Genomic DNA, 1,072,935 nt, shown 5'->3' on the forward strand with positions numbered 1-1,072,935 from the left:
CAACTGTATAAAATCGATTTCTAAAAAACCAACTTCTATAAATTCGACCTAATTTTGTAGTGCAGACAAACTCTTACTTTCTAAACCTTAAAACAAAGTAATGTATATTTAACTAGAATGCCTAACTTGTAATACATATAGGAAACCATAGTAGACATAACTTATCCTAAAACAAAAGGGTGACTATAATCAGTGATAAGGATTGTTCTGGTCTGTCATTCCTTTCTGCTATTCAAAAAGGGTGGCTGGCAGGATGAAATCAAATCATACATTACTTCTCATAGTACAATTATAAAATCCCACTCCTACAGATTTCATGCAGGACTATGGTAAAAACAGAAAAGAGTACATCCCGCAACATGCAGCCCTGCATTTCCTTTACACTGACGGTGCTCTGTACAATCTCCCAGCTTTCTCAATGCCCCCAAGCTGCCCCACACCCCGGAGAAGCAGCTGCAGGAGCCCCCTCCAAGTACCTAAGTTTTAGTCACAGGTATTTATATAGTACAAGTTATGGACAGGGCAGGGGCTATGACTTTTTGTTTATGGCATGTGACCTGTCCATGACTTTTACTAAAAAATACCCATGACTAAACCATAGCCTTATTCATAATTAGGGTCTGCAATTTTGAGTATCCTAATTCACTGCCACAGTTAAGATATAATGTTTAAAATAAAAGTTATGTCCTATTCCTCCTTTTAGGGAGGATCTGTAGAGATTTGTGCCTTATGGTTATTAGGAGGGAGGGATGGTCAGAACTGGAATGGAGTAGATCCATCCCACATTCCTCCTCCTCTTTGCAGATTTTCTTATAGGTAGGTATGGACAGTGCTACCCATTTTGTTAATGCTTCCAAGGTAAGTTTAATAATCTATCGTCTAATGCAACTTAACCCATAGACCCCACTGTAAAACAGTACATCTGAACAGGTTAATTTTGCTTCTTTCGATGTTTCACTGACAGCAGGCAAGTTTGCCATCAGCAATGAGATGAGCAAATTTGCCAACAGATCTGTAAATCCTTTCAAGTACTAGGCTTGATCCTAAGGGTCTGACCAAAATGTGCCCTAACACAGTCCCAGTACATCTTAAGCCTAGTGGGTGGGGCATGGATGGAGATATAGGCTTAGAGTGGATTGGTACTTGAACTTCAATTAAAATTTCCCAGAATTTATGGTATTTTATTTCTTGGTTTGTTCCTTTTTAAAGAATTCTACTAACATTGTCTTAAAGGTTAATAAAGCCTCCATCTAAACAGTCTCTCAACTAAGATTTTTGTTTGGAAATGGCACAGCTGACCGACTAAAATTCAAAAGTTCTTATAAAGGCCTGGTGTGATGAAGTACTGCAGTTACAAATACGTAGCGTATTTCTGGGGTAATAAAAGAGGAGACTGTTTGCTTCTAAAATACTGGGAGAACTAGAAAGGGCAAGTTAATAAATTACTTTTGTAAATTTCAAGGTAATTAGGTAACAATTATTAATCTTACAAAGATTACCTGAACTATATTTCTAGGCACAGTTTATCTTACTCAAAACTTACTACGTCTGTGCCTCAGTTTCCCTACTCCACAGCAACTAAACAATTACCACATGATTAGGGTCACGCGCTGCCTGCATTCTCCACACAATGTGTTACCAGATTTGCCCATTACTTTGGAGTATGCTCATTTATTTGGGTTACTCTTCTGGGATGGGGGCTGGAGTGTTCTGTAATTCTGTTAATGTACTGCTTGTTTCACTTGTGTTTTTATATGGAGCTCTATTTCTCCCTTCTGCAAGTCCCCTCCCAATGGAGCTATCCTGCAGGACCTAGGTTCCCTAGGGCTGGGTTCCTCCAGCCCCAGAACTGGATGAACGAACACCCACTCTCTCTCTCTCTCTCTCTAACAGAGCAAGTCTGAGCAGACCAGGTCAATCAGCACTGTAAAGCTGACTCCTTATACGTCCGTGGACTCACTGGGCTGGAGGAAGCAGCACTTTCAAGCTGCCTCTCCTTATATGCCCCTGGGCTCCACAGACTGGGTCAAGCAGCGCCTTCAAGCTGTTACCCTTATGTATCCCAGATTCAGCACATCCCTATCCCCATCTTCACAACACAATTATACTGGCAGTAACCTATTTGATGAGCAAACCTCATAGTATTTTGGGCACTGCAAGGAGCTTTAGATTAGGTAAAAGACATGTTGCTGTAGAGTGAATGGGGGAAGCTAAAAACACAAAAGAAAGAGAGAGAGAAGCAACCAACTTAACCATAAAAGTTATTTATTGAATAATAGTGATAACTACACAAGGAGGGCTAACCCAACATAACACATTATTAAAGGTTAATACCTAAGGTAGAAAGGAAAAGAGAGAGAAAGAGAGAGAGAGAGGGATCTCACTGATCTCTGAAGGTTGAACTGGTCAGGGTTCCCAGGTGAAGGTGGTAGTTCACGGTTTTGAGGGCAGGAGACAGGCACAATCCACAACACGATCAGTCAGGAGAAGATGGAGTCCCAGTGGAACTGATGCATAGTTTGGATCTAAGCATCAGAACCCTGACTAGAGGGTGAGTAGGGATTTTTGTAGAGAAAATACATTGGTTCAAGGGAGAACACTATATTTGTTTATAGGTAAGCTGATGACTCAAGGGTTTTCTTTAGGCCATGGCTACACTGGCACTTTACAGCGCTGCAACTTTCGAGCTCAGGGGTGTGAAAAAACACCCCCCTGAGCACTGCAAGATACAGCGCTGTAAAGCCTCAGTGTAATCAGTGCTGCAGCGCTGGGAGCGTGGCTCCCAGCGCTGCAAGCTACACCTGTAAGGGATGTGGTTTACATGCAGCACTAGGAGAGCTCTCTCCCAGCGCTGGCGCTCCGACCTCACTCAAACTTCAAAGTGCTGCCATGGCAGCGCTCTGAAATTTCAAGTGTAGCCATACCCTCAGGCTACACAATAGGAGCTGATCACTCTTAGCTATCGGTGGTGTTTTCTTCCAGGGAGCTCACAATGCAACTAGGCTGCTTTCAGTATTTTGGATATCAATCAAGGACTCATTACTAGAATTGGTCTGATAATTGCTGAGCTCTGTGTGTGTGTGTGTGTGTGTGTGTGTGTGCGCGCGCACGTGCGCGTGCGTGTATAGGCATGGTTCATTAGCATCAGGAGCAGAGATTCCCATGATGCAGTGCTTCCGTTTTTTCTGGTCCCAGCGTTCAGTGCAGTTCTGTGTTCTCCATTCTGTATGCAAATTGAGATGTCTCCCTGTCCCATCTCTCATGCAGATGAGGCTAGGGGAGTTGTCTCTGCTCTCCATTTTGTATGCTAATGGAGATGTCTTAATCTTGTCACCCTTGTCACAGTGACACCATCCTTCAGTGCTCTCTGCAAGTCTTTTTTTCTGATAGGTTTTGGTTTAAGCAGAGGCTGGTGGGGGGTATCTTTTATTAGTCAGACAGGCTGGATACTGCACCCTGGTTCCCCAAGAACACAGAGCTGACTGGTATCGGGGGGATCAGGGTTAGACTGTGGGGGGAGGGGCGGGCTCTGGGAGGGAGCTTGAGTGTGGGAGGGGACTTGGGAATCGCAGCCAATGGGAACTGCAGAGCCAGTGTTTGGAGCAGGGGGCACTGCACAGAACCACCTAGCCATGCCTCTGCCTAGGAGCAGCAAGAGCATGTCGCCACTTGCAGGGAGCTGCCTGGAGTGGGTGCCACCCAGATCCCGCACACCAAGCACCCTTGCGAGCCCCAACCCTCTGCCTTGAGCCCCCTCTCGAACCCAAACTCCCTCCCAGAGGCTGTTCCCGCCCCTGCACTCCGAACTCCTCATGGTCTGTTCCTTCACTTCGGAGCAGCAGGGAGATGTCACTGCTTCCAGGGAGCCATGCAGCGCCAGGGAGGGAGCCTACCAGCCCCACACCAACCGGATTATAAACTGGACTTTCTATGAAGTTCAGAAATGCTGGTTTATAGAGCTTTTCTGGTGGTAAAATGCTGGATAACACAGCTTTTACTGTATTGTTATAGTTCATGCATTTTATCTCTTGCAATATTTTTAGGAATTGGCAAGTCTGCACTTTTAAAGAAAGAATGGTAATAACCCATGGAAAGTCAATATTTAAAGGATACTTGATAGCACAAATGAATTTTGGTTTACAAAGAATAACTTAAGAAGAAGGTGGTATAGGTAAGATTGTAAATTTATTTTACAAAAAAAGTATACAAAGAAAACATCTAGTTTCGTAGAATTAAACTTTTTAATGTTTACACTGTTACAATTATGTTTGTATTTCATTTTTAAAGACTTATTTAAAATGACAATGATTATACTGACTATATTTCAGATAGGAAAAATAGCCTTAATCCAGAGAATTTGTATTAATATATTCTGAAAAAATAGAAACATCATAATTAACCTCATGTTTTAATTAATCCATGTGGTTAATACTACTCAGTAAAGAGTTTAATCACATAAGTTTTAGATCTTATAACATTTTGAAGAAACACTGCCAAGATGCTGTGTAGTATGGTTAATACGGAATAATATTTTTAACTTTCACATATCAGAGTAACAGAGCAAAGGCTATATCCTGGTTGCCACAAAATTCAGTAATCTAGTAAATGGAAATATGGTCGTGGCTAAGCGTCAGAAACACTGGAAGTTTACACAACTTGTTTATTTTTAACATATTGGGAATGAACTCTGGAGCTCACTGTATGTAGTTTTAGCACATTTAAAGATATTCCTGTAAATCTAAACACTATCTCATGGACTATAACTTTATATGCATATCACAATGATGGCAGTAAAATTATTATTGCAAAAATTAATTATACATAAATTGCCACACTTCTGGAAAGTGAAGGAACTTTAGCTGAGTCTTTCAAGCAATGTTTGTTCACCCGCTGTTTCAGTATGATTTTTAAATGTAATTCCCTATAAATTCAATCTCGCTGTAAAAGTCATGCAAGTCAGACATGAAAGAAATTTAAGAAACCAAAAGCTAGTAACAGAAGGGCAACATTAACTCTGAAATATTATCAACTGCACTCACAATATCAAATTGTACATTAGAAAACATGTCACATAAGCATTCCATCATAAAAACAGTACATTTTATATATATTATTTCAACTCAATTCAATAATAGCTCTGCTACGATACAGTGATGTATTCTTCAGGAAACAAAAAATATTCAGTTTTCCACCCCCTTTTAAATTAACATTCCCACTCTCTCTCTAAATTTATTTTTACCGCAAGCTTAACATTTGGATTAAAATTCCACATAAACATGACTTTCAGACAATTTTAAATCACATTTGTTTTTTAACCTTTAGGACAAAAGGCTGTCAACCATAATAGACACATGGCTCATCATCACTTATGTCTGAATCATCTTCATCCACTTCTCCTTCAATGACTGATTTCTTCCCTTTGCAACATGACACAATTAATCCGATTAAAAAGACCTGTGAATTTAAATTAGTGTAATATGTATTACTCTATCTCACTTAAGAATATGAAAGCGATGCATTTAAAGTTAAATGTCACAGTGGTGATGCAAATACCTGAGAGTTACAATTTATGTTAAAGTATTCAACTTGATTTGTAATTATCTCTATGTCAGATTACTTACTGCAATGAATGCCCAGTTCCCAAAGTAATAGGCAGCACTAAAGAACCAAAACTTATGAAGGAAAAGGTATGTCCGAGTAATAGTGCATTGATCTAAAATAAAGCAGACAAAATGGTTATTCCAATGTGTGTATTTCATGGTATCGCTGTAATTCCAGAAGATTTTACTAACAGTAAACTGATTAATATTAGAAATATAGCAAAAATCTACTACTCGGCTCAAAATAGACACAGTCTTCTCTTAAAGATACAATGATATACAAGTGAATTATAGTTATGGAATTTATTCTGAGGAAATAATTACAATGAAAATAATGCAGTTTCACAGAGAATTACACAGACTTGTCTGAAAAAAAATTATTAGTTGAAACTATACACGTTTGCAGGCTCAACCCAAAGTTGATTTAAAAAATTCCAGTTATCTATTTGAGTTCTGCTATAGCAAAGACATATATGAGAGGTTATATGACCCAAGAAAGCAGAGGTCTGTTTGGGACTAGAAATCTGCCACCAAGATTAAATCCCCACCATCCCTCCAAAACAATATGGTAGGTTTTAAGAACGCTTGGGAAGCAGATCTGGAGGAAGAAACAAAAGGTAAAAGTCACTGATATGTTTACAGGATTTAACAGACTATCTTGATATAGAATTAGCCCTTTACAGCCTGTCCAGACCCTAGGGGGAGAGCAAGTAAGTCTGTGTGGGAAATCCTTAACACACAACACACTATATTCTAGAAGAACCACAGAAAGACATACATCTAGTTACTGAACAACTTACTTCCACGTATAAAACTGTAGGCAATACTGAGGCACTCCCTTCACATGTGTGTTGCATAAACTTCTTGCATCCTGTCTTAACTTCAACCCCACTCCTGCAAACCTTTACGTATATGCTTAGCTTTACTCACACTAATAAGCCCACTGAAGCCAATGGGACTACTCACATGCATAAAGACACAATATATGTGTCTGTAGGATTGGGGCCTCAGACTGACAGCTCTTCAGGGTGATACTGTACTATTACTAATAAAAGGTAACTTAAAAAAAGCAATTTTCATATGGAAAGATTCTCTATTACAATTATTTTTTGGAGAAAAACAAAAGATTTTTGGCTTTAAGTGAAGTTATCATTTAATAAAATTATGAATTTTCACTACAAGTTGTGTCATGAACGTATGTCTCTAATTTAGAGAGCACTGGCTTCTAGATCTGCCTGAAAAACAAACAAGATTCTCTTGCTACCTAGCTGTTGGGTAGGGAAGATGTAACTACTTTCTATATTCGCTCACAAATTCCCATACATTTTAAAACAGAAAAAAAAAATTCTGTGACTTTAGGCTTTGCACATTCTTCTGGAATCTTAGCATATCAGGGATGCACCGCTCATCAAAATAGTAGAGCCACCAGGTTCTTCCTTAAAGAAAGCTGTTAATTCTTACAAGATGCTTACTAAAGATTTGCCATTTCTGAAAAACAAAATAGTTGGGATTGTATCCATTTATTTATATGGATGTGAAAATGTGACCACCTCTAGTGTTTATTTAAGTTATGTACAGCAGATGCAGTACTAGTGATGAATCAATCATAAGAGTAATAGACATTACCCCATTTTTCTGGTTTTATAATGTGTTAAATTCTTAATAGCATTGCCCACAAGGAACTGCATAATAGACTTCCTATCTTCTACTGGTCCCAAAATGCTGCAGAAGGTTTATTCAAACGCTATTTATTTCCATTAAGTCACCAAAATATTCACTTTTCATATATAAGCACTTGTGTTCTTGCATATCCATTTTTTTTTTTTAATCACCAAGCCCAAGTGATTGGAGTTCCCAAATTTTCAGCAATTGACAGCATCTGGATGTAGTGGTTGTCTGAAGACATTTGTTCAAAGGGTAATTCCATTCTTGATACAATTTTTAAAAGGTGACCATAATTCCTAGAGATGAGGAAATTCAGCTCTTCCATTCCCTGTGAACTGAAAGTTTTCCACATCACAGTAATTCCCAAAGTTTCAATTCAGAAATGTCAAAGTGTTTAGTTTCAACATTTTGATGGAAATGAAACGGACACAGAAAACATGAGACACAGGCACCAAAGCATAGTTAAATGCAGAGGCTACAACTTTATTTAAAACTTAACTAACTGGGGTAACCATCCCAGAACACTCAGTAGGCTTATTCCAGTGTGGTTCTCAATGGTCACCAATGGCCCCAATCTACTATAAACCTGAGGGCAAGTGTCAAGTGTGAAGGCCATGCCCCCTCTACAACTTTGGGCCTGTCAAGGGACCTTGATTTAGAGCAGAGTCTCAACCTGTTTTCCATCTCCATGTCTGAGGTAGCAAAGCTAAACTGAAGGGAGCCATAGGCTGCACGAGATATAAGAACATAAGAGCGGCCATACTGGGCCAGATCAAAGGTCCATCCAGCCCAGTATCCTGTCTTTCGACAGTGACTAGTGTCAGGTGCCCCAGAGAGAATGAACGGAACAGGTAGTCATCAAGTGACCAATTTCCTGTTGCTCATTCCTGGTTTCTGGCAAACCCCCTCAACATGCAGTGCGGTGCTCAAGTCCACTGGATTACAGGGACCTCAAAAGCACCCCTGCTAACCCACCAACTGCACAGGAATCTGCCAAATATGTAATTTAAACCCCCTGCTGGGCGCCAAGTGGAAGATGAAAACTCACACAGTAGTTTTCCCTATGGGAAAAATCCCTTTCAGGACCCAAAACTCATAATCAACCTAGGTTTTAGTACCCACCAGAATCCAGCAGCTAGATTAAAGGTGGGAAGAGTGAGTCTGCAAGAGGGAATCCACCATGGTTACCTTTCCTTGGCAGTCAACTACACCTCCACCCCGATATAACATGAATTCAGACAGAACACAATAAAGCAGCGCTCGGGGGGGACAGGGGAGCGGGGCTGTGCGCTCTGGCAGATCAAAGCAAGTTCAAGATAACGTGGTTTCACCAATAATGCGGTAAGATTTTTTGGCTCCCGAGGACAGCGTTATATCGGGGTAGAGGCGTATACCAACCCTTCCTTGTCCTCCACCAATGAGAACCAGTCATCCAGCCCTAGCACCACCTCCAATGTCCAATGGCAGCAGCATTGGGCAGAACATGCCCTGGAGGCCCAGGTGCACGTGATCCCCAATAACCTGCAACATGAAGAAGGCAGGGGGTGGGGAAGGGAGAAGAGACGCAGCTGCCTCACACACTAAAGGAAAGGGGAGGGAAAAAAAGAGGGGGCATATAGAATACTGCTTCAGCTGCTCCCAGTGGAGATCCCTCTCTCTCCTGGCCCCAGAAAATGTCTCTCCACAGTTCCAGATCCCATCAAAGCCACACCCTGGCCAGTGGGATGAGCAGTTAATATATTAACAGCAGTTTGGAACCCATATAATGTATTTCAGTCCATCCATTTTTCCTCTAAATTATACAAAAGAATACATTCAGCTTGATTTTGTGCATTTTATTTTGAAAGCTGAAGTAATGTGAAATCACATGTAAGAGCAGAAAATTTAAGTGAGTTGCCATGGAAGTGAGAACAAAATGATCAATAATACATAGGGAATGACTATTTTAAGGTAAAGGAGATTGGAATGAACAGAAGGAAGACAAAAATGTGAAAAATCAAACAAATGAATTAACTGTGATTCAACAGGTGGTGCTCTTCCTTCTGATAGTGAACCTAGAAGTTAGGAAAGACTGCTGAAGTGGTTGTCTTTTACAAGATTCGTAACAGAGATCCTGGCCACTTGTGAGTGTAAAAGATCTTGTAACATTTCCCATGGAATGTTACATCCATGGAGTATGGACAAATACAACCTCTCTGGAGATTAACTCATTAGTGTGAGGAAAATCAACTAAACCAAAGATTGTAGGACTGCTCCCCTGAATTGAGCAAGTCAAGTAATTAATAGTGCAAATGTATGAACCCAATTCCAGGGAGCAGACTTGCATATCTCAAAAGATAGAATCCTGACATATCCTGAATATGCTTTGGACCCGGTACAATACATCCTAAGATTTTCAAGTACTGAGAAACCAACATCATGACAAATTTGTAAAAAAAGTTTACCGTTTCCCTCCTGCATGTTTCTCCATATGCTACAAATCTCAGAGATTTAAAAAAGCTGTAGTCTTACCTAAGTAATAACTCAAACTCTTAACATCTTGCCAAAAAAAAAAAAAAAAAAAAAAAAAAAAAAAGTACCTGGTGCTCCCAGGCAACAAATCTTGCTTAAAGTAACATACATATAAACCAATGGACTGGAATTCTACTGAATTCAGAGATCACAGTATTAAGAATTTTGTAATGGAATGTGCGAGTAAAGCTAACTTGCTCTTGGGGAATGTTGGCTTTAGGGCTGCAAGTCACTGATTTTCTAGGCCAATGTTACTACTGTGAGAAATGCAATCTTCAGAAAAAAATTATAGTGTGAATATTTTCCCAGAGTTTCAAATGGAAGTTTTAACAAATTTGGCAAGAACTAGATTTAAACCACAAGGAGGCATTGAAGGTGGGAAACAGTGAAGTAAACATTTCAGGAATCTTTGGATGACCAAGTACAAAAGATTCTTGAATGGGAATCTGGCATATGTGATTGCATCTTTGTGCTCAGTACATTTTTATTTTTCAAAGAATAGGTCAGGATAACATATGAATACTGAAATAACTTGTCTCTGTATTGTCTAGAAAGGTAATCTCTCCATTTCCACTGGATAAATTGGTTTGGATGCTGAAAAGGGAACTCCGCTGCCAAACCAAGGGGATCTGAATGCAATAACTCAAGAGATCAGTTTGAAACTATTCATAGTGCCCAAGTTTTGGTCCTATTTTCTATTCCTGATGACTTTTGAAATCGGGGCTACTGGACAGAATACCCAGGTTATAGTCTAGAGAAGTTGCATTGGTCAGGAAACCAAAGCCACTTCCTCCCCAGAACACAATTTTAACATGTCATTTTCATTTGTTGTGAAGAGATATCTCTATATAAAAATTATGTATGCTGAAATAATACATGAAAGAGTGAATTACACCAAGCCCTTTCAAATAATCCATGTTGGAAGTTAATTTCTGCTTACACTGCCTGCCAGAACATTGTCCTTTCCAGAAAATACATAGCTATAGCAATGACTGCTTTCCAAATAGTTCCAACTTCATTACAGAGGTTATTACATAACCAAGAGTGATATATATCTATATCTATCTATCTACCTCAGAACTGGAAGGGACCTTGAAATGACATTGAGTCCAGCCTCCTGCCTTCACTAGCAGGACCAAGTACTGATTTTTGCCCCAGAGCCCTAAGTGGCCCCCTCAAGGACTGAACTCACAACCCTGGGTTTAGCAGGCCAATGCTTGAACCACTGAGCTATCCCTCCCCTGGCCCAAAAGCACAAGCACTAGTACAAGCACAAGCATATAGTACAAAAGCACTATGAAGCAAGGCTACGGACCAGCTAAGATAAGAGTCAGCAGTCTACTGTACTGACAGGTCAATAGTTTATCAGTTTTGAGGAACAGAGAAGTCTATAAATTTACTACACCCATGGATTTGCCTACAGATGAAGTATAAAGAATTAGAAGGAAAAAGCAGGAACATTCTTTGGTGAAGGCAAACATTTACAGCATGCTGGAGGAGTATTTACAAAGCCATGTTGTCTGGTCAGTCTGCTTTAAAAGGAACAGGATTATTTTAGAGGTATATTTACCTTATAGGAAAGTGAAAAGATTTGCTGATGAAAGCTAACAAATAATAGCACTCCCATGCTCTCATCCTATGGAAAAGATGTTTAAAACAGCAGCAATTATCTTCACGCACAAAGATTTAAAGTAAATTTTAAATTTAATAACTGAAGCAATAAGATAGGAGGAGAGACTAAAACTGGTGCAGATGAAGAAGTACTGTGACCAGACTTAACGTATTAGAGAAAAGAACAGGTCTTTAGAGCAGCAGCTTTAAACAGCCACAAAGAAAAAAACAAAAAACAAAAACAAAGGAAGGATGTGCAATGCACAAAAAGGCAAAGACTCTCATATTAATCCCCACTGAAAAATATTGCAGGATTGTAGAAAAGACATGACTTATCTCTATGAACTCATTTTAAAACATTACTAAAATGTAACAGCCTGTATGGACTCCCTTATTTTCTTTTCTGGTATATTGGAGCCTCTCTAAATACTTATTTAAGAAATTAACTTCTTGTGTCATATTTAGTAAAAAGTTAGTAGCTAAAATGACAATATCTAGTTCAAACCAGAAAATAAGCACACTAAAGCAATCCATTAAGTCTGAAGTGCTACTATTCCTCTAGGATGCTGGCAGGGCTCTCTTTGGAAGGATCGTCCCTAGCTCTCTTACATCCCCACTGATACAGGATTCTATCAAGAGAGCACACTGAGTCTCTTATTCCTCTCATTTTTGCAAAGGATTTTACAATCCCTCTCTGCATGACAGAGATTCTTGAACAAGAGGCTCTGCAGCCCTGTTCCCTAGTAATAGATGATGATAACAGAAGTGGGGCCCAGTGGATGAGTCTAGCCACTTTGCCAAGCTTCCTTTAATGTATTTTCTTTTTATTGCTCAAAACATACTAAAAGCTGCAATGCTCACTATATCTGGCTTTAAGGTACATTGTGGGGTATGACAAACAGGTAAATCCCAGAGAAAATTAAAGGGCACAGCAGTGAGCCCAAGTAGGGATACAGACAAGCCTCGCAACCAAATGAAAATGGTAAAGGAGAGATGAGTATTTAAGGGAAGCAAATTCAGAAAGTCAGAAAAGATTTGAGATTTGGTGTGTGTAAGAAAAACAAGGCTTTTTGCATTCTTATTTTGTCTGAACCTGTTCATCCATTCCTAATAAAACTGTGAAGTTATGATGCTGACAGACCAGGTGCCAGCTCCTGCTAAGGGCTCTAGGTCTCAGTTTAACTCTGACAAATACATTGCTGGAACCAGGTTTGCTCATCTGTGTCTTGGTATTGTTAAAATAAGTATTAGCCTTGTAAGAATGTGTTTAGACTTTATGAAATGCTTATAAATTGTTGCATGTATTAAACCCCCTTACAATATCTGTATACCATATGATGATGTAATACTTAAGTGTTTGCTCTGTAACTGTAAATCACCTGACAGGAGAGAAGAATTAAGGAGTAAGAAATACTAGTTTCCAACAGGAGCTCTCTCCTGCCCAACAAAAGAAGACTCATCAACACCAGACCAACTATTACGAAAGATCAAAGTGCAAAAGATTTTGATTGCTCCCCACTTCTATTAAGAAGGGATGTGAAAGTAAATTCCTCCCAACAGCTGAATTTGCCACCCAGAGCAGAAGGGGGGAAGGAATAAAAAGCCCTAACAAAGAAGAATTGTGGTTTTTATGTTGCTTGGACTCTGAAGGGCAAGGATTACTAAAGATAAGCAAAAGATCCACAGTGCTTGGCTTCGGTTAGCCCTAAAGGACATACAGAGCTTGCTTATTATAGAAGTTACTATTACTTTTTGAAAATTAAGACTGGAACTCATTTGTGTGTAGATATGTTAACCTGTTTTAACCTTGTAAATGATTATCTCCTTTTCCTAGTTAATAAATCTTTAGTTTATTGTAGGATTGGATACAAGCATTGTGTCTGGTGCGAAATTTAAGACAGAACTGACGTAGGTTAAGAAACTGTACCTTTGGGAATGGGAGTAACCTGTGATTTTTGGTCTAAAGGACCATCTATCACAAAGGTAAGCTTACCTGGGTGGCAAGATAGATTGGAGTACCCAAGAGGACTGTCTGTGGCTCCATGTTAAGGCTGTTATAGTGTCTGAGGAGTTTACACTTGATATTTGGTTGGTGAAATTGAACTATAGAACTCACAACCAATTAAGCAGGGTCTCTGCCCCGTTTGTTAACAGTGTGACCTGACGTTGATACTTGCACTCTTAAGCCACTGTAGGACAGCTTGACAGCAGATTACAGAGAAAATGTAAAGTGTCACTATATTTGAAAACCCCTCCATTGTTAGTTATCAAATCCTATTCAATAAGAAAAAAAATGGAGTAAGATTTACCCAATAGTGCTCTCTCTCCTCCTCTGCTTTGTATTTGAAAACTGGAAAAACAATATCTAATGAATGGGGATAGCACTGTCACCCCACCATCTGCAGCCCTCCAGCTGTTCACCTGAATTGCAGAATTGCTAAGAGACCTACAGATGGCTCTCTAGGTAATCTTGCTAAGCAAATTATAGTATGTATTTTGGACCTGTTTGACCTTCAAAAGATATTTTAATGAAATAGGATAGAAGTTCAACTGTTCATATTATGGCTATTTTTGTATTATGTCAAACTCAGTAAGATAATGGTATAAATTTATGGATTTGGCAAGAATACTACAGGATATTTATACTCAGACTACTCCATTATGTTAATATATTTATCCAAAATTTAGTAAGACATGAAAATTCCAAAAGTTAAGTGATGTAGTTGAGAGGCTTTTTTTTTTTTACTCAAATTTGCAGATTTTATTCATGTATATAAGAAGGCTGTAGATACTGCCTCAATGCTGTGCAAGAAAGACTATACAAGTAGTCTATCTAAATTAGTTTGAAGCAAGGGAAAATAATTACTGCATTAATCTGAATTAAAATAACCACTTGTTACCCAGAATGGAAACTGTCATAGTATTACTCACTACATTCAAATCCTCTGGACGAGATGCAGACATGGAAAGGCAATCATTCAGAGACAGTTAAAGGAAATACTACCTCTTAAAGGAAAGAAGAGTATACTGCTTTATCAGCATTATCTAGTTAAACCAATGAAGGTACAGGGATACAAGATGAGACAGATGCTTTACCGAAAAAGGATGATTGAAGCCCTAGAAAAGAATAGCTACAGTTTCTAATAGCAACAATTACCAGAAAAGCCAAATGTATTTTATTCCCAGTCCACTGATGGAAATTTTTCATTCTGGCATGGCAGCAGTCTTTGGGTTCAATTTACCAATGTTCTTACCCAAGGTCTTCTTCAGAGAAGTGAATTAGCCTGTTACTTTGGGAAGATAAATTACTAAAATGGACAAGAAACTATTTCACCTTCAAAGGAAACTAGTGTAACAAGGACTTAAAGTCGAAAAGGAGGAACATTTTCCCACTTAGCAGTAATATCTTTTTCAGAAATACCAGATTCTTGTGTCTTTTTCAGATGACAAAGTTCCCTCTGTTGGGGTGGGGAGATGGGGAGGAGGAGAGAAATTGGCCGGCTATGGTATTTAAATTTTTTTTTTAATCCTTTTTTCTCTCTGACAGTAGCAGCTGAAGTGCTCGTCATCTAGCCAACTGTTCCCTGGCCATTAATTTTACAATTGCTCTTTGAAAAAAGTAAAACACCACGTAAGTGCTCACTATGTTTATTATTTTTGATGTCATTGAATCAACTACCTGAAAATGCTTATGAAAACAGCAGTTCCCACAAATCCATTTTCATAATATGCTGGAAGTCCACAACTATGGAGAAGATGGGCCTCCAACATCACAGCAAGCAGCGTTGTTGTTAGGTCATTAGACAGGTCTAAAACTAATACTGTTGCAAGATGTTTTGGTTGCATTGTTAGCCAGTATATGAATGCCACCTCCAGCGTACTCAGGCCACTCTAAAAAGATAATTATTCATAATAAAAACAGATAAACATATAAAGTAATATTGATCCATTTAACAGTTTCTGTAAAAGGTATTGTATTTTAATCATTGGTGAAATAGAGTGCTGATTCATGCTTTGCTGTTTTTAATTATCAAACATTAAACCTGAAGTTGCCTAGCAACTAATGATAAATTTGCCAAACAATTGACTAGTTCTTAATTTTCAAAGGGCACCTAATGTCACGTCTGTGATTAAAGATGCATGAATATTGCAAGATAAATTTCATCCCCACATAGCACATCACATTTACTACTGTAATTAACTGAAGTGTCAGACTAATTTAACCATAATGTCGTCAAAACAGGACTACTTAAAAAATAATTGGAAAACTACTCAAATACCATGTTACAGTTTTGCAAAAACAAAATCTTTTTTTTTAAAGTATATGTTTCATCATGCATTGTAAAGATTCAGCTTACTCTAGAAAGATCATCAGCTTATTACAAAATATATTCCACCTCCCTTTATGTACGTTTTAAAATGCACAAATAATCTTCCAAAGATAAAGAAGAAAGGGAAAGTTGTTTGTGTCTCTAGAAAATGAGTAAAAAGGAAGTATGAGTTTAATACAATTTAAGACTGTAGAGGTTCAAACCTGTACTTCTTTCTTAAGAGAAAATTTGCACTGTAGTCAATAGATACCATTATGCCAAAAAAATTTTTTTTCAGAAAAATGTACAAGCTTGGTAATGATCAGGAAATTGAACTCAAAGAAGACTGATTTAAAGTGACCTCTGGTCATTCAGGAGAACAGCATGCTCCAGAGGGAAGAAAACAAAAAGGTAAACAATTCTAGGGGAGGTAGAGTACTTATACTGACTGGAAAACTCTGTAATGTCTTCACCGAAGTGCTGCAGCATTTTAAATGTAGACAAGTCCTTAGATAACGAAACAGAAACCTTATTCTCATTTACACCAAGCCCTGTTCTACACTACAAACTTATATTGGTATAACTATGATCCGCAGGAGTGGGCAATGTAGTTAGAGAGACCCCTGGTGTAGACACTGCTATGCTAACAAGAGGGTTTCTCCCATTGACATGGCTACTGCCTCTCAGGAAGGTGGAAAACCTACACCAACAGGAGAAGCTCTCCTGTTGGCCCAGGTAGTATCTTCACTAAGTGCTGCAGTGCTCTAAGTGTAGACAAGCCTGATGTGAAAATTAAATGTTATTACACCTATTTTAAATCCCATTTACATTGTCACGGTCTTAATGTAAGAGAATGCTCCTAGCTGTGTCAGTGAGCCCAAAAGGCAGACTCACATTTGGTGATATCTGGAACTCTGAGGACTGGTCTACACATAAGAGTTGTAGTGATAAAATTCATTTATTTTCCAGTGAAATCATGTGCAAATCCATACAATCCAAAGCCTCCAACTGAAATATCCCAAATTAATTTGGTATAGTTATTTCTCTTTGCAAGGTGGCACAAATCCCCACCAATGGAGTAAAACTGATCCAGCAGCAATATCAGACTGGGAGTGATGTAGATTGATTGATACACGAGAAGTAATGTCACTGCAGTCCTACACAGCACCGCTCACTCCAGCAGTGACCTGTCTACTAAGCTTTTTGAACTGCATTGCCGGGGTCATAGTGGCCAGGGATCTAAGTGACTAGAAGTCTCTTCAACATTCAGAAGGGCTTTACAAGCACAACAGCCACATTAACAAGCTACCAAGCCCTGAAGAGAACATTGCTTTTTACCAATGACAAGAAAGTGATTCTGATTTGTGGTCAGCTTTGGGCTTCAGCCTTGTCTAGAAATTAGACAGTTTTCTTGGGCTGGGGGGTGAGCAGCATTTGCAGGCACACTTAAGACACTTACAAAGGAAAACAGATATATGTACAAGAACCTAACAGAGGAAGTATGGACTCTAGGCTACTGTAGACATACTAATAGGTGCCATGATATATTAATGGGAGCCAGGGAAAAAAGGGAAAGGAGCTGAGATACATGTACCAGCATTAAGACCAGCAATATTAAATATGGTTCAATACCCATGACCAACATTTGTAGTCAGAATTTCACACTATAGTCTCTATGGGCCCAATCACCAGCCCTGTCATGCCAGAGGACACTTCTCATGCTACTGTGGAGGACCCCCAGAGAGAGGCAAACGAGAAAGATGAGTTTTGACATGAGTGGGATGGAAACAATGAAGCAGAGTTCAGCAAGGTGCCTGAAAAATCAAGAAGTGCTCATGACCACATCTGACACCGACCTGCTCCTGAAACACTATCACAAATGCTGGTGCCTATAACATCTTACAAGATGGGCACTCCATGTAAGTGTATAAATTGTGATTTCTGTCCAGTTCCTATTTACTTGAACTTAAAATACTATTAGCTCTTAGTCTTCTGCAGTCTCTCTAGCTGCCACCATGTACATTTGAACTAGGTGGAAAAAGCCAAGGGTGAGGGCAGAAGACCTTCCCTTAATATTCCTCTAGCATAGGTACACATTCCATTCACTGTTTCACTTCCCTTTTCAGTAGGAGTTTTCCTGTTTTCCACTGTCTCCCAATCATCTGCCATTGCCCTAGTTTGGGTCAGGAGGTACCCACCAAATCCAAATTTTAAGCAGGAGCTTTTAAAATTGCTCAGTCTGCCTCCTGCCAACACTGCTTCTACATAAAATGACAGAAAAGCAGGGGAAAACAATAAGGAAAATATTGTGATAGGAAGATTTTTACTATCATTACCACTAGAATAGAAGACAGAGTAGGATAAGAGCGCTTCCATCTCACTGCAGACAATACACCAAAGCCCATCCATTATTTTTAAAGCATGCAACAAAATCCATTAAAGAAATATAGCAAAGCTTGTGTGAATTAAATCTGTGGACAAATACACACATGGTAGCGCCCTCAATGTGGGACTAAAAATAGCCATGGAGATGTTTGGGCTCAGGCTGGAATCTGGCGAGTGGGGAGGGACCCTGGAGTCCACTCTCCAGCTTGAGTCCAAATGTCTACTCTGCTATTTTTAGCCACACGGCAGGAGCTCAAGTCAGTTGATCAGGGCTCTGACTCTCTGCTATGAAATTTTTTTTTAAATGTGTAGACATACCCAATAGCATCATAATGCAGCATCCACAGTACAGATGATATGACAAAAAAAAAATCAGTAAATGTCACAACCATAACAGAAGAGTACATTACATGATAGGTGCACATAATGCATGTTTATGGCACAGTTACATGAAACATGATGGAATGCAGGTTGATATGACATAGCAACTGTAACAGTGGTATGGTATCCAAAGCAACAATTGTGGGATTTGTTTATTTTAAATGGAGGTTTGTTTTGATAAAACATTTGCAATCTTCTCGCAATTTGTCCCAGAACCAACCTATGGGGCAAATTCTACTTACACTGAAATCAGTGGGAATTTTGCCACTGACTTCAGCGGGAGTTGGATTTGTTCTTAAGACAAATAATGCTTTCCTTATGCAGTCCCCAATGTAAGGTCAAATAGGAAGAATGCAGAGTCATATAAGGAAAGGGTAGGAGCAAAGGGAAAGACTGGGCTCTCCTAAAATCTCAGCAGATGCCTATTATGCATAAAGAACTGACTCAATAACTCCTACCTCTTTTTCCCAAATTAAGTAAAAACACTAGTCCTTGATAATGCTAAACTACTATCCTTACTAGCCACTAATAAAGTTTATGTCCATAGCTTTCAAGTTTCAAATATAATCTGTTTTTGCTGTAGTTATGCACCAAAGTAGTATTCTTGGGGAAGCATGGAGATTGATACTTTCCCTATTGTAAAAACAAACTGATGGCCGTAGCAAGCATTATAGTTATGGTTGTACCAGCTTTCACAATTCTACTTCTGCTTTAGTCACAGTTTTCTAAACTTTCACCTAACTGAAATTTTCCATTCTTGATTTGTTAGGTCCTCTCCCCTCTACTTTTAAGTTTAAATAAAAAAAGTCCAATATGTGGATAGGAACAGAATGAACAAATACATTTATCTCATTATAAAAAGTGATTTAAAAAAAATCAGCTCTAAAGTCAAAAACTTCTCGGAGTAGAAAGTTCAAAGTTTGTGGAGTTAAGTACTTTTAACTGTTCCAGAGAAAATTTGTTGTGAGCTCATCAATATATGACCCTTTGAAGTTAATACTGTGCATGTACAATAGATTTTGATCAGAGTTGTCATGCTAAGCTGAAGTGGGCAGTTAAGGAAGGCATGCAAATGGTTTTCAATTTTTGGCTCAGAAGCCTCAAAAGTTTCCCTAAATCAGTGGCACTCAAAATTTTTTTACTGGTGACCCCTTTCACACAGCAAGCCTCTGAGTGCGATCCTCCTTATAAATTAAAAACACTTTAAAATATATTTAACACCATTATAAATTCTGGAGGCAAAGAGGGGTTTGAGGTGGAGGTTGACAGATTGTAATAATGACCATGTAATAATCTCATGACCTCCTGAGAAATCCCAACCCCCAGTTTGAGAACTCCTGCCTTGAATTCTATTTTCCCCAAACCACCTGCCAATCACAAGTCTCCATAACTGCAGACGTACTGACAGTGAAATAGGTGCCTATCATGCGAAGCTCCGTTGAAGAAAGATCTTTGATTTGGCAGGTTTAAAAGGCCTGGAAGACAGACTCTCAGCAGCTCTTAATATAAGAAAGACTACTCTATCAGTGGATCTTATAATGTGAATGAGACTGGGTGTTCTGTGGTATCTAGCCAAAAACATCCAGATTGTGTACCTGAAATGGGGGATGGTATGAAATTTCTCTTTGGAAAAACAAATGCCAGTGTAAGAGTTATAAAACTGTGATCTCCCATGGCTGAAGAATGCTTAGCACGGAGATAACTGGATGACCTCCGGAGGGCAAGCTGGAATCCACCCAAGTGCCCCCCCTCCCCTGATGGAGGGCTGAAAACTCAAGGAACAAGATAACTCTCAGCTGTTAGGGATGTGCCACCGGCTGATAGATAATCACTTCAAACAAACATCAGCATGATGAAGTGATTCCCATAGACCTGTATGGGGACAAAATCCTATAAGAACAGAACCAAAAACTCAGGGACTGAGTCTGGTTCTGCAACCACCCTTCAGGAGCATCGGATGCGCATCTGACAAGGACTCGGCTCCACCTGCAGACTACCTGGCCAGTACTCTGTCACGAGCAATTTCTAGGCAGGTAACTATGACAACTCTGCAGAACTTGTATGAATGAGTGTGTGAATGAATACGGAATGGTAGTGAAAAAATACTGGATTGCATATCCTGATTTCTTGCTCTCTGTATTTACAATAAACCTGGCATTTTGCCTCATCTCTCTTATAAGATCCTGTTAGTATTATTTTATTAGTGTAACACAGTTAAGGCCTAGCTGAGTTTTGCACTTCATCCTATGATTCTCCTTCTGTAAAACTGCCAGTAATTCACACATTTAAGCTAAAAGAGCTGTACATATGACTTATTAAGGAAGTTGCTGGCTGACACACTTGGAAGGGGCAGTTATGCCCCAATGGCCTTTTCAGGAGTCAGAAAAGGGAAGACAACTGCTAGTGTAAAAGGGAAAGGACAGAAAGAAGGCTGCCATCTTTCTCCAGCATAGTGCCACTGAACAACTGCCAAGATCTATTGAGCTCGGAGCAAATGGTGTCCAAGGGAAAGGGGAAATGGAAGGGGAAATGGAAAACCACGAAGACCCTGTCTAATAGTGGTGTCTGGGCAAAAGAGGCTATGCAACACATACAATATGAAAGCACCAACAGCCGACACTGTGTCCTTTGCAGACAAAGATAAGAAGGAGTTACTGAGTCAGATTAGTGATAAAGCCCAAGTTTTAGATTGTATCCGTATTCTGACATAATGGCAAGGAGAATAAATGATCAACAAGGTGCACACAGTACAATTTGATGACAGGAGTTTTTGGTTACTTCAAAAGTAGGAAGGATTTAAACTGATGAGCATAATCTTTTATTTTCGTCATGATCAACCTCCTGAGTCATCCAGTCCCCCAACTATACCTTTATTCTTTATTTCAGATGATCTTTAAAACTGACAACTTAGTTCATCTTTTATACACTGCAGTACAGCTAAACATTCACAAATATATACAGTAATGGACATCAAGAGCACATTCATAAAAACCTTGATGAACAGCTCTATATGTGATAATCTTGTACCCATAGTCTTCATTGCCTATTATCCAGAATGTCTAATCACAAACCTGGAAACTGGTTCTAAAACCAAGATTTTCTGTTCTTTTTTGTTCTATAAACAATGATGAAATGTGTTACATTACACTAAATTTTTTTTGAAACAAATATATCTTTGATCACTATAAATATTTAAATTTGGAAATGAAAATGTGTTTCGAGAATGCAATGTTGTACTGTTTAAAGTAGTTTGCAGTACTTCAATCTTAATTCTTAAAATCTTTAAATGACTTCACTTTTCTTCTGTCATCAGACACTATGATGAATGCCTGCTTTCCCTGAAAACATTGACTTTAGAAAGCATAATCATGTCTGTTTTTAAAATTATCTTTATTAAGTCCCTTCACCCCCTCTTTTTAAAAAGTATAAAGGGAAATATTCCTATAAAACTCAATGCCTCCCAATGCAGTCCAGCATTAATAATGAGTCTCTGATGCACTAGCATAATGAGGCTTTACTGCAGATCTGTAAGCATCTGCTTGCCAACACATTACTATCCTTGGAATGTTCCAAGTTACAAGCCTATCACTCATTCCACCTTGCACCTTATTTAGCAGAAGCAAACAAACCCTTAAAGGAACAATTTTATCAAGCTAAAATGTTATGAAAGTTAATTACTAGTAACAAGAGAAGCAAGGGTATGCTTTCTTAAAGGACAGCAAAAAGGTGGAAAATGGGAAGCAAGGAAAAATAACAACATTAATTTTGCAATATCTACACATCTCCACTCCATAGTAGATATATATTTGTAAAAAAAAAGAAAAATGCCAGGTGCTGATTTTCTTTCCCTCCATGCTGCGTGTGCACTAAAGGTTAATTCCTTCTTAGCGTGACATCAGAAAAGTGGCATTTACTCACATAACAGGAATTTTGTGACCTTTAGGACCTCGGTATATTTTCCCATGCTATCTAGGGAGTCAAGAGATGGTAGACACAGTGCTACTGTAACTTTTATACTTCTCAAGCCTTCTAGAAACCAGACCCAGGATTTTTTTTTGTATTTATTTAGATGTGTGTGTAAGTACTTACTCACTTTTACAACAGTTAAAAAGATAGTAAGTGGAATTAATGCCTACACTGAGCCATGGATAAAAAGTGGAGCACAGAACTTTTTCCTTGACACAAAGCTAGAAGCTGAGAATACAGTCTCTCCCCGACTTATGCAAATGTATACCCAACCATTACGCAAAAAAAAAATCCTATTTCTAGCTTATGGAACTTATCCCGTAAGTGCGGATTTGCGTAAGTCGGGTTTGCGTAACCCGGAGGGCGTCTGTACTCAGAACTCACAGACACAGAAAAGTAGATAAACTCATGGTGCAAAAAGAGAGCAAAGAAATAGTTGTGAAGACTGTGCAAGGAGTTTAGAGAATTCTAAACCTGCCCCAACCTAACGTTACTGAACAAATTGTCCTAAATAGGACAAAATGCTATGTTTATCGATGATACTTTTAAATCAATAGTATTTGTAAAAGTAAAGTGAACTCTAACTGGTAGGATTATACCTACCAAGTTGTCTCTATTCTCTACTAAGGAAGCCATTGAATCACGTCCATACTAGACTTACAAGTTTCCCACTATTGCTACCTTTATGCAGCTCCACCACTAATGGAGACTATCCACTGGTATTTTAATCATGTTGACTTACTTTGCTCAGACCTTAACTAGATGGAATGATGGTTGCAGTAGGAAGCCTTTGTATCAGAAGTCTAGCAGAGGCCTGGGCTAAAGTAATGGCCAAAGCTTTGCTGATATTAAACAAAGTCAGGTTGTGAGCAAAAGGCAGGCCCTGCTCACAGAATCTGTTAAGAACTGGGCTGATATTGCAAAACCACACATTTCTAAGAGGTGCTAGGCACAGAGCACTCACGCAAACATGCTAGAAAGCCTCAATACCAGCACATTTCTCGAAGGTAATGAGAACACATTGACCCCTGTGACGTTCCCTTCTGGTGTTATCTGGACCAGTGATTTGCTAGGCCACTCCAATCCCTGACTCTGTGAGCCAGGCTTACCCTGCTATGCTGTGAGAACCCCCCCACTCCTGGGCTGTTCACACAGAGTCTCTGGCATGTAAGCTGCTCCCAGCTACTTGCAAGCGAATGACACTAGCCAATATCTCCGGTTCCAGAAACAACCCTAGGAGCCTGTATCTTGCACTGTCCAGTTATGACCACTGGATGCTGCAAACTTATACAAGTTTGTCAATTTAACAAATAAATTGATATGTACCAGGCTTGTTATACCAAGGGGAGCCTCTGACATGCCTCAAACCATATGCACTGCTTCAGATAGAATAAACAGATCCATTAGCTATAAAGATTGACTTATAAAATTATAAAAACCAGTTGGAGAACACTTCAATCTCCCTGGCCACTCGATTACAGACCTAAAAGTCGCAATATTACAACAAAAAAACTTCAAAAACAGACTCAAACGAGAGCCTACTGAATTGGAATTAATTTGCAAATTGGACACCACCAAATTAGGCTTGAATAAAGACTGGGAGTGGATGGGCCATTAAAAAAAGGAAAACTATTTTCCCCATACTTATTCCCTGCCCCACCCCACAGTTTCTTACATCTCCTTGTCAATTGCTGGAAATGAGGCATTTTCATTACCACTACAAACAGTTCTTTTTCTCTCCTGCTGAAAATAGCTCACCTTAACTGATCATTCTCCGTATAGTGTGTATGGTAATACCCAATGTTTCATGTTCTGCGTGTGTGTGTGTGCCTCTCTCTCTCTCTCTCTCTGTATGTATATCTATCTATCTATCTCTATCTTCCTACTGTATTTTCCACTACATGCATCTGATGAAGTGGGCTGTAGCCCACGAAAGCTTATGCTCAAATAAATTTGCTAGTCTCTAAGGTGCCACAAGTACCCCTGTTCTTTTTGTGGATACAGACTAACGCGGTTGCTACTCTGAAACCTGACAGATCTGACAGCGCTCTCCTATGCGAGCCTCTACCAAACACTTTGGACTGTAGGTCTCTCACTGGCAGCACAAAGTTTGAAGCTTGGGAACCAGGGCATTTCTGCCTTCAGGATGAAGGGAGGCCCTCTAGGATATTTATCTACACTAATATTATTTAGACTATTTACACTACTGCTAAACTAAGACTGGTAACTAAGCTGAAGAGAAAAAAAAATCATTGAATAATGCCTTTCCAAAAGTAAGAGGAATTGTTTCAACAGCCATCACGGGCAGTAAGAAGGAACAGAGTTTTGGGTTGGCAGTGGCCCTTATACCAGCACATAAGAGCCGGCCCAACGAATGCTACTGAGGGAAAATTTTCCAGCAACTGTGCATGTGGCTCATGCACTCCTCATGTGGAATGGACATGAGCAAGCACTCATAGTAGTAACTGGTTGTCTATTCTTTATCAAATCTTTGTAGAGAGTTTTGATGGTGCCAAAAATGGAAATATTGGAGCCACAGCTCTTTCATTTTAGCCACAACATCTTTCTAGTGAGAGCATACAAATTCCATGATAGGCATGTCCAATACTATTCTAGGATTTCCACCGTGACAAAAATTTGGTAGCCAGGTACTGCCATCTCAGAGCTAAATACAGTGATGTAACTCAAATCTGAAAGATTGCCATGAGGGAGTGTAAAGAAAGACCTTGCCTTCCTGGATCTTAAATATCAGGCACAGGACTATATAATAAGTAACTATGGCAGTTCCTTGTCATGTGATATGACCACAATGTGACATTCGTCTCTGGTGACAGTGGGTGAGGACAAAGATGTGTTTTCTCAGTGGTCTACATTCCCAGAAAATGCTAATTAGCTGCCAACAATCTACGGTTGTATGGAAAAACAACCAATGAGAACACAATACAATATTGAGCTTTCTAACTATGGCTGAGAAAGAAGCTGGAAGACGAAAAATATTTAGTGAGATCCCTATCCCATAAATAAGGATACATTCTATATATACTTTAGTGCAGGATGTCAAATAATTTACGTGCCTTTTCCTGGACACAGAAGAGTGGCACTTCCACCTCCCATATCAAATCAATGAAATTCCTTTGTACTGCCACCAGAGGGAGGCAGAGACACAGAACTAGGAGGAAAGAGAAAGTAGCTGCTCCCTTCCCCCTCTTCCTCCCATCAGTAAGAGAATCTTTAAATCAGACAGCTCAGTGAGAATCAGATGGCAAAAACTAATCAGGAATTTCCTCTGCTTAAGATTTCAAAGGGGCAAACTAACATAAAATGGAATGTAACATTTCCTTCAACCTAGTTTTTTTTTTACCACAAACTGAAAGTTAGTCGCACCATTCCCTACTGGTGGTTCAGAAATAACTGAAATTAAATAAAATGTTTTCAGATATCAAACATATTACTAAGAGAAGTATCAAATATTCTCTCTTTACATACATTTTCCCAATATAGAAGTGTTAAGCTGCCCTAGCATTACCCAGGCTGCCTACTGGGAAAAGTCCTGGAATAACCTTAGAACTCATGCTTCCACAAAAATAAAAGGAATTGTTATTTAGGATGATGCCTCATGTATCAGTTTTACAACATTCTCTGGAATGTGATTCACAGAGTGGCACTGACAGCTGCCTCCATGCTGCACAAAATATGCATCATACAAGACGAGTAGTTTGAGCGTTTCAGTTGCTTTTTTCTTTTTGCACATAATCAGGCCACTTTCTCCAGTTTATGTTTCTAGCTATCTGTTACTCTGCAGTTTCGACCCAAAGCTGGGTTCTTGCAAACTTCCCCCAAATAGTCTGCAGTCTTCTTTTTTGTTGCACTATATTATCATCATTCGCCAGACTAAATCAGCTGCTAAGGCTGTTCTTGCAGTTTATAAGCCGAACTCTGCTGCTGCTTCTCTCGTTACACCAGCCAAATTCATCTGCTATTCAAAGCTTTTACAGTTCATATAGTTTCCACGATTTCAAATACCAGTTGCCTTTCCCACCAGCTGCTAATTCCAACAGTTAAGCTGAGATGCAAACGGTTGCTTCTTTGGTTTCTTAGTGATGATGTAGAATTTTAGAACCTGAAAGCAACTTTCAGTATCTTTTCATTGAGCTGATATAGAAAAGGTGAAGTGAAAGACTTTGCAAAAATTTTGCACAGCACACTATAGGTAGCACATATTAGAGTTGAAGATGTTATAGCAGTTTTAAAGATTCTACAGTTCAAAGTGAATTGCTAAGTCTAAAGGCAGGGAATAGTTCCCGAACAAAAACTTTTAAACTGGTAAAAAAAATTGAGTGTGCAGCACATGGCAGAAGCAATAATTTAATGTTTACATTTACCCCTTCTTCCCGACCTGCCAATAGCCTAACTCAGGTTATAGTATTCTATGTTATACTACTGTGATAGTACTGAATATTTATGTTTTATATTTAAAACTGACAGAGCAAGACAAAGGCTACCTTTTGTTTAATTTCAGTCTTTTTGATATAGCCTAAAATGTTTGTGATATGATACTCTAAGGCAGAGACGTCAATGGAAACAGAATAAAGCATAGAAGACTGAACAAGGCCTGAACCCAAAGCCAATAGGAGTCTATCCACTGATGTCAGTGGGCTTTCAAATCAGGCTCTAACAGAGGAAAGTGCCAGGTGGGCTGCTTAAAAGCTAGACACCTGGAAGTCCAAGGCTGCCAGGATCCTGAGAAGCCCAAGGAGTCCTAGCTCTGACAGCTCACTAGAGGAGCTGCTGAAGAATTGGTGAGTCTCAGAAGCAGTAGAGCCTAGGTGCCCTGACCACCTGTCAGGCTAGATTGCCAAGAAACCAGGGAAGAAGGAAGCATGTACGAAACCTGGCAGGTTTCTGCTAGAAACTTGTTTAGTTCCCATAAAAAAATCATATTTCCATGCAATATTTCCATTTTGATGAATCAGCATTTTTCAATAGCTAAAAAGGAAAACTTTTGACCAGCCCCATATTAAGATGTATGTACCTGTGATACTTCATACGTATATACACAAGAAAGATATGTTCCTCAAATATAGTAATCAGAACAAACTATCTACAGTTTAGAAACAAACTTTAGAAATGGCTTAGGAAAAAAGCTCTTCTCAGGCCTATACTAACTGGAGCAACCAGGATAGCATTAAACTAAAAAAAGAAGAGGAGAGTGTGAAGGAGGCAAATGCAGTAAACTCATACTCAGCACATGATTAACAAGTTCAACTGACATGGCAAAGAATGTGGAGATAAATGTTTCTATTGCCTATATATAGGACACGAGGAATATGGGTAACCAGCAAGAAGAACTGGAAATTCTCATTTATGAGAAATTAATTGCCATTATTGAGACCTGGTGGGATCATGGAATCACTGAACCATAACGTTAGAAGGGACTGCAAAGGTCATCTAGGCTAATCCCTTGCCAAGCTGCAGGATTTGTTGTATCTAAACCATCTAAACCAGATGGCTATCCAGCCTCCTTTTGAAAACCTCCAGTGAACGAGCTTCCACTACCTCCCGAAGCAGTCTGTTCCATTGTCCTACTGTTCTTGCAGTTAGGAAGTTTTTCCTGAGATTTAATCTAAATATGCTATGGTATAGTTAGAACCCACTGCCTCTTATCCTGCTCTCTGTGGCAAGAGTGAACTTTTCTCAATCTTATTTATGGCAGCCTTTGTGTATTTGAAGACCACTATCATTTCCTCTTTTTCAAACTAAACATACCCATTTCCTTTAGCTTTTGCTCATACGGTTTGCATCCCATCTCTTTGATCATCTTTGTCACTTGCCTCTGGATCCTTTCCAGTTTCTGTACATTCTTTCTATACATTGGTGACCAAAATTGGACACAGTACTCCAGATGAGGCCTAACCAGCACCAAACAGAGTGGTACTATCACCTCCCGTGACTTGCATGCTGTGCCTCGTTAATGAAACATAAAATGGAATGTGCTTTTTTTTGCAACAGCTTTGAAATTCTGACTCATGTTGACGTTGTGATCCACCACAACTCCCAGATCCTCCACTCACAGATGATTTACATAAGTGGCATTACATATTTTACTGATAACGCAGAACCAGAGATTTTGAACGCACATGAATTAATGTGCTAACTAATAAAGCCAAGGAGGGGGACACTGGTTGGCATCTGTTGGAGATCACTGACTCAAACAGAGAACAAGACGAATTACTCTAAGCATTTATTTGTAATGCAGAAAGAGAAACTGAGGTGTTATGGGGGATTTCATTTTGAGAAACATACAGTACACTTTCATAATAACAAACCCCTGAGGATCCAAGCCATTTGTTCCGTAGAGCCAGGAGTTTGTTATAGCGGGAGGGTCTACTGTATATGGGAGGTCTCATTCAGCCAATAGTAAAACATCATTAAAATGTAAAAAACCTACCTCATCCTCTACAACTTTTAAATAGGATATTGCACTCAATTTGAGGTAACTCTTTGGGATTTCATTATGACTGAGAAAGACCAATCACTGGATTGAAATTTGATGGTTGCCTAGGGATCAATGATCATGACCTGCTTACATTAAATATGGGCAAACAGAGGACAGTCCTAACCGGCACTATAGATTCTATATATTCCATTATATAGACACATATATTGATAATATATATATGTATATACATACACACAACTTCGAAGTGGTTAATTTCCCAATGTTAAACAAAATTACAAACAAAATTGACTGGGAGAAAAAAATTCAGATAGATCAATATGAATAAAAATTGGGACTTCTTTAGACAACCAGCAAGCCAGGGAACAGCTTGCAGAGCAGTAAGGAGTTTAAGTATATTAGGAACAAATATCTTAACAATGGGATAGGCTCACTGCTAGACTGACATAGTAAAATTGTTAATACAGAAAAGGCAGAATTGTTCAGTAAATATTTCTGTTCTATATTTAAAAACAGGATTATGCACTTTTAGCATGGGAGGAGGAGAAAGTACTTTCCAGTTCATTAGTAACTAGAATATACGAACAGCCGTATTGGGTCAGATCAATAGTCCATCTAGCCAGTGTTCCCTCTAATTTTTTATGTCCATGTGTGGAATGAATTTTGTTATGTGCACCTATATGGAGGTAATATGTGGTATCACCTTCATATTGGTGCACATAAAACTCATGTGGTGGGGGTGGTGCCAAGGGGTTTGGAGTGTGGGAGGGGGCTCAGGGCTGGGGCAGAGGGTTGTGGGGGGAGATGAGGTCTCCGGTTAGGGGTGAAGCATCTGGGGTGTGGCTAGGAATGAAGGGTTTAGGGTGTGGGAAGGGGCTCAGAACTGGGGAAAGGGTTTGGGGTGCAAGGTGTGGGGGCTCTGGGATGGGACCAGGGATGAGAGGTTTGAGGGTGCAGGCTGTCCGGGGGATGCAACAGGGAGAGAGTATACCCCCCCCCACCCTCTCTCTCGGGACTGAGGAAGAGGTGCCTCTCCCCGGCGGCAGCTCCAGTGGGGCTGAGAGAGGGGTTCCTCTTCCTGGCAGCTCCAATGGGGCTGAGCTGGGCCAAGGGAGGGGCACCTCTCCCCGCCGAAGCAGGTCCTTACTGGGGGAAGAGGCATCTCTCCCTGCTGCAGTCCTGAACCTCTGTGAGGGGCTTAATAGGCAGCTGAGCAGGATACTGGGCTAGATGCTAAGTTCTCTAAACTTAGCATCTAGCCCAGTATCCCGTCTTCTGATAAGGACCAATGCCAGGTGCTTCAGAGGGAGATTGCTAAACAGACTCTAGTAAGGATAAAACATTTTCAAGTCAGCAGGCCCAGATAATCTGCATTCAAGAGTTCTAACAGAGTTGGCTTAGGAAATGTCTGTCCCATTGGTGTTAATTTTTAATAGAGCTTGGACTATCATGGAAATCCCAGAAGACTGAAAGAGTTGAAATGTTGTGCCAGTATTCAAAAAAAGGGGAAGCAAGGTAACCTGGGTAACTATAAAACAGTTACACTGACATCAATCTCAGTCAATATAATAAAAAGCCTGATAAGGGATTCAATTGATGAACAATGGGAATATAATTAGCATCAGGCAACATGGTTTTATGGAAAATAAGTCTTGTCAAACATGATTTCACTCTGAGATTACGAAGTTACTTTTATCAGTCAAACTTCTAGCTGTAATGTATTTAGCCTTTTGTAAGGTACCTGATTTAGTACCAATCACTCCGATTAAAAAATTAGCACAATACAGTATGTTAAATGGATTATGAACTAGCTAACTAGCAGATCTCAAGTAGTTGTTGTTAATGAAGAATAATCATAATAGAATGGGGGTGTTTCTAGCAGGGTTGCACAAGTTTTGGACTCAGCCTGATGCAGAGAGGAGGAAGATGATTTTACATCTGCATATGGCAATGATGAGACTGATACTGCAGGCAGTTTGTGTGTCCACATTTCAAAAATGATGCTGAAAATTAGAGAGTGCAGAAGAGCACCACACAAAATGATTCAAAGACTGGAAAAAGTGCCAAGCTCTATCTGTTTAGTTGATCAAAAAGACAAAAGATAATGTGATTACAGTGCATATGTACCTTCAGCGGTAGAATGTACAGGGCACTAAAGAGCTAGTGGGAAAATGCATAAAGAGAGAAGATGACTGGAAACTGAAGCCAGACAAATTCAAATGAGAAGTTAGGCATATATATCTTTGACTGTGAGGGAAATTTACCATGCGAAAACAAAACACCAAGGGAAGTAGTGGATTCTTCATCTCTGATGTCTTGACATCAAGACTGGATGGGTTTCTGGAAGATATTGTTTACTCAAACACAAATGATTGGGTACAATAAAGAGTAAGTGGGTGACATTCAATGGTCTATGACATACATGAGGTCAGACTAGGTGATTGAATGGGACCTTCTGGCCTTAAGAAATCTAAGTTTCAATTGAAAGGAATCCAAAAACAACAGGAGCCCCCTAATCTCTCCCAAGAGATGGCCTACTTAATTTTACAAAAGAATCCAGTACAATGAACCCTACACATTTTCTCTTTTTAAAGACCCCCATATTGGTTAAATGACAACTCTGATTCATAGATTTTAAGGCCAGAAGGCACCACTATGATCATCTAGTCTAACTCCTTGTTAACAAAGGTAATAGGACTTCCCTGAATTCATTCCTGTTTGAACTAGAACATCCTTTGGATATTTCTCTCATCTGGATTTAATTGATTCAGTGATTCAGAATCCACCACAACCAATATTCCAATGGTTAGTTACCCTCACTGTTAAAAACTGTACCTTATTTTCTGTCTGTATTTGTTTAGCTTCTGCCTCCAGCCACTGAATCTTGTTATACCTTTCTAGACTGAAGAGTCTTAACAAAATTGGTTCACCATGAAGGTACTGATAGACTCTGATCAAGTCACCTCTTAACCTTGAAAATAATGGTACTAAAAATGGATTTAGGTACCAGATCCTAGAGACAGGGAAGGTACTCAGTGGCAAATAAATAAGTGGAATGAGTTGCAAGAGAATTGTCAACCTTCCTCATTTTCCTCAAATCAAAACCTTTACCTTAACGAAAGCAACACTGTATACACCCTTTGCGTCCCCTTACACAGCCTACTGTGCTTGAAACAACCCTTTCTTCCAGTTCTTATTCTATTCATATTCCTCCTTAGCATTCCAATATTAATCTCCTTTCTGGAATTGTTTCCATCTGCTCTCATACACGATCTTTTCAACTGTGTTATATCTGTCCTCAGTTGGCTTATAAAATTGTTGGCATGGGTGGGTGGATGGGAGAGGAGGAATCTTGCTTTATGGGTTTGTGTACAGAACTGGCTCTCAATTTTTTCCATACTGGGACTACTTCCTCTCCCTCAAGATCCCATTCTATAAAGTAATGTGGCAGGATGGTCTGAACACCCTGACATGTTTGCAACACCTACACTGAGAACCCCTATTTTATTCTGTCCCTGGAGAGAAGCATATCGAAAAGGTAATGTGGATCAGTGAAATATTCAGCAAGGCCAGATCCATATTTAGCAATGAAAATCTTTGCCTCTTCTGTGCATTCAAACACCCAATTATAGGTGCTTCACATGACAAAATTTACAAGTGCCTACATAGGGAACAAATACTTAACAATAGGCTCTTTATTCTAGCAGAAGCTATATCATCATCCAATGGCTGGAAGTTGAAGATAGACAAATTCAGATTGCAAATATGGTGAGAGTACCTAACCACTGAACAATTTACCAAAGGCCATGGTGGATTCTCCATCACTAATAATTTTTAAACGAAGACTGGATGTTTTTCTAAAAGATAAACTCCAGGAACTATTTTGGTCAAGTTCTGTGGGCTGTGTTATACAGGAGGTCAGTCTTGATGGTCACAATGGTCCCATCTGGCCACAGAACCTATGAATCTAAGAAAACAAGCATCAATATAGAAAAGGATCTGATGATGCTGAATGCTCATTTCTTCACAAAGTGGTAGAGGCCTGCATTGGTGACTGCTTTTATTAGGGTTCACAATTTTCATAGCATCATTAAGTTCCTTTCAGTTTGTGTGTGATCACCCCCAAAGCTTCCTATTGAATTCAATGTGTCCAAATGGCTTTCAGGATTCAACAGAGTGGATTCTAGCCACAAGGCCATGGGTTTTCCTGTCAAGTTGCAGGAAATGCAAATACCAATGATTCCAGTCCAACTTTTCAACAATCAGCTCTTGCGGCTAAGCTTCACAGAATTTTTTCACTTTGTCACAGGCCCCGTCAGTTGACAGTGAAACAGGCAGTCCTCCTGTATCCATCCCATTCATATTGAGCAAGTGTTAAAAGTTGCAGAGAGAACACTTGCCTATACTTTCATCCAGTTACATTGAAAAGTACAGGGTCTCTTGAGCTCTTCCTGAAGATCAACAACTATATAATGAGCAGACTGTCACAGGAGAGGTCAAGTTAAAGCAATTTCCTAGCAGCAGGAGATCCCAACATTACACTGACAATATTTAAAGACACAGAGTACAATTAATGTTTTCTAATTATAATTAGGTTTGGTGGCTTTCACTACTTGTGGTGAGACAAAGTGTGATACTTAGAGGCCTTTCACATTGACAGAACTGACATTAACAAAAAAGCAATTTGGTGAATGCACAAGCTTTTGCTTGAAGAATTCATAAAAATGGTCACTGCCTATTCAAATGCTCAGAACTCTCTTCTCTTGCTTTTAATGGCATTATTCATGCTCCAGAATTCCCTGTCAGTTACTGACAATCATTCTGCTGTGTGATTAGGTCCAGGTCCACCAGACAGTAAAGTCAGGATACAAGCAGTGGGTCCAAAAAAAGAGAGATCGCTGCAACTGCCCTACTGCCTGTCTGTGTAAAAATGCAGGAAGCATGTCCTAATACAATTAACTTTCCTTTGAAGGGAAAGCTGGAGAGCAAGAAGTAGCGTAGGGAGGCACTAATAGAGCCCAAAGAGGGAAAAACAAAAACAAAAAAACCTTTCAACATCGGGAGCCTGGCTGTTTAAACCCTGCTAAAAAGAGCTGTTAACATGTACAGTACTGAACACTAGGGGTGTTTCGGGTTTTTTTTTTTTTTTTTTTAAAGGTAAAAATTGAATCTTACAAAGGATTAAAAATGGCTTCTAGTACTCCAAAATCTTATTCAAAATATCCCATTCCAAACAAAATTTTCACCATGTCCCTGAAGTATACCAGATACAAGAGTACTAGTATTAATCACTGTGCAATATGAAGGCAGGAGAACAAGAAAAAGGATCTGTCCTGTTGCTTAGGACACTTGTTTATATTTATAAACAATTAATAAAATAATGTGATGCATACATTCTTTGGCAGGATTACTTGCCAAGGAGATGGAGGGGTGGGGGGAAGCAGTAGATGTGATATCTTGATTTCAGCAAGGTTTTTGACACAGTCCCACAAAATGTCTCCTAAGCAAACCAGGAAAGTGTGGTCTAGATTAAATTACTATGATGTGGGTGAATATAGCAGCTGAAAAACTGTTCTCAAAAAGTAGTTATCAATGGTTTGCTGGCAAAAGTGGGATAACCTATCTGGTGGGATTCTGCAGGGGTCAGTAATATTCAATATTTTCATTAACAACTTGGATAACGGAGCAGAGAACATACTTATACAATTTGTAGATGACAAACTTAGGGAGGAGGACCTCCAAGCACTTTGGAGGACAGGATTAGAATTCAAAATGACCTTGACTCATTGAAGAATTGGTCTAAGATCAACACTATAAAATCCAATACAGGCAAATACTAGGAAGGAAAAAAGGAATGCGCTAATACAAAATGAGGAATAACCGGCTATGCAGTAATACTGTTAAAAAAGATCTAGGGGTTACATTGAATCACAAATGGAATACGAACCAACAATGTGATGCAATTGAAAAAAAAAGGGTAATATTCTTGGGTTTATTAGTGGCAGCGTCATAAGACAGACAACGGAGGTAATTGTTCTGCTGTACTCAGCATTGGTGAGGTCTCAGCTGGAGTACTGTGTCCAGTTTTGGGTGTCATGCTTTAATTAAAAAAAAAAGAGGTGGACAAACTGGAGAGAGTCCAGAGGAGAGCAACATAATTGATCAAAGATTTAGAAAACATGAGGAAAAGGTAAAAAACCAGACATGTTTAGGCATGAGAAAATAAGACTGAGGAGGTATTTTCCTAACAGGTTTCAAATATATTAAGGGCTGTTAGATAGAGGACAATGATCAATTGTCCTCCATTTCTACTGAAGATAGGGCTTAATGGGCAGCAAGCAAGATTTAGGTTAAAAATAAGAAAAAAATTCTACCGATAGTTAAGCACAAGAGTAGGTTGCCAAGGGAGGTTGTAGAATCCCTATCACTTTAACTTTTTAAGAACATGTCAGATAACTGGGCTCTCAGGGGAAGGTGTGTGGGTATCTGGGGAAGGGGGGGCCTTGCAGCTGGGCTTGGCGGGGGGGATTCTGGGTGTCTGGCCACCTGATTGGGCTCTGGGGAGAGAGGAAGCAGTGAAACAGGAACTGGGTTGTCATAGGGGTTTCTTCAACTCCACTACTGGAGGAATTTGTGTGTGTGTATATTGTTACAGAAATACCTGCAGACAGGTATTTTGAAACAAAATTACCAAAGTAATTGAAACTGATGCGATTATGTAGTGTTATTTTGACAAATAAAATTTTGCAGAATTTTAAAGTATTCTGCATATAATTTTTATTTTTTTGGTGCAGCATTCCCCTGGGAGTAATATAAATGCTGCACAAATTACAAAAAAAAAAAAAGCTAAGGGCCAGATTTCCAAACAAAAAGATTAAGGAAAAATACATTTTGGTTAATACATTAAAATCATGAAAGGGGAACTGGAAGGTTACTCAGTGGTAAAAGCAGATTAAGGGTATACTGCACCCTAGTACGTAACAGCAAGAAGTTATCTGAGAAAGTACAAGTGGACTGAGAAACGATACTCTAATTTACTACTGTATTTAAAAAAATGCAAGTGCATATTCTGTCAAAGGTCCTCTATCATACACCTGCTTCAAATATCTCCTAACTCTACTGAAGCTTATTATAAATAAATGTTTCCTTTTATAACATACTAAGATACTGTGATGTACAAAATCTTTGGCTGCTTTACAGACAATTATTTTAATAAACTGTATGTACTTAGACTGAACAAGTAAATGGACGATTCATGTATTGTATATATTTGTGCTAAGGAATTTTTATGCAGACAGATTCTCAACTGGTAAAAGGCAAAATTTTATCTACTCTATTTCCTCTTGTCTTCTGCTTTACCTTTTTCAGGTCAGTCATCATAGCCTCTGATACTCAGACTAAGTTAATCTATATATTAGAAGTAAATACAGAGACAACATATCAGAAAAAAACTGTTTGACAGTATTAACACTTTCAAATATAAGCTAAAATTGTTTAAGCATTGCAGTTCTGAACCTAAATAAAATCAAAGATTTGATAGTAACACAATCTGAGTGCAAAACTATTTACTCCATCTTTATTTTGAAGAAAGATAAACAACCTGTCATCTTCAGCAAGCAAAATACTGGTTAGAAACAAATCTACATGAAATGAATTCCATATTAAAGGCAATTAAAGTTCTAACAATATAGAAATTATTTTTAGAAGATTAGTTGCCATAACAACATGATCTCTGTCAGGTGGTTCTTTACTCACTCTACTGAGAAGAAAAATACAATTCAAGTGTAATAAAATTCGCAGGGCTCTCATCTCCACTACATCTGAATAGTGGTTATAATTGAGTAGGTCACTATACAATTATGTATGTCCACAAAGCCAGTAAAAAATAAAATACTTTAAATGCTAAACATTTAAAATTAGTATATGGAGAAAATATACTTGCATCTAAAAAAGACAAATGTTAAAATACAAGATAAATGCTTAGAAGAAAAGTGTTAGTGGTCCAAATGAATACAATTTAAATGTCAACCTGCGGAACACTTCGCCCGAGGACGTTGTGAAGGCCAAGGACTATAACAGGGTTCAGAAAAGAACTAGATAAATTCATGGAGGATAGGTCCATCAATGACTATTAGCAGGATAGGTGGGGATGGTGTCCCTAGTTACTGTTTGCCAGAAGCTGGGAATCGGGGACAGGGAATGGACCACTTGTTGATTGCCTGTTCCATTCATTCCCTCTGCAGCACCTGTCATTGGCCACTGTTGGAACACAGGATTCTGGGCTAGATGAACCTTTGAGATGACCCAGTATGATCGTTCTTATGTTAATAAATCATTTACTGGAAAAAATTTCTGCAGAAAATTTTTGAAGAAGTAGTCCTCAGATATTCTAAATCAGCAGTTTTCAGAAACTAAACTACCAAACCTGCCACACACTTGTAAGCTGTAGTCAATGCTCTGAATTTTTAGGTCAATAAAATTTAAAACAAAAATTCTTCCATCAGTAAGCTGGAACATCTATCTATCTATTAGAGAAAGAAAGCAATCAGTTGAGCACACATTTGCAACTCTTGATTGTATGTGGAACCTCCATGTTCAACTGTTAAGGATATTTAAGGTTTCAAAAATATCTTTAACAGTGTTGTGGAAATGACCACCACCGTGTTGAGTTGATCAGATAGCCTGAGGCTTTTCTTTATTGATTAATCAGAGATACATGTGTACACACGGAGAGACGACAAATCCCCTAGCAAGGGGTAAATCGCTCTGCCTTACAGCAGTGATACCTGTGCTTATAAAGCTTAAAACCGCAAATTATCACATGAGCTTATATATCCGTCATTACCTTATTTGGCTAATACATGACATCTTATGAAAACAATTGCTATTAATATTTTTATATATCATAAGTGAGCTAAAAATTGCAAGCCTGTTCTTTTCTACTTCCTCATGGAAAGTTTTCGTAATTGTCAGGACATTGACACCTCGGTTTTCCCTTACTTGCAGTTAAGCTGTTACGCATTGCTAAGCTTTTTGAGGAACTTGTGTCCAAAAATACATATTGTTTGTACCTTTGGCCAGATTATCATGAGTTTTATGCTTACACGAGTAACTTAATGAACTATAATGAACTAGAAGCTGTTAGTATATTTCGGCAGTGATGGACTGGTTATTTAAGGGACTTTATGTCCTTTTTAGCAGCATTATTTATGGTTTGTGTATAATAAAATCAGAGAGTTAGCCTCAGGTGTGTTAGTAATAATTATTCATGATTATTTTCTTACTTTTTATATGTTAGCATGATTGAGGCCTATGTCCTTGATTTAATTATTAGCTTAATCAAGACCTGGCTCTGGGGCCTGGGGTTTATTTTCTTTATCAACAGATAAATCCACAATATTTGCTTTAAATCCTGTTTTCTACTGTAAATATTGGGGGGAGGGAGGGGAATCTAGTGAGACTCCTAGCTGTCACAATTTTGTGGGTCATCACAATGCAGTGAAAACAGACAAGCACCAATCTTAACCCTTCAACATTAATAGTTACTCAGGCCTTGACTGGGATAGTGTGCAGCAGTACTGCACAGCACCTCTCCCAAATGACTTCTTGTTTTCCAGAGTGTCTGCTTTCATCTTTCAAAAGCTGAAGACTCTGGGCGCTATAGTTGCAAAGAAAAGCTTGAAAAGCAAATCAAAACTACCTAGTTCAATGATCACAGAATCATAGACTAAGGTCAGAAGGGACCATTATGATCATCTAGCCTGACCACCTGCACAATGCAGGCCACAGAATCTCACTCACCCACTCCTGTATCAAACCTAACCCTAAATCATAGTTTAAAGACTTCAAGGTGCAGAGAACCTTCCAGCAAGTGACCTCTGCGCCACGCTGCAGAGGAAGGCGAAACCCCCCCAGGCCAATCTGCCCTGGAGGAAAATTCCTTTCCAATCCCAACTATGGCAATCAGCTAAACCCTGAGCACGTGGGCAAGACTCACCAGCCAGACACCCAGGAAAGAATTCTCTATAGTAACTCAGATCCCACCCCATCTAACATCCCATCACAAGCCGCTAGTAGTCAAAGACTAATTAATTGCCAAAATTAGGCTATTCAATTATACCATCCCCTCCATAAACTTATCAAGCTTAGTTTTGAAGCCAGATATATCTTTTGCCCCCACTACCCCCCTTGGAAGGCTGTTCCAGAACTTCACTCCTCTGGTGGTTAGAAACCTGTGTCTAATTTCAAGTCTAAACTTCCTGATGGCCAGTTTATATTCGTTTGTTCTTGTGTCCACATGGGTACTGAGGTTAAATAATTCCTCTCCCTCCCCAGTATTTATTCCTCTGATATATTTATAAAGAGCAATCATATCTCTGCTCAGCCTTCTTTTGGTTAGGCTAAACAAGCCAAGCTCTTCGAGTCTCCTTTCATATGACAGGTTTTCCATTTCTCGGATCATCTTAGTAGTCCTTCTCTGTACCTGTTCCATGTTTAAGAAGGATGAATTCAAACTGGGAGACCTGAACTACACACAGTATTCCAGATGAGGTCTCACTAGTGCTTTGTATAATGGCACTAACACCTCCTCATCTCTACTAGAAATACCTCGCCTTTTGCATCCCAAAACCGCATTCGCTTTTTTCATGGCCATATCACACTGACGGCTCATAGTTATCCTGTGATCAACCAATACTCTGAGGTCCTTCTCCTCCTCTGTTGCTTCCAACTGATGCCGCCCCAGCTTATAACAATAGTTCTTGTTATTAATCCCTAAATGCATGACCTTTCACTTTTCACTATTAAATTTCTGCCTTCCGTAAGTAAACCTTAACACAGAGGACATAAACACTAAAGAAGCTTGAGCAAATGCTCAATTATTTTTTAAGAAAATAAAATTTCAGTGGTTTCTCTTGCTAGTACACACAAATATAATGAAGTAACCAATCTTCTACAATGATACAACACAGGAAGTGTGCATTGAACAAAAGTTTCATTTGTCTTACCTTTTGGGGCATCTGCATCACAGACTTTAGGCACATATGTTGTAACATTCCCTGGCTGGCCATCAACAAGTGTCATATTATGCTGCATAAAGAATACGTAATGTCAGAAAAGAATATTTTAAATAGGTTAATACATTATGCAATGTGGTGTTTTCTGAAGCATATAAATCTTGTGAGAAATCATTTTGACACAGCTATATTTTATAGATATATTTTAAAATTTCACTTGCAAGAAAAAATGTTTAAAAAATTATTGCAGTACATCTTTAATCTTTGCATTCCATTGTTTATTTTCAATGCTTTATAAGTTCTGAATTCTTTCAGTGTAATATAGTATAAAATTGCTCCAAAAGATTATCTTTTTTCATAATTAAGCTTTACTTGTTGACATTCTAACAAAACCTTTAAAAAGATAAACAAGTTTGACTGTACATATAGGGACCTAATAAACATACAGTTGTATGAGCTAAAGGTATTGGATCACATGATGGACTGAAAGATCCAGCTAGGCACTATGGAAGTGTTATTGACTTTATTCTAGCCATGGGAACACCAGAGCAGTATTGCTCTATGATGCCACTATGTATGCAGCATAGAATTGCAATAGTTCTTTTCAATGCCATACTGCATATCAAATGTGGGTCTAATTTGCTGCCCACTACTGCTCCTATGTCTTTCAGCATTACTTTCCAGATTTCTCCCTCCCACTCAATATCTATATTTCAAATTATTTTCCACCAGATTTCTTATTTGGCATTTTTTAAAGCTGAACTCTACTTGCTTATTTCATGCCCAGACATCTGATTTTCCCACTTCCCTGGATCATTCTTGCATGTCTTGATGGTTGTTTGCAACTAAAATGAACATGTGCCTATCACCTGGGAGTGTCATGGTCACTTTCACAAAAGAGGCATTTGTTCTTTTTTTCAAATAAACCTTTGCAGATTGACCACCTGAAGGAATTATCAGTCAGCTGATCCAGTGAAAACAACAGCAGCCTAACTCAGGCTTCTCAAGTTATCTTTGCCTCTGCAACACCACCAGGCCTTAAATAAGGCTTCCCCTAAAAGCAGAGACAGGCATTTCCTGAGACTGCAAGAAGTAAGGAAGTTACAAGAATAAAGAGGAGAAACATGGGACAATAGGCAGAAGAGTGCCCTCCTTCTCTGGTTCCAAAAGCCCACCAGTACATTTCTCCCTAGTATCCAAGACAAGCATCCCACCTTCCACTTAGATGATAGGTGTCTATTTCTTCCTCACTATTCAAGGAAACAACAGTCTATTTACATTATTTCCACCCTGTGATGTTGATATAAACTGGGACCATATAGAACATGGTTTGCAACCAAGGTCCTGTAGTGGCACCAAATCTTATGTAAAGGGGGTCAGGTCATATAAGGTGTCTAAGACCAAGTTATGAGTTGCTGGTTATGACTATGCTGTCTGTATCATTATGCAATTGAAGTTACAAGTATTGGTTGTATATTGTCTGTATTTCAAATTGGTGCTGTAGTTCTGGGTAACACCCCAGACAAGTTGGTGTCAGCTCTGCTTAGCCTGCTTGATGTCCCATTAAGGACCATCAGCTACACAATTGACCCACTGAGAGGAGGCAGATACACCTTGTGACTCAGTAAAGTATGCAGGGGACTTGCCTATGTGACTCCAAACTCCATTTTGCTGTAATTTTCCACAGTAAGAACAAAGAAGTGTTCTTACACCTGGAAGTGCCTATATAAGGCTGTTGCCTCATCTCCATCTTGTCTTCAATCCTGCTTCTTACCTCTGGAGGGACTTTGCTACAAAGAGAAGCTCTGCACAAAGGACTGAATGACCCATCCCAGCTGGGGATGTTCTCCAGAGACTTGATTTAAACCTGCAGTTTACTCCATCACTGCTACAAGCCTGAACTAAGAACTTTGCCATTACTGAATGTAATTGATTCCATTTAACCAATTCTAGCTCTCATCTCTATCTTTTTCCTTTTATGAATAAAGGTTTAGATTTTAGATTCTAAAGGACTGGCAACAGCATGATTTATGGATAAGATCTGATGTGTATATTGACCTGGGTCTGGGGCTTGGTATTTTGGGATCGAGAGAACCTTTTTACTGGGGTGTTGGTTTTCATAACCATTCATCCCCAGGACGAGTGGGACTGGTGGTGATACTGGGAGACTGGAGTGTCTAAGGAAATTGCTTTTGTGACTTGTGGTTAGCCAGTGGGGTGAAACCAAAGTCATTTTTGTCTGGCTGGTTTGGTTTGCCTTAGAGGTGGAAAAACCCCAGCCTTGGGCTGTGTCTGCCCTGTTTGAGCAATTGGTCCTGAATTGGCACTCTCAGTTGGGTCCCGCCAGAACTGCATCATCACACACCCATTATGTCTGCTTCATAAATGATGCCAGCCTCAATAGTCTGTTCATTCACTTCTTCCACAACTTATTTCGTTTTTTGCACTTTCTTCCCCACTGTCTCCTACACATAGAACACCCTTCCTGAACTAATCCACAAGGACAATATTCTGATTTTTTTATTTCCTAATAGTCCACATAACACCTACGAGATATGAGCTAATTAAGACGTGTTGATGTTATTCCAGATTTTTCTACTTTTATTACACTATGTTGTGCATCAGTCTTTACTGAGAAATTAATTCTCTGAATGAACATACTGATGTTACTCAAGTCTTTCAACACCCTAAAACCATTAATTGTCTCATTAGGCTCCTTGGGGAATGGATCATATCTTTTTCTCTCTGCTAGGAAGCTTCTAGGTTGCTTTTGTATATTGTATTTTTATCATTTCTTCCAAATGCCTCCTAATTTAGGGCCTCAAATTTATTTCATTATGTAAGACCAAGCCTAATAATAAACCAAGCAATACCCTTGGTAGAAACTATCCCCCTTTATACTATCAGTTTTTATTAGATTTTGCTTACTATCCCTTTAGTCAATCGCCAAGCTCTTAAAGGCTATTCATACTTTCAAGCCAACATAAATTAAGTCTTACTTCCATAAGACAGAGTTCAAATTCAATTTCAATAGCAAAATGTAAGTATATTAAAGATGCTACTTTTCTTCAATTAATTTTGCATTTCTATCTAAAAAAAATCCAATTTGTCTGACAAATTTTATTCATTGAATACTCAGAATTCTACGGGACACTTCATAGATCATAGAATAGATGTTGTCCTTGCTCTGAAAAGTTTACAATCTAAATGAAAACAGAATGAAAGGGAGTGGGTTAAGAGATGAGAATGCAGGGGTTGCAGTTAAAGATGATTTATTTACTTAAAGTGCACGTAACTTGGTTGATTTTTTAAAAAAACATTAACTGAAAGCTTAAAAGGGGGTTCTTTTATTGGAAAGGGACAGGCTGATGAGCGTATTTATAAGGGCAGAAGGCAGGTGGAAGAGCATGGTAAATCAGGGATATAGAAGGAGGTAGCAGAGGAATGTGCAGACGGAAAAGGATGAAATGAGGGCAGAGAAGAAAACTAAGAAGTGGAAAGCAATACCAACTTAGAGTAATGGACTATACTATACTGACATCACAAGGGTCTAGCGGCTTTGAAAGCATACTTGAGTATGTGTGCCTCCACCAGGGGTTTACATAGCTTACTCAGCTCAGAGTGTGCTTCTCTTCCCCCAAGGTAATGTAGGTATGAGTGAAGAAGTCCAGATAAAAGACTTCATAAGATTTTGTTCATTCTAAAAGTTTAGCTCCCCCCAAGTATTGAAAATAGATTAAATGACAGTTGCTAGAATTACTCTTCTCCTTTTTTGAAGATCAGTGCTACATTTGGTTTTCTCCAGTATTCTGGGACCTTTCAGCTTCCCTAAGTTTTCAAAAGTAACATTAGTCAGTGGCATAGTCAGGAGCCGTGGATTCAGTTTCTGACCCTGTCACATATTTTAGATTAGTCCTGATCCAATGCTTTAACCACAAGGCCATCTTTCCCTCCTAATCAATCCTCCTCCTTTTTACTGTAACGAAAATTGCACAAGCCAATGCTTCCACTTCAAGATACTTTTTTCTCTTTTAAGGTTTTAAACATTATAAAAAGGATGGGAAGTTGAAGAATCAAAAGTTACAGAATTGCTGAATGTCTACAGAAATATTATTGTTTCCCAATAGGGATATTTACAGATTAATTGGAATTTGAAAGCATAGGAAGAAAGATTACAATGGAGAAATGGGAACAGCAAATTAACTCCAGTATACAGATGAAAACATACTTAAAATTGAATTCTGATTTCTACATAGGCAGGGTACTAAGTACAGATTAAACACTCACAGAACTAGTTTTTACAATATGCAAGAAACAGCAGCAGAAGTTTAAAAAAATACTTCAACCACAGCTAAGAAAAAGCAGGGAATATAATTCTCAGTTTTGACTTTTACATTCAAGGCTCATGTAGTAACGAATTTAGTTTTCAATTTTTTAAATACATGAGAACCACCACTTATGTACCCGAAAGCTTTTTGAAAAGCTGTTAAGAACTGCTGAAAATTGGCAACTGCTTGCATGTCAATGTATCCATACAATCAAATTTCAACTGGGAAAAACCCTAGCTCATGCCATTGCCAGTAGAGGACAGTTTCCTACATATATCTTTTCAAAGGCTGTCTTAATTGAGAGATTAAACAGGAAACATTCTCCAATTGGTTCAGAGGAGTTTCACAAGCTAATTACATATAAAATGTAGGTTCCATGTAGGAATGGATTCTCTAACCAAAAGACACATCTGTTCAATAACCTTTTAACTAAATTATAGCTGGATACATTATTTTGATCAACTGGAGATGTACTTTTACTGACAGTATGGAAAGTCCCAAACATATCACATGAAGCACATACACAATTATAGATTAAATGGGACCTGAAGCTGGGTTTATGTTATTGCTGGTTGCCCACAAAGAGAACCTTTTCCACTTACAATCGTAACAGGCAAGTTGACTGCTTTAATAGAATCTCCTGGACCTTTTCCAAACAGGACAGTTCTAAATCTGTCAGATCTCTATAGCCCATGCTGTCAAGTGGAGAGAGTCTGTGTCCATACGGGAATTGTGGCCTCTCTACTGGGGACAATAGGTCTGAAATTATATGTTCGGGGGTGCAGGGGAGGAGAGAGAAACTCCTTGCAACTCTTGCAAGACATCAGAGAGAAACATCTTATCCAGGCCTTGGAATCACAATAACCTTGGTTTTCCTCTTATTTGGTTCTCCTGACTTAGAAAAAGTGCCCATTTAGTTTAGAAGAAACCCACTTATTATGGAATGATTAGCTGCTCCTATTCTGAAGCAAAACTTTTAACATTTGTGTTGCGTTTTGTTGCATGCAGGTCCATTTCCACATATATCCATAGGGAGATGTATGCTACTGAGTTCTTGAGTGACAACAAATGTTGATTGTAAGTCATTGCTCAGCTGATCTGCCAGTAATATTGTCCTTCCCTGCAAGGTGGCTATCAAACAGATAAATTTGGTGTACTGTGTACTATGGACTATCCCACAGAGGTATGGCATCTCTGCACAGCTAGCTGGAAGGTGCTCCCCTTAATTCTTCACATAAAATATCTGCAATGTTCATAGATTCCTAGACTCTAGGACTGGAAGGGACCTCAAGAGGTCATCGAGTCCAGTCCCCTGCCCTCCTGGCAGGACCAAATACTGTCTAGACCATCCCTAAGAGACATTTATCTAACTTACTCTTAAATATCTCCAGAGATGGAGATTCCACAACTTCCCTAGGCAATTTATTCCAGTGTTTAACTATCCTGACAGTTAGGAACTTTTTCCTAATGTCCAACCTAAATCTCCCTTGCTGCAGTTTAAGCCCATTGCTTCTTGTTCTATCATTAGAGGCTAAGGTGAACAAGTTTTCTCCCTCCTCCTTATGACACCCTTTTAGATATCTGAAAACTGCTATCATGTCCCCTCTCAGTCTTCTCTTTTCCAAACTAAACAAACCCAATTCTTTCAGTCTTCCTTCGTAGGTCATGTTCTCCAGACCTTTAATCATTCTTGTTGCTCTTCTCTGGACCCTCTCCAATTTCTCCACATCTTTCTTGAAATGCAGTGCCCAGAACTGGACACAATACTCCAGATGAGGCCTAATTAGCGCAGAATAGAGCAGAAAAATGACTCCTCGTGTCTTGCTCACAACACACCTGTTAATCAGTAATGTTGTCAGTAAGTACTTGATTCACTCTGCCATGTAGAAGATGGAGAAGGACTTGAGAGCCCAATATAACGGTCTTAATTCTAGATGTTGACATGAAGTTTTTTCTTCCCAGAAATTCACGTGACTGAGTTTACAAATCCTAAGAATAGCTATGCCAGCCTAGAATGGAAGTGTCAGAGGAAACTGGGACTGACGGAGCTGGAAAGTTGAAAGCATCTCCTTCCAGGGCAGAGAGATGCTGAGTTTACCATGTAAGGGATAGGAATACATCCCTGGCAGTATCAATTTCAAAATATTGCTGTCTATATTTAGCTGGCACAACGTGACATACTGAAGAACATATGCTGCCAAAGGCTCATCAACTTGAGAAAGAACATCTTTAACATGAATCCTCTTGTAGTTAATGTTACTGCTGAAAGGATTTTTAAAATTTCTTTGTTCTGGAAGAAAAGTCCTGCCTTTTTAAGAATTCAGAATTGTCTCAAAGTATTACTACTTGGGTTAGACTCTAAGGCATCTAACAAGGAACTAAGGTCTCCCAGGTAGTTGCTCTTTGTTAGCAAACAAATTGATAAGACAACTGCATTTGCCGAACAAAAAAATCAGATGTCTTTCAGTGATCTCTGAGTGGACCCTATTGATTGCAGCTCAGGTCATCTGCAAATGAGCTGGCTCCCTGCTAGATGAAAGACAATTGGAAAAATCTAATCTATTCTTCTCCAGTACTAGAGAACATTTACCATGTGACACTAAGGCCTTGTGAATAACGTAGCTTGAGTCGATGTAGCTTAGGTCGACTTACTGCGGTGTCTACACCATGCTGCGTTGACGGGAGATGCTCTTCCATTGACTTACCTTACTCCTCTCATTCCGGTGGAGTACCAGAGTCGACCAATGAGTGCTCTGCGGTTGATTTAGTGTGTCTTCATTAGACCCACTAAATCGACCCCTGCTGCATCAATCGCAGCAGCGCTGATCCCCAGTAAGTGTAGACATGGCTTAAGGTACTGCTGCATTGACTCCACTATGCACCCAGACAGTATTGTCCTGGGAGTGAGGCGGGAGTACAAGTGAACTCTCAGAGCAACGATATTGGACTTGGGAATTCAGAAGGCATATATGCCAGAGGGTGGGGCAGAGACATGCACTGGGGTCAGTGAGATGTAGCTGACCAACTAAAACTAAGCTAGGTTGAGCCTCTGAAAGGCAGCAATTCCTTAATGGGTCTTTTATCCTCAAAGGCCCAACTCCTAGAAAAACCATGTAAGTCTAAATCTTATTGTACATGCAGGTAATCCAAAGCTAAGGTTAAACTTTAAATAAATCTGAGCATGTTAAGGTATACAAAAGTCCTCTGTTTTGACACCCAAACATCTATTCCTTTCCCATGATGCTACCATGTGGGGAGAAAAAAAAATGGAAAAAATTAGTGTGTTTAAAATTAGTTTAATACTTATTACTTGTAATTACACACTTGATTAAACATAATGTATGGTTGTGGCATGATGATACTTAAGCTTGTTTGGATGCCCTAAATGAGCAATTTCATACCATAACATATTTGGATTTCTTTTAAGTTTAACATTGATTCTAATGTTCCTAGGTAACTATCCATAGATTCATACACCTGTATATTTTAAGGTCAGAAAGGACAGCTGTAATCATCTAGTCTGACCTCCTTCTCTAACACAGACGACAGGACTTACCCACATTAACTCCCACTTCAAGATCAATAGCTGTGACTGAACTAGAGCATCCCATTTAGAAAAACATCCAATCTTGATCTAAACATTTCCAGTGATGGAAAATCTAATCACAACTCTTGATAAATTGTTAATAGTTAATTATCCTCACTGTTAAAAATTTGTGACTTATTTCTACTCTTAATTTGTCTATCTTCAACTTCTGGCCATTAGATATGGTCATCTCTTCAATATAGCAGACAAAGGTACCTCTATTACGAAATTTCTGTTCTCCACATAAGTACTGATCAAATCACCCCTTAACCTTGTGTTTGATAGATTGTAGTGAGACTCAAGGACCTCAAAGTACGTTTTTCAATACTTTAATCATTCTTGTGACTCTTCTCTGAACATTCTCCAATTTTGGAACATCTTTTTTGAATTATGGACAGCAGAACTGGATACAGAATTCCAGTAGCTGTTATAAATAGTGTCCAACACAAAGGAAACATAGCCTCTGCTCCTACATGAGATTCTCCTGGTTATATATCCAAGGCCAATGCAATGCTTTTGGCTATAGTGTTGGTCTGGAAGCTCATGTTCATCCTCTGTGACCTCAAAATCATCTCTAGAGCCACTGCTTCCCAGGACAGACATCAAAATGCTATACGTAAGGCCTATATTTTTTCCCCTAGATATATGACCTTACACTTGGCTGCATTAAAAATGCATAGTGTTTGCTTGATCCCATTTTACCAAGCAATCTAGATTATTCAGTATCAGTGAACTGTCCTTTTTATTATTAACCACTCCTCTTATTTTTGTGTCATCTGCAAACTCTAAGGGATTTTATTTTTCTTCCATGTCATTGATAAAATGTTAAATAGCACAGGACCAAGAACCAATCCCTGTGGGACCCCAGCAAAAGCACTCTCAATGATTCCCTGCTTACAATTACATTACGACTTATCAGTTTTTAATACATTTAATGTGTGCAATGTTGATTTGTATCATTTTAGTTTCTTAATCAAAATGTTGTGCAGTACTATTACTTTTATCACCCAGACTTGTAATCTCATGAAAAAAAAATATCAGATTAGTTTAACAGGTTCTATTTCCCATAAACCTATGTTGATTGACATTAATTATATTACTATTACCCTCAATTCTTCATTAAACTGAGGCCGTATCAGCCATTCTTATATTTTGTTGAGTTTCAGTATCAGACTAGTAGACCTATAGTTACCCAGGTCACCTCATTTACACTTTTAAATATCGGCACAACGGTAGCATTCTTCTATTCCTTTGAAATTTCCAGGTTTCCAAGACTTATTGAAAATAAACATTTATGGGTCAGAGAACTCTCCAGCCAGTCCTTTTAAAACTGTCTGACACTGAGCAAGTTATTTGGATCCATTCCTCTTGGGTTAGAATGAAAAGTATTATATTCATATCACATGATGATCAGTGACGACTTGGGTCTTCTCCAAACACTTTGAAGAGATTGCTGTACACTTCTGCTTTTTTGCATTGACAATTCTACCATTCCCATCTAGTATTAGGATTCCATCTGTTCCTAATATACTTAAATTCTTTATCTTTAACTTGGCAGGCTATAGATTTCTTGAAGAGTCCATTTGCTTCCCTTATTAATTTTGGATGATTCCCAATTTACAGTTATTTCTCTCACCTACCCCATTTCCCCCGTGTTATACATTGTGTGTTTAATGGCTGCTTTCACCTAAACCAGGCTGTCTTAACCAGTGTTATCTCTAGCCTGCTTCTTGCTTGCATACATATATACCTGCCCCTGGAAATTTCCACGACATGCATCCGACGAAATGGGTATTCACCCACGAAAGCTCATGCTCCAAAACGTCTGTTAGTCTATAAGATGCCACAGGACTCTTTGCTGGTTAACAAGTGTAATGTTTTCTCACAATTTTGGGACTGAGACTTTTTGGGTATCTAGTCAAAATGTTTTTAACAGTTCCCAATTGTTCACATTTTTGTGTTTAAATTCTTTCTCCCAGCTCCTTCGGCTCCGAATTGTTTTCAACTTTGTGAAATTGGCTCTTTTAAATCACCAACTACATATTATTAGTTTGGAGTCCACATGTGTAAACAAACCAACCGAGTCATGATCACGTGCACCTAAGCAACTACTGATTTTTAATTCAGAGATCAATTCCTCTGTATCTATCAATATCAGGTCTAATGCATGTTGGATGCAACGGTTTTGAATTAGGAAACTGTCATTTAAGTTTTGGAAACTCCAAGGACATATTAGTACTGGTAGAATGAGACTGAGCATATGTCACTCAGACTGAAGTTCCAGATGATTACGTACCTTTTTTGTTAAAAATAGAAAGACTAAATACAATAAATATGAAGTGCAAGAATCAAAACTAATTTAAAATAGAAAAAGGTAGGGAATGGACTGGAAACAGCAAAACTTAAAGATAACAAAAAACAGGGATGCAAGAGTTCAAAAGCAATAGTTAAAATTAACAATGGAAAAGTTTAGTGTTAAATATAAACTAATACAGTAAAAAAAGGCTAAGGTGAAGTAGGACATTTACAGGATAAATTCTTACATTTTGGGATTATTTTGGGATTTTTAAAAAAAATTAGACAAAGATTTTAAAAAATATATATATTTTTAACAGAACTATCACAACATATGCCCTCCATTACTCTGACTACCTTGTATCCTATTATGCCTCGCACTTTTTTGTTTTTTAGATTAGCAAGCTCTCTGAGGCAGCCACAGTCCATTACCATGAGTTTACACAGAAATTTCCACAATGGGACCCTACTCCTGATTGGAGCCATTACCAGAATATAATGAAAATAATAAAAAGCTGTTCCTATGCTGAGAGAGCATAAGGCGTACTGGAAACTAGCAGCAACAACTGTAATTTCCTTCTAGATGGGGGGCAGGACCAGGTCCCTTTACAGCTTTACATAGAAACTACACGCTGCGTTGTGTAAAAGAGCGCAACAGAGTTTCTCCAGGCTGCACTCCTCCAAAATATCCAGAGGCACAATAACTTTAGGAGATTCTTATGGTTGTATCCCTTCAAAAATAGGTACATAGCAGGGCTGTGCTTTGCCTCACCCCACATATGCAATTCTATTACATTTTTAAAACAAGGTAAGTTTTATATATATCCTTATGAAAGGGAAAGTCTCACCTGAACCAGGTACTTTTGGCTTCCATACATGACATACTGAGGTGCAAGACTGTAGATCATATAACTTGTGTGAAGAACAATCAAGAGAAGTATCATACAGAGAAATAAGAGTGCTTGAGGCCGAGTTTTACCTCTTCTAATCTTATACAACTAAAAAAAACCAGACGACATGTACAAATATTAGATCATAATTGTTTCTCTAGGTTATCATGCTCGATATCTGTTAAAGGACATTGCTTTTAAACTAGATATTTATATTAGTTATTTTCCCAATTACATCCTGAAACTCTACTGTTAAGAGACAGTAGAAATATATTCAAAAAACTTCTCCCCAAAAGGCATAGCTGTAAATGTAAAAGCCTCTACATATACTATACAAATGATCAAGCTTCAGAGAAGCAATTAAGGGCTGTTTGCAGATCCTCTGAGTGTGCAACTACAGCACAATCATCCGGATACTGGCAATCAGTTATTGTTGCTGATATTATATTAGTTCTGGCACAGAGATGGGAAAGGTTAAAGAGGTTGCTGTCAATCCGATATTCTTTTATACCAGTTCAGATGACAGAAGTAGAGCCACTGCACAGGATGGAGGCAGTCATCTGGTTGTGGAGGAATCTTATAATAGTGATAAATTTGCTTGGGCGGCCAAAACTTTTACATGATTTTCAACAGAGCCTCACAGCTGACAGAGTCAAAGGCTTTGATCATATCAATAAAGGCCATATACAGCTACTGGTATTGTTCTTCACACTTTTCCTGGATCTACTTGGCTGCGAAAATCATGTTCCTTGTGCGTCGTGACGGTTTGAAGCCACAATGGGACTCTGGAAGTACTTGCTCTGCAAGAGGAAGCAGGCGATTCAGTCAGATTCTAGGAAGAATCTTCCCAATGATTGAGGACGATGACAATGCCTCGATAGATGTCATAATTGGCTTTGTCTTCCTTTTTGAAAATGGGGACGATGTTAGCATTACATAAGCCAACAGGGATTTCTTCGATGCACCAGATTTTAAGGAGCAACAAGTGAAGCTTGTTAGCCATTGTTTCTCTCCCAACTTTCAGTACTTCAGCTGGTAGGCCATCAGGACCTGGTGCTTTATTGTTCTTCATTTGTTTAATTGCTTTGCAGATCTCCTCAGGTGTTGGTGAGTTGGCAAGAGATTCCCAGATTGGATGCCGAGGGATGGAGTTAATGGTGTCAGTCACAGTCGATTCTCTGTTTAGAAGCTTTTGGTTTCTTTCAGTGCTCTTTGATGGATTTGTTATCTTTAAGAAGGGTACTAACATCTTCAGAACTCAGAGGTGAGAGGCCATATGAGCTTGGTCCATACAGGGTCTTAGTCTCTCAAAAAACCTCTGCATATCACGTCAGTCATTGAATATTTGGATTTCTTTTGCTTTGTCCCACCATTTGTTTTTGATTTCTCGGATCCTCCTTTGAACTTCAGCTTTGAGCTGATGGAAAGAGCTCTGCTTCCGACTGGATAGTGGTTGGCTTTGCCAGTCACAAAGCTTTTCTCTTCCATTCCAGAAGGGCTGTAATCTTAATATTACTGTTGTCAAACCAGTCCTAATGGCAGCAAACAGCTCTTAATTGCTTCTATGAAGCTTACAAAAGCCTAGGGCTACTCTGAACGTTGGCAAAACAAAAGTTCTCCACCAGCCAGTCCCTGGTCAATCACCAGACCCAGAAAGGAAGATCTACATCGACAAAGAAGAACTGGAAAATGTAGAATACTTCGCCTATCTTGGCAGCCATCTTTTGCAGAGGACAGACAGACTTCGAGATTGAGCACAGAATTCAATGTACCAGCCTTGCCTTTGCTGAGTGTTCAACAATCACAACATCGGAACAGATATTCGACTCTAAGTTTATAAAGTGGTGGTAATCCCAATTCTCCTCTATGGCTGAGAGACTTAGGTGACCTATTGAAAACACATGAGAAACTGGAATGCCAGCACAAGCACTTTCTTTGGAAGATCCTCAATGTAAAGTGGGAGGATCGTCAAACCAATGTCAGTGTCCTCACGGAGGCCAACATCTTCAGTGTCGATGCCCTGATCATCCAGCATTAGCTGAGGTGGAGCAGGCACTGTGTGTGCATGCCTGATGAACGCTTACCAAAAACAACTGCTGTATGCCCAACTCACCAAAGGAAAATGGAAACGGGGAGGCCAAAAGAAACATTTAAAAGACATCCTCAAGATAAACATCAAGAGATGTGGCATCGACACCACACACTGAGAGACAGCAGCCCAGGATAGGGGTAACTGGCAAAGACTTGCCAGAGAGGAAACATCCACTTTTGAGGAAAATCACCTTGACTTGGTCACAGAAAAACACCAGAAAAGAAAGGACAGACAACTGTCACACAGCAATCGTGGGCCAAATCTGTCTTCGAACACCACCTGCAACGTCCGCCAATGAGCCTGTGGCTCAAGGATGGGACTCATTCACCAAAGGACCCATGAAAAATAAAAGCTGTGAAAGATCATACTTGACCTCCAGGGATCACCGATGACAAACGATCAAACCGTATTTTACAAAATATCCTATGATTTAAGATCTCTAACGTCAAAATTGGCAGTTTTCTTTATTCCACATGACTGTCACCGCCTCATTTTATTTTCAGTGGGGCTGATGCCAAACTATCATCATTCAAGATGGTTGCCTACAGGCTTCGCATGTGACAGTGGGACTGTCCTTAGTAAAGATGCCTACTCCCTGGACTTTAAGGTTAGCGACTTGGACAGGAAACTGAGGAGATGGGGGAATGTGGAGTTCAGGAGAAGATCTGGGACTGGAGACAAGAGATCATGGGGGAGGAGACCATGGACAAGTGACAATGTGGGCAGGGAAAACAGATAAGGTAATGGTAAGGGAGAGGGAGGATAGATAGGTAGCTCCTCCATTCTCAAGGTTAGGAAAGGGTAAGGGGAGTCTTCTTCTGAGCAACCAATGGGGAGTCTACATTGTTGCAGGCACATTTAAAGGCTAAATTATGACCCTGGAATGTGCTCACACTTTGTGGGCAGGTGACTTCTACCCTCAAAGCTCAAAAATCAGAAGCCAAAAACCCACACACGCTCAGTCTGCCACACCTCTACACTCCACCTCACACATAAATCATGATATTTGAACACTTAAGGTTGGCAAAACATTGAATGTGCTGCTTCCACAAAGATCCCAGACCCTGCTGGCTTGATACCTGCAATTTTGTCTCAAGTTGAAACCGATTACTCTCCTTTAACCAGACCCTCAGGCCAAAACACAATCTAGCTTTTCAAAACATGGTAGAAACTCTTAAGACTCTTGCTAAAACAATTGATTGTAATATTGTTTAAGAAGAATAATTGCTTCACACCATTTTAGTTTTTAGAATGTGGTAGAGAGAAAATTCTGCAAAGTCCTTTTGTATCTGCTACATACATTTTAAATATTTTTATATAGTAATTTATAAATGTTACATTTTAGTAAATAAGTAATATTTACCCTTATCCAAAAGAACCATATACCCATGTTTCGAATCCCTGCCATTGAAGTGAAGATAAAATACATAATAATTGTTGTAATGAGGATATAATCAAGTGGAAAAACCTAAAAGAGAACAATATTAATATATAAAAGAAGAAAACAGAAATGAAAACACTAACATAAAAAATACTCAACACAAATCAAATTACAAGAGTGCCTGAACATCTAATTTTAAAAACAGGTTTCTTAGGACAATGAGATGCTGTATATCAGAACAACTCATTGTGCTAGTGTTTGAGGTGGTAAGGGAAGGAAAAAAATTGCTCAATTTAAAATGTAAGACTGTTAATTACAAATAGAGCTGAAACGATTAACAGTCCAATTCAGAAAAGAGACTGAATAGCTTTATGAATTTTTTCCTAGCTTCATCTCAATTTGAATTAGATATTGTTTCACTCCAACTTCAAAAGTTGGGCTAGACTAGTTAATTCCACTTACAGCAAAGTCCAGAGTTAGAATAGCGCAAGAGGGCTCTTTCAAATGAGTTAATATAACAGATAACATTTATATATAATTTTTAGAGTAAAGTCAAAATTAATATAAATCTTTTATTAAAAATAATACACAATTACCTATGTCACTTACATAGCATTTTTAAAGAAAGTACTGTTGTGAGCATTACTTAGTGGGGATCTGATAATTAATTCTAGTTCATAAATAATATTCACAGAGAAAACATGGCATGCCCCCAGCATCTTAATGTTGATACAGTATTTAGTCCTTTCTCCAGTCATCCTCTTGGTACAGTTTATCCTGTCTCTTTAGTATTTCCAACATTTGTCCTTTTCCTTGTTTCCTTACTCTTAACACTTTGTTTATATCCTGGTTATCTATTGCCTTAATTACTATGATCTCTTATGTGGCTTAAGTGCTTCTGAACTCTTTTCACAGAAGTCTGCCCCCAGTTTTTAGTCCTAACTATGTCTTTTTTTAAAAAAGGAGAAAATAGACAATATAATGACTCTAAAAGTGACTATTAAAAATGTAAAATAACTCCATTCAAGTATTTGTATTATGCATGTTTATCATCTTCATTCTAGAGGGGATGGATCCTCAAGTACTCCAACCCAACATACACCTTGGTTAGGTAGCTAGTCTTCTCGGCCTGGTTTTCAGAGCATGGATTGATGCCCAGTACTCTGGAAACTAGCTTCCTTTAAAGTTGCCCTAGTTTGGGTATGCAGAACAGAGGCAACCCAAATCACTAGTGACAATCTTCTTTGCCTCTGTTGAAGTCAAGGGCACAACCACCCCAAGTGGGATCATTTTTCCATACCATCACCACTGAGTTCAGAGGCCACAAGTTATTCACAAGTCACATGCTATGTTGACTCTCAGGCACTGTTTTTCTTCCTTCACACAAGAGCTCTATAGTTGCCAGCACATTGCAGAAACTGGGAAAGAGGATGGTGAGGCAACCGTGATCATTAATCTTGCTTTTACAGTTAGATTTTTTTCATTGAATTTTATGGGTGATTACAACTTGCCCTTTGGTAGGCTACCAGAACAAGAATACCATATTTCAGACCAATAAATCAGTTTACTACTGAATACCTGTAAAGGATTTTTTTTTTGAGATACCCAATATACACAAACACTAGAGTCTACTTTAACTTTGTATACATATAGACTTCCACACATTGTTTTTTCATCAAAGAGAATGGTTACTTACCCTACAATACAATGGTTCTTTGAGGTGTGTTTTCCATTTCTGCTGTGCATATGCCCTATGCGTGAGATCAGATTATTTTGAAATAACGTCTGTTGGAGCGATGCCTTTGTCCCTGAAAGCCCTTTCCAGCTACCATAGCTGAGAGTAAAAGGGATGAAGCTATCTTAAGCTGCCTCTCGTCCCTTTACAAATAAAAAATCCCAATTTCAGGGCTTAGAATTAGCAGGGATGGAAGTTGGATCATGGAATGTGTGTGAACAACACATTTTGAAGAAAAGACGGTTACTCACCTTTGTAACTGTTCTTCGAGATTTGTTGCTCATATCCATTCCAATTAGGTGTGCACGCGCCATGTGCACGATTGTTGGAATATTTTTACTCTAGCAACACTAGGTGGTTGGCTGAGGCGCCCACTTGAGAGGTGCCCTTATGGCACCAGATATATGCCCCTGCCGACCAAGCGCCCTCTCGGTTCCTTCTTGCCAGCTACTCTGACAGAGGGGAAGGAGGCGGGTTTTGGAATGGATATGAGCAACATCTCGAAGAACAACAGTTACAAAGGTGAGTAACTGTCTTTACTTCAAGTGCTTGCTCATATCTATTCCAATTAGGTGACTCCCAAGCCTGACCTAGGAGGTGGGGTTGGAGTGAATTGTCATGGAGTGAAAGACCGCTGAACCAAATGCAGCATCACCCCGGACAGCTTCACTATCGCATAGTGGGAAGCGAAGGTATGTATTGATGACCAAGTTGCAGCCCTACAGATCTCCTGTATGGGCACATGAGCCAGAAAGGCGGAAGATGAAGCTTGAACCCGAGTGGAGTGGGCAGTAAGGGCGCGTAGTTGGGGCATCAGCCAAGTCATAGCACGCTCGGATGCATGATGTAATCTAGAACGAGAGATGCTGCATGGAGACTGGGAGACCCTTCATCCAGTCTGCCACTGCCACAAACAGCTGGGTTGTCTTTCTGAAAGGTTTCATTCGCTCAATGTAAAAGGCAAGGGCCCTGAGAACATCTAGAGAGTGCAGCTGTTCCCACTGAGAAGTGTGTGGCTTCGGATAGAAAACCAGAAGGAAGATGTCTTGGTTGACATGGAAACAGACACCACTTTAGGAAGGAAGGTGGGGTCTGGTCGCAGCTGTACCTTGTCCTTATGAAACACCATGTATGGTGGGTCCAATATGAGGGCCCAAAGTTCCGACACGTGTCTCACCCAGGTGATAGCAACGAGGAAAGCTGTTTTCCAGGAAAGGTACAGAAGTGACCAAATGGTCATCGGCTCTAATGGGGCACCCATGAGCTTGGTTAGGACCAGGTTGAGGTTCCACATAGGAGCTGGATGCCGAATTTGCGGGTACAGACGTTCCAATCCCTGGAGGAACCTGCTGACCATGGGATTGGAGAACACCGAGAGCCCATTTTCGCCCGGGCGGAGGGTTGAAATCACTGCTAGGTGAACTCTGGTGAATGAAACTGCTAGGCCTTGCTGTTTCAAGGATAGAGATAATCTAGGATGGTAGGTACTGGCACTTCCAGAGGGGCAGTATTGCTTAGGGTACACCAGCAGGAGAAGCGCTTCCACTTGGCCAGATACGTGGACCTAGTAGAGGGCTTTCTGCTACCCAAGAGAATGCGCTGCACCAAGCAGGAGCAATGCAGCTCAGATTGAGTTAGCCATGCAGCATCCATGGTGTGAGATTGAGGGATTGGAGGTCCGGGTGACATAGTCAGCCGTGCTCCTGGGTGATCAGGTCCGGCCACAGCAGGAGAGGAATTGGTGTGGTTGAGGAGTGTGGTGTACTAATGCTGCCTGGGCCATGCCGGGGCAGTTAGTATTAGGCAGGCCTTGTCCCTTTGCAATTTGAGATGGATCTTGTGAACTAATGGGAATGGAGGAAAGGTGTAAAACAGATGGTCTTTCCACCATATCAGGATGGTGTCCGATAGTGAGCCCGGGGACTGTCCCTGGAGAGACCAGAACACCCGGCATTTCCGAATCTCATGAGAGGCAAAGAGATCAATGTGGGGAAATCCCCACTTCCGGAAAACAGAACGGATAATGTCCGGGCGAATCGACCACTCGTGAACCAGGAAGGATCTGCTCAGGTGATCTGCCAAGCTGTTCTGGACTCCTGTGAGAACTGACGCTGCCACCAGGTCTACTGAGTGGGCTATGCAGAATTCCCACAGTTTGATGTTCTCCTGACAGACGGAGGACGACTGTGCTCCCCCTTGCTTGTTGATGTAAAACATGGCCATTGTGCTGTCCATGAGGACTGCGACATAAACGGCCCAGAAGGTGCTTGTGGAAAACCTGACAAGCCAGGCCAATGTACGGGAACTGAGAGCAGTTCATGTGTAGGGTTCTCTCTCGAGAGGACCAAAGGCCCTGTGTATGAAGGTTCGTAAGGTGAGCGCCCCAGCCCAGAGATGACACGTCTGTGATCAGGGCCAGGGAGGGCTGTGGTGCATGGAATGGCACTCCCTTGCATAATAGATTGGGGTTCAGCCACCAAGCCAGGGAGGATAAGACCTCCGTCAGTACCATGAGCACTGTGTCCAAGTCATGCCGGCCTGGATGTTAGACTGATGCGAGCCTGGCCTGAAGTGGACAGAGGTGTAGTCAGGAATATCTGGTCACGAAGGTGCACAACGCCATGTGCCCCCAGAAGACTGAGACACGTGTGAGCTGGAGGAGGTCGGGAAGCTCTGAAGTCTGAGGATAATGGCCACCATGGCCTGGAAGTGGGCATGTGGAAGGTACACACGGGAGAGATTTGAATGCAGGACTGCTCTGATGAAGTCTATTCTTCGGGTTGGCTGCAAACTGGACTTTTTGGCATTGAGCAGCAGGCCCAGTTGTCTGAACAGGCTCATGGTGAACCAAACATGAGATTGCACCTGGAGCTCAGAGTGATCCCAAATGAGCCAGTCGTCGAGGTACGGAAACACTTGGATCCGATGTCGGTGGAGTGAGGCAGCTATGATGGCCATGCACTTTGTAAAGACCCTAGGTGCCGTGGACAGGCCGAAGGGAAGTACAGTATTGCAAGTGCTGATGGTTAACCACAAAGTAGAGGAAATGCCTGCGTGGCAGGTAAATCGCTATGTGGAAGTACGGGTCCTTCATGTCGAGGGCGGCGTACTAGTTTCCAGGATTCAGGGAAGGAATAAAGGTCCCCAGGGAAACCATGCGGAACTTCAACTTTACCATGAATTTGTTGAGTCCGCGCAGGTCCAGAATAGGCCGTAGCCCCCCACTTTGCCTTGAGGATTAGGAAATAACGAGAGTAAAACCCCCTGCCCCTCAGTTCTCTTGGAACCTCTTCTATCGCTCCGAGAGCCAGGAGCAACTGCACCTCCTACAGAAGGAGTTGCTCATGAGAGGGGTCCCTGAAGAAGGATGGGGAGGGAGGGTGGGAAGGGGGGAAAGAAACAAATTGCAGATGGTATCCACTTTCCACCATGCATAAGACCCAGTGGTCTGATGTTATGCGGGACCAAGCAGGAAGGAAATAGGAGAGGTGGTTGGAGAAAGGTGGGAAAGGATCCTGTAAGGAGACTGGTGCTCTGCCCTCGGGTGCCCCTTCAAAAGATTTGCTTGAGCCCTGCCGATGGTTTTCGGGGGTGGGGGGAAGCTGATTCTGGCCTGTCCAAGGGTCAGATCTCCTTCTCCAGAAGACATGGCTGGGGTGGTAGAAGTCCTGTCTGGCCCAAGGATTAGGGTAGGTGCACTGCGGTTGGGGCCGGAAGGGCCTACGCTGCGTCACCAGGGTATGCATGCCCAGTGAGCGCATGATGGCCCGGTTATCCTTTAGACTCTGCAGTCTAGAGTCAGTTTTGTATGAAAATAACTTGTGGCCATCGAAGGGCAGGTCCTGAATTGTTTGCTGCAGTTACAGCAGAAGACCAGATAGCTGCAACCACAAGATGCGGTGCATAGCTACACTGGAGGCTAGAGTCCTTGCCGCCGAGTCTGCTGTATCTATCGAAGCTTGCAAGGAGGTCCTGGCTACTTTCTCGCCCTCCTCTAGCAAGGCCCCCAACTTCTCCCTGGACTTCAAGGAACGGGTTCCTTAAACTTCCCCATCGAGTTCCAGGTGTTGCAATTATAATGGCTCAAGAGAGCCTGCTAGCTAGTTAGCCACCCGAAGTTGTAGACCACCAGTCGAGTATACCTTGCAGCCAAATAAATCCAGGTGCCTAGCGTCCTTGGATTTAGGGGCATGTGTTGACTGTGCCTCTCCCTCTCATTGACTGACTGTACAACAAGGGAGCACAGTAGGGGGTGAATGTACAAATATTCACAGTCTTTGGAGGGAACTAAGTATTTCCTCTCAACCCCCTTGACAGTGGGAGGGATAGAAGCCGGCGACTGCCAGATCGTAGTGGCATTAGTCAGGACAGTCCGGATGAATGGCAAGGCTATACATGTGGGGGTATCGGCAGACAAGACACTCACCACTGGATCCTTGACCTCCACCACCTCCTCCACCTGGAAGTTCATGTTTTGTGCCACCCTGCGCAGCAAGTCTTGGTGCGCACAGAAGTCTATAGGTGGTGGGCCAGAGGTCATGCCTGCAACTGCCTCGTCAGGCGATGAAGAGTATGACAGCCCCAGGACTAATGGTTCCTGGGGCAAGTCTTGCTGGGGAAGGTCCGGCTGTCCCAGTTCTCCATATTAGGAGCATGTGACTCCTATCAGGGCCGCTATCTTTGTGTCCCCTGGGGGGAGAGGGGACGGCAGCTGACCTTGGCCTCTGGGACTCGGGGTTCTGAATGAGCCGAACAAGAAGCCCTGGAGATGACCCCTTGGGCCTGGTGGTATGCTCAAGGGGTCCAGAAAGACCATTGCGGTGGTCCCTGAGCAGGATCCTGTCCCTCGTCCTGCCATTGACCCTCGCCGTCCATATCCTGGTCATGGGCGGGGTAACCACTCTCTGCCTGGGATGACCAAGTTAGGGCAGGAAGGCCAAGGAGGGGCTGACCAGTTGTGCTGTGTTGCACTATCCTGCATCGATGGACCACATCGTAGGGATGGAGATCGGCGCCAAGACCTGGATTGGTACTGCGTTCTGGACCAGGACCGACCATCATACTGGTACCAGATCTGCACACCAATGAAGATCCCCGGGCAGAATGGCGCCGGGACCTACTCCGCAGAGATCGGTGCTGGGAGCTTGACTGGTATCGACCATAACAGGAAGGGGATCTTGTCGAGGTGGAGTGGTGCTGTGAGTATGTCCGGCGCCGAGATGATGATCGGTGCTGGGACTGCGAGCAGTGCCGTGCATGGGAGCAGCATCTAGATTGTGACTGCGATCTGGAGCGATGCTGAGACATATCAGTCTGTGATGGACAGCGTATGAAAGCGGGCTTCCCAATCAATGGAAAGGTCTCCGGGGTAAACAGGAGACTGAGCTCAACCACGATGTGCACCAGGGAATTCATATGGATCGGAGTCAACGGTGCTTGCAGCACTGGAACTGAAGTCTTTGCAGGTCGGTCCGGTCCAGGACGTTTCTCCAATGGGGGCACAGGCAGTGCCTGTGACTGGGCAGGAGCAGCAGGTTGCTTGTGCTGTTTCTGGAGATAGCAAGCAGTGCCATGCCAGCTGCGCTGCTGGAGACATCTGCTGCTGGGAGTCTTTGCCAATGTCAAGTCATTCCAGTGCCAGAGGTGTGCTTCGGACCAACGGCGCCTGGTCTCTGTTCGGGTCCCAGGGCACCAGGTTAAGTGCCTCTTCCATGAGGAGCTGCCTCAAACGAAAGTCCCACTCCTTTTTTGTCTGTTGCTTTAATGCCTTACAGATGCAGCACTTACCTGTTTGATGGGATTCCCTCAGGCACTTCAGGCAGGAGTAGTGGGGGTCTCCCGTAGGCATCAGCTTGAAACCCAGTGACCTAGCCATTAGACTGGGTATCAGGAAGGAGGGGGGAGAGAAACCCTCTTTCCTCCAACTACTATATACACTAACTAACTACAACTAGAAACTATTAACAACTGTAATACAAAACTAACTAGAGAAATAACGAGTAAAAAGCTAGAGAAGTGGAGATCAGCTATGTTGCGCTCCACGGTTCCAATGACTATCACGGCTGGTAAGAAGGAACTGAGGGGGCGCTGGGTCAGCAGGGGCATATATCCCGCGCCCTAAGGGCGCCACTCCAGGGGGAGCCTCAGCTGACCCACCGAGTGTTGCTAGGGTAAAAATCTTCCAATGATTGTGCACGCGGCGTGCGCACACCTAATTGGAATCAATATGAGCAAGCACTTGAAGAACCACAATTATAGTAAATAACCATTCTCTCCAAGTGAGTGAACCATACAGATTCTACTCTTGGTTACTAGCAAGTAGTATCTTGTCTTTAGTGGCTTGTAAGAGGCTTTCCTACTGAAATAGGAACTGAAGGATTGCTTTACCAAAGCTTGCATCTGATCTGGAGGCCTGCAGCAAAGCACAGTGAGTGCTGAAGTTAAGGACTGAACTCCATGTCACTGCTCTACAAATCTCAGGCAGAGTGACATTATTCAAAGAAGCTGTGGAGGTCACCTGAGTTGAGTGAAATGGGAATAAAGTCTGAAGCCCACTTTAGACAGCCTCTGCAATATCTGGGTATCAGTTGTCCTCACCTGTTCTGCAAATGCAACAGTCTTGGTGAGGTTCTGACTGATGTAATCCTGTCTAGGTTAAAAAGAAAAAAGAAAAAGAAAAAAAGGACAGAGCTATAACCACATCCAGGTACAAAGTTTTGCTTTGACCAGTGAAGAATGAAGCTTCAGGAAAAAAGACTGGTAGATGAACAGACTGGTTAATGTGAAAGCCTGAAACAATCATAGGAAGGAACTTGGAGAGCAACCTCAAGGTGACCTTGTTCTTGTGAATGATGGTATATGGAGTCCTTGCTACAATTATAGGCTTTAGGAAGGCTGTCTTTATGGAAAGGTGATAAGAGAGGCAGGTAGCCATGGACTTCAAGAGAAGCTCTATTAAGCCAGTAAGTACCACCTTGAAAGCCCCAGGAGAAGGGATTTGTTTGACTGGTAGAAAGCCATGGATCAATTCTTTAAGGAATCTTGTCACGGTGGGGTGAGGGAGCATAGTGCGACCCCGCCCCAGGAAACCATCTACTGAGGTTGCAGCCAGATGAACAGAGCCCTGCAAATCCATAGATGCAGCTCAGGTGCACAAATTTTGAGTCCATGCAGGATTCTGAGGCACACACTCACCCGAATGAAGCAGCTGTCACCCAGTCTTCAGACTCCAGCTCAGATCTCTAAATTATGCAGCAGCAGCAGACTGCAATATGTGGCAATAGCCTGCTGGGTATTCTGGGAGTTGTAGTCCCCAGCTTGCTCAGATGGAGGAGGTAAACTACAACTCCCAGAAGGGATTGAGCGAAATGCCATTTTGAAAAAGAGATGTGGTTGCACTTTAAACTAGCGGGCAGCAATAGCAGGCACTGTGAAGACAGTAGTTTACTCCTGGGGACTTTCTGTGCCAAAAAATTAAAAATTCTGTGCACAATATTTTAAAATGTTGACAAATTTTATGTGTCAGAATAACACTACATAATCACACCAGTTTTAATTATTTGGGTAATTTATTTCAAAATACCTGTCATCAAGTATGTCTGTAACAATACAGACCAGACACACAAATTCCCCCAGGAGTAGAGAATTAAAGAAACGCCCTATGACAACCCAGTTCCTATTTCTCTGCCCCTTTCTCGGTGATAGCTCAGTGGTTTGAGCATTGGCCTGATAAACCCAGGGTTGAGAGTTCAATCCTTGAGGGGGCCATTTGGGGAACTGGGGTAACAATCTGGGGATTGGTCCTGCTTTGAGCAGGGGGCTGGAATAGATGACCTCCTGAGGTCCCTTCCAACCCTGATATTCTATGATTCTCCTCTCCAAAGCCGAGCCGTGGGCCAGCCACCCATAAGCCCTCTCCCACATAGCCCAGCTGCAGTGCCCACCCCAGCCAATACACCCAAACCCCCTTCTACCCAGAGCCCAGTCACAGGCCCCCCTTCCATCCCAGATACCTGCAGCCGCTCCTCTCAGGAGCCCAGACACCTGTCTCCCCATCCCAGACACCAGGGATCCAGAGAGAGAAACAGCCTGAGGCTTGCACAGAGTTTTCTGCATGCCACCCTCTTCTTCCCTCAGGGCATGCTGGGAACTGAAGCTGCCAGGAACGCTATAGCTCTGCTCCTCTCCTGGCAGTATCTTCTATGTGCAAGCTGGACTCTGCTGGGTCCAGTGATCTCTAGTAGCAGTCAGCAACACTGCAGCCCATTTCTGTGCAAGAAAGGAAATTCTATGTGCAAATATTAATTTCTGCAAAATTCTGCATTGTGCAGTGGTGCAGAATTCCCCCAGGAATTGTTGCTACTGTCTGTCATGGCCAGGTCTGCATGCATTAGAGACGCCACAACTATGTTGAGATGTCTGAGCCCCACCCTGAGAGGATAGTGCTGTTTACGAGGACCCATGACTGTAACCTTCCTGCCTTGAGCAGGGAAGGAAGTATGGTGAGGGCGGAACAGGAAGTCTCTGGGGAGAAGTGGGGGGATGTTGAGGGTTGGGAGTTGACACTGCACAGTGACCCATGGAGCTGCTAGAGCCCAGCAAATCTGTGGATATCTTCAAAAATTGTCCGCATATCAAGGATCGGATGCAGATACAAAATGTTTGTATCCCCGCAAGACTCTACAGGTGAACTTAACTCAAGCTCAGGGATAGTTCTGACTGCTTCAATGATGGCAAATATGCCAATATATTTGAGATCATCATTTGCAGGCATGCCAAAGTTCTGTCGTTCAAATCAAACAGAACATTGTTTCAATTTGCATTGGGAGGTGTCTTTTGGGTAAGGCTTCCTACATTGGAAAAAGGTGTTCAGGACTGTTACCAAGCAATTTGATAGTAGATGTCAACCAGCCAGCATCCAGATTCTCATGGGCGGGGACTCCAGATCTAGATGGAAGACCTGGTTGTTGCTCCGAGGCGGTAGATCACATAGAATTGGCAAGGTGGTTGGCTTCAGAACGGATAGCCTTTGCAGCACTGAATACTAAAACTGCTTGGCCCCCACTGGGGCTATCTAGTTTACATTCCTTTTTTTCCATGAGCTCTCGAGACCCTCGGGGATCATGGCTCTCAGTGGAAAAGCATACACAATGAGAGATCAGAGAAGCATCTGTGAGGAATCCTGAACTCCCACCTGCTCTGGAGCAGAACCTCTAGCATTTGCTGTTGTGGCACATTGCACACAAATCATTCAACAGATACTCCATCTGTGCAAGACTGTTTGATGGACTGAAGCCATGAGGGACCATTCATGATTTTCAGAGAAATCTCTGTTGAGCTGGTCAACCACAGTGTTCAAAAGGCCCAGAAGACGGAGAGCGATTAGAATATTCAGCATCATATTATCCTAAGTCTATATAGCTTCTTGTGGCAAAAGGAAAAGGAGAAGATTGTTCCCCTTGCCTACTGATGTAATCACTCTAGTATTATCTATAAACATTTGCACAGTGAGACCCTACCGGAGGGGTATGCTTTGCATTCCAAACAACTGAGTGTAAGGACACTGATGTGAAAAGTAGTGTTGGAAGCACATCATTTACCATGAACCTTGAAGTGATCTAGGTACGGTTCCCAACTTTAGAGAGAGAGGCATTTGTAACCAGAGCTTTTCATAGGACTAATACAGTGAACAGAATCCCTGAGCATACCTGATTTGAGGTACCCATCTGTTTAATGGTGACAGGATTTCTCTGGGGAAGGAGACCATCTTATCCATACCATGTCTGTTAAACAAATAAGCTTATATCACCTTTGCAAGTGTATGAAAGTGAAATCTGGCATACTGCATGATTTAAGTTTCAGACTGGTTCTCACTTGCATAACCAGTGGAGTGTGGAGCTGCCATGTCTATCATCATCTAGAATAGCTGTTGAGGTAGGTCTGTCTTCCCCAACCTGGTATCTAATACTGCTTCTATGAATTTGATGGCGTGCTAGGTCAGCATAGATTTGTCCTTGTTGACCCGGAGTCTTAGGGAAACAAAGAAGTCCTACGTTCTTGACCTACTCTGTGTGTGTGCGTGTGTATTTATATTAGCCAGGCAAGGACACACTTGGATTGCCTGCAGCCTTATTTGGGCTGCCACCATAGTGAGAATACTGGTAAATACTCTCTGGGCAGTAGACAAATAGAACTGTGGAACTCTGTACTAGAAATGGGATGACCCTCCCACAAATCACCAACTTTGTGCATTGGAAGTGTAAAATATGAAAATAGGCATCTTGCGAACCAGTCCATAGGATCCAAGGAGGGGAGGATGGAGGCATCCTGAAGCAACCAACAAAGGCACTGGGGTGTTGCAGGTCTCCATTCCTCTTTCTTCTTTGGGATCAAATATTGTGAATAGATGCATTTCCCTTCAAATTCTTAAGGTACTTCCCTCTATAGATTCCAGCTGTAATAGGGATTTGACTTCTCGCTGTAGAAGTGTCTCTAAGAAGGGTCCCTGAAGAGGGAGGGGATGTTGGAACACTCTAAAACTTGAAACTACACCCCTTTGCCCAAAGTTTCAAAGACCCATTCATTTAAGATAATCCCAGTCCAACCTCTCCAAAATAAAATGGGCAGTTAACAAGCTGAGAAGTGGATGGGTCCATAGATGATCTTGATGATCACATCAAAACTGTTTTCTGGATGCCTGTCCCTGTTGTAAGCTGTTGAAGTGGTCATTGAGGGATATTGATGGAAGCGCTGGTGCTTTCTCAGCAGATCTGAAGGCTTTGTTGAAAATGTTGCTCAGGCCTGCATCCAATTTAAAACTGAAGTCTTTGGGCTTGTTTACACTGCTGCACAATTTGGACTAAGGGGTTATGAATCACAGTGCTCACCAAATTGCTCCACTGAACCTCTCCCTTAAACAAGTTGACATTAATGAAAACTAGAAACTTAATTCACCCTAATAGCATCCACATGGTTGAGTTACACAGTGCAGCATTTGGGTGCACATTGCTATTCAGACTCCCTACTTCAAACTGGAAATAAGTGCAGAGACAGCCTTTGTCGCTGCTATTCCAGAGCTGGAACAAAGTTCCAGCAGACACAGAGATGCTCTTGAACCTTTTAGAGATAGATTTATGCCTCATCCATGCCTTGAAATGGCAAGTCCTCTACAGTTGCCTGGACTTCCTGGGGGATGCCAGGCAGATTGAGCCACGTTCCTGGCTGCCGCATCTGATGTGTCAAGTACTGTCTGCAGTGCTGTTCTGGTGGGAAGCTAACCTTCAGTCACAGTCAAGCTTAGCTCCTCCTAATATTCATTAGGGAGCTTGTCTGTCAAGAAGGAGAGATTGTTCTATAGCAGAAAAAACCGAACATACTTCATAAAGATGTGATGGACAATTAGCAATCCTGAGTTGAAGGCTTGCTGCAGAGTATACTTTCTGTCCAAAAAGGTCCAACTTCTTTGGATCTTTTTCTCTTAGTGTAAATTTAGTCTATTATTTGACCTCTCAATTGTGGCTTGGATGCCCAGAGATCCAGGTGAGGTGCTGGAAGAAACAAAACCCTTAGCTAGCACCTGGTATCTACTGTTGGCTTGTTTAGAGTTGCAGGGATAGATTGAAAATGTGCCATATTGCCTTAACTGCTTCCAGAAGCCCTTCATTAAATTGGTAGGGCCATTCTACCTGAGAGGGTTAGCAAATGTCCAGTACTTCATGCAGCTTTATTTGGAATATCTCCAGAGGAGCATTCAGAGTATTTGCTGATCTCATTACATTCCAAAAAAAACACTTTGTCTGAAAAGGCTGTAGGTCTAGGATTGGTTGCTCTGTCCAGGGAGATAGCCACTGGTTCTTGGTGTTTGGGAAAGATCATCTCCACTAACTCCTTGTTCCTCCTCTACTAGTAGACAGAGTCGAAACTGGTGATGAAGCTGGCTGCAGCAAATGCTTTGGTAACGAAGACCTTGACTTGGAGATCTAGTCAGCTGGTTTCTTAAGATGAAGTGTCCCCACTGCCCCATCATGGGGCCCAAACAGGACATGGGGAAAGAGGACATATGGGGATTCCAGTGCTGCAGATCTCTTATTGGCCCCACTGACTTATGAGGACACCTTAGGGATTTCTCCCTGCACCATCTGTCCAGGGAAAGGAGGCTGAGTAAGTTAAGTCTTCCTCCACAGGCAGGGCACAAACCGCTCTGATGAGTCCTGCCTGGTTAGATCTACGACCAGTTACTCCTGGGGAAATTCTGCAACACTGCACATGCACAGAATTCACATCCCCTGCAGATTTCTTCCTTCCTGCAGCAGAAAAGTGACTTTCTGATGGGGAAGCCAAGGGAAGCCACAAGAGCAGTCATGCGCCCCTCCCCAGCAGTGCAGGTGTGCCATTTCAGGTGCCTAGAGCAGCCGGCGGAGAGGTAAATCACTGCAGGGCAGGAGCAGGAGGGTGGAGCTGAAGACTTCCCGGCAGGTGGCCATGACCCTGTGCTGGGCTCAGCTAGTCCCAGATGGGGAGGACTTGCCCCTGGCTGACACATTCCCAGGAAAAACAAAAAAAACAAAAAAAAAAGTTACCCACCTTTTTCATAATTGTTGTTCTTCGAGATGTGTTGCTCATGTCCACTCCATTTTACGTGTGCGCAGGGGGGCAGGAGGGGAGGTAATGGAATGAACATGAGCAACACATCTTGAAGAACAATTACGAAAAAGGTGGGCAACCATTTTTTATTCTTTGAGTGCTTGCTCATGTCGACTCCCTTCTAGGTGACTCACATGCAGTATCAATAGAGGCGGGCTTGGAGTTCACCTTCTTGCAGCACTGCTCTGCCAAAGCAAGCATCGTCTCAAGCTTGCTTGGTAAGTGCATAATGAGATGTGAATGTGCAGACAAATGACCAGGTAGCGGCCCTACAGATCTCTTGGATTGATACGTGTGCCACAAAGGCCACTGACTATGCTTGTGCCCTAGTTGAGCATGCCATAACGATCACCAGCGGAGGCACATTTGCCAGCTCATAGGAGTAGCGGATGCAGGCCAGGATAAAATCCTCAGGGCAGACACTGGGTGACTTTTCATTCTGTCACTGCAATGAACAACCGTGTTGACTTATTAAACAGTTTTGTTCTATCTACGTAGAGGGCCATCGCTCTCCTGACATCCAGGAAGTGTAGCCTGCACTCCACATCTGAGGCCCCCTTTTGCCTTTGGGATTAGAAAGTAGCGGGAACAGAACCCCTTGCCTTTCCAGTCTCGAGGGACCTCCTTCGCCGCCTTCAGGCACAGGAGATTCTTGACATCTTGAATGAGGAGTTGACATGACAGGAATCCCTGAAGATAGACAGGGAAGAGGGGAGGTGGTCAAAAATTGCAGAGTATAGCCCCCGGATACTATGTCCATCAGCCAGTGGTCCGAGGTGACTTGTAACCAGGCCAAACAGTAGAGACAAAGACAGTCGAGGAAAGAACAAGGTGGATCCAGGAAACTGACTGGGGCATCACTCTTAAGCGCACCTTCAAAATGAGTGCTTCTGGACCCCGGGATGCCTCGCCAGGCCAGACTATGGGGTGAGGAGGAGGAGGAGGAGGAAGGGCAGTAACAACTAAAACATTTTTTTATCCCTTCTCCTTGCAAACTCCTAACAAGACTGCCATGGCCTTGGTAGTGGGGGTGGCCAGAACAGCTTCCGTGCATATGCATGCCTAGCGAGCAAAGGGTGGCCCAAGAGTCCTTCAACCCATGCAGCCTCGCATCTGTCTGTTCGGAGAAGCAACCATTCCCATTGGATGGGAGGTTCTGGATCGAGGTCTGCATCTCTTGGGAAAGGGTGGCAGTGTGAAGCCAGGAGCTGCACCTCAATCACCACCAACACGACTACCCTAGCTGCTAATCCTGCTGCATCCTATGCCATTTGGATGGAGCACCTAGCCACCGTGGTGCCTTCCTCTACCAGGGTGCAAAATTCTTGGGCCAAATCCTGCAGGAGGGACTCCTTGAACTTATAGAGGGCATCCCACAAATTAAAATTGTATCTGCACAAGGTGGCCTGATGGTTCGCCACCCAGGATTGCAGGCTAGCAGTGGAATACATTTTTGTCCCAAAAAGGTCCAGTCTTTCGGCCTCTTTATTATTGGGAGTTGAGCTGGTGTGCCCCTGCTTGTCTTTCCCGTTGGCCACAGAGACTACTAGTGAGCCCAGACGTAGGTGGGTATAAAAAGGTACTTGAACCCTTTGGCCAGAACAAAGTACTTCTTTTTGGCCCTTCTGGAGGTGGGAGGGATGGATGATGGGGTTTGCCAGAGGGCTGTGGCAATTTTGAAGATTTTGTCCTGCATTGGTGTTAAAAGCAGGGGTAGAGGCTGAGGGGACATTGAACAAAAGTGTCCACCTGCTCGGCCATCTCTTCCACCTTTAGGCACAAGTTCTCAGCCACCCGTTGAAGCAGGGTTTTTAAAATCATCTGGCAGGCTGGCCCTCGAAGATCCCACAACTGCCTTGTCTGGGGATGAAGACAACTGTACCACAGGAGGAGGCCTTGGGGCATCATCCCCGTAGGGAAGGGAGGTTTAGAGATGGCAGTCTCTTCTCCTCCCGACCTCTGAGCGCAACTCATGCACCGAATATGGTGCCACCAACTGTTGCTCCAAGGCAGCAGCAGATAAACTGTGCGAAGGGGGCAGTATCATGACCGGCACGCTCCCTGGGCTCCAATAAGGCCACTGTGCTGGCCACTTGCCATGCTGCCAAGATGGTGCCATCAATGTTGACATGGTCTCAGGAGCACAATTGCGTTGGTGGAGTCTGGGCGAGGGGCTGAACTATCCCTGTGCCAGAGCAATCCCCTTCCCCACACTATGGGACTGTTGACACTAGAGACCGGTGCCCAGAGTGAGAGGTTTGGTGCCAATATCAAGGGGACTGGAGTCATGATGGGGAATGCGCCCATAGGACAAGCGACCAAGATCTGTGCCAAGAGGATGACCGGTGAGAGCCAAACTGTGGCGGTAGTATGGAGACCAGTGCCTACCCCTTAGGCGATCCACATTGAGACAGCAGGGACTGCGATTGCGGTGCCAGTGACCAAGCAGGAGCCCCAGAGGATCTGGTCTGCTACTCCAGAGTTCTGCGGTGCGGAGGAGGAGAGCGCTGCCTTGCCTTGGGGGATCAGTGGTGCTCCACTGCCCCCAGAGGGATGTTAGCATCTGGCCTTCCCTCATAGATGAGCCTTTACCATTTCCCGTGGCACCCACAGTGCTAGTGGCACAGGTGGAGACCTCTGCTCTCTCAGTGCCAGGGGAGCTTGTGAAGGTGTTGATGCCATCAGGAGTTTGGATCCCCTACCACTCCTGGGAGCCTGTGGCAGATCCTTTAAGGGACTAAGGGCCCTGCCTGGGAAGGCACGTACACGTGGCTCCGGAGTGGCTGGGAGGCCCAAACTGCGTCCTTTGCCCAATATCCCATGGCCCTTCTTGCCTGGTGCCGGGGAACTGTGCTTCTTTTATTTCTTTTTGGGCACCGGTGATGGGGAATGGTGCCAGATGGGGAGTGGTGCCAGATGGGGAGCGCACCAAGGCAGATGTATTCGGCGTGTCTTGGCAGGATGGCTTGGAAGCTGGACAAAGGGCAGCCTCCATGAGGAGAGGCTGCAAATGAATATCCCACTGAGTCCTGGGTCAACATTTTTTACAAATGTAACATTTGTCCTTCACATGTGATTCCCCCAAGCACTTGAGGCAGCTGCTGTGGGGGGCCACTTCCAGGCATAGGCCTGTTACAGTCCGCCCAGGGCTTAAACCCCGGAGACCAGGGCATGCCCTTGCTGGGGCAAACTCCCCACTGGAATTTTAACTTCTAAGTACATTTAACAATTACTTAACACTAACTACTACAAACTATTTACAAGCCCCAAAGGCTTGAAGTCAGAAGAGACGAAACCACTAGCCCTTGCTATGCAAGGAAAGGCACTCCAACTAACCACCAAAGGCAGTAAGAAGGAACTGAGAGGGAGTAGGGCTGGCAGCACCTGATATACCGATGCATGAGTGCAGCACTCAAGAGGACACCACAGCTGGCCCTATGGATACCGCTAAGGCAAAAATCTCCGACTGTGCACGTGGGCATGCACACACCTAGAATGGAATTCACACAAGCAAGCACTCAAAGAACCATCTCCCTGGGCTGCAGGAAGCTTCACTCTCCCCCCACATCCTCAGCTGTGGAGGGAGAGATCAATGTGTGGGGAACTACTCCTGTCTGCTCAACCACTGTGCCTCTGGACTTGCCGCCATGGCCACCCCCAACCCCTATTTGTTTACCCAGATCTGACAATGCTTGCACTGAGGTCTCATGATCTAGCTTCAGTCTTCCCTCTTTAGCTTTAAAGACATTTGTCAGGGTTCTCTCTCCACTCTGAACTCTGGGATACAGATGTGGGGATCTCCATAAAAGACCCCCGAAGCTTATTTCTGCCAGCTTAGGTTAAAATCTTCAAGGCACAAATCCTTCCTTGTCCTTGGATGAGTACTACTGCCATCATCAAGTGAGTTAGACAAAGATTCAAGGAAAAGAACCACTTGGTGTTCCTGTTCCCCCAAAATCTCCCCAAGCCTCTTCACCCCCTTTCCTGAGGAGGCTTGGGAATAATATACCAATCAAACAGGTTAACAAAGTGCACACATACCAGCCCTTGGGTTTTTAGGACACTAAAAACCAATCAATCAGGTTCTTAAAAGCAGAAGTTTATAATAAAGAAAAAGCAAAAGAAGCACCTCTGTAAAAATCAGGATGGAAGGTAATTTTACAGGATAATCAGATTCAAAACAGAGAATTCCCCTCTAGGCTAAACTTTAATTTAACAAAAAAACAGGAATAAACCTCCCTCTTAGCATAGGGGCAATTCACAAGCTAAAACAAAAGATAATCTAACGCATTTCCTTCCTATTACTTACAATTTGTAATCTTAGATGATTAGTTCAGGTATGGCTTTGGGATATGTATTTTCCCTGCCCTGATTCCTCACTGACCCGGAGAGAACAACAAAGAGAAAATAAAAACCTTCCCCCAGAGATTTGAAAGTATCTTCTCCCCTCATTGGTCCTTTTGGTCAGGTGCCAACCAGGTTATTTGAACTTCTTAACCCTTTACAGGTAAAGGAGGGATTTTATGATACCCATAGCTGTATGTTTATGACAACACTGCTCAAAAACAGCTTGTGCACCAGGCAGCGCTCAGACACAGGCTTAGGCAAGACGCACAAGAGGTATCTTGAATGACCATTATTGGCGGGCACTATTGTATTGCAGGAGGGACAGATGGAGATTTGCCTCTGGCTATTTTAGGCTTGTGCACAGAGGAATTGGGGTTTCTAATGCCCCTTCCTTCCGGCTATCAATGCCCTCTTTTCACAAGTTTTTTTTCCCAAACCAACAGATATTTATAATTATAGTAAGACAAATCAACAACAACAATAGCTCTAACTTACTTCCTGCAGGTTTAAGAGACAGACTGCAGGGTTGTGTCTTGCAGACATGGACAGTAAGAAGAGGCTACTGAGGCTAACCCACTCCATATCTTTAGCTACAATGGTCACAAGTGCTACCAGGATGCAGGCACAGCCCCAATGGACAATGCTATTTCAAAATAATCTGATCATATGTGCAGGGGGCATAAGCCCAAAGCATGGAATCAGTCTGGACAATCACTTGAGGAATAATTCCAGGTTTTAACATATACAATGTAAGAGAGCCTTGGTGTTTCAATGTGCTAATTTGCAAAACTGACAGTTCACAAAAAAAATTCATTTGACTTCTCAACAAATATTTAAGACTGCTTTAGTAAGTCTTAATACTTCACTATTATAATATTCATTGCCACAGATTTACCAGTATACTACCAATACTAAATTAAAACAGAGCATGTCAAAAATGAAGTTTGTTTTGCATTTTTGAGTTATCTATTAGTTGACTTGCAGACTCACAAGATCTTTTAATCCGCAATGGTCTCCTAGATCTTAGCATATATTAGCAAGCTTATTACATATTCTATATAGATCTATATGTAATAAGCTTGCTATGTATCCATCTTTATAACTCTATATATTTGCCAATTGTTTTACTTACAGTTTGTAGAACAGGTAAAAGCATATTCAATGGATTGGTCAGATTAGTTCCTAAAATTATAAATCCAGAATTGATGCCAGCTGAATGTAGAGCTTTGTCCAAGCTGCAATAATTAGGGAAAACTGGTTAATTGTTACGGTTTTTTACCTCTCCATAGAGCATTTTTATTCAAGTTTCATTTAAAGGGATATCAGATTAAAAATCACTCTTATGTTTAAGATTTTTTTAGAAACCGTTACAAACACCAAACAAGTTATAATTGAAAGAGAACTTTTAGTTTCTTTACTTTGTGAATGCCATAGCTCCACCTGTATTGGCAGCTATGGCCTGGTCCTGCAAACTTGCAAGTTAAGTTATTCACGTGAAGTCAATGAGACTACACACATGTATCTTTGCTCGATCTATCCCTTAGTCAGTTTCTACTTTTTGTTGTATGGTTATTTCACATAACAGGCAAGAGAAATATTTTTAAAATAGGGAAAGTGAGATTTAAATCTAAAAAATCCCAAAACACCATAGGGGGATGGGACTCTGGGAGAGGTGACGTAACAGACTTTTTAAAAAACAAACTACTTAGATTTCCAGTTGACTACACTACTTAAAGCTTCACGAAGCATGGAAATGACCAGGTCCTAAACAACACACAGAAAGGAGATTGAGGGCTCAGTACCCGCAAGGTGTTGAGCACTGTTTCCCTAACCCAGAAGGCACATAAGCCCATGCTTATTTTGTACCACATAAGCACTCCCTTTATTTGCATTTGTCTACACATATGCTTAATTTCTTTGCTGCATCAGTGGATAGTTAAGCAGAAAAATAAACTGACCAATCTTTATTCAGTGTTTTACTGACTAATCTGTTTCAGCTTTATTAAAATTTAGTTTAGATGTATAATGTTAAAGTATAGCAGTATGGTCAGTTACAGGAATAGGCAAGAAAAAAGTACCCCACTGCAGAGCACTTGTAAAGTAAAGCAGACAACTCTTAAGATAACTAGATCATATTAATGGATTTTAGCTTAGATAAAGGCATACAGTACATGATCTGTGTAACTGATTTACAAAATGGACACTGCAATACACTTACTTTGACAGGAAGAGAGAAATGGTGAACAACAGTGCCACAAGGATGAAAAATACTCCCCATATGATCTAAAACAAAGATATATTATTACAATGTAGCTGAAATGCTCTCTGAAGTTGATATTAAAAGCATAAAAACATTATGCTCAATTTTAATGATCAAAGACTGTTCATGTGTTATAATCTTTTAATCAAATTGAGCTAGGATGATTTTTTTATTTAGTGAATATTTCCACCCACTTTTTCCATATACATGTTTTAAATGACTTATGAATGAGGGAAGGGTTTGATAGGAAATGCTCAAAAAGGTAAAGGGTATTCACTTAACCACTTAAAATACTATCTCCCTCCTGCCCCAGAGTTAACTAAGGCAAAAAGGAATTCATTGCTTTTGCCTGGAGGTGACTTAAACCTTATTCACAGAAGTGAATGTGAAATGTTTTAAAATTTTGGTAGAGTGCTGTAAGTTGATACAGTGCTCTCCCATCCATTAGTCATGGAAACAAAGTAAGAGAAGTGCATGTGAAAGGTTATATTGAACAAACGTGACATTCAGTATAAAAAGTGTGTCCTTATACTTGCTATAGTAAAAAGCACAGAAAAGTTTAACTATGTACCAAATGGAGATTTGGCTGTTCCTACACAGAAAACTGAAAGAACAGACTTAATTTCCTCCTTTGCTGTGTTGGATCCACATGGAAGAGATCTATGAAAAATGTCATCACTAGTAATTGGTCTTTGCATGTCCTCCTCTCCACTGGAAAAGAATCAAAACAAGCACGCCATACCTTGGGAGGGAATAATAGTACTAGAAGAGCTGCCTTTGTTTAAAAAAAACAAAACAAAACTGCCAAAAGGACTTCTTGTTGAAAAGCTCATTTGCAGGAGATAAGTTTAGTAAGAAGTGAAATAATGTAATGTGGCCCAAACATCCATTCTGCATTTCTTCAATAAAGAGGCTTCTGGCGACATGAATACATTTCCAGTTCCCCCTATCAGCCAAGCAGGATTTAGTATTTCAAAAGCTATGTTTACTATTTCAAAGCCACATAGGATTTCATTTTTAAAAATGATATTGTGCAGCTCAGAAAGACTTAAGTCACCTAAGCAAGAAAAACTGTATTTGAAATGGATTCAAATACTTTTGAGGACAGACTAGGAAAAAGAAAGTCACCAGCTAAACACAATGCACAATAAAAATCAGAACAGCTTATCGAAATGAAAAAAGGAAATTGTAGTTTCAGGAAAATCTTAGAGAAGAGCCACTTAGCCATTCTGCTAGCCTAAAATCCTAAAAAACGTAACTGAGTAAGTTTCATGTTATGTTCGGGTTTTGAGATTTTAGAAAAAGAGTGGCTAATTTATAATGCTAACTAGCTTTTACAAATTCATGTCTAACTTGTGCAAAAAAGCATTGGTAAGCCAAAGAATCTACTCCCTGCATTCTGTAGAAAGAGATGTAGAGAGTCACCTTGAACACGAATTTAGGAAGCCAGAACCACTGAAAACTTTATTTCCATGGACTGAGCTCTAAGAGCATGCCTGGACAAAGTAGTTTGAGCCTTGAAAATGAACATTAACGTGAACTACTGTGTGATTCATTTCTGAAACAGATATTTCCGAACAGGAAAAAATGTACTGGATGATATCTGGGAATAGGCAATTAAAAATACTCTGCCTTTAATTCCTGTCTTATGAAGTCCTTCTTTCAAAATCGTTGGATTGTCTTATTTTAAGAAGTTTTTAGCCAATTTCACTTATTCCATTTCAATCCAAATTGTGCCAATGCATTGCCCTAAGTCAAATTCTTGTCTTCTTGCAGGATCAACTTGATTCCAGCACTGATCTGGGTCAGACACGCCACAGAAAATAAAAATGCACGTTTTTGATAACTTGACTGTCACCCAGTCCCAGTTGCTTTAATTTTTCTTAATCTTCTTTATTGGATTTATCTGCAGCCACCAACACTATCAATTAGGCTATCAAACATTTTATCTCCCCTCCTTAAGTGTTCCTATGGAACATTACTGCTGAGAAAGACTTACTTTTCACTTGTATGACTAAGCCTCCCAACTTTTTGTCCAATGGCTATTAATTTTCTCCATCTCCTTTGTCCCCCACCGCCCTTGAGATAATTGGTACCCACGGATATGACTATTGAATAAATCCCAGTTGTGTGTGTGTGTCTTCCATTTACCATCTTCTCTATTACCTGGTTCCTAACATATATTCTGAAAGAACCAGAACTGTCTCACATTTGATATAGTCAAAAGTAAACTCCTATCTTCTAGTGTATCTTGACTTTCGTTGTATCACTCCTGTACCCGAGTTCTGACTGTAACCAGCCTTTTATATACATATATCTTGGTGGTCTACTCCTGTTGATGTTTATATTACTAGATGTTCACCAAATTCAGAAATGTTTATAACTATAGTATTGTTAAAGTTTTCCAGTATTTTGCAGTGCACAATGTGTGTTTATGTTGTAATCTGCAACTAATAGTTAATCTGTCTCAGGGTTTGTCTTCACTACAAGGATAAAATCGATCTAAGTTACGCTACTCCAGCTACGCAAACAGATGAAGTTGACATAGCTTAGGTTGACTTGCAGCACAGTGAAGACACCAGGGTGTCGATGGGAAATGCTCTCCTGTTGACTTACTTTAATCTTCTCAGGGAGCTGGAGTACCGGGGTTGAACTGAGAGCACTCTGAGGTCAATTTAGTGGGTCTTTACGAGACACACTAAATTGATCCCTGCTGCATCAATTGCAGCAGCATGGTTCTTTTTGTAGTGAAGACCAGCTCTCAACCACTGGCATGATCAGATATTTTGATATACCTCTCCTGAAGTGATTAAGTTCTCATTCAGTTACTACACTATTTTTTACATCCAAACTAAGAACTTAACTCAAAATATTCCTTCTAGTTTAATATGCAATATACACATTAAACATTCATTTAAATAAGAATATCTATTAAAATACTTAAGATCTCTCTTCCAACACTGTTGCAATATTTTAAAACTAAAAAAAAAACTGTACCAGCATCTTTGCTTGAGCTTCAGTAAACTGCTGTTGAAGACTCACTTTACAGAAAAAAATATTTTTGAAATGTTCACACCAAAGTTACTCTAATACTTAAGATAGCCATACAATATTTTCCTAACATATGGATTTAAAATATTGTAATTTTTTGTGAATTTAAACATGTCAGTAATATTAGAAAAAATTCATCTCTAGAACAGTTTGCCAGAATACAATTTCCATATTAGCACTGGTATTTTCCTCTTCTCTGTTCACAAGAATAAATAGTATTCCTTTAATAGTTTTCTGGTGTTCATTTTTACACAAAGATTTATATATAAATTTTATTTTAAATATATAAATGTATATAAGTGTTAAGGTTTTACTTGTTATGGATCATGTTTTAATGTTTAAGATAACTGCAGTCTGAGATGGCATCCTAAAACTTGAATGAAATAAAACTAATGAAAATAATTCACTAGGAATTCCTGAATTTTTTATCTTAAACATTTTCGAACAAAGTAGTATTTACAAGAAAACAATATGATGGCCTGATTCAGGGAGGAAGGATGAGTCAGTGCATAGAACACTAGCCTGGGACCTGCAAAACTGGTTCAGTTCTCCCCTCTGCTAGAGACTCTCTTGTGATTTTGGGCAAGTCACTCACTTTGTGCATCAGTTCCAATCTGTAAAATAGGGATACTATTTTCCTACCTCAAAGGAATATTGTAAGAATAAATACACAAAAAAAAAGTAAGATGCTCAGAAACAGTTGTAAGGTACCTTAGAATGGACTTCATTGGCTGTAAATTGATCTATGAAAGGATTTATATTGAGTTCAATAACCTTTGGCTTTGGCCCTGTGAGGAAATATAAAAGTAAGATATCCTCTCCCTCTACAATTGTACTATGAAGAACTACAGCATCCCTCTTTTCCTTCAGAGTCCAGGACTGAAAGTCAGGAGACTTGAGTTCTAATTCTGAATGACATGACCCACTTGTGAACTGGGAAACTCATTAATCTAAGTTATTTTTTTAAAAAAAGAAATGCATGTTTACCTATCACATTCATGAAAAAAAATCAAAAGCCAAAGCACTAGTAAATAGAATAAGAAAATACTGAAAATATTATGCCATTATGTAAATATCGATGGTATGTCATCACCTGGAATAATGTATTTGGTTCTGGTCACCCTATTCTTTGATCAAGAACGTATCAAAAGATTAGTAACAAAGATATTAGGCACCTGGACAGAGACTACCATATGAAGAGAACATGGAAAGAGACACTGTTTAATTAAGTTATCTCTTGGTTTTATAATTGAGTCCAACCTCTTTGAGGCAGGGACAGTCTTTGTTCTATGTTTGTACAGCATCTAGTATAATGGGGTCCTGGTCCATGACAACAGCTCCTACGCAGTAGAAAGGTGATAAACAACATGACAAAAGGTTTATTAAAAAATTAAGGAATGATGCAGAGAAAATGTAAATTGTATCTTTGTATTGTGAGGGAGTGAATAGAAACACCCAAACCAACGAGATTTAGAAACTGAAAATGAAGTTTTATATAAACATGTGGAACTCCTAGCCACATGATGCAACTGAAGCCAACATTTTAGTAGGATTCATAAAAGCATTGAATACTTATATGGATAATGAAAATATAGTAAGGGAAGCCACAGTTACAGTAGATGTTAATTTTTAGAAGAAATATACACTCTTATGCTTTGGGGCACTGGACTAAACAATGCAACTAAAAGGGCTATGTAAGGGTATAGTATATCAATTCCACATTTCAGAGAAAGTGATACATGAATGCAGAAAATAAAAACCAAACATGAATGAGTAACCAGAAACAGCTGGGAGTCATTGCAAGGCACTACACAAGTTAGACTATGTCTATACTACAAGTTAGGTGTGTGACTCCCCAGCTAATGAACATATTCTCAAGGTAGTGTGAATTTTAATAGAGTCTCAATGCAGTGGAGGCACGGCCGAGCTGTGCCGAATGCAAACTCACCTGAAACCAGCTAGAGAGCTAGTATGAGTATTTGTACATGAGCAGGGAAATCACACCCCTAGCTTGTACAATCACAGAATCACAAGCCTGGAAGGGACCTCAAAAAATCATCTAGTTCAGTTCCCTGCACTCAAGGAAAGGCTAAGCAATAACTAGACTGTGCCTGATGGGCACTTGCCTAACTTGTTCTTAAAAAAACCCTAATGATGGAGATTCTACAACTCCCCATGCAATTTTTAGTGTGGATGTAGCCTAAAATAAGGAATCAATGTAACCTTTGACAGATTTCTTTGAAATTTCACTCAGCACTAGGAGAATACTAAACAAATAGAGGAAAGCTGATAGATATTTAAAAATTCCATATAATATCATATAATAGAAAAAGACTAGTGAGTCTGACCATGATTCCAGGAAACCTTTTACAGTGTTTCATAAAAGACTGCTAAGACAGTTATTAGTGTGAATATACAGAAATAATGTAATATCTGACATGAGGAGGCCTTTGATGGGGCTGGTAAAAAAGAGGGAGAAAGGCCGATTCTGGGTATAAGACTTTTTGCTATAAGGTAATTAATTTGATAATGGCTATAAAAACTTACAATCAATGATTTGGGAATGAATATTAAGATAATCAACTGAATAAAAGCTGGTGAAAGATCACGGTACAAAAGTTACCTAGTAAATACTAGTAGGTCATTTTGGAAAACAACAAGTGAAGTCCCTTGAGATTTGGCACTGGGGCAAACCCTGTTTAGAATCTATATAAATTAACTTGAAATAGGAGCAGGACACCCGATTTCTAAATTTACTAACAAAATTGGAGAAATGGTAAATAAAATCAAGGCAACACAGACCTGAAGGAGAATATGAACAGATTTGCAATATGGACAAGAAAGTGGCAGACTGAATTTAACATTGAGAGGTGAAAGGGCATGCACTGGGAGAGATCAAATAAGTGGTGGTAGTAAACATGTAATGAAACAGAACTTACAGAAAATATCAAGCAACAAACCTGGAAGTAGTATGGAATAATATTAAAGAGAAGGCTCAGTGTGCATCAGGAAGAAGGGGAAAGAGGACTAAAATAGAGAAATTAGCTATAAAAGCATGAAATAATGTTAGCCTCTGTAAGATTCATGTAGGACTATTTTTGGAAAACTATTTATAGTATTTGTTATTCATTTTAAAAGTAAACTAGAATATTTTAAAATATGTAGCCTGTACAAGGTACCAAATCAGTAAAAGGATATATTTACAAATTTAGGTTAAAATAATTAAATTTTAAAATAAAATAGCTGAACATCATTTCTTCCCTTATGCGCTCCTGATAAGACACAAATCTAGGATGTCATGTTTGTACTGTCATAGATGGCAACACTACAATCACCTAGATCAGCATTTCCTGCCTTTTCAGTTAGTACACTGTTGAATGCTGCAGGCCAAAACAAAAAACTCTGGTTTAAGTAGGCGGAAGAGTGACTGCTTTTCAATTATTTTGCTTTAAAATGTAAAATGGACTACACCACTGACCTGCCAGTCACCTGGCTGGATGTCACACGCCCAATGGCAATCATTATGGATGTGGGTAAGACTCAGCACTGAGACTTTTTTTTTCCTGTTTATAGTTTATATACATATACTTTGTTTTCTGCTTGAATAATGTTATTACAAAAATGGGCTTTTAAGGTGGTTATATTTTTACTTTTCGTACTAACTAAATAGTTTACAACAGTAGTGGATAGAGTCCCTCTTTTGATTTGAGTTATATTTTAATTTAATTTGCTTGGAGGCATAGGAGCCTCCCTTTTAGAGTTTTCAGAGATCTAAGACTTCAGTATTTTTAGCAGCCCACATTTTTTTTTTAAAGTTGTGTCTTTACCTTCCTCTTTCACTTAAGGTGGCACTGGTACTCATTCTTGTTCTTATGATGCCTTTAAAGCAGAAGCAAAACTTCAAGGCTGGTTGGCTTTTGGCTTTTTTAAAAATTTTTTAAATAATCCATTGCAGTATCTTAAGGCCTAATACAATGTGCAAGAAAATAACTGATTGCACTACAATCACCATTTAAAATTTCTTCTTGCTCTAACTGTGCTAGAGACTAAAACTAACAGATAAACATCTTGTACTGCAAAATCAATTATACCTAAATTTTGTTTGGAATCAATATTCTCATCCATTTAAAGTCTTGAGAAGCAGTTCAATTCCTCTGAATTTAATTTTGATTTAGTCACTTAAAATTAGTCAGCTGAAACCACGATAAAAAAATTGAGCAGTATTACAAATATGAAAAAATCTCCATCAGAACTCATGGATATTTTAATTGTTACATAGAAAGATTGAGATTTTAGAAACATTAGTAATGAATACAACATACAGATATTGGGTAATTCTTCAATACCTAACAGATTTGGGGAAGGGGTCAAATAGGGGCAGGGAGGGGGCAGAGATTTGGGGAAGGGGTTGGAATGGGGGCAGGGCAGGGGCAGGGAAAGGCTGGAGTTGGGGCGGTGGGGTGTGAACAGCCACCAGAGCCAGGGAAAGTTGGCCCCTATGCAAAGGCCTTATACTCAAAAAGATCCTCCATGTGTACTCCCCACCCACAAAAGTTAAGCATCCATCACTATAGTTCTAGACAGAGGGGGAGATGCAAGTTCTGCAGACATTTGCAGGGTTCTTCTACAGAGACTACTACTACTAAAGGTACAGGTTCAAATGATGTTTCGTCAACCAATCTTGTATTCACTGAATGTAGTCTGCCATGCAGCATCATGAAGGTACAGGAGAACATGTGTCTTAGAAGTAAGAGACAACCTTATGGTGGTATTTAGATCCTGAATCTATCCTGAGGAATATACGCTATAGACTGATTGGAAGTGCTCCAATAAGTCTTTGAACCTGCTTCAAGATGGATTTCTGTATGTTTCAAAACCTAGGCTGAAATTCAACCAACTGAGCACGATACAGATGGACTCAGACATGATAAGATCTCCCCCATACCAACCAATAGCCTAGGTATCAGTATATGATAGTGTTCCTTTTCTTTAAGTATTCTGAAATACCGTACCTTGGTGAAAAACCTTGGTGTGGTTGAAGTCCAAAGAATAGACCAAAATATCAATAATGGTGGTTCTGACCATAAACCTTATGTACTTCCTGTGCTGTGGGATTATCAATATGTGGAAGTATGCATCCTGAAGGTCAAGAGAGGTGGACCAGTTCCCTGATTCTAGACAGAGGATTACAGAGACAAGTATGACCATCCTGAACTTCAACTTGTATATCAACTGTTGAATTTTCTCAGATCCAGTATAGGTTGCCATCTCTCCTTCTTCTTTACCCCAGAGAATTTGCTGTAAAAGCTCTTCCCTTAGTATAGAGGAAAGACAGTGTGAGAAAATCAAGTATAACTGCACCAGAGCTGTGACATGCTGGTATTGGGTCCTTAAGGGAGTTAAATGCTTACTCCATGTTTCAGGAGCAGCAAGTAGTCCAGGATCTTCAGTATGGGGGCCTCCACTAAGTCAATATTTTAAGTCACCCATATGGAGAATCTTTTCCACTTTGAGAAGTCTTCCTGCTCTGTATAAGAATCTCCTGAACTTGTTAGCAGTCTGTCAACAGTCCTCAACCAACCAACATCCAAGCTGTTAGATGCAATGACAGGGGGACTGAGTGCACTATCTGACCTTGGTTCTGAGATCTGTCTGGGCAAGGTGGAAGGTCTATGGGAGGCCATTTGAACATCAGTAACAGGTCTGACAACCAAATCTGTCCCAGGGTCTATCATGATAGACAAGAACTTGTCCCATATGATCTTGGCTATTACCCTGGTGATCAAAGGGGAATCAGTGGGAAAGCAAATAGGAGTCCTCAAGACCAACTGAGGGAGAAAGACATCTGGTAGGGAGCCAAGCTCACGCCTCCTCTGGAAGTTCAAATACATCGTGGTGTCCTCTGTGGCAAACAAGTCTATGATGGGAGTCCCACAAGCAGCATAACAGGTTAGGATGGATTTCTGCAGTAACTGCTCACAGCTGGTCACCGTATGTCTGCTTAAGAAGTCTCCTAGATTGTTGCTGACACCTGGAAGGTGTACCGCCAGAGAGTTACACAGTGTTGATTATACTATATCCAGAGCTTGATGGCTTCTTGGCAAAGAGGGAATGATTGAGCATCAACTTGCTTATTTATGTAATGCAACACAGACCTGTTGCTTATAAAGATTTGCATAGTGGAGTTCCACAGAACAGGCAAGAATACTATGCAGGTCAGTCTGATGGCCCCCATCTCCAAGACAAGTTGTGATAATTGGGCCTAAAAGTTTACCCTAACTAAACTCAACCGGTGAAAAGTTGGTAAAGGATTAAGAACTGTCACAATGATCTGTTATACAAAATTGTGAAAGAAAATATGTGAGGAGACAAAAAGATTAGATACATTTTAACAAGGTCTACTGATACCACTCCAGGACTGTCAAAACTCTGATAAATAAGAGGAATAAGGATTGGAAATCAAAGAAGAAAAATAGGTGCGTTGGAAATTACAACTAATTGGTGGACAAAATAAGAGGACAGATTATTCCACCTATGGCCTGTTTAGGGTGCCCTTAAGTATATTTTTGGGAGGAGAATTTTAACTTTCACCATCACAGTGGCAGAAAGATTTGTTGCCATGATACCAGACCTTTATACCCCAGTGGGGACTCTTGACCATCATCACTGCACCAGCAAGGACTACAACCTGATACATGTGAGATTCTGCTTTGTCTTTCTTCCCCTCCTTCACATGCTCCTTTTTGCCAGTCTCCTCAAATCTTCCTCTCGTCCCCTCTCTCAGCTTTTCACCTGATCCTGAAATCAGCTGTACTGCATGGCACAAGCATAATAAGATGAGATGGCCCATTCAGCTGAGCTGGCCTGAGAAGGACCTGTGAATGTGAGGGATCTACCAGACCAACCAGATGATGTTGCTGACTGGGGAGGTGAACAGGGGTACTGAGCAACTGATATCATAGCTGACCTTGAAGTCCAAAGCATCCATCCATTACCGACCAGCTGCCCTGTATCCTGAGAACATCAACAAAAGTCGTATTTCCCTCCATCTTTACTATCTTCTCTCTTCTTTCCCTTCTGTGTGTTTTGTCTAAAGCAGGAAAGTGACTATTGTTCTAGATTCAGAATTGAACAATAGAACTAACCCTTTCTACTCCACCAAGAAAAATTATTTGAATATGAAGCTTTAACCATTTCACTGTCCCCAGAAACTGATGCAAAACAATCAATTTCAGTTTCAATGCTCTTCATCTTGTTTTGATTCTGTTCCTTGTGTGGATTTCAATCAATACATTTCTAACTGTTGACATGAATTTTATAGGGTTTATGCATGCTGAGGTCTCTGCATGCCAAACCCCAGCACTTGTTTAAATACTGTTTAATGCTGGACAGTGATTAGATTATGTCTAAACCTTGTAATAGGCTGGGCCTTCCTCTAGCATCACATTCCAGCAGTTTTAGATCTCTTCCCCTTCCAAAGTCCTTTCCCTTCCTGGGAATCTTACTCCAGCCTTTCCAGGGTCTCAGGTGTGGGAGTCTTCGGTTTAAGGGATGTTCAGTCTTGGTTTCCTTGAAGATCTGGTTTGTTTGTGGCAGTCCAGCACCACTGGACCTGGGTTCCGGTTTATCTTCAATTGCTGACCCATTGTGATCAGCTTATCATGAGCCCATTAAATCTGTGTATGTGGTGGAGGCTTGTCAGCTGCTTCTCTCTCTCTCTGGCTCTGTAGAAAGATTCAGCTACTTCTGTGGTACAGCAGTTTTCTGCCTGATTGCCCTTTCCTGTGACAAGCTTTCCTTCTTAAAAGCTTGCATCCCCCAGCTACAGCAGGCTCTGCAGGTGGACTTCTGTATCAGTTGAGCCCAAAGAAGCTGGTTAGTCTTCTCCTGATTGGGTGGTAAAAAAAAAAAATCAGCTTTGGCATGATTCTTTCCTGCAGGATGATGAACTCTGAACCTATATGGTTGGAGAGTTAGGTCTCACTTTATCATATGGGGATTTGAGTCCATAATATCCAGCTAATGTAAAGGGGCATGATTGGTGATCAATGAAAAGAGATGGCCCAGCATGTAGTACTTAAGAGAACCTATGGCCCACTTAATCGCTAGTGCCTCCCTCTCAATAATCAAAGAGACCCTCTCCTTGGGGAACAATTTCCTACTTAAATACAGAATGGATGCTCTTCACCTGCAAAATCGTGTGAAAGCATAGTGTCCAGGTCAACATGGTAGTGTCTGTAATTGAATTTATTTAAATATTAAAAAGGATGGATGCCCGACAGGTGTGTCTTCAAGTTCTGAACTGCAAAAAAGCTTTGAATATCCCACAGAGTCTTCCTAGGGTTACTGTCTTTTATAAGGTCTGTTAGGGGAGCCATGATCGAAGCAAAGTTCAGGAAAACTTCCAGTAACAGTTGGCCAGGCCCAGGAAGTGTCTCATTTGGCTTTTTGTCTAGGGGACTGGGCACATGGTTAGAGCCTACACTTAATTTATTACTGGCTTCAAATGTCAACCCCCTGCTGTGTGGTATCCAAGATAGGTCAACTCCGTATTTGCTAATTTATATTTTGTTGGGTTTGCTATTAGTAGGGATCCTAATACTGCCCTCAGAAGTTGCAGGTGATCTTCATATGTGGAGCTATAATGATATCATCAAGGTAGACTGTGACATACTGACAATGGAGACTGAGAACTTTATTCAAAAGCCACTGAAAAGTTGCTACTACCCCATACAATCTGAATGGCATGGTCTTTAAATGAAAATGTCCCTAGGAAGTCTTTTCTCATGAGGAGGGGCGATAAGGGAATTTGCCAAAATGCCTTTATGAGATCAGTTGTACTAAGGTATCTTGCAGGTTCCAGCCACTTCAGCAGTTCATCTACCCACAGGCACTAGATAAGTGCTGAATTTCAAAATGAAGTTGACTGTACAAAAATCGTTGCAAAAATGAACTAAACTGTTGGGGACCAGAACTTTGGGCTTCTCCACTCACCTTTAGATTCTTCAATCACACCGATTTTTAACGTTGCCTATATTCCTTCCCAGACTATGCCCCACATTTTCCATGGTAGAGGCTGCAATTTCTTCTTAGCTTGTTGCACAGGCGATGTTATACTAGCTGTTTTTTTCCAGATATGGAGTACAGCATATAAACAAAGTTCTTGATCACTTGGGAGAATTGTACTCTGTTCCAGAGAGAGTACCATCCATGTCACCATGGGTATTGGTCCCTTGCATATTTGAACTTGAGGTCCTAATTTAGGCCACCAAATCAGGAAAAGGAAGTGGATGAGTCATTCTACAAGCAGGTAACAAGATTGGCGAGCGCACACAAGCTAGTATTAATAGAGGATTTTAACATCCTTGCATCTACTGGAAGACTACTGCAGCAAAACATAATACGTCCTGCAAATTCTTAGCAGGTGTAGGGGACAGCTTTCTGATTCAGAAAGTTGAGGAAACAACTAGGGGGTTCTCCACTTTGGATCTAGTTTTGAACAACAAGGATGAATTAGTTGCAAACATGAAGATAGTCAAGAACTTGGGAGGAAGTTCAATTAAAGGTCCTATGGAAAGGAGGACATCAGAACAGCAAAACAAGGACACTGGACTTCAGAAAGGCAGATGTCAACTGGCGGGGGCAAGGTCCTATGGAAAAATACCAATTAGGAAGAAAAGGAGTCAAAGGGGCAGGCAGTTCTTAAAAGATGCAATACTGAAGGCTCAACATCAAGCTATTCCAACACAGAGGAAAGATAAGAGCCTCAGGAAGCCAGTGTAGCTGAACAAGCAGCTTTTAAACCAGAAGGGATACCTAGAGAAAATGGAAGGAGGGATATGTCACTAAGGAAGTATACATGAGAATAGCACAAGTGTGTAAGGATGAAAATCAGGAAAGCAAATGCAAAGAATGATTTACTGCTGGCAAGAAGTGATAGAGGCAAGAGGAATGGGTTCTTCAAATATGTCAGACAAAAAAAGAAAGATCAATGATGGTGTGGGTCCACTGCTCAATGGAGATGATGAGCTGGTAATGGAAGATGAAAGGAAGGCAGAACAGTTCAACGCCTACTTTGTTTCAGTCTTCTTACAAAAAACTTCACCAGGCAACAAGTGAAGTTACCATAGACAATAAAGGGGAAGGGATGCAGATTGGGATAAGCAAAGAACACAGATCTTCTGACCAATTTGAATGAAATCAAATCAGTGGGGCTAGATGCTAGTCACCCAAAGGTACTGAAGCAATTAGCTGAAGAAATCTTGGAGCCTCTGGCAATATTATTTACAAACTCAGGAATGGCAGGAGAGTCCTGGAAGACTGGAGAAGAGCTCACGTAGTACCCGTCTTTGGAAAAGGAAGAGCTGGTGAACTAAAGACCAATCTGACTTTGATACAAACAAGCTTGATTTCCTTCTTTGACAGAATAACTCATTTGATGGATAAGGGGAACGTGATAGACTAGGGATTGGCAACCTTTGGCATGCAGCCCGCCAGGGTAAGCGTCCTAGTGGGCCAGGCCGGTTTACCTGCCGTGTCCGCAGGTTCAGCCAATCGCGGCTCCCACTGGCCAGAGCCTTGCTGACATCCACAGTCACATATGACAAAATACTCCATTTAGGAAGGAGCAATCAGTACCACAGAAAGGGCTCTGGGCAGGTTATAGGGGACCACAAGCTAAATATGCGTTAACAGTGTAACACTTGCCAAAAAAAAAGCAAACAACATTCTGGAAATACAGTTCCAGTAGTCATATTGCCTGATGTGTATCTTTAAGGGGAAAAAGTGTGTTTCCCAAAAAAACCTATCGGAACAGAACAAAAAATATTGTTTACTCCTCCAGTCCTTTCTAGAAACATTCTTCTTTCAGCAATTTCTGCACTCGAAGTCAAAGTAGGATGTTAATTCTGCCCTTGTGATGTCAATCAATCAATGTTGCCAGCAGATGAAACTCTTTCAAAACAATCCGCAGATTCTGGAGTCTGAGAACAGATCTGAAGTTAAGCTTTCCAGCAGTGTGACTGCAGCAGTGATTTAAAGGTATGTTCAATTTTCCCCCTAAGATGCAGACACTGGACCAGTTTTAGTTTCATTTTAAAACTGTGGGTGAATTTAGCTCTTATGGAGGGATCAATAGTATTGATTCAGCAAGCATATACTATAGGCAAGCACAATGTGAGTTTTCCACCCTCTCACCGTGACCTATACTACACAACCACCATTTTTTTTTTAAAGGAACACAAAGCGAACAAAAAAAACAAAATAAAGGAAAACTGGTTTGTGGGTAGAATTGCAGAATGTTTTTTCATTCCTATTTCTAAATTACATGCATGAAACATTCAGGTCACTTGATTCATTTTCTGCCTTTTTTAAAGAGATAGGGATGAGGGGAGATCAGAGAGAGGCTTTCAGACTGTACCTGTGATAGTAAGGAGAGAACTGCCTGGGAGCTAGTAAAACTCAATGCATCAGGCTTTCTGGTTAGCACATCACAGGCTTAGGCAACTGTAAGCAGATGTATCATAGAATCAGACTGTTATTTTAATATATGTTTGTGCAGCATCCTGCACAATGAGACCTTGATCCAGGTTGGGGCATCTGGGTAGTACAGTAATTTTCCTGCTCCCTCTCCCCTCAGATGGGGTCTGAGAGTATACAAGAAACTTAAAATAGTTCTCACTACTGTTCACTGGTAAAGTCTTCAAATATTTAACCAGTACAGGCACTTACAATTTGATCAGTGGTATGGAGATATTGCTTCACTGTTAACTGTGCAATTGTTCTCCAGAGCTACTGAAGCTGAGCAAGGTCTAAATTTGGAAGCTACCATTAGACCTTCAAACTTATTAACACACAGGAAAATATCAGGATGTTTTTCAAATGCAGGAATAATCCCATTTATACAGCAACTAGTGACATATATGTCCAATATCTGAATGAATGCAAGTGAAATATAAAGAGAAGATCTCCATAGAAAAAGAGTATGTTTCTTTAAATCAGGTGTGTTTCTCAACCAGACATTTTAGTAGGTTTCACTATTAGGACAGATAATACTAATTAATGAAAAACTTTGCCTGAACATGTTGGTCACTGTGTTTCTGCTGTACTATTAAGAATTATAAACCTGTTCTGAAATTTCTTCCCCCTCCTCCTCCCGACATCTAGTGACAGCAGAACTACAGTTTTCTACATCTTGTAACTGCTTCAGCCTGTGAATAGTGGTGCTCTGAAAACCTCTGAAATGGCTACATTCTATATTGAGATACCCTTATGTAAAACATTTTGATTACAGATATTAAAAATAGTATACAAATACACAGAAGACTTTAGAATTACGACTGCTATAAAAGCAATTACAGAAAGATTTAGCTTTCAAGGGTTTTCATGCACAGTTATACTAATCAGAGAAACATTACACAAAGCTATAAACTATAAAATGCATTTATTTTGGATTACAACTACTATATGAATCATTGGCACTTAAATATTTTTTAAATTTTTTTTATACAAATTGACTTTACTATCTAGAGTCATGTCACAATGTATCAGTAAAATGAACAGCCCTATAATTGGAAACCTTTCAAATACTGAAACTAATGGTTCAAGCATCTCCAATCACTGTAATTGTCATCGTCTTTCATGGCATGGAAGAAGTAATTTTCAGGTACCAAGGATACTGGGACAGCATATTTTCTATGAAGCACTTCTCTACAAATGGCTGTTACACAGTGTGACTGCCTATGTCTCTGAATTATCTTAAGGGGTAGTAGCCCTGTGTAGAGAGAGAATGCAAAAGTCTAATCTCAGTCACGAAATGGCATAAATAACAGTAGCAAAAGAAAAAAAGTAACTAGTCATACAGAGTCCCAGAACACTTCACAACAGAAAAAGATATAAGCAGCATTAAATTTGAGCTACAGTTTAGAAGGAATCTGTCCCAAAATTCATCCCAAAATTCAAAATTTGGTATAGACAAGCTTTTACCAAACCTTAGATCAATAAAGTTTTCCTTAAGTATTTGAAAAAAATAAAATACAACTTTAACAAAAAAAAACCATTCCCCTGCAGTGCCTGCAACCCAAAGTCTTGAGAACTTGAAATAAAACTTCCTTGCTTTTCATTTGTGGGAGCTCAGAGAAAATGAAAAAAAAGTAAACAATAAATTGATTAAGATTCTTTTGTTCTTTAATAATTTATAGTGTTAACACCACCGGTAGAAAAACTGGTTTAATTTTTTTAAGTGGGAATGTTTTTTCAACAGTCAGTTTCAGAATTTTGTACATGCATCTGACGAAGTGGGTATTCACCCACGAAAGCTCACGCTCCAAAATATCTGTTGGTCTATAAAGGTGCCACAGGACTCTCTTCTGCTTTTACAGATCCAGACTAACACGGCTACCCCTTTGATACTTCACATAATTTTATAGTTCTACTGAAAGCTGATTTCTCAAAGTCCTAAATACAAACTTAAATCATGGGCATATTGTAGTCATGGGCATACTGTATGTCATTGTTACATACCTAAAAAGCTGAGACTATATAGTAATTACCATCAATAGAGCCTAGCATAAAACTGAAATTGGGCATAAAGAGAAATATGCTATCAGGAACTAAAAATAACCAAAACTTTGCTCTGTGTTGTGCATTTTCCATTACACTAGTCTATTTCTCTGATAAAGGCTCTAGCTAGCTAATTTAGGTTCTCCTCTAAGACAGACCTGTTGACTAGGTAACACTCTCTGGGAAGGATCCTTTCATTCAATCCACATCATGGCTTTCCCCAATATATATTCTTAAAAAACAGCAAATAAATTGGATTAATCTCCAGGTGCCAAACCACACTCTACCTCCAAGAGTAAAAGTGTCGATTAAGTGGGGTTTCAGCCAATGGCTTTTTACAACATGGATCACTATCTGAAAGCATTTGTCTCACGCAGCCTGTTACCTACGTTAATATAATGTTAAATTACAAGTTAAATGACTTAACAGGGTAACTTCTCCATCCACCTTCCCATCTTTGAGAGACAGTTTGATCCTACTGCTTCGTTACAGAAATAATGCTTCCAAGTGATTTCTTGTATATCATGGTTTTGTATGCCTCATCTTGACCTGTATTTAACTTTTCAAAGTAAAAATAAATATACCATTGTAGCAATGTTTAGAAGAAATTATTGAATCCAAGAATTTCTATGGAAGTCACTGAAACGTTAAATTCTAAGGATTTGGAGTTTTGTACTAACAATGTTTACCACATTCAGCCTCACCCACAACTGAATCCTAGTAGTAGTACAACTTTCCTCTTGTTGGAAGAGCGTTTAAGTTGAAAATAAAGAACTTTCACAGTAAGACAGTCAAAACCATGCACTTGTGAAAAATAAAGTATACTTATGTTCTATAGAAAATTTTTTTTTGCCCATTTTATCTGAAAGTAACAAACCTACATGAAGATTAAACTATTTTTAGAATGAATTTTCTTAAAGTGATTTTAATGTATGACCTAAGTTACTTACAGGCTCCCACCCACACCCCCTTCTTTTCCTTACAGACTTGCAGGAACTAAGTCAGACCACCTGATAATCTAATGGTGTGCAGGGTTTTTTCACAGAAGGTAGAGTTCAGCTCCTAGATGTGATCTTCTGCAGTTAACAAGAGCTATAGTAGAAGCGCCGTGCAGGCAACAAATTCAAATGCTAGGGATCATCTTGCATAGGACTATTCTGATCCTCTAGCAGTCTTGGGCATGCCACCCTGACGTGATGGAGAAGCTTGCGTATACTTAAGACCCTAAGAGTGATGCCATCGGGAGTCCTGTGCTCCTGATAAGGTCACCCATGGCAGAAAAGTTGAAGACTAGGTACCAAAGTGTAGCCCAACACAACACAACCCAGTATAAGACCTGAATGGCAGAGCAGTCGGATAAAGCAGGATCACCTCTCAATGGCTGCAGAAGTGGATGAAGGCTGCAGTGGAGAAGAAATCCCTGGTTATCTCGGACCTCCTTGCCACCAGACACAGGTGCCTCTTCTGCCAAGACTTGCACCTGTTGGTACACAATGGCTTCCCCACGCTAAACTATTCATGCACAGAGTTCTTTCACAGAAAGAACTTTTGGGTGGAGGTGGGGATAAGAAGTCCTGCAACAATGGGCGAGTAACGACAGGACAGGTGAAGTGATCACCAGGAGTCCCTAGTCACAGACCCACATGCTGGTGGTGACCACAAAATGGTTGTCATGTGCCCCTGGATTGGGATGGGGTGCATTTTTGGCAGCAGCAGTCATGACTTAACAAGCCTTTTTAGGAACCCCTCTGCTCACTTCATATAGGGAAGGGGCTAGGAAAGTTGTCCCAAACATAGGCTCTCTCATCACACCTGACTGGATAACTGTCCAGAGGGATCACTCCCCATAAGGTTGAAAAAGCAAAAATGTTTCTTGCAACTTGGAATGTCCATACCCTACTAGACAACTCAAAAACTGCAAGACCCAAAACACAAAACAGCAATTGTTGCCTGAGAACTCTTAAGGTACAACATTGACATTGCTGCTCTCAACAAGACAAGAAGTGCAGATGAAAACCACTTGAGGGAAGAGGGTGGTGTTTACGCTTTCTTCTGGAAAGCAAAACCAGCAAGTGACAGGCAAATACACTGTGTTGGCTTTGCAATCAAGAGCCTTCTAGTCAACCACCTAACTGAGCTCCCCATCTGCATCAATGAATGCCTTATAACCCCCTGCATCCAACTGGTCCATGAGTCATTTGCCATCATCATCGCACATGCACCAACACTTGACGCTGAAAAAGAGCAGAAAGAATCCTTCTACATGGACCTTAATAAAATTCTGGCATCTATTAAAAAATAATAATCATCATCATCCTCTCAGGGGACTTAAACGCAAAAGTTGGCCAAGATTCTAACGTATGGAGTAGCACTATTGGGAAGGAAGGAGTGGGCAAGACCAATTCCAATGGCATCTTTCTACTTGGCAAATAAGCAAACACAACCTTGCAATCAAACACAATCTTCAGACAAAGCAATAAATACAAAACAACTTGGCAACAACCCCCTTTCAAAACAATGGCACCTCTTAAGACTATGTCATTCTAGGAACACAGGCTCTAAGAGATGTCCAAATCACCCATGTTGTGAGAGGAGCTGATGATTGCTGGACTGACCACTGCTTGATGAGGTCAGTCATATTCACCAGGATTGCACCAAAACATAGAAAGCAATCAAATCACACAGACAGCAATACAACATCCAAAGAGTTCAATTCTCAGTGCTCCAAACACTCCTCAATGAAAAACTGACCACATGCATACCTGGAAATGACAACACAAGTGTAGAATATGACTGGAAAGACCTAAAACAGACCATCCATGAGGCTTGTAAGGAATCTTCCGGCCTTGCTACCCATTGTCATCAGGACTGGTGTGATGACAACAATACTGAGATCACAGCCCTTTTGGGTCTGAAGAGAAAAAAGCCTTCTGCGACTGGCAAAACCAGCCACTATCCAGTCAGAAGCAGCGCTCTTTCTATCAGCTCAAAGGAGGATCCGAGAACTCAAAAACAAATGGTGGGAGGATAAAGCAAAAGAAATCCAAGCATTCACTGACAGAAATGATTGCAGAGGTTATTTTGAGACAAAAAGACTCTGTACGGATCAAGCTCACATGGCCTCACACTGCTGAGATCTGAAGATAATGAATCCATCAAAAAGCTCTGGAGCGAACACTACCAAAAGCTTCTAAATTGAGAATTGACTGCATCTGAAAACACCATCAACTCCATCCCTCAGTACCCAATCTGGGAAACTACTGCAACCCCACTAACACCTGAGGTGGTCTTCAAACCAATTAAACAAATGAAGAACAATAAAGCACCAGGTCCTGATGGCATACCAGCTGAAGTACTGAAAGTGGGGGGAGAAACACTAACAAGCTTCATTTGCTGCTTCTCAAAGTCTGGGGCACCAAAGAAATTCCCACTGACTTACGTAATGCTAACATTGTCATCGTTTTCAAACAGGGAGATAGAGATGACTGTGGCAACCATCAAGGAATTGCCCCCCTCTCCATTGCTGGGAAGATTCTTGCTAGAATCTTACTGAATCACTGTTTTCCCCCTCTTGCAGAGGAAGTATTCCCACAGTGGCTTCAGAACATCATGTGGCACCACTGACCTGTTTTTTGCAGCCAGGGAGATCCCAGGAAAAACGTTACCACTACCACCACCACCAGGTGTCAAGAGCCCCACCAGGAGCTGTATATAGCCTTTATCACTCTGACCAAAGCCTTCGACTGTCAACCATGAAGCTCTGTGGAAAATCATGTCAAAGTTTGGCTGCTGAAGCAAATTTATCACCATTGTAAGACTCCTCCATGACCAAATGACTGCCTCCTCCCTGCACAGTGGCTGTACTTCAAGCCCTTTGACATTCAAACTGGCATAAAACAAGGTTTGTGTACTGGCACCCACTCTTTTCTCAGGCGCTATGAAAACGTTATCCCAAGACTGTATCACATCCAATACTGGACTGATGGCAACCTCTTCAACCTTTCCAGTCTCCATGCCAGAACTAAAGTAATATTGGTAACAATAACCAAATTCTAGTAAGCAGATGAGTGTGCAACTACAGCACAAGAGGAGTATATATAAACAGCCCTTAATTGCTGTTCTGAAGCTAACAAAAGCCTAGTGCTAACTCTGAACATTGGTAAAGCAGAAGTTCTCCACCAGCCAGCTCTCGGTCAATCATCAGACCCAGCAAGGAAGATTTACACTGAAAGAGAAGAAATGGAAAATGTAGAATACTTTGCCTATCTTGGCAGCCATCTCTCAGAGGACAGACACAGACGTCAAGATTCAGCACAGAAGCCGCTGTGCCAGCTTTGCCTTTCGGCAAATTGTTTCACCAGGTGTTCGAGAATCAAGACATTAGAACACACAGACTTTTAGTTTATAGATCAGTGTTAATTCCAACTCTCTTCTACAGCTGTGAGACTTGGGTGACCTATAGAAAACATCTGAAAAACCTGGAATGCGAGCACCAGCTCTTTCTTTGGAAGATCCTCAACAGAGTGGGAAGATTGCCACACTACTGTCAGTGTCCTCACAGAGGCCAACATCTTCAGTGTTGAGGCCTTGATTATCCAGCATCAGCTAAGGTGGAGCGGGCACTGTGGGTGAATGCCTGATGATGATGATGATGATGATGATGATGATGATGATGATGATGTTCGTCCATTGTTGTTGATGAAGACCTCAACAACTCATTCGTTCGATGACTGGGCTCTGTGTGTCCAAAGATGACTGATCAGTCCGATTTGGGCGTGCAACGTCCCGTCACACATCGGGCAGACGTGATGGCACTGTCTATGATGTGCAGGCAGCTCTGGACTTGCGCAGCTCACGCTTTCTTTCAGCCTCAGCAGTACACCTCGCCTGTGTAAATGAGGCTGCACCATGCTGGACAGTTCAGTGAGAGGGTTTCCCATGTGGCGATGTTGATCGAGGCACTTCAGCGAGGTCTTCAGCGTGTCCTTGAACCTCTTCTTTTGTCCTCCATGGGAGCGCTTTCCCTGGGCAAGTTCTCCGTAGAAGAGCTGTTTAGGAATGCGCTCGTCTGACATTCTCACGACATGTCCAGCCCATCTGGTCTGGGCTCTCATCAGCAGTGTGTGAACTGACGGCAGACTGGCTCTGATAAGGACTTCAGCATCGAGCACTTTGTCCTGCCATCTGATTTTTAGAAGCTTTCGCAGAGAGGATATGTGGAAGTGACTGAGCCTTTGTGCATGACTCTGACAGACAGTTCACATCTCGCAGGCATATAGCAGAGTTGGAAGCACCACTGCTCGGTAGACCTTGAGCTTCATTGGTAGGCTGATCCCTTGACGTTCCCAAACGTTGGAGCGCAACCAGCCAAATGCAGAGCTCGCTTTAGCAATTCTGCAGTTTACTTCATCATCGATTGACACTGCTCGGGAAAGGGTACTGCCCAGGTACATGCAGTGGTCCACTGCCTGAAGTCTCTGTCCATTTACAGTGATGGACGGTTCTGAGTACTGAGCGTGGGGAGCTGGCTGGTGCATGACCTCAGTCTTCTTGATGTTAATGGTGAGACCGAAGTTGTTGCATGCAGATGAAAACTTGTCCACACTGGCCTGCATTTCCGGCTCTGTACTAGCATTCAGAGCACAATCATTGGCAAAGAGAAAGTCTCAAAGTACAGTTTCCTTCACTTCGGTGATGGCACGCAGTTGCCTCAGACTGAATAGTTTCCCGTCAGTTCTGTACTTCAGGCCTACTCCTTCAGTGCAGTGTTGAAAGGCATCAGTCAAAGTGGCAGAGAATATCATGCTGAATAAAGTGGGTGCTAAAACACACCCTTGCTTGACGCCGTTGGTGACTGGGAAGGCCTCAGATGTTTCACCATCATCCAGGGCACAAGCCATCATACCATGATGAAACTCATATACCATTCGTATGAATCTGTCTGGACAGCCGAATTTCGACATGATTCTTCCAACACTAATAATCTATGATACTCCACAGACCCTGGCGACTGACAGAGTCGAACGCTTTCGTGAGGTCCACAAAAGTTGTGTAGAGTTCACGATTCTGCTCTTGACATTTCTACTGTAGCTGATGCGCAGCAAAGATCACGTCAATAGTCCCACGTCCCTTGCGGAAACCGCACTGTGATTCTGGCAATAAGCCCTGCTCCAGGTGAGTGATCAATCGGGTTCAACAGACTCCGCCTGACTTGGACAGTTGTCCTTCATTAGCAAGGTGAGTTTCGCTAAGGGCTGCAATGTCAATGTTGTAGTGTGCGAGCTCTCTGGTGACACGTGCTGTTCTTCTCTCTGGTCTGTCTGCCGTGATGTTGTCCAGTAGTGTGCACACATTCCATGACGGATGAACACTTACCAAACAACCACTGTACGCCCATCTCACCAAAGGAGAAAAGAGACGGAGGCCAAAAGAAACACTTTAAAGACAACAATTGGGGGTAGCCATGTTTGTTGTTTTTGTGGACACAAACTAAGAGTCCAGTGACACCTTAAAGACTAAGATTTATTTGGGCATAAGCTTTCATGGGTAAAAAACCCAGTGAACAGAATGTAGGCAAGTGTAATAAATGAAGAGAAGTTACAATACTGAAACAGTGCAAGTCTCAGTGATTTAAGCAGGAATTGGACTGATAGTGAAACTTAAAGGCAGCTGACTGAACAGCTATGGCTTTTAACAAGCATCTTCATTGTCAATTAGCTAGTTTTTGGGGTAACCGGTTTTATGAACAAACGTTGTTTTATTCATAAAACTTTACTTATGAAGTTACATTAATAAAGTGAACAATTAAAAAAAATTTCATTCATCCAGTTCTACACTCTCACCTGAGCAGGAAATAAATGGAAGTAGCCAAGGAGTACATACTGGCACAAGACAAGATACTAAAGTTCTTCTGGGAAACATTTCTCCTGTCCTGAGGAATGGGAATAGTAATTTACCACAAGAAAAAGGCAAACTATCTTCCCTGTTCTGAAGACAGAACTGTTGTGTTCTCACCCTGAATTAAAGGGACTATTAACTTTGTTTGTGCTCCTGAGACCTTTGGGAGGAAATGACTGTCTATTTGCTAAACCTCTCTCAAGAGACCCCAGAATGTTAGATAACATCCTAGACCGGCTGTGCTCTTATTTTGGTGAAAAACTGAGCCTGAAAATCCATTAACAATACATATCTAGTATTTTACACTGAGGAAAATAAATATTGGAGCAATTTCTGAACTGTGCTCATTAGACAGTACTGAAATTAATCACATCACACTATCGCCAGTGAAACTATTAGTGGTTTTATAAGATAAAATTTCAACAAATGCTTAAGATATGTATATTGTATACTGTAAATACAAATCAAGTATTTAATATAGAATAAATGTTATTCTGTGAAAATAACTACTGTGAAACTAACATCTTATTTTGTATTGTGAATGAAAACAAATGTTATTCTAGAGCCTCCAGCTTTTACAAATAATCCAAACAAAAAGGAACCCACTCATGCTTTAAACTATTTTCCCTGATAGGATACCTTCATAATATCAAATTATGCTTAATCTTTAAAAAAAAAACTTCTTAGAAGAAAGAAAAAGCAAAACAGAATGGTTACTTACCAGGGTCAGAGCCTCCCCCTCCCCTAGCATTAAAAAAAGGCTCCAACAATAAAATAGGTATGTTTCTTCAGTTTGTTGAGAGTTCTAACAAATTACATTAGCTAAATTCACTCTTATTTTTGACCTTGTGACCATAAACCTTCTTAGCTTTCTATGACTCTTAATATCTCCAGTCTGATACAAGCTTAAGGGTGAGGGAGGATTTTATATTGGAGAAGGCAAGTCAGTATCCTCATAATGATTACTCCTGGGGGAATTCTGTGCCAAAAATTTTAAAATTCTGCACATTTTATTTGTCAAAAACACACAATATAATCACACCAGTTTCAATTATTTCATATTTTATTTCAAAATACTTGTAGAGTATGTCTGACATTAAAAAGTTTTCCCCCCAGGAGCTGAGATTAAAGAAACTCCTATGACAACCCAGTTCCTGTTTCTTTGTTATCCTTTCATTGGGTGCCTCAGTCTGGATATGTCACACATGCCAGCTGGGCACATCTTGGGGGAAAACTCTGCCCTTTTAGTCAATTTTTTTCACCCTGTCCCCTTCAGGTTACCATATTTCAAGCTCCCAAATAGAGGACACTGCCTGGGGGAGAATGGGGGAGCTGAAGGGGGCATTTTGGGGGTTTCTGAAGGAGGCTGTATGGGACCACCCAACCCAGACACCCACATCCCCTCCTTGCAGAACCCAGGTGCAGGGCACACCCTCCCTCCAAAGCCCAGCCACAGGCTCCACTCAGCTTTGTTACTGTCCCACGGGGGAGGCGCTGTGACCCTGCCTTTCCTCACCCTTTTTGAGAGCCAACGCAGCCAGGTCTCCTGGGCCTGCTCCTGCCCCCAGGCAGATAAGAATCAGGCCTGGCAGCCGAAGTGCAGAGAGCTGCAGGGCCTCCAGCCCCAGCGGACTTGGCACTCCACTCACTGTGGGGCTGCGGCCCACAGGCTCCCTCCCTCATTCAGGGCATGCTGGGAACTGCAGCCCACCCACACCAGTACATTGCGAACTGGGTAGCTGGGCTCTGATGTGGGTAGCAGCTCCTAGCAACAGCCAGCATCTCTGCAGTTTCCAAGGCCAGCGGTTAGGGATACTACAAATTGCACAATAAACAGCATATTTCTTGATTTGCTTGCTACCACTGCTACCGTTAGGGACCAAAAAATTAGAGAGCTAGGAGAGCACCCCTCCCATTTCACAATACAGAGCAGAGAGTCATAGGATAAGGATTCTCACTCATAAGGATGCTAAGAATTTCAAGCCCTCACAAGACTCTAGAATCTGATAGAGCAAGGTCCATGTCTCTCAATCCAGGGTTTCAGCTGTGGCTAAATCCTAAACTCAAGGACAGGCAGCAGTCTTGATATCCAAAGCTAGAGAAGGCAGCATTAGAGCACAGAGAACGTTTAGGTGCTAAATGGAAGGCTCTGGAGAGATGGCAGCAGACAGGAAAGGAAAAGCAGCTCTAGAGAGTTAAGAAAGAAGGCTGTGTAGAACAGAATAAAAAGGTCTGGTCCAAAAGCTGCTATGAACACTGCTATGCAATCAGAGGGCTCCTGGGGGGAAAGCTCTAGCTAGGACAAGCTCAAATACCCGAACAGGGAAAGGCAGCACACCCAGCCTACTTAATGCTCCAACAGAAATCCTTTCCTCACTCTCCATAAAACTGCATACATGGAAGCAAAGCTAATTCATACCAGTGGGAAAGACCATGGCTACCAATTTGGGGATCCCACTCTCCACAACCAGGCAGACAGATTCACAGAATCAGACCAGGAACTAAAGTGTGGGGCACTCAGGACAGAAGACAGACCACTAAGATCTGGGAAAAGAGAATTAGATGGAGTAGCAGCTGCCAACAAGGAATCACAAATCCCTCAGAGCTAAAGCTGGCAGCTGAAGACAAGAGAGACAAAGCTGCACCCCCTTTTTCCTCAAAGGAGGGCCAACATGGAACACAGTCAGCATCTATGATCAAGCAGGCAGGCTCCAGGGCATACTCCCTGCAGATCTTGCCCCAGAAGATTGATAGAGGTAGTGCACATAATGGGGCTAGTGAGCTCCTTTGTCCTAACTTCTGCTTTTTTTCCCCTGTCTTCAGGCCTAAGGGAAGAGAGAATTAGAAGCTGGAAAGATGAGACATGGATTCCATGTGTCCAAAAAGAAAAGGCATAGAAAACTGGAACATGGATGCAATGACTCAGTTCTTTTCTTCCTTACTATGGCTTATGATGCTAAGAAGCATCTTGTTGTAAGGACCATTTCCTCTTTCCAGGACAGTGACACCTGAAACTCTTAATCTGGGAGGTTTCTAATATGCTGTAGAATCCATATTTATCAGGTCTTTATGCTTGAACAAAAACACTAATGATGCTTTCTTCATATTAACTAATGTAAGAGTCAAAAGATTAATTTCAACAGGTTTTTGAAACACATTAGGTGGTATAGCGTACATACCTAAGTATTTACAACCCTCATCATGAGAGAGAGAGAAACATACACTAAACATACCATAGAGGAAGCTGAATTAGTTGGCCACAAAGCTGCTTATATACATGCAAATCAGACCTCATGCCCACAACTAGTTCATATTATTACTTAAATAATCTAGTGCTGACTTGGTAATAGTTCAAAGTGTTAACAGTTTCTTGATTTCGCACTGACCAACATAAATTATAAGACTGTTCTTATAGTGCACAAGAAAACATTTGTGGTTACACAAAACTAAGTACAGAAGCTACTAGCTTCTATATTGGGATGCCCTCAAAGAGATATGAAAGCACATTTACCCAATAAAAAGGGACATAAGCTATATTTTTGGTAGATACATATGCGACATCCTATGCATCTTTCAAGGAAGCAATCTACAGATTAAAAGTAACAGGCTACTGCTTCATACAACTTGAGAGGCAGTAATAGCCACACAAGAAGCTTCAAGTCATTTTATAGTGTTTTAAGATGTTAAATTTGAGGAAAACAAAAACAAAAAAATGTATTACCACCAGACTACTTAATAAAATAGTTCATGTGAAAGTGCTAAATGGCAAAGAACAAAAAAAAGTCAAAAATAGTTATTCTACAGTGAAGCAGGCATAAAATGAGAGACCCAGTTTTGCTTTTTTACTTGTAGAGGTCGCATGGCTCCACGGAATTTTGTCCAGCAGCTTTTCTCAATAAATTCCAGATGTCTCTCTCTCCTTCGAAGTATCCTTAGCCTCTCTTCAAGTTGCTGTAGGTTTCGTCTGTCCCTTGTTGGTAAAGGCCGACCATCTTTGCACTGCTAATCAAAATGGAGATGTGAAAATAATGGAACAGTTTGTGAAAAAATGTAAGAAAGAAAGAATAAAATTTAACATCTGTATAACAAGCTCTGGCAGCTCTATGAAGTCAGAATTGCATACAAGACTGTAAATCCAGTTTGTAAGAGACTAATTTCATTTTAGCCCATTTCTATTTTTAATACTTTCTTTTCAGCTCTCCATTTTTTCTTCCAGTCAATTCCAGGTCAGCTATATTTCACATCTTTTCAAGTACATTCCAGAGCAGCACCCTTGAAAGGACACTCAGCATAAAAATTTCCAAAAACACAAAGATCAGAATTGTCCCCTTAACTAGTTGAGTTCATCAACTTCTAACAGTCAAATCCATATTTGGAGATTTCTATATCTGACAAATTCTCAAGAACATTTAACTCCTTTGACCTTCAAAATGCTGGGCATAAGTATTTTAATAAATCTTTTAAGTGTATTTTATACACTGTCGGAGCTACGCAAGCTAAATATACAATTTTTAATTTGCGAATACACAGTAATGAGTTGTATGAATACTATAAGCAATAAATCACCAGAAAGTATTAGGTAACATATGAACCAATCAACAAGCTGATTTTAACATCGATAAGCTGTCTCTTACTACAATTATAGGTTATTTAAGGCAAACATTCTCAAGGATTCAATTTGTCACTATAACATTTTGGATACAAAACAATTAAAAAATGCATTTCTCCATTCAGGGATTTTTCTTCTCTTCTTTTTTAAATAAAGGAATCCTTAAACATTGTGATTATGGGGCTCTCTCAGGTTTGCTGCAGCTCTAATAATTTTTACACAATTTTAATTATAATTTTCTGCTAAGAAATTTAAAACTAGAAGTCTCTTAAGAAGGATTCAGTAAATGTAGTGCTTTTAATGGCTAAGAGATTGAGCTACCCTAAACTGTTCCACCAACATGCCTCAACTCTGACCTGGAAGGACCACCTATAGGGGAGAAAGGTGGTTCAACTTCCAGGCCCATTGAATCATTTGTCTTTCTTCTGAGATTGCCAACAACAGTGTCAACTGAGATGTGAACTCTACTCCACAAGAATCTGGCCTTACAAAAATATAAAAATAAAAATCAAATCTGCACACAAGACCAAGCGTCACATACCTATCTGCTGCCAAAAATTTTCATTTTGAAATATTCTCATTGCTGAAATCACTTTCTACTTAACACTTTCATGTAAAATATAATGGGGAATAACTAAAACTTGCAATTAAGAAAAACAGGAGGCAAAATCCTGCTTATCACTAAATACCAAGGAATATGGATTCACAGTAAATGCCACTTTACAAATATAGCCTCTTTTAGAGACAGAGTGATGAAGAGAGGATTAGCGAGTTCTGTTACCCCACAAAAAGTTTTACAGCACCACATCCAGGATACACATTGATTAGATGAATGTGACTAATGAGTGCAACCACAAATCTATAAATTAAGTGACAGCTCTTTCAATCTAAATAGAGTCCTTTGCAATAAGAAGTATTTAATTTAGTTTATCCTTTTCATTGTTTTACAATATTTATTTTGTTCTGAGATCAACAAAATCTGATTTATTTTTTCAGCATTTACAACACACACTGTCAAGTCATTTTTGTTAGGTACCCCCCAGTGAACAAAAATAGATGCATTTGCTAGTGCACAGTCCATTTTCTGCTATTGTACTGAGTATTTTTGACTCAAGTCCCAACATGTGGAAGGAATCCATCATCTGGAGGAGAAACTGAGAACACCTAACTTTGGAAGAAGAGAGAATATTAACTTCTGTCAGTCTGACATTGTAAAAATGAGCAGTGATCTAAACATTATACCATAAGGAAATGCTGAGCAACAGGAACACTATAAATGGAAAAGTTTGAAATGTTATGTAACAAACACCAAACCTTTGATTTAATCCTTAGTATACGTTGTTCTACTTCTTCAATATCTTCAGTGTTCTCCAAACGTTCATAAGTAGGACTTCTAGTTCCTTTTATCAAGTTTAGAGGCAAAGCAGACATACCATAAGCCTAAAACAAAACAAATACATTAAAAACTTTTGCTATAGAAACACACACACACACACACACACACACACACACACACACACACACATATAATAATATATATAGATATAAAGTGTGTGTGTGTGTGTTTTATCTCACAGCCATTCTACATGTCACATCCATAAAGAGTCTCCATGTCCTCCTCTTCCTCACCTCATTATTGTTTCCTGGGGAATTCAGTATGCCAGGTATTATATAAACATAGAAAACAGTCTCTGCAACAGAAAGTAGGTGACAATAATCTAGGTGGTTCTGGACTCCTACTATTCAGGGAAAGCTTCAGAACCACTGTAAAATTATACTACTCATTTAGACCATTACTGAATGATAGTCCTGTTGGTGGTTGCCTATTTTTCTTACTAGTAAACATGAAAACCTGAACTAAAGGCAGAAAATCCAGAAATCTGATGTACTGGTACTCTCATATCTTAGAGAAAAAAAATCAATCAGTATTTAAAGAACTGATTAATATTAATGTCATCTGTTAAGTATGCACAGTTATTTGCTTATTTCAAAAGACTGAAAAATAAATGGTATCCGATTTTACACTTAAGTCTTAAGTAGATAAACCCTATGTATTTCAGAATGCCTTCAAACTTTCAGAAAAAGTGGCATACATGTCATTTTCCAATTTAACATATGGGAAAGGTGTCATTTTATGCATATTTTCTTTCCATCAGATAATTGACCAGTATGTAGTTGAGGCTAAAAGAACCAATAAGGAATAATAGAATGGTTTTCATTTGTACATATGAAAGCTACATCAAATTATCAAACCCAAGTTTATTAATTTTTAGAGGTATTCAGCTGAGATTTTTCAAAGCAGTCCAGGTGATTTAGCTATCATCTTATTTTTGAGGGAAGCTGTGTGGCTGAATCTCCTGGAGTAGAATTTTAACCAAGGCTCAGAACCTGTGCACTAGCTAGTCTTAAGGTGGACAGTTTTCTAGAGTTCTTTGGAATATACTACAAGGAAGTGCGATATGAGGGAACATTTTACATATTAGGGCTATGTCTACACTTACAGCTGCATGCAGAGTACAGCACTACATGTGTAGCTACATATGATAGTGAAAGGCAGGCTGCATCCACACTTTTTTACTGCTGTGTGTAGCTACACACAGCAGTAAAAGTCTCCAGCAATGGGACACTACACAGCTAAAAACAGCAGTGTAGATGTGGAAAGCACTGCTTGGGCACATAGAGAGTTGGGTAGAGTATAAATGTGTAGGGTTGCCAACTTCTAATGGCACAAAACCAAACACCCCTGCCCTGCCCTTTCCCAGAAGCCCCGCCTCTTCTCCAAGGCCCCGCCCTCACTCACACAGTGCTGCTGGTGGAGCGAAATATCAGAACAAATTGAGTCCCAACTGATCTTAGGACAACCACCCAAATATTTTACCGGGACGTCTGGTCACCCTACCCCCTTCCTACGTTGATCGCTCTCCCCCACCTTCACTCACTTTCACTGGGCTGAGGAAGAGGATGAGAGTGCCGGATGGTGAGGGGTATGAACTCTGGGCTGAGGGTGCAGGGTCAATGTGGGGCCAGAAATGAGAGGTTCAGGATGTGGGAGAGGGCTCTGGGCTGGGGCAGGGGGTTGGGGTGCAAGGGTTATGGGATCTGGGCTGAGGGCTCCAGGTAGAGCCAGAAATGAGGGGTCATGGTGCAGGAGAGGACTCCAGGCTAGGGCAGAGGGATGGGGTGCAGGATCCAGATGGGTCAGAAATGAGGGGTTTACAGTGTGGGAAGGGACTCCGGGCTAGGGCAGGGGGTTGGGAGGGTAGGAGCAGGTGCGGGGTCCCAGCAGCAATTACTGGGCTCCCAGGAAGTGGCTGCCAGATCCCTGAGGTCCCTAGGAGCATGGGGCAGCCAGGGAGGCTCCACGTGCAACACTCCCACACACAGGCATCACCCCTTCAGCTCCCATTGACAGCAGTTCCTGGCCAATGGGAGCTGTGAAGCCACCACTCAGGAGGGGGAACTGTGGAGCCTCCCTGGCTGCCCAGGCACCTACAGGCCACAAGAACCGGGCAGATGCTTCTGGGAGCTGCATGGAGCTAAGACAGGCAAGGAGCCTTAGCCCTTAGCCTTAGCCCCTGCCATGCCGCTGACCGGACTTTTAACAGCCCGGTCAGCACCACCACGGGCCCTTTTCAACTTGGCAGTCAGGCAGAAAACTAACCTGACAGCCCTAAAAATGTGGGGGTTCAGATAATACTTCTCATCTAAGCCATGCACCATGGTCTACACTATTTATACCAGTTCTAGGGTGGGCATGCAATGTCTATACTCTGCACACTGCTTTAAGTGTACATGTACCCTAGGAGGCAAGATTTGAACATACAAACGTACACAGGTCGCATAAGTAGAGACAGGAAGATGATATTGCTAAGAGGCAAATCAGGAGAGATCCCTGCAGGCTCTCAAGCAAGCCAATTTTAAAGCCTATTCTTTATGTGTTTAATTTGTATTATGTACATTGTATCTTCCTCTCAGAGAGCCAGAAGACTAGCAATATTTCCAGTTGAACATGTGCCTGCAGGGACTCAATACTGCTTGTTTGGTTTTGATAAGGACTCCAACTTAAACCTTCACAGTTTTCACTGAGTAGGCTGGGAAAATAGACAGATTTAAAGGATGCAAACGTAACTTCAAAAAATTCTGAATAATTCCATAAAAAGGTGAACAAGACTGAACAAACTGTTTTAAGCGCAACTTATTATCACCGCACACTTCGACAGTGTTCAGACTAAATTTCCTTGAGAATTAATATGCTATATAGGCTTCAGGGAGCCACACAGTGTCTTCTGTATTGAGTGACATGTTGCTACAAAATTCTAAATAAAATGATGTTTACAGGCAAAATGAGTAAATCCAGTAATGTCCTTAAGCATAGCAAATACATTTCACTAATCTTTATTAGAAGAATGTCAGCCTAATCTATTTGACAATTCTAGCATGACAATGTTTTGTGTGCTTGCATGCATATAACCTGTAGCCAATGGCACCTAACAAAGTGATTCTTAGAGACAAGAGCAGGCTTTATGAGTGATCTGCTCCGAATCTAAAAAGAATTACATCACAGCTGACAAACATCTCCACCTCCCTCCCCCACAAGGATGTCTTATAATCTATTAAGCAAAACCATCTACAGTAGCACCTTTTGACTATTTCCAATACTGCTACAAATGCCAAACAAATCATTATCACTGCATGCTGACTGCAGAGGCACACCCACACAACTTTCTTTACCTTTAAAGGAAAAAAATATAATACGCAGTTTCAGTCTTTACATTCAAAGTTTTATACTACGGAAGCTATTCTTCAGGGACAGAAGTCTGACACCAAAAAGACAGGCAAAGGATGAATTTTGTGCTCTCCAATTATCCTAGGAGATTTTTATTAGCTGAAACCCAGCTAATACAAATATTGCGTTTCCACAGGCCACTCCATCACGTGAAATTCTGCCTGCTACAAAATTTAGCACTGTACTCAAAGTTTTCCCCTTACTTGTAAGGAGCATTCTTGAGTGTTCCCCCCCCCCCCCAGAGATGTAGCTAGATCTTTCCCCTACATGGCATTTGGTGTCCCTTCCTAAGGGTAACAATCTACTACTGCAAAAGTTAACTATAACTTTCTCTACTACACGCATGACAGAAGACGCATTCATCACTGGAAGCTGGGCATGCCATTTCAGATCAAGAGAGCCTCTCACAGAAATGCAATTTACAAATAACAGAATAATTATTTTCCTCCCACTACAATCGGAGACCTGGTCTACACTACGATTTTAGGTCAAATTTATCAGCATTATATCGATTTAAGCCTGGACCCATCCACACAATGAAGCCCTTTTTTTCGACTTAAAGGGCTCTTTATATACATTTCTTTACTCCACCTCCGACGAGGGGATCAGCGCTGAAATCTGCCTTGCCGGGTCAAATTTGGGTAGCGAGGATGCAATTCAATGGTATTGGCCTCTGAGAGCGATCCCAAAGTGCTCCATTGTGAGCACTCTGGACAGCGCTCTCAACTCAGATGCACTGGCCAGGTAGACAGGAAAAGGCCTGTGAACTTTTGAATCTCATTTCCTGTTTGGCCAGCATGGCAAAGAGCAGGTGAGTGCAGATTTCATCAGCAGAGATGACCATGATGGAGTTCCAGGATTGCAAAAGAGCTCCAGGACCGAATGGAAGGTATGGGATCTGCTCGCCATATGGGGAGACGAATCTGTGCTAGCTGAACTCTGTTCCAGTAAATGAAATGTCAAAACATTAGAAAAAGTCTCAAAGGGCATGAAGGACGGAGGCCATAACAGGGACGCACAGCAGTGTCGCGTGAAAATTAAGGAGCTAAGGCAAGCCTATGTAAAAACTAGAGAGGCAAATTGCCGCTCTGGATCAGAGCCCCAAACATGCCGCTTCTATGATGAGCTGCATGCCATGCTACGGGGTGCAGCCACCACTACCCCAACCCTGTGCTTTGACTCCGTCAATGGAGAACCACACAACAGGGAAGAGGGTTTGGGGGATGATGAAGATGATGAAGAAGAGATTGAAGATAGCTCACAGCAAGAAAGTGGAGAAAGCAGTTTCCCCAACAGCCAAGATATGTTTTTTAACCTGGACCTGGAGCCAGTAACCCCTGAACCCACCCAAGGCATGCTCCCAGACCCTGAAGGTAGAGAAGGGACCTCTGGTGAGTGTACCTTTGTAAATATTACATATGTTTTAAAAGCAAGTGTGTTTAATGATTAATTTGCTCTAGTATTCACAGCCAGTACAGCTACTGGAAAAGTCTATTAACGTGTATGGGGATGGAGTGGAAATCCTCCATGGACATTTCCATAGAGCTCTCCTGGATCTACTCCCAAAGCCTTTTCAAAAGGTTTATGGGGAGCGTGGCCTTATTCCGTCCGCCATGGTAAGACACTTTACCACGCCAGGCCAGTAGCACGTAGTCAGGAATTATTGCATAACAAAGCATGGCAGCGTATGGTCCTGGTGTTTGCTGGCATTCAAACAACATCCGTTTTTTATTTCTCTGTGTTATCCTCAGGAGAGTGATATAATTCATGGTCACCTGGTTGAAATAAGGTGCTTTTATTAAGGGGACATTCAGAGGTGCCCATTCCTGCTCAGCTGTGGCTGAACAGAAATGTTCCCTGCTCTTAGCCATGCAGTGGGGGAAGGGGTGAAGCATGAGTGATCTCTCATACCAAACCAGCAGGCCCTCAGTACAAGAGGCAAAATGTGACCTGGTAACGAAAGCATATGTGCTGTGTAATGTGAACAGCAAGGTTTAATGTGAAAGAGCGTACTCATTTTTCTCTAAAATGTGTCTTTTTAAAACTACCACTCTCCCTTTTCCTCCACCAGCTACAAATGTTTCTCCTTTGCAGAGGCTAGTGAAGATTAGAAGGCAAAAAAAAAAAAAAACGCACTCAGGATGAAATGTTCTCTGAGCTCCTGCTGTCCCCCCACACTGAAAGAGCACAGCAGAATGCATGGAGGCCGACAATGTCAGAGTGCAAGAACGCACAATATGAACGTGAGAAGAGGTGGTGGGCTGAAGATTATAGATGGTTTCAGCTTGCTGACAGAAGGCAAGAATCGATGCTCAGGCTACTGGAAGATCAAACTCATATGCTCCAGTGTATGACTGAGCTGTAGGAAAGGTAGCATGAGCCCAGACCGCCACTACAGCCCCTGTGTAACCAACTTCCCTCCTCCCCAAGTTCCATTGCCTCCTCACCCATACGCTCAAGAACACAGTGGTGGGGCCTCGGGCCACCCAGCCACTCCACCCCAAAGGATTGCCCAAGCAACGGAAGGCTGGCCTTCAATAAGTTTTGAACTGCAGTGTGGCCTTGTCTTTCCGTCCTCCCCAACCCCAATCAGTGCTTCCCTCATCTCTCACCCCTCCTGGGATAGCTTGGCAGCTATCCCCCTATTTGTGTGATGAATTAATAAAGAAAGGATGAATGTGAAGCAACAATTACTTTATTGCCTCTGCAAGGGGTGATCGAAGGAGGGAGGGGAAGGTAGCTAGTTTACATGGAAGTAGAGTGAACCAAGGGTGGGGCGTCATCAAGGAGAAACAAACAGAACTTTCACACTGTAGCCTAGCCCGTCATGAAACTGGTTTTCAAAGCTTCTCTGATGTGCACCACGCCCTCCTGTACTCTAACTGACCTGGTGTCTGGCTGCACGTAATCAGCGGCCAGGAGATTTGCCTCAACCTGGCACTCTGCCATAAACATCTCCCCCTTACTCTCTCAGATATTGTGGAGCGCACAGCAAGCAGTAATAACAATGGGAATATTGGTTTCACTGAGGTCTATTCGAGTCAGTAAACGTCCAAATGCCCATTCTACCACCATTCTGCACTTACTCACCCTATACTTGAACAGCTCCTGACTACTGCCCAGACTCTCTGTGTGTGGCTTCATGAGCCATGGCATTAAGGGGTAGGCTGGCTCCCCAAGGGTAACTATAGGCATTTCAAATCCCCAACAGTTATTTTCTGGTATGGAAAGAAAGTCCCTTCCTGCAGCTTTTGAAACAGACCAGAGTTCCTGAAGATGCGAACATCATGTACCTTTCCTGGCCATCCCACGTTGATGTTGGTGAAACGTCCCTTGTGATCCACCAGTGCTTGCAGCAGCACTGAAAAGTACCCCTTGCGGTTTATGTGCTCGCTGGCTTGGTGCTCCAGTACCAAGATAGGGATATGGGTTCTGTCTATCGCCCCACCACAGTTAGGGAATCTCACTGCAGCAAAGCCATCCGCTATGACCTGCACATTTACCAAAGTCACTACCCTTGATATCAGCAGCTCTTTGATTGCATTGGCTACTTGGATCACACCAGACCCCACAGTAGATTTGCCCACTCCAAACTGATGCCTGACTGACTATTAGCTGTCTGGTGTTGCAAGCTTCCACAGGGCTATCGCCACTCGCTTCTCAACTGTGAGAGATGCTCTCATCTTGGTATTCTGGCGCTTCAGGACAGGGGAAAGCAAGTCAAAGTTCCATGAAAGGGCCCTTACGCATGCAAAAGTTTTGCAGCCACTGGGAATCATCCCAGACCTGCAATACTATGCGGTCCCACTAGTCTGTGCTTGTTTCCCAGGCCCAGAGGCTGCGTTCCACAGCATGAACCTGCCCCATTAACACCATGATATGCACGTTGCTGGGGCCCATACTTTGTGAGAAGTCTATGTCCATGTCTATGTCCTCATCACACATCACCGTGCTGCCGTCGCCTCCTTGCCTGGTTTTGCTTTGGCAGGTTCTGCATATACTCCAGGATAATGCGCGTGGTGATTACAATACTCATAATGCTGTGGTGATCTGAGCAGGCTCTATGATCCCAGTTCTATGGCGTCTGGGCTGAAAAAAGGCACGAAACGATTGTTTGCTTTGACAACATGGCTTACAGGGAATTAAAGTCCACAAAGTGGGTGGCTTTGCATCAAGGAGAAACACAAACAACTGTCACACAGAATGGCCCTCTCAAGGATCAAACTCAAAATCCTGGGTTTAGCCGGCTGTTGATTTAACGGAGGGAGGGAGAAAGCAAATGAATACAAAACAAAATTGGGTCTATTTCTTGTTTTGATCCACTCCATCTCTCTTTTACATATTTGGAGTGGCATCAGATGCTGCATTACGACTTCTAGCCATCGTCATATCCTGGGTGCTCGGCAGAAGATGGGAATGACCAAGCTGAGTTACTCCCATGTCAGCCCAGGTGCCCCTGACTGACCACACAGAGGTCGGTTAAAGAGCACCCAGGAAATGACGACAGCTACCAATCATAAAGCACCATCTGCTGCCAAAAGGCAATGAGCTGCTGCTGTGTAGCAATGCAGTCCCACGTCTGCCAGCAGGAGACTTATAGTGATTGTCAGCTGAGTGGGCTCCATGCTTGCCGTGGTATGGCGTCTGCACAGGTAACGCAGGAAAAAAGGAGTGAAACGATAGTCTGCCATTGCTTTCACGGAGATCCCCTTAGAACTTGAAAATATCTAAGAAGGGTTTTCTGATGGGGACAGAAGAAAGGAAGGTGAATGCCTTCTCTCTCATGGAGCTGAAAATCACAAGTCACTTCTCATTTTCTTCTTGAAGCAATACAAGAATGATAGAAAATGCAAATCAAATCTTGTTCTTTTTTTAGTTTCTCCACATCTTATCTATATGCACTCACCCCATACTTGTTTTATTGGTTCTAATCTAGAATAATATTACAAGTTATTTTACAATGCTAAAGGAACTCTTTAGGAAACTAGAGAGAAAACAAGAGTATTCCATCTTTATCTGAAAGTTAAAAGGCACAAAAATCAGAATGGTCAATGGCTGCATATAAGCCAACTGAGATATTTACAGTTATCAAAGTAACCACAGCCCTCTTCAAATTCTGTGAATACTTTACCCATACTTATTAAAGGAGCACTGCAAAATACATGTCTACATTTTCATAACAGAGCAAAAAAATCCTGCAGTATATGAGAATGAGTTAGTATCCATGCCATGTTTCTGCAAATAAATAGGACATCCTGAGTCATCTAGATGTTAAACCCATACATTCTTTTTATAGATCAGAGTCTAATGTTTTCAGACAAGGACTACACTTTTGCTTATAGATATTAAAAATATTCAGATAGTTAGTAACAGCTTCCATCAGTGAGAAGTGAGTTATTTCTCTAAACATTTTTCCAGTCTAATTCTCACTCTTGAACATTTCTGACACCTCTATAAAGTTTAGAACATGGGAGTGCTTTGCAAAATGCCTTAAGCAAGAGTCTGAAAGCAAAAATATACCCTGGTAGTATTGAAAAGCAAAGTAAGCTTGCTATAAAGTAAATGGACATTTATTAACGAATAAGAATCTTTAGAAATTCCCTACAATTTTTACGAGTGTGAGATGTATGTTGGTGAAATGACCAACATTTAGCAATAATTAAGACATAAAGACATCACTACAGTATCTGAATCCCTCTATTGTGGAAAAGGAAATGAATGTATCTTGTACACCACTGTATGGTAACCAATGGTAAATGATGTGTAAATAGCAACTCCTATTAGCATCACTAAGTGTGAAGAAATACATCTAATCCAGTCACAAATGACATTTCATTTTTCCCTATGCCAATGCCAGTCCTTCTTTGGTGACCTGTAATAAGTTTGTAGGTCAACTGCACAAACACCACAAGTGAAGTTATTAAAATCATTATACATTTTTTTCTGCATCATATGGTATATGCAGACTATTACTGAATTCTCAAGCCTCTGAATGACAATTAAATTATACAAGAATTTATAGTAATCTTCGATAATAGGTGAATGATTCCTATACACATCTGCCTTAGTAACCTCTATGGTGAACGATGCTGTAACCATGCTTAGCATCCTAAAGGTCTTTACGGTCTGAGAATCTCTGCAGCCCCTAGTGGGTGATAAGGCATGTGAACTGCAGGGCCTATCTGAAAGTTCATTTTGTTACCTCTATTTCCAACTATAAGGTCAGAGTTCAGGGTTCTTTATTAATGACCACTCATTTTCCCCCAATATATACTCTTGCCATAAACAAATTAAAATATAAGGTATATTAGATAAAATTGAGATAATACAATCAAATATATAAATGCTAGTTCTCCCCCAACTAAGAAAGTCTATCTCCCCAAATATTTGTAAAACATTCAATATATATCAGTGGCTCTCAAACTTTTTTACTGGTGATCCCTTTCACATAGCAAGCGTCTCAGTGTGACCCCCACTTATAAATTAAAAACACTTTTTAATATATTTAACACCATTATAAATGCTGGAGGCAAAGCAGGGTTTGGAGTGGAGGTTGACAGCTCACAATCCCCTCTGTAATCCCCTCGTGACCCCCCGAGGGGTCCTGACCCCCAGTTTGAGAACCCCTGATATATATGCATCACTAACTTCATCAGCCAGATACCTTACCATAATACATGACCTCCCTTATCCACAAACCCTTTCATTTTTTTTCTTGTCCTGACTTAGTTCATAAGCTTTACAGGGTAAGGAGGTTTCTTTTAGTAGCTACCACTGAACAAAATGTTTATCTACAATTATCAGACAACGATCTCAGAGAAAACAGGAAACAATGGAGGTCTCATACGAATGTGTGACAGATGACAATAAAAGTTTACTTTTAATGGCAACCCATATAAAAATCTATAAAGCATCACATACAATACTGTACAAAAAAACAGACATGCTTCTGGACAATACTGCTAAAAATATTGTTAGGAAGACAAGAATCAAATCTTATTGATGCTAACAAATTGTATAATTCACGGAGGTTCTTTTGTCCGGCTCCTCACTCCAAAGCAGCGATCACATCTAGGTTTTGTTCCTTTTGCCAGTATTGTCCTTTTCTTTGCCATTGAAGTGCTAATTCAGTGTGCCAGATCCAAGGAACACTCTGCCCTCTGTAAACCAACACCTGTCTTTTCTACTCTGGTTTTCAACTCAACATTTTTGTATTGCGTTGTCCCATACCAAACTTCCTTCCCCCAACCCACACGCGCATACTGCAAATAAATCCCTCCCTCTTACTTTGAAGCTCACATTTTGAGTTAACATTTTGTTTCACCTGAATTCCCACTACTCATTCGTAGAGGGTCTCCTGTAGATTCATTCTACTGTCCATCTCAGTGGTTCACCAAGGAACACTGGTATTATTCATTCATACAAAAAGAATCAAGTTTCAGAAGTGTACAAGTATACATGTAGCATCCAGATGGAGAGCAGTTTTTCATCTCTTTAAGATGGCTCTACCATGGACGTATAGTAGCACATTCTCTCTCAAAACACTTTTCATTTGCTTCCATGGTCCATTTCTAGGATCATGATTGATTGAAGCATGCCTGTGCATTCCAGAATCTTTCACACAGGGTTCAGGTGTATTTAGTGCTGATCTTGCTTCTAACTGTTCTCACCTTAGGGTAAGGGCATAATTTACTTCTGATTGATTTGGAAGAATAATTTATCCCCATTCTTAGGTTTATACATCTTCTACCAGGCTTCAGAATTTCACAAGCTCAAAGTTCTGAGCTGTTACAACACCTCCCCAGTAAAGGGTGGGCATACATTAGTGGAGGAGATAACAAATCGGTTTATGTACCAGTTTCCTTTATGTAAAACAAATCACAATTGAATTGAATCCAGAAACCCCAGAACATTTCAAACTGTAAAGGAGGGTGGAAGTGCAAGCAAAAGATGGTTACCTTTTTCATAACTGGTGTTCAAGATATGTCGCTCGTGTCCATTCAAGTTAGCTCACCACACGTGCTGGTGGTGGAAGTTTTTCCCCCTCAAATGGTATCCATAGGGGACCAGCTCTCGCTCTCTGTGGAGTGGAACGCATATGCAACAATATAAAGGGTGCTGCGGACTCCCTGGCAAGAAGGAACTGAAGGTGTGGGAATACCAACTGTGGGGAACGAGGGCAGGTCCTGGAACACACATGAGCAACACATCTCAAACACCAGTTACAAAAAAGGTAACTGTCTTCTCTTCTAGTGCTTGCCCATGTCCATTCACTTTGGTGGTACTGCTTGGGAGTCACCTAGAGACAGGTAGGAGTTCATGGACACAAAGACTAACAGTTCTTTCGAACCCAGCATCGTCTCTGGCCTGCGAGGGATGGCATAGTACTCCATGAATGTGTGCACTAAAGATGTCACGTCCCTGCAAATGTCCTGGATAGGAATGGGAGCCAGGAAGGCAGCCGCCAATGCTTGAGCTCTAGTTGAGTAGGCCTTCACAATAGTCAGTGGTTGGACCCGTGCCGGCTCATAACTGGCCCAGATGCAGAAAGTAATTCAGTTGAAGATCCTCTGAGAGGACACCAGCAGGCCCTTCATCCTATCCACTGTTGCAACCAAGAGCTGAGCTGGAAAGGCTTGGTACGTTCCAGATAGAACGCCAAGGCATGCCGAACATCCAGGGCATGCAGCTGTCTCTCCTCATGCTTAAGACAGAACACTGGATAAAATGTCCTGATTTACGTGGAAAAAACATCACCTTTGTCAGGCAGGTTGGATGGGGTCCCAGCTGTACCTTGCTCTTGTAGAACACTGTATAAGGTGGCTCCGAGGTCAGGGCTGTCAACTCTGATTCTCGTCTCACCGACATAATTGCTTCAAGAAAAGCTACTTTTCATGACAGGTCTGAAAGGGAACAGGAGTCCATAGGCTCGAAGGGTGCGCCTGTGAGCACCAGATTGGAGGTCTCATTAAGGGACTAGGCTACGAACCAGTAGGAAGAGCCTCTCAAGGCCACTTAGGAAGCTGACTGACATCTCGTGTGAGAATACTGATTTCTCCTGGACATGTAGGTGAAAGGCTGAAATGGCCGCTAGATGAATCTTGATGGAAGACAGGTTCTTCAGCTGGAGCAGGCAGTCTAGGAGGGATTGCATGGATGAATGCGTCAGGGAGATGGTCCGTTCTGATGCCCAGTGGGAGAACCCTGTCCACCTCAGCACAAGTCATTCTAAAAAGGAAGGTTTTCTACTGTCCAAGAGGACCTCCTGTACTTCACTAGAGCAGGTCCTTTCCTCTGGGTTCAGCCACATAACATTCATGCCGTGAGGTAGAGGGAAGCGAGATTTGGGTGCAAGAGGTGGTCTCGGTGGCCTGGTAGCGACCAAGGAGCAATTACTGCCAGATCCATCAGTGTACCAAAACAGTGTTGGTGCAGACACACTGGGGTGATCAATAGGGACAGAGCATGGGTTATCATGATCTTTGACAGGACCCTGCTGATGAGTGGAATCAGCAGAAACACGTACATCAGGTCCCCCACCAACCACAAAAGGAGAAAAGCGTCAGCAAGAGCACCCTTACAGAGACCCTACAGGGAGCAGAACTGACGACACTTTTTTCCATCTGGTAGCAAGTCCAATCGGAAAATTCCCCACCTCTGGAAGAGCATCTGAACCACTTCTGGAAGGAATGACCACTCATGGTGACAGAAGGACCTGCTGAGGCAATTCTCTAGCATTCTTCGTGCCAGGGAGGTGGCAGGCCTCCAGGTGGATGCAGAAGTCCCACAGACAAAGCACTCCTTGACAGAGAGCTGACGAGCACACTCCCCCTTGCCTGTTGATGTACATCAGCACTCATACTTCGCCTGTCAGGTGCGGCAGGAAGACGTCCACTGGCCAATTGGACTGCCTTGAGCTCCTTGACACTTATATGAAATGCCAGCTTCTCTGGGAACTAAGTCCCTTGGGTCTGCATCTTGCTGAGGTGCACTCCCCGAGCCAAGGTCAGAGGCATCTGAAATCAGGGAGACCGAGGGTGTGGATTGTCAAATGGTACACCCTCTAAGAGTGTGCTTGGGTCGGGCCACCACCGCAGAGAGGTAAGTACCCTTGGTGAAATCATGATGACCTTGTCCAGGTGATCTCTGTATGGGGAATAGACTATCATTAGCAACTGCTGGAGGGGCCGCAGCCTGAGCCTTACATGGCAAACAACTAAAAGTGCACACTGCCATGTGGCAGAGTAGCCGAAGGCAGACCTGGGCCATGGCGAGAGGGAACGTGGAAAGTCCAACGATAAGATCCACCATCTTCCGGAACCTGTCTTGTGGCAGCAAGGCTCTGGCACAGGTGGAGTTGAGTATGGCTCTGATGAATTATATCCTCTGCACTGGAACTAACTTTGATTTCTCATTTATCAACTGGCCCAGGGCATGGCACGTGGCTTGCAGTACTGCGACATCGGACTGGATCTTGCACCTGGAGTGGATCTTGCACCTTGACCAGCCAGTCGTTGAGATATGGATAAATCTGAATACCTTGACTTCCAAGGTAAAATGCCACCACCACCATCGGTGCAAATGCCAGCCCAAACAGAAGCACCACAAACTGGAAGTGAGTGGAGTCTATCGTGAAAAGGAGAAAACGTCTGTGTAAAATCGCTATGTGCAAATATGCATCCTTCAAATCGAGAGCAGCATAACAGTCTCCCGGATCCACGGATGGGAAGAGGATGGAGGCCAGGGAGCCCATGCAAAACTTCAACTTCTTGAGATACCTGTTGAGTTCTTGCATGTCAAGGATGGGTCTTAGCCCCCCTTTAGCATCTGGAATCAGAAAGTAACAGGAGTAAAACCCTTTGCCCTGAGGTTTAGAGGGACTTCCTCCACAGCTCCCGCCTGCAGAAGGCTCTGTACCTCCTGCCGAAGCAGGTTTTCATGAGAAGGGTCCCTGAAGGACAGGGAGGGACAGAAGTAAACTGGAGGACATAGCTCTGACCCACAGTATTGAGGACCCCTGGGTCCATAGTTAGAGGCCCAGGCAGGGAGGAAAGATGATAGGTGGTTGAAGAAATGGTGGGAAGCAGGATCCAGGATACAGGCTGAAAGGTGGCCCTCTGGAGCACCCTCAAAACGCCCGCTTTGAACCCTGCTGCATGTGGGTAGAGCCGGACTGTGCTGAGGTCAAGGGCTGCTGGCTCTGACAGCGCTTGTAGCCCTTGCCCTTCTCATGGAAGGGCTTTGACCTGGGCTGACTGCCAAACCTCTGTGGCTGTTGCAGCTTAAACCTCTTCCTAGAAGGATCCGAAGTATGGAGGCTGAGGGTCTGTAAGGTAACCCAGAAGTCCTTCCAATCATGTAGTTTGGTATCTCTTTGCTCTGGGAACAGGGCTTGTCTGTAGAATGGGAGGTCCTGCATTGACTGCTGGACCTCTGTGGAGAGACCAGAGGATTGCAACCAGCCTGCTCTCATCTAAGCCATGGCATCCACCACATCAAAGGCTGCCTGGAGAGCCACTCTAGCTACCGCTTTGCCCTCAAAGATTGCCTGGAATTCTCTCCTAGGACCTTCAGGCAGGGATTCGCAAAACTTGGCCAGAGACCGCCAGATCTTCAAATCGTATTGGCCATACAGGGCCTGAAGATCGAGCCTAGCATTGCAAGTGGCCAAAGATGAAAACATTTTCCTCCAAAATAAATTGAGTCTATGTCTTTATTTCTGGGAATTGCTCCCAGTTGGCCCAGTCTTTCCCATGCATTGATGGCCGACACCACCAAAGAGCTTGGGGAAGGATATGTATGTAAGTATTCACACCCTTTAAACAGGCAAATATTTGTGTTCTGCCCATTTAGAAATAGGGGGTAGGTAGGGAGACTCAGACTCAGACTCCAGGACTGGAAGGGACCTCGAGAGGTCATCGAGTCCAGTCCCCTGCCCTCATGGCAGGACCAAATATTGTCTAGACCATCCCTAATAGAGGGATGGATCTTACCACAATGATTTTGTGATTTTGGCTACCCCTTCATGCACCAGCAATGCTACCTTAGTCAGGGCCTCTGAACTGAGTACATCAAAAAGGGAGTCGAAGGGCTCCCCCAGCCCCTTGCCCTCCAGTCCAAGTTTGAGGAGACCCTCTTTAAAAGTTCCTGGTCAGCCCTAGTGTCATCCTATGGGTGATGAGAAGGCAGAAGCAGGGGCAGGTGGTTCCATCACCCCTGAGAATTTTTCCGCAGGACCCTCTGTTAAGGTTGGGCCAACCAGAGGGGGCCTCTTGCATGGTCGCATCTGTGTCCAAAAGGTGGGTGGGAGGCCATGGGAGACCACTTGCTCAAGGCCCCGTGGGCTAGCCCATGTTCCTGTGATGGCCAGGGAAACTCCCAGGGATTCCAGGGTTGGGCCACTGGCCCTATGGCCATGGTACCGGTGGCAGTGCCACAGAAGGTGTCAATACTTCTGATAACCAATCTTGTCCTGCTGGAAGGGACTCCTGGTCTGCGTCTGAGCATGACGAGGAAGGGCTGCGTACGGGGGACCAAGACAGTGCTAAGGCTGATGAATAACCTCAGTTCCTTCGGTGCTGGCTCCGGAGCTCCAATTGGGACCTGCACCAGGGTGCCAACCCTCCGTATCGAGGTCCTAGTGACTGGTGTCAGCGTTTGGCAGATCAGTGATGGTGATACGGTGATTGACACCAAATGCTCTCCAACCAGAATTGATCCATCAAACAGGAGTGGGAGTGAGAACATGGCCAAGCAAGGGAGCATCGTCACTGCTGTGATGATCCGAACGGGCACTCTGATGACTAGCAACAGGGCTCCCAGGACCTCCGGCTTCCTGTGCAGAACCAGAGCTGAACACTCAGGGACTGGCTACGACATTCTCGTTGCTGCTGTTTAGGGGATGAGTGCATCTCAGCAGGCTTGCATCATACCACCAGGGACCTGCGCCTCGAGCCTGATGAGTGGTGCCCTGAGGCTGAGGACTGACGCCACGGACTTCGCTGAGTGGGCCATTCCATGTCTGAGGCGTGGTGGCTCTGGGTGAGCAAGCACTGGTGGGACATTCCCTGAGGAAAGGAGTGGTACTGCACTGCCAGGGACTGTTGGAAAGGTCTCACAGCAAGCTTACCCCTGGACTGCAGTGCTGCCATAAACATGTGGGCAGCACCAGTAGAGAAAATATCCTGCACCACCTGCAGGGCTTCTGGGGTTGATGGCACTGCCACGTGCCAGACTCCCAATATGCTGTCCAGGGTAGCAGGTGGGTCCTGGGATGGGCTGACTGGTTCAGCAGGAGCTGGGCCCTGACTCTTGAGGAGCTGCTCACTACCACCATGCAAGGGTCTTCTCTCCCATCCTGTCCTTTCCTTCCCTTTACAGGACATGGGAGATTGACTCCTCCAGGCCTTTCTTCACTTTCCAGACAATGCTGGGGAGGGGGAAATCGACACCGGTTCCATCTTCGGACCAGCAGAGCACTCCACACCGAAGCCACAGTGCTAGGAGGAGACTCCAACCTGGGCGGTTCCAGTGTCAGTGCCGACTCCGTAAGTAGTGCTCAGAGACTAATGTCCCAGTCTTTTTTCGTGTGAGGCTTGAAACTTCTATAAATTTAGCACTTGTCACTTATGTGGGCTTCCCCCAAGCACCTTAAGCATCTACTGTGAAGGTCACTCACCGGCATCAATTTCTTACAATGGTCACAGTGTTTGAAGCCTGGGGACCGGGGCACACCCCATCACTAGGCTAAGTCCCGACTAACAACTAGCTAACTAACACACTAAGGGAACTATCTAACAAGTTTAATAATTCTTTACAGGAGAAAAGCTCACAATTAACAGTTCTGGACAAGGAGATTTGCTGAAGCAAGGAACATTTCAGCAGCATCACTGGTGGCAAGATGGAATTGAGGGCGGAGGAGAACCAGCAACGCCACTTACACTGCAGCATATGCGCGCCACTCCAGAGGGTGTCGGAGACATTCTCCCTATGGACGAATGGAAAAACTTCTGGCACCAGTGCATGTGGTGAGCACACACACCTATCAGAATGGGCATGAGCAAGCACTCCATGAAGAACTATCAATTATAACCTCCTGAAAAGAATTGAGTCAATATTTTATTTTTCTCCTAAAATCTACTACTTCTTTACTTTGGGGGGAGGGGGGAGAGCAACCTCACTTGTGCAGTGGACAACTTGCATAATTCCCTTCCTTTCACATGATGGATATAGTCATGGTGGGCAGGATGACCATGCAAGCAGGAGTCCACACCTGTATGGTTTGGAAGGATGTGCCCCACTGGTCTCTGAACAGATAGATGCAATATCGGGGAAGTTAGGGAAGGGACATGATATCTGTGATTAGTGTCCCCAGTGGTCTGTGCACCAAGAGTGGAGTAGCCCCCACCATTAGTCCAGTTTAAGGGCTGCAGAGCAAATGCAGAGGGGCTGCACTCCAGCATGTGGACTGCCTGCAGGCTGGTGAGTGAATTCCATCCCCTCAACCAAAATTCCCACTAACCACCCCGCAGAAAGCTCAAGTAATCTGGCTTTGTACAGGACAGAAATAAATTTCATCCCATGAAACCAAGATTTGGGGCATAAGAGGATATGACTAGATGTAATCAAGAAATTAAATATCACTCAGCATCATATACACTAGCACAGAGGACTGCGCTACAGCTATGTATAAAGTCAGAATTAGGGAAGTTTGGGTACTCAGCCCTGAAACATTGTGAAATCTGAATCTGAAACCTCAGTATATGCTGAAATAAAGTCCAAAGAGCTCACCCAGAAATTGCAAATTAAAGGTATCATCCTACAACAGATGTTGCATTCAGATGTTCCATCGTCTGCCCAGAGGCAAAACAGATAGTAATTGTGACCATCCAGCAGGGACATTTTGTATTCACACACTATGCACTTCCTAAAACCAGAAGGCTGCTACTTAGACACAGAAAGAGGACCAGATAAAGGTACATAAGAAAAATGGAGCTGAAAAGTAAGTATCTGCCAAAAGGCTGAGCAAAGCATAAATTTTCTGAATGCTTGTCACATTTTATAGCAATAATGTCTAGAGGCCTCAGAGATCAGCAAAAATAGCTAACTTCAGCTAATCCAAACCCAACAGAGTCAAATTTACATAAATCATTAATGAATGAAGTAGAGTAATTGGTGACTATATACAGTTTTCCAACTCATCTGACAACCTTGTGTTTTGGGAGTATATACCAGTCCCACTCCCACTACTCCAGATATGACTGGGATTCCTTTTACTACACTAGGGGAAAGCAGCTAGAAGAATGTGTCTGAAGTACAAGAACTCTGATTTGTGTTAATGGAATAATTGTTGCTGAGTTCTCTCTCCTTGGGTGCAGTTGTGGGATGTCTCTCCTGTACTTGTTTATCTGTTTTCAATTGTGTTGAAGAAAAATATGCCCAGAGAGAAGAGAATGAATTTTAGATTAAACTGATTTCTTTACTTCCACCACTATTTCATTCTTTCTTCTAACCCCCCCCCAAAATCAATTCCCAACACAGACCACTAATTCATTCTATATTCCCCCCACAGTGCTCCAAACAAGTCCCCCACCCCAATTAATTCTACTCCTTCACAATTGTACATGCTCAGTTTTCCCATATAATTCCACTCCAGCTAATACCACACCCAATAAATTCTATACCATCTACAGACAACCCCCCCCATCCAATCTCTCCCCACACATTCTCTCTGCTATTTAGGCCCAACATTAATCTTGCCCCATACCATGCAAACAGGTATTTGGGTATGTGCTAGCCCTACTCCCTACCTGCCCCCCTGCCTCTCAGCTATGCCAAGTTACTCTGCTTCTCATTCCCCACTCTTATGGATGCAAAACGATCAACAGATCCAGATGTTCGCCTACATCTGCCTAGGGCAGGGGTTCTTGCAACAACTCTTGCTGCTGGCTGCTCTGACAATTTTTCCTAAAATACTTAATTAACTTTAGGAAAAACAAATAAATATGCATGTTAGGATATAGATATTCAGGCCTGCCTGCAAAAGCCTATACTTCAAGAATTTAGGTGTATTCTTATCACTTAGCTACTTATAGAGGTATAAAAGAAAGAATCAAAAAATCACTGTGTAATGGCCTTTTCTTACTGTGACAGTCTGAGGTCCTGTTTAGTCATACTGAAATAAGGTAATCTGGGGTTGTTAGGAAGGTGATCCGATCTATCACCTCCAGAGAAAGGAAAAAGCCTAGAACATGTAAAAGGAAATTTAGTTTGATAATTTTCTGTCTGGTAAGAACTCACTTATCAATAGACACAGCTGGAAAACCCTTATGTCCATATAGATGCAGCTGTGAAATCCTCACTTCTGTATTGTTTTATATGTTTATTTGCATGATCTCCGTCTGGTTCTGTAATTGTTTCCGTCTGCTGTATAATTAATTTTGTTGGTGTAAACCAATTAAGGTGGCGGGATATAATTGGTTAAATAATCATGTTACAATATGTTAGGATTGGTTAGTTAAATTTCAGTAAAATGATTGGTTAAGGTATAGCTAAGCAGAACTCAACTTTTACTATATAATCTGCAGTCGATCAGGAAGTAACAGGGGAGAGGTTGGGAACAGGGACTGGGGATGGGGGAATTGGGATCACGTTTTGCTAAAGGGGGAAATGGGAACAGGGGATGGGAACAGAAAGGGACACAGGCAAGGCTCTGTGGTATCACAGCTGGGAAGGAGGACACTAAGGAAGGAAACTGGAATCATGTTTGCTGGAAGTTCACCCCAATAAACATCAAATTGTTTGTGCCTTTGGACTTTGGGTATTGTTGCTCTCTGTTCATGCAAGAAGGACCAGGGAAGTGAGAGGGTGAAGGAATAAGCCCCCTAACAATGCACAGATACATGTCCAAATCATTATTTATGTACAGTTTTTTTTGTGCAGACCCAATAATAATAAATAATAATAATAATAATATACAGTTGTCTCTATTCTTTACTGGACTTAAACAGAACAGAAACACAAATAAGGTGCTTTGCACATATCTTTATGATTTTTTCTTTAGCGTTTTTGGTTGCATAAAAAAAAAAGACTTGCTAGCTAGTAAGTCTGCTGCCGTGAGAAGTGATACTTGTATGTTAATATCGTTTTTCACAGTCTACCAGCTAGCTACTAGAGTCGGCTGTGAAAAGTGGTATTAAAACACACAAATATCACTTTTCATGGCAGACTTACTCCGCTCTGACAAGGGGAGGTGGGTAAGGATGTAGTGAGGGCCAAGGACAATGGGGTTGGAATAGATTGAGCACTGGGGGAGGCAGGAGGGGCCAGGCTGGTGTGCGGTGAGACCAGGGCCGGAACTTGCTGCTGTGCAGCCAGGGCCCCCGGAATGGAGCCTGAAACCCCACATTTGGAGTCTAGTGCCCTTGGCCAGATCCTGAGTCGGACCCCGGAGCCTGCCACTGCATCTCGAAGCCCCACAGTTGGAGACTGCCACCAGCCTCCCCAGGGCTGAAACCTGACCCCACCACCCCAAAGAAAGCCAGGAACTCACTAGTTGCCTTCTCCTCCAGCATCTCTCTCTCTGGGGGCGGGGGCAAGGCTGCTGTTTTGCCCCCAACCTCATCTCTACCAAGGAGGCTGTAGCCACAAGAAAAGCCCCTGGTGCCCACATTCAAAAAACACTGGCCTAGGGGACCACAGCAGAGAGAAGGGAGAGAGAGTAGTGGCTGTCTGCACCTGTTGAGGAACCAGGATGTCTCTTACCACATACAGTGTGTGTTTGACCCATCTTCCACAAGAGGTTTGATAATAAGGCAGCCAGAGAGGATTTCATCACAGGTAAGTGTGCAAACCTCCAGGTCCAGAGAAAGCTGGAAACTTAATAGGTGTGGATCACAATGCCATCATGCTAGGTGCTGTACACAACGTACAATAAGATATACCTCTACCCCATTATAATGCTACCCAATATAACATAAAATCGGATATAACGTGGTAAAGCAGCGCTCCGTGGGGATGAGGCTACGCACTCTGGCATATCAAAGCAAGTTCAATTTAATGTGGTTTCATCTATAACGTGATAAGGTTTTTTGGCTCCTGAGGACAGCGTTACATGAAGGTAGAGGTGTAATAACTGCCCTTAAGAACTTACAGTCTTAACATATGAGAGGAATGACAGATTGAGAAAAACAAATCAAGGGGGGTAGAGCAGAGAACAAGATAAACAGTGAAAAATTATATTTGGTATAAGTTGCAGTTTCAGAGCCTGCAATGCTAGGAAATGCAGAGAGCACAGACAAAAAGGAGTGTGACTCAATTAGAGCACATAAGTGTCTTTGGAGAAGAAACCTCTGCAGTATATGGATTAAAAGTAATTTAACAACTATTGCAGCAAGCCTGCTATGTATTTTATCAGAAACACTACCCATTTATAGTTAAATGCATTTAAAATTAATTAAATTTGGTATTTCTAAGCTTCTTGCTGGCAGCTACCATTTGACAATGTTTTATCAGTTAAAGTGCTATACTGAAACAGTAAAATTTCTGTTCTGGCTGCATATCGTGTATTAAAGTACAGCAGGATAGAATTTACACAGTTACCTCTGCTTATCTCAATCTAACTGATGATACAATTGACGCTTTCCCCACTGCCCTTCAACTGTATTGTTATAAAGGCAGTTAAAAATGCCAATTTTTAAAATCAAAAGCTTTAATTTCAAATGTAATTTCTATATGGGAATAAAGTCCGCGTGAATGTTCGGGTTCAATAAAGCGAACTGGATGCAGCTTTTAAATACAAGTCTTTTCTAACTTTTAGGTTTTTAAAAATGCAATATAGATTTATTCTTTTGCAAAAGATTTGTTGGCAAGATACAGCACTTACCATTGCACTTCTTGCATAGCACTGCCCTCTAGTGAAATTGTACACAAGACGGCCAAGCACAAATGGAAATTGGAAATGGAGAAGTGCAGTAGGGAACAGTCATCAGAACTAATCTTAAATATATACATAGTACAAAGTTTGATACTTGAAAATGTTTTATGTAACAAGATAGACTAATAAGTTTTGAGAAAATTAAAATGTAATACTATTTTCATGTATAAAACTTCTGTTAACAAGTTTGACTGTTTCTTTTCGCAGGCATCAACACGTTTGATCTAAAACAGCGTGAGCCATTATGCAGCCTACAGGTAAAACATGTAGAATTCTACAATTAAAGTTTATACACTTATAAAAAAATTCTTCTGATGTAGACATACATTTTAAAGTCAATTTCTTTAAGTTTAGTACAATTTCTAGCATAAGTGTGTATGAAGTAAATTAAGTTTACAAATATTAAAAGGAAGAAAATCTTTAAGCAGAAATAGTTTTAACACCAGAGGAAGCTTGTAAGTCCCTTTCCCCCTACTTCAGACTTCTATTCAGTAGTTGGAAAACTTGTCATCTCTTTACTTCGAAATATTTATTTAGTCCCTAGAACGATGCCAAACATTTAAAGAGAGTCAGACATGTCTCTACCCATAGAGCTCACAATCTAAAATGAGAGTGGAAGTAGTAGGGAAATACTGCAACAATACTTTTTTTTACCCAATGGCCTGTTATAGCATAGTGCTCGTCCACGCTTTCATCCGAAGGCAGAAAAGAAATCATGTCCAATATACTTTTCAATATAACCCTTTATTTTCAGTATAAAATGAAACCAATATACATGGAACATCAAAAATTTCAGCTCCAGGTGGTTTATTTAAAAAATTCAAAAAAAATTCAGGTCATTTGATAATATAGTTAGTGAAAAAAATTGGTAGTTTTGTACCAGTTTTTTAAAGTCTGATGTTATGAACTCTAGTATATCTAGAGACCAGAACTGAAATTCAGTAGTCCAGAGGTCAAAGAGGTGATTTTTAAACTGTCCGTGGAAATTCTACCAGACTTATCCACAGAAAACTGCTGTTCTCATGTCAACTTTATTGACTCATACAATAGAATATCAGGGTTGGAAGGGACCTCAGGAGGTCATATAGTCCAGGGGGCCTGCCAGGGGCTTTCCCTACACAAGCGGCGACCCCCTTTTTGAGAAACCCTGGTCTAGTCCAACCCCCTGCTCAAAGCAGGCCCAATCCCCAGACAGATTTTTGCCCCAGATCCCTAAATGACCCCCTCAAAGATTAAACTCATAACCCTGGGTTTAGCAGGCCAATGCTCAAACCACTGAGTTATCCCTCCTCCCTTAAACTTTATTACCAATTATATACATGCCTGTTATTTCAAGTGATCTGACTGCACAGTGCACACTTAGGCCTCACTGAACCTTCAGCATTATATCATATAACAGCCAGAACTAGAGCTCCAGATGGGACACTAAGGAAACAAATCCTCCTTAGGCAGCAACTAGACATTAGTCTATTGGACAGAGCTATATGCTGGAGATCAGGAACCATAACTCTAGACTCACTTCTTCCAGTGAAACAGGTGTTAGTTCTTGCTTAACAAGAATTATGGAGTACAAAGGTTTCATATCCCTAACTTAGAAGGCAGATAAATACAATTCCTCTTCTTCAACAAATTTAAGATCTGAGGATGTAACTTCTGGCAAAGATGGGAATAGAAACGAGGTCTCTAATATGGCAGACTGAAGTCTTATTCGGTTAGCTATGCTACTTTACCAGATTAAATGTATTAAATCTGTGTATTTGATAATGCGGACTGTAAAATGGGGCTGGTCCTGCATAATTTACTTTCAAAATACACCTGGAGAACCACAGAATTGAACGCCATCACTAAGAAACAAAGAGCACCCAGACAAACTAACTGAGCCCTGGTCTACACTACAAGTTTAGAACGAATTTAGCAGCATTAGAGTTATTTAACTCTGCACCCACCCACACGACAAAGCCATTTTTGTCGACTTAAAGGGCTCTTAAAATCGATTTCTGTACTCCTCCCCGACAAGGGGATTAGCACAGAAATGGATCCTGCTGGATAGAATTAGGGGTAGTGTGGATGCAATTCGACGGTACTGGCTATCCCAGAGTACTCCATTGTGACCACTCTGGACAGCGCTCTCAACTCAGATGCACTGGCCACGTAGACAGGAAAAGTCCTGCGAACTTTTGAATTTCATTTCCTGTTTGGCTAGCGTGGAAAGCTAATCAGCACAGGTTACCACGGAGTCCCAGAATCACAAAAGAGCTCCAGCATGGACTGAATGGGAGGTACTGCATCTGATCACTGAATGGGGAGACAAACCTGTGCAATCCAAACTCCGTTCCAAAAGACAAAATGCCAGAATATTTGAAAAAATCTCCAAGGGCACGAAGGATGGAGGCTATAACAGGGACCTGCAGCAGTACCACGTGAAACTTCAGGAGTTCAGGCAAGCCTACCTAAGAACCAGAGAGGCAAATGGCCGCTCCTGGTCAGAGCCCCAGACATGCCATTTTATGATGAGCTGCATGCCATTCTAGGGGGGTGCCCCTAGAACTACTCCAACTCTGTGCTTCCATCCTCCCCCACCCCTCCCAGGCTACCTTGGCAGTTATCCCCCCATGTGTGTGACAAATTAATAAAGAATGCATGAATTTGAAACGACTTTATTGCCTCAGCAAGCAATTATCAAAGTGGGGAGGGCAGTTGGCTTACAGGGAAGTAGAGTGAACCAAGGGGAAGGAGGTCAACAAGGAGCAACAAACAGAACTTTCATGCCGTAGCCTGGCCAATCATGAAACTGGTTTTCAAAGCTTCTCTGATGCACAGCACGCCCTGCTGTGCTCATCTAACAGCCCTGGTGTCTGGCTGTGCGTAATCAGCAGCTAGGCGATTTGCCTCAACCTCTCACCCCACCATGAACGTCTCCCCCTTACTCTCTCAGATATTGTGGAGCACACAGTAAGCAGTAATAATGATGGGAATACAGGTTTTGCTGAGGTCTAACCGAGTCAGCAAACTGTGCCAGCGAGCTTTTAAAAGTCCAAAGGCACATTCTACCACCATTATGCACTTGCTCAGTCTATAGATGAACTGCTCCTTACTACTGTCCAGGCTTCATGAGCCACGGGAGCACGGGATAGGTTGGGGTAGGTGCGACCACGAGGTGCTGCCATCTCAGAGAGCAGCCTGAGGCAGAAGCCTCCAGCTGGCATGATATTCCAGGCAGGACTGAATCTCCATTAGACGAAACTTGGAGAATGACCTGGAGTCATTCCCATTTTAATCCAGGAAACCCTGACCGACCTCACCGAGCTCGGCCAGGAGCACACCCGGTACGATGACAACAGTTAGGAGTCATATTGCACCATTTGCTGTCCTCAAGGCAAAGCAAGGGAATGCTGCTGTGTAGCACTGTAGTACCACATCTGCCAGCAGCACCCAGGAGACATACCATGAAAGTGAGCTGAGCAGGCTCCACGCTTGCCGTGGTATATTGTCTGCACAGGTAACCCAGGAAAAAAGGCAAGAAATCATTTTTTGCTGTTGCTTTCATGGAGGAAGAGAGGCCTGACAACATGTACTCAGAACCACCTATGACAATGTTTTTTGCCACATCAGGCATTGGGAGCTCAACCCAGAATTCCAGTGGGCGGCAGAGACTGTGGGATAGTAGCTACTGCAGTGCAACACTCTGAAGGTCAACACTAGCCTCGGTACTGTGGTCGCCCACCGCCGACTTAATGCACTTCGTGGGGACACACAACCGACTGTATCAATTTCTAAAAAAAACCTGACCTCTACTAAATTGACCTAATTTCGTAGTGTAGACATACCCTGAGTTTCATCCCCTAGCCACCAGATCATACTACCTTCCAAGAATCGAACAGAATGGAGGAATCATGATTCCCAGGATGCTACTGATGTCAAACAAATAGTTATGTAACCCAATGACAGCATATGACATCTCTTAACTAGTGGTCCATATACAGCAGGGGTGGGCAAACTTTTTGGCCCGAGGGCTACATCTGGGTATGTAAATTGTATGGTGGACCATGAATGCTCACAAAATTTGGGGTTGGAGCGTGGAAGGTGGTGAGGCCTCTAGCTGGCAGCGTGGGCTCTAGGGTGGGACCAGAAATGAGTTCAGTATGCAGGAGGGGGTTCTGGGTTGGGGCAGGGGGTTGGGGTGTGTGTGTGGGGCTGAAGATGAGGTGTTGGGGGTGCAAGAGGGTGCTCCGGGCTGGGACCAAGGGGTTTGGATGGTGGGAGGGGGATCAGGGTGGTTCAGGGGGTTGGGGCATGGCAGGGGGTCAGGCTCTGGGAGGCACTTACCTCAAGCAGCAGCAGCACAGCAGCATGTCCCCCCTCCTGTTCCTACATACAGGGGCAGCCAGGCGGCTCTGTGCACTGCCCCGTCCTAAAGCACCACCCCTGCAGCTCCCATTGGCTGTGATTCTTGGTCAATGGAGCTGCAGCAGAGGATGGGCGGGGACATGCTGCTGCTCCTGGGAGCTGCATGGAGCAGAGCAAGCCCCGGATCCCGCTCTCTGGCGGGAGCTCGAGAACTAGATTAAAATGTCTGAAGGGCCACATCTGGCCCCCGGGCTGTAGTTTGCCAACCTATGATATACAGAATTACAGCATATTAATACTAGCTGAGTTCTTCTTTTAGTTTAAATGACAGATTTCTAACATGTAACTGAAGCTCCTAGGCTTAAATCTTACTGACAATCTATGCAAAGGGTTACTGTGTTACTCAAGATGGATTCTCTCCTCTCCTAGTTTTCCTTAAAACTACATAATTCCGCACATTGTGAATTTTTCTCTTTTTTTTTTTTGTGGTGGGCTATTTTAACAATCTTAAAATCCAAGCATTCACAAGTTAGAAGATGCCAGAAGTAAGGTTACCTGTGCAATGTGAATTCTATTCCCTTGAGTACATGTATGGTATAGCCTGTAGTTATAAGGCCACATATTAATTTTTCCACAGAATCCTGCCTTATTCAGGACACAGGATGGACAATCCCCCAGTAAGCGAAGCAATTGTTCAATATTTTCCCTGATCATTCAGTATGTGGCTCCCTATCCTGCTTACTGCATACCACCCAAATGTTGGACTGAATATATATATTTTTTCCCTCATAGGGTTTTCGATTGTGCTCATCTCTGTAGTATTCAAGTACCTCACAAACATTAAAAACCATTATCTTAGAATCATAGAATACCAGGGTTGAAAGGGACCTCAGGAGGTCATCTAGTCTAACCCCCTGCTCAGAGGAGGACCAATCCCCAGACAGATTTTTCCCCAGATCCCTAAATGGCCCCGTCAAGGATTGCACTCACAACCCTGGGTTTAGCAGGCCAATGCTCAGATCACTGAGCTATCCTCCCCCCTTCACAACACTCCCTTGAAATAGGAAATATTATCCAATTTTACCGAAGGAGAATTAGAGATTTAGGCTAAAATTTTCATATGTTCACTGATTTTGGCACTTGGGACAGTGAAGGCCAGATTTTTGAGAAGTGTGAGCATCAAGAGCTCCTATTATGAAAGCTCAGCACTTTTCAAGTAAGGTCTTAGGTATCAAGGTGAGCACCCAGAAAATTAGGTGCACACGCTCAGTTTAACCAACATCAAATAGGAATTATATGGCAGAGCCATGCATAGAACCCAATCCTCCTAGGTCCCAATCCCATGCCTTAACTCTAAAACCTTCTCGCTCTTGAAACTCCCTGCCAAATTGACTACACATTTTACTTCTGCAGGAAATGAGTTGAGAGTCATACAGAAACTCATTTAATAGTCTCATTCAACTCATCTCCACGCTGAGTGTACATCCAATTTGCATGCAACAGGGGCTGTGCTACTGGATGCAAAAAACAAAAAAAAACAAAAAAACAAAACAACAAAACCAATAGACAGTCACCACAGGTTTTGGGACCAGACCTCAGAGTCCAGGAGATACCACATAATTCATCAGAATCATCCACTGAGCCTACCTGGGTGGTCTCAAACTCTTATTTTATAGCTTCTCTCTACCTGAGTCTGAATTCTACTCTGTTCTCATTTAAACAGTGCTACAAACAACTGCAGAAAGACTCTTTCATTTATAATCTCTTAAAAAATAGCAGGGCACGGAATACTACTCAGAGTGTGAGTGACTAAAAAAAATTTCTTTCACGGCCCAGGTTAGATATTCTGAACCCAAGTCATCAACATACATGCTTAACTGCAGAAGAAGATGCTGCTATACAATATGTGCATCTAATAATCATCCAGTAATCATGCCACCCATAATAAATTTCAGGGCTGTACGTGAACCATTCAATCAAAACATGTTTGCTGATAATTTAAAGAAAGTCACACCACTCAACTGGTGGAAGTCACTAGCTAATCATCAGTTTATTACCTTGAAATGATAAACTAGCTTCTGACAGCAATATCATCTGCTGGTACAGAAAAAATATTTTCTTAATTTGGACTAATTCATTCAAAGTCGAGAAATTGACTGGGAGTTGAAAAAGAAAATGTGTCGCTTCCAGTCTACGAATAAAAAACAGAAGGGGGGTCCACTAGTTTTAAGAATCCAAAGGAAAGTCAAAGTAACTTGGGAGACTGTTGTCTCATTTTCAAGAGACTTAAGTGAGTAGGAACTTAGCTTCACTTTCACTTAGGCATATTTGAAAACTTTCCCAGGATGACCTGATTTAATATTAAATATACTGACTACAATTAATCCCTCTGTTCCTTTACTAAATCCTTTAGCTGTAAATGTGAAACATCTTTTGATAACAAGTGTATGTATCCAAAACATTTATGGTGGTTTAGTTAAATAAAAATAATTATGGCTGTCAAGTGATTAAAAAAATTCATTGCACTGTTAAACAATAGAATGTTATTTATTTCAATATTTTTGGATGTTTTCTACATTTTCCAATATATTGATTTCAATTACCACACAGAATAGAAAGTGTACAGTGCTCACTTTATATTTATAACAAATATTTGAACTGCAAAAAAAAATACAGTAACTCCTCGCTTAACGTTGTAGTTATGTTCCTGAAAAATGTGACTTTAAGCCAAACCATGTTAAGCGAACTCAATTTCCCCATAATAATGTATATTGGGGGGGGGGGGAGAGAACAGGTTCCAAGAAAAAAATTTTCGCCAGACAAAAAAGTATATATTATATAGATATATAATATAGATAATACAAACAATTTAAACTGTTCACAGCTATGATGATTGTGAGGCTTGGTTGAGGTGGTGAAATTAGACGGTAGAGGAGGGAGGGATATTTCCTCAGGGAATGCCTTCCTGGTAAATGATGAACTAGCACTCGGCTGAGCCCTCAAGGGTTAACACATTGTTGTTAATGTAGCCTCTCATCAAGGCAGCATGAACTGGAGGGAGGGGAGACAGCATAGCAGACAAAGAAACACACACCTTGTGTGTGGGAGAGAGAAAGAGAAATGCACACTGCCCCTTTAAGTAAGCTGACTCACCTCTTAAGTGCATTGTCTTAAGTGGACCAGGAAGTTGAGACAGCACCTGCTGCCCCATGCTCTGTCTCTCTCCATCAGTGTCCCCTCCCTGCTCTATATGGAGAAGGGGGGAGGGGAATACCCTGACATTAGCCTCCCCTTGGCCCCCTGCACAGCAAGCAGGCGTCTCTGAGAGCAGCTCCAAGGCAGAGGGCAAGAGCAGCACATGGCAGTGGGGGGAGGGACAGCTGAACTGCCGACTGAGAGCCTGCTGGGCAGCTGCAACACCGGGTACTTAGGGGAGCGGGGAGCTGATAAGGGGGCTGCTGGTCCACCTTGGTTCCAAGCCCCCCCACCAGCTTCCTGCAGGCAGTGGACAAAGCAAAGGACTGCCAAACAACGTTAGAAGGGTGCATTGCACAACTTTAAATGTTCCAACTGATCAGCAACATAACGAAACAACATTAACTGGGACAACTTTAAGTGAGGAGTTACTGTAGTATTTTTCAATTCACCTAATACAAGTAGTGCAATCTTTGTCATGAAAGTTGAAATTATAAACGTAGAATTCTATCAAAAAAACTGCATTCAAAAACAAATGTTAAACTTCAGAGCCTGCAAGTCCACTCAGTCCTACTTCTTGTTCAGCCAATCGCTCAGACAAACAAGCTTGTCTACATTTGCAGGAGATAATGCTGCCAGCTTCTTGTTTACAATGTCACCTGAAAGTGAGAACAAGTGTTCGCATGGCACTGTTGTCGCCAGCATCACAAGATATTCATGTGCCAGATGCACTAAAGATTCATATGTCCCTTTATGCTTCAATGATCATCCAGAGGACATGCTGATGAGTTCTACTCAATAACGATCCAAAGCAGTGCAGACCGATTCATGTTTATTTTCATCAATAGAGTCAGATGCCACCAGCAGAAGGTTGATTTCCTTTTTTGGTGGTTTGGGTTCTGTAGTTTCTACATCAGTGTATTGCTCTTTTAAGACTTCTGAAAGCATGTGCCACGCCTCACCACTCAGATTTTGGAAGGCACTTCAGATTCTTAAGCCTTGGGTCAAGTTCTATAGCTATCTTTAGAAATCTCACATTGGTACCTTCTTTGCGTTTTTTCAAATCTGCAGTGAAAGTGCTCTTAAAATGACCATGTGCTGGGTCATCATCCAAGACTGCTATAACATGAAATATATTGCACAATGCAGGTAAAATAGAACAGGAGACACACACTCTCTCTCTCAAGGATTCAGTCACAAATTTAATTTATTTTTTTTAATGAGTCATCAGCATGGAAGCATGTCCTCTAGAATGGTGGCTGAAGCATGAAAAGAGCATATGAATGTTTATCATATCTGGCACGTAAATGCCTTTCAGCTCCAGCTACAAAAGTGCCATGTGAATGCTTATTCTCACTTTCTGGTGACACTGTAAATAAGGAGGCAGCAGCACCTCCGATAGAGGTAAACAAACTGAACAAGAAGTAGGACTGAGTGGTTTTGTAGGTTCTAAATTTTATATAGTTTTGTTATTGAGTGCAGTTATGTAACAAAGAACACTTCATTTGTAAATTTAACTTTCACAACAAAGATTGCACTACAGTAACTTGTATGAGGTGAACTGAAAAATACTATTTCATCTATCATTTTTACAGTGCAAATTTGTAATAAAAATATAAATTGAATCCTGTGCACTTTATATTTCATATTATAACTGAAATCAATATATTTGAAAATGTAGAAGAATATCCATAAATATTTATAATAAATTTCAATTGGTATTATTGTTTAACAATGCATTTAAAACTGTGATGAAGCACAATTTTTTAGTTAATCGCGTGAGTTAACTGTGATTAATCGACAGCCTTAAAAATAATTTTGTGCCATTGTGTTGAAATTCTAGTTCCATCTTAATCCATCTTGACACAAATCATGAGCAAAAAGTTAATTTAGTGAATAACCAATATAATCTGTCATTTTCTAATGTACTAAAAATATACTATTAAGGATCTGAAAATATTAAGCCATATAATTGCTTAAATAAATGTATATGGTTCTAGTGTTCCCTCCTAGGTTGCAAAAAGCTGTGGCAAATCTAGTACAAAGGCACTACACAGCTGTAATCAACATGTTTTATTCGTTGTATCAATGAGAATGCACCTTTCTTTAGAAAATAACTGAAGTACAAACAGAAAAGATGATTAAAATTATTTAAATCTAGCCTTTCCACTTGGTGAGTTAAACCTTGATTTAAATCATTGCACCATGAGCATTGGATTACATCTGCCAATCTGCAACAATTTCTCAACCCATGAGGGAAGCTGCAGAGAGGGAAAAGGAAGAATGACCGCCCTGCACCTTTAAGCAGGAGGGTGTTCAGCTGGCCTGGCAGAGTGAAGGGAACAGTGCTTTGGGGGGGGCGGTGAGGGGGGAGATGAAAACTGCTGCCAAAGGGGCAGTGTGGTCGCTGACTCATCCCCTGGGAATGCAGGGTTTGAAAAGGGGCAGCGCTGTGCCAAGAGCCTTCCTTTTTAAAGGGACCAAGGCTGAAGCGTAGCCAGACAGAGGGACACCAGCATCCTTCAGGGGGTGGAACAGTAGATCTTTTATGAATGATAGCCTAATGGTCACAACTGCCAAGTGTGTTCTCACTCTCTTCCTCAAGTACTGCGAGAGAGCAATCCTGATAAACAGCACTAAAGTAGTATGAAGCGCCAGAGGAAATAAATGAGGAAACGCTATCAAGGTTTAACTGCAGAAGGGCATGAAAGTAAGAACATGAGTTAAAAACATTTACTGAAGAGGCCAAAGGGAATGGCAACTTCTATAATATGTCACAGAAAAAACACTGCTCAACTGCATATGGTTAAAAATAAAAAGTAATATTGGCAGCACACCATTCGTCCACTGGGCAGCAAAGTTAGATTTTATTAGAGGACAATATTGAATATATGTTACTGATTATCTCAGGTTTTTATACAATTTCAGCTCCCCCTTCACACTAAGGGAGCATTGAACAGCATGTGAGGATAAGATTACAAAAAATGTAGGAATACATTCAAAGCTGCAAATTCAGTCAAGGGGATCTCAGAAGAGAAACAAAACCTTTTTGCCAAGTTATCACTTATCCAAAAAACTCATCTCTACAATGCTCTAAAGCTCCCATTAACTCAAGTACTGTGTTTTGCTAATAAGGCAAACAAATTAAAGTTATTTTACAATTTCCAGTTTACAAAAAAGCTATAGTGCTATTTTAAAATTTTCCTCTTATTTTAAGGTACTTCGTGACTACTTGATCATCTTTTATGTTAATGTTCTTGGTAATTTCTGAATAACCGCATGAAGTGAAATACAAAGAAGTAACTGGAAGTTAACCAGTGCTCTCAAAAAAAGTCAGAAAGAACTTATAAAGGCTTTATTTTAGTGGGTGAAAGTTTAATACGATTCCTAGCATTTGAAAATAAATAAGTCAGTCATACTCTGGACAAAAAGATAATGTGAAAGAATCATTCGAAAGTTTCAATAATCAATAGACCATAAAAAAATCTATTTCAAGCTTTGTAATGCTTTTTCTCTTTCAGACCAAGAGAAATACAATCATTTTGTAAATTACATACAAAAGATGCAAGGAACATCAAATAATTGTTATTAAATGTTTGTTTTTTGTAATTTTTCCAATTATATTCATCCTTCAAGGACATGCTAAATGAGATGCACAAACAAAATTCACTCAAAAATTAATCTGCCTATCATAGTGTGAGTAATATATTATTCTGCCTTTAATTCAAACAGCAACTTCGAGCTGATGACAACTATTGTATTAATACCTGAGGCTATATAAAATCATTTCAACGCAAAGCATATTAATGAAAGTATAGATGCAAACTATATCATTTGTGAAACTGCTTCAAACAAAGCACTCCAATCGTAATCTATTAGTCTCCATGTTTACAGACAGTTGAAGTTGTCAGCACAAATCATCAAGGTCAAGGAATTCTAAAAGCTCTATGAGGATCATTTGTTCAAATGTATTACAAAAAATTTTGAAGTAAAATCGTAATGTGTTAGAGTATTCATTCACAATGTAAGAGGAAAGTTATCTTTGTGATCTGGAACTCTAAAAAACCCAAGAACACATACAGGAGCCTCCCTCACTGAAGTTTACTTTCTAACAATTGATAAAATGAAATATATAAAGCAACAACATTTGAATTGTCACAGTTTCATTGTATGTACTTTTTTTTTTAAAAAAGATACCTGACCTTTTACAGATTTATTGGTATTGCATGTATTAATTACAAAGTTACCTCCCTCAAACATATTAAAGGTCAAAAGACAACCTGGGTGGTTTATGTTTTATAATTGTAATAAAAATAGTTTTAAGCTTTTGAAATGCAGTGGAGAAACAAAACATATTTAAACACACTATTAAGGGGGTAAATGCAATGTAATCCAAAGCATGAGATTTAGCACCAGTTATCAGCTGATAGATGATAGAACTGAGAATCTCTAACCCTATGATTTTTCAAGGCTATCTTCATTAAACCAAGAGTTTTATCACCATAATTTGAGACATTACATATCTGTATGTCAAACTCAATTTTGGCAGGAGATACATGGAGCCCCTAACCTCCGATTTTAGCAGTTAGAAGGCATTTGCATAATTTTTATAAAGTACTTGCAATTTTAAAGATTACGCACATCTATTCTGGGAACAATCTGAGATGAGGTTTTTTTCATTATTTTAAAATAATTTCAGTTGATCACATTAGCATCAATTTATGCTTTACACCTAAATTAGTTTTTACTGTTTAAAACATTCATTATATATGTAATTCTATTAATTAGCTAATAAAGAGAACATGTTTAATGGAATACTCCATTTATTCAGATATCAAATCTGTTTTCAAGTAAGCCCCTCCCCTTTCTGAGTGCACAGCTGCCCACTAACATTAGTTTTGTTAACTATTACTAAAAAAGAGAACACACATTCTATTATGTAAGAGTTGTTGTGGGCTTGGGGCAGAAGAGGGGAAAGACAAGTAAAGCAAAATGGTTTAGCATGGATATATCTACTAGGAACTGAGTTAAGACAAACCATTTTCCTTCTGATGCTGCCTGACCTTGATGTAAAAGGACAGCTGTACTGATGTACTATTCCACAAAGTCCCTGACCCTTTTTATTTAATTTTGCCAGTCCGAATTTATCAAGGATTCTAGTGGAAGTTACATGTTCTCTTGTACATTACAAATTTAATGTACCTAATTTATTTTCTGCAGCCATTTCTCTTATTAAGGTATGGAAAACTTAGGGTATGTCCACACCAGAAACTTCCTAAAAATCAAGGTAAGTCATGTCTATTGCTTCCCCACCCCATCCGCTAGGCCAGTAACCATGTCAAAATAGGAAATTAAGTTGGTTTGGCGTTATTTGCTCTTGACAAATCCACGTTAACTATTAATTACTTATCACCCTATTATCCTCCAGGTGCGTACAAATGGATTCCTTCATAATTGTTCCGTATCTTTCCAGGTATTGAAGCTAGGCTAACTGGTCTAAATATCCCATGTCATCTTCATTGTCTTTTTGAAGACAGGTACTATATTTTAACAATGAGGTCCCAGAGGACTGAAGGGCACAGTTCCCAGCTTGCTTCAGCTTGTTCCCTTGCTATCCTCGGATGAATTTTATCAGACCCTGCCTACTTGAATTCATGTAACATCTCAATTTTTTTTAAACTTGCTCTTTCACTATTTTGGCTTATGTTTCTTTCTTCTTGTTGTTAATATTCATCATTAATCATTTTAATGAAGACTAAAAAAAGACGGAAGCAAAACAGGTTTTAAGCACTTCATCCTCCTTGATATCAATTAGCTCTCCTTCCCTGCTAAGTACACTTTTGATCTTTTTGCTTCTAATGTATATAAGGAAGCTCATTACCTTTCAAGTTGCTTGCTAGGCGTAACTCATTTTGTGCCTTAACTTCTGCTACATTTACAACACAAAGGTTACTTACCAGAAAACATTTGTTTTTTGAGCGTCACAATTGTATTTCCACTTGTGAGATATGGCTTACCTGGCATCATGTCTGTTGGGACATGGGGGGTACTCCATGAAAAGTTTCATGTAAGGGTGACATTGCATTACTCTATGTAATGAAGTGCATGAACGCAAATTCACAGTGTCTCAATAATCTATATGACTCCAAAGTAGTGAGGAAGGTAGGCAAGTAGGATGAATACACAGAACTCACAATACAGTTACGTGTACACAATCTTGGAGTTCCTCTGCATATTCCCACTTTGTTGGAGATTAAGTTAACAGCGGGTGAGGGGTCCTTCCCTATATGTGAACTATAGCACCATTCTCCCGCACTCTGTCAGCACAAAGCCAAGTCCAAAGAACAGTGCTTGGTGAAGGTGTGCACTGAAGTCCAAGAAGCTGGTCTGCAAATCCCCATCAGGGGAGTACGCCAAGGCATACTATAATGCTTGCCACGGCTCTTGTTGAGTGAGCCTTTAAAACAGGAGACACTGATTTCCTAGTTAAGATGTAGCAATGTTGCATACATCTCTTAATCCAACATGAAAGATTGCTTGGTAATGAATTTTCCCTGGCATTTCCTCCAATATGCTACAAACACGTGATTGGATTTTCTGAATGGCTTGGTGCTTTCCAAGTAAAAACAGAGAGCCCTCTTTTGCGGTACAGAAAGAACTGTGGGAATAGGATTTTGGAGAAGGACCAACTGAGACAGCTAGAAATCTGATATCACCGTTGGCAAGAAGCTGGGATGGGGCCTAATAGTGATTTTGTCCATGTGGACAAACTCACCGTCCTAGAATGTCATAGCTGTCAGTAAGGCCATATTGATTGATAGATACTCGAGAGGTTTGAGGAAGAAGCTCATAAGGAGAGTTCACTGACTGCATTAGGAAAAGATTTAGATCCTATAAAGACATGGGCTCCAGCATTTACCATACTCTTAAAGAAATTGGAGATTGCAGGAACAGAAAAGATGGTTTATCATGAGCAGATATTACTGCCATATGGACCTTTAGGAAGGCAATATCTAAGCTCTGAGACTTAGGTGTAAAATATATTTTGCCAATGTGGGTACCACAGCTCAGGGTGGAAGGAGTCTTCTACTAGAGGCCCAAATAATAAAAAGAGAGAGTCTCCATTTTTGTTTATAGCATTTCAGGGTGGAGCCTTTCCTTGACTGAACTAACTCTCAGAAAGCAGAAAAAAATTCCACATTAGTCAACAGTTTTGCAGCTGAGACCTGGCCTGACATGAGTAAGTAACACATAGAGGGAAGCCTCATTTCTTGTAGATTAGAATCAGTGAGGTAAACATATCATTAGGCTGAAAAGAGAACATTCCTGCTAAACAAAGATAAGTAAATAGGTCAGTAGGCTAAAAAGGCAATGTCTGAGCCAGATAAGAGGGAGAACACTGGGGAACTATTTACTACAAACAAGGTAACAATGGACAAAATAAATTAGAAATGTAGAGATTAGGTAAAGAGTAGGTCCAGCCTGGCCAATTATACAGACACAGCATGCTGTACAGGGACTGGTTCCTACAAAGTAATCAAGACAATCCCTAAATGTGTGATGCCATGTCATGTGTAAGTTTGTATAAGGGAAGAGGTTTGCTGTGTAACTTTTGGTGTGTAGTATGCCATATATCTACCCCATGGGTGGCAGGTGAACCCCAGGCTCGGAGAGGCTAGCCCCCAGCCCTAACCACTCCTTCTGCCCGTGACCCCACCCCTCCTGCTAGAACCCAGAGTCATGCCTCCTCCCAGAAGCCAGCCCCCACATCCCACCTTAGGCTGACTTTGCACCCCCAAGCCCCAGAGCACCAGGCGGATGAGCTGGGGGTAAGCAGGCAGCACACCTCCCCTCCTGCCCTCCCCTCCCCCAGCCCCAGATTACAGGCTGGTCCCCATTAGACCACAGCCTGGGGCTCTGGCAACGAGAGGGAGGGCGGGGGGGTGGAGAGAAGAAGAGCTTCCCCCTCCCGCCCCAGCACAGCCTGGGAAGCAGGAAAGGGCCTGGGGGCAGAGCATGGGCAGGGCCATGCAAAGCTGTTTGGGGAGGCACAGCCTCCCCGTCTTTGATACCTGCCACCCATGCCTACACCCTATGTCTGAATCTGATCAACTCAGCATAGCTTTGCTGTATGGCAAATAAAGATATCCAAGGGACAAAATCTGGAGTTCAGCTGAGTTTATTTGATCCCTGAGAACTGGAGGATGAAGTGTTCTTGTTTAGTTGTAGGAGGTGTTCTGAATAAGCAGATTGGAAAAGGTCTTGGAGGGAACCTCAGCAAGGTTATCTTCCATGATACAAGATGGAGCATCTCTAGTTTGGGATGCAGAATCCTCCCTTGCTCTTGTGTCATTAGATCTGGTGATAAATGTAGCAGATACAGTGCAGCTGCAAGAGATCTGGATACCAGTGCTGACATGGTCACGCTGGGACTATAGTACAATGTTGGCTCTTTTCACCTGATCCTCATTATGACTCTAGGTATCATGGGAATGGGACAAAGAGCATATAGAAGACATTGGCTCGAGTCCCTCAAAAACATCTGAGAGCAAACCTTTGTCCAGACATGCTGCAAAACTGGATATTTAGTGTTTTGATCAGACAAACAAAAAAGGTCTGTTACTGGATGGCATCATCTGGAAAATGGTTCCCTGGCCACAGTTGGCTTTCAAAGACCACTCATGTTGATCCTAAGACCAACTTCACAAACAAGTCTGCCATGATGTTTTTCTCCTCAGCAAGGTGAAAAGCTACTGCATGGATTTAATTTGGGATGCACATCCATAGTTTCTTCACTTTCACAAATAGTGTGTGTTCCTAGCTCTCTCAGCTGGCCACGTAGTACATGCCAGCCATGGCATTGTCTGTGAACACCTGCACTACATGATGCTGAGGGACCAAGCAAAAAGACATTGAGGGCCATGGTCCTGCCTTAAGCTCCAGTATGTTGATAAGAAATCTAGACTACTAGGTGTTCCCAAGGCCAGTGCAAGTATATTGTTGCACCCTAGGTGAAACTTCCATCTTACCCCCACCCCCACAACACATCAGTTCATTGAGGGGCAAATCCCAATGAGACTTTATAGATGCCAGGGGCCAGCCTGCCCAGGGGCTACTCCCCAGACCAGGTTCCCCCCTCCCCACCCCTTAACTCCCCTGGAGAGTGCAGCCCCCCTGTAAGCCCACTCCACCCCAGCAGCCCCCGCCCCAAGTCCATTCACTGGCTTTGCCGGGCTTGGGTCACTACTGTTGTATTAAAGTATAATTTTGTAAATATTTACATCCACATTACATTATAAGAAAATACGTAAGAAATGAAGTACTTCAGAAGATACAGCAACAATTGGAGGTTAACAAGACTCCTTCCCTATGAGAAGGTTCATCCATTATTATTCACATTACGGTTTCTTGAATCTTTAAGTACATAGTTACTGCCAGTACCGGTTAGTGAAAAAGATGGCCCACTGATCTGACCCAACACAATTGTCATGTTCTTAAAATGATGAAAAATTCAAGGACTGCCTCTATTATTGCTCTCCTCAGCTAAGAAAGAATATTATCTTCACAGACATAGAATAGTGCCAAACAAAGTCTTTGAAGGCAAAACTCAATAATAAAACACAAACTGAAGTAAAGACACCCACATTTCTCTTCTGCTTTTAGTTCACTGTCAATATTTTGAAATGAGCATAAATTAAATCAAGAAAAGTTACATAATTTTCTGCTGGTATATGAAGTATTAGAAGGATAGTTTGAAGAGACAGTGTTAATTAACTGCTGGCTAAAAACACAGATGTTACATGTAAATGAACCTTTAAAATGAACCACAGGAAAAAAATTTACTGATTCAGGCTCTCATGCTGCAGGATAGAAATCCACACACAAAAATTAAGGATACGCAAATTCATTTGAAAATGGTTAAATAGCAAGAACAAAAATTAATTCTTACATCATTAAGGTGAGAAGCCAGGACATTTTTAATGGGCAAATTCTGACAAAAAGGATCAATATTCCTTGGTTGGTATCTTCTTTACATTGTGCTAACTACCACTTGTGACACCTACTATGAACCCAGGCATATATTAAGAAGTCTATTCACTTTATAAATGTTTTCTATCTCTGTGAGACAAGGACTGTACATTGGTTTGTTGTGAAGGGTTACTGAGCTCTGTCTAGAAACTAAAATCAGTGGGACCCTGCAGACTGGCAAACAGAACCACTATGAATCAGCATATGCAGTTCACCCAAAGTAGGCTCAAGGGACCCAGGAAGGCCACCTTGAACCGATGAGGGATGAGGAGCCTCGTTCTGCTGTAACGAAGTGACATGAGCCTTTAATCTAGAGGATGAAAACCCCGCACTGAGGGTTTAAAGGACTGGAACTTGCGAGGGTCTCTATAGGAAACATAAGGGATCTCTGGTAAGTTTAAGTATGTATTTAGATCTTTTACTGATACATTTTCTCTAAGGCTTTTGTCCTTAAATATACATGCTTTGCCTTGTGGAAGTAGCCTTTTTTTCTTCATCGGCCTACACCTTTAGATGTATAGAGCATCCACTAGTTTCTGCCATTTATTTAAGTCTTGTACTGGCCTGTTCAACCTTCCGAGTGTCATGTTGATATATTTAACTTCTTCCTCAAATTGTTTGTATAGTGTTTCTCAACATGGGGTACATGCACCCCTGTGAGTACGCAGAGGTTTTCCAGAGGGTACATCAACTCATTTGCCTTGTTTTACAACAGGCTACAGAAAAAGCACTAGCAAAGTCAGTACAAATTAAGCCATTGTCTGTATGTAATTTTGTTTATACTGTCCTATATACTTTCCAATGAAATATAAGTAGGTTTATATTCCAGTCAAAGTAATATTTCAGTAAGCGTATTTTTATGTCTGCTTTTGTAAAAGAAGTAGTTTTTACGAGAGATTAAACTTGGGGGTTCACAAGACAAATCAGACTCCTGAAAGGGGTATAGTGGTCTGGAAAGGAAGAGAGCCACTGCTCTAGGTCACTCTTTTTTTCTTCACATATTATAACTTGCCATTGAAGTTGGAAGATGCCACCTACACAAGTGTGTCCTAAATATGTCCATTGTTGTCCTTTTATTATGTTTGATGCTTTAGATTGGCTTGTTCTACTTAATTTCTGATGTTGCAAGCATTTCCAATGAACTCTGAAGATCTTCTGCAGACATTTACTTTGGAAGGAGTTTATTTCATCAATTTCTGTTGTAGATTTCCACGACACTGTTCCAATGGTCTTGGCACTGGTAAACATCAGGCCAGATTCACAATAAAAAGTTTGACGTAGCTGAGTCAACCTCTCAGGGATATGAAAAATCCATGCCACTGAGCAATATAATTAAGCTGACCTGCTCCTCCCTGTAGTATAGGCAGTTCTACATCAACGGAAGAAAACTCTCTCATCAACTTAACTACCGTCTCTTGGGGAGGTGGATTAACTACAGCAACAGGAAAACCCTCCCTGTAATGAGTGTCTTCACTGAAATGCTACAGAAGTGCAGCTTCAGTGTTGCAGCATTTCTGCTGCAGACTTAGCCTTGGTGTGGATGGAAAAGACAACTTCAGGAGCTGAGCTAGGTCAGTCTTGCTAAGATAATCACAAAGAACTTCAGGGGGCTGGAGCCTAAAACCCTGGTCTTAAAGGAGAGACAGGTCCTTGTGAGAGGCCTGAGACCCAAGAGGTTATTACTTGAGTAGACTATGGGGGGCGAGGGTCTGTTACTGATAAAGAGTTTAAACATTAAGCAATATGGCACAACAGAATACACACTGGGTAGGAGGGGGAAAAAAATCACCAATTTTACTGTCAGCCAGGAAACCAAATACTACACTCAGAAATGCAGATCTCTGCATGACACCTGAAACATTTACTGCAGCTGTACAACAGCCCTATGCCCATAATTATGACAGACTTAAAAACAATCATTTAATGCTTTTCTTGATTCATTTGTTATGCCAAGAGTGATCATTCCAAATTAAAAAAATGTTGAACAAAATAAAGTTTTTCTTCTCCAGGTCATTCTGGAGAGCATCTTATTGCTCTCTTTCTCAAGTCATGACTCAGTGCTTGTTTTCACTACTGTGCTAGATCAGCACAGCTGCAGCAATAAAGCTGAGCTGATGTAATGCATCTGGTGAAAACATGCTATATCAATGTCTCCCATCAATGTAATTACTCCACCTCAAAGAGAGGCAGAAAGACAGAAGCTTTAGAAACCACTTTAAGTTGACATAACTTTGGTTGGTCAGGGAGGTTTTTTTTTCCACACACCTCCACACAATGCAAGGTACATTGACTTTAGCAGTAGTATAGACAAGCCCCGCGTATTTCTCCCCACATCCGCCCTCTTGCTCTTCAGCTCTGTTTTTCTCTTCTCCCTACAGAGAGGTGCAGCTCCAAAACATCTCTACTTAGTTACGGTGCTTCAGAGAAAAAAAAATGTTAGTTTTAAACACAGCAATATTTCGTTCTGTGAAGTGCTACCACTCAGCTGCCTAGAGTGGATACTGGCTGACAGGGCTTCACTGGTGAAGGGATGTGAAGATAGAGTTACGTCAAAGAGACATGGGAAGGGAAAGGCATCTTAATTGGGGGAGAAGGGAGGGAGTGAGTATACTATGCATAGAACAAAGGAGAAGAAGGCCTCCAAGAGGGGGGAAGGAGAAAAGAATATTGAACAAAGTAAATTATTTAAGTTTATCCAACTTACATTTTACCATATTTATCAAACTTCATTATTTACCTTTCAAATGGCATGTGTCTGATTAAGAGAAGTTATTAGCAATTTTAACATAAGTCAGCAGGGATCTGATCTGTGGTTCAGTTAAGACTTTTCTGATCTGTAGTATTGTGCCAGGATATTACTATAACTAATTACCAATAAAAATAAAGGATTTTCTAACATTTTGTAAGTGACAGCATAGCAGGTTGGATACATTTTAGTGCTTCTTTGAAAATACTTCATCAACAGCAAACAAACTCAAAGTAGCAACTTAACACAGACCCTACTCTAGACCCAAGTATTTAGGAGACTAACTCTTATTTTCAAATCTAGTGCTTAGCACGGACTGCTATTTTGATTTTTAAGTAATGGAAAAGAATGTTCCATGGCTAGATTTGCCTGAATTAAGAATGTGTAATGCTTTTTTTTCCCCTTTTTCCCTTGTTCTATCTGTTGAGTTCGTAATGTGCCTTTTTATTGCAATATTTTGCAAAATAATTATGCTTTGTTTGTATACTACAGAGTTCATTGCAGATTACATCAGAAATATTCCTGAAAAGTTTATTGTATTCTCAGCCTCTATAGCTGATTCTGAAGAAACAAGCTATGGAGAATGAGGGAGTTATATAAAAAAAATGCATATATAAAAACACATGCACACACGTTTACCTGTGTGATATTATCCTGCCTGGCTGCATAGAGGAGGCTGCAAAGGGGAAATTAACAGGCAATAAAATAATGGCAAATACAAAGGACTATCACAGAGAATGCTAATGATAAACAATGGGGAATGTATTATGTGGGAAATAACCTCCAGTCTATCACCCCACTAGAAGGGCAACATTTATTCTTCCTAGCCCAAACTTATGACCAAAGAAAACCTTAAAGATTCTAGGATAGGCAGGATGGGCATGCGAATGCGTTGTCAGCTTGCTGACCAACACACAGGGAGAGAGAGAAGCTGCAGCAGGACAGTCTGCTTCACCAAGCCGAGATAGAGGAAAGGGGAACTCAAAATCTTACAAAGACAGATTAAAGGGGTAGGTAAGAGCCATGTGTATAGGTCTTATTTTTCTCTTTTGCTGCGTGCTATGTTCCTTTGGGTGATGGAACAAATACTTTGACTCAGACAGCTTCTTCAAAACAATCAGCTACTGTGACAGGCTCCCAAACTGAAAAGACTCGTGGGAGCAAACCCAGGCCTGTTCTAAAACTATGGGGTTAGGTCGAATTTAGCCGCATTAAGTTGATTTAAAAATGAATGCGTCCACACAACCAATCCCATTCTATCAACCTAAAGGGCTCTTAAAATTGACTTCCGTACTCTTCCTCGGTGAAGGGAGTAGTGCTAAAATCAACTTTGCTGGGTCGAATTTGGAGTAGTGCAGATGCAAAATAGACGGTATTGGCCTCCGGGAGCTATCCCAGAGTGCTCCATTGTGACCGCTCTGACAGCACTTTGAACCCTGATACACTAACCAGGTACACAGGAAAAGCCCTGGGAGCTTAGAATGTCATATCCTGTTTGCTCAGCGTGGTGAACTAGCAGCACAGATGACCATCCAGTCCCCCCAGAATCTTAAAGCACAGAATGTTTCTACGCTCCCGCTATCATCTCCATCCCTGCAGTTATCGCAGCTTGGAAGGCAAAAAACAAAAACAAAAACCACAACACTCGCGATGACATTATTCCCAAGCTCATGCACTCCTGCCGCACTGATAGGGCACAGCTTAATGCATGGAGGCATTCAGTGGCAGAAGCCAGGAAATAAGTGAGCACGAAGAGCAGAGGTAGGATGCAATGTTGAGGCTAATGGGGGAGCAAACGGACACGATGAAGCGTCTGTTGGAGTTGCAGGAAAGCCAACAAGAGCACAGACCCCCGCTGCATCCACTGTATAACCGCCTACCCTCCTTCCTATGTTTCACAGCCTCCTCACCCAGACGCCCAAGAACACTGGGGGGGGGGGAGGAAACGGCAAAAGGGGGGAAAAGGCTCTGGGCACCCAGCCACTCCACTCCAGAGGATGGCCCAAGCAACAGAAGGCTGTCATTCAAACAGTTTGACTTTTAGTATGGCTACAATAAGCAATGTGGCCTTGTCCTTCCATCCTCCCCCACCCCACCTGGGCTACTTTGTCCATTATCTCAATTTTTTTTAAAATAAAGAATGCAAGGTTTCAAAACAATAGTTACTTTATTTCGAAGGGGAGAGGGTGGTTGGTTTACAGGAAATTAAATTCAACAAAGGGGGCAGGTGTCTAGCTGCTCAAAATCGGACTCCAGGCAATTTGCCTCAACCTCCCACCCCACAACAAACATCTCCCCCCTTACTCTCACAGATATTATGGAGCACATAACAAGCAGCAATAACAATGGGAATGTTGGTTGTGCTGAGGTCTGACTAACAGCACCAGTGAGCTTTTAAACACCCAAAGGCACATTCTACCACCATTCCGCACTTGCTCAGCCTATAGTTGAACTGCTCCTTACTATTGTCCAGGCTTCATGAACCGATCCCCTGAGCTCATTGCTGGGAAGCAGGAGAGCAGAGTTGCAGGGGAAGTGATGGAACCATACACCATGCCCTGAAGGTTGCCAAGGTTCCCAAAGCCCCCAGCCAAGCTACATGTCCGACAAGGATGGTTACCAGTCTTACTGCACCGTCTGCTGCCAGCAGCACCCAGGAAGACCAGTATGGATTCCCAGAGCTCATTGCTGGAGAGCAGGAGAGCAGAGTTGCAGCGGAAGCGGTGGATGATGACGACAATTAGCAGTCCTACTGCATTAGTTGCAGCAAAGACAAGGAGCTGCTGCTGTGTAGCAATGCCAGCTGCTGCAGCTGCTTCTGTGTCGAATACTTGGAGGTCCGGGTAGGGTAAGGTACCTCAGCAAAGCAAAAGAGCAAGAGCCCTGGAGCTGTTACATGAATTGCTATGTGGTGTTACAGCGCCGGACTAGAATGTACAGCTGCAAGACTTCTTCACCAGCGATAGAGGACAGGAGTCTGATGCACCTAAAATCTAAAAAGGCCCACACATTTCCCAGAGTCACTACCCTTGATAACAGAATGTCAATGACTGCATTGGCTACTTGAATCACAGCAACTCCCACAGTAGACTTGCCCGCAACAGCAGTGGTGATGGTGAGCAGAGCAGGCTCCATGCTTGCCATGGTATGGCATCTGCATGGGTAACCCAGGAAAAAAGGCATGAAACGATTGTCTGCCATTGCTTTCATGGAGGGAGGAGTAACTGACAACATGTACCCAAAACCACCGCGACAATGTTTTGGCTCCATCAGGCTTTGGGAGCTTAACCCAGAATTCCAATGGGCGGCGGAGACTGTGGGAACTGAGGAACAACTACCCACAGTGCACCGCTCCATAAGTCGATGCTAGCTGTGGTAGTGAGGACGCACTCCGCTGACTTCTATAAAATTGACCTAATTTTGTAGTTTAGACCAGTGCTTCTCAAGCTATCTGATGTGGGGGACCGGCAAGTTTTCTTTTCCAATGTTCCAGGGACGAGTGCCATATCATCATATTTGACGCTCTTATGAGGAAACTCGCTGCAGACTGCCAGCCGATGGCTCGCGGCCCAGCACCAGACTGCAGACCACCACTTTGAGAAGCACTGCTTTACCCCCAGTTATGTTAATACAGCTAGTTATCAGGGAGCTGCAGCCCAGAAATCCAATCCCCCATCAGATGAACTGCTTGGTTGTACTCAGAACATAGAGAAGGTAGCAAAACCTGCCCCCCAAAGGGGTGTACTCAAGAGGTACAAAAAAGAGTCAAGTACAGCTTGCCTTGTAACTGTGACAAGCATTGATCAAAAAAGATAAGTGTTGCTTGTCCAGAAAAAAGACAAGTCGACAGCTGAACAGATAGAAAGCCAGCACATCACTAGTTCCCAGAATAATTACAAACATTACAGCTTTGCTTTGTCATGAATTGCTAGGCTTTACAATTTGGTTGTATAGATGTTTCCCATTCATAGTTTTGATGAAGTTTGCAAATTTTGCAAAAAAGGTTCATCAGGACAAATGAGATCAAGTTGATGAATACCATGTCAGTACAAATAGAAGACTTGACACCTAGGATGAATGTAACTTAACAAAACAGAAGAAGAATAAGAATTGGAAATTCTCATTTTGTGAATATCTCAAACTGTGTTGGTGACACTACATAAAATACACAAATACCTACTTAATTCCAAAGATAAACAGCTTCCCTAAATGGTAAGGAATTTAAACCAAAATATGCTATGCAGCAATATGAGAAGACTTGTTAGGAGAAATAAGCCCATTATAGTAACCGTTTTTTGATAGGAGGAAGTTTTCCTTTCTGCATTAATCAATGAGAAGCTGACTGCTCATCTAGAAGCACTGACGTTGTAGACCTTAAGATTGTATTTAATGAATTACCAAATGCAGTAAACGTTGCTGTGTTCCTACCAAGAGATAGCTTCATCAAGATGATGTTTAGAGAGCAATACTTGGCTTATACAGACCTGCAACAGTAATCTTATGCACGTGCCTTTAATATGTATGTTGCAATAGTAGTAGCAACTTCATAAATTTACTAAAAATTGAAGGGATGTCATACGAAACTACTTCCTGCTCAAATGTTGGAATTCATAGTTGGAAGTGTGGACTAAGGAATTTCTCTGAGATGCAGAAATAAGAAACAGACTATCTTGATTTATATTATTCATGAGAACTCCTCACTCCATTTCAAATACCATTAAATGATAAAAAGGTACATTTCTTCACACTGATATCCACATCTCATACTTCCCTAGCACAGATACTTTAATAAGAGTTTCCAAGAGAGTCAGAATACCAGACTAAATTTTAAAATGTGTCAATTCAGTAACATTGACTATGCAGACCATAGTCAACACTACTTTACAGACTGAAGGTTTAAATTTATTTTCTTGACATTGATAACTTATCAGGAAACTTTTTAGCCAAAATTGAGTTTTGCAGAACAATTTCTATCTCCTCTCCTTTGCATCCTTTCACGTGCAGTAGAGAGGAAAGAGGGGAAAAGGCCCAGAAGGGAGTGTATTGAGGAGAAAAGGCAGGTTAGTGGCCTTCTCACACAAGATTGAAGAGGTCATTCTGATTTTTGGGAACCCATCCTTGGGTTTCCCCTCTAACAGGGAATCATTTAGCCCTACCTTATATGAATGTTCTAGAAAAAGGCTGAAAGGTATATTACAAGCACTTAAAGAGTTAAACTTATATTGAAAGACACACCAGGAGACGTATGTAATCTTATAATTGTATCAACTTCCTTCAACTACTGTGGGCTTGTCTACATCAGAAAGTTGCAGCGCTGGTGAGGGAGTTACAGCGCTGCAACTTTGAAGGTGTACACATCTGCAGGGCATCACCAGCGCTGCAACTCCCTGTTTGCAGCGCTGGCCGTACTCCCGTTTTGTCTCGGGTGTAGAGGATCCAGCGCTGGTGATCCAGCGCTGGTAATCCAATGTAGACACTTACCAGCGCTTTTCTTGACCTCCGTGGAAGGAGGAAGCCTCTGGTAATCAAGCTGGTCTCCTTTCCCGGTTTGCTCTCTTGTTCCCGGAACCCCGAGCAAGCAGGTCTCCTTCCCTGCGGTTTGCTGGGTGGCTCCGGGAACGCGAGAGCAAACCGCGGCGAAGCTGGTCTCCTTTCCCGGTTTGCTCTCGCGTTCCCAGAACCCCCCTTGAAGCCGCCCAACAGCGCTGCAGTGTGGCCACATCTAACACCACTTGCAGCGCTGGTTTCTGTAAGTGTGGCCACTCTGCAGCGCTGGCCCTATACAGCTGTACTAATACAGCTGTAACAACCAGCGCTGCAAAATTTTAGATGTAGACATGGCCAGAGATTGGATTCCCCGGGGTTCAGGCTAGGACTGTGGGACTGCTATGTCCCCTTAACTCTCCAGTCTGAACTCACTCTCTCTCTCAATGCTTTGCTAGTGACAAGCGGCAAACCCCTCCAGGTGCTGTTATGACTCAGCACAACCACATGTGGAGCCCCACACCCAGCTAGATTGCATGAATGCTCCCAGAGCCACTCATGAATCACACAGAGAAAGGCACCAGCCAAATGTCCCCAGCTCCCAGACTTGTACCTTAAGAATATACCATTTTCCACTGCTCAAGACCCTTTGAGAAATGCAAGTTTATTAATAGATTCACCACTTCATCAATGGAAATTGGATACACATCATCCTTTGTAAATCTGAGCAGATTTACCAAACACTTAGGCAATCTCACTGGTAAGGATAAACAGTAAAACAAAATCTCTCTTTTGTAATCAATAAACTTAAGTGATAACCTCTGACTTTTTGCCTATCAAAAAGAAAAGAAAAAGTATGCAATCTAAATCTTAACCCTTACCACACTAGATAGTATTTAAACCAAGCAATGTTCTCACTCAACTAGATCTTAGTCTTTAGTATACAGTTTTGTCTCTTAAACTTGGGCCAGTCTCCTCTGTTGGAGTCTTCAGTTTTCTGAAAGTTCTTGTTACTTTCAGCATGGGGCGGGGGGGGGGGGGGGGGGGGGGGAGAAGGAAAGGCAAATCATGGGGCCACTGTGTTCTGTTTTATACCCTTAGTCCCAGGTACTTAGAAAACACAAGTGCAGGCACATCTTGTGGGTATTACTGAGTCCCTAGGCAAGGTTGAGCAATTCCCCTGGTGTGGCCCTGTGCAAGTGAGTCATTGCATTGTAGCTTCCTTGCTGGACAATGGCTATTCGACACCCTCCCAGGTGTTGGTTACTTTCCTTGATGTTCTCTCTGGGAAGCTAATATCTGGCTGATTCCCCAACTTACAGCATGTTTTAGTGACAACCATACAACACAATCTCATAACTCCATATGTATTAATGATATACATATTTAAATAGAACAGGGGTAGGCAACCTATGGCACGGGTGCCGAAGGCGGCACGCAAGCTGATTTTCAGTGGCACTACATTGCCCAGGTCCTGGCCACCAGTCCAGGGGGCTCTGAATTTTAGTTTAATTTTAAATGAAGCTTCTTAAACATTTTAAAAACCTTATTTACTTTTCATACATCAATAGTTTAGTTATATATTATTGACTTGTAGAAAGAGACCTTCTAAAAATGTTCAGATGTATTACTGGCACGCGAAACCTTAAATTAGAGTGAATAAATGAAGACTTGGCACACCACTTCTGAAAGGTTGCCAACCCCTGAAATAGAACAATGACTTCCAGCAGATCACAACCTGTCTCTTGATACCTCACATGGCGTGCTTTATATAAAATTGGCGAATTGCATATAAATAAGGAATAATGGGGATTACAGGGTGCTGCCCCAAGGTATAGAATGTACAGCTACAATGTAGAGGAACTTGACAACAAGCAGATCATTTCATTACCCCTTAGTTCTCCCTGCTTTGCCTTTCATATTAAAGTATTTCCATCCAAGACTAATTTTTTATGAGATCTGCAAGTCAATATCAACAAAATAGCAATACAAGACAGAATGTAAAAAGTGTGTGTAGGGGGTGAGAGAGACTTACTGTGTAAGTGACAGCTGCCACCATTCCGATCAAAGTCAAAGAGCTAATGGAAAATGATAGGGCAGCCAAACCATCTGTAATATAAAAGTAGAGAAAAGCCTGCTGAAAATAAGACATGCCCCAGAATGTAGAGTCGATTAATTTCCTCAATTTAAAAAAAAAAAAAAAAAAAAAGATCAACCTTAGTTAAATTAGATTAGCTAACAATTTAAAATCAACCACAACAATTAGTTAAAGCAGAAATGCTATGTTAGTTTTTTAATTACATGCCAATCCAAGTAAATCATATGAAAAAAGTCATAATATACATAAGACATGGGAGAAAACATGACAATATGAAAATTTAACAAATGAGTGATGAAGTCTGGCATTATTGGCAGAGGGGAAATGGGGGTTCACGTGTCAATAGACTATAAAAAATTAAATATAGCAGGAGATTAAGGACTTCATGGTTTAAAGATGAGCAAGTTGTGCTTGATACCCTAAATGGGGAAGCCAGTGGAAGGATACAAAGGGCTTGTCTACATCAGAAAGTTGCAGCGCTGGTGAGGGAGTTACAGCGCTGCAACTTAGGAGGTGTACACATCTGCAGGGCACCACCAGCGCTGCAACTCCCTCTTTGCAGCGCTGGCCGTACTCCCGTTTTGTCTCGGGTGTAGAGGATCCAGCGCTGGTGATCCAGCGCTGGTAATCAAGTATAGACACTTACCAGCGCTTTTCTTGACCTCCGTGGAATAAGCAGGTATCCCAGCATCACCGAGGAAGCCTCTGGTAATCAAACTGGTCTCCTTCCCCAGCTAGCTCTCGCGTTCCCCGAACCCCGAGCAAGCAGGTCTCCTTCCCTGCGGTTTGCAGGGTGGTTCGGGGAACGCGAGAGCAAACCGCGGCGAAGCTGGTCTCCTTTCCCGGTTTGCTCTCGCGTTCCCCCGAACCCCCCTTGAAGCCGCCCAACAGCGCTGCAGTGTGGCCACATCTAACACCACTTGCAGCGCTGGTTGCTGTAAGTGTGGCCACTCTGCAGCGCTGGCCCTATACAGCTGTACTAATACAGCTGTAACAACCAGCGCTGCAAAATTTTAGATGTAGACATGGCCAAAGAGGAGTGATGCGGTCAAAATGGTCTATATAGCATGATTTTTTAGTGGATAAGCAAGACAAGACTGCATGTGTCAAGGCTGGAGAAAACTCTCAAATTAACTCAAATTTATATAGTATGTTAGAAAACATCTTGATAGTTTTGAATTAGTAATTTATATTCTTATGGGAAAGACTAACATTTTCTTTTAAAATACATACCAATTGGGACTATCAACCATGTACATCAGATAAGAGCTATTCAATAAATCCATGCCCACAGTCCTAATCATTACATTCTTATTTTGAATTCCTATCACTATTTTGTACAGGACCCAGAACAAACAGAATTCTCATTTTCTTCTTGAACATGTCCCTTCAAAAACTTTAAGCAATCTACAGATCTGAGACACAGTATTTCATCTGTCATATAAAAATCATTTTTCCACTTAAGGTAAAAAATGCATGAGTTAAATGAAAGAAAAAAGTGTCTGATGCCATAGTCTCTAGAAGTTGTTTGTCTTTCATCAGTTAGCTTTGTACACGCTTCTGAATGGCATTACTTTCACTTTATTACCAGCACTATGTACATGAACTCAGATGGCCATCACCATCTATGTTTAAATATTCTCATTCTACATGTAGGCTTAAGGAAAAAACTGCAATTCTGTATTCCTTCCTATGAAAAACAGGATTTCTATTTCGTAAGTATCGAAGTTCTCTGGCATAGCGGTCTTGTGATTACTTTTCTCTTTTTGGATTTTTTGTTTATACATAAACCCATCACATTAATCCCACAAAAGAACATATTTGGTCTAGAAGATGTGCTAAGCCATAAGGTCTTAAAGAGAACATAACATACTCGCAAAGTACTTGCTGAAACAAAATATAGGTACAGATATCCTACTTTAATATCCATCAAGAATAGGTACACTTTAATGGTCTTCCAATCCTGAGTGACAGAAATATTAATGAATGCCAAAAAACCTGATAGCTGACCAGAAACTCACCTGGCAACAGCAGAGAAAAACTGCTGAAGTACATCTGTAACACTGGGTGGAAGAGAGAGCTGAGATCTAATCAAAGCCAATGCCCCCTTGACCTAGAATTATGTTGGAGAGTCCTATTCTGGGGTCACTATAGTCCATGTGGCCCCACCTGCTTCTGAGCCATCTGAGCTCAGTAGCCCACAGAGATTACTGGAAGAGCCAACCAGAAACTGAGCCAGCTGCAGCAGACAAAAGTAGCTTAAAGCAGGACTCAGCCTGCAGACTCAGAGGATGTCATCTGCATATAACTAGTTTTTGAAAGCTTTTATTTGGGGCATCTTCCCCTCTGATGATTGCTTATTTCCTCCCTCAGTCTCTTTACTTCAACCTGACTCCACCTTGCCTTTTGCTCCTTTCTTTACCTTCACCTTTCCCTCCCTTACTCTCTCTCCTTTAATGTCCCCCTACCAAAAGCTTATGCTCAAATAAATCTATTAGTCTTTAAGGTGCCACTGGACTCCTCGTTGTTTGTGTGTGTTCATATTGCTCGGATCCTTATAGGTTAAATCCCTTCCCTCCCACACTTTATATTGTGATGGCCATGTAGCAGCTGTGACTGAAATTTTTTTCATTTGTACCTGGGAAGGAGTGTGACCTTCCTGATGTAGATTTGGCTACAGTTATCCACATCTTCCAGCTCAAGTTGAGACTAGTGTATGGAAGTAGGTGGGGCTCTACCTTGAGTGCACCCAGAAGCTAAAGTTTTAATAAAGCAGTAGCCACAGTCTGCACTAAATTGCAAGTCATATAGATGGCATGTTACTGTTACTCCACAACAGGGAATGGTGGATTATCAGCCTCTGGATGGAGTTGGAAGTACTGGTTTTAAACTACAGAGATTAAAGGCGTTTTAAGAACCTGGTTTTCTGACAAAGTGCCTCTTCCACCATGCCCTCCTCAGTTACTATCATATGACATACTTTCTCAAAAGATATCAGCCCCATATTTTATAAAGGAAGAAAGTTTTCTGGGACAGTGTTCTTTGGGAGGGTTCTTGATCTTTGGATTTCTCCTTCCCCTCTAGGTTCTTTAGGCTTCTAAGTATTTTCTAGGCATATTGAAAAGCTCATCTTTATTTCAGATATTTGGAGAGGGGATGCACTAACTAGTATCGTGGCAAAAGGCTAGGTTATTTTGTGGGCAAGTATTACATGGGTTTTGTTGATTACTTGTAGTGTGTAAATTTAGTTTTTGTAAGTGTGATAAATGTGAATTGTAAGAATTTTGGATTATGTCTCTGCTCTTACAATGTTATGATAGCTTTCAACTTAGTTATTTCCATTAATTAAACCTTTTAATATAGACTGCATTTGTATATTAAGTTGGCAGAGCAAGCTAGTTGTTAACACATGAAAATATTTTGGATAGAGGAAATTTAAAACAGGATGTACGTTTATGGTAAAATCCCACTAAAGAAAATAGACATTTTTAAAACAGATTGAACAGGACCTTATACAGAATAGAAATATGCTGCATTTTTCTAAACAAACTTTATATGGACATTATTGTTCTGAGTGTAGGATAATTCAGTGTCAAGTCAACCAGCAATACTACAACTACTATCAAAACCTCTTTCCAGCTTCTCAGTCTTATTTCTGTGGTATGTCAAAGTTGTATGAAATTTGAAGTATTCCATTTTAGTTAAACAAAGTTAATTAAAAAATGATACTAGTAACAGCTACAGTATTAAACATTCAGTACTAGTTCAGCCACATCTGTTGTCAGCAACAGGACATTTTCCTAGTGTAAGACAAAGTAAGTATAAAATTGTACACACTCAAAGTCTCTTTTTAAAGCCATTTTTATGAATCCCCTTCCACACAAACATTGTCTGGTTGCAATTCCCTGTCACTCAGATTTGAAAACACCTAGCATATTAAAATGATGATTGATGCATTTCATTTCAGTATAATGTAAATCCTAAAATAAGTTACACTTCAGAACTGCTAGTAGCACTTTCAGAACTCCTTGCTCCTTGGTTTGTAAGCTATCATTCTAGATTTTTTAACACTTGCGTTTTGACATAAAGCAATCATCTGTAATTTACCAGAAAAATTCCATTATAAGAGTTGAAATTCCCTTGAATGTTTGGAGATTTCTCAGATGCAATACTGACAGTTTAGAGAAACAGTTCTACTCTGAGGAGTATAAAATTGATATCTTCTTACTGAAGATACACACTCACCTCCATCCATGGGGTACATACTCAGAATCAACTCTCCTTTCTTTATTGACCTTTTTTGCCTTGATTTAAGTCTTACAGTAACCCTTTGAACAACAAGTTTTTACTCTTATTAGCATTACAAAGCAAATATAGCTGTAAGAGAATGAGCTGGATTCTATTCTGGTTTGGCTTTTAGGCAACACAATGATTAACTGCAAAATCTTTACTGGTGAGGAAGCATAAGCCATGAAAAAGTTTGAGTTCCAGGTTGCACACCAAATTTGCAGGCCTAGCAGTCCAAAAAATGTTACTTTTAAACACATCAGATATGGAGTGTGACCCATTATTCCATATGTTTTATGAAATATGCTTATGAATGTGACATAACTAGAATATGCCTAACACTAAATACCCTTTTTATGGTGTCATTAGAAAACTTGTAGTCTACCAAGTGTGTTCATCCTATTTGTTGGCACATATTTCTATATCTGGAGTTGGGAAGAAAAAAAGATATGAACTTGTATCACTGATGCAAACATATTAAGTGGAGGCCATTAAGGGTGCTCCAGAAACAATCAGTTGTAAATGGCCTTAGTTACTTGAAAACCTTCCTGTGTATGTGTGGGCCAGTTCACCAGGACTGGAGATAGAGGTCTTACAGTGACATGTGACCATGTCACCCGATAATGAAATCGGTCTTAAACCTCTGTTTAGAAGGACGGGTGGGGACCCAGAAAGACAAAAGATTCCTGCCTTGTGCCAAAGCTACAGAAGGGGGTGGAGCGTGACAAAGAGACTGCCGGTCATGAGAAAACCCCTGCTTACCACCTGAGAGTCTGCTTCAACAAACAAGGACTGTACCAGGGAAAGGGCTGGGCCCAGACTAGGAAGGAGTTTAGTCTGTGAAAGACGCTTATTCAAACATCTGAGAGTGAGATGTTACTTGTAATCAGTTTAATGTATTAGGCTTAGACTTGCATGTTTTTGCTTTATTTTGCTTGGTGAACTACTTTGTCCCATCTGTTATTACTTGAAACCACCTAAACCCCACTTTTTTATACTTAAAGGTGATTTCTTTTATTAATAATGCAGAGTAAGTGATTAATACCTGGGGGAGCAAACAGCTGTGCATCTCTCTCTCAGTGAGAGAGGACAAACAGTTTATGAATGTACCCTATATCACCTTTATACAGAGTATAACGAATTTATTTTGGATTTGGATCCCATTGGGAACTGGGTGTCTGGGTGCTGGAGATGGGTAACCTGCAGAGCCATTTTGAGATAAGTCTTCAGCTTTGGGGGTGTGCACCAGACCCTGGGTCTGTGTTGCAGCAGGCTAGCATATCTGGCTCAACAAAAAAAAGGGTTCTGGAAGTCCCAAGCTGGCAGGGAAAACAGGCTCAGAGGTAATTTCAGCACATCAGGTGACAGTCTCAAGGGGGTTTCTGTGACCAAACCCATCACATGGGAAAAATCACATACATCATAGAATCATGGGACTGGAAGGAACCTCAAGAGGTCATCTAGTCCAGTCCCATACACTCATGGCACGGCTAAGTATTATCGATTCTAGACCAGTAGTTCTCAAACTTGAGTAACCCGAGGACACACATTTTCATTTAAAATTTTGCAATAGACCCCCAAATCCCCAGCTCAGCCCCAGGCCATGTCCCCACTCCACCCCTTTCCCCAAGGCCCCACCCCACCTCTTCCCACTCCTGCTTCACCCCTGTCCTTCCTTTTTCCACCCCCTCCCTTGAGCATTCCCATACCCCCTCCTCCCTTCCAGCACTTCATGCATGCTGGGGAACAGCTGTTCCCCAGCATGCATGAGGCACTGGAAGGGAGGAGGAGTTGAGGCAGGGAGGGGGAGGAATTGATCAGCGGGGCCCACGGACTCCCTGAAGTTCCCTCGCAGACCCCAGTTTGAGAAACTCTGATCTAAACCATTCCTGACAGTTTGTATAACCTGCTCTTAAAAATCTCCAATGATTGAGACCCCACAATCTCCCTAGGCAATTTATCCCAGTTCTTAACTACCCTGACAGTTCGGACATTTTTCCTGATGTCCAATCTACACCTCCTTCGCTGCAATTTAAGCCCATTGATTCTTGCCCTATCCTCAGAAAGGATTTTTTTCCCTCTCTTCCTTGTAACAACCTTTTATCTACTTGAAAAGGTATGTCCCCTCTCAGTCTTCTCTTTCCCAGACTAAACAAACCCATTTTTTCCCCAAATCTTCCCTCATAGGTCATGTTTTCTAGCCCTTTAATCATTTTTGTTGCTCTTCTCTGGACTTTCTCCAATTTGTCCACATCTTCGCTGAAATGTGGCACCCAGAATTAGACAATATTCCAGTTGAAGCCTAATCAGCATGAAGTACAGTGGAAGCACTACTTCTCATGTCTTGCTTACAACACTCCTGCTAATACATCCCAGATTGTTGTTTGCTTTTTTTGCAACAGGGTTACACTGTTGACTCATATTTAGCATGTGGTCCACTATGACCCCCAGACCATATTGGCCCTCAGGTGCTTTTTGAAAACAGGGAACAAACTCACTTTTGAAAGTTTTAGCCACAATTTGAAAATCAGAGTAAAATATAGAACTTTGATGCCAATTTTATATAGTTACTTTCCAGAATATAAGAGCACTTAAAACTGAAGCAAGATGCTCTGACTAGTCCACATTCAAAGTCTGGTCATCCTATAGTAAAAGCATCATCCCTTCACCATTACAATATACAAGATCAATAATTGAGCAATTAAACAATTCTAACTATATTCTAATTATCTATTAAAGCAAAATAAGTTATCTAAACTTGCAGACAGATGAAAGTTGTTTTAGTTATATTAATATTTTACCAAATGAAAATTTCCTTTAAGATTGTGATACTATGCCCCCACATTCTTCAGAGATACTGTTATGCTATAATTATGGCATAACTATGATGTATTTTATGCAAGATAAGGCATGTGAGATATAAAGGTTATGATTTATTAAATGATAATCCTATTTGTAAGCACGTGTCTTTTTTGCATCTCAAGTTAAGAATATGGTCTATGCATCTATTACTAATGTGTTTAGACCTGGGAAACGTGCACTAGATAGCATGCAGTCTAAATGGCTCACTGGGAAGGGTCATTAGGGGAACAATAGGTCTTAAAAGATACTCATCTCCTCCCAGGAAGCCTTCCTCAAGAAGCTGCAAACAACCTCTGAGTTATAGCAGCAGGGACATGTGACCAAGTCATCTGGTAACGGACTTCATGATAACAGTAGTGTTTTTCCACTGACCCGGGATGGGAATCAAACTGGGAGACAAAGGATTCCTGCCTTATGCCAAAACTATGCAAGACAGGGAAGTGACATCATCGTGATTCATTCTTCATTGACTTCCCGTTCAAGAAGGACAACTGCTGGAAACACCCAAAAACAAAGACTGGACTATGGGACAAGAGCTGTGAAAGGAATATCTGGAGTTTTAAGCAGCAAGCAAGTGCAGCTTGCCTTCAAGAATCTCTTTGATCTGCCTAAAACTACGTTTAGGGCGAGAGTTTGCTACTTATAACCAATTTCTTTAGTATACTGAGCTTAGATTGCATGTTCGTTTTAGCTGCAAGGTAATCTGCTTTGATCCGTTTGCTATGTTTTCTTATTGGCATTTCCTGACAGTCAATGGAGGATATCTTTTGAACTACGTCAACTATCCTATAGCACAGGGAAATGGAATTTTTTTAAGTGGCTTTTGATGTCCACGCAGTGTGCAGAGGCGGGCAAAAAAGCAAACAAGATGTTAGGAATCATTAAAAAGGGGATAGAGAATAAGACAGAATATATTATTGCCCTTATACAAATCCATTGTACGCCCACATCTCGAATACTGTGTACAGATGTGGTCTCTTCACCTCTAAAAAAAGATTCTAGCACTTGAAAAGGTTCAGAAAAAAAGCAACTAAAATGATTAGGGGTTTGGAGAGGGTCCCATACTAGGAAAGATTAAAGAGGCTAGGACTCTTCAGCTTAAAAAAGAGGAGACTAAGGGGGGATATGATAGAGATATATAAAATCATGAGTGATGTTGAGAAAGTGGATAAGGAAAAGTTATTTACTTATTCCCATAATACAAGAACTAGGGGTCACCAAATGAAATCAATAGGCAGAAGGTTTAAAACAAGTAAAAGGAAGTTGTTCTTCATGCAGCGCACAGTCAGCTTGTGGAACTCCTTACCTGAGGAGGTTGTGAAGGCTAGGACTATAACAGCGTTTGAAAAGGAACTGAAATTCATGGTGGCTAAGTCCATAAATGGCTATTAGCCAGGATGGGTAAAGAATGGTGTCCCTAGCCTGTGTTCATCAGAGGATGGAGATGGATGGCAGGAGAGAGATCACTTGATCATTGCCTGTTAGGTTCACTCCCTCTGTGGCACCTGGCATTGGCCACTGTCAGCAGACAGATACTAGGCTAGATGGACCTTTAGTCTGACCTGGTATGGACGTTCTTATGTATTTACCTTTCAGATAAAGGTTTCATATTTTTGACCTTCAGCAACTTGTTATTTCATGCTTACATATCCGAAGACATACTTTACTGCTCACATGAATCTTGCAAGGACTTTTCTTGAAGTTTTAAATAAAAATTGTCCTAAGAATTTAGTGGTTTTAAGACAGCCTCATGCAAAATTCATCTGAATCTTCTCCACTTGTGGCGGTAAATATTTCTAGTGATGAGGCAAAAAAATACCTGTTTTACTTTCTCTGAACAGTTCAATTCCCCATGCTGGAACCAGAGAGAAACCATGCTTTGCAGATGAAGTCTCACTAGGTCTGGATAGAGCATCAGACCCTTGTTCTGGGACAGGAGGTCCACCCAGAAAGGCAACAGTTGTGGGGCACAGACTGCTAGACGTGAAAGCTACAGAAACCAAGTCTGTCTGGGCCATATGGGGACAGTGAGAATGATGTATGCTCTGTCAAGTCGTATCTGGTGGATGACCAGTGGGATCAGGGGGAAGGCATATAGGAGTGACATTTCACAGGATGAGCAAGGCATCTTCTAACGATACCAGTGCCAGGCCTGCCCTGGAGCAAAATAGTGGACATTTGTAATTTGTCGCTGAGGCAAAAAGGTCAATTACTAGGTGGCCCTATTTTTGGAATATTGTGTTGAAAACACTGTCGTTGATTTCCCACTTCTGTTCCTGTGAGAAATGCCTGCTGAGGTTATCAACAGTAGTGTTCTGGCATTCTGGTAGGAATGACGCTGTGATGTTTATATTGTTGCAGATGCAGAAGTTCTATAAATTCATGGCTTCTATGCATAGCAAGTGAAACCTGGCTCCTCCTTGGCAATTGATGTAAAATATGCATTCCACACTGTTAGTGAGACTAGAGATTGAGGTTTCTCATATGAATGGGAGGAAGTGTCAGCATGCACCGTGTACCGCAAGGAGTTTCAGGAGATTGATATGTAGTCCGGTTTCTGTCACAGACCACTTGGCTTGTACACGGTGGTGACCCAAGTGGGCATCCCAACCTATCAGGGAGGCATCTGTTGTAATAATCACTGATGGGGGTGGAGAGTCTTGTTGGAAGGGAATCCAGGAGCATACGTTCCCTGGTTGTGTCCACCATTGTAGGGAGAGGATAACCCTTGGTGGTAGTGTCACTTGTCTGTTGAGAGAGTGTTTGCTGGGTGCACAGGACTGTGCTCAACCAGTGCTGCAGACGGTGCATGTGGAGTTTGGCATACTTTACTACAGAACGTAGCTGCCATATGTCCCAGAATCTGAAAGCATGTCCTGAAGTTTGTGGGCTGATGGTCACCATGGAAATAAGATTGGTCTATGTAGTAAATCTGTGGTTTGACAGTATTGCCTTGGCTTGCATGGAGTCTAGGTCAGCTCCAATGAACTCCAATTGCTGAGTTGGTTCCAGGGTGGATTTCTTTTCACTTATCTGTAGACTTAGTTGGTGAAACAGGTCTGTGGTCTTCAGCATACCTGCCGTTTCTTGTTGGTTGGCACCCTTGAGAAGGCACTCATCCAAACGGGAAGATGATGACTCCATTGCGTTGTAGATGTGCTGCTACCACCACGTGCATTTGAGAATACACGGGGAGCAGTGGACAGTCCGAAGAGAAGGACTCTGTATTGGTAGTGATTGGGTACTACTGTGACCCTCAGCAACCATCTGTGGGCAGGATGTGTAATATGGAAGTATGCATCTTGGAGGTCAAGGGCTGCAAACCAGTCTCCTTCATCTAGCGCTGGGATTATTGTGGCCAGAGTGACCATTTTGAACCTGTGGTTGTTTAAGAAACTGTTGAGTTTTCAGAAATTTAAGATTGGTCTCCAATCCCCTCCTTTCTTCTCTGTCAGGAAATATTTGGAATAAAAACCCCTCCCTTGGTATTGATGTGTACTGGTTCTACAGCACCCAGCAGTAGGAGGTGATCTACTTCCTGTTGCAGAAGGTGCTCGTGAGAGGGGTCCCTGAATAGGGATGGGGAAGAGGGGACTGTAGAGGGCATGGCCGTGAAAGGAATGGTGTAATCAGATTGTATGATCTCCAAAACCCATTGATCTGTGGTTACTGCAGCTCAGGCATGGTAAAATGGACATAAGGGGTGACCAACATTGTGGGATGGGGTACCTGTTAGTCCTAGAGATTTGGTCAAGGGTATACACGACCTCCCCATAACTTCGAAATTGTGACTTAGATGTAGATTGATGGGTCGACGAGGCCTTGTTCTCTGGAGCTTGTCTAAGCCCGTTTTGGTCTGTTCTGAATGAAGTATAGTTGTTGACAGTTAAATGAGGTGTGTCTCGTGACCTCTAGTATGGTGTAAGGCGAGGGCACTTGTCAGGCAGTGGGCGTATGCCTAGTGTATGCAGCGTTGCTTGGGAGGCCTGCTGGTATGAAGGACATGGTCTGTTTGCAATGAAAATAGTTTATACCTATTGAAGGGGAGGTCATCCACTTTTAGCTGTAGTTCTTTTGAGATTCCAGAAGTTGCAATCATGATGTTCTTCTCATAACCACAGATGCTGCAGTTGTTCGGGCAGCTGTGTCCATTATATCCATTGAGGCTTGCAGCACCGTGCAGGCTATTATTAACTGACTCTCATTGATAACAGCAGTAAGTTAAGGACATTTATGCTCAGGGAGGTCCTCCACAAACTCCTGTATTTTACTATAGTTAGAGTAGTCGTAATTTTCTAGAAGAGCACAATAGTTGGCAACTCTAAGCAGAAGAGTGTCTGACAAGTAAACTTTCCACCCAAAGAGGTCCAGTCTCTTGTGTTCTTTATCTTGCAGCGAGGAGTGGAAATGAGGCTGTTGACTATGCTGATTAGCAGCCTCTACTACCAGAGAGCAGGCTTGATGGTGTGAACACAAAAATTCCATGAATTTGGCTGAAACAAAGTACTTCCTGTCAGCACTTCTGTTGGTGAAGCGGGTGTCCTGAACATCTCCTTCCTCGCCACTATGCCTGGAGGGTGGTGAAGGAAATGAAGGATGGTATTGTGCTATGTAGCTCGGGGAGTGTTTGGTGCTGAGCAGTGGTGACTGCAATGCCGAAGAAACTGCTATGTCAGCAGGACGCAGCAGTTGTGCTGGTCCTGCCTTGGGGATGTGGTCAACCGTTGTAGCAATGACCTGTGCCGGGTTTGGCTTGTTAGCTGGCATCAAGTCTTAGGTCGGTGCTGGTGACGGCAGCATTGATCACAGTGTCGCTGCCGGCACCGTGTTCTGCACTGGGGTAGTCAGTGCCATGGAGGAGACTTGACATCTCAACTCCGGTGCTGCACGTTGGGGCTTAGCAGGGGTCCGCTGAGGGATGGTGCCGGAGGAGCCTGGTGCCTCATACGTGCTCACTCTGGATGAGTGGAGCACTGAGGGTAAAGACCTCACCGGGGAAGCTGTCTTTTACTGAGAGACCATTGTTAGAGAGGTTGAGGCTCGCTTCCTCACAGTTTTGGAAGTCAGAGTCTTATCAGAGCTCAGGGATCTTGGTCTGTGAGACTCCTCAAAGGACGTCTCTTGTGGGGATTGGAGGGATTTCTCCAGCAGAAGCATTTTCAAGTAGAGATCCATGTCACGTCCTGCCCTTGATGTTACGTTGGTGCAATGTGTGCATTTCTGGGAGATATGAGTTTTTCCCAGACAGCGAATGCAAGATGTGTGGCCATCAGGGACTGGCATCGGTTCACGGCAGGAGTCACACTTCTTAAATCCTGTTGAGCCTGGCATGACTGCAGTTAAGCCTCTCCTGCCTCTCAAGAGAGAAGGGCGGGAGTTAATTGTAAAGGTAAACTGTAGAAACTGTTCCCAAACGGGGAGTTGAGAGAAAAAGTCTTCATTCTTCTCTGTCGCTCTTTTTTTAAGAAGAAAAACCTCTAAGAGCAGCTAAGGAAACTATGTATAGGCTAAGACAAATTAAACAATGTAACTAAGTACAGACTAAACAGAAGTTCCAATGTAACGTGTATACTTTCTGGGGAGGGGGCGGGGGAAAAAGGAGAGCACTCACTGCCGTGGAGCTCTGTCTGCAGCTGAGGACAGTTGAGAAGGAACTGAGGGGATGCTCGGGGGAGCACGTGCTACAGTAGGTGCCAATGGCTAGACGAGACGACTCCTGTGCACGCCCTTCCCCCAGCTGAGTTCTGCTGTGAGAACTCTGATCTCCAGCGCAGGGAGGCACAGACACCTAGAGTGGAGCACCCACAGGGACACTACTCGAAGAACTGTGGGTACTGGCAGGCTAACATTTAATACTGAGAAGATTCAACATTTAATTTCACCCAGAGATTTTTTCCTCAAGGTTACAAAGTTAAAGATTGTCTAAGGGCCATGCACCACCTACATTTAAACATGAAAGTTTTTTTTTTTTTAACTTTAAACACTAATTTGAATTTATTTTAAATAAAGCTATTTTGCTCATATACAACTCTACTCCAATAAATGCATATTATAATAACCTCCCCCTTCTGGTCTCAGATCAGGAGCCAAAAAAACATTTAACAAACCTATCTAGTTAGAGAAATTCTCTGCAACAGTCCACCTCAAGTTTAACATTACCATGGGCACAGATGAGCTTGGAACTGAACTTTATCCATCAATTATGGTACTCATTCTGATGCTGAAGGAGACATATATTTGAAAACCACCCCTCAAGACAAAAACTACAAAAATAAAATCTCCTCCTTCCCAGCCAGTAAGCTGGGCCCTATTAAAGGATAGGCCTATGGAACCCAGGCCCCCTAGAAGAATAGGGCTCCATAATTATGACTGTAGATATTTCTTCCTTTTTTTGATTTAAAAGGGCCCAAAAAAACAAACATTCATAGATTCATAGACTTAAGGTCAGAAGGGATCATTACGGCCATCTAGTCTGACCTCCTGCACAATGCAGGCCCCAGAATCTCACTCACCTGCTCCTGTAACAAACCCCTAACTTATGTCTGAGTTATTGTAGTCCTCAAATCATGGTTTAAAGACCTCAAAGTGCAGAGAATCCTTCAGCAAGTATTCTGTATATATCTCTGCAAGATCAGGAAATACAGTTCACAATTTTACATTTTTATTTACTAATACTTGATACCACACCCTTCTTAAAAGATGGTGTGGTGAGGCAGAATTGCCTGCCACTGAGCCAGCAGGGAAGGGACCACACATTGAACTCTGGCGGGTAAAGTCAGGCCATGCTCAACCCTCCACCAGAAATCAGTGGGCAGAACAGGAAGTATAAGGATGGATCAAGGAACTCAGTTGGGCTGCAGCCACCAAAGACAACAGACACCTGCTACCCGCTCCTGAGACTGGAGACTGCAGCCGATCTCCATCAACCTGAGGACTGGCCAGTGCTACCTGCTGACCAAGGCACTGAAGTCGCTGGGATTGCCACTAGCTACCTACCGTAAGGAGCCAGAAGACACCCCAGAGACGCAAGTATACCCTATGGGGAGGCCAGGAAGTGGACTGGGGCAGCCAACCCTACTCTAGCTGCATTTCTGAAAAAGAGACAGTCAGCATGTTGCAGCTGGATTTCCTTCTGACCCAGTGGCGGAGTATTCCACCACTGTTAGAGTCCTGGGCTGGGATACAGTGGAGTTGGGAGGACCCATGTCACCCTGTCACCTGCCACTCCACCCCTGGGGTTGAAGTCCCTACTCTCCAGGCCAAGGAGTCTGCATTTGCCAGCCATCCGCTGAGCTAGGACACAACCCCTTTTTTTTTTGGTCGGCTCTGAGTAAAGTCCTAAGCCACGGACTCCTTACTGCCCCACACTAACTGAGGGCCCAGGCCCATAAATGTTTGCTGCTCTGCCTGGACTGCAGGCCAGAGCCACAGGCTGGGTATTCCCAGGAACAATCCAGGCTGACTGGAGCTGGTGATATTGAAAATATGAAAGCAGGAGGAAAAGCTGCAGAAATACAGCAATGTGTAGCTGTTTTCGAAGCTATGTAAAAAGGGGTATCTACCACTGACCAAAGTTTCTACAGATCCTGCACTGTGGAGAAAACTAGATGAATAGGCAGACCTAAGTTCCTAAAGGTTTGGCTGTGTGTAGAAACACAGATGTAGAAAACTTCCTGACATTTGGGCAATTGCAGGGGTGAGAAAAAAGTCTGCTAAAGAACTTTCCATCTTTAACAAAGTTGTTGAGTAATATTGGCTTATTTGCTCTCCATCTACAAGAAATTTAGTGCTAAGCCTGTTAGCTTTTTTCCAGTAGATTAAATGCTTTTTCAGAAGAAAGAATTAGTGACTGGGGATTCTAGAGCGAATGTCAGTTTCATCCATCTCTGGCTGACTACTTGGCTAAATTCAGACAGAAAATAACCCCTCGCATCTGTCCTCAACTATGTATAACACATTAATTGACTTGGTAAGAATGAAAATTAAAAATACCATAGCAGGAGAATTACAGCAAGCCAAAAATTTCTCTAACTGTTGATTCAGTACCTCATGCAGTGCATGAAGACCAACTCCCATTCATATTCTGATTCCTCAATTCAGAGGGACAAATAATTGAGTGATTCATTGTTTCAATCTTTTAAGAACCACAGGTGCAAAGCTGGGCAAAGCTGTGGTGGTTATGATAAATAACCTAGGTTTGGATACGTCTGCCATGGACAATTGCATGATAATGCTGGTAATATGGCTGGTTGTTTGTCTGCAGGCCCATCTATCATGGAAAAACTCTACTTGTACAGTATATTCCCTAAACTTACTGGGAGTCAATGGTGTTAACAGCTGCTCAGATGTAGTAATTTTGGGGAGGTTATGCAGTGACTATATTCTATTTTCCAGAAGATGTCAATTCAGAGCAGAGTTTCCCCATCATGTAAATATTAACACTAGTCAGAGACCGATGACTTTCAAAAAAAGTCTGCCAGATACAGTAGAATTGGTACGACTACACCATTGCGTAAGGCACTGTGTCAAGACAATCACAATATTCAACAAGCATTGGAAGATGCATAAAAAATACAAATCAGACTCACTCATTTACATGCAGCTTCTCTCCAGAAGAAAATGGAACTGAGTGAGCACTGTACACTTTGTATTCTGTGTTGTAATTGAAATCTGAAAATGTAGAAAACATCTAAAAATATTTAAATAAATGGTATTGTTTAAACTGATGGTGGTTGGGATTTACCAAAAAACCAGAGGAAATGTCTGCATCCCTCAGACATGGTGATGTGAAAGTACACATCTTTAAGACTGAGGGTGGCGTACCATTCTCCTGGATCCAGGGGTGTGGGATGGAGGCAAGGACACCATGTGGAACTTCAGCTTCGCTAGGAAGCTGTTCAAGTCTTGCAGATCCAGGATAGGTTGCAGACTACTCTTGGCCTTTGGGATTGAAAAGTAACAAGAAGAGAACCCCTTGTTCCTTTACTCTGTAGGAATGACCTCCACCGCACCTAGCTGCAGTAACCCCTCTACCTCCGGCATGAGGAGACTCTCGTGAGAAGTGTCCCTAAAGAGAGATGGGGAGAGGGGGTAAGAAGAAGGGGTAGAAAGCAACTCAAGGGTATAGCCCCGTGCCACTGTATTCAAGACCTATCGGTCCAATGTTATAGATGCCCATGCAGGAAGGAAAGGAGAAAGGCGGTTGGCAAAAATAGGAGAGGAAGGATCCTAGAACAGTCCAGTAGGTTGCCCTGGGGCACATCCTGAAAGTGAGTGCTTGCCCACCTACTTTGCGGGCCGAACTCAATTGAGAAGCCTGCGAAGGTTGGTGGCTAGGACACCGCGTATAGCCTACGGATTTCTTATGGGGAGGCTCCTGGCGAGGGTGACTCCCCTGGCCCTGAGACAGCTGTGGCTTGAACCGATTGCAGGGAGGGCCGGGAACATACATGCCCAACATTTTAAGAGTTGTGCGGGAGTTCTTGAGGCATGGAGTTTATTGTCCATCTGTTCCACAAACAGGGCTTGCCCATCAAAGGTAAGGTCTTACATCGACTGCTGAGCCTCCGTGGACAAGCCAGAGAAGAACAGCTCAGATGCCCAGCACATAGCAACAGCTGAGCTCAGGGTTTGGGTGGGGATGTCTGCAGCATCCAACACTGCCTGGAGTGTCACTGTGGCCACAGTCATGCCCTCCATGATTGCCCAGAACTCCTCAAAGTTACAGCATCCCAGGAGGGTCTGATGGTTGGCCACCCTCAACTGGAGACTAGAGGACAAATAAACCTTACGCCCAAACAAGGCTAGTCTCTTGGAGTCCTTTATTCTTAGGGGTAGTTCTGGGTTGACCTTACTGCTCTCTGTGGTTAACTGCTCTACCACCAGAAGTTGGGACCAGGGTGGGTGTACAGGTACTCGTGGCTTTTGGATGGCAAAGTACTTGTGCTCAGCCATCTTTGGGATGGAGGGAAGAGGAGGGAGTTTGCCACAGGGTATTAAATGATCTTTTAGACCCCCTCATGAAGGAGCAAAGTCACCCGGGCCAGTGTTGTGGAGCAGAGGACATCGAAGGAGAATCCGAAGGCTCCTTTAACTCCTCCACCTGAAGGCCTAGGTTGGCAGTGATCCTCTTCAGTAGTTCCTGGGGCACTTTAGCATCATCCAGAGGAACCGGGGGAGGGGGGCCCCGTTATAGCCTCATCTGGTGACAAGGAGAATGCCAGTCCACAACCATTGGTGGCCCAGTGGCTTGCTCCCCTATTCCCTGTTAGGCCTGTAGGGTCCTTGCGCCTGAGGTTTCGTGCACCAGAGGATGGTGGGACAGAGAGGCCGTCGGTCTCTGAGGCTCTGGGCACCAAGGGGGAAGACCTGGGTGAACCCCCTCCCTCACCAGTTCCATGGTGGATCATGGCACCAGCCACTGTACCAAAAGCAATGTGGTCGGTTTAGGTGCAGACAATGTAGCTGGTACTGGAACTTGTCCCACCATTAGGGAACCCTGCTCTGAACCAGGGCTGGATCCTAAGCAGTCACTCCCATGCAACCAGGACACAGTGGAACAGTAGCTCTGCCCTGACCAATGCCAGTCACGCCGCCTGGAGTCTGATCTGAAATGGGGTCTTGGGGACCGGTGGTGCTCAACAGATCTGTGACAGCCTGGAGCCGGCAATCTATGTCTCGTGCTTGACGAATGGTACCAGGATGAGGAGCAGGACTGGGAGAAGAATGGTAGTGTCAATTGCCTGACGGGTCCCCGAAGCGGTACTGTGGTCTTGGAGTACTGGTCCCAGCACCTAGTATCTCCTGGCTGGGGAGGGGAGGGGAGGAGGGGCAGCATGTGCTTCCAGAGGTTTGGGCCTGGTCGCCGGCTAGCTGTACCTAAAGCCTCTCTGCCAGTGCCCAATGTCTGGGAACCGAATGAAGCTGTGCTGCATTTGCCTTTCACAGTCAGAGGCGTGGTAGCTATGGGAGAGCAAGAAATGGTGGGACATCCCCCACAACAGGGAATGTTGCCACTGAGACGGGGACCATAGTGGTCTGAATGTGGGTTTACCCTGTCATCGGGGAACTGCAGGAGATAGTGTGAGCGGCACTGGGAGGAATATGATCTCCAGTACCACCTGCACAGCCTCTAGTGTGGACAGTACCTGGAGCTGGCAGAGGCCCCTGCCACTATCTGGGGTGGCTGGCAGGCATCAGGCTAGGTTACCCCGCTCAACTGGAGCTTGGGCCAGAGATCTCGATGGGAGTGAAGAGTTACACAGCCTGGGATCTGGCTCCCATCCAGTATTACATTTTCCCTTGCGGGAAACTGGAGACTGAGCCCATGCAGTCTTCTTGGTTGGAGCCACGGATGGGGACTGTGGCCAGCCAGTGGGGTGCTGCGTACCAAGGTCACAGTACTCGGTGCTCAGTCGGAGCATTGCTCTGGAGCCGGGGTGAGGGCCAACTCAATAAGGATCACTCTTAAGCAAATATAGTGCTCCTTCTTAGTCCTTGGCTTGAAGGACTTGCAAATTTTGCATCTTTCACTAAACGTGCCCTTCACCCAAGCTGTGTGGATCACTAATGGGAATGGGCTTCTTGCAGCAGTCACAGGGCTTAAAGCCTGGGGACCAGGACATGCCCATCCCGAGGCAAAGTCCCGTTTAGAACCTACAAAGTCTAATTATAGCTAAGGAATTTACTAACACTAACAGAAAAGTACATACACTATCATACAAGAATTAACAACTTCGTATGAACAAGCAAGCAATAGTGCCAGCTGAAGCAGCAACAGTTCTAGCATGGTCACTGGTGGCAAGAAGGAAGTGAGGGTTGGGTGGAGCCGGCAGCGCCCTATATACCGTGGCACATGCGTGCCTCTCCAGGAGGCACCGGAGCCGGTTCCCTACAGATATTGCTGAGGGGAAAAGATTCCGGCACCAGTGCATGTGGTGAGCACACACACCTAAGTTGAATGGACATGAGAAAGCACTCTAAGGAAAACTGGATTGTACAGCAGAAAAAGTAAACCGGAAAGATTTTCACTAATTTCAGTTTAATATTAGATATTACTTAGAGCAATAGTAGGCACAACATTTTCAGAAAGCACTATTTTTAAGTTGACAACATCCCTTTCAGAGTACTCATTTACTGAATAAACCCCAGGCCAGGAGATTTTTTTTTCCAACATCCCTTTCTCCAAAAGTTTATATTGAGCTAAACTAGTTCTGCAGTCAGAGTACAGATGCTTTAAGTTATGACAAATATTGTCAAACCCATGACACTTGTCTATGGAATCAGTGTGTAATCTGAAACTGTTTTTACTAGTTTTCCATCCATCTGAAGCTACATCCTTGGTTTCAAACCACCATGCAGGCTATTAAACATTTTATAACCTCAGTCATATTCTGCCAGATATATGACAGTATAGATTGCAGATATGGCTGCTCAGTTTCTCCTTGATTATTATAAAAACATTTGCACAACTCTAGCCCTTACTTGCCCCAGAACCCATTATGCTTGGCACTGTTCAAATATACAAAAAAAGAGACAGTCCCTGCTCCAAAGATCTTATCTCAAGTGTCAGACAGGACATTAGGTGGTTATAGAGACAAGCAAGTAAAGGAAAACCCATGAGACAATATATTGTCCGCATGACAGACAACTAGTGTTCTAAGACCACTGCTTAAGTGTTTCAAAAGCATAACAAAAGCAGCAATTTAAGGAGGGATATAAATGATGACAGTGAAGTGGTTTTGTGGATGTTTATGGGGAAATCTACCCATGTGAGAGAGGCAGCAAGGGCACAAGCATCAAGGTGCTGTTTCAAAGCGTAACAAATGGGTGATGAATGCTGGCATCTGTGGCACAGCAGATACAGGAGTTGTCATATCCACAGTATTTAAGAGTTGATAAGTATCATGGAAATAGACCATGAAGGGCCTTGAAAACAGACAAACAGCATATGGTTGAAGTTTCAGAGAAGAAGCCAGTAGATGGATGTGGGTGCGGGGGGAGGAGCGGGGAAAGAGAGATTGATTAACATGGTTGAAGAAACAAACTAGGAAAATTATCTTTACAGCAGTGTTTTGATTAGATAGAAGTCAAGACTGCATTTATTAAGGCCAGTGAATACGCTGCAGAAGTCAAGAGAAGATGTCAGGTTTTAGCTGCATGGATTGAGAGAAGAGGCACATCTTAGAGATGTTATGCTGGAAGAATTGGTAAGATTTAGACATGACCTGGATGTGAGTATCTAGAGAATGCGGAATCTAAGATGATACTGAAGTTACAAGCCATATCCATAATGATGGAAAGAGAGCTTGGAATGGAGAAGATTAAGCACTCTTTTGTCCTCAAAAGGTTACAATACAAATGAGACAATATGTAAGTATAGGGTGACAGACAGCAAGTGTGAAAAATCAGGAGGGGGGTGGGAGGGTAATAGGAGCCTATATATGAAAAAGACCCAAAAACCAGGACTATCAATATAAAATTGGGATATCCAGTCACCCTATGTAGGTAAGTGAGCCTAAAACAATATTTAAGCAAACAGTAATAGAGGTGTGCTCACACAGGGTAAAGAGCATAAGTTGATAGTTCCAAGTCAATTTCCAAAGATCCTCTGCCTAAACCATTTCAGTTATTATTGAAGTAGCTAGAGGCCCTGGTTAAGATACAGGGACCCTATCATGGTAGGCAGAGCACACATTTGCTTTATAAAGAATAGCACAAGTGGGGGAAGAGGAGACAGGTAAAATGTGAAACAAGCATGTTTCAACACAACCAATATTCCTAGCTGGCAATGTCTTCTAGGAAGCAAGGTAGAAGTGGATCTTGGGGAGGGGCGGGGGCGTTCATTGTGACTTACGGACTAGCTCAAGAAGTTCATGTGTAAGAGGCAACAGAAGAAAGTTTAAAGATGCTTATTGGAGAAGCAGACAAGAAGATATTGATGCTAGCATCACTGGCACAGTAGAAGTGGTCTATCAGTAAGCCCCTTAGTTTTCAGTTTAAACTGATTTTTACCAAAAAAATCCTGGATTTTACCAAAAGTATTACAGTTTTGTCCGATTTTCACCCTGCTTTTGTATCAAATACATAAAAAACCTGTATTGTATTTTCCTAATAAGACAATATATGGCATGACATATTACAATATATTAGTCTGTGTGTATATGCAAAGCTGTCTGTTGAAATAAGGCTTTGTATTAGTCTAGAAGACAGACAAACAGGTACACAACACAAGCTCTGAAGTGTGTGCGCATCTGATGTACTGATGGATCTCATGCCCACCATGTACACATTTCAAACTGCTGGCAGATAATGGATTAAAGATTTGATACTAAAATAGTAAAGAAAATGAAAATCTGTATCAGAATCCATTTCAGAACACAAGGAAGTATTCAAAAAAATTTTAAAAACAAAAACAGGAGAAAAGGATGAAGTTGAGTGTATGCACTGCAAATGGTGTGGCCCAGTTATTAAATGTAACTTTAGCACTATTAGCCTATAAATATTTACAACAGTCAACTGATTAGTCCAATGAAAAGTTTTATTTGGGGATTAGAGATATATTTTTCTTAAACTCAGAGGTGGCACTGTGTTTTGAGTTCTGTTTTAGTTCTGCAGCAAACATTGATGAACAAAATTCAAAGCATTAATCTACTTTTCCCCCTCACCTTCCCGTCCACCAAACAAAAAAACAAACAAACACACAACCCAGATAGTCACCCAGAAAAATTCTAGTAGTTTTTTGCACTGATTTTCACCTCTTTTTGTTGTGGTAATAAACTCTCAACTTCCCGGGAAAAGTTAAATAAAATGATAATGAAGAGTCCTATCTATCAACAACAAAAGATAATCTGGGAGAGGAAAAGTTGTGAATGGCCTTTAAAAGCAAAGCAAAAGACCAGCTTGATATGGTGGAAAGGCAGGGTCAGTGCAGCAAGTCAAGGGATGGTAATGTGGTGACCAAAAAGACCAAAGAGGATGAAGATATGATAAAAAGATTCTTGTTCTTTTTTTGTTTTGTTTTTTTAAACTAAAGCATGAAAAGTATGGAGCACAGGGACTGAAATTCAGTACTGACTGGGGAGCAAGCACTAAAATATAGAATGTTAAGTCTTCTGTTTAGTTTCCTATGATTACATATAAATCCTGGACATGTCGATTTTTTTACCTCCAAAGTGTTTCAACAGTTAGGACAGTAATCAGATAAGATTGTTGGTAATAAGTAGTTTGATCTTGTTCCAAATATTGAATTTTTTCCACCACCACCTTACAAAATTCTCAGAAAGCTCAAGACTGAAGTATTTAGTTACTCAGTTATAAACAAAAACCACAAGCAGCCCTTTTATTTACTATTTGTATGACTGACAGGCTAGTCCAGTCTGCTACTCATTCAGTTATCAAAGACCCTATGGTATTAGATGACCCAAAGTATTCAAACCACCAGGTAAGAAAGTGACAGACTCACAGCTGCAGTGTACACTGGACCGAGTTATATGCAAGATTCATAACACTTAATTGTTGTAGAAAAAAATTAGACCCAAAGTCACACTACAAGAGACCACTTATCCATCTGAATTAGTAATCTATCTCCATACAACGCCTGTAGTCAATTTTGTAATAAAGAACTATATGCCACTGCCAATCGGCTTTCAGTTTATATACTAAAAAGCAAGATAAGTTACTAAGTGTAACTTCTTACATTAGAAGTATTTGTTCATACATCTAATTCTCCAACTCCTGATTGATTCTGAAAGTGAAATGTATACGCAAATTAAAGAAATTGACTTCCATCATTGCATGTCTCAATGGCAGCACGTCCCACTGATTTTCTATTACAGAAGAGCAGGATGACTAGAAGTTTGTGACTGGGCTTTAATACAAAAATTTTTGTAGTTTCAGATATCCATTTCCTCTTCTTTACAAGCTAAAGAAATCCCCAAACTGGCCTTTGTCCCACGCTTCTTGTATACTCTTCACTATAACCTGGTCAAGTCAAAAGCAATGTTCTATTTTATATGTAAAGCTTGTTAGCGTAGTTTTAAAATTCTAGACGTTACAAAGCATACCCAATATCTTCCCCAGATGCATTCTTTTATACTTTCATAGGGAGAAGTATATAAAAGGACATCATAGTCTAATTCAGTTTGCCCATAGACATAATGGGCAAAATCCTGGCCCCACTGAAGTAACAATAGGAATTTTGCAATTATCTAAAAAAATTCAGACAAAGGAACAGTATCCAGGAACTTAGTCTTAATATGCACATTTTATGGTGGTAAAAACTTGCAAATCCACACTGGCAAAAAAGACACTTAGTGCCTCGGTCATATCAGTTTATGTATTTTTCTCAGAATTATTCTGTTTTGAATATATCCCAACATCCTTTGACTATGGCTTAGTAACGCCCAGAAGTCTTCACTGTCTTCTCCAAATAACTTAAGAAAATGTTTGATGTATTTAACAAATCAGAATTTTATGAGTAGTCTAATTTTTTTCACCTCCAGTAAGCACCACAACTATGCTGACTTTTTACCTGTGTTAAAATACACTTTAGAGACCTTCAACCCTATTCAAATTTTAAGTTTTTCCTATATAGCCCATCACTATAGTATTAAAAAGATACGAACTGTAATCTGTTGTCATTTTTATTAATTATTCATCTTTGGTATTCAGGTCATTACCAGTTGTACTGAACTTCATTGGTCTTAGGGTATCCATCACAATTATTAAACTTCTAAAAATGTAAGGGAAGACTGTCCAAAGTCGACAGTCTCTCCCACTCCTTATACAAACCCCTGATCCTCCTCCTCAACATCTCTTGACTGCATTCTCCATTGGAGGGGAGGCAACTCAAGCAGCCTCTACACTTGTATTTGAGGTAAGCTAGTTGAACTTGTCCCCATCCACCAAACTTGATGTGCAACGCTGACATCACATACCTAGAGCACTGAAAGGAATATCGCCTCCCTATTCTGCAAAACATGTATGTGATGTCATATACTGCAAAAGATACAAAGAACTCCTATTTTACATCCAATAGGGGAAGATTTTTCAAATATTTGGTTATAATTCGGTACAATGTTAAGACTATATACATTCCCTGTATGTTTTAACACCTATAGTTTTCTCTTAGTAAGATCCAAAGAAAAGATGGGACCTTTACATGGTAACAAGGATGTCTAGAGAGATAACAGTTAATGGTAAAAATAGTTTTAGGAAAGGGTAAAAAGCCTCACTAGTCAGGGTTTAAGCTGGGCTCTAACTATTAAGGATTAGGATAACATCCTTATGGGAGCAAGTGTTTTGCAACTTCCTCTGAGGCATCTGGTGCTGGTCACTGATGGAGACAACACAGGACTAGCTGGACCACCAGTCTGATCCAGTACGGCAATTCTTATATTAAAAACATTTTACCTTTCAATTAATAACTGAATCCAACAAATTCTATTCCTTACGAGGAAGCATACACTATTTGTCTTATTCAGACGCAACTTTGCACTATTAAGGTAATAAGTATAATTAACTGTTTAATGCCAAGTTCAAACATACAATTCCTGAAAGAACTTACGACTACTTCCAAGTTCCTCAAACAGGAATTTCACTTTCTCCCACTCAGTGGAATTTCTCTTCTGGGGAACATCCAACGGAACAAAGGCACTATAACAAGGAAAAGAAAGTTAACACTTTTTAAAATTTGTAATAGTCATTAAAACTTCAGAACTACAGTAGACTACCACTTAAAAGAAATATCGTAAGGGGAAATCAATCTACCCCCTGAAGGGGGGGGGGGGGGGGAGTCTCCTACATCAAGCTGAATTATATATACACACAGACCAATTTTTTGTTTTAGTTTATATCCCTTCATACTAGCTATGCTTTTGTATAAAATCAGTTTCCAATGTTGCAAATACTCTGCCTGCAAGTTATAACGAGTATAATAGTGCTCTCTTCAGTTAAGATAGCTATTCTAAAGAGGTAGTTTATTTTCCAGTGTACAGCTCTGGGTTATTCATACACAAAAAATAGTAGAGGGCATGTTATCAGATGCAGCAGCACTGGCCAAATGCACAGTTGAGAGTGGGACTAAGCATTTCAGTTATCCATTTAGCGTTGGATGGCATTAACTTGCACTTTTTTATATTGCTGTAGAAAATGCTTGTTAAGCTAAAATACTTATCTTCATAATACATTTTGGCCCAATTTGAATATCCAATACACTAATTTGCACAAATACTGTCAATCAACATGTTTGAAATAAACTAGTTTTTCTAAAAAGGCCATCTGTTTCCATTTTATTCTTGCAGTTATAAAGTCTCATAATATATCATTTACGCTGACCCCATGGTCCGAGAACATCTGTTTTCTGACACCATGAGGTCTCATAAGAAATTCAAGCATACTGAGATTCCAACTTCCATTATTGTTCTCAACACATGCTGTGCATTCGCAGCAACGCTGAAGAGAGATCATTTCCTCACCTAAAAAAATAAACCCAATAAAGTGTGTGGAAAGTTTTGAGCTACTAATTTTTTTTTAAATAAAGTACGCAGCAAATATTCTTCTCCACTCCAACCATCTAGACACTAATACTATTACACTGATTGTTCTGGAGTGCAACTGTTTACTATGCAATAACCTGGAATAGAGTTACTGCAAAAATGGGTACAAAGAGGAACATAATTCTGAGAAAAGTAAATAAAAAGGCACTCTTTTGCAAGTTCATCCTAAATTAACTGTATCCGTTCCTGGGGCCAAGAAAAATACAACCTGAGATTACCTGTAGTTAACTAATTCAGTTTTAAAAAATATGGTTAAACCAAAAGGAATTTGCTTATAGCTGGAATAAGCCCAGATATTTTTGGGACAAACTACTAAGTGTGATTTTGGGAGCTGTCCTAAAAGCTAAAAGCCATTTTGGCAATTGTGGGGGATGCTCAGTGGTGATTATAGATCTGTACTCCAAGGTTTGTTTTATGTACAGATTTCTGAGATGATATAAACAATGTTAGAGAAAGCAGACAGTTTCAGCACATTACCCCAGGCACAAAACTAGTGACAGAAAGTCAGAGCAACCTTCACAGGGTTGCTCTCAGACTGGCTAGTCAATTAGGGAGGGGATGAGGAAGAACAACAGTTTGAGGCAAAGGAAAAACTTCAGTTAGGCTTTGTAATAAAGGCAATTTGGTAGTCAAGCTCAGGCACACCAGAAGAGTGGGGCTTTGAAAAAAGGGAGTCCGAGAGGGAAAAAAAAAAAAAAAAAAAAAAAAAAAAAAAAAAAACTGACTAGGAGGTGCATTCTGGAAGTAAAATGGAGACCAGGCTGGGGCCCCAGAGCTCCAGGGTTTACCAAAAGAATCTAAGTTGGGTATGTTCTATTCCAGTAGCTCATGAGGGAAGCCCATCTATATTAGTTTGTAGTGAAGTGCAAGATTAAATGAGTCTAAATATGCACATTGCCTATTTTCTTTGATGCTTTGCTCCATTTGCTAATAGACATACTTGTTGCAAAAAGGTTGTCACTGTAGATCATTGGACACAGGTTTCTTTCAGATCTGCATGGTGATAAGCAGTTGACAGAGCATTGTAATCAGATACCAATCCAATAGTGGAAGAATTGTGCAATTCCACTCCAAGATAGGTAAGGACATGAGACTCAATAAGACCCTGCTAGCAAGCAGGTGTAGAGGACTGACATGCAGCATCAAGGAATCTTGCTCTTATGTTGTTGGGGTCTTTCTCCAGCAGCAGACTTAAGATGCTGCTATCACTTCTGAGGTTGGAACTCCTGGTGTTGAGTGTGTTTGCCTCTGATGTCAGAAGCAGAGGGATATGTGGATGAGATGTGTGTCAGATCCTAAGATCCAGGCCTTGATGCCTTTACTGCTCTCACACTCAAGAGGCTAATGTTCTCAAAAGGAACATCTTCAGTCTTGTCCTGTGATTCTGATGTAAAGCCAGAAAAGTCTACATAAAAATATCTTGGTAAGCCCTCTCCCTCTGTGGCCATAATTAGGTCACTTGAGTCAGAAGAATCATGGGCAGCTCTTAGCAAATGCTTGGCCTGGATATGACCCTCATCACTATGGTCTTTGTTGCTTCCTTTTACTTTTCTAGAATGGAATCCATGGCATGAGATGGCATCCCAAAAGGCATGACTGCAGTAGGATATTAGAGCCATGTAATTGGGTATCCTGATGCTAACAGTCAAATGATTATGCTCTTCTTCCAATTATGTCCAACTTCCATTCCTCCCTGTCCATGATGCGGAGGACGACAGATGGCAACTATTCCCTCTCATTTTTGTGAAGAGACCTATAATGTTGGCTACAGGATGTGGTGTTAAAAACTAGTGGCCCTTAGCTGCTAGTGGGTTCATCCTATCTATACATCTAGAGACAGACCGTCCCTAGCAGTTTGAAAAAAACAGAGCCATGAAGGAGAGCTAGCTCCTATGTTGGATGTGACTATAGGATATGAAAACAGAGTGATCCCTGGCCTGGAGTCTTCCAACTGTGTCAACATCTAGCGTTCGTCGTCCTCTCTAAGAGCTCTTGAAACTGTGTACTCAGACACTGAAGAAGGCCCAATCTGGTCCTCTGGCAAGACAGCAGCTCGGATGGTCTCCAGGAAGACTTATGGGTTTTCCAGGGTGTCTATCTTTCCAGTTACCCTTGTCAGGCTGCTCTATAGGATGGTTAGGAAGAGATGACAGGAGAGCCAGTGTCTCTGTAAGCACAGGCTGAGACATGGGCTGGTTAAGGATGCCAACGCTGGCATGGTGTCAGTGCCAAGGTTGAAGATATGCCTTATGTCAGTGTAGGCATAATTTGTCCTGAAGCTTCTAAGATGCCCTTTAGAAAAGCTTGTTGTAACACCACAGCAGTAACTGGAGAGGTTCTTGCAAGATCTCATGCAAAGAAGCTGGTGGCTCAGGCAAAGCAGAAAGATTGAAGTTCACAGATCTGCATGAGGGACTTCATTCCTTATGGCACTGGAGGTGCTCTGTGTTGGTCCTGGAATGAAAGGAGGGCTAGATGACAAGCCTAAATTCATCTTTCAGATGTCTGATTTGGCACCATACAACATTTTGATTAAAGACTAGAATTTTCTAAAATTAACATAGCATATAGCAATTAAAACTAGCTAATGGATAGGTCTCAGAACATAACTATACAGTGGATATGTTTCTAAATAATGTCTCATAAGGGATTGGTTCTTGGTCCTATTTTATTGAACATTTTTATAAATGACCTGGAAGAAAACAAAAATCAAAACAAGTTTGAAGAGCACAAAAATTGGGGGAGTAGGAAATAAGAGGACAGAATACAGATTCAAAGTCATCTGGGTTGCTTCATATACAGGGTGCATACAATATTCATTTTAATATGGCTAAATGTAAACATATATACCCAAAGACTAGGAAAGTTGGCCACACTTACTAGATGGGGATTATGGAAGCAGAGACTTACAGATTTAGGAGTCGTGGAGAATAAGTGGTTGAAGCCTCCAATAGGACACTGTGGCCAAAAGGCTAATATGATCAACAATATGCTTAGACTGTGGTGGTTCACAGTGTGATGTTGCACTTCATATACTTTATGGAAAAATGCTTATGAATATGACATAACTGGAATATGCTTTATGCTAAATATCCCTTGTTTAATGTCATTAGAAAGCTTATAATCTAAGTGTGTTCATCCTATTTGTTTGCATGTATTATTTCTATATCTAGAGTTAGGAGAATAAAAAACCTGTATCACTGATGTAAACATATTAAGTTAAGGCCATTAAGGGCACTCCAGAAACAATTAGTTGTAAATGGCCTTAGTTACTTGAAAGCCTTCCTGTGTATGTGTGGGCCAGTTCACAAGGACTGGAGACTAGGGGTCTTACAATGACATGTGACCATGTCACCCGATAATGAAATGCATCTTAAATCTGGTACTTTTACTTTTAGAAGAGTGGTAGGGGCCCAGAGAGAAAAAAAGACTCCCACCTTGTGCCAAAGCTATAAAAGGGGGAGGAGCAGGACAGAGGCTGCCAGTCATGAGAAAACCCATGCTTTCCACCTGAGAGTCTGCTTGAACAAACAAGGACTGTACCAGGGGAAAGGGTTGGGCCTAGACTAGAAAGGGGTCTAGTCTGTGAAAGAAGCTTATTGGAACATCTGAGGGTGAGATAATACCTGTAATCATGTTTTTGCTTTATTTTCTTTGGTGAATTACTTTCTGTTATTACTGGAAACCACTTAAATCCTACTTTTTATACTTAATAAAATCACTTTTGCTTATTAATAAACCCAGAGTAAGTAAGTGATTAATACCTGGGGATCAAACAGCTGTTCATCTCTCTATTACACTAATTTACCCTGTATAAGCTTTATACAGAGTAAAACGGATTTATTTGGTGTTTGGATCCCAGTGGGAGCTAGGTATCTGGGTGCTGGAGGCAGGTAACTTGCTGAGATGTTTTCAGTTAAGTCTGCAGTTTTGGGGGCGTGGGCCAGGCCGTGGATCTGTGTTGAAGCAGGCTAGAATGTTTGCCTCAACAAGACAGGGTTCTTGAAGTCCCCAGCTGGCAGGGAAAATGGGCTCAGAGGGGATTGTCATCTGATGTGCTGAAATTACAAGGGATCTCTGTGACTGAACGCGTCACACAGTGCCAAAATATCCATAAGGACACTATACAGCTCTACTCCAGGCATCTACAAGCTCCACAGGATTAGTAGTGATCTGGGGCAGCCAAGTTGATTGTGGGCAACTACATGACCGCTAATCTGCGATTGGGTAGTGAGTCCACCTAGCCTCAAACATGACCTTCAAAGCTCAAAATGTAGGAACTTGTCTCCAAGATGGGCAACATGAGCAAAAAGAGGGTCAGCTGGAGGAGGCCAATGATGGACTTAAAGCCTCTCAAGGCCAATTCTCAGAGATCTATCCTTCTTAACTGTTTGCATTTATCAATCTCTTACCCAGCAGTCACTACTGACAATGCTTATGAAATGTCTCTGGCCTCCTGATGTTTTCTTTAAGCAGCATCTATGTTTCAGATCCATATAAAAAGGAACTAAAGTATTCAGGTTTGATAAATATGTACTTTTGAATATATTTTCACCTTCTTTTGGCTCTAGACTTCATGCAGGTCCTTCATGGATGAGCTACTAAACCAATTCTGCTTCGGATATGTCTGGCTACATACATTTGATGACAGTTTACTGCCTAGATAAAGTCACCCATTACTTCCACAGTTTTTCCAGAAGCACAAGTATCTCGTAGCACAACTTCTGTGCCAACCCCATGGATTTTTGTTTTTGCCCAAGAACAGCTGCTTTATGCTGGAAGCTCTCCAGTCCATCTTTGAAATAGTCATCTTCAGTCCAGATACAAATCATCATCTGCATAATCCAGGTCACTAACATAAGTTGACTTGACAGTTACACCAATATTTGCAGATACATGCTCAAGGACACAATTCATTTTCCAACAGCATATGGCTGGGGCCAAGACACATCCCTGCTTCACCCTGAGACCAGTCAGAGCTATGGTCCCCCAACACATCGGTGCCAGAGTCATTAAGTTGAACCAACCTCCAGACAATGTTGGAAAGACCAATGCCTTGCAGGGTCTTCCGCAAGGCAGCTCTATTGACATAATCAAAGACTGTCTTTATGTCTACGTATGCTGTTGTCAAAGGTTAGTTGAATTCACAATGGATCTCAGATAAGCCTAGTAGCAAACCCCAATTGTTCTGGTGATAATATTTCACAAGGAGAGGCTACAACACAGTGACTAGGACGTATGTGGTGACTTTTCTAGAATAGGGAGCAGAGAGTTATTGGCCTATATATATTGCACTGTGTGCAAGGCCTTTCCTCCTATACAATGGGATAATAATCCCTGCCTTACACTCCAGTATCTTCCCAGTAGTCTATGTCCTAACAGAGTTTGTGTAATGCTACAGTTATGGGCTTGATAGTGCGTCTGAAATTTTCAGACTTTATGCTATCAAGTCCTGCAGCACACCTGCTTTGCAGGCTTTTTTTAAAATGGCACAACAACCCTCTTCCAAGGCAGGTACATCTACATAGGTTTCGGGGGTCAGAGGCTGTATCTATTGCTAATGCATCCAGATCTAGACATGGAGTTGCTGTAGGAAGGCTAAGTGCAAACTCTTAATATTCTTTCAATCCACAAATATATACAAGATAAAGCTAGAAAATGCTCTAGGAACGCAAAGGCTGAGTACAAATCGTCCTGCAGTGGCTGAAAAGTGACTGATTGGTGTTCTATATTGGTGCACCTTTCACTCAGAGTGCTCATACACCTCCCAAACATTATGGCTTTTGAAGGCAGTTCCACAGCTCGATGTCAGAGGTACTAGATCCCCCATGCGGGAATTCACAGATGCCCTTAAGGAAATATTAATACCAATTAGTATTGTTCACCAAGTATTAGGAGGTTCTCTTCCAGGATTGATAGTCTTCTGTAGATTGGAAGTTCTGCTCAGCGAGACCAAAAATCTAGTTCATTGAACAGAGCAGATATTCATATCATGTGGCAAGAGCTAGCACTAGCAGCAGAAAATGTTCTTAAAAGACACAAATAAAATGAAGCATATTCAATTAGATCAATTAAGGCATGGCATTATTTGCATACATTCTTCACATTTACAGACATTCCATCTTAGGAGGTATGCGTCCTGATAGAAATCCCAGCATAGTCCCCCTTCTAGCAACTGACTGCAGGGATGCACAATTTCTCTTCTCTAAATCAGTGCCCTGGAATTGGCTGTTGGAGCTCCAACCATCCAAATCTTTTACAGCTACTCTGAATCACTGTTTGGTAAATTTTGAACCCTGCTTTAAACCATCTGATAGCAAGTAGAAAGCTCAGCTTTTGCAAGACTGACTAGCAATCTGAGACCATGAATTGCTAATGTCAAGTCTGAATAAAAATGTAAAGAGCAATAAAGAATGTTACGGTTAGAGCTACCAACCTTATCAAACTTTATACTATGCCATTAATACTTTCAGGACTAATGCATGTTTCTTAGCACTAATCTTAGAAAAGTGATTAAAGAAGTCAATCCATGGTCCAGGAATACTTGACTCTCACCCTTATTCAGTATTATCCAAGCTTTACCTTACTGGAGATTGCAGATGCATCTATATCCCCCTTTACTACAACTACATACTTAGCTAACAGTATGAAAAACGCCACTGTTTTAAAGATGCACTGTGAAGAAAAAAGTTTCAGTGGTTCTCTACTCCTCTTCTACAATATGAGACATTGCCTTAAACTTGACTGTCTAATTGTTTGCATTTGAAATAAAGAACATTAAGTCCTCACAATCCTCTGTTCACTGGTCTCTGAAGTAGGTAATAAGATCTTCAGAACTGTTATCTGCATTTGGAAGGCACCCAGCATGTGTGACGCTTCCATAATCTAAATAAGGTTATTTGAAGTGTAAAGAAAAAAAATCAAGAAAATCTTGAACGCTTTTATCAGTTATCATTCTACATCAAAGAAACAGAAATGTGAGGCCTTTTTTGCTTTGAAGTTCACCTTTAAGGGTTAAAGAAACACTGCCAACTACTTCGTCCTAAAAGCATTTCACCAAAATTGGTAGGAGATTTAATGCTTATTTATTTAGATGTCCTTAAATTGCACATATCCATAACTTTTGAAACCTGCACATTAACCGTCAGCTATTCAGAGCATGGATCATTTTTACTCGGTATTTACACATCACTGAGTTTAACTCTAAAATGATTTTTAGAAGGTTACACATCAGCATGTTATCTGAGCACTTCCCCCCAAAAGTATAGAGAGTCCTGGCCCCATTACAGCTCCTGGACAGTAATAAAAACTTGAGGAAAAACATTAGCTAAAGTAGGGATGTAAATATTTTTAAAAAGTTTAACCGATTAAACCGAGAAGGACTGGGGCTGCTGCTCTGGCCGGTCGGTAAAGCCCATGGGGTTGGGGTTGGCCAGCCCCCGGGGCTGGAGCTTCTCCAGCAGGCTTGGGCTGCTCCACCCTGCCAACAGCTGGGGGTTAACAGCTAGGCTGGGTTAACCAGTAAGCAGTAGTCTTACTGGTTAACAGTTTACCAATTTACATTCCTAACCTAGATACTGAAACATTTTACACATGCCAGCTCCTACAGGAACCAGAGTTCACAAGAACAATGTCAGGGCAGTTTGAGTCACTCCTTTGCTTTTAGCTGGGAAAAAACGTAAGCATTATCTGTATTTAGAGACGCCTTAAAAAAAAGTTTTCTAAAGATCAAAAGCAGCCATAGAAATTCACTTGCAGCTGTCATCCTGGTTTCACTCTTACAAAATTAGTGTCTACATTTTCAGTCTACTTTTGGGTTGATTGGGCTTCCTCTGAGCAAAGTCAGTGGCACAGTATTAATTGTCACAGAGGCTGCAACTCTGCAGCCTTTCAAAGCAGAATCTAAAGCAGTGGCACTGAACTATTATAAGCCATGGGGCAAAATGGGCCATGGTTAAACTGAATTAAGCATGGTTGGTGGAGTACAAATATCTGCCTATTGATCTATAGCAACTCCTGACCTTCAGTCAATAAAGTTTCAGTCCTGGGCACCTACTGCAGAGAGTCAGCTATGTAGTTCATATCGCCAATCTAGTAATGAGAAGAGTTCTTTTCATCTGTGATCTAAGCAGGGTTTTAACTTTTTGATCTAAGTGGCGAAAAAGGTAGGGTCAACTATCTATTGTACCTCACTTCACTGAGGAAATGGACCAAATGAAGACCTCTGAACCTCTCAATCTGGAAAGAAGTCTACTACAGGACAGAAGAAGGTTGCCAGGCTTCCAGGAACAATGGAAATAAGTGTCATTTGCAGGAAACCCAGAGAAGGTGAAATCCTCCACTTGTTTTATGCAGTGGGCCTTGAGACATTAGGACAACTATAATATATTCCAACGGAAACAGAAACGGAAGTGCAAACAGGTAAACAAAGTTATTCAGGAATATCAAGAAGCCTGGACAAACAAAAAAAGACTGATTAAGAATCTATGAGGTAAAAGTACCAGTAATCGTCTTCTGATGCAAGAAAACCAACACTACCAACCACAGCGAGTCTGAATAATGGTCTGCATATCAAAGAACAAAACTTTATTTCGAAGACCAAAATGCAAGATCAGGTCAAATAAGATTAGTTATGTAATACACATAAATTAGTGACAAAAGTCTGACCAGATCCAAGAAAGATGAAGGTGTAATACTACAAGTGAAAACGCCTTACCAAGATTCATAGGTATGTTATTATGGGCAAATTTTCCTTGAATTAGTAAATGAGATCTAAGCAGTATTTTGAATGAGGATAACAAAGAAAAACACTGGATGACTCTTGCAAGAGAAGGACCTTTTGGCAAAAGAAATTAAAGTTGTCACACAAGCACATGGACTGAAACATTGAGATAAACAAACAAAGAGCCTATGATCCCAGTTGATAAAGTATCAGAGGGTAGCCGTGTTAGTCTGGATCTGTAAAAGCAGCAAAGAATCCTGTGGCACCTTATAGACTAACAGACGTTTTGGAGCATGAGCTTTCGTGGGTGAATACCCACTTCCTCAGATGCATGTAATGGAAATATCCAGGGGCAGGTATATATATGTGTGCTAGCAAGCAAGCTAGAGATAATGAGGTCAGTTCAATCAGGGAGGATGAGGCCCTGTTCTAGCAGTTGAGGTGTGAAAACCAAGAGAGGAGAAACTGGTTCTGTAATTGGCAAGCCATTCACAGTCTTTGTTCAATCCTGAGCTGATGGTGTCAAATTTGCAGATGAACTGAAGCTCAGCAGTTTCTCTTTGAAGTCTGGTCCTGAAGTTTTTTTGCTGCAGGATGGCCACCTTAAGGTCTGCTATAGTGTGGCCAGGGAGGTTGAAGTGCTCTCCTACAGGTTTTTGTATATTGCCATTCCTAATGTCTGATTTGTGTCCATTCATCCTTTTCCGTAGAGACTGTCCAGTTTGGCCGATGTACATAGCAGAGAGGCATTGCTGGCATATGATGGCGTATATTACATTGGTGGATGTGCAGGTGAACGAACCAGTGATGGTGTGGCTGATCTGGTTAGGTCCTGTGATGGTGTCGCTGGTGTAGATATGTGGGCAGAGTTGGCATCGAGGTTTGTTGCATGGATTGGTTCCTGAGCAAGAGTTATTATGGTGTGGTGTGCAGTTACTGGTGAGAAAATGTTTCAGGTTGGCAGGTTGTCTGTGGGCAAGGATTGGTCTGCCACCCAAGGCCTGTGAAAGTGTGGGATCATTGTCCAGGATGGGTTGTAGATCCTTGATGATGCGTTGGAGGGGTTTTAGCTGGGGGCTGTATGTGATGGCCAGTGGAGTCCTGTTGGTTTCTCTCTTGGGTTTGTCTTGCAGTAGGAGACTTCTGGGTACACGTCTGGCTCTGTTGATCTGTTTCCTTATTCCCTCGTGCGGGTATTGTAGTTTTGAGAATGCTTGGTGGAGATTTTGTAGGTGTTGGTCTCTGTCTGAGGGGTTAGAGCAGATGCGGTTGTAAAACTTCAGGACCAGACTTCAAAGAGAAACTGCTGAGCTTCAGTTCATCTGCAAATTTGACACCATCAGCTCAGGATTGAACAAAGACTGTGAATGGCTTGCCAATTACAGAACCAGTTTCTCCTCTCTTGGTTTTCACACCTCAACTGCTAGAACAGGGCCTCATCCTCCCTGATTGAACTGACCTCGTTATCTCTAGCTTGCTTGCTAGCACACATATATATATACCTGCCCCTGGATATTTCCATTACATGCATCTGAGGAAGTGGATATTCACCCACAAAAGCTCATGCTCCAAAACGTCTGTTAGTCTATAAGGTGCCACTGGATTCTTTGCTGCTTTTCCAGTTGATAAAAGCTCACATTGGTTGTCGTCTCCCCTTCTGCAAGGTAACTGTCCAGTGGCATATGCTTCCACAGCACCGACCGAAACGCAAAAGAATTATGTTAAGACTGAACAGAAATGCTGCAGATTGGTTCTGGTTGCAAGCAGCCAAAAGACTAAGCAATTGGAAGGCATATTGAAGAAGATATGGAACAAAGTAAACTACTATTTACTTCAGAAAAAAAGTTGCAGAAGTATTCCTTTAATCTGAAAAGACAAAGTAAGAAGCTTCTTACAGCAGTTAGGTTTTCAAGGAGCACCTATGAACAAAAGCAGAATGGTAATTTGAGGTAGAAGGCCCAATATCACATTTGCAAAACAAAATCTGAAACTCAAATGAGAAACAGTGACATAACAGCTAGTAGCTTGAGTATAATTCAGTAGATGTATCAGTGCTTTTGCTACTGACCATCCAATATAGTGGACTGTAGAGATTCTGCACAAAGGACAGTGTCTTAAGACCATACACCATACTTCAGGTCAGAAGTAAAACTGAGTGAATTCTTTTTTTCCAAATAGTCAATTCAACAGAAAAATGCATGGGAGAGGCACCGAAATGGTTGACAGTTTTGGGTCAAACTTGTGTACCATTTTTTATTGCTCAAAACAATTAACTTAACTTAGAAGTATCAGAGCATTCACCTGACTACCTTTGCAGCTGCCCTCTCTTAGGAAACCCTTTCCTCTTTTCTGGAAGAGACTGTAGTGGACATGGTTGGCTTCTCTCCAGTTCCTGATACTCATAATTGCACCTGCCTCCCACTTTTCACTCTGCCTGTTTAACAGCTCTGCATCTGATTTCCTTTCTTCTCTCCCCCTCCATGTTGCTGTCTTATACCATCCACCCAGCTCCTTCCTATCAGCCTTCCACCAATTTAGACTTCTGACTCTCTCTCTCACTCTTACCTCCCAACCTCCTTACTGAGTTCAACTCCATGCCTATAACCATCCAACCCACTAGCTGCACATTTTCTTGCTCTCATCTCTTCATTTGGCTTGCAGCCTTGGTGCAGTTCTCCCACTCACCAAAAGCCTTGATTTGGTCTTCAAGTACTGCTTACTCTCTGATCGCTCAGTGACCAAGCTTCATCTGACCATTACTCTGTCTCATTCAGCCATACCCCTCAGCTCCTACCCCACATACACTCTAACTTGTTGACTTGCAGTCCAAACACCATTCCTGACATTGTGTCTGTTCTCAGCCTTCTCCTCTCTCTCATTAAAATCATTTATTCCCTCTCTGCCTCCCTCTCCTACATTCTTAACTCTTTTGTGCTCCCCCACTGCATGATCTACCCTGGAAACCCCTAGCCCTGGTTCAACTTCAACTTCTGCTTTCTCCTCTCCCTTCATATTGCATCTCTGACTTAAGTCTAGCACCCAGATTGACTTCACTACAAGTTCATTCTCTTCTCCTATGGCTCTGCCATCTCTTACTAAAATCTACTATTTTAACTTAATTGAATCCTATACCCACAATCCCAGCCACTTTTTGCCACCTTTGATTCATTTCTCAAATGTTCCTCCTGGCTCCACTTCTTTCTGCATAGAAGTCAATTTCTTTCAAGAGAAAATTAAAAAAACCCACACCCCCACCTTCACTGTCCCCATCACCTTGCTCTCCCTTCCCCTTCTGCAATTGTCTCCTTTCTCCCCTGTCAGATTCAGAAGTTTCTTGGCCGCTTTCTAACCCTTTCACTTGCCCCAGAGATAGTATCCCATCCCCTCATGTCCCTTGCACCCAGTCTCATCCCCTCTTTTATTCTTTTCCTTAACTTCAATCTCCCCTGACTTTCCCTCACCACACAAACATGCTTTATTCATGCATCTTAAAAATATCCACCCTTAGCCCTATTTGCCTCCAGCTAACACCCCACACCTGAACTCCCTTTTTATCTTTAAGATCTCAGTGAAATTTAACAAATTATAGAAAATGCAAGTTCTGCAACACTAATGCATTTTGTAAATTCATGCCTATTTCAATTAATTGTTTTGGCTGCAAAATGTCTGAAAAAATTAATGTTTCAAGATTGTGAAACAAAACTTTACTTAAAATTACTTGAAATTTTTGGATTTTGTTTAAAGACTTTTAAACATGAGAAGTCAGACGATTTCTCCTCTTTCCCTCTCAAACTTTGTATGGTACTAAAGGGCTCTGTCTTTCATACCCTTCTCTTTTCCCTTTACATCTTATGACTCAGTAATTCACCTGCAAACAAAACCATCTATATATTGACTACCTACAGATCTACCCCTCTGCTCCAGAAGGGTCGACTCCTGTTTAAGCTTTGCGCATGTTTATAAGGAGCTCTTCCCGAGCATGAAGGGCAATATGGGAGAAGACACTGGAGAAGGTGTTTGTATGAAGATTTAACTAGTGGGTCACAGACGCCAGTGTCAACATTGATTGGCTAATGACACTGGCCTCCATCACCACTTGTTAAATCTTCATACAAACATTATCCTCCAAATCTCTCCATAGAACTCTCCTTTTCTGTGATGCCTATAAAAAAAATAGACTACTGGTACACTGATATCACTATCATCTTGACTAATATAGTAGTCACATCGTTTCCTTATACTCCCATCTGTCTGTATCCCTTTGTTGTCCCTGGAGCAGAAACAAACAAACAATCTCTTCTATTCTTGTACAGCATCTACCACAATGTTGTCCTTGTAATATGACTGGGGCTCCTACATCCTATGGCAGTGCTGATCACCACAGTCACTACCACAATATTGTTAGATTCCAAAACAAGGTGGATGGCAACCTGAGAACACAAGGCACTGATACTGTGCATCTTGAAAACATCCCAAGTGCTATTGACAGCGGCCATGTGTTGACATAAGTAACATGCACACCTAGTAACTGACAAGCAAAAGATATTAGGAGCAGAAAATGCAGACAAGCTGGTCATCTACCTCAACAGCTGAACAAGACGCTGCAGAAAAGCTTGAGGTTATATGATCAGAACCCAGACAGTTTATATTTCTTTGGGGTTATTCTGACCTAATATTTCATTTTCAAAAGAAAGAAAAGATAGAAGTAGCCACTTCAGTCTGTGGCTACTAAAGCATATTATGCACTCATCTTAATCAGTCCATAAGCCCCGATCATATGACTGGGACCAGGAAATAAAGTCTAGTCCATTATTGTGTCTGAATCATAGCACAACCATGCATCAGAAGTGAAGCCTTATCTTCAACCATATATTGAACTTGAATTCTTGTAACAGAACTGCAATACATTTCAAGTATTAAACTTCAGTTTGCCACTATAATGAAAAAAATTAACGTTTTGGCAGTCTACTCTAAAGTTCATTTGTATTTTGGTGGCAAAAGCAGGTAAAAATGTGAACTAACATTACAAACTTAAGTTTTTCAGATTTCAGTGAAGTCATTCTATTTAGATGAACTACTCAATCCAGAGAGAAGAACATATGTCCAAAAGAGCAGCCAGAATCATCAATTCTAGGATTTTCATGGTTCTGCTAGACATCTGACCAACAATAAATCTGAGAAAAACTAAATTTGTGCTTTATGATTCTATTCTATCGTACTAATTTAATCATTTTTTCAGATGGATGAGCAGAGTTGTTTGGCATATTCAACATCAAAGCAACATTGTAGAAACCTTCATATGACAAAAAAAATTAACTACCCCTCAACTGCTGCTGTCAAACACACACTTATTATCCACAGTAGTCTTTTAAATCTTAACTTTTATTCTATAATTCCAGCTATGCTGGAAAATGTCTGCAGTATTAAATTCCTCATTTGATAGTTGACCTGAAACACAGGACTAAGCTAGAGACAATTCATTATACTTGCTTCATTTGAAGGTCAGAAAACACTGAAGGGAAAATATAAACTGCCTTGGGGAAATGCCAGACATAATGAACCCTTGCTGTAAGGTTTCATGTTGTCAGCCTTCTCACCCCAAGCTCTATTTAAATCCATTATAAAGAGAGACTCCATTTAACTGAAGCTCAGTGGACAGAATCTCCTATATTCTTCACAAAGTAGCACAGCTGGAAAACCCACTTCATTACCGCACACTAGAATCACAAGTTTCAAAAACAAACATGAAACTGCATTCGTAAGTATATTTTAAATCTTAGAAGTAACAGTTTTGAAGAGAACAAACAGGAATCTGAGAGTCTTTGAGTATCCCCAATTGAGCAATTATATTTTAAGTTAGAGGGAATGTCATCTACCCTGATATCCTACAAAATGCAAGGCATAAAATATCACTATAATTCCTTCCTCAAGCCCAATAACGTGTGGTTGAACTATAGGAGGGACCAGCGACCTTTGGCATGCAGCTCCTTTCGCAAAGTGCCGGCCAGCACCGCTTCCTGCGGATCCCATTGGCCTGGAGAAATGAACCGCAGCCAGTGGGAGCCATGGTCGGCCAAACCTGAAGATGCTGCAGGTAAACAAACCGGCCTAGCCCACCAGGGTGCTTACCCTGGCAAGCTGTGTGTCAAAGGTTGCCAATCCCTGAACTATAGTGTTATACAGGCATCCAGTCTTAAGACTTCAAGCAGCAGAAAATCCAGCATATCTCTTGGGAAGTGTTCCAATGGTTCGTTACCCTCCTGGGAAAAATTTGTGACTTTATTCTACTCAGAACTTGTCTAGCTAAGATGAAGTTAGACTGAAACTTGCAACTGTTTTTATGTTAGCTAAACAATAGTAATAAGTTTCAGAAACAAGCTAAAAAGTTACTGCTAGTCCACTTAAACCACACTTTTGAAGGTCTTTATCTTAAATATTAAAAATAATCCAATATTATTGAAAGTAAGTTAACTGCTGCTTTGCCAAGAAATTACAAAATATTTGTGAAGTCCAACATTGTTCAGGAGAATTTTAGGGATGGAGATTGGCATTTATCAAGCACATGCAACATGTAGATCTCTTCTCCTTCCTTGAAGAAAGATCAAACCACTTTGATGGGTATGCCTTGTGTCAAGCACAACTTATTTGTTTGTATTACAGTATTAGAGGCCTAATCAGGATCAGGACCCATTGGGTGCTAGAATAAACAGAGGGAAACACTTTCTGCCCAGAAGCCAGCAAGATGGCCAACATTTCCTTACAGTCTATCTGCATACAGAAGTAAGGATGCCCTTAATAAAGCTGGCTCCCACTTTTCAATGACACGGAAGCCATGCCCACATGTAAAAGGGCTGTTACGATGGTTCAGCTTGTTAGACAGGACACAGACTGTGGGGAACAGCAGAGACACTGAAAAATGTATTGGAAGAGGGGAGCAGGAGGCAAATTTAGGTATTATGTGGGATAAGGGTGCAGTGGTATGTGGAGAAAAGAGGGAGTCCTGCAAGAGTAGCAGTCTACAATGATGCAAGGAGTGCCTCTGATGTCACAATTTTCAGGGCTAGCACACAAGTAGAGCAACCTGTGAGAGCTTTGGGGCAAATGTCAGGTCTGCCCTACCATGAACTGTGCCTTCATCTATAGTCAAACAGCAGAGAGGGTCCTGGGGCAATGAGAGAGAGAGAGAGAGAGAGAGAGAGTGTGTGTAACCAAGACAGACAGCCATACTGACCACTATGGTGTGAGCTGGCCAGAAATCTGAGCCAGGAGTCAAGAATAGGTGCAGAATAAAGAGTTGGTCTGAGAGACAGGTTGAAGCAAGGACAGAGGTGAAGTAGGACCGGGAAGAAGGCTGAAGTTAGAGCAGGGCAGGAGCAAGCTAAGGCCTATGGGAGTCTGTCACCACTATCAATCAGGAGAGAGTTCCAAGCCATGAACTGACACTGCGCAGACTGAGATGCTGTTTCTCCTGTTAGACTCATATACCTTCCTTGAGAGTCACCAGACTGGCTCCCGTCTTCTAGATGGCTAGAGCCTAGCACAGGAATGATTCATCACTGCATATGGATTAATCAGGCTCTATTTCAAGGATGATTCATCACCTCACAGGGGAGAATTAACACTGCAGAGGAGAAGCTCCCAGACAGCAGAAGGCATGGGAATGAGGAGTCAGTGCTGCTGAGTCTGAACAACTGGGAGGGAGGGTGATATGTTTGAACTAAGTGACGTGAACTGAGGCTTTCATATACATACATTGCCATTTGACAATATGCATGTTTTGCCTTGGTATTCTATATTTGTTGCCTAATATTTTCTTTCAGCGGTCACTGTCCTTTAACATGACTTCACAAATTACACCCGGGCAACAGCATCGGCTTTCAGCTAGTATTTAATAAAACATGTATCTGTGCCTTCCGAATAGTCCCACATCACTGCGATAACACAGTAACAACCAACCATCCCCCTTAACTTTAAAGCTAATTTGCATACAATTATTTTATTGATTGTAATGAGTCAGAGATATGAAGGAGACTGAACAGCAAATGGTTTACCTGGCTCACCTGCCACAGTTCAAAGCTTGATTCAACACCCATTCAGTTCAATACGAACTCCAATACAACCCATACATAAAAGCAACAGCCACCCACGCAATTACCCAAACACACAGTCCTTCACCTCAACATGCACCCTGAATTCACCACTCGCACAAAATTAACCCATATCTCCCAAGTCAGTTTATGATTTCTTAGAGCTGCCTGCATGGAGAGCCTTTGCCCCCAGCTGGAATCTAGAACCTTCCATCCCCATGATAAACTTGAGTGGTAAAGCTACAGGTCATCACTATTCAGACACAGTGCAGCAAGTGCACGTTAATCTGATGAAACGAGAGGAGTACAAGGGTAACAAAGATAGGAAACACTTAGCTATGCAGAGTACCAATGTGCCAATCAAGATGACAAAAATTACTTGATTAAAAAAGATTATATATAAAACAATACCTCATGTCCCTACTGGCCAGCTATGTAGCCATTTTCTGTTGGCATTTCCCTGTAGGGATCATGGTGTAAATGGGTCCTAAGGAGGAATTTGCAAGAGTAGTGGTTTTACAGACAAATTAGAAACTGGTGTCCCATACATAAGGGGCATGTTGATCCTTGATCCCAAAATTGATCTTGGAAGGTTTATGCTTATGTTCAAACTAATGTATATGTTAGGAAAAGCTAAGATGCTGATATTAAAGGTGTAATATGTAAAGTGGGGGGAAAATCAAATATTTAAAACCAGTTTTGCAATAAGTTTGAGACCTACAGGGTCTGGTAATCAGCATAAGACTTCAATGGTTAGCACGAGGCCTGGACAATTAACTTAAAATTACAAAATATAGCAATAAGCATCATCTGAAACAAAAAAATATGTAAAAAAAAATCACAAAATGAGCTTGATTTAGCATATTTTTAGGAACTTTTGGGTACATGTAAAAATGGAGCAAACCTACATTTATGTATCAAAACACTGGGAAAAGTATTGATGCGAAAAGCTTATGACAGCAAATCAGAACCCTAAATATGGTCCCCTGGAATGTCACACCTGTGTAGAGAGCTGAGACTAAATCAAATATGGTCCCAGATGTGTGATGTAAGGAAACTGTATAAAAAAATAAAGAAGTGCATGGCCAGTGTTTAGCTAGGATACCAGAATGACAAGATGATAGAAACGTGCAACATAATTCCCACTTACGATGCTACTCCACTTAACTGGAGTTTCTTTCTTCACTTCTGATGAACTCCATAAGATGAAGTATGCACAATATGTGAAGTCATTTGGCTATACCTATCTTACTCTTCTTACTTCTCTACAATTGCAATTCTACTTGTTTGTATTTAAGAATAGAATAAAAGTCTTCATGTTTGTGTGTGACTCACCAGTCTCACTTCTTGTAAGTTCTACCTAGCCGCCTGAGTAAAGAATCTGAATTAATGACTTGTGCAATTTTGTCCCCTAAATTAATCTAGGGCTATAGGCGGTATGGAAGATAGTTTGAAAGTGCTGGTGGGACACACGGACTAATAGGTGATCAAAGCTGAAATAGCTGGTGCAATGGGATTGTGGCAGAGGTGAGGAGGTATTTCATAGTAAAGTACAAGAGCAAATAAAGTACAGAGCGTTAGTGTCTGAAGGTTCTTAAAAATGAAACTTGTATTTGTTGTGGTGTAAAAAGGAGAAGCCACTGGAAGGAGACAAAGTGGTAATACGATCAGAATATCAGAGGGGTAGCCGTGTTAGTCTGGATCTATAAAAAGTGACAGAGTCCTGTGGCATCTTATAGACTAACAGAAGTATTGAGTACAAGCCTTCATGGGTGAATAATACTCTCCTCATCAGACACATGTGGTGGAAATTTCCAGAGGCAGATTTAAATAGGCAGGCAAGAATCAGTCTAGAGATAACGAGGTTAGTTCAATCAGGGAGGATGAGGCCCTCTTTTAGCAGTTGAAATGTGAATACCAAGGGAGGAAAAACTGCTTTTGTAGTTGGCTAGCCATTCACAGTCTGTGTTTAATCCTGAGCTGATAGTATCAAATTTGCAAATGAACTGAAGTTCAGCAGTTTCTCTATAGAGTCTGGTCCTGAAGTTTTTTTTTTGTTTGTTTGTTTTTTTACACTGCAGGATGGCTACCTTTAAATCTGCTAGTGTGTGTCCAGGGAGGATGAAGTGTTCTCCTACAAGTTTTTGTATTATTGCCATTCCTAATATCTTACTTGTGTCCATTTATCCTTTCACGTAGGGATAGTCCAGTTTGGCCGATGTACATAGTAGAGGGGCATTGTTGGCACATGATGGCGTATATCACATTGGTGGATGTGCAAGTGAATGAACTGGTGATGTTGTGGCTGATCTGGCTAAGTCCTGTGATGGTGTCACTGGTGTAAATATGTGGGCAGAGATGGCATCAAGGTTTGTAGCATGAATTGGTTCCTGAGTTAGTTACTATGGTGCAGTGTGTGGTTGCTGGTGAGAATATGCTTAAGGTTGGCGAGTTGTCTGTGGGCGAGGACTGGCCTGCCTCCCAAGGCCTGTGAAAGCGAGGGATTGTTGTCCAGGATGGGTTGTAGATCACTGATGATGCGTTGGAGAGGTTTTAGCTGAGGACTGTAGGTGATGGCCAGTGGAGTTCTGTTGGTTTCTTTCTTGGGCTTGTCTTGCAGAAGGTGGCTTCTGGGTACATGTCTGGCTCTGTTGATCTGTTTCCTTATTTCCTAGTGCGGGTACAATGTAAGTTCAGACAAGTAAAGGAGAAATAAGGGATAAATCAATAGTGGAGTAGGATGTGAGGTGAAATAACTTTTTTTAGGATTGATAAAAGCCATGTTTTACTATAAAGGAAGCAATTAATGTATCAAGAGACCAACAGAAAAGGATGAGGGCTGTGATGTGGTCATTGGGGCACAAAGATGGGTTAAACAAGGAAAGTAGGCAAGAAGATACAGCATTGTTGATAGGGAGGAGGAAAGAGGACTGGGCCTGTCAAACAGATGGTTACGGGTTAATGCCTCTTTTACCTGTAAAGGGTTAAAAAGTTCACCTAGCCTAGCTGACACCTGACCAGAGGAACCAATGGGGGAATAAGATGTTTCAAAAAGGAAGGAGGGAAGTTATTCCCTTTGTTTAGAGTTTCAGCCAAAGTGAAAAAGATCAAGGAACCAGCCTCTTATCAGAGTAGTAAGTTTTAGAAAGGAATATTTTATATGTTTATTTCTTTGTAACCTGTCTTATGCAATTAGAGGTAGAATCAAATTGGGTATTCGGGTATTATTTTTTTTGTGTAATTAAATTTGTACCCAAGGGAACATCTTCTGTGTTTTAAATCTGTTGTCTGAGAGTAGCTGGTACGCTACTCTCCCCCAGATGGTTTTCTTTTATCTTTCTTTTCTTTAATTAGAAGCCTTTTTCTTAATACCCGATTGATTTCTCCTTGTTTTAAGATCCAAGGGGTTTGGATCTGTGTTCACCAGGGAATTGGTGAAGTCCCTCAAGACTATCCAGGGAAAAAGATGGTATTTGGGGTGGAGGGGGGGTGGCAGCGATACCAGATCTAAGCTAGTAATTAAGCTTAGAAGTGTCCATGCAGGTCCCCACATCTGTACACTCAAGTTCAGAGTGGGGAAGGAACCTTGACAGGGCCCAAATAAAAGTCTAAGATTCTCAATGACTTGTCTTGGCTGTTCCCACCTCATGCTTTTTCTATTGTAAAAACTGCAATTTGCTATACAGATATTAAAAAAAAAAAAAAAAAAAAGTGTCTCCACTGCACTATCAGGACCCTAGCATTGCAACATAATTCAACCCTCTTCTGGTTCTGTGCCTGTAAGCCGGCATCCCTTGCCATAATCTCTCTGGTCCACAAGGGTGTGCAATCGAACAAAGTAGTGACTGTACAGCCAACTGAAGATCAGCCAACCAAAGATCACACTGAATGTGTGTAAGGCATTTAGACTGGTCTTCAACTATTAAACAGCTGCAATATTCCCAAATTAACTAGCAAAACTATAAAGACAAAAAGGCATGGGAAGTTTTTCCTCAAGATACTGTATATTAGCGAAATTCCTGTGGTTTATTTGTAATGCAAAACAAACAGGAACTTCCTTAGTTCTCAGAGGGTCAGCAACTTCTGGAGAGAGACTTTCACGCATAGAACAATAGGAAATCTATCACTGTACCTCTCAAAATGTGGGGCCAACAATTGTTTTCTGAGGATAGCCCACAAATGAGACTTACAATAAAACTGACAGCACAGTCAGCTCCAGCTGTACACTTGCCATGAACAGTGACTGTTTAGGATAGTAGTCCATCCTTTTTAGCAGTGGCAATAGTTTATCTGTTGAGTCAAAGCTAGAGTTTAGAGAATGTAAAACCAGAACCAACAGAGCTACTGCAAAGTGAATGCATCTCCTTATGGATCTACCAACTTGCCTACTAAATTCTAATCATACAGAAGTATAGAAATCCACTGAAGGCAGCAGAACTGAAGAGTCACCACTTAGGAGATAAGTGACAGACATTAAGGTTGCACAGGTTTACAACCAGGGGTATAATTTTCATACAAGTGACGTGAGATAAGGAAAGAACCCAACTTGACACTTAAACAAGATGGACCTTTATGGATTGCAGTTATAACTAACATTTGTTTTACTTCCATTTGAATTGCATATCAGAACTGGGCTGCTCATTTTATCTGAAGTCATTTCCTATAAACAAGAAACCCTACAATAACAAACTCCAGTCACTTCTCAGACTAGACTCTCTCAATGTCTTCTCGCATGTTTTCAGTCCTTGAGTTATATTCCTTCTCTGGCAACCTATTAGTCACTCATAACAATTGGGATACCCAGAACAATGTAAAGTATAAATGCACAAGGGAAGTAGAAGGTATAAGAGAAGAAGTGAAGCATATGTTGCAAGTTCCTGTAACTAGTTCTAACTTCAAGTTTATATAAAAAAGTAGTTTAAATTTTGATGCTCAAACATGAGGGATTTAATCGTAGTCTCTGGTGACAATTTTAGAAGCTATTGAAATTCGACTCAGTCATCTTTATTTATAGACGAATTACGTTAAAACTACATTCATAGGATTTTTAAAAATTATACTGCAACAAGGAAATTTAGCATCCTCTGAATAGAATTTGTGTAATTCAAACATTTTACATGTGGTTATCAAATGAACATTTTTTATTACAGGCATTATGTTACAGCTTTGAATTATTTTTCACATTATGGACTGCAGAGATATTGTTGTGTAGGGACGCCTCAACTAATCAGATCAAGAGAGTCATCTAGGAATATGCTTCAAGTTTTAGCCACGCAGCTAAAATGACTCATGAAGTAGTCATAAGTAAACCATATGCACAAGAAAACATGACAACCCCAAAACGGGTAAACAAGCAGTTTAAAAAAAAAACCACACCAAGATAAGTAAGGTACACATGAACAGTTTCCACTCCATACGGCTAAATGCAGTGCTGCGCATGGTGTCAAATATCAGAGGGATAGCCGTGTTAGTCTGGATCTGTAAAAGCAGCAAAGAATCCTGTGACACCTTATAGACTAACAGACGTTTTGGAGCATGAGCTTTCGTGGGTGAATACATGCATCTGACAAAATGGTTATTCACCCACGAAAGCTCATGCTCCATAACGTCTGTTAGTCTATAAGGTGCCACAGGATTCTTTGCTGCTTTTACAGATCCAGACTAACACAGCTACCCCTCTGATACATGAACAGTTTAACAGAGATATTTCTATAATGCATCTCTACCTTGATGTAACATGACACGACATAACACGAATTCAGATTAACACAGTAAAGCAGTGCTCCGGGCAGGCGGGGATGCGCACTCTGGTGGATCAAAGCAAGTTCAATATAAAGCGGTTTCATTTGTAACACAGTAAGATTTTTTGGCTCCCGAGGACAGCATTGTATCGAGGAGAGGTGTATCTAGAAAAATTCAACACTAAAAAATGTCTTCTAGTGACAGAAGTCATTTAGAAAGGAAAAGTAGTTGTGAGAGAAGATCATCAATATTTCACTTTTGTGTACTTGGGTTGCCATTAAAAAACGTTTATCCACATTTTACATACATAGCTATGATGTGTGAGATCCTTCTACTACTTTTTCCAGGAATAAGGACATACCTACTACCATAATTCTTTGCAGAGGTTAATAAGTTAGGGGGCACAAGAGAGAAGTGCAAGTGCCCCAGCCAATGTTTAATCAATGTTAATCCCTGATTGCATCAGATACTAATCAATAACTGAGTAAATATTGACTTTTAAATTAAAATAATTTTCTTAATAGATTTGGTTATTAGCCACTATTAAAAAAATATGGATTATGGCCATACCTCACTATGATAACAGTTTTCTTTTACCAACACTACAGTGAACCTGCTAGCTCTTTACTGGGTACCCATGTTTAACTGGATGGAAAAATTGAGCCATGGGTGATTTTAGAAAGGTAAACATCTAGTTCAGAAATCTAGCCAACAGATATTTAATAAACTTGGAGGACGCTTCCCCCACCCACCCAAAAAGGTACAGGGGATCAGACTGATATCCAGAAGATTAGATAGGAGTGTATACAGCAGACTGTGGGAGCAGTTTGAAAGCAGGTTGCACAGGGAAGACCACATAGCAGAAGAGCGCAACTTAACCAAACCTTAACAGAACTAAGCTCTGCCACTGTAAGCTACATTGTGCCTACAGTAATTATAACCTCTCTTTTCTGCCACCCCTACTAAAAGATCATAGAATTTAATACAATGCTTCCTGCATCAAATCCATAAATTCTAGCTGAGTTCAAGCTTCTTTCACTCTCGACTTGCAGACTTCAAGGAGACTGAAAGGTAAGGTAGTTATTTCAACAGCTAGTTACCCATACATTTTCATCTTATTTCTAGCCTGAATTTGTCACCACTTGGCAGTCTCTTAAATCAGCTAAACAGATTGAATTTAATTAGTTTCACTGTAAAGCAGGTTTTCCAAACGCCAAATTATAATTGTAGCTCTTTTCTGCACTTGTTCCAATTGGTTAGTATCATTTTTGCTGTGTACACATCAGAACTGGACTCTACTACAGTGCACTCACAAAGTTGATATATAGTGGCAATATCTACTTCTACTTGACAGTCTACTGTCTATCCATCCAAGGATCACTTTGTAAGGTTCATCCTGTGAAGATACCATACACAGAGTTAAAGAAACTGAATACTCCATCACATATACATATACACACACACACACACACACACACACACACACACACACACACACAGAGTCCAGTGGCACGTAACTATACACCTAATTATTAAAGATGAAACAAAAAGGACATGGAATAATCCTTAAATTTCCGCAGAAGTTATTTATGGAAAAGAAAATAATTTCTTATTCTTTACTTGAGTAACACATTCATCCCAAACTAAAACCAATAAAGCCTTTACACCAGAAGACATGTATGTACATACATAAGTATGAGCCCACACTGAACTATTCAATCCCAATTCAGAAAGCATTTATGCACAGGCATAACTCCTAGCCCATCATCCGCATGGCTTCCTAAATTAGAGCCTTAATGGACAAATGAATCTCACATGTTTAAAAAAGAAATCAGAAAATACAGAAGAAGTTTAGATATTCTCATTACATGGCCTGTAGTGTATATTATGATGTAAACTTAAGACTAATTATAAGCATTATATTTCATACAAATATGTTAAGATTTAAGATAGCACAGTCAGAAAAATCCAAAGTTAAAGCTGCATGCATAACTGGAGTTCTGCCTCCTACGTGTATGCATCGAAATACAGTAGACAACATGAAACAGCTGGATAGCTTTCCTCAATTATAAAAATGGATTCAAATGTTTAAGATAGATCCCTGAAAATCTTGAGTATGAGAGTCTGTCCCCCCAAGATCTGTATATTATCAAGAATTTAAAACCGAACAGGAAAAAAAAAATCCATTGTGGGTCTGATGTTAACGTAACCTACCCTAGCTTTGCTCTGGTGATTCAGGATATCAGAATCCTTAGAGAGTTTTTGTTTTTTTTTTATGATGCTATTTTTCACGTGACCTCTTCAATTATAATTTTTTCCTTTACTTTCACTTCAATAGATACACATGTATATACTTACCCAATTAGAAGAAGAACTGTGCAAACCATGAGAAATCCCAGAGTATACTTGAGTGCAGCTTGAAATTGCTGTATTTTAAATTAAACAAAAACTGTTAATATATTGAATATATTAAAAAACCTGCATATTTTAACCAATAAAATCAAAGGATAGAATATTTTGTGGGACATGCTTTCTATAAAAATATTACTGTTTAACAAAACTAAAGAACTGGTTACAAGAATGCAAACTTCTGCCTTAGAGTTAGCAAGTCATATAGTTTGATGTTAAGAGTTAATAGCCATATGAAATTAAGATCTATCACACAATATATGCTCAGGCAACCTGCTCTGGCCAGATGTCACTGCTTTAAATGCTCTTGAACATCCATCTTGGGTGTGCTATTCAATAGAGAAAAGGGCATTATACTAATAGACTAATCAGAACTTTCTTCTCCAGTCTGCTTGTACTATGAAGTATGCATCTGCAACATGCCCTAATCTGAACTCTAGTACTGCTATGGGGAGTTTGACTGACATTCTCCTAATGTGGCATTCAGAATAAACGCTAGTTTCAAGAGAGCACTGCTGCCTATTTTCATTTAATGACACTCTTTTGTAACATGGCCACCACAAAGACCTGTTCCTCCTTAGGAGAAATAACTAGTTTTCTGACTACATGACCTCAAAGCCATTTTTTCCATTCTTTTTACTTCAGAGCACAGTTACAAAACAGAGCTTCAGGAGACAATACCTGAGAGACTGCTATAGGGTACAGTATTTAAACACTGGGTGTAGGGAAGGTTGGGACCAAGAGAATTGTTCCTTCTGCCCGACATTCTGCTAAAATGTGACTGCTACAATGGAGCACTGTGGAGGGCATTTCATGGACATTTAACATTAAACTAAGTATTAATATTGCAACTAAACTGGACTCCTTAATTTAGCATATTTTTAAAGAAGCCTACTATGTTTCTTGTAACAGACGTAACCACCAACTTCTTCAAATTAAAAAAGAGACTTGAATGTCAGTGTATGTATTATTTTTAGGGCTGTTGATTAATTGCAATTAACTCATGTGATTAAACTCAAATTAATTGTGATCAATCACACTGTTACACACAATACCAACTGACATGTATTAAATATTTTGGATGTTTTTCTACGTTTCCAAATATATTGATTTCTATTACAACACAGGATACAGGGTACAGTGCTCACTTTATATTATTTTTATGACAAATATTTGCACCATAAAAGTGATAAAATAGTATTTTTCAACTCACCTCAGGCAAGTACTATAGTACAATCTCTTTATCATGAAAGTGTAACTAATAAAATTAGATTTATATTGGTACGTAACTGTACTCAACGAAACAGTGTAAAACTTTAGAGCCTACAAGTCCACTCAGTCCTACTTCAGCCAGTTGCTCAGACAAACAAGTTCGGTAACAATTTGCAGGAGATAATGTTGCCCGCTTTTTGTTTACAACAACATCACCTGAAAGTGAGAACAGGCATTCGCATGGCACTGTAGTAGCTGACATGGCAAGATATTTACGTGCCAGACATGCTGAACATTCATGTGCCCCTTCACGCTTCAGCACCTATTCCAGAGGTCATGCTTGTTAAAGGAAAAAACAAAAGTGTTAATTAAATTAGTGACTGAACTCCTTGGGGTAGAATTGTATGTCTCCTGCTCAGTTTTACCCACACTCTGCTATATATTTCATGTTATAGCAGTGTTGGTTAATGATCTAGCACTTGTTCGTTTTAAGAACACTTTCACAGCAGATTTGACAAAACACAAAGAAGGTACATGTGAGATTTCTAAAAATAGCTACAGCACTCAACCCAAGATTTAAGACTCTTAAGTGTTGCCCCAAATCTGAGAGGGATGAGGCATGATGCATTCTTTCAAAAAAGTCTTAAAAGAGCAACACTCCAACGTGGAAACTACAGAACCTGAACCACCAAAAAAGAAAATCAACCTTCTGCTGGTGGCATCCGACTCAGCTGATGAAAATGAACGTGTGCCAGTATGCTGTGCTTTGGATCGTTATTGAGCAGAACCCATCATAGTCATGGACGCATGTCCTCTGGAATGGTATTGAAACATGAAGGGACATACGAATCTTAAGCACATGTGGCGCGTAAATATCTTGCGACGCCGGCTACTACAATGCCATGAGAATGCCTGTTCTCATTTTCAGGTGATGTTGTAAACAAAAAGCAGGCAGCATTATCTCCTGCAAATTGTAACCAAACTTGTTTGTCTGAGCGATTGGCTGAAGTAGGACTGAGCAGACTTTTAGGCTCTAAAGTTTTACACTGTTTCGTTTTTGAATGCAGTAATTTTTTTTTTTTTTTTTTACATTTGTAAGTTAAACAGTCATGATAAAGAGACCGCACTACAGTAATTGTAATGGCAAAATTGAAAAATACTCTTTTCAGTGCTAACATTTGTAATAAAAATAAATAGAAAGTGAGCACTGTACACTTTGTATTCTGTGTGGTAATTGAAATCAATATATTTGAAAACGTAGAAAACATCCAAAAATATTTTTAACAAATGGTATTCTATTGTTCAATCTCACGATTAATATTTTTCATCACTTGATAGCAATATTTATTTTGTTTAAAATTAACATCAGAGATAATGGTTCAACAAAAGGTACTCTGAACAGTTGAAGCAGAACAGATGTTAGACTTCATTATTATTTGGCTACTGTATTCAGACCTTAATAAAGAAGTCAAAGCCAGGTGTGGCATAAATGAACTTACGGAGCATGAGCTGGTATCATCCTCATCCTTCTCCTCATAATAGAAGTAGACAAAAGGGATCCACAAAAACACTGAGAACAATACAATGGAATACAAAGCTGAGGAGAGAAAAAAGCAGACAAAAAATTAAATCCAAGTTGTGTTGGTTTACACTGTTACACCACAACAGCTAAAAATTAACTGGTAACGTAATCGAAATGTCTTAGGACTTCACCATTTCCTCTCATCCCAACTAAAAAAAGCTGCCATTCTGATAATTTACCTCTAGAACAAGTGAGTTGAGATTGCAGAGAGTCTAGTCATTTGCTGGCCAGATAAGACATTTATTATGCATCAATCATTTAGAGGAACCTGTCAAGTCATAACTGGTAATGCATGTTTTCAAATGGCATGCAATTATATGATCAAATTATCTGCAATTATTCCTACATATGTTGTCAGTCATGTGATCTTTAGAGCTAGTATGTCAAGACTTTTTTCCTACAAAATAAACCATCAGTAATTACTGAATATATGTTTCACTTACAAATAAATCAGACTCCAACCATCAGTTCTTTTGAAAACTAGTATCCTATTGCCAATATACTGTCAGGAGTTAGAGAGAGGGGATATAGGACAGAAAATGTCAATACTCAGGATCCTTTCCACCCTCAAGGCCACAAAAATATAATTCTGTCACTGAGATTGAGCCCTTCCATCACAGAAGGCATGAGAAGAGGAAGAAGAAAAAAAGCCACCAATCGCCAAAAAACTGCAATGAGTTGCTGGATCACTCCTTTGACACTTGTGGCGAAAAGGAGTGGGGGGGGGGAGGGGGAGGAAGAGAGAGTGTGAAGCCCTCCTCTCACTGATGGGAAAGAATCAAATGACACACTCTCTCCTCTCCATCCTGCCTCACACTTCACAGCTGTGAATAGTTGACACCCACATACTTCCAGTAGCCATAGTGACAGAGCAAGAAAGAACAGACACGTGAAGGAAGAAGGGCACAATATGCCTAAAATGAGGTGGGGAGGGAGGGGGGAAGGGGAGAAGAGAGACACAGATTAGACAGTTCTTTTAAAAAGTGACAGGAAACAATCTTAAGTTCATGAACTAATTAACACATTTACTTGAAAGTCTTCAGAAAGTTGTCTTTCCTCAGATTACATGCTATAAGTTTAGGGGAGGATATTTGTTCTTATTAAAAGAAAATGAAAAATAATGCAAATCCTGTGTAGGAGCAGGATTTTAAAATTTTACTATGAGAAGTAATGTATGATTTGATTTCATCCTGCCAGCCACCTTTTCTGAATAGCAGAAAGGAATGACAGACCAGAACAATCCTTATCACTGATTACGGTCACCCTTCTGTTTTAGGATAAAATATAATGCCTACTATGCTTTCCACTATGTATTACAAATAAGGCATTCTAGTTAAATATACATTTATTTGTTTTAAGGTTTTAGTAAGAGACAAGATCTTGTATTGTATTTATGCTAAGGAGATTAGAGGAATGTTGAGGTGTGAGGCCCCAATGTGAATTGTTTTAGTTATAAAATTTAGCAAGGCTTGATTTACAATGTATTCCACTCAATATAAAATACTGCTGTCTGTATACATTGGAAGGTTTCTATAAGAGGTTGTTTGTGTGAATGAGGAATGCATGCATCAGGAAAAGATAAAGGTGTGAAAGCTATCACAAATGTCCAGATGGTCAAAAAAGAGAGAGAGAGAGAGAGACTTGGAAAGACAAGTAGACAACCAGAAAACATCCATTGTATCCGATGCTAAACATGTTAGCAGCATTAACTTCAGAGGTGACGCAGGCAGCCCCAAAGGCGAGACAACAAATAGAAGATAACGATGGGAAGCCCAACAATAACCATCAAATGATAACAGCAGAAAACCCCAAGATTAATACCATTTTAAGGACTAATGATTACAAGATGACCTTCTCGGAGGTATACTGGAATGTTAACATCAAAAGATGTACGAATTGAGAAGTAACTCAGTCACAAACTGAGACAGTAAAATCCATAGACTTCAACGGAGAAAAAAAGAAAGAACAGGGTGCTCTGCCATGAGGCTTTGGGTTCGTCTTGCCACACTACAGGAGCATCAGATCACGACCAACAGCCGGGTGCCCCATCTGGCTGGCCACTAGGTTGATCCAGACTCTGAACTGATAACTATAAACATCAGCTGGCAAGACAGAAGCATATGCTAACTGTTGTATTTTCAATAAATGCAGTGTATTTGCCTTTTCCTCTATAAAAGATTCCATTTGCTTTGTATAGCATAACACCTGTACGCACAAAATCCTCAATGTTATCTTAATGAAGTAATGACCAGCACCTCAATTAAAGTAAATCTTAGCACATCTGAATATAAAATGACATACAAAATTAAAGATAGAGATTTCGCCTAAATGACCTCATATTATTCCTATACATTCTAAGAAATTTAAATCCAATTAACATGAAAAGTCAAATAGAAATTAATCTCATCTCAAGAAAATGCTTGGTCCGCAACAGAACAGGCAGCCTGGTTACTGAAGAATGTTTTGGCTCTTCATCTTAAAAAGACCATTTAATTTAAATTAAACTTGCAGTTTATTTACAGCAGGGGTTCTCAAACTGGGAATCAGGATCCCCCAAGGGATTGTGAGATTATTATATGGGGGCGGTTGCAAGTTGTCAGCCTCTATCCCAAACTGCTTTTCCTCCAGCATTTATAACCCAGAGTTGAGTGTTCAATCCTTGAGGAGGCCATTTGGGGATTGGTCCTGCTTTGAGCAGGGGGCTGGACTAGACGATCTCCTGAGGTTCCTTCCAACCCTAATCTGTGATTCTATTGAAAAAAAAAAAAGTGTTTTTAATGTATAAGTTCGGTCGCACTCACGGGCTTGCTGTGTGAAAGGGGTCATCAGTACAAAAGTCTGAAAACCTCTGATTTACAGCACGTCGTCTAAATTCATAGACACACCTCTTAGGTAATGAGGTACAGCCCACAATCACTAGACCATTTCCTTCTTCAAAAAGCTGGAGAAAAACAAATTAAATTTGAATAGTCTTAAGCCTGTGGGGTCTGGTGGTTATGGTAGTACGGCCACATGTAAAAGCAAACCTAAAAACTAATTTCTAGGCAGGCGACAGTGACTCTTGGGCAACAAACCGACACTTTCCTCTTAATGATGGTCAACAACTGATCTTGAATTTTGACTTGCATCAGAGAGGTAGACTTTCTTCCAGACATGCTGAAGTAAGCCCCTATGTATAAGTACTCCTTAGAAAGTAAAGAATTATTATTCTACATAATTATCCAGATAAGAGCTGGGCATTAAGCACTTCTGATATTTCAGGTTCCTTTAAAGGTGTATCAGTTCGGTCACCCAAAATTACTAGTTGTTTCCAAATGTAGGCAACAAAGTCTTGGATTCAACTTATGTATCTCTGCTAGTATTGCCAGGAAGCTAGGTTGGAGGTCTAGAGATTAGTAAAATGTTGAAAAAGGCCTTGATCTTGAATTCAAGAGACTAAGAGGATGGCTGGGTTTAGTTTGTGAAAACCCTTTTTGCACTTGAGGCTAGATAAGCAATAAGGTTATTCAGTCCCTCATTTTTCCCCACTTTGGGACATACAGTAACCTGAAAAGAGGAAAGATGAGGTGAGCCAGCATGGGTCCTATGGTGTTATCAAGCCACATATTAATGAGACATTCAAGGTCAGGGCCTAGGATTGACATTAGGATATGAAAGGTAATAGTTTTATTGATCACTTGCCTCATATCTACTCTAGTGAGTGTTTTAACCTTATTCCCAGATTCTGGACCTTAGCGTCCAAAATATGGGGGTTAGCATGAAAACCTCCAAGCTTAGTTACCAGCTTGGACCTGGTACTGCTGCCACCACCCAAAAAATTAGAGTGTTTTGGGGCACTCTGGTCCCACTGAAAAACCTTCCCCGGGGACCCCAAGACCCAAATCCCTTGAGTCTCACAACAAAGGGAAATAATCCTTTTTCCCTTCCCCCCTCCAGATGCTCCTGGAGAGATACACAGACACAAGCTTTGTGAAACTACGCAGAGTGATTCCCCCTCTCCGTTCCCAATCCTGGAACAAAAGTACTTTCCTATTCCCCCCAGAGGGAATGCAAAATCAGGCTAGCAATCCAACACACAGAACTCCCCTGATTTCTTCCTCCCACCAATTCCCTGGTGAGTACAGACTCAATTTCCCTGAAGTAAAGAAAAACTCCAACAGGTCTTAAAAGAAAGCTTTATATAAAAAGAAAGAAAAATACATACAAATGTGCTCTCTGTATTTAGATGATACAACACAGGGTCAATTGCTTAAAAGAATATTGAATAAACAGCCTTATTCAAAAAGAATACAAATCAAAGCACTCCAGCACTTATATTCATGCAAATACCAAAGAAAAGAAACCATAGAACTTACTATCTGATCTCTTTGTCCTTACACTTCGAAACAGAAGGCTAGAAAGTAGAAAGTACTTCTCCAAAGCTCAGAGGAAACAGGCAGACAGACAAAAGACTCAGACACACACTTCCCTCCACCCAAAGTTGAAAAAATCCGGTTTCCTGATTGGTTTTCTGGTCAGGTGTTTCAGGTGAAAGAGACATTAACCCTTAGCTATCTGTTTATGACAGTGAGGGCAGAATGTAGTCCTTAGAACTTACATTCTGTGAAGTTACACACATCTTATTGGCTGTAATATAAACATCTGCAAAAGACATGGTTCACTAACAGGTCCTTTGCACTAAGTAAAAATCAATCAGCATTTTTCATTTAACATCTTTGACCAAGGGATTTAAATAAGTCTGTGAGGTCAAAGAATTTCTGCTGTGCTTTTATTGTACTTTTAGAATAATGGATGATAAAATATAATTAATTCCATTGGGATATTCAATATTTTAAAATACTGATTACTACTGTATACTCGATTTCTCTTGACACGTGCTATTGTGACGCTAGATCATTTGCTTCACTAGAAATGAGCTGGGATTGAGGTGATTAAAAGCACCATCCAGCAGAAAAAAAAAATTGCATGCCACTTAACAAATGTATGCTTAAATTTAGTGCAAAGTGTAGAAAGCTGAACATAGCTACCCTAAGCAACACATTAAAAAGAAAGTTTGAAGAGATGAAAAACTGCAAAGACTGAGATTTAAGATCAAAGGTGTTAAAACAAAAACATGCACACCTCTTATAAAATGGAAACAATGACCTGCCTATATATCTGGGTAGTCAGAGAACAGACGGTTCTCTGTCACACATTGGATCAGACATGCATCAACGATATTTCAGCATCTTCAAAGCCTCTGCTGGGTGGGGTCAGGATATCTTTAGGACAACTGAAATAGATGTGATAATGTGGTAATCATGACTGTTATATGGTGCAGAAATCTGGCCCTTGCACAACTAAACTTTTCAGTGTCAAAACTTATGGCACACATTCTTAACATTTGCCGGTTGGATTTTTTCATAAACAAGGAGATTAGACCATCCTGGCAAGCTGCAGTGTTGCACCAGAAGAGAAAAAGATGAGTGCAATGGAGACGTCATATCCAACGCACAAAGAAGGTACACTTCTACAGGTTTACACAGCTGAAGTTGAAGCCAAACATGAAGGAGGCTGGAAGGTTCAACTGAGGGATTTAAGAGCCTAAACACTCCCATACTAACTCTTGCAGAAGAAGAGGAGGACTGCAAGGGACCATTCAAGATGGATGTCCACTCTACATGCCAGAACTGCTACATCATAGCCATGTGAATCTGTTGCTACTGCCTACATTTAAAGAGAAAACAATACACCTCACACATACTGTTTCAATAATCAAAAATTTAATCATAATAATCCTACTTTGTGGTGATTGAGTTAACCAGCTTTGACATCAAGCTAGGCAAAAAGAGATTAGCTGGAGGTAATCTACATTTAGTATTAAGCTAGTTACTGGAAAAAACTGTTTTCTGATAGGAAGCACAAACTCAAGAGTCTCAAATTCCCACTTCTCTACATTCACTCAATTTAAGAATGGTTATGCTGGGTCAAAGCAATGGACCATCTGGCCCAGAATCCTGTCTTTCAATAGTGGCCAATGTAAGCTGCTTCAGAGGAAATGAGCAGACCAGGTCATTATCAAGTGATCCATCTCCTTCACCCATTCCCAGCTTCTGGCAAACAGAGGCTAGGATCATCATCCCTGCCCATCCCAGCTAATAGCCATTGACAGGCATATTCTCCATGAAATTGCTTAGCTCCTTTTTGAACTCTGTTATAGTCTTGGCCTTCACAACATCCTCTACCAAAAAAAGAGTTCCACAAGTTGACTATGCATTGTGTGAAGAAATACTCTTTTGTTTTAAACCTGCTGCCTATTAATTTCCATTTGGTGACCCCTAGCTTGTGTTATGAGAAGTCATAAATAACTTTACTTTCTCCACTGTTTTAATATACCTCAATCATCTCTTTTCCAAGCTGAATACTCCCAGTCTTATTAATAACACCTCATAGGATAACTATTCCAAACCCCTAATCATTCTGGTTGGCCTTTGCTGTACCTTTTCCAATTCCAGTATATCTTTTTTGAAATGAAGAAACCAGATCTGCATGCAGTATTCAGGATGTAGGTGTACCATGGATTTATATAGAGGTAATGATATTTTCTGTCTTATTATACCTTTCCTAATGATTTCCAACATTATTAGCTTTTTTGACTGCCGCTGCACACTGAGTGGATGTTTGAGAACTATCCACAATGCTCCAAGACCTCTTTGAGTGGTAACAGCTAATTTAGACCCTGTCATTTTGTGTGTATAGTTGGGATTATATTTTCCAATTTGTATTACTTTGCATTTATCAACATTGAATTTCATCTGCCATTTTGTTACAAAGTCACTCAGGTTTTGAGAGATTACTTTGTAATTCTTCACAGTCTGCTTTGGATTTAACCATCTTGAATACTTTTGTATCATCTGCGAACTTTGCCACTGCACTGCTTACGCCTTTCTCTAGATTATTTATAAATATGCTGAACAGTACTGGTCCCAGTACAAACCCCTGGGGGACACTACTATTTACCTCTCTACATTCTGAAAAACTGACCATTTATTCCTACCCTTGTGTCCTATCTTTTAACCAGTTCCTAATCCATGAGAAGATTTTCCCTCTTATCCGATGACACCTTATTTTGCTTTAGAGCCTTCGGTGAGGGACTTTGTCAAAGGTTTTCAGAACATCTAAACAACAATATCCACAGGATCCCCCTTGTCCACATGTTTGTTGACTCCCTCAAATAATTCTAGTAGATTGATGAGGCATGACTTCCTTTTACAAAAGGCATGTTGACTCTTCCCCAACACATTGTATTCATTGAGATGTCTGATAATACTGATCTTTACTACAGTTTCAACCAATTTGCCTGGTACTAAAGTTAGGCTTACCGGCCTGTAATTGTCAGGATAGCCTCTGGAGCCTTTTTTAAAAATTGACATCATATTAGCTATCCTCCAGTCATATGGTACAGAAGTTGATTTAAGAGATAGGTGACATACCACACAGTTAATAGCTGTGCAATTTCATAGTTGAGTTCCTTCTGAACGCTTGGTGATATATTACTGTTTAAATTTATCAGTTTGTTCCAAAATCTTCAACTCCTCAATCTGGGACAGTTCCTCAGATTTGTCACCTAAAAATAATGACTCAAGTCTGAGAATCTGCCTCATGTGCTTAGCCATGAGGACTGATGCAAAGAGTTTTTAGTTTCTCGCAACGGCCTTATCTTTCTTGAGTGCAGTTTTAGCATCTCATTCACCCAGTGGCCCCCACTGGTTGTTTAGTAGGCTTCCTATTTCTGATGTGTTTAAAATTTTTTTGCTCTTACTTTGACTCTCTGGCTAACAGTTCTTGAAATTCTTTTTTGGCCTTCCTGATCATTTTTTTACACTTCATTTACTAGAGTTTATGCTTCTTTCCATTTTCCTCAATAGGATTTAACATGCACTTTTTGAAGGATGATTTTTTTGCCTCTTTTACTTTACTGTTTAGCCACAGTGGCACTTTTTTGGTCCTCTGTTTTTTAATTTAGGGTGGTTATTTGTTTTGTAATGCAAGGCAGGAGGAGACAATGATTGTTACACCATCACTTATTCAACACACATACAAATGGCAGCCAATCAGCATAACATGTTGATTAACAGCCTCCTTTGTAAATGCATTAATATGCCATGTTGACCATAAACATTTTTTCCTCTCATTAAATTTATGCTAACACTGATGTAATGCAATACATCAACACTGGCTGAACGAGAGTCTTTGATTTCACTTGGTAAGATTGAAAATGAAATGTTACAACAAAATGACATTCAGAAAACATTTTTCTTGAATTAAGAATGCACTTGAAAGGAATGTTTAAAAGCTATGACATAAGTTTTTAACCTGGAGTCAAGAGTGCCCTCCCGTTTCTTTATAGATAAACAGAAATGTTTCAAAACCCTTTCTTAACATGTAGTGAATAGGGGCTGGAATTTCAAAGCAACAACTTAGCAGCCAACAGTCCTTGGTTTAACAGGGACTACTGATTTCTTGAGTGGTTAACCTGATTGTCCTTTTCCTCCTCCTGATGCCTGAAGACCATTTTTCTTTCCAGCTACAATTCTGGCCAAACGGTAGATAATTCAGTTGCTGAAAACTCTATTTAATCTTTCAGGAATGACTAAGGTTTCAGAAGTTGATGCTATTTCATTTGGCTTTTGAGAGCAATAGCTTGGAGGACAGATTCTACACTGAAGGAAATGTTTTTATATAATCAGTTTGCCTACAATATGCAATATTTTTGAAGTATATTTTAATCAGTGGACCATTCAGAAGCAGATTCATTACATGACTATAAAAAGAACCATATGCTAAAGATTTTGATTACCTCTGCTGAAGTAAGCCAGTGTGTGTGGAAAATATTATATTTGTTGAAAACTCAAATGTACAAGTTCATTACAAAAATTCAGTAGAACAAAACAGAGGCCTACTGAGCAAAATAAAATGATAAATTTTGCAAATCTGTAGTCCAACAGAACCTTGAAAAAGGTCATTTATATGAAAAAAACTTTCCTTACAACACTATTAGGATTATGAGTAACAAAGTACTGTACTTGTACTTCTGTTCAGGAAAAGAAAGCAGGAAGAAAAAAAAGATACTGAAGGCAGAGTAAACTGAAGGCAGAGTAAACAAAACACTGCATTTACATATGAATTAAATATTCTTATTGCTCCTCTATGCTGCTCTATGAAAGCTGAACTCACAAAACAGGTTATTTTTTCAGAAGCAAGATTCTGAAGATTATGAGTATTAGCTTTCCAGATTTTGAGAAAAGATTCCATAGGTTCAGACAGCAGAATATCAGAAACAATGGCCTGCTCTGCCTAGCAGGCAGAAAGCTCTTGAGCCTGTAAAGAAATTAGAAAAGGTAAGGCCATTACCTTTGAAAGATTTGAGTTCTTAATGCGTACTATTTATCTTCATAGGAGAAGATTAGACACCTTAATCCATTTTCTTTATGTCACTTAAACTTAGTATGTCTACAGTATGGTCTTCCTAAGTCAATTCAGTGGCATTCAAAACAATGTAGTCTGAAACAAAGATGGTACTTAGACAGTTATGGTCTTCTGAAGTTTGTATAGAAAGCACAGTTCAAGAGGATGACCAGTTTTCTTTCAGGATCACAGCTCTGAAAACGTGGCTCATCTCATCTGCAAAATACTATCTGTAAGAACGCAAAGGGAAGGTCATATAAATTTCTTCCTCAGCAGAAGTAGAAGCTAAACGTGGACAAGAATGCTAACGGCTATCCCACATGACAACTCCCGATTCAGGGTTTTTTTCCCCCAGGACAAAGAAACAGTTTTAAATGGTAGGAGCATGAGTTCTTAGTTAAAAATGTAGTAGATAGAATCCAGGGAAAAAGCGTTCTAATTTTTTTTTCCCCTACATCAGTTACTAATTAATTGGTTGGCATTCTTTATTCACAAACTTAAGTTTCACAGATAGTTACCCCCCACAAAACAACAAAATGCAAACATTTTAGTAAGACAGTTTGTACTGTACAAACACCATCTGAAACAGCAAAAGGACTTCTCAACCAAAAAAGTCTAAGCCATACTCTTTCATTTTAGAATTTTAACAAGTTAAATTCTGAACCTTATCTAGAGAGGAATCCCACAACCAAAACCACCATCCCATGAAACAAACTATTGTATTAAAGAAATCATGATCCAGATGTTTTAACGGAGCACCCCTTGGGATTGGGAACCCATTGTACTAGATACCATACAAATACAAGCAGACAAGAGTTGAAAATCTAATCCAATCTACAGCTCAAGGCACAGTTCTAGAAGGACTCAGTTATTCTTTTCCATTGAGGTTATTAAACCAGATCCATCACAATGGATTCACCGGTAGCACATTAAGCAACATGACTAGCATCTTTACTGCACAGGTTACCTTACTGCCTCGAAACAGGTTCTTATTCATATATGAAGGATAACAGTGAAATAGTCAAGACCAACTAAATTATTTTTAAGAAAGCCAATTGTGACGTTGCAGTTCTGGCGGGACCCAACTGAGTGCGCCAATTCAGGACCAATTGCTCAAACAGGGCAGTCACAGCCCAAGGCTGGGGTTTTTCCACCTCTAAGGCAAACCAAACCAGCCAAACAAAAAGGACTTTGGTTTTACCCCACTGGCTAACCACAAGTCACACAAGCAGTTTCCTTAGACACACCAGTCTCCCAGTATCACCACCAGTGCCACCCGTCCTGGGATGAATGGTTATGAAAACCAACACCCCAGTAAAAGAAAAAGGTTCTCTCGATCCCAAAGGACCAAGCCCCAGACCCAGGTCAATATACACATTAGATCTTACCCACAAATCACGCTGTTGCCAATCCTTTAGAATCTAAAGGTTTATTCATAAAGGGAAAAAGATAGAGATGAGAGCTAGAATTGGTTAAATGGAATCAATTACATACAGTAATGGCAAAGTTCTTAGTTCAGGCTTGTAGCAGTGATGGAGTAAACTGCAGGTGCAAATCAAGTCTCTGGAGAACATCCCCCACTGGGATGGGTCCTCAGTCCCTTGTGTAGAGCTTCAGCTGGAAGCAAAATCCCTCCAGAGGTAAGAAGCAGAACTGAAGACAAAATGGAGATGAGGCCTCCGCCTTATATAGGCTTTTCCAGGTGCAAGAATACTTTTGTTCTCACTGTGGAAAGTTACAGCAAAATGGAGTCTGCAGTCACATGGGCCAGTTTCTGCACACCCTGCTGAGTCACAGGGCGTAACTGCCTTCTCTCGATGGGACAATTGTGTAGGTGATGGTCCTTAATGGGCCATCAAGCAGGCTAAACAGAGCTGACACCAACTTGTCTGGGATCTTTCCCAGTAACACGACAGCATACAGCCAATATTCGTAACTTCAACTACCAAAATGCTACAGACATATAGACAGAATAATCGTAACCAGTAATCCATAACCTCGTCTTAGACACCTTATATGACCCCCTTTACCTAGGATTTTATGCCAATACAGGACCTTGGTTGCAACCCATGTTCTATATGGTCCCAGTTTATATCAATAACCTCACACCAATGTACACTTCATACTGTATTAGTAAAATATAACTAAGTAAGGAACTCTGTATTATAGTAGTCTAACTCGACTGTTCCAGAAACATGAAATACCTTTATTGCACACTGTTAAACAATGAATTATTCAGTAGTCTTTCAAGATGTACATATACAGAAGGTATGCACTAAAACTCATCTTCACTCCACTGCACTAATAAAATGGTTTTTAGAAGCCGTTTTTATTCACACAGAGTTTGGTCAATCTCAAGATATCACACTGGAACACTAAAGTTGAATTTATTACAAACTACTATTGATTTTTTGCTGCAATTTCTAAGGGAGTACAAGACAAAAAATAAATGGGCATTTGCTGATAGCAGATTTGAAAATTTTCATAGTCTAATAATAATGTTGTTCCTACTTCTCTCTCATTAGCATCTTCTACCCATATGCGCAAGTTAAGTTTCAATCCTTACCTCTCTACCCTTTGTAAACTCTTTGAGGCAGTGACTGTCTCATTTCTACATTACTTGACACAATGGAGGTCCCTAACCCTGAATCTGAGCCTTGAAGTAACAGTTTTAGTTAGTATGTCTGATATTAAAACTTAGTTTCTCCTATGCTCAGTTCATCTAATTACTCTTGAAACATTATCTTGTACTACAGTAAGCCTCCTTCCAATGTCAGTTGCATCCTTCAGATACTTTTAGGCCATTATGTTCCACATTAGGGGCTTTATAATCTATAGCTATTCAGACTGTACTTTCTCTCATTGATTTTAATCATTTTATCTATTTTCCAAATTTGCTCTAATGTATCTATTTTACTGTTATTGATGTGTCCAGGAACTTGTATGCAGAAACCAGATAAGCATATCTACTGGCAAATCATACTAGCAAGTCTGGTGTGACCCCAAAAGAATACATCAAAAGGTTAAAAAAACCTGACACATTTATGGAAGTATGGCCTTCTGCAGAAGTAATAGTTCATAATCCTAGTACATTAGCCACTTGGGTACTTAAGTAATCTGTACTAGCACTCTTCACAAGTCTCAAGAAAATTCCCATCACAGCAATACCACTCCTACAGCTCTTCAGTATCCCAAAGAAACCTTCAAGACATAATCACTTAAATTCTCTCTTTCTAGAAATATTTAATTTTGCATGAAAAATAAAAACACAGGAAGAGCTGGGAGAGTACAGACCCAGCTCACCAAACCACCACTTCACTCATCAGCCAACTGAGCCAGCAGCTATTCAAAAGAAGTGCTGCTCTCTGCCTCACAAATCCGATGCCTTAAGCTTAGTCATCCTGGGCCTTGCTACAGGTCCAGCACATCCTGCAGTCAGAAAAGGGTGTGTTTCTAGTGGGATCTTGGCCCTGCAGAATTTAACATTTTTCAGTGACCTGGAAGAAAATCGGTGAAAGTCTGTAAGGGGAGTGGTAAATAAAACAGGACAGGTCACTGATACAGTGCAATACGGATTGCTCTAAGTTACATGCAAGCAAACTATACACATTTCAATACAACTAACTGTAAATCTAACAAAAATGTAGGCCATGCTTACAGGATGGGGGCTACTCATGGAAGCAAGAACTCTGAAAAAAGATTTGGGGATCATGGCGGACAATCAGACGCATTTCCGGTGCAACACTATGGCCAAAAGGGCTAATGCAATCCTTAGATTAGAGGTCCCCAAACTGCAGGCCACCCCCTAGAGGGCATGGAGTAACATTCAGGGTGCACGGCTAGGGCCTTGGCCAGCCCCTACAGGGGACTGGCAGGGAGCACCCAGGGTCCCGACTGCCAGCCCTAGCTTTGACCCCATTACTCTAGTCTGCGCCCCTCCCCACCTACCAAGCCACAGCACTAGCCTGAAAACTTTGGCGACCACTGCCTTAGATGTATAAACAGGGGAATCTTGAGTAGGGGTAGAGACTTCTATATTTGGCACTGGTACAACTGCTGCTGAATACTGTGTCCAGTTGCGGTGCCCACAATTCAAGAAGGATGTTAAGCTGGAGGGTTCAGAGAAGAGCATAAGAATGATTAAAAGATTAGAAAACCTGATTTCTAGCAATAGTCTCAAAGAGCTCAGCCCACTTAGCTTAACGAATAGAAGGTTATGTACATACATACAGGGAACAAATATTTGATAATGGGAGTGATGTGCCATTCCATATTCTTCATGAAAATATGCTTATGATATGAATATGACATAACAGATATACTTTCTGCCAGATGGCTCACGTGAGATCATTGGAAAGGTTCTGATTTACTGAATGTGATTATCCAATCTGTATGCCTGTATCAATTCTGTATCTGAAGTTAGAAATATTGACTATGTATCTGTATTTCAACTATGCTACTTTGGGTGATGCCTACTGCTAACGCTTCAGGTACAACAATGGAAAAGCCAGACAGTGTGGATGGCCTATCAGCAAGGACAACGGACTGTGAAAAGCTTGGCCTTCCTGTGGACACTCCATATTACACCGTTAATGAGTCAGGGGCAATCTCAGAGTCAGGTGGTCTTGTTACTCGATACTAAAACATTACCTGGGATGACTTCTAACTTTCCACTGTAAGGGAAGGGGAGGAGGGGGGGGGGAAAAAAATCAAACAAAGAACTCCCGCCTTATGCAATTCCTACTTAAGGGTGGGGAGTGAGGTAATCCAAGATCACCAGTTCTCCCCTGCCACCCTACCCAAGATACTGCTGGAAACAGCTAAGACTGAACTAGGAGAAAGAGCTGAACCCAGGCTGGAAGGGTGTCTGGCCTGTGAAGACAACTATTAGAACCGCATTTAGGGTGAGAATTTGCATGTAACCAGTTGTTTTAGTTTTGTGACAGATCCAAACCAGTGGGGTACAGGAGTCTGGTAGAGGGCAAATATACTGGGTACTGGATGAGTAGTTTTCTGTTCCCTGAGTGACCAGAGCAGGGGCTGCACTAGAGTATCAGGAACCTGCTAGAACCAATTAAGGCAGACAGGCTGATTAGAACACCTGCAGCCAATCAAGGCAGGCTAATCAGGGCACCTACATTAAAAAGGAGCTCACTCCAGTCAGGGAGTGGGGAGTCAGAGGAGAGGAAGTGCGTGTGAAGAGCTGAGAGCAAGAGGCGCAAGGAGCTGACTGTGTGCTGCTGGAGGACTAAGGAGTACAAGCATTATCAGACACCAGAAGCAAAGTCCTGTGGTGAAGATAAAGAAGGTGTTTGGAGGAAGCCATGGGGAAGTAGCCCAGGGAGGTATAGCTGTCATGCAGCTGTTACAGGAGGCACTATAGACAGCTGCAATCCACAAGGCCCTGGGCTGGAACCCGGAGTAGAGGGTGGACGTGGGTTTCCCCCCCAAACATCCCAACTCCTGATCAAATACAGGAGAAGTTGACCCAGACTGTGGGGATGATCATTGAGGTGAGCAAATCTGCCAATAAGCACAAGACCCACCAAAGTAGAGGAGGAACTTTGTCAGTTTATTAAGGTTAGTTTACGTGCTCTATTTTCTTAGTAATTTGCCTTGTTCTAACTGTTAACTCCTTAAACTACTCAAAATACACCTGTAACAGTTAATAAATTTATTTCTGGGTTATAATATAACCCAGTTTATGTGATTTCTAACTGAGGTGGTGAGGAGTTGCATACACCCTCCTCCACACAGAGGGAAGAGGCAAAATTTCATATAATGTTTTACTCTGGGGGACGTGGGGGAGAGATGGACATCTGGGTGCTGAGGAAGCCCTTTAAGCTGAGCCTTCCCAGAGTGGATCTCTGTCTCTCTGTGTAGCTGGGTATGGCCCTGCCTGTGTGCTTGTCTGGAAAGGGATAGATGTGGGGGGCAGCAGGGATAGCTCAGTGGTTTGAGCATTGGCCTGCTAAACCCAGGGTTGTGAGTTCAAGCCTTAAGGGGCCCATTTAGGGAACTGGGGTAAAAATCTGTCTGGGGATTGGTCCTGCTTTGAGTAGGGGATTGACCTAGATGGCCTCCTGAGATGCTTTCCAACCCTAATACTATTCTATGATTCTATAAATATCATACTGCCTCTATATAAATCCATGGCACGCCCACATCTTGAATAGTACCAGGTAAAAGGGGGCCGAGGCTGGCAGAATAGTCTGACTCAGTGGCATCCCAGCACACTAGGTGACATCCCAGGGAGTCCAGTCTGTCACAACGGGCTCTTTCATCTAGCAAAGAAAGGTACAGCATGATCTAATGGCCAGAAGTTGAAGTTAGACAAATTCAGACTGGAAACAAGGTCTTTAACAAAAAGAAAAGAAAAAAAAACACAACCCACAACTAACAGTGAGGGTAATTAACCACTGGAACATATTTATCAAGGACTGTGGTGGAATCTCCATCATTGGAGATGTTTTTAAATGAAAGGTACGCTTGAGGAATTATTTTGAGGACATTCTGCAGCCTGTGTTATACAGGAGATCAGACTAGATATCACTATGGTCCCTTCTGGCCTTGGGATCTTTAAATCTATGGGGAAAAAAAGGGAGGACCACATGTTTTCTATTTGTCTTTGCATCTGAGAGATGCACAAGGCATTTGTGACCTTCTGCTTCTCAGAGAGGTTATTTTTTGGCAATTCTATATGAAAAATTGGCTACTTGCAAGGCAGGAATTCTGTGAAAAAATAGTATACGATGCTGTAATTAGCAACCATCCATGCACATGTACAAGAGGTTTGCATTTAGGTCATACAGGCATTTCTTAATTTCTATCTTGAGATTACAAACTAAAAATGTTGTACTGGAGATCCATATTTGTCTCATGGACTATCGGATTGGAGCTATCTACTGAATTCCTAAAAGAGAGTCAAGTTAAGCACTCAAACATTAGGAAGTGCCACTTAAGGATGCCTCTTCAAACTTAATTCTGTCCTTCTGAATACGTGCTGTTTGATTATATTTTAGTCTAAACTTTCAATTGACAGACTTTGCTACCTAAATATGTAAAATAACTGTTAAAATACACACACAAAATTGTCACATACAATTAAAGTTATGGAAACATTAAAGTTAAGATAATCATCAATGAACTGCTTTGTACTTTGTGAAATTTCATACTGCTGGACTAAACAAGATAAGTGCAATGAAGTTGTGACTAGCAAGCAGCACATACAAAGCACAGAGCATTAGTAACCCATGTGTACCTAGATAACCCTATTTTTAGAAGCCTCAATTGCTGCAGTTTCCATAAAGGATTTCTTTCATGAACCTTCAGTTTGCCAAAATTCTGCAGATACTTGCTGCTTATTTCTTGCTTTGCAGTTTGACCTTTATGTTGGCTATTACTAAAATTTGGATCTGATCATGTGTCAGCCTCCTGAAAGTTAATGAAAGCTGCTGACCTCTGCATGGTCAGTGTGACTTCTTGTGAGCTTTCCAAGCTTCATCAGGGTTGAAGTTGATTGTTAAAGGTTAAATGAATTGGTCCAAAAGGGCTTACGTGACTTGAAGCAGCGGTGAAGGATGTTGTTAAGGTCTTGGTGGATGGGCAAATAGTTTCCCACAATCCTCTGGAATTCCTGAAGTGTTGTGGCATTAAAATTAACTTTGAAATACCTTTCTAATTTGCATGAAAATGTTATGGAGTTACATTTCAAATCATTGTTGTTATCCTTCAAAACAATCACTGCATTCCATCTTGAAAAAAGATCAACTTTCTGGGTGCGCTTAGCATTTTTTTGGGGTGGGGGGAATCAGGGGAGTAGGAATTTCCCACATGTGGTGAAGGAAGAAGATGAAAGGCCTAAGTGTGAACAGAGAAGCTGCTGCACTTCCCAAAGGAGGCACTGAACTGGGGTTCGTGATGCAGTGCAGATCCTTCTCTTGCATAGGAAGTCTGTATCCAACAGCAGAAAAGAGTTTTTACCAGGAGCTCACATTAGTCAGACAGACAGGATCACCAAGCAGTGGAGGCCATACAAGTAGATATGTAAGCAAGAGAAATGCTTATTTCTTGATCAACTTGACTGATTGGTCCTTCAGCCCTTATACAGACTGCACTGATCACAATACAACTTCTCTTATCCTGGCCTTCCTTCTCCATGAGCAGCCATGCTTTTTCACGAAAAAAATCTTCCTCTCTCTTCGGAGGTCAGCAGAGTGGTAATTTCAGTTCCCGTTGGTACCACTCAGCAACAGCTGCAGTCCATGAATTGTCAGTGAGCCATCACATTTTACTGTACCGGCTTTCAAAGACATCCTGTACTTCACCCTGCTGTCTGGTCACTTCACTGGGGACTTGGTAGCAGATTGAAATCCCCAGAATTCTTCTTTCCATCGCTCTCAGTGACAGACAGTTGTTGATCCTCTATCTTAGTCAGTGCCCATGTTTTGCTGCTGTACAACACTGCCTGCAGTATTAAGTTGAAGAGGTTAGTGCGTGTTACCTTGTTGATTTTTCTTTGGAGAATATCCTTGATAGAAAGCTGGTTAGCACGCATTCAACTCTTTCTTCTTCTTTCTGCCTATTATATACTATATGCATTAATCCAAAATAATGCAGCAGAAATGTATTAATCCACAGGCATGTTACAATGACCACCTTGTATTAGGAATAATATTCACTTTGCAGTAGATACAGTGCTGTTGGCCGATTCAGAAGATGTGAAAAATTAGTGGAGATTATGAACATGATAAAGAATGTGGTCTACACTTGACTGTGGGCAGGACAAAAAACACTGATGGTATACAAGGATCCTGAGAAAACATGCAAGATTCCAGTGAACGAGACAGCCATACAGCAACTGAAAATTATTGATAATTAGAAAGCATCATTACAGCAGATGATCAGACACTGCAAGCAACAGCAAAAGATGTTCTGGAAGAACAAATGTCTGGTGAGAAGTGATAAATATGAAGATTAAGATTTGACTTCTAAATTTGATCTGCGTTAAATTATGGCTGTAAAATATGGACATTCAAACAAACTATCAATAAAGAAGCAATACTTTGAATTATTGTATTGCAGAAGAAGTCTGAAAATAGCATGGACAGACCACTTAACCAACTAAAGAGTATTAGGGAGGACTTAACTCAAAAAACATTACAAGATTCTAAGAAAAGATTTGATCTGCAGGGCACATTTTAAGGGATTCATCATGCAATGCATTTTTATAGGCACTGGAAGCAAAAATTGATGGCTGATGAACAAAAGACAGAAAAAGAAGATTTTGGATGGACAATGCAATATCCTGGATGGATCAAAAGGACTATTTATCCACAAAGATTAGTTCAGGACCATATAGAATTGGCTACTATGGTTGCAACCATCTAGTAATGGAGATGTCACAAAAGAAGAAAATTATATACACACATACACACACTAGGAACACTAGACAGTTATAAATTAGTGTCACTGCTAGAATTAAATATTCCACCTACATGTATTATTTTCCCACTGAAAATTATGAATACTATAACTGAACTCTCATACTGATCTCCACTTAAAAGCATTTAAGAACTAAAATGGACTTCATGTAGGATACACTTTAACTGTGCTGTGCTGTTTTTCGTATGTGAAAGGGGGGGGAAATCTGCCTTATTCTGCTGTCACTCTGGCTCATTACTAATGCTAATGATAGGACTGCTGTATCAACACTGGTATTCACAAGCTGATTTTTAAAAGAAAAAACTATAATTGACTAAACTTCTGCAATATCTGTGCAGCAGAACTGTTAGAATCTGAAACCTCTTACCTCCAACATATTTTCCCAGTACATATGGGAAGACATTGTAAAGACCATAAAATCTGATCTCTGTATCTCCTTTGCTACCTAGTAATTCCTCACAGGAAAGAGATCTAGAACTTTTTACTATTAAATTCACCCACTACTGTCATAGTGAAACAGAATTCCATTTTAGTTAACCAAGTTACACTAACAGTAAACTTGGTTCATTTTTCCACCAGAAGACTAGTTCTAGAACTGGTGGCCACCATAAACCAGACAACTTGGATGCAGTTGCAGGATCCTGTGTGTTTTAAGCCTCTGGAGTCTGAACAGAGACCAGGTACCGTCCCCTGCCTTGAGGTCTCTAGGTACACCCTTTGGGATGCTAGATAAAGGATCCGCACTCCTCTAGAGAGCTAAGATCATGTGACCCACTACCTACTCACTGAAACGAATGCTGACCTCTCAAACTCCTCCCACAGCTTTAATATCTTCTCTCAGAACTCCACCCAAAAGGAGAGAGCCTTCTGGGTTTACTTCAAGGAGGGGAAACATGGTGCGTGTGAATGCTACCACATGCAACAAACAGTCTTTGAAGGGGACTTTACCACTACAAAGATTTCCCTGCCACAGTTTCCTCACCACTCCAGAGGATCTTTTGGGGTAAGATCAGGATGACCCAGGGCCCTTCTGTTTCAGTACACGGCTTGGGTTCTGAAACATGGAGTCTTCTCCTGCAGTTTGCCCAGTCTGTTCTCTTTCCTTCTACTTAACTTTCCATCACACTCCCTCCCCCAGGCCTCCCTCAAGAGTCTTTTTTCCAAGCTGCTCCTACTCAATCACCTTTGTCTTGCTTGGAGGATTTCTATACTCTTCATTTCCCCCCCACCTCTGTTCAAACAAGATGAGAAAGTAATCTTCTCAGTACTTAAACACAAACTCTTAGGATATTTAATTATTGTCAGATCAAACAGTCATTAAAGTTATGAACTCCCGATTGTTCTGTCTGGTATGTACTTGTTGCAAGACCGGTCAATCAATTGTGTACACACTTCATAAGGGTTTTCCATGATACAGTAGTTTCATAACTAGAATTCATAAATTGTACTGACAGATGCCTCAAAATTGTCACATCATACTAGATGTTTTCCTTGCCTACTTACTCGTTTAGACTAGCCAGGTCGCACAAGTCAAAGATAAAGTGACAGTTCATTCATAAATGCATATTATAGCTATTTAGATATAGCACAAAAGAATCAGGGTCTTCTACTATTTGTGTAAGCCAACAAGACAAATACCAAAGTAACTTATCAAAAAAAATATTTGCCTCAAACTTAGCAACCGTCTTAAAAGATTCAGTTACAATTTCTGTCCTTAGAGAAATAAAGAATGATAAAACCAACTACAAACACCCTTTAACTAGGTAGGTATCTCACCTTGTTCCTCTCCTCTCCACCACCTTTGGTGACTCAGAGCAACCATGAGGGTGTAACACTTTCAAAACAGAGTAAGCAGTCTCAGTTTGCTTTCCAATCCCAAAGTGACACATTATTAACAAGCGAACTATTTTAGAACATACATTAATCAGTTGACTTAATGATGCCCAGTAAGCATTTTAGAACTATCACACCTGAACACAGGTAATCAAGCATTCTGCCAGCACTGGTTTCATCATATGTATTGGATATGTACAAGAAGCCATTATGAGGTTTGATATGGTAGCATGACCTTTAGCATGAATAGTACACTAACACCCAGGGGTACCATTTGAGAATGCTTAAGTTTTATTTTCAAGATGGACTTAGACACATGATTAGTTCTGAAAAATTTACCTCAGATCTGTATTATTGTGTCTTCAGTTCACAGCAACTCCATTTCAGAAGCACTGTCTGGCCAGTCTAACCAAGTGAGTACAAGAAATCTGAGTTTTAAACAGCTAAGCATGAAAGTATTGATGGGCTCAAAGATTTGCAGAGTTATGAGATAAGAAAAGAGCTAGCTCTCAATTGCTTGGTGGCAGCCTTACCAGGTGATGATGTATGACCCAAATGGGTCAGATAGGACTCACTGCGTAGCTCTAAGTTTTGGTCATGAGCTAAATATAGTATCCCAACCTTTAGTAGCTGTCAAGTGGTTTCTCATCTGCTGAGCATTTGAAGATTGCCAAAATTTATAACCTGAAGCGGTTGCACAGATCTATGCTCTTGTAACCTCTAGACTGTGTTACTGGCATACATTTTAGCAGGGTATGATAGAATATACCCATTTTCACGCCGTACTTGCTACTGCAATAATATTTGTACGAAGTATGTCATGTCAGAGATTTAAAAATTCAGTTTGCAGATCACTATTATCATGGTAAAATGTACATAGCAGCATTATATGTGAAGTTATAAACATAAGCTGAGATCACAACAAAGTAGGTCATCCAGATAAGTCTAGGGAGTAGCCAAACCAGTTCCTCAGGGAAAAAAAAGAACAAGCTGACACCTCAGCCAAGTATAAACACGACTGATGCACCATTACCAGCTAAGTGGCCATTCTTTGGCAGGAAAGGGGCAAAAATCTACATCTTTGCAAAACACCACCATGGAGTTTCCTTCCACACAGACTACATGTCACTTTCTCTCATCTGGAAATGCTTCTCCTGGATGTGGGAGGGGGTGGCAGGACTATAAAAAAGAAGGGGCAGACAGACACACACCTTGGCCATCCCATTCATTGCACCTGAAGAGACAAGGGAAGCAGCTGTTGGATTCTGGGGGAGGGGTTCTGAAATAAAGACTTTGGTCAGTAAGACTGCTGAAAGCATGTGGTGAGAAAATCTGGATCTGAATCTGATACAGACTGTTAAATAAGGCACCAATAAACATTTGACTTTTATGCCTCATTACTTGTACCTACTTAATCTTCGTAATTCATAAACCTTTGTTTTGTTGTATCTAATCCAGTGTGTTTAAATTTAAGTGTCTGAATAATTGTTTAAAATAATAAGATGGCATATTCCCTTAAAGGAATAACCAACTTAATATAGTTGCACTGTCCAAGAGAGAGCTGGGTAGTACACAACATATATTTCTAGGGGGAAGATCCAAGACTTGGGGTGTGCTGGGGTCACCCTGCAGCATAACCAAGGCTAGTAAGAGCCAAGGTGTGGCTATCTGAAGCACACACAGACATATCTGGAAGTGATGAACATGCTGGAGGCTTTTTACGAGCAGTCCAGATTGGAGGCTACAGTAAAAGCACTGTAAAAGGCCTCCCACGTTAGAGGGCAGGGTGACAGCTACTCAGTCTAACTTCAACCCCAATAGGTCACACAGGGGCCTTCCTTTGAAAACCATCTTGTAATTTAGAGGTAATGCAAAAACACAGAGTCACAGCATCAAGGGCCTTGAGTCACAGCATCAAGGGCCTTGAGTCACATGAACCACACACCACTGCTTCTTACCACATATTTCTGTTAAAACTTTAAATATTGGACCAATATGGAGTTACTCTGTTGTCCCCACTTTGGGGGACAAAGTGTTTACTAGATCAGTATATATAATCTCAAGATTATATAAAGTAGGATCTTCATGGAGATGGCCTTGCAACTATAAAATGCTCTTCCCCAAGATATACATAGTAGTAAGCCTATAACATCATGGCAGGAGAACTAGAAAGTATATTTCCCTTTTGGTTATTTGATGGGAGTGCTGTTGTATATGATTTAAGGAAAGTGATCCTTTTCCCTTCATGAATTTTAAAAATTCTCTTTGCAAGCTTTTCCCAACTACTATTCATCCATGTTAAATTTGTATTACAGTAGGCACAGGAAATCTTAAGAGTTACTTGGTTTTCCTTCCTCAACAGGATATAAAGAGTCCATGAAGATCAAAACATTAAGTTAAAAAACATGAGATATTAAAGTGAGGAATTCCATTAATTTCACTATTGTGTCTTTCCTCACAATTTCTTTCAAAGTCTCACAACCAGACCCTCATACCATGAATCACTTCACAAACAAGAATGCTGAGGCTATGCATCAGCAGCATCACTAGCATTTGACTGGAGCATTAATATAGAACTCTGCTGTCATTGCACTGTATACCAAACTTTACCAGCATTGCATGTTATGACAATGGGTACCCTATTTTGGAAGAAGCTTCAGGTTGTTCATTTTGGAGCCTAGACCTCAAATATCTGCTATTTTACAAGACGCATAAACTCATTTAAGTCATATTTCATGGAAATTTGCTAAATATTGGTATGAGTCTTATGAACACTATTACATTTTCTTGTACTCTGAGAGCACATCAGGAAAATGGTCAAATGTGATTTGACCTATGTTTTTATACTATGTGCATATATTTTGCTAGAAATGATGTATTACTGTTGAATTCAGTATAGGCAAAAGTTACAAAATGTGCATTATTTCCTTAGCAATCTGACTAAATGCAAAATAGCAAAAGAAAAACAATACATCTAATGCAATATGTAAATCTCTACCACCATCTGGAGGTAAAACTGTACGATGACATTAAAATGTGTACATTAAATTGAGATAGTATCAACTTTATTATACTTCAAAGCGGATGATACCTATAGGCTAATACTATCATGTAGCAATGCTTGAAAAGGTGGCTCTAAGCCTCCATTTTCAGTAGTGCAGAACTTTCCTCAGAAATCACTTAATGTTGTTTCTCACACTTATTCTTTGCTGAGTATAAAGAATTAGTTATTCAAAAATAAAGTCTGTTATGCAGTTTGAAATCTCAACACTATTTAAATTAAATATTTGTGAATTTAACGGAATACCTAGCACATAAAATTACCAACTAGGGTTTTATATGCCATTATTGCAGTCCAGTGTATCTGAAGGTTTTGGCATTCATGTACAGTTAAAGTTTTGCTTTGCTAAATCTGAAAAAACTGAACAGTAAAACTAAGTGAAAACAGTATCCTAACACAACAGTTTCCTTGTGAAATAAAAGTGCATCCAATTAAGTTACTACAATTTTTAGATCTACTATGGGTTACCCAGTAAGATAACTGACAGATGAGAACACAATTTTGACAGTTTGAGAAATGCTGTTCTAATTAAACTATGGGTTAGGCCTCCTAACGGAAGCACAAGGGTGTGCTTTTTGGGGGGGGACGGGACTCCGGTTGTCAGCTCTGGGTGACTGCGGCTCATACAGAAGGGCCGTGCACACCCAGGAGGCAGGGATAAAGAGGACAGCTGGAGCTCCACCACCTGGGCTCAAGCTCTCCTTCCTTGTTTTGAGTTGTTAGGTTCCACTTTAATGCAAAATGTGATTATACATTTACCAGGTATTTGTACTAGTGTCATTGCCCAGCTGAAAGAAAGATTTACAATTCAATGAAAATTTAGCACAATTCATTGCAACAAATCTTCAAGAGTATTCTCTCCCTCAAGAAATTCAGTCTTAAAATTAGATTTTTTAATATTGGTCTTTAAAAAGAGATCACACACATTTTGCCCAGACCACAGAAAACAAATCTGAGCTTCACTATTCTTGCATGTGTTTAATACATTTTAAGGATTAATAATACATATTAAAGACTAAACTACTGAATGTAGTCTCCTCCCAACACATGATCGTTTAGAGTCATAGCATAGAATCATAGGACTGGAAGGGACCTAGAGAAGCCTTCTAGTCCAGTCCTCTGCACTCATGACAGGATTAAGTATTATCTAGACCAGTAGTTCTCAAAGCCCGTCCGCTGCTTGTTCAGGGAAAACCCCTGGCAGGCCAGGCTGGTTTGTTTACCTGCTGCATCTACAGGTTTGGCTGATCATGGCTCCCACTGGCTGTGGTTTGCCACTCCAGGCCAATGGGGGCTGCGGGAAGCTGCGCAGGCTGAAGGACGTGTTGGATGTTCTTCCCGCACCACCCATTGACCTGGAGCGGCAAACCACAGCCAGTGGGAGTCATGATCAGCCAAACCTGTGGATGTAGCAGGTAAACAAACCAGCCTGGCCTGCCAGGGGCTTTCCTTGAACAAGCAGCGGACCAGCTTTGAGAACCACTGATCTAGACCATCCCTGACAGGTGTTTTGTTTCTTTGGTTTTGAATAGTGAGTTCAACACAATGCTAGGATAGTTATTTTCACTGAAAACTTTGTGCTAGATAACATTATACATTATTCCAATCTTTGATTTAGAAAGAAGGACAGATTGCAAAGATGGATCCAACACTTTCTATAAAATTTAGATGTCAAAAGCAACAGAAAGCACATTTTAAGAGTTTAGAAGTAGATCTAATATGGTTTTCTTGCTTACATTTTGTTTTGGCTCATCACCCTTATACTCCATTACCTCATTTACAGAAATAAATACAGTCCTCAGGCAGTGTCTGAACAGTGAATGGTCTTGCAAACCATAGGCATTACAATATAAAAACAAAATTGCACTGAGTTATACAGTAGGAAAACTTCACATTACCTTAATTGTAAGAAACCTTGACATACCATGCTACATGCTAAAAAAGTGACAAGAGCAGGGCCCCCCCCCAAAAAATCCCTAAGAAACTCATTGTCTAGCCTATGAATGTGTATTAACAATAGTACACATTGTGTATTATAGGTCCATATGCCAAAACTCATTAGCCAAGTTTTAAGCGTTTTGTCATTATGACGGTGATGGGAACGATAAGCCCACATGCAGAAGCCCCCAGGATTGCATTTTAATAAGCAAACTGTAATTTTAATTTACAAAAAGGAAAAGTCTACAAAAGCTTTGATTGTAGACCAGGGGTCAGCAACCTTTCAGAAGTTGTGTGCCGAGTCTTCATTTATTCACTCTAATTTAAGGTTTCACGTGCCAGCAATACATTTTAACATTTTTAGAAGGTCTCTTTCTATAAATCTATAATATATAACTAAATTATTGTTGTATGTAAAGTAAATAAGTTTTTTAAAATGTTTAAGAAGCATCATTTAAAATTAAAATAAAATGCACAGCCCCACAGACTGGTGGCCAGGACCCTGGCAGTATGAGTGCCACTGAAAATCAGCATGCGTGCCATAGGTGTTCTACCCCTGCTGTAGACAGAACTAAGGTTTATCTCAGCATGAGTTTTCAGTTTAGTTATAACCCCTTGAAAATTAGCTTACAATATAATATTTTAATTAGAAGGTATCAATATATGATCCAGTCACTGTAGAAAATCCTAATTTTAGAAGCAGTTTTAAAAACTTACTGTAATATCCATATAGTACTGTGTCCTCAATTTGTCTCTTGACATTAGCATCAGCCCACTCCTAGGAAGATTGAAGGGGGAAAAATTATGGAACACTTATTTCACAAAAGTAACACTTTCAATCCATGTAATACATTTTTGAAATCCTAACTATTTTGTGATAGTCAAATGTATGAACTGGGAAGCGTGGGACTTTGTTCTTGGTGGCTTCCAGGAATTCAATCAATTGAATTCTTACAGCTCTGGAAGAACAATTTGAACAGACTCAGACTTCCAATTCTGAATACAAAAAGCATAGACATAGTAAGAAGGCTGCATAGTTACCATTCTGCATTACTGAGGCATTTATGTAGGCCCCTAGTTATTAATATTTGTTTTGATGATTGAGTTACATAATATTCTTGCATCTAAATACCACAGACAGCACAGAACAACTCTTGACTCATAATTAAAGAAAAACATCAATATAAAAAGATACTTATAATTGAAAACTTGATATCAAAGAGCATTTTCATTATATATCTGTCAGGTATCTACCATAGTACACTTTTAGAGCCATATTTATATAGTAATAATGAGTAATTTTGCAGCAAAAGACAGACCGACCAACTGCACTGGCTACTTAACCTCCAATTTAAAGGTAAATGGAAGAAGCAGAGGGGTTTATTATTGTTGAATGTTGAGAAAAATAAGTGGTAAGCCCTTTGTATTTTGAAAACTTTTAAAATAAGATGCTGAATATAAAAGCTAGGTATGAGAACTGACTCAAAACCTGCTTAAGAAGAAATAGCATGTTGACCACGTAGGCAGAGTAGGCTAACTTCTCACATTCTGGCTTGGTCTACCCTACACGGTTAGGTTGATGTAAGGAAACTTACATAGCCCTAGTTACATCAGTGTACACGCTACAGCCTTGTCCCACTGATCTAAGTGCCCTACTATACTGATATAAGTGCCTCTCATGAAGGTGGAGTTATGTCAGTATAGTGAGGGAGAGGTGGTGTCCGTATTGACATTGTCTTACTTATCTTGGCTGTCTTGTCAATTTCACAGCTCCATGCTGGGTGGACAAGAAAGCTGGGCGGACAAAGGACAGCTGCTCCAGGCTTCCCACTCCTAGCTGGGCTGCTGCCTGGATACTCCCTGCTCAGGGAGCCAAGAAGCCTGGGTGGCAGCTACCTCCGCACCTCCAGCTAGGAGCAGGAAGGTGAGAAACCTGGGAGGCAGCTGGGCTCCCAGCATGGAGCTGTATGGACCTGAGAGCCCCCACACTGCCCCTCTTCGTCAGTGGAGGCACTCCTGGTGAGGACATGCACTACCGACAGAAGGAGGGTAGTATGGACATCAACCACTGCATTAATTACTGTGGGGGCTATAAGTTAACCAAACATAGATCGACTTAGGGCTCTAGTGTAGACAGGCCCTTAGACTCTTCCTTCACTCCTAAACATAGGCATACGACTACCACCTTACTGTGCATGTTATAGTTAGTATTTCCTACGCAAAGTCTAAGATACATTTAGGGATTCATACTAGTGGCTAAAGCCTGGTCTACACAGGTTTTATACCAGTATCAATATTTGTTAGGGGTTGTGATTTTTTCCCACCAAAATAGTTAAATAGGTAGAACACCTAGTGTGGATGCAGTTATATGACTAAAAAGATGCCTTTGATTAGCATAGCTTTATTCCTCTTCCCTTACAGGAACATCTGTACTGGTATAAACACCTTTATACCCATAAAACTACATCCATACTAGGGATAATACTGCTTTAACTGTAGCAGTATAGTCAAATGGTACAAAGAGTGTGTTTGTCAAGCCCTAAGAATTATAACAAGAAGATAGACCTAAGATGTCTAAAACCCACACTTCCGGGAACAAAGATCCTCAACTTCATCAACCCCTGCACAAACAGTCAACGTTCCAAAATTTGAGTTTCAGGTAGGCTTGTTTATTAAATTTTCCAGTTTTCCTCAGTAAGTTATCATTTACAGAGACCTTACTCATGTTATAGGTTAGTAGTTATAAAAAGGGATTAAGACAGTCTGTGTATTAGGTGTCAAGAAAATCCATGCTTAGAGAGACTATTTGTCGAATAGAAACATCTATCCCACATTGTGTACTATTTACAAATCTGAAAGTTCACAGCAAGTCAAAACAAACTTCACATTAAGTTCATTATCTCACAATCATAACCAAGTTTGGGGCAGGATCCAATTACCACATGCTAGCCAATGACCCCTTCTCTTACCCATTCTCCTCCCCAGATGTCAGAGCATAAGAACCTTTCACACATGCTGCAAAGCTTAACAGATAGGGGTTCTGGCAGATCAAATAAGGAGAGCACATTCCTGAGTTAAGTGCTTCTCATGGAGGCAATAAAATGGAGAGTTTAGGGTGGAAAAAATCCTAACATGCCCAACAAATGCTAGAACAGGAATTTCTAAGCATCATCATGGCAGAGATAGGATTTTGGGACTGATTTTATATAAAGAGAATAAGAGAGTACTTAATTTTGACAGAAAAGTTCTCATGCATAGTTTGCTTTTTTAAATAGCAAGTATTAAAAATGAATGCACTCCTTTTAATTAATTATGTGCTCTTAAGGGAAATGAAGAGTTAACTTAAACATATGGTCACAGTGAAGCACTTCTCTGGTCTCATGAAAGTCTTAAAAGAGGATATGAAAAAGGTCTTGTCAAAAGTAATGCAAATGTATGTCAAAAGGAAATATGAAATAAGGTCACAATAGCAGGCACCAAATCATCCAGGTGCCAATTAGCCACAAACAAGTGCAATTTTAGCCATCAGTTAACGGTATTCAAAAATCGTGAAGGAGAGGTAACCAGGAATTAAGATGACAGCAACAGAATCATATGCCACTGTTAGAAAGATATTCCAGTTTGGCATCTACGTTCTACCAGATAATCTCCATATGTAGCAGCCGAGTTCTCTGCTAAAGGAGAGCAACAGGGAGGATAGCAGCAACTTGAGATGTACCAACATAAAGTTTGCTTTGTCAATTTAATTATTTAAAAAATGCAAGTTACCTACAGGAACAAAGGTATATTCCAGAGAAGATTACATGTACAGTACAATGCAAGTTATTAGTAATTAAAAATTGCATCTATTATTTCTATTTCCTTTCAAATTCCATTGTCCTATGATAAAGTAATTCAATTGACCAGTCTTCGGCTTACAAAGAATATTTTGCTTCACGAAGCTTTTTAAAAAACAAACAAAGAAAAAAAAAAAACACACACTAAAAGTTGTACTTGGAATTTAAGAAATTGTCAGTCATTTAACATTCCCCTCACCCAGCTACTTATCCCATTGTCTATCAATGCCAGAATCTGTTAAGGGTTCATTTATTCACTAAGGAACCACTTCCACTCCCATTGGCTTCTAGGGACAGACAGACAGACAGGTAGGTTCAGGTTACAAAGGCTTTTCTTTTAGGGGACGGTGCAAATCTAGTTTTGGTACAGTTAATGTGTTTGGGGTGCGGGTAATACATTTAGTTTGACTATCAGATATGCATTTTATAAACAAAAAAAGTTTTTTTTAATGCAGATGGTTTGGGATTAAGGGATATTGAACTAAATCCATATATACAATACCTATTTCCTCAAACTACCAAAACTGCAAAGGAGTATTATGAAGACAAGGGTATGGGACATAGAAAAACTATTGTATATTCTTATTCATTAGCCTATTCGTTTATAAGCCAATCCCCCAAGATGGATAGGTAAAAATAGCAAAAACTATATGACCCTTTCATAAGCCAGACCTATATTTCGGAGGTTGGCAAACTTTGGCTCCTGGCCCATTACAGTAGAGCCGCTAGCAGGCCTGGACGTTTTGTTTACCTGGAACGTCTGCAGACATGGAGCCCCTCAGCTCCCCGTTGCCATGGTTTGCCATTCCCAGCCAACAGGAATTGCAGACTTTGAGGGGCCCCATGCCTGCAGACGTTCCAGATAAACAAAACGACAATGTATTAGATATTCAATTCAATGATTCCATAGAGCTTAAAATCATCAAATTTTGGTGTAGACCCATTTATAAACTGACCCCCGCTCTTTGATGCATCACTTTTTTACCAAAAATATTCGGCTTATGAATATATGTTAGTATTTTTCGAAACCACAAGTTACGGAAAACTGAGGACATGATATGGGACAGTTTACGAGCTGCTAATTCCAGAGAAAAAGCCAGTTTTACAATAAAATCATCTTGAACACCTTCAACTGGTTTAAGTTTTATGTCAGAATTACTTCGATTATTTTATATGAAAATCAGATTCATATAATCAAACCATAACTTCAGATACTATAACTGTATTAAGGCCACATTTTTACATGGGGCTTGTCTACATCAGAAAGTTGCAGCGCTGGTGAGGGAGTTACAGCGCTGCAACTTTGAAGGTGTACACATCTGCAGGGCATCACCAGCGCTGCAACTCCCTGTTTGCAGCGCTGGCCGTACTCCCGTTTTGTCTCGGGTGTAGAGGATCCAGCGCTGGTGATCCAGCGCTGGTAATCCAATGTAAACACTTACCAGCGCTTTTCTTGACCTCCGTGGAAGGAGGAAGCCTCTGGTAATCAAGCTGGTCTCCTTCCCCAGCTTGCTCTCGCGTTCCCGGAACCCTGAGCAAGCAGGTCTCCTTCCCTGCGGTTTGCAGGGGGGTTCAGGAGCGAGAGCAAACCGGGAAAGGAGACCAGCTTCGCCGCGGTTTGCTCTCCCGTTCCCCGAGCAAGCAGGTCTCCTTCCCTGCCGTTTGCAGGGGGTTCGGGAACGCGAGAGCAAACCGCGGCGAAGCTGGTCTCCTTTCCCGGTTTGCTCTCTCGTTCCCAGAACCCCGAACAAGCAGGTCTCCTTCCCTGCGGTTTGCAGGGGGGTTCGGGAACGCGAGAGCAAACCAGGAAAGGAGACCAGCTTCGCCGCGGTTTGCTCTCCCGTTCCCCGAGCAAGCAGGTCTCCTTCCCTGCGGTTTGCAGGGGGTTCGGGAACGCGAGAGCAAACCGCGGCGAAGCTGGTCTCCTTTCCTGGTTTGCTCTCTCGTTCCCGGAACCCCGAGCAAGCTGGTCTCCTTCCCTGCGGTTTGCAGGGGGGTTCGGGGAACGCGAGAGCAAACCACGGCGAAGCTGGTCTCCTTTCCCGGTTTGCTCTCGCGTTCCCCGAACCCCCCTTGAAGCCGCCCAACAGCGCTGCAGTGTGGCCACATCTAACACCACTTGCAGCGCTGGTTGCTGTAAGTGTGGCCACTCTGCAGCGCTGGCCCTATACAGCTGTACTAATACAGCTGTAACAACCAGCGCTGCAAAATTTTAGACGTAGACATGGCCATGTTCTGTTCTAGAGTTTTGAAGTGAATGGTTTGTTGGAAATTGGATGATGGGTACACAGGCAAGGAAAATCTAAGGAAGTGTTTTTCCTTTTCAAGGTAAAGACTACAAGAACATGTCTGAAGGAAGAAGCAGAGCAGAAGAAAACTGTTTTATCTATTCTTAATTAGAATCCATATGCACAAAGGTGGAAGATTTTTCCCATTGGGAGAACCTTAACTGAAAATGTTCATGTCAGTTTAAAATCTCAACATTAATTATACATTCTTTGTGCAGATAAGTTATCTGATTCACCAAACGAACAGTAGCATGGATTCAAGTTGTCCACCCTGTAAACGTGTAAAGCATTTGACTTAACCTTTGAAGCGGTTACCCATAACGCCCATATCAATGTATGCAAGAGCATGTGTTTTGAGAAAAAATAAATGGTAGACAAATATGGAAAGGCAGTGTACAAAAGCAATCTTTGTAATGGGAGGAAATTATTTAGGTCACAATTAAAACTGGCAATTTAAATCACTAAATCAGCAAGCAGGAAATCATATTTAAATAACTGATTTTAACCATGTTTTTTATTTCTATTTGGTTATTTTCCTAAGAACTAGTTGATAACCATTAAAACATGTTGAATTGTTAAATTTGTGAGTCTGTAGTGCCATAAGGAACATGTTTCTGTTGATGTAGTTAATTCATCACTCAAAGAAGCCATAGCTAGGTCAACAAAAGAATTCTTCCATCAATGTACCCATGTCTATACCAAGGGTTAGTTCAAACTAACTACGATGCTGAGGGAACAACGTTCTTCACAGCCCTGAGCAAGGTAGCTAAGTCGATCTAAATTTTAAGTGTGGAGCAGACCTTGGACTGAGAGCTCATTTGGAAAGATACATCTTGTTCTGTTCTTTGGGTATATTTATATTATACAAAAATATAATTATTTTATAGTATGAACTACAGAAAATATTTAGGAGTCTCTCCTCATTTCTATGTATGCAGTGTTAAATGAATAAACCCTCCAGCACCTAGACAAGACTATTCTTGTGTATGTTATAAAAAAGTTGGTAATATTAATATTTTAATGAGAGAACACAGGTTTACATTACAAAGTTATGAGGATAAATCTATTTTAGAAGTAAATGACATTAGTTTGTAATGCTAGCATTCTTCCAAGACAAAAATTCCAGTAATGAAATAAGGCATTAAAATATGACAGTTTGATAACTCAGAATGAAGAGATAACAAAAAGGGAGATGGAAGACATATGGCAAAGCAGTTTTGGTGACATATGGTTTACTGAATGCCAATAGCTAAGTAGTTCATACCTTAAATGTGCCATTTTGATTTTTCATATACGAAACCAGAAAAATGTCCACTGGCAGAAGTGCTGATGTGATAAGTGCAATTGCCAATGCAAAAATAGCTGTTATGGTAGAAACTACTTCACTTTCTCGTCGACTCTGGTACTTGCGCACATAAACCCAGCAAAAAGCCAGAATAGCCTAAAATAGAAAAGAAAAGATAGATACCATAATGCAGTTCAGCACAAGAATATCAGAAATGGCACTCAAGTTAAACTGTGGGTATGGCTACACTTGCAGATGTACAGCGCTGGGAGTTAAACCTGTCTTTGTACAGCTGAGTAGGGAAAAGTGCTGCAGTCTGTCCACACTGACAGCTACCAGCGCACTGTCGTGGCCATATTTGCAGTGGCATTAGAAGTGTTGCATTATGGGCACCTATCCCAGCATTCAAGTGGCTGCAAAGTGCTTTTCAAAAGGGGGTGGGGTGGAGTGTGACAGGGAGTGTGGATTTTTGGAGCTGACATTTTGTGTCAGTGCCCTGCCTTGCAAGTTCTGACCCCCTCCCCCACCCCTTTCTCTCATTCACTGAAAGCAAACAACAGCTGTTTGTTTTTTTCCTCACAGACCAGATAAGCAGCTGCTCCGAAATGGAACCCCCACTCCCTCCCGCCCGCTGCACTGCTTTTCTTCTCAAGTCACCTCCCTCACGCTCTCTTCAAGCAAACACTAGCTGTGGGCATTCCAAAGAAAGCCCCCCTGCCTCTGCTCATTCACAGCAATCGTAGCTATGTTTGTTTTTTTAATAAGCAGCTTCAGGAGCCCGGAGTTCACAACAAAACAAAGAATGGGACCTTCACTTAAAAGGATTATGGGAAGCTTCCGAAGTTACAGGGTACTAAGATTATTCCCTGTTTACACTGGTACCCCAGCACTGCAGCAGCAGTGCTATACTCTTTATTCCTCTTGGGGAAGTGGAGTACAAGCAGTGTTGTAGCCATGGAGATACAGAGCTGTATGTGCCTTGCCAGTGTGGATGGGGAGTGAGTTACAACACTATAAAGCCACCCACAGCGCTCTAACTCTCAAGTGTAGCCAAGGCCTGTATTTCTATTCTATATAGATACTTAAACTGCTCTCAATCACCATAATATCAGAACATCTTCTGGCTGTGCATTAAACATGACTAACATCTGCTAGGGATAGGATTACTACCTTTGAAATGCAAAACACATGGCACATATACCCCTACAAGACAAGCCCGATGTAACCCCAAGCACAAAGCAACTCAACAACCCCCTTCAACAGCCACTTATAGTATTTAGAGAGAAAACACATACAAATAAGATTGATAACATCACACATCTTACTCTAGCATGGCTCAAACATCCCCCTTCTCCCCCACACACAGTGCATCTGCATGTTGGTGGGTAGACAGTAGCTGGATTTTCAATAGTCTTGATCTATTATCAGATAAACTGCATAAGTGGGAACACTGCAGCATCTTTAGCTGGACAGAAAAACTTAACATTAGATATCCCAGCGTACTGTGATAATAATACTAATCTTTAGACCACACAAAAAACCCCTTGCAGATTAAATTATTTTTCTTGCAACTGGCAAATCCATAAAAATACCAGCCAGACAGTCAAATGCTAGCCATACGGTAGCCCAAGCCATAGGTAGTTTGTTCTCTCTCCCCCGAGAGAAGATAGCCTAATATTGCTGCTACCTTTCACTCCATTAGTTCAAGTGGCAAAGGCCTGTGCTCAGGATCTAAGAACCTAAAACCAACTGATGACCAGAACTGATGGCCACTATAGTTCCAGTTTCTCTCTCTTTTTTTTAAGTTATGAAATTACACCCAAGATGACCAGCAATAAGATTGCAAAGTCAGGCATTTGGAAGTTAGGACGTGCCAGAATTAGGGCTGCTGTGAAACCTCAGCTCAGTGCTTTAGGGTACAGTCTGTAATTACGTGACCACATGCTGTTTTGCCACAGGACCCCTGCATAGCCTGTCTCCGCTGGCTACCCCCCGAGGAACCAGAGACCCCAAGGCCGGCGTGCAGGAGCGCAGTCGGTAGCCCCAGACCCCAAGGAGTAGGGGATGGGCAAAGAGCTCCGTTACCCCCCTCAGTAGGGGGGTGGGGGAGGAAGGTAAGGGCCAGTTAGTTCCCTCCTTGCTGTCTCTGGGGTTAAGGGCCTGCGGGAGCCCGTTAGCCCGGACACTAGGGGCGTGGTTGAGAAGCACATGCTGCTAGGATCCACGAGTGAGCGGGGAGTGCTCGTTACCCCGGTCACCAAGCACCCGAAGAGGGGGCACCGTGTGGTAATCCGTTCCCGCCAAAGACTGTACGGGAAGGAAGAGCCTGCGGCCTCCCAGAGCCAGGGCGGCCAGCCCAGGAAAGGGGAAGAAGCTCCACTGGAGCCGCGCCACCTCCTCCTACCAGCAGCGAGAGGCCGAAAAGGCACCAGCCCGTTAGCAGCTCCGAAGAGGCCGCCGCCATCTTCACTTCCGGCAACAGCGGTAGCACCACCCCCTGCCCCGCGGAGGAGCCCTTTAAAGGGGCGAGGCCTGCTTAGTTACTATGGAAACCGCTAAACAACCCAGGGCGCACAAACGTAGCGTTTCTAGTGGCGCGAGCTCGATGTCATTAAGCCAACAGCCAATGAAGAGAGGGAGAGGGTGTGTCCGCGCGCACTTCGGGAGATGGAAAATGTTCTCCCTTTGGGTGTTCCCAGCCGCTGAGCCCCACCCTCGGCAGAAGCCCCGGAAGCCCAGCTAAGCAGTAGAAGCCGCTGAGCCGGGGAATAACACCCCCCCCACATACCCCGTGGCTCCGTCCCCAGAGGCAATGGACGTTCATTTATGTCTTCCAACTAGCGACGCAAATTGGTCCCCAGGGCGTTGTGCACCAAAAATAAAAATTCTGCAAATAATATTTTAAAATTTTGCAGATGTTATTGGTCAAATAAATGTGGAGGCCCTAGCATGGCTGCACAGAGGTGGGAGATCACTGTGCAGCTCTCCCCCACGGGACATGAACTCAGCAATGAGGCTGCGCCCAACCCTGACACAGTACAAGGTCTGAGCCTACCCAGAAATACCCAGGGCCGGTGCAACCACTAGGTGAACTAGGCAGTCGCCTAGGGCGCCAAGTGGTTGGGGGGTGGAGGGGTGCCAAAAAGCAGTGCCCTGGCTTGGCAAGGAAGAACTGCCTTTCTGAGGCACCAGAGAGTCAGAGTGTCAGCTTGCAGGGACAGGGAGCCCCACCCAGGGAGGAGCCAGTGCAGTGGGGCCAGCAGCCCTGCAAAGCACTAGCACCGCTAGTGGGGAGCAGCCACACCCCCTGCCTCTCCTGCCCAGCATGGTGAGGGGGGAGCCAGGGGGCACATGGGGGCTGCTGGGCTGCAGCCTGAGCAGGCCTGCCCCCTGGCTCCCCCGTCACTGTGCTCGGGTTCTGCGGCTTCCGGGCGTGTGAGCCGCTGCTGCCCCTCCTGGAGCAGGCTCAGGGCCCCGTTCCCCAGCGGTGGCGGCTCACATGCCCAGGCGTCGCAGAGCGTGAGCGCAGCAAAGGGGAAGCCGGGGGCGCATGGGAGCTGCTGCCCTAATGCATCCGCTGCAGCCTGCAGGAGCCCCTGGGGGGGGCACCAGGCTTCAGCCTGCACAGGAGGGGTGGGGGACATGGCTGCCCCTGCTAGCGGAGCCACCATCTTTACAGGCCTGCTGCCCCCCTGCACTGCACCAGCTCCTCTATGGCTGGGGCTTGCCGTCACCACAAGTGGGACGCTCTGGCTCTCCGATGCCTCCAGAAGGCGGCTCTGACAAAGACAGTGAGTGGACTCAGAGTGGAGTGGGGAGGGCTCATGGCAGGGCTGTGCACTCTCCAGGGGAGTTCAGGGAGTAGGGAGGGGGGAACCTGGTCTGGGGAGCAGCCGTTGGCTTGTTGGAGTGGTTCATAAGCTCGGAAATTGCTGTTCCCTATGTCCCCAAATTGAAGGATAGGTAAGGCATTCTCTCCCTTTCTTTTATAATCTAGTGAACATTTGAAGTGTATTCCTTTGAAGTGTATTGCTGGATAAAGTTTTTCTCCCCTCCTGTTTGTGCAGATGCTATGCTGTCTCCCTACTACTCTGGTCAATTTGTTGCTCCTAGTGGAATTCTGCACCACTGTGCATGTGCAGAATTTATGTCCCCCACAGAATTCTTTGCTTCCCTGCAGAAAAAATGATTTTTGGATGGGATGCAAAAGAAAGCCTATTTCTTGGCCATGCGCCTAGGGCGCGAAAAACTCTAGCGCCGGTCCTGACTGCATGGCTGAAGCCCTGAGCCCCAGCGCCCCCCACAGGAATGAAGCCTCGAGCTCCAAGCTTGGTGCCCCTGCAGGGCTAAAGCTTAGAGCCCTGGTGCCACCCAGGGGGCCATGGACCCCCACTTGAGACGGGCTATTGGTGCAGTTTTGAACTTCTTGTCATTTTTATATTCGTGCAACTCTTCAATGACTATCAACAGTTAAGCAGGAGCTTACAAATTTTATGCATCTGTATTATACTGTATTGTGTGATACTCTACAGTTCTCAGAGCAGACTTTCTTCTTCTAAACAGCACTGAGCACACTGTTGTCCAATAAATAAATAATAGCAAACAGGAATAGAGTTGGCCCATCTGAGGAAGTACTAAACTATGCCATTCCTTCCTAATGGTGCAGTTTGAGAAAACCTTGTAGGACTGCCACTAAAACTTACAAACATCAGATTCCAGTACTAGCAGAGTATACAGACATCATTTCCATATCTGGCAGCCCTCTAGCTTTGGGTTGGTGAATTTAGCACTTGAAGCTGTGAGGTATATTTGTGTGTCAATTAATCCTATTAAACCATTCATTTTAGAAACTTCTGAAAACCCATCAATTCTGCCAAGCTATCTTCAACATTAGTAACTATAACACTCCTCTTTGTTCACCTTCACAGCACTTGTTCACAGTGTTTGCATCATTTTATTGCCAGTGCTTAGAGTCAAGTGAGTTGCACAGGGATGAAGACCTGACCAAACCAAAGGAGAGAGCTGTGGGGTGATGATTCCTGGTGAAGGGGCATATTAATAACAATTTCCACTTGCCTTATCCAGAGATAGGGAGAGCAAATGAAGCAAAGGAGAATGCATAAGAGGAGAGACATAAAACAGGGAAAAAGAGAAGGAAACGGAGAAATAATGGGCAGCGGAAAAGAAAGGAGCTAGACAACATGAAGAAGACAAACAAAGATAACAGGATAAAGGGAAAAGAGAAATCATCGGTTAAGAAGTACTAGATGAGATGGGGGGGGAAAGAGGCAAAAGAAATAAGATAGTGGAGGGAAAAGAAGAGGAAATTAGGAGGAAAAAATCCCCCAGACAACAGATGGAAGAGAAAAACAAGAAAAAAGGTCAAAATGAAAGAAACAAGATAAGCATTTATTAAGCCAATTCATACATTCAGAAGTGTAGGAGCTTTTGGGGATAAGAGAGGCTCAAGCACCTGAGAAAGAAGAATGTAATGACACTTTGGTTTCTGCTTTAGAAAAAATGTCCTGGGAAGAGTGTCCTGGACTTAAACCATAAGGAGTCATCTTTGGTCACAAGATGCCAGTGTGTAAGTATCTTCTTCCCATAACTCAAATTCTTTGCCTGAACAAAATAACTAGTAAGAAATGAAAGAGGAGACCATGGGTTCAATTCCCAATAGCAAAATATATCCAGTAACTGAATCCTTTAGACATATATAAAAAGCAGATTGTTGATTTAACATCTCCAAAACATTCACCTCCATACAGCTATAAGTTTTTGTATGTACGTTTTGTAAAAGTACATGAATGTAGTCAATATTAGTAAGGCCTATAACTGAAAATCAGAATTCTGTGATAAACAGTCAGATTCTTCAGCAAGCAACTGTATGAACATCATTTTGGAAAACAAACCAACAAATACATTACAAAGTTGCCACTCACACCCACTTCTGTATCTCAGTTGCTTATCTCATCCCTGTATACTGTTCCTGTTGTAATTCTCCAGCAAGGAAGCACCATTCTTACAAATCTGCTGTTACTCTGCCCTTGTCTACTAGTTTCTGGTTTTGTTAGAGGCAAAACAGAAACACAGTCCATAGGGAGACGCAGAGGACGGAGGCAGTGGGTGGGTAGGTGGACATGCAGGTATAGTGTTTCCTTGTAGGTTGAAACTGCCAGTGTCTGGGAGCCTGTACATTCTTTCTTCCCCCTCCCAAAGAGTGGGAGTTCCTAGTGCCAGCACATACTCATTCCTTCTCTAGCTCAAAAATTGAGGGGGGGGGGAAACCAGTGACACATTTTGACAGTTTCTGTGGTGTGGGGATTTTGTGATTAGGGACCTAAGTGGATAGAGTCAATGTCTGGATAATCAAGGAGAACAATGATTAATAGGTACTATGGTTATTCAGTTAAATTTTCAGAAGATTAAAATTATGCTTTCATAAATTACAAAAGCCAGAGGGACTATTGTGATCATCTAGTCTGACCTCCTATATAGCACAGGCCATTCCTGAATTAGTTCTTTTTTCTATTGGTAAAACCCTCCACCACAGTAACTCTCATAATGGATTTTCTGATCTCAAGTTAGTTCCCTGCTGGCAGGCAGCTGTTACCTTCCACAGAGTGATCATCAAGTTCATTTGCACAGTGAAGGGGAGGTTCTCACTCTCCTTTAATGGTGCTAATGAAAAGGCAAGCACAGATCAGTGTTCCAGAGTATCTTCCTCATTCTGTAGTTCTGCAGCAACAACTCATTCCCCTTAGTCTGTGACTGTAGTGGTGGGTGCCTGCCTGTTCCCTAGGGAACTCGGCAGGGTGCTTGCCTCAATTTCTGCACTACTTGCACTGCTTCACTGCAGCTGCCTCCTGATGGCTTTTCAAAAGCTTCAGCAGAAATCTTTCTTCTGGGACCTGGGCCAGAAAGTGTGGGCTAGGCCCAGGAGGGCAGTGAAACTGCAACAGTTCAGAATATAAATCACAGTATTGAAAACTCTAAGCATTCAAAAATCATGCGACAAGCCACGAAAATTATGAGATCAGCCTAAAAATCATGAGTTTTCCAAAATAATAAATGCTGAGTTTTGTTTGCTTTATTTTTCAGTCTTTAGAGGAAACCAACTCCCACTCCAAAGTCCATGTAATCATTTCAAGTTCAAAATTCAATCTGAAACACACATTCAAAAATATGAGCCTCCCTGCTGGCTGCCCAGAGAAGGGCTGTACTTACCCTCCTGGAATGCAGGACCCACTCTTCTAGGGCTATCTTGTCTCCCCGCCCTTCCCCATTCAGGGCTGGTCTACACTAGGGGAGGGGATCGAGTCGAAGTATCTTAGATCGAGTTACCTACCATCCTCATGGAGCGGGATCAACGTCCACGGCTCCCCCTGTCGACTCCGCTACCGCCATTCGCGTTGGTGGAGTTCCGGAGTCAACAGGAGCACCTTCGGAGATCAATATATCGTGTCTAGATGAGACGCGATATATCAAATCCCGAGAAATCAATTGCTACCCACCGATACGGCAAGTAGTGAAGACTTGGCCTCAGTCTTCTCGCCCACTCACATTCTCCCTTCATGGTCCCTCACAGGCACCTGTCCTGAGCTCACCCCCTTGATTCACCTGCCTGGACATTTTCTCTCTCTTACCCTTTACAGTATCCATACCCTCATACTTACCCTGTTTCCACTGAAAGCCCCCTTAACCTTCCTCAGTTCTCCACATTCCTCTGCAACTTTCAGCCTCTCCTGCCTCCCACATTCTCCTATCCTGAGTTGTGTTTGGGGGAGGCTAGGACTAAACCCAGATTTTTGTTTAATTGTAAGAGGTAGAGAGGGCTGGGTTGGGCCTGAGTTCAGGTTACAACCCAGTTCTGGTTTGGGAAGGGTTGTTGCCTAGTTCTGATTTGGGGAGGTTGTGTTTGGGTTTAGGGGTTAGTTCTGGTTTGGGGGTTGGTTCTGGAAGGCTTAAGTTCATTCCAGAGCCTGGTGCTGGGTCGGCTCTGATCCCAGTTATGGTTCAGGGAAGCTCTGGGACAGTTCTGTTGGGGACCCAACTAAGTATAGGGATTGGGATTGGTTTGGGGCTCAATTCCAAGCGATTGTATCTCAGTGTTGAGTCATGGAGGCTGTGGCGTAGTTCTGGTTGTGGTCCAGGAAGGCTGTAGTTTGGTTTTGTGCGGGGTCTGGATCGGGGAAGCTCTGGCCCAGTTCTGGTTGGGATCTGGCTCAGGAAGGCTGGGGTCTGGCTGGGAGAGGTTGTGGCTCAGTTCTGATTGAGGTCTGGCTCAGGGAGGGTTGAAAATTTCCCATGAACTGGAAATTTCAAATTCCAGCCAGTTTTAATAGTATGGGCATATTTACTATGGAGAAGCAGCAAAGAATCCTGTGGCACCTTATAGACTAACAGACGTTTTGGAGCATGAGCTTTCGTGGGTGAATACCCACTTCCTCAGATGCATGTCTGTTAGTCTATAAGGTGCCACAGGATTCTTTGCTGCTTTTACAGATCCAGACTAACACGGCTACCCTCTGATACTTACTATGGAGAGACAGTTGCAACCTTAATTTGTGAAGAAAGTACTATCTCCTATAATTAAGTAATATTTTTGCACTATATCTTTGGCTTGGATAATTGGTTTGGCCTGAAAATTGTTAGATTTACTCTGAAAGCAAAGGAATTTTTTTCTGCAATTTTTTTTACACTGATTTTAGTGGAAGGAGGAACAGGCATTATACATATGTGTGACAGGTAGGTCTTCTTTCTTTGGTTGGCTGCAGTTTAGAAAGAATATGAGAGTCCTTGTTTTGCTGACAGCTAACAGAACCACATTTAGGTCAAGTGGTAGGATCTAGGATCTTACCCATGCTCTGCAGGTTTATGTGATTTAATGTAGATAAGATTGCAATCGCAGTTTCATTAGAAGATTGACTTTGATCTTCCATGTAATTCCAAAAGAGAAAATAAATAGAAAAATCCTCAAGCTTTCAAGTCTTTAGGGTTAAATGCTCCACTGAAGTTATCTGGAGCATTTGGATTAAATTGTTTATGGATTTATTGAGATTAAACACTTATAAAATGTTTCCTTTTTGAATGCTTGCAAGGCATATAATGTTTCTTTGTGTACCTCCAGCTACCTAATCACAAAATTTAAATATAGGTAGATTTTGGCACTGACTCATGCAAGAGGCAGTTTTCAAGGAAAGCAATTGCAAACTGTTTTTATAATTGTTATTATGTCCAAATTAGACCCAATTCTTTCTGTCATAAATCTGACAGATCAAATCAAACCCATGATAATGGAGAATATTTTCATCATTGACCTCCAAACCAGTCAGAGACACTTTTTAAAAGTGAAATGAAAGGCTAGGATCTGGTAAAAATGACTTCACTTTTAATATCACTTTGGCCTGGAGGGAATATAATGTGAATAGGACCATTTTCCAGATGGGGTAGCTGAAGAACAAAGGCTTTCAGTGACTTGCCAAAAGATGACATAGGAAGTTAGTGCATGAGCCAAGAACAGAATTCTGATCTGGAGGTGATAGACCACATTGTATCTGTTAGGTCACCTTGTCACCCATTGAGCTTCAAATATGTGTACTTAGGCCAAGTATGAAACTGAGCTAAAGATGCTCTCACACATCTGTATAAAGTGTTTTGAGATCTATGGAAGTAAAAGCACTATATGAATGAAAAGCCTTGTTGTCAGCAGACATTTTTTCACTTGGGGTAACTAGACATAGAGATTTACTAGCTTGGCTGGGAAGTCTTCTGGCCTAGTGCATTAGACACTAATTTAGAAACCTGGTTGAAGTCTTGACTCTGACACTTAATTTGCAATTTTTTGGAACAGTTTTTTTTTAACCAACTTCTTTTCACGGTGAATTTGGCTGTGCTGTCCATGGAAGTATAACTGATTTAGCTATATAGTAAACATTGAATGTATCTGTCTTTCAAATTATTCATCCAGAATTTCTTACTGGGAGTTTTTTGGTTATTTGTTATTCATTATTTCTATTCTAGTATGTATATGTTCAAATAACACAGTTACAGTATCTGAACACTTTCTAGTAGTGCAATAAAGTAACATGAATAGCTGTCAAATGTGGTTTGTTTTTATTCTTTCATCATCTCCCCGGAAGGAAAGTTGTGTGTGCATCAAAGTATTTTGGGTTTTTAGGTTGTTTTGGGCATTTATGTGCATGTTGCTCTGTATTGACATTATATAAGGCAAGGTCACAGAACCGTGTTTTGCACTTGGAGCAGAAAGTGGGGAGGTTTGTGATGGTCGTTAGTTCCTGTGAGAGTTTATTCCACAGTTTCAGATCGACCCCTATTTGTTTTCTGTGAGGCCTGCAGAAATCTTGACAATGCTGGTGTGACAGTGTTGAGACCACTTCCTATCATGCTGACCAATACTGTCTCATTGTTTCCTTGTACTCTCTCACCAATCTGTCTGTATCCATCTTGTCTCCTGTCTTAAATTTGGATAGTAAGCTTACCGAGGCTAGGATTGTCTTTTTGTTTTGATTACACTCAGCACCTAGCACAACAGGGTCCTAGGTGCTACAATAAAACAAATAATAAATAATAATTTCCCCTTGTTTATTAACTTTAATTCATCCAGTGATGAAGCAGAAACATTCCTGTGTGACTGAGTGATCCCACTCAGACTGGCATTTATTTGCCTAAAGTATTTGGCAAATACTTCAGAATAGCAAACATGTTTTTTTAGAAATCAGGATCAGTTTGTAAATAGCTAATTACCAGAAAAAGAGTTAAACTTTCAACAAATACCATTAATAACAAATAATTCAAATATTTCTTGCAGTATTGAAAGTGAACTACAACACAAGAAGTCTACTCTGGTTTACTTTCAACAGTGCACATATGGATAGAAAGCAAAATGCTATATTGAATAATACATGTTTTTCTATATATTTAGGATAAAAATAGCAATTATTTTCATGCATAACCTCTTTGTCACCTTTGTATTTCATATTATTAATTTATATATATATTTACATTAATTTATATATATTTGATATATATATCAAATCCACCAGCAGAAAATGTTTCCCTTGAGTCATTGCTATTCATTAATTATGCATGCTATGAAACCAAAATTGCCACACTTGCCATGAAGAATTAAAAACTTGTATGAACAATACTAAAAGTGTAATTTTCCCAAATGGAAAAGAAAACAATCTGCATTTTGAATGTATAAACATTTTATGGATACTATAGGATTGAATACATTACCACTAAAGTATTAAAGTAATGAATAACAGAAACCCGTAACAGCTAAGAATTATTAAAATTATAAAAAAAAATGTTGTAGATCTATGCTAGCCACAAATCTGTTGTACTCTGACTACAATGGTTTTCTAAATATTTAGCTGGTTTTAATAAATGAACCATGAGACCAATTCCACATCAGCAAAAAATATTGTGCTCTTTTTTTAAAAATCCCTCTTATTTTGACTGAAGGAAATAGAGAAGGCTTAATATGAAATATATTAAGCAATAGTGGAAATTTGTTCTTATGCCATACAATTAAAAAAAAATTAACTGAAAGAAAAAGTAGTTCTCTTACAAACAGGATGGATTGATTTAAATCAAGACAATTTAAATCACCAAGTGGAAAACCTGAATTTAAATAATAAATTTTAATCAACTTCTCCACTTGTACTTTCAGTTTTCTAAAGAAAGGTGTATGCCCATTGATTTTAACCATTAAAACACGTTGATTTACACTATACCTATATACAGGTAATATAGTATCTGATGTATGTTTAGTTGCAGCACTGTTGGTGGTACTAGTTGATGATCTGACGTTATAGACATTGCAGATGATGGGCATCCATAACTCCTTAGGTCTAAGATGGACCCTGAAACAAAATGGTTTAAAAAAGAAGTCATTCTTACTCACTGAGTATTACACAACGCCCTGCTTTTTAAAAAAAACAGTAAAATGAAAGATTCCTCCTACTGCAGCTATTTGTACCACTGTTTAAATGCTATCATTTATTCTACACCCAGTTTTACAGGGAAAATAATTAATAAATCATAAGTATTATCTAAATCTATTTAAACCCTTATCTATAGCAACACACCAAACAGCTTGACAAAACAAAACATTTTTTAAATGTTAAAAATTCATAAATGCCTAATAAAAACTTTACTTCCAAACAGGAAATCTTCACCTAGTATGTTTGATTATACTGAGCAATAAAGAATCACTTCAGAATGCCAGCAGTAACAGTAAAAATGTAATTGACAAATACTCCCACAATAAACTAACATACTAATTATATTTAAAATGCAAACATTTTGAAATTTGCAAGTAATCCACACAAAACACACATTTATGACAATCTAAATAATCACTTACTGGAATAGTAAAACATGGTAGGCACTCCGTAAGAATGGTGCAAAAATGAGTTGTCTATTTAACCGGTTGATCCAGATTGTTCAGACATGTCCGTATCATCATTTTCAAAGTCATTGTCTTCTGAGGAGCATTTTTCATAATGTTTTATTCTGAGAACCAGATCTGGCATTGCTTTGTTGCCCTGTTTATATTTGGCATGTGTTCTTTTACCTAGATATACAGAAATTTATTGAAAATAATCCCAAATAGGGTCTTTTTTTACAGCCTACCACCATGGCTGTTTCCCACCCATCCCCCTTCCCAGGTGTTGAAATCAAGGCTAGAGGCTGCACTTTGGAGAATGTTGTCCCTTCTTCCCATAGCGTCCTGCTTTGACACCACTGTTGCTCTTTTCTAGTTGTGCATTCTGCTCCTTCTTCCTTGTTACATACTCACCCGCCCCTACCCCCAGGAAAAGAAAAGAACTAACAACCATCAGTGACTTCTGCTTGTGTAACCCACATGTCTTTTGCACTGCAATATTTTCTTTGTGCGAAAACAGAGAAAGAGGCAGTTGAGAAATTAATGGATTTTTCTTTATATCTCTATGTACACATGCAAGGAGACTGAGCAAGGCCACTTATTTGATGTGTCCAGAACCATCCAGAAGCAAGGGCTGGTCGTTACTGGGCAGTTTGGTGTTTTTTCATGAGCTGGAGAGTAGTTTAAATGCTGCTTGGTATCATAAATATTCATAATTTGAAAACTGAACCAATCAGAGCTCCAAGTAGGGAGAAGCTATAAAACAGGAGTATGAGGCCATCCAGGCAGGCTCAGTGGATTGTCTTGATGAGATACATGATGGTGTCTTCTGGAGTCAGAGGCTAATCCCAATGCTTGTGATGACTTTACCAGTCTCTTGCTTCCAGAAGCACAGTCCATTGGTCTCCATAGGATCAAGCCCTTAATACAGTACATGGCATACTGTGCATATTTATAAAGCTTGACCTCAGAAGTTATGTTTTTCTCCCTGATTCTTTCTTTATATAGAAAAGCATTCTTTAACTCAACATTTCTGATAGAGACTTGGCCATGGACTTATCATATTAATTTATATTTAAATGTTTTGAGAGTTTGTAATATGTTTAGGCCTTAAAATATTTTGTATTACATTCAAGATTTCATTTTAAACAGGTTTAGTTTTTAAAAAGAAACACTTATAATTTAAATAAAAAAATCCAATTTAAACAAAAAACATCTTTTTTTAATTTTTCTTTTTTTAAAAAAAACCATAGATTTTTATCTATCCTGCTTACAAATGGTTGCTATTAAAATATTTACATTTGTTGGGAACAAACATTTCTTTGACATGGTTCATCATGTGTTTATATACAGTGCATGCAGCTGCAAGTGGGCTTTCCAACAGCAGTTCATATTTTAAGTTCATGTCCTGTTGGTATTTTCCATCTAGTTTATCTAGATAAGACTATGTTAAACATGAAATTGTCTTAGAAGTAATTGTAAGCAATGTCAAAATACACTACCCTATCTTGATTGCTTTTCTTCTTGTTGTTCATAGTTTACATACATTAAAAGTTTGTCCATTATTCCAAGGATAACGTAAAATCAACAAATCCTTCTCCATCAGCTGCCCTATGGATAGAATTCAGAGATCAACTGTACTTTTTGATTATTGAACTGATGGGATAATGTGTGTGTCATTTGCAGTAAGTCTATTTTAATGGCCAAAGAGTAGATTTAACAATATTTTTTTCGTCTCCATTCAGAATGAAATTCACACCTATGTCTAGGTCCAGCACAAGGCCTATGAACCCCTTAAGTCCTCCAAATAGCATTGTAGTGATGCATGGGCTTTGTGCTGACCTGCACAGAGGTAAATTTTACCTATAGTGTAGTAAGGTTAGGAATCCTGATATACTTAACTTTACTACCATGAGTAGTCACCTTGTAATCCGAGTAAAGTTAATATATATGTAAACATTTGCCGGAGCAGGGCCTAAGAAACTAAGCTAACTAGACAATAATTAATACAGTTCATGCAGGGTCAACAATCATAGGCAAAGGGTGAAAATATTTTTGGGGTAGGGGGCGGGGGCTGGGCCTGGCTCTGTCCTGGCTCCAAGGATGGGGGTTTTGGAGAGCAAGCCCACTCATCATTGGCAAAAGCAGCAAAGCAAACCTGTCTGGCCCTGCATTCACCTAGGCCAGTGGCAACTCTGTCCTATCCTGTGGGGTTTCTCCTAGGGGGTGGCAGAACAATCCCTGGCAACAGCAGCTCTGTCCTGTCCCACAATGGTGGCCTGGGCTCGTCCCGCTCTGGCTCATTGGCACTCACCTCAAGGAGGAGTCTTGAGGGGCCCACTACAACGTCATGTGGTGGGCATCTGGGCTTCACCTGCTGAGCTGTGCATGCATGCTGGGGTTGGGGAATTGTGCAGTTTGGGGGGTGAACACCCACTAGCTGCTTGCATCAACAAACAGTTTCAAGCTCTTAAAAGTTCTCATTACAGCCCTTAGTTTATATGATTTTAAAACTTTTCAAATACTTTGAAATCTGGAGATTTCTGTGAGTGAATAAAATATGTGTGAATGAATAAGAGAATGTTCTCTCATCCAATTTCATCCTACTCCTTTCAAAGGACTAAACGGGATCATGGTTTCAGCAGTAATATTGCAGAAGAATGAAGACGTAGACACACCAGAACTCATGGGGGCTGTAATTTCACCAACTTCCACCAGTGCTTCACCAAGCTAGTATAGGCCAAGGGAAAGCAATGGCACGATACCTTCTTAAAACTTTTTAAAACTTTAAAAAGACAAAAAGGGTCACTTTAATGTAAAAAAGCCTGGGAGATTAAGGAACCGTATTGTGATAAATAATTACAAAGTGCCTACTAGATTACATAGAGCTGCAGATCCATCATTACACAGATCCTTGAAACTTCCCTCTACCCTCCTCCCCCCACAACTGGCATGAAGGAGCTGTGGCTGGCATGAGGCTGTCAACTGGCATGAAGGAAGCTGCAGAGTTGCTGCACGCTTTGGCCCTGTTTTGGGGGTGATGGATTTCACCCAGCTGCTTCATATTTAATTGACAGAGAGCCTGAATGTACTGGTTCCAGTAGGATGCAATAAATTTCTCCCACAGGCCAGTCCTACCTAGATGGATGATAAACTTTTTGGGAGATCAAAGGAGGATGCTCTTCTCAATCCTGGTATGAAGTGGGGGTGGAGGAAAATGAAGAACAAAGAAAAGTCACAGAGAGGAATAATGACATGAGTTTACTGCTACCAACTTTTAACCTTTATAATTTAGATTAAATGGCCTGTAGTTGTGCAGCTTTCCATAGCTGCAACTTCACAAAAAAGTAAATTATTTTCTTTTATTTTCAGCTATTTCCCTCCGCTAAATGTCATTCAACCACAACTATAATTTGGATGTGACTTAATATTGATGGAAATGTGCACTGACTGACTAGCCTAGGAAATAAGAGACTCTATCCTTGGTAGAGAAAGATCAAATAGATGGAGCCCAGTGACCTTGCCCGTGTAGGGGATGCCAAGTACAGTAGGACTGCCTCCTGTTTTTCTGAAGGATGAATTATATTGAAGTTGCATACATACACACAACTGTGTATGTGCGCACATATGCAGCGATCCCAGAGTCCTTATATGTTGTTGTTGATGTATTTAATATTTTACAGTACCCAAAGGAGTGCTAGGCACCTCACAATACTAATAGGAGGTCTTGGTCCATGACTATGGCTCCTAGGCACTACAGTAATACAAATGAAAACTAATAATATAATAGGAATTCCTGTTCCCTGCCACGAAGAGCTTACAGCCTGATCTCAGATATAATATAGTCAGTGGTTACAGAAACAGCAGGAAAGAAGAGCAGGAATTAGCTTAATAAATCATTTACTTTTCCAGTTCATTTTTTATCTCATGAGTGAACTGCTCATTTATATGGAAGGAGGGAGGTATGTTTGGACAATGGAACTGAAGCTGGGAGTTGGTATAGGAGAAAGGCAGAAAACTGACTTGTGGATGGAGGATGGTGTGAGGGAATATATTAACAGGAGCAGAATGTCCTAACTTTGGATTGTAAATTACGAACTTAATGCACATGGCTATACAATTTTTATTTAATAGCAATGTGAATTTAGGGGCTTTTGTTATTGTTGTTTTACACACTGGGGGGCTCCCATATTGCATTTCTTTGTTATAAGACTACTCCTACTCCTGTGAAAGCCACTGATTTCAGTTGCTCAAAGAACAGGGCAAAATCCTGATGTCTTTACTTAAAAATATCTTCTACTGTCTTTAAAATTTCAATGGCAGTTTTACCAGAGTAAGCTCTTCAGGATTTCATTCTTAATACAACAACTTATTGATAGACTACACAAATAATAATATTCAGGTGATATAAAGACAGATATGCATTGAGATGTCATACGAAGTTTTACCTGCATGCAAAATTTCACAAACATGACATCTCATATATGCCCTGTCATTAACTTTAACTTAACATGACCAGAATCAAGTTTCTCCTTATATCTCCCAAGCCATACTCATTCTCTGAATCTCTCTCATTATTGTCATCAGTCATTCAGGCCATAACTTGGGTGTCACAGTCAACTATTCCCTTTCTCTAGATCCACATATCCAGAACATATCTAAATCTTACCTCTTCTTCCTCTACAATGTTTTCAATATGCAATTTTCTCTCTCTTGCACCACTAAAATTATTGTCTAGGACTTAATCATCTCCCATCATGGCAGCTACAACCTTCCCCTCTCTAGTCCTTTTTTACATCCACTTTTGATCACCCTGTTCCATCAAAAATTATGTTGAAAAAAATTATAAGCAAGGCCTGTTACACTGGTCCTGACACCCTCTTCTTTGAATCCCCTTACTCTACTGGTTCCCTGCTCTGACACACAGCATGAAATGCAAGCTTTTTGCCTGCACTTTTAAGCTTTCCAAAAAGATTTCCAAAACTGAAAAGTGTTATGAGACAATTTGATTAGGAAGAAAATTTGACACAAAGGAATGTGAACGATATCTGGGAATTGATCAAGAAAACTTCACTAGATGCCCTAAGACCCATAATTCCAGAACCACAAAAGAAGGGTTTTCTTCAGTTAAAAAAAATTGCTCTGATTAAGAAGAGAAACCAGCAATAATATGTGTGGGAGGAGTTGATAACAATGACTGTATATCAGCAGTTATGAAATACAGATGACTGATAAAGGAAGCTAAATGTACCAATGACAGTTGACACAAGATCCAATGAATTAAAGTATAAACCCATAATTATTGCCCGTCAAGGGAGTTTATGGAAAATATCTTGTCAAACTTGAAATCATTTTTTGATTGCATTAGTTAAGTTGATAAGGGCAACTATTGCAATAATAGATTTCTGCAAGGCATTTAACATAATGTTGCATGATGTTCTAATTTAAAAATTAACACCATACAAAAATAGTTTAGTACAATTTAATGGATTAAATAGATGATAATCCCCATTTAAAATTACTATCTGATGCAAGTGTTTCTAGTTGGGTGCCCAGGGTTTTGTTCTTGGCCCAGTGCTATTTATCAATGATCTGTAAGAAAATTATCTGAGGGGATAGCACACTTTGTTGCTCTTGGAGGCCTATCTCATGGCACAGACATGGCTCCTTGCATTCCTCCATGCACCATCCCTACATCATTGCTCATATTGGCAAAGTTCTGTATGTTATACTGCTTTTTATGTACAAATAGCTTTTCATGTTTTTAAAGAAAAAATACACTTGGTGACTCTAAATTCTATTGGTAGACCTCTAGCAATTTTACAGTGTACTGACACTATACCTAAATTTGATTCTTAAGTCACCTAAGCCATGCCTCCTCTCTTTGTTATTTTATCAGTTTCATGTTTTTAAAATTTTGTATATGTTGGCCTGCTTTCAAGTTCGGGCACCGTTTCTAGTGCTCAACTGATTTTATGACTCTGGTCATCTTGCAGGTGCTGTTCATCTTGTAGCATAGTTTCCATAGCTCGAGTTTCTATTTGCTTGCTCATAGCCAGCTTTTTATCTCAAAAGGAGTTTATGTTGATGGCATTTGGACTACCACTTAGCCTTTGTAAATGTCAATTGTTCTGAGGGTTTCTTGTGGCATGATCTAGGTAATGAACTGTAAAACTGAAAAGCATAACTTAGTACACCTATATGGCATAAATATAGGTAAGTACTTTAAACTCACCTGACACTTACTGACAGTAGGAAGGAGAACTGAATAACCCCATACCAGAGTTCCCCATGCCAGGAGCTCTGTATTTCTCATTTTGTTCCTCTTCCACTGCCCCCTCCCAAAATGTTTTTCTTTCCCCTGGATTGCTAAAAGATGGGGAGACTGTTGGTGCCCTCTTTCTCTCTCTCCCCCACTATGGAGCAGGTTTTGGGAAGTCAGCACTAGAAGGAATTAAGTCTTCTTCATTCTCTTTTTTCTCTGGCTCCCCCTGCTGTTTCTTTCTGTCTGGGAGATAAGTCATTCAGGGTGTTCACATTTTAAACTCCATTGGGATATGGACAGAGCTGAGATGGGGTTGTATGCTGGAAGGTGTTAATGGCTACCGTCAACTGGTTCTTTGATCTATGGAAAATTACAAAGTGGATAAAGAGGATAGGTGTGCTAAGCAGATGTGAGGGGCCCTGTGTGTCCTCCATTCTCCCTTTCCGATTTTTCCAGTTTTCCCCAAAATCTATAGTATTCTGCTCACTGATGCCTGAACATCCCCTGACATTTTTGAATTGATCAAATGCAATGTTCCAAAATTATCATACTACATACAAATAGAGAATGTTGTCAAATTGATTGTAGGGCCTAACTTCACTCAGCCAAAAATCATTGTTGATAAAGTTTGCAGATGACACAAAAATTGGTTGAGTGATAAATAACAAGTACATGTCAGAGCTATCTGGCTTACTTGGTAATCTAGGCTCATTTGAACAACAGAATGTAGGTCACACTTCCAGAATGGGGGACTGAACAGTGAAAAGCCATGACTCTGAAAGACAGTTAGGGGCCTGGTGGATATTCAACTGAACATTAAGCTCCTTTTGTGATGTGGTGGCTAAGGGAGTGTGATCCCCATACTGGATCTGAAGGAGAAATTCTTTAGGCACAATCAGCCTCACCCTGCTACACCTACAGTAGGTTAAAAGGAGTGAATCTAGCTCAGTTAGGCCCTGACCAAGAAGGAGAGCTTATCTTTGGCTCTTACTCAACAAGAAAAGCCTGGCTGGAGTTAGGGAGCTGTGTGGGCCTGCTGGCAGACATAGCCTCCCTGAAGGAAGGTATGTCTACAAGAGGAGCCCAGGGCAGTCGGGAAGAAGTAGCACAAAGTGAATCAGCCCAAGACAGAGTGAAATAGGAAGTGGAACTGAGACACAGCCAAGGGCCTGTGAAGTCAGGCCTTGACTGTCTATTCAAGGGTCCCTGGATCAGAACTCAGTGGAGGAGGGCCTGGGTTCCCCTCCCAGCTGAATGGAGTGGAACTCTCTCCCCCACAACAAAGGGTAAGGACTACTGAACCCCAGAGGGTAAGCATTAATGAATCCAGACTGAGACCACGATCCAATGTGAAGTTGACCAACTATCTGTTGGGATTCTGTGACCCAGTCGGCAGGCAATGTTGCAAGAAGCAGTGCCAGAATGGCTATCAGCAGGAAATACTAGAGAAAAGCTTGTTATGCCATGCCCAGCACCAGGGGACATTCCAGCTGGTGAGTCACATGCTTACAAAGCTCTAATGCTATCTTTGGACGTATAAGCAGGGGAATATTGCATACAAGTAAGGAGGTGATATACCTATTGTACATAGAATCAGAGAATCATAGTACAAATATAGCACAGAAGGCACCCTGAGAGGCCATCCAGACCATTCCCCCATGTTGAGGCAGGACTAAGTATACCTAGACCATCCCTAACAAGTAGTTGTCCAAGCAGATCTTAAAAATTTCAATTGAATGGGATTGTACAACCTCCCATGGGAGCCTATTCCAGTGTTTAGCTATGCTTATAGTTAAAAAGCTTTTCCTCATATCTAACCTAAATCTTTCCTGCTGCAGATTAAGGCAATTACTACTTCTCCTACCTTCAGTGGACACGGAGAACAATTGATCAATGTTCTATTTGCACCAGCCCTTAACACACTTATCAGTCCCCACCCCCACCCCCAGTCTTCTTCTCTCACGACTAAACATATCCAGTTTTTTAACGTTTCCACATAAGTCAGGTTTTCTAAAAATTTTTATCACTTTCGTTTCTCTCCTTGATAAAAGATGTCCACATTTTTCTTAAAGAATGGCATCCAGAACGGGATATAGTACTGCAGCTATGAGGAAGCCTCACCGGTGCGGAGTTGAGAACAATTACCTCCTGTGTCTTAGAACACTCCTGTTAACAGACACCAGAATATTGGCATTTTTTGCAACTGCATCATATTTTTGACCAGTATTCAATTTGTAATCCACTAAAATCCCCAGATCTTTTTCTGCAGTGCTACTGCCTCGCCAATTATTCCCTATTTTGCACTCGTCTTTATCAGGAGCGATGCCAGGGTTTTTGGCGCCCTAAGCGCAGGGCCATTTCGCTGCCCCAAGCACGGCAGCACGCCGCGGGGGAGGCTCTGCCACTCGCCGGTCCCTCGGCTCCCGTGGACCTGCCGCAGGCGTGCCTGTGGATGCTCCACCAGAGCCGCGGGACCAACGGGAGGTCCACCACGCCTGCGGGAGGTCCACCAGAGGAGCCTGCTGCCCTCCCAAATCCTGGTGCCCTAGGCAAGCGCCTAGGTCGGCTAAATGGAAGCGCTGGCCCTGGTCTTTATTGAGTTTCATCTTGTTGATTTCAGACCAGTTCTCCAGTTTGTCAAGGTTCTTTTGACTTCTGATCCTGCCCTCTAAAGTGCTTGCCATTCCTTCCAGCTTGGTGTAAACTACAAATATACATTATAAACATACTCTCCACTCCATTATCAAAGTCATTAACGAAAATATTGAATAGTACTGGACCCAGGACAGACCCCTGCAGAACCCCACTAGATTCACCCTCTCAGTTTGACAGCAAACCATTGATAACTACTCTGAGACTTATGTCGGCAAAACTTATGTCGCTCAGGGATGTGAAAAAACACACCCCTCTGACAAATTTCTCTGGCATAAGTCATAGTGTGCACAGTGCTATGTCAGTGGGAGAGCTTCTCCCGCTGACATAGCTGCCACCTCTTGTTGGGGATGCTTTAATTATGTCATTGGGAGAGCTCTTGCCTGTCGGCATAGAGTGGCTACATGAGATATCTAACAGCAGTGCAGCTGCAAGAGTATATCTTTGCCACTCTAAGGTCTCTAGTGTAGACTTAGCCTGAGTTTGGATTTCCACCAGTCAAGCACTCGTTTTATAGTAATTTTAATCTAGACCACATTTCCCTAGTTTGCTTATGAGAATGTCATGTGAGACTCTGTCAAAAGCATTATTAAAATCAAAACATATCACACCAGCTGCTTCCTCTATCCCCTTAGGCCAGTAACACTGTCAAAGAAGGAAATTAGATTGGTTTGGCAAGATTTGTTCTTGACAAATTTGGGTGGCTATTACTTATCACACTAGTATCTTCTAGGTGCTGGGTCTGGGTCTGGGTCCATCCTAAATCCAATAGACCTTTCACCTGAGAGCTATTTGGCTGGCACTTTCATCCAGGCTCAGCTCTCTGTTGGCCAGGGCAAGGCATACACACATTACATAAAAGATGTTTCTGTTGTATGCGATTTCGACTACATAAGAAGGTCAAATCACCGGATTGTTACCAAAGCCCTGTTTTTCATGTGGAGGTGAAAATCAATGGTAGGGAGGCCATGCCTTAGCATCACCTGGCTCTTTGTGTGCATGTGACCAGGAACCGACTGTCTTGATTCACTTCTGCTCTGGGCATCATTAGTCGATCACTGAGGTCTGCCTGTGGGCAGGATAGTCGTTCTAAGCACCATGAGGTTGGAGATGAGGACCCTTGTCTCTGACTGGTGGAGAGAGATCTCCCTTGACTGGATCTTATGTCAGGCTTGGCCAATCTCTTAGCCCTGTAGTTCCTTCAAGTCCCCATTCCTGGGGACTCCTTGGTGGCTATAAAGCTCTCCATTAGCTGCACTACTTCTGTTAGTATCTCTGGATGGTGTCTCAATACTCATTCTCCCTCTCCACCTGGGAATATTTGCATACATTATTCAACAAGGACTAATTCTGCCACCTGGGATCCTGTTGGTTCATCTCTCTGCTTTTGAGCTGCTCCCTGTGGGGTATTCTTCCCCTGGAAATGATGGCAGTTAGGATATGAGTACCCACATCCCCCCCATTTGTAGTACATTATGCCACTCTGGCTCCTCCTTGGGGAGAAGGTTAGCACTGCTTTAGTCTTGGAATCTGGGGCATTGCCTTCAAATTATGCTGTTTGAGTCACCTGCCCCTTTATGGGTGGTAAGGGGTGGATGTATGCATGCATGCATGCATGCTAAGTAGTCCAAATGAAAAGAGGAAGGAAGATTCTGCAGCCCACAAAAGGAAAAGACCAGAGTCTTTGCAAAGCCAATGGGGAAAGCAAAGACAAAATGAACTGGTTTCTCAAGTAGTTTCCCCAGTCAGAAACCCTTTCTTCCAGGTTTATAGGAGCTCTGAGTTCAGAGTGCTGCCCCAAACTGAGCATAGATTAATCCTTTTACACCCTCCCCGCCCTCCAGGCTTGACATGCCTTACAGATACAGGTAGGGTCTGACTATGCTCAGAAGAGCTCTTTAACGCTTTCCTAACTGGAGTGGGGATTTGCCCCACCAAAGGAGGGACAAGACCGCCACTCCACCACACCCTATTTTCCAATAATGTAATATATATTAAGAGTTTTAACATATTCCAAGGCCAGGAAGATGAAGATCCAAGGAGCTGCTATTAGCTCCCTGTGTCAATTCTCTCCCCTCCACTGCATGTGAGCTCTGCTTAAGTACACATAGAGATTCTGTTCCTATACATTTTGTAATTTTATTTTTTGACACTGTATTAAATCAACATAACAAGAATAGAAACTTTATCCATAGCAATATATTAAAAAAAACCCACCAAACAGGAGCCTGATTCATGCATTATCTACTATGGCTGGCCGTGAAACTTATCTTTAAAATAAATGTACTTATTCCTACAGCAGTCTATGATCAATTCATGTTTGAGCTCAAGACAACCACATAAAGAACGTGTGCTACAATAAATATTTGGAAGGCGTGAACACAGAGATCAGATGCCATAACATACAATACCACCGGGAACACATGCCCAAACACACTTGGTATAAAAAGTGCGTTTATATAGTGCAGCTGGCTAGAGATGATACCTTTGTTATTTACAAGCTTACAACATTTGGTTTTCTGCTGTCAGCAGATTTTCAGACAGACAACATTTGGAGATTTTTACTTGACAATGCGCCTCTTACAGTCAGTGCCCGTAGCATCCTCATTTAGGCCTGGTTTACATACACCATTGTACTGTTTTAACTAAAGGAGCGATTTTTATATCAATTTACTTAAACTAGTTTAAATCTGATTTATATAATTTTAGCTTGCTTTAGTAAATGTACAAGCACATGCTAAACTGATATAACCAGTTTTAAACTGTTATGAAAGCCCACCAAGTTGCATGGGTTTACTTACACCAATTTAAGTTAAATAAGTGCTACTTCTGTGAGCATTTCTTCACTGCGGGGTGAGCTTGGCACCGGCATCTAGGAATGTGCCCTTGTGCATCCAAAAGTTCTGCAGCCTCTGCTCATCATCTGGCATTATGGTGTGATCCCACTAGTCAGTGCTCATTTCTTGGGCACAGGAGTGGTGCAGCTGCTCCATCAATGCCACTAACAATCTTGAATTGGTTCTCCCTATGTCCCACAGCAAGCTGCCCTCCAGCAAATCATCACATTCACAGTGGCTCTTCTTTCAGCTCTGCAAATACCAGAAGATATTGCATCCTGCGCTTGAATGCTTATGACAGTAGTGCAGAGTTGTGCAGGCTCCATGCTGTTCCTCTGGCTGTGAGCAGTGGTCACTCAGCTTTTGAGACAGTGGACAGTGAGGAAGGCTGAGCGGGTTTATGGGATTTTTTTAAAAGGTGCAAAAGTTATGAGATTTAGATGAATGTATGGGATGGAGACAGTTGCATGCTGTGAAGTAGAGCCCTTGCTCTCAGTCACACCTGCATGACATGTTTCTCCCCACCATGCCAGGAGCCAAGTAGGCAATATACTAACTCTTGTGGCTTTATGCCAATGTAACCTGCATTGGCCAAAGCTTGTGGTGTAGACACGCCCAAAAATTTTACAAAGGGGCACAAGAGAAAAGGAGGAAAGAACAATGGGATAGCCTACAACAAGCAGAGTGGATGACCACTCTCCAGGCTTGTCTACACACATAGGGTATATCCTCATTGCAGAGTTAACTCAGGTGATTGGCACCTGGGTCTGAGCACTCAAATTAGCCTAGCTCAGGTCTGACCAAAAATACTGTAAAGCCATATCTGAGCTACTGTGTCCTTATTGGTGCTGCACTCACCTGTGACGGTCACTAGAATTTCTGGAGTCATATCCACGGATCTTTGTGTTGCAATAAACTGAGCCACTTTATGATTCTTTCCCAGTGAAATGTGGGAGAATTTGTCCTTCTGAGCACATGGGGCAATTGTGGGAAGGCATTTGAAGACTATCGGCACTGAAGTTTCCTCATTGGAAAGTGGGCAGGTTACTAACACACATGAAAGCAGAACCAGGCCTCTAACCAAAACCCGAGCCATGGCAGCTGGTACAGGCCAGGTTGAAAGCACCATTTAACTCATATGAGAGACTGCTGTGTGTGGACTGGAGGTGGGTTATACCTAACATCTAATTAAGAACTCAGGTTAACTCCGTCCCTCCTGGGGAGGGACACCAGAATGAGAGCTGTGCTGTCAGTGAAGAAGCAAATGGCAATTGCACTTGCAACTCCAGATTGCTACCGTCAGTGGGAAACCATTTTGAAGTTGGAAAATCTACTGTGTGGGCCATTATAATGCTAGTGTGCGGTGCCATTAATCATCTCCTCTGTGCAGGACTGTCCCTCTCTGCAACATGCAGGACATAGTGGATGGATCTGCAGCAACGAGGTTCCTGAACTGCAGTGGAGTGACAGCACGCATATTCTTATTTTGGCACAACACCACCTTGCCACCAACAGAAAGCACTACTTTTCTATGGTTATACAAACACTGGTGGATCACCAGGAATGCTTCACCAACATCAGTGTGGGCTGATCAGGGAAGGTGCATGATGCTCACATTTTTAAGAATAGAGGACTGTTCATAAAGCTACAAGCAGATACTTTCTTTCCTGAGCAATAGATTACCATTACCAATGTTGAAATGCCAATAGTGACCTTGGGGGACTCAACCTACTCCTCATTCCCCTGGCTCATAAAGCCATACACCGGCTGCCTCGACAGCACTAAGAAAAGATTCAACTACCAGTTCAGCAGTTGCAGAATGACAGTGGAATGTGCTTTTGGTAAATTAAAGGCACACTGATTCTGTTTACTCACAAGATTGGATTTCAGTGGGAAAAAAATCCCAATGGTAATATCTGCCTGCTCTGTCCTGCATAGTATCTGTGAAGCAAAGAGGTAAAAGTTGCTGCCAGGGTTGAGGTAGAGCAGCTGTCTGCTGAGTATGAACAGCCAGACAGAAGGACTATAAGAAGCTCAATGCGGAGCTATACAGTTCAAGGTGGGACCTGAAAGAGCAGGTTAACAGCGAGACACAATAATGCATTGTGGTGTACTGTGCTCTCCCAGGCCCTGTTGGTTTGGAGCCTGTTAGGAATTTTATGGTGTTTGGTGCACATCTATGAATATAACACTGACAGTGCACTTACTAATGTTGTGTTGCTTGCTGTAATGTCACAAGTGAGTGGGTGCTTTCAGTACTGCCAGGCATTCTGCAGCATATGTTGTGAACTAATAAAGATGAATTATTTTCCAAATAATAGAATTTTATTGAGTAACAAAACCAGTTCAAAGAAAACTCTCTAATTTAAAAGCAAAAACATTAAAAACTTAATAAATTAATGGAATAGAATTTTACAAGGGGAAAGAACATTTATATCCATTTTAGCTACACACAGCTTTCACAGTCAGTGTATTGGAACCTGTGGTTGTCCTTGGTATCCCCCAACATGGAGTGGTAGGGGTAGAGATGTGGCCACATGGAAAGTTGAGGGGACGTGTAGGGAAGTGCTATAATGGAGTTCTCCGTGGACTGCAAAGGGAGGCGAGTCTGTGACTGTTGAAACTGTATGTGCACAACAATCTACAGCATCTGTGTTTACTGCTCAAGAAGCCTCATTATGTCCTACATAAGAATGGCCATACTGTGTCAGACCAATGGTCCATCTAGCCCAGTATCCTGTCTTCCAATGTCAGATGCTTCAGAGGGAATGAGCATCCAGTCTCAGAATCTGGCAGTCAGACGCTTAGGGACATCCAGAGCATAGAGTTGTGTCCCTAGTATTCTTGGCCAATAGCCATTGATGGACTTATCTTCCATGAGTTTATCTAATTCTTTTTTTAACCCAGTTACACTTTTGGCCTTCAAAACATACCCTAGCAATGTGTTCCACAGGTTGACTGTGCAATGTGTGAATAAGAGCTTCAATTAGAGTAGTGTCCCTATGGGTGCTCTACTGTAAGTATATCTGCACCCTTTGCCTCTAATTGGAGAATTTTGGTAGCATTGTCCACTTGGCCTGCACATGTGCTCTCCCTCCCTCCTGGTTTGCCTCAAAGCTATTTAGTGCTGCACAAGCAGATACTTAGTTCCTTCTCAACAACCTTTGGCCTCGAACGGAGTGAGCAGTAGTCTCATCCTTCTTTACACTGATAGTGCTTAGTATAAGTAGTAGCTATTCTTAGAGTTTCTGTTTCTTTTTAGTAGTTTAGAGTTTCCGTTTTTCAGTTTAAAAAAAACCCAACTTTTTCTTTCACTTTTTCCTGCCTTTTGTTGGGAGGATTGCGCCAAAAGGGGCATGCCTGGTTTCTTCAGCTTCAAGGGGTACCTTTCCTGCAAGGAAGCAGTCCCAATACGTCTTGTTGTGTCCAGTGCTTTGAAGAGGGACATATTCCTCAAAAGTGCATCTTCTGCCAACAGCTAAAGGCAAATTGAGAGCTCAAGTTAAAATTTTTCCTCACTTCAGCCACTGACTGACCCTGGTCTGAAAGCTTCTCCAGGATGCATATTGTACCTGGAGCCTTCAACCTCCAAAGGGGTGAAATTGCAGAAAAAGACAGTTGACTCCCCTGCAAAGCCTCTAGAAAAAGGTCACCAAGCCCTCAACCCGAGTCCTTGATGATCCAGAGGGGATCCCCAGCATGCTCAGTCAACTCAGTACCAACAGCGCCGACAGCGCCAAAGTGTGGTACCCAGAGAGATCAGGGACCCTGCAGTATGAGCTCTGCCATAGTGCCTAAAGACCCAACGGGCACAGGCTCGCAACGGCACTGCCCACCACAGATAAGGACAGAGACCATACTGCCCCTAAGAGATCAGCACAAACAAAACCACCCTGGGCACCGAGTATGTCAAAGCAACTCTCATCATGGACTGTTCCGCCCATAAACAACCATCGGTACTGACAAGTCAGCACCATCACTCCTTGACAGTACTGAGTGTATCAATGGTACTGCAGGAGTTCCCTTTCTCAAGGGATTTTATGGTTGCGGAGGATCCAGAGTCCCTGATACTCTGTATTGGAACCCCAGTACTGAGAACATCTGGGTTCAGAGAAACATGAGCAGCACTGGGTCATTTACTCCCAGCACCCTAGTCAGCTTCACCCTTCTCCAGGGGGGATTCAGACAGTGACCAGGACAACAATTTCTCCTTGGCCTTACACCATGCCCCACCATTGCAACATTGGGGACCTTCCTAACTGAACCCATGCTCTAATTCTCAATCTTCCTGTTACAGTAATCCATGGGCACTACTACCACCATCCAGGGGACAGATACTCAGTATTGTCCCACCCAACAACACGTAGATGCATTAAGGGCATAGGAATTTCCCCACATCAGACTGCCTACCCCAATTTGAGACCTCAATCTAGCTCTGAGAACCTTGACTAGACCACCCTTAGAGCTAATGGCTACTTGCTCTCTGTTACACCATCCATGAAGACAGCATTTCTAGTGGCCATTACTTCAGCATGAAGGATAGGGAAATAGTAACATGGATGGCATATCTGCCATTCACAATCTTCTTTAAAGACAGTCACTTTGATGCCACACCCCAAGTTCCTCCCCAAAGTAGCTTCCTGCTTTCATATGAATCAGCTAATCCACCTTCCCATTTTTTTCCCAAAACCACATTGTGACACCAGGGAGGCGAGACAACATATGCTAGATGTTAGGAGAGCCCTAATATTTTATTTGGACAGGACTAAGGACTTTAGAAACTCTCCTAAACTCTTCCTTTTATTCATGGAAAGATCCAAGGGTTCTGTAATATCAGCTCAAAGACTCCTCTAATGGGTCCCTGGTTGAATTAACCACTATACCTGCTTCCCCCTTCAGGAAGCTGCATGCACCCCACAAGATCCATTTCTACCTTGACCACATTTCTTAAAGATGTACCCATCTCAGAAATCTGCAGGGAAGCAACCTGGGCCTCTGCCCATACTTCGCAGAACACCATGCAATTACTTGATATCAGCTTCTGATGCCATCTTCGGCTCTACACTACTACTGTTAATAACAGACTCCTCTTCAAAGCCCCGGCCCTCCATCAGGGATACTGATGTGAAGTCACCTACGGTGGAGCACCCATACGGACACTACTCAAAGAAGAGGAGGAAATTACTCACCTTGTGCAGTAATGATGTTCTTTGAGATGTGTGTCCCTATGTGTGCTCCACCTGTCCTCCTCCCCTCTTCTTTGGAGTTCTTGAGAAGCGGCTCTGTGGTAGAAAAGGAACTGAGCACGGTTTGCCCATGCAGTGTTAAATAGTCTCGAGGCAGACCATGAGGGAGGTAGAGTGAATGTGCGGGATGAACAGACACTACTATCAAAATTCTCCAATTAGAGGCACAGGGGCACAGATACACCTACAGCGGAGCACCCACAGGGACTCACCTCTCGAAGAACCATTGTTACTGCACAAGGTGAATAATTTTCTCTTTCTTTTGTTTGTTTTAAACTTGCTGCCTATTAATTTCATTGTGTTATGTGCCCTGTTCTTGTGTTATGTGAAGGAGTAAATAACAATTCCTTATTCACTTTCTCCATAACATTCATGATTTTATAGACCTCTATCATATTCCCCTCTACCCTGTAGTCATCTCTTTTCCAAGTTGAACAGTCCTACTCTTTCTAATTTCTCCTCTTATGAAAGCTGTTCCATTCCCCCTAATCATTTTTGTTGCCCGTCTCTATACCTTTTCCAATTCTTTTACACATAGTAGATAGATTCGATAGATAAAAGAATTGGAAAAGGTATAGAGAAGGGCAACAAATATATATTTATGGATATGGATTTATACAGTGACATTATATTCATTGTCTTATTATCTGTCCCTTTCCTAATGGTTCTTAACATTCTGTTAGCTTTTTTGACTGCTGCTGCATATTAAGTAGATGTTTTCAGGGCTGGTCTACACTACGGGGGAAAATCGATCTTAGATACGCAACTTCAGCTACGTGAATAATGTAGCTGAAGTCGAAGTATCTAAGATCGAATTACTCACCGTCCTCACAGCGCGGGATCGATGTCTGCGGCTCCCCCTGTCGATTCCGCAACTCCATTCGGGTTGGTGGAGTTCCGGAATTGATATAAGCACGTTCGGGGATAGATATATCGCGTCTAGATGAGACACGATATATCGATCCCCGAGCAATCGATTGCTACCCGCCGATACGGCGGGTAGTGAAGACGTACCCTCAGAGAACTATCCACAATGACTCCAAGATTTCTTTTTTAAGTGGTAGCAGCTAATTTAGACCCTACCAGTTTTTATGTATAGTTGGGATTATGTTTGCCAATGTATATTACTTTGCACTTGTCAACATTCAATTTCATCTGCCTTTTAGTTGCCCAGTCACCCAGTTTTGTGAGATCCCTTTGTAACTCTTTGCAGTCTCCTTTAGACTTAACTATTTTGAGTAATTTTGTATAGTCTGCGAACTTTGTAACCTCACTGTTTACCTTTTTTTCAAGATCATTTATTAATATGTTGAACAGCACTGGTCCCAGTACAGAGGCTATTTACTTCTCTCCACTCTGAAAACTGACTATTTATTCCTACCCTTTGTGTCCTATATTTTAACCAGTTACTGATCTATGAGAGAACCTTCCCTCTTACCCCATGACTGCATATTTTGCTTAAGAGCCTTTGGTGAGGGACCATGCCAAAGGCTTCTGAAAGTTCAAATACACTATATCAACTGTATCATCCTTGTCCATGTCTGTTTACACCTCAAAGAATTCTAATAGATTTGTGAGGCATGATTTCCCTTTACAAAAGTAGTGCTGACTCTTTCCCAACAAATCATGTTCATCTATGTGGCTGATATGTCTGTTCCTTACCATAGTTTCAAGCAATTGCCTGGTTCTGAACGTAAGCTTACTGGCCTGTAATTCCCACGATTGCCTCTGGAGCCTTTTTTAAAAATCAGCATTATATTAGCTATCTGCCAGTCAGCTGGTATAGAGGCTGATAAAAGTGATACGTCATATACTACAGTTAGCTGTACAATTTAATATTTGAGTTCCTTCAGAACTCTTGGGTGCACACCATCTGGTTCTGGTAACTTACTACTGTTTAATTCATTGATTAGTTGCAAAACTTTCTCTATCGACACCTCAGTCTGGCATTGTTGTAGGCAGTGTAGTTGGAGCCATGTCAGTTCCAGCATAGTTCCTCAAATCTGTCACTTAAAAAAGAATGGCTCAGATGTGAGAATCTCCCTCATGAAGACTGATGCAAAAAAATTCAATTAGCTTCTCCATAGCAGCCTTGTCTTCCTGGAGTGCTCCTTAACGTCTTGATCATCCAGTGGTCCCACTGACTGTATGGCAGGCTGCTTCTTCTGATGAACTTACTTTTTTTTGTTTTTGCTGTTAGCTCATGTGTCTTTTGCTAGTTGCTCTTCAAATTCTTTTTTTGGTTTCCCTAACTACACTTTTACATTTGACTTGCCAGAGTTTGTTCTATTTTTCTCTTTGTTGTGAAAGTCCAATTTTTAAAGGATGCTTTTTCCCTTTAACCACCTAATTTACTCTGTTTAGACATGGTGGCATTTATTTGGTCCTCTTACTATTTTTTTTATTTGGGTATACATTTAATTTGAGCCTCTGTTATGGGTGTTTTTCAGTGGTCTTCATGCAGCTTGCAGGCATTTAACCCTTGCAACTGTTCCTTTTAATTTCTGTTTATCTGGCTTCCTCATTGTTGCGTAGTTCCCCTTTATGAAGTTAAATGCTACTGTTGTGGGCTACTTTGTGTAGCCAGCATGGTCAGCTGTGCAGTTGTACATAACAATGGAGAGGTGCTAGGTGTGCAGAGAGCTACTACGTGGGCTTGTCAAACTGGAAAATCAGAAAAAGGCATTTCAAAAATTTGTGGGGCTTTAAAAGAAGCGGGTGAAGAAGGGTGGTGGAACCATCCACTCTCCATGACCACTGGGCAGTGTAGTTCAAAACTATGATCAGAGCAGTCAGTGGTGGGCATTGAGGGACAGCAGCTGGAGGACTGTTAGTGTCAATATGGGTAACATGGTTTCTACACTTGCACTGTGTCTGTCTCACTAGATTGACCATGGCTCAACGCTGCTCAGGGACCTGGTATTACTGCGCCACTGTAATGGGGTGCTTATATGAATGGGAGACAAATTTAAGTGTAGACACAACTAGGTCGATACAAGGTGACTTACGTTGATCTAACTTTGTAATGTAGAGAAGACCTAAATCTATTTACAGTTATTTCTATACTCAGGCTAAACTCTTACTATTCAGATGTCAGCAGCCTTAATTTGCACAAATTCTACATATCTACAAATTAGGGCTGTAGATTAATCACAGTTAACTCATGCGAATAACCAAAAAAATTAATCACGATTAATCAGTTTTAATCGCACTGTTAAACAATAAAATACCAGTTGAAATGTATTAAATATTTTGGATGTTTTTCTACATTTTCATATATATTTTATTCTGTGTTGTAACTGAAATCAGTGTATATTATTTTTATTACAAATATTTGAACTGTAAAATGATAGAAGAAATAGTATTTTTCAATTCACCTCATACGAGTACTGTAGTGCAATCTCTTTGTTGTGAAAGTACAATTTACAAATGTAGATTGTTTTTGTTACATAGCTGCACTCAAAACCAAAACAATGTAAAACTTCAGAGCCTACAAGTCCACTCAGACCTACTTCTTGTTCAGTCAATCGCTAAGACAAACAAGCTTGTTTACATTTATAGGAGATAATGCTGCCCTCTTCTTATTTATAATGTCACCAGAAAGTAAGAACAGGTATTTGCATGGCACTTTTGTAGCCAGCATTGCAAGGTATTTACATGCCAGATATACTAAACATTCATATGCCCCTTCATGCTTTAAGCCACCATTCCAGAGGACAGGCTTCCATGCTGATGACACTTGTTTAAAAAAGTGCTAATTAAATTTGAAACTGAACTTCTGGGGGAAGAACTGTATGTCCCCTCCTCTGTTTTACCTGCATTCTGCCATACATTTCATATTATAGCAGTCTCAGATGATGACTCAGCAGACGTTGTTCATTTTAAGAACATTTTCATTGCAGATTTCACAAAACGTAAAGAAGGTAACAATGTAAGATTTTTAAAGATAGCTACAGCACTTGACCAAAGGTTTAAGAATCTGAAGTGCCTTCCAAAATCTGAGAGGGACAAAGTGTGGAACATGCTTTCAAAAGTTTTATAAGAGCAATATTTTGATGCGGAAACTACAAAACCTGAACCACCATAAAAGAAAATCAACCTTTTGCTGGTGGCATCTTACTCAGATAATGAAAATGAGCATGCATCCATCTGAGCTGCTTTGGATTGTTATTGAGCAGAACTCATCATCAGTATGGATGCATATCCCCTTGAATGGTGGTTGAAGGATGAAGGGACATATAAATCTTGAGTGCAACAACATCCACATTTCGGTGCTGTCATGCCCCCCACATGCACTGGCTACAACAATGTCATACAAACTTTATTTCTCACTTTCAGGTGACATTGTAAACAAGAAGCGGGCAGCATTATCTCCTGCAAATGTAAACAAACTTGTTTGTCTGCGTGATTGACTGAACAAGAAATAGGACCGAATGGACTTGCAGGCTCTAAAATTTGACATTGTTTTATTTTTGAATGCAGTTTTTTTTACATAATTCTACATTTGTATGTTCAACTTTACATGAAAGAGATTGCACAACCATACTAGTATTAGGTGAATTGAAATATACTATTTCTCTTGTTTTTTTACAGTGCAAATACTTGTAATCAAAAATAAATATAAAGTGAGCACTGAACACTTTGTATTCTGTGCTGTAATTGAAATCAATATATTTGAAAATGTAGAAAACATCAAAAAATTTAAATAAATGGTATTCTATTTTGTTTAACAGTGCAATTAATCACAATTAGTTTTTTAATCACTCGACAGCTCTTCTACAAATCCTATCTTCTATACTTATTCTGTTAGAATGAACCATGAGTCAGATCCTCAGCTCTACTGAAATAAATGGAGTTATTCCAATTTACACAAGATGATGATCTCGCCCCATAATTTTAATTACAATGCCTGAAACCTAAACCAAAGATGTTTCACCCCAGATAGCTTTGAAGGTGCATCAAAGTTTATTTACTCATATTAAAAAGGTTCTGATGAACACACAATTAAACAATATTTAGGTGTTGTCTAGTGTCTTCCTAAAACAAAGGCTTCCCCATCTCCATGCTGTAGCTATGGCTAAACACATAGCTCTCTTTGTGGAGGGCCTGTTACCCTTTCAATCACTTGTTCACTTGAGGCAGAGTTTATATCTCCAGGCTGAGGAGACAGTTTATCAATCACCTGAATATATATTTTATAAACATACGTAAATTTATTATCATGTATCTATATCAAATAGGATTCCTGTAATAATTATAATTTGTATCTGTCAATTTATGCACCAAGCCACCAAGTAATTAACTCATGGGAATAAAGTTATTTAATTGCTAAGTGTTTGCAGGATCAGGCCTTAAATTCCCACAGCCTGGCTTGGTCCAATGCTAGCTGTTTCAGAGACTGAACAGCAGAATGTGCAAACTTGATTCTCAGTTGCAATTACCACCACGATGCATGTGAGCTCCTCTGGCTTACTGGGAGAGTGAAGGAACCAGAGCTGCTCACAACACCTACGTCTTCCAGCTTCCACATCTAAGGCTATATCTTCAGTGCATGTGAAGTATAGGGTAAGCAATCACAGGATAAATTAATCCATGGTAGCCTAACCCACAATACTGTAACCAGATTTCTGTGCTGTCATGCCCCGCACAGGCACTGGTGCTGTTCCTGGCTGTAACAAGCAATGCAGCTATCTGGAATCATATCCCAAGATTCATAGCTCTACAACTCACTGTGTCACTCTCTGCTCACATTTACAAGGTGTTATGGGGGAACTCTAGGGATTGTGGGAGGAAATTGTCTAAGCCTGTGAAAATAATTTTTAAGCAGAACCAACCAACTGTGGTGGTGTACTGTTACAGTCTGAAGGTATGGATCCCACTCTCCCTGATAACCTGGGCTGACAGCTGCTCCTTTTTATGAAGGCAATGTTTATTTACCACACCTAATGCACTCCAGTGCATTCCAATCACCTTCCAGGTTCAACACTGACATCCAGTCTTCCCTTCAAGGAAACCCTACTGCACTGATTCAGAAACTGTCCAGCACTCAATAAAGCCTCTATCTCTTAATTTGCTATTAATAATAAATTGGGTGTGGTCATGACACAGATGACTACCACATGCAAAATATTCATCCCAAGGACACCACAAAGTGTATGAAATTAAATCATGTTATACAATACTCCTTAACTGCCTCAGTTTCCCCACTTTCAGCCAGGATCTGTGCGATAGCAACAGTGAGCCATTTCAAAGTTTCCTCAGTCTCAGTCCCCAGTTTTGGTTGGGATCTTAGCCTCAGTTACCCAACTTTCAGTTGACATTTTAGCCACATCAACAATGAGCTATGCCTCAGTTTCCCCAGTTCCAACCTGGGTCTTAGCTGCAGCAACTTTCAGCTGTGCCTCAATTTCCATTATAAAGGAAGGCAGTTAGATCACCTCTGTGGGATTTGGTTAGGCTTCCTCCCATCTCCACTCATCAGACACATCTGCATGAGGTAGCAATTCCTATTTAAACCTGCTTCGCTGAAAACTGGGACTGTTAGTTACATTGGTCCTCACCATACCATCCACCCTCTAGAGCAGTAGTGGGCAACCTGGGCCCAGGGCTCCCATTGGCTGAGAACGGTGAACTGCAGCCATTGGGAACTGCAGGCGGCCGTGCAAATGTAAACAAACAGTTTGGTGGCACACCAGCAGCTTGCTCTGATGGACCACGTGTGGCCCACTGGCTGCAGGCTGCCCACCACTGCTCTAGACCATGCAGGGGGAGCCAACTCAATAGCCTTGGCCTCTGTCTGCTCCTTCTCTGAGTTGGATCAAAAGTATTTGATCTGTGACATTCTGCCTCCTAGGAAGATCCATAGTCTGTTGACTGCTGACCACATCCCAGTGGCCAGCAGGGTACTAAAGGGGTTGCTTGCCTACCCCTTAAATTCTGGACACTAAGACCTGGGAAATTCTAGATTGGTGATTCCACCCCTGGGAATGTCCCTTCCCCTTCCCTCCCATATTCTTCGTGAATCTCACAGGTCCGTCATGGGGCAAGAGTCCAGTAAACTGCCTTGCCTCCCCTCTCCTGGCCCACTCACTTATGACTTTGTCATGGGGGAGAGTCCAGACAGCTCCCTGCCACCACCAGGAGTCACATGTCTGGTCAGGGGGCTTGTAGGAAGTGATTAGAAGATCATCCTGTCTCAGTTGTTGTGGCTGCATTTCTTCATTGCAGTTGCGTTGGAGATTAGCAATGTGCATTAACAGCTACCCCAGGGCCTGTAGCTCAGGGAGGGGTGACTATTTCACAGTGTAGTACTGAAAGAGGCATGCAGATGTGTGAATATGGAGCATGTTAAGGGGATAACCTGGGGCTGAGTCTGAGTTAAGTTTGCAGTGAAAACAAGCCCTATAAGTGCTACATAAAAGCTAGCACTTAAAAAACCACATTTCTCAGAAATTGTCCTGGCTCTATGTCAAAATAAATACAGTTTTGGTCTTGGATATGCTCCAAAACACGTTTGATGTGCTAAAAATAATAAACACTGCTGAGATTTGTGCCAATATTATTCTCAATACCTTTCACAACTGGGTCTATTTTCTTTAAGAATACTTTTTGATACTGTCTCACGGGACCATCTCATAAACAAACTAAGGAAATATAACTTAGAAGGAGCTTCTATAAGGTGAGTGCATAACTGGTTGGAAAACCGTTTCTAGAGAATAGTTATCAGTGGTTCACAGTCAAGCTGGAAAAGCTTATCAAGTGGAGTCCAGCAGGGATCAGTCTGGGTCCAGTTCTATTCAATATCTTCATCAATGATTTAGATAATGGCATAGAGAGTACAGTTATAAAATTTGTGGACAATACCAAGCTGGGAGAGGTTGTAAGTGCTCTGGAGGATAGGATTAAAATTCAAAATGATCTGGACAAACTGGAGAAATGGTCTGCAGTAACTAGGATGAAATTCAAGGATAAATACAAAGTACTCCATTTATGAAGGAACAATCAGTTGCACACATACAAAATGAGAAGTGACTGTCTAGGAAGGAGTACTGCGGAAAGGGACCTGGGCCTCATAGAAGATCACAAGCTAAATATGACTCAACAGTATAACACTGTTGCAAAAAAAAGCAAACATCATTCAGGGATGTATTAGCAGGAGTACTGTAAAGCAAGACACAAGAAGTAATTCTTCCGCTCTACTCCGCACTGATTAGGCCAGTTCTGGATGCCACATTTCAGGAAAGATGTGGACTAACTGGAGAAAGTCCAGAGAAGAGCAACAAAAATTATTAAAGGTCTAGCAAACATGACCTATGAGGGAAAATTTTAAAAATTGGGTTTGTTTAATCTGGAGAAGAGAAGACTGAGAGAGGACATGATAACAGTTTTCAGGTACATAAAAGGTTGTTACAAGGAGGAGGGAGAAAAATATTCTTAATCTGTTAGGACAAGAAGCAATGAGCTTAAGTTACAGCAAGGGAGGTTTAGGTTGGACATTAGGAAAAAGTTCCTAACTGTCAGGGTGGATAAAAACTGGAATAAATTGCCTAAGTAGGTTGTGGAATCCCCGTCATTGGAGATTTTTAAGAGCAGGTTAGACAAACACCTGTCAGGGATGGTGTAGATAATACTTAGTCCTACCATGAGTTCAGGGGACTGAACTAGATGACCTCTCGAGGTCTCTTCCAGTCCTACGGTTCTAAGATTTCTATTATTTAAAATTATTAATACAACCCTCTTAGCAGGCTTATGTGTTACTTTGTAGTCCTAATAGTTTGATTTTATTTATTTTAATTGCACAGTAAGTGGGCCTAACTGGTCATCTCTACACTGAGGGCAGTTTATGATATATGTGCTCTTCTTTTTGGCTGTCAGTGTAGGCTAGACATGCAAATTCCCTGGCTAACAAAAATACCATATATACAGGATTATTGATTATGTTCATCATCTGCAGTCTGTGTAGGCTAGAAGGTCAGTTTACAGCACATATGGCCTACAGTGGCCAAGTTTCCTTGAATACATTTACTCTAACTTTTTATTTAACTGCAGACCATGAATACTACTGAAATTATGAGTTCTTTCACATCTTATATCATGACTAAATGTTCAGGTCCAGATATCCGGCTGATGTAAATCACTGTAACTCCATTGACTTCAAAATATAACATAGGTTCAGTTCTGGAAGCACTCACTATTAAGTGTAGGTACAGTTTTCAAAAGCGTCCAAGTGACGAGTTCTAACCGTGGTGCTTAGTACTGGGAATACTTGCACTGTTTCCAATTGACTTCAAAGGGACTACTCATGGTAGTAAACACTATACCAGCAGTAAGTATGTGCAGCCTTGGGCCCTTAATTTGAAATTGCTTTTATCTTCTGTTAAAAACAGATACAATGTTTCTTACACTATTTCAAACAGAATAGCTGTTATCAATCTCGCAGCTATTTTTGCTAGTTCCTTCCTTATTCTCTCTGCCAAGGAAAATTCTGTCAAGTTGTAAAATCTATCAAAGGTGAGTGCATAAGGATTTGCAGTTTGATACAGATCATAACTACTCTTTTACAGTATCTATCTAATGCAAATCCTCACAACACGTTTTTATAGTTACTTAAAAATGTGGGAGAAAGATCTGTTTTGTTTTGACTGCAGTAGCCCATTCCATGCCCTGTAACTGTAACCCACACGCTTGCTGGGTTTGTGTGTTCTGTCCCATCTAGTGGGACCGAGACCACTTAAAGAGGGCGAGTTAAATGAGTCTGCCCTCTAGCCTTACTAACAGCCAGCTGGTTTTTAGCCTTTGCTGTAGAGGCTCATGCACTAAGCTCCAGAGGTCCCCGGTTCGATCCTGCCGGCCAACAACCAGGGTTTGTTGGCGTTACACAATTAGGTAAGGCTAGATAGTAATTGGCACTAATGCTGCCATGCAGGGAGTAGTCTGAATCCCCTGACCCTTGTGTGGCTAGAGGTAGGTTCCCTGGATCTCAGCACCAAGTGCTCATGGGAGTACAAGGCCTGCATTAGAGATGCAAGTGTGTGGGGAGTAGGCAGAGCTCTCAGCTCTCTCCCTCTCTCACCCATATGCTAACCCCATGGAAGTTAGCAGATGTTTCTGAGGCACAATGCTTCCTCCCCCGTGCATCTTCTGTGGTGGTGTGCCTCTCCAGTTCTTCCTTCTCACAGCTGTATCTGAATGGCACAACCTATCTCTATAAATATACAAAAGCAGCAACAGAAATTTCAGCTCTGAGTATAGTCAAATAATGTTCAAAAAGTTCTTGCAGTGAACCAGTTAGAACAGGGATCGGTAACCATCGGCATGTGGCCTGTCAGGGAAATCTGCTGGCAGGCCGAGACTGGTTTTTACCTGCAGCGTCTGTAGGTTCGGCTGATCGTAGCTCCCACTGGCAACAGTTCGCCGTCCCAGGCTAATGGGGGCAGTGGGAAGCAGTGGCCAGCACATCCCTCGGCCCACGTCACTTCCCACAGCCGCCATTGACCTGGGAGCTTTGATCATTCGAACCTGCGGATGCTGCAGATAAACAAACCGTCCTGGCCCACCAGCAGATTTCTCTGACTGGCCACGTGCCAAAGGTTTCCGATCCCTGAGTTAGAATGTGCAAACAGCATTATGGTAAGTACAAAAGGTGCATGAATCTAGATGGACTGCAACCTCTTTCATGCCAGCATGTTAGTATCTTATATTTACACACTTTGTGCCTTAAATGACATTCAGGTGAATACATACTCACCGTGACTACTCACCTTATTGAGCATGTCCTTTTAACAAACATTTGGACACCCGGATCTTATTGACCACTGTATTATTCCCTCATTATGCTAATATAACCCAACTGAAATCAGTGGAGTTATACTAACATAACACTGAAATATCATAGTGGTGAATCAGGCCTCCTGTATATTTCAAAACTGCAGTTGTGTTAACTTTTATCATCACAGCTAATACAGTATGTATACTTCATGATAGTAGCGATAGATATGTATGCCCATTACAGTACTAGCAAGTGTAAATAAAATACTTTCTGAGAATAAAAATACTATTCTTCACAGGATCTGAAAACACTATTTATCACAGTAGTATCCTATTTAAACACAAGTTTGAATAAGTAAATTGGGGGAGGAGGAGACACCCAAGTTAACATAAATGTTGCTATCAAACACAATAGGGGACTATGCTCACAGGGAGACTTGACACTTAATATACATGTATTTCATCACTTAGGATGAATCTTTCACTTGCTGGAGAAAATAAAAATCTGAGATTCTTGGGACTAACATTGGTTTATATTTCTGAAATATCTATCCACAGACACAGATCATACCAGTTTTCTTTTCATCTCCACCTAAACTAAATGTTTCTTAAATAATCATCCTCCACAAGGGTGTAGAAAAAGTTGTACAATCATGTACAAGAATTTTTTATATGTATTTTTAAAAATTCTTTTTATTATAGCATGTGCAGAAACAATAAAAAATCTAGTATCACAAATAATCCCTCCAAAGTTCACAGAATTTCATATTAGTCACGGCATTTTAAAGTTATCTAACAAATGCTGCTTCTCTATCCTCTCTACACTGGTTCCCACTAAGTTCAGTGTCCAGTGCATCTATCTTAATATTTAAAGCCTTTAATACAATTGTTCCTTGCTGAGTGGTCTTCTTTACCTTTGCAGTCATGTCCTCCCACAACAGCTATACTTCACAGAAATAATGAAACTGTTGAACGACGTGGGGATGTTTTTGAATGCAGGAAACAGAACTCTCATAGGACCAGGCCTCACTGAAGTCAATAGAAGTTTCTCTGTTGACTTCAATGGGGCTAGCATTTCACCTAAACTATGGAACTCACTCTGGCAAAATATATATAAAAAAGAACACACACTCACACACACACACAAGAAGGTCTCTAGTGTCAAGCAACATTTCTTTAGTAGTGGTCAGATTATTGCATATTCTAGGAGAGGTGGTAAATTCCCCTAATCAAAGGTGTTGACAATATGTTTTAGTGGGAGTCTCAAATTGTCTACTCTCTCTTACTATCCAGAATGGCAGGACACAGAATCACAAACAATGGCCATAATTTCTACCAAATTTTCTTAGACTTCTAGTTGTGTGAATGGGCCAAAAGCTTGAAAGGAGGGTATTGTGGTCCTGTTCTGAATTTATTGTTCATGCTGGTTGATGAGGCCATCCCAGATACAAAGGATCAGTTCTTTTAAATAAGATAGTTCCCTTCTGTGAGTGCTGTGTTTTGGGGTTGAGTGGAGCCAGTTTGAGTATATAAAGTGTTTTATGACCCAGAGAAGTTCTGTCAGTCGTGACTTTATTGCCTCTGTGACAAGGGATTGGTAGGCTCTCTTTGTCTCCTTCATGGCCTTGGCACACGTTTGTAGACAGGTTTTCTTCCCAGTTTTTCTATTCCAGGTCATCAAAGAGCCATATCAATCAATGTGGACCATGGTACTTTGATGACCAGATCCTCAGCTGGTGTAAATCACTGACTTTACTACAGCTATGCCAATTTACACCAGCTGAGGACAATGACACCAGAAGGATTGCAGAAGTATGGGGTGGGGACAGGGCAAGCAACCAAAACAGCCCAAATTTGACGGCATTATGACCCTCATTGCACCCCTGCCAAGTTTAGCTTCTCAAATGTGGGGGGCATGCCTCCCCTGTTTAAAAAGTGTGTGCAATGGGGAATGGTCCTTTGTCCCTCTACCCTTCCATTTCCATTGTCCATGACTAAGACTACAGCTCAGAGTGTACAGTAGTAGTCAGAGAATGGCTATTGTACCTTACTGATTCTTCTACTCCTTGGCCTCTTGGTTGGGCAGGGTCTGCTATAAGTAGATTTTGGAACTTGGCTGAGTCTAAAAGGTTTCAGGAACAGATCATGATATTGCTTTCCTTTCGCCTTGCAATGGGGAGATTTATTATTTCTGCCTGATGGAGGAACTAGCCTGATCATTAAAAGGAGATTTTTATTTATTTTACTTAATTTTTTATGTCCACACCAAACCCAAAGATCTAGTCCAGGATGTTGTTAATTGAGTGGGTGGGTCTGGAAATTACTATGAGGAAACTAACATGAAAAGTCTAGAATGGGAGTTTTGATCAATGCTGAAATCTCCTAAAATGATGAGTCCTGCAAACTCTATCACCATGTCAGGCAGTGCCTCTTATCAGTTTCCCTGGCAAGTCTTTGGTATCTGGGATTTACTAATTAGCAGCATGTCCAGGTTAGGCAAATATACAGAAAACCATCAACCAGAGTATATCTACAATTGAAACAATATAAATTAAATCTATGGGGACTGATGTTTTGACTACACATCATTCAGAAAATCTGTGGCCCAAATTCTGCTCCCAAACGTGCAGCTCCTGTTTGAATTCAGAACTATAAAGCCTGATCTTGCAGCCATTATTAAGGACTTAATCATGTAGAGTGATTTGCATGGAAGCATATATTAAAAGGTATTCTGCTCTGCTTTATTTGATAGTGTGAAATATCTTCTCTTTATTTATAACAAATCTAAGTAGTCCTTAAAATTGTAAATTGTCCCTTGCTCAAAATTTGGATAAATTTTCTGACTCTTTGGAGGACAAAATTAATTCAAAGATCTTTGTAACTGAATATTTAATTGTAGGTATAAAATTTTGTGCTATTTGCAAAAGAATCTTTATCTAATTGCCAAAATATTCATTAATTTTATCCTGTGGACACTGAAATCCAGTGGACAATGACACTCCTTTTGGGTGTAGGCATCTACACTAGTGGATTTGAATCCAGGATATTTAGGAAATGGGAACAGGACCTAAGCAAGAGTTGTAGAATTTCCGTAGATTTTGTAGAAAGAGTAAAATTAAAAGAAAACATTTTAAATTAATAATCACAATACATTTCACTAGTACTAGACCTCTATAATCTTTTATTTTTGTGTTATGGCTTTTAAAATAGTCTCCACGCTTCTCAGTTCAGAATCACAAAGAGCAAACTGCAGCCAAAACTCTTGTGAGTAGTCCTTTTGCCTTTGGACTAGGCATTTGAATAAGGGCTGCAGCATCAAGTTTTGGCTGCAGGATCAGGCCCTTAGCTTCATAACAGTTCTATGAAATAGGGAAGCATTTCCATCTGCGTTTTACAAACTGGAAAACTGAAGTCTAGGGATTTGTGGCTTTCCCAAAGTCACACAAAAATTAAATATCCTGACTCAGTCCTATATTTTAGCCACAAGACTATTTACTCTTTGTGATTCTGAGCTGGGAAGAGTAGAGACTGTTTTAAAAGTCATGTCACAAAGATAAAATAAAAAAATATGAACCATGACTTCAAGTGTGACTTACTTGTTGTCTTGTGCAGTTATTTTGATGTTGGGTGAAACCAGGAAGTACTGTTGGAAATTTTGTGAGGAAAAATCCAATATAATGAAATTTCCAGTTGATTTTAAGACCAAGTTCAGACAAGTTCCAGATAAACAATTTTTTTATCCATTCAATATTAAATTCAATATTATACTGTTGAACCCTTTGAGATTAACTCTTCACAAATCACCACCTCCTCATCTTGACTTCAAAAATAGATCTACTAGAAAAAGAGAGAACTTTAAAGTCATTTAAATGAGATGCATTAAAATAAGATTCTGCTCTCCCTGCCTTCTATGTATGTACTTGAAATCGTTTTCTTACTCTATATCCTTTTATCCTCTGGTTTACATATCTAAAGGCTGTCATGAGCACACTCATAGGGCCCAAGAAAAGTACAGTTTAGCATATTCAAGTGAGAATTAGTGGCAAGGCTCAGTGTCACCATTTTATCACAGACAGATGATATTACAGTGCAAGAACAGACTGGCTTTTAAATGATGGGCTTAAAAAGGCAAAGTAAATACCAGTCATCTGCTGTGCTTTGCAACATCAGTGCCATAAATAGGCGCATTCTCTTGGTTGGTTGGTTGGTCTTAAATTTATGATAAAGTATATAAAATTAATGACATATGCTTACACTTAAGTGTTAAAAGCCAGTTCCCTGCTCGCGTGTTAACGCCATGCACAGTACTTCATAGCCACTGCTCCACAAACAGAACCCACACACCCCTTCATTCATGCAATCAAACCTGGACAATTTTATTTGTGGATTTATTTGTTTATTATACAAATAACATACAATAAAATAAAAGTAAAATAACATTTTTAATATTATTACCAGACTTGGAAGAGATTAGTGTGATTATGTAAAACCCCTGACTGTGTTGGTGTCTGTCCTGTCTTGCAGTATATTCTGTGCTCACTGAGTGGGAGGGTCACACTGTGTGAGACTAATAAGGACAGAGCTGCATCCTACTCTTTGGAGACTCACTCCAGCAACTCCTCAGCACTACAGCAGCTTTGTACAGACATTTACTGTGCTCCTGGAGGACTTAATAAGTAAAAATTAAAGGTAAGCGGCTCATCTTTGTAGTCAATGTGTACACATCACACACACTTACTATTGTATTTGTGTTCAGCTCACTTTATTGCAAATCAAGTTTATTTCTGATATTGACTATACCTTATATATAAATACCATACACTGTATGTTTATATACAGTGGTCACACTGGATAATGTACTATATTTATCTGCTCACCTTGGGTAAATAAGTTACTATAGTTATGTCTCTGTGTATGTGTGTATATATATATGTTTAAATTAAAACTAATCAAAATACTCCTAGTGCATGTACTATAGTTAACAAAATGATTAAATGCTGTTACAAATTGGCACAAGGCCAAAACGTATATTTGTTAAATACTTGTGGCTGTACATACAATATACATACAACATACAAAAGCAAACATATATTAGTCTGTAACGTTTTTCCTTATTGTGGGAGTCTGCTGGCCTAAATGCAGTAAACTGAAATGGTTTAGTGACAAGGGGATTTGGTAAAAGAAAGGACAGCCCCTTATTGGGAATTTGCAGGTGCACAGCCCCGAACCTACATGGGTATCAGGGGCTCTTGAGTTTTTCTGCGTTGAATCACATTGTTCCTGCATTTCACTGCCAGTTATACTTGTATTTGACTAGAGCTCAGCCATGCTATTGGGGCAGAGAGAGAAACTGATCTCCTTTCCCCAGACACGATCTTCCACCATGTCCCCTATTCCTACCTGGAGGCAGTAGGTCCCAGCCCCACCTGCCTGTTATTTTTGGTTAGTTTTCTGGTAAGTTTGACCGAGTTTTGCTGCAGCTTCGCTCCTGGCCCCAGCTGAGGCCGGTTTCTCAGGCGGTGCAATTTCCCAGCAGAAAAGCCAGTTAGGATAAATGCAGATCCGGGGGGGCCGCTCCCATAAGGCGCTGGGCATCAGCCCCAGCGACTGGCGGGACGCTCTGCTGGCGGGGTCCCAGGAAGGGCTCTGCATGGAGAGCCGCGGGGCTGGCTGGCCGTCGGTGAGTGCAGCGCTCACAGGCCTCAGGCTAGAGGCACCCCATGGGGGGTGGCGCTCACCCCTACCTCACGCGGCGCGCTCACCTCTCTGCCAGGGATGTGACCACGGGGGGCGCCCGGGCGGCGCGTGAACAGTCGCGTGGGGTGGGTCTTGCGCCCCCAGCTTTGCCGCCTTCTCCGCTGTGCGCTGGCAGCGGGCGCCGGGACTTACGGTTCCCAGATGCTTTGGCGCGTCTCCGCCAGGCTGGCTGCGCTGCAGTACGCGCCCGCCCGCCCGCTCCGGGGAGGGAGGGGTTGGGCTGGGGACAAAGGGCTTCGGACTACAGCGGTTGGGGATGGGGAGCTGGGGTTGTGACCCGGGAGTAGTGGTGACTGGGAGCTAACGCTTAGGGCTGGCTGCAGAGGTTGGAGCTAGGCTGGAGTTTGCAAGCCCAGCAGGGCAAAGACGGCAGGAGAGCAGCTGCTGCTAGGAGTCAAGACCCTACAGGCAGCGCCACTGGTATTGCTGCTGCTTCAGGCAAACTGACCAGCACCGTCTCAGGCCTTGCCCCCTCCCCGGGAGCGAGTGTTCTGGCTTTCCCACACTCCGGCAGCTTGGACGTGTTCATGTGCAGAGGAATTAAGGATCTGCATATTCCCCCCTTCTGCTGCCCAGTTATCTCAGTGCCTGTCAGTTGGCATCTGTGTGTATTATACTGTCTGTAAAACAAATAAAAATTCATTAGAGAAACTAAATTTCCAAGGCGAGTTGTGTTACAGTCTGGACTGTCATAACCCCAAATCAATTCTTGCTATTAAGTTCTGGCAGGTTGATTGTATAAGTGATTGATCATCTGCTGAAGTAATAAACTAGGGATGAATCAACATGCAGAGATACAGTAGGCATGGTGAGGGAGATAGGGCATTAGTAATTGGTAACAATTACTTAATTTGTAAGAGCTTTTCAGGATCTGAGAGCCATAGGGCTTTAAGCTTTAGTACATTGAAGTCTCCATGTAAAGCAGGTGCAAGGAACTTACACCGTGATATTCTTTTGACAGAAATTCATTTTATGTTACGGTCTGTACTGCTGACCGACAAAATAACCATGAAGATGAAAATAGTGCAACACAAAAATAATCATAAAGATACATTTCTGGAGCAGATACAGCAGCTGTATTTTTTCTTCAGTTCATCTTCATATTACAGGACAACATCATGCTTTCGCTAAGAAAAATCTGAATAATAATTTATTGTTGCTTTGTACTGTGCTTTGTTAAATCCATACTTTCCCGCTAGTTGTAATTGGTTTAGAAGAAGCCCAGTATTGTGTTTGGAAGACAAAGATATTTTGTTGGACAAGTTTCATTTTTTTTAATAAGATTTAAACTGCAAACTTCGGTCAGGCTGTCCTAGTCACTTGCATATTTTGCAAAGAAGAATATGGGCAAATGTATGACCATTTTGTTTTTAAATAGAAGACTATATAAAGCAATGATAAGTTTTCCTCATTTGATTTGATGACTACTTCAGCAGTTATTCTGCAGCACTGTGTCACCAGTTATAATATCTAAGATTAAAAAGCTAGAGGGGAGAAAAAGAACTAGTCATTCTAATGGATAATTTAGTGGCTTTTAAAATAATATCTGAGTTAGTATTGCTGTAAGTGAATTGCTCATGAAACTAAAAAGGTAGCAAGTACATTTATCACCCAATTCTAAATTCAGATTCTAAACTTTTTCAGAGCTTTAACAGAGCTAAATGATATACATTGTGTACAACCAATGACTTTCTCTTTTCTTTACAAATAAATTCTTCCTTGTGGGTTTTTTGTGGGGGAGAGGGGCTGGGAAAGGGAAAGTAAGAAGATATTGTTCCCATTGTGAGTATTTTTTGTTTCAGATCTGTGGTTATTTTTTCATGTGTCTGAGGGGACATGAAGCACTTTGGATTCTGCATAATTTGGCTTTGGATGGCAATTTTCTTCCTCTTTCCTGTTTCAACTTCTATGGCAGCCACTGACAAGACAGGTACTTCTCTCTCTCTCTCTCTCTCTCTCTCTCTCTTTTTTTTTTTTATAGCCATACAGACAAAAGGCTGAGGACAAGTCTCAGTATTGACACAGCTCAACAAATAAACAATGATGCTTAGAAAGTAAATGGACCATGTAAGTATATGAAGTTACGGAAGCTCAATCAGTTTTAACATCTCTTTGAAGTCCATATGGGATGTATCTAAAGGCTGTGTTTCTGTTTCCCATACACAAAGAGGAATATATTTTTGGAAGCAGTGTAGTCACTTGCAATGTAGTCCCCTGATATTTTCTGTTTTTAATATTATGTATCCAAAAAGAGTCCAGTCCTGGTCTTGAAAAATTTAGAACAGTTGTTAACATTTTGTTCAATTGATTCTGTGTTTTAATCTGAGGAAATCATTTATTAAGAGCCCCAAAGGCATGCCCAGCACCTCAGAGAGGTAGAAAAAGGCAGTTCCTTGCCCCTAAATAAACAGAGGAGAGGGAAAAGAGATATAAAATTCTAGCAAAATGGTCACAGTAAAGTTTGGTGCCTTACTTTTATGATCCTCCCCCGCCAGTCAGCTCCCTCTTGCTATCTGTCTCTTACTAGCTCTCTTCTCTAAAGCAACGTCTTTCTCCCCATCTCTTGTCCCATTTCTTCTTCTGTAGTGTCACTATAACCCACCATCTCTGAGAAATAAATCACTTGTATTCTTGTAAATGTGACCATCTAGTATGATGTTGCATCAAATAATGACTTGTCAGTTTCCTGGGGTTGGCCATTGACACTGCCTATATCTGAATTCCCTTCAGTGTGCCTAACATCGCTAACAAAAAAAGGCTTTTTATTTGTTTTTTTAAAAAGAAAGACAATTAGGACCTGATTTTCAGAGATGCCTACCCTCCAGAAAACCAGTTGAAGGCAATAGCACTTGTGAACGCTCATCGCTCCTGAAAATCAGGCTGTCATGGTACAATTCCCCACTCCGAACCTTAGCGTCCAAAAGATGGGGTACCAGCCTGAATTCCTCTAAGCTCAATTACCAGCTTAGAACCTGTAGCGCTGCCACCAACCAGGAATTCCAGTGCCTGGTACACTCAGGTCCCCACAAAACCTTGCCCAGGGACCCCCAAGACCCAGATCCTCTGGATCTTAACACAAGGAAAGTAAACCCTTTCCCTGACTGTTGCCTCTCCCAGGCTTCCCCTCCCTGGGTTACCCTGGAAGATCACTGTGTGATTCAAACTCCTTGAATCACAAAACAGAGAGGACAATTCACCTTCCTTCCTCCTTCTCTTTCCCCCTCCCAGACTCTTCCTGAGAGAAAGTAATCCTGGCACAGAGAGAAATCAGCCTCTCTCTCCCTCTTCCCTCCTTTCTCCCCACCAATTCCCTGGTGAATCCAGACCCAGTCCCCTGGGGTCTCACCAGAATAAAGAAAACAATTAGTTTCTTAAACAAGAAAAGCTTTTAATTAAAAGAGAGAAAAAAACAGTAAAAATTATCTTTGTAAATTTAAGACGGAATAGGTACAGGGTCTTTCAGCTATAGACACTGGGAATACCCTCCCAGCCTAAGTATACAAGTACAAATTAAAATCTTTTCAGCAAAATACCAATTTGAACTCCTTTCAGCCAAATACACATTTGAACTTCTTCCAACCAAATACACATTTGCAAATAAAGAAAACAACCATAAGCCTAACTCGCTTATTCTACCTAGTACTCACTAGTCTGAACTTATAAGAGCCTGTATTGGAGCGATTGGAGAGAAACCTGGTTGCATGTCTGATCCCTCTGAGCCCCCAGAGTGAACAACAACCAAAACTAACAGCACAGCACAAAAACTTCCCTCCCTCAAGATTTGAAAGTATCTTGTCCTCTAATTGGTCCTCTGGTCAGGTGACAGCCAGGCTTACTGAACTTGTTAACCCTTTACAGTCAAATAGATATAAAGTACTTCTGTGCTATTAACTTTTCTTATCTGTTTATGACACAGGCCCAAGGTGTTTAAGATTAGTACCTTGGACAATGGGACTCCAATCCTGATTAAGGCCTTTAAGTGCTATTGGAGTACAAATAATAAATAGTAGTGATAATTATGGCTGGGCGATGTACAAGTAGTACATTGTGGAGAATCTGAGTTTGGGTTCTAAACTCTCTTGAACTTTTAGAGCAGCAAAAGCTAAGAGCTCTCTAGGTATATTATTCTCAAACCCTGGGAGGTGGGAAGGTAGATCTCCTCTAATAACCCTGCAATAATCTCCTCTTGCCATTTGAAAGAGTGTGTTGGGGGCACATCCAGCTACCTTGTTTGGAGGGTTGAGGAAGGAACATTTTAAAAGGGCTGCAGAAGATGCTCAAATGATCAACATGAACATATGTACAACTTAAATAATTTGAAAACAAAATGGAGTGCAACTCTCTCTTGTCAGGTAAAAGGCTTTTCAGTTAAATATAAGCCAGTCATAGAAGACCATTTAGGCATGAGAGATGGCTCGGAGACATGAAAGGAGAGAAAAATATCCAAACTCTTTAAGCTTTTTCTTCTTTCATTTAATCCAAGTGACTCCCTTATTCTCTCCTCAAGGTCAGTTCATCCTGGATGGTCCTCTTGCTTTTGCTTCTTCCTCTCAAGAGCAGAGCAGCCCTTGCAGTGACAGACCTTGCAGTGACACTTCTTTATGGCTGTCCTGTTTCACCATTTTTGCTTGTGCCATTTGCCCCTACCCACCTCGCCACTCAAGCTATGCTGTACCAACAGAGTTTACTTCTGTACGAGTCCCATACTATGTTGTCTCAGGACCCTGACAACCCCTATAGTATAGTCTAATTGTGCTACAGTGTTTTGGGGAAAGCTTTGAAATGCAGAGAGAATTCCCACTTAAGTTTAATTATAAAGAAATACAGAAAATCAGTCATGCAGAAGAAAGGATAAAGCTACATGTGTGGATTAATATGATAAAGGGAGAGATTTATTTTCCATTTAGTATTCTGAGTGTGCCTTGGAAACTATTTCATTTCATTAGTTAATATTGTTGTAATTAAAGAAATGGCAGTGCTGAAAAGAGGAAATGTGAAAGAGTGTGACAGATTACTCTGGGCCTGTTTCGAGCAGTCTTCCTTAGGCCCTGTTGAATGTGTTGACATCTGTTTGATTCACAGCAATGATCCCTTTCAGTTTTTGTTTGTGCAGAACTTCTGGTGTATGAACCATTTACTGGAGGGAAGTGATTACTTCTAAAAATAAAATATAATTAATCTAAGGGAGAGGATAGGGTTACCACACTGAAGTTCATGAAGTTCCCCACGGTCATGTGTTAAACCTAACTTTTCTGTGGTATATTTTTCTCCTAATTGTTTTATTTTGTTTGTGGTTGATTTAACTAGTTTTTGATTATTGAGAGCACGTGTTTTCACAATATGGAACTGAGCTCTAGAAAGTTCTAATGTGATCATTTCTAAGTTTTGCTTGAATGTTAATAGTTCTGTCTCATTTTGATTATCTTGTCCAACTTTTTGCTATGAGTACCCTTTTTGTAACATGGGCTGCTAAGCTTTGTTGTCTGACTTGTGACAAATATGGCATATGAAAGATTCTGGGCCTCCCAACAATACTGGAAAAGACCTGTTGGATTTCCACTGCCTTTGACATGAAGTATGTTTATGAAAAATGTTGACTCACTCAAACCCCACTAATAATTTCAGGGGCGCATTCCAATGCAGTTTTTTAAGTCTGAAATGAAAAATACCTCATTATAGAAAACAATATATTAATATTAGATAAAAAGATGTTAATACTGTAGTGAATTGATTCCTACATTAGGCTTTCTGAATGTATAAACTGCCAGACTTGAACTTTTAGGCTGGGTCTATACTAGGAGAGCTAGGGGGTGTATTCTCCAGCTTGCGTACACATATAGGCATGAGTATAAACAGTAGTGTAGCCATGGTAGCATGGGCAATGGCAGCGATGGCATGGTTTAGCCATGCCAAGTACAAACCCAGCTGAAACTGGTGGGTACATACTCTTCACAGCTAAGCCATGCCACTGCCGGTGCTGCCACGGCCTGTGCTGTCATGGCTGTGCTACTCTTTGTACTCATGCTACTCTCATTAAGCTACTGCTAGTACATGTATGCAAGCTGGGGAATCACACCTACAGCTTGCAGTGTAGATGTAGCCTTATAAATTACTGGGAGTTGAAGTTTGTACTGCATGTCATTAAAAAGTTAATCTTAGACTTGCATTAAAGCTTTATCTATGCTTTTATCTATGCTTCACGTGTGAGAATATATACATGTAGTATATAGATTTTTTTTTGTAGAGTTGAAAGAATTTTATTGATTTACAAGACTAAACTCAATTAGTAGAACTCAAGAATTTCTATCATTTAAGTTCTATACCCATTCTGTAGATGGATAGCCTTATGAAGTACATTACATTTTCAGTGTTCTTTTCACGTAGCTTTGCCATTACCATTTACTTTTAATGGAAATCATGGAGTTAAAACTAGACACAAAGCAATGCTCCACTTGGTTACTTTTAGTCTGGTATAATGTAACTGAGTAGTGAATCAGGCCATAGTTTTTATGTCCTTGCTGAATGTTAAGAATTCTCTTGTTTTCCTAATTGTTGTCTTTATATAGTCCCCTTGGCTAATTTAGTTTTCTAAACGGTCTAGTTTGACCCATGACAAAAGTGGTGTCTATACAAGTGTCAGGGTTGTCAGCAATAGTTAAAAATCATGCTGGACCTTTCTCCTTGCTATAAAACATAGCTGTAAAACAGACATTATATGAGTCTATAAAACTGAGGGCTGTCAGCTCCTTATATGAAAAAGAATATGTAGGGGAAGCTGTTGCTCTTAACATTCTAATCTCTTGGCACAGCTATCTAGGAAAATGTACCACTGAGGTGATGGGGTCATTTTTAGCACAAACTAGAAGAAGAATTGCACTAGTTCTTTCATTTTTTGTGGGTATACAGAATACAACCAGCAAAGTAGCATTTATGTGGCCTTAGTATACTATGTTTCCTGCCATGACTGTTATGCCTTTAATAAAAATACACCCACAGTGTGTTACATGGTCTTAGGCATCTCAGGAATAACTTCAGTCAGCAGGTTAGCAGAGAAATTAGGGCATGATTCTTCACTTGGACTTAGTGGAGAGGGGCCAGAAGGAGCCAGGTGCAACTCTCTGATCCTTCACCCTAGTGTAAGTTAAAGTTGCTGGACAGGAGTTATGCTGCTGTCAATTCACAGTAACTCCCTTCACTGCCACAGAGTTGTTATAGATCTATATTGGTGTAAATGAGAGCAGAATCAGGCCTGTACATTTTATATCTGTCGATTCAGGGATAAAAATTATCTAATGCGAACATGCCTCTCTGTTCTAGAGTATATATTTCCACCAGAGTATTAAAAGTACAATAAGTACATGATAACAGAGAACTCAATGCACAATAAATACAACTGAGAATGGGCTTGTATTGCCAACTAGGAGTCTGATGAAAGATTACATATAAACTACTAAGATGGCAGCACAAAGACTCTTACAATTCTGCATATTCTCCTGGGCAAAATTGCCTCTAATGTGAATTTTATTCTTGTTCTTTTGTAGGAACAGTAGAAATAAATATAGTATTTATTTCTTCTTACATATCTATTGATATATTTGAAACAAATCTGCCCATAAATGACCTTGCTTTCTAATTGTGGGCTGCAGTTTAGACAAATGAAACAAGGTGTTTGACAGAATCTGATGCATATTGCTGCCTTCACCCAATCTGTGTTTAATGAAACCAATGTCATCATTATTTCAGAAATGTTTAATCATTTTGTGAGGTAATAATTTTTAATCATAATTATATCTTCCAGCTATAAATTTACAGGTTACTTGTACTTAACCACTTAAGTTAATTTTAAAGATGTGATACTGTTATACACCGATTTGAATTCAAGATTTTTGGAGAAGAATGTATTTTCTGTATTATTACAGAGTCAGTGTTGTATTGCAGGCATTTTACAATTACAACTGTAACCATTTTCTGGGTCAACTTTCAGTCTAACATATTTGGAAATCCTTTAAATATAGACTATTTCTAGGATAGTGGTAGTTCATTCCTCCTCTCTTATCACTGAACGGACACATTGGAAAGCCCCTTGTCCTCCATTGCTGAAACTTCAGGCTTATTTTGGCAATCTTTTCTGGGCACTTCTTCAACTCAAGACAGGATTGCATGCCTACAGAATATCTGGACCAAATCCTGCTTTCTTTCCCTCCAGTAGTCCCAATAGACTTCAGTGGGATTATTTTCATGAGTTTTGTAAAAAGATAGAGCTCTGTTTTAACATTTACAGAATTGACCTTAGTCTTCATCCACTTCTTGAAAAAGTATATGCGTGTCTTTACTGAAGCATAAAGCTGCTGCAACATGATGAAATGTTGGGTTAAGATTCACTGATATTAGATTTTAAGGTTTTGGAAATGTAGGAGCCCATATATAGGTCCTCATACTTAAATACTACTTATTAGAGACAAGCTAGTAAAAAGGATTATTACGATACTTAAAACTTAAACATTTAATATACTTCCTTAAATTGTTAAAACTAATTACCCTATTTTATTGTGATCTTGGCTGTTAAATGTAACCAGTCTGTTAGATTTAGCCTCTGCATGTGTACTGTATTGCAAACATTAGAATACTGTGCATGTTTACTAGAAACAAATACATCAATGCATAGTTAAAACAATCCCTAATGCAAAACTGCTTAATTTGTAACAGTCTTTTAAAGAGATACGCAATGAGATATTCATTGTTTATATAATATGACAATATCCTTATTAATCCACATTTTGAGATTATTTTCTACACTGCACATATTTAACTATTGCTAAGGTAATCCGTCATATACTTAAAACTTTTATTGTTGTATCTGTAAAATATGTTTTTTTCAAAGTTTACTGTACACACAAACTCCCCTCACCCCTGCCAATCATATGGCATCATGTTTTATGGTATTCTTGATTGGGAGAAAAGAGTTGTAAGAATGTAATATTATTTCCCATAGTGGTTGAATAGTTAATATGTGCTTGCTTTAATCACAAAGGATTGAATTAAAACATGATTACATCTTATCTGTTTATAATTATACTATTATACTTCATACACTAAAATGTAATTACTGTTGTCTTAGTATAGTAGTTTGGTTTATTTCATAATTCTAAATATAAAGAAACAAGAAGGAATATTAGTAGTAATCTAATTACATTGAAAATTGAACTCTGTTCATGTTGCCTTGCAATTCACTGCCATGATAATAAATAGTTTTATGTCTGATGCATTTTTTTATTTGATAATGTTTGATGAGAGCTGTTATATTGTATTCTTTTGTAGTTACAGTGTGTCCTATAATGAGACCAGATGGACATCAACTTAGACATATCTATAAAGAAAATCTTGATGTTTCAGGTAAGTGATTTCTTTAACACAAGATAGAGCATCTAAAATTTACAAATCTTGGGTGAAATTCTGGTCCCACTGAAGCTGGCTCTAACTGTATAGAGACGATAAAGTTTTTAAATTAAAACTGTCTTTAATATTAGAAAAATTGTTTTTTATTAAAATTAAAATAAATTTATGTAATTTTCTGGCTTAAGTTCTATACATACAAGTTTTCTTTTAATTTTTGCTTGTAAAATTAGTCTTGATTTAACATTCGCTTCTCACACTGTAGATCTGCAGCATAGTTATTCTCATTAGTTCAGATGGTAAAAGAAAACAGTCAGTGCATTCCTCAGAGGTTGAAAAGTCAAGAGCTGAGGGAATTTCACACTCATATCCCTTCCTATGAGAAAATGCAAACTGGAAATTTCTGTGACCTAAAGAATTGGGATTTGAAATAGCCTGTCAGTCTATAGACTAGAAAAGCACCAAGCATGCTAAAAATCAATACTTTCCCCAGGTTTTAAAATTGCATTAAACAAAGAATAGACTAAATTAGTATATCACATTTCACAGGTTTTGATCTAGCAGAAAGCTTTTCTCTGAGACAGGCATCTTGTGGAGGTGAAAAAACCTGTTTTAAACTGGGAAGCACACCTCTTATCAGAGACACTCGGTAAGTAAAACAATACTTTATCCCTAAATATCTTTAACATGATCCAAGCTAAATACTAGGTACAGACTGATATATTAAGCAGTTTTATCAGATAATGCCACATAAAGATGTATATTAGGGCTGTCAGTTATCACAGTTAACTCACGCGATTAACTAAAAAAAATGAATTGTGATTAATAAAATAACGGTGATTAATCAGTTTTAATCACATTGTTAAACAATAGAATACCAATTGAAATATATTAAATATTTTTGGATGTTTTTCTACATTTTTAAATATATTGATTCCAATTACAACACAGAATACAAAGTGTACACTGCTCACTGTATATTGTTTTTATTACAAAAATTTGCACTGTAAAAATGATAAACAAAAGAAATAGTATTTTTCAATTCACCTCATACAAATACTGTAGTGTAATTTCTTTATCATGAAAGTGCAACTTACAAATACAGATTTTTTTTTGTTACATAACTGCACTCAAAAACCAAACAATGCAAATATTTAGAGCCTACAAGTCTACTTGGTTCTACTTCTCATTCAGCCAATCGCTAAGACAAACAAGTTTGTTTATATTTAAGGGAGATCATGATGTCCACTTCTTATTTACAATATCACCAGAAAGTGAGAACAGGCATTTACATAGGACTTTTGTAGCCATCATTGTAAGGTATTTACTTCCCAGATATGCTAAACAGTCATATGCCCCTTCATGCTTCAGCAACCATTTCAGAGGACATCCTTCATGCTGATGACACTGGTTTAAAAAAAAAAAAAAAAAAGCATTATCTCCCTCTCTATTTTGCCTGCATTTTGTCATATATTTTGTGTTATGGTAGTTTTGGATGATAACTCAGCACGTTCATTTTAAGAAAACTTTTGCTGCAGATTTGACAAAACACAAAGATGGTACCGATGTGGATTTCTAAAGATAGCTACAGCACTTGACCCAAGGTTTAAGAATCTGAAGTGCCTTCCAAAATCTGAGAAGGATAAGTGGTGCATGCTTTCAGAAGTCGTAAAAGAGCAGTACTCAGATGTGGAAACTACAGAACCTGAACCACCAAAAATAAAAGAAACCTTCTGCTGGTGGCATCTGACTCAGATGATGAAAATGAACATGTATCAGTCCACGCTGTTTTGGATTGTTATCGAGCAGAACCCGTCATCAGTATAGACACATGACTTCTGGAATGATGGTTGAAGCGTGAAGGGACGTATGAATCTTTAGCACATCTGGCATGTAAATACCTTGCCATGCCAGCTACAATAGTGCTATGAGATGGCCTGTTCTCATTTTCTGATGACATTGTGAACAAGAAGCAGGCAGCATTGTCTCCTGTGAATGTAAACTTGTTTGAACGATTGGCTGAACAGAAATAGGATTGAGTGGATTTGTAGACTGTAGTTTTACGTTGTTGTTTTATTTTCGAATGCAGGTTTCTTTGTAAATAATTCTACATTTGTAAGTTCAACTTTCATGATAAAGAGACTGCACTACAGTACTTAAATTAGGTGAACTGAAAAAACTATTTTTTACAGTGCAAATATTTGTAATAAAATAAATATAAAGTGAGCACTGTACACTGTATTCTGTATTATAATTGAAATCCATATATTTGAAAATGTAGAAAACATCCAAAATATTTAAATAAATGGTACTCTATTATTGTTTAACAGTGCGATTAATTGCTTGACAGCCCTAATATATATGTTAGTCTTTAGGTGTTTTCATTTGTAACAATCTTTCCATCCAGAAACCATAGTTATTCAAGTTTTACCTCATCTGGAGTGCAGAGATACACAGATGAAAATTTAACTGAATGTATGCTACTCCTTAATATGCCGTAGTCTTGATATTGAAGTTAATCCTCTTTGTGTGTATGAAGAAGTTTCATTATAATCATCCTGATCCAATGCCCATTGAAATTAATGGGAGTCTTTCCACTGACTTCTGTGGGTGTTGGGTCTGGCCCTATACAGATTAAAATTAGTCTGAGTTGCAAATAAAATACTGATTCTGCAGTCTTTCCTTAGACAAAATTCTCCTTGAATTCATACCTGTTTCTTTCCTCATTTTTCTTAGTTTATCCTCCTTCCTTCTGCTTTTTTTTCTTAATGTTCTTTTTGGACTCTTCTTGGTCTGACTCTTTCTTCACACTTCTCTTTTTTTTTCTTTCTTTCTTTTCTGTCTGTCCTTTCCAGGGGTTGAATTTATTTGTATGTGAGTTTCTTATCTACCTCCAGCTGCTCCCAGTTTCTTCTTCTACTGGATTCATTTCCTGCTTCTTGTACTCTATTCTTATCACAGCACATGCTTCAAAGAGTGAATTATAGATTTTTCACTTTGCTGGCAATTCCAAACAATAACAAACTCTTTCATTTCTGGTTAAACAGAACACAACATTTTTTGGCAAATCAAAAAGCTGAAAATATTGGTGTGGAGTTGAAAAGAAAGTTGCATTTTGACCTAACCTGAAATTTTTCATTTAGGTTTTAGGCACTTTTACAAAAGGGACTAGATTGATAAGATGCCAGCTGGGAGTAGAGGAACAGGATATATAACCTTTAGCCTAGTGAATAGGATACCTTTATGGGGTGTAGGAGACCCAGGTTCAATTCCCCCTCTGCCTGATGAGGAGAAATGATTTGAACTTGGTTCTACCACATAGTAGGAGAGTGTCCTAACCATTGGGCTATAGTGTAGTCTGATGTCTCTCTTCTGTTGAAGCTTTTGCATTGTGAATAATTAATTAAATAATATCTGGAACAGGGACATGAACTTGGGTCTCCTACATCCTAGGTGAATTGTCATTCTTGCTCTCTGTGGCTTGATTATGACTATTTATTGTCCTTCACAGTGGCAATTCATAGTCATTCATAATGAGGATGAATAGTCATTAGGCGAGAGAGAGAGAGGAAAAAAATATATATGAGAATGAGTCTATAGCTTCCTCTCCCTCTGCCCCTCCACCTCCTGGCATTTGCTTTTGTAAAAATGCCCAAATTAAAATAAATTTCAGATCAGGTTCAAACAAATATTTTATTTCAATATTATTGAAACACTTTGATTTTTTTTTGTTCTGTCTTAATTATTCAGCTAACTTGACCCAATTTATTAATAGTTTCAGGTTGGCAGAATAAACTATTTGCCAAAAACGTAATCCAGCTCATTTTATATACTAATTATTCTGAACATCAGCAGAATAACATCTTTCTTGGCTATTGAACCATCCTATAGAACTCTATAGCAGAGATATGATCATCACATTCTATAAGTTGATTTTAAATAAACCTGCAGAATTACGTTCTATTCAGTTCCATAGAACCTTTCCATAAGGATGGTGATAGTGTTTGTTAGTGATTTCAGCAGAAGTTCTTCTCCCACTCCTAAGGTGCCTGACCAGTGCTCTCCATGCTGCTTCTGTCCCCAGCTGCTCTTTATGCCTTCCTTACAGCTCGTTCTGCTGCACTTAGTGAGGGAGCAGCCAGAGCCAGGAGCAGTGAAAATGAGGGAAGCAGGGTGATAGCTACTGGTTGATGGTCAGCAGTTCTAAACAGCAGGTCCTAGTATTTGGAGGCAAAATTGCGGAAGAATCTAGCAGAGTTATATTCTTCCTTGCCTCCTTTCAGTTTGCTGTTCAGGGAACAGCTCATTTCAGCCTCTGGGACGAAGATGGGAAGCCCAGCTATGTCTCCCCCGCCCACCCCTTCTCTGCCTTCAACTCTGTTTTAGGCCACGGATAATGAATTCAAGTGAAGGGTGAGCCCAGACATGAGAGAGGATGGCTATGCAGGCCTGCACTGCTTTTAGCTTTGTACATTTTAAAAGGAAAGTAGGCTTTTCTGTCCAATCCACCTGTCCATTGTATCCAGAACAACAAATGTGCAATTTAGCCAGATGTGACTGCTGGAATCATTAGCAGTGAAATACTTAACAATTTAATATAATTAGGCTGGACAGTTATATCAAGTGGGCTCCTCCTGGTATGCGGGCTGGGAGTTTGAAGTCTATGGTTTAATGTAAATTGTTATTACTTAGGGGAATCGACTTTTCTGTTGATTATTACCTCCATTTTGTAGCAAAATGCAAAACACTTAATACAATTTACTTTTTCTACAGTTTGTTAAATGTATAATATTTCTCAGGTTTTCTGCTAAAACAATTTCTGTTTGAAGCCTTTCAGTACTTTCAAATATTTTTTCTGAACACTTTGAGCTGCTTTTAAAAAGAGAAATTTCATAATTAATTTGAAAGGATGCCGGACAGTAAGGAGAGTAAAGTCACTATAATTTGATAAGTTAGAATTATACAGAAGCTGGTCAGGACTCAGATACCTGCCACCAGAAAATACTTTATCTCAGTTGCCCAGCCACAGTATCTCTAATACATTCTCTTTCATTAAATTGCCTTCTTTTACATTGTGTCACATTATGTAGTTCCAGACATCTCGGTTTAATCGTGTAAACATTGACTTACATATTCATACCCATCTGATAGGATATGTAAACTAGATCTGGTATGCTGTGAGTAGCAGAAACACCGGTACCCATACTACAGGAACTGGAAGGTATCTGATTAGCTGACTAGCAAATGTCAAGATCTCCACTTACATTTGACTCATTCAGCTACAGTGTAGGTAATAAGCTATGCTTTGCCTCTGTTCTTGCATCATGTCATTTGGGTTTTTTCAATGGCTGGAATAATGCTGCAGCTATTTATACGTTTGTAAATAAGTTGCTGTCAGGGAGTTTACTATTCCACACTAGGGCGCCTCCTTGTGGCTCATCTGGGGATTAACTGTCAACAGGTCTAATTCCCCCTTCTTCAGTTGCTTACTCCATGGTTGGTGTCTCTCTCTCTGGACTCGGGTTACCCCCTCTTCATGAATTGGCTCTCCAGCCAGGTCACTATATTCCTCCCCTTCCAGTAACAAAGACCCAGTGACCATAGTCTATTTAAACTCTCAGCAGTCTTCCAAGCCACTTCCCAGTCTGTGCCACTTTCCCAGTGGTTAGCAGGGTAACCCAAGCCTGCCCACTACTCTGGGTTCCAACCCAGGGACTCTATGCCCAGCAACTATGGTTTGCTCAACCTCAGACCTTGTTGCTGTGTCCCTGGGTTGTTTCCTACCTTTTTCTTCCCTATCTTCTTGCCCACCTCTGGGTTAGTAGTGGAGCTTCCTCCTGTCCTTCTCCCTTTTTTTTTGTTTGCCAGAGTCTGTAGTCCAAGGCAGGATCTCAGGGACTATTCTCACCCTGGAACTCTTCCTTATAGCTAACCAAGTCCCCTCTTATCTAGGGGGTGACTGCAGAGCTACTCGTTGCTGCCTCTCTTACCACTAACTTCCTCTTTATAGGCCTACCCCAGCTCCTCCCACAGCTCATTATACTGAATTTGGGGTATTTTCTGTACCAGTATCTGTTATGTTCAAGACATTTGAAAGGGTAAAGGTTGTCACCGGTGACAGGAGGCTACTGTGCACAGCTTATGTTTTATAGTGCATATAAAGAATAACAATTTGATTATATTTATGCAAGTCCTTTGTTAATGGTTACTAGGAGTAGATGGTAAAGTTTTAAATTAAAATACTATAAGCCAAATGCTGCAGTCCTTACCTGGATATTATGTTAATTGGGAGTTGTTCCTGAGTAAGACATATGGGATTTGGCCTCTAGACACTAAACAAAATGCACAGTATGGGACAATCTGATTCTACAATCATAATAATCTTATAAAATATATTGTTTCATTCTGTTTTAATAAATATAAATGACGGAGAAATATTTCAGTAGGTACGGTTTAATGAGATTGTAAAGGAAGTGAACAAGCTAGTTAGTTTGCTAGTATGAGAGGATGAGAGAGGAGCTGAAATACTATGTGTGAAGGTAAATCTCCAGACACAGGAAAAAGTAGTCACCAAGTTTTTGATACTTTTTGCCTCAAAAGTCTTCAGAGTATTATTGGCTATTCAGGAGTTTCAGATGCATGGTTGGGAAGCTGAGACAGCATATAAATGGCCACACTACAGTTTGTCCCTTGAAATGCAACATTTGGATATTTCAAAATTCTTTAACACTCTTTAGTATAGGAAATTACTTGCAGGAGCTCAGATACCATAAGGTGGTAAATGGAGTATTATTTACTACTTAAAGTGATCAATGTACCTGAAATTGTATCCTAGGTATTAGGTTCATTGTCAGCTTCCTGTGTCTAGGACCATATTCCTTGCATCAATGCAAATTCAGATGCAAAGCTTGCCAGTTAGCACTGTCTCTGGCATTCCCTCCCTTTTATGGAAGATTATTGAGATGGTGTAGCAGGAAACTTTTTGAATTTGATAATCTTGGATTTCCTCACTGCCTTTCTGTCTGTCTTAGATAGGGTATAATATTAAATGCTTTAGTTGATGATCTCCAAGCACTGGACAAAAGCCAGGTGACCAAGTATAACTCTCTTTTTTAAGATCTGTCATCAGTTTTTTGTAGGGTTTGGCAATGAGAGGTTTATTGACTGAACTGCAGCCCCACAATTGTCCTAAGGTGGACAGTGTCAGACTGGTTTGAGGGTTTTTCCTTTACGAAGATACTTCGGTTGTCCAAACCATTCTCTGTTCCCTTCCTTTGGGATTTCTTGTCAGGGTGAGCTGCATGGGGTATTTTGTACCATTCCCTGGCAAAGTGTATGTAAAGACACTGGGAAAGGAAGCACATATTACTTAGGCTGAGTTGCTACCAGTATGTTGTCTGTTTCTTTTTTTCATCAAACTTGAATGATGCTCTGTTTCTCTGCATTTCCATTGCCTGGCCTAGATTGAGGTTACATTAGAGTGGGCATGAGACTCCAGACAAGAGAAAGGATTCTTCTAATGGGTTGTTGAAAGGCTCTGAAAAGTACATAAGAACAGTCATACTGGGTCAGACCAAAGTCCATCTAGCCTTGTATCCGATCTTCTGACACCATCCAATGCCAGGTGCCCCAGATGGAATGAACAGATCATGTAATCATCGAGTGATCCATCCCCTGTTGCCCATTTCCTAGCTTCTGACAAAAAGAGGCTAGGATACCATCCTTGCCCATCCTGGCTAATAGCCATTGATGGACCTATCCTCCATTAACGTATCTAGTTCTTTTTTGAACACTGTTATAGTCTTAGGCCTTCACAACATCTCTGGCAAGGAGTTCCACAGGTTGACTGTGTGTTGTGTGACAAAATACTTCCTTTTGTTTGTTTTAAACCTGCTGCCTATTAATTTCATTTGGTGACCCCTAGTTCTTGTGTTAGGAGAAGGAGTAAATAACACTTCTTTATTTACTTTCTCCAGCAGGAGTGGTTTACTGTTTGCCATTACTGAGGAAGTTTTCTGTTTTAATAGAAGCCTGAAATTTGGGAGAGCAATTGTGGCTCCTGATGGCACTTAGAAATATTGATCTAAATGGTATAGGTGACAAATTGTTTTCTCCTCTGTTTCTAGTAAAACATTTTGCAACCATTTATACTCAGAACTGGCCCTTGCCAGAGTGATTCCTACCCTTCTTAATTCTAGGCTGGACTACTGTCATGTACTATGTGGAAATATTGTTAGCTCTTTTTATGTTACTAATATTCAGAGTCTTTTGGTTGCTTGTTAGGAGGAAAATTGATAATTGGTATTTAATGGAATGTCCTTCCCCCTCCCCAAGAATGTATGCAGTCATGATTCCCAGAACACAGCAGGATGAAAACAACAGTTGCTCACAGTTCCAAGCCTCTTTCCAGTCAGCACTCTGCCCCCAAAATCCCCCTCTCATGGGATCATGCTGAGCAACTTCTTCTCTTAGTGTCTGTTGTCTGTCTGAGCAGAAGTATACTCCGCGCACACACACACCCCTCCACCAAAACAATACCCAACCCACTCTGTCTGCTTTCAGGCCCCTCTGACCACCTACCTCAGCTTCTGATCATCCTTGCATGTGGCTTGTGGTTTGGATGGTGGCTCCCATTGTTTCAGCTCTTTGGAAGTGACAGCTGTAATGGAAAGTGGCTGTCTATCTACTTGATAATGGCAGTTACAGATAACATATTTATTTATTTTCTGCTTTTAGGTGTTTTTGGTTTATTAAAGCTTGTATGACTTGGGTCCTGGTTATCTGAGAAACTGCTTTTCTCCCCATATACCATGGATTCATTTAGCATCAGCTGAGGTGCTAGAGCTAATAGTCTTCAGATTGAAATGTCTGGTCTTCTGGTTGCTGGTTATTTTCAGGGGAAGGCCCTTAACTCTGGAATTCTTAGCTGAACCAAGAGTGAGACTTTAGTGCAATACCCAGGTTTTTGCCTCAGAGTAGGCAGGAAGATGGGTTGGAGTTTAGTTCCTTTCCTTTTCTGCTTCTGGTGGAAAGTCTTACAATTGTACATTTTTGTACATAATAACAAATTTGATCATTGCTTGCATTTCATGAATAAATAAATAAAATACAATGCTTGCCATTAAATATTAACTTGGGCCTGTAGATACTACCAGATACTAGTAATTGCCAGGGATCCTAGAAATCCGTTTGCCATGGAAAACGTGGAATTTGCATTTGTACAGAGAATCTTTTGTTTTTACATTTTGTGAAAAAATAAAAACATACAATGGAACTCCGATTATCTGATCTACTTGGGACTGGAGAATAGGCGTAGCTCGGGCTGTCAACTTAAAAACTGTAAATGTAGCAATAAAACATTGTATTCAACTGATACCTATATATATATTGTGGCTAGGGAAACTAAAGTTCAGTGTTTCATTTTATTGCGGAAAAATACAGATTTTTATGTTTCTTATCAGAGAATTTTGTTTGTTTTTATCATGGAAAACTAGGATCCCTGGTCATTCTCCATTTTCAGCAAAGGAAAAACTGTGGCATCTCTGGACTAGTGTGGTAACTGTGGGTAAATGCTACCTTTAAAAATAAACACTATAAATGTCTATTTTTCTGCATGTTTGTAATATTACTGTTCTTTGTATTTTACATGACCTAATGGCACATTTAAATGAAGAATAAAGTGATGCAAAAGCAAAACCACCTGTTCTTAAAACCATACATCTTTGGTAATGGATTTGAGTGCAGGTTTGGGGCCTAAGTTACTAAGGCCTTGTCTACATTACTGGGGTTTGACACGGGGCGATGGATGCATTGGGGTATCCCTCTCCATCGACTCCTGTACTCCACCTAGGGCCAGCCCAGCATTTTTGCCGCTCTACAAGAAAAAAAAAAATCCGTGATCGGCAGCAGCTCTACTACCGCTCATTATTTGGCCAGCAGGTCTTCCCTCTGAGAAGGACTGAGAGACCCGCCGCTGAATTGCTGCCGAAGAGCTGTATGTGCTGCCCCTTTCCGTTGGCTGCCCCAAGCACCCTGCTTGCTGCGCTGGTGCCTGGAGCTGGCCCTAACTCCACTGAATGAGAAGAGCAAGGGAATTGACAGGAGAGTGTCTCCAGTCAACATTGTGTAGTGTGGACTCTACAGTATAGATCTAAGTACGTCAACTTCAGCTACATTATTAACGTAGATTGAACTTGCATAACTTAGATTGATCTCCCCCGTAATGTAGACAAGGCCTAAGACTATTGAATAAGTAATTCTGTGATTCAACATTGCCACCTGTCATGGAAAATAAACTGGAAAAAACAAAAATAGTGAAGCCTGTGCGTGTAGTAGTACCTGCATCAAAATGACTATATGAAACTGAATGGAAAAGCTATGTTAAAAGATTACTACTGTAGCTGGAGATGTCAAGATTCCTTGTTGGTATCATACCATCTCCTGAAGAAAATGTGGGTCTGGGAACATAATTTTTTAAGGGTCTGTTCTGCATGCCTCATATTATGAATAAGGCTTAAGACCGATATAGACAACAAACAAAGCACAAAAGATTGAGTGAAGATGTAGGAAAGGCCGCCTTTACCCCCTCATGAGCCTAGCCATTCAGTGAATGGGAGTTAACACTGATATGTTTCTGTTGTCTTTGGTTTCAAGAAATCTTTTTGCCAGCCAAGTTTATCTGGAAAAACTAGCACTAGTAGCATTACATTTTACAAATGTACCTACTCTAGATTGACACTTTTGTTATATTAGTTAAAAAATGGCAGTATTAACACAGTTTGATTCTGCCATATGCAGTTATGCAATATCTCAGATGTCTTCTCTCAAGGACTCTTGAGAACGCATTTTCACCTTTCAGTCCCAGCACTGATTGGAATAATGGCACTTTAATATTAATCTTTATGGATTTATTACTGCTAAACAAGGCTCTTGTGTAGTTATCAAGGTTTCGAGATTGAGCATAAGAAATTTTCCTGGACCCTTCTGACTGTGGTCTTCATTAAAGATGGGTGCACAATCGGTCATGGTTCTATGAGTTTCTTGTTACTTTCACTTTGCTGGTTGGAACCTCCACTTACAAGGGTCTTAGGAGGCACCTTATGTTAGAGGATTTTTATGCAAGCATGGGTCCAGGAGTCTCACTCTGAAGGTGTGTGTAGTGGAGGATGAACCGAGAGACCCAGGTTTCAGGCATAATTCCTGAGATCAGTGGGTTTGTGCATTGGACCTCTACCTTTTCTGTGAGGATGTCCCTTCTGCCCAAAAAGAGAATGAAGAACAAACACTGTGAGTCAAACATAGACTTCAGTGAAGTTGCATGGGTACAACTGGCAGCACATCTTGGCCCTATGTTGTGTTTGGAGGAATTAGGGATTACATGATTGAAAGGTAATTTACGCAGTTTTTCCGAGTGGTTCAATGGAATATATATTTCTCATGGACATAGGGTGAGAAATGTATGATCTCTTCAGCTGAAGAAGCAGTGACCTGTGCTTGCAACAGGAATTCACCAGCAGGATGAAAAAACATAAGAAATCAGGTTTTATTGTGTGACTTCTGTGATTTAGCAGGTCTATAAAGGCTAACCTATACAAGAAAAGCTTTGCTGGTGTATCTATACTGTGTGAGAGACCCAGGCCAATTGGGTACAGCAGAATGGTGGAGGGCAGATATGCTGACTGCTGGATTAGTGGCTTTCTGTTCCCTGGCTGACCAGAGCAGGGGCTGCTCCAGGCTAATGTGACCACCTGACTCTAATTAAGGCCCTACTGGTACTATAAAAAGGGCTCACTCTGGTCAGGAGAGGAGAGCCAGGGAGCCAGAGGAGAGGAAGTGCGGCTGAAGGGCTGGTTACTGAAGTCACCCTCAGACCATCGTTAAGGGAACCCTAAGGTAAGGGTGAAGAAGGGAGAAGCAGGAGAGCTGTGGGGAAGTGGCCCAGGGAAATGTAGCAATTCTGGCAGTGAAAGGTTGGCTGCCAACAGCTGCTACCATTAGGATCCCTGGGCTGGAACCTGGAGTAGAGGGCTGGCCCGGGTTCCCCCCAACCCACCACAACAGGAACATCTCCTGGGAGGGGAAGTCAGGCTCCTGTCAGGACAGGAGGCTAAACAGAGACTGGGGGAGTTCTCTCACCAACCTCTTTGCAGGCATATGATGAAAAGGGCTCAGTAGACTGTAACCTTGGCCCTAGAGAGAGAAGCGCTACGTGGAGGGTCACAGTGAGCCACTGAGGCTAGCATAAACCACCTAGAAGCGCAGGACCCACGGGAGCAAGGTCAGAGCTCCACCACAACTGGTAACAAGACTGACATTAGTTTCTTATTCCAAACTCTTTATTCATGGTACCAGTTCCTTATTTGTGGTTCCCAGTTCCTTATTCAAAGGACAAAATTATTTAAAATATATATCCACGTAAGACTAAATTTTTAGAAATGTCATTGAGTTAAAGTAATTGAATGTTATAAAAATTAAATTATTAATTATTTATAATTAATCAAATAAGGAGCTGGTTTTTACTGTCCATGACAAAATAAGTCACGTCACCCCAAGTGCCATATCCCTGTGACCAACAGATTGTTCTGAAAGAGCTGGGTTATGCCACTCACTTAACTGAAGCTTTGTTCTTGAGCAGTGTGATGCCATCCCAGTTCCTTATTGTACATAGGGATTGAATAAGGAGCTGGATTTTGACTGGTTGTATGTGGCAAAATAAGTCTCAGGTCATGCCAATGACAAGTCCCCATGACAGTTATAATCCTCTGAAGTAGGTGGGACATGCCGTTCACCAACCCAAAACTTTGTTCTTGAGCAATATGCTATGGGGTATCATGGCCCCCACCCCAATTCCATATTGTGCATAGGGCTAAAATAATGAAATGGAATTTGACTGACTGTATGTGACAAAATAAGTTTTGGGTCACCCCAGTGACAGATCCCTGCAGCCATCAGACTATTCTGAAAGAGCAGGGACCTTTCACTTGGTGACCCAAAGTTTCATTTTGAGCAATATACTGACACCTGGTATGCTGTTATGCCACTTGCATTTTCTATGTGAAAGTTTGAATAAGAAACTAAGTTCTGACTGATGGTATATGAGAAAATTCATCTCAGGTCACCCCAATTTGCTGTGACCATCTGAAGGAGCCAGGACATGCCACTCACTGCCTCAAAGCTTTGTTCCTATGCGATATGTTTCCTCTCAACATAAGAATGGCCACATTGAGTCAGATCAATGGTACATCTAGCCCAGCATCTCCCGACAGTGACCAGTCCAGATGCCTCAAAGGGAATAAGCAGAACAGGTCAATTTATTGAGGGATCCATCCCCTCTTGTCCAGTCCCAGCTTCTAGCAATCGGAAATTTAGGGCACCCAGACCATGGGATTGTGTCCCTGACCATCTTGCTAATAAGTCCATCAGTAGCTATCTTCCATGAACTTATCTAATTCTTCTTTGAATCCAGTTATATTTTTGCCCTTTACAACCTTGCCTGGGGATGAGTTCCATAGGTTGACTGTGTGTTGTGTGAAGAAGTACAACTTTCTTATGTTTGTTTTAAACCCCAGGCTATTAATTTCATTTGGTGACCCCTAGTTCCTGTGTTATGAGAAGGGGTAAATAACAATTCCGTATTCACTTTCTCCACACCATTCATGTTTTTATAGATCTATACTAGATCTCCCCTTGTTCATCTCTTTTTTTCTAAGATGAACAATCCCAGTCTTTTTAATCTCTCTTTATATGGAAGCTGTTCCATCCCCCTAATCATTTTTGTTGCCCTTTTCTGTATTTTTTACAGTTCTAATATCTTTTTTTTAGATGGGGTGACCAGAACTCCATGCATTATTAAATGTGCAGGTGTTCCAGGGATTTATACAGTGACTTCATATTTTCTATCTTATCTATCCCTTTCCTAATGGTTGCACTAGTTTTTGTGACTGCTGATGCCCATTGAGAAGATGTTTTCAGAGAACTGTCCACCATGAATCCAGGATCTCTTTCTTGAGTTGTAACAGCTAATTTAGACTTCATCATTTTGAATGTATAGCCAGGATTATGTTCTCCAATGTACATTACTTTGCATTTATCCATATTGAATTTCATCTGACATTTTGTTGCCTAATCACACAATTTTGTGAGATCCCCTTGTGATTGTTCAGTCAGTTCTGGAATTAAATATCTGGAATAATTTAGCAGTCTGCAAAGTTTGCCACCTTGCTGTTTACTTCTTTTTCCAGGTCATTTATGATTATGTTGAACAGCACTGGTCTCAGTACAGTTCTGTGGGGAACCCTGCTATTTATCTCTCTCCCACCTGTGAAAACTGACCTTTTATTCTTAGCCTTTGTGTCCCATCTTTTAACCAGTTACTGATCAAAGAGAGGACTTTCTCTCTTATCCTACTTTGAGAGCCTTCAGTGAGGGATCTTGTCAAAGGCTTTCTGAAAGTCCAAGTACATTATATCCACTGGATCACCACATGCTTGTTGACCCCCACCTCAGAATTCTAATAGAGGCATGATTTCCCTTTATAAAAGCTGTGTTGACTCATCTCTTAACATATCGTTTTTATCTATGTGTCTATTCTTTACTATATTGTCAACCAATTTGGCTGGTTCTGAAATTAGGCTCACTGGCCTGTAATTACCAGGCTCACCTCTGGAGCCCTTTTTAAATATTGGCGTCACATTAGCTATCCTCCAATCATCTGGTATAGAAGCTGATTTAAGTGACAGATCATATGCCACAATTAGGAGTTGTGCAATTTCATAGCTGGGTTACTTCAAAGCTCTTGGATGAGTACTGTCTAGTCCTGGTCACTTATTACTGTTTAATAGATCAATTTTTTCCAAAATCACCTCTCTGGACACCTCAATCTGGGACAGTTCCCCCGATTTGTCACCTAAAAAGAATGGCTCAGATGCGGGAAACTTCCTTACATCTGCTGCAATGAAGACAGATAGAAAGAATTCATTTGGCTTTTCCGCAACAGCTTTGTCTTCACTGAGTGTTTCTTCAGCACTTTGATCACCCAGTGGTCTTACTGGTTGTTTGTCAGGCTTCCTGCTTCTGAAGTACTTAAATTTTCTTTTACTGTTAGTTTCTTTGTCTAGTTGCTCTTCAGATTCTATTTTGGCCTGCCTGACTTGCCAGAGTTTGTTCCTTTCCACTTTCTGCAGTAAGATTTGACTTCTAATTTTTAAAATGTATCTTTTTGTTTCTAATTGTGTCTTTTATTGTCTTTAGCCCTGGCAACATATTTTTTGGTAATGCTAACGTTTTTATTTGTTTGTTTGTTTATTTATTTATTTATTTTTTGGGGTATACATATAATTTGAGCCTCTATTATGGTATTTTTCCATGCAGCTTTCAGGCATTTCACTCTTGTTAGTGTTCCTTTTAATTTCCATTTAACTAGCCATCTCATTTTTGTGTAGTTCCCCATTTTGAAGTTAAATACTACTGTATTAGGTTTTTTTGGTATTTTTCCCTCTACAACGTTAAATTTAATTACATTATGGTTGCTATTACCAAGCTTTTCAGCTATATCCACATTTTGGACCAGATCCAGTGTGCTACTTAAGAGTAAATCAAGAATTGTCTCTCCCTTTGTGGGTTCCAACACTAGCTGCTCAAAGAAGCAGTAACTAATGGTGTCTAGAAATTTAATCTCTGCATCCTATCCTGAGGTGACATGTTCCCAGTCAACATGGGGATTTTGTGTTTTTCTGTTTTAGTAGCCTGTCTAATCACCCTCAGCATTTCACAGTCGCCATCACCATCCTGGTCAGGTGGTCAGTAGTATATTCCTACTGCCATATTCTTATTATTCAAGCATGGAATTTCTATCTATAGAGTTTCTATGGTACTGTTTGATTCATTTAAGATTCTTACTATATTTGACTATGCTGTCTTTCACATTTAGTACCACTCTCCTAGCTGTTCCATGACGTTTCTGTGATATCTATTATATCAATATCCTTATTTAATACTTGGCACTCTAGTTCACCAGTCTTAGTATTTAGACTTCTTGCATTTGTATATAAGCACTTATAAATTTTGTCATTATTTAGTTGTCGGCCTTCATGTGATGTAATTGAATGGTATTCTATTTCATCTTTTCATTTCTTTTCAGTTCCTATCTGTACTTTATCAATTACTATCCTCTCATCTTTAGTAGGATATATAGAGTATCCCCTTTAATAAATCCTTCCCTAACAGATGTCTCTGTCTGAACCGTATGCTCCTCCGCACTTGTCAGCTTCCCCTAGGCCTTAGTTTAAAAACTCCTCTTTGACGTTTTAAGCTTTACATGCCTCCCACTCCACTTCCATATTGTGCCTGGAGTTTGAATAAGGCGCAGGGGTTTGATTGGTGGTAGGTGACAAAATGTTTTGAATCACCCCAAATGATATGTCACTTTGACCATTATTTCATTTTGAAGATGAGGATATTCCACTGCTAGAGGTGAACTTTTATTTCTGGTGCCAAAGAGTCCTGTGGCACTTTATAGACTAACAGACGTATTGAAGCCTAGGCAGTTGGTGTGCAAAGTCCACTGCCTATCATCTTGACTGATATTGTCTCGTTGTTTCCTTGTTACTCCCCTCTCACCATCTCTTGTCTGTCTTAAACTTCGATTGTAAACTCTGTGGAGTAGGGACTGTCTTTTTGTTGTGTTTGTACAGTACCTAGCACAATGTGCTCCTGGTCCATGACTGGGACTCCTAGGCACTATGCTAATACAACTATTAAATAAATAACATCAATCAGTCAACAGCTGTGAAGTTAATCATTTCTAACAATGACAAGTTTAGTAGATTAAAAAAATCTGAGAACAATTTAAGTATGTGCTTGTTTCCTTGAGGCATATCCTGTGATGTTAAAGGCAATGGGAGTTTAGACTGTTTAGGACTGCAAGTTTGAGCTCTGTATGAATGGTGGACAATTAGTAATATAGAAGGTAAATGCTCAAGGATAGCCATATGGAAGAGAGAGACAATATAAGAAAATACAATTGCAGGAATTATCAACAAATGTTTTGTATAGAAGATATATAGGAGCAATAAAGCCAGTAACACCAAAAGTTAATATAAAAAGCTTAGAATGTCTAAACATTGAGTAGTCAACAGGAATCACTCAAATCCAAATTTACAAAATGCAAAACAGACAGCATGGAACTCTTAGCCTATATTTATATATATAGAGAGAGATATACCTATCTCATATAACTGGAAGGGACCTTGAAAGGTCATAGAGTCCAGCCCTCTGCCTTCACTAGCAGGACCAAGTACTTTCCCTGACAATTTTTTTTTTTGCCCCAATCCCTAAATGGCCCCTTCAAGGATTGAACTCACAACCCTGGGTTTAGCAGGCCAATGCTCAAACCAATGAGCTATCCCATTTGTAAGAGGTAACTTTAGAAGACGGTTCTTGAAATTAGAAAGTGGTAAACAAAAATATTATTTATAAAAGTATTTGTATAGAGATATGTTACCAGGAAATTATATACCTATTAGCTTAACTTCAGTTGTTGAAGTGTTAGGAGCATTTATAAAAATTGTGCTTCAAGATAACTGTTTTGATTTCAGGAAAAAAAAGGTCATGATTCAGTAGCTGGTTGGAATTCTTGGAAGATTTCAGTGCTACAGCAATGCCAAGAAACACTGCTCATGTTAAAAATCTGTGGGCATTTATTAAGATGAATAATATTTTGGGGTTTGTAACTAAGGTACTTTATTTGCATCATACTAAAACCTTGTCACTGCAGGTAGACTTGATATCATATCTTTAAAATGTCTTAGATTGATTTAGTTCTAATCCATACATTGCTTGTTTCTGCTATCAGATGTGGTGGTTTTTTTAAAGTATAATTTAAGAATGTAGGTTGTGATCTTAAAAGGTGCTGTCAGCAATCGGTGAAATCACTTTGTGGGAGTGAATCAGAGCAGGCTGCTTCCACTTACCATAGTCTATGAATTAAGCAAATGGCCTGATCATTTTACTTTATAAAGCACCTTCTGTGCAGGCATATTCTGAATTTATAGGTATGGGATATTTATGCTATGTCACATATCAGTGATGTTGTAATATAATAAAGTCTGCTTAATGTCATCATAATCTTGCCACGGCATTTTTATCTTTAGCCAGGATTTTCCAGTAGGCAATCTGATGTCCCCAGGCTAAAAATGAAATCATCAGGGAGAATTCATCCCTAGCCATCAGTTATTTACTACTTTAAAAAAAAAAGAAATCAGTCCTTCATTGTGCATCATTATCACAGCGATATGATTTAACGGCAAATGGTACAGTATTGGGCACATTTAAACTATATTAATACAAAGTGGTTTGGTGCATAGCAAATATTTCTGTTAAATAGGATGCTCCATTATGCCAGTAAATTGTAATCTCATACTAATGACTCAGTGGGTAAAGATGTAAAACAGTTTCTATATTAATCTGTTTTTTGAACCCCATCCACTCTTTAGTTTGCTAGTAAAAAGTTCATTACTATAAAATGTCTGAAGTTTTGGCCTGCATAAATTTTTTTTTTCTTCAGAGTTTGAGGTTAATTGGATAAGTCATCTGTGAGAGTTTGGAAAATTGTGGGTTTTCACTTTTAAGATAACTTTTTTTCATTTTTATGAAGAAACAAATAATGAAAGGTTTAAAAAAAGGTGAATGATCTCCAGCTTGTATATGGTTTCCAAATATCACATTCTTCATAGCATCTCCAGTAGAATTACACAGTTTTATAACACATCACAGCTGCAAGACCAGACAATATGACAGACACAAGACATTAGAGTGAGGGTTACAGTAATAAAATAGGAGAAAATGTATATGAATAGAGAGAGGAGGGAAGGGGAAAGTAGAGGCTTGCAGGAATGAAGGTGTAGCTTTCTTTGAACCACCTCAGCACTATTTATCCAAAAGGTACCCAGAAATGGTGCCAAATTTCTTCTAATTCCTATAATTGATCTCTACAGCGTTAAACTATTCTTTCTTTGGCTGCTGATTCAGACAGGTCTGAATATGGAGGTTTTCACTCTTGAAATTCCTCCCCCTGCCCACACAATTCAAATGCCTCAGTGGAAAATGTTTAAACTTATTTTAGTCATTAATTCTCATTGAGAGCTATCACAAGAGACTGTTTTGCTTTTTTTTAAACAGTTTTACAAGTTGTAGAGCACTTTATTTAATTTGCCTTCAACTGTAAATGGAACACTAGGCTTATAAATTCATGGATTAGTCATGACAACTTTTAGAAAAGTCATGGTTTCTTCATGGCTCCCCTTCCACAGCTGCCAAAGCGCCTCATGTCAGTTTATTCTGCTGGCATCTTCACCCCTTGTGCATTCTTTGGATGACTGCTCTTGGTTTCACCTCATTCTCTGTTAGTGCCAATGGAATAGGCTGGCAATACCTGATCTGGTGTCTGAGCTACTGTTTCCAAATAGTTCTGCCTAATATGTGTCCCTTGTGATTGAGGCAAGAGAAAGGGGCTACAGCTGGATGTCCATCCCATTGGCTGCTTGAAGTGGGTGGGTAGAAAACAATTCTTCCTAACTTCATGCCACTGTGCTCAATACATCAGTCCTGTGAGCTGCTGCCTCCTCCTCCCAGCAACAGCATGATATCAACTGGGTCTTTTCCAAGTTATCACAAAATGGATCCTGCTAGGGGGCAAGAGAAGTAGAGCAACGCTGCTCTCCCAACATGCCACCCTCGTGGCTGGCTGTTATGTTGTTTCTCTCAGTTTCTCCCTCTGTCCTTTGGCCTACTCCAGCCATCAGTGTCTCCTAGCTGTCCAGTCAGATCACCAGAGTCGTCCTTCTTCCAGACAAGGTCCTTTCCTGAAGTCCAGCAGCAGTGTGTCTAAAACCAAACATTCAGCCCAAATAGGCTCAGCTGGCAGATATTTCATCCTGGGTGTGCCTGTGGTGCTCTAGACAGTTCTGTGCCTCAATCCACCCATGATCTAGGGGTTGGCGCACTCCTCCCCTTACTGAGGGATCCAGGCCAGCTTTAGCTTTCTTGGATGGCTCACAGGTCATCTTTTGAAGCAGATATTTATGAAGTCATTGGGAGGTGAACTATCTCCAGTTCAACAGGTTAATCATTAATATTTGGAGGATTTTCTTGCCATGCTATATTAGGAGGAGAACATCACCAGACAGACATTTAAACTGTTTTATTTAACTAAAACAGCAGCATTATGTATTCTGGATTTTTTCTTCTACAGCAAATGTATATTTTAACAAAACAAGTATATGAATTTTTGAATTTAGTTAAACATTCAGTTTTTTTAAATCAGGTTTGTTTTTGTTAAAATTGTTTTAAACTAAAATAGTTAACTTCCTTTAAGGGAGGGAGAGTGTAATGGGAGGCACTCACCTTTTGAGCAGCTCCTGCCACTGCATGTGTACTGCAGTCCTTTTCCCACTCTTGGCACCCCTGAAGGTTGTTGATCTTGCTCAGTGGATCTTCAGTAGCTTGGCCCTTGGCCTGGTCACACAGTCAAAATGAACTCCTTCCAGAGTATCAAAGAGTCCAACAGAACTGTCTGTCTACCCTCACCAGGGTCTTAAGCTCCTACTCTGGGCCTTTACATTTAGCCCTTCTCTTGAGCCACATCCCATTCTCTGGGTTTACACCACTTCACCTGTGGGAGACCCCAGGACCACCCACTACTCCAGGTTCCAACTCCGGGACACTATAAACAGAATCCACATACTGATCACGTAAATTTGTTGCTGCTACTTCCTTGGGCGTCTTCCCACATGGTCCCCTATATCTTCACCCCTTATCCCAGGTTTAAAGTTTTCAGCGCCTCCCTCCAACTTAAGCAACTGCAGCCAGAACAAAACTCTGGTTATCCCTTGAGCTCCACCCTTCCTTAGCCCTCTGGTTCCAGCCAGGAACTGACCTGCATTGATCCTCAGCATCTTTATTTGAACCTATTGCACTCTGCTTGGCTACTTCCATGAGACCTCTCTAGACAGGCCTGGAGGAGCCACCTTCACTGCTCTCTTCTTGGGGTGGGGTGTAATAGGATTGTGGGGCCTCCAGCAGGGGCCCACAGTGGCCTACTACCCCAGATCACAGAGTGGATATAGTTGTTTGGACATGTTTATTGAGTTAGGCCTGCCTTATTATGTATATGCATAGATGCTTAGAAGGGTGGGGGAGGCAGGAATGGAACATGGTTGAATTGACCTTGATATGTTTCTTTTTCATGTTCTTTGGGGGAGCGATTCTCAGTGATCTAATGAGACAGGGTTATAAGTTTTGCCTGCCCATTCCTTTATTTTAAATAATTTGGGTATTAGAGAGTGTGTCACATGGCCTCTTAAGTGGTGTCTGCTGGGGTGGCCAGAGTTCTGAATCACATGGCTTTTTAAAAGCCTTTTTTAAACCCTGAGTTGTGCCTGAAATTTCAGCTCCATTAGAACTGTGCTAGAAGAGTTTATAAGCTCTGTGAGCCTCATGGGCTAGGTACCAGAGGGGCAGCTGTGTTAGTCTGTATCAGCAAAAACGAGGAGTCGTTGTGGCACCTTAGAGACTAACAAATTTATTTGGGCATAAGCTTTTGTGGGCTATAAACCACTTCATCAGATGCCATGTAGAATATTAGCAAGATCTAAGACATAGGGCTCAGTTTGGTTACAATTTCCAAAGTTTAAGCTAGCAAAGCTCATAGCTCCTGTTATTTCTTGTATATCATTCTGCCATGCAGGATTCAATGCTGTAAATCATCTGAGAACCACATGTGAGACTTCACTGAAATTATACACGCCAACAGCATAGCTTGGCCTGTAGAGTTTGTAAAAGTTTCATTGAAGTTACAAGCAAAAATTATTTTTGACATTTTTTTTTAAATATCTAGTAAAGGGAAGTTTTTCTTCTCTAATAAAAGCTAAAGAAACTCCTAGACCAAAAACTTAAATGAACAATTTCCATTGAGAATATATTCTTATTTAAAACAATGTAAATAGAAAATAATTTAAAAATCCTAAATGGCAGAAACTTAGGAAATTTGCAGTTTAGGTTGCAAACTAACCTCATTTTTGCCCTTGTATTTCAGTCACCTCCACATTTACACCAGAGATCTTCTCATTCACCATGTGTGAGACATCTTTTTTTCATCCACTTTTCATCCACTTTTCCATTATGGACCAGAGACTACAATAAATTACAATCCTGTGTGCAAGCCAGGATACATTCTGGAATGGTGCATACAGAAGATGAATTGGAGAGTGCAGTCTACCTCATTCACAATCCTCACTGGTCAACCCACTTTACATATCTATCTGTGTAGGACTAGAAAGTGCCAACTGTTTTGTAATACATACACACAAGGGCACTGAATTCTGGCTCCACAGGCAACCTTAATTTTGGCATTTCCTAACTTTGGAGTGCTTGCAAAGTTAATGTTTTTTAACATAGTTCTTGTGTGTAATTTTCTCAGTTTTAAAAAAGCAAACAGAAAAGACAGCATTTCTGTCATATGACATTGACTCCCATAGCTCATCAGCAGGGTTGGAACCTTTAAGATCCACTGTAGAGACCTCTGCCACTCGAGCTAATGGAGTAACTGATAGTAGTAGTAGATTATCATCTGTGTGGATCAGCTCTAAGACAGAATGGAACACATTGCCAGCAGGTTTCATAGATATTTGGTGATAGGAGAGGAATGATGAGACTTAGGAATCTTAAGTTCCATTCCAGGCTTTGGAAGGAAGTGTGTTCTAGTGAGCACACTCTTCTGCCGATTCCCCCCACAACCTGTCACTGCCCCAGTCCTGTCTCTACATCAGCACTGTGCTCCTTCCATCGTTCTGTTCTTCTCACTTATCAGTCCCAATCTTCATCCATTAAAACCTAGTCTCATCTCACCAGACTCCCTCTCCCAATCCTTCTTTCTTCCCCATCCCTGAACTCACCATCTCCTTACCCAGCCATTCTTAGCCCTTCCCTACCCCCAGTTCCTTGTCCCCAGTCTCCTTGCCCAGTCAGTCCCAGTTCTCTCCATTCACAACCAGTCTTTCTAGTCCTTCCTGGCCTCCAGTTGCCCATCTCCCTGCTAGCTCCGAATTCTAGTTTTCTTCCATGAACTTTTCATCCAAGCACAGTGTCCTCACCTTCCCTGGTCCTTGTCCTAGTCTCTTTACTAATCCACACCCTGGTTTCTGATCAGATCTGTTTCCCCTCCTCTACACACACCCTCCTTTCCCAGTTCCCTGTTTAGACAGTCCCCATCTCCACCCCATGGCTTGCAGTCCCACTCTCTGCCTCACTGTCATTCTTCAGTCTCAGTCTTCACTCCCTGCTAGCCTCTAGTCCCAGTCTCCACCACCCAAGCTCCTTTCCAGATCTGTTCCCCCAGCCATCCTTTGCAACACAGTAGGTTTGGCTCTTCCCTCTTGTCATTTGAGTCAGACTGTTTTCTCCTCTACACTGCCTGCCTGCTAGACAGGGGATCATTGACAGCACAGGAGATACAGGCTCCATACTCGAAATTCAAGCTTAATAATAGGTAATGCTGCCAATCCCATCTCTAATGGTGTAAGACTTGACAGTAAGGGAAAACTGAGAAGTAGAAAAGCGTACAAAACATTTTTTTTAAAGTTAACTCAATGTTTTTCAAACTTTAAATGAATTTTCACTTCAATGTTCAGACTGAATGTTGGCCAAAGTTTTCAGTTGATTCATTTATCTGAACTTGTTGTAACCATTCCCTCTCCAAGTCATTAATGATTCTTAGGGGAAACAATTTAAGTTGTTTTCATATGACATTATATGATGCAACTTGATGCCTAATGCAACATGAAGCCACACACTTAATCATAATGTGATTTGAGGAAGATAGATTAGGGAAAATTATTTCAAGTAACAGACAGCTGATCTTAACTTTTATTGTAATAAGCATTCAAAGTACTCACCTAGGCACAGGCTGGTAGATGGCTCCTATTAGTTGCTGTCCTCTTTTTTGTTTATAATACTCAGTTGTCCTGAAGCATATCTCCTTTTTTGTCTAAACTTTTTTCTACATAGTAAATGTTATGGCTAATGTGCAAGCATTGGCAATAAGAGCAAGTGAGATTATTAGCTTTGGCCATCTGACCTTTGTGTTCTTACTAACAGTGAGTCTCAATTTGAATCCCCTCCGCAAGCACAAAAAGGATAGGTTTCAGAACAGCAGCCATGTTAGTCTGTATCCGCAAAAAGAACTGGAGTACTTGTGGCACCTTAGAGACTAACACATTTATTTGCGCATGAGCTTTCATGGGCTACAACCCACTTCATCAAATGCATAGAATGGAACATATAGTAAGGAGGTATATATACACATACAGAGAAAAGGGTAAGACTTCAGAGTCTCAGTCAATGCTAAATACATCGTCCACCACCATAAGAAAGCAGTTAAAGCTGACTCTGAGCTCTGGTCACCAAATTATTTGTAACATGACAGCTGATGGGATATGTCAGCTGGAAAAGAAATGTCTTGACATAAACTCCAAGCATCTCTCACTTCAGTCTCAGGAAATGTAACTCAGATCATCTTTCTCTTCCTGGAAGATATTCAGAAAGTCAGAGGCTCCATTGATACTTGTAAATACGGAAGTTCATCATAAACTCTAACACACTCTCATTCACTGTGGAAGAATTAGAGTTCGTAAGATTTAAAAATAGCAGCTTCTTGTCTATCAGTGCTTTTTAAAGCAAAAACCAAAAGGTAAATAAAAGATTGCCTTACTAAACTTGATATGGGTAACTCTTACTTCTGCTTCACAAAAATAGCACTGAATACTGGCTGTAGCATAATTATTCACTTTAATTCATTCACACTTCTCTCTTCAAGCACAGTAAGGATTAAAAAAAAACCAAGAAATTTGAGTTTCAAACACTTTCAGAACTTGTATTTTGAAAAACCCAGAACTTGCACTTCATCATCCCACATCCCAGTGTGCTCAAGAATAAAGTTTCTGCAAAAAAAAAAAAGTATAAAAGGCATAATATGTAGTCAAGAGTTGGTGGAGACACTCATTGCTCCCAGCCCCTTAAAAAGCATAGCAATGGTTATTGAACTGCTGCAAAAGGCCATGACAAAAACTTCCTGCAAATAGGGTTAAAGGCAGAAATTGATTGCACAAACTGTTGTTGTCCACAAGTGCTATGATTGCATGTTCATGGTTATTGTCCTTTTTAAAAAAGGGCTCCAGAGGTGATCCTGGCAATTACAGGCAGGTAAGCCTAACTTTGGGTACCAGGCAAATTGGTATTGGTTGAAATTAGAGTTAAAAAAAAACAGAATTATCAGATGTATAGATAAACACAATATTTTAGAAAAGAGACGACGTGGCTTTTGTAAAGGGAAATCATGCCTTACCAATCTATTACAATTCATCGAGGGTGTACACAAGTCTGTGGACAAGGGTGATCCAGTCAACATAGCATACTTGGACTTGTAAGGATGTCACTTTTTGAGCACCTCCTAGCAGCTGGTGTAGTACTGCAGTCCTCTTTTCACTTCTAACACCTCCTGCAGGCTGCTAACTGATTTTGGTGGATCTTGTGTGGCTTGGCCCTCCGGCAAAGTCACAAAGTCCAAATGAATCCCTTCCAGGGTAGTAAAGTGGCCAATAAATAAACAGTCCCATTGCCATTACTTGGGGTCTTCAGCCCTGGCTCTGGGCCCTTTAAATTCAAGTCTTTGTTCAGGCTCTCACATAAGCCCTGTCTGCTCCTTGGGGCTAGTGCTACTAAGACTGATAGAGAAACCCGTGCCTGTCCACTACTCCGGGTTCCAACCCAGAGACCCTATATACAGCAGCTATGCACTGGTTGATTTTAATTCATTGCTGCATCTTCCCTAGGCCTCCTCCTACCTGGCCCCTTTTAGCTTCACACTTAACTCGTGGTTAAGGTTCTTTGGTCCACCCTCTCCCTACAAACCCAGTTTAAGCAAATACAGCCAGAAACAAATTCTGGTTATCCCTCACTCTTCTGGTCTCAGCCAGGAACTGATCTGCTAAATCCCTGCAGAGTCTTTTATCTGAGGCTAATGGACTCTGATTGGCTGCTTGTGTGAGATCTCTTAGGCAGGCCTGGAGGACCCATCTTCACTGTTCTTTTCCCTGGGTGGAGTGTGGTAGGACTGTGGGGCCTCTTTTAGAGAATCACAAACGCCAGGTACACCTCATCACAGTTGCTCACCAAAAGCTGTTAAGCAAACTAAGCAGTCATGGGATAAGAGGGAAGTCCTCTAATGGATCAGAAATCAAAGGGTAGGAATAAATGGTCAGGTCAATAAAGCAAGGTCCCCTAAAGATCTGTACTGGGAGCTGTGCTGTTTAACATACTGATAAATTATCGGCGAAAGGGGTCCACAGTGAGATGGCAAAATTTGCCTATGATGCCATACAAAATTATTTGAGACAGTTAAGTCCAAAGCTGACTAGGAAGAGTTACAAAGGGATATCATTAAACTGGATGACTAGGAAATAATGGCAGATGAAATTCGATGTTGAGAAGTGCAAAGTAATGCACATATGAAAAAATAATCCTAATTATACATACAAAATGACACAGTCTAAATTTAGCTGTATCTGCTCAAGAAAGAGATCCTGGAGTCATCGTGGCCAGTTCTCTGAAAACAGTTGCTCAGTGTGCATTAACAATCACAGGAGCTAACAGAATATTAGGAACTATTATGGAAGGGATAGATAATAAAACAGAAAAATCATACTGCCACTATATAAATGCATGGTATGCCCGCTTCTTGAATACTTCATTTAGTTCTGGTTGCCCATCTCGAAATAGATGTATTAGAATTGGAAAAGGTACAGAAAAGGGCGACAGAAATGACTAGAGGGATGGAACAGTTTCCATATGAGGAGAGGTTAAAAAGACTGGGGCCAGGTCCATACTACAGCGTTAAATCAATTTAAACAGTGTTAAATCGATTTAACGCTGTAACCGTCCACACTACAAGGCACTTAAAATCGATTTTAAGGGGTCTTAAAATCGATTTCTGTACTCCAGCTAAACGAAAGGAGTAACCCTAAAATCGATATTACTATATCGATTTAGGGTTAGTGTGGACGGAAATCGAAGTTATTGGTCCCATTCTTTTACTGAGCTACCCAGAGTGCACCGCTCTGGAAATCGATGGTAGCTTGGGACCATGGACGCACACCACCGAAGTAATGTGCCCTAGTGTGGACGAGTAAAATCGATTTTATAAACCCTGTTTTATAAAATCGATTTTACTAATATCAATTTTAAGCTGTAGTGTGGATGTACCCTGGGACTGTTCAATTTAGAAAAGAGATTACAGAGCGGAGGACTATGATAGAGGTCTATAAAATCATGGATGACATGAAGACAGTAAATAGGGAGATGATATTTACTCCTTCATATAACACAAGGACTAGGGGTCACCCAATGGAATTAATGGGAAGCAGGTTAAAAACAGATGGAAGTACTTGTTCACAAATCACATGGAATCACATGAAAAACCTGTGGAACTCATTGCCAGTGGATTTTGTGACAAAAAAAATTATAACTGGGTTCCAAAAAGAATTAGAAAAGTTCATGAGGATAGGTCCATCTGTGGCTACTAGCCAAGATGGTCAGGAATATAACCCCATGGTCTGGGTGTCTGTAAGTCCCCAACTGCTAGAAGCTGAATCTGGACGACAGGGAGTGGATCATGCAAAATTGCCCTATGCTCTTCATTCCCTCTGAAGCATCTGGCACTGGCCACTATCAGAAGACATGATGCTGAGCTAGATGGACCATTGGTTTGACCTAGTACAGCCGTTTGTATGTTCTTGTGTGTGTGAATGTATGTTCTTTGGCATACTCTACAGCACTCTGTTGCCACAGGGAGGACACTCTGGGAGTTTATGGGCAGGCTGGAGGCACATTGCTGATACTGCAACCTATGTTATACACCTCTACCTCAATATAACACTGTCCTTGGGAGCCAAACAATCTTACTGCATTATAGGTGAAACCGCATTATATCGAATTGATTTGATCTGCCGGAGCACGCAGCCCCTCCCCCTTCCCCCCGGAGCACTGCTTTACCGCGTGTATCCGAATTCGTGTTATATTGGGTGGTGTAATATCGGGGTAGAGGTGTAGTTCAAAATAGATAGGTTTTACACCTTTGTGTTGTTCAGGGAGTGTAGAGTGCAGACTTTTTTTTGAGCTGTCTTTTTTTCCTATGGCTACGCTTTCTTTCTCTGCATTGCTTACATATTGGGTGATACTGCATCATGCCATCATCATTGCACTATGTACAGGCACAGTATAGTGCTACATTAATCTTGGTGTAACTTGCCTCTTTTTCACGAATGTGCAGTGCTGTGTACTTCCTTTACTATTGCAGATAATGGATAGCTCATTGTATTGTCACGGGCAATTCCTTTTACATGCTCACGTTGATAGGAGCACCTAAATCAAACACTATATTAAGCTTTCAAAGAGATTCTAAATTCCAGATCTAATATTCTGTAAGATTCTAAATTAGAAGTTTTGTTTTTCCCATATTAACATTATGGTGTTCTCTGACTTAGAGTATGTGTCTTTCTGTGAGCTCTATTGCGTATTAGAACACACCTCTCCAAAATACACCCTAATTTTGGTTCTGATCAAAGATTATATAATTTCAATCTTTTTGTCTTAGTATAACACTTTTACTAATCAGTTCTGTCTAGGCACTCTTTAAACTGGGTAGCTGCTTTTTATTCTATTATGTATAGTTAGAGCCATTCAAGCAATAGAACATAAGCAAAACCCAATCATTCTTGAGGATGTCAATTTTCCAGGGCTCCATTCCCTAGATGCCTGCATTATGGAATTCACCATTGAATGGAAGCATATCCTGTAAGGCATCCATTAATGATTTTCCATTAATTGGTCACCAAGGAATGTTCATTTACTTGTGCTGTTGACATTCTTCTTTCCCTCAGAGACTAAACCATGCCTTCTACGTGCCTTTTGTTAAATTAGGTCTTTGGAATACAGTAGCTATGCTGGCATAATGCAATTGGGATAACTGTAAAGTATAGTTTTACAATGGTCTGTTTTCCAAAGAAGTGAAGAGCATGAAGAGAGAGTAATTGTTGTTGCTTTTGGTTTTTAAATGTGATAAATCAATTAATCAATTACTTCATTTATTTAGGTCTATTGACTCACCAGTCTATTGTGAGTCTGATCCTTCTAGTGTGAATCTCATTTATAAATCTGAAATTCTTCAACATTTCCAACATTATCAGAAAATCATATGAGCATAATTAATAGATTCTGGGATAAATTAATCCCTGGTCTAACGCCATTTAAATCAGTGGAGTTACACTAGGAATTAATTTGACCCTGTGTGCTTTCTTAGTTTACTCTGAAATGCTCTCTTCCGTTGTCACTTTTCCAGATCAGTGACAAGGGAAGCAAGAACAAGCCCATTACATCTGAACTTTTATTCTGTTTCCCAAACTGTTTGCTAAACAGTGAGGAAAGAGGGGTGTGTTTTTTCATGTGATGCACACTGCACAGACAATCACAACTCTCCTTTATAGTATATCTGAGGCAAACTTTCAAAATTTCAAAAGACTGTTAAACGCCATTAATTTAGGCAGCATCACAAGTGTCATTGGTGCTCAATGGGGCCAAATGCAAGAATCACTGTACTTTCTTAATGTAAAGAAAGTGCCCAGAAATTTCTTCACTATATAGCTTAAAGACCTTTTTCTTTCCTTCTCCCTCTCACACCAACTTCTTCAGAATTTCCTAAACTTTTACTGCCCCTCTCTCTGACTGGTAAAAGATTTTGACAACACTCTTCTGCCTCAAGAAATACCAGCTGTTCTGACCCAATTCTCCCAGTGGCTAAAGCCCTCCCATGTCTCCTTAATAAGGTGTTCAGATATCATGGTGATAGGCACTTTAGGAAAATGAACTGTCAAACACTCCCATGCACAGATGTGCTGTGTGGGTTTGTGATGGGGTGGGGGACCCCATCCAGTGCAGGGTGAGTTCACCCCATCCTTCAAGCTGACCTCTGTTTCTAGGCAGTGAGACCTAAGGACTAAAGTCGATAGAGTTGCTCTGATCTGCAGGGCTGTAAGGCCTAATGGCAAGAGTCTATAGAATCACCCTGGTTCACAGGGCAGTGATGCCTAGCAGCCAGTGTCAATAGAGATACCCTGGATTCGCAGGGCAGTGAGGCCTAGCGGACAGAATCAGTAGAGTTGTCCTCCGGGGTGGGGCTGTATGGCCTACTGGCCTGGTGCAGTGTGTGGGCTGCCACACAGGGGGTGAGTGGCGGCCAGGGTAGGAGTACCCGGGTCCTCCCTGCTCCACTGGGTCTCAGCCCAGGGCCCTGTCAGTGGCGAGTGTGTCTGCCAATGACTCAGCAGAGGTCTGTCCACAATGCACTGACTATCATCAGGACAATGGGCTATTTCCTTCTGTGATACTCATGGTGGCAATCTGTGTGTCTTTGGGGTCTCCAGGTTCCTCGACTGGTGCAACTCCCTGTAGCTCAGACCTCCCTGGGGCATCAACAGCTGTCTGGATGTCTGCTTGGGTCTTGGTGCCTTTGGCTTCCATGGTCCAGGGCTCCAGCTGCTCCTGGGTGGGAGCCAGCAAGGAGTATCCTTCCTTTCTGGCGGTCAGCCCAGAATGAGCTGGGCTGCCCCCTCTTATACTGGTGCTCCACCTGGAGCATGCCCAGTAGGGATGTAGGGGCATGGCTTCCTCCACCCACAGTGAGAATTTAACCTTTCCCCATCCAGTGCAGGGTGAGTTCACCCCATCACAGGGTTACGGGTGTCTGTCACAGATCATACTTGTCTTACATTTCACTGTAAAACAGGACTGGTCCTGCCTCTTAAAAATTGTGTGCTGCTCACCTAAGGAGGCTCTTGTGTATTGTTTAGACTTGCAAGTACATGAAAAATCTTGCTCTCATGAACTAGGGCACCAATTCACTTCTTTCTGAATGGGAACACGCAAATAATTGATATGTAGGTTCAGACTCCCAACCTTTTTAGAAACTATGCCCTTTTCTCTTGATCTGTGCCTTCCCTAACTCACCTTTGGGAAAACAAGAGTATTCCAGCATAACTACCTTCATGAGTGAAGGCTTCAAGAAGCCCTCAAAGCAATAAATTATTGTACTTTTTAAATCTCACTTCAGAATCAAGACCTGAAAAAGCCCTATTTTTTAAAAAAAATAACTGTTTATCTATTTCACATAAAAAGACAAAAAGATACTTGTGCAAAGACTATTGGTAGCCAGGCAGATTATTAAAATCAGTCCATAAAAAATATAAAAACAAGAGCAAAGCAGTGTCAGTACCTCTTTTGCCCCACCCAACAACCAAACAACCAGTAACTGATAACTGAAAAAAAACTTCACATCTCAGAAGCCACATAAATGCTTAATCTAAAACAGACAAGTGGATCACATTATATGCTTTCACATCTTATCTTGATCTTCCACCTGCTCCCATTGCTTTTCTCAAAGCAAATATCTCTTTAGACTCTTCTATAATCATCCTTAAAACTCCTCACAGATCATTCATTGAATCTTTAATTTCTCAATGGAGCTGTTTGTTTATCTAAATCACTCACTTTTAAGATGAACTTGGTGGGATTTCACTGAATGAATGAATGAATGAAACATAGAATAGCATACTACAAGATGTCAGTGCAGTTTTGTTATCTGTTATATGTATCTGTTGTTTACATCTGTCTCACCTATTCAAAACATTTCTTCAGTGCTGGAAAATCAATTGTGTTTGCAGCATAATATCTTTCAGTTTCAAAATTCAAAGGCTTAATTATTGCAATGTTTGGCCTCAGTAGGGTTTCATGAGTGTAAATGAAGTCACGATTTGATACTGTGTATTGAACGTATGTCTGCTGTATCCTTAGTTCCCTTCCCCCACCTTCCTTTCATATATCAGAATAAAAATAATCTTTTCTTCCCCCCTGCACCCATAGGCAAGTATTTCCAAATGGCCTTCCTGAAGAATACTCTTTAATAGCCACATTCCGTGTAAGACGAAACTCCAGAAAGGAACGGTGGCATATATGGCAAATTTTAAATCAGTATGACACCCCACAGGTAAGAATATTCTTTATTTTTCACATAGTTTTCTTTTTTGTTGGAGGAGGATAGATATAGGTTAGTGGGTCTTTCGCCTCTGGATTCAGGTCTAATTTACATAAGACAAATCTGTTGTTCAAAATAGCTTGGTGGTCTTTACTCAAATCACAGAAATACAGCAGTTCAGCAAAATTTCTCCAGTAATATTGGAATGGTACTAGGTGTGTTGAAATGTAGACTGGATGGACAGTGAAAAAGATACAGGAGAGAATATTTAATGATTCCTGCCTAATCCATGTTATTAGGTTGCTCATTTATTTTTCTTCCTGGTTTATGTACAGTCCATGTTTGCTTATACTAAATTATGATTTTTTTCTCCAGGTGTCTGTCATTGTTGATGGTTCAAAAAAAGTTGTGGAATATATAGCCAAATCTGCTCAGGGAAATGTGCTACACCACACCTTTAAAAATCGGGAAATTTATCCTCTCTTTGATCGGCAGTGGCATAAGGTTGCCGTTAGTATACAGTCAAGGATTGTTTCCCTCTATGTGGATTGTAAATTAATTGAGAGATGGCAGACTGATCTAAAGGAATCCATTGACTTTCAAGGAAGGACTTTCATTGCTGCTCGAGCTGCTGATGACAAGCCTGTAGATGTGAGTTGTACCAGTGAGATGATTCTTAAAGCAAAATGCGCTAATATGCAAATCATGTTTTAAACATACTTGTAATAGCATACTAAAGAAATATGAAAACAAAACAAAATGCAAAAAAATTAATACCCATTGGGTGTTTTACACCAGTTCACTGGTCAAATTTTTCGTTATTCTCTTCTAAACAAGATATCAACTCCTGCAATCTCTATTCAGGCAAAACTCTCCATTGTTCCAAATGGGCAATATTGTCTGAATTAGGACTACAGAATCGGGTTCCTGTTTTCAATATTATTTACATTTCTATATCCATTTAGAAGTTAAAGTCATTTTGACTTATTACTACTATACTGTTTAGGGCTCACTTTATAGTAATTGTTTTGTTTTCAGTTTTCAATGTTCATATTATTTAATTTGTCGTAGAAAGGGAAAGAATGTATAACATGTTTAGCCACTCCAAGTATTTTCATGGGAACCATTAAATCCTCACCTACCCAAACATGGTAGATGTATGAGTCTGAAAACAGTATGATTCATGCAACTACAGTCAGGGGAATATCATAAGATGATTATTATTATCTTTAAATAAAATGGTGTAGTAAGAACTCTGCTGCAGTGCCAAGGCAACTGAATTTCCCTATTCAGTGATAATGGGGCCTTTATTTATCTACTATCTGAGTCACCAAAGCAACTCTTGCATATTATAATCTATATTCTACTCCAGAGATTTTCCCTCTTATACTTTCTTGTGCAAAAACTCAGAGGAAGTAATTTGCAGTTGTGAGAAATGTTAGTTAGTTTTAATATTTAGTACACATCTGCCTACCAGGTTTTAAGCCTGCTGTGTGGGGTTTAGAGTGATGACATGAAAATTTCCAACTGCATTCTACACTCAGCACATTATTATTCATGTTAACTGTTTTACTTTATTTTATATTATTAGCATAACCTAGCTTTATTGCAGAGCTTGATCCTGCACAGTGCTGAATACTCTGGTTCTGATCCGGCAACACACTTAAGCACATGTTTAACTTCAGTGGAACTACTCATATACTTAAAGTTAAGCAAGTCCTTAAGAGTGTTACCAGATGGTAAGAACATAGGAATGGCCATATTGGTCTGACAAATGGTTCATGTAGCACAGTGTCGTGTCTTTCAGCAGTGGTTGTTGCCAGATGCATCAGAGGGAATGAACAGAACAGGGCAAATTATCGAGTGATGCATCCCCTTTTATCCGGTCCTGGCTTCTGGATGAAGTCAGTCAGAGGTTTACGGACACTTAGATCATGGGCTTGCTTCCCTCTCCAACTTGGCTAATAGCTCTTGATGGACCTGTCCTTCATGAATTTATCTAATTCTTTTCTGATCCCTTTTGTACTTTGAGCCTTCACGACATTCCCTGGCAATGAGTTCCATAGGTTGATTAAGCAATGTGAGAAGTACCGGTACTTCCTTTTGTTTGTTTAAACCCGCTGCCTATTAATTTCATTGGGTGACCCAATTCATGTATTATGTGAAGGGGTAAATAACACTTCCTTATTAACTTTCTCCGCACCATTCATGATTTTATAGACTTCCCTACCATATTCCCCCTTAGTCATCTCTTGTCTGATGAACAGTCTCAGTCTTTTTAATCTCTCCTTTTATGGAAGCTGTTCCATCCCCCTAATATGTTTTGTTGCCCTTCTATGTGCTTTTTCAATTCTAATACATCTTTTTTTAGATGAGGCAATGAAAAGTGCAAGTAATATTCAAGATGTGGGCGTACCATAGATTTATATAGTGGCATTATTGTATTTTTTTATTATCTATCCCTTTCCTAATAGTTCCTAACATTCTGTTAGCCTTTTTTTGACTGCTGCTGCACACTGAGCAGATGTTTTCAGAGAACTATCCACAAGATTTCTTTCTTGAGTCATAACAGCTAATTGAGACACCATCATTTTCTATGTATAGTTGGGATTCTGTTTTCCAATGTGCATTACTTTGCATTTAACAGCATTGAAATTCATCTGCCATTTTATTGCCAAGTTACTCAGTTTTATGAGATCCTTTTGTGATTCTTTGCTGTCAGCTTTGAACTTAACTATCTTGAGTAATTTTATATTGTCTGCAATGTTGGCTATCTCACTGTTTACCCCTTTTTCCATATCATTTATGAATATGTTGAATAGCACTGGTCCCAGGACAGATCCCTTGGGGACTCCGCTATTTACCTTTCTCCACTGTCAAAATGACGACTTATTCATAACCTATCATAGAATCATAGATTATTAGGGTTGGAAGGAACCTCAAGAGATCATCTACCAGTTACTGATTTATGAGACATCTTCCCCTCTTATTCCATGACTGCTTAGTTTGCTTAAGAGTAGTTGGCGTGAGACCTTGTCAAAGGCTTTCTGAAAGTCCAAGTACACTATATCAATTGGATCACTGTTGTCCACATGCTTTTTAACATCCTCATAGAATTTTAATAGATTGGTGAGGCATGCTTCCCCTTTACAAAAGCCTTGTTGACTCTTCCCCAATATATTGTGGTCATCTACATGTCTGATATTTCGTTATTTACTATAATTTCAACCAGTTTGCCTGGTACTGAAGTTAGGTTTACTGGCTTGTAATTGCTAGGATTGCTTTCAGAGCATTTTTTGAGAAATTGGCATTATATTCAGGGCCATCTCTACCCATACGCAAAGTATGCAGCTGCATAGAGCACCAGGAAATTTGGGGTACCACATTTCCTGGTGTCCTGCGCAGATGCATGCTGCTCCAGCCCCTGCCCCACCTCTTCCCCATGGCGTCCACCCCTGCTTCACCTAAGCCCTGCCCCAATACACCCCTTTCCCAAAGCCGCCGCCCCAATGCTCTCCTTCCCCAAAGCCCCCGCCCCTGCTCCACCCCAGCCCTACCTCCACTACCCTGAGAACTGCAGCAGGGCCAGGCCTACACTCATCGGCAGTAGGAAGTGCAGTGACACAGCCCAAGCCCACTCTGCGCCACTGGTGAGTGCTGGGGGGGGTTCCCTCCTAATCCCCTAGCCAGCCCCCATCCCACCCGCAGAGGGCTACCCCCCACCCGCATGGGGGGGTTTGTGGCTGTGTAGGGCCCCAGAATAGTTAGGGACGGCCCTGGTTACATTAGCTATCTGCCAGTCATCTGGTACAGAGGCTGATTTAAGCAATAGATTACATACTGCAAATAGTAACTGCAATTTATATTTGAGTTTCTTCTGAACTCTTGGGTGAATACCATCTGGTCCTGGTGACTTATCACTGTTTAATTTATTAGTTTATTCCAAAACCAACTGTATTGACACCTAAATCTGGGACTGTTCCTCAGATTTGTTATCTAAAAAGAATGGCTTGGGTGTGGGAAATTCCCTCCCATCCTCTGAGGTGAAGACTGACACAGAGAATTAATTTGGCTTCTCCACAACAGCCTTGTCTTCATTGAGTGCTCCTTCAGCATTTTGATCATCCAGTGGCCCCACTGGTTGTTTGGCAGGCTTCCTGCTTCTGATGTACTTACACAAAAACTAAACAGCAACATTTTTTTTCCACTAGTTGCTCTTCAGATTCTTTTTGCCCTGCCTTATTATACTTTTACATTTGACTTGCCAGAGTTTTATACTCCTTTCTATTTTCCTCAGCAGGATTTGACTTCCAATTTTGAAGGATTTATTTTTACCTCTAACCACCTCTATTACTTTGTTGTTTAGCCAAAGAGAGATTTTTTTAGTCCTTTGCTGCTTTTTTTCATTTGGGATATACTTTTAGTTTGAGTCTGTATTATGGTGTTTTTAGTTTCCATGCAGCTTATGAAAGTGAAATGCCTGTGACTTTTAATTTCCATTTAACTAGCTTCCTCATTTTTGAGAAGTTCCCCTTTTTGAAGTTACATGCTACTGTGGCAGGTTTCTTTAATATTTTTCCTCCTACAAGAAAATTGCATTTAATTACATTATGGTCACCATTACTGAGCTGTTCATCTATATTCCCCTCTTGCATCCGATCCTGTGCTCCACTTAGGACTTAATCAAAGATTGCCTCTCCCTTTGTGGGTTCTGGGACCAACTGCTCCAAGAAGCACTATATGGTGTCCAGAAATGTTATCTCTGCCTCCTGTCCTGAGGTGACATGTACCCAGTCAATATGGGGATAGTTGAAGTCCCCCATGATTATTCATTTTAGTAGCCTGTCTAATCTCCTTCAGCATTTCAAAAGCAGCATCACCATCCTGGTCAGGAGGTTGATAGTATATTCCTACTGCTATACTCTTATTATTCAAGCATGGAATTTCTATCCAAACAGATTCTATGATCAAGGCCAGAGTACTTAGCATCTTGCAGGTTGAAGCCCATATTTATTTAAAATGTATAATGTCTCCCCCGCACCTCAGGACCTGTCCTTAAAACCTAAATATAACCCAGCCATTAACACATAATAAAAGACCAAATTTTCAGTGGACTTTGCCAGCAGGGAATTCCCCTTGTGAGGGGAACTCCATTGGCATAAAGCTGGTGGAGGCCATGGAGATAGTTCCTGCACCACCAAGCACTCTTGATATTCCCCAGTGTATATGGTGTTTTGGAGGAGAGAGGGGTGTGCTGGGGCCAGGGCAGGATTGAAGAGAGGTTGTGGGGGAGCAGAGCCGTGCCATGCCAGTTCTCCTCTGATATAAAGTACTTTACGCAAGTGATTTAAGCTAGAATAGGTAGGTCACTGCACTAACTTTTGCCATGACTATAATTAGCTAACTATAATCAGCTTCCTGGGGTTACCTCCTCTCTGACAATCCATCCTAAAGTATTCAGAATAAAAGACTTGATTCCTGCTCTTCAAATGACGTAGTGGAAAGGGCCAGGCAAAGACCTGTCCAAAGTGACAGATCATACTCTGGCTCTAGTGGATTGCTAGAGGGGCTCACTCCCGGGGTGTGTGACATTGAGAATACACTTCTGTGAGTGTTTAAAACTCAGGACAGATAGCAAGAGACATGCAGAGGATTACAACTTCCATGAAGATAACTGGGTCCCATTATAGGATTTACACTGCAGTAGCTGAGAGAAGAATTTGGTCCATCATACTCATGTGATTTTTCATTAAGTTCTGAATGTGTCTGTTTCTGACATATTTAAGTCAAACGTGATATTTTCAGAATGACCAATTATAATGGCAAGTTTGGAAAATTACATAGTTTCCATTAGTGCCTACATATAGTCCTTTTTTACTGTTGATATAAATCCCTACTCTTTTTTACATTTTTTAACAGATTGAACTTCGCCGCATAACAATTTATTGTAACCCAAAATTTGCAGCTCAAGAGACCTGTTGTGAAATATCTGAGGGCATGGTAGGTTATTTGTAAAAATGTAAATATAAAACTGAAAATGCATTAATCTTTTATGACAAAACTTTCACCTTATTTTATTTAAAGAGTGTAAACAAGAAGCACGGCAACATTAAATTGGTCTTGCTAAAAATAGGATACATTTTCCAGAAGAGCTTTTGCTAGGTGAGTTGTTGAAACAGGATAGCATTGGAAAGCAGCACTTCAGTGAAAGAGGAATATAAGGGACACTGTTCCAATGAAGAACACTGGAGGCTGCCATGCCCCGTTTTCTAGATACAGTTATCCATACTAATTAATAGTTGAGGAAGTCACAGGTAGAGTGTTTAGAATGTAGATCTTTCCCACTGAGCTAAAGGAATGTGTGGTTCCAGAGAAAAGAGAGACTTTTATACTTGATTATCATCTTTACTTATGATTCCATTATGTGTAGTCAGTGGGGCTTGTGGAAGGGGCATTACAAACCTGTATGAGATGGAATGTGGTGGGGGGGAATGAGGACAGCACTTTTGTTAACATACTTTCATTTTACTACTATAAGGAAAACAGAAATAAAGAAATAAACAACTGAATGTCTTGTCACTGACAACAATATTTTTATCTTTGATGTACTTTGCATTTTTTGGATATGCACATAATACAGATAAGGTGCCATATTCATTGAATTTTCTGGAGTTACTTTTCTCCTTTGTTTTGACAGATACAAGCTGTGTGGGTTTGAAGTCACTGGGATTACTCATTTGCTTGAAGCTGAGCATGCAAATAAGTGCTTTACTGAACCAGGCCCATATTTTTAAAATAGTTGTACCTGAGTTGTGCATGCAAAATGGGCACTAGGACACAACTAAACACAGATTTGGAGAGAAGAAGAAGCTGAGAAGGAGGGAAATCAGATGGATAGGGCAGCTTGGAAACCATATGCAGGATGAATAATGAGTCAGGCTGTCCCTAGAATACACACATGGATTTGAGAGGGCAAAATGGGCTTCCCAACCATCTCCTAAACCTCCAAAAAGCCAAACAAACCACAGGATGGATGACCACTAGTGTATCTCAGCTGTAAAGAGACAGGGAAATGGGAGAAAAATTAGCTAAGATTAGAACAACAGAGTACAGTGTGTGTAAGCAAGGAGTAGGCAGATGTGAGGTCAGAAATGTAGAGTGGAGCAAGCTTGTGAAGAGAAATTTCAATTTTAAATAACACTTTTATGTTCACATACATTTTGTAGTTTATTCCTGGTGAGAAAAGAGACTTCCTCCTTAATATACAAACTAATGGGCTGAGTAAAATGAGTGGCATTTCTGTTAACTTCTTGTGTACAGAAGTGCAATCATTTTAAACAGACTGTGATACAACTAAAACATTTAGTTATGTATGGAAAAGGTCATAATCAATTTATGTTTGCAGTATTGTAGCCATGTTGGTCTCATGATATTAGAGAGACTAGTTGGTTGAGGTAATATATTATATTGGACCAACTTCTGTTGGTGAGAGAGACAGGCTTTCGAGCTACACAGCAATTTTTCAGGTCCTTCTTTATCCACCTTGTCATATTGAATGTATAGCATCCTTAAAGTACAATTCAACTACACGGATAAAAGAAGCTTTGAATTCTAGTATATCTTATTCCACAGACAAATGACAAAGCTCCCTGTTCAGAAAATGTAAAATGACTGGCCTAAACATTGTTACTTTATTATAATTATCATAAACTTAGTTGCTTTAAATGTAACTATTGTAAGCAATTTTATATTTTTGGATTTTATAAGCCCTTTCTTAGCAACAGTAATGGCTAAAATTGCATTTTTTTTAAAAAAGAAAAGTTTTTGTTATGAAGCAAAATTCTGCACAAGAGATATATTCTGGGTGAAATTCCTTGACTGCAGGATTACAGAGACCCTGGTTATGTCTTCATTAGAATATGCTAGTTTCTGTTCACCTGACTTTCAGTGTACCTAATGAGTAGCCTCAGCCTCAGCTCAGATGGTTTCCAGACATTTGAGCATTGGCTTCAGTTTGGGAGTTTTTTGAATGGTAAACCCAGCAAATTACATTACAGAAGTGACAACCTCCCTCCTTGCCCATGATTACTTTTAATCATTTCCTGGGGTGATCAGGTGGCTCAGTAGCCTTTTATTCCCCTCTTCCACTTTCAGGGAAACTAGGACACACTGTGACAGGAGAGATCAGGGATTTCCTAACATTGTATTAAAATGTTAAGAGTGACTTATATTTTATTTATAAAACAGGAATATTTGCCTAGGTTTGGTTTCAGTGCAGCAGGATCACACATCTATAGTCTTCATTTACTGGTGCTGTGTGCAGTAACCTGAGACAAAAAAGGCTGAACAGGAACAATGTTTGGATTCTTACTTGTCAGTTACCAGCAGTGGACTCAATTCAGAATAATCATTATTTCTATTTTAGTGCCCACTGGAGGACAGTTTCATTACTACTTCTTCGTCACCAGTGACTGTTCGTGTCAACAAAATACACGCTCTTCCAGTAACACAGCAGGAGTCTAAAGACCAATGCCTCTGCTTTCCAAACAAAGTATGAGAGTCGTCTTCTACACATATATCCTTTATCTTGCATGCTTTGCAGATTCTCAAACTGTTATTTAATGCACCATGCTGTTTAATTGATACAGGTGTAGAAATTCTGAATTTCTTTGGAGGTACGGAAATGGTTTATTTCTGTGGTACACCTAGCCTTTTATTTGGAGGTTAAGGTAAAATAAATGTACATTAAATTAAAAGTTAATGTTTGTTGGCTTTACAAGATTAAATGTCTTGAATTCACAAAACAAATGGACTGTTGTTGAATCATCTTCAGAAGCAGCATGAAAAATGAAACCTATTCTTACACAGTTATATTTTACCTAGATTGCTTATGTGAGAGTCCACTGTTTCCTGGACTCTTTATCTTTTCAGTGTCAGATAACAGCACCGTATCATTGTCCCAATGTTAGTTCCATATTTATCTTTACTGATTTATATTGTTAAAGTTCCTGTAGTAGAAAAAGGAAAAATATCACATATTTCTGTTATCTGAAAACTCATTTTTAAACAGGGTGAAGCAGGATTGCCAGGAGTAGCTGGTTTGCCAGGCCAGAAAGGAGATAAAGGAGAAAAGGTAAGATGCCAATCCTCTATGACACCTGCCAAGGTTTTACCTCTGTTTCTTCCTTCTTTCTGTAACAAGACAGCTTATACAGCTTTTTTTTTATAGAAATCCTCTTATACATCTATTAAATATAACAATATAAATATGAAATTAATTATATTATAATAAAACAGAACGGCACCCATCCCATGGTCCCTCAGTTTTCCTTGTGCTTTTTTCCCCTTACCACCACTGTTCTGGACACTGCAGGAAGACAGACAGGAGACCCAGAATGTGGTTTAACTAGGCCAGTGCTTTAAGGAACATCTGTGTAGCCTTTTATTTTATTTAATGTAAATTATGCTATTGTGGGTTCGTCTTTGGTGGCTTCAGTTTCAAGCTCAACAGAGTTATTTTTGTTTGTTCTAGATTTAGACCTCATAGAAACACATGAAACCACAGGCAAGTAACACATACAAGAGCAAGGTTCACTATTTTTTAGCAGTTTAATTAAAGTTGCCAACAAAGTTATAAATGTTACAACATATGCAATTCCTAAATATAATCATGTATCACTTATAACTGCATACATACATCCTTCTAAGTGGTGTTAGAGTCTGACGGCCCTGTTATGGATTGATCATCAATATGGGGATGGTCCCATAGGAAACTAAGTTTTCCTACTCTGGGCATCCTTTTTTATAATGTGATTTTTGTCTATAACCTACATTCTGCGCATGTACATGGAAGTGTCAACCCTCTTTTTTTGATTGGTAGCTGAAAGATTACATTTTAGATTATAAAATGCAAATGTAAAAGCAAATCTTGTCTCCAAGGCCTAAAATAGCTAAGCTAAAATCTTGCAGGCCTCTGCATTCTGGCTTGTGTTACTTATATTGAATACATTACTCCTCTAAATACTATTAATCTTATACTTCTATAATTCTATAAATTAACTCTACTTAATATATATATATACACAATAAATATAGATAATATAACATTAATTAATTATAACATTACACAATAAATGGATAATAAATTAAAATCATTGACTATATCTGGTAACTGTCTGGCAATAACTCATCCAGTGCAGGTCATCTTTCCTTTGTAATCCATATCACCTGGGTCACCATGCCATAGCCCTCACTCCTCACACACACCTCTGAAAGGGGAGCTGTGGCTCCTATCTCTACATTCCCTCTCTACATTGGATTCAGAGGTGTTTGATCTGTAACATTCTGATTATTGGAAGGACCCTCACTCTCTTGGCTGTTGCCACTTCCTCAGTCTTTCACCCAAGCATGATCTGCCAGGGATTGATGCCCAGACTTCATCACAGAGGGTAGGGTTGCTTTGCCTGCCCCATAATGTGTGGACACTAGCCAGAAAATTCATAAGCCCATCCTAGTCTGCTGCCTACCAGCTGTCTGTGGTGGAGCATACACCGCGGGCTGCTGCTAGGTTTTCCAGGATAGATGAAAGTCAACCATTTTGCAGCTTTCAGGTACAGAATTTAAGTTAGTCCTGGAGATTATTTTTAACCTCTCAAAACTTTTCAACCAAGTAATGCAAGTATTCTGCAAGTAGCAAATTCAGAAGTCATAGGGTATTTGCCTGAAGTTTAATACATTTAGATATAATTTCTCTAGCAGTGGTTTTCCACTTTCTGTTGAACTGAGAACTTTACCTTGTTTCCTATTCTGGAAACAGCTTCCACATCCTTAGCATGGTGTGTGGCTACTCAGAATCTTACTTAGGCATGTGCTGATTACAATGTATTTTGGATCAGGTGATATAAACAGCTGAATACACATCATCTGTGTGTAAAAAATTGAAGTGAATTTAGACCTCATGAAAAGTGCTAGACTGACATCCCTGGAGAATTAAGTATTTTATTATAGCAATAAGCTGCTCCAAGGTGTGCATACATAGGCTATTGGTGAATGCCTTGGGTATATTTCAGCAACAAAGACTGAGTGCCTTCAGACATCAAAGTGCTCATTGATGCACATCCTGCAGTGATTTATGGCTATTAGAGTATGGTTCATTAATTTACATAAGAACATAAGTGATCTCTCTCTCTCCTGCCATCCTTCTCCACCCTCTGACAAATAGAGGCTAGGGACACCCATCCTGGCTAATAGCCATTAATGGACTTAACCTCCACACATTTATCTAGTTCTCTTTTAAACCCTGTTATAATTCTAGCCTTTACAACCTCCTCAGATAAGGAGCTCCACAGGTTGACTGCGCACTGTGTGAAGAAGAACTTCCTTTTATTTGTTTTAAACCTGCTTCCCATTATTTTCATTTGATGGCCCCTAGTTCTTATATTATGGGAACAAGTAAATAACTTTTCCTTATTCACTTTCTCCACACCACTCATGATTTTATATACCTCTATCATATGCCCCCTTGGTCTTCTCTTTTCTAATCTGAAAAGTCCTAGCCTCTTTAATCTCTCCTCATATGGGACCTGTTCCAAATCCCTAATAATTTTAGTTGCCCTTCTCTGAACCTTTTCTAATGCTAGTATATTTTTTTTTAGATGGGGAGACCAAATCTGTACGCAGTATTCAAGGTGTAGGCATACCATGTATTTATATAAGGGCAATAAGATATTCTAACATCCTGTTTGCTTTTTTGACTGCTGCTGCACACTGCGTGGACGTCTTCAGAGAACTATCCACGATGACTCCAAGATCTCTTTCCTGATTCGTTGTAGCTAAATTAGCCCCCATCATATTGTATGTGTAGTTGGGGTTATTTTTTACCATGTGCATTACTTGATATTTATCCAAATTAAATTTCATTTGTCATTTTATTGCCCAATCACTTAGTTTTGTGAGATCTTTTTGAAGTTCTTCACAGTCTGCTTTTGTCTTACTATCTTGAGCAGGTTAGTACTGTCTGCAAACTTAGCCACCTCACTGTTTACCCCTTTCTCCAGATCATTTATGAATAAGTTGAATAGGATTGGTCCTAGGACTGACACTTGGGGAACACCACTAGTTACCCCTCTCCGTTCTGAAAATTTACCATTTATTCCTACCCTTTATTCCCTGTCTTTTAACCAGTTTTCAATCCATGAAAGGATCTTCCCTCTTATCCCATAACAACTTAATTTACATAAGAGCCTTTAGTGAGGGACCTTGTCAAAGGCTTTCTGGAAATCTAAGTACACTATATCCACTGGATCCCCCTTGTCCACATGTTTGTTGACCCCTTCAAAGAACTCTAATATATTATGATTTCCCTTTACATTAACCATGTTCACTTTTGCCCAACAATTTATGTTCTTCTATGTGTCTGACAATTTTATTCTTTACGATTGTTTCAACTAATTTGCCCGGTACTGACATTAGACTTACCAGTCTGTAATTGCCGGGGTCACCTCTACAGCCCTTTTAAAATATTGGCGTTACATTAGCTATCTTCCAGTCATTGGGTACAGAAGCCGATTTAAAGGACAGGTTACAAACCATAGTTAATAGTTCAGCAATTTCACATTTAAGTTCTTTCAGAACTCTTGGGTGAATGCCATCTGGTCCCGGTGACTTGTCACTGTTACATTTAACAATTAATTCCAAAACTTCCTCTAATGACACTTCAGTCTGTGGCAATTTCTCAGATTTGTCACCTACAAAGGATGGCTCAGGTTTGGGAATCTCATTTTAATTAAAAGGAAAAAAGTGTCTTTCCACTAGGAAAAATACATAGAAGCAGGATAAGAGAAATTACTAAAGAAAAGGACTCCTAGAAGACAGGAGGAGTAGTTTAAAATGGCCCTTTTCTTTCTCCACCTGCTCTCCCTGCCTTCCTCCCCTTCTTTTTCCCTTCCTCTCTTACTAAATTCCTAATAAACAGAATTGGCAGCCTTAAATCACCTCCCAATTTAGACACTTCAAGCCTTGTGATGCTAGAGAAGTAACTGGGCAATGTTTAAGGTGAAGTTTAATTTTAGGGACATGAAGTGGATTGAGGCTCCCAATTAAATTTCTTAGGAATTTGGGACAGGGGCAAGAGGAGGCAAACACAGGAGATCAAAGGTGAGGCAGAGATGTTAAAAACTTTTGTTGCTTTTGTAGCTAATACCCATAAATGGTGGTAGAGAAACAGAGCATAACAAAGAAAAAAATCTTTCTTCTTACATACTTTTTCTTTTACTCATAACATAATGGTGAGAAATAGTCTCTTTCCTTTGATGAGGTCTCAGCTGTGCACCATTAAAAGTGGATGCATCATGAAAAAGATTTAACCAGCCATTAGAACTTGGCTGGAGAAAACTGGAATTCTCAACCATTATGATCTGATGTTCTCATCTAATTATCCACAAAACACACACAGCTCTGGCAATAGCATCATTGCAAACTTCTCTGCATTACTCCGCCAGTGTGCCTCTCTTCTCCTCTGGGAATGGGGGAGAGAATGGGACATGCTTAGAGGAGGGTGATATTAATTAATTCAGCATGTGGATTTAGTTCCTGTCTTTTGTCCTGAGTTTGACCACAAGGGTACTACTTAGTGTAGTTATGATTGTTGTGTTTTTTGTGATGTGGAGGTCTGTCCATTGGGCACTGGACTGAGGTCACAAACTCATTGAATGTAATAGGCACCAGATTCTAGCCATATTTAGACAAATCTTACCCTGTTTGGATTCAAACCAATGACCCAGAATTTTTTGTTCTCTTCAGTTAGGACCACCAAAATATATATTTGGTTCACTGTGTCTAACCTGCAGTGTTAAGTCTCCAGACATTTACATTTTTCATCTGTTTTAAGCAGTAGCCTTAAAGTTTTCAGTCTGCCTGAAAAAGGAAAGAAAATTCTTCATGTAAAAAACCATAGTCACATACATACAGACATGCTGGTTGATAGCAGCAGTTGAACTTGGGAACTTCAGAACTGAAAAGAGGCCTTTCTGCTTGAGCTGAGAGCTCCCTTGGCAGTGTGAAAGTGGTAAGTTCTAGTTACTCGGGCAATCCATTACAGGGAGACATTGTTGCATTTTCTAGACCAGTGTATTGCAGTTACAAAATGTCAGGTTCTCAAAGCACATTTCCCTTTTTCAATATTTTGCTCCCATGTATGCACATGCACGTCATGTGTCAGCATATACCCACTAACTCTAGAGAACATTATGTGGTCTCTGTCAGGCTCTTCTTTTAGCCTAAGCTCCCCTGACTCCTGCTACCGCTTTTATATTTATCTAAAACCCTCAGGATGATTCCCTTCATATCTGGTGTTCATTGCACTAATTAGTGGTGGGCAACTCTCAAAAGCTTGGAGACTTAATTTAGATATAGACCCAGAAGTTTGGACTCCTGTTAGAAATGTCAGTTTCTTGGGTGTGCAAAATTAGATTAGATTTCTTATGGGAACAACTTTCTTTTGAACTTTCTAGTATTTCTTTCTTCTAATTAGACCACAAATTCAGTTAGAATGGCTTTTAAGGTAGCTAGATATTTCTGTTTCTGGTGCCAGGTGGAACACAGATGTGTAAAGGTGCATATGTGAAAACTTAATCAAACCTAAAAAAAAAAAAAGCTGCATTTAGGTTGGGTTTGAGTAATGAGAAAGGTTCATGGAAGAGTAAATTTTCATTTTATCTGGACCAGTATGTCCATTTCTGAGGACAAATGCAGAAATGTAATACAACAATTAAGAATATTAATGTGCATTAGGCCAAATTATGTCCACATTTCCACCCATTCACTGCATTTGCATGTATCTTGCTAACGAAACCATGGCCTAATGTGTGACATAATCAGTTGGTGCTTTCCTTCTCATATCAGATTCAGTTCTTGAAACTGTCTTGTTGTTCTTTTTAACATATTTTGCTTTAGGTCAGTTTTGTTGTATGTGATCCTACAATTGTAATGCATGATAAAAGAAACAAGGTACCATCTTTTGTGTTCAGTACTAGCATATAACTTTACAGTAGGTGCACCACATAATGGCTGCATGACATGAAGATTAAAAGGTCAATTTCCTTTGAGGCATTTTGGATAGTAAATGTAATGAGATTGTCATAAACAGATAAGTAAGAGTTAATAGAACAGAAGTACTTCATATCTCTTTTGCCTGTAAAGGGTTAACAAGATCAGTGAGCCTGGTTGTCACCTGACCAGAGGACCAATCAGGGGACAGGATACTTTCAAATCTTGAGGGAGGGAAGTTTTTGTGTGTGCTGTTAGTGTTTGGTTTTTGTTCTCTCTGGGTTCTGAGAGTGACCAGACGTGCAACCAGGTTTCTCTCCAATCTCTTTGATACAGTCTCTTATATGTCCAGAATGGTGAGTACTAGGTAGATAAGGTGAGTTAAGCTTATGTTTGTTTTCTTTATTTGCAAATGTGTATTTGGCTGGGAGGAGTTCAAATGTGTATTTGGCTGGAAGGAGTTCAAATTTGTATTTTGCTGAAAGGATTTTAATTTGTACTTGTATACTTAGGCTGGGAGGGTATTCCCAGTGTCTATAGCTGAAAGACCCTGTATCTATTCCATTTTAAATTTACAAAGATAATTTTTACTGTTCTTCTCTCTTTAATTAAAAGTTACTTGTTTAAGAACTTGATTGTTTTTTTTATTCTGGTGTGAGACCTCAGGGAACAGGGTCTGGATTCACCAGAGAATCGGTGGGGAGAAAGGAGGGAAGGGGGAGAGAGAGGCTAATTTCTCTCTGTGTTAGGATTACTGTCTCTCTCAGGGAGAGTCTGGGAGGGGGAGAGAAAGGAGGGGGGAAGGTGCATTTTCCTCTCTGTTTAAGATTCAAGGAGTAACCCAGGGAGGGGAAGCCTGGGAGAGGCAACGGTGGGGGAAAGGGTTTACTTTCCTTGTGGTAAGATCCAGATGGTCTGGGTCTTGGGGGTCCCCGGGCAAGGTCTTGGGGGGACCAGAGTGTACCAGGCACTGGAATTCCTGGTGGCAGCGCTACAAGTACTAAGCTGGTAATTGAGATTGGAGGAATTCATGCTGGTACCCCATCTTTTGGACGCTAAGGTTCAGAGTGGGGAATTATACCATGACAGAGATGATCAAAAAACAATGCGGGTAGTGTCAGATGTGCAAAATTGCTTCCACTTCAGACTGGGAAATGGTTAGCATCATAAGAAGGGAATATGTTGCTGTCCACACAATCATTATTTAAAACTTGGTTTTGCTTTAGGAGAAATCTTGAAAGAAAATTGAGAGGAACTTTTTATTATGTTGATCTGGTAAACTTCCACCCTATCTGCTTATGACTTGACAGAAGTGAGCATTGTCAAAAATGTAGCAACTCTCCTATTATCTGTAACATATATCAAGACTCTGAAGTGTCTGCTATTTATTAAATATTTTACTCAGTAAATACCTTGAGTTCTGTTGAAAAGAATTGTCATTATGTTGCCATTCATAGTGAATATTAATGATAGGTTTAAATACATTTTTTAATGACAGGTCATTGAGCTATTTCAAAATTTAATTATACTGAATGGATTTCATGACCCATAACATTGACAAGATCTTTTCTATGTTCAGTTTATGAAACTGTTACCATCTTTAGCGCATTTAAGTATCATTGCTCAGTGGTTGGATGCATGAGCTGACAATTTATTTCCCTCTGGTTGTTTTAGCATTCCTTCAAGGTCTGCATTGCTAGCTTTGTATGGCGAAAATCAGGGTGTTATCATCTTGTACAAATCTGAGACAAATGGTCCTCTACTCTCTTGCAGCAATGAACATCTTTTCACCCATTTCTCCTTCTTTCCCTGTATTCCTCCTTCTCTAGAGATCCCATTGCATAATAGCCCATCTTTTTGTCTAAGTTCACTCTGGAACCATTACACTGCTCTACAGCCAAAATGCTTCTGAAATAAATGTAGTCCCACTTTACTAATTCTGGGTCACTGAGAACGAAAATGATGCTTAAAATTGTTGATTGGCTCTAGTTTCCAAGATATGCTATTGGGTCAGTATATACGACCCTTGACTTGGGAATGGCGGAGGATAAGTGAGTTATAAAGGGAAGGGATCTCAATTAAACCAGAAATGACTAAATACATTCTTTGACTGGATCTATGAATAAATCTATGACTAGGTTTGGACAGTACTTGCTTTTTAGGCAAAACAATGAATGATGCAATCTGAAGCTGGTATTGCATCATACATGATATGAATTGCATCATGTTATTCCTAAAAGTCATGGATGATGCAATCATAACGAAGCTTACATCACTCTGCTGAAGAAATTGCCCTATATCAGCTCTAGAAATCATACAGTGTCATGCTCTCTTCTTTGTCAGTGTTTGATTTTGCAAAGGGACACATTTCTGTTTAGCCAAAGTGAGCAGAGATGCCTCGTACTTGTGTGAAGAGTGCAGATAACTTCTGCTATGTTTGTTGTGAAGTGACTTTTGCATCACAAAAGCGCAGTATAAGCACTAGGGGTTAAGAAAGCCTATCACCTTTCTTTTGGCTGCAAAATTGGAGATCGGGACAAGAGGTGGGCCCCACACATATGCTGCAACACTTGTGCAACAAATCTTCACCAGTGGTTGAACAGGAAAAGGAAATCTATGCCTTTTGCAATGCCAATGATTTGGAGAGAACCAACAGATCATACCAGCAATTGTTACTCCTGCATGGTGCCTCCAGTTGGGAAAGGTGTGTCAAAGAAGAAAAGTGACTGTGCATTATCCAAACATTCCATCAGCTATACGCCCAGTACCCCACGGAGAAGGACTGCCGGTTCCTGATGCACCTGAATCATTCTCACTTGAGTGAGACAAGGAAGAGGATGAAACTTCTGGTCCTGAACCATCAATGTCACAGGACCCACATTTTCTCCCATCCTCCTCCTCTGAAGCACACCTCATAACACAAGGTGAAGTGAATGACCTTGTCAGGGGTTTGGAACTACCCAAGAGTAAGGCAGAGCTGTTGAGCTCCAGACTACAACAGTGGAATCTCCTGGCAGGCTATCAGGGCAAATGGAGCCCATCAATGCTGCAGACTATTGCTGACAGTGACAAGAGATGCTCCATTTAATGAATACAAGAGATGAGCCAAGAAGCGCCGAGTAGACACTGAATAGGACTAAACTATGTACATAATAGTTTTTTGCCTATTGTTTCATATAAATTTCATTTATATACCCTTTTGCTGATTTTTAAAGTGTTACATAAACGGACAGGTGAAATATTATCATGTAAAGCAACCATAAACACATGAAAAGACCTAGGTTTACAATTTATGATTAAAACTCTACTATCTACACAGTATACATAGACATAAAATGTAATAACTTAAATATCTTAGAAACAGTAGCCAATCAGTTGTTTTAATTGTCATATTTGAATTCAGCACATCAAAATACATAATAAATATCACCATTTTATCTCTGAAGCAGATGACTTCTCAAAAATTGTAGACCAGTATTATCAGTACCATTCCAGAACTGTCCAGAGTTTTTTTTTAATTAGTAGTGCAAGGTTCTCTACTCTCACAAGGCTAAGGCTCTTGGTGTAACACTCCGTCTGCAGGACCATAGGACTGAGCAGTTTTGAATGACAGTGGGAAATATTGTATTGTACCCTTTATCCCCTTCAAACTGACCCTGTGTTCAAGGTTTGAGATGTATCCATAAACCTGAAGGACTATGTTTGTACTAAGGGAAAGTCTGTGAGGCCTTCTCAAATATCTTCACCTTCTCTTTTTAAATAATTAGAGTAATTGGAGCAGGGCAATGGGACCCTGGTCTTCCACTTCCCCAGTGGATGCCCCAACCACCAGCTACAGAGTCATTTTCTCTCTTTCTCTCTCAGGTCCAGTGCCTCTTGAAGTATTTATCCAAAGTGGAACAACTTCAATATGAGAGATTGAGGGAGTCCCACATCAGACTATCCCATAACTCAGTGATCCGAGCACCCTGCTGAGAGGTGGGAGACCCCTGTTCAAATCCTTTCTCCACTCAAATTAGAGGGGGTCAATGAACCTAGGTCTCCCACATTCCAAGTGGGTGCTCTAACTACTGAGTTAAAGGTTATAAGGTGGGTGGCGGCACCACCACTATCTCCAGCCACTGTTTTATGTGGAGAGAGGCAGGTGCCTAACTCTTTCTCATAAGAAATTATGTAGGCACCTAAGCCACTTGACTCCAGGAGTGGGTTCCTGGTTGTGGATTGCTAGCAGAGATAGGTGCTTCTCTGAAACCCAGATGTAGACATCTAAGTCCCTAAGGGGTGGGGGGATTAGGACACACCCCTCTCCTCAGCATCTTCCATTGGCTATTTTAGGCAGCTCTCCACCTAACTTGCTGGCTTTTCTGAATCACATTATTAGGTGCCTACCTATAAGTCCCTTTGTGGATCTGGGCCTTAGTGGCCTGGGATTAGTGTGTCCCCTTCCTGCTACCTATCCAAGAGTCAGTTGTGTCCTGGCCTCTCTCCAATACCTTTGGTGTGTATTGGTGATTGTCCATTCCTGATGGTCCCTTCAATAAGATAAAAAGTAGGGGAAGAGGCAACCGGAAACCACGCCCCCTCTCAAGTATCAGAGGAAAAGGCTGCCTGTCTCCAGGAGAGGTGCAAGGTCACCTGAGCCTAACCCTCAAGGTGTTTTATCTTCTCTCAACTCAAAACATCAAGGATTTCACAGTAATTGAAAGAAGAGGCTGGTAATAGAAAGGACCACAATGCAAGGGAGAGAGATGGGATTCCTGTGGTTGTCAGAATGTATTCAACTATGGTATAACTTCCAAACAACACAAATAGATGGGTTTGCTTCCAATCTTTGTAAATAAAATATTTGGATTCAGTTCACCATAACCTGCAGGCTCACACAGCTCAGGTTTTGAACTCAGATTTTCTTCTACAACTAGACCACTAATCTTGTCAGATTATATTAATCAGTTATATTTCATAGTGCATGAACATTTGTTACAGTGCAGTGTAGTTACACTGTAATTACAGTATGGTTCTAATTTTTGATATCTTTAATCACCAGTAATCTTTATAATCAGATTCTTAACTCAAGTGCCCAACTCCCTTTTGTGCCTTTGAAAATATTCCCCATATTACTTATTATTAGCCTTGTAGTTTCATACTTAACAAATGTGGTTTTTTTAGAATCCTGCCATTAAATCCAAGTTTCTTTAACCCTGAGCCAACAAATGATGGGTGTCTAGTGAAATCAGTCTGTTTTGTCTGAGTATTTTGGAAAGCTCAAAATTGCCTGATTAAAAATTGCTGCTGATAGTTTCTCTCTAAGTCATTGATTTTAATTCTGTTCTATTATTGCACTCATTTGTTGTTAATTTATTTGTTTATATTTATAAAGCACACATTCAGTATTCAGTGTATTGCTGGCATGCACTGGGACAAGGAACATTGGTCTAGAAGATGGAGCATAGGGCTGGGAATCAGTGAACCTGTTTTTTCCTCATCTCTGCCACTGATTCTGTGCCTCAGTCACCCCATCTGTAATTTTGAGATAGTGATGCATGCTCACCTTTTGTAAACTGCTTTGAGGCCTATGAATGAAAAGCAAAGCATGGTGATTGTAATAGAATAACAGCAGATAAAATAATAATGTACATAGAATCATAGAATATCAGGGTTGGCAGAGACCTCAGGAGGTCATCTAGTCCAACCCCCTGCTCAAAGGAGGACCACCGCCAGCTAAATCATCCCAGCCAGGGCTTTGTCAAGCTGGGCCTTAAAAACGTCTAAGGATAGAGATTCCACCACCTTCCAGTGCTTCATCACCCTTCTGGTGAAATAATTTTTCCTAATATCCAACTGAGACCTCTCCCACTGCAATTTGAGACCATTGCTCCTTGTTCTGTCATCTGTCACTACTCAGAACAGCCTAGCTCCATCTTCCTTGGAACCTCCCTTCAGTAGTTGAAGGCTGCTATCAAATCCCCACCCATTCTTCTCTTCTGCAGACTACATAAGCCCAGTTCCCTCAGCCTCCACTTGTGCGCCAGCCCCCCAATCATTTTTGTTGCCCTCCGCTGGACTATCTCCAGTTTGTCCACATCCTTTCTGTAGTGGGGTGCCCGAAGCTGGATGCAATACTCCAGATGTGGTCTCACCAGTAGATTCACCTTACCAAATAGAGGGGAATAATCACTTCCCTCAATCTGCTGGCAGTGCTCCTACTAATGCAGCCCAATATGCAATTAGCCTTCTTGGCAATAAGGGAACACTGTTGACTTATATCCAGCTTCTCATCCACTTTAATCCCAGGTCCTTTTCTGCAGAACTACTGCTTAATTAGTCAGTCCCCAGCCTGTAGCAGTGCATGAGGTTTTTCTATCCTAAATGTAGAACTCTGCACTTGCCGTTGTTGAACTTCATCAGATTTCTTTTGGCCCAATCCTCCCATTTGTCTAGGTCACTCTGGGCCCTATCCCTACCCTCCAGTGTAGCTACCTCTCCCCCCCAGTTTAGTGTCATCCGTGAACTTGCTGAGTGTGCAATCCATCCCATCATCCAGATCATTAATGAAGATGTTAAACAAAACTGGCCTCAGGACTGACCCATCGGGCACTCTGCTAGGTACCGGCTGCCAACTAGACATTGAGATGTTGATCAATACCTGTTGACCCTGATGATCTAGCCAGCTTTCTATCCACCTTCCTATCCATTCGTCCATTCATACCCCTACTGATTCTTTTTTCTGCTATTTAGTCTCTCCTGATATCTGTACGAAAGCTCAGTCATTCTTGTATAGGGAGTATAACAAAGTATAATCTGTACGCTTTGCACTCTGATTATTAAAATCACAGTTATATGATACAGGAATAAACTCATAATCCAATTTGCTATGGAATATAGTTGTCTTAAGGTCTTTAGGAGGAAAATCTATCTACTGTTCTGAAACAGCTGTGTAAATTTACCATGGTTGACTAGTTAGTAAGTCACTCACACTTAGAGCTTTTTTTTTACATAAGTAGTATATAGAACTATGAATTTATAGCATATAATATGTAAAAATATTCTGCTGAATATAAAATGGTTCTGGTCTCTCTTAGCTGAAAGTGGCACAGGAAGCAAAGTATGATGTGGGTGATTAGGCAAGGAAACAAGAGTCATTCCTGCTGTTCACCCTCTCATAGTGCCAGTGGCTGTTTGTCATTCACATACTGAAGATTTTATTCTGCTGTTGGGATTGAACTAACTTAACATAACTTATTCAAGGCAATTTCAATATAAAAAAAATGAAAAAAACTAATCATTGCTTCAATTCACTGGATTTGAATTTTTGCATGGAATGTAGCTGAATACACATGTGTAACTCATTTTGCTTGATTTGCTGATCCCACTCACATGCCATTAAGTAAGAGTTGCTAGCTGGCTTGTGCAGGTGCAGTCATTTCTGTGGGTTTCTGTGAATGGATGCTGTGGCAAGAGAGGAAGAGACAAAGACAAGGGCAAGGGTTATAGGCAACCAAGTAGGTTCACATCAAAGTTCAGGTAGTAGTCACCTGGAGAAATCTCCTGCTTTTAGAAACTGATAACCAGAAGACATGACCTAAACTTTTTTTCTTTTCTTTCCTTGGTGTCTAATTCTGTAACCTTTTTCTTCCACTGAGTAGCACTTATGTGAGTAATGCCATTGAAATCAGTGGGATTACTGTCATATGGGCTATTGACTGAAAAGGGGCTGTGGAATTGAGCTGTTGATTGCTAGGAAAAATGTTTCTCTTTTAGATAAGAGCAGAAAAACTTTTCATTTGTGATTATTAGAGTATCTAATATTGATTCAGTGTTTTTGTTATCTTCCCTCATTTTAATTTCAAAACTTTACAGATTGTCATACTTGAAATTACTAAGGAAGTTTTAAGTGTGTGTTATTTTCTTCACTTTAAAAAAAAATCCAGATTCTCAGTTATTATAAATTGCTCTAGAAGCGTTGAAGTTAGTGAGGTATGCCCATGTAGACTAGCTGAGGATTAGTCCAGTAAATCTTTTAGCAAACCCCCAACAAATTTTATACTTGTTTTTAAGTAGGGGGAGTAGATGAATTTAACCTTAAAGGACTTGTTAGCAAGAGGTATGGATATTCCAGTTTAGTGAGAACTTCTTTTGCCCCTGACTATTAGCATCTTAAAAAAAGAAGAAATATTAGCTACAGAAATGAGCTGGTAGCAGTAGAAATATTAGCTGCATGTAGCATATATGTAGACACTGGGCTAAATCCAGCAGTGAAAGGGAGTTTTGTTTTAGGACAGTAGGATTTTGGCCCCTATATTTTTGAAACATTCTATAAAATGAGAAAACTGATGACTTACGAGGAGTGGCTGAGGAGACTGAGCTTGTTTAGTTTGCAGAAGAGAAGAGAGGGGGGATTTGATAGCAGCCTTCACCTGCCTGAAGGGGGGTTCCAAAGAGGATGGAGCTTAGCTGGGTTACCTAGGGAGGTGGTGAAATCTCCATCCTGAGAGATTTTTAAGGCCTGGCTTGACAAAGCCCTGGCTGGGATGATTTAGTTGGTGTTGGTCCTTCTTTGAGTAGGGGGTTGGATTAGATGACCTCCTGAGGTCTCTTCCAACCCTAATCTTCTATGATTCTTTGATTAAAACACACTCTTCTTTTCTCTGATATATCCTAATGAGGAGTGAAGGTATTAGGTCTGATGTTTGTATATACATAACCCTGTTACAGAAATACAAATCTTGCCCTTATGGATCTGCAATGTAGAAAAATACAAATCTCGCCTTTTTCATTATAATGCAAATTATGACAGAAGTGCCCACCCAGAGGTACAACTTTAATACCACAATGATCAGTGTTATTACAATGACTGAAATCAATGGGAGTGCTTGGGGTAGCAAAGTTAAGCATGTGTATAAAGTGTTTACTGGGCCTTAATTCTGAATTGCTTTTCTTTAAGTGAGGTTCTTAATATTATGCCATCAGGTTTTTTCCCCAAGTTTACATAGCTCATATTTTCACTAAACAGTGCTCTCACAATGAGAGCACCATTTTGTGATATCTTCTAAAGTTTGATAGAAAACAGAACTATATATACATGGGAAATAAACAATGTGTTAATAACATGTTGCCTTGGTAGCAAGGCAAACTCAGAAAACTTAGATCTCTAAATATGCAATTTATCTTTTAGGGTGAAGTGGGTGTTAAAGGAGAAAATGGTGTTTCTGGTGTTCCTGGGGAAAAGGTAAGTATGACACTACACTCCATATTCTTCATAGAGATATTATATGATATGATTGTGGAATAACTATGATTCATTTATGTAAGATAGGTCATGTAAGCTATTGAGGGTTATGATTTACTGAGTAGGATTGTCCTACTAATATGCATGTATAATTTTTGTATGTGAAGTGAGAAATATTGACTATGTATCTGTGTTTCAAATGTGTTTACACCTGGGGAACACCCACTAGACAAAAGATTCAGTCTAGATGGCTGGCTGGGAAGGGCCCATTCAAGTTAATAAACCATTAGGGAGAACAATAGGCCTTATCGAGCTTTGAGACATGCATCTGAGGAAATGGGTATTCACCCACGAAAGCTCATGCTCCAAAAACGTCTGTTCGTCTATAAGGTGCCACAGGATTCTTTGCTGCTTTTACAGATCCAGACTAACACGGCTACCCCTCTGATAATAGGCCTTATAAGAAGCTTATTTCACACTAAGGGGAAAGAGAGGGAGGCCTTCCTGAAGGATGCTATAAACAGCCTCTGAATTATGGCTGCTGTGACACTACAGGCACATGTGACCTGGTCATCTGGTGCTGGACTCCGTCTTGAGATACCAGTGTTTTTCCACTGACTGGCGTGGGAATCGAGCTTTGAGACAAAGCATATACAAAAGCTATTTAAGGCAGGGGAGTGACATCATTGTGGTTCGTCACCAACTCCCCGCCCAAGAAGATTCCTGGAAACGCATGAGGAACATAAAACTGAGCTGAGGGGAAGTGCTGGATCCAGGCTAAAGGGATTTTTATCCTATGAATGAAACCCCCTGGGGATTCCAAGCTGTAAATTAGTGCAGTTTGCTCCTTAAGAATCTGCCAGCCTGTTTATCACTCAGGGTGAGAATTTGGTAATTTAGGGGCGGAGTGGTACAATATTATGAATGGAATTGACCCTCAGGTTTAAATGACTTAAATTCAATTACTAATTGAAAAGATTGTTTATGAAAGTTAATAGGACAGTTGGGATTAAGAACTCACTAATGCAGTTCAACAATACAAATACATCTCAGTGGTTTTATCTGTAATAAGATGAGTATGAAATGTAATGAGCATTTCATGCTGGTAGTATTAGGCAGAGAACAGCGAGTAACTTCTCTAAGAATCTGACAATTCAGTTTCAGTATCACCTAAACTTCCCCATACAACTTATTGTAATTATATTTTATAATTTTTTTTACCATTTTAAAAGTAAACTTTACCCATTTGTTGAAACCCAGCAGTCTGAAATTATAAAATGAGAAGCTCTTTGCATCAGAAATAAATTGTGAAATATATTTTAAAATTAAGTTTAATTACAATTTGAATTTTGGAGCCTACTACTGATAGCTACATTTTAAAATAGAACAATATAATAGGGGACTGGATGGCTCTGAGGGTTGGTTTTGGAATAAAGAGCATCCACCATCAGGTTATCAATTTAATTCCAATGGAATCTGGAAGTGACTGAGGGCTGGTCTATACTACAGGGGAAAATCGATCTCAGATACGCAACTTCAGCTACGTGAATAACGTAGCTGAAGTCGAAGTATCTAAGATCGAATTACCATCCTCACGGCGCGGGATCGATGTCCGCGGCTCCCCATGTCGACTCCGCAACTTCGTTCAGGTTGGTGGAGTTCCGGAATCGATATAAGCGCATTCGGGGATCGATATATCTCATCTAGATGAGACACGATATATCGATCCCCGAGCAATCGATTGCTACCCGCCAATACGGCGAGTAGTGAAGACGTAGCCTGATTGTTGCTACCAGAATAGTGGTGCAGCAGTGCCACTATAGTTAAGGTTTAAGGTTGCATTACCACTGGTCTTTAAGGATTGAACTTTACACAAAGTCCTCTAAACTCAACATGCTTAGTCAGATTTTTCTGAAATTTGGTGTGCCTCAGGAGTGAGTCATTTGAGCAAGATCTAGAGATCAGGCTATTCTTACGATGTCAGTCAAAATGGTTTGTTGGTCAGTTTTTTATCGAAGGTAGTGCGTGGCACCCATTAAGTCTTTGGGGGTTCCAGTTGTGAATGGTATTTAAGAAGGTATTTGCTTCTTTGCCTGCAGAGATGTGCAGTCTGGGAGGATTTCCATGTGCATGCACCAATAAAGAAAATGATTGTCAGAGGCTTTCTATGCAACCACTTCCCATCTGTAAATTGCTAAAAATATGCAAAGTAGAAAGTCAGCAATGACACAAAATAAAAATGGAAATATCGTATGTACTTGGCTCTTTCTCTGACTTCACATTTGTCTTTTAGAAGTGTAGCTTCTTCCAAAATATTTTGTCTATGTAAATTTTTACAATTTAGATTCTTCGGGGGTAGGAGGGAATTGTAAAAGTCTTCTTGCATTAGGATAAGCTCTGTTTAATTCCCATAATAAAACACTTACTTCCTGTGGTTTCCATGATAAAAACAGGTATAAACTCAATTTTTCCAAGTAATTTGCCTAAATTATCAGAAGAAGCTGTTCCTTCCCTGACATGAATGTTGTAACTGCATTCAGTAATCTTTCTTTGGTATCCAGAGTTAATGTTGATTGTTTGGGTCCTTGCTCAGTTTACTGCAGTTTTATTGTCTCCCCAAAACTGTGGTCTGTTTGAAATATCAGAACTTTCCAGATTTCCTGAGCATTGTAGTCCTTTTTCATTTCAGAACAAGTTAGAGCTGAATTGTCAGAATATTAAATTAAAAGTGAACTAAATTTTAAATCTGAAACTGCTAGGTTAAAGCATGTCAAGAACTGTTTTAAAAAAATTAACCACCAACCTATGCAGGGTGTAAATTGTCTGAATAATGAGGTACTGTGATGCTTTGGGGGGTTCATCCAAACAATTAAGGGGTTATATCACCACCTGCCCTGTAGCCTTAGGTGCTTCTGTACTGTGCAGCTTAGATCCCTGCCCCCAGCAGTCTGCTTACAGCACAATGACTTCACCCTGGCTTCTATTAGCCTGGCTATTCTTTGTGCAGTGACACCAGTAGCCTTCCAATTTCCAGTCTCCCCAAAACCATCTTTTCCGCAGTGCTTAGTCCTTCACAAAACCTTTTTTTCAAGTTTGCTGCTTCTTTAAACAGACAGTACCTAGCACCAGCCTGTTGGTTTGGCGGAGGATTTTACTCTTCAGTTTGAAACACTGCACTGAGATGGTTATGTAATAAAACAAGATTAAGTTTATTAACAAAGAACTTGCAGTCAGCTGATACCAAGTAGAAGGAATTGGGATAGAAATGGTTACAAACAAACAAAAATAAAAAAAATATGTTTCTGTGACTAAAACCTAACTTAAGAAACTTTTGTTTGGAGTAGTTTTCTCATCACAGTTGTTCTTCCAGCATGGTTGCCCAGTCCTTAGCCAGGATACAACACAGAGCCTAAAGTACTTGGTTTCATTACCTCCTCAGGTGAAATATGCCAAAATGGCTTTCTCTCTCTGCTTCTATCCTCACAGTTTCTTTTGTCAAGGCAGGAAGCCCTCCTAGGGACTCAGTTTGCTGTGTCCACCTGGGAGTTGAGTCGATGTTAATTTTTGCAGTTTCCTCCTTGCCACTATGATAGTTAAGTGGTTATCTCCCCCACAAACTAGTCTGATGGCTTTGTTTGCCTTTTATGGAAATGTACTTCTATCTTCTTTCTTTGCTTAGTATACATTGGAGACACATTCAAGCAGGCAGAACCATGTTCCTTTGTCTAGGGCAGGGTGCCTTATGCCCTACCTTCCAAACACATTTTAAGAACATATTTCTAGCACATAGTTATAATTTACATACACCATGCAATAATATTAATGACTAGCATGTCATTCTATCATATCTTCCATGACATCTTTTAGATACAGTTTGACAACGTGAGTTGGGATACACTGAGCTGGTCAGGCCAGCTGAGACTCACTGCTAGATACGAGGGAGCCCCTCGTCCTTTGGCACAGGCATGCTCCTTGGGTTAAAGATAAATTGAGCAGATTAGTAAAAATAATTGCAAAAAACTTTTATTGCATAAAAACAATTATTGACAGTGTATATTTACATTTCAGGTGATGTTTGCTAATCACTTATTTCACTGTAGCAAACCTAAAGCGCCCAACAACCATCCAGGGCCGGCTCCAGGGGTTTTGCCGCCCCAAGCAGCCAAAAAAAAAAAAAGCCGCGTTCGCGATCTGTGGCAATTCAGCGGGAGGTCCTTCGCTCCCAGAGGAAGTGAGGGACCCTCCACCGAATTGCCGCCAAATACCTGAAAGTGCTGCCCCGCTCCCAGTTGCCTCCCGAAGCACCTGCTTGATAAGCTGGTGCCTGGAGCCGGCCCTGCAACCATCTGATGGTCAGTAATTAGTAGCAAATTATTTGAGGTCAGTATAACAGGTGAAATGGATGCTACTTAGACAGTTCGGTTTTGTTTTTTCCTACCCTCCTTTCCTACCCTCCTTCCTATGAAGAATTTGATAGTAATCACTTCTTTTGTCCGTGGTATTTTCATTCATGATAATGTATATATGCTCCATAAACTACATTTTGAAAATACTGAATTGTTGATTGTTGTAAATTTGCAATATCTGACTTTCAGATGGTTGTAAATGAACTAACTTAATTTTTATGCTAATGGATATAGGCTACATTATGGACTGACAACCTATTAGATATTTCAATGATTTTTCAAAAAGGAAGGTTTTGAGTGATATAAGCTCTCTAAAAGCAGCAAAATATGCACTATTGCAGCACATTTGGTTCTGCAAGATGGATTTACTCTTGCAATGTATTAGTAATGTAAATAGTTTAGCAAGATTAAAAGAAGCCCATGCTTATATGAATAAAAACATTCATCATTTTGCTGTCTAAACTTATGTCTGAGGTCAGATGGGAAGAAAAAGGAGCATTGCATACTCTTTATAATCTCCATTCACAGCTCAAGTACCATCCTGAGCCCAGAAGACACTACTACTCCCTTGAGACTGTGCAGATCTCATTGTTAGGATTGTTCCTCTTTTATCTATGTATGATGACTTTACAGAGCCCACAATAAGGTTACAAGAGTGGTGGAATGGTATTGGGCTCAGAAGGCCCTGCCCCTCAACAGTTGCCTGGCATTCTCCCTATGGAGGACCTGCTTAAAAGGGACTTCTGGTAGTCAGGCTGTGTGGGTGAGTAAAGGAGAGATTGGTTGTAAGAAAACAGTCAGTTAGTAGCTGCTGAAGCAGAAGTATCCACAGGGAGAGAACTAGGACTGTGAGTAAGACTTGCCTGGGATACCAGAGGCCTGCCCTGCCCACTTTCTCCCCACCTTAATGTCCAGGGAGAGCAACTGTACTCTGAGAGTGAACTGGGAAGCTTATCTCTCTAAACCCTGCCTCCCCCTCAAACTGTGGCTCTGAATTACTGAAGACTGTAGTAAGGCTTTTGATAGTGTCTTGCACGACCTTCTCATAAACAAACCAGGGAAATACAACCTAGATGGACCTACTATAAGGTAGGTGCGTAACTGGTTGGAAAATGGTTCCCAAAGATTAGTTATCAGTGGTTCACAGTCAAGCTGGAAGGGCATATCAAGTGGAGTCCCGCAGGGATCAGTTCTGGGCAGGGCCAGTGCAACCATTTAGGCGGACTAGGCGGTTGCCTAGGGTGCCGAGATTTGAGGGTGCCAAAAAGCACCCCCAAAATTTTTTTAAATGGTTGAGCAGCCACTGCTGCTGGGACAGAGAGTGAGTCTGAGCTGCCGGCAGCAGCTGGCAGTCCAGGGGGTCCCCTGGGTCAGGGCGCCGCCGTGGCGGCCGGCAGCCCAGAGGCCCCCTGGGTCAGGGCACTGCCACAGCAGCCGGCAATCCAGGGGGTCCTCTGGCCCAGGGAAACCCCGGGCTGCCGGCTGCCGTGGAGGCGCACTGACCCTGGGTCAGGGCGCCGCCGCAGCAGCCGGCAGTCCAGGGTGTCCCCTGGGTCAGGGCGCCGCCACGGGTGCCGGCAGTCCAGGGTGTCCCCTGGGTCAGGGCGCCGCCGCGGCAGCCGGCAACCCAGGGGGTCCCCTGGCCCAGGGAAACCCCGGACTGCCAGCTGCCGTGGAGGCGCACTGACCCTGGGTCAGGGCGCCGCCGCGGCTGCCGGCAGTCCAGGGTGTCCCCTGGGTCAGGGCGCCGCCGCGGCTGCCGGCAGTCCAGGGTGTCCCCTGGGTCAGGGCGCCGCCGCGGCTGCCGGCAGTCCAGGGTGTCCCCTGGGTCAGGGCGCCGCCGCGGCTGCCGGCAGTCCAGGGTGTCCCCTGGGTCAGGGCGCCGCCACGGCTGCTGGCAGTCCAGGGTGTCCGAAGGGGGTGGCAGGCAGCTCCTGTGGAGCTGCCGCAGTCGTGCCTGTGGACAGTCGGCTGCTCGCGCATCCGGTGGACCTCCCGCAGGCACCACTGCGGCAGCTCCACCGGAGCTGCGGGACCAGTGCGTGGAGCTGCGAAATTGCCGTCCGCCTAGGGCGCTCAAAAGCCTAGCGCCGGTCCTGGTTCTGGGTCTGGTTCTGTTCCGTATCTTCATCATTGATTTAGATAATGGCATAAAGAGTACACTTATAAAGTTTGTGGACAATACCAAGCTCAGAGGGATTGCAAGTGCTTTGGAGGATAGGCTTAAAATTCAAAATGATCAGGACAAAGTGGAGAAATGGTCTGAAGTAACTAGGACAAATCTAAAGTATTCCACTTAGGAAGGAACAATCAGTTGCACACATACAAAATGGGAAATGACTGCCTAGGAAGGAGTACTGCAGAAAGGGACCTGGGAATCATACTGGATCAGCAGCTAAATATGAGTCTATAGTGTAACATCCTTGCAAACAAAAAAAGCAAACATTCTGGGATGTATTAACAGGAGTGTTGTAAGCAAGACACGAGAAGTAATGATTCTGCTTTTCTCCAGGCTGATTAGGCTTCAACTGGAGCATTGTGTCCAGTTCTGGATGCGACATTTCGAGAAAGATATGGACAAATTGGAGAAAGTCCAGGGAGGAGCAAGAACAATGATTAAAGGTCTAGAAAACATGACCCATGAGGGAAGATTAGGGGACGGGGGGTTGTTTAGTCTGGAGAAGAGAAGCCTGAGGAGGGACATAAGTTTTCAAGTACATAAAACAGTGGTTCTCAAACTTTTGCACTGGTGACCTCTTTCGCATAGCAAGCCTCTGACTGCGATATCCCCTGCCCCTTATAAATTAAGGCTGTGGAATCTCAGTCATTATGGAATTTTGAAAACAGGTTAGACAAACATCTGTCACGCATGGTCTAGATCAGGGGTGGGCAAACTTTTTTTGGCCTGAGGGCCGCATCCAGTTTCAGAAATTGTATGCAGGGCTGGTTTCGGGAGGGGGTTGTGGCCTGACTCCCATCCTCTATCCGCCCCCAGAACCCCCACAACTGACTGCCCCCATTGTCCTATTCAACCACGCCTTCTCCCTGTCCCTTGACTGCCTCCAGACCCCTCGCCCCTGACTGCCCTCCACCGCCCCATCCAACCCCTCTTCTCATTCCCGATTGCCCCCCTGGAACCTCTGCCCCCATTCAACCCCCCTGTTCCCCACCCTCTGACTGCCCTGACCCCTGTCCACACCTCTGCCTCCTGACCACCACCCCAAACTCCCCTGCCCTCTATCCAACTCCCACCCCACCCCCGCTCCCTGCCCCCTTACTGCGCTGCCTGGAGCACTGGTGGCACTACAGCTGCACCGCCCAGATGGAGCCAGCCAGGCCACCGCACAGCACAGAGCAACAGATCAGGCCAGGCTCTGCAGCTGCGCTGCCCCAGGAGCTCGCAGCCCCACTGCCCAGAGCATGGCGGTGGAGCGAGCTGAGGCTCCAGGGGAGGGTGAACAGCAGCAAGGAGCTTGGGGGCTAGCCTCCCGGGGCAGGAGGGTCCCGCAGGCTGGATGTGGCCCACGGGCCGTAGTTTGCCCACTTCCGGTCTAGATAATACTTAGTCTTGCCTTGAATGCAGGGGACTGAACTAGATGACCTCTCAAGATTCCTTCCAGTCCTACAATTCTGATTCTTTTGTTTATGGTATTGAATTCTCTCTGAGCTATGGAAATGGGAATTTCTGTCTGTGCAAACTTTGGTTCTCTCAAGTCCAAGGACACTATCATGCCTCTTCAGTCTTTGTAGGGACTGATGGTTTTATTCACGTTAAATTCTGTCACACTTATAGATGTGTCAAGGTTCCATTTATATTTTATTAAGGGTTAATAAATGATTAGTAGATGGTTTAATAGTTAATATTTATAGATTCCAACAGCTCAATAGGTTGCTTATAACCATCTATAATATTTACTGTTTGTCTGTAACTTGCTTATAAACATCTATGAATTCTTTATTAACCATTTGGAAAACGTGTAAATGGAACCTTAGTATCAAATGTGACTGTGACAGTGTTTTACAGGCCTTATTAGTCTCCCGCTTGAGGCAAAGGTGCCCTGACACCGCTCTGCTCAAGGAAAATCCACTCAAACAGTGCTACTGACAAGCCTTAGTCATCCAAGGTAGGTCTATACTGGAATGAAACATGCACAGCTGGCTCAGGTCAGGTGGCTTGGGCTTCGGCTGTGTGGCTATAAAATTACAGTGTAGACATTTGGCTGTGGCTGGAGACCAGGCTGAGATCCCAAGAAAGGGGAGGGTCTCAGGGTGTTACCCGCACAAAATTCTCTTCTACTCACACCCGTCTTTACCAAGTTCCTAGGACTCAGGACATACTCTTTGCAGGTTTGCAGGACCTTTTACCAGTGAAAGAGCCTTACATACTAATATTCTTATCCTCTATTTATTAACAATTACCAAGCAGAATACATATGCTAAGCATACAATGCTATGCTCACCAATCCTGATCAGGCAGGCAGACTCTCCCTGTTGACCAGGTAAGGTCAGTCTTGTCTGGATTCTGGTTGCTGCACGTTATGGTTATGCAGGGGATTCTTTGCAGCTTTGATCTTAGGCTGTTTCTTAGAAGTGAGTTCTTCTTCCAGGTCTTTCCTTTTTTCTTTTTCTTCTGGTCCTTCAGATAGTCTCCTACTTGGACCCCGATTTATATAGTGAAACTTGAATCCTGCTTAGCCATACCTTAACCAATCATTTTTCTAAAATTTTACTAACCAATCCTAGCATGCTGTAACAAAATTCTCTAACCAATCATACGTCACCACCTTAATTAATTTGCACCTAGAAAAACTAATTTTGTAACAGACAGAAAAAATCAAAGACCCAGACAGAGATCACACAGACAAACAATAGAGAAGTGGGGACCATAAAGACAGAACAATAAAGAAATGGGGATTTCAGAACCAGAACTATTGATAAGTGATTTCTTGCCAGACAGAATGCCATCAAACAAAGTTCTTTAATCATCTTAAGATCTGTTTCTGTATCTGGTGATGGTGGGTGTTATTAGGACAGGATTGCCTTCTTAATAGCCCGATATTACAGTAGCTCCTCACTTAAAGTTGTCCTGGTTAACGTTGTTTTGTTGTTACGTTGCTGATCAATTAGGGAACATGCTTATTTAAAATTGCTCCCTTAAAATGCTCTCTTATAATGTTGTTTGGCAGCCACCTGCTTTTTTCCACTACTAGCAGGAAGAGCAGCCCGCTGGAGCTAGCTGGTGAAGGCTTGGAACCAGGGTGGACTGGCAGCCCCCTATCAGTTCCCCGTTCCCCTAAATTCCCTGTGCGGCAGCTGCCCAGCAGGCTAGCAATTGCCGGTAGTTCAGCTGTTCCTCCTCCAACTGCCATGTCCTGCTCCTGCCCTCTGCCTGGGAGCTGCTCCCGGAAGCCTCCTGCTTGCTGTGCAGGGGAAAGAGAGAGGGGGCTAATGTCAGGGTGTCCCCCTTCTTCTCCTCCTCCTGCTCCTGCACCTCACTTACCTCATCTCCATGGTGGAAGGAATGACCAGACACGACTCAGGATGGAGGGAGCTTCCTGGGAACAGCTGCTGTCTCAACTTGCTGATCTACTTAACAGGCAGTTTACTTAGAGTGAGGTCAGCGTACTTAAAGGGGCAATATGCATCTCTCTCTCTCTCTCTCTCTCTCTCACACAGGGTGTGTGTGTCTGTCTGCCATGTTGTCTCCCCTCCCTCCATTCATGCTGCCTTGTAGAGTGTGAATAGTGAAGGAGCCAGCATGAATCCTTGAGGTTAAATATCATTGAGGGTGAATATTTTGCTGATCTGCCCATTCAAAAAGATGGGGCTTTATGGCCAGGATTGACATAGTGCTATAGCATTTGATGACCCCTGATAGCTCATATCACGATACCATATCATAAGTGGCCAATAAATTTATCAATGCTGTTCCAGTTTTTAGATTCCACTAGAAGCCAGCCTTGATGTAACTAGTCATGGCAAGAACATGGTTTCAGCAACTTCCTCCTGGTCTAAAACCAGCCTTTTCATTTGGCAGGATGGCCTCTAAAATAGGGATGAGATGAGCTGGCAAAACCCTCTCTGTTACCTTATGAGTTGCAGAGAGTAGTAATATTGGGGGACAGTTGCTGGCGTCATATGGTAGTATCCCATGTTTGAGAAGGGAAATGACTATCATCTCATACCAGCTTTTTGGGATCTTCCCTGTTGAATGTACAGCAGTGACAACTATGCTTGTCCCTTTGGCCCCAAATTCTTAAGGAATTTGACATGAATGTGGTGCTTCTGTTGCACATTATTGATTAACACAATGAATGTCGTCAGAAGGCTACGGGATGTTGGTTTTTTACTGTCTCAGTATAATTAGCAATGTGAAATTTAAGAGTCCATGTCTAGCGTCAAAGAGCCATAAGGATAGCTATACTCGTGTACAAAGTTAATGTGGAAATTTTTTGTCATATACTAAGTGTGACTATCTTTCAAGAGTGTTTAAGGAGAATTACACTGTTGCTGTACAAGAAACTCAAGATGCAGACTATGGCAAGCTGTAAGATATAAAATACATGTCACCTTGAACATTGCGAAGTGTGGCCTTGCTGTATGCAATGGGCATAGTCTTAAAGATGTCTCAGTCCTTGAAGAATCGAAGGCCATGGAAATTTCTATTACTGCAATAAGAATCTGACAACTGACCCTAACGAACATCTACAAACCTCCAAATATTGAATGGGTGAAGCCCACATTACCTTCTTTTCTTCACCCAGGTGTGTACTTGAGTGACTTTAATAGCCACCACTCTTGATGAGACTGTAGCAGAAATCATGCAGCTGGTGAGCAATTTACAGTCTCTGCCTGATTTGTAAATGTTCATTTCTCCCAGTATGGTAAGGACTCAGTTAGATGCAAAACAAATTCAGTTTCTCTGCAAGAAGTCTTCAGAGAATGTCTTAGATTATGGTCCTGAAGGGTTGCTATGCTACTTTTACCAGTGCAGTGATTTGGATGGATTAGCTTCTGTAGACTATTCATTTTACCACTAAATGAAGGCACATGATCAAGACCAAGTAGCTGTTTAATGTCATGCACTCATCTGCCATCACAGCTGGGTTGCTCTGAGTCTCCTGTATATCTGAGATATTTCTATTTCTACTAATGTATGTTCAGTGATGCCTGCACGTAATTTGACTGAAGAGCTCTTCTTATGTTGAATCCATTGAAGACGTGGATTTACCTGAAAAGAGCGAAGTCCATAAAAACTCTGATACTTTGAGTTTGTATGTTGTGTGAAAAATCTTGATAGGCAGACTCATTCTTGACCACTGCATTTTCCAAGACTTATTTGGTTGTTTCAGGGAGCATTGTATATTTTTAACTGCAAGTTGTGTTTTGAATAGCCTTTGATCACAAATGTGATTCCAGAGAACTATCTGCTACTTGGACTTATTTTTGCCATATTGGGTGTTTTTTTTGTAGTTCAGATTTTGTGTATAGCTGAACAACTTATGATTTTTCAGTTCCCAGTCTCTTAAGCTTCAGACACCTGCAACAGTGCAGCTTCTTTTCTTGACAAAGAGCCTCGTGTAGCTGGATTACTTCTGTGGGCACTGGCTAAGGGAGTTCTGTAGTCAGAAGTGATGTTGCTGGAAAGAATGGTGCTGGTGATTGCTTTTCTGCTGGCTAGTGTTAGTACACAGGGGCTTCCATTTTCTTTGTTGTGGGCATCCTTTATCTTCTTTTACTTCAACTGCAGGCCTGTGTATCTGACCCAGCATCTAGAACATGCTTCATGCACTTAAGGAAGCTCATTGCTGAGGCTTCTCTGCTCCTCTTATCTCCCTAAAAATCAAAGAAGTAGAAAAATGACAGTAAGGGAAAAATGCAAGTTGAACACAGAAGTCTAATACCAATACTTATAGGTACTGCTCAGCAGCTCTGTGGTAGATGCTTTTGGACTGTGCTGATGTACCTCCTGTAAGGATGTGATTTAAACAAAACAACTACTGCTCATTGGTAGACTTTGTAATCTAAGGTATGCTAGCTGGTCCTGTCTGGAGTCCTTTCTGCTAGGGTATGCTCCAGGATCTTGATCTGAGGTCTGGGGTCTCTGTCTAAGGTCTTGTAGCTGGAATGTGCTCTTTAGGGTTGTCACCTCTGAGATGCAGAAAAACTAGCTACTGCTAGTGTAACCAGCACACCTTCTGGGTGTGATGTTCTATCCCTTCTAGTAGCACTGAGATCACTTAGAGAGAGAGATTAATGAGTCTGCTCTGCAGCCTTAGGTAACAGCCGTATGGCTTTTAGCTCATGCATTTAGCTCCAGAGGTCCTAGGTTGGATCCTGCCTGCTGATGACTAGGGTCTGTCAGTGTTACACCAGCGTCCCTCCCCAACAAAAATGCTTTTAGTGCTGCTGTAGCTAATTCTCACTAGAGTGTTCTAGAAAATGATTTTACACACACTGTCATACACACTGTATTTTTATGTGCTATCATTTTTCTTACCTTATCCTAACACAGGGCCGCAGCCGTAGTACAGGAGTGTGAATTGTAGAGCCCTCTAACATGTCCCTAGTCTGGCATGTCAAATCTTTTAACTGGCCAGTAAGTACAAAAACAAGTTTGTCCTGTTAAAAACTGGACAGTGTTAACCCTAGTTAACCCTAGAAGGATTCCTCCTTCTCTAAATTTGTGGCTGGGCTATTGCTGAGGCTGCAGCTGATCTTCTGCTGGTTTGCAAGGAGCCACGCCTGGGCATCTACCTTTTTGATGCAGGCAGCAGCAGCAGTTGTTGTTTCTGGCTGGTTGCCAAGTTCTCTTCCTCAGGGGCAGTTCACACACTTCTCCCTGGGGAGTAGCCATTCACATCCACCCTCGAGGGCACCCTCCAAGCCCCTTGTGCAAGCAAATGTGGCAGTCTCGCCTGCTCCTTGCCTCTGTTTCCCTTTGTAGATTAGGACTAGCTTTATCTTCATGCCTCAGCCACAGCTTGAATTTGGCACCACTGTACAGCGTTGCCAAATCTTATAATATTATTGAGAGTCCAACAGCCGGTATTTTTCTTAAAACCCCAGCTTCTGGAGTCATGTGAATAGATGAGAATCTCAGCTTCATTATTACTATTTTTAAAGTAAGTTTTAGCCTTCACAGCTACAGAGAAAAATCATGAAAATGTAACCTGAGTGGACCCTAAATGCTCATAAAGAGAAGTCAAAAGTATAACTTCTTTAAAATCTCATGGTTTTTAAGCCATTCTCATGATTTTTGGGGACCAGACTCATGATTATTTTTTTTAATGTTCGGGGTTAGCAATACTGGAAATATTTATACAGTGCTTACAACTACACCTCTACCCCGATATAATGCGGTCTGATATAATGCGAATATCGATATAACACAGTAAAGCAGCGCTTTGGGGGAGGGGGCCGCTTTACCCTGTTATATCTGAATTCGTGCTACCGCAAGCAGTTCCTCTGCGCCCGGCCGTTACTTGCTGCAGCCCTCCCTGGGGCCCCCATTCCAGCTCACTTCCACTCTGCCTCCTCCCATGAGCGCCACAGCTGCACTTCTCCCTCCCTCCCAAGCTTTCTGCGCCAAACAGCTAATTGATGCGGCAAGTCTTGGAGGGAGGGGGGAGAAGCAAAGCTGTGGCATGCTCATGGGAGGAGGTGGAGGCAGAGCGGAGGTGAGTTGCAGCAGGGAGTGGTTCCTCTCCTTACCCTGATAGAACGCGACCTCACCTATAACACGGTGAGATTGTTTGGCCCCCAAGGACTGCGTTATACCAGGGTAGAGGTGTATTTAATCCAGAACTCAAATTGTAGTGTTCATGGGTCTCTTATTAAGGCACAGAGAGCTTATATTTACCAACTAGATTGTTTTGTATTTAAATGTTATGTAATACAGTAATGAGAGCTGCCAACAAGCAGCAGCCTACACTAGTCTGTTCAGGGTACGTCCCAGCAGCATCCCCAGAATGGAGAATGTAGCTACCCTCTACATCCTTGCATAACAACCACCAGGGCCGGCAATACTGTTTTTGCTGCCCCAAGCAGCACGCCGAATTGCCGCTGTGGACGGCAGTCCGTGTGCCATTAGGGTGGCATGTGCATTTCCAAGGCAGCGGCAATTCAGTGGCAGCTTCTATGTTCAGCTGTCTGCAGCGGCGCAGCTTCTGTCTTCTGGCTGAAGACAGAAGCTGCCACTGAATTGCCACCACCACGGAAATGCGCGTGCCACCCTAACGACACACAACTGCCCCCACTGTCCGCAGCAGCAATTCGGCGCACTGCTTGGGGGCAAAAACGCGCAGACTGCTGCCCCTTGCAGATTGCCGTCCCAAGCACCTGCTTGGAATGCTGGTGCCTGGAGCCGGCCCTGACAACAACTACCATTCCGCACAGTGGCCATATATTATACCCACATTTTTTTAAAGCTTCTGTAATTGGTCAGGTCTACACTAAAGACCTATATCAGTGTAACTGTCACTCATAGGTGTGAAAAATCCTCACCCCTGAGCAATGTAGTTAGAGGACTGGGCCAAAAGAAACCTGATCAGGTTCAATAAGGATGAGTGTAGAGTCCTGCACTTAGTACGGAAGAATCCCATTCACTGTTACAGACTAGGGACCGAATGGCTAGGAAGCAGTTCTGCAGAAAAGGACCTAGGAGTTACAGTGAACGAGAAGCTGGATATGAGTCAACAGTGTTCCCTTGTTGCCAAGAAGACTAATGGCATTTTAGGCTGTATAAGTAGGGTATTGCCAGCGGATCGAGGGATGTGATCATTCCCCTCCATTTGGCATTGGTAAGGCCTCATCTGGAGTACTGTGTCCAGTTTTGGGCCCCACACTACGAGAAGGATGTGGAAAAATTGGAAAGAGTCCAGCGGAAGGCAACAAAAATGATTAGAGGGCTGGAGCACATGACCTATGAGGAGAGGCTGAGGGATATGGAATTGTTTAGTCTGCAGAAAAAAAGAATGAGGGGGGATTTGATAGCTGCTTTCAACTACCTGAAAGGGGGTTCCAAAGAGGATGGATCTAGACTGTTCTCAGTGGTACCTGATGGCAGAACAAGGAGTAATGGTCTCAAGTTGCAGTGGGAGAGGTTTAAGTTGGATATTAGGAAAAACTTTTTCACTCAGAGAGTGGTGAAGCACTGGAATGGGTTACCTAGGGAGGTGGTGGAATCTCCTTCTTTAGAGGTTTTTAAGGTCAGGCTTGACAAAGCCCTGGCTGGGATGATTTAGTTGGGAATTGGTCCTGCTTTGAGCAGGGGGTTGAACTAGATGACCTCCTGAGGTCCCTTCCAACCCTGATATTCTATGATTCTATACCAACCTAACCCCCCACCCATGTAGACAGTGCTATGTCGATGGGAGAACTTTTCCCATTGACACAGCTACCACATCTTGGGGGAAGTGCATTAATTATGCTGACAGGAGTAGCGTCTTCACTAAAGCACTACACTGGTACCAGTGCAGCTGTGCTTTTGTAGTGCCGTATGTGAAGAAAAGCCCACCTTGTTTCTAGTCTTGCTCCTCTCCCGGTTGCCATCAGTGCCACAGGCTAATCAGAGTTAGTCCCCAAGTATGTCAGGGAGGAATTTTTCTCCCCATGCAGTAGCATTTCCAGAAATTGTCAAGCACATTATGCCTAGTTTTGTTTCATGTTTTTTTTTTCTTTGAAGGATTGTCTGTTGGACTTTGCCAAAGGCAAGATTGCAGCTTGATGGGTCATTGATTGGTTCTGATAGAAAATTTTGCTACAGGCAATAGAATAAACTACTTTTTAAATTAGGAAGGTAACGCAGGAATTATCCTATGTGGCTTATACCTTGTAGTCAAGTTATTTACCTGGAAGAAATTTTAAAAGCTTTCTACAAGCCCCAGAAAGTAGTCTTTTATATTTAATGAATTATGTTGAGGCTGCAGGTGATTTTGTTCGCTGCTGTGAGTTGTAATGAATTGAACTATAACTCCACCATTGCCAGACTTTAAACTTTGGAAGATCTGTAAATGTGCAAAGGAGAACCCAGGGGAAGACTTTTATAATAATCTTTGGTCCCTCGGCGGTTGGATCTACAGTTTTTCACAGCCAAACTTTATTTGCTTTCAGTGAAACCAGCTCAAACATGACTTTTTTGTTATAACAATGTGGGTGGGTTTTTTTGTTTTATTTGTTGTTTTTATTCCCCACAAAGCTGTACATAGAGCTACATTATTCAAACACAGATAGTATTTGTTAACTGGCAAATATCCAGTTGTCAGACATAAAGGCTGTCTATATTTAGATTCTTCATATAGTAAAATCAATAATAGGGACTGAAAATGTGATTTATTTTCACAATGGGAGCTAGTCAAAATGTTCATTGCAAGCCAATACTCCTGAACACACACCACTCAGGTTGCATGTTTGAAACCTGAACTGAATAGCCCAACACAACTGTCTGAGACTGGGCCAAGTCTTGAATAATCATCAGTCATAATTGTTGCCGTTGTATAGAGCTTCCTAAAATAGAAAAAGTGTTTGATAACTCTCCTGTTGACTTTCTCTCGAATGAACTCATTTGTAACCCACACTAAGTAAAGCAACTGGCAAAAGGTGTGTACTGCAGATGGTTCAGCAGTCACACACATGTAGTATAGCTGGTAACACAGGTGTTTGATTTGTAATCATAAAATAGTTAACAGAAGCCAGATTTTTTCAGTTGTGGTACAGAGAGCCCAGTCAGCTGATATTTTTTAGTTCACAAACTCAATGGTTTTTTTCCACTGTTGTTCCTTCTGTGAATTACTGTCAAATCCCTTGCAATGTTCCACAAATGAGAGGGGAATTGCTTTAACTTGGAACAGGAGAGCACACTTGAACACTAATTGGGACAAATGTATCCCTGGTGTGACTTGCTAAATAAGTTACATTGGGGATTAATTTTACATATTTCCTTTTAGTGTAAGTTATATATTTTCTTTATTGCCAGTAATGCTTAAGTATTTTCATTAACTGCAATTTTCAGTGATAGGTTTTCATTTAACTGTCTATATCTTTAAGTGACAGCTGCGTCGAAGAGCTGCAGACATGTAAGAAGTATGCAAAACTCATTGGGGCAAACACCTTCTAATTATTTAGACTTTGTTAACAAACAGAGGCCCTAAGCTCCATTATTCTGGGTGCTGCATAAACATAAAAGAAAAGGAAATCTCTGTCCCAAAGAGTTTATGATCTAGATACAGATCACACGTTACAGGAGGTAGAGAAGAGATAAGGGCTTGTCTATTCTTAGAGGGATGCAGCTCTAGCACCTAGTGAAGACACTGCCTATGGTGACGAGAGCGTCTCCCATCAGCACAGGTGCTCCACCTCTCTGAGAGGCAGTAGTCAATGGGAGAAGCTCTCCTGTCTACACCAGGGGTTAGGCTGGTATAACTACATTATAACAACCCTGAACGATATAGTTTATACTGACATAAATTTGTAGTGTAGACTAGGTTTAGATTAACAGATTAGAATATATTTGTGTAGAGTGTAAATGCTTATTAGTTATGCTATAAGATTCAAAATAACACTCTGATTACTAAAGAAAGGATTTCACAATTGTCTCTACAGGAAACTATTTGTTTACTCAGTATTCCTGTTTGGTCTTTTAACAATAGTGAATGGAGGAAAAGAAGGAGAAAAGCTTTAGCAAAGATTTGATATGGGCTCCCACAGTATTCTTGCCAGCAAGTTAAAAAAATATCGATTGGATGAATGACTATAAGATGGATAGAAAGCTGGCTAGATCATCAGGCTCAACAGGTAGTGATCAATGGCTCAATGTCTAGTTGGCAGCCAGTATCAAGTGGAGTGCCCCAGGGGTCTGTCCTGAGGCCGGTTTTGTTCAACATCTTCATTAATGATCTGGATGATGGGATAGATTGCACCCTCAGCAAGTTCGTGGATGACACTACGTTGGGGGGAGAGGTAGATATGCTGGAGGGTTGGGATAGGGTCCAGAGTGACCTAGATGAATTGGAGGGTTAGGTTAAAAGAAATCTGAGGTTCAACAAGGACAAGTGCAGAGTACTGCACTTAGGATGGAAGAATCCCATGCACCACTATAGGCTGGGGCTAAACTGCAGTTCTGCAGGAAAGGACCTGGGGATTACAGTGGATGAGAAGCTGGATATGAGTCACCAGTGTGCCCTTGCTGCCAAGAAGGAACTGTATATTGGGCTGCATTAATAGGAGCATTGCCAGCAGATCAAGGGAAGTGATTATTCCCTTCCATTTGGCACTGGTGAGGCCACATCTGGAGTATTGCATCCAGTTTTGAGCCCCCCACTACAGAAAGGATGTGGACAAAATTGGAGGGAGTCCAGCAGAGGGCAACGAAAATGACACTGGGGCACGTGACTTATGAGGGAACTGGTCTTATGTAATCTGCAGAAGAGATGAACGAGGGGGGATTTGATAGCAACCTTCCCCTAACTGAAGGGGGGTTCCAAAGAGGATGGAGCTAGGCTGTTCTCAGTAGTGGCAGATGACAGAACAAGGAGCAATGGTCTCAAGTTGCAGTGGGAGAAGTCTATATTGGATATTAGGAAAAATTGTTTCATTAGGAGGGTGGTGAAGCAGTGGCAGGGATGATTTAGTTGGTGTTGGTCCTGCTTTGAGCAGGGGGTTGGACTAGATGACATCCTGAGGTCTCTTCCAAACCTAATCTTCTATGATTCTATGAAAAGTTGATGTGTGTGTTGTTCAGTAATCTATTGCCTTTAGGGTGACTATATGCAAAACAGCAACAGCAGTAGAGATAATATTGCACTGTAGCCCTGTCTCACCTTTGATTAATGTCAACCCATAGAGCCTTAGACCGTAGTTCTATAGTGTAATAGTGGCTGTGACTAATTTTTTCAGTTTTTCATTATATTTTAGATTGGGTATTTTTCCAGAGTAGTAATGCAAGCCAGTGAGCTTGACTAGGATTAGGCTACAAGAACTTTAACAAAAAATGTGTAGCTATTTTGCAATGACAAGGTCATGTTGGTAATGCCACAAAGTGGCTGGAGGAGCTTCCTACCTAGACAATAGAGATTCTTTTAAGTTGTGTGCTAGTGGCATTTATGTTGAGCCGTACAAGAGAAAGAAAGGGGCACAGCCAGAAAAATGTATAATTACATCTATTATCCACAGCTGATTTCTCCCCAAGCAATCAACACTTTTTAGAAAAAATGATAAATCTCATCCAAAACACTTTGTGGTAGTTCTCAGAACTGTCCTGTGGGAGATGCTGTCTCAGTTATCAGTGTGCTGATCCTGGCTCCTTGCTCCTGATTCTTGCAGGTGTAGAGAATACTGTAATGGAGATATAACTCACTAAGACTGAGGTCAGTGTTCCCTATTTACTACGGACCAGATATTCAAAGGATCTCAGCTCCTTTTTTGGGCATTTGTTCTCAATAGGTGCTGAGCACCTTGAAAATCTGGTGGCATAATATGTTCAGTGCTGTCTGAGGGTATCACAGCTTTCAACCCTAGTGCAGTAAGGATGACAGCAATTTGAGCCATTCCCACCTAGCTGCAGCAGAATAGGGCTGGTGGGCATGCAGATAGCCAATTCCCCCTGGAGATGTGGCTGTGCAATGCCCTCAGTTGCCCCATAAAAAAGACTGGAGAAGAACCAGCCACTCCCAAATACATTGTAAGAAAGGGGGCAGGGGAAAAGATTAGAAGGCTACTGAGCTGCTACACTCCTCCCTCTATTTGAAAGACCCCTCAAGATTAGTAATGCTGATGTGGGGCTAATCCCATGGGAATCTCATGCTTGATATTTAGACTCAACGATATTTGGGTTTAGAGATCTGAAATTATCCAACTATTCGAATTCTAAATACACTGTGTATATATCCTCCCTAATCCAAATAGCCTATTAACGCATGTCTAGAATATATCGAGGGACTTCCAAATAAGGAATACAGCCATGAGAACAATCTTTACTTCCAAATGGCACTAGGCAAATAAAAACTGTATCTCTGAACTACTTGAATTGAATCTGTAGTTGGTACATGTTTCTCAGCTAGCTAGTATAACCACCATGATGTTATCAGAACAAATATTGCTCTGATTGATGAAGATCACCACCTTAGGCTAGACACCCAGAATGTTTGCATTGGTGTAGCTATTTGACATTTTCCTTGCGAGTACACGGTAGCTGAAATCATTGGACATATACCAGTTTACACCAGCTAAGGATCTGGCCCACTGAATCTTGAGCAGAGGGAACTGATGAATAGATGAAACCGTTCTGGACAAAAATAATTCCTTCAGATAAGGCATTTGGCCTTCAGGCCTTCATTATTGACCAAGAGTGTTTCTTTTAGTGTTCTTTACTCAAGGCCCCAAATGTTATCGTTAATATAGTAGTCATCATATATTATATTAAATAAGTGTGGCCATTTTTTTCAACCTAAATAATCCTTTACAGTTATAGAACACATTTTAAACTAACATTTACAATTTCTGCATTTCAGATGTTATTTCAATAAGTTTTTAAATGACTTCCAGTTCTGTGAACTTTAGTGGGGTTTAGATTTGTTCTAAAGCTGTGTAAATCAAGCAATGTTGTATAAGACTTAAAGAATTTCTCTTTGGACAGATTAAGGAAAAAAGTACAGTTACAAAACTCTATCAATTTGTCCAGAGTTTAATATCACTAGAAAATCTTGTCCATTTTATTAATACAGATGATAGAAATATCCATCTGCCTAGACTTAATTTTCTATACAAGATTATGAATCTTTTAGAATAATTTGTAAACAGAAAGGCCTGCTTGTTTTATTCTCAATACTCAGTAGCAAGTGTTTTCATGTTTTTCATTTGCACTGTCTTTGTTTTCAATAGAATATCATAGATAAGTGATTCTCAACCAGGGTACATGTATCCCTAGGGCTTCGCAGAGGTCTCACCAGCTCATCTAGATATTTGCCTAGTTTTACAACAGACTGCATAAAACACTAGGGAAGTCAGTACAAACTAAAATTTCATACAGGCACTGACTTGTTTATACTTCTTATATACTGTACTATACACTGAAACATAAGTACAATATTTATATTCCAATTGATTTATTTGATATGGTAAAAATGAGAAGCTAAGCAATTTTTCAGTCATAGTGTGCTGTGACTCTAGTGTGTGTGTGTGTGTGTGTGTGTGTGTGTTTATTTTTGATTTTGTAAGCAAGTAGTTTTTAAGTGAGGTAAAAAGTGGGGGTATGCAAGATAAATCAGTAGTCTGGAAAGGTTGAGAGCCACTGTCAGATCAGACAAATAGGATTTATTTCCTAGCACATGCTCATTTCACGTGTACCATATTTTTAAATAAATAAGTGTAAAATGTAACGCTGTCAAGCGAGTAAAAAAATTAATCACGATTAATCGCACTTTTAAACAAGAATAGAATAGCATTTATTTAAATATTTTTGGATGTTATCTACATTTTCAAATTGATTTCAAATACAATACAGAATTCAAAGGTACAGTGCTCATTTTATATTTTTGATTACAAATATTTGCACTGTAAAAAACAAAATAAATAGTATATTTCAATTCACCTAATACAAGTACTGTAGTTCAATCTCTTTATCATGAAAGTTGAGTTTACAAATGTAGAATTATGTACAAAAAATAACTGCATTCAAAATTAAAACAATATAAAACTTTAGAAGCTACAAGTCTACTCAGTCCTACTTCAGCCAATCACTCAGACAAACATGTTTGGTTACAATTTGCAGGAGATAATGCTGCCCGTTTCTTGTTTACAATGTCACCTGAAAGTGAGAACAGGCGTTCACATGGCATTGTTGTAGCCGTCATCGCTAGATATTTACGTGCCAGATGCATGAAAAGACATATGAATCTTTAGTGCTTCAACCACCATTCCAGAAGATATGCATCCATGCTGATGGTGGGTTCTGCCCGCCCGGCCACTGCTCACTTCCTCACCTCCCACCACCACCCGCCTGCTACTCTCTTCCTTGCCATATGCCTACCACTTGCCTACTTGCTAGTCTCCTTGCCATCCGTTTGGCATGCCCCCTCCGTCAACCCAACTGCCACTCTCCTCCTCACCATCTGCCCACCAGCCTGCTTCCTCACCTCCCTCCCGCCTGCTGTTCAGTTCCTCACCCTGCTCGCCCACCCACGTCCCATCTCACTTTTCCCCCTGCCTCCTCATTTGATTATTGGGACAAATGGTGTCCGGATCATACATTGGTCGGGAAATGGGACAAAGGGCTAAATATCAGGACAGTCCCAATTTGATCGAAGTGTGGGGACCCCCAAAGCACGGGGTCTGGGAAGGTTTCCCTGATTTGCCCTACCCAAGGGACAGCTCAAGCTGGGGCAGTGTAAGGACAGGACCGGTTCAGCCCCCAGTTTAGGCTAGTTATCTCCTGAGGGTGTTCTGACTTGTATGGGAAGTCGCATGGGCACAGAACATTGGATTCTGTACTTGCCTCTGCCAAAGAGTTCCTATGTGATGCTAGACACCTCATTTAAACTTTCCACAGATGGTCAGTAGTTGTGTGTTCCTCATTGTCTGAGTGCCTGACTTGCGACCCTGGGATAATTCGCAGATTGGCTGAGCACTCAAGGCTGCAACTGAAATTAATGGGAGCTTTGCTTCAAATACATAAAGTACGATATAATCCTAAATACTCTGAAAAATCAGGCTCTAGTTGTCTCACATTGGGCACCCAAAATTAGTGGCAACTTTTGACCTTACTCTCTCTGCGTCTCAACTGTCCAGCTGTAAATTGGGGATAATGCAACCCTGTCATGCCACGGCGGTATTGTGATGATAATTATTTGTGTGTGAAGCACTGTTACAATAGTGATGAATGCTTTAGGAAAGCTCACAAGGAAACAAATTCTTCAATGCAGGGTTTGAAAATTGTGCGGCGAATAAGATATAGGGCACTACTGACTAGTGGTGATAAAATAAAATATTGAATAATTGCTCACTGAGTGGGCACTGTCCTTCCTGAGCATTGAATGAAACAAGACATTTTATTCTGTGGATAAAAATGGTATATAATTATGTAATTAAAGGTGTATGCTACATTAAGGCTAAATTAAGATTTCCTAAGTGCTTTACTTTGCAACCTTATAGACTCATAGACTCAGACTCATAGACTGTAGGACTGGAAGGGACCTCGAGAGGTCATCGAGTCCAGTCTCTTGCCCTCATGGCAGGACCAAATACTGTCCAGACCATCCCTAAGAGACATTTATCTAACCTACTCTTAAATATCTCCAGAGATGGAGATTCCACAACTTCCCGAGGCAATCTATTCTAGTGTTTAACTACCCTGACAGTTAGGAACTTTTTCCTGATGTCCAACCTAAATCTCCCTTGCTGCAGTTTAAGCCCATCGCTGCTTCTTCTATCATTGGAGGCTAAGGTGAACAAGTTTTCTCCCTCCTCCTGATGACACCCTTTTAGATACCTGAAAATTGCTATCATGTCCCCTCTCAGTCTTCTCTTTTCAAAACTAAACAAACCCAATTCTTTCAGCCATCCTTCATAGGTCATGTTCTCAAGACCTTTAATCATTCTTGTTGCTCTTCTCTGGACCCTCTCCAATTTCTCCACATCTTTCTTGAATTGCGGTGCCCAGAACTGGACACAATACTCCAGTTGAGGCCTAACCAGCGCAGAGTAAAGCGGCAGAATGACTTCTCGTGTCTTGTTTACAACACACCTGTTAATGCATCCCAGAATCACGTTTTTTTTTTTTTTTTGCAACAGTATCACACTGTTGACTCATATTAAGCTTGTGGTCCACTATGACCCCTAAATCTCTTTCTGCCATCCTCCTTCCTAGACAGTCTTTTCCCATTCTGTCTGTGTGAAACTGATTGTTCCTACCTAAGTGGAGCACTTTGCATTTATCTTTATTGAACTTCATCCTGTTTACCTCAGACCATTTCTCCAATTTGTCCAGATCATTTTTAATTTTGACCCTGTCCTCCAAAGCAGTTGCAATCCCTCCCAGTTTGGTATCATCTGCAAACTTAATAAGCGTACTTTCTATGCCAACATCTAAATCGTTGATGAAGATATTGAACAGAGCCGGTCCCAAAACAGACCCCTGCGGTACCCCACATGTTATACCTTTCCAGCAGGATTGGGAACCATTAATAACTACTCTCTGAGTACGATTATCCAGCCAGTTATGCACCCACCTTATAGTAGCCCCATCTAAATTGTACTTTCCTAGTTTATCTATAAGAATATCATGTGAGACCGTATCAAATGCCTTACTAAAGTCTAGGTATATCACATCCACCGCTTCTCCCTTATCCACAAGGCTCGTTATCCTATCAAAGAATGCTATCAGATTAGTTTGACACGATTTGTTCTTTACAAATCCATGCTGGCTATTCCCTATCACCTTACCACCTTCCAAGTGTTTGCAGAGGATTTCTTTGAATTACCTTGCTCCATTATCTTCCCTGGCACAGAAGTTAAACTAATTGGTCTGTAGTTTCCTGGGTTGTTTTTATTTCCCTTTTTATAGATGGGCACTATATTTGCCCCTTCCAGTCCTTCTGGAATCTCCCCCGCTCCCCATGATTTCCCAAAGATAATAGCTAGAGGCTCAGATACCTCCTCTATTAACTCCTTGAGTATTCTAGGATGCATTTCATCAGGCCCCTGGTGACTTGCAGGCATCTAACTTTTCTAAGTGATTTTTTACTTGCTCTTTTTTTATTTTATCTTCTAACCTACCCTCTTCCCATAAGCATTCACTATATTAGACATTCCTTCAGACTTCTCAGTGAAGACCGAAACAAAGAAGTCATTAAGCATCTCTGCCATTTCCAAGTCTCCCGTTACTGTTTCCCCTCCTCACTGAGCAGTGGGCCTACCCTGTCCTTGGTCTTCCTCTTGCTTCTAATGTATGATAAAAAGTCTTCTTGTTTCCCTTTATTCCCATAAGCTGATTTGAGCTCATTTTGTGCCTTTGCCTTTCTAATCTTGCCTTGCATTCCTGTGTTTTTTGCCTATATTCGCCTTTGTAATCTGACTAGTTTCCATTTTTTATATGACGCCTTTTTATTTTGTAGGTCCAGCAAGATCTCGTGGTTAAGCCAAGGTGGTCTTTTGCCACATTTTCTATCTTTCCTAACCATCGGAATAGCTTGCTTTGGGCCCTTAATAGGTCCCTTTGAAAACTGCCACTCTCCTCAGTTGTTTTTCCCCTCAGTCTTGATTCCCATGGGATCTTACCTATCAGCTCTCTGAGCTTACCAAAATCCGCCTTCCTGAAATCCATTGTCTCTATTTTGCTGTACTCCTTCTACACCCTTCTTAGAATTGCAAACTCTTGATTTCATGATCACTTTCACCCAAGCTTCCTTCTCCTTTCAAATTCTCACGAGTTCCTCCTATTTGTTAAAATCAAGTCTAGAACAGCTTCCCACCTAGTAGCTTTTTCAGCTTTCTGAAATAAAAAGTTGTCTGCAATGCAGTCCAGGAACTTATTGGATAGTCTGTGCCCCGCGGTGTTATTTTCCCAACATATATCTGGATAGTTGAAGTCCCCCATCACCACCAAATCTTGGGCTTTGGATGATTTTGTTAGTTGTTTGAAAAAAGCCTCATCCACCTCTTCCACCTGATTAAGTGGCCTGTTGTAGACTCCCAGCATGACATCACCCGTGTTTTTTACCCCTTTTAGCCTAACCCAGAGACTCTCAACACTTCCATCTCCTATGTCCATCTCCACCTCAGTCCAAGTGTGTACATTTTTAATATATAAAGCAACACCTTCTCCCTTTTCCCCTGTCTATCCTTCCTGAGCAAACTATACCCATCCACACCAACATTCCAGTCGTGTGTATTATCCCACCAAGTTTCAGTAATGCCAATAATGTCATAGTTGTATTTATTTATTAGCACTTCCAGTTCTTCCTGCTTATACCACTACTTCTGGCATTTGTATATAGGCATCTAAGATACTGGTTTGATCTTGCCTCCCAGCTTTGCCCTGACCCTCCTTTCTCTCTGCTATTATAGCGCATGCTCCCTCCTGTTTCTGACTCATCTCCCAGGTCTTGTTCCCCACTTACCTGTGGGGTTTGATCACCTGTCCCCATCAAACCTAGTTTAAAGAGCTCTCCTTACTAGGTTAGCCAGTCTGTGCGCAAATAGGCCTTTCCCTCCCTCGAAAGGTGAACGCCATCTGTGCCTAGCAGTCCTTCCTTGAATAGCGCATCCCGTGGTCGAGGAAGCCAAAGCCCTCCCTGCGACACCATCTTCGCAGAGCCAGGCATTCACCTCCACGATGCATCTGTCTCTGCCCGGGCCCCTACCTTCGACAGGAAGAATCGAAGAGAATACCACCTGCGCTCCAGACTTCTTAACCCGTACTCCCAGAGCCCTGTAGTCACTCTTGATCTGCTCAGTGTCACACCTCACAGTATCATTTGTGCCCACATGGATGAGTAGCATGGGGTAGTAGTCAGAAGGCTGGATAATCCTAGGCAATGCCTCTATAACATCTCGGATACGGGCCCCTGGCAGGCAGCATACCTCCCGGGATGAACGGTCAGGGCGACAGATGGGTGTCTCCGTCCCCCTCAGCAAAGAGTCTCCAACCACCACTACCCTACGTTTCTTATTATCAGTGGTGGCAGCAGACCTCCCAGCCTTAATAATTCTCTTCATGTTGCTTTTTGTGTGCAATATGTATATATTTTGTAGTATCTTTTACTGACAGATGTAGTCCAAACCAGTTCAGAAATGGCTTCTTCCGGTCCTGTGGTAGGTGTGCTCCTGTGTAGGCTACCATTTTGGAACATGTGCTTTAGGGGTAAACTAAACTGGTTTGGTTAAACCAGTGCAACTTTGTATGTGGGCTTGTTTATATTTGTTTATCTTGCGCCTGCAATAAGCCTGGCTTAAATGGATATCAGAGTGTGTATGCAGAAAATTGCATTGGTTTTACTAAAATGATATAAAATCACTCCTTTAGTTATTTCAGTTCAACTCTGTGTATAGACCAAGCTTTAAAAACTAGAAATAGCAAATTATTCCACTAACATAGCACTATTAAAACTCCCGTTGAAAGAACAGGGCTACATATTTAAAGGAGTCTGAGTGTGGAAAGAAAGGAGAGAGTCTTTTAGATTTCCTGCAAATGTTCATTTGCATGAACATCTCTACATCTACTGTTGCTAAGAAAAACACATTGTAGGCAGTTAATAATCACAGTGGGGAATAAATGCATGATGAACCCAGAACTGTTATGTGGTTTACTTCCACTTATCATTGTCTGTCTACACATTTCATGATACTCAGCTTTTTTGCCTTCAAGAAAATTGCTGTTGGATGCTTTCATGCTTGAGTAAATTGGGCATAACTTTCCTATCCTATTTATTTATATTTTTTAATCCACTTTTCCCTTACCTGTTGTCTTTGTTTGTTTAACTGTAGGCTCCTGTGGATGGAGATTGTTTTCACAAATGTTTGGAAAACACATAGTGCACCAGAGATGATATTGGAAATAAATAACAATAGTAGCATCATAGATGTTTGATTAAAATCTAAGAGCTCAGATTCTAGCCGTAGGGAAAACTGAGAATTAGTTCAATTTCTACTGGAAGAGCTGCTCTTCCAGCAGAACACCTACCCACACTTTATTTGCACAAGTATCTAGTTTGTTTTGGGAACTTATATGACTAATTTGACATCTTGTTTTCACAGTCACAAAAGATTTGCAACCTTACATCTGATGAAGCTAAATGGAGGAAATGCCTTTTTTGTAGGAATATATCAAAGATGCATAATGGGACATATATATCAGAATTTATTTCAGAGAAATAAAAGTGAAGAAACATTTCTAAATTTTTTAACAAACACCACATGCACATTTTCCAACAGAAAAGCACGGGCTGCTATCATAGCTGGACTAAGTTCTACATACTTTATCTTAGGCATACTACTAAAACTGACATATAAGCTGTTGACTTCACCAACCACATCAGCCAAAACAGTAAGCATAATGCAGCCACCACAAACAGCTGCTGGAAAGCCCTGAACTATTTGCTAGTATATGAATCTGTGCATCTCAAAACTTTGAGCTTGATTCTCAGATGAAGCTCATGATGCTGTGTCAACTGAATTATTTGGCAACATACTATAAATAGGAAGCTTGCATGTTGTAGCATACTGTTTCACCTACCCTTATTTAAATTTTAGGCTGCTATATAAGGGAATGGAATTCTTCAAAAGGTGAAGTTAGAAGGGGAGAGAGGATTACAAAATCATAATGGAGAATTTTTGCAGTTAAGTGAGAGAAATACTATATTCTGGGATTTGGGAGATTTTCCATTTTCTTGATCTCCAGACCTATAGACTTCATATATGCCATATCAATGCTTTGGATGTGGGTGCTAAGAAAGAAAGATGAAATGAGAACCACCTCCTGCTAGATGGTTTTGAGGGATGTGGAGTATGGAATCTGTGTTTGGATTAGGTAGTTTGCCTGTTCCTATACTTGAAGGAATAGAACTTTGATTGCATTTCTCATTAAACAGGGTGTATGTTGTGGCATTGCATCCCATATTCTATAGTAATATCATTATGATATGATTATTTCATAAGTATGATGTATTTTGTGCAAGATAGATCATGTCCAATATCCTTGAAAAGGTTATGATTCACTGAATCTGATTATCATATTTGTATACAAGTATCATTTTGGTATCTGAAGTTAGGAATATTGTCTATACATCTATTAAAATGTGTTTACACCTGGGGAACACCCATTAGGCAGAATGCAATCAGTCTAGATGGCTGGCTGGGAAGGGCCATTAGGAAGAATAATAGGTTCTAGAAGAAACTAATCTCCCAATGAGGAGCCTTCCTGAGGACGCTAAAAACAGGAGTTATGTCTACTGTGACCCTACAGGGTCATGTGACCAAGTCACCTGGTACTGGACTCCATCTTGGAATACCAGTGTTTTTCCACTAAAAGGTGTGGGAACCAAGCCTGGAGACAAAGGGTTCCTGCCATATGCAAAAACTATTTAAAGCAGGGAAGTGACATCGTGGTTCTTCACTGATGCGTCACCCAAGGAAACTCCTGAAAATACCAGAGGAAGAAGGACTGAACTGGGGGAAGGGCTGAACCCAGGCTAGAGGGATTTCCAGCTTGTGAAAGGAGTACCTGGGGTTTTAATCTGCAAGCAATGCAGCTTGCTCTTTAAGAATCTCTGCAGATGGTTTAAATCATCATTTAGGATGAGAATTTGCTACTCGTATCCAATCTCTTTAGTATATTAAACTTAGATTGTGGTTTTGTTTATTTGCGAAGTATTCTGCTTTGATCTGTTTGCTATCTCTTATAATCACTTAAAACCTATTTTTTTTGTAGTTAATAAACTTGGTTTTCTTTTGTCTAAAACCAGTGTGTGGAAATCATGTTTGGGGCAGAAAGCTGTTGCATGTCTTTCTCCACATTGAGGGAGAGGGTAAATTCTGTGAACTTAGGCTATGCAGTTCTCTGTGCAGTGCAAGACAGTATAATTTTGGGAATGGGGGGTGTGCACATGGAAAGCTGGTAAGTGCCCTAGCTGAGTAGTCTTCTGATGCTGGGGCTTGTCAGAAAGCCTGTCTGCATGTTATTACAGCTCAGTGTGTCCCTATCCGTGGACTGTTGAAAGTGTGAGTCAGGAGCATGTCTGCAGCTAGTCACAGCATTGCGGTGTGAGTGGCAGCCCAGGCTGGTACGTCAGGTGGCTCAGTGGTACCCCAGTTGCAGGTAGCATCCTGGGGGGAAACCCTCACAGTGGTGCAGGGTCATATGCACAGCTTGTTGCTCCTGAAACACTGGTGGTGATTTTAAATGAGTTTTAAGTGTGGTGGCTAGAGCTCAGTCAAAGTAATTATCAGTTTTGTTATTTTGTGTTTGCTTATTTTGAGCAAGGGAAGTATGGACAAAAAACAGGAAAATAAGTGAACCTAGCAAGAAGCTGGAGCATGGCAGATTGCAGGCAGAAGAGAGGGAGAAGGAGCACAGAAGACAAATGGAATTAAAACAAATGAAGATTAATGAACAAGAAGCTGCACAGCAGAGAACCACACAAGCAGAAGAGGCCAAGCAAAAAGCTGCACACCAGAGAGCCTTGGAACTGCAAGACAAAGAAATGGAGGCCTGGAGGAGAGGGAAAAAGAGAGGAAGCGTAAACTGGATTTGATAAAGAAGCCGAACCAGCACCCGCCCCACAGTTCTCCAAAAATTCACAAATGGGAACGATCGTGTCCTGCGTACAACAAGACGGGGGACATTGCTGAATATTTCATCACCTTTTGAGAGGCTGTGTGTACTCCATGAGATTCCTGAAGACCAAAAGATGACCACTTTGGTTGCCAAGTTGTCTGGGAGAGCTCTGGATATATTCAATAAGATGCCAATTGGAGATGCTTCAGAATATGGTAAATTTAAAGAAATGGTTTTAAAACCATTTAAGATTGTTTCAGGTGTAATAGAGTAAAATTTAGAAGCCTTAAGAGAGGTGCTGGAATGAGAAACGTGTCATATGTAATCCAGATAAGGGATTTGATGAATAAATGGGTAAGGGGAAAAGGTATTACAGGCTTTGAAGAAATGTGTGATCTTGTTTCTCAGGAACATTTCCTGAATTTATGTAATGATGATGTAAAACAGTGTTTGTGGGATAAAAAGGTAAAGACTGTTGATGAATATGCTACTCTAGCTGATCAATTTGAACAAATCCAAGTATCTATTAGAAATAAATCACAGGCAGAGGGGTTTAGGTTTCAGGGAAATAGGGTTCTGTTTCCCTCCTGGGGAAAGGGAGGGTGGAAGGGAGGATGGATGTTCATCTCCCCAAGTCCATTCCTCTTGTCGTTGCCCCAAGTCCCCTGTAAAAACAGAAGAGCCTGGAAGGTGCTATTATTATTTTAATTCCACTGAGCACCTTAGGAATAAATGCTACCTGTTCCCACTCAGCACAGGGCAAGCAACTCATGGGAACGCTGCTACCAAGAGCACAGAGGCACCTCAGGCAATTGCCACTTATCATACTAGGTTTGTAAAAGTAGCCTCTGCACAGCCAGGCAGGAAACACCATAAAAACTGTCAGAATTAATGGTAAGGAACAACTTGGGTGGAGGGATACAGGTGCAGACATTTCTGTGGTCAGAAGAGAACTTGTTCAGGAGAAAGACTGCCAGGGCAGATGGCAGAGACTTTGTTAGTAGGAGGTCACAAAATCCTTGTGCCATTGGCTGAAGTGCACATAGAAACTGGGGTTTGGAAGCTGAATTAACTGTGGCTGTAGTACGTGGTAACCCAACACAACTGTTACTTGGCAATGACTTTTTCAATATCACTCAGGCTGTCAAGGGGTCTGTCAGTAGCAAGGAGCAATATTGTGCTGAAACCCCAGAGGGAAAGGGTGAAGTCTCAGGAACTGCTATGGGAATAGGAGAGTATTTCATTAATTCCTCTGAAGCAGTGGAAAACAGTCTGCTAACAGGGGTGGGTGTGATTGAGACCAGCTCCTAGTGCCCAGTGGCTAAAAGCAGCTTTTCCTCAGAGGGGGAGAAAAATGTATTGCCTGTCAGTGAGAAGACTGTCCAGCTTGGTGGCTACCAGCAGATTGCAGTTGAGCAAGGGACAGACCTCACTCTAGAATACATAGGAAGATATGTCCTAAAGGGAAGCCCAGAGGTGTGGGGTGGAATCCTAGAGACCACTGAGGTGGGTGAGGGTTCCATGAACTCTGCAACTGGAGGCATGCCCAATTCAGAGAGGGAGGGCATAGTGCCTACTAGCAAAAGGACTGTTCTGGCTGTTAGCTATGAGCCACAGCTCAACAGGGGATCGATCCCACTCTAGAGAGCACAGAGGTGTGTGTCTGAAAGAGGTGTGCGGTGGTGTGCACCTGAGAATCTGGTAAGTGCCCTAGTTGTATAGCCTTCCTATGCAGAGGCTGGTCAGAAAGCAGTCTGCATGTTGTGACAGCTGGGTGTATCTCTACCTGTGTGCTGGGGAAAGTGAGAGACCAGGAGTGTGTCTGCAACTTGTCACAGCATTACAGGGTGAGTGGGAGCCCAGGCTGGTGGGTCAGGGGGCTCAGTGGGAGCCCATGTGACATTTCACTTCATATTCTTCATGAAAATATCTTTGATATGAATATGACATAACCAAGATGTACTTTATGCAAGATAGGTCTTGTAAGATATCATTGGAAAGGTTATAATTTACTGAATGTGATTATCCAGTTTCTATACCTGTATCATTTATATTTCTGAAGTTAGGAATATTAACTATGCATCTGTATTTCAACTATGCTTGGAAGGTGGTAAGGTGATAGGGAATAGCCAGCATGCATTTGTAAAGAACAAATCATGTCAAACCAATCTGATAGCTTTCTTTGATAGGATAACAAGTCTTGTGGATAAGGGAGAAGCGGTAGGTGTGGTATACCTAGACTTTAGTAAGGCATTTGATACGGTCTCGCATGATATCCTTATCGATAAACTAGGCAAATACAATTTAGATGGGGCTACTATAAGGTGGGTGCATAACTGGCTGGATAACCGTACTCAATGAGTAGTTATTAATGGCTTCCAATCCTGCTGGAAAGATATAACAAGTGGGGTTCCACAGGGGTCTGTTCTGGGACCGGCTCTGTTCAATATCTTCATCAACGACTTAGATGTTGGCATAGAAAGTACGCTTATTAAGTTTGCAGACGACACCAAACTGGGAGGGATTGCAACTGCTTCAGGGTCAAAATTAAAAATGATCTGGACAAATTGGAGAAATTGTCTGAAGTAAACCGGATGAAGTTCAATAAAGACAAATGCAAAATGCTCCACTTAGGAAGGAACAATCAGTTTCACACATACAGAATGGGAAGAGACTATCTAGGAAGGAGGATGGCAGAAAGAGATCTAGGAGTCATAGTGGACCACAAGCTAAATATGAGTCAACAGTGTGATACTGTTGCAAAAAAAGCAAACGTGATTCTGGGATGAATTAACAGGTGTGTTGTAAACAAGACACGAGAAGTCATTCTTCTGCTCTACTCTGCGCTGGTTAGGCCTGAACTGGAGTATTGTGTCTAGTTCTGGGCACCGCATTTCAAGAAAGATGTGGAGAAATTGGAGAGGGTCCAGAGAAGAGCAACAAGAATGATTAAAGGTCTTGAGAACATGACCTATGAAGGAAGGCTGAAAGAATTGGGTTTGTTTAGTTTTGAAAAGAGAAGACTGAGAGGGGACATGATAGCAGTTTTCAGGTATCTAAAAGGGTGTCATCAGAAGGAGTGAGAAAACTTGTTCACCTTAGCCTCTAATGATAGAACAAGAAGCAATGGGCTTAAACTGCAGCAAGGGAGTGTTGGCGGTGGGCCACCTCTTCTTTTTCTAGTTTTCTGTGGTGGGCTGCATTTTTGGCTTCTTGTTCTCTTTTAAGGGCTGCCTGTTCGATCTGTGTTTCTCTTTCTTTCATTTCCATTTTTTTTTGTTTTATTTCTAGTTCCTGTTTGTTTTTTTCCAATCTCTCGCCTGTGCTTGGCGTCTTTGATTTGTTCTTCGGCCTCCATTTCTGTCTTGTTAGGCATGGTTCCTGTTTTCTTGTGTTGGGGTGCCCTCTGGTGTTTATTTTCTGAACTGAAGGCTCTGTTGCCTCCTGGAGTCTGCCTAGCAACAGTGCCTTTTTCCCTTTCTTCCTAGCTAATTTTTTCAATGTAAAGTAAACCAGAAAAACCACTTTATTTGCATGTATATAGTGCTGGTATTTGCCTCCTAATGGGAGTGCTATTGTGTGACAAAAGACCCTTAACAGTCTCTTAATGGTTGCTTGCTTAATATGCAAGCCACAGCTGCCAGAGAGAGCAGAAAAAAAAATTCTCTCTGGTTCCTTTTTAAAACCAAACTGTTTCTCTCTGCTAAAAAGCCCCTAGCAGAGAAAAGAAAAATATAATATTCCTACTGGCTTCTGGATTCTGTCTCACCACTGCCACTCATGTCATCAACCTAGTCCCAGATTTGGACCTTAGCGTCCAAAATATGGGGGTTAGCATGAAAACCTCCAAGCTTAGGTACCAGTTTGGACCTGGTACTGCTGCCACCACCCAAAAAATTAGTGTGTGTTGGGGCACTCTGGTCCCCCCAAAAACCTTCCCTGGGGACCCCAAGACCCAAATCCCTTGAGTCTCACAACAAAGGGAAATAAACCTTTTCCCTTCCCCCCTCCAGGTGTTCCTGGAGAGATACACAGAAGCAAACTCCGTGAATCTAAACAGAGGGAGTCCACCCTCTCTATTTCCAGTCCTGCAAAACAGAAGTGCTTCCCTCTTCACCCAGAGGGAATGCAAAGTCAGGCTAGTAAATCTAACACACACAGATTTCCCCCTGACTTCTTCCTCCCACCAGTTCCCTGGTGCTGCAGACTCAATTCCCTGGAGTTCCCCACTAAAGAAAAACTCCAACAGGTCTTAAAAGAGAGCTTTATATAAAAAGAAAGAAAAATACATACAAATGGTCTCTCTGTATTAAGGTGACAAATACAGGGTCAATTGCTTAAAAGAAATATGAATAAACAGCCTTATTCAAAAAAGAATACAATTTAAAGCACTCCAGCAACTATAGACATGTAAATACAAAAGAACATATAAATCCCTATCTGATCTTTGGTACTTACAACTAGGAAACAGAAGATTAGAAAGCAGGAAACAGAAATCACTTCTCCTCCGAGAGAGCATACAGGCAGAAGACAAAGAACAAAGGACTCACACACAACTTCCCTCCACCCAGAGTTGAAAAAATCCTGTTTCCTGATTGGTCCTCTGGTCAGGCGCTTCAGATACTTATTTTCAGGTGAAAGAGACGTTAACCCTTAACTATCTGTTTATGACAGGGAGATTTAGGTTGGACATTAGGAAAAAGTTCCCAACTGTCAGGGTAGTTAAACACTGGAATAAATTGCCTAGGGAGGTTGTGGAATCTCCATCTCTGGAGATATTAAGAGTAGGTTAGATAAATGTCTATCAGGGATGCTCTAAACGTATTTGGACCTGCCATGAGGGCAGGGGACTGGACTCGATGACCTCTCGAGGTCCCTTCCAGTCCTAGAGTCTATGAATCTATGCTACTTTGGGTGACACCCACTGCTAACACTTCAGGTACAACAGTGGAAAAGCCAGACAGGGATGATGGCCCATCGGCAAGGACAATGAACTGTGAAAAGGCTTGGCCTTCCTGCAGATGCTCAATTATGCCACTAACTCATTAATGCTGTAATACTACAGCAGGGGATTGGCAACTTTTGGCACACGACTTGCCAGGGTAAACACCCTGGCGGGCTGGGCCGGTTTGTTTACCTGCCGCATCCTCATGCTCAGCTAATCGTGGCTCCCATTGGCCATAGTTCGCCGTCCCAGGCCAATGAGGGCTGCGGTAAGTGGTGTGGGCAGTGGGATGTGCTAGGTGCCACTTCCCACCACCCCCATTGGCGTGGAGCAGCGAACTGCGGCCAGTGGGAGCTGCGATCAGCCGAACCTGCGGACGTGGCAGGTAAACAAACCAGCCCAGCCCACCAAACCAGTCCGCCCTGGCAGGCTGCGTGCCAAAAGTTGCCGATCCCTGTACTACAGAGTCAGGTGGTCTTGTCACCTGATACTAAACTTACCTGGGACTTCTTGTAACTTTTCACAAGAAGGGAAGGGGAGCGGGTAAAGTTTGGGAACAAGGGATTCCCACCTTATGTAAATCCTATTTAAGGGTGGAGAGGAAAACAAACGGGACTCCTCCTCTACATGGCCAGTCTGCCCAAGAAAAAAGACTGCTAAAGCCACCTGAAGGGAAGACAAGGGGGGAGTCCAGATTGAGACAGAAATCCAGTCTCAAAAGGAATATAACTAGAACTCTGAACCACAGAAACTTTGCAACCTGCCTAAAATGGCATTTAGGGTGAGAATTTACATGTTGTAGCTTGTTTCATAGAATCATAGTTTATTAGGGTTGGAAGGGACCTCAGGAGATCATCTAGTCCAGCCCCCTGCTTAAAGCAGGATCAGTCCCCAAATGGCCCCCTGCTTAAAGCAGGATTAATCCCCAAATGGCCCCCTTAAGGATTGAACTCACAACCCTGGGTTTAGCAGGCCAATGCTCAAACCACTGAGCTATCTCTTCTTAAGTATATTGAGTTTAGCTTATGTATTTTGCTTTATTTGGTCAGTAATCTTCTTTGTTCTGTCTGTTATCTCTTACATTCTCTTAATTCACCTTTTGTAGTTAATAAACTTATTTCTTGTTTATAATATAACCCAGCTTAAGTAATTTCTGGGTGGGGTGGGGGGAAGAAGTTGTGCATATCTTCCTCCACATTGAGGGAGGGGGCGAATTTCATAAAACCTTTTGGGTTTTGTGCCCACTCCCTTCAAGGGAAACAGTGTTGAGGTGAGCCCTGAAGTCCGAATCTTTCCAGATCTGTCTTTCTGTACAGCTGGGTGTGGCCCTGCCTGTGTGCTTGGCTGGAAGAGGCTTGTGAACCTAACCCAGCAAGGCTAGGTAAAAGGGACCCAGGATGACAGAATAGGCTGACTCAGTGGCATCCCAGCACATAAGGTAACACCCCAAATGGCCCAAACCCTTCACGCTTCAGTTCTAGGCAGCAACCTGGGGGGAACCCGTCACATATACATTAATATCTGGGTAAATTAAAGATGTTAGTTTGTATCTTGGCTATATTAGAGACCAGAGCTGTTATGTTCAGGTACAGCGCTTGATATAAGAATTCCATAATTTAAATAGGAGGAAAATGGTAACTGGTCTTTTTTGGTGAAAGATACTCAAATAAGGAATTCAATACTCTTTGGATCCATCTGAGCTTGGATATAGTGACCTTCAGCACATACTACAAAGCTCAAATCATTCTGTATGTTTTTCATAGAGAGGTCTTCTTGGTTGAATAAGCTTTGTGTACACAGTGATTGAACAGCATCTTGACACCTGGCAAGTCACACTTATAAATTTAAATTAAATAAATAAAACATTGATTTTCAGAATGAGAGGGTTGGTATCTTGGACAGGGATGACTGGACTAACCTCAATGGACTATAAACAGAGTTAGCTGTCAAAACCATAGAAAACCATTCCAGTTTTTCACATAAGTTTCAGATCTTTTGAGGTGCTGACAAGATATTCAGTATCCAAGCTGTGTAGTCTTGTCAAGCCTTATTTTTAACCTGAAATACAACTAAATGCAATAGAAATAGTGTAGATGGTTTATGTATATGACATTTGCTTAAAAATCAATCTTGTGATTTTTTTTCCCCCCATAACGGGGAGAACGTGGCTTTGAGGGTAATAAAGGTGAAGAAGGTGAAAAGGTAAATCACTTCATTAGTGCAGTTTTTTGTGGCTAAATGTTTTCAACCTATGATACTTGAGAGAACTTCTGTCCTCACATAGGGCCTAGTTCTGAAGTCCTTAGCTCTTTCACAGACAAAGGTCTATTTTCTGCTATGGTAGAATAAGTACTTAACAATATGGTTCATATTAATTAGACATAATAAAATATTTTCAGTGTTCCCAGCCTGTTGTGTTAGGATGTGTATATGTAGATAAGATTTTATGTTAATCCTACAGTGTCTAGCATGACAAAAATACTTGGTAAAGCTTCAAGTTACAGGGTGCTAACATGATTGTATTCCTTACTTCCATGGTAACTGCAGCTTTTTATTTACATAGCATGTCCTACTTGGTGAGAATACAAATAATTAGTTTGGAGATATATTTTAATTACAAATCTATTTGCAAATGTGTAAAATTATGTAATTACTATGGAGGAGTGTGCAAAAATCAACATTTACTATATTATCTCTTCTATGTGACGTCTATTGATGTAAACTGACTTTTTAATGGAGATCACTGTATGTAGTTACATAACATTTAGCAGGTGACAAATTTTACTCTTTTATATCCAACTGATACTGAAATCATTGGGGGACAACCAATGGCAGAATTGACTTTCTGAAGTCTTACCAGTGTAACTGAGGTAAAAATTTAGTCCACTATATCCAAGACTTAAACCTGCCTGCCTTTTTTGAATTCCCATTGCAGAATCCCAGCTTGGGTTTACTTACATATGTGGATTTGATTTACACCTCTCTTGCTCTTCCACTGCAGAATTTGACTCACTGTGTGAGAGAAGTACTGAACGTGTGGTTATAGGCTACATTTTTTCCTATTAATAATATATTTGTTACATCAGTCACTCTTAACCAAAGTATACTATCATATTCAAATCCCAACACCAGAAACCCATAATAGAACACAAGTACAGTAGCTTGTTCCTCAAAGTGTAGCCCCTTGAAAATTCTCCTGTGGATCTACTTAGACATACAACTGGCACAAAAAACTCCCAAGGAATGTGGATTCCCTGACAAAGAACCACATGCCCTGCACCAGGAGACAACATGAGCAAAACTTTCAGAAGATGGTTATGTTCCCATCTTAGATAACCTGTGGTCAGAAACAGTGCAGCAACACCTATGTTAACCCAAGGAACTAAACTCCTTAACATCCTGTGGAAAGATGGTCCAATGGTTGGAACACTACCTGGGCCACTGAAAACCTGGATGGAAGTCTTGTTCTGTCATGGACATCTTATGTTGCCTTTGGCAAGTTACTTAGAGTGGGACCTACAAAAGTTCTTAAGTACCTGACTCCTGTTTTTAGGCACCACTGCTATCCACAGAACTTCTGCTTAGCTGCCATTGAACCCATAGGCGCCTTGCTTAGTGCTTAAGTTTTTGCTGTAAAAGTTCCCTCAGTGCTTATGTTTCTACCTCTGAGCATGTACACTGCTACCTCACCCTAGACCACCAGGCACCTATCTCCCACTTGAGCCCCAGAGCAATTCATGAACCAGGAGAAAGATGGTTGTCAGAGGCCACCTAACTCCACAGAAAAGAGCTAGGGAGGGTGAAGGGTGGGAAGCTCGAGGCAGACCTTCCTTATAACCTTCAGCCTTGTGGTTAGGGTACTCACCTGGGGAGTCCCACCTGCTGTCTGAGGAGAAGGGATTTGAATAGAGATCGGCCATCTCTCAAGTGAGTGCTTTACCCATTGCTTATGGGATATTTTGATGTGGGGCTCCCTCAATCTCTCCTATTTAGGTAGTTCTGCTTTAATTAAATGATTGGATAATTGAATATTATTTGGGTCAGAGAAAAAATTAGCATGACTCTATAGCCTGGTGGTTAGAACATTCACCTGAGTGGTGGCAGATTCCTGTTCAGTCTCTTCTCCTCATCAGGCAGAGACGGGACTTGAAAACTAGGACTCTCCCACATCTCAGGGGAGTACTGCGAGCACAAGGTTTAAGTGATATCTTTCTCCTCTCCCTTCCTCCTCCCACCCCCTAGCCATTTTGTGGGGAATGTGCCTATTGGATCTGGCCCTGCACGTGATTTAGGCAGACAAATGCCTATCTTTCCCTGATTTGTGAATCACAAGCAGAGATAGGTGCCTCCCTGCAGCCCAGACTTCAGGATCTACCTCTGAAAGAGGAGCAGGGCTTAGTACACACCCTAGTTGTTGTGGTTTCCCATTGGCTAACTTAGGCAGCTTCCTGTCATGCTGGCTTTGTGGATGACATTCTAAGCTACCTATCTCACTCCATTCATGGTATAGGGAGTGTAGGTGCCTAACTCAGGCTTTTTGGATTGTAGTGGTGTTACTGTGTTTTTTCTAGGCACATGAAAGTTAGGTGTTGTGATGCTCAACGTGGCAAAGGCTAAGTCCCTTTTGTGGGTCTAGGCCTTAGTCTCTCTCTGCCTCCTTCCTCATCTGCAAAAGGGGGATAATAGTACTTCCCTAACTCACAAGTATGTTTGTGGGAATAAATGCATTGAAGATTGTGTGGGGCTCTGGTACTGTGGTTATGAGGGACATATAAGTACCTAACATGGCCCAATTTAAAATCATGTTGGAGGAAGACAATGGAGGATATAGCTCCTGAGCTATGGAAAGTACAAACTACTTATGAGCTATGCTCTTTTTAAGGGCTGGGGTGTAACCAGCTACCATACCTCTTCAAAAGTACCAGTCAATTTTCCCCTGTTAATGCTTTAAAAGAAAATGTGTTATAGATTAGGAAAATTTTTAGTCACATTTAAAGTTGTTTGTTTAGGAACAGAGAGAGAGAGAGGGATGTTGTATTGTCCAGTAATGGTAATAAATAACAGAAGTTACAATCAACATCTGTAATCATTAAAAATTGTTGTTTAAGATGATTCAATCTGTTTTCTGAAATATGATTTGTTGACGTTAAGATTTTTTTCTAACTCTACAGAGAGTTCTCAGTTATTTCATTATGTTTCCCATTCTTCTGCTCTGAAGTGCTTATTGACTTATAAGTATTTCCCTTGCAGCTGTGCCATGATCTCCTTGAGTCTTTTGGATATAGAGACATGATTCCAGCTGCTGCTGCCACTCTTTATTCAGCTTCCCTTTATTTTAAGGTGACCATTTTAAAAACATGGACTCCCTGATAGTAACAGTTCTTTGTTGTGAAAACTGAGTCAGCAAGTCTAAATTTGCCACTTTAGACATTAATTAATAAGAACCAGTAGTTGTTCAATTTATTCCCTGTTTAAATGCTGACGGTGTGCTTGGCTCTAAACAAAATGCAGAAGGCATGTTTTGTACTTAAGGGAAGTTACAGCATACGTAGATGGTAGTTGGAGAATGTTTGTTTGACTATGGAGAAGTTTTCCAAAGGAAATAAAGAACTCTTACCTTGAGCAATTTAAAACTAGATTGGGCAAAGCACAGAGAGTGAGTGTAAGCAATAATTTATACTGATTGAGGTGGATTGGGTTATTTTTTCCACCTTCAATTTCTATTATTCTTCTGAGGGCTACTGACATAGTGCTCTTTCTCTGGCTAACAGGGCAAATGGACATTGTCTCCTTCCAGTATCCTAAGCCTCAGTACATGACTTGCAATTCACCTGAGATCAATCACTGGTAGGCAAAAGATTCCTGAACCTGTGGGGTGTGGTGTTTTTGTATATCACACAACACTGCTCTGATTGCGTTGGATCTGATTTCTAACAGACGCCAAGTGCCAAGTAGTCAGAGCAGGTTAAACATCCTGCATTTATCGTAGGTCTAGCTACCCAAAAGGTAACATTATGGTTTATGGACCACTGATTTTTAAACAATTTGTATTATGTATATGCCATATACAACACAAATAAAGACACAGTCCTTACCCAAAGAAGCTCACAATCTCAATAAAGGACAGCACACACTGTGAGACCAGAGTGTGGTGATAACTTAGAGCTTTCTTGCTCATAAACAAATGGGGGTGAATTGTAATAGTATTATATTAATGTAGTTAGAATTTGAGGGCTGAAAAGAAGAAATGGGATTTCCAGTGGATTTGAAATGAAGAAAGATAAGTGGTTAGTACACTGGAAAAGAATGTAATTTCAGGGCCTCTTGATAGTATGTAAGAAAATATGAAGGTGAGAAGGACAAGAACAATTTGTAACTAGCATATCCTATTTTCTTTATTTATTTTATTTTCTAGAAACTTATCCCTTAACATATGAGTCCTGCTTTAAGAACAATGAATAGTAAATTATTGAACCTCCATCCGGAATTATTTGTATTTGTAAATAGTAGTGTTTTCTGTATTCTTCTAAAAATTGGACTTTTCTCCCAAATTTATGATCTATTGAACTTTGACTTTCATAGCAAACTTATTGACTTTCAGGTCTTGAAAATCCAAAAATATCAAGTGGGCAGCAAACAGTAAATATCATTTCATTGTTGTGGATAGAAGCAACTACCCAGTTTTTTGGGGTTTCATCTCCTATTGTAACAGTCACGTGTTGTTTGATTCTCTTTTTTTTTATTTACATGACAATGAAAAATGTAAAGAGAAGAGTTTCTTTCCTTCCCAGTGCCTGCCCAAACCTTATGTACTGAACTGGTTCAGTCTCTTCAGAGCTACATCTGGTGATTTGTGGGGATAAGGGACAAAGTGGCTTTCTAAAACAAAAACTGAGATGTTCTATCATTAATCATTTTCTTTTCAAAGCAAATGAATATTAAGCACAGTAAAGCTGAATTAATTTCCCATTACTCCAGTGCTGCTATTCTGCAGCTTTATAAATGTATTAACACCTGTGACTCATGGCTTATAGTCATGAGGTGTAAATGCCATGGTAATACGTGTAATGGCTTACTTGCTACACAACATTAGGTTGAGGGTGTTTTTTATTAAATACTTGTAAGTAGCAAGTAGGTTTGAAATTGCAGTGTTGCTAAATTAAAATAATGGTAATGCTGAAAAATTAATTTTACTACTGCAGAAATCACTGTCACATCTGGATTTATCACATAAAATTAAATGTCAATTCAGACAATATGGCGTGTGTTTTTATACTGTTTAAAACTGCACCTGTGACTTTTAGCAAATATGACACCACTATTCTTTATATTACAGTGTGAGAATTAACTAAATTTTACACTTCATTTATGCTGACTACGCAAGTCTGTAAAGATGAACATTTAAAACTGACCCAGTCTTCAATCTCTAAATTTATCAGGCATGAACTTGTTGGCCTTGATTCTTTGTTGGTCCAATCTCTGCTTGGGCACAATGAGAGTGGGAGCTAACAGGAAGCCCAATACACTCCTACTATTCTCAGTGGCGTGATCCTGCTCAAATTAAAGATATGGGGTGGAAAGGGGCAGCTTTAATTTACACTTAGTAGAAGATCCATCAGAAATGGATCAAGTATAGTAAAGCCTTATTCTGTCATGCTCCTTCTCCTCCTGTTCCCAGCCCCTGCTCCCCTTTACACTGTAGAGTGGAGCCAAGAGAGAGCTGGGCCAGGAAGATGCAGAGAAGTGCAAATGTCTGGTTATTTTAAATTTACTTCATGTTGTGTAAATGGTGCAAAGTGAACTTGGCAGGCTGCAGAATCCAGCCTGTGGCAGCCACATAAACTGTACATCTAAGAGGAATGGACTGATCTCATGTACAAGGATACCATGTATGGAAGTAAGTTGTTCTTCAATATTCTGCGCTGTTTGTTCCCTTCTGTGCAAACAGTGTAATCCAAAGAAAGACACATTTCATGAAACTAGAAGGTCAGAGCTGTCATTTCAATTCCTCTAATACTATTGCTATGGGCATCGTTATCAGTACTGGAGATTGTTGGCTTTATGAGCAGTGCAAGTATTATTCTTTAACATACAGTGAACCTGTCAGCACCACAATGAAGCCGTAGATCAGCCTGTAAACTCACTTTGTTGTCATGCCATTGAGCCAAATAGTGTGTAAAAGTTACATTATCACTTCAGTTTATTTCTTATAGGATTAGTCTGAAGAAGAGTGAGACAATTTTGTTCTTTCAAGATACTTTATTTTAACATCTACTTGATATAATCCTACTTTAAAGCATAAATGACAAGAAGTTCGGTCTCATTCACCTTGTAAAACCATCATACAAGAAGGCTTTTAAAAAGTTTCAAAATAGTTTTTTAAAATATTTTAAGGTTCTTAATATGTAGGATCAAAGTAAGTACTAGAAAACAAATTCTAAACTCGTCTGTGGGAAATTTTTCATAAAATCTTTGCAATTTCTGATTTAAAAACTGGGGAAATATTGATTTCTTGGCCTAGAAATTAATCCTATAATAAAAGATCCTGTACAGATTTTTTTTAAAATGCTGCACATTAATAGTTCCTATGGTACCTTTTTCACTGACCAAAATTTTAGCTAACTACTCCCTTAGTGCCATCCCTAGATTATCTTCCAAACCATGCTCTCTTTCTCAAGCCATAGTTTTATAATGGCTACTTGGCAGTACTCCCTCCTGCCTGGGAAAGGATATGGGGCAATTTGAACTTAATTAGACTGTAACTACATCAAAAAAGTTTATTTTCTAGTTATTTTTGTAGAATAAACTAAGACAGAGGAGTGAAATGCAAATATCTTTCCCCAAATCTTCCATTTTTATATTCTATAAGTTAACATTTTTTCTAATGTACATGAAAATTAGAAATAAAAGAAAAAATAGGGGCAGATCCTCACCGTTTGGAAAGTGTCATTGCTCTACTGACTTCAATAGAGCTATCATAACTGGACAATCTGAGGATCTGCCTGTCATGGTATCTTTCCCCACTCTGAACCTTAGAGTCCAAAAGTTGGGGTACCAGCATGAATTCCTCTAAGCTTAATTACCAACTTAGATCTGATAAGCTGCCACCAATCAGGAATTCCAGTGCCTGATACACTCTGGTCCCCCCAAAACCTGGGGACCCCCAAGACCCAGACCCCCTGGATCTTAACACAGGGAAAGTAAATCCTTTTCCTCACCGTTGCCTTTCCCAGCTTTCCCCTCCCTGGGTTACCCTGGAAGATTATTGTGAGTCAAACTCCTTGAATCACAACACAGAGAAATTAGGTCTCCTGGAGAGATAGATTCATGCTCCGTGAATCTAAAACAAAGGGATTCCACCCTTCCCCTCCCTTCTCCTTCCCTGTTAAGTACAGACTCGATTCCCTTAAGCCTCAACAAGGGGGAAAAATCAGACAGGTCTTAAAAGCAAAACTTTTAATAAAAAGAAAGAAAAAAGTAAAAGGTGTCTCTGTACTTTAGATGGTAAAAGTTACAGGGTCTGTCAGCTTATAGAAACTGGAGAAAAAGCCTCCTCCAGCAGAAATACAATTTAAAATACTTCCAGCCAAATACACATTAGACCGCTACCAGCCAGATACACATTTGCAAATAAAGAAAACCAATTAAAAAAGACTAAACCGCCTTTCTACTTGCGCTTACTACTTGAATAGAAAATTAGAGCCTGTAAGTACATGTGGTTACTCTCAGAACCCAGAGAGAACAAAGCCAAACCCAAAAAACACAAACAAAGGCTTCCCTCCACTGAGATTTGAAAGTATCTTGTCTCCTGATTGGTCCCCTGGTCAGGTGTTTGGTTCCCTGTTTGTTAACCCTTTACAGGTTCAAGAGACATTAACCCTTAACTATCTGTTTATGACACTGCCCCTCTGTCTTAAAGATGCCTATTTTTCTATGAGGAAAATCTTCTTACATCAAAAGCTTTAAAAATGAAATATCCCTCACCTTGAACCTTTTCTTCCAGTCAGTATCCTAACTTAAAAATATTCCTTGCTGGAAAGAATTCATTGTGTTTCTTTGGTTAAAAATCCATTTGCCCCAAGTTAGATTCTGTTTTTAGTCACTGAGACTTGCACAAATGTGAGAGAGACTGTATACATAAAGAAATAACAAGGTGAATAAACAGAAGATGAAGCCTCTTTCTGGTTAGGCATTTGTCACAATGCAATTCAGTATTTGGTGATTGCCATTCCTCTTCTCTACCAATGTACCCTTTAACTGGCTTTACTGGTCAAACACATGATGTTAAAAACATGGCAGGATGCACTATTAAAATTCATATGGAAACTTGAAAGTCAAAGTGTGCATTCTAAAGGTCTGCACAGACCTACAATGAGGGGTGGGCTGGCTTTCCCTCATATAGTTTATTTTTATGCATCACAATTAAAAAATGTGATCAGTTGTGTTAACTATAAATCATACACATGGTTGGTAAAACTCAAACAAGGCTGGAGCCCATATATAGCTACTTGTAGCAGTTGTTGGGTTTCAAAGAAATTTGTCACAAAAAAATTTTAACAAAAAATTCATCTATTCTAGACCTCCTTAGCAGCTTTGGACAATTTTTTTTAAATTCCTGCTGCAAAGGACTTCTCCCTTAGTTACTTTAATTATTGATCAGGAATTTATCCCCAGGAAATATCAAAGTAACTATTCACTGTGAGAGCTAAGGTTATTCAATTTGTACAGCTGTTCCTGGGTCCTGATTTGAAATCATACCAAGAGACATGTAATAATGTAAATAATATAAAGATCCCGTATTTTCAATATGTAGAAGTCAAACATTTTATTGTCAAATTTGGATACATAATAGCTCTATTTGGACCTTTAAGCACAATTGAAGATTTCACCCAGAAGTGATTTGGACCAAAATGTTTTATTTCTAAGATATTTTGATTGATTGAAAAAAGTGGGTAGGAAAACAACCCAGATGAAAGGTGGGAGACGGATTTGGACAAAGGAATTGATTTAGCTAAATGGGTCTCTGTATGGAAAAGGGCATGTACGTCAGTGTTTCTCAAACTTTTGAAAGATGCGCAATTAAGAAAAATGAGATTTTCCTAGTTCTAGTTCCTATCTCTTTACTTGGACATAACAGAATAGCATGTTACAGAAAACTAGAGGCCAACATATGAAATGAGTGGTCTTCCAGTTACAGGTAGTAACAGGTAGTTCTGTTCCACTCAGTCTGACAAACTGCAATAAATATACTGTACTCTGTTCAATATATTCCATATGAGTAAAATATCAGGGTGTGGCCGTGGTCCTGAGTGAGCAGGTTGGGATGCAGAGGAAGAGATATGGGAGGAAGAGCCAACAGAGCAAGGAGCAACACTGAGAACCAACACTGTCTTGGCCACACTGGAGCAATGAGAATGAGCTTGGCCCAATCCACCTAGAGCTTGAGGATTACCTGCCGAATGATCAGAATGGGGATGTAGGCATATAGAAGGGCTGACTTCCAGCTGCAGTGGAAGGTGTTGGAGATGGAGCCTATGCCGAGATCCCCTGGAGAGCAGAATAGTTGACACTTCCCGTTTTCTCTCCTTGCACACTGGTGAATCACAGGGATGCCCTGGGTTGTGAAGACAACCTGGAGAACACTCTCCTTCAGTGACCATTCATGGCTTATGGAGAAAACCCTGCAGAGGTGGTCAGCAAGGTGATTTTGCACCCCCAAAAATGGACTGCTACTGAGTGAGTGATGTCTTCTTCGGTGCAAAATTGCCATAGGTTGATTGCCTCCAGCAGAGTAACTTAGAATGTACCCCTCCTCCGAACTTGTTCACACAGTACTTTGCAGTGGAATTCTTAGTGCGTATGTGAAATACTGCATGCCTGATGAGGTCTCAGAATGCATAATATGTATAGTGCGTGTCCTGAAGTTCCAATACATTGATGTGTAGTGAGGCTTCCTGTTCCAACCGCAGGCTCTTCAACCTCAATGCATCCCTCCAGCCCAGAAGGGAAGTGTCAGTAACCACTGACTGGTTGGAGAGAGCCAAGTGAAGGGAATTCTTGGCACACATTGTGTGGGGACTTCCACCAGAGTGGGGAATCTAGGACTGGTGGAGGAAGGTGAACCAACCTGTCCAGAGAATGCAGGGCAGTAAACCATTCTGAACTACATCTGAAGGGGGTGAAGGCACACCTGGTGAACTGAACCAACTAAGGGCAAACGGACATGTGGCCCAGACACACACAGACTTGTGGATGGCTGGGATTGCAGACTGAGGTGGAGCTGTTGAATTGCCTGGAAGCGGTTGGTTGGCAGGAACGCTCTCAATCTCGTGGAGTCTAAATCAACTAAATTTTTTGAGTGGGAGCCAAGACTGACTTTGCAGTGTTTGAGAGGATTACAGACAGTCAAGCAAATGCAATACATTATCAATGTGGGTGAGAACCTCCTCTCCAACGCTCTCAATCTCGTGGAGTCTAAATCAACTAAATTTTTTGAGTGGGAGCCAAGACTGACTTTGCAGTGTTTGAGAGGATTACAGACAGTCAAGCAAATGCAATACATTATCAATGTGGGTGAGAACCTCCTCTCCACAGCTGCCTTCAGGAACCAGTCAGTCATTGAGATAAGGGAAAATGTGGATTCCCTTCTGTGACAGTGCCCCCCGTAAGGCTTTATGGAATAGGCTTATGAATGTATATGTGACATAACTGGAATATGTTTTAGGCTACATATGCTATGTAACATATCTATGTAAAGGTTATGATCTACTGAATGTATTTGTCATACTTATATGCATGTAACATTTTTGTATTCAAAGTTATGAATATTGGCTGTGTACTGGCTTGATTTTAACTAGCCTAGTAGAGCATTTGGTCACTTTCTTGAGAAAAGTGCAAATTAAGTGCCCAGTCAAAAACCACTTAAGCCAACAATGAACTTGAAGATTCCAATCCACATCCAAGCCTTCCCATATATGTGGCTTGGCTGGTAAAAACTGAGTAATGCATGGACATGTGGCTTGCCTATGTGACTCCAAAACTCCATCTTGGAGCTGGACTTTGCATAGGAGTGAGGAGGGGGTCTCCACCCACCAGAGAGAGTCTATTTAAACCCCTGGGAGACCCCTCCATTTTGTCTTCAGCTGGCTAAAGAGAGAGCCTCTCCACCCGCAAGGATACCTAAAAGGAACTGGACCAAAGGACAGTAACTACAGGGGGTGTGAGTGATTGCTGGACCCAGACTACAAGGAGACTAGTCTGTAAAAGGAAGCTTACTGGGTGAGGTTTTTTATCTGTATTCGGTTTCTTAGTTATAGACTTGCGTGTTCTATTTTATTTTGCTTGGTAATTCACTTTGTTCTCTGTTTCTACTTGGAACCACTTAAATCCTACTTTCTGTATTTAATAAAATCATTTTTACTTATTAATTAACCCAGAACATATATTAATACCTTAGGGGGAGGGGGGCAAACAGCTGTACATATCTCTCTATCAGTGTTAAAGAGGATGAACAATTTATGAGTTTACCCTGTATAAGCTTTAAAATGGATAAATTGGTTTATCTGAGGTTTGGACCTCATTAGGAGTTGTACATTTGATTGTTAAAGACAGGCACACTTTGGTAAGTTGCTTTCAGTTAAGCCTACAGCTGTTAGGGGACATGGTTCAGACCCTGGGTCTGGCTTTGCAGCAGGCTAGTGAGTCTGGCTCAAACCAGACAGGACACTGAAGTCCTAAACTGCCAGGGCAGGAAAACAGGCAGAAGTAATCTTGCACATCAGTTGGCAGCCCCAAGGGGGTTTCTGTGATCCAACCCATCACACCTTCCTCCTCAGACATTCCATGACCACTACCATGTATTTGGTGAAGACTCAAGGGACATAAAACAGGCTGAACAGGAGAATCATATACTGAAAGTAATCTCATACTGCAAAACGCAAAAATTTCCTGTGACATGGCAGAGTCGCCACATGAAAGTAAGCATCCTTGAGGTCAAGAGCAGCGCAACAGTCTTTTTGAGACAGCATGGGTGGAGGATAGCAATAGAGCGACCATGTGGAATCTCATGAACCTGATGAATTTGTTGAGGCCATGAAGGTTGAGAACAGGTCTCATCCCAGCCTTGGATTTCAGTATGAGGAAGTACCTGGAGTAAAAACTGTGGAAACAGTGTTCTGGCAGAAACTCCTCCACCACTCCCAACTTCAACAAAGAGCTGACCTGCTCAATGAGCAGTGTCTCATGAGGGGGGTCCTTGGAGAAAGACAGGGATGGAAGATGAGAATGAGGCATGGCGAGGAACTGGATTGTGTAGCCCCATCTGATAGTGACTCTGTAAAAGTGGGCCAGCCTGTCCCCAAGGGGATGGAGGAACGACAGGACCAATGTTCTGGACAAAGGTGTCAAAACAAGCACTTGGCCTGTGTTGAGGGAAGGCATGAGGACTGTCTGAAGCCTGAGCCCAACTGCTTCCTCTTGTGGGATCTATCCCTCTTTCTAGGATAGTCCCATTGTTTGGGAGGAAAAGGTTACATGAAGGAATGTGGAGGGAAATATTGTTGCTGCACCCCATAGTGGCATCTTTGCCCCGAGAGCATGTACCCCAACAATCTCAAGCAGTTCTGTGAGGAGGAAGACCACCAATGGCTGGGCTGTGGCTGACTCAAAGCCACAACCGGCAACCTGGCAGGTGATTTTGGCTTTGAGTAGAACAAAGAGCAGGATCTCCACGACCGAATAGTTTCCCACTGAGTACAAGGTCACTGATACGGGAAGTTATCAGTGGCCTTGGAGTTAGTGGGCAATGTAGGCCTGTATTGTTAGAGAATTAAGAATATATACCAATTGTATTTGCGTTTACCTCTATCTTTTTAGAAGTTTAACAATATGATCTAACTAGCTTGTAGATGCTAAACTCCTGTTCCTATCTATAATGTTGCATTACTATATTCTATTGATTCAGCGATCAAAAGGGGACATTAACATTAACTTCGGGACATGCACAATACATATTATGCGTTCTCAGACCTCATCAGGCATGCAGTATTTCACATACGCACTAAGAATTCCACTGTGAAGTACTGTGTGAACAAGTTCGGAGGAGGGGCACATTCTAAGTTACTCTGCTGGAGGCAATCAACCTATGGCAATTTTGCACCGAAGAAGACATCACTCACTCGGTAGCAGTCCATTTTTGGGGGCGCAAAATCACCTTGCTGACCACCTCTGCAGGGTTTTCTCCATAAGCCATGAATGGTCACTGAAGGAGAGTGTTCTCTAGGTTGTCTTCACAACCCAGGGCATCCCTGTGATTCACCAGTGTGCAAGGAGAGAAAACGGGAAGTGTCAACTATTCTGCTCTCCAGGGGATCTCGGCGTAGGCTCCATCTCCAACACCTTCCACTGCAGCTGGAAGTCAGCCCTTCTGTATGCCTACGTCCCCATTCTGATCATTCGGCAGGTAATCCTCAAGCTCTAGGTGGATTGGGCCAAGCTCATTCTCATTGCTCCAGTGTGGCCAAGACAGTGTTGGTTCTATGTTGCTCCTTGCTCTGTTGGCTCTTCCTCCCATATCTCTTCCTCTGCATCCCAACCTGCTCACTCAGGACCACAGCCGCACCCTGATATTTTACTCTTATGGAATATATTGAACAGAGTACAGTATATTACATTGCAGTTTGTCAGACTGAGTAGAACAGAACTACCTGTTACTACCTGTAACTGGAAGACCACTCATTTCATATGTTGGCCTCTAGTTTTCTGTAACATGCTATTCTGTTATGTCCAAGTAAAGAGATAGGAACTAGAACTAGGAAAACCTCCTTTTTCTTAATTGCACACCTTTCAAAAGAGAGCATTAGTATATGAATCCAGTAATGTGGAGAAAGTGTGAAAAACAGATGGTGGGGAGGATGAAAAAAGGAGTTGAGAATAGGTAAAGTGAAAAATAAATGCAGAGACACTAGTAGTAAAAGGAGCAAGGATGAGGGAGAGAGAAATGAATCAGGAAAAATAGATAAGGTGTGTATATACAGGGTACAAGTCATGCATTTTTGCCAGCCTGGCTCTCAGAGGCTGCGGGAGGTTCTTCTATCCACATTACCTAGCATCAGCTTCCCTTTAGCTAGGAAAACATTTTTGAATGGTGAATTAACACTTGGGACAAAAGCATGGGTTTAAAATTCAGGAAGAAAAGCTAATGAACTCTAATTAGGTTTGAGGAAACCATCAAATAGTTTGCAAGGTTCTCAAACCTCTAATTCCATCTTCCTAATGCAAGCCATGGCCCTGGTCCTGCATCATGATGTGCTAATGCAGACTCCAGAGCACTTGTAGAGAGATCTGTTGTCCTCAATGCTACTCTGCACTTGCACAATTTTATATACTAGTGGATCTCAAGGCAGTAGCAAAATACAGCTATATTGACATAGCCTATTTAAAAGACATCCCACCCATTTCTAGGGCAATTCATCTTTGTCAATGAAATAGATTAATCAGTTTCACCTTCTACTATTTGGGGTTCATAGGTAGTTGTATTATACAATCATAGATCATGATCCTCATGTTTGGACATTGTACAGACAAGTAACAAAGAAGACAATCCCTACCTCAGAGAGCTTAAATTCGACTTGACAGGCAGAACACAACAGCTAGACGAAACAAACAGAATTGGAAGGATGAAGATAATTAACAATAAAACAATTTTGGAAAGAACCTATTTTTAGATATTCTGTCATGAACTAGCACAATACTGCAATTTTTGGGTTGAGACACTTTTAAGGAATTTATAAATCTGAATAAAATGTTTCAGTTGAATATAAAAATTAGCACATTTCTGGTGATTGTAATAACTTTTTTTTTTCCTTTTCACAAAACTGAAACATTTAACCTCGATTGGAATGTCCCTTTAAGGCTGCTGTTCCCTAATCACTCCAAAATAGTTTGAGGTCTCGGATATCCTTGCACAAGCATTCTGTAATGTCTATGTTCATATTTCTGTCAATCACTGAATGATATTGAAAGGCCTACTAATGGATGGAATTCAAGTGACCTCAGTATTACTAGAAACCCTAAAGCAAAGACCAAACTTGAGAAAAGGCTATATGATGATAGACGTCTGTCACCTGATACTAGTTGCATTTGTCTGTTTAAGAATTTATATGACAGAAATTACTACAAGTTCAGAAGTATTTATTTCACTTACAGATTCACTGCACAGGACACGTGCATAGGTACACTCTGTATTGCATGTACTCAAATTATTAATAAGCTATTGTGCATAGTTCTGTTTTGAATAATTGTAATGAAGGTTTTAGATCTGACACAGACTTTTCCAGTGTCATTCACTTAGATTTATAAATAGTTGGTAATTCTTGCCAATTTAATACATAGTGTCTTAGATACAAGTTTTCCAAACTATTGTTGATGTAGGTTAAAATGTTGAACTACCTTCTAAATCCTTTCACTTCAGGGACATCAAGAATGTGAGTGCACAGCCTTGACAAATGAGCCTTTTGTGTTCTGACACTTTTGTTCTTTGCTAATATAAAAACAAATATCCCCAAACACTTAGAAATCCAGTCATAAAATCAATTAATTGCTTTGTTATAGTGAACAAACAGACATGGAGTATAAGTACAGACAGGATCAGCTTTTTATTTTTTATTTTATTTTTATTTTTTTAAAAGCAGTAATACTCGCAGAAGCCCAGCCACCACTGAAAATGCAGACCAGTTGATTCTGCTGCTACTCTTTAACCTGCTCTGAGCAGGCATATTCCAGCCCTATTGTTTCAAGAAGGAGCACTAGCTGCTCCCAAGCTAGAGTACCTGTGGTCAAGCTTGTATTGGCCATTGGAACTGACAGGTGTGGGATGAGATGCTGGCAGGATCACAGAAGTGCTGGTATGGCATAAAGGTGCATAACAGCTATTGCAGGCTCTAAGTGGAGAGAGATTTTATTCTAATGACTCTATGAATTTCTAAATTCTTCAAATCCTCTAATTCATTCTTATAGATAAAATATTCTTCTGGAAGCTAACCTCATTGGCTGGTTTCACTGGGAATTTTGTGGGAAATATCTTTTTAACCAAAAATGTCATGGGAATCTCTCTTCTTGCAGTACATCCATAAGATAAGAAAGAATACCAGGTTCTCCTGTTCAGATCTAGTCTGTTTTAAACAGATCTCATGGGATCCAGGTGATTTTAAATGACCTAATTAACGTGCTTCTGCAATTAACTGTGACTGTGAATGAAACTAATTTTGACAGGACTGTGATTTTCAGTGTACTATCTGTGTGTGTGTGTGTGTGTGTGTGTGTGTGTGTGTGTGTGTGTGTAACGCATATAAAATTACAATGAATAAGGCAGAAATGTCCTTTTCTATGTAACAATTTCCATCTGCAGAATAGTAAAATATAAACAATAAAATCTTTTACATACCAAGTAATGGATGTCTAAGAAATTATGCCATTTCTAACTAATTTTAGAGCTTTCCCTTTGACATGTGTCACCAGGAATTTTAAATGCAAGAGGCTTTTCAGGGGATCTGGTGTTACAGCAACTTGAATCAAACATAATTGAACCCTAGTTGGCAGGTACAATATATTTATTTAACATAGCAACCTGAATAAAGCTACTGACATGTGGGAGTCTCCTTTCTCATTCAAGCTGGAAGCAGTGTGGTCTGAGTGGGAATTGCTGAGCCAGGGTATGCTGTTAGATTGGACTGGCAGGGTTCCATTGCAAGGAAACCAGCAATGTATTGCAGCTGCTACCACCAGTGGATGTTGCTATAGGCACTGTTGCAGAGAATTATTCTGTATGAGAAATAAAAGTTGCAAGGTATCTAAAGAAGAGATGGTGAGATGATAATTCAGCTACGTGGGTCTGTGATAAGGTTCTGTGAAACCAATGTACAATGCCTCATCAGTGTATTCCCTCACTGCATTTACAGTTTTCTTTTGCCTGGTGTTGTTTGGCAGAATGATTGCACTTTAAGACTTTCATATTCTTCAGTCCTCTGTATGCTGCAGTGGGGTACCTCATGTATGCTTCCTTGACTCTCCTCCTTACTTAAAGCCTGCAATTTTGCATGTTCCACTCCTTTGCAAATTTGAAAGGCTTTTTCTAAAGTCAACTCCTAGTCTCTCAGCGAATCTTCGCATACCTTCCTATCTCTGCAGCCCACTACCAGCTTCTCTATAATCAGGGAATCTCTGAAGAGACCAAAACTGTAAGACTGTCTTTTTAGCTTCAAGTCTGTAGCAGGTTCCTCCTATAATTTTGTGTGGAAGAGAAATCTTTCTTAGGTGCACCTTTTAGGCATATAGTAAGCTTCAAACTGTGCTAGGACCCTATCAAAATAAATTCCGTTTGTGAATGAGAGCTGGAAATTCTAAATATCTAGTCTTAGCACCAGCTAATAAGGTCACTTCCCTGGAACTGCTGAGGATGTGTCTGCATCCATTGCAGTCATATACAGCAAGAACCTTTGTTTGAAATACTTACATGATTCCTCCATATTATCTCTGAACCTTACTCTGGTAGTGATTTCAGACCATCTATCATTTTTTCTGTTCTCTGCTAAAATAGTGAACAAGATTACCAATGAGTTCTAATGGAGATAGTTGTTTTTGTGATATGGGCAGGTGTTCAGTGGAACTTATTTCATGTAGTCTGCTGAAAAGGTAGCAGATGGTAATAACCTTTTGTGAGTGTTGAATGGGGCTGTATTCAACCCAATAATGTACAGGAGATGCTTCCTGAAGCCAGCCTTTTCTCTTTAAATGCTAGTACATACACTCCACAGAGTGCCTGGTTTTCAGCCCTGGCTTCCATCTCCTTCATGTTTTTCAACGTCTTTCAGTCATGTGTAAATAACATTTACAAATTAAAGGCTCTTTTTGACTTGACATAGTCAGCTTTCTCAAGCAGAGATCAGATTATTTTTAGCAGAAAAAATATGGTGAACACATTTAGAGAGAACTTGAACTTTGTCTCTGGCTTTCTGTCACAATCAGGGTTGCAGTCTCTTTGACAGGAACAAAGCATAGAAGTAAAGTAGTGGTGCCGCTTTTTCTTTTTTGGCATATTAGTGTCTACCTGGTGAATAACTGAATTATCTTAAAAACAGATATTTCACCCATTAAAAATGGCATTGCATAAGTATGTTTTCTTTGGCAGAAATTTCATTATAAAGGATCTTTTAGTACAAGAAAAATGAAATTCAAAGAAAATCCATGTTGATCTGCTATTCTGCCTATTTCTAGTTACTTTTTCTACTCGTCTCAGCCAAGTTCTGCTATATCTTCACTAAAAGAAAGGAAGATTCAATTTAATTTAATTTCACCATTTCAGATTTATTTAGCAGAAAAAGTGATAATTTATGTGTGGGTATATTGTCCCCAAACTTTCAAATGTGAATGCCTAATATGGGAGACTGGTGCATGGATCTGACATTTTTTTTCATTCTGTATTTACAATAAAAATAAGTATTCCTTTGCAATATATGCAAGGTATTCAGTGTAAAAGATGAAGAAAAAAGATATAGACAACAAATACATAAAAGTTGGCATCCTTTATATATATCCCTACTACTGCCTATGCACCCTTTTTTCTGAGTCCAAGACAAGTTAATCTTTGCCTTTCCCAGATCTTCCCTCATAACTTTTCCTTTCACAGGTAACTAACTTGCTGAAACCGTTTCACTATCTTCATGCTCTCAGCACAATGTTCCAAAGGAAAACCTCATCGCACTCTAGAATGAACAAGTGAAATAAAATCAAAGAAATGCCTCTTTTCCAAAGCATTTTTGCTGCATATACATTCCTATGTCTTCATTCTTATTTCACTTTTCATTCTTGACCTCTGACCTCCATGCACTTCTATTTCTTAAGGAGATAACTTATCAAATGGAGCGGTGTCTTACATTACTGCATAATGAACACATAAAACTATTACCACTATACACTTGCTTAATTTCTAAGGTTTGCAAATGCTTGTAGTGAAACTATTTTAAGCATTTAGTGAAGGGTTTTGTAACAAAGTTTAAACTCAGATCTGGTTCATTGAAATATTTGTTATAGTTCATGAAAGTTACAAATAAGTTTGGAACAATTCATGGTTTTGCATTAAAAATTGGACAAAATTTGTGATTTCGTGTTGGTTAAGCAGAAACAAGGTGAAGTCCAGTATTTTCGCTGATTTGCAATTAGGTTTCCAATTTATAATGAAACTTGGGATACAACCTTCATAGATCGAATCATGGAAAAACATTCACATGAACTCCTGAAAAGCAAAACAACACAACAGACTTTTGCACAAATCTTCTCAATACAAAAATAAAAAGCATTCATACAGTACACGCTCACCACAAAGGACTAAACATCACACCCCAGGATATTTCAGCAGTTTTGTATAGCCAAAAAGTGTCACTGGACTTGCACATATGGTTCAATAACATTGATAAAGTAATGTTTTTTAGTCTAAAAACACAGAGGCAACAGATACTAACATAATTAAGGCCTGATAACCACATCACATAGTACAAATATAGAATGTGACAGTGTTTCTGTAGAAGTACTATAGAACTATATACAGCAAGTTTCAGCCTTTGCAGAAAAGGCACTGCCGTCCATTCAGTGATGCAAATATTAGACATTGCTTTAACCATCTGCAAAACATTTTTAGTGACTAAACAATAGCAATAGCCTGCCAAAGCCATGGAAAGTATTGGTGCCTAAAAAAATATAGCCCAACAGATTCTGTGAAACCAATGCTCTTTGGCAACAGCTGACAGAAATAAATTGGTATTTAGTTTTCCTTAGATCAGCCTTGAGGGGAAAAAACCCCAAGTCAGTTCCTTTTACAGAAAAATCCTAACTCAACAATAACACACAGGTGTTATAAACAGAAATCAAACTTCAAATTAAAAAATGTGGGCCACATCTTGACTCTGCTACATGGAAGCAAGGGGAATGTTAGCCCATTGCTCCCTTTGCTTTCTCCACAACTGTCACGCTGCCACCCCCTCTGGGACATAAGCGGAGGCACTTTATCTCCCAGTTACACTTCCCAGTATTCCAATCGCTATGTATGGCAGTACTGTAAGGTGTCTTTGAGATCACCACCTAGTCGGGCTCAGCAGTTGTATGTAGCTGTTTCTGAGTCGGTGTTTCCTTGTCGTAGGATTCATTTTTCCTCTGGAGCTTCAGCGCTTGACTGGATTGTGAACATATTTAGGGCTCTGAGAAGAAACCTGAATCAGGATCTGGCCCTGTATATTAATGTGAATATGAAGCACCTTACCACCTTTTGCATATAGTACATAGTCTAGAAAAGAGGAGAAACCACAGTGATACCTTCTTTTTTTCCCTGTTTACCTTAAACTATAAATATGGTATTAATATTAATATCCACACTGATCAGAGTGTATTGTACTTTTCATTCAGTCTCACTTCTGGTAACAAGAGACAAACAGCTAGTTCTCTTTTTCTCATGGTCAGCAGAAATGTTGGAGTTCTACATTCCTTGATCACTTTATGGAGCCACATCTTGTTTCCATAAGTTATTAAATCACTATAATAATGTCTTCCTTTGTTAGCATTCTTTTGATGGATAATGACTTACTGGAAGTAGCTGTTATCTCAACTTTCAAAAATGCCCAATGACTTACATTATTGTATTTAGTTGTTTTGTTTTTGAAATTACTATTGTGCTTATTAAAAGTGTTGATTGACAACCAAGGAAACTAACATCCTTCGTTTGTCAATGGAACAGATGTGTCATGTATAGCAGTAGTATAGGCTTCCCCACATTCCCCACTGTTGTGCTTCAACCCTATTCTTGAGCGGATAGTTGATATTGATTCTGCTTAGACCTCCAACAAAAGTGTTCTGCCAAATAGTGTCATTTGTAATGGTAATTTCTGTGTATGGGGTATTTGTCCAATAGGGTCTAGACTGAGATCACCTGACAGTTCATTTAATGGATGGTAACAAGTTTTGGTTACTACCAACTAGGGCTGAATTTGGTAGAGGTAAAAGATTCTATATTCCATTATCTTTTTCTGAACTAACAATTTCTTCTTAAGAAGAAGTAAATTTCGAGCAGGAGTGCGCAACTTCTATTTACAGTAACTTCTGAACACAATTCTGAAAAGTTCCTTTTATCTCATCAGCTGATGTTGCAGTAATTTACCTGGAAGGTAATGTCTGTTGGTTGCTGTCATAAACAGATGGTTAAGGGTTAATGCTCAGTGGACCCTTAGCAGAGGTGGCGGCTGAAACTCCTAATGAACACATGAACGATTATAAACTGTTTCAAACCAAGACCAGAATCAGAATGGGGCTAACACCTGACCATGCCCTTCGGCACTTCAGAGCCCTAAGGTGGAAACCAGATGTCTCATTTACCTGACACGCCTACCAGATTGGAAAGAATTGGGATGCCTGGATATCAGGAGCAAATGTTAAATCTCTGGATGAGCTGTCCCTCCTAATACAACTGGAGCAGTTCTTAGAGGGTGTTCCTGAGGAAATAGAAAGGTACATCCTAAATAGGAAGCCCAAAACTGTAACCAAGGCGAGGGAGATTGAAACCAGATGGGTGGAAGTGGCAGGAAAAAAAAAAGCTACTAGCAAGGGGAGCGAATATCACAGGCGGCAAACAGAAAATAAACCCTGTCACCGAGGGCAACCCAAGACCCCACCTACAACCCAAGGAAAGCCTCAGACTCCCTATTGTCCCACCTCCCCAGTCTCCAGCAACCCACCTTGGCCCAGTGACCAGTCAGCGAGGCGATGCTTTAAATGTAATGAACTAGGACATATAAAGGCCAGCTGCCCCAAGAACCCAACCGAGTACAGTTCATTACGCCACCATCACACCAAAGATGCCCAGGCCCAGATGCCTCTCAAATACCCTCGGAGCGAAGGGAAACCTTGAGAGTGGGCTGCAAGAAGGTTATCGCGTGGAGAGACACGGAGGCACAAGTGTCAGCTATCCACCAATCCTTAGTGGACCCCAAATTCATCAACCCAGAGGCCCAAGTGACAATTTACCCATTCATGTTAAAATCTGTAGACTTGCCTACAGCTGAACTGCCTGTCCAATACAAAGGCTGGTCAGAAATGTGGACTTTTGCAGTCTAAGACAATTATCCCATCCCCATGCTACTGGGGGAAGACTTGGCCAGCCAGGTAAAGTGGGCCAAGAGGGTGGGAACGGTTACCTGCAGCCAAACCAGGCAAGCTTCCAGACCCATCCCTGTTCCTGAGCCGTCGACAGACGCCCATCTGTGTCACCAGAGACCCAGACAAAGGTGATGGACCCGGATCCCCTGCCAACGATTGAAACACCCACAGTGCATCCAGTCCCAGAACCGGAACTGGAAAAGCAGCCAGCACCAGAACCGTTGCCGGCACTGACACCAGCACTTGCAAACCCATCTCCAACCCCAACGCCAGAGGGCGCCAGTGGGCCTGAACTGGCAGAAGCTGCAGACAACCATACCCAAGAGGCTCAGCCACAGCCTGAAATATCGCATTGCGCACCAGCGGAAAGTGGTTCACCATCAACGAAAACAACCCCATCACCTACATCACTTCCAGAGGGACAAAGCCCAAGTCCACAGTCTAAGGAGGAACTGGTGTCTCCAACCTCAAGGGAACAGTTCCAGACTGAGCAGAAAGCAGATGACAGCCTTCAAAAAGCTTGGGTGGCGGCACGGAGCACCCCACCGCCTCTCAGCTCTTCTAACCGATCCCAGTTTGTTTTAGAACAAGGACTCTTATACAAGGAGACTCTTTCTGGTGGACACCAGAAAGACTGGCATCCTCGAAAACAGTTGGTAGTTCCAACTAAATACCGGGTAAAGCTCTTAAGCTTGGCCCATGATCATCCCAGTGGCCATGCTGGGGTGGACAGAACCAAAGACAGGTTGGGGAAGTCCTTCCACTGGGAGGGGATGGGCAAGGATGTTACCAAGTATGTCCGGTCTTGTGAAGTGTGCCAAAGAGTGGGAAAGCCCCAAGACCAAGTCAAGGCCCCTCTCCAGCCACTCCCCATAATTGAGGTCCCATTTCAGCAAGTAGCTGTGGATATTCTGGGTCCTTTCCCAAAAAAGACACCCCAGAGGAAAGCAGTACATACTGACTTTCTTGGACTTTGCCACCCGATGGCCAGAAGCAGTAGCTCTAAGCAACACCAGGGCTAAAACTGTGTGCCAGGCCTTAACAGACATTTTTCCAGGGTAGGTTGGCCCTCCGACATCCTTACAGATTCAGGAACTAATTTCCTGGCAGGGACCATGAAAGATCTGTGGAAAGCTCATGGGGTGAATCACTTGGTTGCCACCCCTTACCACCATCAAACCAATGGCCTTGTGGAGAGGTTTAATGGAACTTTGGGGGCCATGATACGTAAATTCGTCAATGAACACTCCAATGATTGGGATCTAGTGTTGCAGCAGTTGCCTTTTGCCTACAGGGCTGTACCACATCCCAGTTTAGGGTTTTCACCATTCGAACTTGTGTATGGCCACGAGGTTAAGGGGCCATTACAGTTGGTGAAGCAGCAATGGGAGGGGTTTATGCCTTCTCCAGGAACTAACATTCTGGACTTTGTAAGCAACTTACAAAGCACCCTCCGACACTCTTTAGCCCTTACTAAAGAAAACCTAAAGGATGCTCAGAAAGAGCAAAAGGCCTGATATGATAAACATACCAGAGAGCGTTCCTTCAAGGTAGGAGACCAGGTTATGGTGTTGAAGGCACAACAGGCCCATAAGATGGAAGCGTCATGGGAAGGGCCATTCACAGTCCAAGAGCGCCTGGGAGCTGTTATCTATCTCATAGCATTTCTCACCTCCACTCTAAAGCCTAAAGTGTACCATCTTAATTCTCTCAAGCCCTTTTATTACAGAGACTTAAAGGTTTGTCAGTTTACAGCCCAGAGAGAAGATGACGCTGAATGGCCTGAAGGTGTCTACTACGAATGAAAAAGTAACAGTGGCGTGGAAGAGGTGACCCTCTCCACAATCTTGAGACGTCTGCAGCAGCAACAGAACAAGAAGCTGTGCGCTAGCTTCGCCCCATTGTTCTCAGCCACCCCAGGATGGACTGAACGGGTATATCACTCCATTAACAAACACAGGTAATGCTCACCTAATTAGAACCCCACTCTACCAGGTGTCTCCTCATGTCCAAGCTGCTATAGAACGGGAGATCCAAAACATGCTACAGATGGGTATAATATGCTCATCTACCAGTGCATGGGCATCTCCAGTAGTTCTGGTACCCAAACCAGATGGGGAAATGCGCTTTTGCGTGGGCTACCGTAAGCTAAATGCTGTAACTCATCCCAACAACTATCCAATGCCCTGCACCGATGAGCTATTGGAGAAGTTGTGATGTGCCCAGTTCATCTCTACAATAGACTTAACCAAGGGGTGCTGGCAAGTACCGCTAGATGAACCCACCAAAAAAAGGTCAGCCTTCATCACCCATGCAGGGGTGTATGAATTTAATGTGCTTCCTTTCGGGCTGCGAAATGCACCCACCACCTTCCAAAGACTTGTAGATGGTCTCCTAGCAGGATTGGGAGAATATGCAGTTGCCTACCTCGATGATGTGGCCATTTTTTCTGATTCATGGCCCGAACACCTAGAATACCTGGAAAAAGTCTTTGAGCACATCAGGCAGGTAGGACTAACTGTTCAGGCTAAAAAGTGTCAAATAGGCCAAAACAGGGTGACTTAGCTGGGACACCAGGTGGGTCAAGGAACAATAAACCCCCTACAGGCCAAGGTGGATGCTGTCCAAAAGTGGCCTGTCCCAAAGTCAAAGAAACAGGTCCAATCCTTCTTAGACTTGGCCGGGTATTACAGGGGATTTGTACCACACTACAGCCAAATCACTGCCCCGCTAACAGACCTGACCAAAAAGACCCAACCGAATGCAGTTAAGTGGACTGATGAGTGTGAGAAGGCCTTTACCCAGCTTAAGGTGACACTCATGTCTGACCCTGTGCTAAGGGCCCCAGACTTTGACAAACCATTTCTAGTAATCACAGATGCATCTAAGCGTGGTGTGGGAGCAGTTTTAATGCAGAAAAAACTGAATCAAAACTTCCATCCTGTCGTGTTTCTCAGCAAAAAACTGTCTGAGAGGAAAAGCCACTGGTCAACCAGTGAAAAAGAATGCTACGCCATTATGTATGCCCTGGAAAAGCTACACCCATACGTTTGGGGACGGTGTTTCCAGCTACAAAACGACCATGCTGCGCTAAAGTGGCTTCATATTGCCAAGGGAAACAACAAAAAACTGCTTCAGTGGAGTTTAGCTCTCCAAGATTTTGATTTGAAATTCAACACATTTCAGGGGCTTCTAACAAAGTAGCTGATGCACTCTCTCGTGAAAGTTTCCCAGATTCAGCTGGTTAAAAATTGTCCTTAAAATGTGAAAAGTCTTGTAGTTTACATAATTAGTAGTATATGTAAAGGTGCATGTGTTTTATTAATCTGTTTATTCTAAAATTCTAGGAAGAAATCACTGCCAGTGTGTTTCCACACTGTCTAAGATTTGGGGGGCATGTGATAAACAGATGGTTGTGTCATAAACAGATGGTTAAGGGTTAATGTCTCTTTTACCTGTAAAAGGTTAAAAAGCTCAGTGAACCTGGCTGACACCTGACCAGAGGCCCAATGGAGGGACAAGATACTTTCAAATCTTGGTGGAGGGAAGTCTTTGTTTGTGCTTTTTGTTTTGGGGGGTTGTTCGCTCTTGGGGCTAAGAGGGACCAGACGTACACCCAGGTTGTCTCCACTCTTTCTGAATCAGTCTCTCTCTGAGGTAAACAGGATGAAGTTCAATAAAGATAAATGCAAAGTGCTTCACTTAGGAAGGAACAATCAGTTTCACACATACAGAATGGGAAGAGACTGTCTAGGAAGGAGTATGGCAGAAAGAGATCTAGGGGTCATAGTAGACCACAAGCTTAATATGAGTCAACAGTGTGATACTGTTGCAAAAAAAGCAAACGTGATTCTGGGATGCATTAATAAGTGTGTTGTAAACAAGACACGAGAAGTCATTCTTCCGCTATACTCTGCGCTGGTCAGGCCTCAGCTGGAGTATTGTGTCCAGTTCTGTGCACCGCATTTCAAGAAAGATGTGGAGAAATTGGAGAGGGTCCAGAGAAGAGCAACAAGAATGATTAAAGGTCTTGAGAACATGACTTATGAAGGAAGGCTGAAGGAATTGGGTTTGTTTATTTGGAAAAGAGAAGACTGAGAGGGGACATGATAGCAGTTTTCAGGTATCTAAAAGGGTGTCATCAGGAGGAGGGAGAAAACTTGTTCACCTTAGCCTCCAATGATAGAACAAGAAGCAATGGGCTTAAACTGCAGCAAGGGAGATTTAGGTTGGACAGTAGGAAAAAGTTCCTAACTGTCAGGGTAATTAAACACTGGAATAGATTGCCTAGGGAAGTTGTGGAATCTCCATCTCTGGAGATGTTTAAGAGTAGGTTAGATAAATGTCTATTAGGGATGGTCTAGACAATATTTGGTCCTGCCATGAGGGCAGGGGACTGGACTCGATGACCTCTCGAGGTCCCTTCCAGTCCTGGAGTCTATGAGTCTATGTTTCAAAATAGTAAGTATAGCCAGGAAAGGTGGATTAGTCTTATGTTTGTTTTCTTAACTTGTAAATGTGTAATTTGCTGGAAGGATTTTTATCTCTGTTTGCTGTAACTTTGAATCTCAGGCTGGGGTGAGGACGTCCCTCTAGTCTATATGAATCTGAATACCCTGTAAGCATTTACCATCCTGATTTTACAGAGATAATTTTTACTTTTTCTTTCTTTAATTAAAAGCTTTCTTTTTTAAGAACCTGCTTGATTTCCCCCCCTGTTTAAGACCCAAAGGGATTGGGTCTGAACTCATCAGGGATTGGTGGGGGGGAAACAGGGAGAAAGGTTAATTCCTCTTTGTTTTAAGATCCAAGGAGTTTGGATCAGTGTAGCCTCTCAGGCAACACGGGGGGGGGGGGAGAAGGGGGGATGTTTTATTTCTCCTGGTTTTAAGAACCAAGGGGTTTGGGTCTTGGGTTCCCCAGGGAAAGTTTTGGGGGAACAGAAAGTGTGCCAAACACTATATTTTTGGCTGATGGCAGCGTTATCAGATCTAAGCTAGGAATTAAGCTTAGAAGGGTCCATGCAGGTCCCCACTTTTTGGATGCTACAGTTCAAAGTGGGGAAAAAACCTTGATAGTTGCCTTGAAAAATATCTAGCCCCATTAAATAGTAGATTTTTGTTTGTTTGTTCAAGCAAATTCTCTCAGAATGAGGCATGCCCAATATAAAATTTGAAACAATTGCAATTGTACATGAAATGCATTTACTTGTAATATTTATTTGAAGTACAACTAATGCTCATCAGCACAGGCATTGCTATTGAACATGAGATTTATTCACATACACAAAAGAATGTTAAAATACTATTACAGATTTTGGTACCATAGCCTTGGGGCCAAATTCAGCCATCAGGTAAACATATGCAAGTTCCTTTAAAGCCAATGGAAAATGAACCCACTTATCTGAGGGCAGAATTTGCATCAGTGATAACACAATTAAGGCCTGAAGCTCCAAAGTCTGTATCTTTAACTCATCCCTTTTGAATTTGAGTATTGTAATTCATATGATACAGGAATTCACACGAGTTGGAGCTAAATGCTTGTTAGTACATCAGATGGTGTACACCACAATTGCATACTAGGCCAAATTTTTCAACAACAGTGGTGTTCCATGGGATTTAAGGCAGTGCAGAATTTGCCCTAATGGGGAAAGCTAAGAACAGCATTTCAGCCATTACTCCTACTTCATTTTCTGTTCTGGGCTATATTTTTGTGTGAATTTCCTTTTGTATTTAGATGTAGTTAAAATAAATACCACATTAAAGTTTTTTGAAAGTTCAGAGTATTTTAGAATGAATATTACTAATTCAACAGAGTTCAGGGTAGTCTGTATAAATATGTATCAATGGACATTTTAAAAATAGATATCACCATGAAAAACATTTAGAGGTTTTACGACTAGGGCTGTTAAGTGATTAAAAAAATTAATCGCTGATAACTTATTTGTCAAATTTTAACCTTGGAATTGTTATGGCTTAGTAATAAACCCATATAAATCTTTCTTTTACGGAAAGGTTAAAAAAAAGTGAGTTGACTCTTATCTGTGTCAACATAAATAGAAGTATTGTTTAGAAAAGTGAATGCAACAAAAATATTACTATAGAGATTTGCAAAAAAAAGTTAAAATGGGGCTATTTAAAATATATGGTTTACTGACAAGAAAGCAAATTGTTAGCTGGGGCTAGCCCAGTGTAGTTTTGTCAGGAGCAGAAGGTATTCTTAGTCTTGGTCATTGTCTCCTTGTACTCAAGTATGGAGAGCATCTATAGCCAAAAGCAATGTAAACAGCTCAAGGGATGAGGTTGTGTCACCACTTTCCTTTCTTCCTGGCCAGTGGCATAGGGGGAAGCATGTCTTGCACCGTTTTAAAGGTGTATCAGCTGCTGCTTCTTTTCTGGGATACCACTGTCCCAGCACTGCCAGAGGCATTCTGGCTCAGTCAGCGAGAATGTCATTGGGATGGAGGGCCTTCACAGCCCCACCCCTGCATGATTCTGACTGTAAAAGCCAGAAGAGAGCCCTAAGGGCTGTCATCAGCCCAATGTTTCAATTGGTAAATTCATACCATCTGCAGGGAAAATTAGTGAATATTTGCTATAGCTGGATTCAATTTATTATGAGTTATGAAGAAAGAGTCACAAGGAAGAGAAATTAATCTTCAGATACAGCACCCCACAAAGGCATCCGTAAAAAAACATACAAGATTATTATATGCAAAACTGGCATTAACTATCTTTTTAAAGAGGTAGAATAATGCACTCTAAAATCAGGAATTTCCAGAAGTCAGGGTTTCTGCCTCAGCACTAAGTAATGTTGCATAGCCTGCATATTTTAAAGAATAGATTGGAATAAAGAGAAATATGTTAAGATTTTTATTTAACAAGGAAATCAGAAATAGAAAATAAGTAATGTTGACAAGGTAACGCTGCAGAAGAAACCTTATTTTGTGGAGTTTCCTGACATGTTTTTTGATCTCTTAATTTTGTATTAATTATAGATTTTGTGTGTAATTTAAAGAGTAGGGGAAAAAAAATTGGAGGGAGGAGGGAAAGGCAGGAAAATATGCTTCTAAATTGAAACATCACCATAACTGGTTCATCTTAAACTCAGGCAGCCTTACCTGAGGCTTCCATAACAAACACCTCCTTAACTGATGGAGTCTTTGGTGAACACGTTGACATAAACTTCTTTTAAGTGAATCATCCTTAACAAATATATCTTTACTTTAAGGAATCCTTATTGCTGTCCTTAACTGAACCATCCTTAATGAACAGTCCCTAAAATGTAGCAGAAAAAAAAGTTTTTTTTAACAGGCCCACGTGAAACTACCAACTTTAAATGCTTAAATAATAAAAAATACTTTAAACAATTTGTTTAGTTTTGGGTTATTTTCCCTGCCTCAGGAAAGACTGTAAAAACAAGCCAAGGTTCATATTTTCAGCTTCATGTAAGCAGAAAATTCTCACTTGAACTTATGAGGAAATGTGGATCTGTTCATGCTAACACACTCAAAAACCAGCTAGCTCATTTTTGCTCAAACCTGTCTCTCTCTCTTTCTCTCTCTCTCCTTTTTTTTTTTCTTTAAACATCTATTTGGGTTGGGACCAAAGTTGGAAAAGACCATAAAAGGATCTGCGACAGTAATGGCTAACTGATTAAGTGGAGTTTAGAATAAAAGTTAGAACTGAGCCTTAACTATAGCAGTTGCTATGGGAAACTTCAATAATATTTTAAATGCAATGGAAAATTGGACTTGGTAGTTGATACTCTCTTTTTGACAACAACTTTTGTAGGCAGAGAGCAAACTCCTGGCCCCTATGGGAGTATTCCCACAGACTTCAGTAGGGCAGGATTCACACAAGTATCTTCAGCTATATTGAAGCAACTCCACTGCCTAGTTGTGTAATTGAAAGCAGAATTCAATCCAGGAAATATAATATCTGCACATAATTCAATATTGTAATGTTGGATTAGTTTTAATTAACAAATAAGGCACACGGTACTTCCAGCATTATAATACTATTTTGCAAGTATTCACAAATTAACTTTAATTGTCCCATCTGAAGATGTTTTGAGCAGGCAGGAACATTGGACTTAAAATAGCTATTAACACTTTTTTTTGTGCAAACCTAAGATATATCTAGCAATGTTGACTATTTAGACCTCTTACCACACTTTACTGAATGTTAAATTCTGCAGATTGGCTACATTTTAAGATAAGTCATGAAGTAAATAATGTATATAATAAAGTCAGGAATGAGCAAGATAACTTGGATTAATTTACATAGAAGTAAGTGATGAGAATCAGAACTCTGTTTTATAGAAATTCTTGCATTGCAGAAAGAAGAGAGAAACAATCTACAGAATAATGTTTGTGAATGAAATTAATTTAATCTACTGAAAATTCAATGTAAATTCACATCAAAATCATACAGTGCAGCAGGCTGACCTAGGTTCTTTAGATGCTAAGGGATCCTGGCCTGTCTGCTAAATGATCTTTGCTTTTGTCTAAACAACCAATGAGCATTTTGAAGTCTGACATCTTCTGAATCATGGAAACTGGAATATTTGTATCTCTCACCTGCACCCAGCAACCACAATCACCACACTACCAGCCCTTTGTGGCCTGCACCACTCATCAGCATTTTAAGTGATTGCCTGCCTGCAGTAGGGAGGACGAGTGTTTTCTAAGGCATAGCACAGGGATCAGCAACCTTTGGCATATGGCTCACCAAGGTAAGCACCCTGGCAGCCGGGCCAGTTTGTTTACCAGCCATGTCTGCAAGTTCGGCTGATCACAGCTCCCACTGGCTGTGGTTCGCCAGTCCAGGCCAATGAGGGCTGCGTGAAGCAGCATGGGGATGTGCTGGCCACCACTTCCTGCAGTCCCCATTGGCCTAGAGCGGTGAACCACAACCAGTGGGAGCCACAATTGGCCGAACCTGCAGATGCGGCAGGTAAACAAGCTGGCCCGGCCCGGCCTCACCCGCCAGGGGGCTTACGCTGGTGGGCTGCTTGCCAAAGGTTGTCGATCCCTGGTATAGAAGATCATCTTGGCTTGTGACCCAGCTTTTTCATCCATGTTATATGGGTGGTCTTAATTTGGATTAGACAATCTGAGGATGTATGTTATTTCTGCCATTGCAGAATGAAATATGGAAAGGTATACTGTACTCTGTACTCAGGCTTGTATAGACTTCATTGGGTTCACAGAGTGCTGTTGAAGCAGCACTGCACATGTTCATCTCATTTTCAATGTATATAAAATATGTAAACAAATAAAGATAAACCACAAAAGGAAAAGTATTTCCTGATATTCAAGTGATATTTTTTAATCTCCTAGAAATATATTAGAAAATGAAATCTTAAAATAATTCAACTACAGTAATGAGATGTTATTGTAAATATATTATTGTACTTTTGGAAATTCTGGCAAACTGTAACAATAATTTGACTATTGTGAGTTGAAAAAGGGGAAACCAGCATTACACTTCCAAGCTGTCAGAATGATACAGACAAATAGAAATCTAAAAGATTTGTTCTTATTTAATTCAGTTTCTTCTGAAGTCTTACTTAAGATACTTAAAAACAATATTCATTTTGGGGCTTTGCTTACATTTTAAGCTGTCTGTCAAGGAATATTATGCTCTTGAACATAAGTCCAGAGACAAAACAGAGCTTAGCTGATAGCTAAAATGTACTATCAACATTTTAAACAAGGATTTTTTAAATTTCTAGAGTGGCCTGCTGGCATTAGTTTCCCTCCCTTCCACCATCTCCCTTCCCCCCAATAAATAAATAAATATGAATCCATGAAAGTCTGGTTTGAACTGCAGCTTTGACCAAATATAAAAGTATAGGGATGCTTAAGGAAAAGCCTTCAGTGGATATTTTAGGGTAATATATAATATTGTTTGTTATGAACTAGATGGACAAGAGTTAAAACAAAGAACTACCTAGAGGCCTTTAATGTGGGGGGTCCATTAAATATACAGCCCTGTTGATGCTAATTTATTGGTAGGCTTCAGTTGTTTAAGAAGGCTCATATAAACTCATTTTAGAAAAATGGTGTTCTATTATTAGATTAAATGCCTTCTGTTATTGCCACTGGAGAAATAGCTTTGAATCAGGGTTGTTTCACAAATGGAATTAGTTGATCTCAGTTCTATAGCATTTAGCTAACAGAATTATGAAGATTATACTGACATAATTAATAGGCTTTGCTTAGACCAGTGTAGTCCCCTTGAGATGACTGAAATTCAGTGCACTGCTGTTCTCTTTCTTTGGTTGACATGAAGGATTTGATCTTCAGTACAGCCTGTTCCCATGGTTTTGTGAGAATTATTCTTATTACTTGCAAAACTCAGTCTAGCTGCATTTACTGAGCAGTTTAGCTTTGTTGGTTCTGGAAACCGATCTCCCATTAATTAGGCTGCGTAAGCAGAAATTTCAGTCACTCCTGATGGAACCTGAATTAAGGAGAGTGGAGTGGTAGACAAGAGTTTGTAAAGAACTGAATCTCTTTAATAGAACTTTAAAATAATATTTTATTGTGTAATTAAGAGTTCATATGGGAATATGTGAACTAGCCTATATCCTTCTAGTCTATAAAATCCTTCATGCTGCATTTTCCTTTTCATTCTCAAGATAAAGGTATTTCTGTGAGCATTGTACTTAAAATAAATATTTTAAAGATGTGAACTGTTTTTTTTAGGTGAAATCGAAGAACCATACAGCATTACAGATTAAAGGCAAAGAAACCCTAAAAGCATCTAGTAATTTGTAGGACATTTCTCTCACAAAATGATATGAAACATGAACTCAGAATAGTCATTCCTAAGAACCATTTTCTTTCCCAATATGTTGAATTATAGGAAAATTTTATGTTGTTACTTGCAGGTTAATTGTGTTACTGCAAAGAGTTACATTAACAACATTGTGGACATTACTCTCACTGGGAAGTATTCTAAGGAAAGTGGGAGCATTCCTGTTCTTATAATTCTTGTTTAATAATTATATTATGGTAACATCCAGATGCCTCTATCAGGGTAGTGCCACTATTGTGCCAAGCATTGTATAACTAAGGGTACATCTACACTACCCACTGGCTCAGTGGGTAGTGATCAATCTACTGGGGATCGATTTATCACATGTAGACACGATAAATCGATCCCCGATCACTCTCCTGTCGACTGCTGAACTCCAGCAGTGTGAGAAGCGGAAGCAAAGTCGACAGGGGAGCTGCAGCCGTTGATCCAGCCCCCTGAGGGAGTGATTGTAAATACTTATTCTCCATCTGAATGTAACTTTCTACTTTTAAAATTTTCTTTGCACACAGTTAACAAATATTAAATTGAAATAATAAATCAGAGTTTTCACCTGTGGTGGAGGGAAAAGTAAATTATTTCAGTCATATAGGAACTTTCTTACACATTTCTTAGTCAAACTCAGTATCAGAATACACTGTTTCAGCTGGCAGAGTGAGAGGGTGACAGTCCCTAGATCTCTAACAGATGATTCTCTAATTGAATAATTTTGTCTGTTTCTATTAAACATCCATCCATCCACATTTTTTGAGTGCAACATTGCAAACATGAATATTTCCATAGTGTTCAATGTTTCTTGCGAAGAACTGAGCATTAGATACTTGGCACCTTGTGTGGTCAAGCTCTTAATTTGGATGAAACACCTCTGTAAGTGTCAGGAATAGTTTTCCTATGCTGTCAGCAATAAATATATTGTACTGTATATAGAACACAGTAATGAATATGATGATGTTTTCCCCATAATGCAGTTTTCCAGCTGAAAATAATTTTTGTTCATAAAACTAAAAATATATACTCCTCCTCCTAGGGTGAGAATGGAGAACAGGAGAACCAGGACCTGAAGGCATGCATGGAAAAGATGAAAGTTGATTGATAACAGCAGTCTATAATTTATAACCTTTTAATTCTTACATATAAATAGCTTTCATTATAAATTACTGTATATCCTCCAATAGAAAGCAGAAGACAAAATTGCTAGGTCAGAGAATACACATGCTGCGTTGAAAAGTAACAATGGATTTCCTCTATAACTCTTTGACTGTTTTCTGTTCTAAAACTTTCTTGATTAACTGTTAAAAAAGAAGAGAGAGAGAGATTATTGTCTAAAATGCCCAAAAGAGTCGTCATTTCTGTTAGGTTTTAATCAGACTGATTTGAATGAGGTTAAACATAAAATGAAACAGTATAACATAATGTAACAATAGAAAACATTACTTACACAGAAACAATGAGTGTCTGGTAAAGCAGTAAAAATAACTACTATACCTTAGGAAAAGAGAGAGAAAGGGGTTTTGAAAGCCTGTAGAGCTTGGGAGCTAAATTGGGGAAGAACATTTCAGGAGCAGGACTAGGAAACATTTTGTGTGAGGGTTGAGATAATTGAATGGGGAAGTCAGAGGTCAGGGAGCACCTAAGAATTACTGCTCAGGTGCCATGAAGGAAAATGGAACAAGTTTGTAGGTTGGAAATGAGCCCTGGGGATGTGTGTGTGTTTACTGTTCATTTGTTTTGGACTTTTTGTGGGGGAGAGGGATCTTTTGGAGCCAAGGAGAAGCTAATGCTGAATCCCTGATTTCTGAGAAGGAAAAAGGTTTAGGTGACTAAAGGGCAAAGGAGTTTTATATTTGGAATAGCATGCAGCAGTTAATCCAGATTTCTGTTGCACCAGAGGCTTCCCCCAGCACTTAACACTTCATAGGGACATGCCAAGGCACCTGATTATGTGGGCATCCTCTAAGCTGTCTCCCACATTGCTGCACAAAGTATTGCGCATATGCTGGAGAATTCAGCAAGATGGTTTTAGGACCTACTCCCATCCCCATGCATCCCCTTCAGGGGTATCATCATGTCTCTTGTACAAGCCAGGTCTGTGTTTTGCTGGAAGTCTGGGATCTCCATGGGGAAAGCAGCAGGGCTGCTTTAAACCATCATTGCCAGTCTGCATCATATCACAAAGCTTTCAGACATGTTCAGGTAAAGGGAGGAAAATTCCTTCAGCATGGGAGCTCTTGCAGAAAACCAGTATCTGTCACCTGAACCTTCCTCACTTCTTCCCTGCACCCCCTTCTCCTTTGACTGTGATACGCCTTGAGAAGCAGCTCAGGTGAAGGGCATAATATTGGCACCCTTTCCCCTTAGTGAGTCCTACTTCTGTCTGAAAAGAAAGGAAAAGGGGAGCAGGCAGAAAATCTTAATTTATTTTTCCTCCCCAGCTCAGTCCCAAAATGACAACTCAGAAGTTTTTAACAGCAAGACTACCACAAATTATTTTTTATTTTGCCCTCTTAGGTCCCTTTTGTGACCTTCTAGGCTAGGGTCGCCTTGGTTAGGTCCTGGTTCTGCAAGGTATCAATTCTGCAAATGTAGAGAGCTTGTAATTGGGTGTTGATGGCACTCAGCACCTCACAGAAAGCTGTCAAGTACGTTGAGGAGCTGAACCTGAACGTATAGATTCTGTTGAAAACTAGAAACATTATCAGGATCAGATCTGGAAGGCAGGAGAATTAGTCAGTGAAACCACTTCGCCAGTGGTGTCTGCCGTGTTTACTAATAACTGTGAACAATGAGTATCATTAATTGCATTGAAGCCTGACATGCAGTTTATAGCTTTTTAAATATGCTTCCCATTTATGACATTCTTTATTTCAATTGGCTTTTTATATAGTGTATATTCTTTGCGGAAAAGTTTTTTTTCTTATATTAGGGAGCTATATTTTTACACCAGATATCCAGTTTTTCTGCAGCCCAGCATCTCCCACAATTCTTGATGTCTGGGCTGCTCTTGTCTCTCTGAAAATCATGGAGGCAGAACACCCCTGTCAAGGTCTTATTTCCACTTTGAACTTTAACGTCCAGAAAGTGGGGACCTGCATGTACCCCTCTACACTTAATTCCTAGCTTAGATCTGATAACGCTGCCACCAACCAAAATATAGTGTTTGGTACACTTTCTGTCCCCCAAAAACCTTCCCTGGGGAACCCAAGACCCAAATCTCATGAGTCTTAAAACAAAGAGGAATCAACTATTCCCCCTCCTTCCCCCTCCCAGATTTTCCCCTCCCTGGGTTACCCTGAGAGATAGTGTGATTCAAACTCCTTGAATCTTAACACAGAGAGGAATTCACCTTACCCCCTCCTCCTTTCCCCCCCACCTAGCCCTGGTGAGTTCAGACCCAGTCCCCTTGGGTCTTACACAAGGAAAAAATCAATCAGGTTCTTAAAAAGAAAAGCTTTTAATTAAAGAAAGAAAAAGTAAAAATTATCTCTGTAAAATCAAGATGGAAAATGTTTACAGGGTCTCAGCTTTACATAGACCAGAGGGACTCCCTCCCTCTTAGCCTAAGTATAAGTTACAGCAAACAGAGGTAAAATATCCTTCCAGCAAAATACCCATTTGCAAATAAAGAAAACAACATAAAGACTACTCCGCCTTCTATCTAGTTAGTACTTACTATTATGAACATGAGAGACTGTTTCAGAAAAATTGGAGAAAACTGGTTGCACAACTAGCTCCTCTTAATCCCAGGTGAGAACAAAGAACAACCCAAAAAGCACAAACAAAGACTTCCCTCCACCAAGATTTGAAATTATCTTGTCCCCCGATTGGTCCTTTGGTCAGGTGTCAGCCAGGTTCACTGAGCTTGTTAACCCTTTACAGGTAAAAGAGACATTAACCCTTAACTATCTGTTTATGACAACCCCCCTCAGTGCTTGCTTGCTTCCAGTTTCTCTGCCTCCATGGTAGCATGTGGATGCTGGTTTTTACAGCTCCCGCCTTCACATCTGCCTAAAGGGGGCTTTTTTTTTAATTGGGAACAGTGGTGAGCAGTGATCTCTCTCCTGCCTCAGGTCAATTTTTTAGCCAGCTGTTACATCCCTCAAAGCTTCCTTGCTGGCTCCTCTGCACCTTCCCAGGTATAATAGAGCAGCCTAAAAAGCACCAAATGAAATCCAAATGGTGCTCCATCATGAGACTGCCTTCCTAGGCTTGAGTGAGTTATGCCCTGCCTGTACCCAGCCTTCCATCTCTAACTCTGTTTCATGCTGGGGCTATGGGTTAAAAAGCAAACCCTAGAAATCCAGGAATTCCAGCTGTCTTGGATTTTTTTCCAAGAGTCTTCAGACACCATTGCGCATCATGTGTCTGCCCTTATTAATGTGATATTCACAAGATCTGCAGATACTCTGGCAGAGAACCCCCAGGTAGCCAAATTCCTTAGGACAGTCTAGTTAGCCAAGCTGGTGATTAGACTTCTTTTTCCAAGTGGGACTCCACTTATACCAAGAGCCATGAGAAACCATCCCTTTGAACCATTGACATCAATGTCAGCATTTTATTTATCGATCAATACTTGCCTTCTGAGAACTATCTCATCCACCAGGCTAACGTCAGAAGTGGTGGATTTCTTTATGCAGAACCTTACTGCATGTTTCATGAGGACAAGGTGGTGCTCAGAATACACTCCACCTTTTATCTTGAAGGTGGACTCTTCTTCCCATGCTTCCCAAGAGGTAGCTCTATCTTCATTCTGCTCAAGGCCCCACAGCATCCCATTGAGTAGAGGTGGCATGACTTAGATGTCAGAATATCTTGGAAAATTTACCTCAGACATAGAATCCATGAGGTCAGTTGCTCTGATTGTATCCTTCCATCTGAAGTGCCAAGGACTCAGAGCTTTCAACTCCTCTATTGCTAGGTGGATTAGACTATGCATTGTGAAAGAGTACAAGGCATCGGAGATTCCAGTTTCAGAAGGGGTTAGGGCACACTCCACACTATCCATGGTGACCTCATGGGCAAAAAGAGCTAATGCATCCAAAGTGGCCAATTGGTAAGGTGGCCACTTGGTCGAGTGCTGCCACCTTTATTCAAGCAGTACAAGGTGACTTCCTCACCTCTGTAGAGGCTTCTTTTGGCAGGAAACTGCTGCAGGCAGTGACCCAAAAATGATTTTGCCCTTTGAACAGATATTATAGATGAGGAGGGATACCATTTTTCCCTTTTCTGACCTTTTCTATAACGCTTTCTCCATCTGTTCACTGCTTGCTACTTCCCAGACATCAAGAATTGTGGGAGACACTGGGCTGCAGAATGGGAAATTTCTTACTGATAATTTCCTTTTTGGTAGCAGTGGCTCCCACAGTTCTAATTACCATGGATGGCTCATGAGTTAAGGGTAAAAGTTAAGTGAAATCATCACCCATGCGGTTCATCTTCCTTGGTCTAACGTACACAGTTACTGCGTTATCTCTGGAGTGTTTAATGGTGTTATGCAAGTTTTATAGCTTGAAGTAACCTCCTCTGGAAGCAGGCAGGACCCTGAGGGGACTTTGTCAGACTCAGATCCACCTCGGTGAGCTGCGAGAGGAGGAGAGCAACCGAGACATCCAGAATTGTGGGAGATGCTGCAATCAGAAAGAAAATTTAACAAGAAGAAATGTTATGATTTTTGGCTAATAGGCATATCATCTACTTGAAAATGTATACTGTACATTCAGCTGAACCTACATTTAGGGATTCAAAGATGTAATCTCTTGTAGCCTGCGTATCTAGAAAGGTGAACTGTATACTTTTGCCATGCATACGTATATGCTTACAGCATGGAAAAACACATCTGTGTTTCTTTCCATAGCACTGGAGACATTTCTGTGTTGGTTCTTACATGATCTCTATTACTACACAGGATCTTGTCCACAATCTTTTAGGATGAGTAAGTATATCTGGTGAACTCTAAGTACAGGTTTGCACTGGGATAGTATGAATGCATTCAGTATTAACTCTTTACATTTTGATATTTCAATCAAGTGAGCCTTGCTATATTGTGTCAAAATATGATAGATTATCAACACAGGAACTTCAGAAACTATCTCAGAAAAATATACTTTTGAAGTCATATTACACAAGACACTTGGAAACATCCATGACTATTTTTAACACTTAAATAAGATGCTTTGGATTCAATTATCAGCATGCTTAGAGGATACCAGTCATTGAGCTTAAACTTAAAGGGCTGTATGTCCTTGTGTCTCCATTACTGTCAAGTCTCCACAGGTTACCATTGAGCTCAGCCTGTTGTCAGCATCAGAAGCATTCCACTCAGCCATTGGTGCAGTTCCAGTACCTTAACCCAGCGACTGGTACTGATGCAAATTGCTCAGCCGAGGGTGCCTGTACAAGCTTTACTCTTGGTAATGAGGAAACCTGACAAAGCCTGCAGACCACTTAGGATTACTGGTACTGTCATCTCCAGCCACAGCAACTTTGGCTACGGTGTCAGTCCTGGGACTCTTTTCTGATCCATCAAGAGTTCTGGTATTCAAGGGATCTCTTGGTGTCGAATGAACAAGAGTCCTCACTGTTGTCAGGTAGCAAGCACTTCATGGTACTGAGACCTCAGTTTCTGAGTGGCCATTCCCTGACACAGGACTCTATCCATCCTCATTGACGTGCCCTTCCCCCATGGTATGATGTGGAGGAAGAAGAGGAACTCCCAGTCGATCTCCTCAATTTCTGTCCGGGGTTGTCCTACATACTACTTTGGGAATCTGCCCTCATGAATGGGAGGACTTTGCGGCACATCAAGCATGGTGGGCCCAGCCCTGTATGCCACCCCCTCTCCATTATGGACCTCTACAATGGCCATTTTGGGATCTGTGAGCTGCCTATTGGCAATTAGGTCAATAAACCACCGGTACCACCCCAGTAGCAGACCTAGGTTCCACATCCACCCTCTACCCCTCCAAGGCAGGAGGAGACATTTGAGGAGTTGGAAGCCATAGCTGATGAGGAAGTCACCCCTGAAACTCCCATTTTGTCATTGCCAACTGAGGCGCTTATGCCTCCCCCTCCTTCCATTGCTGATGACTTTAGGCAATTCCAAGACCTCATTAGAAGGGTAGCGGATGCTCTGTGGATCCCTCTTGAGGAAGTCAGAGACCAGCAGCACATGCTGCTTGAAATTTTGTAGTCAGCGACATCCTCCAGAGTGGCACCACCCATTAATGAGGCTCTCCTGGATCCAGCTAAGATAGTATAGCAGACACTGCCCACTATTCCACCAACATGCAGAAGAGCAGACAAGAAGTATTAGGTGCTCCTAAGGACTGTGACTTCTTGTTTTCCCATTCCCCACCAACCTCCCTTGTGGTGGATGTTGTGACTGAACAGGGTAGATGGCACTTTCCCAGGCTACCTCCTATGACAAGGACCAAAAGCGACTGGATCCATCAGGTGGTCATTGCTAAATATAACTTCACAAATTACAGCGAGCTTGTGGCCTTTGTTGAACATCTGCCACAGGACTGCAGGAAACTATTCCAATCTATTGTTGCTGAGGGTCGGCTGTTGGCCAAAATGGCTCTTCAAGCGTCCTTGAACACTGCAGATACTGCTGCCAAGTCCCTCTCCATGGTGGTAGTTGTGTACAGGACATCCTGGCTTCAGTTTTGGGGGTTTCCAAGAGCAGTCCAAAATAGGTCAGAGGTCCTCCCCTTTGATGGTCACAGGCTCTTTTTGTAGACCACAAATGATCCTCGGCATGTGCTTAAGGACTCCAGTGTGACCCTATGTTTCTTGGGCATCTATGTACCTATGAACAGGAAACATTTCAGTAAGTTACAGACTGCCTCGAGATCATGTCCTGCTCAATTTATGGGTTACCAAAGACCCATGGAACCTTCCAGAAAGATGCAGAAGTCTTAGAGGAGGAGGGCTGCCCAGCTGCCATCCATGACCACTCAGGTCCCTCCCTTTGGGGACTGCCTTGTCCATTTCCGCCTGGCTTGGGAGCAGATCTCTACAGACCAGTGGGTCTTGGAGATCATAACATCGGGCTACACCATCCAGTTTTTAACACTGGGACACATGGCCAGAAAGGCTTAAGCATCCTGCAGGATAAATGACCCAAATTCCACCTTTAGGAAGATATTAGTAGATGCTGTTTGTGTTTTTTGTGTGTTTACATATCTATTGTTAGATGTTGACAATGTAATCAAACAGTTGCTGTCTGTTCTGTATTCTGCTAATTCAGAGATCAAAAGGAGAATTTAACATTTAAATGAACTGTAAATATAGTGATATCACTCTTTGAAATGTATAGCCAATCACCTGTGAATGGTGAAAAACAGGCAATTGCCTTATGTTAACCCATGTAGCTAATTACCGGTGATGCTTAGGAAATAGGTTTACTTCAAAGTCTCAATGATTGCCTGTTGCTCACCTAAGGACTCTGTGCTGTCAAGAGAAGACCTGGAACTGTATAAAATTTCTTGGGACCTGATCCTTTCATCTCAGATCTGCTTGATGCTTTATGCAGTGGAAGCTTGAGTCGTAAGACTGAGATCTCCTGGTCACCCTGGATATGAACATTGGACTGAATCTATGGACTAATTCAAATAACTATTTGCAACTCGACAGCTCACTCTCTCTACTGTGAAACTGATCTAAACTCATGTCTGTATGTATACTGATCTTTTAACCAATATTCTCTCTTTTCTTTTTTAATAAAATTTAGTTTAGTTAATAAGAATTGGCTGTAAGCATGTATTTGGGTAGGATCTGGAATATTCACTAACTTGGGAGGTAATGCATTCGATCCTTTGGGATTGATAGAACTTCCATATTTGACTTGGCTGTCGGGGAGGGAGCCCAAAGGCTGAGTTACTTTTAAGGGAACTGTGTTTTGGTTTCTGGGTAAGCAGTAAAGTATTATAGAAGCTATTTTGTGCTTGCTTGGTAAATCTAAGTATTGGAATATCCACCAACTTTGGGGATTGTCTGCTCCATTCTTTGCAGTTTGCCATAATTGAGTAACCTCAGTGTGGCCCTCTTGGAATCCCGGTCACAGACACTCCCTTCTAACCTCTTCCCCGTCCCTTTGCAGCAACTCCGCTTACCAAAAAAGAACAGAAGTTGGAGGATGATCTTAGATAGCTGAACAAGTTTGTGAAGCCCCAAATATTGAAGGTAAGATCTCCTTCCTCTAGAGCAGGAATTATAGTAACTCGTAACTATAATTTCTGCATTAGAGGAAGAGGATTGGTTTTATTTCCTTGACCTGCAAGATACCTTCTTCTATATAGCTATTCATCCATCACGAGGGAAATACCTAGGCTTTGCTGTGGGCAAAAATCACTTCCAGTACCAAGTGCTTCCCTTTGGCCTATCTTCAGCCCCAAGCGTGTTCTTGAAGGTTCTAGCAGTCATGATATCTTACCTTTAACAGGAAGCGGTTCTCATCTTCCTGTGTTTTAACGAGTAGCTTCTCAAAGGCTGCTCTTTCTAGGCAGTGAAGTTATCCACTGAAAGGCCCTTTCTCTGTTCTGAGAGTTGGGCCTAAAACTAAACATAAAGAAGTTGACATTAGTACCGGTGCAAGGAATTCAGTTCATAGGAGTGTACTCAGAGTCGGAGGCAGCCAGCACGTACCTTTCTTTAGACAGATTTATGACTCTGTCGGTACTAATAAGTACAATTCAAGGATATCAGTAGGAAACTATTTTCAGCTCTTTGGCCATATGACAGCATCACCTTTGTGACCAGTCATGCAATGTTAACTAACCTTGGAAACAGTGGAGGTGGGAGAACAGCTTATTCTCTCAGTAGACACACCTCAGTCAGTCAGGGGGCAGATGCTTTGCATGTCAAGAACTCCCTGAACTGGTGGAAAGGTAAACTGCACGTCTGTGCAGGCATCTCTTTCTGCCACCCAACCCCATTAATGACTAACAACCGATGTATCTATATTGGGTTGGGGAGCCCACTTCAATGCCCTCGCAGTTCAGGGCAGATGATTTGCCCATGAGATAGGGCTCCATATAAACCTGCTGGAACTCAGAGAAGTCAGGAATACTTGTCTCCATTTCCTGCCCTTCATCAGGAGCAGAGTGTTCAGGACCGTGACAGACAACATGTCCTACATGTTTTACATCAACAAGCAGGACAGAGCAACATCACCCTCTTTGTGTGCCAAAGTTATAAAGCTCAGGAATTGATGCATAGCCAACCACATCCAGATTTCAGTAGCTTACCTTCTAGACATCCAAAACACCACTGCTGATGTCCTCAGGAGACACCTCTCCTATGACTATATATTGGAGCTGGATTCTCAAGTCCTCTGGGACATATTCTAGAGAAGGGGTAGGTCGTTTTGCCACCTATGAGAAGAGGAAGTGTCCTCTCTCCTATTAAAGGGAGCATCTGGGTTACCACTCCCTGGGGTCTGCCTTCCTTCTAACATGGAAGAGGAATCTTTCTATGCCTTTTCCCCAACACTCCTAATTCTAAGAGTGATGAATAAGGTCAGGTAGGACAAAGGCCAGAGTTAGTCTCATAGTACCTTCCTGGTCAAGATAAGCTTACCTGCTTCAGCTCTGTATCCAGCCACCAATCTAACTACAAAGCTATCAACCATTCTCCATCTCCTATCTCAGGACTCAGATCATGTACTTCACCCCAATTTGGTGGTTCTGTCTCTTAGGGCCTGGCTCCTGGATAGCCCGAGGGAATACAGTTTTCCTGCTCTACAGATGTACTGCAGGTCTTAGTGCACATTAGAAAGACATCCACCTGCGCTACTTACCTGCAGAAATGGAAGAGATTCACCCACTGGTGCAGTCATTGTTACCTTCAGCCTGAGCTGGTTCCTCTGGCCCTCATCCTGAATTACTTGCTGGATCTGAAAACATCTGGGTTATCCATCAACTTGGTCAAGGTACACTTGGCTGTCATATCAGTCTTTCATCTCTGGTCAAGGTATTTTCCATTTTGCTCACCCAGTGTCGTCCAGATTTATCAAGAATCTGAGTAATCTCTTTTCCTACATTAGGTACACCACCTCTTCTTGGGGCCTCAATCTAGTTCTTAACTACCTTGTGAGACCTTCACTGAACCAGTGACTACCTGCTCCTTTCTTCATTATCTATGAAGACGGCCTTCCTACTTGCCATCATGTTGGTCCATAAGGTAGGGAGATTGGGTCTTTGATGGCCTATACCCCTTTACCACATTCTTTCATGATAAAGTCTCTTTATGTTCACATCCTAGGTTTCTACCCAAGGTTACTTTGGATTTTTTTAACTAATAGATGTATCTACCAATATGTTTTCTGAAACCTCACAGTTCTCAGCAGGAATCCTACTTCCGTACCATGGATGTTCGAAGGGCCTTAGCTTTCTGCTTGGATAGGACTAAGCAGTTTAGGAGACCACCTAGACTCTATCTGTCCTTCACAGATAGGTCTAAGGGGGTGCTCATTTCTTCTCAAAGACTTTCCAAATGGACATTAGGTTGTATCTACACCTGTTATCAATTGGCAGGTGCTCCACCTCCCTAGAGGTTGAGAGCTTATTCAACCAAGTGACATTTCTGAAGAATATCCCAGTTTGTGAGCTACACAGAGCTGCTTCCTGCACTTCACTGCATACGTTTTCACAGCATTGTGCCTTGCTCCATGTCATGAGGTCTAATTCTGCATTTGGTGAAGCCCCCACCTGCTCGGTAATCAGTTAAAGTGGAGCAACCATAAAGATACTCTTCTAAGAAGAAGAAATGGTTACTCACTCTGTCCAGTAACTGTGGTTCTTCAAGATACATGTCCCTATGATGCTCAACTATCCGCCCTCCTTCCCCTCTACTTGAATTGCTCCTTAAGAGGATAAGCAGATAGAGAAGGAACCGAGGGCAGTTTGCCCATGCACCCCTATATACACTCAGTGTCTGCCACGAGAAGGTGGGCCGTGTGGGCACTGCTAGTTAGAAGTCTCTGATTAAGGGGTCAAGAAGCATATGGAGTGGAACACCCATATAGGTACATGTATCTTGAAGAACTACAGTTGCTGTACAGGGTGAGTAATATTTCCTTTAGATTACAACATTTCTTTTCTTCTTTCTGTTCTCCCCTTGTGAGAACTTTTCGTCCAGACAGAATGGCACAGGGATGCCAGGTCTTCTTTTTAGATCAGTAGTATGAAGTACTGAGATGTGACCTCAAAGTTTACTTCCCTGGTCCCAACTTAATTATACTTGCCATTTTATTTCATTTCATTAGTCTCATTCACAGCAAGGTTTGGGAGCAAAACTCTAAATATATTGAGTTACATTGCACAAGTCCATTTATTACTGAGTAAACCCAAGTTATACAACACAATATCCCAGTTTGAGCCATTATTCTAAACTCATCTGACAGCAGAGATACTGTGTGTGCCAGTAGTACAGCTGATACGATTGGTTTTGGCTTCCTAAAAGTATAAATAGTTTACATGTTACCCTTTAAGTCCTAAAGTATATGTTTCCATTACACCTGTAAGTAATTATTTAACTATATAACATAAAGAGTAATGTTAACTTGAGCATTATATCAAAACTTTATCCCTACAAGCCACTTAGAGCCTCCTAACATTAATAATACCATCAGTTCTTAATCATTGTAGGCTCTGCATAGTCACATTCTCTGATAGCAGTGTGAAGAGTCAGTACTAATCCTGAAATATACCCTGATACATATAATTACTTCTCAGTCATGCTTAAATCCTACATCCCACATGAAATAAGAACAGATTTGCAATGTAAATACTCATTAATGTAGCTGTGGAGAAACATTAAGATCTATGTGCTATTCAGATTACTGCCAGTTGAATTGGGTTTGAAACGGAAATTCTAATCCATGAAACTCCAGACTCCTTAGGCAGGCAGGAGAGGAGTCCACAGGACACTACTGGTAATTGTTTGACAAATTAAACAAAAACCCTGGAAAAATCATTAAATGCACAATGTTGGTGTATCATGTCTACAATTGGGTTTAAGCACAACTAGCAAAATACGGAGTGGAAATGGTAACACGTATCTGAAATGAAAAAATATATAGTACATACTCCATGTATAGCTAGACCAATTGATTAAATGAAGAATTTTCTTCTCCAATGAAAAAGGGTAATTGAAGAAACCTTTTCTGTTAAAATATTGGCACTCTTGTTAGATTCCCTCACTTGGAAACTAAAAGTTCAGAGGACAGACCTGTGAAAATAATTGGGCTGTCAAATTAAAGCAATTAAATTCTATGCAGAGAAGAAATAATGTTAGGTAAAAAATGTGCACCATTTTGTTTCCAATTATACCAGCCATGTGTTTTTATTTCTATGCTTGCCGAGGTGGCAGAAGTCAGTTTGAGGTTGGGTAGAGAAGAAAAACAGATGTACAGAAACATACGAATTTTTAGACAGTTCCAGTGTCAAGGTACATAAGCACGGTATTTTGTTTTTAGATGTAAATGCCTTACTGGTGTCTCTTACAGAGGTGTTCTACAAAAAAATGCAAACTTATTTTACAGCAGCATTTTACGGGTCCATTGTAATGCTCTGAGGAATTTATAGGAGAACATAGATGAGAAATTCAGATTGTTTTTTAAGGTAAAAATCAGCTATGTTACTACATTATATTTGGTGCTTGAGAACTTTGCTAGGAGCAAAGCAGAATGGGGTGCTAGCCCTTGCTTTGAAACCCAGAAAGTCCAAATAAAGTGCAGTGTTTGAAGTCTATGTTTAGTGGAGAGGAGCAAGAGAAAGATCAATGCTTATACAGTAACTCACTTAAAGTCGTCCCGGTTAATGTTGTTTCGTTGCTGATCAGTTAGGGAACATGCTTGTTTAAAGTTGTGCAATGCTCCCTTCTAACATCGTTTGGCAGCTGCCTGCTTTGTCCATTGCTTGCAGGAAGAGCAGCCTGATGGAGCTAGCTGGTGGGCGGTTGGAACCAGGGTGGACCGACAACCCCCATATCAGCTCCCTGCTCCCCTAAGTTCCCTGTGCAGCAGCTGCCCAGCAGGCTAGCAATTGCAGATGTCCCTCCACCCACTGCCATGTGCTGCTCCTGCCATCTGCCTTGGAGTGGCTCCCCGAGACACCTGCTTGCTATGTGGGGAGGTGGAAGAGGGAAGCTAATGTCAGGGTGTCCCCCTCTCCCCTGCTCCTGCACCCCGCTTACCCCATCTTCCATAGAGCATGGGTGACACGCAACAGAGGGAGCTTCCAGGCAGCTGCTGTCCCGTCTCAGCTTGCTGATCTACTTAACAAGGCAGTGTACTTCTGACCCCACTCTTCATACTTAAAGGGGAAATGCGCATCTCTCTCTCTCACACACACACAGGGTGTGTGTCTCTGTCTCTGTCTGCTCTCCCTCCTTTCCTGCTGCCTTGTACAGTAGAGTGTGAGAGTTAACCCTTGAGGGCTCAGTCAATTGCTAGTTCATCATTTAGCATTAAGGCATTCCCTGGAAACATCCCACCCTCTGACTCCTCCACCTCAACCAAGCTTCACAATCATCATCACTGTGTACCATTGTTTATTTAAAGTGTGTGTGTGTGTGTGTGTGTAGTCTTTTGTCTGGTGAAAAAAAATTTCCTGGAACCTAACCTCCTCATTTACATTAATTCTTATGGGGAAATTGGATTCATTTAACATCATTTAAACTTAAAGTTGCATTTTTCAGGAACATAACTACAATGTTAAGTGAGGTGTTATTGTATTAGAACTTCATGACAGGCGCACAGTCAGGTAGTCAGTTGTTTATGTTGAAGCATGATACTGTTCGCCCCAATCTGTTACATCCTGATGGTATCAATCTCTGTGACTCCACAATTGATATTTCAGTTTAGGTTTCCTGAGTGTGCTATATAGTAAGTTGTGGGTTGGTTGTCTATGGAGTTGTGTAACTCAGTAAGGGATCAATGATCTGCCCTGTAGTCATTTTGATCCGTACTGTAGGCAGCAGTAAGGTGGGCTGTTTGCCCTGTTTTCAGTACATAAAGGGGATCGGCACCAGCATGGGAGATTTTGGCACAAGGTAAGATCGAGTCCATTTATTCAAATGCAAGACGTGGAATTCATGTCAAGGAATATGTGTGAAAGAGATGTAAGAACATTTTCTACATGCATCAATAAGTGTACTTAATAATAAATCATAGGCTTTTTTTCTTCCCCAGTAACATTCCTTTAGATGAGAGATCAGCCATCCTCAAACAGTTATGCCAGTCTTGTAGTATTTTTCAGTGAGATGTTTGTGCAATGTAGTGCTTGTTATATTGTATTCCAAGTTTCAGTAAGAGGCACATGAATTGTGTATGAGGTGACTGGGTGCTTTGGTTGGAGCCCATTGAACTTATTTGTGGCATTATTTGTGCACTGGCAACATAATGTGATGTCAGTTAGTGGTGTCTTTCTAATTTTTATGAGGCATGTACGCACTGGTTGCCACTTGGCATCTCAGAACATTTTTAATATATAGTATAGTTCACATAGTGCTTAACGGAGTGAAAGAGCACAGGTAGATTTTATATAATAAGAATTCAGAGTGCAAAGCATTTGGGAACAAAAAGTTTATTTTCCTAATGTTCACTAGGCTTCAGAATGTGACCTATTGATTTTTACAGGTACATTCTTACAGAATTAACAGTTCTGGGCACTGTACTTTTCTTCAGACTTTTGTGGCCAGGTTAATGGTTAATGTAGGATAAGAATCTCAAACAATAGAAATCCATATGATAGGTTATGAGCAGCAGGAGATCTTGCTAAAACACCACATGCTGAAATTGCAGGTCCCATGGCATTGTCCTCGTTCTGTATAAAGGCCCAACAGGAAGGCTTCTCTTTGAACGTAACCAAATGCAAATATCATTGTAGGATAGCCCCCAGCATACTTTCAAACAGCACCCAGCTCAAGGTGATCTTCTCTCTTTGACAAGTCAGATAACGTTTCTATAAACTGGAATGCTGGATAAGCTGCCCAGTACAGTTTGTCACATACGTAGACAGGTATTTAGCAAGCTGTACAATTGTTTATTCTTTTTACCTTCTCAACTGTCCCTTACCTGTAGAGAAGTTTGCTGGCTGGCAGATCATTGGGATGTTAAAGACCTGTAATGAAGCTCAGGTGGCTCAAGGGAAAAATTTGTTCAAGCCTCTTTTCTGTCTTGGTCTCTACTGTGGTCCTTTGGCTTTTTCTCTACTCAGCCTCTTCTCTGGTTTGATCCCAAGGACTTGTGGAACTGTTTATTTTCAGTTCCAGATAACAAACCAACCTTGCTGAGTAAATTGTTCTCAAAACTGTTACCAAAACTTTTCACTAAGAGGAGCTGCAGCATTATTTCTCAGAACACTAAATCAAGTTAGTCTTTCCTGATTTGGTATCAAAGCATCCCTGAAATGGGACGATTTCTATGCAGGCTGTCCCCTATGTAACTGTTCAGGTGTTTTTTTGCTTTTCTTAAATTTAAAACAAATTACAAATGGGCTGCTGCCTTGTATGTCCAGTAAGTGATAGGTTTTGTTTAATGTTAATGTATGTGTGTACATGAAGTGAACAGGACAGTTTTGAAGGTATACAGGAAATAAAGGCCCTCTTTGAAGGGTAAAGGAAAATGTGATTTTCCACAAGCCAGCGTTTTCCCACAGTTCTGGACATGTTGGCTGCTTTCTGCACTCTGCAGCGTTTAGAGGCAGATCAGCATTTTAGCTTCCCCCATGCTCTGGCTATGTCCACCCTATGCGTCCGCTTGCATACCAGATCTCTTGCCCTCTGTGGCAGCAGATGCAAGCCGTTTTTGTTTCCTCCCACCCTTTTCTTCTGCATTTTGAGCTGTTTCTGCCAAGTTTTTTGGGCGGGGGAGCAGTGTTTTCCCCTTTTCTGACATTCTCTTGCCTCCCTGGGGCCAGTTAACTCAGGGGGGGGGATTAACCCTCTCTGACCCTCCTCTATGGCATCTCCCTGCCAGCTCCTCTGCCTCTTCCAGGCTTGGCAGAGCGTCCAAGACAGCCCATGGTTAAATCAAAGCAGTGCTCTGTTTGTGAGACTGCCATCCCAGGCTCGGCAGATAATGAGTTATCCCCACACTGTGCCCAGCCTTCCATCCCTAACTCCATTATGTCCTGGGGCTATGAGTTGAACAGGAAGGTGGGGTTCTCTACTACCAAGGCAGCAGGTCTCCAGTGGGGGGGAAATAAACCCAGGAGCCCCCTGTGCAAAAGCAGATGCAGGCTCTAAAACTAAGGAGAGCCCTGACCATTCAACTCAGGTGATAAGTCCCCTACAGAACACAGAAGGGAAACTTGCAAGGCCACAACCCCCACCCCCACCCAGTCTCTGTCCTAAGTATCCAGGGGAAAGAAGCAGGGCTTTCAATCAGCCCTCCTCTCTCCCAAGACAACCAGGAGGGCTCCAACAATGTTTCCCTCTCTCCACTCCAGGAGGAATGGGACTCAGTGGGCAGGATTCTGAGACAGACTTCTCAGGAGGGCTTCAGGCCTTAAAGAAGACAAGCCGCAAAAAGGCATCACCAAAGCTGTAGCAGACCATCTACCCTCCAATGCGCACAAAAAGTTTTAAACAATAAAAAAAGTGAGGAAAAGCTCAACAAATCTAGGAGATACGAATTCTCTGACTCCTCTTCTTCTTCCCCCCTCCTCCACTGAGGAAGGGAGTTTGTGGACTCAACAAGTGGATGAAGTAAAATGAAAGTTGTGGATGGAGATCCTGGCCTCTACAGTGTCATCTCTGACTCGGGGGGACTTCTTGATTTCAGTAGATCTAGCCCATGAATATCTCTTTATATCCTCAAATTGTGCCACAACAGACTTCTGAGACTCACTGAAGACAGGAAATATTATCAGTATCAAGCAGTACTTCTGCCTGTCCTTGGCTCCCGGGGTTTTTACAATGAGGTTGATAGGGATAATAGCCTGACTCAGGTTGCGGGAAACCCACCTTTCCATCCTTTTCTGAATGGCATTCTTATTAGAGATGTTAAGGGGCTTATTCCTTCACTCTCTTACTTCCCTGGTCCTTCTCGCATGAACAGAGAGCAACAATACCCAAAGTCCAAAGGCGCAAACAATTCAATGTTTATTAGGGTGAACTTCCAGCAAGCATGATTCCAGTTTCCTTTCCTTAGTGTCCCCCTTCCAGCTCTGTCACAACAGAGCCTTGCTGTGCCCTGTTCCTGTTCCCATCCCGTTCCCATTTTCTCCTTTAGCAAGACATGATTTTAATTCCCCCATCCCCAGTCCCTGTTCCCATTCCCCCCCCACTTCCTGATTGACTTCAGACTATATAGCAAAACCTGAGTTTTGCTTGGCTATTCCTTAACCAATCATTTTACTGAAATATAACTAACCAATCCTAACACATTGTAACATGATTATTTAACCAATTATACCCCACCACCTTAATTGGCTTACATCCAACAAAATTAATTATACAGTAGACAAAAACAATTACAGAACCAGAGAGAGACCATGCAAATAAACATACAAAACAATACAGAAGTGAGGATTTCACAACTACATCTATACGGACATAAGGGTTCTCCAGCTGTGTCTATTGATAAGTGAGTTCTTGCCAGACAGGATGCGATCAAACTAAGTTTCCTTTTACATCTTCTAGGCTCTTCCCTTTCTCTGGAGGTGATAGGAATATCAGGACAGCCTTGTATTCCTAATAGCCTAATAGCACCTTATTTCAATGTGACTAGTTTGGAATGTGAGGATGTGACCATACACGTCCCAGCTTATGACTGCCTAACTACATCTTAGCTGAAGGCCTTAGCCTGTCACAGTAAGAGAAGTCCATCATGTTAAGCAGTGCACAGGACCACGTCTCAGACATTGAGGTCTTCTCGGGTGCATGGCTTCATCATTAATTCCAAGAAAAGTTTCCTGGTTCCATCCACCAAAATAACCCACCAGGGGGCAAAAATCCTGAGTAGCAAGTGTCTACCCATCATTAGAAAGGTTTCAGAAAATCCAGGAATGTATCTTCTTGCTCTGAGCTGCCAGAGACCTACCATAGTATTATGGCTCCTACTGCTATGACTTTTGGTGTTGTGCATTGGGATCACTCCCTGGGTGCAGTCACATATTAGACACCTTCAGGCCTTCATTCTGAAGGTGTGGGACCACACCCCAGAACACATGAAAGATCAAGTATGGGTTCCAACACAAGAGTTCAATTACTTACAATGGTGATCAGTCCACAGCAGAGTTCACCAAAGGCATGGACATCTACAATACGGATTCTTTAGTCCTCACAATCAATACCAGTCGGAAGAGCTAACTTGGTTATCCAAATAACCCAGCATCTCTGGAGCCTGGAGGAAAAGGATCACAGCGTAAACCGCCTACAGCTGAGAGCATTTGGTAAAGTTAGCGCTGTAAAGGTCCCAGCCCACCCTAAGAGGGAACCACATTATGGGTCAGTCACACAGTTTGACAATGGTCACATAATTTAAACAACTGAGGGGAAACAACACTACATGCAGAAGCAGTGGGAAGAAGTAGATGGGTGGAAGAGTTCCTCATTTTTTTCAGAGCAATCCTCATCAAAGGCAGCAGATTCATAGATTCATAGACTCTAGGACTGCAAGGGACCTCGAGAGGTCATCGAGTCCAGTCCCCTGCCCTCATGGCAGGACCAAATAATGTCTAGACCATCCCTAAGAGACATTTATCAACCTACTCTTAAATATCTCCAGAGATGAAGATTCCACAATCTCCCGAGGCAATCTATTCCAGTGTTTAACTACCCTGACAGTTAGGAACTTTTTCCTAATGTCCAACCTAAATCTCCCTTGCTGCAGTTTAAGCCCATTGCTTCTTGTTCTATCATTAGAGGCTACGGTGAACAAGTTTTCTCCCTCCACCTGATGACACCCTTTTAGATACCTGAAACTGCTATCATGTCCCCTCTCAGTCTTCTCTTTTCCAAACTAAACAACCCAATTCTTTCAGCTTTTCTTTGTAGGTCATGTTCTCAAGACCTTTAATCATTCTTGTTTGCTCTTCTCTGGACCCTCTCCAGTATCTCCACATCTTTCTTGAAATGCAGTGCCCAGAACTGGACACAATACTCCAGTTGAGGCCTAACCAGCGCAGAGTAGAGTGGAAGAATGACTTCTTGTGTCTTGCTCACAACACATCTGTTAATGCATCCCAGAATCACGTTTGCTTTTTTTTTTTTCAACAGCATCACGCTGTTGACTCATATTTAGCTTGTGGTCCGCTATAACCCCTAGATCCCTTTCTGCTGTACTCCTTCCTAGACAGTCTTTTCCCATTCTGTATGTGTGAAACTGATTGTTCCTTCCTAAGTGGAGCACTTTGCATTTGTCTTTATTAAACTTCATCCGGTTTACCTCAGACCATTTCTCCAATTTGTCCAGATCATTTTGAATTATGACCCTGTGCTCCAAAGCAATTGCAATCCCTCCCAGTTTGGTATCATCTGTAAACTTAATAAGCGTACTTTCTATGCCATCATCTAAGCGTTGATGAAGATATTGAACAGAGCCGGTCCCGAAACAGACCCCTGCGGAACCCCAATTGTTATACCTTTCCAGCAAGATTGGGAACCATTAATAACTACTTTCTGAGTACAGTTATCCGGCCAGTTATGCACCCACTTTATAGTAGCCCCATCTAAATTGTATTTGCCTAGTTTATCTATAAGAATATCATGCAAGACCTTATCAAATGCCTTACTAAAGACTAGGTATACCACATCCACCACTTCTCCCTTATCCACAAGACTCGTTATCTTATCAAAGAAAGCTATCAGATTGGTTTTGACACAATTTGTTCTTTACAAATCCATGCTGGCTATTCCCTATCACCTTACCACCTTCCAAGTGTTTGCAGATGATTTCCTTAATTACTTACTCCATTATCTTCCCTGGCACAGAAGTTAAACTAACTGGTCTGTAGTTTCCTGGGTTGTTTTTATTTCCCTTTTTATAAATGGGCACTATATTTGCACTTTTCCCTGTCTTCTGGAATCTCTCCCGTCTCCCATGATTTTCCAAAGATAATAGCTAGAGGCTCAGATACCTCCTCTATTAGCTCCTTGAGTATTCTAGGATGCATTTCATCAGGCCCTGGTGACTTGCAGACATCTAACTTTGTTAAGTGATTTTTAACTTGTTCTTTTTTTTATTGTATGTTCTAAACGTACCCCCTTCCCATAAGCATTCACTATATTAGGCATTCCTTCAGACTTCTCAGTGAAGACTGAAACAAAGAAGTCATTAAGCATCTCTGCCATTTCCAAGTTTCCTGTTACAGTTTCTCCCTCCTCACTGAGCAGTGGGCCTAACCTGTCCTTGATCATCCTTTTGCTTCTAATGTATTGATAAAACGTCTTCTTGTTTCCCTTTATTCCCATAGCTAGTTTGAGCTCATGTTGTGCCTTTGCCTTTCTAATCTTGCCCCTGCATTCCCGTGTTGTTTGCCCATATTCATCCTTTGTAATCTGACCTAGTTTCCATTTTTTATATGACTCCTTTTTATTTTTTAGATCATGCAAGATCTCGTGGTTAAGCCAAGGTGGTCTTTTGCCCCATTTTCTATCTTTCCTACCAGCGGAATAGCTTGCTTTTGGGCCCTTAATAGTGTCCCTTTGAAAAACTGCCAACTCTCCTCAGTTGTTTTTCCCCTCAGTCTTGATTCCCATGGGACCTTACCTATCAGCTCTCTGAGCTTACCAAAATCCGCCTTCCTGAAATCCATTGTCTCTATTTTGCTGTACTCCCTTCTACCCTTCCTTAGAATTGCAAACTTTATGATTTCATGATCACTTTCACCCAAGCTGCCTTCTACTTTCAAATTCTCTATGAGTTCCTCCCAATTTGTTAAAATCAAGTCTAGAACAGCTTCCCCCCAGTAGCTTTTGCAACCTTCTGAAATAAAAAGTTGTCTGCAATGCAGTCCAAGAACTTATTGGATAGTCTGTGCCCCATGGTGTTATTTTCCCAACATATATCTGGATAGCTGAAGTCCCCCATTACCACCAAATCTCGGGCTTTGGATGATTTTGTTAGTTGTTGAAAAAAAAAGCCTCATCCACCTCTTTCACCTGGTTAGGTGGCCTGTAGTAGACTCCTAGCATGACATCACCCTTCTTTTTTTACCCCTTTTAGCCTAACCCAGAGACTCTCAACAGTTCCGTCTCCTATGCCCATCTCCACCTCAGTCCAAGTGTGTATATTTTTAATATATAAGGCAACACCTTCTCCCTTTTTCCCCTGTCTATCCTTCCTCAGCAAGCTGTACCCATTCACACCAACATTCCAATCATGTGTATTATCCCACCAAGTTTCAGTGATGCTAACAATGTCATAGTTGTATTTATTTATTAGCACTTCCAGTTCTTCCTGCTTATTACCCATACTTCTCGCATTTGTATATAGGCATCTAAGATGCAGGATTAACAGTTCTGAGTGATGCCTGAATCAAGAGGTTTTCGATCTCATCATTTGGACATTCATCCTCCCTTCAACTGACTTGTTCACCAATCATGCAAACAAAAAGAGACCAAAATGCTTCACAAGGCAGGCGTACTTCAGAGCCTGGGACACGCATCTTATTGCACAGTTGGCTGCAGGACCTACTTTATGCGTTTTTCTGAGAAAGGAAAGACATCTAGTTGAAGGCTGTATGTAGGGTGTGAAGGTGTCATGAATTCCTTAATTCACAAAAGTGTATTGTTGTGCTCCCCAGAGAAGTTTAGAGTTAGAACAAGTAAGAATTCATTGAATTATTTATTCTTTGTGATGAGATCAGTTGGAATTTTTATACTATTCTTGGACACTAGTGAAACATCCTAATAGACTGTTTGGGTCAGGGGAAATTAGTTTGTTTTCAGAATCAACTGTTTTCTTAAAACTGCTGAAAAACAGCCTTTTAATGAAGTAGTTAATTTAAAATCACCTAAATTATTTCTGATGAGATCTGAGTTACCGCACACATTCCTCTGAAGCATCTGGTTCTGGCTGCTGTCAGAGACAGGATACTGCATTAGATGGACCATTGGTCTGATCCAGCATCGCAATTACTCTGCTCTTACGTCATTTCAGAGACAGCCAGCAGCAGCTAGAACTCTGGTCAATTTAAAAGCGGGGGCTACAGAGAGGAACAAGGCTGATACAATGCCAGCTCTTTGTTTCGTGACATCAGCTATGTCTGTAACATATTAACATATTTAAAATTAAATCAAGTTTAATTAAAACTTTACAATGGAAAAATAAACAATATTTATAGTAGGAAAGCATCTTAAGGATTTCTCCTACTTGCTTTTTTGTCCTTTTACTGTCGCGTAACCGTAAAGGACAGACATGTGGCTAGTTACTCCTAGCCTGTTCAGGTATATTGAAATAAATGCATGATTTAAAAGCCCTGCTGGCCAGTTTGATTCCTGGTTTTACTCAATTTAGTCTGTAAAGGGTTGTTTTCAAATGTGCTCATTTTAATGCACTAACTGCAAATGTAAATGTAAATGTTGTCCAATTCCCCCATTCGTCTCAATTAAACATTGACTTCTGTCTTCATTGTGTCCCTGCAATAGCAGCCAGGCTGTATACCTCTGCTTGGTACCCACAAGGCTCAGCATTAATAGCCATAAACATACCAGTTAGAAAAAAGAAGCTCATAGATTGACAGTGCATGGTTTGATTTCGCTGGTTTTTATTCCTCCATTGTTGACCTTCCTGCCTAATACTGACACATTCAATATATTTTTCATTCTGGTAGCTGAAAAATTCTCTGTGTCTTTTTCTCTCTCTTGTTTTGTCGGTTCTATAAATACACAGCCAAGAACTAATTCCTCTAGTGAAACCTGTTGTTACACCACTGATTCTCTAATGCTGTCAGTTCTGAACCAGATCCACAAAATAGAAAATAACACAAACTCTCCAGATACCTGACATATCCATCAAATATCTTTTTTTTAATATATAAAATATTGCATTTTATACTCTTCTAGGTGATAACTAGTGCAGTAGGTGGACATAGAGGTGTGGGGGCTGTAAACATGAGAATTAGAAAGAAAAGCTGTTTTTTGGCTTGCTTTTTGGATCTGTTTGCCTTTAAAAAAAAATTAAGATCAACCAGCAAAACTACTTTTGATTTAACTCTTACATATTTTGCAAGCTGAATAAAGGACAAATCAAAGCTAAATCAGGGGTATTTACAACAACCACAAATTTAATCCGAAGTGGGTACTTAAATGCTCGTATAGTTCTAAATGATGTTCCTGCCAGATGGTGAATTAATGTAATTTTAGCAGGAAGTGAAGTTGCACAAATATGCAGTATTTAGAACACTGGCTGATTTAATGTTTCTGTACCCACCAAGGCACAGATGTTGCTTATCATTTTAGTGTCAGTTATCTCTATCTTTCCAATTATTGCAATCTGAGGAATGAAGTTTGTAAGGCATGGAAGAGGGTGGGGAAGACTTCAGGGCAGTAAATCTTAATTCATGTCTAGATGACATCCAGTTTTTATGTCACCATCTCATCCAACACACTTAATGCTGAAGGCGATGGCCTGCTTGTTAAGTGTGACCATATTACATCAGTCCTTCATGGCCTGTATCATCTGCTAGTTGGCTTCCAGGCAGAGTTTAAGGATCTGATTTTGGCCTATAAAGCCCTAAATGCCTTAGGACCTCTGTTCTCTCTCCCCATGGCATACTTCTGAAACTGAGATCAGTGGAGGTGTTGAGCTGGGGATGACCTTGGTTTGAAGGAAAGGGAGCTTCTGATTGGTAGTTCTCTGTGATGGGCCCCAGCTTCAGAATTCAGTCCCTGCCTTGTTCCAGAATAGCTTGAATTGGTTGAGTTTAGGGGCACATTGCAAAGCCCATCTATTCCCCAGGCTTTTGAGAAGTAGAGAGAACAATGAAGGTTGTAGAGTGGCAGTGCTGAGTACTTTCTTTATCTTCTCTTGAATGAACATTTCTGGTGATGTGAGTAGGCAAAATTGCTGAATTTGTAGTATCTAAGAATGGAAGTCCATATTCTCTGCTTCTCTCGCTTTCACTGGTTGCAACATAGAGGGGGACTGTTAAAAAATTGACTATTTCTCTCTTATTCTATTCCTTGCTCCAGATGAAGGTTAGAACAGCCTGAGAGTTGCTCTGAACTACACTTTCTGACTTGGTGATCTTGGAACAATATGTCAGCTGGGGATTCACTCCCTGTCATTTACAATCCAACCCACTCCTCCTGCCTCTCATCCTCCACATATCTTTCCTATCAGATACTGTCGAGTGAGTGGTGTATGAGCTGGCTCCATTGGCTTTATCTCTGCTAGGCCACGTCAAAGAGATCCCCAGACGGAGTCTCGGGGTATGTCTACACTATGAAATTAGGTTGATTTTATAGAAGTCGATCTTTAGAAAGCGATTTTATACAGTCGATTGTGCATGTCCCCACTAAGCGCAGTAGTTCGGCGGAGTGCGTCCTCAATGCTGTGGCTAGCATCAACTCACGGAGTGGTGCATTGTAGGTAGCTATCCCACAGTCCCCACTGCCCATTGGAATTCTGTGTTAGGCTCCCAATGCCTGATGGGGCAAAAACATTGTTGTGGGCAGTTTTGGGTACATGTCGTCAGTCTCTCCTCCCTCCCTTCTTGAAAGCAACGGCAAACAATCATTTCCTCCTTTTTTTTCCTGGGTTACGCACGCAGACACCATAGCATGGCAAGCATGGAGCCTGCTCAGCTCAGCACTGCTGTTGTGAGCATAGTAAACACCTCGCGCATTATCCTGCAGTATGTGCAGAACCTGGCTAGGAGCTGCCAGCACGAGGATGATTGTGAGGAGGACATGGACACAGATGTTCTTGAAAGCATGGAATGTGGCAATTGGGACATCATAGCAGCAGTGGGGCAGGTTGATACAGTGGAATGCCAATTCTGGGCCCGACAAACAAGTACAGACTAGTGGGACCGCATAGCGTTGCAGGTATGGGATAATTCTGAGTGGCTGCAAAACTTTTGCATGCATAAGGCCACTTTCATGGAACTTTGTGAGTTGCTTTCCCCCGCCCTGAAGCACAGGAATACCAAGATGAGACCTGCCCTGACAGTTGAGAAGCAAGTGGTGATAGCCCTGTGGAAGCTTGCAACGCCAGACAGCTACCAGTCAGTTGGGAATCAATTTGGGATGGGCAAATCTACCATGAGGGCTGCTATGATCCAAGTAGCCAAGGCAATCAGTGATCTTCTGCTAACAGGAGTAGTGACTCTGGGAAATATGCAGGTCATAGTGGATGGCTTTGCTGCAGTGGGGTTCCCTAACTGTGGTGAGACGATAGACTGGTGCCAACCAGTACAAAACTGCAAGGGGTACTTCTCAATGGTGCTGCAAGCACTGGTGGATCACAAGGGATGTTTCACCGACATCAGCGTGGGATGTTCGGGAAAGGTGTATGATGCTTGCATCTTTAGGAACTCCAGGCTGTTCAGAAAGCTGCAAGAAGGGACTTTCCTCCTGGACCAGAAAATTACTGTTGGGGATGTTGAAATGCCAATAGTTATCCTTGGGGACCCAGCCTACCCCTTGCTCCCAGGGCTCATGAAGTTGTACACATGCAGTCTGGACAGTAATAAGGAGCAGTTCAACTATAGGCTAAGCAAGTACTGAATGGTGGTAGAATGTGCCTTTGGATGTTTAAAAGCCTGCTGGCACTGTTTGCTGACTAGATTAGACCTTTGCACAACCAATATTCCCATTGTTATTGCTGCTTGCTGTGTGCTCTATAATATCTGTGACAGTAAGGAGGAGACATTTGTGGTGGGGTAGGAGGTTGAGGCAAGTCACCTGGCGGCCAATTTTGAACAGCCAGACATCAAGGCGATTGAAAGAGCACAGCTTGGTGTGCTGCATATCAGAGAGGCTTTGAAACACAGTTTCGTGACTGGCAAGGCTACGGTGTGACAATTGTGTGTGTTTCTCCTTGACGCAAAACCACCCCCTTTGTTGAATTTACTTCCTTGTAAGTCAATCCCCCTCCTCCCTTTGACCACAACTGGTTGAGGAAATAAAGTCCCTATTGTTTTGAATCCATGCATTCTTTATTTATTTAAAAAAATGAGATCACTGACAAGGTAGCCTGGGTGGAGTGGGGGAGGAGGAAAGGACAAGGCCACATTGCTTATTGTAGCCCACTACAAATCAAAACACTTTGAGTGGCAGCCTTCTGTTGCTTGGGTCATCCTGTGGAGCGGAGTGGCTAGGTGCCCGGAGGTGCCCTCCCCCATATACTTGGGGGTCTGGGAGAGGAGGATATGGAACTTGGCAAGGAGGACAGGCGGTTATACAATGGATGCAGCGGGGGTCTGTGCTCTAGTTGCCTTTGCTGCAGCTCCACCAGATGCCTGACATGTCAGTTTTCTCCCCCATTAGCCTCAGCATCTCCTTCTTCATGTTCTGATCATGCTCACTGATTGTTTTCCTGGCCTCTGCCTCCGAATGCCTCCATGCATTCAGCTGTGCCCTATCAGTGCAGAAGGACTTCATTAACTTGGAAAACATCATCACGAATACGTTTTTTTCACCTTCTGATCTGCGATAACCTCAGGGACAGAGTTGATATGGAGGGCATAGAAACATTTGCTCCTGCAAGGGAGATAAAAAGGGAGAGTAAAATTTAAGAAGATACATTTCTGAGAACAAAAGGGAGACTCTTTCACAGAAAATCAAGCAATTCACAGCAGACAGCATGTGCTTTAGGTACAAGGTCGCATTTTACCTTTTATATTGAGCACCTGCCAGTATGGTGACACATCAAATACAGCTGGGCAACAGAATTCAGTTTCCATGGAGCCATGGTAAGCCAAAGGGTATGTGGGGTTGGCTTCTTTTATCTTCATAACACATGGGAACGTTTCAAACTGCAGCACCCTGCTTTCCCAAGCAAACAATGGAATTTGCCATTGGGTTTGCCATTTAGAAGGAGGGGCTGCGTTTTTTTGGGTGGATGTACAGTATACCCCTGCCACCACCATGTGGCTATTCTCCAGGATGATTCCTTTTAGCCAAGTGCAAACAGCCAAGCATGCCCAGGGTCTAAAGCTTTGGGAATCAGCATACAGGGGATAAATGTTCTCTTACAAAGCTTCCCCTATTTCAACCAGGTGACCGTGAATGATATCACTCTCCTGAGGCTGACACAGAAAGATAAAGACCGAATGTTGCATGAAAGCGATCCAAACCCAGGACCATTCACTGCCATGCTTTATGCTGCAATGATTCCAGACTACTTGCTACTGGCTTGGCATGGTAAAGTGTCCTGCCGTGGAGAACGAACTAAGGCAGCCCTCCCCAGAAACCTTCTGCAAAGGCTTTCAGAGTACCTCAGAGCTTCATGGAGCTGTCCCTGGAGGATTTCCGCTTCATCCCCAGACACGTTAACAGACTTTTCCAGTAGCTGTACTGGCTGTGAATGCATCCTAATTCTTCAGGGCAAATCAAACATTAAACACAATTGCTTTAAACCCCTGTAGTTTAGTTACAAATGTGCACTCACCAGAGGTGCCTTCTCTGCCTTCAGGGTCCGGGAACCCACCTTGGGAGGGTATTGGCTGCCAGGGAGATCATTCTCCTCATCCTCCTCCTCTTCCTCATCCACAAAATCCTCTTCTGTGTTGCGTGAGACTCCCCCCTCGCAGGTGTCCACGGACAGTGGTGGGGTACTGGTAGGGTCCAACCCTAGAATGGCATGCAGCTGATCATAGAAGCAGCATATATGGGGGTCTGACCCACAACTACCATTTGCCTCCTTTGTCTTGTAGTAGGCTTGCCTGAGCTCCTTAACTTTAAAGCGACACTGCTGTGTGTCCCTGGTGTAGCCTCTCTCCACCATGCTCGGTGTGATTTTTGCATATATATTAGTATTTCTTCTTTTTGATCAGAGTTCTGCCTGCACAGATTCTTCTCTGCATACAACAATCAGATCCAGTGTCTCCTGTTCACTCCATGCTGGAGCTTGTTTGCGATTCTGGGACTCCACGGGCACCTTTACTGCTGAGCTCACCATGCTGACCAAACAGGAAATGAAATTCAAAAGTTCCCGGGGCTTTTTCTGTGTACCTGGCTAGTGCATCGGAGTTGAAAGTGCTGTCCAGAGTGGTCACATTGGAGCATGCTGGGATAGCTCCCGGAGGCCAATACCATCGACTTGCACAACACTGCGTCTGCATTACTCCAAATTCGACCCGAGAAGGTCAATTTTAGTGCTATTCCCCTTGTCAGGGAGGAGTACAGCAGTCAATTTTAAGAACCCTTTAGGTCGATGGAATGGGGTTGGTTGTGTAGCTTCATTGCTTATAAAATCGACGTAATGCAGCTAAATTCAACCTAACCTCACAGCGTAGACCAGCCCTAGAGGATGTCCCTGCTCCCTTTGCATCACTTGAGCAAATGGAGCACAGCTGTCTAGATAATCTGGCCCTGTATATTTAAATATCTGTTAAGGGCACCTAAAACTTCTAGTAGGTGTCTCTTGGTTTTTGAACAAATCAAAATAAATATTTACTTTATTTCAATACTAATATTATTAATGATTTAACAGTGATTTGATTAGCAGATGCTAATTCACACAAACAGAGAATTTTGCCCAAGACCTTTTGTGGATTAAAATTAATATACATTATATGCATTTCTTTTATTTGTACAGGGCTTAAAAGGTGATCCTGGTGATCCTGGTCTGGCTGGTCCTAAGGGAGAAAAGGTATTTGTGTGTGTGTAAATTCATTAATATTTAGCCATTAATCTATATATATAAAAATACACACAGAGGGAAACGTATTACACACAGAAAACTGTTAAACGCATTATGGTTGCAAAGATGAGCACTTAAAAATTAAGAAATAATAGAATTAAGTTTGCCTGTGCAAATTAAGTTGGGCCCCCTTGTGTGTATTATGATACAGTATTTAGTTACATGATCACATACTGTTTTTTCCTCAGGATCCTGCCTCAGTGTGCAGGATAGAAGGTGCCCACCGAATGAGCAGTTACTCAATCCTTGATTTTATCTACTTTGTTCAATGTGTAGCCTCAGGGCTAATTTATTTATTTACACTATTCAGTGCCAGTTCTGTATACAGAAATATTAATTTCTGTATGTATATTGTTACCAAGAATGAGTTCTTATCCCCCATACTTTTCATCTTCATAAACATAGCCATGATTTGTGACTATCTTCCATTGCTAGCCTCCAGTCAATAGCATACATCCTCTTGTCTTCTCTTGATCTCTCAAATGTTAAATATGAGATATCAATGTATTTTATAATTCTAAATATAAAATACAAATTATCTTAATAAAGGAATCAACAAGATCTGTACATTAAGGATCGTGAGATATTTTTATGTAGTATTTAATATATTCCTCAATCTTCCCCAAGCCCCTCTCGGCATTTTTTTTGTCATCCCTTGCTGTCCTTTTTCTAGGTTAGGGCGTGATCCTCATGGTATGCTCAGGCCCTGGGGATGTAACTCTGCAAACGCTAAACATACAAGTGACTTTACATATATGAGCAGTCTCATTCAGTTCAGTGGGCTAAGTGGTATGCATTAAATTAATCTTGTGCAAAGTATCTGCAGGATTGGTTTCTGAAATTGTACCTCTTTGGGTCAGAGGCTTGTCTTTTTGTATAACTGTAAAATATCATGCACATATATGGCACTACAGAAATAGCATTTTACATAGACGAGGTGGGTGAGGTAATATCCTTTAGTGGACCAACGTCTGTTGGAGAAAGAGACAAGCTTTCAAGCTATACAGATCTCATCTTCAGGTCTAATAAAGCTATTTTATATTTTACATAAGCTTTTGTGAAGTGAGAGCATGTTGCTGATCAACATGGTATCAAACTTATTTATGTTTCTTTCTGATATCCTCTAACTATGCTTAAAAGTAAAAAATGTGTAACTGAATGAACTGCTGACTCCCCTCTCCCGCTGATTCTCCTAGGGAGATGAAGGGCCTCCAGGACAAGCTGCTTTACAGGTATGTACTCTAGAAAACAAAGGAACAAACAATAAAAAGCAGTGGGGGGAAGGGAAACATTCAAGAAGTGGGGTTTTTTTTATTTGCAATCCAAACCTCTTTCCTGTTTAAAAAAAAAAAGCCACATCCTTCTTTCCAGATGTCTGTGCATTTTCTAAATGTCATATTTATCAGTAGGTAATTCATTGTAAGATGGGGCTCTCACTTCTTAGTTGACACTGAATAGGTAAATAGAAATGTATAAATATAAAAACGAAAACAGCAATATTTAAAACATCCTGAAGGTATTTCCCACACAACTTCAATGAGAATGTCCTTTTTTAACCTGCTGGCTTGTAACATGCATGTTACCAGTGAAAGAACTAAACTGCTGATTTTCAGTAAAAGCTTAGAATGCAAATGAAATTTGTTATCTAAAGATAATGTGATTATTCTATCAGCTAGCTCGTTTATTAAGCATTTATTATTTAGTTGAGGCTATGATACTGTTGCTGTATACTGTTGTGATGTAATATCGTGTTTCTGTTTTCAAAATATTGAAACTTTACATACAAGGCTTGATTTTCAGAAAGTTAAAGACTGGCCTTTGTGCACACAACTATAACAATTGCTTGTGAAATTTGCTTGTGCAAATGGAGGATTTGGATGTATAATGGTGATCATTGCACCAGAGTTGGTATGCAACTACATGTACATAAAATTCATGAAGCTCTTGGGCCTCATCTTTCTGAAAATCACACTCAAAGTCTGAGTTAAGTGGCATAGTTGAAATCAGGAAAGACATTCAGTTTGGAACTCACTCTACATAAAACGAGAGAAAATTGCTGGCAGGATGTTTTATGTTAGGAGTTCCCTGTTTAGAACTTGCTCTTTTACTTGGTCTGCCAAAGCCTGTATTTGTGAATCTTTCAGACGGGCTGCAAAACCTTTATTTCCCCTTTTCCCCGGAAAACTGTCGAGGAGGGAGTGGGTTGAGTTAGAGATATTTATGGGCAGTCTTTCATAACTGCTATGGCAAGAGGAGAGGAGAGACTCTGCAATAGCTAGTACCTAGCCCACGCAACAATTTAAATATTAGAACCAGCACCTTGAAATTGATCCAGAATTGAACAGGCCAATGCACAGCCTGGAGCATAGGAACATAAGAATTGCCTGGATAAAGTGGATCAGAACAGTAGTCCATTTACTCCAGCATTCTTTCTTCAGCAATGGCCAGTATCAGCTACTTCAGAGCTAGGTAAATTTCATAGAATAATCTGCCCGTACTGAAAATCTATTTCTAAACAGCTGCTAGTTAGTTTGGCTTTTGACCTGAAGCTCAAATTTTTTTAGCCCTTCAAAAAGTCTGTTTTTTTAATTCTTTACTAGTATAACTGAATACTCTGATAGGTAGCTTTTTGGCCTATCGTGTTTAGGAACATAGTAGTACCCATACCGGATTAGACCAGAGGTCCATCTTGTTTGGTATCCTTTCTGCAGCAGTGGCTAATACCATATGTTTCAGAGGCAACTGTGAGAAACCCTGTAGTGGAAAATCATTGAATATTGTCTCTTTACAAGAGAATTTTCTTCCTAAACTCTGTCAGCGAGTGGTTGCCTGATGCCCTTAATCATCACTTTCTAATTCTATCCAACATCACTGTGAATGTCCTTATTAGCTATATAAACATCTAGTCATTTTTGAAGATGAGACATTACTTGATATTTGTGTTTCATGAATGTATAATTATTGAGTGGATTTCTACTTAGCCTATGCCTTCAATCCTTGGTACAGCACATTCCATTAGTCTAGCCCGGGCATGACAAAAGTGTGAAGTTACATAGCCAAGTCCTGTTTCAAGAGTAGGGGGTGAAGTCTTCTTGTCAGTTGAAAATGAAGGAAGGCATTTTGGATAACTGGTGCTATACTGTAGGTGCAATGAGTACAACAGAACCCTGAGATTGTGCATTTTCTTAACCACTGGGTGGCCACGACCTTGATAGAGGGTGAGTTTTTTACAGTTCATCAGAATGCTTTTCTCTTCCTAGTTACATCATCTCTATCTTACCTGAATTTAATTTGAGTGAGTTATTTTTTATCCAGGTTCTAATTTCTTTCTGACTCCATGAAAGCTGGAAGACAACATTGTCTGTGCTAGAGGAGAAAGACACGTAGAGCTGTGTATTATTGGTGATTGTTCATAAATAAAATATATTAATAAAAATCCATACTCTGTACTGTTGGTCCAAATGTCTAAAATTTTATTCTGTCATATTGCCTGCTTAGCCTTTCCCCTCACTCTGTCGCATCTAGGAGGGCACCAAAAGGCAGGGAGCAAATTCCAAAGTTAATAGTGCTTCCTGGAAAATCCACACATATCTACACCAGTGACACCATCACAGGACTTAATCAGATCAGCCACACCATCACCGGTTCATTCATCTGCACGTCCACCAATGTAATATACGCCATCATATGCCAGCAATGTCCCTCTGCTATGTACATCGGCCAAACTGGACAGTCTCTACGGAAAAGGATAAATGGACACAAATCTGATATTAGGAATGGCAATATACAAAAACCTGTAGGAGAGCACTTCAACCTCCCTGGCCACACTATAGCAGACCTTAAGGTGGCCATCCTGCAGCAAAAAAACTTCAGATCAGACTTCAAAGAGAAACTGCTGAGCTTCAGTTCATCTGCAAATTTGACACCATCAGGTCAGGATTAAACAGACTGTGAATGGCTTGCCAACTACAAAACCAGTTTCTCCTCCCTTGGTTTTCACATCTCAACTGCTAGAACAGGGCCTCATCCTCCCTGATTGAACTACCTCATTATCTCTAGCTTGCCTGCATATATATACGTGCCCCTGGAAGTTTCCACTACATGCATCTGAAAGCTCATGCTCCAAAATATCTGTTAGTCTATAAGGTGCCACAGGATTCTTTGCTGCTTGTGAAGCATATAGCACTTGTGATCACTGCAAACCTACTACTACGAATAGTAATATAATTCTGCACCACCTAAAGTTTGAAAGTTTGAGTGATTTTATGCAGAACACGTTCTAGTAATTTTTGATGTCAGAGCAATGTTAGCATTGCAAGACAAAAAGATTGCAAAATTCTTTCAAGTGTACAAGATAAAACATATTTTTGGCTACTGCTGTCTGATGGCTGAATGTTGTTAGCGCATTAGAGGCACTAGTGTCTATAGTGGCTTGCTGTCTTACCGAATGTGCTGAAATAGACATTGAACAAGAAGGAAGAAAAAATAAAATCCTGCAATAAATTGCCTGAGCACCGTTAATATAGATGTGCAATCACCTGATATACCATCTGAGTCCCGTCAAAGAGAAAAGAGCCTCTTGAGCAACTCAATTCATCCCTTTTTGTTTCTGTAACCATGTTACTAAAACCACATAGTGAATGATATCAAAAACAGTGTGGAAATTGATTTTTCATTAATTCCCAGAATGAGATTGTAAACCAAAAAGCTCACAGCAGTCTCTGTACTTCTGTCAGGGTCAAGGAAGTCTCAGGACTCCTGGTATTGCCACAGTGCCTGTGCTACTACATTCCTTGTAACCTGCTTCCAAAAAGAAGATTTGAGGCAGGGTGATAATTAGCAAAATCAGTGTCAAGAGGTGATTTCTTGAGCAAGTATGTAACACTTGCTTCTTTAAGAGAAGCTGGCATCTTGAGCCCCAGAAAGGAAATGTTGGCAGTCCTCTCCACTAATAAGTCAAATGTCTTTCTGTTAGATTTTATCAGCCAGAAAGAAAATGGATCTAATTTGCATTGCGATAGCTTGAAGCTCTCTGAGCACCTACAGAACCGCATTGACTGCTGCTGGCCAAAACTTTCCAGAAAAGGCTTTTGTTCTATGGAACTGAAAGTTCAGTCTGAATCCAATAACATTACTTCCAAAGTAAAATGAAAACTCCTTATGCCAAGGTATTGATGTTGTCTGAGTGAAGACAACCAGGAATAATCATGTTTGTTCTTGTTATCTCTCTACACTCACACACACACTTTCCACTGCTCAGGATAATGTAGATGATATGATGAAAACACAGGTAAAGGTGTAAGCTCCATACTTTCCATCTTAATTCTCAGTCCAAACATGAGATCCAGAGTGTGACCAGCTGTTTGCATTGAGTCAACCAGCCATCTGAGATAGTGCCATGGTTTTCATGAACTCCTGAGCAAACCCAGAAGAGCCATCATCCATACTGACATTAATTGTTCTGGGTGATTTCATTCTCAGCATCTCCACAGCAGAGAAGACCTCATTCAGCTCAGCAAGGCCTTCTGAGATGCAGCAGGGATCTATATACTAAAATCTACTATATCTCTGCTGCACCTTGGAATTTTCATACTAGATAGATACAGTCTATCAGATCCAATTTTGGAGTAGGAAACCTCCAGGTATCTTGCAGTCATGGAGATATAACCAACCCCACCTCCCTTGTCCTGATGACAAACCGAACATCTACCTGGAGATATCGAGGCTAATTATTGTCCTGCAGATCTTGAATATTAAAGCAAAATCAGGTCCCGTATTTGTGATAAAAACATGAGTGGTTGTAACCTCATTAGTAAATCTTGCATTAAATAGCATAAGATGAAGGAAAGGGTCAATATTTTCCAACACGTTACCCCCTACTAATTCCCTGTAGGCAAAGCAGAAGAGGCATGCTAATGGAAGTCCTTCCACAACTGCAAGATTTTGGAAGTGAACAGCACCTTGTTGGATGCTGTCATGCAAATGATGGATCACGTAGCTTTAACATGGATATTTCACCTGTGTCCATCCCCATAAGGTAATCTCCCATATTTTCAACCTGCAGTGTCTCAGTAAACTGATCCAAAGTCTGATTGGGGTCTAAAATATCAGTGATTTGCTTGTTTGTTTGCTACTGTCTATTCAATAGTCTTGTCTGTGAAGGAAAGAATGGAGACTGGGCTGAAGTTGGTGATTTCATTATCATCAGTGATGATTTGTTGGGTGCAAGCTGGGCATTACATGTTGCTGGTAGAATTTTGCATTTTTTTCTGAATTGAATCACTGAAATCTTTGAAATTTGCTTTTCTTCATTAACATTGTTACACTTTACATTATAGTAGATGCCTGTTACACCAGGTACAACCTGGCCTGTTACTCTTCTATATAGTCACCAATCAGTTGAAAGTGTACTCATTCACTGGGTCCCATGTGCTTCTAAGCCAATTGGATCATGACAGATTCTAGTCACTAGTCTTTAGGGCTCAGACTAGTCCTGAGAGGCACCCTCCCCTAGACTGAGCTCACCCTTTCTGTGAGTGAGGTTTGTCAACATTTCAGGCTGGGCAGATTCCCCTTTGCCCGTTCTCTCCTGCATTCCCTTCTTACCTGTGGTGATGGGCTGCTCCTTGCTCTTAAATAGAGTCTGTCTCTTTGTCATCTGCTCCACTGGGATTCTCCAACCCCTTTTCCATTTTTCATGCACCACTTGCCAGCCGCCATTGTCCATGGGGGTGGGCCAGTAGCTAAAAGTCTTTCAGTTGATAGCCCCAGATTGCAATCTTGATGATTCTTGGTAACAGTCTTTTAATTTGGAGTGCAATATGGTAAGCTGCTCTCAAACAAGTTTAGACATCCGTTCAACACATCATACAAAATGGAGTTAATAACTTGATATAAATATCACCCAAGCTGACTAAGCACCGCTGAACTTTTTTAATATTGTTCTGGCATTTTTAAGGCAGGATATGTGGGAAAGAGTGTCAGAAATTGGGGCCTATGCATCCATACTGAAATACAATGTTTGAAGGAAGAAGCCTGGAAGGCGAGAACAAAGAAGTGAGGACCTTTGCACTTTGTCCAGCATAAAAAATATTTTATATATAGGCTTCAGTTAGGAGGAAAAAAGTGGTACTTCTATACTAATACCCTGTTCACACACCCAGACTCTGATCACTGTCACAGAGAGGATGAATGTTTTTTTCTGAAAATGATTTACAGTGAAATAGTTGACAAATTTGATATTCTAACTTGAAGAGCCTTAGAGTTCAGAGTTAATGGTCTCACAGATGAATGGGAGTAGTTTACACTTCATACAGATTCCTAGATTTTAAGGCCTGAAGGGACCATTAGATCAGAAGTAGAGAAAATGATTTTTAGCTTAAGTCACAGGAAGGAGAGTTAAGGAGATCTATATTCCGTGTGCTCCATGGCCCAGGTATGGTCCTTTTGTGCCTCTCTCACGCTAAAAAGAGACCATCAATCTAATCAAGCAATTAGAGGTATCTTGAACCTAAATTTTAGATGTGCTGATCACCCCTAGCTCCCATTTACTTCAGCTGGAATTGTGAGTGCTCAACTTCTCTGAAAATTAGGTTGGACATTCAAAATCAGAATCCACTTTTGAACTTCTTGGGCTTAACCTTATTGTATCTTAAATCATTCACATTTATAAAACAAACGTCTAATGCTTTGAGATTTGTTCTTTGATGGAAGGTACTATGTAAAGTGTTCCAGTCCAAATGATTCAGGCATAATAAAACAGCTTTAATTCTGCAGAAACTGATGAAGCACTCAGAGAAGTGATAATACCATCTGAAGAATTTCCATGTACAGTAGTAAACTGAAAGATGAGGCAAGGGTGAGGCTGGATCACCATAGCAACTTGAAGACAGATTACAGCACTGCTTGAATAGATAGTCCATTGTACCATTGCAAAGAGTCATGGGTTTTGGGTGGCAAATTCTAAAAAAAGACAAATGAGGTCAAGGACAGTGTTTAGAGGAAAATCCAATCTAGTCTCTAAATCTTATGCTTCATTTTGCATGATTTTTATGTAGCCATGACTTTATAATACATAACCTCAGATGAAAGATGGCTCATTCTACCATAAATAAATAGTAGGTCAGAAAACGCCCGAAGTTCAAATAATACTGAATTGGGCCTGATAGCAATACTATTCAGATTGCTGTAGCAAAGACTGAGGTGTCAGTGTTTCAGTTACAAATCTTGTTAAATTCAAGGTGTTAGAACTCATCACAAAATAGTATTTTGGGCCGAAGCTTGGCATTACTTGGAGCCATTTCTGATTTTTCCTACTAAGAAAATGTTTTGTTTGGTTATTTTGGTGAAATGGAAATATAAAATAAATTGTTCTTGCGTGATTTGGGGGCATAACTAAAATAAACTTCAATTTTAATCTGAAATTTTGTGAGGCAAACAGAGATTCTGGACCAGATTTGGCACTAGCCTTTTTTGTGCTATTCATGTGATCCAAGATCCAAAGGGGCTGGATTCTGGCTTTAACTTTCAACATAGAACTCCTTGCAGGTGTAAAGCTGGCAGATCATTTCCTATGTCAGCCTCTCTCCACCCCAGTGTAGAGGAAGTGCTCAGGGAGTGGGAGTGACACTGGTGTGCAGAGCTCTGTTTTACTATGCACATCCTCCGCCGTGTGAGATTTCCTGGAGACCAGGCACCAGTGGTATAACTTAAAGCAGGCCCTAGGCTCCCATATTCTGTGCTGCCCCAGCCCTAGCATGAGCTAGAGCAAACCCAGTATTGCTCTAATTCATGCCAGGGATATGCCATGATAGAAACAGGGAGCTGTAAGTAGCTCCCTGACTCTCCACCCTCCCTCCCCACCCCCCAACACTAAGCAGAATTAGGATGCAGGGGACAGTGGAGCCCTCTGTATTTTCAGGGAAAATCCACATTTTTTTCAACAAGTGTTTAACTATGCATACATGACAGAGATAACCATAAGAGCCAATATAGCATGTCTTGTAAATAATGCATGATCAGAATTTAGTTTGTGTGCTCAATAAGTCTTAACAGATAGATGAAACACATACCAAAATATTTTGACAATGGAAATACTTCTTCTAAAGCTCCTCAAAATATTTAGTCAGTTATATTGGATATTGACATGAGTCAAAATATGCATTGCTCTGAGAGATCATAATGGTTTGGAGAATCTGTGCAGTTAATAATACAAGTCTGGAAAACTTTCATAAAATTTCTTCACTGCCCTCCAAAAACCACCACCACCACCACCACCAAAACTTTAGGCATACAGAAGAAGCAAAGAATTCAAGAGGGAATGCGTGTGTCATACTGTTAAATAAAGGTCTGATTGTAGCCCACTGAAGTCTAGGGGTTTGGGTCAGGCCCTAAAGCAGTGTGTTTGTTTGAGTGTTGCAAAGATAATATGTGAGTATAAAGTTCCACAACATGTTATATATTTTGCTGTTTTTAATGTAATTTCACCATGCTTAAAATTTTTAGTAAAAAAGAAACTGAATTAGAAATATAATACAACCGAAGCTTAGAAGGAGACACAAAGATAAATTTGAAAATATCTATGCATGTAACTTCTGTTGAAGTGAGTAGTCAAAAGGAGTTTTGTTCAGGGAGGGTTTCTAAGAGCTTTTGCAGAATTTAAGTATATTCATTTGAATCATACACAATATTACACAATAAGCTCTAATGGCTCTGATCACTACATTTTAAAGCATTTTTTTAAAAGAGCTTCAATTCAAGATGTTAAGTTTTCCTGAAGTCAGTCATTCATACATCTGCTCGTGGAATATCCTTTACACTGAGTCCTTGATTATGGTAATGATTTGATGCAGGGAATCCAAAGTTAGGGCTCACAGTTGTACTTCATTTCTGCCACTGTGTGTAGTTTGTATAGTGCTTTACCTTTCTAAAGTACTATATATGTATTAAAGGTTCATCATTATTCCTTGTTAAACACTTTTTAAAATTTATAATAGTATAAGTTAGAAATGAACTTTGAATCTTCTTACTGTAGTTATATTTTTACACCCTTAACATTACATAATTTACTGAAGCTGGCTTATACATGAATATATTTTGTTTCCAAGTCCTAAAAATTAATAAATCTCTAGAGAACCTCCAGGGAATAAAAAGCAGAGGTCATGTGTTATACTGCACAGTTTTGTCAAAATACAGAATTTAGGCTTGGGAAGGGAGAGACTGGTCTCTGAAATGTCAGTTGGCTAAGCTCCTCTCTTCCTCTCTGACATCCACAGCTTAAGCCTGGGCATGTCATGTCAGAAGAGTGACAGGTGAAGGAAGGTAATGCAGTGATCTCTCTTGTAAAGTATATGAAAACTATTCCTCTTGACACTTGATCTGCTGCTTTTAGTTCCCCAGGAAAATGAGTGTCCGTCTGTACGTTCTTGTGGACCTATCCCTTTTGGGAGTTATAAAATACTCATCCAGATGGCACCAAGTGTTTACACAGAAGCCAAAGGTTAAGTCAGTCACAAGCAAACGTACCTAAGACTTGCTTGCTAAACAGATATTTGGAATGCTGACTCTTTGGGCTTTGAAGGCTTAGTTAAATCAAGCTCAAGGGAAATTCATACACAGATACTGTGCAGAGCAGTCAGCATGAGGAAATTGCAAATTCAGGCCTGGGCAAGTTCTGTGGTCACTTTCAGATTCAGTAAACATGCCACACCAACAACAGACTATTCAGCTTTGATGTAGCAGGTTATGTAATAGTCACATAGGAATAAAAACTGTAAATTATTTTATTACACAAAGTTTCAATATACCCATTGTATTTAAAACCTTAATTATTGAATAGTTAATTAACTGAAGATGTAATATACTATATCCTTGAGTGTTTAATGTTAGCCGTTTCAAGTAATGCTCTTCATAGCCAGTGGGATGATTCTGCAGACATTTTCTATGCAACTGGTCCTTCCATACATCCAAAAATAGGGCTACTAGTATGAAAAAGGATGTGCAGATTCAGGCCCTACAAGGGAAATCCTCTTCATAAATGTTTCATCCAGTATTATTCCGCCTCTTAAAATTAAAAGCTGCAGGTGAGAACAAACTAATTAATAAATGAATATATAACTTGGAAGTGATTTTATATTTTCATTATTTAAAAATATGTCTCCAGTAACAGGAACCTGGATTTTAACCATTTCTGCCATTTAAATGGAGGTTTATTAGTGTTCATGAAAATATTAACCTATCCATTTCTTTTGGGCTAGATATAGTCATGGAATTATCTTTAACTCTCAGAGCAGAATTTGGAAATGCTCCTGGTTTTTAAATGTTGTTTAAATGTTAGAGAAGATTCTGTCAAAGTAAACTTGTCCAGAGAAGCAGATGTTATATCTGTAATTTCAAGTTATTTTTATTTTTATCTCCTCTGCGCAGTAATACAAGAGAGCTGGTGCTTAGGGCCTGAGGGAAGATTTATGTTTTGGTCTCAGAGAAGATTTATGTTTTGTAAAAACCTGCAGTCCACTCAATTGACATGTAAATGATTTGTGTGTCTTTCATCAGAAGAATGATGTCAGAATACTTGCCTGTTCCTTTCTATTACTAGTGCACTTCAATGTAAAGAGACATTTGAAGTGACTCTCTTTCAGGAGTTTAAATTATGCATTTTTTCACTTAGAAAATAAACCCTTGTCTAGTAAAAGTGCTGGGTTCATAAACTATGGACTTTTATGAAATAGTTCTGTCCATTTCTTATTGAAATGGTGGTCTCTGTTGAAAGTAGATTAAAATAGATTTAAAGTTCCACTATCTGAAAAAGATGTAGAAATTACCACACTCGTAGGAAAATGAGATTATATTTTTGTTTGCTTCCATGATATATTTTAAAAATATAGGCCATATTTTGATATAATCTGATATATACAGTTCGGGCTAAATTCTGCTTTGAGATTTACTGAAGTCAGTGGAGTGGTGACAGAGTGACTAGTGATAGAACTGGAGTCTGCAAAACACCTATTGATTTCAGTAGGAGCAGTATGGGACCTGATCCTGCAGCTGCTCTGCATCTGGAACTTCAATATACTTCAGTGAGTTTTGAATGCAGGGTCAGGTCCCATTTAGATTAATTTAATCCCACATGGATATTTTAAAGAAATTTTGATCGAATTTCCTCATTAAATTTGTGGTGCTATAGTGAAGAAGGTAAATGTGACCTGTAGTAGAACCCTGATTTTATGAGCATTGATCTTATCTTTCTGCCATCCAATGTAACTTAAATCTGTCAGCCACCTTTCAAGTGACTGTAATAGTTTTGAAAAAGACAGTTTTGGTGGGAAAGAAGAGATGCAGTTATCACAAAGAAAAATCAGGCACACCATGTACATTTGTAACATACACTATAATTTGAATGATTAATACATTCTGTACCTTCTGTAATTTGGAGATGTTCTCAAGATGTTGAGATTGTGAGTGTTTCAATTTTTGCTCAGTCCCCAATTAGTTCATAAAATAGGGGTTCCACTATAAAACAATTTATTGTTCACAGTGGGTCATTCATGGCATTTAGCCACAGCCCCGCATTAGAGGCAAGGCAAAGCAGCAGCACCCTGGCTCTAAGATGCTGTGCATGTTGAGGGCTTGTAGGTTGTGCCGCAGTTCGCAACACCCCTTTAAAGGAGGAGTATGGCATGCTTCATCTAGGGCCTCAAGCCAGCAGATTTAGCTGAGAAGTAGTGGAGTCAAATCAAGACTGCTTACTGCCTGTCCCTTCCTTCCCCAAGTTAGCCAAATTATACAGTGGCAAACCCCTGTGGTTGTCTGAGCGCAGTGACTGTGATGCTTAGCATTCCATGCAAGTCCAGGGAAGGCTCTTTGCTCCCTCCAGTATGCAGCAGCCTTTTGTTGCTTCAAAATTACGGTTGACATTAATAGTCACCTTTTAATCATGCTAGTAAATTACTGGTACTACTTGTGCTAATTAATGCCGTTCTACCATCGATCCTTGCAAGAGGCAGGGCCATATATACTGCCTTCTATCCAAGTCAAGACTTCCATTCAGACCAATGAAAACTGCACATGCAGTTCAACATCAGCACATGGTAGTAAACATCACTGATCCACCTGTAAAGGAAAATACAGAGAAAGGGCCAAGTTTTGCTCTGTTACTCCCTATCATGTAAATGAGAGCAGATCTGGTCCTATGGTATTTGAATAATCCCATTTACTGAGTCAACATACATTTTTGTTTAGAAATTTAGTATTGCCAAACTGAACAACTAAGTAATGCCTATGACAGCTGAGTCCTAGAAAGGTTTATTATTATTTAGTTAAATATTATAAAAAAACTCACACATTCCAAACATGGGGAAGTGATCTGTTCACACATCGCCATGAGAGATGGTTCCGCATGCCTGATTTAGATTTTTGTGTACTTGTGACTTGTCTCCCTAAACTCCACATATAGCTTACCTGCTGTCTTGCAGAAATGACATCTTATTAGAATTGGATTCACCTAAGAATCTCACTGTTTCATAATGAGAAGAAAAATAAAATCTATAATGAGTTTTGTACATTTTTTTATTGAATTAATCTGTGAAGTTCTCATGAAGAAGCAGTGCCATACTTCAGTGAGGCTGATGCATTTATTATTTGTGCTAATAATGGTAGGTTGTCATGCATGGAATCCATTTCAGCAGAACAAACAGTTTATAGAGATCCTGTCCAATCTTATGTTTCAAAACCCATCAGACACACTCTGTACTAACTTTTATATACTTAAAATACACTTGTATAATATATTTGTTGTACTGTGTTTTTGGCATGGGCTGTAAGTTGCCTCAGGAAGTAAGGAATATGAATAATGTCTTTAAGTAACTTCACTCGTCCACTTCAGCTGCTTTTCATAACTAACTGAGGTTATGATTAGTACTTTGCTTTTGTTCAAAACATGTTCTAATGTCATTAATTTGTACCATTAAATCTAGTAAGCAGAGATCTGCTGTTTCTGTAAACATTTTAAAGACCTGTTAAATCAATAAAAATGTTTTTTGTATCTTCATGGTCACATCAGATTTTACTCTTTATCCTGTGGTGAGCAGCTTATAATGGGGGAGTTGTATGAAATCTAACACACTTCATTTAATATCTGCTGAAACTACAAACTGTTTAACTAGATTGCACTGTTAGTCACTTACTTCCATCATTGCAAACATTTCTTTTCTCTCATCTAAGGTTTAATAACTCTTATCTCCAATTACTTATCAAAAATGTTGATTTAGGGTATGATCAGCTGAAAATTTTAACAATTACTATGTATCATCAGTAACTATAATGCAAGAAACCCAGACGCATTTTGATGATTCATTCAAGATACACTTCTACCTTGATATAATGCAATCCAATATAGCACAAATTCAGATATAACACAGTAAAGCAGTGCTCCAGGGGGACAGGGCTGCACACTCCGGTGGATCAAAGCAAGTTCGATATAACGCGGTTTCACCTATAACGCAGTAAGATTTTTTGGCTCCCGAGGACAGTGTTATATCAAGATAGAGGTGTATTTAACAAAACTCATACAGATTCTTCCATGTTAGCCCATGAAACTTATGTATGAGAATTGTAGTGTATAATAACCACCCAGTTAAAAATATTAAAATGATAGATTTTCTGCTCTGTGTGAGATTTACAATATGTGAGTTAGAGAGTCAAGGTGAGTGAGCTAATATCTTTTATTGGACTCACTTTCGTTGGTGAGAGAGACAAGCTTATGCAGAGTTCTTCAGGTGACAAGCTCCAAAGCTTGTCTCTCTCACCAACAAAAGTTAGTCAAATAAAAAATATTATTACACTTTGTCTCTCTGATATCCTGGTAGTGACATGGCTGCAATAACACTGCATACAAATGTGTGAGTTTTCAGATTAATTTAAAAGATTCACCGCTACTTCTATACCATTTTTAAAATCCAACATTCCCTTTCCATTCCCACTGCTAACAGCATAGTCCACACCTCTATCATTTGTCACTTTATTTACTGTAACCAGCTCGTTGCTTCATATCTAAGCCATCATTTCCCTTGCTCACATTTCTAGTCATGGATTAGTCTGTTGCAAATTCCTTCATAAATTTCCATTCTTCTCTGCTTCAAGTTTAGGTGACTCAACCTCATTTTTAAGGCTTTGCACAATTCAGCATCTGCCTATGTATTTTATTTAATCTCTTTTTATGCCCCTATTCATCCTCTATGTTCTTCACAGGTTTCCTGTTTGATGCCTCCTTTGCCCACTCCTGAAACTCTTAACTGTTTTTTTCATGACACACCTTAGTGTCCTCCTTTTATTTAACTTTCACCAAGCACACTCTGCCTCCTCTTTTAAAAGCCTCCTAGAAGCCTGTCAGTTCCATGAAAGGTATTGGCTATAAAGACTGCATATACCACTTGTTTTGTATTTGATTTGGTTGTGCCATTATATTGTAATGTCTCAGAGCAGTAACTTGTTTGGCCAATTTTCACATGTTGCATATTGGACTTTGTACATATGAAACCCTAAAATAAATGTATGTAAACATATATGGCTTTAGTCTTTGGGTCATATCCTGTCCTCCCATGGAAAAACCTGCAAGAGGGCAAAAGATATTCAGAAAACTCATAGAGTTTCAAAGAGATCATCCAGTTGGGTTGGAGTGGAGTTCACTTGTCCACAAAGTGGGTACAAGGCATGACTTTCCAGCCTTGTATCTCAAGATTTTCAGAAAATTCCCATGGATCGCAGGCCATCTGTGGAAGACTGCCCTCTATTTCTCCTACCAGCATGACCCCACCTAGAGTACTGACACTTACATCTTCCCACACCTCATTGTCATCCCCAAGAAGATATGGCAGTGCAGAACAGGACCACATGAGAATTAAGGTTGATACGTCACGTTAGTTCCTGTGGGCATTGCTAAACATGTTTGCTAGGAAGTGGTGACATGGGTAAAACAGACCACCTTTTCCCAGACACAGTTTTTCCCATCCCAAACTGACAGAGCTTATCAAGAGAGCATTTCATGAGGTGAGATGGAGGTGGATGCTCAACATCTCTCTCAAACAGATGGGGAGTTCTTTTTCTGGATTTCCTCTATTGCATAGGTTCCCAAACTTGGTTCATGGCTTGTTCAGGGTAAGCCCCCAGCGAGACACTTTTTTTATCAGAGCGTCCTCAGGTATGGCCACTTGCAGCTCCCATTGGCCGCGATTCACCATTCCCGGCCTTGGGAAGCAATGTGGGCCAGGTCTCCACAGCTCCCATCGGCAGGGAATGGTGAACTGTGGCCACTGGGAACTGTGAGTGGCCATACCTGCAGACACTGAGACAAACAAAGTGTCTCACGGCCTGCCAGGGGCTTACCCTGAGCAAGCTGTGAACCAAGTTTGGGAACCCCTGCTCTACTGTTATGTCCTTTACTCCAAAATCTATCCCTTTTATTTCTGTATTAGAATCATAGATGCTAGAGATAGAAAAGACATAGAATCATAGGACTGGAAGGGACATTGTGCAGTCATCTTGTCCAGTCCCCTGCACTCATGGCAGGACCAAGCATTATCTAGACCATTCCTAACAGGTATTTGTCTAACCTGCTCTTAAATGATGGAGATTCCACAACTTCCCTAGGTAATTTATTTCAGTGCTTAACCACCCTAACAGTTAGGAAGTTTTTACTAATGTCCAACCTAAGCTCCCCTTGCTGCAATTTAATCCTCAGAGGTTAAGGAGAACACTTGTTCTCCCTCTTCCTTGTAACAACCTTTTATGTACTTGAAGAATGTTATGTCCTGCTCAGTCTTCTCTTCTCCAAACTAAATGAACTTTAATTTTTTCAATCTTCCCTCATATATCATGTTTTCTAAACCTTTAATTATTTTTGTTGCTCTTTTCTGGACTTTCTTCAATTTGTCCACTTCTTTCCTGAAACGTGGCTCCCAGAACTGGACCCAATACTCCAATTGAGGCCTAATCAGTGCGGTGTAGAACGAAAGAATTACTTCTCATGTTTTATTTTCAACACTCCTAATACATCCCAAATGATTATTGCTTTTTTTTTTTTTTGCAACAGTGTTACATTGTTGACTCATATTTAGCTTGTGATCCACTGTAACCCCTAGGTCCCTTTCTGCAGTACTCCTTCCTAGTCAGTCATTTCCTGTTTTGCATGTGTGCAACGGATTGGTGCTTCCTAAGTGGAGTACTTTGCATTTGTTCTTACTTAATTCCATCCTATTTACTTCAAATCATTTCTCCAGTTTGTCCTGATGGTTTTGAATTCCAGTTCTATCCTCCAAAGCACTTGCAACCTCTCCCAGCTTGGCATAATCAGCAAACTTTGAGTATACTCTCTATCCCATTGTCTAAATCATTGATGAAAATATTGACCAGAACTGTCCCTTCATACTTGTGTTATTTGTTTATATTCATCCTTTGTAATTTGGCCTATTTTCCACTTTGTAGGACTCTCTTTTAAGTTTCAGATCATTGAAGAACTCCTGGTTAAGCCAGGGTGGTCTCTTGCCATATTTCCTATCTTTCCTATGCAGTGGGATACTTTGCTCTTGTGTCCTTATGTATAAGTTTACCCCATTAAAGCATTATCCACTATAGTAGATTTTTCAGTGTTTCCAGTCTAATTTTAAACAACTTAAGCAACGGGTGCTTCTCTACTTCCTTTGTTGTGAAGAGGACTCTGATGGACAATTGTCCCTTTCATTCATTTTGAAAGTTACTCTGGAAGGTGACTGAAGGTATATAGTTATTTTTGTCTAGTACCTCATTGAGTAAAGATCAGTAGCTGCTATTTTATTACATTTCTAAAACTAGGATGTTGGGTACTTTGGAACATTTTTCATCTGTAAACCAGAAGGCCCTAATAAAACTAAATTTCAGTGCCAGGGAACGGCCCCTTGAACAGAGCAGTTCTTCCGTTTCAGTTTCCAATTACACTGAGCACTTCTCCTTTTCCTTGAATTTAAACCTCCTTAGCTGTTTCTTTGTCTGTAATTGTGGGGTTTGGAACAGGTCCCATATAAGGAGAGATTAAAGAAGCTAGGACTTTTCAGCTTAGAAAAGAAGAAACTAAGGTGGATATGATAGAGGTATATAAAATCATGAGTGATGTGGAGAAGTAGATAAGGAAAAGTTATTTACTTATTCCCATAATACAAGAACTCGGGGTCACCAAATGAAATTAATAGGCAGCAGGTTTAAAACAAATACAAGGAAGTTCTTCTTCACACAGTGCACAGTCAACTTGTGGAACTCCTTGCCAGAAGATGTTGTGAAGGCTAGGACTATAACAGTGTTTAAAAGAGAACTGGATAAATTCATGGAGGTTAATTCCATTAATGGCTATTAGCCAGGATGGGTAAGGACTGGTGTCCCTAGACTCTGTTTGTCAGACGGTGGAGATGGATGGCAGGAGAGAGGTCACTTGATCATTACCTGTTAGGTTCACTCCTTCTGGGGCACCTGGCATTGGCCCCTGTTGGTAGACAAGATACTGGACTAGATGGACCTTTGGTCTGACCCAGAATGGCTGTTCTTATGTGATATTTTAAAATTAGAAGAAAAAGAATGAGAATAGACTTAGAACAGAAAATGTTGGCTACAAAACTAGTTGTCACTGTGTTGTACAGTTAGGCTGTTATGACAGTTTTTCCATTAAGACTTGGTTGTACAGATACATAATGCTGAGTGCTTCCTTTTATGTAATACATAAGTTTCTGAGGTTCATACACTGTCATATTTGTTATGGTTGTTTCTTATTTTTAAAGAAACTTACCTTCTTATTGACCACGATACAAAAGTATTTTGGTTTGGGGATGCAGTGGAGAGTTAGCTGCACAGACAAAAAATTGCTAAGGTTTAGGAAGACCAAACACTGTACTTGTCTGTAAGGCTAACAACAGTCTTTGAAGGTAATGTCTTTCATAAAATCCTTCATAAAGTTATTTTTTTTTACTTTATGAATAAATATTTGGTGTGTTGTCATTTTAACTAATTGTTTCTGCCAAAGGATAGACAATAGGTCATATTCTAAGCTGTCCTTTTATCTTGAGGGCATATAATAATGGCTGCTTTTTGAACCGCTCAGTTTCTGAAGTGATTAGAAAAGTCATTGCATACGGGACCTTAATTTTTAGTTTTAGGAATCTTTTATATTTTGCAAGCAAACATTAAAAAATGCCTCTCCAAGGTTCCATGTACCCTTGCCATCAATTTACAATACATTTCATAATCAAATAATTACAAAGCAAGGCAACATCTTGCTCCCCTGTGTGCAACCCCTATTCAGGAGGGAGAGAAAATGACAAACTAAAATCTTTCCACCTCTTGAATTCCCAGCAACAGTATCATCAAAAAGATGAGCTATCTGTGCATTGTATTTGGGAAGTTAACAATGCAGGGCAAATTTGTAGACCAACCTGGAGGAGTGAATTCTGAAGTAAAGGGGCATTCACAGAGAATGCCTGTGTGTGTTTAAACTACATAGCTTCACTACAGTTAGTGCTGTATGATTTCTGGTTCACACAGGAAATGTTTTACGTTAACATACACAAATATTTTCTAGCAAGTTAACTGTTATATTTGTGACTTCGTGAACAACTATGCATCATCAACCATTAATTACAGAAAATTTAGAAATCATTTGAAGCTTGAATGTGGTTTGCAGCAATTTTGAAGTGTCTGAAACAATAACATGTTAACTTTTTAAATTAAAGTGACAGAATATCATGTAGTGAATTAATAAAGTCTGAGGAGTTCTCCCAGCTGTTGTGATTCAGAGTGGAGAAATTATATAAATGGGAAAGCTCTTGAACAGATTAATTTTTATTTAAAACTGAGTTCATACAATTCATTTTAATAAAGTGATGCCACCTTTTTAAGGTTTGGGAGGTAGCAATTTAAACCCCATTACTTTTTTCAATGTTATCAGCTGAATTACAGATCATAATGTTTTAATTCATTTTCTGGAAATATACATAGTTTTCTAAAAACATGACATGATTCCACACTTACGTCTTAACTAGTCAAAAGGGGAATTGATTTTGAATAAATAAAAAACCTAAGGTTCCAATCCTGTGACTTGTTATGCACAGCCAGAACCCTGCACCTTGATCTCAGCAGTGAGGCTGGATGTGGGCTCAAGGGTTGACCAGGGCACAGCCAGTTATAAGATCAGGGCAAAGTACCTAAACTTGATTTCAGAGATATGGTGTGTATTGCTATTTATTGGGTGAGCTTGCAAGACCCTATACTCAAAGGTGTTGGTCTGTATGTAATGTGATAACTTTTGAACACTGCATGAAATGACTTCCAATATTTCAGGGAATGTTATAGGCATCACTGGCCAGAATCTTATTGATGTGGGGAGCAATTGGAAAACTGAAAGAGGAGGTTGGGAGAGGGTAGAATGTAGGGCACATGGAGTCTCTGCCATTGGTTTAGCATAGCCTCAGCTTCAAGCACCTCCACATTCATCTGTTGGAGAAACTGGTTGATGGTGCCCATTAACACCTGTGGCAGAGCTCTGACCTTGCTCCCATGGGTCCTGTGCTTCTAGGCAGTGTATGCTAGCCTCAGTGGCTCACTGTGACCATCCACATAGCCCTTCTCTCTCTAGGGCCAGGGTTAGTCTACTAAGCCCTTTTCATCATAGGCCTGCAAGAAAGTTGGTGAGAGAGCTCCCAGAGTCTCTGTTCAGCCTCCTGTCCTAATAGGGGCCTGACTTCCCTTCCCAGGAGATGTTCCTGTAGTGGTGGGTTGGGGGGAACCCAGGCCCGCCCTCTACTCCAGGATCCAGCCCAGGGACCCTAATGGTAGCAGTTGTTGGCAGCCAACCTTTCACTGCCAGAGTTGCTACATTTTCCTGGGCTACTTCCCCACAGCTCTCCTGCTTCTCCCTTCTTTACCCTTACCTTAGGGCTCCCTTAACAATGGTTTGAGGGTGTCTTCATTAGCCAGCCCTTCAGCCACATTTCCTCTCCCCTGTCTGACTGGGGTGAGCCCTTTTTATAGTATCAGCAGGGCCTTAATTAGAGTGAGGTGGTCACATTAACTGAATGGCCTCACTTGACTCTTTGCAGGTTAATCAGAGTCAGGTGTTCTCTTTAGCCTGGAGCAGCCCCTGCTCTGGTCAGTCAGGGAACAGAAAACTATTAATCCAGTGGCCAGTATATCTTCCTTCTGCTATTCTGCTGTACCCAACTAGCCTGGGTCTATCACACACCTTACAGAATAACAATCTCTGCCCATGCTCCTGGTAGAGTTTAACTGATACACTGAATGATTTATCACCCAGACAAATAAGGTTGCAATGGCAGTGTGTTCATAGTCCCTAGCTTTGGAGAAGAATAGGGACACTGGTATGGGGGAATGGGCAGGCAACATAGTTCCTGGTGGCTCTGATATGGAGGAATAGGGCACACAGAACCCTAGCCTGGGGTAGAAAGAGGAATAGGAAAAGCTGAAGCATGCACAGACAGTGACATGGGAGATAATGGGAACCTGGGAATGAGGGGCAGTCAGAACTCATGTGTGACTCAGAGGTCCATTGGTGCCAGCTGGCAAAAGGTTCATTACTCTGTTTCAGCAGCTCTTAATAAGCCTTACAAATACTTCACCTAAAACACTGCTTTTATGGTACTTATCCATAAATAGGTCTTGTAAGGTATCAGATAAAAGCTGGTGTCACACTGGTCATTATGTACTAATAATGAAAAGTATGCACTAATGATATTTAAAAAGTTATGTGTATATATTGACAATATATCCTGAGCCTCTGTATCAAGTATGAGTCACCTGCAGAGAGAGGTTTTGTTCCTCAGATCAGGAATGTTTGTCCATCTAGCTAACTGGCATATAAATTAAGCATTTAATGTTTCACAATGGGCCTCTGAGTTTGAACTGAATGCTGATAAAGAACAAAGATGTGAAGTCAACATGAAGTCAGCCAGCACCAGAGAATAAACATTGAGGGTTTACTGACTGTGGGAGAAAACAAGGACTTTGAGGGAATGTAAGGGGAATGCAAAAGGATACATCCTTATTTGCGACTGGGGGAGCAAAAAGGACAGTGCTTTTTGCATCCATGAATGGTGGATCCCAGCCTGGTGGGTGCTTGGAGTTTGCTTTAGGTGAAAAACTACTTCAGACAAGGATTTTAGCCTCTTAAAGTTAAGTTTGGGCTCTAAGAAGCATGTAATGCTTTTGTTTTATATGTAATCATTTCTGTTTCCACTTGTTCACTATCTCATAAATGTAACCTTTGATAATAAACTTATGATTGTTTCACTATAAATATATTTCGGTGCTGTAATGTAATAAAGGACCTGATCCTGGATTGTGCCTGTCAAACTTTGTGTACACTGTCTCTCAGGGGACTACTGACCTGGAAATTCTGTGATTGCCTAGAGACAGGGGCCGGACATTACAGGGGGATGCTTTAGAGGAGCTTGGAGACTGGGGTACTCCAAGTGTCATCCTGCAAGGCAAAGTAAAGGCTGGCAGAGCCCTGAAGAGATTGTTTGAATAGCTAACAGACTGAGGGTATCGGAGAACTGACACCCAGTTTAGCACTAGCAAGTCTTTCTCTACTTGAGGAAGTAGGTTACTACCGTGACTCAGAGTCCTGGGCACCCTGAGAAAATGTCACACCATGGTGGAGAGGAGATTGGGGAACCCTGGTATGAAGGGGAAATGGGCAAATGAAGGGCATGAGGGAAGTGGGAATAGGGATACAATCAGAGCTGTTGGTGTGTGTGGAAAGATGGGGGATCCTAGTGTGGGAGAAGGGGGGAATGGGAGGCACACTGAACTCTTGGCAGAGAGAAAATGCAGGTCATCTCTGAAGTAGAGTGGGATGGGAAAGTGGCACCCAGGTAATTCATGGGGGAGGGGAATGGAGGAATGCAAGGAGCCCCTGCTGTGCAGTAAGCTCAGCCTACACAAGCTACAGAGTGTGCGACCCCCTAGTTTAATGAAGCCACCTAATTTGTATGTGGCATGCTGACTTTACAAGATATGTGGTAGTACAGATACAAATCATAGTTAAACCCTTTATAACTATATTTAAAACAATACCGTGTCAAAACCCGATAATTATTCTGATCCATTGGCTTTTATATGGCACAATATGGTTATTCTGGTATTACGATCATCAATAAAAAGTGTTACTGTTTTTACACACGAACATAATGTAGTCCTGAACATAAGATGATCTCTATCAGTAATGAACATTTTAAGTTTCCTTTGGTTACAAGTATGGTTTGTTATGGGCTGAGTCAAATTAAGCCAAGATCATCTTGAAATGTTACATTCTTGAATGTTTGTGTTTCCAGGGTTTGCCAGGGCTAGAAGGTCCTCCAGGTCCACAAGGTAAAGAAGGTCAGAGGGTGAGTAAACTTTGTGAACAACTGGCAAATGTGTGAACTGACATCAATGTGTTCTTGCTGAGCACCAATAAAAATAAGACTTAAAGATAGCAGCTGAGTATGAAGCAGTCTCCTCAAACTGAGCTTTGAAATTTGAGTTTTGTCTTCGTTTGAATGAGATTTAACAGTTAAACAATCTTAAATGTTTTAATGACTGGCATCACAGATACAGAATTGTAGTTTGTGTAAAGTGCATCTGGTGTAATTTAAACTGGAAAAATAATAAAAATTCATCTCAACTTTCAGTTCTGTTGTGGGAATGGAAGGTATCCTAGTGCACATATCATACGTCAGCATGTGATTTTTATGCTAAGTATTATACTGCTCAAAGCTAGGGCCAATGGTCAGGTTTTATTATAGTTTTGATATGTGCATGTCATAGTTGATAATATCTATACAAGGAATGGATAACGGTTAGGAAGAAATAAGAAGCAACCAAGATGTGCTCAAAACTTGAAATGAATCTAGACCCATTTGCGAAATTAAAAAATGTTGGGTTAACTGGTTTTTTTTACTCATTTTCTTGTGCCTGTGAATTTCTTGGCTTCCTCTTGTACCAGCAGAAGTAGTAAAATACAAAGACGGATGCTGATGTCATAGTATTTATGAGCCATCCTGAACTGGAAAGTATTGGAAAACTCAAGAGAGAGTTTGTTCTCATGAGATTGTCAGACCAATTTTAGACCAAAGTTTGGATAAACATCTGAACTTTAAAGATATTTATCTCAAAGTCAGATTTCTTAGCAAACAAGACTAGTGTGCCCTTCTGAAGTTTGTTCATTCACAATTAATTTTGGCCCAGTCCTACAGGGCACTGAAGCACTCATTTTTCAGAGAATTTAATGGGAATCAAGGTGTTGAGTAGCTTACATATTGGGTCCTTTGTGAACAATCTTTCATGAATGACATAATGCTGATTGCTAAAGATGTGATGCTGTAGCCTTGACACAAAGGAGTATTTCTTTTCAGGAAAACAGTCCCACTTACTTCAGTGGAACTATTCACAGGCCTGATCCTGGTACACAGTGATGAGTGTGGGAATGTTCTAACTCTTACTGTTGTGCAGTTAAATATGTGAGATATGGAAAAGGCCTTGCTTGTCCATTTTTTTTTTACATGCTCTAAGTAGGAAGTTTTTCTGTGGAGTCTCAGGTCTGAAAAACAGCCAGAATACTAACACTTATTTGTCCCTTATATCCAATAATGTGAAAGACAGACATTGGTGGTTATCTGAACTTTTAAAATGTAGTTTTTTTGTGGTGCTGCTTTTAGGCTAGGACTGTAACATTATGTCCACTGCTAGAAAAATGAATTGTAGCTGTATTCTTTTTGTTAAGCAGGGAAGTTTAGTGAGAAGATAGATTTCCCTTAGCCCCCACTTGTATTTCATACATAACATCAAGCTGATGTCTTTTCCAGTTAGTAGTATACAGACAAAACAGTATAAACAGAAGTGCTTCTTCCCCTACTAGCACAGCCATGCAGACAACTGTCTCCAGCCAAACAGCAGCAACAACAGAGGTTTGGACTGCGCCCTCTCTCATACGCTTCATATTATTGTAGAGTGAATGACAATTCTTTCTTGCCCTGAACCACCCATTATAATAACAATTAATTAATTAATAATCATGCATTATCATGGTAGCTTAATTTAAATACATTAAAAATCTGAAAATGAAGACATTAAGGTTTTAACAGCCACAATAACTCAGACCTTTTCAATACTGAGATTTTTAGCCACTGTTACAGTTACACTAATGTAGGTGCATCATTGTGGCTCATGTAGTAATAGATATGGTGTACTGGTGTAAATCAGCAAATCTGGGGTCTGCACCAGTGCAGCTACACTGGCATAGCTACCTGAATGCTAAAAAAACCAGTGCATGGAAGGCCTCAGTCAGGTTGCGCATCCTCTATATATGGTATTACATAGTGACAAACGAACAAAAACTATGTTAAAAGGATGTTAAGATTGCAAAATCAAATGCTCAAGAGTTACAAAATGACAGAATCAAGGTTGTGCATGCAGCCTTACTCCATCCTCTTCCTGCATATGGATTTTTGATGCACTTTTTAATTATTGTGCGTCATATTATTTTTAATGAGATGTCTGCCTCTTTCAGCGCACAGGAAGGACAAAGCAGTGGTTGTTCAATATTTCTTTTTATTTCATCACTCATTATGTGACCCTGTGCTTCATTTATTACACACCATCGAAACCTTGCACTTAATACAGAATTGTTTGTTTCCTCATGAGCTTTCCTCTGGAGCTCAGAACCATAGTATAAGGTCTTGTCTACAGTACAGAGTTTTGTTGACAAAAATCAGCTGTTGTCGACAAAACAGTGGAGATGTACATACTACAATGCTCCTGCTGCCAACATAACTCTCCTGCTTTTCCAACAAAATAAGACCACCTAGACAAGATGCATTGCGCTTTTTGCAGCAAAGTAATATCGACTGTGTCAGTGTAGACACTGCGCTTGGTTATGTGACTGTAAAATGGCCTATAGGAGATGTCCCACAATGCCCATTCTGACTGCTGTGGTCAGCAGTTTGAACTTCACTGCCCTGCACCCAGGTACACAGGCAGCGAGCCCTCCCCCTTTAAAGACCATTTCCTGATTGCTCCGCATGGAGACCTCACATCACATTTTCCCAGCTGACCATGGTGGCTCCATGCAGCAAATGCTCCCCTGCTTGGAGTACACGTGAGTTGTTGGATCTGTGGGGAGAAGAGGCTGGGCAGTCCCAGCTCTGCTCCAGCTGTAGAAACTTTGATTCCTATGGATAGATTTCTTGTGGCATCTTGGATAAGGGCTACAAACAGGACATACATCAGTGTCGTGCGAATCTAAAGGAGCAGAGGCTAGTATACCAGAAAGCAAGTGAGCAAACCATGGCTCTGGTGCTGCACCAAAGTCCTGCTGCTTCTAAAAGGAGCTGGACACCGTCCTTGGTGGCAACCCCACCTCCACTTCCAAGAGCCCTGCTGATGCTTCAGTGGGACTGGGGATAGCAGACTCAATCCCGAGGACAAAGTGGTGGATGAGGAAGTCAAGCTGGAGGATGAGATGGGACAGGCAACACTTTTCTTGACCTAGGAGTGTTCAATCCAGTCCCAGAAGTCATGATGCAGGAGAGGGAAGCTCTGGTAAGTGATATTTTTGAGTTGATGCTGCTCGGTTACATGAGGTAGAGCTGTCCTTTGCTTTGTTATATGCTAGAAATGGGAATAGAAATGTACATGACTAGCCTTGTTTTCATCTGCTTCACATTCCTCTATGCAGCTACGCAGTAAGGGCCCTGTGGAAAAGTGTGTTAATGGACACTGAGATTTCACAGAAATCCTCCAGATATATCGCTGGGAAGCTTTCCTGGAGGTACTTGCCAATTCTCTACCAAAGGTTCCTTGGTAGAACTGCTTTGTTCCTTCCCCCATTATAGGAAACATTTCCACGGCAATAGGCAATCACTTGTGCAGGGACCAAAGCAGCACATAGACATGCAGCATAGGGACCTGGTCTGATGTCCCACACATGCAGGAGTCCATCCTTACATCCTTGCTTACCCTCAGGAGTGAGATATGAACTTCAATGACCCCATGGACAATGGTGGCAGAATTTACAATTTTGTCCCTAGTTGCTTGCAGTGATCCCCTTAGAAAGCCACCTTGACCTTTTGACCCATCTTGAGTGACCCTCCAGCCCTGTCCTGAACTCACCATGTTTGGGTTGTTTGTTGAGCTGTGTGCTTGCAAAAGACAATGAGAAACTGGCTCCTATTTTAAAAGAGATGTATTTTACTATAATGATTCGATGCTTTGAGTGCACTCAAAATTATGCTTCTGTTTATTGTTTCCTCTGCTTTGTCAGATGTGGCTTTCAGGGGAATCTCCTACAAACCAGTGGAGCACCTTCACCAGATAAGGAAGTGACGAGGAGGAGCAAGACGGACATGTTTCGAGAAGTGTTCCAGTCCTCAGATGCCAAAAAACAAGAATAACAGGCGTGGAGTCAGACTGTTACTGAAAATTATAAAATAGACAGGACAAGAAGGAGACCTAGGAGCAAATTGCAATGGGCCAGGAACAGATAATAAAAGTGATACAGGAGCAAACATAGATGTTGAAGTCCCTAATTGCACTTCAAGCAGAACACATGCATGCTCCCTCCCCAGCCCCCGGCCCCTGCAGCTGATACAGAACTGCTTGTCATGCCCTCTCGAAACTCCTTCCACAAATTCCTTGCATCCTCCTGGGCCACCTCAGTACCTCATTCACTCCACCCCTTTGACAGCTTCCAAAATGGTAGCTGGAGTTGCACACAGCTATGAGAGCCTACATCAAGACGCTGCCTTTCACTGTTATCTCCCTTTACACCAAGCGTGTTCTGTGTTGTTAATTAGTATTTAATAAAAACATACTCTCTGAAAGATAATAAATCTTTATTTGTCTCCTACATGCAGTGGTTGCTGCTGAAATTAATACACAGTGGCAATTGGAAGATTTGCAGACTACAGGAAGCAGTCATCAAAATTTTAATGCAAGGCAGCAAGAAAACAAAGCATGACAGAATACTTTACAGAAAAACATATTACTGGTGCTTGTTATCAAAATGGTTCCTCAAAACCTGATTCAAATAGCCCCCAGTTTTGCCCTTCTAGTTGCCCTGGTGTCTGCTCAGAATTAGCAGCCAGGCAATCTGCCTCCATGCTCCACCTCAAGGGAAACTTTTCACCCTTAAGCTCACAAACATTATGCAGCACACAGCAGCTGCTATGACCATGGGAATAATATCCTTAGGTAGGTCTAACCTGCCATAAAGGCAGCGCCGGTGAGCTTTTAATCTGGCAAATGCACATTGTATGGTCATTCTGCATCTCCCGAGTCTATTGTTGAAGCACTCCTTGCTGCTGTCTAGGTTTCCAGTGTAAGGCTTCATGAGCCCTGGGAGTAAGGGGTACATTAGGTCTCCCAGGATCACTATGGGCCTTTCAACACCCTGCATTGGAATTTTCTGGTCTGGAGTGTAAGTTATCTACTGTGACAGACTCGGACCAGAAGGATTTAAGAGAGTGGTGGAAGGCAAGTATATCAGCCTCAGAATGAGCAGGTCCTTGTTCCCTGGATAGCCAAACAAGGGCTACTTCAGGCCAATCAAGACACCTGAGGCCAATTTAGTCAGTTAAGGCTGTTAGGCTCATGGAGACAGCTGGAACCAATTAAGGTCCCACTGATACTGCTTTAAAAGCTCTCCTTTCCAGTTCTCTTGAGAGGAGCCCAGGTGAAAGGAGCTGGAGGAGAGGAAGCTTTACTGAACCCTGAGGTAAGGGTGAAGCTTGGAAAAGGGGAGTATGGGGAAGTAGCACAGGGAATCAAAGCAGCAGCAGTGGAGGAGGGAAGCTGCTAACAGCTGCTATCATTAGGGTCCCTGGGTTGGAACCCGGAGTAGAGGGTGGGCCCGGGTTCCCCCCCTTTCCCCCTTGCATGATCTACAGAGATCCCTTTGAAAGGGGAAACAATTTTGGTCCAGGCAGGAGACCAAACTGCCTATGGAGCTCTAAGGAGCAACAGAGACTGTAGGTGTTCCACCTTCCCACCTCCCATACCAGCCTGTGATGAAAATAGCTGAATAAGCTGTAACCTTTGCCACCATACTGGGAAAGGGAGGTCATACTGAGGGCCTTAGCGAGGTTCTGAGGCAACTGTATCTGCCAGGAAGCGTGGGACCCACCAATACAGGCATGGAGCTTTGTCACACTACACATTTGTAAATCCAGAGTAACTCCATTTAAATTAATATAGTTACTCCAAATTTACACCTGTGTAACAGAGACCATAATTTGACCTGTACACTTGTGTGTGTTTGGAGGAGAAGCTGAGAGACCTACTAAATATAAGTATCAAGGCAGTACCGTTATACAGACAGGCTATAAAAAAAGTTTACTAAGAAAAAAATCCACAGAAGAGAGAAGTGAAGGCACCAGGATTCTACTCAGAACAGACCTACAGATATGAGAAAAGTGTTGCCTACAATATAGAGCAAAGAGGAATAACTTCAAAGAAAAATTATTTTTATCTTTCCAGAAGATTTGAGCTCCTAACAAGCATGGAGAAAGGAGCCAACACCAGTCAAGAAAGAGTTTATTAATTCAAGTGTGCAGAACTCAATTTTTGTTTCTCACCCCACTGTAAGTAATTTACAAGAACTGTGTCATACATTTTCTGGGACATTGCCTCAGTGCCTTCTTGCTAAATAATGTTCAGCACAGAATGGCAGAGTCAGCTATAGAAGAATTCAGCACATAAATAAATTATATACATACTCAGAGAATCAGTATTTTTGATAGTTCAGGTAAATTGAGCTTTGCAATCTCAGATGATATCAAAATTTTCAGCATGAAAGCAATATCAAATACATGATTCAGTTTATACGCAAAATAGATAACAGTAGAATTTAGTTCATTGGGTTTCAGTCAGTACAATAGTGATGCTCAAGCATTTGGAGCAAAACTGATTTTCTAAAGCCTCCATTTTTAGTTCATAAAACAAGTATTTCTTTTTCGACTGAATTCTTTATGTGCACATCTACTATATTGATTAACCATTCTTTTTTATTATTCTGTATGGTAGAAGAACAAGTGACTTTTTCTTTCCACTGAAGTGAGGATACATTATTGTTAACATTGAAATATGATTAGTAGACATCTTTACATACATGTAAAATGTCCTCATTAAAAATTATACATGCATGTACAGTAAGAATGATACACAAGTAAAAATAAATCCCTTAGACTTTACCAGCGATGTGCAATTTTAATTTTATCCCACTTATATGAATCTTAAAATACCCTTTGACACATCTGTGATCATTGCTTACTAACACAAGATACCAATAGCACTGAAACAAATAATGACTACAAGTTATGTGAAGAGCAAGGGGAAATCAATAAATTTATTTAAAATAATTTGTCAACTGCCATGTCAAAAAGATAAATTATAGATACAATTTTGTGGTATCACTTGAGCCCAAACACGTGAATATACAAGTTATAAATATGGATCCTGCATTGGCTTGGTGGCTTGACAGTACTGTATTACTTTGCTGTATGATCAAATTCAGACTGGAAGTATCTCTCAACTCTTGCTCCTGAAGTCACTGAGCAATTTCAGGTCTCTTGTTTCCTAAATATCTAGAGAATAAGCAGTAGAGATGCTTGTTGGGGAATGTATAAAATGCCTTGAGTTCTAGGGCCCATTTCTGGATATTTCCTAAAACACCACTGGCCACAATGTTAGCAGGAGCTGTATTTCCAGATCTTCCAAAGAGTGAAAAAATTCTTCAGAAACCAAGAAGAAAAGTGGGATATATATATAGGGAACTACAAGGTAATGAGATTGTACAGAATGAGGGAGGCGAAACCCTGAAATTCCTTGACTAGATCTTTGAATCATTAGAGAATCCCATCTGACCAGCATGCTGTGTCATCTTTTCTAAAACAAAAAGACTCTCCTTATTTAAACCTCCCTCAGCCTGTAACAACTCCCAGAGGAAGAGAAAATCAGGAACCAAACTGTGATTTGGAGTGTAGCAATTTTGTACTTGGTCTGCTTCTGGGTCCTCAAACTACATTCAAGTGCTTATTCTGGGCTCATGGTGACTCCATAATTTAGCCCAAAGAAAAAGTGACACGACCAGTGTGCACTCTGCTCTTAATGATCATGGATTGTATCCATATTAGAATCTTACTCAGTAATCACTGTGGCAGAGAAGACAGTACCTACATAGGGCACATTTTCAGAATTTAGCAGACAGATGAGATGCCACTTGTAGATTAACATTAATTCTATTTCTGAACTTCGATCAAATGGAGCAATTTTCTTGTTCTTTTTGCTGTTGAATTAGAGGGGTCATGTTTCTAGTGATGCTGAATGCTGGCAGTTAATGTGAATGTACTGTAGGATTAATAAATTATACTTTTCAAGTGGGCAGCAAGGTTTTTTCCCTGGCTGTAAAGAAGATTACCAACAACATTCATTCATTATTAGCTCCATAGTCGTGATTTCAATAATTACATCTAACCTTTGAAATAAATGTTTCTTTGAAGTCAGTGGGAGGTGGATGTTCATATAGTAAATCATACTGCAATTTTGTCCTTTATTTGTACCCCAAGCATATTTCTGACCCTTATATATGTTCTTAAAATATGCAAACTACATGTCTTTTGTGAAGAAAAGGATAGCTGAATTCTCAATAGTAACTCAGTACAGCAAAATTAGAATTAATAATGGTTATTATTGTCATATATATCATATATAATATTGTTATCGAAGTATGCTAGGCATTGCACAGAAACACAATAGTGAGAGTGTCTTCAGATGATGTCATAAACGCACAAAAAAGGGGTGGGAGAGGAAGGATGACGGTGACAGTATCATGGAATCATAGACTTTAAGGTCAGAAGGGACCATTATGATCTAGTCTGACCTCCTTCAGAACGCAGGCCACAGAATCTTACCCACTCACTCCTGTAACAACCCCCTAACCCATATCTGAGCCATTGAAGTCCTCAAATCATGGTTTAAAGACTTCAAGGTGCAGAAAATCCTCCAGCAAGTGACCTATGCCCCAAGCTACAGAGGAAGGCAAAAAAAACCCAGAGCCTCTGCCAGTCTGTCCTGGGGAAAGATTCCATCCCATCCCCAAATATGGCGATCAGCTAAACCCTGAGCATGTGGGCAAGAGTCACCAGCCAGACACCCAGGAAAGAATTCTCTGTAGTAATTCAGTTCCCACCCCATCTAACATACCATCACAAGCCATTGGGCATATTTACCACTAATAGCCAAAGATCAATTAATTGCCAAAATTAGGCTATCCCATCATACCATCCCCTCCATAAACTTATCAAGCTTAGTCTTGAAGCCAGATATGTCTTTTGCCTCCACTACTCCCCTTGGCAGACTGTTCTAGAACTTCACTCCTCTGATGGTTAGAAACCTTCATCTAATTTCAAGTCTAAGCTTCCTGATGGCCAGTTTGTATCCATTTTTTCTTGTGTCCACATTGATACTGAGCTTAAATAATTTCTCTTCCTCCCTGGTATTTATCCTTCTGATGTATTTATAGAGGGCAATCATATCTCCCCTCAGTCTTCTTTTGGTTAGGCTAAACAAGCTGAGCTCTTCGAGTCTTCTTTCATAAGACAGGTTTTTCATTCCTCAGGTCATCCTAGTAACCCTTCTCTGTACCTGTTCCAGTTTGAATTCATCCTTCTTAAACATGGTAGACCAGAACTGCACACAGTATTCCAGATGAGGTCTCACCAGTGCCCTATATAACGGTACTAACACCTCCTTTTCTCTACTGGAAATACCTCGCCTGATGCATCCCAAGACCGCATTAGCTTTTTTAATGGCCATATCACATTGGTGACTCATAGTCATCCTGTGATCAACCAACACTCCGAGGTCCTTCTCCTCCTCTGTTACTTCCAGCTGATAGGTCTCCAGCTTATAACCAAAATCCTTGTGATTACTCCCTAAATGCATGACCTTGCAGTTTTCACTATTAAATTTCATTCTATTACTTTTACTCCAGTTTACAAGGTCATCCAGATCTTCCTGTATGATGTTCCAGTCCTTCTCTGTATTGGCAATACCTCCCAGCTTTGTGTCATCTGCAAACTTTATTAGAACATTCCCACTTTTTGTGCCAAGATCAGTAATAAAAAGATTAAATAAGATTGGCCCCTAAACCGATCCCTGAGGAACTCCACTAGTAACCTCCCTCCAACCTTACAGTTCACCTTTCAATACGATCCATTGTAGTCTCTCCTTTAACCAATTCCTTTCCACCTTTCAATTTTCATATTGATCCCCAACTTTTCCAATTTAGTTAATAATTCCCCATGTGGAACCATATCAAATGCCTTACTGAAATATCATATGGTTCTGCATGAAAGCACTTACACCTATTTATGGTTTATTAAATTAAGTGGATGTTTTTGTGGATTTTTGATGATACAGGAGAAATTAGAGGTTTTTTGGAGGGATTAGAATAAAGTGTGGGGAATAGTTTGAAATACAGATTTTGAAAACGTTCTTTGCATAGGGCAAAATGTAGAAAAAGAAAATAGGAGGGTATCACTAAAGGAACAGAAAGGTTTTAGAGGTCCAGTCCTATAAGATACTGAGCATTGCCTTCCATTGAAATCAGTAAGAGTTTCAGGTGGTGATCACCTCCCAGGACTTGGACTGAGAAGAGCACATGCTGTGGGGCCAAGTTTCCGATTGTGTTACAAACTTGAGGCACAGACCATGCTTGCTGAATAGCTCCTTTTGTTGTGCAAATCTTCTGAGTGAACTTACACTCAATTTTACAGACCTGGACTAATATATTCTTTCTTTTAGTTCTGACACGCTGTAGTTCAACTTTCTGATCTTAACCAGTATTTCCTCTAATTCTTTTTTCCTATGAGAAGAATGAATTACCACTAGAATTCGAGTTAAAAACCTGTGAGCCTAGTTTCTCATTCCATTTGCTCCTTCATTCACATATTTTCTTCCATTTATTAACTAATTTCTCTCCTCATTTGTATCATACCCATCATTTATCACTTTCTTTCCAAGACACACATTCTCTCCCTTTTGCTTTTCCTCCCTCTCTCTCACTCTTCTTCTCCCCAGTACCCCACATTATCCTATTCCTCACTTTTGTCGTACGATGGGTGATGAAGATATCTATCATTATATATACATATAATATATTTAATACCCTTCCAGTCCATAAAATCAACTAAAAAGGCATGTGATGCCATGGTGAATGGCACAGTAGAAACAGATTGTAAAGGGGTTAAAGCAAGGGTAAGAAAAGCCTTTGGGGAAATAAGCAGTATTCAGCACTAATTGCTACTTTTCTTTGTCATCTTCATGACTGAAAAACAGGATTTTTTTGCAAAGCTCTTTACTTACCAGTGGCTTATCTGATTTAATTTATTTTTTTTCTGAAAACTGTCCAACCAAAATTGCGTACTAAACTCCAAGGAAGCATGTTATCATTGGTATAAAGCAAATGATGCCAGTATACCATCTTCCCCCAAACAAACTGTTTTTATGTTTATTGCTAATGGCAATCTTCACATCTTTATATGTTGGTTCATATCCTTTAACTTCTGTCATTTATTTTCTAGAATTGTATGAAATGTCTGAAAGATGCTAATTGAATATGTTTATAAAAAATCCAAGTCAACATATTAAGAGAGGTGCTTCTAGTAGTCAACAGAAATTTATCACTTAAAAAAATAGTTACCCAGCCTTAATGTGTAAATTGTTATATAGTATCAGCTACCTACTTTTATTACATTTTTTGGTACCTGATGATTTGAACATGATGAATTTCTTTGAGCATGCAGATGTTGCCATAGAAACTAAATCTCGAAGTAAAAAAGTGAAGATACGAAGCATTACTAATTCTGAAGAAATTATGCCACTAATTGTGAAATGAAAAGAGATGCACAGTTCCATTTATTTTTGAGAAGCATGTAATTTAAGCATGTCTAATGTAGTTTTGCAAAAAAGCCTCTAGTGTGAACATACAGTAGACAATAAATCAAACCAAAGAACAAAAAGCTGAAATCATCAGTGTTTTTGCAGGAACAAGTTCTTTATTCTTCTAAAAACTCATAACATACCTAATTGTATTCCCCAAATTTAGCCTCCTTATCCCTCTTTAATGCTTGTACTCAATTTCATATGTAACAACCATGTAATGGATTTCCTTGCTCAAAACAAGCAGTGTATTTTCTTTCTTTGTCATATCATTTTAAATAATCAGGGATATTTTCTAGAAAAAATTACAAAAAATAAATAATAAAAGTTCCATGAACTTTTTTCAAATCCTGCAGTTATTGCTTTCTGGTTTATATTTTTTAAGTAACTTACAACTTCTAAAAACAGTAGGGAAAGGTTTCTCTTAGCAAAGCAATACTGGGTGACTTTCTCTACACTCAGATTTTATTATGGGATATCAGGACAGATAATAATGAGGAGATACTGTTATTCCGGGGTCCCAAATTGGGCATGTATTATATTCTGAGCTGTGCTTTTACAATAATGCTCGCTGTCCTAACACTGTCAAGTTCCTCTACAGCTTTAATAAACACATTTTTATTGTATACCTTTCCCTCACCTTCCATGTGTTGCTTCCTGTGTGTTCGTACAGTACCTAGCACAAGGGGGGGCCTATTCTGGGCATTACTGCTGTAGAAATAAAATAATTCTAATAATTGTATAGGGTAGGTCTCAACTCCAGCCTGAGGCGAAGTGACAGCAGGCCTCACTGATGCTTTTTGAGTCTTGCTGCTGCAGAGCTGGGAGGAGCAAGCAGCTGCTTGAAGGTAAATGGAGTGGTTTTTGGGGTGTGGAATTATTCCATTGTGATACCAAGTGAGAGAGAGGTAATGCTTGTGTACCAAGCAAAACTCTTCCTTCACATTTTTCCTTAAGATGTATTTCTCTTTTGAAGCCTTTCTTAACTGAACTCTCTAGAACTTGAAGGTTTTTTACAGCGGACAGCAGCCCCAGTATTCTAACTTTAAGCAGGAAACCAAACATGTCTCACTTTTGGCAACCTGTTCCTTCCACCCTATGTTGGTAAGAACTCCATGTAGCTTTTCTCCTTCTGTGGCCTACTGTCCTGCCTGCTGACAGAGCAGGAGGATCAACCACTCCATTTACCTTCAATCTTTGCTTCACTCCTCCTTTGCTCTCCTGCTGCTTTGCATGTCAGCACAGTTGCTTTGAGAAATGAGTTAGTACTGAAAGGAGTAACTGGAGCAGAGGTAAAGATTAGTAATGTTGCCACAATACACATGCGTGAGAGACATGGAATAGAGACAGATTTTCCATGATGAGGAAAAGAGTATGAGTTAAAAAATCTCAAATGGACAGAGAAAGAGTGAGAACTTGAGAGCAAAAACTTTAGAAGATGGGGTGAGATGCCTTAGAGGAGAAAAAGAGAGGAATGATTCAGAACTGAAGGGGAGGAGAAATAGAGAAGTTTGCAGGGGGGAGAAAATTGAAGCACCTGAAGACACTAAAGGGGAAGCAGGCCTGTCATCTTTTCCCATCCTGACAACAATGGAAAAGGGAGCAGGACTTTCTGCTTTCCTCTGGAGACTTCAAGGATACAAGAAATGAGGAGGCACCAAGGTTTGTTAGGGAGAGAGGTTAATTTGAAAGCCTTCAAAGAGGTGACCTTCCAAAGGTTAAGATGAGCATCCCAACTTGTCTGAAGGCTCCAAATGAAATTGGGGTACCATCGTGCTAGGTTCTGTCCATACACTAATAAGAGACAGTCCTTTTCCTGAAGAGCTTACAATTTAAATTGCATACAAAAAAAGCTAGGAAATACAATTAAAATTGATTGTGTAGACTGCATTCAATGCCTTGGTGTATATGCATTGTAATAATCTTATCCATCATCACAGAAAAGAACATCTGTTTTCTTTTTGTAACCCTCTGTCTCATTCACTGTCCCTCCTGTACTCTGAATGAGGAAGCAGTCCTGTAGAATACATGGTACTTAATTGTGTAACAAGGACTGTATCAATAATGCATGTGCAAAGGAGCTGAATTAAGGTTGCACAAGCAGCCTTAATTCAGCCAATTTCTAGCTTCTGAATGCTTGACTTTGCTACCTGAATATTCTTTTAAAGTAGTTTTGTTAATGTAATTTCTAGGTGTATTAAAAAACAAATTGAAAGAACAAACATTCTATCCTATGGAAGCACATTGACCACCCGTTCCCCATGTGGTTCTCCCACAGGGCTGATGTCAATGTTGAATTGCACTGGGCCTAGTGCCGATCCCTCTCGTATCCCACTAGAAAACCGAGTGACTGGGCAGATGTACTTCAGTGTAGATAAGTGCAAAGTAATGCACATTGGAAAACATAATCCCAACTATACATACAAAATCGTGGGGTCTAAATTAGCTGGTATCACTCAAGAAAGAGATCTTGGAGTCTTCATGGATAGTTCTCTGAAAACATCTGCTCAATGTGGTGCGGCAGTTAAAAAAGCTAACAGAATGTCAGGAACCATTAAGAAAGGGATAGTTTCTATTTTATTATCTATCATAATGCCACTATATAAATCTGTGCTATGCCCACCCTTTGAATACTGCATGGAGTTTTGGTTGCCCCATCTCAGAAAAGATATATTAGGATTTGGAAAGGTGCAGAGAAGAGCAACAAAAATTAGTAGGTGGGTGGAACAGCTTCCATTTAAGGAGAGATTAAAAAGATTGGGATTGTGCATTTTAGAAAAGAGATGACTAAGGGGGGATATGACAGAAGTCTAAAAATCATGAATGGTATGTAGAACATGAATAGGGAAATGCTATTTGCCCCTTAACATAACCCACAAACCAGGGGTCACCCAACGAAATTAATAAGCAGCATTTTTTTTAAACAAAAGAAAGTACTATTTCACACAGTGCAGTCATCCTGTGGAACTCATTGCTATGGGATGTGAAGGCAAAAGGTGTAAATGAGCTCAAAAATAATTAGATAAATTCAGAGGATAGGTTCATCATTGGGTATAAGGCAAGGTAGTCAGGGATGCAACCTCATGCTTTGTCCCTAAAGCTCCAACAGCCAGAAGCATAAGGCACTGGCCACTGTCAAAGACAGGATACTGGGCTAGATGGACCATTGGTCTGATGCAGTATGGTCATGCTTATCCTCTTATGTTGAATTTGGCCTTATGAGCAATCTCTTTCTAAAAAATTGTATACTTACAAACTTTTTTTTTCCAAGGTGTCTTACATTAGCTAGGCCAGCCACTTGACATATCACTCATTAAACATACATATTAGCTAGAGTAGTTGAGTCTTTAAGACCCAACTGCCTGCTCTCTCCATGGGGACTAGTTTTTGTTTTCAAAATGTGATGACATATGCTTTAAGCTGATGCTAATTAGCCTTTTCCCTTGAAAATTCATCCTGACATGTTTCAAGTACATTTTCCCCCTCACACTTGAGTATGGGATCATTACATTATTAATTCCCTTTCATAAGGCTTGTAGGATTCCCTGCACAATGCTATGTGTTTATATCTTAAAATATTTAATAATCCTGCAGCTTATTCTTGACACTAACGTTACTTGCATTTCTCCTGAAGAATTCTGTTCTTAAGGTTGAATAGATTATATTATGATACAGTAGACAGCTACAGTAGAGATTAATGTTTTTAGTATTTATTACTATTGCAGTAGTGCCTAAAGGCCCCAGTCCAATCGGAATTGGAGCCTAGTTGTGTTGGGCACTATATAAACACATGGAAAGACACGCACAGTCTGCTCTAAAGAGTTTACATTCTGATTTAAGACAAAACTTGACAGCTTGGACAAGCTAGAGGAACAAGCTTAAGAGTAAAATAAGTTCACGGGGTACATTCTCTTGCTGTGTGCACAACCTGAGAGTTCTGAAGCATATAACATGTTGGTTGGTTGGTTTTTTGGTGTTTTTTTTCCCCTTTTGCCTGTGACCTACCAATCACTAGTTGGCTGATTAATTGGCAACAAAAGTGAGTCTTCAGTAAGAGAAGGGAGTGAAATGCAAATTATTCCAGGGAAGGCATTCCATGAATAAAGGGAGGTATGGACATAAACTTTACATAGTTACTTCATAGATAATGTTCACTACATTGAATTACTAGCAAAAATATATGCCAGTACCAACAACATGCCAGCAATAATTTCAGTTACAATTATTTGTGAATTATTTTATATTATTTAATGGAGATTGATCTCGATAGTGGTATATAGTCAGTTAGTACCATGCCTTCCTTTCTTCTAATTTAGCTTACAGAATATTGGATATTTCATTTTAGTTAGGAAGAGCAAGTTTATGATGATTTTTCTTATTTTCTCATATGAGCAGTTCCATAATCCAGACATTAACACTCTTGTGAGTTTAACTACCCGGTGAAAATCGTGATTTTCTCTCAATGTAACAGTTGCTAAATAACGATGGGTATATGGAGTGTTGTGCTAAGCAATTTTTTATTGTGAGCCCAGATATAGTCTGTCTGGTGCCTCCATGCAGGGAAGTTAGGAGGCAAAAAGCAACCTTTTACTCCCTTGTGCCAACAATCTGCATTGTGACCAGCACTGCAGGGAGGAGCTAAGATTCCCTATGGCTGCTAATTCCTTCTTGCACGTGGGTAGGTGAGGAGGGGATAGGGTCTTGGCACTCCCACTCACACAGTAAGCAAGACAGCACACAAGGGGATCTTTGCTTCTCCCTTCTGGAGTGAAAGAGGGACTAGCAAACAGATTATGATTGAGTCACAATCTGTTTCTGGCCTGATCCTGGGGAAGACTTACCCAGGGCTTGGGGAAAAGCTTGTAATTTATTTTTTTTAAGTATCTTAAATCAATAAAAGAGCTCTTCTATAATTATTCTTTTTTCCTCAGATATTGCTTAGGCTTTCACATGGTCATAGAAGGATTTAAACAACAATTATAGATCAATTATAACAGTATAACAGTTTTAAGAAAAGTCTTGTATCTGTTCGAGAGGCAGGGGGAGACTGATTTTTATGCCCCCAGGAATGGCTACTTCTTTATTTCAGAAATTCTGAAAATATTTTTGTAAAGCAGTGGCATGAGTACATTATGAATGACTTAATTATTGCATTCTTTTAGTAGTCTTAGTGTCTTAAAGGCTCTCTCTATGTTCATAGTTTTTCTGAGCTGAGAGTAGTTATAAAATTCATTGTTTTTATTGCACATTGTTTATTTTAAAAAACCCTAATTTGATTAAAATATTCACATTATGAACGGATGTGTTCACTTTATGAATTCTATAAAGAAAACAAATTTAAAAAAAAATCAGTTATAAAAGGAAAGAAGCACTTGACAAACATAAACCTTGCATTCCTAGAATATTTCCCTTCGTATTAAAATGTTCATCTCCTTCCAGTCCTTTAATGTTGAGTGTACCGCAGATTTCTTGTAGCCATATAGTCTCTTGTACACTTGACATAAACCATTGTCTGTTAAACTAATTGTAGAATATAGAGTAGGAGAAAGTATACGTGGTCTCAATGGGCAGTGGCTAATGAATGGCAAAGCAAAAACAACCAAAAAGCTATTTCTCTTTCTGATTTTTTTAATGTAATTATTTCAAAAAGGTTTGCCACCCACTCTCATTTTAATTTCGCAACATCCATCATAAATTATGTTTCAGCTCATATGTAAAAAGAAGAAACATTTAGCTCCCAGAATATTCGGTTTTTCCTATGTAATTAACACTCCATTCACAGTTGTGTATGTCAATCAAAACGCTGCTTCTTTCCTTTAACACTTCCTTGACACTTTGTTTAGACTGTTCTAAGTGTCGTCCTCAATACACCCTAAATACGTACAACCAGGAACAGGGAATGCTTTAAAGAAGTTGACAGTATGTTGGTCCTAATAACTCAAAAGAGCTATTTCAAAAAGATGATACATTATATGGTTATTTTGTATTTAGAGGCATCATAGTTCTGTCTACATTCTTTGGGGATACATATGATTACTGTTTTTCAAATAAAGCTGATAAACATTAGCTTATATTTACAGTTGTAAAGTAGAGATAGGCCCAAACAAAACCACAGACCTCTACACCCCTGAACTTTCAGGAAGTATGGAACCAGATTGGAACCTAGTCCCTAACATCACCCTGTGAAGGGTCAAAGGAAAACTTTCAGGTCCAAACACTTTTGAAATTTTAGGAAAGTTTTAGATCTGGACCCAAATCCAAATGCTACTTCTCAGGCCCATCTCTATCTATCATTTATCATGTATTTAAATAATCTATTCAGTTATGTGATATTCTAGCAATGTCAATTTGTGACACTCATTCAGAATCTACAAGGATTTTCATTTTGAAAATTTTTGAATGTTTTCGGGATAATGTTCCTATTTTGCTCCTGCAAAAAACCACATTTGTATGTACACACACAAAATGGCATGCACAAATCAAATATTTTCTAGCTAAATCAGGTACTTTCAAATAAATTGGATGCATTTGTAAATTGTTAACTTATACCTTTTTGCATGTATATTTACCCCATATCCAGGGGCAAAAATGGGTTTTATGGCCACAAATATGTGTATTTTTGCCATAGCAACTTGACATTAGTTGTCAGCAGTTATTGTGTCTAAAAAATGCTACAAATTTAAATTTTACAATCAAGATTTAAGCTTGTAAGTTGTTTCATTTTTAGTCTTTTTGTCAAAAACAGAATTACTGCATTTGTTCACTCAGAGCCTGCCTTCTGTCTGTTGAAGTCAGTAGAAATACTCCCTTGGACTTGATCAGGCCCTTAGTTAGGTATTTGTGTGATTGGCATTTACAGGCACAAGCATGTTTTATACACAGAGGTACTAACTGCATAAACAGGGATCATTTTTGCAAATCAAGGTGCTGTATCCCTTCTCACTCCTCACCCTCCAAAAATTGACATAGCCTTTGTAAGACACAGGAATGCATGCACTCTTAAAAAAAACTTCTGTTTGGTTGACTTTCTTCCTCAATTTCTCCTATGCATCCCCATTGATTTTGAGGCAGCATTTGGCTTAATTATTGCAGGGTGTATCTACAGAATGCAAGGAAAGGCATTGGTGGCCTTAGTTTTTGAACTCCTGTGAATTAATAATAATTCTGAGACCTTTTTTTGCCTTCATATATGTCTGCAGTAACCTTGCTGAAGTCACTGAAAGGTGGATGTGTATCAGAAAGCAGCATATGTTTTGGTATTATGGACAATACTATTGAAATTCATACTGGTCTTAATACTCATTCACAGCTTTACACTGCAATGGCTCCAGCTCAGAAATGTGTACTGAGAAAAATGCTTGAAACATAACTAAACTCTTTCCATATAAAGGATCAATAATACAAAATCTACACTATTGCCATTCCATATTCATAGCATAAATCTTAATGGTTGTAAAGGAGTTTAGAATAACACATCAAACTGAGATTAATCTTAATGGGTCATTGGCATGATTTCAGTTTCAACTACAACATCTTAGCTTGTTAGTAACATAGGACTATGGAGGAAGAACCCCAGGGAATGAAACCTCAAAAATATCTCTAATTAAATGTTATCAGTTTGACTTAAATCAACAAAGGTTTTCCTTTCCATCAGCCATAAAGAAACCTTTGATTATAAGCTAAGTAATAGTGTGTTAGCATAACAATTCAAGACCATATGTGAAATACATAAACTTTTAAATGATACCAGTAGACGTATGACTGCTCAAGATTTTAGTCCACTCTCTTTCTGGTCTTGGGTCCTATATAACTGCCTTAGCTCTTGAAATGAGGTTTAGTCTGTTTGTGAATCTGAGTAGGTGACAAATGACTTAAGTAATGGAGATCAATAAGTAAGACACATATTTCAGTTCACTAGTGACACAGCAGAAATCACCTTTGAGAAATAGGGTGCTGGGCATATGTTAAATTGGTTATGTTCAACCTATACAATTATTATATGGCTTATGGTGACAGCTGCATTATGGTTTTACATCCCAGACCATTGAGCGATCAAATAAAATGTAATTTATTTGGACATTGTCAAGATGATGGGTTTGTTATATGTTACTTCCCTACCAATATGCTTTCACTCTTGAAACCTAGCTGGAAAAATGTGCCAGTAAAAATTATTGTGATGCAAATACATTGTTTCCCATAGTTATAAGAACTTTTCTGAGGGAGTAAGTTCTTATCGATGCTGCAATAAATGGTAAAAGTATTTCCGCTTTGGATAGCTTTTGATCTTTTTTGTTAATAACAGTACAAACAATCTTGCTTTTACAGATTATTTTATTCCAAATCAATCCTCAGATGTAATATTTATTAATGTCTGGGTTTTTTTGTTGTTTCCAGGGAAGGCGAGGTAAACCAGGACTCCCTGGTAAACCAGGATCACCAGGACCTCCGGTGAGTAACCAGCAAGGAAAGTGGGAAAGTCTCAGTTCAGTCAAGAACTGCTGTATACTTTGTTAGCATTTTTGTAGCAGCTTACCTGAGGATAGCTTTAAATTAATACAACAGATCTTTGTTCTCTCTGCAATATCAGGCAGTTACAACTCCCAACCTTTTGATAGAACAAAGGTAAAGAATTGGATCCCAAATAAGAGAAGCTAAAAAGAAAAAAACAAGATCCCACATTGCTGTCTAACAGTTCAGAGAGGGGCTGGCTGAAAATGCTAACTATGGATATTGTGCATTCATTCAGTTTACCAAATGAATGATGCTGTATTTAAGATCAGATAATTTCTTTCTCAGAGGGATAACTTCAAAGATGAAGGACTGTGTGATGAGCTTGCCAACTGAATGATGTAGAGGATTATACCCAATACTGGATTGAGCACTCAACTGTAGATCAAATGAGTTTACAGAAGAATTAAAAAGATTAAGAAATACAAAACTATATGAAAGGATTTATAATATGCAGCACTAAAGGTTTTAGCTCAGATCTGACAGTTTGGGATTTATTAGAGATACATGATTTGGAATTGGAGCTCAGACTTGGGTTTGTCTTGCTTCAGGGCTTCTCTGGGCAGTAATGAATGTGATCTTTGAGAAAATAAGATTTGATAAGAGTTGTGACATTATATACTATTTACTATATTGTAAAAATGCTATCACACGCAAACGCATGAAAGGTGTTAAGAGCTAGGTGTGTACTTCTTAATAAGGTAAAATTATAGTCAACAAGTTGAAAGGTTCATAGACTCATAGACTCTAGGACTGGAAGGGACCTCGAGAGGTCATCGAGTCCAGTCCCCTGCCCTCATGGCAGGACCAAATACTGTCTAGACCATCCCTAATAGACATTTATCTAACCTACTCTTAAATATCTCCAGCGATGGAGATTCCACAATTTCCCTAGGCAATCTATTCCAGTGTTTAACTACCCTGACAGTTAGAAACTTTTTCCTAATGTCCAACCTAAATCTCCCTTGCTGCAGTTTAAGCCCATCGCTTCTTCTTCTATCATTGGAGGCTAAGGTGAACAAGTTTTCTCCCTCCTCCTGATGACACCCTTTTAGATACCTGAAAACTGCTATCATGTCCCCTCTCAGTCTTCTCTTTTCCAAACTAAACAAACCCAATTCCTTCAGCCTTCCTTCATAGGTCATGTTCTCAAGACCTTTAATCATTCTTGTTTCTCTTCTCTGGACCCTCTCCAATTTCTCCACATCTTTCTTGAAATGCGGTGCCCAGAACTGGACACAATACTCCAGTTGAGGCCTAACCAGCGCAGAGTAAAGCAGAAGAATGACTTCTCGTGTCTTGTTTACAACACACCTGTTACTGCATCCCAGAATCACGTTTGCTTTTTTTGCAACAGTATCACACTGTTGACTCATATTAAGCTTGTGGTCCACTATGACCTCTAGATCTCTTTCTGCCATACTCCTTCCTAGACAGTCTCTTCCCATTCTGTATGTGTGAAACTGATTGTTCCTTCCTAAGTGGAGCACTTTGCATTTATCTTTATTGAACTTCATCTGTTACCTCAGACCATTTCTCCAACTTGTCCAGATCATTTTGAATTTTGACCCTGTCCTCCAAAGCAGTTGCAATCCCTCCCAGTTTGGTATCGTCCGCAGACTTAATAAGCATTACTTTCTATGCCAACATCTAAATCGTGATGAAGATATTGAACAGAACCGGTCCCAAAACAGACCGGTTATTTTCTTAAAGTGTATTTGTCTTGTGAAACTCACTGTCTGCAAGCAATCCTTCAACTGTTTCACCCTGTGGATCACTCCATAAAATATAAATCCACCATTGGACCACTGCCTCTTGCCCTACTGCACAGTTTTCATAATGTTCCATTCTGTGACTCATCAGGAAGGACTCTGTGAACAAAAGGTTACATCTGAGCCATAGTCTGAGAATCCCTGGTCTATACTAATGATTAGGATTAAACAAAAGTGTTGTTGTTGTCATCAAATTTTGTGCTGGTTGAACATTAGTAATATTCCCAGTTCCAGACCACATTTGACAGTTTTCAGCGTTCACTGGAATAGGTGATATCCATCAATCCATATTTCAGAATCCTTATTTCTAGAAATGTGTTGCTGGACATAGTGAAGGGAAGCTGTCAGGGGTAGGTGAATACATTTGAATAGATGGTTCCTGCACTTATCTAAGAAGAAACAGAAGATCACACATTCTGTCACTGCCAATTTCTTTAATTTTTTCTAACAAAATATTTTCAGAAAGCAAAACAGATGGTGGTGTTCATTCATTGTATATAAAAATAAGTAGATATAATTCATCTTCATACAGCCATCCTAAAGCCTCACTTGGAATCCTACGTACAGTTTGTGGTCCTTGTGATAGAGACATCGTACACTGGAGAGAATCCAAACAAGGATAATGGAATGATAAAGTAGTGATGTAGAACCCTATTGAACACAAATAACAAACATGATCTCTTTAAATATCAAGATAACAGGTGTCAATCTTAGGCCTTGTCTGTCCACGTTTTTTGTATCTGTATAACATGTTAGAAAGGGTTATCATGTTTTACATATCTAGTTATCGTAGTACAATCTCTAATGTGGACTTAGTTGTACTGCTATAGTTTATTCCCCTTCCATATGGGAATAACAGTATCAATATAAATACATGTACACCAATATAACTGCAACCACAATAAGATGATTGTACCACTTTAACTATACTGGTACAACTAAGTCCACATTAGAGATTGTACTAAAATATCTATAGAGGTACTACTTTTGTGAATAGACAAGGCTATAGGGTGCTTTTTTAATTCCTTCTTTCTTTTCCACTCTGTTGCTCCTTCCCTTTTTTGCTTCTGTCATTTCTCTTCCCATTCAATCTATCTCAGTCTGCTATCTTGCTCTTCCATTGGCCCTTCCTATGCTGGACATTAAGTGGAGGTAGCTGCTTCATTCACATGGACACTTTGGCTCCCCCTACTTTTGGCCTTGCCTCTCCACAGTCCAGAGCACAGCACAGTTAGCACCCATGCCCATAGGTTTGCTATCAGAAGATTAGCAGCTATGATTTATGAAGAGCTTAAGGGAGCTCAACATGTAAAGCCTGGACTCTACAGGAAAAATGAGAAGAGATATGAGATCACCACCCATAAGTACTTCAGAAAGAATAAGTAAATAATTACTCATTTTTATAAGTGGCTAAAGCACAGATTAACTATATGAAATTAATGTAGGAACTTTTAAAATTTGATAGTAAGAAAACATTTTCAACTGTTAAAATATTAAAAGGGCAAAAACTTCAATAAGGAGAGTTCTTCTGAGCCAGCAACACTGAAGCCTAGATTCGTTAAAATCTTTAGTGGGGTTGGTGTAGAAGACACTCCTCAAGTAGTACAGGGTAATAGGCTAGCGAGACCAAATTAAAGTGATGTATACAGACTATAAGTTGTACACTAGTAAGCGATGTGAGTGTTAGACTGTCTAAATGAGTGTTATTTGTATATCTGGAGATCCAGAAGGTGTAAATTATGCCAGTTTATACTCTCTTTACACCCTCTTATGAATCTAGCCTGATGACTCTTAGCTCTCATCTGTGGCTCACTAATTTGTTCAAACACCTAAATTATGTTATTATTTTTATAAAATCTATATTTGTACTGAGTTCATATTCCCTTACAACCTACTATAAAGTCTTGATTAAGAACTATGTCAATACCAGAAAGGCAAATCATAACATTTTTTAGCTGGAGTATTCAATAAAGAGACATTTTCTGCTCATCCTCTTTCAGGTGTCCTTCTTTTTTGCTTCATGTATTCTCTGGGGTAAATCTAGCTTCCATTGAAGTCCATGGGAATTTCTATTAATGGGTTATAAAAGAAGATTTTTGTCATTTTATCTCCCCCAGTTGATATTCTGTTTTCCCCTTTGAGTATTTTTAAAGGGTTTATTAAACAGTGTCTAGTTGTAAAATGTATTATTCTCTCCTGGTGCAGAATTCTTGATTTTGGTCCTCGCTCCCTGATATTGTTTTTGTGTCTTGTTCCATTATTTCAGTATTAGACAGCTGAGCTGTGTGCTCATACTTGTCACACTTCAATGCATAACAATTTATGCTGAAACAATAAAGCCAAGAAGCTGCTTAAATAGACACGCAGCTCCCTCTGGTGTTTGTTTGTAATTTTCCCCCCTTTTAAATGATTGAGAATTATACAAGGCTCTACAGTTAAATACAGTATACCCTTGTTACTGAGAAGTTTCCAAATAGTATGACTCCGAAGCCAAAAACCATTCACCTTTACATGCATTTCATATTCTTTTCTTGCTTGCTTAACAAACATTCTGTTGAAAGGAAGGCCATCTCTCACTAACTGTGTTCTCCCTCTGCTTCAGTCTTTGTTGAATTCAAAATGCTCAATTTATGATACTAAAGTGGGCATTGTCATAGCAAAACCCTGTGAGGTCATAAGCACAGGATTATGACTTCATTGCAGAAGTAAGCTGTTAAGAGCTTTCTCCTGGAGTACCTGCTAACAGAAATATCTGCAGGAATCAGCAACACAAAAGGAGATGCTGGCAAAGTATATTTCTTTGTGTAAAATTATTCTGTTTTAAGTCTTGTTACAGCAAGAAATTTCTCTGAATACTTGAAGTAGTTTTGAGGGAGAGGTGTGAGGGAACTGAATTCTGTATTATATATGCGGTCAGCCTAATCCTGTGTTGGCCCAACCCTGCAGTCCTTAGACAAACTCCTTTTAATTTCAATTAATGTTTGATCTGCCTAAAGGATTGCAGGATCATAATGTATGTATTTGCACATATTGCTTAATTCTAACATATTTTTCAGGCTTCAGAAATAAAAATATCCTATGAATATTCTATGGATCTCAGGGTCATTATGAGGGTTAGATTGTTAATGTTTGCAAACCCTTTTGCAGATGAAACACAAATGTGTTTGTGGTAGAAATGTGCTATGATGACAATATTTGCAGGAGAAACTGACCTATCATATTTGACTCATGGCAGTAATTATTGCTTTATCTAATCATAACCACAAAATGACAATATATATTTAAAAATCTGTTAAGAATGGTAAAGTGAAAACACCATCATTTAATAATATGCATTGTCACATGTCCTGCTCGGGTCATAGTTCCAGACTATACAGCTGCTAGGAACATTGTTGACATTCCAGAGTCACCTTTTGGGTCATTGGAATACTGAAAGACATCCTTACAGAACGCATCAGGCAGGTAGTGAAATCCATCTAGTGATCAAAAAGCTTTACACTGGTTTAATTTTCTGGCACTGCCCTCTTTTTTCCCCTTCTTATAGAAGATCCTAGACATTTCTTGATTTTTCTTGATCTGTAGGTTGAAGCAGAGAATAAAAAGGTTTCAGCTGCTTTCTCATTCTGAATTGCCCTCTACAGTACTAATTACTAATTCTGCAGTCTTCACTGGGACTACTTGCAAGAGTAAATGCTACTCGATGATACAAACTAGGCTCTGGTTTTCTCTTAATACCACTCTAACACCTATGGCTTTAATTTGTTCAATATACCTGTCTGTTGTTGGAGAAACCAGATTGTTTCAAAGCTAACAACATCACACTCTCAGGAATTAATCTTACCCTTGATATGAAGCATGCAAGCTTGTCTATCTCTCTATATATAGTAGTTCTGCATGTTTACTTCTGTTGCCCCTCACGCTGTAGATTCACCCATCTCTTATCAACTATTAATCTGTTACTTAGATAGCCCCAATACCATAGTAACTGAGCACCTCAGACAGGGAAGTACAGTTATCTCCATTTTTAAGCCAGGGAATTGAGGCCCAGAGGATATGTCTACACTGAATAAAATACCCACAGGTGGCCCGTGTCAGAGCTATAAAATTGCAGTGTAACTATCAGGCTTGTGCTAGAGCCTGGACTCTCTGGCGCCTGAGCCCAAGCATTTACAATACAATTTTTTAGCCACACAGCCGAGCCCCATGAGCATGAGTCAACTGATACGGGCCAACTGCAGTCTTTTATGCAGCACCATACCTAGAGAGGACTGTGACTGTCCAAGATCACAGCAGAAATCTGAGGCAGAGCAGGGAACTGAACCTGGGGTCTCCTGAGTCCCAGATTAGCATCTTAAACTCTGAATGATCTGTCCTCTTAAAACTGCTCTTCTCTGCTTGCTTTCTACCCAAACTCCAAGATTATGGTTTTCACAGAGTCTCTATTTCACACATACTTTGGCATTGAAAATCTTCCTTAAAAACCCTCTCTGGAATCACATGATGCTTCACATCAAGGTCTCGTTCTCATTATTGAGTTCAAGGTTTGTCTGGGAAATGGTTGCGGTTATTTATTAGCGTTATCATAGCACTTAGGAGTCCGAGTCGTGGACCCAGGTACCAAACAGAACAAAAAGGCATTCCCTCCCACAAAGAGTTTACATTCTCCTACTTGCAAGTATACCTTTAGCAATACTTGTTTCTTGAAAGGTAATCTTTATGTATGCTTTGTATTTTTTAAAAGTCTCTCTTCCTGTCCATATTCCCCATGAAGCAATGGGTGAGAGTGTTCATAGACTCTCTAGTATGGTGGACATTGCATTCTGTCTGTTTAATTCTCTCTCATAATTCAGTATGTATGTCAGTGCCACTAGCCTAGTTATCTCAAGTAGTCAGCAGTTTGCCTTGGAAATCTCATTTCCTCTGCCTCAGGAAATATTGTAATTCTACTAATATTTTGAAAGTAAACAAATGTTATCAGTTATTACAATAAACAGAAAATCAAAGCAATGGTGAGTAGAGACTGTTGGTAGAGTTTCTAGCATTGCAGGACTTTTCTCTGCCTTTAGAAGTGCATTGGAAAACTCCTGTGGTAGTGCTGAAGAATCTGGCAGTGGTTGGTCCTGTTGGTTGGTTGTTTTTTTGGTTTGGTTGTTTTTAAAAGACATGGTAACACATGATTTGTTTACTTTATCCAATCATGGTAGATGTCATGCCTTTCTGGCTTTTAGCAGCTTCTCTTTGGTGTAGTTACACTGTGTCACCAGGGCAGGCCTTACTAAGAGGCAAACTGAGGCAGCCGCCTCAGGTGCCAGACTAGGGGACAGGGGGGCGCCACTAGGACCTAGAGTGTAGAAAATTGTACATGTGTTTATACTGGTACTGTTATTCCACTGTGGAAGGGGAATAAACTATACCAGTACAACTAAGTCCACATTAGAGATTGTATTACGATAACTAGATATGTAAAACATCATAACCATACCTAACATATTATACAGATACAAAAAAGTGGACAGACAAGGCCTAAGATTGACACCTGTTATCTTGATATTTAAACAGATCGTTTGTCATTTGTGTTCAATAAGGTTCTACATCGCTGCTTTATCGTTCCATTATCCATTGATTGTTTCCTATCTCTTGGCCTACAAATAAACAAAAACAAATCCACATTACGTCCTACCCAGCACCTGGAGTTCATAGGAGCAGACCTCAGTTCCCAGATGGGATTGGCATCTCTCCCACCCGACCAATTCAACACTATAAAACTACTGGTCACAAAACTTCGCAACAGTCCCCAGGTCACTACCCGAGACTGCCTACAACTACTAGGTCACATGGCCTCGTGCACTTTCTTGATCCAGAATGCACACCTGTACATGAAGTGCTTCCAAGCTTGGTTGGCCATGGTTTACAGACCGAATGTGCACACTCTAAACAAGCCTCTCTCCATACCTTTCAGAGTCAGACTCTCTAGTATGGTGGACAGTTCCCTCCAACCTCAGCTCTGGAGTCCCCTTTCTCCAGGACACTCCATCTCTCATAATGACTACTGATGCATCCCTCACAGGGTGGGGCACACACATGTCTCACCACAAGTCCAGGGGCTATGGTCTTCAACCGAAATCTCCCTGCACATAGGTGTCCTAGAACTTTGAGCCATACGCAATGCCTGCCATCACTTCCTCCCACTAATCAGGAATCAACATGTATGCATAATGACAGACAACATTGACTGCATGTTCTATGTAAACAGGCAGGGAAGAGCTTGCTCTCACTCGCTTTGCACAGAGGCTATGAAGCTCTGGAATTGGTGCCTTGTGAACAACATCCGGATATCAGCCACCTATCTTCCCAGAGTTATGAATACCACAGCAGATGAATTAAGCAGATGCTTTCCCTGGGATCACAAATGGGACATAAACGAGACAATCATCCACAACATATTCCGCATTTGGGGTCACCCAAAGATAGACCTTTTTGCAACTGCGAAAAACACAAAATGTCCCAAATTTTGCTCTAGAGCGGGACATGGTCCCATGGCGCCCGTACTTACTCTGTGTTTTTCCCCCATACCAGTTCTCCACAGAGTTCTGACAAAGATACGAACAGATCATGCTACAGTGATCTTGATTGCCCCGTCGTGGCCCAGACAACTGTGGTTTCCGTTCCTCACCAGCATGTCAATTCGACCACCAATTTCATTGCCCCTCACTCCGAACCTCTTATCACAGCAACATGGCCGATTTTCTTCACCCCAATCTGTCCATGATTCACTCAAAGCCTGGTTCCTACATGGTTCTCCCAAAATGAACTAGCTTGCTCTGACCAAGTTCAAAGAGCTTTTCTACCCAGAGACTTTCAAACTGGATCTCTGAGTGCATCCGATTGTGCTATCGGATAAAACAAGTTACACCTCCAGCTGGCATCAGAACTCACTCCACTAGATCTATGTCTACCTCTGTGGCTTTCTTATGCAAAGTTCCCCTGGCTGACATCTGTAAAGCGGCCACTTGGTCCGCTGAATACACATTTGTTAAACACTATGCCCTTACTCACGGCCCTCTCTCTGATACATGATTGGGCAGAGCTGTATTATCTACTGCATTCCTATCAGATCTGAAGTCCTTACCTCCTTGAGACACACTGTTTTTTAAGTCATCTGAAGTGGAGTACCCACAGGGACATCTCTCTCTCAAAGAGGAGGTTACTCACCCTGTGCAGTAACTGATGTTCTTTGAGATGAGTGTCCCTGTGGTTGCTCCATTACCCAACCTCCCCTCCTCTACTTCGGAGTTGGGGTAGCCTCCATTGTAGAGAAGGAACTGAGGAGACTGGCCATGCATGCGTACTACTAAGGTATACTCAGAGTGGGAGGGCAGGCTCTTCGCATGCGTGGCCAGTACGAGTACTGCTGCAAAAATCTCCATGCGACGACGCAGGGACGCACCAACACCTGAACTGGAGCACCCACAGGGACACTGATCTCGAAGAACATCAGTTACTGCACATCAGTTTCTTAAGTCTAGATGATCCAGGACTGTGGACCCACTTGAGCAGTAGCCTGAGGGACTACTTTGTACGGCATGGGCCACAGCAAGTGAATAACATCATGTTCCCCAGAGAAGTTTCCATCTAACACATTACTGGCATGAAATCCCTAATTGTGACAAAGTGGAGAGGCCATGGCTTATGTACTCAAAAACCTAGAATGCTGCATACTGGTTTTGTTGCAAACCCTTCCAGTCTAATGTTCCAGCCACACTGGGTTCTGCAGGAACAAAGGACAGTAGAAATCTGGCATGCCATGAGAAGGCAGCAAATCACCAGAGAACATTCCATAGGTGGAAAGCACCTGATATGAGACTAAGGCCACCCTAGATGATCAGCATCGAGAAGATTGCATCAGAGTCTATTTACTGGCAAAATGTTCTGAAAAGGCTCATTGCCATTGTGAAAATGCTTGCTACTCCAAACCTAGCACTGCATGGCACTTCAGATCAGCTGTATGTGCCAAAAAATGGAAACTTCCTTAAAATTGTGAAGCTGCTGGCTGAGTTTGATGCTGTACTCCAGGAGCATCTAAGAAGAGTCACCACCCAGGAAATGTACACACACCACTACCTTGGAAAAGCAATTCAAAATGAGATTGTGCACTTACTGGCAACAAAAGTCAAACAGAAGATTGCAGCAGATCTGAAGTCAGCAAGATATTCCTCTGTTATTTTGGACTGCACATCTGACATGAACCATATGGAACAAATGACTTTAATGGTGCATTTTGTGACAACAACAGAACCTAATGAAAACGTCCCTGCAATGGTGACTGTCAGAGCATTTTCTATAATTTATTGACATTGATGATGATGCAGGAGCTGGTATGACCAATATGCTTCTTAAAAAGCTGGAAGATACGGGAATTGTGATAGCTGACATGAGAGGTCAGGGCAACAATAATGGTGCCAACATGAGAGGAAAGAACAGAGGATTGTAGACACAAATCCGAGAGTTAAACCCTCAAGCTTCTATTGTCCCATGCACTTCTCATTCACTGAACTTGGTGGTCAGTGATGCAGCATCAGCTTCTAGTGAGGCTGCTGAATTTTTTAATGTAATTCAAAGCATCTATGTATTTTTCTCAGCATAAATTCATTGATGGCAAATTTTGAAGCAACATCTGGGAACATCCTCTCTGACACTGAAACCACTGAGTGCCACATGATGGGAAAGTGGAGTGGAGGCGATAAAGCCTATCAAACACCAAATTGGGAAGACAGATGATGCCATAGTTGCCATTATGGAGGATAACGTTATGACAGAAACTGTTCATGGAAGAACAGTGGCAAAAGGAAATGGAATCACCAGAAACATACCTAACTTCAAATTTCTGTGCGGCTTAGGTTGTGGCATGACATACTGTTTGAAATAAATGTTGTAAGCAAGAGATTCCAAAGTGTTGACCTTGATATATCTGGAGCAATGGAACAACTGGACAAAGCAAAGTCATACCTACAGTCTTACTGGTCAGATGAGGGATATCAAAACGTTCTGAAGAGTGCACAGAAGTTGGCAGAGGAACTTCACAGTAAAGCTATTTTTCCACCCATTCAAGAATACAAGTGTCACCAAAGAAGAAGACATTTTGATTTCGAGGCATAGGATAATCCCATAAGAGACCCCAAGCAACAATTCAAAGTTTAATTTTTTAACCAGGTGCTAGATTATGCAATACAGTCAGTTGAAGAATGCTTCATGCGGCTCAAAGAACACAGCAGTATATTTGGGATGTTGTATGATATTCCAAAACTCCTCACTATACCTGAAGAAGTCCTTCACCAGCAATGCAGAGTACTAGAGATATTGATGCGAGTGATTAAAGTGATGAACTGAAAACCCTTTCAAGATGCATTTCAGCAGGATCAACTCCAAAGGCTGTTCTGGAATATATGTTCACAAATAAGATGACCACCTTCTTTGCAAATGCATTTGTTGCTCTGCACATACTTCTAACACTTCCTGTAACAGTTGCAAGTGGAGAACACATCTTCTCCAAGCTGAAGTTAATAAAAACACATCTACACTCCACAATGACACAGGAGAGGCTGGTTGGCCTTGCAACCATCTCAATAGAGCCTGAGCTGGCCCAGGCTGTGGACCTTCAGGAAGCAGTTCAAATCTTTGCAACCAAGAAGGCACGGAAAGCACCACTTTGATTATTCAAACAGATAAAAATGCCAGTGTTTACTATGCAGACAAGCAAAGTTACATTTGCTATTCAGGTATTTGAAAGTTAAGTGTTACTTAAAATTTTTGAACAAGGCATTTTAAGTTGTTAGTTCTCTTTTATTGGAGTAGGTAGCAAAGCTGTACCATGAGAGGAGTAGAACAGGAAGAACGCAGAATTGAGACCTTTCAAAGTTTTGGCCCAAGTAAGTGGGCATGGAGGCATCATTTGAGCTCCCCGTTTCAGGTGCCAAAATGTTGTGGGCCGGCCCTATGTGTCACAAATTTGTGCTGAAGATTCTCATGTTTCTTTTACAATGAGCCAAAAATAATGTTGTTCTATGAGGGGAAGCAATATGGTATGGAAAGAAGTGATTACTCTGAAATATTTCTTAGATCGTTAAACAGACTGACTGCACTGAAAATTCACTTTTTCACTTCTAGTCTTGTGAAAATCAATCCAAAATTTTCTGACATTGGTGACACAGCAGTAAAACATAATGTAAATTATATTGATCCATTCAATGTGCTGTGAGACTGAAAGGACATTTTCAATAATCTCATGTTTGCTGAAAATGCAGATGAAATGTAAAACTGAAAAGACCACAATATAACTTAGAAAAAGAATATTTTAAAATGTATTTAAAGGCATTTTCTCTTATGTTCCCACATTCTCACCCCCAACTTTACTACAAAAATAACACCTAAAACCTGCATGTAATTTTTGGAAAACAATCAGGACACACTTTTAGTACTTTGCTTATTCGTATAATCGTAATCTGTCTGTGTTTCAGTTCCATCAATTATATAACTCAATATGCAGTCCAAAAACAGACAGACCCAGCTCAGGTGAGCACTTTGCTGATATTCACAAAGGAGCAAGTTTGAAAAATATCTGAAGTAGCAAAAGACAAAAGCTGCCTTTGCAGTGCTCCTTTAACCACTGTTTATCAAATTGCTTCTGACCTGTGAACCAGTCATACTAGTTCTCTTTTGGCCAAACGGGCTTGTGAGCTGTAGGTCTTTCCGAAGTATTATATAGGGATGTTGGTATAGAAAAGTAAGGTGAAAGAAAATATAAAGACTGGTCCTGATTGGGTTTAGATATATAGTCAAAAGTAGGAATATTTCTGCTGTTGAGTTATAATTTATTTAAAGTTTATTTATAGTCTTTTTTTATGGTGCTCATCACTGTAGTAATTGGGCATCTCAATTGCTTTAATAAATTGTGTCCTCACATCATTCATGTGCAGTAGGGAAGTGGTATTTTTGTTTTTACAGATGGAGAAACTAAGGCAGCAAGATTAATTAGTTTTCCTTAGGTCACACTGGAAGTCTGTGGTAGAGTCAGGAATACAATCCAGGTCTCTCAAGTCCTACTCCAGTGCCTTAATCACAAGACAATCCTGCATGGCATAGGATAGGACAGTTTTATGGAACAGTGACATACTAAAGGCATTCATTCCATTTTGTGATAAATGATTTATTTCATGTATGAGGCAATTTCTGAGAGGTCAGGGTTGGTGGCAGACATAGCTGTGCAGTCCTTCCAGGGTTATATTATAGCTCAATTACACTTGTTTTATTTGTGAAAGAGGAGGAAAAGCAGTGGCATGCCTGTAAATGAGTTAGGAAGCTAAAGTTACTTTCCTGACCTCTTACACCATAGAGGAAATCTTACTAGATCATAGCACTGTAAACTTGAGCAACCAGATTGACATATAGCGAATCTAGCCATGCAGTTATAGAACAGCACAAGCATAACATCTTAAACTTAGATATTAAAATACGTGCTTCACTGTTAACTTTAGAAATCATATCTGAGAGAAGTTTCATGGTTGAAATGTTGTGGCTACATTTATTTTATATGTTCACCGTGAATTTGACACCTTAGTTCCAGAATACAAGCAATGGACTAGATTGTCTTTTTATCCCATTTCCCACCTTGGGGATGAGGAGAATATGATGAGGCAGGCATGAGGTCTCCATAAGGTAAGCAAAGTTAACATCGGCTATACCTTCTAATACGTTGCAGTGGGAACTTTCTCTCGCTCTGATCCAGCTCTGTTGGCTGGACTTATGGTTCTTCAATTGCCCTTCCCCACCCTGTATGGTGTTTCTAGGGCTGCTGTCAATGCTAAAGTGCCCCAGCCCTTTTGCACCTACAATAAAAGGACTGCAATTATGCCAGGTCTCTGTTCAGGAGCACATTTATGAGGAAAGTTTTGTTGTGCCTTCCTCTCCCTCCTCCATAATCCCAACTCCCAATTTTTCTGTGCAGCTGTGCAAAGCTAGGTACAATCTAACCCTTTGATATGAATGAGAATGTCCTTGTCTCTTTCTATAATAGTATAATCACAGTGAGCCACATGAGGCATGCATTTCATAATTATCCTTGTTTTGTGGTTGTAGATAATTGGCCTTCAGCTTTATATCTCACCTGAGTTGTACTGTTCTAATACTCTTCTCCCAGACTTTATTCTCTAATCCATTATTTTTAAATAACTTCTGCCTATTTGACTTTCAGTTGTCTTTACAGTCTTCTTAGCTTTTTATCTCCACAAACTCCACAGGGAGGTCTGGAGGAACTTATACCCTTGAATTCCTCTCTTTCATTCATTCACTTCCATCAAGGCAAAAAGTTTTCACCCTAGGAAGTAACATTCTCTTTGATTACTTGAAAACATGGGCCTGTTTCTCGTTTTTAAAGTAATCTTCTTCAGCTATACCTCGATGCAAGGATGATGTCTGCCAAGGGGGTTCATTGATTGTTTTTTAAAAATGGCCGAAGAGCCCAATTCCTGCCTTGCAGATTTTCCCTCAGAAGTGACAGATGTGATCTTGGAGGAGACATAGTTGTTGGCTGGAGTGTTGTTCCTTTTTTTCCTCCTTTGTTGTTTCTCTGTCTCATGTGCACATCCATTCTCCTCAAAGTGAGCTGTGGCTTCGTGTATGGTGAGGTGCCACTGTGTTCTGTTCCATGTCAAGTCCTCCCAGTTGTTGGGTTGACACCTCCCTTTTTAAGGTGTACTTCCAGTGTCTTTGAAGCGCTTCCACTGCCCTCAATGAGCCCTTCTTCTCTGACTTAACTGAGAGAAGAGTACTTGCTTTGGGAGGCGAATTTCAGCCATACGTTCACAGTGGACAGCCCAATGGAGTTGATGTTTCATAACCTGCTGATGTTGACTGTAGACAGAACACTGATGTTAGTGCATCAGTCTTCCCAGCTGATTCTGAGAATCCTCCTGAGGCAGCGCTGCTGGAACCACTCCAGCTGCTTGAGATGTCATCTGTAGGTTACCCAGGACTCACGCCCATAGAGAAGGGTGGGATGACAATGGCATTGTAAGCCAGGATCTTGGTACCTGTCTGCAGATCCCTATAATTGAATATTTGTTTGAATAGTCTTCCAGAGGATGTGCTAGCACAGTGGATCCTGTATTTGATTTCTGTATCAATACTAGCTGTTTGGGAGAGGTGGCTGCCAAGGTACGGAAAATGGTCCATATTTTCCAGGGGTTCTCCACTGACGGTGATTTGTGAAGTTCAAAGAGTAGTTTGTGCAGGTGAGGATTGGTAGAGTACCTTGGTTTTCCCAACGTTGAGAGAGAGAGAGAGAGAGACAGACTGTGATAGGCATCTGCAAAAAGATGGTACTTTGCAGGTTGGCCTTTGTGAGTGGGAGAATGATCCAATCGTCTGCATACTGAAGATCAGTGATGCCAATTCTCATGATCTTAGATTTTGTTTGGAGACATCAGAGACTCAGGAGTTGACCATCCGTATGATACTCAATCCATATTCCATCAGGAAGGTGGTCACAGATAAGAATCAGGAGCACAGCAAGGTAAATAGAGAAGAGTGTTGGAGCAGTGACACAGTCCTGTTTGACACCAGTGCAAATGATGAATGGTTTGGTCTCTGAGCCATTGCACAGCATAGTGGCAGTCATCCCATCATGGAATACAATACCTCAAGGAACGTTTGCTGATAAGAGACCCCATCAGGATTTTGCAGAATAGTGTTCTATATGTGTGGGAAAACTTAATGTTTGCCATTCTGTGCATTCTTAGAGAACAGAGGGGAGTCTTCCAGAAAAGGCTCTGGGGTCAGAATGCAAATCATGCTCCCTTACAATTTCAGTTTTACCTCATTTAAATGCTTTTTTAGAACACAGTTATATAGGAGCCAAATGATGCCACCTTCAAGAAATCCATCCTTGGACGGCCATCTGACTTCAGCATGGAAAACAAAATCGTTAAATTACTGTTATATTCTTGATACAATGGCTTTAAACTGTGGTCGTTCTTAAGACTTTGTCGAAATAATGATTAATCAACCTAGCCTGATGTCTCAGTGTATAGGGCAAAGAAATGTGACCATGTGCTGATCCAGCCCTGAGACTCTTAACTCCTCAGGCAAATAAGTAGTAGGAGTTGAGTGTGTTATGGAAGTGATTCTTTATTTTCAGGCTGAGGAGAAAAAGGGGAAGTTACACTTTTCTGGTTACAGAACTGCCTGCTCCCTTCAGACATGGGTTGAATACAGTTGTTCTTGCTCCTCTTAAGAAAGGGAAAATTGAATTATACTTGGAGAAATGACTGAAAATAATTGGATGAGTGAAAACCATATAACCTTTCCTCAACACACTCATGAGTCACTGTTTTGATGATGCATCCCTTTATTATATGCCTTGGAAGGGGCAAGAGCAAGTCTTATGCTCAGAAGTTAATATTTCCAGCTACCAGCCCACCCAAAAGAATATATTAACTATAGTCATTGCTCACGCTCCAGTGTGACCTAGTGGAGAGAGGCAGTGTAGACTTGTGGATTGAGCAAGTCACTTAACCTGTCTGTGCCTCAGTTTCACCACCTGTAAAATGAGGATAATGATACTGACCTCTTTTGTAAAGCACTTTGAAATATATGGATGAAAAGCACAATGTAAGAGCTAGGTATAATAATAATGTCACTTACAGTAAACTAATATTCTTCACAGAAAGCTGATTTATGGAAAAGCAGCATGAAAAGGTATACATATCAACATGGAAAGAACCCTTTTCTGATATCAGTTATGTTTTTATTTTAGCAAGGTAACTGTGTCATTTTTCTTTTCAATTATAGTTGGAGTTCCATTACTCCTGAGAGCTATTATTTTCTCAGAAGTTATATCAAACTGCTTCCATGAATCCGTCACTACGTCTTTGTGTCCAGAACAATTCGTACCACAATACAAAAGCATCACATAACAAAGATCTTCTGTCATATCAAATTCACAATAGCATCTTTCATACACACTAACACATGGAACTGTCAGAGATATCAAGAATGTCATGGCAAGGCCAGTATGTATTGGTGTAGCCAAATTGTTCCTTACATTTTTATTTTTTCCTGAACTAACTGGTTTTTATAGTAGTTACTCTAAAATTGAACAGTTGGATTTGTTTGAGGTCCTTGTGCATTTCTCCTTTATTCAGAACAATATCTCTATTGCTTTATATTTACAGAGACATAAGTATTTATCATTTCAGTATTTCCCTTCTGGCTCACTAGGCATGCATGGTTGTACACAAAGCAGAATCTTGATTGGCCATGCCCCATGTGGACATTCCTAAAGTTGGAAGCTTCCTGAGGTTGGCCTTCTTGATCTGATCAAGAGCAAACCCCTTCTGCGAGTTTTTATTGAGACTCTTCTGAAATCTCCTGATGTTCCACTCTTTTGAATTTCATATTGGTTCTTGATCTCAAAGTCTTTGCTCCTATCCACTAACCCAAACGAAAACAGAAGAATTCTAATACTGACTTATTCCCTCATCCCTGCTTTGCACAATGGTTTATAAGTGATTTGGGCTGCTATCTTCTTACAGATGACAGGAATGTGCTTACGAGTCCTTGGGCAGGATCATAGGGTTTTTCTATAGATTAATGTTACAAAGATTTCAAAAGCTTTCCTCTTTCATGTTGCCTAACAATATCTTCAGTGTATAATATCTTAAAGGCTCTTAAAACATTTGAGAAAGTGTTACACAAAAGATAGATATTTGAGTTAAAATAGAAAGATTACTTCATACTGAAACATAGTTAGTTCTTGTGAAATGAGTCCACTATTTAAGAGGGCATAGCATCACTACACAACCTTTTAGGACTGGAAGTGAAAATACTTTATCCAATTGAAATTACAGGGAAAATTTAGAATGTAATTTTACTAACTGAATTTTTTCCAGGAAAGCAGAGTTAATATCCGTACCATTTCAAAAAGTGCCATAAGACATTTTATGACCATGAGTGAACAAGATCTCTTCTTGATATTTCATCCTAAAGACAATGCTACCAGGAGCACAGTGCCACCTAACACCATGCTAGGGTACCATTCACTATTGATTCTAAGGGCAGATTGCTATCCACTGAATCACTGACACTATTTCCTGCAATGCGTGCATTCACTGGAGGTTTATTGTCTAGTTGCTAACCTGGTCCAACCCGGCTTTCCTCAGTATAACATTAGCAAGCGTAACTCTTCTGCTAGGTGGAGTTGGCAGCAAAATGGGCAGGTTTAAATATCTAGGAGTTCCATGTTACAATGCATAACAGAACCTTGGTCAGTGAAGACTCAGAGTTCAGAGGTGCCTTCACATGGGTTCACCTCCTAACCCAAAAAGGGGGTGGGAGACGTCAAGCACATGGATGATGGGTGTCACAGGCCAGGGGAGGCTGAGCATCCCCAAACATCCAGGGATGACCAAGCCTGTGCTCTGCCTCCATGCTCCCTCCTGCCTGCTTCCAGTTCTCGCTCTTCTCCCGTGGCCCAGGCTGGGGATAGGGTGGGTCGGCCTGTGGCCACTCAGAGGGGCTGGAAGTGCTAGGGTCGCAGTGCCTGCCTGGCACACTGGGGTTGGGGATGCTAGGGCCATGCCACCCACCCGGCACTCTGGGGCTGGGGGTGTTGGGATGGGGGAAGCAGCAGCCCCAGAGGGGTGGCTCTGGGCTCTGACAGGGAGTTGGAGGAGGAACAAGGCCTTGGGCAGAAGTGGTAGGGCCAGTGGCTAGCCTCCTCCCAGAGGCAGTTCACACACCACCCATGGTCAAGCAATGCCTCTGCTGCTTCCTTCATCTCTACAGCATGGTTACTGCTGTTCTCTGCCACCACTGGCTACAGCTGTTGCCACAGTTATATCTGCTGCTGCTCACCCATTGTTATCATTGATGCTGTGTGCCACTCACTGGCATTTCTGCAATGCCTCATTCTGAGGTTCTATCACTTTGGCCTGGTCAACACTACGGGTTTATACCGAATTTAGCAGCATTAAACCGAATTAACCCTGCACCCATCCACACAACGAAGCCCTTTATATCGATATCAAGGGCTCTTAATATCGATATCTGTACTCCTCCTCGATGAGAGGATTAGCGCTCAAATCGGTATTGCCATTTCGGAATAGGGTTAGTGTGGCCGCAATTTGACGGTATTGGCCTCCAGGAGCTATCCCACAGTGCACTATTGTGACTGCTCTGGACAGCAATCTGGAGTCAGATGCACTGGCCAGGTAGACAGGAAAAGCCTCGCGAACTTTTGAATTTCATTTCCTGTTTGCCCAGCGTGGAGCACTGATCAGCATGGACTGTACAGGAGATACTGGATCTGATCACTTTATGGGGAGACAAATCTGTTCTATCAGAGCTCCATTCCAGAAGATGAAATGCCAAAGCATTTGAAAAAATCTCCAGACAGAGGCCACAGCAGGGACTCAACACAGTGCTGCGTGACAAGCATAACGGAAAGCCAAAGAATCAAATGGATGCTTATGGAGGGAGGGAGGGGGGACTGAGGACTCCAGCTATCCCACAGTTCCCGCAGTCTCCGAAAAGCATTTGCATTCTTGGCTGAGCTCCCAATGCCTGAAGGGTTAAAAACATTGTCCCAAGTGGTTCAGGGTATATGTCGTCAATTTATCTCCCTCTCCTTCCTTTTCTCATTTCTCTCCTTTTTTCAATGTCACCGTATGTCTACTGCATGCTGCTGATAGACGCGGTGCTGCAGCGCTGAACAGCAGCATCCCCTCCCCTTCCTTTTCTGATGGCAGACGGTACAAAATGGTGAAAAAACATCCTCATCATCCCATGAGTGCTCCTGGCTGGCCTCAGTGAGGTTGGCCGGGGGCGCCTGGGCAACAATGGGAATGACTCCTAGTCATTCCCGGCAGACGGTGCAGAAGGATTGAAAACGGTCCTCATCATAGCAACTGGGGGCTGAGCTCCTCACCCCCCTCCTTCATGTCTAATGAAAATTCTGTACTGCCTGGACTATCATAGCAGCGGGAGGCTGCCTCCTCCTCATTTTATCTCACTAAAAAGTCAGTGTTTCTTATTCCTGCATTCTTTATTACTTTATCACACAAATGGGGGGACACTGCCACGGTAGCCCAGGAGGGATGTGAGAGGAGGGAAGCAATGGGTGGGGTTGTTGCAGGGGTACCCTTAGAATGGCATGCAGCTCATCATTTCTGTGGGATATCTGGGGCTCTGACCTGGAGAGGCTGTGCTCTCTGGTTCTCTAGTAGACTTGCCCCATATTCTAGGTAAGACTGACTCTATTTTTAGAAAAAACATACAGAAGGGAATGACCTGGGGAGTCATTCCCATTTTTGTCCATGCACCCCCGGCCGACCTCAATGAAGCCAGCCAGGAGCACCCATGACAGCAGCAGATGGTACAAAAGGATTGATAACCGTCATTGCCAGTTTCCAGTTGCAGGCGGTGAATAGGGCTGGTAACCGTCTCTGCTACCTTGCAAAGGCAAATGAATGCTGCTGTGTAGCGCTGCAGTACCGCGTCTCTCAGCAGCATCCAGTACACATACGGTGACAGGCTCCATGATTGCCGTGCTATGGCATCTGCCAGGGCAATCCAGGGAAAAAGAGCTCGAAATGATTGTCTGCTGTTGCTTTCACGGAGGAAGGATGAGTGACGACATTTACCAGACTCACCTGCGACACTGTTTGCCCCATCATGCATTCGGATCTCAACCAGAATTCCAATGGGCAGGGGAGACTGCGGGGAACTATGGATAGCTATGGAATAGATACCCACAGCGCAACACTCTGGAATCGACGCTAGCCTCGGTACATGGACGCACCACTGGCCGAATTAACGTGCTTAGTGTGGCCATGTGCACTCGACTTTATACAATCTGTTTTAAAAAACGGTTTCTGTAAAATCAGAATAATCCCATAGTGTAGACATACCCTTTGTCCAGCTCTCAGTGATTTCACTGAGTAGTGTGGAACCTCTCTGCTGCTGCCTCTTTATTGTTTTTCACTGTAGCACTGTCCTGACACCACATCTAAGGCTTAGGCCATAGACCTGCTCCTCAGTGATTTCAATTGTAGTAATCATTGAACAGAACCAAGGATTCTCAACTGAATCCAATCAGCTCTATCCTTAAACACTGGAGAGGGGAGAGTCAAATGGTGTCTAGGATGCTATAGGCAGAGTTATCACCATCAGGTAGGAACACCTGTTCCCACCATCTCTCATCTTTACTCAGACTTGGCAGCCCTATCCATTGCTTAGCAATTTAGGGTGACACCCTCCATCAGGGCATGATGAACAAAGATCCTAGAAATCTGTTTGCTGTGGAAAAATGCAGAATTTGTATTTCTATAGAGAATCTTTAGTTTTTACATTTTTTGAAAAAGTAAAAACATATACAATGGAATCCCATTTATCTATGGGATTGACAGCCAGAGCCCCAGCCACTGTCAGTCCTAGGTGGCTGGTGGTTTGGTTGCTACAGAGAGCCAGATAATTTTCTTATACTGAATGAGGGCACTGATAGGCTTCGAACTTGCTTAAAAATTATAAATATATGAATTAAAAACAAACAGCAACGAAAACAATGTTTCATGAACCCTGCATTCAATACTAACATGAATTGTAACCCAAAAAAAGCCAAAACTGATCATTTTTAAAGCAGTTCTGTCTACTGAACCTAGGGAGAGTAAATGTGTCCATGCAAATACGGTTCTACTCCTGAAGTTTTTTCTTCCAGTTCATCACTAAATGTCAGGGGAGAGCTTATTCAGACACTGCTTACTTTTTCCCCCCCAGGAAAGAATTTGTCAATCTGGCAAATTGCATGCCATATTTTACCAGGTCCACTAGTTCTCCCCATAGGGTCTTAGGAAGCCTACAATAGGTGCCACAAGCCTTTGTGGTAAGTACATAATTTCTTCCTCAGGTGCATCATAAGTTAACCTGTTTACTGGCCTTTTAACCCTGTTAAGCCTATTGAGGGTGGGCATTGCAGGGGCAGAGGGGACTGTTCCTAGGGCTAGAGAAGGTGAGGATTCCTCAGATACTGCATAGACCTTTGCATCTACGGTTCTAATATTGGAAGGCCTGGGGTACCAGGAATACTTTCCACTTGTATGACCCCACTGTCCAAAAATCAAAGTGTGTCATCACATCCTGTCTATCTTCAAGGATGTTTGGCAGGATGTAGGGCAGGCCTGTTACTCCAGGCTGGTCTCATTGGTGGCATTGATAGGCCAGCAATGGGCCTAAATGCTTCCACCATGGGTTTAGGGCTGAAGAAGTGGAGCTTATACAGGGTTCAACAAATCAAGGCCAGAATCAATTTCCATTCTAGGCTACAGCACGGTAGTGTTCTTCTCTTCAGACTCCTTCTCAGGTGTGCTGAATAGGGGTGTCCATGCAAAAATGTCGGGGGAGAGCTCATTCAGACCCTACTTATACAAGTTATAGTGTAGAGATATTTTTGGTTATGTGGTGTTCAAGCCACAGGATCTGAATAGTCTCTGGCTAAACAAATTCTATTTTAGCAAGAGAGAGCCCTTCTTAAAACTGAACAGAACTTAGCTCACACACACAAATCTTCCAGTGGTGTAAAGCCCAAACAGCTGATGTATGCCACCTACTACTGCCTCCTCCCTCCAGCCCAAATATCCTAGGTTGCTTTGATTTGTGCCAGGGGCTGAACTGGCCTCAGGTGGGAAGCACCAAATGCATCTCAGGGAGATCCAAGGATGTGACCCAGTATATTTTCCCTTTGTTATTTAAATGAGTATTTCTCACAGCCATCAAGACAGAATGTAATTTCCTTTGCAGAATATGACAGTGCAGGTTTAAGATATACATTATTTTAGTTATAAATTTCCCAGTTTCCTACTTCCAAGGATCTAACAGAGCATGTTCTGATTTCCAGCATGTGAAAACCTCACATATCTTCCCAATGAAAACAAAACCTTGCTATCCTTCAAATTAAGGTTCAATAATTGAGTTGTTTGTCCAGTCCCATCAGTAACTAATTCTGCTTGATAACTAGTTTTTTTTTTTTCAGTTTAATTTTGTGGGAGGCAGTTCTGAGACATTCCAGTAACAAACCTAAAAAGATTCTACACCTAATAGAGCAGACTTCAATTAAGCCTGATACAAATGTTCTCTCTATCAATCTCCGCCACATTGATCCTTGGTGAAATAACCTGCTGGTTCCCAGAATTGGGGGACTTTATTTTGCTTAAATGATACACTCTTTTACAGTACTTTTATTTATCCAGAAGTAATGATAATGAATTTAGAACCAATAATTTACTATGTAACCAAATTTAACATGTGAAACTTTTAAAAGTGTACCATAGTTTTAATGTAGGAATATGTAACACAGTGTTCCTGTTTGAAAAATATCTCCTTCCTCTCCCTCCAATATAGGGTTCTCCTGGGTTATATTGATTCCAAAATTCCTTAAACAGGCATTATAACCAGGTAGGGAAATTAAGTGTGTGTGTGTGTGTGTGTGTGTGTGTGTGTGAGAGAGAAAGAGATTTGTCAACTAGACTGGATTCCACCACCAGAGTGGCACAAGCAGGTCAGAAGCTTAATCCAAAATCTGTCCCTTTTAGATGTTGTTTATATAGAAAACTCTGACAGTAAAGATTATAGTCTGGGCACTGTGTAGTATTTTGATTTAGGATATACGTAGGTAAAAGCTCATGGGAAGCAAGTCTAAGGGGAAAAACAATTGAAGACAGTTGGCAGTTTTTCAAAGAGACATTACTAAGGGCACAAGAGCAAACTATCCCACTACGTAGGAAAGATAGGAAGTATGGCAAGAGACCAATCTGGCTTAACCAGGAGATTTTCAATGATCTAAAAATCGAAAGAGTCCTACAAAAAATGGAAACTAGGTCAAATTACAAAGGATGAATATAAACAAATAATACAAGTATGTAGGGACAAAATTAGAAAGGCAAAGACACAAAACGAGATCAAACTAGCTAGAAACATAAAGGGTAACAAGAAAACATTCTACAAATACATTAGAAGCAAGAGGAAGACTAAGGGCAGAGTAGGCGTGTTACTCGATGGGGGGAAACAATAACAGAAAATGTGGAAATGGCAGATGTGCTTAATGACTTCTTTGTTTTGGTTTTCATCAAGAAGGTTGGTGGTGATTTGACGTCTAACTTAGTGAATGGCAGTGAAAATAAGATAAGTTCAGAGGCTAAGGTAGGGAAAGAATGAGTTAAAATTTACTTAGATGTGTTAGATGTCTTCAAGTCACCAGGGCCTGGTGAAATGCATCCTTGAATACTCAAGGAGCTGACTGAGGAGATATCAGAGCCATTAGTGATTATCTCTGAAAAGTCATGGAAGATGGGGGAGATTCCAGAAGACTGAGAAAGGGTAAATATAGTGCCCATCTATAAAAAGGAAAATAAGGACAACCGGGAAATTACAGATCAGTCAGTTTAACTTCTGTACCTGGAAAGATAATGGAGCAAATAATTAAGCAAACAATTTGCAAACATTTAGAAGATAATAAGTTGATAAGTAACAGCATGGATTTGTAAAGAGCAAATTGTGTCAAACCAACCTGATAGCTTTCTTTGACAGGGTAACAAGCCTTGTGGATGGGGGGAAGCGGTAGACATGGTATTTCTTGGCTTGAGTAAAGCTTTTGATTCTGTCTCACATGACCATCTCATAAACAAACTAGGGAAATGCAACCTAGATGGAGCTACTATAAGATTGGGGTATAACTGGTTGGAAAACTGTTCCCAGAAAGTCATTCACAGTCATGCTGGAAGTGCATAACGAGTAAGGTCCCACAGGGATCAGCTCTGGGTGTGCTTCTGTTCAATATCTTCATCAGTGATTTAGATAATGACATAGAGAGTACACTTGTAAAGTTTGTGCATGATACCAAGGTGAGAGGGGATGCAAGTGCTTTGGAGGATAGGATTATAATTCAAAGTGATCTGGACAAACTGGAGAAATTGTCTGAAGTAAGTCGGATGAAATTCAGTAAGGACAAATGCAAAGTACTCCACTTAACGAAGGTACAATCAGTTGCACATATACAAAATGGGAAATGACTGCCTAGGAAGGAGTACTGTGGAAAGGGATCTGGGGGCCATAGTGGAGCCAAGCTAAATATGAGTCAACTGTATAACACTGTTGCAAAAAAAGTGAACATCGTTCTGGGGTGTATTAGCAGGAATGTTATAAGCAAGACACGAGAATTAATTCTTCCACTCTGTTCATGCTGATATTCAACTGGATATTTTGTCCAGTTCTGGGCACCACATTTCAGGAAAGATGTGGACAAATTGGAGAAACTCCAGAGACGAGCAACAAAAATGATTAAAGGTCTAGAAAACATGGCCTGTGAGGAAAGACTGAAAAAACTGAGTTTGTTTAGTCTGGAAAAGAGAAGACTGAGAAGGGGACCTGATAACAGTTTTCAAGTACATAAACATTTGTTACAAGAAAGGGAGAAAAATTGTTCTTCTTAACTTCTGAGGAAAGGACAAGAAGCAATGGGCTTAAATTGCAGTGAGGCAGGTTTATGTGGGACATTAGGAAAAATTTCCTAACTGTCAGGGTGGTTAAGCACTGAAATAAATTGCTTAGGGAGGTTTTGGAATCTCCATCATTCGAGATTTTTAAGATCAGGTTATACAAACAACTGCCAGGGATGGTCTAGATAATACTCTGGTCCTGCCATGAGTGCAGGGGACTGTGTGCTAGATGGCCTCTCAAGGTCCCTTCAAGACCTATGATTCTACAGATATCAACCTGCATTATACTATAAAGGCAGCTTCTACAATATAGTCTCAATTATTCTTTATTAAAAGCATTCTAAAGTGCAATTCTTGTAATCAACAGGTAGAGATCTATCCTTTCTCATCCAAATAATTGTAGCTGTAGAGATTCAGAACCAAATTTTCAAAGTCCCCATGTGAAAAACATGCACACCCACACATACATCATAAATGAGTTAATTGTATACACTGACATCTAGTGCTCCTTGAATCAGCCATTCTTATGTTCACATGAAAATGAGGGTGTGTATGTCTGAGTGTATTTATTGTTTGCTCAGACCATAATCTTTAATTTTTGGTAGTTTGGCTTTATATTTATGAAAGAGACCAAAAATCAACCTTGGTAGTTTCACTTTCAAAGGAACTGTGAAAATCTCTTTGATTATCTAATGGTACTTTTCATAAACTTTCATGATAGCCATAGAAGTGAAAACTCAGTAAAGCCTCTTGAAGAGACAGAGCTCTCATATTTTAAAGTTATTAGATAAATAATGTGAGAAGGAAGCATTGCAGGAGTGCTAATTTTTCTCCCCTACTTATATATTCCTCATTGGTATTCCTCTTTGATATTTTTTGATCAGTCCTTTATAAAGCACTATGAGATCTAAGGATGAAAAGCACTATATAAGAGATGGGTTTAATTTTCTTAGGTAGAATAATGATACCTATTTTGTATCAGCCTGAGTTAAAAAATATGTTTCTTCCTGTCTGAATCCACAATCTTGGAAAAAGAGTGCAGAACTTTAAGAAATCACAAATCTGGGGGCTATATACATATTACTTCTCAAAAGCTGTCCCATGGTTTACAAAACTGAGAGGTTTAACCTTCCCAAAGACAGATTATTAATTCCTCTTTTACCCTCAAAGACTTCAGTTTAAATTCTTGTTTCTTAATCTGACCTGTAATGAACCAGAGAATAGAATGGAAAGTAACAAACTTGGGTTGATATTTGCAAAGCTATTTAAGGGATTTAAAGAAATTGTTTTCTGTAAAAACCTAATGGCTACTTTGAATATCTGAACCTTGCTGTCTAGAGTATTTTAAGTTTTTGCAGTGTTGGAATCCAAATATATTTTCATATTTTTTATGTCCCTTATCATTTCTGATTTCCAAACAGCCTTCTCTAAAGTTCTACATTTTTATTGTAGATTATATGGACTTCATTTAATCTTCCCTTCTACACCTGGCAGATAAAGGTTCAAATTACTTTGACAATACTGTCAGTAATTCCTTTAAATCCTTACCAGAGATTTTTTCTGTAGTTCTGCAGTCTGTTGTAATTAAAAAATATTACTTGGCCTTGAGTTCAGTTTTCTGTCACTGTAAGCTGCTAAACCTTAATACAAGATTTTCCAAGCTCTGTTTCATTTAAGGTGAGTAAAATTTACAGTAAGAAATAAATTGAGTCTATATAGAAAACCTTCAAATACACATGTAAATGAGCTGTTAATATATCATATATATAATGAGATATATAATATAGGCTTGTTGCAGAAATTACTGGGTGAATTCAATGGCTTATGTTATGCAGGAGGTCAAATTATATTATTATAAAAGTTCCTTTTGGCTTTAAAATCTAAGATCAGATATATCACTGCCTATATTTTCATAGTTCATGTTTTTCTAATGCAGCCTGTCCTGCTGAATGTCAGAACTTTGACTTTACAAAGCTTCTGAATGCTCAGAAGGTTTTTTTACCAAATGTATAAATTTTCCTTTTTGGTGGAGAGAACTGCAGAACGTTTAATGACCGGTATCAGAGTAGCAGCCCTGTTAGTCTGTATCCGCAAAAAGAACAGTGGCACCTTAGAGACTAAAAAATGTATTTGAGCATAAGCTTTTGTGGGCTACAGCCCACTTCATCGGATGTATATTCCAGTCTATGCATCCGATGAGGTGGGCTGTAGCCCACGAAAGCTTATGCTCAAATAAGAATGTTTAAATGATTTCATCAATATTCATGGCACAGAAGATATATGTGATGTGCAACCAATTCCATGATATATTCCAATGAGTTGACTCATTCCATAAGTTCCTTTTGGATATAAGCCCCAATTCCGGACATTGACTTTACTGAGACGTAAGCACATGCTTATGTGCTGTCCTGAGGAGAGAGATTTTCCAGATTCAGAGCTTTAGTCTTTATGCTTGGTCTGTCACCTTCCTGTGCATGTGTATATCTGATCACCTTAGCAATTAATTTTTCATGCCAAAAAGTAAATTCTTTTAATATCAAGTATTTTCCTTGTCTACAGCTTGTTTCTTGAAGCTACTTCTCTACTTCCAGGCTATTTGACATCTTCCTTTTTTACATTCCAAAGGCTCTCTTTGAATCCACACTATTTAAGATTAATTCTAAAGCAACAGTGGAGATCCTCAGGATTTGATATGTATCTGTCCAAAGGAGTCATGTTTCTCACCATCGTGAGGCTCTAAGGGTTCCTAGGGCATCTTATGTTTCCCAGTTAATGTCTTTGGCAAAATATAGGCCAGCTGTTTGTTTCAGGAAATTAATCATCTTTTAAATCCTTTACAGAGCACCAACTTATTCCTTCCTTCAGCTGTCCAGTGTGAAGGGTTTAATGACTTATTCACAAGCAAGTAACTTTTCAACAAGGGAGTGCTAAGTTTAGTATTTACTATGATAGCAGAGATGGTTTACTAGTCTAAACATCAGGTTTTAAATATCCAGACTCTCTGGAGCCACAGGTTTAACTCTCAGCAGGGTTGACCCATGCCTTTCAACCACTGAAGCAGATAAATTTAGTTCGGTGTAGTTTAGTTTAGGGGAATATTTATGAGAACCTGTCTGCTCTTCGTGGACATTAAAAAATCCCATTGAGCTATTCTCACAAGTAGGGGGTTGTTCCTGTATCCTTGATCTAAATTTCTGCTTTCTCACACTGTTATATAATGTGGTGAATACTGACTGGGCATTCCACTACACCTGGTAGGTGCCAAATCCCTTTACTCACAATATATCATTTGTAAAGTGTCTGTAAGATGGAAAGCTTTATATAAATGCAAGATAATATGTTCTGTGGGTTATGAGATTCCCTTCTGTTCAGGTAACAATGGAATACCAATTTCCTTGATTTTATGTGGTCTCTCAAGTTCTCACTGAAGATTTTTTTTTTAGTGGTTTTCCTTGTAGGAAACTCTTGTGAAAAGTCCTTAGTATTAGTCATTTCTGGTGATATTTGCATGGTTTATTTAAAGTGGCATTTCTAGAAATTTTGACAAATATTATGGTTCCCATAAGAAAAATAAGGAGGTGGCACGGATAGATACCATTGAAGACCCATCATAATTTAATAACTACTCATCTCTATCTATTTCTCTACATAGTCAAGGCTTATTCTGTGCCCACACCATGCGCAATTCTACTGACTTCAGTATGGTTTCAGTGGTTTAAGCGAGCGCAGAATTTGGCCTTTGATTTGTGATTTATCATTATTTCAATGTACATAAATACAAGGTCACTTCAGTTTTAAAATCAAATCTACTTCAAATGTCCTTACTTTGGGCAGAAAAGTCAGCGTTGTGGGACTCAGTCAGGTCACAGGCATTGGAAGATAATAATTTAAAGCACAGTGGAAAGTGACTGAAAGTATATACATAAACTGTTTTAGAAAATGTTTCCAATGTTTGCTTTAATTCTTGAATAATCTATTGATACTTTCTATCACTATTTTCTTCTTCTAAATATTTTCCTGCATCTTAAGAAATTAACAAAGAATGATTTATATGTGGATATTCAAATAATATATAAAAATACAGCTGGTTGATCTAATATTATCTTTCCCAAAATAATGTTTTAAAATTTTTCCATACATATAAATTCAAGGCACATCTCAATACAAACAATAACTATCTATATTCAATCTATAGTAACTATTTGTCTCAGGTTTGTTCTCTTCATCAAGTCAACTGCAACTCAGCAGTTGTCATTAAGCTGCCTCTGCAGCTAATCGTAATATTAGTTGGTAGCTAGCAGACAGAAGAAGACTCATGTAGATTATCTGCTGAAATGCCCTAGAAATTGAACAAAAAGCTAACAAGAGATAAAGATATACCTTTATAAAATCAATAGGAATCTGACTGAAATTTATATTTTGTTATTTTATCTCCTTTATTATTATTAATGATAATATCTATCTAGCACTTGTTATTAGTAGGTCTCAGAACATTTTACATCATTATTCCCATTTTACACATAGGGAAACCAAGGCACAGAGAGGTAAAGTTACTTACCCATGGTCATCCAGCTAGCCACTAGGCCACATTGCCTCCACTGCACATACCTACTTCATTTTTTACCATGTCTTCCCTATGTAAAATTAATGCAAAAAGCCATGTATTACATATTTAATATGTACAGGCCTTCTGCGAAAGGGTAGTCTCAATGAAAATAAAATTTGAAGCCAAATTGCTTCATTCAGTTTGCTTATTCTGAGGAACAGTGGGAATATACTGTCACTAATATCAATTCGTCTCTATCTTTATCTGTCTTCATGCTGCTCAAAACTAAAATGAATATTTCTTGAGGTGCTTGTTCATATTAGAAAGGGATTTTTTTGTTTTTGTTCCTTTCTCTCACACTTAAGAAATGTACTGTGATAATGATCATAAAAATGTTATTTCCTACGATTTAAGACAAAATTCTCTTCTCAGATCTACACAGCAGTACTCAACATGGATATTTTGCTCTCTCTATAGATGTAGAACTCCCATTAGTTGAATGGAATACAAATATCTACCACATGGAGAAGAAGAACCTTGTGCCACATAACCTGTGCACTACATCAAAGTTATCTTATTCCCTCTGTTTGATGCTGAATTAGGATGTTTGCATTTACACAGAAAATAACATATGAGCATAGGACCTAATATTGCAAAATTATGGTAACTGCATATTATATTTATTATAATTTTATATTATATTTATTATATTCTTTCATTTGCAATTCTTCACGGGGTGATGCAGGACAACTAGTATTACCTAAGGCTGCTGGACATAAAGGACAAAAGGGAGAAATTGTAAGCATCTGAGACATAAGGGCATAAGGAATTGCAAAATAACAGCCAGCTTGTCACTGCTAAATTTACCCATAGTCTCATTCATCTGGTTAGTCACAATCTCCTTAGGAGGAGCAGATTACATACCTGATCAGGCCTTTGGTCACTGGCCAGTGAGAGAAAGGAAGAAGAGAAAAAAATAACATATTTATATATTTGTGTAATATTATACTGGGAAAAAATTCCTTAGTGACCATGTGAAGTGCTCATCTCATGCCCTGAAACTAGAGACATAATTATTCATTTAATCATCTTAGCTTGCATGGCACCAGCGATTTAACCAGTCATATATGTATCCACTCCTTTGTTCAATCCAGCCTTACTAATTGTCCCAACAGACTCTTGTGGAATTACACAGGCTGACTCTTTTATTCAATTAGTTCTAGACTTATACCTCTTTAATGTAGTTGAATTTTCATTTTTGTAGTGAAAAATCAGTTTTATCGTTTGAAAGGATACTCACCTGCAGTATGTCTAACCTGCAGGAAAGTGCTGTGAATGCTATCGTGCAGCAATCCGACAGATGTTTGGCAGTGATTTGGGTGTACCATGTGCTCAGAGGCAAGTGCTGTGGGCACGCCAAGCGTTAGGCCTTTCAGGCTCTAGCTCTTGAGGGGTTCCCACAAATAGAACTGGGTGACATTTTCAGACAAATAGTTTATTCACTGGAAAATGCAGTTTTGATCACCCACATCTATTTGAAATTGGACACAAAGTAGCCAAATAAAAATTTGGGAGGCAGGTGGGGTGGAACTTAGATACCATTCACAAAACAGATTTTTGTGTGTGTGCATGTTGCAGCTTCTAGCCCACACATTAAGGCACTCCCTCAGGATGTGGGGGCCTGGGTTTGATTCCCCTTCTCCTGGGTAAGGGATTTGAATTTATTTTCTACATTGTGGAATGATGCCCTAGCCACTGGACTATGGGACCTTCTGGAGTGGGTTTCTCTCAATCTCTTCTGGTCTGTGTATAAATAATGAAATGTCAGTGGAGCAGGGACATGAACTTGGTTCTCTACCTCCTAGATGAGTACCTTGACATCTAGGGTCATTGTCATTTTCTCTTGCTGGTCCAATGACTATTAAGGTATTTTATGCAGCTTCAATGGGAGAGACTAAGAAAGAGCTGCTCAAGACTATGCTATAGGACAGGGGTTAGAGCACACTCTTGTAATGTGGGAGACCCATCTTGATATCTCTCTACCAATGATGTTTTAATTTCTTATACACTGTGGACCTGCTTGAATAGAAGAGATTGAGAAAAACACACATCAGAATATTCCTATAGTCCAATAGCTAAGGTATGCTTCTACAGTGTGAAATACCCAAGTTCAACTCCCTTCTCTGCAGAGGGGAGAATTAAACCTGAGTCTCCCAGTTCTCTAGCTACTGTGCTAACAATTATAACATGGGGGGTGGGACCACCGTCTTCTTCTTTGCTTTTAAATTAAAAAATGTCTGGAAACTAAATGATTAGTTTAAAAAAATGATTTGTTCGCCCAAACCTAGTTTTTCACCTACTTGTTTAATTCACCACAATTTTTCAGAATATTCTGGTTAAGATCAAACTGATTTTTTTTAACTGCCAGTGAACTGAAAAATCAGTTATTTGCCTATCTCTACCCAAACATACTCATATAATATGATGAATAACAAAGAATTGCATTACAAGGGCTGCCAGAAATAAATACTGGATTTTCCCTAGGCATCTAGGTTTTAATGGTTCCAAATTAAAAGAGAGAAATTTAGCACACAACAGTTCTTAATCCAACCCCTAAGGGTAGTTTTATAAAGTGGTATGAAGGTCAGTGACCTCCGGTCCAGTGCCAGGGTTACTCCCTGCAGGAGTCAGTTATGCACTGGCCTGGAGATCCCACAACCAGAATTGTGTTTCTTCATCTGTCATCTTCAGACCCATGCATGTGGCCTAGCTGTTTGCAGGCTGTTTCTAAGTATCTGCCTGTCACAGCTAGCCATGGACTCACTGTGACAGGATTCTTCCCAGCCTGGCTCACAGCCTTTCCCAACCAGCGTTAGGCTTCTCTCCACAACCAGCGTTAGGCTGCTGCCTCCAGCCTGCTACTGCAGTCATCATGCAGCCTTTGTTCCCCCCCCAAGCTAGGTCCTCTTCTGGCCGTGCTTCCTTTTACTGAACTGGAGGGATTATGGAGCTCTCTCCTTGCTGAATGTTGAACTGGAGATTAACACAGTGCTCAATAACGAGCCAGTAGGTTCATTACAATATTTTTAATATCCACTGTTTGTAATGCAGTTATAACCAACCCAAAAATTCAAATATCATGAGTCAAACTCCCTCCTAAATAATGAGATTTTGTTTTAAGAGATGATCTCGTGTTTTTGGCCTTTTGATTTTTGAACATCCCCCAATGTTTGTGTGACAATTTCAGTGTTGGCACTGCTCTCAAATGTCTAGAGTAAGCTGCTGCAGAAGATCTCACTTGCAGCTTCAGTGCTTCTTCACCCCATTTCCCAGATCTGGGGCTATAGGGGTTCCTCTTTGTCTTCCCAGGCCTGGGTGTGGGAATTAATTCCAGAATTTATTCATGCCCTCCTCCCATATACTTCCCTGGTCTGGTGTTGTAGGGAGTGTGTAGGAGCACACAGGGAAGATTATCCATTTATAACAGGAGAGCAGAGAAGGAAGCTTGCTGGGCTCTTTTTTTTTCCCCTTCCCCTCTGTGAAATGTCAGCTGGTCCCTCTCCACCTCACCTACCTAAAAATTCAGTTCTTAAGGGTGGGGAGCGAGCTCTGCCTGCTTCCTGCAGCAGCCCTGATTGGCTTCTCTCCAAGAGGCAAGGAAGTGGGGAATACAGCCTGTCAGAGGATTTTTCCCCAATAGGACTTAAAATCTCATCTCATCTTAAGACTGGCTCAAGCAGGGGCCAAAATTGTGTGATTTGCAATGAAATTATGATAGTTTGTACCATTGTAATGCTCTTTTCGAACTCTGAAAATATTATGTCTTCTTTTGTTAATTTCCTCCATTTTTTAGGTTTGAATTGGGCAGGGGGAAAAGTGAAAAATATTTTTTCTGTGTTTTTAGGAGAGCAAAAGGTAATGTGCATAGTGTTTCGAATATATTCATACATAATATTATCTATTGAACCAGCAAGGAGAGCTCAAAAGTATTTTTGGTAGCACTCGCAAATAGTGGGTATTTAAAAAAATCCTCTTTAATAAAGTGACAGGATTTGATACACCAAAAGTATTTAAAATATGCAGGTCATTCCCAAGCAGTTTATAGCAAATTAAGTGATCAAATGTTGGGTTCAAACTTTTTGACAGAAAGCATCTGTGTATTTTAAAGAATGGAATATATATTTGCCAATTTAATGTATTGTTGGTCTGAGGAGAAAAGAGAAAAGACACACTACATACATCATAGTGTTGCCAAATGTTTGATTTTGAGTAGCAAGTAGAATTTCCTGCACTTCAGCTGAAGACAATAACTTAAATTCAGTTGAAGCTGGTTAAATCACACATTTCAGTTATGATGATTACACGATTTCATGCCACGTTCAGTGCAAGGAGCAGATGGATGGGGAAGATTCTTTTAATTTGTCAGATTAAAAAAGGATAAAGATTGTCAATATTTTTTTTTTATTTTCTTAAAAGGGCCGGCAAGGAGAAATGGGCTTAACTGGTACAAAAGGTGAAAAGGTAAATAATAATTCCTAACTCATATTCTTAAAAGTGATGATGGCTAAGTGTGGTTTATTTTTATTGGGCCAAATCCTTGAAAAAGAGTAAAGGTCAAGTAGAAGAACTGTGGGAACAGAAAAATATGCTCCAGTGGTAAACTTTGAGCCCAGCATCCTCACAACCTACATTTTGTTTTCTGTCATGGACGTCTCTGTAGGTTGGTCATGGCTGTTGGGCATATGGGTGACTAATGGACAGGGCCACCTGCTGTGCACCAAAGCTGGGTTTAACCCTAGTGTATTAAAGCTGTGTCTCAACTACATACTTAAATCCCATCGAACTTAAAGTTAAGTATGTGCTTAAGTAAGTGGCTGAAGAAGGATGAGCTGTTGAATGAGTTGTCCAGTCATTGCTAAGTTTTTCATATACTTGTATGTAGCCCTGGATACTGGCGATCTGTCATGTACAGAGTCCTCTGAATGCTTTCTCTGCTGCATTGCTTACCAGCCTGGTGACATTGCAACATTTCTGGTCCTTTTGGGCTTTCCTTTCTTGATGGTGATGGATCAGGATAGAGTCTATAATTTAGAGATGGGCAGACCTGCTAGCATAAAATAAGACAAAAGCTGCTGGCCATAAAAAGGCCCTTATATGGAATTAATCTTCCTTACGCTTTGAAAAAGGTTAGTCCATTTTTTGCTTTGCCTCTTTATTTTTTGTGTGCTTCCCTGTTTCTGATTTCAAGATGCATGAAATTCCAAAACACCACAGACCTAGGCACAACCAGGAGGTACCTAAAACCTCAAAGGAAGCAAGGAGCTCAAACAATGAAATACTGATTGCTGGTTAAAATAACAATATTCTTTTACTTTCTCTTAAATTAGGAACATAAGAATGGCGATAGCGGGTCAGATCAATGGTCTGTCTAACAAAATATCAAATATTCTGACAGTGCCAATGCCAGATGGTTCATAGGGAATGAACAAAACAGGGCAATTATTGAATGATCCATCCGCTGTCATCCAGTCCCAGCTTCTGGCAGTTAGAGGTTAGGGACATCCAGAATATGGGGTTGCATCTTTGACTATCTTGACTAATAGCCATTGATGGACCTATCCTCTAGGAACGTATCTAATTCTTTTTTGAACCCATTTACACTTTTGGCCTTCGTAACATCCCCTAGCAACAAGATCCACAAGTTGACTGTGCATTGTGTGAAGTACCATCTTCAATACCTAGATGAAAAAACAGCATTCTTAGCATGATCAAAGCTTAGAAAAAGACTTTGCTAGTTAATCATCTTTTAGTTTTAGTTGAAGCTTTCCAACAGCAAATTCAGCCAAAACAATTTTTTCGTTAGTGGTGAAAAGATGTAAATCGCATTTTTCTAGAAATAACAAAAAGTTCAGTCATGCTTCCATTGAATCAATAGGAGTTTTGCTAGTGATTTAAATTGAAGTTATGTCAGGCCCCAGAATGTTAGAGGACCAACTAGTTCTTGTTAAAACCTTGTACTGTAAATGATCTTCATACAAACAGAAATCTAGTTTAGGCTGTTAATTTGAAAGAATCATGGTTTTGTGTATTAAGTCATTTGCTTTTGAGAATTCATATTTTTACACTATTTCAGTCATCACTTTCTGATATCTGTTTCCGATCCTGTGTCAGGCCCAAGACGTAGGCAGACAGGCCTGCTGGTTAGTGCAAGGCAAGTGGCCAGGTGCCACCCAAGGTTCAGAACCAGGAGGTCAGGAACAGGGAGACTGATACAAGAAATCAGCATGAGTCAGGAAACCAGGAGGTAAGTGTCAGGAGAAGAGATGGAGATCAAGAACCAGGAATCAGGCCAAGTCAGGAAACTGAAAGTCAAGAGCAGGTAGTAGAGGATAAGAAGTCCAAAGCAGAATGAAACCCAGTTGTACTGACAATTTCCTGCTCTCCTCATGCCTTCAGTAGGAGGAGCAGGGCAATCATGAGCTCTGTTGTCCCACCAGTTGGGGCCCCGAGGTGGAGCCGTCTATCTGAATTGGGCTTCAAGGAGTCCCAGTTCTAGCTAATGCTAGTAAGTCAGAAGGTGGAAAGTTGTAGCATGATGATGTGCAGACCCAGTTTTGAAAGCTTTATGTTTATGATTACATGTAATATATAATATGTGACCTAGACATAAAAGAAATGAACTTGGATAGAATCCCATTTTATTGTCTGTCCATATTCTTTATAATTAAATTAATGTAATCTTTAAATGGGCTTTCATAGTTTATATATTTTATAAAGTTGTTCGTATGTATTGAATACATATAACTGTTAGTTTGTTTTCTATATGTTTTGAAGAGTTGTTTTCCAAAAGCAGATATACAAACTATTTATCATTTAAAATTACCATGCAAGTATTAACATTTACTTTATACTGTCACAGGGAGAGTCTTCTGAAAAGGGAGAAAAGGGGGATCCAGTAAGTACAGCTAAAGTTTTGAGTTAATATTTATGCTTAGATATGATTTTCTCACCATATATGCTGTGACACTCTTACCTCTGGCAATGCCCTGTAACCCCTATATTCCTCATCTAATTGTGATATTGCATATGTCGGAGAAAAACAGAGTTCTCACACTCAGGTTGGGTGCAGCAAGTCAGATACTTTATTATCTCTAGCAATTGGAGAGGGAGAGGGAGAGGGAGAGGGAGAGAGACTCCCGATAACAATTACAGTAAGCATTTATACCTTTTGTTACCAACAATAATGTGCAACAGCTGCATTTTGTTTATACATAGATCACCCTGATATCTTACTTTTCTCACCAATTTAAACTATAGTCTACATTCCATACTTAATTCAAGGTCACAACAACGTCTCACACAGTTCTTTCCCACTCGCCTCACACAATCCTCGCTTCTACAAATCTCACTTTATTAGGATTACAGCTAGCCTAGCTCTTGCTCACAAACTATACATTGAAATCCCCTTCGTTTCCATCTCTACTTCCACACATATAAAACATCCCATGTGAGGTATCAGGGGAAAGGTTATGATATGCTGAAACCCATTGTTCCATCTAAACATGTATCATTAATGCATATAAAATTATAAGAATTGTGTTGGATAGTTTTCACTAAAATACACTGTGCATTTGGGAAGCACCCAGATACTAGCTTGCCAGAGGCAATGACAATAGAGGTAACCAATGCCCAGGTGGGTGCTGCACAGACATCACCAGCCATTGTCCATCAGAGGAATTACAATTCAAAGACTCACTCACAGTAGACACATCGGGGTATTGCTTCACCTTGAGACTCAACAGTGCCCACTAGACATGCCTGGACTTGTGTTCTCCAAGCACATAGACTAAGGGTATAAAACAGAACACAGTGGCCCCACTGCTTTGCCTTTTCCCTGCCGCCACCTATGCCGCAAGCAACAAGGCCACTCAGAAGACTGAAGACTCCAACAGAGGGGAGTGGCACAGGTTTCAAGAGTGAGTCCTGTGTACTATGAACTGCGGTATCCTGTGGGTTGAGGAAAACAGCTAAATCTGGATGTTGCCCAGTCTAATAGAATTGAGAGTTTAGATTGAGTGCTTATATTTTCTTTTGTAACCACTCTGACTCTTTGCCTATCACTTATAATCACTTAAAATCTATCTTTTGTAGTGAATAAATTTGTTTAACTGTTTATCTTTACCAGTGAATTTGCCCAGAGTGTTTGGTAAATCTGCTAAGTTTTACAAAGGCTGGTGTATATTCACTTTCCATTGGTGAAGTAGTGAACAATTAATAAATTTGAACTGCTCATCTTGAGCAGTGCAAGACGGTATATTCCTGAGGTACAGTGCTGGAAGCTAGGGGGATTTGGCTGTGCCTTTCTCTGTGTGATTCATGAGTGGCTCTAGGAGTATTCATGCAATCTAGCTGAGTGTGGGGCTGCACTTGTGGTTGTGCTGAGTGATAACAGCACGTGCAGGGGTTTGCTGCTTGTCACTATCAAGGCATTGTGAGAGACAGCCCAGGCTGGAGAGTTAAGGGGCCTTAAGCCCCAGGCTTCACCTGGGGATCCTGTCACATTTACATTCTGTAATTTTTTTGGTACATTTTAATAGGTTTCATGCCAAATATTCCAAAACTTGACTATAAAAATGATATCATGGGGTTCCATGTTTATTGCCTCTTGATTATTGATATATCAAATTCACTCAGTTTATGAGTAAAAAGTCGGCATTTTCAACTGCCAGCTCTTCCAACTCAGAGAGAGGCTTGGGCAAAAAGGAACCTTTCCCTTTCTTGTACATCTGCATGAGGGCAGCTAGAATCTCAGTGCTTACAGTCCTTAGGCTAAATCTGTCCTTGGCCTCTCTCTGATTTCTTCTGTGAAGCTATTTCTGGGATGAATGTTTAGAACTTTAAATACCAGGTGCAGGGTCACCACAGAGTAGGCCTTGGCACTGTAGATCCCAAGAAAGGTCTGGCTGATCTGAGATGGAAGTAGCTGAGTCTAAACATCTCAACAGCGGCCTTATTCTGCTCTTACTGAAGTCAATAGGATATTGGCTATAGAGATTAAAGGCAGCAAGATCAAGCATACTATCCCTCAGAGTTCTAACTGTTACACTAGCAAATGCACTAGTCATCTTAGTGAGAAACTGCAGCTATTTCATTAACTCGGCAATTAACACTGAACATTAAGCATACTACGTAAAATATGTAACCGCCTTTATTAAAAACCCATTCATCTCTTTAGGAAGCTCTTAAAAACTTTATTTGCAGGCAATTCTTCTCATAGCCATATTTTTGCATGTTACTTTTTTATTACTAAGGATGTTTTCAAGGAATCAGAATCCTTATTCTTTAAGATTACATCTACAGCTACTTTGTATTTCTTACAGTAAAACATAATCCTCTTTATGAGATGACAAATGTTAGTCACATTGCTTAATGCACTGCAGGAAGGGGCTCATATACTATAGTGATGAATGCTGTATAAGAACCTATGTGGAATAGGCTATACTGTAAAAATGAGTAGCTTTGGAAAGGCATATATCCCATCACAAACAGTGTAATGACTTTAAGTGAGGAAAAAGCACCAGGAACAGAGTTCTTAAGCAAATATTTTGTTTTCATGCAAATATCCTTAGGAATAAATCATGAGAAGAGAAATCACAATACCTGAAACTGCAAATGGAATTTTTCAAAAGACAATCCTTTTCAAAGTTTTCCATCAACAACTCTTTAAAGAATAACCAGATTTTCATTATTTGCTGAATTGTGTTAACTAAATTAATATGACCACATTTCTGTGCGTAGTAACTTCAATACAGTCAATCTTAGTCTAAATTTCAACTTATTGTGATCATATCTGTTATTTTCAGGGGGAAATTGGAATGAAAGGATCACAAGGAATTAAAGTATTTTTCTGATTGGTATACAAAAGATCTATTTTGTACACAGCTGTCTCTTGTGGATATAACATTAAATTATTTGAGAAAAATTATGCTTTTTAGGGTGAAGCAGGAGATCATGGTCCTCCTGGACTCACTGGAAATCCAGGACCAGAGATATTTTAAACTATTTATTATAAAATTGAAAGTAGCGTGTAGTGGCTTCTTATTATGTCATTGGGTGTTATTTCGTTCACTTTATATAGCACAGGCCAATTTTTTTCAGTGAGTGTACTTGAGTTGCATTCCCAAAGTTCTTGTGTACGTACAAGCTGGGGTTATACATGCACACATCCCTGAATTTTGTGGCCAGAATAGGCAATTTGTGTTCAAAGAACATGTGTATGCAAAAGTCTGAATGCACTTTTTGGGAATTACATTTTTTGAAATATGGCCTCCATAACCAAAAAGAGGCTATTCTGATGCGAATATTTATGCAGATGTGTCAATTTTATTCTGTGTAGGGAGCTAAGTTACAAATTAATTATGGTTAGGTGCAGGTGATACAATATATGCTACCCACAATATATAGCAAGGTTGATGTCAGTCGGAGACTTACACAAGATTGAAGGCAGAATATAGCTATTTTACATTTAGTTAGTAATATTGTGGTTGATTTCAGCATCACTCACTAGGGAAAAACAATGCAAGGAACTTTTCGGACCACTACTATTTCTATCCTTCGGCTATTTATGTGTGCAATTACACATTTTGTATTGTGGATATCACCAATACAAACTAATGAGTGAGTCGTCCTCATCTGTCAGCCAACCAGGTGGTAGCCAGAGTGAATGCAACACTATCAGTCTCAATTCCTCCCCCTTACAGAGTGCAGGCAGACATCTCTAGTTGTTCTCTTGCCTCTCTAGAAATAGCTTGTACTTAGCTGAGGAGCCATTTCTCCTCCAGGCCTCAGCTGAGCTCTGTAATTGCATAGAATAGTAGGTACAATGGAGTCTTCGTCTCAAAGCCAAAATACCTCTCCTGTGCTTTTCCTCTGCAGCCTTTGGCAATGGGCCCATTCTGTCCATCCTTCCCACATCACTTCAGAACCATGCAGACTGCTCATGCAGAGGCACCACACTCAAGCCCAGTCAGGGACAGAAGTTCTGAATCTGGTGCCATCCCCAGCTTTAGACACTCAGGAAGAAACCATAGCCTGAATGAATAGGGCCTTTTCTGTTTCCTACCTCTTCTGATTCTACACCCACCCTGCCCCAAAAGGTCTTTTCAGACTCTACAATGTGGACTCTGATTTCCACAGCCTTTGGTTGCTCTACTCAAACTATGGATTTAGTCATAATTTCCCAGTCTAAGACCTTAGACCTAACTCTGGAGTCCAGTGTATTCCTTCATGAGCCCCTGGAATGAAGCTATGAAAATAATCTTTTAAACTGAGAACATCCAAATCACTACCACTTTCTATGCCTCTTGCACCGCCTGTGGCTCATAGAGACCCAGGGGATCAATGCTGTTGACTCCAAGTTTCCCTTCCTGGTACACAGGAACCTCTAACATTGCCCTATCAAATATTCTTAGTGTGGCTCAAGATTCTGTTCACTTGCAGGACAATCTGGTCCTGAGGTGAGGATATCTTCAAGTTTTGTCTCCTTACCCTTAATCTTTAAGGGTTCCCATCTGATTGGGAATTTAGTGTATTCTGCATTGAAGGAGGTTTTGGAGAAAATAGCCTTCCTCTCCACCCCTGCTTCCCAGCTAGGGAAACACAAACCCTCATCTTTCTCCTTTTCCTCAGGGAGGAATAGGCCCAGCTTCTTGTGGGGAAATCTTCAGTGAAATAGAAACCTGAGAACAAACTTCAGCATTCCTTTCACAAGCAGGAATCTAGAGCCAAAGCTTTGTCCAAAGAAAAATCACTGGAGCCTTTTCTAACTATTCCTGTCCCTCAAATCAGATAAAAGATTCTGTGTTCCTTCACTCCTGAAACAGGATTGCCTCAGACTCTTGGGTTATAAATCTTTAAATCCTCTCCTCCTCCTGATCTTCAGTCACATTTCTCCTTCTCTCTTCTGCCCCAGAATCCTCAGAAAGGGGAAATGTTCTGAAGACTTTTGGTTACCTCCACTCGGTAGAGGTCATATACCTGGCTTCCTTTGGTCTAACATCAGCCCCCAGGACCTTACCAAAACAATGGTCACCATCTCATCTGCCTTTAGAAAGATCTGCATGATTCCTCACCTGGCTGGCTGGTCTGGGTTTCACTGATGTAGGAAACCTCGGCAGCAACCCAAAAACACAGTTCAGTCTGTCTATCCTAGGTACTTAAATGCTCTCATTGCCATAGTATAGGAGTGCCCCACATTTTTTATGTATTTATCCTCACAAAACTATAAGATAGGGAAATACTATTAATTCCATTTTACAGATGGGAAACTGAAGCACAGAGAGGCAAACTGATTTGCCCAAGGTCACACACGAAGTCTATTGCAGAACAAGGACTTGAACCTAGGTCTCCTGATTAGTGGCTACTGCCCTAATAGCTGAAACCCTTTTCCTCTCACCATTCTTTAGTAACCTTGGACAGGTGAAATAATTAAGAAAAGAAACTCTCCAATTCCCTCCCAGATGCATATGCATCTTGTAGAAGTTATAACCATGACAAACAAATAAAGCATTCCTTCCTTCAACAGAATCCTAAAGCAAGAAGCTTTGATTCATTTTTTTCCAGTTCAATGGCTTACGGTCCATCCAGTTGCACACGGCCTTATTGGAGTCCTATAGTCCCATGGGCAGGATTCTTTTTTCAACCTTTTCAGCAGCAGCTGTTATCCTCTTCCTATGGACACACTGGGCCAGATCCTCAGCTGGTGTAAAATGTCATAGCTCCATTGACTTCAACAGTGCTATAATGATTTATACAATTGACGATCTGGCCCATAAAGCAGACCCTCTATGTGGACATGTTTTGAGAAATTAGCTCATTAATATGGAAACTTCTAATATAGTTGTATGGGAAGCATAACAATGCAAATCCTATCAGGGCAGTGGAGAATGAACTAGCAGTAACTTTTGTGTAACACCAACAGACCCTAGTCGTCGACGGGCGAGGTCAAACGTGGGACCTTTGGAGCTTAGCGCATGAGCCTCTACTGCTTGAGCTAAAAGCCAAGTGCCTGTTAGCTAAGACTGGAGCAGACTCATTAATCTCTAAGTGGTTTTGGTGCCACTAGAGGGGACAGAACACCACACCCAGGAGGTGTGCGGGTTACAGTTGCTCTCTAATCCAGGTAGAAAATAATTCTTAGCAGCTCTTTTGTTTATGTCGGGGTGGCCAACCTGTGGCTCTGGAGCCACATGCGGCTCTTCAGAAGCTAATATGTGGCTCCTTGTATAGGCACTGACTCCGGGGCTGGAGCTACAGATGCCAACTTTCCAGTTGGCCAGAGGGTGCTCACTTCTCAACCCCTGGCTCTGCCACAGGCCCTGCCCCCACGTCACCCCTTCCCACCCCCTCCCTGATCCTGCCATGCCCTTGCTCCTCCCTGCTTTCCTCCACAGCCTCCTGCACGCCACGAAACAGCTGATCAGGAGGTGCAGGGAGGGAGGGGGAGGTGCTGATCAGCAGGGCTGCTGGTGGGTGGGAGGCGCTGGGGGTGGGGGAGCTGATCACGAACTGCTGACATATTATTGTGGCTCTTTGGCAATGTACGTTCATAAATTCTGACTCCTTCTCAGACTCAGGTTGGCCACCCCTGGTTTATGTTCTTACAGTGGATAAAGTGCTTTATTCTTTATTCAGTATAAAGTAATTGCAAATATATTGGTTTTTAACTCTAATTAATATATATATACACACACTGTAGGGACTGCAAGGTCCTCCAGGACCCATTGGACCCAGAGGACATTCAGGAGAAGTCGTAAGTATTGTGTAATTTTCTACAGTCAGTAAAATCTGTTCAGGTGAGATATTAAACAAACAGTGCCAGGTGAACTATTGTTGGGTGGTCTCTTTATGGGGGTGATTTAATAGTTAGCCCATGGGATTTGAAAATGCAAATTCCAACTCTTAGTGTTTGGGGTTGTGCAAAACCTCTGAGTGTCTTTGTTTTGTCATCTGCCAAGTTGGGATTTTAATACTAATTTGTGTAACTCACAAGTGCCCAGATTACCCCCTACTATACAAACATATACCAGAGGTGAAAAATCCCACTATAATCCCCTTACAGAGCTTGTCTGAGATCATTACAATGAGTTGGGAAAATCAGTGTGATAAGATATAAGATTGGGGAAGTTGGGAAGGGAAGAAAAATTCAAGGCCTTATAAATAAATGGCCTCACTTTTACAATCTGTGTTTTTAAAATCTATAATTTGTCATTATCAACAAATTTTCAGTAATAGTGGATAATATGACTCTAAGTATGCAGACTTATTTGTTTCCTTAGCACTCTAGGTCAGTGGTATAAATAAGAACCAAATTAATCCCTTGTATAACTACATTGAAGCTATATTTCGATTGTTGTTGTTGGCCATGCAAAATATGTGCAGGTTTATGCAAATGGACATTTTGACTACAAAATACACAGCTGTGTGCAAAACAAGTGACTGTGAACACACATAGTTGGTTGTATATGTAATAATTTATTTGGCACCTGAATTTAGTTACTAACATTTAATTTATACAAGCCCAATTTAGGTACCTATTTTTAAAATTTTGGTTTGTAAGGTACTTTCATCTACAGTGTCTTTGACTAAGTGGCATATTAAAACATGTACTTTCAAGACTGAACTCTCCAGTCCCAAAATTGTTTGTGATCTGTACTGCAAATTTCTTGAGGCAGGGACTGCATTGTCCTTTATCTATTGTACAGCACCAAGCACGCTTGTGTGCAACTTGTATAGCCATAGTCCCTATTTTTGCCTAGGCTTTGATTTGAAACAGTAGAGTTGGGAGAGAGGACTGTCATGAAGCTAGTTTTGACTCCCAGATTTTCTGCCCAATGCATGGGGAGGTGGGTGCTGCTTTAATCTTGTTCCCCGAGAAACCATTCACCAGCTGTGATTAACTCACTCTGGACTTTCTTCCTCCTTGCCTCTGGCATGGCTTGTACACCAGAGTCTGCAAGGGAAGATCACTTATCTACACAGGGGAATTCCCAGCAAGGCAGCTAGGGCCAGATTGAATCCCCTTTGTGTCACTCTAAACAGGGACGAAGCAGGACAGAAAATCTGGCTCATAGTTAACGCATCTAAACTCCTATGTACTTTTGTAATGTTTTTCCATTTGTGAAACTAATGAACACCTTTCACTCATCTACAGTTCAGGATTTTTTTATATACTTTTGAAACGAATGATGTATGAAATGTCTGAAACAAACAGTTTGTCTGCATTTAGGGCAGAATACAGTCAAGCAAGGAGAATACAGCCAATTGAATGCTTCCTACTGACATGAACATTCTGTTCATTCTTTACGTGCAAGTGCTAACAAGATTAAATGTTTCCCAGTGCAAAGAAAAGTTCAAGTGATATGACTTTCAAGATCTTTTTGACAAAGCTAATTACTTTTCATTTGAATTTGCATATCATAGTTGGGCATGAATACTAGACATCCTTGCCTTGAGTGGATCTACCATTTGCTGTGGAACTTACCTAAGGTTCATGATAGACAAGCATACATTACTTCATGGAATAAATATAATGTAATGTATTAAGGCAGATGACAACTCTATATACTTTCTTTTGGAACAAATGTAGATCACACTTTTCTATAAAGTAAATGAAAATCTTGTGAGGTTAGAGAGTGAACTTGTGTTTAAGCTATTTATGCATGCTTAGGTAATTTTAAATTTTTATTTTATTATTCTTTCATGTCTCTGCATCTCTAGTTGCTTGAATTATTAGGAGGGAAAGGACAAATATGAAAATCAAAACTTGGATGTGGAAGCAGACATCTGGAGGAGGGACAGAATGCCATTATTTTGCTGATATTTTTAATTGTTGTTGTCTTTTGAATATTTAAAACTAATTTTTTTTTAAAAAAAGGAGATTTGGAGTTAATCAAATGTACAATATTAAAATTTGGTTCCTTGAGGCTTTAAGAGTAAAGAAAATATCAAGCAAGTAGTGCCCAACACCATGCGCATCATATCCCAGTAGCCACAGGCAGGGGCAGTGCAAGGATGCTATACGCCCTAGGTGAAACTTCCACCTTGTATCCTCCCCCATCCTCGAGCCCCTGCCCTGAGGTGCCCCCCCCACAGCAGCTCCCCATCCCCTACCCTCTGCCCTGAGGCACCCCCCCAGCTCACCCCTACTCCGTGCACGAGCACCCCGAGCATGCCGTCGCTGCTTCACTTCTCTCACCTCCCAGGCTTGAGACGCCAATCAGCTTAGGTGCCGCAAGCCTGGCAGCCGGGAGAAGTGAAGTAGCCATGGAGTGCTCGGGCAGGAGGAGGGGCAGGGGTGAGCTGGGGCGGGGAGTTCCCCTGGGTGCTGCCCCCCCCCCCCACTTACTTGCTACAGGCGTTGCTCCCTTGCCCCAGCTCCCTCCGCCTAAATACTGGCGGCGACTGGGGTAGCCAAAGATCTGGCCGCCGCAGTCGCTACCGAAGAAAATGCCACCCCCCAAATCCTAGTGCAGTCGCCTAAATGGTTGCACCGGCCCTGGCCACAGGCAAACTAGTCCTTTAAATCTAATAATTTTACTTGTTACCATCTTCCTTTAAACACTGTCAGTTTTCAGGACGTTGGTTTATTTTGATATTTTTTTCCAGAAATCTCTTAATTGAATTTTTTCAGGAAGGTACTGCCCACAAGGGTATAGAAGGCAATTTTTGGTTAGTAAATATTCATTTAAACAAAATAACATATGCATACCCCTAAAGAAGTTCTCACTTGCATGAATAAGAGGAGGTTAGCTGGGCCTATAATGTATGGTAACTACTCCAGATTAAGTGCCTCTTTCACCTTTAATCTCAGATAGCATACTGACCTGAAAGATGCTATAATTGACGTAAAATGTTGGTTTTTTTAAATTAATTAGGGTTTACCAGGAGAGCCTGGGATACCAGGAAAACCAGGAATTAAAGGAGAAAAGGTATGCACTAAAATTTGATCAATTAAATTTTGATTTAGAAAATATTAGTCAAATATTATAATCTTGAAGGAGTCTTCCATCCTTCCACATTCATCTATCTAAGTACTTTAAGAATAAATAAAAAACATGCCTCTTGCCTAAAGAGTTTACCTTCTAATGTGTCAATCCAATTTCAATGTAATAATTGAAAGAATCCCATTGACTTAAATGGGGGTGGGATTAGGCCTGCAGTTGGATATACCAGTACTACAGAACAGCAAGGGTTAATTGTGCGCGTGTGTGTGTATCTGCATGTACAGGGAGAAAGGGAGAATTATATGGGAAAGATGTGAATTCTGAGATAAGTTGTTGCATTTATACAACTTGGGGTTTGTGTTTTAAAAAAAGCCAATGAAGTACATTAATAGTTTGAGGGTGCAAGCTGTTGAGAAGGCAAGAATAGAGGTCAGCACTGGGGCACGGACCTAAAGAAGCTAGTCTTGTGGAACAGGAAGAAACATAAAGTTGCACAACACACATGATCTGGGAGGATATTTGAGGTGGAAAGGATAGCATGAGAAAAGGCACAAAGTCACTTGTGGAAGAAGGAGTTGGGCTAGCCAGAGATGTGCTGTGTTCGTAGAGTGTAGAGTTAAAGTGAGAAAGATAAGGGAGATGTAGGTAGGAGTACGGCTGAGCAGAGCCTTTAAGGTGAAAAGAGGAAATGTCAGTAATTGAGATGAGGGATTAACTAAGGCACGGACCCAGATTTTTGCAATAGGGATAGAGAGGAGGGGTTGGACAGTGGAGATGTTGCAGAGGAATAACTGGCAGGATTTAGAGGCAATCTGGGTATTAGAGGATGAAGGAGGAAGAAGTGTACATATGATACCAGCATTGCAAGCCTGAGTAACTGGGAAAATAGCGGAGTTATTAACTAGATTAGATGGACTCTTGGTCTTTTGTGCTATAGCAAATCCCATGTTCCTATGTTTTGTTTTGTTTTTTTTTACCTTGCATACTTACCTGTGTAACATTTTTTTAGGGCAAATATATATTTTGTTAAGAAATTAAAAGCTGTAGATGTGTTATCTAAACATGTGTAACAGATTTCAATACATGTCAGTACTTCCAAACACCCTGTCATAAAACTCACTACCCTGTAGAATAGGTGTTGGCCTGTCTGATTTACAGTGAAAAATCTCTGCTAGCAGTATAACAAACACCTGCTTTAGAGTGTGGAGCCTGACTGGCATTGCAAATAATGTTAAAAAGTTGGTTTTGTTTTATAAAACTGGAGTCATGTGTTTGATTATCAAATAAGCTGATGTAAGTACAGTGGTACATTCTGAAATAGAGCTGTTTAAAATGTTTACCAATACCTAGACATACAGGTACAGAGATCTATCATTAAAATAAGTCATGATAACCAAGACCTACCTTAATGTTAATTTTCCTGAAAGAAAACACTATCATTTCAATTAGTGGTTTATATCTATTCCACAGGGTGATTCTGGTGGAATTACAGGGCCTCCTGGACATCCAGGTCCAAAAGGTGAGACAGAGGACTCCCTGGGCCAAGTCTGCCTGGGAAACCAGTAAGTACTACTACAAGGGCTTTCATTGCTTGTTTCCATATAGCACTTCTAGCACTTCTGAAAATGATATGTATAGCAATACTAGTATAATTTTGAAAACAAAGTGTATGTTATACCTGTAAAGCAAGTGCATAAACAATACAGTCTAAAATCTCTTGTTAATGCAAGTGTCTTTTCAATGATCTTACAGACTGTGGCACTAATAATCAAGATGTAGACAGATCATTTTTATTTACAAATGCTGACTACCTCTGACAATAAAATTCAATCAGACTCTGTAATTTTAAGGTAGAACTATTGTTTTTTAGGGTCTGGCTGGCACTCCTGGAACCCCAGGTCCACGAGGGCCTAAGGTATACAAAAATTATCACAATTCCTATTTCTAAGAGATACACTGTTTTCTGCTTTTAAAGATGAAACAAAGTTTTGTAACCTTATTAGGGTGAAAGAGGACTGCCTGGCATACAAGGGTCCCCTGGAGAGATGGGACCACTCGGAATAGGAATGCAAGGACCCCCTGTAAGTATAGCAAACAGTATATGAGAGTTTTATTTTAGTTATTACTGAGAAATATATGTAATGATCAGGTTCATATAACATGTTTCAGATTAGATATTCCTGATGTGAGTTCCCTGCTGCGCTGTGATTCCTGACCCAACACCTCTTCTCCTTTCACAGAGCGGAAAATGATATTACTGTCTAGGTCTTGCTGTTAGTCCCCCTAGAACTTCACTTATAAGTGGAAGATGGGAGAGTTGCAAGAGCCTGTGCTCCGTGCCCTCCCACATTAATTGCACATTGCTCTGGGACTTCTTAAAGCTGAAGGTTCTTTTTCTGGCTGACAGCTCTTTTGAATTTGTCTGCCCCTTCTGATTCCAGCACTGGCACATGAGAAGAGACACTAAGCCCTGTAAAGCATCCTTGGCTGTCAGTCAGTCAGTCAATAACAACAGTCCCCTTCTCTGTGTCATCCCCCATGCCCTGTACAGTAGGTGGGGCAGAGGCAGGTACTCTGCCTCTAGAAGGAAAAGGTGAGGCTGGGCAGCTGGGCAGCAGCTCCAGGGCTTCAGTGTTAGAATGCCTGAATTATAAGAATTAGAGTACTATGGGTTAATTGTGGGTGCAGAGTCTCTAGCCAGAGCTGCACAACTCAGCACAAGCTTCACACCCATCAAGCAACAACGTCCAAATGTGGCCAATTTCCACCTATATATTTTAAACATGAAATGAGCAAAGGACACTATATCTGGAGTAATCAGAATAAATAGCTGCAGTAGTATGGTCTTTTACATCATTCTTGCTGTAAGCAGCACACTGTTCAAAATGCTATTTCATTCTTGCTTCTTAACAACTGCATCTTTATTGCACTTATTACTTCAGCATCCAGTCCATTTCTGGAAGTATCAGTGGTTACAGGAACTTCTTCAGATATTCCCACAAAGTAAATAGAACATATTTTTGAAAAGTAAGACATTGAAAAATATCAGTGTTTTTTCTTTAGAATGTAGCTAGCTCCACAAATTATAAACTTCATTACAACAACCTATACTATTTTCTCCCAGCTTTCACTGCTAACGTAAAATGTTAAGGGCCCTAGAGTTTTCCAAGGTTGCAATACCAAGTAGCAGATCCTTTGCCAAGCCTGTGTAAAGAAGTGTTGTACGGAGGCAATCTGTAGTAGTGTGGACTGGAAGATAGATTTCTCCCTCAAGGGAAACTCAGGGCTGCAGTGGATTACATGGGGTTGCTACCCATATTCACCAGGTGAGGGATTTTTCCTTTTGTATTTTCATAGTCACATGTCCACCATTCTTGACTTACTCAAACATCCTCATTATTGTGTGAGCCCCAATAGAGCATAGCTCTATGGTGATCAGGACCCCAGTATGCTCCCCCAGAATTTGCCCCTCCATAAGCCGTGGAACCGTCTGCAACTTGGGAAATTATTTGGCCTTAAAAGGACTAAGTTTCAGATAATGCCAGCAGTTGTTCCATAATCCAAGTGATAATCTTTTTGTTTAGTTGTCTTGATAGTGTTCAATAATATAGGAGGTAGATGACACAGGTAATGCTCCTGAATTCTACTGTGATGAAAATGGAAATATCTTGTCAGTCCAATACAACATATTAAACTGAACTTTTCACTTTATTGAAATGACTAAGTTATAGAAATCATAATGTTTGAGACAGATGGCTATAGATTCAAATATAAATTTTAAGCAAGTCTAATCATGTAAAAAACAAATTAATGTTATTTAAATGTTTACATTTTTACATTGATTCTTAGGCATCCCACAATTTGTGATGCTTTTGCCTATCGCATTGCATAAATTTCAGTTTTCCCTGTAAATCGCAAGCTAACTGAACAGTCCATTTCATAAGAACATAACTGTGTCATTAGTCGGTGGCCTTACTTTCCATGTGAAATGGTTCTTAACCAAAATACTGGATCTAATCAACCTTGAACTTTAGCAAAGTTTGGTCCAGATTTGTAACTTGCCATTTCAGCAGGTCTCATTCTCTAAGATGCGCTGAACCAAAAGCCCACATTCAGTATTTTTGGTTCAAGATCACCCCTTTTTTAAAAGCATTGCTGCTGTTATCTGATTCTACATTTGGCTATTTTTACAGGGTCCTAAAGGTCCATTTGGGGAACCAGGTGCACAGGTAAAATACTTATTGTATAATTTGGAAAAATGAATTTAACGTAACATGTTTTCCAGTTTCTTGAATCATATCTTAAGTAACTGTTCTGTATATTAGGGCCCTAGAGGACACCCTGGATTACCTGGAACTCCAGGTACCCCAGGTGCTGATGTAAGTAACAGTTCTTTATATAACACTGTATTGATATATGTGCCCCTTATCAATGATTTAAATTTAAAATGCAATGGCCTTGTTTCTGTTTCTAGGGTGCTCCGGGACCAGATGGGAAGCCAGGACTTCCTGGTCCTCCAGGTGACCCAGTATGTATACAAACTATGCTTAACTTACATTGTGTGGATGCAAGTATCTTAAAACAGAAAGACATCAGATGCCTAGTAGGCCTAGCAAATTGTATTCCAGGGATCAGCAAGCTTTGGCCCATGGCCCAGCAGGGCCAGCCCCCGCAGCCCCCATTGGCCTGCAGCAGCAAACCGCGGCCAGTGGGAGCCGTGATCGGCCAAACCTGTGGATGCGGCAGGTAAACAAACCGGCCCAGCCAAGAGCGCTACCAGCTTTTTTGCCGGCCTAAGTGGCGGAAGGTCCCGCCCCCGACAGAGGTGGCGGAAGGTCCCATCCCCGAAAGACCGACAACGACCAGGGCGGCCGAAGATCTGGCCACCAAGGTCGCTGCCCCCCAAATGTTAGCACCCTAGGTGAATGCCTAGGTCGCCTCATGGGTTGCACTGGCCCTGGGCTTGGCCCACCAGGCCCCTGGTGGGCCGCATGCCAAAGGTTGCCGATCCCTGTTGTATTCAATTGACTGCTTAGTGATTTTTTTTATTTAGCTCATAACCATAATATTAATGATATCGTAATGTGAGCACTTTCATGATAAATGTCTATTTTCAGGAGGTTATGCTTTAGCTTTAATAGTTTGTTCCAGGCTGCAACTTGGCTTACCATGTCTCAGCGCCAGGAGCAGTTCTGTATAAATTTTCAAAGACTATAGTTTGGTTCTTCTTAAATTAGAAGACCATGGGAAAAATTGCATTGCTCTGACACATTTAAAAAGCTATTATGTTATTAATGAAATTTTGAAAGTAATTAGCCCATAATGTGAACTAATTTTCTCGAGTACTAACAAAAGAATTAAATGGCTAAAATGAAGAGACACCTGAAACGAGTATAGATCCTTTAGCATGTTCCCCAAAGTTGAAACTTTACAAGCTTAATTTTGATTTTTAAACAAATGCTGACAAAGGCATCAAAAAAGATAGATAAACCTCTCAGAATTCCTAGAGCAGCTCTTGAGACCTGTTGCTCAGCAAAGTGAAACCCTTTAGTCACTTGTTAACCTCACTTGTGGTCCTAGAATTATAATGTGATTTGGCCTTTCCTAAGTGGTTTTGGCCAAAGCCTGCTACCATATAACCAGATTTTTGAGAAGGCTTAGTCTCAGATAACAGGTGAGATGCAGTGATAACTCCCTAAGTGTAGGAAACTGTTTAAATCCTAAATACCATCTTAGTTTTTATTTCAGACATGACATATATAAAAAGAAAATAAAAAGACATGGCTATCCCAAACATAAAGCTCCAGTGCTGGGAAACCTTATGGTGTCTTTCAGCCAAATCGCTGCTGCTTACAAAAGTGTGAGTTCAGCCTCTTCTCTAATGAACACCCCTCTCGGTGGGTGTTTAAACCCTGCTATGTAGACAAGTCCTTCTCTAAGAACTTTCCTGGCAGATTTTTCAAGGTTTGTGAAACCATGCTGAATGTGGTATGTCCTTCTCTACATTAACTGTTAAATCATGTTTAGCGGTAGTTCCACTGCACAGGTTGCTGACATCCGTTGTCAGCAAAGGGCAATTTTCCTAATGTACTGAAGACCAAAGTTTGACACTTTTGCTTTCCTGGTGTGGACGGAACCCTTAAAGCTTTAAAAATATTAACATTTGAAATTGGTTAAATTGAAGACAAGTACACACCAGGTTTGACAGTGTATCTAACTGTATATCATGACCAAGGCTGGGGTTTTTTTCCCAACAATCACAGGAGTAATTTAGCTTGTGATTTTTTCATGATTTACAAAAATATCCCTACATTTTGACATGTGAGGATTCATTTTTGGAGCTGGGTGGGTGGATGTAACAGCAACAGCTCAGTCTGTTTCGTGGACAACTTTGAGAGATACAAAATTAAACCTAGCACTTGGAAAACTAAGGGAAGACGGGAGGAAAACAGTACTGCTACACGGAAGACCAAATCAAAGAACTATCTGCAAGGGCTTTAATTTTCCAGGGGTAATGATATTTCTCCCTCTTCCTGCAGACATAAAAAAAGACTTCAACATTTTGAAGGGCTAAGTTGGGTTTCAGAAAAGTGCACTCTGATAGCGGAGCTACTATGTTTCAGTGTGTTGACTGTTTTCATAACACAAACACAGTTCTAGCTAGTTCACTACAATAAGGAACAAAGAACTACCTTGGGTAGAAAGCATTGACAACATTTTAAAAATATATTTGAATATTTGACTCTTGCATTTTTCATCATGAATACTCTTTATTTTTCCTTTAAAATATCATGATAAAACAGTCTTAATCATGACTCATTTGCATAATTATGTAAACTTTTTTTATACCATTGGTACATATGGAAACCATGGACCAAAGATTTAAAGATGTGGGATATATACAGTATATTAAATATTTCTTAAGTGTATGCATGTATTTTTTTTCAGATTGCACTTCCACTTTTGGGAGACATGGGTGCTTCATTGAAGGTAGTATGTTGATACAGGAGGAAGTCTTTCCACTAATATGAATGGGTTGTTCAAAGCAAAATAGACATTGGCATGTTTTCATAAGTCAGCTTTTCCTAAAACCAAGGTTATGCTTCACGATATACTGTAAATCACCAAAGTTAAGGGTGTAAGACATTTCAGAGACAGTAAAAGACCTGTCATGTCTGCCATCGGAAAAATTTGGATCCTGATCCAGATCCTTCCTTTGAGGCCTGGGTCCACCTCTTGCTTTTCATTAAACTGCTCAATCCTCTCTTTTGTCTAAAAATAAATCTAGTTGTTCTTCAAGTAAGGTCCCTATGGACACCCTAGTTCCTTCACTCTAGGTGTTCTTGCATCCCCTGCACTTTTGATCAGAGGGCTGGTCTACACTGGGAGGGGTATCGATCTAAGATACACAACTTCAGCTACGTGAATAGCATAGCTGAAGTCGAAGTATCTTAGATCGATTTACCTCGGGTCCTCATGGCGTGGGATAGACGTCCACGGCTTCCCGTGTCTACTCCGCTACCATCACTCGCTCCAGTGGAGTTCCAGAGTCAACGGGAGTGCATTGGGGGATTGATATATCGCGTCTAGATGAGACGCGATATATCGATCCCCTAAAAATCGATCACTACCGCCGATATGGCAGGTAGTCTGGACATACCCAGAGATTTCTCATAGAAGTGTCTGTTCAGCCCACAGATGCATGTTACTCAGTCATGTGCTGAGTGCTGGTGTTATATAGCCATGCACGGGCGAACTGCTCTCAGTTCCTTCTCAACCGCCTCAGGCTGAAGTGGCCTTAACAATTGTCCACGTTATTTTACCTCAATTGTGTCCCCTTAGCTCTTTTAGTAGTTAGTTTATTATAATTGTTCTTAGTAGTAGTTAGTACTTTATAGTAGTTTTAGATGATGTAATTAAAAAAAAATTTAAATACCTTTTCCAAAAAATAAGTGTTTGTGTGTACATTACCTGTTGTGCCAGGAGGCAATCCTGGTGAGTGACGGACTCTCCCAGTGCTTTGCTTTGGGGAATCTCATGTTTCCAAAAGTGCAACTTCTGTCTTGCCTCAAAATCTAGAGCCAAGAAACCAGAGAGATCATACACCAGTTTCTGTTTCATTCACATTTAATATATTATCATAAAAATTATACCACTGGAAGATTTATAATAATGAAACCCTCAGCATCTCCTGTGTTCTTGATTTATGAATGTCTCTGTAGAAAGCTTAGTCGCCACAATTCTATATAGTTCCAACAAAATGTTTGTAGCAACTTCCAGGCTGGTGTTCCTGGATTAATAGGCATTAAAGGAGAAAAGGGAGTAGCAGGCTTTCCTAACGGGGATGGTCACAAAGGAGGGAAGGCAAGATTATGGGTGTGACTATATATTCTTATGATCCACTGTTTCTTTTGCTAAATTACTTCCCATCATTTTATTTTCCTCTGTTTTCCAGGGTGATACTGGGCCGAGAGGTCCCCCAGGAATCCCTGGTAGGGAGGGGCCAAAGGTAAGTTTATTAAGTAGTGCTTTAGATAACTTTTTTTTTACTCATTAAAAATGCAGGGCCAAATCCTATTTGTCTATCTTATATACTTATAAGGCCCTCACTACTGTAGAATCTCAGAACCTTATAATCTTTGGTGTATTATTCTCACAACATCCCTATGCTACAAAGTGCTGTGATTCATTCCCATTTTACCAATGTGGAACTGAGGCACAGAGGACTGAGTGAGTTACCCAAGGCTATGCAGGAACTCTGTGATGAAACAGGGAATCTCCCAATTCCTAGGGTAGCACTGCAATCACTGGACCATCCTGAGTACTTACTATATTGTTACTCATGTGAATAGTCTCGTTGATTTCAGAGGGACATATTCTAAACTTGTATTGAAGTCATTAGGAATTGTGCGTTACTGAACAATTACTAAAGATCACAGGTTTTGACACCTAAATCCCTTAGAGCAAAATCCAATAATAATAATTTAAAAGTATACATTCTGCTTTGAAAAGAGGTCTGACCTAGTCTTCTGCGTAGTGTATGCGCAACGTGCCTCAGATGGCACGTGATCAGGGTTCATCACTGAATTTGGTTCACTGGTTGAATCATTAGCTTCCCCAGCCCAGGCCAATTACTGATGGGGAGCACAACATGAACACTGATCTATGCCTTCGGTGAGCTAGTTGTAGTTTATCAAGCTAACTTTGCACTCAGCCTCAGTCTTTTGGGCCAAATTCAAGCACATAAGAAGTAGGCGTAATGTTTATTGACCTTAGTGGGACCTGTGCCAGGGTGGAATTTGGCTTTGTTTTATTTATGGTCCCTTATTGCTAACCCATAAGCTCCATATTTAAAATGAAACACACTACAGTACGTAAGTTTTCATAATAGTTCAAAAGTTATGCCTTTATAGGGAAGCAAAGGTGAACGTGGAGTTCCTGGGCTCTCTGGAGAGAAAGGTGATGAGGTAAAATTATTTTAATTTCAATAATCATTATATTACAGTTATTCTTATGTGTACATGAATAAAGGTCCAAACTGAGAATTAAATCCACATATTATCTAATTCTCTAGAATATATGAAGAAGATATATAAGTGTTAGGAAGGCTGATATTAACAGTTTTTGATACTGAATTTTCCAGATAATTAAGTACTGTTACTCAGTTAAGTAAGGCAGTTTTATTGTTCACATCTCTTAATTTAATTACAAGTTATTGTATATTTAAATGCTAATACTGAGAAGATAATACAGGATGGAGCAATAAATGGGCATATACTGAGAATATTTGTTCACATTTTATAACAAATTTGCTTTGACTATATTACTGCCCCTTTAATGTTCATTTTCCAAAAGTATTCTAATGAACAAATTTAGTGGCTGGATTATTCATGTCAACAGCAAATATTAAGTGAATGTAGGAAAACATTCAGAGAGATTCAATTTTGAATTTGAAAATGTGAATATTTTCACGAGATACTGGATTCCTAGGGTATTGTAAGCCAGTAAGGGAACAGAGAAATATGATGTGACCTATTGCCCAATGAAAATGAAATTCCACGGCTCCAATTTTAAATGCCAAATATTTGCAATGAAAGCTCAAGATCAATCTTATGTCAAAAGAATTCACCAATATTAATCAGCTAATAAATGTGAGTGAATCGTGTGCTCCTTGGAGATAATTTGCCAGATGAAATAGGTAAAATAAATCATCCATTACAGATTATTTGCTGAGCTCTATTAAATACCAAAGCACCTAAACTGAAACATGTTAAATATACTACTCTCTTGTAAATGTTATTGCTTGGATAGGAGAGAACGCATCTGAAAAATTATGATTGCTAAAATTTGAATTTTGAATGTATTGATGAATTTCTTATGCTTTCTGGGAGTTTCATGGTACATAGCTAATGTTATTTATGGAGTGAAGGTGAATTTTCAATACAAATATAGATTGAAAGTGTTTTTCAAACTGAAATTTGTACTCAACACTATCCATCACTTCAAGAGCGTGATGAGGTAAAGTGTGTGTCAGATTTTCACCAAAACTGTGATGGAATGATGATTTTTTACCTTTGATTTAGTCGATATGCTTTCTTTCCTGCACAATTCAAAATAAATCCAGAAAAATGCTAATAACAATGACGAACTAAGCAACCGATATAAATGTTAAGGGAAAATTCATATGGAACATCTTATCTTGAGGTGGTGTAAAGAATCAGAATGAAAATGTTCCGCATTTGCCCCTGCTTGCCCTAGATCTCAGCAGATTACCAAAATATATATATCTGGTTTCAGAAATTACCATGTTTTTTCTTCCTTTTTGTATTGATACTATTCAGAGAATCTGCAGGGTTGGTGTTTCTTAAATATTCAAGATGTCCTGAGATTTAGAAGACATACTTTAAAATAATTACAATAATAAATAAGGCTCTAAAACATTTTATTTTAAAAATAAATGGGACTGTGGTAAAACAGTAGTGTGGCCTTTCTCTATGTGCACATCTCTGGTGCAATGCATGCAGCAGCAACTTGATACACAGAGAACCAATTTTAAACAATTCTGACAGTATCTAACTGCCAAAAGTTGAGACAAATCTTAGAGGCAATTGAGAAGGTAATAACAAAAAGACCAGGTTATAATTTGCACATAGGCTTTTAAAGAGACTCTTAGAGTAAATTTATTCTAAGTAAATTTTTATTGATTCAATAGGGTGCAGTGCTCACTCAGTCCATAACGAAGCTATTCTAATACTCCTTCACTATTTGGTAAGTGCTTAGGCACTTCAACAATGTTGGGTAGCTCCAATGTTTTAGCAGATACTTTAGGTTACTTCATTGTAACTGGGTGAATGAATGTTACATCCAGGACACTACATAATGGAGTTGTTACTCCAGTAATGGATCTGAAGTTCTCATGGTTTTTATGATTTGGTTTGATTATCAGAGCCACAAAATGGAACAATAGTTTTAGGGTCTTCTAAAGTTCATTGAAGCCAGTGGAAATACTCTCATAGACATAAATGAGCTTTTGGAACAGGCCCTTAATGATTATACATTTGGAATTACATACTATTTTATAATTCATGGAACTATAAACCAAAACTCCATTTATGCAGCTGAATGATCCAGTGCCTCCCTGATTTAATTCAATGATAAAGTCTCATTTTCTTTAGTGGGAGCAGTATCAGGCCCTCTATTACTCACATATTATGCTTCTTCCATAACTCAGAATTCCCTTTTCCCTGATCTTTCCTCCACTTCTTTCATATTTCCCAGGAGTATCTGGTCTCCGAGTTTCACTATACTTTGAGAATTACATAGTTAAGACAATTTGGGTTTTGCAGAGGCCTTTTCATCTTTTCCTGATTTCTCCCTTTTCTTCTTTATCTCTTCTACTTCCCCCTGAATTTTCCCTCCTCTGAGCTCCTTTGCTTTCAGATTTTCTGTGAAGTATCAGGGGAAAGATTATGATCTGCTGAAAATCATTTCTCTATTTGTATATGTATATCATTAATGCATATGAAGTTATGAGAATTGTATTGTATGGTTGTCACTAAAACATGCTCTAAGTTGGGGAATCAGCCAGATATTAGCTTCCTAGGGGCAACAGGAAGGAAAGTAACCAACACCCAGGTGGAGCGTCAAACAGCCCATCAACAGCCATTGTCCAGCAAGGGAGCTGCAATGGAGTGGCTCACCTGCTTGAGGTCATACCAGGAGAATTGCTCAACCTTCCCTAGAGACTCAGTAATGCCCACTAGACATGCCTGGGCTTGTGTGTTCGCCAAGCAAATGGGACTTAGGGTATAAAACAGAACACAACAGACCCATGCTTCGTCTTTCTCCTTCCCCCACCTATGCTGCGAGAAACCAAGACACTCAGAAGAAGACTGAAGACTCCAACAGAGGAGGCTGGTCCAGGTTTAAGGGACAAACCTGTATATTAAGGATGCAGTATCCAGTGGGTTGAGAATTTAGACTGCATGCTTGTTTTATTTTCTTTTGGTAACTAACTCTGACTTTTTGCCTATCACTTACAATCTATCCTTTGTAGTCAATAAATGTGTTAAACTGTTTATCTTCACCAGTGAGTTTGTATGAAGTGTGTGGCAAAACTGCTCAGGTTTGCAAAGGCTGGTGCATATCCACTTTCCACCAATGAAGTGATGAGCCAATTAATAAATTTGCACTGCCCATCTTGAGCAGTGGGAGACAATATATTCTTGAGGTACAAGGCTAGGAGCTGGAGGGATTTGGCTGGTGCCTTTCCCTGTGTGATTCATGAGTGGCTCAGGGAGCATTCGTGCAATCTAGCTGGGTGGGGGGTTCCACATCGGTTGAGCTGAGTGATAACAGCACCCAGAGGAGTTTGCTGCTGGCCACTAGCAAGGCATTGTGAGAGACCGCCCAGGCTGGAGAGTTAAGGGAGCACAGTGGTCCCACAGTCCCAGGCTGAACCCCAGGGATCCCATCACAGAGGTTTTGTGTGCACACTGAGAAAGCAACTTATGATAACTGAAAGCCACAGTCAGTTTTGGAATGCCCTACAAAGAGCAGCAGCACCACTGACAGTGAGTGCAAAAAACACCATTTTCCCTCACTGCAAGTACATTGTTATAAAAGAAGAAAAACACTTTGGGGAGTTACAGAGAAGTCTTTTTTTTGTTGTTGCCATAAACAGATAGTTAAGGGTTAATGCCTCTTTTACCTGTAAAGGGTTAAGAAGTTCACTGACACCTGACCAGAGGTACCAATGAGGGAACAAGATATTTCAAAAGGAAGGAGGGAAGTTTCCTTTGTTTAGTCAGTTTTCAGTTTTCAGCCGGAGTGAAAAAGATCAAGGAACCAGCCTCTTATCAGAGTAGTAAGTTTGAGAAAGGAATAAATAGGTTTATGTTTATTTCTTTGTAACCTGTCTTGTGCAATTAGAGGAAGAATCAAATTGGGTATTTGGGTATTTTCATTGGTGTAATTAAGTGTTTGCCCAGGGGAACATCTTCTATGTTTTGAATCTGTTGTCTGTGAGAGTAGCTGGTATGCTAATCTCTCCCAGAGGGTTTTCTTTTACCTTTCTTTTCTTTAATTAAAAGCCTTTTTTTTTTAAATAACCTGATTGATTTGTCCTTGTTTTTAGCTCCAAGGGGGTTGGATCTGTGTTCACCAGGAAATTGGTGAAGTCTCTCAAGGCTACCCAGGGAAGGGAGTGCTTGGGGGTGGTGGCAGCCAGACCAGATCTAAGCTGTTAATTGAGCTTAGAGCTTCTCATGCAGGTCTCCCACATCTGTACCCTAAAGTTCAGAGTGGGGAAGGAACCTTGACAGTTGTTCTTTTGGAAACTGAGACCTCCAATCCTATGCTGAGAACTTTTAGGATCTCAATGTGGAAATGATACGGATAATGGGCTACTTATCTTTGTTCAGATATATTACATCTGCATAGTGGCTAAGTGTCTTTCTCTTCCATCGCATGCTCATCACCAGATGTTGCACTAGTACTCTGAATATTAACTGATACAATCATTCCAGGTCTTTTTAGTATTGATATAAGGCATGGATTATAAATTCAAACAAAGAGATTTAGCTATTCACCTTTGAGATGAAGCCTTATTAAAACTATTAAATATATTTTACACGCATGCCGAATGCTAGTGAATTTTCAGGCCATAAAACAGAATTATGACCAGTAGCTGGAGGAAAAGTGTGCAGTAGTTCTTTAAGTACTATGACAGAAAATCCATACTTTTTTATTTACATAAAACCAAAATAATTGAGATATTAGGCACAAAGCAATATGCTGCTTAGATAATATCATATAATACTGAAAAGTGTGAACAAATGCCTTTCTGAACAGGAAGAAAGTTTATAGTGATAGGAAAAGGAAAAATTATTTCTGTACTTTGCTCAGACATCATGCTCTTATCTACAGAGCTAAAGAGGAAAAGATAAAAAGGACAGAAATTACCAACAGTAGTGATGGGGAAGAGTGTAATTTATCACTCAAACAAGAGGTTATCTATTATATGCTACTTCAGAACAGTATATGTTTGTTTAGCTAAAAAATAATTTGTATATAAACTGTAACAGTGATGGGTATGATGAATATAATGGATTTCAAGATTAAACCTGTGTTATGGAAGAAAATATTCATAAATGTTTTTAATTCCTCAGGGTCTTCAAGGTGTTCCAGGACTCCCTGGTCTAACAGGAGCTAGTGGACCTTCTGTAAGTGTTTGATATAATCTATGATCTAATCTATTCCTTTGGAGGTTACAATAACTGTCTAGTGAACCTGTTGTACTCAATATCAAGATGTAATGAAAAGGAGACTAGGTTGAGCCAAATGTTAAAGATGCTAATAAATCCAATAATCCAATACTAATTGAAAATTAAAGATGTTATTTTGGGAGTAATGCTTTAGCTTACAGAAAGATGAGATAATTTAATATGAGTTTGTGACTCCAGAGATTTAACTTGCACTTAAGTAATAGCTTCATATTGGTTCTTCATATTTGTAGCCTGTTCTTTTCTCTGGTGCTAATAAAGAGCCAGAGTCTGCCTTCGGTTGACTTCTGGGGAGTTGAATGAATGTCATTGTAAGAGTAACAGAAGTTGGCCCAAGTAGTTTTGTAGAAACAAGTTTGTGTTGTGAGTTTAAATTCCTGAAAATGTTGCCATTATCAGAACCATTATTGTGTATATAATTTATAATATGTTTCTTGGTGATTATTATCAGGAAATCTATACACAAAATTGATTTTAATTATGTAATAACTTTCAGATAATTATGCATCTGAGCCCAGATTATTGGTATAATGTTAGTGATAAATTCTAATAATAATTCAATTTGAACACTCCGAAAACACTGAATCCTGAAAGTTAGTAATTATAAAGTGTGACTCTAAATTGGCTACTAATATAGAAAGCCAGCGAGCCACATTTGTAAAGCAATGATAGAAAATGTTATATCGTTTCCATACCCTTAGGAAATACTGTTACATTTTACTTCCTAATTTAAAAGATGCAGATCACATTGTTTATTGTGCTTATTTTTAATTTCCTGACTGCTTGCAGTACTTAAGTTAAGCTTTCTTTCAAAAACTATAACACATTTAGCAAAGCATAATGGGTAATTATGTAAATTGTCATTTAAGCAGCAAGGCATAATTCTTAGCAGTATCAAAAGGTGCCAGTTAAGATCCCTACATTTAGTCTGCCAAGGTGAAAATGCAACCACAAACACGAGTTTTACCCTTCATAGGGCTTATCAGTTGTATGCAGCTGTTGTATCAGCCAGAAGAAATATAAGCCTAGAGGAGAGACTTAATTAAGTTGAAATGACCTTCAAAAAGTATGAGTTTTAATAACTTAATTGCAATGCAGAATACCTTGTTGTTCACTAATATGAACCAATCCTATGTGTTTCAGGGAACAGTAGGAAGACCTGGACATCCCGGTCCAGTTGGGGCAAAAGGTGAAAAGGTATTCAACATTATTCTTTATTTCAGTTCCAGTGAAGGTCTATGAAGAATTCCCTAGTTCCTTTCCTCACTTATGATTTTCTTGACATGCCAGAAACAGAGCATGACTACCCAGGGAGTTAAAAGGCTTTATGGCGCAAACAGGAATTTCACAGACAATATTGCTACCATTTTTGACGCAAGTCGTTAGCCAAAATTTATGGTCCTGCAAGGTTGTTTCTGTTAAGAGGAGAAATTGATGGTGAAGCCAGGTATTTCTATGATGCAATTCTGTATCTCTATGAAGATATACACAGCCTCTTTCAGCCAGCTCTCCAGTCTCCTTAGTGTTATGCTCCCCTTTTCATGTCTGTTTCTAATGTTTCTTGCTGCTTCCCTCTGTTACACATGCACACACTGCTCCAATCCAATCAGTCTTCCATCCCTGATAAGAGCACAATGGAACCCTTCTTGAGCCACATATCTAACTCCTACCTGAGCCTGGCATGTGGCTTTTTTTTAAGTGTAGGTCCATATTGTTTCAGAGCTCAATGTTTATATTTATTCTGAATGATGGATTTGAACATTTCCTCTAACAAAACAATAGCAGCAGCAAAGATAGGTACTCACCTTCCTCCTCCCAGTCACTTAAAACAAAATTAAATAGAAGAAACTTCCTTGTTAACTCAGTACACAGGTCTACTCATAAAAAGTCTGGTAAAGCAAAGTTCCAATAATAATTGACTCAGATGCAGGACACACATTTTCTGTTCTTAGATTTCTGGTTGAGGCTAGCTGGTGGGGTTCCAAGCTCTTTGGAGGACAGGATCATAATTCAAGATGTTCTTGATAAATTAGAGAGAGAGTCTGAAATCAATAAGACAAAATTCAGTAAAAACAAGTGCAAACTTCTGCACTTGGGAAAGAAATATCAAATGCACAATTACAAAATAACTTGCTACAGCAGGACAGAATCTGGGGGTTATACAAGATCACAAATTGAATATGAACCAACAATGTCATAGTGTTGTAAAAAAGGCAAATGTCATTCTGGGATGTATTCACAGCAGTGTCATACCTAAGACATGGGAGGTAATTGTTTCATTCTACTTGGAACTGGTTAGAGCTCAGCTGAAGTAGTGTCCTGTTTGGAGCACATAATCTAAGAAAGATGTGGATAAATTGGAGAGAGTTCAGAAGAGAGCAACAAAAAATGATGATAGGTTAAGATGATAAGAAAATTTGACTATGAAGAAAGATTAAAATAATTGGTCATGTTTAGTCTACCGAAGAGAAGTCTGATGGGGGGGACATAAGTCTTCAAGTATGTGAAAGGTTGTTATAAAGAAGACGGTAATCTACCGTGTCCACAGAGGGTAGAACAGTTAATTGGCTTGATTTGCAGCAAGGGAGATTTAGATTATATATTAGGAAAAAGTTTCTAACTGTAAGGATAGTTAAACACTGGAATGGGTTACCAAGGAAGGTTTTGGTATCCACATCATTGCAGGTTTTCAGAACAGGTTAGACAAACACCTGAGGGTCAAAAGATTTAATAACTATGGTAAATGCACTATATAGATCATCCAAAACAGTGATTCAAGCATGTTTGAGCAACAAGCCCCTTTGAAGCAATAATCAGACTGCGTCAGGGTTGACCCTCAGTCTGCTGCTGTGTATCATATTGATGGACTACATCAGCAGAAAGATCTTAATGGGAAAAAAATCACAAGTTGCTGTATGCAGACAAAATAGCAATATGGATGTTCTCAAAAGAAGGCCTTGGGGAAATAATAAATCAGTGATTTGACTAGCTGAGCATGCCTGGGATGAAAATTAACATGAGTAAGACTGAGGTCATGTAGGTCAGTAGAGTTGCCACAGGAAACTGGATCTAGAGATTAATGGAATACAGCTACACCAAACTGACCAGTTTAAGAACCTTAGTGGCTGGGTTACAGAAGACAGTGAGGTAGTATATCAGATACAGTTAAAACTAGAGAATGCTGGAAGAGTAAGGAATAACATAGCAGGTTTTGTATGACAAGCATATGCCATTTACAGAACACGAGTGCATCCAACAATGTTGTATGGCACAGAAGCGTGGTCACTAAAGAAATGGTAGCTTCAATACCTACAGGTTTTTGAGATGAGAGACCTTCAAAGTACACCTTTACCTCGCTATAACGCAACCCGATGTAACATGGGTTCACATATAGCACGGTAGCGGTGGGGCTCTGGCGGCACTTCAAAGGGTTCAGGTCTCTGGCTGCTGTGGGGAGCCCAGGGCCCTTTAAATCACCACTGGAGCCCTGCCGCTGCAACAGTGGGGCTCAGGCAGCGCTTTAAAGGGTCCGGGGCTCCGGCTGCTGCGGGGAGCCCCAGGTCCTTTAAATCACCGCTGGAGCCCTGCCGCCGCTATCCCGGAGCTGAGGCAGCGGGGCTCGGCCGGCGATTTAAAGGGTCCGGGGCTCCAGCTGCTGCAAAGAGCCCTGGGCTCTTTAATCACTGCTGCAGCCCTACCACCGCTACCCCGATATAATGGCATTTCACATATAACATGGTAGGGATTTTTGGCTCCCCATGACCGCGTTATATCGGGGCAGAGGTGTATATAGATTTTGAAAAGACAGATTTCAAAATGAAAGCATTAGAATGGAAGTCAAGTCTATGATGTAGCTGACAAAATCCAGGAAGCATGACTTCACTGTTTGGACACATACAGAGGATGAATGAAGAGGACCTGGTGAAGATAGCATGGCATGAGAAGATGGTAGGAAAGAGACCCCAAGGAAAGCTGAGGAAGTGGTAGGTGGATTGCATCAAAGAAAATGGTAAGCAGGTGGGCCTTAGTGCAGCCTGAGACAGATGTACATCCTGTTTGTGTGACATACTGATGCCAGATGATGAAATTAGGGGAAGAAGAAGAGGAAGAAGTTAGACAAACACCTCTCAGGGATGGTGTGATAGTTCTGGGTATCTAGGGTATCCTTGTGAGTCACCTTGTTACCTGCTCACCTCCTGGCAAATTAACAATAGGTGTGTCACAGTCCCCAAGCTACTTTGATGCATTCCCCTATAGTGTCCAGCCCTTTGTTCGTGGAACACTTGCAGGAAAACCAACTTGTATAATTCAACTCAGGATTCTCATCTTGCTTAATACCACAGCACTGAGCTATATTTATAGGGAAAACAATGTGTTTATTATCAAAGATTCAAAAGATAGTGAGTAATGATAATGGAAGCAAAAGGTTACATAAAAACCAAAATCATAACTCACTTTTTAGAGACTACATTTCTGTCTGAAGAAGTTTATCTCCCCCCAAATGTCTTCTGAAGCATTTCAACCAAGACTGGTTGAGATGCCATTTTCATGAATGTAAATTTACTGCCCATTTACTTCCTAAGTGCAAGATGACAGGCTGTCTGCTCTGTTCCCGTAATATAGACCAGCAGACCTTTGAAGTGTATCTCAAGATATTCCCCTGTTGTGTGCTCTTCTGTGTTATCTTTGTATCTCTCTGTTGACTTTGTATGTAATGTTCCAACATTGTGTCTGCTTACAATGCTTAATTTACTGGCCAACAAGGAGAGAGGAGAATAAACATCTTTTGTCTGTCAGGAACCCTTTTTTTCCCGCACCTCTGTTGTGATACAGAATCTAAGAACATATTTTCAATTTACATATATAACTCCTCACCTAATAGAAGGAGTTATACGTTCACAACTATATTACCAAACAGTATGACACTGGCTTTCATTTAAGGCCTCACACAACTATCTTTGGTGAACGAGAATGTACATACCAGAATCAGAATATTCTTGTAACACACTTGCCAGTTGGCACTGAGGGTTTATGGGTCACAGATCATCTAGGTGTACTAGATCCTGTGTCATCGTGGGATAGACCTCAGTGTGGGATAGATGGTCTAGATAACTTCTCACGGACTCTTCCAGCCCTGCATTTTGATGATTCTGTGTTTTTATTGACTCGTAATAGTGACATTACCAGAAGAACTCACTTTCATGGGACAGTGCTTCATGTCATAACATAAAAACGTAGCAGCCCATGCTTGTTCAGAGTGTCCACTAGTATGTAAACTGTTTTGGGAAACCTACTCACATGTATTACATTTCAGTCCATGTCAGCCCAACAGGCAACAGATATAACCTACCCACAGTTAGACCATCATCACAATTCACTACAAAAAGTGATGAATTTATTCTTTCTGTCATATTTCAATGATAGGTTTGTTCTTGTTTTGTTCTGGGTTTTTGTTTTGTTTTGTTTTTGTTTAAGTAATGGTGGTTTCTTTATAACTTAATCCATACTGAAGATTATGTTCAACAAAGTGGTTTATGATTCATGAAAATTATTCTGAACTTTTATTTTCTAAAGTTTGTTTACTGCTATGAATTTGAACATCTTTCTCACTGCCTTTTCTCCCAATAATATGAAGCATATATTGTATTCAGTTACTCAAATCGCTCTAGCTTACAAGTAAAACTACTATGTTAAAATTTCCATAAGGAAACCTGTTGCAAATAATCAATGTCATAGGGCTAAGACTCTAGATCTAATATAAAGGTATTATCCCCGTATCAGCTTGCTCGCTTGTTTGTTTATTTATGTTATTTTACTTAAGGTATTAAGATGAAACTAGAGAGGGGGAGGCCAAATTAACCTCTTATACTTATCCAAAAAAGAGAAGGAGGGTCATATAGATTATATTTCTTGTTTATTATCATTGTGCTAGGTATTACATTAGTTTCAGTAAGTGAAATGTATGACTCTTATACTGTCATAGGGTAATGAGGGTTCTCCTGGAAAGCCTGGATCACCTGGACCTCCAGTAAGTCATTAATTCATATTTTGAATTATATATTTTGATAATTTACCTAAGGATGTCATGGATTCTCCAAGTCCTTGAATCAACATTGGATGTCTATCTAAATCTAAAATATATGCTATAGCTCAAGCAGAAACGTATGAACTTGATCCAGTAGACATTTGGGCAGTCTTGCGTAGGATGAAAGATTACATGATCATAATAGTCCCTTTGGGCCCAAACTCCTAATGACATCAGTAGCCAAGATTTCACCCTATGTGTCTCTGAAAATAATGAGTACTTTTTTTCTGTAAAGCACTCTTCATAAAATATTTCTTTTTAAAAATACAAAATACAGTAAAATACAAAATGCTTTAAGAATATAACAGGCAGGCATGGAGAAAATATATTAAAAACATGAGGTTTGAGGGGACAGATTCTTCCTTTATAAACCTAGAGTCAGGGTATAGGTCACCTGTTCAGGTTGTACATGGCATCTTGTACAGCCAATGGGTTGTAGTAGTATCTGACTGCATGACCATTCCCTATTCTGCCCGTTTTTCGTTCCTCACATCCACAACTGTGGATGTGAGGAACTATTCTGCTGCAGCCTACTGGTTTCACCAATAAAGTATATGGAAATTAAAGTAAAATAAAAGGAGCCATATTTATTTACATTCATTTGTTTTGCATGATAAAACTTCACATTTTAATAAAGTTTTCTGAACTCAAGAAATTTCTCTTTTGTACTGAAAACACATTGTAGTTCAAGTGCAAATTGATTTGGGGATGGAAAAGGTGTGTATCACCTTGTTCTTCACTTTGTCATTCTCCCTTTTCTTATGCATACATTTTATAAATCTCCATATATGAAAAAAGATTACATCCGTATTTCCTTCCTTCACCTTAAATAGCCTGTGAATAGAATTTGAAAAAATATAAATTTCTTTTCAGAAGCAAAAGTTTCATCCATTTGTATCTTGAATACACTTGAGTTAACTTGTGCTTTTTGTGCTTTGGCAGTCAACAGGCTGTAAACATTTAGCATAAACTGATAGTTCAGCTATTGAATTTTATTGAATTCATAATTTTCTTCTGAATTTATTAGTGTCTCATCTGTCAAATTTGAGCATTAATTCAAAGCTATAGTACAAGCCTCTATATTCTTGAAGTACTTGAAGCCTGACTCAAATGCTTTGCAGTTTTCATTTAAAATGTAACTTTTTAAGGTGATAAAAAAGAAACGTACAATACCTTGAATTCCTTTACCCACATCATTTGGCCAGTCACATAAATGGTTTGGCAATTTTATATAATAAAAATTATCCAGTTACCTTAGGATTCATGAGTCTTCATTTTCATAAGCTGATAAAAAGCCCAATCCTCCATTCATCATACATCCGAAACTCTTAACTGACTTCATTGGAGTTTTTGCAGGACAGACCTGTCACAGTTCAGAGCAGTTGCACCTATATTCCCTCTCTAAGGTCCCACAAGGGCACCCACTCATAGACTTTCAGCAGCCCAGCCGCCACCACTCTGGGCATAGACACGTCTTTCTCTCTTCTGAGCACAGTAATTCCAGGCTCCCTGCCTACACAGTGTTCCTCAGGAAAGTCAGACTGCCTAAAAAGGCCTGCTTTACTTTTCTCCTCAGAGATGTTAAACAGAGTAATTGTCACAATTAAGTTGCCACACAGCTCTTTCTAAGCAAATACGTTTATTTTAAGGAAAAATGTTACAGAAAAAACATGTTAACAATAAAAGAACCTACTTATGTGTCAATAAACATACGAGAGATCACCCCCTGACTACAACAAGGGCTGTAACCAGTGAATCATCCTTCGCATCCCACCAAGGGTTTATTCTATGGTCACAAGTTCATAACAACAGTTAGCTCAGAACAAACACAAAGACTGGGCCATGTCCTTCCAAGGATTGGGGCCCCCCTTGGACAAAAGGTTCTGTCCATTTGCTGGATCAGAAAGAATGCACTGAATCAGTTTTAAGTCTTTTCTTTGTTGGCCCCTGGAGAATCCGGTTTGAACCAGTATTTGAGAGTCTCTCTCCAGGGTGGTAGCCCTCTGGAAGTGTTACAACCTGAGTGAATTTGCTTAACCACCTCCCACTCCTCTTAGTTCCTGGAGAGCTGAGCCCTCCCTCCTCCATGGAATTACACACAGTCCCTGACCTACAAAGATAATAAACTGAATTCAATAAGGTTTGTCCAGGATATTGCAGGTAGTTGCCATATCTGTCACAAGATCCATTAACAGAAATGGTACTTTGGCTTTGTTGTGTACTAACAATTCAAAGAATGAAAGGCTGTTTTTCCATTGATTTCACCTTCATAGTTGTGATTTTTTTTTAAATATTTTCTGAATATTTTCATATTTTAAGGGTATGCCTTACAATGAAAGGAATGGAATGAGCAGCTTATATAAGCTACAGGTATTTTTCTTTATTAAATGATTTAACATTTTTTTTCCTGATTATTGCCTTATGAAACAAATGAATGGGTTTTTTTTCCCACCCCCAGGGAGGTGTAAGTGTTGCTACTTATCCTGGTCCACCGGGCCCTCCTGTAAGTATTTAATAGATATTATCTGTAATATTTAGTTTAAAACATTTACAGAAAGCTTCATATCTTGCATGCAGCTTGTCTGTTAGCTGGGTAATGGAAAACTTTACATTTGAAAAATAACAATAAACAATTCAAATAGGATGTAACTGATACACATTAATAATAAAACACACATTTCGTAAGTATGTGTAACAAACAGCCTAGCAGACACTGGGAGAACGACTAAAATTTCAACATAAATATTGATAATTACAATCGTAGATTTTGCTGAATAGTACTTTACAAAATGCCAGTACCCTAATTAAAATTAATGGGACTACTCCTTTGAGTAAGTGCAGTTTAATATGAATATAGGTTGCAGAACTGGGCACAAAAATATATTGACCTTGGATTATATATTGCATTAATGTAATAATTCTTAAAACGTGTAGTGCACTTTTTATCTTTAGAGGCAGCGTTGTTTAGTAGTGTATTAAATTTCATGCTGAAAATAAGGAACTCATTAATTCTAGTCTAACGCAGTCACTAACTCGCTGCATAGCTTTGGACAAGTCTCTGAATTTCTCTGCCTCCGTTTCCCCATCTGTCTACCCTACCTCTCTGGATGACGAGGAGAATGTGGGAGTCACATGGACTGAATGTATCCCTCCTCTCAATTTTCATGAGTTCCATAGGGACTGCTGTCATCCTGGCTGAGAGCTCTGAAAGAGATCTGTCAGGCAGTAGTAACCTTTGGGCTATTCTGCCCCTTTGCATTCCTATATGTCCAAAGTGGACTCTGTCTGCCCCATCCTTCTTACACATACACTTGGACTGTGGAGCCAGAGAGCCACATGGTTAGTGCCTTTGTGATGTTATAGCCATAGGCAGACTCCACCCCTGGGCTTAATCATTTTGGCAGCTGTGTAAACCCTTTGTGGCCACTAATGAGGCACTGATTTCCCCTTTGTGATACCGTTTGCACTTTGTGGCATAGAATCAAGCCAGGCACAGAGATATGCCCTGCTCTGCACTATGGGCTAACACACACTAGGATTTGACCCAAATTTAACAAAATAAAATTGCTGCTAGTACTGATTCTGAATACACTACTACTCTACCGTTCTATTATAATTGTTATATATTTTTATTATGGTAGTGTTAAAGACACCACAGTCTTGTCTAATTGTGGTCTGTTATTTTCTAATACCTTTGTTAATCATTCTTTGCAGGGTCCAAAAGGTGATCCTGGCACAATGGTATGTATATTTTATTGGAATGTGTCATTTCAGTCATACTGACAAGTGTATCTTCATGATTTGGGATGTGAATATGAGGAGAAGGAGTGTGAGGACTACTAGGGAACTGAGGACTTCCTAGGTCATTAGAAGAGCCCTCCCAAAAGCTCAAAGTATGGTCCTAGCCATGTGAGTGGGACAGTACAGGAAGTTGAGCAGGAAGTTACTCTATCAATACATTTAAGAAACTTATTTTATAACCAAGGCTAGAGAAATGTACAGTTCCAGGTCAATAGATTTCTTTTTACAGCTGTTAATATTATGTTATAATATTGTATATATTATATAATATGTGATAGATTATATTAGCTGTCTGTGGATTTTGTTCTCTGTTTAGTAATCTAGAGAGGCATTAAAGTATGAAGAATCTGTATTATTTCATGAGATTAAATCACTACCTGAAGTAGTCCCAGTAGAAATAAAGATGGAAAATGTTTTAATTTTGAGCCCAATGCAGTAACACGTAAAGTTGAAATTGCTCATAGGGGTCATCACATTGTACCAGCGTTTAGCAACCAGAAGACTGTTTTTTCTTAAGGAACAGTGTAATGAGGGTTTAATGCTCAAAAGTAATTAGAATATGATCAAGCTGTGTGTAGTGCCAAGAAGTTGATGATAATTGGAGCCACAGTACATCTCAATTGAATATAGCTTCACATTCTAAACCTATCATAATAAAGCCGATTCACTGAATGCTTTGCTGTTTCTCCTCAAAGGCTGCAGTATGCCCTTTTCAGAAAACTATATATATTTTACATTTTTAGAACAAGTAGAAAAGCTTTGCAATGCCTAGGTTTTGGTAGATACTGTTTGTACTTTGATACCATGAAATATTTTTTCAGTTTTAATATGAAATTTTTAAAGAGCCCGTAGGAAGCAAGTAGCGCCCAACCAAGATACATATATCTGCAATAAATGCCAAAGAACATGCAAATTTCAGATTGGACTAGGAGTCACATGAGACTTTGAAAACCATCTACATCATAGGCTGCAATTCCCACCATCTCTCGCAGAGGAAAGGATGCCAATTTATTTAACATAATGCAGTGGGTGCCATTAAAAACTGGACATTTACCACTCACAGCAGTTAAATCTACCACAGTCTAAGGAATGTCACAAATACCATGGTCATGGGGACAAAGCAGCACAAACACACATTTACAGAACTGTACCATTGCAGTAAAGGAGGCGAAATAACCTTTTCACAATCAAAACATGGCAGAATCATGGCCAGCAGAGTTATTTTGCATAGTGAACCAGCTAGTCAACCCAGACTGCCTATCCCAGACACAAGATCCCAGCATCAACTGCTGTGAAGGGCTATCAGCATCCTTCACTGAAAAGTTCAGTAGAATGTGTACAGAGCCCAACAGGAAAGAAATTTGTGTTATCCAGCCCACCAGTCTGAGTTGGGCCCATCACACATGCTGAAGATCAATAAGCCCTGCAATTTATTAGACCCACAACATGTGGAATAGATCCATAGCCATCCTAGCTAGTAAAAGCCAGTTATGGACAGCTATGCCCACTACTAATGGAAATGAGTATTCTTCCTTCAAAGAAGCACACCTGCCAAACTCCTTGAAAAATACAATAGTTCACCCAATTCTCAAGAACAACACCTGACCCTGAAGATCTCTCTAAATATTGTCCTGTTTCCAACCTCCCATTCCTGGGCAAAACAACTGAGAAAGTAGTAACCACAAAGCTCTAACAACATGTGACATCAGCCAGCATCCTGGATGCCTCACAACCAGAGTTCAGACAAGGGCACAGAACAGAGATGGATCTAGTGGCACTAAAAGCAAACTTGCTCATGATCATTGACTCAGGTAAGATGTCCATTCTGTAGCATTTGACATAATGGGCCACAAGGTACTGCTAAAAAGCTTACATGACATCCTGTGAGTAGATGGCCCAGGACTACAGTAGCTCCAAGTGTTCCTCTCCAGCAGACCTCAGAGAGTGGTGATGGGTAACTGCTCCTCCTCTCCAAAGACCTTTATCTATGGGGTCCAGTAGGGATCCCTTCTATTTCCACTACTCTTTGGTATCTCTCAGTAGGAGAGATAGTGAGACACCATGGCTTAGCTGCCAACAGTATGCTGTAACTCTCACCTACATATCTCATTGCCCACTGAAATACCTACAACCACTCCTAAATTTTCAGATTACCTATGTGAAACTAGCTCTTGGATGATGAGTTCAAGCTGAACCCCAGCAAGACCAAAGTAATGCTGATTAAAAAGGGAAATGCTTTGAAAAGCTGGACAAGATGTTTTCTACGCCTTCCATTGAAGCCATACATGTGTCATAGTGGTGTGAAGCCTTGGGATCTACTTTTACTCCTTCTTAAACTTGGATGATGAGTTTTAGTCAGTTTCCAAAAATGCCATCTTGCACCTCCAGCTTGCCAAGAAATGTCCCTTCCTTCCATATGAGGACCTGACTATGGTGATCCATGCATTTGTCACCACCAGACTGGATTAACATAACTCATTGTATCTAAAGCTGAACGTGAAGATGATGCAACAACTGTCTACATTCTCCGTATCCCTGGTCACTTAGAACACATTACGCCTGTGCACAAGTCCTTCCACTGGACAGACTCAAGTCAGATGACAGTTTAAGGTTTTGGTCCTCATTTTCAAAGTAATTAATGGATGAAGCCCCAGCTACATCAAAGACCAAATTTTGATATATGAACCCATGTGATATCTGTACTCTAGTACAGTGCAGGTTACAAAGTGCAGGATGAAGTATGAAACAAAGCATTCTCTCTTGAGGGGCTCTTGGTAAGGAACAGTCTTTCAGAAGAGATTTGGCAAATCCAGAGTCTCACCATCTTTAGAAAAAAGTCTTTCCACAATGAGTAATGCTTGGAATTTGAACACCCTTTCTATGCTCAAACCACTCTCAAGCCCTTAAATCCTCAGAAAATCTCTCTATCCCAAACAGAGTTCTGACCCCATTAAAGGGACAAGTTACAGAGATGCCATGAAATCCCCTTGGGATTTTGTTATTGATTTTACATGTAAAGCACTCGGATACTATGGTGATGGGCAGTAGTATAAAACTCCAAGATAGCTAGATAAATAGCTTGTTATGGTAAATGTCCTTTTTTTTTTTTTTTTTTTTTTTTTTTGGCACTCACTATTACTTGTCTGTAAAGCTGAATTACTATTCAATAGTTGCTACATCATCTCACTCATTTTCTGGCTTTTCTTCCAAAGCTCATAGACTTAATGCTGGAGTGCTCCTAATCTACACATCCCTAGGGAGAATAGGCTTTACTTAGCAAACAGAGTTTTGCTCTGAAGCCTCTAGATGCATCCTTTTTTTTTACAGTCAAAAGGAGAATTCTAGAGTAACCTTGCAACCCATGTTACTTATCTAATTGACAAGATATATTCAAACCCCTCCCTTTATTGACTGAAAGTGGTTTAGTGCTGACCTTGACCAAGTAGGTAACCAGAGGGGATTCTCTCTGATTAGGTTTTTAATCATCATTGAAACAATTAATCAGAAAATAAACATGTACTTGTTCTGGGAATAGTTCTAATTCTCAGGTCATAAAAACAACACGTAGAAAAAGCTGTTCACTTAAAGTAAATACAATATTTAGCTGATTGTTAAATAATCTCGAGTTGAATGCTTTGCTTTTATTTGCTATATTACAATTTTTATGTCATTCAGAATGCAGAATTATTAATCTAAGCAACACTTTAAAAAAAACAGGGAGAACCAGGTCCAATGGGACTACCTGGACTAGAGGGATTTCCAGGAGAAAAGGTAAGTCTTTATTCAAGAAAAATATCCTCTCTTCTTTTCCATTGGTGTTGTTGCTTCTTTTATATATCTACAGTGTTTATTGGCAGGGAAATATTTCCTTCATTTAAAAGGCTGTTCACTTGTTGATGGTGTCTATCTGAAGCAGAATGTTTCATGAAAGATTGGATCTGCATATGTAGAAATGTTGCATGCCTACTGTATTTTCATTTTCTGTTTAAATCTAGGTCTAAATAATACAATTCAATCAATGTAAAATTCCATTTTTTTTCAGGAATAACAAGTTGTGTGTAATCAGACTTCCATCCATTACCAGTCAGTCATTCTATTCCATTATTATTAGAGCAGCCACTTCGATTTTACTAAACAAGCTACTTCCTTGATTAATGCTGATTAGAAGTGCAAAGCACTCCTTAGCAGAAGACACAAACCCTTTGATATGCCCCTAGATATATTCACTTGTTTTCATTCCCCTTGACCAAACATCATCTTCCTCATCTAATGTAGTTATGCTGTCTATTATAAATGCATTTCTGAGGCAAAGATCGCACCTGACAGTGCTATAGTCTAGTACTGTAACCCTCAGACTGACTGCATGCATGACTTCTACAAAGAAGGCTAGTTTAAATGAGACTAAAAATCTAGGTAAGCAAAGTGGACCAAATCCAGAGAGATGCTGAGCACCTGAAACTTCCAGTGGGCCCAGTCCTGCTCCCAATGAAGCTAAGGCAACTCTCTTGCCTTGTAGGATTTGACCTGCTATTTTTAAATATGTGGATTGTAATCATTTTTGTTTTGCACTTCTTGTGTTATAATGAGTCTGTATCATAGAATCACAGAATGTTAGGGTTAGAAGGGACCTCAGGAGGTCATCTAGTCCAATCCCCTGCTCAAAGCAGGACCAATCCCCAACTAAATCATCCCAGCCAGGGCTTTGTCAAGCCGGGCCTTAAAAAGCTCTAAGGATGGAGATTCCAGCACCTCCCTAGGTAACCGATTTCAGTGCTTCACCACCCTCCTAGTGAAATAGTGTTACCTAATATCCAACCTACACCTCCTCCACTGCAACTTGAGACCATTGTTTCTTGTTTTGTCATCTGCTACCACTGAGAACAGTCTACATCCATCCCCTTTGGAATCCCCTTTCAGGTAGTTGAAAGCAGCTATCAAATCCCGCCTCATTCTTCTCTTCTGCAGACTAAGCAATCCCAGTTCCCTCAACCTCTCCTCATAAGTCATGTGCTCCAGCCCCCTAATCATTTTTTTCCCTCTGCTGGACTCTTTCCAATCTTTCACGTCCCTCGATCTTCTGGCAATGCCCCTACTTATACAGCTCAAAATGCTATTAGTCTTCTTGGCAACAAGGGCACACTGTTGACTCATATCCACCTTCTCATCCACTGTAACCACTAGGTCCTTTTCTACAGAATGCTGCCTAGCCAGTCAGTCCCTAGTCTGCAGCAGTGCATTGGACTCTGCACTTGTCCTTTTTGAACCTCATCAGATTTCTTTTGGCCCAATTCTCTAATTTGTCTAGGTCCCTCTGTATCCTATCCCTATCCTCCAGCATATCTACCACTCCTCTCAGTTTAGTGTCATCTGCAAACTTCCCTGGAGGGCAGTCTGCACCATCCTCCAGATCATTAATGAATCATTATGTACAACGATAATCATAATCAATCATTATGTAACCCCTTCTTGAGAACATCTGACCCCCAAGCATGGTAGAGTCCACTTGCTCCTCCTTCTGGCTTTGTGTCCCAGTTTAGGACCAATGAGCACTGGGTTCTCTGGAATTCATGGGCTGATGGCAGGTCTCAGCCCTTAACTTGCTAGTCACTGAAGCTAAACTGCATTCTCAGTACACAGTGTATCCAGCTAGTGGCCTGGTGAATAACTTCTAATGCAATGCTTGTGACTTCTAGGACTTTACAAATTAAAAGCAACTGTAGACCAACCAAGTTTAAAAAGGAATAAACACATTATTAAAAGAAAGGATATGATTAATTTAGAAAACAGGAATTAGGTGAACGGAAAAGGCAAGGAAACTGATTAATGAATGAACAGATTAAATCCTACAACCACAATCAGACTCTTCCTGAAATAAAGATATTCTTCTAATAAGCTAATACAGTCAAAATCCCACATAGACTATACAAATAAATAGGTGTGATCCCAGAGTCGCCCTGCAGGTCCCAGTGGCTAGTGTGAGCTCTGTAGGGCTGACGAAACAGAGGTAAGTTGTGCAGTGACATAATCATGTGGAGGATGCAGGCTGACTACGCTTATGTGCAGTGTGGTGTTGTCATAACATTTTTTTCCCAGATCTGGACCTTAGCTCCAAAATAGGGTATAGCATGAAAACCTCCAAGCTCAGTTACCAGCTTGGACCTGATAACGCTGCCACCAGCCAGGGATTCTATACAGTGCCTAGCTCACTGTGGTCTCCCCCAAAACCTTCCCTGGGGGGACCCCCAGACTCAGATTCCTTGAGTCTCACAACAAAGGGGAATAAAACCATTTCCCTTCCCCCTCCTCCCCTCCAGGTGTTCCCTCCCTGGGTTCCCAGAGAGAGATACAGAAGCAAGCTCTGTGAATTTAAACAGAGGGACTCCACCTTCCCTGTTTCCAGTCCTGGAAACACAAGTACCAAGAGAGCTACATCTCTCTTCCCCCCTCACCAGAGGGTAGCAAAGTCAGGCTTAGTAACTCTAACACAAAGAGATTTTCCCCCTGACTTCTTCCTCCCACCAATTCCCTGGTGAGCTGCAGACTCAATTCCCTGGAGTCCCCACTAAAGAAAAACTCCAACAGGTCTTAAAAGAAAGCTTTATATCGAAAAGAAAGAAAAAGACATTAAAAATAGTCTCTGTATAACGGTGAAAATATACAGGGTCAATGCTTAAAAGAAAGATGAATAAACAGCCTTATCCAAAAAGAATCCAATTCAAAACACTCCAGCAACTACCACATGAAATACAAAAAAAAACAATATAAACCTATTGTCTTACTAGCTTGTATTACACCTTGGAAACAGAAGATTTAAAAGGCAAGGAGATAGAAAAATCACTCTCAGAGCCGAGAGGATGAGGACACAAGACAAAGAACAAGAACTCACACCCAAAAACTTCCCCTCCACCCGAGATTTGAAAAAATTTGTTTCCCTGATTGGTCCTCTGAGTTCAGGTGTTTTAGGTTACTCCTTTTCCAGGTGAAAGAGACATTAACCCTTAGCTATCTTTTTTATGACACGGTGTCACCCACCCCTTTGATTCCAGGTGAGTTTTTCAATTGGCTCGTGCACCTACAAACCAGGGCTTTCCTTACACCTGTGATCCTTTTCTATCTAGGTGATGTATCCCCAACTATCATTGTTAAAGATCAAGGCAGATCCCTTATTGGGTGGAACTGATCCCAGGTGGCTTCAGCCCCGGCTTTCCCTTGTTTTACATGGCAAAGGAGGCCTAATGAGTGAGGCTGACAAACAATCTTCTCCCTCTGAAGTCTTCTTTCCCTCTTTGGTTTTGCGTGGTTATTGATTGGGTGGAAGAAGTGGCTTTGTTTCACAGACACCTAGGGAAGATGGAACATCCTCTGGGAAACTGAGTGTTTCCTCTTGGCCAGGCCCTTGTGGCTGATAGGAAACTGGAGGTTTTTTGCTTCTCTCTATGGAGAGCAACCCAGGACGTCTGTCTCACACCTGTGCTAGCAGCCAGTACCCAACCACTGACTCCCATCCCTTGAGCACAGTGCCTGTTCCATGAGCAGACCCAAATGGCAGAGGCTGCCCCATCCATGAAGTGGTTGTAGCCTGCCAGGTGGCTGCCCAGGCATTTCAGTCAGGTCTCTAGCCCGGTGAATCCTCTTCTCTGTCCCAATCCCTGGTGCTGGTTGTGATCTCGTGCACATGCTAAGACAAGCTGTTTCAGTTGCTGCAGTCTCAGTGTCTGCACTAATCTCCATCTGTGAGAGCTCCTGGGAGCCTGCCTTTCTGAAGCCCCCAAATGGCAAGAGGCTACAATGTATTTTATCTGTTGTCTGCACAAATGAAAATGCCCAAAAGACATTGAGATTTACCGCCTAGTTTCAATGTCAGTCTTCTACTGTAGTATGTTGTTCGTGCATTTTTGATCTGAGGGTCTCAAAACTCATTAAGACAATTAATTTGGTCACCAGTACCTTGTAATGTAGTTGTGTTACTTATTATCATCAACCCTATTTTATATATGTTGAAACTGAGGCACCCTGAATCAAAGAAAAAATCTAAAGTAAAGGCAGTAGTAGAACTAAGAACTCCTAATGTTCTTAGACTCCCTTCCTGTGTAATAGCAGGACCCTGCATAAAGCTACAATGTTGGTATTAGTGCCAACTATTTTAAGGTGACATGGAAGGAAAAGATGGTTGTACAATACTGAATTATACTTTGTTAATTATGGTCACTGCCATGAGTATAAATGAAGGTTATTTGGAGATCTACATGTTGGTCAGATACTTGACCCCGGTCCATTTTAAAGCATTTTTAACATTAACTATCACCTGAATATCTCTTTAATTGAACATAAGGGCAAATACACATGACATTACAGACAGGGAACTAAAACAGAAAAGGTTATGTGACTTACTCAATGCCAAAAAGAGTCAATGGCAGAACTAAATATAAGAATTCAAACAATCCTGCCTCTCCCATTCTATTCAGATCTTCAGATTAACTAATACTGTTTGAAGATTCTGTGTCCTTATTTGTTGGAAATATTACAATGCTGTGGTATCTTTTCCTTAGGGAGATCAGGGACCTGCTGGTTCACCAGGAGCACCAGGGTTAACAGTGAGTATGTTCATGAAAGAAACAGCTTATTTCTTGGGAAAAGTTGAAAAAAATGCCAAAGCATAAAAGATGCTCATCCACACTACTCATTACTATTTGTGGAGTAATGTTTGCTAGAAATTTTATAGACATGTATCAAGACGAAGCAACTTTTTTCCCAGTTGGGGATACTAAATATCTCTTTGTATTTTATGCTGTTTTCTGAGTAAGAGTTTTAGAGAAGCTCATACTAAGAAGCTGAAAAAAACTCCAGAGCCCCCACTCGCATAAAGCTAATCCTTCGTTCCTGATGCATCCAAAACTTCTACAGCAGTCAGTAGGTCAGATCCTCAACTGGTGTAAATCACCATAGCTCTGTTGGTTTTGTTTCAAAAAGTACAGTTAGAATAAAAGAAAGTTATGTCCATTATATATTTCCTGTATTTATCAAATATCTGAAGGGAAAATATTTCTGGGGTTTTTTTTGTTTGCTTCTTGTGATATACAAGCTGTTCATGTCATTCTTTTAAACTTCGGAAATACCTTCTTCAACATGCCCCTTCTTTATATGGTAAGTGGTAGGGGTGAAAGGAAGAACATGTGTGGTATTAACTGTTTCAGCTAAGGCCGGGTATCAGAACTCTTTGCTGTAGATACAGAGTTAGTACAGGTCTAATCATGTGTTAGGAACTGATGACAAGATGGAATTGAAAGTTAGATGAGTTGGAGGGTATGATAAGTTAGGCTTCTTAGCTTAAGCAGATGATGTCCTACAACGGACGGACACATTTAAATTGATGATACTCTTCACTACCTTGGAAAATGGGTGTAGTCAACTTGGACTTACAATAAATACCAAGAGGAGGAAGTGGTTTCATTTTGGAACGTGGACAATAGATAAAGTGTTGAAATGCAGCAGAGGGGTTGTATAACAAGTAGAATCTTATGTGTACCTAAGAATCTCAATCAGTGCCAACAGTTGCATCAAGGATGAGTTTAAAAGGGGATGTGCCTTGGCCACAAGTGCTGCACAGAAACTGGTGAAATCATGGACTGAAAAAAACATTACATTTGGTACCAAAATGAAAATTTATTAGACTAGTGTATTGACAGTATTACTCTATGGGCTGAAAGCAGCTGCCTTAAATGAAACAGACATCAGAATGCTGGAGGCAGTAAAGATGAGAGTTCTTTGAAAGGTGGCAGCTATAAAGTGGAATGATTTAAACATATAGTCAGGAGAGTAGGTTATGAAATCAGGGTAAGAGATTAGCCCACAACTGAAAAGATTATGAGGGTGGGGACACTGCAGAAGGAAAACAGATGATAGGATGCCAAAGAAAGATCATCCAAACACAACCAGTGTCTGTAAAATCTGAAGGCTGACCACCAACTAGATAGTGGGACATCGTGTGCAGGGACATGAGCAGGCTGGGTGTAATGGAACAACAAGTCATGGACAGGAAGGAATGGAGATTCTGTATTGCTCCCATGTCTGCATAGATTCTCTGGGATGAAAATAAAATGACTTGCAGAGTGATTTCACTTGGCTAAACTAAGCAGTATTTATTTTTGGACAAGGAATTGGATAATATGAACAAAAATAAACGACTGTGTTTAAAGCATTTCTTACAAAATGCTTCTGAAAGATCTCTGAAAGCATTTAGTGAAGTGTTCATTACATGAACATTTTGACAAAATAAGCATAATATTTTCTGTTTCATTTAAAGGAAATTGATATTTTAGATCTGTTTATTTAGATTTTAAATGTTTCTCTTTGGTCTCCCTCCACAGGGAAAGACTGGATCTCCAGGACCACCGGGAATGCCAGGGGAACCAGTAAGTGCATGTTTGAACTCTGGCTTATTATGTTGCCATTCCTACATATTAAATATAAAGTGGAAGATTTTATATATTTGTGTGTGTTCTTCGCATTTAAGGGTGAAAGAGGCCCTGTAGGAGACATCGGCTTTCCAGGGCCAGATGGGCAATCTGGAATACCAGTAAGTAGTTAATCACATACCTAGTGTCTCTGATAAGCATAGGCTAGTGGTGACTAACCCCTCCTGGCTGGCTGCACTGCTGTGACTATACTCTACTTTTAGTACACTAGCTCAAATATGTCTGCTTGAGTTTGGAATCACGCACCCAGCTCCAAGTGTAGACACACCTTTCATGTGCTACACTCAGCCTTGTCAGAGATTACAAAATAAATAGATTTGACCCTGATAATATATGGATAGGTAACCTCAAATGAACATCTGGCTCTGTAGAACCAGGCATTGGTCATGCAAGTCCAAGTTCATGCTGGATGAAGGTTGGGATTGTCATGGGTAGTTATGTTGTTGAATATGCCCTGAGGGCCCTTTGAATCCTATTGACAAAAATGATCCTCTACAGGTTTTTTTGGAGTAGGGATGTTAATCCAAGAATTTATAGAGTCTATAAAAGATGGCCTGCCCAAATTCCTAACTTCAGATGAGTAAAGAAATGTTTAATTCATAACTCTGTCATAACTCCTCTACAGGCTGCCAGTGCAACATAGCAGCTGACGCATTCTGCTCCCTGAGAGGTAGTTGTGAAGTGGTCAAGATACTGTTGCAGTTCACTATACTCTTCAGCGGCAGATTTTCAAAAGAACCCTGCACCTCCCATTTAATCTCCTAAATGAAGAGATCAAATTTTCAAAAGGTGTCTTTACCAGTATTTGCGATTGTACTGAATGGGAATTAGTGTGTGTCGATCAACTTTGAAAATCTGACCCTGCTGCCTCAAATTCATTTAATTAGTAATAATAATAATAGTTATTTCTATTCTGGTAGTACCCAAGGGTCTCAGACAGGACCAGAAACCCATCCTGCTAGCTTCATCCTCTGGACACCGTAAAGATGGGTCACTATGCACAGTATTTAACTGTCTTGGAGCAGTGACCTGTCCTTCTGTTTTTCAGTAAAGTACAATCACACAAGTGACTCTTTCTAAATAATAAATAAATAGCAATAGTTGTAATGTTATATGGAGTTAAAGGTGCTTAGGAGTAACAAAAAAGTCAGTTTTGCCAAGGCCAAACATTTAAAAAATCATGAGCTAGCCCCCCCAAAATGTTGAGATGGGCTTAAAAACATGAATTTTAATATATATATACATGCTTTGTGGTTTTTGAGTCTTGGGGTTCACTTGGGTCTTATTATTTTCTTATAATTGCTTGACTCTAGGAGCTGTGCTCCTAAGAAAACCACCAGATATCACAAGACTTTCAATAAAATTGCAAGAGTTAGCAACACTGTACAGTAGTTTTATGTAACATATTAATCTAATAATACCGTTGTCACCCATGGCTAATGCTGCATTTGTGCTCACGAGTCCAGGAACAGACAGAGTGAGAAGTACAGGTTCATTGAACATCTCTTTAAACTCTACAAATTCAGCCCTGAAGTAAAAAACCTCTAATAACAATATTTAAATTGCAGTCTAATGGGGGGGAGGTAATTGTAAAAAGTAAGTGTGTGTGTGTGTGTGTGTGTGTGTGTGTGTGTGTGTGTGTGTGTGTGTGGGGTTAGGGTTACATTTTCTTACTTTAACTTAGAAACAGATTTTATTCCTCTTGGCATTGCATTCAATACAAATATAGATGGATGAGCTGACCTCCCTGTTATTTGAGCTAAGCTCTGATTCAGAATCTTTATTAGTGGTAAGGTTGGTAGAAAGAATACGACTGGATTTTGAGAGCCTAGGCTGAGTCTGATGGGCTGGCATTTACAACTAAGAATATCATTTTTTAAATAGGGTGATGTGGAAGTAAGTGAGCAAGGTTATAGAAACTGTATAGAACCTATACTTATTCTCCTTTACTTTCTTCCACGCCAAATTTACTCAATTTAAAAGCTGGTGTGAAAATCTACTTTTGTTAATGCAGCCCCAAAGCTGTAGTAGTGATTGCCATTGCCACTACCGTGCTCCACTGGGGATAAAATTTAGGAGATCTCCAGAAAGAGAGAGAGATCTATTACTCATCTCCCTCAGCCTGATCCCTTTCCCTGCCTCAGTCAATTTACTGTATGAGCAGTGCATAGTCCTCCTGGAATTCCATTTACAATGTGCAAGGGAAATGCTGTCCATGTGCATACTCCTCAAATTCTTCCTTCTCAGCAGAACCACATTGGTTCTGCTGCATCTGGGGCCCCCTGTGACTGTGTGGAGAGGGGTCTGGATTTATCAGAAACGCAAGTCAAAAATTTCTGCATTATTTAGATCGATGGGCACTTAGGCTGGTTTATAGCTTTACCTTCAACTTCCCTTTTCATCTGTTCCCTGAAATGTTGCATCAATTAAGGGCCAATAGCTACAATAAGAGAAATGTGTGCCATATTTTAGTGAATGTGTAGCATTGGGAACATGCTCATTCAGTTCCATATCCATAGAACCTACTCTGACTTGCCGAATTCCAAATTCAGTTGTCTTTCAAAATTGCATCATCATAGAATAACATGCTAAGATGTTATTTTACCTATGTCCTCCTCAACTCCAATCTAGCATGTTGTAGCTGTGCAGTTTAAGCTCAAACTTACTTGTTTGTCACATCTTCCAGCTCTTTACACTTGACTTCAGCCATCATCAAAACACAAACCTCTGACTCAGCTATTTATCTTTCAAAATATTTATTAATGCCGTCACAGATCACAAGGTTTTCCTTGCCTGTTCCTTATTTTTTAACGTACGTATTTACCTGCGGTTATAGTAAATTGTTAAAACATAGTTTTCTCTTTATAGGGAATAAATGGAAAAGATGGATTGCCAGGACCTCAGGTAGGAAAACATAATTTGCAATGTTAATATATTTCATATTTCACATTTCACAGATAATGTAACTGTTAGACCTAGACAATTACTTTCAGCTATGTTAATAAATGAATGTATAATCAAGTTGTTAAGCAAGATATTTTACACTTTCAAAAACATTTATTTTCAGGGTCTGATGGGAAGAGCAGGTGACAGAGGTCCCAAAGGAGAACGTGTAAGTCTTGGTGTAATAATCCTTTCTAGTATATACCATTATTTAACTTTGCTTTTTAGAGAACATCCAGATGTCTGTCTAGTATACTTTTAAATCTTCGAGACAAAAGCAGCAAAAAGTTTTTGTGAGAACTCCATTAAGTGTCGGCTTTTAGGTCTTGAGAAGCTCAGGGCTAGAGCCCCCTGCCCCGAGTTGGGGGACTAGAATTTTAAAGGGAAAAATCAGCATTTGTGAAGAGAAAAGGTTTGTAACATTTTTTTCCTAGCAAAGATGGCCTTGACAATATAAATCAATCACTAGGGTGAAAAGGAACAAGCAGTGAAGCTCTACTGCAGCAATAGGCAGCTGAGGCAGCAATAAAGATTCCCCCCTCCACTCCCCAGGACCCTGGCATGCACGTATGTTTTATATAAAATGATTCAGTTAAGTTTGAGTCAGGAAGTCAAGAAATCATCTCAGTTAGGCAGCCCCCGTAGCAATGTGATTATGGGGCCCAGGAATCAGTTATATTTGGGGGAGGTGCAAAAAATTATTTTGCAGGCTTACCCAAAAATGCTAGTTCTGGCTCTGTCTCCATCAGCAGTTTTCCACCGTTAATATATCTGTTCCTCAGAAGTAAAGCCCCGCAATTCAAATGTAACATCATCAACAACACATTTTAGTTGGAGAATCAGAAAATCCTGTCCCTAGGGTGGCAACAGTGAACTGCAGCCACTGGGAGCTGCGGGGAGGCTGTGCCTGCAAACAGTCAATGTCAGCTAAATGTCTCGCGGCCCACAATCAGATTACCCTGGTGGGCTGCATGTGGCCCATGAGCCAAAGGCTGCCCACCACTGCCCTATGGTAACTTGTGAGGAGGAACTCAAGATTATAGTGTGGAGCAAGAATGAAGTTTTTATCATTATTAAAATAATTTCTACCTGTGTGGATTAATGTTTTGCAATTTTCTATTCCCGCCTTTAAAAATAAAGGACCCAAATGAAACTTATGAGCCATCTTCTTATTAAGCATTCCACTACCTTAAGTGTTATATTACTATATCTTGACCTTTACGATATTCTTTAATTTTGTTGACTCTCCATGCAATTAGTATCCATTGAGATAAAGATAAAGGAAAGGCCACCCATACAAAGTTTCGACACTAAAACATACATTGGATACCCTTACAACTTTTCTGATTCTTTGAAAGTGTCAACCAGTTCTAGCAGTACTCAAATATAATTGGTGGGATGCTGAGCAGTGTGGCTGTCCCAGAAGCAACTTCTCTTCACCATTCTGCACAGTAGATGTTCCTGTGCTCCCTGCATTCTGCTACTAAGGAGTAAGATGCTAAAAAGGGGTAGGAGAGGGGGTCATGGCCCTTGCTCCTCTCTCCACCAGAGTTGGACTCTGGCACTAGGGGGAAAAATCAGTTGCATCCTAGTGGATGGAATAATTGTATACCTTTGACCTCAAAAAAGCAATTATGCCTGCCTCTGCTGCTCTTCTTGGAGCACAACTTACCACTGTGTGGAAGAGCTGTACTTAAAACATTCATTCACTTTTTAAAGATAATGATGGTTCCAGTGGTACTTGCCATTTTAATTATAAAGAATCTCTCACAATCTTGTAAAACAGAAGGACCATGAATGCACCCACTGTATTACTGTGTTTAGAGAATGAGGATGAAATTAGCCTCCTCTCTCGGAATCACTTTTTCAAATTCTGCAGTTGTTCTGCAAACACTAGTCCCATTGATGTCAACTGAAGATTTGCATGGGGAACAATTGCAGAATGTAAAATAGAAGTCTGCATTGCAGATAAGAGATCCGCAGTGCCAATTGGAGAGGAGAAATTTAGTTGGAGTTAGGTATTAAAGCCCTGCTCCTGTTAGAGAGATTGTAATGATAACAGAAAATAGCACAAGTCAGTCCATTCTTGCAACAGTGATTATACTGCCTCCCTTGATTTCTTTCATTCCTAGCCCCAATATACCTTTTCAGGTTGAGAGCAGCTGTAATGATTATAAAATAAGAGACACATCAATCCTTGAAGTGCAGAATGAAAAGGAGAAAATGTTTATAGTGTTGATGATTTCATATCTAAGTCTTTGTAGAGTCCAGTTTCAGAAGGAATGGGACCAAGGTGGGTGCATGCAGGCTGAGATAACTGTACACACACCTCAGGTGATTAGACACTGCAATGATAGGTACTTTACACATGGCATACAACTTGAGATGGCACTGGATTCCATTTGGGGCGCATCTACCATGTATTCAAATCCTAATAACTAAGTCACTTCATTTGGCTCTGTCATTTGATTTACCTCATGCACCCAGACTAGAGCCATATTGGCATCCTGTGAAATAAAGAGCTAGTTTAAAAAAAAAAAAAGAAACGCTATTTCAGGACTTCAGTTATTTTTGGATGTTATGTTATTGGTAGAAATTCAGAATCACTTTTTTTATTAAGTTAGAATATGTCCAATATAGTATTTTTAAATTGCTATGGTGGTATTAAAATATTTTAGACTCCCAGAAGTGCTTCTATCAGAGCAACTGTGCCCTGCAATAGAATCTTTGTCAAAGAGAAATCAGCATTTCTAAATTTTTTGGTGAAAAATTATCCATGCTTAAACTACTAAATTCTAGACCAGTAAAATGGTAATTATACGTACATTTGTGTTATTGAAACTCTTAAATCAGGCTTCTTGTAAATCTACTTTATCTCAGGTTGCTATTTTGTTCATAGTCTAGTTTGAATTCATAATAACGGCAAAGCAGAATTGGGTCTGTTGAAGTTTCTTCCGGGCCCGACTTCAATCTGAAAAAGAGAAATCATATTGATGATTATTCTACTTCCCGTTTTCAGTATTATACTCACTCCAGAACAGGATTTTCTCATCAGTCTCATTTTAGAATGCTTCTCTGACATTCAGTTTGCCAAGGAAAGACTAGTACATGTGGTCTGATCCTTCAGTCCTTATTCAAGCAGAACTCCCATTAGAATCAGGAAGGAAGGAGCCCATTTTATGAAACATGTAGATCTATATCTGGGGATGACATCAGGATCTTTCCCCTACAATGGATTTTTCAAGATGCTCCAGTCGTTTCCTGTATGCTTTAGGAAGTCTGCAGGAGAGAAACCCATGCCTATAAATCTTAGATGCTTCATACCTGGAGAAGGCACTTTTAGTCTCCACTGTCTGCAGAGCTCGTAAACTGCATCAGCACTGGGCTTCTTCAGCCACACCCTTCAAAGCAGGCAGCATCCTTTTCCTAGTCCCTTCCCCCCTTATAAGTTCCACAATGACTGAGACTAGGATTGCACTGGAACCTTCATTGCATTTATTATTTATTAGTGGTATTAATGTAGCATCTGGGCAGCTAGTCATGGACCTGGACCCCGTAGTTTTCTGCACGTTAAATCCTTGCACCCTTGCAAAGGTGAATTAGCTGAATCAACTATGTATGTGCAGCAAAGACTTCTTCTGATGTATTATATTTTTTTCATCCAAAAATATAATACGCATGCTCAGTAGACTTTTCCATGAGAACCTAAATGGTGGCAAATTAATGTGCTTCAGTAATACTGGCAGAGTAGCTCTCTAAAGAACATCATGTTAATGTATTCTCTGGATACATAACTAGAAGAGAATGTTATTGTGCCACTCTGATGTCTTGAATGTGCACTATTGTTAGCAGTTTGAGACAGGTTACATTGATATATTGGTTACTGGGCTGGCGATTCTTCTTTAAGTGTTCGCTCATGTTGATTCCATTCTAGGTGTGCACACGCCCATGTGCGCAACCATCAGAGATTTTTGCCTTAGTGGTACCCGTAGGGCTGGCTGTGGCGCCCTCTAGAGTGCCATGCTCGTGCTGCGGCATATCAGGCACTGCTGACCCACGCTCTCTCAGTTCCTTCTTGCTGCCCATGGTTGTCATTCAGAGCACCTCTCTTGCTTGACCAGAGCTAGCAGTTTTCTTCCCTTGAACTTCCTGCCTTCAGGCCTCTTGTACATACTTGATAGTGTTAAGTACTTCTTAAGTGTTAAATAGTTAGGGTCCCAGCGGGGACCTTTCCCCAAGGCGGGCCATGCCCTGGGCTCCTGAGTTTAAGCCCTGCTCAGACTGCAGCAGGCCTATGCCTGTGAGTGACCCCCATAACAGCTACCTTTAGTTCTTGGGGGAGTCACACATCAAGGAGCATTGCTGGATCTGCAAGAAATTTCGTCCTTGCACCAAAAGGAGCAGGATATTCACCTCAGGGATCTCCTGATGGAGTCTGCCCTCCGTCCGGCTTCTGAGCCTTTCACGCAGGCTGCACCAAGTGCCCCAGCCTTCTTGTGCAACCCGTCACTGGCACCTGGCTCTTCTCAGCACTGTTCATCATTGCTGGTACCAAAGAGAAGGCTAAAAATTGGTCTCCAGCACCGAGTAAGAAGGGCCAGGGGTCATCCAGCAAAGGACCTGGGCCTGCCTGCCAGCCTTCTCCAGAGCCGCGCAAGTGTGCCTCCATGACCAGGGTCCTTAGTCCCCTTAAAGGTCCACCATCAACTCCTGAGAGTGGTATGGGACCCACAACCTCACCTATACCATCATCATCCCAAGCCCAGGCACTGAGAGCACGCAGGTCTCCACCTGTTCCTATGATGTCTTCGGTGCTGCTGGAACAGGCTAAGGCTCCCTGAGAAGGCAAGCCTACGGTGAAGACCCCTGGCAGGGGAGCGCCACCGGTTGCCGGACAAGAAATGTCAATCTCCACTGCGTAGAGAATCCAGAGACAGGTCCCAATCTCATTGTTGGTCGCTCTGACTCTCCTCCCGTCTCCTTGGTGCTACTGTATCGCACGGGATCAACGCTCCCCATACTATGACCAACATCATTCACCATCTCAACGATCCCAATTGCTGGCACCATGGGAATGCTCCCCATTTTTTTCTGGTTTCCATGGCACCAGTCCTCCTGATGCTGATCTCCCTGGCACCAGGACCACACTCCCTGGTACAGTCACCAGTCAATTAAGCCTGGCCAGCGATCACCGGTAGCCACAACCAGTAAACAGACACAGGCATCGACAGCTCCTCCCTGGTTGCCATAAGTGGTTCCTCTGGCACAGAGGCTCAGTTCAGCCCATCGTCCCAGTCTCAGAGACAGGATTGGGCACCGGAGCCTGCTCCATCATCCACAGCACCACATTGGCAGCAAGGCCAGTGGCCAACACAGTTTCCATATTGGGGAGCATGTGGTATTCCAGTGATGATGATGCCCCCTTCGCATCGCTCCTCAGTAGCCACGTTCGAGCAGCAGTAGGCAGCCCCACCAGCTCCGGTCCTGGTACCAGAAGTCCATTCTGAGGTCGGAGTAGAGCACCCTGTACGCAACCCTAAACCAGTGGTGGCCAAGCCCTCAGTGCCTCCACCAGAGGCCAAGTCTTCCTCATCTTCCCCAGATGAGTTGGTCACAGGACCTTCCAGGGCTAGCCCCCCTGTATGACTTTAGGGAGCATCAAGCCTTTCTGCAGTGGGTGGCTGAGAAGTTGGGACTCCGGGTGCAAGAGATGACTGAGCAGGAAGATATCCTTTTCAATGTCCACTTGGCCTCCACGCCTGCCCGGATCGCCCTACCTGTAGACAACGGGATCCTTAAGATTGCCAAGTCACTGTAGCAGACCTCATCCCGCTCACCTCAAAATAGGCCAAGAAAAAATATTTTGTGCTGGCCAAAGGTTTTGAGTATCTTTATACCCACCCACCCCTGGGCTCGCTAGTTGTGTCTGCAGCCAACGAAAAGTATAAGCAGGTCCTCACTGCCTCCTCTCCCAAAAATAAAGAGGCTGAAAACCTCTATTTATTTGGCAGAAAAATTTATTCAACAGCCAGCCTACAATGCCAGGTGGCAAACCATCAGGCCCTGCTGGACTGATATAATTTTGATCTTTGAGACAGTCTTAAAGAATTCCAGGATTCCCTTCCTGAGGGTCAGGCTCAGGAGTTTGGCACCCTGGTAAAGGAAGGTACCATGGCAGCCAGATGTTCCCTGCAGATGGCATGGGATTCCGCAGCGAGGATTGTCGCCTCAGCTGTGGTCATGCAACTCAGCTTCTGGCTCCAGGTGATGGGCCTCTCCCAGGAGATGCAGGCCTCAATTCAGGACCTCCCTGTTGATGGAGTTGGGCTGTTCTCTGATCAGATGGATGAAAAGCTACATGGGTTGAAGGATCCTAAAGCTAACCTTCGCTCATTGAGCATGCATACCCCACAGTCTGCCAGAAAGCCATTCCGGCCTCCGCCACCGTCAAGGCCTTGGCAAGCCCATCAGGGATCTATAAGAAGAAGGGATGCTGGGTTTAGCCATTGCCGCCCTTCCTCCTCCCACTTGCCAGCCAAGGCCAGACCCACTAAGTTCCTGGGGGGGGGGGGACAAAAGCGATCATTTTGAGGTGCTCTCAGTAGGAATGCCCCAATCATCCAGATGGATCCTGCCCATCCTTTCCTCAACTGCCTTTCTCCCTACCGCTCGACCTGGTCACGGGTTAAATCAGACCACTGAGTCCTGGACATATTAGCTTGAGGCTATCCCCTGCAGTTTTTGGAAACCATTCCTTCCCGCTCCTTGCTTCCCCGTCTCTCTTCAGGGACCCCTCTCATGAACAACTCCTGGTTCAGAAGGTCAATAAGCTCCTGTAGTTGGGGGCTGTGGAGATGGTTCCTCAAGAAATGGAATGAAGAAGATTCTACTTCTGATACTTCCTAATCCCGAAGGCCAAAGGAGGCCTCATACCCGTCCTAGACCTGCATGGCCTCAACAAGTCTCTCAAGAAGTTGAAGTTCTGCATGGTCTCCCTGGCCTCCATTATCCCCTCTCTGGATCCAGGAGACTGGTATGCTGCTCCCAATTTAAAGGATGCTTACTTCCATGTCTCCATATTCCCAGGACACAGACATTTCCTGCATTTCATAGTGGCCTGGCGCTACTTCCAGTTCACAGCGCTACCCTTTGACCTGTCCTCGGCTCCCAGGGTGTTCATGAAATGCGTGATGCCGGTAGCAGCGTACCTCAGACATTCCTGGGTCCAGATCTTTCCGTCCCTTGACGAATGGCTCATCAAGGGCAGGCCTCCGGAGCAGGTGCAAAGAAGCCTCGATCTGATGCATTCCAGCTGCAGCAATCTGGGCCTGTTAAACATAGGAAAGTCCATGTTAACGCTGGTCCAGCGCTTAGAGTTTATCCGAGTGGATCTCGACACCACGCGAGCCAGGGCCTTCCTTCTGGAAGCACGCTTTCAGGCCATGTCAGATCTCATTGCCCACATAAGGAAGCACCCGATCATCATGCTGCATGCGCATACATGATCAATCAAGCCCTGCTTCATCTGCAACCCCTGCAGACGTGTCTGGCAATGGTTTACGTTCCCAGCAGGCGCTCCCTGGACAGAGTGGTCACAGTACAGAACCATGTCCTCTTGTCCATGGACTGGTGGCTAGCCCCAAATCAGTGTTGCAGGGAGTTCCCTTTGTGTCCCCATCACCGTTGCTCACCCTAGTTTTGGACGTGTCAGATCTGGGTTGGAGGGCCTAGCTGCGCGAGCTCAACACCCAGGGCTGCTGGCTGCAGCACAATATAGCCCTTCATATCAACGTCAGGGAGTCAAGGTGGTGCTCCTGGCCTGTCAGGCATTCTTGCCCCACCTGAGAGGCAAGAAGGTGCTGGTCCTCACGGACAATATGGCCGCAATGTATTCCATCAACGGGTAGGGCGGCACCAGGCCTTTCTGCCCTGTGTTGGGAGATGCTCAGCCTCTGGACCTTTTGTGTGCGGTATGCCATCCATCTGGTGGCCACCCATCTACCTCCATGGTCGGGAATGCTGATGTATGCCCTTCTGCCAGTGCCGTTTATGCACTGGGTCCTGCTAAAGGTAAAGCAAGAAAGAGCATCTGTCATCCTCATAGCCCTGGCCTCGCCAGCACTGGTTCGGCATGCTGCTGAGTCTTTCGGTGACCAATCTGCTGCAGTTACATCTCTGGCTGGATCTGCTGTCCCAAAACCACAGCAATCTGCTGTACCTGAACCTGGCATTGCTGCACCTGACGGCGTGGCTGCTGCATAGCTAAGTACAGATGAGCAGGAGGGCTGCCACGTGTTCGTCCATTCATACATTCGCGCCACACTATGTGCTGACCCAGCAGCCTCAAGATGACACTGGCTTTGGCAGAGCAGTGCTACAAGCTGCATGATGGTGAATGCTGAACCCGTGTCCACTGATAATACTTGCACGTTACCTTTAATGGAATCGACATGAGCACGCACCCGAAGTAAAACGGTTACCTACCTTTCGTAACTGTTGTTCTTCGAGATGTATTGTTCATGTCCATTCCATTACCCGCCCTCCTGCCTCTCCGTCAGAGTTGTTGGCAAGAAGGAACTGAGAGGGTGTGGTCCGACAGCGCCTGATATACCAAAGCATGAGCACGGTACTCTAGACAGTACCACAGCTGGTCCTACAGTTACCACTAAGACAAAAATCTCTGACAGCTGCGCATGTGGGCATGCACACACCTAGAATGGAATGGACATGAGCAACACCTCTCAAATAACAACTGTTACAAAAGGCAGGTAACTGGTTTTTTTTAATTTAATATTTTATTTTATTTGCAGTTATAGCCTTTCCACAGTTTATGATGTCTGCACACTTAGCAATGACAATTTAAACCCCAGTCAGAAATTCATTATGATTTCAATTAATTCAGCAAAACATCACAAATCACAAGGGTCTTTATAGTGAAGCTCTAATTATAGTGATTAATAAGCTCTGACTCACTGGAAATCAGAGATTTGGAGGTCAAATGACTGATAAAAAGAGATCTCTAACTTCCTGCTGTACATCCTTCCCTTTCCCTGTGTCCTTTTTATCATGCAGTCTTTAAGGATCTGTGCTTACTCCTACAATGTACAGTTACAATTTTACTGTGAGTGAGTAATGCTTCAAATCTCTGTATAATTAACTAATACTTCATTGTATTGCATCCTATTAATCCAACTAATACACTTGTTTACTTTGCTCTTATTACTGTACATTCAGGATTTCATCCAAAAAAAAATTCTTTGTACTAGTCACTTCCAATTGTGTAACTTACCATTAATTTTAAGTGATGCAGCAAGGAGAGTCATTGACCCTTAAGGGCCATCATTTGTTCATGAGCAGTCCAAATTCATGACTTGCTGCATTCTGTTCCACAGCTTATGTTCAGCAGACTAATAACAAATATATTAAGTCATTTTTAAAGATTTAATTTCTTCATACAAAATAAATCAAGTGACATCTCAGCCAGGAACACACAAGGCCTGATTAAAACTGTTGCTGGCTGAAACATTGACCTTTGCTTTGTTTTGTTTGCAAGGAAGTAAATCATTAAAAACAACTTCTTCTATCTGCTATTATTTTGATGAACTGAAACTGTGGAACACACCAAGTCCAGAAAAACACATGCACTTAATTTCTCACAGTTTTACCATCAAGGTCAAATACCAAATCTGTTCAAATGTCAACTGTATTTCTTTTCTCTAATTTGTGCGTGGTATATTGAGTCTATATATTCCTTATTACAATATCATGAAAATGGCACATAAATATCCCATTGATTTATTATCACCTGACTCAGTAGAAACTGTGTTGATATGATATATTTCTTTCCCTTCCCTTTTTGTGTGCGCTAGAGCAGGAGTGGCCAAATTATGGCCTATGAGACAAATGCAGCCCACAGAGTTCTACAATGCATCATATTGCTACACTCAGTTTAATAGGGAGGCATGTCCCATTGAGAACACAAGTCAAATTCCAGTGCAGCTACCATTTGGGCACAGCTTTTAGGTACTTGCTGTACTGAATGCTAATTCGTATTCAGCTCCCCTTAACATTTCATTGAACTACTAAGGTTTAGCAACTTTTTTCTCTTTCTAATATAACTCCTGTTAGCCTATTTATATCTATATTGTGTCCCTTCTACCCTGTTTCATATGTTACACCATCTACAACGGTGGTAGGCAAACTTTTTGGCCTGAGGGCTACATTGAGGAATACAAATTGTATGGTAGGCCTTGAATGCTCACAAAATTGGGGTTGGGGTGTGGGAGGTGGTAGGGCTCTGGTTTGGGGATGCAGGCTCTGAGGTGGGGCTGGGGATGAGGAGTTTTGGGTGCAGGAGGGTGCTCTGGGCTGAGACTGAGGGATTCCGAGGGCGGGAGGGGGATTAGGGCTTGGGCAGGGGTGCAGGAAAGGGATGGGAGATTTGGGATGCAGGAGGGTGCTCCATGCTGGGATTTAGGAGTTTGGAGCATGGGGAGAGGCTCAGGGGGTGCAGGCTCTGAGCAGCATTTACCTCAAGCAGCTCCTGGAAGCAGTGGCATGTCCCTTTTCCAGCCCCTACGCATGGAGCGGCCCCCGACCCTTGGAGCGGGGACATGCGGCTGCTTCTGGGAGCTGCGCGGTGCGGCCCCCAACCCAGCACTCCAACTGGAGCACCGGAGGAAGGCCAAGCCACATGTTGCAGCCCCCGACCTGGGGTCATGGCAGGAGCTCTTGGGCCAGCTTAAAACAGCTCACGGGCTGTAGTTTGTCCATCCCTGCTTTACAACCTGCTGGTATTAGAGTCTGCTGTAAGTCTTCACTAGAGAAAGAGAGGGGAAGATTAGGCTTTCTGTGGTTCTAGTCATTTAATAGTTTGGCCTGATCCCATGTGACTTTAGGCAAGTCATTCAGTCTCTTGGATCCCCATCAAATGTGGATGATAGTCCTACCTCATTGATTATTGTGAGGATTAATTAGATTGTGAGGTGCTCAGATACTATGGCAGAGGGGAACATAAAAGTGTGATCGATTTGATAGAAAGAAAACTATTAGGCTCTTGATCGGGCATAACCACCCAAGAACTTTTAATTTTATTTTCATCTATTTTAGAGAGGGACCATGTTTTGAAACCCAGGAATGCTTGGTGTAATCGTTATGTATGGTCTTCTAGTTCATTCTTGTACATCAACATTTTCTTCAGGGGTACTGGAACCATTTGTATAGTAGGGGTGCTGAGAGCTGTTCAACCAAACTGTAAACTCTATATATGATGTAAACCACTTCAAGCCAGTGGGTACGGCAGCACCCCCAGCATCCCCACTTACAGCACCTATGATTTTCTTTGTCGTTAAATGTAAACATTACAACAGATGAAAAGAGAATATGGTCTCCTTTGTTTTTCAATGAAAACATCAGCTTCTGAATTATTTTCCAAATATGATTCCCTCTCCAAATGGACATTCAGTGTCATTCAGGAGAGAAGTTTCTTCCCAACATTCTTGATTGAGTTTTCACATTGTTGTTCTATATTAATCAATCAGTCTTCTCTATCAAGTATCAGAAGGGTAGCCGTGTTAGTCTGGATCTGTAAAAGCAGCAAAGAGTCCTGTGGCACCTTGTAGACTAACAGATGTATTCTTTATGCTTCTTATTTTGAATAGGGAGATCAAGGTATTCCAGGGGACAGAGGTCCACAAGGTGAAAGAGGAAAACCTGGCCTTCCAGGAGAAAAGGGGGTTATAGGACCTTCCGGACCACCAGGAGACAGGGGCTATCCAGGATCACCAGGTCATCAGGGTTCCCCAGGTTCCCCAGGTCCTCCAGGTCTTCCGGTAAGAAAGTAAAGTGCTTTGGTTGGTTGCTGGGGGAACCTAGAGAAGTAAACATTGTGCATTCTGGGGAGCAGAAATGAATCCATACTTATCCAGTACAATACATCACAAATACTAAAGTTACTTTGAGCTGTCTAATTGTTCAGTTATCAAATGAAAAAAAATCAGTGCAAGCAATCAAGCCATCATTTTTAATTTTCTTTTCTTTTTTTTGTTAGTGTTCTATACCTGAACTGTGGTAGTCTCTGTTAGACTGAAATTAGCTTAAGTTCAATTAATTAAATTTTGCTTTTGACAAATTGGATAGATGATTACTCTATACAATTAGTTTTATATATGAAGCTTTATAAAATAAAGACCTAAAATATAAGTGAAAGTATGTAAGAAAGAAACACATCCCAACCCTCTCCCCAGAAATTAGTACCTAAAAATAACACTAAATACTCCCTAACACTGCATTTCTTCATTCATACGCCTTCTGTTTTTTCCACACACACATCTTTGTGCTCTGAATATTTATTAACTTGGAAGACGCAATCATTCAGATAATGGATATTTCACCCTGCTGTGGTTTGAGTTATTGATCATATCAGCATTGATGATGCTACTTTAATACAAAAAACAAACAACAATAACAAGAATAGTCCCCAACCAAGATTGGTTCCTCATTTTGCTACATGCTACACAAACACAGAACAAGAGACAATCCCTCCCCCCAAGAATTGACAATCTAAATAGACAAGCAACATACAAAGGATTAGAATGATAAAACAACATTATTGGACATCTTTAGAAAGTCTCACAGATCTGATAGTGACAAATTTGTGCTAAAACATGACACAAAAACATGCTTATTTTAATGATATAATCTGAACATGTTGCTGCTTATTTCATAGGATCAGTAATTGTTCATAATATTATAGTGTACCTGCAATAAACAGCCTTTGCAGCTAATTAAACACCTTAACTTCTCTCAGTGTTTAATCTGCAGCAAAAGCTTTATGTGCTTTCCTTTGTATACTCAATGCAACTACACTATCCCTTGATTAAATTTATCTATTCAGCAGCATCAGACATGCTGCTTTCAGAATGTTCTGTTTCCACATTTGTAGATTACTGACGTGTGTCCCCTGTTGGTTTTTCCAATCAGGCTGGCACAGTTTCATTTGAAGAAATGAAAAAATACATCAAACAAGAGGTTCTTAGGGTTTTTGAAGGTAAGGAAATGAAATGTTGTACAACTAAATGTAAATCTTATCTTCTGTTCTAGATGTTTACTTCCATATAGTCTTTGTGTATCTTTTCTAAACAATTGTGCAAGGACATCCTTTCTGCTTGATTGATTATTTACACTTAGGTATAATAAAAGTGAAAGTCTATCTAGTAAAATCATATTCAAACAAATAACTGTTACTGCTTGTTCAAAAATCTGTTAACCAGAACGTGCAATACAGCTTAGCATTAAAAAACAGATTGTTCAAAATGTTAATAGTAATAGCAAAAGTAAAAAAATAAATAGTTGGAATGTGAAGGGCCTGATCCCACAGAGGTAAAATTCCCATTGTCTTCTTGCATTAACTGGACAACGTTTAGGACTGTGCAATTTTATTTCCAACTAATTCAGAAGCTCCCCATTAACTGTGTATTGATTTAAAAGGAAACAGTTCATATACGTTGTTAATGAAGCCACAGCTTCTCTTAAATTACATTAACTGCCATTAACTTTAAATCAAAAGCAGCTTCAAGAACAATGTAGCATATATTAAATTTAATTATTTCCCCTTGTATCTTAGATGGTAAAGGTATAGCTATTAAATGAAGGTTGTTAGTAATTATGGGTGGCTTTTAAATGAAGATATATGGTATTTACATTTTTATTCTTATTCTGCCATGCTCTGATACATAAACTGTGTTCTGTGTTTCCAGATTCTTACATCCTGCTAATTTCTCAGTTTCCCATTACTTGTACTTTTTGCCTTATATTGCTTATTTTTCTCACAAAAATTTCAATTGTGTCAGGGTACATCTCATTTACATCTCATTGGAAGACTTTCAATTATATGCTTTGATTGGTTCATTAAGGCCCAATTCCAGTCGTTCTGTATTTATTGTAGCCCTTTTTCTTAAGTAGTGGACCATTGTCCTACTTGTTTTTTCACTGTTAAAGATGGGTGAACTCATTTGGATAAAATAAAAATATGTAATTGCCCCAAAGATTAACCCAATATGCAAATATAGGCCAAACTGCAGCTGGGTTGAGGTTCACTTTAAAAAACAAAAAACAAACAAAAAACCCTATTTTTCATGTTATACACATCTATCCTTATTGTTTCTAGTCAGGGCTGGAAGCAGAAGCACCAAATAGCATGAATAGCTTTAACATTTCTGACCTAGCCCAAAGCCGGTAGGGAGGAACTCAAGAGTGCTAGGATTTTACATCAGTTTTGGGCAGTAGTGGCATAACTCTGAGGTCAATGAGCATGGCCAAAGCTGCAATCAGATTTTTCCGTGTCACTGCTCAGGCTCTGGAGCAGACCAGGGCATGGCTAGGTTCTCCTTTCCCTCCCTCAGACTGCATTGCGCGTCCCAGAGTGGTCAGCATCTCTCTCTATCTGGCCTTATCTACACTGCAGTTTTGTCACCAAAAGGCAGGTTTTGGCAACAGAAGAGTGCAGGTGTACACACTGCAATGCCACTTTTGGCAACAAAACTCTTGAGTTTCAGCGACAAAACCACCTTGACTAGAGGCATAAAGTTTTTTGTGGCAAACTTAAAGCGACAAAGCATTAGTGTAGACCAGGCCTGCACAACATACGGCTCGCAGGCCATATGCCCAGAGCTGCGGGCAGCCCAGAGCCCTTTGAATCCCGGCCGCAGCTGAGATTTAAAGGGCTCAGGGCTCCCCGCAGCTGGGGCAGCCCAGAGCCCTTTGATTCCCGTCTGCGGCTCCAGCGGCCGAGCTGGGGCTAGGATTTAAAGGACTCGGGCTCCCTTCATCGGCAGGACCTCTAGGCCCTTTAAATCCCTGCCCATCCCCGCAAAACTCTGGGTTCCCCCAGCCGCCGGAGCCCCAGCCCTTTAATTTGCCCCTAAGGGCTCCCAGCTACCTCTTCAGCTGGGAGCCCCTGGTTGATTTAAAATCAAGTATCACCTCTCCACCCCCAACCTTCCTTTTTGGCCCACAGCTGTTTTGGTGGGGTGGTGCTGGGGAAGGAGGGTTTGTTCCTGCAGGGTTGGGCGGCACTTGGGCAGGGTGTTTCCATGGGGCCAGGAGGTGCTGGGGGAGGTGTTTCCGTGGGGCTGGGGGGGTTCAGCCCTCAGCTGTTTTCTTTGGAGTAATGTGGCCCTCGCCACTTTACGAGTTGTGCAGGCCTGATGTAGACATTTGTGTAGAGCAAATCATTAATGTGGAATGCTTCTCTCTTCTGCACTACGAACACAGAGGCAGGCAGGCAGGCGGGGTGGATGTGTGTGTGTGTGCATGTGAGAGACTGCTGTGCTGTACAGAGTTAGGGAGGGAGGCGGGGGCTCATGTCAGGATGTTCCTTCCCCCCCTCGGGACTGGTTGCTTCCTGCGGCTGTCTGCACTTAGAGACGGCATGCCGACACACTCACTCTCCCCCTACACATACTCTCGCAACCGTGGGTGGCGGGTATAATAGGCCAGAGGAGGCTAAGTCTCCATTAACCCAGCCATGGCCCTGCCCATGCTTCATGCTGAGGCCCCGCCCTCACTCCTCTTCTCCCCCTAAGCCGGCAGGGGCTCAGCTTGGGCCGGCAGCTAGGGCGGCTCAGACCAGCCTCGGGGTTGGGCTGGTGCTCGGACCGGCTGGCGGCCTGGAGGTTGGGCCAGCTGGTGTGCATAGAGTGGGCCAGCTGGCAGCTCGGGGGAGGTTTGACTGGTGCTCCTCCGGCCGTTGGGTGGGGAGTTTGGGGCTCTGTCGGGGAGGGGGGAAAGGACAGGGCATGAGTAGGGCCTTGGGCAGAAGGGGCAGGCCCAGGGGGCTACTTCGTGCACCGCTTATGCCTTCAATACACACTTTATCTCTCTCACATACACACTTCCCACTCTCTCTCTCACACTCCCCCAACACACACACTGTCTCTCCTCCCACCCCCACCCCCCTACACACGTTCCCTGTCACACACTTCCCCCTCCCCCATTTCAGTTGAAAAGCAGATGGCAGTCTAGTAAGATGCCTATGGAACAATGGGATTGAAAAACCTGCATCATGTGATGCTGTGCCTGCCCCATGAGGCAGTGCAAACCCTTCCCAAAACATCCTGCGGCCAGTTGCACAGTGAGATAGCTACTCACAGTGCCCTGCTCTCTGTGTCAATGCAAGAGCTGCTACTGTGGATGCACTCTGCTGACACAAGGACAGGGCAAGTGCAAGGATGTTTTGCACCCTAGGCGAAACTTCCACCTTGCACTCCCCCCCACCCACTGAGGTTCCTTCCCCCCCTCGGCCCTGAGGCACCTCCCATGTGGTGTGCTCAGGGAAGAGGCAGAGCAGGGGTGAGCTCCTTCACTCCTCCCAGGCATGCGGCGCCAATCAGCTTAGGCGCTGCAAGCCTGGAAGGTGGGAGAAGTGAAGCAGCCATGGCGTGCTCGGGGAGGAGGCAGGGCAGGGGTGAGCTGGGGCGGGAAGTTCCCCTGTGTGCCACTCCACCCCTTCCTTGCTGCAGGTGGCCCTCCCCACACTCCCCTGTCCCAGCTCCCTCCGCCTAAATGCCAGCGGCGACCAGGGCAGCCAAAGATCCGGCTGCCACAGTCGCTGCCAAAGAAAATAGCGCCCCCCAAATCCCAGCGCCCTAGGCTACTGCCTAGGTCACCTAAATGGTTGCACCGGCCCTGGACAAGGAGCATAGTGTGGACATGCAACGGCAGTTTAATTAAAGTGCTTTAATTAAAGCAGCATAACTTTTGGTGACAAAACTCTGCATTGCAGACATTCTCGCTCTCACTCGCACTTAAGGTTTTGATGGGAGGCCTGGAGGTTGTTAAGGAGGCACAGAAAGCCTATTCTCCCACAATACATCCATCCCTGTTTTATACAGCTAAAAGGTTTGGGTATTTACTGCCACCTGCTAACCAAAGACACTATACTAATAACCTGCAAAATCTTCCAGTGAGATAGTCTGTCTCCTTCATATTAACTCTTAGAGTCATAGGTGGCCATCTACTTAGGGTTGCCAACTTTCTAATCACACAAAACCGAACACCCTAACCTCGCTCCTTCCCCAAGGTGCCACTCCTTACTTTCTACATTCCCCCTCCCTCAGTGGCTCACTCTCCCCCACCATCACTCACTTGCACTGGGCTAGGGCAGGGGATTAGGGTGCGGGAGTGAGTGAGGGCTCTATCTGGGGATGCAGGCTCTGGGGTGGGGCCAGAAATGAGGGGTTCAAAGTGTTGGAAGGGGCTGGGACAGGGAGTTGGGGTGCAGGAGGGGGTGAGGGCTCTGGGGTGAGGCTGAGGGGTTTTACAGTGCAGGAGGGGGCTGCAGGCTAGGGGGTGGGCTGAGGGATTCAGAGTGTAGGAGGGGGCTGCAGGTTGAAGCAGGGGGTTGGGCTGTGGAAGAGGGTACAGGCTCTGGGCCGGGGGTGTGAGCTCTGGGCCATGGATGAGGGGTTTGGGGTGCAGGATGGGGCTCTGTGCTATGGCAGGGGGTCAGGGTGCAAAGGGGAGTGAGGGCTCTGGGCTGGGGCAGGGGTTTGGGGTGCAGGATGGGGCTCTAGGTTTGGGGGGGGTCTCAGGGCTGCGGCAGGGGGTTGGGCCTCAGGCCTTAGGCAGTGATGCTGTAGGGCTAAGGCAGGCTCCCTGCCTGTCCAAACACTGCACTGCTCCCAGGAAGTGGCCAGCAGGTCCAGCTTCTCATGTGGGGGCTGGGAGGCTCTGCACGCTGCTCTTGCCCACAGGCACTGCCCCTCCCATTGGTTCCCGGCCAATGGGAGTGCGGAGCTGGTGCTCAGGGCGGAGGTAGTGCACAGAGGCCCATGGCCTCCCTACCTAGGAGCCAGACCTGCTGGCCGCTACCAGGGCGCAGCACAGTGCCTGGACAGGTAATGACTAGCTTGCCTTAGACCCACGGCGCTGCTGACTGGACTTTTAAAGGCCCAGTCAGCGGTGCTGACCAGAGCCACCAGGGTCCTTTTTGACCTGTGTTTCCAGTTGAAAACCAGACATCTGGCAACCCTATATTTAATGCACACATTTCTGGCCACTCACTGACTGGTTTAAACTGGATTGCAATCAACCTGCTAAGACAGCTGGGATGGAAAGTATATAGAAATATTTAAAATTATTCATCTTTTAAACTGCAATTAGAGCCATGTCCATTTATTTGGGCATTTTTATCTGTGTTATAAAACTCATGAAATTACATGTATTATAATTATATTAATAAAGTAAGTTGGTTCTCATAACCAATGTTTGTAATTAAACTACATAATACTTGAATGTATAAATATCTTGACTACCATGTGCAAAACAATAAATGATATAACAAGTGGATGAGAATGTTTGTTAAAAACTGTCTTGTTATTAATCTTTGTAATAAAACTACTCTAAAAGGAGAAACATAACTAATAAATATGTAAAGTATTTTAAACCAGAATTGTTTACATATTGCCAAATGTATTAAGATATGTTTAAATAGATATTGTGACAAAGTTCCTCCTCTGCTTTGGTGAGTCCTGCACTTATTGGCAGATTTGCTTGCCTCAGAGATTCATGGCAGCCCTCAGTTTGGCTACTTTTGCTAGTGGCTCAAACCTGCCATTCACTCAGCGGATCACATCACTGGCCAGCATGGGGAAAAAGGGAGAAGAACAATCCCTGCCATCTCTGCTGATCCACCTAATGGGTCGGGGGACGGGTCAGGGACCTTCTCCTCTGGTGGGACCCACAGTCCAGGTCAACTTCTCTTGTATGCAATGGAGAGGGATAAATGGGGGAAACCTGGGTCCGCCCTTTACTCCAAGTTCCAGCCCAGGGCCCTGTGGATCACAGCAGTGTTTCCTGTAACAGCTGCATGACAGCTACAACTCCCTGGGTTACTTCCCCATGGCCTCCTCCAAACACCTTCTATATCCTCACCACAGGACCATTCTCCTGATGCCAGATAGCGTTTGTACTCCTCAGTCCGCCAGCAGCACACCCTCTCACTTCCCACTCCTTGCATGTCCCTCACTGACTGAAGTGAGGTCCTTTTTAAACCAGGTGCCCTGATTAGCCTGCCTATCTTAATTGATTCTACCAGCTTCTTAATTGGCTCCAGGTGTTCTAATTAGCCTGCTTGCCATAACTGGTTCCACTAAGTTCTTGATTGTTCTGGAACCACTCCTGTTATCTTACCCAGGGAAAAGGGACCTGCTTAATCTGGGTCTAAGATATCTGCCTTCTACATTCTCCTGTAGCCATCTGTCCTGACTCTGTCACAATATATGTAAAATAATAATTAGATTTAACTATTAGCTAAAATTGTTTAACATTAAACTTCAACCGTAATTATATAGTATATCACATGTATGAAAGATAATCTAGAAATGTATTTAGGCTTCACTTTTTGCACAATGGTCTCATTCCAAAATATCTATTTAATTGTCCTTTCTCCATAAATAAATTAGCCTTAAGAGTTATTATGTCAGTTCTTTAGAAAAGATATACATGCTACTATGCATGTTAACTGCTTTTCTGCATGGTGTATGTTTCAGATGGAATTGTGTCATATTAACTTCAGTCCTTGGTGTTGAAATATACATTGATACTCTCTACTTTTTGACATGTTTCCTTATTTATGTCTCCTCTTTACTTAAGAAATACTAAACCATTCCTAAAAGGAGTTGAGATATTGGCTCAAGGCAATAATTAACGTATGTTATTTGTGAGTGTTCAGCCTCTGTCATGAATTCCCAAAATATTTGCAACCTGAATGTTTCATGAACTGAGGCGAGTTTATTCAGCCATTAATTCTTACTGCAGTGTAGTCATTTGCTGTTCTATTTAAAAAGTTAGTTTTCTAGTTGGGAAGCAGAAGTAATGCTGTGTCATTTTGGCAGATCTCTTCACAGTATGAACAATGATAACCAAATAGTCAAAGCAAATCATTAATGACAGCTCATAGTTTGAAAAATATTTGTAGAAGCTATTCATCGCATATACACAAATAGCAGACACACTTGAAAAAATCAGGACTGGTTTATGAAAAATTCACTTACCAAAAAAGAATTATTATTCAAACAAATACATCAATCAACTCTAGCATGTACACTAACTTCTCTGACCTTAATTGTGAATACTCTGCTGTTTGTATTCATAGCTGGCACTAGTTTTGGTGTGGACGTTGAACACCAATAAGGCCTGTTTGTTTGTTTGTTCCTGTTTGAGGAATAAATTAGTATACCCTAAGAGAGTATTTTCCTGTTCCCAGTCCCCAGTAGAAACTTACTTTCCACCTGTACCTTCTCCTACCCCCCACCCCCAATCAGTTGGTTCTGCTTGGTTTATGATTGCTTGATATAGGTCCCTCCTTCCCTTCTGCCATAGTGGTTACTGCAGAGCAAAGTTAGGATTGAATGTGCAGCCTTCAAAGCCCTGCAAAGCTCAGGAATCAAACCTGTCTCTCTAACATGTCAATCCAGGCACTAACAACTGGGCCAAACTTATGCAGAATAATATTAGTGTGTTACAAGACTGGTGTAAGCCTGTTTCTGTAGTCACTCTGTAAGTGGAACTCCCACCAATGAGAATGGGAGTCCTGTACTTGGAGTGGCTACAGGATCAGGCCCTATGTTTGTGTGTTGTCATTCTTGCACAGAAATATTAAAAAAGCAGAACTTGCATGCTATAGAAAGCCATTTGTGCATATGTTTTTCTATGCAGAACACCCAGCACCATAAATGCAGTGATTTGGAGTCATTCATATGCATGGAACCCCACAGTTGTTTCAAAATAGAATTGTATGTTGCCTGTTCTCTGCTCCTTTGTTCACCTTAATATTTTATTTTCTGCCCATGCGGCTCTTTATTCAAATTCTCCGATGAATGGAATTCAAGCCCAGAAATGTTCTGACTTTGAGTTAAAGTTTTGAATCCACAACGTTAGAATGGATTCAGAATTATACAGTAACAATCTTTGACTACATCTAAAGAGTTAACAAGGCAGCCACAAGTGGATTATATTGTCCCTAAACCTCCAATTACCAGGAGCTGGGACTGGACAACTGGTGATGGATCACTCAAAATTGCCCAGTTCTGTTCATTCCCTCTGAAGTATCTGGCACTATCCACCATTAGAGACAGTATATTGGGCTAGTTGGACCATTGGTCTGATTCTCATGTAATATTAATATTTTAAATTGAAAATCTCTGCAGCAGACATGGTTGTAATTAGGAAATTCCCCAACCATCATAAGCAGTTTCTTTGCCACTCCAACAACTAGCCCAAAAGCTAAATCCTGAATATGCCACTTCCAAGTCCTGTATCTCAGAGGCAGTGAGCCAGCAAGACTTAGTGGAACCCGTTTTTCTTCATTAATGAAGTCAGCATTTCCTGTTCTCCACACATTGGGAAATGGGTTACTTGCACCCTCCCTGAAAAGTCAAATGTTGAACAATTTTAACTTGGCTCTACTTTTAACTGTGATCACTTTTAGGTTTGACACCTTCAGACACTCCATCAGGTCAGCACGGTAACCCTAGAGGGAAATTCACCCCAGTGCAGAGGGCAGCCAGTACAAAGATATGTAGAATTTAAGTCCAACTTAAGCCCTGTTTTTGTACCTTACATGGAATTATAGATCTTGTGTGGACTCTCTGCACAGGAGTGAATTTCATTCCATTTACATACTGTTCTGTAGCCATGTATCCGTATACTTTCATCACCAGGAGATGGTGGGAACTGTAAATAGTAAAAATATATATATACGCAGCAGAATATTAGTGTTAGTGCTTATTCATTAGTGCTCAACTATGGGAGGTGTAAGCACTCCTGCCTTTAATGTCAAAGGGGTTGAAGGTTCTCAGTGCTTATAGGAGTATCCAGCACCTTGTAAGATCAAGGTATTATCTGTTTAAAGGGTTAGCTAAAATCACTTCCGGTAACTAGTTCTGGATTAGTCTGGAAATTGAGGCTGGTGTTTTAGTGATTTTCATATGTTGTGCTACCAAATCTCTTACACATTTTCTTTTCTATGTCCTTTGTTAATGAAGAGAGGATGGCTCAGTTTGTATCCCAACTGAAGCTGCCAGCTGCAATGTTAGCTTCTCACGGTCATGGGAAACCAGGTCCACCAGGAAAAGATGGATTACCAGGGCCACCAGGAGAACCTGGACCTCAAGGTAGGGTTTCTAATAAAATGTTCATAGGTATCACGCTTTTAGTCTTCATATACTTGCTAATGATAGTTAAATTAGAGCTATGTATCTAGCTTCCTAATGATTAAGTTTTAAAATCATACTACTGCATTTCCAGAGAAGATCTATAAATTAACCCATAGCAAATGTGTGGTATTTCCTTATTAAAAGTGCCTAATCAATCCATTTTATTCTAATAAATGATAAAGTTTAGATACTGATAGATAGCTTAGCTAAACCTACTATAGAAGTGATTTGGTCCAAAACATGTTCACATGAAAGAAAGACAATACCAGTGCTCAATTGTAGCTCTTAACATATCTGATACACATTTCTACTAACCAGGTTATTCCCTGAGAAGCAAAGATTTGAGCTCTAAGTCTGAGTTTTTGCAGCTCTGATCCAGAAACACTGATGAGAAAAGACCGAGGGAAAGAATATTCCCCATATAAAGTACCTCTCTTACAGTCAAGTCATTGATTTTCACAAAACAGTTTCACAGTAATTGGATTTTCACTATATTCAAACCTGCAAATTGCAAGTGCAGTGCACTGAAACAATTTGGGACTTGAATTCTACTGTACCATCCTTCACCATGGAAGTAGTTTCACAGAAACTGAGTTCATTATGATTGGATTCTCCTGTATTTCATCACAAACCACACTGGCATGGGAAATTAATAGGAAAAGAATGGCAGAAGAATTTATAAAATATATACAAATGATTTGGGGATAGTATATAATTTATAGTATATGTATAGGTAGTTCTTTATTATTATCTTTTGTTAGTTTGGTCTGCTCTGGAGTCAGAGCAAGTCAGACTGGAATGAAGAACATGAAAGCAAATCTGAAGATGTGTGGAATGGAGAGCTAAAGGAAGAGTAAAGACTATTAACACTGATAAGAGCAAACCCGTGACTGAAGCTTGAAAAATGTGATGAGCTCAGAATAAGAAGAACAAACAAGAATAAAGGCTCAAGGAAGGCAATAAAAGAGATTAGCGTTTTGCAACAGTGACTTGTTAGTTTTCTAAGTATTCAGATCACTGTAAATGGTCAATTTTAATGCCACTGTTCGATTGTTCAATGAGATTGTACCTGGTGGATACTCTCAGAAGTAGCAAACCGTAATATGAATTACTTCAAGTTAGTGAGTTTCAAGAAGTGAAGATGGTAGCTATACTTATAGAAAAATTAAGCTTATTTTTGGTGCTTTATTCTTAAGTAAAAGTAGTTCCCCATTGGCACAGGATTCCCACATACTTTACCCTTCATTTCAGTACACTGTTTCAGTCTATAAAATAACAAGGCTTGAGCTAAATGAGAGGCATTCTCACCTCTGATCCATAAGAAAATAGACGTTGATATAAAATTGCACTTTACAGGAAAGAAAAAGCAAAAGTTTGACCTACCTACCTACCGCTACATCAGTAGTGAGAAACCAAAGAGGGGACACAAGCCCTTCCCTGCTATTGCCTGTTCATCTCATTCTTGGGTGCAGGCAACAAAATTTAAAATACTGAGCAATCAGAGACAATTAAAAATGTAGTAGACAGATTCTTCAGGGAAGCATGTAACATACAAGGTCCCATGGGAATTAAGACTGAGGGGAAAAACAACTGAGGAAAGTTGGCAGTTTTTCAAAGGGACGCTATTAAGGGCCCAAAAGCAAGTTATTCCGATGGTTAGGAAAGATAGAAAATGTGGCAAAAGACCACCTTGGCTTACCCCTGAGATCTTGCGTGACCTACAAAATAAAAAGGCGTCATATAAAAAATGGAAACTAGGTCAGATCACGAAGGATGAATATAGGCAAATAACACAGGAATGCAGAGGCAAGATTAGAAAAGCAAAGGCACAAAATGAACTCAAACTAGCTATGGGAATAAAGGGAAACAAGAAGACTTTTTATCAATACATTAGAAGCAAGAGGAAGACTAAGGACAGGGTAGGCCCACTGCTCAATGAGGAGGGGGTAACAGTAACGGGAGACTTGGAAATGGCAGAGATGCTTAATGACTTCTTTGTTTCGGTCTTCACTGAGAAGTCTGAAGGAATGTCTAGTATAGTGAATGCTTACGGGAAGAGGGTAGGTTTAGAAGAGAAAATAAGGAAAGAGCAAGTAAAAAATCACTTAGAAAAGTTAGATGCCTGCAAGTCACCAGGGCCTGATGAAATGCATCCTAGAATACTCAAGGAGTTAATAGAGGAGGTATCTGAGCCTCTAGCTATTATCTTTGGGAAATCATGGGAGACGGGGGAGATTCCAGAAGACTGGAAGGGGGCAAATATAGTGCCCATCTATAAAAGGGAAATAAAAACAACCCAGGAAACTACAGACCAGTTAGTTTAACTTCTGTGCCAGGGAAGATAATGGAGCAGGTAATCAAAGAAATCATCTGCAAACACTTGGAAGGTGGTAAGGTGATAGGGAATAGCCAGCATGGATTTGTAAAGAACAAATCATGTCAAACTAATCTGATAGCATTCTTTGATAGGATAACGAGCCTTGTGGATAAGGGAGAAGCGGTGGATGTGATATACCTAGACTTTAGTAAGGCATTTGATACAGTCTCGCATGATATTCTTATAGATAAGCTAGGAAAGTACAATTTAGATGGGGCTACTATAAGGTGGGTGCATAACTGGCTGGATAACCGTACTCAGAGAGTAGTTGTTAATGGCTCCCAATCCTGCTGGAAAGGTATAACAAGTGGGGTTCCGCAGGGGTCTGTTTTGGGACCGGTTCTGTTCAATATCTTCATCAACGATTTAGATGTTGGCATAGAAAGTACGCTTATTAAGTTTGCGGACGATACCAAACTGGGAGGGATTGCAACTGCTCTGGAGGACAGGGTCAAAATTCAAAATGATCTGGACAAATTGGAGAAATGGTCTGAGGTAAACAGGATGAAGTTCAATAAAGATAAATGCAAAGTGCTCCACTTAGGAAGGAACAATCAGTTTCACACATACAGAATGGGAAGAGACTGTCTAGGAAGGAGTATGGCAGAAAGAGATCTAGGGGTCATAGTGGACCACAAGCTTAATATGAGTGAACAGTGTGATACTGTTGCAAAAAAAGCAAAGGTGATTCTGGGATGCATTAACAGGTGTGTTGTAAACAAGACACGAGAAGTCATTCTTCCGCTTTACTCTGCGCTGGTTAGGCCTCAACTGGAGTATTGTGTCCAGTTCTGGGCACCGCATTTCAAGAAAGATGTCGAGAAATTGGAGAGGGTCCAGAGAAGAGCAACAAGAATGATTAAAGGTCTTGAGAACATGACCTATGAAGGAAGGCTGAAGGAATTGGGTTTGTTTAGTTTGGAAAAGAGAAGACTGAGAGGGGACCTGATAGCAGTTTTCAGGTATCTAAAAGGGTGTCATCAGGAGGAGGGAGAAAACTTGTTCACCTTGGCCTCCAATGGTAGAACAAGAAGCAATGGACTTAAACTGCAGCAAGGGAGTTTTAGGTTGGACATTAGGAAAAAGTTCCTAACTGTCAGGGTAGTTAAACACTGGAATAGATTGCCTAGGGAAGTTGTGGAATCTCCATCGCTGGAGATATTTAAGAGTAGGTTAGATAAATGTCTATCAGGGATGGTCTAGACAGTATTTGGTCCTGCCATGAGGGCAGGGGACTGGACTCGATGACTCTCGAGGTCCCTTCCAGTCCTAGAGTCTATGAGTCTAGTCTCAGCAAGATAACATGTTATGTGCATGCGTGTCTAGGTTCAGCAGGATATGTTCATGTGCACACCTGGTATACCAGAGAGATAATGTGCACTGGACTGTTTATTTTAAACTGTAGTTGTGCCATTGGTTTTTGAGAAGAGTAAAGGTTGCCAGTGCATAAGTGCTTCAGTGCTCAAATTTAAAAAAAAATCATACTTAAGAACACTGGGAGCAGATTCATAACATTTTAATAAAGCCCAGAATTGTTCCCTGCAAGCCTTGACAATGTTCCTACAATGCAAGGAAAAAATGATTTTAACCTCACCAGTAGGTGCATCTGACAAAATGTATCAGATTCAAATAATCATGATGTAACATTAGGTTTGGAGTGAAGCGGTATAATATCAACAAAAGTTGCAGCACAGATGCTGGAATACAGGACTAGCACTGAAGCAGTTAGGCTATATGTCGGGCTAGGCAACCTATGGCACAGGTGCCGAAGGCGGCACGCGACCTGATTTTCAGCAGCACTCACACTGCCCGGGTCCTGGCCACCGGTCCGGGGGGCTCTGCATTTTAATTTAATTTTAAAAGAAGCTTCTTAAACATTTAAAAAAATTTATTTACTTTACATACAACAATAGTTTAGTTATATATTATAGACTTAGAGAAAGAGACCTTCTAAAAATGTTTAAATGTATTACTGGCACGCAAAACCTTAAATTAGAATGAATAAATGAAGACTCGGCATGCCGCTTCTGAAATGTTGCAGACCCCTGCTATATGTAATAGTGAGTGAGACTTTTTTACATTTTTTTCATTTTTTAAAAGTAAGTATACAGTACGAATATTGTAACATGATACCATAGGCAGTGTTACCAGTGAAATGTAAAATGCCAGCTTAATGAGAGCCATTTGTACCCCATGGACTTTACTATACTATAAGTGGAGTCTTAAAGGAAACAAATGTCATACAAAAATATATGCAATTGATTTACAATTTATTTGCAGGAGTAGCATTCATGTGAGTCTATATTGTGTTCAAAGTTATAGTAACTGACTTAACTCCATTGATTTAAGTGAGTTTGCACAGGTGTAATTGAGAGCAAGGGAAGAGCAGAGATCTTTCTGTATGAAACTGTTTTTCATATACCATATTACACTAGAGCATAAGCGGTAAACATGATTCTTGCAGCTCTAGTGTAATGAAAAACTGTTTCATACAGGAAGATCTCTGCCCTTCCCTTCTTGCTCTCAGTTACACCTGTGCAAACTCACTTAAATCAATGGAGTTAAGTCAGTTACTATAACTTTGAACACAATATAGACTCACATGAATGCTACTCCTGCAAATAAATTGTAAATCAGTTTTTTTTAAGTTTTTTAAACATGATCTGGCCCTACACACACAATATCCGGGGGAGATCAGACAGGAGAATTTTGTTCTTACAACTGTATGGTATAGATTCATAGACTCCAGGACTGGAAGGGACCTCGAGAGTCATCGAGTCCAGTCCTCTGCCCTCATGGCAGGACCAAATATTGTCTAGACCATCCCTAATAGACATTTATCTAACCAACTCTTAAATATCTCCAGAGGTGGAGATTCCACAACTTCCTTAGGCAATCTATTCCAGTGTTTAACTACCCTAACAGTTAGGAACTTTTTCCTAATGTCCAACCTAAATCTCCCTTGGTGCAGTTTAAGCCCATTGCTTCTTGTTCTATCATTGGAGGCTAAGGTGAACAAGTTTTCTCCCTCCTCCTGATGACACCCTTTTAGATACCTGAAAACTGCTATCATGTCCCCTCTCAGTCTTCTCTTTTCCAAACTAAACAAACCCAATTCCTTCAGTCTTCCTTCATAGGTTATGTTCTCAAGACCTTTAATCATTCTTGTTGCTCTTCTCTGGACCCTCTCCAATTTCTCCACATCTTTCTTGAAATGCGGTGCCCAGAACTGGACACAATACTCCAGCTGAGGCCTGACCAGCGCAGAGTAAAGCGGAAGAATGACTTCTTGTGTCTTGTTTACAACACACCTGTTAATGCATCCCAGAATCACCTTTGCTTTTTTTGCAACAGTATCACACTGTTGACTCATATTAAGCTTGTGGTCTACTATGACCCCTAGATCTCTTTCTGCCATACTCCTTCCTTGACAGTCTCTTCCCATTCTGTATGTGTGAAACTGATTGTTCCTTCCTAAGAGGAGCACTTTGCATTTATCTTTATTGAACTTCATCCTGTTTACCTCAGACCATTTCTCCAATTTGTCCAGATCATTTTGAATTTTGACCCTGTCCTCCAAAGCAGTTGCAATCCCTCCCAGTTTGGTATCGTCCACAAACTTAATAAGCGTACTTTCTATGCCAACATCTAAATCGTTGATGAATATATTGAACAGAACTGGTCCCAAAACAGACCCCTGCGGAACCCCACTTGTTATACCTTTCCAGCAGGATTGGGAGCCATTAACAACTACTCTCTGAGTACGGTTATCCAGCCAGTTATGCACCCACCTTATAGTAGCCCCATCTAAATTGTATGGTCTCTTGTATTTCAGAGTTCTTTAATATCTAGAGTATTTACACAGTAAAATGCACCAGATATTTTGGCATTGTTGTCCTTTCCCTTCTCATGTATGCTAAAGAGCCTCATCTTTCTCTAGACACTACTCTTGTAGCTCCCATGAGTATCAGTGTGGGGAGAAGAGACCCAGGACTGCATAAAAAAATCTTGTTGAAGCTTTTCTAAATTAAATAACTCAAGTGACTTTTCTCCTGTAATTGTGCTCTCCTGAATACACACTATTGGATTAGAGTAGTGATGCTGCTGACAGACTATTAGCAGAATTAGTATTACTATTAGTAATTAATATTACTATTAGTATTAATCACTATTAGTAGTGATGCTGCTGACAGACTATTACAGTTAGCACTATATTGAAAGTGTATGTAAAATTCCAGTCAAATCAGTCTATGAGAAGAAAACAGCACTCTATCATTATAGTATATATTTTCTGCACACTGCTCAGTGTTTACCAAAACTATCCACATATTATACTAGTGGACCTAAATCTTCTGGGTATTTGTTGTCTTAAGAATTACAACAAAATAAAACTTCCAGAACACAATTAAAAGACATTAGGAAAACTGCCTTTGTGAGCCTTTTGAATTAAATTAAAACCTGTTACTGAAATTGTAACTCTGCCAACAGAAAATACACAGCATCGTATCTATGCCTGGGGTTTTTGTAATAAACCTAAAACCTTGCTTAGGTGTATAGTTATATTCCTCTGTGCCTCATATGAGTTTGTTAAAAATTTGCTCAAGTAGATTGTAATATTATCCTCCAGAAGTGTAATCATGGGACCTACTTCTGCGTAAAATATACCTCATATAAAATCAACTGTTTTATTGCAAGAGTTAAATACTGGATTGTTTCGGAAAGGTGCTCCAATAATATACTTACATGTTTTTCTTATCGTTCACACACTGTAAAATAAAACACTATTTTTAGAAAAGTTACCTGAGAAATGTTTTATTAAATGTTGGTATCATTGAAACTTACTATGCCAATATGTACAAAAGACCCATTTGTATATGTACTCAAACACAGTTAGCCATTGTTTATGCTATTTTCACTCATACAATGTGCCTGCTGTATATAGTATTGATTTTGAGGGTTTTTTTTATTATTGACTTGAAATTCAATAATGTTTACAGAATTTCTCAATCTGCCTCAGTCCCTTTCTGACCGCATTATTGTATACACGATATGTTATAAACATTGTAAACATGATATATTTTAAATGTGATTTCTTTGTGCCCCATGCACATAGAAATACAAAACATAAATGATTAATGGTAGCACTGTTTTGTTAAAGTATAATTAGCTGGGTTTGTTCTGATAAACTGTACTCTAACTACTAATTGTAAAATTAAGATGCATAGAGGTATAATAAATAGGAAATGTAATCAGCTTCTTAATTATGTGATTGACCTTCACAAACAGTAGCAACTGCAATGAATTGCACAAAACTTCCATAGCCAGCTAACTTATATAGTCACAAATACTGTTAATCATGGCAATTTAAAAACAAATTCAAGATCCATTACTGAATATAAGCTCCTTCACCTTTCTTATTGGGGGTTTCACAGTTGTGTGTGGATGTCTTAGACAGTTCTGTTTAATGGGGCTTGGCTACCAGAATGCACAGCTGATGTAAAGAGAGCTTTTTTTCTGTCTATTATTCAATTGCTTGATTTCTTTTTAGATACTTGCCTGTTTTTATATGATTGTCCTGTCATGCATGTCACATTGCATGCGTATTCTACTGTTTTGGATTTTATGGACTCCAATTATCATTTCAGTGTTGAAGGGAGATGTTGGGATGTTGAGAGAGGAGACTAAATTACCAGTCGCTGCTTTGCTCTGAGACCAAGGATGATGGCAGTTGATAATAGGTTTTCCGTTGAAATTTAAGATGATCTTGTATTTAATAGAAAAATTGTATGAATCTGCGTACCATTCTATTACATAGTTTCATTTGGTGCCCACAATACTTATATGTCCTCCCATTTTGTTCATGAGTTGTCACATGAAGGGGTGTTGCCAAGTAATAGTGCTAACCGGCTACTTCAGCCATACAGCTACCAGTCCCATTATTGTTCAGATAACAATTGACTCAGTGCTCCTTGGACACCTCACAATCCTTCTCTTCCTATTTTCCTCTCATTGGGGGACAGCTGCTCCAAAAAGGAGCAGCTTACTTGACATAGTAAGACACTGGAAATATATTGGTACCTTATCCACAGCAAATTTAATCTTCTCTGTTCCAATTCTATATTTAACCAGGGATGGAGCATTAATTCTCAGTGTATCTTGAGTGTATGTCACCACCCCACCCACTTTTACTCTTGCGTGGAGGAAGAGAAATGGACCTCCCAAAAATCCTTATAAAAGTCAGGTGTTGGTGTCAGATTTGTTATTCCTCTTAAACTATATTTATTTCCCATCAGTCATTTTGCTTTAATGTAAAAGTCACAGGCCTATTTTTGACTATGAGGGAAATTGTAAGGAATATTATCATTTCAGTGACCCTTGTACTGCTATTCTAAGGACATCCAGAGTTTTCCCAGCTGATGGAACCATCTTGACAACTTGCCAAGAAACAGGAGGGCTGAACCTAATTCTCATTCAGCTGAGGGCTGAATTTGTTTGCATACAGTTGAACAAACATAGCCACTCATCTTCAGTACAGAGTAGTAGCCTGTGCAGAGCACAAATCCAAATGTGCCACCCATAGTTATTGAGCATGTGAGCACTAGTCCATTGCATGCTGGAACCTGTAATCTTCACAGGCTCCAGCAACACTGTATTAAAAGTGAAGACCACTGTGGATGTACGCTATAACTAAAGGGCTCCTCCCCTGTCCCCCATTTATATAGTGGCATAGCTGTACATAGTACTTTACAAACCTTCAGGAGGATGTAAGCCCAGCCCAAAAATCTTACAATCTATAATACACGCATAATACAAATGATAAAAATTTAGCTGCAGTAGCTCCTAGGAGATGTTGAGCTACCAGTGGTCAGAAAGTTTGACTACCTTGGTATATAAGCTATCCGCTGGCATTCTATTCTATTCTGAGCACATTGTAGTGAATTAGGTCAGTTAAACAGACTGTCAAGTCCCATAATATTTCTTTAGATACATCGTAGGCAAGTTTTTTACTTTTTCTATTACATCTAATTTTTTGTTTGTTACCATATATCGTTTCACCCTGTGGTTAATATTGAAGCAGGATATATGTTCAGTTTTTTTGTCCTGGAGTCTTTACCAAAGTAGCAGAAAATCTTTGGAAAGGGTGAGGCCAATTGATCCATTGATACTCTTCTGTTTCAGGATCTATCAGCTACTGGTAGAAATCTTCCCATGTGTAATAAAAGGAAGGTAAATAGTACAATAGCTAGATTACCAGCCTCAGAAAAAATGGGCATCAGTTTTCACATTTGTTTTGGTAGTTTTGTGTCAGTAAGGTGCCTAGAAAAAAGATTGTTATATTTACAGGGCACTCTTATTCTTTTTATCTTTTTATCCTTTGTAGGTTACAGAGGACAGAAGGGGGAAAGAGGTGAGCCTGGTATTGGACTCCCAGGTAATCCTGGTCCACCTGGCCCTTCAGGTAACTGTCTCTAGCTTTATCATTGTAAAACAAATACGCACTCTTTGTACATGATTCTGATCTCACACCAGTTTTAGACCAGTATAATTCCGTTGATTTTCATAAGGTAACCCCTGATTTTCTTTGGTGGTCAGAATCAGACTCCATGCCTCTTGCTGTTTAGTTGGAGCAAAGGACCAGGCTTTTGAGAATACCAAGAGGCTGCTCATATGCACAGTGATGATGTCTATGCTAATTGCAATCTTTATTTTATCAGCCACTGGTGTGCCAGGCCTCCCAGGCACTCCAGGATCACCAGGTCCCCTGGGGCCTCCAGGGCCGAGCGGAAGGTGCAACCCAGCAGATTGTTACTATCACCTATCTCAGGCTCGACAGCGTGCCAGTGGGAAATAAACATCCCTCCCGAGACACTTTGGTTCATGTTTATACCTTATTTCCCTTTATGAATCAATTTAATCTTCATAATACTTAGTGCATTTTTGTCCATATATATACTGTACAATATATAGACATTTTATAATGCACTTTGATCGAGTCTTTTACTACATTAATTGCCGTGTCAGAGTTTTGAAATGATTTTGTGAGTTCATTCCATGTGTTATATTTTTACTGTTTCTCTGGTTTAGAGCGGCAACAGGCCCAAATAGTTTTTATGAGCTTTTCTCTTCAAACACAATTTATTTTCTTACAACTTGATGATCTTAAGACTGTACAGATTTTTCGGTCTTGTTTATACTGGTTTTATTCATCTTATTACAGAGTGAATTACAGTTGTAGAGTTTTTAAATTTACATGTTCCCACTGAAGTTTATTTTCTTAGGTAGGGTTCTGGGGAACTCTGTTCATACGAAATGTTACTGTTCACTTCAGAAAGTCATGGCATAGGTTTCCACACCCAGCTGACCTATGCTTACGAAGCACACCCAGGACATTCAAGCTCACTTGAATTGCTTCTGTGGAGCCAAAGGGGGAGATGAAGATTTTGTTATGATATCCTCTCTATCCTTGTGCACTATATTGCTGGATTCAGGCTGTCTGGAAATTTATCATATCTAGCCAATAAAGGCATTTCCTATCACTGAATGATAATCCAGTTCAGAACTGGCTCATTCACTTAACTTCAGGTGCATAAATCTAAGCTGGCCAGTTGTTCGGGTTTGGCTTTATTTTGAGCTTGGAACTAAATTGTGATGGCACATCCTTCAACAAATAGTTATAATCATATAATATGTGGTCTCTGAGTTGTCTACACTCAGATTAATCTGGTAGGCAGGCATTATCTCTGCTTGCAATGTAAAGACCTTTTACTTTAGAGTGTGGGTACTAGACAATGATAGGGTCAATGAGGCAACCTTTAAAACTCAGCAAGTGGTACACAGGCAACATATATTTCCTTGATGACCTCATCACACTAACAGTATGTGCCAAAAAAGGATATCTGTACAGGGACAGATTAGAATGCAAAAAGACTAGTTGGATGGCACAAGACGGCTGGAAACATGTGAAAACTACTTTGGAAAGGCATCATGGAGCATTACTAAATACTGTTTACAAACGTTTTGTGTGACTCTTACCATGGCAGACGCTATCACTAGAAAGCAAAATAGAATAAAGTGAAATGAATCCTACAGACATTTAAGAAGTGGATCATTTAGCAAACGGTCAAAAACAATGAATAAAATGTCCAGTCTTGCAGGGCTAATGAAAAGAGGCTTTTTTTCTCCCCAAGATACCTTCTGGCTTATCTGAAATAGATGAAGCCAGATCATCTGAATATTAGCCTCATTCATGCACTGGGATAGATGTAGGGTCACATGACAAGTTTTTTATAGTTTCATAGTTTAAGACCAGAAGGGACCTTCAGATCATTAATCTCACTTGAAACTATCATGTGCTAGAAACTGAAAATGTTGTTAGCAGAGCACAGGTAGCTGTAATCAAGGACCACAGAGTAAATCAGTGGGGATGGTGGAAAACAAAGCTCTATCCTATCAGCGGGTTGTTAGTGGTTCTCTTGGATTGTGCTCAGCTAAGTGGTTATATACAGTATGAGTTAGGGGAGACAGAATTTCTTGATCCACAGCAATCAGGAGATCCTTGCCAAATCTTGGACTCTCGGGCTTGAAAAGAGATATCCAGAAGAATTTTTCTTTTTACTTTAGAATGCAAATAGGTATTAGAGAAGCTGAAGTGTGGATGCCTTCAGAGAACCTACAGTGAAAATGAAATTTGGTTTGAATAGAGTTCCTAGCAAGTATATCTAGATTGAGACAGATCTTAAAATGGGTTGCTTTGTTCAGATGCATCCATGACTATATGGTTCAATTTCTCTTCTGGCATAAATGCGTTTGAAGTCAGTGAATTTATACCACCAGAGAAATTGGCCATGTATGTTTTCAGTTTAGTTACATGAACTGCTGGTCAGGTACATTGCATAGGTATTTTTTTTTCAAGTTGATTTATTTGTACTTCTCTAGTGATTCCAAATCTTATTTAAAATATATTTTTAACTTTATAAATTAATTTTAAGCTCTACTTCCTGTGATTATGCCAAAAAATGGTGCTGTCTTTTAAGAAAATAACATGATTAAAATCTTTATGAGTTTGTTCCCTTTCTAGAATGCTATACAGAACAGTGTATATAGATATATTACTTGGTGTTATCTGTATATTTGGGGCATTTTCCTGGCTGAACTACAACTCTGAAAGCTTGTAACTTACCTAGCCTGATTTTATAAATGTTAATTTACTTGAATTTTAAAAAGATTATTTTTTTCATACACATTTCCAACAGGTGCTTTTTCCCTCCCTCATTTTTGACTCATTATTAGAGTTTTTTAAATCTGTATTTGAATATTTTGAAGTTCTCCATTGGTAACTGTGTTGGTAATGATTAATTTATTTCACACTGTCTTTTTGGTTAATGATTTTTCATTTTGATATAGACCCAATTTAGTTTCTCATGAGAGAAAGGGTGTTTTGTAATATCAGGTGCCTATATACAATTTCCAAGATGCTGAGCCACATTCTGTGTTTGGATAGAATGGCATCAATCTGGATTAACACTGCTTTTATACTGAGTTATTTCAGTTTTACATGATTAGAACTGAAAGCAGAATATGGCCTGAAACGTGCGTCTCGTTTGTCAAGCTTTATCTTTAAAACATTTTTGCAGTTTCAAATTAATGTTTCCGTGATTTATACCTGTTTTGAGGATTTTGCTTTACTTCTTCAATTTCATTTATATGTTTGTTAACAAACGTGTGCTATAGTAAATGTTGCTTAATACAAGAGGATTATCTTTCTGAGAGCTCAAGGTATTTTTCTGAACTAGGATTTTTTTAACTAGAACAATATTTAGAATTGAAATATGATGAGATATAATATTAATAAGGTCCTTCAAATTGCTCTAGATTAGTTTTGAGATATTTGGAATATACCAGGACCAGTTTCCTGTATTTCTTATCACTTAAAATCCTACTATCCAATATTTATGAAGATAACTTTGGAATTTTCTTATAAAGTGGCTGGTATATTTGAAACTATTTAGATTTGCTTCAGGAAAGTAATAAAGCTGCTGTGGCTTAGTTAATGTCAAAACCTTTCAGAGTTATTCAGAGCCTATGCTATATACCTCCTTTTGTCCACATGGTGCTACTCAGGACACTTTTGTTAGTGCAAAGGATTGAACAGAGACTGAACTCTAAAAATGGAAGGCAGGAAACAGTGCAGTGTAGATACATTACATCTTATGCCATCTTTCCACTTTTATCCTTGAGCCTAATACATTTTTTCTAAAATTTACAGTTTGTTTTTAGACAGCAGTATTTGCAAAAATACTGCCTTTATTGGATGAATATTTCCAGGTTATATGAAACAGGTTTTATTTATGTTTTATATATGCATATAATGCAGGAGATTGTACAGTTATAAAACATGTCACTTCTATACATCAGTTTATCTCCACCGTAAGAGTATGCATCTTTAAGAGAGTGGCAAGTTTATTGGAATATTGAGTAAATCGTAGAGTAGGGTGCTTTTTAAAATCAAGTAGCATTGCAATCTACTTGTGATCTTTTACATTAATGTTTTTAATACATGGATATTTTGTATAAATAAACTGTACTTAATTTCAGTGGTAAAATAAGCACATAGGTTTCTGTAGTATAGTCTTAGGATTGATTTCCCTTGTTATCAATCCTCCCTTTGTGTTTTCTGATCATATGTGTTATTGACAAATATACATGTTTAGCTGATTGATAAGGCTAAGTGTGAAGTAATTTCTTAACTCACTGATAACCAGTTCATAAAATATTTTAGTGCTTCTGATTGTCACAATGGTGAGCTATTATTTTTTGTGTCAGCCTGTGCCCAGCTTTATGGAATACAGTATCTGTTTCTTTTCTTTGGCCTTTTTATAGTATTTTATGTGTCGTCTGTAGTGTTACATAACAGTTGTATGAAGAAACATGATCTAGATAGTTTATATTATATACACATCTGTTTTTCAAACATACTGCAATGTCCTCTAAGGTCTTTGAATTCTATCTATTTACTACAATGACTGCTGGGATATAAAATTGTTTTTGTTAAAATATTAGGAGAAAATCAAAATTAAAGTTGACATTAATTTTTACTGAATAATTTTTACTTCATATTCTGTGTATATCAAGAAGCATAAATTTCTCTCTGAAATGTGGCCAAAACTAAAATAGATCCATGATAGTACATGATATCTAAATCCAGCTCCATCTACTGCGTTTGGTATGGCTCATGAAGGCTTACAAATTTAACTATGACTTTGCCTAAAAAAATTGTGGTTCAAATGGAAAATCCAAGCTTTATCATACCATAAGAGAATCTGATAACATATGGTATGCTAACACAAATGTTATGTGTTGATAGACCAAAACAAGCTCATAAGTGTAAAGAATGTAATCTACAAAGATTTTGAGACTTTTATCTTGGAAAAGTGATGCATTTAATTACATGCTGAATTTTTCACTGTAAATATATTTTGTCTAAGTTCACAATTTGAAGAATTTGATGATGCATTGTATTTTATTGTTGCATTTCATTTTTGAATAACATTTAGCAGTCATTGAATTCATCATGGTACATGCATACTGATAAATAGAGCCCTGAAAATTGGTAGATATCCGCACATTGTGTTTGCGGATCGTGAATCAGTTTCAGATACAAATTTAGTATCCACGCAAGGCTCTAGTGATAAATATTATACCTCTTGGCCTCATTAATTTTTTTTCAACATTTAAAGTTCAATTCAGTGCATACATGTTAAGTGGATTACAAGATATCCTTCACTGCCTTGTACCTTGCATGGTCATTTACATCTGTGTCAGATCCTACCAGATGAGAATGGTAATGGTTTACACTCATTTTGTAGATGTAACAATGCCAACACAAGGTTCAAAATCAGGTAAAGCACAAAAGGGACAATTAAGGGTATGTCTTCACTACCCACTGGATCGGTGAGTAGTAATCAATCTATCGGGGATCGATTTATTGCATCTAATCTAGACACGATAAATCGATCCCCAAACACGCTCCCCTTCGACTCCGGAACTCCACCAGAGTGAGTGGCGGTAGTGGAGTCAACGGGGGAGCTGCAGCCATTGATCCCGCACCATGAGGACCCGAGGTAGATCAATATAAGATACTTCAGCTTCAGCTACACGGGTCACGTAGCTGAAGTTGCGTATCTTAGATCGATTCCCTCCCCCCCCTCAGTGTAGACCAGCCCAAAGGCCAGGTTCAGTGGAAGAACCATTGACCTAGCCACTGCCTCTCAGGGAGGTTGATTAATTTCAGCAACAGGAGAACCTCTCCCATTGCTGTAGTAAGTGTCTACACTGAAGTGCTACAGCAGCGCAGCTGTACCAGAGTAGCTGTGCTGCTGTAGCAGTTTGAGTGTAGACATAGCCTCAGGCACAAATGAGTAAATTCAGGTTTTGCTATTCACTATGTCCAGTATTTTCAAATGTAGTTACCTACAGCTGGATAGCTGGGCTGAAATCACAGCTTCATTTAAGTCAATGGGAGTTTAACTCCACCGGAGCCAGGATTTCACTCCTAATCTGTGTATAGACACCTCAGTGTGGACTGATTTTTTTAGAGGTTCCATTGACTTCTGTGGGAGTTACAGGTAGATAACAGCCCATCCTAAAATCAGATCATCTAGTTAGTTGTCTAAATACGGGTTAATATAGTTGCCTATTTTTAGATACCTGCATTTCAAAATGTAATACAAATGTCCAACTCTCCCATGAGGAAAAGAACACAGGGGCTAGATGGAGTTGGAAGGGCCCTAGGCAGCATTTTGACCAGTAATGATGATTTTCTTCTCAAGACAAAGTTAGCTGCCTCAGCAAGATCACTGCACCTATTGTCTAAGGTTTTCAGTCTTTATTGATAATTTCACAGAAATGCAGATTACGACAAGGTTTTCTTCTTCTTATAACTATATTCAAATGAAAGAACTGGAAAATAAAGGATTATGACAGAATTAAAATGGGAGTGGAAAGGGCCTTGCAAAAGAAGAGAAGAGATGTACATATTGTCTCTCCTCCTTCTCCTTGTTGCCTGTGCCTGTAACAGAGAACATAGTGACCTTATTTTAAGCAACAGCTTAGAGAAAGGAAGCAAAGACCCCATGGCCAATTAATAATACCAAAGCCAGTGGCATCCATCATCTCCTTGACATATCCAGTCATCAGGTCAAGGTTTCATGCAATTACTTCAGCAGTTAAAAACATATCGTATGAGTGTGATATTTGTTTGTACCATGTAGCATAACTACTAGCTGCTACTAGGAAAAATCCTTAATGTCTGTGAAACCAAGGCACGGAGTCCATTGCTCCAAAAGGACTTAAGCACCTAAACTGCCACTTTAGGTACATCAATCTCAGACTCAGGGCCCTCTTCTTCTTCCCGTCCCCACAACCATCTTCTTGCAAAAATGGCAGGGCACCAAACCTCGAGAGGTTTCGCAGCGGGGAAATCCCACACAGCGGGAGGTGCCTCCCTTCAGCCCACAGTTAGGCTGAGGGGCAGGGCTTAAAATACACACCTCTTTTTTACATCTCCTATTAGGTAGCTTTGGTGAGCAGCCATGTAGCACATCGGCTTTTGTGAATGCCATTCTGAGGCACCTGGCTCTCCACATTCATTGTACAGGGAGGCTTTTTGAATCCCAGTGATTTTTTTAGGTATAATGAAGCTGAGCATCACTATACCTACATTTTTTTGTGAATCTAGCCCATGATCTCTTGTTCTGTCTCTTTCTTCCTGACAAAGTAGCCTTGTTTCATCTAGTGCCTCTTTCCTCAGAGGGAGCGGTAGAGTGGTGGCAGAAAGTCAAATTCCACTCTTTTACACCCATGCAACCTCAGATCCAAGAAATGAAATATTTGCAGCACTCAAGATCTCTACTCTGTAGTAACCCAGCTGTCGAGACCAACTATAAACCATTAAAAATAAAGCATCTGTAATCAATTGTTAGAATCATCGAACAATAGGATTAGAAGGGACAACAAGGTCTTCTAGTCTAACCCTCAGCCAAGATGAAGGATTTGTTGTATCTAAACCATCCAAGACAGTTGGCTATCCAGCCTCCTTTTGAAAACCTCCAGTGAAGAAGCTTCTACAACCTCCATAGGCCGTCTGTTTCATTATTCTATTGTTCTTATGGTTAGGAAGTTTTTCCTGAGAGTTAATCTAAATCTGCTATGCCTCTTGTCCTGCCCTCTGTGGCAAAAGAGAACAACTTTTCTCCCTCTTTTTTATGGCAGCCTTTCAAGTATTTGAAGACCACTATCATGTCCCTTCCCTTTATCTCCTCTTTTCCAAGCTAAACATATCCAGTTCCTTCAGCCTTTGCTCATATGACTTTCATTTCATCCCTTTGATCATCTTTGTCACTCAACTCTGGATCCTTTCCAGTTTCTCCACACCATTTCAGTACATTGGTGACCAAAACTGGATGCAGTGCTCCAGCTGAGGCCCAACCAATACTGAGTAGAGCAGTATTATCACCTTTTCTGACTTTCATGCTATATCTCTGTTAATGCGACATAAAATTGCATTTGCTTCTTTTGCAACAGCATCACATTGCTGAGGCTCTGTCTACACTACCACCACACATGTAAGTATAACTTTGTCACTCAGTGTGAAAAAAAATCCCCCTGAGAGATGTAAGTTACACTGACATAAGCGCTGGTGTGGACAGCGCTATGTCGGCAGGAGCACTTTTCCCATCAATGTCACTACTGCTGCTCTTTCGGAGTGGATTGGGAGCTCTCTCCCATCATCTTTGAGCTACTACATTAGACAGCTGCGAATGGTGCAGTTGCATTGGTACAGCTGCACTGCTATAAGCTCTCCAGTATAGACATAGCCTGACTCGTATTGAAGTTGTGATCCTCTCAGGTCCTTCTCTGCAGTGCTGCTGCCAAGCCAGTTATCCCCCATTCTGTATTTGTGCATTTGGTTTTTCTTCCCCAAATGTAGCACCTTGCATTTGTCTTTGTTTAATTTCATTTTGTTGGCTATAGCCCAGTTCTCCAATTTATCAGGATTCCTCTGAATTTTAGCTCTATCCTCCAAAGCATTTTCAAGTCCTCTCCCCAGCTTTGTGTCATCTGTGAATGTAATCAGGAAGCTATCTATTCCTGCATCCAGGTCATTAATAAAAATGTTAAACAACACCGGACCCAGAATGTATCCCTATGGAACCCCACTTGAGACTTCCTTTCAATCTGACACCTTTCCATTAATAGTTATTCATCGTTTGCAGTTGTTCAGCCAATTATGTATCCACTTAATGGTAGTTCCACCAACCCCAAATTTCTCCAGCTTACAAATCAGAATGTCATGTGGCACTGTGTCAAAATCCTTGCTGAAGTCCAGGTATATTATTGCAACTCTTAAATAGCAATAAAAAAAATGCATGTGAATCATTCACACTGTATGTCTTCTCGATAAGTGTTTGAAAAGGGAATGACTGGGAGCACCTGCGCCCAACATCTTGTGCCTCATGCCCTGACAGTGGAGAACCACTGATGCATCTTGGTGCGATTGCACATGCTACAGTTGTTTGGCCGATTGTCTAATAAGTGATACCTCAGACTAGACATATTAATTGAATTCTGATCAGAGTATGATGAGTTGATTAATCATAAGCAGGTATTACATTTGTCTTTAACATGAGCAGTATTTTGCTGCTGTTTCACATGTTGATAAGGACTCAGCTGGAGTATTGTGTCCAGTTCTGGGCACCACATTGCAGGAAAGATGTGGACAATTGGAGAAACTCCAGAGAAGGGCAACAAAAATGATTAAAGGTCTAGGAAATATGACCTATGAGGGAAGATTGAAAGAACTGGGTTTGTTTAGTCTGGAAAAGGGAAGACTGAGAGGGGACATAACAGTTTTCAAATACATAAAAGATTATTACAAGGAGGAGGATGAAAATTTGTTCTGAGCTCTGAGGATAGAACAAGAAGCAATGGGCTTAAATTGCAGCAAGAGAGGTTTAGGTTGGGCATTAGGAAAAACTTCCTAACTGTAGGGTGGTTAAGCACTGGAATAAATTACCTAAGGAAGTTGTGGAATCTCCATCATTGGAGATTTTTAAGAAAAGGTTAGACAGACACCTGTCAGGAATGATCTAACTATTACTTAGTCCTGCCTTGACTGCAGGGGACTGAACTAGCTGACCTGTTGAGATCCCTTCCAGTTCTACACTTCTATGATTCTACACTTAACCCAGAGTGCAGTAGAGCTAATGGTGCTATTTCTCGTTATGCAATCAGAATATAGGAATTAATGTAGGTGCCATCATACCCCTAATTAGTGACTCCCATTAGTCTTAACTCACACTATTGTGCCAGAGGTTTGGAATGAAAATCAAAGGTAGGTAATGCCAGCACTTCTTCAGCTCTTTTCTTGTAAAGAATCAATGAACTTCCATTTGTTTTGGGTGATGTCCACATTATAGACTCTGATTAACAGTGACCCATGTCTCGTCTTCTTTTCTTTGTTTCCTTGTTCTTTCTTGATATTTCCACTTGGATTCGTATATACACATAGATTACATATGGTTGTCATCTATTTATATTATGACCCGTGAGACCTCAGTCCATGTTGCATATTCATGGGACTGAGGATTTACTGCCCAGTTTTATTTTGCTTTTTAAACTAGAAATTCATTTTCCAGTTCAGCTCCAAAGTAGAAATTCTGCTGCAAAATCTTAAGTTATCCACTTAACTGAAGTTTGCATTGACTTGAACCCAGAATGTCAAATATATTTATCGTAATAGTTCTATTTTATTTATTTTTAATATATGTGTTTACGTTTTCTATCTTACATTGTTCATTTCTATTGTGGAATATTTGGCATTTTAAGGCTGTAATAATTTTTTTAAGCAATTGGATGTTTTTTGTCTTTAAAATGTTTCTTTCTTCCACTCCTTCCTGGTGTTACTATATTACATTTGGAGAAAGAGTTTTCAGTCTATCAGGTTTTTCTTTTCTTGTAACAGTTTTACACATTTTATTACATTGATATAGTCCAAATAAAAGTTTGTTGGTGAAACTATAACGTTGTATTCATGTTCTGTTGAATTCACTGTGGTCCCTGTTCTTTGAGGAGCTAAGCAATTACAAGAAATTGAAAGTACTCAGCACCTCACAGGATTGCACCCTACTCTTAAACTATTTTGGTTTTTCAATGAAGTCAATCTATCTGTGGAAAACACAGGCCAGCTTCTACTTACTAAATAACCCTGCTTTGTAAGTGAACAAACTAAACACCTTACATAAAAGTGCTGTGCTGTATTTCCAAAGAATTAAACTCCCTGGGGCAGATCCTTCACTGTTGACATCATGGGGGTAGGTATTAGAGTAGAGGACTTTAGCTGAGAGGCAATGTGGTATAGTGGACAGAGCACTTGGCTGCGATGCAGGAAACCTGGCTTCTATGCTTGCCTCTGCCAGTGTCCTGCTGGGACCTTGGGCAATTCACTTTGTCTGTCTTGGCCATTTAGACTGTAAGCATTTGGGCGCAGGGACTCTCCTGCTATCATTGCGTATACAGTGCCTCAGCCCTGATCTTGGTTGGGGCCTTTAGGCCATACCATAGTACTAGTAATAAATAATAATTCCAGTAGCACCTTAATTATTGTTAAGTTTGAGTTGTTCTGTTCTTAAAACAGGTATTCAACCTTTTAGTTATGTACTATGACAAATACAGTGTATTCTCTCCAAAATTACATTTACTGAGTACGGAATGAATTTTTTTGAATACTTACAAGTAAATCTCTCAGAATATTTTTTTAATGGATCCTTTATGAAACTTAGCATTCAGTGTCAGACCTTTTTGTCCCAAAAGCTCACAGTTAGGCCATTCTCTCGCTACACAAGAGTGGCAGATACATGAAGCTTGAATATATTTTGTGCAATGGGTCATTTAAAAAAAATTAGAATTAATTGGCTTTTTCCCATTATTCATCATAACTTGAAGTTTCTCCTTCAGCAGAGGCAAAAGAAGTCTCTTTCAGAGCATCTCAAAATGGCAGCTCTCTCTCATTGTTCTCAATGGCACTAAGGCCACTGGCTGCCCCTATCAAGTCTGGCTGCTGCAGAAGAATGGAGGGGGGATGACGGAGGCAGTGCTATTTGGGGAAAGGTGTTATGGCAGTTTCACAGTTAACACCACCTCCTCCTTTAAGGTCTTAACATCTTTTAAAATGTATTTCAAAATTTGCCAGGGGACAGCCAGCCAAACCTCCCATTGTTAACTTATTTTTACATCCTTACAGATTCCCTATCCTGGTCCAATCGAACTGTTGGAATTTATAAGAATAGGTGCTCCGCAACAGACATGTTCATAAGTACCACCACACACACACAGAGCACAGGCTGGGGACCTGCTTGGGGCCACGAACCAGTTTTGTGTACTTTTCTTCTTTTGTCCTTATTTTCTTCCCAAAGGTACATCCTGTAACTGCCATATTGCTGTTGTAACACCAAGATCTTGGCCATTGCAACAGCCACCAAAACTAGAGAGTTCCTCTCCTCCTTTTGTGATCTGCTTCAACCACTGCAGTGGTAATATTTTAATAGTTAGACAATACATCTGTTTCAGTGCTGTGCTGGATCTGCCACCACATCCTCTTGGTACGTGCCAGAAACAAGAAGTAACTGACTTTTCTGGAGGTGAGAAGCAGTTCTGGTTGCCATTGTTCTGGCAGGAGTTAATTTCATTACTACCCCTCAAAGGAATTACTCAGAAATATGTTGCGCTTTAATGTACAGTCTCATCAAGTGAAAGTGTTTCAAGTACTTTTTTTTTTACCAGGATTTCCCTCCCCTCCTCCTCAAAACACACTTATTTTGTTTGTATTTTCTGGGGAAAACTTATAGCTTAGTTGACTGATTCCCCCCTCCGCCATCATTTTTATTTCCTGTCAGAAAAATGTGAAGGGTTTGAGCATAAGCAAAAAAAGTGAAGAACTAGAAGACATTAATATTTATGGCACCTGTACCCAGGTGTAGATTTTAAAATTATTTGGAAACTAATGTCAATGGGGGGGAAAAAGCATTAAATCAGGACAGTTTTATTTCTGTGTCAAGAGAGGACACTTTAGAGAAGTTATATATTCCAAAACACACAAATTTTAATTTACATGGTGGAGAGAAACAAAAATATCCACATGGCACATTTTTCTCTAGCAACAGAGCTGTAATAGAAAAGGGAAACAGGGATGTCTCTATGGGATAGACTCTACCTGAACTATTTCTTTGAACTGTGGTGTATATGACCATTCATACAAAAACATGCAAGGGGTTAAGAAACATTATTTATTTCTTCCTTTTATACAACCAGAGATGTCACTTTAGACCTTTAGACCTAAAATAAATAATCTCAAACTCATTTATTTCTGGCTATTAAAATTCCCTTCACAGTGGCTTCTTGCATTCTTAGTTTGATTTCACATAGAAGGACCTGAGATGGAGTAGGCTTCATATAAAAGTAGGAACTCAACACAAATTGGAGACAAAAATGAAAACCGGCATTATGTATCGAGATTGTTGTACATGATGTACTCATGATAACCCAGTGATCACACATTTACAGAGATTTACAGCATACAAAGTATTCAGTGTGGCATGTTTTTACAGGAAGGGTCTGGCAGCCATGTTTGTACAATTTAAATCACAGTGATTGGAGACAGAGGCTTAGTATACATTGTACAACACAAACACATGGTGAAATGAATATAGCAGAGATGATCTGATTAGTTCAATTCAGCTCCATGGAATTTATTTTACAAGTGTATCAAAAAAAAAGTTACAGCTACAACTGAGATAAACAAACCATTCTATCTTCATTTAGTTGATGGGAGGGAAAAGGAGAGGGGGCAGAAATGACTGGGAAAAGGCTTTATTTTTTAAAAGAAATTTGTTTAAGACAACTGCCTTGTTGTCTCCAAGGGGGAAGAGAGAGCCAAAGGGTCTTGCCTGTGTAGTTTTGTAAGCACCATCATTCTAATTTTGGTTGCCTTTTTGTAAGAACGTACCAACAATGTGTTAAAGTATGTTCTATTGAAGCCTTGGATGCTAGGTTTCTCCTCCTTGTTTGGCAGATTTCTCCTCCAATTTTTTTGTCAGCTGTACGTGCAGAGAGTAAACTGATACTAACATTTCACAGCACTTGCATTGCACTTTCATGGCCCTTTCACATTCTTACCAGCAATCTGTCCAGCTTGCACTGTGCAAGATGATGGCTCACAATATCCCGGAGGACCAGCAGGACCTGGAGGACCAGGTACTCCAGGCTGACCAGCCACTCCTGGTGGGCCTCGTTCACCATCACGGCCTTCCCTTCCATAGCTGGGTTTGCCAGGTTCACCTGGAAGAATGGACATATATGTAAACAGAAGCACTACATGGCAGGTATAAAATGTGGATTGTTTTATTTAAAATTTGGTTTTGTTCTTAAGTGGCTGTTAAATAGCTTTGTGGGGTTCCATGTTTACTCTGAGTTCTATATAAAATGTGTTCCCTTTACACATTAAAAGCTGTTTCTCTATTAGCCATCCCTCCAAACTCAACCAGAGCTTAACTGGGTTCTCACATATTACGAGCAATAAAGTTTCCATAGGCCAAATTCTCCCCACAGTTACCTCTGTCCAGCTCAACTGCCATCAGTGGTGTTGCAGTGTTAATAATTAGAACTTAGTGAACAATTCTGTTGATGATGCACAAGAAGGATAGAATCCAGGCTGTTAACTCACTAGAGCTAACAGAAGTAAAAAGCACTAAAAAAATTATTTTTGTCCTATAGTCAGATGTGACTCTCAATACACACAGGGAGCAGATCTGTTGAGTAGCAACGTGTGTTTTTATGTATTTCTCTTTAAATTGTCAATGAATTGATGAAATAATAAGCAATTTCTGTAAGTTTCCTCAAGTGGTACATTTATATTGTATAAACTGAGGTTTTCAGACATCCCAAACATCTGTGTTTACTATTATTCTTGTTACACAGAGAAGGACATTCATTAGCTTATATCCATACATATACTCAGAAATGTGTGGGAGAACTTGTTATATTGAAAATGAATGTACCTTTTCATTTAACCACTAGAGGGCAATTGTGTTACATTTATGAGCATGAATCTGGGTTCTGGAATTCTGAGACACAACATGCCAATTAATGACCACAAAAGTAAAGGAGAACTGTAATTTGAAGCCCTCAAATTGTAAACAGAGGCTTTGAGGACTCCACTGTTGCTGATGGGTTCTTTCATTTTCTGTGGTTGTCATTATGGGAGTTGCATATATGACATTTTTTTGATTTACACACGCTGGTCCCAATCCTGATCCCATTGAAACCAATGGGAGTTTTGTCATTGACTTCAATGGTAACAGGATCAGGCCCAGGCCCATTTTTCTTATTATGATGATAATAATCCTTGTTCATGACAGTGTAACCGTTTATATACAATATAAAAATACAGACATACAGCTGATTCCTTAGCAAATGCCTGCACTTGAATTTTTTCAAAATTATAATGTCAAGTCCTCCTGCTGCCTTTACTTTCCCCCCTTATATATTCCTCTTATCACTTCCATACACCCCAGAATATTTACCTGGAAGACCTGTTGTTCCAGGTAAGCCTTTGGGTCCTCTGCCTGGAAGTCCTCTCTCCCCCTTTTCACCAGCTTCACCTGAGGTAAATTAGTGAAATGTCATTCACAGTCTGTGGAAAGCAGTTTTTTCTACCTCAAGGCATTTAACTATCAGGACAACTGAAAGGGAGTTTAGCAGAGGACTCACTTGGTGAGGTGCAGAGCAAGCATGTCTGAGGGTACGTCTACACTACGGGATTATTCCGATTTTACATAAACCGGTTTTGTAAAACAGATTGTATAAAGTTGAGTGCACGCGGCCACACTAAGCACATTAATTCAGCGGTGTGCGTCCATGGTCCAAGGCTAGCGTCTATTTCTGGAGCGTTGCACTGTGGGTAGCTATTCTGTAGCTATCCCATAGTTCCCGCAGTCTCCTCCGTCCCTTGGAATTCTGGGTTGAGATCCCAGTGCCTGATCGGACAAAAATCATTGTCGCGGGTGGTTCTGGGTAAATGTCCTCACTCATTCCTTCCTCCGGGAAAGCAACAGCCGACAATCATTTAACGCCCTTTTTCCCTGGATTGCCCTGGCAGACGCCATAGCATGGCAGCCATGGAGCCTGTTTTGCCTTTTGTCCCGGTCACCATATGTGTACTGGATGCCGCTGACAAAGTCGCTACTGCTGCGCTACACAGCAGCATTCATTTGCCTTTGCATGATAGCAGAGATGGTTATCAGTCATTCTGTACCGTTTGCTGTGCCACTGTAAATTGGTGATGAGATGACAGTTCTGTACTGTCTGTACTGTCGTTCTGTACTGTGTGCTGCTGTCATGGGTGCCCCCGGCTGAGGTTGTCCGGGGGGCGCAAAGACAAAAATGGGAATGACTCCCGGGTCATTCCCTCCTTTATGTTGTATCTAAAAATAGAGTCAGTTCTGCCTAGAATATGGAGCAAGTGTACCAGAGAACCAGAGAGCACAGCCGCTCCATGTCAGATCCTGCAGAAATGATGAACTACATGCTGTTCTAGGGGGTGCCCCTGCTACAACCACACCTGTTGCTTCCCTCCTCCCCCAACTCTCCTGGGCTACCATTGCAGTGTCCCCCCATTTGTGTGATGAAGTAATAAAGAATGCAGGAATAAGAAACACTGACTTGTTAGTGAGATAAAATGAGGGGGAGGCAGCCTCCAGCTGCTATTAGTCCAGGCAGGACATTAAGCGGTGCAGAGGAGAGGAGCCCAGCATCCCGCTGCTATGATAGTCCAGGCAGTACAGAATCTTTTCTTTACACATGAAAGGGAGGGGGCTGATAGAGCTCAGCTCCAGTTGCTATGATGAAGACAGTTACCAGCCATTCTGTACCATCTACTGGGAATGACTGGGAATCATTCCTATTTTTACTCAGGTGCCCCCAGCCGGCCTCACCTGAGGCCAGCCAGGAGCACTCACGGGCTGAGGATGACGACGGATAGCAGTCATATTGTACCGTCTGCCACTGAGGAAGGGAGGGAAGCGGATACTGCTCTTCACTGCCGCAGCATCGCGTCTACCATCAGCATTCAGTAGACATAGGGTGACATTGAAAAAAGTCAAGAAATGATTTTTTTCCCTTTTCTTTCACAGGGGGAGGAAGGGGTAAATTGACGAGCTATACCCTGAACCACCCTGGACAATGTGTTTGACCCTACAGGCATTGGGAGCTCAGCCAAGAATGCAAATGCTTTTCGGAGACTGCTGGGGACTGTGGGATAGCTGGAGTCCTCAGTCTCCCCTCCCTCCCTCCATGAGCGTCCATTTGATTCTTTGGCTTTCCGTTACGGTTGTCACGCAGCACTGTGCTGTGGACTCTATATCATAGCCTGGAGATTTTTTTCAAACGCTTTGGCATTTTGTTTTCTGTAATGGAGCTCTGATAGAACAGATTTGTCTCCCCATACAGTGATCAGATCCAGTATCGCCCGTACGGTCCATGCTGGAGCTCTTTTTGGATTTGGGACTGCATCGCCACCCGTGCTGATCAGAGCTCCACGCTGGGCAAACAGGAAATGAAATTCAAAAGTTCGTGGGGCTTTTCCTGTCTACCTGGCCACTGCATCCAAGTTTGGATTGCTGTCCAGAGCGGTCAAAATGGTGCACTGTGGGATACCGCCCGGAGGCCAATACTGTCGATTTGCGGCCACACTAACCCTAATCCGATATCGTAATACTGATTTTAGCGCTACTCCTCTCGTTGGGGAGGAGTACAGAAACCGATTTAAAGAGCCCTTTTTATCGATATAAAGGGCCTCGTTGTGTGGACGGGTACAGCGTTAAATCGGTTTAACGCTGCTAAAATCGGTTTAAACGCGTAGTGTAGACCAAGCCTGAGTGATGGCCTGACTCACATTCTTTACAACTTCTGCTGGTGAAAGAGAAAAGCTTCCAAGCTACACAAAGCTCTTCTTCAGGTCTGTGTTGTTCGAAATCTTATCCCTAGCATCCAGAGTTGCTGGTCAAATAAAGGATATTATCTCACTCACCTTGTCTAATATCCTGAGACCAACTCAACTACAACATTGCAAACAACAATGAATTATATTCTTGTAAAAATTCAATGTGGATTCAGCATATTACTATCCACAGCAGTTGCACTCAAGGGCAGATACATTAAAAAAAATATTTTCCCTAAAATGACAATTGGATTATGCTATGTTTCATATAGTGCCACCCAAAATAACTTGAGAGAGACTAGTCAAAAACAAAACATGAAGGACAAAACAAGCAAGCCATTTTGGGGGAAAGGCTGAAGTAGCTGGGCTACAAAGTACAATAGTTCTCAGGAGCTGGATCCTGAGCGGGTTTGTGCATGACTGCTTTGGATGTCATGGTTCTTCTTCGAGTGATTGCTCATATCCATTCCAGTTAGGTGTACGCGCCGCGCGTGCACATTCGTCGGAAAACTTTTACCCTAGCAACTCAGTGGGCCGGCAGGTCGCCCCCTAGAGTGGCGCCACCATGGCGCTCCATATATACTCCTGCCGGCCCACCCGCTCCTCAGTTCCTTCTTACCGCCCGTGTCGGTCGTTGGAACAGTGGAGCGCGGCTTAGCTGACCTCCACTTCCCTAGCTACTCGTTTTCTCGTATATAATTATGCAGTTATAACACTTTTATATATATATTTGTATGGTTATACGTGTTTTCTTTGCTAACCTGGTTAGTTTAGTTAGCGGGGTTCAGGAAGTAGCCCCTTCCATGAGCCCAGTGCCGGAGCCATGCATGGCTCACCGGGTTTTAAAAGGGGCCCGGCTTGCCAGAAGCCGCGGCCGAAGAGAGATCTACATGACTCCTGTTTGAAGTGCCTCAGGGAATCACACTTGACAGATAAGTGCCCCATTTGCAAGACTTTTAAGCCGAGAACAAAAGGTGCGGGACTTTCACTTACCCCTCCACCTTGGGCGCCGAGCGATGTTCAAGCGGCGGGCAGAAGCGCCTCCTCGGCACCGGACCCCGCCGGTACCACCAAGGCCTTTCGGCACCGACCGTCGCCGGCACCGATGTCGACTCGGCACCGCTCCCTTCTTCCGAGGTCGAGAGAGTCTACGATTCCTGCTGGTGCCTGGCGGCTCCCCGGCACGCGCCGTGGTTGAGCCCCCTGCTCCCGCTGCTTCCGTGCCACCTGCATCGCAGCCAGAGAGCTCGCCTAAGTTGCGTTATCCGGCACCGTCACCTGCAGAGGCACCGATGACTTCGGCTCCGTCGATTCCAGTCCCCCAGGACCATGGAATCCGGTGCCTGGCAGCTCCCCGGCTCGCGCCGTGGTAGAGCTTACTGCTCCTGCTGCTTCTGTGCCAGCTGCACCACAGCTAGACAGCTCGTCTAAGATGGCTCGCCCGGCACCGACGACGTCGGCACCGTCGATCCCGGTCCCACGAGGGCCGTAGAATCCGGTGCCTGACGGCTCCCCGGCACGCGCCGTGGTTGAGCGTATTGCTCCTGCTGCTTCCGTGCCAGCGGCACCGCAGCCAGAGAGCTCGTCTAAGTCGGATCGCCCGGCGCCGACACCTGCTACGGCACCGATGACGTCGTCACCGTTGATCCCAGTCCCACAAGGGCCGTAGAATCCGGTGCCTGACGGCTCCCCGGCACGCGCCGTGGTTGAGCGTATTGCTCCTGCTGCTTCCGTGCCAGCGGCACCGCAGCCAGAGGGCTCGTCTACGTCGGATCGCCCGGCACCGACACCTGCTGCGGCACCGATATCGTCGGCACCGTCGATCCTGGTCCCACAAGGGCCGTAGAATCCGGTGCCTGACGGCTCCCCGGCACGCGCCGTGGTTGAGCGTATTGCTCCTGCTGCTCCGTGCCAGCGGCACCGCAGCCAGAGGCCTCGTCTACGTCGGATCACCCGGCACCGACACCTGCTGCGGCACCGATGGCGTCGGCACCGTCGATCCCGGTCCCACAAGGGCTGTAGAATCCGGTGCCTGACGGCTCCCCGGCATGCGCCGTGGTTGAGCGTATTGCTCCTGCTGCTTCCGTGCCAACGGCACCGCAGCCAGAGAGCTCGTCTACGTCGGATCGCCCGGCACCGACACCTGCTGCGGCACCGATGACGTCGGCACCGTCGATCCCGGTCCCACAAGGGCCGTAGTATCCGGTGCCTGACGGCTCCCCGGCACGCGCCGTGGTCGAGCTAATGCTCCGGCTGCTTCTGTGCCAACGGCACCGCGGCCAGAGGGCTGGTCTAAGTCGGATCGCCCGGCACCGACACCTGCTGCGGCACCGATGACGTCGGCACCGTCGATCCCGGTCCCGCAAGGGCCGTAGAATCCGGTGCCTGACGGCTCCCCGGCACGCGCCGTGGTTGAGCTCCTGCTCCGGCTGCTTCCATGCCAACCGAAGCCTCTGAGGCACCGACAACATCGGCACCGTCGATTCCAGTCCCACAAGGGCTATCGAATCCGGTGCCCGACGGCTCCCCGGCACGCGCCGTGGTTGAGCGTATTACTCCCGCTGCTTCAGTGCTGACGGCACCGCAGCCAGACAGCTTATCTAGCTCGGTTCGCCCGGCACCGGCACCTACCGAAGCTCTGATGACCTCGGTACCGTGGATCCCGGCCCCACGAGGGCCGTCGAATCCGGTGCCTGACAGCTCCCCAGTACGCTCTGTGGTTGAGCCTGCTGTTCCCTGCACGACCGGAGATGTTACCAACGGCGAGGGCTCTCAGTGCCATGACAGAGTCAGTGCTGCCTGACCCGGGCACCGCCGGTACGGGTAATACAGTCTCTTCAAGGGACTGTCCCCTGTCAGTACAGCAGAGCGGCACCGTTCATGATCACGGTCCCGCAGACACTCCAAGTCCTGTCGGCACGCCGGACACCACTGGCAGTCCCGGTGCTGTTTTCCTCGGTACTGGTCACACTCGCTGCACCGGTCGGTATCCCGTTCGCCGACCCGCCATCGGCACCGTTCTGACATCTGGCACCGGGGCAGGTACCTTGACTCCTGTAGCTCTTCTCCGAGCCTCGAGATCTCGGTCGACCTCCCGACACCGTTCTGGTTGCGGGTCTGGATCTCGTTCCAGGTACCGATACGCCTCCAGATGCCGGTCCCCGGTGCCGAGTTGGGCAAGGTCCGAGTGAGTCAGAGACTCGGCCCGTGCCTTCTTTCGTACCTCCATGGCCGTCCGGACACGCATCCGTGTCATCCCATATGCGCAGATTTTATGCTCAGGACCACGATCCTGATATGATGGCCAGCGGGCGCCAGCCCCGAAGCAGAAAGAGCCTTGGCGAATGCAAGGTGTACTCTGCAGGGGCCCTGCACCTCTGGGTAGCAAAGCAACAAGCCTTGCTTAGCTGCGATAATTATAGCACCTGGGTGGAGGAGTTTCTCCCTCGAACCTCCCACCTGGAGTTCGCTGCCGTCTTGGAGGACGGGGGAAAGAATTTACCCTTTGTTGGTAAAGGCATCTTCGCGGCAGAGACAGCCCCAGACTGCGAAGCCTGCTGGACATTAGGGTCCTAATGCGTCTCAGCATGTATACGCCAGCGACCAAACGCAGGCCTTTATGGCCCCAGCCGCCATACTCTGTGCCTAGCCAGAGGCAGAACTCTGGAGAACGGCAAGGCCAAGGTGGTCGCAGACAAAAGTCAGGCCCCCTAAAAAGCCAAAGTCAAGGTCCCTCGCAATTACCACTGGGACAAAAGACGGACCTTCCAAGGTTCGCCGGAGGGTGGTGTACCAGTCGCAGGATGGGATCCTGATCCCGCTTTCTCCTGGCATGGCCCCAGTTACTTTCAGATCGCTGGGTCCTGCGCACGATGGAGCATAGGTACCACCTTTAAATTGCTCCAGCCCTGTCCCCCTTCAGCGGACGAAAGGGGCTAGGGGTTTTACTCCCGTTATGCCCTAGTCCCCCACTCGAACACAGGTCTCAGACCTCCCTGGTCCTGCATGGACTCAACCGGTTTGGGATAAGGTTGAAGTTCTGCATGGTATCCCTGGGAACCATTATTCCATCCTTGCCTCCTGGGGGCTACTATGCCGCCCTGGATAGGAAGGACGCGTACTTTCGCAATGCCATCTTCCCTCTGCACGGGAGATGCCTCCGCTTTATAGCCAGCGGTGAATACTCCCGGTTTACGGCCATAGTCGCCGCCTACCGTAGCTATGTCGGATATGCGTTTTTCCGTATTGGGACGATTCGCTTATCCGAGGAGACTCTGAGACACAAACCACTCAGCCCGTGGGCATCGTCACGGTCTTATTCACAGCTCAAGGCCTGATGATTACTATAGAGCAATCCACTCTGGTTCCCACGCAGAGGTTGGGCTTCCTAGGGGCGATCTTGGTCTCCTACCTAGCCGGAGCCTGCTTATCACAACTGCGGTTTTAGGCGATGGCAACAATCATCTGAGGTCTGAAGGCTTTCCCAACGACCTCAGCTCGTTCTTGTCTCAGTCTCCTGGGTCCATGGTTGCCTGCAAGTTTGTAACCAAACACGCCAAGCTCCGCCTCCGTCCTCTCCAAGTCCGGCCCACCTCGGCGTACCGCTTGGACAGGGAGCCAGTGGTCATGGTAGTCACCGTTCCCTCGAACGCCTTAGGCTCCCTAGAGTGGTGGCTAACTCCCTCCTTGGTGTGGACAGGGATGCGGTTTCATCCGCCCCAGCCCTCACTGCCCCTGACGGCGGACGCATCATCTCTCTGCTTGAGTGCTCATGGTCACCTCCGAGCTTAAGGCCTTCGGTCTTCTAGGGAGCTGGCATTCCTCATTAATGCCCCCAAAATGAGAGTAGTCCGCCTGGCATGCCAGGGGTTCCAGCGGCAGCTGCGAGGCCGTTGTATCTCGGTGTTTACAGCCAACTCAATGGCCAGGTGCTTCATAAGTATTCAGGGGGGACATAGTCCTTCCCCCTTTTTTGTCAGGAGGCCATCCATTTCCGGGTCTTTTGCATGGCCCACTCGATGGAGCTGGCGACGTCCTTTCTCCCAGGCGTTCGGAACGTCTTAACTCTTTGACTCAGCAGGTTTTTCCTGTCTTACGAGTGATCACTCTGCCCCATGTGAGGCATCCCGCTTTCCGGAAGTGGAGATGGTTCCTCACACAGACCTGTTCGCTCATCGCGAGAGCAGGAAATGCCAGGTGTTCTGCTCCTTCCAAGGTCTCTCCTCGGAATCGATCTTGGACGCATTCCTGATGCCGTGGAACGGCCAACTGCATTCTGCCTTCCCACTGTTCCCACTGGTTCGTTACGTCCTGCTCAAACTCCGCAGGGGCAGAGCGTGCATCATCATGATCACTCCAGAGTGGTCCAGGCAGCACTGACATACCACGTTGCTCGGCCTGTCAGCCCAGACCTCATCACTCAGGGCAATGACAGGCTTCGCCACTCGGACCTGCAGCCTCTTCGCCTCACGGTGGCTCCTGCGTACCTGAGTCGGGGTGACAGGCAGCCTTCCACCTGGTCAACGTACCGAGCCAGGTGGAAGCGTTTCCTTTACAGCTGCAGTACGCTCGATCTTGCTCCTGCTGAGGTCTCGATCCCCTCTATTTGGCCTGCCTCTGGCCTTCAGCGGCAGGATCTGGCGGTATCATCGCTGAGGATACTCTCAGCAGCCATTCCTACCTTCCAGCAGGCTAAGATGGACGTTCAGTGTCCCACGCTCTATGGGTTCGAGGTCCCTCAAGGGCTTGGAGCGCTTGCACCCTCGGGTGCGCCGCCCAGCCCCGCCCTGGGACCTCAACCTAGTCTTGGCCAGACGGGTCTCTGAGATCAGAGCTCTTACGAAGGTTCCACAAAGACAAGGTGCAGTTATGACCGCACCCGGCTTTCCTCCCTAAAGTGTTTTGGCCTTTCATGTTACCCACAGCTCAACGCAATGGGTATAACCGTTGCACTCCTTGGACATCTGTGGAGTGCTCGCATTATATTGTGCTGACAGAATCATTGCCTACGGCGCCCCAGCTCTGCCCCGGTAGCGGGCCAAAGGGAGGGCTTGCTTGTTTTCCTCTCAGAGGATCTCATCTTGGGTGATGGCGGACATCCCCACTTGTTATGATTTGGCTCATAGTTCCCCAAGCCACATCACCGTGCATTCTACCAGGGCTCAGGCTTCATCTGCCGCCTTGCTGGCTCGTGTTTCTACCCACGAGACCTGTCGCGAAGCTCCATTGGTCCTCGGTCCTTACCTTTGCTTCGCAGTATGCCCTGGTTCAGCAGTCAAGAGAGGCTGTAGCCTCTGGCTCGGCAGTTTTATTCTGCCACATTTCACTCCGACCCCACCGCCTTTGTAAGGCTTGGGATTCACCTAACTGGAATGGATATGAGCAATCACTCGAAGAAGAAAAGACGGTTACTCACCTTTGTAACTGTTGTTCTTCGAGATGTGTTGCTCATATCCATTCCGCACCCGCCCTCCTTCCCCACTGTCGGAGTAGCCGGCAAGAAGGAACTGAGGAGCGGGTGGGCCGGCAGGAGTATATATGGAGCGCCATGGTGGCGCCACTCTAGGGGGCGACCTGCCGGCCCACTGAGTTGCTAGGGTAAAAGTTTTCCGACGAATGTGCACGCGCGGCACGTACACCTAACTGGAATGGATATGAGCAACACATCTCGAAGAACAACAGTTACAAAGGTGAGTAACCGTCTTTTCCACATCCTAGGGCAGGAGAAAAAGAACCCCATTCTTATTAGAATGTTCTCTGACATCCAAACTAGGGGGTTTATTAGGCACCTGAAAGAATAAGGAATGCAGCAGCTGGAGCCCGGGGCCCTTTTAAATTGCTGCCGGAGCCCCGGGCGGCAGAGGCCAGGCAGCGTGGATGGGCTGGCTGGGGGAGGCTGACCCCCCCACAGCCCTGCTCCTTCCACCCAAGGCCCCAACCCTTCTAGGGACTGGAGCCGGCCCCGTTCCAGTAAGAATTTATTATTACTTTCACCTCTGAGTGGGAGCTTTAAAATCTTTGCTACTTTGGCCATCTGGATTAAATGCTCTCCACTCCATATACAGTCACTGTAGATGCTTTCATCCTCTTTTGAAGAGGCCTATGCAATCCCTTGGCATTCCTCAGCAGATAGAAAGTTAGTAGTTTAACCCTTGAAGTATAAATCTAATAATGTTTGAGAAAGTTTAGAATAAAAACTAGAATGGTTTATTTTCTTTTCATGGTCCTAACTCGCTACAGCCAGAATAACCAATTATCACTTAGTTAGAAAGGGCACAGCAGAAACTTTATAGGAAGTCATTTGAGCTGATGCTGTTGAGATAGCACACGTTTGAATATCCATTGAGGATGCAGAATGTGTGCTACAGGAGGAAGCTGCTATCTCCAAATTTCAGAGAAGATTACAGCTGCCCTCGCCACTTGGAGATTAACCCTGTCCTGGTAATTACAGCAGCAGGGGGCGTTGATGTCACGTTACCCATATATATTTTAGTACTCCAAACTACTGCAAACTTTGGAATAGTGTTTACTGTTTGTTATAGACATGCCTCTCCTCTTTGCACTAAACTCGAGTGTATCATTTACAGCTGCTGCACCCTCTGACAATTTTCTTCCAGTTTTCTTTTTGACCTGCTTCAAAGTGGCTTTCGACTGAATTTCCATTTCTGCCTTCCTTCATTCCACCAAAGTTGCTCTCACTAAAGACCTCTTCCCTCAGACCCAATCTTCTCAACCCTTGACACAGCTAATCACTCCTCACACACTCTCCTTCCAGATTTCCATTGCATTGTGTTCTCACTTCTCTGACTATTCTTTTAGCGTGCTCTTCCATGGATCCATAGTACTCAGTGACCCTGCTTGGACCTCATTTCTTTTCTCTTTTGACTCTCTTCCTGGATGACCTTTTCCAATCCCATGAGTTCACCTCTCTGCAAATAGCTCCCAGCTATACTTTCCCAGTCCTCACTTTTCCCCCTACATTCAGGACCGCATCTTTGTATGTCTCTGTAACCTCTTGGTCACCACTGTGCATTCGGATGGTAACACTGATTCTCAGAGCAGGGACTTGTTATTTGTTTGGCACAGTTTGCCTGCTGCAGAACACCATGTACCCTTTTGGCATTTATTAATAAAATAGTGCTAGAAAGCAGGGGTTATCATGTTCAGAGCCATACTGTGTATTTAGTTCAGATCAACAGCAGGATGCAGGGCCGCCCAGAGGATTCAGGAGGACTGGAGTCTTTGGCAGTAGGGAGCTCCTGCCGCCAAATTGCCACCGAAGACCCGGAGCAGAAGAGGCTCCGGGGGCCCGCAAGAGTTTTCTGGGGCCCCCGGAGTGAGTGAAGGACCCTGCTCCAGAGCCCCCGAAAACTCTCATGGGGGCCCCTGTGGGGCCTGAGGCAAATTGCCCCACTTGCCCCCCCCTTCCCCGAACGGCCCTGGCAACATGTAATTCTTCTGCAGAATTGTTTTTTCCTTGATAGCAGTTAAAAACTCTTTCCATCTTCCAAAGCCAAACTAGCAAGATCAGAAGCATTTAATATTTATCTGTGTTTCTAAGGCACTGATCATCTTGGTGTCTAGGTGCCAAAATAGATACAGACTGAAATGTCTCAGATAGCTACCCTAAACAAACAACATCAAAATGCTCCTGCAATTCCGGTTGTTTAGGTTGAACTGAAGCCTCTGCTGCAGCTTTCCCTGAACTTATCTCACTTTCCTACCTTAGTTCTCTTGTATTCAAGAGTGCAGAAAAATTACCTTACCATTACATGCAAATAAACCTTTCTGTAAGGGTTGGTCCAAAGCTCAATTACTGACAAATGTACCCAATTTCAGGTGATGGATGTTTTACAGCCTAAAAACATTCTTTGCTGCAAAAGCCTTGCATTGTATAGGACATATACTACCACTGAGGTATTTAGAAATGCACCCACAAATTTACCAGAGGGTGACATGGAAGCATGGTGTTATGGGAAGTTGCTTTTTCTAGTTGCTGTTTTTCATTTATTGTCTGTGCTTAAACTTTTCTTTCTTGTATTTTATAATTACATTTTTGGCCAGGTAAAGAGTGTTCAGTATGTGAACCTTTGTGCCTCAATTTTTTTTCCGGCTTTGTAAGAAGAGAATGTGGGTGAGACTATATTATATATTCATAGATTCCTAGGCCAGAAGTAACTATTGTGATCATCTTGTCTGACCTATGTAACACAGGCCATATAATTTCTTGAAAATAATTCCTTGAGCAATTCCTACATTAATGTAGCTGCAGATCTCTAGCACCACTGTAATTAAAGTTTGTTTTCCTTGTATACTGTACCTCTCATCAGGGTTTTATGATTTTGCTTTTGACAAAAACTAACACTCCAATCCTATTACCCAGAGGGTTTTGCAAGGGAACAGAATTTTTAAAAGGACACTGTTGTTGCCCTTATTCAAGAAAGGAAGAAAAAAAAACCCCACTGCTGGCTGGAAATAGAAATAAGTACTTTAGTTTTGCAGAAAATTTCCCCCAACCGTCCTCTGAAAGAAAAACCCCAGTCAATCAGGAACAAAAAATTATTAATTTAGATTACATAAAGATTTTTAATACATTGGGTAAGCCAATTACTTAACACAGATTTCACCTTTTCAAAGGATCAATAGATTTTGCAATGTACAGTGCAATGGTGCTGAATGTAGAATTTGTTTGATTATTATAGGAAAACAGTAAGGAAGATTTGTCCATTGATTGTAAGCTAAGAGATCTGATGGATTTAAAATGATAGGCTGATACTACCATAAAGTTTAATGAATAAGTGATGTTTGTTGACGAAACATGGCTGGTTTTACATTCAGAGGGCGTATCAGAAGACAAAGAGCACCATCTGTGTGAACTGCAGGATGAACATACTGAAGGCATGGTAAAAACTAAGCAGATGTAAAGTGACAAGGTAAATAAAAGAGAGAAGACTGTAAGGCCCTGTCTTCACTAGGGAAAAAATGTATTTTCCTGCTAGTTCTCCTTCCTACTGTTTATCTCAACGTACTAATGTATGAAAGGCCAAGCTGCCTAGGATTTTACCATGTATTAGCTACCGCTGGTGTGGACACACCCTGAGTAGGGGGAAGAGATACAGAAAATGGGTGTGAGGAGAGTTCTAGGGATTAACTAGGAATCAAGACCCTGCCATTTATTAATGATGGCCACAATTCAGAAGTCCATCCCTGATCAGCACAGTAGTTAAGCATGTGGTTAAGTGATTGGATGACTAGGGTTGGATTTAAGACCAAAGGCTTTGCTGAACTGAGGCTTATGTGATCTTAGGTAAGTCATTTTGGGCCAGAGATTTAAAGGTATTTAGGTGCCTAGTAGGATTTTCAGAACCACCTAAGAAGCATCTGGGTGTTAGGTGCCTCGATGCTTTTGAAAATCCCACTAGGCACCTAAATACCTTTAAAAATTTGGCCCTTAGTCCCTCAGCCCTTTATCTTTCTATGCCTCAGAGGGTATGTCTACACTGCAAAATGCCACCAGCAGCAAATCTCAGAGGCCGGGTATACAGCCTGGGGCTCACGCTACAGCACTAAAAATAGCAGTGAGATGTTCCCAGTCGGGCTCTGAAATGGAGTGAAGAGACTGGGTCTCACAGTCTGAGCTCGAGCCCAAGTGGGAACATATTCACTGCTATTTTTAGTGCCATATCTTGAGCCCCATGAGCCAGACTCCATAGACCTGGGCTCAGAGACTTGCTGCCACATGGGGCTTTTTTGCAGTCTAGATGTACCCAGAGACACAAGAACTCATGGCTTAGCAGGTTAAAGTAAACAATAAGGAAAGAAACATTAGAGACTTAAATTCAGCCACTTAGCCAGCAGAGAAAGGAGGTTACAGCATTAATCCTAAAATTGAAGTGCTCAAAGCTTTACGACTCAGATAACTCATGAGGCCATACTCTGTGTTGCTTAAATTAGTTCCTTGTTAGGTCAACATCACTTCAGTGTGATTTGATTCCATATTATAAGTAAGCACCTTACCAAAAAGCAGGCAGCATTTATGCTTCACAAATTAAAAAGCCTATTACAGCTTCTCTTACCTTTTGGACCTTTAAAACCAATCTCACCAGGAGGACCTTTAAGACCTGGCAAACCACGGGATCCAATCTGTCCTGGGAAGCCGTTTTCGCCAGGAGGCCCAGGAGCACCTGGTGGTCCAGGTCGTCCTGGAAGACCTGTAGCACCAGATTCAGGCCTCCTAAGGCTGGCTGCTAGCTGAGCAAGTTGTTCTGTAAGAAAGAAACAGGAAGGGAGAAATTAAGAGACAGACCCTAAATTAGTTGAGACAGACCCTAAGTGGCTTTCCCAAGAGTGTAAAGAGCATTTTGTATTTGATTGTCACTAAAGAGAAAGGATAGCTGACATACAGCAAATACTGTACCATGGACGCTGTTAGAGAGGGATGGTGCACATGACATCACACAATGTTTCTACAGGGCATTTTCCATGAGCCATGACACAGGAGGCCTCTGTGAGCCAGTGCAGTCAATAGCAAGCTGCTTACTCTATACGTATCCTACAAAGTAGTGTCTTGTGCTTTTTGAACCTCACGCTCAAAACATTTTGTGGCTGTGAGAATTTAAAATCATCTAAATAAATTATTTACATTGTAAAATGTCTATCTGTAAAATTAATAAAATAGAAAATAAGAGTGTCTCTTTACAGGGTGAGTGGGTTTCAGTTTTACTGTAGTTAATGTTAGGATCTGGCCTCAAATGAAAGGGCATGTAAAGAATACCAAAATAAGGAAGGAATATATCATCCTACATATAACGCTAAGTCAAGACATGGCCCATGAGGTAATTATAGAGAGCAGCTCCTAAACCCACATCTTCAGGGGAAAATACTCAAATTTGCACTTAATTAGCCATGGCAATGTGCATAAATTCAATTTGTAAGTTTGCATGAATTTTTCTGCATGTTTCAGATGGTTACTTGTCTCATTAAAATCAATGACAAATCTCTTTTGATTGGCACCTTATAGACTAGCAGATGTTTTGGAGCATGAACTTTTGTGGGTGAATACCCACTTCGTCAGACGCATATAGTGGAAATTTCCAGGGGCAGGTATATATATGCAAGCAAGCTAGAGATAATGAGGTTAGTTTAATCAGGGAGGATGAGGCCCTGTTCTAGCAGTTGAGGTGTGAAAACCAAGGGAGGAGAAACTGGTTCTGTAGTTGGCAAGCCATTCACAGTCTTTGTTTAATCCTGAGCTGATGGTGTCAAATTTGCAGATGAACTGAAGCTCAGCAGTTTCTCTTTGAAGTCTGGTCCTGAAGTTTTTTTGCTGCAGGATGGCCACCTTAAGGTCTGCTATAGTGTGGCCAGGGAGGTTGAAGTGTTCTCCCAAAGGCTTTTGTATATTGCCATTCCTAATATCTGATTTGTGTCCATTTATCCTTTTCCGTAGAGACTGTCCAGTTTGGCCAATGTACATAGCAGAGGGGCATTGCTGGCATATGATGGCATATATTACATTGGCGGAGGTGCAGGTGAATGAACCAGTGATGGTGTGGCTGATTTGGTTAGGTCCTGTGATGGTGTCGCTGGTGTAGATATGTGGGTAGACTTGGCATCGAGGTTTGTTGCATGGATTGGTTCCTGAGCTAGCGTTACTATGTTGTGTAGTTACTGGTGAGAATATGCTTCAGGTTGGCAGGATGCCTGTGGGTGAGGACTGGCCTGTCACCCAATCCCTGTGAAAGTGTGGGGTCATTGTCCAGGATGGGTTGTAGATCCCTGATGATGCGTTGGAGGGGTTTTAGCTGGGGACTGTATGTGATGGCCAGTGGAGTCATGTTGGTTTCTTTCTTGGGTTTGTCTTGCAGTAGGAGGCTTCTGGGTACACATCTGGCTCTGTTGATCTGTTTCCTTATATCCTCGTGCGTGTATTGTAGTTTTGAGAATGCTTGGTGGAGATTTTGTAGGTGTGGGTCTCTGTCTGAGGGGTTAGGGTAGATGCGGTTGTACCTCAGTGCTTGGCTGTAAACAATGGATCGTGTGATGTGCCTGGGATGGAAGCTGGAGGTATGAAGGTAGGCCTAGCCGTCAGTAGGTTTTCGGTATAGGGTGGTGTTAATGTGACTATCACTTATTTGCACCGTGGTGTCTAGGAAGTGGACCTCCTGTGTAGATTGGTCCAGGCTGAGGCTGATGGTGGGGTGAAAGCTGTTGAAATCGTGGTGGAATTTTTCCAGAGTCTCCTTCTCATGGGTCCACATGATGAAGATGTCATCAATGTAGCGTAGGTAGAGAAGGGGCGTGAGTGAACAAGAGCTAAGGAAACGTTGTTCCAGGTCAGCCATAAAAATATTGGCATATTGTGGGGCCATGCGGGTGCCCATAGCGGTGCCACTGATCTGGAGATATATATTGTCATCCCGCACACAGATGGAATACAAGCGGTCAGGAACAGTATCCCTGATGATGCCACAGCACAACTGGCTGCCGAGCTCTGTGCCTTTATCCTCACACATAACTATTTCAAATTTGATGACACCATCAGCTCAGGATTAAACAAAGACTGTGAATGGCTTGCCAACTACAGAACCAGTTTCTCCTCCCTTGGTTTTCACACCTCAACTGCTAGAACAAGGCCTCATCCTCCCTGATTGAACTAACCTCATTATCTCTAGCTTGCTTGCATATATATACCTGCCCCTGGAAATTTCCATTACATGCATCTGACGAAGTGGGTATTCACCCACAAAAGCTCATGCTCCAAAACGTCTGTTAGTCTATAAGGTGCCAATCAAAAGAGATTTGTCTTTGACTTCAATGAGACAAGTAACCATCTGAAACATGCAGAAAAATTCATACACACTTACAAATTGAATTTATGCACATTGCCATGGCTAATTAAGTGCAAATTTGAGTATTTTCCCCTGAAGATGTGGGTTTAGGAGCTGCTTTCTATAATTACCATGTCTTGACCCACGAAAGCTCATGCTCCAAAACGTCTGTTAGTCTATAAGGTGCCACAGGATCCTTTGCTGCTTTTACAGATCCAGATTAACACGGCTACCCCTCTGATACTCTTTTGATTGTTATAGGAGTAGGATCAACTCCTCAATGTTCCTTAGAATGGCCTCCACAGACTTCCTCCTCCTCCTTTTCTTTCAAGCCACTGCCATACTCATTCTAGTGGCAGTGTTCCCCTTTTCAGACTATTCAGTTCTCTTCTTCCGTCCAGAGATCCTCGCCTACATTTAACAGCCATTCCTAGGCACAGTGAGTCCCAATTCTGTGCCAGACAGTCTGTTTCTCTTGGCTAAACACACTCTTCTCAACAGGAAAGGAACAGAGAGATCCTAGAATGTGTAAGCACATGATTGCAGTAGGGACAGGAAGGTGCTACAGTTGGGGGAGCCTGGGGACAGCTGCATAGAAGGCAGGAGACAATATGTAGGTGAGAGACACATTTGGAGCGTGAAGAGCTGGGTTTAAGGCAGTTGTCTTTAAACAAGGTGGGTTTCAGGAGCAATGTAGTTTGGATATGAGTATTTGAAAGGTTTGAATGTTGTTTGGAGAGGTCTGAATGGGTACAATGGGACAATACCGATATTTCCAGATCATTTTATTCATCACTAGTTGTGATGCCTGTAAGTATGCTTCAAGTTCTAGGGCTGATCTCATTATAAGCCTCTTCCACAACCCTGCATTTTCTACCTTTCAAGAGAACACTTCTTTTAGAAAGGTCCTATAATACTCGTAACGGACACATCAAAATATTGTTTTGCTAGAGCAATCAAATCTGAAATGAAATAAGATATATCCTGTTGGGCAGTTTAAAAAAAAACATTGAGAATTTTCAAATTAAATAATAAAGAACAATGATGTCATCCTGGTAAGTGATGGCCTAATATCCAAAGGGCATCTTCTATTCTATGGCAGACATCTAATAATCTCTTTGGCGCTTCAAGGATTCTCAAAATGTTTAGACTCCAGTCCCACCAAACAAATAGAGTTAGGGGATTGAATATTTGCCCATGATTTTCACTTTGACATGTCACTTAATCCTATAAGGCTCCTACTAACTCTACATTTTTATATATATTGCAAGTGGATGGCTGAACGTTATAATTTGACAGTGAACAAGTACCAATGGCAAATCACATTTTCAGTGCAGGCAGATACCATCATATTTAAAGCATAGTGATTTCAGATTATGCAAAGTTTACTTTTTTCATAAAAACACTTTCCAGTCTCCAGGTACCATAATAATCTCCGGGAACTGCAGGGAACTCTCTGCACAAAAGGACTGGCAATTCAATGGGCTGCAAAGGACTGTTTGATAGATAAGAGATGTTCATTTTTCTGAAATATGGGTGGGATTGGCTGTCTCAGGTCCTCAGGCAGAGGCAATCCTCTCTGTATCCCTCTCCCTATTCTGTACAAAAGTAGGAAGGCCCAGACAACCCCTTGGCACAGTTGCTCCCACCTGCAGGACACTCTGTGGGTCCTCAAACCTCGATAGGGAAAGCTGAGGCCTAGGCAGGAGTTGGTATGAGAGGATAAACATTGTCCTCTCCCAGATGTGAGGAGAGTCTGCAAAAAAGATAATACAGGCTTTGCGGCAGCCGTGGCAGATGGTCTATACAGTTGGCTACAAGGCTTTGCAGGGATCTGTGCTTGCTCCACAGGGGAGGGCAGAGATAGTAATCCCTTCCCCAATGGGACCATAGTGGAAGGGAGGGAATCATGACAGTGATTTCTCCTGGGGCAGGGGTTCCCATGAGAGGCTGTTCTCCAGCTCTTGTTCTAAAATTCTTACCAATCAATATCCATTGTGGATAGAGAGCTAGATCCTCTCCTAAGAACTGGCTGCTTAAATATCTGCCTGGGGATTCCTGTTATGTAAGGGGGATCTGCAGGACATGTAGAGCCAGCATAATAGCTCTAACCCACTTCTCTTCCCCGGACTGGGGTGGGGGCATGGCATATCTGGGGAAAGGGAGAGTCTGAAGCACTGCTATGCTCTGGCTATCCTTGGCTGATGGAAAAGTTCCATGGGGCTGTGAGCATCTGGGAGCAAGTCAGAGCAGCTCTGAGGCTGCTCTTACGCTGGGACTGGGACCAGCCACTAGTCAGCCACAGAATCAGGTTAGTGTAAAGGTGGCTTAAAGCTGCCTTTCCTCCTCATCTCCACATTCGGGTCCTGCACTGTTAGACTGCAGCATCTGGCCCACAATGATGTTTTTTTTCAAACCACAGTTTAATCCACTCTCCAATTTAATAAATAGAGATGCAAATTCCTAACATATAAACAGGTTTGGCAGAATTTGATTTTTATTTTCTTTGTAACTTTGATGGACAATATCACCGGTTATTTTAATGTGCTTTTTTTCTATTTTTCTCAATTTAGATTTTCACAGTTGTGCAAATTATGGGATATTAGAATTTTTTATTTATTTAAATTTTCACATTTGCAGGAACTTATGAAAGGTCTGCTATATTAATGTTGATGGAATATATGGACCAAATGTGTTAACATAATTTAGTTACTGTCTAACATTAAACAATGTAAACAAGGTTTGGGGTTTGATGCTTGAAACTTTAGCTTGCTTAGTACTATAGAAAACACACCAATTTTTAACTTTTTATTAAAGATATAAAGAAGAAGGAAAAACAGTTCAAGTATTTGAAATGTAAAAGTCTCAGGTAAGGCTTTTATTTTAACAACATTCCTTTTTCTCTTTCCCTTTAGCTGGAAGGAGTTTTCAGAAGGAAATCCCCTCTTATTTGCCAGCCTCTTGGACAGTATCCAAGATGGTAGTAATCGGTTTTTGGATAAAAGAAGAAATAAGTTGAGATGAGCAAGAGCTGCTGCTGCTGTTCAAGTCTGATTTTATTTTATTCTAGGTGGTGTCTGGGATTAAGCTGGAGCCAGTAAAGGTGGCAATGTTATTTGGATTCCTTTTTTTGGCCTGGTTTGGGTAGGGAGTTTTTCAGGATTAGAATGACGAAGGCCTAGGGTTCCAAGAAATGGCAGGGTGGCAGCAATGATGGTGAAGCTTGCTTCAATAGTTTCCATCTGTTTTTCCATCTTTTTTACCACAAAGTCTCTTTTTTTTAAGGACCCCAAAAATGCAGTGATGGGTAGAATAGCACATCCCCTCATTTTGTTTACCAATTAGGCCTACTTTATGACACACCAATTATTAATTTCTAGTGTTAGATGTTTTGTTTTTACTGAGTATGATTTTAACATAGTATTTGAACCATATTAGTAGGTCCTTTTGTTAAGATTAATTCGGTCTTTCTTCTTTTCATCCCTTTTTTCATTAACATTTGTTATTATCAGTTATTTTGACATTTTATGAACTTTGACATACTTTTTACAGTTGAGCTTACATTTAGGGTAAATTTTTAGGCCTAATTATTACAACAAGTCATATAATAATTATGTAATAACAATAGGTGGTAACATTCAAAAAGTTTTAAGCTTTATAACCATTAAAACACACTATCAGTATCACATGTCACATATACCAAGTAAATATTCTTAAATCAAACTCCAATAAGTTCTCAAGCAGCATTTTTTTAACTTTGCCTATCTTTAAATTTTGATTATTAGCAGTGGAAGTATTTTTGGTGGTTTGTGAAATTGACACTTACTGATAAAAAACAAATCTAATCCTTCCAAGTATACATATAAATACAAACTCTCCCCTCAATGATGACAGTAATTAGCTTGATGTAAACCCCAAGACAGGCAGACTTATATCAGAGAACTCCATAGGGCTGCATGGGTTTCTGGGGGGAAGGGGGCAGGATTTGACTCTACAAATATAATTTTAAATTGTTTTGGACACAATGAGCCTATTTGGCAATTGTTTTGTTTCTAAATGAACAGGGGGCCCAATACTGCTGGACTTAGTCCACAATTATTTGCATGAAAACAGTCTCTGCTTGATAAAGCCCCAAATTCTGCCTCCATTTAGTCCCTGCATCGGTCAACAGTATTGCACAGGGTGTAAGTGAGGGGAATGTTTCTTTTATTGTTATTTTCATTGGAAAGCATTCAATCCAAGAAAGAGTACAATGAACTCATCCAAATTCTACTTTCTTTACTCCAGGGAGATCAAACTCATTCTGTATATGGGGATAAGTTCAATTTTTAATAAATGTTACAGCTTTAGAAGCACCCTTACTCCACAGCTGAGCTCTGAAGACAGTACAGAGTTTGCATAAAGATCAAGGGCACAGGATGGCCTTTGTGTAATAATTATATATTATCACAATTCTTTTCTCTTTGCTCAATAGCTTTTCTCACAGTTAATATCACTTAATGGAAAAATGTGCTCAACTTTAGGACCAGTCTTATTTCTGGTATTTATTTCTCTTCCTTCCCTTTCTCTATCCCTCTCCTTTGTGTCATCTCTTTTTTTCCCTTTGCATTTTCTTCCTTGCGGCAATTCCTGCTTTCCTATGTGCTGTACTCCCTCTTCTCCCTTATTCTTTCTGCTAAATGATCAGCAATCAAATAGTTAATGGTGACATTTTAAATGTCACCATTATCAGGCTTTTGATGGAGCACCCCCATAAAATAAATGAAACAGGAGTGATTGTTCCAGGTTCTCTGTGGACTCTGGGTTAAACTTGCTTCACACTGGAAGATTATCTTTGCAACTAGGAAGGCTAGAAACTTACTTTTTAAAAAAAAATCAAAGCTTAGATTCTGCAGAATCTGAATATGTCAAATGGATCACACTAATACATCAAGAAGGCTGGATCCAACCAGCGCACTGGTGTTTGACACCCCTGCTTTAAGTGCACAAGAAAGATTAAACACTGCAATTATTTACCTTGCATGACTCTCATGCAGACCTGTTTAATGTGCTGATCTGTTGGCTCTCTACCCTGGGATAAAAATATATAATAGCAGTTAATATACAATAGTTATTTATAAAATGAGAATGCAATTAAGACTCTGATTGGCTGATGATACAAGTTCCAGACCTTCAACCTTATACGTGACTAGTCCCATTGAAGTCAATGGGAGTATCAGTGTATGGACCACTTTTGTGAGCTTAATACACACACGTACCACAGGAATGTATGCAGTATAAGAACATGAATAGAAAAAAATCAGGCTGCAGACTGAGTACCATAGGTTCCAGCTATTCAGATATGTGACATTGCTACATTGTAGCCAGTTGTCACATGAATCATAGTAATATGGGCTGGAAGGGACCTTGAGAAGACAAGTCCATCCCCTATCCTAGGGCAGGTCCAGATAAACCTAGACCATCCCTGACAAGTGTCTGTCCAATTTTAAAACCTCCAATGATGGGAATTCCACTATCTCCCTTAGAAGCCTGATCCAGAAATTAACTTCTCTTAGAGTTAGAAAGTTTTCCTAATATCTAACCTAAATCTCTCTTGCTTCAGATTAAACCCATTACTTCTTGTTCTATCTTCAATGGACATGGAGAACAATTGATCAGTCCTCTTTATTACAGCCCTTAACATATTTGAAGACTTCTCAGATTCCCCCTCCCCCGGTCCTCTTTTCTCAAAACTAAATATGCCTAATTTGTTTTAACCTTTCTTCGCAGGCCAGGTTTTCTAAATCTTATCAGTTTTGTTGCTGTCTTTTGGATTCTCTCCAGTTTGTCCACATTTCTCTTAAATGTGGAACCCAGAATTGGACATAGCACTCCACCTGATCCTTCACCAGTGCCAAGTAGATTGGGACAGTTACCTCCCGTGTCTTACATATGACCCTCCTGTTAATACACCCTAGAATATTAGCCTTTTTCATCATCGCATCACACTGTGGACTCATGTTCAATTTGGGATCCACTATAGCCTCCAGATTCTTTTCAGTAGCACTACCACCTACAAAGGAATAATGTATTCCAGAATGTGTGGGGTGTTTGAAGACATCTGGGCTTCATACGCATGTCCCTAACCCACCAGCAGCAAAACACATCTCCATTATAACTGCTACCTTGTTGTAGGTGGTGTTTGAGAGACAGAAAAATCTGTGTAACATAAAAATAACACTTACTGCTGGACCCTGGCTGCCAGGCAGACCTGGAGCACCTTGTTCACCTTGCAAACCGCGAGGTCCAGGTGAGCCTCGTAGCCCTTCTATGCCAGGCAGTCCACGACTTCCTTCAGGTCCACGAAGGCCAGGCTCACCAGGGTTACCAACCTACAAATGAGAGACAGTGACTTTGTATGACTTTATTTTTGCAATACAAGCCATACGCTATGTTTCTGCAGTAACAGATGTGCTGTGTGCAATGCCTACACTTTCACATTGCTTACTATGAAAGATGATGGTCACCTCTGGCAAATTCTGTTGGCTATTGTTTGACTCTTTGCTTTTTTTAAAGAAAAATATCCTTTCTGTTACAAAGCATGAGGGAAGGGATGCACTGAAATCCAAAATAAATGAAGCGTTAATGGATTATAAAACTTTCTATTATATGTATCAGCCCACATTATTTTAAGAGCTGGATGCTCCTCTGTGCAGGGTGAACCTGCATAGGAAAGTTGAAAGTCTATGGGTGAAATCCTGGCCCCACTGAAGTCAATGGCAAAACTCCTTTTGACCCCAATAGGATTAGGATTTTACCTCTTCTGTTTAAACTCTCCTATAATTTTTTTCTGATTCTTCCTTCACAGATCAGGGGTGGATCTTCAGAGACAAGGGCTTGTGTATGGAGAGATTAGACCTTCACATTTTCACTTGTTTCCCCCAACGTCTTGCCTCCAATGAGATCCCTTCACCTGCATCTGTCCCTAGAACTGCAGAAAGGAGGTAAGCATTGTAACTTACTGCAGACTTTCTCTGCAGTAACTGGCACCACATTTCTCCATAGGAAGGTGTGACATTATTGATATAATCTGAGACCATATAGAACATGGTTGCAACCAAGGTCCTCTAGTGGCACCAAATTTTATGTAAAAGGGGTCATATAAGGTGTCTAAGATTAGGTTATGGGTTGCTGGTTATAATTATGGTGTCTATATGTATGTATCATTTTGTAGTTGAAGTTATGAGTATTGGCTCTATACTGTCTGTATTTCAAATTTGTACTGTGCTTCTGGGAGACATCCCAGACAAGTTGGTGTTAGCTCTGCCTAGCCTGCTTGATGGTCCATTAAGGACCATCAGCTACACCATTGACCCATAGAGAGGAGGCAGATACGCCTTGTAACTCAGCAAAGTATGCAGGGACTTGCCCATGTGACTCCAGACTCCATTTTGCTGTAATTTTCCACAGTAAGAACAAAGTGTTCTTGCACCTGGAAAAGCCTATATAAGGCTGATGCCTCATCTCCATCTTGTCTTCAATCCTGCTTCTTATCTCTGGAGGGACTTTGCTATAAGGAAGCTCTACACAAAGGACTGAATGACCCATCCCACCTGGGGATGAACTCCAGAGACTTGATTTAAACCTGCAGTTTACTCCATCACTGCTACATGCCTGAACTAAGAACTTTGCCATTACTGTATGTAATTGATTCCATTTAACCAATTCTAGCTCTCATCTGTATCTTTTTCCTTTTATGAATGAACCTTTAGATTTTAGATTCTAAAGGATTGGCAATAGCGTGATTTGTGAGTAAGATCTGATGTATATATTGACCTGGGTCTGGAGCTTGGTCCTTTGGGATCGAGAGAACCATTTTCTTTTATTGGGGTGCTAGTTTTCATAACCATTCATCCCCAGGACGAGTGGGACTGGTGGTGATACTGGGAGACTGGAGTGTCTAAGGAAATTGCTTGTGGGGTGAAACCAAAGTCCTCTCTGTCTGGCTGGTTTGGTTTGCCTTAGAGGTGGAAAAACCCCAGCCTTGGGTTGTAACTGCCCTGTTTAAGCAATTGGTCCTGAATTGGCACTCTCAGTTGGGTCCCGCTAGAACTGCATCGTCACAGAAGGAAAATCCCACAGAGAGCTCTCATCCCTTCCTACCCCATGGACTCCCAAGGAGGAGCCTCTGCAGTGTCAGGGAAGGAAGGGGAACATACCATTGTGCTGGCACTGCCCTTTCTATGGTCGCCAAGCTCAGCTCAGTGAGTACAGGCTACTTTAGTAGGGTCCTGTGAAACCCATATGTAAGGATGAAAGGTCCCCAGACTAGCCACACTGCACAGAAAGACAATTAATGTGCTTTTTAGGAGGGGAACATTCAGTCATCCAAGGATTTGTTCTCTTTGTGCCAGGGCAGAGCCACTGAAGCAAGCAACATGGTGTTCTGAGGACTTCAGCATCTTCAGCTGGGGGAACAATTATTTCCCCTGACAATGCAGCCCATAAACTGATTGGAAAAAGAGACTTGTTAAACAAGCCCTTTACTGCCATTTGACACCTCCACAATGCTATATTACTTATTCAGAGTCCCTGAAGCAGAACTAATTTTTTTATTAAGCCTTTGCACAAATCCTATAATATTAAATATTTAAAAGTAGCCTACGAACCAAAAAGGCCATAAACTAAGGCAGATTGAAGCATCCTATTTTGTAATCTATAATGATAAATATTAGATACGCTGAAGAAAAGTAATCAAAGTGCATTTAAGCTGCAGCCTCATGACTATAAGGAAGAAGCTTTACTGCAATCATTGAGCTTTTCAAAGACGGAAATTCAGCAGTCGGTGTTAATGGCCACAGCTCTTTACACTCACTGAATGAAAAGGTGCAAGGATCTTGCAATCCCCATCTTTGCAGCAAAGTAAAATCTGCATTTGTTTAATAAGAAAGTCTGGCTTGCAAGTCAGTCAAGGGTCTTGCATTCTTCCATCTCAGCCACCCGAGCTGCAGGAAGGCAGTAGGCATTTGCCTGAAATTTTGTCTTCTGATCACATGGGGCTGCTGTGGTGTCTGCTGAGCAGGCAACCAAGTGCTTCCCGGCTTGTTGCTCCCTCTGCTGAGCACAGCTAAAAAGGAGCAGTGAGAAGAGGAGGTAGTGGCAGCACAAGGACAAAGTGAGGAACCCAACACTGGCTCCTGCATCCTCCTGCAGCTGCAACAACCTCCACCACCACATTGCCCCAGCTAACTTCTCCTAAGCACCCATCAGCAGCTACCTAACTCTAGCTGCCCCAGTAGCCACCTATCAGGCTACCCAGCACAACCTTCCCATATATGGGGTCTCAGCCTGGGCTCCAGCCCAAGCTCAAAGATTTATACAGTCATTTTTAGCCCTAAGGCTCGAGCCCCTTAGGCCCAGGTCAGCTGACCTAGGCCAGCCACAGCCATGCCATGCATTGTTTACTGCAGTGTAGATGCACCCTCTGTGTCTCAGAAAACCATATATGAGCCTAGATCAGGGGTTCTCAAACTGGGAGTTGGGACCCCTCAGGGGGTCATGAGGTTATTACATGGGGGGTTGCAAGCTGTCAGCCTCCACCTCAATGCCCCACTTTGCCTCCGGCATTTATAATGGTGGTAAATATATAAAAAAGTGTTTTTAATTTATCAGAGAGGGGTCGCACTCAGAGACTTGCTGTGTGAAAGGGGTCACCAGTACAAAAGTTTGAGAATCACTGGCCTAGATCAATCGATGCTTGCAGAGTGGCAGAGAAGGAACCAGAAGAGTTGCTTGCTATGTCTTTTTAAAAAGGTTACTGGAGACAGCAGTGACATAACCATCATGGGACATATAGCCTTACCTGAAGAGTTCTGTATTCCTGAATTTAGGGTGAATAATAAACCATTTCACTGACACAGATTAATCAGCATCCATTTTAGGTATGCATATAAGACATTTTTTGATGCACAACTTTTAAAAGTATATTCATATTCAAATTTCAGGCCAAGTTCTGTCCTAATTCATACCATGCACAATCCTACTGGAAGAGGGGTCCCAGAAGCTACCCCTAGTAACAAGACAACTGACTTCCCCACCCTGTCTGACCTCCTTCTCTTTTCCAGATGCCTAATACTCCTCTAATGACAAAAGTTCTGACTGTCTTCAAGCTGCCAATCCCTGCAGACCCATCACATGGCAACTGCAACAGCATAAGTATGTGCTATCAGTTAATATGAAATTCTGCATAAACGTGATATTCTCTGACAGTATGGAACTGGGGGGGAAGTTTTGATGGATTTTTTTGTAATGAAGTACATATGAATATGCAGGCTCCAATCTTGCAAACATTTACACATTTGCTAAACTGAATGCACATGAATCAATTGGACTGCTCATATGCTCAGAGTTAAGCATGTGTGTAAATGTTTGCAGGATTAGGGCCTCAGACCCTGATTCTAAAATTTGCTGTACACAGTCAGCCCCTTGAGACCACGTGGAGGGCCAAGGAGATCAGGCAGAAGAGTGTGGGAAGATCGGGGGGGGGAGGCAGGGTTGTTAGTTTGTTTACCTCATTTGGGTTCAGCCTGGGCACAGAACTCTGCCTTGCACACACGTTGCAGGGGCCTTAGGCCTGATCTACACTTTAAAGTTTTACCGACATAGCTATGTTGGTTTGGAGTCTGAAAAAAATCACACATACGCCCCCAAACATAGCAGGTCCTAGTGTAGATGCACCAGCAAAAAAAGTCTTTAGTCTGGGGAACTGGAATAAGCTACACCAGCAAAAGCACTTGTTTGCCAGTATAAGATGTGTCTCCCCCAGGAGGAGGAGGGAAGGAAGGGGATTGGCGGTGTATCTATATGGCCATATGGAATATGGGCAAACACTTTCTAGTGGAGTGCAGGCTTTAGACTATAAACTCTTCAGGTCGGGGACGGTCTCTGACTCATGTGTTTGTGAAGCACTGAGCACAATGAGGCCCTGACCTGACTGGGGCCTCTGGGTGCTACTACAATAAAAATAATAATAAATAAATACCCAAGCACTTTAGGCATCCACAACTCTATCAAAAACAGGGAACTTCCCAACTCAAGGGGATGCCCACAAATGTGCTAAATTACCCGTATGTGATCTCTGTTAAACCCACAAGATGGAGCTATCTTAAAAGCTACTGGACTTGCACAAAGGAAATCCAGCAAGTAGACTTTTAGGCAGCAGTCTTTAGAACAGAGGTTCTCAAAATTGGAGTCCGAACCCCTCAGGGGGTCATGATGTTATTACATGGGGGGTCACAAGCTGTCAGCCTCCATCAGGGCTGCCCAGAGGATTCAGGGGGCTTGGGGCAAAGCCGGGTAGCTGTGGCGCTTGTACTCACCCGGTGGCTGTCCAGGTCTTCGGCGGCATTTCGGCAGCAGGGGGCCCTTCAGTCACTCCACGTCTTCGGCAGCACTGAAGGGCCCCCCACAGCTGAAATGCCCGCCAAAGACCCGGACCGCCGTCGGGCTAGGACTTGCAGGGCCTGGGGAAAATTGCCCCACTTGCCCCCCCTGGGCAACCCTGGCCTCCACCCCAAACCCCACTTTGCCTCCAGCATTTATAATGGTGTTAAATATATAAACAAGTGTTTTTAATTTATAAGGGAGGTCGCACTCAGAGGCTTGCTATGTGAAAGGGGTCACCCATACAATAGTTTGAGACCCACAGCCTTGGAAGATCCCATGTTTCATTTATTCCATTAACGCTCCTGATCAGTAGTGTACAAATTCTAGTGCTTGCTAGAAAGCTTTTCCAGATCCATGATTCCACCTTCCATTGAGGATTCTGGACGAGCTTTTCTTTGTAGCGTCCATCCTCAGTTTCTCATGGTAAGAACAGTTATTGTCACAGACCAAACCCTCAGCTACAGTAATACTCCCAACCTTGGATGATCCAAAAATAAAGGATCAAGATGAAATCTCCTATTCTTTTTCCTCTATGGTACATAAGATGCTTCTGCTAGGCTTCCCCATCAGCCCACTATCTTTAATTTCAGGATAATGTAGTACATGGGATTGGTACTAGAAATAATTTTGTTTTTAAAGACATTATAACCCAAAGCCAGAACTGTCACAGAAGAAAGACTATATACTGTCTGCAGGACACCGTGTTGCCAGTGCTTTTATACAATATCACTCACTCTCCAAACTGACTTTGCCACAAGTCGTATCCTAATTGCAAATAAAACTACCATGTTCTTTTACAGGGTTTAATTTGCAAGATGAGAATTCCTATTCAAAGTTAGTTTGCATATTAGAGTCATCCAGAATTTTAAAAACAAAAAATGAGTGTGGGATTTCATTTGCTTACATGGCAGTTTTTGAAGAGCTAAATATTTGTGTTCTGTTTCCTAAACCAGAAAACAAGCCACACGATTTATTATACTTTTGATTTTCTATAACAGTGTAGTTCATCATACTTACTGATCCCTTTGGGCCCAGCAATCCCATATCACCCTAAACAAAAAAATAAGACAAATTATGTCAGAACAGGATATTCATATTCAATTACAAATGCAGTGTACTTGATATGTTTTCCTCAATGTTTAAAAAATGATTGTTCTATTAAGAGCTAAGGAATATGCTGAAGTACACAAAATGACACCTATAAATCAACCAAAAGGATTGAAAATAATTTGTGTTGATACACTTATTTGTGAAAAAAACAGATTTCAGTTTTTCCATTAGTATTGCAATTTCAAAAGTGATTTTTGTAACATATTATCAAATATGTTTGTTTATTTATAATATATGTTTCAAAATATATATTATAAAAAGGGAAAGCCCTCTAACATCCCATTGTTCAGTAATAGTCTATAACAGTGGTGGGCAAACTTTTTGGCCCAAGGACCACATCTGAGAATAGAAATGGTATGGTGAGCCGTGGACACTCACAAAATTGAAGTTGGGGTGTAGGAGGGGGTGAGGGCTCTGGTTGGGAGGGGTGGGCTCTGGGGTGGGGCCAGAAATGAGGAGATCAGGGTGCGGGACAGGGATCTGGGCTGGGGTGGTGGAGTCGGGTGTGTGGAGGGGGTGAGGGCTCTGGCTGGGTGCGGGCTCTGGGATGAGGAGTTTGGGGTGTAGGAGGGTTCTCTGGGCTCAGACCAAGGCATTCGGAGGGCAGGAGGGGGATCAGGGCTGGGACAAGCAGTTAGGTGTGGGAAGGGGTGCCGGCTCCGGCTGGGAGTGTGGGCACTGGGGTGGGGCTGGGGCAGTGGGTTGGAGCATGGGGAGAGGCTCAGGGATGCAGGCTCCACGTGGCACTTACCTCAAGCTGCCCCCGGAAGCAGTGGCATATCCCTTCTCCAGCTCCTACTCAGAGCACGTCCAGGTGGCTTTGCACACTGCGCCATCCGCAGGCACCGCCCCTGCAGCTCCCATTGGCTGTGGTTCCCAGCCAATGGGATCTGCATGGGTGGCACTTGGGGCAGGGGCAGCATGTAGAGTGGAGGCTTCTGGCTGCCCCTATGCACAGGAGCCGGTGAGGGGGACATGCCGCTGCTTCCAAGAGCTGAGTGGATCAGTCCTCAACCCTGCTCCCTGGCTGGAGCACTGAAGGGACATGCTGCTGAAGCACATGACGTCACTTCTGGGAGCTCAGGAAGCAGCCTCTGACCCTGCTCCCCAGCTAAGCACTGGAGCAGGGCAAGCACCAGACACTGCTCCCTAGTGGGAGCTCAAGGGCCGGATTAAAACAGTTTGCCCACTCCTGGTCTATAATAATTAGAGTTGGGCAGAAAAACTGCTGAAACTCTTTTTTAACCAGAATTTTCTGATTTACTGAAATCAGAATGTTCTGCAGGACCATGTCAGTTTCAACAAAATTTCCCCAGAAGCCAGGCAGGTTTCAAAACCTGCCTGTTTTCCTGCCATCTTGCCTGCCCAGCTTACTGGTGGCAGCCTGACTAGCTGATGGGGAGCCAAAAGCCTGGAAGCCCTGGGAGACCAGGGTCACTAAGCTCCCAGCATCAGCAGCCCAGGCTCCCCAACTCTGGGGCAGGTTGCCTGGTGGGCTGCCTTGAAGGTATGTCTACACTGGAGCTGGAGGTATAATTTCCAGGTTGGGTAGACATAGGTGTGCTAGCTTTGATTGAGCTAGCTTGCTAAAAATAGCAATGTGGCTGTGGCTGAACAGACAGAGAGATAAGCTACCCGCCCTGAGTATGTACCTAGAGCAGTGGTGGGCAACCTGCGGCCTACAGGCCGCACACAGCCTGTCAGGCTAATCCACTGGCAGGCCACAAGATAGTGTTTACCTTGACTGTCCGCAGGCATGGTCACTTGCAGCTGCCAGTGGCCGTGGTTCACCATTCCCGGCCAATCGGAGTTGCAGGAAGTGGTGGACAGCAGGTCCCTGCAGCCCATGCCATTTCCCACAGCTCCCATTGGTTGGGAACGGCTAACTGCAGCCACTGGGAGATACAGGCAGCCATGCCTCTGGACAGTCAATGTAAACAAACTGTCTCACGGCCCGGCAGCAGATTACCCTGATGGGCCGCAGATTGCCCACCACTGACCTAGGGTTTCAGATAAGGACGGCGAGTCCATTCTGCTACATGTGCAGCTGTGGCTATACTGCTATTTTTAGTGCTCTAACTTCATCATAGCTAGCATAGGTATGTCTACCCAAGCTGAAAATTACACTTCCAGCTCCAGAGTAAATATATCCTACGAGTCAGAGCTTCCAGGGCTTCCAGCAGCCTGCCAGGAGGACTGTCCCATAACCAGGGCTCTCAGTAGAGATGGGCAGAGAATGGTAATTCCATTTCATGAGGAATTTTGAAATGTGTGGTTTCTGTTCCAAATCATAACAGAACCAGATTTGGAAATCTCAAAATCCTCTGTGAAACAAAATTACTGTCCTACACCGAGCTCAAATTACTATCGTAATGATGTGTAGATGCATTTTATCATAATACCAATGGAGATATTTCTCTGAAAGCAGGACCGGATTAATGCAGAGGCTTTAGGGGCTGCAGCCCAGGGCTCTGGGCAAAAGGGAGCCTTGGTGCAGCAGGGCTGAGGCAGGCTGCCTGCATGCCATGGCCCCGTGCCGCTCCTGGAAGTGGCTAGCTGCTAGCACGTCTCTGTGGCCCCCGGTGGGGGGGCAAGGTGAATTTGCTCCACATGCTGCCCTTGCCCACAGCACTGTCTCCACAGCTCCCAATAGGAGCTGCAAGGGCGGTGCTTGTGGGCGCAGGCAGTGCATGGAGACACTCTGTCTCCCTCCCCTCGGGGGCGCGCAGAGATGTGCCAGCAGCTGGCTGCTTCCACAAGTGGTGTGGGGCCACAGCATGCAGGCAGGCAGTCTGCCAGAGTCCTGCTGCGCTGCCGGCTGGGGGCTGCCTGTGGTAAGCATCTTCCAGCTGGAGCCTGCACCTCGCACCCCCTCCTGCATTCTAGCCCCCGTCCAAGGTCAGAATCCCCTTCTGCACCAAACTCCCTTCCAGAGCCTGTACCCCTGACCCTCTCCTGCACCCCAATACTCTGCCCCAGCCTAGAGCCCCCTCCTGTAGCCAAAGTCCCTCTCAGAAAGAAACTAATATAACAGCTATTCCAAGGTAAGAAGCAGGCTATTTTGAATTAACTTAACTATATTCTATATGTTTTAAAACTGAAGTGTAACCACAGAATGGCTTTATGTTAATTAAAAGGCAAGTTTAGTTTAGTGTTGATAGCCTCGATGCCATAATTGTGATCATTTTGTTTTAAATTGGGGAAAGACTTGTATACTGGGGCCCCATAAAATCTAATAGGCCCGGGCCCACAGGAGAGTTAATCCAGCCCTGCCTGAAAGTGGTTGCTCTCCCAATCCTCGATAGCCTGTAGTGGAGTAGCAGGTTTCCCAGGACGGGGAATAGGCATTTACTATAATTGCAATTACTATGTAGTAACTGTTTTTACAAATAAATGTCCCTACGGTCATATTTTTGTGTTTCATACAGAACATGCCATGTCATCACTTTAGAAACTGACTCCCTAGTAGCAGACTCAAAATTTTGCTTCACAGGAACCACACTTGCTGAAGAGCAAATCCCCTGGAGTCCCTATTGCAATTTTAAAAACTTTTAATTGCTGACATAAGGGTAATCAAATGTCATATGTTGGGAAGTAAGCTGATTGTTGCAGGAGTTAGGAATGAATTTTCTTGTCCAGACTACTGCATTATACAATTGATTAGTATATTGCTTTACAAGTAGAAGAAGGGTATATCTTCCTTTGAAGCATCAGGTATTGGCCATTGCCAGAAGCAGCATATTGGACCTGATGGACAAGTGTGTTGATGATTCCTTTTTTACATACAGTTTTAAAAACAAAAATAAGGCTTTTAATGTTTCAGAGGAGCCAGGGCATTTCAAAACTGAGACACTGGTGCAGCAGGTTCCAAAGGACACTGCAAAACTCTGCAGTGTAACCAATACATCCACTCTACTTTTGCAGTGATAAAATTATATGATAACACTGAGATCTGGTTTCTAATAGGAAAAAAATCATGTTGGAAAAGTTTCTTCCACAGATAAAACAAAAAAGTTAGTATCATTCACATAAAGAACATCTTAAAACAGATTAAGTGAAAATAACGTCTTACCAGGTCGCCCCTTTCTCCTGGTTCTCCTTCTCCTCCAGCAGGACCCTGTATCAAAACAGGACACATGCTGTAAGAGTCTTACGCTCCTTAAAATTTAGATGATTCTAGAGAGTACAGTGATTGATATCATGATTAGTATTAGAAGACTTACTTGTTCACCTTTAGGCCCTGGCTCACCAGCCAATCCCTAAATGTAAAATAAAAAACAAAATATTTTAGAACTTAGAAATCACTGAATGTAAAGAGGGATTTTATATTTCACTCTGGTCAGAACTAAGAGGCTATCTTGAACCAGCATTTCTGGAATATTTGGATCTGAAAGCAGCTTTTTCTTCTTTCTTCCATTTTAAAATGTATTTTATCAAAAGTATTCCTAGAGATATTTGGGTCTTGATTCCTGTTGTATTATTGCAACAACACTGTAGAACAACCAGTTCAGGAGCTTTTTTGGTGTACTTATAAATCAGATTCACTCGGAGGCAAAGATTAGATCTGAGTCCTCTGTTCTTCTGATGTTTCCTACGGGGAAAGGATAGTGGTAAGGACAGAGAGAGGAGGGAAGGCACTAGTAAATCTTTATATCCAGTTAAATCAAATGTCACATAGGGTTCACTCTGAAGTGTTCCAATCTCCTTTGTCCATCTCTAGACACACTTGTTCAGAATGTTTATACTTGGGGAATAGAAAGTTCAAGCATTTGGCTATCGGAACATGAGAATGGCCCTACTGCGTCAGACCAAAGGTACATCTAGCCCAGCATCCCCGGTCGCTCATTCCCAGCTTATGGCAAACAGAAGGTAGGGACACCATTCCTGCCCATCCTGGCTAATAGCCAAACAGAGCATTTCACTCCAGTTCAAATTCAAAGCGGGAGGGTAGTGACCAAAAGTGACTATGATGTAATGGCTGTTCATTAAGGCCTCCGTAAAATCATTGGAAATACTCCTATGAGCTTCGGATCAGGCCCTATATTGATTATCTCTGTCCAGTTCATAGTGGAAAGATATTCATAAGACCAATGCCATCATCACAAAGGACTTTAACTGCCACTCAAAGATGGGCCACAGAAAAGCCATAGGTAACCAGACCAAAATATGGTGAATCAGAAATAGTGTGAGACATGAGAGCTGGCATTGCTTTCCCCACACTTCTCCATACAAATACGAAAGATCCACCAAAGTGCTACCTTGCAGTTACAGGGGTCCTCTATATTTTTATCCAGATAAATAGAACAGGTCCCAGTGGATGGTGATGAAGAATATGTGGCATAATTCCTGGGTTTGGAAGGATTGTTAAAATGAATTGTCATGCATTGCAAATGGCTTCTTGTGGTTGCTCTGTACATCAGCTCTTAATGCACATACCACTGGGTTTTTGATTCAAGTAAGGCTGGATACATTGCATGCAAAACACATCCAGTCCCCAGGAAATCAGGAAGGGAGGAGGGAGACACTTGTGACTTTGCATCAGTCTGGAGTGACCCCATTGTCTAAGCCTGAGACTGGCTCCAGAGGTAGCCATTTCCAAATCTTCTGGACAAGCAGGGTGGGAAGGCTCAGTGGAAGGCATGGCATCAATGGGATGAAAAAGGAAATAGACTAAAAATATGGTTTTATATATAGGGCTGTCTCTCAAAATAGGAAAAGTAATAAGAAACAATGAGCTGAATTAATTCCTCTAGCATAACTCTATTTATTTTAAGGGAGTTACACTGGGAATGAAGTTGGCCCTATGCTTTAAAAAAAAAAAAAAAAAAAAAGCAAATGTAGAAATATTCTCAGAAATCACATATATAAATGGAAGTCACCTGGATGTACCCTCAGAAAATATGAAAGACTCTTTGATACTAAAAAGAGGAGTTTGCAGATTCCTATCTGACAGCATTGACAGCTGGATAAGAGTGTGTGTACCTGAAGTCAACATTCTGAAAAACCACACAGAAATATACTAACTTGATGGCAATACAGAGAGAACAAATGTTCAAGGTGGCCCTTAAAACTTGCCAATTTACCTAGATAAGTAATTTAAAAAATTGTTACTAAGCCTTCTGTCGGCAAGCATAGGAGTAAGGGGGCATAAACCACAACCCACACCTAGCCTCTCTACATCACCAATGTGGGCTCTCCATGTCCTTCCTGAGCGACTGGAGGAAAAGCATATCTTTTGTATAAGAATCCACTGTTACTCAGTGACATTCATCCTGCAAAGCAGGAAATCTCCAGCAAATGAGTAGGAATTCTGAGGCTTCTCAGGGGCCCAATTTTTCCCTACAAAATACTGTTTGAGATACTTGTATCTTATGAATGTGCATAGATAGCCTCAGAAGGTTCAGCAGTCACTATATTTCTATAGTATATACAGAGTATATAGAAACATTGCAGATACTGAAGTAGGGTAACATTTTCAGTGACTTCCCGTTTTCAAAAGTGACTAAATCAGTGATTTTCAAAGGGACTGAGACACTTCTGAAAATTTTATCTGTAACCTTATTTATTTACAGGTTAGATTTTTTTGGTAGATTCTTATGAGCCTTAATTAGCCATCGGACATTTAGAGCACCCAACTTCTACGCAGTTATAATTGATTTTGGTGTGAAACAAGAAACTCTGAGAAATTAATAATCATAAGGAGTGATGTTAAAATCATTGTATTCCACATGTTGCCATTCTTTATGGTGCATTTGAGTGCATTTCTTACCCTGTCACCTTTGGCGCCTGGTAGGCCTGAAGGACCTGGCAGTCCCGGTAGTCCTAGATCTCCTTCAGGACCCTGTGAAAACAAACCAAGGATGGAAACTTCCCAGTATTGTTTCTGGGTAGAACCAGTGGATAACTATAACCAAGGGCCAGTTTATTGGCCCCTTACACACATTGAGTAGGACTTTATTCCCAGAGTAGTCCCAGTCGGGGCATACTCTGTGTGAATGAAGATTGCAGAATCTTGCCCATCTAAACAGTACTTTTGAGGAACTTATTACTGACGAACACAAATAGCAGCACTTATTGGACTTTCCCCTCCAGCCCTAGTGCTAAATAGTTTAGTTCTTAACAAAAAAATCCTGTCATATATTCCCCATGGCTTGTACATTCCTCCTTAACAGCAGGCTCTTTCAGCTCAGATCTCTCCAACTGTGCTTCTAACTAGTACTGTGTAAATATTGTCTGACTAGTAGTACAAGAGGGCATTCATGATCTGTCCCATTCATTAGTTCTAGGTAGCTGCTAGCAGAAAGCTGGTCTTTCACTACTTCTGCTTCTTGAAAATGCATAGTGCGCACACAATCTTACAGCTTTGGCATCACACAAAACAAAAAAGCTTTACTCTTTGTCTATCTTGCCACCTCTCATAACCACAATACAGTCTCAACACATTTTCATATGCTTTCAAATGTGAACACTGATTTTACTACAGACACAAAGTACTGAAAAGGAAGCTTATCAATCATCCTTTTCATCATACTCCCCTGACTCCCTGTGTAAATGAATAGGGGAGTGAGGATTCCTTCTGATGCCATAAGTTCCTGGAAAATAAATATAAGCTGATGGGAACTGAAATATGCTGCTTACCAGTTTCCCTGGTGGACCTGGAGGCCCAGCAGGACCTGGCTCACCTTTGCTACCCTTTAAAGAAACAGAAAGGCATTGTTACAACCTTGAATATTTATTTTCTCATTAATTGTAAATGGATGACCTTTTCCCTCCTCAGTCTTATTCAATGACTGTTTATCAGTTGGCTCTAATTTAAGGTTCATGTATATTAATACAAACAAATGCAAGACTCATAAAACTAAAAAGTTCTTAAAAGTAGTTTAAAAATCACTATACGTCTGTCATGGCATACACTATGTTAATTAACATTACATTCCTGGACTTTTCTCATAATTTCCCAGTATAGACAAGCAAGGTCTATTTTACAATTACAACTATTTAATAACATTTAGGGACAGTCTGTGAACCCGTAACTCACACCAGTTAGCAATTACTCACAGAAGTGATCCTCTCCATGGGACTACTCCAGTGAGTAGCCGCTTATCACTAGCCAACTTCAGGAAAGCACTTGATCACTTCATTGAGGGCTTGTCTACATCAGAAAGTTGCAGCACTGGTGAGGGAGTTACAGCGCTGCAACTTTGAAGGTGTACACATCTGCAGGGCATCACCAGCGCTGCAACTCCCTGTTTGCAGCGCTGGCCGTACTCCCGTTTTGTCTCGGGTGTAGAGGATCCAGCGCTGGTGATCCAGCGCTGGTAATCCAATGTAGACACTTACCAGCGCTTTTCTTGACCTCCGTGGAAGGAGGAAGCCTCTGGTAATCAAGCTGGTCTCCTTCCCCGGCTTGCTCTCTCGTTCCCGGAACCCCGAACAAGCAGGTCTCCTTCCCTGCGGTTTGCAGGGTGGTTCGGGGAACGCGAGAGCAAACCGCGGCGAAGCTGGTCTCCTTCCCCGGTTTGCTCTCGCGTTCCCGGAACCCCGAGCAAGCAGGTCTCCTTCCCTGCGGTTTGCAGGGTGGTTCGGGGAACGCGAGAGCAAACCGCGGCGAAGCTGGTCTCCTTTCCCGGTTTGCTCTCTCGTTCCCGGAACCCCGAGCAAGCAGGTCTCCTTCTCTGCGGTTTGCAGGGTGGTTCGGGGAACGCGAGAGCAAACCGCGGCGAAGCTGGTCTCCTTTCCCGGTTTGCTCTCTCGTTCCCGGAACCCCGAGCAAGCAGGTCTCCTTCCCTGCGGTTTGCAGGGTGGTTCGGGGAACGCGAGAGCAAACCGCGGCGAAGCTGGTCTCCTTTCCCGGTTTGCTCTCGCGTTCCCGGAACCCCCCTTGAAGCCGCCCAACAGCGCTGCAGTGTGGCCACATCTAACACCACTTGCAGCGCTGGTTGCTGTAAGTGTGGCCACTCTGCAGCGCTGGCCCTATACAGCTGTACTAATACAGCTGTAACAACCAGCGCTGCAAAATTTTAGATGTAGACATGGCCTAAGTCTATCTCTATCCAAGACAGCACTTAAGCACATGCTTAACTTTACCCATGTGTTTTTAAGTCTCATCAATGAGACTTACATGCATACATAAGTGTGGTCATGAGGCCCAGTGTGAGTTTGCATATCATAATCTGGCTTTTAACTATTAGCCTAAAGTCTCATACTTCCTTACAGTGGACACATCCAGAGCCAAATGTGAAAATTTCATGGGAGCGTTCTGGTCAGCAGCAGACTCAATGAGGTAACAAAGACCATGAATTTTTTTGGGGGGGAGGGGGAACCCTAAAACTTGTGGGTTTTGTCATGGATGTCAGGACAAGCATACATCTTTAATTATGCTTTAACCTCATGACGTGAACATATTAAAATTTAAATTTATATATATATATTAGACATCATATCCATATATTAATAGCAGCACTATCTCTTTAAAATATATACTATGGGTGAATTTCAAAATTTGAAGAAATTTTCAAAAGCGCCTAAGTCTCATTTTCAAAAGGAATTTGGGACAGATTTTTAAAGATATTTCAATGGGAGTTAGGCACCTAGGTGTTTTTGAACATACCACTAAGTGCCTACCTTCATCTTTAGGCACCTAAATACCTTTACAAATCTGGTCCTTAGACGTCTGTCTCATTGAAAGTCAATAGGACTTAGGCACCTAAATCACATAGGCTGAGATTTTTAAAGGTATTCAGGCATTGCAGTGCTCAGTGTTGCAGAGCTCAACTGATTTAGGAACCTAAATCTCACTTTCTAGAGGCATTAGACCCTTGGGAGCCTAAATTCCAGTGATTGTCCTAAGTGCCTAAATCCCTTTAGATGATGATAATTAGGCTCCTAAATCAGTTAGCCATTGCATTGATGAGTGCCACAACACCTCAAAACCTTTAAAAATTTGGTCTTTGGGGACTTTTGAAATTCATATCGTATACAATTTAGGGATAATACTTGCTGTAAAATCATGATGCAGCATGTAACGAGACAATAACATTCTTTATTTAGCAGTGAAAGTTATCAGTTATAAAGACTGGTTATTTTAATCTGATGTGTGTGGCTCTAAAAGATCTGGCTGAGAGTGGATCTAATTACTCCAATATGACATACAGTATTTAATTTACTATTTCAGAATGAAAAGGAAATTGTGACATAAGTGGATAAAAGGAGACATAAAAAATGCATTTTACGCCATATGTCATAAATGCATGGATTGGCTTCTCAGACAAGGTTAGAAAGACTGAACACTCAAATTTTCACAAAATAATGAGGTATCCTGGAGAGATCAGAGAACTTAGAAAGGTTTTTTCCCAGTCATTTCCTCAACAAAGTTCCTGTGCTGTTAAAGCCATTATTTTTTTAAAAGTATTGCTGCATGGCTTGTGAAAGCATTATTCATAGTAACAGTCTGACCCTCACCCTGTGACCCAAAAAATTCAGTAATCTTCTGTAAATCCTACATTTAACCACATGAATTCTGTTTTACACTTCTACCCAGGATTGTCACATATTGTTCTAGATTTTAGGTTCAAGAAAGAAGATTTAATTTTAACTAAGATCAGTTTAAAAACCATTTATATCTGGATACCACATAAGGACCATTTCTGAATGACATGCAAGTAAAATAAATCCTTTCAACACAATTACATTGACACAGAATAAATAATTGGGACTTGAATCATGCAGGTTCTGGTCATGCAATACTAAATTTGCAGCTTTTCCTCAAATACGAGTATTTTTTATTGTTTCCCTAGTATGGTGAAAAAATACATTGAAGATATCATCTTCTGCTACCACAGATACTGTTATTGGATAGATTATTTCATACTAATGTCACATCTTTGGGTCCAGATGAGCTGTGCTTGACACTGGACCTGAGTGGAAAGACAGGAAGACAGCGATTCAAAGCCACTTTTCCACCACCACCAACTCCCAGTCCTAGGGCCAGCCTGGATCTACATTAGCCCCAGGCATAATTTAAAGCAGCCCAAGACCTGTTCTACATTATACCTGACAGGAACGATCCCCTAGGATCTATTTTGTTGGCCAGAGATCACCAGAACACGAAATAGTCTTCATAAAAGGTGTAAAAGTCACCTATTCACTGCTCACTTTTTAAACAGAATAGACAATAAAAATATTGTCCACATTGGCCATGCCCCCAGCACATCACTCATGTCAGGGGTGGAAGGGTCAGAAGTACGTGGTATTTTGCTACTTGGGGATGCCCTGATATCACAGAATCCCCAGATAGTCTGTTACAACAGCATTCTGGCTCCTCCAGTGCAAAGCAGCTGGATGGCAGGCCGAGGATGTGGGCCAAAGACTTCATGATCAGTTCTGATCATCAAGAAAGAACATCTCATGCTTATACACATTAGTTTTAGCTTATCTCTTATATAAGGCAAATAGATTTTATATTACACATCTTGCAGCTGTGGAGGGATCACTCTCCCCTGTCTAAAATTAGTGGGAGTTTTAACATTGGCTTCACTGGAAGCAGGATTGTGACGTTCATATGCAGAATGTGCTTCTGGCACAGGTTATGAGAATAAAAACTCCCAAGCAGGCCATCCACCCAGCACCATAATAATACTAATTAATAATAATGATGAAGTGCAGCCCCTCCATAGCTGCTATTTCAGCCTCTGCGATAAAATGGAAGCCAGTGCCCCTTTGTGCCCTATGTAGGAATTATGCTGCATGGAGAAACTTCAGCCAGCCCTCTGCGCTGGTTTGGATTTCACACCATATGGAGTTTTTTAAAAGGAGATAGGTTCTGTTGGTGAATTCAAGTCACCTGTAATGCAATACAGAACTTTTTCTCAGGCTAATTCTTCTATTTCAGTGGTTTACTGGGCTTCTATAGATTTTACAGTGATGTTTTTGTTAGTGAAAAATTGTGAGAACTACTGTAGTACCTTGCTAATCTGCAGTTCACTAAACTGCACCACTAATCTACACAAAAACTGGCAGCCTCTCCTCGTCTTTCAGCAAAGATTGTATAGCCAAAGCTTAATGAAATCTCACATTGCTAAGTATTTGTTTCTTTTACAACATTCATTATTTGCAAACCCAGTCATGACTATGATTAGCAATGGCTTACTGTCACTGGAAATTGGCATTCATTATGGCTATGTCTATATCTGGGGCTGGGGGTGTGATTCCTATCTTGTATAAACATACGCGCAATTGCACTCCTGCTAGTGAGCTAAAAATAGCAGTGTAGCCATGGTAACATGGGCAGTGGAGAGCATGGCACAGGCTAGCTGCCCAAAATATGGACCCACGGGGATTAGGTGGGTTTGTACTTAGGGCATCAAGCCCATGCCACCACTCCCCTGCTACTGCAGATACACTACTATTTTTAGTGTCCTAGCTCAATGAAAAGTGCAAGTATCTCTCTGTGATCTGGGAATCAGACCCCTCGCTCCAAGTGTAGAAGTACCCTTAATTTATTATAGATCTCAATATTTGTTTTCATCCTACATCTCAGAGGAGTAAATTTTAATGTTGTATCAGAGATTTGTATCAGAGATTTAGCTATGACTCCTGCCCAACCTATAAGCACTGCACTAAAAATGTTCGCCAAAACATGTACTATTGCCTGCTGGAATGAGCACTTATAGTACATAGTACTATAGTACATAGTGCCTTTTATCTGATGTTTTAAAAGGAACTTCCACACATTAATGGCCAAATTGTGGTTGCCCGTCTTGGGTGCCCAAAAGCCAGGGATAGGGAGTGGAGTATGCAAGGTGCTTCCCCCTCACCTGTGCCCTGCTTTGGCCATAGCCACAGTGTGGTTGGAGAGCACAGTCCATGCTGTTTCCTAGCACCACTGTGGTGATAGCTGCCAGAAAAGGGGTGAAGAGGGGTGCACTCTCTAAGGGTAATGCAGCTGCCATGCTGGTGTGTAAAGGGGCTGGCCACAATCTAGCTCCAGTGTCCTTTCAGATTCTCAGATAAAAGGCACCATCCATTGTGGGCTGGATCCTCAGGTGCATCCAAGCAGAGAAGGCCATTGGTGGCTATGCAAGGGGACAAGTCGTCTGTCCCAGTAATGCAAAACAACTCGTAGGATAGGCAAGGACCCAGCCCTGTTAGAGTTTACTATTTCAGCAAAGAATAAACACGATTTGGGGTAAATTTGAGTGCATGTGTGCAGTTTTGCCTTGAGCCAGACAGGGTTCTTCCTGGGGACATTGTCTGTAGCACAGCTCCTCCACCTCCCCTCCAGCCCACATGCCAATTCTAGCCTGAATTAACTGAGACTGCCAGCAAAAAAAAATAAAAATCTTTAACAAAAACTAACTTTTTCAAGTGGCTTAATATCAGTTTTATACTGTCAGACAGGATGGTCACACCTCTGTACGTGACATTCTCTGCCAATGCTACACTAACAATTATTCATGGAATGTATGGCATCAAGAATACAGATGACATTCCATTAACCATCCAGCATTATGTAAAGTTACCTGGGTTAAATATTTAAAGATGTGTGTATGCATATTAATACAGTAGAAATATAGACTCTGATAAGTATTAACGTACGCTTATTGCAAGTGCCAAGTGATCATATGGCCTAAGACATTATCCCTTCAAAATCAGGTCAGGCACAGAAGGGAGAATCTAGTGGCTTAGAAAGGAGGACCAGGAAACCTGGGTTCTTCGTTTGCTTCACACACCCTGTGTGATGTTAATCTATCTGTGCAGCTTTAAAACAGGAATAGTAATACTACCCCATGCCCTAGGGGTTGTTTAAAAACAACTTCATTATTTGTTAAGCTCTAAGACTAAACGGACAATCAGTGCCAAAAAATGTGTGTATGCACAGTACGTCCTGGGAAGGTGAAGACATCGGACTACTTATCCTGCCACTGTGTTGATGCCCAACTGAAGAAAATGGACTCACTTTTTAAACTTGAGGCATGTAAAGGGACCTGGTATCAAAAAGTTGATTTAAGTGACAGAACAATTAGTACAGCAATCCAGGATACATTTCAAGCTGAAAAAAAGGTCTTACAATTGTACCTATGAAAATAATCTTTGCACTAGAGCACAGATAAAGAAAATAACTTAGCTAAAAACTACTGTATATACTAAATATTTTCTAAAAAACAGCCAGTATATAAAAGCTAATATGCATGCATGTCTCAAGGTTATTTACTCAACTTACTATTAAAGCTTAAAACACCCCAAGCTATTTAATAAATTCAGAACTATGCAAAATTTTAACCGACTAGAAAGGCTGGGAATAAAGCAAAAGGAATAAGTATCTGGTATAAATTCACCATGAAAAATTAAATGCTGCTAAATCTTAATAAATGTGTGGGGAGGAAAAATTGCAGATAATTACTTAAGGGAACACAGTCAACCTCACTGATTAGGCTTGACACTTTGACGTTTAAGAATTGTTTCTTTTGGGCCACCTGCCACAATGACCAGTTTAAAAAGGATTTAAACCACAAGTGAGTTCAGTAATTATTTAGAATGACTTGTAATGTGATGTAAACCTACTGTTAACTGACAAAACAATTACAATGGAAAAGAAGATATGTTTGATTGGAAATTAGAAAATGCAAGTTTCATGGTACTCTTGTTACAAATGTAGGGATGTCATTTTTCTGTTTTATTAAAGCTCATAAATTATAACAGACTTTTTCTCAATGGCCCATACCAATTTTCTAATTAAAATTGGATAAATGATTATATTTTCTCAAGTGTTTATTTTCCTATACAGAAAATCTTCAGTAGTCAGGCACATAAGATTGTATGATCTATTCCAACAAACAAATAAAAAGTATTTTATCTGTTGGAATAGACTATGTAATCGAATTATCTTCATTTGAATCATTAAAGCCTCTTCTGGAAAACTATTATAAATGTTTAAGCTATTGGATATGACAGTTCTGGTTTCTGAGCACTGACTGGCTAACAACCAGGGTAACAATATTCTTCTGTGGATTTTAATAATAAAAATGGTCCTATTTATATAGCATCTTACATCCCAAAGGTTCCCAAAAAGGTTAACAATATGATGATTTAGTTGGTGTTGGTCCTGCTTTGAGCAGGGATTGGACTAGATGACCTCCTGAGGTCTCTTTCAACCCTAATCTTCTATGGCTCTAATATAGAGGTGTTACTGCTTCACCACTGAAGTGTAATCACCAATGAGGGAAATACAGCCATTATTTAATAGTGCACAGAAGCAGCAACAGGGCTTAAAAATTCACTTGCCAGCAGAAATAGGAATTTTCCATTGGTAAGTGTCTCTTGCAGGCTGCTTAGGTAAAAGAGGCACCCTGCAAATATTGTTAATAAAATAGAAAAAAATCACATTTAAATTTGTAAACAAGAATCTCACTCCCGCTATGCATATCAAGTTACACCACAAAGGCACACTGGAGGAGTGCTAATTTTGTTGGCTCCATCATCCCACACTGAAGGGTGTCCTGGCCCTTCAGCAATTACTAGCCTTGTTGTCTCTCCACAGCACTAAAGCAGAGGACAGAGGTAACACAACTCTTTTGACTCTCCTTCCTTTTAACCCAGAGAAGGTGCTGTGGCTTCCTTACTTACAGTTCTCTCACTTCCTTAGGTCTATTAAGAAAACGATCCTAATAGCAGGGACTTCTTGGTGGCTCCTCCTCTTCTCTGTCAGGAGAAAAAGGGAAGAACCCCAGACCCCTCCTGACTCCTGCCACAGAACCCTTCACTAGGAAGATAAATGGAATACTGGCTTAATATGAGTAGAGGGCCTTTGACAGTAGAAGGAACCTGGAGAGGAGAGAAAGGAAGGGAATGATCAGTAGGAGGATGGAGAGTGTAGACTTGAGGAAAGGAAAAGTTAGAAGAGAAGAAGAAAGAAAGTGAAATAAGTGGTAAAGAGGTGACCAAAGTAGAGATTAGGAGAGGGGAAGGAAAGACAAAAGAAATAATTCATTGAAGAGCAACCATGGGATCTTTGATGACTGTATATGGTTGGTCATGAATAGAGCTGGTCAAAATTTTTCAATTTTTCCAAACTGATACAATTTAAAAATATGAATTTTTTTAAGTTTCCATTTTTGACCAGTTGTAGAAACTGGTCAAAATATTGTAAATGTTTAATTCTGAAATTTTTATTTAAAAATAAAACCTGTGGATATACTGAAAAACATTGTGGAATTTTCCCTCTTTTTGTCAAGATGTTCTAGTCATGACAGCCAAATGATGATCTCTCCAGAAGCACACTGTTCCATAACACCACAGCAGGGCAGTGGTTCATCAGGACTCGTTCAGGGAGGATGAACTCTTTGTTGATACATATCAAACATTGTTTCCACACTCAGTGGACAATTACTAGCACTGTTTAGTGAAGATTCAGCTGGAACATGATGCAACTGTGTGATAAAGTGACAGTTTATTCTGTCAATAAAATGTGGGCTAAATGTTCTGCCTGGCCCATGTCTCTGCCTGCTCTTACTCTTTGGACATATGGGCACAAATCCGGGATTTTGCCCAAGGTCATGGAGAGAGAATTCCTGACTAGACATATGTGAGTGCACAAATCCCTTGATTTGCCCACCTGTAGTAAATGTACACACGTAAATAGTTCAGACACTACGGAAATCAGATCTTATTAAGCAAACTAGAGCACTCCTTACAATGCCTGTTTTATTTAGGGGCCAGCTTCTAGGTTCATGTCCAGCTGTTCTGAATGCTGTCGCCATGTGATGCAATGACTAAAAATATCACTTAATACTGGGATTTCACAAGACTTTATGTTAAGACCTTTTTTTTTTTCCTTTGCACTCCCTGTCATAAACAGATAGCTAGGGGTTAATGTCTCTTTCACCTGAAAAAAAAGTAACCTGAAGCACCTGACCAGAGGACCAATCAGGAAACCGGATTTTTTCAACTCTGGGTGGAGGAAAGTTTGTGTCTGAGTTCTTGGTCTGTCTGCCTGAGTCCCTCTCAGCTATGAGGAGAATTTTTCTTTTTCCTTTCTAATCTTCTGTTTCCAAGTTGTAAGTACAAAGTTGGTTTTTTGTTTTGTATTTACATGTCTATAGTTGCTGAAGTGCTTTGATTTGTATTCTTTTTAAATAAGGCTGTTTATTCATATTTCTTTTAAGCAATTGACCCTGTATTTGTCACTTTAATACAAAAAAAACCATTTGTATGTATTTTTCTTTCTTTTTATATAAAGCTTTCTTTTAAGACCTGTTGGAGTTTTTCTTTGGTGGGGAACTTCAGGGAATTGGGTCTGCAGCTCACCAGGAAATTGGTGGGAGAAAGAAGTCAGGGGGAGGTCTGTGTGTGTTAGATTTACTAGCCTGATTTTGCATTCCCTCTGGGTAAAGAGGAAAGTGCTTTTGTTTCCAGGACTGAAATTACAAAGGGTGAACTCCCTCTGCTTAGAGTCACGGAGGTTGCTTCTGTGTATCTCTCCAGGAGCACCTGGAGGGGGGAAGGGAAAAAATTTATTTCCCTTGGTTGTAAAACTCAAGGGTTTGGGTCTTGGGGTCCCCAGGGAAGGGTTTCGGGGGGACCAAAGTGCCCCAAAACACTCTAATTTTTTGGGTGGTGGGAGCAGTACCAGGTCCAAGCTGGTAACTAAGCTTGGAGGTTTTCATGCTAACCCCCATATTTTGGATGCTAAGGTCCAAATCTGGGACCAGGTTATATGACATGGTGGCAGCGGTGGGATAGATAGAAGCCAGTAGGAATATTATATTTTTCTTTTCTCTGCTAGGGGCTTTTTAGCAGAGAGAAACAGTTTGGTTTTAAAAAGGAACCAGAGAGAATTTTTTTTCTCTGCTCTCTGGCAGTTTGGCTTGCATATTAAGCAAGGAACCATTAAGCTGTGACAAACAGGTCTTTTGTCAGCTAATTGCACTCCCATTAGGAGTCATATACCAGCACTATATACATGCAAATAAAGTGGTTTTTCTGGTTTACCTTACATTGAAAAAATTAGCTAAAGGAAGAAAGGGAAAAAGGCACTGTTGCTAGGCAGACTCCAGGAGGCAACAGAGCCTGCAGTTCAGAAGATAAACACCAGAGGGCACCCCAACACAAGAAAACAGGAACCATGACTTCTAAGGCAAAAATGGAGGCCGAAGAACAAAGCAAAGAAGCAGAACACAGGCGACAACTGGAAAAAAGAGAAAAAGAGGTGGAGCTGAAAGAAAGAGAAGAACAGATCAAACAGGCAGCCCATAAAAGAGAACAAGATGCCAAAAATGCAGCCTACCACAGAAAACTAGAAGAAGAAGAGGTGGCCCACTGCCAAGAAATGGAAAAACAACCCCATCACCTACATCGCTTCCAGAGGTGACCCCAGCCTCAAGGGAACAGTTCCAGACTGAGCAGGAAGCAGATGACAGCCTTCAAAAAGCTTGGGCGGCGGCACGGAGCACCCCACCACCTCTCAGCTCTTCTAATCGATCCCGGTTTGTTATAGACCACGGACTTTTATACAAGAAGATTCTTTCTGGTGGACACCGGGAAGAATGGCAGCTGCAAAAACAGTTGGCGGTTCCAACTAAGTACCGGGGGAAGCTCTTAAGCTTAGCCCATGATCATCCCAGTGGCCATGCTGGGGTGAACAGAACCAAGGACCGGTTGGGGAAGTCCTTCCACTGGGAGGGGATGGGCAAGGACATTGCCAAGTATGTCCAGTCTTGTGAGGTATGCCAAAGAGTGGGAAAGCCCCAAGACCAGGTCAAGGCCCCTCTCCAGCCACTCCCCATAATTGAGGTCCCATTTCAGCAAGTAGCTGTGGATATTCTGGGTCCTTTCCCAAAAAAGACACCCAGAGGAAAGCAGTACGTACTGACTTTAGTGGACTTTGCTACCCGATGGCCGGAAGCAGTAGCTCTAGGCAACACCAAGGCTAACACTGTGTGCCTGGCCCTAACAGACATTTTTGCCAGGGTAGGTTGGCCCTCCGACATCCTTACTGATTCAGGATCTAATTTCCTGGCAGGAACTATGCAAAAACTGTGGGAAACTCATGGGGTGAACCACTTGGTTGCCACCCCGTACCACCATCAAATCAATGGCCTGGTGGAAAGGTTTAATGGAACTTTGGGGGCCATGATACGTAAATTCCTCAACGAATTCTCCAATAATTGGGACCTAGTGTTGCAGCAGTTGCTGTTTGCCTACAGGGCTGTACCACATCCCAGTTTAGGGTTTTCACCGTTTGAACTTGTGTATGGTCACGAGGTTAAGGGGCCATTACAGTTGGTAAAGCAGCAATGGGAGGGGTTAACGCCTTCTCCAGGAACTAACATTCTGGACTTTGTAAGCAACCTACAAAGCACCCTCCGACACTCCTTAGCCCTTGCTAAAGAGAACCTAAAGGATGCTCAGGAAGAGCAAAAGGCCTGGTATGACAGACATACCAGAGAAAGTTCCTTCAAAGTAGGAGACCAGGTTATGGTCTTGAAGGCGCAACAGGCCCATAAGATGGAAGCATCACGGGAAGGGCCATTCACGGTCCAAGAGCGCCTGGGAACTACCTACTATGCTACCTCATAGCATTTCCCAATTCCTCACTAAAGCCTACAGTGTACCATGTTAATTCTCTCAAGCCTTTCTATTCCAGAGACTTACAGGTTTGTCAGTTTACAGTCCAGGGAAATGATGCTAAGTGGCCTGACGGTGTCTTTCTTTCTTTTTATATAAAGCTTTCTTTTAAGACCTGTTGGAGTTTTTCTTTGGTGGGGAACTTCAGGGAATTGGGTCTGCAGCTCACCAGGAAATTGGTGGGAGAAAGAAGTCAGGGGGAGGTCTGTGTGTGTTAGATTTACTAGCCTGATTTTGCATTCCCTCTGGGTAAAGAGGAAAGTGCTTTTGTTTCCAGGACTGAAATTACAAAGGATGAACTCCCTCTGCTTAGAGTCACAAAGGTTGCTTCTGTGTATCTCTCCAGCAGAACCTGGAGGGGGGAAGGGAAAAAATTTATTTCCCTTGGTTGTAAAACTCAAGGGTTTGGGTCTTGGGGTCCCCAGGGAAGGGTTTCGGGGGGACCAAAGTGCCCCAAAACACTCTAATTTTTTGGGTGGTGGGAGCAGTACCAGGTCCAAGCTGGTAACTAAGCTTGGAGGTTTTCATGCTAACCCCCATATTTTGGACGCTAAGGTCCAAATCTGGGACCAGGGTATATGACACTCCCCTTCCCATTACAGGATCAGTTCTGTTGGAGAATAGACATCCCTACACCTCCAGTTGGTCTAGTCCTTCTTCCAACATACGCAGAAACCGTACAGCAGCTACTTCTTCCTGCCACTAGCTGCAGATGATAGCTCCAACCTGTTATGCACAGTCCAGAGTAAGGGACAGTGCAGAGAGTACAAGGGTGCTACACCTATTGGGCACAGTCTGCTCCCCTTGCATGCCAGAGCAGAGATGAGGAGAGGCAGGAGGCAAACTGTTCTTGAGCCGTAGGGGCAGAGCAATCTCTGCATTCCTGAGAGCAAGGGCTATATGCCTGGCATGAATGCTGACTGCACAAGGTGTACAGGGAATGCTGCTTGCTCCTGCTACACAACTGCACACATAAGTAAGGACCAGACAGAATCTTGCCCAAAATAAAGTGAGTCTCAACTGCCTGCCGTAGGCTGAACATAGATTCCTGATTCTTCTATCACTGAAGCTTGTCTGTGAAAAAGACTTGGACTTCCCACCCTGGTTTCCCAGGCAGCCAGCAGGAAGCTGTGGCAGCCATTCCCAGTCTGTTTTCCTCAGTAGAATGATACTGCATATTTTCAGTATTTTCATCAGAAGGGTGGTTTATAAACTTCAGAGATTTAAATACTATGGCTTAAAAACAGCTTACTTCTACTTAAACCTGTGTGACCTGCAGTGAGTATTCTATTACCCGACTAATGATAACACTTACAAGCTGTCCCTCCATTTTTGTGGATTTGAAATCACTCTTTTCTAGATTTGTGTTGCCATATTGCTCACATGTGTACAGAAACTGTTACATTACTGAATGATGAAACAAAATGAGGGGAACGCATTCCCCTGATCTCTGCAGTGACAAACAGAAAAATCACTATATTTAATCTTCATTGAGTGTTTCTGTCTGACAACAGGGTTACTAACAATTAACCCAGCATGTCAACTCCTGTTTCTATGGACTGCTGATTTCATAAACTCATACTTGCATGTTATGGGATTAAAAGCATAGTTTAGCAGATTATCTTGCATTATCAATGTAGAGAGATACTTTGTTCTTGATCTAACTATAACTTTTATGTGTCTCTCAAGTATTTAGGAGATCAATGCCAGGAGAAGGGTTCAGAAAACAAATTCCATTCCATCCAAGACAATGCAGTTAGAGGCTTCCAACAAACCCAAGCTTTGGTGAGTATAGTTATGGCAAGCTTAACATTGAGATATTGTGTCACAACATGCTGAGTATATATCTTCATGTTATCTATTTTTATATCCTTCTAGGACAGCCAATGGCCAAAAGTCATGTGTAGGTGTGTTCCAAAGAAAATAGTGTGTTGTAATAAAGTATGTTCAGCAAATGACAATGCAAACCACAGAAACATACAGAAAGGAAAAATAAATTTGTTCTTTAGCTGAGATTTGTTGAATATTTAAAGTCAGAGAACAATTAGTTTATAGGAGCCAGTTTCCCTGCGTGATTCCTCTAACCAGTAAACAGGGCCGGCTCTACAGTTTTCGCCGCCCCAAGTTCTGCACCGAATTGCCACCGCAGGCGGCGGGAGCAGCGCATTTCCACAGCGGCGGCAGTTTGGTGGCAGCTTCTATGTTTAGCTGAAGCCGCCGCAGACAGCTAAACATAGAAGCTGCTGCCGAATAGCCCTCACCACGGAAACACGCCTGCTGCCCTAACAGCACACCGACTGCCCCTGCCGCCTGAGGCGGCAATTCGGCGCACTGCTTGGGGGCAAAACAACAGGGACTGCCACGCCTTGCAGATTGTCGCCCCAAGCACCAGCTTGGAATGCTGGTGCCTGGAGCCGGCGCTGCCAGTAAATCACTAACGTTATATCACAGCACAAGGCCTGAAGGCTCCAAGTGAGCACCTCTGGAGTGGGACGGCAAGAGAGGAACTCGCAAATAGAGATCATGGAGCATGAGTTCTTCTGAGCAGCAAATGGTCTCACACTGTGAATTCTAGTGCATTAAAGCTATCCCCAACTCACAGACAGTCTGTTGGGGACCATTTTCAGTCAGTTACAGCAGCCTCATGCTCTTCTAACTTCTCTCAGGACCAAGACTCGGGCCAGGCGAGAGACAGAGAGAGAAAATCAAAAAGCTGTTACCAGCCCCCTACAGCCACCACCTCTCATATCTCATCCGCAGCATAGACTCTGTCCCTCTGTCTTCAGCATTACACATGAGTGAGTGCCACCATATTTCTCTATGTAATTCCTTGCTTCTCCTATCCCACCCCGCCTCAAGGCTTATTCTTACCCTGGACTAGCCATCTTTCAAAACCTCTTGTATGTTTTTCTGAAGTAGGCTAGTGCTGTGGAAGCAATCTCCAGCGAAAGTACATGCCCCTCTGAACACCAGTATTTTCAACCAGAAGGAACTACTATGGTTCAAAGCACTACCTGTCCAGCTCCCTCCAGCAGAGAGTAAAAGCATTAGAAAGGATCCAAGCCACAAAATTCACATGTTTAACACTCCAGTGTTCAGAGGTGTCTATGTACAGCACTGGCTCAGAGCACGTGATGGTGTCTGTTTTTAATAGCTGGCCTTGTAAAGGATAAGGGCATGCTCTTTACTGATAGCTAATCAGTTACTTTTTTAGCTTTAGTGGTAGGCATTGTGCTGCTGGTGTTGACGGTCTTGGGTTTGGTTCCCACCCTTGACCAGGGGGTCTCTACATGTGCGTCCATGGGTCCTTCTGTTTGGATCTGGGGTTTCTCCTCAGCCCATTATGAAAACAGGGACTAGCTAGGATCCATGTTTCAGTTTCAAATTCACCATCACCACCATCCAAAATAAATTGTGGAATAATTTTGTCAATTATTTTGTTTTGAGTCCAGCTGAAATCTGTATATATTGTAATTGTGAGCACAGCTGCTTTTTAATGTGGGTTGATGCGCATCCACTTGACTAAGGAGTTAGAGCTTAGTGTTTTCCTTAAGTAACTGGCACTTGTGATAAGTTGTATGTATACCACATTGTTGGGTTCATCAACCAGGACCTCAGACATCACAGTTCCAAATATGCACAGTAGGAAACAAGTTAAGTACTTACAGGTGGACCCCTTGGTCCTATTGGTCCCTCTATCCCCTGTGGTCCCTGTTCGCCCTGTTTTCATGATGATAAGAACAGAGCATGTTTGAAAACTAACTCTTTGCACAAAATAGAAATGTTCTTGTGAAAGATTCAGAAAAGAAGAAAAGTGATCTTACAGGTTTACCAGAATTTCCCATTAAACCTGGTATCCCAGGGGCACCTGCATTGCCCTGTTAGACACAAAGGTGAAAAAGTTAGCCATACCAAGCTACCAGTTACCATAGCAGTTCAAGAGTATTAACAAATAAATTAACAAGCAATGAAATCAAACCACCTGCTGTACCCATTTTTGCTCTTACTCTTTATTCTCCCCCTGATTCTTCTCCATCCAATTCCCCTAAATTCTTCCCTTATTTTTGTACAGCAACCAATCACACTGATGAGACTCCAATTATAGTGGATGCACAGAAGCATGCCATATATTTAAATTGAATCCCAACTTCCAGCTAATCTCTTTTTTGAGTTGCTCATGGTTTTTTCCTCAAATAAATTTCTTTTGGTCTGAAATTTTCAATGCTTTTTGTTCAGGCCCTATGTGAATATTCTTGGAGAGTTTGAGCAGAATTGGAACAGCCATTTTTCAGTTATTTGAACTGTTATAATTGAAAGCTCTTGTCTTTTTATCCATTTAATGCAGCTGCGTATGCTGTTCTTATTAACGTATCTAATCTTTTTTTGAAGTGTACTATGCTATATGTGTCAATGATATCCTCTGCAGTGAATTTCACAGAATTATTATATGCTGCATTTAAAAAAAAATTCTTTTAAGTATTTTGAATCAACAAAACCTTCTTTCATCTTTTACGCAAGATCAGTGCTATTGTCACAATGAAAGAACTGCAAAAACTGCAGACCAACCACTGATTAAGTTTTTGTTCACTTATCTGGCATGTATCATTTCTTACGTCAATGGTTATTTTTCATTTAACCATAATGACAAATGAACAATACTTCACTGGCTATTTTAAAATTTGATAAACACAAAATCCAGTTTTAGAGGAAAGGAAGTAGATTATTTAAATTATTTTACCTTTGGGCCAGAAACACCATTTGCACCTGGGGAGCCAGGTAAACCCTAAAAGAAACAACATTTTAAATATCAGAGGGGTAGTCATGTTACTCTGGATCTGTAAAAGCACCAAAGAGTTCTGTGGCCCCTTATAGACTAACAAACGTATTGGAGCATGAGCTTTCGTGGGTGAATACATGCATCCAACGAAGTATTCACCCACGAAAGCTCATGCTCCAATACGTTTGTTAGTCTATAAGGTGCCACAGGACTCTTTAACATATTAAATGTCATTTCTGTGTTATTACGGAGTCTAGAAATGTACAAAAAGCATCCGCTGAAACTGTTGTTAAAAATGTAACTTTACATTATTGCAATCATAATTTATACTTTTCGAGTCCTTTCACCTGAAGATCTTGATGCACTTTCCAAACAGCAATTGATAAAGCCTGATCCCCCTGTGAAGTAGGTAAATAGTATTATCCCCATTTTATAGTTGGGCAAAAGGCAGCACAGGGAGATGAAAGATTGTGCTTTGTTCAGGGTCACAACATAAGTCACTGCCTGCCAGATTCAGAAATGGGTATAATACCCAGAACTTCCCACTTCAATCTTATGCTCAAACTACAAGACCCCTCTCTCTTGTTTACACTCCACATTCTCTCTCTTGTATACAATCGTTCACAGCAAGTGCTCTCTATCGTTAGGAAAAAACATAGCAAAAACCAGAACCAACTTCAGAATGCAACTGTAAATCAAATGATATTTTAACTTAGTTCCTTCAATATCTTCTCTGAGTATCTGCTTCTGTAGCTGAATGTTTTGGAAAAGTTTCTGTTTAACACTTGACACTGGTTTGACCCAGTGCAGGAAGTATTCTTTACCCTGGCATTGGAGGCGGAATTTTTCTCTAGCTGCAAATGTAAAGGAAATAAGGTTTTTAATTTGGGAACATTATGCACTATCTATATTCCCAACATATCCAACATTTTAAATCTACAAACTACAAGATTAAACATAAAAATGTATTTACTGGTATGGTATACGTCTCCTTGACTGTGACCAATCCACATGAATTAAGAATAGCCTTGTGTATTTTAACAGCAGAGCAGTGCTATGCCTTTTATGTATGTATTTTATGGTAGATTAAATTTGTTCTTAGTTATTTATACTGTTTGAATTAAATGAAACCCTCACAACACCCGAGTGTGGAGAGCCCCATACTGGAACAGCTGCAGATTCTCCTATCACAGGCAAATCCCTCACTGACATAAAGTGAGTGTATCTGGCCACCAGCTCCCCCATATCCTTTCCACATGGGACATTTTGGGGCAGGAGGAAGTATGGGGCACTCCAGCAACCCTAGAGTGGCAGAACAGCTGCAGGGGATTGTTCCATCTGGGTAAATTCAACCAGCCTTAGGCTGCTCTAACTTTCATTGTGGATTATTTTGGCCTCCACTCAGTCCCAAGAATAGGAAAGGCAGAAAGCCGTCTTTCACTGCCTCACCTCCTTAGCTGTCCCAAACACAAGATCAGTACAGCTGAGGGCTAAGCCCTCAGTGCTGATAAAGACAAAATCAAATCCTAATACACAAATATCAGAATATATCTTCAATCCTTTAACTCAGACAGACCAAAAAAAAACAAAACAAACCCCAATAGCAATGCCTCCTGCACATCAGGATGACCACAAGTCTCACCTCCTACAGCATTAAATCTAAAACCCATACCAAATAAATAAGTCCAGAATTTCTTGTTTGTATTTATGTTAAAATTTATAAGGCACTTGGGATGGGATTCAGAAAGTTATTTAGGCATTTAACTCTTTTCATTTCAATGTGTGATGAGCAAATAGATAAACCCAGATAGATAGGCGGATAGAATTATAAAGAGATGATTAGTAAAAAGAATTGAATAAAGAATAAATATTGGTAGAAAGAACGAAAATAGCATTCTACTGATTTGTAAACGAATTCCTTTATACTTAAAACTAAACCACACTCATACACCTCTACTATCAGACAAGGTCTAGTAAACTCCACTGCCTGGATAAACTTTTGCAAAATTAAAAATTTATTGGGCCACATGCTCAGATATTCCCACGGTGCAGAGTCAGGGGGTGATGTGTAAAGCTTCTCCTTACACTGTTCTGATACTGGTGTCCATGCCTTCTACTTTGTGCTCTGTTAGAGTAGCCTGCGGGCTGTTATTTATGCCTGCCTGTAACAGCCACAAGACATTGAACCCTTAGCCCAGAAAGCACTCCCAAGGAAGTTGCATGTTGGTCCACCCTTTTTTAGTAACCTACTTCCTTTTTATGCTGACAGCCAGGACTTTGTTTTGTGTGCAACCCTCTATTTTGGCTATACACTTCAGGATCACCCTTGCACTGGAGTTATCCTCCCTGGGCCATTCACTCAGTTTTTCCACCCAAGGTATGATGAGGAGGCACAAAAGCTGGCACAAGTGCATCTGAAAAACTGGTCTCTTCTTTGTGTTTGAACTGAATATGGCTTTCACATTTGAAGTATCAGATACCTACTGGCAGTCCTTGAAGTCCTGCATCACCTGGAGCACCAGGTTTTCCTGGTTCACCCTGAAAAAAAATTGATTTACATAAATTATATAAAATATTCAGTTAAATCAGTAAAAAAACTTTATTTCTAGAAAGCAGAAACAGTGTGATTTTAGACATTTAGGCTGGGGAAGTTTACTACAAATTACCACAGGAATGTTCAGAAACCAAAAGCAGTAGCGCAATTGAAAAACATACATAATATATAGGTGAATGTAGCTATTACAGTTAGAACAATGTGAATCAAATGACATGTAAACTGAGATAGCCAGATAGAATACAGTTAGCTTACCTTTGCTCCAGGCATTCCAGGGATCCCTTCCCGGCCATCAACCCCTGGTAAGCCCTTGAAACACAGATAGTATATTGTTATAAAGAACATTCTTTGCTTGTCTTAATGCTGCTCCCCAGCATTTGCAATCTAAAGGATCATGATAGGGAGCAAATTTTTAAAATAAATAGATATACATACAGCTTCTCCTTTAGGCCCAGGGAGGCCAGTTATTCCTCTAATACCTTGAGGACCCTAAAAAAAAAAAAGATACATTGAAGTGGCATATGCAAGAAGCATCAATATATGATTATTCATGGCTGTATTTGGTAAGTTACCTTCAGCACACGTAATGTGATATATAATATAATTGCTATATGTTTACTGGTAAATATGATTTGAACTCACCCTGTCTCCCTTTGGACCTGTCTCTCCCCGTAGACCTCTCTGTCCCTGGTCTCCCTGCAGGAAATATTTTCATTTAGCAAAATTGTCAGAATACAATTGGTCATATTGATTAAATGAAATCAGGTAAAACATCAAAGGTCAAATTCACTCTTGTGCAGAGAGCACGTGCTTGGCCCTGTGCGACATTTGAGCCCCAAATCAAGGGGTTAGGTTGGTCTTAAATGGTACATAACGACCTCTAACTGGTGAATTTCAGTTTAATGGCTCAGTCTTGCATTACTTGGGAACACCTAAAACTCCCAGTGAAGCCAATTAGCATTTGGGTGCATAAAGATACAATATCTAGCTTTTAATAAGCACCACTGCCTTTTAAATGTCCTTTTGTTTTCACATTTACCCATATGCCGCTTGGGCTGTACTCTCACTCTATAAACAATTTATAAGTAATTCAGTGGAACCCTGTTAAAAGGGAATCACTTCACTATGGGAAGGGAAAATATCTACATTCACTGTATGCTGGTGTCCATGCTGACTAGTCCATTTAGGCAATTATAGATAGGTATATAGTTTTCTCAAACCTTCTTAAGATATATTAGATGGTACTTCCCTTCCCCTTATTAGATCAAAACACTGTTTCCGGTGTTTAGGTACTTATGCTCAGAAGGTGAGTACATCTATATTTTTTCTGTGGAGGACGCACTAATTCTAAATGAAATATATCTAATTTACATTGAAACTAATCTGTAATTTACATTGACATTAATTGCCCTGTGCAGTTTATAGTTAACAGGCCTAGCTTGACCTTCAGAGCCCAAAGGGAGTTTACTGACTTCGCACTGAGAAATAAACATCCTTTTACTAAGGCCTGGTCCACACTACGCAGTTAAATCAATTTAAACAGAGTTAAATCGATTTAACGCTGTACCCGTCCACACTACAACACACTTTAAATTGATTTTAAGGGCTCTTAAAATCGATTTCTGTACTCCTCCCCAACGAGAAGAGTAACGCTAAAATCGATATTACTATATTGATTTAGGGTTAGTGTGGACGGAAATCGAAGTTATTGGCCTCATCATTTTACAGTAGCTACCCACAGTGCACTGCTCCAGAAATCGACGCTAGCCTCGGACCATGGACGCACACCACCGAATTAATGTGCCCTAGTGTGGACGCATAAAATCGATTTTATAATATTGGTTTTATAAAACCGGTTTTAGTTATTTCGATATTATGCTGTAGTGTAGATGTAGCCTAAGTGCCTGTTCTGTTATCAAGTTACACCATTAACTTCAATAGCAACACTATCAGACTCAGAATGTCTGGAAAAACCTATACAATACACAATACCACATGAATAAAAGTGCTTAATTAGAACAATTTCTCTGCTATAAGGCTAACTTTTATTTCTTTTGTTATGACATCCCAAGCTGCTTTCCCCACCAAAACAAATATTGTTAGAAAAGAGGTAAAGTGCCCTTGTTTAAATGGACAACATTTAGCTTATATTGGACTCAAAAAATGATTTGTTTATCCCCATGTATGAAAGGGAAGAGTCACTGTGATTTTTATCATTCAACTGAATAATGCAAAGAGAAGTTTTTCTGTTTTGTTTGTAAAACAAGAGACTCTTGTGTCTCCAAAACATAAAAGTGCTTGCCGCTGTGTTATGACAGTGGGCAGGAATAGAGGCACAGCTATGCATATATGTTATGCCCAAGTTTTAAAAACCATTTTTTCTTTATTTTTTATATATGCCATTTTAAGAACACGAATTGTTATACCAGGCTAACCTGGCCCATCTTGTCTGGTATCAGTTACAGGAAATCATCTGTTCCTGACGCTTCTGAGAAAGAAATGCTCAAACACACAGAGGCTAATTGTGCAATGTTACATCATGGGCTGGAGAGAGAATTATTTACATATATTGTCATTTGTACCGTTGATGATTACGCACTTAAGCATGAAGAAATCCTGTCTAGCAGAGATTAAATGAGATCAACTATAAGGTTGAATGTTATGTGAAGGGAAGTTGGGGAGACAATGATCCTAGGCGGTATGGGGCAATTACTTCCAGATTTTCTCAGAATCTGTTTATACCTCAAAAATGTTAAAAACCTTTGTAGCTGGTGAGCTAGATGCCTAGCAGTGACAACTGTCACCCACAATAATGGTGGCATTTGATCTACTTTTTCCCTTCTCTTCATCCCCCCCCTCCTCCCTTTAGTTTAGCTAGATTTGAGAAGTGAAAAACTGGGAAAACAGTGGGGATGTGGGAGGTTAGTGGGGAAGTGGAAAGAAAAGGAGGCCCATTGTGCTGTCTCCCAACATTTTCTCTGAGGATACATGTACTGATCATTCTTTAAAAATTTGGTGATTGTTGCATTTCAATATTGAATGTAAAACACAAATGGGCATGCTTTTATTAAAAGGGCAGAGACCTGGAGAAAGCTTGGAAGCCTTTATAAGAACTTGCAGAACATTGTGACTTTGGCATCAGTAAGGAGAGCACATGCAAAATTGTCTAGATGTTGGGATTTTGAACAAAGAACTTTTGGAAAAGTTAGAGTGAACGTCTGAGCTAACTTTGGAACACATGGCACCAGGAGCATGGCAGTCGGGTCTGATGAAAATAAAGCAAGTACATAGCAGAAACTTCATGCTGCAGTGAATCGAAGTGTAACTAGAACAGCTCCAATGCAACCAGAAGTCTCACAGCGGCAGCCAGCTGTAAGAGTACAGCAGCCTCTAAAGCAGTGGTGTCCAACCCTGGGTCTGGGGTGGGGACACTTGTGGCCCTGAAGAGACTAAATTGTGGCCTTTGAGCATAATCGTGTTAAGAAGAAAATGCCCTGAAATTGTTAAACCAAAGTGTTTGAATTAACCCTATTACTACAGGGATCCAGATGGGGACACCTCTTTCTCCATGGCCACAGGAGCAGCTCTGAGGTGAGATGGGAAAACTCTGAGCAACTGCTGTCCCTTCCTTGCTGTGATTGCTATACAGCTCACGCGCTTGGCAGCTGCTCATTGCAGAGGCTGGAGGGAGCAGCACCGGTTACTTCATACCCTGCTTTTCTGTCAGGATGTGGAAGCCCAGGGGAAGCAGAACAGAAGTTCGATTGGTTCTGTCTGTACCAGAGGCTGTGCCTACCAAAGAATAACTTCCTTCCCACGACATCCACTCCAAGGGGAAATGAGAGAGAAGCTGGCAAACAACACTAATAATGACACCCTTAGTCTCTGCCTAGCTCAGTTTGGAGAAGCCTAAAGTCTCTCCTCAGCTTGCTCTGACTTATACCAGTTAGAGCCATCTCCTAGGAGTCATATGCCAGCTGGGGCTAGCCAGCTACTCCTCCTCACCCCGGAGGCTGGAGTTGCATGGAGCGAGATGTAGCCACGGGGCTAGCAATCCCACGGGCTGGACTGAAAGCCCTGCTGGGCCGGATCCGGCCCACAGGCTGTAGTTTTCCCTCCCCTGTACTAAGAAAAAACCCTTTGCCAAAGCAAACAGCCCCCTGCTTTACTTCTATAAACTTCCTTAAAAGTTAATATCACTTTGAATGATCTGGCTGACACAAAACTCTACTTACAGATCCACCAGGGAGCCCTCGTGGACCAGGGTCACCATCAAGGCCACGAGCACCCTACAGAATAAAGAGATAACCCAAGATATTAGGGCTGACTTCCTGAGATATACCAAGCACCTACATATCCCAAGTACTTCAGTAGGAATTGCAAGTGCTCTGCACCTCTCTGAATTTGGCTCTGGGTTATTAAAATAAGTACAGTTTTCACAAAGTGGCTTTTTAATCTTTTTAAACTCTAGTTTGCCTTTTGGGGAGTTATATAATTAAATGCCAGCAAATGTTATATATGAAATTATGTCATTCCTCTATCAAAACGTGATGAATTAAGCCACTTTAAACTATTTCAGAACAATTCATTGTTGTCCTTAACTAATTCCCTGCATCACACAAAAACACACTGCACATATATAGCATAATGGACTGACACCAAAATGTGAATTGCAATTGATTTTTATATAGTATCTCATAAAAATATCTTCAAAAATGCTTTATAGAGAGAATCAATTATAAGCCAAAGTGAAAAGAAATGTTTTCAGGAAAGATTTAGAAAGAATAATGAATGTGTGTCTCAAAGAGAGGCAGTAAGTATTTCACATAGCTGGGGCAGGAACGTAAGTGGCCAAATAACTGTGGGAGGTGAAGGGGACAGTGGGGGTATATGGTGGGAATTGCAGAACAAGAAAGAAAGCTTTGCTTTCCGTATCTTTCACTGCATACTCAGAGTGGATTTGCACCATACTGTTCAGTGACTGGCTATCGAAACTGAGTTAATGAAAGTGATCCATGTACCAAGGCAAGCAGGTGAAAATTAGAGACAGGAGAAGTAGAAAGGTTGAGGCGGACACAATTAGGGGAAAGGGATATTCAATAAGCTTCAGTTTTATTTCAAAAGGTTATGGTTTATGTAAATTAATATCACAATTAAGCTTGATGCCTTTCCAAGAGCACCAAGAGGATATGGCAAACTACTTTAAGTCTTGGGGAGAAGGAGAGAATAGAAAGAAACTGCAGAAAGTCTACTTTAGCAAAATTTATTGATGTACCGAAGGCATTTACTCAGAAAGGAAAGGGTTGGCTGTCCTCCTGACCAGAAGGATGTTACAATTGCTGGAACACACTTGGTGGTAGAGGGAAAGTGCAGGCAGAGCAAAGGAGGGTATCAAAAGTTTAAGTAAGGCTAAACCCAGAAAGCACCCATTGCATAGTGACCCATGGTTTAAAAATTACATGTCGTGGAGCCAACCTCTGACTACCAGCTGCATTATATTTTATAGAAATAATTGCTAGTACTTACTTTGTTCCCTTTGGCTCCCATTATACCAGTTATGCCTCTCAAACCCTGAATCCCCTGGAAATGAAAAATAAGGAAAGTATTGTGACAATTTAGACCATACTGCTATTTTGTTATCAGAAATGTGGTAGTTTTCAGATAGTAGACTTCTTAAGATACTACATATTTTCTTTGTCATTATTTCATTCCTTCCCTTATATATAAAAAAGAGCCAAATGCTTCTGCATTAAAATGTTTAATTCATGTGGTAGTTTGAAAACTGTACAATTAATAAAATATCAAATTAGAACACAGGTAGCTCAGTTTAGAGGAATTGTCAGATTGACCAAAACCGCACTGAGGCCTCAAACACAACTATATATTAGGGACAGAAAAACACTCATTGTTCTGAGGACCATAAAGTTGAAGTAAACCCCTGAAAAAAAAATCTGACAAAGAAACCGGGTCTAAGGCTTTTATTTCTAAGAAACCTTACAGACTATTTCAATCCTTACTGTCTTCCCTATAAAGCCCGCTCACTCCCCCTCCTACTCCCAGGCCTGGCATATCCCTTTTTAAGATGACATCACTTTCCCTGCCTCTTGAATCCTTGGTTGTAGTGGACAACACTTTAAAATATTGTGATTTTGAAGAGCTGCGGAGTTAAATGAGTAAAGCAATGTGTTATTTCCTGATGAATACACTACATGAGAACCTGTATGACCATGGGCCACTAACTACAAGTGTGTTAAATAACTAGGCCTGGCTGAGGATGAACACTACAGACCCCCTTTGGGAACAGAAATAGATTTTTTTAGGACACTGAGCTCAGGCAACTACTTTATCAGGGAGATTTTATGAGTATTAAGGATAAGAGGGGCTTATATTCTTTGTTCTATGCAGTCTTTTGTATTTCTGTAAGCTCTAATCAGACTTTTATGTTTGTCTGGACCTTCGTGATCTAGGACTTGAAAGTCATGAGCGTGAAGGATAGTCAAACCTGGATACAGTAAGCATTAGAGAACTCTTTTAAATCCCAGAAAAATATAAGTCCTCATCATCCACACTTCTTTCTCCTGACTCACTCACTAGGAATCATAGAATCATAGAATATCAGGGTTGGAAGGGACCTCAGTAGGTAATCTAGTCTAACCCCCTGCTCAAAGCAGGAAACCAGAGACTATGCAAACTCTGACAAAGGAAGTAAGCATGCCATGATTAAGGCCTAGCTCTGTTGTTGGGAGTGATCCCCTTGGTCCTTCCTTTTCCCTATTGCATGTCCTAGCTATGGGAACTGGAGGGACGGCTGATCATGGAGGAACCAGCTAAGGAAGAACAAACAGGAACAGGGAAATTAGGACTCTTGGGGGAGACACAATGAAACTATAGAAGGAGTATGCCACAATCTGCCCAGGAGTGGTGGCCACTAAATCCTCAGTTCTGCAAAGTCTAAGGGTACATCTACTCTGAAAAAAAAAAAAAAAAAAAAGACCCATGGCAGCAAGTCTCAGAGCTCAGTTCTACAGACTTGGATGCACATTTCTAAAAATAGCCTTGTTAGATGTTCCCTCTCAGGCTGGAGCTTAGGGTCTGAAACATGGTAAGAAGCGTGGTCTCAGAGCCTAAGCTCCAATCCAAGTGAGAATATCTACATGGCTATTTTTAGCGCCATCACACAAGCCCAAATCTGTAGACCTGGGCTTGGAAACTCACTGCTGCAGGGTTGTGGTTTTTGTTTTATTTTTGTTAGTATAGATGTACCGTAAGTCTCAAAGTTAAGCACATATATATGTCTTTCCAGTTTCAGGTCTAGGTCACCAAAATCATGCACAATAAAGTCAGAAAAGCCCAGTTCAATCATCTAGTTGCCCCGCTATGGTTTAAAAAGTAATATAAGACAGACCACACTAATTATTTACAAGTGTAAATAAGGAAAGCATTACAAGAACCAAGCTGTGAGAGCAGAAAAGGGCATACTGTGAAGTTTTACTATGCACAGTTTTAAATATTTTGACCTTTAATCACTATCAGTATGATATTATTATTAAAAGATAGATGTGTAATATTATTTCATGTCTAATTGCTTATAAAAAACAAATATGGTGACATGAAACAAATTGATAGTGCTATTCAAAAAGGAAATACTTTACTGGAGGGCCTTGAGCTCCAACATCACCTATGACTCCCTGGGCACCTTCCTCACCCTGGAAAAACAAAAGAAAGAAAGCTGAAGCAAATCCATACCAGGAAAGGGAAAACACTAACAGCATAAGAGTTACCACTTCTTACTCACTGATCCCTGTCAACATGCTCTGCAGTGAAGGAAACCCAGCATAGACACATTTCCTGCCTCAAAGAGCTTACACTTAATATTAGACAGACAGTAAATTAAGGCACATAATACATTGGCTCATTAAATTAAAGGGGAATTGCAACACATTTCAACTCTCTCTGTATTAAAAATTTGCAGACTTCTTTCTTTGCTGAATTATTGTTTAAAGGCTTCATGGAAGAAGTGTGTTCCAAGAAGGAGTGTGAATGAAGATGAGGTCATTTTGCTCAAGAGCAGCAAGGGTATGTTTTATTTAAGCTAAATTATTCCATTTTTCTCAAAGTTAGTATTCCCAGGTTTATTAATTCAGATTTTAAAAAACTGTAATGAGGTTTAGGTCGGAGTTTGAAAACTGGATGTGTATGTTGATAGTCTCACATGCAATCCAGCATTATCCTTCAGTGTTGTTATTACTAAACCAATACTTTGCCTTATTAATCCAGACACCTTTCTGGTGACCAGGTAATGCGCTCTCTCCCCCACCACCCTTATGCTCTTAGAGAGCAGAACTACAATTCTCAGTGCCTGGCTGATTTACAAGAGGTTGGTTCTGGGGCACAACAGGGATTTGGCACCTCCCATAGCTCAAGCATTCTGAAAAGTGGGCAGACTAACTTCTGAGAAGTTAATATTCTTTTCATTGTGTATATGGATATGAAGCAGGGGTTTATGGCACAAACTTTGTTCCTTCCTGTAAGGTAGTTTAAGATGCTAGATTGCCTGCCTTGGAAAGAGAAGTCTTCTGTGGACCAAAAAGTTACAGCATGGGCAAAGGTAGTTCAGGGTTCCCCAAATTTCCTCACAAGTATCCATCAAGTCCATTCCAGATGAATTGTGTTTTTATGTGAAAATGTAGTTCAGTCTTCAAGCAATTCAGTCCTTGGCCCTTTCCTTCATCTCTGCTGTGGTTACCTAGATCTTTCCTATACCTTTCCCTCCCCATCATGTACTCTTTTCCCCCATGCTGTCATCTCATTCTCTCTTTGCCCTCTCCCTGCTCAGTTGTGCCACCCTAAGCATTCTTTAATCTCCTACAGAGACCCTGTACTTAATTCCCAACTTTTAAGATTAATAAATACTGGCTTTATTGTGCAGCTAGTTCAATAATAATTATTCTGATGGTCAAAATGAAAAGTGAGAATGCCAATTTCTGTGTGATAATGAATGCAGAATAGAGGGGATGACTTAGCAGATAATGACTTAGCCATACAGGAAGTGGGCTGTCAGTTCTTTCTGGCAGAACTATCAATAATTTTGATGGATTCTAACAAGATGACTCTTTTTGAAGGATAGGCTAAGCTGGCAGTTATTTTGCTACCAATCATTGCCTTCCATTAAACTACTGCTTGCCCATTAAAATACTGTTCTCTTACCTTATGACCTTGTTTCCCTGGTTCACCATCCTCTCCTTTTACTCCTTTGTGACCCTAAAATAAAGGAATAAAAAAAGAGTGCATACAATTTATTTAAAATTTGAGAAATCCACTCTTCCAATATAACCTGCCTACCTCTCTCCAGGTGTACCTTCTGTAACACCTCCCCAACTCCATGCACACCTAGACACATTCGGAAATGGGGTGTAGTGCAACCTTCAGAAAAACCTAATCCCAGATCCAGTAAATCAATGCATCCAACATTGCACTAGTGATCCCCTCATAGGGATAGTATCCCCAGAAATCAGACAAAATAGCATAAAAGAAACTAGAGTAAGTGTGACTCAAGGAGGTGCTTGTTTCAATTTAACATTCTGAGGCCTTCCAAGCCAATCAAAAGGCTTGGAGGAATATCTAGCATGTCTGACGCTTTGGGACTATAGATGCTTTGGAAAGTGATCTCACCAGTATCTTGGTGCTATGCTTTCTGGACAATATAATGGGACCCAAAGGCCAGGAAGTCCCCACTCCAATCAGTGATTCAGTACTTCAGTTCTTTTACCTTCATTCCTATTAGGCCAGCGTGTCCTGGACGACCAGGTGCACAAGCATTGGGACACTGAAAAAGTATCCACACATTGAGTTAACATGGATAACAAACTTTAAAAAGTACATTTTGGTTTAAGATTGTATTTTCCAAAAAGGTGAACAAATGTCTTACCAGTGGATCTCCTTCATGCAGCCCAATTGTTCCCTAAATTTGATAAAAATGTTCAAAGTTAGAAAGAGAACAACAGAAAAAGATGACCTTGTCTCATACAATGAAAACCACACCTGACACACTTCAATGTAGGAAAGCAGAAAATATAGAAATGTCAGATAATCTCTGGGGCTGAAATCCCGAAAGTGCACTTAAACACTTATGGCTGGCCCATGTCAGTTGACTTGGGCTCATGGCGTTCAGGCTTTGCGGCTATAAAATTGCAGTCTAGATTTTCAGGCTTGTGCTGGAGCCTAACTTCTGGGACCCCACAAGGGGAAAGGGTCCCTGAAAGGCAGCCTCCAGCCTAAGCCCAAACACCACAATTTTACTGTCTTGGAGCCCAAGCCCCGCGAGCCCACGTTAGCTGACATAGGCCAGCTGCAGGTGTTTAACTGCTGTGTAGACATACATAAAGGAAGCTTTATTTAATTGTCATAAATTGCAGGCATCTGTGTGCAATATTCTGCCCTCCATCATGGTTTTGCTTTTCTGAAAAGCAAAAATACTCTTTGTTTTCGAAGCATCACATATTTCTTCTAAGTACTGAAAGCCACACATGAGAATTAGACTAAAGTAATACAATACATATTTTTGTATACATTCAGTCTAATAATCACATATGAACTCAGTGTATTCTGTAAACATAGCATATTTTTGTTTTAAATATCAACAGTTGCATCTGATTTTTTAATACTATATATTAAGTGTTCCCATATCTCATTTGGGTATGTAGTCCAGTTGCACCACAGATCTTATGTTATGTTCTCAGCAGAAGTATTTCTACTTTGTAAGTGACTGAAAATTGTTTTCAGAGTTGGGGTTCTTAAAGAAGTTATCTGGGTAAATGAAACACATGAAGGTGCACTTTCTTATATTCTGATGATTATTGAATACAGAATAAAAACATCCCCTTCATAAGGACAAGACTTAATTCTTTAGAGAAAAAAAGGATCCCTCTTGCAGTAGAAGAGTTGATAGGCAATTCATGATTCTATCAGCCGTTGGAATTGCAAGTTAGAGATCTGTGTACAAAAGGGGTGCAGTCAATAGAAGAAAAAAGAGTTATTAATAGAGTAGCTGAAGTCAATGTACTTAGATCTACTTACTGTGATGTTTTCACTGCAGTAAGTTGGCAGCTGATTCTCTCCCATTGACTCCGCTTGTGCCTCTCATTCTGATGGAGTACCAGAGTCAACAGGAGAGCGTTCAGTGGTCAATTTATTGTGTCTATAATAGATGCGATAAATCGACCCCCGCTGGATTGATCACTGCCAGCCGATCCGGTGGGTAGTATAGACAAGCCCTTGGTTGTCTCTTTCCAAGTTAAAAAGTCCCCTTCTTTTTAATCTGTCCTCATACAGAAGCTGAGCCATTCCCCTAATAATTTTTGTTGCCTTTCTCTGTACCTTTTCCAATTCTAATATATCTTTTTTGAGATGGGGTGACCAGATCTGCACACAGTATTCAAGATGTGGGTGTGCCATAGATTTATATAGAGGCATTATGATATTTTTCCATCTTATTATCCATCACTTTCCTAATGGTTCTTAACATTGTTAGCTTTTTTGCACACTGAGTGGATGTTTTCAGCAAACTATCCACAATGACTCCAAGATCTCTTTCTTGAGTGGTAACAGCTAATTTAAACTCTAACATTTTATATGTAGAGTTGGGATTATGTTTTCCAATGTGCATTACTTTGCATTTACCAGCATTGAATTTTATCTGTCATTTTGTTGCCCAATCACCCAGTTTTGTGAGATCCCTTTGTAACTCTTAGCAATCTGCTTTGGACTTAACTATATTGAGTAGTTTTGTATCATCTGCAGACTTTGCCACCTGACTATTTACCCCTTTTTTCCAGATCATTTATGAACAGGTTGAACACCAAAGGACCCAGTACAGAACTCTGGGGGACGCCACTATTCACCTCTCTCCATTCTGAAAACGGACCATTTATTCCTACCCTTTGTTTCCTATCTTTTAACCAGTTACTGATCCACAAGAGGACTTTCCCTCTTATCCCATGACTGCTTACTTTGCTTAGAGCTTTGGTGAGGGACCTTTTCAAATGTTTTCTGAAAGTCTAAATATACTACATCCACAGGATCCAGAGGATCGTCCTTGTCCACGTTTGCTTACACCCTCAAAGAATTCTAATATATTAGTGAGGCATGATTTTCTTTTATAAAATCTGTGTTGACTCTTCCCCAACAAATTGTGTTCATCTATGTGTCTGATATTTCTGTTGTTTAGTATAGTTTCAACTAATTTGCCTGGTACTGAAGTTAGGCTTACTGGCCTGTAATTGCTGGGGTTGCCTCTGGAGCTTTTCTTAAAAATTGATATCACATTAGCTATCCTCCAGTCATCTAGTGCAGAATCTGATTTAAATGATAGGTCACACAGAGACACAGCATTTATCCAAACATTAGCATATATTAAACATAACCACTTACTCTGGGACCTGGGGGCCCTGGTGGGCCTGGAGGACCTCTCTTTCCAGCATCACCCTAATATTTTAGAATAAATTTCATTAATTCATGGCAATGATTTATAAAACAGCTGTATATTCAGGCCTGCAGTAGCTAAAGTGAGGCAACCACAAAAGGACAGACTAGGCAACCAATCTTAGAACAGTAAAACTCAAATTTCAAGAATACAGGTCTGGTTGTAGAGTATAGGGAAATAAACTTAAAGTCAAGATGGGTGTGAGATTGTATTTGCTTGTATCACATAGTTGAAGTTCTCCTAAGAGTGTGGCGTAATCCTCAAACAACATGTGACTTATTATTATTATTTAAGTGTGTGGATACTACGATGATGGACATGATAGAAAATCCTAAAATAAATAAAGATGTGGTACATAAGGAGTCTTCTGGAAAAACAACAATCGTCTCTTTACTTCATATAGAGCACCAGTATTATTGGTACTAATTTAATAGAGAGTAAAAATATACCACATGACATCTGCCATGAAATGGCAATTTTCAGCACAATAGAGGTCACAACAGAAATTTCATTTGAACTGTAAAGCATTTGATTTATTTGATATCTCCCAATGAATTCTATAAAATGATAAGTGAAATAATACTGTCAAGTACTGTAGTATGCAAGATGTTTGAGAGGCAGTATTTTACTATGTCCCAATACTTGTGGCATTCTCTGTTGTTCCATCTCATGCATGCCATAAGCCTCTGTTAAAGTATAGCTATAGTCAGAAAAGCAATTGTGTAAGCCAGACACTCCCTTATTTTCTCTGTGTGTGTCTTTGAGGCATACCTGCTTTAAGGACAAGGGCTTAATCTTGTACTGTGAAGCCAATGAGAACTCTGCAGTTGTCTTTACTGGAAGCAAGAGTAGGCCCCAAACCAAGATTTTACTACTGTTGTCATTGGAGAACCAGTAAAGTATTGAAAGTAATCTAGAGCCTATTCTGCCTCACGTGTCATCCACAAAATTGTCAACTAATTTCTGAATCAAGAACCTTCATCACTGGGAAGGATGTACAAGTCAGGAAGAGTACAACTAGATTTTTGAAGCCCAAGCTGAGAATTAGAATCTTTTGATTTACAGTGTTGTTGTACTCATGTTGGTCCCAGGATATGAGAGATACAAGGTAGGTGAGATAATACATATTATTAGACCAACTTCTGTTGCTATAAGGTACAAGTTTTTGAGCTACACAGAGCTCTTCTTCAGGTTTCAGGAAGCAGACATGCTGCTTCCTTCCCCAAACCTGAATACGAGCTCTGTTCTTATTCAGCTTTTTAAGCTTGTACCTCCATCAACAGAAGTTGGTCCGATAATATATGTTACCTCATCTACCCTGTCTCGCTAATATCTTTTGATATATAAAACTGAGAAAACTTGATATGGAAGCAAGTGAAAGAGAATAATTCAGTAAAAATAGCACTGTGGGAGTTCTGTATCATTTTTCTGACTACAGTCTTACTTTAAATCAAGTCATTGCTTATTGATTGGTCTCATCTTTTAACTATGTTCTTATTTGATATGACTGACTGAAAAGTGTTTTGAGAGATTCACACTGAAGTTAAATGATCAACTAAAATAAGACAATATGCTGAACCTGCCCTTGCTAACATTTGCCTGGTAGCCACCACTGTGAAAAAGTGGGTAGGTGGGCAGGGACAAGGGACACCTATTCACCGGTCAGAGTATCTATGTAAACAGTGGCAAATAAGCAGTCCCACAAAAAGGGATAAAGTAATTTACCCTACTGTCCGCTCCCACTCCTGATTAAGTGAAGAAATTAAGATTCAGAGTTACAGTTTATTTTCTGGTCTACCTAAGGAGCGGTGGAACTATGTATCACCTCTGATTCCAGTAAGAGTGTAACTCAGATTGTCTCTAACGAGCTCTGAAGATGTGAAATATAAGTGCTAAGTGCTCAGGAGACGACAGGGACTGCTCCATCCTCATGGCTTTGTGAATGGATGGGATGTACTTAAATTGTATAAAGTAGCCCTTAATTTGTCTCTGTCTCAGTTCTCCTTCTGAAAATGGGGATAATAGTAGTTCTTGACTTCACAGAGGTGTCCAGGGGATAAATTAATTAATTATGTTTGTGTGGTATTCAGATAGTCTGGAGATCAGTGCCACAAAAAGTCTATAATTAAAAAGAAAAAAAATCCTTAATCAGGGCAGGGTTGGTTGATGTGCAGTAAATGGGGCCACACTGAATGATGAGGATCAAAAGAAATATTGAACAACTGCCTTATTCGGGGACATGAGACAGAGACCATGGAGAAAACCAGTGTGTGATCATGTAATAAAATATTTTAACATAATGTATACACACCATGGGCCAAGTTAACATTCTACAGCCAAACTTAACTTTGCCCTTTCCTAATTTTTTAGTGAATTCCTTTGCATCCTTAGCATTCTTTTTGTGTGTGGAATACTATATGAAACACTTCATTCTATTATTACAGATGGCCATATCTTTGTGCTATTAATTCTTGTTTATTTCTGACGAGATTTCCACCAACCTGCTCCTCCCCCTACAATCCCAGTAGGAAAAATAATCAAATGAAATACTTAGGTATGTTTTTGCGTTCTCATATCCTAAACCATGTTTGGATGGTATAATAATTATATTTCCTTCTGTACAGTGTCAGACAATGAGAAAATGCAAATTACTGGAAAATATAATGCAGTACTCACGGCTGGACCAACACGGCCTACTTCACCAGGAAGTCCTGCTATACCAGGGGGGCCCTACAATAACCAAGTAAAAGAAAGAAATATGTATACATTATTTACAATCATCTATATGATAGAGATGTAAGTACACAGGGAAAAATCTTCCCAAAGCAACAGGAGATAAATCATGCCCTCAGAAACACATCTGTACACCCAAAGGACTACAATGGTCTAAAATGTTAGTTGTAAAAATATGTATGAATAGATACAGAACATGAGGGCCAAAATTATTATTCTGTCTTTTCATTTTATTACTTTGATTGCAATCACAGACTGTAATTTGTATAAAATGATACTTACTGCTGGTCCAAGAATCCCCTTACCCTGAAAAAAGAAAAATGTGATTAGCAAATATTTATGTTTTCTGACATTTAATCTTATTGGATGCCAAGAGTAGGATCATTTAGGGTGATCAAACACAAAATTGTGACAATTCCTTCAATGAATGAACATTATTATCCTAACGTGATATTGCTGAGTAGGTATTTTGGCCATTTTAACTGATATTCAACATGTAGTTTGAAGATTATCATGAGATACTTAATATCAGCAGGCAAGTACAGTAATTTTGTTTGACTAAACTAACCTGCAGTACAAAAATATGTGCTGGCAAAGGAATGAAGAAACTAATACTAATAGGTTTAGGTAGTTATCAAGCATTGAAACCTATGCCAAAAGATACGCCTTGATGACACATGAAGGAAGTGGCCATTTCCTTCTTGATGAGTAGTGGTTAATAATAAAGTAGAAAAAAATCAATTATTTCAAGGTCTTCTTAAGTCCCTTAAAGCCATTAAACCACTGCTTCTTGTTCAGAAGAAGCAACTAGCTGCTTCTGTTTACATTTACTATCAGTGTTGTTCTTGATTATTTTAATCAGATATGTCCTAGCAACAAATGCTGTTTTTCCTGTTAGGTATAATACATACTCCATAGCAAGATTCAGCCCCAATCCTGTAAGACTTAAGCATATGCCTAAATTTATGCATAGTGCCAATGAAGTCACTGGCACAGCTCACATGCAAAGTTACACACATGCCTAAGTCTCTGCAAATCAGGGACTGTGTTAGGAAATTAACCACCTGGGTTGAGTTGAGTTTAGAAGCCACAGAATATCATGCACTGACTGTAGTTTCCAGAGTAGCATTAGAAGAACTTGCATAATGAGGGAAGAATTTCAAACATCTTGATAACCAAATGCAATTTCATTTTACTCTTTCAATGAGAAATAATAAGTAAACTTTTCTTCCTTGCCTACACCACTTTCCTTTGCCTCTGCTGTTATTTAACTGTGTAACTGCATAATTTAAATCTTGCATGGTTTAGCTCAGTGTGTTTGTAAGATGTTATGCGATAAATATAATGTACATTGTCATGAAATACTAACTATTTTGTGTTTGTATGAAATTTCCCCTCTATTAGTCTCACATGCCGACAGCACATATCCTGCAGTCAGCTTCTAGATCATAATATAACCACCCTCCAGAGAAAAGAAATTACATACCTGGATGTTCAGTGGATTCCCTTTAAAACTTTCCTTTTACCTTTCTAAGGCTAGAACATAACCCTAAGAAAAGGGAATAATGGTCATACCTGTAATACCTGATCTACTGGTAAAAAAAGTAAAAGGAAACTTTTTAAGGGCACCTACTGTATGTTATTTAATCAAATTGTGCCTTTAGGTCAAAATTTTAGTCGAGATACTGTAACTAGCTTTAGCTCAACATGTACCATTTATGTAAGGGTACTTTTGAAAGTGTCTCTAAATACTGTATAGTAGCTGCCAGGCTGTTCAGTGAAATCATGCTTCTATTCTGCTTATAGGAAGGAGGAGGATACACACTTAGGGCACTGGAGCAGCTGTTCCCATATGGATCCTTCATTTCAAAGGGCTACCCTGTTAAATTATCATCTATGAATGGTGCATAGAATCGAGAGGAACAGAATGTGTTTTATACTGATTCATGTTGTGCTTTTTCTAAATGAGGCAGTGCTTCACTTGCCACAATGGCAGAGCCTCTGAAATAGATCCTCCACTAATTCACCAACCTTTGTTGCAGAATTGAATGGTTTCTGGCTTTTGTGTGTCACCTCTCACTAGGAAGAGTCCACAGAGCAAAATGGAGCTGGCTTAGCTCAGCTGAAGTCAGGTCAGATTTATACCATTCTCACTGTGATCAAAATCTTGTCCAATGTCTCCTCAGCACAGGTGGTGCATGGTGGAAATTAATGATTTGAGAGGTTTATTCAGGGGAATTCTCAACAGTCACATGCTGAAAACATGAACTCCTGTACATACACAAAATGTTGTGACAAACAAAATACCTGTGGGTGTAGTTCACCCAGTTTTAGAAATAATATGAAAATATGCTAAATACTTAGAGTGAGATTTTAAAAAAAACCTAAGTGACTTAGAAGCATCACTCCCATACACTTTCAATGGCAAATATGCTCCTATGTCACTTAGGTATCTCTGAAAATCCCACCTTTTGTGTCTGTGTGTGTGCCGGAGCCATGGGCGAGGGGTTTAAAGGGGCTCTGGGCTGACTGCTGCCGCGGCAGCCCAGAGCCCTTTAAATCTGGCCCCAGCTCAGCCACCAGAGCCGCGGGCGGGGGGCTCTGGGCTGACTGCCGCCTCAGCAGTCCAGAGCCCTTTAAATCTGGCCCCAGCCCGGCCGCCAGAGCCACGGGTGGGAGTTTAAAGGGCTCTGGGCTGTCAGCTGCGGCGGGGAACCCAGAGCCCTTTAAATCCCCGCAGTGAAAGCCGGTGCAGTCCGGCACAGCATACTGGCTCTTGCCGGTACACCATACCAGCTTGTACCAGCTTACTTTCACCTCTGTGCATATCTCTCTATCAGTGTTATAGAGGGTGAACAATTTATGAGTTTACCCTGTATAAGCTTTATACAGGGTAAAATGGATTTATTTGGGTTTTAGACCCCATTGGAAGTTGGGCATCTGAGTGTTAAAGATAAAAGAACACATGTAATCTGCTTTCAGGTAAGCCTACAGCTGTTAGGGGATGTGATTCAGACCTGGGTCTGGGTTTGCAGCAGGCTAGCGAGTCTGGCTCAAACCAGTCAGGGCACTGAAGTCCTAAGCTGATAGGGCAGGGAAAGCAGGAGCAGAAGTAGTCTTGGCACATCAGATGGCAGCTCCCAAGGGTGGTTCGGTGATTCAACCCATCACACACAGTACAAGGAATCCTGTCTTAAGGAACTACCTAAACTGCCTTGTTTAGAAGAAGGTGATCTTTAACAAATGATAGTACAAAACTGTACTAGAAATCTTGAAGATACTTTAAAATGGTTGTTTGAGACAGGGAAAATCTACTGGAGTTGGTTCTTACTGTAGATTTCACTGTGTTTGACAAAAATGTATTACATATTAATAGAAAATATGAGTATTTTTCATGTCTTATAATATTGGCTAATTACCACTATTGGTATCTATTTTGCTGAACAATATCAGGTAGCAAAATCTAATTTGCAATCAGGAATTTTATACAAGCATTCAAATGTCCACTATTTCAGTTTCTTATTTTACACTGTATGTTGTGATGTACAGTACATTTTTCTTATAGTTCTATTACAAGCAGTATCTGCATATCATAACTTGTATATCCTGCTTAACTTTACTTTTCTTCCTGTGTAAATATGACCAATACTTTTGACAGATCTGCAAGAAATGAAAGTGATACTTTGACTTCATCTAAAATATCATCCTTATGAAACCCAAAGTCTCAGATCCTCTTCAAGATCTCCAGCTAGCGTTCACCAACCAACAAAGAGGAGGCAGGGAAGGGGAGTGGAAATGAAACAGCTTTGGAGATCGTGCCACAGCAGCAACAAGATAGGCTATAATGTGTAGAACTATAATCACTGGTGCATTGGAGCATTTGAATAGGTCTTGGAAATATCAAATGGAATGGCATGAAGTACTCAACAGGGTGAGGGAATGTTGGGGAGTTTTAAAACGAACAATATTAAAGTAAGAGGACATTACAAAATACTACTTTTAAGAAAGAGCTTTCCAAGGAGCTAAGAGAATAAGAGTTCCATATTTAAAACATGAGCCAACTCAGATAATTTCTGCTCTGAAAATGAACCTATACCCAGGCTGCTTGAAATGCCTTTCACATTTGCCTGTACGTAATCACAATGTAACAGGTATACAATGGAGCATAAAAATATAGGAAAAGTGTAATACACCTCCAAATGACTGTAAACTATGGAACATCTCACTACTACAGATTAATCATTGTAAGAACTAGTATTTCAGAATCTATCTCACAGTCTTATTTCCTTTAAAAATATTTTAGTCTGCTGAATTGACGTGATAATTGGCATTTTCCTGAATCTCTGATTTCTAGTGCAACAGAAGCGTGGATATTAAAAAGATAATGGTAAGTGGTTTGGATCTGGTTGCTTAACACATATACACCTCTACCTTGATATAATGCCGTCCTCGGGAGCCAAAAAATCTTACCACGTTATAGGTGAAACCGCGTTATATTGAACTTGCTTTGATCCATGGGAGTGCGCAGCCCCGCCCCCGTCCCTCCCCAGAGCACTGCTTTGCCGAATTATATTTGAATTCGTGTTATATTGGGTCATGTTATATCAAGGTAGAGGTGTATAAACATTTAACAAAGTAAAGGGGCTGCTGCTCCTACAAAATGGTATGTTTATAGCTGCAGACTAAATATGCTCCAAACTGCCTCTGCTGGCTATAGATAACTCTGTGACCATCAAAAATTTAAAAAGTTGTATGATAAGCAAATCCTCATAAAAATTGTAACTGCTACAAAAATGTATCTCTGACATATTCTAACTTTGAGAGGCCTTATACGTACACTGTAGCTGGTAGCCCAATCTCCCTAGACCTAACCAGAGTAGAGAAATCAGTCTGTTTGGTGACATGGTTATCTGAAGTATTGCACTAGTTTTGTGGAGCTGGCCCTTGAGAGGACTACACAAAAGACATGAGCAGAAGATGAAAGAATAAAAAGGACTAAAGAGATGGGGGGGGAACATTAGAAGAAAAAATGGTAAGAAAGAGAGAGGGAGGGTCAGAAAAGAGCCTGGAGAAGAAGAGAAACAGAGACAAGAAAAATGGATATGAAATATTGTAAAGTTCATGTCCTCAAAATTTCTATTAGGACCAAATCCTGCAGTTCCAATTTAGATAAAACTCCCATTGAACAGTCATAAAAAGCAGTGGCAAAGAACAGTAGTAACCAAAGTGTTTCATTTTCTAATAGTGCACAGCATTTCAACAGTTTCAAGTCGCCCTTTTTGTGAGAAAGTAAGTCTGTGAATGAGTATCTGGGGCTAATTTGCTCACCAAAGGCCACTGGCTGAATCCAGTGCAGAAAACTAGCCCACAAAGACAAGTGCATCCAGATTTTCATATAACCATGGCAACCAATATGCCTTTTTTGTAGGGTGTTCATTGTATTTCTGGTAGCCGAGGTCTAACAGACCAGCTTCAGGGTTTCAGGAGACTGAAACATGAAACAAGGCAGTATGCGCTTCTCAAAATATGCCTGCAGGTGAGAATTAGAGGCGCTCCTTATTCCCTGGTTTATAGGTTAGGTTCCATGAGGGGGGAAGAGGCAGGGATAAGAATCAGTTAAATCTCACTAAAGTCAAGATCACTAGTATTAGCTTTTTTTGGAGAATTTCAGTAATTTCTATATTCTCTCTAGCATTCAGTCCCATTCACTCAGTGTGAAGCTTGCATGAATGTAATTCTCCAGAGAAGTTTATTCTGAGCAGAACTCTTTCTATCTGGATTTGGCTCTTTCATGCTAATAACCATGGTGCCAGATCACCAACCCCAAAGTCCTCCAAATACTGTATCCTTTCCTAAAATCTGGGGCTCAGGAGTCACATTTACTAAATGGACTGGCAATTTGCTATATCTTGTTTTATCTACCCTCAATGAAATGATACTTTTCAATAGTATCAGCAGGTGTCTCCAGTACATCCCTCTTTCTTGGCCATAAACAGTTCATTTGACCTAAGAATTACTAATATTTGTGTTCTAGATCACAACTTTACACACAACATCAGCCACCCCACATTCCAGTATTAGTGATACCTGTTTGCCAACCACACGACCATACATGTCCTACTAGGCATGCGTAGTACAGCTTGAGATGCAGTAAAAAAAAAATTAATCACTACAAAGGCACACTGGAGTGGATCACTAGCAGCTAAAACTGCAAAACAGTGGCCCATAATCCCATGATACTTAGGTAACCTCCACTGATCACTTTTACAGCCCCCAAATATGGTTTCTAATTCACTGTCTTACCACAGGTGACCTTCCTCTACAATGTGTGTGCCTGTGAAAAATCTGTGTTCTCTACAAACCTCACAAGGACTATTTGAGCTCTTATAGACCAAATAAATTCCACTCCTAGTGGAGCTGGCAGGTTGAACAACTGCGGTTTCCTTTATAGTGATGCATTCTTGATGTTTTTTCACAGTAGCAACTCTGCTTCCAAGGAAGGGAAATCCTTTTAAGACATTTCTGACATCCACCTTTCCAACAGGCACTCCTATTATTCTGTCCTGGAACCAACATTCTCTGCGGGTTCCCTTTGGATGAAGTTAAAATACTCTATACCTTCCCCAAGTTTCACATCTATAGAAATGCAGCCCAGCTTTCATTACCATGTATTTTAGGTTGAAATAATTCCATTAATGCATCTTTTAATTTTTCATAGTCACTTTTCACCTCAAGTTGTAAATTTCTTCGAACATACTTCTTTCTGATCCTCTGAGTAACAGAACTGGCAACTTAAAGCTGTCTCCTTCATTCTATCTGTTTAGTTTTGCAGCTAATTCAAACCACTGTCCTAAGCAATCATTTCACCATCTACTCTTCTGAATAACTGGCAAATTCTCCCCTCCCCTCAAAACAGTCATCTGCTTAGCACTCCTCTCAGTTTTCCTATTTCTGTAACCACGGTTTGCTTATGTTATGGATACACAGACCCCACTAGCTGTCACAAGTTTGTACTCCAATTTTCCTAGGTTTCAGATTTTCAGCTAAGGAACATGTATCCTTGAAAAATAAAGGAGTATATCCACATGGAATAATGTACCTTAAGCTTGAACATTTTTAAATGTAAGCTGTTCTTCAAGAAAAGGAATACATATTCTTTTATGTCTAAGCATTTTGAGTGTTTCTGTATATAAAAAATAGTAAAAATTAATGGGTCACAGTTAAAAATGAAAACATACAGTCAGGGCTACAAAGCTGTGGATCAAGACGGAATAGAGCAAACCTAATACTTAGTCCCAACAATTCCAGTCTCAGGGACAAATCAATTCTTAATCTCCTGAAGCCATATATCAGGACACAGTACCCTCCAATTGTTCCAGTTCCCAGCTCTTTAAAGGGTTTCCTTTACAATCTCAGTTTCTCTATGTCTAGAATCATTCAGTTCTCCAATTCTGGAAGGTCTTGAACCTGGCAATTCTTCTCTGCCTCCAAACCTGAATACTTAGCCCTCTCTGAATTCAAAGCTAAACAGTTCTCTTTGAAATTCTCTTCTCACATTATGCTGTGTCTTTCACCACTAAAAAAAAAAAAGCACTCTCATGCACTCATATTTCAGTCATACAAACTTTTAAACTTATATAGCGCTAAGGAGCTGAAACCTGACCCTTCTTGGCTAACATGCCCATGTAAACCATAGGCTTCCCTGTCTGAGGGCTCTTCTTCACTTCCACAAAGAGATCGAAATTGTTAGAAAATATGTTCTCAAAAACTTTGATCCGTTCTCAGAAATTCTTCTTCCCTTTAGAGCAAGCAGATAAATCAGCTATTCTGAATGCAATGAACTCTTTGTAATGAGGTTATAAAAAAATCAATTCCATCAGCTAGAGACTCCATTTTCTCAAGAATGTGCCTTAAATGCCTTTGAATAACTGAATCTGTACCCTACCAATGCAAAAATAAAAGTGTTACTCTACTACTTCAGAGTTCCTTGAGAACTAAGTTAAGAGATTTTCTTGTTTTCTATCATGCCATCTAGCAATTAAAATCATTCATATTGGTATTTTAAGTCTATACTATAATAAATATGACTTACTGGCAGTCCAGGGCCTCCGGGCAATCCAGGTTCACCCTGCAAATAATAAAAATATTATTATTTGTCAAGCTATAATACCACACTTGGTGTTGTAGACAACATTTAGGAAGATATAGTTCATGTCCCTTGAAGGCTACATACTAAGGGACAGATTCTGCAATCCTTTCTCACGCTGACTAGCACTTAATTGAGCAGTCCCATTTAATTCAGTGGAAATTTCTACTCATAGGGAGAAAAGGACAGGGAATCAGATCATAAATATTATAACTTTGTTTTGTTTTAAAGAGAACAATTCAAACATTTTGTTTTACTCTGTATTAGTGTTCTTATGTTGAAAGTTCCTACATTTGAATTGTTGAGGAGCTGAGCTTTTGCAGCTATGGTGCTAGCTACATATGATGATAGCAGCTATTATAGGGCTCAATCATGCAAAGGGCTGAATACCTCCTGAGAAATGCTGAGCACTTTCAACTGCCAGTGAAGTCAATGGGAGCTGAGGGCACTCAGTGTCTCAGAAGGAGGGTCCAACTGAATCAGGATTGCCTTCCATACTAATTAGAAAAGACTGTAGAATCTCATTACCCTCATTATTCCTTGACTTTAGCAAAGCTTTGGATACGGTCTTTCACACTATTCTTGCCGGCAAGTTAAAGAAGTATGGGCTGGATGAAAGGGACTATAAGGTGGATAGAAAGCTGGCTAGATCATCGGGCTCAGCGGGTAGTGATCAGTGGCTCCATGTCTAGTTATCAGCCGGTATCAAGCAGAGTGCCCCAAGGGGCGGTCCTGGGGACGGTTTTGTTCAATATCTTCATTAATGATCTGGGGATATAGAGGATGGCATGGACTGCACCCTCAGCAAGTTTGCGGATGACACTGTACTGGAAAAAGTGGTAGATATGCTGAAGGGTAGGGATAGGCTAGACAAATTAGAGGATTGGGCTAAAAGTAATCTGATGAGGTTCAAGTGCAGAGTCCTGCACTTAGGATGGAAGAATCCCATGTGCTGCTACAGACTAGGGACCGAATGGCTAGGCAGCAGTTCTGCAGAAAAGGACCTAGAGTTTACAGTGGATGAGAAACTGGATATGAGTCAACAGTGTGCCCTTGTTGCCAAGAAGGCTAATGGCATTTGGGGCTCTAAGTAGGGGCATTGCCAGCAGAGGGACGTGATCATTCCCTTCTATTCAACACTGGTGAGACCTTATCTGGAGTACTGTGTCCAGTTTTGGGCCCCACACTACAAAAAGGATATGGAAAAATTGGAAAGAGTCCAGGGGAGGGCAACAAAGATGATTAGGGGGCTGGGGTACATGACTTATGAGAAGAGGCTGAGGGAACTGGGGTTGTTTAGTCTGCAGAAGAGAAGAATGAGGGGGGATTTGATAGCTGCTTTCAGCTACCTGAAAGGGAATTCCAAAGAGAATGGATCTAGATTGTTCTCAGTGGTAGCAGATGACAGAACAAGGAGTAATGGTCTCGAATTGCAGTTGGGGAGGGTTAGGTTGGATATTAGGAAAATCTTTTTCACTAGGAGGGTGGTGAAGCACTGGAATGGGTTACCTAGGGAGGTGGTGGAATCTCTTTCCTTAGAGGTTTTTAAGGTCAGTCTTGACAAAGCCCTGGCTGGGATGATTTAGTTGGGGATTGGTCCTGCTTTGAGCAGGGGGTTGGACTAGATGACCTCCTGAGGTCCCTTCCAACCCTGATATTCTATGATTCTATGAAAAAGTCTATTAGTATGCCTGTAAAAAATGCATCAAAGACTTAATAACTGACTTCATTCTTACCTTTTGTCCTCTGGGTCCAGCTGGGCCAGGTGATCCATCAGGGCCTGTCAGTCCCTTGTGAAATAAAGTGTAGCATATTAATGTAACTCATATTTTTGCTAATCACAACAGAAAACTCTTTAAAATATAAAACACTGTGAAATTGTCTTACAATGCAAATAGTTTAGTGAGATACAGAGATGGAGCTGGTTTACAAAATTCTAATCCCTATCCAAACTCTGCCAAAGTTTAAGGTGAGAGTTTGTGGCTATTATTATCACCTGGGTTATATTGCCTTCAACACTAACCTTGTCTAAATTCCAGTTAGTTAGAACAGATGATCTCAGATTCCCTTAAATTTTTCCAAATCAGAGAAATTTTCTGAATTGCTAGACAGATGAACTTTTGTGACTTATGATTAAAATGTCAAATTTCTGTGTTTGTCCTGCATAATCAGTTGTCCATAGTGAAAAACTGGAACTGATTTCAAGAATGTATCTCAAAAGGATACTTGAATGTTTGAAATCAGATGAGAAAAATTGATGACCTTTTGATGATCTCCAATGAAAAGACCCCACCCTTCCTTCCATATTCAGCTTAATGTGAATATGGAAATTAAGTCAGTCATCCCCCTAAAAGCCTCCGTATTACATTAGATTTATACCCACACCGATACTGTTCATATGTTGTATAGATTATCCATACATATAAGGCCATATTTTGACTTCAGAGCATAACTTCAATAACAGCTACACATAGGCATCCAAAATAGACTATTGTTGATAGTATTAAAAATGTATCCTAGGAGGTACAATCATTTTGAACCAAATGTTAGCCCTATGTACGTAATAAGGCACATGGCAGCCACTTACTTGCTATATATGTCAGCTAGATACCAGGCTGACCAATCAGGAAGACAGTTAGGCCTAGGGAGTTGGGAAAGGGGAATAGAAGCCACATCTGCTTTGTGCAAGAAGGGAGGGGATGGAAATGACTTCCTCAAACCACTCCTCACAGCAGCCCTCTGTGTATCTCCTCACCCTTGTCTTCCTTCCCAAAACAAGTTGAAAAGGTTACTGTTGAGGAAGAAAGGATAGGGAGCAGGGCCCAATCGTATGTGGTAGCACTCTGAGGAAGGATCTCTTCCCTTTCTACTTCTGATTGCAATGATAAAGGACAGGAATTCTTTGGTCCCCAGACTAACAGCTCTACTGAGGCCATGTTAGCCATGACCTCATTCTGTAGGCCATAGTAAACCATTCAGTGTCCCTGTCATTCAGCCAAGGAGGAACTGGCCCCCATACCACACAGAAATATTGAAGTAAGCCTCCCCTGTTTCATCCCCTCCAGCTTCCTGGTGTTTGGCACCAGGAAGCTGGCAGTCCAGGAGGGGTGGAATCATAAACCCAGCCTCTGGGGACTACTATGTGGTTGCCTCAAGCTAAATGAGATAGTCACACAGATTCAGCACTGAGACTATCCCTTGAATTAAAGGGCCATGTGGCTGATACAGGTTGGCTCACGATTTGGCCCTTAAGCCATACTTGCACCTCTGACTAAAACTTTAAAAAAAAAAGGCAATTATAACTGGGAGTTCAGTAAGGATTAATTTGTCCTCAATCATTTTATGTGGCTTAATAATTCAAGAAATCTATCAAAAAAATTCCTTGCTTTTAAGTTTGTCCAATATTTTCCTTTTTGGTGAGTTTCTAATAATTCAGTATGTGACCAAAAAGGTTTTTTTCCTGCTAATTTACTTTCTGGATCTTACATGGTCATTATGGACAATTACTGTGCAGTATTTTTTGTTCAGTTTATTATAATTGGCAGTGGAATAATTTGTAAGAGAAAAACAAGATTAAAGAAATCATAACTGGCCAAGCAATTTAAGGATGAGGAAGGACAGTATAAATGAAAAACCTAGATACATGGTATTTTTAATTCCATGCCAGATGGGTGCACAATGAGTGTATGTTAAGGTCAATTTGTGTAGTCTTCAACTGTTAACATATTTACATTTTACTATTTCTCACTCATTCAATAAGACTGGCGTATATGCAGGAGCAAGAAGGCATCAAAAGCACCTAAAACAGAACAGCTTCCATATGGAGAGAGAATAAAAAGACTGGGATTGTTCATCTTAGAAAAAGATGACTAAGAGGGGATAGGAGAGAGGTCTATAAAATCATGAATGTTGTGGAGAAAGTGAATAAGGAAGTGTTATTTACTCCTTCATATAACACAAGAACCTGGGGTCACACAGTGAAATTAACAGGCAGCAGGTTTCTAACATACATAAGGAAGTAGTTCTTCACACAACACACAGTCAACCTGTGGAACTCGTTGCCAAGGGATGTTATGAAGGCCAAAAGTATAACTGGGTTAAAAAATAAGTAAATAAGTTCATAACCTTCAATGGCTATTAGCCAAAATAGTCAGGTATGCAATCATGTGCACTGGGTGTCCCTAGCCTCTATTTGCCAGAAGCTGGACGGGATGACAGAGGATGGATCTTGATAATTGCCCTGTTCTGTTCATTTCTTCTGAAGCAGCTGGCACCAGCCACCGTCAGAAGACAGTATACTGGGCCAGATGGACTATTGGTATGACTGTTCTTATGTTTTAACTGCAGAGTTCATGTGGTTTAGGTGACTGAGTTGTCCTGAAAGGGAAACAAAGAATCCAGAAATTGAGTCTTGGCAGGAAAGTAAAGGAGAAAAAGATGTTCAAATATTTAGTTTTATATTTGGTCTTTGCTTATTGTTTTTCAGTTTGCACACAGAGGGTCTCAGGAACAACTCAGTGAAGTCAATTTGGAATATTGAAATTAATGTGAATTTTGGCAAGATCAAATCCCTATTCTGTTATGGATTTTGGATCTTAAACAGGTTTTAATAGGAATTTTTAGTTCACCTTTTGCAGAAAACTTTTACAGAAAAAACAATCAACTTCCAGCATGTTTCATTTTCAAGTTAATTTAAGCACTTCCATATAATTCTCCATCCCTTAAAATTGCCAAGTCAGGTCTTAATATTACAAATTATTTTTCTGTTATTTTTATATAAGCTATACAGTAATGTGCTCAAATCCTTGCATGAGACATAAATATCAATATGATAACTCCATCAAAGCAAAGAACTACAATAAGAAGTTTCCCCAAATCCATGAATAAGATAGTGTTTTAGTGCCAGTATATTTTTTCAATGGATTTGTTCTAGCTTTCCATCAAAATAAGATTCCCTTGAATCTTAGTTATTTAGACCCTTGTGTTGTTTCCCATGAAGAAACAAAGTCACCAGGGCAGTAACAGTCATATATTATTCTGAAGGAAGGAAGGAAGGAAGGAAGGAAGTCCTCCTTCCTTCAGAATAATATATATTCAAGTCACTGTTTCTCCTGGGATTCTCTTTTTCCTGGGATCACAGTTAAAGTCCATCCATAAGCTTCAGTTCAGTAAAGCATAATCTTTACTATACCACAGTTCCACATAGCTAGCTGTCTCAAATTTGGATGTGCTAAATGTGACATAACAATAGTTTTCTGACACTTACAAGGTCATGTATTGCTACTGAGGAATACAAATTCTATTTGGGGGAAATGTTTATATAATATAAAATGAGTGGGATGTGTTAAGCAACACTCTTAAAGACCATCGATCATCTGGGTATTTAAATTAATTTGTATTTTCATATTATATTTTGGTTTTCTAAAATTCTATAAAGATAACTAAAATCTATATTTAAAAAACTTGCACAATCAGTCTCTTTCTTCATTTAAATTGTAAAAAATTGACCTCATTTGTTTCCATAGGGCACTTAAAAGCTTGTAATAATTTTGTAACTATATGTTACAACAAATGCATGACCATTCACATTATAAACTACATTAGCATTCTATCTGAAGTTACTGAGAAACTAGTGTTTCTGATTAACACTACAACCAGACAGTAATCCTCTGGTTATTTACTTCTTAAACTATGTGTTTCCATGGTTCATGGTTATTATTTAATGCATAAAGTTTTCATATTAGATTACTGCTTGACTAGCCATTATAAAGCTTCATAATCAGAAAATATTGAAAAATATGTGACAGACTTTTTTTTCCCCAGTTCATCTTGTAGACTGGAAGATTTAAAAATATCCATTCCTGACTGAGCTCATGAGTATGTGACATATTGTTAAATCTGTGCATGAGCTTTCTATCTGCTGTTTTAGTTCACAATCCACTGCTCTTCTAATATAAAATAAAATAATAATATAAAATAAAAGTTTGCTTTTCAGCAGTAAATTCCAGATCTCTAAAACAAAAAACAAAAGATCACAGCTTGTCTCATGAAGAATGACTCAAAACAACCCTTGATTTCCAGAGGATTGGATCACATTTTAAATGTATTCCTTCACATGCTAGCGTGTTTCTTGTATGAATCTTCCATTTAGTCTTGTTAGGCTCTCTCAGACAGATATCCTCCCTTTTCTTCATTCTGTCTCAACGTTCCCCGAGAGGAAGTTTCTCTGTTGTGCCCCCGCTTGCCCTTATAGTGTTGTATGGGAAAAGTGAATGCGATGCTTCCACAGGCAGGGCAAAGTGAATCAATCTTTGGCTAGTTCTTAACATTCCAGAAACTGCTAACACCCCCTGCAGACCAGTTACACCAACTGGATATAAGGAAATTACCTCAGTTGTGGATTCCTTGCTTATTTCAAGAGACAGGTCTTGCCCTTTCCTGTTGGTCAGTAGGGGGCAATTCAAAGTGTCTCTCAGTCTTCTTTTGCTGGTCTCCTTTTTCTCATCCCACAGCAGTGTGGAGCTGATTCCACGGGCTGCTCCCAGAACCCTCGCAGGCAGGAGAGGAGCCAATGAAGGATGCTGCCTGGCAGGTCCTGATGCTGAGATTCCATTCATCTCACTTGGCTTTCATTTGCCCACAAATGCCCCTAGCTCCCATTAATTCCCAAAACCTGGACTCCATGTGGAGGGCAGTGTGCATGCTCTGGTTTACAATAGGACATAGGGCGGGAGAGGGCACCCTTCCCTGCTGCAGCCGCCTGTCCCCCAGCATATGCAGTAGCTTGACTCCTTCTCCCTTTCCCTTGTGGCAGCTGGTTCTGTTCAGGCTGTCCGTAGATGAACAGTATGGGCACCTACACAGGGGACTTTCACCAAGTACCTCCCTCCCTCCCAATCACATCCCCCTCCTTTGACTGACTCTCCCTTCTTGTCATAGCTCTTGCCCCTCTACAATTTTGTAGCGCTGGTTGTTACAGCTGTATTAGTACAGCTGTATAGGGCCAGCGCTGCAGAGTGGCCACACTTACAGCAACCAGCGCTGCAAGTGGTGTTAGATGTGGCCACACTGCAGCACTGTTGGGCGGCTTCAAGGGGGGTTCGGGGAACGCGAGAGCAAACCGCAGGAAAGCAGGTCTCCTTCCCCGGTTTTGCTCCAGTGTTCCCCGAACCCCCGAGCAAGCAGGTCTCCTTCCCCGTAGTTTGCTCTTGCGTTCCCTGAACCCCCGTGCAAGCAGGTCTCCTTCCCAGCGGTTTGCTCTTGCGTTCCCCGAACCCCCGAGCAAGCAGATCTCCTTCCCCGCGGTTTGCTCTCGCGTTCCCCGAACCCCCGTGCAAGCAGGTCTCCTTCCCAGCAGTTTGCTCTCGCGTTCCCCGAACCCCCCTGCAAACCGCTGGGAAGGAGACTTGCTTGGGGGGGGATTCGGAGAACACCAGGGCAAACCACGGGGAAGGATACCTGCTTGATTACCAGAAAGGCTTCCTCAGGTATGCTGGGATGCCTGCTTATTCCACAGAGGTCAAGAAAAGCGCTGGTAAGTGTCTACACTTGATTACCAGCGCTGGATCACCAGCGCTGGATCCTCTACACCCGAGACAAAACGGGAGTACGGCCAGCGCTGCAAACAGGGAGTTGCAGCGCTGGTGATGCCCTGCAGATGTGTACACCTCCTAAGTTGCAGCGCTGTAACCCCCTCACCAGCGCTGCAACTTTGTGATGTAGACAAGCCCTAGAGCAAGGGGAGAGAGAGCTATTTCTCTGTAACTCCAAACAATCCTTGCTCTGTTATCACCCAAGGAAAGGCTGGAATCCTCAGTCCTCCCTGGGGACCTCAGTCCTTCAGACCCTGTGCCTAGTCTCTCTAACCACCTCCCAGCCCAGCCCTGTGTGTAAGAGAGAGCCTTTCAAACGGCAGCCAGATCCTTCACTCATGCACAGCTGGCCATCTGGGTTGTGATTAAACCAGGGACCTTAGAAGCAGGTCGCCTCCCCACAGAAATAGCCTAGAACTAATTATTTTTTAAAAAAAGAAGGCAAAGTCTACTCACATCAGCTCCTGGCTCTCCTGGCGTCCCGGAGGCACCTGGTTTGCCTGGCTCACCATCCGGACCCTTCATGATTGAAATGGACAAAGTAATAACATATTTTAGAGTGAGAAGCAAGCAGAGCTGAGACACTCTGACACAAAGACTGAATGCAAAGCAATGTAAATTACTTACTGGAGGGCCTGGGGGGCCATTGGGACCTCTGTCTCCCTAACGGGATGTAAAAGAGAAACAGTTCAGTCAGCAGCCTGTAGCGTCCTGAGGTGACACTAATAAATCCATGTGCCAAATGCTAAACAGATGATCAGGAATGATCCCTAATTCATTTCTGTTGTGTAATCCCATTAGTTTCTATTATGTGGAATAATTCTATAGACCTACTGTATGCTATCAAGAATAATCCTATATAGTTCTTTACAGATTATCAAGAATAATTGCATATGATTCCTATCACATACTGTAATAAATAATCCCATGTAATCCTTTTTACAGGCTACCAGACTGCCTTCCCACACAACCACCACCTCACACACCCATTACTCTTTCAGCTGATGCTGAACAATAATTCCTATGAAGGTTATTAAGGCCACTCGAGAGTGCTTCCAAATTCAGAGAATCCCAAGGGCTAAAGACTAATGTAGTAAGAATAATTCAGAGTGTGCAGGATGCATTCCTAGCTGCCAGCTGTGGTGACTCATGCATGGAAGACACTTACATCAATGCCATCGATGCCAGGAACTCCTGGTGGCCCTGGTGGACCTGGGGGGCCTGGTGGACCTGGGGGGCCTCTCTGACAAGGAATAAAACAAATTGCAGTTAGACAGTGGGCAGATCCCAGAAAACCTGCAGCACCTTGGGGGTAAGGGCACAGGAATGGGGAGATCAGTCCATAGGGAAAGAACTTTCAAAGGCTTCTAAGTGGGCTCCTCAGTCACCAGGGCCCTTAGCTGACCATACAGTTGGTCTTGTGCACCTGATCATTAAAGTAATTGTCATTTTGACCCACTGAACTGCATTCCCCCTTGTTTAGTGACTGCCAAAATGTCCATTGTAATCTGAACCAGGATTACAAATTGTCAAAAACTCCCCCTGTCCTCATCTATTGTCGTTCACTCACTGCACAAAACAGGCATGCCAGTGTATATGTCACTGTGTATGTACAGTACAATCTGAGCTTTGCAGAGGAAAAGATTTGGGCGTAATATTTGCATCAGAAATTCAGTAGCCCAGTCCTTGAAAAATCAATATAAAAACAGTGAAGGAAAAATAATAATGTTCTTTGTGGATAACACTTTGAAATTCTCCACACCTATTCTAACAAGCTTATTCAGCCTAAACAGAAGAGACTCTTCTTAAGAGTTTGTGTTAGGAAGAAAAGTTTAAAAATACAGCCCTTCTCTGCTCTGAATATATTCACTGTCCTTGTAAAAAAATTCCTGTTACCTGTCCTCACAAGTACATTAAAATCTACAGTCCTGGTTATAATTAGCCTTCTCCACAGCCTGGGCTCCTGAGAGGGGTGTTAGCAGGCACTGCATATGTTTGAACCCAAAGAAACATGTTCTTTGAAAGAATGTTTGTAACCTTCGAGTTTTATAATATACTAGACTGTTTTCTTTATTACTAAACTCCAACTGCCAGGCAAAGCAAACCTCACAATGGGGGCTTTGTGAGTGAAACCTCAAGCCCCTACAGGAGGAGGTGATGCACTCAGTCTGGAGGGAGCTGCCAGAGTCTGAAATCTCCAGTCCCATTCAGGCAGTCCTAGCTATAGTTCTGTCCTTCCTGCTCTTTTTCCAATGTTACTGGCATTTTAGGAATATTTCTTCTTAGAGCAGCCTCTCGAGTTCTTATTAAACTGATGATATTCTCACTTGCAGTTTAAACTGTGCCATATCACTGATCATTGGCACATTGCATAGAAAGGCTCTGTTCAAACCAATTGCAACCATTGCATCTACATCTCTTTAACTTATTTTTTCCACTTTAAAAATGCTAATGTGATTTCAGTTTAAAAAAAATACAATTATAGCCACCACTGCTGGTATAAGACAACCCAGCCATGAGACTGTTGGATTTTGAAAGGCATTAGATCCCAGACAAAAGGACAGGAGATTGTCCTCTGCTTCCCAGGGACTTTGTATAGACCCTTTCTCTTTGCACTGAGCAGGCTTCCTTTCCTTAAAACCTACCTCCATGGCAGTCTGGCTTATCTGCAATGAATAAGAAATTTATAATAAAAGTCAGGTACAACTTACTTGAGCCAGGCAAAGGCACATAATTTGTAGAAAAACCCCTAAAGGTAACGATCCCCTTCCCCGAGCAGTGCTAGCCATGGTCACTTCTCTGCTGGCCAGCAATGTTTTCCACTCTGTTGCTCTTGATGGATTTTAGGACCCGCAAGACACACAATTCCCCCCAAGTGACTCCACTACCAGCAGCAGAAAGGTAAGCCCTGCTACAGGCATCTGTTTCTTCTGTTTATTAATGGCCTTAGAGGAGGGTAATGAGGATTGGAGGAAATCTGAATGCTAGGAAGGAGGGGATTGAATGACACCAGCTCCTTTAACCCTTTGCCCTGCTGCTGCTGCTCTGACCATGGTCCTCAGCAGCAATCCTTTAACTTTCTGCATGACTAATCAAGAGAGAAAAGCAAAGCTAGGCCATGGTGCTTGCAAAGATCCCCACGCCCTGAAGAGGCACACATTTTAAATATCTCTGCCTTAGGTAGTTTGATAAGAAAAAAGTAAGAAAGCAAGAGAAGAGTTAAAACCATAAGACTGTTTTGAAAGGCACCAAATCCCAGACTCATATGTTAAATATAGACATCTCTAAGCAGAAGAAAAATGAGGAGACTGATAACTGCCAGCGACCCAGAGGAAAAGGTTAAAAATGTAGACCCAATGATAGTATGAATATTAATAACGTAAGGCCAAGGAAGCCCCTTACCTGTCTCCTGGCTGGAAGTTCACTGCAACTTTCTCGTTGTGGTCTCAGAGGGTCGCAGTGAATCAGCATCCACTGGATTTCAAACTAGTGAAGGGGATAAAATGAGATTAATTTATTTCAGATGTTCATGCTTGCCAGGTTTGAATAATAAGACCACTCTGATCAGCCATCTCTGGGTTTTAGAAGTTGTGTAGTAGAAAACAAGAGATATGATTACAGTCAAAGGGATATATAACACATATAACACTTATAGTTCCTGGAACATTAAGCATAAACAGCAGGTGCTCAACAACTGAATAGTATCAGGTGCTGGAGCTTACTTCTTTAGAACAGACCAGCTAGTTATCTTCAGCTCTTCCCTTGCTCTAGCATCTGTTTGTGTATTTAGAAAGGGGCATAAAACCTGTTGTACGAATTAAGGGAGAAGGAAGTCTACAGTTGGTCATGTCCAAGAACAGGTGTTCTTTCATATTTATATTATGCTGTGGAAGTTGTTTTATTAATGAACACACATTCACAAAATGATTTTCTGGGACTAGAAAGCTATGTGGATAAAGAATGACAGGTCTGACAATGAATGCAGGAGTTGAAGATCGAAGTAGGAGGAATTCTAGAGACCTGAATCATATATACACTAGAAACATTCTGGGGCGGGCTGATATACCTTTGTGAGATTTCACATCTTCTTCAATATTTTCACATTGGCTCTGTAAAATGACCCAGAAATAAAATCACTTATTTGCCTCTAAAAACTAACAACTGATCCTTTATGTGTCTGCATAGATGAGGAAAGTGTGCTTTACATACCCTCTGCTGGAAATGACTGGGTGAATAGATGCAATAAATAGCTTCAGTGGTATGTCCTCTGGTGTGTAGTGTACCATATGGTACATTAAATACAGGTACATCCATGTAAATTATATTAATACACATGCATAATATTTCTTTTTGTGAGATCTTAGATCATTTCCCTATCTCATTCTACATGATTATTGTGGTCATGAAGCTAATGAATGGTCTATTCCATGTTTTTTCAGGCTGCAAAATAGGTAAAGGGGGGCCACAACATTCCCTTCTTTATGACCAGATGGAATGGGAAGGAAGGAGCATGACACTTTTCTCTGTTGTAAAATATACTCGTAATAGGGAAAAGGTCAAGATCTAGCCTTCCTGAGAACTCAAGGAAGAAGTATGAGTCTTTAGGACTTTCATTTCCTGATTAGGCTCCTGTTTCCCTGATTCTTTCTTATTGCTGATTGATGTCACATATCTTCCCTACAACCCTTCCACTGTTCAATGCCTCAATGCTTCTTGGTCATCTTCTCTGCTCTCTTTGGGAAATCTCATAGTCCTCTTCAATCATGGTCATGATTTCTATGCAGCTAGAACTCAGCTTACATCCCCCTTGACTCATTCTTAGATCCCTCCATTCCCATCTGGCTCCTTATGTTGACTTCCTCATTTCCACATTACTGCATAAACTGTACCTCATTAATGCTTCAGAGATTGAAGTCCTTTACAACCACATCTATGTCCTTAAGTTTGCCAATTGCCACCTCCATAAAAATTGCTAGAATTCTTAGAATCATACAATCACAGACTTTAAGGTCAGAAGGGACCATTATGATCATCTAGTCTGACCTCCTGCACAATGCAGGCCACAGAAGCTCACCAACCCACTCCTGTATCAAACCTGTGTCTGAGCCATTGAAGTCCTCAAATCATGTTTTAAAGACTTCAGGATGCAGAGAGCCTTCCAGCAAGTGACTCGTGCCTCACACTGCAGAGAAGGGCGAAAAACTCCCAGGGCTTCTGCCAATCTGCCCTGGAGGAAAATTCCTTCCTGACCCTAAATATGGCAATCAGCTAAATCCTGAGCGTGTGGGCAAGACTCACCAGCCAGACACCCAGGAAAGAATTCTCTGTAGTAACTCAGATCACACCCCATCAAACATCCCATCACAAGCCATTGGGCCATATTTACTGCTAGTTGTCAAAGACGAATTAATTGCCAAAATTAGGCTATCCCATTATACCATCCCCTCCATAAACTTATCAAGCTTAGTCTTGAAGCCAGATATGTCTTTTGCCCCACTACTCCCCTTGGAAGGCTGTTCCAGAACTTCACTCCTCTGATGCTTAGAAACCTTTGTCTAATTTCAAGTCTAAACTTCCTGATAGCCAGTTTATATCCATTTGTTCTTGTGTCCACATTGGTACTGAGCTTAAATAATTCCTCCCCCTCCCTGGTATTTATTCCTCTGGTATATTTATAAAGAGCAATCATATCTCCCCTCAGTCTTCTTTTGGTTAGGCCAAACAAGCCAAGCTCTTTGAGTCTCCTTTCATATGACAGGTTTTCCATTCCTCGGATCATCCTAGTAGCCCTTCTCTGTACCTGTTCCAGTTTGAATTCATCCTTCTTAAACATGGGAGACCAGAACTGCACACACTATTCCAGATGAGGTCTCACCAGTGCCTTGTATAACGGTACTAACACCTCCTTATCTCTACTGGAAATACCTCGCCTGATGCATCCCAAGACCGCATTATCTTTTTTCACAGCCATATCATATTGATGGCTCATAGTCATCCTGTGATCAACCAATACTCCGAGGTCCTTCTCCTCTGTTGCTTCCAACTGATGCTTCCCCAGTTTATAACAATAGTTCTTGTTATTAATCCCTAAATGTATGACCTTGCACTTTTCACTATTAAATTTCATCCTATTACTATTACTCCAGTTTACAAGGTCATCCAGATCTTCCTGTGTGATATCCCGGTCCTTCTCTGTATTGACAATGCCTCCCAGTTTTGTGTCATCCGCAAACATTATTAGCACATTCCCACTTTTTGTGCCAAGGTCAGTAATAAAAAGATTAAATAAGATTGGCCCCAAAACCAATCCCTGAGGAACTCCACTAGTAACCTCCCTCCAGCCTGACAATTCACCTTTCAGTATGACCGTTGTAGTCTCCCCTTTAACCAGTTCCTTATCCACCTTTCAATTTTCATAGTGATCCCCATCTTTTCCAATTTAGCTAAAAATACCCCATGTGGAACCATATCAAATACCTTACTGAAATTGAGGTAAATTAGATCCACTGCATTTCCTTTGTCTAAAAAAATCTGTTACCTTCTCAAAGGAGAAGATCAGGTTGGTTTGACACGATCTACCTTTTGTAAAACCATGTTGTATTTTGTCCCAATTACCATTGACCTCAATGTCCTTGACTACTTTTTCCTTCAAATTTTTTTCCAAGACCTTGCATACTACAGATGTCAAACTTTGATTCTGCCTTTACGAAAATTCTTGCAATCAAATCTTTATTGTTCTCTATATTTACTCTCCTTTCCTATTTGTGAGTTACTTATTTACTTCACTTCTCCAACAATCATTTTGAAACCTCCCTGCTTGCTTTAACCAGAGCCAATTGCATATATACATAATTGCATGATGTAAATTATCATTAAGCGTTGGTAAGGCTATAACACAAAATAATAAGAATAAGACATTCAAAATTCATATTTACACCTTATGACTCTGGTTTCAATGTATCCCAAACTGATAAAGAGAAATCTTGACTCTAGGCATCAAAAGATTAACCAACCTTGATATTCCAAAGAGTTTCTTTCTTTGATATCATAGATGTATCTAGCAGTGCTGCCTGACATTTTCCATTATAAGATCCTGTTTTCAATTGTTTATTGTTTCGTCAAACTGTAACTATTTGAGCATAAATTTTGATAGCAACAGAGGGGAGTGTGTCAGGAGCTGGGGTGTGTAGCAGGTGTATATATGCAGGGAGGAGAGAGTCAGAAGCTGTAGTGTGGGGGTTGGATAGGAACATGTGGAACCAGAGCTGAGAAGATTTGGAAGGGGGGGTTAGATAGAAGCAGAGGAGGAGATGAGCAGGAGATGAGGGATTGAGCACCTGGTTGGATAAAAACAGAGGGGGAAGGGGCAGGAATCAGTGGGCAGGTGGTTGAATAGAAGGAAAAGGGAACACAAACAGGCTGGCATAGATGGGGCAGAAGATACTATAACCACTAGAGGACACTCCTCTTTAGAACCTGGAGCTGAATTCGGAAGTCCTGAGTCTCTACATTCCCCTGCTGTGAAATCTGCTGGCAAAGCATGTTTCTTGGCCCCCTCTAATGGATGGTCCACATAGAAGATGACTGTCTACCACTGCCACCATTTAGTGTATTAGATCAAGTGGTAGAAATCTGTGCTATGGTTCTAAAAGTCTGGACCCTGCTGATGACCCAAGTTGGGGGTCAGTTATGGTTCTGAGTGTTGGAATTTCTGTTTTAGTCTGGTTATCTGGTTTTGTTTGTTTTGTTTTACAATTTTAAAAAAAGATTCATTAAAAAACTGCATTAAATGAATGTTAGAGCTGCAAAGTTAAACACTGAAAAGTTAGTGAATGCCAGAATTAAGGGTTGCCATGTACAAGCTTCAGTTGGGTCCTCATATGTATGCATGATACTACAGTCTTCAATTACATGATCACATGCTATTTTTTCCCACAGGATTCCTGCCTCATTCAGTGCACAAGATGGAAAGGCTTTTGGAATGATTCATGGTTGTGTATTGAAGGAGATTGTTGTATGTAGAACTCCTGCTTCATTTATTGCATAAATTGGAAGGCGTGTAGTGAATGAGGCAGGGGATTTTAGGAGGCAAAAGCATGGATTTTTAAACTAAAGGCAGTTGAATGTTACTCTGGAGAACTGGATTCTACCCCTGCCTCTGCCACAGAGATGTTATACAATGCTGGGCAAGTCACCTAAGCCAAAATTTTCACATTTGGCCACTAACTGTATGTTCCTCATTTTCTGGGTGCCCAGCATGGGGGACAAATGTACAGAAATGTTGGGCACTTACAGCTCCAACTGAAGTCAATGGGAGCTGTGGTTTGACATATAAAGTGCTAAATAATGCTAAACACAAAATAATCAGGCCCTCAGTATCTCAAATTGTACATCCAAAATTGGTGAATACTTGACAATTTTGACCTTAATCGCTCTGTGTCTCAGTTCCCCAGCTAATCTCACAGGGATGTAGTGAAGATGCATTCATTCATTTTTGTGAAGAGCTCAGATAATATGGTGTCAGCACCATAGAAATGCCCCATTAAACAAAAACACTGAATAACTATCATTCACTGAATGAGAAGGGGGCCTGTGGGAAAAAAAAATGACTGTATAATTGAGTCTATATCATAATACAGACTTCCAAAGGTGAAGGAAGAGGGGGATGCAAATTAAGGTTGTACTGGCACCCTTAATTCTGGCATTTCCTAACTTTTGAATACTTGACTTTGCAACCTTAATGTTTTTTGTTTGTTTGGTTGGTTTTGGATGTAATGTATAACTAGGCTTAGATGAAAGCTATTTTTAAAATGAAAATAAAAAGTTTAACTATGAGTGAATTGTTTAAAGCTACAGCTGGCTTGGAGCCAATTAAAGAAAAGAGAGTGACAGTTTTTAAAAAGACCATCTGCAGCCCAGCCTTGCTTTATAGATTTCTTCCCACATAACCAAACTGTCATAAACAAACTGACCATGGATTATATTCTCTTGAACAGGTAATGAAGGATGACACTGTTTTTCTTACATCAGAAAAATATTTTGAGAGTGCTTTGCACACATATGAGGATACTTTGTCATACTTTCTTCCCATACACATCAGCACAAAGAGTTATTAGGGGAGAAATGCAGAATTGAGGTGCTTAGAAAAGAACATGGAGATTTTAGAACTAATATAAACTAAGCCTATTAAAATAGCTTTTGTCATTTCACTATTTTCTTGTGTTTTTTAGCAGTGGATAATGGAGTCATATGTGAAAGAGACATCGCGACAGGTGCATTTTAAAATAAAAAATAAAAAATCCTGCAAGCTTTACTCATGTAAATAGAAATGATTCATGCATGCAGCCCCATTAATGTCCAGGGGATTATACACCTGAGAAAAAAGTAAGTTGCATAAGGTTGAACACAAAGTTAATTATGGTTAACTAAAGATTATTTTCTGAATCATTCTATCTATCAAATATTATACTTAAAGCAAATGCAGTATATGACGTGTGATTTTTACCATTATGTTTTACATATTTTACCACTATGTTTTACACATACACACACACACAGAACAAATCTTGTCACTCTCATCTTTACTATGGTTGATTTAGAATATCTAATTTCATATACCTGCATTATAGAATTATGGTTATGTGATGGAAATGGTTTAACGGGGCCCTAATGTCAGCTGATTACTTCATCATGCCCAGGGTCTGCTACAACCCATTCATTTCAGAATTATTATGTAACCATACACAAAGCACACCATTTTACAATGCCTAGATACTATAGTGATTGGTGTCTTATAAATGCAATAATTTAGCGTTTTATAGGAATTAAATGGTTACTAGATTAACATCCATTTTCCAATATTGTTAGGGAGGTTAATTTATTATATATTTAAATAACAAATATATATTATTTGGGCTAGTTCTATTTTTCTGTACATGATCTCATCCCTAAGGTATCTGGAAATGCCTGTAAAATGCCAGCAGGCTTGCAAAACATTAACAATAGAGCCAAAAATGCTACTGTTTTATCTGTGCTGTGCAAGAACTGAGGCAGATTAAGCATAAGTGGGATCTAAATGAGGCCTGAGATTCCAAGGTAGTATTTGATGTACAATAGCACAAGAGCCAGCTCTCACTGAAACATTTAGCTGTCTAATATGCTTTAAGAAAATGTGTTCCACTGCATTTAGAATAAATCTAAAACATTTTCTATAATCTGTTGAACTACCTGTTCAGTGAATTGACTTGTGTGTGCCTCACTGGATTTATTGCCATCTAGTGGGTGATTCAAAAGGTAAAACAGCTATAAAAATACAATTAATCAGATCTGTATTGAGACCCTTTTGATCTTTATTGATGCTCCTTTCACTTAAATCACTGATTTTACACCAGTGTAAAAGAGCAGTTAATCAACCCCCTAGGTCCTTCCATTAATTCTTTGATACACAGCCTAAACAGTGGTATTTTTAATGTGGGTTATGTAGGGTCAAATTTCAGAGTTACACTGTATAATCCTGCAATACAATCTTCTTCCATGTAGTTTACAGAAAATCAGTGTTTTGTATTGGGGTGTTTCGGTATGCAACAAGATACTCGGAATGTGGGAGAAGGGAGTGTTTGGGAGGAAAATACATGCTAAATAGCAGGTGAAAATGGAAATCACCAGCACAAATGAGCAAAATAAATTGAGACTATTAAGAAACATGAGGAGCCTCAGTTAGAATAATCACTGAGTGAAGTTAAAACCAGATTATCACTCATATATGCCTGGGGCTCCCAGTACAATCAATGGCAACCTTAGTAATTGGAATTTATATTGAACTGAACTCTTGTAAACAGTGTCTTTACATGTAGAAGGGGATTTATGTATTAGAAGGGTTAACTTTATACACTATTCGACTGTTCTTCAGAAAAGTATTTGCTGTATTAAGCATATATAAGCATTCTTTCAACATTAGGGGTAAAATATTGGCCCCACTTAAATCAATGGGAAAGCTCCCATTGGCTTAAGTGGAACTAGGATTGTAGGTATGTTCTGTGTTCAAATTTCTTTTACACTATATTCACTGCATACACACAAGAGAAATATTATTCTGCATTAAGTTCCAGTTCTTTCTGTGAAGTTTAGCCTATAGGATTGTCCTGTAAATATACCTTAAAAGTGTTAGAAACACTGATAAAGGTACCAGCTCATATGCTCCTTCCTTTGGACATGCTGAGTTTTAAGACCTGAGAATTCATAATATCCTGGAGGAAAAGTGGAAGCAAGATGCTCTTTAACTGAGCCCCTTTCTCAAGAAGACTGGAGAAAATCTTTGCTAAAATAGTGACAATGGGAGAAATGCTCACACTCCCAAATTCATGCTCTCAGAAAATGCAGATGGAGGGGTCTATATGCAACTACAGTATATACAAAAACTGAAGAGGATCCCATGGTAGAAAGGGCAGGTAACACAGGTGGGTCTTGTAAGATTACTAATTTGTTGTGTTCATATTGGCTTACGAGAGCTTATAGCTGAGCTTGGGACCACTAGTTCTACTTGCCTAGTGAGCACCAGAGGACTCAGCTGAATCAGAGTTTGCTTGCAGCAGAATCACCTGATTGGTCAGACTGCCTGACTGGTAGAGGGGATCAGCAAGCCTGATCTTAAGAACAGCAGTAGGGTGCTGGCTGTTTAAAACCCATAGTTGTTCCCAGCCCTTCCTCACTCTCAGGGAACCAGCTTCTGACCCTCATTCTTGACTTCAGCTCTGGCCTTGGACTTTGGTTCTAATTCTAGGCTCCAATTCCTGATTTCCAGCTCTGACATCTGACCTTTGGCTCTGACCCTGGGCTCCTACTTCCAGTTACCAACTCCTGCTCTAAACACTAGCCCTGACTGCCCACATCTCTGTATCTGACAGGTAGCATGTTATCTGCTCTTTGTTAAATTTATACTGAAGTAAACTAAGAATACTCTACGTATATTCTGAACCCATCTGGTACAGTTTCTTTCTTTTTTTTGTTCTTTTTCTTTTTTAAGTTTCACTTCCTTTATGTCTCTTTTTCATTGCAGGATTCCCCACCTATATTCTTTCAATCTGATTCTGCTTCTTCAAGGCCCTACTTCAGTACATCAGTTGCTTGTGTTAACTGACCATTTGTACCAGGAGTTCCACCTTTTGAACTTCAAATACACAGCATAAACATGAGCAGAAAAAAATGTAGGCAACATCCATTGGTTATAGCACACTACATTTAAGCAATTCTCCTAATCTGCGCTACGGAACAAATCTACTTCTGTGCACTACTTGTTGATAAGAGCTGCCTTTTAGATGTCACATGCCATTTAATTGGTTCAGACTGGTTAACCTATTTAAACATATAAATTAAGTAGGAATATGTCCAGTTTTGGTGTGTCCCCCCCCACTACAGAAGGGATGTGTACAAATTGGAGAGAGTCCAGTGGAGGGTAATGAATATTATTAGGGGACTTATCATGACTTATGAGGAGAGGCTGAGGGAACTGGGGTTATGTAGTTTGCAGAAAAGAAGAGTGAGGGGGGATTTGATAGCAGCCTTCAACTACTTGAAGTGGGGTTCCATAAAGGATGGAGCTAGGCTGTTCTTAGTGGTGGCAGATGACAGAACAAGGAGTAATGGTCTCAAATTGCAGTGGAGGAGATCTAGGTTGAATATTAGGAAACACTATTTCACTAGGAGGGTGGTGAAGCACTGGAATGGGTTACCTAGGGAGCTGGTTGAATCTCCATCCTTGGTTTTTAAGGCCTGGCTTGACAAAGCCCTGGCTGGGAAGATTTAGTTGATGCTGCTCTTGCTTTGAGCAGGGGGTTGGACTGGATGACCTCCTGAGGTCTCTTACAATATTAATCTCCTATGATTCTATGATTGCAGCTTGAGGGTCACCTCCAGCAAAATGCAAGTGCCTGCAGTGAGGTGCTGTACATCCTCAATTCCCTAAAACCAGTGGGAGCTATGGGAGCTCAACACTTTGTATCAACAGTCAATTAATCACTATTTTATTGACGTTTATTCCTTTTCTTGTTTTCAGTAACAGGAATAAGTTTGTAGCTAACCTATGATAAAACACTGATTTATATAACTGACCTATAATTATAACTAGGAGACTGGGGAAATCCACAGGAGTTAGACGACTAAATACCTTTAAGATCCTTTGGGTCCGGATCCTCAGTTGTTATAAACTGCAGTAGTACCACTGAAGTCAATGGAGCTTCACCAGTTTTACCTCATCTGAGAATCTAGACGGCGCATTTAGAATTTGAACACTAAGGGGCTAATGGGTGGGGGTTTTATCACAAACAATTGGCAAGGCCTATTTTCAAGAGGGTCTTTTTTCCATTTTCAAACTATAATGTACTCTGTATTATTTAGTTTCTATAATGGATTATTTGGTTTATCCTCAGATAAAAAAGCATGATAGCATACAATGTAAAGCCACATGAACTTTTAGCCTCTGAAAAACATACCAGAAATCTTGAGCGTAAATCCTTGTAAAGGCTCAAAGGCCAGCATAATTTTCTAAAAGAGCTATACCCCCAGCTCTCCTTAGCAATCATAGTGACAACAAACGATAAAGAATTTATCTTAAAATAACATATTTTTATAGTACACCAATAAAAAGCCAAGCTATTCTGTACGATAAATATTGGAAAAGGAGACTAGGAAACTCAATTTAATTTCTTTTAAAAATTATACTACTCTAAGTAATATATTCCAACACATTTAAATGTGCTTGGACCCCCTACATAACAAAGAATGTTGAGGTATTTATATAGTATATAGCATAGTCAGTTTGAGTGAAATGCTTAGAACTTCACACCCCCATCTCCTCCCCCCCCTCCGCCCCATTCCCAACAATTGATTTCTTTATTCAGTTTAAAGAGAATGCAAAAAAGGCAAGGAGAAACAAAACATATACTAGTACAAGATAAATGAAACATTTAGGGTTAATAGTCCATCAAATTGGGTATTATCTGTGGCATATATTCAGGGCATGTTGTTTTCATAGCTTTTAAGGTCAGACAGGACTATTATGATCTAATCTGATCTCCCGCATAACAGAGGCCATAGAATTTCACTCAGTACTTTCTGTATCAGCCATAAATTCAAATTGAACTAGATCTTATTTTTAGAAAGACATCCAGACTTGATTTAAATATGTCATGTGATGGTGAATCCACCTCTCATCTTGGTAATTTTGTTCCTATGGTTAATTACCCTCTCTGTTAAAAATGTGCACCTTATTGCTAGATTTCAAGGCCTGTCTTGTGCCAAGCACTGCATCCTTTCAAACTTATGCCTTGGTTTTGATTTAGTCTTCTCACAAAAATAATATGGTTGACAACAAAAATATCTTAAGATAATTTGCTGCATTATAAGCCTGACTTGATTCAATTTTATTGGAATAAAGAGCTAAAACTTAATTTTAACCCTAAATTGGTCTGTACTTTTTAAAACCCCTTAGTTGGTCACAAGATATTTGAAGACATGTTCACCAGAAAAAATGTTACAAGAGAGAAGATTTTCTAGCACTTTTTCTGTGATATAAGACTTTGAAACTTACCGGAATTGAAATTTGAGGATTATTTGAAAGTTTTCCCAGCAGAGCAAAGCCATCCAGGCTGATTTTGCCCCTGGGCTTTATCTGTAAGGATTCTATCATAATGCAGTCAATAAAAAGAGTAACATTGCTCTTTTCCACGCTGACCATAACCTTGTGCCATTGGGAATCAAATAAAAAAGGCAAATGTGAAAAGATTGCAGTCTGGAGACTTCCATCCAGCCCTTTATAAGAAAACTCAAGAGCCTTTGTTTGACTATTAAGCTTCACTCCAACTTGTTCTTTTCCTGACGAATCCTGGACCTGCCAAATACTCCAGTTTTTCTGAAGTGTGCTTCCAGTCATCCGAAATGTAGTTAGAAAGGAGTATTCTTCAGGCAATCCATTGGGATACAAAAACCTGTATAGGATCAAGCACAGTAGATTGGTTTTTGTGGGGGAGTCCTCTCTGACTGTCATTTCTGAGAGAAATAAGAGTCCATCACTCAAAGGAACCATACTACAGCTACTATCCTTCCACTGAGGAGAACTTGAGAGGAACCCTTTTTCAGCCATTTGTGTTGCTCCTCATTTGGCAAAAGAAACTGTGCTTCATCAGTGTGGGCTCTTCCTACATTACATATGGTCATGCCAAGCTCTCTGTCCATGATGGCTCAAGCAATCAGAGGCCAATATTATGAATTAAATCAAGGTCTTCTATAATAGTGCTGTGCACCTATGGCCTATCAAACCAACCAGTCAATCCTGTTTTTTAAATCTGTTGTGATATTATAATGCTCTTTCTAATCAGTGCAGAACTGTTTCATTTCTAAAGTTCCATGATTGTTTTTTCAAACACATTTTGTTGATCTACCCAACGATAGCCATTTATTATGTATTAACAATTGCTTTAGCAGAAGTAGGTTACTTGTTTGAAAATTATATAAAAGGTAAGAACTCACACTTCAAAATGTATTGTATTCTGTGGTATTCAATTTCAGTGCTACATGCACTAGAGAACAGATTTACTATTATGAAATAGCTAATCCCTTTGCTTTTTATTATTTGCATTATTTTACTATGTACCTTTCAAAATATGCAATTTGGAAACACAGAACAGTCTAATGTTTCTTGCAACATTGCAGTCTAAAATAACTGAAATTTGCTTCTTTCTAGAAAGCTGTGTCAATGCATCTCACCAGATAGGACAGTGTTTAAAGATTATGCTATTTAAACTTGCTATAGATACTGCTATTATACTCTCATAAACCTTTTGATTAGGTTTTTTCTTATCTGTCCACATTTAAAATTCTTATAAAAAGAGAAATATGTTTTTTTATGTATGTAAGAGAAATATGTATTTTTACTAAGCCTGATAAGGCATGGGGATGTGCCAGGCTACGCTATCAGGACAACACACAAAAACAATTTCCAGAGAACAAGTAGGCTACCCAAAGAAGCAATCTGCCTTGGCTTTGTAGGGCTTACTGGTCCTTCACTAATGGCAATTCAGCCACTAGACTGGCCTATGCAGAAAAATGAGAAAATAGTCTTAGAATAAGTTATCTATCTCAGAACACAGTTTAATTAATATAATAAACTAGTCCTTCCAGATTAACAGCTGCACTATAAACAATAGAGCCTTTAAGTGCCTCAGCCTGTGTTCCAGTAGGAGGCTCCAAAGCATCAGCAGGAAGGAACGTGATTAAACTGCAGTCACAAAGGAGTGTCCAGGTATAGACTTAACCTAAAATATTAACCTAGTACTGCCACTAATTCTCCTCCTTATACTGTGAACTCCATGCCTGCTACTATCTGGGTAGCAGGAAAAGATGGTGTGTTGGGAGATGGAATGCAGGGGGAGAGATTTGCCATAGCATAACCTTAACTCTTGTATTTCTGATAGCGGTACGAAATAAGTGGTTGTACCTTCACCTATATTACTCCTGGGGGACTCTGTGCCACTGTGCAATGCAGAATTCAGGTTAAGAACATAAGAATGGCCATACTGGGTCAGATCAAAGATCCATCTAGCCCAATAGCCTGTCTTCCAACAGTGGCCAATGCTAGGTACCCCAGAGGGAATGAACAGGCAATCATTAAGTGATCCATTCCCTGTCACTCATTCCCAGTTTCTGACAAACAGAGGCTAGGGACAACATCCCTGCCCATCCTGGCTAATAGCCATTGATGGACCTAGCCTCCATGAATTTGTCTGGTTCTTTTTTGAACCATGTTATAGCCTTGGCCTTCACAACATCCTCTGGCAAGGAGTTCCACAGGTTGACTGTGCGCTGCATGAATAAATATTTCCTTTTATTTGTTTTAAACTTGCTGCCTATTAATTTCATTTGGTGACTCCTAGTTCTTGTTTATGTGAAGGAGTAAATAACACTTCCTTATTTACTTTCTCCATACCAGTCATGATTTTATAGACCTCTTTCATATCCCCCCTCAGTCTTCTCTTTTCCAAGCTGAAAAGTCCCAGTCTTATTAATCTCTCCTCATACAGAAGCCATTCCATACCCCTTATCGTTTTCATTGCCCTTTTCTGAACCTTTTCCAATTCCAATATATATTTTTTGAGATGGAGTGATCACATCTGTACACAGTATTCAAGGTGTGGGCGTACCATGGATTTATATAGAGGCAAAATGATATTTTCTGTCTTCTTATCTATCCCTTTCTTAATGATTCCCAACATTCCGTTTGCTTTTTAGATTGCCCCTGCACATTGAGTGGATGTTTTCAGAGAACTATCCACAATGACTCCAAGATCTCTTTCTTGAGTGGTAACAGCTAATTTAGACCCCATCATTTTATATGTATAGTTGGGATTATGTTTTCTAATATGCATTACTTTACATTTGTCAACATTGAATTTCATCTGCCATTTTGTTGCCCACTCACCCAGTTTGGGAGATCCTTTTGTAGCTCTTTGCAGACTGCCTGGGACTTAACTATCTTGAGTATTTTGTATTAACTGCTTACCCCTTTTTCCAGATCATTTATGAATATGTTGAATAGGACTGCTCCCAGTACAGACCCCTGGGAGACACCACTATTTACCTCTCTCCATTCTGAAACTGGCTATTTATTCCTACCCTTTGTTTCCTATCTTTTAACTATTACCAATCCATGAGAGGACCTTCCCTCTTATCTTGACACTTACTTTGCTTAAGAGCCTTTGGTGAAAAACCCATGTTGACTCTTCCTCAACCAATTATTTTCATCTATGTGTCTGACAATTTTGTTCTTTATTATAGTTTCAACCAGTTTGCCCGGTACTGAAGTCAGGCTTACCGGCCTATAATTGCCAGGATCACCTCTTGAGCCCTTTTTAAAAGTTGGCATCACATTAGCTATCCTCCAGTCATTTGGTACAGAAGCTGATTTAAATGATAGGTTACAGACTGCAGTTAGTAGTTCTGCAATGTTCTGCACCGGATTTCTTTATTCCCTGCAGAACTTGTGCTGCAGAGCTGCTGGCACTGCTGGATCTGACAATGCCCAGCTCCCCAGCTCACAAATAGAAGACAATGCTGGAGGGAGGGGGAGCTGGAGGTTTTCCCGACAGCTGTGGTTCCCAGCACATACTGAAGGAAGGAGGTAGCACATAGGAAACTCCATTCAAGCCTGGGACCCAGCATCAGTCTGTCTTTCCCTCTGGATCCCTGGGCTCTGTAGGGTAGCGGGTATGACTGTCTGGGCTAGGGGATGCCCCAAGCTAGGCTCTGGGAAGGGTAGGGGAGGACTATCTGGGTTGGGCGGCACTTTGCAGCTGGGCTCTGCAGTGTGGGGGTGTGATTGGCTGGCTGGAGAGGGCAGGGTCAGTGCAACCCATTAGGCGACCTAGGTGGTCGCCTAGGGCACTAGCATTTGGGAGGTGGCATTTCAGGTCCTTCGGCAGCGACCATGGAAACTGGATCTTTGGCCGCCCCGGTCATTGTTGGCATTTAGGCGGAGGGACCTGGGGCAGGGGGGGTGCAGGGAGGGGAGCAAGGGGGGGTGTGACACGGAGGGGAACCGCTCCCTGCCCTAGCTCACCCCTGCCCCGCCTCCTCCCTGAGCACGCCATGGCTGCTTCACTTCTCCCGCCTCCCAGGCTTGCGGCACCTAAGCTGATTGATGCCGCAACCCTGGGAGGCGGGAGAAGTGGAGCGGTGATGGCATGCTCGGAGAGGAGGCAGAGCAGAGGTGAGCTGGAGCGGGGAGCTGCCACACGGCTCCCTGGGCCAGGGCGAGCTGTTGTGGGGGGGCCCTCAGGGCAGAGGGGGGGAGCTGCGCAGGGGGGGCGCCTGAGGGCTGGGGGGATCTGCCACGGGGGGGGCCTTAGGGCAGAGGTGAGGTGGAGAGCTGCCACAGGGCTTGGGGGGGGCACAAGGTGGAAGTTTCGCCTAGGGCATGAAACATCCTTGCACCCGCCCTAGGAGCGGGGCTGGGCTAGACTCCGGAGGTGGAGGAGGCAGAGAAATAGGAACAGGGTTGTCAAAGGTGGGTTTTTTTAACTATCTACTCCTGGGGGAAGTTTTTTGTTGTCTTTTTTGTTATTGACATAGTCGTGACAGGTATTTTGAAATAAATTACCAAAATAATTGAAACTGGTGTGATTATATAGTGTTATTTTGACAAATAAAATATGCAGAATTTTGAAATATTTGTACACAGAATTTTTTATTTTTTGGCGCAGAATTCCCCCAGGAGTGGATGGTATGTCTGTGCAGACTATGATATGCCTGTATATACTGAGGAGAACATACATATGTAACTGGGGATGTACCTATATATGGATAAACCTGTAGAGTGGGATTTGGAACGGAGTATGAAGATGTTTATGTATATGTGCCTTGCAGAATAGGATTTTGCTTAAATCTTATTGTTCGAATCCTTTTGGTTTGTTTTTTATGTTGCCACCTCTAACACAAAATGTCAAAATCTGATTTTTTTCCGTCTCTTCTCCTAACCCCTCTCTGTTCCTTCCCTTCTTTACAAGCAGTGACAAATCCACTGTCTTCCCTATCACTTAGCTTCATAGCCTCAGGGTTGTTTTCATACCCTCTTTCCTTCCCTCCTTCCCCACAATGGGACTCTTTCACTGCTTTCGGTGGACTTCTTCCTCTATAATATCTCTTAAATGTATACTTCTCTCTATCCCTACTGCTAAATCCTTAGTTCATGCATAGGGCATTTCTCTCCAACTACTACAACCCTCATCTCTGTGGACTCCTTGCATCTGACCTATCCTTACCACTTGTATATCCAAGATTTTGCCACTCAATCATCTTTTTCTCCTGCTGCTGTGATCACATCACCCCTCAGTTCAAATCTATCAATTGGCTTCGTCTTTCTCTGCATCAAATTCAATCACCCCATAAGAACCCATATGCCCCTCAGCTACAACAAACGCTTCCACATCATGATGTCTCTGAAAGAGGTGGGGGCAGAATCTGGCAACAGGGGAAATAATGAGAGAATCTCAGACAGCCCTTCCTCTGCCTTAAAAAATTAAAATAAAGAAATATTGTAACTTTTGGAAGCCGGATAGAAAGAAGGGAATTGATTGTCTAATCAGAGCTACTGTTTCCTTTAAGAGAAAACAAAATGAATAGAAATATATATGTAACAGTAAAGGAAAAGACAATGACTTTACATAAACATAGCTAAATATTCGTATTTAATAACTCAGCCCTGCTATCAGAAAACCTAAGAACTGCATTCTCACAGAGCAGCTGCTGAACTTGGCAGAACCAAAACCAAGAAATGTTTAGAGAAAGAGATTACCTATTTTTGTACATGTTTCACAGCATAACTACTGAATGGTGAGCAGACAGATTCTCATCTCAGTTATACTGGTATAAATGTAGAGTAATTCCACAGGCTTCGTTGACATCAGTGTAACTGAGTCAGAGCCGGCTCCAGGCACCAGCTCAGCAAGCAGCTGCTTGGGGTGGCCAGCGGTGAAGGGTGGCACAGCCGGGTCTTCGGTGGCAATTCGGCGGCGGGTCCCTCACTCCCTCTAGGAGCGAAGGACCAGCCGCCGAATTGCTACCGAAGACTGAAGCGGCGGCAGTAAAGCTGCATATCGCGATTGTGGCTTTTTTTTTCTTTTTGCTGCTTGGGGCAGCAAAAACCCTGGAACTGGCCCTGAACTGAGTACAGAATTTGGCTCAGACTCTGCCATATTGACTAAGGCAAAATTAGAAACTATGGTAAAAATATATTAATATTTTAAACAAAATATTTGCTGATAATCCTTCCTTCATCTCCCTTCAAAGTCTGGAGAACCAGGTTCCATGTTTCCCCTATGACCACCGTTGGTGACACAAGCACTTCAAGCATGAAACTGCAGTCCTATACGTGAATCTGATAGCCCTAACATATGGAGAAGAGAAATCAAGACATTTTGGATTTAGAATTTGGCAGAGGAGTCAAAGAAAAGCTAACTTGCAAATATATATTAAGAATATAGGCCAAATTCTGACCTGACTTACCCCCTCCTCTACTGTGGGGCTGCTAAGGATGTGTATCAGAGCAGAATTTCAACCTTATGTATTTATAATTCTTAATTCTCTATATAGGGCCTAATCCTGCTTTCTGCATGTACCCAGAAATACCACTAACAGTTATGAGTGTGCAAGGAATGCAGAAGCAGGCTGATATTTTGTTACTGATCTGAATTCATAAACAGTTTTTTAAAGGTGGTTTTCTTTCTGTATACTCTTTTGCAGTTCACCTTTAGCAAACTTTTTTAACATTACCACTTTCTTTTAAAAGAATGTTTCAGTGGGACATGAGAGTTATTAAACCCATAACCCTAATGCACACCAGAAAGATTCCTTTAATTGTTTAGGAATTCTGCCACCCTTATTCACTTTGAATACCCCTTGACTAGCCCATTGATTTCAGTGGACTACTTGTGGTGCCAGGCACTAATCACTTTGTGTAAGGGTGGCAGAAACTGACCATTCAAAAGGTTAATTTATCCTTGTTTTTGATTTGCAGTATAAATTTGTTTCTTTAAGATCTGTTTCCTTAGGTGGGATCCGTTGCCCTTTTAGATAAATTAATGCCTTGCTGGTAGGTTACTGATTTTTATCCTTTCTATTACAGTGTGACATCAACATCAGTTGTATGGTTGCATACAGGTTTGATACTCAAGATAAAAAGAAAAGGCAGTAGAAGACTATTTATGGCCTGGACCAGAATAGCAGAACCTTCAAAGGAGCCCTTCTTCGCAGACAAATGTTATTCTCTCACAGTCTTTGAAGGGAGTAACAGTGAAAACAGCTTCTGAGAGTCCTCTGCAGGTGATACAAATCTCCGTATGGAAATTTACAAAGCTCCTTTTGTTGCCCTACATCTTGTTAATGTAATTTAGTTGGCATTTCATCCATTAAAGGGAGCTCACCAGACCCTTGTAAACAAATGTTGTACTATTTGCACTAGAAATTTGTCAAGCACTTTGGTTTCTACCCTAGGGAAAACTTAATCTGAGAACCCAACCACGCAGTTTGCAGAATTATAGTATTTGGGTACTGGGACACCACTCAATATTATTCCAATCTCCAATATTTGTGGGTCACTTTGGGGACAATGAATGGTAGTCTATTAATACAATGTATTAGAATGACTAGACCTCATCCCTGCTTACATGCCATAAATACTTCACTAGTATGATTTTTTTTCAAAAGCCTGCATGTGAAAAAAGGGAGTCTCTTATCACTCAATTACAATGTAAAGGGATGTTGACATGCTAACGGGCAGCACAGTAATGGCATCACAGTAATGGCAGTACAAAGATGGACAGCAGCAGAACAGCAGATACGGAGCATAGTATTGTAGAGGTGGTGAGGCTGCCTCATGGTTGCTCTGTTTTACTCGAGCCACTTACTCCCAGCTGGAGAACAAGTGCAGCATAGATTGATCCTAATCACTTCCCTCTTTTGATTTAACTATGCCCTTTTGGAGTTTGGACTTTGGCTCACAGCCAGCAGCATAACTACAATTATGCTTTGCATGGGAGTCAATCACCTCAGAAGTGCCTACACACAGCACAATGCAGTGCAGAAACAAGCCCATTGAAACCACTAAATTTATAGAGGATGCTTATGGCTCTATATAAAATTCTATTTCAGCATCTAAGCCCTGGTCTACACTGGGGGGAGTTAATTGATCTAAGTTATGTAACTTCGAATAATGTAGCTGAAGTCGAAATACTTAGATTGACTTAGCGTGGTATCTTCACTGTGGTGAGTCGACTGCTGCTGCTCCTCCATCAACTCTGTCTGTGCCTCTTGCCAAGCTGGAGTACAGGAGTCAATGTGAGAGCGCTCGGGGTTGATTTATCGTGTCTAGACTAGACACGATAAATCAATCCCTACCTGCCAATCCGGAGGGTAGTGAAGACATATCCTAAGAGAACAGCCTGGCTGTAATACATTATAGCCACCAGGTTGCTGGGAGTTTAGTCATTACCTAATAATGCCACTGCCAGTCCTTCAATGGGACCCAAAACCAGATACCTATACCTATCTCATAGAACTGGAAGGGACCCTGAAAGGTCATTGAGTCCAGGCCCCTGCCTTCACCAGCAGTACCAAGTACTGATTTTGCCCCAGATCCCTAAGTGGCCCCCTCAAAGGATTGAATTCACAACCCTGAGTTTAGCAGGCCAATGCTCAAACCACTGAGCCATCCCTCCCCCCAATGGCTTACAAAAAAAGGAGAGTGCAGGAGAACACACTTCCTGGACCTAAGCTGTAATGTGTTGGCTGCTGTTTCAAAAACTTGTATTAAAATATTACATATGAATAAGTGTTGGTGTGGTGCAGTCTAAAGGTTTATTAGAAGGAATATGAGATGCCTACATAAGTCACAGTGACAAAGCCTGAGTTATTCAGGTCACTTCAAAGAAGTTTCAGTCTCTGTGGGGTGGCATCCATAGCTCTCTCACTACTTTAATGCTCTTGAGTAATTCAGCCAACCCAAATTCATGCCAATAAAACCCATAAACCACACCTAACCATCCTGTGTTGTGTATACCACCTAGTCACAGAATATCTATTAGAGAAATGTTTTAGAGAGTTTTAAAGAATTTTTACTTGGACTATGTGTTGCTTTAGGGCTTGACTCCACTGCAGTGTTAGCTCGAATTATCTACACTCAAGTTAAAGTGGCCACACTGCAAAAGTACACTTGCGCCGCACTGAGTGATTGGATTAGCAACATAGAGTAGTTGCATTCCCACTGTGCTCCTAACTCGAGCATCAGCTGCACTCACACTTCAACCCAGACCCACTGACAGCCCAACTAACTGGAGCTTAAAGCACCACCTAAATCAAGCTAGAGATTTTGGTATGTAGACAGGAGTCAGGTTAGGGGCAACACTCTAGTTACAGCATGAGCTAACGGTGCAGTGAAGACAGGTGCTCAGTTACCATAAATCACCTCTATGAATGACCTAAAATAGCTTTTTGATCAGACTTCAGAGTTGTAACATTTTAATTTATATCTCAGGCTATTCCAAGGCTAGAAAGAAGAACTGTGTATTACACTGAAAAGCTGAGAATCTCCCCCTTTTTAATCACATTAACTTCCCATTTCTTTTATGGTCATAAAAGATGCAGGATCCAGAGATTGCAGCTGCTTTATGTTACTGCAGTAATGCAAAGCAACCATAAACCCAGTTTAACCAGACAGTTACGCTGGAGTCTAACTTTAACCTACTAATTAAGCACAAAGCAGCCACAATGTACTAGTGGCAGGAAGGGGTGCGAGAGGACCAGTTGAGGCATAGCAGCAGCACTTTGCTTTCCGGTGATCCCCAGTTAAATAATGGTCCATTGAGGGGCATCATCAGCCAGGATAAGTGAAGCTGTTCTAACTCACATCAGGAGCTGAACCAGCTCCCAGTTTCTCCCAGGTTTGGGTAAGGCATCTTAATCCTGTAACCCCCTCTGGTTCTGTGCTAACCAGAACTCACCTGGAACCAATACGATTAGATTCCAAAATACAATCTCCTGTAGCAATCTGTCTGTGACACATGGGGGGAAGGTTTTCAACTTTTCTATGTCATGTGACTGATACTGAAGTGGGAGCATGTGTGCACTCTCTTCCCAAAGGACTGAAATAAACCACCATTCTCCTCCTCCTTACCTTTCCCCTGTGACTATCACACTGGCAAAAAGATCTCTTCTCTTCCTCCTCCCTGGCAAAGCCATCTGTGAGGCATCTCCACTGAAAGGATCTTCTCTCTGCGCCTCTGCACTCACCCAGTCCCACCTTCCCATTATGCCCCCCTAGCCTTTCCACACAGCCCTCTCCAGCTACTGGCATCAGTTCCCGGAGGTTACACCCTTTCTAGCTGGAAAATTCCAGCCCTCCGAGCAGCACTAGTGGTAGGGGAAAGAAGCCCTCTAGTTATTACTGTCTAGTCAATCTAGTCTAGTGACATCACACAAAAACAAAGGGGGGGGGGTGGAGACACTGGATACATTGTATCCATTCCAAGAGCTTTGCCAACCCCAGCTGAAGAACTAGTTATTTCTGGAGGGGAGCAAACTTTCAGGGGGACAATATGCTAAAACAGACTTTTAAAGTAAAACAACTAAATGTGTTACCTGGTTGGGATCCTGAAGTCTACATTTGTGCCTAATTTATAAGCCACTTGTAAAGCTGTGGAGCCTACCACTCTCTGGATGACTCCTCGGGAGGCAGCTTTATCTAGTGCGAACTGAGAAATCAGGTCGTAACCTACAAGAACAAACATGCACAGCTAGACATTATTCTTTATTTTTAAGTGAGCATTGAAGAATCACAGAGCTGAACATACCCTGATTGCAATGTCTAAACAGCAGTTTTTTCCTGCAAAGTTTTTACTTGCCTGGCAAGTCATCTTCGCCGATCCTGATTGGTGGGCAGAGATCAGTCTTTTGGTTAGAGCTGAAGGTGACTGGAAACCCTGCAAAGAAAACATCCTTCTTCATCACATAATGGAAATTGTCTGAAATTGCCCAGCTAAGGGAATTAATATGTATTATCTAAAGTAATATTAGAATAATGGCCATATACTGGACCCACTGAAGCAGATGAGCATCTGCTTTTAGAAGTCTTCAAATTTAACAGAGTAATTTGATGGCTGATTTATTTGTACATTTTTTGTTTAAGTGTTTAAATTAGAAAAGGGTTGTAATTCTCCCTTCCTCAGCACTGTTTGTGAATTGCAGCTGTCCCATGTATCTTGCACTGTATCAGGGGTAGGCAACCTATGGCACATATGCTGAAGGCGGCATGCGAGCTGATTTTCAGTGCACTCACACTGCCTGGGTCCTGGCCATCAGTCCAGGGGGCTCTGCATTTTAATTTAATTTTAAATGAAGCTTATTATACATTTTAAAAACCTTATTTACTTTACATACAGCAATAGTTTAGTTATATATAAGACTTATAGAAAGAGACCTTCTAAAAATGTTAAAATATGTTACTGGCACGCGCAACCTTAAATTAGAGTGAATAAATGAAGACTCGGCACACCACTTCTGAAAGGTTGCCGACCCCTGCACTATATGGATGGTTGGTCCAGAACCTTTGGTGGTTTAAGCAAATACTAGTTAGCTCAATCTACTGCCTCTCTAACTGAAAGCAATCCTCACAGTAGCTGAAGTGGCTGTTGAGAAAGGAAGTTGTTGGCATCCACTCCTTCTTTGATATTCCAGGTGTTCCCACCTACATCCTTGCCATGTTTGATCAAATAACAAGCCTTGGTGAAGCATAAGTTTGGGGCCAAAGAGACTTGCAGGCTTTCTTTATTGACTCTTTATTGACATGAACAAGAGTGTAAAAGAAATTTCCCTGGAAAACCAAATACATGTCTCACTTTCTAAATACTGTCTGTTTAAAATTATCACTGAAAGCATTGGGGAAAAAACCAGTCCCCTTATCTTAAAGAAGTAAAAAGGCAAAATAAACATTTGCTGGAAAGAGCTCTACCCAAGTCTAACATCTAGTCAAACTGGAAAATGTTACTAACGTTTGGATGGGGAAGAAAGATGCATGCAGGTTGGAAGGAGCTACCTTCCCAGTCCACAGAGAGCCTCTTGTCTGCTGAAAGGACTCAACCATAAATGTGGATTTCCTTCTCACAACATAGACGTAAAGAAAAATGTCAGGTTGACATTTTACACCTTAGAAATGGCTTATTCTATGTTATTGAAATGGATATGCGGCTGACATCCAGTCATTTCTGCTTGATGGTCAGCTAATACGGTGGATCCAGTTTGTTGCCACATCTACCAGAAACACCTTTAACTAGAGGGATTTTTTTTATTGCACCCAGTCCTTAGTATCCATTTCCAGATTGTGATCCTCACCTTAGAAATGTATTTACTCTCTGGTCTGTTTAGATGGCAAGAAGATAAACAAGAACAATCAGACAATGACAGGAAGATGGAGAGTGTACCCAAAATGGTAGATTTAAAATAGCAGTCAGTGAAAGACATCACTTTCTCTAAATTCTCCTTCTTGCTTTCATTCTCTCACACAAATTTTAAGTTCCATGTCTAAGTGATGTCTAGCTAGTGAGGGGTTTTAGCTGCGACTAAAACGATTTTGATTATCAAACACTTTTGAGGAACTCTTTTGATTATCAAAATACCAGTGAAATGAAACACAGATAAAGGATAGACCCTTACTTGTTTGCTGCTGGACGTTGGCTGACACCAGAGCCCACAGAAAACTACATATGTACAAGAAAACAGGAGCTTGCCTGTGAACAGAAAAAAAACTCAGACATGAATTTACAGCTTCTGATATATCATGCGATCCCATTTCAGCTCATGGTCAGACATATTAAATAAATACATGACTTAGGGATTGCTAACACTTGACAAGCAAACCCTTTTAGAGTTAAGCTTTTTATCTTTACCAGTGCAACAAAATGTGCCTATGATGTTATCTCAGTTTCCATTTCTTACTTATAAAACTGTCATAAAAATAAAAAAATAGGGAAGACAGCAGGCAAAGACAGTTTTAAATGCTACCAATTAATCACTTTCTCTGTCATCTCTTAATTACTGATTGCTTACAAATGCCACTTGCTCTCTTACCAGTTACTCTTCATTTTCTCTGATGGTTTTCTTCAGCTGTATCATGTGAGTATTTGGGGTGTATATTTATGTCCTGTGCTCTCCTGTAGTTAATTCCATCAAAGAGTGCATGAATGAGCACAGATTCGGCTCTTTCTGCACCATACAGGACTTCAGAAGGGAATGAGGCTCCGTCTGCTGGGGCTGCTTTAATCCTGCAGAGGGAAGGAGGTGGGGGCTAAACAGCTTGTGTGTCCTGGTGGGGTCTGAGGGCGGCTCTCAGGAATTAGCTGGGATATAAAAAGGCAATGAGAGTGGAGGAAAGGCTGCTATTCATGCCAGCTTCGGAATGGGGATGTGGTGAGGAAACATAAGTTAGACTGTACCACCCACTGAGTAGCAGGGTCTGCTGGTGAGGGAAGCCAATAACAGATAAATGTGTTAAAGAGTCTGAAGAAACAGGTGGCCCTATGATGTGTATATTCTGACAGTTCTGGGAATTAGGATAAGGTTGAACTACCCCTAACCCTGGAAAGAATAACCTTTCATTTCTCATTGACTTCCTCACTAGACTGTCCCAGCTAGACCCTGGGAGGTGTGGCAAAGGATTCTTCTGAACAGAAGCAATCATTTTTAAGTTGGTTTCATTGCTTTAACTAGAACTTTGCCAAGGTATACACATTACATAGCTAAAGAGACTGCAGTTCCTCAGTCCTAGATGATAAGCTGTTTTTGCTAGAGGCTATTTATTTTGTGTTTTCAGACATATAAACATTGGCTCATACGGCTGCAGAGAGTGAGAGAGACTAAAGCTTATATGCATGGAAAGGCTGAGCCAAAGAGCATGAGCAGGTAGGAGACTTTGATATTTACTGCTGATCAACAGTTAGAATGTGGTATGGAAAGGCAGGGTCACATTGGGCCAGTGTGTGGCAGTACGGCCTACTAGCATGTCTGTCAAAGTGCTAGCTTGAAGTTCTCAGGTTTCATTTTTAAAAAAGCAAGTTTCTAGTTGTTGTAGTTCCAAACAAAAAAAAAGTGAATGGTGTATAACCAATGCAATGAAGTCTGCCTGAATCTGCCGAGAGTCTGAAGCAATAGCTCTGGAAGTTATGAACTGCCCCATTCATCTCAATGAGATGCAACTCAGATGTCCAGTAATGATCATTTAAATGGTAATGTGAACTATTCCATATCTTGTGTAAGGGAAAGTCACAGACGTACACAATGTACTTTGAGTGATGGCTCATTCTGGTATCCCAAATGGGCGGTCTTTGGAAAGTACCATTAACAGAGTCTGTGAACGTATTCAAACCCCAGTGATGGGGAGCCAAGCTCAAGTAGCTCAGAGTTGCTCAGGAAACATATGGTCACATTCTGAACTGCTGTACAATCAACTATGTGTGGTGCTTAATTTTGACAATTCACGTGGATGGAGTTTATTGTGTGGGTGGAGCTCAGAAGAGAACTGCCACCCTCCCCCCATCCAATCAATATTGGGGCATATTCTGAAATGCTGAGGAGGAGGGAATTAGAACTCTCCTCTGGGATCAGAGTAGCAGAAGAAACTAAAGCCCAGTTTGGTCTGTTAAATGGTGACTTTAACAAGTGAGTGGTGGTCACTGGAAGGAGTGGTGGTAGCTGCTCCCTGGCAGTTCCTCTATTCTGCGCTTCCACTCTGTCCCATCTCCATAACTCTGTATTGTTGCGGGGGTGGGGAGTATTTTCCCATTCTCCTACTCTATGTGGAATGCTACCTCTGTCCTGATGAGGCACTTTGCTTTTCAATTTTGCCTTCATACTTGCCTTTTAACTTTAGCTTCTAAATGTCAAATTTTCAAAGCTAGTCATGTAAACTGAGGGTGAAAATAAGTAATTGTGACCCAGATAGCTATTTTGCTGTAAATTTATGGTTTATGGATGGTCCTGAATTGTACTAACTTTGGCTTACTCCCTCCTGATTGCTGTGACCTTCTGTTCTCTACATACTATAACCGAACTAAAAAAAAGTTTGTTACATTTCAGCTTTTTTTCTCCTTATTCTACTGCATAGATAATTTTCTTCAACTGTCTTTTGATGTCAATTATAGTATCAGACTCCTATGATTTGAGGGATTGCATTTCTGAAAGTTCTACTCATTATTATTCATTCTAAGAACTGTGATATCTTGGACCCGAGAATATTCTCACTGAAATCAATGGCAAAACTTGCACTGACATCAAGTGCCTTCTAATTAAAACCCCACAAATAATAAGCTAACATCTAGAAGTGAAAATATAATCGTTGTCAGGCTCCAGCACATCATTGGAGAGTAACAAATAATTTACTATCCAATAAATTCTTACCTTCATTATAAAAATATACTTTTCTGTCCAAAGTTGTATGAAATTTGGCCTGGGGGGTAGGGAAAGCAGCTCTCTCCAAGCTGACAGATTCCAATTTTTGTAAAGATCAAATGGCTTATTTCTAGGATAGGTCAGTGAAGAAAAACTGGAAACATATGAGGCCAGATTTTTATCTCCTTTACACAGAAGCCCGTCTAGAGTAACTTCAGTGAAATGTCGCTGAAATCAGTCTATAAACTCAATTTCCACACACAAAGTCATCTTTACAAATAAACAAAAAATATCAGTGAAATGTTTAAAGGGCAAAAGTAAAGAAAATACATAAACTGGAGCCAGTTCAACTGTTTCCATGCCTCTCTATCCTTCTGATTTTAACAATTCCTTTGTGATGATGGAACCTGCAGTCCCCATGCCTTTGAACGAAAATCCAGATTGTGCTATCATTTCTAGGTCAGAAGATCTGTACTTTGTCTCCAAGGGTGCCAGACAGTTATTATCCTCTAATGTTACAGTCAGTAATTCCAATTAACTTAAATATATCAAAATGTATTTACTAGAGGAATTAAAGAGAAAATTAAAAGAAAATAGATGTTAAGCAGAATATAATCAAACCCATGCTAAGATGACAATAAACACAGCTAGGCTGCAGCCGAGGACTGAAGTCTGATCTCACTTTTAGTGGTTTGACATTAGTGTAACTACTCTGACTTCAGTAGATTTATTCATTTACACCAATGTCAGAGAGGTCAGAAACATGTGCAGGGACATATGCTGGTGTATATGAATATGAGCAATTTAAAATATACCAAGGAATTATTTACTACTAATAATACTAAAACATTAGTGAGTCAGCTTGCAAATTCCCTCACTAAGCACTGGTCTCTTAAATCACAAGTCAAAGGATAACCTGTGCACAGAAATTTTCAAAATATTTCCAAGTATTTTCAGTTAGATTTTAACACATCTTCCTGAATCTTTACCTTATTTATCTTGCTGCCCCCATTGCCTCCCATTGTGTGTTGTCTGAGAATTCCACAGACACAGCAAAACATCAGTTCAGAGGAGGTTCTTATAAATCCCAACAGAATGGGGAAATAATAAAATATTCAATTAATAAAATATTTTAAACACATTTAAATTAATTTTAAGCCAGACTCATGATATATGATCACAAATTATAATGCTTCTGAGCAGGGCCTTGTGTACTCTATGGCACAATGGAACTGAATTCCTTGGTAGCAACCCCTAGATGCTGCAGCAACGCTAATTTATTTTACCATGATGAGTTACTCTTTGGGTGAAACCCTGGCTTCATTGAAGTCAATGGCAAAACTACTAACTTCTATAGGGTCAGGATTCCACCCACAATTCCTTCCCCCTCCCACCACTCCACACAAATATACACACAACTATGGCTCATAGTTGCAAGAACTTAATGAGGTGAAGTTGGTGTGTGATTATTTCAGACAGTGATTATTTTTGCAGATGGATTTTCTGTTACACTTTCCAGAAGGCCTTTTTCTACTTCCTAGGTCTTGCCCACCACATATTTGTCCTGGTGGCTTGGCTTTTTTCCTCACTATTCCCCCTGAGACTCTAGGGAGAAGGAGAGCTTTGTAACCAGCTTCTGTGGCTCATGTGTCCACCTCTCTAAGCCTCAACTGCTGCACTGTTCTCCGGGCAGCTTAGCTGGTTCCCAACACTACCAAGCTGCCAGCTGGCTCTCTGACCCTCTGCAGCCTGGCTTCATGGAACAGAGTAGGAAAGATGCACTTTAGTCCCATTAACTCCCTCTTGTGGGGAAAGCCCAAGAGCAAAGTGCAATTGCAGACAAATCCCAGCAGGGCAGGGAGACAAAAAAAAATCATAGAATCATAGAATATTAGGGTTGGAAGAGACCTCAGAAGGTCATCTAGTGCAACCTCCTGCTCAAAACAGGACCAACACCTACTAAATCATCCCAGCCAGGGCTTTGTCAAGCCAGGACTTAAAAAACCTCTAAGGATGGAGATTCCACCACCTCCCTAGGTAGCCCATTCCAGTGCTTCACCTCCCTCCTAGTGAAATAGTTTTTTCTAATATCCAACTGAGACCTCCCTCACCGCAACTTGAGACCATTGCTTCTTGTTCTGTCATCTGCCACCACTGAGAACAGCCTAGCTCCATCCTCTTTGGAACCCCTCTTCAGGGAGTTGAAGGCTGCTATCAAATCCCCCTTCAGTCTTCTCTTCTGCAGACTAAATAACCCCAGTTCCCTCAGATTCTCCTCATAAGTCATGTGTCCCAGCCCCCTTATCATTTTTCTTGCTCTCCACTGGACTCCCTCCAATTTGTACAAATCCCTTCTGTAGTGGAGGGACCAAAACTGGATGCAATACTCCAGGTGTGGCCTCACCAGTGCCAAATAGAGCGGAATAATCACTTCCCTCAATCTGCTGGAAATGCTCCTACTAATACAGCCCAATATGCCATTGGCCTTCTTGGCAAAAAGGGCACACTGCTGACTCATATCCAGCTTCTCGTCCACTGTAATCCCCAGGTCCTTTTCTGCAGAACTGCTGTTTAGCCAGTCAGTCCCCAACCTGTAGCAGTGCATGAGATTCTTCCTTCCTAAGTGCAGAACTCTGCACTTGTCCTTGTTGAACCTCATCAGATTTCTTTTGGCCCAATCCTCCAATTTGTCTAGGTCACTCTGTACCCTATCCCTACTCTCCATCGTATCTACCTCTCCCTCCCAGCTTAGTGTCAGCTGTGAACTTGCTGAGGGTGCAATTAATCCCCTCATCCATATCATTAATAAAGATGTTGAACAAAAGCAGCCCCAGGACCGTCTCCTGGGGCACTCCGCTTGATACCAGCTGTCAACTAGACATTGAGCCATTGATCACTACCCGTTGAACCTGACAATCTAGCCAGCTTTCTATCCACCTTATAGTCCATTCATCCAATCCATACTTTTTTAACTTGCTGGCAAGAATACTGTGGGAGACCGTATCAAAAACTTTGCTAAAGTCAAGATATATCACATCCACCGCTTTCCCCATATCCACAGAGCCAGTTATCTCATCGTCGGAGACAATCAGGTTGGTCAGGCATGACTTGCCCTTGGTGAATCCAGGTTAACTGTTCCTGATCACCTTCCTCTCCTCCAAGTGCTTCAAAATGGTTTCCTTGAGGACCTGCTCTATGATTTTGCCGGTGACTGAAGTGAGGCTGACTGGTCTGTAATTCCCCTGGTTCTCTTTTTTCACTTTTTTAAAATATGGGCACTATATTTGCCTTCTTCCAATCATCTGGGACCTTCCCCATTTGCCACAAATTTTCAAAGATAATGGCCAATGGCTCTGCAATCACATCAGCCAACTCCCTCAGCACCCTTGGATGCATTAGATCTGGACCCATGGACTTGTGCATGTCCAGCTTTCCTAAATAGTCCTTAACCTGTTCTTTCACCACTGAGGGCTGCTCACTTCCTCCCCATATTGTGCTGCCCAATGCAGCAGTCTGGGAGCTGACCTTGTCTGTGAAGACAGAGGCAAAAAAAGCACTGAGTACTTCAGCTTTTTCCACATCATCTGTCACTATGTTGCTTCTCCCATTCAGTAAGGGTTGCACACTTTCCCTGACCGTCTTCTTGTTGCTAACACACCTGTAGAAATCCTTCTTGTAACCTTTCACATCCCTTGCTAGCTGCAACTCCAATTGTGCCTTGGCCTTCCTGGAGGGAGGGATAGCTCAGTGGTTTAAGCACTGGCATGGGTTGTCAGTTCAATCCTTGAGGGGGCCATTTAGGGAATCTGGAGCAAAAATCTGTCAGGGGGTTAGAGTAGATGACCTCCAGAGGTCCCTTCCAACCCTGACACTGTATGATGATTAGACCCCTGCATGGTCTAGAAATATTTTTATATTCCTCCCTAGTCATCTGTCCAAATGTGGTGGGGCAACTGCCCCACCCACATGTGAGAGGGAGCTAGAGTGGGCCAGAGAGGCTGCAAAGGCAGCAGCCGATCAGGAAAAGGCTTACTAAGAGCCAATCAGGGCCGAGATTGGAGACAGCCAATCAGGGCTCAGCTTGGCCATATATAAAGGCTTCCCAGAAAAGCAGCAGGGAGTCTCTCCTAGACCATCAGAGGGGAAGGTCTATCTTCCAGCACAGCACAGCACAGCACAGCACAGCACAGCACAGCACAGCACAGCACAGCACAGCACAGCACAGCACAGCACAGCACAGCACAGCACAGCACAGCACAGGCTCAGGGGAGCAGAAGGGAACTCCAGCCCGCTACCTGCCAGGCTGCAGGCCTTGAGGGAAGGGCCTAACCAGTACAAAGGGGCCAAAGGGGAAGCAGCCCAGGAAGAGAGGCATACAAGGGGAGAGAAGGAGGGCAGGAAGGCTGCCACCAAAAGGTCCCTAAGTCAGGACTTAGAGAAGTGGGCAGGCTGGGTCCCCCCAACTTCTCCCTTGTACCGCACCTGGCCATGCAGTAGGGTGGCTGAAACAAACTGCAACCGGCCTTTGAGACAAGGGGCTAGACTTTGGAGGTTGTGGCTGGCCACTGAGGCCAGTGCACAGACAGTTGCTAACTCCCCTCCACCCCCCCCCAGAAGGGGGTGAGGATGGACTAGTGGGCACTGCCGGAGGAAAATGGCCTGAAGAGGATGCCACCGAGTGGGGAGCAACACGGGTCCAGACACCGGCAAAGAACAGATGACGGATGGGACACCACTGGCAGAAGGTGCTCCCCATGAACTAAGCTAATTTCTGGAGGTAACCAGCAGGAAGCACTGCAGTGGTGAATCCCAACCCCATCACACCAACTTTCCACTTCTTGTAAGCTTCTTTTTTGAGTTTAAGCTCACCGAAGATTTTACTGGTTTCAGAGTAGCAGCCATGTTAGTCTGTATCCGCAAAAAGAACAGGAGTACTTGTGGCACATTAGAGACTAACAAATGTATTTCAGCATAAGCTTTCGTGGGCTACAGCTCACTTCTTCAGATGCATAGAATGGAACACACGGACAGGAGATATTTATACATCCAGAGAACATGAAAAGGTGGAAGTACCCATACCAACTGTAAATGTCCAATCAATTGAGATGAGCTGCTGATGATAGCTCATCTCAGTTGATTGGACTCTTACAGTTGGTATGGGTTCTTCCACCTTCTCATGTTCTCTGTATGTATAAATATCTCCTGTCCGTGTGTTCCACTCTATGCATCTGAAGAAGTGAGCTGTAGCCCACGAAAGCTTATGCTGAAATAAATTTGTTAGTCTCTAAGGTGCCACAAGTACTCCTGTTCTTTTTTTGAAGATTTTACCGTTAAGCCAAGCTGGTTGCCTGCCATATTTGCTATTCTTTCTGCACTTCAGGATGATTTGTTTCTGCTAGGTGCTTGGTTGCAGCATAAAGGCAAATTCCTTGGGGGGGAGGAAAAGCCAAATTCAGCAACTGAAGCCCTCATAGAGATAAATAGGGAAGTTCAGACTTCTTCTACATGCTGTTTCATACTTGTACCTCTGCAGACTCAGGTAGGCATGTATTATGTACACTCATTCATGTTTTCTACTCTATCTTCACAACCAGAAGGGTAGACACACATTTGTTTTCAAATGACAGCTGAGTTTCAGATGCACAATTCCTCAGCAAGGTGTAAAACCAGAAGCAAATTCCACAGTCACAGAATCACAGAACTCAAAGGGTCCTGCCCAAATTTATAAAAGCATATATTTTTGTTTGCAATTTAGATCAGGTATTAAAAACAATTCTGTTAATATTTTAAAACTGTTTCTTTCCTTATAAGAAACATAAAGTAGCTAAAATTTTTCTAGCTGACATATTCTCTAACTACTTAATATGAATAATACAAAGGCAAAATATTGCAAAGCATGATTCTTATAACTTATAGGTATGCAGTAATTCATATTAAGAGAAAAAGGACCAGATTCTGTTCTCACTTATGCCTGTGTAAATCAGAAATAACTCTATTGTCATCAATATACTTACACCAGCATGGAAGTATTATGATCAGAAATTCATTGAGGTGAAGCTAAGGATAGGGAAAATTGGCAAATAAGGAAATTTGCTAAAATTAATTTTGTCTTCTTAATTTGTTTCTCAGTCATTTCACTGTTATGTCACAGCTGGCTCCTGTGCCTGCTTTTTGATGTCTCTCCCAGGGTTTCATTTGGAGCTCTATGGACTCATCAGCAATTAGAAGTTTAGACTTCTTTGTTTTCTAGTGTAGGCCCTTGATTTCCATGTGACCGCAGTCTGGCAGGTCTTCTAGCTTTGAGTCATATAGGTGATAATTAGGAGTAGAATATTATTCTCAGTTATTTGGTCTTTTGTCACTGGTTCCTTGAACATTTTTTTTCCTTCACTTTAAATATAGGCATGTACAAACCAAGAAGGGACACCTTTCTGCATGGAAAGGAAAAGCCAATGTGCTAATGAGATTTAAAGGACTGCACAGATGTAGTCTCATGGTAAAAGTTTGCTTTTTCTACTTTATCTGTTTAAAACTAGGCACTCCACTGTACCAACAGTAAAAGCCAGAAAACATACACAAAATAAGTGCCATCAGCATCAGCAATATTCTTAGTGTTCCTGTCATTGATGTTCCTTCTCTTCAGTCTCCTTTGCTCTTGTAAAAGGTGGTTGCATTTCCACAACTTGGACAACTAGAGTTGAAGAGCAAGACTGGGGACCAAGCCCATGCAGACTAATTTGAAGAAGTTTATGACCCCTGGGCATGTTAGGATCAAGTTGCATAATAACTCTAAGAAAGAGAGTCTGTCTGTTTATATTATATAAATAGTATGTATCTATTAGCAACTTAGTGAATGACCCTGATCCTCTACTGAGCTGTCTGCAAGCAGCCCACTGGACCCTGACAAAGACATGTTGACTTCAGTAAGGGTTCTGTAAGGGTGGAGGGGTCCATCTGCATGGAACTTAGTGCAGCATTATCATTTTATTTATTATTATTATTATTTATTATAAGCAGTACTCCAAGGCTTCTTGATATTTTCCACTTTAAAACCCTGTTTTCAGTTACTTAACTTTTTTGGCAAACTTTAACCTTTCAGGGTAAAATATTTCCTTCTAGGTGTCAGCCTCAAACTCAGCTTTTGTCTGTGTTTAAGTTTCAGCTAAACCCATTCAGCCACTTCAGAGAGTGAGGTTAAGGGGAAAAAATATTTTATCCATGTTAAAAATTATTTCATTGATTTCATCATGAACTCTAGTGACTCTGAGCTTTGAAGCCAGGACTTGAAGTTGGACAAGGGGGTCATCTTGATGGCAGGGATGTGCTTTTTGCAACCCACATGAAAATCTACCCTAATCTGGGTAAACCATTGTTTGCACATGAGCAATATAGGCTTGTAAGAGGCCAGCACATTAGATTCCACATGCCCTGAGCATGCTCCATCCCCATATCATTCCTACAAGCTGATTAGACTGAGCATGTTCTATCTGGGGACTGAGGTGGAGCAGGTCCTTTCCTGCAATCAGCCCTGCTGGCTGTCATCAGGGACAGCACTAAGAGCAAGACTCTTTCCTGGGCTCTCAGTGATCCACCTGCAGGTACCCAGGCACTGTGATGGAGGAGAAAGAAACCTGACTCATTCAAAGAGAGAGAGGTGAGGAAGAACAACACAAGGCATGCTGGGATGGACAGGGTTTTATGGAGGTGGCAGGTTCAGGTCCCCTGTGCTAGAAAAGGTGCTCCCAGTCTTGCCAATTAAGAGGGTGGAACAGCACCTGGGGTTCTAAGGAGCCAGGCTGCCTATAAGGAAAGGGTAGTTGCAGCTACAAGTGGTTCCCTGAGAGTCACTGCTAAAGTCCAATGGAAGGGAGGCAGTGGGAACTCACTGGGCAAGGGGGTGAAAGCCCTGGGAAGTAGTGCTCAGCTAAAAAAGCAAGATAGAATTCTGCAGTAAACCCTGAAGCATGAAGAACAGAGAGACCAAGGAGAAAAACCCTTCGGAACTGTAGCTCAGGATGGGCTGAGGAACTGTTTTTGTGTATCTCATTTTCCTCTAGTGGCTTTTCCATGTGGAAGATAACAGACTAGTGCTGTTACTGGTTACCCAGTTAACTCAAGTGGTAGAGGTCTGTGCTAAGGACCTACCGCTTCCAACACTGATGATGATCCATGTGGGTATCAATATGGTTTAACATGATGGATTTTCAGTGGGAGGCGGGTGTTTGCATTTTTAAATATTTAGAAAATTCCATACAAAAATTAAGGTTGCAAAGTCAAACACTCAAAAGTTAGGAAATGCCAGATTGAGGTTGCCCGTGCAACCTTAATTTGGCCCCACACTGTGCACGCCTCATTCGCTGCACAGAACAGATAGTGTTCAGCAAAAAAATCAGGGTTATGTAGTGAAGGAGACTGTTCTTCATAGGACTCTGGCTTCATTTACTGGGGAATCTGTAAGGTGTGCAGTGACAGAGGTAGGGAATGGCAAAAGAAAGATGCTCCCTAGTTAAGGTAGCTGGATTCTATCCTCGGGGAATTGGATTCTATTCTTGTCTCTTACTAAAACTTCCATGTCACTTAAATGAAACTTTCCACAGGTAGTCTCACTGATTGCATTCCTCATTTTCTGGGTGAAGGACTAAGCACTTATAGCTGCAACTAAAGTGAATGGAAGCTGTGCCCTAAAATGCTATAGATGTGCTATAAAAATGCTAAGTATTCTAAACAATGAGGTGTTAGGTACCTCAAGCTGGGCACCCAAAATTAGTGGATACTTGAAAATGTTGGCCTTAACTTCTGTTCTTCAGTTCCCCATCTATAAAATGGGGTAATAGGACCACCTATTTTCATAGGCCTCCTATAAACATAAATGTATTAATGTTTGCCAAGTGCTCAGATACTATGGTTATGAGTAAGGCTATGATTTTTTCACAGAGGCTGCAGAACTTCCAGCAATCTCCGTGACTTCAGCTGGCAGCGGCGGGGAGCAGCAGGGTACCCCCACCACCTGGTCAGGGTACCCCAGAGCTCCTATCCGCCATGGGTAGTGTGGGGACCCCACAGCTGAGCTCCCCATTTTGTCATGGATATTTTTAGTAAAAGTCACGGACAGGTCATGGGCTTCCATGAATTTTTCTTTATTGCCTGTGACCTGTCTGTGACTTTTACTAAAAATATCTGTGAAAAAAATTTAGCCTTAGGGATGAGATCATAGAAAAGTTAATGAGGAAATTAATTCTGTATTCAGTGCAGGGCTTGGAAGGAGTGCAGAACACAGTGAATGGTGAAAATAAAAATATTAGATAGCAACCCATTCAGTGTGCACCATATAATCTGTGCACTGTGGGTACATCTATAAAACAAGTCACAACATAGTTTGACAGAATGGGGCCCATGTGGCTCATGCTACCGTGTTAAAAATAGCTGTGTAGATGTCGTGGCTTGGGCTCTGAAGCCCACCCTCATCCCTGAGCCTCAGTTCCTGAGCTGTGATGTCTACACAGCTATTTTTAGAGTGGTAGTTTGGGCTCTGAGACTCTCTACCACTTGCTGTGTAGCCATACCCTGAGAGTGTGCTTGACTGACCTTGATCCTGTGTCCACTGATTTCTATGGTAAAACTCCCTTTGATTACAATAGAGCAGGATCAAGCACTGGATTAGGCCAAGGTCCTGTGGAAAAAATAGAATGTAATTGTGTAATTAAAGACTTTATCATAATGCATAGGTACCCAGGGGGCTGAATTAAGGCAATCTTAGATGTGGCGTTTCCTAACTTTTGAGTGCTTGACTTTGCAACCTTAACATTCTTTACATACAGTTTTGTTTTTGGTTTTGAATAATTTATTTGTTTTGCAGTAACACTTCTGAGTCCCAATCATGTTTCAGGACCCCATTATGCTAGGTGCTGTCCAAACACAGAACACAAAGCTGATCCCAACCCTAAAGGGTTTCTAATCTAAGCATAAGATGGAAGGCAATTTGTGGGTACAATAAACAGACAGTAAAAGCTCAAGGGAACAATGAGACAATACTTACAGGCATAATAAGCAGTAGTCACAGCACAACAGCTGCCCAATCATTGTTGAGATGTTGTGGCATCCCAGCACAAGTGAGTTGCAAGGAAGGATTTGAAAGAGGACAATGACGTGGCTTTATGGATGTTTACTGGTGCTCCTCCCATGCGTGAAGGTCAACATGAGAGAAACCACAAAGACACTTCTTTCAAAATTTAACAAATAGACAATGAAGGCTGGCCTCATTGGCAGAGTGGAGTGGCGGGAGCTGATCCCTCAATAGTCTGAGAGTTAATTAATGGGAGGCGGGGGATAGGCTGTGACTGGCCTTGAAAAATTAAGACAAGAAGTGGTGGTGGTGGTGGTGGAGGGGGATCTAGTGTAGGAATGCAAAGAGACGAGTGACATGGTCAAAGTGACAAGCTGGGGAAGTCTTTATATTTGCATTTTGAAGGCATATGAGTGGAATATGCTGGGATTTGTTGAGCCTTGAGAGGAGGAGATTGGAGAAGTCCAAGATGTGAGATATTGAAGGCCAGAAGAGGAATTTTATCTGTGTGTCTGGAGACGAAAGGTTGGATCTTAGATATGTTGTACAGGAAGAAGCAGCAAGGTTTGAACACAATATGGATATGGGGGATCTAGAGCGTATCATGATCAGTGAAACTGGGTTTGGAGGGCCCACGTTTCTTGGCGGGGGGGACTGTTAGTGGGAGAAAACCTGGGAATGTGGGAATTTAGGCTGGAAGCTACTCAGCCACAGGGACAGAACAGCGCACAGGGTTTTTAAAAAGTTCTGCTTGTTCAACTTAACCTGACTTCAGCTTCTCTTTATGAGTGAAACACAGAGACAATTCACAGATAGACAATTCACAGATAATGTCTAGGATCACAGCCTATATTTCTCCTGTAGATTCAGTACCTGATTCTCCATTACCTTCTACTTTGTGAATGAATGTAAAGAGGGTTTCCGATAGTGTGAGTAGGGAGAAATTTGATTTGGTAGCACTTTATACCCACTTTGCAAAGAGATAAATCGCTATTTATGGTAGATTGGAACTAATCACATCTTCAACTGTTTAATCTAACAGCTAGAGCAATCAAAGTAGGACCAGCCTTTATGTATTCAGAACAAAAAAATATTGAAGTGCGCAAGGTGCTTTGAGATGTCGTCTTTTAATTTAAAGGAAATCCACGGGGTTGAGAACTTGAAGAACTCTTCTTTAAAAGATTAATGAGAGAGGGTAAGCCAGGAGACTGTTCATCAGCTTGATATATTTTAAACTTTGCTGGCTTTGTATAAGACTGGTAAACAGTTTGCTACAGCTCAGATAAGAAGGAATGTAAATTGCCTATAAAAACAGTTCAACCGTCTATCTTCAGGGACAGCTCTCTCCATCTTGGATGCAATATCCTGAACCACATTGCAACAGTAATAGTTCCATCTTTCCTGATGCCATGTGATAATTAGTCACCTACTCCAGGATATATCACAGAACTTTCTTGATACCTTCTCATTTGTTTTTGTATACACTGGACTTGGTTGTACAAGCAAATATACATTGTTACTACTATTACACTGCTCTACAGCCAAAATGCTTCTGAAATAAATGTAGTCCAACTTTACTAATTCTGGGTCACTGAGAATGAAAATGATGCTTAAAATTGTTGATTGGCTCTATTTTCAAGATATGCTATTGGGTCAGTATATACGACCCTTGACTTAGGAATGGCGGAGGATAAGTGAAGGGAAGGGATCTCAATTTAAACCAGAAATGACTAAGATACATCTTTGACTGGATCTATGAATAAATCTATGACTGGGTTTGGACAGTACTTGCTTTTTAGGCAAAACAATTAATGATGCAATCTGAAGCTAGTATTGCGTCATACATGATATGAATTGCATCATGTTATTCCTAGAAGTCATGGATGATGCAATCATAACAAAGCTTACATCACTCCGCTGAAGAAATTGCCCTATATCAGCTCTAGAAATCATACAGTGTCGTGCTCTCTTATTTGTCAGTGTTTGATTTTGCAAAGGGACATATTTCTGTTTAGCCAAAGTGAGCAGAGATGCCTCGTACTTGTGTGAACAGTGCAGATAACTTCTGCTATGTTTGTGGTGAAGTGACTTTTGCATCACAAAAGCGCAGTATAACCACTATGGTTAAGAAAGCCTATCCTCTTTATTTTGGCTGCAAAATTGGAGATCAGGACAAGAGGTGGGCCCCACACATATGCTGCAACACTTGTGCAACAAATCTTGGCCAGTGGTTGAACAGGAAAAGGAAATCTATGCCTTTTGCAGTGCCAATGATTTGGAGAGAGCCAACAGATCATACCAGCAATTGTTACTTCTGCATAGTGCCTCCAGTTGGGAAAGGTGTGTCAAAGAAGAAGTGGACTGTGCATTATCCAAACATTCCATCAGCTATACGCCCAGTACCCCACGGAGAAGGACTGCCGGTTCCTGATGCACCAGAATCATTCTCACTTGAGTCAGAAGAGGAAGAGGATGAAACTTCTGGTCCTGAACCATCGTTGTCACAGGACCCATCTTTTCTCCCATCCTCCTCCTCCTCAGAACCACACCTCCTAACACAAGGTGAACTGAATGACCTTGTCAGGGATTTGGAACTACCCAAGAGTAAGGCAGAGCTGTTGGGCTCCAGACTACAACAGTGGAATCTCCTGGCAGGCTATCAGGGCAAATGGAGCCCATTAATGCTTGCAGACTATTGCTGGACAGTGACAAGAGATGCTCCATTTAATGAATACAAGAGACAAGCCAAGAAGCGCTGAGTAGACACTGAATAGGACTAAACTATGTACATAATAGTTTTTTGCCTTTTGTTTCATAATACATTTTATTTAAATAACCCTTTTGCTGATTTTTAAAGTGTTACATAAACAGGACAGGTGAAATATTATCATGTAAAGCAACCATAAACACATGAAAAGACCTAGGTTTACAATTAATGATTAAAACTCTACTATCTACACAATATACATAGACATAAAATATAAAAACTTAAATATCTTAGAAACAGTAGCCAATCAGTTGTTTTAATTGTCATATTTGAATTCAGCACATCAAAATACATAATAAATATCACATTTTATCTCTGAAGCAGATGACTTCTCAAAAATTGTAGACCAGTGTTACCATACTTCTTTTCATTTGACATTGGTGGAAATTTTTTGCAAAACAAAGTGAATTATGAAACCTGGCTGAGAAATGTTCTCATCCAAGAAATCCAAATGGATGGCCTTTATTTGTTCTTCAAAAGTTTTCTATATAAGTTTGAGGAGAGCATTTTTTTTACTATCATGTTTATTGTAATATATCCCAAAAGTTTCTACTATCACCCTCACATGCTACCAAAACAAAATTCTTGTGAATAATGTTAACTTCATAAAACTAAAAATTTCATCGAATTTTTATTTGTGTCAGAATTTATCTGACTAAATATATGCATTGAGATATAGGTACTTGACCATCAGATGCTTGGACAAACAATGAACCCTGAAAAAATTGCTAGAGGAAGAGACAGAGTACATAACCAATCAGGTTTAACATAAGCAATGATACTGGCCCGGGCATTCCCTATTCAATGAACCTCTATAGCTGCCCAGGGCACTACAATGTGAGAGAAGCATATATTTAGTCACCATTCCTTATTGAAGGCAGGAATATTTTAGGATTTGCAGATGGCGGGGGGGGGGGGGTTTCAGTGGAAATAACTGTTTCTATGCCATGCACATTTTCTTTGTTGCAGGTCATATTACACTTTTTTAGTCATTATTATGATGAAGGTAGATGATAATGGTTGCTATATGAGTGCCTTGCAGCTGTACAGTTTGCAAACTCCTAAGACCACTGTTTATCTAAGAAAAAGATTTAATGTTCTAATTGTTCTAATTAGTAGGATTAGGTCCATTTGCTCTCATTGTACAATATGCTAAGGTAAACAGTTTCAGAGGCTTTGTCTGCCAGAAAAAAACAGATTGTTTAAACAAAATCATGGAAGAAAGAATAGGAGTATTTGTCTCATCTCAATGCACTTAATGTACATAGTTCCTATTAGAAAGGATGAGTGTTTATTCATTAAAGATATAGAAATGAATAAATACTTAGTATGCACTGTGAGGAGTAATAAATAATTAGTAATAAATAATTAGTATGCACTGTGAGGAGACTATTCTTCATAGTGTTTAAAAATATGTATTTTAGGAGAGTTGGTTAAATGTGCCTTTCTTCATTTTAAGCGGCAACATCTATACATAACATTGCTGAAGCATTTCCATTCTAACCTTTGGCTTGCAGATGTGCCTCGCTTTCTGAAATTTTACCTTTCAGGTGCAGACCCAGTCTCTGCCCCATGTGAGCTATTTCTGAGAGTGGAGGGAGTGAGGAAAAGAAATATTTATCCATTTTTTAAAGAAAATGGATAAACTTCATCAACGCTAGTGCTGTATGGCTGGGACTAGAACATTGAAATTTGGGAGGAAACTAGTATTCATTGAGCAAAAGTGCATTTCAATGTGCTAATGACAAACAGTTGATCTGGCTAAGTTAGTCGTTTGAAAATCATACTTTTTTCACATGGGGAGTAATTTAGTTAGAATAAGAGCTCAATGCTGAAAAGGTACTGCACATGAGTACATCACATAATCAAATAATCCACTGATATCATGAAGTTTTTTAGTTGCAACTTTTAAAGCTGTATTTTATAAATAAATGAACTGCATGGTCACTGACTGTATGGTATGCACACAGAGTATTATATGGTAGGAGAAAATGCTACACATTTGTATCTAAAATGGTAGAAAAAATGCATATGATTTTGTGGGGTCATAAGAATGGCCACACTGGGTCAGACCAGTGGTCCATTTAGCTCAGTATCTTGTCTTCTGACAGTGGCCAATGCCAGATGCTTCAGAGAGAATGAAGAGAATAGGACAATTTATCGAGTCTCAGCTTCTGGTAGTCAGAGGTTTAGGGACACACAGCCCATGGGGTTGCATCCCTGGCCATTTTTGGCTAATAGCCATTGATGGACTTATCTAATTCTTTTTTGAACCCAGTTATACTTTTGGCCTTCACAACATCACCTGGCAATTAATTCTACAGATTGACTGTACATTGTGTGAAGGAGCACTTCCTTATGTTTGTTTTAAACCTGCTGCCTATTAATTTCATTGGGTAATCCCTGATTCTTGTGTTATGTGAAGGAGTAAATAACATTTCCTTATTCACTTTTTCCACACCATTCATGATTTTATAGACCTCTATTAATCCCACCCTTGGTCATCTCTCTTCCAACCTGAACAGTCCCAATCATTTTAATCTCCCCTCATACTAAAACTGTTCTCTACCAGTTATTTCTGGTGTCCTTCTCTGTACCTTTTCCAGTTCAAATATCTTTTTTTTACCAGAACTGCACACAGTATTCAAAGTCCAGAATGGCAGCAGCATTCAAAATCAATTTTGGCTTTGTCACAAGCCCCATGGATGTGGCAGCTTGTAGCTGTGCTACCCTAGGAACAGACAAGGAAGCAGATTGTGACTCAGTCACAATGTGCCTCCTGGTTTTCCCCATGTTCCAAGGGGAGTTTATGTTCACCATCCCTATATCTGACATATAGTAATATGTCCCTCCAGAGCCCCAACACTGCCACACTGGTCAATATATTAGGAGATGGAGATAATGGGCCATCCATTTTCCTCCCACTACAAGCCCACATGCACAGGAGAGACATTCTAGTCCCATTGAGGCTACTCTCCCCTCCATGATGGTGTAGGTAATCGATACAGCAGAGTAAGGGGACTTCTAATGATGACAGACCACAGTCAGACACTGTGTAAATTGAGAAACATAGGAACATAAGAATTGCCTTACTGGATCAGATTTATGATCCATCTACTCTAAAATTATGTCACAGAGAGTGATCAGCACCAGATTTTTCAAATAAAGGTTCAAGAAAGCCACAGTACATAGATGTGGAATAATCTGCCTCTGTGAAGGTTACAGCTTAATCACCACTAGTTAAAAATTTGCTTAAACCATGAAGCATAAGGTTTATAGTCCTTCAAATATTGTTTTTAATATTAACTATCATAACTCTGCATTGATTAGGCCCCAACTGGAGTATTGTGTCCAGTTCTGGACACCGCATTTCAGGAAAGATGTGAACAAATTGCAGAGTCCAGAGGAGAGCAACAAAAATGATTAAAGGTCTAGACAACATGACCTGTGAGGGGAAAATTGAGAAAAAATTGGGTTTGTTTAATCTGGAGAAGAGGAGACTGGAAGGGGACATAAAAGGTTTTTACAAGGAGAAGGGAGACAAATTGTTCTCTTTAACCTTTGAGGATAGGACAAAAAGCTATTTGACTTAAACTGCAGCAAGGAAGGTTTGGGATGGATATTAGGAAAAAATTCTCAACTGTCAGGGCAATTAAGCACTGGAATACATTGCCTAGGAGATTGTAGAATATCTGTCATTAGAGATTAAGAGCAGGTTAGACAAATACCTGTCAAGGATCGTCTAGCTAACACTTAGTCCTGTCCTGTCTTGAGTGCAGGAGACTGGACTAGATGACTTCTCAAGGTCCCTTCCAGTCCTATGATTCTTGGTCAGATGGACTCCATCTCTTCCCAGCAGACCTTCTTCCTGGAACAGCATCCCATGATTGAGGAAGCTGAAACCCTCTCATCGACACTGTATGCACAGCCATGCCTTCTTCTCCTGGTGCACATGGACCTGCCTGGGCTCTTACCCTTAACTGGAATGATGGACAAGAACACAACTTGTGCCCTCAACTCCTCCATCCTCACTCCCAGGACCCTGTAGTCACCACTGATCTGCTCGGGTCACACCTAGCAGTATCATTAGTGCCCAGGTGGATGAGCAGTGTGGGCTAGCAATGACAGATGAGCCTCAACAATCTTTCCAGAACTTTGGACATCATGTCAGGTCAGTAGATGGATGCCTCCATCTGCCTCAGAAAAGAGTCCCCAATCACCAATACCCTATAGTTCCTCCTCTTGGGTGTGGTGGCTATGAGCCTCCCAGTTTTGGGAGCAGGTGGCTCTTCCTCCTAAGCGCCTGAAGTCTGCTCCTGACCTCCAATTGGCAGTACAGTATACTGGTTCTTGATCATGATGTATGACCTGCATGAAGGATAGAGCACTGTCTAAAGTCCAAGGTGGTCAACAACCAGTCTCCTCCCCACTGAGTAACTGCTTCTCCTTCCTCTTCTGGTAACTCTGTAGTTGTCTAGCATCCTTTGTCCCAGATGTTTCCAAGTTCATCCTGTTGATGAAGTAATCGGGCTCCCTGATGCTACACAGATCAGCTGCCTCCTCCTGCATCTCTTACCTGCTTCCTGAAGGACTCCACGAATAGACACCTCACCTCCTTGTCAGCAGGCCACATTCCCAGTAGCTCAGGACCAGGCCTGGGTGGAAACCTCCAGGGTCAGGATACCTGTCTGGCATAGGAAGAGCTAGCAGAGGTGTTGCCGACATGCCATTTTAATCCCATTATGGGTTATTCTTTGTAGAGTACCTGCAAGTTAAGGAAAGGAAAACAAAAACATGCCTACCTTCCTCTGCTGGTGAAATCATCTGGCTAACTCCCTTAGTCTCTCAGATGCTCTCACTTCAAAGAGCTCTTGAAAGAACTCTGCTAGAAAGCAGACTCTAACTGAACTAACTCTAGGGCAATCTAGCCCAGATAGTCAGCAAGCAAGCCTAGATTTCAAAACACTACAGCGAGCCCAGAGTCCTACCAAACTCAGCTGCATATTCCCAGCACAATAAGTGCTTCTTTTCACACATACACCCCAAATTTAAGCAATAGCAATAAGACAGAAGTGTCCTAGAAATATTCACCAGTTGGCCGTCTCCCAGGTGCTTGCATCTCACTAGCCACATGATGGATTTTGGGTAAAACCTCATTGAAGCTCATGGACGAGAGAGCTGCCCTTTATTCAGGACAAACGTAAGAAGCAGTTAAGCTCTTTTTTGGAGTAAGAGGGCTAAAAATATAGGAGCTATAAGCAAAACACAGGCTCAAACAAGCCTGGATAGAAACTGAGCTATGTGGGTAGAAGGTTTTTTTTTTCTGGGTATTGTTTGATGGAGGTATGTGTATCTGGGAGCAGAAACAGACAGAACCAGAGAACGGGAAGAGAGAAGCAGCCAAAAAAGCCAAGCAGACAGCAAAACGAGGACTGGAACCAAGAACCTGATAGAAAGCAAAGAGCGCTTTTTGGGCAAAATACTGGCTGGAAAACAGGGTTGAAACTGTAAGCAAAGAAATGACCTCCTATTTGAGTGCTACTGAATTCTGGAAAATAGGACTTAGTCTACATTCTTTGTAAATAAACAGCATTATATCAAAGAAATACCTGACTATCATCAGTTTCTCCTCACAACCAAAACAACCCATGAGACTCCAAATATTGGTTAACTGTTTGGGCCAAAAGGTTAAGTGTAATAATGGTGGTATATTTTTCTCTATTATTCTCCAACTCCTTCCTTATGCATATTAATATCTTGTTTGCCTTTTTGACCTCAGCTGCACATTGAGCAAAGTCTTTGTTCATTCACAATGAAGCTCAGGTTCTTTTTCTTAGTTAACACAGACCAAATCTATTTGTATTACTACAGGCTGTATTGTAATACTTACACAGAAGGAGGCATGTAATCTTAACTCTAGCATTGCCTGATATTGAGTGTTTCATCAGGTAGTAATGATGTTTTCTGAACTTATTTTTATTTTTAATAAACAAATTAATGTACTAATTGAGTATAAGCCTCTTTGAGTTCACTCTACATGTTAGAATTTGTCTTATCAGAACTACCAGAGAATAATACAAAAAGGCAAAAAAAAATCTATTTCATCTCATCTGCAGTAAACTGAATACACTTTTTGTTAGCAGAATAAAGGATAAAATAGCCAAGCTTGCACTTTTTAAGTCCAGTGATTGAAACACAAAAGCAGAAGAGTGCACATATAATATAACTGATCATGCAGTCTTTACTCAGACAGAACTTCCACTGACATCAGGATTGGGCTCAATTTCAATTTCCTACACTAGCTTTTCTTAGATATAAACCTATTTCCATTAAAGTAAATGTGAGGTTTGTTACTGATTACAAGCGGAATTGGGCAATTTTTTATTTCCATTTTCCTTAATTCTTTCTGAGAATGAACTTGCTGTTGCTAAAAGGTTCAAAAGTGCTAGCAAAGTATTCTGGGTATTATTCTGAGCTCATGCAAATGAACATGCAATACTCAATACTGCCTCAAAATATATTCTCTGCAAAACAAAGCATGAAAATTAGACTATGGGCTGTGACAGTGTTGCTATGATGCACAAAACAGTATGCAGAATAAAGCAATGGAACACTATTAAAGATTATATGCTCCTCTAAATAATACCTCACACTTGCTGTGTGTTTAATATCATTATGTGAATTCCTACTTTTCTGTGGTATGAAAAGGCAAACTATCAGGATGCATTTAAGCACAGAGAAACACTATCTAAAGCCTCCTGCAGTCCATATAGATGGAGAACTTGAGCACAAATACTCATGTTCAGTTTGAGGACCCTTCTAAACTATTGGCTCTGTCTATGAAATGACTCATCCTACATCAGATTGTGGGTGGAAACCGTGTCCATGCAATGGAAAAATAATTCAAACATAATTGGCATGATTTTCAAACTAATCTAAACTTGTGACAACAACCAAGCCTGGGCCACTGCACTTCCAATCATTCTCATCTAGCAGAGGAGTAGCCTTTCTCACTTTTCAGCATATTTATAAGTTTGTATTTGCCATGAAATATATTTTAATAGGTTTTTATTTCATCTTAGGCAAGCACCCAAAAAAATCTTTCAATATTCACAACAAATGTCTGACTGTTGCTTTAAGACACTGATCAATTACATGGGTTTTGGACTGTAACCTCATATCCAAAATTTTGCAAAAGTATTTTTCACAAATTTGATTAGCCCCAATGTCCTGATTAGCTCTGATGGCCTGTGCACAGACAGTGTTGACTTGCAGAGTTTCTTGAATAATCTGCAAACCTACATAGTTAATATGGTAACCACTGCACTTCAGGATGTACATATAAAACCTCTATGAGAGAAAATACACAGAATTTTGCCTGTTTCCAGATTCCACATTAATATCTGGTCAGGAAAACTTTAAATCTGAGGAATTCAATGTTTATATCTTGCTGAAAAAATAGCATAGCCACACTTCACCAACAATGCTTTTGAAATGGCATTGATTGACCTACATCACTGGAAGAAAAACATCTTATCAATGGCAGCCTGGATGGCACAATAAAACTTTGCAAAATTTTCATAAATTTACCAGGTCATGTATAAATGTCATCTTGTCCACCCTTACCATGGTGAGGATGGTAATGAAAAAGGCAAATGATATTTTTACTTGTACGTACAAAAAAAAGGCTTGCCGCCAGCTAACAGGCACTTGCAATTTTGAAATGCTGTGTTAGTAATTAATGCCTTAAATTTTATCATACTAATCTGAAAAAGCTATTTTGTCAACTGAAATAAGGTATGCGCATAAAAGCACATTAATGCATTAGCCATTGGTCATAAATATGCACACCTTTATTTCCATACTGGAGATATGGGAAGGACAGACTAGTGACAAGCAAAGAGACCAACACACCTAGAAGAAGAGAGCTATAACACTATCTGATTGAAATACCCTACTAGATTAGATTACCATGTGTTTATTACAAAACATGGGCCAAATTCATCCCTTGAGTATCTCCACTGTCTTTAGTGGATTTAGTATGGATAGCAGCTGCATGAATGTGTCCTAAGGTATACTGAGATAAAGGGGGGGGGCGGGGGAGAGCGAGAGAGAGAGAAAGATAGGGCCATTCTAAATCAAGAGGCATCATTAGTATGACAGTTTTGTATGTGCTTCTATTTTGATATATGTATGGTACCTCATAATCTGGCCTTGTTTCTTTTGTTGGTCTTGAATCTGTATTCATTATATAAAACTAGTAGCTGAAAGCATATGCTATCTCACAGGTGTGGCAGCTGGGCCAAGTGTTATCTAGCTCCATAGTCGCTCTCATACAACCAATGAAATTGTTTCATGCAAATTAGTTGTAGAGCAAGGATGGTGATTTGCTGAGTTACCTCTGACATAACAGTGGTCTAGGAATCTTTGCATGGCATAGCAATATGCCCTACTGTAGCCGCATGCCATATGGATGAAATTTGTGTCAAAATAGCTGAGGCCTTAAAAATTTGACAGTAATAGACCATGAATTGCACTGATGATTGACACTGATATTTTGAACAAAAAACTGTAAACCATCTTTGTAACTGTTTCCATCACTTCACACTAGCTCAACAGACATTCTCTCTAGGATTTGTCTACACTACATGGCTTTTAGCAACAAGGCTGTGTTAACATTGTCGGTATTTTGTCAGCACTTTTGCCGACAAAATACTTCCGGCCCCGCTAACGGTGATAGCTTTGTTGGCAGGAGAGCAGTCCTGCCGACAAAGCCGCGTTCACACAGCCACTTGCATCAGCAAAACTTTTGTCTTTCATGGGGGGAGGGGCCTTTTTTAAGTACCCATGAAAGACAAAAGGTTTGTCGACAACGTCGCAGTGTAGACATACCAGGCTTCAGAGTGACACAGCGTGATAATGCTGCAATGTTATTATATGGATATATTTTTTAAAAATGGAAAAAAATGAATAAACATAACAGATATGAAAGTCACAAAACATACTGTACATTCTCAATGTTTCAGCTCAATTGATTATAGCCCATGTTGTTTGTAAGTTATTTATTTTGCCCTTTACCATTTTTGTGAATGGTGAAAGTGTGGTATAGTGGATTAAATGGGATTGAGGGACTCCTGAGTTCTAATCCTGGTTCTGATGCTTTCTGTCTGTTTTGGGGTTATTCACTTAACTTCTCTGTTCAACTTCTGCATTCAGTTTACTCATCTATAAAAATGGAGGCTTATGCTAGGTACCATTTCCCATGGGAGTTGTGAGGTTTATATATATATATATAAAAATAGCATTCTGAAGATATTGTGAAGGAGTGTACAAACCCCACGCTGGGCAACAAGGAGTTAAGTAATTACTTTAGGCTCTGCCTCACCCCACTATACCTATAGCAAATGCTCCACCAGATGGACCAACTAAAAGACAGGGAAACAGCTCGTTTGGAGGCAGACCTGGAAGACAGCAGACCTGCAAACTGCAACTCCTGCAGAGCAGAGCAGAACAGAGGGAAGGCTGAAATCTCTAAGATAACTGCCCCAAAGGGCCCTCCCTGAGGGAAGGGAGGACCCACCCCAGAAACAGTCAGAGGGAGCATTTCCCTCTCTCCTGCATACAGACATTGGCAATCCCTTTTTATCTTTCTTTATTTGGACTACTCCAGCAGTGGAAAGTTTTGAACTGAGCGGGCCCAGGGGCAGGGAAGAGGTAGGAAGTGGCCCAAGGAGGGGAGTTTCAGTTGCCAGACCACTGGTAGCCCCAAAGGACCCTGGGTAGAATGGGAGGGCCTGGCTCCCCTACCAACAATCCCCCTACTGGTCATGGGTCTTAGGCCTGATCACTATGCCACGCTTCCTGACCAACCCCCGAGTGAGGGCCATTATAAATGTAAAGCACTAAAATAGTGTTAAATATCATTATTTATGTAAATGACAAGGCCTGAATTGAAAATAAGGGGAAAATGAACTAGTATGGTTGTGATTGCAGTTTGAACACCTGCATAAAAATGTCTTACAGAAATTAATAGAGAATGATTGCCTTGTATAGGATTTTTGAACCATCCTATAAAATTAATAGAGAAATATATCCATGCTAGAGGGTGGATCAAGAAATCCTGCAGGAAGGATGGAATTCTCTATCAAATTCTATAGGTTAAGTTTTTTACAGAACCCTATTGAAATTAATGAAGATCTATAGAATTTTATGTCCATTAAATAGGACTTTTCCATAAGAGCAGAACACAAAATGCCTGTTAGCCTTTAGCTAATAACATCCTGTTTACCACCCTTTTCTAAGAAAAATAAAGCTCCGATCATCATCTATTATAGAACATCTTTAATGGAATGTTGAAAATATGCTTTGATTGCCTTAAAGTTGAAGGGCAAGAGTTATTAAAATATGGAACCAATCTGTTTGGTTAAAAAATTTAGCATTTTATTTGTGATACACATTAGTGTCTAAATGGAAATTGGACTGAGACTATCTGGTATAGTGTTGTATTTATATAGTCATTTTCCAGTCCATTGGCTAAATGCTGACAGCTGATAGTATGGGACAGAATGATACAGAACATGATGTAACAAAATTAATCAATCCCTTTCATGCAACTAAAAAAGATGATTACTCACCTTTGTAACTGTTGTTCTTTGAGATGTGTTGCTCATATCCATTCCAATTAGGTGTGCGCGTACTGTGTGCACGTTCATGGGAAGATTTTTACCTTAGCAATACTTGGTGAGTCGGCAAACGCATCTCGAAAAACAACAGTTACAAAGGTGAGTAACCGTCTTTTCTTCTTCGAGTGCATGCTCATATCGATACCAATTAGGTGATTCCCAAGCCTTACCTAGGCGGTGGGGTCGGAGTGAGATGTTGCAGAATGCAAAACTGCTGAGCCAAATGTTTCATCATCTCTGGATTGTTGAACCAATGTGTAATGTGAGGCAAAAGTGTGAATCGATGACCAGGTAGCTGCCTGACATATTTCCTGGATGGGAACATGGGCCAGAAAGGCGGCAGATGAAGCTTGAGCCCAAGTAGAATGGGCGGTGAGGTGGGTAGCCGGAACGTGAGCCAAATCATAGCATGTACGGATGAAGGACGTTACCCAAGATGAAATTCATTGGGATGAGACCAGTAGGCCTTTCATCCGGTCTGCCACAGCTACAAAGAGCTGAGGCGACCTTCAGAAGGTTTTGTTCTCTCGATATAAAAGTGAGAGCCCTGCGAACGTCTAGGGTGTGCAGCTGTTGTTCCCAACGCGATGGGTGTGGCTTCGGGAAAAAGACTGGAAGGAAGATGTCTTGATTGACATGAAAGGCAGACACCACCTTAGGGAGGAAGGAGGGGTGTGGTCGCAGCTGTACCTTGTCCTTATGGAACACCATATATGGGGGGTCCACTGTCAGGGCCCGAAGCTCAGATATTCGCCTTGCCGAAGTAATAGCAACGAGGAAGTCTGTCTTCCAGGAAAGGTACAGCAGCGAGCAGGTGTCTAGTGGTTCAAAAGGAGCACTCATAAGCTTGGCTAGCACCAGGTTGAGGTCCCAGGTAGGGGTCAGGTGTCTAACTTGTGGGTACAAACGTTCCAATCCCTTGAGGAACCTTGAAACTATGGGGTGAGAGAAGACTGACCGGCCATTTTCCCCTGGGTGGAAGGCAGAGATGGCTGCCAGATGCACCTTTATGGAAGAGACCGCTAGGCCTTGTTCTTTCAGGGACCAGAGGTAGTCCAGGACAGTAGGAACTGGCACCTGCCTGGGGACTGAGTTATGTTGAGCGCATCAGCAGGAGAAACGCTTCTACTTGGCCAGATATGTCATCCTAGTGGAAGGCTTCCTACTGCCCAGAGCACCTGCTGGACCGAGGCAGAGCAACACAACTCAAACTGGCTCAACCACGCAGCAACCATGCTGTGAGGTGAAGAGACTGCAGGTCCGGATGGTGAAGTCTGCCGAAGTCCTGTGTTATGAGATCCGGCCAGAGTGGCAGGGGAATTGGGTCTGCCATTGAGAGGTCGAACAACATGGTGTACCAGTGCTGCCTCGGCCACGCTGGAGCAATCAGGATCAGGTGGGGGTTGTCCCTGCGAAGCTTGAGTAGGACTCTGTGGACCAGCGGGAACAGTGGAAAGGCGTAGAGAAGGTTCTTCTTCCACGGGATGAGGAAAGCGTCTGATAGAGAGCGCAGGGAGCATCTTTGGAAGGAGCAGAACACCTGGCATTTCCTTTTCTCTCGGGAGGCAAAGAGGTCTATGTGGGGAAACCTCCACTTCTGGAAAACAGAATGGATGACATCCGGATGAATTGACCACTCGTGAGACAGGAAAGATCTGTTGAGGCGATCCGCCAGAGTGTTCTGGACTCCTGGGAGAAAGGACACTACCCAATCAATCGAGTGGGCTATGCAAAAGTCCCAGAGGTGGAAGGCTTCTTGACAAAGGAGGGAGGAGCATGCTTGTTTATGTAAAATATGGCCATTGTATTGTCCATGAACACTGATACACAACGGCCTTGGAGATGCTCTCAAAACACCTGGCATGCTAGGCGGACCGCCCTGATGTGTAAGGTTAGCTCTTGAGTTGACCAGAAGCCTTGAGTGCGGAGGCCCTGGAGGTGAGCACCCCAACCCAGAGATGATGCGTCCGTGGTTAGGGCTATCGAGGGTTTCGGTGGGTGGAATGGCATCCCTGCACAGACTAGAGTGGGGTTTAGCCACTAGGTTAGGGAGTCCAGAACCTTCCGGGGAATAGTGAGCACCAAGTCCAGGCTGTCCCTGCGTGGCCGATATACTGAAGCAAGCCAGGTTTGAAAGGGACGGAGGCATAGCCTGGCATGTTTGGTCATGAAGGTGCAGAAGACCATGTGACCTACTAGGCTGAGGCAGTTGTGCACCGACGTTGTCGGGAAGGTTTGAAGTCCTCGACTAATTGTAGCCATTGCTTGAAAACACGACTGCAAGAGGCAGGCTCTGGCCAGATTGGAGTCCAGAACTGCTCCGATGAAGTTTATTCTCTGCAAGGGTGTCAGAGTAGACTTCTCTGTGTTGATCATCAGGCCTAGACTCCTGAAGAGGTCTTGGACGATGCACAGGTGACGTGACACTTGTAACTGGGAGGTCCCTCGAATGAGCCAATCGTCAAGGTACGGGTAGATGTGTACCCAATGACGCTGGAGGGAGGCGGCGACTATGGCCGTGCATTTTGTGAACACTCGTGGGGCCGTAGAAAGGCCAAATGGAAGTATGGTGAACTGAAAGTGTTGATGGTTGATCACAAAACGGAGATGGGTAAATTGCGTGTGGTGGGTAAATTGTGATGTGGAAATATGTGTCCTTCATATCGAGGGCAGCATGCCAGTCTCCCGGATCCAGGGACGGGATAATGGTCCCCAAGGTTACCATGCGGAACTTTAACTTTATAATGAATTTGTTGAGTTCTCGCAGGTCTAGGATCGGTCGTAGACCTTCCTTTGCCTTGGGGATTAGGAAGTAGCGAGAATAAAACCCCTTGCCACTCGTGTCTTTTGGTACCTCCTCTATGGCTCCCATGGCTAGGAGTGACTGGACCTCTTGTAAGAGGAATTGCTCGTGAGAGGGGTCCCTGAAGAGGGACGGGGAGGGAGGGTGGGAAGGTGGGGTTGAAACAAACTGTATGTGGTATCCCCATTCTACCGTGCGCAGGACCCAGAGATCGGAAGTTAGCTGGGACCAGGCAGGGAGGAAATGGGAGAGGCAGTTGAAAAATGGAGGCAAAGGATCCGGGAAAATAACTGGTGGGCCGTCCTCGGGCGTCCCATCAAAAGTTCTGCTTAGGCCCCGCTGGTGTTTAGGGGGGGCTTGATTTTGACCCCCTTGAGGGCCAGACTGCCTCCGACGATTCCCTCTACCATGCCTTCTGCTAAAGTCCTGACATGGCCTAGGCGGGGCATAAGGGCGGTGTGGCTGGGGCTGGAAGGTCCTGTGCTGGGTCACTGGCATGTGCATCCCCAGCAAGCGCATTGTGGTGCCATCGTCCTTCAGACTTTGCAATCTGGGATCAGTCTTGTCTGAGAAAAGGCCCTGCCTTCGAAGGGCAATCCTGAATAGTTTGTTGTAATTCAGGAGGAAGGCCTGATACCTGGAGCCAGGAAATACACCTTATCGTCACTCCTGACGCCAGAGTTCTGGCTGCAGAGTCCGCTGCATGCAGAGAGGCTTGGAGGGAGGTTCTTGCCACCTTTTTACCTTCCTCAGGTAAGGCTGTAAATTCTTGACAGGACTCCTGGGGAAGAAGCTCCGTAAACTTCCCCAAGGACGTCCACATGTTAAAATTATACCTACTTAGGAGGGCTTGTTGGTTTGCCACCCTAAGTTGAAGGCCCCACGGCCGAGTATATTTTGCGGCCTAGGAGGTCCATGCGCCTAGCCTCCTTCGACTTAGGAACCGGGGCTTGCTGGCCATGACGTTCCCTTTCATTCACTGATTGCACTGTTAGAGAGCAAGGAGGTGGGTGAGTGTAGAGATATTCATACCCCTCTGAGGGGACCATGTATTTTCTCTCTACTCCCCTGGCTGTGGGAGGAATCAAGGCTGATGATTGCCAAATGGTGTCCGCATTTGCCTGTATGGTGCGGATAAACGGGAGAGCCACTCTAGTAGGTGCATCAGCCGAAAGGATGTCTACTACAGGGTCCTCTGTTTCAGGGACCTCCTCCACCTGTAAGTTCATATTCTGAGCAACTCATCTCAAGAGGTCTTGATGGGCCCTTAGATCAATTGGTGGAGGGCCTGAGGAGGATGTTCCCACCACTGCCTTGTCTGGCAAGGAGGAAGAGGAGAGGAGAGGCCAGGGACCAGATGGTCCTGTGGGGGCTCATGTTCTTGAGGAGCATCATTTGCGTCAGGTGAGACCTGGGTATCTGCAGGTGGTATTGGAGCCTCATCCGTGCCCATGGAGGGGGACGGCTTACTGTCGCCTCTGGCACCCGGTGTTCTGATGGGGCCGATCATGGAACCACTGAAGGAGCACCTTGTGCTTGGTGCTGTGCCCATGGTGTCCAGAAGGACCAGTGATGTGGTCTTTGCTCGTGGCTCTGGCTCTCGGGAAATATATGGCTGGGGACATCCGAGTCACGTTCCTGTGGATAGGAAGCGCTACCAGCCTATGATGACACCGATGTGTGTCTCGACGGCCACGGCGGTGCTGACAGACCCTGAGAGGGAGCCAGGGTTCTGGTTGCTTTTTCCCGGGGCGGTACCAGAGAGTGGTACCGGGAGCTATAACGGTACTGCGAGCGAGACCGGGACCTGCGACTGTAGCGGTGCCAGGAGGTCGACCAGGATCTCGAGTCCCTTCACCTGGAACGGCTGCAAGATGCGCAGTGCCATGAATGGTGCCGGGAGTTGGATCAGTACCATGAGTATCTGGCAGGCGAACGGGAGGCCAAGCAGTGCCGCAAGTGCGACCGGTACCGCGATGGACAGCAGTGCCGGGATTGCGAGCGGCATCGGGACCAGGATCGGCGGCATGACTGAGATCGTCAGTGGGACCGAGATCTTGAACGATGCCCCTCAGCGGCTCCCATGGAGGGCGGTCTCAGCAAGGCAGGCTTGCCAATTGATTGGATGACCCGCACCAGCGGTGCGGGGGGTTGAGGTAGCACAGTCTCCGTCATCATGATCTACTCCCGTGCCGTGGAGAAGGTCTCTGGCATGGATGGGAGACTGAACTCAACCATGGTGTGAGCCGGGGAGCTTTCGGGTACAGGACTCAACAGCCCTTGCAGACCGGAATCAACAGTGCCACACTCTGCGGTGCCTCACTCGGTGGTGCCGCACTCGGCAGTGCCACGGCAGATGACGGTGCCTGGCGATCCGTCGTCGACGGGCGCTCCTTCTGTGATGGTGCCGAAGCAGCCAGAGCACTGTGCTGCTTCCTGGGCCGTGTGGACAGGGAGCGGTGCCAAGCAGATGTCTGTGCAGGTGAGGGTCGGTGCCGTGGCTCCTTCGCGGTACCGGAGCGGTCCAGAGCTGAAGGAGCGCTCCTCACAGATGCAGGCTGTTGAGCGCTCGGTACCAACGTTGCAGGGCTAAGTGCCGCCTCCATGAGGAGCTGTTTCAGTTGAAAGTCCCGCTCCTTCTTTGTCCTCGGTTTAATGACTTACAGATGCGGCACTTTTCAGGAAGGTGGGATTCCTCTAGGCACTTGAGGCAGGAGTCGTGAGGATCCCCTATTGGCGTCGGCTTTTGGCACACTGACCATGGTTTGAATCCCGGTGACCTGGGCATGAGCCCGGCACCAGAGTGGAGGAAAGGGGCTAATCTCCGATTCCCCCTCAACTATATATACTAACTATACATATACAACAACTAACACTAACTACAAGTGTAAAAACTCAAACTATAAACACAATTAACAGTAAAGAACAACGAGTAAGCTAGGGAAGTGGAGATCAGCAAAGCTGCGCTCCACAGTTCCAACGACAGTCACGGGCGGTAAGAAGGAACTGAGGGGCCGCTGGGTTGGCAGGGGTATATATCCGGCGCCATAATGGCGCCATTCCAGGGGACAACCCAGCCAACCCACCGAGTGTTGCTAGGGTAAAAATCTTCTGACGAATGTGCACGCAGTGCGCATGCACCTAATTGGAATCGATATGAGCAAGCTCTCGAAGAAGAACTTTGTATTTCTACTCTAGGCTCCAGACTTGGAGATATGGAACAGAGGGTTATGACATGCTGAGGCTAGTACTGTGTGCTTGTTTAAAGATTAGGTTCAACAACTATGAAAAGTCATTCTCTAGATCAGATATCATGTGCCCAATGATGTTGCAAGTCCAGTCACCCAGTTGAAAAGACACAGTGCATAAAGTCCTTTAAAATTGTTAATATGCATAGGCCTAGAATCTTGGCACAATAAGAAGTATATTAGAATTCTTTGATATTAGCAAACCAGTGAAGGACAATTACCAAGTAAGGCTTTTGACAACCCCTCAAAAGCCCACTATAACAATAACATTTTGTAGTGCTATTTCAACTCTTATCTAAGGTTCTAGAAGTACAGTATTTTAGAAGCATTTACAAAACCATAAAGTAAAACCACTGTAAGGTAGGTAAATATTGTCTTCATTTTACAGACAGGTAACTTGAGGTATGGAGAAATTAACTGATTTGTTGAAGTTCAAACAGCAAGTCAATGGTAAAGCCAGGAATAGAGCCCAGGAATCTTGACAATTTGTATTAAGAAAAATAGTAATTCACATATTCCTAGAAATGTTATGGAAATCGTATAGAGGCTAATTTGCTTGGATAATCTGAAAAAGTTTGTCTTGATGTGCAATAGATATATAGATATAAATACAAATTCATTCATTCAAGAGAGGCATAGTGAAGAACATGTTAGACATCTTCATAGCAAAACTATTTTTAAAGAGCAGACATAGCCTGTTCTTGTGCATTTATCAGAAATCTGAGCAGCAGACAGGATCTTCAGTCATGCTGCCAAGGAAAGGCATGGAAAGAAATGTTTTTGGGTTTTTTTCTGATAAATGTTTGCTTTAATCCAATGGATGGGTGTGACAGACTGTACCCTTATGGTCACCACTCCTATAAGACTATGATAAACTTTGTACAATGTACACCTTGAGGTATCATTTGAAAACTAATAATCTACTGAACATTATTGTCCTATTAAAATGTGTGTAGCAAAATTGTATGTAAAGTTATAACATTTTACTGTATAACATTGCTGATACATGCTCCAAGTTTAGAAAAGCAGCCCAAATCAGTTTCTCAGGGACAAAGTTTAGCCAGCACCTCAGCCAGGTGTCAACATAACCCAGTTATAGTCCACTTGAGTAAGTGGCCATTCTTTGACAGGAAGAAGGGTGTGAGTGAGAAACTTACATATTGGCAGACAGACTTGCTGTCACCTGAACCCCAGCTGGAGATGATTCTTGAAGAGAAATATTATAAGAAGGCAGAACAGAGGACACATCATCTCTCTCCCTTCATCTCTACTCACAGCACCAACAACATTTGAAAGACAAAAGGAACATCATCACACTGAGATGCCTTTTATGCTTCTTCACTGTGAGAGCAATCACTCCTAGTCCGCTTTCACACAGCCTCCAGCACGTAAGTCACCCCTTGCTATACTGTATGAGTGCTATTGCCAGTCACTCTTGAATTACACTACAGGATGACATAATCAAACTCCCAGTCTCAGACTTTCCCTCAAACGTGCATCTTGTACTGGCCAGAATCCTCCTGGACAATACAAGCTCACAGAAAGTCCATTTCATTAATAGAATATGATATGCACAAATCTTGTTATCTCAAATGGAGTCCTCAAACACTTCAAGCCAAACACACACTGGTTTAGATAAAACAATAAAATGAGTTTATTAACTACAGAAAAATAAATTTAGTGATTACAAGTAATGAGGCACAAGTCGGAATTGGTTACAAAGAAATAAAAAGTAAAATGCACTAATACTTTACAAGCTATGTGAATTCAAAGCAAAAGGTCTCTTACCACATGCTTTAGCAGTCTTGCTGGCTGGAATCCTTTCAGCCAGGACCCCTTCCCCATTCCAGTGTTTTCCTTGTTCAAGTGTTATAGATGCCTTTGAGCAGAGAGAAAGAGAGAGCCCCCTTTCTTATAGTTCTCTTTTTCTTTGAAAATTGTCTCCTGAACCTCAGCTGGAGATGAATCAGTGGGGATGGGAACGCCCTACTGTTTTTTTGCCTAGAGTGTAGATTTCTCTTTCATATCATTTTTCCTGCCAAAGAATGACTGCTTAGCCAGTGATAGTCCATTAGATTTTGTTGAGGAATCAGCTTGCCTTTTGTCTCCGAGGAACAGATTTGCACCTGCTTTTTTAAAACTTGGAACATGTCTCAGGAATGTCATACAGTACAATCTTACAACTTTACATACAATATTGCCACATACATTTTACCTGGACAATAATGATCAGCAGATTGAGTTTTCAATGGATACCTCATAAGGCATATTTTCTACAAAATCTATTATAGTTTTGTAAAAAAGGTAAACAGGGATACAGACTGTCACACTGACATACTAATGTTGGTTCATTAATTTCCAGTTTTACATCTTCTGTTTTTTCCAAGCACGACTTCATCAGAGTCTTTCAGTTATATCAGAAGGCCTTTTTGTTTAGACTAATTCAGTCTTTGTCTCCCTTTCACACCTTTTCCCATCAACATTAATTATAATAGGTTATTGTAACATCTTAGGAACTTTCACATACTCTAACTGTGAGCTCAACTGTAAGAAGTATCAGCAACTGTCAACAGATCTCTAGCACTACTGTACTAATACTATTAACATACAATAGTAGTAATAGTAGTAGTAGTAAGCAATATCTAGGTAGTTTAATTTAATTTAGTGTGACTAGGTTGCAAGAGTTAAAAAGCTGCATGAATACTTGCTGAAAAATATCCAGAAATGTGTAATTGTATCTTTAAAAGAATTTATAAAAACCTGTTTTTTGTCCAGAAAAAATGCCTAAGAATATGTATTTAAGCAGTCAACTAGCTGGTCAAAAACATTCTTGTACTTTCTGATTTCCTCATCAAAAAGTCTGGTAATCTTAAAATAAAATACACTACATGCAAAAATCAGCCTAGCAAAAGCCTATCTATGAGGGGGGGAAAAAATACCCTTGTCAAGGTTTGTTTGAGACTTAATTGTGACTTCCCACTGCATGAATAAACTCTATGAACTGAAAAACTGTGAACTAGGAAGACAGTGGATTTGAAGGGATGAAGCAAACATTGTAATGATTATCAGGTCTATATTGCTTTATGAAAGACCAGCAGCAGTTATGTTTTAGTAATTCAGATGCTCTTCAGTCTGTGAACCTGTCAACTACATAGTACAGACTGCAGAATGCTAAGATTAGTTTGTTAGTATTTTATATGATTCTGAGCATTCACTGATGTTTCTCATACATAGAAAGTGAGTAAATTACTCAGAAAATATCAGTGAATTACACTTGCAAAAGCTACCTGGTTCTTGTTTAACTTTAATCACAAGCATTTGTTTACATCTCATTCATATTATATTTCAAACCTAAATCCAAACACATCTTCAAGAAGTGCTGATGTGACAGATAATTCCTTGCAACCACAAATGCTTAAGGAGAGCTATCACTTCTGACTGTAGATATTTTTCCCTTTTTCCTCTCTAATTGGTTACTCTTCTTCCCTCCCTCACAGTTTCTCCAGTTTAGTGTCACTGTGTTTGCTCTTCATGATTCTCTCCATCCCTCCCTCCCTCTTTTCTTTTTCTCCCTCCCACCTCAATATCACCACTAATCTGATATTATCAGAGCGGGGGAGGGAAATAGGACCCACCTGGGGCCAAGCCAGCACCACGCAAGCCCAGAATTGTGCAGGAGTGACTTCTAGCTTCCTTCTGGGGTTTCTAGGGATCATCTGGCCTTCCCTCTCTTACCCTCCACTCTCTGCCCGGATAGGGGGTGTTCAGGAAGAAAGAAATCCAGGGGAGAAGCAAGTCATCCAGGCCTGAGAAATTCAACCCAGCAGGAACAAATGCAAAGAGCAGTCTCAGCAGGAACTGTCAGAGGCCAGTGGTTTCATCAGTCTGCTTTCCACAGTTATCATTCTGGACATTCTATTCCTAGTCCTGACAAGGTGTTTGCTCCCAGATCCCTTTCCATAGTACTCTTTCCTAGATAGTCATTTCCCATTTTATATGTGTGCAACTGATTGTTCCTTCCTAAGTGGAGTACTCTGCATTTGTCCTTATTGAATTTCATCCTATTTACTTCAGACCATTTCTCAGTTTGCCCAGATCATTCTGAATTTTAATTCTCTCCTCCAAAGCACTTGCAACTCATCCCAGCTTGGTATTGTCCACAACCTTTATAAGTGTCCTCTGTATGCCATTATCTAAATCATTGATAAAGATATTGAACAGAACCAGACCCAGAACTGATCCCTGTGGGATTCCACTCTTTATGCCCTTCCAGCATGACTGTGAACCACTGATAACTACTCTCTGGGCAGTTTTCCAACCAGTTTTCACCCACCTTATAGTAGCTCTATCTAGGTTGCATTTCCCTAGTTTGTTTATGAGAAGGTCATGCAAGACAGTATCAAAAGATTTAAAATCAAGATATACCACATCTACCACTTTCGCCGCATCCACAAGGCTTGTTACCCTGTCAGATAAAGCTATCAGGTTGGTTTGACACAATTTGTTTTTGACTAATTCATGCTGACTATTACTTACCACCTTATCTTTTAGATGTTTGTAAATTGATTGCTTAATTATTTGCTCCATTATCCTTCTGGGTAAGAAGTTAAGCTGACTGATCTGTAATTCCCTGGGTTGTCCTTATTTCCCTTTCTATAGATGGGCACTATAGTTGCCCTTTTCCAGTCTTCTGGAATCTCTCCCGTCTTCCATGACTTCTCAAAGATAATTGCCAAAGGCTCAGATATCTCCTCAGTCAGCTCCTTGAGTGTCCTAGGATGCATTTCATTAGGCCCTGGTGACTTGAAAACATCTAATTTGTTCCAGTAATTTTTAACTTGTTTCCTGTTTTAGCCTCTTTTTATCCTACCTCATTTTCAGTGGCATTCACTACATTAGATGTCCAATCATCACCACCCTTCTTGGTGTAAACCAAAACAAAAGTCATTAAGCACCTCTGCCATTTCCACATTTTCTGTTGTTGTTCCCCCCGCCTCCCATTAAGTAATGGGCTTACCCTCTTAGTCTTCCTCTTGCTTCTAATGTATTTGTAGAATGTTTTCTTGCTACCCATTATGTCTCTAGCTAGTTTGATCTCGTTTTGTGCCTTGGCTTTTCTAATTTTGTCCCTACATACTTGTGTTATTTGTTTATATTCATCATTTGTAATTTGACCAAGTTTCTACTTTTTGTATGATTCCTTTTCGATGTTTAGATCGTTGAAGAACTCCTGGTTAAGCCAGGGTGGTCTCTTGCCATACTTCCTATCTTTCCTATGCAGTGGGCTAGTTTGCTCTTGTGCCCTCAATAATGTCTCTTTGAAAAACTGCCAACTGTCTTCTATTGTTTTTCTCCTTAGACTTACTTCCCATGGTATCTTACCTACCAACTCCCTGAGTTGGTTAATGTCTGCCTTCTTGAAATCCATTGTCTTTATTTTACTATTCTTCTTCCTACCATTCCTTAGAATCATGAACTCTATCATTTTATGATCACTTTTTCACCCAAGCTGCTTTCCACTTTCAAATTCTCAACCAGTTCCTCCCTATTCGTCAAAATCAAATCTGGAACAGCCTCTCCCCGGTAGTTGTCTCCACCTTCTGAAATAAAAAATTGTCTCCAGTACATTCCAAGAAGTTATTGAATAATCCGTGCCCTGCTGTGTATTTTCCCAACAGATGTCTGGGTAGTTGAAGTCCCCCATCACCACCAAGTCCTGTGCTTTGGATGATTTTTTTTAGCTGTTTAAAAAAAGCCTCATCCACCTCTTCTTCCTGGTTAAGTGGTCCGTAGTAGACCCCTACCATCACACCCCTCTGCAGCCTTCCTTCATCCTGCTCTGCTGCTCGCACTTCCTTAAGTGCAGCAGGAAAACATCCTGCTGCTTTTCATTCCTCCTGTACCTCTGGAGAGGTTTAGAGCAGGATTTGGCTGGAAGGAAGTAAAAAATTACAGTGACCATGCAATCTGGAGTAAAATTACTATTTTACAGTTGCAGCATTGCCATTTAAAGGAACATAACTGCGCATTTGGTCAAAAATCACACACCCATATGCTTTATAGGTGATAAAGCTTGAGTCACTCTTCTAATTGCATTCGATTTGTAATTATTATACAGTAACATACATCTTTGTCTCACACTCCAGGAGCCAAATTCACATATCCCAGGTGTGAAATTTGTCTTTAATGTTATACTATAAATGGGTAATAATTTTCTATAAGGCCTATTGCTAGAGACCACTTTCAGTGAGTTGTGAAGTACTGCAACTCTCTATTGTGTCACTTTCTGGTTTAGTGGTTAGAAATGAGGTTTTGGTATGTAAATCCAGGAGTGTTGCAAAAGAGAGTCATTAAGCAAGCCTCTCGGGTGACTGTTCAAAGAGAAGCCAATTTTTTTTTAGATTTAATTGACTTACAAAAATATACCATGCAAAATTAGTATGTATTTATCTTCTCACTTTAATCATTTTAAGTTCAGACCTCTAGAAAATTAAGACATGATGCTAAATTGAGGTCAAGAAAACAGGATGAAAAAGTCATTTATAGGAGCCTTGATGCTTAGTTTATTAAACTATCTGGATAGACAAATCTATTAGAGGACCAGAATCTCTGGCCTTCATTATCCATTGCCACACTCACGCAGAACAGAAAATCCAGCCTTAACTCTAAGGATGTTTCCCACATGATCACAGAGCCAAGATAGCTAGCTTCTAAATCACCTTCCCCACAATCCCTAGGGAAAGAGCCATTTCATGGGCAAAGAGGTTGGCGGTCTTAGAGGCTGCTGTTAGCTAGCACAATTTAGGGCTACCCTAGGCTTCTTTAATCTACACCAGAGCCAGCACTAGAGCAGAAAGTCATGAAGCAGCTACCATCTCCCTGACTGCCCCATCTCTCTGCTCTGGTGCAATAAAACATTGGTTTTCAAACTGGGGTATACATACCCTTAAGGATACACAAACTCTTGTCAGGGGGTATGGGAGAAAAATCCTTTAATGCTGGATAGGGAAAGGGAGTGGAACGATGCACACCTATGCAGACTCCCCTACACAGGCTCAGGCAGGCAGGGCAAGGGGATGCAGTGCTGGCCTTATGGATGGATCACATGGGACCGCACAGGGTGCAATGGTCAGGGACATGTCATAGTCAAGAGGCAAGGAGTAGGGCAGGCCTGGGGTGCAAGGCTGCATAAGTGAGTTCAGGGCAATGGGAAATGGGGAAGCAGTGCTTAATTTGTGCTCTGGGGAAACGCTCTCCAGGGCTTATGTGTTGTACTGCATCATGTTATCCCTTTCAGACCTTTTTTTTGTTTTGTTTTCATAGCTATATTATGACCCTATCTCAGATGGAGGTATGCAGTAGACTACATTATTTTGAAAGGAGTGTACACCCTAAAAAGTTGGGAAACTACTGCAGTAGAGAATCTGGCTTGTAACATCTATGGGACTGATTCGGCTCTCATTTAAATTGGTTTAAAAAATCCTTTTGGGTCAAAACTTCCATTGAGTTCATTAGGACCAGGATTTCACATTTTTCAATTTGATTTATTCTGTATATGTCATTGAAAGATGACATCAAAGCAATCATAAGCTCTGATGTATGTGGGTGGCATTAACTCATATTAGGTGGTGCCATCATAGTACTAGTTTACCAATAAGATATGAGTGCAGTATCTGCTAGGGGACCTGAACTAACAACCTTCTCTTCTAAAGACCAGACTTCTATAAACATCAGGTAAGCCATGTAAAGACTTCCACTAACATAAAGAGGGAATTTAAAAAAATACCTCTGGTAAAATTAAGATGCATACAACATTATCCTGTTATAAAGCCCAGTGCTGTAACTTACATAATTTCTATCAGAAAAACAAATTATGAAGACAGGGAATGGAAATGGATATTCTGATCCAAAACTGGACATTTGTGAACTCTGACTAATGTACACTCCAAAATATCCAGAAGATTCTTTGTAACTCGCTCTCTCTACCAGTGTAATTGTACCTCGTAGTAATATTTGCTGTTATTTACTGTCAAAGTTAAGTAGGAGTGAGCTAGCTTCTGCAAGAAATAATAAGCAAGTGAATAGATCCTCTCTTAAGAGTAAAAAAATATACTTTAAAACTAGAGTAGGTCAAATGCTGCAAAAATAGAAGTCCCATACATTCATTGGAATTCTGATTGTCTTCTCAGTTCCTCCTCATTCAGTACCATTTATTATGTATCTAACTATTCATACAAAATTATTGTTGTACTTACAATGTTTGGGAGCAAGAGTATTCACTGCTCATTCTTGGTTATTTTTTATTCCTTCTTCAAGTTAACAGTTTTATTCAGCTACTTGGATAACAAAAAGAATAGCTTATGACTTAGGTGAACAATCACACATCCCAAAAGGCAAGGAGTTGAGTAATCAAAGTGAAACTTTTGCAAACACCCCATAAATTGAAATTTATTCACATGATGGGTAGGTGAATATCTGTGAATAACAAATCTCTGCAGAAATCAAGACCAGAGATTGTTGTTAAGCTAAGATCACACAGCAAGTCTGCAGCAGAAATTGGAACACTATTCAAATTGCCTGATTCTCATTCCTGTACTTTAACCAGAAGAAAATTATATAGCAGTTGCACTCCACAAAGCAAAATTACATATAAAGTGACATAATGTGTTTAATAACTACAGGCTGGATCCTGTAAACTCCTGCGCATAGTATTTTTTTTAGACATTGTCCCATTAAGTAGCAGGCTCAGTCCATATTTATTTGCATTTCTATTTAACAGTGAGAAACTCCAAATATGAAATTGATTACCTGCATTTTTAAATATAAACACAAATTATTCATAACCCCCCCATTTCTAGACTTTTCAAGTTAACTAAGTTATGTTTGAAGGATGTCTTCAAATTAATTTAAAATCCCTATAAATTAATATTGATGGCATGCTTATATACAGTGTAGCATAACATAGATTCAAAAGCCTCTGAAAGTTTTTATTATTAAAATGCAACCTCTCTTCCAATTTCCTTTAGCTGTTTTGCCATCTTTTTTTATGCAACTCTGAATAATATAAATAGCATACATTGTAATTCTTCATTTTTTTCTTAAGAAAGAAATGGGGGAAATGTACTGTTTTACAGAGGAACTCATGTATCTATAATGTCTCTTTTTTATAATATAAAGTGTGTGTGTATGTTTATACACACACATACAGACACACACTGTAGTACTAATAAAAGTCAGTGTACTAATATGTCTATATGTAAACATAGGCAATAATATAAAGCATAGTATGTTTTATATGTGTATAAAAGCGATAACAAAAAAATCTTAAAATAAAACAGTCTTCCCTGAATAGGCTAAATTAGATATTAAACAATGTTACTTATATCTATTATACAAACTCTCAGAAGGCCACATTTAATGCCTTTTCTAGCTCAAGTAGAGCTTGATATCTGTTCAATCACGTTTTCCGTTTAGGCATTTTTAGAGACAGTCACTCATGGTCTCTGCACATACATAATGCTTTGTGTCTGAAAATGAAACCACTACAATACAGAATTGCTTAGCAATTAGGCAGCTATGCAGTCTGCAGTATTTTGAGCAAAAGCCATACTATACAGTTAGTGCTAAAATTCTGATTTTAGAAGTATGAACAGTTAGTGTTTTTGTGGAACATGGAGCTGCACAAAAAGATGGATAGATGTACACATAGTACGTACTAAAGACCGTGTTACATTTGCTATTTATTCAGGTTCTTTTATGGTGTCCTTCCCATTTGTATCTGAGCGCCTTGTTAATAGTACTGCCATCCAGTTATTAAGTGTTGAAATGTTTATGAAAAACAGCATGGATCCAGTTATGCAACTGTAGATATATTCCACCAGTTATAATCAGTTATTTTTATCAATGACCTGAAAAGAATTGAAGTTATAGATTCACCATGCAAAAAGAGTTTGGGGGAAAAACATATTACAGGAAAATGTTATGTATCCTTATTTCAGCACTTTCCAAGTTCACACCCATCTTTATCAGGTTGATTTTTCTATAACTACCTGTTCCTTTCCAATCTCTGCTGCCACATTGCTGTGTTTAAAATCAAACATCTTCTGTACTATGTACACCAATTAAAACAAAAATAAAGCGGGGGAACAGAAGAGAAACTGTGTCTATGTGCAAGTCAGTTTTCTGCATGACATAAATGTTCCATATGAACAACTTGCTCTGAAGATTCTGTTTTATAATCTTTTGCTTATCTTTCAATAGTTGGGTTTTTAGACCTTCTTTTATCACATCAACTTTTATCATGTATGATCTAAAATATCTATTATTCTACCCCCCTAAATATAGTTAACACTTCTGTGCTGCTGTTGATTCATTGTACTAAGCAGATTTACTGTCCCCCTTTATTTTTGGTCAACTGTTTCAATCTAGCTTTGAAAATGGGATTAGTTTAGTATTTGGGACTCCAAATAAAATCTTTCTCAAATGCAAAGCAAACACAACTGACATTGAAAACTCTGTGAAGCTTGAAAGCTTGTCTTTTCCACCAAGAGAAGCTGGTCCAATAAAAGGTATTACCTCACCCATCTTCTTTCTCTCATTAAAAACTCAAGCACTGAAGAATGAAAATTACTGTAATTTAGTCATTTAAAAAATATGTATCCTTTTATCCTTCAGCTTGCTGCAGTATTTGCATAGGGTATTCGCTGAGGTGCTGAACAGTGTTTTTTCCCTAGGAATTGTACTGCTTGGGAGTCTGTGCCCAACGTTGTCAGGATTTTCGTATTGAAATAGTGCTGACTATGCCATTGTGATGTTGTGGGGACTACCTACATGGCTAAGGGGTTCTATAACCACCTGCCCTGTAACCTTAGGAGGCCTTTGTATTGTACAGCTATGGTTCAGATCCCTGATACCTGTAAACAGCCTGCAAGCATAAGGTCTCACCTTGGTTCTTGCCTGCCCAGTTACTCTTTGCAGAGTGACACCAACAGCCCTTCCAGTCCCGAGTCACCCTAAATACACTCTCCCTGGCTCCCTGCGTTCTTAATTACCACTAACTCCAACTGTTACCCTCTGTTTCATTAGCCCTGAAGGCATGAAACCATCCCCCAATTATCAGCTCATTTTGGCACACAAACTCCACACAGTTTGCACACCAGAGAGCTGCTTGGGATTAAAAATAAACAAAGATTATTTAGTAGAAAATCCACACATTCAGAGAACTCATAAGGGACAGGGCTGGTGCAAGGATGTTTCGCGCCCTAGGCGAAACTTCCATCTTGTGCCTTCCCCCACCATGCCCCAGCCCTGAGGCGCCTCCCCTGCGGCAGTTCCTCCCTCTGCCCTGTGGTGCCCCCCACACGCCAGCTCCCCACCCTCCACCCTCAGGCACCGCCCTGCCCCCGCTGCAGCTCACTTGTGCTCTGTGCACGAGCACCTCGAGCACACCATTGTTGCTTCACTTCTCCCACCTCCCAGGCTTGCAGCGCCTAAGTTGATTGTGGTCACAGGGCTAAAGTAAGGGAACCTGACAGGGACACCAAGCAGAGAACCCCAGACAGCGCCCACTGCTCCTCGAAGGCATCAAGGGAGCCAGTGGATGCCACCGAGGGGAACTCTTCCCAGATGCGTGAGAGCAGGGAGGAGCAGAAATAGACCTCACAATTGCAGAGTACCCTCTGGTCTAAAATCCTCCTCCTAGTGGTATAGACAGCTACTTTGGCTTGGGCCAGGAGGAGGTTGACAAGGAGGTCTCATGACTTAGTGAGACCATGGATAGGGTGTGCCAGTGTAAACAAGTGTGGGGAGAAGTGCAGCCAGAACCTCATCAGAAGGTTCTGGAGAAGCCAGAATAGGGCTGCAACCTGGTGCACTCCAGATACACATGCACCAGGGTCTCCCTCATGCTGTAAAAGGGGCAGGTGTCTGGGATGGAGGTGAACCATGCCAAGAACATGCCCATTCACACGGCTTTGTGAAGGAACCGCCAACTGATATCCCCGGTGGGCTTCGGGAGTAGGGAGACATATAGGCTGGCCCACCGGGGTTCCTCACATAAGAATGGCCATACCAGGTCAGACCAAAGGTCCATCTATCTCAGTATCTGTCTACCGACAGTGGCCAATGTCAGGTGCCCCAGGGGGAGCGAACCTAACAGGCAATGATCAAGTGATCTCTCTCCTGCCATCCATCTCCATCCTCTGACAAACAGAGGCTGGGGACACCATTCCTTACCCATCCTAGCTAATAGCCATTTACGGACTTCACTACCATGAATTTATCCAGTTCTCCAGAGGTGGTAGGAGATCCCACCCCTTCCTGTCAGGATGGGACACGAGGGTAAGGACGTGAAGGGTATGGAGCACGAGCATGTACAGATGTTTCCTTGGCATGGTCCAGAAATGAGCCAGCTGCAATTGGTGCAGCCAGCTTACAGTGAAGGGGTGGGATGGCTGAGTGGGTCCCCAAGGCAGGGGCTCAATGAAAAGGTCCAGAGGGCTTGGGGTGTAGGGAGGGTAGAGGGGGCACCCTCTCACAGGACCCTATAGAAGTAGGCCTACATGGTTATTCAGAGTGGGAAAATTCCCTCTTGACTTGATGCTTAGGAGCAAGAGTGTCCTTTTCAATTTGGAGTTCTTTCAATTAACTCTAATGTCCATCATTGCCCTTTCCTAGGATGCACAGTGGATAATTACTTACAGCCATTTTCATGTAAACAATGGGTTTGTGAGGTACCTGTGACAGAGTGCTGAAATCTGGCAGGTGGGTCACAGTCTGATCACTGTAGCCTCAATTAGTTCCCCCAGTGATGGCTGATTGAATAATTATCTAATTAGAAAGAGAGGCTGAGGAGGTAAGGAACAATTTGCCCTCATCTGACTACCCTGATAGAAGACAGGAAGGGCATTACAAGAGGAAAGAACTAGCTGGATGTGGAATGAAAGAGTTCCCTTGCAAGGGAGACTGCTTGTCCTACTAGGGCCCTAGTAAAGAAGGGTTAAAAGATACAGAGATTTAGAACTGTGATGTTGCTTTGTATTGGTGTGGGTAGAAGGATTTAGAACAGGGATCAGCAATCTTTGGCACGCGGCCCAGCAGGGTAAGCACCCTGGCGGGCCAGGCCGGTTTGTTTACCTGCTGCGTCCGCAGGTTCGGCTGATCGCATCTCCCACTGGCTGCGGTTCACTGCTCCAGGCCAATGGGGACTGTGGGAGGTGGTGCGGGCCAAGGGATGTACTGGCCGCAGCTTCCCGCAGTCCCCATTGGCCTAGAATGGCAAACCATGGCCAGTGGGAGCTGCGATCGGCTGAACCTGCAGATGCGGCAGGTGAACAAACTGGCCCAGCCCGCCAGGGTGCTTATCTTGGAAGGTTGCGGGCCAAAGTCTGCGATCCCTGATTTTGAATAAAATACAGCCTGAGCACTAAAAGAAATTGGGTCTGAGCAGTTTCTGGGACAGCTGAGGATAGGGAAAGAGTATGCCCTCCTCACAGTAGCACTCCTTGCTAGACTACTTGCTGCTCTGCTATGAGGTTCAACTGAAATTTATTATTATAGTTTTCTATATATACAGATTCATAACCATTGTCTGTAACTATATCTCATAATGACTGTCAAGTTCAGAAAATTACAATCTTTCATAAAAAAATCTTTCTTGATGTATTGTTTATAGTACAACATATGGTATGCACTCAGTTGGTTCAACTGCTTTTTTTCCTTCATTTAAACCTTCTCTTCACCCCCTTGGAGTTTGTGGACTCTGATTGTCAGATATGATAAACAGAGAAAGGCTGGGAACATTGCCTGGGCCTTAGAGGAGGTTATAGTCTAGGATTACATGTTTTGTCAGTGGGGAGAACTTGCCTTCCAATGAGATGATGGTGTTTATACCTTACCATGTGAATCTTTTAAATGTTTTGTTTATTATGCTTTGAATTATATAACATCATACACCATGCATGATGCTAGCTCCAACATCCTAGTGATCTGCTGAAAAAGAAAGCAAAATACCTCTGTACAATAGAGTTCAGTTCTTGTAGCAGTCTTGGTTATTACATAGATAAAGTTTATTTTTCAAAAGCCATTTTCTGTTGGTGTACATGTACTTGGATACTTACAACTAAATGTTCCACTGAGCAATCACAAGTGATTTAGTTGATGTTTTCAAATGCAGGCAAGTATTTGAGTGCTACCTGTCTTCAGGCAGAAGTGTTCAGATTTTATTTGTCAAATTATTTGATGGATTTTTGCCTTTTTCAATTTAATAACTTTTTTCAACAGATCAGTTTTTCAGGTATGTGACCAATTCTGCTTGTAGATAAAGGAGGTAGGGCCATTGAGAACCATGTGTAATCAAGCGACCTAGCCATAGTGTGAATTTTTTGGGAATCTATATACAACATATGAATTCCAGTTTGATTTTGAACTGCCTTTATCCTTATTTCTTATAACTGTATTTTGCTGTGTTCTACCTTATGCTCCTTGTGCTAAGGAGATAGGCAGTGGCACTTGCATGTCTGTCCATGAAAAGGCTGATCATAAAAGACTATCAGCACCTGAATAGATCTTGAGAGAGAACCTGAAGAGAACCAAAACCAGCCCACTCCCCCCAAAAACCTTGCATCCTAAATAAAGCCAGTTTTCTCCAATTTCTCTACAAAGGCAGGCTGGAGTTTGAAGGAATGGAATTTCCCCAGAAGCAGCACAAAAAAACCAGATGTCTGTGCTAAGATTTATAACCTCAGAGAAACTTTCAAAACAGAGGAAGCGTGGGCAGAAGAGAGGAACAAAGGGGGTTTATTTCATAGCAGGAGGGTTGTTTTTTAACTGTGGGACCTAGAAGAAGAAAGCTGGCTGGAGATGGGGAGAGACTCCACGATTCAAAGGAGAGGCCATATATTGGAGGGGGCAGATCCCAGACACCCTAGAGGACTCTGACCAAATCCCAAAAATGCTTCAGAATGGTGAGGAAACTGAGGCAGGGAAGAGTGTATTGATGTTTCACTGTTTTGTCTCTATCTGTATTTCTCTTGTGCTAGCAAAGTAATGGATGACTAGTTTAAGAATCAACATCTGTGTATTATGTGCTAAACCAGGGGCTGGCAACCTTTCAGAAGTGGTGAGCTGAGTCTTCATTTAGTCATTCTAATTTAAGGTTTTGCGTGCCAGTAATACATTTTATCATTTTTAGAAGGTCTCTTTCTATAAGTCTAATAATATATAACTAAACTATTGTTGTACGTAAAGTAAATAAGGTTTTTAAAATGTTTAAGAAGCTTCATTTAAAATTAAATTAAAATGCAGAGCCCCCCAGATTGGTGGCCAAGACCCGGGCAGTGTGAGTGCCACTGAAAATTGGCTGACGTGCTGACTTCGGTACGCGTGTCATAGGTGCCTACCCCTGTGCTAAACTATCCTGTGTTCCTAGAGAGCTCCACTGTAACCCAGAGGGCCCACAAGATCGGAGTTCTGAGAAGAAGTGTGCTTCAGCAGCTGAGGTGTTTATGTGGGGGGTCAGAACCGATCTTGGGGGCTTGGACGGCTGGATCATGAGATCCCATTTCTGGGAAGCGGTAACAGAAAAAATCCTATACCCACAAAGTGTATCAGAGACCAGGATAAAAAATAGTGCTAAGTCCTACTGACTTTGAAAGTTAATTGAATTTTGGCTCCTAAGTCACTTAGGTAATTTTGGAACAATTTACCCACAGAATGGAAGATTTAGAATACCTTGCCATGAACCAGTACAGCTCTGTATTAAAATCTCTAACTTTTTTTTTTTCCTTTGTGTTTGAGTCATGGCATTGTTAGAGACATGGTGTTAGAAATGAAAATCTTCTATCCTCAGAGAAAAGATAAAAAGGGTTTTTTTGTTTTTTTATTTATTTCTTAGCCAGGAGATTTGTCTCACTGTTCTTGGTACCAGTCAGCCTGACAATTAATTTTCTGCTTCGTTCTGTCTACCTATTTAATTTCCAGCATTTAATTTCATTTCCAACAATACTTTCCAATACTCATTCCTTCACAAATGGGACTCTGATTATGCTCATATTTCCACAATAACTATAATTTGCTACAGCTCAGCTAAATTTAAATACAAGATTACTTTCACTAAGTGTTTTATCTGGGGCAGCAGTTTATTAATTATTAATTTGTATTGTGATAGTGCCTAGGCATCCCAGTCATAGACCAGGACCCAGCGGTATTAACATAAAACTAAATGACTGTCCCTGCCCTGTAACATTTACAATCCATGTAAAATTTATTCCAGAACTTTCCTTCAGTTTGCTGAATTCTCTCTTTGATTTGCTTAACTTTCTTGTTTAGTTTAGCAGTTTTGGAAGCCGTTATCTCTAGCTACTCATTTTAGTATAAACCATTAAAAATATTTGCCAGCTATTATGACAAAAATCCTATTCTGCAGATAGGCTGAATGTAGTACTATAAATGACTACTAAATGATAACTGTAGGCAAGTACTGATTTTAAATAGTGGGTCTCATACTGGTCAGACCCACTTTACTACACTATTTCAGTAGTGCGCAGTGATCCTAAATAAGGATCAGTTTCCTGTTATCCTAGGCACCATACAAACAAATAACACATAAGACAGTCCGTGCCACAGAGAGCTCACAGTCTAAGATAGTGAAAGATGAATAAACAAACAAGAAGTGTATGAGGCAAGAACTAGGTTAAAATGAAGATAGGCCTAAACTACCTGTGACACTTATAAGTAGTCATCAACCTAGTCAATGGGAGCTGGTAAATTTACTTTGCATTTTGCACTTTATTTCCTGGTATTATTTCACTTTATGCAGAATCATGACACCAAAGTTAAAAACAAATGTATAGGCGTGACAAATTAATCTCACATTATTTAAAGTTTCCTGCAACATTGTTTTTCTTATAGCCTCCATGTTGGGTCATTTTTCTATGTAGCATCACCTTTTCTTTGGAGGTGTGATGAGATGGGAAGAAAGATTGTGGGGTTTTTTTAATTGTGAATTTAGTACTAAAGAAAACTGGCATAATGACAGCCCTGGAAGTTCAACTCAGTCATTTAGCCACAAGATAGTGTAACTGCACCTGCTGCAGGGAGTCATTGTGAAGTGTTGTGGTACACAAGTCCCCTGGTGCCTGGTAGCATGCTACGTGTACCATGGGCAGTGTTGCTATATCTCACAAGTTTATCATGACCTTAGTGGTTTTGGGGGTGGTTTTTACTTGTCTCATGAAAATACGAAGAAAAGCTGCCAACTTGTGAATTTTCTCTTATTTGAAATGGCTACCATTCCCCATTACTGTCAATGGGGAATGGTAGCCATTTCAAACGCCTCCTGCTCCCCATACTCCTGCAACCCTACAGTCTGTCAGGATGTGGTACTGAGCCTGTCCTTAATAACCAAAGGCATATCCATAGGCAAGATTCCTGCTACTTTCTGGCTTGGGATACTAGCCAGGACACTGTTAGGAGACAGGAACTCGAAGGCACAGCAGAGACTCTGTAAAAGGAGCATGAGGCAGATGTAGAGTTGCAGGAGTATGAGGAGCAGGAGGTGTCTGAGGAGAAAAGTTATATGAGGAGCAGGAAGAGACTGAGAACAGTGCACAGGATAGTGATGGGTGTGAAAGAGGCATAGAATACCCAGCGGCTAGTAGATGGTAAGGGGATCCCCTCTGAAAAGCCAGTGGGAGGGATGCATTTAGCATGTGTATTTAAAACTGGATTTTGATCCTGGAAACCACACTGACATTTTGGAGGCAGGTGGCTTCCCCTTAAAGCTTCAAAAATCAGAAGGCAAATAACACCTTCCACCTACATGTATTATTTTTACCAAATTTCATTATTTTAAAGCCAATCCCATGATTGTGAGGGGGGAGGGTCTGACTCATGATTTTTGTACATGTAGCATTGGCAATACTGTATGAGCTTGGAGGCAAGTACTATGGTTGTGCCAAGCACTAGGATCTAAGCTTTACTGCAAGTAACAATGAGGATTCCTTTACAAGGGCTGCCAGAAATAAGAGGGTCTATACCATAGCTATACTTACTTTAGGACGGAAAAATCCTATGCACTGCTACAGACTAGGGACCAAGTGGTTAGGCAGCAGTTCTGCAGAAAAGGACCTAGGAGTTACAGTGGATGGGAAGTTGGATATGAGTCAGTGTTCCCTTGTTGCCAAGAAGGCTAATGGCATTCTGGGCTGTATAAGTAGGAGCATTGCAAGCAGATCAAGGGACGTGATCATTCCCCTCTATTCGGCATTGGTTAGGCCTCAACTGGAGTAATGTGTCCAGTTTTGGGCCCCACGCTACAAGAAGGATGTGGGAAAATTGGAAAGAGTCCAGCAGAGGGCAACAAAAATGATTAGGGGGCTTGAGCACATGACTTATGAGGAGAGGCTGAGGGAATTGGGATTGTTTAGTCTGCAGAAGAGAAGAATGAGAGGGGATTTGATAGCAGCCTTTAACTACCTGACGGGGGGTTCCAAAGAGGATGGAGCTCAGCTGTTCTCAGTGGTGGCAGATGACAGAACAAGAAGTAATGGTCTCAAGTTGCAGTGGGGGAGGTTTAGGTTGGATATTAGGAAAAACTTTTTCACTAGGAGGGTGGTGAAGCACTGGAATGGATTATCTAGGGAGGTGGTGGAATCTCCTTCCTTAGAGGTTTTTAAGGTCAGGCTTGACAAAGCCCTGGCTGGGATGATTTAGTTGGGGATTGGTCCTGCTTTGAGCAGGGGGTTGGACTAGATGACCTCCTGAGGTCCCTTCCAACCCTGATATTCTGTGATTCTAATAAAAAAACAGATTATTCCCCAACAGTTCCCAACCCAGCCTTTGGGGGCACTCCAGTCTAAAAGGGAAATATAAGATGGTAAGGTCCCAGAATAACTCTTCAGCCCTGTCTTCTTGCCTCCAGGCCATTGTCCTGTGACTTCTGCTGTGGCTAATGCTGATCCCCCGCCAGCAGCAGGTATGTCTCAACCCAGCTCTCCAACCCTCCAGTCCAGCTGTTAGGCCACCTGCTATTCAGACTTCATTCTTCAACTAGCTCTCAGACTGCTACCTCTGGCCTCTTATTCTCATGCAACCTTTGTTTCCTTTCTAGCCTAATTCCCTGTGACCTCAGACTGTACTTCCCTTTCCTGTTCTCTGAGGGATATAGATCTTCTGGTAGCTAGATTTTGCATAGAGGGTTTGTACACTGCCTGGTATTGAGCCAGCAGGTTGATTACAATAGGCACAACATTGGCAGCATATTGAAGCATATTCTCACCAGTAACTGCATACTGCACCATAGTAACTCTAACTCAGGAACCAATCCATGCAACAAACCTCAATGCCAACTCTGCCCACATATCTACACCAGCGACACCATCACAGGACCTAACCAGATCAGCCACAACAACACCGGTTCATTCACCTGCACCTCCACCAATGTAATATACCCCATCATATGCCAGCAATGCCCCTCTGCTATGTACATCGGCCAAACTGGATAGTCCCTACAGAAAAGGATAAATGGGCACAAATCAGGAATGGCAATATACAAAAACCTGTAGGAGAACACTTTAACCTCCCTGGCCACACTATAGCAGACCTTAAGGTGGCCATCCTGCAGCAAAAAAACTTCAGGACCAGACTTCAAAGAGAAACTGCTGAGCTGCAGTTCATCTGCAAATTTGACACCATCAGCTCAGGATTAAACAAAGACTGTGAATGGCTTGCCAACTACAAAAGCAGTTTCTCCTCCCTTGGTTTTCACACCTCAACTGCTAAAAGAGGGCCTCATCCTCCCTGATTGAACTAACCTTGTTATCTTTAGCCTGCTTCTTGCTTACATATATATACCTGCCCCTGGAAATTTCCACTACATGCATCCAACAAAGTGGGTATTCACCCACGAAAGCTCATGCTCCAATATGTCTGTTAGTCTATAAGGTGCCACAGGACTCTTTGCTGCATTGGCAGAGAGTGTGTCAGTATCTCCATATGCTTTGTGATATATCTCCACTCTCCCCTGGAAGGACAAATTTGGTGACAGGATAGTTCAGTTTTAATGGTATATTCAGGCCTTCTCAACTCTTTAGAATTCGCTAAAAAGGATGTTGGTTAGTTCCACTCAAATGGTTTTTTGTCTGTCCAATATTTTAACCCCAAGAAGCTGTGAGGGATTTCTCCTTCTGTGGCTTGGTGTACAGTGGAGCAATGGATTATATTAGAAAACATGTTCTCTCAGTTCTGTTACTGACATGCCAGGTAACACTGGGCAAAATCACTTCACCTTCCTATTTTTATTTCCCCCTTTTCCCTTATTTCCTTTGTCTGCCTGGCATATTTAGATTGTCAGCTCTTTGGGGCAGGAACTGTCTTTATCATGTGTGTATAATACCTAGCACTATTTTATTTTTCTTACATGTTTGTTTTGCACACTCTGCGTAATTGCTTCTTATGTGATTTTTTTTCTCCCCCAAATTCTGCCCTCAGATGATGTAAGACACAGATAGAGGCATCTAAGAGCACAGGCAATTATTTAATTAAAAATTAACTATCAAAGGATACTGTCCACACCTGTAATTCATATTCTAAACCTACTGTACAAAATGAAGATTTTGGGAGCCAGGAGCAAAAATTATTCTTAAGTTTTGTTTTCATTCCTGATGAAACAGTTTGAAAGCTTTTCACACAAAAGAGGATGCAAGCAGCACAGCATTATCATTGCAACCCAGTTTAACATTGCTGCCCAGCATACTTCTGCTCAAATTTATCCTCCCCACACCAGTAATAATCTACTGAAAAAAGTCAGTACCGTGATTTATACTCCTAATTTGAGTTATGGGAACAAGATCTAAATATAGGGTGAGATTCTGTGCTTTGCCTGTAAATGGTGCACCACAGAACTCCCAGCCCAGAGGGTAGAGGGGCTATAATGGCTTTAGGCCACCTTTGCATCTTCCCAATCCTGGGCTGCTCTAGAGGCTGGAAAGACTCTCAACATAACTTAGCCCTAGGAGCCTAAGTTATGGCAGCCTCGTTCCTAGGCCTGTCCTGTAGGTGACAGTACCGCCTAGAATCTCAGCAGTTCTGTGTGCTGTGGCTCCATCCTTACCACACCCATCCCACCCCTGATAGTGAGGTTTGCATGCAGACCCTTGGAAGGAAGCCTGACACCTGTCTTCTGCAGTGCATATGCTAGGGGAAAGGTCTCCTCTGACTGGATATGAGGGATTTAAGACTCCTTTATACCACTGTACCCCTTTTACCCAGTATAGAAGGGGCCAGGGTGAGGCTCTCACCCATAAAATTAGCAACTAAGGGTCAGGTAAACAGAGATAAAGTGTACATATCTGCTGGAGCAGGGCTGTTTTGCATTATTTCATGTGCTCAAGCAGCTAAGGAAGATATGCAGAAGAATATTCATATCCAAATCCATGAAACATGCACATGAACCATCTAGAAGCAGTTCCCTACACAGACATCAGCCCCAGGAGGCTGAGTGAGAACTAAAGCAGGGGAGCACCATGTAGGGCAAAAGAGGAACATGTGGCTGAGCTCCATGCCATTGACCACACAAAGTTATACTTCTGCAAAATCACAAGTTCCTTTTGCCCTTTCGAATCCTGCCCCATTTGATGAACAAAATTTCAGTACATTTTAGTACATAGCTAATTATTCACACACATCTGTGTACACAGTGTAGACTATGTTCATCCTAAATATTAGGTAAAATGTAAAAAATACCATCGTTATTTAAAAAAATTACATGCCATGGTATGATTTTCAAAGGTTCATAAAACACAGGCAAATCTGAATCTACAAATGCAAAGTACTTCACTTAGGAAGGAACAATCAGTTGCACACATACAAAATGGGAAATAACTGCCTGCGAAGGAGTACTGCAGAAAAGGAGCCGGGGGTTATAGTAGATCACAATCTAAATATGAGTCAAGAGGGTAACACTGTTGCAAAAAAGGCAAACATCATTCTGGGATGTATTAACAAGAATGTTGTAAGCAAGACACAAGTAATTATTTAGCTCTACTCTCCACTGTTTAGGCCTCAACTTGAGTATTGTGTCTAGACCTGGGTGCCACGCTTCAGGAAAGATGTGGACAAAATAGAAACAGTCCAGAGAAGAGCAACAAAAATGATTAAAGATCTAGGAAATATGACCTATGAAGGAAGATTGAAAAAACTGGGTTTGTTTAGTATAGAGAAGAGAAGATTCAGAGGGGACATGATAATTTTTAAGTACACAAAAATTTGTTACAAGGAAGAGGGTGACAAATTGTTCTTTTTAACCTCTGAAGATAGGGCAAGAAGCAATGGGCTATAATTGCAGCAAGGGCAGTGTAGGTTGGACATGGGGAAAACTTTCTAACTGCCAAGGTGGTTAAACACTGGCATAAATTGCCTAGAGAATTGTGGAATCTCCATGATTGGAGATTTTTAAGAGCAGGTTGGACAAACACCTGTCAGAGATGATCTAGATAACAATTAGTTCTGCCATGAGTACAGGGGACTGGACTGGAACATCTCTCTAGGTCCTTTGCAGTCCTATGATTCTGTGATCTCCTGACTAATTTTCAGGAGAAAGCATAAAGTCAATTTTTATCAGTGAGGGCTTGTATATTTTAACTTCAGATAGTTCTGTGTTAGAACTGATCACAGAAAAATCATAAGAATTATTTTATATTGAGAAATGTGTTTCTCGCCCATCCACCCCCAAACAAACCAACACATTCTCTCTCTCTCTCTCTGTCTCCTAATTCAAAATGGTTTAACTGTTTTGGCTCAAAATTTTATTTAAAAAAAAAGTTCACCTTCCAGCAGTGATAAGGGCTGGACAATTTCAGCCTACTACATGACTGTTCCATGGAGCTGATGTGATGAGTATGAAAGCTGCACTCATGATAAACGTCAGAAGCACTTAAACTTCTTTTTTGGCATAATATAGCTCAATTTCTGACTGCACTTTCATGTGGCTCCTATTGTTTTAGCTATGTGGGTGGGGTGGTTTTGCTGTTTATTGTTTGATAGAGGTGTGCATGTCTGCAAGTAGAAGCAGCTAAGAAACAAAAAGAGAAGGCAGCAGTCAAGCCAAAGAGACAGCCAGAAAGGCACTGGGAGCATGACCTTGAGAAAGAACTTAGCAAGAGAACTCTTTGGCCAGAATGCTGTCTGGAAAGAGACTTGGAACTGTGAGCAAAGAAACTGCCTCCTATTGTTTGATTCCTGGGGTGTCTGGGGAAGCAGGACTTTGTGTGCACTTTGTATATAGGGTTGCATCATAGAAATACTTGATTCCCTCGTCAGTTTTCTCTTCTTAATGGAAACAACTCACAAGATCCTGAATACTGGCAAAAATGAAAATCATGTAGTACTGTAACGTAATCAGAGTCATCCATTGGGTATGGCAAATCAGGGCATTGCTCCAGGCCCCGCATTTTGGGGGACTCTGCAGGCCGGTGCGATTGGCCGGCGTGGTCAGTCCCGGAAGTGACAGGTCGGTCCCGGAAGTGACAGATTCGTCACTTCTTCCCTGGGCCCTGCACCCCTCTAGGGATGGCCCTGAATGTAATAAAACATATAGCTGTGGAGCTGTTGCTCCAATGGATTTAGTCCCAATTTTTCACCTCAAAAAGTCAGAAGGTGCAGATTATTTCTGTAAACTGAGCTGAGAAAACTCGCAGCCTACATGTGTGTTCCAAAAATAATGACCTATTCAAGTTTTTTATGTCTATTCTTGCTAAATTCATCCATAATAACCAGAAGTTAATTAGTTTGAATATAAATACTGTTCCTGAGAGTCTGGATGCTAGATTAAGTGACACTGCTCTCCCAGTTATAATAGAACTTATTGCTGTGTATTCTATACTGGTAAATTACCAATTTGCATGGAAGTGAGTTACAATTAATTTAGTAGATAGAGAAGCCTGTCGTCTCATTTAAATAACTATTGACCTGCTTCTGTTTTTGTTTTTGTTTTTTGCCTCTTTAGGAAACCTAATGGGAAAACTGTGCACTGTTAGTAACTTGGGGATATATTTCTGAATAAAAGGTACTGATTGCATTTAAGTCAAGCAGAAAAAGAAAGAGATTAGAGGTAAGTAACAAAAGTAATTTGAAGCATGGAAAGACTTCCATATGAAGAGATTGGGATGGTTTAGTTTAGAGAGAAGATGAATAAGATACATGACCAAGGGATACAAATTAATGAATGAGACTATGGGGTTCCTCTGAAGCATCTGGTCAGCATCAGAGACCAAATACTGAACTAGATACTCTATTATGGCAACCTCTGCTCAGCCAAAAATTATTCTACCATTGTGGACTGTATAATGAAAATAAAAGTGTTGATCTGAAATTTGCTTAAAAACCAGAATAAATGTATTCTCTGATACACGCCTAGTCAGGGCTCTATTGTGTTAAATACTGAATAAACAGGGTGAAAGACACCTATATATTGCACCTTTTATCCTAAAAGATCTGAAAGTGCTTTACAAACTTTTACACATAAGAATTTAACCTATTTTAAACATTCACATAGAGCGTAGCTCACATAGATGGTATATGAGAACTGCAAGGGGAAATGTACCGGTATTTATTTTTTGAATAACACAATGCAGCTATCCTCCAGCTCTGATTGCATGAACAATACGTTACAAATTAATTAAAGTTGGCATGACAATGCTAACACATTTCCAACCTACAAAACGGAAACCTTCTCCACACCCTGAAAAATCTGGGTAAGCTCATAGGCTTTGCAATGTGCCCCAATGGTCAATAAATACGAGTCCGTATGAGCAAGAGGGAAGGAAAATTCCAGATTTGGAGTACTCCTCTTAGAATTTCCCGAGCATGAGTCTCCACTGCCCTGCATTTTGTATAGTAATTTACACTAGATCAAAGGGGCTGTAAAATGCTATTATATCAGAGTAGTAGAGTTTTATCCACCATTTGAAATTCACTTTGCATTAGCATAAGTGTATAGTTATTTATTCCAGTGTATACAAGGTGATAGGCTGTGGAAAGCAGACCCCAGCTCCTAGTTCCCAGATCTCAGTGAGACAACATGCCTGAAGCAAATAAGCAATATCCCTTTGACTGCTAGAAGGAACTGCACCTGGTTATTCCACTTCCTCTCAGCTGGCAGCACCCACCCTTCTATGCACCTATGCTTCCTCTTCACCCTTCCCTTGGTGCCTCTTAGAGCTCCAGTCCCCTCTCCCAGTATAAGTATCTGGGTGAGTGGGGTTGCCAGGTGAATGTGCAAGAGGGTACCTGGATGAGTATGGGTGTGCATACAGTGAGGGGCGAGCTGGCTGGATGAGTGCAGATGTCTAGTAGAATGCAAGGGGAAGGAGGAGAATAAAACACCGAGAGAGAATGTAACAGGGTGGCAGATTAAGTCCCTGTATAGGAGTGTAGGGCTGTCCTGTGAAGTCATCATAGATCCAGGTGCTAAAACCCTCCATCATAATTCAAAGTACTGTTCAATCATGATGTGCAATGAGTCAAGATAGCTCCGAGAAGGATATAAATGGGGCAGGACTGCAGAAGGTCCTGTAAGAAAATCCTAAAAACAGCCTATCTTGAGGAGAAAACTTTAGGCTGAGGTTTATGTTGTGCTAGTGTTTTTGAGTCATCTATAAAGCCAAACCCCAAGAAGGGGAAAAATTTGGAAAGTAACTCAGGTTCTTGGTAATCTGTTGAGGGCCCTGACATAACCTTATTCCCAGATCTGGACCTTAGCGTCCAAAATATGGGGGTTAGCATGAAAACCTCCAAGCTTAGTCACCAGCTTGGACCTGGTACTTGCTGCCACCACCCAAAAAATTAGAGTGTTTTGGGGCACTCTGGTCCCACTGAAAAACCTTCCCTGGGGACCCCAAGACCCAAATCCCTTGAGTCTCACAACAAAGGGAAATAATCCTTTTTCCCTTCCCCCCTCCAGGTGCTCCTGGAGAGATACACAGACACAAGCTCTGTGAAACTACCCTCTCCGTTCCCAATCCTGGAAACAAAAAGGACTTTCCTCTTCACCCAGAGGAAATGCAAAATCAGGCTAGCAAATCCAACCCACACACAGATCTCCCCTGATTTCTTCCTCCCACCAATTCCCTGGTGAGTACAGACTCAATTTCCCTGAAGTAAAGAAAACTCCAACAGGTCTTAAAAGAAAGCTTTATATAAAAAAGAAAGAAAAAATACAAATGGTCTCTCTGTATTAAGGTGATACAATACAGGGCTAATTGCTTAAAAGAATATTGAATAAACAGCCTTATTCAAAAAGAATACAAATCAAAGCACTCCAGCACTTATATTCATGCAAATACCAAAGAAAAGAAACCATATAACTTACTATCTGATCTCTTTGTCCTTACACTTAGAAACAGAAGACTAGAAAGTAGAAACTACTTCTCCAAAGCTCAGAGACAGCAGGCAGCCAGAAAACAAAGACTCAGACACACAATTCCCTCCACCCAAAGTTGAAAAAATCCGGTTTCCTGATTGGTTCTCTGGTCAGGTGCTCCAGGTGAAAGAGACATTAACCCTTAGCTATCTGTTTATGACAGGCCCTTTCTCAAGAGACAGAAACAACGGGAAGGAAAGCTATTGGGAAAGAGGCTGGAGCTGAAGTATGTGATCCCAGGGCATGAGGTGGAAACAACCACTGGGTTTGGGGCTATAGGAGGTACTGCTTCAAAAGCTTGTGCTGGGTTCAGGGCTGAATGATGAAATGAGAATCTCAGCTTTCATTTTAAAACAATGTTTCTAGCCTTCATGACTGCAAAGAAAAGCTTTCAAACTTGACCCAAGTGTAACTCAGGGTACGTCTAAACTACCTGCCGGATCGGCGGGTAGTGTTCGATGTATCGGGGATTGAGTTATTGTGTCTCGTCTGGATGCGATAAATCGATCGGCTAATCGATGCCTGTACTCCACCTTGGCAGAGGGAGCCACGCCAGTTGACTCGCCACCGTGAGGACGGCCAGAAAAGTTCAAACCCCACCACCACCCCCGCTAGTGTAGCCCAGGCCTCAGACTTGCTGTGATGCTTGAAAGAATAGCTCCACAATGTATGAACCACCCCGTTATGCTTAACTCTGAAAGCTGCTGTCAGATCAGGAAGTGTGATCAGTGCCTCAATCTGGTGTTGGGCCATGGGATCCGCATGTAGAGTATCTCTAGATCCCCAGATTACCTTAATTTGGATTGGCCCATACTGACTATGACCTTCTTTATGCCAAATCTATTCTTTACTTTTTCTCCTGTCTTTTCGTGTGGTATCCAAATGAATAAATTAGAAGATTTATCCAAGAGTATCTGAGTCATAATCAAGTTTACACAATAAATTATTTTACTGCAGATTGGCTGTAATTTATGCTTATTATCTTGACTCATGAGTCTCCTGTTTCAGGGAGCCTCATACAATCAAAATAGATAATTAGCTGAAGCCATCTCTTTGGAACAAAGCCATGCTTCATGTGGGAGACCTGCCCTTACAAACCCATAAGTTGTGGGGATCAGGGAAGATGCACTTTTGAGAGATGGAAGAATTCATGGGCATTAAACATGCAAAGTATCAAAGGCTGCTTTCTGCCCAGCTAATGCATATATTATTCCAAACTTAGTTTGTTATAACCTTATTCCCAGATTTGGACCTTAGCGTCCAAAATATGGGGGTTAGCATGAAAACCTCCAAGCTTAGTTACCAGCTTGGACCTGGTACCTGCTGCCACCACCCAAAAAATTAGAGTGTTTTGGGGCACTCTGGTCCCCCTGAAAAACCTTCCCTGGGGACCCCAAGACCCAAATCCCTTGAGTCTCACAACAAAGGGAAATAATCCTATTTCCCTTCCCCCCTCCAGGTGCTCCTGGAGAGATGCACAGACACAAGCTCTGTGAAACTACACAGAGTGATTCCCCCTCTCCGTTCCCCAGTCCTGGGAACAAAAGTACTTTCCTATTCCCCCAGAGGGAATGCAAAATCAGGCTAGCAATCCAACACACACAGACCTCCCCTGATTTCTTCCTCCCCACCAATTCCCTGGTGAGTACAGACTCAATTTCCCTGAAGTAAAGAAAAACTCCAACAGGTCTTAAAAGAAAGCTTTATATAAAAAGAAAGAAAAAATACAAATGTTCTCTCTGTATTAAGATGATACAACACAGGGTCAATTGCTTAAAAGAATATTGAATAAACAGCCTTATTCAAAAAGAATACAAATCAAAGCACTTCAGCACTTATATTCATGCAAATACCAAAGAAAAGAAACCACAGAACTTACTATCTGATCTCTTTGTCCTTACACTTAGAAACAGAAGACTAGAAAATAGAACTACTTCTCCAAAGCTCAGAGGAAACAGGCAGACAGACAAAAGACTCAGACACACACTTCCCTCCCCCCAAAGTTGAAAAAATCCGGTTTCCTGATTGGTTTTCTGGTCAGGTGTTTCAGGTGAAAGAGACATTAACCCTTAGCTATCTGTTTATGACACGCCCCCCAAATTGCAGACAGTGGGGAAGCTCACTGGCGGCAATTTCCTTCTAGAACTTGAAAATAAACAGATTAATACAACACATGCACCTTTACATATACTACTAAGTATATAACTAACAGACTTTTACATTTTAAGAACACTTTTTAACTACTGGATTCTGGGAAACTGTCACGGGAGAGTGCATCAGCAACTTTGTTAGAAGCTCCTGTGATGTGTTGAATTTCAAAATCAAAATCTTGGAGAGCTAAACTCCAACGAAGAAGTTTCTTGTTGTTCCCCTTGGCAGTATGAAGCCACTTTAGTGCAGCATGGTCAGTTTGTAGTTGGAACCGCCGTCCCCAAACATATGGGCGTAGCTTTTTCAGGGCGTACACAATGGCATAGCATTCCTTTTCACTGACTGACCAGTGACTTTCCCTCTCAGACAGTTTCTTGCTGAGAAACACGACAGGATGGAAGTTGTGATCTGTTGCTTCCTGCATGAGCACTGCTCCTATACCACGCTCAGATGCATCTGTGGTTACTAGGAATGGTTTGTCAAAATCCGGGGCCCTGAGTACAGGGTCAGACATGAGCATCGCCTTAAGCTGGGTAAAGGCCTTTTGACACTCATCAGTCCACTTAACTGCATTTGGCTGGGTCTTTTTGGTCAGGTCGGTCAATGGGGCAGCGATTTGGCTGTAGTGTGGTACAAATCACCTGTAGTATCCGGCCAAGCCTAAGAAGGATTGGACCTGTTTCTTTGACCTTGGGACAGGCCACTTTTGGATAGCATCCACCTTGGCCTGTAGGGGGTTTATGGTTTCTCGACCCACCTGGTGCCCCAGGTAAGTCACTCTGTTTTGGCCTATTTGACACTTTTTGGCCTTAACAGTTAGTCCTGCCTGCCTGATGCGCTCAAAGACCTTTTCCAGGTGTAGTAGGTGTTCGGGCCAGGAGTCTGAAAAAATGGCCACATCATCGAGGTAGGCAACTGCAAATTCTCCCAGTCCAGCTAGTAGACCATCTACCAGCCTCTGGAAGGTGGCGGGTGCATTTCGAAGGCCGAAAGGAAGGACATTGAATTCATACACCCCCGCATGGGTGACGAATGCTGACCTCTCCTTGGCAGGTTCATCTAGCGGTACTTGCCAGTACCCCTTGGTTAAGTCTATTGTAGAGATGAACTGGGCACGTCCCAACTTTTCCAATAGCTCATCAGTACGTGGCATCGGATAGTTGTCCGGACGAGTTACAGCATTTAGCTTACGGTAGTCCACGCAAAAGCGTATTTCCCCATCTGGTTTGGGTACCAGAACCACTGGAGATGCCCATGCACTGGTAGATGGGCGGATTATACCCATCTGTAGCATGTTCTGGATCTCCCGTTCTATAGCAGCTTGGGCATGAGGAGACACCCGGTAGGGTGGGGTTCTGACTGGGTGAGCATTACCTGTATCAATGGAGTGGTATGCCCGTTCAGTCCGTCCTGGGGTGGCTGAGAACAATGGGGCGAAGCTAGTGCACAGCTCCTTGATTTGTTGCCGCTGCAGACGTTCCAGGGTGGTTGAGAGGTTCACCTCTTCCACGCCACCGTCTTTTTTCCCGTCGTAGTAGACACCGTCAGGCCACTCAGCATCATCTCCCTGGACTGTAAACTGACAAACCTGTAAGTCTCTGGAATAGAAAGGCTTGAGAGAATTAGCATGGTACACTTTAGGCTTTAGTGAGGAATTGGGAAATGCTATGAGGTAGTTTACAGCTCCCAGGCGCTCTTGGACCGTGAATGGCCCTTCCCATGATGCTTCCATCTTATGGGCCTGTTGCGCCTTCAAGACCATAACCTGGTCTCCTACCTTGAAGGAACGTTCTCTGGCATGTCTGTCATACCAGGCCTTTTGCTCTTCTTGAGCATCCTTTAGGTTCTCTCTAGCAAGGGCTAAAGAGTGTCGGAGGGTGCTTTGTAGGTTGTTTACAAAGTCCAGAATGTTAGTTCCTGGAGAAGGCGTAAACCCCTCCCATTGCTGCTTCACCAACTGTAATGGCCCCTTAACCTCGTGACCATACACAAGTTCAAATGGTGAAAACCCTAAACTGGGATGTGGTACAGCCCTGTAGGCAAACAGCAACTGCTGCAACACTAGGTCCCAATTATTGGAGAATTCGTTGATGAATTTTCGTATCATGGCCCCCAAAGTTCCATTGAACCTTTCCACCAGGCCATTGGTTTGATGGTGGTACGGGGTGGCAACCAAGTGATTCACCCCATGAGTTTCCCACAGTTTTTCCATGGTCCCTGCCAGGAAATTAGACCCTGAATCTGTAAGGATGTCGGAGGGCCAACCTACCCTGGCAAAGATGTCTGTTAGGGCCAGGCACACAGTGTTAGCCCTGGTGTTGCCTAGAGCTACTGCTTCTGGCCATCGGGTAGCAAAGTCCACTAAAGTCAGTACGTACTGCTTTCCTCTGGGCGTCTTTTTTGGGAAAGGGCCCAGAATATCCACAGCTACTCGCTGAAATGGGACCTCAATTATGGGGAGTGGCTGGAGAGGGGCCTTGACCTGATCTTGAGGCTTACCCACTCTTTGGCATACCTCACAAGACCGGACATACTTGGCAACATCCTTGCCCATCCCCTCCCAGTGGAAGGACTTCCCCAACCGGTCCTTGGTTCTGTTCACCCCAGCATGGCCACTGGGATGATCATGGGCTAAGCTTAAGAGCTTCCCCCGGTACTTAGTTGGAACCACCAACTGTTTTTGCGGCTGCCATTCTTCCCGGTGTCCACCAGAAAGAATTTCCTTGTATAAAAGTCCTTGGTCTATAACAAACCGGGATCGATTAGAAGAGCTGAGAGGCGGTGGGGTGCTCCGTGCCGCCGCCCACGCTTTCTGAAGGCTGTCATCTGCTTCCTGCTCAGCCTGGAACTGTTCCCTTGAGGCTGGGGTCACCAGTTCTTCCTCAGACTGTGGACTTGGGCTTGGTCCCTCTGGAAGCGATGTAGGTGATGGGGTTGTTTCCGTTGCTGGTGAACCGCTCTCCGCTGGTGCACCTGAGGGTATTTCAGGCTCTGGCTGAGCCTTTTGGGTATGGCTGTCGTGTGCTTCTGCCAGTTCTGGCTCGCTGGCGCCCTCTGGCGTTGAGTTTGAAGATGTGGTTGCACTTGCTGGTGCTGGTTGCTGTTCCAGTTCCGGGCCTGGGACTGGAGATGCTGTGGCTGTTTCAGTGGTAGGCATGGAATCCGGGTCCACTACCTCTGTCTGGGTCTCTGGTAACACAGACGGGGCCTCTGTGGACGGCTCAGGAACAGGAATGGGTCTGGAAGCTTGCCTGGTTTGGCTACGTGTAACCATTCCCACTCTCTTGGCCCGCCTCACCTGGTTGGCCAAGTCTTCCCCCAGTAACATGGGGATAGGATAATTGTCATAGACTGCAAAAGTCCACATTCCTGACCAGCCTTTGTACTGGACAGGCAGTTGAGCTGTAGGCAAGTGTACAGCTTGTGACATGAAGGGGTAAATTGTAACTTTGGCCTTTGGGTTGATGAATTTGGGGTCAACGAAGGATTGGTGGATAGCTGACACTTGTGCCCCCGTGTCTCTCCACGCAGTAACCTTCTTTCCGCCCACTCTCAAATTTTCCCTTCGCTCCAAGGGTATTTGAGAGGCATCTGGGCCTGGGGATCTTTGGTGTGATGGAGGTGTAATGAATTGCACTCGCATGGTGTTCTTGGGACAGTTGGCCTTGATATGTCCCAGTTCATTACACTTAAAGCATCTTCCATCTGATGGGTCACTGGGCCGAGGTGAGTTACTGGAGACTGGTGAGGTTGAAGGGTAGGATATCTGTGGCTTTACTTGGGTGGTATGTGGGGTCTTTGGCTGTCCTCGGTTGTAGGGTTTATGGTCTGTGTGCCCCCTGTGGTAATCGTTCCCCTTGACAGTAGCTTTTTTGCTTTCTGCCAGTTCCATCCATTTGGCTCCAATCTCCCCCGCCTCAGCGATAGTTTTGGGATTTCTATCTTGTATGTACCGTGTGATGTCTTCAGGAACACCATCCAAGAACTGCTCCATTTGTATGAGGAGGTTCACTTCTTCCAAGGTTTGAATGTTGTTTCCTGTTAACCAGGCCTCATAGTTTTTTGCAATGTAGTAGGCGTGTTTGGGAAATGACACCTCTGGTTTCCACTTTTGGGTTCTGAAGCGCCAACGGGCATGATCTGGGGTTATCCCCATCCTGTATCTGGCCTTGGTTTGAAAAAGTTTATAGTCATTCATTTGCGGCTTGGGCATTTCAGCTGCCACCTCTGCTAAAGGTCCACTGAGTTGTGGCCTTAATTCCACCATGTACTGGTCTTCGGGGATGCTGTACCCAAGACAGGCTCTTTCAAAATTTTCCAAGAAGGCCTCGGTGTCATCACCTGCCTTGTAGGTGGGAAATTTCCTGTGCTGTGGAGCAATAATTGGCGCCGGGTTGTTAGGGTTGGCTGGCACATGCAGCCCAGCTTTTGCCATCTCCAGTTCATGTTTTCTCTGTTTTTCCTTCTCTTCATTCTCTTTTTGTTGTTTTTCCATTTCTTTTTGTTGTTTTTCCATTTCTTTTTGGTGCTTTTCCATTTCTTTTTGGTGCTTTTCCATTTCTCGGCGGTGGGCCACCTCTTCTTCTTCTAGTTTTCTTTTGTGTGCTGCCTCTTGGGCTGCCTGTTCTCGTTGGAAGGCTGCCAGTTTGATGCTTTCTTCCTTTTCTTTCATCTCCATCTGTCGCCTGTGTTCAGCTTCTTTGAATTGGTCTTCGGCCTCCATTTTTGTCCTGGTAGACATGGTTTCTGTTTTCTTGGGTTGGGGTGCCCTCCGGTGTTTCTCTTTTGAACTGCAGGCTCTGTTGCCTCCTGAAGTCTGCCTAGCAACAGTGCTTTTTTCCCCTTTCTCTCTCTAGCTAATGTTCAATTAAGGGAAACCAGAAAAACCACTTTATCTGCATGCATATAAGTGCTGGTACTTGCCTCCTAATGGGAGGGCTATTGCATGACAAAAGACCCTTAACAGTCTTCTCGCTTAATATGCAAACCACAAACTGCTAGAGAGCAGAAAAAAAAATTCTCTCTGGTTCCCTTTTAAAACCAAACTGTTTCTCTCTGCTAAAAAGCCCTTAGCAGAGAAAAGAAAAATATAATATTCCTACTGGCTTCTGGGTTCTGTCTATATCCCGCCGCTGCTACACCATGTTATAACCTTATTCCCAGATTTGGACCTTAGCGTCCAAAATATGGGGGTTAGCATGAAAACCTCCAAGCTTAGTTACCAGCTTGGCCCTGGTACTGCTGCCACCACCCAAAAAATTAGAGTGTTTTGGGGCACTCTGGTCCCACTGAAAAACCTTCCCTGGGGACCCAAGACCCAAATCCCTTGAGTCTCACAACAAAGGGAAATAATCCTTTTTCCCTTCCCCCCTCCAGATGCTCCTGGAGAGATACCCAGACACAAGCTCTGTGAAACTACACAGAGTGATTCCCCCTCTCCGTTCCTCAGTCCTGGGAACAAAAGTACTTTCCTATTCCCCCAGAGGGAATGCAAAATCAGGCTAGCAATCCAACACACACAGACCTCCCCTGATTTCTTCCTCCCCACCAATTCCCTGGTGAGTACAGACTCAATTTCCCTGAAGTAAAGAAAAACTCCAACAGGTCTTAAAAGAAAGCTTTATATAAAAAGAAAGAAAAATACAAATGTTCTCTCTGTATTAAGATGATACAACACAGGGTCAATTGCTTAAAAGAATATTGAATAAACAGCCTTATTCAAAAAGAATACAAATCAAAGCACTTCAGCACTTATATTCATGCAAATACCAAAGAAAAGAAACCATAGAACTTACTATCTGATCTCTTTGTCCTTACACTTAGAAACAGAAGACTAGAAAATAGAACTACTTCTCCAAAGCTCAGAGGAAACAGGCAGACAGACAAAAGACTCAGACACACACTTCCCTCCCCCCAAAGTTGAAAAAATCCGGTTTCCTGATTGGTTTTCTGGTCAGGTGTTTCAGGTGAAAGAGACATTAACCCTTAGCTATCTGTTTATGACAAGAGTATCTCTAGATCCCCAGATTACCTTAATTTGGATTGGCCCATACTGACTATGACCTTCTTTATGCCAAATCTATTCTTTACTTTTTCTCCTGTCTTTTCGTGTGGTATCCAAATGAATAAATTAGAAGATTTATCCAAGAGTATCTGAGTCATAATCAAGTTTACACAATAAATTATTTTACTGCAGATTGGCTGTAATTTATGCTTATTATCTTGACTCATGAGTCTCCTGTTTCAGGGAGCCTCATACAATCAAAATAGATAATTAGCTGAAGCCATCTCTTTGGAACAAAGCCATGCTTCATGTGGGAGACCTGCCCTTACAAACCCATAAGGTGTGGGGATCAGGGAAGATGCACTTTTGAGAGATGGAAGAATTCATGGGCATTAAACATGCAAAGTATCAAAGGCTGCTTTCTGCCCAGCTAATGCATATATTATTCCAAACTTAGTTCCTCCGTAGCTGGAAAGAACAGACATCTCATCCTTGAACTGCAGAGTGTTGCACTTCTCCCCTGGCCAGCTGCCATCCTCATAACACTATTGCATGTCAGAACTAAGGCAGTCATTGCAGATGACAGCTCAGCAGCTCACAGGAAGTGCAGACTTCTTGTATGGGTTCTCCACACCCTAGTTATGTGTACAGCAGAAATATACCAGTCCTGCTATCTAGCCAACACCCATACTGGTAAGAAGCTTGGTTTCTCCCTATATAAAATATACTATAGAAACTCCCCAGCATTCTTAGCCAATACGAATGGAGATTTATAGAGTGATTCTTAGCCTGCAACAATGGTTTAGACTAAATAATCTGAATATACACACAAGTCAAAAGAAAATATTATTTGAAATATCTCACATATTTATAGTGTTTGCTTAATTAGTGTTAATGTGTTCAAATGCATCTTCTGTGAGAAAATCTCCATTAGTATTTAAATATAGACAAAGACAATGAACTGCTCAACCACTGGCTAAAATGAGAGTGGTGTTGGTGTTCTCCTACGGAAGCCTCATCCAATCTTCTTTGCTCAAGGAAGGTTGCTGGGATGTAACACTTTGAACTGGAGAGTGCATAAGAGTGGGAGGAGAAAGTCATCTATTGAGAAATGCTTATGATTTCCTCTTTTTTGTTGTTGTTTAACATTTAAAAAATATTCAATACAAATTAGAGCTGGGTGGGGTTTTCTGACCAAAAAATGCAGATTTGGATTAACTGAAAAATGTTGTGAATTTGTGTTGATTTTGGCTAAGTGGTTTTGGTTGAAATGAAAGAAGAATTTTTTTTCTGAAATATCTGAATGAACAGTTTCAATTTTCCAGACTAGATTCACCAGGGGATTTAGCAGTCGTCCTGCCCCATCTCTTTATTCCTAATAGCCCTGTCACTCACCTGGTATGTCAGAGACACTCTAGAGCAGAGACTTAAACCCAGGTCTCTTCATGCCCAGGTGAGTGCCCAGTCCACTAGACTATTGGCTATTCTAGGCTGGGTTACTCTCAGGCCTGGTCTACACTACGATTTTAGGTCAAATTTAGCAGCGTTACCTCGATTTAACCCTGGACCCGTCCACACGACAAAGCCCTTTTTTTTCAACTTAAAGAGCTCTTTAAATTGATTTCTTTACTCCACCTCCGACGAAGGGATTAGTGCTGAAATCGGCCTTGCTGGGTCAAATTTGGGGTAGTGTGGACACAATTTGACAGTATTGGCCTCTGGGAGCTATCCCAGAGTGCTCCATTGTTACCACTCTTCGACAGAGCTCTCAATTTAGATGCACTGGCCAGGTAGACAGGAAAAGACCCGCGAACTTTTGAATTTCATTTCCTGTTTGGCCAGCGTGGCGAGCTGATCAGCACAGGTGACCATGCAGAGCTCATGGAGAGCTCATCAGCATGATGTGCACATTGCTGGGGCACATTGCCCGTCCTGTACTTTGTGAGAAATCTACATCCATGTCTATGTCCTCATCACTCTCGTCACTGCGCTGCTGTCGCCTCCTCGCCTGGTTTTGCTTTTGCAACTTCTGGTTCTGCATATACTCTAGGATAATGCGTGTGGTGTTTACAGTGTTCATAATTGCCACGGTGATCTGAGCAGGCTCCATGATCTCAGTGCTATGACGTCTGCACTGAAAAAAGGCACGAAACAATTGTCTGCCATTGCCCTGACGGAAGGAGGGGTGACTGATGACATGGCTTACAGGGAATTAAAATCAACAAAAGGGGTGGCTTTGCATCAAGGAGAAACACAAACAACTGTCACACAGAATGGCCCCCTAAAGGATTGAACTCAAAATCCTGGGTTTAGCAGGCCATTGATTTCTCAAAACAAATCGGGTCCATTTCTTGTTTTGATCCACTCCATCTATCTTTTACATCTTAGGCTGGCAGCAGATGGTGCAGTATGACTGCTAGCCATCATCATCTCCTGACTGCTCGGCAGAAGACGGTGCAGTATGACTGCTAGCCATCATCTCCTGGGTGCTCGGCAGAAGATGGGAATGACCTGGCTGAGTCACTTCCATGTCTGCCCAGGCACCCCTGACCGACCTCACTGAGGTCAGCTAAAAGAGCACCCAGCAATACGACGACGATGGCTACCAATCGTAATGCACCGTCTGCTGCCAAAAGGCAATGAGCTGCTGCTGTGTAGCAATGCAGTCCCACATCTGCCAGCACCCAGGAGACGTACAGTGACAGTGAGCTGAGCGGGCTCCATGCTTGCCGTGGTATGGCGTCTCCACAGGTAACCCAGGAAAAAAGGTGCAAAAGGATTGTCTGGCATTGCTTTCATGGAGGGAGAGAGGGAGATTGGGACCTGACAACATGTACCCAGAACCACCTGTGACACTGTTTTTGCCCTATCAGGCATTGGGATCTCAACCCAGAATTCCAATGGGCAATAGAGCCTGCAGGAATTGTGGGATAGCTACCCACAGTAACCCACAGTGAAATGCTCCGGAAGTCGATGCTAGCCTCGGTACTGTAGATGCAGTCCACCGACTTAATGCACTTAGAGCATTTTGTGTGGGGACACGCACAATTGACTATATAATAGCATTTCTAAAAAACTGACTTCTATAAATTCGACCTAATTTCATAGTGTAAACATACCCTCAGTTGCTCCTGTTGAAGTTGATCCACTTTGTATAAAATACTTGACTAGTCACTGGGCCAAACAGATTGATTCTATAGCCTGATGATTAGGGCACTTATCTAACAGGAGGTTTCAGTCCCTGCCCGCAATGAATATTCAACAGGAAATTTATATAGGTGTTAGGCTGAACTCCAGTACATACTATACCTATTTAGACACAATTTTTCATGTGTACACTGAGGTAGATTCTGAGGAATTTACTTCTGCAGAGTTAATTATGGGTGTGTTAATCATTTGCATTCATGATCATATCTGAATCACTATAGACTGTTTTATACACTGACTGCTGAGATTATTCTCTATTGTGTCTTCATACAAAAAAATTATTAGGTATATTAGGTATTTCTAAGGCACCCATCATTGTGGTATCTAATTTATATCTGATTCCGCTGAAAGAGTCTGTTGTGCTTTGACATACTTCCAGGTCATTCTGAAAATTTGTTTTCTATCATTTCAATTAAGCAATGTAAACCATGTGGACGTTTAAGTGACCATTGAGTATCTGTTATGCAGTGGTGCAGATCACAAGGATGTGTACATTGTAAACTTTTGGGGGCAGGGCCTGTTGGTTTATTTGTTTATACAGTACCTAGCATAATAAGGCCTTTTCTCTGTTTGGGAACCCTTGACACTATACAAATAAATGACACGCTGAAAAAGAGAAGGGACTGGAGGAACAGTGATTGTTCCAGTTACAAATAGTGCATTTGAAAATTGTTAGTAAATTCAGATGTATATGCCAATAATGATTACAGCTTTTTTTTTTTAATAGTTTTATACGAATGTAGTGCTTCCAAAAGATACCAGAATGAAACCCCTGGAGTTTAAGTTCTGTTTTATTATCCACCGAACAGTAAAGTATGGGTAAGCAGCTTCCCAAACCCTGCCCTACCAGTGTGCTCCCCTGTAGGGAACAGCCTCAGGGGTGAGCATATACGTTAGTCTCAGTGGGTTCAAGTCACTTCTGATATAACTTCACTAGCTACCACAGATTTGCACCAGGGATGAGCTGGATCCTATGTACACTGAGCCCTTGGTCTGTTCTCTGAAATTTTCCTCACAGGAATTACATCAAATATGGGGAGGATTCTTCTGATGTGGATGTCTATTAACTGACTAGGATATGGACTGAGATCGTTAACTCATTTCATATAGGCCACCAATAGCCATCAGCTGGCAATGTTTTTTTATCTCTTTTATCAGGGTCAAATTTGCCAGGATCTGTGTTCCATTACTTACCGGTATTTGTTTAGCCATGCCCCATTTAATTTATACAACTGACAATAAAATGGAACACTTCTAGAAGAATTATTAGTTTATTCATCAGTGTCAACCAATTCCTCTAGATTTTTGGTTGTAGACAGTCAACTTCACACACACAACTTTGTGAGTATTCCACAAAGATCAGTAATATTTCCCACGTATTCAAAGTATATGTGAAACCACCTGGAAAGAGTGAGACACTACAGGCTTCAAAGTCCGACACATTTATATTTTGTTCTCATAGCGCAAAAAAATGCTATCACATGGGTGTCTCAGTGCTTGAGCATGATAAATATCTGTATGAAAAACAACTGTCTGTAGCTCAATCCAGCTGAAATAGATTCATAGATTCATAAATTTATAAATCTAGGACTGGAAGGGACCTCGAGAGGTCATCGAGTCCAGGCCCCTGCCCTCATGGCAGGACCAAATACCGTCTAGACCATCCCTGATAGACATTTATCTAACCTACTCTTAAATATCTCCAGAGATGGAGATTCCACAACCTCCCTAGGCAATTTATTCCAGTGTTTAACCACCCTGACAGTTAGGAGCTTTGAGAAAGTGGAAATACTTTCTCCAAGAAACAAACCAAATAGATGCGGTAGTGAATGATGTTGGTAGGAGAGAAAAAATTTTCAAGGAACTGAGACAGGCACTGGACTTCTTTTTTATTGAAATTCTATGCCCTCTGGCTTTAAACTAGGTGTGCAGTTTTGGGGTCCTTCTAGACTAACTGCAGCTTCTAGACAGCCAGATAACATAGCAACAGTGTCCAGTAGAGCCTTTTCCATCTTTGGCTATCTAGAAAAGAAGTCCCTTTCCTATCAGACATAGACCTAAATGTGTGAGCCACGCCTTTTTACTTCCAACAAGACAGCAAAATGTCAGTCCATGAAGATCATTTGTCATTTCTTCTGGACCAGCATGTAGTGACTTGCCTAGTAGGTACAGAGACTGGTGCTCCATCCACAACACTGGCTCCCTATTTGATTCAAGATTTGCTTCAAGGCACTGATATTAATTATTCAAGTTCTCACTAGGTTGAAGCCTGACTGTCTCAAAAACTTTCTCTCTGAGACCCACCATGACAGCTGTAATCATTGGGTACTTGAATAATTAGATGACAGGCATCAACTCTTCTTGACAGCAGGCTCTCTATTGGAGATAAGATCAAATCTTGGTATCTTTAGGGTGAAATGTAGGACTCCGCTATTTGTACAAGGCTTCCCACAATAAAAGTCACTACAGAACAGCCAGAAATGCTTTCTCCAAGAAACAAACAAATGAAAACAGCCCTACATAGAAACTGGTAAAACCTATGGAGAAATTGAATGTATGATCCTTTCAGCTGAAATGTTGCTTTTTCTTAACTGTGTATATAGTACCCTAGTGCATTAAAAATCCATAGATATTTCTTAACAACTCCCTACCCTTAGCTTACCATTTGCATTCTTCTTATTGTTTATTTGTATTACTATTGTGCCTAGGAACCCTAGTCATGGACCAGCACTCCATTGTGCTAGACGCTGTACAAACAAAAAGAAGACAGTTCCTACCCAAGCACATATGCATATTTCTTAATGTCATTTTTAAAAAAAAATCAGAAGTAGTGTTTTAAATACAAAACACATTTATATATCTTTTTAATATCCTCTAAATTAAACAAACTAATCTCTTACAAAATTAGGCTCTAATCCTGTAAACAACCATGAATAACTTTATGCATGTTAATAGTTTCATTGACGTCAGTGGGATCACTTCTGTATAAAGTTAGGAACATGCATAAGTGTTTTCAGGAGTAAGCCCTTAGGCATTATCTTTGTATTGAAATGTGTTTAACATGATGTTAGGCTAAATTTTCACAAAGATGTGCCTAAGCAGGATCCCTAAAACTAGCAACAGCTCACCTAGCTGGGAATCAATGGCATTTCCACCAGAGTGAACATTTTCAAAAAATGGTACCTCAGTGCCTAAAAACTACTATGCACCGGAATTTTCAAGGAGGCTGTCACAGGGTGGCTGGCTTCTTAAAGAGGAGATGGGCCGAGCCCCTCCTGAGACACAATTATCTCACCTCTCCGGGTGGCTATGTGTCTGGTGGGTCATGTGACCCAATCAGGCCTTTTGGGGGAAGAGATAAGAGCAGAGGAAGAGTAAGGGGGAAATGGCACTCCAGAGGAGAGTGTCATCAGTCCTCCTTATTCAACATCATTCAATGATCTTCCAAAAGAGAGGAGTGCTGGAATAGGCATCTCTTTATTTGCTGACAACTGTGCCCTATGGGCCAAAAAAATCCAGAAACTCTGAAATAGTTGCTAAAAGAATAAATGAAGCACTAAGGAAGGGTGTGGAATGGGAAAACGTGGGCTTGAAATTCTCAACTGACAAAACTAAGGGAATGAAATTCGCTAAATACAAAATTTAAAAAGATTATAAATTGTATCTGTATGCAAAGCAAATAAATATAGTTAAAAGCTTCACATTTTTAGGTGTGATATTTGATGATTAACTCACTTGGCACTAATTATTGCGTATACATGCCAGGCTTTCAGTTAGGCATAAAAAACAAATCTGAAAAAACTTGACTCAAGCCAAGCTCGGGTGTTGCGAATTGCATGTGTTGCCTTCATTCACAATGCTGTTGTGTGTACTGTAAATAGCTGTGGGTGAAATGCCTATTACTTTAAGAATGAAACTTTTAAAATTAACCTTTTGAATGAAAGACATTCGAAACACTAGATGATGGAAACACTAAGCCAATATATGAGAATGCTGGGAATTAAGTGGTCGATGAGTAGGGCAAAAACTCAAAATACCTAAAGTAAGTAGGGTTAAAGCATGGACAAAGGATCTTAGGGAAAAGAAAAACTCAAAGAGGTTTAAATCTATAGCTTTGGGAAAATGTGTTATAACTGGAAAATTATGCCTCCTGAGGTAGATATGGAATTGCATAATGAAATTAAAAGAGAAAAAGGAGTGTTAAATGTGCAAGATATAGCAAATAAATACATTTGTGATAAATGCCAAATGAATACCAATGGCTCCAAAGATGTAAAAACTAGAAGAGTGGGAACAGCATTTTGCGTTCCTTTGCTTGGAATCAACAAAGCTGTAAGTCTATCAAATTGTGTACTGTTTTGATGACTGACCTAGCAGGAATAATGATTGGCATTAAATTGGCTCATAGACGTGTGCCCAGCTGCCGTGGTCATCCTGTCTGATATCCAGTCAGGACTACTGGTGGTCAGAAATGGCACTTCAGATAGCAGAAATTACATATTAATGAAATATTTCTCATAACAACAGAATTGACACAGTTGGGGTGTAATCATAGTAACAGCTTGGATCCTAGCGCATGTAGAGGTTTTTATGCACTGAGGTAGTGGGCAATGAGCTGACAGATAAAGTGGCAAAAAATGCTGTCAGACATGACCAAGTTGATTTAGAGATCCCTTTAAGTAAACTGGAGTTAAAAATGTTTAATTAAAAATGAGTTGAGAGAGAAATGGCAGGAAATATGGACAAAATAAATGAGGGGAGGGGAAATATTCTGTGAAATATGCTCAAGAATAAAAAATGCTGATATACTCCAAAGCCCTGAGAGAGAGAGTGAAGTGGCTCTATTTAGACTTTCAACTGGCATTGTGTCTTAAATAGTAATTTATTTCTAAGAAACAAAATAAAGATTGATGATATGGGATGAGCAAGGTCCAGGAAACAGTTGATCATCTCCTTTGGGAGTGCAAAGAGTATACCATTAAAAGGGGATATTTATATGAAAAATGTATTGACCTTAAAGTATCAAAATTTTCACTGCAATGCCAAGTAAGAGCATCAGGAAAATGGGGCCCTATAAAATAAGCAATATTGCAGGGCTTTAAGAATATTGGGAAAGGTGGAAGATTTTAATTCTTGAATTATCTATTGTGGCCAGTGCTTGGCAGTCATAGACTCAGCAAGTGAGTCTGCTTTGCCATAAAACACAAAAAGAAGAGTAAGGGGGAGGTCAGACTCCAGGTAAGAAGCCTTGTGCGTCTCTGCTGGATAGAGAGCAGAAAAATAGACCCTCAAGGAGACTCATGTGTGGACCCAGTCACACACTGGAGTGAAGACTCTTTGTTTTAAATTTTGGCAAATACATTGCAAACCCTCTGTGACCACTCAGCTATCATAGGAATGTTTGGTTAGGCATTTGAAGGCTGCAAGACTATTACATGGCAGCAGCAAATGGGAGCTCTAGAAGAACATGGGTGGGGAGAGCTGTCAAAGAAGAACACCCTGAAAAAGATAAGCAGAATACACATAGGGTGAGATTATTGATGGCATTAAGGAGCCTAACTCCCATTGATTCAACAGTCTGCAGAGCCTAGAACAATAGAGTCAGTTACCACGTTAATGCTAGTGAGCTGAATTTTGTTCCCTGACAGACAATAAAAATCAATTTTGTATAGAATGAAACTAGCTAATTACATTAGATGTGATTTTTTATAAGCAATATACTGTATATATTCGTTCATAAGCTGAACTTTTTTAGTAAAAAAGGGAAGCACCAGAGATGGAGGTCGGCTCTTGAATAGGTATAGAGAGGGAGAGGTAGGACACAGCCCCTACGCCCAACGGAGGGAGCAAGGAGAGCAGCACAGCCAGCAGAGCCAGAAGGGAAGAGGCGGGGCCAGAGTTTCTCCACTTCTGGCCACACTGCTCCACCCCAGCCTCCGAAACAGCTGCAGCTCCAGGCTGGCAGGCTGCAGCCGTGCCGCTTGGTCCTGCCCCCCAGAGCAGGCTGTGGCCACGCCGCTGGAGCACGCTGTGGCCGTGCCACCTGGCCCAGCTGGCTGGAACATGCTGCGGCCACACCACCCAATCTGACCTGCCAGAGCAGGCTGCAGCCGCGCTGCCCAGCCTGCTGGAGCAGCTCCAGCCAGGTCAGAGACATCCTCCCCTGGTCCTCCACAGATAAGATGGGAAGGGATGGGATGGGGAGAGTGTAGGGGTCCTGGGTTAGGGGTGAGGTCATGTGGGGGATGGTCACAGGGATTACTCCCCTTACTCCCAGCTTCTCCCCCGAAAAAAAAATTTCCCCACCAGTTGCTGTCCTGGCCCATCAGGGTAAGCAGCTGGCGTGCTGAGACACTTTGTTTACTTAGGTTTACCTCCGTGCCTGTGGATGCTCAAGGTAATCAAACCATCTCGGCCCTCCAGTGGCTTATACTGATGGCCCAGGAGCCAAAGTTTGCTGACCCCTGAATTATAGGGTCGGCTTATGAACGGGTTATAAAATTTTTCCATTTTTACTTATGCATCTTGGAGTGGGGGGTTGGCTTATAAATGAACCAGCTTATGGTCAAGTATATATGGTATATAAACTCTTATTCTTCAGGGCATAAGCTAAATGAAAGGGGTAGGAAGAAATTACCTCCATAGCCAGTTGTAAACGAGTATTTAGGGATTTTTTTTGCATCTATTTAAAATTTAAAGCAACAGGAAGAGTTTGGAGACCTGTACTACAGTGATAATCATAAATGTCAAGAGGCACGCTTATGGCTCATCGGTATGTAGATTTGATAACTTAATTGTAGGATCTGGCAGTAGAAAGACATGGGCTAAGAGGGTGAAAGCCATTATGCAAACAAAAATATTCATCTGTGGAACTGAGAAAACACAGAAAGCTGCCACCATGGTACATTGCTGTTCCATAAATATCCTCATTTTTAAAGTCATTCCCTCTTTAAAGTGTGATTCATATTCTCACAGTCTCATGGATTGTATCTATCTAGGCCACAAATTCAAGGTGTACTGGTTTCTGACCTGAATGGTCAGAAGCAGTTAATAATGGTTCATAATATGTTTTCTGTGCTATTAAAAATAGTCTAAATACTCTCTGGTTTCTATGAAAATATCTTATAATTTCTTGGATTTCCACAGAAACCACACATACTTCTTCCATCAGAACCATGGAAGATCTTCCATGAAAAGTACAGACATTCTTTTCATAGATGTTTAAATCATTTTTTTAAAAGAAACCAAACACATCATTTCTGAGATGACACTGGACAATCTTCCTTGAAAAAAGTTTCAGATTCCAGGTTAGTTTGCAAGTTAGTTTTCACTGCTTTTCACTGATCATTTCAGAAAATACATTCTGATTACTAATCTGCTATTGTTATAAATAATGCCTATGATTTCTGTAAGTGAAAGAGAGAAAATAAAAAAGTCTCTTTTTCAATGTATTTACTTTGGGAATTTGACAACACTTACTGCAGTCAGTTATAGGTTTTTTCCATATTCAGGCCTGATCCTGCAAAGACATGCTTAATTTTACACATACAAGACTCCATTGACTTCAAGGTTAAGGTTAAGCATGTACATGAGTTTTTGCATAACCAGGGCCTTTGCTGGTAAATTTGACCTGTACTGTGCAGATTTTCACTACAATAGGGGAGATCAAAACACTTTTTAAAACAGGAAAAATAGAGTGTAAAATCACAAAACTTGTTAGAGAAATTTATGGGCAAATGTATTACCTGAAACTACTTCAAACTATTTTTATTTTTTAATTACTAGCTTTCAAGTTGACAGTTTCCCTTTAATATAATGTAGTCATCCTCCCTTCAGCCTATGGAAACGGCTCTGGAATTCTATAAAAATCATGGCAAAGGGGTCTGCGGAATTCTGCATGAGCTGGAACCAGGGCTTTGAAGACCTATTTACATCACTCTGACCCTTTCATTTCACATTAAGCAGCCAGGGGGTTGAGGGTCTGATCCCTGGAAATTGAGACCGGAGAATGTGGGTTCTGTGAAAAGGAAACATAGAATCGACAATAATCAGCAAGTAGGTGATGTTGCAGCCAAAAATATCTAATTTTTTTCGCCTAGAGGCTTTTTATAAACACAGGAGGGGTGTTAGCAAAACCCTGGGAACCCCACAATCAGAGGATACAGGGAAAGAAGGCAAATGTATAGCAATACTCTCTGGTACTTCTTGGAGAGAAAGAGAAGCTAGTGAAGAGCAACTCCAAGTTCTTCTGAAGGATTTTGCAGACGAGTAAATGATACCCTTTGGCTAATAGTATCAAGAGAGGCTGAAAGAATAGATTCTACATTAACTACTCACCCTTTTCCAGTGCTAGAAGAAAATCAATACAATTCTAATTCCATGCTTCAGTCTAAACACATTATTAATAGAAATCAAAGAAATCAGTGGAATCCCCCAACACCTTTTCAAGAAACTTCTCTTTAAAAAAGAGTTTCAAGACATGATAGTAAATAATGGTAAGTTTGTTACTGTCTACAGATAGTGTATTGAAGAAGAGACTAATTACTATTAAGCTTATTCGACTTGTCTTTTTAAAGAGAAACATTAACAAAACTCAAATTATCAAAAATGAGTCTAATGGGTCTCTACATTTGCTTTAGTTAATCTTTAGTAGGACCCAATTACTACATTAGTTAAATGTCTCAAGCATTAATTAGTATATCCTAACACCACTTAGAGAGCTGTTAAGTACATAGGGTATTGGACACCTGTCAAACAGGGATAATACTGTCTGAGATGTGAAAGAAAGATATTAAGTGATTTGCCCATGTCACACCAAAAGTCTGGCAAAGCTGAGAACTGACACTACAGCTGGAGAGGAATTTTTCAGAGAAACACATTTTTGCTGAAAAATGCCAATTCAACTAAACCAAAACTGTTGATGGAAAAGGATCAGTTTTAACAAACTTTCTACCACCACCACTCCCCAGAAAAAATATTGGCAAAAAGAGTTCAAACTTGTTAAATGTTCCATTTTGATATTTTCTAAACCAAGCTGTGTTTTTTAGTTCAAAATGACTTTTTATTTAAAATTTTATCTTAATTTATACTAAAAAGGGTTAAAAAAAAGAATAAAGGTCAAAATGTAAACAAAATAGTTCAAATTTATTGAAACACGAGTTTTGACAGACCTAAACTGAAATTTTTTTGAGGTTGCCAGTTTGTGAACATATTCAAGATTTAGATTTTTCTTTCCGATTCAGGAGAGGAAAAAACTCAAATTCTTCCATAATAAGAAAACTGTTTCCCACTCACCCCTATTTGAAATAATTCATCTTAATAAGTCTTCAGTTCCTTAATCATGGGATCATCATTGCACTTTTGCTATAAAGGACATCTCAAATGTGTTTGCTCACAACTTCCTGTGTACACTACAGCCTACGTTATTATTAACACTGGTAGAATTGCAATGATGGTGAATTATAGCTCCTAAATATGCCAGCGGATGTAGCCATGGTGTGTTCTCACAGAAGTAGTAAACTTGACTCAAATGCAAACAGTAGAACATCAAATTTTGCTACTAAGATTTTTTCAAAATAGATTAATAGATATTAGTGTACTTTTGAAGACAGGTTTCAGAGTAGCAGCCGGGTTAGTCTATATCCGCAAAAAGAACAGGAGTACTCGTGGCACCTTAGAGACTAGCAAATTCATTTCAGCATGAGCTTTCGTGACTCACTTCTTCGGATGCATAGAATGGAACACACAGACAGGAGATATTTATACATACAGAGAACATGAAAAGGTGGAAGTATGCATACCAACAGGAAGGGCTTGTCTACATCAGAAAGTTGCAGCGCTGGTGAGGGAGTTACAGCGCTGCAACTTTGAAGGTGTACACATCTGCAGGGCATCACCAGCGCTGCAACTCCCTGTTTGCAGCGCTGGCCGTACTCCCGTTTTGTCTCGGGTGTAGAGGATCCAGCGCTGGTGATCCAGCGCTGGTAATCCAATGTAAACACTTACCAGCGCTTTTCTTGACCTCCGTGGAAGGAGGAAGCCTCTGGTAATCAAGCTGATCTCCTTTCCCGGTTTGCTCTCTCGTTCCCGGAACCCCGAGCAAGCAGGTAAGGAGAACCGCTTGCTCGGCGGTTCGGGGAACGAGAGAGCAAACCGGGAAAGGAGACCAGCTTTGCCGCGGTTTGCTCTCGCGTTCCCGGAGCCACCCTGCAAACCGCAGGGAAGGAGACCTGCTTGCTCGGGGTTCCGGGAACGAGAGAGCAAACCGCGGCGAAGCTGGTCTCCTTTCCCGGTTTGCTCTCTCGTTCCCCGAACCGCCGAGCAAGCGGTTCTCCTTACCTGCTTGCTCGGGGTTCCGGGAACAAGAGAGCAAACCGCGGCGAAGCGGGTCTCCTTTGCCGGTTTGCTCTCTCGTTCACGGAACCCCGAGCAAGCAGGTCTCCTTCCCTGCGGTTTGCTGGGTGGCTCCGGGAACGCGAGAGCAAACCGCGGCGAAGCTGGTCTCCTTTCCCGGTTTGCTCTCTCGTTCCCGGAACCCCGAGCAAGCAGGTCTCCTTCCCTGCGGTTTGCTGGGTGGCTCCGGGAACGCGAGAGCAAACCGGGAAAGGAGACCAGCTTCGCCGCGGTTTGCTCTCCCGTTCCCCGAGCAAGCAGGTCTCCTTCCCTGCGGTTTGCAGATGGGTTCGGGGAACGCGAGAGCAAACCGCGGCGAAGCTGGTCTCCTTTCCCGGTTTGCTCTCCCGTTCCCGAACCCCCCCTTGAAGCCGCCCAACAGCGCTGCAGTGTGGCCACATCTAACACCACTTGCAGCGCTGGTTGCTGTAAGTGTGGCCACTCTGCAGCGCTGGCCCTATACAGCTGTACTAATACAGCTGTAACTACCAGCGCTGCAAAATTTTAGATGTAGACATGGCCGAAGAGTCTAATCAACTGAGATGAGCTATCATCAGCAGGAGAAAAAAAAACTTTTGAAGTGATAAGTAAGATGACCCATAGAAGGTGTGAGGAGAACTTAACATAGGGAAATAGATTCAATTAGTGTAATGACCCTACCATTCCCAGTCTCTGTTTAGGCCTGAGTTAATTGTATCTAATTTGCATATTAATTCGAGTTCAGCAGTCTCTCTTTGGAGTCTGTTTTTGAAGTTTTTTTGTTGCAGAATTGCCACCTTCAAGTCTGTCACTGAGTGGTTAGAGAGGTTGAAGTGTTCTCCCACTGGTTTTTGAATGTTATGATTCCTGATGTCAGATTTGTGTCCATTTATTCTTTTGTGTAGAGACTGTCCGGTTTGGCCAATGTACATGAAAGAGGGGCATTGCTGCCACATGATGGCATATATCACATTGGTAGATGGGCAGGTGAACGAGCCCCTGATGGCGTGGCTGATGTGATTAGGTCCAATAATGGTGTCATTTGAATAGATATGTGGACAGGGCTGGCATCGGGCTTTGTTCAAGGATAGGTTCCTGGGTTAGTGTTTATGTGGTTTGAGCATTAGCCTGCTAAACCCAGGGTTGTGAGTTCAATCCTTGAGGGGGCCATTTGGGGATTGGCTCTGCTTTGAGCAGAGGGTTGGACTAGATGATCTCTTGAGGTCCCTTCCAACCCTAATAATCTATGATTCTATGTGCAGTTGCTGGTGAGCACACTGGGACTGTCATCATGGGGGGAGAGGGGAGGGGAAGTTAGATGCACGAAGAACCACTACCTGCTGATTTATTACGTTCTTCCTATGTATAAATCAGTATTGAAAAACTGATTGTAACCATCAAACCTTTCTAAAAACAATTTAATCAAAGACACAAATCTTCACTAAACCCAACTTGGGAAAAAAGGGTGTCTAGGCCTAGGTGGTTTTGAAATACAAAGCCCTCTCCTCTCCTCCAAAGTTAAAACAGGATTTTTTTTTTAAGTGAAATGCCTCTGCTTTTTCAAATGTTCATCTCTAATGGACAACTTATCCATTACTTCCTTCCATTTTCCATTATCCAGCTCCTCACCCTCCACAAATTTTCAAAGAAAATTTTCCTGTTGTAGAGAAGCGCACATGAGAAATTTCAAGAACACTGAGTTTGCATGAAATCAGGGGTAGCAAAGTCAAAATCAGCTTTACAAACTTGACACAACAAAAATTATAGAGGAATTACTATCAATAATTTTGAAACAGCTTTTGTACTTCCCCAGGATAACATGAAACTGAGTAGGTTTTATATTAGATCATAATTAATTTCACTCTGTCACCAGCACCTGTAGAATAAATTAAAACTGCACAAAAGCAGTTGTATTTAAGTGATATATTTCTATGGTAATCCTGTAGTTTGCCACTTTCTTCACCTGTCAGATCACAGTAAATTAAAATGTGGGAGCAGAGAGACAACAGATCTTCGGATACTTTAGATATCATGCTTGAAACTTAAAATATATATATATTTGTGGATTTAGCAGTTCAGAAAAGTTAAAGCAGCCTAGAAGTTTTATTTATAAGGCTGGCTGATGAGGAGAAAGCATGTTGACTGCTATATTATTATTTAGTAAGCACTGACTATATGTTTGACACTGTGCAAAACACAGAGAAGATTCAAGCCATGCCCAATAGAGCTTACACAGAAATATATTTTTAATCTTGAAAACAGTATAGATTTTAGGTATAGAATCTAAAATTATTTAATGTCTTTGTATTAAACTAAGTTCAGATGCTTATCTGGGTGTTACAATTTAGATAATTTAGTCTTTGAAATGCAAAATAAACAAGTCTTCCTACATAAAACTTTCAAAAATAAAACAGAACATTCCTTGTTATGTTCTAGAGCATACCAAATTTTTATACTGAGTAATGAATGACCATAGGCCAAAACAGATGTCAATGCCCGCTGAGTTTTTTAAAAATATATAAAATTAGTTATTCATTAATTGTAACTGTCCAGAATTTTGATATAAGAAATCTATGAGGAATTTGCAGTGATTTAAATTGCACTCTTTAATCTCAGTCAAAATGTCAAAGGTAGTGCTCTACATTTTATATTATTTTGAGGACTTGATTACTGGCTTATTAATAATTGTATCACTCATCTGTAAATAAACTCATTTGACATTTAGCTTCAATTTGTTTGCTTATAAGCTGTGGGTAGACTTTTTGGTAGTCGTGTTCCAGCCAATGCTTTGATCTTTTAAGCCCTGCCTATGCTGTGCCAAGAACTAGGTTTGAATTAGTTTAAGACATGGGAGGGTAGAACACAAATTCTAGGGAAGAACAGAAATTCTAAACATGGTTTGGAACTATCTATGTTGGTTGCCTAACCATGTTTAAAACAAGTTAGCCTGAGCTGCTTTAACACCTTGTTTTAAACTTGTTCAGCAAACTGAGACTGAACCCCAGTGTGCACTGGGCCTAGAGTCCCACTGAAACTACAGACACACACCAGTGGATCTGGCTACCACACAGTTCCATTTTGGGGTGTACCTTTGCTTGGTTACAAAACATAGTTAAGATCTCTTCTACAGTACGAAAGTTAATATTTTGTAAATGGGTTTGGGTCAGCCATGGATCCCTATCACAACTGTGTTTATAATATAGATTGGACCTAAATTTTTAAAGAAACTTCTCAAATTGATTACAGCCAAAGTAATTTGTATTAATTTCACTATACAGTACAATATTACCAAAGCACCTCTCTTTTGTACTCAATAAGATAAACGATAAAAACCACATTTATTTTATTTCCCTTTTACACTTTAACTTCCTCTTTCTATTGGTACTAGTTTATATGAGCTAGAATGAATAGTCTGACAAAATATTATTAAAAATATTATTTGGCAGTTTATAAACATTAATAAACTTACTATAATGAATTAATATACCCGTTGTCCAGTAGTATTTCCAGAATATTGTAACAAACTGTAATTACTTAGAACTTCTCTGTCACTGTGCTGGTCATTGAGGCCTTCAGAACTTCACAGAGATGGTGGTCATACTATAAAACTCAGCTACTCCGTACTCCAAAACCACTGGCTCATAACATTTGAACTAAAGGGGAAATTCCTTCAGATAGTAATAGTAATTTTCCTGTGATGAAGAACTGAACACTTTGGATTCATCCAGTGGAGCAGTAGTACACATACACACCTGCCTGACCATTAAAATATAAAGGGCTAGAGAAAAATACTTGTAATAAATTAAAATACAACAAAAAGGGTAGGATGGTGGTAGAGTAACTTTGGTCATATCTACAGATTTTTATGTAACCATTTAACATCCTCTTCAGTAATAAATAAAGCAAAACAAATACTAAAAAGAATTCACCATGATAATATATTATATGACAGACACACTCTAGGAGGTGGGTAGAAAAATATCACCTAAAAAACCACGGTTGGTAACAAATATAGTTGGTAACATGAACAAACTAAGGAAAAATACACATTTTACAATGGTAATGATACATTTTTCTCTGCTGTTAGTGCTTTTTAACAAACAACTTATTTTTATAAAAAGAAAGCGATAGTGGTATGAGAAAACTGAAGTGAGCTCTAAGCTTATGGGACACCACACTATGTGTGGTATGTCACTTCTCTATACTTCAATTTTGTTCAGTCTGTGCAGGAAACTCAAAGAGGTGGGTACTGCTTTTTCAGTTCATAAAATAATACATAAATTCATTAGATAAATTCATACTATGGAAAGGATTTTCAAAGGGAAATACATTTTATGGATGGCTTTATTCTATTTTACATGAAGCATGGTATTTTGTTAACTTCCTTCCTTTTTCCACAAAATATTATATCCTGAGTTTCCTATCATCCAAAGGCTAAGATTTTTTAAATGACCTCTAAAGTCACACATGCATCCTATTATGGTGCATGTGCACACTTTTACACACATTATAAGGTGTGTATGAGTCTCACACTGGTTTAAAGAACAGCTCTGGGCCCAGAAAGCGCTGCTCAGTCACATCTGCTGGGTATGCTCACACTGAAGGCTGGGCTCAAAAGGGAGAAGCTCAGCTCAGTCTGGATGGACAGAGCCGGTGAGCAGTTGTGTGCTGCAAGCTCTGCAGAGAAGCCGCCAGGGCTCCGTGCAGCTGAGACCAGGCCCCACTGATAAACCTCCATAGGCCCTTCTTTACATGGAGGTTGAGAACAATGGATTGCAGTTGACAAAGGAAGACCCTCCAGAGAGTGATCAGAGAGAACTCCAGGGGGAATCAAGAAACAGACCGTTGGCACAGATGGAGGAACCAAAGCCGGGGTAGGAAGTAGCCCAGGGAACAGCATAGTGCCTGCCTCTAAGCCATGTATCTGGGCTAATATTCACAGGGTTCTGGGCTGGAGCCTGGTGGAGCAGGAAGGGACCAGGTTTCCTTACCCCAGGCCACTGACTCTCACCACTGGACAGTGCTGTCAGGCTCAGACTTCAACCCCCTGACAAGGTGTAACTATTCATTTAGACTCCAAGATTTTGGGACTTAAGCACGTGCTTAAGTATTATGTCTTAAAAAGGATGGACTTCAATGTTTAAACACTTTGCTAAATTGAAGTCTTAGGTTAGGGCTTGTGGTATCATGAATCTTATGATACTTGGTATGTTTTCTAAAAACTGAGCTCACAAAAACAGGTTATTACATGAGAATCTCAGTTTTCATTTTTTAAAAAAGTATGTTTTTGGTTCAGATTACAGATATTAGCTGGAAGTAGTGACACGCCCCCTCCCCTGAAGGCTCAAAAAACAGTAGCTAAAAGAACCCAAATGGATTATTTTGTTAAAATCTCATGATTTTTTAATGTTTGGGGTTGGCAATACTAAGGTACAAAGTACAGACACCTCAGGACCCAAATGGGGTCCTCAGGATTACGGTTCCCGCCACAATCCAGTTTCCCTTATAAAAACAGGCAATGCGTGATGAGAAATGGGAATTTAGGACCCAGAGGAATAGCTCTCTCATGTGCAGAACATTGCAATCAACTGTAGCAGCTGGAGCCCACTACTAGGAACAGATATAACAAGGTAAGTGGAGCAGAAAGCAGGTTTATTTATTTATTTTTTTGTATAGAGGAAATGTGTCTCTGCTCTCTGGGTGAGAGGATTTTCTAGCTGTATATTTTTATTTGTGGTTTGTTGTGAAGTTTGTCTTTTTGGGCATGCACTCCAAAGAGCCGAGGACCTTTTTGAAGAGAATTCTAATGGGTGTAGACTCTGAAAACAATGTGACTTCTTTAACAGAACAGTCTGCCCCCACCCCCGCATCCACCTTTTTTCTCCTTCTACAACAGGTCTCCTGGTGTTTGTGAGTGAAGTTTTGGAACCACACCCTAAGAGTCACAGTCTAGCCCTGTGAGCATGGTATGTCTTCATTGCCTGCTAATTACAGGTTAAGTAGTTGCAGAATATTAACACACGGTAGCCTAACCCACTCCATCACAGTCGTATTATTGACATCAGGACACTGATGTCATACCCCTTGTCCACATTGGTGCTGTAGCTGATCATGATTATATCATGATCAGTAGAACTGGAGTCAGAGGGCCATGTTCACTGGAGGGACTGCTATTGATGGGGCACCAGGAAAACAGGGAACATGGGGAGTTAGGCTGGAAGCAACTCAGCCATATGAACAGAGTAGTGCACAGGGTTTAATAAAATTCCACTTGTTCAGCTTAACCTGCATTCAGCTTCACTCTGCGATAATGAAACATGGTGACAGCATCTGAGCTGTGAGTTCTCTGAAGGTGCAGCTACTGGCAGCATGAGCCATGGAACTTGATCTGAAGCACCCGGAGCCCTGGATTTTGTAGGCACAAACCTAAACCAGTGGAAGGAGGAATTTGAACACATACCAGGCCAGATGACATATGGAAGGATGACAACAGCAGGAAAGTAAAACTGTTATTTTACATGATTGGTGTTCAAGGCAGAGAGGTCTGCGCTTCTTTGAAGTTCACCATAGCCTCAAACCTCACAACAGTCCTAGGAGCCCTGGGGATCTATTGGTCCCCAAAGCATGATGTGGAGCAACACTGGTTTTTCACTGGAGACCAATCTGAAGGGAAGAGGATAGACCCATATATTACTACCTTATGCATACTGGCTGCTATGTGTAATGTTGGGGACTTGACAAGACTCCCTGATTCAGGACATAATAGTCTGCAGTACTTAAGATCTCCACCTGTGGGAGCAGCTGCTCCAGGAAGGCAAATCTCACATTAGACAGCTGCTTAGATATGGAGCATGCAGCGGAAGCCTAAAGAGAGACTAAAAGCCCTAGGAGGCACAACATCCCCAGAAGTACATGCAATGAGACAAGAGCAAAGGAGAGCAGGTCGCCATGGTTCTCTACCCATAGTGAGATGCATTTATTGTGGGAGACACCAAGAGCAGGTAAAGGAGAAGTGCCTCACACTAGGACAGCACTGCAAGGAATGTGGCAAGTTGAACCATTTTAGCAGGGTGTACAAGAGCAGAAGAATCTCACAGAAAGATTCATTCAGACTTGAAGGAGAATGACTCATCAGACAATGATGATGATATCGTAACTCTTTCCTTCAATCCAAGAGCATAGCGAGTTCAGGCTGTTGAGGCAGAAAAGCAAAAAGGGACAATACCAGCATTGATATATGCAGCAATGGTAATAGGGAAATGACATGTGCAATTTCAGCTGGATAGTGGGGCCTCCCACAGTGTGATTCCTTGGGGTGATTTGGACTCTAACATACCCATTGAAAAGAGCAGTCATAATCTAATTATGTACAAATAATGCAGCCTTTAGGCATATGTGACCACCTAGTAACTAACCTGAAAATTAACAGACTGTAGCAACTTAAATTTGTGGTAGTGGATAGTAAGAACATGCACGCTTCTTGGGGAATACAGCCATACAAGTCATGGGTCTGGTCAGGCTGCAGCATCAAAATTTTATAGTTGCAGTTCAAGAAGCAAAAGGAGGAGTCCCTTTTACTCCCTAATACTTAGTCCTGCCTTGAGTGCCGAGGACTGGATTAGAAGTCCTCTTGAGGTCCCTTACAGTCCTACATTTCTATGATTCTATGGACAGTGGAGATCATTTAAAAAGCCTATTGGGATGTTTTCAAAGCAAATAGGTGGCCTTGAAGGAAAGCTATGGCTGTAAGTAGACACCACAGTGGAACCTGTGGTCTTACCATGAAGGAAAATTACAGTAGCACTGCATAATCCAGCATGCAAAGAGCTTTAAAGTCTGCAGAGCAGAGTTGTCATAGCTCCCATAGAGGCCAATACAGCCTGAGTAAGCAGCATGGGGGTGGTAAAGAAGCCATCAGAGAAATTATGCATCTGCATAGACCCAAATCCACTGAACCAGGCATTGAAAAGGTCACTGTCCACTCCCACAGTGGATGACATCATGCCAGAACTTTCCGAAGCCAAAATGTGTAGGGTCTGTGATGTGAGGAATGGGTTTGTTACTAGAGAGTCCAGCATGATGACAACCTTTGCAACACCAATGGTCACTACAGATGGCTGAGGGGCATAAGTCCATCACCAAAGATGTTCCAGAGAAGACTCATCCAAGTGCTGGAAGGACTGCGTCAGGTGAAAATTGCAGATGATATCCTCATTGTAGTTGATTCTGTAATGATACAGAAGATGAACTGGACCAGGACAGACACCTACAAGCTTTCCTACACCAATGCAGGGTCAAGAACATAAAACTCAATCCAGAAAAAATGCAAGTCAGACAGCATGAGGTGACATATGTGGGACATCTGCTAACAGCACAGGAACTGAAAGCAGTTCCCAACAAGATCAAAGCAGTCAGAAATGCCAACTCCAGGGATGCAAAAGAGGTACAGTGCTTCATAGGAATGATACATTTTCTGTCCAAGTGCTGTCCACACCTGGCTGCAGTAGCAGAAACCATACGTCCGCTCACAAGAGAGGATGTTGAGTCAGACTGGGCAAGTCCCCAACAGCAATCATTTGACATGCTGAAACAAAGAAGAATGGATTTCCCTGTCCTGAAGTACTACTAGCCAGGAGAGCTACTGACACTTGGTGTGATGCATCAGAGAATGAACAGGGGAGTAGTTCTTTGGCAGGAGCAGCTTGTTGCTTATGCCAGCAGAGCCCTGTCAGGCCTGATCTACACTGGAGTGGGGGGAACGGAGGGGGCGAGCTAAGTCGGTCTAAGTTACACAACTTCAACTATGAAAATAGTGTAGCTGAAGTCAACGTATTTAGAGCTATTTACTGTGGTGTCTTCACTGCAGTAGGTCAACTGCTGACACTCCCCCATCAACTCCGCCTACACTTCTCGCTCTGGTGGAGGACCGGAGTCGACAGGACAGTGCTCGGCGGTCAATTTATTGTGTCTTCACTAGATGTGATAAATCGACCCTCTGCCAGATCGATTGCTCCGGAGGTAAGTGTAGACGTGCCCTCAGAAACTGAAAAAGAGTTTCTGGCAGTGGTATTTGGAGTACAGCAATTCGATCAGTATACCTGTGTACATCCCATAATACTGCAAATTACAACTCACGAGAAGAACATGGCAAAGCCCCTTCTTAGTGCTTCAAAGAGATTGCAGTGCATGTTGATACAACTCCAGGACTACCAGATAGAGATCAGAAATTGTCTAGGATGACTGTTGGTGTTAGCTGATACCTACAATCAGAGAGCTGGGGGAAAGGTATACAAGTCCTATTCAGGGTATCAGGACACTGAATCCATTAACATGCTGCACTATCTCTGTCTCCCCATTTCAAGAATAAAGCTGACGGAAATTAAAGATGCTATGGAAAAGGACATCCAACTACAGGCAGCCAAGACAGCAATGCTAGCAGGGTGTCCAGAAGACAAAAAACAAGTACCGGGTAGGAACAGAACCATATTTTCAAATCAAACATGAGCTGTGTGTGCAGGATGCAATTACATTTTGAGGACAGAAAGCTGTTCTCCCCACCTGATTACATAAACATGTCATGCAAAAAAATACATGCCTTACACATGGGCATTAACAGCTGTCTTAGACTGGCTTGAGAGTGTGTCTCCTGGCTGGGAATGAATACACAATTCTGTTCCTTCATAGGTGGGGGTGACACCTGCAAATCCTGTGATAAGTACCAACAGAAAGAAATTGTTACCACATGAGCTATCCACCAACCATTGGAAAAGGTGGGAGCAGACTTAAAGGAAAAGCAGTATTTGATTACTGTTCAGATTTTTGGGAGGTCAACACCCTGCTTGATACAAGAAGCAAGTCAGTGATTCCCAAACTGAAGGCCTACTTTGTGAAATATGGCATTCTAGACACTGTATGCACCAAAAACAGACCCCAATTTGCATCAGAAGAATTCAAGGAATTTGCTTACAAATGGGAGTTTGACCACCACACCTTCTCCACAGCATACCGAGAGAGTAATGGTAATGTGGAATCAGCTGTGAAAACAGCTAAGAGACTGTTACACAAGGCTGTTTCTTCTAGTTCAGATGCCTTGCTAGCATTTTTGGCACACAAAAATACTCTCTGAAAGGGGTTCCAAAATAGTCCAGTACAGGCGCTGATAGGGCAAAGTACCCAAACCCTGCTACCAATGAGGAGAGACCTGTTGCAGCCAGAAGAATGGAGACACCACTGAGAGGACGCAGCTAACAATCAGAGAAAGCAGGCAAGGACCTACTGGCCCTGGAGACAGGCACTCCTGTGAGTATCCAGCCATCAGAGAGACAGTAAGAATGGACTAAAGGAGTTGAGGGGTGCAGTGGAACACATATCACACATAGTGACTACACAAGAGGGACAGGTGATCTGAAGGAACAGAAGGCACTTATGTGCTAACAGACAAAACACCCAGAGAGCCTACAGAGATCATCACAAAATGGAGAGTCAGAGAACCATCTGGAAGCTAACCTCACAGGGAGGGAGGAGACTCCACCCAGAGAGAGTTTTAGACTCAGAGACAAATGACAGAGATAGGTCACACCATGTGTGGTCACATGTTGAGGAGACCAAACTATCTCAAAGACTTTGTAACCCGCTGAGTCTGTGGTAAAGATGAGACTCCAACTTGGCTATGAGCTAGCAACCTCTGGCAGAAGCAGAGGATGGGGTCTGCGTTTCAACTATTTATTTGCAGGACTGCTGAGAGCAGGTTCGGGCCCCGGTGAAAACATTTTTTGTGCCCCCCAGCAAGGGCAGACCGGCTAAACAGGGCCAACGAAACCAGGGAAGCTGGGCCCCAGACCCCCTTCCGGACCACCAGGCCCCAGTAATTTGTACTGGCTCCCCCCCCCCCCCGCCCTCGTCGGCCCTGTTTATTTGTAACGTTTATGTTAAAACTTTTGTAAAATAAGGGAAATGTATCATGATCAGCAGAACTAGAGTCAAAGGGCCAGTGTCTATGGAAGGGCTGTTATTGATGGAACACCAGGAAAATAGGGAATTTGAGGAAATGGACTGGAAGCAACTCAGCCATAACTACAGAGCAGGGCAAAGGGTTTAATAAAGTTCAACTTGTTCAACTTTACTTGTACTGTATTCAGCTTTACTCATAGCTGTATTGCTTGCTACAGTTTCATTAGCAATCTGGGTCTGTATCTCATGATTCATAGAGTCACAACTCACTACGTCACTGTATGCTCACATTTGTAGGGTGCTGTGGGACAACATGTCTGCCCACTCTGGGGATTGTGGGAGGAAATTACCTAAACCCAGGGAATTCATTTTGTGGAAGGACTCAGACTGGTGCGCTGTTATATACTGAAGGTATGGATCTGGTTCACCCTAATAACCAAGATCATTAGCTGCTGCTTTTTATGGATTCAATACTTTTTTTGGCATGCCTCTGCAGAAGCTGCTGCCAAGAGACTGTGGTGGGTGTTTCCAAGGCTGCTTTTGGCTCAGAAGACAGAGAGGCAGCAGTTTGCTGTTACAAACAGACACCTAACAACAGAATGGGAAAATGTGGACTTGGAGGTGTGGACTGAGCTGATGCTGTTTTTCATGTCAGACACCCTCTACACTAGGGGTTCTCAAACTGGGGGTTGGGACCCCTTGGGGGTCACGATGTTATTATATGGGGGGTTATGAGTTGTCAACTTCCACCCCAAACCCTGCTTTGCCTCCAGCATTTATAATAGTGTTAAAAATATAAAAGTGTTTTTAATTTATAAGGGGGAGTCACACTCAGAGGCTTGCTATGTGAAAGGGGTCACCAGTGAAAAAGTTTGAGAGGCAGTGCTCTACACAAACTGCCACTTCTGGACCAGCACCACAAGCACACACTGATGGAACTACATGGTGATGGAAATGAGGGATGACCGGACATGGGCCCAGAACTTTAGTACAAGAAAACCACATTCCCTCAGTTTTGCAAGGAGCTTTCCCTGGCTTTAAGTGCATGGGAAGATGGAATAAGTGCCCAAAGGCCTTAGGGAAAGGGATTGGAAGACCATCACATATATTGATTGTTGTGATTGGCCATGGCATCATGTTTTCTCTGCAGTTATCTTAAGCTAGCAATATGTGGGATAAATGAACTCAGGGTCTGCTGTGTACGTCAGACTGTGGTGCCATGTAGCACAGATAAAGGCAAATTAAGTGAAGAACAAGCCTTAGGCACTAGTTTGAACAAAGGATGGTGTATGTAAACTGCAACGGCCCAGGAGCCATTGTGACTTGGAGGAACCTTTAAGTCACAATTCTTTCTCTGTATTCTCTAGAGCAGGGTTCTCAAACTGTGAGTCAGGAGCCCAAAGTGGGCTATGACCCCATTTTAATGGGGTTGCCAAGGCTGGCGCTGCTGGGGCCTGGGGCAGCCTGAAGTTATGCTGGCATTGCTGGGGCCCTGGGCAGCCTGAAGCTGAAGCCCGAATCCCACTGCCTGAACTGGGCTGGGGGGAGCTCAGACTTCGGCCCTGGTGACAGGGGTCAGGTTACAGGCCCCCTACCATGGGTGGCAGGGCTCGGGATTTGGCCCCTCCTCCTGGGGCAGTGGGGCTTAGGCTTCCATCCCCCCACTTGGGGTCATATAGTAATTTTTGTTGTCAGATGTGGGTCGTGGTGCAATGAAGTTTGAGAACCCTTGCTCTAGAAGGGGTGGGTAGTAGTTTGCATTAGGTCTGACCAGAGCATATTGTGACACGCTGCTTCTGGCTCAGTTGTTTGGATATCAAATAGGAGGGGTCAAGTCAAGGCACTGCCCATTCCCTCTCTACCTGCTTTGGAGAAAGATTAAGCAGGTGCTCAGACCCAAGGACCAGGTCCCCACAACAGGAGCATAAGGGCATGGTTCTTTCTTCCCTGCTTGATATGTAGTGACTCATGATTTAGCCTATAATTATCTTACCTGCATGCAAACATAGGTTGCTGCATATACTAAATAGCAATATTGCCAGCTCAAAAAATCGAGGAAGTGGGTTCAAAATCAGTAGATTTTTTTAAATAACAAATTGTGGTTTAATTTCATTTTGCCTTACAGTTTTTCTGCTTCTAGGATTCATATTTTTTTCAGCCTCTTCTCCACAACCATGAGGCCTAGAAACTCTTTTTATAAAAGCTGAGATTTTATGTACTTGCATGTCTCCAGGAGCAGGAGCTTTAAGAACACAAAATATCATGTGATTTGCAATAAAACCATGAGAGAAAAAGTTACACTATTTGGTTGCATATATCAAGATGATGAAGCATCCATTAGCAACAGTCTTTCTTGGAGACAGAGTTGATGAAATTATAGTTAAAAAAATAAAAGTACAAAAAATCAAGGTCCATTTCTACAGAAAGAAGGAACAAGTTCCTCCTAGTCTGTGTTCAGCTCACTCCACAAATCCTGCTGAATGAAGTTAATCGAAAAAAATCTTCACAGATTTCAGTGAACACAGATTCAGGTCCTGAATTTTTCCATCAGATTAGTTAGATGTCCCACCTTAGGGAGTGTCTTTAAATAGTTGATAAACCAGACAATAAAAGAGAAAAATAAATAAGCATTCTTCTCAGGACTAGGCAACGCAACCCCCCAAACACAGAATTTCTTTCTTTTTCAGATCTCTGTATGAAGCAAGTATCAGAGGGGTAGCCGTGTTAGTCTGGATCTGTAAAAGCAGCAGAGTCCTGTGGCACCTTATAGACTAACAGATGTATTGGAGCATGAGCTTTCGTGGGTGAATACCCACTTCGCTGGATGCTCCAATACGTCCGTTAGTCTATAACGTGCCACAAGACTCTTTGCTTTATGAAGCGGTCACCAGAGCAACTGAACCCCACAGTATTTTGACAGCCCCAGTGGTAAATGGATAGAAGCCTTCAGCAGCCAGAGGAAACTGGAAGTAGGCAGGATGCAATAATAATGAAACAGCACTTATCTTCAGCTGTGAATTCCCCTTCACTTTTTTTCCCATAGACTTATCTTCCCAACTAAGCATGGCCAGAGTGCAGCTGAGTAATTCTTCCTCCACTCCCAGTAAGCCTGAGTAGACAACCTTTTATTGCAAAAGTTTATCTTTTCCACAAACAGCTAAAATCACTGCTGCTCCTTCAGTTGTGTTGCATAATATTTAAAATATTATGGATCTCTTCAAGTCAGTTCAAGAAGGTACTTCGGCTATGAACTGCAAACTGGATACAATCAGATTAGGCCTGAATAAAAACTGGGAGTGGTTGGGTCATTACAAAACCTAACTTAATTTCCCCAATACTAATTTCTCCCTACTGCTACTCACACCTTCTTGTCAATTGTCTGTAATGGACCACTCTTACCACTTCAAAAGTTATTTTTCTTTCCTTGGTATCCTGTTGTTCATTGATTTATCTTGTTAGACTGACCTAACACTTGGTAAAGCACCCCCATCCTTTCATGTATTTTTTACTTCATATATCTGATGAAGTGGGTTCTAGCCCACAAAAGCTTTTGCCCATATAAATTTGTTAGTCTCTAAGGTACCACAAAGACTCCTCTTTTTTTTTCCCCCTTCTTTATTTCTGTTACTCCTCATAGCTCCCAAATTGCTACAGGTCTTGTAGACCTAATAAATCAACATTTTGGAGACTTATGACCAATGCAGGCAAATGCCTACAAAGACCTCTTTCTTTTACGCTAAAATATCATTACACTGATGGTAGAATAAATTAATCAGTGATCTATCAGTGTTGAAATTATGCAAGACACTGTAGACTCTGAAGGGATATAATAGTTCAGAACTTGACAATGATTTTTTCAGAGGACACCAAAAGGTCATCAGTTTGTCCTATTGGATTTCAAATGTCCCTTTGGAACAAGACACAACATATCAAAATGTAAATAGAAGCCATTATGAGTAAATGCTATATAAGTAAATATATATAAAAATTACATGTTAAGTTTAAATAATAGCCCATGTCTTGAGTATGTAGGGTTTTTTTTGTTTTTTTGAAAATGCTACAAATTAACTTGCTACCCTGAAACTTTAGGAACTTCTTTGTTAGAGAAATCTGAAGAAAAGATTTACCAAAAAAATTTCAAGAAGGGGTTACTTTCAACTTCTTATAAGGCAAACTAAAAGATTTACTTGTACATATTCAGCAAGTTAGTTCCTCAGGGTAAGCGATATAAACTTGGGGAGGATACTTGGTACTTTTCAATTTTTTAAAAAATTTAATCCAGTTCCAAAAGGTCCAGTCCAAAATCCATTGAAGTCAGTGGATCTGAATCTATTTATATTCTGTCGAAAGAGTTCGCAATGTTTGATATATCAGCTTTGACAATGAAAATTTTATGTTGACTGAAAAAATATTGTCTACTGGTATGCTTTTTCCCTTCATTTAATTACTATTATTGCTCTTGAAAATTGTTTTGCATGAACCAATGTTAAAACTCATTTAATTTTTATTTACATGATATAATAATGTGATTTCACTGGGTAAATACTGTAAAGGTCACAGAGATCTTATATACTTTTATCTCAGTTTTCCCCTATATTTTCCCTCTCCTTGGTCCCATGTGGGCACCCACTTAAAGGCTTCCACTCCCAGCCGTCACTGCTCTTGTGCAGGGTTTTAAGGCTGTCCATCTCCCAGACTTAAACTGTGATACCCCAGTAAACCAGACTTCCCAAAAGGCCAGCACCTTCTCTCCAAGGGCTATGATCAATGCATTGCTTGCAATGGTAAGTTACCACACAGCTCCTTCTAAACAAGCATATTTAGTCTTAAGGTAGAAGCATTACAGCGAAAACAAACTGAAAAAATAAAAGAACCTACATGTACACTAAAAAGTTTACCAGAGGTCACTCTCAACTCCAACCTAGCGCTCTGGTAGGTTTAAGCCCTTCAAAATCCACAACTGTTTTTTCCCCTCATGGTTACAAGTTCATATCTGTCTTAGATCCAGAACCAAGGCTGGACAGAGCAGTTGTTTCTTCATACAACTTGGGCCCTTGATCTTGGACTCCTGTAACAGGTGATCAAAAGACAGTCACCCTCTTCTAAGGGTGTAACTTCAAATTGGGGAATTTGCATTAACCTCTCTTTAAGGATTCCTCTGGAAACCCATTTAACACTTATTGTCCCAAAAGTCCATACTAGTCTGGCACATTTTCAATATAGCCTTCTGAACTTCCAGGTCTTACATCTGTCACATCTTCCTCCTAGAAAGGTTCCATACAATCCCAGCATACAATAAGACATAAATGTAATACAGTAGGGTCTTTTGAGGATATTGCAGAAAATTGTCCTGTCACAATTTCCAAAGAAGAAACATTTTAAAATTCTTTACTCTCAAAGTACTCAATTTCCTTGAAGTATCTGAAAAAGTTCTCCTGTAAACTAGGATTTTACCTTAGAATGTTAACATAGGAAAAAAATTGTTTTGAAATTAAAGGAAGACTGAAAATTAGTCTTATAAGTGACCCTAGTTGCAATTTTATCTATAGAGAGGCTACTGTATCTCTATAACACATCTGGGCTTTTGAATATGTAAAAGTCTACTTTTGGTACAGGTTGTAAGATGGTGGGCTATCTCATCTCCCCAAGAAGGAATCACTTGCCATGCCCAAGTCCATTTCAGGCTCTTGCCACATAGCACAGTTTACTGTTTAAACACATGAATTCACAGTAACACAAAACAAAGTGACTCCCATGACCAAAACATGCTACAACCCGAAAGACTTTGCCTTGCTCAGCTCTCCATCACTCAGGCTAGCCTCCCTATAGATCCCCCCTATTTCCAAGTTCTCTCTGGTTGAACTGGAACTACTTCTTCATATGCCCCAGCAGGCAATCACATGACTCAGTCTACTGTACTCTTCCTAGCTTAGTCTCATAATCTTCTGTGCAAATTACCAGGCCCAAACACTTGTTTTTAAAAGCATTCTGCCTCACATCAGGGCTGTCTGGGCCAAGGCTTACCTCAGCCCTTAAAGGGGCAGACTGCCTTGTTACATAGGCCTGCACAAAATTTTACACCGGCAAAGGGACTGCAGTCTGGGGAAAGGACTGTATACCAAGGACAATGATAAATAGAAACATAGACCTGTAGGAAAGTATCTAGTTGAGTATTACAGGTGTTGATTTTAGGTCTGGTCTTAATAACAGTTTCATTAATATTCTGGAAGTGGAGGTAGATAGTATATTAATTAAATTTATAAGTGGTTCTAAACTGGGAACACAAGTGAGGGAAGAGAAAGAATGCAAAAGGACCTAAAGAGATTAGATAGATAAGCAGAGAATAAAAAAATGAGATTCAGCCTGGATAAATGCAAGATAATACATCTACATAAAAATAATTCCAAACAGAAATATTCAATGGAAAGCAGAAATATTGAAAGATCCCTAATGTAGTGGTGATAATGGATAGAAAATCATATGTAAGCTTCCAATCTGATATGGCCCAGAAAAGGCATTGCCCTTTCGTCCTGCATACTTGGTGGCATCAGAACACAGATAAGGTGGCAATAGCCCTTTCCATATACTGGTGAGATTGCACCTGAAATACTATATTCTGTTCCACACCAATACCACAAAGATGTTGAAAACTCTGAAGGAATTCAGTGAAGAGCAAAAAATTGAGATACTGGAGATATTTGCTTATGAGGAAAGATTAATAGTCATAAGTATGTATAGTTTGCCTAAATGATAACCAGAGATTTGGGATGGGAATATAATGATCTATCGATATTTCAAGCATATAAACACCATAAGAGGAGAAATGGTGATAGAAGAAAATATAACCTGGAAGAGTGGTGTGAAAATGCACAAAGGAAAATACTGAATATTAGAAAATAGTTTCTAGCAGTGAGATCTGTAAAGCTATGAAATATTCTCCCAACAGATATGATAGTAGTCTCCACCACCTGAATAACTTAAAAGTAGACTGGCCAAAGCACTGAAGAAGAGTAGACTGTTTGTCACTGATGTCACAGAATCTTGTGGAGAAGGTTCCATGGCAGTTGAAGCCTGGAGTCAAAGAAAGAAGTAGGGAGTCAGTTGGGAGCATTACGACCCAAGAATGGTATATGAAGTAGCAACATGGGAGAGGTTGCTATCACCCTATAAATGATCTAGTTCTGCTCCTGTTGCTGCCCAAGAGCACTTGCTCTTGAGTATCCTTCTGCTGTCAAAATTCCTGATTTTAGTGTTTCCCTATTAGGGACAAAAGTTGCTAGATATAAATGAGATGATTAGTAATTACTGGATTCAGATGTTGAAATCTCATACATCTTTGCTTCCTGAATAGCCATAATACTTTGCAATGTTTTATTTTCTATAATCTCTCTAGGTTTGATTTTTATATTATGTCAACAAACTATAAATTACATTTTTTTTTATAAATGGTAGCTAATACAGGGCCAGGGTGTGGGTTTTTTGGTTTTGTTTTTTTTTACATTTCTCTGTCTGTGGTATTGATTCTGTGGCCTTTTTATATAGTATTTGATACAATTCTTAACAAATTTCTTCTCTTGTACCTGACTCATTTGACTTGTGTATTTTTTGTCTTTTGAAATACGGCACACTTGTGATCAAAATAATAATGTCAGTTCTCTTAACTGAAAATGTTTACTCCAAGGTCTCTGACTTCTGATTAAATATTAGGGCTTGTATTTCATCCTCATCCTCCTTGACCTCTCTGCTGCTTTTGACAGCTGATTACACATTCTTTATTACACTCTTTATCTCTCTTAACTCACACTTCTGATGTTCCAGGTCTCTTTTTCGCCTAGACAATTCCAGCCTCTTGATAAACTAATAATATATGGAGATATACCTATCTCATAGAACTGGAAGGGACCCTGAAAGGTCATCAAATCAGCCCCCTGCCTTCACTAGCAGGACCAAGTACTGATTTTGCCCCAGATCCCCAAGTGGCCCCCTCAAGGATTGAGCTTACAACTCTGGGTTTAGCAGGCCAATACTCAAACCACTGAGCTATCCCTCCTCCCTTGAGGAGGAGTATGGAGAAGATCGACTGATGAGAATTGCTGTTGGGCTTAGATAAGTTGAAAGAAATTTCTGATTGCAAGTACTGCCTGGAGCAACACAACAAAAAGATAGTTACTAGCATTCCCCCCTTGTTATGGAGCTGTCCAAACAGTTGATTCTGAGTTAACACCTGTTCAGAAATCTACAAGGACTACAATCTGACCAGGAACCCCTCTGCAGAAGGTATAATGTGCTCTTACATCCTATTTTGGACCTATAATGTAAGAGATCTGTCACACCTCTCCCAGTCTTGATGGCAGTTAATTTATATCCTTCTCCAAAAATCATGTCTGTGAGAGCGGCTTAGTGTAAATGGCTAGAAGGACTACTGACCACATTTTTAAGAAATTTACCCTAGACAAATGCATTACTGTGGCACAAGGATTACATTAGATAAAAGGTTAACCAGATCATGGCTCCAACCCTGACTGGTTTTCTTTCCCAAGAGAAATGTCTGAAGCTTAAACCAGCATTAGGTACAAATGGCCTAGCTTTAACATCAATCTCAGATTTCATTTTAGAACAAAATTCTAGCCTTCATAGTTGCAAAGAAAAGCTTGAAGCCGTGAACTGAATGTAACTGAAGCAATTGTGTCTGCCTGAGCCCGCACAGAGGCATGCAGCAGCAATTTGAACTGGGTAAGAAGCAACCTAGTCTCAGATACCTCACGCCTATCACCAGAGTAGACCAGATCCTTGTTAGTGTAGGGGTGGGGATGACTAGCTGGAATACTGGAAACCCTTTTGGATTCTAGAATTTACTTCCTCTTGCTTGAGTTCAGATGGGTCCAAGTGTTCTGTTCCTTCCCTCTGGCATTCTGGTTTTACAGGTCAGATTATTTTTGTGTTTTCTAAGAGCTATAAAGCCTATAGACTAATTTTTAAATGAAATATGAGATTACAAAGAACAAGATAGCTGCCACAAAAACAGAAAAACCACAGCAGATTGCTGACCCATCCCAGTTTAAACCCTAAACTGAAATACATAGAAGTTCTGCTAGATATGACTCAACTCAAAGACTTCCTTCTCAGTACATTAGATATTACCAGTCTGACAGTAAGAACAAGCAAGAGCCAATCTGGGTTCTGTCAGCTCAGATGGTATTATGATTGTTGGGTTTAATGTCTGCACCTATAGTCATAGTTCCCATGGCACATCTCAGTGTAACCTGAGATCTCAGAAGAAGCAGGCAGCAAAGGGACTCTCGCATTACAGCCAAGTAATGAATGTTTTCTAGGCCTCTCTGGCCTGCTGGTTGATGGAATAAATACGGAACTCAGAATTAAGTTCCATACACCTCTTGTCTCAACTGTCATGTCTATGAATGCATCCAACCTTTAGATGAGTCCATTCAGTGGGACTTTACAACCAGGAAACTTAATCTCTCCAAGTATAGCAGTTCCACAGAAATGCCCTGGAGGTGAGGGCAGTTTTCTGTACACAATAAAGACCTTCAAAAAGCTGGTATCCCCAAAGATGCTCTTGGTTAAAAAGGACTGTCAGGCCACCATACTTCACATAAGCAAACCTTCCTTACTGGGAAGCACAGCAAGAATGGCAGTGGGCTCTGTCCTAAACTCATTGCCACTTACCTAGAAATGAAGAACATGATCACAGATTGAGTTGATCTATGACAGATCCTGACAAGTAGTCTCTGGACCAGGGGATGGCAAATTAGATCTCTCTGGTGGGAGACGGATCTCTGCCACTCATCAGAAGAAGCTATCAGTCGTTTGCTTATGGCTTGAAAAAAGATTGCATTAGAAGAAATTATTTCTCCATTCACTGGTGAAGGAGTTTCCTGTACACTTATCTGCTAGTTTGTCTGGCAACAAAAGTTCTAGAAACGCTCAGGAGAGACAAAGATATCATAATGGCCCAGATAGGTATATTTCTTAATTCTGTTGCAATATTCAAATCTAATCCTACCATAGTGTCAGTTCGGCCTTGGATAATTGCTCAGAATCAGGACATCTTTCTACATTGCAACACAAGAGACCTCTCACAATGCTTTGGTTCCTAGCATCCATAGGGATGATTTCTCTGGGCAGGTTGCTTGTGTGCTTCTGGTATCTCATTCTCAGATATCATCTATCAGAAAGACCTACATCTCCAGGAGGAGAAGACTTGTTGTGTGGTGTAATCAATATCAAGTACACCCTTTTAAATGTCCTGCATGAAAACTGTTTCAGTACCTTTCTCCTATGTCTGAGTGTAACCTGTCATGAAATAGTCAAAGGTAAATCAGTATCATTTTAACCTCATGTTGTCAGGTTTGAATGTCAGTGTTGGAGCTTTGAAAGCTCCATTATAACAAGCCCCTGGTATAGTCATTAGGTCCTGATAAAGCAGATGTAAGCTTCTCTTGAGTCGCTTACTTCCTGTGAACTTAAATTTTGTATAAGGAAATTCATCTTGCACGTGACTGTGACTTCAACATGCAGAGTGAATAAACATCTGGACGTACTGTCTGATCTCTAATCAAATTTTACAAGGATAAACTGGTGTACGGACTCACTGGAGATTCCTTTCCAAATGTGGCTTTGGAGTGCCACCAATATCAGTCTATAATCCTGCATCATTCTTTCCATACCAATCCCAGTGAGGCTTTCCTCCATGTGACTGATGCTAAGAAGTTCTTGGGTTTTTACTTGGAGCAGACTACAGCTCCAAAATCATCTTTTTATTTCTTTTGACAACAGTTCACTGGAAAATGATATTATCAAAACAATCATATCTAAATGGATGTTTGATCATATTTAACATTGCGATGACTTGGTTGGCATGAAGCTAGAAGGCTACAAGGTTTATAAGACTAAAGGCAGGTCTGCCACCCCTGCTGGTCTTATAAATATTTCCAACACAAACATCTACAAAGCGGCTACATGTTGGGTTTGGACTTCAGACAGAAATACAAGTTTGCGTCTACAGAACTTGTTTCCAAGGCAGGGGAGGCCAGGTTGTCCCATCATTAAAGAAATTGGTGAATGGAGGTAGGAGGAGCAGTTGGTTCGAGAGATTTTGTTTTCTGGGCCATGGCAGGGAATAGCTCTTATTTTCACTAGGCAACTTTGGAGCAGGTGGGTGGGTAACGTGTCTGAATGGAGCCTGTTCGTCAGTTTCAGAGGCATCTTAGTTTAGCCTCCTTGCTTTCCTAGTAGCGCTGTTGTTCTTGTTATTGCCTCTTTTTGCAGACGTGCTCTCATTTTCTCTCAGTACCTTCCTCAGTTCTTTCCAGAAGTTAATGCTGCTTGGTGAGCGTCCTTAGAGCGTCCACCGTTAATTCTGCTTCTATGAAGCCACTACCTTGTAGGATTCTGGCTCACCTTCACCACCCACCCCTTCAAATTTCTCTCTTTTGAGGTGCCTTTCTCCTGGACCTTGGTGTGTGTGCAGCCTCTAAGCCGGATCTTATGTTGATTATTTTAAATGGGCTATTCCTTGTGCGACTCTGGCATCTCCCGCCAAGGAGCGGAGTGGCATGTTTGGAGGGCAGCATTTGTGAGTGACGGGGGCGGCTCAGAGCAGCCAGTAGGGGGCCTGATTTATACTACCCCGCCTGCTGCTGTCAAACAGTCCCAAGCCTTGGCGAGGAGCCTGCGCTGTGTCCCCCCAGGAGCTGCGACCCAGCGCGGGGGAGAGTCCCTGCGATACCTCAGAGCCAGAATTAGGTGTGAGTAATGTCCCCTTATTATCGGCTCACCCCCCCTTTCCCCGGGCAGCAGCGACAGCGGGAGGCCAGCCCAGCCGCCATGGGGCTGGCAGAGGCGTCTGGGTGGCAGCCGACCTCTGCTGCCGCGGTCATTCCGCTGTTCTCGGGCCGGGACAGCTGCACCCGCCCGCAGCGCCGCTAGCACAGAGCAGGCTTCAGCCCGACCCTCCCTCGCAAGCAGCAGCAGGGGGAGCACGAGCCCGAGCCCGAGCGGCAGGCGCCCGGCTCGGAGCAGAAAACAGGAACCGGGAGCGGCGCGAGGGTCTGGCGGCGCCGCCGAGCCTGACGCGGCCGCGGCGAGACCCAGGCACGCGGAACCGAGGATGTGGAGGCTGTAGCGGGGCAGTCACCGCCGCCGGCCGCTGCTCCCCCCGGGCTCCGGCCGCCGCGCGACTCCTAGGAACAGAAGCGGCGTGTGCCCGGCCAGCAAGCCCCCGCCCTCCCAGAGGAACGGGGCGCCGGCGACACGGGCCACTCCGGCAGCAGTAGGCTCTGGCGTCGGATGCACGCCTTACGCCATCCCGGTGCTGCCGAGGCCTGGACTCCGCTGGAGAGAGCAGAGCGGGGCGAGAAGGGGGCGGGCGATCTCCGGACACCAGAGGCGGCTCCATTGTGGCTCAGGTTGGTGCGGGCCTGTGCAGCGGACCCGGAGTCAGAGCGGAGGGAGGGTTGAATTCCCTCGCCGCGACCCCCTCATCGCAGCTGGGGTGGGGTAGGGGTGTTTGCGTTCACAGCACGCGAATGAAAGCTCCTGTGATCAGCAGCGATCGCGCCTGCCTTCTGCCCCCCTGGGTCTGGCCTGTGCCCCTGGGGCTGGGAGTCCGGACCCTAACAGCAGAGGTAGGTTTGTTTGTTTCCTTCTGGCCTGCGATGATCGTAGTAACCCCGCCTCGTAATGGGGCAGCAGCAGGAGAGACTAGGAAACCAGAGAAGGAAAACTCTTCGGCACTTCCTTTCCTACCCGCGCCTGTGGGACGCGGAGGGACGCGGATGGGTGTCCTTTCCGTCCCCCTGGGCAGCACTGACTGCAAGCAACTCTTCAGTGCGTTCTCTTTCACTGTAGCAGAAGGCATGAAATTATTTACATTCACCCTTTTCCTCTTCTATCGTTTCTTTAGCTAGTGGATAATTCTAGTGCTTTGGTACTTTGTCTATTAAGAAGTTATGCCTGGGTAGGATTTTTTTCATTGTGTTTAATCTGTGTAAAATAAAGTATTGGAAATAAATCAAAATAATGTCTACTCCATTCTCTTGGTAAAGTGACCAAGTATCGAATGTGGTGAGTTAGTGTACACTTAGATGAACTCCTTGGTTTTGTTGAGTTTTTTTCATGTTCTTTCTGAGGACAACTCTTAATTTTGCCCCAGTGTTTGAAGAATTATTACCATTGCTAATTTAATGTTGTTTTCTCCTGTAATCTAGAAGTTGTTGGATGTGGGTTGGGAATACTTTACAGCTATTTCCTGGTACACGTAGCTACTTAGGGATTGCATTTGAAGGACTTGCCAAATACATTTTTACACCATCATTTAATGCTCTGCAGAAACTTCACATAGGGCAGTGTGCTTCTCTATGGAAAAAAGGATGTACTATTCCCATTCCTGCTGCAGAAACGAAAGCATACTTCCATTCTGTTTTAAAAAAAAAAGTAACCTGTGCAATTATATTTGTATTACAATTAATGTACTTTACTCGTATTATAATAAGTGATCTATTCTTCACTCAACATCAGGAGTAGCTGTATATATATTAAAGGGAGAATAAATCAAAATATTAGCACAATTTATAGTGAATTTGAATGTTGTAGGACTGGGAATAGTCTTATTTAATAAGAGTTGGCTAGAGAGACTGACTTAATGGGACTCTGTTAAATTTTGTGTCATATTTCGGTTATTTGAAATACATGAAATCTACGATCAGTGTAAACATTTTTCTGAATTCTGTTGAAAACTGCTTTTAAACAAGTATTCCTTTCATGCTAGTGCATGAGACACTGAATGTGAATTTTACCACAAACTTGACTCAGTACAGAATTGACTACTAGATTTTTCTAGTATCAGAGGGGTATCCATGTTAGTAAAAAGCGACAGAGAGTCATATGGCACCTTATCGACTAACAGAAGTATTGGAGCATAAGCTTTCGTGGGTGAATACCCACTTCGTCAGACGCATGTGGTGGAAATTTCCAGAGGCAGGTATAAATATGCAGGCAAGAATCAGTCTAGAGATAACAAGGTTAGTTCAGTCAGGGAGGATGAGGCCCTCTTCTCGCAGTTGAGATGTGAACACCAAAGGAGGAGAAACTGCTTTTGTAGTTGGCTAGCCATTCACAGTGTTTAATCCTGAGCTGATGGTGTCAGATTTGCAAATGAGCTGAAGTTCAGCAGTTTCTCTTTGGAGTCTGATCCTGAAGTTTTTTTGCTGCAGGATGGCTGCCTTTACATCTGCTATTGTGTGTCCAGGGAGGTTGAAGTGTTCTCCTACAGGTTTTTGTATATTGCCATTCCTAATATCTGACCTGTGTCCATTTATTCTTTTACGTAGGGATTGTCCGGTTTGGCCAATGTACATAACAGAGGGGCATTGCTGGCACATGATGGCATATATTACATTGGTGGACGTGCAAGTGAATGAACCACTGTGGCTGTTGATTTGTTTCCAAATCAACAGAGCCAGACGTGTACCCACAAGTCTCCTGCTGCAAGACAAGCCCAAGAAAGAAACAAAAAGAACTCCCACTGGCCATCACCTACAGTCTTCAGCTAAAACTTCTCCAATGCATCATCAGTGATCTACAACCCATCCTGGACAAAGATTACTTTCACAGGCCTTGGGAGGCAGGCCAGTCCTCACTCACAGACAACCCACCAACCTTAAGCATATTCTCACCAGCAACCACACACTGCACCATAATAACTCTAACTTAGGAACCAATCCATGCAACAAACTTCAATGCCAACTCTGCCCACATATTTACACCAGCGACACCATCACAGGACCTAACCAGATCAGCCACAACAGTACCGGTTCATTCACTTGCACATCCACCAACGTAATATATGCCATCATTTGCCAGCAATGCCCCTCTATGTACATCGGCCAAACTGGACAATCCCTGCGTAACAGGATAAATGGACACAAGTCAGATATTAGGAATGGCAATATACAAAAACCTGTAGGAGAACACTTCAACCTCCCTGAACACACAATAACAGATGTAAAGGTAGCCATCCTGCAGCCAAAAAAACTTCAGGATCAGACTCCAAAGAGAAACTGCTGAACTTCAGCTCATTTGCAAATCTGACACCATCAGCTCAGGATTTAACTAAGACTGTGAATGGCTAGCCAACTACAAAAGCAGTTTCTCCTCCCTTGGTGTTCACACCTCAACTGCTAGAGGAGGGCCTCATCCTCCATGACTGAACTAATCTTATTATCTCTAGATTGATTCTTGCCTGCATATTTATACCTGCCTCTGGAAATTTTCACCACATGCACCTGACAAAGTGGGTATTCACCCACGAAAGCTTATGCTCCAATACTTCTGTTAGTCTATAAGGTGCCACAGGACTCTTTGTAGATTTTTCTAGTCTGTGAGAGAAATTGCATAGCATACATAACAAATAAATGGAAATAACTTAAAACATCTAATTATGATAATTGGTAGTGGTGGTGTTAGAAGTAAGAAAATGTCAGTTTTTAAGCCACCTGTTTTTTAAAAAGGCTTTCTGTTTGTTTTTGCATAAGGTCCACCTATTCTGTTTCTGTGTTTCCTGTTAGTGTTGGAGGATAAACTTATTTCAGTTTGGGAGTCTGACCTTATCAGTGGACAAGGCACAAGTTTTCGGTTGTTTTTGTTCTTGTTTTTTCTGTTTGTTTTTTTTTAAATCAGCCCACTGTGTTAATCTGAATGTATTTGCTTTATTATTTCGGGGATCAAAATGCAAATCCTATTCAGTTTTTCATTTCTTGAGCTGGCATGAGGGTGAAAGTGTTATTGAAGTGATTCTTATTACTGTTGGAGCAAATTGTATTGCTAATATTGGCATTGGAACCATTTTTATGATCATGCTGAAAGCCATTGAACGAAATTGTAAACCCTCTATATGATGGACACCACTTAAAGCCAGGGAGTGCTTCCAGCACCCTGATTGGTAATACAAAAATCTGTTAACATTTCGAGTGTGAAAAACCACTCAAAAGGAAGCCTGACTTTTGTTGTAGGTTGGAGGATGCTAACACAGTCAGAATCAGTGAGGGATCAATTCTGCTGGAGCATCATTGCTGTCTGTCATACTGGAAACATTTTTGGTTTATGGAAGAGTGCATTAAGTACTTTAACCTATGTGAATAGCCTTTGCAAAAATTTGAGCCTGTTCAACCTGAAAGGGCTGTTCTATAAGAAGCAAACAAGAAGTCAGACCTCAGTGATGTATCTTTGAACTTTATATGAATGAGGCATAAGCCTATCATCTTCTCTCTGTCTAAATCTTAATGACTACCCTAGTAACTTTCTGAACATCCACACGAGAAAAATACACCACCAGTCTGTGCGAGACAGAGTGCCTTAATTTGTGTTTGTTTTCATCCTTACCTCTTCCCCCCTCCCCACCCCATCTAGGTTTCTTTCACAGCATAGTTCATCTCTCATTCCAGCTTAAGCCAATGTAAGTTACATCACTCAGAGAGGTGAAAAAATCACCACCCTGAGCGACATAGCTTACATTGACCTAACAGTGTCTACACCGCAGGAGATGCTCTCCCACCAATTCACCTTCCGCCTCTTGGGGAAGTGGAGTACTGAAGTCGACAGGAGAGCGCTTTCCCATTGACTTATCACGTCTTCACCAGACCAGCTAAATCGGGGGTTCTGAACTGGGGGTCAGGACCCCTCAGGGGCTTGCGAGGGTATTATATGGGGGGTCGTGAGCTGTCAGCCTCCACATCAAACCCTGCTTTGCTTCCAGCATTTATAATGGTGTTAAACATACAAAAAAGTGTTTTTTAATTTATGATGGGGGTCGCATTCAGAGGCTTGCTATGTGAAACGAGTCACCAGTACAAAAGTTTGAGAACCACTGAGCTAAATCGACACAGCTGCTTCGACCAGCCCTCGGTACTGGCTTGTAACTGTTTAAAATAATAGAACATGAGTTAGAAAGTATTATTTGAAATTATTTAAATTCACTTATGTGAAATGATACTTTAAATCCAGTTACAGAAGCTGACTGATACAGTAAATGAAAGGTATTAGGTTTTTTTCATAGGGAAAATGAGATGCTGTCTTTAGTGAAATGAATATGGTATCCTTAAATCTAGCTCAGGTGAAAAATCCAACATTTATATTGTCATTGTTAGAATTTGGCATGATTTGGTTATGAGTGGAAGCATGCAAAGACTAAGTTAATTTGGTGGATGAATTGCTTTTTTCTACCAGAGGGTGGACCTTTTAAGGTCAAGATTAAAATTAATTACAGCGGAGGAAGTTAGAACTAAAGATTTTATTACAGACTCCTTTTTTAAAAATGTTATTTGTATGGACTAATGCCCCTCATTCTTTCTTCAACTGTAAACCTAAATAATTTGCCTTTTCTTTTTGTGATCTCAGACCTACCCACCCTTTTGTCCTTTGTGCCCCTTGTCTCAGAATTCTTTTGTGCTTTTTTTTTTTTAAGTAAAAAATCCCAAAAGGCTGTAATGCAGTTATAGCAAATTCTGCTCTCTCAATAAACCAAGGACTGAGAGTTTTAGTTAGTTTATGGGTACATAAAATATCATTAAAGCTTTCATTATCTTGATAAGGGCAGTATAGTGGGATGGATGGTCACCCGCTCCTGTCATAAAGGGCTTAAAACAGCCCTTGAGAAGGCTGTGATATGTGATAAATAGTCAGTTTTATAAATTCATTGTGCCAGACCACAAATGTCCAAAGTAGGCATTTACATTCAGTGCAAATTAGGGCTGTCAGACGATTAAAAAAATTAATAGCAATTAATCGCACAATTAAACAATAATAGAATGCTGTTTATTTAAATAGTTTTGGATATTTTCTACATTTTAAAATATATTGTTTTCAATTACAACACAGAATGCAAAGTGTACAGTGCTCACTTTATATTTGATTCAAATATTTGCGCTGTAAAAAACAAGTAATAGTATTTTTCAGTTCACCAAATACAAGTACTGTAATTCAATCTCTTTATCATGAAAGTTGATCTTACAAATGTAGAATTATGTACAAAAAATAACTGTATTCAAAAATAAAACAATGTAAAATTTTAGAACCTACAAATCCACTCAGTGCTGCTACTTGTTCAGCCACTCGCTCAGAATAGTATTTTTCAGTTCACCTCATACAAGTGCTGTAGTGCAATGTCTTTATGGTGAAAGTACAACTTACAAATGTAGATTTATTTTTTTTTGCTTCATAACTGTATTAAAAAATAAAATGATGTAAAATTTTAGTCTACAAGTCCACTCAGTCCTACTTCTTGTTCAACCAATCACTCAGACAGACAAGTTTGTTTATATTTGAGGAGATAATGCTGCTTGCTTCTTGTTTACAATGACACCTGAAAGTGAGAATAGGCATTCGCATGGCACGGTTGTAGCTGGCATCGCAAGTTATTTATTTACCAGATGCACTAAAGATTCATATGTCCATTCATGCTTCAACCACCATTGCAGAGAACGTGTCCATGCTGATAATGAGTTCTGCTCGATAACCATCCAAAGCAGTGCGGACCGATGCATGTTCATTTTCATCATCTGAGTCAGATGCCATCAGCAGAAGGTTGCTTTTCTTTTTTGGTGGTTCAGGTTCTGTAATTTCCACATCAGAGTGTTGATCTTTTCAGACTTCTGAAAGCATGCTATACACCTCGTCCCACTCAGATTTTGGAAGACAGTTAAGATTCTTAAACCTTGGGTCGAGTGATGTAGCTGTCTTTAGAAATCTCACATCGGTACCATCTTTGTGTTTTGTCAAATGTGCAGTGAAAGTGTTCTTAAAAGGAACAACATGTGCTGGGTCATCATCCAAGACTGCTATAACATGAAATATATGGCAGAATGTGGGTAAAACAGAGTAGGAGATGTACAATTCTCCCCCAAGGAGTTCAGCCACAAATTTAATTAATGCATTATTTTTTAATGAGCGTCATCAGCATGGACATGACCTTTGGAATGGTGGCCAAAGCATAAAGGGGCATACAAATGTTTAGCATATCTGGCACATAAATACTTTGCAATGCTGGCTACAAAAGTGCCATGGGAACGCCTGTTCCCACTTTCAAGAGACATTGTAAATAAGCGGGCAGCATTATCTCCTGTAAATGTAAACAGACTTGTTTGTCTTAGCGACTTGCTGAACAAGAAGTAGGACTGAGTGGACTTGTAGACTAAAATTTTTGAGTACAGTTATGTAACAAAAGAAAATCTACATTTGTAAGTTGCCCTTTCACCATAAAGATATTGCACTACAGTACATGTATGAAGTGAATTGAAAAATACTATTCCTTTTGTTTGCATTTTTACAGTGTAAATATTTGTAATAAAAATACTATAAATTGAGTACTGTCTACTTTGTATACTGTGTTGTAATGGAAATCAATATATTTGAAAATGTAGAAAAACATCCACAAATATTTAATAAATTTCAATTGGTATTTAATTGTTTAACAATGAAATTAAAACTGATTAATCATGATTAATTTTTTGAGTTAATTGCGTTAACTGTGATTTCACGTAGATGTTTCTTTTAGACAACATATGTTCTTATTAAAAATTTCATGAATTGCATATTAACCAATGCTACATATTCAGAAGACATAAATATGATATGACATTTATTTTTTTCCTTATTGTAAGAGCAAGGAAGGGGTATGAGTTTTTTGGTTTTGGTTTTGTTTTTAATTTTTTTGATTTTGTAGAAAATGTCATGACTTCAAGAAAGTGACTTTGTGTCTGGGAAACTCTCTATACATCCATAGCAAAAATCAGTGGGTTTGGTCCTGCAAACACTTACATGAGCAATCCTGTCGACTACAATCAGGCTATTTATGAGTAAAGGCTATTTGTGACAGTGATTCCAGGGTCAGGCTCCATGGTTCTGATTCAGGAAAACACTTAAGCATGTGCCTAAGTTCCACTGAAGTGGGACTTAAGCACACACTTTGCTGAACAGAAATGCAGTTAGGTGCTTGATTAATGTTTTGTTGTATTCGGGTATATGCAGATATTCTATTTGGCATAGAATACTTTCTCACTTTTAGGTATCCTGAAGTAAACTGTATAGAAAACGACAGACTTTTTTTTTATTATTTCAAAATATGAAACTAGGAGTTAAATAGAGATACGCAGTCTCTCTCATTTCTAACTATGGCAGCAGATATTTGTTACAGTAAATGCAATTTTATAAATCCTTGTAGGAAAGTCTTTTTTAATAATTCTCTTTTTCACAGAACAATGCACAAAGCATCCAACAATAGAAGTAACAGGGCCTACAACAAGGAAGCTGGAAGGGAGCAAAAGAGGGTTTTTTTCCATTCTTTGGGGTCAGTGAGAAGTCAGGCGAGGAAGTTGTATTTATTTTAAGCAGAAAATAGAAAACTATGACAGCACAGTTCTTATGACAAACACAGATGGAAATACAGGGAATAGAATGAAACATCTGTGACTGAAGTTTGTAGGTAGAACACAGATTGAAATATACCAAATATAAACACAGTTTGAGAGAGGGAATAAAACCACATCAGTCATTTTAATCTTCACCAGATAGTTATATCTCATAGTCGGTGTTCAGTTTCCTTTTTTCATCACTCTTAGAAGTTTTGGAGTGAAGGATACATCTCAAAACAGAAAAGTTTTATTGTTATACTTTTGTCAGAAACAGGATACAGAGAACTCCTCATCAGTGTTTTTATTTTCCTTCTTTGCAGGATTTGTATAAAGAAAACTAAAAATAGTGTTCTGTATTTGTTTTAATTTTGAGTGATTTATCTTGGATTCTCTTCCTGTCTCAAGAATCATTAAAAGGGGCAATTACAGTACTTCCAGCAGCATATTTACCTTCTAATGTTTTGCTGAATATGGTAGCATCTTGTGTTATTTATTTATACGATCATCTTTCATATTAGAAACAACACAGTAGAGTTTTATTTTCTATAATATTCATCAATTGTGCAGTAACCTTCCTTTCTGTGATTTTCACACTTCTGAAATATGGAGCTGTCTTGTTTATCAAAATCAACCCATTCACACTTATCAGCTCATGGCCTTTGTTTTACAAGTCTTCTTAATTTCCTAAATATGTCCCATTACTGGACTCAATACAGGTTCTTTGGCCTTGGTATGCAGGATGTCAGATAAGGTGATGCAGTGGTCCCTTCTGGCCTGAAAATACCTGAATCTCTCTGGTCCCGCTCCACCCCCCCCCCAATATGTTGTAGGTGAGTCTCCGCTGTTTAAGCCACAGAACCTATGTAGTAACCCTGGCACTGGCACCTGCTGCAGCTGTGATGTAGCCGCACAGAATGCTGTCCTGGGGAGAGAAAGAACCAATGAGAGGGCAGCTTGATCTGGGGACAGGGTTTGGAATCCACCCCAAAGGGACAGCTGGAAAAAGCTATTAGAGAAGAAGGAAGGAAGGAGAAGAATCTAGGTGCTGAGCCAGTGGATGAACTGGAGCTGGGGTAGGAAGTGAGGTGATAAAAGAACAGGAGAGTGAAACTAGGAGACTTGGAAGTGAGAAGAAGAAAAGTAGGAAAGGTTTTCAGGTCATGTGAAACATTTAAAAAATAGACTTGGATGTGTGAGCAGACACTTTTAGAGACGGGAGGTAAAGGAAAATAAAATCTACTGACATACTAGAGAGTCTTAAGGAAAATACCTGAAAGGAAATATAATTGGTGGAAAAAAAGAAATTGATCAAAACGCCATTATATAAAAACAGATAATGAAAACAATAAACAAGAAGCCCACCCACGAATAACCTAAAGTATCTGAACAGAGAGAATGACTGTTTGAACTTCTGTTGATGGAATACAGTTCAAAGGTGCCTAATAGAGCCCACTAGGTGAAGAAACTCTGCTTTTGGATAAACTTGATACAAAGAGGTACAGCCACAGGCACATCAAATCTAAGGAGCATTTCAATCAAAGGAAAGCAAAGAACAGGGCAACAAGAATGGAGCTGGATTTACGGCAAAGGAGAAGAAAAGTTGATTCTTCTCTGAAGTGACAGTATATTGTTGAGTAATCTCTTTTGTTCTTGTTAATAACAATGCATTTGCTATTTACTGCGCAGAGTAAGGAAGAGTAGCATGTACAAACTCGCAAAGGTTAATGTGTTGGTAACCTATAGTTCATTATTATCAATAGTAAGTACTTGGTAATGTGCTATATTACTTATTCGCCTGGTACAATTTTTGGGTTTTCCCTTATCATTTTAAATTTTTAGACCTTTATCCCTTTGTCTTGGTTTGCCTCTGCTTCTCTTTGTAGATAGCAGAATCTAGCCTAGCTGGGTAATTGCAAATGGGCATCACAAACAGAATAGGAGAAGTGCAAAGTCAGAGATACCCATCATAAAACAACATAAGTCAGTCAGGAGACAATGCAGGAGAAAGTGAGAATGTTAACTTCAGGAACCTTAACTCTGTCCCACGATCATCACCACAGATCAAGAGTCACGTTATGCACAATTGTTAGGTGTGGAAGGAGTTGATTTTTATTGGTAAGTATCAGTAATAATCAATTTCACCATGTTGGAATTATTAATAATATTTGAAATTATTAATATTGATATGGAAAATCACCAAATACCAATTTAACCATAAATTCTTTTAAATTTAATGAAGGCCAAATGGTATTTAAACAATTTCTCTAAACACGCCTAAAAAGCCTAACTAGTAAGAAATTTACTACATTTAAACAGTAACAAAACACTTATAAGCATTTGATCAAGAAACTTACAAATGGGCTAATCTCAGGGATGCTTACATCCACATTGGTTGACTCCAGTGTAGTCAGGCAGTTATTAGCAATAAACCCTTTTAAGAGTTTACTTTTGATACCGTTTAACAAACACATGATGTCATTGCCAATTACTGACTTCAGCTAAAAACCAATTTGAGACAATTCACCCTTTATTTCCAATCTTATTCCCAAAGATTTACAGCCCCCTTTCTTCCCAAGGCCTTCCTTTTCTTATCTCCCTAATCACCCTGCTTTACTAGCAGAACAATGGGAAGATTTGGGCTTGTTTCTCTTTAGACAGTTTTTCATTGTCTTGTTATTATAGCTCTTTATTAGTTACTTTTAGAGCCATACACCCTTCCCATCCACTACAAGTAATAGTACTTATTATTCTCACAGCCTTCTTTTACTTCGCATTTGGGGCCTTCTTTACGATACTTATATAGGTCCTTAACCAAACTTAAGCAAACTTTAATTCTTTAGTTTCGTTCTTATCCTACACACCATATACACACAAAATGACCAAAAAATTTCCATTGATGATCATCAGAAAATTCAGATAGGCAAAGTAAGAAAAATGCGGCTTGAGAGCTTATTCATGTCTGATTTAAGGCTATTTACTTTTTATTTTTTGACAATTTGTGTTTCAGTGGTTATAAAGCTTTAACTTTTTGAATCTCTGTGTCCATTATCATTATAAAATGTATCATAAAATTGTTTCCTGAAACTGTGAAAATAAAAATAGAAACAAATGCCTAGATAAACATTGATATTATCCATCGAACTTACAAAAATAAAAATTGAATTCTGCCATGCCTAACTATTGTACATTTCATTGCTAACAATGCCACATAAACAATATAGGTCTCTACCAAAATTGATAATTTTCTAATATTTCTGTTTTAGTGTTAGACTTTTTGTTCAATGGGTCAAGGTCTCTGTGAATATGGTCATTTTAAGCTACTATAACTATGTAGCTTTCCTAACTATACATAGCTATCTAAGTGTGGAACACTTAGGTTTCAAAACATGGATAATTTTTCTAAAGCCCATGGACAGACTCTAAAAGTGCACAAAATCTGTGATCCAGGCAGCCACAGGCTATGGAAATTAGCTGCACAGAGAGTGGTAGAACTTGTGTCTTCCTTACTCAGGCCTTGGCTACACTGATGCTTTACAGGGCTGCAACTTTCTTGCTCAGGGGGGTGAAAAAACACACCCCTGAGCGCAGCAAGTTACAGCGCTGTAAAGTGCCGGTGTAAATAGTGCCCCTCCCAGCGCTGTAAACTAATCCCCTCCGGGAGGTGGAGTGCCTGCAGCGCTGGGAGAGCTCTTTTCCAGTGCTGGCGCCGCGACCACAGTCGCACTTCAGAGCGCTGCCACGGGCGCGCTCCTGCAGCAGCACTTTGGAGTTTCGAGTGTAGCCAGGCCCTTAGTCCTAACCCTGTGCTTACTCTGTTAGACAACACTGCCATCCTTAATGGATGTTCTTGTTGCCTAGGTAGCCTTATGTAGTCAAAGTTAGGGTGGTTGTTTCCCTTACTTTGCAACTTTTAAAAATAGGATCTCTCTGTGTGTGTGTGTGTATAGGAGAACAAAAGACACGTCATCTTTTAAAACTCCTTATATTTGGAAGTGTTTTGATACTTCAAGCATTAGACTCTAATTTTAGACTATGAACGGAAATATAAAAGTTAAAGTAATAAAGGTTCTTCTTGTTTCTGTTGGGGAAACAATAACAGTTATTGAACTGTTTAGAAGCCTACATGAGAAGGAGAATGTATGGAGTCAATGGCGATTTGATAGAGGGGCATGTGGCTAGTGAATAAGATCAGCTGTGTGTATGTTCTGGAGGGGAATGTGTGAAACTGAGTGATAAGGTGGGCATTGTTTGCTAAAATCTAAATACCTGGAAGGTGAGCAGGGCTTATAAGCTGAATCTGTACAGCAGTTCAGCTTATTTTTTATTCTTCATAACATTGTATTTAATAGGTTATTTCTCATTCTAACAGAAATAAATTTGAAAGCTGTAAACCAGTGTTTACCAAAATCTGTGTGTGAATTTCTGACTCAACATAACAAGTAAATAGTAGGAAAAAAATCAAATTAATAGATAACTATTCTAATGTAAATGTTGTCGTCAGTAGTTTAAATAGTAACATTAAAAGGAGTCATGCTCCTCTCAAAAAGCACAGAAAACTGGTTCCTTTGGATTCATCAAGATCACGAAATATGTGTGACTAGATGCGCCTGTTGAAGGTGTTAGAGCTGATCATTAAGGAAATGCCTTGCTGCTAAATGATGAACTAACACTCAGCTGAGTCCTCAAGGGTTAATAATACGCTGTTGTTGATGTAGCCTCACACTGTACAAGGCAGCATGGACTCAGGCAGGAGAGAGGAAACACACTAGATGCAGGGCAGTAGCTGCAAACACTTCCCTGCAAAACTAAACATCATGATGATGACCACATGTTTCCTCCTCCTGACATCACATGCACGACTGCACAGGTGCTGACTTTCCGAAGTGCTGAGGGCTGCATGCATGAGTGAGAGAGAGACATGCATGCTGACCCCACTTCAAGTACATTGCCCTTTTAAGCAGATCAGCCAGTACAGACAGGAGGCAACAGCTTCCAGCAAGCTCTCTCCTTTCTGTCCCACTCCTCTGCTTTGGAATTGGACTTTGAAGAACATATTACATTATTATTATTATTATTATAACCTCAGCATAAATCTGATTTGATTAAATTAATAACAAAAAATGAAGATGCTATGGAAACACCATAACTGATACCAAATAAAGGTCACAGCTGAGTCTGTAACAGGATAAAAAGGCTATGTGTCTAATGAAATGTAAGTCTGCGTTTGTTCCTTTTTTCTCCTAGCATTTAAAACCAAACACCTAAATGTGGGTGCAAAGAATGTTGTGTTAAAGTTCCTTCCATCAAAATGGTGAAAAATTGCAGAAGACAGAACAGTACACACAGATAACTAATATCTCCTAACTGAACCAATCATTTTTTAGAATATGAAATATCATCTCTGTAAGTGTACATACAGAAGACAGAATTAAGAATTTTGTCAGTTTTTAAAAGGCCTGTATTCATATACAAACAGCTTAGAATCAATTGGGCATGTTTTTAGCACATTTATATTAGGTGGTGAAAAAGTAAATAAGCCTCTGATCCAGCTCTCGCATCTCTTCATGTGTTCCCTCGCACCTGCATGAAACCTCAGTGGAATCACTGGTGCTGGCTTCATCTTTTCCTGAGGGTGCTCAACCCCGCTCAGCACCCCATCTCACTCCCACTTTACCCCTGTCTCCAAACTCCCACCCTGCCTCTTCCTGCCCCTGCTCTGCTCGATGCCCCACCCCTACTCCACCCCTTCCCCAATGCTCATCCCCACCCCATCTCTTCCTGCCCCCGCTCTGCCTCTTTCTGCTCAGTTCTGTCCCCTCCCCAAGGTGCATCTCATCCCTGCTCCTCCCCTCCCCTCCCCAGTGCCTCCTGCATGCTGTGAAACAGCTGATCGCGGCAGGTGGGAGGGAGGGGATGAGTTGATTGGCAGGGCCACCAGCAAGCAGGAGGCGCTGGTGAGCTGGCTGCCAGTGAGTGCTAAGCATCTGCTAATTTTTTTCTGTGGTTGCTCCAACCCAAGCTGCTCCACACAAGCACGTACATCCGCCCCCAGATCTGATTTCAGGACTGGGACCTAAATTGGTAGAAGTGTACCAGTATCTTGGCAGATGCTAAAGAGAGTGGCTTAACTAATTAGACTGGAGACATCAATGTGCTTTTGTGCTGTACTTCCAAAACTGTAAGACTTTCATTTTGGATAATTTATGCCTTTTTATGTTTGAGGAATGACTGTACTTACAAAGTGAATCACATAGCCTGTGTGTTCTGTGTTTCAGTTCATAAAAATGATTTTTTTTCCAGGGGATGTGCTTGGTTTGGGGAAAATTGCAACAACTCTGCTTAATTTTTCCAATTTATGAAATCAGTAGCAGAAGTTTAAACACTTTGTTTTGCACTCTAAGACTACTCCCCTTGTGCGTGTATGAAACTGAGGTACATTCCAAGGACATAGATAGGGCCAGTTAAATAGAGGAATCCTATCTAAGACCTTTTTCGGTCTCAGTTTTTCATGTCAATCATGTCAAATTATTTTTTTGTAAATGTCAGTCAGCAGCTTCACTTTACAATATGCATAATTCTTAACTGTTTATAGCATGAAAAAAGTGTGGTGTTCCTTTAGCAAGTCTGAATTTTGCTGGGCATTGTAATTCATTGTTTAGCCTGAATGGGGCATCATCATAAAATCATAGGATCATAGAATATCAGGGTTGGAAGGGACCTCAGGAGGTCATCTAGTTCAACCCCCTGCTCAAACCAGGACCAATCCCCAACTAAATCATCCCAGCCAGGGCTTTATCAAGCCTGACCTTAAAATTATCTAAAGGAGGAGATTCCACCACCTCCCTAGGTAACCCATTCCAGTGCTTCACCACCCTCCCAGTGAAAAAGATTTTCCTAATATCCAACCTAAACCTCCCCCACTGCAACTTGAGACCATTACTCCTTGTTCTGTCATCTGCTACCACTGAGAACAGTCTAGATCCATCCTCTTTGGAAACCCCTTTCAGGTAATTGAAAGTAGCTATCAAATTCCCCCTCATTCTTCTCTTCTGTAGACTAAATAATCCCAGTTCCCTCAACCTCTCCTCATAAATCAAATTCTTCAGCCCCCTAATCATTTTTGTTGCCCTCCGCTGGACTCTTTCCAATTTTTCCACATCCTCCTTGTAGTGTGGGGCCCAAAACTGGATCAAAGTTGGTTTAAAATAATTGACAGACCTTGCTGTATTTTAAAGATCATCTTACATTCTTCCAAAAATGTTGAGAGAATGTGCTTATAGTATATGTCTATAGTTATATATAATATAAAAGGCACTGTAGGGGTTCCTTATTTAGTGTCTTTAAATGCTTCTGTTCTGTTTAATCAATTAACTATTAAAAGGATGGCATGGTTGAGAGTTTGGGTCTTTAATTTAATTGCACTGCCCTGTAAATTTGCCCTGAAAATAAAACGAGATTGTTTCTGTCTTATACTCAGTAAAAAATAAAATTCTGCCATTTGAACTTAGCCAACAGTTGTGGTGAAAAGAGGACCAGAATGTAAACCTGTTTTAGAATTGTTAAAGCTCTGCAGGGTTATCAGGAGTAAACCATAGTAAAAACTTACCACTAAAATAGATTTGAATCTAAGTACACACAGATAACCAGTATCTCCTAATTGAACCAGTCACTTTTTAGAATATGAAATATCATCTGTGTGTGTGTATGCACACACACACACACACACACACACACACACGCTTGTTAGATTGAGTGCTTGTTAAATTCGTAGTCAGCTGCTATTATAAAGTGTGAACACTGGTTAGAGATCAGCCCCCTCTAATATCCAAGCTGTCACAAACTTGTCATAAAAATCTCAGAATGAGGGTCACAAAAACCAATAAAGTAGGATGATTGAAATGATGAGGGTTTTTTAGCCTCTGTAAAACTCTAATGCAGGGATCGGCAACCTTTCAGAAGTGGTGTGCCGAGTCTTCATTTATTCACTCTAATTTAAGGTTTCGCGTGCCAGTAATACATTTTAATGTTTTTTAGAAGATCTCTCTCTCTAAGTCTATATATTATATAACTAAACTAGTGTTGTATTGTAAAATACACAAGGTTTTCAAAATGTTTAAGAAGCTTCATTTAAAATGAAATTAAAATGTTGATCTTACGCTGCCGGCCCGCTCAGCCCGCTGCAGGTCTGGGGCTCTGTTCACATAGGTCAGCAGCGGGCTGAGCGAGGCCTGCGGCCAGGACCCCGGCTGGCAAGGGTCCATCAGCCAGAACCCTAGACCAGCAGTGGGTTGTGCGGGGCTGGCGGCCAGGACCCAGAGGGCTGGAGTCAGGGCTAGAGGCTGGGCATGGGGGTGTGTTTAGGTGTCAGGGCGGGGGGGGGGCTGGGTATGGGTGGGGGTGCCAGAGTCAGGGCTATGGTTCGGGGAGGATGAAGGAGTCAAGCAGGGGGCTGGGTGTGTATGAGGGAGGTACAGGGCTCAGGCCAGGGACCTGGGGAGTGTGCGGGTCTCAGCACAGAGGGCATGGTGTGTGTGTGTGGGGAGGTCAGGGCTCAGGGGAGAGGGCTGGGTGACTGCCCCCATAAGAACTCCCAACCCTGCTGCTTCCTGTCCCCTGACTACCCCCTCCTGGGACCCCTCCCCCCCAGGATCCCACCCACTATCTAAGCCTCTGTGTTCCTTGTCCCCCGACTGGACCCTGCCTGTCCCCTGACTGCCCCAACCCTTATTCACACCCCCGTCCCCAGCCAGACCCCAGGGAGGCCCATGCCCCATCCAACCACTCCTCGCCTCCTGACAGGACTCCCAGAACTCCCAACCCATCCAACCCACCCCCAACTCCCTGCCTGCTCCAACCCTTCTCCACACCCCTGCCTCCTGACAGGACCCCCAGAATCCCAACTCATACAACCCCCTGAGCTCCTTGTCCCCTGACCTCCCCCTCCAGAGACCCCCCCACTCTAACTGCCTCCCAGGACCCTCCTTGCTCCTGGTTCCCTGACTCCTATCCACCCCCTGCCCCCTCACAAACCCTGGGACTCCCATGCCCCATCCAACCCCCCCTGCTCCTTGACTGGCCCTTCCAGAGACCCCCACCCCTAGCCACCCCCCCCGGGATCCCACCTTGCTCCCTGTCCACTGACTGCTCCCACCCCTTATCCAACCCCTCCAGCCCTGGGCCCCTTACCATGAGGCTCCATGCACAGCCAGAGTCGCTGCCTCGCAGGAGCACACAGCCCTGCCCCTCAGTGCTGCGCATGCGTCAGCAGAGCTCCGGGTGAGCGGGGAGCGTGTCTGCCTCCCCGCAGAGCCAAACGCTGCCCCGCAGGAGTGCGCAGCCCCGACCCCCAGAGTGCTGCATGCGGCGGCAGGGCTCCAGGGGAAGGGAGAAGGCGGAGAGGGGTCAGCAGCTTGCTGTGCTCGGCCCAGCGCTCCAGTCTGGGAGCGTGGTCCCCGCGGCTTGCCATGCCGGGAGAGTGGAGCCATTTGCCTACCCTGGGTGCACGGCTATGCTTCTGCTCCCTGCCCCTGCGGGGTGAGCAGAGGGCAGAGGAGAGCAGCCCAGGCTGGGCAGGATTTTTAATGGCACGCTGGAGTCCCAGCAGGCTCCAGCGTGCCATTAAAAATTGGCTCGCTTGCCGTCTTTGGCACGCGTGCCATAGGTTGCCGACCCCTGCTTTAATGCATCATTTTTGTATTATTGCTGATTAGTATGTAATCATAGAGCCTAGAATCCCTCGTCATGGACTAGGATCCCATTGTGTTAGGTGCTGTACAAACACAGAACAAAAAGACTTCACCCGCACCGAAGATCTTACAATCTAAACAGGGCTGTTGGAACAGTTTTTATACTGGGGGTGCTGAGATATATTGAACCAAAATGTAAACTCTGTGTATCATGGAAACCATTTCAAGCCAGGGGGTGCGGCAGCACCTCTAGTTCCAGCACCCGTTAATCTAAATATAAGAAAAGATGATGATGGATGAGGAATAAAAGGAAACAGTGAGACAGTATTGGTCCTCATGATAGGCAGAGGTATCATTTCATCAGTGGCTTAACTGTTGTCAAGTTTTGCATAGCATCGTGAGTGTTTTGAAGGGAATAATGAAACTTTACAGATGTTTACAGGGAGCTCCTCCCATGTGTGAGGGTCAGCATGGGGAAAAAGCCCAAAGATTCTTGTTTGAGAATTTAGCAAGTGGGCTACAGTCTGGCATCCATAGGCTCATCTGAGGTGGGAGTTGACATCTTGATAGTAAATGAGAGATGGTAGGTAGGCTGGGGTTTGACTGTGAAGGGCCTTGAAAGAGAAGATTAGTATCTTGTATTTGATGTTATAGAGAAGGGGGAGCCAATGGGGGAGATGCAAAGAGAGGGGTGACATGGTCAAATCAACAGACTAGAAAAAAGATCCATTCTGAATGGATATGCTGGGTCCAGGTTGTGCCATCCTTTTCTCTGGCTTTGACAAATGCAGTAATCAAAATGTGAGATGATGAGTTCTGGATGAGAGTTTTAGCTATCTAGGCGGATAGGAAAGGCAGTATCTCAGGCCTGGCTTACACCTAAAACGTAGATCAACCTTGCTATGTTGCTCAGAGGTGTGAAAAATTCACCCCCCTGAGAGATGTAGTTAAACTGACCTATGCTTGATGTAGAGACTGCTAGGTCAATGGAAGAATTCTCTGTTCTTGGTCCCCCTCTCTTCTCCCTCTACACCTTATCTCCCTTTGCACTTTATGCAACCACAATGGAAGAATTCTTCCATTGACCTAGCTACTGCCTCTTGAGGGGGTGGCTACCACAGTGACAGAAAAACACCTTCCATTGCTGTAATAAGTGTACTTTGCAGTACTACGCTGTGTAGCTCTGTTTTAGCCATATTTCATTTGAGTTGGTGGCTAGATGTCAATGAGGCATGTCAGACAGGCTGAGATTTTAGTTATGGCACATGAAGACAGTTCTGGAGTAGTGAGGTAGATCTGTGAGTTGTCAGCATGTAGTTGGTAATTGAATTTGTGTTTGCATAAGGTGCAAAGGGGGATAAGATGTAGAGGGAGAAGAGAAGGGGACCAGTAACAGAGGCCTTTAGAATTCCCCCCCAAAAGTTGGAGGACACTATCCTCCACAGGACTCACTGATGGAGCAGTAAGAGACATAGGAGAACCATGAGATAACAAACTCGTGTAATTTACTGTATTCTCTCCTCCCTTACTCGGGCCACGTCCAGACTAGGGTATTAAAATCGATTTTAGATACGCAACTTCAGCTACGTGAATAATGTAGCTGAAGTCGAATTTCTAAAATCGAGGTACTTACCCATCTGGACGGCGCGGCATCGATGTCCGCTGCTCTCCGTGTCGATTCCGGAACTCCGTTCGGGTTGATAGAGTTCCAGAATCGATGTGAGCGCGCTCGGGGATCGATACATCGCGTCCAGGCTAGACGGGATATATCGATCCCTGAGCAATCGATTTTAACCCGCTGATGCCGCGAGTTAGTCTGGACGTGGGCTCATTTTATGTATTTCTACTGTTCAGTCTCTTCTCACTGTGTTTTAGTGGCCGTGATGATCAACTGCTTCCTCAAAATTTAAATTGTGACTGAATCTGTAAGATTTTAGGACTAAAAATGTCAACTACTCAATTTGAGTTTTTTCCAAGTTCAGTTATCCCACTTTAGATCTTAAACTCTTTTTAACGACGAGTGTGGGGAAATATGTATTACACATGCTGTAAGCAAAAGACGTAAGATCCTGGCCCTATTGATGTCAGTGAGGTTTTGCCAGTGACGTTAGTGGGAGCAGGCTTTAACCTAAGGATTTTTTGACAAAATCCTTGGGATTTAAAGGCACTGCATTAAGACTGACCCAACAAGAATAATGCCCATTTTGAGAAATTGCATGTATATTTTTTACACTGTACTATTATTTCTTGATTTTTTTGTTACCTCTGAAGCTAAGGCAACAACAGTTTAAATTTTACAGTTGTACAACCCTACAGACGTAAGATAGGGCACTATTTCTCTTCAGTTGTGAGAGATACAGAAGGGAAATCTGTTTGAACCATCTTTAATAAAAAGAAATAGAGTTCAGTGTATTGAAATATGTCTGAATCCTGTTCTCTGCCTGCCTGAAATCCAAAGCAGACTGGGAGAATCAAAGTCTTTGACAGTACTTTGATTCATTTAAAAGCCTGGACTGTTCATGAATATGATGGAGATAGAATTATTCTTCACTTTCACATTTTGAAGGTAATAGATTAACAAACACATGAGGAAAAGTTACGAAAAATAGTGGACGTTGATCTATGTGTGCTTACATTGAGGTACAATTAATTATTATTATTTATTTATTTTAGTGCAAACATGTTTTTGATAGCAGTAATGGAGAATTGGAAGACTGATTATTTCACATATTAAAACGGATTGTTTACCAGTAGAGGTAAGAACAAAGTTTTTTTTTTTCTTCTAATAGTTTATTGATCCTCTTTTGTCACCTGACATCCATGCAATTCCTACAACAGCCAGTGAGAATTAAAGGTGTAAATGAAAGCAGAATTTTGGCCTTTAGCATAGCATAGAACAGAATGATTGTAACTGACATCTGACTCACTACTTGTAGTTTAATGTAAGGATTTCCATTCTTAGTGCTTAATTCTATTGGATTTCGAAATGATCTTCAGATTTTACCTGTGTAAAAGAACTAGACTCACTACAGTAGAACTTAAAGAGTTTTGAACTCCAGAGTTATGAACTGACTGGTCAACCCCACAGCTGATTTGGAACCAGAAGTAAGCAATAAGGCAGCAGCAGTCAAAAACCAAATGCAGTACAGTACTGTGTTAAATGTAAACTATTAAAAAAAGAAAAAAGGGAAGTTTTTAATAAAAATTTGAGAAGGTAAGGAAACTGTTTTTGTACTTGTTTCATTTAAATTAAGATGGTTAAAAGCAGAATTTTTCTTCTGCATAGTAAGGTTTCAAAGCTGTATTAAGTCAATGTTCAGTTGTAAACTTTGGAAAGAACAACCATAACGTTTTGTTCAGAGTTATAAATATTTCAGAGTTATGAACAACCTCCATTCCTGATATCTTCGTAACTCTGAGGTTCTACTGTACTTTGTATTAGCTACTGTACTTTTACTAAAACCTTGCATTAGTTCTGGTCTTTGCATTATGAAACACTTCACTTTCATTATAAGGTCTGCTATAATGTATGTGTGACATTTATATAACTGCATTGACTCCTGTTGTGTGCAGTGTGGTGTAGCTTGGGATATTAGAGGCACACATTGGATGAGGTTGTGATGGGTTGGATCACAGAGACCCCCCTGGGGACTGCCATGTGATGTGCTGCGACTACCTCTGAGTTTTCCCTGCCAGCTTGGAACTACAGTACCCTGTCTTGTTGAGCCAGACATGCTAGCCTGCTGCAAACACTGACCCAGGTCTGAACCATGTTCCCCCAAAACTGCAGACTTAACTGAAGACTGCTTAATAAATGCTCCTGTCTCTAGCACCCAGACACCCAGCTCCCAATGGGATCCAAACCCCAAATAAATCCGTTTTACTCTGTATAAAGCTTATAGAAGGCAGACAATCTATGAGTTTACCCTGTACAACACTGATAGAGAGAGGTGCACAGCTGTTTGCTCCCCCAGGAATTAATTACTTACTCCGGGTTAATTAATAAGCAAAAAGTGACTTTATTAAGTATAAAAAGTAGGATTTAAGTGGTTCCAAGTAATAACAGACAGAACTAAGTAGGTTACCAAGCAAAATAAAACAAGAAGACACAAGTCTAAGCCTAATACAGTAACAAACTGGTTACAGATGAAACCTCACCCTCAGAGATGTTCCAATAAGCTTCTTTCACAGACTAGACTCCTTTCTAGTCTGGGCCCAGTCCTTTCCCTGGTACAGTTCTTGTTCCAACTCATGTGGTAGTTAGGGGATTTCTCATGACTGCACCCTTTTGTTCTGTTCCACCCCTTTATATACCTTTGGCACAAGACAGGAATCTTTGTCTCTTTGGGTCCCCACCCTTCCTTCTAAATGGAAAAGCACCAGGTTTAAGATGGATTCCAATACCAGGTGACATAGTCACATGTCCTGTGAGACCCCCAAGCCTTCATTCTTCTTGGCCTGACTCACAGGAAGGCTTGCAAGTAAACAGAGCCATCTACAGTCAATTGTCCTAGTTGATGGTAGCCATGAAGATTCTAAACCACCATTAATGACCCACACTTTGCATAACTACAATAGGACCTCAGAGTTATATTTTATATTCCTAATTTCATATACAAGAATGATACATTCATACAAATAGGATGAACACACTTAGCAGATTATAAACTTTGTAATGATACCTTACAAGAGACCTTTTGCATGAAGCATATTTCAGTTACATTATATTCACACTCATTAGCATATTTTCATAAAATCATATGGAGTGCAGTGTCATAGAGGTAATATATCTTTTATTGGACCAGCTTCTTTTGGTGGTAGAGGCAAGCTTTTGGGCCACACAGGTGTGAAGAAGAGCTCTGTGTGGCTCAAACAGTTGTCTCTCTCCAGCAGAAGTTGGCCCAATAAAAGATATATTACCTCACCCACCTTGTCTCTTGACTCCTGTTACTCCGGCATAGCTAGTTTTCCACAAAGCAATTTACTATTTCTTAGGCAGGAGATGAGTGCTGAGTTAAAGAAACACCTCTTTCTGGATGCTAATCACCTGTCTTAAGACCCAATATGGACTAGCCTTATCTGATTATTTTCATATTACTGCTACTTGTTGAATTTTCTTAATTAAGAGGCAAAATTTTGCTGCTGTTGGAAGCAGTGGAAATTTAGCTGTTGATTTCAGTGTTATCAGATTTTGGCCATGTGCAAAGAAACACTTTTAAAGTTCTGTTTTCTTCTTATCACGTCAGCTTTTTTGGTGCTACAACATATGTAACAAACAGAAATCATAGATATGAACAAACATTGTTGGAGAAGAAATTCAGTCCTACACAATCTGTAACTGATTTGGTAACTTTTAAAACTGTACAGTAGGAAGAATGTTGAAATTCAAGACACTGTTCTTGCTTGCACTGACATGATTTAAACTGAAGTGGAACATAGTGATTCAGTCTGTTTTTAAAACTGATAACCATCATAAAAAGTGAATTAAGCAAAGGAATGTCAAAATAGTGTTCTGTGTGGTTAGGATTAAATGGGGTCCTAGCAATATTCTTCATTTCATTTTTGTGGCTGAAAATGGATGTGAAGACTTCTTATAAAAAAAATATAAAATCATTTTTTAAAAGGACTAGATAGTGGTTTTGCCAGAAGCCCTGTGTATGGGATGGCATGAAAGTGCACTGGACCTGGGAGCAGTGCAGGGATAGCATGATGCCTTAGAGAAGCAAGACTCCCTTCCCTCACATTGCTTCGGGGGTAGTAATTTGCTACAGGCCAACACCTATATTTAAATTACTAACCCCCCATCCCACATGCTGGCTCAGCTGCACTAACCAAGTATGTTTTGGAGTGGAGATGTGGAGCTGAATCAAGGAGTGGCAGTAGGAACTGCTGGCATTCAACATCTGCTTACCCCTATTGCACTCAGACTCAAAGAGAGGCAATGTTGAAGCTTATACACAGCTCATGCCACATACTGGTCCTGAAAAGAAAAATGTGTCTTTTTGCCTCTGACTACAAAAAAATGTTTTTTTTTCTGTTTGTTTCCAGTAACTAAGGTGCAGACAACAATTTTGGCTTATGCGTCTACATAAAAATGAGTGAAGTACAGGCTATGGTAGAATTCTCCGTGGAGCTCCACAAATTCTACAATGTGGATTTGTTTCAAAGAGGGTAGGTACTGCATTCTTCCAAAATGAAGAGGAAATTGTACTGTAGTGGATGGCTGTTACTGAAAAATCTTAATGTTTAAGTTCTGTTAGTATACTTATTCTTTTAAGGTATGTGTACATATTATCATTGTGAACAAAAAGTTCAATAGATATGTCTGTCTTTGCCATAGTGACATTTCATGTTTAATTATTAGTTCTGTATGGTGACTTGAAAATTAAGTATTTACTGCTTATTAGAAAGATAGCTGGGGAAGGGCAGCTACTTTCTTGGGGTTTACATAAAGGTTCAAAAATCTTAGGCATAGAACTTCAGCTAGTATCAAATACTTATAGTCTGACTGGAGAGGGGTGAAAGGGCTACAGATTCTAAATGTGAATTATGCTCTTGTCCAGGCCCTTGCCCTCTCCCACCTTAACTACTGTAATCTCACTGGTTTAAACCAATGCAGCCTTGTCTTCTCAAGTCCATTTAAAATGTTGCTGTCAAAATCATCTTCCTAGCTTATTGTGGCAATGGCATATCCTACGTGAGCTCCTCCACTGGGTCTCCTGTTTATCTAGTCTTTCATCTCATTGCATTGTGCCTAAACACAGACGTCTCTCTTGCCTGCTTGTCCGTTTCTTCCATTAGCACCTGCATGGGTTCTTCTACTCCATCAGGCCCTGAGAAAATCACAGATTGGTTTAAAAAAAATTACAGCAGTGTCATGGGTAAATGTTCCAATTTCACAAAATATGCACAGCCCCCAGGCCCTTTCCCTACCCAGCAGGAGGTGGAAGGCCCTCTCCCTCTCCAGCGGGGAGGTGGAAGTGGGTATTCTGCTTCTACCTGCCTGCTTAGGCTGCAGCTGCTCGTTGGAGGTTAGTGGGCCAGTCCTATCCCAGGAAGAGTGGGCGAATAGGGAGGTTTCTCACCCCATGGTGCTGGCTGGTCCAACCCAGCCTGACCCGGGGTAGGGATTAAAGCCCAGTTTGCTCTGAGCTCAGCTCCAGCCCAGACGACTGCTGCTGCTTCCTGTCCAGTCAGTAGGGAGAAGGGGGCAGTGCTGACCACGCAGTGACTAGGAGTCCAAGCCCAGCAAGCCCCACAGCAGGCCCCTCTGGCCTAGTGGAGACACCACAGTGCAGGCTGGCAAGTAGCTGCTGAGACTGGGATCCATCACCCCCTGATCATTGTGTGTGTCTAAGTTTCATGAGTGCTTTTAAAAAGTGTGTGTGTATAAAATACAGCTTTTTTATTTAATATAGTAAAATGTTCTTGTAGGAACCATTACAAAATATCCAGTATCCTGTGGGTGCTCCATTTCAGGTGTGTGTGCACCCTGTGCTTTAATCAGACATTTTTGGTAGCGATGCCCATTTGGTCCATGCATGTTACCCACACATTCTGCTGCCTTTTGCCAAGGCTGTTTGGAGCTGCGCAGATGAACTGCTCTCAGTTTCTTTTCAATTGCCCTTGTCCTGAGATGGAGTCTGCAACATGTGTCTGTTCTCCTTTTAGGATTTAGATAGTTTATAATTACTTACCTCTTAGTGTTTCGGTTGTTTTTTCTGTTTTCCTCTAAAAATAAAATCCTTTTATTCATAGATGTAGTTACATAGTAGTTTAGAACTGCCCTTTCTTGGGGTTGTCTCTTTTGTTGTTTTTTCTCAGGAATACCAGGTTCTCAGTACTCCTAATGCCCCACAAGATCTCTGTCATCAGAAACCACTAGAGACGTAGGCTGTTCTGTGTCAGTGAACGCTTCTGTAGTACTGAAGTCCTCAACATCTTCCTCTAAAGAGAAGGAGGGAGGTGTAAATCTCCAAGAAGATCTTGGTCACCAACACACAACAGGGCTACAGAGACCTCAGGTCCCCAGGGGAGTTCAATGTAGGCTCTGAGTGATGCAGGTACTGCAAAAGCAAAGAAGAGAACTCAGTCTAAGACCAACTTTCGGTATCTGGATCTTGACTGGCAGAGACATGAATGTCCCAGAACAGCAGTCGGTACTGATATCAAGGAAGTCAACTGTACCAAAGACCACTGGACCCCATATAATACTGAGGAAGTCAGAGCCGATGCACTTACAGGCCAAGTGCTCAGTGCTTGCTACATCAGTACTGAAGCCATCTTCCATAGGCTCTGTCCCGGACCAGTCTTTGTTACGATCGGTACGAGAGTTTAGGTACCCTAAACACTAGATAATCTCTTCAGAGCCAGAGTCCACCATATTGACGAGCTTTGGGGGCTTGTCAGCATCAAGACCCTCTCAATCACTGATCTCTGTATCACATAGAGAACCAGGCTTGCCCTAATCTACTTTGCAAATTGAACAGCTCCCCTCCCTGACCCCCGGAGAATGTGTAAGCAGACTCTTCAGATTATCAGGTCTTGGTATAGAACACATCACTCTCCCTCCCACATTGATGTTTTACAAGAGAATAGACCTCAAATGACATCCTCCTGGCAGAAACACAGATGGATGCCTCCATCTATGCCTTTTGGCCTCCCACAGTGGCCTTGCTGGATTCTGTGGGTGTTCTAACGCCAGCAATTCGTGATGAGGTCTTCACGTCATTCGAGGAAACAGAGAAGAAGGCATTATCTTCAACCTTCTTTGTCGCCACCCATGCCAGAGGAAGAGAGCTGTGAGGAGAAAGATGCAAGGGCAGACAAGGAGGTGACACCTCTTACAAATATTTCCTCTTCTTCGTCTGATGTGTCATGTCTCCACCACCTTCTGTGGCAGATGACAGTTTCAGGAAATGATAAAGCAAATTGCTGACACACTTCAGATTCCCTTGGTGGATGTTCAGGAGTCTCACCACACACCTCATCATGGATGAGAATTGCTATTCCAGTGAATGGAGCCAGAGTAAGCCAGTACAGTGTACTGGCAAGAGCCAGTACGCTGTACCAGACTGCACCGGCTTTCACTGCAGGGATTTAAAGGGCTCTGGGCTCCCCGCTGCAGCTGGCAGCCCAGAGCCCTTTAAACCCCCTGCCTGCATCACCGGTGGCCAAGCTGGGGCCGGATTTAAATGGCTCTGGGCTGCTGCGGCGGCAGTCAGCCAAGAGCCCTTTAAACCCCTCACCTGCGGCTCTGGCAGCTGGTCTGGGGCCAGATTTAAAGGGCTCTGGGCTGCCACAGCTGTGTTCAGCCCAGAGCCTTTTAAACCCCCCGCCCGTGGCTCTGGCAGCTGGGCTTGGGCCGGATTTAAAGGGCTCTGGGGTGCCATGACTTTGATCAGCCCAGAGCCCTTTAAACCCCCCACCGCAGCTGAGATTTAAAGGGCTCAGAGGTCCTCACCGCTGCGGCAGCCCAAAGCCCTTTGAATCCCGGCCGCGGCTCCAGTGGCCGGGCTGGGGCCAGGATTTAAAGAGCTTGGAGCTCCCCTCAGCGGCAGGAGCTCTTGGCCCTTTAAATACCTGCCCCAGCCCCGCAGAGCTCAGGGTTCCCCGCAGCAGCCGGAGCCCCGGGCACCTTTAATTTGCCCCTGAGCTCTGGGGGCCTCCCAGCTACCTCTACCGCTGGGAGGCCCTGGTTGATTTAAAGGCCCTGGGTTTCCCAGTCACAGCTGGTGCTCCAGGGCCTTTAAATCTTGAGGCCACGCCCCTTCCAAATGAGGCCACACCCCTTCCAAATGAGGCCACGCCCTCTCAGGACTCCGGCAGTACCGGTAAGTCCTGTAAGTTACTTTCACTCCTGAGTGAAGCTCTTTTGGAGCCCACTAAGGCAGTTTGGGAAACTGGCTACAATACTATCTACCTGCAAGAGAGTGGATAAAAAGTATTAAGTTCCTGCCGGGGAATCGGCGTTTCTATTCTCTCACTTAGCTCTGAACTTCCTCGTGGTAGAGGCTGTTAATGAAAGGGGCAGGCAACATAGCTCTAAGTCCACCCCATACAGCAAAGACTATAAGAAGCTCTATTTTATTTTATTTTTTTGCCTCAAATCCTACATTTCAGCCACACTTCAGTTCAGAATAGTAAACCCTAAGGTGCTCATAGCCAAATATGACTATGTAAATTACAACAGATTTAGTTTCTTTGTTGAACATCTGCCATAGAAACACTGTGATCAGTTTAAAGCCACTGTTCAGGAGGGATAACCTCTAGCAAAAACATTGCTCCAAGCCTCCTTAGATTTGGCAGATGCAGCACAGTCTATATCCACTTCGGTGGTCATGAGAAGAACATTGTGGCTGCAGATGTTGGGACTTCTGAGAGAGGTTCAAAGTACCATTTGAAGATCTCCCTTTTGATGGTTGGAAGCCCATTGTGGACTCAATTGATTTCTGTTTACATAAAGAACTCAAGAGTCACACTGAGATACTTTTGAATCTATGTTCCTGTAAATAGGAGAAGATTTTATAGATTTCAGATGGCATAAAGAGCATGCCCAGCCCTGTATTCAACCTACCATACACTCTCTGAACCCCTGGCCAAGAGACCAAGGTACTCAACAACATCCTCTCAGCCATCCATGTCCTTCAGGCAACAATTACGATGGCTTGGTTGAGTGTCTCTAACCATCCAGTTGATGGGACTTTATAGCTGCAACATTCTAACCCCCCCCTCCCCGTTTTGGATGCTGCTTCATCCCCTTTTTAAGGATGCCTGGAAGTGTATAATCTCAGACGAATAGGTTTTGGAAGCCATAACCTCTGGTTACACTATACATTTCAAGGCTTTCTCTCCTACCCATCCCTGTCTTTCTTCAGGGACTCCTCTCACAGTCAGTTACTAGAACAGGAAGTGACCTCACTGTTAAGTTTAGGAGCAACACAGAAGAAGGGATTCTACTCAGGCTACTTCCTGATACCCATAAAGAAGAGGGGATGGAGACCAGTTTTAGAACTCAGGATGCTAAACAACACACAAACTTATAACTGCAAAAATTCAGGATGATGACCCTGGCAGCAATAATTCCATCATTACAGCTAGGAGACTGTGTCACAAGTCTTAACCTACAAGATGCATATTTTCATTTTACTATACACACAGAAGGTTTCTTTGTTTCCAAATCAACAGCAAACACTGCTAATACAGAGTGCTTTCTTTTGGACTATCCTTTGTACAAGGGATGTGCTCGAAGATTCCAGCAGTAATTGCTAGCCACTTGTCGTTTGGGCATAATCATTTCCCCGTGTCTAGATGATTAGCTGATAAAGAGTAGATCTTGTTGGGAGGTTTGGAGTCAGTAGAGACCATGTGTTCTCTGTTTCGCAGTCTGGGCCTTCAAATCAACCTCAGAAAGTCAATTTTGACTCCACTACTTTGTCTAGATTTCGTAGAAGCTTTCCTGGATGCTTTGACAGTCATAGCATAGCTACTATCCAGCAGATTTCTCATACTAATGAACACGTCTCCAGGATTCGGGGAAAGTTACATTAAAAGATTGCCTTCAGCTGCTGGGACATATTTGCATGTGTCTTTATAGTGCATCATGCCTGGGACCTCACAAAATGCAGGGCAAATGGTATCCACAAGAACGTTTTCTCCACATAAACCTTTTGGAATTGAGAACATTCAAAAATGCTTAACTACACTTCCTACCTCTAATCAGATTGAAGTTAGTAAAGATAATGACAAACAACATGTCATGCATGTATTATCAACCATCAAGGAGCATGTTCCCCATCAATCTGTGGTGAAGTGATAAAACTCGAATTGGTGCATAATCAGCCACATACTCATCCCAGCTTCTTACCCCCTGGTATTCACACCGCCATGGCAGATGATTTCAACACACATTTCTCTCTAAATTACAAATGGGTACTAAACTCCAGAGTCAAATGATATTCTCAATGTGGGGATTCCTGGAGGTTGATCTGTTTGTCATGGCAGCAAATGCAAAATGCATCACTTACTGCTCCAGAAAGAATCTCGATCCCCTGTGTCTAGGAAATGCATTTCTCATCACACGTAGGGAAGTCCTTTCATCCACGGATCTACTAATACAGTTACTATTGATGATTCTCAGTAATATTGGACCAGCGTGATTCTAATTGCATCAAGGTCAAGACAAGTCTGGTATCCCTTTCTCATCAGACTCACCTCTTCTTCATGGAAGCTTCCAGTCAGTCCTTACCTACTGACTTAAGATACAGGTGTAATGATGCGGCCTCTGGTGGGACACTACTGAGAGTATCAATTTAGGACAAATTGCTTTGAGCAGGGCACTTACAGCTGAAGGCTGGGTGTCCTGTATTACTTAAGGCACACCAAACCAGCCAGACAGAGAGGACTTTGGTCTCACCCCACTGGATAACCAGAAGTCATACAAGCAATTCCCTTTAACATTCCAGTTTCCCAGTATCACAACCAGCAGCCACTTCTTATGGGGATGAATGGCTATGAAAACTAATACCCCAGTAAAAGAAAAAAGTTTCTCTCGATCTCAAAGGACCAAGCCCCAAACCCAGGTCAATATACAAATCAGATCTTATCCACAAACCACGCTGTTGCCAATCCTTTAGAATCTAAAATCTAAAGGTTTATTCATAAAAAGAAAGAAATATAGATGAGAGCTAAAATTGGTTACATTGAATCAATTATATACAGTAATGGCAAAGGTCTTGGTTCAAGTGTAGCAGTGATGGAATAAACTGCAGGTTCAAATCAAGTCTCTGGAGTACATCCACAGCTTGGATGGGTCATTCAGTCCTTTGTTCAGAGGTTCAGTTTGAAGCAAAATCCCTCCAAAGGTAAGAAGCAGGATTGAAGACACAATGGAGGGGTTTCCAGGACTGTTTATAGTCTTTCTCTTGTGGGCGGAAACCCCTTTGTTCTCAGCAACAAGATGGAGTTTGTAGCCACTTGGGCAAGTCACATGTTCATGCATGACTCAATTTGCAGGTGGCAGCCACTGCTTACATGCTACCTTGAACATCCCAGGAAGACTTCTCATACGTGGATTGGAGTCTCCCATGGTCCATTGTAAGTTAAGTGTTTCTTGACTGGGCACTCAATCTGCAAATTCCTTTCTCAAGAAGCTGACCAAATGCTTCACTAATACTACTTAGAATCAAACACATTGAGATACAAAGTACATAGCCAATATTCATAACTTCAACTCCAAAACACACATACAGATAACATAATCGTGACCTTTTTATAGGCACCTCATACAACAACCTTTGTACAACATTTGCTGCAAATATATAACACTGGTTGCAACAATGATCTATGTGGTCACAGTTTATGTCAATAATGTCACAGCGGGTCAAACTCTTTACTCCAATTTACAGATTCTGTGGTTCCAAGCATGATTCCTCGATGGTTCTCAGGGATAGAGAGATCTTGTTCCTCATTTGTACAATGTTTTATTAAATAATAGAAAACCATATACAAGAAATATGTATCTCCAGAAATACCACCATCTTGGGTGTAACAGTCATCAGATTTCACTAACTTGCTCTCCCTTCCTAGAGTACTGGATTGCCTGTTTGTAACTGAAGACATGAAGTCTTAGGGTTCATTTAGCGGCAATAACAGCCATTCACATACCCATAGTTGTGGGTTTTTTTTGTTTTTTTCTCTTTTATCATACGGCTATGCCAAGATTCGTGCAAGGTTTGACAATTATCTACTGCTCAGAAGCCTTAGCTGGGATAAGGACCTAGTCCTTAATGGCCTTATGAAGCATCCATTTGAACTACTAGCTTAAATGTTCATTATTAGATTTATCTTTGAAGACAGCCTTTCTGTTAGCGATCACTTCCACCCAAAGGGTAGTAGAATTGGGGGCTTTAATGGCAGAGCTCCCATTTATGATGTTCTTCTGAAAGTAAGTGTCGCTATGGGTCTATCCAAGATTCTTACCTAAAATATCAGCAGAATTCCACGTTAATCAAACCATTCATCTCTGGTTTTCTTCTCAAAACCGCAGCAGACTAGTCAAGAAGCCATATTCCATACTCTAGAATTCAAGAAGGCATTAGCCTTCTACCTAGACAGGACTAAACTATTTAGAAAATCTAGACTATTTGTATCCATTGCAGACAGAAACAAGGGTTTTGTAGTTTTGAAACAGAGGTTGTAAAAGTGGATCTCCCGTTGTATTGAGACTTGATATGAGAGACCTCGTGTCCAACCCCCTTTTAAGAGTGATAGCACATTCTGTAAGAGCGCTATCTACATCGATAGCCTTGCTTAAGTAGGCACCAACAGCAGACAGATATAGAGTAGCAACTTGGTCCTTTGTTCATACCTTTCTAATCATTGTGCCTTCGTGCCTGCAGCAAGATCAGATGTGGCTGTGGGCAACACAACTCTCTCTTCAGTATTGGACTCTACTGCAAACCTCTCATTTCCTTAGGGGGATACTGCTTGGCAGTCACCTTCAGTGGAGCACCCATAGGAATACTGCTGGGGAAAGGAGGAGAGGTTATTCACCTTGTGCAGTAACTGCAGTTGTTCGAGATGTGTGCCCCTGGGGGTGCTCTGCTACCTGCCCTCTTTTCGTTCTGCTTCAGAGTCGCCCTTACGAAACTTGCAGTGGAGAAGGAACTGAGAGTGGTTTGCCTGTGGATATGTAGGGTATATGCATGGGCTGAATGGGCACTGCTATCAAAAATCTCTGATCAAAGGTGAACAGCACAAATGCCCCTGAATTGAAGGACCCATGAGAAGACACATCTTAAAGAACTCCTGTTTATTGCACAAGGTGAGTAACATGTCCATTCTTTCCCTAAGAAGGAAGTTTTCATCCAGTATAGTCCTTGTGATTTATTTTTGAACTAACTATCCAGCTGATTGCCTAGCATTATGATATAATGGTCCTTTGTACATTTACTAGCAAACTGAGGGTTTGTCTACAGAGGGACACTCAGAAAAGTTAATCTGAATTAACTAAAAGTGTGAATTTAAAGTGCATTAATTAAACGGCATTTAATCCTTGTGTGGACGCTCTTATTCTGGATTAAACTGGCCTTAATTATGTTCCTCTACCTCTTCCAGATTCCCACAACTCTAGCCTAGAGGGTAATAAAATTTGAGTGGAGTTCTGTTGGTTTCTTTCTTGGGCTTGACAAGAACCAACAGAACTCCACTGGCCATCACCTACAGTCCTCAGCTAAAACCTCTCCAACGCATTATCAGTGATCTACAGCCAATCCTGGACAATGATCCCTCAGTTTCACAGGCCTTGGGAGGCAGGCCAGTCCTTGCTCACAGTCAACCCGCCAACCTTAAGCATATTCTCACCAGCAATCACGCACTGCACCATAGTAACTCTAACTGAGGAACCAATCCATGCAACAAACCTTGATGCCAACTCTACTTACATACTTACACCAGCGACACCATCACAGGACCTAACCAGATCAGCCACAAAAGCACCAGTTCATTCACTTGCACGTCCATCAATGTAATATACCCCATCATGTGCCAGCAATGCACCTCTACTATGTACATCGACCAAACTAGACAATCCCTACGTAAAAGGATAAATGGACACAAGTCAGATATTAGGAATGGCAATATACAGAAACCTGTAGGAGAACACTTCATCCTCCCCGGACACACAATAGCAGATCTAAAGGTAGCCAGCCTTCAGCAAAAAAAACACTGCAGGACCAGAGTCCATAGAGAAACTGCTGAACTTCAGTTCATTTGCAAATTTGACACCATCAGCTCAGGATTAAGCAATGGCTAGCCAACTACAAAAGCAGTTTCTCCTCCCTTGGTGTAAACATCTCAACTGCTAGAAGGAGGGCCTCATCCTCCCTGATTGAACTAACCTCGTTATCTCTAGACTGATTCTTGCCTGCATATTTATACCTGCCTCTGGAAATTTCCACCACATGCATTTGATGAAGTGGGTATTCACCCACGAAAGCTTATGCTCCAATACTTCTGATAGTCTATAAGGTGCCACAGGACTCTCTGTCACTTTTTACAGATTGAGACTAACACGGCTACCCTCTGATACCAGCTTCTGTAGTATCATCAATGTCAATAAATTCTAGAAAATGCTCTTTGATAGTCACTATTGCAGGGACATTTTCACTAGGTTCTGTTGTTGTTACAAAATGCACCATTAAAGTCATTTGTTCCATAAGGCTGATGTTAGGTGTGCAGTCTAGAATAACAGAGTAATATCTTGCTGACTTCAGGTCTGCCACAATCTTCTGTTTGACTTTTGTTGCCAGTAAGTGTATAATCTCATTTTGAGTTGTTTTTCCAAGGTAATGGTGTGTGTACATTTCTTGGGTGGTGACTGTTCTCAGATGCTCCTGAAGTACAGCATAAAACTCAGCCATCAGCTCCACCATTTTAAGGAAGTTTCCATTGTTCAGCACATACAGCTGATCTGAAGTGCCATGGAGTGCTAGGTTATGAGTAGCAAGCCTTATCACAATGGCAATGAGCCTTTTCAGAACATTTTGCCAGTAAAGAGACTCTGATGCAATCTTCTCTTGATGCTGATCATCTAGGGTATCTTTTAACCTTAGTCTCTTCTCAAGCTCTTTCCACCTATGGAATGTTCTCTGGTGATTTGCTGCCTTCTCATGGCATGCCAGATTTTTCCTGTCCTTTGTTCCTGTAGAACCCAATGTGGCTGGAACATTAGACTGGAAGAGTTTGCAAAAAAACAGTATGCAGCATTCTGGATTTTAGAATACATAAGCCATGGCCCCTCCACTTTGTCACCATTGGGGATTTCATGCCAGTAATGTGTTGGATGGAAACTTCTATTTTCATTGTCGTTGTGGAACATGAAGTTTTTCACTTGCTGTAGCCCATGCAGTACAAGGAGGTCCCTCAGGCTACTGCTCAAGTGTGTCCACAGTCCTGGATCATCTAGATTTAAGGAACTAAACTCAGTTGCAGCTGTTTCTTGCACCTCCACCGCACTCTTCTCTGATCTACACTTTTCTTTAGGAACGTGCATGTTTACATCCATTTGAGATGGAGATATGGATGCTGCAGTAGCTGCCAGGTCACCTGCACTCTGATTAACTGGAAGATCAAGCATCTCCTCGCCGCTCACATCCTCACTGGGGCCGGAAAGTTCACTGTGAACATTTGTGTTTTGTGTATCTCAGGAGAGCTCCTTCCTGCTTAGATAGAAAAGCTTCCTTTGCTTGCTTTCTTTTTCTGAATGCTGCCCCAGAGGGGCGTTTTCTTCTTTCACTCATGACTGCTGTTCTGTGCCATCTATAGTGGCTCTCAAGACTCAGTTGAAGGGGATAAATAAGCAGGCTGGTAGAGGGCCTGAGTGAGGGAAGATATCAGTGTCTTAAGGACCTAACTGACTCCTGCTACTTCAGTGGACTGCCTGTTCTCCTCAAGTGGGTTCAGGGAAGCAGGAGGAAACAAGAAGCTCCCTGAGAAGCTGGTGTTAATCAGTCCAGGCTTCTGGGAGTACTAGAGAGGTACATAAGAGGCTTCCCCTCCTCTCTCTCCCTGCAACTCCTGCTGCTTTCAGTTATTCCCTCTCACCTTTTCTCCTGCCTATCTGTTGTGCCTCTTGTGCCCTCCTTCCTCCAGCACAGCACTCCACCATCTCTGTGCATCTAGAGCAGAGAGAATACATATGCACTAGCAGCAGACCCAGTTTTCTACACTCTGGGTCCAAGTGCCCACCTTTCCCCCGACAGTCTGGCACCTGAGGCAGCTGCCTCAGTTCACCTCATGGTAAGGCCAGCCCTGGGTAAGCTTTATGTTATAGTCCAATAGCTAAAGAAGAGAACCTGAGACTACCAAGATTTGGTGTGTCACATCTCATCCTGGCATTTTTAAGCAGGGCTGCCAAATGGATGTATTCTTAAAGTGTGCAGCATTCTGTTGGTCCACCAATAAGTAGCTGAGCTTATCCCAATAACTGACATGCAGTTGCCCTAACATCTGAGAAGAGTGAATGTGGGGTCATGATTTGGCTGAACTGATATAAACGTTATAAGCCCTCACATGGACTGATACGCACAATGACTGAAGAGGAGCTTTTATTCTGCTTGTCTGTAAATCATTTTGTTTTTCATCGTACTTTTTATTGCTGAATTTTACGCAAGGCATTGTCTGTTTTTGAAACACACTTTCATCAATAAACAGGATACAAAAATGTCAAGCTGCCCCAGATCTCACACACATTAAATTGTTACAGCCAATGAAAAATCTAGAGCTTCCCAAAATGTCATCTGTTTTGCAAGTTTTAACAGTGTAATCAGCATTAAGGGTATGTCCTTTCTGATTTTTCTTTTAAAGATATTAGATCCAACACAGGATGCAAATGGATTCCCTCAAGATAGGAAAGTGAAAATTTAAATTAGAATTCTCTGAACTCTAAAGAGACGGAGGACAATGGGATGGGCGACAAATATCTTTGCCTCAATATTAAAGTGGCACTGTTAGACTGATTTTTAAATCAAAATTTAGGTCTTGTACAATCTGACAAAAGCCTAAAAGTAGCAGAACTGCGGGGAGTTTTGTTTCTCGTTCTTTTAATTCAAGTGAAAAATAGTTTATTATTTGAAGACGACCATCTTTGCAGGATTTCTTACTCTTTGCAAACACCATCTAGAAGTCCCAAAGGTCAAAGGTTTGGAGCCGGCACACGTTAACAGATGGAACACTTCAAATTGAGCTGGGCAAAATTTTTCAGACAAATGCACTGAAAATGTCAGTTTTAGCCAACGTAAAATTGTTCCTGAATTTGACCCAATTAGTTTTTGCTGAGAACTTTTTCCAGGCTAGTATACCATCTGTGGGTATGTCTGCACTGCAATAAAAGACCCAGTGGCATGGCTATGCATGGCTTGGGTCAATTGACTTGGGTTCATGGGACTTAGGGTGTGGGGCTAAAAACTGCAGTGTAGATGTTCGGGCTTGGGCTGGAGTCAGGGCTCTGAGAGTTCACAAATGGGGAGGCTCCAGTCAGAGCTTTAATGTCTACACTGCAATTTTTAGCCTAAGCCCCACGCGCCTGAGTCAGCTGATGTGGGCTCTGAGACTCCATGCTTTGATTTTTTCACTGTAGTGCTGTGAGTCCTCATCTGTCAGTGTATCTGTTCCTCCCACTTTATAACATTTAGCCTAGTGATTGGGGCTCTTGCCTGAGATGAGAGAGAGCCAGGTTTGATCATTACTCTGGATCAACTCACATCTGCTCCCATCCCACGTGACTACCCTGAACACCAGGTTATCTGTTGTTCTGGGGTTGGTTACACTCACGCTCTCCTGTTGAACTGTTCCATTTTGCATAAATACTTAAAGATTCATTGGGCCAAAGAAAAAGAGAGAAACTGAGGCTAAAAGTGAGGGACAGCTCAGTGGTTTGAGCATTGGCCTGCTAAAACCCAGGGTTGTGAGTTCAATCTTTGAGGGGGCTATTTAGGTATCTGGGGTAAAAATCTGTCTGGAGATTGGTCCCCCTTTGAGTAGGGAGTTGGATTAGATGACCTCCTGATATTCTATGATTAAGGCAATCACCTGTGAGGTATGAGATGTGGATTCATATCTTCTCTCGTACCAGCCAACTGGTAATCCCAGCTGTTGGTTCCTTTTTGCAACTAATAACTGAGGAGCTTTCTTCGGCTGCACCTTTCGGTAGCTAGAACCAGGTAACTTTTTGGCTGGATTTCTTTCCTATACCTAGGATAGTCCTCAGGGTTTAAACAGATTTATTTTACTATTCATTTATTTCTTCTGTCAGATTTTTTACATTTGTTAAGAAAGACAACAAAAGCCCATCCTAGCATTATGATCTCTTCCCTGTTGTTTTATATCTCTTATTTGTATCTCTCTTTTTTTCCTTTACCCCATAAGAAGATACTAGTTTCCTACTTACAGTACCACAAAGAAATGGGATGGGATGCTTTCTTCATATAAAGGGAGGATGCCCGTGTATTCCTTTCCATCAGAATCTCTAGTAGAAAGGTTCCTGGCAAAGCAAAGGAGAGTCAGCATTTATTTTTCCTAATAGTTCCATACTAGCCAAGATGAATATGGTTCTCAACTTAGTTTCCAAATACCAAAGCCAAAAAAGTCCTCAAACACAACAGGCATCATCCTGTGATGGTGGCTAAAGGAGAGAAAATTACTTGTTTCTTTGAAGAAATTATAGTGGAACCCAGATCTGCTATAGTTAAGGTTAAGCGTCACTCTGTTTAAAGGTCAACTATTCTAAGTGCTCTAAAAATCTGCATTCTGACTCAGATTGCCTTGATATTGCTGGGCAACATGGGAGTAGTGATAGTGCCAGTTTTCCAAATTTGAGTCATTTCAGCAAAGCATTCCCGAGGTACCCTGTATTTTACAAAATCGCCTCGTTTTTCTGAAGGTTTTCTTTGTGCACATGTTCCAACAATGGCTATGATCTTCCACAAACTGATTTCAGTTGCTTGGGATTTACGTCATGTAGAGCTCAGCTCCCATTGCCCTTTTAGGGAAGCAATGTTGAAAAAGTTACTCAGTTGGGGAATTCAGGTTGACATGTATCAAACTGTCACACCTAATGCATTAAAGTGAGCGTGCTTTGTGTTGGGATCAGGAATAGAATGGTGAAACATACCCAGGGCCGTCCTTATCCATATGCAAAGTACACAGCTGCATAGGGCACTGGGAAATTTGGGGCACCAAATTGCCCCAGATTTCCTGGTGCCCTTCGCAGCTGTGTGCTGCTCCAGTGGCCAGCCCAATCCCACAGATGGCTGAGGTACCCAGGAAAGCTGCCCCTGCCCCTGCTCCGCCTCTTCCCCATGGCCCCTACCCCACCCCAGCCCTGCCCCACTCCACTCCTTCCCCAAAGCCCCCGCCCTTGCTCTGACCCCGTCCCGCCTCTTCCTGCTCCCGCTCCACTCCTTCCCCTGAGCAGCGTCCCGGGGGACTGCAGCAGGGGTCATGTGCTGTGCGCTCCGCACTTACTAGGGCACGGGAAGTGGAGCAACCCAGCCCCAGCTCATTCCACGCCACCGGCTCCCAGCCGCGCTGCTGGTGAGTGCTGGGGGGTGGTTCCCCTCCTTCCCTGAAGCCTTGGAGCCCGGGGAGCAGAGCTGAGCGGAGTGGGCTGGGGCCAGGTCACTTTACTTCCCAGCGCCCTGTGAATGTGGGGTCGGGCCTGTCCTGCACTCACTGGGTAGCAGGAAGTGGAGCAATCCGGCCCCAACCCACTCCACTCTGCTGGCTTATGGTGGGGGGCAGTTCCTTCCTCTCCCCAAAGCCAGCCCCTCACCCCATGGAGGCCTGGGGCCAGTCCTCCCACCCCGCATAGGGGCTGCGTTGGGCACCAAAATGTCTACGGATAGCCCTTGTCAAAGTTACAATCAGGACTCACAATTTGTCAGACCACTCTGTTTTATTAGCGCAGCGCACCGCCAATAACACCCAGATAATGTGAGTGGCCATGCAAGACCCAAACAGTCTTATTTATACAGATAAAAGAGCGGGAATTAGACAAAGGGACAAAGAAAGCAAAACAGTAAAATTCACCAGGGGCATAGCATGCATATCCTATTTCCTTACTAACTCTTATCGATCTAAGGCTAATACTTCACCAATTGCCCTTAAATGGTGCAATTGTTCTATGTGAATGTCTGTATTCCTAACACCTGGATTGCAGCATTCCAGCAGTTTTACTTAAAGGTACAGACAGCATTTCTTTAACCCTTTCTATTTTCACAATATAATTCATTCTACTTTCACAATCCCTCCTTTTGGTCAAGCGCACGCCATGACCAACAATTACTTGGTTCCACAAATTAACCGTTCCTTATCTCTTTGTTCATTAGTGATATTCAAAATCATCATATTAGCACTCTGTTTTGGGGCAGTCATCTGGGTGACACAATTCTGGATACAACAGGAGATTAACTGAAAGCATACAAAAATCACTAAGATTCCAAACGGGATAGTTAGGGCTCCCTGAAACAACCAGTTTCCTATGCCAGAGAAATTGAACAGGTTACTTAGCCACTTCCATAAAGAACTCGACTCTTCATGGGGAAGATATGCGATTTGTTCTAAGTGGCTAGCGCGATCTATTACCTCATTGGTATTGTCAGGTATAAACACACAACATTCTTTTCCAATGAGAGCACAGGTCCCTCCTTTGGCCGCCAGCACTATGTCCAATGCCTGACGGTTTTGGAGGGCCACCTGTCGGATCGCCCCTGTTTCTTTGGCCAGGGTTTTTAAACTTTCTCTGGTTTCATTTGCCATTATTTTAACTACTGCTTGTAACCTCAGGAGCCTTTTTGCATGGTGTATTACTCCCCAAAGTGGGATAAAGGAACTGCCAATAGCCTCTGCCCAGGTGTCATTACTGTTCCACATTATGTTAAACGGACAAGGTCCTCCAGTGAGGTCTGGGGAATTGAATGGGTAGCCAGGACAGGAACACCAGTTTGAAAGTGGGCTGGGATGTGGCTGCAGACCTAGCATTTAGAAATAATAAGGGTCTGAGCTATCCACACTTGCTGTTGGATAAAAGAATTGTCATTGTGGACTCCCCAGACCTTAAGATACCAATAGCCGAGGAACAGGCACCACCAGAGGTGCATGTTGGAGGCAGGGCCCTTCTGGTTCTGACAACCTCAGCTGAGGGAACTGCAGTCACAGTTTTATATCCACCAGGCAGCAGGCGCTAGACTCACTACTGCTTCTTCTTGGGCCTTGCTTTATGTAGTTGTCTGCTTCCGGCAACCCTTACGAGAGCGTAGATTGTAAGGTATTGCAGGCTGTTCCTCTACGTCTTCTTCTGGAGTCAAAATTGACTCTGCATGGTCCTGAGGTGATGATTGGTTCACTGGGGGTGGTGCATTCTTACACGGCGAAGCATGTATCCACTCTGAGATGCCAGACAGTTTAACAGCCGTCGGGGTAGTAAGCACTGCCTGGTGATTCTTTGATGTTCTTTAAGTTTCTTTACTACTTCTTCCTTGACTCTGGCTATAACAATGGCCTTCACACCTTATCTTTTCCTGATGCATATATTCCTCATTCACACAAATAGATTGAGAATACAAACAGTAGTATTTTATATGGAGCAAAAAAAAAGGCATTGCAAATTAAACCTTGCTAAGTTTTACAACTGATAACCAAGACCATTTACACTGAGACCCAGGCCTTCAATGTTTCTCTAATTTACTTAACATAGACACAATAGACACTAACTAAACCTTAAAGAGTTAAGAGAGGGCCCAATTTGTAATGCATATGGGAAAACAGAATCTTATAGTCCCAGGGGGTCATTTCTTTCTGCTATTTAAAAAAGTGGCTAGCAGGATGAAATCAAATTATACTTTAATTCTTAAGGGACATTATAAAATCCTGCTCCTACAACATATCCCCCTTTTGACACTAAGATTATTAATCGCTAGTGTCACTTCTTATTTCGTCCGCGTAATAGAAAATACTGGGAGGTGATTTGCGCCTGTGGCTTTAGCTTTGCATACATTTTTTATTCAACAGCACATTTTAAACATTGCAATTAAACACATACAATTTAAAACCAAAAACACAATTAAGGGTAGTAACATTAGTATGCCAGTAGTTGTGGGAGACCATCCAGAAAACATGTTATACCAATGGTAAGCTGTTATGTTTTTCTGTAGTGGCAATTCTTAACATGTCCCCATTTGTGTGTATAATATGAATGGTCCAGTTTTCCACATTACCTTTTTACCTTTTAACAGATGATTGGTAACTGTTTGCCATTCAACGCCAAGATTGATAGAGAACTCAGTTAAATCAGTGCTTACAGTAAGCTGAGACTTTCTTTTGTTGTTGTTGTTGTTGTTGTGGCAAATAGAGAATGTGATTATTAGTAAACACAGTACTTATATTACATTTACATTTGTCTTCTGGTGGGTTACTAACACTTTTTAAACAATTTTCCCCAAGAATTAACACATACACATAGCCCATTATACAGTACTTTGGTCTCATTATTAATTTTATTTCACATACAGGATTCTAGTGAGATGTCTTTACTACAGGGCTTTGGAGCAACAGGCATGGATAAGCATACCCACTTTGTACAATCTGTAGTGTTCAATAGTTTCCCTTTCTCCACAGCCCACTGGCTTGAGGTCCAGGACAGCCAGAAAGATCCCAGGTGCAATCTGGGGAGTGGGCTAATCTTCCATGTCTTTGCTTCCAGAGCCTGTTGGTGTGCGATTTTAACAACAATTTCTTCACTTAACAAATTTTGTCTCACCGTACTGGAGACATACTGCATCTATTTATATTGATAGGTATCAAACAATGATTTTTTTTCTTTGCTTTAACAAATGCATTAAAAACTTAATATTTTCTATTACCCAAATAGAAATGCATTTCAGTACATTCCATAGCTATTGCAGTATTTTTTTTTTTACTTACATTTGTTCTGTAGCTGGTATTAGGCCATGGCTACACTTACAGTTTTGCAGCGTTGGTAGTTACAGCTGTGTTCGTACAGCTGTGTAGGGCCAGCGCTGCAGTGTGGCCACACTGACAGCTACCAGCGCTGCAGTGTGGCCACATTTGCAGCACTTGCAGCGCTGTTGGGAGTGGTGCATTGTGGGCAGCTATCCCACAGAGCACCTCGTCCCATTTTGGCGCTGTGGCTTGTGGAAAGGGGAAGGAAGTGTGCGGGTCTTTCCGCTTCCTGTTCCAACGCCCCGTGGTGCTTTGCTACACATTCCGAGCAGTTTGGCGGCATTGTGAGTCTGCAGCGCGATTTCTGAGATTTCTGTTACAAATGGAGCCTGAGCTGCTGAGGACTTGTTGATGAATGTTGCCAGCACATCACGCATGGCAGTGGAGCTATTCCTTCAGCTGCAAAGTGACAGTGAGGAGTCAGATGATGGTATTGAAACGCCTGACGCTCAAGACACTCAATTGCTTGTGGCAGTAACAGACGTGCTCAGCACCGTGGAACGGCGCCTTTGGGCTCGGGAAACCAGCACTGGGATGACGAGCAGTGGCTGCAGAACTTTCGGATGAGAAAAGCCACTTTCATGGGACTGTGTGCTGAGCTCGCCCCTACCCTGCGGCGCAGGGACACGAGATTGAGAGCTGCCCTGCCAGTGGAGAAGCGGATGGCTATTGCAATCTGGAAGCTGGCAACTCCAGACAGCTACCGATCGGTGGCGAACCAGTTTGGAGTGGGAAAGTCCACCGTTGGAATGGTGCTGATGCAAATTTGCATAGCCATTAATCGCACCCTGCTAAGAAGAACTGTGACTCTGGGGAACGTGCAGGACATTGTGGATGGTTTTGCAGAAATGGGTTTCCCTAATAGATGGGGCGCATATTCCTATTCTGTCACCACCCCACCTGGCATCAGAGTACGTTAATCGCAAGGGGTATTTCTCCGTGGTTCTGCAAGCACTTGTGGATCACCGTGGGCGTTTCACTGACATTTACTCAGGATGCCCTGGAAAGGTGCACGATGCATGCATCTTTCGGAACAGTGCCTGTTCAAGAGGCTGCGGGCCGGGACTTTTTTCCCAGACCGCAAGATCACAGTAGGGGACGTCGAAATGCCCACTGTGATCCTTGGAGACCCCGCTTACCCTTTAATGCCATTGCTCATGAAACCGTATACAGGGAAGCTTGACAGGAGCAAGGACCGGGTCAACTACAGGCTGAGCCGGTGCAGAATTACTGTGGAGTGTGCTTTTGGCCGTTTGAAAGCCGGCTGGAGGTGTCTTTATGGGAAGCTAGATTTGGGGGAAAGCAGCATCTCCGCTATTATATCCGCGTGCTGTACCCTCCATAATATTTGTGAAGGGAAGGGTGAAAGATTCAGTGAGGAATGGACCTCTGAGGTTCGACGCCTAGAGGATGAATTTGCACAGCCAGAGAGCAGGGCTACTAGAGAGGCCCAGGAAAGGGCTTCAAGGATTAGGGATGCCTTAAGCGAGCAATTTGATGCTGAGAGCCAACAGTAACGTTTGGTGCCTTTGCTGTGCTCCTTTCTACCTTGGGGTACAATATTTACCACTTCCTGCAATAATAAAACATATTGTAAAAGCCATAAAATCCTTTATTCAAAGTACAGTACATAAAAGGCCAGGGGGGTTAGGGTGGTGGACTGTACATTCAGAGGTTTGAATATGTCCTGTTTGGATTACTGTTCAATGTCTGCTGCACTTCAGGATTACTATGCTGCAGGGTAATGGGGGTGGAGTGCACAGGGTAAGAATTGTAGTTATCAGGGCTGGTAGGTGATCGTACAGGTGTTGGGGGCAGCTGGGAGTAATAAGAAACTGGCTGCTGGAGAAAGGTGTTTTGTGCAAATACTGGGGAACAAGAAAGAGAGCTTTGGGAGGGGTGTGGGTTACCACGGTACAGATCTGCCTGCATGGCTACGAGAGACTTGAAAGACTCAGTTTGGCGAGCCAGGAGGCTTATCATCTGCTTTGAGGTTTTTTTGGTAGCCAATTCCTTTCTCCTGCTTTCTGTTTGCCTCCACTCATACATTTTCTCTCTCCATTCCTGCGTCTTCCTACTTTCTCTGTTGTAGTGAATCATAACTGCTTTGATCAATTCTTTTGATTTTCGCGGATTTTTTCTCAAGTTCTGCAACCGACGTGAGGCTGGTGATCCGGCTGCATTAGTCAAGGTCACTAAAAAAAACAGAGATAGAAACATATAATACACAGAGGCTACATTGTTTATTATCACACAGTGAAGAAGTTTTTAGACTTTTTGTAGCATCCTTCCCACATACCTAACATAACACAGAGAGGCCAGGGAAGCGAAGGCATGGCAAGCAATGGGGTGAGTGTTTCTGCCTCGACTGCACCTGGGAGGGAGAATTGACCGATGGGTCACTGGGGTTTATCTGCACTGGGTACAGGAGGTAGCTGGTGTCCTGCACAGGGGACAGTAGTGAACAGGAAGGTGGCGAGCTGCTGGCGGGGGGGGGCGGTCCGCGTAACTGCCGGCCTGCTGGTGAGGGGAGGGGAACCGCACAGCTGTGCTGGCTGCCTGCTGGGAAGGGTGGGGAAAAACAGGAGGGCACCGCGGGGCTGGCTACATGCTGGGAAGGGGGGGGGAAGACCGGAGCGCACCGCGGGGCTGGCTACGTGCTGGGAACGGGGAGAGGGGAGGAGAGAGACCGGAGCGCACCGCGGGGCTGGCTACGTGCTGGGAAGGGGCGGGGGAAGACCGGAGCGCACCGTGGGGCTGCCTGCCTGCTGGGAAGGGGGGGGAAGACCGGAGGGCACCGCGGGGCTGGCTGCCTGCTGGGAACGGGGGGGGGGGAGCGGAGTGCACCGCGGGGCTGCCTGCCTGCTGGGAAGGGGGGGGAGAGACCGGAGCGCACCGCGGGGCTGGCTATGTGCTGGAAGGGGGTGGGGAGACCGGAACGCACCACGGGGTTGGGGGGGGGGGACCGCGAACCTGGCGCCCTGCACTCAAGTATCCCTAAATTCTCAACAGGGTTTCCTACTGCCAGATATATCACTGCTGCGTGTTACCTGGGAAGAAAGGGAGGGTCTTCTACAGCAATGTGGATTCTGCCCTGGCCCCTATGCAGCTTGCCTGTGTGCAGTCATGGTCCCCCCACCCCTCGCTGCACAGTGGATCGGACGAGTTAGCTTGACGGGGACAAGGACCATGGTGGCTCTCCCGATAAACTTGAGAAAGCAAATTGCGCACGCTCTGGCTGCAACTTTTCAAGAGATTACCGAGGCAGATTACAGAGACGTGATAGAGCAAATCAATGGGCTATTCCACGTTTAGGCATGCATGCAGGCAGCCATAACCCAAACCCTCCTTTCCCAAAACATAAAAATCTGCTTACCCCGAGCACACTCTGCAGCTTCTTCCTCACCAGCAACTTCCAGCTGCTGCGACTGGCTAGCCTCCTCCTGGCTTGAGAAGAGCTCCTGGCTGCATGCCTCCTGGGACTCCAGGGTGTCTCCCTCCACGCCAGTAGCCTCACTGTCAGCTTCCTCTACACCCTCCCCCACTTCTCCCTGCCCTGAACTCTCCATCGTGGTCCTCGGATTGGCAGTGGGGTCACATCCAAGTATGGCTTCCAGCTCCTTGTAAAAATGGCAGGTTGTGGGGGCAGCTCCTGAGCGGCGATTTCCCTCACGGGCTTTGCAGTAAGCACTCCTCAGCTCTTTTATTTTGACCCTGCACTGCAACGCGTCCCATTCATGGCCCCTTCTCAGCAAGGACTGCGATATCTGCCCATAGGTATCATAATTTCTCCTTCTGAAGCGCAGCTGTGCTTGCACAGCTTCCTCACCCCAAACACTGATGAGGTCCTGCAGCTTGGAATTGTTCCATGCTGGGGCTCGTTTGGGGCGTGGAGGCATGGTCGCTGATTGATTGAATGATTGATTGCACTCCACACCTGGCTGAGCAAACAGGAAGGGGATTTTTAAAATTCCCGGGGCATTTAAAGGTGGGGTCAGCTGAGCCCAGGGCAGTGGAGTGTGCATGATTACCAGAGAGGCTTCTAAGGTATGCTGGGATACCTCCTTATACCACGGAGGTCAATAAAAGCGCTGGTGGGCGTCCACACTTGCTGACCAGCGCTGGATCCCCTACACCCGAGGCTCGACCGGGTGTACAGCCAGCGCTGCGACCAGGGAGTTGCAGCGCTGGCCGTGCTTTGCAAGTGTGGCCATATCCTAAGTTGCAGCGCTGTAACCCCCTCACCAGCGCTGCAACTCTCTAGTGTAGCCATGGCCTTAGCTTTTTATGATTGTCTGAAAGACAAAAATAACATTTTTCTACCCCTTTTGGGATGGCATTGATTATTGCTTAAAGATTCCATTCTTTTACAAATACCCTTCCTGATTGCAGGCAAAACAGAGGAATTACCCCATATTTTCCTGTGTTTTTGTTCTAAAGGCAGGCCAGGTTTTAATTGATTCTACTTTTTAAGGGTTATGGGGAAATTATTCCACTGTTTAGTTATTAAATTCATGAGGTGGTGTACCTCAAGTTTTTCCTCTTATATAGCAGACCAAGTTTGTAATGTTTTTACTGCTGTGTTAAGCTTTAAGTGTATTCACAGGTAATAGCTGAGAAGCATCATTACCATATTACTTGAAAGGATTTTTCCAAAAAACATACACACTATAAGTTATTACAGGGGTATTTACTAACATCAAATTTATTTTAATGTTTAATATTAACAATAACATTAGCATCAAATCTATTAAAGGTATCTTGTTATACCATGCCTTTTATGTAGGCAATTTGTTTTCTGACCAGGTACGTTCTTTATTTGCAGCTTCTTTTGTGCTGGCAGTTCTCACCTTTCTTTATCAGTTAGGTAATTTGCATCAAAACAGGCTTGGCTTTTGGATTCAAAGCCATCAGCAGAGCTCACACTCTTAACACACAGGGATCTGAAAAAGAAAACACAGCCTACTGCGGCTCTTTTTGGAGTCCTAATAGGATTTTAATTCAGCAGCACGTTTCATTTGCATTTTTTTTTACCCCTTTCTACAATATACACTGCACATGTTCTAGGGAAAATGCACATTCTTTCTGTACTATAACTTTTAAAAAACATTAGCCATATTAATTTTTACATAAGGTGTAACTGTTTGTTTTGTTCTTACAGAGTTTTCTTGTACCCTTATAAAAGTGGCAGTCTGATTACACAGAGCCATTTTAAGGCTCAATGTTTTTAACATTGCTTCTTTTTGTTTTGTGCACCTCACCTCTGCTGTTGCTTCAGACGGTCACTGTTAATTTCTTATTCTTTCATTACAGCTTTTATCTGCTATTCTTACAAAAAAACCCAACCAAACAAAAAGACTTCAGAATCTCTCCCTATTCTTCTGATTTTGACTGCCCTATTGCAGCCATGACTTGGTCTTTATTTAAAAACATTTTAATTTTTGTAAAGAATCAAGATACCCCTTAAGGGTTAAATGCTAAATCCCAAAGTCAAACAGCACTAATTACCTGGGTCTTGCAAAAAGTGAATTTTTAGTGGCACTAAAAACAAAAACAAAACCAATTTTTTTCACACCTAGAAAACAAGAGTTTTACAAACCAGATGTGTTGGTTTAGATTCTTAGAATGTTACATATTTTCACAGACAAATAGATACATACACATTTTCTTTTCCTTAACATTTCTTTACACTGCTTTGTTTTTACATAGCTTTATATATATATGGATTATTTACAGGCATTCTTCTGGAAAAAGAGCCCATTTTTCCCTGCAGAATGGCTGCAAAGAAACCAAGAATTCTTTGTCTTTAACATGGTCCCTTTTAACATTTTCCACAAAGTTTAACTGCTTAATTCTCTTCAGCCTCTGTAGAGTTAACTTTTCACTCTCTTTTCTTAAATCCCTTGTTTATGTCCCAAAATGACACCTTTATCACCTCAGGTTTCACCATTTTAAGTATTGTTCCAGGGGTTCATGCCGGCACTTACTGCTTTTCTTATTCCTGACACTATTCCCTTAGGGCTTTCAGCCTGTTTTTCAGTTTGTTTATCTGTTGCTTGCCTGCTTGTCTGGGCCCGATCCTGCTTTTTTTTCCAATGAACCGTTTGTGAGTGATATTGTGGTCATTTCACAATTTTAAAAGAAATGTTCAAGGAAAGGGACCAGGAAGGGTGGGGGCTAGTTGAGGAGCCCACCCTCCTTGCTGAATTGATAGTGGAACACTAAAGAATCAGTTTTTGAGGCAGACAACAAAGGGGAACAGAACAAGGGGCTTTTTGTCCTTTTTACAATGAGATGGGAGTATGAAGGGGGTTGGATCGATCCGGGGTTTGGAGAACAAGATAAAGGGAGCGCTCAATCTGGTGGTGGGAGAGGAGGCTTTTAATAAAGCTTTTAACTTATTATTTGAATATTTGAGAGAGGCGAGTTTTGATTTTGTCCACCTATGATTTGCCTCTTGCCACCACTGCATGAAACAATTAACCTCTCTTTCAGCCAATTTAGTTTTAGGTTGGCCGAATTTGTCCTTTAAGACATCCACTCAGTCTTTGTTTCAAGATTTTAACAGTGGCCACTGAGTTTTGGGATCCCCCTGAGTTAGCCTAGACCATTTTTTCCAGAAATTTACGGGAGTCTGGACCCTTTTTACAGGAGTCCGGACCCATCCTAAATACATAAAATGAAACAGCGTTCATTTAGGGAACGGTCCCGACTTAGACGTCTGGTTATCAGTACAGGAGGACTTCACACACCAATCACACAAGAAGGAAATTCGGGTTCTTCAGAGCGATGCCCAGTGCAACACACAAAAGGAGCCCACAGGCTACTGCCTCAGTCACCCTTGCTTTCACACCAGGGGTTTTACCCAAAGTGCGGTGCGGCTGCGATTGTGCAGATTCCACTCACTCAGACTACGGGGACAGGAACATCTTGGTCGGCCTATCCCCGGACGGAGACGGCACCCAGACTCAAACACTCCACAAGAGGACGGATAGACACAGAGACAGGACAGTCCTCAGTCCGGACAAAACACAGAAATAATTACCTGACCAGATTCCTGATGTCAGATCCCGGGATCCCTACCAGAACAGAGTGGGAACCAACAGGTTCAATGGCGTAGACCTCACTGTGGCTGTGCGCCTTTCCGCTCTAGTGGAGGACCGCTTGGGCCAAATGCCCAGGTGCCGGCTGCCATGGTAATCCTACAAAAACAGTCAGGAATCACACAGCCCTAGTGAAGACGGTTGCCATCTCGATGGAACCTCCAAATTGTCAAAGTTAGAATCAGGCCTCACAATTTGTCAGACCACTCTTTTATTAGCGCAGTGCTCCGCCAATAACACCCAGATAATGTGAGTGGCCATGCAAGACCCAAACAGTCTTATTTATACAGATAAAAGAGCGGGAATTAGACAAAGGGACAAAGAAAGCAAAACAGTAAATTTCACCAGGGGCATAGCATGCATATCCTATTTCCTTACTAACGCTTATCGATCTAAGGCTAATACTTCACCAATTGCCCTTAAATGGTGCAATTGTTCTATGTGAATGTCTGTATTCCTAACACCTGGATTGCAGCATTCCAGCGGTTTTACTTAAAGGTACAGACAGCATTTCTTTAATCCTTTCTGTTTTCACAATATAATTCATTCTGCTTTCACACCCTGAACATACCTGACATTGGTCGCAGAACAGCTCAGGGTGGCATGCTGTAGCCATTAAACTCCAGCTATACTCAAATGTGTCATCTGGAGTCTGAGGCCTTGGCTACACTCACACTTTACAGCGCTGCAACTGGGGTGTGAAAAAACACCCCCCTGAGCGCTGCAAGATACAGTGCTGTAAAGCGTCAGTGTAATGAAGGCAGCAGCGCTGGGAGAACGGCTCCCAGCGCTGCACGCTACACCCGTAAGGGATGTGGTTTACATGCAGCCTGGGAGAGCTCTCTCCCAGCGCTGCCGCTCTGACTACACTCACACTTCAAAGCGCTGCCGTGGCAGCACTCCCGCAGTGCTGCCGCGGCAGCGCTTTGAAATTCCAAATGTAGCCATACCCTCAGAATAGTTGTTGGCCATGTTGCTACTTTGTGTCTGTAGCAAGGAAGTTTTATACTTTTGGGGAATGTGGCTTGCAAAGTACAGTTCTCTTAAAAGGGGCTCTAACTATTTCTGAAAGATAAATAACACATTACACCTCCATTCTACATAGGTATGTATGAATGGTTGTTGGGCATGTTGCTATGAAAGTGGGATAGAGGTTTTTCCCTATTTGAAAACTCCCCTAGAGTAGCATAGTTAGTTGGAAAAGACCCTCTAATATTATTTTGAACTATTGCTCTGTATACCATAATGCAGTGCCTTAATGGATATTCCCATACGAAAGTTTCCAGATCAAGTATGGGTTGATTCACAGAGAATGAAATAGGTCTGCACTGTATTGAGATAGGGTAGAGTCTGTGGAAGTTTATCTGACGTCACAGACTTGGAATAACTCAGGGTGATAATCATTGAACTCCGGTCAACTCATTGACTAAGAATTTGAGTCCTGCTCTTGGTTGGCATTTGAGAATGACTGCTAGGCATAAGTGTTATATTTTTTGGTTGGGCATAAGTAGTGCAGCCTTTTCAGCTATTGTTATTATATTTTGTGTCATGTCTTAACATGGGTCATGCAAAGTTTACTGAAGATAGTGATCCCCACCTGGAAATCAGTTCATGCCCTGAATTCCTTGTGCAGTTTCTACCTCTCCCTCCCAGAATACTTAGGGTATGTATATACTAGAGCACAAAAGTGTAAATTCCTGCTTGAAAAGATATACTCGTGCTAGCTCTGATTGAGCTAGTGCGCTGAAAACTGCATGTAGCCACAGCAGCACAAACTTCAGGATGGGCTAGCTGCCCTTTGCCTTGGGTCTTGGACGGAATTGTACTTGAGGTGACTAGTAATTGGGTGGGTCTGGGAGACGTGCTGTAGTAATTGAACCTGTATTACTGCCATGTACTGTGCATTTGAGCTCTACCCTTGGCAGCAGAGAATGTGTGTTTAACAGAAATTTTTATCTCAGGGCAAAAATTCCAAGAGGAACAGTCAGAGAACACAAAATATGTCTAAGAGTGATATTCTAAAGTGCTCTAAAATCCACATGCAGAATTTATTTTACTTTATTAATCAAGAAATAAGCATAATTAAATAAAGGGATGATGAAAGCAGGTAAGTTAGTATATTCGTTCTGGGCGACTGGAACTGAGTGTTATCAAAGGAAAGCAAATCACAGGGACATTTGGTCAAGAGATTTTGCTAAGGTAAAACTTGAGTTTAGGTCAGGTGTAGCAGACTGGAGCAGCCTATTTGGCCTATGCTCAAACACTGAAGGCTTGTCTACATTTGCAAGTTAGAGCGCATTAAATCAGCCCTGGGTGCCCTAACTCCAGAAATGTCCACACTGGCAAGGCACATAGAGCTCCTGGACTTTGCAGCTGGAGTGCTCCTGGTAATCCATCTCCACGAGAAACTTAAAGTTTGCTGCGCCCTGGCTGAAATGTCCAGGTGTCAGTGTGGACGACGTCTTGCATTACTGCGCTGTGATTGGCCTCTGGAAACATCCCATAATCCCCTGAAGTCAAGTGGCCACTCTGGTCATTGTTTTGAACCTACTCCATACTGCTGCTTCAGGTCAAGTAACTCCACCAGTAAATGAAGCTTTTCTTGAACTGGCTAAAACAGTATGGCAAATCCCAGTGTCAATACCTCTTAGCGTGTAAAAGGGCAGGCAAGAAATATTATGTGCCTGCAAAAGGGTCAGAATATTTATTTATTTATACATGCAACACTGAATTAATTGGTGGCATATGCTGACAAGTACCATAACAACAACATTGTGAGTCCACCTTTCATGATAGAGACCAGAAATGTCTAGACTTAGTTGGCCTCACTGCTATATAGAGTGGTGAATTATCAAGTTCTCATTGCCGAATACAATTATATTCACTATAGTAAGTTCACACTTTTTATTGAACATCTGTTTCAGGAACAAAGAGAGCAATTCCAATCAATTATTACAGAGGATCAGCTTATTGCTAAGGCATCATTGCAAGCTTTGTTGGATGCAGAGGGTATTGCATCCCACTCAGTGGCAACAGAAACAGTGATGTGGCATACATCCTGTTCGCAATGTTCTGGAATCCCCAAAAGAATTGCAGAATATTGTCAAAGATCTCCTGTTTGATGGAACAAAGCAGTCCAGTGACATGGAAGATGAATCTCTTCATTCTTTAAAAGATTCAAGGGCAATGCTTTGCTCACTCTTGCAAATAAAAGAAAATACAGTATAAAATACAATAGTTCAGGTAGTCTGGATATCTTGTCCTGGTCCATTTCCAACTTATCATAGATCATATGACCCACCTTGAAAGGGGCCTATATTTCAGAAAAAGTGACTTTCAGCCTCTTCAATTACAGTAACACAATTTTCATCATCTTCCAACTGTCCACTGTGATACGTTGGTCAAGAGTTGTGAATCACTCTGTAACCTCTGCCACCTTCCCTTCTACTAAATGGGAAATAATCATCAAGTGACTGTTTTTTCTAATGAGGTCCAATCCTCGGCCCTATCCTATTTAACATGTTTTCAATTGCCTGGAGAAAATGTAAAATTATTATTGCCAGAGTTTGCAGATGACACAAAGGAGGAGTGGTAAATTATGAATAGGACAGGTCACTGATACATCGAGATCCATACTGCTTAATATGCTGGATGCATCCAAACACTATACATTTCAGTATGGCCAATGTAAGGTCAGACATCCAGGAACAAAGAACATAGGCCATACTTATATGATAATGGGCTCTTCAGTTTAGCAGAGAAAGGTGTAACATGACCCAATAGCTGGAAGTTGAAGCTAGACAAATTCAAACTGGAAATGAAGTGCAGATTTTTGTTAGTAGGGGTAATTGATCATTGGAACAGGTTACGAAGAATTGTGGTGAGTTCTCCATCACTGGACATTTTAAAATCCAGATAGGATGTTTTTCTAAAGTATATGCTCCTATTAAACCAAAGCTATTGGATTTTGAAGCAGGAAATAATTTGAGGGCATAACGTAAACCAGATGAACATATTCCTTTCTGGTCATATAACCTATGAATCTAAGAAAGAATGGTGACTTACCTGATAGTAATTATGGTTTTTCAAGATATCATCAATGTGAATCTCACAACCCTGTTCTCTGTCCCCTCTTTTCTGAGTCCTCAGCTACCACGGGTTTGAATTGTGAGGTAACTGAATGAGGGTCGTTGCTGGTCTTCCCTATATTCCCAAGCATGAGGAGTCATAGGGTGCATGTGTGATCTGATGGTCACAGCTGTTTAAAACAAAAAAACAGATCTTGTGCACGTGAATTGCATTCAAACCTACAATAGGATACACACTGACATCATCTCGAGGAACCATGGTTACCATAAAGTAGAGTGACTGTTATAAGCTGCATTGATCTTTTCTTTCTTAAAAAATAAGTAGCTTTTCCTTGATTACACCATATTGTGTTATCACAAATTGTTTCTGATTTCCATGTAATCTTTAAAATTTTAACTACATCGAACAGCATTTAATACAGTCAGGAAAAATTGTAAATAAGTAAAATATACAAGTTCTGACATATAGGTTACTTTTCAATAACCTGGCTTATTGATAAAAAAAATCTATTATGATGTTAATCTTTAATTATCCATACAATTTTTAGACCTTAAAGGTCACCTACAAAGTTTTATCTTTTTATTTTTATTTGGTTATTTTCAGTTTGAGATGTTGTGTACATCTTGTGGTAGATAGGAGGTAAATTCATGCACACATTTGCATCTGATTTATGAAGAAATGTAAGGATACCTAGGTTATCTGGTGAACTGTGCTAGACAAGTAATAGGTCCTTGCCTTGCAATATTGTAATCTAGAGGCACAAGCAGGTGCAGTACAGTAGAGTACTTAAACAGAGCATCATAATTGAAATGCTTCATGGAATGGTTGGGTGTTAGAAATTATTTTGAAAATAGAGCTGGAAGGAGCTTGGCATAAATTAGTTGGGAAACTGAACCAAGCATACAGAGAGAAGGCACAAAGTCAGGAAAAATGGGAGTGGGCGAAAGAGGCAAAGGGGAGTGGTCAGGAGTGGAAGCTTGGGTGGAGCAAAGAGAGGGTGTGAGAGATAAAGGCAACAAAATAGGTTATAAGTGAGGAGGGTATAGTTTTCTTTAGTCTGGCAAATAATGTAACATTTCTTTTAGAGTTTCTAGGTTATGCATATATCTCAGTGACTGGAATACCTTTTCACATTGTAGCTCTTTGTCTGCAGCTAGATCTTTAATATTCACAGTACTGTATTTTCAAATCAGTAAGGCAGTGTACTGGTGCACAGTTTTGGTAAATAGAGTGAGTGTGTTTGTGTGTGTGCTCGTGCATACAGATGTTCACATCATTATAGTTAAGTCATTACTTACTTCAAAAATCGGGATGAGATTTTAATTTAATGTTTACATATTTTGCCCTGAGCTGAACCCCTACAGGATTTTGATATTAAATGAGAAGATAAATGTTTTATGTATTAAAAACTACTTAAAGTATAAGTAGCTGAGTATCATGAGGCCACCTGTCTTCAAAACAAACAAACAACCCTCTTCAGTAAGCTAAATTGAACTACATAGTGTAGGTAATGGTATGTGGCGTTTTCCTGAATTGGAAGTGAGTAATGGAAGGAAAAGTAAAGATGATGCAATGTATTTTTCATTTAATCAATTTAACCCTATACCGGAACCCCACTGACTGCTAAAGTTACCTACATGCCTCCAGCTTCCATCCAGGACATACCACACGATCCATTGTCTACAGCCATGCTCTAAGATACAACCGCATTTGCTCCAATTCCTCAGACAGAGATAAACATCTACAAGATCTCTGTCAAGCATTCTTAAAACTACAGTACCCACCTGCTGAAGTGAAAAAACAGATTGAAGTGAAAAAACAGATTGACAGAGCCAGAAGAGTACCCAGAAGCCACCTACTACAGGACAGGCCCAACAAAGAAAATAACAGAATGCCACTAGCTATCACCTACAGCCCCCAACTAAAACCTCTCCAGCGCATCATCAAAGATCTACAACCTATCCTGAAAGATTATCCCTCACTCTCACAGATCTTGGAGACAGACCAGTCCTCGCTTACAGACAACCTCCCAACCTGAAGCAAATCCTCACCAGCAACCGCACACCATACAACATAAACGCGAACCCAGAAACCTATCCTTGCAACGAAGCCCGATGCCAGCTCTGTCCACATATCTATTCAAGTGACACTATCATAGGACCTAATCACATCAGCCATGCCATCAGGGGCTCATTCACCTGCACATCTACCAACGTGACATATACCATCAATGTGCCAGCAATGCCTCTCTGCCATGTACATTGGCCAAACCGGACAGTCTCTGTGCAAAAGAATAAATTGACACAAATCTGACATCAGGAATCATAACATTCAAAAACCAGTGGGAGAACACTTCAACCTCTCTAACCACTCAGTGACAGACTTGAAGGTGGCAATTTTGCAACCAAAAAACTTCAAAAACAGACTCCAAAGAGAGACTGCTGAACTCGAATTTATATGCAAATTAGATACAATTAACTTAGGTTTAAACAGAGACTGGGAATGGTTGGGTCATTACACTAATTGAATCTATTTTCCTAAGTTAAGTTCTCCTCACACCTTCTACATGTCCTCTCAATTATTACTTCAAAGGTTTTTTTTCTCTTGCTGATGATAGCTCATCTCAATTGATTGGCCTCTTCCAGTTGGTATGTGTACTTCCACCTTTTCATGTTCTCTGTATGTATAAATATCTTCTGTCTGTGTGTTCCATTCTGTGCATCCGAAGAAGTGGGCTGTAGCCCACGAAAGCTTATGCTGAAATAAATTTGTTAATCTCTAAGGTGCCACAAGTACTCCTGTTCTTTTTGTGCCTCTGAGATTCTATGAAGAAGCTTCTGCTATGGGCATGTTATTCCTTACTTGTCCTCTGTAGAGCTTTTTGCACCTTCCTGAGAAGCACCTTGTCCTAGAGATGGGATACTAGACTAGACAGAACACTGGGCTGAATGCAATGTGACAGTTCCGAAGTTATGTGCTATATAAAAATAGAGGTAGACGCAGTCCTTGTCCTAAAGAGATTATAATCTGATAATGAGCTGGTTTAAATGTAAAACCTACCCTTCAGTCTAGTCTTTCCATGATGATGAAAATTGGGAATAGACAGAACAAAGATCATGTAGTATACTTTTAGACTCTTATGTCATGGTGATGGGATCAGCCAGAGTTCAGTAGATTAAAAGCAAAATTGAAGATATATTTTCTTGAGCTATTTTGACCAAAAACCAAATCAGTATCAGTAAGGAACTAGAATGGGATAGAGGCACTAATAAAATAGGGAAGAGAGAACCAGAAGATGAAATAAAGATGGAAACGAATTGTATAATTTAGGTTTCAGAATGTATTTGCGTTTTCTGCCTATCCTTATAGATAATGGTATGTAATCATGTGGATAATAAAAGAAAGTTACAATTGTAATCTCACATTTTAAGGTTTGAAATTTTCTCTCCCCCATCCTCCCCACTTTTTAAAGTGTGAAACTTAAAGAAGATCACGAAAGGAAAATATGTATTTTGTATTAGAATTTTTGTGTCTCTGTATATTCGTAAATATATGAGAGTGACTGTTTATTTCATAGTTTACAAATGATTTTTTGGTCTCTTTCTTTAGTTTTTACCAAATTCGTGCATCTATGAAAATCCCTCCAAGAGTTCCACACAAATTAGAAGCCAGCTTGTTACCTGTGACAGGTAAGTACAGGACTTTTTGTAGTTAGTGTAGTCTAGTTTGACTACATTAATTAAGAGGGCATCTCCAGGATTTTTAGGTGCAGAGTCTGACTTGCTTTAAATTATTATAAGCTAAATGCCAGCACTGCTTCACATTCCTCATTTCGTAATTTTTTAAAAAAATCTGTAATAGTAACTGAGAATAAAGTCTCTTTTTGTGCTGGCCTGTGTAAATTATGTGCCTTGTTCATCTTCACAGAACTATTCATTGAAGCTGACTGTATACTCTATTACTGGAAATGATACAGGAGAAACAAAACAGCTTGACTTTCAGATTTTGTGTTGAGTTTGCAGGGCTGCCAGGTAGAAAGACATCTTTTTGCTTGTAAAGTGAGCAAATTTAATGTGGACTCACTGAGAGACCTCAATTGCCATGACTTTATTAAAAGTAACTAAAGTAACTTTAAGTGGAACCACACTTCAGAGGGAAAATGTTCTGATATACTTATGAGATTAGAATTTTAGTCCATTTGTTTGTATAATTATCGTTGCCTTTATGTAATACTATATATATTACATTATTCTGATGAAAAGGAATTTAGTGCCCCTGGCATAAACCTTGAAAGTCAAGAGTACAACATAGCTCTAAAGTGGGGAAGGAGAGTCAGGGTAGCCCTACTGACATAGCTTTTAACAATACCATCTAAATAGCTGTTTCCTAAAGTCTTCCTCCCCACACCCAGTCCCAGTCTCTTTTTCCAGTCAGTCTGTCTCCCCTCCTCCATCTCCTTGTCCAATCTGTGTTGCCCAGTCTCTTTGCAAAACAAGTCCCAGCCTTCCTCCCCTGCAACCCTACTCCTGGTCCTAGCCTCTTTGTCCAGCCAGTTCCAGTCTTCTCCCCAACCTAGCTCCCAGTGCCAGTTTCCCACTCCCTCCCCAAGAGATTTTAGTCCCAGTCTCTCCACCCACTCAACCCCACGCTCCCTGACCCAATCTAATGCCTTTCTCCTCCTCACCCCACACTCCAGTCCAGCTCTTGTCAGCTGAATCAGGCAGCAGTCCTCCTCCATGCTTGCTTGGATGTAAGCAAGGGGCTCACTGAGAGCTTAGGGGAGGCAGGCTTCCTGCTTTCAGTTCCGGTGCTTTGGTCCAGCCCAGCCTGTTGCCTACAGCTCCAGTTTCAGATACGGTCTGGCTCAGCCCTGGGCTGATGGACTGTCATGGCATAACCCCCACTCTGAACCTTAGCGTCCAAAAGATGGGGTACCAGCAAGAATCCCCCTAAGCTTAATTACCAGCTTAGATCTTGTAGTGCTGCCACCAACCAGGACTTGCAGTGCCTGGTAAACTCTGGTCCCCCCAAAACCTTCTCAGAGGACCCCAGGACCCAGACCCCCTGGATCTTACACAAGGAAAGTAAACCCTTTCCCCCACTGTTGCCTCTCCCAGGCTTTCCCTCCCTGGGTTACCCTGGAAGATCACTGTGATTCAAACTCCTTGAATTTTAAAACAAGAGACTTTCCCCCTCCTCTTTTCCCCTCCCCAAGAGGTAATACAGATTCAAGCTCCGTGAATCTAAAACAGAGGGATTCCACCTTCCCCCTCTCCCTTCTCTCTCCCTGTCTCCCACGAATTCCCTGGTGAGTACAAACTCAATTCCCTTGAGCCTCAACAAGGGGAAAAAATCAATCAGGTCTTAAAAAGAAAAACTTTTAATGAAAGGAAAAAAAGTAAAAGATGTCACTGTAATTTAGATGGTAAATGTTACAGGGTCTTTCAGCTTATAGACACTAGAGAGGAGCCCGCCCCCCAGCACAAATACACATTAAAATCATTCCAGCAAAATACACATTTGCAAATAAAGAAAACAATCAAAAAGACTAAACCGCCTTCTACTGGTACTTACTATTTGAATAGAAAATTAGAGAGCCTGTAGGTATGTCTGGTTACTCTCAGAATCAGAGAGAACAACAGACAAACAACACAAAACAAAGACTTTCCTCCACGGAGATTTGAAAGTATCTTGTCTTCTGATTAGTCCTCTGGTCAGGTGGTCCAGGTTCACTGCTTGTAACCCTTTACAGGTAAAAGAGACATTAACCCCTTATCTGTTTATGACATAGACTCTTCAAGGAAGTTTTGTTTTGAAGCTCTAGCTACTCTCTACTGAGCATGTACAAACTGCAGTTTTTCCACACACTTATAACTTGGCCAAATGTGGGTGCCAAAAGGCACATGGCTGACATACACACATATACTCTCACAAAAAAGCTTCCCCTCCCCAAATGAACCTGGCCAAATTTCAGATCTCTGCTTCAAAGCATGCGGGTGCTGAATCTTCTCAAAGAAAAGGTTGCCTGAATTTAATATGTGCAAAACAATGTATTTTCTTTAACCTCATTCTTGCGAATAGGTGACTCATTATTGCTGAAATTTCCCAAAACAGGTCAGCCTGAGGCTGACAATTAGCATGTAAAATTTCAGCCCAAATGGTTAAAGTTGGGCAAAGTTATAAGCAATTGTAAATAGGTTTTGCAATAGGAAGTATGAGGCAACCTTAATAGGTGGTGTTACCTCTCCTGCTTATAATTATTAATGGGCACTATTCATAGATTTTAAACTCGGGATTATTGTGATCATCTAGTTTGACCTCCTGCATAAAACAAGCCTGAGGATTTCCTTCAATTAATTCCTGCTTTAAGTTCAGTAGCTTTAGTTTTAACTAGAACATATCTTTTAGAAAAAATATCGAATCTTGATTAAAAAATTTCTGGTGATGGAGAATCCACCACAACCCTTAGTAAATTGTTCCAATGATTAATTACTCCCACTGTTAAAAATTTCCACCTTATTTCTATCTGAATTTGTTTAACTTCAATTTCCAACCATTGGATCGCATTATACCTTTCTCTGCTGCAATAAAAAGCCCTCTTATATAAATTTCTGTTCTGAAAATAGATTCTTATGTAGTGATTTCATCACAGAGTATAAAAGTCTCTTTATTGAGCTAAATAGTTTGAGCTCCCTGAGTCTGTCACTGTAAGGCAGGTTCTTTAATCTTTTAATCATTCTCATGGTTCTTCTCTGAACCGTCTCCAATTTATCAACATCCTTCATGAATTTGGGACACCGTATTCCAGTAGCAATTATACCAGTGCTGAAGACAGAGGTACTATAATCTCCCTACTCCTACTTGAGCTTCTCTTATACATTCAAGGATTGCATTAGCCTTTCTGGCCACAGCATCGTGCTGGGAGCTCATGTTCAGTTGATTATCCTCATAACTCCAAGAGTTGTTGCTTCCCATGGTAGAGTCCCCTATACTGTAACTATGGTCTATGTTCTTTGTTCCTAAATGGCTGACCTTATATTTGGCTGTATTGAAATGCATATTATTTGCTTGTGCCCATCTTACCTAGTGATTCAGATCACTCTGTATCCGTGACTTGTTCTCTTCATTATTTGCCATTCCCGCAATCTTTGTGTCATGTGCAAACTTTATCAGATTTTATATTTTCTTCCAGATTATTGATAAAAATGTTAAATAGTGTAGTACTAAGAACCCAACCCTTAGAACCCCACTAGAAACACAGCTGTTTATTGATGATTCCCCATCTACAATTAGATTTAGAGACCTATCGGTTAGCAATCCATTTAATGTGTGCCATGTTGAATTCCTAACATGTTTGCTTAATACTTTCCATTTTAAGACCCCGTTTTCAGTTGCTTATAACTTGGTCAAATTTTAACTGTTTGAGCAGAAATTTTCCATGTAGGGTATCTGCCTCAGACTGAAATTTTTTGTTGTTGTTGTTGAACGTTTCAACTACAACAGTGAAGCTGTGTCTGAGCTGCAGGCTCTAAGGTCAGAAGGGGCCATCATGATCATCTAGTCTGACCTCCTTCATACTGCAGGCCACAGAACCTCACTCACTCTTCCTATAATAGACCCAGAACCTCTGGCTGAGTCACTGAAGTTCTCATATCATGATTTAAAGAATTACAAGTTACAGAGAATCCACCATTTTCTCTAGTTTAAACCTGCAAGTGACCCGTGCTGCAGAGGAAAACAAAAAAAACCCAGGGTCTCTGAGGGAAAATTCCTACCAACCCCAAATATGGCTATCAGTTGGAACCTGAGCATGTGAACAAGACCCACTAGCCAGACACCTGGAAAAGAATTCTCTGTAGTAACTCAGAGACTTCCCCATCTTCAACCATTGGGTTTTTTTTTGCTACTAGCAGTCATAGATGAGCTGCATGCCATTGTAGGCATCTCATCATACCATGCACTCCATAAATTTATCACGCTTAGTCTTGAAGCTGGTTAGGTTTTTTGTCCCCACTTCTCCCCCTGGAAGGCTATTCCAGAACTTCTCTCCTCTGATAGTTAGGAACCTTCATCTAATTTCAAGCCTAAACTTGTTGATGGCCTGTTTATTCTTGTGTCAACATTAGCGCTTAACTTACATAACTCCTCTCCCTCCCTGATATTTATCCCTCTGATGTGTTTATAGAGAGTAATCATATCTCCCCTCAGTCTTCTTTTGATTAGGCTAAACAAGCCAAGCTCCTTAAGTCTCCGCTCCTAAGGTAGGTTTTCCATTCCTCTGATCATTCTAGTAGCCTTTCTCATCATTTGTCCCAGTTTGAATTCATCTTTTTTAAACATGGGAGTCCAGAGTTGCACACAGTATTCCAGATGGGGTTTCACAAGTGCCTTGTATAATGGCAATAACACTTCCCTATCTCTACTGGAAATACCTCGCCTAATGCATTCTAGGATCACATTAACCTTTTTCGTGGCCCCATCACACTGGCAGTTCATAGTTATCCTGTGATTAACCAATATACCCAGGTCTTTCTCCTCTTCTGTAGCTTCTAACTGATATGTCCCCAGCTTATAGGAAAAATGTTTGTTATTAATCCCTAAGTGCATGACTTTGCACTATTAAATTTCATCTCGTTTCTATTACTCCAGTTTTCACGGTCCTCCAGATCTTCTTGTATAATGTTCCGTTTTTCTGTATTGGCAATAACTCCTAACTTTGTGTCATCTGCAGATTTTATTAGCAGACTCCTTCCTTTTGTGCCAAGGTCATGGATGAAAATGCTAAATAAGATTGGTCCAGAGACTAATCCCTGGGAAAGCCCACTAGTAACTTCCCTCCAGGCTGATAGTTCACCTTTCAGTATGACCCATTGTAGTCTCCCCTTTAACTAGTTCCTCATACACCTTTCAATTCTCACACTGTATTAATTTGCATCTTCTTCAATTTAACTAATTTCCCATGTGGAGTTGTATCAGTACCTTACTAAAATCCAGGTAAATTAGATCTACTGCATTTCCTTTGTCTAAAAAATCAGTTATCTTCTCAAAGAAAGAGATCAGATTGGTCTCGTATAATCTACCTTTTGTAAAACCATGTTGTATTTTATTGCAACTACCGTCAACCTCTATTTCCTTAACTACTTTCTCTTTCAAAATTTGTTTGAAGACCTTGCATATATTTGAGATCACACTAATGAGCCTGTAGTTTTCCAGATCGTGTTTTTCCCCTTTCTTAAAAATAGATACTATATTAGCAATTTTGTATCTAGTGCATGGTGTGGATAGTGTTTCCAGCCAAGAAGGTTTGAGCCTGCACATTGAACAAGGAGGATAAAAAGAAATGCTGAATAACTACCCATTCATTGAATGGGGAAGAGAGTCTTGTGAAAGTAATAGTATGTGTAAGTAAAGACTGTGTCATTATTAGGCTTGGAAGGATTAGTTTTTTATTGGTAAATGTAGCTAAATATCAGTTTCACCACCCACACTCATTAATTTCATCAATATTGATCAAAATTTACAGCAAAGAAAAGTATGAAAAACCTGCTTGAAAACTTCCTAGAGTTTGATTTAAGACTATTTACTTCATATATTTTGACACGTGATGTTGACAATCATTTGTTTTTTAATGTTTATAAAGTTTTAACTTTTTGAATCTCAACGTCTAAAGAGCCTTCATTAAGTAATTATTGTCTTACACTACCGTAATTTCCTGCAACTGTGAAAATTTAAATTGATTTTAAAAAATTAAAAACATGGATATTATCAAACGAAGTTCAAAGAAAATAAAAATCAAATTCTAACAAGCCTAGTCCATAATGGCTCAGTGGGGACAAATTAAGTTTGCATGAGCAACCATAATTATAGTATTTCCTAATAATTCCTGACTTTGTAACTTTAACGTTCTTTTAATGTATGTTTTGTAGACATAATATTAAAGAAATGCCCAAGGACCTCAATCAAGCTTGAGTCTCATTGTGCATTGTACTATATATACACACATGGAAATACACAGTTCCTCTTTTTTAGAGTTTACAATCTAAGACCAGTTGTTATATAAAGGATGTGTGGAAAGGGATACAATCATATGCCCTGGGAATTGTTCTAACATTATTAGCGCCTACTATCCCAGTCTAATAAATCTGGACAGTTTTAATTCAGTAGCTGCTCTGAGTCCCTCCTGTTGTGTGGAAATTGCTTGTTATTTTGAGGAGAAGATTAATCAGATTAGGGATAGTCTGTCTGCTTCCATGTTGGTACAAGAATGAATAAATTCTCCACTGATTTTGTTCAGTGATTCCCTAGTTTGACCTTTCAGTCTCCCCCACTCTGAAGCTGCATTACCCACAGGAATTAACCCCCTGGAGTATATCTAAGGTTGTTGAGAGACTAGTCTGAAGAGTCCATAGTTACTTTTTTTTTTTTTTAAGTATCTGCCTGGGTATCAAAGGAGTAGTTTCTTTCTCTGACAATACTGCCAAGACTTGTGTGAAGTCTGTCAAGTCCTCTGTCACATTGGGTTCCATACATAGGTAACGGGTCTCGCTCACAATCACTGCTCTTTGAGTTTTATTTTATTATTTATTTATTTATTTATTTATTAATGGGGAGGAATGAGGAGAGGGAACTGTCCCAGTCATGTAAATGTGAGGGAGGATGATACAGTAATGATGATGCATAGGCCCCTACTTGATGACTGGGCTTGAGGAAAGAGCCCAAAAGGACTCTTCACAGGAATATGTGTTTGTAACAGAATGGTTTGCGTGTGGGCTGGAGAGCCTGGGGCTAAACCAGCCCTGATTACAAGATGAGCCTTCCGTAAGTGAAATCAGGGGATTCCAATATAAAAGGTAGCAGGAAGCTGCAAAGGAGTGTGGTTGAGAGAGTAACTGAAACTGCCAAAGGCTGTAAACATGACAGAAATCTGTGGAAGTTCAGGAGAAAGCTCTCCAGGCAAGGGAGCCTATGAGAGACCCTGCCCAAGAAGCAGGGCTGAGACTGCAGTAGCCTGCCTGAAAAGGCCTCTGGAGAAGGACAAACTCCAGACAAGAGGTACTGGGAAGTAGGGGTGTCAATATCATTTAAAAAGTTAACCGTTTAAACGATTAAAAATATTTTGTTTAAGTGGTTAACCGATCAAAGGGCTGACTGGCACGGCTGGGGCTGAGGGCTGATCTGGCTGGCACGGCTGGGGCTGGACTCGATCTCTCAAAGGTTACTGAAGCCAATCTGGGAGATTTTAGGCTGCTAAAAGTCCAGCAGCATAGCAGGGCTAAGGCAGGCTCCCTACTTGCCCTGACTTCTTGCAGTTCCTGGAAGTGGCCAGCATGTCCCTGTGGCCCCTTGGCACAGGCAGGCCCAGGGGGTCTCTGCACTCCCCCACTCCCAGCGCCAACTCCGCAGCTCCCATTGACTGGGAACCGTGGCCAATGGGAGCTGTGTGGCCGGCTCCTGCGGGCGGGGGCAACATGCACAGCTGCCTGGCTGTCCCTGAGCCTAGGAGCTACTGCTGGACATGCCACCACTTCCAGGAGCCGCCCCAGGTAAGCACCTCCCAGCTGGAGCCCGCACTCTGAACCCCCTTCAGCACCCCAACCCCCTGTCCCAGCCCTAAGTCCCCTCTCACACACAAACTCCTTCCCAGAGTTCACCCCTCCATACCCCAACCTCCTGCCCCAGCCCTGAGCCCCCTCCTGCACCCAAACTCTTATACCCCAACCCCTTGCCCCAGGCTCATCCCCCTCCCACACTTCACACACCTCGGCCCCAGCGCAGAGCTCGCATCTCCTCCTGCACCTCAATTCCCTGCCTCAGCCCGGTGAAAGTGAGTGAGGCTGGGGGAGAGCGACAACTGAGGGAGGTGGGCTGGAGTGAACAGGGGCGAGGCCTTGGAGAAGGGGCAGGGCAGGGGCATGGCCTTGGGGGAGTGGTGGGGAAGGGGGCTAGGAAAGGCTGTTTGGATTTGTGTAATTAGACAGTTGTCAACCCTAGGTGCTGGAAAGTGACTTCAAGTTATGAGGGAGTGCTCGTGGTACTACATTGTGTTTGTCCATGTGTGGACTTTAAAGATTCTTCTTTGCTGACTGTTGGTCTGCCTTGAAAGAATCTGTTCTTTCTCACCACCAAACTCATGTACGGTCAAGGCATCCTCAGCATCATTCTCCTATACCATTCTGGATTGGTGCAGTCTATAAAAGGGACAAGATTTGGGCAGCTGTGTAAAGCTGAAAATGTGACTCATTGTGAAGTCATTGTCAATGGCGACTATCCCTTGGGATTGATAGGATGCAGCTTGTATAGCTGTTTAATCCAAGAAGAATGCAGAGAGCTTGCAGGGCAGGAGACAGAGAACTTGAATTTGAGTTGGATAGAGCTCATAGCAATAACAAATGTAACCTGAGTATGTAGATATAAACACTCCAATGAACTAATACTTACCTTTGCATCTAGTTCCTGATAGATTGCAAAAGGCAAAACTAAAATTTTATGGGGGTTATAAAAGGGCATTGTCTGCCACACTCACAGAATCTAGAAGTGGAAAACATCTATTAGGATACTGCCGTCTGCCCGTTGAGGATTGTTCCTTATTGCATAGTAGTGCTCTTACTCGTATTTTGCCTATTCTAGTTTTAAGTGTATTTCCTTGGTCATTATTCAATAGGCTAATGCATTTCACTATCAGTAAATATTTGCTTTTAAAATTGTATCTCATTTACTCCTACCTAAATCCCTTCTGTTTGTTGAATGAATCCTCTACCTTCTGGTCACACCCTTCAAATATTTGTAGACTGTTCATTACTTACTCAACTTTTTAAATCTTTCCTTTCAAGTCAGTCTCTCCACTTCTCTAACCATCCTTGTCATATTTCTGTTCATGCATTTTCTTCAGTCCATCTTGTCCTTAAAGTAAATGTGCCATATTGAACAGATATAAGACTTGGATGTGATGTAATGTAGTCAGAATAACATGCACAGAATTGGAAGTCAAGAACACCTACTTTCTAATTCCAGATCATCCACTGATTTATTCGGTAGCTTTGGTCAAGTTACTTAACCTCTCTGCCTGAATTTTGCCAACTCTAAAATGTGGGTAATACATAACTGTATTACTCAGGATGCTGAGAGGACTGATTACTTAAAGTTTGTAAAACAATATGGAGATGAAAAGTGCTAAGTATCGTTGCTTTGAAGATTCAGGCAACCTCAGTGTGCTTCTCATCTTTACATTTCACTACCTTATTTGGTTTATTAATTAGGCAAAAATAGTTTAGTGTCCAAATTTTTTATCAGTAGTACATATTTGTATATGATTGAAGAATTTAATTGTACTGTTTGTTTATGATTTCCAATGAGAAAAAAAGGCATGAGACTGTTGGCTCTTATAAGGGAACAAAGAGGAAGTAATATATTACAGGTTTAGCAAACATTTAACTGCCTTCTTCTCATTTTAAATCACTCCCGAAGAATCACTTCTAAACCAGTGCCACAAGAAGTGAATCAACAAATACACTTGTATGTTACATTATATAATATAATTTTTCTTTAAAAAAAATCTGACTGCACTGTGTTACACCTTTGCTCAGTAACTCTGTAGTCTGATTGCTGTAACCTCCTGTTCTTCCTGCAGTGTCCTCTCTCCCTGGTTTTACTGGCTCACTTCATTGCATCATATCTGAAATTAGATAGAAATTCTTTGAGATTAGGACCTTGGCTGCAGTAAGGTGTCTAGCACACATTTAGATGTTGTAAAATAATAATAGGTTTCAAAGTAGAACAAAAGAATATTTTCATTATCTGCACTGTATTCTTTTAAAACTTCAATGTCTGCTTGATTTTCAGGTACTGATCTTGCCTTTCCAGCTTCAGTCCATGACAATGTAATTTGCAGTAAAACATTTCAAATTCTTTACAAAAATGAGGAGGTTTCTGTGAATGATGTTATGATCTTCAAAATTAAAATGCTCTTAGATGAACGGAAGGTAATCTGTCATTCAAGTATATTTAACTATTCAGATACTTCAGTTCTTTTCGGCATAATTTGCAAAATACTAAACATAATTGTCATGTTTTTAACTCCTTTTCAGATTGAAGAATCCCTTAATGAAATGAATTTCTTGCTATCCTTAGATCTACACTTCACAGACACAGATTATTCGTAAGTTTAAAAATAATCTATATTTTATTAAATAATTGAAATGCCTGTTAACTGCTTTTTTAAATGGAGAGATTAAAATTATAAAATGGTACATACAAAATATTGCTCAAACATTTTTAAAATCTACAATGCTTAATTTATTTTAAATCAGCTATTCATATATAAGAAGTTTATTTGTATAGGCAAGGATATCTGGTTAATCTCTTGAGACAGATTGCAGACTTTAATTACTGGGTTTAGGAGAGATTCCTTGTTTACCTATTCATCCTGCTGTTCCCTTTTAGAGATGTAATTATATTTATACATGATATGGTATAAAATAATACTATATTTAATATATTAAAGTTATTGAAGACCAATATGGCTATGGCCTTGTGTTGTTTAAATAATGGCTTGCTGTTTCTTGTATTGCGGATTTTAGTATTGGATGACTTAAAACATTGTTCCAGTAATTACCCTTTTTTTTTTCCCCAAGGCCAGATGATCTGAGCACACTGCAACTAATTAGTAGCCGAACTCTAAAGTTGCACTTTAGCTTACACCAGGGCCTTCATCACTACGTTAATGTTATGTTTGATTACTTCCACCTCTCCGTCATATCTGTTACAGTCCATGCTTCTTTGGTTGCTCTACACCAGCCATTGATAAGGTAATATCCCATTAATAAGATTCAGTTAATGTATTGGATTATTAGTTATTGTAACTTACTTGAGAGTTTTGATGAGAATGAATGTAATACTTAGAGTAAGTTTATGTATATGATGTATTGTGCTTTATGATGTTTTAGATTAGAAGCTGTTTTGGTGTTTTTTTGTTTTTTTCCCCTAAAACTGTGAAATTTTAAATTCTAGTTTGTGCTAGAATAAAAGGAGTGCAGGTGGTAAAACACAGATAACTACAATAATTTAATACACCCAAGAGAAAAGAAGTAGAGAGCAAGCACTATCATCCTCTGCTAGTGTTCATACAATCTGTAGTTAGGGTGAAGTGATCTCTATTCATTTTATTTATCTTTTTTATCCATGGGTTGAATTGAGCTGATGCTCAGCGGCTTCTTGAGATAGTACTCTTTCCTGATTTCTACACTTTGTACTACAGAATCTGCTTTCATTTTTTTTATTACATCTCTAGCCTTCGTAGATGTGAAGAAAAGCTATATAATGTGAACACAGTATAAACAGTATGGTAGTGTCTTTTTGAGTGTTCAGGCAGTTGAAAAAGTAGCTGAGGCATAAACTTCCATTGATTATTTAAATTGACCGTTAACTCTGAAGCATAGTGATGACACGATCCACATCAGCTTTAACTAGTACATAGATTAACAAAGGATATGCCGGAAAGAAGAAGGATAACCCTGTTATGAATTGAGCATAGTCTACTGCACGTGATGCTTCATTTTGTCCTGGGTGGAGGAGCTTAGCTCATGGACAGAACTTGGGAGAGTAACACCACTTTTTCCCCCCACAGTGTTATGTTATAATTATTTTTTGCAGGAAGACACTGTGGAATAATGAATAAAGGAGTATGTGGGCTTGTACATTCTCATTCCAGCAGTGTTTGGAGTGACCCTGTATTTGGTGGTATTCTTTACTGGTACCTTTCTGATGGCCTTACCAATATGTGTTAAATTAAAGTGTTTCTTTTAAGAGTTTATTTTTCTTATTTACGTGCCCATACGAAACTTACATTTTAGTAATCTAACTGATGGAGCTTTAAAAGTGTTCTGTTAGGCTGTCTGCAGCTGTGGAAAAACCTACAAACAAGCCTCTTTTTTTTTTTTTTTTTTAAGTAGTATATATATATTTATGCAAACAGGTAAACCAAGCTACTAATGCCAAATTAACAAAACAACCATCTATTTCTCTTCTCCCCCACCACAAATAAGCAAAATCATGCTCTGTAGCTTACATTTATATTCTACATCTGTACTATTGTGACTCAACAGCAAAAACAGGACTCAGCTGAGCAGCTTTTACCATTATTGCAGTCAGAGAACCTACTGAATGGTTTTATTTGAATATTATTTGTATTACAATAGTACCTAGATGTCCCAAATGAGAGCAAGGTCTTATTGTGCTTGGTGCTGTACATATACATTTTAAAAGACTATATCTCCCTTTGTCTTGTCTATTTAGAAAGAAAGTATTGTTTCCCTTGCCATTACAAAGATCAGAACTGAGGAAAGAAACATTAAGGGTATGTCTATACTGCACACTCCTTACAGCAATGTGTAGAGTACATACACTGCATGTCCCTCTAGAATGTTTGTAAATAGCAACGTAGACAGTGCGGCACTGCATATGTGAGTAAAGACGTACCAGAACCCTTAGGGTATGTACTCTACATGGTTCTCTATGCTCTCAAGTAGTGCCTCTCCTGTGTATCCTGCTATTTTTAGCAGTGTAGTATCCTGCTTCTTCCCCACTGTGAGAGCCTTTCCTCACTTTCAGAGTCTCTCTTTGTGTTGGGGAAAGGCTCTGGCAGCTCCCTGCTGCCAGAGCCTTTTTCTGCTTCAGGGAGCTGCAAGACCCTTCCCCTGCTACCTCGCCATTGCCAGAGACCTTCACTAACTTGTGTAACTACAAGTCACAGTGTGGATGAAGCTTGCTTTTCATTCTGGTGTGTCGCTACAACTACAGTAACTCCTCACTTAATATTGTCGTTATGTTCCTGAAAAATGCTACTTTAAGAGAAACGATGTTAAGTGAATCCAATTTCCCCGTAAGAATTAATGTAAATCTGGGGGTTAGGTCCCAGGGAAAATTTTTTCACTAGACAGACAGACACAAACACACACACACACACACACACAGTATAAGTTTTAAGCAAACAATTTAATAGTGTACACAGCAATGATGATTGTGACGCTTGATTGAGTTGGTGAAGTGAGAAGGTGGAAGAGGGTGGGATATTGTTGCTAAATGTTGAACTAGCACTCAGATAAAAACAACAAGGAGTCCGATGGCACCTTAAAGACTAACAGATTTATTTGGGCATAAGCTTTCGAAGGTAAAAAATCTCACTTCTTCAGATGCATCTGATGGTAAATTTTTGTGGATACAAGCTAACATGGCTACCCCCTGATACTTAGCACTCGGATGAGCCCTTAAGTGTTAACGCGTTGTTAATATAGCCTCACACTCTACAAAGCAGCACAAATTGAGGGAGAAAACACAATAGATGCATGGCAGTGGCCACAAACATTCCTTGCGGAAACTGAACATGATGATGAACCCACGCTATACAATTGAAGCACATCAATTCCCTCCACTTTCCAAAGTGCTGGGTGGTGCATGTGTGTGTGAGAGAGACATACTGTGTGTGTGTGTGTGTGTGTGTGTGTGTGTGTGTGTGTGTGTGTGTGTGTGTGTGTGTGTGTGTGTGTGTGTGTGTGTGTGTGTGTGTGTGACAGAGACGCACATTGCCCTTTTAAGTACTCTGACCCCACTCTAAGCACACTGCCTTATTAAGGAGATCAGCAAGTTGAGAGAGCAACTGCTGCCAGCAAGCTCCCTCCATCCTGAGTCCTGTTGTGTGTCCCCCACCGCTCTGTGGAGATGGGATACAGGAGCAGGGACAGGGGGACACTCTGACATCAGCACCCCTCTCCCCCTGCGTCCCCTGCACAGCAAGCAGGAGGCTCCCGGGAGCAGCTCCAAGGCAGAGCGCAGGAGCTGCACATGGCAGTGGGAGGAGGGACACCAGAACGGCCTGGCAATTGATGGCCTGCTGGGCAGTTGCCGCACAGGGAACTTAGGGGAGCTTATAGGGGGCTGCCGTCCCACCCTGGTTCCAAGCCCCCACCAGCTAGCTCCAACAGGCTGCTGTTCCTGCAAGCAGTGAACAAAGCAGGCGGCAGCCAAACAATGTTATAAGGGAGCATTGAGCAACTTTAAATGAGCATGTTTTCTAATAGATCAGCGACGTAACAGCGTTAACCAGGATGACATTAAGTGAGGAGTTAACTGTACCCTGGTCTCTGGCACCCATGGTGTGCAGTGTAGACATAGCCTTAGTGACCAACCCAATTCTGACAGAAAGTCTGTGACAGAGCTTGGGAATTGAACCCAGATTACCAAAATCTCAGAGCAGCATCTTAACAACAAGATTATCCTCCTTTTACCATCTCCTTTTTAGAATATATATTCTGTCTGTGACACTGACTACATCTGCTTTATTAGTTTTACAATACAAGTCAACAGTGGTGCTGAGTCTGGAACTAACTCAGAAACACTATTGAAGTTCTTTTCTGATGCAATTCTTTTAGTAGATATATTCTGTCAATGTCTTTGACCTTAGTAGTTGACTTTTATACTTTCTCTTGCAATACAGCAATTTATGCTGCAGACTAGTCAGAGAAAGTGGTGGCTCATCTACTCGTAGTGATTTACTGCAAAAAGACTATTTGATTCAAATGCAGAAGCCAAAAGACTTAACTGCTGACTGTGGTTAACAGCCAATAGATAAGGAGGTGCCTGCAGCAGCTGCTGTTAGTGCACTTGCGGTTGCCGTCATTGCTGCCCTTGACCTTGTCCCTGGCCTTTTTCTTTGAGGTTCTTGTGACTGCCACAGTGGCATTAACATCTGCCCTTCCTTTTTATTGGCCATCCTTTGCCTAGTCTCCTAAATTTGTAGGAGTCAACAGATTCTGTCTTCAGACACCTTCCCCAAGTTTCTTAAACTGTTCCTCATATGGGGGTGTGAGGTGTATGTGGGGGAAGAATCACAAATTTTTTTGTTTACAGAATACACCAAAAACAAGTGTAATGGATGGAAAAACAAACAGCATTACACTAATAATATTTATTTTGTTTCTTAAACACAGATTTTTCTTTAAATTATGTTTCTTTGCTTTCCTCCGAATCTTCAAATACTACATGCCAGCTCCTTCTCTTCCCCTGAAATCTTCCTCATGAGTTCCAGTGCACAAAGAGCACGTGTAAATGTCAGTCTGCAAAACAATATTACAGGAATGTGAATTTATTATTTAAGCTGCAGCGTCCCCTTAGCTGTGGTGCACAAATTTCATATTTGCTAGCAAAAACTATTCTTATTTGTATGTGTGATGTTTTCAGAGAATCGGGATAATATTTTTCCATGGCACCTTTATACAATACTGGCAAAATTTTTGAGTTTGCTGGTGTTCTGTATGTGCAAATTTTTCCTCCCAGTTTTGGCTCTTACAGTGGTGAGTGAATGGAGCAATTTAACTTTATATCTCATCTCAGTATAATGTGAAAAGAGACACTAAAATGAAGCAGTAATTTTCAAGTTGCTATAGTCATCATTGGAGCAGAATGTTACCAGTTCACCCAGAAATATTTGTAAATACTTTTAAAAATCTAATTACCCAAAGTGTCCCTTTAAATACTTTTGAAGAAATTTTCAACAAATAAGCTTTGCAGTTGTTATAAGAAGGTACTCAAAACCAGTAATTACCTGAATATCTTGATTCCCTGTGCCTTTCATGAAAAACACAAATGATTTGTGTTAAGAATTTCTGCTACTATGATAAATAATTGTGGCACACACTCCTTATTACATGTATTCAGTTCACTTTGTGTTTATAATCAAGTGGATATTTTTCTCTATTTTTAAATGGTTCTGGCAGCTTTCCTCGTCCCATGAAGAATACTTGGTTAAACAGGAACACACCAGCACAGCAGAGGGACACTGTGATTCCTACTCTTGAAAGTGTGGTCTTCGGCAATAACTATACAAAACAATTATCAGCAGATGTAAGAATATTATTGATTATTTTATTTATAATATTTCTGATTTTTATTGGGTAATAGTTCTTTCTGAATGGTAATAAAAGGCAAACTTAATTAAAGGCACTTTACTATACCTAGTGACATGACATAAAGGGAAGAATTTTACCAAAAGGCTGTGATATATGTTTCAAGTTCCCTTTTATAGAAAACTTAAAATATTTAGTGTAGGGCTCTTGATTTAATCACAGTTAGCTCACGCAATTAACTCAAATATATTAATCATGATTTAAAAAATTAGTTGTGATTATTTGCAGTTTTAATTTCAGTGTTAAACTATAGTATACCAATTGAAATTTATTAAATATTTTGTGCTTTTTCAAATATATTGATTTCAGTTACAACATAGAATACGAAGTGTACAGTACTCACTTTATATTATTTTTATTATAAACATTTGCACTGTAAAAATGATAAACAAATGAAATAGTATTTTTCTGTTCACTTCATACAAGTACCATAGTGTATCTTTTTATCATGAAAGCGCAACTTATAAATGTAGATTTTTTTTTGGTTACATAACTGCCCTCAAAAACAAAAGCCTGTAAGTCCACTCAGTCCTACTTGTTCAGCCAGTTGCTAAGAGAAACAAGTTTATTTACATTTACAGGAGATAATGCTTCCCTCTTCTTGTTTACAATGTCATCTGAAAGTGAGAACAGACATTCTTATGGCACTTTTGTAGCTGGCATTGCAAGCTGTTTACGTGCCAGATATGCTAAACATTCCTATGCCCTTCATGCTTTGGCCACCATTCCAGAGGCCATGGTTCCACACTGATGACGCTCATTAAAAAAATAAAGAGTTAATTAAGCTTGTGACTGAATTCCTTGGCGGAGAATTGTATGTCTCCTGCTCAGTGTTTTGCCTGCTTTCTGCCATATATTTCATGTTATAGCAGTCTCGGATGATGACCCTACATGTTGTTCATTTTAAGTACACTTTCACTGCACGTTTGGCAAAAAAGAAGGTACCAATGTGAGATTGCTAAAGATAGCTACAGCACTCAACCCAAGGTTTAAGAATCTGTAATGCCTTCCAAAATCTGATTGGGACAGGGTGTGGAGCATTCTTTCAGAAGTCTTAAAAGAACAACACTCCAATGTGAAAACTACAGAACCCGAACCACCAAAAAAGAAAAGCAACCTTCTGCTGGTGGCATGTGACTCAGATGATGAAAATGAACATGCATTGATCTGCACTGCTTTGGATCTTATCAAGTAGAACCCATCGTCAGCATGGACGCATGTGTGCTCTGGAATGGTGGTTGAAGCATGAAGGGGCATATGAATCTTTAGCAAATCAGGCAGGTAAATATCTTGCAACACCGGCTACAACATTGCCATTCAAACTTCTGTTCTCACTTTCAGGTAACATTGTAAACAAGAAGTGGGCAGTATTATCTCCTGCAAATGTAAACAGACTTATTTGTCTGAGTGATTGGCTGTACAAGAAGTAGGACTGAGTGGACTTGTAAGCTCTAAAATTTTACATTGTTTTATTTTTGACTGCAGTTATTTTTTTGTACATAATTTGGCATTTGTAAGTTCAACTTTCATGATAAAGAGATTGCACTACAGTACTGGTAGTAAGTGAATTGAAAAATACTATTTGTTTTGTTTTTTACGGTGCACATATTTATAATAAAAATAAATATAAAGTGAGCACTGAACATTTTGTGTTCCATGTTGTAATTGAAATCAATACATTTGAAAATGTGGAAAACATCTAAACATTTTAATATAAATGGTATTCTGTTATTATTTAGCAGTACAATTAATTGTGGTTATTTTTTTTAATTGCTTGACCACCCTAATTTAGTATGTTTATCTTTTTTGTGAGATTGCACTCCAGTGGAAATTGCAGGTCCATGAATGAGTTTCAGTTTCAGATGAGTTTGGGGTGGAGGATGATCTGTAGAAAATCTTTTTAGTTATTCTGCTAATGCAATTTTATAGTATGTGATTAATATGTATACGAATCCTTTTTTTAGGGTTGCAGTTTTGTGATTGCGGAGTCCTTCCTGAATCATGCCTACAATCTCCACTATACACTTTGTGCCAGTTTGCTGCTTGCATTTAAAGGGTTACACAGCTATTTCATCATGATAGCAAAGGAGCTCCCCTCCTCTCACCAAATAGAACTGGGTATGTTGAACACAAGAAAATAAATCACTTTTATTTTCTATCACAAAGATATTTTTTGTCTTCTTGCTGTGCTCCTTAGAAAAACCTGTTTTCTCTCCCTTCTTCTTGACTGAAATATAATTCAACTTACACTTTGCATCTGTTGTGCACCTGCTATTTTACGACTGGAATTGAGATGAGTCTTATAGTAATGATCAGAAATATAACAAAAAATACTGTCATCAAGGTAATAAGATTTAAAAACTGGCTTTACATGAGATTAAATTATTTTCTTGTAGCTTTTTCAAATCATTTACATTAATACTAAAAATATTTGAAGCAAATCCCCGCCCTAGTCTAAATACTATATTATGCCTATGTGCATGCTGTAAGGAATCAGGATTGTTGTATATAAGTAAGTTTAAAGTTTGGTTCTAAAAAAATTCTAAATGCTTTAAGTTTTGATTTGAAAAGAACATCCTGGGGAAAACTTGAAAATAAGGCCTCAGGAAGAAATTATTTCTAAGTCAATTTTTTGTTGTTTAAAGGCTGTACGCTCTTAAATTGACATAATATTAATTACCTTTGGAATTTGGAAAAACAGATTACACTAAATCTATGTAACTGAACAGTCAGTAAGATTACACTTAGTTTTAAGAGTAGCCACTTTCTTATCATGATTAAAATTGAACCATTAGAGAACATATTTCTACGATGAGAAAGCATACAAGGGGTCTCAATAAATTTTATTGACTTTAAAGAGGCTGACTAGAGTTTGAATCAGTCACCTTTTGCAAATGGAGCTAAAGAAATATTGCTTTAAAATATAGTTCTAATAATAGGTCTGTTCTACAATAGGAATTTACTTTAGTATATCTTTTGTCTCTCAGTGGTATGAAAAATCCATGCCCCTGAGAGACATAGCTATACAGACCTAACCCCCAGTGTAAACAGAGCTAGGTCCCTCTCGGGGAGGGAGATTACCTGTGCCAATGGGAGATCCCCTCCCATTGGTGTAGGCAATGTCTATGCTGTAGCATTTTAAGTAAAGACATACTCTAACATGCAAGATTAGTACTAAGCTAATCTCTGTTTTGAGTTGTGGAACCAAAAAGATGGCATAGATGTAAAGGGATAATACATTGGCATTCTCAAAGACCACTAGAGTTTATGTCAAGCATGTTTGTGTTGAACATCAAAACTTTTTGGCTTTCAAAAAAAAGGGGAGAGAGAAGGGCATTTTGAATCCATGAGTATGTTGTTAGATAGAGGTTACTATTTCCACTATTGTTAATTAGCTATGTCTTTTAACATTACAGGATGAGTAATCAGTAGGCATTTACCATGCAGGACTTTGAGACATGAAAAGTTGGCAAAAAATGAAAAAAAAAAGTATTATATAAATACATAAATAAATACAGTATAACCTCAGAATTACAAACACTAGAGTTACGAACTGACCAGGCAACCACACAGTTCATTTGAAATTGGAAGTACACAATCAGGCAGCAGCAGATACAAAAGAAAAAAAAAAGCAGACACAGTACAGTACTGTATTAAATGTAAACTACTAACCTTCCCCTCCCCCCCCCCCAAAAAAAAAAAGGAAAGCAGCATTTTTCTTATGCATAGTAAAGTTTCAAACCTGTATTAAGTCAGTGTTCAGTTGTAAACTTTAGAAAGCACAACCATAACATTTTGTTCGGAGTTGGGACCATTTCAGAGTTATGAACTACCGCCATTTCCCTGGTGTTCATAACTCTGAGGTTCTACTGTAATCTATTTGATATAGTGCCTTTTTCTTCCTGCATAAATATTTATGTTAATTAAAGTACCATTTACACTAGAAACTAGGCTTTCTATAATCAAGAACAGGATCAGTGCTTATAGTCACAGTGCAGGGTATATTGTGTGCCAGTTACTTTAATCTTCCTGTGGTGGGGAACACCCTTTTTATGTGAATGACTCAGCTTTTAGTAAGGAAACGCCTTATGTGCCAAATAGTATCTATTGGTTTTACTCTTTATGTAAAGGTATGCTTAGAATACCAAAATTACTTACTTGAAACTCCAGATTGAACTCCTGAATGAATCACAGCTTTTTCTTCAGTTCCCTAACACATTGTATAAAATAAAATATATATAATAAAATAGAAACTGGGATTTGAATAATACAACTGTAGAGTATCATCCAAGGCCCATTGAAGTCAGTGAAAAGAGTCCCATAGTGTTAGGTGGGTTGGGCTCATATTTACTTTCAGAATCTTAATTTACCTTGAGATTCTGCAAGTTTGAACAGAAATAATCAAAAATAATATATTTAGTGCTTTGACAATTGACTCATCTTTTATTTATTGATGATATTTTCTGTTTTAATTTTTTCTCAGTCTTTACAGTTTAGTATGCTAATATCTTTTCTTTTTTCTTGTCTGTGAATTTTTTTTCTTAGTTCTGTTATATTGTGTATATACCTATATCTGGACTGTTTATATGACAACAGTGACTAAAGCAGTTTATACAGATACTAACATTGCTAACATTATTCACTTTTTGCTTCTGGAAAATAACCATTACTGATAGCTAAGGACAAGGACTTTTCTCTTTAAAAACTAGCAATAATCAGAGACAACTGCACTTCTGTGAAAATTAAAAAAAACCCTGCACACTAGATTTTCACATACTATCATGCATGTTTTATTTTTGTCATTTGTTATTACTATTTATCTTGAGTTTTTACATGGTAAAGTATATATTATATCTGAGATTCAAATAGGCTTTTTGGGGAAAAAATCCTAAATCCTTTTTAGATCTCATAAAAAGTATTGTTGTTCTTTGTTTTAAATAAAATGTCTTTATCTTGCTTTAATTTTATTTCTTTTGTTCACTTAATTCTATGATGTACATTTTTATTCATTTAAAAATGTTGATCTATTTTTTTTAAACAAAGTGTATTTGCAGCAGCATATGCAAAATACTATTGGACTTTATAAATAAACTTAATTGTTAGCATTTAATCAATGTTCATTTTTAAAAAACAAAACAGGCATTAGAAAATTTCAAAAACATCCTTAATGTACATCATGACTAACACCTAATCTAGAAACTTTACTAAAATTATATGCTTTAATGTTCTATTCTAATTGCATTAATTTCTAGGCTAGCAATAAACTTTCTTACTAACTTTAAGGCAAATAAGCACAGATTGGAAAAAAAAAAGAGTGTAGTAACTAGTCATCTGTGTGCAATCCTTATAACTAGCCAAGGCCAGCATGCAGGTCCTTTATGAACGCCTTCTCAGAAGAAAATATCCACGAACCCAGAGAGACGCCTATCTAGGTATGTTTTTAAAGCAGGTGATATAATCCCTTAGATTTTTATGATTAGTGCAGAGTATTTTTGTTTCAGGTTTAAGGAGGAGCAAAAAAACTAAGGACCAATTCAACCCTGATGCAAGTGTGTGGAACTCCAGTGAAAACAGTGGCTGGACTAAATCTAGCACTGTATATCAGTACCATGAGCTACTATTGATACATAGTTTAGTTTCTTTCTGTTTAATAAAATAGAAGTGATTGATTAGTTAAATGGCTTCAGCTGATTTGAAATCAAATAACCGGAGAAAACAAGAATTTCATTTAGCTTCATTAATTGGTACAACTTAAAATTTCTAAATGATAAAGATGAATGTATTTTCTTCCTGGGTAATCTTCCATGTCTCTGCGGGAGCCTCCCGACTTGTTTTCTCTTATTTCTAAACCAACCAGTTCTCAAAGCTTAAATTGCAGCTGTTCTCTCTTTGGAGGTTGTCAGCACTGTTCCATAATTGGTCGGGGGAGAATGATATTGTAGCACACTCCAGCTCAGATGTTGGGAGAGAGAAACTGGTCCACAAATCAGTTGCAGGTCTCTTACATGGCAGTGCAGAGACTTCTAATAGGCCTAGCATATTATGACTCTGTTTTGTCTGGAATTTTTTATTGTTTTTGTAACCAAAGATCCAGCAAAATCATAACAAATCATTGCTGGATGAACATTACTGATACAGAATATTTTACTTTATAAGGTGGTATGAAGGTTAGTTATATTCAGCTAATTATAGTATTACAGTTTCAGTTTCATCTTTCAACTTGTTCCTCAAAGTTTTATAACTGGGATGTAAAATCAATTTTGGGTTGCAGTTGACATGCATTTTAAGCCTTCAGCATGATGATGGTTGAATAAGCCAAATAATTTTTTTCACAAGTAACTGAATTTGCATGGTACTACACACAACTGAAAATATATCTCAGATGACAAATTTTCATTTAAGTTGTGAGGATGGGATAATTATCTTTATCAGCTATTTAGATTATAGGAATGTATGTAATTGTTTTTAACTGCTGGTTTTTGCAAGTTTCTGACAACTTGCATTACTACAAATTGAAAGCTTGGTTTCTCAAAACGAAATAGGCTTTTAGTTATGTAGATTAGGTCATTTGATGTTACTTTCAAGCTTTTTTTAAAATAGGTATTTTAAACACATTTTTACCTAAAACATTGTAAGAAATCCATTGATATAAATTAAGTCGATGTTTGTCATTCTGTAAATATTAAGTATATCCTAAAAATTTTATAACAGGAAGTTTTGTGTTAACTCATATGTTTCCATGAGAGAATGTATTTTCTCATTTGTCCTTCATTTTTGTGATATTGCAATGTTTCAAAAATGGAATTAACCATACAAATTGAACACAGCATTAATTTTGAGGTATATTCTGCCATCCTTATTCATGCAGCCTGAAGGAAGATGGCAGAATGTTCCCTAAATTAGTGTTTGTATACAGATTAGTCTAGGGTAGTTATCTGGTATTCCATTTTTTGAAATACCTACAATATCATGAAAATCAAGGACAATTGAAGAAATAAATTATCTCCTGGCAATATAAATCAGTGAGACTGTTGAGAGTTTATGATGTGAGGCTCATGCATAAATCTTTGTAAGAACTGGGCCTTACTCTGCAAACAGTCCTGTTAATTTCACCATTAACTTCATTCGTATTAAACAGTGTGAGTAAAGATGGCACATAAGAATTTCCAAAAAGTAGAAATATGTTTATAAATAAGTCATCCACATTTTGTGATCTAATTTCAAGCTGCCATCATGTCAATATTGTGTAATCGCACAACTTGAAATGATAAAGAGTAGTTCTTTTTGAACAAATATGTATACCTTGAATAATTTGAATTAAGGTAACAAAAGTGGTAACTTTGGTAGCCTGGCCAACTTATTTGACAAGGTATTTCATCTGAGAGAATTCTTTAAAAATAGATTATTTTTGAGTAGGTGAGAGATATGCAGTTGTTTTGTAAGTGTTCTTGGCATTCAGTTGCTACCCTCTTTTTTATTTAAATAGGTTGTGTCCCATTCTCAGCCCTGCACATGATCAGATTCTACTATTATGCTCTAAACTCTTTCAAAAGAAAAATACTGCCATTCCAAATGTATAGACAAAATAGTTCTAATTGTTATTTATTTCAGAGCTGCAATATTTCTGATAACATCAGTTTGGCAGATATTTAAAAGTATAGTTTTAAAGATTTTTTTTTTTAAATGCATAAGACCCTTTTCTAGTTAGACTTAGGCTCTTAAGTCATTTAGATGCCTTAGAAAATTTTATGCAAAATGTTTATTTTTACACTATCAAGTATATAAATATATATAAAAATTATATATACATTAGATGTACAATACAAATGCTTATGTACATATAAAACAGTGTCTACTCAGACTTCTTAAACGAATAAAGTTTTAATTATTCAAAAATTGTCTACTGATATGAAAGCATTTTAGTCCAGAAGTTTTCTTTAGTTGAGAAAAATGAACAATTTATAAAGTTCAGAAAATAACTGCGTATAACTGTGGAACAGCTCCAGAAAACACTTACACGTGTGAGTATTAGGTGTGCAAGCAATCCCACTAACTTGAGCAGGACTACTTATGTGCTTAGTTTTTCACATTTAGAAGGGGATCAAGGCCTGTGTTACCTGAAATAAGGAATGTACATCATGTAATCAACCTTTAGGCCCTGATCCTGCAATCCAGTCCATGAGAATGAGTCCTATTGGAGTGATGCTGTGCAGGGGTCCAGCCACACTGATCTGATTGCATCATCATGACTGTAGTCTTGATTTAAATCATGAACTTCAAATCACTAAAATACAAATGTCAATTCCATGCTATTATGCTGCTTTACTTTAAAGGGATATCAATTTAAAAATCACACTTATTTTACCTTAAGTTGTAATAGGTAATATCTAAGGTTACTAAGATCAAAGGAAATTTTTTTCTCTCTTTATCAATAGATTTTCTTTGGGTATTTGTCAGCATACCATGTGTCCCTGTTCCCTCAGTGTTGTCAGTTACTCATTTCCTATTGTTTTTATAAGTTTTTCAAACAGCTACAGGAGAGATTTTTTAAAAAAACAGGCAAATGTAATTATAAAATAAAAAGAAACAATAACATAGACACTTGGGGTCTTAATAATTAGTTGAAACGTTGTAGCTCAGATTTTGAAATGTAATAGATTTGAAATTAATGGTGGTACTTTAAATGACATCAAGGTTTCTTTGAGTCTTTTTAGCTAAATTGCTTTATGGGGGAAGTTGATTTGTTCTACAAGTTGGAAAATATGGGTCTGAATTTGGTAAAATATAATTTCATGCATATGCATCCTAATCTTTCCAGAGAACATAGATGTAGAAGCTCGCCTTACAGAACTGTGTGAAGAAGTAAAGGTACTTTTTGTCTTTTATTCATAACAAATGTAAAATAAGTTAAAAGCAAATTATTTTCTATCTGTATTTCATAGATTGCTGCAGAGAAAAATTATTGATTTTGGTAATTTATTTTCTGTGTTGTTTCTTGCTCATTCCAAGAGATACTGTATCCCACTTATGGATTGTGGCAGGTTGAGAGATATGGTTACTAGTGATGTTTGAAATGCAAAAGATTACTGACTCAGTCTTAATTTTGATAATATTTCTCCTTCAAATGGACTCTTCACTGCCAAACTCTACCACGCTTCTTTACATTCTACTCTCTTCAAAGATGTCTTCTCTTTCTAATCCTTCTCTGCCTAGAATCTGAGAAAATTAAAAAAAACAAGATTTTCTTTCAACAGCTTTCTCTTCTTCTACTTTACCTCCTCCCCAGGTTCTGATGTTTTCCTTCTACTATCCCACAACTGCCCAACCTCCCAGTCTCCCTCACTGCTTTCATTCACTCAACTTTCCTTATTTTGCTAATACACACACAATTTCAAGTATGCCTTTGTATTTCCTTTCCTAAAGCTTAAAGCAGGAGTTCACAAATATTTTCTTAGTGTGGTCCATCTCCCCTGTTATTCAGGAATATGCAGTGCACTTTCCCCTTCTTTCTCAATAGCATAACTGAGGCAGTTAAATACAGTAGTATAGCTTAAATTAAAAAGAAACATTAGCTAAAAATAAATCTTTTCCTGTATTTAATATGATGTGAAAGCTGGAAACAAGGAAAGTCAGCACCATGTGACTAGCCAGCTCTCTCTGGACCACTAGGAAATGTTTCACAGGCCAACATTGCTTCACATACTGAAAGCTTTTTAAATTTATGTAGTCTTCTTCATGTCTTTCTTTCTTTGGGCATAGCTGACCACACCTCTCTTCCTTAGATCCTCTCTTACCTTCCTCACCTCTGCATTCTTCTGGCTTCCCCTGCGTTGCAGTAATCACCATGTAATCTTCTTCAGAGGTGTCTCATCATTTCCTTTCCCCTGTTCTCTTATCCATTAGTATCTCTTAGAGGTTCTGTCTCTGTTCCCCATCTCTTCTCTCATCCTCACCTAAATGATTACCAAATCTCTGTCCTTTGTCTTTTCTCTCTAGTCTTGTGTCTCCAAGATATCTCCTCTTGGCTTGTCCCACTGTCATCTTAATCTAATCTTCCCCCAAATGGAACCTTTTATCTTTTCCTCCTCTTTCTTTTTTTCTGACTGTTGAAAGTACCAATATTTTCCTATCTCTCAGGATTAAAATCTCTGTGAAGTTTTTTACTTTGAATTATTTACTCCTTAAGCCCTCAAAAGCGTGCTGGATGTTTTACACTTACACCCTCCCCACAAACACTCCACAAGACCAGATTCCAGCCACCTATGTGCTGAACACTATATTAATATTAACAACAAAGTGGAAGGAATGGAAGCCAAAATAGGAAAAGAACAAGTTAGACTATTTGGATAAGTTAAATGCATTCAAGTTAGCAGAACCTGATGAAGTCATCGTAGGTGTGTTTAAGGAACTAGCTGCAGGAATATTGGAACTGTTAACAATTATCTTAGAGAAACTCATATAGGATGGGTGAGGTCCCAGAGGACTGGAGATGGGCAAACATAGTGTGTCTTTTAAAAAGAGGAACAAAGAGGAATTACCAGCAGTGAGCCTAAACTTTAATATTTTGAAAGATACTGGAAACAAATATTAAATAATCCATTTGTAAATACCTGGAGGATAATAGGGTTATAAAGAATAGCCGGCATGGATTTGTCAAGAATAAATAATGCCAAACCAACCTAATTTGCTTCTTTGTCATGGTTACTGCCTCATGAATTGGAGGCGGGAGGAGCAGCAGTGGGAGCAGTAGAGGTGTGATATATTTTGATTTTAGTAAGGCTTTTAGCAAAGTCCCAATGTGACATTCTAATAAGCAAACTAGGGAAGTGTGGTCTAAACTAGTGGTTCTCAACCAGGAATATGCATACCCCAGGGAGTCCGCAGGAGGTCTTCCAGGAGTACATCAACTCATTTAGTTGAGTGTTTCTCAGCATGAGCGTCATGACCCCTAAGGGGTTGCGAGACAGATTTAATGGGGTTGCAGTGAAGGGCCAGCATTAGGGTGTAGCAGTAGGACAATTGCCTTGGGCCCCACACCACAGGGGGGCCTATGAAGCTACGTTACATGCTTCCAGTCCAGGAAGTGGGGCTCAGGCTTTCAGATTTCTGAAAGGGTACGTAGTATGGAAAGGTTAAGCACCACTGGTCTAAATGAAATTACAGTAAAGTGGGTGCACAACTGGTGGAAAGACCTTACTTAAGAGTACTTATCCATGGTTTACTGTCAAATTTGCAGGATGTATCTGGTAAGGTCTGACAACGGTCAGTTCCGAGTCCAGTACTATTCAGTATTTTCATTAATGAGTTGAATAATGGAGTGGAGAGTATACTTATAAAATCTGCAGATGACACCAAACTGGAAGAGGTTGCAGGGACTTTGGAAGACAGGATTAGAATTCAAAAGGACCTTGATAAATTGGAGAATTGGTCTGAAATTCAATGAAGATGAGTGCAAAGCACTACATTTAGAAAGGAAAAATCAAATGCACAGCTACAAAATGGGAAATAATTGGCTAGGTGGCAGTACTACTGAAAAGGATGGGGGGTGTTATTGTAGATCACAAATTAAATATGAATCAACAATTTGACATCATTCTGGTGTGTATTAAAAGAAGTGTCTTATGTAAGCCATGGGAGGTACTTGTCCAGTTCTACTTGGCACTGCTGAGGTTTCAGCTGGAGTATTGTATCAAGTTCTAGGCACCACACTTTAGAAAGGATGTGGAAAAACTGGAGAGAGTCCAGAAGAAAGCAACAAAATGATAAAGAGTTAAGAAAAAAACAACTCTGAGGAAAGGTTTAAAAAAAACCTCTGTGCATATTTAGTCTTGAGGAAAGAAGACTCTGGCTACGTGGCGGGTAGCAATCGATTTCTCGGGGATCGATATATCGCGTCTCATCTAGATGCGATATATCGATCCCCGAACGAGCTCCTATCGATCCCGGAACTCCACCAACCCGAACGGCGGTAGCGGAGTCAACATGGGGAGCCGCGGATATCGATCCTGCGCCGTGAGGACGGTAGGTAATTCAATCTAAGATACTTCGACTTCAGCTACATTATTCACGTAGCTGATGTTGCGTATCTTAGATCGATTTCCCCTTGTAGCGTAGACCAGCCCTGAGAGAGGACCTGATAAGTCTTCAAATATGTTAAGGGTTGTTATAAAGATGACTGTGATAGGTTGTTCTCCGTGTCTGCTAAATGTATGACAAGAAGTAATAGGCTTAATCTGCAGCAAGGGAGATTTAGGTAAAATACTAGGAAAAGCTTTCTAACTAGAAGGGTAGTTTAGCTCTGTAATATGCTTCCAAGGGAGGTTTTGGAATCCCTGTCACTGGAAGTTTTTAAGAATAGGTTAGACAAACACCTTTCAGAGAGAGTCTAAATTTACTTGGTCCTGCTTCAGCTCAGGGGCTAGACTTGCTGACTTCTCGAGGTCCCTTTTAAGCCTTCATTGCTATGATTTCTATGCTGCTACAGTGGTTTACAGAGGTCAGAAAGAGCTTCCTGGGGAAGAGCAGCATATAGGACCAGTAGATGCAGCCCTAAATTGCCTGCCTCACAGTGTCAGAATGTGGCAGGGTTGGGGGGCAAGAAAGGAGGTGATTGGAGCACACTCTGCTTCGGCAGTTCTGCCCAATTCTGCAAAACAACCTATAACCAGCCAGGTAAAATTAGAGCAACCCATTAGACTTCTCTAAATTACACTATGGTCAGTATTAGCCCCCAAAACAGAATCTTGGAGGCACAGAGATAGATGGAAGCTGCCTTTATCCTGCCTCTCCCCCTCCTTCAGCCTGGGCTGTGCCCTGAAGTACATGCAGCCTAAAGTTCAGACAAAATGTCAAATGAGAGCAACAAATAGTGGGAAGGAACTGAAGAAGGGAGGACTTGTGCATTATCACACTACATGTAATTCTTGATTCTTCTTTCTCTGTAACGTGACCAAAATCAGCTCTTTCTTTACAAACTCAGCTGCTAAAACCTTTGCCTCAGTACCTTGGTCATTTCTCACCTCACTTACCTTCTCTTACCACTTCTCCTGCCATTCATATGTTTATAGTAGGGCTTCAAGAACATGCAGCTGGTCCAATATCAATTTTAATGTATGGTGCTGTATTTTTGAGATCAGTTTAGATTAGTGTAAAAATATACAAAGTAGTGAAATATTAAGATCCCTTATTGTGGGGAATACTAACCAAAGACACCATCCCTAGCACTCAAATTACATTTAACTCTAATGGAACCATGCTACAAGAGACTATCCGAGGGATGCAGTAAACTATGAAGAGGGAAAGACTCATTTTCTGTGTGTCTTTCTTTTGTGAGGGCCTGGTTCTATGAGGTCATTAACACCTCGTGAGAGTGGGGCTTGAGGAAGCAAACTGACTTAAAAATACAAGTACCACACAGTCATAATCAGGGGTCAGTTCTGGAGAGGAGACTACTCTCGTTTTAAACTAGTTGTAAGAGCATCAGTATCTCAGTTTTATCCTCACAATGCCCATCATTGGCTGTGACATAAGTTTTGTTAGTGTCATGTTTCTAATTCCTGATTCCTAGTTTTGTACTTGATGCTGTAGTTTAGAACTCTACCAAGTACAGTGGATATAACCTGGCCTTCATTTTAAAATTACAGTTGACACGAGTCAAGTTCTTATTGTAATTTAAGACAATGTAACCTGATTCTAAAAGACTTTCTAGGGTAATATCTGAAACCACACAAAAAGTGTTCTGTTAGTAACTTTAAATGAAATGAATTGTTTTTGATGTTTGGACAAAAAAGCTTTAATTTAAGAGTTCTTTTTTTGTAGAATTATTGTAAGGGTAAATATGTTACCATATGAAACTGAGTTTATTTCATTAGTTTTGTGTACATGTGAAGGCAACATTTATAAACAAGCATTTATAGATTTAGTAAGAATATTTTTTCCTAACTTCAGAAAATGGAAAATCCTGATGAACTGGCAGAACTTATAAACATGAATCTTGCACAGCTTTGCTCTCTTCTGATGGCTCTGTGGGGGCAATTTCTAGAGATCATTACCTTGCAGGAGGAAGTCACAGCTTTACTAGCACAAGAACATCACACACTGAGGGTAAGTATTGAACCTGACAGTTAAGCATGATGTAGAACAAATTCTTTTAAAGCGTTATTGAGGAGCTTTTAATCTGTAAACTGGTAGGTTTTCAATGAGATAACAAATTCTACTTTTTTCTGCTATGTTTGTGAAAATCAGAAGAGTAGAACTTTGAATGTATCTTTTGTACTGCATTTATAATTATGGATTAAATTATTGATGCTAATTGGTGAAATGTGATTTTAAGAGTACCCTATATACTTGATCATAAGCTTGTTCATTTATCGGCCAGCCCTCCCCCCCAATGGATAAGTAAAAATGGAAATTTTTTATAACCCGTTCATAAGCCGACCCTATAATTCAGGGGTCAGCAAACTTTGGTTCCTGGGCCATCAGGATAAGCCGCTGGTGGGCTGAGATGGTTTGTTTACCTCGAGTGTCCGCAGGCACGGAGGTAAACCTAAGTAAACAAAGTGTCCCGGCTTGCCAGCTGCTTACTGTGATGGGCCAGGACAGCAACTGGTGGGGAATTTTTTTGAGAGGGAGAAGCTAGGAGTCAGGGGAGTAACCTGTGACCACCCTCCAAATCCCCTATCCTTGGGCCCCCACACTCTCCCCATACCATCCCTTTGGGACCCCCACACTCTCCCCATACCATCCCTTCCCACCTTATCTGGGGAGGGCTGGGGAGGATGTCTCTGACCTGGCTGGAGCTGCTCCAGCAGGCTGGGCAGCGCGGCCGCAGCCTGCTCCAACGGGCCAGACCGGGCGGCACGGCCATAGCATGTTCCAGTGGGCTGGGTCAGGTGGCACGGCCGCAGCGTGCTCCAGTGCCCGGATGGCACGGCCACAGCCTGCTCTGGAGGAGCGGGGCCAAGTGGCACGGCTGCAGCCTGCCAGCCCCGGAGCTGCAGCTGGTTCACAGGCTGAGGGGGAGTAGCGTGGCCAGAAGTGGAGAGACTCTGGCCCCGCCTCTTCCCTTCTGGCTGTGCTGCCTCTCCTTGACCCCTCTGTTGGGGGCAGGGGCTGTGTCCCACCTCTCCCTCTCTGTAACCATTCAGAAGCCAATCCCATTCTCTGGTGCTTCCCTTTTTTTTTTTTTAAATTCAGCTTATGAACGAGTATATACGGTAATTAAAAGACACATATGTTTACTACAAAACAGCAATTAATTACATTTCTGAATAAGAAAGCCAGCTTAGAAGATAAATTTCAGGCACTGGAGAGATAGCAGTTGTGCAGAATAATATATTTTTCTTCAGGAGTCCTACCTAGCTGGTCTATCCATTGTACTTTGCTGTTGCATGTAAGCATTCCTTGCCAGTCATGAATGAAAATGTGCAGCTTAAGGAATGATAGCATTCATAACTTCTTAAAGAGAGAAGCCTATTATGGGAAATCTTAGAAGAGAAGAGACAAATCAGAAACAACCTGAAATATGGGTGAAAAGCATCTGCCTTGGCTTATTTTGGGCAAAACAAAGGTGATGCTGGTTAAGAGTAAAATATTTTCAAGAATAAGCAAAAACTATGACCGGAACCTCAAATGAAGATATTTTCTCCCTCCTCTCTTCAATTATCAAGTAGGGAGGTAAATATCCATTTTAAAAGTTAACCATTTAAATTATTATAATTATGTTGTTTAATAGGTTAACTGATTAAAGCGAGAGGGGCTGCTCTGGCCGGCCAGTCTGGGTGACAGGGCTGCTTCGGCAGGACAGCTGGAAATGCAGTTGGAGGGCCGGCCCAGTGGATGGGGTTGGCGGGCCAGGCTGGGGCTGCTTCAGCTGGCCTGGGGCTGCTCCGGACAGCCAGGCTGGGGGTTAATGGTTTAACTGTTTAGTATTTTACATCCCTTTTATCAAGGTTATGTGCAAAATTGGAGTGTAGACTCTAAGATAGCATGAGTAGCTAGAAACCTCTTCTGTTTATAGCTGATCAGGAAACAGTGTCAGACCTTATTGAATGAGATTTAACCGCAGTGATCCATGACTTTGTCATATTTATGCTAAATTATTGCAATGCACTATATCTGGGATAAACAAAAAGTCACCTGGAAGCTGCAGCTGGTAAAACACTTTGCAGCTGATCTACTGAGCAGCACTGGCCCATCAGACCACATCATACCAGGGCTTTATACATTACAGTAGTTACCTATCCAACATAAAGTCCATTTCAAGGTTCTAGTCCTCTACAAAGCATTGGCTGGCCTATGACCCAGCTGTCTCAAAAACATTTCTCTTTGAGCCCCATAGTTATAGTTATCAGGGACACTTTGATTGAGTCCAAGGTATACCTAACACAAGAGCTGGATATTCTGCCTTCTTAATGAAAGAACTCATGGCTGTGGAACTGGTTTTTCATGGACAGACTAAGCCTTGAATCTTGATGCAAAACTCGTTCTGTAGGGAGGATATTTTATTAGTAGTTGGATGACCCCACCCAACTATGTATCTATCCTAGTCTTACAGTGCCACCCATCACCGTAGTATCTGAGCACCTTCCACTTAAAATCAGTAGCAATAGTGAGGATCCTCCAAATTATTTCTGAGGTTGGACAAAAAGGGGAAGATGCTCTTACTTAGAAATAGCTGTATTAAAGCCCAGATAGTATGTCGATGTTTACAGACTGTGTGTATAATAAGAATACAAAAACATAAATATTTTTTCTCTACCTCAGCCCTGATGTTAAAGATAAAATATTTTAGGTAATGATTTGTATGTGCAGTATCTTGTTTTTAAATATCCTCTGATTTTATTTTTTTTTTATCTTTCTAGCTCAGTTATCTTTGAAAATTAAATATTGATGCACTTATTTTAGGTAATTTCAGTCTACTTCATCATATATGCTGAACACCCCATTAACTGGGTAGAGATAGACACATCATCAAAAACATTTTTTCCCATGATCCCTATCCCTGCCAGCTTCCACTCCACTGTAATGTCCCACAAAGTTTCTGTAGAGGTCCCCTCCATATTTTTGACAGCATTGTATGGTTTTACAGTAGTGTTTTTATCTTTATATTCTTTTTATATCCATTTGGGATATGATGTATTTAAAAGGAACTTGCACTGTGTACTAATAAAGTCATTTGCTACTACATGGTCCTGCTTTGGGTTCTGTCTTTTGAAGTTGAGGAATGACTGTGCTTTCAAGCTACTTTTGACCTCAGAATCATTTTTGAGCATAAACATTGCTCAAATTTACTTTTTTGGTAGAAAACCAAACTTTTAAATCTTCAAATGTAGCTTCAGGAATATAATTCCCAGAGATGCAAATCCAGATTAACATCCCCAAGTTGGGATGGAATAATTCTGTGTTATCCACAATGTAGGGTCGTACAGAGGGATGCACACTCTGCCATGTTTCTGAAGTGACATCTCTGTACTTGAAGATGGCCCTTTTTATAGCTAAAAAGAACTAAGCTAATCTCATCTCTTTTCTAAAGTGATCTGCAAGTATTTTTAAAACAAAATTTTAAGGTTCCCACACAGTAGATGCAGTATCCAGACATCAAAGGTGAAAGGGGAATGCAGGACATAAGTAATATTAAACTTTTCTTTTTGTTTTAGGCCTGACAAACTCAAGTTGTTGGGTCTAGCTCAGGAGTTGGCAACCTTTCAGAAGTGGTGTGCCGAGTCTTCATTTATTCACTCTAATTTAAGGTTTTGCGTGCCAGTAATACATTTTAACATTTTTAAAAGGTCTCTTTCTATAAGTCTATAATATATAACTAAACTATTTTTGTATATAAAGTAAATAAGGTTTTTAAAATGTTTAAGACGTTTCATTTAAAATTAAATTAAAATGCAGAGCCCCTTGGACCGGTGGCCAGGACGCGGGCAGTGTGAGTGCCACTGAAAATCAGCTTTTGTGCCACCTTCGGCACACGTGCTATAGGTTGCCTACCCCTGGTCTAGCTCTTTGGCCACAGTTGGGCATGAATTGGGTGATGTACCATCAACTAGGAAACCCTCCTGGAGCCAACTTGTAGGCGGCAGTTAAATGAAGCTTTTTAAGTTTATAGAGCACTGGTTTGCAAAGGTGATTGTTATAATTTTCTGTATCAACAGATTTTAAAAAAAACTGTTTCTCTGAAACACTGTGCAAACGCATGCCTTTTAATGAAAAATAACCAAAAATCCATGTCCACTTTATTGACCCCATATAGGTTGGCTGCAGGATTGAGCAGAAAACTTTGGTTCATGTTACAGTCCATAGAAGACAATCTGCTGTTCACATATCATTGGAGCAGCAGCCAACAATCCTGGAGTTATGGGGACCTAAAATTTAAAAAGAAATAGTAAATTTATGAGTATCGATTTCAGAGAATGTTTGACTGTGTACTTGAAACCTAATTCTGGGATGCACAATATAGCACTTTGTGTTATGCACTAAATACTAGTGTTTATCAAAGACATCCGGGTCTGTTTTTTATGCTCATTGTATGTCTTGATATTGCAGTATAAATATTTCTGAAGCAATTGTGTTGAATTTTTGTTGTTGGAGACATTCAACACGTAATTTATTTTATTTTTTAAAATTCTTGCAGATTACCTTTAATAAGACATCATCCCTCTGAGTTAAAAATTGCAACAGATTTTGATTGCTGCATTACAAAAATAACTATAGTCATGTTGCATGAGAGTTTGTGTGTACACAGTTACAATGTACAGTTAATGAGTTTTTTGGTTAAATAGGTTATGTGAAAAAATGATTTAAAATTAGAGCGTTTGTTTTTTTAATATAAATCAATCAATCTAGTATGTAAACATTTTGTAATGATAAATTTTTGTTCTATAGTGACATCTTCTGGTAGGCCTGAACACATCCTGGAACTATTTCTTCCCACCTGATGTCCCTACTAAAATTTTAAGAAAAGTTTTAAGAAAAGAAAAATTTTAAGAATCTCACATTGCCTGCCTGCGCATCTCTGGGCAGCAATGTGTTCTCCACAATAATAGGATTCTTTTTAAAAGATCCCTCCTCTTTATTTATTTAGTTCTTATTAGAGGACCATAAAACACAATTGTGGGGGACTTCATGTTAAATGATTTATAACAGAGTACAAAACCTTTCACAGCTAAGTCTCTATTATGAAGTCATCCAAAGTTGGTGTCATAAACAGATAGTTAAGGGTTAATGTCTCTTTTACCTGTAAAGGGTTCAGAAGCTCAGTGAACCTGGCTGACACCTGACCAGAGGACCAGTGGGGGGACAAGATACTTTCAAATCTTGGTGGAGGGAAGTCTTTGTTTGTGCTGTTTGTTTTGTTCGTTGTTCGCTCTTGGGGCTAAGAGGGACCAGACGTCCAACCAGGTCTTTCTCCAGTCTTTCTGAAACAGTTTCTCATGTTCAAAATAGTAAGTACTAGCTAGAAAGGTGGATTAGTCTTACGTTTGTTTTCTTAACTTGTGAATGTGTATTTTGCTGGAAGGATTTTTACCTCTGTTTGCTGTAACTTTGAATCTCAGGCTAAGGGGGAGGGAGGCCCTCTAGGCTATATGAATCTGAATACCCTGTAAACTTTTTCCATCCTGATTTTACAGAAATAATTTTTACTTTTTCTTTCTTTAATTAAAAGCTTTCTTTTTTAAGAACCTGATTGATTTTTTTCCTTGTTTAAGACCCAAGGAGATTGGGTCTGAACTCACCAGGGATTGGTGGGGGAAAGGAAGGGAGGGGGAAGGTTAATTCCTCTCTGTTTTAAGATCCAAGGAGTTTGGATCAGTGTAGTCTCTCAGGGTAGCCCAGGGAGGGGAAAGTCTGGGAGGGGGAAAGGAGGGGAGATGGTTTATTTCTCCTGGTTTTAAGACCCAAGGGGTTTGGGTCTTGGGTTCCCCAGGGAAGGTTTTGGGGGAACAGAAAGTGTGCCAAACACTATATTTTGGCTGGTGGCAGCACTATCAGATCTAAGCTAGGAATTAAGCTTAGAAGGGTCCATGCAGGTCCCCACTTTTGGACGCTAAAGTTCAAACTGGGGGGAAAATACCTTGACAGTTGGTAATGAGAGAAAGTCATTGCCATCAGCTGGTTGGTAGGTGTCATGTATTAAATGAGTTGATAATCTGTCCATTTCCTCATGGATATTGGGCACTAGTTGATACCCTTGTTATTGTAGTCTCTACATAAAAGTCAAGCATCAATGAGACATGGAGGCTGAACTACCATTGCATCCCAAGTACTGATCCCTTTAAGTCAAGTTTGCGGCAGTTTGGATCAAGCTTGCCAACAGCATATACAGAGAACTGTCTAGAGCTGTTATTCCAGCTCCTTTCATAAGTGTTAAAATTCACTTAATAAACAGTTGTGTATAATGCATTGTTGTTGTAGTTCTGTTGGTCCCAGGATATTAGAGAGACAAGGTAGGTGAGGTAATATCTTTTATTGGACCAACTTCTGCTGGTGAAAGAGGCAAGATTTTAAGCTTACACAGAGCTCTTCTTTGGGTCTGGGAAATGTATTTTGAGTGTCACAGCTAAATACAAGGTGGAACAGGTTGTTTAACATAAGTAGTTAATGCATATTGTTCAGCCTAAGTAGTTAACAGATATTGTAAGAGACCATTCAAGGTGAAGTGGCCGGTTAACTTGTGTCTAGTCATAGGGAAAAAAATGGTGTGGGAGGTGGTGGGGGGGGGCATTTTGTGGGTAACACTTTTGTAATAAGCCATAAATCCAATGTCTTTATTCAGTCCATGATTTTTTGTGACCAGCAAAATTATGAATTTAAGCTCTCGGGTGTTGTGCAGGTTTCCTTTTGAAGATGAGAGAACTGAGAAGTCAGATGCACTTTGTGAAAAATGTTCCCCGCAGGTAATTTGGTGTTTTTTGTCATTTTTCTGTGAGAGTGCATTCAAAAGTGTATTAATTGTCTCGTTTCACCCACATAGTTGTTACTGAAACATTTAGTGCACTGTTTTAGGACCCATGAAAATATCATTGATGTATCTTAGATATATATTACATCAGTGATAAATCCCTATACACCACCATCTGTCAAAATGGTGGCATTGCTGCCTGCTTCAAGTATCTTCAAGGCAATGGACAACACTCAGATAACCACCTCAAACACATCCCCAAACTCATTCATTTCATCCTCGCCCACAACAATTTTATATTCAACAACAACAATCTTTCAAGGTTCATGGGTCCTGCATATGCCTATCACAACTTGTGATGTACCTCATCCAGTGTACTAAATGCCCCAATAACATCTGTGTGGGTGATACGAGACAATCGCTATGGTCTTGAATGAATTCACACAGAACAATGATGAAAAGACAAAAACACCAAATCACCTGTGGGTAAACACTTTTCACAAAGCGATCACTCTATATGTGACCTGTCAGTTCTCATCCTCAAGGGAAACTCGAACATCATCTGGAAGCTTAAATTCATAACTTTGCTAGACACTAAAAATCGTGGACCAAATAGAGACACTGATTTTATGGCTTATTACAGCAATCTATAACGCACTACAACGCCCTACACACACCACAATCTATAACCCACTAAAAGCCCCCCACAAACACACACCATTTCTAATCACTGGTTTAGGATAAAAATCAATTGTACTTTAATTTTGGATAATTTGAAAAATATCACTTTTATTAATATGATGCACTGGGTTCCTTTCCTAAATTTCAAGATCTTCAGTGCAGGCACTGTTTTACTGTATTCTGTGAATGTGGGTGCTACCATAATCTAATAATAATAAACCTACCACTTCCAGGTGGGTCTGAGTTGGCTTGTTCTCCCTTACAGGAGCCTGTCACAGGTAGGCTGGTCCTAGATTCGTGTGAAAAGGCCAGATCCTATGATAAAAAGGAAGAGTTAGTTTCTGTCTAAAGAACTTTTCACTTGATGTTTGATTGGAATGTCTCATTGAAGTTTTTGTTTTGTTTTATTTATGCCTTTCCTATTTGAACACCCGTCCAAGCTCTCCCTCAGACTTCCGAGGAAGGCTATTAACATGATCTTTTCTCCATATTTCCCAGGCCATGCTAAGTTTTCCTTCTAAGGGTTATCTCTGGGTTAGACTATGCTTTAACCATTTTTCCAGAACAAAGAGCGCAAACTCTTACAGAAATGATGTGGAATGTGTGGTTTGTCTGATGATAAAAACAAAGACCAACTAGCCAAGATCTGCTTTGATGCTTCCAGAGGAGCAAATTTAAGATCTAAGAAGAGAGATTATAACTGAAAGTCTACTTCTACACACAGGGACATTTGTGTATCATTTAAGTATGATTCCATGTGACAGGAAAAATAGATGAGCTTTCTCTGCTGGTAAAAGCTATAAGAAAAGCCATAGTTAAGTTTGCAATGCAGTTTCCTTTTTAACCTGCTGTTTTCGTTTCCCCATAACTTTTTAAAAAACTTTCCCTTGTGTTGAACCTTTTTCATGCTTGATTATAGCTTAAAGGTGAATTTTGTGGTTAAAGTGACTCAAATCCTGTGGGGGGGGTTTCTTTTTCTGAATTATGCAACTGGGAAGAAATATTTTTTCATTTTTTCCATTAAAAAAACTATGACAGAAACTTGAAATCAGATTTTGACATATGGCTAATTCTCCCTGAGAAATATTATTGTGAAACACTTATTGGCAGGGAAAATAACATTTAAATGGGCTTTTACGCATAAACCAAAAAGTCATTTTGGCTTTTCATTTTAAATATTGCCTGCGAGTACACATGAATTGCATAGTGCTATAATCCCATGCTGTAGAACTCAGTGCTTGACTAGATTTTCCTTGTATTGCATGTAGCTCTGATTGTTGGTGTACGTGTGTAGCTGAAGGGTGGCACCCAGGGTAATCAATTGGGAATTGGGCCCACTGAGTTCTACAAATACATAATGAGACAGCTTCTGCCCTGAAGAGTGTATAATCTAAAGAGAGATCATGAGTATATCAAGTACTCAGAGGGATGGGCAAGAGAAAGTAGCAAGAAATATTGTTAAACAGACTAGCTACAAGCACAAATTAGATGGCCGAGTGATTTCAAACATTTCTTAACAATTATTATATAATCCAGTAAATAAAACATGTTTGTGCTGAAGATAATAGCATACAGAGTTGCTCGAAACTCTGCTGTTCTATACCCCAACACCTTTCTCTGCATCTCCTTTAAAACCAACCAAACTAGGTAAAATCTATTGTAATGCAGCATTAAAATTGTGTGTTTGAACACAGCAGTGAGGAGATGCGAAACTAAAAGTTCTCATAACAATGTTAATTTACCCACGTTACATTTATGTAAGACTTGAGGTAACTGATTAGACTACTATATGCATATCTTAATATATGATATGTGCAATGTGGGAGATCTAATGTTCCTGACTATTGTGTACTGACGTGGAATATTAACATTGCACTACTGTAATTTTTACATGTAATAGATACTGTATATTCCACAGTTCCAACTTCTCCATTTTTAAATTAATGCATATATTTCATTCTTGCATTTTTACAGTAGGTAAATATAAGATCCTTTGTGCTGTAAAAAAAACTAAATATTGTATTGCTTATTCATGTATTTTGACAACTAAATCTTAATGGGTAATCATTAATGGCACAGCACTTTTGGCATTGTAAACTACAGAAGCAATGGTAACGGCAATGTAAAATCTACTATATTTTTCTCACTTTGAAATCTGGGACAGAAAAAGGTCAAATTACACACTCTTGTATAATTCTGGCCTGCTGCATTCTCATGAATTGAGAATGTTTGATGAGTTTCCACTCTTGAGGATAACCATCATACATTTTAAACTTGCTCATATGATATTAACTAAACTTCCTATTATTCAAATTTATCTTAATTTTTTTTGTTCATGTCTCTGTTATGTGGTCTAGATAGGCAACTTGACCATGTTACATTTGCCCTATTTGTTCAAGACTGTGCTTCCCATTCAAAACCAGTATCTGCCCCAATCCTAATCTGTTAGTGATAAAAAAAAAGACACATCAACTGACATTCTTGTTCATGAAATTGATGACTTGATGACGTTACTATTTATTCATGTGCGACACTGACATTGTGACATAGCAATGTTGTTGTTTTTTTAAATTGATTTTTCTGTGTAAAAAAGAATTCTTATTTTGCTAATTGTAATAGTTGGAATCTTTCAGGTACGAAGGTTTTCCGAAGCATTCTTTTGTCTTGAGCATCCAAGGCAAGCTGCTCTTGCATATCAAGAACTACAGTGAGTAACTTGAAATAGAATATGTTGAGGCTTTTCTTATTACTTTTCCAAATCGTGTTGGTAAATGCGCAGAAACAGCTTGTAGTGCACAACATATATCACAAGTGTGTTATCTTTAATGTGACAGACCCAGGCCAGTGGGGTGCAGGAGTCTGGTAGAGGGCAAATATACTGGTCACTGGGTGAATAGTTTTCTGTTCCCTGAGTGACCAGAGCAGGGTCTGCACTAGAGTAGTCAGGAACTTGCTAGAACCAATTGAGGCAGACAGGCTGATTAGAACACCTGCAGCCAATCAAGGCAGGCTACTCAGGGCACCTGCGTTTTAAAAGGAGCTCTCTCCAGTCAGATGGGAAGGAGCCAGAGGAGAGGAAGTGCGTTGTGAGGAGGTGGGGAGCAAGAGACACAAGGAGCTGAGACTGAGAGGGTGTGCTGCTGGAGGACTAAGGAGTACAAGCGTTATCAGACACCAGGAGGAAGGCCTGTGGTGAGGATAAAGAAGGTGTTTGGCGGAGGCCTTGGGGAAGTAGCCCAGGGAGGTGTAGCTGTCTCACAGCTGTTACAGGAGGCACTATAGACAGCTGCAAATCCATAGGACCCTGGGCTGGAAACCCAGAGTAGAGGGCGGGCCCGGGTTTCCCCCCAAACCTCCCAACTCCTGATCAGACACAGGAGGAGTTGATCCAGACTGTGGGGGAGATCACTGAGGTGAGCAAATCTGCCAATAAGCGGCAGGACCACCAAGGTAGAGGAGGAACTTTGTCACATTAATATGCTTCAGATTACAAAAATGCCTTGTAGTACTTGTGTAACAAATTTAATATGAGTTTAGATTTAGTGTATTCTGTTTAAGTATTAACAGTAACAATTTACTGTGTAGGATTACCGTCCTCTCTTATAATTCTCTTAATACAAGGTAATATTTTTTCAGTGCTCAGAGTCATCTACAGATGTGTACAGCTATCAAAAACACCTCCTTCTGCAGTTCTCTTCCACCTCTTCCTATTGAATGCAGTGAATAGATGGAGACCTGAACTCATTACCTATAATCTTTGAAGATCGGTATTTAGATTCCGTTACTGAAGGTAAATACAAGCTTGTATGTTTTTCCTTTGAACATATGTCAGTTAGAATATGCTGTAAGTAAAGTTACAGAAAAAGTAGGTATATTTTTCTGTATATTTTCTAGCTATGGAGAAATGTTCCCTTGAAAAGTTTATCTAGTTTATATTTTGAATAGCTGTAAAGTTTTTTAAATTTTGTAAGGAAAGTTGTATAGCTTTAGTAATTTGCATAATCTTGTTATAAACTGTACTTTTCTTTTCTCACTTTTTTTTTTTGTGTAAAAGATTTGGATGTACCCTGGTTGGCAGTTGAAAATCTTCAGAAGTCAGAGTCCAATAAGCTGGATAAATTTGAGGCCGAAGAAGGTTTTGTAGCTGGTTTTTCTAGCCCAGAGTTGAAAATCAGACCTGCAGGTGCCTCCAACATTTGGCATTCAGAAAGTGAAAAGCAGCTAACAAAGTCTTTGAAAGGGAAAAATGAAGATGTAAATAAATCCAAAGTTAAGGTTACTAAACTAATGAAAACAATGAAAACTGAAAACACAAAAAAAATAGTAAACAAAACTCTAAGGACTCCGTGATCTTGGTAGGCTACAAATGTTTGAAAAACACAGCACCTGAGGACATCTCCAAATGCTATGAAGGCAGGCCTTCATCTCATCAGAAAGGACTGGATCCTGCAATAGGTGGCTTTGCTTGTGACACAAGGACCTGCATGAAGCAAATAAGTCAAAAAGAACTTAGATATGTGTCATCTAGAACTGAACAAAAATCTGCCCAAATTGACCATGTTCAGCAAAGCCAGTGTAGCCCGGTGATCTCTCATTGTGCAAATTCCACCATTTTTGGCAGACTTAATATCTCCCAGGCAGGTACTGGAGTTACACAGGTGGATAGCATCTTGACACCTACAAGCACAGTTGAAGATTGTCCTGGATGTCAGCCCACCTCATCAGGAGTGAGGACAATTGAGGTCAAACCAAATAACAAAAATCCTTACGAAGGGGAGAAAGTGAATGTTCGTATTGGATCATGGACAGAATTTCTGCAGGATGGAGACAATTTACAGGTGCCCAGATTTCAGACTGCAGAATCTGGAAGTAAAGCTAACTCGGGGGAACAGGTACTGGTGCTTGAAAAGGGTGATGTGCAAGAAACGAACTTCCAACATATTGGAGATGCATTGACAAGAGTAAAAAGCAATCATTCTGCTCTTTCTACAAAAGAGACTAATGTTGCCATAAGTGGAGACACGATTAAGTTACCAGACGTTAGTGCCACTTATGCCTCATCTAGGTTTTCAGATTCAGGTGTAGAAAGTGAACCAAGCTCTTTTGCAACACACTCCAACCCTGATGTGTTTTTTGAAACCATTCAAGGGCAAAGTGCTTACAACAGTGAAAGACTATTTCCTCAGCTTTTACTAAAACCAGATTACATAAAAAATGCAATAGAAAGTTATTGTACTGAGAGTACTAGTGCACTGAGTGAAATACAATCATCCCTGACATCCATAAACTCTCTACCGTCAGATGATGATGAGCTTTCACCTGATGAAAATTCAAAGATATCTCTTGTGCCTGAATGTCAACTAAGTGACAGCAAAACTATATTAGATCTGGGAACAATTGATTTGCCAAAATGTGATGACAGTAAAAAATCAAATATTATTTTACAGCAACAGTCTGTTGTATTTTCAGGCTATTCAGACAATGAAACTGTCTCTCTACATTCCTCGCTTTCAAACTTAAAAGATTCTTTACAGTTAGTTGCTTCAGATGAAAATATATCTACTGAGATCAAAAGTTACAGCTCATGTGCAAACTTTGACACAGTTTTTAAGGACTCTCAAAACCTTGATAGGCAACAGAACACTACAGAAGGAGAAACTGAATTGCATTCAGAAGTTATTTATCTGGGAGAACCACGTGTTGTTTCAGGTTCAGTATCTAGTAATGCTAAGTGTAATGTAGAGAAAACAAATGAGGGACAATATAACAAACCTTTAGAATTAAGGCAAACAATTGAGGAACTGCCAACAGTTGAAAGTGAGACTCACCCAGATGCAAGTCATCTCTTATCAACCAGCAGTATCGATATTGTAAAACAAGGTCTTATAGAAAACTACTTTGGCTCTAGAAGCAGTACAGATATTTCTGATATTTGCCCTACTGACAACAGCAATCCTGATAGTCCTCAAAAGGAAACGTCTGAAAAACAAACTGTTGGCTCTTCACAACAGGAGGAGGAGGAGGAGCAGGATCAAGAAATGGTTGAAAATGGGTATTATGAGGAAACAGATGATAGTAATATTTTAGATGGAGATACAAATGCTGACTTTGGTCTAATGGAAGAAAAAGCTTTGAGATCTGAAAGGATTGACAGCGAACATCTACGGGATGGAATGAATATGGCTCCTATCTGTACTCCTGGTTGTTTGTCTTTTCCCTCTGTGCTGAGAGACTCTCCTTGCAGTGTTATATGTTCTTCAAAAAGCAATTCTGATGCAATAACAAAACAGCCAGGCAGCACATCCTGCAGCTCAGCTTCACTTGTTTCCTGGTATGAAAGCTCCCCTAAACCTCAAATGCTAGCGTAAGTGATTTTTTTTAAACAAAGTCTCTTTAAATTTTGAAAAACTTAAAATATGGTATTCAGAGGGAAAAGAAACATGGTCTTTGATCAAGATATTTCCAGGTAGCTGAATTATGGATTTATTTTCTCCTGCACACACAACTAACTTTTCAGGTTTTAGAGGCTTATTAGAAAGTATATGTTAACACAGAATTACAGTTATCACATCTACTCATCTCATGTTGTTTGGCAAGTTTAAAGCAAAATTAAAACTTTGAGTTTTATATATTGAATAAATTTACATTAAAACATTTTTTAAAATGAGAAATTACAGAATAGAAATATTTCAAGATCTCAGAGAAAAGAAAAATGGTGTTTTATAAAATGAAAACTTAACATAGTAGGTAAAGGAAAAGGGACATCCTGAGTTATAAAATTGTTTAAGACAACAAGACTAGCTGCCCAGCACAACTGACCAACCAAAGTGAGGTGTAGGGCTCAACTCAGTGACAATTTTCTGTCATCTGTTTGTCTGTAACGCAGTAACTTTGAAACACTACATCCCATCAATTCCAAAATTATAGGGAATGTTCCGGGCATCCATGGGCACAAATTAATTTTTGCAACAGATTGGAAAATCAGAGAAGGCTGATTCAGGGGGAAATAAGGGCCCCCACACTGCTCTGGTGCTGCAGGCAAAGGAAATTCTCTGTTCCTGACCCCTTACTGCCTACATATATCAGAGGCAACAGCTTAACTTGCCATGTGGGGACATTGTGCATAGCCCGGACTGTAACAGAAATAAGAGAGCTTTACAGGGAGGGCTTGTAGGGGGAAAATGGGGATAGGAGGTGAGGGAGAAGTGGGGATCCAGTGGGGGAAGCAGGAGGGACCAGAGGATAGGTAATGGTGGGAGGAAAAATGGGGATTTGGCAATGTCTGGGGTCTGGGTTGCAGTGGTAGAATCAGGAGTGGAGAGAAATGGGAGGGGTGGATGGACGGAAATGGAGGCAAAGGGGGAAAAACAAAGACCCAGAGTATGGGTGAGTGGATGAGGGGCAAAGGAGGAACTTTCAAGGAATTAGGGACGAGGGAGTGGTGATGATGAGGGAAGTAGTGTCCCAGAGGGGGGTTGAGTGGGCATGGAAGCAGAGACCCAGGGTTGGGGAGTAGAATTGGGGAAAAGAAAGCAAGAACTGGGGAGGAGAGATGGTAAGGGAAGGAGGAGGAGCCCTGGGAAGGGGGAGCAGACACTGTAGTGGTGGTGTTGGGAGTTGGAGATGGGATGAGGAGGAACACAGAGACCGGGGGCAGAATGGGGGACAAACACAGAACCCCTGGCATGAGGGGGGGGGTGATGGGACTAGCAGAGAGTCCTTGAAATGGATGGGCATGGAAAGGTGGCATACAAGGTGCTTGTGGGGGCTGGGGGAAGGAATGGAGGGATGTAAGAAGCGCAGTATGGATGCAATGGCTCAGCCTACAGAAGCTACAATGTGTGCAACCCCCTACCGGTAAAGAATGGGAGCATTAAAATACTCTCCATTTACATTTATTAGAGCTATAGATGTACAGTAATTCATAAAGTCTGGATCTATACTAAGGACTGTGTATACAGTAATCAAATATAAATAAGTATGCAAAAGGGCACTTAGAATAGGGTTGTTTTTTATGGTGAAGTGATTTTAGGATCCCATTTTCCTGACTCTCTCACTTGGGAGACTTCACATAATGATCTTTTTCTCTACTAACGAGGATGATACATGGTTCCTTTTGGAGCACATCAGTACCAGTTCTTCAGTTTGTTCCAAATGGCTGCTGGTAGGCAATTCCGAGCATTGTCTCTCATCCTCATCTGACCTAGAGGTTGAGGCCTGGATGCACAAAAGGAGTTAGGCCTTCTTACTATTCCCTATCCCTCTGGTCCCTGCACCTAAGTACCAGTTTTAGGCTCCACTAAGATGCACACAATTCCCATTCAGCTGACACCTAACCCTGTGGATTCCTAAATAACTCAGCACCTACACTTTTACAGTAAAAGTTTCCTAGCTATCTACGTTTCTGCTTCTGAGTAGGTGACCTGCTGCCTCCCTCTAGGCGCCTGGATATCTATTTCTTGCCTAAGACCCAGAGCTATTCACAAACCATGGAAGGATGCCCAATCCAATAGGTGTGCTTAGAGGGTGTTAAGGCAAAAAGTACAACATAGGGGAGGATTACTCTGATAACTTTTAGCAAAGTGATTAGGATACTCTCCCAGGAGGTTGGGAGGCCCCCAGTTCAAACCCCAGTTTGATTTTGGGTCTCCCACATCTTTAATGAGTGCTCTTACATCCGGGCTATAGCGTCATTCTCATGCTTGTGTGCTCTCACTCTTGCCCTTTCTCTCTCAAAGATCATAGACTGAATACAGACACTGGATGTATGGTTTATTACAACAGTCTATAATCCATTAAAACTCCTCCATGCACGACTGGGGAGGTGTAACTGGCCACTTCACCTTGTATGGTCCCTTGAAATATGTGTTAACTACGTATGCTTTCACCTTGTATTTAGCTGTGACACTGAATATGTTTCCCAGACCTGAAGAACTCTGTGTAAGCTTGAAAGCTTCTCTCTCACCAACAGAGGTTGATCCAATAAAAGGTGTTCTTCTTCGAGTGATTGCTCATATCCATTCCAGTTAGGTGTGCGCGCTGTGCGTGCATGTTTGCCGGAAACTTTTTACCCTAGCAACTCCAGTGGGCCGGCAGGTCGCTCCCTAGAGTGGCACCACTATGGCACTCAATATATACCCCTGCCCGCCCACCCGCTCCTCAGTTCCTTCTTACCGCCATGTCGGTTGCTGGAACTGTGGAGTGTGGCTTGCTGTCCTCCACGTCCCTAGCTCTCCTTTGTATACTGTTAGTAGTTGTAGTTGTAAATAGTTTCAAAAACAGTTTAAAGTAGTATAGTAGTTAGTTGTCTATTGTATATAGTTACAGAACTTATTCGCGGGTTGGGCCGTTGCCCTTCCCAGCGCCCGGCACCGAGCTCATGCCTGGTTCGCCGGGCTTCAAGCAGTGCTCGGCATGCAAGAAGCCGATGCCAACTAGCGATCCCCACGACGCGTGCCTGAAGTGCCTGGGGGAATCGCATATCACCGAGAAGTTTCGTATCTGCAAGGCCTTTAAGCCCCGCACAAAGAAGGAGAGAGATCAAAGACGCCGCGCTCTCCTAATGGAAGCGGCACTGACTCCGGTACCGGCAGCGCAACCGGCCACCTCTACTCCGGCACCGGACCGCGCTGGCACTGGCAAGACTCCCCGGCACCGTCCATCCCCGGCACCGGGATTCGATCCAAGACCCTCAACGTCTGCAACACCATCTCGGCAGGCTCGAGTGGAGCGCCTGGCACCTACCTTGGCCGCGGCACCGCCTGCAGGGCTGCTGTCGACTCCGGGCCTGGAAGGTCCGTCGAGTCCGGCCCCTCCTAGCTCCCCCTTGAGATCGGGGGTCGAGCTGTTAGTCCCATCTACGCCGGGGACCTTCGCCTCGGCACGGGACTTGATAGCGCTCACTGAGCCATCCCAGCCTCAACCCCGGTACCCCGGTGCGGGTGACCTCCAGAGGCAAACCAATGCTGAGAGCGCCGTCTCCGGAGTCCAGGCACCGATCGCCCCGGAGACTTGAACGCTCACGCTCTTGGTGCCACTCGCAGTCGGAACGCAGGCCACCAGAGGCAACGGTGTCTCGCCCCCCTCCCTCCCCGGAAGCCGAGGACAGGTCCAGCCACCAGGACCCAGAGCTCCCTCCAGAGCCGGAGGTGCAGCCCCAGACAGAACCCCCATGGACGCTGTGCTGCCAGGGGTCTCCTCGTCGTCTTCCCCTGATGAGGCGGTGGCAGGTACCTCGTTCTCCAGCCCTCCCCCTCTAAATCTTAGGGCACATCAGGACCTCCTCAGGTGCGTGGCGCAAAACCTGGACATACAAGCAGAGGAGGTCTCTGAGGTCGAGGACCCGGTGGTGAGCATCCTCTCCACTGATGCTCCCACCAGAGTGGCCCTACCCTTCATCAGGACTATTCAGGCCAACTCCACCACTATCTGGCAGTCACCGGCCTCCATCCCTCCAACCGCTCGAGGTGTGGAAAGAAAGTACATGGCCCCCTCCAAGGGCTATGAGTACTTGCACGTTCACCCGACACCATGCTCCCTTGTGGTCCAGTCGGTGAACTATAGGGAGCACCATGGTCAAAAGGCCCCGGTGCCCAAGTCTAAGGAGGCGAGGCAGATGGACCTCCTAGGCCGTAAGGTCTATTCAGCGGGGGCGCTACAGCTCAGGGTCTCAAACCAGCAGGTCCTCCTTAGCCGCTACTCTTTTAACTCCTGGGTAGCGGCTGGCAAATTTAAAGAGCTGTTACCGCAGCATGCACATCAGGAATTTACCACCATTCTTGACGAGGGCAAAAAGGTCACAAGGACCTCGCTGCAAGCCTCCTTAGATGCTGCGGACTCGGCCGCTCGGACCCTTGCCTCAGAGGTAACGATGCGCCGCATTTCCTGGCTCCAAGTCTCTGGCCTTCCGCCAGAGCTCCAGCATACCATCCAGGACCTCCCCTTCGAAGGCCAGGGCCTGTTTTCCGATAAGACAGACCCCAGACTAAAGGACCTTAAAGACAATCGAGTCATCATACGGTCTTTGGGGATGCATACGCCTGCGACGCAGCGCAGGCCCTTCCTGCAGCAGAACCTGCAGCAGCAACGTCGGCTGTATCCTCAGTTCTGCCCGCGGCAGGACCTTAATAGGCGCCGCGGCAGGAACAGTAGGCACAGACAGTCAGGTGGCCAAGCGGGGCAAAACCAGGGCTCCTCCAAGGTCCCACCCGGACCCAAGCCTTCATTTTGAAGGTGCGCCCGAGGGAGCAGTACCAGTTTCCCCTTCGGATCCTTCCCTGCAGTTTTCCAACCGTCTTTCGTTTTTCCTCCAGGTGTGGACCCAAAGAACATTGGACCGTTGGGTCTTGTGCACTGTACAGGCCGGTTACCGCCTGCAGTTTTCATCGCCCCCCCCAACCCCCACCCTCGCCCCTCTTCAGGGACCCCTTTCATGAGCAATTCCTCCGTCAGGAGGTACAGATGCTCCTCGACAAGGGAGCCATAGAGCAGGTTCCAGAGAGCGAGAAGGGCAAGGGGTTTTATTCCCGCTACTTTCTGATCCCCAAGCCCAAGGGGGGCCTCAGGCCTATCCTCTACCTGTGAGAACTCAACAAGTATATGGTGAAGTTGAAGTTCTGCATGGTATCACTTGGGACCATCATCCCATCGCTGGATCCTGGAGACTGGTACGCCGCCCTCGACATGCAGGATGCTTACTTCCATATCGCCATATTTCCACAGCACAGGCATTTCCTTCGCTTTGTGGTCGACCGCCAACATTATCAATTTGCGGTCCTCCCGTTTGGCCTCTCTACGGCCCCGAGGGTGTTCACAAAATGCATGGCAGTCGTCGTCGCATATCTTCGGCGCAGCCGCATTCACGTGTTCCCCTACCTCGACGACTGGCTGGTCCGGGGCACGTCGGAGTTGCAGGTCCGCGACCACGTCTGCAGGATCAGCAGCCTCTTTGTTGCCCTAGGCCTCATGGTCAACGTGGACAAGTCTACTCTGCTCCCCACGCAGAGGATAGAGTTCATCGGGGCCGTTCTGGACTCTACCCTGGCCAGGGCCTTGCTACCCTTGCCCAGGTTCCAGTCGCTATCGGCCATCATTCTGCGCTTGCAGGCGGCCCCGCTGACTTCTGTAAGAACATGTCTGGCCCTCCTGGGCCATATGGCGGCCTCTACGTTCGTGACAGCGTATGCTCGACTCCGCATGAGGCCTCTTCAATCTTGGCTCATCGCACAGTACCAGCCGGCCAGACATTCGTTGGACACAGTTGTCACCATCCCCCAAGGGGTACTGGACTCCCTCTGGTGGTGGCTGGACCAGTCCGTAGTCTGTGCAGGGCTCCCGTTCCATCCGCCCCAACCCTCGGCATCCCTGATGATGGACGCCTCAGATCTGGGCTGGGGGGCGCACAGCGGCGCTCTGAGGACTCAGGGCCTGTGGTCCCCTCGGGAGCTGGACCTCCACATCAACATTCGGGAGTTGAGAGCGGTCCGTCTTGCTTGTCAAGCGTTCGTCCATCACCTTCAAGGTCGTTGTGTCGTGGTGTTCACCGACAACACAACGACCATGTTCTATATCAACAAGCAGGGCGGCACCAGGTCCTCTCCCCTATGTCACGAGGCGATGCGGCTCTGGGAATTTTGTATAGCCCATGCCATTCACCTTTCGGCCTCCTATCTCCCGGGAGTACGAAACACTCTAGCGGATCGACTGAGCAGATCCTTCTGCTCACACGAGTGGTCCCTCCGCCCGGACGTTGCCCTCTCACTTTTCCAGAGGTGGGGTCATCCCCGGATGGACCTCTTTGCATCCAGGGAGAACAGGAAATGCCAGACATTCTGCTCCTTTCAGGGTCGGGAGCCCGGGTCAGTAGCGGATGCCTTCCTTATCCCATGGGTGACCCATCTGTTTTACTTGTTCCCTCCCTTTCCGCTGGTACACAAGGTCCTCCTCAAGGTGAGCAGGGACAGAGCTCGCGTGATTCTGATAGCTCCAGCGTGGGCCAGGCAACATTGGTCCCCCATGTTGCTGGACCTCTCAATAGCCAATCCAGTTGCCCTGCCCCTTCATTTGGACCTGATCACCCAGGACCACGGCAGGCTCTGTCACCCGGACCTTCGGTATCTGCACCTTACGGTATGGCTCCTGCGTGGTTGACCGGCTCCGAGTTACGCTGCTCTACCCCCGTTTCAGGAGGTTCTCCTGGGCAGTAGGTAGCTACCAGGGCTACTTACTCAGCTAAGTGGAAGCGTTTCTCCTGTTGGTGTTCAGAGAAGGGTTTTCTCCCTATGGAGGTTCCCATCGCCACTATTCTGGACTACATCTGGTCCCTCAAGGCCCAGGGTCTGGCGATATCGTCCCTTCGCGTTCACCTAGCAGCTATCTCCATGTTTCATCCCAGAGGGGACGGCCGTTCTGTCTTCTCCCACCCTGTGGTGGCGAGACTCCTGAAGGGGCTGGAACGTCTCTATCCACAGATCCGCCCTTCTGCCCCTTCATGGGATCTCAACCTGGTTCTAACTTGGCTCATGGGCCTTCCATTTGAGCCGTTAGCGACTTGCTCCCTGCTCTACCTCTCCTGGAAGACCGCCTTCCTAGTGGCCATCACCTCAGCTAGATGGGTTTCGGAACTCCGGGCCCTCACGGTAGATCCCCCGTATACAGTCTTCCATAAAGACAAGATGCAGCTGAGGCCACACCCTGACTTTCTACCCAAGGTGGTCTCAGCTTTTCACATTAACCTGGAGATCTTCCTCCCCATCTTTTTCCCAAAGCCCCATTCGTCCCGCAGGGAGCAACAACTCCACTCGCAAGATGTCCGTCGGGCACTAGCGTTTTATGTGGACAGGACCAAACCGTTCCGCAAGTCCCCCCAGCTCTTTGTGGCGATAGCGGACCGGGTCAAGGGACTACCGATTTCCTCGCAGAGGATATCTTCCTGGGTAACCTCCTGTATCAGGACCTGTTATGACTTGGCCCACATTCCTGCGGGCCGTGTGATTGCACACTTTACCAGGGCACAGGCGTCATGGCTGGCTTTCCTTACCCGCGTGCCGATCCAAGACATTTGTAGGGCGGCGACCTGGTCATCGGTCCACACATTCACTTCCCATTACGCCCTGGTCCAGCAGTCCAGAGATGACGCGGCCTTTGGCTCTGCAGTGCTCCATGCCGCGACTTCTCACTCCGACCCCACCGCCTAGGTAAGGCTTGGGATTCACCTAACTGGATTGGATATGAGCAATCACTCGAAGAAGAAAAGACGGTTACTCACCTTTGTAACTGTTCTTCGAGATGTGTTGCTCATATCCATTCCACACCCGCCCTCCTTCCCCACTGTCGGAGTAGCCGGCAAGAAGGAACTGAGGAGCGGGTGGGCTGGCAGGGGTATATATCGAGTGCCATAGTGGCGCCACTCTAGGGGGCGACCTGCCGGCCCACTGGAGTTGCTAGGGTAAAAAGTTTCCGGCAAACGTGCACGCGCGGCGCGCACACCTAACTGGAATGGATATGAGCAACACATCTCGAAGAACAACAGTTACAAAAGTGAGTAACCATCTTTTACTTCACCCACCTTGTCTCTCTCTCACATGTGCACAAGCATGAGAATGACTCTGTAGTCTGATGGTTAGAGCAGTCATCCAAGAAACAATCTCTCTGCTCAAATGACTGTCATTCACTATTTATCTACAGTGCAGCAGGTTCAACAAGAGAGATGAAGTGAACCTTAGGCCTGGTCTACACTATGAGTTTATATCGAATTTAGCAGAATTAAATTGCATTAACCCTGCACCTGTCCACACAACGAAGCTCTTTATATCAATATAAAGGGCTCTTAATATCAATATCTGTACTCCTCCCCGACTAGGGGAGTAGCGCTGAAATCGGTATTGTCATTTTGGATTAGGGTTAGTGTGGCCGCAATTCGATGGTATTGGCCTCCGGGCACTACCCCACAGTGCACCATTGTGACTGCTCTGGACAGCAGTCTGAACTCAGATGCACTGGCCAGGAAGACAAGAAAAGCCCCACAAACTTTTGAATTTCATTTCCTGTTTGCCCAGCGTGGAGCGCCGATCAGCACAGGTGACCGTGCAGTCCCAGAATCAAAAAAGAGCTCCAGCATGGACCGTACGGGAGATATTGAATCTGATCTCTGTATAGGGAGATGAATCTGTTCTATCAGAACTCCATTCCAAAAGACGAAATGGCAAAGCATTTGAAAAAATCTCCAAGGCTATGATAGACAGAGGCCACAATAGGGACTCAACACAGTGCTGCCTGAAACTTAGCTGAGACTAGCGTAATGGAAAGCCAAAGAATCAAATGGACACTCACGGAGGGAGGGAGGGGGGACAGAGGACTCTAGCTATCCCCCAGTTCCTGCAGTCTCCGAAAACAATTTGCATTCTTGGCTGAGCTCCCAAAGCCTGAAGGGTCAAAAACATTGTCGCGGGTGGTTCAGGGTATATGTCGTCAGCCCCCCCTCCGCGAAAAAAAAGGGGGGAAAATGGTTTCTCACCTTTTTTCAATGTCACCATATATCTACTGGATGCTGCTGGCAGACGCGGTGCTGCAGCGCTACACAACAGCATTCCCTTCCCTTCCTGATGGCAGATGGTACAATATGACTGATATCGGTCATCATCCCGATGGAGATTCAGTCCTGCCTGGAATATCATAGCAGCTGGAGGCTGCTTCCCGCAACCCCTCCACACACATCTTTTATCTCTGCTTGCAGAGGCAATAAGTCAGTGTTGTTTCTTATTCATGCATTCTTGATAACTTCATTACACAAATGGGGGGATAACTGCCACGGTAGCCCAGGAGGGGTGGGGGACAAGGGAAGCAACGGGTTTTGTTGTTGCAGGGGCACCCCCTAAAATGGCATGCAGCTCATCATTTCTGTGGCATGTCTGGGGCTCTCACTCGGAGTGGCTGTTTGCCTCTCTGGTTCTTTAGTAGGCTTGCCTGATATTCTAGGCAGGACTGACTCTCTATTAGACAAAACTTAAAGAAGGGAATAACCTGGGAAGTCATTCCCATTTTTGTCCATGCACCCCCAGCCGACCTCACCAAGGCCAGTCAGGAGCACTCATGACAGCAGCAGACGGTGCTGTATGACTGGTAACGGTCATTATCAAGTTGCAAGGCAGCAGGCGGTATAGTAGGGCTGGTAACCGTCTCTCCTAACTTGCAAAGGCCAGGGGATGCTGCTGTGTAGCACTGCAGTACCATGTCTGTCAGCAGCATCCAGCAGACATACGGTGACAGTGAAAAAAGCTAAACGGGCTCCATGGTTGCCGTGCTATGGCGTCTGCCAGGGCAGTCCAGGGAAAAGGGTGCAAAATGATTGTCTGCCGTTGCTTTCACGGAGGGAGGATTGACAGACAACATTTACCCAGTATCACCCGCGACACTGTTTTTGCCCCATCATGCATTGTGATCTCAACCCAGAATTCCAATGGGCAGGGGAGACTGTGGGAAGTATGGGGTAGCTATCCACAGTGCAACGCTCCGGAAATCGACACTAGCCTCGGTACATGGATGCACACCGCCGAATTAATGTGCTTAGTGTGGCCACGTGCACTCGACTTTATACAATCTGTTTCCAGAAACCGGTTTCTGTAAAATCAGAATAATCCTGTAGTGTAGACGTACCTTTACATCAGAATATCCCACAGCCCAATGGTTGAGCACTCACCTGAAAGGTGGCAGATTTTATTCAAATTCCTTTTACCCGTCAGGTGGAAGGCAGAATTGAACCAGATATCTCCCATGTCCCTGATGAGTACCCTAACCGCTGGGTTAAATGTTGAGGGAGAGTCTCTTCCCATGACCCCACACTGTTCTTGCTAAAACAACAAAGATGCCTAACTGCAAAGAAAGTTTTTCTTCGAGTGCTTGCTCATATCCATTCCAGTTATGTGTGCATGCGGTGCGTGCACGCTCGTCAGAGATTTTTACCCTAGCAACACTCGGTGGGCTGGCAGGGCGACCCCTGGAGTGGTGCCGCTATGGTGCCGGATATATACTCCTGCCGGCCCCTCTGCTCCTCAGTTCCTTCTTACCGCCCGTGTCGGTCATTGGAACAGTGGAGCGCAGCTTAGCTGATCTCCACCTCCCTAGCAATTCGCTCGTTTCTATTGTATTTGTGTATATAGTTCGATTTCTATCAGTATAGTTAGTGTTAAGTTATTAGTTCTGTAGTAGTTATTGTAGATAGTTAAGAGGGATCGGGGGTTAGCCCTGTTTCCCTCCCCCGGTACCAGGGCCCATGCCCGGTTCACCGGGCTTCAAACCATGCTCGGCCTGTCATAGGCCGATGCCCACAGGAGACCCTCATGACTCCTGTCTTAAGTGCTTGGGTGAATCCCATCTGACGGACAAGTGCCACATCTGTAAGGCGTTCAAGCGCCGGACTAAAAAAGAGTGGGACATTCGCCTAAAACAACTGCTAATGGAGGCAGCGTTGACTCCCCAGTCCTCGGCACCGTCAGCGGCACCGGGAACAAGTGCCTCCTCGGCACCGGAGCACACACCAACAGCGAAAACTCCTCGACATCAGCCATCACCGGCCCAACCTTCTACCTGGCACCGTTCACTCTCACCACGGAGCAAGAAGCATAAGCCTCCTGCGGCTGCTATATCTACACCGCAGTCTGAGCGCTTAGCCAAGTCGGACCGCCCGGCACCGTCAACTGCCGCGGCACCGACGTCCTCCGCATGGTTGATTCCGGCCTCGCAGGAGCCGTCGAGTCCGGTGCTTACCAGCTCCCCGGCACATGCCGTGGTTGAGCTTATCATGCCCTCCACTCCGGAGACGTTCTCCACGGCACAGGACTTGATTGCCTTGACGGAGCCTGAGCTGCCTCAACCCCTGGCACCGCCGATGCGGGTTCCTCAGTCCATAGGCAAGCCGGCCCTCATGAGACCTTTGCCCGGTACCGCGGAATGTCGCCGGTCCCGATCTAGGTCCCACACGCATTCCCGGTCCTGCCACAAATCCCGGTCCTGCGTCCGCTCGGAGTCCCGGTACCGTTCCCCATCGAGGTACCGGTCGTACTTGCGGCACCGCTCGAGGTCCCGGTCACCATCCAGATACTACCGGCACCGCTCCAGATCTCGACACCACTCGTGGCACCGGACTTCTCGCAGCCGATCTCGGCACGGCGATTCCAGGCACCAGTCGACCTCCCGGCACCGCACTGGTCGCAGGTCCCGGTCCCACTCCCGGCACCATTACAACTCTCGGTACCGTTCTCCGGCACCACGTAGGGACGGTTCAAGTGGATGCAGAGACCCACATCAAACGGTCTCCGCTCCCCTGTGGCCGTCTCGTCATCCGTCGATCTCCTCCCATGCAGACACTCGGATAACCACCAGGGACCTCATCAGTGGCCCTTTTGGACACCTTGGGCCTACCACCAAACCCAAGGTGATCCGCATGTACCATCGCGCTCCGGCCCTTCTGAACATCGGGCACCAGAGACCACAGTGAGCAGACCTCCCCCAGCGGGTACGGAGAAATCTCCAACCCATGTGCCAGACCCACAAGATCCGCCACCTCAGGACATCCCTCAAGACCAGGAGTCGATCCAAGACCCGCAGGTTGCCGGGGTTTCATCCTCTTCTTCCCCGGAGGAAGCAATGGCGGGGACATCTACATCTGGACCGCCCCCAGTCGACCTCAGGTCACACCAGGACCTTCTGCGCCGCGTTGCCCTCAATGTCAACTTGCCCGTAGAGGAAGTTCCTGAGGTGGACGATCCAGTTGTCAGTATACTGTCGGCGGAGACTCCAACCAGGGTGGCCCGCCCCTTCATCCACTCGATACAGGCTAGAGCGGATACCATCTGGCAATCCCCGGCATCCATACTGTCCGCAGCCAGAGGGGTTGAACGTAAATACATGGTACCCTCCAAGGGGTACGAATACCTGTATATACATCCTCCTCGTTGTTCATTGGTGGTACAGTCCATCAATGAACGGGAGCGCCATGGCCAGCAAGCCCCTGCTCCTAAATCAAGGGAGGCCAGACGAATGGATTTGTTGAGGAGAAAGATCTATTCTGCGGGAGGCCTCCAACTCAGGGTGGCGAACCAGCAAGCCCTCCTGAGTAGGTACAACTATAACATCTGGGAGGCAATAGGGAAGTTTGTAGAGCTCGTCCTGCCAGGAATTCACAGCTCTCCTAGAGGAAGGGGAAAAAGTTGCGCGGACCTCCTTCCAGACCTCGCTGGATGCCGCCGACTCGGCAGCTAGAACTGTCGCCTCTGGGATTGCCATGCGGCGTATATCGTGGCTGCAAGTGTCAGGCCTGCCACCTGAACTCCAGTACACGATACAGGACCTACCCTTTGATGGCTAGGGCCTCTTCTCCCAGAAGATGGGCCCTTGGCTACAGATTCTGAAGGACAATCGCGTAATTATGCGTTCGCTGGGAATGCATACGCTGCAGACTCAAAGACGATCTTTCCGGTCGCAACCTCAGCGCCCCTACCCCCCGCCTCGACCAAGGCAAGACTTCACCAGAAGGCGAGGTCGTACCTCTCGCAGACGACAGTCTGGACCTCAGAGGGGTAACAATTCCGGTCCCACCAAGCCACTGGCGGGACCGAAGCCAAACTTTTGAGGGTGCGCCCGAGAGCACTGTACCAATGACCTCCCAGGATCCTTTTCAGTTCGCCAACCACCTTGCCGCATTCCTCCCTGCTTGGTCCCAGCTAACTTCGGACCGTTGGGTCCTCTGCACGGTGGAGTGTGGCTACCGTCTTCAGTTTGTTTCACCCCACCTTCCCACCCTCCCTCCTCGTCCCTCTTCAGGGACCCCTCTCGCGAGCAACTCCTTCTGCAGGAGGTTTTGAGGCTCCTTGCGATGGGAACTATAGAGGAGGTTCTGGAGGAATTAAGGGGTAAGGGGTTCTATTCCAGATATTTCCTAATTCCCAAGGCAAAAGGGGGCCTCCGGCCTATCCTGGACCTGCGAGGACTGAACAAATTCATGAGAAAGTTCAAGTTCCGCATGGTGTCCCTGGGGACCATCATCCCTTCCCTGGATCCCAGAGATTGGTACGCTGCTCTCGACATGAGGGACGCATATTTCCACATCGCAATTTACCCTTCGCACAGAAGGTACCTACAGTTTGTGGTGAATCGTCAACATTACCTTTTTGCGGTCCTTCCCTTTGGCCTCTCTTTGGCCCCTTGGGTATTCACGAAGTGTATGGCGGTAGTCTCCGCCTCCCTCCACCGTCGTCGAATACACATCTTCCCATACCTTGACGACTGGCTTATTCAAGGGACCTCTGAGGCTCAGGTCACCGCTCATGTAAACGTCATCAAGGGCCTATTCACCCGTCTAGGCCTGATTATCAATCTGGACAAATCTATTCTGCTACCTGCGCAGAGGATAGAATTCATAGGAGCCGTTGCTCGACTCCAATCTTGCAATGGCCAGCTTGCCCCCACAGCAGTTTCAGACTATAGTCTCCCTTATATAGCGACTAAAAAGCTTCCCAACAACCTCTGTCCGCACTGCCTCGGCCTCCTCGGTCACATGGCTGCATGCACCTTCATCACGAAGCACGCGAGACTGCTCATGCGTCCTCTCCAGACTTAGCTCGCCTCAGTCTATCGTCCACGCAGGGATGCCATAGACATGATAATCATGGTTCCACCAAGCGTTCTGGGCTTCCTCGACTGGTGGCTGACACCCTCCCTGGTGTGTGCCAGTCGTCCGTTCCATTTGCCACAGCCCTCGGTGTCTCTGACACAGACGCTTCCTCTCTCGGCTGGGGTGCTCACTTAGGGCTCCTTCGCACCCAGGGTCTTTGGTCGTTTCAGGAGCTGGCGCTTCACATCAATGTCCGCGAACTGAGAGCGGTCCGACTGGCGTGCCAGACCTTCCAGCATCACGTACAGGGCCGTTGTGTTGCAGTTTTCACAGACAACACAACGGCCATGTATCACATAAACAAGCAGGGAGGGACACGATCTTCCCCCCTTTGTCAAGAGGCGATGCGACTGTGGGACTTCTGCATAGCCCACTCAATAGACCTGGTAGCCTCCTTTCTCCCGGGAGTCCGGAACTCTCTCGCGGATCACCTGAGCAAGTCCTTCCTGACCCACGAGTGGTCCATCCGTCCGGACATCCTCCTTTCAATATTCCGGAAGTGGGGCTTTCCCCAGATAGACCTTTTTGCCTCCCGAGAGAACAGGAAATGCCAGGTGTTCTGCTCCCTGCAGGATCGCTCCCCAGGCTCCCTCTCGGATGCTTTCCTAATTCCCTGGGAAGGTCGTCTACTTTATGCCTTTCCATCCTTTCCCCTAGTCCACAGAGTCCTGCTCAAGCTCTGCAGGGACAGGGACAGGCTAATCCTGATTGCTCTGGCGTGGCCAAGGCAGCACTGGTACTCCATGCTGCTCGACCTATCTCTAGTGGACCCGATACCTCTGCCACTCTACCCGGACCTGATAACACAGGAGTTTGGCAGACTTCGCCACCCAGACCTGCAGTCCCTCCACCTGACAGCATGGCTGCTGTCTGGCTAAACCAATCCGAACTGCGCTGTTCCACTCCGGTGCAACAGGTCCTCCTGGGAAGCAGAAAGCCTTCCACGCGGGCGACATATCTCGCCAAGTGGAAGCGCTTCTCCCATTGGTGCGCCCAGCGTAACCTTATTCCCGAAGACGTGTCGGTCCCCATTATCTTGGACTACTTATGGTACCTCAAGGAGCAGGGCCTGGCGCTCTCTTCGATAAGGGTGCATCTGGCCGCAATTTCCACCTTCTATCCTGGGGAATCGAGCAGTTCAGTCTTCTCTCACCCTATAGTTTCCAGTTTCCTTAAGGGCTTGGAGCGACTCTACCCTCCGGTTAAGCGCCTTTCCCCTACCTGGGATCTCAACCTTGTATTAGCTAGGCTCACGGGCCTCCCTTTGAGCAGTTAGCCACATGCTCGCTGCTGTACCCGTCCTGGAAGACGACCTTCCTCGTCGCTATCACCTCGGCCAGACGAGTATCGGAGCTTCGTGCTTTGATGGTAGACCCCCCCCGTATACGATCTTCCACAAGGATAAGGTACAGCTGCGACCGCACCCTGCTTTCCTTCCCAAGGTGGTCTCAGCCTTCCACATTAATCAAGACATTTTTCTACCAGTCTTCTTCCCGAAGCCGCACGCATCACGCCGGGAACAACAGCTACATACCCTGGATGTCCGCCGGGCACCCGCCTTTTACATTCAGAGGACCAAACCTTTCAGACACTCGCCTCAGCTATTTGTAGCGGTCGCGGAGCACATGAAAGGCATGCCTATCTCTTCCCAGAGGCTCTCATCCTGATTGATGTCCTGTATCCGGACATGCTACGACTTGGCCCGTGTTCTGACTGGCCATCTCACCGCCCACTCTACTCGGGCTCAAGCCTCGTCTGCTGCTTTCCTGGCCCACGTTCCCATCGAGGAAATACGTTGCGCGGCTACCTGGTCTTCCGTCCATACTTTTGCATCCCACTATGCACTGGTCGAGCAGTCTAGAGACGATCCACCTTTGGCTCGGTGATCTTACATTCCGCAACGTCTCGCTCCGACCCCACTGCCTAGGTAAGGCTTGGGAATCACCTAACTGGAATGGATATGAGCAAGCACTCGAAGAAGAAAAGACGGTTAATCACCTTTTGTAACTGTTGTTCTTCGAGATGTGTTGCTCATATCCATTCCACACTCGCCCTACTTCCCCACTGTCGGAGTAGCCGGCAAGAAGGAACTGAGGAGCGGAGGGGCCGGCAAGGGTATATATCCGGCACCATAGCGGTGCCACTCCAGGGGACGCCCTGCCGGCCCACCGAGTGTTGCTAGGGTAAAAATCTCTGACGAGCGTGCATGCGGCGCGTACACACCTAGCTGGAATGGATATTAGCAACACATCTCGAAGAACAACAGTTACAAAGGTGAGTAACCGTCTTTTTCTAGCTGTGAATTGCTAGCAGAGCTAATTATCTCCCCGCAGTTTAGACTTAGGCTACATCTACATTACAGTACTTACAGTGGTGAACTGTAGTGCTTGTGGAGGAGACACTCTAAGTCAACAGGAAAGTGCTCTCCCATTGTCTTAACAACACTTGCCTCTGCGAAAGGAGGTAGCTATGTCACTGTGATGCATTGCAATGCCTAACTCCTTTTGTGCATCCGGGCCTAAGTGCCTGCCTAATCCAAACTCCAGTAAAGTTAATTGGAGTCTCTGCTTACTTTGATTTCCAGTGGGCTTCAGATCAGGCTTTAGGAAAGAATTAAACCCAATTGTATTCACACTAATATTTATTTAGATGAATGCTGTTTACTGCACTTGACTGGAATAACTCCAGAATCTTGTGTACCTTTATGATATACCTGAAAGCCGACCAATTTGCAAAGGTCTTTGGAGGATGGAGAGCTTGTGTTTGTGGGTGGGGACTTTATTTTGGGAGAATAGGATTTCATGAGATCTGAGGTGGAAAAGTTGGATTTTGGGGACTGACTTCTTTTGTTAGTTTGGCACTGTTTGTATTTATCTTGGATTGCACTTTTTTAATAATTTGTCATGGGTGCCTAAGTCTGGAATAAATGTTTTTTATGCTTTATATGAACTAAATAAATGAAATATTTAAGTAAAAAGCAGTGGAAACTTATGTTCTTGCAGACCTTACATTTATTGGATTTTAATAAGGTATACAACAGAATTATTATAGTAAGCATTGTTTTGTTCCAGTTTTCTCCAGGCTAAAGAGGAATTAAAGCAACTTAAACTCCCTGGATTTATGTATAGTGATGTTCTCAGACTGGCTTCATCAGCACCTTATTTCAGCACAGAAGAGGATGAGGGTTCAGAAGATGGAATACACCTTGTAGTCTGTGTTCATGGCCTAGATGGTATGCTGTGACACTTGTTACTGAATAACAGATCAATTGAGGATGTAAATGAAGTGTTGGTTTTGTTGTTTTGAGCTCTGAGTTAAACCATGTTGAAAGAAATAGATTCATCAAAATGAATTAAGAATGTGATATTCTTCGAGCAGTTTCCCTATGAGTGCGCCAGTTCAGGTGTGCATGCACCTCTTGAACCCTTGATTGGAGATTTTTCCATTAGCAGTGTCTGTTTGGCGTGTGCATGCACCCTGTGCCTTCTTGTCCTGGACACTGGGCTATATAGCAATGCGCAGGCGAACCAGCCTTAGTTCCTTCTCTACTGCATTTGTCTGAGATGGAGCTTTACCATGTCCACTTGGAGAGTGTCTCAGCTATTTCGTATTCTAGTTTACGCTATAGTTGTTTGTTAGGATTAGTTAGTATAAGTTAAAATTAGTTAGCATTAAGTAGTGAGTAAGCATTGTTTTCCTCCTCTCTTTTCACTTTTCAGAGCCTTGTCTCTCTGGCAGGGTTGCCTGGCTTGCCAGGTTTCAAATATTACCTCTCCAGTTGAGAGGCTATACTTGTGAGTTACAGCCACTCTAAGTTTGTCCATTGCTTGGAGGAGTCCCATGTCCCTCAGAAGTGCAACTTCTGGCTGGCCCTCAAGTCTGGGACAAAGGACAGGGAGATTAAACTCAGACTGTTAATGATGCCTTCTCCCAGTATATCATCACACAGCAGTCTTGAGATGATGCCAGGTTTGGCGGAGCAGTGTTGCAATCCGCATTACCATGAACTCCAAGCCCACTTCCTTGGGTACTGCTTGTGAATCACCTTGTGTAAAATGGACATGAGCAAGCACTCGAGAAAGAAAAGATGGGTTACTAACCTTTCCGTAACTGTTGTTGTTCAAGATGTGTTGCTTATGTCTATTCCACAACTCACTCTCCTGCCCCTCAGTCGGAGTTAGCCGGCAAGAAGGAGCTGAGGATACAGGGCCAGCGGTGCACCTTATACCAGCCTATAAGCGTGCAGCACCACAGGGCACTAAAGCCAGCCTGATGGATACCACTGAGGGATAAATTTCTGGTGATGGTACACGTGGCGTGTGCCCACCTAACATAGAATGGACATGAGCAACACATCTCAAAGAACAACAGTTGCAGAAAGGTTAATAACTGTTTTTGTTGTTGTTGTTTAAAAGCTTTATAGGTACATTGTCAAGGAGAAGAAAAGTGTTTATCCAGCTATTTACCGTTGAAAGTCATAGACACAAGATATTGAGGCCATGAGTGTAGTAGGATTCAAAAAACGATTAGACATTTATTCTGGTAATGGGAACATCCACCATGAAATTAGGAAGGATTAAAAATTTAGATTTTTATTTATTTATTATTTAGATATTTATTCACATGCTTCAGACTACTAACTGGTGTGGGTTAGGGAGAAACTTCACCTATGGGTAGGTTTTCCATAGTTGTCCACTATGGGGTTTTTTTGTAGCTTCCAGTGAAGCCTCTGGTACCGGCCAGTTAAGGAAACAAGATAGTGTAATAAATAGAGCCCTGGTCTGATCTGATATAGCAATTCCTATATACCATAATCATCCTTCATGTTCATCTGTCAAATTTCCATGTTTAAAAACAAATATCCAAAAAGATTCTGCTCATGATACTGTCTAGGTACATTATTAATATCTGTCTAATTCAACTTGTGCATTAGCCTGGGAGATGCTGTTTTCCCTCCCATCCAGATTTTCTAACACCATGTAATGCCAAGAATTATACAGCAATTAATCCATCCATAATAAATTGTTGCCAAAACCATGCCGTTGTTCCCTATTGTACCTCATATCAAACGCTCCTCGTCCATTGATTTAAAAAATGGTTAGAAAAACTTACTTTGGAGATTTTAGCCAACTTCTTTCCTACCAGGAACTGACTTGCATAATAAATTTGATCATTTAAATGGGGCAGCAGAGTACCTTTTTTTTTTTTTAATCCTACAATATTTTTACAATATGGTGAACCTCAAATCAAAAAAGAGAAATATTGGTACCTTTAGTGCTCTTTTCCCTGGCAAAATTCAGATGTGTAATTCACTGCTAGAGCAGATCTACTGATGGTAGCAACTGTGGAAGCTGTAGTGTAGCCAGGATGTGGGTATTTTTATCCCTAGGTCATCAACCCACCCAGGGATTTTCATCAGATCCTTAAGTCCCTCTTATAGCACTCCAGGAATGTTAGTCTTATCTTCCAATAATCAATAACTGGTTGAAAAATTGTATTCAAAGCGAAGTTATCAATGGTTTGCTGTCAAACTGGGAGGACATAGCTAGTTCAGTCCTGCACAAATCTGTCCTGGATCTGGTACTCTTCTACATTTTCATTAGTGGTTTGGATAATGGATTGGAGAGAGTACTTGTAAAATTTACAGATGACACCAAGTTGGGAAGGGTTTCAAATGCTTTCTGGAACAGCCTTCCAAGGGGAGCAGTGGGGGAAAAAGACATGTCTGGCTTCAAAACTAAGCTTGATAAGTTTATGGAGTGGATGGTATGGGATAGTCTAATCTTGGCAATTAATTGATCTTTGACTATTAGGGGTAAATATGTCCATGGCCTATGATACAATGTTAGATGAGGTGGGATCTGAGTTACTACAGAGAATTCTTTCCTGGGTGTCTGGCTGGTGAGTCTTGCCCACATGCTCAGGGTTTAGCTAATCACCATATTTGAGGTCAAGAAGGAATTTTCCTCCAGGGCAGAAGCCCTGGGGGTTTTTTGCCTTCCTTTGTGGCATGGGGCATGGGTCACTTGCTGGAGGATTCTCTGCACCTTGAAGTCTTTAAACCATTATTTGAGGACTTCAGTAGCTCAGACATAGGTTAGGGTTTATTACAGGAGTGGGTGGGTGAGATTCTGTGGCCTGTGTTGTGCAGGAGGTCAGACTAGACCAGGGGTAGGCAACCTATGGCATGCGTGCCAAAGGCGGCATGCAAGCTGATTTTCAGTAGCACTCACACTGCCTGGGTCCTGGCCACCGGTCTGGGGAGCTCTTCATTTTAATTTAATTTTAAATGAAGCTTCTTAAACATTTTAAAAACCTTCTTTACTTTACATACAGCAGTAGTTTAGTTATATATTATAGACTTATAGAAAGAGACCTTCTAAAAACGTTAAAATATATTAATGGCACGTGAAACCTTAAATTAGAGTGAATAAACGAAGACTCGACACATCGCTTCTGAAAGGTTGCCGACCCCTGGACTAGACAATCATAGTGGTCCCTTTTGACCTTAAAGTCTATGATTCTATGACAAGATTAGGATTCAAAAGGACCTTGATAACTTAGAAGAGTAGTCTGAAAACAATAAGGTGAAATTCACTAAAGACCAGTGGAAAGCACTATGCTTAAGAAGGAAAAATGAAACACTAAATGTGGAATAACGGGCTAGGCGGCAGTTCTGCAGAAAAGGATCTGGGAGTTATAGAGGATCAGAAATTGAATATGAGCCAATAACATCATGCAGTTGCAAAAAAGGCTCACTTAATTCTGAGGAGTAGTAACAGGAATGTTGTATAAGACAGGAGGTGATTGTTCTGCTCTGTGGTGGTGCCTCAGCTGGAGTCTGTCTCCAGATCTGGGTACCACACTTTAGGAAAGATGTGGACAAATTGGAGAGAGTCCAGGGGAGTTTAACAAAAAATGATAAAAGGTTTAGAAGATCTGACCTATGAGGAAAGATTAAGAAACTAGGCATGTTTAGTCTTGAGAAAAGAAGACTGAGGGGGCATTTTCAAATGTGTTAAGGGATGTTATAAAGAGGATGTGATCCATTGTTCTTTATGCCTACTGAAGGTAGGAAAAGAAGTACGGTAATCAGCTTAATCTGCAGCAAGGGAGATTTGGGTTATTTATTAGGAAAAAGTTTCTAACTATAAGGATAGTTAAGTACTGGAATAGACTAGTAAGAGAAGTTTTTTGGATTCCCCATTATTGTAGGTTTTTAAGAATAGATTAGACTGTCAGGGATGGTCTAGATCAGGGGTAGGCAACCTATGGCATGTGTGCCGAAGGCGGCACATGAGCTGATTTTCAGTGCCACTCACACTGCCCGGGTCCTGGCCACGGGTCTGGGGGGCTCTGCATTTTATTTTAATTTTAAATGAAGCTTCTTAAACATTTTAAAAACCTTATTTACTTTACATACAACAATAGTTTAGTTATATATTATAGACTTATAGAAAGAGCCCTTCTAAAAACATTAAAATGTATTACTGGCATGCGAAACCTTAAATTAGAGTGAATAAATGAATACTCGGCACACCACTTCGGAAAGGTTGCTGACCACTGGTCTAGATATATTTGCTAATGCCTTAATGCAAGGGGAAGGACTCCAGCCCAACATTTCTATAATTCCTAAAGTAATCGCACTTGTGCATTTTGTTCTTGGTGTCTGTGTGCCCACAAACAACTGTCAGAAAACTTTTTCCTTTGGTGATACTTGTTGGGCAAGTATCTTCGGAAAGGTTGCTGACCCTGGTCTAGATATACTTGCTCATGCCTTAATGCAGGGGGAAGGACTCCAGCCCAACATTTCTATAATTCCTAAAGTAATTGCACTTGGGCATTTTGTTCTTGGTGTCTGGGTGCCCACAAACAACTGTCAGAAAACTTTTTCCCTTGGTGATACTTGTTGGGCAGCTCAAGCACCGTCTGCTATTGTGTGCCACTGCGTATAGGTGTGAAGGGCAGAGCTGCCCTCAGCCTCCCTCATGATGGTCATTGGAGGAACCCCTGTTCATTGCCAGAACAATTGTGTCTCTGCTCTGTATATATGGTATAGTTGTAGTTTAGTACTTGTTATAGTTAGTAAGTGTTAATTGTTTTGTTTTAAAAAAACCAAAATGTGTATGTGAGTGTGTGTATGTATTATGTATGTGCGTGTATATTCTGCTGCTGGCACTGAGGCATGCCCCGATTGCTGGGCTTTAAGCCATGAACCTCCTGCTCAAAACCTATGCTGGTGAACGACCCACATTGTAGTTGTCTTAAGTGTGAGGGAGGAGCAAATACACTGGTGCCAGATTTGCCAGTAATTCAAGCCTAGGACAACAAAGAATAAGGAGGCTAGGCTGAAGTTGCTGCTGATGGAGGTGGTGCTCAGACCATCCTCGGAGCTATCCTGGTCCAACCTGTTGTCAAGTGCTTAGCTTCAGTTAGAAGTGCAACTCCACAACTGTCGGAGTCCTGGGACTCTTTCACCTGTGCCTCGGAAGTAGTATAAGTCTTCCAAAGAGAATCTGACCAGGGGAAGACCTCTATCCTACATGCATGGAAAGAGGGGTGAGAGGCAGTCTAGTAGAGTGTAACTGAAATTTAAGCATGCCTCCTCCAAATCAGTGTCTAATTCAGCACAATTGGCTATGTGCTGGAGAAGACACTGTCGAGTCCAGTGCTAAATGTGTCAACATCAGTGGCATCGCAGCAGACAAATACAATCTCAGTGCCAACTACCCCAGAGGCCTTTGCAACAGCAGGGAATTTACTCTGCCTCTGAGTACTGGTATCACTGGTGGTTCAGGAGTTGCATCCCTCAGGACTATTGAAACATCTGACACCAACGCCAGCGATACAGCGTGCAGTACTACACCAGCTGCTTATTTCCCAGATAGTCAGCTCATCAGTACTGTCCTAAGGGGAAGCCAGCAATGATTGTGAATTTCTGCCCATCGCCAAGTTCTCTGCACCAGTCCCCGGCACCAATTGGAGCAGCACCTCCATGATTGGAGGAAGGGGAATCCCCTTCATCTGACTCAGAAGTGACATTTTATATCTCTCGGCCTCAGAGCAGAATCTACCAGTCCCCACCTAGATCTCCTTCTCCACATTCCCTCATTACCCCACAGTGGTAGCTTCTGGGAACATGGTCAGGAGCAACTAACTGCACATGCCCTGCCCTGCAGCTCTTTTGATACGAGCCTGCCAGGCCCTGGTTGGCTTCTCATCACAGCCCCACTCCTATTGGCTGCTTTCTCCACAGCCTCCCTAGGGCTCCATTAACCCCTTACAGGACAGTGTGGGGTGGTTGCCTCATCACACTCCCAAAATCATGATCACCTACTCCGCCAGAGCCTGCAATTTCTCCATTTAATTGTATAGATGCTCCATGGTTAGACATTAGAGAGCAGTCTTGCTCAAAAGAAGTTCAAGAGATCCTGCTAAATAGTAGAAAGCCTTTTACTAGGACTACTTACCTCTCTCTAAGTGGAGGTGTTTTTCCAATAGGTCTCTCCATTACAGAGTATCTGCTTCCCATTCCTCCATTTAACACATACTAGATTACTTATTGGGCCTGAAACCTCCAAGGTTAAGCTGTTAGTTTTCTGTCAACATCTGGCAGCTGTTCCAACCTTCCATCCTGATCTGGGTTGTTTTTTTTTCTCTAATGACATGTCCATAGGGTTTTTGAAAGGTCTAGTCAAACTATATCATCAGGTGCAAGACCCTGTTCTCCCAGGAGGTCTAAACTTAATGTTGTCAAGATTTATGGGTCCCCATTTGAGCCTTTGGCTACTTACTCTCTACTATCAGTGAAGGTGGCATTTTTGGTTCCCATCACCTCAGCCACAAGAAAAGAACAGCTGTGTGCCTTAATGTCTGGGCCTCCCTATATGATCTTTTTAAGAACAAGGTTTACCTGCGTCCTCCTCTGAAGTTTGTCACAAAGGTGGTGTCCTCTTTCCATATCAACCAGTCAATGTACTTACCTGTATTCCACCCACAGCCACGTTCGAATAGGGAAGAAGAATGTATGCACACTCTGGACGTCAGAAGAGCTATGGCATTCTACCAGGACAGAAGTCCTCCCAACTGTTTGTAACTGTGGCAGACAGAATAAAAGGGCAATCAGCCTCCACTCAGAAAATTTCTTCTTCGATAGCCTCTTGTATATGCATGTGCTGTGACCTGGCTAATGTAATCCTGCCAAGCAGAGCCACAGCTCATTCAGTGAGATCACAATCAATCCACCTCAGTGCCTTTTTCTAGCACATGTTCCAGTTGTGGACATTTGTAGAGCAGTAAACTCATCCTCAGTCCACACGTTGCATACCTTTATACTGTCGTTAGGAGTAGTGACAATGGTAGAGTTGGACAAGTTCTACAATCTTCATTGAAATAGACTCTGAGTTTCATGGGCTTGTGAGTCATCAAGAGTGGAGTGCACATGTGCAATGACTTGAAGGAGAAAAAATTTGTTAACCTGTTAAATAACTGTTGTTCTTTGAGATGTGTTACACATATCCATTTCACAAACCACCCTCCTACCCTTCTACGTTGAAGTTCCAACCGAAAGAAACTAGGGAGAGCTGGGGGCAGCTCTGACCTTTATACGTGTACACAGTGGTGCACAGTAGCAGAGGCTCTCGAGTCACCCAAAGGGTACCACAGTTTCCAGCAGGAGGACACACAGACACAAGGAGTGGAATGGACGTGTACAACACATCTTGAAGAACAACAGTTACTGAACAGGTCAGTAACCTCTTTTTCTATAATCCATTTTTCCTTTCTATTTTACTAAACTTTACTATTACTGTTGGGGGAAGGGATAGCTCTGTGGTTTGAGCATTGGCCTGTTAAACCCAGGGTTGTGAGTTCAATCCTCAAGGGGGCTACCAATCCTTATATAGTGCTACTTCTAACCAGTTCCTCTCTCCTATCCCTCAAATTCTCTAATATTCCTTTACTCCTCCCCCAGTCTGAGTTCATTTCATTGAATTTTATCAAAATTAGTTAGTACATCTGTCATGGTATAATTCCCCACTCTGAACCTTAGAGTCCAAGAGATGGGGTACCAGCATGAATTCCTCCAAGCTTGATTACCAGCTTAGGACCTGTAGCGCTGCCACCAACCAGGAATTCCAGTGCCTGGTACACTCTAGTCCCCCCAAAATCTTGCCCAGGGACCCCCAAGACCCAGACCCTCTGGATCTTAACACAAGGAAAGTAAACCCTTTCCCTCACCGTTGCCTCTCCCAAGCTTCCCCTCCCTGGGTTACCCTGGAAGATCACTGTGATTCAAACTCCTTGAATCTTAAAACCAGAGAGGAAAGTTCACCTTCCCCCCTCCTTCTCTCTTCCCCCTCCCAGACTCCTCCTGAGAGAGAAAGTAATCCTGACACAGAGAGAAAATAACCTTTCTCTCCCCCTTCCCTCCTTTCTCCCCACCAATTCCCCGGTGGATCCAGACCCAGTCCCCTGGGGTCTCACCAGAATACAAAAACAATCTGGTTCTTAAACAAGAAAAACTTTTAATTAAAGAGAGAAAAACAGTAAAAATTATCTTTGTAAATTAAAATGGAATAGGTACAGGGTCTTTCAGCTATAGACACTGGGAATATCCTCCCAGCCTAAGTATACAAGTACAAATTAAAATCTTTTCAGCAAAATACCAATTTGAACTCCTTTCAGCCAAATACACATTTAAACTCCTCCCAGCCAAATACACATTTGCAAATAAAGAAAACAAACATAAGCCTAACTTGCTTTATCTACCTAGTACTCACTATTCTGAACTTATAAGAGCCTATATTAGAGAGATTGGAGAGAAATCTGGTTGCACGTCTGGTCCCTCTGAGCCCCCAGAGTGAACAACAACCAAAAACTAACAGCACACACACAAACTTCCCTCCCTCAAGATTTGAAAGTATCCTGTCCCCTGATTGGTTCTCTGGTCAGATGACAGCCAGGCTTACTGAACTTGTTAACCCTTTACAGTTAAAAGAGACATGAAGTACTTCTGTTCTATTAACTTTTACTTATCTGTTTATGACATCATCACTGTACTTTTTTGCCTTAATATCCAGTGAATGTAAAATATTATATACGTATTATATATTATATATGCCAAAACTTAACTACGTAAGTCCTGGGTTTTGCAAAATGACTGAGCTTTGTGTCATTTCTGTAGATTGTGATTGTATCATTGTGTTTGGTTTTGCTACTACAGCATCAGAGGTCTTAATTCGTTTTAATTTTGATATGGTAAAATATAAAATTTGCGTTAGTTTGCTGGGGAGTGCCAGCACTGTCTGTCGATTGTATCTGTCTTGTTTCTAAATTAGTCTGTTTACCTTGTTAAATAGCAAGATAACTTTTGTCATAGCAAACCTTTTAACCTTTTTTGTTTGTTTGTGTTTGTTTGTTTTAAAGGTAATAGTGCCGATCTGAGATTAGTGAAGACTTACATTGAGCTTGGACTACCCGGAGGACGAATAGATTTTCTTATGTCTGAAAGAAACCAGGTATTTGTAAACAACAAAAGGATTTTCGTACAATAAATTAAATAGTATACATTTTTAAAAAATAATATTTTCTTAGTTACCATTATTATTGTAATGTAATGAATTTAGACCCTGATCATGCAGAAGTATCCATATATACAGACTGCTTAGCCATTTCAGATAACTACTGTAATTGGGGAGACTCAGTGGTCATAAAATGGTCCATGCAAGTGAATCCCTTTGCAGAATCTGAAGTTTAATTTTATTATACACTGAAGCAATTATACAAACTGACATGACCTTGAAATTAAATATATATTATAATTTATATATATTATATAAATTAATACAACTCTACAGAGCTTTCAGAGGTATAGTAATGTAATCTGGAATCCTCTCTTCTTCTCAGCATAATAGCCAATTAAGTCTAGAACACCCCTAATTTTTCCCCATCCTAGCCGACAGGAGTGAAGCCCAAGGTGGGAAGAAAGAAGAGCTAATGTTTCATGGATCAGAATCTGAGAACCACAAAATAGTCAGCCTTTTTTTTTTTTTTTGTCATTGCATTGCAATATTGGCATTATGATGATAAATCAGTAGCAATTACCAATCTTAAATTTCTTTGATTTTTTTAGAATAGTTTTCAAATGACTTTAGCTTGAAAAAAAATATAGCTGACATTTTAATATGATTTTTATCCAGTTACAGTATATGTTCTAGATGTACTTCAGATAGCCAGTTATTAATGGATGTAAGGTGAAACAACTCGTATGATCTCAGTCTACAGCCACTGTAACTTGTTGTCATTAATTAGTGTAGAAAAGGAGCCCTAGACTGAAATAAAGGCCCTTTTTTCACACTTTGAAATAGGAGAAATCTGCATATAGTAAATTCTAATATTGCATACAGTAAATTGCTTCATATTATCATTTCAGATACAGTGTGGCTTAATTTGGGATATGTGGTTTGTCTTTTCTCTGTCCAGCTGATGAGAAGTGTGCATATGTGATAGAGGTTAGACTAACGGTACTGTTAATATTAGTTTTGGTGCTTTTTAGAGCAAAGTACTTATCATAAAATTATGTACAGACAGTTTATTCCCTCCTCCCAAAAAAACCCACCCAGAGGGTGCTGCAATGTTGTGTTCTAATATCAGAGTTAGTAAGCATGTTTTTATAGGTGGGTTTAGTTGTTATATATTTGATTAATAAGAATTTATACTGAATGTAAAATAACTCATTGTATTTGGAACATATGTAATTATTTTTCCTTTCTACAGAATGATACCTTTGCTGATTTTGATTCCATGACTGATCGCCTTTTAGATGAAATAATACAATATATTCAAATTTACAACCTAACAATTTCAAAAATCAGGTAATACCTATATTTTATATTACTTTATTTCTATAAAATATGTAATACCCACTAGAAAGTACATGATTAGTTGTCCTAAACTATCATGCAATTACTTGATATTCAGGTACAAACAAGAGGAGGTTGGGGGAAAATGAAAGTAAGAGAAAATTAGATGATGTGAGCTTCTAAATGAAAAACAAAAGAAATTTTAATACACAATATTAAAGCTATACATAGTATTATGGCTGCAGGTTACTGACTTTAAAAATGTAACGGTTTACAACATCTTAAAAAGAAAATTTCTTCATCAGTAACTGAAGTTCTCAGAATATAATATATTAACTTTTAGATCTACACTGTGGAAATTAGTGTGATGGGCTCTGCAATCCTAGAACCATTTAAAGTATTTAAGTATTTAAAGACCATTTTAAGGTCTTATGGTTAGGATTTAGACAGCACTGCAAGCTGTTGCATTGTAAGCATTGTGGGCTGATTGTAATGTGTTCTGGGCCCTTCTGGATTATTGCCTTCAGTAACCTGTCTGAGAACATCAAGGAGGAGATATGTCATGCAGAGGATCTTATTTCCTAGATGGACGCCATACCATACCATCAATTCTTGTTAACTCACAATACTCATGGAGGCACCAGTTGCCAGCTCCATATTTAAAGTTGTGTTGTGGTTTGCACTTTAAGAAAGAATCCATGCTTTTTATTATTAATTAACAATTCAAAACTATTGTTTTAGGCTCTCTGCAAGCTCAGACAGGCATTGCTGCATTGGTTACACTTGGGTCATGTTTTGAAGTTTTTCTTAATAACAGTAACAGCTGGCTAATATTTTTAATGAATGTTGAGAGAGAACAACTGAGTCTGTCCACACCCCATGCTTTGGGAAATGCTGCTCCTCTGCCTTTTCAAAGGCCCAATCTTCTAAGACTTTTGAAGAGACTGAAGGAAACCATAGCAGCTCAGTTTCTAGAGGGGTTTCATCTTTAGGCAAAGACAACTTCCTTCAGGTATCATAGGAACTATACCCAGCATCAGATGGAAACATCCAGCAGGAGTGTCTTTTGTACAGGAAAAAAGAAAGAAAGAAAAAAAAAAAGTGGCCTCATTCTGCCTGTTAACTTAAAGGGTTACAGCACAAAGAGAAAATCCCTTCATTTCCAGGTTCTCCAGGACTGCTTCATCCTCTAGAACAGTGGTCTCCAAACTTTTTTGATCGCGTACTCCTATCAGTAAAAAAATTTGTGAGTACGCATCCCCTGCCACGCCGGTTCTACCATTTTTGCCAAAGCAAAAAAAAAAAGGTGCTCAGACTACCGCCCGAACTGACCAAAAAAAAAAAAAGCTGCTCCTCCTGCCGCGTACCCCCAAGGATCCTCTTGCACACCCCCTGGGGTGTGAGCACCCCACTTTGGAGAGTGCTTTAGAAAGTAGCAGTTTTGATAACTCAGTAAAGAGCCTATTCCTAGTCCATGCACAGGCTCTTATCCTTGTTCCATTCTTCTTCTGCATCATTTCACAAACATAGGAAGTGATCTCTCTCCATCCAGTTTCTGCATCAGATATGAGTTTCATCTGTAACAAACTATGTACTTTTCATTTGTTTTCACAAAGCCACATAGCATCCTTGGGGAAATTAGAATGCATAAGCTGTGTGTCTGGAACCTGGAGTAACTGTTTAGAAGGACCCAAAATCTTTTAGATGCTCATTTCCATTCATTCATTCTTTGAGGGAAAAGTCCAAAGGGGAAGTGATCTGTTCAGAGAGTCCAAATGGCTGAAACTCAGTATCCAGGCCTCTTATGAGCAGATAAGAGTTCAACAGCAGAAATACCCTTAAGTCCCTTTCCACCAATGTAGTAGATATCTCCATGATTTATCTGTGTAATGTATCTAACTGAAATTAGTGAGGGGTCCTTTCAGTATTTAATTCACATATTTAAACAATAGTATTTTTTTACTCTAGAACTATCTGAGTACTTGAATAGATAGAACCCCATTACATGCTTGTTTCAGGAGGGCACTACTTCAATTTGTATTTAGTTAACCATTCAGCTCTCATCTTCTAGAGTTTTTTTTGTTAATGTGAGTGCCTCTTGGAGACAGTTGCATGAGGAAGAAAGAAAAAAAATATGTATTAACCCAGTAATTAGAGTTCTCTGAATATAGTGCCTTGCAAATCGACACTGAACCGTCATTCTTCTCCACTTCTCTTGGAGTTTGAAATGATTTAAATGAAAGAAAGAGCAGCTCAAGACATTTACAGGAACAGGCTTTTTAGAATGGTAATTACTGCCTAATTCCTGTGCACCCCCTAATGACTAAACTGGTTTAGAAAGGTTTTCAGGATCACAAGGGCATGGCTCACACTCCTACATGAGGATCTGCATAAGCAATTATATGAGAGAATAGCAGACTTTAATTCTTTCATAATTATTAAAAGTCCTTTCCAGTCCTACATTTCTATGATTCTGTTATTGTTCAGTTAATACATAGATGGACTGACATCAAATACCATGGGGAGCAGGGAGCATTTTAAAAGACTGAGACAGCATTTTAAAAGGTTATCTTTTGGAAAGCATACTATGTTAAACACTGTAGAGCCAGCAAGTCAAAATATATTACACACTACAAAACCCTTAACAGAAATAACACTTCTGTAGGACATTATTTCTGGCAGCAACTTATATAAGGACTCCCAGAACTCCTGTGTTCAAGTTACACAAATGTATAGTTCTTAATTTTAGTCTTCTTTAATTTTGTCCTTGTGAAAAGTGCTGGATAGGCATCTCTGAAGACTGTTGCTTATTTATGTAGAGAGCTAATGCATGATGAACAGTGGCAGTAGAATGTTAGTACTGCCACACTATACTACCAGTTAGTACACCACACTGTAATACCAGTATAGCTTGTCAAACTGATGGTATCTATCTGAAGTGTGGGAGGCTAGTTTATTTTCTGCATTCATTTAATTTTTGGCTTATCTCCTGAGACTGCTTTCAAGGGTGCCAGTTGTGGTGTTTTTATAATAGACATATGTCCTCTATGATTGGGTTGACATTTGATTTCTTTCACACACAAGTTGACAAAAAATTAGCTTGGCAGCAAAATTTATTACCAATCTGGGATGGAGTTTGAATGGTGATCAATAGAAGGGAAGGTTATATATCCTATTAACAATACTCATAGGGGAACAAAAGCATTTAGAATGAATACATTTTAGGAGTCAACTAATGCACATGCTTTTTTCTCTAAATACAGACAAACAGAGCAAGGCAACACTAAGTCAATACATTTTGAAAAGCTGCATATCCCCAGTGGACTGCTTAGAAAGATTTGCAAAACAGAATAGTGAATTAATGGAAAAGTGCAGCTCCAGCTCCATTAATATACTAAGAATAATACATGACTGAGGCAGTAAGTTTGGCAAAGGCTCAGGGAAGGCCTGGATTCCATAATGTCCCTTTTTTCCCCTTTGAACTGTGTAACTCAATGTTTTTCAGAAACTCTGCTGAGGTTGAAGAATTTCTGCTGGTCTACCAGAGGCCAGTGCTTATTAACCCCTGTCTAGACTGGAAAAATAGGTTGTGTTTTTAAAATGTTAGCTAATACATCATAACTAAAATGTTTAAACACTGGTTTAGACAGGTTTTAATATCTTTAAGTTGTTTTATTTCTGTCTACATCAATGTTTAAAATACATTAGTTACATTTTTTAATATGACCTATTTTTGTAGTAGACGGAGCCCTAGAAATACCCACATTAATCCCTGCTATTGTCTCTGCCAAGGGAGAGTTGAAAATGCCCACATTAATCCCGGATAGTGCCACTGAAAAGCAGTGAAGATGCCAAAATAAGTTACTAAAACTTGTGGTAACTTAGCTGTTACTTTTTTCAGAAATTTTCTGTAAGAAAATTTGCTACCTGGCTCATCATGTCATAATATTACTAACACTCTCAGTGCAAGTTTTGTACTTTTTGTGGTACAGGAGGGCTTACTATGCATTTTGTAGCATAACTTGAAATTTGTTCTAAATACAATATGAAACTGTATCTTTAGATTCAACTGAGCACTAATAAAACACATTTTCTCTTGTGAAATGAGAGAAGTATTCCAGACAGTGGTCTACTTTCTCAACTATGATCTCACTTTGCTACCCTAAAACAGAATTCACCTGTTATCCACTCCAAAACTTGGTACAGCTCCACAACTACTTCTGCCTCCATTTTGCTAAATTGTTCTGTGATTAATTTCATTGCTCACCTTCATTATTGTAGTTGTGTCCTTTTGTGGGTTCACAGCATCACTTATATAAAACTCCTGTCCAAATATGGCCACGTGGCTTATCTCTTCTACATGCAAACATAATTGCATAGATAAAAGAATCCTGCTGACTCCCTTCAACTTATGTTTCTTCTTCGAGTGATTGCTCACATCCATTCCAGTTAGGTGTGCGCGCCGCGCGTGCACGTTCGTCGGAAACTTTTTACCCTAGCAACTCCAGTGGGCCGGCAGGTCGCCCCCTGGAGTGGCGCCGCCATGGCGCCCAATATATATCCCTGCCAGCCCGCCCGCTCCTCAGTTCCTTCTTACCGCCGTGTCGGTCGTTGGAACTGTGGAGCGCGGCATAGCTGTCCTCCACGTCCCTAGCTCTCTTAGTTATCTATCGTTATCTATTGTTATTCTCTAGTTCCATTACAGTTGTTAAATAGTTTGTTAAGTTGATAGTTAAGTTAATTAGTTGTAAAGTACTTCTTCGCCGGGGGCTTAGCCCTTCCCGGCACCCGGCACAGGCTCATGCCTGGTTCGCCGGGCTTCAAGCAGTGTGCGGCCTGCAAGAAGCCCATGCCTACCAGCGATCCCCACGAAGCGTGCCTGAAGTGCCTCGGGGAATCGCACAGATCTGACAAGTGCCGCATCTGTAAGGCCTTTAAGCCGAGGACAAAGAAGGAGAGGGATCAAAGGCTCCGAACTCTCCTGATGGAGGCGGCACTTGACCCGACGGCTTCGCAGGCCGTGGTATCGGCACCGGCACCGGATCGCTCCGGCACCGAGAAGACTCCTCGGCACCGACCCTCTCCGGCACTGGAGCCAGAGCCAAGGCCGTCGAAGTCTAATACTCCGGCCAGGCAGACCCGGCTAGAGCGCCCGGCCTCGACATCGGCCGCGGCGCCGCCGGCACCGTCAGCACCGTTGACTCCGGGCCCGGCGGGTCCGTTGAGTCCGGTGCCGCCGAGCTCCCCCATGAGATCTGGGGTTGAGATAGTGGTCCCATCCACACCGGAGACCTTCGCCTCGGCTCGGGACCTTATTGCCCTGACGGAGCCTACTCGGCTGCCACCCCCGGTACCTCCGGTGCGGGTCGCGTCCAGAGGCAAGCCCATGATGTCGGCACCGCCCACAGACAGTCGTTCGCCATCCAGGTCCCGACGTCTTGGGCGCTCCAGATCCCGACGCCGCTCGCAGTCCCGGCACCGCTCCCCTCAGCGGTACCGGTCGCACTCGCGGCACCGGTCGGCATCGAGACGGTCGCGGTCAGGCTCCAGTCGACACCGGCACCGCGACTCCAGGAGCAGGTCCCGACGCTACTCGCCGCACCGGTCGACCTCCCGGCACCGAGCTGGTGGCAGGTCCCGGTCCCGGTCCCGGTCTCGCTCGACCTCCCGGCACCGAGCTGGTGGCAGGTCCCGGTCGACCTCCCGGCACCGAGCTGGTGGCAGGTCCCGGTCCCGGTCGATCTCCCGGGACCGAGCTGGTAGTAGGTCCCGGCACCGAAGCGACGCCCGGCACCGAAGCGACGCCCGGCACCGAAGCGACGCCCGGCACCGTGACAGATCCCGGTCCCGGTCCCGATCCCGGCACCGATATGACTCCCGGCACCGGTCCCCGGCACCGAGACAATCCTCCGTGCCGGCCCGCGCAGACCCGTACTATCCAGGGTCAGCCCCACCGTGGCCCTCGAGGCAGCCGTCCGTATCCTCCCAGGCGGACAGCGGCTATGCGCTGGGCACCGACCGGCAGGCGGCGCTGTTTGCTGATCCGCCGCTGCAGGACCAAGGCCCACAACAGTGGGGATTCTGGACACCCTGGGCGTACCATCAGGCCCAGGGCCCCCAGCAGCTCCCTGCTAGGCCGGCGACTGCGGAGCGTAGGGCCCCTGAAGCCTCTTTGTCTCGCCCCCCTCCCTCCCCGGAAGGGGACGAAGGGTCCAAACAGCAGGACTCCGCTGTGGCTCCGGAGACAGAGGCGAGGGCTGAGGAAGACCCTCAGTTGGACACTATTGTGCCTGGGGTCTCATCATCCTCCTCCGCGGATGAGGCGGTGGCGGGTACCTCCTCCAGCAGTCCCCCCCCGCTGGATCTTAGGGCGCACCAGGACCTCCTCAGGCGATTGGCCCAAAACCTGAATCTGCAGGCGGAGGAGGTCTCGGAGATAGAGGACCCAATTGTTACCATCCTCTCTTCGGATGCTCCCACCAGGGTCGCCCTGCCCTTTATACGGACCATCCAGGCCAATGCCAATACTATCTGGCAGTCCCCGGCCTCCATCCCTCCGACAGCGAAAGGAGTCGAGAGAAAGTACATGGCCCCTTCTAGGGGCTATGAATATCTACATGTTCACCCCACTCCCGGTTCACTGGTAGTGCAATCGGTGAACGATAGGGAGCGTCACGGCCAGGAAGCTCCGGCCCCCAAGTCCAGAGAGGCCAGGCGGATGGACCTCCTTGGCCGTAAGGTGTATTCGGCTGGGGCGCTGCAGCTCAGGGTCTCCAACCAGCAGGCCCTGCTGAGCAGATATGCCTTTGATTCCTGGGTGGCAGTGGACAAATTTAAGGAGCTGCTGCCACAGGATGCTCGCCAAGAGTTCACGGCCATCTTGGACGAAGGCAAGAAGGTCGCACGCACGGCCTTGCAAGCCTCCTTGGACGCTGCGGACTCGGCTGCCCGTACCCTTGCGTCAGGAGTTACGATGCGTCGCATCTCCTGGCTGCAGGTTTCCGGCCTTCCGCCGGAACTCCAGCATACTATACAAGACCTTCCTTTCGAAGGCCAGGGCCTATTTTCTGACAAAACAGACCCCAGACTCAAGAGTCTGAAAGACAACCGAGTCGTTATGCGGTCCCTCGGGATGCACACTCCCGTGACGCAGCGTAGACCCTTCCGGCCGCAACAACAACAACAACAACAACGCAGGCCGTTTTCCCAGTTCCGCCAGCGGCAGGACCTTTACAGGCGCCGCGGCAGGAACGGGAGGCGCAGGCAGTCGGGGAACCAAGGGGGGCAGAACCAAGGCTCCTCAAAACCCCCGCCTGGTCCTAAGCCTTCATTTTGAAGGTGCGCTCGAGGGCGCAGTAACAGTTTCCCCTATGGATCCTTCCCCCCCGTTTCCAACCGCCTTTCGTTTTTCCTCCCGGCGTGGTCCCAAATAACATCGGACCGCTGGGTCTTAAGCGTGGTGCAGACGGGGTACCGCCTGCAGTTTGTTTCGTTTCCTCCTTCCCGCCCTCCTTCCTCGTCCCTCTTCAGGGACCCCTCTCACGAGCAATTCCTTCGGCAGGAGGTGCAGACGCTCCTCAGCAAAGGAGCTATAGAGGCGGTTCCCGAAAACGAGAAAGGCAGGGGGTTTTATTCCCGCTATTTTCTGATCCCCAAGGCCAAGGGGGCCTCAGGCCTATCCTCGACCTGCGAGAGCTCAACAAATACCTCGTGAAGTTGAAGTTCCGCATGGTATCCCTGGGGACCATTATTCCATCCCTGGATCCGGGAGACTGGTACGCCGCCCTCGACATGCAGGACGCGTATTTCCACGTTGCCATTTGGCCACGCCACAGACGCTTCCTCCGCTTCGTTGTGGGGGCTCGTCATTATCAATTTGCGGTCCTCCCGTTTGGCCTGTCCACGGCCCCGAGGGTGTTTACAAAATGCATGGCAGTTGTCGTGGCGCATCTTCGGCGCAACCGTGTCCACGTGTTCCCTTATCTGGACGATTGGTTGATTCGGGGCACGTCGGAACAGCAGGTGTACAGCCATGTCCGCGTGATCACCGGCATGTTTGCGAGTCTGGGCCTCTTGATAAACACAGACAAGTCCACCCTGAGGCCCACTCAGAAGGTGGAATTTATCGGGGCCGTCCTGGACGCCACTGTGGGCAGGGCCTCGCTGCCTCGGCAGCGGTTCCAGACCATGGCGGCGATCGTTCAACGCTTGCGGTCAGCCCCGTTGACGTCAGTGAGGACATGTCTAACCCTGTTAGGCCACATGGCGGCGTGCACTTTTGTGACCGACTACGCTCGGCTCCGCATGAGGCCTCTCCAGCTGTGGCTTATCAGTCATTACAGGCCAAGGCAACCGTTAGACATGTTAATCACAGTCCCCCAGAAGGTCTTAGATTCCCTCGGCTGGTGGTTGGACCAGTCCGTATTGTGTGCGGGTCTTCCCTTTCACCCGTCTCAGCCCTCGGTATCCCTGACAACGGATGCCTCAGATCTAGGCTGGGGGGCCCACCTAGGGACCCTGCGGACGCAGGGCCTATGGTCCCAGGAGGAGGTGGGGCTACACATCAACATGAGGGAGTTGAGAGCGGTCCGCCTTGCTTGCCAAACGTTTTGTCATCAGCTTCAGGGTCGTTGTGTAGCCGTGTTCACGGACAACACGACGACCATGTATTATATCAACAAGCAGGGCGGCACCAGGTCCTCCTCCCTGTGCCTCGAGGCGATACGACTCTGGGACTTTTGCGTAGCCCACTCCATTCACCTCAGGGCTTCCTTCCTTCCCGGAGTGCGGAACACGCTGGCGGATCGATTGAGCAGATCCTTCCTGTCACACGAGTGGTCCCTTCGCCCGGACGTCGCTCTCTCCATTTTCCGGAGGTGGGGTTATCCCCGGGTGGACCTCTTTGCGTCCAAGGGGAACAGGAAGTGCCAAGCGTTCTGCTCCTTTCAGGGCAGGGAGCCGGGGTCGATAGCGGATGCCTTCCTCATCCAGTGGTCGACCCACCTGTACTATGCGTTTCCTCCGTTCCCTCTGGTTCACAAGGTCCTCCTGAAGGTGCGCAGAGACAGGGCTCGTGTGATCATGGTGGCCCCGGCATGGCCCAGACAGCACTGGTACACCATGCTGCTAGACTTGGCCGTAGCCGACCCAGTTCCCCTGCCCCTTCATCCGGACCTGATTACCCAGGACCACGGGTCTCTCTGTCACCCAGACCTGCAGTCGCTGCACCTAGCGGCGTGGCTCCTGTGTGGCTAGCTGGTTCCGAGCTGCGCTGCTCCACGCCTGTGAGAGAGGTGCTCTTGAGCAGCAGGAAACCGTCCACAAGAGCCACATATTCGGCAAAATGGAAACGCTTCTCCTGTTGGTGCGTAGAGAGAAATCTCCGCCCTATGGAAGTTTCGGTATCCGAAATCTTAGACTATGTTTGGTCCCTCAAAGAACGTGGTCTGGCCTTATCGTCGTTGCGAGTCCACCTAGCAGCTATCTCCACCTTTCACCCGGGTGCGGACGGTCGCTCCGTTTTTTCTCACCCGACGGTGTCGAGATTTCTTAAAGGGCTGGAACGGTTATTCCCTAACGTCCGTCCCCCTGCTCCAACCTGGGATCTTAACCTGGTGTTGTCCCGGCTCATGGGGCCCCCCTTTGAGCCGTTAGCTACTTGCTCCCTGCTTTACCTCTCTTGGAAGGCTGCCTTTCTAGTAGCTATCACCTCAGCTAGACGGGTGTCGGAACTCCGAGCCCTTGTGGTAGACCCCCCATATACGGTCTTCCACAAAGACAAGGTACAGCTTAGACCACACCCTGCCTTTCTACCCAAGGTGGTCTCAGCCTTCCACGTCAACCAAGAGATTTTCCTCCCGGTTTTTTTCCCAAAACCTCACTCCTCAGGCAGGGAGCAGCAGCTCCACTCGCTGGATGTCCGTAGAGCTCTCGCGTTCTACATAGAGAGGACCAAACCCTTCCGCAAATCCCCCCAGCTTTTCGTGGCGGTAGCGGACCGTATGAAAGGGCTTCCTATCTCCTCCCAGAGGTTATCCTCGTGGGTTACGTCCTGTATCAGGACCTGTTATGACTTGGCCCATGTCCCTACGGGCCGTGTGACTGCGCATTCTACCAGGGCGCAGGCGTCGTCGCTGGCTTTCCTTGCCCGAGTGCCCATCCAGGAAATCTGTCGGGCAGCGACCTGGTCATCGGTCCACACCTTTGCTTCCCACTACGCCCTGGTACAGCAGTCGAGAGAGGATGCGGCCTTCGGAACTGCAGTGCTCCGTGCCGCGACTTCTCACTCCGACCCCACCGCCTAGGTATGGCTTGGGAGTCACCTAACTGGAATGGATGTGAGCAATCACTCGAAGAAGAAAAGACGGTTACTCACCTTTGTAACTGTTGTTCTCGAGATGTGTTGCTCACATCCATTCCACACCCGCCCTCCATCCCCACTGTCGGAGTAGCCGGCAAGAAGGAACGGAGGAGCGGGCGGGCCGGCAGGGATATATATTGGGCGCCATGGCGGCGCCACTCCAGGGGGCGACCTGCCGGCCCACTGGAGTTGCTAGGGTAAAAGTTTCCGACGAACGTGCACGCGCGGCGCGCACACCTAACTGGAATGGATGTGAGCAACACATCTCGAAGAACAACAGTTACAAAGGTGAGTAACCGTCTTATCTGCTTCCAAAAATCTCTTCTTTTTCAACATCCTTTATGTTTATACTGCTATCTACTGTCATGATTTTTATATTAAGTATCCCAGGGCTTGTGTGTGTGCTGTGGCAGTAACGCAAGTTGAAAAGACAATAGTGTCTCAATCCTTTTGGGAGTGTGATATTCATTTATCAGGAAACTGTACTAACGTACACTGAGACTTTCGCATATTAGTATGGACTAGTGAGGTTGTACTGTGTTTCGTTTTATAATACAGAATTGATCTAGATTGGAATACATGTTTGTAGTTTTTATTATTTGGTTTATGGTACAATATGTCCATATTTCTATTTTCCAATGAATGAGTGAAAACTTGTGCTCAGAATGCTTTGTAATATTTCCACCTACTGTTCAAGATTTCATACTACTATCCCTTACTGTAGGGATATCATGGCATGCTATAGCTATTTTCATTCATGATCTACATGTGTGGGGTGGATTTATATAGCATACACTTTCAAAAAAAACTTTATGCTCAGAATCTCTTTGTGAGAACATTCTCACCATTTTTTTGTTAGAAGGTGATATTAAAGACTTACTTATATAGTGTGTTGTTCACTTAAACCTTTCGGTTTGAACAGCATAAATTCCAGGAAGTTGGTTATTTTCTCATTAAAGTCTCTTTGCTAATTGGAAATGAAAGTGATGGGATTCTGATGTACAATAAAACAGTTCATTCTAAATCCTTTTGTTTGTATTGATAGTGATTTGTTTTTAGGAGAAAGGTGATTTACTTAGTGCAGTTGCAGGAATTTATCATGAAGCTCACTGTCTCCTGAAAGTTGCTTTTAACCACAGTGTAGAAGGAGAAAGACTAGCATTGTCTTTTTTTCCCTATAGTGGTTACAGATTAATCCTATGCAAACAGTTGTATATAGTTATACTGTAGGCTAGTTTCATAGTTAATGTAAATTTATTCAGGTAGCTGTATTTTTAGAGCCTTAGTTTTTAGATTCTCGGGTACATTCTATTGCACCAACTTGCTCCAGACAGTTGTGATTCCCAGAATTTCTAAGGCTGTCCATTTGTATTCTGATATTACTGACTGTTGCATTAGATCAATATTTTAGGATGGCGGAAAACCTTACATACAGATCTACAAACATGACATCTCACAGCTTGGATGCTTGCTGCTTAACTGATGTGGAAAAGTCGTTTTCCTTGGACGCCCAGAAGATCTTAGTTAATAGTAATATAATGGAGCTTCTGATCCACACTGGCATACAAGAGGTTAATAGGACCCTAGAAAGACTGTGCAGGAAGCAGTCAATAGGAAAGGGGCTGCGAGGAGCAGCCAATCTGGGCCCATCAGTGACCCACATAAGAAGAGCTGCAGGGCAGAGCAGGGTCGGTTACTTCTGGAGCTCAAGGAGGAAGGACTGGATGCCTTGCAGGTGGATGGAAGCTAGCACCCTGGACAGAGCAGTGCTGAGCTAGAACGGGGAGCAAGAAAGTTGTCTGGCTTCTAGGACTGGCATGCTGAAGTCCTGAGCCGAGGGCAAAGAAGGTGCTGGGGCTATGAGGAAGTGGCCCAGGGAAATGCACTGAGGAGTTGGAGGGGACACGTGGCTGCCATCTTACAAAGTCTCTGGGCTGAGACTTGGAGTATTGGGCAGGCATAGGTTCCCCCCACTCGCCACTGGAGAAGTGGCTGGACTGTTGACTGCAGAGCTCTCAGAATGGGGAAGCACAGATTGTGACATGGCTGAAGGGCTGTGTCATGAAGAGGACGCAACAGTCCGTGGAGTGACATGAGTCCAGGAGCAGACGTGATGGCAGGCAAGGCACCATCGGAAGAGGGCATACCGACCTGTGGAGCTAATCCCCATGATGGCTAGCAGAAGGGCCAGCGTGGTGAATGGAGCCCCATCACAAGTAGAAAGGACTTTACAAAATCTACATATGATGCCAGATGATAGTGATTTGCTTTTGGGCACAGCAGCATCTTGTCTCACTTTTTTCTACAGACAGTCCATTTATGTTGTACTATCTGCTATATCTAAGGTTAGCTGGCCTCTCCAATACTATAAGACTTCATTTAGTGGTTATATTGGCTTCCCATTCCCAAGTTCAAAACTATGAGGTCTGTTCCCATCCAATGGTGTCTTAAGTTTTTTAAAGGGTTAGTACATGTATCTCCTTCATGGGATTTGCATTTGGTACACGCTGCTTTAATGAAACCACCGTTTTAGTCATTAGCCATGTATTCTCTGCATCATCTCTATGAGTACTCCATTTCCACTTGCTGTTTCTTTGGCCTGCAAAGTGGGGGGAAATTCAGACTTGAATGTCAGGTCCACTTTATAGAGCTTTTCATGGATACATGGTATCAATTCAATCTCACCCTACTTTTATTTCTAAAATTGTCTTTGCTTTCCACGTTAATCAAACAACTTGTTTACCTATATATTTTCCAAAACCCCACATGAATGATATGAAAGAAGTCTACATTCCTTACTTGTTGCTGCATCATTATCTTTTTATTTAAACAAAACCAAAACCTTCAGAGTTTAATCCAGATTGTTCGAGGTCTATGCCGGAAGAGTTATTTCCGGTTACATTACTTTCTCTTATTGGAATGCTAAATGTAATCCTTCTGATCTGATAAAAGTTCACTCCACTGGAGCTCAGACTGCTTCTGTGACTTCTCTTAAAAATACTCCTAATGTAGAGATTTCTTAAGGCTGCCACTTGGAGTTGAATCCATACGTTTACAAAGCACTTGATGTTTCATTTGGCAAGCCAGTCCTTCAATCTTTACCTTTCTGAGACTCCAGTATCCCACTTCCTTTATGGATCTACGGTTGGGAGTCTCCAAGAATGGAATACATATTGATAGTCACTAAAAAAAAAAGAAAAAAGTTACTTCCCTTACAGTATGTGATGTTCTTCAAGATAAGTAACTTTTTTTATCTTTTTGGCAGCAACTTTGGATATTCATTTCCTGAACATGGCTAGAAGTTGTGCTGGCTTATTTGTATGCTTCACATAACATATCATAGGGGGAGTGGAGACTGTCTCAAATCTTTATTATTCAATAAAGTCAATAAATGCAAGGCTGTCTCATCTTCTCCAAACACTCTACTGTTGTCTTAATGCTACTGTATAGAAGGTTACAGCGTTCTTTCCCTTACAACTTGAATTGGAAAACACAGTCCTAACTCAATGCCACTATGTTCTCTAGTATAGACCTCAGAACTGCAGTAGAAAAAGTGATCTAAAATGATATAAAGACCTGTCAAACTCTGTTCTGGGAAGACACAAAAATCCTGATTTTAACAACATTTCATCCCTTTAAAATGTGAGGTGCTCTGTATAGAAATGCATAGTTAGGGTAGAGTGAAGGGGATTGATTGATTGAACTGTTTGCACATCTATACCTTAAGATACTTGAATTTGCTTTAAGTTTAACCTTAACTCTGAATTTCCTGGGTTATGATTCTTGTTTTGGAGATAATTACAACATCCATGCAGTTTTTTTAGACTAAGTTACTTATAAGTATTCTCAGCCTTAACTCCATTTTAACATAGTTTTTGTTTAGGAATACAGTAGTAGAATGAGAAGGAAGGATGGCCTTGTGGTTCAGGCAGTAGACAGGAATTCAGGAGATCTGTGCTTAGTTCCTGGTTCCGCCTCAGTCTTCCTGTGTGTCTTTGGGCAAGTCTTTTCATTTTTCCATGCATTAGTTTCCCTCTCTTCCACATTTTCTCTGTCTTGTCTATTTAGGCTACTAACAAAGGTTAAAGAATATTTAGATAAGTTAGATGTATTCAAGTCCTGATGAAATTCATCCTAGGATACTTAGGGAACTAGCTGAAACAATCTCAGAACCATTAGCAATTATCTCTGAGAACTCCTAGGGGATGGGTGAGGTCCCAGAAGACTATAGAAGGGCAAACATAGTACCTGTCATTAAAAAGGGGAACAGAGAGGACCCTTGGAATGATAGACTAGTCAGCCTGTCAAGGCTGATTCCCCAAGCTGGCACTTCGAGTGCAGAAGGTGGGGGCCTGCAAGGATTATAAATATTAATACTGGCCACTTCAGGCTGGTATTAAACTCCCACGGTCACAGCTTCTCTCTGACCTTGGATAGGTAGATGCTGCCACCACCCAAGTGTAAACCCCCACCCTCCCTTTTGAGAACCCAAGAAGGAACAGTTGGGAATTCCTTTCTGTGAGGTATCCTCATGCCCTCTTCCCTCCTACCCCCGGGGAAGAGCTGAGGAAAAAAACAAAGGAAATCAGCTGTTGCCACCAGCTAATTAAACAACATATGCACAAACCTCTTAGGGACACAAAAATCCAATCTTGTTATTAAAAAAGGTAAATTTTATCAAACCCTACAAAAAGAAAACACATTTGAAAGTTAGGCTTTTTGCTAAGTCTTAAAAAAACAATTACAAAAATTAAGCATCAAGATAGCTCTCTTAAGGTTTAGCTTAAAGGTTACAAGCAAAACAAAATCATCTGGGGTTAGCACAAAGGAGTCCATAAGCCAGTAAGAAATAAAAGAAATAACCCTAATCGCGTCTTCCTAGACATTCCCTGATTCACTTACATATCTGGGGTTTCAGATAAGTAGATTTGAGGGATGAATTAATGCTTTTTCATACCTGGTTTTAAAGCTGCTTACAGGTTGCTGCTCTGTGTCTCCGCTCTCCGGAAAACAAAAACAACAGACTAAAGGGGAGTCTTGTTTCAATTTTTAAAAGTTCTAGCCTTCCCATTGGCTTTTTTGGTCAGTGCCCACTCCCTTCTTTTTACCTATGGGCTTTTTTTTTTTTTACCGTTTACAGGTAAAGCAAGTAGAGAACAGCTACTAACTGGGATTTTATAGCTAACTGGCTGGCTGGGTGTCCATAAAAGGGAGCTATGCCCCCCCTTCATTTACCACACAGCCTAATTCCAATTCCTGGAAAGATACTAGAACAAATTCTGAAACAATCCATTTGTAAGGACTTGGAGGATAATAGGGTTATAAGGAATAGCCAAAATGGATTTTTCAAGACCAAATCATGCCAAACCAACCTAATTTCCTATTTTGGAAGTGATAACAGCCTAGTGGATGTGGAGGAAGCAGTCAATGCAATGTGTTCTTGATTTTAGTAAAGCTTTTGACACAGTCCCCTGTCAGGATTCCCTCCCCACTCTGAACTCTGGGGTACAGATATGGGAACCCGCATGAAAGACATCCTAAGCTTATTTCTACCAGATTAGTTAAAAACTTCCCCCAGGCACAAACCCTTTCCTTGTCCTTGGATGGTATTACTGCCACCACCAAGTGATTTAGACAAAGATTTAGGAAAAGGACCACTTGGAGTTCTTATTTCCCCAAAATATCCATCCAAGCCCCTTCACTCCCTTTCCTGGGGAGGCTTGAGAATAATATGCCAACCAATTGCCTTTAATAAAAGTACAGATCAGACCCTTTATTTTTAGGACACTAAAATCAATCAGGTTCTTAAAAGAAAACCTTTATTATAAAGAAAAAAGTAAAAGAAGCACCTCTATAAAATCAGGATGGAAGGTAATTTTACAGAGTGGTAAAAAGATTTAAAACACAGAGGATTCTCCTCTAGGGTCAACTTCAGAGTTACAAAAACAGGAATAAACCCCCCTCTTAGCATAGGGAAAATTCACAAGCTAAAATAAAAGATAATCTAACACATTTCCTTGCCTTTACTTACAATTTCTGTAATATTAGATGTATTATGTCAAGGTATCTTTTCAAGAGATGATTTACCTGCTTGGTCTCTCTCTGTCCAGAGGGAACAACAAAGAGAGCACAACCCCCTCCACTCGATTTGAAAATATCTTCTTTTCCATTGGTCCTTCTGGTCAGGTGCCAGCTAGGTTAATTGAACTGATTAACCCTTTACCAGTAAAATGATTCTGTACCTCTGGCCAGGAAGAATTTTGTGTTATGGCATACATAAAGGTTGTTACCCTTCTCTTTATGACATCCCCCATGACATTCTCATGAGCAAATTAGGGAAATGTGGTCCAAATGAAATTGCTGAAAGGTGGATGCACAACTCTTTGAAGGACCATACCAAAGAGTAGTTATTAGTGGTTTGCTGTCAAACTGGGAGAATGTATCTAGTGGCGTTCTGCAGGGATCAGTCCCTGTCTGGTACTATTCAGTATTATCATTAGTCACTTGGATAATAGAGTGGAGAGTATGCTTATAAAATTTTCAGATAACACTAAGCTTGGAGGGGTTGCAAGGACTTTGGAGGACAGGATTAGAATAAAAAAAGGCCTTGACAAATTGGAGAATTGGTCTGAATTCAGCAAGTTGAAATTCAATAAAGACAAGTGCAAATACTTCATTTTAGGAAGGAAAAATCATATGCTTAACTACAAAATGGGTAATAACTGCCTAAGTGTTAGTACTGTTGAAAAAGAACTAAGGATTATAGTCGATCAGAAATTGATTGAGTTAACAAAGTGATGCAATGGCAAAAAAGACCAGTATCATTCTGGGATGCTTTAAGAGGAGTGTCATATGTAATATAGGGGCGGCAGTTGTCCCCCTTTACTTGGCACTGGGTAGGCCTCAGCTGGAATCTATGTTCAATTCTGGGCTCCACACTTCAGGAAAGATGTGGACGAATTGGAGAGATTCCATAGGACAGCAACAAAAATGATAAAAGGTTTAGAAAACCTGACCTTTGAGGAAAAGTTAAAAAAAACTGGCATGTTTAATCGTGAGAAAAGAAGACTGAGGGAGGACCTGATAAGTCTTCAAATAAATTAAGGGCTATTAAAAAGAGAATGGTGAGCAACCATTCTCTATGTCCACTCAAGGAAATATAGGAAGTAACAGGCTTAATCTGCAGCAGGCAAGATTTAGGTTAGATATTAGCAGGGGTGTGCGCAGAAATTTAAATTTTGCTGCTTTTGGAGCCGCCCTGGCTACGGGGCCAGAGGAATTCTGTGCTCCTACTGATTATTGGGGAAACTCAGGCTTCTGCTTTCCCCTCTTTGTGCACACCCCTGGATATTAGGAAAAGCTTCCAAACTATAAGGATAGTTAAGCTCTGGAATATGTTTCCGGTGGGGGTTGTTGATTTCCCCTCATAGGAAGTTTTAAAAAACAGGTTGGACAAATAGCTGTCAGATATGGTCTAGGTTTACTTGGTCCTGCAATAGTGCGGGGCTGGACTTTATGACTTCTCAGGGTCCCTTCCAACTCCACATTTCTGTGACTGTTAAGATCAGTACTTGACACAGTGGGCCACGATCTCGTGGAATCTATAGGCACTTATTGTAACTATGAATTCAGTGGCAAAAAACTGTTAATGGAGAATTAAAGTTGCTTGGTGTTATGTCCTCCCCTTGCAGAACACTGAGTTGAGCAAAACTCACAACTTTTGAAAACCAGGAAATGCACAGTTAAGATTGCCCATGCACCCTCAACTCTGTCCTCTCTCAGCAAAGCCCCAATATGCCTTGTTAATGCACATACCTTTACTCTGCCAACCCCACAGTTGTTGAAATGTACAAGCTCTTCACCTCCTTTTACAACCCATTCACTCTCACCCAGAGGATTCCATCTAACATTACTAATGGATCTAAACAGAAAAGGAGGAGCTGCCTATGTCATCTTTCCTCTGGTCCTTTGGAGCTGACAGTAGCCAATGGAATTTTTTGCATACAATCCTGGTTACATCAATATGGTGGAAGCCGTAATTGGGCTTGCTTGGTAAAGATGTGTTTGTGATATGAGAACACATGCAGATTACTTTGAAGGGTGTGATAGAGCTGTGATTATGATTTGAGATCTGTGTTTTGCACCCTCACGTTTTGCAAGAAAAGGAATGAGCTGCATATGTACTGCATCATTTCAGTGCAGAATTATGTAGGTTATCAGGGCATAGGGCCTTTATTACAAAGGATGTTGTCAGCATTGAAGTGGAAAATGAAAGGATTCTAATGCTTTAATAATGGTTAAGAGAAATGATAGGGTGAGATGGTATCCTGTCAGTAAGTGTAAGGGAGTTGTAAAAGGCTGTGAGGTGGTTCTTCAATTGTAATATGTGATATTCTTTCTGGGGAATTGACTAAGTGTGCAAGTGTACACCAAGATCTGAAGACGGCTGTACCATGTAGCACCAGGGGCTAGTGTGAGTATGTGCATATTGAGGCATTGCTCGAAGAAGGTAGAAGAAAGGTGGCTTGGGCAATCTTCCCCTCTTTGTCCTTCAGTAATGTTAGTTCTAATCCTGCTTTTAAAAGGAGGTGAAGAGTATATATATTTCAGAAACTCTTGAATTGGCAGAGTAAAGGTATATGCATTAACAGGGCATATTGGGGCATTGCTGACACTGGGCAGAGTTAAGGTTACATGGGCATCCTTAGCCAGGCATTGCTTGGTTTTCAGAAGTTTGTTTTGTTCAACTCTGTGTTCTGCAAAGAGATGACATGCTACCAAATAACCTTAACGCTATGTTAACAGAGTCTTTTTCCATTAGATTTCCTAACATTTTGAACAGGAAAAGACTGGTTGGTAGGACTTAGTAGTCATTTAGGCAGCTGCACATATCAGATCCCTCAATTTGCATACTAAGCCAAATTAACCTATAGTAAGCAATTCCCCTGTCATGATGTACTCCTTGCTGTCCCACAAAATTCTGCAACCTCATAATCTAGGAATTGCTGAGAATCCACACATTGGCAACCCACACATTTCTTTTCCCTCAGCAATCAAGACACCTGCACTGTCAGTTCCAAACCTCCCCACTATGTGTCTTTGGAAACACCACATTAATCTGCCCCAAGATCAGAAAGTAGCAACTTACCCCGGTCTCCTTGCTTCCCCAGGGGCGAGTAAAATACAGATTTTGTCAAATAACCAGTCCAAGGCTTGCTTACCACCCCTCTTCATTGACACAACTGGCTGCTGACTATTCTGTGTTCACAGTGAGCCGCTTCATAAAGTAAAATATGTTATAGCAGAGACAGCTTTTAGCAAGCAACATCAGATACTAACTCTTCACTGCAAAGGTGCACAAAGTTTCAGACTAGTGATGTCAGTGGTGAGATGTTCATTAGGGGCAATGGCATCAGCACATTCTCTTGTGTTATCCAGGCAAGCATAAGTGGCTGCATAGAAACCCTCTGGTTTTTTTTCTATATTGGTGCATGCACACTGTAATAATTTCAGACTGCAAATCTATGCAGGCGAAGAAGTGGACATGTTCTTAGATGCCTTTCACAATTTGGATTCCCCAAAGACTTAGTGGGTGCCATGCACTACCTTGGGTAAAAATTGACCAATTGAGACCATTTTGCTCTGCATCTCCATGATAGCCTGATCTCTAGTTCTGAGGGGAAAAACCACACAAGCACCCCTAGAAACTTTTTGAAAAAAAAAAACCAAATCTCTCTAGAACCCATGGCTCAAATGACCCAAATGAGGGTCACTAGAACCTTTTTTAGCATTCTCACAAGGAGGGGTGAAAGTAACTTACATATCTTATCGGTACGGTCGTATTGCAACCTCCCTTCCCACCTCCACTCCTACACACTTAACTTCATGGATCTCTGCATGACTTTGATACAGTAGCTGTCTATTAGTTTTATTCTAGAGTATTGGTAGTAGCTTTAAGGTATGTCTACACAGCCGATGTTAAAATGCGGCCACAGCAACGCTTTAATGTGCCTTTGTAGTTGCGGCTCCAGTGCTGGGAGAAAACTCTCCCAACGTTGTAATAAAACCATCTCCATGTGGGGACGAGCTACCAGAACTGTCTACGCTGCCACTTAGAGCGCTGAAACTTTTCTCATTCAGGAGTGTGAAAAAACACTCCCCCTTCCCCACCCGAGCAAGGAAAGTTTCAGCACTGTAAGTGGCAGTATAGACTGTGCTACAACACTGGGAGCTATTCCCCTAGTGGAGGTGGTTTTATTATAGCACTGGGAGAGCTCTCTCCCAGTGTTGGAGCCACGACTACACAGCCATGTTAAAGTGCTGCTGCGTCAGCGCTTTGACGTTGGCTGTGTAGATATACCCTTTTGTGAATGACTTTCAGCTTCTTCATTTGTTGTTGTTCTTTTTAACTGACAATCCCCCATTTCCTCACTTCTAAGTTTAAACATACCCGTAAGACAGGCGGGGGGGGGGTGCGGGGGGTCAGACCAGCAAACGGCAGCAAGCCCTCCCAGTGGGAAAGAAGCATGAGATGAAGAAGTTTCACCCGAGGTGCCAGCTGCTTTGGAACCCAACTTGTGCTCTGCCAAGCCCTATGCCTTGCCTTCCGTGCTGCTGACTCCTTCCTCTGGCACCCCACAGCTGCCAGCAACAGGGACTGCTGCAGAGACTCCCCCAGAGAGCCCGGGCACAGGAGAAGGAAGGAGAATCCTTGGCTCTGGTTCTCCCCAGTTGCAGCTAGGTGAGCTCTCCCTCCTGCAGCTGGCTGAATAATGAATGAACCCAAGGGCTGGAGGCAGAGCACAGCACCCTGGGCACAGAGCACAAAGCCACTCCTCTGTCCTGCTTGCATTGCAGTCCTTAAACAACCTCCCCACCTCCTGCCTGCCACCTTTCAGCTCCCCTAATCTCCAAGGTCAACTCTGATTCCCTCTCCAGCAATGCTTAGGGGTGGTCGGTTTGCTTGCAGAGAGGGATGTTTGCTGCAATCCATTCTGCCTCATGGATTTCACAACATGGGCCCCTTTCAGCAACATCTCCCCTCTGGTGAGTCATTCCCTCTTAGTGAAGGTTGAATCATGCAGTGTGTGATTCTGCAATCAATTACATTTAATTATATTGTTCCAGCAGAGGGGACAATCACACCGGGTAAATTGCGCGCCTGACATGACAGACTTGACCAATAAGAAGCAAGTGGTTACCATGATGGCACTCAAAAGGGAACGTTCAGAATCACATGAACGTCTTCCACCCGACAAGAAGTAAAAACTGAAAGGGAGCGTTTTGTTTCTAGAGAATGTAAAACATTTAATTCAAGAGATAAATCTGATTTTTTGTTATTACTACAGTTAAACCTAGCCTATTTTACCTATATGTACCTAATGCTTCGGGCACTTTCTTACCGGCACGCCATACTGGCTTACTTTCACCTCTTCTCACGAGGCATTGCAAATTTCAAGAAAATCACAGAAGCATGCAGATTTTAGAGCACTTAGAAGCATTGGTCTTTAAAAAATAAGGATAGAGAAATAATGGAAGGAGATAGCTTTTCTACATACCCATATACAAGGCTCAGAAATGTGTGAAGTGGTCCATTCATCTCAATGGGATGTTCTCAGCTCAGTGAGAACACCAAGTAGACATTACATCTCAGCGCTATTGTTTCAGCTTGTAGTATGAACTTTTCCATTCATCTCAGTGAGTGTTCTCATTTCCCTTCTGTTGCACCACTATAATAAGCTATTTGGGTCATTTGAGCCAAGTTTACTTTGCAGCACATTTAATGGAAAAATAATTTCAAAATAATTGCTTTAAGTATAAGAGGAGAGGCATGTACATGGTGTATGTATGGTATGATAGAGCTTAGGACAGGGATATACTTGTCCTGCTAGGTGTGTCCAACTTTCAGATAGGTGAAGAAGAAACGCCCCCCTCCTCTTTACCAGTGGCAGTAACACATTTGATATACTCCTGTGAGCCATAGCTATCTTAATTTTGCAGCTAGCTCGACTTGCTCACCACTCTGGAGGGACAACTGAACCATAAAGCTAAGTATTCAGCTCCTTTAGTCCATTCCCCAAACAAATCCATCTGAGATGTTGCTTCCACCTAAAATAAAGTATCTATCCAGATTGTCTTAAATGACATTTTCTTCCTCCCAGGAATACTTCTAGAGTCTGCATCATACAGGTTGTCTTGGCAACTGACAAGCATCCATCCCACTAACCTCCACAATCATTAAATACCAAAATGATGTCATATTTAGTCATTCACATCACATTTAAAATGTTTTCTCTGTAGTTGGTGTATAACTGGTTCAGAAACAGTAAACTTGAAAAAAAATGGTTGATGTGTTAACTGAAATAGGTTTTTTATGTGTTTAACAATTCTGAGGAGCTTCTTTCTAAGCTAGTTGGGCAGTTTGGAAAATACTGAAACATATAGTAGTTTGGTTTTTTTGTTTTGTTTTATTACTTAACATTATGAAGTCGGGGGGGAGTGGAAATAATCCATTTATTTATTTCTTTACTACTTAAAACATTTATAAAGGCATCAAATTTCACTTTAAGGAAAAATAAAATAAAAAGAATTTCCCCAAGGTTTCATTTTACACTGTTTTTCTTTTTAAATAGTTTTATTGGACATTCGCTGGGCAATTTAATAATCCGTTCAGTGCTCACAAGACCTCGGTTTAAATATTACCTCAACAAACTTCACACCTTCCTGTCTCTCTCTGGACCACATCTTGGTACCCTCTACAACAGCAGTGCTCTTGTTAATACAGGTAAAAGCTTCAACGTTATTTTCAGTGGTATGAATTCAGGATAAATATGTTCAGGAGAAAATGAGTAGGCATCTCTTGCCTTTAAAATGTTGATAAAAGGTACTTCTAGGGCTTTGTGTATTCTTTGGATTAGGAAAATCAGGCACATTCTCACACTCTGCTTTTAGGAACAAACGGAGAAAGAGGCAAGTATAAAACCTTAATCGGAAAAAAGACAACAATTATAAGAGCACATCAATCTGTTTGAACCAGTATTTATGTTAAAATATTTTTCAAGGTATAACTTTCTAAGATTAGTTTATTGATAAATACCTAGCTATGATATAATTCAACAAATCTTTAAAAAAAAGTACTATAAACAGTTAAATGCAGACAGTCAATATACAAAAACACCTGTGATCCTTGTGTTCATAAAAACTAACCAACACAGTTAAAATATTGAATATCAAATGCGCTCAACAAACTGCTAGTGAACAATGGTGTTCCCACACCTTGAATACTGCGTGCAGTTTTGGCCGCCCCTCAAAAAAGATAAATTAGAAATGGAAAAGGCACAGAGAAGAGGAACAAAAATGATTAAGGGCATGGGGGAGCTTCCATATGAGGAGAAATTAAAAAGATTGGGACTGTTCATCTTAGAAGAGAGATGAATAAGGGGGGGATAGAGAGAAGTCTTTAAACTTATGAATTATGTAGAGAAAGTGAATAAGGAAGTGTTATTTACCCTTTCACATAACACAAGGACCAGGGGTCACCCCATGAAATGAATATGCAGCAGGTGTAAAACAAACAAAAGGAAGTACTACTTCACACAACACACGGTCAATTTGTGTAACTAGTTGCCCTAGGGTGTTGTGAAGACCAAAAGTATAACTGAGTTAAAAAAAGAATTAGGTAAGTTCATGGAGGATGAGTCCATCAATGGCTATTATCCAAGAGGATCAGGGATGCAACCCCCTTGCTCTGTGTATCCCTAAGCCTCTGACTACGAGATGCTGGGACTGGACGATGGGATGGATCACTTGATAATTTCCCTGTTGGGTTCATTCCCTTTGAGCTGTTTGGCATTGACCACTGTTGGAAGGCAGGATGCTGGTATAGATGTTCAATTGGTCTGATCCAGTATGGCCATTCTTGTGTTCTTAACAATCTACAGACCAAATAAACAATTAAGGAAAATGTATAATCTGTGTGCATACATTTTCTGAATAGAAAAAAGGTGAAAATTGTTGTGCATTATTTGCCCAAATATAATTTTCTGGAGTTGTGAGGATATCAGTGAAATTGAGTGGCTTTTGAAACTTGGCATGTACAATATGTAGCCCTCAATGCATGCTTTACCGTAGTCGGGGGGAAACTTTTGCAGTAAGTTATCCCAAAAAAGTACACACTAAGCATGAACAACCTATTATTTGCTTTTAGTATTCCAGACGATATGAGATGTGGATATTTGAGTATTTTTATAGTCAGCAGTGAGTCTAGTTGGCTGTTGTCATCTTAATAATAAGACCTTTCTAGGTATCATACAGAAAGCGTTTATATCTGTAAAGAGTTGGATCGCTTGTGGTTGATTACTTCTCAAGATAACATTTTCTTACAATAACCCTCATTGCTTTTCATATGTTTAATGAATTATAAATTTTAAGTTAATATTCCAGAAAACTCAAATAATTATAGGTGATATAGCATTTTAGGACTGAGCATGACTAGCATTAAAACTTTGGATATATTTATATGTGACCACTTGAGAATACCTGGTAGTTTGTTTTCTTCTGCTTTATAGCAATAACAAGGGCTTGTAAGAATTTCTGAAAAGTCATATTTAGACAGATGACTTTACTTATCAACTGGGAAAACGAGATGCTGCACAACATCCAGGAGGGTGTAATGATGAGACCTCTTCTCCATTCCTCTCCCCAGTCCGGAGAATGCCTTCCCTTTCTTTTCTGCCTACCTTCCATGAGTCTTGACCTCTGTGATTCTGAAAAGTTATTTGTTTTGGTGAGATGTGACACTTGAGTCTCTCTTATATTTTGGACAGGTTATATATTTCAGCATCAAAACATGAAACATTATTTTAAAATGTTGAAGGTATGTCTGTATGTTACCTTGTGGTTAATATTTAAAGACATACCTTGATATTTCGGTGAAAGAAGTTTTTCCCCTAGCACTAAGAATATTAACTTTGGTTTAACTAAGGACAGTATTCATTCTTTATTAATACATATCAGATAGAAAACAATGATGGCTGAGAGAACTATAGAATGGTTGTGGGCTTGATAATGCTAACATAAACATAAAATAAAGAGTGGGGAATGTAATGTATGGACATTTACTTTACACATTTAATTGCCATGTAGTGATTCTTATTTTACTGCTGAAATATACTTACATACACTGTATGTAACCATACAGGTCTCTGGTTTATGCAGAAGTGGAAAAAGTCGGGTTCTTTATTACAATTGACATGTCGAGATCATTCAGACCCGCGGCAAACCTTCTTGTACAAACTTAGTAAAAAAGCAGGTAAGCTTTGTTCATGTTGTTCATCTTATAGGCAAGTAAGTACAGGATGTCAATGAAAAGAAAAATATAGAAAATATTTTTAGAGAAATAATTGCATGTTCTACCATTCTGTCAGCTCTACTGTCCATTATTTGTCTATACTAAGTATTACTTCCGAAATAAATCAGACATTGTGTTTGTATTGAGGAACGATCTTTCTAATTAATGAACAAACTAGCCAACCTGTATTTGGGGCTGATCTTGCCCCAGTGTTGTCTGTGGTTTCAGGGAGAGTAAGATTGAATGCATTATACAGTCGTGAAGGACCGAAAGCAGGGGTTACCTAGCTACCAAGCTTTCTAGAGCTGTTTGATAACCTAAGCAAGCCACTTACACTTTGTCTTGTAGGTGCAGAATTTTGACATCCTAACATGATTTATTTAATAAAACTTTATTTGGCGTCTACAATCTGGGAAAGCTAAACCACAACATTCTTATCAATGATGTTCATGGCATGAATACCTCTAGGAAGTTCAGTCATTTTGCAGTCATCAGCAATGTGTGTCATGGTTTATGGCTGCCCACATTGACATAGAGAACCGTCTCCAAAATGCCACCAAAATTTTGGGCAGCACAAATTCCATGTCTGGTACAAAACCAGTTCAGAAGGCTTCATTGCATTCATGGTAAATCAAACCAGGGCTGACGCTGAATGGGGTCAGAGACAAGATAATCACTTTCTCTGCAGACCATGGAGCTCACCACGTGTCCTCTACTATAAATCCTTCACCCAGTAAACTTATCCACACAAGGAAATGTGAGGGCAGATGACCATGTGGTGGATTAAACAAGTATTTTAATTAACAGTAGATGTGGCATATCACACAATTTCGTCATGAGCTTTGCTACACTTTGCTGTCTATGAACACTGGGCAGAGCAATATTGCAGTGATAGAGTAAGTGTGCCTGAATATGCATGGTGGAATTAAGTTGTATGTCGATCATCTTTGTGTGAGATGAGTGAGCACATACTGAAGCGTAGTCCTCCACCACTGAGTAACAGAGTGCCAAGGCTGAAGTGTGTAATGTTTGGGCATTGACACCCCGTTTTATTCCGGCCAGTTTTCCAAGCAGGTTGTTGAGCATTTTGACTTAGTTGCTGTCTTTGTAAGATGGTCACAATGTCCAATGTGATTCCTAGATAGACCGAGTGTGAATAATGCTTTATTTGTTAACTTGAGAACTATGTTCAGCTCACTTTTGCATGATGTAAGTGAAAGACACTTGACACAGTCTTACTTCCACTTGGTATCAGATGCCACCGACGACAATAATTGGCCATAGCTGCCATATCTGCATTCAGAACACTCTCAAGTATATAAAAGGAGTGTGATAAGTGCCAAGACATATGTCTGCATAAACAAACTAACAAGATCTGATATATGGTAGGTCCTTCGAATACAAGTTTAATAACTTTAGAAATAATCGTGATCCTTGCAAGAGGCCGTTCTTCTGGTGCCTCCAAGCACTTGTTCTACCACCAATATGCACATGGAAATGGTGATTTCTCAAAAGCAGAGCCATCACACATACTCATCAACTTGGCATAGTTCTAGACAATTTCACCAAAAAGTCTGTGTGCCAAACCGTATCATATGCTGCAGTCAGATCAAGGAAAGCTGAACCAGTCTTCAGCTTATGTCGCTTCCTCCTATTGAGCCTGGCAAGCAGCATCCAATGATTTTATAAGATGGTCAGCATTCTCCGGATTATCTGACTACTCATACTGCCTCAGAAAGTCTGTACAATCCTTGTTCAAACATGGAATGCACACTGGTTGAAAGCTGCATGGATCTGTTGCACTTGCAGCTTTAAAAATGGCACAACAAAAGTGACAGTTTACACCTTCCATGGAGATGATGTTTAATGGGATGGTTACAATGCTCCGTTCTAAATACTCTTTAAAGGAGCCCCAATCTGCCTTCTGGAAATTCCATCTAGGCTTTGGAATGCTCCTATAATCGGAAGATGCATTCCCATCTGAATCTATGATGGACAATGTTGGCTGTGTGGAAAATTACAGTACAGTACATGCCACTGGCTGTGGGTGATTGGCAAACGACGTGACCCAGCACAGGTCTGGGCAGTAGTCCCTATGCCAATGTGCTGAATGGAAAGTGCCACGCTGCTTAGTGTCATAGACCAGTGCAAGAACATTATTAATTGCCCACCCCAACAGTTGTTCATCATTAGGGTCTGCAGTCGCATACCCCCGCTTGCTATGATGACTATTAAAGTTGCCAACCTATACTGCTGGATGCTTATGCCTTGGGAGGACTCGTGAACCCCATATTTCATTTGGTGGCTTATATATATATGCAATTTGAAACCCAGCAACTTCAGTTGTGTTGCAGAAGAGTGAAAATTCAATATGCACAGGATCCGATATATCACTATGGATGTCCATGGCTCTACCGTGTTTCACATGGAGATCATGACTTAACAGATCAAAACCAATTATCTTAAACTGATCTGCTTCATTCAGCACAATGTGAGTTTAATGTAGACAAATGATGTCAGTCAAAACTTCCTTTGCCAGAACATCAATAAGTTCCCACTTGGTTGCAGACAATCCTTCAACTTTCAGCTGGAGGACCTTAAGTACCAGACCTATGACTAGAAAATAATTGTCAGAAACATGTTGACCAGTTGACTGAAATTCGTGATAATCCTTAAATTTGATCTACTAGTTAGATAGTCTGTTTCTCCAGTCCGCAGATGAGCTGCAGCGGGATACTTAACGGGGACACATCGTGAACACCAATCCATTGTCTCCCAGGAAAACTTCGTAATATTTTATATCAGGATTCTGTACCTCAGTAGTTCTTCTTAAATCTTTTTGCCCTTCAATTACAAGTTTATTCTGGGTTTCAGCTCTTGAAACTTATTAGCATTTTTAAATCTGCAGATGAGGATTGAGAGACAACAGGATAATTCAAAAGGAAAAGAGTCCAAGTTTGTGCTTATTAGCTTTTGTGTTTTCGGTTATTCTAGGGACAAGCCGATATATATTGGAGGGATTTAAACCATTATTAACCCAATGAAATTTTCCTGCTATCATAATTTTATAAGGTTATTACAAACATGATCAGTTTTCTAATGTTGCTGTTCTCTTGATACTAATTTTAAAAATGCTGCCGTTACTTTTGGGAATAGTATCCTTAAAATCTGCCTATCCTGTCTTTAGCAGTCACAGTCTGTCTGTTAATTTCTGGGATCTTAGAAATTATAGCAGCTTGCCAGCTACAGTAACATGCAAGCTGTTCAGTGCATAAAAATCTTTGCTACAAAGATGAAAAATATATGAAAATTTAAAATGGAATCTTACATGTTCTAACATTACCTTATCAACATAAAAGAAAAACATAGACTTGCTGAAAGTCTCTGGGTAAGGAAAAAATGGGTAAAAAGCAAGGGTGATGTCATGATAGGGGTCTACTACAGACCACCTAACCGGAAAGAAAAGGTGAATGAGGCTTTTTTTAAATTACAAATATCATCCAAACTACTGACTTGGTGGAGATGGGGAACTTCAACTACTCAGACATCTGTTGGGAAAATAACAGAGCAAGGCACAGATTATCCAACAAGTTCATAGAATATATTGGAGACAATTTTTTTATTTCAGAACGTGGAGAAAGCTACTGGTGGAGAGGCTGTGTTAGATTTTATTTTGACAAATAGGGAGGAACTGACTGAGAATTTGAAAGTGGAAGGCAGCTTGGGTGAAAGTGATCATGAAATGGTAGAGTTCATGATTCTAAGGAAAATTAGGAGGGAGAATAGCAAAATAAAGACAATGGATTTCAAGAAGGCAGACTTTAGCAGACTCAGGGAGTTGGTAGGTAAGATCCCATGGAAGCAAATCTAAGGGGAAAAACAGTAGAAAACAGTTGGCAGTTTTTCAAAGAGACAACATTAAGGGCACAAGAGCAAACTATCTCACAGCTTAGGAAAGATAGAAAGTGTGGCAAGGGACCACCCTGGCTTAACTAGGAATTCTTCAATGATCTAAAAATCAAAAAAGAGTCCTACAAAAAGTGGAAACTAGTATTACAAAGGATGACTATAAACAAATAACACAAGTATGTAGGGGCAAAATTATAAAGGCCAAGACACAAAACGAGATCAAACTAGCTGGAGACATAAAGAGTAACATCATTAGAAGCAAGAAGACCAAGGACAGGGTAGGCCTTTTACTCAATGATGGGGGGGAAAACAGTAACAGAAAATCTGGAAATGGCAGAGGTGCTTAATGACTTCTTTGTTTTGGTTTTCACCAACAAGGTTGGAGGTGATTGGACATCTAGCAGTGAATGCTAGTGAAAATGAGGTAGGATCAGAGGCTGAAATAGGGAAAGAACAAATAAAAAATTACTTAGATAAGTTAGATGTCTTCAAGTCTAGTACCAAAATACTCCGAAGATTATTTTTCTTTTTTATTGTGAAAGGTTAGGTAATTAATCACAATATATTAAAATATATCATTTCACTGATCGTTTCAGGTCAGTCCATACTAGCTGTGCTTTGTCTATGTCTCTTGCTCACAGTGCTCCAAACTCTCAGTTTTGACTGCTTCAGAGACCCAGCTTGATCTTGGTCCATTGGCTAACAGCTCATCAGTCAGAGAACTGTCTCCATCCCAGAAGTCTCCTGCCTTTGTAGGCAAGCTCTGGTTTACCTGGGAAGTGTCACTTTCTCCTGATATTGATTTGGCTTGTCCTTTCTGGCCAAGTCTCTTGCATGGCCAAATACCTACCTACCTATCTACCTCAGATTTCCAAATACCATACAGTGTAAAAATTAAGAGTCAACTGCATTTTAAAAGGCTTATAAGACTCTCCCACATGACTTATTAAGGGCTGAGTAGTTCAGTCGTCTGGATCATTTGATAATTACCTGTTCTGTTCATTCCCTCTGGGGCACCTGGCATTGACTACTGTCAGAAGACAGGATACTGGCCTAAATGGACCATGGGTCTGACCCAATATGGCCATTCTTATGTTCAGACATCATCACCTCAAACAATGTTAATGATTCAATTGAAGACCTAGGAGCAGATCCTCATCTGGTGTAAATTATCATAGCTCCATTGCAGTTGAGGATTTACCTGCTACTGCAGGCGGCTGCAGATTTTTGGCCTACTTTGAACTCTTTTTCTGATGATTGTTGGTGCTGCCATATCTGGTAGAGGCTTCGACTGACATAAAACAAAAATCTTTTAGATTACCGTTGTTTTAAGGAAAACTTCTCTGAATAATCCTCAGAAGAACCTGTGCATCTTTTGTTACAGTATGACAAAACCATTCAAAATGTCCCATCCACTTTCCTATGAAAAGTGTGCAGACCTTAATCTTAATTGTAGAGGAAATGAAGCTATACTACATCATCTCACAGTAATACTCATTCACCTCCAGATACTTGATTTACCCATCCAACACACCAGTTGCACAAGCTTCTAGCAGACAAGGCAAAGCTATGGTGCATATGAGTTTACTTGCCCATCCCTGTGAGCCTTTTTTCAAAAAGTAGAACTCTACAAGATGGGTTAATAACCACCCCTTCTCCTCTTGAAAGAAATAATAAACCCCCTCTCCTCTTAAAGGAAACATTATATGAATAAAGATACTCATCCATACCAAAACTGAAGGTAGAGCCATACGTAGGTTCAAGCATATACAGTACTTACTGGGAAAGGGAGGGATCAGGTTCAGTCCAGGACATCCTCTGAAGACCTAATAACAACAGAATGAAATTCTTTGTTCAAATATAATTAATAATAATGTGCTGCTTTACCCAGAGCACAGGTATGATCCTGCTGATGATATTTCTGTTTCTGGAAATTTACATGTTTTTATAATTCAGACTTCATTGAAGCTTTCAGATTATATAACGGAACTGAAGGAGTCAAACAAACTATCCCTGTGAAATAGTAAGGGCCGGCATGCACATACTGTACATAACAGCATCAGTGCCTGGTCTCTGCATAAAACTGTACATATATGGTTTTCAACATTAAGGAATACCTCTGCCCTCTGATGCATGGTAGATGTGTTTGAACCTAAAGAATAGAGAAAATAGTGGCAAAAAATAGAAGAAAGGAGAAGAAAAGTAGCTAGAAGGCCATTGTGCCAAACTCCCAACCAAATACACCTGTGTAAGCATATTCTAGAGGTAATTGGGGACAGGCAGGGAAAAGCAACCCATATGACAAGTATAGTAATCATAATGTAGTTCTAGAAAAAAATGACCAGGTTAAATTGTAATCAGTGTACTCTTCAACATCAGAGGTATTCTCTCATACTTAGCCATGCACATCAGAGCGTAGGAACCCTTTTGTTTTTTCTAGTTTGTAGGATTGCTATTTTTATTTTCACTCCAGGATAGTTCTCAGGAACCATTTCTTCTCTGCTTATAAGCAGCAAAGAATCCTGTGTCACCTTATAGACTAACAGACATTTTGGAGCATGAGCTTTCGTGGGTGAATACCAGTTTCTCCTCCCTTGGTTTTCACACCTCAACTGCTAGAACAGGGCCTCATCCTCCCTGATTGAACTACCTCATTATCTCTAGCCTGCCTGCATATATATACCTGCCCCTGGAAATTTCCACTACATGCATCTGACGAAGTGGGTATTCACCTACGAAGCTCATGCTCCAAACGTCTGTTAGTCTATAAGGTGCTACAGGATTCTTTGCTGCTTTTACAGATCCAGACTAACATGGCTACCCCTCTGATACTTCTCTGCTTATAGAAATCTTAGTGTTTCTCTAAAGATATGATCTGTGCAGGATTCTCACTCCTAGATCTCACTTCCCTAATGCATGCAGACAGAGCTCTTACAGGTTTATTGGTATCTAAGGGCAGTGATAGTGACATGTACCATGACCCCCAAACTGGTGGTTGCTCACAAAATCATCATCTGCCCTTGAAACCTTCCATTACTTTCTTCTTGACCAAGGTTATTAAGGAAGCTCCCTGTCTGGGGCATGCTGGGATCCCCAGGCTTTAAACACTCTCTTTCCTGATAGGAAGCTATCTTGTACTGCTACAGCCAAGATCTTGTGTACTCATGGGTGGCATGTGAACCACCCATTCGTGGAGGCTAGCCCTCAGCCCCACCCCTCCCACCCCAGAGCCTCAAGTTCTCCACCACAGCTGGAGGAGCCCTTCCTTGAGTTCCAGCCTGCCAACCAGCCCAAGCCACCATCTCCCTCCCCCCAAGCACCCTTAGCCCCTGGAGTCCTGGGCAGGTGGCCCGAGGCACCCCCAAGCCCGAGATGGCCCCAGCACTGGCTTGCCCCAAGCACCAGCCCCCCTGAGTCCCCGCCGCTTCTAGGAAGAGGAACAGACTGGGCTCAGGCCATGGGAGAAGAGCAGGAAGCAGGAAGGTTAGTTCAGTCAGGGAGGATGAGGGCCCAGCTGCTAGAAGAGGGCCTCATCGTCCCTGATTGAACTAACCTCGTTATCAGTAGCCTGATTCTTGCTTGCATATTTATACCTGCCTCTGGAAATTTCCACTACATGCATCGGACGAAGTGGATATTCACCCACGAAAGCTCATGCTCCCAATACTCTGTTAGTCTATAAGGTGCCACAGGACTCTTTGCTGCTTTTACAGATCCAGACTAACACGGCTACCTCTCTGATACTATTTTGAAATATAAAGTTGTATTTAAATTAATTTTAAAAAATCCAATTTAAATAAAAAATCAGATTATTTAAAAAAAATTTAAACCATTGATTTTATCCATCCTGGTCCATGCAGAGAAAGATGACTGCAGACATGCAGACATATCTATCTGGAGATGTCACCCACACTACCTGACTTCATGAAATACATCAAATCCCTCCCCAGGGCATCTTGAGAGAGTCTACTAAATTCTCTCAAAATGTATCACAGAGTGTTTGAAAGGAAAATCTTCAAGCAAACATCTAGGGCAGTGGTGGGCAACCTGCGACCCACAGGCTGCATGCGGCCCATCAGGGTAATCCACTGGCGGGACACGAGAAAATTTGTTTATATTGACTGTCCGTAGGCACGGCCACCCGCAGCTCCCAGTGGCTGCGGTTCGCCATTCCCAGCCAATGGGAGCAGCGGGAAGTGGCACGGGCCACAGGATGTCGTGGCCACCATTTCCCAAACCTCCCATTGGCCAGAAACAGCAAACCGCAGCCACTGGGAGCTGCAGGTAGCTGTGCCTGCAGATGGGCAATGTAAACAAACTGTCTCGCAGCCACCAGCGGATTACCCTGACAGGCAGGGCCGGCTTTAGGAAGTGCGGGACCTAATTTGAATAGTTTCGACAGCAGGTCCTTCACTCGCTCTAGGTCTTGGGTGGCACTGAAGGACCCGCCGCCAAAATGCTGCCGAAGACCCGGAGCGCTGCCGAGTGAGTAAAAATCAAAAAGGTACCTAAGTTAGGTGCTCTTCCTTAGGGCACGGGGCCCTTTTAGGCGCTGGCACGGGGCCCAATTCAGGGGAATCAGCCTAAAGGCAGCCCTGGCCCTAAGTTGCTCACCACTGATCTAGGGAGGAGTCCTTTAAGCTGAGCACTGGACTCAGGGTTGAAGCAAACCCAACTGCCCACTAGGGCTTGCAGGGCAGCTTCAGAAAAAACATTCAGTTGTCCTGCATCTAACCATTTAAACTCGTGATTGTCACAACAATTTGAAAGACTGTTCATGAGGGTGTGGATTTGTTTTGGTATTAATCCCTTTGCTTTGAGTGATCAGTGGAGGGAGCTTCTGCCTCCAGGATATATGTTCCTAGAGCCACTTGGCTGTAAATCTCTGAATTCCATCAGAAAGTGCATAAAAAAATTGAGAAGCTTTTTGGAGTCAAGTGTGGATGTCTCTCTCCAGAAAGCAAAGAAGGCAAAAAGCCCACCGTGTGTTCTTTTGGGTCTGTGGGCCTCAGGGCATCTCCTATTGCATGGGTGGGGAAAAAGCCTAGTCTTTCAAAGACAACTTTCACTTTGGTTGCGTTCTTTCAAGAAGTCTCTTAATTTCACTATTTTTGAAAGGTATTTGGGTTTTGGACTATAATTTCTGGCTGTTTTAAAAAGTCAGGGTTCTTGGAAGGGTATAAAGGTAACTTGATTGGATATTTTTTTTTAGCTCTAATGAATGAAATTAATCTCCTTTTCCTTGTTTACAATATCTAATAATAAATCAGACTCCGTTTCTGTTTGGAATTTTTTTATTATGTTTTATCTTGCAGAAATTTTCAAATGATGCATATTGTTTGTATTTACCTTTCTTTCCCTTTCTGCAGGTCTTCATTACTTCAAAAACATAGTGCTAGTCGGATCCCTGCAGGATCGTTATGTTCCTTATCACTCTGCTCGCATAGAGAGTGCAAACAGCTTTGAAAGATAAACAATCTGGTAATAAATGAGTAGCCTGTGAAGTCTCTGTGTGTTTTAGACCATGGATAGCTGTATAACAATGTCAAAATAATAAACCATTATTTTCAAATAATTGAATTTTCTATGTAAGATTTTTTCTTTTTTAAACTTAAACAGTGATATTGTAGAGCCTCGACCATATCCCAATGACATCAGTCAGAAGCCTGCTGCTGATTTTGGGAGCGAATGGTGTCTGTAATTTAAAAAAAAAAAAAAAAATGTGACATTGTTATTAGCAACAGGCCCAATTCTGTACTAGCAGTGAAAAGGAAGTTAATGATCCTTCCTAAGTCAGAAAAAAATTATAGTTATAGTTCATGATGAGATATTATGGCACATTTATACTATAGCATTATCCATCTGAAAAGTAAATAGACAAAATATTCTGGAGTCATCATAAATTAGTACTGGAAAAAATACTATTTCACTATGAAATGCAAACAGTAACATGTATGGGTTATAAGATTTTTTTTTTAAAGTCTATAGAAATTAGATTTCAAATGTTCACTTAGTAGGGAGGACAATATAAAATAGGTCTCTGTTTTCTAGAATGTGCTCATATTTTCATATTCAGGGACACATAACTGTAGCTCATTCTGGGTGATGCATTGTAATACAATTTTTTTGGTTTGTTTTTTTTTACAGGACCAATTTATGCAGAAATGATCCAGAACCTGCTTCTGCCAGTTCTTCAAAACAAGGAATGTAATTTGGTCCGTTACAATGTCATCAATGCATTGCCCAATACAGCCGATTCTCTCATAGGGAGAGCTGCACACATTGCTGTTCTTGATTCAGAAATATTTTTTAGAAAAGTCTTTCTAGTTTCTGCCCCTAAATATTTACAGTAGAAGAAAAGCATTGTAAGAGACTGACTATTACCTCATTAACAGATGAATCAAATAATGGTGTGGTATTGAAGTATAGCTGCAGCTGTATTTTAAGAGATATTTATACTTTTGTATGGAAGATAATTATATCATCCATGTTAGAGCTTTTTTAACATCAACTTTACTTCTAGGTAATGTGGCTGTGCAATATTTTTTATTTGATTCTTTTTACTTTTCTATTACTTTTTCTTAATTTTGGGGTACCTAATTGAGTGGAGATTAAATTACAGTATGTACATTTGGTTGGTTTATATTGGTTCTTAGACTACAAAGTCAATGCTTTATGGCTACATTTATAGAGGCATGGATGCCAAAATAAATCGGAATTTAAAAATTCTAATAAAGTATTATGCATCTGATTGTTATGTTTTAGCATTGTGAAAGTCTAACTGGAAAAACAATTAGCTGCTAAAATATCATACATTGAAACAGCTATATCTGAAATCCTGTAAAGACCATTATTTTAATGAGCAAACTGAGTCATCTGTTCAGATATCACTACATCCTAATAATTTTCTATAAAATCATCATCATTATTAAACATGTTATGCCTGTGGAAATACAGTTTCTACTGATGATCTCAAAAACATGTTGGTTTACATATTCACTTACATTACTGGAACTTTAGTGTTCAGAAGTAAGCGGCAATGAGGGATTTTGAATGTTTAACTAACGACAGCTGCCTTCTAATAATAGGGGTTTTGCAAATTAATAAATTGCTCTTACTCTGTCAGTTCAGTTCTTCAAATGAACCTTTTACGTGGACTTCCCTTGTATGTATGTAAAATAAGTAAATGTAATAAATTGCTGCAATACTTTTATGAATTTAGATAATTTTTAAATATTCTTAAAATGTTTTGTTGATTACAAAGTATTGTAAATAGAAATCAAAGTATCTTGAAATGGAACAAAATTATAAACTTTACATGTTTAGTGATGCAGATAAATGTTTTGATATACCGGAATGTCAAAGGTCTGTTGACTTTTTACTGGTGCTGAATAGCATTGAGTTCAATTCCTCCTCCCTACCCCTTTATCTGTTTGAAACAGTAATGCACTAATGTGGAAAGGCGTGTAATATGTGCATCCACTAGTTGTAATGAACAGCATTTTTTGAAAATATAAATTGGTTGTATAACTAATGCATGTTTATTTTTAGCATTGGTGTTATTGCATCTGGTGTTAATAAAATGAACAAATGACTCTACTAGAAAATTAAAGAAACTGAAATCTTTTCCTAATCTCCAAAATGTTGGGAGACTGTAGGTATTTTGTATTATTTCACTCAGCTATGTCAATAAGAGTTTATGATTAAGTAACCTTGCATTTTGATAGGGTTTGTTCTTGCATCTTTGTAAAATTATTTTTAATCTGTAGTTTACAAACTTCAAAAGACCACTTTAGACTAGTCAGCAATACAGCCATTTGATCACTTTAAAAAATGTTGTATTATTGAGTTGCATGAGGCAAGTCCTTATGATACTGACAGAGAATACAATAATTAATACATTCATCTGTGAAAATGACTATTTTATTAGTGGTTATAAATAGTATTTACACTCATATTACTCTGAATTTTATTTTACGTTCTAGTAAATGTTTGAATTATATCAACAAGAAACCAAATATTTTGGCCATCAGTAGACTGCAATATTTCGTTTAGGGACCTACTCTAGCAAATAGTTTTGCCTGGTTCATGTTGATCAAATTAAACCATTTTAACACATGAGGAGAAACTGTTTTAAAACCTGTTAGAAGATGCTTCTTAGACCTGGCTATAGCATGGCAAACTAAAAGTGTATCGCATTCCAGTGGAGTTAATCCAGCAGAAGACAGTGCAGCCACACATCTGCTTCCTGTGCAATGGCAGATCTTACAACTTTAAGCAGAGTTGAACCTAGTTTATATTCGTATGACAAGGAAAACGGATGTTGCAGGTAGTACGATCGTACTGGTAATTCCGTAGGCCCTATTCTTTTGAGACAATACTGAACCAGTGTCCCTACATGGTCTAAGATGGCACTATGCTACTATTGGAGGTGCCTTTAAAATGAGAGAAAAAAAAAAAAGATCCATAACTCCTTTTTCCATGAATCCAGCAGTCTGTTGGCAGCCATATTCTACCTTTGTCACTGCAAAAAACTCCCATTAATATGACTGGGAGATCTGCATATGGAATGAAAGTAGTGCATCTAAATATTTGGGTGAATTATTCATTTTGTGCTTGAATACTCTTTCAAAGTTAATCTAGTTGTAAAACAAATCTTATCTGAAATATTTGGAGAGCACGCCCCTAGTTGCTGAAACAAGACACTTGTTTGGATTCCTGAAAGATATGAGAAAAAGCCATCCCCTGGTTCTTCTCTTCGAGTGCTTGCTCATGTCCATTCCATTGTAGGTGTATGTGCTCACCACATGCACCGGTGCCAGAAGTTTTTCCGTCAGAAGTATTTATAGGGTGCCAGCTCTGGCACCCTCTAGAGTGACGTGTATGTAAGCGGTGCCACCAGCTCCTGCTGCCCTCAGTTCCTTCTTACCACCAGTGCCGTTGCTGGAACATCTCCTTGCTTTGGCAAGCCTAGTTGTGAACTTTTTGTATATAGTTGCTAAAAATTTTGCTAGTTTTATAGTACCCTTAGTATAGAGTTAGTGATAGTTTGTTAGTCCTGAACGGGACTTTAGCCTATGGACAGGCATGCCCTGATCCCCGGGCTTCAAACCTTGTGACTGTTACAAGAAACCCATGCCAGTCAGTGATTCCCATAGAAGCTGTCTGAAGTGTTTAGGGGCAACCCACATTAGCAACAACTGTCACATCTGCAAGAGCTTCAGACCGTGGACCAAAAAGGAGCAGGACATTTGTCTCCAAGCACTCCGTATGGAATTGGCCTCAGAGCCAACCAGATCAGACTTTGCTCCTAGCACCATGGCCCTGGTGTGGAGTGTGCCGCTAGCACCAGCCTCACACTGGCACTGATCCCCATCCCCAGTACTGGCTAAAAAGCAAAGGCCGGGATGGGATGTTCTCCTATATCCGTAAAGAGAAAGAGACAGAGGAGAGCCAAAGACCCACGCAGGCCAGCTCTTCCCCTCCAGATGGTGGCCAGGTGCCACTCCCACTGAGCGATCAAGGCGACTCCAAGACGTGCCCCACCACCAGGAAGCAACAGAGGCACTCAGCACCTGGCGGTGCCATCCATGCTGGAGGCTTTTCAGGCTGCTGAAGACATTGTCCCTGCAAGTGCCACCTATGCTGGCCACGGAGGTGCCCTAGTCAAGGGGGTAAACTTGCCTTAGGACCTCTTTCAATGGTCCCCATCAGTGCAGCACCGCTCCTCACTGTAGGGGTGCCCCACCAGTGCTCACCTGAACAGCGCCACCAGCCCTCAGACATGGGTCAACTTGCCTGCCAGAGTTTCCAGTGACAGTCCCCAGGCTCAAGGCAACATTCATCAGACTCTAGGTGTCAATCACCAGTGGGCTGGCGCAGAGGCATGGCACCAGTCTCCAGAGCTCTGGTGCCAGGAGTACCCAAGCTGCTCTCTCAAGGCACAGGTCCCTGGAGCCCCATCACAGGTTACCGGATTGCCAGTACAGTTCACCATGGGCACATCGATCGACGGTCTCCGATATGTCAGTCTTCTCACTCCCACTCTACAGAGTGGCACTGCTTTTAAGTGTGAAGCGTAGATTGCCGGGATACCATTGCCAATTTGCTGAACGCTGCCAGCGATCACTGGAATCGCCTCACCAAGAGCCATCGCCCTCGTACAGGTCCTCAACGGAGGTCCACAGCCAGAGCCGATGGGATTGGGGTAAACAGGCAGCCTTGGCACCGACCTTGTCCCCCAGACAAGTCTTCCCCTCCTCAGGCTCCCGACAGCAAGGAGGAGACACTTCCCGCAGGCCAGGGCTACCCATCGGGGGCACTGGCATTCCCTGACGGGCCACCAATGGCAGTCTGGTCCCAGGGCCACTGGCCTGCCCCCAGCAACTGCCCTCTGGAACCCTTGGATATCCCCACCAGTCGCTGGGGCACAGGTTGGCCTTCGGGGCATCCAACAGACAATCGGTGACAGTCTCTCACCCACCCCTGACTTGGACTTGACTTTAAAGACTTCCTTTAAAAAGTGGAAGTCAAATCCTAGTGAGGTAAATAGAAAGGAGTATAAACACTGCCAACTTAAGTGCAAGAGTGTAAAAAGAAAAGCCAAAGAGGAGTTTGAAGAACGGCTAGCCAAAAACTCCAAAGGTAATAACAAAATGTTTTTTAAGTACATGAGAAGCAGGAAGCCTGCTAAACAACCAGTGGGGCCCCTTGACGATCGAAATACAAAAGGAGCACTTAAAGACGATAAAGTCATTGCGGAGAAACTAAATGGATTCTTTGCTTCAGTCTTCACGGCTGAGGATGTTAGAGAGATTCCCAAACCTGAGCTGGCTTTTGTAGGTGACAAATCTGAGGAACAGTCACAGATTGAAGTGTCACTAGAGGAGGTTTTGGAATTAATTGATAAACTCAACATTAACAAGTCACCGGGATCAGATGGCATTCACCCAAGAAAGAACTCAAATGTGAAGGTTGCGGAACTATTAACTAAGGTTGTAACCTGTCCTTTAAATCGGCTTCGGTACCCAGTGACTGGAAGTTAGCTAATGTAATGCCAATATTTAAAAAGGGCTCTAGAGGTGATCCTGGCAATTACAGACCGGTAAGTCTGACGTTGGTAACAGGCAAATTAGTTGAAACAATAGTTAAGAATAAAATTGTCAGACACAGAGAAAAACATAAACTGTTGAGCAATAGACAGCATGGTTTCTGTAAAGGGAAATCGTGTCTAACTAATTTATTAGAGTTCTTTGAAGGGGTCAACAAACATGTGGACAAGAGATCCAGTGGACATAGTGTACTTAAATTTCCAGAAAGCCTTTGACAAGGTCCCTCACCAAAGACTCTTATGCAAATTAAGCTGTCATGGGATAAAAGGGAAAGTCCTTTCATGGATTGAGAGCTGGTTAAAAGACAGGGAACAAAGGGTAGGAATTAATGGTAAATTCTCAGAATGGAGAGGGGTAACTAGTGGTGTTCCCCAAGGGTCAGTCCTAGGACCAATCCTATTCAATTTATTCATAAATGATCTGGAGAAAGGGGTAAACAGTGAGGTGGCAAAGTTTGCAGATGATACTAAACTACTCAAGATAGTTAAGACCAAAGCAGACTATGACGAACTTCAAAAAGATCTCACAAAACTAGGTGATTGGGCAACAAAATGGCAAATGAAATTTAATGTGGATAAATGTAAAGTAATGCACACTGGAAAAAATAACCCCAACTATACATACAATATGATGGGTGCTAATTTAGCTACAACAACTCAGGAAAAAGATCTTGGAGTCATCGTGGATCGTTCTCTGAAGATGTCCACACAGTGTGCAGAGGCAGTCAAAAAAGCAAACAGGATGTTAGGAATCATTAACAAGGGGATAGACAATAAGACTGAGAATATATTAATGCCCTTATATAAATCAATGGTACGCCCACATCTTGAACACTGTGTACAGATGTGGTCTCCTAACCTCAAAAAAGATATTCTAGCACTAGAAGAAAAGGGCAACTAAAATGATTAGAGGTTTGGAGAGAGTCCCATAAGAGGAAAGATTAAAGAGGCTAGGACTCTTCAGCTTGGAAAAGAGACTAGGGGGATATAATAGAGGTATATAAAATCATGAGTGATGTTGAGAAAGTGGATAAGGAAAAGTTATTTACTTATTCCCATAATACAAGAACTAGGGGTCACTGAATAAAATTAATAGGCAGCAGGTTTAAAACAAATAAAAGGAAGTTCTTCACGCAGCGCACAGTCAACTTGTGAAACTCCTTACCTGAGGAGGTTGTGAAGGCTAGGACTATAACAGTGTTTAAAAGAGAACTGGATAAATTCATGGTGGTTTAAGTCCATAAATGGCTATTAGCCAGAATGGGTAAAGAATGGTGTCCCTAGCCTCTGTTCGTCAGAGGATGGAGATGGATGGCAGGAGAGAGATCACTTGATCACTGCCTATTAGGTTCACTCCCTCTGGGGCACCTGGCATTGGCCACTGTCGGTAGACAGATACTGGGCTAGATGGACCTTTGGTCTGACCTGAAACGGTCGTTCTTATGTTCTTATGGACGCAGAGTCAGAGCAGGTTCCCCAGGACCAGCCAGCCTTGGCTGAGGCTCCCACAGCAGATGTGGCAGAACTGGTAGACCCACCTGTACCTACCTCCTCCTCATCTTCTCCTGATGAGGTAATACTGGGGCCCTCTCATCCAGTTCCTCAGGACGATGCCAGGGCCCACCAGGAGCTCCTGAAGAGGGTTGCCTCAAACCTGGGGCTGGAAGCCAAGGAGCTGGTGGAGCCCTAGTGCAGCAGCCCCCTCTACGGTGGCATTGCCGGTGCATGAGGGAGTGGTGAAAATTACTAGGGTTCTATGGCAGACATTTTCGTCGGTGCCCCCATCTCCAAGCAGGCAGAAAAAAAATACTATGTCCCCGCTAAGGGGTATGAGTATCTTTATACCCACCCTGCCCCAAGCTCACTCATTGTGTCAGCAGCCAATGAGCACAATAGACAGGACCAATCGGGATCAATGCCTAAGAACAAGGATCGATCTCTTTTTGTTAGAAAAATTTATTCTACATCCAGCTGACAGTGGCCAACCATCAGACCCTTGCTTGGCTGTTATGATTGTAATATCTGGCATTCCATGGCTAAATTCTCAGACTCGCTCCTAGAAGAACCAAGGAAGGAATTTCTGGCTATCCTTGATGAGGACAGGGCGGTCGCCAGGACAGCCCTCCAAGTGACCTCAGATGCAGCTAACTCTGCAGCCCAGACTTATGGCTTCGGCCATTTTGATGAAGTGGGCTGTCCTGGTTGCAGTTGTTGGGCCTTTTGATGGAGGTTCAACAATCCATGCAGGACTTCCCATTCGATGGCCTGGCAGTTTTCCAAGCAAACAGACAGTAAATTGCATGGCCTGAAAGACTCAAGGGCTAGCTTGCACTGCCTAGGCCTGTACACACTGGGGCCCACAAGGAAGCAGTTTAAGCTATAGCAAACCTACAGGTTCAAGAGCCATCTTTGATCAGAGCTCTCCTGCAAAAAGGTCACAAGCTATAAGTTCCAGTAAGGCCATCAGCCGGTATGCTCTGCTCACTCGAGTTCCACCCATAACCAACCAGGTGGTAAGCAGGCATTTTGAGGGTGTGCTCAAAGGCGATCGTCCAGCCTGTGTCCTGGATCCTAGAATCATAGACTCTAGGACTGGAAGGGACCTCGAGAGGTCATCGAGTCCAGTCCCCTGCCCTCATGGCAGGACCAAATACTGTCTAGACCATCCCTGATAGACATTTATCTAACCTACTCTTAAATATCTCCAGAGATGGAGATTCCACAACCTCCCTAGGCAATTTATTCCAGTGTTTAACTACCCTGACAGTTAGGAACTTTTTCCTAATGTCCAACCTAAATCTGCCTTGCTGCAGTTTAAGCCCATTGCTTCTTGTTCTATCATTAGAGGCTAAGGTGAACAAGTTTTCTCCCTCCTCCTGATGACACCCTTTTAGATATCTGAAAACTGCTATCATGTCCCCTCTCAGTCTTCTCTTTTCAAAACTAAACAAACCCAATTCTTTCAGCCTTCATAGGTCATGTTCTCAAGACCTTTAATCATTCTTGTTGCTCTTCTCTGGACCCTCTCCAATTTCTCCACATCTTTCTTGAAATGCGGTGCCCAGAACCAGTTGAGGCCTAACCAGCGCAGAGTAGAGTGGAAGAATGACTTCTCGTGGCTTATTTACAACACACCTGTTAACACATCCTGCTCCCCTATTATTTTACAAATGCCTGTTTCCCTTCCTCCCTGCCTGGGCCACTATAATATCAGACCTTTGGGTCCTCAGCACAGTAGCAGGGGGATATACCCTCCAGTTTATTTCTATCCTCCCCCTTGTCCTGTCCCTCTTCAGGGACTCTTCTCAGGAGTATCTGCTCACTCAGGATCTCCAGGGCCTTCTGAAAATGTGAGCTGTGGAGGGAGTTCCACTACATTTAAGAGGGAAAAGATTTTACTCCTGCTATTTTTTTAATCCCAAAGGCCAAGAGAAGTCTATGCTCCATCCTCGATCAGTGGAACCTCAGCAAGTATTTCAAGAAGTTGAAGTTTTTCATGGTCTCTCTGACCTCCATCTTTCCTTCCCTGGATCCAGTAGACTAATATGCTGCCCTCAACTTGAAAGATGCTTACTTTCACATATCGATATTCCATGGTCACAGACAGTTCCTACGTTTTGTAGTTGGGATCACCCATTACCAATTTGTGGTGCTCCCCTTTGGCCTAGCAACAGCACCAAGAGTGTTTATGAAATGCATGTTGGTAGTGGCAGCCTACTTCAGATGTTGGGGTATCCAGATTTACCCCTACCTCAATGACTGGCTCATCAAGGGCTGGTCCAAGTCCAGTGCAACATCAAGATGCTACAAGCCACTTGTCAAGCTCTGGGCCTGCTGATAAACAAAAATCAACATTAATCTCTGTCCAAGGATACAGAGTTTATTGGCGTGGTACTCAACTCTACCCGAGCCAGAGCATTTCTGCCAGAGGTCAGGTTCAGGGCAATGTCTGATCTCATTGCCAGCATCACCACTCACCGTGGCCTGAGTCTATCTCAAATTATTGGGTAACATGGCAGCATGTACGTATGTTGTCTGCCAAGCGAGACACAGGCTGCACCCCCTCCAAATGTGGATGGTGTCGATCTAGACATCACCTGGACAAGCTCATCACAATCACTCCAAGGGTACTTACCTCTCTGCAGTGGTGGATGTTGCTGTTGGAAGGAGTGCCATTTGTAAGTCCATGACCCACAGTCTCCCTGGTTTTGGATGTGTCTGACCTCAGCTGGGGAGCATAACTCAGTACCCTGCAGACTCAAGGGTTATTACCTCGAGAGGAGCTTGCATTACGTATAAACATCAGGGAGCTCAGGGCCATTCGTCTAGCGTGTGCTGTCTTCCTTTCCCTGCTGTCCAGTCAAGTGGTGCAGGTGTTGACGGACAACACGGCCTCTATGTTCTATGTCAACAGGCCTGGGGAAGCGCTTTCATCAGCTGTATGCCAGGAGGTCCTCTGCCTGTGGGACTTTTGCATTCAGCATGCAATCCACCTGGAAGCCTTGCACCTCCCTGGCATCCATAATATGCTGGCTGATCACCTCAGCAGGTCCTTCTCTCACCACAAATGGTCACTCCATTCGAAGGTTGTCTGAGCGCTCTTACAGAAGTGGGGGACTCCCGAAGTGGACTTGTTCACCACCAGACAAAACAGAAAATGTCATCAGTTCTGCTCTCTCTAAGGCCTCGGTAGAGGCTCACTTTCTGATGCTTTTCTCCTGTCATGGTCAGGGGACCTGATGTATGCCTTCCCGTCAATTCCACTAATCAGCAAAGCCCTCTCAAAAATCAAGAAGGACAAGGCATGAGTCATGATCACCCCGGCATGGCTTCGCCAGCATTGGGACCTGGCTGTGGCAGCCCTGTGGCCACTTCACAACCGCCCGGACCTACTCTCACAGGATCATGGTTGGTTTCTGCACCCAAACCTTGCCTCTCTCCACCTTACAGCGTGGATGTTGTGTGACTGAATCCAGAGGAACAGGCCTGCTTTAGTCAGGTACAGCAGGTTCTCTTGGAAAGCAGAAAGCCCTCCACCAGAGCGAGTTACTTGGCAAAGTGGAAGAGTTTCTCCTGCTGGGCATTGGAGAGCAACATCTCCCCGACCCAGTCGTCTCTGCAGTCCATCCCGGATTACTTGCTTCACTTAAAGAACCAGGGCCTCGCCTTCTCTTCAATCAAGGTGCACCTGGCAGCCATATTGGCCTTCCGTCCCTGTGTCCAGGGTAAATCAGTATTCTCGCATGAGATGTTGATCAGGTTCCTGATGGGGCTTGAAAACTTCTTTCTGCAGATCTGGGATGTGGTTCCCCAATGGGACCTCAACCTAGTCCTCTCTAGGCTCACAGGTCTGCCCTTTGAGCTCATGGCTTCTTGTTCCCTTTCCCATCTGTCGTGGAAGGTTACATTCCTTGTAGCAATTACCTCAGTGAGGCATATCTTTGAGATTAAAGCCCTCACTATGGAGCCCCTGTTAACGGTATTCTAGAGAGATGAGGTCCACTACCTTTCTGATGCATGTCCCTATCCAGGATATATGCAGGGCCGCGATGTGATCTTCAGTGCACATGTTCACGATGCATTACACCATCACCCATCAAGCCAGAGATGAGGCTGTCTTTGGCAGAGTTGTGTGCAATTGACAGGTTCATGGACTCCGGTGGTACTGTTTGGGAGTCACCTACAAAGGAATGCATATGAGCAAGCAAGCATATGAGCAAGCAAAGAAAAGACTGTTACATTTTTGTAACTGTTGTTCACTAGATGTGTTGCTCATGTCCATTCCATGACCCACCCTCTTTCCTCACTTACGAAGTTTCTGGAAAAAAGGAACTGGGTGGGGGCGGCAGTGGTGCCCCTTATACTATTGCATACGCATGCCACTCTAGAGGGCGCCAGAGTCAGTCCCCTACAGATACCACTGAGGGAAAGACTTCTAGCACCAGTGCATGGGGCGAGCACAAACATCTACACTGGAATGGACATGAGCAACAAATCTCGAAGAGCAACAGTTACAAAGAGGTAACTGTCTTTTCCTATGAGTGAAAGGGGATTTTTTCAACCACTCTCCTTCTCCTGGAACTGATGTCTTCACCCACTATTCACTTTCCTCCTTTCTGGCAATGGAAAAGAGGGCTTTTGACTTCCTTTTTCAGTCCCTACTTTCAGCTCATCTTCATATCTCTGCTGTTCATAGCCAACACAATGGGACCACATTCTGCAGCAGAAATTACTACATTTTTAAGCCCTTCCATTTTCAGTTTAAACCTATTTTTACTGAAAAAATCCTGGGTTTTACAAAAGGTATTATTTGTTTTTTTTCCAGTTTTCATCCTACTTTTGTATCAGTCAAGTATATAAAATTAACTTGTCTTATTTGGAAAATACAGTACATTGCATGATATATGTATTACGGTAATACATTAGTCAGCATGTATTTGCAAAACTGCCTGTTGAAGTAAGGTTATGTATTTATCTAGAAGATACAGTAAACAAAGGCGCACACACACAAGTTCTGAAGTGTGTGCACATCTGAATGTACCGATGAATATCACACCTACCATATACATATTTCAAGCTGTCAGCAGATAACGGTTTAAAGATTTGACACACTAAAATGGGGAAAAAATGAAAATATGTATCAGAATATGTTTCACAACACAAGGAAGTATTTGAAAGTTTTTAAAAAACAAAAACAGGAGAAAAGGATGAAGTTGTGTTTTTAGGGAACCAGGGCGCAGTGTCCAGCCTGTCTGACTCACAAAAAACCTTTCCCCCACCACCACCCAGCCTCTGCTTGAACCAAAGCTGATCAGAAGAAAGACTTACAAAAAGCAATGAAAAGGCAGTGGAAGACAAGCCTAAACCCCTCCAAAGAAGCAGGGGCAGCTCTAGGCACCAGCAAAGCCAGCAGCTGCTGGGGGCAGCCCATTTGCAGGGGCGGCAGCTAGCAGGGATCGAGCCTGGGAGCTGAGAGCCAACAGGGGGCTGTGGGAGCTGTAGTTCCTTGGTTAGCTTCCTAGAACCAGCCCTGGAGCAGGGAAAGAATTACATTTCTTAGCATTTCCTTGCCACTACCAACAGGAAAGGGAGGGAGGGAGAATGGTAGCTGAAACCTCATGCTGCAGCTTGAGCTCAGTGCTAAAGCGGGGTGGCACTGTGAATGGGGAACAAGTGTGCCCAAGTAGTAGAAGGCTTTGGCCCAGATATCACCTTCAGAAGACATCTCCCGACTGGCTTAGGGATACTGGTGTGACCTCACCTTGCAGCCCCCAAAGAAGGAATTGGGTGGACTAAATGAACAGTGCCCCCCCATCTGAAGCCTAGCAAGGGAGGTACGTGGATCCCATTAGAATTTTTAAAATGAAAAGGGACGGAGGGGAGGCTCTGGACCTGGGCAACTTTAGGTACAGTACCAGGCACTTAGGAGGATTTCCACTTCTGAGCCATGGAAGCAGAAGTTGACTTTTGCTTTCCAGATTTAGCTAATATGCAGAAAGGGAATCTAGCACCTACCTTCCAGATTTTAACAACTCAAAATTCAGGAGTGGTCAAGCTCAATTTGGGCAGTTGTTACTTCATTTCTCCCAAATCAAATATACTGATCCACTGTAATTTGTTGTAGAAAAAGTAGATAAAATTGAGCAAGAAATGCTTCCCAGTGGTTTTTTAGGACTGGAATTGCTATTTTCAACAGCCATTATGTGTTTTTTTAAGTTGTTTAAAAGGAAGACAGTGATATTGCATTGGCAAATTTCCCATAGAAACAAAGAATGGAACAAAAGAATAATAAAGGCACCGTGACATTTCCTCATTTATGGAGGACAGTCTTATAATATGCATCCAGATAGCCTCCAATTGCACAAGCTGAAAATTGTTGCACTTTACTGCAGTTCTATAACCATATGGGAACCAATCCTGTTTGTGTTCTGTGCACATTCAGAATTCCTGGTGAATGACCTGCCCTGGGAGCAAGTTACCAGTGACCCAGGGCTGGAGCAGAAGGAGGGTGCAGGTGGGGAAGGGGCAGGGAAGAGCCCAGGGCTAGGGCAGCAGGGGGTGCGGGTGGAGAGGGCAGAGAACAGGGCTGGGGTAGCAGGCAGAGGAACTGGTGGAAGGGAAAGGGGGTGCCCAGAGCTGGTGCAGCATGGGGTGTGTGTGAGCCCAGGCCTGGGGTGCCAGGGGGTGTGGGTGGGGGGGGAAAGTCCAGGGCTGGGGCGGCAGGGGGGTGCAGGAAGGGGGAGGCCCAGAGCTGGGGCAGCAGGGGGTTCAGGAAGGAGGGAGAACCCAGGGCTGGGGCAGCAGGGTGGTGTGGGGGGAGCCCAGGGCTGGGTGGGGGCAGCCAAATTTTATTTTGCTTGGAGTGGCAAAAAACCTAGAGCCGGCCCTGCAAAGAAGAGTGATTAAGGAAACTCCCCGAGCCTGGTTTGCATTGAAGACAGGACAGGAAGGCATCTCCATTAGCATGCAGAATGGAGAACAGAGATTTCAAGGCAAGAACTGCACTGAACTCTGAGACCAGAAAAGCCGGGAAGCACTGCATGATGGGGGATCTCTGCTCTACATGTTAATGAACCCACGCCTGCCCACACCCAGCTCAGTAGTTATCAGACAAATTCTAGTAATAAATCCCTTTTTGGTATCCAAAATATTGAAGCTGCCTAATTGCATTGTGAGCTCCCTGGAAGAAACACCGCCCATAGCCCGGGATGATCAGTTCCTATTGTCTAGCCTGAACAAAACAACTTTGGTATATTCCCTTGAGCCATCAGTTTACCCATAAATAAATCTAGTGGTCTCCCCTGAGCCTTTGTTCTTTCCTTATAAAAACCCCTACCCATGCTCCAGTAAGTGCTCTGATGCCCACATCCAAAAACTACATCCATTCCATTGGGACTTCATCTTCTGACTGATCCTGCTGAGGGCTCTGCCTGTCTCTAGCACTCTGGACCCTCAGCTACCACCATCACCACCTGGAAACCCTGATTGATTCAAGCTCCACAGAGTGGTGAGAACCTAACTCACTCTCTCCTGGTACAGCCTTCTGACCCTGACTTGTGTGATCAGTTATAGTTTTTTAAACCTGACTTTTGTAATCAAATTTAAGTTAGAATATTAAATCTAACTGTTTTGTTTGTTTGGCTCCCCTTGTACGGTTATTACCTGGCAATAAATAACTTTCATGGTTAAGCTAGTTTCTTTCTTTCTTCCTCTCTGCAGCAACGCTTCTCGTACCTAAGCTAAAGATCCCTGCAGTGTCCCAAAATCCTGTGGGTTACTACCAGAACAATTGTAACGTGAAGTGGGGATAGGGACATGCTGAACCTGGGGCATATAAGGGTAGCAGCTTGGAAGTGCTGCTCAACCCAGACTGATGAGTACAGGGGAATATAAGACTGGGAGCTTGAAAGTGCTGCTTGATCTAGCATGCTCAGGCATACTCTGTTCTGGTTCAGTGCCCATGGCATAAGAGAGTGACAGCTTGGAAGTGCTGCTCAACCCTGGCCACTGAGTCCAGGGACATCTGAGGGGTCAGCTTGGGATTGCTGATTAACCTGGTCCTCTCAGATGCACTCTGTTAATGTGTGTGTTCATCTGATTCTAGGACTAGAAGAACCCAGCCATTGGGAATGCTGCAGGATAGCTCCATTGGGAGGGAACTTGCAGAAGGGAGAAGTAGAGCTCCGTGTGAGAACACAAGTGACACAAGCAGTACATTGATAGAATTACTGAAACTCCTTCCCACCGCGCCCCAGAAGAGTAAACCTAATAAATGACCATACCCTAATGTAATGGGAAAATCTGGTAACGGTGGTGTGTATGCATTGCAAATTGTGTGGCCCAATTATTAAATGTAAATATTTATAAGCTAAGAATACTAAGTCTACAACAGTAAACTATTAAAATTAAAAGTTTTACTTGGGGACTGGAGGTTTTTTTTTTCTTAAACTCACGGGTGGCATTGTGTTTTGAGTTCTGTTTTAGTTCTGCAGCAAAGCACATTGAATTCCATTCATCGAAGCCTTAATCTACTCAATACTTTTCCCCCCGGTCCTTCCATTCACCAAAATAAACCCCAGTAGTTACCCCAAAAAATTAATACAGTAAAATGGTTGAATTCTGTAGCTTCTTGGAAAAATGTCAACTGGTTGTGGAATTGCAGAGTTCACAGAGCCCTGACTGAGGTAACAGGGGCTGTTCACACATCTCAGAACTATTGTTTCAAGACTCTGCAGCTTCAGAAAGGTATCACTTCATCAGGTACATTCAATTCATGTTTTCAGTGTTATATGCACACTTACAGGCTCAAGAACTAAATTCTGTGTTTGCAGAATACACCAAACCTGGCTTTTCATGCCTCAACTAATTTTTAGGTGAAAAAATTGTGCTAAAATTGATCCTACAGTGTTATTTTAGCCTTATGGGCTTGAAAAAGTGAACGTATTAGCAAGAATTGTCAGTGTTTTGTAATACTTCCTACATGATTGTTTTTTACTCTTGCCCACAATATCTTAGGCTGTATGTACCCACAAAAATTTAATTTAATTAATGTAAATTGTTTTTAGAAACAGATGTAGTTAAACTACTTGAGTCTTATTGTGTGGACACTCTCAGATTGATTTAAGCATGCTTTATATTAGTTTAATTTACTCTGATCAGGGATTGACAAGCTAAATCAATATGAGACACTTAAATTTGAGTGTCCATAGAAGAGAGTCATGCAGATTTAGTGAAGATTGGTACATTCAGGGCCGGTGCTACCATTTAGGCAGCCTAGGCAATTGCCTAGGGCACCAGAATAATTGGTGGGCGCCGTTTTGCCGGAGGGGGCGGCTGGTGGCTCTGGTGGAGCTGCCGCAGTGATGCCTGCGGAGGGTTCGGTGCTCCGCGGCTCCGGTGGACCGCCCGCAGGCATCAATGCGGCAGCTCCACCGGAACCACAGAGCACTGGACCCTCCGCAGGCACCACTGTGGCAGCTCCACCAGAGCTGCGGGACCAGCGCACGGGGCGGCAAAATTGCCATCCGCCTAGGGCGCTCAAACCCCTAGCGCTGGTCCTGTCCGTTTTGCTGGAGGGGGCGGCAGGCGGCTCCGGTGGAGCTGCTGCAGTCGTGCCTGCGGACGGTAGGCTGCTCATGCGGATCTGGTGGACCGCCTGCACGCATCACTGCGGCAGCTCCACCGGAGCCACGGAGCACCAGACCCTCTGCAGGCACCACTGCCGCAGCTCCAGCGGAGCCGCGGGACCAGCGCAAGAGGCGGCGAAATTGCCATCTGCCTAGGGCGCTCAAACCCCTAGCACTGGTCCTGGGTACATTCTGTTTGTATGACAAGGGGACAACAGAAGCTTTATCTTCTTGGCTGCGCTTTTGTGTGTTCCTCTATCTAAATTCTCCAGACTTGTATTTTCCCCAGAGGGGAATGGGGCAGACTGTAACAATTTTTCTGCTTGAGTGCTGCCACCTGTATTCCTGTTGACTCCTCTTCATTCTAGAAGCATGTCTTGCACTTACTGCACAGAATAGGTTTTTCCACTGTTTTCAGAGAGGGCCTTAATGGAGGGAGAGCGGGGCCGTTTACAAGTATTTCTGAAGCATCTCTCACTAAGGCCACGTCTACACTACAGCATAAAATCGAAATTATTAAAACCAGTTTTATAAAACTGGTTTTATAAAATCGATTTTACGCGTCCACACTAGGGCACATTAATTCGGTTGTGTGCGTCCATGGTCCTGGGCTACCATCGATTTGCGGAGCGGTGCACTCTGGGTAGCTTAGTAAAAGAATGAGACCAATAACTTCGATTTCCGTCCACACTAACCCTAAATCGATATAGTAATATTGATTTTAGGGTTACTCCTCTCGTTGGGGAGTACAGAAATCGATTTTAAGAGCCCTTAAAATCGATTTAAAGTGCCTTGTAGTGTGGACGGGTACAGCGTTAAATCGATTTAATGCTGTAGTGTGGCCCAGGCCTAAGTGGAGTAGCTGAAGGATTTATGAAGTTGAAGGGGATAGTTCTGGCCTGGGCCTGTCCCCCTTCTGCATCGGAAACTTCAACACGCTTTGTTATTAATACGAGCAGTGAAGGGGCTCACACGTTGGTTTATGAGAAACGTGCTGTAAACACCGCTTTGCTAGAGCTACTTTGCCGCGCTCCCCTGCTGCTGCGCATCCAGCCGTGAGCCCCGCACCCCCATCTCTGGGGAGAGCCGTGAATCAGGCGGGGAACAGCGGCAGGGTCACGATCTTCCTTAGCCGGAACAGGGAGAAGATCCGAGCGAGCGGGAAAGGGGCAGGTCTGCAGCCGCCCCGCCCTGCGCTGCTCCCCCAGCCCTGCCCCCGCCCGCAGCGTGGCGTGGCGCGGCGCCGCTCCCACGGGGGGGGGGGTGAGGGGGCGGCTGCCGCGCAGGCTCAGGCCGCAGCTCGCCCCAGCCTAGCGTCCCGCGCAGCTCGGTGCGGCATGGCTCTGCGGCTGCTGCTGCTGCTGGGCCGAGCAACCAGTAAGCGGCCAGGGCCGGCCGGGCCGGCTTGGGCTGTTCGATGCGCCGCGCCGCGCGCAGTGTTTGAGGGGCGGGCCCCCGCGGGGGTGGCCATGGCAGCGTGGCTGGGCGCTGGCTGCGGGGCGCTGCAGCTGCGTGGCTCCGGCCTGCTGCCGGGGGCTCCGGCGGCGCCTCCTACTGGAGGCCAGGCACAGGCGGCTCCTGTCCGGCGCAGCTGGTGAAGTGGCCGCTGCTGGCGTTGGCCTCCACCGGCTGCATCATGGTCAGGCTGCGGCCCCCCTCCTCACTGGGCACTGACCGGCGAGACGGGTCCAGGCCGGAACCCCCCTTTGCTAGAGAGCTGGCCAGAGCTGCCTGCAGCTCCCTCTGTAGCAGCCCCTGAGTTGGCGGCCCTTTTTACAGCTTAGCAACAGATTGCGCACCAAGCGTGGTATTTTGATCTGACTTTAATTATTTTGGAGGTCACCGCTAGGCCCAGCATCAGGGAGATGTCTGTGGAGTTAGGGCAGAGGGGAATTAAAAGGATTTGTCCCCTTGCTTTCTCTTTGCTCTGTAAACATCCTGCTTTTTCTGCCTTGCATTGGTCATCTTATATCATGGACGTTTCCTTGAGGAAGGATTTCCCTTTGTTTTTTAAACTCTCCCGTCGTCTCCCTGTTTTAAAGTGTTCATATTCTGCCATAACCATAACGCTCTCCAGACGTACCTAGGCATCTACTGGATGTTTTTAAATGACAGCTCATTGCAAACATTCTGCTTTCCCTACATGTGTTTGTTTATAGCGCTGTGATTTGACGAACTGACAGGTTTTCACACGACTTGCCTGTGATTAATTGTAAAGTGGGGCTCTTGCCAGATGTTTTCCCAAATTCACTTTTTAAATGTTGATGGGGCTTTCTGAGAAAATCAATATTTTTCTTTTAATTTTGTATGTACATGTTGATTATATAATTTAGATTGAATTCAGATCTCCTCAGCTTGTTTCCTCACTGAAGGCTTTAATTGGAATTGCTTTGCTGCTGTAGCAAAGGGCTGCACAGTGTCCCAGCACCTGCCATTAAAACATGCTGTCTAGCTCAAACTCGGGATGCAGACTCCTGCTAGCTTCTGGGAGTAGACCACCCCCCCAGAAATGAAGAGGTTACTGTGAGGAAGTTGAAGCCCACTCCTGGGGTGGGGGGGGGAAATGTATGCATTAGAAAATGCCAGCATACTTATTATCTTGACTCTGAAATATAAGACAGGATGCTTCAAGTGGTTTATAATCTTATCAAGTTTGAGGGCCAAGATATATACTAAACACTGTTTCTTCCAGTATCTGCTTCTAAAATTAAGAATCTAAAATTAAGAATGTACACTGATGTCTTAGGGCTTCCTGCACATTGAATATTAAACAAATATTTTTGTGCTCCTGCTCAGAATGAATGCTTCATTCTCTAGTAGGTGGAGTTGAGTGAGTTTATGAGGATTTTTAACCACTGGTTGATGCAGTTATTCAGCATAAAACTGTTACATTTTAACAAACTTACATGTTAATGTGCATTTGTTTGATAGGGCCATGTCTGCTGTGCAGCTCTGTGAGGAGAACTAGTTCTAATGTGGAAGGAAAGTCTGAACCTATACAGAAATCCCCTAAAAAATCAAAATTACCAGTAGGTCGTCTTGATGAACCAGAGGAGTCCAATAGAGAGAGAGAACCACTGGAAAGTAAGTCATGGTTTTTCTAAAAAGGAAAAAAAGTACTAATTAAAGGCCTGATCCAGAGAGATGCTGAGTGCCTGCAAATCTTACCTGAGATGCTCAGCACTTCTCGGGATCAGGTGTTACATAAGAGAACTCTGAAACATGCTATATATGTTCATAGCTGGCATTAAATACCATTTTAGACTATTTTATAGTGCACTGGGAGGTGGGAATAGATGATCTGGTGATTCCTTCTGGCCTTAAATTCTATGAGTTGTATACAATGGCATTAAAACAAAAGCATCGGAGCACCAACTCCTTTTAATATACAAACTGCTGCTTTAGGCATTGGTCCTCTAAAGCCCCTTGCACTTGATTTCAGTGGGGTTCCACGTGGAAATGCTTGCAGGATTGGGGCCTTAGATTGTTACCATTGCTATAAATCACAAGAAAGTAAGTATGAACTACGTAAGTGTACACATGCATTTCTAGGAGCCATTCCGCTTGGCCTAAAACAGGTAGTTACTTTAAACTCATGTAGCATGTTTCATCTGTAGCCACACTCATCCATTGCACCATGATCAGTTGCCTTTTGTTGTCTCTTAGAATTTGTGCTTTATAATCAGACTATCTAATTTACTTTTAAACTGTCTAGTGCTTGGCTTTTTTTACATGCCTGTAAATACCATAAACATTTATAGTGCTATGTAAATTATTTAAAAACTAAGAGGCTGTGAGCAGTATTGGACTATGGTTACCATCAGGAATTATTCAGATTTGGGGAGGTCGGGTAAGCAGAAAGACATGCTTAATTCTGATTCTGTCTTATATCCTTTTACCCTCAAAAGAAGTAAATGCCACCACTGATATAATTTAACAAATACATAATTATTTTGTTTTGTTCATGTTTAGAGGTTTTGTGTTTTAGGGCTAGCTAAGCCAGAAAAATCCTTGAGTTTTAATTTTCCCTATGCCTGGTCTTACTGCTGCTGACACTGCAGCAATCATCAGTTAGAAGGCCAACAGCTCAGTTCTTTTATGCTGGCTGTTAACCAGATAGCAGATGAGGACTTTAATTAACCATTCACTATCCATTGCTGTTATGTCACTTCCACTGAGGAGTCTCTTGAGATTCTGCTGCTGCTTAGATATTTTAATAAGTTTTATAGCTTCATCTTAAATAGAGATGAAGCATTTGTTCTCCTGCTACCCGTGCCAGAATCATATGCAAATATTGACATTTAAAAATCTATGTAGGTGCCGAACAAGGCAACACGATGAGGCACATTTAAATATATGTGAGTTAAAGATGTATTTCTGTTTTTTTAGCTTATCTGTCTGGTTTAGGGATTTATGCTTCTGCCCACCATCATAGTACCTGGTGCCTTCTTCATGAAAGCAATAGCAATCCACATACAATGTCTGGTAGAAATTATTACTTCTATGAAAACTCAGTTATTTTTATGTAAACTGAGATGTCTTCCCACTATCACAAAAAGAAAATTACAGACAGAATGAAGCTTGGCCAGAATCTTCAGTTTTGGGTGCTGAAAATTAGGAACCTAAGCAAAAGTGAAAAGTGGACTGATTTTCAGAGGTGCTAAGTAAATTCTCATTTTGAATTCAGTAGTAGTTGTGGATGCTCAGTATCTTTTAATGTCAGGTCACTTTTATTAAGGTACCTAATTATGGTATTAGGTTTGGAGGAAGAGATAGCTCAGTGGTTTGAGCATTGGCCTGCTAAACCCTGGATCGTGAGCTGAGTCTGTGAGGGGGACACTTAGGAATCTAGGGGCAAAAATCAGTACTTGGTCTTGCTAGTGAAGTCAGGGAGTTGGACTCAGTAACCTTTCAGGGGCCGTTCCAGTTTTATGTGATGGTATATCTCCATATACAAATATGAGGGAGGATAGTTCAGTGGTTTGAGCATTGGCCTGCTAAACCCAGTGTTGTGAGTTCAATCCTTGAGGGGGCCATTTAGGGACCTGTGTCAAAAATCTGTCTGGGGATTGGTCTTGCAGGTTCGACTATCTGGCCTCCTGAGGTCCCTTCCAACTCTGACATTCTATGACCATAGATACCTATATTTGATAATTGTGGCCAAGACTTTTAGCCTAAGCTCCCTGAAATTGCTATTGCATTAACCTAAATTGTATTTATTTTTTAAATCAAGATCAGTCTTTTGTTATAAATGAATGCAAACATGTTACACTGTGAAATTTTACCTTTGTACTATATCTGCCAACTTTATTGGTCTTTTAATCATAGAACTTTAGAGTTGGAAGGGACTGCAAGGGTCATCTAGTCTAATCCCCTGCCAAAATGCAGTAATTTTTGTGTCTAAACCATCCAAGACAGATGGCTATCCAGCCTCTTAAGTTTCCATATTGTTTTAGAATTTCCAGATGACATCAATCCTGCTACAAAGGAAAAGGGTGGACCCAAAGGCCCTGAACCTACTCGTTATGGAGATTGGGAGAGAAAAGGACGTTGTATAGATTTTTAATGCACAAATGTATCTATATTGCTAATAGTATGTTTGATACTTGTTTCAAGAATTTACTGTAGATAGAGAAATTTCACCTAATTGTTCCTTTTAATTCATAAATGGAGCTTCTTTTTTCCAACATGTATTTGAGGAATATCCTCAGAGATGTTTTCTGCAAATAAACATTGTTAGTCAATATTAACCTTTTTAGTCCTCTTTTACTTGTATATTAAATGTATTTGCATATTACTCTTGGGGGAATTCTGCACCAAAAAATTAAAAATTCTGCACACAATATTTGAAAATTCTGCATATATTATTTGTCAAAATAACACAATATAATCATACCAGTTTCAATTATTTTGGTAATTTATTTCAATATATCTGTCAGTAAATATGTTTGTAACAATACAGACCAAAAAATAAAAGATTCTGGTAAAATTTATTTATTTATTTATTTATTTATTTATTTTTACAAATAGATTCCTTACTAGGCATATTAATACAGAACTTTATGTAATTAATTTAAATTAAAATATAGAACTGTATTTCCTGTTCCTATCTGAAGCAGTGCAAAGGGTTGGGGTAGTCGGGGGTAACCGACGAGATGAGGGTGAGGGAAGGAGCCTAGGAGTCAACTTGTTGGGTGAGGGTGGGAGGGGTTTTTGTGGGGGGGGAATTGTTAGGGATTTGGGAAGCCTCCTCTATGGAGACCCTGGCTGACCCCAAACCTCTCCCTTTCAGTCAGGCGCATCTATCCCTGTCCCTGCACACACACCTCCAACCCCATGGATCTCTGCAGCCCCCCACCCCAGGCTCAACACTGTCATCCCACTAGCTCTTGAGCTCATGCTCCAGTCTGTCCCTCCCACTAACCATTCTGAACCCCCAGCAGCTTTGTGTGCTGTACTCTGCCCTAACCTGGCTCTGCAGGCAGGGTGCTGTGATGAACTTCTACTCCTGGGGGAATTCTGCGGCAGTGGGCATAGAATTTTTTATTTTGCCTAAGAAGTGTTGCAGTTCTGCCTTTTGCCCACCTGAGGCTGCTGTGGTGCCTGAACAGGGGCATGAACGCAGCCAGCTGTTCTGGCTCCACAGCGGCCTCTGGTGAGAAAAAGGCAGAACTGCAGCAATGCTTAGGCAAAATGTTTTTTATGTGGGGAAAATACAAAATTATGCGAGACAGAGGAATTCTGTGTATGTCCTCAGATGTGAAGAATTCCCCCAGGAGTAGCATATTAATGACTCTGGGAGAATAGTTTAATATATTAGCAAAGAGTGTGTTTGAATTCTAAGGTCCAGAGTGTTGGTTCTTAACCTATTAGTGACCTTTATTCAGGAATTTCATGTGATTGAGTATTTGGCTGTACCTCATGTACTGCTGGTCCCTCCAATTCTGTGGGAATCAAATGTCTAGGGGAAAGACACCCTCAAACTAATAAAAATGTCTATAGAAATATGTTGTAAACAAGACTGGATGATTGAGAAGGGATGCCTATGATATAATTATGTTATGTGATTGATAAGAGGTGCTTATTATTGCAGATGTTTTCTGTAATGAATGAAATAAGGATCTATTGAAAAATTTATTTAAATTCATTAATAACTGCTGGTTGTCACAGCTGTCAGTAATAATAACTAGCTTAGAATTCCCTTTAGCTTATGAATCATGTAACCTAAGGAAACCATAAAAGAAATTCCCTAAGTAATTAGGTAAAATGAAAATGTAAAAAACAGAACGCATAGTGAAATTAATCATGAGAAAGCAGTTTTCCCTCCAAACAGGAGTTTTTCTTTTTACAGGGTGTGAGACAGAGGGTTAGAAAGATAGTTCAGGAATGAACACTGTCAGCATTCTACTAGGTACAGAGGAGGGTACCAAACCTTCTCTTCACCATCCCCAGAAGGTGATAAAGTATGTCTTTCTGTATTGTGTATAATGCTGTATTAATCTGTACTTCATTATCTTTAATTTATATATTAGTTTGAGACAATTATTTGACAATCTCAAATTGTTATTAAATTCAAACATGCAACAACATTGCTATAAAGTAACTTTTTGGAGCAGGTAATTACGTTGTGCACTAATCTTCAGTAGTGTTTTCACTCCTTAATGCAAGACTGGTCATGTGAAACTGATGGTCGTGATAATCTTATTGAAAAATATTTAAAACCAAAACTCTTAAGTGTACTAATATTTAATATTTATCGTATCTTCCATGCTGAAAGATCAAGATATCAAAAAACAACACGAATCTGAGCAAAAGTTGTCCAAAATTACTTATAATGCTTTGGAGAACATTAATGTGATTGGCCAAGGCTTGAAGCAGTATGTTTTACAAATTGTATGTGTGATATATATAACGCACACACAATTTGTGAAACACTATATAGTGAAATGCAGCCACTTCTGAAGAACAGGCCAGCATTTAACTAACGTATAGCACAATAGTTAAGGTGTAAGGGAAGTTTTAATCAAGGGCTCCAGGCCAAACTGCTACATTTGAAAAGTGCCATGAGTTTTTTTTATTGTGTGTGCAAAGCATACAGGACCTCAGTTTTTTAATTTTGTCTTAAAGACTGACACAGTAAACTGTATTACACTCAATTTATCAATCTCAGAGAGTTGTGGAGGGCTAGTTGACCCTCTTGGGACTGGAATTTATGGTTTAAAGCGATCTAGGAATGCCAGATGTGAGGCTTAGACAACCATTATCTCCTGTAGCTTATATAATTACATGTATGTGTATTTTTTGTTAGATGAATAAAGGTGACTACCTCAAAATTGGTTAAATCCTGTCTGGGGAAAAATGGGTTTATTTTCACAGATTCATAAATTTTAAGGCCAGAAGGGACCATTAGATAATCTAGTCTGACCTCCTATATGTCTTGGATTTCAGTAAAACCTTACTATTTTGCCTAAAGCGCATCTTCCAGACAGACATCTGTTTTTGATTTGATGTTATGGAGAGTTGGAAAATCCATCACTTCCTTTGGTAGTTTGTTCCAGTGGTTAATCACCCTCACTATTATAAATTTGTGCCTTATTTCTAATTTGAATTCGTCTGGTTTCAGCTGTCATTCTTGTAATGTGTTTGTCTGCTAGATTAAACAGCCCATTAGTACCAACTATCTTCTCCCCATGAATGTACTTTGATACTGTAATCAAGTCACCTCTCAATTTCTTTCAATAAGATAAGATTGAGCTCACTGGAGGGCATTTTTTCCAGCCCTTGAATAATTTTTGTAGCTCTTTTCTGCACCCTCTCCAATTCTTCATCCTTAGTAAAATGTGGACCTCCCTACTCCTCTGCTCACTACTCCTGTTTATATCCAAGGATCGTGTTAGCCCTGTTTGCCACATCATTGCGCTGTAAGCTCATGTTCACATGCTTGTCCACTGAGATTCCTAAATCCTTCTCCGGGTTGCTGTTTTCCAGCATACAGTCTTCTATTCTGTAGGTATAGCCTGCATTCTTTGTTCCTAGATGTATGATTTTGCATTTAATTGTATTAAAACTCATTTTGTTTGAATAGGCACAGCTTACCATGAAATTCAGATTCCTCTATATGATTGCCCTGTCCTCATCTTTATGTGCCACACGGACAGTATATCATCTGGAAATTTTATCATCAATGATTTTATATTTACTTTCTAAATCATTGTGAAAATGTTAAATAGCAACTGGCTTAGTACCAATCCCTGTGGAATCCCACTAGAAATACCCCCATTCAGTTATTCCTCGTTGACAACTACTTTTTGATATCTGTCAGGTAGCCACTTGTTAATTCATTTAATGTATACTTTGGTGTTGTATAGTGCTAATGTTTTAAGCAGAATATTGTGCAGTACAAAATCAAATGCCTTACAAAAGTCTAAGTGGATTACATCTACCAATTACCTTTATCAACCAAATCTGCAGTATCATCAGATAATGAAATCAGGTTTGTTTGAAAAGACCTATTTTCCATAAAACTGTATTGAGTGGACTTAATTACATTCTAATCCTTTAATTCTTTTTCAGCTGAATCTCCTATCAGCTTTTCCTGTTTTGTTCTTTATCTGTTGCTGTTAAATAGCAGGAGAGGCATACATTTTGTTTTCCAGTACATTGTCTTTATTAATACATGTTTCTACTCTTTTGTCTGCTTTTTATCTTATTTTTCTTAATTTTAATATGATGCCAATGTTTGCAAAATAATTACTGTATGGTTACTTTTATTGACAAGGTATGTAAAGCTGCTCTTCGCTCTTTTGGAACATTTTCATTATAAATCTGTGACCTAACAGCATCCCACTACAAGAGGCAAGAGGCTCACTGCTATCTGATAGTGAGTTTCAGCTGGCCCAACAAGGTCAGTGAACTCCAATTCATTAATGTCATATCTGATGTGTGTCATGTAAGGTATCACTGGAAAACTAATAACACACTGATCATGAATAGTGTTGTGTGCTATGTGCATGGTAAATGCCCAAGGACCATATAAATATGAAGGAAATGTGGAACTAAAATGTGTTTAGCAGATCCGTCTGGGGAGTGGGTAAACAGGCTTCTCCCAGACAAAAGACAAGCCGGTGCCCCCAGCCAGGTGTCATCAGAGTTGATTAGCAATCGCATGTCAAGTGGCCCTTCACTTAAACAACGGGGAGGGTAGGAACAGTTTAATTTGCATTTTAATAAATACCAGAAGAGGAAGAAAGCAGCATGGAACTTTCTTCATCACCCGACTCCATGTCTTCTTCCTCACAGTTTGAATGAACTTTATTTTGGGGGTAACCTACTGAAGAATCCATTTTAGAGGTTCATTGGACTATAGAAGAGGGAGGCAAGGAATGCCAAATTATCTTTCACCTAGGAAAACAAGGGGAACCAGCACCCTGTACTTCTGTGGAAAGTTGTGACTGAGAGACAGTTAGCTGTGCTGGACAAAATGATGGATGAGAGAAACCATCTTAAACAAAGTCTGTACCTTGGCTAGATGAAGTTTTAGACTTTTAGATGTGTTTTTAATGTTTAGCTGCATGTAACCATCTCTACCTTTATTTCTTTTTTTGGCATCACTTAACCTATGTCCTGTTGTTAATAGACTTGTTTTGTCTTAATCTAAACTCAATCCAGCACTGTATTTGAATTGAAGTGATTGTTAACTCCAGTTAATGTGGTAAGCTGCTAGGTATTGACTCTTTAAAAGAGCAAACCAACCTTATTATTCCTTTGAATGGTCCAGGAAAGGACTGGGTATTGCAGAGTGCATGGTTTGGTAAAATTCAGGTCTGGAGTGTGTTGGAGTCACATGGCTAGAAGTAACCACGACTGATGTACACCAGAATGTGGCTGGGGTGTAACAAGAAGGCTGCTGGAATCAGAGTGATGTCCAGAAATGTTTAACACACAGACACTGAGTACATGCTTGTCTGATGACCGTCAGTGTCAGGCTGCAAGCCACAGCAGCAGAGCATTTAAGGCACTTAGAATTACAGGGCAGGCAGTGACACAGTCACTTACTGGTCTGGATTGTACCCCAGAGCATGATGGTGTCTCTTTATTTGTGAGGCAAATATTTCAGTGTTAATTTTACAAAATAATTATAATGGAAGGATTTATTGTAACTGAGGCAGTAAAACTACCTTCGATCACGGAGACTGTTTGTTAAAGATCATGGAATGTTCTTATAAAACCCCTTGGGGCATAATATTGCTAGTTTGAGAATCACAAGAAAAAGTGTATTTTTTTAACTAGAAAACTTGTACTATCTTTTCAGTTAGTTACAATAAAGTCATCACAGATACACCACTATACAGCCTATTGGTATCTTTTTATGTAATACATACTTTGGTTTTATTCTTTGAAGGATCATATTCCTTTTCAAAATAAGAAATTTTGAGCAACATGAAATGTAAAAGGAATATAGCAAGACAGTTATTTTCTTTTGGGAGACGGAATGATTTAGAAGACACTGATTTTTATTTGCGCTTTCTTCAAAAATATGTCACCTGAGTGTAAGTGAGCAGTATCAGAATGTACCTCTACCTGTGTCCAAACGATGGTCTGAAATGCTTAATTTCAGTGACAAATCTAACGGTTTCAAAAGAGATTTGCTATGAAAACATTTTTGTTCATTTGATAATTTGTATACAAACTGACACAGACTTAAGAAATTCAAACTGCATGCTAGGATGAGCACATTAGTGCTTCCTGTTTACCTCTCACTATTGGTGGAAGGGGTTTGTGTGACTAGTATAAGTTAAGGATTTTTGTTGCAGTGTAATGAGGTACGAAAGGAAGCAGGCAGTAAAATTGAGCACACTAATTTGTACCTTAATGACCTTAATTTCTGTTACTACTGCACAAACTGCCTCGTGAATGTTTGCCATATTAAGAATGAACAAATTTGGCCATATGTTTGCCTTGAAAAATTCAGCGTATCTCCATGTTTACTTATGGTAGAGAATGGGATAATTCCTTTCTTCCCTTAGGAACAGAAGAAACTCTGGTGAAAACTCAGTGTAACATGACTTTATTGAAATAAGTGCTATTGGAATTCCCAGGCACTAGAAGTCAGTTATAGTATTGTGCATTTAGATAGGACTATAAAAAAGCTGCAGCCCTCATGGATTTAAGAATAAATTAATTAGAAGGAGCAGAGTATTCACTCTGTTACAGAGGCACTGAAAGCTAACTTCTTACCTAAAGTCACATCTGCATTTCACATCAACCAAGTCATCCATCTCCCAGTTTTTCCCCCAGAACCACACCAACCCAGAGAGGTTGGTCTGACCCAGTATAGCCATTTTTACATTCTAATAACCTCCTGAGTGATCAGAGTGACGGGCTAAAATAGGAATTGATGTCTAAAGGCTGGTCTTTACTAAAGGGTTAATACAAGTTATTCCACTTATGCTATATAGCCGCTGATGGTCCTATCGTAGCTCAGGTGAGAGCTGCCTCTCTGCAACAAGTAACTCAAACTATACTCAAGTTGCTGCATCCACATGCTGAACTGACTGAGGTGCTAGACCTTCTAGGTGTAGGCCTAACTTGACATGCCCAATCTGACATGAGGAAGATCTCATTTCTCACCGTGTGTATGCTTGAGAAGGTGAATGGAAGAGTAAATTGTAAATTAAGGCATAACAAGTATTAGGCTGGAGTCTGTCTAGCTAAGATAATCAGAAACTAGGTCTCTGGTACTTGGGACAGTGGACAAGATAAACCTGGAGTATAGAGATGAGGTTATACAGGAATATCATATGGCCAGAGCTCGTGGTACAGGGATTAGTTCCTGAAGCGCATGATGCAATGTCTAGTCAGGAATGCAGGTGTTAGTAATGAAGTATATAAGGAAAAGTTTTGCTGTGTAACTTTGGATTTGTGATGTACCCTGCTTCCCCCACTACTTTGAGCCGGGCCAGTACTCCTGTTCTTCTTGGGCTTAGTGTTACTGTATACCAAATAAAGGTACCTGAGTGACAAATTCTGCAATCAAACCGTGTTTTTGGAAACCGAGTGGAAGAGGGTATCAAGGTGCAACACTAGAGTGCAGTTGTTGGTTCTTAGCACTGTGCTAGTGTGAGATGATATTTAAAAATCTGTCATGGGGTATTGTGGGAAAAGTTGTGTGTTCTTTCTGGGCACATGAATGGAATTGGTATTAGCCCAGCAGCTCGTTATCGCACATCGTTTCTGATTTTGTGTTCATGGCCTGTGCTCCAGTGTGAAGGCATGGATCCTTCTTAGTACCAGTACCAAATGTTGTCATTAATGGAATTTTCAGTTCAAGAACAAGTGGCAGATACAGGGCAGGAGACGCAGTGGAGAGCCTTTCAGTGTGGCTTCTCGTCCTCAGAAGGTAGCAGTGTGCTTTGCCAAAAAGATCACACAGGTGGCATCTAGACAGAATGGCAGAGTGGAGACAGCCCATGCAGATTTTCATAGCTGAGGAATCCTCCTGTGCTGACTGGTGGTTCCGGAGCAGGACTACAGATGGTGGGACTTAGGATGACCAGCACTGGGCCCAGAACTTTCGCATGAGGCAGGCCACATTCCTGGGCCTGTATGAGGAATTTGCTCTGTTCCTTCAGTGCTAGGATGCACTGATGGGATGGGCCATACCAGTCCAGATGTGGGTTGATGTTGATGTCTTGAAGCTGCCCTCCTGAAACTGTTGCAGACTCAGTGGCTCAGTGAGAGTGGTAGTATGGTCTGGTGGATAGAGCACTGGACTGGGTCTTAGGAGACCTGTGTTCTATTCCTAGTTCTGCCACTGTTCTGGTGGGTGACCTTGGAAAAGTCACTTCACGTCTGTGCCTCAGTTTCCCCTTCTGTAAAATGGGATTAATAATATTGACCTCCTTTGTAAAGTGCTTTGAGATATGCTGCTGAAAAGTACTAGATACAAGGTAGGTGGTAGTATAATCAGTTTGACATTGGGAGGTCAACTCTTGATGCTGCAGTGATGGAGGTTTGCAAGGCAATAGCTTTTGTTCACCCATAAGTAGTAAAGATTGGAAATGTCCTTGAAATAATGGAGGGCTTTGAGCAAATGGTCTTTTTAAACTCTGCTGGTACCATCTGTCACAGTTTCAGGGAAACTGCATCTATGAAACGCACACCCCTATGGTCTGCTCCAGGAATGCCCACTCAGGTCTTAGGCCTCTAGCTATCACATCTCTGTGGATAGAGACCCATGTCCCACTTTCCCTCCTGACCAGGGAGTTCAGGCTACAGCTTCACTGCCAGCCACTGTGATTATCTCAAGCAGTTCTAACGTCCAGCTTCCCTTCTTTACTTCTTTCCCAAGGACAGTGACAGTCAGTGATTTACAAGGAATCAAACGGCTTTTTCAAATTAGAGCACCTCTATTTATGGGTAAGACCAAATATGTAAACCAATAACAGAATATAAATGCTTTAACAGTAGACTCATCAGTCCTGTGGAGACCCTGGCAGGTTCCTGTCCTTCAGCAGGGTGCGGGGGCCCTGCATGGACAAAAGTTTGTTGAATCAGAAAGAAGCCCCTTCTGTCAGTTCAAGATGGTCCTTTATACCCCAAAATCTATCTTTGTGTCATGCCTCTCTTGAAACCCAGCTTGAACCACTAAATGCAAATCACCCCAGGGGTGGTACTTTTCTGGAGCTAGTCACAGTCGCAGGGCTGCATGCTGTTTTTAGTTCCTGGAGAGGCAGTGGTAATCCTTTCCCTTCTCTCCCCGCTCTAGTAGAATACAATCCCTAGTCCACAATAATCCATATAACATGAATACAATAGACCCCTAAAAATAGTGCATCTGATCGCAATATCTGTTACACTGTTGATGGCATACATGCCCATTATCTGCCCCTCCTCCCCAAGCTGCACATGATTGTATAAACCAGAAATGATGCTACTCTAGCATTCTGCAAGCTTTGGTAGACCACAGATCAACTTTGTAGGATGAATGGATAGAGCAAATGATGCCAGGGTATTTTGGAGATCTGGCCCTTTTGAATTTGGGTAAAGTGGAATTTTATTCCCATCCAATGATATGGATATCAACGGAGTGTCTGTGTTCACTGTTATTTTGGGGAATGCAGCCTACCCTCTACCCTGGCTTTTGAAGCCCTGCCCTGAGGGCACCTGGTAGAAGGAAGTTTAATTACACACTGAGCAAATGTAGGATAGCAACAGAACATGTATTTGGCTGACTGACGACCATATCGTGCTGCCCACAAAACTGTTCGTACAGCAGTACATACAATGCCATTCATGTTATTAGAGCATTCTGTACTCTGTACAGCATATGTGAGGATAAGGGGGAGTATTTTGAGCAGGATATGCTCTAGTGTGTCCCTTTGGTGCTAGTGCTCCTGCTGCTGCTGCTGGCAGTCATGGCAGTCATTGTCAATGTAGTTTGTAACCTTTCTAGCAAACTTTAAGCTGCAGCCTGCTTCTGCCTGGCTGGCTCAAGCATCTCCCTCTGCAGACTGAAGAGGCAGCCTGACTTCCTTCTAAAGTCCATGTGCATTTTCAATCAACAGGTCATTCCTTGGCCTCTTCCTTCTGTTTCAGAGGTTCTGGACTTTAGTGCTGCCTGTCAGAAAATCCTAGGTTGGTACCTCGTCTTCACTGGGGCAGATGAAAAGTGATGAATTTGTGATGTTTTTCTGTCTGGGTTAAAAGTCAAAAATTTCTCCCCTCTAACTTTCAGGGTCACAGCAAGGGAAAATTTGCAACTTTTATTCTTTTAGCAGTCATTCTTCACCATCTCTGCATTTCTCTATCCTGAAGCTGCTCAGTCCAAGGTTCCTTCCTGGGAGGACAATGGAAAGTGCTATATATAAAATACTGTACTATTTTAATTTTAAAATTGGCTTGGATGTGTGGGAGGAGAGGCCCGAGACATCAGAACTGCATTAGTAATGGTGTTAATATTATTTCAAGTTTTGGAGGCATTGGAAGAGATGAACTTGCCTAAGATTCCCGAGTGAAAGAGAATAGTAGTTCTAGGCCTCTAGGAGATAAGGTGACGAGATGTCCTGTTTTTAAAGGGACAGTCCCTTATTTAAGTCTTCCTGCAGGTGTCCTGACTTCTTTTTAAAAATGGTCAAATTGTCCTGTATTTTCTGTCTTCCCCTCATCAGTACTGGTGGGTCCTGCTGCTTGCTAGATCCCTCCTCACCAGCCGCCCGCCCAACAGCAGTGAGTGTGGGAGATCCAGTGTCTGATGGTGAGCGTGCGTGTGCAAGGCTGGTGGCAGGGCAAAGCTGTAGTGCGCAGGGCGAGCTGCTCCCTCTGCTGGTCCGTCAGCATAACTCCCACTGCATGCCGGCTCTTGTCCATCAGGGCCCTGCTCCCCATCCCACTTCCATCTGGCACTGGCTGTGTGCTGCATGCCGTGGTGGCTGGTGAGTACAGGCAGACATCATGCGGCAGCTGCCTATGTGTTGCCTCTCCTGCCCACCCGTTGGTCCTTTATGTGCTCCCCTTCTTGCTGTCCTCTCCTTGCTTTGCCCCTTTGTCCCACCCCACCCCCGGCATTCCTTATATCCCCCCTGGCAGAGTGCATCCCATTCTCAGTGCTGTGCGGAGCACCAGCCCCTGTCCAGAGCACTGAGCTCACCAACAGCCTGGATAGCAGGCTCCTTCCTTCCCCCACTGCCTTTGGTTAGGCCGGCACCCCCGGAAAGCCTAAGACCCTCTGGCTCCATCCCCTAGGCATCCTCCCCTGCTGAGCTGCCTCTCTGGCTGGGTTGGCTGAAGCTCCTGCAGTCAGGATCCCTGGGCCCTAGTGCACAATGCATCCTTATGGCTTAACCCCTTCCTGCCTGCGCTGTAGCTGGGGGACAAGAGGTGGCTGGGTTATGTCAGTGGCCAGGAGCAGCCTCGAGGTGTCAGCTGCCTTTTGACACTGTGCGGGTAGGCAGGGACAAGCAGCTTCCAGCCACAGGAGAGTGGGAGGTGGGGGCGGGGAAGAGATGAGCTCTGCAAAGACATGGGCCAGATCATCCCTTCACCCCTGCAAGCAGATCCCGTCCTTTCCCTCCTGCACAGTGTCAAAAGGCTGCTGCTGGCCATAATCTGGTATGAACCCTCGCAAAATCTATGCAGGGGGGAGAGTGTTTGACTCTGCATGCCCCCTTCCTCCCAACATGTTGCCTCGGGTAGACGTGGCTCCAGGTAGCAGGAGAGTTGGGTCTGTCCTGGGGGCTCAGCCAAGCATGGAGGACAGAGAGCGCCAGGCAGGGAGGGTCGGGTCTGTTGGTCACCACTCCTGTGTGAGACAGGTGTACCGGAGTGTGTGTGTGTGTGTGTCACCTCTCCCTGTGTGAACCCTACAGCCTTAAAGATAAGACAATAAATAAAAGACTCCAACTATGCAATATTTCTTTTTAACAGGGCTCAATCAACTTGGTGTTAATTTGAACATTTGTATTGCATAGTTCTGATTGATTGCCGTTGAACTCGCTTGAATAAGAGTAATTTTACCAGATGTCCCGTATTCAGCACAGGGAAATATGGTCACCCTAGCCATGGAGCTGGTTCCACTGCCTGGTGACTGATAGGCAGATTAATGATTGGTGCGGGGAGAGAGGATTGTTCTACAGGAAACCTGGCAGACTGGAGTTCCTGCTGCAGAAAAATTTTTCCTGCATCATTACCCAAGAGTGATTACAATTCAGGACAACAGCAACAGGATGTTGAACTAGAATGCAGCAGGCAGAGGTGAAAGTAAGCTGGTACGGGCCGGTACAGAGGACCGGTACGAAAAGGAGACTGACTGAGAGAGGGAGGGAGAAGCCAGCTCCCTGCATAAGAATAGTTTAAACTCAGCTGTTCTCTGATGGTTCAGCCCCCAGGGCTAGGTTTCTGGCATCCTTGTTAATTTCACTCACAGTAGCTGGGGGTCGGCGAGGGAAGGGTGTGTTTGACCATGGCAGTGGCAGTTCTTTTGTGCCCCCGGGATGAGGGGATCTCTCCAATACTAATATACACAACAAATACAAGCATTTGGCTGCAAAGCTTAAATCCAGAGCTAATAAAAGCAGGTGGAAGGGGAAAACTCACTGTCACATTGGTTTCTCTCTCCTCCCTCCTCCTCCTCCTCCAGCCAGGCTGCAGACAAGGCTCTGCATTCCTCCCCTCCCCCCAGCAGCGGTTTTCCTCTAGGCTCTAGCTTGCAGTAGGGAGACTGGCTGACATGCCTGCTGCTGCTGCCTGCAAAAGAACAGTTTAAACTCAGTTGTTCCCTGTGCAGTTCAGTGCCCAGAGTTAGGAGCTGTTTCTGGTATCCTTGTTAATTTCACTCTCAGTTGTTGTTGGGTGTGTGAGACCCTTGCAGGGGCAGTTCTTTTCTGCCCTTGGGATGAAGGGATCTCCTAAACACAATCAAAATCAGGAGCCATTTCCAAGTTCAAATCTATCCCATTCCCTGCCCAGCAGAGGATCATGGTTGTAATGTCCAAACTGCAGATCTTCTTTGAAATGTTAACTGTTTAAAAAAAACAACACAAAAAACATGGAGAACATGGTGGAAAGATGTCATGATGATTAGGGTTTATTTTGGGCAAAGCAATTTTGCTAAAGCAACTAAAGATTCACAGGGAAAGCAAATAGCCCCCATAGACAAAACCACAAAGGGATTGGAGGGGAAAACTGAATATTCAGGCATTTTGGAGCATGAGCTTTCGTGAGTGAATACTCACTTTGTCGGATGCATGTCAATGTATGTATTCACCCAAGAAAGCTCATGCTCCAAAACGTGTGTTCGTCTATAAGGTGCCACAGGACTCTTTGCTGCTTTTACAGATCCAGACTAACACAGCTACCCCTCTGATACTTGAATATTCAGGGAAATTATTGTGCCTCCTTTGAAAGAAATAGTAGTTTTCATTCCAATCCACCCTCTTTATATATTGATTTAAACACCTGAAATGTCATTAGGACATCGGGTGCAATCTCAGATCTCTTTTTGTTTTGTCCTGCCTGCAGAGTGCAGAGGCTGAAATTGACAAAACTTTCTCTAAATATCTTGTATACTTCATGAAGGCTATTCCAGTTGTCCTTCATTCACCCCTGACTTCCCCTTTCTTCTCTGGCCCCCTCCCTGGTTGGCTGGCTGTGGTTTTTGCCTTGGTTGGTTACTCCTTGGCAGACCCGGCCCAGCGGCACCTGCTGGCTCTCTGCAGGCAGCAGCGCACGGTTGCCGGTTGCTGGTGTCGCTGCTGGTCGGTGGCAGACTGCAGCTGCATTGCTTGTGACACATTCACACACATATACATACATACAGTATGTATTACTATCCTGTGGGGAGGGCACCGGTGCCCTTTTGAGGGGTGGGGAGACAGGGGAGACAGTATTTCTCCTGCTCCAGAGGTGAAAGTAAGCCGATCCGATCCGGTATGGTGTACCGGCAAGAGCCAGTACACCGTGCTGGACTGCATCGACTTCCATGGCGGGGATTGAAAGGGCTCAGAGCTCCTCGCTGCTGTGGGCAGCCCAGAGCCCTTTAAATCCTGTCCATGGCGCTGGTGGCCAGGCTGGGGCCAGGATTTGAAGGGCTCCGGGCTTCCCTCAGCAGCAGGAGCTCTGGGCCCTTTAAATCCCTGCCCCAGCCCCGCAAAGCTCGGGGTTCCCCCTGGCGGCCGGAGCACTGGGCCCTTTAATTTGCCCCTGAGCCCTGGGGGGCTCCCAGCCACCTCTGCAGTTGGGAGTCCCTGGTTGGTTTAAAGGCTCTGGGTCTCCCAGCCACAGCTGGTTCCCCAGGGCCTTTAAATCTTGAAAGGCCACGCCTCTTCCGGATGAGGCCACGTCCTCCTTAGGACTCCGGCTGTACCGGTAAGTCCTGTAAGGTACTTTCACCCCTGACAGCAGGATAGCATCACTATAGATATATGCCTTTGCAACATCCACACTACCAGCAACCAGACATTAGACCTGTTCCGTCTGAGAAATTTTGCAAGTGCACTGAATGTAATACTGCCACAGGCCATGTAGTGGATTTTTATCCTAGGTCAGTGTCTTTTTTGACTGCTTCTGAAAATGATATAATGCTAGTGCCAGTTTGAGAAAAACACTGCTATATGTGAAGTGTGCAGCTAAGCCTGTTCCATCCATCTCTGCAATTGTTCAGCTTGTATTAACACACTATTCCCTGTGTTGCACATGTGCGGCAGTGTGCGCCGCAGTCAGTCACTGCTTGCATGTGTAAAAAGTTTCCTCTGCAGGGAATCCATTTTGGATAGCGTGGTGGCAGGAGTGAGGGGTGGGGGTGAAATGGTGATTCTTCCTCCCTTAGGTGAAGCTACAACTGGCATGAAAAGCTCACTCTCCAGTAAAAACATCCCCCACTACGGTAATAGAGTTTGTTCATAAACAGGCAATGGTGGCCCCCTTATGTTGTCATATATACCTAACCATAACAATAAGGGTGAATCACTCCCTTACCAGGCCGAGGTGATGCTGGTTTCTCTGCTGTATCCTCCGTAGTCTGTTCCTCCATCTCCTCTCTAAACAGGTCCATGAAGTCCTGGGTGAGGCCAGCTGTGTCCAGAAGTGCTGAACATTTCTTTCAGCTGAAATTGCTGTAGTTATTGCTGCCTTGGCTCCAGCTTCTTTTCCGTGTCCTTGGCTGCCCATGTACATGGCTCAGGGACCTTGAAGTGTCCAAGGTGTATGTGGCGCTCCAAATTTACGGTGCTGCTGAGCATCCGGTCTAGCTCCTCATAGAGCCAGAGCCATTCTAAGAGAGTTACTGGACCAGGAGTATTGGTCCTTTGCCTGGCAATACATGTTCTTCGGGGGCTTTAGCTTCATTGAGTTCTAGTCTGGTGGATCCCTTCCTCAGCTGGGTTATTGAAAATAGCATCCTACAAATTTTGATTTCTGGTCCTGGGCCCCGAATCATACAGCTTGCTGGACTCAGACCACATATTTATAAGAATTTTAGTGTTAACCTCAGGCCAGCTAGACCTACACTGGGAGTTTGCTGTCCTGTGATCAGAACAAGTGCAGTAGCAGTGCCATACAGATATTATAGATACAGAGAGCCGACTGCCAAGGTGGGGTCCAAATGCTGAAGCAGGCTATTTATACTGGCTGGGGCTAACTCAGTCCGGAACAAGGGAGCAAGTAGGTAGACACAACAAAGGCCTCAGAGGGAATTTTGGGAAGGCATTGGAGGACTGTTAGTACTCAAGTGAACTCTTGAGGCATTCACACAGCACCTCAAGAATCAGCAGCACCCAAACTTCATTTTATGCCTGTGGAGATTAATGGCAGGAGGAGGCACACATCAGGGCCTCAAAGGTGCCTTGGGTGATGGCTACTTCCCACCACCCAACACAGATGTAATGAGGTTAAGTGGTGTCCGCAAAAAGAAATTAAAACTACCGATTATTCCTCAGGAAAGGGTTTTAATGACTTATGGCTAAAAATGCAAGACAGACAGAATAGGAAAAGAAAAATTAAAGACCAGCATTGAATAAGGAAGACAAGCTCAAGTAGAAGTAATATTATACATCAGGTACTTAGTACTATTTTTAATATTGCAGCATTGATGTAACCTGAGATCAAATTATCCTGACACTACCATTCTCAATACTATAGTGTCAGTACAACTTGAGATTAAAACAGCTCGAGCAACCCAGACTTCGTTACTCCATAAACTTATATTTCATGCAGCCAGACTATTTTACTTTAAAACCTTACCCTACCGAGAATATGTTACCTTTTAGTCGACTGCACTGGCCAGGACAGATAGTTGGTGTGATTCAGGTTTCCTCAGTTCAGGGAGTGTGGCTCAGACAGATCAAAGAGAATAACCTCTTAGACCAAGACACACCCACACACCCACCTGAGACTCTACACATTTATTCTTATCTGACCGCTGTGTTTTGGAGCAGGTCAACCAATCAAGTTAGGCCAAATCTTTAATGTGATTAGAGTTGGCTATATAATTCATGCTTACTTATGTTCTTGTAGCCAATTGTTGTTTTAGTTTTATAAGTTATGCACGAGGAGATAACTTATGCCCATATAGCCCATTGTCTTGACTAGTGTTTGTTTAATAGCCAGTTGTTCCAAACATGGTCAATGTGGGCTAGACAAGCTGTGCCCTCAGCCTGGACCAGTCCACACAAGAGGTCCACTTCCTAGACACTACAGTGCTAATAAGTGATGGTCACATAAACAGCGCCCTATACCAGAAACCTACTGGCCGCTATACTTACCTACACGTCTCCAGCTTTCATCCAGACCACACCACACGATCCATTGTATTCAGCCAAGCTCTAAAATACAACCACATTTGCTCCGATCCCTCAGACAGAAACAAACACCCACAGGATCTGTTATCAAGCATTCTTGAAACTGCAATACCAATATGGACATTGTGTGAATCTGGTGATCTGTCCTTTTTCAGGGATGATATTACATGATGGAGCCAAAAGTTGGCACAGAAGTTGCTGTCATAAACATTATTTCAATGGCTGGAAGTTAAAGCCAGACAAAAAACTGTGTCTTATTTCTAATTTGAATTTAACAGTGAGGGTGACTGACCTTTGGAATAAACAACCAAGGGAAATGATAGAGACTCCATCTATTAACGTCTCTAAGACTGGATGCCTCTATGGAAGCTATGCTTTAGCCAAATACAAGGCATTGGGCTCAATACAAATATAAGCTTCGTGTTGGTCTCCATCACCCCAATATCTGAGCAATGTGTTTATTTGAATGATAGCGAGATCTCATCAACATCTACAGAAAGTCATTCACTATGACCTTGCTCTTGTTTGCCCTTCTTTAGTGAGATGAACTGTATAAATCATTCCTCCCCATGCTAGGAAGTCACTTAAATAGCAACCTCCCACACAAAGATTAAATTGAAACATGTAGGCACTTCTCAAATAAGAATATCTACATATATTTGCATACGTTTATTCATATATGTGCCCATTACAGAAATGTTTGCAGATTTTTTCACTGTGTGGGAGGTTGGCATTTCATGAACTAATTTCATAGTGCATGGAGTTTTGATAGATATAATTTGTAAGAAAATATTTTACAGCAGTGCCAAATCACAGTGAATAGCAGTTTTTATTCTGAAGTTTAATTAATTCTGTTTTTTATGTCCATTTATAGAAGTAAGTTGCAGGTCAGGCTCTTCTACCAAACATGGACTGGCTACAGAGCTTTCTTTGCAGAGAGTTACACCAGAAAGGCATTCACTATACAACCACTAGGGCCCTGCATAAGCGTCAACTTTTCATGGCACGGGTGGGTGCTTATGCCCCCCTGGCCCTACCCTGACTCCACCTGCCCCAACTACACCCCTGCCCTGCCCCCTCCATGCTCCTATTGGACTCCTTCCCCAAATCTCCACCCTGGCCCCGCCTCCTCCCCAAGTGTGCCACGTTACAGCCAGGGCCGACCAGAGGATTCAGGGGGCCTGGGGCAAAGTGGGGGAGCTGTGGTACTTGTACTCACCCTGCGGCGGTCTGGGTCTTCTGTGGCATTTTGCCAGTGAGGAGCCCTTCAGTTCCTCCATGTCTTCTGCAGCACTGAAGGGCCTCCCGCCGCTGAAATGCCGCCAAAGACCCGGAGCAACTGAAGGGCCCCCCGCCGCCAAAATGCCGCCAAAGACCTGGACTGCCGCGGGGCCAGGGCTCGCAAGGCCCCTGCAGGGCCTGGGGCCTGGGGCAAATTGCCCCACTTGTCCCCCCCCCCAGCTGCCCTTGTCCCAGCTCCTCCCCCAGCTTGTTACACCACAAAACAGCTGTTTGGCAGCAGCAAGCGCTGGGAGCTAGGGAGAGAAGAGGGGAAGGCACGCTCAGGGGAGGAGGTGGAGGCGAGCTGGGGTGGGGTAGGGAGCTGCTGGTGGGTGCCGAGCACCCACCAGTTTTTCCCCATGGGTGCTCCAGCTCCAGGGCATTCACGGAGTCAGCATCTATGGGGCCCTGCCAATTTCACAGCCATGAAAAATATGTCACGGACTGTGAAATCAGCCCTTCCCTGTGAAATCTGATCTCCCCTGCTGCTGGAAGCCTGGGGCTCCTAGCTGCTAGTCCTTCCAGGACTTGTCCTTCCCCTGCATGGCTATTCTTGGTGGGGAGATCAGATCCACCTCCAGAGACTGCACAGGAATGAGGGTGGTACACCCTCGCTTCTGCACTGTCTCAGCCCCAGAGCTAGGCTCCCAGCCTTTCTTCCCCGCCCCCCCGCCCCGCAATTCCTGCTGCGGCTCTGGGAGCCAAGCTCCCAGATTCGCCGTTGTCCCCCAGCAGCTCCTCCCGGGTTGGGAGCGTTTGCTGCCATCAGCTGCAGCCAGGGCAGCCTGAGCTTGAGGCCTTTTGCCCCCTGCTCCAGCCAGGGTTTGGGGTAGCCCAGACTGGGGGCTTCTGCTCCCTGTTGCTCCAGCCGGAGCTCAGGGCATCCCCCTGCCCCTCCAGCCTGGGCAGCCCGGGCTTGGGCTCCTGCCATGGCTCTGGGCTTTCTTGGCCAGGGCTGGGGGCTTCTGCTCCTGCCTGTGTTTGAGAAACTGAAACTGGTATCTAGGAATTTGCTACATCTGATAGCAGTTTTTTACAATCCCTTACATATGAGTAACTGCTACAGGTAGCACATTCCTACAGGAAGCAGTTTCTTGCAATACACCCGCCAGGCTCAGGGTTTACACACACACACACCTGCCAGCCAGGGCAACCTGGGCTTAAGCTTCCGCACCTTCCCCGCACCGGAGCGACTTGGGGCTTTTGTCCCCCAGCCAGGGCCCAGGGCAGTCTGGGCTGGAGGCTTCCCAGGCTCAGGACTTCTTCCCCCCGGGCTCCTGCCGGGGCTGAGGGTGATCCAGTTGGGGCTTCCACCCTAGGGTGTCTTCTGGGGCTGGGGCATCCATTTTTCCAGGGTGCCCACAGATTGGCCAGGCCTCCCCATCCCCTTCCTTAATCTGTTAATGGCCTGGAGTAGTAGCTAGGAGCCCCGGGCTGGGGCGCTCCTAGTAGCATGGGGAGATCCTACCCACCTCCACCTTCCAGAACCTCCTCTAACTGCAGGAAGCTCGGAAGCTGCTACCTAGACAGCACAGAAATGAGTGTGTCAATATTGGGCCCACACACACACACACACACACACACACACACACACACACACACACACACACACACACACAAGAACTTTGCAAACCCTCCCCCTCCCCCCTGCCCAATGATCCCATTTTGGGTCGGGATCTCCATGGTTACACAATGAAATTTCTGATATAAACATCTGAAATCATGAAATTGACCAATTTTAAAACCTCTGGCCATGAAATTGACCATAATGGACTGTGAATTTGGTAGGGCCCTAAGAGTCATTTAATGTTCTGCCAAGTTTGTTTATAGTGTGCTGAGATAAGGTATGTTGCATGTGGTGCCATCTAGTGGCTGAAAACTATAATACAGTTTAGCGTTCTGTTAAAACACACAGTTGACTTTCCAACACCAAACTGGTTAGGAATGTACCTGTAGCAGTTTGGGGTAGCCAACTTCCAGGTGGCTATAGTAACTCACTTCTGATCAGCATGGCTGCCCTCAAGTATGTGCCCTGATGCTGGAGAGTGAGGCCAGTCTGCTCAGAGAGCTCCAAAAATGGAGCTGTGCGAGTTTTTTCATGAAGTTGATGGATTTCCACTTCATACGGCTAAATTCAGTGCCTTGTTGTGTTAATCTGTATCCACAAAAACAACAAGGAGTCTGGTGGTACCTTAAAGACTAACAGATTTAGTTGGGCATAAGCTTTTGTGGGTAAAAGAAGTGAGTTTTTAACCCACGAAAGCTTATGCCCAAATAAATCTGTTAGTCTTTAAGGTGCCACCGGACTCCTCATTGTTTTTGTGAATACAGACTAACATGGCTACCCCTTTGATACCAAAAATGTAGTTTGCCTCATGAGAAAGTTCTGGAGCCAGTGCTGATCATCCCAGGTCTCCATCATGATGATGGTATCCCATCAGATTATGCTTGTGGCCTTGTTCCAGAAGCACCTGTCTATACATGGGGTATCAGCGGCTATACCAAGCCGCATCAGACAGTTTAAGTCTTCCATATCTGTACCGTCATTCTCCTCTGACAGTGCCTTTATTAGATCAGAAAACACTACCAAAGTGTCCACCAGCATCTAATGGATACTCTGTTTCTTGACAAAGGAATGAAAACACAAGCAGGACAAGTTCTTTAAATGATGACTTCAATGTTGCAGGCTCGGTTTGCCAGGAGCGTACAGACCCAAAAGTCGGATGTGTTAGTGGGCTGCAATACTTCCTGTAAAGTGCCATGGAATGGACAGTCAAGTTTTCCCACAGGGCACCACAAACAAAGGGCTAGAATGGCTACAACTGGAGAGAGTGCTAGGAAGCCTGAGATAGGCTGATTTGACTCGGATCTGCGTAGAACAGTGTGGATGCATGAGAGCAGGTATAAGATCCAGTTCCAGAAATTCTAAATCTAGGCTAAGTATTCAATGTAGATGCTCAAACCCAGGTTTACAAACACGAGCCCTGTAGGCTTGAGTCCCACAGACTTGGGCTTACATTGCATTGTAGACCAGCCTCAGGGTATGTCTGTACTTCAAGCTGTGGGATTTAATTCCCACCCAAGGATACATACCCTTTTCTCTATTGAAAATAGTGTCACCAAAGCAGCGTGAGCAGAGGGAGGGTCCAGCTGCTCTGACTGCATATCTGGTGTCTCAGATGGGATTGTACTCAGGTAGGCTAGTCCTGCTTGCCCCTTGGTGAGATGAGGCTACACTCTGTTTTTAGAACACTAGCGGGGATATTTCTCCTCAAGCTGGGAATTACATCCCAGCTGGAAATTACATCCCCAGCTCCTTAGAGACTATGTCTATACTATATCTGCACTAGAGAGCTTACAGAGGTGCAGCTGCCTCTCTGTAAGCTTTCTGGTGTAGTCACTCTAAGCCAATGGGAGAGAGCTCTCCTGTCAACTTAATTAATCCATCCCCAACAAGTGGCAGGAACTATGTCAGCGAGATAAACTGTCCTGCCGACATAGCACTGTTCACACTGGCCCTTATGTTGGTGGAACTTATGTCACTTAGGGAGGTGGTTTATTCAGACCCCTGAGCGACAAAAGTTATACCAACATAATTGGTAGTAGAAACATAGCCTAAGTCAGTCCAACTTCACAGGAGCCCTGTTCCCTACTGTATGTTTGTAAATGTTTTAACCAGGCTAAGTTTAAATACCTCAATGAGAGGGATTCCACCGTTTGCAGGAAAACATGAGAGCAGAGAGATACAGTCAATAGAACCACAAGGACTTTCTTAATATAAATAATGTACAAAACAGGCCTAACACAGCAGCGACTTGCTCCTGCACCTAATGAAGTCAATTGCAAAATTTCCATTGATTTTAACGGAGCAAAATTGAGTCCCAGGGGGATAAGGGAATCTTTTTACATTTTAAAATGTTTGATTAAAATTTAAGTAGTATCTTTGCATATTTATCATTTGCAATAATAACACCTTTACACTGACTTTTACTGTAATTGGAAAACAAAATTAGTTTGAAAGGCTCTCAGATGTGGAATTACATTTTCAGACTACCTGCTGCTGTTCCACTTCCTCACTGGCGGGATGATCTTTATGCATAAATGAGTCTTTAGTTCTGGCTTCAAAATTCACACCCAAATATGTCCCCTTACTTAAGCTTACTGATGCGCAGTCCAATCCCATTTATGTATGTACATACTGCCTTGTTGCTTTTAATGAACCTTCCTATAAATTCTAATGTAAGCAGCAGTGTCTAGTTACTATGGACCATATCGTGGCTTCTGACTACATTTATAGTCAAAATCCAGGGAACTGCATTCTACAAGTGTTGTGTAAGGTGACAAGTGAAGTGTGTGTATCGGGAGGGAGCCCCTGTTTATGAACACCCAGCCAGCCAGTTAGCTGTAAAATCCCTCTTGGTAGCTGTTCTTTACTTGCTTTACCTGTAAAGGATTAAAAAGTCCCCCAGGTTAAAAAAAAATGAGAGCCAATGGGAAGGCTAGAACTTTTTAAAATGGGGAAAGAAACTTTCCCTTTGTCTGTTGTTCTCTGTGCTGCAGGGATGGAGCAGCCTGCTGTGTAAGGCTTGAACCAGGTATGAAAATTCATCTTCCATATCTAGAAGAAATTATTTGAGTAGGGAATGTTTAGTTAGACACAATCAGTTTTATTTTTTATTTTGGCTTGTGGATCTCCTCTATGCTTAGCCCAGATGCTTTTGTTTGCTTGTAATCTTTAAGCTGAACCCCCCCCAAAGATATTTTGGGTGCTTAATTTTTGTAATTGTTTCTTTTAAAATCTAGCAAAAAGCCTGAGTTCCAGATGTATTTTTTCCCTTTTTGTTATTAACAAAATTTACCTCTTTTAAGAACAGGATTGAATTTTTGGTGTTCTAAGAGGTTTGTGCACATGTTGTTTGATTAGCTGATAGCTACAGTTAATTTCCTTTGTTTTCTTTCTCAGCTCTTTCCCGGAGTGGGAGTGAAAGGGCTTGACGGTACCCCACAGGGAGAAATTCTCAAGTGCGCCTTCCTGAGTTCAAAGGGGGTTTTTTTTGCATTTGGGTGGTGGCAGTATTTTCCAAGCCAAGGTCCAACAGAAGCTGTAACCTTGGGAGTTTAATACAAGCCTGAAGTGGCCAGTATTAATTTTTAAAATCCTTGGGGGTCACAACTTCCTGCAGTCAGAGTGACAGAGTGGGGATTCAGCCTTGACAGTAACCAAGGCTAGCTCCTTCCCAGACTTACACAGTTCACACTCCCTGTGTCCTCCCACATCCTGAACTGCTGAAATGGATTCCTGGGCAAGGGTTGGGGCTAAGGGAAATGGTCTATACATGATACTGTAATCAACCTGTGACCCCCCAGGCACCTTCTGTTACTTGGGTTGCTGCTGTGTGGGGGCTGAATTGGCGTTAACCACATTAATCAAAAATGGTTTTCAGAGAAATCTAAAAACAGACGCTATTTTCCTTTACCTCATTGCAGCATATGATATCATGTGGCCCACAGATCTACTTGTTAAAATATCAAGAGTCTCATAGACTCATAGACTCTAGGACTGGAAGGGACCTCGAGAGGACATCGAGTCCAGTCCCCTGCCCTCATGGCAGGACCAAATACTGTCTAGACCATCCCTAATAGACATTTATCTAACCTACTCTTAAATATCTCCAGAGATGGAGATTCCACAACTTCCCTAGGCAATCTATTCCAGTGTTTAACTACCCTGACAGTTAGGAACTTTTTCCTAATGTCCAACCTAAATCTCCCTTGCTGCAGTTTAAGCCCATTGCTTCTTGTTCTATCATTGGAGGCTAAGCTGAACAAGTTTTCTCCCTCCTCCTGATGACACCCTTTTAGATACCTGAAAACTGCTATCATGTCCCCTCTCAGTCTTCTCTTTTCCAAACTCAATTCCTTCAGCCTTCCTTCATAGGTCATGTTCTCAAGATCTTTAATCATTCTTGTTTCTCTTCTCTGGACCCTCTCCAATTTCTCCACATCTTTCTTGAAATGCGGTGCCCAGAACTGGACACAATACTCCAGTTGAGGCCTAACCAGCGCAGAGTAAAGCGGAAGAATGACTTCTCGTATCTTGTTTACAACACAACTGTTAATTCATCCCAGAATCACCTTTGCTTTTTTTGCAACAGTATCACACTGTTGACTCATATTTAGCTTGTGGTCCACTATGACCCCTAGATCTCTTTCTGCCATACTCCTTCCTAGACAGTCTCTTCCCATTCTGTATGTGTGGACTTCGACCTGCCACATCATCCGTGGGCCCTTCTTAACTGATTCTTATACAAGAGGCTTTTTCAGACTAACACGGCTACCCCTCTGATACATATTTTAAGAGTTCAGGATTGCATAGCTGCTCAAGAAGAAAGTTTGCAGTAATTTCCCCTCTTCTGTGCTCAAACTTAGCCAGTGCCCTAACACCACTTCTAGCCATCCTGCTCTTATGAGGTTTCAGCCAATGAATGCAACTATCCCCAAGGACTTATAAAGTGCCCTCTGGAAAGGCAGCCCATGTGCTGTGGAAAGATGGGAGTCTGCAAGTCTGCATTTACTTTAGATTATACATCCACCAATGGTAATGTTTTAACTTTAACATTCCAACCCCAATAAAATTATAATTTGAGAATATGTAATGATTTTATCAATGATTTGAAACTTTATTCACCTACACATGACTGAAAATGCTGTTTGCAAATATATTTCACTTTTTCCTGATTCAATTAGTATATTTGGTGCTGATTGTAGATAATTGTGGGAAATTACATTTAGACCAGGACAATGTAATTAAAAAGCAAGAAGGACATATAAACATTATTCATGTATATAGCTTCAGAAACCTCATTTAGTTTATACTGTATGCAGGATGCTTCTCCTTTCTACATATTTCACATACTATTGTTTCTCACTTAACCTGTGCATGTCAAGGTTATTCTAAGATTAAGTTCAGTGCAGGACTGCTGGAGGTCATGTGACTAATATCAGTGTGAGTTAAACTTGTGCTGCTGAAAAGTGCAATGGGAAACAATGTTTCTTCTCTCCTTTCTATTTCTATCAGATCCTAACGGGTTATGTAGATGCATGCTGGAAAAATATGAGAGAGCTCAATACTGGGTTTAGTTTTAAATTATACATCTATTACATCTAAGTCATGGGAAAAAAAGCTAAGATTAGAGTGCAGTTTAAAGGGATTAGTAAATCAGTGTCATGTCTCTGAAAGCTGCAGTTTGAATGAAGGACAAGAAACCTAGTTTTTTTACTGTTGTATCATTTCTCCCCTCTAACTTTCAAGGTCACAGCAAGGGAAAATTTGCAACTTTTATTCTCTTAGCAGTCATTCTTCACCAGAAATGCAGGAATTCCAGTGACATTATGATCACCGCGGGATACATGATCAGCCCCACAGTATCTGTAGTGCAGCCAATGAGACATATGTCATAAACAGATAGTTACGGGTTAATGTCTCTTTTACCTGTAAAGGGTTAACAAACAGTGAACCTGCAACACCTGACCAGAGGACCAATCAGGAGACAAGATACTTTCAAATCTTGGTGGAGGGAAGCCTTTGTTTGTGTTTTTTGGGTTTTGCTTTGTTCTCTCTGGGTCCTGAAAGGGACTAGACGTGCAACCAGGTTTCTTGCCAATCTCCCTGCTACAGTCTCTTATATATTCAGAATAGTGAGTATTAAGTAGAAAAAGCGGTTATAGTCTTTTGATTGTTTTCTGTATTTGCAAATGTGTATTTTGCTGGAAGTATTTTAAATTGTATTTTTGCTGGGGGGAGGCTTCTCTCTAGTGTCTATAAGCTGAAAGACCCTGTAACTTTTACCATCTAAATTACAGAGACACCTTTTACTTTTTTTCTTTCTTTTTTATTAAAAGTTTTGCTTTTTAAGACCTGTTTGATTTTTTTCCCCTTGTTGAGGCTCAAGGCAATTGAGTCTGTACTTACCAGGGAATTGGTGGGAGACAGGAAGAGAGAAGGGAGGGAGGAAAGGTGGAATCCCTTTGGTTTAGATTCACAGAGCTTGAATCTGTCTCTCTCTCCAGGATAGCCCAGGGAGGAAAAGCCTGGGAGGGGGAAAGAAGGGGGAGAAAAAACCTGATTTCTCTGTGTTGTGATTCAAGGAGTTTGAATCACGGTGATCTCCTCCTCCCAGAATGGGAAAGATCTGGGAGGAAGAAAGAAGGGGAAAGGGAAATGGTTTATTCCCCTTTGTTGTGAGACTCAAGGAATTTGGGGCCTGGGGTCCCCAGGGAAGGTTTTTGTGGGGACCAGAGTGCCCCAAAACACTATATTTTTGGGTGGTGGTAGCTTATCAGATCTAAGCTGGTAATTAAGCTTAGAGGAATTCATGCTGGTACCCCATCTTTTGGACTCTAAGGTTCAGATTGGGGAATTATACTATGACACAGCCCCACAGTATCTGTAGTGTAGCCAGTGAGACATAGGTCTCACGTGAAGGAGACCTCACCTTCGGGGTGACCATACATGGTTTATGCAGTTGCTCAGCCCACCCAAATCCAAAAGCAAAGTCACACACTTCATTTCATGTAGGTGCTGAGGGGTGGTATTGGGGATGCATTGAGCATGGGCAGTGTTTCTCTTAAATTCCTTGTAGGGGACCTTCTGGACTGTCAGGTGGACTGAATGACAGACCCATTGCTGTTCAAACAGAGAACGCCTGGACAACAGTACAAAACCAGAAGTTATACGGTTATCTCCTACCAGAGTCCAGGGCCTATCATTCTAAACAGCCCCTCTCCTATGGAGACCAGTGGGGAAACACAGCCACCCAGCAACTTCTAATCCCACCCTTCCATCAGAGTACTTCCAGAAATTACTCAGATAGCCAGAGTGTAGATCATTTTCACATTGAAACCCCACACAAAAAATAATACTCTCACATTATTGAACTCCTATCACGAACTGATATTATTTCATCAACATGATACAGATTTTAGTTTATTTCCAATCAGTTGCAATGACAAGTGTGATTAAACTCAGGACAGACAGCTGCAAGGGGGGGGGGGTAGAAATCAGTCTCAGAGGGTTAAAAAGGCCTCCCCCCTATCAACTGGGGGGGGTAATTACAGGTCAATGAGGTTCAGCTGAGAAGGGGTTACCAGCATATCATTAGAATCAGCTGAGAGGGAGCTATCTGAGGTTAATTAGGATCAGCTGATTCCAACTAAGGGCTGCCTGAGACCATTTTAAAACCTCCCCTGTGGGGAAGAAGGAAGGAGAGGAGAGAGAAGGAGTTCTACTGCCAGCAGGTTAGGAGCAGCAAGACAGTAAGCCTTTCTAGGAGGGGAGGCTGCATTCCTACCCATAAGGGAGAAAACTAAGCTAAAAAGACTGATGGAGAGAAGGAATGGACTTTCCCTGTGCCACTGAGGACTGTTTTAACCAAGCCTGTCTTGCTATGGCTAAAAGCAGCAGAGGCTGGGAAGACAGAGAAGGTGCCTTGCCATGCAGGTTATTGTAATAAAGTAAGTAGAGGTGATAATTTACATAAGAAACAGTATATGGGTCCAATATTTCAAATTGTTGAGTGCTTTCTACACTAACTACAATGTGAGCTGAGGGTACTGAACTTCCCAGGATCAGGATTTATAATTCTAAACAGAATTTTGACTGAATGGTTTATCAGAAGAACGCTAATGTGCAATTTTTCTGTTTTATAGTTGCACTTTTGTCATTATAATTAAAGATGAATAATAATTAGCACTTATATAGCACCTTAGAAGCTGTAGAATGGCTTTATTTGAATGTTTTCCAGTGTTCCACATTAAAAAATGTCACAGATATACCAAGTGTGTCATGAATAATTCATGTATTAAAATTTCTGCTTCACAGGGACTATAAAGGTTATTGTGACTTTCTTATAATATTATAAACAGATGTCACAGACAAACACTCAACTTTTATAAAAAATGTCATATCAGACAACATAATAGTAGTAGGTAATGACTGAGTTCTAGATATGTCATTTAGATTCATGATTTAGCAGATTGTGTCACAGCATGTGAGTTGTGAAGCCTATAGTGTTTTGTTACCAATTATCCTTCAGTAGGCAAATAATAATTCCCTGCCTAACACTCGGCTACTGTTAGATCTGCTGGATTAACAATAATAAAATCAAACAAGACTCTCAGTCAAAATGATGTTGAAACATAAAGCATTTAGATGTTGTCTGATGCAGGAAATGTTGAAATAAATATTTATTTCAACGCTGTTTGTTTCATCAGTATTTTATTTCACTGATACATTATTCAGGATTCATTCCTGAATTCCTTCAGTTTAGGCTAACCTCTGCACCTCCACAGAGTTAATTACAGCATAAAGCCTAACTGTGTAGTAAAAGTGTTAGACTGAATCAGAGGTTGTTATATATAATGCCACCTGCTTTATTGTTTTAAATAAAAAAAGATGCATACAAAATCTATGTTGAAAGAATATTAAGTTTGCAAAGTCAAACATTCAGAAGTTAGGAAGTGTCAGAAGTACGGTTGCCCATGCAAAATACAGGCTGTATCAGGAAGTCAAGACCTGTGGGGCCTGCGATGTGCTCAGTGAAAACAGTCACTAAGAACACGGAGCATGCTCAGTGTAGATGATAGCTCAGTGGCATTATCGTTGCTCGGTGCAAATGGAATGTTCAAAGACTTTAGCAGTCCCTAGAAAGCTCCACTGAAAATATGCAACTGCTAATTATCAGAGGCTTATAACTTGGTCAAGTCTGGGTAAATACTCATAGGGCCCAAGAGATGCTTTTAGTTGTCCTTATCACTATTCTGTTGCCAAATATCAAGGTCCTGGCTCCAAACCCTGGAGGTGCTAGATTTCTTCAAAGAAAAGCTTGGAATTATTTTTTAACTTTAGCAAAACTGTCAATTTCCCCTCCCCCCACCTCATTTTTAAAAATAGTTGAGCTCTATCTGCTGAAACTTTTTCCCCAAAAAATCAGCATGAGACAGAGACAACATATGAAAACTTTGAACCCAAGCAGTTAAAATTTCTCAAAGTTATGAAAAACAGGAGTTTAGAATGGAACATTTTAGAAAATTGACAAAATACAATGTTACCTTTCCCCTCCTCTCAGCTCATTGTCCCTTCCTCTCCTTCTTCCTAGTCAGATACAGAAGTTTCTCATCCTCTAATCCATCCACTTGCCTCAGTGACCCCATCCCATCCCCTGATCTCCCACTCTTATCCCATTCTTTACCTTTCTCCTTAATCTCTTGCTCTCATATGTTTTACCCCCTCCCAATACAAACATGCTTTAGTCTACCCCATTTTTAAAAACATACTCTTAACCCCACTTGCCTGTCTAACTACTGCTCCGTCTCCCTTTCATCTCTGTACTCATTGAATGTACTGTCTGCAATCACCATCTGGAGTTCCTCTACTACTTCAGTTCCATCCTAAACCCTCTCCAGTCTGGCTTCCGCCCCTTGCATTCCTCTGAAACTTCCTCTCATCAAAGTCTCCAATGAGCTCTTCCTAGCAAGAGCTCTGAACCTGTACTCCAGCCTCATCCTCCTTGACCTGTTGGCTTCCTTTGACACTGTCGAACATACTCTTCTTCTTGAAATCTTGTCCTCACTTGGCTTCCATGACTCTGACCCCTCCTGATTCTCCTCTTACTTCTCTAATTGCTCCTTCAGCATGTCCTTTAGAGGATCCTCCTCATCCCCACTACAGGCCTCTGTCCTTGGTCCCCTTCTTTTCTTCCTCTACCCAGAGATAAGGTGTAATCTCATCCACAAACACACATTCAACTACCATCTCTGAGGATGATTCACAGATCTATCTCTCTACTCCAGATCTATCTCCTTCTGTCCAAACTCAAATCTTAGCCTGTCTCTCTGATATCTCCTCACAGGTGCCTGGTTGTCAGCTCAAGCGCAACAGGGCTAAAATAGAGCTTTTGCTCTTTCCCATCAATACTCTGCACTGCCTCCTTTCTTGATTGATCACTGTGGACAATACCGCCATCCTTAAATATCATGTTGGCCTGTAACTGATCATCTTTGATTTGGGCCTTTCTTTAGGCCTTGTCTACACTGCAGAGTTTTGTCAATGCAAGGTATGCCAATGTACAGTCACTGCTGTAATTAAACCACTGTTGCATGTCCATACTATGCTCCTTTTGTCAGTGGAGCACATCCACAAGAGCAGCTCTTTCCTAGACAGAGAGAGAAGTGTGGGTAGCTATCCCACTGTGCAACAGGCTACAGGGTCCTTTGGGAAGGTTTTGCAATGCCTTATAGGGTAGGTGCAACGTCACAGGATGAAGGTTTCTCAATCCCATCATTCTATGGTCATCCTGCTAGCTACATTTCAGCTGCCTTGGTAACCTGCAACCCAGCCATCTATGTGAGAAAGCATGGAGCTCCAGGCGGGGAACTATTTGGCTGAGGGATGCCTGGAAGGAGCATATTAACACTGAGCCACAGCAATGTGTATTGCTGTGGTGTGTTGAGCCTGGCATAGTTTGCTTGCACTGTGCTATGAACCTAGTAATGATTGCTGTGTGTGTCCAAAAAGTAACATTTTTTAAATCATTTTTTAAAGTAGCACTTGGTGATATGACCAAACTGACATTGCTGAATACTAACACAAGAAGCTCAGAGGAGTGCGTGAAAGTGAGACAGAGTATGTGCTGGGGGAGAGTGCTGGGGGAGAGTGAGTGTATCTGCACATTGTCTCTTTAAGTTCAGACAGCAGATGGAAGCAATCAATCCTGAGGCAGAAGCTGGTGTCCCCCTGTCCCTTCATCCCAGCATAGTGGAGACAGCAAGGGGTATAGCGAGGGGAGGGGGTTACCCCATTATCAGTCCTTACCTCCTCAATGGCTCTGCACAGCACAAGTCTCTTTCCCCCGGCCCTAGCAGCAGCCTGTCCTCCCTGCCTGCCACTGTGGTCCTAGTGCTGTGGAGAGAAGGACGCCATCTTAATGTTTTGATTCCATGATCTCCAAGTTCTTCCATAGCCTCCTCTCCCCAAGACCAAGAAAATCCACCCCCTCCCTTCTAGTCCAGGCAGGAGTGCATTTTTCTGCTGGGAGCTGGCATGCCCAGGTGAGCATGCCATGCAAATTTTCTGCACTGAACAATTTCAAAACGTCCTGGGACTTTGAAAGACGCATGCCTGTGTAGCTGGATGCAGGGCAGCAGAGTTCAAAACAGTGAGCAGAGCATAATGAACATAGTATCTACACGGACTCTTTGTTGATCTAACTTTGCCGCAAAAAGCTCTGTGGCTGTCATCGAGGTGGTTTTATTTTGTCAGCGAAGCAGGAGAGTCTTGTCAGAGGGAGGAGCACTGTGGTGGAGCAAAACCTCCATTGTTATATCAACACAAACTGCCTTTTGCCAACAGAACTGTGTAGTGCAGACAAGGCCTTAGCTCTTCACATTCAGGCTATGTCTATATCTTGCGGATTCTTTCTGCACACCATACAACATCTCTAAAACATGGCCTTCTCTATCCAGCCACAAAGCTAAAACTCTTGTCCAAGCTCTCATCACCTCAATTACTGCAACATTTTTTCCTCTAGTCATGACAAATACAATCCTGCCCCTTTCACATCCATTCAGCATGCTGCTGCAAAGATCACTTTTCTAGCCCATCATGTTACCTCTCTATTTGCACCTCATCATTGGCACCCCTCTTCTCTATCATATCAAATATGAACAACTTGTCTTCACTTTCAAGGCCCTTCACGATCTATCCCACACACCTATCATCTCTCATTTGGGATTGAAAAAAACACTTGCCTCTGATTGGCTCATGAGGTCAGTGTCCAACACACACTTATCAAATTTTCAAACAACCACCTTCATGCTTTTCCCATGCTAACCTTTGCACCTCATTGTTTTCCTTCAAAACTCTCTTAAAAACTCTAGTTTGCTGTGAGGCCTACAGAAAAGTTGACAATGATGAAACTGTTGGTGTCCTGAGACCACTGCCTCTCATGTGAACTAGCACTGTCTCAATGTTTCCTTGTATTCCCCAATCTGTCTGTATCTATTTATCTCTTTAATTATTTGTAGATTGTAAGTTCTTTGGTGCAGGGACTGTCTTTTTGTTGTGTGTACAGTACGTAGCACAAAGGGATCCTAGTCCATGACTGAGATGCCTAAGTGCTACAATAATTATCATTAATAGCAGTTAAAATGTGTCAATGTTTAAGCAACTTAAACAGTAGTGTATAATGTAACGTGTTTGGTAGGCTACCAAACAGCTCTACCTATAATTTTATCTTTACATTTTTTGAAAGAAATTTCTTTTTTTTCCCAGTCTATAAACCCAGTCACTTGAGCAGGTGAATAATATTACTCCCATGAGTTGTCCCATTAAAAGTAAATAGAAGTAGTCACATGAATACTGTTGTAGGAGCAGCAGTGATCTGTATGCTATGTATAACCTGTATGCTCAAAAGGTCAGTTACACTTCCTTCCCCCCCCCCCACATGCTTTTGTCTCCTCTCCCTCTTTGAATACCTGTGAAGTGGCTTCCCCCCTCCCTCTCCCTCCTGGAATGCTTGTGGGATGAATGGGCTGCTTGAACAGCTGAAAATTCAGAAAAGCTTCCAGGTAGACAAGATGTCTGGGACTCTGATTAGGCAGCGAACACACACCCAATGCATGAACACTGCATGGACACTGCCCAAGGTGGAGGGTGACCAACCAGATGCGGCCAAGTACTCTCTTGTCACAGGCCATAAGCAGCAGGTCCTTAAAAGGGGAAGGGGCCATGTGCTCCAGAGTGCACTCACAAGATTGTACCTCCTGTAAAGGCTCTTTGCCCAGACCGCCTGGCCAGTGAGTGGTTCACTGTGTTGCATTCCATCGTGTCTCAGGAGGACTTCGTCCATCGTTGCATTGTGGGACACTTATCTTGAAGAACCTTGACATTTCCAGTGCCATACCTGTCCTATGAGTGTGCCCCTCCCTCCCCTTCTTTTGAGCTTAGCTATCGTATAATAAATCATCTGCTTTTTGCCAAACTCTGGTGGGTCATTAGTCCTCCCTAAGCTTACTAGCTGGCCCAATTTCGGGTAACAAATACAATTTACTCACATGCTCATGTATCTTCCAGATCAGGCCCTCTTTTTGTATGTGAGCAAAGTCCAATAATGCAGTAATAATTAAATCACATTTGACTCTAAATTTAGATAGTTGTTGTACATGCATGTTATTTAAATCAAAGACAATGCAGTTGTTTCTATTTCTCAATATTCCAATAGAAAGTTTAAAAATAAATGTCCTTCAGCATTTACAAATTGCAACTCAAATATTGCTGTGTTGTGCAGAAATTGATACTGACTAGAACTGGCTAAACACAAAGTGAAACTAGTATACTTTAATTGTTCAATCTAATATAGCTGCAAAAAATAAATACATTCAGCTGAAGAGTAAATTATACATTTAAAATTATTTCTGTTTTAATAAACTAAGATATAACTAGTTAGAGATTTGTTTTTTAAAATTTAAAAATATAATTTTTAGCCTACATTGTCCCTCTGCTTTTTGTGTGTGTTTTTATTAATTATTTTACAGTACCCATTAATGTGCTTGGGTCCTCACAGAAGGCAAGTGCCTACCATGAAGGGCTTACAGTCTACATTGCAGTTGATGGGATTCTGAGCGGGAGTAAGGGTCCAAGCTACTAGATCCCACTGCAGATCAAGTGAGAATATAATATACTCCAGGAAGATGCAAGGGCAAGGACAAAAATGGGTTATGGAAACAAGGCCTGAGTCCTGCAACTGACTCTGCCTGGAATCAACTTTTGGACTGGGATCTAAGACTGTACAACAACTCAATTTAGGGATACACTAGTCTTGATAGTTCAAAATATGCCTTTTTTCTTTACAAACTTGATTTCTTGTATATGTATGATACATTTTATGTGGCCTGCTCTGTTTTCACCTTTCATTCTATAACTTTTACTTCTGTAGCTATCTTGACTTTTTCTCCCTCTAAAACTTTTCACTTTGTAAGTTCAATAATTTATTTTCATAATCTATCTAAATATTATATGGTTTTAAATAGTTCATCAGAAATGTAAACTTTTTGTAAGTAAAAACAAAATGTTGTTTTCATGTAATTTTGTATAATGAAACAAAGCAAATGAAATATGGTTTCCTAGGAAAATGTCAGACCTAAATAAAGAAACATAGAAACAGTGTACCTCTGGGGAATATAGGAATGTAATAGAGCTAATCATATTTGCTAGAATGTTGAGCACAAACTCATCAGGTTGATTAAGTCTGTCAAAACAGCGGATGGTTAAGTCCTGTGACAGAAAAATATGACACATTGATATGTCTAGATAATATATTTTTACACGGTCAAAATCATTATTGCTGTGAAAATACCCTCCAAAAACAACTGAACTCATTGCTGTACTAATTTTTGTGGGACAGAACTTTAATGTCAGATATGTTGCATTTGCATGCTGCCATGTTTTATTTTTATTATATCATATATATGATGATATTTTTGCACATGCAACCCTGTTAGTAGGTTTTTGACACATATGGTAACCAATAAAATGAATCTAAGATGAGGGTGTACAGGGAGATTTTAGCACACCAGTAAAGTGCCTGAAACCACTATGGATTATTGCTAAAAGCAGCCAAGTCAGCAGGCCGTAAAGTGGCCATGTAGTGAGCTCAGCTTGACCAAGGCAGGAGGGGAGGGAGTTTTGGGTGCCACAGAAAGGTCAGCTTGACCCTGCGTCTTTCCTGATAAGAATTGTGTTGAAGTTGCTGATACATGCATTTTAGAAGAGCAGGATATGCCCCAGGAATGTCTATTGGGGCCTCAAGGCTGAAAACTCTGGAAAAATCCACACTTGGTTAATCAATAATCAGAAGGAACATCTTGCTTGACGGTTGAAACTGCTAGCTTAACAAGCCTTCTTTAAGGGACATGTCATTGTGTTACTAATATACAAAATAAGAGGGAAGAGTGGGAGGGGGGGACTCTTGGGACTGAACTTTCCCTCTGGATGCATCTTGTGCTCCCCACTGGAAGGCGGGCAGCCTCTGTGCCACTCAAAAGCCACACACAGCTTTGGTAATTAGCAAGGGTTGGGGGTGTTTTACTAACCTGTTGCAGATATGTGTAAGTGCTTGAGACTAAGTAAAGCTTAGCTTTAAGTGAAAGCATTCTTGTGTTGTCCTATTTTTGCCAGCCATCTATCGGTTGGACAGCCGTGTCTCCTCTGATTTATTTCCTGACACCACCTTGCATAGAGTAAAAGATAAAGAGCTTTGGGCTGAAAGAACCCCGGGTAACAGGGGTAGGGAAAGAATGGGAGGGTTGGGGCAGGACCTGGGATAGGGGTGCATACAGGCATTGTTTCTAACCAGCTCCATGGAGAATCTGCTGAAATATCATGAGGCTGCATTAACTTTTGCGCAGAGCCCCTTTCATGCTGTGGAATCATGTTTTGGGGGGAATTCCAGAGGCAACAGAATGGGGAAAATGAGGTGGGAAATCCCTAGAAGTCAGAGCCGGTACTGGGAGGGGCCCCAAAACCAGACCAGAGGCACTGGGATTCTTCACAGATGAGATGGCCCTGCTCTCCTGCACGTCCTCTGAGATTCATGTGGTTTGTGGATATTGAGGAGCTACAAATTCTGGGAACTGAAACCCATCCTTCTCCCATATGGAGTGATATGGGGAAAATTCTGCAAGGAGAACCCTGCAGATTTCTTAAGGGCTGCCTCCTGTGGATTTTTCCATATCTATCCAACCATTTATCTGCTTTTATATGTAGTTACTCCCTTTCTTGGGCTAAAAGTATTAATTAGAAATGCCTTTCTGTGGTATAGGTTCTGCCTTTGTGGATATGTCTCAGAATTTTCTCCTTGTGTGATGGGGGCAAGGCCTACCCTAGGTCAAGAAGGAAGAAACTGTAAACTTAGCAGTTGCCAATTAGAAATCAAAAAATGTTCTCAGTTCTTGAGTTTCTAGTAGCTGAACAGACAAATGGCCTTCCCCAGCTGGAAACTCACTTCATAGATTCCTGGGATGGTCTTTTACGCTCACTGTTAAAAGGCTCACTCATTCTGACAACTTGAAAATTTCAGGACATCTAGTCTTGCTTCAAAATTTTGGAAATATGAAAGATCCTTCAGGATTCCTGCGCTCCAGGAAAGCATATATCAGCTTGATATAGGTAGGGTAGCTTGAAATACCTGGATCTCTTACAACTAAGTGCTGTTTACTGTATATTTTTCATCTCTGTACTACAAACAAGGTAAGGTGCATTGGTTCATTTAAAGTATTGAGGTTGTTATGGGATAAATAAAAGTAAAACCTAGACAAGCAGTATTCTGTTCGCTGGAGAAATAAGGGCATAAACTGCAAAAGTAAAAAATTGACTTTTATGAAAAGTCCAATACATGACTTTCCATGGAAAAAGTCAAAAAAAGATACCCAAGGAAGAGCTCTGTATAGCTCAAAAGATTGCCTCTTTCACCAACAGAACTCGGTCCAATAATAAAAAGATACTATCTTGCCCACCTTGTCTCTCAAAAAAAGTCAACATTTTGAAACTGGCTTATTACTTCCTGACACCATCGTATAAACACTGAAAAGTATGGAAACTAGGATAACTTTTTGAGGGCCACAACATCAGATTCGTCGGTGACAGAATAATTATTTATTACCACTGACTGATTTCTATTTTCTAGATATTTAGGAATCACTCTAAAATGGTCTCAAACACACCAGGAATCTCTATTAAACTACAGCAGTGGTGGACAACCTGCAACTTGCAGGCCGCACATGGCCTATCAGGGTAATCTGCTGGCAGACCATGAGACAGTTTGTTTACATTGACCGTCCGCAGGCACAGCCGCCTGCAGCTCCTGGTGGCCGTGGTCGGCTGTTCCCGGCCAATGGGAGATAGGGGAAGCGACGCGGGCTACAGAGATGTGCTGGCTGCTGCTTCCTGCAGCTCCCATTGGCCAGGAACAGTGAACTGTGGGCACTGGGCGCTGTGGGTGGCTGTGCCTGCAGACAGTCAATGTAAACAAACTGTCTCACAGGCTGCCAGTGGATTACCGTGACAGGGCACGTGTGGCCCACAGGCCACAGTTTGCCCATCACTGCGCTACAGCAATAGTAATTTATATCAAAAGCTGTCAAAAAGTCCACCATCATCAAAATGGTCAACTTCCTCTGCCTAGTCTAACAATGGGATCATTCTTGACCTTAACAAGTTTCATCGTAGCATAAAAGAAAGGTCAAAACCAAGAACTTTTCCCATCTCTTATGTATATTGTGTTCACTTTCAAGACAATTATAAAATAGTCACAGTTATTGGGTAAACTGTGTCTTAAACCCTTTTAGTCCCTCTCAAGTGCATCTGCTCTTAAACTGGATCTTTTACACCAAAGGCCTGTGACCACCTCTAAGCCCTTCATTCCAGGGTCCTGTGAGCAGCAAGATGGTTAAAATGAATTAAAAAATAGCTTATTCAAAATAAAGTATGTAGTCACTGACCCAAAGGTACAAAGCATGCATAGCAAAAATTTAAATCAAGAAAGGACTATGTGCATATTTCCAGTTATCTAATCCTTAATCTTTCCTTGCAATCTTTTGTACATTTTGGACAACTTGGTTGTCTACACCTCTGAATTGTGAGAAGCTGACTGCTGCAGTTTCTGTCTCTGTCTGTCTCTCTGTCTCTTGTTCTCTGTTTCCTTGACAATCTGTCAGCTCTTGCTGACACTCCGTGGGTAGCCTCTGGTCATTCACTCAACCCTCACTCATTCTGAAGCCCAAACATGGACGGTGGGTGAACCCCCCATTCAGGGAGGTTACTCCTCTGCCCCACCTCCTCCCACCTGAGGGCCCGCCCCTACCATGCCCCCTGTCACCAGCAGGAGTCAGAGTATCCCTGAGACCCCCACCATAGCCCAAGCCCGCGCCCCCCCCCCAGGCTCTAGGCTGTCGTTGGTCGCTGATGGCCTGTGCTGCCCTATGCCACCGGCCAACTTGAGCCGAGCCCCAACTGGCTTTGGGGGAGAGGCAGAGTGAGGGTAAGGCCTTGGGATGGAGCATGGATGGGGCCACTGCCTGGGTTTGGGGAGGCTTAGCCTCCCCTGGCCTATTATACTTGCTGCCCATGGGTCCAAGGACCTTTACTGTTTAATATCCCCCTTTTAATCCTAGGTTTAGCCTTGGGAAGAGTAATCCGTTCTTAGCATGGCTGGAGCCAGGTAGCAGGTATTCCCCAATAAACAGCTTCTCCATTATTTCCTCAAGGACTCTTGTGTGTGTCATTATGTCAGCTTTCCTGCTTGGTTCCTTTAGCAACCCCTTTTGATATAACTCAATAACTAGCGACCCATCAAAATCAAAAACACAGAGGCATGCACCGCATTAATGAAAAATAATTCAGTTATTTCCCAGTTTGTCACAGTCACATTTAAAGTGTTTCTACTGGCTTGACTTGATTTGAGTAAGATTTCCTCTAAATATAATGGGTAATACTGGTAGGAGCAATAAAGATTTTCAAACTGGTAGAAATAGTCCCTTTTATTTAAAACCAGCACTTTGAC

At 41.6% G+C, this 1,072,935-nt stretch overlaps 7 protein-coding genes and 3 long non-coding RNA genes across 18 annotated transcripts; 7 read left to right on the top strand and 3 right to left on the bottom strand.

Moving 5' to 3' along the window:
- Positions 1-4,194: 4,194 nt before the first annotated feature.
- On the bottom strand, positions 4,195-244,286 carry LMBRD1 (LMBR1 domain containing 1). 4 transcript variants are annotated; one of them, XM_030555677.1, is made up of 16 exons: positions 244,190-244,286; positions 241,765-241,941; positions 235,094-235,154; positions 208,571-208,668; positions 205,809-205,876; positions 179,909-179,997; positions 155,131-155,204; positions 104,889-105,014; positions 102,812-102,967; positions 75,416-75,480; positions 74,330-74,432; positions 54,456-54,560; positions 50,959-51,108; positions 39,893-39,974; positions 5,622-5,713; positions 4,198-5,454 (listed from the first exon to the last, which is right to left on the bottom strand). In XM_030555677.1, exons 1-16 carry the CDS (start codon positions 244,247-244,249, stop codon positions 5,335-5,337), a joined length of 1,626 nt encoding a protein of 541 aa, XP_030411537.1. In that variant the 5' UTR covers positions 244,250-244,286; the 3' UTR covers positions 4,198-5,334. The 4 variants fall into 4 exon arrangements, with proteins under 4 accessions (XP_030411540.1, XP_030411539.1, XP_030411537.1 ...); XM_030555678.1 differs by having other exon boundaries at positions 4,200-5,454; positions 102,812-102,964; XM_030555680.1 differs by lacking the exons at positions 50,959-51,108; positions 54,456-54,560 and having other exon boundaries at positions 4,195-5,454.
- Positions 244,287-253,139: 8,853 nt separating this feature from the next.
- LOC115648305 lies at positions 253,140-287,816 on the bottom strand. The gene is made up of 4 exons (XR_003999516.1): positions 287,730-287,816; positions 285,564-285,801; positions 254,180-254,389; positions 253,140-253,676 (listed from the first exon to the last, which is right to left on the bottom strand). It is a non-coding gene; the product is annotated as an uncharacterized LOC115648305 (long non-coding RNA).
- On the top strand, positions 272,639-285,762 carry LOC115648304. The gene is made up of 3 exons (XR_003999515.1): positions 272,639-272,799; positions 277,123-277,127; positions 285,752-285,762. It is a non-coding gene; the product is annotated as an uncharacterized LOC115648304 (long non-coding RNA).
- On the top strand, positions 286,549-307,644 carry LOC115648302 (collagen alpha-1(XIX) chain-like). 6 transcript variants are annotated; one of them, XM_030555686.1, is made up of 5 exons: positions 286,549-286,656; positions 289,527-289,654; positions 297,049-297,117; positions 297,667-297,766; positions 306,612-307,644. In XM_030555686.1, the coding sequence occupies exons 2-5, from the start codon at positions 289,561-289,563 to the stop codon at positions 306,697-306,699; spliced, it is 351 nt and encodes a 116-aa protein (XP_030411546.1). In that variant the 5' UTR covers positions 286,549-286,656; positions 289,527-289,560; the 3' UTR covers positions 306,700-307,644. The 6 variants fall into 6 exon arrangements, with proteins under 6 accessions (XP_030411546.1, XP_030411541.1, XP_030411543.1 ...); XM_030555681.1 differs by having other exon boundaries at positions 286,554-286,656; positions 297,043-297,117; XM_030555683.1 differs by lacking the exon at positions 286,549-286,656 and adding an exon at positions 287,187-287,421 and having other exon boundaries at positions 297,043-297,117.
- Positions 307,645-308,434: 790 nt separating this feature from the next.
- Positions 308,435-545,923, top strand: COL19A1 (collagen type XIX alpha 1 chain). The gene is made up of 17 exons (XM_030558321.1): positions 308,435-308,505; positions 329,140-329,263; positions 329,627-329,902; positions 335,171-335,251; positions 337,677-337,802; positions 338,322-338,384; positions 353,469-353,522; positions 391,297-391,341; positions 453,877-453,930; positions 455,178-455,213; positions 477,345-477,398; positions 497,383-497,436; positions 531,831-531,875; positions 534,274-534,309; positions 541,111-541,164; positions 544,289-544,342; positions 545,828-545,923. Exons 1-17 carry the CDS (start codon positions 308,435-308,437, stop codon positions 545,921-545,923), a joined length of 1,323 nt encoding a protein of 440 aa, XP_030414181.1.
- A 5,382-nt stretch (positions 545,924-551,305) lies between these two features.
- Positions 551,306-553,825, top strand: LOC115648306. The gene is made up of 3 exons (XR_003999517.1): positions 551,306-551,347; positions 552,813-552,866; positions 553,771-553,825. It is a non-coding gene; the product is annotated as an uncharacterized LOC115648306 (long non-coding RNA).
- Positions 553,826-560,289: 6,464 nt separating this feature from the next.
- LOC115649374 (collagen alpha-1(XIX) chain-like) lies at positions 560,290-614,895 on the top strand. Its single transcript, XM_030558322.1, has 16 exons — positions 560,290-560,337; positions 565,124-565,168; positions 567,545-567,595; positions 567,684-567,728; positions 568,940-568,966; positions 572,744-572,797; positions 577,576-577,620; positions 579,394-579,438; positions 579,540-579,602; positions 582,370-582,405; positions 582,569-582,613; positions 594,105-594,275; positions 595,426-595,492; positions 604,491-604,619; positions 614,420-614,497; positions 614,754-614,895. The coding sequence occupies exons 3-16, from the start codon at positions 567,548-567,550 to the stop codon at positions 614,888-614,890; spliced, it is 990 nt and encodes a 329-aa protein (XP_030414182.1). The 5' UTR covers positions 560,290-560,337; positions 565,124-565,168; positions 567,545-567,547; the 3' UTR covers positions 614,891-614,895.
- A 12,489-nt stretch (positions 614,896-627,384) lies between these two features.
- Positions 627,385-744,092, bottom strand: LOC115647478 (collagen alpha-1(IX) chain-like). Its single transcript, XM_030554208.1, has 37 exons — positions 744,022-744,092; positions 743,608-743,681; positions 741,801-741,878; positions 741,538-741,670; positions 730,943-731,339; positions 719,761-719,844; positions 717,527-717,601; positions 716,986-717,021; positions 716,815-716,877; positions 710,503-710,556; positions 708,713-708,748; positions 700,903-700,926; positions 700,564-700,617; positions 697,836-697,889; positions 695,335-695,367; positions 695,176-695,232; positions 694,614-694,667; positions 693,059-693,112; positions 690,933-690,986; positions 689,642-689,695; positions 686,049-686,102; positions 685,842-685,895; positions 685,662-685,715; positions 685,337-685,390; positions 682,814-682,858; positions 681,900-681,953; positions 681,742-681,795; positions 666,091-666,144; positions 665,222-665,293; positions 662,676-662,711; positions 662,525-662,569; positions 658,360-658,392; positions 652,143-652,289; positions 650,935-650,989; positions 643,165-643,353; positions 629,676-629,753; positions 627,385-628,431 (listed from the first exon to the last, which is right to left on the bottom strand). Exons 1-37 carry the CDS (start codon positions 744,033-744,035, stop codon positions 628,247-628,249), a joined length of 2,745 nt encoding a protein of 914 aa, XP_030410068.1. The 5' UTR covers positions 744,036-744,092; the 3' UTR covers positions 627,385-628,246.
- A 103,040-nt stretch (positions 744,093-847,132) lies between these two features.
- FAM135A (family with sequence similarity 135 member A) lies at positions 847,133-1,014,110 on the top strand. The gene is given in 23 exon segments (XM_030555687.1): positions 847,133-847,427; positions 904,432-904,511; positions 914,662-914,801; positions 914,907-914,977; positions 915,453-915,626; positions 920,589-920,715; positions 922,742-922,895; positions 926,132-926,209; positions 929,596-929,645; positions 934,725-934,880; positions 944,997-945,070; positions 946,000-946,085; positions 946,088-946,153; positions 946,418-946,684; positions 946,687-948,727; positions 966,103-966,263; positions 975,458-975,549; positions 976,808-976,905; positions 999,886-1,000,037; positions 1,002,453-1,002,563; positions 1,011,881-1,011,959; positions 1,011,961-1,011,992; positions 1,012,659-1,014,110. Coding segments are annotated over 23 exon segments (4,614 nt in total). The 5' UTR covers positions 847,133-847,308; the 3' UTR covers positions 1,012,865-1,014,110.
- Positions 1,014,111-1,030,013: 15,903 nt separating this feature from the next.
- Positions 1,030,014-1,034,497, top strand: SDHAF4 (succinate dehydrogenase complex assembly factor 4). The gene is made up of 3 exons (XM_030555689.1): positions 1,030,014-1,030,124; positions 1,031,679-1,031,831; positions 1,034,204-1,034,497. Exons 1-3 carry the CDS (start codon positions 1,030,085-1,030,087, stop codon positions 1,034,311-1,034,313), a joined length of 303 nt encoding a protein of 100 aa, XP_030411549.1. The 5' UTR covers positions 1,030,014-1,030,084; the 3' UTR covers positions 1,034,314-1,034,497.
- Positions 1,034,498-1,072,935: the final 38,438 nt, after the last annotated feature.

Source organism: Gopherus evgoodei, chromosome 3, assembly GCF_007399415.2.
Source record: "Gopherus evgoodei ecotype Sinaloan lineage chromosome 3, rGopEvg1_v1.p, whole genome shotgun sequence".
NCBI classification, from domain to species: Eukaryota; Metazoa; Chordata; order Testudines; family Testudinidae; genus Gopherus; species Gopherus evgoodei.

Bases quoted from the DNA above. Each gene is read 5' to 3' on its own strand.
- LMBRD1 (XM_030555677.1), bottom strand. From the start codon at position 244,249: ATGGCGGCGGCCTCTTCGGAGCTGCTAACGGGCTGGTGCCTTTTCGGC. The intron at 179,998-205,808 runs GTAAGTATATAC...TCCTTGTTATAG, and splicing joins ACAGTTCTTCTTCTAATTGG to TGCCTTTGTTCCGTTGGATG. The intron at 105,015-155,130 runs GTAAGTCTCTCT...GTTTTGTTTTAG, and splicing joins TGGCAGCTGTCACTTACACA to GCTTATGGTATGTCTGCTTT.
- LOC115648302 (XM_030555681.1), top strand. From the start codon at position 289,561: ATGAAGCACTTTGGATTCTGCATAATTTGGCTTTGGATGGCAATTTTC. The intron at 297,118-297,666 runs GTAAGTGATTTC...CACATTTCACAG, and splicing joins AGAAAATCTTGATGTTTCAG to GTTTTGATCTAGCAGAAAGC. The intron at 297,767-306,611 runs GTAAGTAAAACA...ATGGAAAACTAG, and splicing joins CCTCTTATCAGAGACACTCG to GATCCCTGGTCATTCTCCAT.
- COL19A1 (XM_030558321.1), top strand. From the start codon at position 308,435: ATGGGTACAACTGGCAGCACATCTTGGCCCTATGTTGTGTTTGGAGGA. The intron at 335,252-337,676 runs GTAGGTTATTTG...TTTCTATTTTAG, and splicing joins GTGAAATATCTGAGGGCATG to TGCCCACTGGAGGACAGTTT. The intron at 391,342-453,876 runs GTAAATCACTTC...TTATTTGTACAG, and splicing joins AAGGTGAAGAAGGTGAAAAG to GGCTTAAAAGGTGATCCTGG.
- LOC115649374 (XM_030558322.1), top strand. From the start codon at position 567,548: ATGCCTTACAATGAAAGGAATGGAATGAGCAGCTTATATAAGCTACAG. The intron at 568,967-572,743 runs GTATGTATATTT...TAAAAAAAACAG, and splicing joins AAGGTGATCCTGGCACAATG to GGAGAACCAGGTCCAATGGG. The intron at 614,498-614,753 runs GTAACTGTCTCT...TTATTTTATCAG, and splicing joins TGGTCCACCTGGCCCTTCAG to CCACTGGTGTGCCAGGCCTC.
- LOC115647478 (XM_030554208.1), bottom strand. The intron at 666,145-681,741 runs GTAAGTACTTAA...GTTTCTTTAAAG, and splicing joins TAGGACCAAGGGGTCCACCT to GGTAGCAAAGGTGAGCCAGG. The intron at 650,990-652,142 runs GTAAGTGTTATT...TTTTTATCCCAG, and splicing joins CTGGCAGCCAGGGTCCAGCA to GGTAGAGAGCCAACAGATCA.
- SDHAF4 (XM_030555689.1), top strand. From the start codon at position 1,030,085: ATGGCTCTGCGGCTGCTGCTGCTGCTGGGCCGAGCAACCA. The intron at 1,030,125-1,031,678 runs GTAAGCGGCCAG...TTTGTTTGATAG, and splicing joins GCTGCTGGGCCGAGCAACCA to GGCCATGTCTGCTGTGCAGC. The intron at 1,031,832-1,034,203 runs GTAAGTCATGGT...ATATTGTTTTAG, and splicing joins AGAGAGAGAACCACTGGAAA to AATTTCCAGATGACATCAAT.